Raw genomic sequence first — 1,108,809 nt, forward strand, 5'->3', positions numbered from 1 at the left:
CCTCAAAAATAACCCTCCACATTGCTTACATCCAGGTTCTGTTTGTGTTAACATGCGGCTTTTAGGAAAACCGGCAAAGAAGGGAGAGAAAAGGAGAGTTTGTTTGACTCTTCCTAGCCACCTCACCCCACCTGCTGCTGCAGGAGTCCTGCCACTTCCCAGCACCGCAACTCCAGTGTTGACTTCTTCCTCTTGAGCCATTAGAATACAGTAAAATATACACAATTCCATTAAAACATTTATAGTTAATGCAGGTAGGAGTAAAAGCAACAAACATTTTTCAGTAAATTAATGACTGAGATTATTGGCTCTCTTCACCATTTCAAAGATATTGCTTTTCTAAGCTGCTATGTTGCTCAAAAGTATATTTATTTACTTAAAATTGCTATAGAATTGCTATCCACTCCTAAAAGATCATCTGGATAAGGACTGGATAGTAATCAGAGCAAGCCTCTTGTAGCATCTGCTTAGGGTTTTTAATAAGGTTAGAGCTGAGGAAAAGGTAGAACTGGCACATGGGAAGGATGGCTACTCCTGGTCCACAGTCAAGTCCCATTCTAGGTTTAACTGTATCCAGCATACTAAAATCCATTCTGAGTGCCTTTCAGTGTACCAGACACATTTCAAGTTCGACTTCTGCTATCCTTTCAACCATTAACACACTCATTCACACTTCAATCTCTGTGCAAACCTTTCTCCGCTTATCTCAGTGAGAACACATTGAAGAGTACCAACTATTCCAGTGGATACGCCAGTCCCTCAACGCACTACAAATACATGAATATGTACATAAAGCTAAGTATTTCACATGGGAATGATGAACCTTCACCATCTTTCATAATATATTTTGCATTTAAAGAATTTTGCTTCTCAGAAGCAATTCAAACCATCTAATAGTACAATATTTTTTTGTTTTCTTCTTGCACAGTCCTCCTATGTATTCCAGTCAAGGCCTACACTATAGACCTTACACAGACAGGAAGCAGCTTTAAAGTGTATGGTATGGCCACAGTCCAGTAATGCAGTGCTCACAGTCAAGTTCTCATGCTGTCATCCCTTCATGACATGACTTGCAGATGGTACACTAGTCCCGTCTGCAGTGGACGAGCCTCGGTTTTAGATAATGTCTGCGTTGCTGATGTGTGGAGCACGTGGCTGTTCCTCTTCAGTAGTCACCTGGATTTTACTTCCTTGTTCTCAAGACTCTGATGAATGAAAGAGTCCCGTATTTTAACAACTTCAGATGCACACAAGTGTCCAAAAGACTTGGTGTACCAGTCTGGCATGTGGCCCCTGATGTGTGGAGAAAACGTGAGGATGAATTAGGTACCAGTAACTTTGCATGCATTTTCTCAGTCAGATTCAAATACGTATCTAGCTGGTTAAATGCCCGACTACAAAATCTCCTTATTACTGCTTATTGCTCAGCTCAGCCTTACTAATGTATAGACTGGCTCCAAGACAAGTTTGCCACGGTGATGAAAAGTTACGAGGAAAAGTTACAGAAAATTGTGTGAACTTGTTCCTCTTTACTAGCTTAATATTAAAATTATTATGTCCTTGCATCCAGATACATCTGTCAGAGGAAGGGGTGGGGTTATATACCAGTAGCTATGGTGCAGCACATACTGGATGTTTCTAATGCAACAAACCACACCTGCTGTTAGATGTGCACTGAAGCCAATTTTCTGTGACATCTCAGAGACCTGTGTATGCCTTTGAGAAGTACGTTACTACTGGCCAAGCTAAATCCTGTTGAACAGTCTAAATTTTGCACTGACTACATGGAAACTGTACAAGAAAAGTTACCACCACAAAAAGACAAAGTAGAAACTCATACCTTAAATCAATTCTGCACATGTAGGTAAGTTTAGATTTTCCTGACCCGCAGGGCTCAATCAGATACCTAGACAGGAGCACATTGACTCTAACACCTGCCACAGGAGCACGGTCATGGTCCACTGAGGTTGCTAGAAGCACACAAGCTCCCTTGGGAAAATTTGTCCTCCATGTTCTAAGGAAAAAAGAAGAAAAAATAAAGTCTTATCTTTGAGAAACAGTAATGAAACATCTAATTCAAACATCTAGTAAGACATCAAGTTATGCACACACAGATATTTACCCATATATACAGAAATCATAGTCAAGGTTGCGCTATGTGTACGGTATAAATATCATCACATATAAAAGCCTTACCTTAAGACTACGAAGTCTCTGGCTGGGTGAGGTGCCATGCTGTTCTGGACATACTGGTATATATCTGTCTGGCTGTCCAAAGGTTCGATTACTTTTGAATCTATAAGATCTTCATCCCAAAGATGCTGCTCCTTAAGTATACGATTTAACACATCCTCTGGCGTAGCTGGGATTTCAATGGTAGTTTTCCATAGCCGGAGTGGGGGACCTTCACATACCTGGAGAAAATCAATCAGCAGAGTCCTCAGTTTTACTCTTCCTGACACTTTCTTTTCCTTTCTGTTTTAGTGTTGGCTAAATACAGCAAATTAAATGCACACACGTATATGCGTATGTTTTATTAAGCTTGTCATAAGCTCAGACTAAGATTGTTTTCATAACAGCCAAAGGCATCTGCACACTGACTTCCAAATTGTTTTTAAATTACAGTTTAATTTAAAACTTCTCTAGTATAGGCCACCATTAAATTGTGATGCTATAGAATAATACTAGCCTAATTTCCCAAGTTTATTTGTTAAAAATCTCATTGAAACACTTCTCCCTGTGCTAGCTTTGAGCCGTGAGAGATTAGAGGCAAGAAACTTCTTTCCTACAACCTGCATATTGACAGTGCTTAGAGGCTTCACTCAGCCTGTCAAGGCTTTGCATGTCTGAGTGAAGGCATGTAAATGCAATACAGTGAACATTCCTGGGCTGGATAAACAGAAGAACACAAATCAGAGCATGTTAGTTGACTACTGCTGAAAGACAGGTTGTTTTTTGATGGTGTGCAACTATGTCAAAATATCAAGGGTTTTTTTTCTCAAATATACCTGCAACGTAAAGGTGTACACTGAACCTTCTGTAATATCCTGTCAAAAGCCTGCTCATATTAGAGAAGATGAGCTAAAAAAACAGAGCTGTGGCATGAGTGACAGAGTGCATACCTTCTTGTAGGCCAGCTCTGCTTGCTCGGAAGTGGAGCAGCTGACCCAGCCCTTAAACTTCTCCTTCATCTCTTTGAGCAAGTCGTCCATGCAGTCCTGGAGGTAGCAGTGGTAGTCAGTGGGCTCAGTGGTGCTGCTACCGCCCCGGAGCTCCTCCAGGCTGAGGGGACGCAGGTCCTGCTCCGTGTATGAGTTCCGGCCCCTGCTCATTTCTTCGGGTATCTGAGGGGCAACAAGGGTGAAATCATTCTCTTGCAGCTCTCTCCCCACATCACAGAGTTAGTCTAGCAGCTTGACAGCCACACAAAGATGGGTGCACTAGTTTTGTAAGGAAGTCATGGAATGCATATATGCCCAGTCACTCAATGTGAAAAAATGCCAAAATTAAGCATGTGACTTTAGCTCAAATTAATCTCTCATTTATGGGGTATCTTATTTTTTTCTGCAGAGTATCCCTCTTTGCTACACAACTCAGATCCATTCCCACAGCACAGTTTATCCTGCAGACTGAAGGAAGGAGGCATCAGTTGTCAGCCACAAGAAAAGAGACAGGCATGTCTTCAGTTGAGGGCTCTGAAAAGACTCGATGACAGTGAAGAAAACCAGGGCTCTTGACTTGTCTAGTTCTCTATCCCAGGCCCTAGAGGGAGCATGCTTTAGTTCCTACAGACCCTTCAACCTACGTTTTGACAGTGTCACATTCCAGGACGCTTCTGTGGCCTAGCCTTGCTAACTCTTGGGAATTTAAGTATAAAACAAGCACTGACATTCCTGGAAATAGCTTCTTGCTTTGTAATTAGAGCTGAAGTTCATAGACCCTCACGGCTGTACAATAGAAGCTTGGAAACGTATTTCAAATGCAGCCTGGATGTAACAAAAAAGTCCCAAAGCCCACAGCTGCTTCCTGACTTTTGAGTGCAAGTGCCAACAAAAGAACTCTCTTCTGGCACCACTTCCAATTCATGTATGTACCCAGATCAGGATGCAAATGTTTTTTTAAATGTTATTTATCATGTATTAAACTTTATTTTAATGAAGAGACATTCCTAGCTTTCCATTACACAGCAGATGTAAGCCATGTTGGCCAATATTCCACCCATCAGTTCTGCAAATAGGTGTTTTACCTGAAAGAGCTTCTTGCATTCAGCGATCATATGAGCTAGCCCTTGGGTTGCAGCCAGATTTTCATTTAGGTCTTTCTGATCGGGTTTTCCCAGGCTTGGTTTTCTTTGCATCACCCTTCCCAAGGGAAAAGAGCACACATGCACAAATCCAGTTATTTAATGCAGAGCAAGAGACACGTTTGATAAAAAAATACAGTAGGATTCCCAAATCTGTTGGTGATTTAGAGCAGTGCTGCCCATGACCAAATCTTGGCATGGTGTTACCGACTTCTCTCACTATGCTCTAAACTTTTTCTTTGGAATCTCTCCCGTTTCTTCCTTCTTATGAACTTGCTTATATTTTAACAGATTTCTGCCAAAAGGTAGGATCTCTTAACTGTTCTATGCCCCCTGCCCTCTGAGGTGTCCGAAGTGATCACAACTGGTAGGGTCAATGCCACCTGTTACACATCACTGCCAGCTGTGGTACAGGACCAGCAGCAACAAGCCCTGCTCCCGAAACATACCTTGGGGAAGAATTCTCTCTTTTGAGAGTGTTTAAGTGGAAGAGGGAAGGTGCTAAGCAGACAGCCAGGTTTGTCGGTGTCATCTGGTTTTCCTTCACTGCGGCTGTGACATCACTCAGGAAATAGAGAAGAATCTGGAGGACCTCCCTGTTCTCATCAGGTAAAAGCATAATGGCAGCCTTGATAGCCTGGAGACGCTGATCCTTTGGCACATCTGCATAATATTAGTAATTCTCTCATCAGTCCATTGATTTTCCATACACACAGCATGAATGCACCCCAAAGCAAACTCCAGCTTCACATATTTGACTCGAGTTTGAAGTGATTTCCTTCAGGATGCATACCAATCGTAGGAAACATGAAGGCATTTTTTTAACCCACTACTTTAACTTACCTCAGCTATTTCCTGCCTCAAAAGAAATGCAAGCAAGAAGTTGTGCCTAGGCCAGAGTTAATTTTAGATTAAATTTCAATAGTTACATGCTCCCGCAGATGCACTAAAAGGACAGAAGCCTGGAGTCAGGCAGTGAATAAGCAAACACAGTCCAACCAATTTAGAGGTTTTCTGGCTTTCAAAGAAATTCAAAACATGAATGCATTTTAGAATAGGTGAATTAATTAAATGAATTGGCTAGCAAACCTCTTCAACAATGACGTCATAAAATACTCAGAAAGTACTTTACCAAACACAGGGTATGATCTGCTTTATTGAGCAGATCATTCAAAGTCATGCAGTGGAAAAAGAAAGTCAACGCTGTGAAGCCCCATACCATTAAACAGCTCCGTGGTTACTAACAACAAACAGCCATTGGAAAAATTTAATGTGTCTTTATATAAGGCCCTCTCCGCCAAACTTGAAGGAAACAGAAAAATGAAATAAACCAGATCAGATCTGCTTCTTATAAAGGGATTTCCAAAAAGCCATCTCTGAAGACAACATCAGTGTCTTAATCCTGGAGCATTTATATCATCGTTAACACCACACCAACCCCACTGCATGTCTCAACAATACACGTGGTGCTAACTAGATATTTAACTGGTATTTGCTTTGGGCTTCAGCAACTTTGTAAGGCTAGCAGATGAGTTTAGAAAGCAATTTTAAGCAAACCCCACTGTCTTCCACACTCTCTCCTCAATCAGCTCAAAGCAGATTTAAGCCACGTGCGGACAATTCCAGTGCGCAGCCTCGTATGTAACACTAAAGCAAAGGGAAATTTTGTCCTTTGCAGGGAAGCAAAATTTACAGCTGCTTTAAGGCTCTTTGCTTTACACAAAGATAATACTTCCTGACCACCTCTGGGGATTCCTCAGACCTACCACCTGCAAAAGGAAAGTAACAGATACTTCTGCAATGATCTGTCAAACTTTTTCTGGCACTAAACCCACTAAGAGTTGCTGTTTAACATGCACAGAAGTGGAGAGTGTGATTAATTTTCTCCATAAACCTTCCTGGGAACCCAAACACACACAAAAAATGTGTGCACTGAAATAACGGCATGTATGTTTTTATTTTAAACCGTCACCTCCACCTATGGAGCTCTGGAGGAAATTCCTGTAACTTTTTGGTAATCATTATGATCAGGAAGGCACAAATTACAGCAAGGACTCAAAGACAGTGTTTTTGCAGTAAGCTTTTTGTAGCTATGCTCCCATGGGAAGAATACATGGGGAGACAGCTGGGATGATGTTAGGGACAGAAACCACAGAATCAGCAAGGTGCCTGTAGGGCATCAGTCAGTTCGGACCCCCATGAATAATTCAGAAAGGTTTGGTGTTCTTGTCACCAAACATTAATTCACCTTTGGCCAATTTATTAAGTGAGAGTACTCCCAATGGAATAAGAATGTTGAGGAAACAACATTTAGAAAGATCCAGCCCAAAATTAGGAGAACTCTATTAATCTAGTTCACAGAAGAGAATTTCTCCCTTGCTGGAGCTGAACCTGCCATCTCAGAAGGATTATTTCTTTCATGTGCATTGATAAACTCCATTTTTTATGTTCTAAGCACTTTCTGTTTATGATATCTACCAGTAAAGTAGCCACAAGTCAGTAACAGAAAAGCTTTCAACTTAAAGGTTGCTTCCAAAAGTTATGGTGAAGGAGAGAAGAATATGAATTATATGAAAACGGAATTTTTTTGGTAGCCTTGCCAATCCCTCTGAAAGCCCCTGATGTTCACGTAGTGTTTGCACAGCTCCTCTACCTAGACACATTAGATGGGGCTTATTTTTAAACCATAATATCAAGCATGCTTAAAGAAGAGAGGAAACTTTATAGCAAGTGATGGAGGACTTATGTTTGTCCTGAACTACAGAAAAAGGTGAAATTAAAAGAACTTGTACTATAAATTGTTATGCAACAGGAACATCAAAAATCCATTCCTTAAGAGGCAGCGTGAACTATAATGGCTGCTGGAGAAAGGCAAAGACCAACATATGCAACATGTGTAGTGACCAGAGGAGCAGTATTAGGAAGTTTCACCCTTGCTACACAAATGAGCATTTGGCCCCACCATAGAAATCTCACTACTTACATTGGTATATCTGTAAGAAGGTCTCGGACAGTTTGTTGGTCATGAGAGGCTCTGGGAGATCACGGAAGAATTGCTTTAACATGTCTGCTACATCATAAGCAGACTGGCCTTCATAGTTGACACAGTCTGCTGAATTCTCATTCATTTGACGCAAAGCCTGAATTCTTGATTTGACTCCAGATTTCCTGAACAGTCCAACCTAAATATATATGGAAAGGTAAATACATTAACAACGAGCCCAGCAAATCTGAAATATAAATATGCTCTTTAGCTTCTTATGTACAGGTCCTAATTGCATTGAAACCTTTCCCTGCATTAATTATCTATTTTGTCCTTTTTTTGTGCCTACTTTTTTCAGCCTGACCCCGGAACAATAAAAACTAATGGAAGGCTGGGCCCTGGGTGCTGCATGCATATGGGATGAGAGAAAGTACAGAAAACCCACCTGATCCAGACAGTGGTTGCGGAGGTACCTCATGGCTTGCTGAATGCTCTGTGGAAGAGGCTGTCCTGTGCGCTGGACATTGACTTGCAGCGGTACTCCAAACACATTTCGGTCTCTATAATCTGGCACCTTTATCCTTTTCATAAATTTTGGTACTGCCCTATTTAAGTAAAAGGAATGACAAAATTAAATTAAACCTCTGTTGACCATTTATTGTCTGTATTTCCAGTAATTTGGAAAGTCAGTGAAAATAAGTGAAACACTTTAGTAGTATGAAAAGTACTGACGGTATAAATTAGCTAATCCACTCAGAGCTGGGAAGGTGGAGAGGACCGAAAACAGTTTCTCTAAGAAAAAGGCTTGACATTCAGAGCAATGTGCTGCCTGTAAGTATTAATGTGGTGCTACTCCATCAATATTAGTAGGACAAAAGCTACAGGGTAAAACTGCAGGGGCCAGATTAAATTGCCAAGGAGTCAAAATAAATCCTGCGGTCAGTGACCCCTTATAACACTGCTTCTTTAGGTTTTGGGAAGGATGGGCATTTGAACAATGAGCTTTTGTATGTCAACTACTTGCTCTGCAAAGTTCTCAAACTGGGTCCACCACCCACCAGTGTGCATAACAGCAGGAAACTGATGTAATACATTTGAGTTTGTCAGCTAAAAACTTCAGCTCTATAAACAACCCCTTTGAGGGACCCCCCTCCTTGTCAGCCGGTGACTGTTGTTACCCCTGCCTCCCACTCTGGTTACAATGAGAGGCCTTTCCATCTGCTTATGACTCCAAGGAAAAAGTTACTAAATACAAAAGAATGATTTACCCCCAGGTCCCCAAGAGTACTGGTTTCATAAAGGGGAAAAAAAAACTAAAATGTGAAAATATTGAGATCATTTTCCTAAACAGGGAGAAAAGCTAACGTCCAGTGCAACAACTAATAGGACACAGCGGCACTGGAAAACAGGGAGACCTACTTAACATTTCAGTACACAGTACAGCTACACAAACAGTACATTAGATTTACAGCTGACTAATCTGTTACATAGTAAACCAGAACCAATTTGTATTGCCATACAGTTAAGATTAGGGCATTATTGATATATGTATGAATAATACGTGCTTTGTCAAAAAACATGCCAATGGAATGTGAAAAAACACATTGCGATCTCCACTGAGAATCTGAAGCATGCAGGAATAACTGGTCAATACTTATTTCTGTCTTTCAGAACAAACAACTTCTGTATTTAGAAAGGCTAACATAATAACAGCCTTTGAACAGGAGGTACTTTGATGCTGAAGCTAAATACTCTCTATGACTCCTGGGGAAGGGAGGAGGCTGGCCTGTGGTAAGGAGAAGAAAAATTTTATTGCGTCTTTTGCATCCTGGAGGTTACACAGGCTCTACTGCAGATACAATCATAAAAGAGCTTTCTATTCCATTCTTCCGACAAGGAACATTCACCTGGGTTACAAACACCTGGGCACAGCAGAAACTGCTGCCTACAAAACCTCCATGGTTCTCCCATCTTTTCTTCCCACCCGCTCCATCTTTTTTGCAAGCGAACTGGATTTATAGTGTTTTAAAGAGGGGATACAGATTACAGCTAATGAGATACGAGAACTGAAGGAAATTTACATTATTTCATTACATAATTATATACAGAAACCAATACAAATACTTAAGACTAACTGAAGAAAAGCAAGCCTATTAAGATCTACTGAGGTTTGTGCTACTGTTTGCTAACTGTCTCAATAAACAGCTAGTCCTCATTTTGCTATGGATAGTTGACATCTTCCTACTCAGTAAGCTGCCCTGAACAAAAGCAGTGATGTTTTTGTTCCCTTTTGTTCTGCTTTTGTTCCCTTACATGCCCCCATAAACATTTCTCAAGCCTAATAAGATTACTCTTATGTAAAGGATTAGCAATTTTAGCCCTGTCTTAGGAAACCACAAATCACTGACAGCACAGGCTGGAGGAAGAAGTGCAAATATGGACAAAGAGGAATAGAGGGATTCATTGCATCTTCCCAGTGATGCTCAGGATGAGCGCAACTGTCATGCTTGTGTAGTCAGCATCTCTACACAAGGCACTGTGTCCTTACCAGCTGAAACCGTGCTTATTGGAAGGGGTGTACTTCTCCAGGAGAGCGGTCAGCTTCAGGAGAGAGTACTTCTGCAGCAGGTTCATCTGTGCCACTGACTGGCAGTTGATCTGCAGCGACGCCGAGCTGAGGCTGGGCCGGTGGGAGCTCTGGAAGCTGTGCCACCTCAGCCTGTGCCTGCAGAGAAGATGGGGCACAGAACAAGGACTGGTCACTGAAATGTCTCTGCAAGATGTGCAGGAATTACTGCAAACGTAACGCTGAGCTCCCTGCCTTTGTCAACCGCTGTCTGGGAAATTTCTCAGGCCTCTCTGCCTCACCTGGTGCAATGCAGCATGCACAGGTACTTTAGGCGAGAATGCGCACCGTGAGCTGACTCACAGCTCAGAGTTAACTACATGCTCCTGCCCTATCAGATATCCTCCAAGGGCTCCAACACCCTTCTTCAGAAGCCCTTTTGGTATTAAGACAGTGCGAATCAAAAAGCTCCATTTAGAAAAAAGCCCAATTTTTTAAGACACATCAAATGGGAACTAAGCACTTCTGAAAGTCCCATTAGGTTTATAAAAGCAGCTGTGAAACTAAATGACAGCAGAAACCAGGCCCTAGATGATCTGCACCAGTTTTAAAGGAAAACTGGAAACAAAGCTAGAAAGAATTCAACTCCTTGCTCTACTCACAATTCAAAACACAGTTATCTATCCCATGATAAAACACCCAGAAGAAACGGGGAGGCCACTGGAACTCCCGCAGTTCCCCACTGTGCTACAGTGATGAAGAGAAAATAAACAAACCTCATTTTCCCTGCAGATTTAATGCTCTAGCATGCTATTAAGAAAGAGATGGCTACTGAAAAGGGTGATTTTTTGGAACAGTCTAAAAGTCAAGGCTTTTACTACTCACTGACACAAACCAGACCACACTGACACTGTTTCTCCTATCCAATTTAAAAAGTGAATAATCCTACTTGAGGTCCCTCTCCCTCCCACACACCATTTCAGTTTGAAGAATTATCATCCCCGAAAACTGCCTTAACATTCCTCCTAACGCTGACTCGCTGAGCAGGCTGCTTTTCAGTGACGACTCAGGCTGAACATACAAACATACAGCTATGAAGTGTGGGAATCACTTGTCTAAAAGTCTTGCACAAATACTTCCTTTGCCTCCAATTGCTTTGGGAAGCAACAGGAACAGCATGTGAGTGCCTGAATGGCTACAACTTCTACTGCACCTTAACTGAGTGGGGCAAAGGGGGATTTCACCAGGGCCACCTCAATCCCCAGTGCCTGTGATCTCACCTGCTGGACCTCGTCAGCGATGCACCCACCCCAGAGTCCCTCCTGTCCTGCATCCCTGTGGGCTCTTCTGTTTCATTCAGTGAATTCCCCGTACTGTCAAGGTCACTCGGTGTTGCTCGATCATTATCTACATCGAGATGGATCTGCTTTGGAGAGGAAGGACATGGGGAGATGGAGTCAAGTGCTGAGTCAGAGTCCCCTTCATCCGAGAACTTCTCTGACCACTGGTTTACTATTCTCTGCATCCCTTTGACATGGTACAGGATGTCATCTAGTTCTGGGAATATGTCTTCATTTTCAAGGTCAGCCAGGTCACTCGTACTGGAATACAGGATCGAGCCTGGCACATTGTCATAAATACTCAGGCGGCTGGTCACTGAGCTGGAGGAGTTACGCCTTTTGCCCATGCCCAGCTCTTTAGAGCTGTCACTGCTGTTTTCCCTGCGGAGGCTGAGATGGCCATGTCCATGGTAACTCCCTGTCCTCCAGTTCACAGAGGCATTGTTTTCTGTAGGGGAGAAGTTGCCATTGGAGAGTGCTTTTGGAAAAGTGCCGGGCTTATGATCTTCGGGGATAAAAAACACCGTGTCTTCTGCAAAGCTTCCCCGGTTCTTGAAGTTCTGCTCTATCACATCACTGAACGTTGACTGGTTGAAGGGGTCAAAGCCTTCCAGGTACATGCCCACCCTTTTGTTGTATGCACTGAGGCTGCGTGTTCGTGTGACAGGACTGGGTGTGCTGACAGCACTGCTTGTCTCAGACTGGCTACTGCTGCTGCTGGTCTGCGTGGAATTGGAGACGCTCCTCTTTCGTACCATGGGGAGGCTGATGTGATTGCCGTTGAGGGCAGAGATCTCCACGCAGTTAAGTTGTTTCAGTTTATCTTCATCCATGCCCTCCTGCAGGATGGGACCGCTAATAATAAGGCCAAGCTTTGAAGGAGCTTTGCTCTTGCCATGGTGAGAGCTTTTGATCTTCAGGCTCTCCATTCTCTTCAGCAGGCTCTTTGTTTTGGACTTGGCGTTCTTCTCATTGGCTTTCGTGTTGAAGCTGAAGCTATTCAGCTCCCTGGGCGAGGGCAGGCTGCTGAATGAGTCATCATTTGCTATGAAATTGCTCGATGAACAAACGCTCACGACTGAGTTTGTTCTGGTAGTAGATGCCTCACTCTGCAGGGTTGGTTGGTGGCTGCTGGTGCTACTGATGCTCAGAATGGAAGCCACTTCCTGGCGTTCGCTGAGGTCTGTTAGCACACTCTCATGGCTTGCGGCGTTAGTAAGGTGAGGAGCTTCTGGGGAAGGAGTATTCAAGTCCGGTTTTGGAGGGAATACATCAAATTCTTCAAGCCTTGACCACCTCTTGCTGTCCCTCTGAAAAGTCCATTTGCCACTTATTGCACAAGGTTCATCTTCATCTGAATCTTCGCTCTGCAAAGGAGAAGAACCCTGAAAGTACTGCTTGCAAATTGCACGAACAGCAAAAGCGGCTGCATTTAAATACAATGCCCACTAAAATGCTTTAAGCATGACCTTATTCTCACTGAATTTGAAGTGAGAACAGTCTTTTACTTCAGGGAGAAGAAGATTAGGCCATAAAGTGCATCACAGGAAAAGATAACGAGGGACAGGCAATATATTTTAACAGTTTTTAAATACAAAAGATACAAGCTTCATAAAAAGAAACAAACAATACAATCTGCTTTAAATTGCTCTTTTCTAAAAACCCTAGTATCCACAGACTTTTAATTAATTGGTCACAGTGGATAGCCCTCAGATCAATGGAAATTCCTGGCATGCATAAAATTTTAAACTGGAGTCAGTCAGGGGTTGGGGTCCCTCTGGACTCTCTCCAAAGTTACACTCTGTTGATAGCGGCTGTGTGTTTATACTCCTCTTTGCAATTATGAGATGTTTCTCATATGTTCTGAATTATAGTGGCTTAATTCCTTACTCATTCGGGAAGTCTGAACGGTCTCAAGCTGTGACTAATGAGGTAGCAAAAGAAGCTCTTGTGTTGAAAGAGTGCGATGCCTCCAGGCTCTTACCTGGTTCACTCTTCCTCCCACAGGCTAGCAGCTAACATTCTAAGAATGTCTTGTGAAGTTTCTAGTTCAGTTTTGCTTCAGGCAAACTTTTAACACTCACCGATAGCGAGCAGCAAGAGCTCACTGACAGTATAGCACGTAACTAAATTGTAAATAACATCTCCACTGATGATGTTTGATGTATGAGCAGTGCCTGAGGGCACAATTACACGTACACCACTTACGTTTACAATCGTTTCATCTAAAGACTGAAAGGGAATGACTCTGGAACTGACATATTTGGTCTTCCAAATATCTGGAAAATTTCACGTTGGAAGAATAAAACCAATGAAGATATTTTAATACAACACCATGAAACCACAAAATAACCTTTGGTGTTCAGAGCAGGAAACACTAATTGCCACCCAGCTCCATGAGTTTCACTTGATTTGTTTAGACTGCTTTAATTTAAAAACAAACATGCATGCCCCAAACTGTAACTATTTGTGTGCCAGCAACACAAACATTTATTCTCTGAAAAACAAGTAAATTAGTCATATTTCAAGTATTTTATTTATGCATACATTAGTTCCTGATCCTCTCCTAGTGTTTTGGGTTGTTTTTTTTTTTTTTAATTGCACATTTCATAACCTCGGGAAATAAGTGAAACACCATATTTATTTTTTATAACCAAATACAGGAGACACAGAGCAAGTGTCATCTTCTTCATTTCCCAACTACTATAAACTACTTTTCTACACGACTCAGATGAAAACCTAAGAGTCTTGCTTATTGAAAGCTTTCAGGAGGAAAAAAGTCACCTGAAACCACCAGTGGATAATAATGGGAAAAAAAGAGCAGTAAAGTGAACTTAATTTGCAAAGAGGTCAATGCAAACACAAGGAAACATATGTTTCTGTCAGCATAATTTTTTCCCTTGTGTTAGAAAGCTTCAGGGGCTAAGTATTGATTTTAATGAATTCAACAACAAAAGGGAATAGGATCCAAGTCCATCTGCCAGAACATGGGTGGTGAATGAAAATCAGGAAAGACTGAAACAAAAGGTAACATCCAGACTCCGGAAGATCTGGGGCTTGGACCTAAAGTTGGGTCTGGTCTGACCTCTAACAGCAATACTGCTCATTCCAGTGTTAACAAGGTTCAGAAACAAGGAGGAGAAATCTTCTGGCGGTCATAAACAGCAACCCAGCTGCCTACCCCCACTTTTAGAGTTCCTACATATGCTGCCTCAGAGTGTTATCTTCTGGAGCTTGGATGCTGTTTCCAACATACCACAAACAGATAGGGAAAGAGGGGATTAATTCCTGGTAAACAACCTCAGAGCATTTGTATGCATTCTTGTTAAGGGTAGGGCAGTATTGTATTGCCTTAGCTCAGTCATCTTTATCTGCAGTTGTCATATCCCAGGGGACAGTATAAACTACTGATCCCTCCTAGGACACACACATAGTTTTAAGACAGCTATTGAGCAGTACCTTACTAGCAGATTCCAGCAACTCAGCTTTCTATTGGTACTACCTTATTCAAATTTCAGTTGGTGCTCCTGTATTTCTCACCATGCTCCACAGGGATCCTGAAGATTCAGGAAAACTTTTAATTCCTGCTGAGCGCCCTGGAAACATTTCTAAAAAGGTACCTGATGTATTTTGTAAATATATTACTTTAATTTCGAACTATGTAATTAAAAAATAAGTAAACAATGTGTCTCATTCTACAAAGGATTATCTCTTTCCTTTGCAGGCCAAGCACAGTCTAACTGATCTTGTCTATATCATAATAAAATAATACAATCCTAATGTGATGGCAAAGAACCAAAACTATGAAGACGATGCCAAAGACTATGTTCTAATATTCAGCTCAGCTCACTGTGGCTGGTCAGGATCTCCTCCATCAAGCCTACTCTTTACAACCCTGCCCGAATGCAGGTTATACACTACAGGAAGGGCAGCCTCTTTGGCAGGCAGAGAAGCCCAGTGCCTTTCACACTGGGAGCAGCATCACAGGGGAAGAGTTTGCTAGATGAATAACCTTTACCCGCAGCCAAGTCCTGCAGTTTTCACTCAGTGAGAACACGAAATAAAATGTAAGCACCGTTTTGACTGTGTGTCCTTTGCCAGGCTCTACTCAGGTGTTATCCTAGACCGCAGCTAAGCAATCTGCTACGTGGTGGGTTTTTTTTCCAGTTTCATTAATGTACAGTGATATAAGAGAAGATGTTAAAGGAACTTACCCTTTTCCTGTGGGGACTAATTTCTAGCTTCATCACTGCACATTTGTTTAAAGTATTTAAGCGCCTGCAAAGCAAAGGAAACCATATTAAGAGAACACTCCAGTGTTTTGACACAGGCTACTCCAGTTCACAAGCTTTTGTGAAGGCTGTCCTCAAACTGCTTTGCATACAAATAGCCACAAGCAGAGTTTCAATTAGAGCCCTAATTATACTTAACCATTAACCCATTACATTTGGCTGTACTCTAACTTCAGAGGGAGGGATGGATGACTATTTGTCACAATTACCCGAATCGAAGTAAAGAGAAATGAATGGAAACTTAGTCTAAGTTGAGAAGTGCATTATATTCAATGAAATGTAATAATTACCTTTGCTTAAACAGCAGACATTTGAACCCTGAAACAATCAGTCTCAACAGACTGAAAATAAAATAAAAGGCTTCGTATTTGACACTAGGTACATACGCCTGTGTGAAAAAAAGCATCCTGCTTTAAAATTGTACTTTATAAGCTAAAACCTCTCAGAGGAAAACTTATTTTCCACTTATTAGGTGTCTACTTTGTTTGTGAACAATGATTATTTTCAGTACAGTCCTGGGACAAGACAACTCACCAGTTTAAATAAAAAATGTACAACAAAACACAGACCTGATTTTTCCTTTCTAAACTGTAAGTTTCTTTTATACATAAAAATGTTGTTCTGAAGGACTAAAATTTAAACTATTAAATTGCTGCAGCAACAATAGTTAAATAGCCTCCTTGTGACAATAGTCTGGATGCATATCTTGAAGCACTATAAGCATTCCTCTGTTCCCTGATGAGCTAATTCTGGTAGGTATCCCTAAAATAAAAGAAGTATCTTTCTTCTACCCTCTCCCCAGAAGCTCAGTGTGCACAGCTGAGCAGAAACAGCTTAAAAAGCAGAGCAAAACTTGGCACTGTTAAACACACAGCTCCATGGCAGCTCAGGCACAGCTGAGCCCAGGCTGCCATGGTCTCCTGCCCTTCTCCCAGCCCTTGTCACCTCAGAAACCACTCCAGGATCATGGCTCAGCTAAAACCTGCACGAGTGAAGTGTGGTTAGAGAAATGCTGGTGCTGTGACAAGGCAAAGGGCAAGAACAAGGTAATGCAGAAGGCAGGAAAACCGAAGCAGCAGCTTTATGGAAGTGATGGTTTGGTTCCTTGTGCTAATACTTCCACTCGTGTGGCTGTACGGGGGGTACAATTGAGCTGCAAACTAATCTTTCAATACTTTGTTGGGTTGAATTTCTGTCAGGTCAGTTGCCTTACCTGTGTGAAGGGCAGGGAGAGGTAGAGGAGCAGAGCCCCTCCTTTCCTACAACCAGACTGCAGCCCCAATTCAACAGGAACAAAACTGGGCTTTAAAAAGTCTAATGCATTCTGAAGGAAGTTGTATAATTTTCACATTTATTTGGACAAAGTGTAAAGAAGAGCCTGTACCAGCAGCTTTGAAAAACTAAAAACATACAAAAAAAACCCCAAACCAAACACAAACAAACAAAAACCCCCACAAACAAACAAACAAAAAATTGCTGACTTGTCCTGTTGTTTCAGATGAATCTTTTCAGACTCATGAAACTTGTAACTTGAATCTAGAAAGTGTGTGCACAGGAAGAATTACTAGTTCCTTGTCTTTCCCCTCGCCTTTTATGCACAGGATTGGTTGCAGATGGTATTTACACAGGGCTTGATCCTGAGGCCATCAAAGAAAGTGGAAAAGCTCCTACTGGTGCTTTTGCTGCAGTTATGAAGGAAAAAAAAAAAAAGGAAAAAAAGAAGGCAGTTTGATCTATAATTAGACCCAGCCATAACACAGCAGAAAAGGAGAGAAACAGGAAGAACTGCCATGGGTCAAATAGTAGGGCAGTGGCAGGTTAGGAAAGTTATCCAGATCTCTCTATTTTCGTCTTTGCTCTGACTTTAAAAGGCAGCAGCTCAGTCCTGCTGGCTGCAGTTGGTGGGTACATGCACAAGTCCAGTCAATTTGAGAGGAACTGTATGGCACGGGTGAAGGGTGAATGTCCCATCTACACACTACACAACAAAACTAGGATTTGAGGCCGCACAGCAGCAGAAAGCTGTCTCCCTCTCTGCTATAAAAACATTCTCCTTCAAACTCCTGAACCTCAAGGCCAGGAAATATTAAACTGGTTTCAGATCTATATTGCGTAATAATTTACAAATTTCACAGTGTTACAACCTTTGACTTAGGCAGAGAGAAGTTATCATCAAATCCCTGTATCAGGCTTTATCTAGCTCCAGCCTGTCTGACCGCTAATAAAGACGATCTCTGATTTCATGAAGATTACATCCCCAGACTTACCTCCTACTCAAATTAAACCCCTGAAATAGGTGGAAAGCGGTAGAGCAAAGACCTCTGTTTCCACAGAGGGTGCTTAAGAGAAAAAAACCTCCCAGCGCACACCTCACAAAAATGAACATGAACGAAAGATAAGGTAACCCCCAATGAGTGAGGTTAAATACAATAGCAGTGAGGCAAATAAAGGTTCTGTTACACATTTGACATGATTTCATCACAAAACCAGTTTCCCTTTTAAAACCTAAATGGTCTGCAGCTATTGCCTCAGGTCTGCAATTTTCATTATATACATCACACATCCTGCTCTAACTTCTGCTCAAGTTCAGCAGTGCTCAGTTCCTTGACCTACAGGCCACTGAAAAACACAGTAAATATGCAAAACTGCCTTCCAAACACATTACTGAATCTGCAAAACTAAGCTTAGGCTTTGCCAGGATGAGAGCTAGCTATACAACCATCACTAACCTTCACATACACTTTGCAATACTTTCTGATTATATAAGCACACATGCATTTTCTACAGATCTTCACATCAAATCGATGCTTGTTAATGAACTGCAATCTTCTCTTTTGGCTCCATTTGGTAATTCCATTCCCAGGTGTAAATTCAACTTATCATTTCCCTACTGACAGTCAGCAGGTCTGCCTCATTCTTTAGCTCTGTCTTATTCTGCCCAAACCTGTCTCAGTGACAGCTCCGCAAGGTGAAGATTGGAGACAGAGGGATGGGGCAGGATTGCTAGGGACAGCAGTTAGAGCTGCTTTCGCTGTCTGGCTATCTCTATTTCTTCAACGCCTCCTACTCTGGCCACTTTCTGGATGACTGTCTGGATGACAAGATACTATCCTTTCCCATAATTTAGATAAATGCTCTTGTGTCAGCCCTCTCTATACTCATCTTCATATCCAGATGGTATCTTAATCCTGTGGAGCATTCTATCTCCAAGACGTCACTTTTCCTTGCCTTACTCCTACTCAGGCTCTCACCCTCCTTCAACCTTGCGCTGCTAAAGTCTTCTTCCTGAGGGTGACCAATGCAACAGGACCTGCTGCTCAGACCCAGACCATGAGCTGAAACTGGCCTGTGTCAGCTGGAGCAACAATTACATTGGATGCTGGAACCTGCTGTTGGCAAAACATGAGGCACTGGAGCTCCTCTCAGAAATGAGCAAGTGATGCATTCTTCCTAGTCTTCTCCTCATAAATGGCCAAACTAGTTTAACCTGAACTTCTTTCAAGAAAGGCAGCCTGAACAAGATATTTGCTATCAAAAATGGATTTTGAACAGGCAATTTCAGCTAATTTATAAATTAAAATACGGGCTATAATGTGACGTCTTTGTTAATCTACATACCAGCCAGTTTGATGTTGGCTATAACCCCAGATAATTCATTCTGCTGTCATTAACAGGAGAAAATTCTCACCCCATGCACCCAAGAAAAGTGGTAGCAATGTAGAATGTTACATTTACACATTTCAAATGACAATTTTCAATCTGAGTAACTGTATGATCTAGCTTTAAGGTTCTTGATGGATTTAAATTAATTCCTTTTCACAAGGCAAATTCTAAATCAATTATATCTGTAACTAATCAATGATACATGAACTTTCTTGTCTCACTGAAGTAGACAGCCTCTATGCTGGCTCCTGGGGTTCATCTGCACATTTCAACCTGCAAAGAAGGCCAGCTCTCTACAAACCAAATGGCGCGAGCAGTGAATGCTGCTCATGCGAATCCATTACAATCAGGTTCTTGGATGAGAAATCCTGATGGTAAAAGATTTAAGAAACCTGTTGCATATATATAGCATGGCAGTTTTCTAGCTATGCGTAAGGAGATTAAACAGGATTTCCATCACGGCTTGCTATGTATTTTGTACTTAGCAATAACCTTTAGCATAAGTATGTTTCAGTGCTTTGTTTCATCAGTGCATGATGCAGACAGTTATTCTCTGGAGATAAATTCCTGGTCATTAATCTACATAAAGTCCTATGAAACCAAGGCCAGCAGTGCTTTGCACAGTCACTAGAGGAAGCATCCCAGCAAATTAGTCATTGCTCTTACATTTTTAACCCAACATTTCATGATAAGATCACTAAATGACATTTCTTAACTATCTATCTTCTACTGTTACCAAGTGCCATATGCTCTCCCTGTAATTCAAGTCTCTACCCACTTGTCACTTAAAATTCTTCCAGAAAAACCTTAATGGGGTGGATATTGATACCTTTTCCATTCAGAAAGGAATCTGGCAAACATTTACTAATATGCTGGTTTTAAAGTTACATTTGTTTTCCTGCTTACACTTCTAAGATTGTTAAATGATAATTTATAATACTGTTCAGATGTAAACTATCATTTAAAATGCTTCAAACTTAAATCCCCGTCAATGTGATTTCTACAGCCTTTTTAAAAACAAGTTTTTCACATGCAGTAATTAGAACAAGGTAGGTAGAACTGCTGGCAGAACACTGGTTCTTATACAGGAAAGCAGATTCTCCACAGAGATGACTTTTCTATTTTGTTACCATCCACTGCATGCAGTCTTCATTTACTCTGTGCTGAAAATGCAAGGAACTCCAAAACTACTCGGATTTTCAGTCAAGGAACAGTGATGAACTCACAGTTGTGAAACAGCTCTAAGTCTTTTCCTAAGTAAACTCCTTTACTGTTTACACACTGACCATGGCATGAATCAAAATAAACCCAGGCTTCAGGCAGAAATGCAGCATTCCAAACTGTGTGGCTCCTCTGTGTTTTTTAATGAGCTTTACAAAATCAGACAAGGAGATGCAGAACAAAAAATCTAAAGGTGGAAATGTCATGATAATGTATGCTTTTGTCTAACAAAAATGGTAAGGAACCAAATACAGACATCTGAGATGGTTAACTGAATCACTTCAGCTTTATTTTGGGTAGGATGTAAATGCTTCTGGAAAAACTTTAGCTTCAGTTTTAAAGTTATCTTGTAAATGATAACTCTGATACATAAGCCATAGGTTTAAAAATTATATAATTCAGCCTTTAAAATCTTTGTCTCTAGCTACAGTAAGACTGGTGGACTCTTATGATTATTACACAGAAAACAATTTGAAGATGAAAGAGAGGGGCTATTTTTCAACTAGAGCACATATTAACAACTTCATAGTTTCACAAAGTATGTATACATCCATATCATTTTGGTTTGGTCATCTTTATTAGTAGGCTTACAGTATAAGCTTCCATTCATAGGTAAAAGATCTTTTTACTGTCCTCTATGTTCAGAAAAAGTGCTGTTTTTATCAATCACAATAGTGGCAAATCTCAAAAAGATAGGGAGGGCATATTCTTTCTTTCACCAGTGAGGAAAAATCTGATACCTTTTTTTCCCATATAAATAAATAACCCCAGGTTAGAAAGTATTCTCACAGGAGAGCCCTAGGTCCAAAATATGCTGGTTTGACTGTATTTTGTTTTCCTGGCAAAGGAAGACCATGCTTCTGGGAACCAGCATTTATTGACATTGCTGCACTTTCTGTTCAATGACTTCACAAGTTTCAGAGCCCACAAATAAGCACATTGATGCATCACATTTTAACATCAGTGGAATAGGTGCCCTGCACTTGAGTAGGGCACATCTCAAGTGTGAATTTAACATTAGTGAGATTTTTCCCTCCTAATGACTGGGCAACAAATCTGTTTTCTTAGTCTGAAAATCCTGCAAATATTTCTGAAGAACTTTAAATTCCAGTCCCTCTCCTTCCCTTCCAAGTATGGCAGTGCTGGCATGAGAACACTATAAACTTAAAGCCTTTCTTAAAAGGGTTTTGTAATTCATTAAAATTACTGACATTTAGAGTTGCAGACATCATGCATGCAGTATCCAACAGCGTACATTTTGCAGACAATTTGGAAAGCTGCCATACTGAAGAACTGAGGCAGAAAACTGCACTTATTTCTAGGTAATAGGAGATACAAAAAGTTAAGGCATGTTTTCGCCATTTAGGATTATGGACTCGAAATAGGAGGCAACTGATGGATGAATGTCGGATGGGGCCATCACAACTGTTTTCATGATAAAATTGGCAATGCTGAGGCTGTACTTCTATAAAAACACGCTGCCACAAACTGGCAAGTCTTGCTCCCTCTTTGTCTCTACCCATCCCTTCTCCTGCCCCTGCAGCTGGCTGTGGGATCCTGCCCCATCCTTTGCACCTACTCGAACTTGATTATGCTTTTACATGGGATGATTTAATTTACTAACCCAGGAAAGGACTGTCCAGACACTTTTTTTGCAAGGTGAGTGAGTTGAACTGGGTTAAGGAAGGAGCCCATCAACAACAGAGATAAGTAATGGGAGCATGTGGCTGAGGGCGAGGTAATCTTTCCAGTGGTGATAAACTATTGGATTTGCCCATATTATCCCTTTCAGCCATACCTATGCTCACTTTGTGACCACAGTACACACAGGGTGATGCACTGAGGTCAGCATGAGGGTTTCTATACATAGGTTTTTGTTTTGTTTGTATATGTAGCTGCTCACCGATGTAAGACAGGAGAGTACACAGAGCGCAGCAGCACTGTTTGGCTAATACTGCTCCCAAAAAAATAATTCCTGTGTGAGAACTAATGCTACAATTCTACATGCAGATGACTGTAGCCAACATGGTTCTGCTTGAACATGCCTAACTAATTTGGGAATTAGTAATGAAAACAAATTAAGGTATGTCTACGGAATACCAGTCACAAATAGCTGCTGACACTTTCCTCCCAACTTTAAGTAAGACCCCAAACATTACTTAGGCCAATATATTACTCCAATAAAACACACATACTGACAGTGGATAATTTAGAGGTCTCAAGCAAATGGTCATTTACTGATACATAATTCAGTTGAGGTTATGCTTTTCCCAGGATATACTTTCTATTACACTAAGGGTTTTGTTTCAAAACGCAGTGTGATTTTTTTTTTACCTACCTGCATAATGCCTCAATAGCATCTCTGTCCAGAAAGTCATGCTCTCGCTTGACTAGAGCGATGTCAATTGGAAAAAGGAGATCTGCAGAAATAGAGACAGATGGAATCAAAATGACCCTTATTCCCAGTGGTGAGCTATTTCAGAACAACCAGCTGCCTCCAGTTTAGCGCACTGAGATGCCAGTGATCAGGACTTCTCAGTTAAACACATGCTCTCACCTCCAGTGCCACAGATGCTTTCTTTTCATATACAAGGTTTTGACATGCAGCTTTTGTAACTGAGAGTTCGTATGCAAAATAGAGGAAAAATGAGCAAAGCAAAGATGAAACAATGGGAAAGAGGAAAATGCGAGCTCCCTATCCAACATCACATGCGTAAATTGACTCAGGCTAGCTTTATTTAAAATAAATATACAGTCTCCATCAAAGTACTAGTATCTCACATTGAAGAAAAAAGGTCAGTAAACCTGAATCTCTGGAAAACAGTGAAAAACTGAATCTCCTTGGCTGTTAATCAAGCCATTTAAAAGTTTGACACTGTTACAACTTTAATGAGATATGGACTGAAATGAAAGCAAAACAAGCTGCATGGAGTCCATGCCACCTCCTTTCCTTAGGAGATTATTTAGGTAAACAACTGAGAGAGCGAGGGGGAGGAAACTGTTGGCAGATAGCTGAAAATTTACTACAGCTCTGAAGCAGCAGCCACATATATATTATTTACTGTCCTCCACAGATTCCTGACTGTCATACAGGTCCTGATCTGGCATTCCTTGTACAGCCAAAACTCCCACCAAAGCCACCGGGTGTTCAGGGTACACAGCAATACAAACTACAAGTACACTGCTGTAGTTGCAAACAACTTCCCTGGTCCAAGTGATTGTCTCTAAAATACTTCAATTTCCAGAGACTGGGAAAGAATGAACTGAAATTATGAAAAGAATAGGACTGGTGTTTATTTGTAGAAAGTTAGTTAACATTCTGGGTTTTCTATACCAATAGATAATGTCTCAAATGAACTATCTGTCCTGATTTTGCCTCTGGAACAAACAAACTATGACATAGTCTGCAAAAAGCAAGAAATTCTGTCTCTTCTATAGAAAACTGCAGTTTTAGCAAAGTAACTGACAAAGGTTCACTGATTAATCTCCATTTTAAATGTGTACTGTGTTGGACCTCTCCACATACGTGACTTTTCAGAACTCTTATACTATACCCAGCTGATTCATGGGTCTTCCCTTCACTATTTTAAAGTCCAAGGTGCAAGTAAAGAGAGTGAGCACACCCAACTGGTATTTGTCACCAGTGCTGCTGTAACCTTTTCCACTGAGAAAGTTAGTACCTTAGAATGCCCACAAGAAAACATATGGGAAAACTTAAGTAAGAGAAGTGACTTGAAGAAGTTGACAGTCTGCACAAGCCCATTTTTTAATGCTTTTTAAATGCTGCTGCTGTTTTTGTTGTTGCTGCTGCTGCTACTGCCAGGGGGGCTTGCAAAGGACAATGGTATATTCTTTTTCTATAAGGACAGCTGTCTTTTCAATGGCCATGGCTGGCCTTGCTCTCACCTCTGCAATCCTTTTGATGTTATGGAGGACATGGTCTGACATTAGAAACTCTATGTAAGTTTAGAGTCTCGAGGTAGGGCAATGGTAACCACAGCTAGGCCATGTTTTCTGAATGAAATTACCTTTTTTTAGGGGATTTACAGGTCAACATAACATGAAATCCAGAAGCCCAGATACTGAGCTGAGAGTCTTGTCTCCAAGTTGTAACAAAGACTGGAAGTACAGTCCCAGCTCTGCATCCCAAGAAAATCTTGGCAACTCCATTAGCACAAAAAAGGGAAAAAAAATAAAAAAAGGAATAAGGAAGGGAAATAATAAAAGGAAATTTTATTTCTGAACAGGCGAAGAAAAGTTTCGCCAAGTGCTGCTTTTGAAAGTGCTATTATCATCTCATATTGCCAATGCAGCTGCAAATCAAAGCTCAACAAGATCATTTTTCAAGAAGGTCAGCTCAGCATTTGCTGTAATTTCCAACAGTTACTCACTGTAAATAATGGACTTTCTATGCTCATTCTTACAAGCAGCAGCTGGAGTTTGTTTCATGAAAAAGAAGAGGCAATAAGGGTGCGTAATAATTTCTCTACAATGCAAGTAATTTTAAGTGGTGGTGGCAATTTCTGAACAATAACATGCATATATAAAAAGGATGTCACACTATAAGCAAAATTCTGCATGTTATTCTGCATCAGATTGTAAGAACTGTATGCCAAAACTGCAAGTTCCTAGTAGGTTAGAGACACAATGAAGATATCAGTTTTAATTGAGCAAAACCATTGTAAAAGTGGACACACAAAGTGAGTCCATCCCACAGAAGGACGAGTGCAGGAGGCAGCACTCTTTTTGAGGAACTGCTGCACATCTGTGCAACAATGGTTTGTATGTTCTTTTTTCCCCTTTAGAGCGAGCCTGTGTCTCACACCAACTCAAACTGTTCTGAAAAAACACACAGGACTTGTGAATCATGAGGTATACAGATGCATCCATGCAGATGCAGAATTTCCTACCTCTGCTCAATCAGAAGAGCTGGCCAGTGGAGCTGGCCAAAGCTTTTGTGTTGCTCTATGGCTGGACTAGTAGCAGTGGATGACTACACTCATGAAAATATACTTCACTGGCGTTTTAACTACAGGGCATGTACCACGGTGCTAACATAACATTTGTGTATAAGGACATACGGAAGATTCAGAATAAAACAAACTTGGAACAAGTTTAAAACTCCAAGAGTGCTTCAGGGTCTCATTGGGTGTGTGTGGGTCATCACTGTGTGTGGTGGGTAGCAGAGACCAGTGCAATTCCTAAAAGTCATCTTACATACTGGCACTTCAGTTAAGTGCCCGAACTTCATTTATTGATGAATATTACATCTTATTGTCCAAAAATTACACAGGGTTGACCAACTTGCAAGCTTAGGTGCCTACCTTCATAAAGCTGCGCATACTGTGGGAACCCGGCAGCCCGCAGCCAGTCACAAGCTTCCTTAGCCTCAATTTCTGGAAGAGGACAGAAACGAGACACCCTCTGATTAGTGATCTGCAAAGCAAAAGCTTCCTCTCCACAATACTCCAAAGGTATTTAGAAAGTTTGAACTGAGACACAGGTTTGCTTAGCCCAGTTTGCTTTTCTTCTCATGATCAAACATACCCTAGATTCTGGAAAGTCACTAGCATTCATCCGTGATTTATCAACAGCTCATCATTTTAATAATCAGAGAAACAGGCACAGATGAAGACTGCAGGAGTTATGGATTATTCCATAAAAGATTTTCTTAACGCTAGAGAAACCAGCACCACAATCAACATGAGCAACATTTGTTCAACAAATCTTACGATTCTCTTGGCACAACTGTTTTGTCTTGACAGAAATTCCTAGTAAAGCTCGTAATACTGTGCACTTTAATGTCTTGTAGATGGCACTAACAGACACAAGCCCAAGAACAACAGGCACACTGTACTGCAGCTCATTCAAGTGCATATTTACTACAACATGAACCTAGTTTCACTGGATGTCTTCACGACATTTATGAGTTACTTGGTACATTACAGGAAATTCAGCTAACTTTCCCTCACACTGCCCAAAACAGCATGCTGCAAACTAAAATTATTCACATAAACATACATGACACCAAAAGTAAGGAAACATTCTCAACATAGGTTATATTAGTCTGTGAATAAATTGCCCACAAAATCATCTGTTACATAACACAAGCAGAAATACAGAATACGTTATCTTATCAGCTAAAAGTTCAACAGTGTATTCTGTAATAGTTCAGGAAATGGACTGGATTAATTTTGTTCTAAAAATCCAAGAAAGTGCTACTGGGAATTTAGCTTCCTACTTAGAGCTGGTCAGATAGACTGAGCAATAAGAAACTCTTAAAGTTCATCTGGCTTTGATTATATTCACTGCTCTTGATGGACCAGAAAAGAAAACCTTCATTATGTACAACTCAGTAGACAACTTTTGTCACCTACTTGGAGATGGATCCTATAGCTACCTGCTGCAGAAACTATGCACAAAGGGTTTTTTTTCCCTCAGAATTGTCCATAATACAAGTTACTGCATATACAGCAGTGAACAGCTGAACATAAGTAAAACATCTCAAGATTTCGGCACATTACAAAATGTTCCCAGGGAGATACAGGCACACAATTAAAATCAGGTGAAACTGCAGGCACCTTTTCCCACCTCCAAAATGATGGCAATCCCCCTCTAATTTTCCAAATTGCTACAACAGGGTTAAAATATTTGTGCTTTGCCAGAATACTTTGCTAAGTTACATACCCAAACCAAGGGGTTAAAGTGAGCCAAAGCACAACATTCCAGATAAATAAACAGCTAAAAATCCACTCTCGCTGAAGTCAGGACAAGCAGGCATTTGTGTAACTTGTGTTTGCTTCACCTTTGGGTTATGGGACCACGTGAGAACAAGCACGTACAGACTCACTGACTTAGGTACTCATTAAGGAAAAGCATTCTTCAGTTCCAATTGTAAGCGATTGTAAAGGAATTTTCCTTAAAGTAGTACTTTAAATTCAGTATCCTAAGGAAAAATATGGAAAATAAATAAATAAAAAAAGAATTTAAAATATATTTAAAACTTGTCCTGCTAAAGCAAGAGCAGACAACATGATATTGCTATCTCAGAAGCACCGAAAATACTACAGTAAAAAAAAATCTGCAATTAATTTTTAAGATTACTTAAAATGCATCATCTGACAGATCACATCCTGCAGAAATGTCTGGACTGAATGACAATTTTACTTGACTTAAACCCGGAAAAAACCCCCAACCAAATCCCGATAACCAGCATCTACCTAAAAATGCATATAGATGCTTGTAGAGCAACTGAAAAAAGCATCAGATTCCTTACCACTACAGGGACTCTTAAATGTGCTTAAATATTTGTTCACAGGTCCTTTACTGAGCACCTCAGGTCTATGACCTGTAAAATATTTCTAGAGCTAGAAAATTATGAATATGCATTTATCAGACTTCTTTTAAGGTTCTCTGTAGAAGCTTTGTGTGTCTTTTCTGCAAATATACATGCAAGTTATGTGAAACTCGTATTTTATGGGCATCCAGGTGTCAGGTGCCTTTGGGATTTTCCGAGCATATTTGCTCTCAGAATACCCTTGAGAATCCCTCAAGAAGTCCACCTATGCAGTGAAACACCTGAGTTATTCCTGGATGGCCACAAGAACTGCAGGGAATAATAGAACACCAGTGCACCTGTTTTTATCAGTTAGGCTAGGCAAATGCCTAGGGCAGGGTACAGGACAGCACAACAGGTTTAAAAGCAGCAGTTTCCCCGTTCCCATCTCAAACATTTTGGGAAAGCCAGGGCTCTAGCCTCTGGCTCCTGTTGCACGTCCTTGGAAAGGTGAGGGGCTTGGGGAGCTGTCTTGAAGAAGGGGCCAGGAAGTCCCCTGCAGTCAGACCTCTGTGTCACCTCCATCCACCAAAGTATGTGTCAGAGAGGGACATGGCAGGGGTACAGGTGATGGAGCAGAGGTAGGACCTGAAAAAGCAGCTCCTTTCATTCAACTCCAACTGGCCAACCAATTGGCTCCTAATCTGTACTGATGCACTGTGACCACATGAACAGAAGGGTCATTTCCAACCCAGCTTCTCCATCTCAACCCGGCTGGTTACTGAGGAGCCAGAGTATGAACACAACTGTGTATGTATATGAAATTCAGGCAGATCAAAATATAGCCGAAGGAGGAATCCCACACAGGGTGCACTGAACAGGCTACACAGAAAGCTGAGTGCACAGAACAAGCTTCCTCACATAAAAGATACAAACTTAAACAGCTGAAAGCTTCTATAGGTAAAAAGTTCATTAGCACAACTTAACTGGAATCTGTCTTTGAGAATAAAATACATTAGTTAAACCTGAAGTTCTGGCCAAAACATTTTAAATAAACTAGAGGAGAAAGCTCATTCTCACACTTTCTAAATGCCAGCTTTTCTTTCAGCTCAGCATCATCAGCTCTGGGATTCCTTGTTTCATATCCAGGTGGTCACGGGAGTATGTGCAAGTCCTTGTCATCTGGATCAATGGCAACCAGGATAACAAGGGGCAAGGGAAGAACAGAGCTTCTGAAGTCAGATTTTTCCACTACTTCTAGAAAGTTTTAGAAGGGACAGGGAACTCTGAAGCCTTTGCTTAGCCTCCCAGGGGACCAAGGTTACGCATCATTACCTGAGCTACAAACTCACTGCCAAGCCTGGCTGGGGCCAGCTGAGAGCCACAGGGAGGAGCCTGCAGTGGAACTCCACATTGCTTTCCAACACATTTTAGGGAAGCCCTACTTCAGCCCCAACTAAGCTGCCATGATATGCAAAGCAATTTCCCACTGTGAAAGCATCTTTCCATTGAAGGACTTGCAGCTGAGCTGATAAAAGTTGCTGTAGGCAAGACACTGGTCTCACTCCCTCCTCCCTGCTCCATCCCTGTGGTGCCACTTCCTTTCTGAATCAAACATGCATGCCAGTTAAAACCTTTACAATAACCTACAATTCAGTATACATTCCAGGCAAGAAACGTATGTGCTGCTTTTCAGACGTGCATCCTGTGCCCTCCCCCAGCAGCAGGAGGTTCTTGTATGGAAGAACTGCTGGCAAGAAAGAAATTGCTCTATTATTTCTAAATGTCCACATACACAAGAAAATCTCTTAGAAAGTAAAATAAACAAAACAACAACAACAACAAAAAACCACCCCCAAAAAATAACCCCAAAAAGGAGTACAATGTAGTCTTTATTCTTGGTGTCGTGTAAGCAAACAGCAGGCAAATGTGTTAAAGAGGAAACAGGAAATTTTTATTGGAAACAGCTTTATTTGTTGGTCTGCTTCACAAAGCAGGCCTCCATGCTCAAGTGAAGGGTAGGGGTTCCTTTTGTGTATGGTTGGGAATCATTAGTCCTTATTTACCCACTTCCTGGGGGGTTAGGAGGACCCAATTCTTCCCCAAGCTGGTAAGTGAAAATGGGAAACTTCTTTTTTGTTTAACTTTAGTTAATCTTGGTTTCTCGTCTTGCAAGTTTGCAGCTTAAAAACCTCATGGCAAAAATACCTCAATTCACATCTTGTTTGATACTGCAATGGCAGAAGACAAAACTCGCCTATAGTCTTTTGCTGGATGACACCTTCCTTCCTATAGAAAATAAAAAAACCCAGTGTGATGCTGCAATAATGTCCTCTCAGAAAAAAATGATAGCCGCCTAGCTAGGAGCAGCAAGATCAGTTGCTTTCATTCCTCCTTTCCTTTTGTTTCCATGAAATAACACGCAACGTAAGCATCAGCTCTTTCAGGGTCTTCAGGAGAAGGTATGCAGAGACGTATCTGCTTTGCAGTCATGCACTGACTCCATTTTCACCTAAGTGCTAAACATCATATGAACTGTTCTTCCAAGCAGATGGCTTCCTCTTGCCCCAACTCAGACACCTTTATAGCCATATTAGCACCTCCACACATCACTTGTACTTGCCTCACCTTTTGTCTCTGTTAAGAGAGCAGACTGTAAAAATCTGTAGCAAGACTGGTCAAATCAAAGCTGTTAAAATCAAATTTCATCCAAAAATGGGCTTCTTTACTCAAGGTTCACTCCAATGCCATACTTAACTGGATAGTTTGGGATTCTTTTTGGTCTGAATTTTTGACCAGGTCATTCTAGTTGAAATTCACTATTTGACCTTTTCAGTGAAAAAAAGAGAAAAAAATAATACAAAATCCTCTTCCTGAATTAGCTTGCAGGAAAGTGTCTTCTGTGCAATGCAGAGAATGTCATTCCTCACCATGAATGCTAGAGATCAGCTCACCTGTAATGCATAAAACTCCATAAACCACCTGAACATTTTCTAAGGCACAGATGGAGCACGTAGAGGATACTTTGCCATCCAGGACTGATGCTCCAGTGTAATGGCTGCAAAAGGGCTTGCATGCTCAGGAGCTCATCCTCTTTTGCTGTCTGTATCAGAAATCACCTGTCCCTAGGTATCGTGTCCCCTGGAAATTTCTGGTGCTTTGCAAAATTTTTGTTCAACTCTGAAACACTATCTTGAACTATTAAGCAGCTTCAGATCATTCAGGATCATACTTTTAAAGACCAGCTGTGGTATATATAAGAAATACGCTTTCTTGGATAAAATTCCGCTGCCCAAGTACAAGAAATCATTTTTCCAAGTGCTTGAATTACATCTCTGACATGTGAATTGTGGTCCCCACACTACACTTGATCACACTATCCAACCAGTCAGCCTACAGATAAATGAACATGGATGTGAAATCCGAGACAAACCGGGGAAAAACTGCATGATGGCAGCTGTCTACAAATGAGTAGTGCAGGCACAGAAAATGATAAATCAGTTCTGTGTAATGTCATATGCCTGCAGCCCTTTAAAGTTGGGACAGTATGACTTCCTAGGAGTTAGTTTGCTATGTGTCCATGGCCTCAGATGGTTTTCACTTTGAAGATATGCGACTGTAGCTTGAAAATAATTAAATTCCTTCTCATAGGTCTGCTTTTACTCAAACTTATATAGTAAATATTCCTCAGGCAGTATCATTAACTTAGAGCTCCACACCTATCAAGAAAGCAGCACGTAGCAAGGACTACAGAAAGCAAAATTGGAATTAATGAAGAACAGCATTTTATAAGGATAATGCCCTCAAACACTGAAACTTGATATGTTTGTCAATAAATGCTCAACCACTAAAAGATAGAGAATTCTGAAAATCCCATTAAAAGCTCTTGACAAATTTCTAACATGTTTGGAATCTTCTTATTCTAAAAGAACAATCTAATCTTACACAACTACCCTAAAACATTATAGTCTTGAGACATTCAGCCCACAGAGGATTCATTTCTGGAAGAACCAGTGAGTCCAAGAGAGTAGTAAGTATGGCTTTTGAACGGATGTCAAGCTTGCAGATCTGGAAGTGAAAACTAACAACCTTCCTGAGAGGGTCCCTTTTCTCCTTTCACCTTTAAAGTGCAACTTTCATTTTGCAACAGCAGCTGCCTTTTCTGGTGTGCTCCTGTATTTCATGGTGCTTTAATTTACCTTCCTAGTCAAACGATGAATGCTGTGATCACCACTTCACGCTGCCTGCCTTAACAGTTAATTGAAGCTGATAGGGATGCACGCATAATTCTAAGAAAGTATTTCTTACAAAAAGCTTTCTGGAGGAAAAAGCCACAAGTTCTTGAAATAAAGCATATATGACACCAAATATATATACTGCTTTCTAGTCATAAATAGCCTAGAAAGAGGTGGTGGAGGAGAATGTAACTCAAACATTTCTCAGCTGTATGGTGATGACTGAAGAAACACTCTCCTTGTGTTCCTGCTCGCTTTGGGTTAAACATGGAATTGGCTTTTCCAAATTGTGGAGCCTTGCTGCAAGACAGTAACTATGCTGCCGATGGTATGTATAAACCACAGGATGCTGGGAGAAGAAACAGAGTATGTTTGGAATTTGTGTGGGAACAGATGAAGTAGTAAGGAAACAGATGTTTAAGATCACATATTGATATTTTTTCTGAAAAAATCAGGAAGCTTAAACACCATTTTTTTGCCCGCAGAGCTTTCTAGAAGAGCAAATGGCTTACTTCCACTGATGGGGTTTTAGGTTTGATTATTCCCTTAATGATGAAAGCAAAATAAAGAAAGAAATAAAATATATGTGACTGGTTTCCAAAATATCCACATAGGTGTACGTTGGCTGTATGTGTTTTCTCTCCCTACCAACTGTACTAGGTTACACAATACAGAAGTTTTAATTACTCACCAATCCTCTTGGCTAGCACAGGAAACACAATACCACTTTTGTGAACCAAAATCTAATTAACTTGGATCTCCTTTTCACAGACTTCAGCATACCAACATCACTTCTAAAGTTCTTCAGCTCAAACTTAACATGAGAAACACCATTTGTTGAAAATATGTAAAATTGTTAGGGATTGAGCCAACACTTGCTGAAATCAATGGAAGCCTCCATGAATTTCAGAGGAATTAAGCCTTTCCCAACATGGATCCATGGGTCTCTAAAACCCAACAATAATCTTTTTTCAGGAATAAAGGGGATCAGATTCACAGTTCTCATTATTTTTACCCCAAAAATATTTTAAATGAGACTTCTGATTTCAGTAAGCCCAGTTGCGTTGTAAGCCCCTTCCCAAACACCAGGAGCAGCCTAGGTTTTCATCAGAGTACAAGGAAGGACCAGTGCCTGATGGCAGGAGGGCAGAGAGAGCACAACTACCAGCACCCCAAGCATGCCCTGGCTGGCAAGTGGTCCTCCCCTCTGTCAAAAGGACATGGAGCAATTGTTAACACTCCAAAATGCATCAGATCAGCACCATTTCAGGATTCAATACAAGGGTACTGGAACAAAGAACGTTCCCCATGCCTCTGTCAAGCACTTCCCCTGTACACTCTGTATTGGACTGCAATTACCGCTTATTTTCACACTATTAAATATGCTTCTAACTGCCCAAAGTTAGCTGCATTACTTCTTAATTTGTTCCTAAGACTTTGGGAAAGCATGTCATAGAACACAAAAGAACCATCACAACTCCTGGTTTACACAGCAAATCTGGATAATTTATTCATAATGGGTTTAGTTTGGATTTTTATTTTGCATTTTGAGCATATACATGAGGATTAAGAAAGGAATTTAAAAATACAATCTAAAGTTAAAAACTAACTTTGTTTAAACAGAAACCTGAAGCTTCATATAGCAGTTTTCCTGCCCAAGAAGAATTCTTTTTACAGATTAAATATGGTTGTCTCCCATTCTTTTTTAAGAAGCTTCACAGATGAAGATTAACAAGATGTCAAGTGACTTTAAAAAAAACATAAGAAATAATTGGGCACGTGGGTTATTTATCTGGCCTGATTAACACAGGGTGGTCTTGGAGGAGGATTATTTGGGGCAAAGAAAGCAGTTAGTCAAATCCTCTGAAGGAGGTCATGTTGACAGATTCCAGAGTGAGAAATGAATCCTCCTCCACAGACTGGGGATCAGAAGATGACTTTAACCTTCTCTCAGAAATTACTTGCTTAGAATGAACCTTAAGTACATATTGAAGGGCAAACATTAACCATTGCTACTCCTAAGCCCAGCATTAATATTGTCCCATTGTACCCCGTCTGTAACCACTGTGTCTTGCATACTGCATGCAAACCTCAAATTAAAGGTTCATAGAGCTCCAGGGGGAAGCAAAAGTGAGCAGATCCTGCATGCCAGATATACTTCCTCTAAAAATACCCAAAGTCTCGTCTACCTCTTCAGATCTGGGAAATAATAATTATGTAAGAGATTATATGAGCTGTCTCAATGGTTCATACAGAAGAAAGTAGATTTCATACAGTTACTTCTAGCTTGTTAAGCCTCAACCTTAAAACTATTCACACACATAGGAAGAACTGTATAGAAGAAAGTCTACCTTTGCATCATAACCATTTAGTGCCTTCACTTATTGGCACCTAATCAACTGCACCCTCTGTGGATGATACAACACTACAAAAATACCATCGCAATGAAACAGCCCAGCATAAAGCTGGTAGTCTCCCAGCTGGATGCCTCTTTCCCTAAATCAGAATTAAAGACACAAATTTGGATTGTCCCAAAGCAAATATTACTATAAACTTTCTATTTCCAGCATTCTGTCTGTGATACTTCACACTTGGAAATGTTTTTCTCAGTACTTGATCTAATGGCCACACCTTGAGAGAATGGTCTATATACAACAGAGCCATGGTAGCATTGCAAAGGAAAGCAGAGACTATGTATGGAAAGAAGGGAAGTTAGAACAAATCATGGTGCTTTACATTGGAAAGTTTCTTGTATCTTGTAATGCACAGGAAATCTGTTCTCAGAGACACATACAGAGAGTAGAGACAAAGGTGGCCAGCACAGCATCCAGTTCTGTGGGTTCACATGGTCACAGAAAGAACATCCCCAAAATGCAAGAATGGAGGGGGGCATATTTTTCTTAGTCCTCGTCTTCAGTAGATGGCAAGAATAGGTCTGGGAAGGTCAAACTGTGGCTTCAGCAAACATCTTTCATGCATTTCCCCAGGAAGCGATCTTTGCACAGACCAAGATGAGCATTTGATTAAAGAGATTCAGACAAATATAAAATAAATATGTTTTAAACCAAGTTTGTGGAATTTTACACCATTTTGGACTTTAAAAAAATGTCCCCATCAGCAATAAATGAGCCATTGTATTCTGTCTTCATCAGAAGAGAGACCAGGTATTTTTTTCTGATCCAATCTCATCTAGCACAGTCCTTCCCAAAGGAAACAAATACTAGACAGTATTTGACAGAATATTAATCCTAACAAATAATAATGCTTATCATGCTCTTCTTAAGAAACCAAAGTACTTCAGAAATGTAAGTAGTATTACCTGTAACTTCCAGATAATGAAACTCAAGTGAGTTAAAGCTAGGCTGTTACTTTGTTCTTGACTTCTACCAGTTATGTCAATGGTGTATTATGCTAACAGACCTGATTCCAAAAGTATGCTGTGCGGGATAGCATTGTACTCAGTGTCAGCAAGTATGGCAGAGTAAGTGTCCAACGAAAAGAACCAGAAAGCTCAAATCACAGCACAATCCTGTGCCTCTTTCATGAGACTTTTTCATCACTGCTGGAAAACAGACTTTGTTTTCTCCTTAAAAGAGGGGAAGGGGCAGGGGGAAACAGAAGAGAAAATAAAAAGAAAAAATAAAACTGGACAAAAACTTTGGAAATGAAAAATATGCAAGGCAATCCTGATACCCTGCACCAGTCAGAATTACTGATAGCAGAGTTACAAGCAATAAATACACCTGGAAGTGCTGAAATTATAAAAATTGTGGGATATCTACACTCACTACATCACTAGAGAGGATATGGTGTTTTGTAATTCATTTGCCCTGGAACACTAAGGATCAGACTGTAAGCAGAACACTCAACGAAGATATATAAATTATATAGGAGCATCATATCTTTACTTAGTGGAGATCAAGCCAGCAAGTTTTCTGTGAACTGCAGATCATTCAATTGCTATATTTCTGTAATATGCACACGAAGGAAGGGGAAACATCTGAAGTTATTTTTATTTCCCCAAGTCTTCTGGCTATACTGTATGAATGTTAGGGTGGGTCTGGCATTGTCTGAAACGTGTCAGGGTCCTTTTGCATAGCCTCATTTCCTTCTTCCTGTTGCTAGGAAGGATAGTTAAGCATGAAAAGCACTTGTTTACAGTACAGGACCATCCTGTTAAACACGAGTTCTCTTCCTCCATCTCCTTTTAACCAGACAAGGGTGCAGTTGTGTTTATGATGAAGCCAATAGCACAGCTCTAGTCAGAGGGGAATTGGAAAAGAAGCCTGAACCTCTCAAGAAGCCCAGACATAACATACTGTGGTATTCTGACCAGAAAAAAAAACTTTATCATTCAATCTGCATCTCTAAATATTTGCAGAGCTCATAAATTCACATGCCTCAAACAAACCATTGCCTAGAATGTAATGAATTAGAAGAACCAGAAAGAAAAATCAAGTCACCTCTCATCTCCTTCTTCTAGGAATCCTAATATAAACACTCGAGATTAGTGCATGAGGACAACTGCAGCGTCTTTCCTGCACCCACCTGAGGCAAAATACAAAGAGTATTTGTGAGTTTCCATGACTAGCATCAGTATTCCTCTCTGGCCCAGCAAGGGCAGTTGCAAAGCTGTCTGGAAAGACCCTGACTCAAGACTTAAAAATGCTGGACTGAATCTATTGAGAGATTTAAAACTGAAATAAAAACATGAAAAGACATATTTTTCTTTTAACTACCACTTAAAAATGAAATTTAACAGTAGCTCCATGGTGTTTAAAATAATTTTCTTTTAAATCCTTTTAAAATTCTTCTGTTTAAATAATCTTTCTGCACTTCCTTCTGATTGAAAAAAAAAATCAATTAGCAAAGCAAGTTATTTTAAAAGAAGAGATCAGGAAGTCCTGGAGGTTACAAAAGGTTGCTCCAAATGCTTTGATATCTATGAACTTGCAGATGAAAAGAATCTTCTCAAAACAGTATCTACATCTTCTTTTGCACATACTATGTCCCATAGTTGAGGAATCTCAGCCCTAATCAGGATCTCACAGGCAAACTGAAGTAGTAACCCAAACCCATTTGCTCAAGAGACACTTCCTGGCCACCTCAGCCTTTTCTCTTTTTTGCTGCTTCTACGGTAGATGTAGATTAAGATGCCTACAGGACATCAGTAAGGATACCTGGAAGACAAGATAAAAGGCTACAGCTGTGGAATTAACAGATGTGTCCAATTCCACACCAACTCCATGCGCTGTCAGCCGGCAATAGCCTGGCTGCCAGACGGATGCTTAATCAGTCTGGCACTGAACTGTTGGTAGATTCATACTCAGAGGCTCATATGAAATCTGCTTGTCTATTATCTTAAATTCACTACAAACAGCCTTAAAGCATAATCTGACTCATAGCATTGATACTGATTTGCTGCTGGAAATTTCTTGGTCAGGGCACGGTAATTCAAACAGATCACATTTACTTCTCTAAAACTATAAAAGCATCTATAATGGATGGCTAAGATAAAGGGACATTCCTATTTTTCACATGTGTTAAGTACTATGACACATCAGGCAGAGCTTTCTGACCTAGTTAAATACATAGCATAGAGTCTGTTATTTCTTCAGTGCTCTCATTTTCTCAAAGTGAAGAGGCAGATGAAGAAAAAAAAAAAGAAAAAAAAAGTAGTTGTACCAATAGTAAGTGCCTCTGACTGGCAAGAGAGCTCATCAGTCTAATGGCAACGCATCGATCAACAACTTCACAGCTATAGTGGAAGTCAGTCATCGGTGGTGGTTTGCAAAGAAGGGGAGAGCGATATGGAACGTAAAACTGCCCGACTGGAAAACAGCATCGTCGGTGTCCGGTTTGCCTGGAGAAGGTCGCAGAGGGGGGCTGGCAGGACGTGCTGCTCCTCCACAGGGATCAAAGCCCCCGGGTGACATCAGGGCCGGCAGCCGCCGCCGCACGGGGGGAGCCACGGGGCTCCTGGAGGCCACCGGGCTAATTAGGAAGAACTTCAAAGCAAACTCGAAGGCTCCCGTCTAGCAGGGGCACCCGGAAAAAAGAAGGGGGGTGGGAGGGCTGCGGACGGACGGGACACACCACCAAAAGAGAAGAGACTGGAGAGATGGGCCATGGTGCCCTCCACAGAGAGAGGAGGCATCCCGCGCGCCGCTCCGCGCCCGCGGCACCTCCGCGGTTAACCCTTCCGGCCCACGTTTCCCAGAGATGCGAATCACTCCGGGCTCCCGCGGCGATCCTGACGCACCTGGGGCTGCTCCCGCCCCGACGGGCGCCTTGGGCGCCCCCCGCCAACACGGACGGGCCGGCGGAGCTAACCGCGCCTGGGAACGCACCACTCCCCGCACCGCGGGAAGCCCGCCCGCGCCCCAGCCAGCGCTGCCAATCCGGGGACCCCTATCCCACCGCTCTGTTCCCCAAGCACCTTCCGATGCACCGAGCCTGAGCCCCCGGACGCGCAGCCGCCAACCCCCCTCAACGGGCAGGGCGTGCGAGCCCCGAGCTTACGTGTGAGGATCATGCTGTCCCGTCTGCAGCGGTACCTCCGCGGGGCTGCGTGCCGGGCTGCCTGCGTCCTTGCGTCCTTGCCTGCTCGCCTGCCTGCGCGGCGGCAGCTCACAACTGACACCCGGCACCGACGAACACAGCGGAGCGGAGCAGAGTGGTGGCCCGGCCCCTTCGGGCGCCCCCGCCTTCAGGGTCCGCCCCGCCGCACCGCACGGCGCGGCTCGCTCCGCTGCGCTCCCAGTTCTACGCGCAGGGCAGGACATTGGCGCGGAGGTAGGGGTAGCCCGCGCAAGCGTTTACCTGATCACGACCCGCAAAAGCAAACAGAAAGGGACGCACACAGAGCCCTCGACACTCCCATTGTCGTTGCATGTCTAGGGGAGCTCAAGGGGAATTTCACAAACCAAAGGTAATGGGATCAAAGATGGTTTAATGGCTCCTATACCGTTTGCTCATTTGTGATTTTTAATAGCCATCAGCTATCGCGGTGGCTTTTTAGGTGATAGTGATGTGCACAAGAAGCAGTTGGTGAAGCTCTAAATGCTTTTTCCAGGAAACACACAGAAGAGTGCTATGAGAAGGCAGGCTGGCTCCTTGGTGCTATAAATTGGGAGGGCTGGAGAGTCCTGGGCAGCCCCAGGCACAGGGAATGCTGAGCCTTCAGCCTGGAGCAAACTGTTCATTCAGGGTGACCAGAAGATGCTGGTGTCTGCCCCCGTGGGAGTCAAAGAGTGCTGTTAAACACTGAGCGTCTCTGCACACCTTTAAAGTCTCAGTCTGGACCTAAATGAAACCAACAAGTACTCTCCCTATGGGGACTCAGCACAGCTGTAGGCATGGTTTGCAGATAGTGAAGCATAGCCTGGATTCATGGCTCTGTGCCTGGAAGTCACTCCCTTTTACTCTCCTGTATATTTTGAGAAGATTGTTCAAATTTTTATTTCTTGGTTGATACGCATATTCAGGGCTTTAAATGGCACAAAACAGCTGCTTTTGACCAGCTGCCAAACTATCAGCATGGAAAAGAGTACTGTGAAATTCTGAAAATACCTGGGACCCATCAAAGATTATGATTGGTTCGTTTTCTTCCAAGCTAGCATCGTATTTTATACTCATTGATGTTATTCTAAGATTCAGTTGTCATTTCTGCACTATGGTCTGTCAGATATAAAGCACATGGAGTGTGGTGCCTGAGCAGGCAATTTGCTGAAGAATAAACATCTCCCTCTTCTATAGCCTGCAAGCTGTGGCCAGTTGGCTATTATAGTGTTGTTTCTGGAAACCCCTCCACAGCTCCAGGTCATTAATTTACTTTAATAGCCTAGAAGAGGATGGAACTGCGCTATATCTTCAAGCTTGACTTAATATATGTTACGCACTTAATCAATTACCCCTTCATATCTAAACTCACTCCAGCTCCTTTTGGCATAGCCACATATACCTGCATTTTTGAATGCTTCTTGTGAGGCAGCAGGATATATATTTACAAGATATGGGGGTCAGGCCCTTAAAATGTGAATTCTTAACTCTAACACAGGAAGATAGACATACGCTCTGCCCCAGCTGTTGAACAGACAAGGTAATCTCTGTCTGTATTGTCTATAATTTTATGCAGTTGGTAGACTAGGAATTGAAAGAATAGTCATGACAAGAGATGGAAAATGCTGCTTGCATATTGTGTATGATTTTCAGAGCCTGAATTCTGGAAAACAGAGAAATGTTTTCTCCAATAAGCATTCTTAAAAGGAAGAGGGAAAAAAAGAAAAAAGAAAAAAGAAAAATATAGAAGGAAAAAAATTATCCAGAACAAGCAGGAAAGCATGCTGGTACTATGGTGTTTCCATCACAGTGATAATGCTGGAACCAGAAAACCACCTTTTTTATTAACGCAAGTTAATACTCTATATAATAATATAAACGCAAGGTAATACTCTTGATCAAAAAGCAGGGTTTATTGTAAACACAGACTGCCTAGGCTGCTTCCTGGACCAAGCCTGCACCTCTGTATAGGAAGCTTTTTTATAGGACTCACTGGAAAGCTTTTGAAGAAGAAGAGAATGGACTTTTACTCTGCAGAAAAAAAATGGGGAGGGTTGGAGGACTTAGCAGTATGAAGGGCAACTGAAAAAAGGTAAGAGTGAGCGAAGGAGGTATGTGCAGCAGTGAAGTAAAATCCAAAGTGAGAAGGTTATGTGATAGATGCAAAACAAGAATTTGCAATCAAAGAGTTTTGTTTGAAGATTCTGAAAGGGCTGAGTGATGAGATTGGTGAATACTTGACAAATACAGTCCAGACACAGAAGATGGGATCCTCTCAGTATTTAAATGAAGGATTATCATTCTCACCTCTACCACTCTGTAAAATAGCAAATGGATGATGATGCTGATGATAAAACACTGTTTGTACTGTAGTTCAGCTCTCCTGTTCTGCTTGCAAAGCTAATCAGCTCCCACAGTGAAGGAGGAATCTCTGTCCTGGTTCAGTCTTTGTGGATTCCCTCAGCAATGTCAGAACCAGTGACTTTTGTGATGGAGCAGTCTGTCTGCTGGGATCATTGCTGAATAGATGCTGGAGGATTATCACTGACCTGGATTAGATTCTTGCTGGTAATCTGAAAGTAAAAGGCTTTGATTCTAGTTTGTTATCAACCCTTGAAGACATGCAGTCTCTCTGGCTTGCATTTTAACTTGGAATTCTATAGGGCGGCTTAAGCAGGCGTAATTTTGGAGCTGAAAAAAAGGCACCAGTCTCGCATTCTCTGTAAAACATGCTCAGAGGAGCATTCCACCTGAGGCATGGGTGTTTAGCAGGCTACAACCACCCTAATCACTCATCCAGCTTTAAAGAGCATTGTGAAATGAGTAGAGCTTTGGCCTTTAATATTTTCGTTTCTTTATCTCTCTGGCTATTGAAAGAGCAGGCTGCTGCCTGACAGAGACACAGGATTTTAGAAGTAGAATGGCTAAGAGCATTGTTTCTGTGGAGCACTGTTATCCTTAATGCAATCAATGAGCTCTGGCTGGCTGGTAAAGTAATTTTAAAGGATTGCCTGACAAGCACAATTATTCACTTTAAAAGGTGAATTCTCCTTCTGTTGTAACTGCATAAGGGAGTGATTCGCAGGACAACATCTAATAATAAGGACTTGATTGTCCTCTGTTTTCCCTCCCAGGCCCACATGCCTTAATGGTTAACTGTACCCTTGTCATCCTTTTTCTCAAATAGAGCAGTACACAGAGAAGTCCCAATTTGTAATTAGTCAACTGACCTGCTGGTACAAACACAGGATTGTCAGACACATGATTGCAGTTCTAAATGCTAGTATTACTATCCTCTTAGCAACAGCATGATAGATTATAGAGCAGTTTCAGGCCAAGTTTCCAGGCCTCTGGCTCTAGGCTTGGATTCCTTGTCAGCTGGGGTATTTGTGTGTAGTATTTCCACAGTCCAAAGGACCATCATGTTCCAACCGTTGTCAGCAAAATAATTAAGTTTGCATTTTCTAGCACTTGACTTTACTGAAAGTAATTATTTAAAGGAGTCTATAATTGGTCAGGCCTCTTGACGAAGAGTGTTTGCACTATCACTTCTCAGAGATAAGCGCCTTGCTTTCAGAAAAGGAAAGCTATTGTTTCACCTACTAGAGAATCACAAAATGAAAGAAAGCATCTTTCCAAAGTACTTTTTAACAAAATACATAATGAAGTCATTTTATTGAATAAATATAGGTACTGCTCTACTGCTTGTAATTGGTGGGCTTTCTGCTCTAGTAATCTTCCTTTAGAAATAAACAGTATTAGGAATGTTACCGGCTTGTCATGTATAGGAGACTCCTACTTGGATTTGATCACTGATGTTTTTTCATTTCTTTTCTTTATTCTTTTTTTAACAGTAAAAAATAAAGAAAATTAACCTTCCCTCATTCTTTGTGGCCCATATAACTGACTATTTTAAAAGAAGGGATCAGTGAGCTTTATGTTTTTGTCTGCTTTTGAATGCCCTCAAACACAGTTCAACAGTTCAGGCTGAAAATGAAATTACCAGGTTCAAACTGTACTTAAGAAAGGCTCCGTTGTATGGTTGCACTAAAGCTTAAGAAATAAAAGTTGATTATATAGTGTGATGAAGATTCAATTTGGTAAAATATAAATGCAGATAAACTGAAATAGGAGGAGGAAAGGAAACAAGTATTTTCATTCCATTGTAATTGCAGAGGGTCAGCTCATGGCTTACACAGAATACCACTGGTTTATAGAAATTGGTGGAGATGTAGGGTATCTTTCCATATAATATTTGAGAGCACCTCCCGTATGAAGATAGGCTGAGAAAGTTGAGGCTCTTCAGCCTGGAGAAGAGAGGGCTGCGTGGAGACCTCATAGCAGCCTTCCAGTATCTGAAGGGGGCCTACAGGGATGCTGGGGAGGGACTCTTCATCAGGGACTGTAGTGATAGGACAAGGGGTAACGGGTTCAAACTTAAAGAGGGGAAGTTTAGATTGGATATAAGGAAGAAATTATTTACTGTAAGAGTGGTGAGGCACTGGAATGGGTTGCCCAGGGAGGTTGTGAATGCTCCATCCTTGGCGGTGTTCAAGGCCAGGTTGGATGAGGCCTTGGGTGACATGGTTTAGTGTGAGGTGTCCCTGCCCATGGCAGGGGGGTTGGACCTAGATGATCTTAAGGTCCTTTCCAACCCTAACTATTCTATGATTCTGTCATTGGTGATGGTTTATTTTTTGAAATGTGCTGAAACCAGGACAAGGCTGCAGAATTTTCTACTGTTAATGCATCTGCTTTCCCTTCAATTAAAAGCTATATTTTCACATTAAAAGGACTGATTCAGCCTTGGAAAAATAACCAACTGAATTTAACTTTCAAGAACTTTATTTAGAAGAAGTGCTAGAGGAGGGTAGTTAGAATTTCTAGTGATGGATGAAGGCTCAGAGATGATCTAGAGTAAATATATAGCTTGTGGCACATAGGAATCCTTCTTCCTTAAACTTGAAAAAATTTGAATACTGTTCTATTACTGAATAAGTAAAAAATTATCCATAATAAATTACTGCTTCACCACAACGAATCTGAACCTGAAATTACCCAAAACCTTTGCATGTATGTGGTGAAAGTGGTCATGTTAGCAAGACCTAATGTCTGTGTAGGTCACAAGGGACTGACTCTAACACACACCACTAGAGAAAGCTGCAACAAAGATTTGGCTCTGCCAAGGCATCATCCTTAGGTTGAGCTGTGGTAGCTGCCTTCGTGATGGTATGACTGCAGAGCTCCATGGCACCAGGAGTCATCCCTGGTCCCTCTCCTCTCCTTGTGGGTCATTTGAAAGACAGTGGTGGTGCCTGGATTCACACCCCTGCTTCTCTTCCTCTGCACTTACAAGTCACAGTGTGCAATAAAGTGCACAAAGGATGCTTTTACTTCAAGATATATATTACATAATGATCAAAAGATGAGCAAGTTGGTGATGATGTATAATAGAAGCAGGATATCTATCTCAGCTTTTTGTTGCTTGGGAAAGAAAGTGTTTTTTTCAGACCAATGCTCTTGTTTTCAGTCTGTGTTCTAGTTACAGTAGTTACATCAATGCTAAATCAACCAGCTTTTCCCTCTTCATTTTTAAGCAAATAGATTTTACCTTCCACCTTCAAAATCACCATTTTCCAAGGCATACCAATGGTAAGATGCTTTTTTTCCCCCCAAACCTCATTCTGTGTTCATGCATGACCTCCAGTCTGATGAAGAGAAAAGGTCAGCTTTCACAGGGAGACAGCAGTAACCTTCATTAAAACAAGATGTAAGATGCAAGTTGCTCACAAAAGTAGATGGAAACGGAAAGACTGGTGTCTTAAACATGTCAAAACAGTGTTTAAAAATTGGTTTATGAAGCAGGTGTGTTGTTATAATACACATGAGATGCTAGACTTTCCAGCGTGGCAGACTGGGACAGACTGTGTCAGCCATGCAGTGCCCAGCTGGGGTTAAAAGGGTAGAGTACAAGGGAAGGAAAGAAAGGGTTTTTGTTTTGTTTTGACTTGGTTTGGGTTGTTTTCTTCATTTTGTTATAGTAAGTAAAAAAAATATGAACAATGAAAAATTTCCTTTCAATAACAGATTTTTTTCTTACTTCCATCTTCCATCTTGTGAGACCCAAGGCTTTTTAGGTAAATGAACTTTATATTCATTAAACTTATTTCCTCTGGAGGAAATAAGCACATGCATCCACCTGGACCAGTTGACCCATTATGTGAAAGACTGCTGCTGTTTTAGCCTTAGGGAATCTCCAGGACTCAGGAAATAATTTTAAGCCCATGACTTAATAAAGCATGATAACTATGGCAACTGGAACATATACACTGTGATAGCTAATTTCACCTCAGCATTCATTCAGCGAAGGTACTAGCTTGATATTGTAGCATGGAGAGTTAATATGGAGGTACAGAGACAGGGAAGAAGGAAAGCACATGTTAATAAACCCAGTGAACAAAGTCAAGCCTGGTGTAAGTCAGGATAGATCCATAATTATTGTTAGTCCTGTTCTGACAGCACACTAAACTGAGAGTCAACACATCTATTTGCAGTCTTGTCCTGTTTTAACTTACTGGGTAGCTTTGGTCTATCCATTCCCTCTCTTATACTTAATTTTTCCCTAGATAAAATAGGGAGAATAATATGTGCCTCTTTCGCAAAGCCCTTGAGATGTACTGTAGAAAGTGCTGTATGAGATTATTATGCTGATACTGTCCCTATTAAAAATCCTTTTGCAGATTGGCAGTTTGACTGCTTCTTTCATAGTCCATGCCCATGCTCTTGCTTATTTTAACTGAAAAACATCTTACAGCAGCAATTACCTTGGGTTTTACTGGGAGATGCGTACATGCAGATAGTTTCTTAAGGGCACCTTAAGTAACTTACTGGAGTGTCAACACCCGTAATGATGTCTGAGGAAAGACAAGAGAAGTGGAGGGGGAGGCTAGCTGTCTTGCCAGCAAGAACAAACTGAGCTGGAGAGGATTTATTAGGTGTATATTACCCAGATAAATGTGATCCTGACTTGAATGAGAGCCAGCAATAGCAAGGGAAGAGGGTCAAGCAGAAAGAAGTGGCTGTTTGGCCTTCATCAACAGATTCAAGACCTGACAGGGATTAGAAGGAGTAACAGACTTGTTGGGGTGTTCATTCATCACTCTAAAATTTAGGATTATGAATTCTAAATGGATAGCCAGGTTAGCTGAAAAATGCTTCCTCCTCCTCCATGCTACATTTCTCTTTTTATGCCAGCGTGTTACAGAGAGTCAGAGTACTGTATGATATTATTTGTGAACATGATTACAATGCATAGATGTGACTGACAAGTTAATAGGAGCTTGCATGTTTTAAAAACAAAGACACATATTCTGTTACATGATCACAAGAAAAAGAAACATAGAAAGTGGTTAGTTTGCTTTCATACTTCAACACTGTCACATTATGAAGGGCTACCTTTTTTACTCTGCTTGTTTCTGAGGTTTTACTTTTGCCTTCATGTCATTTTACAAAGAGACATAGTAAATGAGTTTGTTCTTGAGACAGCAAATCTCTTACATCTAACCTTAGCCCAGAGCAGTTTTTAAATGCCTGAATTCTGAAACTATGTGTGTGTGTGAGAGAGAGGGAGATAGAGAGATATCCTTCTACTATTCCTTATTACTGGGAATATAGGAAAGAAAAATATTTTTACTAAAGAAAAAGAACAAAAATCAGGGTCCTCTCATGTTCTGAAATGTTTTTTTAATTTTTCATCAGACTTCAAAATGGATGGATACTAGTGACTGGAGAAGGCTTTTACCTTAATCTTTGCCCAGTATACCTGGCAAACTGAGTTTACCTGGATGTTACATTAAACTTTACAACAGTTCTGTCACTAAAGCAACAATGCAAACCCTTCAGTTGCTATTATTTTAAATAAAAAACAGCAATGAAGCAAATTCTGTACTGGTGTAGATTGCAGTTTTTGAAGCCTGTGTTTGCATAGTAGTTTGCAAGAGCTAAGGAGCTACTCATGTAACTCTTAAACCCAAACAATTTATTCTAGTGTAATGCAGACTTAGCTTCCAGATAAAAGGCTTACTCATTCTATAGTAGACAATTCACATTTTTATAAAACACCTTTAGTACAGCAACAAATGCATCCTGGTGAACATCTTTATTCCTTCATCACCACTGACAGTCTTGCTTCCCTGGTAATGTGATGTGCCCTGTAGGGATCTGACAAATTGCATACATGGAACAGGTACTGCTCTGATGTTTTCAGAACCTCTCTGCCATTGGATTCTTTGGATCTTTTGTTTCTGATGATTTTATTGAACATTCATTAACATATATGATATGTAGTACAAAACAGTAAGCCTTAAATAGATACGGAACCTGATAATTTCTCCATGGACCCCAGTTCAATGTATGAACAATGTTATTTATAGGATGCATTGCCACCAAGGGTATGGACCGTTTCTGGTCTTGTATTCTAAAATGAGAAGGATCTGTTTAGAGAAAACTAACACAGGAGAAAAAAGTCTCAATCAGCTAACTTGCTGTTTGTTGTTTGACAGCAGCTTCAGACAGTTGAAGGCAGCCAGGGACATATGTGTGCTAGGATCAATGGGGCAAGTGATTAAGAGTGATAGGACATCCTGCACCTTTCATGCTCAAACCAAAATTTTCTCTCCTTTGAAATAAGAGCCTTTACATCACTCAGTAGAATTATATTTCTCATGAGCAGCATTAGACTACAGAAATAGTCTCAATTTGCTGAGGATTCTTTATTTTTTCCAGATACAGGAGGTCTATTAAGCCTCAAGATTAAGAGTGTTCTTGGCATCAGATTTTTAGTCAGGAAGTATATACAATGACTTGAAAAGTGTATATGCAGGACTTTCAATCTGATTTCTAGTAGCTTTTTTGGATATGTCATGCATGTCATATTGACCTTACATTCTTAATTGCCTAAACCACATTCTTGCCTTTCAGTTCCTTATTGTAAAGCAGTGGCAGCACTAAGAAAAAGCCCTAAAAAAAAAATCCTGGAACATCCTGAAAACTTAGATTCTAGCATGTCAGAATATGGAATTTCTCAGCTGATGAAGTAAATTGAATTCTTTGGAAAATATTTAGAAATAAAAGCCACGTCCTACTTGGCCTCTGGTGCAAGAATCCATGGGCCAAAAAATTATGAGCCATATATCCCCAAATTATAAACTCTCTTGAAAGTAGTAAGCTTCAAACATACGTTTTAGAAACTTTCTGGGTTTATATCAAAGACAAGAATTTTATGTGATTGTCAATATGTAAAAACTGAATCAAGCCCCAAACCTGGGGTTCATCTCCATGTTAGACAGGTATCTAAAGAGTTCATTAGCTTATCTCCTTTGCTATTTCTGTTGCATTTCAGAAAATTAGCTGACTGCATCATGAGATTTGGGCTCTATGGGAAACTTTCTGGCTTGTGCACGGAATAACTGGGACAATGCATCCTTAGCTTTGCTTCTGAGATATCAAGCTATTGCCCACAAAGGCAAGCTTTTAGTTAACCTAGGATTCTTGGGTGCTCCATCTGTTTCTAAAAACAGGATAGCTTCCTGCATTACCTTCTGATAACAACTTTTCCTCCCCTAAGCCATGTAAAGAGCTTTGCACGTGGAATAAGAATTTCTCATCTTCATGTCTGTAGAACTTATGATGGGTATTTCTTTCATCTGCTGCCAATTTCTTCACCTCTTTTCTTCTATTTCCTTTCTTTCTATTTCTCTCTTCTTCTCTCTTCACAGCTAGCTGCTACCAATAGTGATGTAAGGGATATTAGTGCCCTCCTTAGTTCTTTTGCTCATCTATTCTTCCTTTGGTCAGTGCAAATGAAGAGCAGGCAGAACATTGGATCCAGAACTGTTGAACAGTGTTCCCCAATGAGGGAAAAGGAAAGAGCATACAAACCAAAGGAAAAAATACATCTAGTTTCTAGAAGGAACTGAGAATCTAGAACTCAAAAAGAAAATATAGGAAGACTGAGAAACAAGATTACTGCCAGATTGACTGAACTGTGACTGGGCAAACCATATCTGCAATTGTACAGGTAATGCAAAACTCTCAATTAATTTAACACTTCCATAGATCCAGGTGATATCCAGGGGTCAGAACCCTTGGATATGGACAATGTAGTAAAGGAAACAGGAAAGAGTTTTTCCAAGTATCCTGCTGAATTTCAGCTAGATAGCAATTAGCTATGTCAGGGTGGAAATCGTCAGAGCACACAGAGTATAATGTGAAAAAATCTGAGACCCTACCTATCATTTTACAGCTACTCTGTACTGTAGTGCAGAGTGTAATGGAAAGCTCAGATAATTATGATGGGTTGGTGTGTTTGTCTTGAAATAATGTTTGTCATCTTGCATGATCTCTTTCCATGATCAGAAAGGGCTTTGTTTATTTCAGGATAAAAAGGAATTTAAACCTCATTCCTACAAATTTATGCAACTCTATTTGGTTTGAAGGGTATAATGAAATTTGAGTGTGTAAATGCTTGCAGGATCATGGCTTTAGTTTTTAGGTGATGGACTTTCAGGCTCTTTCACAGACAGTTTTTGTGATCTCAACCACATTTTGTTTGAAACACTTTTTCTATTAAGAATAGCTTCTCAAGAATGAAAATCTGATGCTTTATCCTTTGGCCACTTGTACCTACTATTTCTGATTGGGCTGATAATGCCAGAAATCAAAGTACGGATTCTCAGAACAGCAAGGCTTTTCATAATTTTCAGTCTCTCTGCATGAGAAGTCCATGTGTCAGCTAAGAAAATTAATTTCTAATAACACTTGGCACTGAATGAGTGGCTTGTCTCAAAGGAGGGCAGCAAGCACTGTTTATCTGATCTTTGTAACACTGAAATAGGTTTCACCTGTTTGAATCATCTTTGTCTTAGTCATCTTTATATCCAGAAGCTTATACTGGATATGATATCCTCAAAATCAACACAGGGATTTTTTTTTTTTTAATAAGGAAATAAAACCACAGTAGGGATAGTTGCATTGTTGTGCTCAATAGTATTTCTCTGTCAGGTAAGGAACATTTTCTGTGCCTGTTTAAAATTCTGGAGAACTTTATGCTACTCTTTTAAGGCAGGCAAATATTATGCAACTTTATGCACAAGTTTAATTCATCTTCTAAAGATGTTACCTATGTGTGTAATGTCCTTTTCACTCTATAGTTAATTAGTGTCATTTTCAGAACATGCTACTATGCAAATTCTGTACGATGTCACAGACTTGTGAATGTAGCTCTTCAATTTACAGTTTTAGCAAATAAAGGGTCTGTAACTGTAAAGAAACAAATACGCTAAGACTGATTTAGAAATGAATACCTCTATTTTGCTTTAGATTTGAAATAGTAATCTGAAAAAAAAGTATGCATTAAAATTTAATTAGTTACTCTTGGTTTGTATAGCAGCAGTTTTAAAAGACAAGCATTCCTTCACAGGTTAAAGATGAATCAGAGTTCTCCAATTCCTGTAAAAATGTGTGTCTCTACAGTCATAGTTTGTTCTGGATCAATTCCAGTGCATTGTGACGATGAGAGCTAGAAAGGAAAGCTCAAGAGAGTATTTTTAATCACTTTTACCTCTATTAACAATGTGATGCTATTTCCATTGTTCCTGTTATAAAAATAAGTAGCTGACATGTTCCCCAGAATTGATTATTGTGCCTTAGTTAACAGATCAGCCACCAAGACATTGCAGCCTATCAGGAAAGGGAGTGGAAAGGAGCAGGCAGACAAACCTCAAAGGAAAGGACAAGACACTGTGTCTTTTGTCCTTTGTTCCAAGATGGAAATAAACCGTCTCCACTTTTGATAAGCTCTTCTTTTGATCTTTGTTTGCAATAATTAGGGTTAGACACTAAGTTATTTTATGAAACCTTTTAGGTTTAGCCCCCTCTAAATTAATATGAATATTAGTTATTTGTCCTCTGCAAACAGCCACATTAAGTAAGTTTTTATGATTTAATTCATGGAGATTTTGCATAATATGCAAGTGGACTACATATTGATGGATTTGGGGAAGCTGAAAAGTATTTTTTTTGCAAATTTAATTTCATTTCATGCTTTACAGATATGTGAGAACATAAAAATACATTAAAATACATAAATATCTATATTCTGACTGTCTCTGCTCTATAAATATATATAGAATTATACATCTGTAATTTTGTTTTGGGGGGTGGTCAATTTATGAATACTTATCACACTGTGCTCCTATATATTTATTTTAAATGGTTTAGACAATCTTTCCCCTGTATAAGGCTATAGATTTGTGTCCTCACTTATGAGTATCAGTAAATGTGATTTAAGATACATTTGGCTGCAGAGAAAAACAGAGCTGTTACTCTAACTCATGATGAAAGACAAAGTCACTAAAGGAAATCCTATGAAATAAAAATTTGGAACTCAGCTGGACTATGCTAGAAGCAGAAGTGGAGTCTGGAGTGTTATCTGCTTCTGGTGCAAACTTAACAAGAAATGCAGGTGTTACATTTTTCCTTGCAAAGCCAGACTTTGTAATAGGCAAAAAACCCCAATCCAGAACAAAACCAAAAAACTCACTCCACCGGAAAGTAAATAAAATTAATTGCAGTTATCTAAGAAGCTAAATGCATTGTAAATCTAGGTAGGTTTCATGTTTATGACAAGGATCCAGGATACTTCAGAGTAAAACAAATGTAATATTAAAGAATGCAGGCAGCAAATGTGTTTGTGTATAAACACAGTTGTGGTATATAGTTGTCATTTCAGAACCGATTTCAGCATTAATGAGTGTATATATATTGTATATTTTTTACATCACTGTTAATTCATAGATTTTTAAGGATCGTTGTAACAACCTATACTACAAATCTTGCTTAGGATACCCTTGCTTAGGATCTAGTATTTTACAATGTCTCCCTTAGGAATACACCTTGATTTTAAGATTTAAAGTGACAACCTCAAAGTTTAAAACGTGACAAATTACTTTAGAGCTTAAAGCATGTGTCTTACTCCAAATTTTTATTCTCTTAGAATCAGTATCTAGTCTTTCACCTGAGTTCTTTTTTAGTGTCCTGAAGATCACGATCAAGCTGCAGGATTGCAAGGAGAACTACATGGTGCAAAGCTATAACATGCCTCCTATTGTCAAGAACAAAAAAAAATGATATAGGCTTTGCTGAGACACATCACTGTAATAGCATACACTTTCATGTCTGCAGATTTAAAACATTTAATCATTTTTAGTAGCTTCATAAAGCATGTAGAGGTATAGTCATTTACTGGAAAATACAGAATACTCCTTAAGGAATCTAAATTGCTGTATCTTTGTATCTCCAGGGGAATATAGTCTACTCTTATCAGCTGAATAAGTGATACAGTCTAAACAAAGGGTAATAATGTTCAACTGGAATTGCAGGAAAGGAAGCTTAATGCGAACTTCCTGATTTAATCTTACAAAAATAGAAAGGTTGATAGGATAAATGAATCACTCAGAAGAGCAGATTTTGCTTCAGTTAATTAAAATGGACCATAAAAATGTCAAAGTACCGCTTTATAACATTTAACTGTGAAACTCACATACAAAATTAGAGTATCATTTTCACGCATGGGACTAAGTAGAATCTCTTCAGAGAAACAACTCTATTTTCTGAATATTTCTTCTAATTTTCCAGCCTGGAAATAATGGTGACAGCTACATGGACACTTCTCACACAATTTCCTGTATCTTCTACTTTTGGAGGGCCAGGAAAAGTCTTCTCAGAAGTAAATTTGGAACTTTTGCTTCTGGAAGACATCAGCAAGTCAGAGATGCATGGAAATTAAAGAATAACAAAGCAAATGCACTATTTTGAGCCCTAAGAAAAGGTTTTGTTAGGTTCAGTTTGAGTTCACTTTGACTTCCTGACAATGGTAGTCACTCAAGTGTGGAATAAACTCACAAAGAAAGTGGAACACTTTTTGGATAAGATACCTGTTAAGTTGCTAGGAAATGAGCAAGAGAGATGGACCTGCACTGCTAGGAGAATGGAAATGACAAAGCTCTAGGCCTTCTCCATCTCTAACTTCTGCAAATTTGTCACCCGTCAACACTTTTTAATTATAGGCAATGTGAAAAGTGTCTAAAAAGCCAGTCAGGCAAGTGACAAGTTGTGATTACAACTTTCTTTTACCCTACCAAACCAGCAGGAAAATGTGTGAAAATGTGTAAAAATGTGTGTGTACTACCATAACACTCACAGCAACAACAAGTAGGATATCGATGGGACTGCCAAAGGCCATGCATATCAGAGGAACATACTATGAGTTTCCTGAGGTCTCACGTATGCTCCACCCATGAACAATCCTTGCCTTTGGTGAAAGGTGTTTATTTCACACTTGGGCATGAACATCTCATCTTCTTAGAAATAGCTGAGGTTTTTTTTCAGCAGCAGTCCAATAATTTTCAGTTTCTAAACTCTTCCAGGATGGAGCTTTGTTTAATGGAAAGCTGGTGGATGGGAGTCCTTTTGTTCAGAGCCTTGACACAGTTGTTGGTATTTTCTTTCCTGATCAAATTTGACCTAAGGTTTTGGTTGGTTGGTTGGTTTGCTTTTTTTTGCTACCAGTTGTTATTGCTGTCCAATTTGTTACTTTACTTTGTTTGTGGGGTTGCGTGTTTTTCCACTTTTCCTTACTAGCATATGAAGTAGTTCAGAATGGGGGATCAGAGAGAGATTTTATGTGATAGCGCTGTTGTGTGGTTTTATGACTGAGTGCTGCCAGAAGAAAACAAGAAGAGGCAGACTTGGTGAAGCATGACATCCGTGCATATAAAGGATCTGAAACTATATGCTGAGGGTGCATATGGATGACTGAGAGCATCTGAAGTTAGAAGCAGAGTAGCTCCAAGTTAATACTGAATTCTATTTTATTAGCTAACACTGACCTCTCATTTATTCATTCGTGATCCCTTGGACAATTCAAGGTCAGGATCAACCAAACTTATTACAATCGCTTTGATATTTATTATTTTTTTTTTCCTTGATGCCAAGAAGTAAAGAATAATGTGAGGAATCACTTCTACAGATAAAACCACATGGGAATAGGAAGAAGGAAGAGATGAAGGAGTGGCACAAAGGAATCCTAAAACAGGTAGGCCTTCTTCCCTTGCCTGATGACAGATTCCATAGTGAAAGAGATTACCTCCCACTAGAGATTTAAAAAGGGATAATCCTGAATAATGCTGGAAATGACGTCAATGTTTTGTGAAAGTGGGAAATAGGTATCAAAAAAAAGCAAGTTCATACTGATCAGCAAACAAGGCAATCTTCTCACTCTTGTGCCTGAGATATCTGGGTGTTTCAGGCAGCTGTGAGTGATGAGGCACCCATCTGTGATGAGCTAAGGATGGGATGTGAGCCTTGGAATCAAAATGGAATTGCCTACTTTTGACCAAAATGTACTTTATGGGTGGGTGTGCTTTGACTGCCAACTATCTGTTTTGGTTTGGCACTAGAAATAACAGTCTTGGATACCTCCCTTTGGAGGGTTAGCTGCAATTACAGATATGTTTCAGAAAATTCTTCCATTTCATAGAAAAAAATGATGAAAATTAGAAGGAACATAGTCATCATTTGCCAGACTTGCAAGATATATTTTTCCTACATATTTAGTGGTTTGGGTAATTACTTTCTTAATGAGAAGACTTGTCAAAGCACATTATGTTGACTGATTTCATATCATCACCTTTTTTCCTAGCAGTTTCTGATTACTGATTTTATGATAGAAAAAACATTAATTTTTAATTACTGCCAGCAATTTCTTAGAGATCGTCAACAGCCAAACTGCTATAGACTACTTAAGTATTTTTCAGCTTTCCTAGAGGAAAGAAAACAAAAAAAAAATAGATTTTCTGATTTATAGTTATAGTTTGAGTTCAGAAAACAGAGTAGTTCAACAAATCTTGCAACATTTTTCCCGTGTTGGACTTTACCCTTAGGCACCACTCACAGCATCTCATTACCCTCCAGGATAGCTGGCTTGTGCCTCAGTGTTGCACCGTAGCAACAAGAGGAGCAGCAAGCTCAATTAGTCCCAGCACAAGACTCAAAGTTGCTGGAAGTTTCTGTCCTCATTGTGCATCTGACTACTTCTGCCGCACTTCCATGACTACCAGGGCCTAGGAAAGAAAGCAGCATCTTATCTCTGAGAGAAGAGCTCTCCTAGGTGGCTGTAGACTGCTCCTAATGCAAGTCAGTGTCTTGTGGATGACATTAAATATAATGGTTATATCCAGGATGCCATGAAAGGAACTATAATGTGTTGTTTTAGAGAAGAAAGAGAAAATACAGATTGCATTTAATGTATGGGCTTGTATTTGGCATATGGTATGTCTTGAGGTATGCATCCCATGTAGTTTACTTTTACCTTATCACTATCACTCGTAGTCTGCTTGTCTAGGAATAACCTTTGTGGTTATGTTGTGTTATTTGAAGTCCTAGATGCAAGACATAACCATATCAGTGTAGCTACACCATTCTGCACCTTTTTACCAAAGTAATTTTAAGTTTCCAAGGATATGTATTTCTTGGTAATTTTAATACAACAGTGATCTGCAGCTTGTATTCTCTGCTAACAGATGTTTTGTTACTAGAGTCCAATATTATGCAATAAGACAGTGAGTCCCCAGAACTCCCTGTCAGGAACACAAAGTACTCTAAGATAGATCACTTTCGTATTTTCTGGCATTCAGTGATGGGTAAATCTCCAAATGGTTTGTAGGTCCATTTAGTTTAAACTAAATATCCAGACCTCAGCTTCCTAGAGCTTAGTTTTCTCAAACTACAAAACCAGACCTAGTTATCTAATGGGGGTAATGGTAGTGGTAACAGAAATAAGAGAGAAAAGAACTTTCTCATATTTTCAGCTTGAAATCAGTAGAAAATTGCCTTTCTTTTTAATTTTCTTTTTCCTTCTACACCCAGTTTTTCACTTTCTGTATTTGCTGCTTTTTACATATTCAGAATGAAGTTCTGTCTCAGCTACATTTGCATGACATTTCTGACTTGCATCTTTCCTTTACACCTATATGCATACTCCAGTGCCAAGGACTTGTTGGGAGCAAAATAATTATCTGAGACATACAGAGTTCAAATTTACCTTGATCATAGTATTTCACAGTAAATGAACAGAAAGGACTTCATTTGAGGTCTGGCTGAAGAAGTCTTTAAAGTGTCAGAAACCTTCCTGTTGTATACTAATCACCCATGTCAACTTGGAAGATCACAGGCTGCAAAAGTAGATTTTTTTAGTTACAACTTCAGTGGTATCAAATATTAGGAAAATAGGAATTGTTCCATTTTGCAAGAGTAGGACAGCAAGATAATTTCACATGTTTTGACTGATTCCATCTCCTTTGCACACACACTGTAGTACATTTTCTGTATTGATTAAGCATAGATAAATCACTTCTTCAGCACAGGTTTATGAATGTATAATTGACGTTTTGTCAGTGCCACAAAATTTCCTTTCTGAGGCAATTGCATTTGAATGTGTAGTTGATATTTTTTTTCCTCAAATGAAAGATAATTAAACATAATTAAATTAGAATTTCCTCATGATTTTGCAATAGTGACATTTTAAAGCATGTGTCATTTGTTTTTTTGCAGCTGTTATTTTGTTCAAGGAGTCAGTGTACGACTTGACTTTTCTGTAAGATTTCCAAGTAGATCCACTTTTACTTCCTTTAATGTTACAATATTTGGCAGGGCTAGTCTCATGTGAATAAATGAGTGAAGAAATCACATAAATTGTAGTGAAAATGCAAATAATTTATTTGTGCTAAAAAGCATCAAGCACTATGAGGTAACAAATAAAACTAGCTGTTTAATGCAGGACCAAAATATTAATACAGCAATAAGAGCTAATATGCAGAAACTCTGTAGGGTGCAAGAAAAGGTAAAGAAGTGATGGAAACAACAGAGGGAATTTTAGATGACAGTTTAAAGGACATGAGGAAGCATGCTGAAAGCATTTCCAGTAGCACAAGCAGAGGAAAAGGCATTCTATCACACTTTGCATTGCCTGTGGAGACTATGAGGGTCATCTACGACAGTTGTCACATATGTTGCCTGCACAGCACTTTCTTGGGACAGACATCTGCACTGAGCACACCCAGGAGACTCTCAGAAGAAAAGGCCAGTGTTAAGGTTACAGGGGTTGCATGTTTTCTCTTGTCATTGCTATGTTTACTTGTAGACACCCATGAAACAAACTCTTGCGTAAGTTCACACAAACCAGAGTTTCTTTGCCAACCGTTTCACCCTTTACCTTCAAATTATGTAGGGAACAACAAGCTCTGCCTCCTTTGCCTCCATGATCTACCACAGACTTTTAATTTGCTCCAAACTTGAGTGCTCACCCCTCCAGTCGCTGCCTCCTGGTCATGTTTGCTGCCTCCATCAAGTCTTCTCTCAGCCCAATCGCTGGAAAAATGTGTGTTTCTGGACTTCTCCTTTGTCAGAGGGAAAGAGGCTTATTCATACTCTGCTTTGTTTTCCAAGCAGATTTTGTTGACAGCCTGCAATTCCCCTGGAGCCCTTGCAGGATCCTGTAACATCGCACGTGGTCCTGTGACCCACGCAACTGGCTGGGAGCGCTGGGTGCTACTTCAGCCAGAAGACTTGCGTAGAAAGGAGGGAGAGGTTGCACAGCAGACTGATTTACTAATCCTGGACCTGGGATTTGTACCTCCAGCCTTCACTCTCTACCTTCCCAAAACCTGGATTGTGGAAGAAATGCCTTTCTCTCTTACTGTGTATGTGCTCAGGGTTGTATTGGAAGCCATGCAATTTCCATGAAGTCATTTCATGGCACCTAACTAAATACTTTTAAAATGTTGCCTCCTGTGTAAGGGGAGAAGAAAATTAAGGACTCTCTGTGGGGCTGGTGCACAGCTGGGTTTGTGTGGGAGCTGACGCATGAAAATCAGTGCAAATATGTCTATTCTCCGAAAGGATATAGCAGCATAGGACATATATATATAAATGAGTGGAAAAAGGTAGAGTGAATAAAATACATGCAGTTGGTTTTCTGGTGTTCGATACAACATCTGGGGTTCAACCACTGAACCGTTCATTTCACTTAACCCCCAAATACAATTTACATTAAAAGGGAGATTTATTTTTTTTTAAGTGCAGGGAAAGGTCATCAAACACTTGTCACAGATCAAGAGAAGGCCACAAATTAGAAACTGAATATAACTGGTCAGAGAAAGAGATGCAATTTGTAGCCATTTTTGTTGCTGAATCACAGTGATGTGGGCTTCTGAGGACTACAGCAAAATGCCTATGGGCTTACTAATATTTTTTATCTATCTTAATGAAGTCCAGAAGTAGGGGATTTAGTTATAGTCCCTATTGTGTCCCACTGGCTTGGTAGAGGATCTAGCTCCTTTTGTTTTACTCACCACAGAAATGAATGTACTTGCTACTAGAAAAGCTGGACCTTAATATTATTCTGTAGCTTGTGCTCAGTTTTACTATTTTTGTAAGAGAAACAGAAACATCTAGCAGGAACAGACAAATGAACAAAAAAAAATAATTATTTCTGTGGAATAAAGATCCCAGGAAAACCAACAAAGACCAACAAAGAAACTGTCTTAATGAAAACCTGGGATGGGAAATGCTTCAGCACGTCTGAAGCAGGTCTATTCTCTTATCTTATGAAACAGACAGGTGCTGGGAAAAGAGAACTGGAAATGACTTACTGAAGAGTTGTGCCAGCCCATTCCTTGCTGATATATTAGTAAACGCTCTAGAAGAAGGAGAACCTGATTTTCCTAGTTTTACATCTAAATTATTCCAGAGAAAAAGAGAACTCCCTTCTTTCATATATTGGCAAAAATAAGTAGGCTGTGAGTATTTTCTCTGATGAGCTCTCTCCATGAATGTATGTAATTTAGAGAAGCTGAAACCAATATATTTGCAAAAACATATGCAAGCTGTCAATATACCCTTTGGAAAATCTGCTGTAGCTGGCTGATTGTCTTACAATACTATTAAATGTGGGGTTATTATTTCACCATGTTTAGGTCACTTTTGGATACAACATACGGGAGAGGGAAGTACTGGCCTATTATATTAAGCAATGAGCTTTCCATATGCTGGAAATAGCATCATGAAAAGAAACTGCCCAGAGAAAGAAAACTTGGTATTTATGAGAGGGAGTACTCGGTACATCACCAATGATCCCATCCAGCAGAGATTTTCAGACTGTCTGTTACCATGCTGTCTGATCTCAAAAAAGGAGAGGGATGTTATTTCTCTTAAAGAAATAAAAAATAAAAATGGTTAGGCCATCCATCAACTAAAACCAAGACAAGTGTTTGGTTCTCACTGTTGAAATGGGATATTATTATTCCCATGAGGATTAATAAGCCTAGCTGGAGGAGTCTGGCCCTTCGGAGGTCCATAGAGGAATGTTTATGATTAATGGTTTGGTCTATCTCTATGCTAAGTTAATAAAGCTACATTGCCTTTTACTGTTCCTTATTAACACAACATTAAACTTCTACTAACATTCATGTTGCAGACTGCCCTTGGCTCTGTGAAGTAAAATAATACTTTGTGGAAAAGATTTTACTGTACAAATAAGCAGATGTAACATCCCAGTTTGTTCCCAGCTCTCAGATGACAGCAGTTCCTGTAATTAGCTGTGAGCTGGAGTGTGGGTTGCCATGCAGTAACCACACCAAGCATTTTACTTCACTTCTTGATTTCACATTTCAAATATCCCCGTTGACTTTAGAAAATGAGTTTTGGAAGCACAATACAGCAAAGTAGAGGAGACACAGAACCAGCATTTAAGATGAACCTAATATATGCTAAATAAAACCTTTTATATTTAAATTTACTTGGCTTCACAAAAATTACAAAATACTGAAGCAAAGCATTGCTTAAATAAATAGATACCTTGAATAAAATAATCACAGGTATTCAGCAGCTAAAAATATATTTCAAAAGAGAATTTGCACTATGAAATCCAAACCTCTCACGGATTAGGGGTCTGTGAGAGGTGAATGCCTGCATGCTCTGCATGAAGTCCCTTTTTCTCACCTGAGACATCTGGGATGGCTGTGTAAACCTCTCCAGAAAACCTAGTCCTAGTCAGGCACTATCATAAGGCTCCTAGAACAGCTTCTCCTATTTTTAAAGCAAATTTAATTTTCAGGCTGCCATCATTATCTTGACTTCCACAGAGGTGATCCAGTCCACTGAAACTATAGAGAGGACCCAGCCTCCCTTGAGCATTTTGATACTAGCAACAAAGATGTTAGCTACTGCTATCAGTGAACATGAGAGATCTGTTGATTAATTTCCCGGTTTTATTTTGCCACTTGCCAGCAGACTACACAAATAAATGCATTTATTGCCTATAGATAAATGTAAACAACATTATGACATGGGGTTTTGTTACTTTCTGGATGTATTTTCCAAATGGGCAGAAAGATGTTCCGCGAACTTCACTAGTCTAGAGTGACTCTGCTTTCCACCGTACTTCTCTGTGCAACTGGATGTGCTCATTGAACTGCTGAGGTTTTAATTGTGGTGATGCTGGATATACCCAACACCAATACTTCCAATAAATGCAACTCTACTTTTTAAAATGAGAAAGGCAATGACACTAATAGCCATTGCATTTAATCATGTGGGAGCTGTAGGAATAGAGCTTTCCTTAAAGGTGTCTTTTCTTTGCTCACTGTTCACTTTCAGGTATCTCTGCAAGGCCAATGGGTTCTTTCAAAACTTCCTGTGAGAGACTTAAAGGAAGGAAGAAGGGGACAGGAAGTGGATATATTCTCTGAACTCTCCCTCAAATTGCACCAGTCCACTTCTCAGATTACTAGAAAGGTATATATTTTATAAACAGAAATAACTTGTAAAGTAAATCCTTAATATCCTTAATACAATAAGTTTATTTAAAATACATGCTTATAAATGTCCTATAATACACATCATTTAGAGAGAAAAAAAAGTAACCAGGAAGCTAGTGGGAAGATGACAACTACCATTATGTTTACAACACACCGCCTGACAGTGGCCATGTTGAATAGTGAAGAAAGCAGTGATGGTCTCCAATGAAAATTGCAACAATGTTCAAAATGTGTTGGAAAAGACACCTGTTTTCCAAAACCAGTTAGGAGTCGCAGGCCAAGCACCCATCAGCTTTCTCAGGAAAAGGGGCCATCTGAGGGGCTGCTGCTTTTGCAATCACAATAAACCTCCCAACACACAAGCTGCGTTAGCAGTAGAGCAAATAAACTTGGGATGTAAATGTATGGCTGCAAATCATCCCCTAGCCTTTGGACAGAGCATTGCTAAGCTCTCTGGAATATCATGTTAAAGCAATACTTTGTATTTCCATGCAGATTGGTGTTTCTGACAGCGGTGTTAGTCCCAAAGTAACGATGAAACTGGGTTAGCCCCCATGTTATGGGGTTGGAGTGAAGCCAGAGTTTCTCCTCATGCTTCTCAGGGAATGAGTCAACACACCTGCTCTAAAAATCTGGATGCAGTCAGCAGCGATGTCATCTTTGGCGCAGTCGCCAGGACTCCATCTGAATTATGTTCTTTAATTCAGGTTTTAACGCTTTTAAATACAAGACAGTATTGGAATTTTTCATGACCCAAAGTTTTTCTTTTCCCAAAAGATATACAATAAGAAAGTAAAACCACTGCTTGCTTTAGCTAAAACTTTAATATTTCTTGTGAAAACTATAATAAATGTTACTTTTAACATACAAATAAACTCTTTAGCTTGTTTGGCAAGAAACAGTCTTTTTTTTTTTTATTTTTTTTTTAATTAGCAGTATTTTCTCAACAATAGTAGGACTGCATTCTGCAAACATATTCCTATGAGAAATTCAATAAAGTTGGAAGTAACTCATGATGGCTTGCAGAGCTAGACCCATGTTTTTTTGCATAATTTCTTAATACGCACAAAACAGAAAAAGAATTTTAACTGAGGAATTTATTTTAACTCCAGAATAAAGAAGAAACAAAATGTCCATGAAATCATAACAGTTTTCTGACCTTAAAATAAAATGGCTGATAATCTCTACAGAAGGATAATGTTGTAAAACATGGTGCAGTAACACCAGCAAAGTTAGCATGCAGGTAATGTAAACCCCACTGAAAACATTTTTGCTGGGGTGTGTAGGAGTGGCCAGCATTATGTATGTGCAAATAAGCACAGCCCATTCCACAACTCAGATCTAGGTATTACCATCAGATAGCTTCATTTGCAGGGTGGTTTGAAAATGCTGAGAACCTTGTTCCTCCACAGCCAACCATGAACAGAAGCAGACATAAACTTTTTGCTTATTAGCACATGGTTGCCAAGTTTTTCTAACTTTCTCCTCATGCAGAAAGAAGTGCTGCCAAATAAACTCTGCCTAGTGCCTGAAGGAGACTGCTCAAGTAACCTCTATATCTTCCCACTGTTGTATCCTCCCACTTAATTGGTCATGCCAGGAACTAGATCAGTATGCTGATGGAGATCTTTATGTTTCAAAGCCAGTAGAGAATTTGGAGCTCTTAATGAATGTTGTAGAGTTAATTAGAAAACAGCGCAAATTGATAGCACAAGTGCAGAAAGAAATCCCCTACTTATCCAAAAGAATACAATGCTACTCCTTTAAAAATAAAAGTGCAATTTTGCTTTAGATTACTAGACAAACCACAGCTTCTATAGGGTTTACTCAGGTGCAGTAATTGCTATGTTATTTCCTAAGAAAATTTCAACCAAAGTGGTAAAGACATCTACTTCTCTAAGCCAGCCACCCATCCAAAGTGTTAGCGTACAACAAGCAGAAAATTGCATTGTGGAAGATATGAAGTGTATTATCATTTATAATAACAGAATGGTTTGGGTTGGAAGGGACTTTGAAGATCATCTGGTTCCAACACCCTGATATAGGCAGGGACACCTTCCCCTGGATCAGATTGCTAAAAGCCCTGTCCAGACTGGCCTTGATACCCCATCCCTGGAAGTGTTCTGTGCTTCTCTGTGCAACTTGTTTCTGTGTCTCACCAGCCTCTTAGTGAAGGCTTGAGTTCAATATACTAGCAAGAATATGGAGTCCCTGCGACTCAAGGTATTATTCTAGCTAGAATAATATTTAAATATGTAACACTTCAGCACAGAAGACTGTCTCCAGATATGTTGAAACTTTAATTGCTATAGTAGCTGTGACTCATAAAGGCAGTCTTCTGCAAGCCTTAGTCTAGCGAGCTCAGGCATTATAAGCTGTATAGTAGTGCCAGAGGAGAGATGACAAATCTCTGAAAAGAAGTCCTGTTCAGAGGGAAACCAAAGATACTTTCCTTCCTTACTTGGTGCACCCATCATAAGGGCAAAGGAAAGTGAAGAAGGGAGAAACATCTAGATAGAAGACTGAAAAAAGGTAGAATTGTAGGAGGAGAGGGAGAGAAAGAGCAGCAGACAGAGCACTGGGAAGCTTGGCTTTTATTTCCATCTCACCACTGGAATAATGTCCTGGAATAATAAACCCCTGGACTTTGAGACAATAATGTCATCACATTATTTCTTTTTTTCCACGGTCTTGCCCAGTGTTAACTCTTTGGAACAGGAATCATTTCTTAATGTTTGTAAATAACCTGCCAAAATGGGCTATCATTTTCACTGGGGGCCACAACAAGGAGTAAGAGGCTAAAGTAGAGAAAGGAGGTATGTCTGAGCGTATGAGTCAAATACTGTTGTTTTAAATACAGAATGTAATGGATATACAAAAGGAATGTGAACTGTGAGCTTAATATCCTACTTGTTAAAAGAAAGTCATAACCCTCCTAATGATTGTGTCAAGATTTTGTCATTGTCTTGCTTAAAACTTTGTTTTCCTAACAGTAAAGATTCTCCAAGACCTTGCCCTGTCATCAGTTCATTACTATGCAGCAAACACTCATTACTCCTTGTAGAATACTAGTTCACGTACTGTCAGGAAGCCTTTCACCCAAGTGCTGACCCTAAATATAAGGATACCCTGAATGAAAGTGCATTGTATAAACAAACAGGCAACTCAGAGTTATCATGTGAACCTCAGAGTGGAAAATCTTCCTCAGTGCTGCACCCAGACTTGCCAATGCAGAGGTCAAGGATTCCTTATTTAGCTCAGAGTGCTTATTTAGCCAAATGCCTGGTTTAGGCCTTCTAACCCTCTAGTGAGAGACCTGTGAAGAAATTATATGCACGTAGACTACAATAGAGAGAGAAGGAACAGATAGCACATAAAGCAGGACCAGTTTCAACAACTGAATTTTCAAAGGACTATTTTCTTTTCTTGTTTAACCAATCCTACCTGGTCAAACTTGACACCAACACCAGGGTACCTCTATATTAGCATAGGGAAGACCTTTCCTCACTTTAATAAATGCAATGGAACTACATTAATTGTTAGTAAATGGCAACAGGCATTTTCAGAAAACTGTATTCCATGTCTGCTGCCACATCCCCATGTCAGCTGCTGCTTCCTCTCCTCTTCCATTTACTTCAGTTCTCTCCCAGATCTCCTTATAACCATCCAGGGAACAGACAGCCCCTATTCTGGCCCCTTCTGAGCCTTCTGTGTGCTGACTGGCCAGAAACTAGGCCAACTGGACAGGTTGCTGCTCTGCTCATGCAACAGCATTTTCATTTGTGGCTGCTAGTCTGAGCCTCCTCCACTTAAAAATGGGTTTTCACAAGGCTCAAGAGCCTCCTTTAATATCTCAGAAATATCTGCTCCAAAATCAAATTCTGTTACAGTTGCAGGAATGGGTACAGATGGATGGATGAAGGACCAGTGTTCACCTGTTAGCCACTTTTCTTTAGAAAACTGGGGTGGAAAAGGTATATTCTTAATATTTCCACTGGCAACCATAGCCTTCTGTCCAAATATTAGGCTAACTAAATCTTAATGCTGTGGTTGCTGCTATGGCATACTGGAGAATTCACACTTATTTCTGTATTTGGCCAGACTAACTAGTTTAATTCGAGTGTATTTTGCATAAGTAGCATGTAGAAAAAGCTTGAAAACTTTTCATGATTGCTATTCTTGGTTGAAAGGAATGTATTTAGTATTAAAATCCATGTAATTGAGACAAAACCTCTTAAAATTCATCTCAGACTTTTAAGCCACATAATTAATAAATAAATTGCATATAAATCCCAGCCACCTGTCTTTTCTTTATTTAATACAGATTAGCAGCTGGCTTGGGCTTTTTTCAAGACTGTGGGAATGAGTTAACATGTTTCAGACAAGCATTTCCACGGCTGACTGGCAGTGCAAGTTGTCTTCCATAATTCAACAGCCGCATCAACAAAATGAACACTAGCAAAACAGCATTAGAAAATACATTCCTCTCAAATTGCTGGAGCAGGGAATCCTCAGGTCAAGGGTCTTAGGAGAAATGTGGGCCAACTTAACAGCACTTCCAAGAAAATAATTTCAGAAGTCACCTCCATGTCCATCACTGAACAGAAAATCAAGTTTTTCTGTGAGAAAGCAAGCCTCACATACAATTTTGTTCCTGTTTCACAAAGAATTATGTTGTCATGCATCAATAGGAGTTAAGTCAGAAAGAAAAGAACATTAATTAAGTAAATCGAGTGCGGTTGTTCAGAAATTTCAAGTTTTCCTCCATACCTTCGAAGTTCATTCACCTATTCAGGTATCAAACCTTCCCTTTCCTTAATTGTTTATCTATCAGTCATTTTAATACTTACTGTTTTGGCTAGAACACAACATGATTTTTGCACCTAGAAGTAGCATGGAGATGTATGCATTGTGCACTGTCATCAGCAGCTCATACTAGCTGGGAGATTGCTACAATGAGTAAGGGTTATAGGAGATTATGGATTATTAGAAACAGGAAAAAGTACTCTTAAACTGGGGCAAACTGAAGTGCAGAAAAGTTGACTCTGCTGCCAAGAGGCTCATGGAAATGTCAATGGGTCTATGAAAAAGAACTGAAGTAGCCAAAAATATTCAATGTGTCATTAATTTGTGGTAGGTTTATTGGCTGTGAAGATGAACTGAGACTGATGCCAAATTTTTCCTTCATTTTGCTTTCAATAATTTGCTTATTTTAAAGATAAATAGAAATGTTTTCCTTCTTTCCTCAGTCTGCTTTTTCTTTTTTTAGTTCTGGGACTTTTAGATTTTACTAATAGTTGAGTATACTATATAGGAGCTGAGGTTTTGCTGGAAAAATGCTCACAACAAAGACTCAGCAATCTGTATCTATTTCTCATTAAAGAAACAGTCTTACAGTCCTTACTGACTTGTTCCCCAATGCTGAAACCGTCACTTGTTCATCCAGTTGCACAATGCCTGCATACTAGCTCCAGTTTATTCTTTGCCAAGGTAACTGTTCTCTTCAGTACTGAGTTTTCCACTTTTCCAGTTCTTACCAGACTTGATAGCAAACCTATACTGAGTATCATGAAAGCAAAGCTGGGTTTAAGGAGAGTTTTGTATGGTTAAGACTGCTGGATCAGGTGCTGGCTTCTTTTCACAGAATCTGTACCCCAATATCCTACATCAAAAGCTCATGGGGCTAGTCAATAAATCATTAAGAGAAGCAGAGGGGCAGTGTATCTAACATTCAGACTTTAAGCAGCACATGACTCCAGGATGTCCAAATTCTGCAGCTTTGTCTCCTTTTTTGCGCTTCCCCTCTGGTTTTTATAATGCATAATTGTCATGAAAAAAATTCCCACAGAAACTAACATGATGCAGAGCTCATTGCTGAATGAGTGGTCTATTAATTAGACATCTTTAGAAAAAAGGCTGCTCTATGCTCAACAGATTAAACTGAGCCCTTGAGATATTTGAAGTTTTTTCTGTCACTATCAGATAAACACAACAGAACATGCCGACCTGCAGAGGTTCATGACTAAACTGTTTGCAAGGTTAAAAAGAAAGGGAGAGGAAAAGCCTTGTTAATCTTCCCCATTCCTAATTTTAATAAAAAGTAAATATTTTTGTAAAAACATATCAAAGGCCTCCACTTTCAGCTATGTGGCAGGTTGAGATTAGGGAAAAACCAAGCACCTCTTAAGGTTAAACACACTATTTGTCTCTGTCTTTCAAACTACATCTGAGTATATTTTGCAGATAAGTTTAGCCAGGGTAAAGCTCAAACTCCTTTCCTTTGACTTTTTACCTAGAAATATACAGTCAGAGATGCAGTAAGGTCAGAGCAATATTTTCCTATCATTACAGATTATACTCGGTTCTTATAAGTAATAAAAAGTTTTATTACACAAAGAGTACAACGATTTGAAGCTCCTATTCCATTACAGATAAAATACTTTATAAGTAAAATAAAATTTCTGGCAAATGGCATTTTAGACAATTGTAAAGCTTTAAAAGTGCTATTAGGTATGCTTTGTTTACCATGCTCAATCATTCAGATTATTAATTCATTTGTTAGTCTCACAGAAGAGTAGAATATTTTAATTGACTTCTGGCAGATAATTCACCTAGTGCGCTTTTGTTCTGAGGTAGGCAAACTACTATGATGATTTGCACTATGTTTTCGAAATGCGTTTTTCAGCTTTGATTTGGAACATGGAATTGGAGTGGGGACAAAGACTGAAGAAAACTATTTTCACTTCACCAGGTCTTGTGCTTGGATGGTCCCCCTAATGTGGGTTTGGTGGCAATGGAATTAAATTTCTTTTTTGTTAATAGCATTATGGTTATCTATTGAGCAGGAAAAATCTATGACGTCATATGGCAAAAGTAGTATTTACAACTTTTATAGGGCGATCTCTTCCAGCCAACACAGAACAAATGCCCTGTAGCTCCTCTCTCAGGCCAGATTTTTAACATATTCAGACTCATTTTATATTTTAAAATATCAGCCTGGGAATAGACTGTATAAACATTTGTATCTGTCTTGAGTAGTAGGCACAGATCTCAGCTGCTGTAAACTGGCAAAAAGCCATCATCGTAGAAGAAAACACATTTATTTATAATGATTGACTTTCTGAGCCAGGAAATCTTTTATATTTCCTTCACTGGCAAGAGAGACTGAAGTACAGGCGAGGGTGGACGGGCAGGTGGGCAGGTAGACAAGTTTTCCTTATAGCAATACCGAGAGATTTGCTGGGGGGAGAGGACCACAGCAAGGGCTTCTGTGCAGAGTCACGGTCCTGATGTCCAGCTGCGTCCTCTCAGTGAGAGCCACCCAGCCAGGTACACTCTTGGTGCGGTCACCCTAAAACCACATCAAAGTGGGGTTTACACCACAAAAAGGAAAACAACACAAGCTACAAAGACAGCGTTTCCCTGTGGTGGAAGGGTAGAAAAATCTCATCCAACCTCCCAGCTAGAGGAAGCCCAGCAGCAGCAGCACTCCCTTCTTTCTACAAGGCACAGCCTGCTTGGAGACTTCAGGAGATGATCTGGCCATATAACATAGGAATGCGGGTAGCAGATGTTGGAAGCCCAGTACCCTACAGATGGCTCACACATGGTTTTCACTTCCACGCCCTAGTGCCATACTGGGGCTGTCTCGCCACTGCATTGTCTCAGCAGATTAAATGAGAAACAAAGAAGGAAATTTAGCACTCTACAGGTGCAAACCCTACAGCAGGGCAAAATTTGAGGGGATTACTACAGAAATCATGTCAGTTATTTCAGGCAGGGTATACCCTGACACAGAGACCATTTTCTAAAAGGCTTGTTGATGGGCCCTGCAATCAATCCATGGTTTGAGAAAGTGATTCCTTCCCTTGAACGTTTATCCAGTGAAATGTTCCTACTGACAGTATCTGAGCCTGGACTTTGGGGAGAAAGCATTTGATTGCTGCTAGCTTCTAAGACGGTTATTTTTCACTTCCAACTTTTGCATAAATCTGGATTCTTCTTCCGTACTATAATTCCATCCTTCTGGGAAATGTATTTTCCTTTTTGCTTTGTGCTTATAGGTGGAAATGTCAGCTAAGTTCAGAACAAGAGTTAAACCCCACTGTACAAAGAAGCAGACATCATGGCCTATTTTCAGGAAAGCTGAATTTAAGCAGTTGGTAAAATGTAATGTTCATTTACCTACAGATACTTTATGTGGTCCTCAACTCATAGGATGTAGTTAGTTCTATCCCACCACAGCGTGGCCAAGAAAGATGCCTATTCCTTTAATCCAAAAGTTTAAAATTAAAAGCTATATGTCACCAACATGACAGCTGTGTTTTTTCTGAATGGAAAATAGAAGTTAAGTCTGCATTTTTAAAAACTTCATATAAATCTATATAAACTCCTGGCAGGAAAAATAATCCTCCATATATGTCAGCATTCCACAGCAACGTTTTAACAAAGATCACATGTTGCACATTGGAAAGCCAAAGCACAGAAACACTGCCGTTAAAAAGAAAACCCCTACATATCTGAATAATGCAGTATAAAACCTACTAATCTGAACAGCTGTCCTATTAGCAATAAAAAACCCCAAAACAGCTGTCCTGATAAGCAATAAAGGACAAGTTCACTCAAACAAAGCATAAAAAATAAACCGTGCTACAAGAATATGCTTAACTAAACAGTATTTCTTCCAGTTTTTGCACAACAGATATTGTTCTTTGATCACAGTAAACAGATTCTTCTATAACTTTTCCTTTCTTGCCTTCTTAAAGTCTGACTGTAGGAAAAGTTTATTAGAGTGCACTCTTAATGCTCGGCTTCAGAATTAATTAGTTAAAGAAAATGGGAAATAAAAACCAAAATTACCCATTGTAATCAGAACATGGAGGATTTTATCCAGTCATTATTTGATTCAGATTCACAGAATACACTTTCCAGAGCATATAATTATGTGACATGCTCCTGAATCACAGGAGTAAGAAATTACGCTGTTGATTCACGATCCTAAGGAATATTTTTTTGCAAAGATTGGACTATGTGCTATTATGATGCACAGAGCAAACAGTAACTAAACCCAGGTTTATTTCATTTTTCTTATCAGTTGTGAAATTTCTGAAGCGGTTTGGTATTTGAATTTCTGTATTTCTTGACAGGAGAGGAAAAGCAGGGGCTACGGCTATGAATGTCCAAATGACCTCCAAATAGTCTTTTACCCTATTTTGATTGGATTTGGCTTTAATTTAATTTACTGATCCATACTCTTCAGCAAATTAGTCCTAGCAGCAGCTAGATGTTGTAATGTTCATACCAAACTCTTAGGATGGGATCTGATTGCATGGTTATTAAGAGATCAAATTTACAGCTGTGATCTCAACATAATACATTTCATATTCCAGTTTTTCATTATCACACATTTACCTATAAAACAGAAAAAGTAGAAAATGGTCAAAGTACTTATTCTCTGTCCTCATCAGGATAAGAGATACAAGTCTATTCATATACTTGTTGGTCTGGCAAAACAAGTGACCCACATACTAGGATCTGGCACATTTATCCCTTGCAGCAGCAAATTTCAAGTTGGTCAAAAGCTCTTGGCTTCAATTTCATTGCTTTTAGGAGATCATTTATGTCTTGTGAGTTCACTGGCACAATGCTGTATGAAAAAATAAGATTACAAAGCCTAGTTTAAAAAAAATGCAATTATGTAAAGAGATGGTTGAATTCCGAAAACTTTACTAGTTGCTTAGCCTCAATTAAGTAAGAGTGAGTTCTGAAAGAATAAAATCTGGGTAAGGTTTTTGGTATTTACGTTCTGAGTTTTTTTCCCCAGATTTCTCTGAATATCTTTTGTTCATGTTTGGATACTTAGTGAATGTCTGTGTTTGAAGGTTGTTTTGGTCAAAAGAAGAGCATTTTTTTTCTTTAAGGCACTGTTAAACTAAGTAGTTCAGAGATAAATAACATTCCTGCTCAGTTAAAATACTTTTCTATTGCTTCTGTACGTGACTTGGCCCAGGACTGATTATTATTCTCCCTGAATCACAGAAGTGTGTAGCAGATATTTTATGGCTGCTTAGAACTGGCAAAAAAGGCAAAGGGTGGGGAAGGAAAGACAAAAACATCTTTTGGTGACTTCGCCCTTGAGGGTTTCTCCTGAGAATGAAGGAGACTTGGAAGCCCTTTGAAGGGATCCACACACTATGTTCATATGAATAAATCCTGTGCTGGTTAATAATTTAGTAAAGTTACAGCCACACTTAAGCTGAGAATAATAGTGCCACCCAAAGGAACAGAGTCTTCGTAAGGAGCTAACTTCGGGTGAGACTTGCTTTAAACAGAGTGGAAGAAGGGGAATAAATGGGTGAATAAATGATCAGGCTCTGCTTAGAGCTAGATCTTAGATTTGCATGTTTCAAGCTACAAATCAAACCTAGAGGTTGCTACTTGCCACTTGCCTGATACCCATTTTCAAAGGAAAAATAGTAATCCTCAACATAAAATAAGGAGTGTCACTCTAGTCCTACATAGAATTTTATTGGTTAGTGAATGGTATTAATATTAGCATGACAGGTATGACATCCACACTATAACACTGGGCATTGGGGGGGAAAAAAGTCCAATTGATTAGTCAGAGGCCAGAGGAAGTATATGCTCCTTACATGTAGCCCCAAACAGCCAAATAAAATCAGCTGCTGCTGATTCCCTTAAACCCAAGTCAATACTGATTTGAGAAAAAGAATAGCTAGCTGCATTTTAGTCCTCCACATCTCAGGAGAGATATTTGATCAATTTTGTACTGAGGTGCATAATGAGAATGCAAGCCATCACTCGTCTGCACCCATCTATACCATTAAAATGAGTAAGGCCTGAATATGTCTCAGTTTATTTGCTCATTCTCCCTCTGCCACCCAAAGAGTCTAGGACCCATAGCTTTCAGGCTCAACATCGGTGAGCTTGGGTTTTCCCACTGGAGACTGCATGATGTATATGAAGATGAAACTTGTACAAAAATGTAAGAGCTTCTTGACTCTGAAATACTGTCACTCCTTCATGCTCTGCTCAATAGCTTAGGAGTTCAACATAGTGCAGTGGGGAAGCTGTGCAGAGGTGTGAGCGATGCTGTCCTGAGCTGCTATATTCACATGGCACCGTGCAAGAAGCTGTTGTATGATTTAATTATCTTGGATTAACATCATAGCTGCTGAGCTACTGACCAAAAGCACTCAGGAGTAAGGCCACTGCTGCCTTCTCTTCTGTTTCACTTTTGGATTGATGCCTAAAATGAAGCTTTTACTAGCATGGTTAGAAACATCTACAGCAGAAACAAATAATTTCCTGATTCAAAGTGAAGAAAGTCTTTCTGTTTTAACATAAACCAGACATTTCTTCCTAAACTGTTATTTTGTTTTATTCAAAATCTATCCTCCTGCTGCTTTGCTTTGATGGTTAAAAATCATACTAGTCTGCAAGGTTGTGGGAAAACCTGAAAAATGTGGTGTGGGATGATTTTAGGCTGGGCATGAGAAGAGCAGTGTGGGGAGAAAGGCTTCTCAATGGTGTATACCGCTGCTTAGGAAGACTTAGCAGTTGTTTGGGGATTGAACAAAACACTGCAATGGATACAGGATGAATTCCACCTCGGTGTCACTCCCCTACTTGGAAGAAATAACTTTTAGAAATTTTGATTATCACGTCTTTTCTACCCCTCTGAGTCAGAACTTCATTTTTAGCCAGAGCATGCAGCTGACATTCCCATCTGAAACCAATTTATGCTTCTAAATGTTAGCTAAGTAACCAATGAGCAAAACCAAATGCTGACATTTTATTTTAGCTAATCTCTTCAGGTAGTTCAGAACTCAGTGTAGTAGGACAGCTTGAAACAGGTTATTTCTTTAGTTAAAGTTCTCCTATAATAAATGAGAATAAAAAAAAGAGCTTAAACACTGGCTATTTACTTCTCTTTGGAATACATGGAGATAGATGGGCAACAGCTGAAGGTAATGTTTGCTAAGAAAAAACTTGGTTCTGTTTTTATCCAACTAGATAAATCTTAAAGGATAAAGGGACACTGCAAACAAAATGAACCGACTCCTGAAATCTGCAGTGCAACTCTGTGGCTTGGTTGTATCTTTTAGCCAAAAATCTTGATACAGGAAGTATGTTTGTATGTATGTTTGTTTGCAACCCTGTTGTGTATAAACCCAGAGACTGTCATTATTGCATCTCTTCAGCCTCTGGAATAAACGCTGTTTCTTAGATTCATTCTTCACTCAGTGGGATATATTAACTTTGAGTGAGATGCAAAGTCATCCTCTTTATAGTAATTTTCTTATTTCGTGCCTGACTATCACGTCCCAGCCACACAGCTTAAGTAATTTCTTTACAGATAACTGATGATTTGGGGAAAAGTTTTGACAAACTTCAATGTATACAACTGTGGTTTTGAAGGCTACAGACCTGGCCAGAATTATGATTCTTTTTTTTTTCTTCCCTCAAACTTGTAGCTTGACTACATTTGCCTAAGATCTCTTCAGAGCCAAGAAACAAAGCAGCCATTCATTCAAAAGCCCCAGAAAGGCTTTTGTCCTAGTCCCAGGAAAAGACAGGCAGACCATACAGCCAAATGATGGAAGCATGATTTGGGTTTGCACGACAGAGTAAAACCTGCAGAAGGGAAATGCTTTTCACCAGTCTTAACAGTAATTAGTGGAAGCACCTTAATATTTCCGTCATGACAGTAGAATCTCTCCTGGTGCTTCTCTGCCTACCTATGACATCCATGGGGCCTGCAGTTGTATGAAAGTAGCATTTGGCCACCAAAACTCAAACCAGTGTTGCCGGGAGGGGAACACAAGCACAGGAGGTTGTCTTTGGGCCTTTTTTTTTGCCTGGCATGGAAGGTAGCTCACAGCTTTCCCCAGATAGGACTTACTATGACTTCCAGTGAGCCAATTGGTTACTAGCTGAATCTGTTCCACAGAAAATGCCTGTGGCACATTCAGCTGCAGGAGCAGTAAAGAATAAATCGTTTCAGAAGCAGCCTCTGTGGTCTCGGTGGAGAGGCTGACAAACAAATCCTGTTCCATTCAACAGCTTGGTGTGCAGACTACTTTGTGCACACCCCGGGCTATGGGATGCATTGTTAATAATTACTTCAAAGTACTCTATGGGCATTTAAAGTTGTTCTCTGTTTGCAGCCGTTTCTTTGGTCTTTGGGACACTTTTGAAGTTCTGGCCAGTGGCATGCCAGTACTGCCTGCAACACAAACTGCACTATTGTTGCGTGGCGCTGCCGCCGTGTCTCAAATACTCCAGGCCTCCTGTCTTGGCATATCAAGTGTGCTTGCGTGTGCATGTTTATTAAAATTGAACAGCCTTGTACTATTTGGTGCATGTTGGAAGAACTTTAGCAATATTCTCTCTAACATAAGCACAGCATGCTTGTGTAGCACACAACTGATTAATAGCCCCTTTTGGGGGGGGTGAGAGTGCGGTGATGAGTATCTTATTTTGCATCTACTTACATCATCCTTTTCTCCTGGCAAATTATTTAAAAAAAGGCTTAAAAGGACTCTCAAAGGGAAAGGAGTTATTTGGTTTGTTTATTTGATTAAGAGCATTTTAAGCCATAGATCATATCAAAAACAGCTTAGGCTCATATGCCAGGGCTCATAGCTGCCTGACACAAGGTCACATATATTGCATTACATCACAAAATCTATTGTGAAAATCTTTGCAACATAACTACCAACTTTTACTTTAAATGTTTTAACTGCAAGGCAGTGAATCACCTTGTAGCATAGATTTTATGCTATATAATGGAAGTGCTAAGTAATGCATATATATGATGCATATATATGAACAACTTGAAGATTGAAGAAGATGACATGGGGTACAGGAGATCCTGATCTTTCATTGTAACAAATGCTGCTGCACATCTTTTGGTAGTGGTGAGGCCAGGGATGGGAGGGGGTACTTCGTTTGTACTTCTGACCGTATGTTGTAACATCTCAGCAGTGCTCACGTCCTGGACTGTTTTTTATCTGTATAAAGGAGGATGTAGTTTCATGGTCATTTAAAGCTGATATAAATGAGACCTGAGACCAAAATGTTGCCTTCTTCCTCTGCTTTCCATCCCCACCTATGCACTCCCATTCCTGTCTTTGTTCTGCCACAAAAGTTCACAAGGCCACAGAATGACTTGGATGAGGAATCATGTGGCTGAAAACCAACCTGACAGCAAACAAACAAACAAACCAACCAAATCCACTCCACTTCCAAAAACCCTCACTGATTTTCAGCTAACAGTTTCCTGCTGCATCTCAGCACCTGGCAACATGAACACTTACAGCAGCACAAAGGCAGGGACAGGGGGGATGCAGCCCTTGTTTTACCACTGTTAATAATCTTCCAAGTCAATGGACTCTGAAGCAGCACAGCATCTCAAGTCTGGGGTGAGTTATAGGCCACTTCTAAGTTTCCTGATCCTCTTGCTAACACTAGCCAAGAAAATGTGTGAATTTGCAATGCAGACAGTAAGACTACCCTGGGTTATATTTATCAGTTAAAATCTATAATCACTTCAGCATATCTCTTACTTGAAGGTAACAGAACAGGTAACAGATCTGTAGGTAAGAGGATCTACTTGTCCTTCCACCACTGTCTTAGATTTTAGGCTGTTTCAGAAATATATCTTTCCGCATTCTATCATTAAAGATTCCTTGATGGACACAGAGGTCTAAGCTATTCCTTCTTCTTCTGTCCTTTCTGAGCTGGAAATGGCTAGTATATCTTCTCTTTCTATTGCAAAAACTGTTCCCATATCTTCTGCAATTGGGCATTAGGATATATTAGCATGTAATTTGAGAAATTATATTGTTCTGCTCCCTTTTTGATTCCTTAAATATTCTTGATGAATAATTTTATTCATTTGTATATCTGTTCCTGACTCCCTAGTTTCTTTTACACCCTCCTAAAAAAGTGGTCATTAAACTGCATCATTGTTATTTAAAACCCCTGTGGTTTTGTAGTCTGCTAGGTTTGTCTGTGTTTGTTGTGTCTGTGTATGCAAGTTTATTAAAATTGAAGAGCCTTGTACTATTTGGTAGAGGAATGGCATCTTGTATTGTTTAAATAGGTTATTAATTTGTGTGCAATCCCATATGAACGTTGCAGGCACATATGAATGTCTGATCAACCTTTGATTGATTATATTACTAGATTTCTTTTTAAAATGCAGAAAGGCTAAAAAGAAAAAGCGCTGTCTTCTACTACTTCACAGGCTTGTCAAGGGGCTGTGATGTTTGAGAAGGCAGCTGCTGACTGACATGCAAGTGACTGCAAGGAAGGTGTACCGGGTAGTATCAGCAAAACCAGAGGGAAACCTAGTGATGAAATGCAGAAACACAAGGAAAGGTGCTAGCTGATTGCTATGTAAGCTTAACAGAGAGCTTTATATCAGAGTGGAAATGCCACAGAAGAAAGTGCAGAAAGCATCTTTTGGGTTTGTTTTTTTTTTTTTTTTTTGTGGTTTTTTTTTTGTTTGTTTTTGTTTTTTGTTTTTTTTTGTTGTGCTCATGCAGCATACTAACAGTAGAAGTTATTTTGAAAGAGGTGAAATGTTCAGCAGCCTGACCTTGCAGAATATAGAGAAGGTCCCTTAAAACAAAGATGTCTAGAAAGCAATTTACCGTAGAATGGTTTGGGTTGGAAGACACCTTAAAGATCATCTGGTTCCACCACCCCTGCCATGGGCAGGTACATCTTCCACTAACGTCACTTGCTTAAAGCCCCATCCAGCCTGGCCTTGATACCCCATCCTTGTAAGTGTTCCATAGCTTGTCTACACAGCTTGTTCCAGTGTCTCACCACCCTCACAGCAGAGAATTTCTTCCTTATATCTAATCTAAATCTATCCTCCTTAGCTGAAAGCCATTACCTCTTATCCTGTCACTACATGTACTTGTAAAAAGTCCCTCTTTAGATTTCTTGTAGGCCCCTTTTAGCTATTGGAAGGCTGCTCCAAAGTCTCCTCAGAGCCTTCTTTTCTCCAGGCTTATTTATTCTTTATATCAGGGTTCATGAAAAACAAAATTCCCATGATGACGCAGGAAGGGGCAGATGTGTTCAAAAGAAGGGTGTAGTGGGAAGAAGACCTGCTTCATGCAGCTGCATCCAAGGAGTGGATGTCCTTTCAGTCAGTCATTTTAGAAGTCATTTCAGATGTCATTTCAGAAGTCAACTCTTTCAGATTAAATTAACCTCAACCAAAGGTATGGAAAACAATGCAATGGCAACTAAACACATGAGCAGTATATGCTATGATCAGGCTCAGCTTGTTTTCAGAGAAATATATGAAAAATTCTGGAAAATAATGAGATTTTGAAACTCTTAATTTCAGGAAATCATATGCTAATCACATCTTGTATCTACAACAGGACAGTGCAGATGTCTGAGAATTAAAAAAAAAGATGATTACTAGTCATGGATAATAAAGAAACCCATCACAATATGTAGTCAGACCTTTCATAATATACAGACCAAAATCTTGCCCAATAATTTTTATACCAGTCCTAGTTTCCACTAATTTTTTAGACAGAAGTTATGTGCTCTTCTTAAAACATGTGGTCCATAGCCATAGAAAGCTTGGTCACATCAGTCACTGGGTATTCTGCAGACCCGAGGTGAAAATATGTATTGTGTCTAAAAGGAGCTCTTCAGACTTGCCTTTTCTTGAATTTGTTTGTTTAACAACTGGGACATCCATAATACAGGTTTAAACTTCATTCTTATTCTTTTCATCAAAACTGGAGAACATTATATGGGCTGAATGCTTGACTCTCAGCTGAAATATTAACAGGAATAACCTAAGTTTGCTTTTGTGTTGCACTTTATCACTGCATCACCCTCACTGTCCTCTGGATCATGTTCTTATTTGGAGCTTGAATTTATATTTTATATTTTCTCTAATATTCTTATTTGTGAGAGAAGAGTAAGAAGTTCAGATTATAAATTCAATATACTTGCTTTTGAATAAAGGAATATTCTCCTTCATCTTTCAGATAATATCTTGACCTTATCTTTTTGTACTTACTTTTAAGATTCAACATTTTAGGAAGAATATAAAATACAATTCCTCTTTCCCTACCTTTTGCATGCTATACACTATCAGTTTCAAGCTATGTCTAAGATGTTTTGTTTATATCATTTACTTTTCATTTCAGATATGAGCATCAGTTGGGATCACACAGAGTTTGGTGAGAAGTTTTTGTTCCATTTCAGTAAAAGTTGCTTAGGTGTGCAGACTTAGGACATAGCTTTGCCACTGTCTCGAAATTGTGGGTCAACAGAAAGATGCTCAGTGATTTTAGTAAGCCTTTGAACCACACCTTACTTGATATGAAATTAAAGCTAGGATGTCATTGCATAACTGTTAGTGGAAGGTCTCTGAAGACAGTGCAAGATTTACCACTAAAATCACAACAATTTGAAGACAAAATAAGAAATACACTTTTGTTGACAAAGAACTCTGGTTCCCAATGCCTACATAAAATGATACCTTGAGCATCCATTCTGTTCTCTTAGAGCCGTTTGAAAGTGTTTAGTAAGTTCCTACATAAAAATCTTGTTTTATTTATGTAAGAATCTAAAGTATTGGAAATTATGTAATATACTTAGTAGTTTCAGTATCAAAAGCTGATATTGGCTATTTACTAGTATTCACTAAATGTTTAATGCTCATTATGCAGAATGCAATTTTTTTTAACATTTCTAATAATTTCAGACCACATCTGTTCTTTATTATATAGTCTGTCTGTTCTTTATTATGCAGTATACCAGACAGATAATGGGAAAATTTTCCTATAAAATGTTGAAACTATCTGGAGAAATCAGCCCTACTAAGAAGATGCCCTTCATATGATGGCATATGATCAAGATGCAATTTTTGATTGCCTTTGTTTTACCTTAAATTTCCATGATCTGATTAGGTACTTTTTTTGGAAAATCTTCAGCCTGTGAGGGCTATGAATTATTTGACACATGAAAACTGCATTATGTTACAAATATCTTGGGGCTTGTGAAATCAGACCATCCAGAGACACCAAAGAAAAAAATTATTATTCAGAAATTAAGCCCACTAAAACATAATTCTTACATGAATATATTTTTTTTTGGAGAAGAGATTAAAAATATAGAAGAGTTTTTGTGTTAGGAGACATGAAGTTAACTAAACAAATCAGTCTGTTCTGTTCCCTATGGTTTAGCTTTTGTGCCTAGATCTCCTCCTCGTGTTCAGAAAAAACCATCCGTGAATCAGTCATTGCAATCCCAAGCGTGTGAAATATTTTTTTCTTGTTGAGGAATGCAACATTCTTTGCAAAGTAGGAAAAAATGGTGCAGATTCATCTGCTTAATCAGAAAAGCATCTGAGAATGGCTCAAATGCCAGTGTATTTTAGAAATACATTTTTTGTGCAATCTGAAGCGTGCTCGCCCTGTGTTTTGTTATGCAATATTGGTAGTATGATGGCAACATGATGTGGTCTAGCTTAATGCTATACTTGGAATTTTTGGTTTGCTTTCCGCATTCCCTTGCTTCCTTCCTTAGTGAAGCTATTTCCTTCCAAACAGTTTTTAAATCGGTATAGACTAGCCAGAGCATAATCTGAGCTGGTTATCAGCAGGCCTCACAACTGGAACGAGTGTCTCTAGATTTCCTTATCCACCTCCGCAGCAGTTACTGTCATCAAAGCAACTGGATGGGACACAGATGAATTGCTGCTCTTAGAATAGAAATCTACAGCAAGGTCAATGGTGTTCAAAACAATCTGACCAACAGCAGGAAATTCCCTCCAAGATTGCTAAACCTTGTTTACAAGAGACGTCTTTCTGCAGGATATACCCTACCCGGCACTGTCCTGGGAATGTCATGTGACATACCACATTTTCATGAATAGTCTCAGAAAGCAGATAGGAAAAAGTCCTGGCAAAATTTCCACTTTCTTCAGTGCAACAGGGTTCCCAATGAAAGGTTTCATTAAAGAAAGGGTAGAATTTTTTGGCATCTAAAGTCAGTGTTGTCAGGTGGTATGTAAGCTGGCATATGCATGGAAATAGAAAATGGCATATGGAGGTTCTCTTGCTAAGAATGGGTTGTAGCTAAATCACACTGAAAAATATAAAATAAATGTTGAACTAAACTATCTTGGAATAATATTTCCTAGAGAAAGCTGAGTGAGCACTGGGAGACTGAAGCAGCCACACCCCATTACCAAATGGTCTTTTAGGAATGCCAGCAGTGTAGTTAATCACTCATATTTTGGTAGGAAAAAAAAACCCCACAATTTTTTCTCAAGATATAAGACAGACAAACTTGGTGCATACTTCTGTCAAAGACTCTCAATAAATAGTTATATTTTGGAAAGTCATTGTTTGGTCATGCCTATTTTACAAATAAAAAGCAAAGGTCCAAACTGACAAATTCTGTCAGTTATACATATCCACTACATCACAGATACTGGCAATAATTTTCTCTAATTGAGAAAAGTAACACTGGTTAGAGAGACACTTTAAAAGTTCTGGCTGTTCACATCCATTTAATGCAAGTATTGAGACTCTGGGCGTCAGTGTGACAGAGTGGACAGTGTCTTAATATCTGAAAGTATATTAAATGAAGCATAATCAAAACCTTCTTTTTCATAAAATATCTTGCTATTAAGGACAAGTTATCCATTAACACCATCATTTAGGTTTAAATAAGAATGTTCAGTTCTGAAAAGAAAAAGTAGATTACAGAAATATTATGGATTGAAAGCAATACTCATGATATAGCTGAAAAGAAATTACTCGTTTTCTTGGATGATATAGATTGTTAAATATATACTTTCAAGACATAGATGACAAGTTTATTGCCTCTTATGCTTTAAGTTTCTGGCTTAATTCTGCTGACAAATTTTAGTGCACTGTTTGTGAGCAGACTTATAAGTGTAGGGTATGTTCAAATTAATTTGTAAGATAAGCTTTGTGCTTGCAAGACTTTACCCTAAATTCTGTATTCAGATTCACACAGACAAAACCCTTCAGGGCTCATTAAGAGACAAGCATATAAAATGAAGCACAGTTAGAATGACTACTTGCAAAATTTATGTCCTCGTTACCTTCAATACTTGGTTCATCACATTTTCAATACTGTCCATCATATTTGAAAAATCATGGCAGTCAGGTGAAGTTCCTCATGACTGGAAAAGGAGAAATGTGACCCCCATAAAAAGAAGGGGAAAATGGAAGACCCAGGAAACTACAGACCAGTCAATCTCACCTCTGTGTGTGCCTGGCAAAATCTTGGAGCAGATTCTCCTGGAAGGCATGCTAAAGCACATGAAAAACAGGAAGGTGCATGATGACAGCCAGCATGGCTTCACTAAGGAGAAATCCTGCCTGCCCAATTTGGTGGCTACAGAACTGATGGACAGGGATAGAGCAACTGACATCATCTACCTGGACTTGTGCAAAGCCTTCGACACTGTCCCACATGACATCCTTGTCTCTAAATTGGAGAGACATCAATTTAATAGATGGACCACTCAGTGGATAAAGAACTGGCTGGATGGCCGCATGCAAAGAGTTGTGGTCAATGGCTCGATGTGCAGCTGGAGACCAGTAACGAGTGGTGTCCTTCAGAGACTGGTGTTGGGACCGGTCTTGTTCAACATCTTTATTGGTGACATGGACAGTGGGATTGAGTGCGCCCTCAGCAAGTTTGCCGATGACACCAAGCTATGTGGTTCGGTTGATACGTCGGAGGGAAGGGATGCCATCCAGAGGGACATTGACACACTTGTGAAGTGGGCTGATGCCAACCTCATGAAGTTCAACCAAGCCAAGTGCAAGGTCCTACACGTGGGTCGGGGCAATCCCAGGCACAGCTACAGGTTGGGCAGAGAAGAGATTCAGAGCAGCCCTGCAGAGAAGGACTGGGGGGTGTTGGTCAATGAGAAAATGAACATGAGCCGGCAGTGTGCGCTTGCAGCCCAGAAAGCCAAGTGTATCCTGGGCTGCATCAAAAGGAGCATGACCAGCAGGTCGAAGGAGGTGATCCTGCCCCTCTACTCTGCTCTCTTGAGACCTCACTTGGAGTATTGTGTGCAGTTCTGGTGTTCTGAACATAAGAAGGACATGGAGCTGTTGAGCAAGTCCTGAGGAGTGCTACAGGATAATAAGGGGGCTGAAGCACCTCCCATATGAAGACAGGCTGAGAAAGTTGGGGCTGTTCAGCCTGGGGAAGAGAAGGCTGCGTGGAGACCTCATAGCAGCCTTCCAGTATCTTAAAGGGCCCTACAAAGATGCCAGAGAGGGACTCTTCGTCAGGGATTTGTAGCTATAGGACAAGGGATAATGGGTTCAAACTGAAACAGGCTAAGTTCAGGTTAGATGAAAGGAAGTTCTTTACTGAGAGGGTGGTGAGGCACTGGAATGGGTTGCCCAAGGAAGTTGTGAGTGCACCATCCTTGGCGGTGTTCAAGGCCAGGTTGGACAGAACCTTGGGTGACATGGTTTAGTGTGAGGAGTCCCTGCCCACAGCAGGGGGGTGGAACTAGATGATGTTAAGGTCCTTTCCAACCCTAACCATTCTATGATTCTAGATTCTATATTGTGAAGAATAAATTTTGTAAGAGCTACAGTTTTCCACTAGGATGGTTTTCATTTCCGTCTTGAGGAGGAAAGATTGGTTTTATATATACACATTCTCTCTGCTATATAGAGTTAGCATTAAACAAAAACCTAGTTTTCTCTTTCAAACAAATAACAAATGAACATGTGAACAAAGGAAAGCTAAACAGACAAATTCTTCATGCATCAATTTTCCTTGAACATTTTAATAAATGTTTATGCTATTTCTAGTTTGTACTTACAGCTTATGATATGTGACATTTGCTGTAGGTCTAAAGCCCTGGTTAACTTGTCTTGTTGACTTTGTAAGTGAATTGGATGACCTTACCTTCATAAATAAGAATTAATAAGGATATCTCTCAAACAAGGATAGGGTGGAGGGCACTTTGAGGAGTGATATGGACAAGAAGAAACAAGGAAACCTATTTAAAGTCCCTGCTTGTCCTCTTTAGCTGAAGAAATATGCTAGGTTACAAATAGAAACACTAGAATTAAAATTATCTGTTTTCCTTCCTGAGTAGAGAGAGGGGTTGTTTGGGTTTTTTTTGACACGTTTTACACAAGAGATTTGTTTTTCTAAGGTTGTTCAGATTTCTCCTACATTCTCAGGAGTAAGTAAATAGGAGTCTTTTTTTTTTTTTTTTTTTTTTTTTTTCTTGTGAGTACTACATTCACTGTGAAATAAATACACTGCAAAGCTTGATCATGAAGTCTTGAAGTGGACGTAATTCAGGGATTTGCAGTATTTCAACATCCTGTAAATACTGTTTCACCTGTCTGCCAAAGCAGGAGGAAGGATTTAACTGGACTGAGATGGACGTTGGTTCATACCAACATCAGGCATTGAGCGTTGTCTTTAATTACACATGTGCAGTACTATGCAAAAATACATAGCATTTTTCATTTTATTTTGTCAACTTCCTCAGTTCTGCATGCCAGATGGAAGAACAGGGAACAATCTACAAGGACTCGTGTTATTGTCCTCTCAGAAAAAACTTTGCTAAGCCCATTACTGGATTAGCCTTTTTCTCTTTTTTTTTTTTTTGTCACTGTTCATTATAATTACTGTTCATCACAGTCAGATGGATGTCTACAGTTTTGATGGGCTGCTCAGCCACACATATGTGTCCACTTTCAGTACTAAGACATTTGCCCACAAAGTGGCTTCTAGTACATTTTCTAACTACCAGTCTACTCCAGCATGATAATCTGTAGTTATGGAATATAGATAATGTTCCATAGAAATGATCTACTGCAAAATCTTTTGTGGAAAAATATACAGAAAAGAGTAATAATCATGTTGGGTAGGCAGTGTTTTAATTTGATAGTGTAAAGTCTTACCTGTTTGGTCAAAAGTAGGAAAGAAAAGCATTTCTTAGAAATTACTGTTCAAGAACATTATATTTTGAAAACATTTCAGTGTTTCAATTGGTCCTCTCAAATTTAAAAAAAAAAAAATTAAAAAAAAATCAATGAGACTTTTGCCAAGTGATATTTAGCTCTTCAAATTTGGTCCCAGCTAAACATGATCTTATGAAATGATGATTTTGTTTAGGTTTTCCTAAACTACACAAAGGTTATACCACTCCTCACAACTTCTGCCTCTTCTTCAAAAGTGAGAGCACAACTAGTGTTATAATAGCAGATCCAGTCCTGGACTTGTTTGCAGCTGGATATAGTTGCAAAAAATACCAGCTTTTGGTGTTATTTTGAAGGAAAGTTAACTTCAGCACTCCAGTGCAGTCTAATCTTTTTATTTACATGTAGTATAGCCAGATGAGAAGCATCCCATCTCTCAACACCCTAGTTAAACTGAGACACAGCTTATATCAATCAGACCAATAACTTCATGTTAAATCACTTAAATAGTTTTAGAAAAAAATGGGTTGAAAACTGAAGTCAGCATATATTAGAAAAACAGTTATAGCAAAAAGCTGCTTTGTTGTCAACCAGCAAGCTTAACCACACATTAGATATAACGAAAACAGATGTGCAGACACTACTGAAGGAAGTGGGGCACCTTTGATCTGCTGGTTTCTACTGCTCACTCACAAAGGACAGTTGCTTCCATTAACGAGGCTTCTCTCATTTATAAGGTTCACTGATTTCATGTGTCCAGAGCAGGGGGAAATTGCAGTGCTCTCTAAGAAATCACTTTGATATCTGGTAAATACAGAGCTATAAAGCACTCATGTCACTTATGGCCATAAGTGGGATATCTTTGTAAACAGTATGACTGCTTGATGATATTTAAAGAGTGTGAATGGTGAGAAGGACAGAGGTAATGCATTGTTAGATGAGCTGATTACTTGCTTATCTGTAAGGAATGAATTCTGGTGAGAGAAGGAAGAAATACTTCATCAGAATTAGTCAGAATTCTTCAGCATTTTTTTTGCAGAAAACTAAACTTAAGTGTACAAAAGCAAACATAATTTCTGGCAAACTTAGAAATGCTTAAACAAATCAGAACAGATGACTGAATAAAGTAATGATGTCATATTTGCATAGGTCAAGGAGGTCCTATTTACTCCTAAGTGTATAACACTTATCAGTATAGTATATTGCACGCAGTTAGCTCACCTACTTATACGATTTAATGAGACCTATACTGACCACACACAGTGTCTCACATTCATGACAGCCCTGATGTACATACAAAATGCGTTTTGAAGACAGAGTGCCTAAATCCTGCTAATTTTAAAGTTCAGAGTTTTAAAGCAGCTTGCAGAGCTTTAAAGGTCATTCTCTCAGGAATACTATTTACTGTAGCAGCTGCTGTAAACCTGTGAACAGGCATGCCAAAACCAGGTAAAATAAGATACATCCACATTGCTGTTTGTCTAGTTTACTAGCTGTTGCTGAAGTAACAGGATTATTTAGATTCCTGGTTTTATTGTTGTTTCACAAGGTTTTACAGAAAGCAAGAAATTAAATAGTGAGCTCCTTTCATTACCCTCCAGTGAATGTCAATGTTGCATCATTTTTAAGCGTTTTGTGTTCTTGGGCATGCATTTCCAGCTTCCCTCTTTAATTTCCCTTTTTAACCTTGATTTACAAACCTATTTGCTTAATCGGTATGTCACAGCACAGTTTGGTTTTTTATTTTTTTACCTATAGTGACATTTCAATTTACTACATTTTCTTCAACACTACCATTACATTTAAAACATGCCTCCTGTTCAAATTAAGCTAGAAGTAGCAAAGGGGTTATATAACTCAGAAACCAGATCCTGATTCTCCTAGAAGTTTATTATGTTGCCACATAATGGAACTAACATTTTGACTATAAAGCTTGACTTTGGGCCCTGCAGTATTTTTTTACTGGAAGACTATCTCCCACCTTTAATTTCTCACACTTAGTAGAGTGTGGGTGCACTCAGTTGCATCCAGAAATGCAGTGGTAAACCCATCTGGCCTGTTTGCAGGTTGAGAGATCAGAGGTTCATTTGCTTGGCCCACAGGGAAAGGAGTAAGGTAATGCTGAAGCACACTTATTTTTCATTGCTATTTGTACCATCACACTGAATTTAAAGGGGCTTCAAAGAAGCAGAGTATTACAAAGGCACTGTAAAAGGGCTCAAGTGTGAGTCAGAATAACGTTTTAAGCCTTTTACTACCATGCACTAAAACATAATGTAATATACATCACGTCAAAAATGTTTCTGGATTAATGTGTGTAACTGCCAGTAACTAAAGGATGAACTTACAGATAAGCATCAAGAAAATTTCCTCCTACCCTCATCTGAGACAGCAAGCTCTCTGAAGCGGTGGCTGTATTCATACAGCTGTATTCATACCCTGCACACTTCCACTGGGAGCTGATTGAGCCAGGGGAATTTTTATGGGATGATGTTATTGCACATGCACGTTGCAGGAAGAGCATTAAGAAAGGAGATCCTGCTGTCCAACATGAACAGCATGGCGTTTGCAAGTAACAATCTTCTGGAAAGGGCAGCCTTATGTTAGCTTTAGAAGGTCAAAGCTGCTGGATGTGCAGATTTTTCTTCTTTGCCTTTTTTTGGACAGCTGCATTTCAAAGTTGTAATTGTTATTTCTGTGTACATATGTAGAATACTGGAATGGCAGCAGAAGCACACATGGGGCTTCAAACATGAAAACACATTCTGTGTCAATTCTGAGCAAGAGAAAAGGAAAACCTGCTTGAGTATTGTGGGCCTTTTCTAGTGTTATTATCAGTTTGCTAGTGCATATTTGGTGCAAAACCATTAAAATTGATGATGTTTTCTTTGATGAGAAATCCAGTTCAGCCACAGTATGGTGTGTAGCATGCTCCAAACTGTGTCTATCGGAAAGGAAAAAAATATTTTGGAGTATAAATTTTCTGCAATATCCAATAAGATATATTGGAACACTTGTTCCCAACCTCAGTTAATTGTGAATTATACTAGTAATTCTTTAATGCTGGAGAAAATTCAAATGTGATTGAAATTGGTGTATTGCTAATGAAAAGGCTGTTTTAATCTTCTCTCCCACTTACCATGATTCACCAGTATCAAGCACTGTGTCCTGTATCCATAAAATAAGTACTTTTATATGATGTATCAGGCCTTTTAGTAGAACAGAGTCATAAAAAAAAAAAAATTAACTTTAATTTTAAATTTATTTTAAAGGGGAAGGGGGAAGTGTAAATCTTTTCTGGTTATGACTTTGTTCCAAAATACTGCTTTCTTTGTACAGGTCAGAAGCAGTTTTAAGTATTACAAAACCAAACTCCTCTGAGATTGTAGTTATTTTTTGGAGAGGTTGCAAAAACTTAATGAGAAATTTGTGGGAAGTTTTAGGCAAATTGAAGAGTATGTCTGAGTCAGGCAGATGAGATTCAGTCTCAGTATGGGAATTTTATTTCCATTTCTTCTTTTCCTAAGAGTTAGTCATCTTCTGTTGTTCCAGCTTTCTTCAAAAAGCTGTGTTAGGGCACCTTTCTGCTAAAAGCACCATACTTCTGCCACACCCCAGGAGGGGTGAGATGACTTTTTAGGTATGATTATAGATGGCTGATGGTAATTTACAATCTGAAATTTGTAAATACATTTTTATGGGATTCCCTGTAAAAGTGGTGATGACTTCCTGCTTTCTGCTTCAAGAGCAAGTGAGTCCAAGTGTCTGTTTTGCTCTTGCCTTTAATTTAATTCTATGCCAGCAGTCACACAAATGGGAAGAAGAGACAGAGAATAAATCCACATGGAGACTTTAGTAGGACTACTTAATGTCCAGGAGAAAGTGTTCCTATTCCCCAGCTTTCATGGTGATTTAGCAACATGGAAATAATTGAAACAAAAGGTAAAAAGCCCCCACTTGCTCTGTATAAAATTTACTCTTTTTTTCAAGAACTGGTATAAGTCAGTTTTGGTCCCATTAACTTATTCCTGGTTTTTATTTCTGAATAATATTTTATTATATTTCTCATGCTTTCTAGTAATCATCAATGGTAAAACAGGCAGGTGTGCATTATAAACTTATCTGCTTTGAGAACACTGGAAAATATCAATGGTAATTCTAGTGTACTCCTACATATAGCCAAACATCCGGGTTGCCTCTCATTTCCACTCAAGCCCTTTGAATTCAAAGAATTAGGACTAGCAAAATAAATAACAACAAAATAATAGAGAAGATGTGGTGAACATTAGATCTAGCAATACTTTACAGTTGACACTGTTTTCATAATAAAAGTTATTACACATATGTTTACACCAAGAAACTATGTAATCAAAATATGCTTAAAGAAATCTGTGGGGTTTTTGTTGGTTTTTTTTTGTTTGGTTGTTTGTTTGTTTGGGTTTTTTTGCTATGCTTATTGTGGTACTGGAGTTGACATTTTATTTGTACTATCTTTAAAATACAGTTTCATAGAAATAAAATACATAAAAATCCTAGTTTTTAAAATCTTTTTTTAGCTCATTTGTTTAAATAACAGTTTGTTTAAGATTAATTTTCCTGCTGGTCTAATTCTGATCTATTTTGCAACACATTTAATGATTTAAAAGATTTCTACCATTCAGAAAAAAACGTCAGTTTTGCTTATTGCTAGGAACCCTCTGTCCTCAAGCAGAACTTCACCTACAGCACTGCCACTGTATAATGAGATCTATGAGAGGGTACTCAGCACCTGTTCCAGGCATTGCAGGAACACATGGTTGTTTTCTATCCTTATCTTGAACAATTTTGTACCTAATATTATGAACTGGCCCCTGGCAGAAAACTGAAATAATGGGAATTAAATGATGTGACGCATTGAAGACAAAGGAAGAACTGGAGCCAATGATCTTAAATAAAGAGGGCAGAGAAGAGTTAAATCCCTGTGGATGTTTCCCCAGGTGGTGGATACCGAAACCTCATGTTTGAAATTACATCTTGCTCTTGTAGCTCCAAGAAATGGAACCAGATGTGCTCATCATTACCCATCAGGCCACCACGGCAAGCTAATTTTGCCAAATAGCCCAAATATACACAAAGCTGTAATGACCTTTAATTCCTAACAGCTTCAGTAGATCTTATTAAAAGCCGTGGTGGGCTCAGGGATCAGAAACTACTGGTTTCAGCTTTCAAATGGGCTGTCTAAGGATGCTAACCCCAGTGACATTACAATATAAGATATCTTATGAGCAAAAAAAGTATTATAAGTACTACTAATTAAAATATGGAAGAAGAACATGGACTCATGAAAGAAGTAAAACAAGGTTTTTTTTAATAATTACTGCTTTTTGCAGTCTAAGAAAAAGAGAGGAGATTGTTATCATTTCTGTTCTTAAACACATAGATCTGATGGGATGATAGAACAATATAGGAATTCAGATAGCAGGATACTGGGAAAGGAATTAGGTTTTATGGTCACCCATAAATGCTGCAATGACAGTTAAGTGCAAGGGTACAAGTTACAAGCTTTTCTGTGTAGGCTTGATGAATTATTTATACTTCTCATGGTAGCTGGAAAGATTGAGAAATGTGGAGTATCGTTTTATTGATCTTTGAAATCTCGTCAAAATACCTGTGTTCAACTTGTTCATCTTTTTCTGTTGGACTACATTCTTTCCTTAGTGAAGTTATTGTTGCTTTCACATCAGCAAAATTCCTTGCTCTTGGTAAGACATAAGCTATTTAAATTCTCTACAATGAAAAAGTATTTCCATTTGAGATCATCTAACTGTTGCTTTACATCCAATAATTTATTATAAGATACCTACAAAACTTCCCAAACTAAGTTCAAGTTAGCAATATCTACTATTCAATCAACACATTGAGACATTTTATCTCTAATCTAATCTCTAATTTTCTTTTCATTTTCACTGAGTGTTCATTTTTTAACTGTTCTGCATATCTGTCCAGATGAAAAAAAATATCTCCAGAGGATTATACCATAGGTATTAATTGGTCAGCTTCTGTAAAGTTAAAATACTGTGGAACATAACTGTGCATATACTTCACTGCACTTCTACATTTCTAACAGGTACAGAGGGAGGTTTCATTTGAAATGATGCAAAGCAAACATATGTAATATTTTACTACGTCAGGTTGCAGGCCAAACCCTTAAAGCCTATAGATGACAACTTAATGCTCATAAGGAATGGAACAGATTTTACCAAGTCTTTTCAAAGAACAAATTCAAATTGAAAAGTGGCTTCAAGTTCTCTTAAAAGCTGACATGACTTGGAAATAAGCCAGGAAGTCTGTGTTTCTGTAATACTTGTGCTGATGCCAGTGATAAATATTTGTGCGGTCATTTTCCCTCCTGCTTGAAGTATCTGAGTGCTTGCTTGAGGGTCCTAGCAGACCACAGATAATTTTATCTACCAATGAACTAAAGACTCAAAATCAAATCATGAAAGCTATTACTGAAGTATGATAATTCAGAAAATAGGTATCTGAACTCTTTAAATTAAAATAAAATGCATAGCTTTCTCAAATAATGTGCGAGTAACTGTGTGGGATTTTATGGCATTTATAATGTAGAAGGTTAGAGCTGTTGACCATAGGAGTCTTTTTGGCCTTAGAAAAGGAACCATGGCTATTCCATATCACCTGAAGTGCAAAAGATGAACTCAAAATACACCAACAAAAAGCTTTCGGGGACCCTGGACTGACCCCAAAATTCATTCTAAAGGTAAGGAAGAATCATTAGTAGAGAACCTAGAAAATTCTGATTATAAGATTATTTTTGCTTGAGAATGCTTCTTATCTCGTTCACTTCACCCTATTATAGAAATTCAAAAGGCCAGCCAACATAGCAAAAGTCTACATATCTATATGTATGTGTGTATTAGTATACACAAGACTGAAAAAGTCACATGGAAACATAATTTTCCTTTTCTTCATTGATACAATAGTGAAAAAAAATCCCAAATTCTGGCTACAAGATTGAATGTCAGAATTTTATCAATAGTGTAAGTCTCATTAGGTTCTTAGGTTTCTAAAATAGGAGGTATGCAGAAGAATACGGTCAGTATTTTTGTATTAAAGAGCTAGAATTGTGAGTATGTTCAGTCAGAAAATTCTTACAGCAGAAAAACAAACAAATTTGTCAACATAAATGTCTGATCACAATCTGGTTTCTCCTGGTTCTGCAAAATGAGGCAGCATATTAGGAACATGTTAGGGACAAGATTAGTTTTTCTTCTTCAGATCCATCATATGAATCTCTCTCACTGCATAAGGTTAAAAGCAGCAAAAGTCGGTGTTCTGCTTGACTTATGCAACTGTCCTTAGAATTTTTATCCAAGGTTTCTTTGCCTTTGAAATCTACTACACTTTCATTTTCATCTCAGTTCTCTTTCTTCCAGCAAAATCACTCAATGTTTTGTTTCGTTTTTTCCAAATTACTGATTACTCTTTAACAACCTAATTGAGAGTAAAGTAAAACTCTCTTTATCAGGTTGTTCAGGAAAGTTGATTCATTTGCACTGAAAAACTTAATGCTTTCTGGTCACTTCAGTACATGGTTGTGTTTGGCACTGCTCCCTGAAGTCCATCTCTCTAAAGGGTTCAATAAAACCCAGAAATATTTGCTGAACTACTGATCAGCAGAAACACCATGGCAGATGGATCTCACATGCTTGAAGCTTTCATTTGCCATCTTTAAATGAAAGTGTTCAGGATGAACAGAAGTAGGCATGTAGCAGAGAGAGCTAGTATATCAAGGCAAACTTAGCACACCAGGAAGCTGCATACGTGTCTGAGGACAAAACAGAGATGTTTGACAAGTGACAGAGGTGGAGGGAAAATACAAGGCTGAGGCCAGGCTTCTTTTGTACCAGCCTTCTGGGAACACTTCAGAGCGGTGTCTCTGTCCCCTCAACTCTGAACACTGACTACAAAGATGTGCAAATGACATTGCACAGCACAACTGCAAATAAGAAAACATGTTACACAGAAATCATGTCTGGAAGAAAGCTGCTTACTGCCTAGCCTTTCGAAAAGAAAATTTCTGTATTTCAGTGATTCAGCTGCCTTGAAGAATATCAGATTAATGAACCAAGCAAACAAGAACATCTTGTACATTTAAAGTTATATAAAGAATACACCAGACGGCACAAATTTTCCACAGCCTTATGACCAGAGCCAGTTTGATGTCTTGAGATGTTCGGACGTATGACAGGCAATGAGAGGCAAAGGCACGTGCCAAACTTTGTGTCTATGGCTTACCAGGGCAGGCCAGTTGTCACTTCAGCTGAGTTGGCATGTACTTTGACACTGTAGTATGGCTGTCAAAATAGAGCTTAATTATCAAGTAACAAGAATAACAAGGCAGAAACTCTGAAAGGATTCTGCAAAATTTGAACATGAACTTCTCAGAACTGTGGCAGAGACTAAAAGTCTTTTAGAGTATCAACAGAGAGAAAGAGACACAATAAAGACCTGAAAAAGTGAAAGCACAAGAGAAAAGCACAATGCAGGTTTTCATTTGTCCCTACGCCTTCTCAGCAATTGGCTTTCTATTTCCCTCAGAGAAATGTGTAAACTCTCATCTCTGTTTGCCAGAAACTGCAAAACATAAATCACTCTAATTTGTATTAGTATAAATTAGTATAATTAGTATCAGCATAATCCAAAAGTGACAGTCATGGATGGGTTCTATTCTATTATCACATAAGAGAACACGAGAAATTAAAGATGTAACTAAAATCAAATCACATGAAAGATTGGGAATGACCAAGTGAGATGAAGTCACAAAATCATACCTTGCAACCTTTATGCACATCTGGTCACAACTTTTTAATGCATTACATTGAAAATCCCTTCTCAGATATTATAACCCACTTGTGCTACACTATTTTTTTTTTTTTGCTGTCCAATAACAGAGTGACTAGCTGCTATCCATTCCTTATTTTCTTCATCCTTTTTTGTATGTTTGATTTACCCTTTGGAAGTAGAATCTGTCTAAACATTCCTTTCCTATTATTTTTATTATCTGCCTCTTCAGGAGATTAACACAGATATGTGCACATAGAGCACCCTCAGGCAAACCCATCCATAACTCCAAAAATAAACTATACTGCTAATTGACCTTCTCACAGCCTGGAAATACCAATATCAATGAGCAACCTCTAGTACAGTGAGAATTTGGTACATTTTTTTCCCTCCCATATTCCTCCGTAGAGCCCCAGTCCTGCTTTGGTCCCTGCAAGCTGATAAACATTGCACTGCAGGAGGACGTTCAGTGGACTGATAAGTTCTCTTCCTGAACTGGTCTGCAGTTTTTTTGACTATGTAAAAATACATTCATATGGCTTCTGAACTAATATCCTTCCAGTGAGCACTGACAGTGACTGTTTTACAGATTATGATCTCTTCAAAACAAGACTTTCCTGATCTCAGTTTCTTACACAGTGCTAAGGATCCTGCAACATTTAGTGAATGATAGTATCAATCAACCAGTGTGCTCTGATATTTCTCTCTTTTTCACCTCTCTCCCCAAATTTAAATGCAGAGCTATATAAAATACAAAATACAAGTTCAGTCAGTTTTTGAAAATCCACTTCAGCCACTTCATGGGCTCTGCATTGCAAGGAAAGCAGTTATGCCTGCGCTAATTCTATTTGCAGTGGGAAAAAATCTGGTGGGACTAGCCTTTGGAAATGGTTTAAATTCTTGTAAGTGGAATTCTGTCATATAAAATTAGCAAACATATAAAACATTTATTACCATAGAAATACTATGCAGCTGCTTGGATTCTTTTTTTATTTTTTTCCATACACCATTTATTGCCAACATCTTCCTTAAAAGAAGTATTCAGCTAGTTCCTAATGTGTAGCCTACAACGTAACTGGACTCCCTTCTGTGCTGCAATAGTGGCATTCTGTCAGTGTAATAAATATTCTCTATATGACAGTTAAGTTTAAGCATGCTTGTAAATGCAAAGTTCAGGAGGTTGCCATCAATATTATCTTATGTCCTTATTTCCTGTTGTCTTCATAGCTTGTTTACTCTTAAATTAGAACATAATTAGCAAATCGTATAGCTCATTTTTACTGAAAATAGCAGCTCAGCAAAATGTTTCCTCTCATCTGGGGCTAACCTTCCCACAGGCTGCATATCCTGGAACAGCACATTGTAATAAGAGAGATCAGTTTTTCTGAATCTAGGCCAAACACTAATTTAATTTCTCTGGCTGCTGCCTTCTTTTCAGCTCTTCTCCCCACTCTTCCCAGTAACACACATATGTGAGTTGGAGTTAAGAAGTTGCAGTTGGTAAACAAAACAAAGACAAAACTGCTAAGAAGTTAATGAAAACATCAGTAAGTCGTACCATCTGGATCTCATCATCCACCTCTGACGTAAGGAAGATGTCCAGATGTTAGCACAACTGTAGCAGTTGAAATATTTTGTAAGCAAGGCTCCTTCCAAACAATCAGACACAAAGCGGTTCAGCACTTTCAGCAGTTTTTTAGGAATGTTTCAAATATATAATGGTCTTTCAAAAGCACAAAATGCTTGCTTGGTGCCGAAAGAATATACAGTTTGGGGAGCTGGGTCTGGGTATCAGGAGCCCCCGCTTTTGGGAAGCGCAAAAAAAAGAGCAGAAGATGAGGCCTCCTGGTTGTCTGTCATAAGGAGACACTTTTAGCAGAGACAGAATGCTGCTTATCTTGTGGTATCCAGCATTTAAGACTAGAGTTTAACAGTATCCACTATGATGAATTACGAAGCTGGGTCTGGGGAAATCAGGCCATAATTTTCATCTTTCTCACTCATTTTTAATCCCCATCTGAGAACACGTACCACATACAAGCCTTGCATGCTGAAAAGTATAAATGATGAGGCTGGTTTCCTAACAGGTGGTTGCCAGGTGTATTGGTTTTTAACTTCTCCTCATGTCCAAGCTGTCTGACAGAATGGTGATGTTTTTCATGTTTGGGTGCTCATTCTCCATTTCAGAGGCACATGACTGCTCAGTTCCTGTCAGGCATGTTTTGTGGGCTGCTCTGGGTATGCTCCCTCCCTCCTTGGCCCACACTTATAAAGAATCAGTTCAGAGTCCCCAAAAAAGCGTAAAGTTATTTCTAAAAATTCCTAATTGCTGAGGTGTCCTGGGACTGAATTCCTCTTATGCACATCCTTAAAATCCCAGGCACAAGACAGGACATGGTGCTGCTGTCTGATTGCTGCAGTCTTAGAACTGGCTACAATGACTGTGGAAAAACAGAATGGTGAAAAAAGGGTGTATTTCCATAATTCCCTCCAGCTGTTGTAACTTGAATGCGTGAGGATTTTGTAGCAACCACTTTTATAATATGCTTAGCATACTGTGTACTTCTTATTGTAAACTTGGACAAAACAGTGTCATTGTTGTAGCCTGACTACAGAAATGATGGTGGAGCTACATGAAATGAATGTTTTAAATTTCACTAATGGAGGAAAATGTGAAGCTCATAAATAAAATTTCCAAGTGTTCAGCCCCCCAGTGGTGCAATTTATTCTGATATATGAAAATAACCATTACAAATACAAGGTGATAGACTATGCACACTTTCCTTTCTCTATGAGTGCTCCAATCGCTATTAGTATCAGACTTCAAATTAGAAGCATGAGAGTCTTGGAAACAAGACGTTCCAGCAACTGAAAATAAACACCAAGAGAATCATGCTAAAGGCAGCTATGATCTTGCTGGCACTTCTCTACATTTTCATATGGAGAGTGAGAAATTAAAAAATAGAACATGGAATAAGAACTTAATGAGGCATTTAATTCCAATTGCCCTTTGAATGAGGATTTTGACTGAAGGACTTTGTCTTAAATGAATTCCAGTCATTCCATGATAAAAACACCAGTGCTAAAAAAAGGTGCGTAATATTCTATATACTTATTGGAAATTTAGGATGGCAATATTTTTTAAAAATGGACATGTATATGCAGTGTATGAAATGTATTACTTCCGATTACATTTGATGTCTGAATTTGAAAGATGTGAAAAATTATAAATCACACGAATGAAACTGGTATTTTCTCAAAATAATTACACTACAAACTTGTTTAGTAATTACATGGGTAACAACAAAGCTTTTCAACACTCTCAAAGGGAGTAAACTTTACCATTATAAAGATACCTAACCATTCAACCGAATTAATTGAAATGTTTTGCACTGGATATGCTTTACCTGCTTTATTATACAAACAGCTTTTTTTGTTATTAGACAATTGTTGTTTGCTGTTTTCCTATTTCTTTTCCATAAATTAAAGTCTACATATCTATCTATATCAATACCTGGTCATTCCCTACCTTGTGGCCAGTGGCTATTTCTAACATTTGTAAAGTATCCTGAGCAAAGCACCAAAACTATAGGAGGTTGTCTCCAGACTGGCTGTCAGTAATTTCCTAAAAATGCTGATATAGCCAAAAAGTGACATATTTGAAGCTATATATCAAGTTGGCTCAGGTTTTGCAACATATCAATTTTCTAAAACCTTATTTCACCTACACACACCGTAAATCTTTCTCCAATCACAGAACAAAGCAAACACTTAAAGCAGTAATTTCTGTTCTGCATGAGTATAAATTTTAGGGACACGTAAAATGTAATTCAAAACACTTTGACTTAACCTGAGTCTTAAAAATTTCCCAATGATTAAAACTCCTTTCTTTGCTTCCTTTACTTCCTATAGTTAGCTATATATATGTCTAGAAGTAAAAGCAATAGCTGGGACTTTTTAAAGAATAAGTAAGTCCTATACTCACAGATTTTGCAATCCATAAAAAGGCACATTTTAAGGCATCAGAGTTAAGTGGAAAGTATAAGAGAAAAGAGGAATTAGAAACCCAGTGGAAATATAGGGATGGTGATAATGGAGAACAAATTAACCATCAGCAAGAGCAGATAGTGCGTCACAGATATCTTGGTGATCATACATAAGTTATGCAAAAATTGATATGGCAGTAGTATGAAAAAACTTAATAATATAATTCTAGCTAATCATCATAAATTCAAAAATAAAAGGTCTACTGAAAGGGGCCTGCAAAGAAACTCTTCATAATTAGATTCAAAATTAAGTCAGCCTTTATCAATAACATGAAAACTAGATAAAAGCTGACTGATGGTCTTCTAAAAGGAATCTAAATGGAAAAAAATTGTTTGATGGAATTACTTTTTTTTGAAGTTTCAGAGTTGTCTCTGTGGCTACATCTTTAGCAATAACTTAAAAAGACATATATAATATTTCCAGATGATTCAAACACTAGCAAAGTAGGCCTAATCAGAAGTCTGTTACAGATCTTTGCAAATGAGTCATTCTTCATTTCTTTGGCAATTAACAGGAAACAAACCCAAGAAAACCAGGGATGGCAAAAGCCCACTTTATTTTTAGTGGGCCAAAGGAACAAAATTAATTTAATCCTGGGGTAAATGAAATATTATGAAGTTTAGTGAAATTTAATTAAAAAAAAATGACATAATTTAAAGTGATAAATAAGTAAATAAATAACTGCAAATAGAAAAGTTAAAGGTTAATTTTCAAAATATCAAATAAGCAATGTTTTTCCCCAGACTTTCGATGACTAAGCCACTGCAGCAAAACTAGCAGTAATTCACCAAGCCTAGTCTATCTACACATTCTTTTTTTTTCCTTATAATAACAGATATTTCAGAAGAAAACATACCTTTTTCATCACTAAAAAAAATTAAAAACATTAAAAGAGGGGCATATGTGTCGTCAGTTGTACTCAGTGTCTGACCACGTTTTCTAGAAAGTTGCTGGTTTTGAGGGTATGTACATTTCAGAGCTGAGAATGATGCTTCCATGCTCTGGGGAAGTCAACACTGCTGCCCTTCTTGTGCATAAAATCCTGGTCTCTGTTGGGAGTTCTATGCACTGAAAAAGGCAGAATGTGCTTCCCTTCCCAGCTGAGGATGTGACCTGGCATCACTAAAAGGGAATAAACTGGGAATTCCCAAGGAAATGTTCCTATTTCTCATGAACGTAGTAACAGGAAAAGTTAACAGTTTTCATATTGCCCATTTAGGGAATCTGGCAACTTGAGTGTAATTCTGTCCTCTTACTCTTTGCTGTTCATTCCATTTCCCCAAATTTTATCCCATCTCTACCGGGTATTATTGATGAACCAGCAATTGAAAATGTTTCCATTGTGTTTAGTGATTTATTTAGTGATTCATTTTCCCCATTTAATATGATCAGATACGACTATAAACGTGTCTAGATTTTCTTTGCCTGCGTAAACTAAAAATGAGGAGAAAAAACACGAAGTGGAAAACCATGAGCCATAAAAAGTAGTGTGACCATAATGTGACTATGTTGAGCTGCATCTCCCTGCTCCTCAGGACACTTAGGTTATAAATATATACCATATTTATACAATATGCCATATTTATATAATAGTAATAATATCCCGTAATATGGTATAATAATATATCATATTTATACAAGTGTGCTTGTCCACAGCTGGCTGAACCACAGGTTGGTCTGCCATGTGATGAGGCAGCACATGCAGTAACTCAGTCCTGGTGCTAGGGTTCAGAAGCAATGTGAGGATGCTGCTCTGCGGTACTCTATCATGGCCAGGGTAGGACAGCATGGTCCTCTGACAGGACAGTCTATATTCATTAGTTTCCCTTTATGGAGCCCACTAAAAATCAAAGCATCTTTAGCTACAATCTTTTAGTTCCATGTAATGATAATAGCATTTTAAATACTTTTGACTCTTTTTGTCCAAGACTAATTCTACCTTTCTTTTGTGTCATTAAGACTACATGATCTAATGGCAAAGATATTTTCCACAATATTTTTCCTACTTAGGAGGTTAGATAGTACTGCCTGATCAATGATTATATCAGATTATATTACATTATCTGCTATTTCTGTGTGCAGGCCGAAGTTATTTTTTTGCAGGAAAAACATTACTTTTTCTTGAACTCACCATGAAGAATGCATATTTCACATTTTCTTCTTTCTTTTGCAAATATCATGTGCTTTTTTAAAAGGTGTGTCCTGATAACACAAATTGCTGATCTAAGTGGATTTCTTATTTCAGTGTCGTGACTCTTCTTTACCATTTTTAGGTAGTCAGCAGTTTAAACTGCTGATATTCTGGAGAACAAACAGAAAAGGAACACAACTTGTTGCTCTTCCCAAATCTCTGTTATTCATGAAGTATTTTCAGGAATTCAACCTGATATCTACTCCGATTACATACTGCACTGCTTGTTGGGGGTTTAGCCTGACGATTTTCTAACTTTCTGACTGACAGCAGCCCAAATATAGTGGACTGACAAGCCCACATCACCAGCACAGCCTGGAAAATGGAACTGTCACTGTTTTTAAGGGTCCTCTAACATCTAAGCCTTGTATTGATAAAAACTGTGACGGCTTATAACCAGCTGCCAAGTAGAATAAAAACATGTTGCCCCTTATCAGCACAGCTAAAGAGGCTAGAGGGTTCACATTCACTCCTCATTTCTAGGAATGTAACAGAGTCTCAAGAAATATAATTAGCTGTTGTCTATCCTCTGAATGTTTGACAATCATATGCAAAGTTAAATATATACGATTATCAAAGCCTTTTTGGATCCTGATAAAACCTGCATATTTTCATATGTAGGTCACATACAGAAGGCATAAAAAACATGTCATTATATGCTTTCCTATGTGAACTGATGAGAGAAAAGCAGTTTTGTAAGACTGTTGTCTTACATGGACACAGACCAGAGGCACTTGGAGTCTGCTGATGCAAATGCTATTCTGAACTTAACTATAAATTAAAAAGCTTACTTCAAAGCATTTACATAAACATCTCTAGCAGGTGGAATGGAAATGAATGCCAGGGCAAACAAGTATCTATCTGACCAGGCAACATGCAGATTAAACAAAGGCTGACTTGGCCCCACCAGCTTCCCTTTTATAGATTTGTGTATCGTCCATGCCTTTTTACTCAGAATTTCTTCCTTGTCAATGCTCCTTCCAGTGGAGTTTCAGCAATGTCCTGAAGATCAGGACCTGCATTGTAACTGCTGTTCCATGCCCTGCAGTCTTTAAGTGACCAAAGAAGTCCAGTTTTCTAACATACCTTTGAGAGATTAAATGGGCTGTCTGCCTGGTTCAGTTTGCCATGGAAGAGAGGTTAATGTCCAGCACTTTCGTAACGCTGCCATGTCTGTGACTAAGTGCTGAGCATTAAAGTAAATGTGACCATGGAGCTTTACTGTAAAACAGTGGTAAAAATGAGGTTCTCTGCCTAGGGAACTCACTGTCCTTTGACATCCATGCAAACAAGCACAGAATTGATCCAGCCACTAACATAGTGGACCGAACAAGGCTTTTATGAGCTGCTCTAATTTAAAACAGGTTTTTCTCCTGTGTGTCTTTATAGGCTGTGATCACTCACTGCCTGATTACCTGATGTAATCAGTTTTGGAATTGGTGCACCATCACAAATGTCTGTTGTGCACTCAGCTGCTCTTATTTCTCCAAAACATAAATGCAGGAGAATGATGTGAAAGTTCAGTTTACATTAGTGAGTCATACGGTCTGCCTCTTGGTCATCTATCTCATTCCTGATCTTATCATTATTCACATTTCTCCTCCCCTCGGATAAGCCACCCCCACTGTATACAAACAAACCAAAGTGATCCCTCTGACAAAGTCATACCCACTGTGCACTTCTGCTGCCTTTTCTGAAACCTCTAAATGCTGCAATAATGAAAGTAACAACCCCAGCAGGGTGAACAAGAAGCATTCAATCTAACAGACAATAACAGATGAGGAAAACAAACCAAGCTAAATTACATTCTCCAGCCCTCTATTATGGTTTGCATTGAGTTTTTGAGAATTTGTAAGTCAAAATAAAAATATTAACTGCAACCATATAGTTGGCTGGTAATTTATATCTCAGAAGCATAGCTCTGGCATACCTGACACTCACTTGGAACTCACAGCACTGAAATCCCTGCCAGAGGAAATACCAGTAATTGCTCAGTGCACAGCCCAGATATTCCAACTGACACACTCTTTGGCTGCAAAACACTCCGTAACACAACTCACTGAAGCACATCAAGGCAGTAAAGCACAGGGTCTGACCTAACAGCAAAATAAAATGCTTCAGCACACTTCAGTCTGAGGAATTTCCACCATAATATCGCACCAAAATTCTCTGCTCCTTTTCTTCTAACTGATGCTTATGTCATCTCGTCAAAGGAGCACACACAGCTCCAGCACAGGCATAGCACTGAAGTAACATGACACAGAAACAAAAGGCTGGAGAAAATACTTAGAGGCAATATCGATATGTCATGCAAATGATACCACTAATTAGCATTGTTAATTATGGTGCCTTCTGAATCTTAAAATATACTTATGTAATATCCTTTCTCACCTGCCAGTCGTCTGTCTCTCGTGTTTTTCCAGATAACATCCAAGGCTCTAGCAGTGGAGTCCCTGATATGATCACTAAATGATCTTCTCAGAGGGGCTTTCACTGGGTGGTGCATAATGCAGATCGATCACACATCCAGAGTCAAACGGCTGTAGCTTAGCCCCTGGAAAAAGGGCATTCTTTGCCCTGGGATCTGTCTGAATTTCTCTTCGCCAGGCAGGCAGGTTGTTACTTTATATAATTTGTCATGAGCCCTGTGGAGCTTTTCCTTGAAGAGTCAGGCATTGCAGTTCTCACTGCGGATGCAGGAAAGCACAGACTGCAGCCAGCCTACTGGAAAGCTGCCAAAATCTTACATCTGGAACAGTTTACAAATGAGCTAACGATACAGTCATTTAGATTTGGGGCTTTATTTGTGGATATCTATAGGATTCTAGCTTCCTGTTTAATCAAATAACTTACCAGGCGCATACTTGCATGCTCATTTATTAGGATAATATTTCCCTGCTTAACTGATATTTCAGGTAATCTTTCATGTTTTGACATGAAAAAGGTAAGAAATAGAAAAGAGATAAAGTAATTTCAAGGCTCTGCGGTTCAGGTATTTTATTTCATTACTGTACTTTTCTTGCATATCATCCTATCTGTGGCACAGAATAGGGCCTGATTCTGAGTTCCCTATATGTAGTACTTCATGCCAAAGCAGCAAGAAAGGGATGAAAATACAAAAATGAGAGGGAAAGGGGAGACAAAAACAAAAAAAGGAGAGTGAACTAGGCCTCACATCTTTGCTGAAGGAAAAGATAAGGTCCCATATGTAAAAAGTTTATACATGGAACTGAGATTAATAGTTGCAGTAAATTAAGCCATTTGACCTTGTTTATTTTGACCTTTTTAATTGATTACTGTGTCCTGTGGCTTTCCTGAGGGAGAGAGGGAGGAATAAAGGGGTAGCTGAGACTCAATTTCCCTTTCTACTATTATGTATGAGAATGTGTGAAGAGGTGAGAGATCCCAGCCTAAAAACCTAATCTCCTTTGTTACCAGGGAAAGCAAGAACAGTTGAATAAAGTTGTCTTCATGTTAATTCAAGGTGGAGTCATTCATTTTCACAGCAAATACAGTTGTTAAAGTCAGATACCACTATTTTCTTGAGAAGTATTATGTTATCATTAAAATTGATTAACTTCACAAGGTTGGCACACAGATAAAATTACAGAATCACGAGTTTCACCCTGTGGTTTTCTACTCCCTTTGAATTCCTTCCTAAGAACAAAACAGTTTTTCTTTTTTGTTATTCTAGATAATTTATTTCACACTTTCTGATTTGTTGATTTTTTTTTCCCAGTGCATTCTCAGTTCCCTTAATTTTCACCAGTTCTCATTTCCTTTAAGACAAACCATGATCTCATTCCAACAATGAAAAGAAATTTGCAGGCTTTGCAATAGTGTAACTATTGGAAAGATAAAAGAAGGAAGAAAGATAAAAAGGAAGAATTGGCTCACCATCTATTTAATGCAGATCATAATTTCTTCCCATCTAGGCCTTTGTCTTTTATCTTTATAGAGCATCTGCAAACACTAATGTCCTGTGTACAACTTTGAACAAAGCCACGAGCAGCAAAGGATCGCTACAGTTTGCAGTTACTTTCCTCATTACAGCCCTCCTACTTTTTGAGGCTGGATGGAGAAAGCAGCAGCCAACTCTCTAGAAATATTCAATATGACTGCACACTCTGGAAATGTGTGTTGGGTTTGGCTGGAGTTTTTTTTAATTAATCTGGCAAAACTTATTTGTAGAACAAGCAATGATGCTTAGATAGGCAAATGCTGACTTGATGGCCAGAGTATAACCTATCTACTTTGAAGCACATACACCCTGTTCAGGTGACCTATGCCATTGTTTCTATTAGTTACCAAATTAGAAGAGCACTAATTCATTTTAAAATGAGAATGCAGCAAGCAATACCTAAATCTGAAACTGAATGTGTATACCTATATATTTCAGCTGAGTACCACTAACAGAGGAGAACAGAAGGCATCAACGGAGAAGGCAGTTGCAGCAGATTTTTAACTATCAGTGGCTCCATCTATGTTACCAACAATACAGCCCAGAAAGAGTGGATTTATGCAGCAAAATAAATGTTACTAAGGTTCTGACACATCTCAAGATTGAACTTTTAATTAGCTCAGCCTGGATCTCATGAACTAAATGAAATCTCTCCCCGGTTTGGAGATCACTGATGCACTACCAGGGTGCTTCTTCTGGCTTAGCTTCAACTGAAAGCCATCCAGTTCACATGCTCCAAGACTGCTCGGAGCTATGAACCAAAGGGTAATGTAGGGAGATCCTTTTTAAAAGCATACACCTGATCCAGTCTAAAATGTCAATAAAAACATGCCAGCCAGTATTCATTTTAGCAGCTAAACCAACTTTTTAAGATTTAAAAATAAAAAAAGCAATATATATATTGCTGATCAAGGTTTAATTCTTCAAGAATTACTGTGGGTTCTGTCACACATATAGACATGTTACAGCTCAAAATATTTAAAACAGTTGGTGCATCCAGTTCAGCTATATGGGCTGGAAAATGTCAGAATGACCCAACAAAGAGCAAAGGAGAAGTAAAGATAAACTGTAGCAAAGCAAAGGAGGAAGGCTAAGGGAGTCTGCTTGTCTGATGTTACAACATATATAGAGTAAGATTGCGTAAAGAATTTAATAAAATGTCAGAAAATTCTTGCTGGACTGTGAACAGGAAAACAATTAGGTATAGGTAGGCCAGAAACACGGGTAGGAAATAAAAGCACATTAATTTCAGAAAAGTGTAGACTGAGAGATTTAATGGGGAAGACAGTTAAAAGCAAACATACAATAAGAGAGAGAAATTTGAGATGCATGCCATTCACTATGGTCATAAAATAAGAGTTTGCCATACAATATGAAAGTATAAAATGATTTTTAAAACATTAAAAGGAGGCTTCAGAGCACAGCTGCACTTCAGTTTCTATTCTTGCATTATTTAAATGACGCCTCTTGTACACCAATGCATTCAGTTTTGATCTGGACCTCTCAATACCCAAAAGATGTTGAAAAGGCATCCACAAAGTCCAGTGTGCTGGGATACTGAAAGCTGGTGGCAGCAGGGCCATGATGACAGCGGCTCAGTTCTGTGCTGAGAAACACCCATGTGTTCAAGGAAAGCTGCCAAGCTGCCCCAGCAGCCGTGCCATTATCTGATACTTGTGTTGAGAGCCCTACAGGCTCCTCCTGCATTCACAGGCACAGCTCTGTCCTGGAGAAATGTTACTGACCAAATGATACCTGCTTATGTAGTGATATTGTCCCTTTCAGGTCAGACATATTCCTTATCCCCTTTCAGGTGTAGTTGTTTGTAGGGAGACATCTTCCCAAGTCACATGCCTGCAGTTACTTTCAGATTGCATATATGGAAAAGCTTCCTCCATTTCTCTATTAAACTCATGATCACAGTCTGAACTGGAAGAGGATGCCAATGGTACCAAGTACACGTGTATGAACCTCATCTGGTGAAACCCTGATGTCAGTCAACATGAATGCGTTAGATGAATTTATGAGGAAAGGTGTTAAACCCAACAGTTAAACTGGAGGACTGCGAATGACATGAAAAGAAAAAAAGTTTTAATGGTGAGATTTATGGACTGGCAAAGAAAATGTTTTCAAAGAAAATGGCAAAACGTTGTGCTGCTCTCTTTGAAAATCTACTGAAAAATATCCCGAAAACAAATACCTTTCTTTAGCTGTGAAATGGCTTATGTCTACAATCCAATTAGCTGTATACAGGTAAACCAGTAAGATTCATGCAGAAATAAGCAAAGTCTTAACCTCCCAACCAGCATCTGGGTAAAATTTATTATGTAGCTCTATCCCTTGGATTCAATATGTCTGGAAACCTAAGGAAGATCACCAGCAGTCACAGGTTTTATATTTGAATAATATTAATAGTTATCACAGTCATAGCACAGTCAATACTCCAGCTGTCTTCCAGAATTATTTTACTTCATTCAGTATATTCTGCTCATTGGCTGAGATTAAAAAAACCCCAAAGAAACTCTTATGCTCAAACTGGATGGGTCAACAAAAATGTGTGCTGGACTAAAAATATGATGGGAATCTGAAGGAGAGGGGTCTGCTGCTGACAAGAGTGGAATGCAGCAGCCAGTGTTTGGGGAGAAAGGTGACATGAGTATACCCTCAGGAAAGAGGCGTCCGTGCACACGTGCAGAGCAGCATGCATGCCCAGGGAAGAGTTTTTCTGGAATTCCAGAAGCAAATATTTATAGGGGCCAGATCCCTACTCGCCTGCCCAGCCGGCCTGGAGCCAGGCCGAGCCCAGTCCTCCTGGCCCAGCCACCGCTGCTCTAAGGACAGTGTCTTTCCTGTTGCCCATGCCTAGCCTGCCTCTGGACTTCAGCCACTGACTGCTCCCACTTCTCTGTTCAGGAATATTTATAGAAATGCCTTGTTAATTCAAGTGAAGCTGGGCCTCTCCAATCTTCCTCTTAAGGCTGGACCTACTTGTAAAGTGCCGCTCATCATTCTTAAACCAGCTGAGGAAGGCAGAAGCTAATTCCTTATAACCTTACCACCCCTCAGCAGTTCAAGCTGAAGAATCTAAGCTTGCCAAACGTATCTGTTTTCTGTCCTTTAGTGATTCTATCCATACTTCAGTCTGCAAAGATAACATTAAAGATCCCTTTTCCTCTTTAAGGAACAGAGCAGTCAGAATGTATCAGGTACTGGGATGGATGGGAATTAGTTCTAGCAACGTCCTGGTCCTAGGAAGTAAACAGTTATGCAAGCCTCACTCTCTTCAGGCTTGCTCAAAATGCATCAGCTTTCCTTCTGAGCATTTATGAATGTGCAAATTCTTATGTTTATCTCTGGTTCATCTATGTGATAATGTCCCCTTGAATCTGGAAGGATGCATGCATTCCAAATATGCATAACCAGTCAGTGACACATCATTTTTTAAACATGCTGCCAGTTTGAGCTTTGCTGTGACATCCGTATGGGCTGTGACTTCTGTATGGGCTAATAGTATGGCAAATTCAGTCCATCTTCCTTAGGTGGTCTACGCAGCTTGCCTGATCTGATGCACACAATCATCTTTGCTCTTGTTACAGAAACAGAAGGGTAATGCCATGACTCCAAAAGTATCACAAACAAAAGAATGATTCAGAACCAAAAGTTTAGGTCTAATTAAAAATGCCTGCTGAGCACATAGCATATGTCATTGTTTCATCTCTCAGCAGATGTCTTCAAATGCTATCTAGGATACCAGACTGGGAAAGCAGCCTTCTGAATTTTGACTTTGACATGTGTTGCTTTCCAAAAGAAAATCTGGTACTGCAACATCTGCAGTATCTGAGAAATCTGATACATATCAGATCTTTAGACAAGAAGTAGCCACCAATCAGAGCAGACTGTAAAGATTTAGAGAAATTCCTACACAAAGATGGGCAAATAAAATGTACTTTCTTGAAACTAAAGTTTCAATAGAAGCTTGACAAATCCCAACAAAACCCTTGATATGACCAAGCCACTTCTTTATTCAATTTGATTTGATTTTAAAAAAACACCAACTCTGTAGTTCAATCAGATAAGGTAGAAATATTCAGGGTATAAGGGTGAAAAACAACTGGGCAATTGTCCATCCCATGGGCTACTTTCTAGTGCTCAGCTTTCCCCGTGCCTCTTTAGTTAGCAGCCCTGGAAGCAGTGGTCTTAGAGTGGCAGCCACACTCTGTCATCCTCATTTCCTTCCTCCCATCATGGGAGGAAGGCGGATGGGTATGTAACACTGGTATTTCCAAAGAGACACTTTAATGAAGCAATCTTTCCTGGACAAGTTTTTCTCTTTTCTTCCAAACTGAGAATAAAAATTTCAGATGGACATTATGTTCTAATTTCTTTTACTAGGAGTGAAAATCAGCATGCTATAGAAGCCCAGGCCTCCAGATATGGAAGGCAGGCAGGATAGAGGTTATAGTGAAGAAGAGTATTTTCTCTTTCCATGTTTTGGCCTCCTACTTACGTGGTATTGAGGGAGAACATTAGAATTGTTTCTCTGTCAAGTGTCACTGCATGATAAAATGAAGCAATGGAAAAAAGCATAGAACACGTTGCGAGTCTTCCCAGCCCATATGCCAGATTTGTCTGCTGATTTCTGTATGATGCCCTCTCCTCTTCAGCCTCTCCATTTTTAGTCCTTTCCAAATTCCCTGAGTCGTTGTTCCTTCCTGCTGTTCTCTCTGCCATCTAAAGACTGCTCCATCATGCTTTGTACAGTTTTCTCCCCATCCTTCTCCCACTTATGTCCTTCCCCATCATCTGACCTCTGGTTCCTATGACTGGCTTCTCTCCTCCATATGGCTTCTTTCACTCGCCTCTGCTGGGGTGGAAAAGGGCTTGTGAGCATTTTGCGCCAGTGGGAGCACTGCTGCACTGGACAAAAGAGACTGGACCTGCTCTGCATGCTGATCTCAACAGAAGCTGCACATAAGATAATAATAAAAGCTCAGGTGGTGGTTGGTGCAAAGATGCTGATTATGAGAATGAAGAACGCTCTAGTACATTTTGCTCTCAGAAAAGTGTACCCTGACACATGTCAACACCCTGTAGTCAACCTTTGAACAGCCTAGAAGCTAAATGGGTGCAATCTATCTGGAGAAGAGATAGTAGACCATTTTACAGACAAAATTTCCTGAGCATCCTCCACAGATGAGAAGAGTGCATGGCCTGCTGTCCCTGCACTGTCTGTTTCCCCATGCTAGCAGAGGTGTGAGGAAGTAGTCACAAAGAAAATGCACAAAATTCACCTTCCCTAGCAGCAGGCCATGATGCAGGCCACAATGACTGTTGTTGCTTTCATGGACTTTTCAATGTCTACACATTGAGGAATTCTGTTGCAATGTGTAACCCTGAAATGATCTTGTCAAAGTATCTACCTTAATGCCTTTTGTTGCATGATAAGTACATGCTGATGGGTTTATGTAAAGAGTAGCCTTCTATTATACATTTATAAGTTTCAAATTAAACATGATGTCAAATGAACATTAACAATATTTAGCAAACTTCATGGTGTCATTATGGCCCTGCTTTGCAAGTAGCCCCATAGCTAACACTGGAGTTCTGTGTACTTCAAAGTGTAAGCTTATCTGGTTGTTTCTGAACTGCTGTCTCACTATCACTGTGTGCTCCAAAAATACTAAATAAACCAGCACAGGAAAGCGAAAAACATTTCTAATCACAGCTGTAAATAAAAAATTAATAAGAAGTAACTGAATAATATGATAGAAGATATACTTCCAGTTTAAATTGCACATATTAAGTGTACATGTAAGTTCCATATTAGAATGTTCTTTTAACGTAACTGGTTATAAACTATCTTTACATTCTTAGAAAATTTAGTCTTACCCAAGCTGCCAGCTGTTTTCTGAAATACTACATGTTAATGAGAAAAAATGGGACATTATTGAACACTGGTGCCATAGTTTAAAATTCAATTGATAAACAAAGTGTTAAATCTTCATTCTATTTAGCCATATGTGAGGCACCTACTTAGGGAAGTTTATGGAAGTATTAATCTGTAGGAGTGTCCAAACACTTACAAATACCTATCTAGAGCTGTAGAATTTTCTTAGTTATATCTCTTTCATATAGAATAGTTGATGGCAATAGGCTGTGAACTAAGATTAATTTTCAGCATTCGCCATGTTTTATGCTTTATCACAGCAAAATATTATTAAGCAGCATTGTTTCTTCTTCCTTCGCAGAGACCTGACATGCAAAAGGCCCATAATGAGATATCTTTTTGTCAGGTGAGTACTACATCACAGCTTGAGTGGTCCTATCAGTGGGATTAAGACAGAACAAATAAAATTTCATAGAATAAAATACATTGCTTAAGGTCGGTTTTTACAATGGAAATGCAAATGTGGCTGTATGTAAAGTGGTAATTATAGAAAATTGTAGATCCCAGCAAAAAAACAAACAAACCAACAAACCAAACCCAAAAGCCCAACTTTTCCCAAACAAGCAACTCCTTATCGTTACTCCCTATTCAAATTCTGTCTCTATAAACTGATGTCATAATTAGTTAGCAATTTTCCTTCCTTGTTTCATTTTTATTCTTTCCCATTCTCTCTTTCTCTCTCCTGTTCATGTTTACCCAGTCATACTAAGATTCCTTAATCTTCCTCTTTAGACATTCCTTGTACAAATAGCACAATATCAATAAAGTGTTAAAGCAACAAAGTCTTTGAGCTCAGCTGCAGTGGCCAACATGAACACTAATTGTGAATAAAACCAAATTTTGTTGTAAAACATAATTCAATGAGTTTAAAATAATCTAGCAGTGTCCAGCTGATTTCTGTGTACATCGCAATGAGCAGAATGGGAGTGTGGAGAATGTTATGCGAGCCGGACTCATCTAAGTCAGAGGGTGAGCAGGGAGATAGTTCAGAGTACAGACTGAGATCATTCTGAACAGAGAGATCAAAGAGCAGCAAGAAATTTTAAACCAAAGAAAAAGCCCAAGCGCTTGCAGGGTAAGATGGAAAAAGCTCATTTCTAAGAAGATTTAGTGGAGTTTAGGGGGCTCATGTAAGTCATCTTCATTAGTACTGCCCTGTGTAATATGTGCTTTATTAAGTGATGTAAAGAGTCTGAGCTATCATCCTCCCATCTCATCCCTGCTGCTGCTCTTGTAACACTGTGAAACACAATCTCTACAGAAGGCTGGTTTGTCATGGTGAAGACCAGCAGGATATAACTCTCCCTGAATTTCTGGTTTGTGGCCTCAGTAGCAGAGAAAACAGGAGAAAACCTGGAATTCTCAAAGGAAACAATGACATAGGAGGTAGGATCCAAACTGAAGCTAAACTTTTGGATAGGTATTGGAACAAATCCTCAGTAGATTTCAAGATTTCACTAATTAAAGCACTGCTGGACAGTTTGTGAATGGTAACTTCTTGCTCCATTTTTGTGCAAATGTTTATTGGCATAGTTAGATTGGAGATTTATTTTTAAGATTGCTTAACTTCCTCAGACTCCAGGTCTCAGTTTCTGGGATCTTCCATGCTCTAACCATTTCTTCTGGAGTTGTCTGTGAGATAACTTCATTGAGGTGCTTTATTTACATGTTCATTTTAAACCCAGTTCATTGGGGAAAAGGAATGAAAGGATATGCAAACTTCCAGACGTTGAAGAATTTTAGCAAGTTTTACTTAAATACTTGATAATTATTTGGTACTTGAGTTTGCTCTTTTTTAGACATATTCGTTTTCTGAAAGTTCTTTTGTTTTAGCCATTGGCAAGCCTCTGAGAAACTATTTCACAGAAGTTCTGCAGCATTGAACACTAGTGACCAATAGCTCACCTAGGATATGTACAGCCCAGGAGGTCTTTGCAAACACAGTCCTGGAATACTGCCAGCCCTACAGCAAGTTGCATGAATGAGAGAACCTGCCTCACCTGGGCTTTTACTGACCTCACTCCTTCATCCTCACAAAAGGGTAGAAGATGGTTGGTCCTCATCAAATGTAATACAGAATGAGAAAGTTGTGCTTGGGTCAGGAGGGAGACTGGTATACAAAGCTTTGAGAAGCAGAGGCAGGAACAGAGGGGGACATGCAAGGGGAGGAGGGAACAAGTGTATCTACTGTAGTTTTAATTGCATTCCTCCATTCGGCAATTTAAATTCAGCTATCACATAGCTAGTGAGAGCTTTCCTTATGTCCTGCTTTAATGGAGCAGAATAAACATAATTGTCTTTGCACCAAACAGATTATTATTTTTTTTTTCAAGCTATTGGCTACAGGTATATATACATATTTTAATAAAAAAAAAAACAAAACTGTGATACTCCCCTAAGTGTTGCATGCTATTTTGTAGCATACCTTCTGGAGTTTTCTATTTCAAATGAAGTCTTGCAGTAACTGTTGGTTACAAGTTCTAATGCCCAATCTTTAAGAGATAAAGAATCTAATATTTCATTTCACTTTTTGTAAGCTTTAATGTATCACAGATGCAAGTTTAAACTTCGTGGAGAGTGTCAAATGTAATTATCTTGAAGATTAAAGCAGTCATCATAACTGAAAGATACATTCTGTTATCCATAATAAAGCCTTTGTGAATAACAAATGTACACAGCATACCTTAAACATTTACAAAGGAAATATAAAACTCCAGCTACTTATTTTTAGATGTTAATGTTTCATATTTACTCCATGAAGTTAGCAGTGCTATTAAATGGGGTTTTAATGAGACACTCTGGTTTGCTATTCTAGGAATTGTATTTCTTCATATCTTTACTTGATTTACTTCACAGCTAATCAGCCGAAATTGCTTCTGCATGCACTTTGTTGTTCCTGCTGGCATTTGGTTTTAGACATGGCATTTCTGCTGTTTGGAGCATCACTATAGAGCATGGAAAATCATTAATTAGAGTCAAGGTTACAACACTGGCACTAAGGGCTGGCTGGGAAGAACAGTGAGCTTTTACTAGCTGGTTTTGGGACCAGGAGGCTGGCAGGATGCAGCAGTACTCTAACTTTTAGGACTGGAGACGAGCTACTAGGTGTCGAGTTCCCCTAAAACATTTTAGGAGGGCATTCCATTATTATATGTTAAGCAAACTGTGCACTTCAGAGGCTCAAAAGGAAGGTGAAAATGTGAACCTTATGCTGTGTTTGTAGGGCTGGCACCCTGACCTGTGTTTTGCTATAGCTCTGTGCCTGGTGTAATACTATTTTACTGTCAAATCAAGTAATTATTTTGAAAAGTAAGAGATATATGTTGGCATTCCCATTGAAGTGGGTCTGAAATTAAGATTACCTGCCATGGTCTTCTTCAGTCTGAAAATACTGTAGCCATTTGTTAAAAAGATATCTAAGTGATGAAGTGGGTTACATACGAGAACTTCAAACTCTGTTTATTTTCTGTGAACTTAAAGTTTTCAAAGACATCATTAGAATACTGAATTTATACAGTTCTTTAAGAAAATAGGAAACACAAATTATGCACTCAGGTACAATGCAAGATATTAATGGCTCTGGAAAAATCAAAATTATGCCTTGAAAAAATGTGAATATCTAAAATAGCAACAGCAACACATAAATGGAAAATCTACTTACAAATCTGTATGTACACTAGAAGAAAGTAAGTAAAAATGTTTCTTTAAGTACTTCACAAAAGAAGGAGTGAAGGAAAAAATTAAAGAGCTGGTGAAAAAATTGAAAGATTATATTTATGTGTAGATGCTGCAGAAATTCCCAGGAAAAATATGGTAATTGGAAGATGGGAATAAAACACTCCACAAAGAAGCTGAAGAAGCAAACAAACAAGAAGACAAGGGTCACATCTGAGACTGACAGGTTAAAGTAATAATTTTAAAAGTAATATTTAAAAATAATAAATGTAAAAGTATCACAATGAACGGATATATAAACGTTTGACTGAAAAATATGGAAAAATGCATGGCATTTCTTCTTTAACTATTCCTGATGCTTTGATCATATTAACTATTTTGCTCACCTACATATTAGAAGAAAAAGATATTATTTACATTCTCAATATTTCTCTAAAGAACAACCAGATATACTCTATTTGACACAAATGAATCCCTCCTAGAATGCAGCATGTAGTTTTATCCTCTCCAGTACCACGAAGATGTCAACAAGTTTTGAAGGAATTCAGATAACAGCAACATAAATGATTAAGGGGCTGGAGAGTTTGATTTATGAGGAAAGATTAAAACATGTTCTGCTTAGCCAAATGACAGCTAATAATGCAAGGGGAGAGTAATGATAACAGCCTGAAAGTATTTAAAGCGTGTACACACTAAAAGAAAAGAGTGGAAGTGTTTAAGGTGGTACAAAGTTTCAAAACTCTGACCTGACATTGAAGAGAGTGTTGTGTTTGTATATATTTTTTCCTCAAAATTAGGACTAATTAATCTTTGGAAATTATATAAGGACAAAATCAAGGAAAAAAACCTGTGCGAATGTAAACCAGAAGGATGCATGTATCAGCTACGACACAAGTCCTCAATATAATGTATATTTAAACATAGTATTTAGCAAGATCAAAATTGAAATAGCAAGATTTAATACGACAATTGAGCAGAATACAATACTATAGGAAGCATATATCAGTATCATAGTTCATAGCCTCTTTTGAAAGAACAGACCCTGAAAGTAGGTTTGCTTTGCTTCAGAATTTTCACAACATCTTAATTACCTGCTACTCCTTTCCTTTGAAAAAGGAACTGCTATTCAGACATAAAATTTGTCCCATCAAAACTTCAGCCTTATAACCAAGAGGTTAAGAGAAACAGCAGAAATCCATTGGATGCTTTCTCATGGGCTAAATCATCTCAGCCCTGTTTGCTCCCATTGGCAGCTTTCTGAAGGCACTACGATAGAATAAGTGTCTTTATGTCACATTTCAAGGAAAACCAGGAGATTTTTTTTTTTCATGTCAGTGATGAACTTTATATATAATGAGCCAAAGTACAGAGAAACATTAAAGTTCTTTAGAAGAGGATATGAAAGGATGGTGTTTTTTCAATCCAAACGTATTGCCTTTTAGTCAAGTACTGGAAAAGATCATGTATATGGGCCAAATAAAATACTTCTTTACATTCAATGAAAACTTCCACCATAAGTTACAGAGAAAATGTTGTACTCTTATGACAAGTAAGTATACTCTTCTGCTTTTGTTCTCTTCTTAAATAAACTGATTCTACCTGCTTTTTTGAGATTGAGAGTTGATAGCTGTCAGTGTACTGATAAAAAAAAATTTGAGCTTGGCTAACTGATCATAAAAGTCAGATGTAACATAAATGTATTTGAAAAGGTCAAAAGTTAAATATATACTGTATATGAAAATGCATAAGAAAAACCAAACAGAAAATTAAAACCCAGGTTTTACTATAAGTCCTTCAATATTAAACAAGCTTTAAAAGGCTCTGTCTCTACAAAGTCATGACAGCTGTGAGTTTCAATTAATAGGATTAGATTCAGTTACTAATTAACCTCATTTTCAATCTGTACAACCTAGTTATTTGATGTTGAAAACCTTCTCCCCTGCATAAGAACTGATTTCAGCATCTGGACAATTAAATTGCTGAACAATCAATTCTGGAAGCTAGGATTAAATAAACTTTCAAAAAAGTTCTCAGATATGTCCTTGACAGATATTAATAAACAATTTAGATCAAAGATACATGAGTTAGATCCTGGATTTTGGGCTTGTAAGATTAAAGGCCTTTTATTAGTCTTTATCCAGGGGAATCATGCCTTTTTAAAGCTTACTATGCATTGGAGGTGAGAAGATAGCAGAAAAAAATTGTTTTTACTCTAATTTGAAATTAAAATCTTTATACATATTTTACACAGCTATGCACACGCCCTTGCTACAATGTTTGTGGTAAAGTACTACTGATTACCAACCAAAACATGGTCTATATATAGTTCTACCTACCTATGAAATATTGAGTATATATCTCACCAAAACCCCCTGTATATTTTGATCTTCGGAAGTTATATTTTTTTTCTAAGAGGCAGCACTAAGTAAATATATCCCAAATGAAATCTTTTCTATTTTACCAAGGAAGGTAGTTTAGGTTACCTACAGTTTTTTGAATATTGTAATTTCTTAAAGTTCTTCCATAACTGCCCTGCTTACTTGTCACATCTAACTTCATGCTTGTTGCATGGGAGGAAGTTAGAAATTTCTGCATAATTTTAAGAAAAAAGGGACTTTTTCTCCTTGTGACCTTCACATTGTTGTGCGTGCTGTGTAAAGACAAGTATTAATGTGTAGAACACAGAGAAGGACATGCAAACTTTTGCAATTACTATATTTAACTTATCGATGACAATCACCCCAAAGAGGAGCTCTCTTAGAAAATTAATGGGAGACCAGCTGCTAACTCCTAGTGTCTACCAAGCAAGGAAGCTCAAAAAAAGGCGAGGTAAGTGTGAGGCTGAAGCTTGAAACAAAGAACTGAATTGTGTATTAGCAGCAAACACATGCTGACCTTAGGTCCCTTCTGCTTCTCCTTCCCTGAGAACCAATGCTCTGGATTCCTGTTGGGCAAGAAATGCTGACTTGTTCTGAAATGGTGTCTAGTGTTACTGTAAACACACACTGCTTTTACCGTTCCCAGCAGAGCTCTCTCTGCATGGAGGTTACATGATCTTTATACTCCTGGCAGGAAATAAAAGATGTTAATGGTGAGGACCTCTGTTAGGAACAGTAGCCCTTAGAAAGAAGAGGAAGGACCAGAGCATGGTAATGTATCAACAGTCTCTGTAAAGACACGGTTTGCATTGTGAATGTATGACATAATTTTGGAAGTGCTAAAGGATCCACAGAAAATTCAGTTCAGCAGGAACAGATTAGGGAACGAATGCAATGGAAGCTGTATGGGTGAGAAAGCCCCAAAAGAACCAAGGCAAGTCACATGTCTTCTACCAGGGGAGTCCATATGGGAGTGGCTATGCAGCTCATGCATGTACCTCATGAGAACAGCAGCACAGCAAACACAAGGGTAGAAGGAAGGATGTTTAGTCTGCAAACAGTCTCTAGCAGTCTCAAATCACTGAAGGGTCTCCATCATTGCTGCTTAATACTAGAGACTGTTGTAGTAGCTTCTGAATGGCTGTGTGACCACTTAAAATTCTAATCCTAGGTCAGTTAGAATAGCATCTTCTTAGTATTTAATTATGTTTTCTATGCCAAATTCTCAATGCCTGTCTAAATCTGTCTAAATTACTGCTGCAAGAAATACCTCATTTCTGTCTTCATAATTTTTTTTGTCTGTGTCCCTTGCTGTGCCACACTGTTCTCTCATTTGGTACTGGGGCAACTGCTTGCACAGCTTGCTGAATACCAGCTCACTAAAACAACACCGGTTGAAAAATAGATAGCCTTAATATGAATCATTTCAGTGATGCAGTTTACAGCAAATGCTTGAATTCCTGGACTTAGAAGGCAGTGAAATACTCTTGGGGAAGGAGCACTGTGACTCACCTTCAACAGAAAGCTCTCTTTCAGGCAATTACAACTTTCAATCTATGTGTGCAAAAGTGAATCTCAAGCTGGCCCACAGAATACATGAAAAAAAGTACGTATTTTGCAAGCATAGCAGATTCACTCACACTGAAAACCAGGAATTATTGCCTGAACTGTAAGCCAGGCTATAAATCCTGTTTAAAAATTGACAGCATGCATTTGAACACAAATCCACGTCAAAACCCACAAGTAAACAATTACTACAACTTTTGGGCATTCACATCCCTCTCAACATTTCAGGTAGGTAGCTTTCATACAGGTGGCTGAGCATACTACAGCTGACTGCTGTAATGCCAAGAGATGAAAAATGAAGTAAAGACACAGTAAGAATGTGGTGAAAATATTCAATTCCCACTGAAAGTCTGCTTTGTTCTGCAATTGGGTAGCTCTTTGTTGTGAAATATGAGATAATGGTTACATGTGGAATGAGTACTTTACAAGAACAATGAAACAAATACCTTAAAAGCATACAGGAAAAGAAGACAAGGAATACAACCATACTGAGCTAAGACATACGCTTTACAAGGAACAGTATACTGTTTTGGCTGCTGTATATGCTAATAGAAGGATGTGCACATGGCTTGTGAGTCCTTGTAGTGGCTACTGAATAAGAAAGTTTCGCCCCAGGCTCTATTTCAGACTCTAACTTTGCTTGCTTTTTGGTCAGCTCTTGTGGTGTCGACATTTTGTGGCAAAAAAGCACTGGGGGAGCTAGATTTCTTTCCTGTTGATGAGAAAAGGCTGAAGGAATGCAAATTTATCAAACAAGAATGTGTCAAGAAAGCTTTAGCAGAAGATGATAGAGATGAACTTAGTTTGACAGGTTATCATACACTGAGTCATTGCATTCTGTTGATTGTGCTATGACTAGGAAAATGCTCTGGAAAATTAGTTGGAAAGGCTCTCCCATTCAAGTGACATAACATGACCTACAATAAAAGTGTAAGTTATTCAAGATGACTGAACCTAAGCCAGAAGTATATACCACAAAAGTCAGGAAACTGCTACAGAAAAAAAAAAGTCAGATTTGTTATTTTTGTGTTTTCTGTGTAATCAAGAAAAAAGAACATTATTAAGAAATAATACCCCACATACTATGAAAAACCAGTTGGCTTATTCAAAAACTTTAGGTGCTTTAGAATAATTAAGCTGCTGCTTAGAATGAAGACATGAATTCATGGCCAGAGGTTGGGGCCAGGTCTGAACCTGGAAGCCCGAAGCTATACAGGTCTTCCTTGGGAAAGTGCAGTAAACACTCTCAGGAGATGTTTGGGTTAGGGCAGTGAAGACAGTAGGACAGTGAAGACTTGGAACAAAGCAGAATTTGAAGGGCGTGAAGTGGAATCCATTTGAACCCTCATAAATGATGTTAAAATTGGGAATGGAGTCCCTATTTTTAGTGAAAATCACATTGGTACTAAATCCAGAAAGTTCAAAAATAGCCAGTATGAATTTCCAGTGCATAGAAAACTTAACCAAGTTTCATTAAAAATGAGTTGATAGCCTATAAGATTTGGCATATTCCTTCATGAGTTTATACTGCTCTCAACATGAAACATTACAGTCTAAGCTACAGAGTAGCATGTGTTCTCTCAGGTAAGATGTGATTTACTGACTTTGGTCTGCAAGTTAAGCACTGCCTTTCTCTCAAGAGATCCAGAGCAAGCAATGAAAGAAAGAAAGAATTGAATGGCACCTTCAAAATCAGTTAACTATAATCAGATATTAGATATAATGATAAATTAATAATGAAAGTATACCTATTTTCTAACATCACTGGAGAGCAGAATTATGCCTCTTTGGTTTTCCTACCTTAATCTACTTGGACGCTCTTTAAGAATAACCCTTAATTTGAATTTTGGCAGCTTGTAAATTTTGGTTTGGTGATAACTGCTCCTCTGAAATGTATTTTATCCCTCAATTACAGACATGTAAGTTCAGTTGACACATGTTCTTCACATTTATGTAGGGTTTGTTTGTTTGTTTTTCCTGGGAATATGAATCCCCTTTTTCTTCTTAAGTAACTTAACCTTTTAAATGATAAATTTGAAGGCCATTAACACTTCACGACTTAAACTACATTGCACCTAAATTCCCACTATGATTTACAACTGCTGTTTTCTCTAATAATTAAAAAAGTCAGTAGTAAACGTCAATATTTAACAGATCTTTTTTTTTGGCAGAATGATCAGAACATGTCTTGCTACAGGCTGTGAAGAAAGAGGATATCCTAGTTCTGTGATAAAAGTTTACTCCAAAATATGTGTTATTTATAGCCATAAACCAGAGTTGCTCAGAATAAAGCACACTTGCATTTTTAAGGACTGTTTTATGAATGGATAAGTGTCTAATTGCTGCAGGCTCAGGAGGGTATTATGCCTTTGAGTTGCTTGACAGTCACTTGACTGAATCGATGACATCTGCTGCTTCTTATCAGTGAGATCTGCTGTTCAAAGGCCCATTAGGAATGAAAGCAAATCCTGACTCCTGCTGTGTGAGGACATTGGTTAGCCAACGCTTGCTCGGTACTGATAGGCTTGGGATGGAACCCTGCCCCTAAGCTTCTTTACTGTCTGTCACACAGATGTAAGGTTTTCTCTCTTTCATCAATTTGTATTTAGGTTGCTGATAATAATTTGGTATTCAGGCTATAATTACGGCTACAGTGACTTCCACTTACACCTACTACGAACTCAGCATGCTATCCAAAAATACACCTGGTACTGATACATGAGCAGTGTGGTTCAGTACATCCTCATTCCACAGGCTTGTCCCAGAGGAGGGAGAGCACTGGAACAGCAACCTCTGGTACAAATTGCTGCTCTATAGGGAGCGTAAGCTGGAACAACCACTATTGCCTGCCAGGGCACTATCTGTTGCACCTCTTCTTTACAGTTATGCCAGGGATTATAACCCTGCAATTTAAGGAAGCATAAAGAAAGATGAAAGTCATTTGCATCCCACTTTCCAGGCATTCATATCAAAGCAGCAGGACAGCTCATTTTCTGGCATGCTGGCTTTTCCTGAACATTTCATACTGTTCATGAGCAGTTTCATATTGTTACATGAAAGCTAAACAATTAAAAGGCAAAAGTGCAGAATAACCAGGCCCATTTGCCTGTAACCAAAAGATTTAATTTCCAGAATTTCTTTTTTCAGTAAAAGCTCAAATAGAAAACCTTGAAGATAGTATGTCAGAAGGAGCAAAAGCAGAGAGAAGAGTTAGGTGAAAGTAGCAGTTCAAAACCTTATCCTAAAACCTCACTAAGGCATATTTTCCATGCATTACAAGAGGTTTGTCCTTCCCAAACTATATCTGGGTAGCAAGAGAATAAAGCTCTTTCCACTGAGAAAGTGACTTGCTCACAAATCCCTACTTGAATCCTCTAAGCAAGGACTGAACCTGGAGAAGTCAGTGGTAGACAAAGGATATCAGAATGAATTAATCTGTTATTTTTGATCAAGACCACACAATGAAAGTAATGCTGAATCTCCTACCACTGCTGGTTGCAAAGTGCCCCTGGTCCATACTATCTCCCAAGGTATTCATGTGTCTTGTCTAGAAAACTGCTAGATGGCATGGACCAAAACTACAACAGGAAGCATGATAATAAGTGAACAAGTGGGGTAACTCTATGCCAGCACTTGAGCCCAGGTCCTGTTTAGTTTGTTTAGATGCTGCTGTGTAACTGAGTTCTTAAAACAGATGCCCTTTTATCCTTGATGACTGACTGCTGGATGTGTGCACTCCAAGTTTAATTATTATTTGGCTTATACATTCTTCTGAAAGTACACATGAAACAAACAGGTGTGATGGCCTAGAGCTCTTTTAAGAGAGGAAACCCTTAGTTTTAGGGAGTAATTTGGTTGTGGTACTTTGTTTTCGTCATAACTGAATTTCTAAATCTATCTCTTGGATTTCTAAATAGAGAAGGAAAGAACACGTAGAAGTAGCTGTGTAGTTCTATATAGGAAACAACAATAAGGGAATATAGGAGACAACTCTCTTCTTATTGTCCGCACTGTATTGGTTTGGCCAATACAATTCAGATCCTATGCAGTGCTGCTACTGCATGGTATGTGGCAGAGAGGGAGTTTTGATGCTGGAGTGTGTCTCACTTCGTAGTTTTTCTTGCTGGTACTTGCTAAACACCACTGGAAGTCTACAGTAACAACATATTTACTTGTTTGTTATCTTTGACAATAAAAATTCTCCATCTCACTTTAGTCTGTTAAAATGGTTGTTCATTCATGCAGGATGCTACAAAGATACTTTGTCCTTTTTTATGTTGCTTTATTTTTAAAGGTTTATTTTGTTTTGTTTAAGGAAAACAGGTAAAGGAGCTTAAATAAGATCTCAGGAAATGAAATGATCACTACATCTTTAGTTGAACTGGAATGCACTTAAGAAAATAAGAGGGAGGTTTAAGTCAGAGTCATGGGAACTGGTGAACAAAGCACCAAAAAGCATGAAACCCCAACACAGATGTAGCAAAGATTTTCCAGATGTGGAATTCTTGCTGTGGATCAGCAGAGTTAGCTTAACTTACTTAAGCTATAATGATTATTCTGAGGGGAAAAAAAAAAGTATGATTCATTTCTTATCTCTCAGTCTTTTAATATAACTATATGCAATTTACTTTGTTGAAGATTTTTATCTAGATTTGCTTTATGAATAGATGTCTGTTTCTTATTCCTCTTAGTTTGTCTAATGTGGCATACATTGCTTCTCCGGAAATGCCTTTGAAATGTACTGCAAAAAGTTAATATATGTAGCAACTTCTTATATTGGAACCTTTCTTGGTTAGTTTTTCACTGTCCAGATTCTAATTAATATCAAAATGATGCCAAGTTTTGATTACAACTGTAACATATATATCTTTACAGTTTCTAATATGGTCTTTGGTTATGTCTGTGTTTTTGTTGTTACAAGTAATGTAGTATTCTTAGCTTGATGATGAATAGTTCATACTGTTTCCTGGATGAAATACATGCCTCTTGCAAAACACAAGAAACTCATGTAATAAAAATATATTCAGTGTACATATTAAGGCTGAATATTAATTACGTTTCTATTACAAAATACCATTTCTGACACATGAAAAAGTAATTCAATGTTTGGATAGTGACTTATTCACTGGAAACGTTGCAATACTAGTTTGACATCTTGGGCAAATTTCGAATTGGTACATAGAAAGTTATGATTTGGATAAATCTTATAATAAATCAGTGGTAAGACTGTCATTAAGTTCATTGAGGTCATACTAATAAATTTCTCTGTCATTAGTTGGTCTAGACTTTCTAAACCTACAGCAGAAGGTGCAATTGAATCCATGTAAAACCTCAGCATCCACAATATACTGAGGCATGGAGCCTCATACTTTAGTTCTAGATTGTGTGAAGTGCCTCCCCCTATTTGTTTTGAATCTGCCACCTTTATTTGATGTCCTTTCATTCTTCTACAGGAACAGACAAGCAATCACACACAAACGTCATATGCTTATCAACACAGAGTAATCAAACATAGAAAAATATTGTACTGGGAGACAAAAGAATAAAAGAGATGGGGTGCAAAAAATGTTAATGTTGGAATCAATGGCAGGTATTAAATCCCTGACTGAAAAAGCCAGTATCACTTCCAAGCTAGAAATGAATCCTACTGTAATTTTTGTGCCAGAAACACTGTCTTCTACTTCACCCACTCTTATTGTCTGATCCTGCAATGGCTGCTAAAGCCATTTTTTCCTACAAACATTAGCTTGGATTCATGCTGCAAAAAAGAGTCAGTCTTAAGTTGTAAGGGTGATCTGTATAAAAGTACAAGCCTGAGATCTTCCTTTAAAAGGATAAAAGAAATTTTAGGAAAACTAAAACTAGATGACCTTAGAAAGTCCCTTCCAACTCAGACTATTCTATGATTTTATGATTATTCCCACATGTCTTTTTCAAATATCCAATAATTTTTCAGCCACAAATGCTCTCATAATGATGAAATGCCTGATAAAATTGACATTTTTAAGTTTTGCAAGAGCAGGTATACCAGTTATGAAAGTGAAATAGAGCCGTGCTGCTGCAGGCACACTTGAGCTGACAAAAGAACTTATTCCACTCCAAGAGTTAGCATGAGCTATAACACTAAAATAAGTCTTCGGCACTCTCCAAGCTTTCTGGAGTTTCATCCTTGCTTTGAGAGCTTCCCATGGCAATTACAAGACCAAAATCTTTCCAGCCTAGGCATGGGCTTTGTTCTATGAACAGTGGTCTGTGTAAGTCAATTGATAGATAAATCCTTCACAAAAGTCTCAGTCTTCTCTTTCTTGCAACATGAAGAAACACTGGTTCCAGGATGACATTGGAAATTAGGCAACCTGCCTGGAGGAAGCTGTGGTTCTGTTTTGGTTTTTTTTTTTTTTTTTTTTTCTTTTTAACAGATATTTTGACTGCTCTTTAATTTCAAGCCTGTATTTTGATATGTATTAAAAACTCTGGTTACTTTCCTCTTAGGCTGTCAATTCTGGTAATGGGCAGACACTGAGATTTGACGTACCTGACTAGCACTCTGAAACTGGTTACCAAATATTTCCCCTTCTTTTAGGCCAACATGCAGCAGAAGGTGCAACTGAATCCACTATATATTGGGCTTTAAGTTAATACCTACCAAATGAACAAAAAAAGGCTATTCACTCACAGAAACTTTCAGAGAAATAATTTTAGACTCAGATTTAGCAAACTAGCTTAGTCCAAACTCATGTGACTGGAATAATTACTTGCAGGAATAACTCCTTGCAGACTTATAGCTTATAGGCTATTTGGCAGTTGTGTCTAGCAATAAACTTTGTTTTCAGTTCTTTCTTCATTTGTAACACTTATGAATTAACCAACAATTCATGCAGTTATCTGATTCTTTCTTAAAGTGTCATGGAGGGGAGATTCACTAATGGACAAAATCAACACAAAGGTAGACTGAAGATGATAATAAAGCAATTGCATGAGGTAACGGACTGACTTTGCGTATAAAAATTGTACACTAGTGCATTTTAAAGATCAATGGCATCTATCATATACTGAAGAATCAGCATTTTATTTGATTGCTACTCCCCAAAACATGCAAAACCTACCTCATTTTATGAGAATATTTGCAGAAGAGATTTAAGACAATGTCTATATTTGATGACTAGATATGACAAGGTATTTCAAAACCCTCAAGATAATGAAAACCACCTTTTGTCAGATATGGTGAGGGTTTTGACAACAAAAGATATAGTCTCTCAGGCTGAATGTACTACAGGCAGATACAGCAATTTGCAAATACCAGAAAGCATTCAGAGCACAAGTCACAAATTTGATAAAGAAAAAAAAAACAACACCCTGAGCAACTTGTGACACTGCAGTTGCATACAGCCCTATCATTGTGCTGCCAAGGATGGTTCCACATCAGGAAGACCTTTTCCCTCCAGGTATGCCTAATCCCAAGTGTGCTTTTGGGTGTCTTTCACCTGAGTTTTCAACATGTCCCTAGAGGAATGTAAATAAGCATGCCTTCTCATCAAACATCAAAGAGCTCTCTCTTTTCCCTAAGGATTTGTGAAAAGGAGCTTTTTATTCTAACAAGACAGGAGTTTAAAGTATGCATGTAAGTACCTAAAATATATAAACAACAAAACCCTGTGCTGGCTTTGTGGAATAAAGCCCATGTCCTAGGTGATTTGGGACTGAAACCATTTCTTACCCTTCTGTTTCAATAGATGTAAAAAGACAAAAGTTATCTCACTGCACTTTCTTAAGTACACTGATGACTTAAAATTATTTAGCTCTTTGGTTCAAGAACTCTAAAACAACTTTGCAGTCCAAGTCCTGTTTTCAAACATGAACACAGGAGCATAACATGTTCATACAGATGTTTTGAATGTTGTCTAGGAATGCAAAGTAGTAAAGAAGAGCTTATTAAATTTTTCAGAAGTGACTAGGTACTTTCATAATTCTGTGCCATGTTCAGATTTTACTGCTCAAAGGTAACTTTTACTGGGAATTGGTACACAATTACCATGTGTCACAACAGAGAGCTTCTTTTCCTCTTCAGGTACTTAAATAACTACAGAAATGTAGCCAAATGTTAAATTTAAAATTTGGTTCCTCAGCTTTTCGGAAGCTATCTCTATTTTTGGACACTGAACAAGAAAGCCCATCACCTGATTTCAAAATCAACAGTCACAGCACTATTTTGGAAACCATGCAGTAATGATTACATGTCAGTATCAATAAGGAAAAAATGAACTAACTTATATTTCATCTGAATCATTTCAAGTCTTCACCATAAAATCAGTCCAAACAAAATTAGGCTAGAAATAACTTGCTTAATTGGTTATCACCATTCTCTGTTATTCTTTTTTCAGCTGAAAAAGGAAAGGAAAAACAATTTGTTCATGTTTGCTTTGATTTAATAACTATTTTTGATCAAGGACCACCTCTTTCAGGAGGTAACTTGGGCTGGATTATATGCATGCTACTAAACCACTGTGCAACTCATAACTAACTTTATACTGAAAAGCAACTTGATTAAGGTTAAATATTTGATACTAGGCAGAATACACTCTGTACCAGTTTACAGTCTATATGGTGGTGTTCTAAAATGTGAGCACACTGTAATTAGTTATGATACTAAATTGAATTTGCTGAAAGTAACAAATTCATAACCTTTCTTTTGTGTTTTCTATTTTGACAGCAAAGAGCTCAATCATGAAACATTTTTTCCCACAATATTTTTGTTTGCAAGTTGGGATTTTACAGTCTGGAAGGGTGGATAAATAAATGATAAAAAACTGGTTGGAGAGCAGCTCTGTGGAAAAGGCCCTGGAGTCTTGGCAGACAGCAAGCTGCTCATGAGCCAGCAGCGTGCCCTGGCAGCAAAGACAGCTGGCAGCATCCTGAGATGTATCAATAAAGGCATGGCCTGTAGATGGAAGGAAGGGATTATTCCCCTCAATTCATTACTTGTTAGACCACATCTGCAATACTGAGTCCAATTTCAGAATCCTCCTAATACAAGCCAGACATCAATAAAAGGGAACAAGTCTAGCAGAGGGCTACCGACAGGGTCTGTATCACTTGACCTACAAGCTGAGTCCCCAGGACTTGTTCGGCCTGCAGAGATGGTTTCTTGAGTCCTACCAGCAGCTCCCCAGGACCTCATGGGAGGGCACCAAGGAGATGGAGGTGGGCTCTTCACATTGCACATGTAAGATTGACAAGGTACAGCAGGCATAAAACTGAAAACAGAAAGGATCAGACTGGATATAAGGAAAACTGTCTTATCCATGGGGACACTACAGTAGTGAAACAGGTAGCTTATAGAGGTTACACAGGCTCCATCCTTGTTGGTTTTCAAGATTGGACTGGATAGTCCTGAGCAAACTTGTCTGGCCTCAGGGCTGGTGCTGCTTGATCAGGAGGTTGGAGAAAGGACCTTCAAAAGTCTCTTTCAAAAGCTTTAGCCTGAGTTATCCTTCGTTTAGCTGTATTTCACTGAGGTGATAAAGTATGTTATGAGAGACATTCTTAACATACATCAGCCTGTGATGAAATTTATATTGTTAATGTCAAAATATGCTTAAAATACTTCAATACTAAAGCTTGGGTTTTTCCTAATCACATAGTTTCTGGGATAAAAATAACTTGCCTTAATAAGGCAATTATATGTTGCCTTAAAACCACACTGGATTGGACAGAAAAGAGACAACAGAAAGATTTAGTAGATGGCTGGCAGCAGTAATCACTCAGCTGACACTATACATATCTTTATTCCTACCAGGGAAATATGTCAATTAGATTAAGGAATCCTATTACAGGACTGAAGAAAAGATGGGAAACCAGCAAAGAAATCAAACCTCAACTCCTTACTGCATGAATACAAGGCACTGAAACACTACCTGTTTTCTCTAAAGTGAATATCAACATTTGAGTATTTGTTGAGGAAATATTTAAAGTTTTCTCCACAATTAAGACAATCAAAGTGTCTAGAAAAATATCATAGCTACAAAAGCATTAAAGTGTATGATGATGGACCAATGTGATGTAAAAATAATGACCTATCCTTGTTAGTAACCTAAAATAATTTGGTTGAGCTTTACTAAGGATCAGAAAAGATAAGGCTATTAAAGGAAAACAAAAAAAAAAAAAAAAAAAAAAAAAGAGGCTTTGAAAATAACTACAGCATATTTTGATTTAAAAAGCTCTTCCAGAGAAGTATAAAAGCGGGTCTATACTGATGGCCCATACTAATGCAGGTGGGATAAGAAACACCAGCTGGTCAAATATTTAAGAATTCGAGAATGTACAAGAGGCTCTGCTACTTCTCTGATACTTCTGATGTACTTTATTATTATGTAATGGAATGCGATAGAATTTGTTTTAGACTTTCAGAAAACACCTGCTTTCCTGTTCTGGTATGGAACCTAAATGTTTGTGTCCTTCGATGGTCTTCACTGCTGGCTCCCCTCTCAGAGCACATTCAGACTACCTGGCCCTACTCTTCAATTTTAAGATTCAAGAAAGTGATATACAATTATGAGGAGTTTTGGGGACCATCCTGCTTCCAGTGCATTTAGCATAATTTTAAATGGACTTTCAGAGGAACTTTGCAGTCCCAGGATCTACCGTTAATTAAGATTTTGGTTTATCACAGTGCTATGTGCATTTTAAACTTTATGTGTTTATATTCACATGCATGCAGTGAATGTTACTTTTAGAAGTGAAATAATTTATTCAGAAGAACAGCTACAGTAGTGTGCGGTCAGTAAGCCACTAAAAATTAAACACCAAAAATCATGACATCAGCTATTTTACTGCATTTAGAAAAAAATAAAGAAAACCAAACACCTAAACATCATCACGAATCTTACACGAAATGTCAGCTTTTGGTACCTGCTGGCATCACAAACCTTTTTTCTAGTAATGAAATAACAGTAGAATAAAAATATATCTATTAGCATCTATTAGTGCTTGGCAGACATGCGTGCATATTCTGGCAGTTTCTGTGTCTGTTTTTTAGCATGATAGATTGAAGTGTGAGTGCTCACCTGACATTTTTATTTAGAAAGCAAACACTCAGCTAAAACAAATTTTATAACTGTTGCAACATCAACAGTAATAGAAAGACCACCTAGCTAGGAACTGGTACTTCATACTAAGGTCTCATAAAAACATTAATAACATACTTCTACTAAAGCCAGTTACATGATACTCACAAAAAGAACAATTTGGTTTGCCCATTTTTTTCTAGAATACTGGCTACAAATACTATAAAGCAGCAGGAAAACAAGTAAATGTGCCAATTAACTTGTATTTCTCCCCAGTTTATGTAGAAACTGATAATCCTGTAGCCAGTCAGATTAATTTTTTTAATGTTTGCTTTAGGTTCAAAAAAGCTCTTTGTGGATGAACCTTTAATAACTTTATGAAATCAGAGAATCAGTGGACGCAGCTCATAGAAAGACTTGATTTCTCTGGATCTATTGTTCTACATCTAGTGTCTGTAAAATCTAGTGGAGATTCTATTTTTTCCCTTTTTGATTAGCACTCAAATCACATTAAAAGATGTCTACCTAGAGTGCCAAGCAGTTGGTCTTTTATGTGCTTTGTTTAATGACAGTGAACATGTCGCTGATGGGTTTTCAAGGTTCTCCTGCTGTGAGTTCTCACAGATGGGCCTGACCCACCTTGTCATTACTTCATCACCTCCTGTTCTGCAGTTCATCTCCCCATAGGGCCGAGCACCAAGTGTCCTCCACTGCCTCACACTGACAACTAAGAGTCTGTGAGAGGAAATGCCTTTGCTTTAAGGTCCTTTTAATCATCTTTGCATTTGTCTTCCTTGTGAATCAAAGGCAATCAGGATAATTAACACAAAAGGACATTGAGCTTGTACACTAAATAATACCTTTACCAGAAATCTAGAGCAGATGCAGGAAAACCAAGACTTGTTCACTGCTAGGCCCCTATAATAATACTAATACTGGGGAGTTTTCAAACACTTTACATTGGCCAGGGATCCAATGAAGCTGCTGTCTTTGACTGTTCTAAATAGTTTATCCTCTTGTTTGCTTGCTGATCACCAAATCACAAATGATAAATGAGCTTTGGCATCTGTTCTACTCCATGACAGACTGACACTTTTATTTGTGCAGAAGTAGACCTGTCTAACTTACGAGGGTTAGAGAAAGTACTGAGATTTACTTGAAAAGCTTGTGCACTTTTTCCATAGTATAACTTTAATAATAATTTTCCATATTATAACTTTAATAATAACTTGCTTATAAAGCAAGAGGGCATATTTTCACAGAATCATTAGAGTTCTTAAAAGTATGCTCACTTGCTGTTCTGCTAGGGAATTTTTACTGCTATGGATGAATAGTGTCACTTGCTTTTTTATATAGAGTCATGTGTTTTGTGTTTTTTAACTGATCCAAGTTTGTGCCTAATAAATAATATCTAGTACTCAATGATTTAAACCCCCCTAATTTTATTTTTAGGGCTGCAACTCTTCTAAATGTGTGTTCAACCTAAAGAACACAGGGCATGTGTGTTTTACACACAGGAAAAATGTATTTATTGTAATGCTGAGCATTGGTGTTAATATTTATTTTAATACTTATTTAGGGCTAGACTAAACCTTCTGCCCTGTTTATGTGATAGAACATATTTTCACCACCTCAAGAGAAATAAGCTGTGCTACTCTTTGACCAGATGTGGATATTCACTCTACCTCACCCGCTGGCTCTGTTGTAGCAATATTTTTAAGTCACAAATAGAGTTCACTATTCCCTACAAATATTTGAGGATAAATTGGGAAATCATGAAGTAGGTCCGTAAAGAAACTTAGGCAATACTTCTAATGTTGACTTATAGACATTTCACCTTTGTTTTGGGAACACTGCTCCAGAAACTAAAGCTAGCCCTGTGTTAGGAACCACACACTGGTTCGTTGTACTGAATATTGGTATTTATGCTACAAGCCATCTTGACTTTACATTTAATGGAGACTTAACCAACACTATTCATGACATTATGTAAACAGATGCTGACAATAGCCAGGTGAACCAAATGTTCATATGTTATCAGTAAACCAAATGTTGACAACAGCCAGATGAACCAAAGGTTCATATGGTGATTATGGTGACTGTAAATGAAGCCAACACCACTAACAGAAACATCTTCATTATTGACAGATGAGATAAACCCTCCATCCCTCAAATTTTTTCATAGATCATGGACAGAATTGAAGAATGAAAACCAGTCAGCAAGGTAAGTAAAGACTTTGGAATATATAAATAACTCAAAAGAAAGAGGGATGCATCTGAATAAAACAGTCTTTGGAAAGTGGTTGCTGGCCTGCATCCCTGGTTTAGGAGCCAACATCCCTGGCCCCAAGTCATCTCTTGGCTAGAGCCATTGTTTTCCCTGACTGTGTATGTTTCTTGATCTTAACTTCTACCTTAAAAAGAATTCTTTTGAAAGATTTTTGTTTTCATCATTGCCAGAAATCTCAAAAACATTGAGACTTCTTAAAAATGAGTTTCTCAGAAACAGCTGGTACCACAGTATGTCTTTTGCAATGCCCTAATTCACATAACTTGAAGCAATAGTGTACACAGTTATAACTGATGTTCTGCTCAATAGTGATCATTTATACATTTTTGCCAGAGACTCTGCAGTTACAGGCTTTACTGCACTTTCCACTGTAAACCCCCCCAAACAAACAAACAGCGAAAACCTGGTTATGCAATTTGAGTTATTGACAAAAGTAACAATGTTTTCAGATTATATTTGTCTTTGCTCTAAATCTAAAAATAGCGTGTGTGTGTGTGTGTTTTAAGTGCTCCATCTGAAAGTTTGCATTTGACGTAGTCAGAATTTATCATGTGTTGGAAAATATATAAATTTGAGAAAAAAATTAATTTCAAGGTTTAACAACTGCTATGAACATAATCAGTAATGTGTGAACTTCTAAGCTACTTAAGAAGCTTAGTCCATTTAAAGATCTAAATGTTTGGTTGTCTATAGGAAAAGCATTTGAGAATATCAAGATATCTGAGTCTACAGAATAGAAAGTCTTGTAAAAACAGGATTTTATTTATATATATAGAATTTCTGAACCAGATACATTGAAATAACAGCCTTTCTACTTTCTTATACTTCTCATTCCACTTTCAGATGAAACCAAATAATCTCAGGTAGGAAAGAGGGAAAGCTACAAGAAATTATTACTTCAAGTTCTCAAAATGAGAAAATGTTTGACTAGACATTTTGAGTGCATTTGTAATCAAATTTTAATTTTAAAGCAATGCTATCCAATCTCTTTACCTATTGTGTTACTAGCATTTTCAGTAGTAAAATAAACAACTCCTTTTTGTCTGTAGTATTTTGTAATATATTTTTGTCTATTTCTAATAATATAAACTAGAAAGAGTTAGATTGTTGTTATGTACAAATAAAAAACTTATTGTCTGTTTTGTTCTCTTAAAGAAGACATGCAAATAACGCTATATTCTTTTTGAAGGCTTCCGCACTTTACTTCTGGCTTTGGCATTCATGAGTCTTATGAAATGTTGTTTCTCTGGTGAAGTGTAACCATCAGTGACTAAATGGCTAGTAAAACTGAAAACATGAGACCGGAATGTCCAACTCAAGCTCCATTCACATATGAAAACCAAATAGCACTAACTACCTCTAGAACCTAGTGACTTCAGTCAATAGGCCCGATTTAAATAATCATTTTCCTAATGCATGCTTGGTATTTCCAAAAAGCCATGAGCTTCATGAGCTCCTGACCTGTAAGTGCTAAACAAAAGACAAAACTGATTAAAAGGCAACCACATTCCATTCACAGTCTAGCTTGTGCTCATGTACATGGAAATGTCAGCAATCTGACTCTGCATGGCATCAAGTTCCACCTAATATTTACAGTAAAAAATATAATGTTGTCCTGGTTTCAGCTGGAATAGAATTATTTTTTTTTCCTAGTAGCTGGTATGGTGCTGTGTGTTGGATTTAGTCTGAGAATAATATTGATAATACAGTGTGGTTAAACCACTACAAATACTGTCCCCAAAAGACAACTGAAATCTAAGGAGGAAGAAGGATCAAATTCATATACATATGTACAGGTTATAAAATGTATTTCAAAAATACATTTAGTTCAAATCATCATCAATATTGACATGATAGGTAGTTTTGGCACTGAAAAGTAAGCATGGATCTTTGAGTTTTATTTCTGATTTTACAAGCCATTAGCTATGACAAACACTCATTGCAGATCTATTCCTCTAGCATAAAACTGGGGTCATTACATCTCTATGCCCTGAAGACTTTTAAATGACTTTCAGATAGTTTTTCATCTTGTATTGTATTTAATTGCTAAAGATGTACAAAACCCTGCAATACTTCATGGCTGCTTCACAAAATATTTGAGGTAAGGTGCAAATAGTAGGCACAGTTTAATTGGTTTGCATGTTTGGACATAATTTAAAAGATGTGGCCAAATATGACCTCCCTCAGAAAAAGAAATACGAATTAATACCACTTGTGAAGTCTATAAAGAAAATGCTTATTAAATATGGGTCACAGTTTGAGAATTATTTATGAAGTTCAACAGCTAAAATAACAACATCCTGACCAGATAGCACTATGGCTTTTCTCTCAAAACCCCCTTTTTTTTTTTTTTTTTTCAACCTGTTCTGCTCCCTTAATAAGCAAAATCAGAGAAATAATTTGAAATAGGATAATGCAAGAAAATGTCACCAACAAAAATCAGACATAAATCAGAATGCCAGGTGGCATTTGGATATTTTGAGCTATTTTTCAAGCCATCTTTAAAGTACTGTAGTAACAGTCACTTCAAATAAATGATGAAGAAACCAACAGAGATTCTAGAGATCTACAGTGCCAAGTGAAGTGTTCCCTAGTGTTTATCACAACAATTCATCCATTTGACAATGTCCAGTAGACAATCACTACTAGATTTCACACACCAATACCAAAGCATGTATCCTATGCAGAAAACATACAAAGCAGAAAAGAACAGGAAAAAAACCTTTAAATATTCTGGAAGAACTTAGCCAAAATAAAAATTATTTCCAGTGAAATACTCCAGATAACTGGAATTTCCTGGCATACTTGAAGACAGACTGTAAATTTCACAGTAAGTCATCAAATTCCACTGACTTCAACAAACCCATCGGCATCCACGTCTGTTAATGAAGACATCAAATAAATCAAAATAGTTTTAACACCAACTAACAAGTAAGTACCTAGAGGAAGAATGACATACAAGAGGCAGCTGCCATTCAACTGGTTACTTTGTAGGACAGTTTCAAACATTTTTATTAGTATCATACAAAAAGCTGTATTGCTTTACAGAAAGAAAATACCCTATTCAGGAAACAACTGATCAGTTTACACAGATCTTTGTCAGGTCTGTAATCCTGCACATTCAAAACCCTACAGTTGAAGCCCGTATTTTCTCACTTAGGTAAGTAGCACTGTATTCCACAAAACAAATACAAGGAAATGAGAAAACAAGTAAATATTTACTCACCAGCTTTCTCCTTCTCTGAAATAGCTGGCATAGCCTGAAAGAAATAAATAAATGATACCACTATTAAAAAATAAGACTAGTAGCGAAACTTTATAAAAACTTAAAGTAGATTTTATGAGCATCCAGAACGTCTGGAAAGAGCGGAGGTTTCACTGTGTTAAGTACTCTGGAGAGAAACATACAATTCCCATTTGAGTGTCTTATAATCTATTATGAACCTTATTAAAAAAAAAAAAAAAAAAGGACTAGGAGAAAAGGGAGGAGATGAAGTTAATAAGATATTCCAATGATAACGTTCTGAAATAATCATCCTAGAATACATGCCCATAAAATTCTACTGGGAAATTACTAAATAATTCTGACTGAGTGAAGACAAATACAGTGTGGCTGAAGATAAGAATAAAATTTCTTCTGCGGAACTCAAGCAGAGTTCTGCCATTGACTCCACATAGTGAGCACTGTGCTTAGACATATGTTGTTCTAAAACAAACAGTTTCTTTTTATGTAAGTTTTAAAAGACAAACTATAGAAGTGTTTTCATATTGGCTGTAATTGGTTTTGGAATTGGAAAATTGTTTCTTTGCAATAGATGTAAAAATATTTCATATTTACACTTTTCTTTCAGACTAAAGCAGAGTTTTCTGAGTGTATTTTTCCTAAAATAAGTAGGTTATGGATTGAATGAATAGTAAAATGGAATTTTCCTACTGCAGATTTCACAGAAAAAGAAAGAGGGGAGCGATGAACAAAAATTACAAAACAGTCAGTTTCAGACTTTCTATAGAGCTACTGAAACAGACTTTGAAAATTTTATTTCAGGATTTCATTTGTCCAGCTATACAAAATAGTATTTTATAGCATGTCCTGGATGATATTTTGCACAAAATTTCAAATAGAATGCTTCAGAAAATATATATTAATAAATACCTTAGAGGTGGTAATAACCATAAGAATCGTTCTACAATTCCTTTTTTCACCTATATTTTGACTAATTAAATATCTGGTGCTTGAGTTTGATGTACCATCAGACTAATATTATTTTAAACTACAACAGACCCTTGTTTGAGAAGTTTTTCCTTTTCTTTTTACAAACATATATTAGTTCAGAAGAAGCACCATTTTACTCCAGTAATTCAACAAAGGCTTTAACTTCCATAGACTGAAGAAAGTTAACATGCCAAAGAAACAATAAAACTACAAAATAAATCAAGGTATCAGTTGCAGAGGAAAGAAAAAATAAAGATTAAAAAAAAAGGGTATCATATAGATTTTAAAAAAAATAGATAGAATTTTCAAAACCAGTATGTAATTTTCTTCTCTTTCCCAGACCTGAGTGGCTACACTGGCTAAGAAAAATAAGAAAATAAGAAAGAAAATCCCAGATTCACTATTACTGTTTGTTCAAGAAGGAAATTTGTAAAGAGGAAAGGTGAGGAACAAGCAAGCAAACAGGAAAAATAAAACAAAACAGAAGAGAAGACTGAAGAAGCATTAGTATAAATGAAAAGGAAGGATCAAGACAAAGGAAGGAAAGACAGGGACAGGTTATTATCACATTTTAATGCTGAGCACTGTTAGCCATGAAGAAAAAACAACACAACAAAGAAGGTGTGATGGCTTCCTTTAAGAAAACTTTAGGAGATAACACTGACATAACTGGAGATGTAGCAGCAAACAGTATTGAAATCACAGCTTTGTCATGGAAGAGAGACAACCATTTGATGGGAACAGCCTTTGCTCTAAGGTCTAAAATGCAAGTCCAAGATGAACAATTATGATTCAGTGAACTTGGGGGGGGGGGGGGGGGAGCAGGGTGCAGTTACAGGACTCAGTGGGCATATGACAGAGTAATAGGTACAGAAGATAATATCTCTGATGGTTTTGTGACAGACTTAGACATGTTCTCTACACTAATTGCAATGCGAGTCACTGGTAAAGTCTTTGGCTTGAATGATCACTTCTGAATCAGCTCCCATCAGCATAAAGACTTTTTTCATACAAGCGTATCGGATTGTCAATCTTGCCATTTGTCACGTCAAGTTATTTCCTGGAAATATACAATATTTCTAATTGATGATCACTAAAACATGTTGATTTACAGCCAAACATAAATTTTAGCAAATTTGTTAGATGGTAGTTCTAAATGTTGCTTGAGCTGTTTAACAGGTTTAGCTCAAGTAGAAAGCTGTAGCTGGAAATGCATAGAACTATAATACTTCAGGGCAGCCGTGTAAGTTGCAAAATTAGTACTTCTAAGCAGGATGAAGAAGAACTATAAGTTCCAGAAAATATAAATGTAGTTTGAGATTGACAGATAAAAGTATTTCCTACATTCTTACAGTAATCTTGCAGCAGTTCACTAAGATTGATTCTAGAGAGACTAATATCTATTATGCATGTTACCAAAAGTAAGGATTTTAAAATCAAGTCAGGTGCATAGGGGAAAAAAAATAATACTAGAGCATTCAGATAAGGAAATACATTCAAAAAGTATACAAGTTTTCCTAGAATAATCAGGAGAAGGACCTCATAATGTGGTGACTACCTGTCACCACCATTTTTCACTACTCTAAGTTCTCCACAGTAGGTAATATAAATACAGAGATTTCTTTTTATTGCCTTTTCTTCTTGATACCATGTTTTTCAGCAAAACACAATTCCATTTCCTCCATGTACTTTTAAAATTAGAAGAACTACTTTTAGCTAATTTGGTCTTATTGATTAACCACACAAACAAAAAGTACAGCATTTTCCAAGTACCAAATATTTCTTAAATTTGTGTGAATCCAAGTAAAAAAAGAAGTTATCACTGAATAAACCCCTTATAGTAACATCAAATCGATGAAAGTAATTTTTTTTTTTTTTTAAGAACAGAATAGGAAGTATAGTTTTTCCAAATAATATTACTATTCTTCCTATTGTAAAGACTGCAAATATGCTGAACTCAGAACGTGGCATTGTTGCATACTTAGAAATTCTGAACCCGTTATAACAATTATGAAAGATTTCTTTTCCCTGAAATAATGTATGTAAACAAGCAAGTCTTTCTTATTATTTGCAATTTAAGATCTCATACGTATATATTTAGTCAAAGGTTTAGAATTACTAAGTTTACAGAAAAATTTAAAATCTTCCCATTTTATTTGAATACATAGTAAATTTAAAGTCCCCAATTGAAAAAAAAACTCAAACCAAAACCCACTCAAACCAACCCTCTTTATCCACAAAGTTAAAAAACATTTTGGATGATACTTTCAAATATGTCTGCTTTCTCAATGAAGAGTAATTCTGCTGTTTTAAGATGTAAAATGAGCTAAAAAATTCCATTAGAATGTTCTGTTGCTGCTTAAAAGCTGAGGAAAAAAAAAAAAATCCTAGATGAACATATCATTTCCTGAAAATTTAAAATAAAGGAAACCACAAGCAAATGCTGTTCAACAAGATCTGAGACAGTCCCACTATTGGTTTAGTTTTTCATTAATATGGCTGCACATAGCGCTTACATACTTCCCAGTGGGAAAACATGATTGTTACTTATGAGAAATGCTCTCATCTCCAGTATGGTTCCGAATTCACTGGGGACAATTCAATGAGTTCCATATGTTCCAAATGAACTGCATTCCCAGGAAGTGATTTAACATTTCTGGCAATGGAGCAGTTAAACTGGATTTTCCTGCTTGGCCAGATGGGTTCACTGTAACTTCACATTATTTCTCACTCTCCTCACAAAACTAAAGAACTAGACTAACAATTTACACGTGATTGGGTGGTGTGTGCTTTAAAAAAACCCCAGACACACGTCCCTTACAGATTTCAAAGAGTCAAGCTCCTCTCTATATTTTTAATAGCACATGTTTTAACACCCCCAAGAAAGAAAAGGGAAGAAGAAGAAAAAAGAAATCCCTATGACAGCATTGCTGACATACTTAGGTTATTCTTTTAAATTAGGGAATGGGATTTTTAACTTATGAAAATGTAACCTGTGAAAAGTCATACTGAAATTTTTTTAATGCATCCTTACTGTATTTCTACTCATTCCCTGTAAATATATCTGCAAATATGACTATAAAGGGTACATAAAACGTTATATTAGACATTTTTCTTTAAAGTTGTAGTTGACTTGCTCAGTTACCAGTAAATCAAAACTTAAATGGCTACCAGTAAATCAAAACTTAAATAAAATTTTGCACAAATGAAAAGTTTTATTTGACCAAAGTCAAAATACATATTTTTTTCTAAGCTTTTAAGCATATTTTAACAGGAAAGAGGAAAGAAATCTGTAAAAAAAGCCCACAATTCCCAACAGCAAGCACTCATTTTGAGCATGTGTAGTTCTTCACTATGAAAAGAGGAAAGAAAGAATCCCTCCGCAGTCCCCAAACTAGCTTCCTTCCACTAGAGTCTGACCTGAACACGGCTTGGCTCTCCCTTAACTCTAGGGCAAAGTTATATATTTTTTTATGCTATTTCCAAGAATGTAGACAATGCCATTATGACTAAAATTAGTTATCTTTTAGTTTCCTTAAACTCATGAACATCTCTATCATGACTGACTGTCTGCAAAGGGCTACAGTAGATGGCAAAGGTTTGTATAAACTGGCAAGTTACTACAGAGGAGTGTGTAACTTGCAATTTCTGAAATAAGGGTCTGGTGACATCTATTAGTTTTCGTAGTATCTCATAAACCAATTGGAGCAAGTCTGTATTTCAGTTTTCTAAAGAAGCTATAGCATCCTTTTTTTAAAGCCATTAAATTCACTACTTTTTTCATCAGAATCAGAATCATAGAATAGTTGTACTTTCTTTTTTCTTTTTTTTTTTTTTGATAGGCATTCTATAAAGTCCTTCCACCAGAAAAGGCAGTCAGCTATTCAGTATTTTTTCAGGTATGCATTTAAATAGATATGCTGGGAAACTTCTTTGCTAATCTTGATTTGTAAGCATTTCTCTACATTTTTGTCTTTAGTGATAATATCTTCTACTGTTGAAGGTGAATGGAGAACTTCAGGACAAATATTAATGTACTGGGATTCGACTTCATATTAACTGTGAGCGGGTAACTCACAGATGCTGCACTCAAGCTCTTCTGGAAATGCTTTTATCATCTTTTTTAATCATCTTTTATCCCTGTAATTGAAAATCATGGTCTAAATTCTCACCTTAGTGGATGCTTCTTTTAAGCAAAAGTGTTAGTAAGAATTGTGTTTATCACTGAAAGTATTTCCTTTAAGACCAAATCCATGTTCCTATTCTAAAAATATATCACATCAGAAGCAGAAAGGAGACCAAGCTCCAAAGCTTGCAAACATAAAAATGAATGTTATATTCAATTTTTAAATAGGATCATTGATTTTAAAACCAGGAACAACTATGTAGATCAAAATATATCTCTGTTGTCTTTCTACTCAAAGATCAAAACACATGAAAATCTAAAATCTTCTAAAGAAGCTTCTGACAAGAAAGAAAGGCACAATATACAATATACAATTACCAAGGAAGGACTAACGAACCAAATGACAGAGAACTCCCTATTCCAGTAAACAAAAGCAATCTTGTACCTGAAAACTGAGGTCAACAACAGTCAGAGGGAAAACAAATTTTAAGTATTATGTAATTTCTTATAAAATAGTGTGTGGTCTGTATCATTCAAAGTCCTTTACTAAACATTTTATTTAGAAGGTATGTCCAGTTGTTTTAATGTGGAAAAGCCGTAGTTAAAACTAACTGGGTTATAAAAAAAAAAAATAAATTAGGGAAACCATAAATTTCCTCAGTAATGTCTCCACTAAACAAAACATTGAATCAATATCTCTCCCAGAAAACTCTGATTTTTTGAAACAAAATGCTTTCATGTTAATGAGTCAGCTAAAGACAGCAAGCATGTAGAAGACCCTTTGGAAATATTAATTAATTTAAACTAATTTTTTTGGTATTAGCATTGAACTGAAATTATAACAATAATATAGGAAAAAAACCCAAACCAAACCCAAACCCAAGAATGACTAGTTTATCATACAGAATTATTTACAAAACATTAATTTATTAAACTTGTAAGTTTTAAAAATAAGTTTTCAGTTCTCCACAATTTTTATTTTTATTTTTTTATTTTAATTTTATTTTCATTTTTACTTTTATTTTTATTTTCATTTTTATTTTTATTTTTATTTTTATTTTTATTTTATTTTTATTTTTGTTTTTATTTTCATCTAGATTAAGAACAAGTAAAAAGCCAAACTGATCAACTTGCAGGACAGACCAGCTTTAGAAGGGAAGTTTAGCAAGGTCTCTCTTCTTTTTGGTCTTTCATTTTACTAAAGATTGCAATTGCTAAAAGTAGAGCCGAAGGCAATTAAAATCTATCAAGCAATAAGGATGCATCAATTACTCAATTTTAAAAAGAAATTAATGTCACAATTAGAGGTCTCTGGCTAAATTTATGCCGGCACTATGAATTTAGTTTTAGTGGAAGTTCAAAGCTGTATGCTTGCCTGCGTATGTTCTCCTCCAGTCAGTTGTATGCCTCTCCCCAAATACTTTGTTCTCTGACTAGATATTTCTGTTTGCTTGAGCCTCTTCATGTCACTGAGGTCATGCACAGAGACCCCTTTTAGTCAGTGCTGGATGGCTGGCAGTTGTTCTATGAGGCACTTGCCAAAAGCCTGCACTTGGGGTGGTCTGGTAACTTTCTGCATCTTCATCATTCAGCTGGAAGAGTGTGACTCTTGCTGGATTGGAAGTGCAAAACAAAGATGCAGGATAACTGCTTGTGCTCTGTTTGGTGTTATTATAGACTTTCCATAGATCAGGGTAAGCTCCCAGTGCTCTGAAATCTGTCAGGACCACATACAGCTGGTCTACATGACAGATAAGGCAACAGCCCGTGTGCAGCTTGTCCAGATCATTAAGTAGAATTTGGCCATAACACAGAATTAAGTCCTTTCTCTTTAGAGATGCAAACATCTTCAGAGCAGCAGCTGCAAGTTTCTAAATACACTGACAGCTATGATCACACGTTTTGTGAAACATAATTATGACGTCTAAAAAATCTAACAATTGCTAGATCTTGGGTTTTGTTTTGGTTTTCCTTTTTTTTTTCTTTTTTTTTTTTTTTTTTTTCATATCAGGACTTGGAATAAAAACAAATGTGTAAAATAAAGCTATTTTCTATACTTCCCAGTTGTTCACCAGATAAGGAACTCTGTTTCCACTTGAACCACACTTTAATTACTGGGGTGGACATATACTATTCAAAAGAGGAGTCACTTAATTTTTAGCTTAATATTAAGGAACATCTATACAGTTTTTGATAATAACAAAACCTGTGCTTTCTCTAGTTCCATCAAACAAACACATCTCTTCTCTAAAGAAAATGTAACTTGGATGTTAACACCAAAGCTGAGATGTGACACACTACCTCTAGAACTGAAGCAGCCCAAAGAGTGTTCATGCTTTCCATCAATCACTAGAGATTCTATTATGGTTCATTTACACAGAGAAAGCTCTTTCTCAAGCTCAGAAGTAATTTGTTTAGCTAATTTTTATCTTATAAAACCTTTTTACAATAACAAACACATCAATAAACCCTGAAACATTGGCAAACCTAAACTACTTGGAAACCAGAGGGCACCGGCTCTCTAAGACAGCAGTAAGATAATTAAAGTCTCATGTTTCCCATTTGTTTCCACATCATGTAATATCTACAAATGTTTTTTTATCTTTTCTCATCTTCTTATATCTAAAACTTAGAACCTAAGAAAAAGTATGTTTCATTTATCAAAAATTCTTACAATCATGTGATGATAGAAAGTAAAATTTGATATAAGATGATTCTAAATTACCAAATACCACTGAGCAGCTACTCACAGAGTAAAAGGAGAAATTAAAATCAACAAATTCATACCTTTCCTGTCTTTCCCTCACCACTTCAAAGAAAACAAATGACCTCTTTGCCCTTCATCCCAAGGGCAAGTCACTAATTTTGAAGGTTGCGGATATGAAAATCAGGAAGCTCATCTCATTGCTGCAAGTGCCACAATCTATCATAATACAGAAACTACATGCTTATGAGCTAACTGAGAAAAGGTTAGCAGTATAAATAATCAGATATATAAATGCGCAATCTGATTCTAATGACCTTTCTGTGAGGTCAGCCCAAATCCGATGGTCAATTGCTATCTAGATTTTTGAATTCCACTAATGTCAGTCTCCTGGATTCAGATCTCACTGAGATTAGCAGCAATAAAATAATATTTGAGTTTCTCAAAAATTATATATATATTTATGCCGGTCAAGAAAGACCTCACTGTGTTCAGCTTTATCTTCTGAAAAAGAAAATCAGGTGTAGAGCATTGCAGCAATTTATTGACCCCTACTGGGAGGGCACCAACTACTGACACCTACTAACACTCTGATCCTGTGTGAGTTTGCTGTCTTGAATCTGCAGGTAACCACACCTGGCTATTCTTTCCATTGTTAGCGCAGTAGGCTACTCAAACTGTTTAGAATTCTTTCTTTAAATAAGTAAAAAAGCAAACACCAAGAAATGAATTTTTAAAATAAGGTACATGTGTTTTGGAACAAATCTTTATACTCATAGTCTCATGTGAATTCAGTCATTGATACTACGTTTATTGGATGAGGTGGGAAAGGATCAAAAGCAGATTTCCAGGCAGGTTCTTGATCTTGAGCTTTAGTCCAGGCGCAAAAGAATAAATTACTACAAAATCTACACCTCTTCTACGATGATGAAATCTTTACTTCTGCAGAACATCATAGTGCTTTACTCAGGAAGCTAAAGAATCACATAACAGTATCAGAATCAGAATCAGAATTACCAGGTTGGAAGGGACCTTCAAGATCATCGAGTCCAACCCATGCCCTACACCTCGACTAAACCATGTCACCAAGTGCCACATCCAATCTCTTTTTAAACACATCCAGGGATGGTGACTCCACCACCACCCTGGGCAGACCGTTCCAATATTTTATTATTCTTTCTGTGAAAAATTTCTTCCTAATATCCAACCTGTACCTTCCTTGGCGCAGTTTAAGACTGTGTCCTCTCGTTCTGTCAGTTGCTGCCTGGTGAAAGAGACCTACCCCTACCTGTCTACAACCTTCTGTGATGCTAATCATAAGATGATGGAGAGAGAAGGGGGGTAGCATGTCAGACAGCAATAGTGATAGGTTTGGGTTAGTGGGGCGTTTTGTTGTGGAAGAAAGTGCATCTAACTTTGGAAGGTAGCAGGGATGACCATAAGAGAGTAAGTGCCAAATCAATGCATTTCAGTAAGTTATTACCAAGTCAGATAGATGTCGTAATTACCATGTTTTTTCTTGGTTTACTGAAACATTGAGCAATATAGATGATTAACATAAACCACCCCCTTTGCTTTTACAAGGAGAAGACAAATGGCAAGGAGTGGAAGCACATAAAACAGTGGCTTTGTCTTGGTAGAAAGAGGAGGTAGAAAGGAGGAGAATAAACATTTAAATATGCTACCTGGATCTCATTTCTATATTTAACCATATTTTTTGAATCTCAGTTGGTTCATGCTCCAATATATACGCATAGCAAGTGTGAGTTTAAAAATCATCAAACACCACTATTGTGACCTTATTATCTGACGTATTTCTCTAGGTCATCCAAGAGAAAGAGAGCAGAAACAAAATTAGTTATTTTGAGTGCTCTTTTCATATGTAGTGTGCTAACCTTTAACCACTTGTCAGGGTTGTGGGTTACAGAGAGAGGCAGTAAACCGAAAAGACAAAATTTGGGTGAAAAAGTAAGCAAATTTACTTTTCATTCAAGAACTTCTGTTTCTTCCAAGATAATTAATTTAGTACAAAAGTTGGAAAGATATTGCTTATATGAAACCAATTCCCTCTTTTCCAAAAGACAGAAAAGAGAAATAAAAATATGTAACAAATAAAAATGAGAAGTTTCCTTATCACTGAGAAAAGAATCAGGAGCTTTGTCTCCTAAAAGGGCTTAAGGAAATGATGCAAAGAAATATTTTTTTAACCCAAATACAACAATGAAAGTTCTAAAAAATACCCCAAGCCCTTGAAAAATCTCTTCAGAAAACAAAACGTTAATCTGCACAGCTGTTTCATGCTAAAATGCTTGTAACCAAGTTCCCCTTTTTTGTTTGAGGAAATAAAAAACCCAACTAGAACCACTTTTGTTTAAAATCTAAATTTTAGTCAAACTGAGTATCAAACTCCCTTTGCTCATATAACCAAAAGCTTGGTTCCTCTGGTACAGCTAATAAACCAGAGAAATACATATTTCATTTACCATAATTTCTTCAGCTGGAAGTATTACCAGTAAATCCACTATTCCAGGTCTTTGGAATTCTTATTGCATTCCTCTGGTTCTTGCAACACCTTGTTTAACTTGGTAATGCCTGAGCTAACATTGCATAGTACATACCTACATGGACAGACATTGGCAAAGAAAACACACATGCTACATGTCTTCCATCTCTGTGCAGTAATCCCATTTTATTCCCAGGCACTCTCTGTTGAGCTAGTATCTTTGGTGTCATAAAAATCCAGAAACCAGCAGAAGTACCCATATAACTGTGAAGTTTTGCTCATGCTGCTGACATAATTTAATAAACTGGGAGGAAGGAAGGGTGTTCTGCAAAATATTCTGATTAGGCTTTTCTATGCATGATGTATAAAAGTGTAGTATATTATAAGATGAATTCATAACAACGAAATTAATCTTAACTTTTGAACATATACACACTTTTTTCTTACAACTCTTTTTTTTTTTTTTTTTAGGATTTTGTTGCAAATGATTAAGCATGCTATGCATTTCTATAGCTTGCATTCTTATATAAAAATATTTTCCAGTAGGAAGTTCCATATTTTATTTCACTTGTTTCTAAGATTTGGATAGAATCAGTGAGTATTAAAGTAGGCACAGCTCCTTCCATCATAAAAGCAACATTGCATTTTTTAATCTCGATTAGCAAGTGTATTAATTTACCATTCAAACAATGGGCAACCACAGCTGGTGAACGATACTCTCTGTCTGAAAAACATTAAGTTTATAAACTCCTTTTATGGAACATTTAAAAGTTGGAGATATTCAATATTTCCATTCATTTACCTAACATAAGTGCCAAACATCGTTATTTTCTATAGTTGTTATATTTTAATTAATGGAAAAAAGAAATCTTTACTGATACAGAGCTCAATTCTGCTAAAGTCAGTAGGAACTTTGCCGATTACTCCAGTAAGAGAAGGCTCAAGTTGATGCTGTCTGACTCATAATCTTCCTGCCTATGTTGTGTCCATTTTCTTGTAGAAGGCACAGTTCTGTGTATGAATATACAAATATGCATAAAAGGTAATACAAACTACTATTAAAATCCACGATTATATAAAATCTTTTACTAATTGCTACATTTACTAAGAAGACAGCTCTTTTAAACTCTTCTCTTTTCCAGAAGTTCTAAAATTGGTCTTCTTTCAGGGTAACTTTATTTATTAATTTATTCTTGTTCTAAGCTTTATTTTTGGTTTCTGCAGGCAGTAAGTAAAAAAGTAGCTCATCCATGTCTGTGTTCCCAAGCCATTACCATGAAAACCTCACTCAAGCTTGCAGACAGATGCACTGCAGATCCTAAGAGCAGTAAGCGGGTCTAATTCTGTGAAGTGCTGCTCATTTTGTGTATTTCCCTAGGACCATGCCTTCATAGTACAGTTTCTCTCTGAATTGTTCCAACTTCCCCAGACTTTGTGTGGCATATTACAAAAATGTAGTTCATGATTTTTAAGCTTTCAAAAATTTCCAAGGGAAAATTGCACACAAGAGTCTAAGTACACTTTCGGCTTTCACAGCAATACCAGTTCCCTGAGGAGAGTTTGAATTATTCCATATTTTACTTAAGAGGGACTATTACAAGTATGAAACATTTTCAACAAAAATACTTTTGACTGAATCTTATGTTCACGCTCAACTTTCCTAGAACCAATATTGCACAAGCATTTAAAAATACTCTTGACCATTAACGGTGGTGCAAAGAACTCTAGAAAGCCACAAATCCCCTTTCACCACACAAAAAAGTAGGTGTTTTTTTGCAAGCAGACAGTCTGCAGAGTGGCAGAGTAGATTTCTGACAAAATAGCTGCATGTCATATGAAAATCATTTTGTAAATAGAATTATATGAGTAGGATAAATAAAAGTCCCTAGTTTTGAATGACAATCCAAATTACATAGATGCCTAGATGCCACAGGAAGGGTAGGTTGGTTTTTTTTTTTTTGTTTTTGTAGAAACGATTTCTTTCTTGTGTTTTTTCAGCAAAGTAAGCAGAAACATGGTTTAGTGAAAATAAAACAACCAACAAACATAACAACAATAAAAAAATAACAAGTGCTTGTTTTTCACTGGAAAGTATAGAAGAATCTATACTTCTATAGAGAAGTATAGAAGAATGCAGTACCCTTGACCACTCACGTACTTTAGGCCTTCCAAACTCAATATTTGCAAGCTGAAGTCAATGAAGGAATAGTCTGTGTATGAAAGAAAAACTTGCTATGTCCCTCAAGACAGAAGTATAGAATGAAACTTCTATTTATATTTGCCTGTGTTTCAATTTAAGAATAAATGTGTTGATAGCAGTGGAGGGAGGGTACTCATCACCTTGCAGCTGCTGAAGGAAGAAACCTTTTAGTAGCTAGTACCAAAGAAAGTAAGAGAAAGAACTGCCAATGTACAGATAAATTAGATCAAGATTTTTAGTCTGCCTATTTAATTCTAATTTTTCCATTATTTTGTACTTCTAGTCTAACAAAAATCTAGGCCATTCTTATTCACTTTTCTTAGGCAAATCCTACTCCCTCACATCTGGGCTTTGCATGATTTAGAAACAGGAAGAGCCAGGAGTGAGAACCTAATTTAGAGAAGCTGGATGTATTCCAACCTGAAAGGTTAAACAAAGTCTACCCAAGTATGTTGAAGGAGATGGCTGATGTGACTGCAGGGCCACTAACACCAGTAAAAGCATGACAACTCTGGGGTGTCCCTGTTGGCTGGAGAAAGACACCTGTCTTCAAATGAGGCAAAGCAGCAATGATCTCTAAGCTTATCAGCTCACCTCAGTCCACAGAAAGTTCATGGAACACACCCTGGAATCCATTTTCAGATATGAGTGACAGGAAGGCAATCAGGAGCAATCAACACCAGTTTATTAAGAGCAAATCATCCTTGACCAAACTGTTCTACCTTCCAAGATCCAATCACTGGCTATATGGACAAGAAGTGAGCAGTGAGTATAACCTATCTCAATGTTAACAAGACTTTATATACTGTTTCCCAAAGCAGTCTTGTTTAGAAGCTGACAAAGTACTAGCCAGAAAAGCAGACAGTGAAATAGGTTGAAAACTAGCTGGACTGACATTGGTCAAAACTGTCCAACTGACAACTTCAGCTAACGTATTAGTTTAAAACCATCTTGTTTCTTAGAATTTTTAGAATGATGACAGAACTAATTTGTTTTGAGTTCCTAATGGCATCTAGATGCATTTTAGATAATGGACGCAATTGCTGAGAAGATAATACCAAATGTTGCTGAACACAGAAGAACAGTTCAGCACTCAGTCTGAGGAAAAGATGATATTCTGAGAAAACTAGATACAGTGAGATTTTAGGGAGTTCACAAAATAACAAAGGATTCAATGCTGATACTCAGGGAACTTGTGGAAGCCAAAATAGCTTCTGTTATGTGTACTGAGCTCAGCTTGGTTTATAGAACTAAAAAGTGTAAGAATTTCTTGTAAAAGCATCAAAGAAAGGCATAGATACAAACTCGAAATCCAAGCAGGAAAAAGATGTTGGCTTAAAGCATACCCTTACAGATGCTGCAGATATATGACAGATTGTCTTAAAGTACTTTCCACAGACATCAAGAAAACAAATAATGGCAGCAGAAGGAGATGACGTTGCCATAAGTAGTAACAAGACATTTTCATGGGCTTCCAAGTGGTCTGAGGAAACTCAATCTATGTTTGTGAGAATGTGACAGCATTTACAAGTGCACATAGCTTCAAAGCTACATTTGAACAGGACTAAATAATCCAGACTTTCAGTTTAATAAACACCACACAAAATACCATGAATTTGGGGATTTACTTTCCTGATTGGTATATGTCTTATGAAACCTGCATATTTCTAAATGACTCACAGTAACCAAATGCAGTCTTTAAATACTGTCATTAGAAGCATCCATTTATGTAGTTCTAGAGAAAACTAAAACTTACTTGTGCATACACAGGAACAAATACACTGTAGAAAGTTTCATGATGTTTTCTTTCCTCCTATTCTGAAAATTTCACAAATAAGTTATTATTAGGAAGGTGAGGCTAAGGAAAATACGTCACAAAAGATTGCTTCAGTACCTCATTACTATGAAGTGCACTTGCAGATAGTCTCTATTTTCAAGAACTCCCTCCTCTCAAATGAAGTAAAAGTTGCTGCAGCTACAGATTTCTGGCTGCTACTGAAAATCTCAATGTTCAGACAGCAGTAAAATTCTGTTAAGACCATCACTAATTATAATATATAATTACTACTCACTGTTATTTCTATTTCTTTTGCAAGCTGTTTAACATAGTTAGAAATTTAGGTGTTAAATAATTTCAATAATGTAGTTATCTTTTAGCCTAGGTTTTTAGTGGTTTTTTTTGTTTGTTTGTTTTGTTTTTTTTTTTTTTTTAGTCTTGTTCCTTTTAAAAAAGTGTTTGTAAGACAGCTCAAATTTTGCACCTGAGCATCTTCAGTTTCTTTGAGCCTGGATCCAATATCACAGAAATTGCATGAAATAAAGTAAAACAGAGCAGCTACTCTAATCTCTGTGTTTTACAGGCAATTATCTATCTTTCAGATCAACTAATTAATCTTTGGGAGACTAAAAAGTTCAGGAGAGATTCAGGCTGCAGGCCATGAGTGGTTGGCAGTAAGTTAATTCAGTGAATTAACTTAAATAAGCCAGATAGAAAAAAAGGCATATTTTGTTCAGGATGTTATGCTAAAAGGAAAAAAAAAAAACCCAAACAACCCATAAATCAATATTTCTGCTAGGTTGTGTCTGGACACAATTCTCAATTTTCCCATAATCAAGGAAAGAAATGATCGTGCATGGGAACTACTGGAACAAGAGAGACCTCTGGAACCATGTTACACCTTTTCAAAAAAACTGGGAAGAAAGGATCCAACCTCGTAACCTAGGCATTAACTTAATTTGTTTTAAAGACTTCAAATTCATCCAGTCTGAGACATCTTCTAGTAAGCTGTATAACAATTAACTACCCTTTTGATAAAAAAATTAAAGTTATTTCAAGGTTGAACTTCAATTGCATTCTGTAATAAATGAATCTTCTTACGCCTTTGCTGGCAAGACTTAAAAGTCATCCATTCTTAGATATCTTTTCCACATTCCTACATACAGTTATCAAACCACTCATTACCCTTTGGACTGTTTCCTAAGTGCTTACCAGGAACAGAAGATGTGATATACTATAAAAGTATTCACTGTTGAAGTGACAAAATTGAACTCAATTTCATGTGTGAGTATTTATTTGAATTACCTGTGAATGAATTAACTTTTCGAGGAGTGATCACGAACCATGATCCCATGTAAAACCCTGAACACTGTTACGGCTCTACCACGGGAATCTTGGTAGTGAAACTTCAGAGAAATCAATGGAAAGCCTTCTTTGACTTTGGCAAACACTGAATTGGAATTGTATCCTAGATCACTAAAGGCTATCTTTTTTCCTGATCTTTTCTTACTTCAGATGCTAAGACAATTGATGTTGCTTTGGTCAATTCAACCTTACTTCCATTGGACACTTTACACACCTGATCTGTTATCCAAACTGCTACTAAAATAATGTACCCCAGAGTTGGTACGTGGGAACCAATCAAATGTATCCCTTCAAATAAGGGTCATGTCATGCCTATGTCATGTTGTAGCTCATGGGGGAAGGAAATGAAATGTTGAGCTGCCTCATGCTCAGAAAACCTTCTATCACCTCACAAATCCAACGATATGACAAAGCCGATGTACTGCTGCCAGCTATAGAAAGAAGTCAGAAAACAATTATCCACCACTCCTCCACAGTAATAAGAGTAAATTAGAAGGGGATAAGACTTTAGTGTTTAGTTAGGGGAACCATGTTAAAAAGAATCTTGGGCCTCTTTAATACGCCATCTAACGTGATGCAGCTAATGATAACCAATGTATTTGTTATTTGACTCAGCACGGTAGTCCTTGAAAAGTATTTTCTCCTGATAATTTAAAATCTTATTACATGGTATTGGTTTTTTGTATGTGTTACACAGACACTGTGATGAACAATTTACCTGTTACCTACAAACAAATTACCAAATTTTTTTTAAATTACTTTAGTCAAAAGTAAAATAGGCAGTAGAGTAGGAATACTATAATAAATATTCTGCTAGGCTCTCTCATTTGGATGAATTCATCCTGTAGGTGAAGAACATGGCTCTTTAACATGGTGGCATCAGCACAGTTTTAATGAACAGCTGATTAGGCCAGGACTTGGAAGAGTCGTAAGTGGAACTGTTATCGTTTTCCTCATGTACTGCACTTTAATGGAAAGACAACTGCACTGTTTGGGAAAATACTTGCTTAGCTAAGTGAGAATCTGTTCCAAAGTAATCAGTATCTGACAGTCAGAGGGATCTGTTCTGATACAGCAATGGAAATAGAAATGCTGGGAAAACACCAGAACTTCCATTGAGGAACTTTGTAGCTGGCCTGCGTGTATGTTTCCAAGAGTGGGTACTTTGTACTTGCACATAGGTAGCCCATGAGACAAAACCAGTAACAGTGTAATTACTAGTTTGAGGAGCTGGGTTACTAGAACTTCAGTGAAAACAGTAACGAGAGATTTTATAGCTTGCACAGCTTCTGTGGGAACTTCAGATAACCACACAGAACTCAACAGGAATGAAGAAAGAATTTCCCATGCATTTTATGGAAAAGTTGCATATTCCACATGCAGTCACATGGCATGGTTATTTAGTGGTGGAAGAACAGAGCCCGTTTCTTATTTTGGAAGGTGATACTGATAGTGGGTGTAGGTAGAATTGGCTAATAATACTCTCAGACCACAAGAGACGAGGGAATGCAAAAACATGCAAGATTTTTTCAAGTAAACCTTAAAGGTTATCTGCTAGTAGATGACAATGATGTGTGTTTTTTGAAGCAGATGAAAGTATAATTTATTCACACAGGTTAATGATAAAAAGCCACTCTAATAATTAAGAGAGAGAGAATCTTTAAAAAGGAAAATCAAACTAGACAAAAATATATTCAGGCTATTTTTTTTTTTTTTAATCCTCAGTCCATTTTTCAACAATAAAAACTGTTGTATTCAAACTTCCTACTTAATTCTTTACTTACAGTTTCCTATCATAGTTAGGTATTGCATGTGTTCTTACAATGACACTTTTACTATGCAATTTCCGTATTTCAAAACATAAATTACTCATTGCATTTGCTGTCTGAAACTGTTTCCATCTTCATTAGTAGAAACAGTGAACATTCACCAATTTCAGATGGAAATTATCAGGCACCATCTTCATATTTTACCTGACAGAGTCTGAATCAGTATCATCATTTCTATTCATACATGCTTACACTTCACAAACTTATCTTTAAGTGGTGACAACATTATTTGTATTACTGAAGCACTCAGAAGCCACAGGCTTGGACCACAACCTCATTGTGCAAGATCCTGTACAAACAGGGCAGAAAAATTACCCATACACCAGAAGGAATGTAACCAGTATAAAGCAAGAATCCTCTTGCAGTCTGATGTGGGAGTACAAGGAAAATGATCATTTGTGTCATATAAATAATGTTTTAAGTACCCTGGGAACATTGTCTTGACTGATATAAAAGTTTTTCAGATACCCCAGCAAAAGAGTCCATTACAGAAAGCACTTGGAACTGTCAATGAGTTAGCTTTGCTGATGTATATGAGGAGGGTCTTTATGAGGAAAAGTATGAAGGAATCCAGCCTCCTGTATTTGTTTTACCTGCAATTGAGAATGTTACCTTATGAGCACTTTTCTCATAATCCCAAACATATACAGAATCTAAAATATTTTTGATAGAAAATTTTGTCTTTGAAAAGTACAGTAATGCTTACAGATTCTTTCCAAAGACATGCTAATTTTTTTTTCTAATACTGATAGAAGCCATAGCAATGACCACATTTTCTTTGTGAACTTCATGTACTGAAACATGAACTGTCGTTATCCTTTCCTTTTCCCACTTCTAGTTTTCTCTCATCTTTGAGATGAGATCATCCAGTTCTGAAGATTCCCAGACACTCAGCCCCTACGGCACACAGCTGCTCCAGAGGCCAACATGCCCTCTCTCTTTTGCTCCTGTCATATGTAAGAGGATTATGAGAAACACTGACACTTCTGGAGCTTTGAAGATATAATAATTTTCAAATAATTTTTATGTATTTTATGTACTTGATAGACTATACTCAAATGCCTCTAGTTTGTAGGAATGAGATATTCTCTAAAGTTCTGTGATTGTCATAAAGGTTAATTTTGTAAAAATCAGTAAGCTGCCCAAATATGACAAAGCCCATAAAAATATGCATTAAAGATTTTATTGTATCATGAATGGCATTATTGTTAAATTACTTAATATTCCTTACTAGCTACTACTCTGTACAAGTCACAGACTTGTCACAGAATGAAGCACATTTTTGTCAGTGCATGCTTACATGCTTAATTTGTTGCAAGATTATATTCTGAAATGTCATTTATTTCCCTATAGTCTTTCACGGTATTACTTTACGGCAGCCTAGCGTACTCACTGCAATGCTGTCATTAAAGGTAATACTAATAGTCAAAGGAGACTTACCAGCAAAAGGGCATTTCTCGACAATGTTATCACTGTGATTTAAGAAAAAAATATTTAAAACTTAAACTGTGCAAGTATGTGCTTACACTAATATCAGTCAATGACAAAATGGAGTACTGAAAGCATAAAAGGTATGCTAACTGGAAGGAATCTTTTGCTTGTGCTGTGATCAACTCCACCTATGCCATTTGCAAGAGATTAAAGAAATTTAGAATTAGAAAACACACACTTTACACAAGGATGGTAGTCCAAAAGAGCACACTGACAGGCAGACACCCGTGAAATGCTGCCTTGGAATTCATGTATCCCAGCTTTTACTCCACCCCACCAGTAGCCTGGACGGCAGCAGCAGGAGATCTGATCAGACTCACGTTCTGCAGGGCCCTGCAGCAGAACCACTGATGACCACAAGTGATTAAGGGTCAACAAACTTTAGCCTGAAGCAACTGTTCTATGAACTTTGGCACATTCTGAGTTGGCTCCTGCTAGTTTGTTGCCTTTGGCCCTTATCTTGCAGTTTAGGAAGGATTGTGAAATTTTGAATAAAGTTAGAAGACAGATTGGCTCTGTCTCAGTCATTCAAGGTCTCACTCTTCAAATGTTCTCGGTCTTCAAAATTCCTTTGGCAAATAATCTCATCTATCAGCTAAACATTTTCCAAAGGTGTGTCAAGTGATCCACCAGAAAAAAAAAAAAAAAAAAAAAAAAAAAAAAAAAAGGAAAAAAGGAAAATATTTGTATAAATATCAAGAGAGATATTGTTTCTCAAAAGAGAAACATTATCAGACATTCTCTGTGGTAGCACTTTGCTTGGGAAAAACTACCTCCATTCTACGTGCACACAAACTTCAATCCACAACTGAGAAAACTCTGCTTTGACTCTAGTACTGTCTGTTGTTTTCAGATGGATGAAGAAGAAGTACATAAAAAAAAAAATACCTTTGGAACATGACCAAAAAAAAAAAAAAGAAAAAAAAAAAGAAAAAGAAGCGGAGCAACACAGTTTCAAAAGCACTTATAAGTCTATTCTCATTGACTCCAAGCTGCCTGCAAAAGAGGACTTCTAATATAAAGTCCTTTATATAGACTTGTGAAAGTTTTGCTGTGAATTTTGCTTTCAAGGAAGAACTTAGACCTTTGGCAGAAATTAGAAGTTTTTCCTCCTTAAAAGTACAAGGAGGAGAACATATAACTCCCTGGATTCCTTTTTCCTTGGCAGTGTACTTTCTGCCATTGAGGTGGCCTCAGTGCTGTGATGGAATACTTAATGAAATAAAGATCTTCAGTGATAGGTAATCATAGGTAGATACATAAATAAAAAAGGGTGCAGAAGTCAAAATATTAAGCTTGTATTTCTTGTAAAGAGGCAATTCACTTTGAATGAGAAAAGCTCTCAATATTAAAATGTTTGAGACCTCAGCATACTTTGAGATGTAAATGTAAATCAGATTCAGCTAAACTGTACTAGTAAGTCCTTTGTATTTGTTCAGCTCAGCAGCTATCTACTTCTGTCTTCAGATATCCAATTTTTTTTTAAATCTATTAATTTTCAGAAATTGTTAATTAGTGGTTCAATTAAGAAAACAATTTTGAAAAATTACACATTCTCCTGAAGTGCAGGATGGCTTCTAGGTACCCAGATTCTCTGAGGTTTTAAAAAATAAATCTATCTTTCTTAACCTAGAGTCTATGTGCTCTGATTTTCCCTTTCTACAATTTCTGTATTTCCAAGAGATTATCCACAAGATGTACTAAACAATGTGAGAAACCCATTAAAAGTTATTTTTCCTCTCCTAAGACTACAGGGATCTCAAAACACAGAAATCCCTAAGCATGTCAAAACATTACTCAGCCTTGGCAACAGCAAAACTAAATCTTTCTTGAACTGCTTTTGTACTGGCAAAGCAGTAAAAGAAGAATAAGAAAAATTGCATGTGACTGTGCAGCAAAGCTTCCCAATGAGCCAACAGAGTTGAGTTTTAATGGTTTGGAAGCCGGATATAAAGTTGATTGTATTATTTTCTGTCATGTTTTTGCTATCTGCTATATGTCTATCACCCCACTAATTCTCCAATGAGATACTGAATTGCTGAACTTTTTGTTCATTCAACATATCAACCATGTAAGTTTATTTAGAAAAAAACCTCATTGCTGCTGTTCACTGAAAGGTCTATATTTAATTTTACTTTTTCTAGATAAACCTGCTAATTGCAGCAAATTTTGAATTTTAAACATCTTAAAGTTCCTTCAGACTTTCAAGGATGTCTATCTTTGACAATCATGTGAGGTGCTTTGAAACTCATCACATAATAAAACAACAGTATATTTAATCCCGCATTTATCTAATCTCATATTTATTCATCAATACTCACAAACTCTGTTGAACCCCCCTAAGTCTATACTACTGCAATATAAAAATGCTGGACTGAGAGTTACAGCTTTGTAAAGAGAGTGCTAGCGTTCTGCAGGATTGTGGATTATTAAATGATTAAATCAGTTATCTATTCCTCTCCCTTCTCTGAAATGAAACCCTACTTTGTTTTCACATCGCAGCCTTGAGTCCCAATGGCCTATAATCCCTCACCAGCTTCCTCTCACGTGGTGTTTTTGTTCACCTAACAAATTACTGTGGAAGAATAAAATTCCCAGTCTAGTTCCACTCACATATAGACAATGCTATCTTATCAGAGTGGGAACCCAAAACTTTAGAATCACTTTGGAAGACCAAAGGATCTCCTCACTTTCCATCTCAAGCAGTACCCTGTTTGCCTTTCTGCATTTTGCATGGTAATATGTTAACTGATAATATCTACATAATGTGTGCAATATTATTTGATACAGTAATCCTATTTCACTATTTATTGGGTTGTAGAATATAAGGAATACCTCAAGTATCATTACAGGTTGTTTGGATTTTACTTCTTTTTTAAAATAGGGATAGTACAAAAATACCATAAAGATGGTTGAGTAAAAGAAGGTAAATAGAGCAAAATTTCAGAGCACAAGCTGTGTTTTAAGGAATAAAATGGGACAAACTAAAAGCTTTGCTAATCACTGTGTTAGAACACAGAAAGGTTCAAAGTATGGTAGTTAATCTGAAGAAAATAAAAAGTGGCAACACACTGGAATGTACAGTTTCTATTTATAGAAAGCCCTACAAACTAGAAACTCATGCCATTCAATTAACAATTTACAACACCTTCATTGTATAGTGCAGTGCAGAAAGTGGAAGGCTGTTTCAAATCCGTATTTCCAGACGCGTGTCATTTCCAACCCAATATTTAATAGTGGGTAACTGCCTGAAGGGGAGAGATCAGAATGTGTGGCATGTCTCACTGAAAGGAATTTTTGCATTAAAAAACCGCAAACCAAGCTCTTTCAACCATTAAACAGAGAGCTAACCAGATCCCTTGCTCCCACCCTGGCTTTGAAGACTAAAAAGAAAAAGAAAAAAAAGGAAGCAAAGAAAAGGAAGGAAGGAAGAAAGAAAGAAAGGAAGCACAAAGTGAGACATAGCAAAGACCAAGGGCAAGAAACAGGGAGAGAGTGCAGGGGCAAGAGAATTCCTTATGAGAGAGGCATATGTAAAGGACAAGAAGAATTGGTTTTCCATGATGTCACTCACAGCATGTCTGTGTCTGGAAAAGTGCTTGAAAAGGCAGACATGGATTTCTTCCATTCCAATAATGCAAACTATTCATACCACGCTTCCAAACGATGTTTCAGGAGTAAAAAATACTGTGTACAAGGCATGAAAGAAGATAATCTAGATATTTATTCGCTACCAACAAGCTGATTTGACGGAGCTGATAATTTAGTGGGTTTTTTTTGTTGTTGTTGTTATTGTTTCCTTTATACCCTTTAGAATCCAGTTTTTCCAATTTCCTCTACTTTGCAATCTGTTCCCTCCTTTTCCTGCTTTTTTCTTCTTTCATCTCACATCCCTTCAAGAAGCTGATGCAAGAGTTTTTTAATTCCTTCTTAGGAATTAAGATGCTTCTACTTTCCTGTGCTCTCCATCTACTGGTAGACAGATTAAACTGTTGTCACTGCTTTTCTGACTCACCTTCTATATCTTTGTTCCCTTGTCCTGTGCTCCCCTATTTGTCTTGGACTCAAGCCCAAAATTCTTTCTTAGATAAAACGCAGGAAATTCTCACCAAAAGGCATATTTATATATTACTTGTTTCTTTCCCCTTTAATACAGCTTTTCTTTCTTGAGATTTTGCCTATTCCCTCTTCAGCTAAATGCACATTATTTCAGCCATCGCAAATTTCCCCCAGTTAATTAGCTGATAGCACACTTAAAATAACTACAAGTGGATATATAACCACTTGTGGTTATATAAAATAACCACTAAATAAAATAAATAATGAGATAACCAGCTGCAAGTGGAGACATGGATTTATGGAGGCTAGATTCAGTACTAACAAGACTGACAGTACAAGCAACAATTATTAGTAATGTACTTGTATCCCAAAGAAACTGGTCTTCGGCCCATGGCCTGGAAAACATCTAAAACCTATGTTTGTTACAAATGCTGGTATTTATTCTACCTTGTTCAAGGCACAGGTAAACATGCTATACAGCTGCATATAAGAAGAAAAGTAATTCAAATGTTTATAAGGATAGACAAAGATGTGTCTGCACCATGCCAGTGATCTTGCTGGGACTGATCTGGTGAAAGCCGGCTACAGACCATGGGGAAGACAAGTGTAATTTAGTGCAGGGTGGATAGGATTTGGTGTTAATAACTGTCCTGACTTTCACATAAGATCCAGATAAAGTCAGGAAGGTGGAAAAGTCAAAGAAAATAGAAGAAAAGGGGGAGAAAAATAAAAAAAAAAAGAGCGAAAGATAAAAAAGAAAGAAGAAACAAAAAAGAAAAAGGAAAAATATAAAAAACAGGAAAAAAGAAAAAAGAAGAAAGAAAAGAGAACACTTTAAGTAAAGCATTATTTTAAAATTATTCTGCTCTTTCCTGTTTTTATATACACAATTATGCTAAAAGGCATTCAAATTTCATAACATCTAAGCATGTGCCAAAGTCCAATGAAGCACCAGACTTTTGGATATGAATATTAGGAGATTAGTTGAGCACAGTTTTACAGTAAGTAACACTATAATAAACAGAAAAATTCTAATTTTGTCAGGGCAAAACTTTTAAAATCAGTTTCAATGGTAACTATTAGTTATTATCACTTTGGAGATTAACACAGCAGATGCTCAAAGCAGTAGATTTCTTGGTACTTTTTATCAGCTCAAATGTGATTGTTATAGTTGCAATCATAATGCTTCTCACCTGCCTGCATGGCAATATTTGCATGGGATAGCTAGGTGGTCTGAAGCTTCTCCTTGTATGAATGTCATGCAAAAAAGGAGAAAGAAAGCAATATTGTTTGGGTCACAATTGCACCCCTAAACCAGCATTTCCTTACAAATAAACTCCTGAGATAACACTATTTTCTCTGACTTCAAATCACTTTGAGCTTTCCTTCTTTCTCTTGAGTTGCTGAGGGATAAGGTAAGGGTCTCATGGCTCCCAGTCACAAGATGGTTTTCAATCTGTGCTATTTAGTTTGACTGATTCAGTCCTGTCATCTAATTCCTATCAAGATGTAATAAGCTCTCAGAGTATGATAGAGAAACAATGGATTTCTTCATAAAGCTATCCAAAGCCAAAATAGAAGTTGCCCTGGGCAAATTACAAGCTAACCAAAAATCCAACATCTAAAACCAGTTTATCCTAGCTGAAGGTCTTGTGCAACACTGTTGTGCTAAATAAAGCTTCAGCCTTTTGTCACCTATTGGTTTACAGACAAAAACTTTAATCTTTTTTTACAGATTTAAAGCCCCTTAGCCCCATTTCCCAGAAAATCTGCAATCTAGCTTTCTGCAGCAAGTCTCCAAACAGCCCTCTCCATCTTTCCATTCCTTCAAACTGTCTAGCAAGGGGAATTCCTTACCGTTTCTGAAACCCTCTTTCCTTTGTTCTACAGATTCTGAGATATCGTTAACTGAACAGGATGGAAACAGTCACAAATCTATCAATATTTCTATTTCCATGGTGTTTATTAAAGGTTTTTTATGTAGAATGTACTCTGTTAATTTCAAAACATTAACATGCACTTCAGTACTATTTTAAGGACTTAAATAATTGAAAATCCTTATGTTAGTCTTCTGCATGTGGTAAAATTTATCCCCCACCATATCTTCAAATTATTTCATTTCAAACAGACAGAAATCTAAGAATGGTGAGATGTACAAATGTAAATAACTGATACAATATTTCTCAGTACAATAGTAACAAATTTCAGATTCCTTCTTTTTGACAGAGATTCCTAGTAATGTTTGGCATTTATTACTTGCTCTGAAATGCTCTATCAGGCATGAAATAGAGGAGGCAAGCATCACTAAGACAAGTTGTACTGAGATAAAGCTCTATGCAAGAGAAATAGCCCATGTAAGGGCTTCCATATCCAGCTGTCTACAGTTCAGAGCATGTATATGGTTGTATTGGACCAACCCAAACTATTTTCCTCTCCCTGAGACCTGCAGTAGATCAGAGGACATATATAAAAACATGGCAATCCTAATGGCAGTTATAGGGTATGCATGTACAGCACATAACAGGCTCAACAGGAAAAGTTGTCAGACTGTGGCTCTTAAGTCAAATGCAACTCCTGCATTAGGATTTCATTACATGACTGACAGTAAGGTTGTATGATAATGAGCTGAAGATTCTATCTGCTCTTCTGATGGGTTATAAACTTTTTACCCCCAAATGTCTGAACACTTTCTGAGACAAATTTATCTTCAAAAATATCAGTAATTTTCACAGATTTAATATTTTAAAAATGTTGTCATTTGTTTATAAGAAGAGTTAAGTGATTAATTCCTATTTACCTATACCAATCACCGTCTCCTATAGTGATGCCTTTTGCAAGTGTTAGCTCATACCAAAACTAGTGCAACTCCATTCAGATGTATACACCTCTGCATTACAGCAATTTAAACAACAACAAATTCTATTACTAAAACTGCTTAGTAGACTGCTAAGAAACCAACCAACCAAAAAAAAACTGCTAAAAAAAAAAAAACCACCCAAAAATCAACCTGCTAAATGCTAAAACTTCTTTCCCTGTGTTTTTCTTCAGGGAAAATAAATTCTTTGCACCACTGACATTAAGAATAAGTTTGCATCTTTTGCAGCAATTTTCCACTCACAGGCCTTCTGACTGACAGTGGAGTATGGGACTTGATGTACTATATGGACTACCTGCTGACAGAGAAAGCATACAAAGTATTTTTAAAAATCCAACAATGATACAAATGCTTTGTAAGCTTTTCTTGGCAGGTGCTGAAAAAGAGATAAAATTTCATACTGACATATAGTTAAACACATTTAAGTAACTTCAAGCAAAAAAAGGGGAAACTTGGTAAGGATTCAACTCGGTCCATATAGAAGAGCACAGAAGAGAGACTTGCATTAAACTTGTCAGGCAATAAAATGGAAGAACAAATGGGAACATTTCACATAGTGCCTGGCATTCAGAACATATTGCTATGGAAAACAAAGCCCAGCAAACTCTCAAAAACTCAGACTCAATGAGGTTCATATCAGAGTTGTTTAAATTAAAATACAGTCATATCCTGTCATCCATTTCTGAATGGCTAGAGAAACTAAGCTTTCTCCTACTGATTTCATATGAAAGAAAGATCTGCATATGAAGAACAACATTTTTAGATAAGCTTTAACTTTTTTTTTAAAGTGTAAATACGCTGAAGTTTACACAAAGTATAATTTTGCTTGCTCCCTTTACAGATTTATAGCTAATAACGCAGGCTGAATCCTTGTCCTCAACATCACTAGTCAACAAATTCAGCATATGCCTGATAAAACAGAGTATTTAATGCAAGCTCATCTAAAATTTGCTATTTGCTATGATTTGAAAGTTCTTCAGGTTCTTTGACTTAAACTAAGGGAATGTCAATGTCCACCTGCTGTTTCTATCACCATAATATTTAAGCCAACCCTTTAACCTAATACAAATTGCAAATAGCTTGTAGAAGTAATTTATAATTTTCACTTGGAAGATGCTAGTAAATGAGACAGCATATGTATATCCACGAACCACTGGAGGAAGACAAGACGCCTGGCAATAAGTGTGTCATGGTGAGAGGATTCTATTAGATTGAAAGGGGTGCAAATAACTAACATTATTTTATCCATGAATAGTAGATAAACCAACTTTTTTCAAATTGCAAATTGATATGTGCATATTTCTTTAGTTTCACAATATAACCAACACTTTGGGAAAAGCACAGTAGTCAATAAGTGACTTACAAATGATAACTTACACTTATTTTCAGTCAAAACATCTAGTTATCAAAGTCATAATATGTCGTTACTAAATCTCAGCTGAAAAAAACCCAAAACTAACAACTAGTTAAAACTGATTTATTTATGCATCACAACCTTTTTGGTAGATATTACATTCTTGCAGCTCAGAAAGCCAACCGTATGCTGGCCTGCATCAAAAGGAGCGTGACCAGCAGCTCAAAGGAGGTGATCCTGCCCCTCTACTCTGCTCTCGTGAGACCTCACTTGGAGTATTGTGTGCAGTTCTGGTGTCCTCAACATAAAAAGGACATGGAACTGTTGGAACAAGTCCAGAGGAGGGCCACGAGGATGATCAGGGGACTGGAGCACCTCCCGTATGAAGATAGGCTGAGAAAGTTGGGGCTGTTCAGCCTGGAGAAGAGAAGGCTGTGTGGAGACCTCATAGCAGCCTTCCAGTATCTGAAGGGGGCCTACAAGGATGCTGGGGATGGACTCTTCATTAAGGACTGTAGTGACAGGACAAGGAGTAACGGGTTCAAACTTAAACAGTGGAAGTTTAGATTGGATATAAGGAAGAAATTGTTTACTGAGAGGGCGGTGAGGCACTGGAATGTGTTGCCCAAGGAAGCTGTGAATGCTTCATCCCTGGTGGTGTTCAAGGCCAGGTTGGACAGAGTCTTGGGTGGCATGGTTTAGTGTGAGGTGTCCCTGCCCATGGCAGGAGGGTTTGAACTAGATGACCTTCAGGTCCTTTCCAACCCTAACTATTCTATGATTCTATGATTCTACATAGAACAGTCATTCCTCCAAAATACAAGTCAGTAATTTGTCACATGAATCTTCATTAATGCTATTTTTCAAGTACCCAGGACTGAACTATGTTATTCAGAAAAAGAGTCTATGGCCACAAATGCTTTTTACAATACTTAAACTATATTATTTATTTATTTATTAATCAAAAAGTTTATCTCTTAATAAAAATAGTGGTAAATTTACCTAAAAGTAATATTTAAACTTCACAATTTTTGCTAATGTCTAGCTCATTCCTAGAACAAACCTCAGCTGCTCCCTGGATAATCCTAGGATTCATAGCAGTAAATCAGAGGGAGAATTATAAGCTAATGAGGTGGGGTTCTTCGGCTATCATATTCATTAGTTTAGAAAAAGTACTGAAATAAAAAAGAAATATTCAGAGTGATTAATTCTTTATATGTTTTGCCAGAAATTCCCTATTCATAAACTAAATAGAAAATGTTTTTCTCCACCAGCTTTACAGCAATTTAGACCATCAGTCTGAACTCTTGTATTTCACATTCCAACTTTTATGATATTGCAGTATTCCAGACACCTTCTTTGCTGAAATTCAGCCTATTGTATTTTTATGCTGAAGCCTGACACAATTTTTAAATCACAGTATTTGGCAGGGCTGAAGTCACAATGTTATCTTACTGGTAAATTGTGGCAGTCAAATAATTCACATAGAATGGGGTTTCTTGAATTTTGTAAGATGGGACACTATCAATTCTTATGAGCATAACACGTTTGTTTTGAACTGGAGGATGGATGACTCTCATTTATATCATGAGCCTGAATGCAAGTTCAGGCTGCCATGTGGTGAGTGTCTACATAACCGTTACTGATTTACCAATGGAGCATGAGTCTACTCTTTGAATGTAGTCATAGTAGGCAAGAGGGAGGCTTTTTAATGCTTGGAAAAAATCATTTATGATTTTTCTGTATGTATTTTTTAAGATGCCAAGCACATGACATTGGGAGGAGTATTCTGTGTCCTAATGGTAATTCATTCTGATCATTAAACTTTTTAGATATGACACAAAGCCTTAAATCTGAAAAAAACATATCCACCTACGCATATACGTGACACTTCTTACATGCAGTCTTGTTGATTTAAACAGATTTAACTTCTGTGAGAAAATGCATTTAACTAACTGCAGAATGAGGTTTGAATAAACAAACTAAACTGAGGCCAATATTTTAAATTGCATGACTTTGCATGATTCGTCTGATTCATATAATTGACGTTCATATGGTTTGTTCTCAGGGAACATTGAAAGCTCTCTTTCTTTGCATCTGCTCATGATTGTTTAACAACATATTATTTCTAGCTATTAAGCCTGGAGTATTTAAATTTAAGCTACATAGAAGGATATTGGTTCTGAGAGCAACACAATAAAATTCCTTCAGTTACAAATTTCAATTTTAATTTTTCAAACATGGCAGTACTGATAAACACAGTGCTGATGTGAAAGAACATAACAGATTTGATTCCAGATATTTGTAAGTCTGACCTGCAGTGAATAAATAGTAGTACAAAGCATGGGTTGCCCCTTCTTTCTGAAAGGTTTGAGAATCGTCTTGCCCATCACCAAATGCAAACGGAGATGTCTGGACTGCAGTTTTTGGATCCTCTATCACAGTAACGTTCCCTAAGTGACCGGAAATGTTAACGGCCTCAGCCTTTTTAGCTCATGTAGAAAAGATGCAAGATGTGTTTACAGGTCTGAGGTGTTCTTGAAGAATTTTGACTCAGGCTCTTAGACTATAGGCAGACAAAACCATAACACGTTAGACTGTAACACATTCAAGCATGATACCTTTAAATGTAAATACACCCTTGCTTACACTTTTCTCCTGAACTAGCTGAAGACAGCAATTTCATGTGTGATTACTAGCTTATTGTGAATTTTTCTTACAGGGGAGAAGGTGTTTCCTATTCTGAAACACAAAGTGCTTGGACAGAATGAGAAAAATTAAAATCACCCTGTATTTTGCAAAACAGAGACTATCTTCCAGGGGAGGCTGAGCAATATTCAGTATTTTTTCATCCCAGTTGGATCCACTTGAAGCAATAAGCAACATGTCAAGATGAACCATAACACTACAGTATAATAGCCTTAATGCTCTCGAGCCCACATGCCTCCTATAGTCATATAGTCATATCACATATGCAGTTGTGATGTTATGTTCTGTCAGTAATTATGTAGCCGACTGAAAATGAGATATGACTTTATGAATACCAGCACTTAATGTACAAATAACTTTTTGCATGTGTAAATATAAAGTTAGCAATTCCTAATGTGAAAGTTATAATTCAAGAGATTAATCTAAAAATCTCCCACACATCCTAAAACCATTTGTCCTGGGTTCAGCAGCAGCAGTCATTTTTTCTTCTTCTTAGTAGCTGCTGCAGCACGGTGTTTTTGACTTTCGGCCTGGGAACAGAGCTGATAACACCGATGTTTAGACTGACCAAGGACTTTGAGAGTCTCATGCTCTGCCAGGGAGGAGGAGAAGCTGGGAGGAAGCAGGGACAGGACACCTGACCCAAACTAGCCAAAGAGGTATTCCATACCACAGCACGTCATGCCAGGGGATGTAACTGGGAGCTACCCGGAAGGGCACGTCCTCTTTTCTGTCGGGCTCTCTTTTCTGGCGGGCGGTATTGTATTCTCTTCCCTTGTTATTTCTTTTATCATTATTATTATTGGTGGCAGCAGTAGTGATTTGTGTTATACCTTAGTTACTGGACTGTTTTTATCTCAACCCGTGGGAGTTACATTCTTTCGATTCTCCTCCCCATCCCTCTGGGGAGTGTGGGGGGGGAAGTAGACTGCGTGGTTCTGATTTACGGCCTGGGCTTAAACCACGACAGTTCTTTTTGGTGCCCAACGTGGGGCTTGAAGGGTTGAGATAACAACAGATCTGACTGAGGCACAATGCTGATTTATTGGCTCTCAAAGTTGTTTCTCTTGATGTCACAGTTTCAGTATGCTGTAGCTTACTTAGAGCCGGTATTTGCTGTGTTAGTGTTTATCAAGTGTGGGCCTTGGGCTAAGGTTCTTGTTTCATTGTACTTTACGGTAATGACTTGTAATACGGGCGGGCTCCGGCAGCAGGGCGGGATGGACGTGGCCGTGGACTTGTACCTGGCTGTCCCGCTGCTCTTCACCGTCCTGGCCCTCGTCCTCGCGTCCGCCTTCGTGAGGCTGCGGGGAGCTGAGGGGGAGTGGCCCCGGGAGCTGGCGGCGGCCGAAGCAGCCCGGGAGAGGGGCCCCGGGGACCAAGCGGCGGTGGGAGCGGGGCCAGAGGCCGGGAAGGAGGCGGCTGCCGAGGAGGGGAAGGAGGCGGCGGAGGAGCCGAGCCCCACGGCCGAGCCCAGCCCCGCGGCGGCCGAGAGCATCCCCCAGCAGCCGTCTGCCGAGCCCCGTGAGCCTGAGCCGCAGGAGGATGCAGGAGACCCCGCAGCATTTTCCAGCAAGGCAGAGGAGGAAGATCTGGACTCAGAAAAAGGGAAGCTGGTGGTGAGAGAGCTGGCAAGCACAGCAGCTACACCAGCCTCAGTGACAAGTACAGCAGCATCATTTGAGAGTTCTGAAGGTTTTGAATGGCCTTTGGGTACCCTTGGGACCTGCCTGCTGATTGTGATGGGGATTACCATGTTGGCACACACAGAGAGGGTGTTCTACCCACAACCATTTTGTCTGATCTCAAGAGTTAAGCAGAGTCAGGTTTGGGTCTTGCCTGGGGTTAGACGACGATATAGGGGGACCAAGAGGTTTTCCCCAAGGCTGGAAAGTCATGAGTGTCATGGTGTGTGGAACAGCACGGGCGAATATCTAGTTCACTGGGCCCCTCCAGTGCTTTGGAAGCATCGGAGATGGAAGGCAGCTGTGTGGAGTCCCCAACAACAAGTTGCAGAGACTGCTGCAGGGGAGGGTGAATTATTTTGAGCCTGATGGGCCCATGACACTTCAGGCCATCAGGGCAGAGATGCAACATAGAGATGGACTCATGATCGAGGGGTGGACTTTGCAATGGGCCTCTCCTGCTCTGAAAGACTGTTACAAGAGATGGAGCCCAACATCATGGACCGAATGGACTCAGCAGCTTTATAGGGATTGGTCTGTGCACTAGGATAAGAGTGCACTGAGATGAGAGTGAGAGTATATTGAAAATGTGGGATATGAGCATGACGTGAATGGTATGGAATAAGGGGTGGATACTGTCCTGGGTTCAGCAGCAGCAGTCGTTTTTTCTTCTTCTTAGTAGCTGCTGCAGCACTGTGTTTTTGACTTTCGGCCTGGGAACAGAGCTGATAACACTGATGTTTAGACTGACCAAGGACTTTGTGAGTCTCATGCTCTGCCAGGGAGGAGGAGAAGCTGGGAGGAAGCAGGGACAGGACACCTGACCCAAACTAGCCAAAGAGGTATTCCATACCACAGCACGTCATGCCAGGGGATGTAACTGGGAGCTACCCGGAAGGGCACGTCCTCTTTTCTGTCGGGCTCTCTTTTCTGGCGGGCGGTATCGTATTCTCTTCCCTTGTTATTTCCTTTATCATTATTATTATTGGTGGCAGCAGTAGTGATTTGTGTTATACCTTAGTTACTGGACTGTTTTTATCTCAACCCGTGGGAGTTACATTCTTTCGATTCTCCTCCCCATCCCTCTGGGGAGTGGGGAGGGGAAGTAGACTGCGTGGTTCTGATTTACGGCCTGGGCTTAAACCACGACACCATTAAGAGCTGAATTTTTCTTATATTACTGTAAAATCAGTTCTTTTTAGTACTAAGTTTAAAATTTTTAACATTTCTGAATGTAACCGCATCTGGTAAAATTTCCATTAAAACTTCATTCCCCCCAAAAAATGTCAACCTTTAGTCCATTATATCTTATAAATACTTAGAAAACATCTGTAGAAGATGAAAAGCTGTTTCCTTTTTTTTTTTTTTTTTTTTTTTTGTTGTAAAAAGAAAAGTCTATATGTTCAATTATAAAATGTAGTGACAGGACAAGGGGATAACAGGTTAAAACTTAAACAGGAGAAGTTTAGATTGGATATAAGGAAGAAATTCTTTATTGTAAGGGTGGTGAGGCACTGGAATGGGTTGCCCAAGGAAGGTGTGAATGCTCCATCCCTGGCAGTGTTCAAGGCCAGGTTGGACAAAGCCTTGGGTGACATGGTTTAGTGTGGAGTGTCCCTGCCCATAGCGGGGGGGTTGGAACTAGATGATCCTAAGGTCCTTTCCAACCCTAACTATTCTACGATTCTATGATTCTATGTTCTAATTGCTAGGACTGCCTGATGTAGTGTGAGTGACTGATGTTCCCTGCCCAGTGCCCTTCACTTGAAAGGACAAGGCAGCAGATGGCAGCATACAGTGAAAAAAATGTACTTCACATTAGAAATAGTACAATTAGCAATGTAATTGTACATAACCAGACTAACACAGTGTTGAAGACTGTGTCAGCAGCTCTACAGAAAGGAGGAAAACATGAGAAAAAAAACTTTTATAAGCATAGCTGCTCTAAATGAGTTACAAGAAGAAACAAATGCAAATGTACAGTGTGACATCTTGAAAGACTCAGAATTCTTCATGCTTAGCACTTCGCAAGTTGGGTATTTATTTATATTCCCAATATTTTGTTAGGATCAAACTTGGAAACAAAAGTGGACAGCTTAATATATGTCTTTCCTGGGTCATACTGCAGCTACATACAATGGCAAACATCTCATTGTACAGTGAATTTCCATACACTTTGGGGTCACTCATGAATCAATGCTGAGGGACAGAAAAAGGGAGACTTTCCCTGACCACAGAAGGACTGTCAAAGATGTCATAACTGGATTTGGATTTTAGTTCAAATTCTAGGAGTGGCTTTCATAGCAAAAAAATTAGTGCTCACCTTTGAGATTTATGGTGCTTAAAAGACTTTATAGAACAAAAAGTGCCTCTGCATTTTGCTGCTTCTTTTACGTGAGAAAAAGTAAAATACAACTGCGGATAACATAGGAAGTTATACGAAACCAGGATGTAGATCCTTTTGGGGAACAAGCCAGAGTGATATGAAAATTTTGACAGGTGCGTGTAAGAAACCCGGTATAATCCTCCTGTTATCTCCTACATGACCGGCAAATATGGCTTCATGGTAAGTTACATCTTAAAAGAATCTTTTTGTATGGTGAAATAACAGGCTGGCAGAATTCAAATGAAAATGTGATTGTGTTAACATTTACTTTCGTAATTGATTGCATTACCCTGTCTTCTAAAACATTTTTTTTTTTTTTTAAAGCATAAACATGAAATGCAACACTAACTTAATCTACATGGTCAGATCCTCAGGTCTCTTGGCATCTTCTGCTTGTGAAAATTCTCTAGTTTAAAGAAACAATATTTTAATTAATGTTGCATAGTAAGAGTCTTTCTCCATAAAGCTTACCAGAATGACTCCAGTTTTGCCTGAATAAGTAAAATAAGAATACAAGGAACACCGTAATATCAACAACATTTAGAAAAGTTCTATGGGGACTTAAATAAATAAGTAGATATAAAATAAAATAAAAAAAATGATTCAGCAACCAAAATCTATCACATTTCAAGTGGCATGAGCCACTGTGAAAAACCTGTGCACAAATTCATTGACATATTCTGTGTGTTTGCACACCTCATAGTACACTGAATTTACCATAAAATATAATGCAGTGCAAAATGTAAACATTTCAAACAGTTGCTGCCCTTGTAGTTACCATAAATTTTAGTTTCTTCTGTTAAGATAAAAATCAGTGAAGCAAAGCAGCAAGAAACCTGAACTTTATTTCTTAATCTACAAATCTATAAATTATTCTTCACAGAATGATTTGGCTTTCTCTAAATAGCTGAAATTTTAAAACCTGATATGAATCAAAACTGTATGTGGAAGGGTAAATTATTTTAGTACACACAAATGAACAGTCTGCAAAACTGCTGCCTAAATAATACAACCTTTTGTCCCAACCCAGTAAAAAGATTTGTAAAAGTGGACTGAGCTCATCCAGGGATTCATTGAAATCAGTAGCTGCACCTGAATCCCATTCGAGTGTGCAGCAAAACCAGGTAATTTTGTACTTGCAAGCATAACTGGTGCCTAAAATCACTTTGAGAAATAAATGCATTTTAAATGAGTCACTACAGCTAATCTGAAAAACAATCTTCTAGAAACCAGTTATTCTGGTGATAATAGATTTCTGATTACCTTTGCACAGCGTGGTTAAGGCTAGAGTTGGACACTGTTGAAGCAAGAGGGATTGAACAGCCAAGAAAAGCAGTAGAAAATAATCACAGCTGCTTTTTTTCACCTCAACAAAAAATAGGCTTTGCAGAGCAGATGTTCAAGGACAAGAGTCTGGCCACAGCTTTGAGGCCTTAGCTGTTGTCTCTTAGCCAATTTTTTATATTTAGAAAAAAAAAAAAAAAAAAAAAAAAAAAAAAGACAATGGCAATAGATTCAGGCTTTCCTTAATTAGTTAGCTTTTAAGTGGATGCTGGAAAAGGCTATCACAACTTACCTTCTCTTATTAAAATATATTTTAAATTCTGTAGCCACGTTTTGGTTTTGTAACAATCAAGCCAAATTTAAAACCAAATCCTTTCTGATCCGTACTGTTGAACAGTGTGTTTGAAGCGTCCAGATGTGTGGCATTACTAGAAGGTAAGACATGTAGGGTATTTACACTCTTTGCTTTCCAAATCCAGTCCAGACACTTCCATTTTCCAGTGTTTCTCATGGCCAGTGGAGCAGAAGCCTGTTGATTTCATATTTTTTTAAGCTGATTTCAATTCTCATGGGATTAATGCTTGCCAAATGTATATTCTCAAGTGTTAATACCAAAACCTCATTTGTCTGTTTTGGAGACCAGTAAATAAAAGCCAAAACATAGAAATGTGTTAATTACAGAAACAAGAAGATTCTTTATTCTGTAAACATAAGTAATATAAAGATGCCAAAACCAATTCTTACTATCTAATCCTAAACTATGCAGGGAAATATACCTGTTCAATCATGTGAATCCTTATTTCACAAGCATTGTCCATTTATGTACCTTGCCAAACGCATACATTTTGAGTCAATTGTTATACTGTGAACCAAACACTCTATTAATCACATTATGCTATTTCACCCTGACCATGAAATATAACAGTAGCATCCTAAATTCAGGATGAAGGTTATTCAACTGTATACTTTTCATAAACCCAAAACACCATGTACATCTGGATAACAAAGGCTTTCAAGCTGCATCCTATAACTTCCTATAATGCTTGTCGTGACTGTATTCAGTAAGTACTCTGTGTGCACACATGCACTTTACATTCACACTGACAAGAATAAATTTGACTATCCGTAAGTGAATTTTTATTAAATGTTGAATAACTTGTGTGTGCAAACACAACCCCCCATTTTTCTTTACTATCTCCTTTGATATCTACTATTAATGTGAAAAGTATAATTGATACTGAATTTTAAATATAATTGTTGATATACTCCTGTTTAGATTTTATTAATAAACATTATTAATAATTATTATATTATTAATGAACACAACGCAATAAGTTGTCCTTGGAAACTAAGCATTTGAAATCTTTGAAATCTGCAGGTGTAAACATCAAAAAGGAAGTAAAATCTTTGAAAAAGTCCATCACCATTAAAAAAATGTTTTGCTGAGTTTCCAGTGCAGAATAAATTTATTCCCATACCACCTACTCTGACAAAACCCCCCAGAAACTATGAGAACAGTCTCCTTTACAGAAAGAACATCACACTGAGGATTTCCACAGAAGGTATCTACATTGAAATCAGCTGCACAGAGGCATCCCCATCTGGGCAGTGTTTCAAGGACATGCCATTCAATATTCCATTTTTAAAAATTCATCCTGGGTAGAGCCCAGCGCTAAACATGGCAAGAATAAGGGAACTTCTTTTCTACTGGTATAGGTTTGCTGTCAAGCAATCAGCAGCAGGCTATCTAGCCATGCAGAGCAGAGGAACAACAGGCATAGAGATAAGCAAGGGTAAGAATCAAGGTATATATTCTCCCAGTGTGTGCCAGGAAAACTTCTGCTGTTAAATAAAGTTCAACTCCAGGTAGGGAGACAGCAAGTTTTGAACAGCCAAAGCCACAGCACACATTAGCATTTAGTTTGTGGATCAGAAAGGCGCACAATCAAACCAAAACAATCTGGAAGCCCAAAGCCAAAATGAATAAAAAACCAATGAGGATCTTGTTTTTTCCAACTTGCAAGAGATCTAGGCTCAAGCAAAAATCATCTGCTTTTTTGTACTTTCCAAGCCTACTAGGTTAGAAATGAAAATGCAGTCTTTGTCTGATCATACTTACTAATAAGAACCCACCACCAAGTCTCACTACAGAATGTGGTAAGTTGCAGCCTGCAAAACTTTAGGAGAGAGTTGGTTTTGGAGAAAATTTAACGTCACTCATTGAAATTTAAAAAAACCAGGGAACTTTCTATTGTATCCCTACAACCTACATATCAGCAGAGATTTTTTGAAAAAATGTTAGTCCACAAAGTAAAAACAAACCCAGGGTCTCTCCAAAATCATATACATTAAAAATTATATAATAAATGAATATTCACAGATATGTTCAGCATGATATATCCCTCACAGCAAAAGTCAAATAAATACTTATTTAAGGTGAATTAACACTCAATGTCTAACTCCAAAGGAAGTGAACCACACCTCTGCAAAGCCAGGTGCTGAGTTCCTCAAATATTAGTAGAGAAACCTAAATTTAAAAGGGATATTTAATACCTTAGAGAGTGTCTGTGCTCTTCTCAGGATCTGGAAAAGTAGGATATCACCTTCTAGTGTAACGTATGTACTTATTTGAGAATTTGTGCTGCATTGTGCTCAATGACAGACTGCAGAGCTCTCTATTTGCTATAGTTATGCACTGATGATAAATTACAAGTGAATTTATTTTTGTACAAGTGAACAATCTTAAATGTAAATGTTTATTAGAACTTCTTTTACTGCCTCAATAGAAGACATTAGTTAACTTGCTAGTGTTGCAGTGCAGTAAATGACAGTTTACCTCTATTTTACTTTTTATAAACTTGTTATAAACGTATATACTTATGCTAACCACACTTTATATTTTAATATTTTATCCCAGATTTTCTGCTGATCTGGTTATCAGCAGTGTTTGAATTTGTGAACAGATGGAGAAGGAGTTATGCTAAGACTTTTCAGCCTAGGAAAAGCTTAGAAGAGTCTAGATCTCTGTGCTTCTTGAGGTAGTGGAAACAGCAAGTGTAAGAGGGAGCAGAAAGTATGCCAAGTTTCTAGGACATCCAAGGTTTTCTACACATGCTGACAGCTGAAACATTATGAAGAAGGATTCTTCTGTAGATGGATAATGGCAAAAGTAAGGACCATGCTCTTAATAGCTGTATGTAGCTATGAATGGATGCAGGAGGCTCCTTACTATATCTGAGCTCTCACACCTACTCTTCCTTACCACTTAGCATGCACTGGCATCTGCAGGAAAGGGTCTGCCTGCTCAAAAGCCTCCCTCTGATCTTCAGCGTGTGAAACCACTTGCTGAATTTGGCCTTAGAATTACATTCTCCCTTCAGTAGGGTAATACCTCTGCTTACAGTACACAGCAGTTCAGCCTCTCAAAAGGACTAGGTGACTGGGTTTGGCCATCATAAATCAGATTACATGATTCAACCATCTTTTTCTCTGACTGCATCCTTCATGAGGTTTAGGAAATGTTCCAAGTGATATTTCAAGAAACCTTATCTTTCTAAGGAAAATGGAATAGCTCTTTTAATTTATTTTCTCACATAAAACCTCAACTGATAATAGTGTGCTTCTAAATGTGAAACTTCTAGGATTACTTGCCACTGAAAGGACACCTTGAGACAACCTAATTATTAGTCCTTTTTGTTCAGTGGCACACATGTACTGTTGTACACTCATGTAATGAATAGTATGAAACATCTTCACTTCCAACCCGATATCATGAGTGAAGTTAAGAAAATATAATCTTTGTACTCACCCCAGTCTTTGGTTTAGCTCCAGAGCTGGCTACTGAACAGGGAGATGCTACATCAGGAGTGTGGATGTTAGGAGACAAGTTTGTTTGCGAATGACTTACTGAAGCAACATCCACTCCACTCTCAGAACCAGATTCAACATCCTGTAAAAAAATGTTGCAAGTCTCTTTAGTAACTGTGGCTATGAAAGAAAAATCTAGTTCTTCTAAATAAAGGAAGTATTTAGACAGACTCATTTAAATAGCTATGCTTAACTCTCTGTTTAAGAGTAGTTCCCTTTATTGTTTTCCATTACATACACATTCACTTGCTGTCTTTTTCAAGGTGGTGGTTTGCATTAGCTGCTGTTCTGAAATTATAAATCACCACTAACATCAAAGGTATAATTCCCCTAAATGTTATAATGCAAGGTAAGAGAAATCAGTTCGGGGATGCAGAAGTCTGACATTTTTCTCTGATGTTCAGTATTTCCTGTGTGCTCCCACCTTCTGTCTCTGGCAGCATTACAAGCTCAGTGAACATCTGTAAACCATTGCACAGCTGAAATGACATCACCATCCAGCAGTTTATACAATTCAGAGGTACAGCTCCCTTGATTTTGGAATCAGCAGACACTTATCAGCCAAATGCTATTTCTGGTTAAAATGCCTTTACTTTTAATGACACTGATTACATTTCTTTTTTGAGAATAAAAAGAAGAAATATAGTATGTTTTATTGTTAAGGAAGTAAAAATATAGCGCACATTTGATTTACTGTGAAGAGTGAGGACAGAGGATTATACTGCTTGCAGATAAATTGTGACACATATCTGGCAAAGAGCTGCCTATGTGTAGAACCAGCCATACACTGTCAGGATTATTTGCTGAGGTGCAGCCTCTGTGACTGTATCTACACAGTACACAGAAAAAAGCCTGAACTATTAACCTAGCCAACTCTTTGCAGACAAAATCAGTTTCATAATATCAGGTTCCTAGAATAGATGAAATATGGGCAGAGATGTCTCTGGGGTTGTGCTCCTGAACTGGGAAGAAGTGGCAACCCTTTGATTCAGTAATTCCAGTCAAGTCTCTGGTCTGCCAAACAGTAGACGCCAGTTAGATAGGTGCCTCTGGACCAAGTATGCAAGTGTGCTGCTTTCTGAAAAGGGTTAGAAATTTGAGACAAAGCTGCATTCCAGGTAGGACCATGCATTTGTGTCAGATATTTCTTGCCAGTGAGCCTTGGAATGCAATGGAAGCATTGGGAAATGCAGCAGAGCCATGGAAATGCCTCTGTAGAAGTCAGCTCGGGTACAGCTACTCTTAGAAGATTCTGCTTAGCAGAGTTATGCTGCAGAACCACACTTCCTACCCTATTATCCATATTTCTGAATAATATTCAAATGCTTTTTTTTTACTATAAAATCAATATGAGACTGAACACAATGCATGAATGTCCTGAAAAACAAATCTTTTGATCCTCTGATTCATAATACTCAAAGGCCCAAAAATTCCTAGAAAATCAGTATATATAAATAGCATCTATTCCATGCTTGGTGAAAGCTATCTTTCTGGAGGGCTGCTCTGCAGCACGGAAACAGGTGCCACCTCTGATTATCATTCAGGCTTACTTATATAGGTAGTCTCAACTCTCTTTATTATTGTAACAAATTAGCTAAAATCTGGCACAAAATTTGATGACATACGAAGAACAGATGTAAACACCGTACATCATATTTCAGCTTTCCTGTACCATCAGTGCTTAAGAAGACACTGCAAGAATATTGATATCCACAGGGAAGATGTTTAACTATTAAAGGTGTAATTAAGTTCTGTCCTTTAAAAATGGTACAATATATAATCCTCAGGTGACCAAACCCACTGAAACTTAAATAAAGCTTTTCTCACCTACAGACCACTCACTTGATTATAAAGCAATAATGAAGTCTAACTTCAATAGGAAAAAACCCTCATTATTTAAAAGAAAATACCCCTAACAAAAAGAAATGACCTGAATGTTCACCTAGAAATCTTGGTGCAGTATTTCTCTGGTTTCTTAAATTGAAAAACAGCTGCACCACATGTGGGTGAAATTAGGAAGGCTGCATGAGAACACCTTGGGTCAGCTATTTCATGTTCTTCATAGTTACATGTGTAAACATTTTTCAGGAAGAAAGAACTCATCAATCATGTTTGTGAGCTGCCCGGTATCCCTTAAGACTACTCTTAGCAAAGAATTATCACATTTAAATAAATGAAATAATTGAAGAAATTTAAATAACTAAAGTACACACTTCTGCCAGAATCTTATTTTGAATGACAGAGGATTTAATATGTGTATATACCAAAAATCTCACCCTCCCACTAGCAGAAAAACAAGACCTGTAGCTCAGACTTGCTTTTAGTTCTAACTACATAATTTCAAATGACATACACATATGTTCTGAGACTGGTGTGATCTTGACTTCGTGCTGACTCTGCATTTTCAGTAAGTGATAATTAGAGAAACAGATATTTTCTGAATTTTGTGGCTCTTCCTTTTTTCATCTGGGAGCTCTGAAGCTCTTCATTTATGAAATGAATTTATGAAATGATGATACCAGAAGGAAACAATGAATGCCAATATTACTGCCTTCAAAACATATATACATAGAAAAAAATGCAAGACAAATTCTTTACAAAAAGAGCTTTAGTTCTGAAACCAAGGAGCTGAAAAATGTGAGGACTATAAGAGAAAAGGTGAAATAAAACCAGATTCTACTTAGAATAATAAGAAAGAGTAAGCAACATGGCTTACAGGTATATGCCTCCGTTTGTATGTCGGGGTGCTGGATGGGGAAGAGCCTGCACTGAGAGCATTTTCAATATCCTGGTCAAGCTGGTCCAGTTTCATAATTAACAGCACCATTGAATCCAGCCGTGATCGATCCCGATCTTCTGTTATTTCCTAAAGAACAGAACATACAATTGCTAACTCTGAAATGGCATTAGTTGGAAAGAGTAAGCTTAAGAAAGTTCAATTTCTAAATTTAGCATAAAAGTACAATAAGGAGAATAATGAGAAAAATCTCTTTTTCAGGAAAAATACAGTTTTGTGTAATCAGTGAGCATTGACTTACTGCTGTGAAAATATTTTATATACATAAAAATACTATATATATTTATATACATAATATATATTATATATATACATATATATATTTATATACATAAAAATATTTAATATACAGCCATTATCAAAATTCAGTTTTTAAAAAGCACAGTTGTTTAGCAGAAATGCACCATTACCGTTTTCTTGATACACATACTCTTTAAAGAGCTACTTATACTAACCATTCCTCCAGATATTCACCCCAAGTTAATTTCATTGTACAAATAAAAATGATGAAGGTTAATGTATGATTGAAATGTAGAAAAGGAAGCTCAAAGAAGCCATTCTCCAGCTGAGGATAACCACAACTGCTTTTCCTTGTGGAACTCATCAGCATAACCATGTTTTGTCAATTCTGAGAAGAGATTTGTGTCTTGGTTGGAAATTCTTGAGAATACATGAGATACATGAATATTTTAGTAAACACAAAATGGCAGATCCTCTGACAGGAAAGAGAGAAAGATGAGGGGCATTCACATAGCAGTCTGAAACACCTGGTTTATGAAGTTTATTTCCCTATACTCCATCTGTAGCAACTGGAGACAGAGAAGGTCCTCAAAACAGCAACTCAAAGCAAGACCTTCAGTTAGATGGACTAAATCTCAAGGAGTTCCTCCCCTCTTTTCCCTTTTTCCTAGAAAGTTAACACAAAAGTTAGCAGTGAAACAACCTTCCTCAAAATTTAGGAATATGAAAAACCCCACTGGTTCCTATGTGGATTTTCATAATAGGAATTTAGAAAAGAGGAAGTTCCATTAACTCACTTAAAATAATATTTTTATAAATCCTTCTCAAGAAATGGAAACAAAGATATATAATTAATTTATTGTGTCCAAGAAGTAGGGAATATAAATGCTCAAATCAGCCTCTTTTGGTAGTCAATAAACTGGTTTTGAGGCTATACATTGACTTCTCTAGTTAGTTAGATTCTGTAAGCAGGTTTTTTTATAGACTGCTTCAAAGACATTGCAAAACATGAATTAAATTATTCCTGCTAGGATTAGAGGAAATGTATAGAAAAATAGTCATATAAAACATGGTGTACATGGTCTTTATGTGTAGACAGAGGTGATGAAGTTTAGTTAACTAAATCTTAGAAAAGCAGATATACAAATCTGTCAGTCCATGGCAGAGTTATGAACAGCATACTTAGCAAAGGCCAATCCCAGGAAAACTGTGTATTTCATTTCTTATTACAACATGATATTTTGGATTGGGTTGCTGACAAAGCTTATGAATTTGCAGGACCTCCTGATGAACCTGAACTGATTTTAGAATGACCCCAAGAGAATATTACCTCAAAACACCAAAACGATCAGTAGAATGGGTTGTTTCACTTTCTTTCACACTGAAAACACAGTGTCCCAAATGATTCATTGAAACTCCATGTATCTTCACTTTAACTGATGTTAAATTGATGTCTGAAATTTGAAAATGTCAGAAGAGTTATTTTTTCTAATCTGCATGGATGCAGAAAACCCAATGGATCAAATAGGTGTCTGCTAACAAAGGAGACATGGCCTCCTTCATGGCATGGGGCTATGTTTATCCAGCATGTAACAGATTGATAATGCTGGAGAATCTGCTGAAATGGAGAAGTGACAAAACATTGCTCAAAGTGATATTCAAGCTTGACACAACAGGATGGCTTTGCAGGCAAATGCCTCTTTCAGAAAAGAATAATATTATCACTATGGAATTCAGCTATTCTGTTCAGAAGTCATAGCAATGGTTTGTGGTTCTGACTGCTGTTGACATCAACCTTGTCATAAGAAGTTTTAACACTTCAACTACAATTTCTACTTTTAGAATTTACTCAATAACACAATAATCACCTTCTGTTTGGCTGGGGCTCTATTAAATTGTATACATGAAAGCCTAAGCATAATACCAAAAATTTAACACATACAAATAAAAAAAGCTAATCTTGAGCTGGAAACCCAATACAACATACTAAATAAATATTATCAGAAGATTAATCCCTTGATATTATCTAATAATTTTCTGAGAGCTTTTGTCCTTTTTGCATCTCCCTTGTGTGTATATTCTGAGATTTTATTACTGAAGTGTGATATGATCTAAAGCCAGAAAGATATTAACAATTAATTTGTTTTCTTTTGAAAACACAGTATTTCCTTTGCATCTGGTTTTTCACATTTTTCCTCACTGACACCTAGTTACCTTCCAAATTAGAATGCAAAAATATAAATAGCTTTACCATTATGAAATCAAAACTTGGGTACTTACTATCTTAATTTCTGTCTTAAGACATTTGCATTGGGCAATTCAGGAATGTATCACGTATACAGTAGGTCAAACTTGAGATGTTATTTGTCTGGAGATTTTATTTTTAACATGTCTCCACACAAAGAGGAAATACTTTAGGTCATGAACTGGAAAAAACAATATTTCTTTTAATTTGTATCCTCACTGGTGTGATAAAAAAGCTAGTTAAATTTGAATACATTCATGTTTAGAACAGAAAACATTGTAACTGTTCCCAGAATGAAGGATACTTGAATTAATCCTAAATTAAGTATTAAACCCCCAATGTTAAAGTCACATTGAAAGAAATTCAAACATTTTTACAACGAAAACAGTTCACAAGCCCTATTGTTATCATCAGCAATCAGTGTTAGTAAAATGGAAACATTTTCAAGAACATCGTTGCAAATGAGATTCAACCATCTTTTTAGACACTTTCGTAATTTTGGAGCTTATATTGTTATTGAAAAGAACAACACTATTTTTTTTCCCTATGTACTATATCTTCAAGTGCTTGTTTGCCTTTTCATTACCAATCTGCTTTATGCTTGCATTTACCAGCTGAGGTTATTCATTAACACAATGTCCCTATAGCACTCTGCATGGAGAACATCTGCCAATTTCTGGATATAATATTCTTTGTGCGTAATGTTTAATTTTTTTATTTTGAATATCTGATGTCTAAACAACAAACACTGCACAGGGGCAACATTCATCAGAACATTTCTAAAAAGAATGAAAGTATACCTTCCCCCCCTTTTTTTTTAAAGTTGCAACAGTTTTATCCCCACATTATCAGTACCTTACAGTGATTTTAACATAAAAAAACTATTTAAGGAGTACAACACTATTTAAGTTTGGATTTAATACATCCATTTTGTCTTATCAGGGCATGGTAAAGCAATTGAAACACATACCCTTCACTCCATTGTTGTTTTAAACCCTGTATTTCTCTGAGTGTATTGTTGCCCTTCTCATGTAGACTCTGTTTTACATCACACACACACACTTTTCTTCCTAATGTGTAGCCTCTTTTCCCACATACCTCTTTCAGCTGGGTAGAGGTACCTTTTAAGAAGTATGTACTGTTAAGAGTAAAAACTATTCTAATTTTCACAGCAAAAATTTTGTACAGAAATAGTTAGGATACAAAACTAACTTTGTGCTCTTTTAATATCCTCAGGGAGACTGAATCATTCCTATCTTCCCTGTAAGTGCTCCCGTTCAAAGCATCTGCTGGTTTCCAGTCACTGAGGTCCCCTACAGTTAAGTAAAGGAAGAGACATCCCACTCCAAGTGGTACCTTGTTAGAGCCATCAGGGTACCACCAGTCTTGCTCCTCCCTGACACTCTTGTGGTGATGAGGTGATGATGTGCTCCCCTGGTTGATGGGTAAAATCTTTTTGCAAATTCCGTAGCTCGGTTGAGGTTCGGGGTTAAGACGTCACCACTTCTTCCTCTGATTCACATACTAATAACTCCTGGTCGTATGCTGTCCAGGGTGGTGAGTACATTGTTTCTTCATCTTGCTTCATCTTTCTTGCCTCTTTTTCGCTTTTCCCCTTGCATACAGGGGCAATTGATATCAGCACAAATACAGAGTCTGTTTTATCCACGACCATTTTGTCTGATCTCAAGAGTTAAGCAGAGTCGGGTATGGGCCTTGTCTAGGGTTAGACAATGATATAGGAGGACCAGGAGATTTTCCCCGAGGCTGGACAGCCATGAGTGGCAGGGTGTGTGGGACAGTATGGGCAAGTGTCTAGGCAAGTGGGCCCCTCCAGTGCTTTGGAATTTCACCACTGAACGAGTGCAAAATCCAGAAGAATTAGTAAAACACTTAAATGAGGTGTGTTGTCATCCTGGTCATACCAGAGAGGGACAAATCATGTCAACGTGCTGGGGCTTGGCCTATGCTTACAGAGTCCTGTTCAACACTATCCAGCACCTTCAAAAGGAAAAAAATGTTCCTGGATCTGATGGCAAAGCAACAAACAGCACAGCTACTCCAGCTGTAAGCACAGCAGCTACACCAGCCTCAGCAACAAGTGCAGTAGCTACTCAAACTTTGATCATAGCAGACAGTGCAGCTACTCCAGCTCGAAGCACAGCAGCTACACCAGCTTCAGTGACAAGTACGGTAGCTACCCAGACTTTGACCTTAACAGACAGCGCAGCTAATCCAACTCTTAAGTACAGCAGCTACACCAGTGGACTAATTCGTGCCCCATGTTGGGAACCAAAAAGAACTGTCGTGGTTTAAGCCCTGCCAGCAACCCAGAAATCACGCAGCCATTCACTCACTCAATGACATACACTGGTCAGATCCCTGACACTCTTGTGTCAGGGACATAATTTCTTTGGAAAGGAAACCTTGATTTTCAGAAGCAAGCCTATTGCACAACTGACAAGGCAAGCTTGATTACCCACAAGAGAAAGAGATCTTTTGTGGAAGAGTTGGCTTTTTGTCTGGTATTCTTGATTTGCAGCTAGGTGAACTGACTTAAAGTCTTGTATTAATGCTATGTATTTCAAATGGCATTAAATTACTCATTCCTGTATTTCCTTGCAAAAAACAAAAAAACAAAAAAACACCAAAAAAAAACCAAACAAAAAAAACCCCAACCAAAATACCCTTTCAGAAAACCAGAGTTATGAAATCATTAGAATATATGATTCCACAATGTGAAGGTTTTCATCTGAACTAAAAACAAACAAAGAATAAAACAAAATATGCTATTTCAGAATTAATCTGTTGACTTCTACTAGCAGGTGTACAAATCAGATGTGTAATTTTCATCCTTCTAAATTGCAGTGTACTGTTCACAAACTTTGAAAAATACCTCAGCATTTTATCTGTCTCTAAATTTTACACTCTACAGTACCATATTAGTATCATATGGGAGGGATTGCAGATGGAGAACATTAAAACACAGTGAAAAAGCTAAAGCACTCTATTCCTTTTTGACATAAGACACAAGGCCTAGACACCAGAAGAAATCACAGCAAGATTACTATTATAAATCATATTTTGAACTAATATTTAGAAGAGGCTTGAAATGGAACAAATAACGTAAGCATACACTGGTATAGACATGCACGGGTAAGAGACATGCTTATGAACGCAGCTATCCCTACTCATTCACACAAGTTTTTTGGGAAAGTAGCCTTTCTTCTAATTTTTCTTACAAGAACTTCAGATAGCTGACTCAATTTTTCCAGATGTAAAGTATTCAATAGACCTGTTTTCCATGTTCTTTTGAATTTCTGTTAAACCCACAAACGAGTTATGCTTGCAAAAATGAAGACTTTCAGGAACACTTGATTGTCATATGATATAGTAATTGTGATTTTCACTACCGTATCTTTAAGTGACTTGCAATAAATATGATTACATAAAAAAGTCAATCTCTGAATAACATATTCTCTTATCAAAACACATGCTTTTTATACTTCCAGGTAAAAAAAAATAAAAAAAATCTGTATCTATATATTTATCTTTCTCTGCAACATAGTACTTGCAGGGATACTGCTGCACTATGTCAGCCAAGTAAACTAACTAGCAAAGATGTTATTTTATTAATAAAGTTTTGCAATTCACTATCGATGAAATGGAAAATCACTCAAAAACATGGGGCAAAAATAATGAGGACTCATTATTACATGACTGCGTCAACTCAGCAGGGATGGCAGGCGATACTCATGAACTGGGTGCTCTTGAAACACAACAGCTCTGTAGTAAGAAGCTAAGTCAATCAGGGTCATTTTCTAGCTAGTGTCATATTACCACGGGTAGATATTAATGGAAAACATGGATTTCTCAGACTGTCATTATGGCATTAACAGTATACCAACTCTCCTGCAATACTAATGCAAATTATAATTGTTGGCACTAATTCAGGTAACCAATAGAAGCAGAACTAAATGTAAAATTAGCAACTCTAAATGGTATATCTTGTCCAATGTATAAGATAATTATCTTACAATACAATTTCATAAACTACAGATGATTGTGAAATCCAGTTCTCTATCTTTGGAGTTACACTTGTTCACAGTAGCTGGCCTGATGACACCTAAGTCCCAGTAATCATTCCTATTTAGGATCATGTAAGGATTACAACTTTGAAAATTTGCCAAAATCAAATCCCACAGAGGCACAGAACACAGCATGAACATAATCTGCCTTTAATGGGTGAAAAATAATATAGTGTAACATAAAATCATTAATTGTGCTCTTTCCAGCATAAACAATATTCAATTACTTTCCAATTTCCTTCTTCTTCATATTTTGTAAATTAGTGTTATTCTAAAAGTCACCTTATATGACTACACTTTTATGGCTATGACTTGCAAAGTAAGCAAAAACCAAGTTTTTACTTTTACACTGACCCAATTCTCTTTGTTATGAGAGGGAAGACTTACAATTTGTGGTGAATTATGACAGTAATCTAAGCACTAATTATCAGACTGGAAAAATAATGTGATTAAATGGAACTGTGATTAAATAGAATGTTAGTAATAGTTGACTGATACTGCACTTTTATATCATTTATTTTATTATTTATATTAGATACTCAGATCTAGTAATTTTGTGCAAAACCAACAAGAAAATACTTCAGTGAACTTCTTACTGCTTTGCTATTATGCTATAAATTAGAATGTCAAACAAGACAACATAGTGACCCTTAATCAGACATGAAATCAGCATAAGCAACATTGTTAAAATTTAGCTTGGATATGTGTCTATTGGCATGTGTTTTACAAATACACAGACAAGTGAATCTGTGTATTTATATTTTATATGCCTGCTTTACAGACTAGTGGAAAGGGAGCTGGAAATCAGTATTTGAGCTATGACAAGCTTTTGGACTCCAACTGTTCACATTCGTCCAATTTGGAAGTGCTTGAGAATTACAGTTGTCTGGATGCCTGATGTAGCAAAACAACTTAGGACACCCCATTCTTAAAAGAAATTTAGGACTTAGAGAAATATAACTGAATACATGACAGATACAAAAGATTTCATCTCTTTGGCCTATTAGTATACTTCATAAATTACTAGTGATTTGTTCCTCCTTAAGACAAGAGAAGCTCCTGGAGATACAAATTATGAGCCAGCAATGCAACCACATGCAAAAGGAGACCAACAGATCTACGCTGCACTAGGGAGAACATTGCCAGCAGGACAAGGGCTGGAGGGAATCCTTTCCTTCTATTCAACCCCAGTGAGACACAGCTGGGTTCAGTGTTGGCTCCAGTACTGGAGTCCCCTGTAAAATAGGCATACTGAATAGATATGGACATACTGAATAGTGGACATAATAGAACATTATGAATTAGAACGAATATTAGAATATTACTGAATAATGGACATAATAGATATACTGAATAGACATGGGCATACTGAATCAAGTCCAGTGAAGATGATTTAGGGTTTGAAGCATCTTCTGTAAGAGGAGAGGCTGAGAAAACCAGAACTGGTTAATCTAGAGCTAAAAGGCTCAGGAGGGACCTATCTGATAAGTGAGTAAGAAGATAGAGCCAGCCAATTCTTATTGGTACTGAGATAGGACAAGAGGCAATTGTTTACAAATGGAGAGCAAACCCAGTACTTTCAGGTTTACACTGAACTGACAACAGTGCAAAGAGGATGGAGGAAGAGGAATGAATTTAAAACCTAGTTTGTCCACCAGCTTATCAGTGAAAACACAGAAATAGCTACTATCTATATGAAGTCAACTAGTGACACTCTACCCCACAATGCCCAAAGATATTGCAGTAATAGTACTGAGCACACTCCTGAAATTAATGGGACTCTTCCCATGAACGCAATGTCTTTGAATCAGGCCTAAAACAGACATGAGAATTAAATCCCACTAACCACTGTACACTCTAACTTCTCCCAGGTGAGAAATAGAAGTGTTTGTCTTGTATGTTTTTCATGCTACCCCAGTAAATGAAGAGTTTTAATACAGGTTGCACTGTCAACTCAATCTTTTTAGATAAGAAGCCTGTTCATTAATATGACTGTGATTTCAATAAATGAAAAAACAGCCTATTAAAAAAATACAATCACCTTGCTAATAATACCTTAATCAACTTGCATATTATTTGTGTGCATGGAAGGGAAGGTCTTCACTGAGTTTCAAGTCCAGCTAATAAGTTGCAGAAAATTCCTTATATTTGCTTTTCTTTGCAAGCAAAATGTTTGCATAAAGCTAGGAAACATTATGGAAGAAACGTGCTGTTGCACAAAAATTATAACTGATCCTCATATGAATGGAGCAAGTTTAGCTGTTTACTTAGCATTGTAATCTTGCCATGAAGGCTCAGCTCGAAGACATCCAAGTTATCATTTATCTGTTTTTGTTTTTTCTTTCCCTGATATAAATATTTAACTGTTTCTGCCTTTTACTTTAGTTTTTTAAAACTTTTTTGAGCCTTGTGGGTTTGTTTGTATTCCTATTTATTTACAAGTCACATAAACACATACACATGCATACATGTGCTCTGATTTGTGCAAAGAGATTTTGTACATTGATGGTAGATTTAATGATGGCATTTTCTAAATGCAGAAGAAATATTACAAGTTTATCTGGAAAGCCTAATTAAAAAATAGATTGGGCTGGCTCATTACCAAGAGGGGCCTGAGAATTTTTATATATTGAATGACAAAACGTAGGAACATTTTGTAATAGCCTGTAACTCACTGAGATCAGCCCAGTGCTTATGTCTTCTGAGAAACCAGTAATTTATTTAGATATCTAGATAGAAGAATCTGTATTTATAATTCTGGTTTTGATAATCTTGCTCAAGTTAGCAGTTTACATGAGAGATTCACTAGCCTCTGCTAAACACAGTTTCCAATCCCTCTCATGTCTGGAGGAAGCTGTTAGAAGAGAAAGGGAATCAAGGAAAACTAAGACAGGGTATTCAGCAAAGAGTGTTTTCTTTCCCTGCACTCTGAAGCATGACTAGATTATCAGCACTTCTGTAAAAAGGAAACAAATTAAATATGAAACTTCAGGATTGATGGTGTAAAGAATGAGGTGGTGTTTTCAATGTGGAGAGATGTGCTCAAGTTCTTGTACAGAAAACTATAGATACAGACAGGTATATACCAACCATATTGGATGTCAGGGAGTCCACGTCTGAAAGGACACCCAGGATCAAGGCACAAAAAGTATGAAAACAGATACATAAGACCTACTTTAAATGAGTCACCAGTTAATCTGCTCTACTAGATAATTGACCTACCTTGTTCGTGAAGTGAGGAAAGTATTACAGCATCACATGATGCTCAAAACTCATAATCTACTCTCCACCTTCTTCCAGGTGAGAAATAGAAATTACTGTCTTGTTTAAAATACTAACTTACTAAATTAAGAGTTAAATTAAGAATGCAGGTTGAAAGAGGTGAGGCGATGTGATATGGGGTGGGGGTGCCCTACATGTGATATGGGGCTACAGCCCTATTGTCAGGATGGACAAAATGGAAGGCATAATATAGTTGAGTTTTTTTAATTTATTGTGCTTTTCAGCATTACTAAATTGCAGCACTGCAGATTTGATCAGGCTTGTAGAAAAGTGAAGGAACAAGTAAGTACCATTAGGGTGAAAATGGCATTAAAAAGGTAAGACAATGGCTAGCAGAGGAGGAAAAAATGCAAATCTAAAGTAGACACTTGTACAGAAAACAGAAAAAAACGCAAAAGTGGAGTTATTTTCTGCAAATGTAAAAGAGCAAACTCCACAGAAGTCTGGCACAATACAAAACTTTCCACTGTTAATATTCTGCCCCTGAATACACCACCCTCCCATGCAAAGCTCTTTGGAAATCTCTTTTATATGTTTTGGTGTTATTTCTGGTACATTTAATCAGAAAAAAAAATGCACTAATTGAAGATTTTTAAAGTCATGCAAGGGACCTGAGAGAACTGTTTAAAGATTTTCTTAGGCTTACTCTTGTGGCAGATGTAGCAACGAATGAAAAAGGCTGTTGCAAACTCCCAAAAGCTGTAACAGAGTTATGGTTTTTTTGTGCAGACATTTAGTGACAAATATAGGAGGGAAGCTGAGAATTTAAACTCTCTCTAATAATAGAAGAATAATAGAAGAAGTGAAATTCAAAAGAACACTGTTTCAGAAGCAAAATGTTCTCTACAACAGAAACACTGGAACAGATTCTCAGAATGCTACATAGGCTTGCATGTGACTTGCATGACACGATTGATTCAGTTGTCATTGTATAGAGAAAAAGATTTGTAGAACTGAATTACCTTTTTACTATAAGGTTGATCAATGTGAAAACCACTGAAATCATTATAACAACGATGGTGTTTATAGCACATGCATCTCCAAGAGCAAGACTTTGAATAGGGAGACCAGTGACTCTTCCTGCAACTAAAGACAATGCTCAGAAAAAGTTGTGGGCAAATATAATTTGAAAGTCCCAATACTTAAAGATCTACTTGCTTGCCTCTCAGTTTTGCCCACTGCACTGCTGCAGGACTAGTGCTTTCTTGTAAATCCAAGTGTTCTGCATAGCTTCTCTATATTTACTCCTTAAAGACTGGCTGTTAGCTATGTAAGTGCACTTGATTTTGCTCTAGCAATGAGCTGAGCTTTTTGGCTACACCTTGTCATGGATTGTGTAGGCTAATCATTTCCTTCTTTCAAAGATTCTTTTCAATTACTAGACAAACTCTAATGGATATTGACTGTTGTATAGTAAATCCACTACTAAACCTTACAGTAATGATTTAAGATACACTTTCACCTTGCATAAGTCTAGTATTTCAAGATTCAAGTGTGATCAGAATTCATTTAATAACTTTGTACTTTGTCCTGTTTATAGCTGTACTCCAAAATTAGTTTTAAAAAACCAGATATCTAAATAATGATATGGTACAGGTCATGGTTTCACAGTTACTTTATTTTTCCCCATATTCACAGTTCTACTACAAGTTGCTTTTCCCTCACCCACACTCCCAGGCCACCCCCTCACCCCATCTTGTGCACTAGCACTAGTTTCCAGTAGTAAACCAGTGGGAATCCAGCTGAATATGGTTCCTGGGGAAAGCGCAGCGCTAAGCAGGGTCAGTTCCCTAGTCTGGCTCTCCATACAGCCATGCAAATAGCAATGCTGGCCAAGGAAGGCCAAATAAAGGCAGGGCAAAAAGCTGCACTGATTTTTCTTTTTTGCAAGAGCCTGGATTTATAGTTGTGCAAAGTACACATAATAACTAACCTTGTTGTTACAGGGGAGGTTATGCTGATTTTACAGGCAGTGTGAGGTCTGGGAGCTTCTCAAATGTTTTTCTTCAGAACACCGCTACAAAGAACTTAGGGGTCTGCACATTTGAAATTTAGTTGGTGAGGGCTTGAAAAAGGCATATTGTCAAAAAAAAAGTAGTCACCTTCTGTCCCCTGCCCCTCAATTCACCCATGCATCCTTCTTTAGGTTTTCCAATCTATGCAGCTGATGAAATGCCAGAGACTTTTTTGCGTCACAAGTTTGTAGGAGAACACGAGAGCATGAGAAAACCAATTGCTAATTTTTTATATTCAGTGAAAGGAGTTTAAGTGCCTTACTTTCTTGGAAAAGAACTCATTCTTTCCCAAGTGAAAATTGAATTGTGCTGGTGATGACTACTTTCCTACTAAATTACTCTGCACAGTAAGATTTAAACTAAGGATAGTTTTGCATAACAATCCACCACACACTGAAATTTATGAGAACTGGTGACTGAGGAGGTGGTAAAAGTCTTGATCCTAAATGAGGATAAAATTTACATTTGTCAATAAGACTGAACCAAAGTCAGAGTTCAGGTTTGGGCTAAGACCCAACACCCTTGAATTCTGAGATCTTGTCTCAGCAAAAGTGTTTCAACAAAAGGGTTACAAAATTAGATGTTCATATCAGACTTTTTAGCTTAACTATATGGAGTCTTGTCCTAGTCACAGGCAAATCAACTCCCCAAACTGGGATTGGAATCAAATAAGTGGGGAGTGGAAATGTTGATCAAGGAAACTATTACTGCTTTTCAGCCACATGAAGATAGATTCTAGATAGATTGAGAAGTGTACATAAAGCATGCTCTCTCACTTTTAATTCTTAGGAAGTAGTAATAAATGGCAATCAGAGGTTTTGATAAATTAAAGAATCAAAGGAAGCTGAATTGCCCTTTATATGGCACACATCATATTTTACAAATAAGATATTTCCTGGATTAAATAGCCAAGGTGCTGCAGTCATGTCAGCTTCTCTTAAATGATGCCTTCTGCAGAGCTGATAATTTCCCAGATTGGGTAAAAATTACCAAAAAACCTTGTTTACCTCAGACACTCCTTAATAGCATCTGTCTTTTGTATATTGTTGTCCAAAATTCATCAAAGCTGAGTGCCTGACCATGTGGTTGACTGGAATTTTGTAAAAGCCTGTGGTTCAGACAAGGAATTCTGCTTTTCTTTATAATGTATTCAGCTATTCCATGTATGCCTTTGAAATATGTTTATGCATACTGAAATTATTTTAGCTATTAAATGTTACTAAATGGGATTGATTTGTGCACAGTGTACAGGATTGAGGACTTGCTCAGATACACTCTAGCCTGTAAACTAGCCTTCAGCATTGACTATCCATCCATTCACATCAAAGGACATATCCCATGTAACACACAACAAAAGACAAAGATATTCTGAAAGCATCATTCTTCAGAAACTACGTTTTAGAGTCCTTGAATTCATTCTCCTCTAAAAAGCTTTGCTTAGAGGTAGGCCCAAAGCTGCACCACATGACTGCTACTAAAGAAATTTTCCATATACATTTAAAAATAAGTATAGAAATTGTATTCATTTAACATTCACTGCTTTCTCAACAGTAATTTCAGGTTCTCAAGTCTAGTGGCTATTTTAACCTGAAACCATCAGCACTAACTGCTGTAAACATTATATAATATTAAATATTACATAATTACACATTTATATACACTATTAATGAGCTAAGAATAGAAAGTCATGGAATCATAAAAAATATAACTTGAAGAGATCTTGAAATGTCATGTTATCTGTTTCCCTGTTAATGATGGGACTATTGTACTTGATAGACAGTTCTCCAGCTCCCATTACAAACCTCCAAAACTGCCCCAAGCAGGGAAGATTTTATTCCATTGTTACCTTCTTTAGCACTAAAATCTAATTCTAACATGGAATCACAATCTTTCTCTATCTTGAACTAATTAATTCTTATTTTTTCCAATTTTTGGTCTGCATGACAGAATTTTCTTATACTTAGTATTATGTTCTATTACGTTCTAAACCCTCGTCTCTTTTTCAGGCTCATTTCTTCCCCTCCAAACTGCAATGGCAGGGACAGGTTGATTCCATTTCTGGCTATTCTCACATGTCTTCTTGAGTTTCTTTTGGACTCTCCTCCTGAAGGTCAACTAACAAACCCTCTTTGTTTCACTACAGGTGAAACTGATGTAAATAGTGCATCTTTAGGAATGGGAAAGTATGCTCAGGACACTGTCAGTTGAAACTACTTCACTTCCCAGCATTTGTAAGATGAAAACAAGAGCAAGACCTGCAGGCAGTAAGCAGCTATCAGATAGCAAGATAACAACAAGCAGGTGAGATGAACAACTGTCGGAGTTCAAGTACAGCCAATCTTTTCTTGCAGGCTGTGGGACTGGCAGGCAGCAACTACTCCATAGCCGTCTCCTGCATTGCTGCTCACTGACCTCCATGGGTACAGACATGCCTTGTGCTGCAAGGCCTCAGCCCTCAGAACTGATGGAGCCAACATTTTCCCAAAGATGCACAGGGGTAAGAAGAGGCAAATAACAAAAGCTGAAGCAAAGAAAGGATCAAGAAATTCATCCCTCTGGCACACCCCCAAAAATCCAGCGGTGGAGCAGGTCACCCAGAGAAGTTCTACAGGCTCCGTCTTTGGAAGTTTTCAAGATAAAGCCCTGACCTCAGATCTGGCCTTATTTCAGTACAGACCTCATGAGGTCCCTTCCAACCAATTACTAGAGCTGTCCTTAATTTTTTCATTGCTGGGTGGAAACTAATTATTATCTACAAAAATTAGCTGTAAAGTCAGATTGGGTAGAAAGTACTGTTACTATTTCTGAATTCAGGTTAAGCATTTTGCTCAATGATTGACCACTTAGTGTTTGTACTGCTACTGGATAGGTATTGCTGGTTTCACATATGGCCTTATACATACAGAGTACGCTTGCCAGTCATACCCTGGAGCCATGCCCACAGGCAGATGAATTACACTACATTATATGATAGCTAATCCTCTTCAGGAAGTAAAACAAATAGCTTCAAAAGTGGATAATACTGTATATTCTTTCATAAAGCACCCATAACTTATTGCAACTGAAGTGAAAATTTAGCACCAAAAGCATTCCATAGGGATATCACTATATAATTATCTTTCACACCATGTCATAACTCAGCCATGATGTATATTGTGTGAGCTATACCAAGACTGTCTGATGATTTTTCTTCCTCCATCAGCAACAGCAAAAAAATATGATTCCAAATTGGATGCACAGGTATTAGATGGAAAATCAGATTTAGATTTTATTCTTCCCCACTGCTTATTTTTCTACTTGCAGATTTTCTTTAACAATGAAGGAATTGTAAAAGTCTCAGACACTGAAGGAATAAGCTGCTCAAAACCCCTAAGTTTTTCTTACTATAAAAACATCTCATATGGATACACCAAGGTGAGGAAAAAATATTAAAGGAAACAAAAATCATTAGAAATATTGATGTGACAGATTATTGTGTATCATACCTGAATTCTTAACACATGTATCTAAAAAAACACAGGCTGTATTTGCACTACCAATTAAGATAGCAAAAAGGAATAAATAAGCAGTAAATGACAGCCTGAGCTGAAACCTGAGCCAGCATTTCCAGGGAAAAAGCTAACTAGCAATGTGCTATCTGGACTGGAGTCCAGCTGAGACTGGACTGTAGCCACCACCTTTTCTTTTTTGTTTCTGAGAGTTTCAGCTGGGCTACAGCAGGTAACAGCATTAGAGCCCAGCTCTCACAGTCAGCATCAGAATGAAGGAAGGAAAAGTGCTGTGCTGTGCTCTGGTCCCAGGGGACTCCTGCCTCCCAGCTGGGCCTGAAGCACGGCTGTGTGCCTGTACTCTCCCCTCTGTTTTGGGGAGCTGATGACTGACAGCTTCCCTTCACAGCTGCTGCCCCCCAGGTACAGAAGGGGAGAAGTGCCTGTCTCTCAGAAAAGATCTGCTGCTCAAATTGAATTCAGACGGTCAGTCTGTGTCAGTGTGTCTGTCCACAAAGGATCCAAGAGACTACAATTAAGAGCCTGGCAATTTCAATGAGAGGTGAGGTTGGTTAAAAGTTCTAGTTCTTGACTAACACCTAACATATCTTTATTGTAAATATGAACACAGTGATGCAGGAAATTGAGATATATATATATAAAAATTAATTTATATACATAGATAAAAGGGGGGGGAGGGGAGAATGGATACAGAAGTTAATGTTAGTTCCAAGTGTAGCTTTACCAAACAGGAGGTATTAGTTCAAGAGTTCTGTCAAAGAGGAGACAGAATAAAAAAAGACAAACATGTCAGGGACAGGATTAAATTGCACATTTCAACTAACGTTCAACAAACTTCCATTCCATTCCAAGCTCTTTCCCAAAAGAATTATTGGGGTGAATAGGATTTCATTCTTACAAAACAGATTGAAAACATTTTGATGATTTAACAGTAATATGGTTTTAATTATTTTCAAAATTTTTCCTCACCTGAATCTGTATTTCTTGCTGGAAGTCAAGACTTCAGTAACTAGAGAGTTCCATTAATTATGGCTAGAAATATTACAAAATCTCAGACCATGTTGCAAAGGAAAGATTGAAAACAAACATAACGTTTGGAAATGCACTAGATTTGTAGTAAGATTTTATTCTGAAAGACTAGTTTTGAATGAAATTGTAAAAATATACTAGTCACGAAATGAGAGTTGGAAAAAAAATACAGAGAAGAAAACTCATTTTGAGTAAGAAGAAAGATATGAAACGAAAGAATAAGAAACTTGAAGTTGCTCCAGCATGAACAAAACAACGGTATTGTAGATGAGCACCTTGCTATAATCTTGGCACTGCATTTCTGGTGGATTTTAGTTGAACAAACAGGCAACTATAAACACTCAAGCAGGATGTTACTAACAATGAACAAGCTGCATTGTGAAAAATGGAATAAAGCAGATGGAATAAAAGTCAAGCTTGCCAAGAAGACAGGATGCAAACGGCCTTGAAGAAAGGAACACTCAGGAGAGAAAAAAAAAAAAAAAAAAAGAATATGTAATTCAGTATTTTGGATTTTCTTTTATTCTTCACAAGTAGCCAGAAGTTTCATGTGATCAATGATGTGTAAAAAAGGTTCAGATATGTACAGCAAATACTGAACACATTACCATTTTGAGAAGGTATTCAATAAGGCTATTAACTTGGATATGTTGCAGGGAAAATTTATTCATCTGGATTGAATTGTACCTGTTTGGGAATCTCAGGATGGTGTGATTGCCATGTCTTAATGACATGAATACCATATCAACAGTTCAGGTTCAAGAAAAATAAATAGAGCAAATTACACAATTTATTCAAGCATTTTCACAAAAGCTAGCTTGCCCATTGCCTTGTTTGTCCTACTTCAGGCCACTGCAAAGATCTTAACCAACCTCTAGTGAAATATTAAATTGAGATTCTGCAAAATAAACATTTCTAGTCAAGCATATATCTCGAAATGTGGAAATCATGGTTTTCAAGAGTGCTGGATTAAAATCTTGCTTCTAAATCTTCTTTGACTTTGTTTCCCTGACTCCTTGAGTTATATGGTATGTTAGTCTGCATTGTGTAATTGAAAATGAGTCTGGCATTCATGGTTTATTAATGGTTGAGCTAACGGTAGCAAAATCAGAAATGTAATGACCAATGAGCATACATTAATGAAGCAAGGGAATAGGATAGCAGCTGTTTGGAACGCTAAGTCCTGCTTTGCATCTTTGATCCTAAACAGAGTACAAACATAAACACAAGGAAACAACAAACACTATTAAAGTTGCAAAAACTTCAAAAACCAAGTGGTATCAAACACCTGGGTATAATCACTAAGCCACAGTATGGCTGCAGATGGAACACAGTTTATGAAATAATAAGAAACGATGGCCTAAAGTAGATATATCTTTCTTTCTCAATTAATTCTCCCTAATTAGAGCTGGAATTTCCATGAAAAAAAGCCCGAACCAACCAACCAACCAACAACAAACCCGAACAGCAAAACCAAAAAAACCCAAACATCCTAAGATTTCCAGGTCAGAAAGGATAAGCGGTAATTTAGCTTTTGGAAAATAGGAAACACTTGAATTGCACTTGAACAGCTCTCAGAGACTAGTTTATCAGGTTCTGCAAGTAGGATAACATGTAATCCATGCTCATTTCTATTGGATGAAGGCTAGTAGGAGAGCCTGAAGAAAGTATTTGATTAATGTCTCATGCTAATAAACAGTGCCTTTCTGTTCAATTGCACATTAATACAAGGATGTAAAGGAGGTCTAAAGAAGTTGTGACTACCACAGAGGCAATCTAAAGCAATGAAATCAGTCACATTCAGATCACAATTAGGCAATGACAACCTTTTAATAACACCAAGTCTAAGATCACCAGTGGCCTGTCAGTCTCAGATCTAACTGAAAAGAAACATTTGGAATGTCCTGAGAAGAGCTTTCAGACTGTGAAGGCAGTCACAGGACTCAGGGAAGCATGGATACTGAGCAATACAGGCTGGTCGCAAATGTCCACAGATGAGTCAACTGGGCTTTTTGGGGGTATAGACATAGGCATTTTGGGCACAGGAGGAAAATTGTTGCCTTGTCTCATGTGCAAGATGGCCCTACTGGATGAGTCATAGCTCTTGTGGTCTGAAAATTAGTGTGTGATTTAAGCCTCAGCTGACTACAAACTGAGTGAAAAATCAGTGAGTAAAGCAATGGGAAGGAGTACTGTACAGTTAGCCCACTGACCATGATATTTACTGGGAGACTCACAGACTGCTGCAGTATTACTTAAGTTTCAAATAATGCAAAAGATACTATATAACTGCAAAAAGATGGGACAGATTATAGTAGATTCTAGAACTGATACAATTAAAAGATTATTAATGAGCATCATGAAAAGATCCCGGATAGGTCTTCGAAATTCAAATATGAGCTCCAAAAATTCATAATGTTGTATTTTTGGATCAGTTAGAGCATGTCACTGAACTTACGTGGTGTTCCCATTAAATAACAGTGATGGTGCTGTATAAATTCAATGCATTTTGAGACTGGTGCTAAGTGGTGAAGCTACTGTAATTCTTGGGTTTATCGATAATATTAAGGATTGTGCCTCTTAGACCTTTATGTCAAGGATGGTGAGGCTGGAACAGGTTGCCCAAGGAAATGGCAAATGCTCCATCCTCGGCAGTATTCAAAAGCCCAGGTTGGGCAGAACCTTGGATGACATGGTCTAGAGTGAGGAGTCCCTTCCCATGGCAGGGGGGTTGGAACTAGATGATCTTCAGGTTCTTTCCAACCCAAACCATTCTATGATTCTATGATACCCTAACAGGCCTTACAAAATTAAAGTGTAAGAAATTGCAAAACATAAAAATTATCAATATTTCCTATAATTATGAATTAAATTTGAAAGCCCAGCAACTAACCTGAACTGATTTTCACACATCTTGTTTCTGTTCAAACTGCATTTGCAGTAGTTCAGCTCTTCAAGTTAACAGAATAAAATGATTTCCTTGCCATTTCTTCACAATTAGTGTTACTGAAATCAATGAGACTAGTCTTCAAATATGATATAGTGAATTAAATTTAGATTGGTGAAATTGAGATATTAACAATGGGGAAAGTATTCAGGATCATATATATATATAAATAAAACAACTACTTGTAGAAATGGGAAAAAAAAAGGTGGGGCGGGGGGGGAATGTCAAGATTCAGGGAACGCTGGTAAACTGAATTACCCATGAATAATGTATTACCACAGGGTAGGAAGCAGACTATAAGCATTAGTGTTTTCCATCTGCATATTCCAGCTTAGCTGGATTGCAGTAAAGTGTTTAAATGTTAAATCTTTTAAGCAAAATATTAAGCTCATATAGAATCATAGAATCATAGAATAGTTAAGGTTGGAAAGGACCTTGAGATCATCTAGTTCCAACCCCCCTGCCATGGGCAGGGACACCCCACACTAAACCATATCACCCAAGGCCTCATCTAACCTGGCCTTGAACACCGCCAAGGATGGAGCATTCACAACCTCCCTGGGCAACCCATTCCAGTGCCTCACCACCCTCTCAGTAAAGAATTTCCTCCTTATATCCAATCTAAACTTCTCCTGTTTAAGTTTGAACCCGTTACCCCTTGTCCTGTCACTACAGTCCCTGATGAAGAGTCCATCCCCAGCATCCTTGTAGATTTTAAATCCATAAATCTCAAATCTGGATAATCTTTTGCACTTATACTTGTATGGAAACGTCTGATCATTCTAAGTTTTTCAGTCTCTTAAGTTGCACATGCCATTTGAATTAAGCTTTTGTTTAAAGCAAAATAAAAATGAAGTTTCCACACTTTATTTCAGCTGGGCTGGCTTCTTTTCCAGGTGACTCATTCCCTTTTGCAACTATACAATAGGAAGCCTATAGTATGTCACTAAGAAGTGTCTGCTTACATATACAGAAAAGAAGTTTAAAGAATCATGAAGCCATGATGCAGTAACAATTGCATGTCCTCATGCAAAAGGTATAAACCCACCACAGAATGTAGTAGAAACATTTGTTTCAAAGTCTGCCCTTAACAGAAGCATTTGTATGTTTACCTTATTTTCCCTTGTCATAAAATAAGTTTTTTTGTTGGTAAAACGTTGAAATGCCACTCTTCATTTTAGACTCAATCCTTTGTTTTTCAGGATTAAAATCTGATTTGGTTTACTGTGATTCACACTTCAGAAATGTGAATTTTAAAAGACACTCCCAGTTGAACACAGAAACTTTGGGTAATGGGATATTTCTTGAACTTTTTTTTTTTGGTTTTCCCCAAATGTATATGTATGCACACCCCATATTTAAAAGTGTTCCCTTGCTTCCATGCATGCACAGTCTGAGCAGTATCACCTGTTAGTTGGAAATGCAACTTCAAAATTGCTAAAGTCCACCTTATTTACCCTTTCAAATGCACATTAACACTCAAAAATAGCACTGTATATTTTGAATTTGATTTGCAGTCATTAGAAAAATGTCTATTGATTGTATCTTCATATGTTGTATAAAACAGAAAGGCAACACTGTTTTTATGGATATATTCTTGACTGAAACTTTACTAATTTCTTTAAAAATAATAGTTCATCTTCTGTATGATGAAACAGTAACATTACTCTGTGTTAAAACTTTCTCTATATTCCTAAATAACCATAGAGTTCTATGATTATTCACTTTTCATAAAGATAGAAATAACAAGATGTTTTGCTACACTTAAAAAAAACCCCAAACTTTTAGATGTATGGTTTCCTGATACTAAAAGAAATAAACACTGTCACCACATCTTGTGACAAAAACGTAAAACATGTTTAAAGGTCGGCATAGCTTTTGCATGAAATATGTCTGCAGAGAAAAAAATTGTTTGAGAAGGGAGAATGAGACTTTTGGAATAGTTAACTACAGAGCAGCTGGCACAGATTAGCCTATGTCCTCATACAATCAAAATGTTTCTATTAGAAAACTTGAGATAACTAGCTTGAGAGCATTTAAGTGTACTCCAGTATTATTTTTTCCCAGTTTAGTCAAGCATTATCTCATGAGATATGACTGCATTATCCCAGCAGAATTGAAGAATTACCAGTCCTACAGTAATAAATATATATATATGGATATACTTAATATCAGGTTATTGGGTTTGATCTTTTTTTGAGGTGTATTCCAATTTTTATTGGTTTAACACAAGACACTTCGTGACAAAATCAGCTCAGGGGCAGAAAGAAACATCGCATGAAAACTGGCTACTGATTCATAAGTGAAGCCAGAAGAGTCTCGAACATGCACAGCAGAAATACACACACAGGGAAAGAACACAACCCAGTCTACAGCCAGCGCCAAGGCAAGCTGTAGTGAATTTTATAGTCACCATCAGCTGGCCTCTCCAAGGAAGCACAGCACCAAGAACACAGAAGACTTCAAGAGTGTTCAAGGCACCTTAAAATGAGTGGTGTTGGACCAGTGACTGTTTGATTTGAAGAATAGGGTATTTGGAATCTAAAAGTATTTCTTACCATATAAAAATTTAATATTAAAATAAATATTACTATTATCAAACATCTCCTTCTATGCATGGAAGAAAGGTAAATGCATAATTGTTCTAGAATTTCCAATAAAATATTTACAGAGTTCTACTGCTTCCTCTGACTCATATCAATGTCACACATAAATGGCAATATGGCTGTTTTACTAAGTCAGTGTGTTTATTAACATGAGCAAAATACCATTTGGCTCTTCTCCAATTAAAAATGAGATAATAGATCTTATTATCAGACCTAGATAACTGGATGACTGTAGGTAAAATCTGAGGGCCTTTGAAGTAACCAGGAGTTTACTAGCCACAAAATTAGTATTTCACCAAACTGATCTGCATCCTTCTGCTATATTTATTATCCAGGGCAACCATTCCCAGGAGAAGCCTTTTCATTCTGAGAGTTTATTTTTCTCTTGTCCAGGGCTCAGTTACTCAACAGATGTTTATGCTTAGGAAGATAAATATTTCTAAATATGCAATTAAGTTCAGTAGTCATATTGACACATATACCCAGCTTTTACACTATTCTTGAAGAGAGATGAATAGAGAGCTGACAGCAACACCTGCTTATGGAGAATGACAGAAAAGGGCACTGGGAAAAGTGTCACAGTTTCCTCAAGCTACACTATGGTGACCTCAGAGAGGCAAAAAGCACATGCAAATGAGTAAAAGAACACCTACAAGTTCTTTCACATGGGACTGTTCAGGTTAAAACAGAATCTGATTTTAAAGCATGGGTGCTTTTCGAATGAGAGATTGCCCTCAGTGGGAGTAAGCTGTGAGTTTTAATACAGAATGGATAGGAATGTAGCAAGCAGGAGCGATACTGCAGCTCTTAAAGATAATTTTTAAGGCTTCTGAGGAACTTCCACCTATGTATCTCAGGTAATTACATAGATGCTATTAATACGTTTCAGTGCACCTTTAATACAGCTCACCTCACATTACATGTGACAAGGAAAAATATTAACCCCATTTTAAGGATGTGAAGATGATAGCCATGATAAGACTTTTTCCTAAGGCTAAAGCAGGACTTGATCTAAGCAACAGTGTTGGCTACTCGGCTAAGCTCTCCTTGGTTTTTAACGGTGCTTCTCTGATCTGTCCCTGGAGTGGTAACATTTGGAAGTGTATTTAACGCTCTGGTTAGAGAGGTAATGACTGTGTTTGCTATGATTGTGTCTGTTGGAGGATGTTTCATTACTGGTTCTCATGTTTCAGGCTCAGTTCTGACAGTGTAATCAAACTGGAAAATATGTAAATCAGAGTTTTCTTGATATTTATTGAATGCATGTATTGTTTTGCTACATTTAACAAGAGGGTTGTTTTTTCTAACATTCTTCCCCTGCTCCCTTCATCTCTAGAGATTTCCAAAGCAGCTCTGTGTAGCTTTATGTTTATCAGATTTTTTTCTCCTTTTCCTCTCTGAGACAGGAAGCTGAGGGTTTTGACCTCATCTGGATCTTTCCCAGCGTCAGGAGGTGGTCTGTTCAAAAAGATTCCATGACACTGATCTCTTCCTGATTTATCAGATTGCTAGGTCAGTAAGTAAAGTCTCTACTGTTTTTTCCACAGCTGTGAAGTAACCAATGGACTAGTCTGAGAGCTAATTATCAAATCTTTTGAATATTTCTCTCAAGGAAAAAGCGCTATCTTTCCAGTTAGTAAATTTCACTGCAGTGCAATTTAGCAAAGACTGCCTAATTGTAGAAGTTCTGGCTTACATGAAGCAGTTCATTTATGTAAAATGTTAACACTGAAGACCTGCTTCTTTGTATTTTTTTCCTCTGTCCTATCAGTATCTTTTCCCATAGTCACAAAACCCTTTTACTGTTTATAAAAATATTATACAGCAACTATCATGTCCAGTGAATCTACCAAGTGATAAATAATAGGATTCTTCTGCATGACTTACACGGATACGCAACACTGTCCGAGATTTGTTATTTTTCTGTCTATCCTCATCACCGATACACCCAGCCTTTGTGTTACTATTGCCTCCACACATGACTGGCCATATCTATATCCTGTTCAATTTGACATTAGATACAAGCCAGTGGAAACATCTTCATCACAAGTTAGAAATCATCTTTTCTGACACTCAGTGAAATCAAGGAAATGTGGAAGGAAGTCTCCAGCAACTGCCAAGACAACTGTCTTTAAACACCTGGCAGAAGTAATCAGAGCACTCCTAAAAGTTCATATGTCCCAATCTGATCTAATTTATTTAATAGAAAACCTTCAATTGAAAAGCATAATTTAACGGTTATTTATTAAAAGATTTCACTGATAGTTCAAAATTTCTGGCTATCAAAGGTCAGTCAACAGGCTTACGCTTGCAAAAATCCCCAGAACCCAGCCAAAATCTTTGTCAACTGTCTTTCTTTCTCTTAGTTTCAGCACATTATATAATTTCAGCTGGGATATTCTTTTTTAAGTTACATATTTAATATGATTCTGCTGGCTATTGAAAATATTAATAAAATGCTCATTTTGCCTGCATGCTATACCCTCAAGATTTAGTAAAGTATTGGAATTCAAGAAATTCTAACCCCTAACACCTTCTCTGCTTTTGATCAAGAATAAATGACTTTTCTATTTTGATTTATTTATACTTGCACTGATGTTATTATCAGTGATTTGGGACCAGTATTATTTAATATATTCATCAATGATTTAGATGAGGGAATTGAGTGTACTGTCAGCAAGTTTGCTGATGACACTAAGCTGGGAGGAGTGGCTGACACGCCAGAAGGCTGTGCTGCCATCCAGCGAGACCTGGACAGGCTGGAGAGTTGGGCAGGGAGTAACTTGATGAAATATAACAAGGGAAAGTGTAGAGTCCTGCATCTGGGCAGGAACAACCCCAGGTTCCAATATAGGTTGGGGAACGACCTGTTAGAGAGTAGTGTAGGGGAGAGGGACCTGGGGGTCCTAGTGGATGGCAGGATGACCATGAGCCAGCACTGTGCCCTTGTGGCCAAGAAGGCCAATGGCATCCTGGGGTGTATTAGAAGGGGGGTGGTCAGTAGGTCGAGAGAGGTTCTCCTTCCCCTCTACTCTGTCCTGGTGAGACAGCATCTGGAATATTGTGTCCAGTTCTGGGCCCCTCAGTTCAAGAAGGACAGGGAGCTGCTGGAGAGAGTCCAGCGCAGGGCGACAAAGATGATTAAGGGAGTGGAGCATCTCCCTTATGAGGAAAGGCTGAGGGAGCTGGGTCTCTATAGTTTGGAGAAGAGGAGACTGCGGAGGGACCTTATTAGTGTATATAAATATATAAAGGGGGAGTGTCATGAGGATGGAGCCAGGCTCTTCTCAATGGCAAACAATGATAAGACAAGCGGTAATGGGTATAAACTGGAACACAAGAGGTTCCACTTAAACTTGAGAAGAAACTTCTTCTCAGTGAGGGTGACGGAACACTGGAACAGGCTGCCCAGGGAGGTTGTGGAGTCTCCTTCTCTGGAGACATTCAAAACCTGCCTGGACACATTCCTGTGTAGCCTTATCTAGGTGTTCCTGCTCTGGCAGGGGGATTGGACTAGATGATCTTTTGAGGTCCCTTCCAATCTCTAACATACTGTGATACTGTGATACTGTGATTCATCTCACAATCTGCTAAATTTTTATTAGATTCTCTAAAAAACATCTCAAAAATGTAGGGTGTTTACCGGAGATTATGTGATAAATATTATATGCTATTTTTAATAAAAGCTTCTACAATAATTAGTTCTAGAAATTCTCACACTGCTTTTTAAAACACTTAAGACACAGATGGAGTTCATTTCTACAGGACAGACTGATCTAGCACAAATGAATGCTTATCTTATTTCCCTACAGAACATGTGAAGTGATAAAATCACAAAGCAACTGTTCCACACACTGCCAAACATGATCAAAACCCCTGCCACATGATACATACGCTTACACATGGGGACTCCCAGGGAAAGGTAGAAGATTTTTTTCTTTGGTCATGGTAGAGAAGACAAATCTCACTATTTGTCATGGAGTAATGGGAACCACTCAAGCAGAGAATGATCAACGCTATAATCAAGTAGATGCCAGAGATTCCTCTTGATACAGAGCCTCCTTGTGCATTACTGGGTTAAGTCACAGTTCACATCTGCTGAAATTATGGCCTGAGTGTAAATCTCAGTTGGTGTTAAATAAAAGAGCATCTAAATTAGACAGAGGGCTCAAATTCAAAATACCCACTATAAACTATTCTTACTATTACACAATCTTATCCACAGCAGAATTTTTTCCCTGTCTGTACAGGACTATATTTCAAATTTAATCCAAGCACTGTATACCACTGAATCAAATGTTACGCTTAACAATAAACAAAGAAAGCCTTAAAATAAACTACAGACAAACATTTCCTTTGCATCTTTAATTAAGCCTTAGCTGCCTTGAGATGACCAGGAGAGAGCAATGATTTTTAGCAGCAGAATTTCTCTTTTGTATCACAGAAATCTGGGGTAATACCAGGGGTAAAACCATCCCTATTTTCAGCTCCCTTAACACTTGGTGTTTAATAATCCCACAAGCCATTTTTGGTGAAAAATGTGTTCCAAGAAGGAACTAAAATACGTTCCAAGAAAGAACAAATCAGCTATTTCTGTTTTAGTCTGCCCGTACACTTTCTACTCCCCCTCATACAGACAAACCTTACCTTTGATGTTCACAATTCTGTCCTTAGCAAAGACTGAAGCTAATACTAATGGCAATGGTGGGGAATACTATTTGCTTTACGACACGTTCCTAATATCAAGGGCCTACGGAAAAGAACCAAATAGCTCCCTTCTACTACAGGCAGTAATTCAGAAAAGCAAAAGAAAGCTAATTGTGTCAGCAACAAAAAATCCTTAGCATACAAGACATAGCCTATATTTTAAACACACATTAAGAGCAGTTTAGTGCTTATACTGCATAATATTTGTTATTTCCTTACTCATCAGTTATTCAGACTTTGATTATGCTTGAATTATATTCCCAGTCTAGATCCCCAGTGGTATATAGTTTTGTTTTCAAAAAAGGTTTATGTTGAAGTGGAATAGGACACTGACTTGTAAAATGCTGGGAAATGCACATCAAGAGGACGCATTCATGGAGAGCTGAACAGCTGGCCAACAGAATGAACATATTACCACAAGGCTACTGGGAATTAGCTAGAGAACTAGAAAGCACAAGTACAGGGGGAAAAATATTCTTCATTAGCTTTTACAATGTATGTGATATATTTCAGACAGCTGAAGCAAAAGCTGTAAAAATCTCAAGAGGCTGCCTAGTTTGTCTAGGGGCCACATTTCAACCTCACGTTAGAAACCATATTCTTCTACCAGGGCACATTTATCAAATTCAGCTAAAAGGAATCTGTAATGAGCTGACCTCTTTGAAAAAACTGTCTTTAGAAGATTTGTTTGCAGTTTATACTGTCCGGTCAGAACAATTATGTATCTTGCAGCCAGTCTGGTTGGGATAGAGGACATAGTCAAAAGTCTTCACATTGCAAGTGATGGGAGTACAAAACTCCATCTGATAACTAGTCTTTCAATTCATACCTCTTGCACTGTGCCGATATGAATCTGCTTCTCTCCAAGATCCTTTTCTTCTTCCTAATATCTGATTTTTTCCCCCTGTTTGCATCCTAAACTACAGTTTTTCTTTGTGAAGCACTGCTTTAGCATTTATCAAAGCAGGTGTGCAACTACCAAACCAGGCAATCCACACTGTGAACTATATGAGATAGTGAAATTCAGTGTTGCTTATCATGCTTTATATCACATCACTCAGTAAATTTACTTCAAAAACATGCTCCTGGCTCACACTAAAACACTTCACCCACTAGCATACACTCGGCTAAGATTTCTGCTCTCTGGGAACTCATGTTTTAAAATTTTGGTTGTTGAATTACATGCAGTTACACACTGAGAATACAAATTCTAATTACCTCATTTTGGATTTGCAAATGATTTAACACCACCAACAAAGAATTCTTAATGATTTAAAATTCACACCCATTCATCTTCACAATTAAATATTTTGCTCCAACATAAAATAGCTTACCTTATCATATGCAATCAAACAGAAAAGTTATACAAAACTCCAGACCTAGACAGAATGCAATTTAAAATACAGATAAAAATTGCCAGATTAAAGGGTTCAGTGATACCTGTAGTTAACCATGTCACATCTCATACAATTTTACTAGTTCAAGGACTCAGAATTATGAAGAAAAAAGCATCTGTGATAGACTTATATAGGATAAGCTCCTTCAGCCAAACATAATGAACATTAAGGCAGGTAAAAATAGATAAGGCAGGGAAAAAAAAGCAATCACAATAAGAAAAGCAGACAGGTTTTTTATTCTTTAAGCAAATCAGACTGCTAGATTTCAAAACAGAAGCTTCTGACACCCGCATTTTGCACCGAGCTTGTTACTCAAATAAATATTATTTTGGTAGATAGGATCAAAGTACAACTATGCATCAAATAAGAATCAGACTCCATAGTTCTTGAGGATTCCTAGTGTGCATAAAAGCAAAAGTAAAATGTATCTACAGAATATACGAAAGTCAAAAAAACCTCCACCAGGAACTGCAAACAGATGTTAAGCTTGAGTATCTGGACATCACTTCCTGAACTCCTTTCTCTTTTCCTGTCTCACAGGAATTGCTTGTGTTGGTTTCTGGCCTGTATATTCATACAAATACTCCAAAGCAATATTCAGAGATACATACAAGTTGTTTCATATTTTAAAGGACCAGCTACTTCAAGACTCAGTGATTCTGGGTTTTTTATTGTTCCCTCCCTCACATCCCTGCAGTTGCAGAGCTTTGAAATTAAGGAAGTACATCTGTACTCAAAGAAAACCAAATTAATTTCTCAAGTGACTATTTTTAAGTTAGTGCTGCAAAAGTAATCAAAACAACTGTAACAATAATTTAAAGAAGCATATATTTTCAGATAGTGGGTCTGTGGGCTCCTCCTTTCCCTCTCAGTTAGGTGACATCGTTAGAGGTCACAACCAGAACTCCAGAGTTTGACAGATGGGCTATAACTGAGCTACTCTCCACTTTGGAGAACACAAAAATTTCATAAGTTTTTACAACAGCACACTCTTGAAACAGAGGTCTGTGGAAAGCAAAACGATGGAAAATCTGTTGCTATTTCAGTTGTGTATCTGGTAGGATGGAAAATTTTTCAAGTCTACACAGATGGTAAATAAATTTCTGCTACATGAGACAGTTCCTGGAATAAAGAAATTTTCTCAAATAACAAGTGCCAATTTTTTTTTTCAACAAGACTTATTTTTAACTTTCCCAGGGACTTACTGAGAGAGCTGGAGAAGTGTCCTTTCACCTTCAGAATCCTGGTCTAACTCCAGAAATAGCCTCTAATGTTGTTCTCAGCATAGATGAGTTTTCTTTACACTTTAAAAGACATTTCAAAGCAAAGATCAAAGCTCCACAATCATACTTTGCTGCTGGTAAATACTCCCTCTGAACACAGTGGCTAGAAAATAAGAATTTCTATTCAAACCCTGAAACAATTGTCAATGACTAACACTGCTGACATTTAAACTGTCATTATTATGCTTCATGAGGCAATGCTGCTGACACAAGAGAGCTTGTCTTCCACGACAGTAGTGGAAAGGACTGAGAGAGGAGCCCAGAAACAGGGACCAAGTCACTGCAGACTGTATGTGCTAAGGAAGCACAAAATAGTTAGTGTTTTGTCAGTCTTATAAATGGATTTGAGTAAAGATTTTACACAACTGTAGAAATGGATGCTGTGCTAGGGGACTAGTAACTACTATCACTACTGCAAAACTTGCTCTTGAGGGTGTTTGGGACAGTTCTCCCCCTCATACCACAGTGGAGTCAGTCGTGGAAGTTGCTCACCCTTTTCTCCAACACCTTCATATTCCCTTCCTAATCTGTTCATGTGATTACATGGCTCAGCTTGGCTGCTACCTTGAGCCGGAAATCAAACCATGTGAAATGTTGACGCTTGCAAAGAGAAAAATACACAGTATTCTCATGTCACTGATATTTTCCTTACATATGCATAAGCTCCAAAGGGCAAAAAAGTTTAATACAGCCACACTGAGCTTAGTACATCAAATGAAGAAAAAAAAATTAAAAAAAAATAAATCAAAACATTTCTGAAAAGTCAGGAATGAGGGGAAAGAATTAGTGATCTTAACATACTAATGAGAAAAATCTGGGTAGCATGAAGAAGGATTTTTTTGCGTGACAGGCAGTGTGGATGACCTAGGAAAAAATTAATTGACATTCTACTCTAAGGTTTCTGTTGCTATTCCCAAGAGAGCAACATTCAGGAATATATGTATTTCCTCTGAACGTGATTAAAACTAATTTCCCCGGCATAATTATTCATAGACTTCAGTCTGCAAAAACGATTGATTTCAAACGTATATTGCAAACGAACATACAGTCAGAATTATGACTTTTTAAAAACCTAATACACTGTGAAACATGCTAAATTACAAGTCCTGAAGAATATTTACCCATAAGAATATTAATCAAGGTACAAATATGGAAGAACCTCTCCCCAAATTATCTTTGTGTTACTAGCAGTACTGAGGAAGGCCTGAAAACGGACAAACTAATCAAATGGGAGTTGCTCTTGTGGGCTGACAAAGGTTTGTGCAATTCAGAGTTGAACAATCATTTCACATAGAAAAAGAAATTAATTTTCACTTACTTATTTTCAGGCTTATCCCACCTACAAGACGGTCTTCTCAATATCCCTGTCTTTTTTGTCTTATTCTCTTATTCATGCTTTGGCTATTTTACTTTGTATACAAGTGTAAAGCCTAAATAAGACAGTACTCATCTACCACATCATCTTTAAAAAAGTAGAGAATATTTGTAAACATGTGAGTTTACTATGCTAGAATAAATTCAACAGATATAGTGAGGTGTGATGTACACATATAGTCACTTCTAAATCAGTGTGATTTAAATACAGCTTGGCATTTTTCAGAAGTGTAGTGTTTCAGAAAATCTGGATGTAGGAAACTAGTTTAGTTTACATTCCCAAATTTTTGCTTGTGGCCATGCTTTTTCATTTTCAATGCAGTAAAGATGTCAGCTTTTAAAATACTTTGAACCTGAAACTGGACACAGCAAAAGCCACAAGCTTTAGCACGGCCTTTGTTTTTCCATGTATTTTATGCCTTCATATCAAACAGCCATAAGTCCTGTATCAGTGATTATTAGTGCATGCAAACCATCCTTTTTAAGAAGGTTGAGGATGCCACCCAAGAGATTAAAACATGTACAAGAACAGGACCAGCTCCTTAAGTTTTCTCTTATTTTTGAATGACTATATTAGATTATACATTTTTTTTTTGTTAAAGCAAGACTATCTGAATAAGACACTCAGGATATCCAAATAGAAACCTTTGTTTAGTTAAATATGTTGTATGCAAAAATGTTTGGAAAGAAGATATCTTGCAGGAAAGGATAAATAAACTCAAATTTAAGAAATATTTTACATACTGCATTTGCTATTCTAACTCTTATGTAAGGTGAGACTGCAAAAAACAGTGTGAAAAATACGAAAGTTATTGCTGCAATAAGGCACATTTTTGAAGGACATCCTCATGTTACAGTGAGCCAATTTTTCATTAACACAGTGTGCATAAGCCAAGGCCCTTATATTCTGTTGCTGTAAAAGCACTACATGTCAGCTGTGACAGTTATGCAGAAGAGCAAGGATCTGGTTTACATTTGCCATACATTTGCTTCAGCACACACTGACATAGAGAAGCTGTATTGCTGCCTGGATTTTTTTTTTATAGAAGAAAGAATATCCCCCTAAATTTGAATTCATAACCTTTTTAGGCTATATCCTCTGGAGCTTGGAATAGTTTTTGGCAGCAGAAACAGTATTGTTTCATTTTGTAAAGCCATATTCAATACACCCTATCTGTAGTACAGACCCCCTTGTCTTTACAAACCTTCTATGTTGCCAATAAGAGAAAGCAGTAAAAGGACAAAAGCATGAGCAGCACATTTTTAGGTGTTTCAATCATATACACTACCATGACAGGAGGCAAGGTAAAAATAACCAAATCAAACCACCACAAACAAGAAGACCTTGGAAAGCACTTTGCAGATGGTTCCCACCCTGCTGAAGTTCAGCCCATGGAGTGGGGATGTGTATGTGTCTGCTTCTTTGCTTTTACCTACTGCACGGAAATCAGATACCTGTGGACTTACCCACTGCTCTACTACTATGGCCAAATACTCTTTAGCAGCAGTGGCAAAGACCTCACTGCTGCAAAGCCTCAGCCCCCGGAGCTGGCCAGGTTGGCTGCTCTTCTGTGCCTCCTTCTCAGACACAGCATCACTAACAGAAAAGCTTCTGCTTTTAGCACAGGTCATGTTTGCACTGAAGAGTTGTGCTGAAAAAGCTGCTCTGCCATAGCTATCGCTTCAAAGGCTCTTTAATCTAGGCAGGGGTTGCTCTAATATTGACTTTCCAGGTTACTACTGTATTTACTGTTTTGGATGGAAGCTGTACCTGTGTGCACCTCTGATCTCTGTGTTTTCACTTGATTGTTAATTCAAAGTGAATATTCTGCCCATGAAAGTGCTAGACGAACAGCTCTAAGAAGCAAAGTCCATTTTTAAAATTTTTCTTTAACCAGTGGAAAAGTGTGTTGTGGATAGTGATGTCATGTAATCCAGAAGGTTTTGCCCAAGTGTTTTATTTCCACTTCCCATTTGCTAAACTGTTAAATTTGGGTTCTGAGTACTGTTCCCATTCATTCCTTCCAAGACAACTTCCCTCAAAAATGTGGTGCTATTTACGAATCTGGTGTCGTTTTAGGAATTGGTCATTGGTCCATTTAACATGAACTACAACTGAGAATTTATAGGCTGAAAACAGGAAACAATTGTCCCTTATACAGACCTTTTAAAAGATGTATTTTAAAAGCAAACAAATGTTTTCAAAGTTGTTTTTTTTTTTTTTTTTTTTAAGTCAATTATTGCAGACCTGGGCATAATTAGAAATTTCTGAGTATAAACTGCATGAAACTAAAGCTCTTTACATTGGTTCCAAGAAATGTGTAATATCACTTTAGTGAAGCGATAGTGTATGACTATGAACCACGTATAAATACAAATACTTTCATGACCATTTTAGGTAGCTCAACTTCAACTAATGCATAGCTTGATGTGCAACAGTCTCTTGGTTTGCAGTCTAGACAGCACTGGCAGCCTTCAAAATTTATTGCTGAACACTGTCACAAAAATGTGTCAAAGTAAAATTTGCATAAGGGTTATACTGTAATGGCCTGGCAGTCATCCCATCCTGTTCTGAGCTTGTTTTAAATACTTTTCAGATTGTTTGAAATACATCATACTTCAGTCCAAACACAAAGGAAGTCTGTGGGAAAGCATTCTTTAGCTTCCCAGATGGAGATAATACTTGTGATACATACTTTTTGTGAAAGCAACAGAGAAAATTCATGGTCACGTAACCACAGTAATAGGAGTGCTTTATCACTATCACTTTCTACTAATTAGCATAGATAAAATGCATAATTTTAAAAAGGTAGATCCAACTACTTTAATATGTTTATAGTTTTGAACAGCATGTTCATTATCAAATGGTAAATTTAGGAAGCAAGTTTTCAATGCAGAAAAGAGAAAGAAATATTCATGACAGTCAAGAAGGTTTCAGATTTTTTAAAGAAATCATACTATTTGTTTTACTTTACTTGCAGCTCTTGCCAGATTCGTCCCAACGCCTTTAAACTTACGGCCATTTAATGGCAATGTGTAAATGCAGCAAATTCTTTGTGGTGAAGCAACTGTGGATCTCAGTAATAGTTGCCCACTGTACTACTACTACAGACTGTAGCTCTGAGATGTGGGTAGCCAACATGAGATATGGTAAGCTAACCTTTCAAAGAGCTGTTATGGCTCAGGATCTGTCATTAATTTTTGTTGATGTTCATATTCACATTATGAGTTTGGAAAAACAGATCCACACTTTTTTCTAAAACCTTTAGAAAGTTTAAAAACTTTGAAAAAATTTAGAAAGTCTGAAAATGACAAGAGATGCAGAAATGGAACAAATGTAACAAAAGCAAATCCAATTTCCATAGATGCTAAAATAGATTTCTGTGGTTTGAATGATCATCTTTAAAAAGAGAGCATCAGATTTCCAATATTTGTATTTGCCATCATTCTTCACAAAACTGGGGAAAACCATCCCCTAGATACCAAGATTCTATTATTCATCCCTGTATCTGAAAACAAATTCTGGCATAAGCACAGGTCTGAATTTTACAGGAAATATAGTTAGAGAACCATACAATTTGAAAGTAATTCTGCTGTGATGCTGCTATAGTGACTGGCTTCTGTAGTCTCTAAGGTTACAAATTATTATATCACCCAAGTTCAGCAAGGCATTTAAACATACTCTAAAAACACAGCAGTTCCACTGGCTCCATTACTGCTTTTTTACTGCCTACATTTAAAGCAGTGAGGCCTTGGTCTCCCCATGACCATACTGAAGCCATGAAGCCTTGGTATCCTACAACTATCCAATCAACATACATTTTTGCCAAATTTTCATGATCCTTATAGACTAAGAATTGCAGATTTTTTTTCCTGGTTGTTGCATTTCTCCAGTAGAATATTCACAAGACAATTATATTTAAAAAAATACTCAATGGGAAAACATAAACTGTGGGAAATGAATGCATTTAAACATATTTTGCAAAAGTACAATTAAAGGTAATCTGCTTTGAAAATCACCAACTTCTAGAGCTGTCATCCTCCTTCAGCTGACAGTTTCATACTGAATTTCAGCAAAAGGTATATTCAGTTCCTATGACAAAATCAGGATACAGCAAAATGTATTTAATTTTTAATTAAGATTTACTGTGTATTCCTGTTGGTTTTATTCATACTTTTATCTTCTTATGTCTGCCTTTCCTACGCTGACCTGTCTCAGTTTTTATTGCAATAACAGCTACGCAAGTAGGAATATTTTAGACTGGATTCCTAATAAACCTGTTTCTATTGAAAAAAACTAAACAACACTTTGACAGTCTTACAAGATAAATTAAAATTTGTATAAAAAAAGAATCAATCATTAAATTATCCCCATTCAGAGTCAAAATAGAGGTAAAGGGAGATTAAGACTTCAGAAAGACACACTTGTGACAGGCCTGGAAACTTGGTCTCTGGTATTTTAACTGCAATAAAACAAGAAAAAGATCTAAAATTCTGGATACTAGTGTTCACAACAAGCTCATATAACTTTTAAAATAACGATCTATTGTTGACAAGTGAATGCTCAGTTGAAAAGCATTATGCATCATGAATAGTAGAGATGGAAGGGAAAAAACTGTTAAGAAAACCATTTCAGTCAAATAGGTAGCTCTTATGATATTTTTGGAAGCTTTCTTATTGTCTCTCCCAGGTACCTTACAGGAAGGACTAAGGCAGCAGGCAAGGCTCCATAGACTTCTTGTGGAGTCATTTTACAGGGTAATACAAGCAGAAGCTCCTGGAAGAACCTAATTTTCTAACTTGCCATAAAGAGCATAGCTTTAGCCTTGTAAAACAGAACTTTAAATACAGACACTAATGGAAGAGGGTCAGCCTTCACATCGCATGGGCAAGCATAATATTCAAGTAGCAAATATGAATGGAAAGACCCAAATTCAACTATGAAAATTCTTTTTCCCCTCACATTAGAATAATTATAATTGATGAAATAATGAAACAAACTTTATTATAACAGTCCAGAAAATGCAAATCCATGCTTTAAAAGCTCACAGCTCTCATGTGGGTGAAAGGCACTGCTGCAAAGACCTGTGTCACCCCAGCTAACATTCTACTCAGGTTTATTTCTATGTTTACTGCCATTCTTCTGATAATATTTTTCTTAAATTAATTTGCATCTCATTGACAGTGGCGGCTGCTGTCATGGTGACATTAGCTGTGTCCTTAAGTTTTAACATACTTTAATTTTTAACTTAACTTTAACAAACTACAAAGCATTTAATCTAGAAATCCAGATTAAAATAGTAGCAATAATAGTGAACACTAGGAAACAGCTCTGACACTTTAGTCTGGTAGGAATGAGTTTGAGATAACATCTACTGTTTGAAACTGAAAAACTTTTACGCAGGCCACAATGAAGAATTGCAAGTAATAAATGTGAAAAGCAACAGTTTCATAAAAGAGAGATAAGGAATTCATACACCGAAATGTTTACTTCATTCCTTTTTCAGTGACACATAAGCAAAATATTTCAATGAGACTGAAATGCAGTCTGAAATTACCTGTGAATAGAAACTGACACAAAGTAATGACATATACTCCATTTTTAGCCCCTTAACTATCAGTCAACACAAAACCAGGAAAGCTGGATTAATGCAGGATTTTTCAGTCAGACCTATTATCATTAATTTCTCACAATTAAATTCAGGTGCTTCCTATTTCCAAGCGTTAGGAAATCTTTCTGAGAAAGAAAAGGAAAAGAGGGTGTTTTTCATCAACCGTCTGAATCGTGACGAGGCAGCAAAGAATGCTGAAACAGCTGGACCTGTTTGCAGAAAGCATCTTCAGTGTCAGTGCATCCATCATGAGTAAAGCAACTTACTGAAAGGGAGCTAGTGCTGATCAAAGGTCCTAAACTTTAAGCCCTTAAACCCTCAAACCTGTACTGCAGAGCAAGCCAAACAGATCCACATTGTCTCACCTCAGCTGATCCAAAAATAAGAAAGGAGATCATGTTTTACTGCCACAATTAAAAGCAGTTTAATATATGTTAACAAGGAACAGGTTTTCAGAATTTAGTATCAGCAAGAGCAGAATGAGACTAGATGTCATGGAAGTAGCTGGAGTTCAGCACCTTTCTATGATCCCCTAAGGTGTCACCTGGAGGTTTGGGTGCCCAAATGCAATTCAAAAAATTGTGCCTTTTCCAATATTCTGCCTTTCATGAGCACGTGTTTACACGCAACTATAATTGACACTCAGCATTAATCAGACAGTGTTGTGTTTTAGGCCTTAACTGCACTGTTTGTACTGCTGACCTGGAGAGAAAAGGTTTTATATACCATTCCCAATCCCTTAAGTCTTCCTGTCACTGCAAAGCAAATACTTGGGGTTTATGGATAGACTCAGTTTCAAGTCTGTTGTTTTTCTAATGTCTTGTTAAAATTACAAAAGTGACTTTCAGGGAAAGTTTGTAAATATATGCACATTTTTCATTACAGATTATTACCAACACAGGCAGCCTTTTGTAAAAGAGTGCATGATTAGATATAAGCAATCAAATCCTGCATGCAGCAACACTGTTTGTAGAAGTGTCTTGTAAACTCAGAGAAATAATCCCACAAGCAACAGCAGATCATATCTTTTCCCTTTTGCCAAACATTTTACAGTTGCTGGTAAGGACTTACTTAACCAAAGTGGTACAAGGTCACTCCTTCAGATTTATAGACTACATCCTCTTTTGCAGTGCACACAGCTTCGCAATTGCTGCAGTCACATAACTCTCAACCTTCCTTGAAGGAACTCCTTGTTTTGCTCCTTTCTATGCTTACATCTTTTCTTAGTTTTACTCACTATTCAGTCTCACTGGAATTTTATCTTTTTATATTTTATGTAACTATTTTTATATTTTATCCTTTTAAATATTTAATGGCACAAACATATATTCTTGAATGTAATTCTTGCAAGTATACATTTAAAAGCTGAGTAAGTGACCTCTAAACAAGAGACAAGGTGATACATGGAAACTAGCAGGATCAAAGCTATTAAAAAATTTAGCATGGTATATCTTGCTAACAATATGAAATGTGCACATACGTATTAGCAACTATGATTAGAAAAAAGTAGAGTAGCTGAGAATACGTTTATAATACTAAACGAGTTCTCAAATATAATATTAATTTGGTTAAATTTTATGTTTTTAAACTTGAAATGTTTTCTACAGATGGGCAAGTTTCGCATTTGTGGTACTGCTGACTAGCAGTTTCTGTTTCTTAATCATAACTCAGAGACTAGTTATGGAATCATTTGAACAGTTACCACATTAACTGGGATAGCATGAACTACCAAAGGAAGACTAGCTTTGAGGACTTCTAAGACCTTTTGCAAAATTTACTTACAGCTTCTAACCATATCAATTGCATGCTAATATTACTAAAATGTCAACACAAGGAAGCAATGGCTAGCAGCTCAGGATGCTGTGTTGGCACAGAATACTTCAGACATGTGATTTGTTCTTTAATGAAACAGTTACTGAGGCACTATGGATGATAAAACAGACCCCACACCACCACTTAATAGAAACCAGACTTATTAAAAAACAAACCAACAAAAAAAAGAAGCCGGATGATGTCAAATGAAAAAAGGCAATGAGAAGTTAACAATTACAATTTGGTTATTCACAGGAATAAGCAGCATAACTAAGAATGCTAGACTTTAAGCTGAATTCTGTGGTCCCACAGTCAGCACATCTCCTTCCACTAAAGCCAATGGGAGTTTTATTGCCAGGGAATCTGTCCATTAAAGTTTTGTAATGATACTCTTCCTTACTCTTTGTAGACAGTGAAACTCTCCAGTTGCTTCAAAATTTCAAAAAATTGTTTCAAGCTAAGCAATTTTTTTTTTTTTTTTTTTGCAAGAACATGGGCTCATGGGGCTGAGCTGAAAACCAAAGAACTTCTGCAAATTTTTCCACTCTTTTTTTACCCCTTTTAAAGTTTTGATGCATTTTTTCTCTGCTCTGTTTTTTCAACAAGGCTTCCAAAACCCTGAACACAATCAGTTTCCTAAAAGGAAAGAGATAATGATACCCAACAGCAGCAGAAGAAAAATAGAACCAAACCCATAGAAGATACTTATTCATTTAGCCTCAAACATATATAAAATGTATAAGTTATCTATAAAGTGAAAATACGGTATCGTACAAATACATGGTTCAACCATTTTCAGACTTTAAAAAGAACTCCCCAGTTGTTGTACGGACACGCTATAACCAGTTAAAGAAAAATCTGACAAACTAATAAAAAAGACTGAAAACCACATTTTATTTCCAATCAAGTAGTCATGGAATCACCTTCATAAGAAACTTGGGGGAAACATTAAAAAAAAATCTCTGCAGTTTATGAGCATCCTACCTTTCTTTTGCGCAGTTTCACTTGACTGTCTGAATATTCTTGTGTGGTCAAATGACTCCTTACATGTAAACACTGAATGTCTTCTGCTGAACTGACATTTGAAAGGCATTTGTTTTCAGGGGCCACTTGAGGTTCTGTGAAACCACTTTCATCCAGACCATTTTCCACTGCTGGGATGTGAGAGCAAGGAGAAGATTGCATAAGGCAGTCACTGGATTCCACTTCTGAACACAGTTGTCTGTCACTGCTGGTGCATGATTCAGAAGAAATCCCACTCTCTACCACATTACACTCAGACTTTCCAAGCCCATCTTTAAAAGCATCAGATTTCCAGCACTGTTGTACAGTTACAGCAGTATGAAGCAGCTGTTCCCCAGGCATAATAATTGCTTTCACATTTGGAGAATTAGAGCGATTTTCTTCCTCTACATCTACTACTTCATTTAAGCCTTCACAATTACAAAGATCTGGGCTTTGGCCAGTACTGCCACAAACATCATAATCTTCCACCTCCTCTTTAAGAACTGTGTCACAGTCAGGTTCCTTACTTGTATCTCCAATTATTCTATATGTTTCAGCTGCCTTGTTATACTGTGCTATTGGTAGCATCTGTGTTAAGGAGCCTGCTCCATTTAAACTCTCCTCTTCATCTTTTGGTTCCCTTCCTACAGCAGTGATGTGGTAATTAGCACTATCCAGGTTTAGTGCTGAATAATCATCATCGTCAACAGATACATGGACTAGCGTTTCTGTGCTGGCCTCCAGAAAACAGTCCTCATCCTCATGGTTATCATTTTCATCCACCTCCTTTGAAACACTTCCCAGCTGCTTTGCAGGGAAGCCAATCAGCTCTCCACTATAACAGCACTCTGGAAACGAAGCACATTTTTCTTTCCGGTCCATGCTCAGAACCTCATCTTGTTCCATACTTGTCTGCAAGTTAGCAGCTACAAGTCCATGACGACATGCTGTATTATACTCCACAGACTCCAAAGCCAATCCCATCCACTGGGTCACATGCTCTTCCCAGCTTTTCTTTCTGATTGCTAGAGACATGTCATAACAGTTCAGCAGCAGGCTGCAATGTACCTTCCACAGAGGACCAGAGGAGATGTCATGGCTGCTGTGCACTGCTCCGGAGGGAGGGAGGGTTTCATCATTTTGACATCTGCAAGAAATAAAAAAAAAAAAGGCCGAGTTATTGAATCAACTCCAAAAAAAAAAAAAAAAAAAAAAAAAAAAAGGGAAAAAGGAAGGAACAGTTTAAACAAAAGTGTAAAAGCAAGATAAGACTGCAGGCCAGGCCAGTCCAGGCATTTAGAAGACTGTTTTGTTGAAAGTTTTAATACTTTTCATGCAAAACTCATGGCAACATTCATAATTCAGAATAACTTTTTTCTGATTACTCTCCAATATCAAGTAAACAAAAATGATATGAACAGGCATGTGTACAGGAAAGCAACCTCAGAGCTAAGATTTGACAAAAAGTCTTCACTATCTCTGTCATAAGATACTTATTTCCATGGGTATAAATGGCATTATGCCTTATGGTTGGTTTGCACACAAAATTATTCTGTATTTCTTCTCCCTCCAGAGAAACCCATGGAGTGCAGAATACTGGCTGTTTCCCAAAAAGGTAGAGCAGAACTTGAGGGTTATTCTGCGTTTACCAAAGTTATAAACCACTTGTCCTTATGAGTAGCTTTGGCATATTCAGTCGCTCTCATTTTTATTGCTAATGTTTCTCTTTCTTCAGGACAAGTTTTAACATGTTCAAGTGTTATGTTAAACTGCAGGGAAATCAGTTGTGTGGTAAAAAAAAATCAACCCTAGAAAAATGAATTTAAGCTTTTGGAATATTCCTTACCTTAAATATATAATAAAACCTGAAAAAAAACCAAAATCCCAAACCTTGATGAATATATTCAGGATCTACTAATGTAAGGAAAGGAGGAAACTCTTATTTAGGATGGGGCTCTGCAGAAGGGTAGTTTGTGAGCCTGCATGGTCAGTTCTAACTGTGCAGCTCACCTGGATTCCTGGGTTCTGTCAGAGCCTTCTGTCCCTGATCAATTATCTAGGTGGGTATTTTTCATGTATTGGGCCTTCCGTATGATGGCATTTGAGATACATTGTGACACTGCATGTGCAAATTAGCCCAAAGAAAATATGTCATATTAATTTATGCTTTATAAAACAAAATTAACAAGTTAATTTTCAAATAACAAAACAAAACTTCTTCCCCATAAAACATTGGAAATTCAAGGAGCAGACACTTCCACTTTTCATTCCCTACATAAGAACTGTCAGCACTTGGCATGGATCTGCTTATTGATTTCAACAAGAAAGAGGATTAAGTACTGAGTTTGTTCTGGGTCATTTCAGTCCACTAAGGCAAATTCTGATTGCCCACTAGGCCACAAAGCTGTCTTGACAAATCACATGCCTGAAGACATAAAAGCATTTGCCTTGAAGGAAATGCAGAATTACGCCCGTGCAATTGAACATCTGTAAATTATGTCCCAACAAACTAACTAGCAGCATGGAGTTGTACATGCTTCTAGATCTTTAACCTCCTTTGAGGACGGCATGCTTCATTTCACGTTCACATTTTCCACCTCTGTGGAGACTGTGCTTAAAAAGAAAATATATTCATAGGGTAAGAGAATTCCATGCACAAGTCATTAGTGTGTGGGAGGCTGAGGAAAATGGAAAATATCACGCAGAGCCAGGCCAAAAAATTATCTGCTTTCAGACGCGAAATTTGGTAGTAAGAAATTAATGCAACTTTAAGTTTCTCTTGTCTTTCCTGGTCGAACATTAGAATAAGCCTAAATATTAAAATGTAAAGTCAAATTATTGTATAAATTTGCAGCATATTTGCATTCTTATACTGACTTCATTTCATATTTATATTCTCTGTTTCTATGTGTGCACGGTCCAAAATTACTTCGAGTGCATATCAATAATGATAATACTTTCAACTTCTGCTGCACCTTTTCCTGATGGAGCCTAAAGCTCTAATCTAAAACTAACTAAATTAGTTTTACATCATGGTGTTTTGTTTTGACCTCTGAAAGGTTTACTCTACTGCCCTCCATTAGCACTGCTTGTAGTTGGCACCTGGGTGCAACTCATTTGCAGCTTCCCTTCTCTCTTCCCCTACTAAAACAATAGCTTCATTGACTTTACGGAAGATTAAACATGGCTGCTACTGCCATACAGGGGAGTTTCAAATGAAAATCAAGGAAAGACACCAGTAACGTTAATGGTAAAAAGCTAAAAAATCCAACTTCCTAATGACATACGTGTGCCCCTCTACCTAAGATTTAGGCTGCTTATAATGTGCAGAAGGCAGGCATTCAAAGAGTTAATGGGTGTGTATTAATCTTGCTGCTGCTAAACGGAGTTACACGTGGGCAGAAAGGGAAGAACAGATCCCTTACTGTTTTTCATTTTTTGGATGTGGAGAGTTATATTTCATAGGGGATGAAAACCAAATAAATTTTACTTTAGGAACCCTTCTGTTTTACTTGTGCTATCACTAGTTTGAGCTTCCTCATAGAATGCAGAAAAAATGATTAAACAGGAGAATATCAAATACTTTGCTTGAAATGAAAGACAAATAAATATATGGCAAGAGCACTTTCATTGTCCTCTAAAATACGAGCTTACGTTAGCACTGAGAATGAAAAATTTACCTTACGTTCGCTCCTTCTCCATGCAGCTTCTGGTCCCAGAACCTGAATTCCCATGGCACATGAAGGAGCCCATAGTTTGGCAGAAGCTCAAGTTTCATCCTCTCCCCCTCCACTCCTCAAAGTCTGCATTATTTGCCAGTTTAGAAATTATTTTCCTGCTATAATTGCTTGACTCTTACAGGCCAGCCAGAAACTTCTTTCTCTTTTCTATTTCTGTATTCAGGATAACCTATTTCCTTTGCACTCATATGCAGGCAAATGTGCTTTGGAGGATTCACTACTCCAGACCTCAATGAGATTCATAACTGCTCCTTTCTCTGCCAGAGAACCAAGTGCATTGCCACTTTGCAGAAGAAAGCGCTCCTGTCTTGATTACTACTTTTCTGTTGTTGCTGCTTTTTTGTTGACATGCAACATCTACTGTCTTCTGAGAAATACCCCTCTCAAGTCCATTTGTACTCTTCATAGTGTTTACAGAAGATGTAATTTTAGATGGATTTTGTAATAATTTACTGCTTGTCTCCTTTTACTGTAAAACATAATGGAAATAAAAAATATGGCAAAGCTTTTATGCTTGCTTATTTTTGGAACTTTTTCATCAAGTCTCATGGAAGTGATAAAGCACAAAGTGATGTATAAGTAAGTGATGAACTGGTAGGCTTTCCTATACTTACGCTAACATTTTCCTTCAAGGAGGATTCCTGTGACTTTTTTTCTGAGAAGCTCAAACTGTCTCCAGCAGGCTTTCGAAATTCAGACAGAATTTCTGTATTTCATGAAATTCCATTCAGGTTTGGTTGTGCTGCACATTTTTCAAGATGCAGTTTACCTTCTCTCAATTCCCTCCTCAAGGAAACATGAGGGCCTACAGCAAGTTTCTTTAAGCAGAACAGCCCCTATATCTACAACTGACATCCCATGAAAGCTGTGCAAGCTGCAGCAGGAAGGCCTACGAGTTGGAGCTAAAGTGAGAATGGAAAAGGAAGGAATGCCTGTGCCTGTGACTACCTGGATCTGTCACCAGAGATCCAGCTCCCCTTCTGTAACCCTCGCAGCTACAAGAGTAGGGAGGCAGAAGCACACAATCAGCTCCTCCATCTCCTTCCTCAGCCTTCCAGAACACAGGAGTGGACCCCACTTGGGTTTTTCCAGGGTGGAAGAAAAGGGTAAGGAGAGAAACATAGAGCCATACAGCAGCAGCAGCCACCACATGGGATGCGGCAGTGAACCCCATGCCATTAGGGTGGAAGGGCTGTGTCAAAAGCAGGCATAAATAAGATACCAGCAAGCAGGATGACACCTTGGTGGTATCCTCAGCTGGCCAAACCGAAGACAGCCACTGACCCAGAGCAACATCCTTGCTGTCTCCACCACGTCCACCATACTGACAATTCATTGTACCATGCATGACCTCTGCATTGAAACAAATAGAAAAGCTTGGGGAGGGAGAAAATCAGGGGAGTTTCTAAGTAGAAGTGGCAGGGAGCTTCAGAAAGGGCAACCCAGGCAGAACTGCCCCTACTGTCCTGCCAGTGAAATTCAGATTTTTCTAATGCTTTACATGGGATGCAGATCTTTTCTGTGAAAAAAATAAGGCAAAGCACTGTTGACGAACTTACACCGAGATGAAAGACTGTTTCATTGCATTTTTTACATAGCAGGCATGCGTAAGCAACGGAGATCAAGCAGAAATATTTATTCTGTTATCATTATTTTATCTTCTTTGGTCTGTGACCCCCAGTCAGCAAACTTTGTTTAAGGAAGCCTGAGTGAACAGGGTCTGTTTCCTATAAACTCATCTCACATCTTCCTGGTCTGGCTTACATTCAGCTCTTTCAGTAACTCCATACCAGCTCTGACACAGAATGTTGTTTACAAATAATTTGAGATAAACCATAAGCCTCTAGGTCTTCACTCACTCAGCTAGTTATTTTAAAATATTCCCTGTTTTAGAATTTACAATCCTTCCTTATTTCCTGTACATATACCACCCTTTGGGTTTTACTGAAGTGGAGGGTCACCTTGTCTGCAGTTTCTATATAAACAGCCTTTGTAGTACATAGCTATCAACCATACTAAACCCTGATGTCCTAAAATAGAAATATAAGGATTTTTTTGTTGCAGCGTATTAATTTAGTGAATATCAGATGCATTTTCCCTAATTTCTTTAATATATAAAAGATAATCATGTGGGATCAAATATTAAAAGCAGTTTGAACTAATAACCATTTTGAAAATATTTACAACTTTACTCTAAAAATCAGAAAAGGCATAGTACTTTTAAGACAAGTATGTCTTCAGAATGAAACTATAAACCAGTTGAAATCTTTCATATAAATTTTAATAGTAAGGTTTGCATCTGTATGCGTGTGATGGACTTACATGTTACAAATGTGAACACAGGCCAGTAATACAGCTGCTTCTGATTTTTGTTCTGATAAACACAAACATAGCCTGATAGTGTCTTTTTACATGGTAGTTGCCATTTTCTCTGAGAAGATCTTTTTGTTTTCAGCCATAAATTAGTGGATAGAAATAGAAGTATGGTCTTTGTATAACAGAGAAAGGTCATAAATAATTGATACATGACTGAAATCCATAGCCCAAGTCCCATTGGCTCCAACAGAAGAGTTGGGCTTCTGTAAGTATGTGATGCATACTTGATAATCTACTTTTTCAAGAAAACCTAAGGAAGTCCTGCCTACACTAAGACAAACAGGTATATTAAAACTGGCTGAATCACGTATGTTATATATATGGTTTTGCTTTAAAAAAATAACTTGAAGGACTCAAATCAGTGCAATCCATATAACTATAGAGACAGTGAAGCTTACTAGACACTGCTCACCTAATTTTTTTTTCTCTTCTGCTTCACTCTACAGACCTTTGGAGACAAAAATATACCAAAAATGAATGACAAAAATATACCAGAAATGGATGACAAAAATTAAAAATCCTAACCTATTTCTTTCCTTACACCTCATTTGCTCATTTGTACTCATCTGAGTGAGTACATTAGCTGAAAATCTAAAGAATGAAAATTAAAAAAAAAAAAAAGAAACAAACTACAAAGAAAAAAGAAAAAGGAAAACAGAAAACCAAAAGTGAGAATATATGTGGGGTTTTACTTGGTTTGTTGGGGTTTTTTTTGCTTTGGAGGTTGGAGGCTTTTTGTTTGTTTGGTTGGGTTTTTTTTTAAATTTGTTATTGATACAGAGGGACCCTAATTGCAGTGAAAAGCTAGGAGAAAAAATTGTAGATTAAATTCCCAGTTAATAAATTCATTATTCCTTTAATTGAGCTATTTTCTTTTCTCCTTTACATATTCTGACATATGTCAGCTATTCTCATTATAGTCTACTGTCAGTGAAAATGTTTAATACTGTTAGGGTTTAACATTCTTTCTTTGAAGCATATTTAATATTACAAAAATTGTGATACTGTCCAGCATTATTATAAGATCTCAATATGTTAAACAACCCAAACTATAAACTTTATTTGTAAAGTTGCTCTTTCAGAGACATCCAAAGTCTTGCTTGTTTTGTGAAAATATTATTGGTTCCTAAAATATGAGCCTAAACTTTGTCAATATGCCTTAATTTACTGTTAGAAAATATAAACCATCAGGAAGTTGCTTTACATTCTATTCCTCCTCAGAAAGTAGCCTCATTACCAGTGCTCCTTATCATACAAAGAAGGGCTTCTACTTGTAGTCAACATGTGATTACAGAGGGTTTTAGCTTGGTTGCACTTGTATTTGGTTCATTTCCAGTGCTGAGCCTCAGATCAGCTAAGCCTCTTCCTCAAGGATGAGAAAGGGGAAATGACAGGATCCAAACTGATCCACAGTTATCCAGGCTTACTTCAGATCTATATTATTTATGCACTATTTAATTATCACATCAAAACCAATTTAAAAGACAGTTTAAAATACAAAACTTTATTTTTGTATTATTTTGCATCGATGAATAGTCAATAAAACAAATAAATACTATTATTTCATATGTTTCTAATATAATACTTCACTGTAATTTTGTTAATGGCATTTTCATATATCTGCATTACATTCTATTAGCTGCTATGATAATCTGTCACCACAACATCATTCCAGAATTACAAGAGACACAGAATTTATAGCTGACCACTAGAAACAGAAGAGGGTTTAAACCAAAAAGATAGATTCTTTTTTAGAAGAAAATCAGAGCCTTGATATCTAGCAATTCTCACCTGTGAGTCTGCTGGTATTAAAAATTGGGTATTGTGAAAAATATTATACCATCTTGACCTCAACAAAACACTTCTGTCTTTGGAATGAAGAAAAGTAATGTAAGGTGTAAATGTTTGGACTCTTGTTTTTTGCTTGGGTTTTTCTTTCCCTATTTGTTTTTTTTTTTTCCCAAAAAAATGGAGGTGTTCTATATGGAAATTTCATCACCCTTCTAATCCTTCCCCAAAAACCATCTCTCCACACTCAGAGAACAGACAAAATAAGATAGCTGGCAGACTCTTTACATCTCCTTTCCATTTCTTCCTTAACTGGAACTGTCTTGAAAAGAAAAGAGATGAAATGAGAAAAGGCCACCCCATTTTTTTCCCCAAACTTTTCCTGTTTTGTTGGGGTTGTTTTTGTTTTGTTTGTTTGTTTTGTTTTGTTTTGTTTTTAATTCAGGATAGAAGAAATTCCATTTTCTATGTAAGTCTGGTGAAAAACTTATTTTCTATCTACTGGAGGTCTTTTTGAAAACAATATGAATTAACCAGATTGTTTTCCTGATGCCTCATAAATTTTAGGTTTTAATACATGTTTCCATTTAAAGAAAAGTTCCTGGTGCTTGTTATAGCCATGAGCTAAGAAATCTGAGGCACTATTGACAATGGCTTTTAGGCAACCTATCTGCTTACTGAGTAGTGTGGGGCAAGTTCTCATTCCTAGTGCAGATGGGACTAAAATGTATTTTTGACATTGTGCACATTTTGTAAATGAAGAACTGAAATATTTTTTCCCATAAATAAAGACAAATTCTTTATCATCAAGATTCTACGGAGAATGATTACTAACATGGCTGAGCTTTTTGGGAATGAACCATTAACAGTATCATTTGAATTTTGAATCATTTTGATGCACCTATATAAAAGCACAGAGAACAAGCCAAGCAAAAATTTCTGGAATGTAACTGAAGATGTGAAAACCAAAAATTAATCAAAATGGCTGTTTTCCATGTATTTCTTTGAAACTAAGGGTGAAATAAAATCTAATGAACACTGAATGCTTTTTAAATGCATTGGAGAACTTAAGTCCACTTCTTTCAACGAAGTGACAGTAAAAATTTAGTTTGTTTCCTAAGTTGGTGAAATTGGGAGTGGAGTGTGTGTGGGGGGAAGTCTGCATCAGAACAAAACCTTGCAACTGACCATTTTTCATTATAATATTCTTATTTTAGAATTCAGGAAGATTATAATTCAAAAGACTTCTCTACAGTGTGTTTGTATCTCACCTCTTTTTCTTCTCTGCCTCTCTAATAGTCATAACATAAATATGACTACTGTAGTGATAGTTAATAGACCTTCTCCATAGTATGTCCAGAGAGACCTCAATTCTAAGCGTATCAGCTGGTCTCCTGATTTTTTGATGATACTCTCCTATTCAGCATCTGTAGCCTGCCTGGAAAGACATAGCCAACCCTGGAAATTACTCCTGAGTACGTGAGTACAGAAAAAATAAAAACAGATGACTCTTGAGCTCTTGCAGACATCTTCCCTCTATTTTAAAACTAATTCAGTTCTATTTCCTTTACCAGCTACCAGCTCTCACACGACATGCAAAAACTTTTTTAAAGTCTTTCGCTATATAACCAATTAAGTTGACAGTGACTCAAGGTTTGGAAGTTGTAAGGAAGGCACTGACATCTGCATATAGCTATTTAACAGAACTAAAATGTACATTTGTCTCTGCACATGGAATCCTCCAAGTCAAGCTTCTTCTGTGGAGAGTACAACTCTTTGAAACTATTCTTTCATCAAAAACTTATTATTGAGAGCTGCCATGTCTCTCTGATAAAACATAATTATCTGAAGACAAACAATTCAAGCAAAATGAAAAGGGCTATCTGCCATTTAGTTGCAGACAAAATAGCCTGTAATAAATCTAACAGTACAACTTCCAGTGCTTCGAGCCTCTGACGACTGCTCCAAAGTGGAGGGTTAAATGCTCCATACTGAACCAGTAAATCCAAAACAAGTCTTCCTTGCCCATTACATGCCTGTGTCTTGTGGGAGAAAATTCATGAGGAGAAGAAAAGTTCATATTTTATGATGGTCTTAGCAAAGACGTTAATAATACAAAATTAATATTGTTGGATACTTTTTAATAACTGGCAGTTATAAAGCTGTAAGAATGTAACCCCAACTGCTTTGCCTAGGAAAATTTCTCACTGGTTCATCTAGCATCTTCCGTTTTCTGTTACCTCCCTTAGCAGAACAGCACTTTGCAACAATCCTCCATACTACTCTAGATTTTCTTCACTCCTCAGTGTAATACAATTTTCTTTTTGAACCTCACTACTGACTCTGACTTTTACAAAGTGAAATTTTGGATCATGAGACAAACATTTCACATGCGTAGGGGTGCTCACGTTTGAATATTTATTTATTCTAGTGTCAAAGTGCATTTTTTTCATGGTTGCAATCTAGTGCAAAACTCTCATTGATAAGACCGACCTACCTTGGAAAGCCTAGAGCTGATAAAGAGTGAACAAGAGGGTGGAAGAACCACAAGAGGTTCAGCAGTAACAGAAATTTACAAACTTTCTTAAAGTTCAAGGACATTTCATCTAAACCTGCTGGAATTTGACACAAGGTATAATAAGAAAACAAACAGGAAATATCACAAATCTGAGTAAGAAAGAGAAAGCTTTGAGTGAAATGAAGGCTGGAAGTAAAAAGTGCATTGTATGAGTTTTGGTTTTAATGTAAATACAGCCTAAGGCAAACCTCTGCATTTGTGTTCAATGTGGCTGATGTGAAATGTACCGGAGAGAAAACTCCAGGCATTTCTCATTTCAACATAAGCAATTTTCCTCATTCAAGGGAAACAAGCATTTATGGTAATAGTGGATTTGAAATTCTCTACCAACAGACTGTTCTTAAAATGAGTAGTTTCTAAAAGCATCAACAAATATCAATGGCAAAATACGGGCTGCAGTCAGCAGCACAAAACCATATGCATATTCAATACTGGTAATTATTTCCATTTAAATAATATTAACAATCCTACTATACATGGGATTTGCATGTAAAAAATCTATATAAATTTGGTTCAGAGTATAATTTTCATATATATATATATACACACATACACAGGTATACATTCACATATGCCTATATACATACACACATATTTTCTAGAAAGTTTGGACCAGATGCTCCTTGAACTCCTTTCCAACCTAGTATTCTATGACTCTATGATCTAAAAAATAAACCTGTCTATACAGACAGGCTTAAAGTCCTTACTAAGTATTCAGACTGATCACCATCTTCAGAGATATTTAAAATCAAAGTGGACAAGATCCTGAGTTACCTGCTCTAGCTGGCTTCACTCTTGAGTGAAGAGCTGGACCAGAAACTTCTAGTGGCTTCTATTAGAAAGGAAATAATGATCTAGCCCTTCCGAATAAGTTATTTCAATTACTCTTACCAGTATGGCATGCCAGTTTTCTCTTTTTCCTTTTTCTTTTGTAAAAGGAACAGAACACCAACATGAAAAACGTATTTTCTTTTTCTCTACAGACAAATAAAAAACAGAAAATGGAACCAGATGACTAAAATCAAAAAGGAGAATGCTCTAAAATGCATCTCCTTTCTGAGAAAAGAGAAAACCATTTGTAAGTTCTCTTCCTCCTTCTGCTGCTGCATTCCTCAGGGAAGCTTTATGTCAAAGAAGATGTGTTTCAGCAACAAAATTAATATTAAGAACAACAGAAAAATATAATATAAAAAAATCAGCTTAGCACTTCTGAGAGTTTAAAAAAAATAAAAATTAATTCACTTTTGAGACTTAGGAAAAAGCCAAAATGTGCATCCTTTTATAGTTCCACTACCTAAGGAATAATTAGAAAAATATTTTAAGCTCAGTGATTTAAAGGAGTAACTATAAGCCTTGTTTATTCAAAAGCTACCTACATAAGCTGTTACCTTTGCTTTTAATTTTCTTCAAGAAGCAAACACATTTTGTGTTATGTTACAGAGATCTTGAAAGCCCAAATATACAAATTTATTTTGTTATAGTGCACCTATTATGGAATTTAACATGGAGGTCAATGGGTACAAGGATCAAAAGAAAGTAAGTTTACAGGGACATAAATTTATCATGAATGAAAGCTATGTGCAAAATTTCTATTACATGAATGTAAGCACTTACATTTTCTCAAAGCTACAGATACAAATTCTGGTGTTTAACTGTTCAAAGAAGCCATCTGATATATCTACCTGGTCTATTTTCTTGTTTCCAAGTAAGAACATTAACATTTCTCAAGGGAAAGGACAGCAAGGTGGGATTGTTCAGCGGGGAGAAGGCCCCAGGCAGACCTCATAGCAGCCTTTGCAGCACCTTAAGGGGCCTACAAGAAAGCTTCAAAAGAGCAAGCAGCGATAGGACAAACAGGAATGGCTTAAATCCGAAAGAGGGTAGATCCAGATTAGATATTAGGAAGAGGATCTTCACTGTGAGGGTTGTGAAAACAATGTAATAGATTGCCCAGAGAAGCTGTGGCTGCCCCGTCCTTGAAGTTTTCAAGGCCAAGGTCAGATGGGGCTTTGAGCAACCTGCTCTAGTGAAAGGTGTCCTTGCCCATGTCAGGAGGGTTGGAACTGGATGATCTTTAATGTCCCTTCCAACCCAAACTATTCTGTGATGATTTTCCGTGATTGCTATATATATCTATAAAACAGTTTTCAGGGTTGTTTTAGACAGTAAAATTTCTGTGCATTCTTTTTCTTGAACAATATCTTGCTATATATAGTTATATATAACTATATATAACAAGTATACGTTAGTATAACAGAGAAGCTAGACTAAGTAGAACTGCGAGTTGAACAGTGATTTGCCTTCAGGACTTTCAAATAAAACTTATAAATCGAAAAAGTGGGCATTTATCTGTGCTACATTTTCTTGTAGTCTGTAAGAAACTTCAGACTTAAATGAGAAAATACTTTGTGGGTCCTATTCTACTGTCTACCCTAGAGTTCAACAGTCTCAGGTGTAAAGTATTTTCATCTGCAAGTGAGTTCAGATGAGGTCATTATATCCTTTAAAACCCAGAAGACAGTGTTGCAAAAAGAGGACCCCTTTATATAGAATAATGATTTTTATTATTTGGTATTTCTGTTTAACTAGAGTACTTGCTAATACAAAATACGTACATTCATACTTGCAGGAGCAAGTATGGGAATACAGTGCAGTAAAAGCCACTAACGTCAAGTCTCTTGAGACATCAAAGTTCCAGCACAAATTTCGCAGGAGTGACAAGGACACTCAGCCATTCAGATTCCTCTCAGCTTCTCAGTCCCACCACCTACATACCACAACTCTCCCAGCTCAGGGCACTGAACTGGAGAAGACTCTTCCATAAGCAAATAAGCAACTGTGGTTTTAAAATGCACCCCAGAATATGCCCAAGAACATTTTGCTGTCTACCAGCTGTTCCCTGTCCCCTTCAGACCCATGCCCTTCACAACCCAGAGCTGCTTCTGACCACCATGAACAACTTGCTTCCACCCGAATTGCAGTAAAGTTTATTATTTTCAATCTGTAGCAGAAGAGATATTTGACTCCATTTGGAATATTTATTGGTCCTTCTTGCCCTTTCATGCCACAAAGTCACTTCTTTATGCACCACTTCAAAAATAATATTCAATAAAAATACAGCTAAAAACTTATTCAAAGATGTGAACAGATGACTCCTGATTAGTTATCAGTCCGGCCAATAACTATGTAGAGACTTACTGAGGCACTGAAGAAATAATCTCTCATATTACTTATAAGCAACAGATGTCCTTTCTGATTTTCAGGAAGACAAAGGATACTATGTAGATCGTAATGAAAAACATTTCTGATGTCCATAACAATTTAAAAACTAAATCACACTTTTACATAATGTAGCAGCTGCTCCATTCACACATCAGTTAAAGATACTATCCTAAATTTCCCCCTAAACTCCTTAAAGGCAGATTCTTGTAATTTTTAAGTTAATGGTTTGCCAGGTTAAAGAAAAACGCTGAGTAAATTCATACATCTTCACCAAAAATTCTAGTCAGCTGACATTTACCTTATCTTGCTTTTCCTCTTCTAAATGCTAGCACAGCACACCCCAAACTGTGTATCTAATCATAGGTTACTAAAAATAACGTAATTTAGCTAATGCCAAGAAATAAACCTTGGATTTTCTGGTATAGAGCATATACATTTAAGATTGTATTGTCAGTTATACCACAAATTTCATCTAGGACCAAGAAAAAGCTAGAGACCAAACCCAGCAGAGGTATAACTGATATATCTACCTAAAACACTCCTCATCATCATTACTGCTGGAGGGAAGGGAAGGTTTGGGGAGAGGAAAAAAAACATAGCCCTAAATGCCCTCCCTGTTGGCAGAGTAGGTGAAAAAAGAAATCGTTCACACATCTAACTGTCCAATTTAATGTACATTAAAAAATATGCAAGCAAGACCATGCAGCTCTATTTATATATGAATGCAAATAAACAAAGTTCAGCATACCCAGCATATTTTTAAAAGATGAAAAAATATGCACAAAAATATTTTTTTCTAGCTCTGGCACATTTTCACAAACAGAATTGTCACAGTCTACAACTAAATGTACATTTTAAAAGATTATAATTTTATTTACCTCCAGTTTTAGTGCTGAGATCCTGAATGCAGAAAGCTCCAGTGCTGGATACTGCTTGTCTCTTTCCTGTTCTTTCTTTCCTAAAAATTTGTTTCAATCTTTTGATAGTTTGAAGTACAGAAGGATTCCAAGGCAGCCTTACCTAGATGAAGAGAATGTGGAGTTCGTACTTAACCTTCCTAAAATCTTTGGTCAGTAAAAATAAAAACCCACAAACCAGCAAAAAAACAACCACCCAAAACAAAGAAGCAAACAAACAAACAAAAGAGACCAGTCCCACTTAGCTCCTGCTAGCATAAAATTTCAGATTTCGCTGCTCAGATCATTGCTCTATTCTAAACAGTTCTGCTCAATGTGTGATTCTAACAAAAACACCCTCTGCAGCTGGAGGGAGCCTTAACTAAGCACGAGCCTGTCAAGCTTTCCCAGTGACTTCTGTCTACTAAATTCAGACTGATGTTTTGTGAAAGGGGCCTCAACAACCAGGCCCAGATTGCCTGAAAAGTATTTCCTGCCTTTGAGAGAGAGGGAGAGAGAGACAGCGAGCCTGCCTGCCTGCCTGAGCCAGGGAGAGGGAAAGGAAGAGAGCACACAGAGATGGGGAGACAGAAAAGAAGACAAGACCGAGCATTTCAAGACATTCAGCTTAATACACTGCTGGGCTATTTCTGTCAAACAGGAGGATTGGTGTTACAGTTACATAACATAAAAATGTTTTTAAACTCCTCCCTCGTGTTTTTTCTTTTTTTTTCTTTCAAAGTATGTTTTGTGCATCTCTACTGTTCATTCAAAGATAACAGAACAAGAGGAGAACATTCCTGAAACACCTGGTCTTTGGCACCAGGTAGAGAGAAACAGGCAGAGAATGAGATGGTCTAAGCTCAATTAACACATTGCATTGACAAAGAGTCTAGTGCTATTCTAATGAGCAAATATACATGGCTAGACAGATACCGTTTACATGCTATGCTATTCTATTCCTACTCAAAAAATAAGCTGGATCTGAGAAAATGAACATTGCATTTTAAACACGGTCATATTGCAGGCGGTAGTATATGTTGCTTTAATTCTTCTGAGAATCCTCCAGAGTCACACAATTCCAGCTCTGCAAAAGCAAAAGGACAGACTCCATCTTGATCATATTAGTATTTTGCTGACATAAAACACTTGTAACTACTTCGTTCCAGTTTGACAGGGTGCCTGAATCACATCTCCAGAGTAACCCACAGCATCTACATCCTTTGCACTGTACAAATTTAGTGAATATCATCTGTTTATCTTTTCTGCTTTCTTCTGCCTCCTCTGAATGACTTCCTCTTAGCTGTTCCAGCCTGAGAACTTGGATTACCATTTGGTTTTGATTAAAACCAGACGGACAGCTCTGCAGAAGTTTGAGGGTAAGCTAATGGAAATTACTAGTATGACTTTAATTAGTGGATCTATTAATAATAAATATTAGCTATGCATATAACAAATTCTACTAATAAACACATGCAGAAACCATCTTTGGTTGCTGGTCTTAAATTTAGGTGAAATACACAATTTTTATTTAATTTAATGTGAATCATAATGGTAGTGATCATGTATGATTCCAAAATACAGCATGAAGATAACTCTTCTCCTCCCCCCTCCCCTTTTTTTTTTTTTTTAAGAAAGAAGTGCTGTTGCTAAATTTAATCCCCTTCTCAGGTAAGTCAGTCATACACCATTTACCTTCTCATGACCCCTTCAGCAACTGTAAATGCTTTGCATTAATTATTGCTCTGAGTAAATGATTTTATTTTTACTAATTACTTATTAATCAGGTTATTAATTGGAATCTTTGGCCTTTGGCTTGCCTTCAGAGGGAACAATAAAGATGGAATGGTAAGACACTGCATCGCACAGCACATGCTGCACTACACAAAACAGTGCCTGAGCATTTAGTGATGAGAGAGTCTCCACTCAGCTAGCCTGACACAACTGGGACAGGATATTTACCCTGAAAGGAGATAGGAAACCTTCATAATTACTAACTGCTGATACATGAGCTTTCTACCAGTCTCAAACAACTGCCTTTTAACTGTTTATATAATGCCTTCATTAGCTCAAGTGAGTCTTCTCAAGGGCATTTCTTCAGTCAAAGAAAAACCAGCCGTGTAGGGCTGTCTCCAGCTCCCACTAATATGGCTATATCTGGAGCTAATTTGTCAAGCTCTAGTTCCTCAGCATGTGCAACTTTGTGCTAAAGTCTGCTAAATTTGCTGAATGTGGTCTTCATCATTGCACATTTAATTTTATATATGCATTTTTTTCAGCCTTAATATTACAGCATTAACTTTTAAAGTTAGTTGCAAAATTATGCAGACCCAAATGGAAGTGGGCTTTTTCCAATGGAGAAATTGATTTTTTTCCCTGTACCTTTCACATACATGGATAGCAGAGGTAGGCAACCTTAAATAGAATGACTTGCCAGCCTAACCTTTGCATCTTTAAAGATTAAGGTCTTTGAAGTGCATAAAGGGAAATAGCATATGTGGTGGTAAACTGTGGACAGGCAGAAGTGTAGCCCCAGAGGTAAATAACTTTTCAGAATTATTTTTCACTAAATTTGGCTAGCCTGAGATCTGAATACATAACTTTTACTGTACCGTAAAGTGTGTGTTATACTATTTCCTGGAAATATTTCCAGTTTAGAAGTCAATGAATAAGTTACATGCTGCAAAAGGACACATTTTATTTGCAATTATGCAATTGCATAAAATGCACATTTTTAAAATTTATTTTGATGGGAACAAAAGCAAAACAAAAAGCCTTTGGTTTCCTTACAGTTAAGATTTACTATGAATCTTGGGTTTTATAATACCAAAAAGAGTAACGAAAAATTGAAATATGGTTCCAAAAAATAAACTGATGTTTCAAGAAAGATTTTTTTTTCTAATTATTTTTCTTCCGCTGAATGTTGTATAATGTTCCATCATGAAGTTTTGATTTAATAAAAAAAAAAAAATGGGATTTGGTTGTTTTGGGGGTTTGCTTGGTTTTGTTTGTTTGGTTTTGTGTTTTAGTTTTGTTTTTTTTTTCAGAAGCTGGCCAAAGGAATAACATATTATAAATATGTAACTGGGGACACGTTTAAAAGTTATAAAATTGTTAGGACATGGAGTGCTCTGTGAAACAGCTTCACAAAGTCAACTTGTTTTCAAATATTCTAACACTTTATGAAGAGCTAAAAAAGAGAAAAGAAGGACATCATAGACAGTGTCTATTTCCTAAGAAAGCAGGGGACAGACTGTCTCCTGTATGATTTTCTCCTGCTATCTCATTTACAGGAAGGTGAAGAATAAACAGAGCTTGAATATTAGTTCTAAGCTGCTTTAATAAAACTTTATAATGATGACAATTTAAAAAAAGCATATAGCAATATTTTATGGTAAAAAAAAGAAAAGAATGAACATATGGAATCAGAACATCTAAGTCTGAAAATCTTAATGCTATTGGGTCTTGGAAAATCAATAGAACTGAAAAAAGTAAAGAGAGGAATGGAGGAGTAACAAGAAACAAGGTAATTCACCAATGAGACAAGTTAATAGCACTGCAGTATTTTGTATGTGGAGATAAAACACACTTCAACTGTAGTCAGACTGACTATACTGTTAGAATGTAGCTCCTTGAAATTTCTGAGCTTAAATCAAACAAAAAACTGAAGTCTCACACTCATTTGTCTTAAGCAATACAAGTTGCTATATGCCTCACAGAAAATCATAAAAGCTTTTGCTGACATCTTTTTTCCTCAAGAGTATATGGTTCAACCTGAGATGCTTCAACTTATGTTTCCCTTAATGACTAAAGAATATGAAAAAAAAAACACCCCAAACATCTTATTTTGTTTAAATACACCTGGAAACTGCTGAAAGTACAAGAAGACAGAGACAGACAGCTCTAATTTTTTAACCATTTTTGAAGTTTCGATATTTGCTTTTGCTTCATAGTAGAATTATCCAATTTCATGAAGTATTTCACACTTTCTCATTTCATTCTGTGTCAAATATTTTGTTCACACCAAGACATTTCACAAAGAAGTTGTGACATTTTAACAAAGGTTATCATTAAGCCATCAAAGGGAAAGAAGAAAGTTAAGGCCATTTTGGTTTTTATTCAAAGATATTAATTTTTCCACATAAGATAAACTCTGAAATCCAAGATGCTCCTAAGGTAGGCACAAGCACCAAAATAATATGCCAAATTAGGATTAACAGTGATTAAAGGAATGAAAGTACTTCCAAAATGGGTAGGTGATAATCCTTATGCAGAATTTACCTTCTTTTAGTGCTGTTTGTTCCATTTCCTACTTAGGACTTTTTGATTATTCACATTCAGGTTTGAATGACCAAAAGAAGGATTTTATTTATAATATATTAGGCTATTTAAAGTGTGTTTGTCTGAATTTCTTACATTTTCTCTGGTGTGTATTATTATCCATTGCTTGAAACAAATCTCACTCTTTTACAAGCTTCAAATACTGGTAGGAATTTCTGTGCTATTATTTTATAAACTTTACTTCATTCATTTTCATAAGAAAACCTTTCAGGGAAACACTAAAGGTGGATGCAATTAAATGTCCTAAGTGCAATGAAACTTTCCTCAAATTAGCTCTCCAGTGTACCTGTTAGTTGACACGCTGGTTGATGAACACACCTTTTCTTCTGTTGACAAACTGGTGACAAAACCTGCAAGAGTAGAATTACTGCAGTCCACATGGAAATAAAAACTGTCACAATCTACATCTTCAGGTTTCCAGATAAATAACACTAAAGTTCAGCAAGATATTGCAAAGCTATTTGGTTGATACTGTTACACAGAGATGCAACTGAAGTTAAACTGCAGTTTCAACAGGTAATTGAAGAATAAGTGGTTCCAGTCTCACTGGAATATGCTATCCAGATTTTGGCCTTGCTTCTACCTTATAGTAATTGACACCAGTTTATCTGGCATAACTTGGCATGAAACTCAGAAAGCTGTGTATTCCTGAACTATATTTTACACTTCCTGTTGTGAAAACTCTGTATCTCCTATGCTGGGGATGTCTTTCAAAGAATTACTAATTTTTAAATCAAGCCCTTGTGAGGCAATTTTCATTTTAAAGGCCACAAATTTCAAGCAAAAGGAAAGCATGAAGATGTAACCAACTGTCCTTTGTTTTCAAGTGCTGTACAAAGGTACTCTTTACCATATGAGTTAAGAATTATTGCATAGGTATGGGTGGTACATTTTATTTCCATAGAGCTGACAGGCAGTGATAAAAGAGGATGCATGATTACATATGATAAATATTAAGGGTGATGCCATTAAATACTGTGTTTGAGTAGACATTATGCAGCCAAGTTTTCCAATAGTCTTCAGCTGTCAGTGAAGACAATTCTTTCCCTAAATATCATTTATATGAATATTCCTGGAAAAACATTGAAGTACATTTACTTGAAAAGTCACATTTTGTTGCTGTTATTGTTTTTTGTCATAGGGCTGAAATAGCTGCACTAAACTCAGCAGAGATACTCCAATTTGCAGCAGTTGAGTATGTGGTCTGTTTGTTGCAGACTTTTACAAGGCATTTGAATTTATCCTTCCTAATTACTTTTAGACCTGTAGAATGACAGGGTCTCAATGGCTGTGTCTGTTCAGTATAACCTATATCAGACCTCTTAGACCTAGAATCACAGAATCATTTAGCTTGAAAAAGACCTTTAAGATAGAGTCCAACCTACTACTGCCAAGTCCACTGCTAAACTATATCCTTGAGTGCCACATCTCTACATCATTTAAATACCTCAAGGGATGGTGACTCAGCTACTTCCCTGAGCAGCCTATTCCAGTGCCTGATAATCCTTTCAGTGAAGAAATTTTTTCCTGATATCCAATCTAAATCTCCCCTGGTGCAACTCAAGGATATTACCTCTTGCCCTCTACTGATTTGTTGTTGTGTCTCTTTATTTATTTTTACTGTTAATTATTTTATTTCTGTCCCCTATTCAAAATGGAATATAAGAACATAAAAGCTGTAAATCACAGAATTATAGAATAGGTAGGGGTGGAAAGGACCTTAAGATCATCTAGTTCAAACCCCTTGGCATGGACAGAGACACCTCACACTAAACCGTGTCACCCAAGGCTCTGCCCACCCTGGACTTGAACACTGCTAGGTGTTCACACATCCTTGGGCAACCCATTCCAGTGCCTCACCACCCTCTCAGTAAAGAATTTTTTCCTTATATCCAATCTAAACTTCCCCTGTTTAAGTTACCCCTTGTCCTGTCACTACAGTCCCTGATGAAGAGTCCCTCCCCAGCATCCTTGTAGGCCCCCTTCAGATACTGGAAGGCTGCTATGAGGTCTCCACGCAGCCTTCTCTTCTCCAGGCTGAACAGCCCCAACTTTCTCAGCCTGTCTTCATACAGGAGGTGCTCCAGCCCCTGATCATCCTCGTGGCCCCGCTCTGGACTTGTTCCAACAGTTCAATGTCCTTTTTATGTTGAGGACACCAGAACTGTACACAATACCTCAAGTGAGGTCTCACAAGAGCCAAGTGAGAGCCAGTTCAGATGAGGTCGAGGACAAAAAGAAATTCAGTTCTGGGGGGGGGGGGAAAGAAAAACCTACATTAATAAAATTCTTTGCCATTATTATGTTTAAAAGGAATGGATAAGAAAACGGAGCTCTTCACCAGTCTGCACATTATTTACAGAAGAATGGATTATGATGGGGCTACAGAACTGATGGACAGGGGTAGAGCAGTTGATGTCATCTACCTGGACTTGTGCAAAGCATTTGACACTGTCCCACATGACATCCTCGTCTCTAAATTGGAGAGACATCAATTTGATGGGTGAACCACTTGGTGGATAAAGAACTGGCTGGATGGCTGCATGCAAAGAGCTGTGCTCAATGGCTCAATGTCCAGCTGGAGACCAGTAACTAGTGGTGTCCCTCAGGGATCGGTGTTGGGACCGGTCTTGTTCAACATCTTTGTTGGTGACATGGACAGTGGGATTAAGTGCGCCCTCAGCAAGTTTGCCGATGACACCAAGCTGTGTGGTTCGGTTGATACGCCGGAGGGAAGGGATGCCATTCAGAGGGACCTCGACACGCTTGTGAGGTGGGCTGATGCCAACCTGATGAAGTTTACCCATGCCAAGTGCAAGGTCCTACATGTTGGTCAGAGCAATCCCAGGCACAGCTACAGGTTGGGCAGAGAAGAGATTCAGAGCAGCCTTGCGGAGAAGGACTTGTGGGTGTTGGTCGATGAAAAAATGAACATGAGCTGGTTTCAGTGTGCGCTTGCAGCCCAGAAACCAACCATATGCTGGCCTGCATCAAAAGAAGCAGGTCGAAGGAGGTGATCCTGCCTCTCTACTCTGCTCTCGTGAGACCTCACTTGGAGTATTGTGTGCAGTTCTGGTGTCTTCAACAAAAGAAGGACATGGAACTGTTGGAACAAGTCCAGAGGAGGGCCACGAGGATGATCAGGGGAGTGGAGCACCTTCCGTATGAAGACAGGCTGAGAAAGTTGGGGCTGTTCGGCCTGGAGAAGAGAAGGCTGCGTGGAGACCTCATAGCAGCCTTCCAGTATCTGAAGGGGGCCTATAAGGATGCTGGGAAGGGACTCTTCATCATGGATTGTAGTGATAGGATGAGGGGTAACGGGTTAAACCTTAAATAGTGGAAGTTTAGATTGGATATAAGGAAGAAGTTTTTTACTGTGAGGGTGGTGAGGCACTGGAGTGAGTTGCCCAAAGAAGTTGTGAATGCTCCATCCCTTGCGGTGTTCAAGTCCAGGTTGGGCAGAGCCTTGGGTGACACGGTTTAGTGTGAGGTGTCCCTGCCCGTGACAGGGGGGTTTGAACTGAATGTTCTTACGGTCCTTTCCAACACTAACTATTCTATGATTCTATGACCACAAAAGCTAGAATACTTTATGTTCAATTGTTGTTCATAGAATATTTATGGTCGGAAGGGACCATCAAGATCATCTGCTTTCAACATCCCCTCCACAGGCCGGGGCACCTTCCCCAAGGCCACGTTGCTCCAAGCCCCAGCCAGCCTGGCGTTGTTGCTGTTTTTGTTTCTCTTAGTATAAAGGCATGAAATTCTTATGCTGTTACTCTTAATACTATTGTCTTCTCATGATGTTAGCTATATCATATGGGAAGTTTTCTACGTGCATTAAAGGCTATTAAAACCAGAAAGAGACCATTTCCAGAAACTATTAGAAATTTACAGACCATCACCTTTATACATGGTTATATACCTTAACTTCATCATTGACAATGAACAGTTGCTGAAAAAAAACTCAGCTTTTTTTGCCAACTGTTTCCAGCTTCACATGTGACTCAATGTAATATCCAACACTGAGAAAAAAGATTATAATTGTAATGTATAAAAAAGGCTGTTTATATATTATTAATTTACTGCATGAGTATCTATTAAAAAATATTCATAGAATATTCAAATGGTACTAAATACAAACTTAACAATGGCAAATATCTAGGTGATCATTATTAGCAAGAGGCTATGACAAGCTTGTCATTATAGTAAATTATTAATTTTATATTGGAGTTTAACTAAAAGTGATTAAAAATATTGGCTTAAATGTTGTATGTCAAATCTCCTCATGATGATTCACCTGCAATCACCTATTGACTTTATATGCTGAGACCTCTGTAAATCACTTGACAGACAGAGGGACAGGGAGCTGAGGAGAACCATCCAAGTTAAGCTTAAGACCACTTCTGTCTATATCTTAACTGAAGGGATGTCCAGTTAGGTTAGGTTATGTGGAGGATGGCCAGTAGACTCCATCTTGCAACATGCAAAATCTTGAAATATTTATTATTTTAGTACTACTATTACAAAGAATAATATAAAACTCCATAAATGTCTGGGGAAATGTAAATTTCATTCAAATGTCTAGGGAGTACTTTTCACTCATGAAAGTTGTGCCAAATATCCCACTAAAACAAACAAACAAACATACAAGCATGTTTTACTAACTTATCTGTGGCTTCAATATTGGTAATATAACTTAGAGATTAGTTCTCTAACTGAAGCTCATTATTTTAAAATGCACACCTAGCTGAATATGCAGTGTTATTGTCAGTTTTCATCCTGTACCACATAAAATGACAAGGCCTTGTTTGTTTTGCATTTGGATATGTACACACTGTTTAATATTTCTGCAGAATCTATGAAAGTTATACAAACTCTGCCTTTATTTTCTTGTTTGAAAAATACCCCCAAAATTTGCTCTTTCACTTTTAGTTCCATTAATAATCTGTTTCATCTTCAGAGTCAATAAGAAAGTACTTACAGTGGTTCTGTGTTTGTTCTTAAAAAAGATCAAGCAAGGCTGTTAGTCTGCTTCCTGAGAAAATACTTGGGAGACATAAATACAATTAGCACTGTTCTCTTGTAGAAACCACCAGTTACTCAAAATAATTTCAGCCTTCCCAAACAACAGGGAATTATTGGATTATTTCAGACAGATTTCTTCCTGGTGTTGTTTTATTTAGTGTCATTAACCTTAGCTGTGCTGACCTAAAACAGTTTGCATAATGATTAGAAGAAATATATTATTTGATAAGTGGCCATTTACATAACAATTGTTGATAAATTCCAAATACAGGATTCATTCATCTCAAAATTTTAAGTTTTGAATAGAGAACTGCATGAATAGATCCTGTGAGAGATCCAGGCTTCTTATAGGATAAACTTACATTCCAAAAACACATCTAATTTGGGTGAAATACATTTATAGGTTTAATATATTTTTAACTTTTAATGCTGTCCTTAAGGAATCAAATTGAGGAGTTACTCAAAGATGAAGATTTCTGTGTCTTTTTTTTTTTTTTCTAGAAAGAAAGACCAGGGCAACAGAGACATTCTATTTAAGCAGGAAATGAGAATAGGCTTATAATTTCAGAGTACAGATAATATTGGAATGCAAATAACTACAAATTGCATTTCTTATAGGGTAATCAGTTATTTGTAGCAGTTAGATGCATTTAGATATATTTGGATATTAATGCATGTACTGAACTCTGCGTTTACGAGTGGCAACTGATAAACCTGATTAGACAAGAGAGTCTAAGCTAGCATTTTTCTTTCCATTGAAGAGAACAGCACAAAGTAGAATGATCTTCAGAACAACTACATACCTACAGCACCAAGCTTAGAATTTATAGAGAAAGTTGTTTCTCTACAGACATAAGGAGTTTTCCTGGACAGAGTCATTCTTATTTCTGTGAACTACAAGCTCATATCAGTACTTTATTTTTTTAGTATCATGTAGACAGTCTGAATCTTTATGACAACAAATAGCTAAGATGCTGCACTTCCCTAGCAGATAGGTAATATAAAATTATGCTTTCTTAACTTCCTTGGTTTTATGAAACATATTTTTCATTAATCAAAGGCAGCAGGTCTTCAACAAAACACCACGATATGAAAATCTGTTACATCAACATTACTGAAATTTAATATACAAGTAAACTGAAGTCTGTGAATGACTATACATGTTATCAGGATTTTACACAACAGAAGGAATTAGGATCTGCTTCTAATGGTTTTGTCAGTTGCCACAGTCTCAAAACTGGTAAGAATGAAAAGGTCCCACAGATACCCAATCTCAAAAACTTTCAGACTAATATAGAATGTGCTGGTCCTTAGTCCTGGAATAGAAAATTCCTATATTAAGTGCTTTTAGGTATTTTAGCTAAAATAAAAGTTTCCCAGAAAAAATAAATAGTAATATGACAACAATTAAAGTAAATGCAGTCAGCACACAAACCATGACATAATGTATTTAGACATAAGGTTATTAGCTATGTCAATTAAAAAAGACAAATTTAACTTAAAAATCTCTCCTTATTAAAAATTACTGAATTACCAATTGAAAAATATAATTGCTATAAATAATTAATAAACAAATTAAATGTCCTTTTAATACTAAGAACATATTGACACTAAGTCATGGACCAAATTCTGCCTTTAAATTTGAAATTATGGGGTATGTGGAACGTGCATGAACCTTGAGCACATATATGGGTACAGTCTCAGTGCATGCCAACCCACGGAGTTGAAAGATATGCAAGTTAATTCTGGAGTTAGGACCAAGGTTGTCACTCTGTTAATTGGGGTGTATGTAGTGTTGAGCATTGCGCCTCAGACTAGGTTTTAGTTATGGAAACAAAAAGGAATTGTTCGCTGACTGTTCACATCCCCACAATGTATGGGGACACAACCCCCAGTCCACGCACCTAAGCAAAGGCTTGTCATCTCACCCTGTCCTGGCCCCTGTGGCCCATATCTTCCTAGAGAGCTCTGAGAAAACAACTTCAAGTACTCCTGCAACTCAATTTGCTTTTGGAAAATTCAATCTAGATAAGATTATATAATAACCTAGTCAATAAGCTCAGTCTGTTAATAGGAGCAAACAAAAACAATTTAAAGGCTTCAGACACCGATCTGGATAGTATTTTATACCCTACAGTGCATTTGTTTTCTAATCTTTAAGCTACTTTCAGTTAGGATGCTCTGATGACAGACCACCCCTTCACTTGTAACTGATTTTTGAAGTTTTTAATGTACAGTTTTTACCTAAAGAGATGCAGAAAAATTTGGGGTTAGAATTTGCTTTAACATGAAATTCCGGCAAATATATAAATATAGAAATTCCATATGATGCATACAGTAGTCACAGAAATGTCATTTAATTCCCAATTGATAACTCTTATATTTGTTTCTATGAATATTTTTGCAGTATTTCAAAATAAACACTACCTAAAAAAAGAAAACCCAAATCAACAGCCATTTATATTGGCACAGGTTCATTCCAAGAATTGCTTTTATTTATAGACTAAAGGTTCCCAGATGTGCATAAAATTTCTGTTAGCACTACACTTAATGTTGAGATCATACCAATTACAAGAGATGGAGAAAAACTGACACGCTACAAGACATCGGTTAGTTTCAGATAGGAAATGGGATCTGGGATGTGTCTGTTGAGAAAAAAAAATAATCACTGAAAGACAAAGCATGATGTCGATGTAAATCTTAATTTTTATTAGCACAATAGTAACCATAGAGACAAATGTGATCTTATGGAAGAGAACCACTTTAGCATAACATTTTACCAATATTAGATGTAAAAATCCAAATGTTCATACAAAAGCATATATGAAATTGCATATTGTTCTTCTTTAATCTTTCTACAATTTTATCCAGAATTCTGGTGAACTAAGGAAGGTCCAAATTAGTGATTCACATTATCAAAGGCAGCACACTGAAGACCACCTTTCCTTCATTTGCAATTTCATGTATTAAGGACTATTAAACAAAATGCAAGTTCTGGTTTAAGTTTCTGAGCTAAAATGTAAACTTTTTAGGAAACAGAAGGCTAAAGATAACTGCAAGTGAAATATTCCTTGTGAAGTGGTCCTGTACTTATATTCTTTCTTTGCCACTACTAGAAAACTGCTCCTAGTTCCCAACCCCCACAAAACCAGACCCAAACAACATTTAAATTAAAACTGGAGGATTTAGTGGTTTCCACATTAATCTGCCTCCAGAACTCATAAGGAAAATAAAATGTAAATAATGTCTCCATGAGATGAAACAAAATATCTGATACATAACTGCTGAAGAAAAAATGTTGACTATTAAGAGTTAGATTTATAATTTCTTCATAGCATTTAGCTAGTTCAGTATTTCACACAAATGGCTAGTTGCCTCATGAACAGCAGGGATAATTGTCTGATTCCTTATAGTGTTGCCTCTTACACTTTGGTTCTCAAAACTTAAAAGGATTTCAGCTCTCACTTAATACTCTCTCAGTAGCTTTCACTCTCTTTGAGCCTAGTATACTTAAACTGTCAGCAGCTAGCCAGTTGCATCTCACTTATTTGAGAAACTGACCTTAAAAGAAAGGAGAAAGCTGGTCCAAATAGATTTAAAAACATCCTTCCTCATTATTTGCCTTCAACAGCTAATACCATTGAAAAATAAAGATGTGCTTGGATTCCATTCATATAAAATTTTGTGTCCAGACAAGTTTTCTTCTGCTTTTTCAAAAATGCCAGTGAGCCAAAACTATCAGCTATTCACAGAGCTTTTCACGCAGCACTTGCTGTACAAGTGTCTACCTGATGTTGTGGTGTATTTAGTCTGGGCTTTGGACCATGGTGCCTATGTCTACATTGGTAAGTAGTGTTGATCAATAAAAGTAAACCTGTAGATGAAAATAGCCTGGAAAGTGAGATCATGTTATGCGCATTTCAGAGGTTTTGTTTCTTTTGGACTACTGCTAGTTGGGTGCCCTGGGCTGGGTGGATCAGGTGTTCAGTTTTGTCCCTAAGAGGGCATACTCCTTGAGCCTGCTCTGTAATGCAAAACAAAACATAGAAAATAGGCATGATAAAGATTTGCCACAAAATATGCTGCTAATTTGCAGTAAGTGCTAATGTAGATGTATCAGGATTAAAAAAAGAAGAAACCTCAGTAATGGAGATGATGAAACAACCTGTCTCAAGGGAAATTTTGCTGGTTTTGTTGGAGGGAGAAGGAATCCTAGCTGTTATTAATTTTGATTAAAAATTGAGGGGATTTACTGTCTTTAAAGATGCAATTTATTGAATTCGTTCGAATTACCATTATATTTTTTCCACTAAAATCCATTGCTGATTTTGAGTAGAAAATAAGATCACACATAGCTTTCATCTTGAAGAGTTTCCGCTTCCCTTTTTGCAGAATAAATATTCTATTCATCCCTTGCTGATGCTTTCTTCCTTTTTCCATTCTTGATATTTTCATTGGCAATATTTGGTTCTTGCATGGTATTTTAAAATAGAGTACATTTCTCCAAATTTAGCTTAGTATGACATTTTTTTCCTCTCTCAGATTTCCTACATTTCTTAGCCTGACTACCATGATTGTTCAGAGCTTCCCAGCTGCTGCTCCTTCTAAAATGGCAAAACTGACAATGATAAAGACTGTTTTCACAGCTTTTTTCAAGACCGTATGTTTAACTGGAGAAAAAACATGATAAGCTCAACAGTAGGCTTTGAGTTTATGTAATATTTGAAAAAAAATGATTGCTCCTCAGAGATGACTGATCTCAAAGTACAAGGGAAGAAAGAAATAAAACATACTGAAATAAATAGCAGCATTGTATCCAATTTGTTTCTTATTGTGAGAGTGAGACTATTCAAAGATTTGAAGGCAACAGAACCTGAAGAAAAATGCAAACACTGTTTTATTCTCATACTCCACCATTTATAAGAGTAACTGCAATTAGTGTTCCTATATAAACATAAATTTTTAAGTTGCAAGGAACCACCCCTCTCAGCTAATTAGATAACTGTGAAATTTCGTGCCTTGAACAGAAGTTTATATTGATAAAACAATCCAGATTCAGAACAAAATGAACATTGGCACACTGCAACTCAATGCTGCTCATAAAATCCTTTTTCATTTTATATAGTTTATCATAACTTGATTTACTAATTAAATTTCTGTAAAGGAAAAAGGAGCAAAGAGACTCTAGAGAAGCAAAATGCATCATGGCATGAAAGTGGGAAAAAATAATAATAAACCCCTGACATTTTATTAAGTGAATTTAGAGAAGATACTGAAAACGATGATAAACTATACAGAGCAAATGTTTTCGGGAAAGATCATAGTAGTGATACATAAGGGGAAAAGATAAAAGTAGGGTTTTTTTTTAAAGATACTAGAAGTTAGTAAAATGAAAAAGGAGAAAAAGAGTGTATCCTGTGTTAAGATCTGAGGATTCCAGCAAGTCTTGCACTCACCTAAAAACTGGTCTGAACTGGATCTGAAGATTCAGCTCATGACATATTTAAAGAAAAGGAACTGGTTTTGCTCTGCCTCTCATAACAAACTGGGGTTTAAAGGAAAAAAAAAAAAAAAATAGGAGAAAGGAGATATTCTCCCCCAAGAGGTTAAAGTTAACCAAAAGGAGAATTTTGGATAACAGTAACTTGTCATTCAAGTACTTAAAGAAGAATAATACAAGATGACCAATGTTTGAGAGGAGCCCAGCTTCCATGCCCTTCACTCTATATTAGATTTTTAAGATTAGTTTACAAACTAGAAAAAGGAGATATTAAAGCCAGCATTTCTGAGCAAGATACAGTGATAAATATGACAAAGGAATGTATTTTATGCTTTTGCATGAAGCTTTTATTGCAATTTTTTTCCTCTATTCACATGTTTAGTCACATACACGTAAAAATACATCTCAAAGTAAGGTGTATAAATTGCTTTTATAACCACAGAATTCCACAGTGGCTTTTTTTTGTTGTTGCTCTTGTCCTTAGTAAATCAAGTTTTGCATTAGAAAAGGACACTGTTTGTATACTAGATATGAAACTTTTGTCTGTCTAACAAAGATTAACGGCTGAATTATTTGTTTTGGCTAGACTGACAGGCACTCTGCTTTCAGTGAACTCACCCCTTCTATTCTTATCAGAATGGTTTTAAAGAAGATATTACAGTAAAAAGAAGATATTACAGTAAATTCTGAGTGATTCATGTTCCTTCATGTGTTAAACAGATGCTATTTCTTTTCCTTCCTTACCAGACAGTAAGTAGCGATTCAACACAGTCTGACATAATTACCTAGAAGATACCTAAAGCAAAAGTAAAGCACTTCAGAGGGGTAGTGCAAAGTTGTTACGCTAATCTAAGGGATGTTCAAAGCATAGTAAAATACGCTTTTCTGCATATCTAGGTAACCCATGGAGTCCACTAGGTATAATTTATAAAGATCAAAAGATTTTCTAAATTCTTTTCCCATCTTTCAGTTACAAAGAACATACAGTTATTACTAAACTTCTCATAAAACTTCATCTTTTGGAAACTTCATCTTGATACAGAGAGACCCTTGTGATTAGAGTAGATTAAGAAAACTCCTGAAGATAAATTCTTTGTTAGTGTACTAGCTGTGCATTACACCACAAAACTGTCAAACTTTAAGAAAGGTAAAAAGGTGGAAAACAAAAGAAAGGAAAAATACTGAATATATGGTCTGTATGATTAGCTTAACTGCAGTGTGATGAGCTAGAAATCCTAAATATATGTTCGTATACAATTAATTCTTGATGTGGTTTATAAAGTAATTGGTCTTGCAGGTGACATATGCATTTTATCAACCTGAAAGGGTGATAATAAAGAACTGTTCAGTCAGTGCTGCCTGCTTGAATATATTTCCTATATTCCTATGCTTCCTAACTGACCTTCAAGGAAAGAAGGAAAAAAATCCTATTTCCAAAGGACTGAAGGGAATATCTGCAAATCATTATATCCAAGTCTGACACAGAGCTTTGTTACTGAAGGAGGGTTCCTAACAGAGAGCAACTAGAAAAAGCCATTAAGAATGTCAAATGAAGGAAAGTTCCTTCTGAAAAGAAAGTATAGTGATCCAAAATAAGATCCACTCTAACAAAACTAGAACTGTACCATTTGATATATTGCCACATCTCGATAACAGCCTTGTTGAACGTAACTTACATGTAATGTTTTTTTTTCCTTTGTCCCTGGCTCTAAATTTAGAATCAAAAGTTCAACTGCTTAAAATGTTGGAATAAATATGAGAGGTTTTATATTTTTAGGTTGAGAAATTCAGAGAAAACTGACAACTCTGTAATACTTTCATTTTTTGGAAAGGTAAGCATTCCAAATAACACAAATCCTAAGATTTGTGAATCTTAGAAATTTAGCTATGTTTCTCAGTGTTAAGAGGCAGCTTAGCAGCTGTCATCAAGGGCTGTGATGCCTGGATGACTGTCCTTCAAACAGGTGTAATTCCATTGTCATTTTTGATGATATGACAGATTTTATTAAAATCTGAAAAGAGGACGCAGATTTTTACTCTAATTTATGTCACAGTTATAAATTAATGCAGTAAGTGATTTGCAGTGATTATAACTCAAGAAAATCAAAGTTACAAAACCATTTTTCTCTGTTAAGTAGACCTATTCAGTTAGCAACATGCATAACTGAATTTCTCCGTCCATGCTTACAGTTCTGAAATTTAACCTCAGACAGATGGAAGCAATCATATATCATATGTGGTCTGCGGCAACTAGAAAAATGAGCTGGTCTGCAGGATGAGAAATCTTGAGAACAATTGATTTGTTACAAACTCAGTGCTTGAGTCCAGAGTTTCTCAGCTCATGAGGCTTTAATGACATTGTAATAAAATTTTCCCATTCCAGCAGAATTCAAAATGGAATTCAGCACGTATAAAGCATATTTAAAATGGGAAACGTCTGTAAGATCTAGATATTCATCCTGTCAGATACAAAGAACTAAATGAACTCTTTTGAAAAACAGCAATTTTGGAGGAGAGCTTCCATTCTGAAAGATTTCTTTCGCACCTTATCTCTCTTTTTTGGTAGGTTCTAAGTACCACGATGCATAATTCAAAAGATTTGGTCTCTGCTTCTTCAATTAGTTAATTAATTAAATACTTTGCAACTTGCTTCCTTCACCCTGTTTGAAGTACCTCTTAAGCTCTGCTATATATCAGAAGGGTCACAGCAGGTTGTCAAAGGACCTTGTGTAGTTCTATTTGCAGTCTGACTAGAACAGATGGAGATGTTAATTCTCTATCAGTGACTTAACATTTGCAGCCTGACTAGAAGAAGATGAGTCAGAGTAAAGATTAAACAAAACAACGGAGCAATAGGGCAGCAATAGGGGAACACTAGGGAAGCTTCTCAGATCTTCAGGATTAATTAACAATGAAAAGGCAGGGACAGAAAGTTTTTGCACACTCTCCAAGGATTAATGAAACACACTGTAGAGTATAGGGCATGAGGTCCATCATCTATCAGATGACTCTAAGATTATAGTTTCTTCTGGTTATTATTTTCTACCATTTACTTTATTCTGCAAACTTTGATGGGGGAAAGAGAGAAGCAGCAAAGTCTAAATACATCAGACCATAGTAAGCGACAACAGATACCAGACTACACCTTACCATAACTTTTTACCATACAACCATGCTTGGAATTACTGATTTATTACAAGTTCCAAAACACATATTGGTACACAGTGTGCAACATTCAGAAATCCTAGAGGGCTGGGTGCTGTAACCACCCAAAAAAATTAACAGGTGCTATAAAGTATGTTGAGCTATGTTGGATTATATCCAATAATGAATTCAGATTCCCAGGTGGTTTTTGTTTGTTTGGTTGGTTTTGTTGTTGGTTTTTGTTTGTTTGGTTGGTTGGTTTTGGTGTGGGTTTTTTGTTTATTAAGTGTAAGCTTGTGCCTAGACTTTCAGCTGTGATTCAAGGCCTGGTTTGGGTACGGTACAGCTGGCTCAGTTTTATCAAAAAGATTACTATTAAGGTGCAAGAAAGCATGTAAGTAGGAGCTGTGCAAAGGATCATGAGATTTCTCATCAGGACTTATTATTGAATAAAAAGAAAAAAAGGAATTCCCTTACACTCTTAATTTATAAATAGCCCTCTTAAGAGATTTCTTGTGCATGATTAAAGATTCTCTAAATTAGAGTGATTCAGTGACATCAATCATACTTTGGCAGCGAGGTTTATGAATTTTTCTGGTTATCATTTGCCAGTTCAGCACATTTCTGCGGCAAAGAATGTGAGTGGTTAACAATCATTACAAATGAAACTACAGAAGTTTCACAAGGTGTTCAGTCAAAATAATACAAAGCAACAGTGGAAACTTAATACGCAAACATTTTAACACATAGCTTGCACGTCATATCCTAAAATGTACTTTCATAACATTTTCACAACACATTCAGTATTGTTCAAAATACAAGGTTAGGAATCATAGAACAGTCAGGGTTGGAAAGGACCTTAAGATCATCTAGTTCAAACCCCCCTGCCATGGGCAGGGACACCTCACACTAAACCATGCCACCCAAGGCCTCATCCAACCTGGACTTGAACACCGCCAGGGATGAAGCATTCACAACTTCCCTGGGCAACCCATTCCAGTGCCTCACCACCCTCTCAGTAAAGAACTTCCTTATATCCAAGTTAAACTTCCTCTGTTTAAGTTTGAACCCGTTACCCCTTGTCCTGTCACTACAGTCCCTGAGGAAGACTCCCTCCCCAGCATCCTTGCAGGCCCCCTTCAGATACTGGAAGGCTGCTATGAGGTCTCTACACAGCCTTCTCTTCTCCAGGCTGAACAGCCCAAACTTTCTCAGCCTGTCTTCATACGGGAGGTGCTCCACTCCCCTGATCATCCTCGTGGCCCTCCTCTGGACTTGTTCCAACAGTTCCAAGTCCTTTTTATGTTGAGGACACCAGAACTGCACACAATACTCCAAGTGAGGTCTCACGAGAGCAGAGTAGAGGGGCAGGATCACCTCCTTTGAGCTGCTGGCCATGCTCCTTTTGATGCAGCCCAGGATACACTTGGCTTTCTGGGCTGCAAGCGCACACTGAAGCCGGCTCATGTTCATTTTCTCATTGACCAACACCCCCAAGTCCTCTGCACAGGGCTGCTCTGAATCTCTTCTCTGCCCAACCTGTAGGTATGCCTGGGATTGCTCTGACCAACATGTAGAACCTTGCACTTGACATGGTTAAACTTCATAAGGTTGGCATCAGCTCACCTCACAAGCGTGTCGAGGTCCCTCTGGATGGCATCCCTTACCTTCAGTGTACCAATCGAACCACACAGCTTGGTGTCATTGGCAAACTTGCTGAGGGCACACTCAATCCCACTGTCCATGTCACCGACAAAGATGTTGAACAAGACCGGTCCCAACACTGATCCCTGAGGGACACCACTAGTTACTGGTCTCCAGCTGGACATTGAGCCATTGACCACAACTCTTTGCGTGCATTTCAGTCAGTTCTTTATCCACCGAGTGATCCACCCATCAAATTGATGTCTCTCCAATTTAGAGACAAGGATGTCATGTGGGACAGTGTCAAATGCTTTGCACAAGTCCAGGTAGATGACATCAACTGCTCTACCCCTGTCCATCAGTTCTGTAGCCCCATCATAGAAGGCCAAGACCCATCCCATCAAAGAAGGCCATAGTTTAGAGAGTAAAATATTATTACCAGTTTAGGAGGTAAACAAAATCTACAGGGTTTAGTGATAGCACAATACTCAGTGTCATGTCTAACTTCATATTTTGTTTAATTACTAGAGCTTTTAGAGAGTTAAGAACAATAAATGTATAGCTTCCTATGCTATTAGCAATGATTCAGTCCCAGTAACTTAATTTCAAGCAAATTTTTTTCCTAAAGTTTAACAACATTGAAGGTATACAACAGAAGTTTAATGCATTTTTCTTATTTAGCTGAAATTATGGGCAGTATGTTCCTATGCCACTCAGCAATATAAATTAGTTACTAGTGGAATATAAAAAATCATGCAATGTCAGATTAACTCTAGTTTTGTGTCTTTACAAACCTACCTCCAGAACCTGATTTTATTACACAGACCCGATATATATAGCAAGTGGACACAATATACCTAACAAGTTTCTCTTTCTTTGCCTCCTGAAGCAAAGTTTAGTATTTGATGAGTTTCCTGACAAATAAAGTAAGTTTTGCTGACTAAGATCTAAGAAGGAATCTGCGACTGTAATCCTAAGCAAACACTTGGACAGAGTCAATAGATGCTGTTGCATTACAAGGGGACATGACAGCTTGATGAGGAAATTATTTGATGAAGAGTGAGGGTACCAGAGAAAAGCAGTGGAAACAAGAAGAATGAAAGTTGTAAGTGATGCCAGACCAAAACCAAGCGAACTGTTGCTAGTAGCGCTTGTTCCTGAGGCAAAAGAAAGTTTTTCAGGAAAGTTTGCTGGGTCAAAATTGACTTTTTTACTAAATACAAGCTTGTCTTCTCTCTTTGATTTCCCTGTTAATCAATGACACTTGACTCAAGAAAGAGGAGCCAGAAACACAAATTTTAAAGCAGCAGCAACGTAAAGAAATATTTTGCTCCACCCTTGTTTCTTAACTGAAGCAACCTCTGAGGCAACTCAAATAGAGTTTAGTAAGATTGGGATCAATTAGTACCAACTGAGTACCAGTAACGTAGCTTACCAGTACTAAATCTGCTATTTTTTCATATTATTCCTAAAAATTCAATATAAATAATATTCACATCCAATGTTTTCACAAATAACCACAAAATGGTGTATTTTAAATGTCTTTGCATGAGGCTCCTATACTGAACATGAGCATATTTTAATGCATTGCCACCTTTAAAACCACCATCACATTAGGATCCCAGTTTTGAATTTTGTCCATTGTAATTGAAATTATGAGTTGTGGTGAGTAAACAATGATAAGATTATAATGATGAAAAGTAGTTACTACCAAGCATGCACAGTTGCAGGAAAAAAAAACAACCCCAAAACATACAAAATAAAAAGCCACATAGAGAACACCTCCTCCAGTCCTCCCCAAAGACATCTATTCCAAGAAGAGCATAATGTTAAAATCCACCCTTTAACTATGCCAGTGTGGTTTTGTGGTTTAATATACTATAGAACGTGAAAGGTGAAATAGAGCTATAGCAAATATTTGTCTGTATGCCCACAAAAAGTTAAACATATCTAAATATAACTGCTACAGTAATTCTTTCCAAAGCCCATAATCAAAAAATACTGGATGATGAGCTCACTCACAAATGAGCTTTTATACATACATATATATTTATGTAAATAAAAATCCCCTTTTTCCCCTTCCCCATTTGGACTTGGTAAGTCCAAAAAGTTAATGTGCAAGCAATGTGTGAGCAGTGCCCACACTTGCTGTGAAGTAGTGCATACATCTGTGACTAATATCCAGATCATTCCATTTGTTGGACCCAAGACAATAAAAACGGTGGACAAAGTTTAAAGACTTTTGTTGAGGATTTGTGGGTGGCCAGGCAGTATGACTAAGATACAGGCACTTTCTAACAGCTTCAAATAGACTTCAGTCTGACTGGTCAGAGTCCCCTGTGGTCAGTCTGGAAAAGGTGGAAACCACAAAAAAAAAAAAAAAAAAAAAAAAAAAAAAAAAAAAAAACCAACACAACCCACTGGATTTTAAGCATGTTCCTGCATAGCTTACTCTTGATAACCTTTCTTCTCAAAGTCATACAGCCAAAAGGGTGGAGAGCAGAACTGCCTGCAGGTTTTTTACTGAATTACTGTCCAAGATTGCTAGGAAGTGGAAGGGAATTCAGAGCAAAAAAACCCCAAAAGTTTCAAAGGAGACTGGAAATGTTAAGAGAAAAAGGTAAGCCTGTATCTTTGCTATCTGAAAAATGCATGAATAATTTAGAGTTCTAAGAAATATTAGCTACAAGAATCTAAGAAAGCATAACATAAGGGGGCTATTAGAAAACTGAGTATTGATAAGGCATAATTAATTTATTAAGGAGGGTGAGGAACTCAGGAAAGAAAAAGGGAGACATCTACAATATAAAGTTAAAAAAATACAAAACCCCAAAATACAAAGAAATGACAGAATATTAAAGAACCATCCTGAACCTAGACAACACAGAAGTATGATGTGTCACACCCAGTAGTGTTGTAAGATGAAGTTGGCATTTGAGGCTAAGCTGTGTTGAGATCAGCAGAAAGCTCAAATTGATTCTCCACTTGTACTGTTTAATACTTCAGCTGCTCTGCCACTACATCCCGGAGGCGTATTTGAAATCACACGGGAAAACCAATGTAGGTATATTTTTCGTTATTTTAAATTTACATGAAGATGTAAATAGTCAGGTCTGTGTAACCCAGATTACTTTCAGATACCACAGTTCTAATATTAACAGATCCATTCTGTGTCTTGAAAGTGGGGGAAACTCATAACATGAAATTGGTAGATAATGATGTTTGCATATCTTGCAGCTGTGATCCAATAGCTCTTCACATACCTGTGGAGTGGAATAATCTATGTATCAGTGTAACCTCTACTCTTTGGGAGTCATAATGATTGGATTCCACCTGTCTCTTTCATGTTGGCCTACAGCCAAGATGAGACTATGAGGGGGTACCTGCTCTAAAAGCAAACATTACTCTTCAGATTACTCTGCAACTGTACTTTGTAACCTTAACTGCATATAAATTTCCACGCAGTCTAAGAACAGTCAGATTCAGTGAACTCCTGAAATGAAACAGAACAACCAGAACTGATCTGAGAGAACTGCTAAAAGAATAGGGTCATAACCAGTATATAATTTATTGCCAAATCAAAAGCAAAGATTTGAACAAGGATGAGAATATAGTCTTAAAACATTCACACAATCCACCCACATTAAGATGATTTTGCTGCAAGACACACTGCAGGTTGAGGTTTGGGCAGATATGACCAATTTAGGCAAAGGAAGAAAGGATGAACACAGCTTCTGAGGACTTGGAAAAGGAAAAATTGACTATGAGCCAAGACTTCCTTGCTATGCAAGAGGTTATACCAAAAAGCCTAAAGTGGACATGACTACCCACTTCCTCAGATGTGTCAGCTGGTAGCTATTTATCTTCTGATTTAATACACTTTATTGCAAGTAAGTGGCCTTCCGTTAAGTGAATACCTCTTATTTATTTTTCCAGCTTATACTCTGAAAACTACCACAGCAGACTACACATGGTAAAAATGGTAAAAATAGCAGCTAGATTGTAGGATTTATATAAAATCATGTTCTCCCTGTGCGCACTAAGAAGCTGTCTACCTGTAACTAAGCAATAGCTTCATAAAGTGCTCTCATCTGTCCTAACCTGTTTTCTTGTCATTCCTTCTACAGCAGCTCACTGCTGATCTGCTTGACCAGCTTCATAGTAATAATGTACTACCACATTATACATCCTACCCATCCTTTTTATTGTCAAGCAAATCACTGTTGCACTTTTTGATGCATCTACTCAAACTTAAATGACAAGCTCCTGTTTGAGCAGATCACAAATCAATTTTATGAAGTGGGGTTGGGGATTAATGTCTTATCATACACAAAAGGCATGGCATAGAATCTTTCTAAAGAGTACTAACAGTATAAGAACTTGCATACTGAAATTTTGGTATTTCGGTTGCAAGATACTCTCCCCAAGAAATGCATTGCATTGTTGTAACTTCACAGATTTTATGAGAGATATAAATTCAGATATGTAGGTGCATAAAGTATAATGGACATATTATGGGATGAAGTTTTCTTTAAATTATTCCAAAATAGATTATGACATCCTCCCCTAAAACTTAGAAAACATCAGTAAGACCTAGAAAACATTGGTAGATTCTTAAACACTGTTCGGCCTTCCATGCATCTTAAATTTTCAAGTACCTTGTCATCAACTCTTGAGGACTTCTGTCTTCAAGTCATGTTGAACTAGCAATGGTTTTTTAACCTCAGTTTGCCTATGAGTGCTCAAAATGCACTCCTTGTTCTCCCTTTCTCAAAATTCTTACCAAGGTGCTATTAGCAGCTGCAGACAAACTGACCTGCACTATAACAATAACCCACAAGAATCAGTCAGAAATTCGCCTCCTAGGGATTATGTACGCAAACCACTTCATCAAAGATCAAAAAGCATATGGAAAGTGACATGTCTTTTTTAGACTCTTGCACTACTGAGAAACGGCTATGTCACATCCTAAGGATGAAGAGAAAATGGTTAAGACCAGTAATTCATGGTAGTTATATTCTCACCTTACACAGAATCCACATAATAAGTGGTTTACTGTCTAGCATGGTTTACGTCTTTATCATGGTTTTATATCTTTATTTGGTGTAGTACAGCAGCTTCACCTAGCCAAATGTTAGAGAATTATGCTATCAAGGGGTAGCTGTCCATTATGTCCGCTACTGCCTCCTGCATATAAAGGAGCACAGAACTGTTTATTTGACATTAGGAAAATGAGTAGCTTCTGTGAGCCTTTCTGCTGTACTTTCTGCCCTGAACTGTGCCTTACTGGGATGGAGTTAAGTCTCTTCATTGCATCCTGTGTGACACTGTGCTCTGGATTTGTAACTAAAACTGTGTTGATAACGCATCAGTGTTTTGGCTGTTGCTGAGCAGCACTGAGGTTTTCCCCCTCATCGTCTCGCCAGCTCCCTAGTGAGTAGGCTGGGGGTTTGCAAGAAACTGGGAGGGGATGGCTGGCTCAAACTGGCCAAAGGGATATTCCATACTATATGACATCATGCTCAGAAATAAAAACTCAGGAAAAGGGGGAGAAAGGAAGGGACAGTCACAGTTAGGGCATTTGTCTTGCAAAGTAACTGTTATGCATGCTGAAGCCCTGCTTTACAGAAGTGGCTAAACATCTGACAGCTGAGTAGTGAAGAAATCCATTATTTTTATTCAGTGTGTTGTCCTAGAATACTGCCTGTTTTCTGTCCTAAACAAGGAGGACTCACCATATTATTCATGTTTCAGAAGTTTTAATGTCTTGTTTTTTTCCTCTCTTAAAAGTAGCACAGGTTACTAAAACTGGATTGAAGGCTGATAAATCATGTTATGGCAGCACTGTCAAAATTAAGTCACATAACTAACTGCTTCAGCAGATGTTGGCACTGAAAGTTTTGACCCTCTTTGCCATCAGACTGAGTGACTCTTTGTACACAGTGATGCCTGCTTCTGAACTGGCTGGAAAGAACACTGCTCTGCAATTCTAAGGTGAGCTTGTGCAGATTTTCAGCAAAGGAAATTTTGTTATCCTGAATTTTTGCAGCTGCTGTTGGTCACTTCAGCTATGTGACATGGCAACTTCCCATCTGTTTGTCTCACAAGCTCAGAAAAAAAAGGTCTCTAAAGCATAAAAAATCACCCCCAAACCTCCCAGAGCAAGTGGTCTATATAGTTGGTTTCTTCTCCAATGGTAAATTCATTGTCCACAGTACTGCCAAAACTTATGTGGAATTTCCTAATTCCCTAGCAGGACCTTAGCTTTGCAGAGCTAATGTCAGAAAGTAGTGAGCTGTCAAATACATCTTCTCAAACCATGTCACCACACACATATTATTTCTTTATCCCATTGACATGGTGTGTAGGCTTTCACAAGAGAGACAACTACTGGGATGGTGATGGAAGAATCATGGGAAATTCAGTGCAACTTCAGAGGCTGGAGGCTGCAGTCAGGTTTCACTACCTTTTATGATATATCCCAAAGTGCAGCAACACCAAAGCCCTAGTCCTGCAGTGGGACAAAGAGGTACAAGAATGCTCAGGTGATGCTGAACACTTCATATGGGCACCATGCCATAGAGGACACAACCGTTGCCATAGAGGACGCAACCCTAACAGCATAATAAAAAGACATACCTGTGTGGACAATGCCTAACCCACAACCTTCAGCTCATTGCTAATTAAGATCATCCCTAATATCCTCCTTGTATCTATCCAGTCCTTCCCTGCTGGATGGCAGGTAGATGTTAGGAATACCTTTCAACATACTAGGAATGGAAGGCAGGAATCCTCAAATCCAAGGGCAGAGAGAAGTAGGCTCTCAAGTAGGTAAGTAAATCTTAACAGCTTTGGGAAATAGATTTAAAATACTTTTGTTATAATTGGTTCCATGCTTTTGGGGGGACCTTAGAAAGAGAGAAATTCATAATAGAAGGTGCAAATTATCTTAAAAAAATGTCTCCTTGAATTTTCAAGTTGGCCTTTGAGTTTCATACAAATAGAAAAGTACTAATAGGGTTAGAAATGCATTCCTTATTTCAGTATATAACATGTGTTAATGCTTAAGTGACTCGGGCCAGCCATAGCTTCTCTCCCAGGACAGGTGCAGGTACATTCAGAACTGCATGTCAGATGTTCCACAGAATCATGCAGCCCACACATAAAAAGCACAGCAAAAATATGCTTAGAACATTGTTTAAAACGCTTTGCTTTCTCCTGCATTATTTCCTCTAGCTTATTATACCAATCACCTGGAGCATAAATCTGTCTCCACCATCTGTTCTTTCTTCTGAAACAGCTCCCCATTGCCCTTGACTGTTGCTCTTGTATACAATTCTTTATCAAACCTAATTGGAAACAGCATTGAAACCAACACTTACAACTTCCCAGGCATGCTGCTTAACCCTGCTGCATCCAGAACAATGTTAAATGTTTACGTCAGAGCTCAATTCTTTGAAAAACAAAGGATTTTCTCTCCAGTGCTGAACCAGAGAAGTCTTCCTCGTTATTTAGGCTACAAGGCTATTTAGATGCCCCATGGAGAAAACAAGCTTAGAATTTCAGAATTGCGAGGCCTACAGTTATGAACAGAGACAGAAACATCCTGCTGTATGAGGTTTTACAGAGCTGACAAAAGAAAGAAGAATTTGGTCCCTTATGCCCCCTGTATGTATCACAGTCACCTACCGCAAGTAGGTTTGGGAGTTATGGAAAGAGTTATAGATATATCTCAGGAATAAAATTGGCTCAGCCTGTAGGACTCACAGGGCCCAGTTCGTGCACACAGTCCCTCCTTTCTTTCTAATTCTAGCATTAGTTATGGCAGTGTTCTGGGGAAAACAAAGTGTGGATTTGCTGGTTTAGTTTGAAACAAATAAAATTATATATTTAAAATAAAAACAAACAAACAAACAAACAAAAAACCAAAAAAATTCGGTTAATGTTTAGAAAGTGAATGATTCACAGGGCGCTCTGCAGGACACAGGGGAAGCGCAAAGCCTTTCATGTCCAGGCATCATTTGTGTGCTTTCATTTGCTCTATGATTATATATCTAAATCTTTATGAGCTTTGGATTTTGAACAACTGAAGAATTAAATACTACATTTAAAGAAGCTTCATATGACTTTAAAGCAGATATTTCATAGTGGAAATAGAATAAAGAGGGTTTCTGCGCAAAACGCACTTGCATCTTTGTAAATGAAACAACACACTGTTTAAAGCCTTGATTGGTTTAAACCTGTGACTGTATATCATCATTGTGTCTTCATCTAGAGGGTATTTGACTATCAAGTACATAGACATTTAACCTTTTTTAAGGTTAAAATGAGGTGTTTGGGGGCTACATCATCATCTGTCGTAGTAAATAACTTGTTTGCTAAAGCAAGCGAAGAAATCAATAAAATTTGAATTCCCTTTCATATGGTTATGAAGTGCCTTAAAGGTGACTCATAGAAACCAACTGCTTTACAAAATCAAGATTAGACGTATTCCTAAACCACAAGTGTGGATAGGCCTATGACAATATCCTTCAGCAATTTATAATTTCCCTCAACTCATTCATTACATCAGCTCTAAGTTACTCCTATATAAATATAAAGTTTAACTGATGACCAGAAAACTTTATTCACTTTCTCCAAATCACATATTTTTTCCTCAAATCCTAAATGCCAGATAGTCAGATTGACAAAAATATTATTTTAATCAAAGCAAATATGTTAAAATTAGAGCTACTGTGAGTCCAGCTTCCCACAGTACTTTCAGGTCAGACCTCTTCCTTTTTGATGGAGATTTGAGCACTAAGAGCATACAAGGTGAAGTTAAATCTCCTATAATGTCCCTGATTAATAGAGTGAACAGCTGTATACTGAGCTTAGTACTGAGGGGTACTAAGAACTGTAACTGCTGTAGATATTTAATGTCTTGCTGCCTGAAATGAGTCAGAGAATGAAAGATAACACAAATATCCAATTCCTTACTTCAGTGCTCCAATCGTTAGGCTGTTCTTTAGGGATAGTTTCATACAATCACCAGTTACACCTGAAACACAACTTTGACAGCTCCTCCTGAATGAATTCCTTTCTCAAATGTTTGAATATTCCTTTTTAGATAGTTAGATCTTGAATTCTGCTCAGAAAACTGCAGGATACATCTTCTTGTGTCTCTACTTGTATGTATTCATACATATACCCATATCTATATATGAATAAATGTAAATATCAATAAATATTTAAATTCTTCTTCTGAAGAACTGTTTTCACACAGCTAACTTGTTCTTTCCTTGATATATAATTAATACTTGATGCAAGATGACCAGTAGTAATCCTGTTCACTTTTAGCTGAATACACAAATTTATGACTTTTAAACCACACTCATGCAGGCAGCAATTTATTTAATTAAACTTTCACTTTACTGACTGTGTCCAGGTTTCTACCGTGTTTTCAGAAGGCAGCTGTCTCACTTCCTACAGCAGTCATATTATTTTCATAGAAGTGTAAGTGCCATGCCTGTTTCCTTGGGTTTTATGATTGTTAGATTGAGTTTTGAGTCTAAATGGGCTCCAAAACACATTGAACAGTTTTCATAGGTTCTCTCCAAACTCAGTGACTGGCCTGATCCAATGCTCTTGACAAAAGCTTGTATTTCCCAAAATTATTCTGTATACCTCTGTTTCTTTACCCAGTCCAAATGCCTTTCATAAAAAAACCCAAAAAACAAAAAACAAAAAAACCAACAGAAATTGTTATAAAACCAAAGAATTTCAGGTATATCCAGGTGTATTATTGAAACCATGAATACTATTTAACAAATAATACATAGACTAATTATTAGTTTACATTAGTGATTTACATTCATCAGTTAGAGGATCTGATTCTATTCTACACAACAAACTATAGAAACATCTACATGAGGCCCTTTAACTCTTAGTTGCTTGATTTCCATTCTGGTAACAAGATTCTCTTTGGTATACTTTGAGGTTTTGTTTTCCAATTTTCCAAATTCAGATCTATAGAAACTTAGTCACGTTCTTAGCATTTAAGGAAATAGCTGTGTATGCAGACAGGTAAAAAAAGGCAAGCAAGAAGCATGACACTAGTCTCTAAAGTTGCCTTATTTTAATAACATTTTCCATGTTTCTTCAGTGTGTGAGCTGTTTAAGTGAAAAGCACTTTTGCACAACAGTTTTGCCTCTTTCCTAGATAAAACTTGCTATAATACTTTTTAAACTTGATAAATAATGCATAGCAAAGCAAATTTATGGTGGGTGAATATTAATGGCAGGAATTAGACCACAGAAACTAATCTATAGTCAGAGAACACTGAAGCACAGAGTACTAAGTGACATAAGTAAACTAATCGGATGCTTCATACAGGAGCTGCCTTTCTGCAAACATTAAATTCACCTGACAGATTTACTTGATGACTCCTGGCATGAGAAACAGAAAATGGTTTTCTTGTGTAGAAGTAACAGATCTGTGTCTTACATTAAGGGGGATAAAAAAAAAAAATTAATTAAAAAAAAAAAAATGCACTCAGTACCTAAAAAGATGCACCCAGTACCTTAATGCTACATTATTTTTCTTTCTCACTTATTTCAAGAGTCAAAACCCATTCTTCTTACTCTCCTTACAATCCTTTTCCCATCCTTGACAAAGGCAACTCAAATGCTATATCATTCTGACTAAAAACATATAGAAGTTCTTCCCAAATATTTTGCATAGCAGTGTCTTGATCAATATCTGCACATGCTTTAAATGTCCCAGTTCAAGATAGCTGCCCTCATACTCACAAAGGCTGGAATCAGCTTTTGACTTGTAGATTTTTTTAGTCTTCATTAATTTATTTTTTTAAGAAGTTGATAGCCATAAGCCTTTCTCAGCCCAAGGCACCATAGAAGTGTAGATCAGTGCTAGTTAGTAGCCCAGTTTACAAATAACTATCACAATCTGAGTGTCTCCGGCCTGAATGGTAACCTGGGTAGAGCACTCAAATCCCACCCAGCAAGGAGGAGAGAGCAAGAGGGGAAAACAGAAGCAACAAGAGTCTACCCAGCGTATTTCCTAACTGAAGGTGAGAAATACCTTCATCACCATCTGACATGTAGTGAAGGTCATCTGACACAACCTGTTAAAAGGCCCATGTGCTTAGCCTGATCAAAATCCAAGATGAGTCATCAAAAAAGCTTTGAGGGAAGACTTAAGTAATGAAATGTCAACATAAGTAAGTGCCAAGAGTAAGCCCACTCCGTATTACAGCCCTGTCAAATTTAAAATTCACTAATTGTATGTTTGATAGAACTCATACATAACATGACTGGCAAATGCATGAAATCCAGAAAATGATAGAATTATATTTAATAACGTCAAACCACCAACTCCTAATCTTATGCATAGTTATATCTTCTATAGCATTCAAGGCTGTTCAGTTGTCAACAGCTATAATAGAGGGAATGGAGAGTGTGCAAGTCATATGTAATACTATTGATGCTTTTGGAGTCTTTCTTTTTAAAGCCCAGATTAAAATAGGAAAGCAAGGTTGAGGGACAAAGCCACCTCAGACTTGATTTATGAACAAAGCTGCTGTGCTGGCAAGTGTGTTCATTTAATGAAAAAATCTCTGGATAACAAAGCTCGATTTTCAGTTACTTATACATAGGCTTCTACTCCACTTTCAGGAGCCAAATGTCTCTGAAACTGTCCAAAAGTTACTTTTGTCCTTTCTGGACCAGCAGTCCTTCTGATAAGGCAAGATATCTGTGGCACCTCCAAATATATGACTAAGATCAAGTTGTTTTCATTGATAGATAGTCAAGGCATAAACCTGGAGTATCAGAGAGCTGGCCGAAAAATATTACCCTAATTGATACCAGTTTCTAGCAAGATATACATAATTACACTTGTGTGACTTTTGGTGATGCCAATAAAGCTCTCAACTAGTGACTATAAGGTCAAATAAAGCTGAATAACTGCAGTAGCATTACGAGAGTCTAAATAGAGTTAACACCATTACTAAGTTATCCAGTCCTGTTCTGCAAAACTGATTACTAAAATGTTAGAAACCATTTGACAGGACTTTACTTTGACAGGGAAGCTATATGTACAGTAAATAAAACCAGGGTAAAACTGCAAGTACTTTAAATATACTACACAGAAAACAAATAGCTACCTCATTGTTCCTGCATCCATTGATACGAATTGCGATACGTTGTCTAACCATCCTTCGAAAAGCACATCTTTTTTAAGTAGTACATGAACAGTATTGCATTTCAAAGATTCCTTTGCATTTCAAAGGTCTAAAGAACGCATCTCACTTTGTATAAATCCATGTATCAGAATTGTCATATATATAACAAAGTTAATCCCAGAATTTTCTGGGGAAATATATGCATTGATATCTGAATTTTTAGCTGCATACTTTTCTATGCCAATGTTTGCATTGTGAAAACAAACTAGATATCTAAATATGTTTGTATATTTATGTGTTCATTAAATAGCGCACAATTTGTTTCACATCTGACAACACAGACTTTTACTTTTATATAATACACAACCATACATTAAGTTTGGGAAGCAAGTAGCTCGTTGCAGACCTAAGTGATGTTCTGAAATGAACTCAGGTACTGAGAAAATCTTTCTAGTTCTTTATCATCACTATTTCCTATTTAAAGTTTCAACTGATAAAGCAAATTGTTTATTAAATAGCTATAGTATACCAAAATTTCAGTAGGTGAAGGGATATGGATGAACTGTTGTTTTTTAGATTTAACATAACTGAGCCCTCAAAAACGCATGAAGCGAAGCTAATCTGCCTCTCAATACTCTTGGGCATGTGTTCAGATACCGTTGTACACAATGAACCACAACTTGTCTAAGTCAATCCAGAAAAGGTCCTGGGCTTGAAAAGTGAAACTAGGGCTGCCAAGCTGCTCAGTCGCTGTAATTTCTGTGGTACATGGTTGCCACTGAGACACTCTCCCTCTGTCCTCAACTTGAAGAGTCATTCAGATACCTCTGTATTAAAATTGTATCTCTAGATTTGGGCACAGCTTCATGCCTATTGCTGATCATGACATTATCTACTTCTTCAGTTCATTAACCACCACTGAGGTAAAGCACAGAGTGCTGCTCTTACCTCATGCCAAACTTCTGACTTGTCATAACATAGATAGGTAGATGGACTACTGGCAGTTATCACCCCCTGTTTTAAGTTTGCATTTCACTGGATCCTGATTGTTACCACATTTGAACATGAGTTAATGACTCTATTTATGCTTGTGCAGCTGAACACCATTTTTTCTGAATCTTTATTTCCCTACTTTCCTCAGTCCCAAACAACGTTAAATCCGGACTTCCAGGATGGCTGCTGTTAGAGGAGAGGTGAGAAGATATAGAAACATAGATACTTTGGGTTGGAAGGGACCTCCAAAGATCATCTAGTCCAACCCCCCCACAATGAGCAGGGGGACCTTCCACTAGATCCAGTTGCTCAGAGCTAGAACTGACAGATACGGGCTCCCACCAAGAACAAGTGGGCATGCAGGGATAGCAATCAAAAATGAAATTAATTCTGATCACTGTGTCCCCCAGAGATGGAGCAATTGGAGTAAGTGCAAGAAAAACAACTGGCTTTCTATTCTTTTGGGATATGGAAGATCACCTGAACATCACTTACTAGTAATAATTACTAACTAGGATTCTAAGATACTAGTATTACTAGCAATAAGTACTTACTAGGATTCTAGTAAGAGTCTAGATCTCATTACATAGTCTTGTTCTCGCTATCAATAAAGTAATTTATGATGTATGTAGGTGGTTATGCAAATACATTAAAAAAAAAAATCTACTTCAACAAAATTAAACTGTGTTATATTTCCTCATACTGTAATGCGGGGAGTAAGCAGTATCTGAAACATGGAATATATTTCATAAATTAAAATGTTTCCCAGCACTCACTCAGACTATTAGAATCTGAGATTAGACAAACATTATAAATGCAGGTTAAAAGATTTTTAGTCACTTATAGTTACAAATAGGTGTTCTATACATCATATTGACAATTTCAATCTCCAAAGTATAAATATCAAAGACCCTTGCCCTGCCTAAAAGCAACTTGCTGGATAAAACTAGGGAATTTCAATTAAGGATAAATGTGCAATTACTTTAAGGAAGAGTAAAACCAAGCTTTCTATTAGGAATATACGAGCAGCTCTTTAAGAAAAAAAAAAAAAAAAAATACTGTCCATTCATTCAATTAACTCCTAACCTTGAAGGTCACAGATCATTTCATTTGTCACCACATCAATTAAGCAGCCCTATGTTTTGAGAGCATTTCAATGCCATTAGGTTATTAGATCCAGCTAGTTTGTTTTTCTAGAATTACATTAATATTTAAGACATTAGCTAATGAAGAAAGAAGATTTGTATCAAACCCTTTCTATAAGTACAGCAAATTGCTGTTATCGAAACGGATTCAGAGACAAAGTATGTACCCTTATTCAAGATACAATATGCACCAGACAAGACTTTGAAACTAAAATTGTCGTTTACTTGTTGCTATGAAATTACAAGATAAGGAAACAATGTTAAGCTACAAACAAATCCTAAATATCATCTATCAAAATCATAATTAATTTAATTTTTGAAGTATAAAAGCTCTGCAACTGCTATATTTAAATGTTTTTGGATTATATTTCCCCTCCAAAGAGTAAAGCAATCTTTACATATAAGAGTTGATTTAATGGGAACACAATAACCCTAATAAGATACTCTAAACCTGGCTCTGTAAAAGTATTTAAAATATCACTGTTTTAGTTTAATATAAATTGAACTGATACCTTAACATCCAAAGGAATTTTATTTACAGAAAAAAAATAAAATGCTTCCTTATTTTGTCATGAGATATATATAGAAGAAAGCATTCTCCTACCTTAGTCAAAGATGCTTTCTTCTGTCTGAGTGGAACAATTTTACTTTCATCCTAGTAAACTCTTGAGCAGCAATCCTATTATGTGTCTACAGTGGTTTCATGGGGGTGGGACTTCTGTGTAATGATGAATTCACCAGGGAATCTTCCCTTTCAAAGAATGCTGCTGCAGACAAAGAAACCACTTTACATTTATTGTCACAAGCTTTTGTTTGATTAGTTTAAGATGCAGAAGTTAAGTACATGTACATACATAGACACGGATTCAAATATTTCCTGTATGCTAAAGCTCTGAGAAATAGGCTGAAAACTGCAGCATGTTATACAGGGAAAGACTATGTATATATGTCTATATATACAATATATATGCATACATATACATATATATATGAAAAAGGAAAGTCATAAAATGTAAATATGAGAAAATTGCTTGTCTATACAGGTGTGGTAAAATAGTGTGGCTGGGTCAAATATTGATTCTAAGCAATAAATCTGAGAAGCAGAAACTCAAAGTCAAGCATACCGATCCTTACCTCAAAATAAAATAAATAAATAAATGAATGAAAGCATTTTTAAATCCTAAATGGTAAGCTGCATAAAGAGCAGATGCACATCTCCCCCACGGGCAATCACCAATTTCCCCAGTACAGCGGCAGCACAGATCCAATGAAGAAGCTCTGTAATATGTTAACCCAATAACATAAAAACCAGCTTCCTACAAGCTCTCTGACAAAGAGCAGTGATGTTTATAATGATTATTATTAAGATTTATGAGCAAAAAACCTTAGAGAGTATGTGTGGTCACTGCAAATATAGACAACGAAAGTGAGAGCAAATTGATAAGTTGGCTGAGAGAGTGACATCTGGCAAGGTTAAAGCAGCGACTGTGACAAAAGGTGAAGTGTCCCAGTATTCCACATTTTAGTGGAGCTATAAGAAAGGTGGTCACATACACAGATTCCCATTACTGGACTAAGTGAGCCTATCAGCCTTTACTAAACAACTTCCCTCATTTCATTTACAGATAAAAAGCAAAAGAAAAATTTATGTCTAAATCTAAAAACAATGCAAAACTGGCAAGTTAAAAATAGGACTTTGATACATTATAGATAGCCAAACTAAAAACACCTCTCCCAAATCTCAGATAATGTGTAAATGAGGAAAACTTCTACAGGAATCAACAGAACAGATAAAAATAAAGTTCCCCACCTGCCTCTAGATTCACTTCTGTACATACCCATGGGTGTTCAATCCAGGGCAAAGTTAAGAATTTTGCCATCTAGTGCTTTTAATGTGCAAAAGTGGGCCAGGAAATTGATGTTCTTTTCCTTCAAGAGAGTCTATTTATCTGGCATTCATAGCTTTCTTTGTAGCTACCTCACAGCAAATTGCTATTATCAAAATACAAACAATAATACATTTCTTCTCTATAAATTTCAGCATTCATCCAGTGTGTGGAAGAAGTTCAACTCCTTTCCCTTCCCATGAAACATGTGCTTCCTAACTCATGCAAGTGTCCTAACCAGCAAGTCATGAAATGGTCTGTGTGCTTACCACACCTTGTTTTGAAACTGTCCCAACAAGGATACAACACCCAAGAATCTGAGCTACTCAAAAGACAAACAAAAGAATAAACATCACTGTAGAAAGTTCAAATGTGAGCATAACCTGAATAGCAGCTAACAACCTTATCTAGAGTAGAATTTTCAGGATATTATTTCAAAAGAAATGAAAAGAATTTGCAGTTGCTTAACTCAAAGGGCAGAAGGTGAAGGAAGAGCAGCAAGGGAAGAGAAATACAAGGAAAAAGAAAAGCAATACAACGCTAGTTTCTTTCTTCAATTTTAATTAAGTTTTACATATATGCTTGCTTTCTCCATTCAAAAGCCTTTACCATTCACTTTAGAGCAAATAAAAATACAGGCTATTTATCTAAATTAACCTTGCCTCTTTCTCAACTTGATACAAAAATTTGGAGCATTTAAGTCTGCTTTCATAGCTGTAAGAATAAAACCTCTGTGTCAGGTGTACTAGACTTGTCCAAGTACTTTGGTTCTGCTCTTTGTATGAAGTAATTACATCCTGGTAGATCTTCGAACTTAATTATTCTGACCTAACAGACTAATTTACTTAAGACCTTCTTTTATTGATCTAATGTACAGTTGAAATCCTATTTCACCTTCTGGGTTGTGTATTGCTCATATTAAATTACTAACTAATTTTCATCTACTTTAATGATTACTTTGTGGAAAGTCACACCAGACAGCAAAGGTATTGTCTTTTAAGTAACTAAATTGCATGCAAACCCCTTTGCTGCTGTCAGATACCCAAACCTGCAGTTACACTTTTGCTATTTGATAGCTATTACTAGTCTGTAATAGGTACAAGTTCCTTATACAGCTGTTCTTTAATCACATTAAATTGTAGCATTTTGTAAATGGAAAATGTCCTTTGATAAAGGAAATTAAATTCCATAAAATGCCATCTTTCTGCAAACACTGATTAGATTTACTGGTATTGTGTTAGAGAACTGTAACCAATGCTTAGCAATACCTTCACATCAAACTGATTAGTGTTTCAGAGAAAGACGCTAAGCACTTTAGTTATTGGAAAGTGCATTTCATCTACGAGCTGTAAACAGAGACTTCAGCTGTCAAAACCAAATCTGAGCAAAATCAGAGTTCAGTGGCACTTAACAATACTAAGATAAAAATCTTATGACATCAGTATTTTCTATTCTTTTCCACTTCCAGCCAAAAAAGCTCAACATGCATCTCTAGAAAACATAAAAGATTTAATGATTTTCTTTACTTTTCCATGCTCAAGTACAGATCATGTAGGCATCTTGCATGGAGATCCCACGGATTCTGTATTTCAATAGAATATTGAAGATATGTGGTGTCTTATTGCTTTTTGCTCAGGTGATATGCAGGCTTCTGTGTGGAATCAGTTCTGACCAGTAGGAAAACAACAGATATGTCACCATCTCTCCAGGGTAAAAAGTACCACCACTAGCATCCATCAGGAGCTTACTTCACATTTCTTTGTAACAAAGGCTGTCAAAACAGAACTTGGCACAGCCCTCTTCAGAGTCACCTTGGTGTATCTAAGTAAAGAGATTGCAGAAATGAACTTAAAGGTATTTTTAGCAAAGCCTAAAAAAATGCCCTCCTCTACAATAACATAAATACCGTGGAAAAAAATATTTTCATTTCAGAAATCTGGCTATACAGGATGCGTAGCCTAACTAATAAAGTCTCAAAGGCTAGATTAACCGTTTGCCATAAACATACTTCCCATAAAAACAATAATTTTGCATAGTCATATAATTATAGGGAAGAAGATAATGGAAAAAGTACAAGACAGATCTATACACTACAAAAGCCCTGAAGTACATCAAACAGTATCCCCACTAGGAAAGAGTTAAATACTCCTCTGCATATTTGCTTGATTAAAGAGTTGCAGGTAGGGAGGAATATATTTAATATATATATATATGTATTCCTCTGCTGCTGTGATGAGCTTAATTTATGAAATAAAGGCTGCAGTGAGAAAAAGTTCTGTAAGCTGCTCCAGTGAAAGCTGGGAAAAACTTACGTGTTTTCCAGTTGACTCACACTACTGTGTGTGATTATTAGTTAATGCCAGTTCTTAGAAACTTCAAGGAAAAGACCAGTTTTGCTTTCTTCAGTTGTTCTGGAGATGCGTCGCTGCTCTAGTGTACTACTAGTACACTTAATAAACTGCTTTCCAAATGTTTACTAAGCACACAGCTTCTAAGCCCATGTGTTGTTAATGGTGTTTATCTCAATACAATTCCTAATGCATTCCTGTTGCTAGGACAAGTTTGTTTACAGCTTGTGGATGAAGTAATTCTCATACATTTTTCTGAAGATCCCATTTTTTTCATTGACTAAACAGTTACACCTAACCTCCTTGCCCTTTATGCGTGGGCAGTGCTTCCTATCTTTGGATCATGTGCAGCACTTCAATGGCAAAGTCAGCTCTTGCCAGCACTGAGAGCATTGCACTGGTGTCCTATTTATACTGCAAGCAAAAATAAGTAGATATCTTCTGAGAACTAGGCACTGAAATGGAAGAAACCCAATGCACTTTGTTGAGACTTCTTTCTAGAAAGGAATTCAGCCTCCCATGTCACTACAGGAAATTCTAATTAGCTTTCCCTGTGTTTAATTATAAGGTGCAAAATGGTTTGTTATTAAAATGAAGAGGACTGTTTTTCTTCTTTGAGCATCAGTTGCCTGGCAAATTTTCTTTTCTTAGCAACCCAAAAGAAAGCATGTTAGGATTCAGACTGGTAGAGTTATAAGGGAAACACTGGTATATCTTTAAGTTTTGCTAAGAAATAATGAATTAAATAAAATATTGAAGAGTGAAAAATGTCTTCACTTATTTATTCAGAACTCTGAATTTGGCTGGTTATGGTTATGTTACCAATTTTATTTGCACAAGGGTGACAATTGTACTGAACATTTCAACACAGAAAACTGCTTTGCTTCTTGTGACACTAAGGAGGATAACAATCATGTTCGAAATGCTAAAGCAACTTTCAGGAATGCATCCTCACTACCGCATTCTACACAGTACAAGCTGGCAAATACCATAGAAAAGGAAAAAAGAATAGTGGAATTTAAATGTCTTGTGGTTACTTGTTCTATTTTTTTTATTATTATTATTATTATTATTATTATTCATTAGGACATGAACCAGAACCCAACTGAAACCTTCCACTTTCAGATGAGTAGAAATAATTTCTACATATTAAGTTATTATGTAATTATTTTACACAACCCCCTAATGTTAGTGGAAGAAACAAACTTATTCAGAATGTTTATAAGTCTGGATATTAAAACATTTAAAAATGGAGACCCCAGTTCAAAAGATCTAGTTTGGATAGGCACCAGAACTTAGGTCTCTTGTTTTTTTTCTCATCAGTGCTGACCAGCATAAGCATTAAGAATTTTTTCACACAAGAGACACTGAATGTAGTAACAACAAAGAAGAATTTTTGTCATAGCCAAAACCTGAGGTTTGGGAGGTTCAATCTGGAATTTAGAAAACTTGTTCCTTCAAAAGGGGGATGGCACACTGGAGAAAGTTACTCAAGGACAATGCACAGCCTCCATCCTTGAAGTTTTCAAGACTTTGGTGAACAGAGAACTCAATTGCAAGCAGCAATTTTTTTTTTTTTTTTCCTCTTGCAGTCTGATCTTCTATATAGTTTCATTCTTCACCAGGAAAGTGAGAGAAGCTCCTAACTCCATTGGGTTTAAGACACGCATTTCCAATTATCCCTACCCTAAGCCATGCAGTTGGTCCATGGAAGAAAAATTATTGTCCTCAGGCTATTTTTTTCCCAGTTTATATTTCCTAGGTGACCACCACTGGAAATGAAGGTAGAGTGAGAAAGTTTTCAGGCATACATCACGTTGCAGAATATAGACTGAAGTTCAGTAATCTGTTGAGGTGAAACCACAGACAGGAGTAGGAAGAGATTTCTGACATTTTACAGACACATACAGACTGAGATTAAACTCATGAGAGCCCATCTTCCTTCCTGAAATCAAACTCCAGTTTGCATATGCCTATAGGCATATAACTAAGGATGAAGAACTGATTACTGATTATCTCTGATTTGAACGGGTTCAGATTTTCAGACATCATGCTGTGTTGCAGAGTACTTGTTCTTAAAGAAACTCAAAAAACCCCAAGAGATCCTCATCCACCCTTGTCCCTCTCCTGCCAAAAAAGTCCAACCCCAAACCAACAAACTAAACCAACCGAAAACCAACCCTGCAACAAACAGGACAAAATGGAGACACAGTTGACTTGCATAATTATTTCATGGAATAAATCCAAACCCATGGCCATATGGCAGAAGTAAAACTGAACTACAGTTTTACTATCTTCTTCCAACTTTTGTAACTATTGACACTGTAGAAGTTACTGAATTTCTCAAGAATAACTAAAGAGATTATAAATACTTACACTTTGATATTCGTAGTCTGATATAAAAATATGATAACATTCCCTAAGTTTCTTGTTTCCCATGATTTCCATCTCAAATCTCTCAGTGATAACAGAGAACAGGGTTTTTTTTTCTCATTGAAAATCCATGTAGCCATAAACAGAATTAAGGCCAATGTTTAGAGACTGTTTTGTTGGTTTTATAATAAGAGTTATAATGTGATAACAAAGTATAAGGCTTTGATCCCACATTAGCTACAGCTCACCATAGGTAGATACCCACATAGGACTCATTATCCATACTATTCTCACTGTTGTTTAAATAGGCAAGTAAGGATTTTAATTAAAGAAAAAAGAAAGCCAAACCAAAGTTTAGATATCTTTCTTATGCTAAGAAACCAAGCTTGGGATTAGAAATAGCAGGTCTGGTGTTTTATCCCTCTCCCCCTCTCTAATTATTTATTGACTACTGCTAAACCCAGGACACCATGGAATTCAGGTACAACTTCAGGTACCCTATCTGACCTCGATAGTAATGCGACATCTAATTCAGAGGTTGCAAGACCCAGATAAAGATGAAGCAAGCAAGATAACAGAAGTGGCTGTCTATAAAGAAAAGGAAACATTTTTTGTTTAGTGACAAGGATTGTAATAACTTTTATTCTACATTATGTATTTACTCTGCATATTTTAATTATAATTTACTTAGAGATTTGTGTTGCAAATGCACATCTGGACTTTGTCCATTCAGCTGCATTGATACTTATTCTGCTGTTTATTCCAAACTTATTTTCACACAGCTCTGTATAGGGCTTCCTCTTCCCAAGGGAGCTGTCCATACCAGATAGTATTTACATGTCCATGTTGTGCCTGGATTCCATTAGTTTTTTCACAACTCTGTTTTCAAGTGTCAGAAACAAAGTTTAAACATCACCATACAGAGTTGCATTCACATTGGAAGATTCTGAAGAAGGGGAAATATAAAATTACTACACAGTTTTCAAATAAGAAAGACACTATGACTACCTGCCGGAGTGGAAATTTTCTAATGTTTCATATGACTCTCGTGATGACACTTTCAGGTCTTTCCAGCTCCTATCCTAGGACAGCAGCCTTCCTGTAGCTAAAGGGGGCCTCTAAGAATGCTGAAGAGGGCCGTTTTACAAGGGTATGTAAGGATAGGATAAGGCAGAATAGCTTCAAACTGAAAGAGGATAGATCTAGATTAGATATTAGGAAGAAATTATTCACTGTGAAGGTGGTGAGACACTGGCACAGATTGCCCAGAGAAGTTGTGGCTGCCTCATCCCTAGAAGTGTTCAAGGCCAGGTTGGATGGTGCTTTGAGTAATCTGGTGTATTGGAAGGTGTCCCTGCCCATGGCAATGGGGTTGGAACTAGATTATTTTGGAGGTCCCTCCCAACCCAAATCATTCTATGATTATAATTAAGATTCCTTCTGAGAGACCTGTAATACCATGCCAGATAAAGGACTCAGGAGAAAGACAGAAAGTGCTACGATTCTATGATCTGTTCTTACTATGAAAAGGCTTTGCAATCCAATCACAATGTATGTTCTGTGATCACAAAACCAAAGAAATCAAACTTATGATGCTTCTTTTGAGACTAAACACCTTGCCACATAGCCTGAATAAACTCTATATTTTTCTAAATCTTTAGAAAGGTCACAACAGATTAGAAGAATACTAATTAATGCTGTTAACACATCTTAGAGTTTAGGTTCCTTGCCAAAAAAATTTAAGGTAAATATGTTTAATACACATATTCCAAGTCCTTTGCAAGTGTACATCTACAGCAAAAATGTAACCCTGGAGAAGGAGAGTTGCTTGTTCAGAAGAGAAACGCAAAAAGCTTTTCAGCAGTAACTTTTGAGATAATTCAACTGTTGGTATTTATTTGTTTGGGTTTTTTTTTATTAGTCTTAAACTTTGTTTTACAAATCCTGCCAAATACCTACCTTGCATCACTTTCATATAGCAATTCAAAGATATAAATTTATAGTTACCGTAAGTATAAAACCCATGCACATTAAAGTGCAATTTAATAGGGCCCAGATCTTCAGGTTTTAGTAAAACAGAATAGTCCAACATAAAAGATTTTTATACTTAATGTTAGCACTTCTTTCATCCTATCAGCTTATTTCTCAAGTGTCAGTCATGCAAGATACAAGAAATACCCTGTTGTTTTACTCATCTGTTAAATTCCAGCTGGATATCATTATTTTCTGGCTGAATTTTATTTTTGAGATATATATATACACATATCTACCAGTATGTTATGAGAAGGCAGACAAAACATTAACCACTTTATATTAAACACCTTAGAAAGACAGTAAAGAAAACTGGACAAAAAAAATTGCATACAAGCCATAAGAACAAACATTATCACACTGGGACAGGCTTCAGCAGCATTAAAAATCAAAAAAAACATTAGAAACCCCTCTTATAATGTTAAGGCAAAGTTTAAGAATCAAACTGATAAGACTTCATCATTATGCCCAGAGTTACTGTGGCTCCTCATATGCATTTTCATCGAACAGCTTAAATCCTCCAGCATTGTATGTAATGGAAAACAAAAAATGATACCCAGTGCTTAGCCAGCACTCTGCAATCACTGTTTGTTGCATCAGGAAACAAAGAGCATTTCCAAGACACCCACTGACACCTGACAGATAAAAATAACTGAAGTAAATGTTAGACAGTATCTGACACTCCAGCTCCCAGAAATAGATCCTGACTACTATAACTCTTCTATGAGTAGCATTGCTTTTAATCACTTAATGGTCATTTTTACAACTTCCCTTTTTAAAGCATTTATTTACAGATATTGAAAACAATTCCCATTGCGAAAGCTGTGGCAGCTTAGTGTCTCCCATAAGTTAATACTAACAATGCACAACATGCTCTATCAGCTAACTACCACCAGTTACATTCAACCAAAATCAGTAATTCTGCAAATAATAAACAACAGATAAGCAAGCAATTACTACTGTTCTGGAAAATTCCCTAGAAAAAACACATATTTGATGAAGTCTGAAGGAATATTTAAACCAAGTTCTCCTCAGCATCTGCACCACCCTGCACACTTCTTGTTTATGGCCAACAGTGTAGAATACCTAGTAGAAGTCAAAGCAGAGATGTGATTCTTCCTTTCCAGCACCACACTGAAGTACCATAGCTAATATGCAAGAAAGCCCTCTTTCATATAGTCACTTTATTGTTTTATTCCATTAATAGTGCTTTCATGGGAAGACAGAAGCTGCTAATCTTACAGCTGTAACCATGGCCCACCTCCCTTCCCTTAACAACTACTGTACCTGCAGATAACAGTAACTGAAGACCAAGTTATAACCAAAGCCAAAAATATAGGTGTTTATTTTCCATCTTTACCAGAGACAAGAGAAGTAGCTCTTACCAAGAAGAGTTTCATAGCCTTTAGAGAGAGATGACAAAAGAAAAAGTCATGAATGACTTAAAATTAATTTTTTCCTTCTAACAATGCAATACTTGTTTCTTGCCTTTCAGTTGACATCCCTTTATACTGTTGTGGTCTGCAGAACAGTAGAATCAGTTGTAGAAATGAAATGAGTCACAAACACCACGTGACTTGGAGCATGTAAGGCAGAACTGCCTATATAACTTTGTATTGCCAAAGACTGTAACAAAATCATGTTTGTTTACTGCTTGAATTCAAAATTTTGCTGTTGAGCTGAACATGCTTTTTCTTTTTAAAGTAATACATGATGTAAAATACAAATTTGCTTGTAACTTCACAGTTTGAACTTACTGTTTGGTTAGCCCTAATGATTTCATGATACAAGACACTGTTCACGTATTGATGAATCCTTTCATAATATGGAGATGACAAATCTGCTTGCTACAGCAGCAGGTAAAGATTAGTAAAACCATGTTTGCTGTTATGGCAACACAATTTCGCAATTCAAGATATACTAATCTGGAACTGCATTTCTCCTCTCCTAGAGCCCTGATCATTACATACCTACACAGGTGAGCAAATAGCTGGAAAGCCAGTTTGTATTGCATTCCTTTCTTGCTGACTTTTCTACTGTTTCAGCAAGTCACCTTGGAAATAAAAGTAGTAACTAAATCTCTCAAATATTTTTTCCTCATATGTTGTGGTTAAAAGGTTAACTAATATCTTCCAAATCTTTCTAGGCTCACTCTCCTTAAGTGTCAAAGCACACACGTATTATACACTGTTCAATACATAGTGACAACCTGAGGCATTCCCACTCATTTCAGGTACTAGACTAGAAAACCTCAACAAAAACAACCATCTCTCCTCCCCTTACTCCTCATCCCCCCACCAATAAATCTTTTTAACTAGTAAATTCAAAACTAAGTGCTCTAGATCAGGAGAAATGAAAAAAGGTTGAGCAGAAATTAAAATATCCAAAATCAAGCCTTGTCTGTACAAATATTCCACTGCTCTCAGCATCAAGATTTCTATCACGAATCTATGAGCAACAGTGCTCATGACTTTCTCTCAGTCCTACTTGATTATTAAAGTTTAAAATTCTTAAAATCCTTCTGAGATTGACTCTAAAAAGTTGAGGATGAGTACTGTTAAAATGATCTACCTAATGCAGGTATTCTTTCTTCCTCAAAGAATTACAGTATAGCACTTTGCTGTCAAAGTGGCAAATCATGGATTGTCCCATAGAAAAGTTTTTTTCAGAGCAGCTGTATCAGTCAAGGTTCAGCTGAATTTTAAGTTTGCACACATATTCCCCAGCTCTAGTTAGCAAGAGATAATTGTGTTGAAAAGGTGTTCTTGTGAAGTGGTACCAGAAGATGTCTGGAAATCATCTGTCATCATTGTCATCTTATCATGCTGACAGTATGAGAAATCACCATTCTTGTTGCCCTTTTATCATCAAGTTCATCTTTTATCTTCATAATCTCTTCTCAGCCAAAATAAACCATTTTTTGAAGTTATGAAGAGTTTCAAGGCTGAGATTTAACCATAGAATGATGGAGAAAATAATTCTCCACGATTTTGACATGAACAAACAACTGAATGCCTTCCAGTTCAAGCTGCACAAATTGTGCTAGAGAGGAGGGAACCTTCTAAACTCCAGTAACTAGTTACATGCATGCCCTGTCACCTCTTACTTTTAAACACTGTAGTATGATACTAATAAGCTAATGTGTCACATCTTGCAGACTGGGTGGTCCAGAAGCATCCAGAGTGAGTTACCATAGCTCAGCTAGTAGGTACTTACTAAGCTGCATTAATGCACTTCTGTAAGACTGTATGACAAGAAAGAACACAGTTCTTTATGACAATGGTAATTTCAATTAATATTTTTCATGTTATCTACCATACATGCAGGTCTATTTATAAATAAGAAGTGTTGGCATTGATTACAACAAAACCTTACCCTCAGGAATTTTCCCATGAAACTGAATGACTAGAACAAGCTATCTGGTAAGTTAGATACATAAGTAGGCATAGTCCAAAAGATCAGTAAAAAAAGATTGTTTCTACTCAAGTCTGTTTCAACATCACTTTCAGCAGACACATATAAGTACAAAATATATGGCTTGACTGTATTAGAAGGAAGCAAATATTTCCAAGATGCTCCTGCATTCTGGTATCCATGGAACTTGCTGCTGGGATTCATTGCATAAGGGCTTTAAAAATTTTCTTGCAATACAGCATTTTGGTCCCTAAATTGAAAAGCTTCAGAAGGCAAATGATGGCCACTTGAACATAGATTATTCTGATCAAAAGTTGTTACGCACTTTTTTTTCCACTAAGGCCCTGCAAAACCATCAAAGTCCATATTTCTTTGACTGACAAGTCTACAGTCATTCAGACAACAGAGGTGGCCAGAAAAAAAAAAATCAGCTATAAAGAAAAATATCAACACAAAGTCATGAAGCTCTAGGTTATGATTCCTTAATGAAGACTCAAGGCTTGTGTTGAATTATTAGATATAGCATTGAAGTGTGGAAGCTTAAAATGTCGTCTGGTAGCCTTAGTCCCTTGTTCACACACCCTACACCCTCCAAACACCACTCAGTTTCTCTGCATAGCTCTCCTCCCTGCATAAGATTAGGTTAATTAAATAAGCCAAACTCTTGTTTACAAGCACCTTGATTTAAGAAATAGATGCTCAAATTTCTTCAGAAGTAGAAATGCTTTAGTTCTGAAATCATGTTTGTTTTAGTGCTTAAACATTTGTTCTAACAGCACTCTGAGAACAAGTCACTTAAACTGTACTTAAATCCCAAGAAAGCATATGTGCTAGCCTCACTTTTTCTGGCTGGCAACAGTCAGTCAGTCACAGGCAAAAAGAGAACTGACAATCTATACTTCCTCTTCACCTAGGAGCAAGGTCAGAATTGTTTCATACTACAGGATGAATCAGTAGCAGCTCCTGATTCTTCACTTGGCGGGGGGGGCAAGGGGAAAAGAACGGAAACTCATTTCCTCCCCTCCCAAACAGATTTACGTGTCCCTGCCTTTCTTCGCAGATCACTTCAGAGTAGCTCGTGTATTGTAACCGGTATGGAGGCGCTTCAAGAGATGAGCTAACATGGTGTTGAACCTCGAACAGGAAAGTAGAACGAACAGTGACACCGAGTGGCAAGAGTCCTGCAATACACGTCTTAAAGCCCCGTTAGAAGCTTCTTCAGCAGCCCATTTAAGGCCTGTGAAACTTTTAATTCTTAACTATAACCTATTAATATTTAAATGAGGACGCATAAAGCAGAAACACTGCTTATTTTCTTGTTTTTCCTTGAACCTTCAATGTTTTGTTGGAAAATATTCTTAAATAAAGATTAGAAAGAAAAAAAAAACAACAAAATGAACAACCCCCCCAAAAACCAAATAAACAACAACAAAAACCAACCAAACAAACAAAAGAACAGGAAAAAAAGAAAAAAATAGGAACAGGTTTCACTAACAGCTTGAAACAGACAGAGTTTAGAACCTATCTGGTTTCTGAATTATTTATAAAGCGTTCTCTTCTAAAAAAAAAATTCTGTTGTATAAATGTACATGCAACCCACTTGTGTATTCTTTCAAGTTCTTATGAAGCTACCACTGAGGTGAAGTTCAGGAGATTCTAAGTGTCTCACCCTTTTAGTCCTGGAGAAGAAACATCTTTGAATGACACACAACTATTAACAGGACGCTAGAGTTTGTGAATGATGTTTCTGCTGTAAGCTTGGTCTTCAAACATACACATGGAACTATTTTGCAGAAACTGTGGTGCTCTTTAAACAGTTTTATCTATAAAATGAGACAGGTTTATTATTTTTAGTTTGTGGTTTTGTTTTTTTTTTTTTTTTTTTTAATTTTATTTTTATTTTCCCTAGGAAATATTTTGTAGAGTTAACCGCTTCTAGTCTTCTGTCAGATACATAGCCAGCGTGACAAGATCTAGCTTGAAATCTCCTAGGATATCATGATATTCAGATAATACCCAGGTGAGTAGCTAGTGACAGAAGGAAGATGATTTATACTTCCTAGGACTGCAGCATCATACTGTGCCCAAGGAATGGTAACACATAGGGGACATTTATTATTTGACAGTACATGAGATGAAAGGGGTTTATTTATTAAGTTTACAGGTCCTGAGCAAGATATTTTCTGGATAGCTCACACCATGCCGGTGGCTGGATTTTGAGTGCTGAGAAAACCATATTTGCTAGTGAGGAATTGTCTTTTCTCTCTCCAGTATCACCACACTTATTAGCTGCAAGCTAAAATTTAACCTGTGCTTTCTGAAGGGCATGTGCACAAGCCATTTTAAGGAAAGAACAAAAAATAGGCTTCAACAAAATAAAGCAGTGCTTCACTGATACCTTTACAAACAGCAACTGAGACAGGGGAGAAAAGTAAAAGTTGAGAAAGGTTAATAAGAATGCTACATTAGGAGACTCATGACATTTCATCAGCTTCATACTAGAAAGCTTGTTCACAAGTTGCATTTTGGGATGCTATGCCTTTGCTATTTGTCAGTATAGTCCAAGACAAAGAATTGCGCTCAGAGAGATCATACACAACATGAAACAAATAGAAAATTCCTGTGCCCAGCTCTACAGTGTGCATTTATATATATATAATTATTTCTTGTCTACTGTTCTATTTTCTCCTAAGAATCATAAAGCCCTTTATTGCAGTTATCTGTGTTCCTCATATCCCTACAATTTTGCATAGGAGCTTTAATTAGTAGCTCCTTCTCCTGGTTTGCTGCTGAGCAATGAGGCATCCCAAGTCTGACACAATGACAAGCTTCATCTAATGTCCTAATTATTTTGTCAAATATATCAGAAGATAGGCAAAGAAATGAATCTTAATTCAATCTGTTTCTCCCAGGTTTCTATAGCCCAAGAAACCGGCAGAAGAAAAACTCTACACCAAATTACTAAACCCAGCCTGAATATAGTTTTCTCTTGTCATGGTAGGGAGCTGCCAAGCCAGACACCACACACAGAAGCAACAATACTCTTGTTAAAATACACTTTATTCATGGAGGCCTAATTTCTGACCAACTTGTTGCTAAAATGAACTTGGTAAAAGAATACGTACTGCTTCTCAACTCCAGAGTTATTTGTCTTTTACACAAGTAAAAGACTTTACACATAAATCCTTTGGTATTCAAATTAACATCTATTTGAAAATGAACATTAGATGCTTGTGTTAGAATAGCATTTTCTCAATAGTGATTAAACAGATGGTTTGCATGATATTTCTGATAAGTATTAAAAGAAGCTAGCAATTCTAACAAGTTAGGATCAAAGATGAGCTAGATGTGCCCATTAAGCATATTATATCTTCTTCAAAAAAGAAATAAAATAAAAACAAACAAAAAAACCCAAACCACTGAATAGTGACTTTCGTATAGAAGCTTTTCCAAGTACAAGGTTTTAGCTTCCAGTGCAACAGTTCTTCACAAAATTAAACTGTTTTGTTTTTATTGTTTCTTCTCAGGAGTTTCAGTGCCTAAAGATACAATTCACTCATCTCTAAAATTTGGGGGGGGGGGGGGGGGGGAACAAAAAAAGGTATTTTGTTGTTAAGAATTTAGCATCACAAGCTTTGCACACAGGTTAGGACAATCATTTTACACAGACGCAGATCCCAAACATTAGCTGTGCAATATGGGCCAGCTGTTTTCTATCTGTATTCCAATATGAAACATTGCATAAGCATGGCAAGACTCGAATGTACTGTGCATACATTGTTCCATTTTGTTCCAAATTTCATCCTTCTTGGAACTTTTCTCACAGCAGCCTACACAGTGGGAAGCCAGCTGGAAGCAACCAGAATTAAGTTTGACCTCCTAGCCCCTTACAGATTTCCCATGACTTTTCTGCTATACTAAAGTTTTTTTTTCCTCTTTACACAAACCAGCATCGCTTTTGGTCAACTGTCAACAATACAGGGCCAGAACATGGCTTTTACAATAGCATTTCTGAAGTAACTTCCCTTATTACTTACAACAGTCAGAAATAGCATAGAGAGGCGGAAAGGGAACAGATGAAGTTCAGGACTGTGACAGATTTTAATATGGCAAAATCAAAAGCTCAAGCAGAATTCAGCCCAAACTACAGGCATTAAGATTCAATTTTCATGAACACAACTGCTTTCTAGTGAAGTGTTGCACTAAAATTAGTGTATTTCACACATGGTACCCCTAAATTTACCTCTGTTACAAAACATCAATATTAGTGTAAATCAATAAAAATCAAAATAAGAGCAATATGTTCACAAAAACTCGGAAGAGTGATCTTGCAAATAAAAAGAAACAAATCCAAATATCTCTTATAGTTAATTAACTTTTTATTTTGTTTTATCCTTTTTACTAAGTTAAGAACACGAACAGAATATAAAGTAGAGGGATTATGTAACATGAGTATATAGCTAGTCTTTTAGGCACTTGTCACACATTTTTGGTGAATTGTTTCCTTCCTTCTAGGATTAGAGCTCTCCAACAGGAGTTGTGTCTGTCTACTCAGAATACTCATATCCCAATATCATGGCAGGAATTTATGTTATTAACTGCTGCTTCTCACCTTAAGAGCAGCCCTTCTCTTCTGGCTTCATCTTCTTTACATCTGCCAAAAACTGGGTGCTGCTTTATTCAAGTACTTACTGCTTGCTACCTAGTAGAGTAACAGTTTGAAAGAGAAGGAAACTTGAATTTGCATTTCTTCCCCCATCCCACCAAGCAGGGTATTTAGTCCCTCAAATTTCTTAGATGTTGATAACTTCACTAGTTTTCAGGACTAAAAACTGTCTTTCACCTACTATTTGACAGGCACTGGAAATAGATGGATACTGCCTTACCCATAAAAATAAACACACAGCTATAGTTTTATCCAGTCTTAACGTTACCCAGAAGACTGATAACTAAAGTGTGCCATGAAGGAAGCATCCACAAAGCAGAACTCCCAGCCTTATTGCTGAAAGTATGGGGAAACATATTTAAATGAACACAGCTCTCTGAACGTAAAAGATTATAGCTTGAATTCATTATTTCACAATCTCTGCACATTTACAGTACAAGTAAGCATCTCAGCTTTCAACATAATTGTAATACCTTTAAAAAAAACCAACACATAACTTGCAACAATTTTATTAGCTAGTGCATATAGATTTGTATAAAGAGATCTCAAGATAAAGTATGCTGCAAAAAAGCTGGGCACCACAAAGCCAAGCATTTCCCTTAGTAGCTACTCTTCAATAACAGTTTTCCTTCCTTTGAAGCTGGTTGAGCCATAGTTAACTTCTGACACAACAGCTTTTCCACATGTAGTAAGTCTGAAATTTAACACCAGATCTTCAGCCTGGGATTCAGACTTTAATAACTTCATTTAACTCTCCTCAGAAAGACCTTTATGTAATTTTCCCAGTACAAAATTCAGGAACAAAATACACATTTATTTTAAAAACAAACCCTTTCATCTTACCTCAATACTCCTGTCTTTTAAGAGGACTCAGAGCTTTGCTTACTCCCAAAGCCCTTTATTAGTGGCTACTCACAGCTGGGACCCATTTTTAATTGGACGTGGCATTTCTCCAGGTGTAAGGACCTCACTAATTGTTTGAATGTTTTGGGGTCTGGTTAACTCTTCCAAAGTCAGGGGGGTTTGCATCCTCTTCTCCCAAGGCTTTGTAGAGAATTCTCTTGTGTTGCTTTCAGAATGAGTAGATGACAACTTCTGTGCAGAGAGTATATTTGTGACAATTGTACATGGTAATTACAGAAGCTTAAAACAGAAAGTATTCAGGACAGAATGTAAAGAAGGAAAAAAGTCCTCAATGTTGCAATACTGTGTTGAAAAAGGAAGACTAATTCGTAATCTATACCGATATGCTCCAGAAATTAAAGCATGGTTTAAAATTCAAATCAAGCAAATAATAAAAACATTTATTAACCAATATATAAATAATATATATGGAAAGTATTTCAAATTATGGAAATTATTTCAGAAAATATTTTTAAAGATACCATTAAAATACTAATTGGAAGTTATTTACATGAAATATGTTGCTGAGTTAATATTTGCTTTGCTTTGACTAATGGGTAACAACTTCTTTACAATCTGTTTTATACTACCCAATCTAATAGATTTCAGAAGAGCTATTTTATTTTGCCCTATTCTAAATATGAGCAAAATCATTCTCTTTTCTTTCAGTTTTACACGTGCCTTTTGCAGTTTTCTAGTTCTCAGCCCATTAGATCAGACATCTATTCTCACTCACAAAAAAGAAAAACATCTGTTCAGTGGCTGATTTTCTCACTGGCAATTTAATATATATAAATCTTGATATAAGGAAAGGAATGGCTTTTCTGTTTACATTTCTGTATTTTATCTATTCATTGCTGAATTTTCAGTACTCCATTTTAATGCAATACTTACATGAAGTTTTGGTACCAGGCCAAGCTGAATTGTAAGTCTTTATTTTATTATTTCTTTTTTTTTTTTTAGTTAACAATTTAAGTAACGGCTAATTGATTCAGTATCAGCTTTATTATTATGGTTTATATTCAACCTAGATCGAGTAGAACATGTAAAATGAAAGCTCTATATACCTGCCTGTAGGCACAGTGAAATAATTGAAAGCATGTAATCTGTTCTGTCAGTCATCATCATTCATCAGCCTGCCTGGAATACAACAAATAAGGCTGCTGCTTCTTGCATTGATTTCTTTTTTTCCTAACTGCAGCATCTTTCATTCTGTTATATATAGTAAAAGTCCTGCTGTACCTGATCTTAGATGAGCGTAGTAGTTCTCGATTATCTTCAAAGGTACGTTCAGAGATCTGTAACGCCTCTCTTCACTTAGATTAATGTGATACATCTGCATCATTACTATTATCTTGTGCTCTACCATCAACAGCGTTAGCTCTGCAGCTTCACATGAATGTGAATTTGTGCACAAGGAAGGAACGCTGTCCTTGTTCTTGTCAAGCACATTTGTTACCTTCTGGCATACTGTTTCAGCAAATGCAGCCTGTAATGACAGGGATCATTAGGTCTGTACTTAAACTTTGATGACATAAAATAATGAAAACCTCAACATATCAATCTTTTAACCATACTGGGAAAGACTATAGAACCAAAAAATAAGAACTGATGAAGGACTTCAAAAATATCAATGAAGTCTAGACTTCACACTCAGGAATCCTGAGTTTTTGCATTGTTTTAAAGAAATCTGAAGTAATCCCCTCAACCAGAAGCTAAGTCATGTTTGGATCAGGTGATGGGATTCATCTTGGGACTAGATTCAGAAGACTGGGAATAATTTTAGCCAGCTGTCTACAGCAGCAGTTCTGCCTCTTGCGGGAAAAAATGTATTTCCTTTTTTCTTTTTCTCCTCTGGGATTCCTAAGAATTTCCCTGGGTATTTACAACAGATGTTATAAATATTAACAACTCTTATATCAACAGAAAGGAAAAGAAGACTACAAATATGCATGAGTATCTACAGCACTGCAAACTAAAAATCACTCAGGCATTCTCTTTCATAAAAAAATTTTAAGAAAATACCTTACAATTCACTTTGTTGAAATTCTTATTTTGAAAAAAATCTTGAAGAATCCTGGAATCCTTTTCTAGATGAACCTAAATGCTTCTGTCTCTCTGAGAAATTCATACTACTTTATTTAACTTTAAAAGCTAAAAATGGCCAACCACACATGATTGACATCTAAATCATGTTTCCTAATATGTCTCTATATCATTGTATTTCTGATTATGTGAGGAAGTGAAATTCAATAATTATCTGACTAACCTCACAGGCATTACATGTCACACTTGAGTAAAAGTGAATATCAAGGAGTTTGGTGCATTGAACAGCTAGAGGAAGCATACAACTAAGTAATAAAGCACTTATTTTGTATTTTTCAGAACATTTCCATTGTGGTTTTGTTCTCCATAATTCTTTCTTCCTCCTGTGAGGAAAAAGATGTGAGCTGTGCAGTAAATCCTGCTGAAAAAAGTTTCTTGTGAGAGAGTACATTAATTACTGAGCTATGTCTTAGACCCTTTTTGGCCTCTCCTGGGCATATTTCATAGGTGGTTACATTAATTTCTAGGTGAAACCCTGTAGTTTAATTCAAATGCTGCTGCAGAAATTTAGCCCCTTTTTGTGCTGTTCCACTTTCACAGGATATTTGTACCTATCTACTGTCTGTGTTAAGAAGGCTGTGATCAGACTGTTGATTAAAATTGGTCAAATGATACCTCTTTTAAATGGGCAGAAATCTGTTTCTACTTAAGACAGTCCTTTCTGTACTGATTTATTTCCCTCAGTCTCTCCCAAAGAGTCCTTCCAATATCTTTGTCATCAATACCTCATTTTCCTTCCACATCATCTTGTAAAAAAGACACCTTTTTGCTGGTAGAGTGCTTTCTTTATGTGACATTTCCAGGTTGGAGTCACCTGGTGATAACCTGTAATGTGATCACTTCCTCTTTCCTGAGACCAGTATACTTTAAGTTTGCTTCCCTCCAGTGTTCGGGCTGTCATCTTTAGGAAGGACGAACCTTGAAAGCTTGAAGAGAGCAAAGGCTTCTCTAGCCTTCCCAGCTAATGGCACAGCCATTGTAACATCGATTCTTTTGAAGCTGTTTATATGTCATTGCTGCTCATCTGTCTTTACTGCCTGGATGTTTGTTTTTCATTAGCTGCTGCCTTTGACTCAAATTCTAACAGCAATACTTGCCTGTAGTGAACAGATAAACTGATGGGGAATATGACATTTATAAAATTGGGATCCATAACTAGTGCATTCTTCAAACTCTCCTACAAAATTGTTTCCATAATTACAACTCTTCTCTGCTTTTTCATTTCTTTTACCTGGCAAAGTATACAATGATGTACTTAATTTTTGTGTCTCTATCAGTTGATGTTACTTCTGCTGCCTTTATTTGTCAAATTCTTCATAATTTTGCTCTGCACAGAGTTGGAGATCTTTTTTTTCCTGCAAGTGCCTGAGGTTTCTGCAGTACTGTTTGTTATTCTATTGACTTCACTTGTTCTTCTAGATTGTAATATTTAAGACTTATGAGACATTCATTCTCAGTCAAGAAGCTTTCTAGAAGTACGCTGCTTTGTATAGATAAATTCATTACTACAATTAAATGCTTGTATATGTTTAGGAATGATTATTGACTTTCCCCCCTAAGCACATTGTCTTTAATCAAAGACTGCAGAGGTGAAAATAATCAATTGCTTTCTGCCTACTTCTACTAAAAATATCCTAATTTCTCGGATGGGTTAGCTGCTTGACTACAAGAGAATTTACTGTGCATACAAAAGGTAAGAAGAGAAGAGCCGCAAACTCACACTGGAAAAGGAGCTCTGTGGGGGTTGGAACTAGATGATCTTAAGGTCCTTTCCAACCCTAACTATTCTATGATTCTATGATAATTTCTGATGTTTCCTCAAATAAGAAAAAGAGCTAATAAAGTAAGAAATTCATAGCTTTAAAGTTTGTTTACACTCCTAGATTGCTAGCTGCTTTCATTCGTAGCAAGCACACAATGGCCCTGAATGGGACTACAATCACAACTCACAAGGCATGTCTTTCTGTAGCAGGTTTTTAAAGAAAAATATCAGGCTCTTTTAGTAATACCCTGAAAGGTAAATGATCTTAGGAGTTACTCTGTGCTACTGCTGCTAGGTTGTCTGAAACTAGTGTGTAACTTCTCTAAATCACAGTGTAGACGTGCCTTTAGTATGGAAAATACCATCTACAAATAATGTCCAACAACAACAAAAAAGTCTTTTTAATATAAATTTAACATATAAATCGCACACTAAGTGAAAACCATAGATAACTAGTGGCAGCTCTCATGGTACTGCTGGTGCAATTTTACAAATGCACATTTTCCCTGTAACCAAGTTTTTTAAAAAGGTCAACAATTTCATAGACTTTAAATTTTAATAAAGACACGTTTAACAAAAACAAAACAAATCAAAGATGCAACAGAATACATTTGCTTAAATATTATTACAAATGTAAATTCAATGATAAGATAAAATTTGACTGTACATTATCTATCTGTGGACTAAACCTGCATTTGTACCTTCTGAGTGCAGAAAGAAGTTACAACAACTTCTAACTAAGCTGGCAACTCTTACTGCTACCTTTTTTCCTTTTTTCTTTCTTTTTTTTTTTTTTTTTTTTTTTTTTTTGTTAGGAATTACTTGGCAACATACTGTAATCCTGTTATGTGATGTTGCACGAGGGCGATGTAGTAATGTATGTCATCCTTGCCTAACACAAGTATGTAGCAGTAAGTGCTAGTATGCCTAGTACTAGTATGTAACAGTTGCATGGTAATTGCTACCCATTTCCCTTCCCCCTGCACTGCTTGGTAGGAAGAGGTAAGGATAATTGTAATGAAGTTGAGCCCAGAAAAAGAGGTGTTTGTATGTGTTAAGATTTGTATTTATTTTTATTATCCTACCCTGAATTTATTGGTAATAAATGGAATTGATTTTTTTTCCCCAAGTCGAGTCTGTTTGCCTATGATGGTAATTGCTGTGGAGTGCTCTACCTGTTCCTATCTATACCCACAGGCCTTTAAACTTACTTTTCTCCCCGTGTCCACCTTAGGAAGGAAAGTGGGTACCTGGCTTTCAGCCAAAGTAGACCCACCACACTGTAGAAAAGGAGGCTCCTAGATAGAGAAGTGTTCACTACAGTGGAACAAAGCTGTTGCTGAAGTGAAGTCCTGCACTTGGAAGACTATCTTAGGTAATCTAGGCACCTGAAAAACAGACTTTTACTTCTAAGAATTTAAAGCACTTTCAAACTTTGTGATCTGGATGCCTCTTGGTTAATGAAGAGAAAATTCTCAAGTTCTGCATTCCTTTTCACCAAGCAGGTCATTATTTACTTTATCTGAGATTTATTTAGGGTTTTTTTTTGAGGGCTATGTTTACATACTGAGAACATTCACAGTGTCCTGGGGTTAATCTAAGACTATAGTTTAAGAGCCAAATTTTCACCTCCGTGTTGAGTATGATGTTCTGTTATCCTGTGAAGGGTTACTCAAACAGACTAAAACTGTTGACTGCAATCAACTTTAATACACAAAGTTTATCATTTCAGGAAAGTGTCACTAGCAGTATGTCTATTATATATTGCAGGCTGGAAGCAGACAGTGGTGGAATAAGGTTAGTTGGGTGGGATAGCTGGGTTTAAAATTAAAAGCCGATAGTAACAATAGTTTTGGAAATAGTTTAAGATTCCTGCTTCTCCTACTGAAGAGCAGACTGCAAAATGGGTCGTGTAAGAGGAGTATGTTGGATCGCACTCAGGCATTATAGACCGCAGGGGTATTAGGCAACTGGCTTCATACAATAAAAAAAAAAAAAAAAGCCAACAAGAATTTTTGTTCAGTAATTATGGCCATGACTCTGCAAACGGCCAAGCATGTGATAGTTTCCCTGATGCTTTGGGTATCATTGTCCACAAAGCAGCAGATCTTTATAATACATAATGTAGCCTGTCTTCATTAACTGCTGGTAGATTCTCTTGGGTAAATTTCTTGCAGTGTCATTATAATGCAGAGCTTTTGTAGATGTTAAACTGTACTGAATAATAGATGATTTTATATATAGTTTCTTCATGCTAGTAAAAGGAAAGGAGGTTTGGGCTGTTTTGCATTACCTTAGGGAGAAGTTACTTAGTGGTTTCAACTTTAATTTTTTTGCTGATTTAGGGAATAGTAACCCTACACACAATAAGTAGAAGGAGGGATGCCTTTTATTTCCCTTTAAAAGTATTTCACCAGGCAGGGACATGTATGTTATATTTTCAAGTCAGTTATGCTTACATTCATACATTTAGGCACCCACAGTTTATATTACCTTCTTTATGAAATTAAGACACAAACCCAACCTCCCGTAGCTCCTCCAAACTGCATTAAAAAAGAAACAAGGGCAGACCCCCAGCAGGTGGCAGCCAACTCTAAAATATGTCTAAATTAGCCCATTTCAGCATACGAATAAAAAGATCTAGAGCACAGATCATGCAAAAATAAGCAAGCAGCGTTTAAAGAGGCAATTTCACGTGTTTATTATCCTACCTTTAGGTTCTGAATCTTTTTTTTTCCTTTTTTTTTTTTTTACTGTTTCATCTTCATCAATGAAGTGGCAGTTTCCCTTGGTTTTAAGTGACAAAATGCACTATTTTAACCTAAGACAGTGTAATAGTGTTGTATTATCAGGAGAGCTATCATCTCTGATAACTGATACTTCCCCTGAAAAATGTTTATAAGTTAAAAATATTGCCCAACTTATTATTGATCATGTAACAAACTTGTATTTGATCAAATACAAGCATAAATACCACCTATTTTTCCAAACCAGTGCTAAAATAATCAAACATTACTTTACATATATCTCCAAAAGTAATCTGTATGTAAGTAATTTAAAAAAAAAATGTTCTTAAGCGTGAGCAAGTATCCTTATATACAGAATCAGAATGAGCACTAGCAGCAGGTCTAGTCTAAGGAAAGATGCTTTTTGCAGCTCAACCTTTGGTGCAATGAGTAATGTATGATGTGCTGTTAATTTATTTGTGTTGCTGTAAAAAAAAGTATTTTTCAGTGACTATCACAGGATAAAAAAGTAAATTGATTTTTTTCAGTTCTGAGCAGTCCACAAATTACAAGCATTATATTTAATAAAAAGACAATCTGTGTCAAAATATATCCATTTGGTAAAACCATTATTGAGAGATAGCAAAAGTTCTTTTTTGGTGGCCAAGATATAGCCACTTATCATCAGAAAGGTTGAAATGTGCCCTCATGCATGATGCTGATTGCCCAGCTAAGCCTATCAACTATAGGGCTGTTGTCATGGGCAAGAAAAGAAATTCCTGGTGGCAGGGCAGGAGCATATTTTCCAGCCTCGTCTGGAAAGACTGCTTCTGGGTTTGGTCAAAAAGTGGCTTTCAACCATCCCTACTTCTTCTCCTTGTCCATTTTCCAACTTCAGCCTGCTAGGCAGAGCACTCAGGGATAGCCTGTGAAAAAAGATAGGCTATAATAACAGCCAGTTATGCGAGAGCATGATTTAGGTATACTTGATGAGTGAAAACCCATATGCTTGAGCAGGCTCTGACTGCAAAATTCTAATTGATTTCTTTAGGAGACTCACTGCCCTTCAGCTAGAGCGAGGTTGGTATATTAGGATGTGAATACCACTGCTTAACTAGCAAGATGCTTTGTATTTGTGCTGTTGTCAAACTCCCTGCAGTGCTTAACTCTAGAGTTTGGAGATTCCTCTGTGCATATTCATACCCAAATCTTTGGGCTTTATTCCCATTCTAGTTATTCACAAATATTGTTATATTAAGCAAAATGGAATCACTTTACATTATCCACAAAGGGGACTTCCATTAGAGATGCATGCTAATTTGAGGTTTGCAAGGAGAATTAAATCAAGATGCTAGATGAACTAAAAGAAGGAGCTGAAAGACTGCTATGGTTGTGGATGCCCAGTTTTGTTAGTGTGAACTACTGTCAGCTTTGGGGCATTACAACCTATACATCTTGTAAAGAAGGGCAATTCAGGTTTTGCATGTGAACAGTCAGAATTTCTGTATTGAAAGAAAAAGGATTTTTAGCATTTTATCTTTCAGAATGCAATGATTTTACCAAAACTTAAAGACTTCTTAGCCATTGCAATTTTTCTGAATCTCTGTACTTGCACCATTGACTGAAGTAGCTTACACGTTCTGTGCTAGACCTTTTCAGTTTGTTTTATAAGAACAACCAAACTGAAAATCTTTACATATTTTGCTGCAGTTCTTAGGACATATAAATCTGACTTATTCATAAGATGCTTTTGGAGATTTTTTTTTTTTTTTTCACCTGAACTCGGATAGGAATGTATGCCACAACAATTACAATCTGCTTTGCTCAACGTGCCCTGCTTTTACATACTCCTACTTAAAATGTCACAAGATCTTAAGGCAACACAGTAAGAACAAAGGACAAGGAACCTGTGAACTGTGTCCTCTCCTGATAAGACACCAGGCTTTCTTACATAAATGCTTAAAAATTACTCAAATTACTTAAAAAATTTAAATATAAAAAAAGGTGAAATTTGTGTTAGCAATTAAAGATGATTTAATATGTAATATTTTTAATGCTACTCACTTTTTTATTTGCCAAGAACTAGTTAAAAATTATTTTAATTTTGTTTTTTTGTGGGTTTTTTTTTTTTTTTTTTTGGTTATAGCTGCCAACACTACAGCATAAGATGACATTCCTGAGCAGACTACTGCACCTAGTTGTGAAAATGGAAAAAGCTAGCTGCACCTTTAAAACAAGCATCATTTAATAATTTTCTCATGTTCTTTAAATGATTTGGGATCATACTATTTCTCAGCTTTACAGCTCACCTTTAAAACTGACAAGTATCAAAATATTTTGGTGCTTTTCAACTAATTGAAATAATTTAAAGTCCCATGAGCTTTATTAATGAGCTTGCCTCTCTGTACCTGTGAAGCTTCATGGTGTACAATTTTTCTGTAATATAGCTGAATCAGTTTGCTTTTTCTTTTTTCCCTTTGAATAACAAAATAGTTATTTTCCTATGATTTAGGGCACTGAAACTCTCCAAGTCAGTTTCCTCCTTTGTAATCACTGTATGAAATTATATAAAAGAAATAGTCATTGATTTAAATTTTCAAAATCTAAGAAGCATTTTGACATACAAAACATTACATTATAATTACATGTTAATTTTTAAGATGTTATCTTGGGTTTGGTTTTGCTTCCTATAAGGAAAAAAAAAAAATCCTCAGTATTGTAGATACTACTTTTGGGTAACTACTGACTTTTAAAACAGTGATCACCCTAAATACATAAAATAATTTTCCAGATTGCTAAGATCACAACCCTTAGGAAGTCAGTTGAACAAGAGATATTCAGAGAGGTCACAGTGTGCATTCAGACTTTTTTGAAAATATGTAATGGATATCAATGGACACATTGATATCATTAAAATACGGCTCATGGTATTTGTATTTCCAAAATAAGGAACACACACCTGGAAAAGGCCATACAAAGGTCGGAATATGAGTCTGTGAGTGGCAAGAGGCCTGGCTACTTTTTCGGGTGGCAGTGCAGGCGTAAGTGGCTAGGAGGAGCTTCACTGCAATCAGTCTTGTGTTTTCAGGATATAGATGTTATAAAATCCACCAAAAGAGAGCTATGCCCCAAGAAATCTAACTGCAGAGTTTCAGTCTCTGAAGCTAAACCTGCTTGGATAGTGCAATTTCTCTTCTTTACAAGAGCCAGCAAAGTTTTTTATAAAATACTGCATTCACTTCAGAGTTTTTCTAATTTAGTAAGAAATCATCCTGAATCTGTTGTACACACTGAATTCAATCACAGACACTCTTGTTCCTACCTTAGATGATGTAAACGTCAGCTCCTAATTTCTTCTCAGTTGTAGCAAGGCCCAAAATAACTCCTCCATTATCCAGTTGTGCTATGTTGACAGTCACTGATTACCCAGTATCTTTTATTTAGGACACATCTAAATCACTCAGTGTAGTCCAGTAGGGAGAATAGTGAACTTTCTGTCAAGGCAACAAACAGATTTGGTTCATTATGAATCCTTTCTTTCTCAAAACAAATCTTTGCATTTTTTTCTTTAGAAAATTATGTTCCTCTTATCAATTTTAATCCTAGCTTTCCTAGGGATTCAGAAGGGTTGCTTGATTTTACAAAACAATTGGGATAAAATCAGAAAGAAGCCTGCATATTCAAAAATCCCCAAAGGAAATTACTTTCCTGTGCTTTTCTAGTTGTGTTTGTTCTCTATTCCACAAGAAAAATTTGTTAAACATGTCTGAATCATTTTCTTCCAAATTCTGCCTTAATTCTCTCCATCTCTCTCACTTCTGTTCATGACAAAAATGAGGTAGAGTAGAACAGAAACATACAGACAGCTTAATAATGTGCTGGAAAATCTTCTTCAAACTACCTGGATGCATTCCCAGATACAAATCTTGCAGTCTTGGTTTTTCAGTGATATAATCTCTTCTGTGATGTAGTATATTAGGGAGGACATGACAGAACCTATTCAAACAAGAAGTTATTATCACTAGGAAGAAGTAATGCTGATAAAAAGTAAATAACCCAAAACAGATATAAAAGGGAAAGCTTCAAAACTGTCAAAGGTGTATTTTAAAACCCCTTGTTTTAATGCTGTTCTTTTCTCCATTCAAAGGTTCTGGTCTAAATGTCAAATATGAAAAAAATTGCAAGCAAAGATGTTGTCATGGTATTTCCACCTTAACAAGAACAAAATGCGATAGTGATTTTTTTTTTTTTGTTTCCACTCAGGTTTTTTTCAGCAGTTGTCTTGTCTAGCAACTCACTTAATATTTTACAGTAGGAATGATAGAACAACAGGGAAGAATCTCCCAAAAATATCCACTTCATAATCATTTTTTGGTGCATAATAAAATGTATCTACATAATCCCCACTGTACAGTTATCTGTTGTACTTCTTAAAAGCACCACTGAAGGGAATCTTGCGTCAGAGGAAGAAGACTGTGACAGTTGCAAAGCTTTCTTTAAAAACCTGAACAATTATTTTGCATATGTTTTTGATACTTTAAAATAAGTTAATTTTTTCTTCTGCTTGTAATTACTACTTAGGACCAAGGAGAGCAATCATTCACATAATTTTACACATTGGAAGTCTTGATACCTAGTGTCCTTTCTTAGGATTCTCTTTTGTATTTAAAACAACCAGTTGAGAGAATGCTCTTCTTGGTGCTACTGACTTTGATCTTTACCATTTTTAGACAGTTTGTTCACTTTGTCAAAATCATTTTGGTTTCTTATTGTCCTCCAAAGAGCTTGCAAATATTCCTAGCATGATAGCATCATTAAATTTTATGTGTACTCTGCATTCTGTGATCCAGGTTGCTAACACTAATCTTATGAATGTGTGGAATGTGACAGTGAAACAGTGTCAAAAGCATTATTGATGTCAAGGTATAACATAACCTTGGAGCCCCTTTTACCCACTAGGTTAGTTGCCTTGTCCATGAAAGAAATTAGAGTCATTTGACATGATTTGTTCTTAACAGATCCACACCACTTGTTTAACATTGTCTCACGATTTGCTAGATACTTACAAATGGGCTGTTTTATGATCTCATTTTCTTACAAAAATCAAGCCGGGGTGGCTGGAACAGACTTTTCCAGAATGTCCTCCTCTCACCCTTGCTTCAGAGAAAGCTGCTATATTTACCTACCTCTTCCTTCCTGTACTGCTAATAATGAATGTCTTAGCTCAGCAAAGCTAAACAGATGTAACTAGTTTCCCTGGTAGTATCAAGTTAATTCATCAGGCCTTCTGATCATCTAAATATCCTCCAAACTTCTATTTCCTTTTCATAGAATAGTTAGGGTTAGAAAGGATGTTAAGATCATCTAGTTCCAACCCCCCTGCCATGGGCAGGGACACCTCACACTAAACCATGTCACCCAAGGCCTCATCCAACCTGGCCTTGAACACCGCCAAGAATGGAGCATTCACAACCTCCCTGGGCAACCCATTCCAGTGCCTCACCACCCTCTCAGTAAAGAATTTCTTCCTTATATCCAATCTAAACTTCCCCTGTTTAAGTTTGAACCCATTACCCCTTGTCCTATCACTACAGTCCCTGATGAAGAGTCCCTCCCCAGCAGCCTTGTAGGCCCCCTTCAGATACTGGAAGGCTGCTATGAGGTCTCCACGCAGCCTTCTCTTCTCCAGGCCGAACAGCCCAAACTTTCTCAGCCTGTCTTCATACGGGAGGTGCTCCAGTCCCCTGATCATCCTCGTGGCCCTCCTCTGGACTTGTTCCAACAGTTCCAAGTCCTTTTTATGTTGAGGACACCCAAACTGCACACAATACTCCAAATGAGGTCTCACGAGAGCAGAGTAGAGAAGCAGGATCACCTCCTTTGACCTGCTGGTCACACTCCTTTTGATGCAGCCCAGGATATGGTTGGCTTTCTGGGCTGCAAGCGCACACTGAAACCGGCTCATGTTCAGTTTCTCATCAACCAACACCCCCAAGTCCTTCTCAGCAAGGCTGCTCTGAATCCCTTCTCTGCCCAACCTGTAGCTGTGCCTGGGATTGCTCCGACCCAGGTGTAGGACCTTGCACTTGTCATGGTTAAACATCATAAGGCTGGCATCAGCCCACCTTACAAGCGTGTCAAGGTCCCTCTTCATGGCATCCCTTCCCTCCAGCGTATCAGCCGAACCACACAGCTTGGTGTCATCGGCAAACTTGCTGCAGGCACACTCAATCCCACTCTCCATGTCACCAACAAAGATGTTGAACAAGACTGGTCCCAACACTGATCCCCGAGGGACACCACTCGTTACCGGTATCCAGCAGGACATTGAGCCATTGACCACAACTCTTTGCGTGCGGCCATCCAGCCAGTTCTTTATCCACCGAGTGGTCCACCCATCAAATTGATGTCTCTCCAATTTAGAGACAAGGATGTCATGTGGGACAGTGTTGAACGCTTTGCACAAGTCCAGGGAGATGACGTCAACTGCTCTGCTCCTGTCCATCAGTTTTGTAGCCCCATCATAGAAGGCCACCAAATTGGTCAGGCAGGATTTCCCCTTAGTGAAGCCATGCTGGCTGTCACCAACCACCTCCTTGTTTTATTTGATCCAAACTTCTGTTTTTTAAAATCTATCATTTTAGTGATTAAGAATTTTTATGAAAAGAGGAAAAGACTTTGACTATTTTACTCTTCTCTATTTCTTAAATCCATCATTTACAATTCTGTCTTACTAAGCATAGGATTGATGCATTTCTTTTCATTCTCCTCCAATGTGGTTATGTACATGTGTGTCTAAACATAGGTAAAATTTCTTGTTTCTATGTTCTTTGCTAATGTTAAATCATCTTGCAGCTTCACCTCTTTGACTTTTCTCTCTGTAATTTTTTGTGCTAATCCTGTTGTTGCATTCTCTACTTGGAGGTCATTAAAGGCCTTATAATACAGACGTGTTTGCCTATTTCTAAATTTTTCCTGCATATTGTGCATTTTAGCATTTCATATGTAATGTCTCCTTTAGGAGCCATCAGGTACCTGAGTCTGTTGAACTGGTTTTTGAAGTCTGTTTTTCTCATAATGCTTCTATTTCTTTAAAACTTATCTCTTAATAATTCACAAAGACTGCTTACTGACTTCAAAATACCACCTTCCTCTTCGATATTCATTAAATAAAATTTCTGATTCCATTTCAGTATGCCAGGAATATTTCAAGAAATTTTGGATGGTTCTATCCTATTTCCCTCTATAACTTTAAGAACGAACAACTATTATTACCATGTGAAACCCCCTGGAAGTTTTATTTGCTTTCAAATATCCTCATCTACATTCTCTTTATAACAATATGCCTATGGTAAATTCTTACATGTTATCCTTTTCTCTTTTATTCATTCATAGGCACAATGAAATGTTCTTTCACTTATTCTTTTCCCTCAAATTCTTTTTCAGACTTTAATTGTACAATATGAAAGGATTTATATTAAACAAATTATTGAATCAGAATATAGATTCCACTAATGCAGCCACATAGAAAAAGAGTATAAAAGATTTTACCTTGCTTATTCTAGGCTTTGAAAAGAGGCTAAATGATAGAGCCAAATTTTATGGCAAGGGGTTAAAGTCAGAAATGATAGAGCAGGGAAGAGTCAAAAGAAAATGTCAACTTCTACAAGGCAGAGGAAGGAAAGAAAAAATATTCTAGATAAGAGACTTAATATCAGAGAACTAGGGTTTCTTAAAAGCAGTTGATTATGAATACGTAAATCAAGCTACAAATATTATGGTCTGTTTTTAAACTACATTTTGGTTATAACATAATTTGGTTATAATAATAACAACTACTAAATTACAGATTTCTGTCTTTTTAGAATACCAGAATTGGTTGCACCTAATAACTATGCCTTTATTTTATTATCAGTTTTAAGAAGATTAAGAAATTTAGAAATGAAAAAAACCCCAACATAATAAAACTGAAAAGAACAAAAAAAACGAATCTATTTTGGACAATACTACCCCTATCTTCAAATTTAGTTCATAAAACATGCATGTGCTTTGCCTGTGATTTCCAGCAAGGATTTTTAAAGTGGTCCCATGGTGCTATACCTAAGAAAAACCATGTTTTTATCTTAGGAAACAGCAAATATTTCTGTGATTTAGTTCTACAGTGAAGCAGATTATTTACCTTCTCTGAGTAACCTTTATCTATCTGCCAAGTAACAGCTGTGTGGTTGTAATAGTCCCCACAGAGTTTTTCTCTTTGAAAGTTCCTGACCGTACTGGAGTACAGCCTTAATAGCACCTTTGGAGGATAGCTGCTGAAAGGCTTTCCTATGCACCTTGTTAGAATAGAGTATGAATTCGGCATGCAGTGTACACTGGGTAGTCTATAAATTCTCATTTGTGGAATCATAGGCAGACAATTTATACTTCTTTCCCTGCTATATCTACATTTCGTGTTGACAACAAAGCTGTGTATGGCGTGGGCTATACAGCATGGCTCACTCCATCCACTGTTTTTTTCAACCCTATCTCTATGTTCTCACTTTTCAAATGTTCTTTTTGGAGGCTGCTTCCCTCAGAAAGATTAGCCACACTGCATTGTGAATGGAGTTGCAACATTCTGGAAAAGCACCTCCAGAAAAGAACTTCGTTGCAGCAGTCTCCATAGCCTGGGGTTAAAAATCACAGCTCTGTTATGCGACATCTAAAGAAGTTCAACTATCAGAATGGTCTTAATAATGAACTACCTAAAGTAATTCAAAGAAACAATAAAGTGATAGTATTTTACAACTCTGCTTTTGTGAACACTGCAGCCTGGATTTTGTCCTGAGGCTTCCAAGCTCAGTTATTGAAACACAAAGAATGAGTCACTCATCTCTTTCCAGACGTTAGTTTGGAGACACCATTCTTCACTTTATTGAAAGAACTAAAATATTCATTGAAATAATATAGATAATATATATTTGAAGCTATTAAGGAACTTTTGCATGCTATTGTATTAGGAGTATTATTATATCTTTATGAAATGTGGAAATCACTCATAACTACTATGAATTTTTTAGGCACTTTCAAGTTAAACACTTTCTTCAATATCCTGTTTCTGTAACACTTTCACTCTTCAGCAGGCCAAGACAAAATAGACAACAACTTAGTGTTGTTGAAAGAATATGCCTACATCCATACTAGCATGTGCATGCAATTTAGCACAACAGGAGAAGATCACTAGATTGGGGCAGCTGAGGTTGGAAGACTTGCAGCCAATCTCTATGTAGTTTTGGGACTTGGGATTAGATTTAGTTGGGTCCTCTGAGCCAAATATCCTCCCCATAGGCATGTTGCGAAGCTGACTAGTCACTAGTTCAACACTTCATGTAGTCCCTTGGGGATCAGATATGGTGTACGCCTATTGTACACCTAAGATCTAGTTTCCTCAGAAAGGAGCCTCATAGCCTTTTATGAGGAAATAACATTGTGGATGGATGATGGCAGAGCGGTGGATGTGGTCTACCTTGACTTCAGCAAAGCATTTGACACAGTCTCCCACAGCATCCTCATAGCTAAACTGAGGAAGTGTGGTCTGGATGATCAGGTAGCGAGGTGGACTGCAAACTGGCTGAAGGACAGAAGCCAGAGAGTTGTAGTCTATGGGTCAGAGTCTAGTTGGAGGCCTGTATCTAGTGGAGTGCCTCAAGGGTCAGTATTGGGACCAGTATTATTTAATATATTCATCAATGATTTAGATGAGGGAATTGAGTGTACTGTCAGCAAGTTTGCTGATGACACTAAGCTGGGAGCAGTGGCTGACACGCCAGAAGGCTGTGCTGCCATCCAGCGGGACCTGGACAGGCTGGAGAGTGGGGCAGGGAGTAACTTGATGAAATATAACAAGGGAAAGTGTAGAGTCCTGCATCTGGGCAGGAACAACCCCAGGTTCCAATATAGGTTGGGGAATGACCTGTTAGAGAGCAGTGTAGGGGAGAGGGACCTGGGGGTCCTAGTGGACGGCACGATGACCATGAGCCAACACTGTGCCCTTGTGGCCAAGAAGGCCAATGGCATCCTGGGGTGTATTAGAAGGGGGGTGGTCAGTAGGTCAAGAGAGGTCCTCCTTCCCCTCTACTCTGCCCTGGTGAGACCGCATCTGGAATATTGTGTCCAGTTCTGGGCCCCTCAGTTCAAGAAGGACAGGGAGCTGCTGGAGAGAGTCCAGCGCAGGGCGACTAAGATGATTAAGAGAGTGGAGCATCTCCCTTATGAGGAAAGGCTGAGGGAGCTGGGTCTCTATAGTTTGGAGAAGAGGAGACTGAGGGGTGACCTTATTAGTATATATAAATATATAAAGGGAGAGTGTCATGAGGATGGAGCCAGGCTCTTCTCAGTGGCAAACAATGATAGGACAAGGGGTAATGGGTATAAACTGGAACACAAGAGGTTTCACTTAAACTTGAGAAGAAACTTCTTCTCAGTGAGGGTGACGGAACACTGGAACAGGCTGCCCAGGGGGGTTGTGGAGTCTCCTTCTCTGGAGACATTCAAAACCCGCCTGGACACATTCCTGTGTAGCCTTATCTAGATGTTCCTGCTCTGGCAGGGGGATTGGACTAGATGATCTTTTGAGGTCCCTTCCAATCTCTAGCATACTGTGATACTGTGATACTGTGAGCCTAACAGCTAGTGGATACCAACACCATTCTATCAATAGAGCCAGTGCAGGGTAACTGAGGATGCCAAACCTGGACTACTTCTCTAAACTGATATGGTAAGATACTGTTGAGTGTAATACAGTACAAAAATAACCAAATAACCCATATACTAGACTTTACAGCCATTTGAAAAGTCACACAAGATCCAATAGTACTAACAATACCAAATATTTAAAATCCATTCAAAAATGAGCTCCAGAAAAAGATAGCATCAAAATATATTGACAAGGAACACTACTGTCTTACTCAAATCAGAATCCTTCTATGATGTCTGTATCCTGCATTCAGCAGTAGCAGTCATTGTTTCTCCTTCTTAGTAGCTCGTGCAGCACTGTGGTTTTGACTTTCAGCCTGGAAACAGAGCTGATAACACTGATGTTTTTAGTTACTGCTCAAATGTTTAGCCTGACCAAGGACTTTGTGAATCTCATGCTCTGCCAGGGAGGAGGGGAAGCCGGGAGGAAGCAGAGACAGGGCACCTGACCCAAACTGACCAAAGAGTTATTCCATACCACAGCACGTCATGCCCAGGATGTAACTGAGAGTTACCCAGAAGGGCTAGATCACTGCTGGGTGGGGGTGAGGTACCAGTCAGTGGGTCGTGAGGTGCTGTATTCTCTTCCCTTGTTATTTCCTTTATCATTATTATTATTGGTGGCAGCAGTAGTGGTTTGTGTTATACCTTAGTTACTAAACTGTTCTTATCTCAACCCATGGGAGTTACATTCTTTTTGATTCTCCTCCCCACCTCTCCGGGAGCAGAGGGAAGGAAAGAAGTTGGGGGGCGTGAGTGAACGAGCTGCCTGGTTGGGTTTAAACCACAACAGTCTGAAAGTATTAAGTCATAAGTTTTTGTCTTTCTCAGAGGCATGGAAGAAGGAATAGACAGAAGCATACTGATCTGGCATCATGTTATTAGCTACCTGCAAAAAGCAATGTATGTCCTGTATTATATGTAGTTTTCTATAACAACAACCTGTATTTGGTTGTTTCCTACTAAAGCCAAACTATATAAAACTATCAGTTTTTACTGATTTTGAAATCAAGTAAGGGATATTTGTTTGAATGGTTAAAAGAGAAAAGCAGATGTACAAAGATAATCTAAGAAAAGGTGAAGGAAATACAATGGAGGACTGTGATCTTAATACTCATAGACAGCCTTGAAGTCTAATAGTGGATCATAAGACTTTTGACAGGCTGTTTTAATGTATTGATCTAACCTTACCAGACACGGGAATGTTTCAGTAAACCAAGTGATTAAAGCCAAGGAAAAATTGTCTGCTCAGTCATTGTTACACAGTAACTGCATCTTGTAATCATAGGATATTCAAAGAACATTCACCTCCTTTGACCTGCTGGTCATGCTTCTTTTGATGCAGGCCAGCATATGGTTGGTTTCCGGGCTGCGAGCACACACTGAAGTAGGCTCATGTTAAGTTTCTCATCGACCAACATCCCCAAGTCCTTCTCCACAAGGTTGCTCTGTATCTCTTCTCTGCCTGACCTGTATCTGTGCCTGTGATTGATACTTCTTGATTACATCACGATGAGCCTAATGAAGCACCTGGCTGTGGTATGGAGAAGTTTACACTTACAAAAGGAGAGAGTGATGTGGCAAATTTTGAGAGACTGAACTGAATGAAGAAACTCTGAAAATGAGAACCCTGCAAACAGAGAAGGAGATGGAGAACTGTTAGGAAAGTTTGCCTGTGTGAGATAGTCAAACTGTAGCTGTTAATGGCAGAAATAGGGAGTAAGAGACAAAAATAGGAGGGAAAAATTCTGGGGAAACAGGTGAATTTTGATACTCTGCTCAAAGATCAAATTATATGGAAAATAATTTGATTTAATGTTCATTTTTTATAAGCGTATAATTTATAAGTATATAAATAAATATAAAAATATATTTCACACAAATGTATATAAACTATACTAATATAAAATATATTAAAGTGCAAATTAATTGGCATCAACTATGTAAACTAGTAAGTATAAATGTATACAAATTGCAAATATAGAAATATATATTTATATTCATATGGTGAATTAGCATTTGCTGTAGCTTTAGCAGCTGTTGCCTTTTGCATTGTCAGAAAATGAAACCTTAGGGAGATTACGATATTTTTCCCAATTTTTTTATTTATATAATGTTTACAGTACATCTACTGTTGGTGATAAATTATTCATTTAAGGTTCATGAACATGTTCCTGGCTGTAATTTAACACTTTTTTACTGTTTACCAACAGAAACCCGGCAGTGTGTACCCAGCTGGATATTATTGTCTTGTGAGGGGTTTCCATGTTCATAACATCATTTATGGAGCACCCGCACTCTCCACATGTACATACCTTAGAGCACTCAAGCTTTTATGGTATCTTTCCCATTCAAGTATAATAACCACGGATGCCTCCAGATGCTGCGGCAGCAGATACATTCATTATGTCAACCAGCAGGAAACAGACTTTTTCGTTTGGGTTTGAGGAGGGAATGATATCTTGCCATTTGTTACCCTTCTGCTTGGATTGAAATGCTGAACCACTCAGGTTTGTAGGACGAGTGTGAAGGAACCTACAAAGAGCCAACAGCTGCTTCTCTAAATGGTGTGAGATCCTTCAAGTTGTGATCAGGCTCAGGCTCCCTGGACTTTTCTGGAAGCCAGTGGTCTCTTTTCCCACACAGAGACTTCACTTCCAGCACACTGGAAGACTGAAGAGACAGGAAAGAGAGGTAACAAAAGGAGGTTGAAAAAGTGTGTGATAGGAAACTATCAAGACATCTGATGTGGGTAGGAAAATAAACTAGAACATGAAATAATGAGCTGTAAGGAACTATGATGAACAGAAAAACCACATTCCTTAAAGTACATAAAAATAACTACAAGATCAAAAGAATCCCATGTAATATAATTTAGTGAACAAAAACCTGATTCTCAATTAATATGTGAAACAGATTGTGAGCTTGTTTTTTTTGGTTTTTGGTTTTTTTTTTTTTTTTTTTTTTTTTTTTTTTTTACTTCTGTAGCTCATTGCTATGTACACTGAATGAATATGAATAGGTAACTGGAGGGCAAAACTCACCTTTGCTGAACCTGTTGTACCTACGAGTTGTAAGGATAATTTAGAAGTTTGTCTCTACCTTGAAAATCACATAATTGCAGAACTTTTCAGAAGAATTTTCCCAAGAGTAGTCTCATTTTTTTAAACCTCCCTGTACCACATCCAGTTTTAGTGAGAAGTTATTTACATTTCTGACTAAAAAAATAAAGTTTTGCAAATTTTACTCTTCAGATATCCATGCTCAGATTTATAAAGTTAAACTGGGATAGTGAGAGGAAATCTTAATATGGCCCAGATAGTTCACCTCACTTAAGAACCTGCTGTTCCTTTCAGATCAATAGAAACAATAACTAACACATTTATATATGTTATGCAACTTAGCATAATTGAGGAAGTTAACAAAGCAAGTAGTGGCAGAAAAACATATGAAAATAAGGACACAGTCACTTCTACAAATAGCCCAGGATCATGTCACCAACAGCAGTTAGATATAAATGCTATGTGAATAAAATGAATAAAAGTATGACTAACATATAAACAATGTCCTTCTCTTTTATAGTACAATTTCTTAATTTTTTAGAAGTCATTGTAAAGAAACTATCTCCAGTCTATATTTTAAAGATAACTTTTACATTTTAGCCTGTCATGGATGGTAAGGCCTTAAGCTTTGTAGGTCCCCCGTTCCACCTTGAAACTCTTGTATTTGTCACTTTCATACCATCTTTCAATTTTTAGTTACCAAAAATCTTTTTGAAGATGTTACAAATGTTAGAGTAACTTAACTATTTCATCCCTCAGTTCTTTTACTGCATGAGTTCTATATGTTCCTGGTGATTTCTAATTTTTTATTGTGTCAGTAAATTCCATAATCTGTTCTACAATTCATAATCTGTCGCTTCAACTTCAGATAAATCATTCAATAATACCTCATTAAAAATAGGTTTCAGTATTGGAATTTTCCTAGGTTTTGCTACCACGAGCAAATGACAAACATATAGGGCAAGAGAAACTTAAATAGTCACATAGGTTGTTATCAGATAATTTATTTTCATCCATTTGAGAAGTTCACGATGTAGTTATCACATGAAAATGCAGATCAAATGAAGCTGTGCTCATCTCAATGTAAAGTAAAATTCATCAGCATAGGCCAAGGTTCAGTGGTCCCTGGTTCCGAAGGACAATGTAACTGAAACACTTGCAGGGGAAAATATTCTTTGTGCATTTTTTTCTGTATTGGGTGATCACCTTGACCCAAAATGTAAATATCTGGAATTTTCTTTCATGGGAAAAATCAGAATGTACTCTTTTATTCTGGAACACGAAAGTATTTTTTGAGGATTTCTATCAGGAAGTAAATTTCAACTGCAGCCAAATATTTTACTATCATTATTTATTTAACACTCCTTTTTATAATCTTATTTCAACTTTATATGCATGTTTTCTGACAACATGCAGTTGTCTTTATTGTACTTCATGTCCCTACTTCAGTGAACAAGCTGGTCATAATACTGAGGCTTGTTGCAGAGTGCTTGTCCTCTCTTTCTCTCTCAAAAGATTTTCTTTTAGAGGTGCCATTTGTCTTTGGTTGAACTCCCTTGGATGACACCTTACTGCTGACCCTGTGGATTCATCTTTGACACTGTGATGTATTTCACTCTCAGAACCTAGGTATTATAAATTTACTCTCGTCAGCTCTATTTTCAATTCCTTTAAAGAAAAAAACCTAGCATGTTTCTTAAGACATGGCATTTCTTTCGAAGTCATACCGAATATCTTTTAGCCCTGCTCTGACCATGCTGTCATTTTTTTGATTCAGGGTCTTATTCCTCCCTTCCTGCCTTTCCAGCTGGAATGAAAATAGCTTCCTCTTTGATGAGGTCAGATTGTGGTCATCCCTTGACCTCTAACGGTTTATTTTTAGGGAAATCTCCCATTTTCTGCCAGTTCCTGTTCTCACAGCCCTCTCCTGCCTCTGAATGGTGACATCTATGGGGCCTCCTTCTTATATCTGCCTTTGATCCCACCTCAGCTATCACTTCTTCTCTTAGGTCATGAGGCTGTTTTCCACACATGGGACAACTCGTAGGTGGTAAGTCAGGTAAGAGCATGAAAAATTTGTGGGATGTTCTGGGATTGAGGCTTGTAATAATAACTGGGAAATTAACTGAAAATATCAGCACTTGTTGGAGTACCACAAGGCAGTATATTAACTTCTACATTTTTTTCCCCATCAGAATTCTTCTCATATTGCAACCATTTTAGAATCAATTTTTAACTGTTATCAATTTTTAATTTTAGTCCATTTTTAACCTGACTTAAAATCTGGAACATAATAGTTTTTTTCTGTGGAAGACGTGCAAACTTATGCAAACCTGCTGAGAGACAATTTACAGCCCATACTCAATCTATGTAATTCTTAAAATACTGTTCTACTTTCTCCGTTTAATGCTACATGCATTTAAATAACCTGATTTTTTAACTTTGAATTGACTGCTTCTTTTTATTTGGAAAAGGGGTGTGTTTTGCTCTGTATTTTGATTATTCTTTTGCCTTTCATTCTGTAATCAGTCAAGTGATATGGGAAATAGAAAATTAAAAATATTTGAAGAATGGTTTTAGGTGCTTAAACCATAGTTTTCACATTTAATACAGGGGAATACTTTGACCTCAAGGCCTATCCTAGTGCAGTAGAGGAAGGCATATGTCACTTAGAGTTTAGAAAAAATGAAAAAAAGTTTTAACTGGTAGCAAGATATAGAATATAGGAGTTATGAAGTACAGAGAATTGGCATTCAAACATGCCCATGGCCCAAAGACAAATGTTTAAAGAGAAGAATGTGTTTAACTTCTGAAGAGAGGACTGAAAGATCTACCTACAGCATATCACTTTGGAGGAAGACGGAACGGTGTAGTTTCTCGCTACTCGTGTGGTGAGGGACGGAAGCACTAGTTCCCTCCGAACTAGGGCTGAGACATAGAGCATTCATGGAATGCAGGTCATCAACGTTTTATTGTGCAGTTACAATTCCTTATATATTTTGCCTAAGCACCTCCCCAGGGTCAGCTGGTTCCTGTCCCTCCTGGCAACTTCCCATCACATCACGTGATCTTAAGTGCGCCAATCCCTACAGAACGGTCTAAGAAAGTGCCTGGCTTTTCTTGCTAAGGAACAAGAACAAACTGCTGAAACCTGAAACTGGAGAAATTCAGGATTATTTTTTTTTTTTTCTCCGAATAAAATAGGAATGCTTCTACTGTTAGAACAAGCTGCCAATAAATTTAGTTTCTTCATGTCTTCAGCTTGGCTGCTCTTCTGAAAGATCATTTCTGTCAAGTACAAAAAAATTCTTGAGCTTTAAAATATCTTGTTAAATGTAAACTGTCTAAGATACACAAATCCAGATTGGTTGATCTAATGAACATTTCCAGTCTTAATCTCAATGCACCTGTGATTGCAGCATTGGAACTAGAATGTGGCAGAAGAGAGGGAAAATGCAAAACAACATACCTTCCTACTTAGCTAGCCTCAAATCTTAGCCATGGGGGAAATCCTGCTGGCTCCTTTTATGCCCTGGACTCAGAACATTGTCAAGGCATGGTCATGGGCACACCATGAAAGAGAAATGATTTGGCACAGGGGAGCTTTTGGAAAGTCTTGCTCATGCTTTCTTTCTCAGTTACACAGCACCTGGTCTGCTTCCCACCTCCTGGCACTGGATTCCTAGTTCTGGGGCTGACATTCGGCTTTCTAGTATAATTGCTTTGTTTCCCTGATGAATTTTAGAACTGCTTACATTTCAAGCAAGGCTTCCTTGTCTTAATGACTTTGTCTTTCCTTTGTCAAGCCAGCCCTGCTTGACAAGTCAAGATGAAACAAACTTTCTTTCCTCTCGTTCCCAGCAAATCAGTTTCTCTTCCCTTTTCATTCTTCCTCTTCTTGCATGTGGGATTAAACCTATTTTGGCACAGAGTTGTGTGACACATGACACAGAGCATGAGAGCGTGTGAAAACTGCAATAACTTTGGCACTCATCTGGTTGCAGTAGAAATAAGTACTTTAGTTTAAATTACCCAGGAATTACATGGGATCCAGAGGGCCATGAGGATGATCAGGGGACTGGAGCACCTCCCCTATGAAGATAGGCTGAGAAAGTTGGGGCTGTTCAGCCTGGAGAAGAGAAGGCTGCGTGGAGACCTCATAGCAGCCTTCCAGTATCTGAAGGGGGCCTACAAGGATGCTGGGGAGGGACTATTCATCGGGGACTGTAGTGACAGGACAAGGGGTAATGGGTTCAAACTTAAACAGGGGAAGTTTAGATTGGATATAAGGAAGAAATTGTTTACTGAGAGGGTGGTGGGGCACTGGAATGGGTTGCCCAGGGAGGTTGTGAGTGCTTCATCCTTGGCGGTGTTCAAGGCCAGGTTGGATGAGGCCTTTGGTGGCATGGTTTAGTGTGGGGTGTCCCTGCCCATGGCAAGAGGGTTGGAACTAGATGATCTTAAGGTTCTTTCCAACCCTAACTATTCTATGATTCTATGATTATTTTAAATAAGAAAACTTACAAATGTGAACTTAAAATTGCCTCTCAGCACAAAAGTAACTTTTAGGAGCTATTCCATTCGTAAAAGTTGAGATGCATATTAATCTAGTTCTATTCTACCCAATCTAAAGTAGGTGTTCTAATACAAACTAGGGAAACAGCCTCTGAGTGCATTTCAAGCAAAAATATATATACTCCATTCTGAGTTCACCTCTCTAGTATGTGAGACAATGTTCTCTGATAGCACTAACTCAAAGACTGAGTCATGACTCTGTCTTTTTATGCTGTTTTACCATGTTGAAACACTTTTGCTATTGCTAAAAGCCTTTTGAATTGATTCTTGCTCTTTCCTGTTTCAATCAGATAACCTCTTTGTAGTAACATTCAAAAACCATTGCCAGAAGTTTCAGAAGAAATTTAGTAACCATGAAAATTGTGGTCTCTTAATTATCATTTTAAACATGAGTTTTGTTTTTCATATGACAAGGTGAATCATATTTTTTAGCTTAAAATATATTCCTCTTGTTTGTACATTGATTTTACCAAATATTTAGTGTAGGATAGCTTTTAGAGTTAAGGTCCTTCCCTTTTTTCTCTCTGCATAACAGAATTTCAAAGAAACTATTTGATCCTTTTTACATGCCATTTTTACAAACCATAAAATCTATTTCCATATTGATTATTCAATCTCCCTAGGAAATTGTTGCCTGCAGCTGAGGTTAGACAGCCTGTAAATCCTTGGAGTCTATAACTTTTAAAATACCTATATTTCTTAATGTCAATAATATCAATATTTTATCTCGGACTATGCTTAGTATGACAGAAGTTTACTGAAGAGTTTATCTTTGAATCAAAATCAGACTGTCTCATACATACATGAAAAGAAAGAATGGTAAGAAAATAAAAGAACGAGAGGAAGAAACCACACAGCGAGATTGCTCTGACCTCAATAGTTTTGTCTGTTTGAGAAAATTCCATCTCTCAGTACAAATGAGACCTGTCTTACAGAGCAAGACAGCAGAAGGATGCAAAGCTTCCACAGAAATCTTTGTAAAACTTCTTCTTGGAAGGCACTCTCAAATGTAGCACAGAAGTTGTCACAGATATTCTGTGGAAATACACAAAAGCCTGTTATGATGGGATTAGTCATGTAACCTTGCAAGCATGCACTCTTTGTCACGCTGCAATATGTAACTCTGTTTTTAATATTCTGTTCCAAATATTGCTATGCAGTGTTTACAGTCTTTATAAAGGGAAAATGATTCTACAGACTGAAGTATTTCTATAATATAGAGAATCCACTGTAGAGAATAAATCATTAAACTGACTTCATTGCTCTATGTACAAATTCAGTCTGCTTCCAAATTTCTGGTTTGGTTTGCAGATGGATATGGATACTTATTCTCAAATCTTGTATGTTTCTATGACTGTTTCAATGTGGATCTCAAGATCAAAAAGTATTCACTTTATTCAAAACATTTGATTTAATCATCAACTGATATGTATGATTAATACAACTTGAAAGAAAGAAGCATACTTACCTGTCTTATTTCATAGCAGTGGTCATATACTGAATCACCCAGGTATGGTAGTGGAATGAAGTACCATCAGTTGCCAACAGTACCAACTGTTGACTGATACTTAAAGTGCTGATAAATACTTAAAATCTCTTGTTCCCTCTTATTAGTCTTTTGAAATATATAAGACCATTGTCAAGTTGCCTCTCAGTTTAAGATTTAAGGTTTGATTTAACAACACGTGAATCAAATTGTAATTTGAATTGATTTCACTTCCATTCAGTTTCTGGATTGGTGTTTCAATTTTGGACTGACTTACAAAAGCCCCACAGACAATGCAGACCGGCTGAAGCAATGACTTCTCATCTCCTCAGAAAACTGAACTCCTAGTTTCCAAAATCTCAAAATACGAAGTTTCCAACATTTTCTTGCCTTTAAACAAGGAGAAACCACAGTTTGTGAACTACAACTTTAAATCACTTTAATTTTCCTTTTATCCTTGTATTACTTGTCAGATCTTCTGCTAAATTTATGTTACATTTCCTCTAGGACTCCAGCACTATAAGTACAATACCTGCAGAAGTGTTAAAACGCTGCTGATCTGACTAGGGAATATTTGTATCTGCACAGTTTCATGATAGAACCATGATTTTAGTACTGAGTGAACTTTTGCAGTTTCAAACATGTATCAGCACTTTAAATATAGTAAACAAGTGCAAAACCATGTGCCATATCTGTGTGGCATATCCCAGAGAAGGGCTGTTCTCTCCCTATTCATTTCCTTACACACCCAGGCACACTTTCTCCCTATATCACGTTCTATGTCCTCTTACAAGCTCCCATCTCCTTATTTGAGCATTGATGCTAATTTAAGCTATTCTTTGACAAGCTATTTCCCACAACAAATGGGTACCAAGCATGACTGTCCTCTACTTTAGATCCCATTCATGGGGACCTCTCTCCACTGTTTAAAGTTATATATGAGTTTTAAATGCACTACATAAATCTTGTTTTATTTCCTAAATACAAAGAAGATATTATTATTTCTTTAAGGATGTGCCCACAGTAGTAAAATAATAGTCATGATTTGTGAATAAAAAAGGATCTCTCCCAAACTTACACTTTAATTTGGCATTTCTGCATACCTGTGGATTTCTTGTTTGTTTGGTTTTTCGTTTGTTTTTTCTGTTTAAGAGCCAAGAATGAAATATAATGGTTATTTCTGCTTTTCTTATAGATCTTTAAGGAGCATGTTAAGTAAGATTTAAGCTAACAGTAACAGTAAAAACAATCCACAAAATTTACACCTCATCATAACTATATATACTGGTACTTGTCTTTAATTCAGTCCAACAATTTGAAATTCTGTAACTCTAAAAAAGGGTGCAGATTCCATCTTTGCTGCAGAAAAAAAGCTAAGCTTTGCATTTAAAATTATCAGATATTTGTAACTTTTTATTTGTTGATATAATTACTCCTATAACATGAAAATCAGAATGCTGCTTTCAGACCTGTATCTTTTTAGCCCAAGGTAGAAAAGTCGTCTAAGTCTTTCAATTTATTATAAATAACAAGTGAGTAAAGGAATTAGGAAATATTTATTGTATAAAATATGCAGTTTAGATTGATATTCTGTGACTGAATTATAGTAACTTGAACATGTTTTTCTGATTTATATGAAATGATTCAAATTCATGTACTAAAGCCTAAACAGTAATACGTCATTTGAATGTACCCATGAGATATTCTACTGTCATTATATTGTCATTACGTAGTAGCATATTTTATGCAGTAGTCTGAATTCTACAAGGTAAGATAACCTCCATTAAAAATCTGTTCTTGATCCTTGATCTGTTTTTGATTGTAATAAAACATTTTACCATCCTTATTTAATTTTTTTATGTCATATTCTTTCTGTAAAGTCAAGATCTTGGCAACAGAGACATTAAAGATACACACAAGCTAGAAAAGCTTTATAATATTTCAGCCCGATTTATCTAAAACCATCATTTACCTCTGTCCCCAGAGTTTTTTTGAAAGCTTATTCCACTCACTTTGAGTTTTTCTGAAATTATTTTTATGTTTACATGGGGAATTTTATTATGTTTCTTCTTCCTTCCATATATACCACTTGTGTTTATTGCACAGGTTATTAACTTCTACTGAATACTGTTTGCCATTGAAAACCTGCATCAATGCACATCACAAACTAATAAGTTACGTTGCTGCAATTGGTCTGTAGCATAGCTCTCTACTGTACTGACAGAAAAGTCAATGTACTGTATCCCCTGTCACTATCTGTCAGTATTAGGTATGCTATCATTGGCTGACTTGGGAGAAAAATTTTTGAAGAAACACAATTGCATGAGAGTGTGTGCATGAGTGCACGAACAGGTAATAGGTTCTTTTGAACGCAAAAAAAAGCATACATTAAAGACAGAGTAATTTTAAGAAAAATCTTTAAGATATGATGTTAAAATGTTCTGTACATCTAAAAATATTCAGTATTTTTTCTTGGAGCCGCATCTATTATATTGAATAGATAGTTTCACTCCGATAGTTGTAAACTAGATGATGTGCAATTCTAGATTTGATCTCCCCTCATTTCCAGATATTTTACTAAAATAAAGCAAATTGTTTCTAATGAAGGAAAAATAGAAATATAGCACTATTGATTTGATTTGAATATTCTTAATTTGCAGCAGCCTAATAAAAAATCTTTAGATTCTTTACTGTTAGAATCTTTAAAATATTTTTACACACATTTTTCGCTTGGCCATTTAATGCAAATAAGTGTGTTAAATTGTATTCATAATCTAACAAGGGATGGTTCAAGTTATCATAGCAAATTAAATAGAATAGAAGGATATTTAATTTTTTATTCTGTGTTGGATAACAGCTGTTCATCGGCTTTAGGGATCCTCTCCATTTACCCATCCCTAGTCATGTTCCTAAGTCAAGACGATATTTCCTTCCTACCTCCACTGATATCTCCTCACTTTTTTTTTTTTTTTTTTTTTTAATAACCCACTCAGAATAACACCTGTGTTAGTAAGGTTCAACTTCCTAGGTAACCTTGACTTGATCTTAAAAGATTGCTTTTTATTATCTTTTTAAATATCAGACAACAGAGCAATTTAATTTTACTTTGGTGTACCTCCTATGTAGTCATCAAACCTATTGCAAAGCAGATATCATTAATTGCTTTTCATTTTGGACAATGAAAAAGTCACAATAAAGCTGTTCTCTCTTCTTGGGGATATATAAAAAAATCTCGCCAACTTAGATTTGAAAATGTACTCTCCCAAATAACACTGATTAAATTATCAAGTCTTTTTGTATAACATCAGTCTATAAAATTTACATGCTTCCGGCTGATGGCAGACCTAAAGCTTGCACTTTAAATATTGCTTGAGCAAGGGCTGCAGTCCTAATTTTGGGCTCCAAATGCACTCAGACATTTTTAAATCCTGAGGTATTTGTCTGGATCAACCAATTCTTACTCTACAGGTTTACCATCACTGTCTTCATCAGACAGACCTGCCGTGCTCCATTTTTCCCCTTCCAGCTGGCTGGGCATCCATAAACTCCAATCCAAACCCACTGGTCTCCCAGCAGAGGTTATGGTATTAGCTCAGGCGCGCTGCCTTCAAATCAATGCTGGCATTCATTCATTTACAGTGAAGTCCAGGTGGAGCAAGCACAGGTCAGTCTCCAAAGACCATGGAGATATATAGTATCACAGTATCACAGTATCACAATATGTTAGAGATTGGAAGGGACCTCAAAAGATCATCTAGTCCAATCCCCCTGCCAGAGCAGGAACACCTAAATAAGGTTACATAGGAATGTGTCCAGGCGGGTTTTGAATGTCTCCAGAGAAGGAGACTCCACAACCTCCCTGGGCAGCCTGTTCCAGTGTTCCGTCACCCTCACTGAGAAGAAGTTTCTTCTCAAGTTTAAGTGAAACCTCTTGTGTTCCAGTTTATACCCATTACCCCTTGTCCTATCATTGTTTGCCACTGAGAAGAGCCTGGCTCCATCCTCATGACACTCTCCCTTTATATATTTATATATACTAATAAGGTCACCCCTCAGTCTCCTCTTCTCCAAACTATAGAGACCCAGCTCCCTCAGCCTTTCCTCATAAGGGAGATGCTCCACTCCCTTAATCATCTTTGTCACCCTGCGCTGGACTCTCTCCAGCAGCTCCCTGTCCTTCTTGAACTGAGGGGCCCAGAACTGGACACAATATTCCAGATGCGGTCTCACCAGGGCAGAGTAGAGGGGAAGGAGGACCTCTCTTGACCTACTGACCACCCCCCTTCTAATACACCCCAGGATGCCATTGCCCTTCTTGGCCACAAGGGCACAGTGTTGGCTCATGGTCATCGTGCCGTCCACTAGGACCCCCAGGTCCCTCTCCCCTACACTGCTCTCTAACAGGTCATTCCCCAACCTATATTGGAACCTGGGGTTGTTCCTGCCCAGATGCAGGACTCTACACTTTCCCTTGTTATATTTCATCAAGTTTCTCCCTGCCCAACTCTCCAGCCTGTCCAGGTCCCGCTGGATGGCAGCACAGCCTTCTGGCGTGTCAGCCACTGCTCCCAGCTTAGTGTCATCAGCAAACTTGCTGACAGTACACTCAATTCCCTCATCTAAATCATTGATGAATATATTAAATAATACTGGTCCCAATACTGACCCTTGAGGCACTCCACTAGATACAGGCCTCCAACTGGACTCCGCCCCATAGACTACAACTCTCTGGCTTCTGTCCTTCAGCCAGTTTGCAGTCCACCTCGCTACCTGATCATCCAGACCACACTTCCTCAATTTAGCTATGAGGATGCTGTGGGAGACTGTGTCAAATGCTTTGCTGAAGTCAAGGTAGACCACGTCCACCGCTCTGCCATCATCCATCCACCGTGTTATTTCCTCATAAAAGGCTATGAGGTTGGTCAAGCATGACTTCCCCTTGGTAAAGCCATGTTGACTGCCCCTCATAACCCTCTTATCCTTGACATGCCTTAAGATGGCATCAAGGATAAGGTGTTCCATCACTTTCCCAGGGATGGAGGTGAGGCTGACCGGTCTATAGTTACCCGGGTCCTCCTTCTTGCCCTTTTTGAAGACTGGAGTGACATTTGCTTTCCTCCAGTCCTCAGGCACCTCTCCCGTTTCCCAAGACTTGGTAAAGATGATGGAGAGCGGTCTAGCAATGACTTCCGCCAGTGCCCTCAGCACCCGCGGGTGCATCCCATCTGGACCCATGGATTTATGGATGTCCAGATTGCTCAACTGGTCCCTAACCCATTCCTCATCGACTAAGGCAAACCGCTCCAGTGACCTGGCTTCATCTGAGGTCACAGGGGTACAGGGCTCTTCAGGACTGCCTCCGGCAGAGTAGACAGAGACAAAGAAGGCATTCAATAACTCTGCCATCTCTGTATCTTCTGTCACCAGGGCACCCATCCCGTTCACCAGTGGGCCAACCTTGCCTCTGGTGTTAGTTTTATCAGCTATGTATTCGAAAAAGCTCTTTCTGTTGTCCTTGACCCCTCTCACCAGATTTAATTCTAAGGAGGCCTTAGCCATCCTAGCTGCCTTCCTACATCCTCTAGCAGCAGCCATATATTCCTCCCGAGTGGCCAGCCCCTCCTTCCATGACCTATAAACTCTCCTCTTCCACTTGAGCATACCCAGCAGTTCCTTATTTAGCCACGCAGGTCTCCTGGCCCTCTTCCTTGACTTCCTATGTGTCGGGATGCTCTGCTCTTGAGCTCGGAATAAGCAATTCTTGAATGCCAACCAACTATCCTGGGCCCCTTTACCTTCAAGCAGCCTTGCCCATGGGATTTCCCCTAGCAATTGCTTGAAAAGGCCAAAGTTTGCCCTGCTAAATTCCAGGGTTGCAATTCTACTTGCTATTGTACTGGTCCTACCACACAAGATCCTGAATTCCACCATCTCGTGGTCGCTGCAACCAAGGCAGCCCTCAACCTTTACTGCTTCGACCAGACCCTCCTTGTTAGTGAGGATGAGATCCAGCAGTGCTCCTCTCCTGGTTGGCTCATCCACCATTTGCATGAGGAAGTTATCATCCATACACTGGAGGAACCTCCTGGACTGTGGCTGGGTTGCTGTGTAGTCCTTCCAGCAAACATCAGGGAAGTTAAAATCCCCCACGACAACCACGGCCTGTGACTGTGAGGCCGCTCTCAGCTGCCTGTAGAAGGCCTCGTCAACTTCCTCACCCTGATCTGGTGGCCTGTAACAGACAGATAGTAAGTTGCAAAAAGATGTAAGCCTCTGCAAAGGGCCATAATCCCAGTCTGGAAGAGAAAGAGAAAATTTAAAAAGAAAAAATCTGACGATAACAGCACTCAGTTGAGACTGAATACCTATTGTCTGCCTTTGCTTATGCATGGATGCATGTACATATTTTGCAATGGAGCACAAACACTGAGTTTTGAAAGCAGCTTATCCCATCCCTCTGGAATATGAAACGCTTAAATATTGTGCTTGTTTTATTGTCAAGCTGTCAGGCATGATGTTTAGAAGTACCTGCTGCAACCTACCATGTTACACTTCACTAGTCAAGATGCACCCCTGAGGGGACCACCAAACTCTCTTTAAGAACCGTTATAAATAATGGTGTTCTGTACATTACACCAGGAACCTCTTTAAAAGCAACATCACAACATCTGTTAAAAAGCTTTCAGGGAATATCAAATACTTACATGATGATTTTACTATCTTATTACACTTGTATTACACCCATGCAACACCACTACATTTATTTTCAATGGTGTTATGGCTGTATAAAATCCAAGAAATACAGAAATGAAAGCTAGGCCACAGTGTTCACAAAGGACAGACCTTAACCTTCACTCAACACAATGACTGGTGTATTTGGTTGCCAGTTACTACTGAATAATTAAAGCAAATAATAAGGAATGCATAATATTTACTTGCCAAAATATAGAATATCTTTAATAAAATTCACAGATAATTGTTTCATCTGTTAAAAAAAAGCTTTATTTTATAATAGTCGTTAAGAAAGAAAACAAATCCACAAAAATGTCCTAAAATGAAAAAAGAAAACCACATCCAAATTCTGTTTACAACAGACTGAAATCAAAGGAAGATTTTATAATCAGTTTATGGTGAATCATAGTTGCTGGAATTCAAATGCTGAATGCACATAATGGTTATCTGCTAAATGCCCCCAAGGTAAGTCAGCGTAGTTCTCTCTAGGATGCAGGAGTGTGGACCTCCTGGGAAATAATATGTGTTGGGTGACCTTGTCTCATCTATCTGCAGTTTTAAGAAAGCTTTACACTGTCAGACTTCATGCTCAGCTTCTATTTATGCCTTGCCTACACAAAATTATTAACTCAATATTCAAATTAAAGAGGAACTTTAGGCAGCAAAAGCAAATATTTATAATTTAGAAAATATCAGTATTACAATACCCACGTCCACTGCAGTTTTGCCTTAATGCATGTCTGTTCCATGCACTGAAGTAAAATGGATCATGTCAATGACACCATGTTGAAACAATGCTAATTTTTTATTAGCATTATTTCACATATAATAATTTTTATATATAATTTTTTAGCAAATAATAATTTTTTCACAAAGAATTTTCTAGCAACTGCTCACAGTCTATCAATCTGTTATGCAATTCGATTATTGGTTTTTTTTTTTAATTATTTTTAAGGTTTTGGGAGAGGAAGAAATAGGAGTTATGTCAAGATAGTGTTTAATTTTTTCCAATCAAAATTTCTGAAGATGTCGTTATTTTTTTTTTTTTTTGACTTAGGATTACATCTTGGTTTTTATAACAATTTCTTCATTAAAAGTAAGCACACCCATGGCTATGAAAGTAATATTCAATTTAGTGATATCTCTTATAATGGAACAGTTTAGCCAGTGAATTAAAACATGGAGCTAACAGATGGATTGGCACATCATTTCAATTTAAAGAAATTGTCAAACCCTAGCATTATTTTTATTTTTAATCTTTTCTTCCAATTCATATCCTTTTAATATTTATCAGGTATTTAGTAGAAGTTGAAATTACAGAGAAAAAATTATTACTTGAAGCATAATTTCTGGTTTGGTAATACCTACTTTGCTGCCACTATCAGATTATTGCTTTATTTGGTTTTGAATGCATTCTCTATCATCTCTTATCTGGTTTAAGATTGTCTTTCATTCAGCCTGACCTTGGATGCACTCAGGCAGCAAAAAATAAAATAAAATGAAAAAGCTAGCAGAAGCAAGGGGAATAGACAAGGAGAAAAAGACATGAGGAAATTTTTTTTCCCTTTCCCTTTCAAAAAAATGCTGCACTATAATTTATATCATCCAGAAATGATCCTCCTGTAATGATTTACATCTCATCATTGATAATTTAAATAATCTATATCCAAGGTCAGTTTTAACATGTCACAAAGCAATTTAAAGCTTTTAGTCACCAGATCTTTATTTGTGCCTTAAAAAGAAATTCTATGTTGCATGCTGGAAAGCAGTTTACTCTTTTTCTTCCTAACTTCAAGATGTCCTTGTTTCCTGTAATGAAGTGGCACTTTAGAAGGTTGAAAACAAATGCAAAATTGGAATGTTCAATTTACTGATCCTTAGGTTAACTTTGGTCTTACTTTAAGTCCACATTTCATGTTATTTTTAGTGGCATAAAAAATTAGTTTTGATACAGTCCAGCATACAGTTTGCTTTCTGGGCAGTGTGCACTCGCAGCCCAGAAAGGCACCTGTAAGCTGGCCAATATCAAAAGAACTGTGACCAGCAGGCTGACTGAGATGATTCTCTCCCTCTACTCTGCTCTCATGAAAACTCACCTGCAATACTGCATCCGGCTCTGGGGATCCCCTACTTTGAAAATCATAATACAGCTTTCTTTGCATTGTTCTGCTTTTTGGAAGTGTTTCATATTATTACCTTTCAAATCTCAAGGCAATCTACATGTGAAGAATTATATTCTTGACATGCAATTACTGTACTACAACTAACAAAGTAAGTTTGCTCTCTTACTTTTGTAAGGATAATATGGACCAACATTGTGTTTCCTACTGATAAAAAAAAAAAAAAATTAAAAAAAATTGCCATTTCTACATTCTGTCATTTCCAGAAAGAACAAGTCCTACATATTAGAAACTGCAGTTATTTGATGATGTAACACTATGTTATCAGCTTGAACAAAACTCAGTGTTTGGAGGTAATTGATAAAATATTATTATTGCTACCTTAACACAACTCTGAGAAAATCCACTTTGTTGACAAGATTTTATTACTTTAAACCTAAATTTACTTTTCTTTAGAAAAAAAAAAGAAAACCAAACAGAAAAACCTCCACAGTTGATTCAACTATGAACTTGCCTAAGTGTACCTGTAGCAATTGATACATGAAATTTAGTTCAATTGGAACTACCAATGCATAAAGTTATGTTAACTCTCAATAAAAAAATGCATATATGTGCACAATCATTTATAATACCTGATGTCCATCTGAGAGAAACAGTATATGCAGGTATATGGAGCAGGGTTAGTTACACAATACTGGAAACTAAATAAGAGCAGGGCCTATAACACTGTCTTGTAAAACTCAAAATAAGAGCAGAATTAAAGAAGGAAGACCAAACATTCATGCTTAGCCAATAGCATGATCACAAAAGCACATGGATATAAAATAAAAATGAGTAAAAGAACACTGGAAAATGGAAAAGTAAGTTCATTTCTGATTTGGCAATTCAACAGCTAGTGAGGAAACTAGCTCAAAATAATGTCATTTTTAAACAAAGGTTTAAGCTAACCTTGATTTTTCTTTTAGTGAAAGGGATAATGTAACATGTATACCTAGTAGACTGGATTCTGTCACCAAGTTGGCCTTTCCACTTCTGTTCCTATAATCTAAGCTTCAATCTTGTATTTACAAAATTATTTCGAATTTTACACGTTGTAAAGATATAATCTATCTTGATGTAGTAGAGAACTTAATATTTTCTTTTTATAATAGTATATACTGAATCTCCATACGTTTTCAGATGAAACACCAAGTTCTGAATAAACTCCTTAATGAACAGTAAGATTACTCATTCTGTCCAGTCACATAAGTTATGTCGTCCACTGTGTTATACTAGTGCTATACTATTTCTGTGCCAACTGCAGCAATTGTTTCTTTGGGGCAGGGGGGAAGTAATATTTATTGCATATTGATATGGTTTGAATGCAGTGTGGTGATAAGCACAGCTTTGAATATGAACACTAGAGAACCTCTGCTGAAGAAGATAATGGTATGGGTTTGGGTACTTGATTATTTAACAGCATTGTCATGAAATGAAGTTTTAAACATAAAACAACTGGGATGGAAATTCAAAGGAAATATATGAACAAAAGTGTCCTACATATCAGTTAAAAACTTATGATCCATATAAATAAATAAAAAATTAATTTAAAAATATGGTTGCAGCCCATAGTAAGGACTCATGTTGGAGAAGTTCACCGAGGACTGTCTGCCTTTGGAGGGGCTTCAAGCTGGAACAGAGAAAGAGTGTGAACAGTCCTTTCCTGAGGTGGAAGAAGCAGTAGAAAACACATGTGATGAACTGACCATAACTCCCATTCCCTGCCTCCTTGTGCTGCTGGTGGGGAGCAGGTAATCAGGACTGAAGGTAAACCCAGGAAGAAGAAAAGGATGAGGATAACGTGATCTTAAGACTTGATTTTATTTCTTATTATCCTACTATTGAATTTCCACCACTCCCCCTCCCCCCAAGTTGAGTGTTTTACTTGTGACTTCTGAGTGATCTCTCTGTCTCTATCCCAACCCGTGAGCTTTTAGTTGTATTTTCCTTCCCCTGTCCAGCAGAGAAGGGAATGATAGAGCAGCTTTGGTGGGCACCTGTGTCAATCAGGGTTAATCCAGCCAGGGCCATTCCACCACAGTGATTGTTCTATCAGTGATAGCATAATATTTGGGAGTCATTATGTGAACAGGAAAGGAATAAAATATGCACAGAATACTGGATTGCTTTGAAATCAGAGAAATAGATAAAAGAAAATGCAGTAACTTTGAAATAATGTGTTTAAGAAATAACACGCAAAGTAATTCTGTCAGCAAAAACTGTCTCATCAGCTGAAGATGGCAAAGGAGAAAGAGATATATACATTATTTCTGTGACTCAGTTTGAGCTGTGACATTTATTTAGTCTTTGGGTTTGGTTTCACTACAAAGCAACCCTGTACAGTCAAAGAACAAACAGTTGCAATATTGTGACAGTAAAGTACAAAGGAATATTTGTTACTACAGAAAGGTTTTGATTATTACTGCTGTTTCAGAGGAGATACAGCTCCAGCAATTTTTCTGTAGTACTAATTCAAGACTGCTGTGTCAATCTTCTGTACTGTGTCAAGTCTGAGATTATCATTTGCAGCTTTCAAGTTTCAGATTGTTCATTAAAAAAAATGTATCTGATTATGCATTATATTTAATACCACTGAGAGACTTCATACTTGGTTTTCCTCTAAGAAGTATACTCCTTCCCTTTTCAGATAATTTATCTATCTGTATAATCTAGTAATTTCACAAATTTCACAGAAACACATTAAATTTATTTTGGGTGGATAATGGTGCGATTAGAAACATAGGTCTGGAAGGTAATTCCCAGCTCATTAGCAATAACATTTTTAATACGACTCAAAAAATATTAAAGTTCCATTTTAAAAGCATTCAGTTCCTTTGCTAATGTTAGTCAAATACAGACATGTTTAATCAATTGCTTTACTCTCTTGTCCAGCCTTGTTTTTAACCTTCTTGACCAGACTGATAAGACAAAAAAAGAAAAAGTAGCAAAAAAATGTTGTTTATCCTCACAGCTGGTTTAAAATTTAAGCCTCAAGTAAACACCAGCACTTTCTAGCATTATTCTTCAAAATATGTGAGCAACTCCACAAAATTTAGAATCTGTCCAGGCAAGGATGCAGACAAGTAATGCCACTTCATGACTTAGTTCTCATGATTCCATAGTAGCATATCAATTTATTGTGTCATGTTTTTTACCTTTGGATTTATTTTTCAATATGCACCAAGTATTCTCATAACTGCTAAAGACAAGACATGTTCTGGAACATAGAGAAGAAAATTAATGCGCCAAAGCACCATTTAATGATGCAATACATCTTATCATGTCTATCAAGCAGAAGTTTTCTACTGCATGATAGTGTATTTGCATTTCATGCTTTCATTAACAGAAAGACAGAAGGTTGTGGGAGGGCAGAAGGGTTGATTTGTTGTGTTTGGGTTTTTTGGTGGTTTTATTTGGGGTGTGTGTGGTGTGTGCGTGTTTTTCTTTTGATTTTTTTGGGCTTTTTTCAGTTTTTTTGGTTTTTTTTGTTCGGTTGGTTTTGTTTTGTTGGGTTTTTTTAAGAACTTTGTGCCTATCTACTACACAGCTCGTTATTGTACTGAATGTTTACTGAATATGATCTCACTAATAAAACTAGATATAAAGCATCCAAGAGAAAACTATTGTGTTTACGTATTGGGGAAAAAAAAAAAAAAAGAATTATGGTAGGACTTAACTACCTAAAATAGTCAGCCCAAACTAGTCTTTTATCTTTTTGGTAATGAAAACAACAGAATCTTCATGTAGATCTATTGCTGTCCAGGGAGATGGTGTGACACCTGTGTTTAGGGCTGAAGTACTTTAAGTTTTCATCTGGCTACCATTTAGGATGCCCAAGATATCATTCTATTAAATGCGCTCTGAACATATGTAAAGAACTGAAATAGTATGACACCTCAGCAGCAGCAGATTTATTAAAAACAAGCAAACAAACAAAAACAAAACACACCAAAACATCACACTGATAACAAAGTAATTTTTCTGAATATTTACAAATATTCAGAACATGCAGATAAAAAGCACCCTGAATTTTTCTCTTTTGAGTAAACCCACTAATTTCTATAGAATTCATGTTTGCCTGTCCTCTGTCTTATCAGGAGTAGGGAAACTTGATTTTTTGGGGGCGGATGAGAGAAAAAAATGAGAGATATGGAGAGATCTTAATTTTTAAAATATATAATCTTGGCTGTAAGTAGACTTTTATATCCCAAACTAATATAATATGCAAATTCTGGAAGAGAAAAAGAAACTGTTCATCTCAGCATCCACAAAACAAAGTCTTTTATGCTTATAGAGCTTTGATGTAGGAGGAGAAAGGGGTGAGTAAAATACAGTTCCTATCTCATTTTTTTTTTTTTTTTTAATTGTAAAAATTCTTACAGCTATCTTGGAGAATAAAAAATGTAATTGTTGTATATAAAATTATTATAACAAGTTTCTCATGTGTTGCATAAATCAGCTAACTATGAGTTCTACAATGTGTTAAAGATGAATAATCTTTCATTGTTTTGCTTGAAACATATATATTGATTGCTCTATATACATAGCCATATTTTTTTTGTGAATAGACACATAGTTTGTTACGTTGATTTAAGAAAGACCCATTTTAGAACTGGCAATTACAGACGTTGACTATTCTGTGTTGTACTTACATAATTTCAAATATAAGTAAGTATCAGCAATAAATGCATCCAAGACTATGACAGCTCCTGATGTAAATAAAGGTGCAAAATGAAAATTGTAAATTAAGTGAAATATTGAGTTGTCTGAGCTTTTTACTTTTAGGGTGTTAATAACCTTTCATCTTTAGTGCTTTTTTGTTTGAAATATTTATCTTCTTGTTTTCATTTGATAATGTTTACAGCTTTAAGGTTTTTGATGTGTTTTGTGTGGAGAAGTGTGGAGAAAGGATTGATTTTTCCGATGACAAATACAGAAAGGGAACTATGAACATAGTAAGACCAGAAAAGGAACTATGAACATAGTAAGATTTCACCTTATGGAGCTTATTGACACTGGGAAGTAAAATTCACTGCAGTGGTATTTCATCGCTTGCAAGAGGAAAACGTATTCTAAAACTAATAGCAACATAATTCACGTAATATGGTTTGATTACTGAAAGGATATGGCCCAAAACAGCTGAAGTATTAATGAAATTAGAAAGAATTAGCTGCAAAGTCTGCGTACACATTGAAGTCACAATTTCAAAGGATTAGACTGCTTTCAAGTCAAGGATAGTAGAAAACTTGGGATAGTACTCACAATGAAACATAGGTATTGCAAGTTAGAACTGCTAGTTGTGAGAACAAGAATGTGAATTTTCATTGTGTATTACTTATCTAAGGAAATAAATATGAATGCAAAAATACAGAAGCCAAGCACTTGGGGACAGCTAGAACTTCTGCTACGAATGGAGCTACTCTAAAGGAAAGATAAACATGTATCTCGGTCAGTCAACAGCAACTTTGAGACACTTACAGGAGTCAGATGAGAAAGACATAATTGGATAATGCAAAATAGATGCACACATAAAGCATAGAACTTCAGGCAGCAATACTATGTGATGTGGATTTGAAGAAAGATAAAACACATATTTGGAATAGGTGTTCTGTCTCAAAACAGAAGGCTAAAATATACTTATTTCGGGTATCCCAAAATTAATTAAGCTACATTAAGGTCAAGGGGGGGAGATGACAATCTAAAGATATATTTTTAAAAATAGTGTTAAACACTAGAGTAGGGGAAGTACTATTTAAATTCAGAAATAATCTTGGCATAATAAAAAAAAAGATTATGTTTTGGCAGAGTATGTAAGGGAAAAAGATATTAGCTGCCACAAAACAATCGGAAATTTCTAAGACTTTAAATATTATAAATATTGTCAAACACCTAACTAGACCGAGATAAGAGTCATTATTTTCATTAAGTACTAGCAATATATAGTCTAAGGGGATAGAAAACTAGATCTGAATATTCAAGGGGTTTCTTTCAAGTCTTAAGAAACTCTTGGACCTCTAAACTTACTCCTTTCTATTTGACAACCACACGTGTTTGTGAAGATCTCTGCTGAAACTGGCAATAAAGCCAGCTGAAAAGTGAAGAATGACTTGTACAGTCAGTGGGCTAAGATTTACTTCAAAGTTATACTGGTGATAGGTGAATCTTCAGAGAAGAGTTAGCTCATACTGATTGTATTGCATATATCATTGTTTGGGATTTAAAAATGGATCTCCTGGGATCTTCTATTGTCAATTCATACCCTGTCTTTATCAACAGCTACAAAAGCATATGAGCTGCATTATGTTTTATACAAATGCAGGCTACATGAGTTATTAATAACTGTCCAATTCCTGTGATTACAGAAACTTCTATATTTAAGAATACAGCGATTTATTTTCAGAGTTGAAACAAAAGTGTTTACCCAGTGATCGCAAGCATTATAATACTTTCGGAATATAACTACACTGTTAATATAATTTTTCAGCTTACTGCTCCATGGAGTTATTTCAATTTCCAAAAAAATTCTAGGAACAGATTTCTGAAAAGAAATCTTTATATTTGAAAAATGTTAATTCTATATTTTTCTGAAGAAGTATTTTCCTGAAAAAGAATTGTGCATTTTTGGGAATTAGCAAGAAAATTAATGTTGCACACTTCAAACTAAATCTTTTTTTTTAACCATCTACCACAAGATGTTCTTCATTACCACTGTGGAAGCAATAACAAGGATATACTATGTTGTTAGATTGACTTTTTTTTCTGTGTGTAGTGTAGTAAGTGTATACCTGATGTTTGGGAAAGAACTGTTTGGTAATATATTGAATAAAATATTGCAAACTGTCATATATTTGTTCTTGTAAGTTTAGGAAAGGAAAACATTTCACGCAAATGATTAAGGCTGTGCTTCCAGATGCTTATTTAAAGTCTAAACGCTTCTTTTTCTGAACTGCTATGCTTCACTTTGAGATATCAAAACTACATTGTATGTTTTCACTTTCTTCATCACAATACTTCACTCTTCGAGAACTAGAGTGTAATAAGACCATCTTCAGTATAATGCAGTCACACTGTACACTTACATCATGTCAAACTCTTTTTGAAACTACTTTCAACAGAGACATAACTTTCTTTCACCAGAGAACAGCATTCAAGTAGACAATAAGGAAGAGCAAGACCTTCTAAGCCCATTTATACTTCTGTTAGAAGGAAGGAGAGGTATAAACACATTCTAGATGAATTTTGTAGATGTACCAGAACTTCTCCACATTTAATGGAAAACTTCTGTATTCTTGATCTCAGGATCAAGCTGATCAAGCAAAAGCTGTATATAAGCACAGACACTTTAGCTAATCCCCTAGCAATTCTAGTTCCTCTTACTCCTTACTTCTTTCCTTTGATGTCAATATGCGAATTTTAACTCTCTTAGACTAGGATTATGAAACAATTCAGTTTCTTGATATCCAAGATGCTTGATTTCAAATGGCAAAGCACTCAAGTGACAGCTCTAATCAGACCCAAGAATAAAGGCAGATTACCTAGCTTCCAGACAGAGCAATTTACACTTATGAAATGAAGACATTCAGCCTTTCACCTACTCACATACATTATCTGCTACTGAGGGAGACTTATTCCGTAATAATAGCTGTAATAAATCATGCAAGTACAAAATCAGTATCCTATCAGTATAAATAAAAAAAAAAATAGAGAGAGACTATCACAGATAAATAGAAAGGAGCTTGTAATGAGAGGAAGGTCAAAGGGGTTGACATCAGCATTAGTTCATTCCTTCTATCTGGTTAATCTTATCCTTTTTTTACCTTTCCCTCCCAACAAACTTGTACACTACACCATTTAACTTTATGTATATATAGATCTTTTCAAAATACACATTGCATTGTGTTTTCTGCCTATTTTGAGAGATCCTAGAAAGCTTAACTTTAAAGCATAAAGAGATTTTTCTTGGGGGAGTGTTTTTGCCCCCCTTCTTTTATTTTTATTTTTTTTATTTATGGTGGGTTGGGGAGTGGTTTTGCCCCCTTTCTTTTATTTTTTATTTTTATTTATGGTGGGTTGCTGGGTTTGTGTTTTTTCAGTTTTTTGTTTTTTTTTTTTTTTTTGGTTGGTTGGTTGTGTTTTGTTTGGGTTTTTTTTGTTTGTTTTTTGGCTTTCTTTTTTGTGTTTGGTGGGGTTTTTTGTTGTTTTTGTTTTGTTTTGGTTTTGTTTTTTTTTGTGGTTTCTTTTTGTTTCGTTTTGTTTTGTTTTGTTTTTTTTGGGGGGGGGGCTGTTTCTTTGTTTGTTTTAGCAGATGGTATTTCCCCTAAGCTTCGGAGAAGGTGAGCATAAGCTGACAGGGAATTTTTGCGGTGGCCTTTGATAGCCTATAGGAGCAAACCACTTCTATCCTCTTCTTTTCTTCCATATTTTTTACAGCTTCTTTGGAAGTTTTGTCTAAATTTTCTACTTTTAACATATAGCTTACACATTACAGTCTATTACAACTTTTTTTTTTTTTTTTTTTTTTTTTTTTTTTTTTGTACAGAGCTTTCTCTTCAAGAAAGATGATTGTAGCAAAGTTTTCCACAGAACAGCACTGACTTCAGTGAAATTTTCTCTTTCAGGATGAGAATTTCCTGGTCTGCAGAAAGCTTCTTTCCAGCAGTGTCAGTAAGATAGCTCATGTATTTAAATACAGTCAAAATAGGAGCTTCAAAAGAATTATGCATAGTCCTTCAGCTGCTAACCTAGAAATGCAAATCCTCATCTGGGAAATAGAGACATAAATTACAGAGTTTTGTTTAAAGCAGACAGAACAAACTTCATTTGAGGTCTGGTTATATTCCAGATGAATACCATAACTTAGTGGTAGTAATTACATTCAATTACATGGAGATATTTGTTTCTTGTTTTATTCAGAGAATCAAATCAAAAGTCTTGGTCTTTACTCTGATGTGAAATTATAAAAAATACTTAAGTCTCCTTGGCTTTCCTTCTGAGCCCTATGGATCTAAATGATCCCTTCACACAGCTCCATGATTTCTTTAGAAGGAATGCAAGAGCAAAAAAAGGTTATGGCATGTGCTCCTCCATCCTTAGGGCTTTTGTCAAAAAAGCCATACCAGCAGTCCTTGCTCTGACAGTACAGCAATTTCATTTCTTTTCTGGGAAGCATCATATCTGCTGACACAGCACCAGCAGTGTATGTTCCAACCTGACAGCTATAGTTTGGTCCATAAATGAATAGTATTTTCCAGCTACTTCAACCTTTTCACAGAAATTTGTATAATTATGAAAAAAGAAGTTTATCTACCCAAATACAAATTTACATTTGATGATAGGTGACATATTCCAGTATTGCTATAAAACAGTAACGAAACAGAAATAAGTCTGGTAGACAAGAGCTAAGGCTTGTGTCATAGTTTAAGCCCAGGCAGCAACTCAGCACCACACAGCTGTTCTCTCACACCCACTGCTTTCCCCCTTCCCGGCTTGATGGGGAGGAGAACCTAAAGAATGTAAATCCCATGGGTTAAGATAAGAACAGTTTAATAACTAAAGTACAATATACTGCTACTACTACTAATAATAATGATAAGAGAAATAACAAGAGGAGAGAATATAAAACTAAAAGGGAAAAAAACCCAACAAACGCAAGTGATGCACAATAAAATTGCTTACCATCTGCTGACCAACACCCAGCCGTGCTTGAGCAGCAATCTGCCCTTCTGTGTGACTCCCCCCAGTTTATATACTGGGCATGACGTGCTATGGTATGGAATACCCCTTTGGCTAGTTTGGGTCAGGTGTCCTGTCCCTGCTGCCTCATGGCTTGTGCTCCTCCTCACTATCTGAGCATGGGAGACTGACAAGTCCTTGATCAGGCTAAGTGCTACTTAGCAACAACTGAAACATCAGTGTGTTATCAGTATTGTTCTCAGACTACAGCCAAAAAACAGCACTGTACCAGCTACTAGGAAGGAAAAAACCCAACAACCAAATGACTGTTATAGCTAAAACCAGGACAGCTTGGTAACAATGACAACTATGACATTCAAAACTGGAATATTCATCCTCGCAACAAGGAGTACGAAAACAGTTATATAGAGGAAGTAAAATGGTAGACATAGCCCACAAAAGTGACTGTCATCAGTCCCTTTTGTTGTGCAGGTAAACACAACTTCCTATAGCTTTATTTTAATTTACATTTTAGCAGAAATCTACCTCAAAATTCACAAGCTGCCAGTTAGACCACTTGTCAGACCTCTATCTGGATCACAGTCACATTTTATTCTCTTTTTTTTACATGGTTAACAATTGTTTTTCTACTATCTTATGTTTAATTCTTTGAAATCAATTTAGAGGAATGAAGCAAGAGTTTAACAAATTGTAGGCTTATGTACTTTTTTACTGTAAGCCAAGTGTCTCCTGAAGTAGTTTTCTCTATCCCATGGGATTTGCAGTTCCTGCAAATTTTGGAAGGACCTAACAAATTTGCAGCAACTTATAAAACTTCTATCAGGAAAATGCAAACAATTGATTTAATGATACTTCATAGAAATCCAGTCAGAATTATTTTAGTTGAATTCAATTAAATGTAAGTTGCTGTTTTTTCCCCCCCTTCCCCCACAATTTAAATTCAACAGCAACAACTACATAATGGAATTTGACAGGTTCTGGGAGAGAGAATGCTGAAGTTCTTAATTTCCACTTTCCTCTGGGGTTGATATCCCCAGCCATAGCACAGGTCCATCAGGCACTGCAGATACTTTAAGGGCACTGAGATGTCACAAAGAAAATGTTTGTCTTCTTTTTAATGTATAATTTCCTAATCAAGTATTTGCCATATCCATTTTAAAAATTAAATCAGGGTCTTTACTGGTTTTCAAAAGGTTTTCACAGCATTCTCCAGACCAGTCTTCTCAGAGTAAAGAGCTATCATGTTGGTCATGCATGATTCATAAATGCTCTTCACCTGAAGAAGTTTTGTTGATATGCACAATTTGCCAGGGGACTAGATACATCCTCAAGAGAAATTAACGACTCCTCCTTTTGCTCTATTTCTCCCTATATGTAAGTTAATGAATTACATTGACCTGATTGACCAACTGCATTAATCATAGAATCATAGAATCATAGAATAGTTAGGGTTGGAAAGGACCTTAAGATCATCTAGTTCCAAACCCCCTGCCATGGGCAGGGACACACCACACTAAACCATGTCACCCAAGGCCTCATCCAACTTGGCCTTGAACACCGCCAAGGATGGAGCATTCACAACCTCCCTGGGCAACCCATTCCAGTGCCTCACCACACTCTCAGTAAACAATTTCTTCCTTATATCCAATCTAAACTTACCCTGCTTAAGTTTGAACCCGTTACCCCTTGTCCTGTCACTACAGTCCCCGATGAATAGTCCCTCCCCAGCACCCTTGTAGGCCCCCTTCAGATACTGGAAGGCTGCTATGAGGTCTCCACGCAGCCTTCTCTTCTCCAGGCTGAACAGCCCCAACTTTCTCAGCCTGTCTTCATACGGGAGGTGCTCCAGTCCCCTGGTCATCCTTGTGGCCCTCCTCTGGATTTGTTCCAACAGTTCCAAGTCCTTTTTATGTTGAGGTCACCAGAACTGCACACAATACTCCAAATGAGGTCTCACGAGAGCAGAGTAGAGAGGCAGGATCACTTTCTTCGACCTGCTGGTCACGCTCCTTTTGATGCAGCCCAGGATACGGTTGGCTTTCTGGGCTGCAAGTGCACACTGCCGGCACATGTTAATTTTCTCATTGACCAACACCCCCAAGTCCTTCTCCGCAGGGCTGCTCTGAATCTCTTCTCTGCCCAACCTGTAGCCGTGCCTGGGATTGCTCCGACCCAGGTGTAGAACCTTGCACTTGTCATGGTTAAACTTCATCAGGTTGGCATCAGCCCACCTCACAAGCGTGTCGAGGTCCCTCTGGATGGCATCCCTTCCCTCCGGCATATCAACCGAACCACATAGCTTGGTGTCATCGGCAAACTTGCTGCAGGCACACTCAATCCTACTGTCCATGTCACCGACAAAGATGTTGAACAAGACCGGTCCCGACACCGATCAACATCTCAAAATTTGATCAAAGGCTTTGTTGCTACAGAACCCTAAATGTTGGTTAAGCTAGCACATGGACAACAGAGATATTCAAGCGTTATTCACTGCTATTTTGAAAGTTTTAGTAGATTATTGCATGAATGAGTAAAATTGACTCAAATTCTTATGTAGAATACCACTGTTACTGTCTTACCTGCATTGACAATATTTATATAAGGAAAATCATAGTTATATTAGTTACAGTATATTTTTATTGATTCCTCATTATAATGTAGTTTAAATCACAATACACCAATTTGCTGTCAAAAATGTTACCTACACACTAATCTGTTACCTTTTTTTTTATTATCCCATTGATACACTGAACACTGCTCAAATATTTTTCTCTAACAGCATGTACGTCAGCAAATAAACACATCGTAACAATCTGGAATTAAAATTGTGATGTCAATTAGCTATATTTGTCAGTTTATGGGTGAACTTAAATTTAAAAGTCTTGTATACAGATAAAAAAGATGCATATGAAGATTTTTTCCATTTTTCATCACAAGACTCAGAAGCACTCTAAAGGATGGGATTTTGATGCTATTTGATATGAAAATACTGGCAGACAAAATTCTTTAATATGTCATGTTATGCATCTAAAAATCAGTATTTTAAAAACATTTTTACCGAAATAGATATTAAACACAAATGATATAAAGCAAACTTCTAGATCCTGTAAAACCAACATGTAACGAGTAGCCTGTGTCACGTTAAATAATCCGGATTCTCCTGACTCCCCATACTTCCCATGTAATTATACAAGAGGACTTAAAAGATGTTAGAACTATGAATAGTCTGGCTCATAATCATTTTAAATGTCTGTTCTCTCCTCTTTATGAGCTTGATGACGGACTGATGACCTGAACACAGCATTAATTTAAACTGGATGGAGTGAACGATGAAGCAAACTCTGGGAAGATAATAGGTTTTTACATGCTTTACTGAGAACAGAACTTGAAGGTAAGAGGTATAAATTAAGGACACACCTCCTCAGAGAGCTTGAGCTGTCAGAAGAGAAAGCTAAATTATTCTGCTAGATTAACTTAATCTTCTAATTCACAAGTTTGATGCTACTCAGCTATACAAATATTAATGGATCCACTTTGAATGAAGTTATTTTTTGAGTAGGACTGTACATCTTACATAGGATCAAGGTTATAACACAGGATAGCTAAAGGGAAATGATCACAAATACAATATTGGAAAACAACGGTACGCTGTAGAGGTGCAGCTATGAGAGAGTTTATGGACCCCAGTCCTTATAGCATATATGGCTAAGTGATGGAATAAACTCAAACTGTGTGCAGTGCAGATGAAGTTTCTTTCACACATTTGTGCAGTGTAGTTCTGGCATATCAGAAAGATATATAATGCAACAGATGTTGCTGATAATAAATCCACATCAGTGCAAACTGAATCCACAAAATAGCCTGTCCCCTTCTTCCCCTTCTACCTGAATAGGCCAGCCTCTATCTTTATTTTTTTTCTCATAGGTTTAAAGAGAATTTCTATAGCATAAGAAATCCTACTTTATTTTTCTTTTTTTTTTCCTAAAGCACATTGACACAAGACATCCATTCAGAACATAGAGACCGAGTTCAGAAGTGCTAACATACTTCTAAACTATTTTGAGACCTACATTCTTCCCCTTCATTTTTGCTTTATATAGATTCCCAGGATTTTCAATTCATTCAGTCTTCACTTAGGGAGTCTAAAATAGAAGAACTTTGATTATTCTCACTTTTTCCTAGACTGTGGTAAAACAACAAAAAAGGTTATGTAATATAGCTTGCAACAGCTCTGATCACTTTGTCTGTTTTATCCCAATATGCCTGCTGATTGGAGGGCTTGGGGGTTTTTTGGTTGTTTTGGTTGGTTGTTTTTTTTTCCCATATAGAACTTCATTCGCAATTTTATTACTTTATCTGGTTGTCATATGGATTTTGGGACAAATTTAAGAAAAGAGTTCTTAAAATCCAATATTATCCAATCCAATCTGTTTTAAACCTAAATACCAGATCACACTTTACAAAACCAAATTCTAAAATAATGGCATTTTGTTTCAGGAAAAACAAAACAGACAGAAACCAAACAAGTGTTGGAAGCTAAGTTTTTTTTTAGTCTTTGTATATTTAGGGGTTTTGTTTAGATTTAGGTTTTTATCATCTTTAAAAATAAGTTTTCCAGAGAAACAGAGCTAAATTCTATTTCTCAGTTGTGGAAGGATCTATTTCATCCTTTCAATTTAATGGCACTAAAATCAGAATCTCTTTATTCTGCTATGTCTACTTACAGAGAATCATATTCAATTATATTCTAAATTTATCACTTCTTAAGGATACAAAACCCAATTAAAAATCATAGATAGATATTATGAAGTCTATCTGATATTATGTAAAGTTCTGCAGTTTCTTTTTCTTGTAAAGCTGGTATATCCCACCACATTTGTCTTCAGTAACTTTGATGATAGAGATGAAAGCAGTTAATTCACAGTATCGCCAAGAGCTAAATTCAAAGTATTAATGACACTATTGGGAAACAGGAAAAAGAATATGTCCTTTTTTTAACAATAAGTCTTTCAACCTACATTTTTAATATTTTCTATTTGAATATAAGTATAGCTTTACTCTTATGAAGTGTAGCACACAAAAATTGTTTCAATTTGCTTATTGTTTCTGCAAATTATAAGAGGTAGAAACAACCCAACAGCAAAACTGTGCAACTGAAAGAACAAATCAAAAGTATTTTAAAAAAAAAAGCGGGATATTGTGCTGATATAAAGTTACCACATTCGTACGATGTTGACATTGTTACTGTATCAAACCAAAGTTAATGTGGGATCTCAAAGCCATCAGAATGGAGGGGTTTGGGTTTTTTTCCCTCTCTAAATCTTGAGCTGCTTTGAGATCTTTACAGTATTTTTGAATTAAATTCATCTGAGGAAAAAATGTGTCTTGAATGTCTGCTTTTGGCATGAAAAAAAAAGCAACTTTGCTGGCCATTGAAACTGTCACTGCCTGAGTCTTGCCACCTTAGATATTAAGTTAAATGAAGCATGTATATCTTTCCAAAGCACTTGGAAATCTACTAAGGGAAAAACTTATGAAAAAGCAACACTGCTATACAGGTATCAGCTATACACACATAGGTATATTTTTTTCCTCTACCAAGAGCAACCACTCAACTCATTAAAATACCTACATTGCTAGGTGATGTGTATAAAGTTTGAGGGCCAGTATGTACTTCCAATTTACAATAACTTTGCTTAGCCCCTACTGCTCTTTACTAGGAACTTGAGGCTGTCCAATTGCTCAGTCATTAAATGTCACTCAATCCAGCCTCCATGTATTTTAAAGCAGATAGTAACCCTAAACACTATGATGGGTTACATTACTGGGTTGTGTTATTTTGGGATGTCAGAAACTGAATAAGAAAAAGGAATTTTTACATTTCTGTTTAAATTGCCAGCTTTCATAAATTATGATTAACTGCCCTGTTGGTTGAGATATCCAGCACCTGCATGAGTACCTACACTTACTGCCATCCTTCAGATTAAACCTTGTCTTGTCTCCAGAATACTGATGCATATTTGGGGAAATGCCCCATATCCCACAGTTGTTTGTAGCTTTGAGGCTGTGCAATCCCTGGTGTTTCTAATTCTTCCTGTGTTTTTCTCTGATGGACAAAGAGCTTCTCTCAAACACAACTATGACTCAGAAGCAGCACTGAATGACCTAAACAATACTCCTAAGGGAAGTATCACTAAAAGCCAGTTAAAGATTTTTTTTTAGGATTTTGTTGTGATTTGATGTTTTTTAACAGGAATAGCTGAAAAACACTGTCTCACACCAGTGAAGACAGGTAATGAATCTCTATTGGAATAATAATTCTGTAGCCAAGAACCTCTTTTGTAAGCAATGTTTAATCCATTCTCAAACTCTGTGCATACAATTGCATGAATATATCACATTTGTCTTCTTGATAACATAAAATACATCAGAACTGTATATAGAAATTTCACATGAATAAAAAATCATATCGTGGTCAGCAGAGATCACAGTTGTATATGGTTAACAATTATATATTGTCAGACAAACTTCATTTCAATGTATTCATTGTATTTCAATGTATTTCAATGTATTTCATTATTAATGTATCTTATAATTGAGCTTAGTGGTAGCATGAAAAATCACTATTAGACAAAATGTTTGCTAAGGAACGTATTATCTGTAAAGCTAATAAAAGAATTACTATACAGACAGCTTACTAGCTGTCAAAAAATCCAAACAAAACAAAACCCCACAACAAAAGAAAATCCAAACCAATCCCCGAAGACCAAAACTCAAACAAAAACAACTTTCTTAATGACAAAGAAAGGAAGAGACATTCGTGTCATCAAAAGAGCAACAAGTAAGGATTTCATTTGGGTAACTTCAGAGGTATAATTAATGCCTATTATATTAATGCCTAAACTAGTCATGTCCACAAAGAAACTTAAAACCAAGATCTAGGTAAGTGACAGGATCTGGATGAAGAATGTATATTTCTAGTGCCTATGTAAGAAAATGTTTTTTCCAGTCCCTAGTAACGTTAGAAGAAACAAGTTTCGCAACATTTGCTTCAATATTTGAAATGAACAGTGAAGTGCTACCTTAAAAAAAAAAAAAATTCTCATGTTTCAGAGCTATTTCTCAGTAAAAGAACATTCCTCAGTATGAAAGGTTACAACTACAAGTAAATCAAGACTGCCAACAGCTACAGCATCATGCTGATAAAAGAAATAAAACCATTTATGGAGTTACACTTCTCATAACAAGCCAGTCAGGCTGTCACCTGTCTGACTTCAAACAACTCTTTATATAACATCATTCTACTTTGCTTCTATTGTGACATTACCTTTTAGTGTCCATTATGAACTTTTCATTTGTTGAAAAAAAATGAATCAAGTTTGGGACATCTTTGATTGAGACAGTCTTTTATGTTGGTTATCCATGTATTGTACTGCCAATTCAAGACTAAAGTGCCAGGCAAAATAAATAAATAGATGTATTACTGCTTTAGTAACTGATATAGATTTATTTAATTGCTAGATTCTATAAAATGTTTATAACTGAAATTTTTGTTCCAATGATCCTCAGAGAGGCTGTCAGAAAAAAAATCTATGAATAATGCCAGTAAATCAAGAATTCTTATTATTTTTCCCCCTTAAGATTTCGCATAGCATAGATGTTCTTGGTTTTCCAGTTTCTAATACTTGCATTTCTTCCATTTGTTTTTACTTCCAAGCACGAATTTAAGTTCTTCTATAAAATGAGATTGCTACTTAAGTTTTCCTTTTGTTACAAAAATGTCAAATTTTTTCCTACAGATAAAAATTGATGGCAATGCATGAATTCTGCTTAAAAAGATAATTATACACTGACTTCTGTCATGTGGCTTTTCTTGATGTTTTTTATAAAAATTGTATTTTTGTAGTACTTCCTTTCCTGAAGGCAGAATTTATTCTAAAGTCTTTCATTGCATGTGACGTACAGTTTTACAATAAATCACACTATGTATTGTGACATGTTATCATTAAAGAAATTATTCATTATTTAAATGAAATTTAAAATTTCATTTTCTGAAAGCCATATGAAACCTTTTCAATTTCCAACAGTTTCTCAGTCCCTCATGGCTAAATTAAGCAGGAACAAAGTCAAGCTTCAGGGTAGGTGATACAGTTTTAATGTTCTAGACACAAGTTCAATCCTGCTGTAAGTAACCACAAGTCTATTAAAATTAATGAATTTCTATTTGTGTAGACAATAACTACATTTGTTATGCTTAGGTATAATTCTTTTTGTTGGAGTACAATTTTACTACATCTTAAGATGCAAGATTATTAAGGCTTTCAGACAGCATAATTGGAAATCCACTAGATAATCCTTCATATTATGCTTCCCATAATGGCGTTTAAACCACAGCACACAGAGAAGTAGGGGACAAGCAAAATATCTTTTACTATAAATATCTTGCAGGAATTCGACTGCTCATTAGATCCTGGAGACAAGCAAGGGTATAGAAATATCATAAAAGGAATGGATAGGAAGTGTCTATTGGCCTATTCATATGTCATCTGTTCAAAAAGTGTGATTTTTAAATCAGTCTTGACGGGATAAAGTGATAAATTCTATTTAGATTACTAGCTAATATATCAAATACATGTCAAAATAAGGCATGATGTAAAAGATGAGTCTGAATTTCACTCATCAAGGCACAGATAAGAGATAGAAGTAACTGTACCCTTGAATGGAGGAGCCGTGTCTCGGCTAATCAAATATTAGGCAGAGTTTGTCTGCTGTTGGATGTTAGTGACTGCTAAAACGTGAAGCTCTAGAAGACAGCAGTTTCTGACAGGAGAATTGTCAGAAGCATTTGCTAAGTAATGTGTTAATAAGATGGGATAGTATGAAAAATAAATCAATTTAAGTGGAAACTCTAGGACTCAAAGAAATGGTTTTGCTACAAATACTGGTGTGTTTTAGTAGGAGTGGAATCTGCCATATGACTACAACCAGACATGAGATACATTCAGACATCAGAAGCTCTGATGAAATGAATGATCCAAATATCCACAGCAAGTGAGATGAATACAGGACAAAAGACTTTTGGGATCTGCTCTTGGGGAAAGGAAGGTAAACATAGTTATCTTTCTTTTTTAACTGCTTTGAAGATTTGAACTGGATTTTCCCACTCTGTTATTGCATCAAACATGGTATTTATTCTTAACAAGACCTAAGCACGATTTCACAGTGATTAGTAGTGAGACTTCTTACCCAAAGTTAAGGCAGATCTATAAACCTTGTTGAAGTGGCCGGGAATTCCAGCAGCCTCTGCAGCAGCTGTGCATTCCTAGTTTCTGAGCTTGTATCACAAGGACTTGCAGAGAGAAAAATCCTGTTTTGGTGACTTGGGATAGCTGGGAGAGCTCTGACAAGCACAGGGCAGTCTGAAACATGTCTGAACTTTGACAGCTTGGAGGGACTTTGACACATAAGATAAAAAAAGTCACAGAAAAATGAGAGACAACTAGATCTCATAATAATTTGTTTACTCAGAAATTATTTTTCTTCACCAAATATTATTTAACTAATGTATGACATCCAGAGGGAGTCACCCTTGAGTGGCGTGTTCCTAATGGCACCCAGGGCACGGCTGGTGTTTTGGGGAGAGGCTGGGGACAGCTCTGGGAGCACTGGACCGGGCAGTGTTCCCCATGGTGTCATTCCGAGTTGGATCTACCTGTCCTCCTCCTCCCCTCCGCACAACTGTCAGCTGTCTTATCCGCATGGGCAGGCATTCATTTAGCTGATGCTGCCTGACAAGCCTAGGGGTCAGATTGGAGAGGCTGCTGCTGCTGCTGCAGCTTTCAGCCTCACTGATGGTGGTGGTGTTGGTCTCAGGGCTGGTCTGTGGTGCAAGACATCTGTCTTATCTTGATCAATCTTGAAGACTCAAAGAAAAACCTGCCTGCACTGAATATTGCCTGAGGAATTAGAAAGGTCTTTCTTGGAAACAGAGGAATGAGAAAGAATCATAGAATCATAGAACAGTTATGGTTGGAAAGGACCTTAAGATCATCTAGTTCCAAACCCCCTGCCATGGGCAGGGACACCTCACACTAAACCATGTCACCCAAGGCCTCATCCAACTTGGCCTTGAACACCGCCAAGGATGGAGCATTCACAACCTCCCTGGGCAACCCATTCCAGTGCCTCACCACCCAAACAGTGAAGAATTTCTTCCTTATATCCAGTCTAAACTTACCCTGTTTAAGTTTGAACCCGTTACCCCTTGTCCTGTCACTACAGTCCCTAGTGAAGAGTCCCTCCCCAGCACCCTTGTAGGCCCCCTTCAGATACTGGAAGGCTGCTATGAGGTCTCCACGCAGCCTTCTCTTCTCCAGGCTGAACAGCCCCAACTTTCTCAGCCTGTCTTCATACGGGAGGTGCTCCAGTCCCCTGGTCATCCTTGTGGCCCTCCTCTGGATTTGTTCCAACAGTTCCAAGTCCTTTTTATGTTGAGGACACCCGAACTGCACACAATACTCCAAATGAGGTCTCACGAGAGCAGAGTAGAGAGGCAGGATCACCTCCTTCGACCTGCTGGTCACGTTCCTCTTGATGCAGCCCAGGATACGGTTGGCTTTCTGGGCTGCGAGCGCACACTGCCGGCACATGTTAATTTTCTCATTGACCAACACCCCCAAGTCCTTCTCTGCAGGGCTGCTCTGAATCTCTTCTCTGCCCAGCCTGTAGCTGTGCCTGGGATTGCTCCGACCCAGGTGGAGGACCTTGCACTTGTCATGGTTAAACTTCATCAGGTTGGCATCAGCCCACCTCACAAGCGTGTCGAGGTCCCTTTTCATGGCATCCCTTCCCTCCAGCGTATCAACCGAACCACACAGCTTGGTGTCATTGGCAAACTTGCTGCGGGCGCACTCAATCCTACTCTCCATGTCACCAACAAAGATGTTGAACAAGACCGGTCCCAACACCCATCCCTGAGGGACACCACTTGTCACCGGGCTCCAGCCGGACATCGAGCCATTGACCACAACTCTTTGCGTGCAGCCATCCAGCCAGTTCTTTATCCACCGAGTGGTCCACCCATCAAATTGATGTCTCTCCAATTTAGAGACAAGGATGTCATGTGGGACAGTGTTGAACGCTTTGCACAAGTCCAGGTAGATGACGTCAACTGCTCTGCCCCTGTCCATCAGTTTCGTAGCCCCACCATAGAAGGCCACCAAATTGGTCAGGCAGGATTTCCCCTTAGTGAAGCCATGCTGGCTGTCACCAACCACCTCCTTGTTTTTCATGTGCCTCAGCATGCCTTCCAGGAGAATCTGCTCCAAGATTTTGCTAGGCACAGAGGTGAGACTGAGTGGTCTGTAATTCCCTGGGTCATCCATTTTCCCCTTCTTGAAAACGGGGGTTATATTTCCCTTTTTCCAGTCATTGGGAACTTCACCTGACTGCCATGATTTTTCAAATATGATGGCCAGTGGCTTAGCAACTTCAATTGCCAGCTCCTTCAGGAGCTGCAGATGGATTTCATCAGGTCCCATGGACTTGTGTATGTTTAGGTTTTTAAGATGGTCTCGAACCAGATTTTCTCCTACAGTGGGCCTAGGGTCTTCATTCTCACAGTCCCTCCGTTTTCCTTCCAAGACTTGGGTGGTGCAGTCAGAGCATTTGCCAGTGAAGATCGAGGCAAAGAAATCATTAAGAACCTTAAGATGAAACAATCCTCTGTAGAGCATGGTCTTTGTCACAGAAAATACAGAGAGGAAGAAGATCCAGGAGTTGAACCGGAGCTGAGCTGATTATGGACTTCGCTCAAAGAGTAGAATGTGCTTAGAAACCTTCCTATGTCTGTGATGGGCCTTATTAGCCCTTGGAGGAGCTGGTGTGAGTTGGATGGCAGTAACGCATCCTGTTGTGCTGTACCAGAAATCTCAGCTCGTGGAGAAGGACATCTCAAAACTGAGCTGGGGATGAATCTGCTGGATGTCCAGGAGTTGTGACCCATTCTGCAGGTGCCAGAGCCTGAACAGCATGTCCACCTGGATTTTCCAAGGAGGTTTCTTGTCTTTTCTTGAAAGTGGAATCAGGAAGAAGAAAATCTTTGGGAGGCAGGACCCTGACAGAGATTTCATCATCTTATTTATGGTTGTGTGGTGATGTGAGTGGGAATCCTCCACTGATTGTATGGGCACGTCATCATGAACTCAAAGGCATGATCTGATCTTGAGACAAGGTATCTGTACTCCCAGCGGCAATGCGGTTTCCTTGGACATTGGCAACCATCTGATTGAAGGTTTTTGTCTTCCCACTGGCCAGATAAACTTGAGCTGCATTTCACCCTTATGGAATGAAACGCCATTTCCCCATGATTCTTCATCACTGCCATAGTACTGCAGTGTCTAAGTGACAGCTCTGCCAGCTGGAAACTCATCAACAGAGAGCCTCTGCTTTCCTAAGCCAGGGCAAAGGGAGGCTGAAGGTTTCGAGGGGCTTCCGCAGAGTGAAGATCACACAGCACAGGCTGACATCCTCACTCATGCTGCGACTGCTGCAACAATGAGGAGCCATGGGATGAATCAGGAACCAAAGCCAACTCATTATACAGCATCCAAAAGCTGAGATGTCTGAAGGTGGCAGCTATGAATGTAGAAACAGTCTTAATGAAGTCACACCCCATTGAGTGCTGCTGTACCGGACATGCTAGAACTTCAGTATGAACTGGAGTCAAAGGCAGCCAAGTGGTATGCCACGACTGATATTGCCAATGCATTCTTCTCAATTCCTTTGGCAGCAGAATGCAGGCCACAGTTTGCTTTTACTTGGAGGGGCGTCCAGTACACTTGGAACCAACTGCCCCAGGGGTGGAAACACAGCCCTACCCTCTGCCATGGACTGATCCAGAATGCACTGGAACAGAGGCAAGCTCCAGAACACCTGCAATACATTGATTACATTATTGTGTGGGGCAATACAGCGGAAGCAATACAGCGGAAGAAGCATTTGAGAAAGGGAGGAAAATAATCCAAATCCTGCTGAAAGCTGGTTTTGCCATAAAACTGAGTAAGGTCAAGGGACCTGCACAGGAGATTCAATTTTTGGGAATAAAATGGCAAGATGGACATCACCAGATCCCTACAGATGTGATCCACAAGATAACAGCAATGTCTCCACCAACTAATAAGAAAGAAACACAAGCTTTCTTGGGTGCTGTGGTGTTCTGGAGAATGCATATCCCAAATTACAGTTCGATTGTAAGCCCTCTCTATCATGTGACCCGGAAGAAGAATGATTTTAAATGGGGCCCTGAGCAACAACAAGCCTTTGAGCAAATTAAACGTGAGATAGTTCATGCAGTGGCCCTTGGACCACTCTGAACCGGGCCAGATGTAAAAAACATACTCCACATCGCAGCTGGGGAGAATGGTCCTACCTGGAGCCTCTGGCAGAAAGCTCCAGGGGAGATTCGAGGTCGACCCCTCGGCTTCTGGATTCGGGGATACAAAGGATCTGAGGCCAGCTATACCCCAACTGAGAAAGAGATACTGGCAGCCTATGAAGGGGTTTGAGCTGCTTCGGAGGTGATTGGCACTGAAGCACAGCTCCTCCTGGCACCCCGGTTGCCCGTGCTGGGCTGGATGTTCAAAGGCAGGGTCTCCTCTACACATCATGCAACCGATGCTACATGGAGTAAGTGGGCTGCACTAATTACACAACAAGCTCAAATAGGAAATCCCAGTTGTCCAGGCATTCTAGAAGTCATCATGGACTGGCCAGAGGGCAAAGATTTTGGAATGTCACCAGAGGAGGAGGTGATGCGTGCTGAAGAGGCCCCACCATATAATAAACTATCAGAAAGTGAAAAGCAGTATGCCTTGTTTACTGATGGGTCCTGTAGTATTGTGGGAAAGCATAGGAGATGGAAGGCAGCTGTATGGAGTCTTCAACGACAAGTTGCAGAAACTGCTGAAGGAGAGGGTGAATCGAGTCAGTTTGCCGAGGTGAAAGCCATCCAGCTGGCCCTGGACATTGCTGAATGAGAAAAGTGGCCAGTATTTTATCTCTATACTGACTCATGGATGGTGGCAAATGCCCTGTGGGGATGGTTGCAGCAATGGAAGCAGAGCAACTGGCAACGCAGAAGTAAACCCATCTGGGCTGCTGCACTGTGGCAAGATATCGCTGCCCGGATGCAGAACCTGGTGGTGAAGGTACGCCACGTAGACGCTCATGTACCCAAGAGTCGGGCCACTGAGGAACACCAGAACAACCAACAAGTGGATAAAGCTGCTAAGATTGAAGTGGCTCAGATGGACTTAGATTGGCAACATAAAGGTGAATTATTTTTGGCCCAGTGGGCCCATGACACTTCAGGCCATCAGGGCAGAGATGCAACATACAGATGAGCTTGTGATTGAGGGGTGGACTTAACAATGGGCACTATTGCCCAGGTTATTCATGAGTGTGAAACATGTGCTGCAATTAAAGAAGCTAAATGGTTAAAGCCTCTTTGGTATGGAGGATGATGGCTGAAGTACAAATATGGGGAGGCCTGGCAGATTGATTATATCACACTCCCACCAACCCGCCAAGGCAAGCGCCATGTGCTTACCATGGTGGAAGCAACCACCGGATGGCTGGAAACATACGCTCTGCCCCACAACACTGCCTGGAACACTGTCCTGGGCCTTGAGAAACAGATTTTGTGATGACACGGCACTCCAGAGAGAATTGAGTCAGACAATGGGACTCATTTCTGGAACAGCCTGATAGACATTTGGGCCAAAGAGCATGGCGTTGAGTGGGTATATCACATCCCCTACCATGCACCAGCCTCTGGGAAAATCGAACAGTACAATGGGCTGTTAAAAACTACACTGAGAGCAATGGGTGGGGGAACTTTCAAGCATTGGGATACACACTTACCAAAGGCCACCTGGTTGGTCAACACCAGAGGATCTGCCAACAGGGCTGGTCCAGCCCAGTCGGAACTTTCACGTACTGTAGAGGGGGACAAATTTCCTGTACTGAACATAAAGAATTTGCTGGGGAATACAGTCTGGGTTATTCCTGCTTTAGGTAAAAGCAAACCCACTCGTGGGATTACTTTTGCTCAGGGACCCAGACATACTTGGTGGGTAATGCTGAAAGATAGGGAAGTGCGATGTATACCTGAAGGGGATTTGATTTTAGGGGAAAACAGCCAATTAACTCAATTATATGCTGTTGCTCGCTATGTAATACTTTTATAGTCCACTAACTAGACGTCTTCAGGTCACGAGCGACTGGCCCTGCCTTCCCTCTGACAATCATCCCAACAAAGAATGAACTTTGATAGAACCAGATGAGTTCTGCGGTAAAGGAACGATCAGCATCAGCAGGCAACAATCCAACACTGCACACAGTCTCTCCTGCCCCGAAAGACTGTTACAAGAGATGGAACCCGACATCATGGACCGGATGGACTCAGCAGCTTTATAGGGATTGGTCCATGCACTAAGGAATGATATCTCTCTCTCTGTCTGTGTGTATGTATAAATATGTATATATGTAAGAGTGATTGTATATCGAATATGTGGGATTTCAGCATGACGTGAATGGCATGGAATAAGGGGCGGATACTGTCCTGGGTTCAGCAGTAGCAGTCATTTTTTTCTCCTTCTTAGTAGCTGGTGCAGCGCTGTGGTTTTGACTTTTGGCCTGGGAACAGCGCTGATAACACCGATGTTTTTAGTTACTGCTCAAATGTTGACTCTGACCAAGGACTTTGTTAGTCTCATGCTCTGCCAGGGAGGAGGGGAAGCCGGGAGGAAGCAGAAACAGGACACCTGACCCAAACTAGCCAAAGAGGTATTCCATACCACAGCACGTCATGCCCAGGATGTAACTGGGAGTTACGTGGAAGGGCTAGTTCACTGCTTGGTCGGGCTGCTTATCAATGGGTGGTATTGTATTCTCCTCCCTTCTTATTTCCCTTATCACTATTATTATTGGTGGTAGCAGTAGTGGTTTGTGTTATACCTTAGTTACTGGACTGTTCTTATCTCAACCCATGGGAGTTACATTCTTTAAATTCTCCTCCCCGTCCTTTCAGGAGTGGGGGGAAGAAGGAGGGGAGGCGGGAAGAAAGGGAGAAAGGAGGAGAGTGAGGGGCTGCGTGGCTGACTTACGGCCTGGGCTTAAACCACAACACTATTGTAAAACAGCTAGGGAATATTGCTATGAATTAAAGGGCAAATTTAAACTGAATAATGCTGGCTCTGTTAGAACACCATGCCTGCCTATTTTGCTTGCTTCACAAACACTTGCTTCAACAACTATTAAGGAGAGTCCTTCTCTTCTTAATTTTTGTCTGAAAGTACTTATCAAACACACCTAGCAAGCTATTTTTTTCTCTGGAATAAACTCAGTTTATTAACTGAATAAGTAGCAGGGAATCTGCTTTTGAAAATACATAGATAGATAAACAGTTGTATTACCAGTTGCTGGGTAAGCTTTATGTTTCGGGCAACTATTGTCTGGTGCCCTGCTGAGAGAAAAGGAGACTTATGATCCCTTACCAGCTTTGCCTTTATGGATGGATTCCAAGAGTAGAGGAAAAATAAATCAACATGTTGGTTTACTTCTGTGCATCTTGGTGTTGGAACTGGTAATTTCCAGCTTCCAATTAAGTGCCATATGGGAACGCATATTCTGCAGTAAAATTCAGATGTCAAACAATACAGAGAGATAACATTTCACAGTAAAATTTATAATTATTTTAAAATCATTTACAGTTTACATTTAAAAGTTCAGTTTCTGGATACTTCTTTTGAGAATCTTTTATCAGAAATATTAGCAATGATGGTAAGGAATTAGGTGGTAGACTTTAGTATCATTTTTGCTGAATAGGCTATAAAGCTTTATAGGGCTATAACTCACTTTAGAGTATTCTTTCAGATGCAGTTAATGATTAACCAGGCCATTAACAACAGAGCTAGAATATCATTAAAAACAAGGTAAAAAATTAAGCACTAATATACTAAGAAGTATTAATTGTAAATTACGTTACCATGTATTCCACTCATTTTTAAATTATTATAGCTTGATCCTATTTCTAAGAAAAAAAAAATAAATTAAAAAGTAAGATCTGGCATGCATGTGTATATTTTGTTTTGTCTTTTTAATCTTTCTTTTTTCTGATATAAACCAGTTAAGCTCATGGAACACATAATGTTAAAAGAGAATTATACACTCGACAGCCAGCTATTAGTATGTTCCCCAAGAACTATAAAAAACATCCTATAAGTATAGTTGAGTCCCACAGTTTACACCAAATTGCATTACTCTGAAAATTACTGGTACTTACAATGCAGATTTTAATGCATATTTTAGAAACAGCAATCATTTCAGCAATTTTAAAGATATGATCTTGTTACTTTTTTATTTGATGAAACAACAACTGTGCTTTTACCATCATAATAAAGAGCTTATGTAGCTTTATCAGGAGTGAAAGTCATTATGATAATGTAGATAAAGATTTAATACACTAATCTGAATTAAATAAGTAAAGCATTTCATGAATAATTTATGGAAGTTCTGTTCAGCCGAGATGTTTAATGGTGTTTCAGAAACTGAACTCATTTTGATACAGGGATACTGAAAGCTTAAGACATTGAAACAGCTACTGAAATTCACAACATAAGGGAGTTTGTATGAGTCGCTATATTTGTCCTTCTTTCCCTATTATCTGAATGCATCTGAATCTTCAATATGTACATTTCAAAAACGGACAGGATGATTGTACAACATGACCTCACATAAAATGTTCATTTGTAATGACTTATGCAAATCTTCACATCATTGAGGAATCACACACTTGAATTGTAGAGAAATATAATGGACTTTTGGTGCCTTTATTCTGCCACATACTACAGCAAATAAATATATTTGAGAAACATTTTAAGAAGAGATATGAAACTATTCGCAGTTAAGGTCTGCAGGTTTTATGCACCTATCCTTTCCCCAGAAACCAAGCTTTCCCTGACAAGTTTATTTCAGGAGATAGTAAGGTTTTGAGGTTTTGTTGATGAAAAAAACCCCAAACAATAATTTTCAAGTTTCCAGAATGCTTTTCTTCCAATATAAGATGATAATGAGGCCTGAGGAAAACTTACTGACAGAGAAACATCTGTCTGGATGTAATTAACTTTCCTGGGTTATTTTTTATTAAAATAGGTGGATTAATGTGAAATAATTTGTATTTAGACACCCCCCTTCTTCATTAAGTGGAAAAAAGGTTTGCAGTAATTTGTGTTTCACCAGTTTTAAATGGTGTAGGTATTACACTGAGGGGGTGGGATTTTTTTTTTTTTTATTTATTTTAAATAAAAGCTATAGATCTACAAGATAGATTTTAGCTTTGAAGACAGGCAATAGTTTATTTTTCAGATGAGAGTCTCTAATGACAAAGTAACCCTAATAATACAGGAATTAACGGGTTTAGCAAGAAAATAGGAAATCAGAAGTGATACAGATGTATTTTGAAAAGTAATAGTTTCCTGTAAATTTTAGCGGAGAACAAAACTGAATTCTATTTTTTGATAAATCCTTCTGAGATTATACCAGTTTAAAAGAAAGTTTTATGCTGCTTCTCATAGCAAGTATATCTCCAGGGAAGTGCTAATGAAGTCTACTAACAAATGCTTTTCTTGAGCTACTCCATGACAATTTTGAATATTGTCTTGCTCATTTACTGTAGCTAGTAAAATTGGAGCAGTAAGTATCATCATTCTGTTTAATGCAATTTGAAATTTGAGGATGTTAATATCTTTACTTTTTCTACTGATACCTTATAAAAAGATTTTCTACATTTAAATAGCATGTTGTTATTCCAATAGAGAAGCTTGAGCAACTCAACAAGGAAGCAATCTTTTTCTTTTTTTCATTTTTAAGTAGACAGGGTCTTACTTCTTATGTCAATAATGACCGTACAATTAAAGAATCAAGCTGCAAACAAACCTACAATATTCTGATATTAAGACAGAATCTGTGATACTTAAAGTAATAAGCAGAATATTTTTATTCCCTATGTTTGTCTCTATGGCTCAATGCCATGTTAACAAAAATGAAGAAAATTAAATCAATTCTACCACAGTAGAGTTGTGGGCTATAGAGCACAGCATGAAATTAGGGGTCTAAACTGCTAGGGTTGGGTTCTGCTGTGGTTAGATCACCCATCCTCATCCATTAAGACCCCACTAACTCATTTAAAAACAATATTCCTTTACTATTTTTTTATTAGTCTATGGCTCTATCTGCCAAAGCCTGGGAGTACAAGAAACACCCAGAGATCAGCTACAGCTAAAATAGTACAATGGCTAGCTTTTACTTGAGTAAAAGGCAGTAATAAACTAGTGATATGGAATATTTCATGCTGCCAGGAAAACCAGCAGTTTCGCAGTTTCTCAGTGCTATTCTGTGCCAGACACAGATTAAAATTTGTGTCATTTTAGATGAACAGGAATTACTGTTCCTGCAGGGCATTTTTTATGTGGCTTCACACTTGCAATTTTGTCCATAAAATTTTGCTATCATGATGACCTGATATTAACAAAACAAAATTTAAAAAAAAGTTCCAAAAGTTAATCTCTGCTAACCTATTTTAAAGTTTAAAACACACATTAAATATTTCTCAAAATCCCCAATACAGTATCTTTCTAGATACACAGTCACTTGCTTACAGTTTTATCAAAGGTATAGGAGCACTTACGGTATTAACACAACCAAGTTACTATTGCAACATTAACTTTGTATGTGATATACTGAACAGAGAGACTAATTTAATAGAAGTACTGTATCTTTGCTTTCCAGCCTAGTCAAATCAGATTACTAGAGTTTCCCAGTTAAACTTATGGTTCACTTACTCTAAGCAGGTGATATAGATGTTACTTAAACACTTGTGTAAACTAGCAGATGCAGCACTAAGTTGCAATCCAATGTACCTAGGTTAAATTCACTTTGCTTTTACCACACTATTTAATCTTTCCTCACAATGTATAAAATTGTTCAAATTGACCTTGCAAATCATACCTCATTTAAGTGATGGGCTTTAAATCATACTATCATACACTTCAAGTTATTCATTTGCTGTATGACCTTTGTAAAGTTCCATTTTTTTCGTTAAGTTTCCTTCACAGGAAAAATAAAACTAATTTTTATGTTTTACTTACCTGTTTCAGAACAGAATTGAATAGTTGCAGTAAGGTTACAGGTTGACCAAAATTAAGGACAAACACAGCAAGAAACAGCTAGTATCTCCCAAATAAGAGAAAGCCTCTGCTTAATTTTCCCCCTCCCTTTTTTACCAGCTTTTGCTGGTAAGGACCCTCACATCAGGACAAACAATTATTCCTTTTGCCAGCTTGATTTACAAAAAGAGACTAAATGCGTCAGCTATTTCCTACAAATGTGAAGCTATTGGGCCCCAAGCTAGCCCAGCTGTAGCTAATTTAAGGAGCCATGAGCCCACAAAAGTAGGGACTGCTGCTGTAAATGGACATATGATTAAAGTCTCAGGCATTGAAGTTGCAGGTCTACAGGATTTTGCTGCTTAAGCAGGTGCACCCTCCCTGATTTCAGAGTTATGTTTGCTTTCTCCAGTAACGAATTTGTACCAGACTGCCTGAGTGCATCTGAGTTTTATGAAACCATAAACCATGTTTATTTTTTTGCATATGTTGATAAATTGCTGTTTACACCTCCTACCTCCTGAAGTCCTGGCTCATCATTTTGCATGCCTGCCTCGGTTAGATGGTGACACTTTATAAGCAAGACAACTTCCCAACAGCCTTATTGTATAACAGATCAGCTTTCCAGCTCAATTGCCACTTATGCTATATGAACAAATCAACTTTGTGCTGTGCTTCAATATCAAAATTTAGCAGAATAAAACATACTGGCAGGCTTTCTTCCTCAGTGTTTGAATGCCAAATAAAGTGTTTGATCTTGAAAGTATGAAACTACCTTTTTCTTTTTCACCTTGAATTGGTCAGGCTGACCTTACCCCAAATTCTTCAGTTTTGTCATTTTTTAAATGACTTGTGATTTATAAAAAGGGCTTTCTGATAAATATTCTCATTCCTTTATTTAGTTTGCTCAGACTCATTGTAAGTCACATCTAAGCTTTGTGAACCCTTTCTTTCCTTACAACCCTTAGTATAAAATAGATTTTTTTACCTTGTAAGAAGCTTTCAGTCTGATTGACACCTTATTCTAGTTTCTGACCTGCAGCAAGAAAGCCTTTCTTGTAGTTCTCAGAAGTCTGACACTGAATTCTTTCATTGCCTGGTTTCCACTGACAAGCTGCTAAATGCACACAACTATGCCCTCGTCAAATGAAGCTAGTGTGTTTGTAATGACAGTAAGTAGTAGAGCAGAAGGTCAGACACGATTCTGAATTTTAGTCATGAAATGATAGTGATGAATTATTAGCTACTCAAAAATGCATTGTCACTGGAATCCACAAAAGTAACCCTGACTTCAAAAGACATTATTATCAATGTTCTGCTTTTAGAAGCTTGCCTGAAAAATGTGATCCAATAAAAAAATCCCCCACACTAGAGTCCACTGCTGGGTGAGCATGTGCTAATTTACATTTACATCTTTGATTCATTCATTTCTCAAGTCAGACATTTGGAGAAAATGTGTTCAACAATTTTCAGAAAAAAAAAAATTGAGCAATCATGTAAAAAAATACCCTACCTATTTTTGTTGTCTTATAGCTTATTCATAATATTATCCATATTTGAATTTATTTCTGTACCAGACCAGAGTACCAGCCATTAAATAATACATTCTAGTTAATTCAGTTATTATCTACTTGACAAGACAGGGCTGAAATTATTATTATTGCTAATATATGTCCAGATTCTGAATGATGCCACCTGCAAAATCTCACACTATCAAGTAGCCAAAAAATTGAAGAATCCAGACTTCCAGTGGTCTCCAGATGCATGTGAAGGTGGTTCTAAATAGCTTGATATATATACATATCAAGCGCAACAACATGCAGAGATATTATCAGCATACTCCCTAAAACACTGGTAAGGAGATATACCCTGACTTGTAGGGGCTGCCTGCTCATTGCCACATTGGTGAATCTATCTTGCTGTTGGTTCCACAGTTGGAAAGCGATCAGCTGTCTTGTATATCTCTCCAACACATATTTCTGGACAGGGACTAGCATCAGACTCCCATGAAACAACTTTTCCATCTTGATCACTGCCTACCCTAAGTCACAAACTGGGTAATACCTGGGTGAGCAGGTGAAATTAATTAAAATATAATAAGGAAGATGATTATGAAAAATTAGAAATGACCCATAACTCCTATTAAGACAGTATCTTCTGTTAGTCAGATGCACTGAACTGAGAAGGTGTTTTTCTCCTAGGCCAAGTACTGCTTTTTCAGCCTATTTCTGGCCACAGTTTAGGAATTAGCATTCAGGGTGATCCTTCTCAACAATCACTTTTGGAAGGTGAGAGAATTGGGTAGGATGGATGTGACAAAATAGTTCCATCTTTCCTCTGGCTTATTAAAATATTTCTGGCATGCACTAGCTTGTGTAGGCACAGTTACAGTGTCCAGTGCAACAGACATTTTCTTGTCAAACTTTTCCATTTACATTAATGGAAATATATGGCATAAATGTTCTGGACCATATGGCTCTTCCAGCTGGTTTCTACATGCACGCTATGGTATTGGCTATAAATATAACCCTGTGAATAGCTTGGTACCATGAGGTGTTTAGTCTGCATCTATTCACTCGAGTTACAAAAGCTACCTGAGATCCACTGAGATCTTGTCCGCAGCCTCAGGGTTAGCACATGTAATAACCATGTGATTTCACTGAGCCCTGTTCATCAGCTTTGTAGCATATAAAAAGCATAGACTATTCATATGTCAAAGTGGGGATAAAGGTTGCTTTGTGTTCATCAGTTAACATTGTTCAATTGCTTTGATAGTTATTTTAAGAAAATGAAAGTTCTTCTATAGTAAACAGACTTCATAACTGTATGATCTAAATTTACCTGCTGCCAGCTTCATCCCAATAAACTCATGTGACTCAGCATTCTGCTGAGAAACACTCTTAACACTTTAACAGAAGTTTTCCATGGATGTTTTCCACTTAAATACCAAAAATAGTCAACTATTACTTCATTCCTGTATGCTCATGAGCTCACAGGTCATGGTAACATAGTTGTAGCAACCTGAGACCTTATAAATTTAAAGGATTTCAATGTGCACATAATCCACGTTCTAGGACCAAACATTGACAACAGGGGACTTTTAAACTGAGATAACACAATGTTATCTCTCATGTTCCTTTATAGTTATATCTCAACCTCATCTCCTAATCAATATCAGGGAAGTTAAACAGGGTCAGCTCAGTGAGAAAAGCATGGAGTAAGCACAAAATTGATTTTTTTTTAGAATGGGGGAAAAAAAAAGCTCTATAAAATGCTCTTTTGTAATCAGTTCGAAGTGGTAATATAAAAATCCTATAGAAATTTTTCTGTAGATACTGTTTTATGCAGTGCTTATGTAAGCATACATATATACATTGTAGTTCTTAATTGTGACAAAAGAGATATTTTAGTTCTATTTTGTAACTAAAAACAAACCTCTAATTCTGTCAACCCTATAAAATACCTTTAAAGAAGCTGACATTTGGAAATGAGATAATTAGATGAAGTTGAAATACAGAACACCATTATAAGTGACATAAATATTTGTATGTGGGACTTTCACCCAAAAAATTACCTTTTTTTTTTTTTTTTTCACTGTGATTGTTATAGTTTAGCAAGGATATTCAGTGCATCCAAAATAAAATGTTCACAGGCATCCAAAAAATGAGACAGTTCAGTAAACTGGGATCCTACATTAGTACTTCCCAGGGTCTGAGGTGCTGTAATCGCTTGGTTTGTTCATGAGTTATTACGTATCGCTGAAAGTCACATTTTGTTTAAAAAGAATGTTTCTGAGCAGTGGAGATGAAAGTTTCTGCTTGTAGACTTGACTACAATGACACAGGAAAAGATGGAGTCCACACCAGAAGGTTGGAGAATGCCTCTTTTTAAAAGCTTGCTAGAGGTGAAAGGCTGAGTGCGAGGCAGAAGGTGACCAGGAGGAAGTAGGCAGCTTGCCTATGGCAGAGAACAGATCCCTAACCCAGCAACAGTAGTGAGGAAATTTTCCTGAGGACCCAGAGGAAATAAAACCAGAGTTCAGATCCAGGAATGCTCTGAACCCTCCAGCAACACTGGGCAGAGAAAAAACTTGTTTAAACATCATCTAGAATTGCAGCTTTTATCAGGTCTGTTTTTTCTTCTCTGCTTTCAGAGCTACCTTATTTTTGTTTGTTTTCTATTAAAGCCTAGCTTGAAAACTGGAAAGTCTTTGGTGTGCTCACTTTTAAAGAAGATGGTGCACTCTTCAAAGCTCTGACCTACACAGGGGTTTGTCAGACAGGCAACAAAGATTAAAAATCAAAACAATGTTTAAAACTGAGTTAGATGCCCTTAGTGACCTCTAGAAAGGTTTTAGTTAATTCTAGAAAGAGTATTAACTAAATTTTTTATTTATATAGCATCAGTAGGTTCAATATCTTGTTTCTTTTTCATCTGCCACAAACGACTGACATGATACATTTCTCCTGTTTGATGGATGTCAAGAAGCCACTAACTTTGTAATTACTTCCTAGAGAAAGAGATGTCCTGAATCTCTGTTCAGTTACTGTAGCTTAAGTTGAGATTCATTCTCAACTTTCAAACACTGGACAATTGTATGAAAGTTAGTGCTATTGGTATTGCTGTGGTTGCTATGCCTGCCCTGGCTTTAGAGTATGTTTACTTCATAATGCTATGAAGCCTATTTGTCTTAATGAATAACAGATTCAGTCTAAAAACTAACAGAAAAGGATAAAGCTATTGTATGAAAATATCAAGGAACAAGTATTTCGGTTAGGGCACTAAATGGGAGTTTAATAAGTCAGTCTGTGGTACAGGTTGTATCTGTTCTCTAGAAAAGCTGTGTTGCAGATCCCCAGCCCCATGACAGCCCTATTCCAGAGCAGTCTGCGATGCTGATCAGAGATCATTATACATTCCAAACCTGGCACTAAATAAATAACTCTGTCTACCACAGCTATCTTGTCTCAATTTGATTAAAGTCTACTACATGAGGATCAAAGGCCCTATAATATCCTGAAGAAAAAAAAAAAAGAAACAAACCCAAAAAACCAAACCAAACCAAAACACCAGATTTGTATCACTTAGACTAAATAAAATCTCTACAGTAACTGTTCTCAAAATATATGGAACCATGTCTTTATCTAAGTAGGATTTTCAATGCTGTATGCAGACACCAAAAGAAAGGCTCATAATTTGTTCTATTGGGCTCTGTTAAATAGGGCACCTGCATAACTTTACGTGATATATAAATCTAGCACAACAGTCATTCCCTGGAGAATGTATTTGGCGGCAATGAAAGTAACCTGGCAAGGGGGAATTAAAAAAATGAAAGTAAAAAAAGATCAAAGCAACGAAACAACAGAAAAATGCTTGGAAACCTAAATACACCTGCATACCTGTTTGGAGACCATCTCCCTCCAAAACAAAACATTCAGTATTTTTTTTATTTCCTTACCTACCCATTTTAATTAGAGATCAGTAAACTTCATATAACTCTGCTTGCCTTCTCCAGAAGTCTAGCCACAAGACAGACTAAACCTGGGCTCCTCATCTCTCTCTGGTTACTCATAATGAGAAGCTGAGAAGTCTCTTGTTCTAGTCAGTGACAGGAAGACTTTTCAGGCCTAACACTGTTGTTGCTGGAATTGCTTCTGGTGTTTTCCCCCATTACCTGCCAATAACTGCTACTTCTGGAGGAGAGGAGACATTGAAATTGTTGTGGGGAAAAAAAAAAAAAAAAAAAAAAAAAATTCAAAGAAAATGCTGACACTTTTTCCATCTTTCCTTCTCAGATCAATTATAGACAGATTTTTTTTTTTTTTTTTTAGGTGCTGCTGATCTAACGGGTATAGGAGGGAGGGATACTTTTTCTCATTTCTGTGACAGACAGCCTAATCAGGCAGGTTATAGCAGAGATGACTGTAATTGAACACACAAGTTAATAATGTGAATCTGCACTCTTGCATCAAACACTGAAGCTTAAATTTATAGCTATACCGAGGAAGTAATAGAGAAATAGCTCACCTCTGAAAAACAGCACCTGTGAGGACAAAAGTCATGGCCACTCTTTGTTGTACTGTTTATGTGTTGGATTTCCTCAGAGTGAATCTTGAAGGTGTTCAGACCAAATACAGTAATCTTTCTACCCATCTTTATGGTACAGTGATGAGTTCTGAAGCTCACCGGAGAAATTTTATGTTAAATATGACCAAGACATACTTCTACTCCAGCAACAAAATGTCCATTTATGTCCCATCTTACAATCACAGTAAAATCTTTGTCTTAACACATTCACATTAACGTACTGGAACTCTCCTAACAGGCATCTATCAAATCAGCAATGTGACTTCCTTATGCAACACAGATTTGTTTTTGCAGGGCTGGTGTCTGACCCTGTTACCTGCATAAGATTTAACCGTAGCACACTTGAGGTAGCTGAGGCACTAGCTACTTGACCACCAATTAGAAAGATAAATCAGCTATAGCAGATCAAACCAAAATATCATTTTTTATTTTACTGTGGACTGGAAAATTTCACATGAATACCAAGGACACAAAAAAAGGTCTGGTTTCTAACTGTATACAGCATCCATACAGCCTACATATACTTAAATAATGTTTCTGTATAAATATCAGCACTTTGTATTTTGCTGTATCTGTATGTTGTGGAGGAAGAAGTTGAAAAAAAAAAACAAACACCCCACCTTCAGAAGGGAGAAAATCACTGTAATGAAAAAGTAATATGCAGAACCCATATGGAATTCTGAAAATATTTTATGCAAATATGTAGTCAAAATTCTTTCATTCTGCAGCAAACAGCTCTGCGCTCCCGCTGCTGTTTGTAGTGCAGTACCTCTGAACTACTGAAAACCTTACACTCTTACAAATAATATTTTATTCTCCTAACTGATTTTGATCATCACGCATTTCTTGAACATTTCTAAGAAGGCTAGTTTTTTATCTCTTTATTTCTTACTCAGGTTGGTTGTTTCAGATGCTTTTCCTGAAAGATGATGCCACTAGCATGGGCAAGAAATTGTGAAGCCATAAGTTGTGTTCCAGCCTGTGTTCAGAATGAGTACCACTTGTGTCTTTGAAAGGATAAACTATTTGCAACTAGTTGCCCCAGAACAGAAAACTGCATTGTTACGAACTCATTAAAATAAATGATTGCAGTATTTTGGTGCTGCTAGGTTGCCTATGAATTTTCTTCAGGACTTATCTGAGATGCAATGTAGATTATAATTGATGCAGGTGTAACCCCAGAATACTGTGCTTTTAGCTCTTGCCGGCTCAGGTTACACAATATAGATCACAGCTGCATCACCTGCTGCCATTTGTCAGATGAATTCAAATTTCACTGACTTATCAAGTAAAAAATCCTTTCAAAAACATTATCACAGTTTTCAACAACTTCTGCAGCCTATCTTCCATTTCTCACCAAGAAGTAACAGGGCTGGGAAGTGAAGTGCGAAAGCTTGCTCTCAAGAAGATGTTGCTTCCTGGCAAAGTCTTTTAGAATCTCTCTGCTCTGTAAAACGGTTCTGAAAATCTATATTTAAAGCACACCTTCCTTCCACTCTCCCTGCTCCCCCCCCCTCCTCAGGTCTTAGAAATGCCTGCCTCAATTCACTACCCACAAAATATCTATAAATCTAGATAATTTATCCCATAGAGTATGCAGCCTCACACTGGAAAAAATACTGTACAAAACACAGTTCCATAGTATAAACAATATTATTTCTTGATGAAAAATACCATTGTTACAGGTAAAATTAGTGACTACCTTGAATTTCTGCAGTTCTGTGTGGTCTCAGGTTTACTTTGTCTTAGGAATCTCAAAGACTTGTCTTTTTTCCTGTATCATGTCTGTGCAACTGCAACATCTCTGGCAGAATCTGAGACCTTTTATTCAGCTTTCATATTTGTAGTAATTTTTAACCTGACACCTTGAACCATTAGCTGTTTTTCAAGATCCAGTGGGTTCTCACAGGACAGTTCACTGATGAGTAAAAAGCTGAACATAGATGTGACCTCTAGGCCTCTTCTTCATTTTCCAGCTTGTTAGCCAGTTGTTCTCATGCAGTTTGATACCAGACAAAAGCTACTGCTGTAGATCTGTTTTATGCTATGGTTTTCTCCCCATGTGGTACCATTTATCTATTATTTATTTCCTTTTTGAGGAAAAAGAAATTCTACTCTAACCATAACTCAGACATCAAAAGTTTGCTCGGAAATTTGTGTGTGAATTACACATTTTATGGAAACTCTTGCAGAAATGATATTACCAGATAACACTTGAGTGAGGGAAAAAGAGGGAGGGAGTTCAATATTTTCTGTACAGGTAAACTAGTGCTATTTTGATTTTTATATTTGTATATATAAATATTTTCCTATTTCTATGAAAGTACTGTGCCTTTTTTTTTTTTTTTTTTCTTTATAAATACACATTAGGAGGGGAGTTGGAACTTGATGATCTTAAGGTCAGTTCCAACCCTAACTATTCCATGATTCTATGATTAGTAGTAACAAGCCTGAGATATTTTTTGGTCTGGGTTTAGACGAAAATGAAGCCAAATGGATTTTGCCTTTAAGAGAGAAGGTAGTATAGCTATGCATCGCAGTTCTTACCATGTGGCACATATATATTTGAGTAGAAGAGGTTTTTTCCCTCAGTCTTAAATTGGAAGGTTCCAAGAATCAGAGGTCAAAAATTCCAGCTCCTTATGACTATACTGTGCAGGTAACTTTGCCATGAAGAGACCTGTGGATTCGTCATAGCTCATGTACTACATATTAGTTTGGTTTTCGGTTTTTTCAAGTTTTTTTTTCTGAGGCAAAAGTCTACCCTGAAGGATGCAGTGAGACTGGGCCAAGAGTCACTCATGCTCTAAAATACAAGAGCCATGGTTTGAAGCCCCACTTTAATCCGTATTTTTTTCACCTAATTTCTTTGACCTTGATAGGCTACAAAGAAAGAATTAGTGAAATCCAATTTACTTCTTCTCATCTCAAATTCTGAATCAAAGGGCCTGAAAAATACCCTTGTCTTGAAATCTGCTGAAAAGTACAGCTTGTTTCATCACAAAGACACTATCCTAGCTTGACTCCAGCTGCAGGTAGAATCAGATAGGGTATGTTGCATAAGAATAGCGAGACTTTATGATTTATTTCAAATTTCAAGTTTCCTTTGAGCTTGCTTCATCAGGTAGACAGTACTACAGGAAATGTTTGGGGGTTTTAATTTTAAATCCAGATCTGGTCTTCTATATATTCAGTTATATCCTGTAACTGAAAGCTTTCTTTTAGTCAAATATCTCTACATAGTAATCATTGCTTTAAATAAAGAATTGTCATCTCTTTGGTGGCTTAAAAGGATGAAATTCTGGCAAAATAGATTGGCAGGTAGGTAGGTAGGTAGACAGACAAGAGAAAAATCCGCTTGACATACACACACATGACTTTTCTGATATGCTAAATGTTTCCACTTCAAGTGAGTTGCAGCCATTAGTTTTTAAAGTTTCTAACATTTTCATTTAAAAGATATCTTTTTTTTTTTTTTTTTTAAACAAGGATAAAATGTCCATAGACAAAGCCATATAAACAATTGCATAGAAAAATTGTTTAAAAAAAAGAAGTATCTTTCCAAAATTTGAAGATACTATGTGTTTGTGGCATTTGTAGCTCTTGAATTTGGCATTCTGCCTTTTTAAAACTATCAAAAATAAATGTTTCTTAATATAAGCTAATTTCTTTAACTAATTTTTACTTTCATATTTAGACATTTAAAGTGTGACAAAATACACTGGGAAAACAATTCAGTAACCTAGCTTAAGGATATATTCTTCCCAAATTTTAAGCCAGTTGGACAGAACCTTGGGTGATGTGATCTAGTGTGAGCCATCCCTGCCCATGGCAGAGGGGTTGGAACTAGGTGGTCTTAAGGTCTTTTCCAATTCGAACCATTCTCTGATTTTATGATTCTATATTTTATTTTTTACTGACAAATTAAGTTAAACCAGTGTAACAGATTTGGTTCTGGACCATTCTACTTTCCACGTGTACTCTTATCTGTTCTCTAATTGGCAAACAAAAGCAGCCACAACTCTTTCCTTAGCAAACTCCTCACAAGAGGTTCAATGCCATAGCAAAGGTTAATTTACTTGGCCAGGAAGGAAAAGGACCTGAGCAGCAGAAAAAAGAATCAAACATTTAATGAATTCCCTGAGTGGCCTCCCATAAAGATCAACCTCCCATAAAGCACATATCATTATTTACAGCAACTCAGTGGCTGCAAAAATCCTCTAGGGAGACTGGAAACTATCTAAACTCCTTCAGGTTGTCTTGCTCCTGTAATTTCACTACTATACCATAGCTGAAAATTCTTGATGCAATCCTTTTCCCTCTTGTAGGTCTGTGGAAGTCACTGTATTTTGTTTGTTCATTTTTTTTTTTTTTTAATGTTCCAGGTGATTCTATGGAGAATAAATAGGTCCCTTAGTTATGGGGTTTTCCTAAATGTTGGTAGTAGCCTCAGGTGTTCTAAACAGAAACAAAAAGTTTCTATTTAATCACTTTTAAACCAACTCACCAAGTTTCACACAACTTTAATAGTCTTAAAGTCAATCGGTTTGGTTATTTCTTTTTTTTTCTTTGCACATTTCTTTTCAGCTAGGCTGCTTTATGTAGTGGCACAAATCTCAGAGGAGATCCATTCACCTGCCTTTCCTGTCAAATTACATTGCAGAGCCAACAGTAGCCAGGGAAGTGTGACATTTCATGCTAGTTTTTTAGTTCTTGATAAATCTGGTCAGTAGAATATCTCCTATAACTCAAAATATTTTTGACAAATATTTAAATGCTACAAAAAAGAGGTTAAAAATGTGAACTTAATGTGATCATGGTCAGTCAGATTGTTTATACAATAAGCAAGAATATTTCAAGACTAGATTTTAAAAATAACCTAGTGGAAAGAAGCTGAGAATTTACAAGAAAATCTGGCAGACTTTCACCAGAAAAACACAGGTGCAATTCTCGATCACATAACTCCTGAAATCAGGGTGAAAGTTCCCCTTGTTGATCTATTACTCCAACTAAATTATTCATGCTACCATATACAAACTAGTCTTTACCATCCCAGGCAAGATACAGCACTCTATTTTAGGTTTCTAACTTATGCCTGGGACAGTCTGATGGTCAGGACAAAAGACCATACCTATCCTGTCCCCAGATGCCAGTCTTCTCCAGAATTACTGTGTCCTAAGCCTTGTGTAACTTCCTGTCTAATATATACACTTCCTTCATCCATCTGTTTAGTATAAATTCAAGTAAGACTATATATAGACTTTATATACATGTATAAAATCCACCCTCGATCAGTGCAATTCTCCTATGCTCTAACTCTATTTTTTCCCCCTCAGACACTGGTCAGAACTACATAAAATTTTGCAAATGCATTAATAATGGTCAAGTTATTGTCTTTCAGCTTACTATAAAATATGATCAAGGGACTTCATAAATGTCAAACTGCACCATAGTTGTACATCAGGTGTATTTGTTTAAGTTTAACTCTGTCCCACCACTTGGAATGACATGTATTTCTATGAAAAGTAATTAGTTTCCCAAATGTGAACCATGAAACCCATGACAATGGAAACTCACTCTGGATTTTAGTCAGGATAGGGTTGGGGTTTTGTGTGCATACATTGTTAATAGACAGATACTTGCATCCTGAATACAGGCATGCTAACTGATCAGATGCATAATTTTGGTTGGTTTGTTGGTTTTGTTTTAAAAGAACAAAAGCATATAAAAAAATGCAAATATATGCCAGCTACAGCCTCAATTTTATACTGGAAGTTGCTTCTTTCTAAAAATGTGATACTGCATTTATAATAATTTCCTTACATTAGAAAAAACAGTGGGTTGAATGTCATTTGAAAAAAATAAATAAATGCCTTCTTTTTTCTCAGATTAGTGTGACTATAATTTTTGCAAGATAACATGCCAGTAACAGTATTTCAAGGTTTTGTTTTTTAACTGAAAAAGGACAGGTTTAAAGTTTCTCTAGAAAGTTGGTACCTTTCATTAAGATTTTGCTTTGAGGGAAGAAATCAATCAATCAACCCTATAAATAAATAATTATCACACCGTATGGAATGAAATTCCAAATCTATAGCAAAACCAATGGTCTTGTAAAGGAAGTAGGAATTAGAATCTGCCTGTCTACATGCACAGAAAGGCAAAAATTTTGGAAATTTCTAGGGAAGGGAACATCACAACCCCTTCAGACCACATCTACATACATTAGCTTAAATATCAACTGAAAAACATTGTATGATCAACTAAACAGATCCATTAATGCACATACTTGAGTACATTAATAGCATCACTATTTAGAATACTATCATATAACATGTCTGATCAGGGTCAGAACTACAGTCTGTATAGTAATTTTATCTAAGATATAACTAGACATTCAGGCTCTCTATATTCAGAGAATGTTAATGATATTTATAAAATACATTGCATTTATTTTAAAAAAAATGTTATTATCAACTATTTGCTGTATAATATTGCAAATCTGTTATAGCAAAAAGTAGTTTGTGGTGTTTGCACAGCTACAAGTAGGCTAATTTTCAAGCACTTGTAAAATATATAGTTGAATTCTGTAGAGAAGCTTTATGTTTTCAATCATTATGATTTGTGACCTGACAGCTGAGTACTGGGGAGGTTAATCAGTCATTTCAATTGAAGTGTGCAATAGTGAAAAATTAGAAGAAAATAATTTGATAGTTAGGGTATTTGGAAGAGTCTAGCCTTAAATTTGGAAGAATCTAGTCTTAAGCTAGTCCAATCAAACTCACTGCAGCACAAATAAATTCAAGGTTGAATTCACTTATTCATGCTGACTTAAGAGGGTCCCATGTGTTTCAAAAAGTTTGACAAGGTTTAGACACTGCCTTTTCTAGGATATAATTTTGAGATTCCAGAGTAGACTTCCCATACAATGTGCCTGTACCCTATCTTGTCTACTAATCTCTTCTTCTTGTCTTGGACTTTGAAGTGAGTATGGCCTGCAATCAATAAAAGTTGGGGACACGATTGCATGATAATATGGCTAATGCATCAAGATAACTAACTACATTTTGCATTAAATATTATATTTAGAATACACATTCATGTTTTTTATTATCTCTTGTTTCAAGACCACAGATTCTTGAAGAGCTGTTTCATCTGTTTGCTTTGCAAAGTTCCTGGTTTCTGGAGAAGCGTGCCCAGCACATGTAAGCAAAAAAGCTGACTGATATATTATCATTAAAAAATGAATGACAAACTTTACTAACCTGAAAATCTAAAAGATCTAAAAGACCAAAATATTCTGGGAGTCCTTCCAATTTATGTGTCAATAGAGTGAGAAGAAAGAAACAGAAAGTAGAATTTTGGGACAAGAAAACATAACTTTGATTATCTGGGAATCCAGTTGGGGAAGAACTCATCTGCAAGTGATTGTTCATTAGGGGATAGTTGAGTGGATTCAAACTAGCAGAATGCCCACTTTTGACAAGAGCTCCAGCAAGGTACTCCAGCTCTTTGTAGTTTAACTATATAGCAATTAGCAAATATTTTTTTCCATTTTGTTTTCCTGTGTGACACAATGAGCTTAAACCACAGCTCTCCATGAGTACAATTTGCAATATTCAACATACATGTGAATTCTAATACATACTGTACCACATATGTATCTGGATGCTCTTGCATGTTTGAAAAATGCTTTTTATCTATTTATTAACAAATGCTGAAAAGCCTTGACCATGTTTTCTCAAAATACCTCCTCAGAGCAAGATATACACAATGATAGTATTGCAGCCATAGTGACTGCAGCAGGACTCGATGCAAAACCTGTAACAATTGTCAGACTGGTAGCTTTACTGTGTAATAACTCTAATTCAGTGAGAAAATGTGTTAAATGTTGTAATTCATAAAGATAAAAAATGAACCTTGAGAAAATAGGAAGACCAGGAAAAAGGTTACATTTAGATGAAAGGTTTTCTAGGTATTAGAGCAGAGAAGTCAGATGCATGTTGTAGTAGTTAACAGCAGACTTTTACTAACTAGAAAGAAAATGAAAGATTATGCTATTGTGAGGTACAAGGTGTTGAAAGAATGCAAAATAACTTTTTAATTAGGATAAAGATGTTCCAGGATAGAGACCTGATGTTAAAAGCAAACAGAAACTCTTAGCAGCTTATCTACTGTGAAAAGAAATAAAGTAATAAGAATAAACTGCATCATGCTTTGGGTTGGAAGGGTCCCTTAAAGATCACTTAGCTCAACCCCAAATAAGGAAGCTGCATTTCTAAAGCCCAGGAAAATATATATATGACTATTAAGAAAGGGTTTACATCAAAAGCTCTGAGTCACATTCAGAGGAAAAAAAAAAGTATTTCCATGCCAACAAGAAGGGATGATTACACATACACAAAGGTGGTAAAATTTTTAGAAAAAAAAAAAATCTTACTGTAATCTATATGCAGAACATTAACCAAAGGTTTATAATCTTTTGACTTTTTTTATAAAGCTGACATATCAAAATAAGCTGTATCAATCTGGAAATATCAAAGTTAAGATATTTACTATGCAATACAAAAAAATAGCTTCTGCATGGCATGCCTTTGGATTGCTCAAAGGCGAGAATAAAAACAACATGGGAAGTGTTTTATGAGGGGCTTTCTCTGTACAGCTGTGTAAGGATTAGCACTTCGTTTGAAAGGGTCCTACTTTCAGTAGCATCTGTTCATTTATTTCTACCTCAGCTGACTTATCCAGCCCCCTGGTAATAATGCTACTCTTGAACTACACATAAGGGACAACGCTGAACTAAACCCAGCCAATCCAGATTACACCAAACAGCTGTCACAGGTATACTGTTCATGTAGATCCAAGAGAAAGGGAGCTGTGAGAGGAGCAAGCAGGAGAAGCTGAAGAGAAAGGCAGCATGCAGCTATGTGCAATTGGAAGTGACAAGAGGATAGAGAGAGTTGTACTTTCCCATCAGCTCTGTCCAAAGAGCTCTGGGGAATCCCAGACAGGAAAGGGTCCCTAGCCCTGGAGTGGTACGGGGATTGGACCCTCTATCAAGAGGCTGTTAAGAGAATATGAAGTCACATTTAATAGTAAGAGAGATTAGAAGAGAAGCTTATTAGACAAAATCTGAAATAACAAGTACATTTACTGGATAGTCAAATGCAAATTATACACTTGACCTCCTCAGACATCATGAGAAAAAGCTGTTACCAACCACATAATGCAGGTTATATTTCCTGCTAGTGAAAGACAAGTTGGGATAGGTGATTTATACTAATGTCATCTGGACAGGAAACCTATACAAACCTGAGGTTTTGAAACTTTAGTGTTAATTTGAGAATTCAGAAGCTCAGAAATTACCTAAACTGGTTTTAGGCTCAGCAGAGCAGAGTGTTTTTTATATAACAAATATAGTAATCTTATATTCTATTAGAAGCTTTGTTCATGTAGGCTGCATACCCTGTATTTAAAAGGAAAATGGTTTTGAACACATTTATTTTAGCCTAGAAATGCTGACACATCTTTCTTAAGCATGTTTGAAATGTGAAAAAAAAAAAAGGGAGAAATATGCCAAATTTTACATTTTCTTAGAAAACTGCCTATGTAGTAGAACCACAATGTGGTGCTACTTTTACACTTGAATGTAAGCTATCAAATCATTCTGATGTCAAACAACAGATCTAATGGGGAGAAAAAATCATCTGATACTGAGGTTTTATTTTTTTTTTTTAATTAGAGAGAGAGAAATAAAATACTGCAAATTAAATTCCACTGCTTTCTAAGGAAATAATGATACAAAGAAACGAGCATGGTTTCCAGGTATTTTAGGTGTTTCTGCTATACTGGAACTGGTGAAATTAATCACAGCCAAAATTAGGAAAGGAAAATGCTTAGAAAAGGCTACCTGTAGTGAACTGACTATTAAAGAGAGCTGTAGAACTGGATTAGGTATATGAAAACCTGGCACATTGGCAGGTTTACAGCACATTGGAGGCAAAGCAGAGAAAAAAGAAACAAAAAAAGTCTTAGATAAGGAGCTATACCAGGTTTCACAGCTGAACATATTGTGGAATTTTGGAGGCAAAAGAGAGAATTTTGTTATGTGCTTTGGGAAAATAACCCGAATGGGCAAACTATGGTTGTTGCCACAGCAACCATTGATATGCAAGGAATCCCACACAAAACATTTATTGAAAAAGTCTAATGATTTTGGACTTGATTACAAGGGATGGTGCAGCTTACTTCTCCAGGGGAAGTATTAAATTTGAAGCATATTATTGGTGCAAAATAATTGGGACTAAGATAAAGGTATCTTTTATCCTCATTTAATATTTTACCATCTTACATTTTGTCAGGCTTTGGTATGTGCATAACAACAGGGACTTTCACAGAGTTTTCTACATAACAAAATTTGTGTGACAAAAAGAAATATCTAGCTGGTGAAGGATAACAAGGGCAAGGAGAAGATCTTTAAAAAAAAAAGAAAGGAGTGGAGTTGGACTGAAAGCTGCTGTAATTAAAATTAACTCAATTTTAATACCTGTGAATGAACAGTTCCTGACTGTAGATTACCATTCTCTGAAGATTATACAAGCCCTGTCAGAAGTCAGACCAATCAAAGAAGTTGGTAGTTTTCCAGGTCATGCAGCCATTTCCTTTTAAGAAGACTTTAAATTACCTTATTTCTATATTTTAAGACAGAAAATCTGACATATAGCTGATATATGATAATGAGCATGTTATCTTTTCTCTAGTAAGGCAACATAGAAAAAGGTCTCCTTCCCCAGGCCCAGAAAACTTAATCCATACTATGTGTAATAGCTAACTGGAAGGATCTTAGTCCCAGAAATGACAGTCTGTGAGGGACAATCATGCAGTACAGACTTACAGTACGCAGGGTACTCCAGAATTTAATTGATGAAACAGAAAACATGAGGAAAAATGGTAACATTATAAATGACCATGAGAGGAGATACATTTTATTGATTATAGATTGGAATTTAGCTCCTGAAAAAAAAGAAAGTTACCATCATATGAACTGGGATGCATGGTTGTGTCTGAGGATGAGAGGGACAGGACTGAGGTCCACTTGTCAGATCATGCATACATTAAGAATCAGAGATGGAGAAAGGAGGGAAGAAATGGATGCTTCCTAAAGAGAGATCATCAGCTCTGCCACTGACTGGAACAGCCCCAAGAAGCTCTTCTGTGTCCCCTGCATTAATATTAGGGTAAAGATTCTTGTTCAAATTATCATCCTCTCATATCCTCAATCAATATTAGGTGCTCTGACAAGCATGGTTAGTTTAGCAATGCTCAGACACTCTAATTCATAAGTCTGTGCTGTAATCTAAGGGCCTGTTATTTCTCTGTCATGCCTAGGTTTTACTACTTGTTCTAACATATTCAATTTTTAAACAAATTCATCCTGCTTATATAGCAATTACAAAATCAAGATGTTTAGATGTTTCATGTGGTAAATATCACATGCAGAAGATCTCCAGAAATACCAGTTCTGCAACTCACTGTCAAATGATTTCAGCTATTTAGAATGCGTGTTGGAGTAAGGTCAGATGTCCATTTTCTGATATCACTGCTGAAGCATAGATAAAAGTAGTAAAATCAGGAATCTCAGTGCTAGGAAGAAGTTGCAAACTCCTGGTAGCTTTTAGCTGAAGCACAGTGGAGATAAGTGTGCCATCCCTGCGAGGTAATTGCCTTGGTGATGCAGCTGGGAGTGCTCCGCTTGCTCAGCTTGCCTTCTGACAGCATGCTGCCCTCCACACAGTGGGAATGGAAAACAAGTTCATGAGAACTTCCTCAGAGAAAGCTCTGGGGATTAGACTGAAGGGAAGCTTGCCCAGGGTACTGGTTATGTAGCGGGAGGCTGTAATGCAACACCGAACCTTCTTCACTCTTGTATGTGAGAAATATTAAGTAAACAGAGCCCTTTTATCTCCACAAAATCAATGAAGTTGCATTTTTCCAGCTCAGTCCTCCTTTATGTTTATCATTTTACTGCATGCCCTGCTTAATCTGTAACGGTTTCTTTTAAAATAAGTTCTAGTAAAAAGAGGCTTCTGATTGATCTAAATAGCATTGGCACTAACATCAAACCAGCACGGTATATGTTCCTACTTGTAATTTATATGAATAATACCTCAGTATTAAATGTTAGGGCAGAAACAATCAACTATTTCATGCAAATCAGATGTACTTTTTATGCTTCTCATGATATAGATGCCAGCCTGACTCCTTCATTAGGTAAGAAGCGTTCAGACTTTGCTCACCGTATAACCAAGTGTTAAAAGTTCACCACAAATAAACCTTATCAGCTAGAAAAAAGAAAGTCCTTTGGAAAAAAATTGTAAAAGAAGTTAGGAAAAGCAATGCACAGCTGGAAAACTCAAAGAGGTCTATTATTTTCAAGAAGAAAACTTGCTCCAATAATAATTAAAAGCAAATCCCTAAAGTAGCATCCTGTGAAAGTATGCACTGATCGAGCAACCCTTTTGCTGAAATAGAAAAGGACTTGAGAAGAAAATAAAGCTGGGCAAATAGACAATATCAGAATGCTGCTACTAATGAAAATAACATAAGCAACTTTTTTTTTTTTTTTTCTGCAGGTTTCCCAAATGAGGGGATTTCTTGATAAAAATACGGAATTTCTCAATACTTAGCTAAATTTTCTTCAGCTGCTATAGTATAACATTATAAGGCAAGATAGCCCAAGTGCTTGTGAGATTTCTAGCTTAACTGGAGTTTTTACATTTTACTAGTATAATCCACAATGCTATTGGAACAGGCTCAGAAGAAAATGTAAAAGAATTTAGAAAACTACTGTCATATTTGCTACTTTAAGTAATTTATATTTAAAATCTCTAACCTATGAACAGTGTCTTTTTCTATATAAATAATAATTTCAGATAACATACTCAAATTTATAACATTTATATCTATTTTTGTATTATAATTTTAATCATAAAACTGATGGCTTGATGATTTATCTCCACATAAGCAGCAGCTAATCAAATTGCACATGAGGATTTTTACATAGAGCATGTCCCCTGAAAAAGGAGAAATATCTGAAAACAAACTGAGGGAAAGCTTACATCTATATGGATTCAAGTGAGGATCTCCTGAAAGAAACAAGATGAGGAAAAAAGTGACATGGATGCCTCAGCAATGTACACTAAAGTGAAATAAAATGTTCTTCACTCATTGTCACAGGCAAAATTATCTTTACCTGGAATATATTTAATCATTGCCAATTAAAAAAACAAAAAACAAAACCCACAACCTCCCCTCCCACCAGACGAACCCACAAAAAAAAACCCAACACAACCAGACAATCCAAACACCTTTAAGCACTGATTCAGGTATTGGCAAAAAGAGAACATAAGTAATTAAACAAACACATAAGTAAACCTTCTTCCTCCCTCTTCTCCAGGCTTAGGTCAAGCATATTTTAATTGCTATCTCTGCTTTGCTTAGTCTGTCCAGTGAGGTGAGTGGTGGTGCAGGAGGTTGGGGTTGTATGTGCATTGGTTTCTTTCTGCTTCTCTACCATGCTTCTTGCTGCTTTTCCTCCACTGCACCATGATTTGCAGTGTCCTTGCCCTGCCTGGGCTCACCTGCAGTCCCAAGGGTGTCCCTGCCCTGGCACATCACAGTCTCCGTTTAGAGCTGTCCATGACCAGCAGCAGGCAAGACACAGCCTCTTCTCACGCTGTGCATCTTGCAGCCTGCTGCCCAGGCCATGCCAGATATGCCTGATAAAGTCATCCAAAAGAAATTTCCAGGCAAGGAGTGAAGGACAAATATTTTGAGAATGCCACCTCCCAGTACTTACTCTCATGGGTAAGTATTGAGCACCATAAAAGGTTACTGCACATCACTACTGACAAAAAAACCCAAAACAACCCACCCCAAAATCACAAAGAATCCAAAAGCAAACAGCAGGATTACCTTGTGAAGAAGGAAAACCTGAACCCTGTCCACAAAGATCAAATAAAGAAAATGCATGGTCAACACTCCCACAAATGGTTTAAATAATTCATACACTTACAGGCCCCCTTCCTTCTGAAGTTACTGGAGTTGAACTGAACCAAAGCAGTAACCTAGATCTTGAGAGAACTGAAACAAAATAATAAAAATGCAGATAACTGAATTTTTCAGTCCCACCCTTATGACAATCTACCAAACAGAACAGAGAGATAGATAGATAGATATGTATGTATAAAGCTTAACTTGAGAATGAGGCTGCATTTTTAAACTTCATAAGAATCCTCTTCAATCTCTTCTGGCCTTAAGCAGCAGGCAGGAGACACAAAATAAAATGTTTCTCCATTTGAATAGGTTCTCTTTCTAACATAAGACAATATGATCTGTTAGTAGAAGGAGATTTTAATATCCTCTTTAAGTAGTGTTTTTACAGAATGCAAAATATTAGTTATTCCCTAATCAAATTTCTGAATCTTAACAATACCTCTTAATTAAAGATATGATGCTGCCTGCCTCCAGGAGGCCTTTAACAAGTGCCTCAAATTAATATTTAACCAAGCCAAAATATAAAGAAGATTTCTCATGCAAGTTTCAGGGACATTTGTGCTGCAGAGCTCAGCTCTAGGTAGGATTTGTAAAAAACTCTTCCCTGTTGTCAACAGAAGTTTGCTCTCACACAAGAAGCAGAAAAAGCTGCTCCCACCAGGAATACAGTAGAACAAGGATTATCCAAGATAAACAGAATAATAAAAAACCTCATTATACTAGAATATATGCTCTGTGTGTATACATATATATACTGTATATATATATATATGTAATATAATGTACACAGCATATTTTGTGCTTCATGCAATTTGTTAATCCAATCAATCTTGAATAGTATGGATTCAAGGAAGACAAGATATATATATTTGGGTCCTCATAGCAGGTTTCAGAAAGCCTAATATCAATACTTACTGAGAGAAAATTTACTTTCTTGGTCACAGCCATATCAGGTATATGGTAGACTGGATTTTCTAGTCTCCAAAAGCTAGTCCAACATAACTAATGAATTGACTGAGTCAGTCAGAGTTACAGATCACGTACGGATTGACTTTAAAAGAAAATGTTAGATAAAAGTTACCTCTCTACGTAATTATGAAGATGAATCTGCTGGATCATTAGGTAATGCATATGTAATAAAATCTGAACAAAGATACATACATTTTTTCAGTGCATACTGTATAAAATTGGATTTCAAAGTATTTGGGAAAAGAAAGGAAAAAGGAGAAGGAGAGGAGAAGAAGGAAAGAGAAAAAGGAAGCTTACTCATAAATAGTATAGCTAAGCCTTTTAGTTATTTGCATCTACAGATGCACACACCAGTACGCTTGAGACCAGAACTATGATGCAGTACAGTATTCCTAAAATTCCCTTTTCTGAAAAATAAATCAGGCAAAACTTAAATACAGCTCAATGATTAAGATTTGTCTTAAAATGAAGTCAAATACTTCCACTGTTTGTTCATAAATCATTCATAATTTCCATGGTGCCTTCTGTGAAATCTCAATCATTTTGCTTGAAAAAACAGAAAAGAGATTTTCTATACATTTGTGAGCATCATGCAGAATTATTTATTCCCTTATCAGAAAAATCTTTGCTATATGCCAATAAAATAAAATGTTGCATACTAAGAGCAAGGAGACTTTAAAGAACCAAGAGAGACCATTTCCCAGTGCTACACTGAGGTGGATTCATGGTGTAATAACAGTTTGGGGTGGAGTGCAAAGGAAGAGAAAAATGATTTATAAGCTAATTATTAAAAAGTTGTATGTTAGTTTATCTAAGTGTGATGGGCTAAGTATTTGGATACAGATACTTCCTGTAGGGAAGTTCCAGCCTCTTTCCTTATAAAGTTTTCAGTGGATAAGTACTAGTTGGACTGATGGTGGGGAGAGAGTATCATATGTTCTTAAAGAATGAGCACTGTAAAAATTGTTCATTATTGTGTTTTGTGCGTGTTTTGTCCAATGAACTTTTCCAGCTATGTTTAAATTACAAATTATTCATAGATAGCACAAGAGTGGGTGACTGCACAGCGCAACATGTTCTGTAGATGTACCATTCAAGCTCTTAAATCATTTGACCTGCTTGTGTGACTAACATGCTCTTTAAACAGACTAAAGAAATAGAATTTCAGGAGCTTTGCCATTTAGGTTTTTTTTGAAAGTTCAATGTTATGCAAATTAAGAAAGGTGAAAAATTTGGATATTAACAGCTCATATTTTTGTTGCTTCACTCAGAAATAATTTCTCTCTATGATGTGAAATAACAGAAAAGAACTAGACAATTTTTTTCAGGTAGTTTAATGTGCTATACTGTCAAGGGCTAAGCCTTTTGGGCACCACACAAAACTGATTTTCAATCTGCTTTACTGACTGTAGTGCAGTTTCATTACTACTTACATAGCAATAAAAAACACACCTTGTTTGAACATTGTGTACCACACTGGAAGGTCAGAGCATCTGTTCTATTTTATCACAATACTTCAGCATTAACAGTGAGCAGACTCAGACCAACAACAATAGGAAGAGTCAAACACTCGAAGAAAATTTATTGCAGCCTGCTCCATGGGGTATATTTATCCTCCCCACCATGTGCCTTTTAACAGAAATACCACATGAAAAAAATTGCATGCATCTAGATTACTTTATCTTCTACTTTTTTTGCCTAACTTCCTTTTGAGCAGTTCCAGTAACTAGGTTGACAATATACCCATTCAATCTGTTTTCAGACTTGGCAACCTTTCTAGCTGAATTTTCATAATGTCTAACCTTTCCTTGCTGAATTTTTCCACAAAGGAAATAAAAATATATATCCTTTTCTTTTTAGATACTTTTCCTGGAGACCATAATCTGCCCTTCCCTCCTTCTCAGACAAAGACTTCTAGACTGAACAACCTTGTTACTTTGTGTCTTGTCTTATAGGTTGTGAGTTCTGGAAATCCAATTACCACAGTACTATGCGAATTGCATGCACTATTGTTAAATTACATACATTTTCTTTACAACTCAAAATTCTTTTCAGTTCTAGTTCTGTCTGCTTCTGTGTTTTTAGCTCTCTACTGTTTGATAAGTGTGGTAACTTCTCTTTCTCTTACTAGATACTGAATAATAATAATAATGGATTTATTTATTTTTTTAGTACCTTTCATCCATCAGAATCTCAGCATTTCACTGATCATTGACTTACTACAAATTTGCAGGGTGGGAATGAAGTAGAAGTTACAAAGCACAGTACTATGAGATAAGACTTGATCAACACTACTTTCAAGAAGACATTTGAAGCAGTCAAAGAAATCTGAAAATCAGAGAGCACTGAGCAGCACCTGGTAAAGGAGGTGGATTTTGTGTTAAAAGAAACTAATGCCTACATTTGTTGTATTACATTAATACAACCTCTAGCTTATAACATTGCAAAAGAGAGACAGGGAGGGACAGCTTTTTCTTTTGTGTTGTTGCATTAAAATATTATTAAGTGGGACTTCAGATGATACCAGAGGCTATGAAACGTTTAGAAACATTAATAAGACTTTAGAAAACATGAAAAAGATTATATGGGATAAAACACCTTTGTCTACTATTTAACGTATTAAAAATACATGATTTATTACAAATCCTGATTTCCTCTGTGGAGAGGCATTTAACTGTATGGCAAACACAAACTTAGTGATTTACTGGAGCAAGGAGTTACTCAGAACTCTGGTGTCAGGCTTCTTTTGCCACTCTCCTTCTATTCCCACTTCTTCTTGTTCAACTTTTAAGAAATTTCTCCACCTCACTTTCTTTTTATAAGTGTTAGAACTCCTGAAGCCTGTCCCAAGAGATACATCAGATTCATCATTAAAAGAAAAAAAAAAAAAGAATTGAAAAAAAGTATTTGATTCCTGGCTATGGATTTCTCTCAGTGAAATTTGCTTCTTTCCCCATTCAAGCTGTTCTGTTAGACAATTTTCTGGTATAAAAGGCTGCATCTGTGACCTGCTGCTTTGTTGTGAAAGACAGCAAGTCTTTCAATGAAAAAAAAAAGTCTTCCAGGAATATTTCTAACATAGAGGAGAGCATATATTTTCCCTTACAGTTGTGATAAGGACAGAAAAGTGGTACTTGTGGGTTTGGTGTTATTTTCCTGAGTTAGGTGGACCAAAATTTACTTACTTGAAGTGTTGCTGTTACATTCACTAAAGCTGCTCAAGTGCTAAAATAGAACAGGCTGAATGGCACCCATAGGTACTTCTCATCCAGTGGTAGAAACTACCACTAGGACGAGTGAGAAAGTTCAGAATCACTGCAGTCTGTCAGCCATAGTGCTGGCTATCCAGGAAGGCAGAAGTAAGATCTGGAACCAAAGCAGAAGCAGTTATTTGAGAATCAGAACAATTATGATGATTGCAATCCCACACTAATTCTGCTGAGATTTCTTTATTATTATTATTTATTTATTTATTTAGAAACAATCAGTATAATGAACTCCTCCAGTCAAGGCAGCTCTTCAATTTAACACCCTGTACCTTTACCTTTTTCAGTGTTTCTATTCTTTAACTTGTACCTTCTGCAATCTTAGTAGTAGAGCATCCAGGAAACATAAAGAAATTCTATCTAAACACTGTTGTACTCCAAAACTTTGCTAATCCTTCAAAAGTGGTGATTTACATAGGTACAGAATCTGCAAAGATTAAGGTATCTACAAATCAGGATAGTAATGGTCAAAAGTAAAAATTGGCTTAAGGGACATTTGCTATTAGCTAACAAAAATATTCTGAGTGAAGCTTGAAATTCAAGAGGTGGAGAAAGAAGAAAAGGCAAAGGAAAAGAAAAATGGATTTACAATGACTTTTTTTTCTTACCACACCTCTTTCTTTCCAAATTTACTTGGTTGCTTCTTCCTGTGGTGTTATAAACCACCTATCTTCACACCGAAGGTACTAATTGTTGCTCTCTAATCTTCCAAGTATTGTACTCTGGCTGAGGTTTTCTCTTTTATTTTTTTTTTTAAGTTTTAATTTTCTATTATAGAGGATTGCAACACATACTTCAAAACTGATTACACAGAAACTCTCCAAAAATATATGGCTTTGGAAACTCATAATATCTTCCTGTGACTAATCAGCTACCCTCAAGTCCCTATCTTCAGGCAGAATAGAACCTGGTCTGTAGCAGATGTAGCAGTTACTAAGAAAATAACTCCTTTTTTTGGAAATGTAAGTGTGGGGGGAGGGGGCTATATTACATAGTCTTCCTTTAGATTTTGGGGTTAAAGAACCTTTTACTTGACTTGCTTAAACATTGCATAGCATATCTATTCCACCCCAGTGGCCATAAGCTCCAGCACACACACACACACATACACACATATGTAAGACATGATGCAGTTAACATCAGTGAATTTAAGCAGAAACTAGTCCTAAGAAAATAAATTTGCTGAAGATGAACCACAAATCAAATGAACATTTTGTAAGGTCAAGCAGATCAATTCTGAGACAGAATAGCAGGTGCTTATTGATAGATTTGTGGCTTTTTTTTAGAAACCAACAAATTGAAGGTATATTGCTTAGTGTTAGAGAGATAAATTCTCATAAAACGATAGAAAAAAAAAGTAAAGCTGCCAACTGCAATTGACTTCCTTGAGAATTCTGAGAAAAGTAATTGATGCAAGTTCCAATTTCAGGTAACATGGTAAGTGCAAGCACACTGGTACGTGTCAAAATTTTAAGAAGTACATTTACCATTTGTTTGCATAACACATATATAGAACTTAAATTTATCTCAGTGAGACACCCAGCAGTTCTGTTGGTTATGATGGCTGCAAACCTAATCTATTTCTACTGATGTTGCCTACTTTACTATGTAAATAAGCATTGTTTCTTTAATGTACCCATTGTCCTCCAGTTCTGAGAATGAGTAAGTTTTTTGTTTGACTTGGTGTGTTCTGCAGTCCCTAATGATATTACAAAACATTTTTTTTTAATTTTCTCATAATAATTGTTTGCTAAGTTTCATTTCTGAAACACAGTAATAAAGATATTCAAAATAGAAGTTGGGGTAATAATTAAACTTCGAGATCAAAAAGTCAGTTTTCTTCAGCCTTGTACATCCATCTAGAGAAATGAAGAAAAATGTATAGACCAATTATTGTGACTTTTAAAAGGTCTCAATATCCAGCTCTTCTTTTCAAGAAAAGAAAATCAGTACCCAAGTATTCTTTTTAAAAAGTAGGGTGTTTTTTTTCCTTCAGGTTAACCTATCTCATGACTGTCTGGATTAATTCTCCATTTTCACTGCAGCAAACCAGTGCAGTTTGACGAACATAACGTCATCTTGTAACACAGATTACTATATTTACAGTTTCATCAGTATTCAATAGCATACTAGCTGTGATTCTGAATCATAACTGTTTGTATGGAAATCAATACCAATGCCACCATGTCTACCAGGACAAATAATATGAGAGAAATTCTGCATAATTTATAAAGTCTAGTTATTGCTGTAATTCTTAAACAGTTGTTTAGCTATTTAGTTTGTTGGCAGAGAGATGAGTTAGCTATGAACACCTTTAATTATATTTTCTGTCACTTGACAAAACTGATTGTTATCAAGGGAAATTACTTTCAACAGTAATAAAAGAAAGGAGGAATCTGCTATGTCAGAGATCTCCCATACAACAAGAATAAGTGAAAGGACTTATCAGTTGCTTTCTAATTGAGTCTGATAGGAATAAAAGATACAATACCATTTATTAAAAGACATGCATGCTTTAAGTGTACCCCGTTTTTTTCCATCGGTGTTAATAGGTTTTACCCTATCGCCCCCTAGCTATGTGGTATAGGAATACTCTTTCACTGAAATCATCTTTATTTTTTAATCCATTATGGATCTGAAATAAGGAGAATACCACCATGAAGGAACAACATTTTAAATTCAGTTTCAAAAACATTATCTAAATCGAAAGTGATGAGGGTTCTTGCTCAGACTTCATGAAAGTAAAATTGCCATTGTTTCTTAGCAACAGATTCATGACCAGCAGAGCAGAAACGTAGACTCTGCTTTTCTTACTCTGCTTAGCAAACTGTTTCCTCCCTGTTTATAACAAAAAAGTAATTTTTCCATCAGTAATGAAGTAACTTTGCTGGGATCCTAAAATATCTACAGCTGACAGTTGAATAAACTCATTACAAGTCTACAAAAGAACAAAATATTGGGGAAACTGAAACTTGTACATGATCACCTGGCTGGGCCACACTTGTCTGCATCTGTCTCAAGCCAGAAGTAATTGGACTTTTTTTTTTTTAAGTTTTGTTTTTGTTTGCCTGTTTTTCAGTTACTGTGGGCAGCACTGTTTGCTACACCATTTCTAAGGGCGGAGAAGGAGGGAGGAGGCTAGAAGAAAAAGAGAGAGAGAAGGTTCAAAAACAAAATATTGGATTGCTGGAAAATAAAAAAAAAACCAAACAACTTTTCTGAACCTGTGACCTTTTAAATTTTCTTTCTTTTTTTTTTTTTTAATATGGAGTTATTTCTTAGACCTAGGATATAATTTATGCATTTTCTACAAGTTCACACTACATTTTATGGGAAAACAGATTAACAAAGCTGTTTAAAAGCACAGATTCCAGATACAGAGTTGGGGAAAACAACAGCAGTTTTCATGTCTTAAAAATGTGGCAGTATGTAATGTGCTGGCACAGTATAATCAGTGGAGTCCAGAATTCAATACTGGTCAATTTTGTTCAGCAGCAACTAGGCATGTGCTTTAGGGAAACCTTAGCTACAAATGCGACAACCTCCACTGCCTGCTATTGACAGTAGTGAGAGCCACCTTAGATCCTGCTGCATAGACACAGGTGCTTTAATTAGGAACTGAATCCCACCTCTACTGACAATATGTGATTCAGCTTATTCTGCACTTTGCAAACTAAGGGGAGGAAGAGAATACATAGGCAGAGAGAAATGAGTTCTCAGCCTGTCTTCACTCCTGAGCTGAGAAGCCATGCAAGTAACACCACTCCAACTCTACAAAAGTGAGTGCAGGAAGAAGGCAGGAAGCTAGAGGATGACATAAGCAGGGAAGGAACATGAGCCTGGGCAATATAGGACAGCAACTGAAAGCCAAACATAAAGCTGCTGGTGACAATACTGACACCCAGTAAGTTCAATATTAACCTGTGCTTAAACAATTCATTATCACGGTATCATTCCCCGCCCTTTGGTAATGGGAACACACCAGGGTTTGGTCTAATTGGTCTAATATATTGGTCTAATATATTTTTATCACGTTTTGCCTTTCCTATCTTGTGTAGCTTCCTCAATATAACATATAACAAGATTTCATGTTCAGCTTTATCATCTTATTGGCACTGTTTACACTGACAAAGTAAATATAAGCCTGCTTTAATCTGAGTTGTTTTCTACTGATGACTGTAAACTTAACCAGGATTTTCCTAATCTCAGTTTGTGTAATCTCCAGATGGAAACATCCACGTGCAGTGCTACAACTATATCATTAAATTCTTACTTCATAACACAAAAATTATCTTAAAAATCTCATTTTAACAACAAAATCTTTCTAACTTGATTCCATATGAAGCCACCAAGCTCTTTTTTATGACATAATTTTAATATGCAAATGAATTTTTTTGCCTTTCTTTTATTTCTTACATAGCAATACATTTTAAAAATTTGTTTCCCTGCCTGAAATTATTGGTGCTTGCTCTTTTTAAGGCTACTTATATAGCTAGTAGTGGTAATAGCATTTCTAAGACTATGTCATGGCTTGACTTTGCGAATGAAGATTTAGGAAGGGTGTCGTGGTTTAAGCCCAGGCCGTAAATTAGAACCATGAAGTCCACTTCCCCCTCCACCTTTCTTCCCTCCGCTTCTGGAGGGACAGGGAGGAGAATCAAAAGAATGCAACTCCCATGGGTTGAGATAAGAACAGTTTAATAACTAAGGTATAACACAAATCACTACTGCTACCACTAATAGTAATAATGATAAAGGAAATAACAAGGAAGAGAATACAACCGCTCACCGACCGGTACCTCGCCCCCACCCCGCAGTGATCCAGCCCTTCCGGGAACTCTCAGTTCTACCTCCTGGGTATGACGTGCTGTGGTATGGAATACCTCTTTGGCTAGTTTGGGTCAGGTGTCCTGTCCCTGCTTTCTCCCGGCTTCTCCTCCTCCCTGGCAGAGCATGAGACTCACAAAGTCCTTGGTCAGTCTAAACATCGGTGTTATCAGCTCTGTTCTCAGGCTGAAAGTCAAAAAACACAGTGCTGCAACAGCTACTAAGAAGGAGAAAAACTGACTGCTACTGCTGAACCCAGGACAAAGGGCTTTACCCATGCTTACTACAAGCGCACTGATGACTAAAATAGCCAATGTGGGATAGGAAAATCTGGTTGCAAAAAGCACAGTGAAAGGTCTCCTTGGGTGGTATAGGCAGGGCGCAATTATTTCTATGTTGTCTTTTCTCCTAGAGACTAATTCTGCATGAGTTCTCAAAGGAGACAACGGTGCTATGGAGTGACCAATGTCCTGAACCACCTGCATGCAGGGTTGGGTCTGCGACTTCCAGGCACCTTATCACCTGCCATTTCGTCCCTCGCCTGTCATTACAGGGCTTTGCAAGTGTGAGTAAACCCTTCAGGCCTGCGCAGTGGATTTTTTAGGTGAGGGCCCCACCCTTTACACCTGAGGTTTATCTGCCAGGGCCTAGCGAGCTTGGACGGTGACAGCAAAGTCTTCAGGTCATAGGTTTGGTTAGAGTATCCTTCTCTTAGATGGATGGCCTTACAGAGCTAAATGAGCTCCATCTGCCCGGGTTTGAAGTTAGAGTTGTCCTTCTCCTAGGACGGTTGCCCGAAGGCTGGTGAGCCCATCCTGCCCATGGACACACTTTGTCTGACCCTTCAGTTGAGACCTGTCTGGCATGGGAGACCCTACCAGAGACATATGCCACCACCAGCATAGCTCCCAACCTCACAAGGGCACGCAAGCTCTTTCTCCACAATAAGGGGGTGTCTGTGAAAGAGTAAGACTATGTAACCGTATATTAAACTACACAGCAAATTAATTTAAAAAAAAAATAAGTATGTTCAGTGTGACTAGGATAATGCAGAGAGTGAAAAATTGGCTAAATATAAAAAAAACAATTATTTAAGAGGCAAAATTCCAAACAGTGTAGAAAGCTAGTGGAATGAAAATTGGAAGGGGGGAAAGAAGGAAGTGGAAATAAAAGTCCATTTAGTGCTGAACTTTCTTTGTTGGATAAGTTATACTTGGTTTTAATTTAGAACTTTGGGAGGATGATAAGACCTCAGTAACATTGAAAAAGTGATGGCAAGCAAGGATTTTTAGTTTACAGTCAGTTTCTTCCGGACCATTTGGAGGGTACAGTTTTACCCAAGTTTCTTTCAAATCTAGGATTTACATTAATTTTCTTCAGCAACAGCTCAATGCAAATAAGGTAGCAATTACCAGCCTTGTGGCTGCTGATGTAAAATAAAGCAAATTAAGGAAAGTTATAGATATCACTAGACATGCTCTCCATTTCCTATCACATACTCAATAATAAAATACAAGATAATCTCTTAAACTAGACTTGGAAAAGATCCTGCCAGAAATACAATGACAATTGTGTGCTGTCTGGGAGATAGACTAGGCAAATTGGCCTTCCATGACATTATGCTCATATATAACAATAAATTAATGTTGGCAGTGCTCTTGGCTGCCTGCATTCACACTCAGATTTAGAATTCATTTAATTGGATGAATTTCAAGTAATACTGGAAACTTCTGCCATTGACCAAATTGCATCTTCCCAGAATTAGAAAGACACAGACCATTCCTGCAGAGAAGTATTGAAAGGTTTGACAGCCAATTGCTGACCTATGCTAGAATAAGTACATGTTTCTGATTGAAAGCCAAAACAGCTCAATAACTATATAAGATCTGTTTTCCTTTTTTAGTACATGTGCTTAATTAAAGAAGTGTTTCACTTATGGTTTATAGTAACATGGCTAGCACCCTAGAAATGTTTCTCTCCCAAAAGAATGTTAAATTTAAGCATGACAATGGTTTTCTGTTCTGAGTTACCTACTTTATAGCTGTTTAGTTTATGTCAGTCATACTTCTTCAGTAGCAAAAAATGATACTCTGGAGTAATAGATGCTTATATGCCCTGGCTCTTATACTATTTTCCACTATACTGGCTTGAGACTAATTCATTACTCATTTTATAAAAAAATTAAGTGTTTTTTAAAATCACCTGCTGATCAAATTAATCTCATCTGAGTCAGATGAATTTGTCACATAAACTACTAATAATAACACTGGAGGTAGAGCTATAACCCTCTTTGTCTTAGTTTCTCAGCTGACAACATATTAGTCCAATATTCTTATTGATTATCTTTAACACTTTCTTTCTCTTTTTAGTTCAATGTTTTGTGTGTCATACATTTTTGTCCATTCACATTGTTGAATGGCAAGGGTGATAAAACAAGATGAAATGCAAGCAGTCAGAACAACTCAGTTAATACATTACTTCAAACACTTCACCTGGCAGATTCTGTTGGCTCTTGTCCATATGCAGAAAGTCAATGTGTTATTTACAGTTATTTCCACACCATGATTGTTCTTAAATAAAACAAAGCAGAACAATATAAAGAAGCAATAAAGAAAGAACATGTTCAGCAAGTGCTTGCATCTGTACTGTCATGAAATCAAACCAAGTTATCTTTTTTTTTTTTATTTCCTTAATGAGAACAGATCAAACTTCTGTAGATTAAGGAAAACCACGGAAACTGTTTATGGACCATATAGTTGACATATTAGTAAAGACAAGAAAAGATTGCTGAAATGCTTCAAGGTAACATCATGTGACACTTGTTTACAATACAGTTTTACCAAGAGTGATCAACAATTCTTTTATCCCTTTTCCTTCATCACGACATATCCCCAAATAAGTCTGAATTTTATTTGATTTGCTCACGTTGATCAGTTTCAATGCTGATCGGAGCTCTACTTCACTCTAATTATATGCAAGGAAAATTTTAAAGGACAGTTCCTTTCCCTAAGTATTTCCACAACTGTTGAGCAGCACTGAATATCGACTTACACATCTGAAAAAATAGAGTGTATTTACCCATATTTGGCACAGAATCACACCACAAGCAATCTCTTTAAAATCAACAATACTGAAAAGGGAATAAACCTGAGCAGGTTGGTATGTTGTGTGTCTTTCACAGACAGCATCAAATTAAATCATCTCAAGCTATCTACTGTACAACAATAGCAACAGACTTTATTATTTTCCTTTTACACACATTTTTTTGGTGGTTGTTTGTCTCCCACCAGAGTTCCATTTTCCTGCCATCTATTATCACCCTAACTGCTTAATGTAGCTCTTATTTTTTATAGATATTTTCTGTGAAATGAGAGCGTGCAAACCAGCCAGGTCAGCATGGCCTATTTTCCCCCACCCACCATAAACGTAAGTACTTGAGAACAGCCTTTCTTTTCTTATTACAAGAATATTTGCTTTATAGACTTCTCAGATTCAGAATAATTTTAGAATTCAAGACATGTAGGTTGGAGAATTTAGGTCACTTGATGACCTTATTCATAAGGACAGATGCATGAGTTTCAGTAAAGGTTTTTCTGACATTCCTTGCTAGCTAACATGCACCTTCAAAAGTTTAGACCTCAAACAGAAGTGGAAATCCAGTATGTATTAATAATCACATACAAAAAAAGCTCTGGTGTATACTAGCTATGCATATATGCATGTGTATTTTCAAGCTGCATAGGTATGACCAAACTTGACGAAGTATCATTAAGTCCTATGTGTGCACAAGAAGGCACCTGACACAAGCTCTAAGTGTAGGTACACACGTATTGTCTAGTAGAGTGCCAGAGAGGAATAAAACAACTTCTTCAAAAAAAACCCCAACAGACCAAACAACCAAACCCCCCAAAATAATCCCCAAAACAACAACACTCTGCTCAGCAAGAAGATAGTTAATGAAAAAAGTTTTTTTCAAGTGGGAAAAATTGCAATTGTGCTCTGCTGATCCAGCAAATGACATACAACGGTAAAAAAAACCCCAACAAACCAAACCAAAAAACCAAACACAAAACCCACCAGTGTTCATGTTGAGAACAATAATCTACCTTTGCAAAATAAAAAATAATTTTCAAAATTGAAGTCAGATAAACAGCCTTTTATGGCATTCATGTTTAGTTTTGTAGAGGTGGACCAAGACTGCTCAGGAAGGGACTGCGCTGTGGTCAGTGGGAAGAGGCACAGGCTGCTTCCTGTCTTGTTGAACAAAACAGAGGTTGATGACGGAGCAGTTTTCATTAACCAGCAAACTAGAGGAAACATATAGGCTAGTGTAAGACTGAAGAAAATATTTCCAGGGAGGTCATTATGTTTGTAACCACAATAATTCCTGTCAAGCCAGGGCTATTATTACTATATATGAGGTGATTTAGCAGCAGCTTTCTAACAAGCCGTACTGACTCCATGTAAGAAGTTATTTTTCAGAAGCATGTAACTTGAATATAAGGGAAAACTTACTTGAACAAGAGCAGGGCCACATTAAACCAGTTTTGACTTTCCATTGCAATCCCATGAGATGCTGCAATGTCAGAAAAGACTAGTTCTCTATCAGACAGAGAACTGATGCTTGGACAGGAATTGAAATGGAGGAGACTAGAAAGTGTTAATGCACTTCAGCTATTTTCTAGTAGAAGTTTCTGCAGCCATGATGAAACACTCATGATTTCTGCTTTAAGAATTTCACTAGGAAAAAAGGATTATTCATTTGCTCATGAATTCTATAATTTTCCCTACTGTTCAGTGATATTTTCCCTTCAGTATAATTCTACAGGAGAGTGTGAAATGACTAGTGATGCCTTCTGTTCCTGTCTCTCTACTGTCACAGAGAAAAGAGGTTTGGCTTGCTTCTTCCTTCTTTTGGCAAAAGAACTTACTAAAGTTTACTTTTCTTTACTTTCTTTTTCACTCTTAAATCTGATTAAAGGAGTGTAGCTTTGCCTGAATAAAATAAATAACTGCAGCTGAGAATTTCTTTTCACTGAGTTTCTTAAGTATCTTATTGACTGACATAGATAATAGCCTTCATAATAAATTTACTCAGCTACTTTATTTGGCAAATTTTTATTTTTTTTAAGCAAAATTTAGTAACCAAGAAGAAGCTTCCATGGTTGTGGGCCTACCAAATGTTACATGCTCACTTAATTTCTATGAGCTGTGGCAGACATACAAAAATATAAAACCGCTAAAGGAAAGTATGCGATTTCACATTTGGTTCAAATAAAATTTACCATCTGACAACAGTCTGCTATAAAAGTACTCCTGCTCTAAACAGTGACAAGGCCATACAAGAATATCCTTACTTAGAGAGACAAAAAGCTGTCACGTACTGGGAACTTGTGTGTTTATATAGAAACACCTCAAAAAACTAGGGCACACAGAGAATTTATTGCTGTCTAAAATGGTGAGCCTTAGTCCAGACCTAGTTACTCCAGTGGAGCCACCTGGAAATTGACAGAGGACAGGATGGCTTAACTGGGAACCTGGTCCTCTTGGCAGACAACATTCATTTCAAAGGCCAAGGACTTCTGCTTATTTGTTTCTTGTTTGCATTTGCAGTCAATCTGAACACTGGTTTATCAGGCAGCGCTACTCACCACAGTTTGACAGCTGAACAGCTGAGGAGGAGGAAAAGCTGGAGAAAGGCCAAGGGACTGTGCAGTGACAGAGCATAGCTGGCTCTACACAAGGAGATTAATGAGTCTACAGAAATAGGTATGCTCAATTCCTATTACATATACCACCTCAGGTTAAAGGTGGGGGCAAGGAAACTTCAGTCAGCATTTTACAGGTATTACCTACTTAATCCTTATCGAAGCAAAAAAAAACTCATTGCTGCTCTGACTTTTAAAAAAAGTTGCAACATAATATTCTCTTGATATGTGGCTAATATTACTTATCGATATAACCTTTTTCCTTTAGTTCTGCTAAGGTGATTAATACCACGGGTTTCATAATATTACTGGAAGATAGACACTAAGATAGTCTTTGCCACGTGGAAAGTTATGTGGAGGATAAAACAGCATGGGCAAAGTCATGTTCTTGTCCCACCACTCATTTGTCCCTCCTTAGCAACTGAGATATCATTTGAAATACAACATGTTTCAGTCATAAATGGTCAGCACAACTGACATGTCAAATGTCACTTAAGCTAGACATCTATATATGGCCTAGCTTTTGGAATCAAAAAAATAAATCTGAAAACTTCTTCAAAGGAATCTATAGAACTAGCTACACCATTAAGTAGTGTTAGAATTAACACTCAAATTAATAACAAATTATGAGGAGAACATTCCCTTTCCCATAAAATACTGTTATATGTTCTGAGCACCTGGAAAATCTATTTCCAGGGATGAAATACTGATGAAAATAGAAAATAGATTAATTTAACTTTGAAATATTTCCAGAATACATCTTTATTTTATATGAAGTATTGCGGACTATATTCCTTCTAGATGGAAGAAAAAAAATCCACAGAGACATGAATGAGATATTACCAACTGTAATAGAATATAAAACATGCAGTAAATAAGAGCAATTCTATTGTTAAGGAGTCTTTTAACTGTCTATTTGTGTAAGCACAGATAAAAACATGGCATTTCCCTTGGCAATGCTAAAGACAGACCAATATTAAGTTTTGTAGAAAGCTCAAGTTCTTTTAAGTCCCTCTTGATAGTCTTCCAGGAGTTTATAAACTGACTGCATTCATCAATTACAGGTGTAGTGATGAAAGGTAAAACCTAAAATAATAACATACATTGTTTTCATTCTGCTGTTTTATCTATGAGAGTATTAAAAAAAAAAAAAAAAAAAAAAGAATGGAAGAGAAAAACTGAAGAATCCTTGACCAAAACTCAGATTTTCCTGCTTCAGTTTATAATTGCTGGGGAACTGCTGAGTTGAAGGGCATTTTAGGACACTAGAGAACATACCGTCTCCATTCTCAGGCGAATTTCCCACCCCCCTTTTCCTCTAAGTAAAAGGTTTATAAATAAAATTCCATTGAAATTAAGTTTAACCATAAATACAATTTGTTAAAGTGTAATGTAGGTCAAATGAAATAAATGTTAATTTTGGTTGGATTTTATTCCAATCTATTAAAATTAACCCTTAGAGTTAAGAGCAATACCTCTTCTTCCAAAAGTTTCCACAATATTTTTTGTCAAAAATATGAATTTCTATGTTTTCTCTTTTTAGACTGAAGGTCGGTATCAGTAACATTTTACAGTTTCAAAGAAGTAGAGAGCTTGGAGGCAGCTAAATAGAATTAAAATTAAAGATACTTTGAGGTAGTACCCATGTTTGTGCTTTACTTAAAAGATAGTACCTATAAACCTAAGAAGTAACATACATTTAAAATAAGTAGCATCGCAATATTATTCTTTAGTCTTTGCAGTAGAAACAGACAGAAAAAAACATGCAAAAGCACCCACTCTTTTGTAAGCAACTGTTTCAGTTGCTGTTAGAACCATCAGGCTTTTATTCTTTTCTATTTCCTCCACAGTTTAGCCTGCTTTTTATGGCTATCTAAAAAAATTCCCAAAAAGGTAGCTGCAAGTGATTCAATGACAAGATTTATTTAAAATAGATACAAAGGACTTGAGCATCAATTTCAATCTGTGTAACAAAATAGATGTAATTAAGATGTGGTTACTATCATATTCTTACTGAAAGATTATTTCAAAATTCAGCAGAAAAGTTCAAGATATATAAACATTCTTCAGTATAAGAAATAATGAAGATTTTAGTGCACTCACCCTGGCTGAACACCAGGTGCCCATGGAAGCCACTCTATCACTCCCCTCAACTGGACAGGGGAGCATAAATATAAGTAAAAGCTCATGGATCAAGACAAAACCAGGGAGAGGTCTCTCACCAGGAAAAACAGGACTCGGGGAAATTAGTCTAATTTATTGCAAAATAAATCAGATTAGGATAATGAGAAATAAAACCAAATCTTAAAAATATCTTCTCCCCACCTTTCCCTCTTCTTGGGTTCAACTTTACTCCATGTTTCTCTACCTCCTTCTCACTACTGGCTCAGCAGGACAGGAAAGTGGGGTTGTGGTCAGTTCATCACATGTTGTCTCTGCTGGTCCTTCCTACCCACTCCTCCCCACTCCTTCCCTGCGCCAGCATGGGGTTTGTCCCGTGGGAGACAATCCTCTATAAACTTCTCCAACATGAGTCCTTACCATGGGTACCAGTTCTTCGTGAACTGCTCCAGCATGGGACCCTTCCACAGGGTGCAGCCCTTCAGGAACAGGCTGCTCCAGCGTGGGTCCCACACCGTGTGGGTCAGAAGTTCTGCCACCAAACTTGCTCCACCATGGGCTCCTCTAGGGGCTGCAGGGGGACAACCTGCCTCACCATGGTCACACCACAGGCTGCAGGGGAATCTCTGCTCCAGAATCTGTAACACCCCCTCCCCTCCTTCTTTACTGACCTTGGCGCCTGTTGAGCTGTTTCTGCCACATATTCTTCTCCCGTTGTTCACCTGAATTTGCCATGTGACCACCACCACCATGGCATTGGCTCTACAGGAAATAGGGGAAGCTTCTAGAAGCTTCTCACAGAAGCCATTCTGCTACCAAAACCTTGCCACACACACAATAAAATTTACCCTTTCTGAGCATACTCTTTTGGACCTTGGAGAAAAAGTAGGAAAACAAGTATCTAAATACAGCTGAAGCTATTTCTGTGTTAGTTTTTAAGCAGCTGATGAAACAGTGAATTAATTGAAACTCGTGAACCAACCCTAACCTAATTTTTTTCAACATTTTAACAACTTTTTATTTGCACTGTTCTTGTGCAAACTAAATATAGAGATATCTTATTCTGAATATTTTTTTTTTTCATTAATCGTGAGGGATCAGAAGTATTATGGTAGGCTTCTAAAGGGCTAATGTATCTGAAAAGATTAACTGTCATATATTACTGTGCTAGGTTCACTGCACAGAGCTAAGCTATCTGTCTAATTCGAAAAAGCCTAGCAAAGCAAGACTTGCAGACAAAAATCTACTTTCCTGAGGATAGCTAACGCTCCCTGAAAGCTTCACAGTTTTGCAGTGTTGTTTTGTACAATTTCCTCCCTAAATTTTAGTTTCTTTAGGCTTACAAGATTCAGTTAACAATGCCTCTTTACTATTATCTGGCAGGAATAAATAACTGCTCAACTGCTCAAAGATTAGCCATCAAGATTCTCTCTGAAGATATTGCAATTTATAGAAAGAGAACTTGATACAGCATAAGGAACACAGCACTCTTATGTAGAGATCAGCACAATTGAACACATACCCATAAAGGAAAGGTTGTAGGGATTTTTGTCACTGATCCCTAATCTTTCTGCAGGGCAGCCGAAGCTGGACCCCACATGTTTTGCCTGCATATACTTCCATGCTATATTTTTTTCTTAGGAACTTTGGAGCCATTATGCTTTTACATTACCAGCGAGGCAAAGATCAAGGCTCTATATCCCAGAGCCTGGGGATTACCCTCTTCCGCTGTACTTTAACTGCCGTCTCAGAAGGTGTGTGTAAGTGTTGCCTTTCTTTTCCTTCATCCTCAGTATCTCAATGCCCAATCTTCTGACAGCTCCACAATGAGTGAGGCACTGCATCTTAAATCTTGCATGTCATAATACTTTGTATTACATTCCTTAGCTAGCAGCAGGAAGGTAAGCCTTTCACAGGAGCTGCTCGGATGGCTTCATGCCTGTGAGTCTCCCCCATTCCTGCTTCAAAACTGGGACATTCTTCCAAATGCTGATTAGATAACATAGTGCCATTTTCCTCCAGGAAACAAATCACAAAGACTGGTAATAGCTCTCTAGACAAATACTCAAAAGTTGGATGCATAATGACAAAATACGCTGAAATGTTGCAACTGGATAAGAGAAAATTCACACATAACAGCTCGTTGAGGAACAATCCCAAAGAATCCCTTGTTACTTTATCAGTAACTATGAGAACAAAGACATTTTATTTTAACTCTATATACAGGATCATTGAGCTGAAGGACAGCAAAAGAAGTTATCTATCATCTAGTCTATCCCCTGTACCACCAGTTATGGAGACTCCATTAGCTGCTCAGGTCACAGACTTAAAAAGTTTCCATAATTTCCTCATAGGTGCTATATTGTTGATCTCTGCTCTTGTTAACTCCGTTTTAACCCATTACCCATTATCCTATCACTACAGTCCCTGATAAGGGTTCCTTTCTGGCATCCTTGTAGGCCTCCTTTAGATTTGATAATCAAGGAGTATTGTCAGCTTCTGCATTATGGTAGTATTTTGTCAGTTTAACTTGTTTGTTTCTCCTTTGTGAATCATGTAATTAAAGGACTACACATTACAGGCTGCATACTAAACTCATATGTGCCCAAACAAATCTGAAATTTTCTGCTGAAATTTAATTATCCCAAATATAGATTAAGATGAATGAAATTAAAATTTGGTGTCTTATTTTGTGCTTTTAAAAAGGCAAGCACATTTAAAGTGAAACATGAAAAATTCACTGAATGTTTAGAATATTTGTAATTGTATGGAAACACCAAAATGATTGGTTTTGTTAACTGGTTTACTTGCAGCAAAGACTCTTCTCCATAACTTCAAGAATATCTCTCAGAAATGTGCAAAATGCAAAAAACTATGTGTTCTGATTAAAACCAAATATCAACATAAGAGATGCAAAAGTAATTTGCAAGTTTGCATATATTGTACATGTTTATCATAGCAAAAGAATTATTTGGTGGGTAAAGCATTTGTTTGGCATTCAGATGAAACTTAGAAAGTATGTTTAAAGTGAGGTGTTTTGATGCATTTCTCTGACTCATGGTAAAAAAATTACTTGCCAAATGTGGAAAGCATAAAATTAGGTCCTTTTAAGAAATATTGTTATTTTTCATTAGTTACATTTTTTTCTCCACATTTTCATTATTTTCTATCTCAGTCATAGAAACTGAAGAAATATCACATGTCACAATCAATGGGACATAAGTCTCAGAGATCATAATTTTGAAGCTCTGCAGATGTTGACCTAAATCTCCCATAATAGTTCCCTATTTTAAAAATAAAAAAAATACTCCAGTTCTTACTCAGGATTCTTAGCTAATCCCACAAATATGAATAAAAAAAGAAAATAAAGTCATATTGTGATATATTGTTCATTTAAGAAATATTTGAGCATGAGAATCCTTAAAAAAATAACTTTTAGTCCTAACTATAGGCAGACATTGACAAGTCTTGCTGCTCCTTAAATGAATTGTAAAAGCAGGGAAAGGAAGATACAAGGCAACAGTTTAGAAGACAAACAGTTAAAACTTCTGGTACCTAAGCACTAAAACACTTCTGTGTCAGTGCTGCACAAATCAGCTCTTATGGGCTTTTGAGCTTCCACTTTCCTGCTGCCTAACTCTGCAGAGAGGTGGCTACAAAATATTGATGAGACATGCCGTCAGCCTTCTCTTTTTTAATTTGTTCACATCCGTGACACATTAAAGCTATGATCCTTCACTGTGCATTAACGTGCTTTCTACTCTTGGTCAGAATGTTGTGAATATTTTTAAATTTCATAATTTTATGTACAGTTAGAAAAGAAATAAAAGCAAATAAAAGCTAATAATTAGAAATAAAATGCCATCATCTACTATTTATTGTACCTACAGTCATAGAATATTTGGTAGCAATGTGTTGATAGTTTTCTCCTCTAAACTTATGTTATTCAAAATATTTTAGATTAAATCAGGTGAGAAAATAATGAAGAAAATAACAAACAGTAGACAAGAAAACATGACTTTCTGCTCTATGTAGTTGATATAGATCTCCATGTATGCTAGACAGATTTTCAATTTAAAGCATCATGTGCCATAAGATTTGCAACAGCTGAAAACCTGATTATTTGTGTACCTTTACATTTTTATACCTCTATATTATCTGTATCCATACACTTAGGAACTCAAAGTTACAGCAACTTCTTAATTTTATTTCTGAATATGACAATAGACAAACAACAATGTTATGACTGAAACTATAAATAAATGGAAAGTGAATTTTCTTCAAAAGCTTTCACATTTATCACTAATCACTATAAATGTGCGCACTTGGTAGATATCACCCTTTTACTTGATCATCATAAACAGAAATCATGAATAATATCTGTCAAAAAATCCCTGCCATTACAAGTCCTTTGTTGCTTTCTAGATTGTGATGAGAATCTAAGTCATCATGGCTTAGAATTAAATTCATCATGACTTAGGATTAAACCTCGTGAGAGTCTTGGGGTTAGAGTTCGCTCCATTTCCTCTTCTGTAAGCCTGCTGCAACCCTTTCTTTCTGTTTCACTGAAGTGTTAGTCTTGCCAGCCTTGGATCTTTCCTAGTATGTGATGCTCATCTTCAGACTTCTCCATTCTCCACATAAGAGGCTCTTTCAAGGACAGCTAGAACTTTCTCCCTGAATAGTACCACAGCTCAATGTCCATAGTTTGCTTGCGCCTTGCTTGTACAGGTGAAAGGAGAATTTTAAACCAGACTGATTTCCAATTCTATTGATTCCTGGACTCCCACATACAGAAACCTGACCAAAGTATTCACAAAATGCTGCAGGGATGGTAGCATGTCGGGCTAGTACTGAAGGTAGAGATATTATCACACGCACATCAGAACTTCAGACTATGTTGTTTAACAAGTTAAAGTGAAGACATATAGAATAAAAATAGCTGTAAGCATTGTTTGCTGTGAATTTCTGGTTTGTGCATAGAATGCCAAGAATATCAAAGATTTCTGCCTTAAAAGTGCTGCACCAAATGCAAAGGGTTGTGTTACATTACTGTGCCTTTCCTCAAAAAAAAAAAAAAAAAAAAAATCCAAACTATTTAAATTACCTACTTGGCACATTCTGTCAGTTCTATCTCTCCAAATGCAGCATTCCCACTAAGCTAAATGCAGCCTTCTTTGTATTTCAATCAATTGTCCCCATCAAAAGTCCTATTCTGAACTGGCTCATTTATTTCTGTTTCCTTCAAAAGTGTATTCAGTGTATACACTCTTCACAAAGGTTGCTAGAGCCAGAAGGTTTCCGCCTTTGCTGATACTTAACAAGCAGTTCTATCAGTTGCTTTCTCTACCAGACTGCTCTCTCTTATTGTTACTGTGCTGTGAAAGGCAAATCAGAGGCTGATTATTTTCTCACAACTGTCCTAGTTTATTGAAAATGGACCTCTTGAATGTCCCAGAGAATTCTCCTGATAATTTGCTAGAACAATTTTGCTGTTTTTCCCCTCCATGCTAGAGAGGATTGTCAGTTTAGCTAAAAAGCTTCCATAAAATGAAGTTTGCCTGCTGCCATAGAAAAGCCTTTAATTTCCTGTACATTTGCCCTTACAGCTTGGCATATCTCAAGCAAAGAGGAAAACATTACCTTGTGAAATAATAATTTCAGGTAAGTCTTACACCCCTTTATTATTTATATAATAATAGGGGCAGGCATGAGTCTTTAAACATAAAAGATAACCTCATCTTTGAAAGCGTACATTCAAATTGGAAATTAATTTTTATATATATTTATAAAAATTCCAAGTATGAAGGCTGATATGAAGACTGGAGGCTAGCATAAGAAATGGACTAAGAGTAAAAAGCAACTTAATAATGATGGTTCTTCACAAGCATACCTGTAGCCCATCCTGCTTATTTCAAAAGGATATCATCCTAGTGAGTGCATCTCCCTCAGACAAAAGGTTTTATCTATCATGCTGTGACAGATCTGAACCTCTATGAATTGAGTTATGGGTACTTGGTATATTGGCAAATACTTTTGGATGTTTACAGCGTGAATACATTAAGATACCTCAGCTGTCTGTGAAACAGGTGGGAGACAAAAAATAAAAAAAGAAATAAATTTAAGAACTATTAAAGAACAAAGTCAGAACCTCTGGCTGAGAGAAGTATGGCTCAGCCTCTGTTATACATTCCCAGAATGAGTGTAAACCAGAATAACCACAGCTGTATAAAACAGGCCAGAAGGAATACTCTTTTTCTTCTCAAGACCAAATAGTGTGAAAAATCAAGTATGAGCACAGAGTGTGGTGTGCAGAGGCAACAAAAATATGGTAAGAGAGACATAAGTATTTTCATAGGGTATAGATGACTTTTTCTTTGTCATAATACTGTGTTAAATCTTCTACTGCAAAGTAAATAAAGCAAAGGTATTTGCAGTACAAAATAATAAGACCCACAAAGGAGTGAGGTGGAATCATTTATCTTCAACAGCTCTTCTGTGCAACTGATTCTAAACTCCCTTATGGGGACATGCCTAAGAGCAGAACAACAACAAATCTGTCCCTGAACATACAATGGCACAGCTCTGCCATCTGAAGCTTTTTCTCAGGCCTCAGGAGTCAATTACACTGCCATCTGAATAATTTGGTAACTTGGAACCATGCAAACAATATGTATGTTTTATACAGAAAATACGAAGTTGTACCTCTAAAGTCAAAAGGGGGAAGGACTAGGTAATCTTGACAGAATATGGAGATTAGGATTTACAAACCTGAACAGTGTTAGCTGTAAAGATCAGAGAAGTGCCAAATACAGCCAAAACACTGTGTGCTGTTGTGTCAAGAATCCACATATGCTTACATCTCCCGAGCTCAGACCTAAAGCTATCCTAAAGCTTCTGGCAAGGTCTCACCCATCCTGAGTAAAAACCTTAAATCTTACATTACCTTTTTTAGTTGGTGACAGAACATCAAGTCTTTAGAGACGACAGACAAGAATGAATACAGGACTGCTGGGGAAATAGAAAAGTCTCAATGAACTTTGGTAGCTTGGACAAAAAGAGAAGGTGGAAAAATGACTAACCACAACGTGAAAACATATTTATTGAAAATTAAAATTTATTAAGAGAATGCATTTACTAGCAGTCAAGAATTAAACAAAATTTGTAGGACTAGAGTTCAGACTAAGGTACATTGAGTGAAAACATTCTTTAAGGACTGGTAAAATTTGCTAGGCAGTGTGATGGCAATAGAGATTTGAAATCAGGGTGAGTTTTTACCTCAAAAGATGCAGTCTACTGGAACAGGAATCAACCTGGGCAGAACCTAGTCTGCACCCTTCTGTAGACAATGGCTATTTCTTCTGCTAAGTAACGAATGTTAAATTTATGTTTGTAAACTGAAAAATCTGAAGGTCACATAATCTCTATATAGCATTTGGTAAAAAGCATTTGGCACTAAGCATCAGGGAACATAAAAGTCCAAATGCTTCCTAAAAGGCTCTGAATTACTGAGACATTACGTGAAGAATAACAATTACCAGAATAAATGGATGTACACATATTTATATTCTCCTTGCTAATGACCTTATTAAGCATTTAATATTTTTCTTGAAAATTTAATTTCAGATTTAGAAAAGTAGCTTTGTGTCATAAACGCAGTGAGAGAGTGAAGTTAAGCAGCATATAGTCCTTACACAGCATTTCAGAATTGCATCTGTAATTTCTTTGGGGAAAGTAATAACAGAAATTAGTTACTAATCTTTAATGACTGTAATCGTCACCTTTGGTAATGCTCACATATCAGAATAGCAGGTACATTTTAAGATCCGAAATGGAGAAAAAATGACCAAAATTACTGGGAATGAGAAGGAAAGAACAAGAAACCAGGGTAGGATGACCAGAAAAGGAGCAAATCAAAAAAGCATGGAAAGGAAAGTTAAGCAATGGAAAAAGGGACACTGAAAACGAAAACCCTCAAAGGTGAAGACTTCTAAAAAGGATTAGGAGAAACTAGGCAGTGTTAATGAAACAATCAGAAAAGTTCTTGAGGAAGACAATCATATCATAAGGAAATAGATCATTTTACATAGATTTGAGGAGATATAAAGTAAGAGAAGTTTTATTGTTTGGTTGTTAGTTTTTTCTTTTGAGACATGGAAGATTTAGCACGAACTGGAAGAAAAAAATTACAGCTGTGCTTTTTTCTATAATGTACACCTTAAATGTCTTCACAGGTAGGGTGAAGAATGGTAATGCTAAATAATGGCAGGAAAAGACAAATAATAAGGTGAACACTCACAATAGTAAGTATTATTTCCCTGAATTTCAGTTACCAACTGTACATTAGCAAAGCGTTAGGTAGGTAAATGTTTTAACTCTACTAAGACGAGAAAGGCCTGAGGCAAAGCTGGTATTTGAGGAGTTCTTAGAACAGAGGCTATAATCAAAGCTTTAACAGAAGTTAATGAACAGTAGAGGGAAAAATGGCCCACGAAAGAAAATGTTGTATAGAGAGTTGCAGTGCTTCTCATCATCAAGTAATGGCCCTGACAGATCTATATCATCAAAATGTGCATATTGATGTAGACCTGAAAAACCACATATTTGGATGAAGACCTAATTCTTACTTACACAGAGCATTTACATGGTATTGACTGTGGAGGAAAATCAATATATAAACATAAAAGGTGAAATCAAATGCTGTTCAGACTGTGTACTGTGTGTCTCTGCAGTTTTAGATGCACCATTGTGAATGCCTTCCTACCAGTGCAAATGATGTTGTAGAAGGCAGACAGACTTTGACCATGACTGGCATTGTATGAAGCATATTTTGACAGTAGCTGAGTCTAACATTAACAAACAACTATTCTATTAAACAGATGATCCTGTTCAGAGTTATCAGTTCAGGCCTACATGTAAGCCATTTCAGAAGTGAAGGGTAGGCATTTTTTACAGGGAGAAACATTGCCTGATGTACAGAACACAGAAATGAGCATATTTTTTGTGTCTGTAATATTAAAAGCTTAGTACAATTGTATTTCTACCACATCTTTGCCACAAAAGGATGTTAAGGCTGTTACAAGATAATAAGAGTTTTCCGAGTATACAGTTCCTGGGATATGTATTGATAGATACAGATATGGGAATTGAAGATACCCAGTCATGTCAGGTATCAGACAATCTTTTGCCTAACCCCCAAAGTGACAACTTGATTTGATTGATATGGGTTGAATTCCCATTAGCTAAAAATGCCAAGTTGCAAGAAACTCTGTACACAGCTGATAACTCTATTTATTCAGCTCTGTTAAGATGAACCTGAAGTTTTGAGATTTTTCTATCACATAATAATTACTATATAGAATGTGAATATTTCACATGCTTGTCATTGTTAAGATAAAACACAATGACAGCAAAGAAAACTGAGTGACTGAGAACAATGCAGTCCCAACTGAAGCACACAGAAAGCCTTAGGAAGGTTATATGAAGCATAAAGAACAAAATTTCACCCAAGTTTGAAACAAAGGTAAGGAGAGGTTTAAGACAAGGAAATAACAATTCACCTGGCTAGTGGAATCTGATATCCCACTGACAGATTTTTTGCATTATATACACACACACACAAATAAAATAAGTATATATACATATTCCATATGTTGGTGGAGTATCTCTGCATTATAATGTAAACGTGTGTTTAGCGTTCCTTTTCACCCATTATTAGCTCACTATTTTGATGCTTATTATAATTTAATTCATCCTTACAGAAAAAATTTGGGGTTTTGTTGTTCCACCTAAAACATGGAATCCACTTAAATCAGCAATCAGTGTCATTCCATGATCAGAAACTCATCTCCTACACCTAAAACTTGTCTTTCATTCAGAATCTAAGCAAAAAATAGAGAATACAAACTTCCTCAATGAAACCTCCAAGGCCTTCCTCCTAGCCCTGTTAAAAATTGACATTCCTTGTCAAAAAATGCATTGTGCAGTGTTTTCAGTTTTCATACTTCCACAAGTCTAGACTCTTTATTCATCAAATCAGTCAATGCTTTGTATACCTTCATGGGGTCTTTGTATCCTCAGACACAATTAAACAAATAATAAAGTTAGGCTTGACAATAAGAATATACGGTTATATAGGGTTGGTATATATTTTGTTTTGTTTGGGTTTGTGTGGGGTTTTTTTTTGTTTTGCTTTTTAGTGTTTGGATTTTGGGTTTTTTTGGTTGCTTACTTTTTGTTTGTGGGGGTTTTTTGGTGGGTTTTTTTTTGGAGAGGTGATTTTTTTTTGTTTGGTTGTTTTTTTTGTTTGTTTGGGGGTTTTTTTGTGTTGCTTTGTTTTGTTTTGTTTTGGTTTTTTCTCTCACTCTATCCCTTTTTGTGAACAATACCATAAAAAACAGCTCGGAAATGACAGCCTGTCAAACATGATCATTGCAAAAAACTTCATGTGAACTTTTAGGAATGACACCTTGATATGCAAACCCACACAGGTAGTAGAAGTGCAATTTCCTAAAACATAATTATGTGCCAGCCCAATACTTATGGAATTACCCATAAAAATTAGAAGAGACTCCCTTGTCTGTCTAAAGACTTCTTGCCAAAGCTGCAGTTTCCATCCACTATTTTTGACACAATGAAAAATGTTTTTGATGAATGTTTGAAACATTAAGCTCAATGTTTCATTTTACGTAGTCCAGTAAACAGCCGTCTTAATGAAAATTTTTGGCCGATAGTCCATTATAGCTGGCATAATAAACAGCTGACTCAAGTAAGTATTCCAGTGTTCAGTGAACAATGATAAAAGCATCTATTAAGGGCATGCATCTACGCCAAATACAATCATATATAATTAGCTGCACCAGAAAAGCCTGTTGACACTCTGGAGAATATCATCAGTCAGATGATGCATCTGCTACAAGTGGCAGCTGTTCTGCTCTGGAGTGTAGATAATTAGAGGCGAGCATACTCCTTGGGCCTTTTGCAGCATTCAAGCATGGTATTAGCTGATACCTGTATTTTTGATACCTACCCACCATACTTATTGAAAACACAATTTAAGATATATAGAGGCATGAGATTTCATATGTAATAGGGAACATAACAGCAATGTATTTCTGAACTTTATTTTAGGTGAAGCTTTTTAAATAGTTCACAATTGGTCAGGCTAACTAAAATTATAAGCCTTTTTCCAAAATCATAAATGTCAAGTATCAAATGTATTTTACATGCAATGTATTATGATTTGATTATTGGAGTAGGAATCAATAAAATTGCAAATAAAGGCACATACATTTTGTGGAGAAGAAATATCAATTATGTGAACAGGACAATCAGAGAAAATCCTCTGTGTTACAAAGAGATTGAGCATAAATCTTTGCCTTTGGCATAAATATTTACGTACGCAGTAAGCTTATTATTGGATTTTGCTTTATTTGACTAACTATGGATTTTGTTTCATATCACTAGACCTGGTGATAAATTTGATTGGGTTATCACCCCCCTGACTTTTCTGAGGAATAATTTTTTTTTTTTTTTTTTTTTTTTTGTAGTGAGGAAATAATCCAGAGGTTTATCAAATTATTATACATATGTGTATAAGAAAAATGGAGTAGTGTAGATGTCCTTTAAAAACACCACCAACAACCAGTTATTAAAAAAATAGTCTTCCCTAATAACTGAGAAAAATAACATGCCCAAACAAGTCAGGATAAATTGTGGAAGCATAGCTGAATGCTAGGGTCAAGCAGATCACACTCAAATTCTTAAACTCTTGAAATTTGTTATCAATTATTGAAAGCAAAGGATGACAATGGTTTGCATATAAAGAGATAAGGCACACATGGATAAGGCACATACACTTGAATATTCTTGAAAATCATGACAAAAGTTTCTATTTTTTCTTTCTCTTTCTGATAAGTACTCTTCCAAGCATGAAAGAGAAATAAGAGCTTTTTCATAAAAAGTAGTCATATAAAATATTAAAAACATAGCTCCCAAGGTACTATAAACATGTAATGCCTTAGTTTAATAAGAACTGCTAATTTGCTAATTGAAAATTTACTATCTCTTGGTTTTCTGCTTTTAAAGCACAATGGGAGGCATGTTGACATCATTAGAATAACAATGTTCTCCTCTTTAAATCTTATGATACTTCTGAAGATTTTTTTTTGAGTTTCATCTACTTTTCTTGATTTTTTTTAAAAGACAATTCAGATTAGCTCTTAAAACTGGATCTGAGGCAAAGAAAAGTCTTAACCACTGCACGCTATTTTAGTTCTTTGAATTTCAGTAAAGCTCATAGTTAGGCGTACAAAGTAATTTACTGATGTTTGTACTGGTCACTTAGCTGTTAACTCTGTGAGTAGTCTCATAAAACTTACTCAAGATTGTTGCCTACCAGCAGTTAAAGGCTTATATATTTGTTCATAAAATGCTAAGAGAGGGCAAAGTACTTACAATGATCCCGAATAATAGAAAAACAAACATTTGAAAATGACTGGTTTTACCATGCAGAAAACACTAAACTTTGTATAGCAATTACTGACGATGACTGGACTTTCAACAGAACCTCATGTTTAAAAAAAAAGAAAAAATAAATAAATTTTCATGAAAAACGGGCCAAATATTTTTTTCTGAGAATGCCTAACTCCAGACTGCTGCACACAGATTTTACTCAGCTCTCTGGAAAGCTCTCATCTCAAGAAGGCACCAGCCACAGAGCACCTGCTGGTAGACAATTCCCTTCCCTCCAATGGTACTTACCACAGCACTCCACAAGTAACACTGATGGCATGAAGTGCACCATGATGCAGAGCATGACAAATACCTCAGAAGTCAGAAGTAAAAAGCTAGCATTAGAACTAAGAGTGGGGATTTGATCAGGAACTAGAGCCAAATCTAGTCAGGAGGGCAGAAGCCCAGCAGGAGAAAGAAGTCACCAGCTGCAACAACTCCAAGCACTGATTACCAGACAAATACCCACCAGGGCCTCCTGCAGTCTCATATAGCCCTTTAAGCACTTTTTGACCTTTATAGGAATTGTTGGACAAGAAGAAAGGCTGAACAGAAAAGAGTTGGAAACCTTTTCCGGAGAGGCACCTTCCATGAGACTAATGGGTCTGGAAACTACACTGGATCAATCAGAATAGGAGTATTTTATCAGGCACTTGGAAAGTGAAAAATTCAGCAAGCTGTCCAAACCACAAAATTTCCCCTAATATTCCCTAAATGGTTCCCCAATATTCTTTAAATGTAATGTTTTTCAAAATCCCCATTATATCTTTTGTGTCTTACTTGCTGAATATTCAGAGAGCAACATAATCTATGTGCCAGCTGAATATGTGGACAAAAATTATTGCAACAAACACTTTGGGAATACAAGGCTAAGCAAACTAAAATTAGAAAAATAATTGCTAGGAAAGGAGGAACTATGTCCAGAAGTTATTTAAAGACAGATTTTGCTGAAAAATAAAATGGTCAAACAAAACTCAAAATGCTGCTTCCATTGTGTATTTTTAATACAGGTCTGAAAAAAAAGGAGAGCAAAAGGTCCAAATGATGGTTTAAGAGTATTTTTTCAGCTCTTTTACAAAATCTGATTTATGTGCTTTGGGAAGTGTGGTTATATGCATCTGTAGAACCTCTAGGAACTTTGAAGTATGCATGACCCTTGCTGTCAGGAAAGATGAACAATGCCAGAGGAACATGTGTACCCTTTGCAGCAACACTTTGAGAGTAATAGATTTAAAATACCCTCAGTAGTCCTATTAAGACTGCACTTTAATAGAAATGGAGCCAGTCTGCTCAAAATTAAAAAGGTTGTAGAGGAGTATTTATGCTAGGAGGTAGGTGAAAGCCAGCAGGCACATAAGAGCACCTGGTTCAGAGTGATGTGACCCCTGAGAGGATGTGGTTAATGTTCAGTGTGCCTCTGAAAGGCCAGGAGGGAATAAACATCACAATCACAGTAAATAGAGTAGACAAACAAGACTGCTAGCCAGGCCAGCTGACTGACATGTGCAATGTCAAACAGTGGAGCAAGGACAAAATTTACAAGTGCTTCTGTGCCAGGACTACAAGCCTAATATAGAGGATCCTGGCTGTACTGGGGCTATTCCCACACTCTATGCACTCTCTGTAGCAGAGAGGTCATAGGGGCTAGATCACTGGAGAATATGTGCAGAAGTATGAGACCAGTGTAGGTAAGTGACCTAAGTCTCCAGGTGACCAGGACTGGATGGGGTTTATCTGAGAGTTTTAGGGCATTATAGGAAACTGAAGAGAAGACTGGGACTCTTCAGTTTGAAGAGGGTTGAAGGGGATGTGTTTAATATATATGGTAGTGGATAAGGTGATCGCAGAGCTTTTATTCATCAAATAGCTGCATCAGGGGAGGTCTCACTTGACATTAGGAAACTTTTTTTTTTTGAGACGTTAGTCAGACCCAGTCCTGCCAATGTTTAAGATGCATTTGGACACTGCCCCTAATAACATGCTTTAACTTTTGGTCAGCCCAGAACTGGTCAAGCAGCTAGCGGTAGGTCCCTTCCCAACTGCATTAGTCTTGTCTAGCCTAGTCTATCTATATCCCACAATGTCAGAACTAAGGGCACTCACTGAAATTATTTGAAGATGAGTTTAAAACAGATGTAAGAAACGTCTTATTTGAGCAGCAGGTGAACATTTGGAAGTTGTTGCCACAAAAACCAGTTGTGTCAGCAGCTTTGGCAAAAGAATACAGAAACTCATGCTCAACAGATCCATAAACAAATATCAAAGGTACAAGGCAGGGAATACAACTGTGCATATTAGTGGTGTCTGTGAGGAAGGGACTGTGTAAATTTACCAAACTCAGATGCTGCCCCTAAATACCATTCTCTGCTGCTGCTACCAGAGGTTGGTCTGACCTAGCCTGGGACACTAGGAGTATTCTCTAGAGTCCACAAAAGTCCAATGGGAATGCTAACAAGAAACTACTCAGAGTGTTTTCTAAGGTGTTTTATTCAGAGGGTGATTAGGATAATTTGATTTGGAATTCTAACAAGATTTTTAAACATGGCTTATAAAATGAAATGTTACTTACATGTGTTATTTTATTAAATTTGAAAATGTAAGGCCATTAACCTGGCAAACTTTCACAGTATTAATATTTGCTAAAGACTCTTTCAGAATCAGTCCTAAAGATTTATAAGACTAATGGGTAGAAAAAGAGAAGACATGAGCAAAGCAATCACCATGATTGAAAACACACAACTAAACATATTTTCAGAAAACTTTTCTCCCCAGAGTACAGATGGCAGATAGTCAATTCTTATACAGCTGATAACCAGATCTTGCCATCCAAAATCTTGTACTACAGAGCTGACATTTTCATGGGAGCAAGACTGTGAAACCTGTTATTTACTTCCTCCTTCCACCATACTGTGATTACTGTATTACTGATTGTAGCAGGTGTGAAGAAAATAGCATTCTCCATTTTTTTGAGCTCTTCTGTGTTCCATGACAATAAATAGTCATGCAGCTCAGTAGCATGGTACAATTTGAAAACCAATTTCTTGTTTGTTTTTTAAATTCTTCTTCAAGACTCCAGTCTTGTGGAAAAACTGGCAATACATAGTGGCCATCTGCACTACCTTCCTCTTTTGAGAATTCAAATTGATTTTCTTCAGCCTAGCATGTGGAGTTAAGGGGTGATCATTGCCTGATGATGTGCATTCACACCGTCCAGTGTATCTGGGGAGACAATTTTAGTATGAGACCATCAGGATGAACAAACTGAGCTGTGGCAGATGAACTCTGGAATTAAGCTCCTTTTGCCCCTTATGTGCAGGGTAAAGGTTTTATCTATGTTTCAAAGCTTCAAACACAGATCATTTCTAGAGCTGTATATGTGAAACACAGTCCAATGCCACTGATTTGCTTTGCTGATTGATGGCACTTTGCCTCAAAGACACAATAGAGTATGTTCATATAAGGTCAGCATGGTTTTTTAGGACTTGCACAAAACACTTTCAACATAATAGATTCTGATATAATTCAAATCAGAAGTAACATGGGGATTATGGAGCCAGACAGTAGGGCATAGAAGTCACACACAGATATGAAAAGGGAAATCTTGATTAATGTATCTTCTCAAGAGTGGCTTTATTAAACTGAAGTGAAGCACTGTGGAATATTCAGAATAGTCTTTCACCTTCATTATTTCATAGTAAGTAATTTTTAGACCTGCAGGGTATTGCCTTACTTTGCTTGATTTATGAAGACTGATCAGGAAAGCATTTTATCATGCTCCTAACTTCAAACTTCAGAAGTTCCATTAAGTTTACTGGAATGACTCACATACTTACAGTTCAATACATATTCAGAGCTTTGAAGGAGCTTAGCCTAGATATTAAATGTAGTGCCAAAACTGTGTTCAGGATAAATAAATCCGAAGGATAAGCTGATATGCACTGAATAATAGAGCAAAAATATATGAACTCTGCGCAAAAAAATATTCCAAACATAAAAGAGTATATCCCTCTTATACAAAGGACATGTGAGACAATGGAAAGCAACATAAAATATGAAAAAGATTAGCACGTAGCTTAACTTGTTTTCCAGATTAATTACATTGATAGAAAAGTTCAATAAACTGAAGGTGCACATTTCATAGAAGTTTATACTAAGAATTTTATTTACATTTATTTAAAAATTGATATAACGTCATACTTCACAACATGATAATACATTATTTGCTTCTAAAAGGGAATAATACACCATTTAGAAATTTTCTTTGGAATGTAAATACTTTGTCGTCGTAGTAGTCTAAACTGAAGTGATATTTGTTAAACAAACTCTATAAAGTGTCAAATTTAATTAAATGTTTGCTTCTTAGGTTTCCTAAAAATAGATAGGAAAATTGCCTAAATCAACTGAAATTATACTGTTCTGTAAAATGTGAGACAATGTGATTTAAATGTATTTTTCCCTTTCAGTTCTCAGAAACATATGGCCATTAATAAAGTCTTAAAAAGTACATAATGTACTATAGTTAAACAAAAAGATAAAACCCACATTATATTAAAGACATGCAAGATTTTGGAAACTGGAGGTAAGTAAACAAATCTTTTTAGGAAGCAGCTCCAGGAATCTGGTTAATTGTGTGGTGACTTGTTCACAAAGATATGCTAACATGCATGAGAAGAGACATTTATTATCACAGCACTGTAGAAAATACTGGTACGGTGTCCTAGACTTTCCCAAACAAAAATGGAAGTGCCAGTAGTTTAATATCGAAGTTTTAGTAGTCTACTGTAGTCCAGCAGTTTATGCTGGGAAACTTGAAGAAGAGGTGGCAATAGTCATCACAGAGATTAAATAACCTTATGTAAAACTTGTACTGCATATGATCTAATTCATAGGTAGAGATATAAACTATTGCTATATAAGGTGATATAAGAAGAAGACTCATCCTGACTCTAAAATTGTGAAACGTGATGTGGGTAGACATAAACATATTACGTGCTTAAAAAAACTCAACATAAACAAAAGTTTGCACCAGTCCAGTTCTTTAGCTGGTGGATCTACCTTTCATAACACAAGAAAGCTGACTTTTTTCTGAAATTCTTCTAAGTAGGCCCGTTCTCTTACATATTTTTTTATATGCATATACTTTTCTTCACTGCTGTGGAATGAATCACAGTAGAAGTAAGTCTTGCTCCCAGATGCTGGGGGGATAGGGAAGATGTGGAGATGGAAGATGGATAAGGGAAGAGGAAGAAAAATAAGAAAAGACCTTACAGTCTAGACTCTTGCTTAAATAAACAAAAAAAAAACCCAACAAACAAACAAAAAAATACCCTGAAAACAAAAAAACCCACCAAACTATAGACTATCCTATAGACTGTACTCCATTTTCTACCTCTTATTCCAGCATTTTTTAATTTATACTGCTGTAGACTGATGTAAGCCTCAGTGACTCCCTCATTCTTTCAGGATTGTCCTTTCTGTCTTCCATGCACCTTCTACAGCCTAAAGGTTCCACAGCTGTGCCTCTCATCATGGCCAGAGTAGCAACAGTTTTCTGATATTATCTGTACTATATTTCTTATGAATAGTATATTTCTTATCTTGGAAATTATTTCTGAATCAACTGTATCCTGAAGCTTTTCCTCTACTTCCTGCACTTTGGGCATAATATATATGACAAGGCCAGAGAATTGTAGAGAAATTTTAACACAAAATTATTCTCTTCCCCTTTAAACTGTAAATCTCTTCTAATACCACTCTCTGTTTCTTTATTCTCCATGCCTTTATTCTCTCCCCATGCTCATTCTCTGTTTACTGTTTTGGTTATAAGCTCCCTTTCTCTCCCTGCATTTCATTCCACCATAGCAGTAACGATTATCTTGAATGGTAACGCATTCCCTGCAGCAATGAGTAAGGTCAGCTTTAGTAGCTGCCATCAGATTTTTCTCTCCCCTTTACACTTAAAAATAGGGATTACAGTAAGTCTAAAAGTAGACTGCTCAACAAAAATCAAGCCTAAACCCCAGTGGTGAGGCTCCATGTCCTTAATTTAAGTCCCCTGCGGAGGACGGATAGGAAGCAGCATGGTCGGCAGTCTCTTTAGAAGTGACTGAGAAGGTCAAAAATATCAAATCTATTGCTTCCAGAAGCAGTGCAGCTCGCCCACTGCATGGAAAATACAGCAAAAGTATGAAAAGGCACTGGCAGTACATTTATTTTATTTTTTAACCATTTTCTTTTATGACTCATTTTGGACATTTTGCAATTTGTTAATTTGGTTTTGACAAATGAGTGAAGATTGCACAATCATTTAGAGCTCTCCTTGTGTGGGAGTCAAAGTGGTACATGTAGTTAGAAGTAGGAACAATTTTCAAAGGGAAAATTATACTGCTAATGATGCATTTTAGAAAAACAGTTTAAAAAGTCATGGACCGAACCACGTTTTTTTTGCACAAACTTTTAATGAACATTTAAAGCCTAATAAAAGACATAAAATTTTTCAGTGTTTCCTGTTGTTTTTACCAGTGATTGAAACCACCCTAGCATACTGGCCTATTTTGAGCTCTTTCTGTCATAAACAGAGATACACGTGCATACAGAGAGTTCACGGTCACCTTCATTTTGAGAAGCAAAAAATTTATACTTAGATTAGTGCTTTTCTCTTTTACAACAGTGTTTTTAAGAAGAATCAAGAAAAGTAAGGAAAAAGAAAGTTCCTTGGATATAAAGACACAAAAATGATTAATCTCTATCCGACTTTCTATCCATTTCTTTGAGTTACTATTAGGCCTAGGGAAAAATCTAGTGACTGTTTTGCACTTAGAAAAAAAAATAATAAAAAATCCAGCTTTCAACTATATTTCTATTGTGCACTGTTGCCACATGACTGATTTGGATTTACTGCCTGTGCACCACTGTCCTACCCATTCCTGTGCAGACTGAAAAAAACACCGCCTCTCTGTCTGTCCAAGGTTATCGTAATGCCGTGTCTTATTCACCCTGGGGAGCATGGAGCTGGAAAGCATCCTGACTGTTGTCTTCACAGCGAACTGCTGTAGGAGATCCTATCTACATGAGTGTATGCCCTTTTGTTCTGTTCCACTGTAGTGTGGGAGATGCTATCACAGTTGCTTCTTCCGTTACTATAAAGATACTTTATTTTCTTTATCATCTGAGGCTCCCAATCACCCAACAATCACACAAATAACAGAAAGGCATACCATTGCAAAAGAAATCAGATTCTTAATTTCCCTAGGATGAATGTCACCCATGAACTATGGAAACAATATTTTGTTATTGGTAGGGTTTTATAATAGTAAGATTTATACTAATTAATATTTTAGGTATTTTTTTTTCTCTCAAATTTGTAAAACAAATAAATACACTAGTACAGAAGGACAAATAACAAACTCAGTGATTATTTTCTATTTTCAAAAAAATAAAATTGATAGAATAGTTTGCATATTTATTTTAAGATATTTTAAAGGCATTCACTGAATAATGAAACTTATGAGAAATTAAAAGTTATTAAGAATTTTATAGTCCAAAAACTTTTATTGCTCATTCTAGGAAGTCAGACTAAAATCAGTATTTACCTGTGTTTTCCTTCTCATCTAACTTCTGTTTTAACAAAGCACATATAACTTTTGTTTTAATAAAGCAAATAATCTTTCTCTTTGGTAGGAACTTCCCCTTTTATACCATTCCAGTTACACATGAATGAACCTAATAAAGAGATAGACCCTTTCCATTGTCTATTCTTTTGTGATTTGGGAAGAAATAAGAATATGAGGGCCAACTGAAAACCTGCTGCAGAGGTAAAAGTGGGTAAGATTTAAGGGGGAGGATTTCACTTTCACTTACTGCTGTAGTGTTTGGGATAAGAAAACTGAGTAAACATAAAATGATGGTTTTTTTGAGCAATTCTGAAAAAATATGCTTAGAAATAGGTTATTGTGCTAGAATGAAGATCTCTCAGTGGTGAAGAATGACTGTATTCAATCCCCCAAAATCCCATAAAGCACAGAAAACAAAATGTCTTGCCTCAAGAACTGCCACTCTAATGCCGGAGTCCATTCTTCACTGTGCTCTACATGATGCTGGAAGCTGAGCTCCCTCACAGGTCTCACAAACAAGGAGGTATACATGTGATTAAAAGGCACCTTTACTTCTCAGATCAAGTCATGCATTAAATGAACTTGATTACGCCAAAGGATAAGTTTTTTTAATATAAATTACTCTCAGTGTTTTAACATATCATTATTAACACTGGAAGTGGTGGGTACTCCTTAGAAAGGTCAACTGCCCTTACAGATTAAAATTTTCCCCCAAATTAAGGAAACTTTCTGATTTCAATTAATTTTTTTCTTAGGTAAGTAGGCTAAGCTTAATTGTGGTTAATTGACTGTAATCAGGCCAGATATACAATATATGCTTTTACCTTGGCTCTCCTGAAACTTTTCCTGGTCCTGGCCTATACAAGAGTATACAAGAGACCAAATAATATTTTTTAATTCAAACAACATAATCTGAAGGTCAGTTAAAAGTTTCAGTTTGCATTAAATTCTAGTCTCAATATGGACTGTACTGAATCAACACAATGTTTATGGTGGACTTTTTTCACTATACCTTCTATTTACCTTTTACTGTCGTGAGGTTTTCCCAGACTGGACTAGACCAAGACTGAATAAAATTGACAAGAGTAAATTTTTCACTCTATCAGCTATTGCATTCTAGTCACTTGAGACTTAGCAGGACCTACATTACTGATAGTTCTATAGAACTGTTGCTTTTGTGCAGAAATTACAATTCTTTTTGACATTACGCAGCTACCTACTGTCTGGCTACTGTGGATATTGCTGAAATTGTAGCATGGCATCAAGGAACTCAGTGCAAAATAAACCACCCAAATGCTCACTTTGCATTTTGACAGAGTTCTGTGCAAGGCTATGCTGTTAGCAGAACGGACACTACCCAATTTAAACATAGAGGAGATTTGTTTACATTGATGGCATCCCTGCAAGACCTTTTACATGACTTTGTAATTGTCAAGTGGCTTGTATATTGGTGCAGTTTAAACATAGACAGTTTAGCTTATTCTGGCAAGGTACAAAGGAACTTGAGTAGTGTAATATGCCTTTACAGTGGATGAGATGCAGCACTGCAATTTTAACTTTACTGATGTCGACGTAGAAATAAACTTACATTTTTTTTTAAATTTGACTTTCTAAACACAGGTATTGCATTTAAATACAGTGTATGTTTTTTCAAAAATATTTTTAAAAAAACCAGCTGGTATACTGTATGTGAGGACAACAAAATAAAAAACAAATTAAAGCTGTTTCCATATGGCAAATGTAGACAGAAATAAGGAAATCAAACACACTAACAAATCTATCAAACAAAAATACACAGAAAACCTAAAAATTTCTTATCAGATATCCTACATCTTCCTCTCACCCTTAGAAAATTCCACCCTTAATTATTCTTGAAATGAGTTCTGATATGTTTCCTATTGCATGTATCACATTTATTTATGGTTATATAGTAGCATCAGATAAAAATGCTAAGACCAAATGAAAGTACAGAAAATATTTCAAACTGACTATGTTAATTACATGCTGTAAAAGTTCTAGCTTTCCGAGAAAAAGTAATTTCCAACTTCCAAAACCTTGCTATTATTTTCATAAAATGAAAAATACAAGGAAAATTAAATAAGAAATCTTAAAGTTCCAGTATACTACTTTTGATTAACATTATCTACAATTGTAAGACAGTTCATTAAATAGAAAAAAGATTTGTTTTACATAAAGCAAGACAGTACAAAAGCACAGCTTTTGTAATTTTGGTAATATTGCAGTTTTACAAACATATTGCATAGTATGTGTAAGAAAATAGTTTCCATCTTTTTTGTATATCTATATACACAAGAAAATCATTAACATAGAGGTTACAAAACAAAAATGGTTAGCAGACCTTTACTGATACTGATTGAAACGATATAACACTCAATCTTTGATCGAACTTATAAGTGCATTACAGTGAATCAGCTGATAACAATTAATAATGTTTATGGTGTTTTGGGCTTTTTTAGAATTTTTTTAATTTTTTCTTTTTTTATTTAGACAATGATTTAGAATCTAAAAAAAAAAAATCCCTAACACAAAAAAGCCCCCATGGTGTTAGCAACTGAATATCTTAGAACATCCTTCATTATATCCTTCTAGATATTTATGGCTATATCTTCAGTCCAGACCTACTAGCCCTCTGCATCTAGAATGGCTTGAAGTGAATTCTGTTATTCAGTCAAGCCACTGTTTTGCAAGGAAAACAGTATAACTTCAGCTGAAACAAGCAATGTCTTGGCTTGTTTTGTAATACATACTCTTTAATTTCCTTAGGAATACCGAAGATGCTTGTATGTGTGAAAAGTAATGTAATTGCACCACCTGACAAAAAATTAAAATCCTGGAAAAAAGTGAACAATCTACAGCTCAAAATGCTGCACAAATCTAAACTATGTTACAATTTCATGTTGTAATTACAACTTGTCATATCTTCATTCCAACAGAATTAGTAGAAGCAGCAGTGTTATAGTGTTAGAAGTGTCAGTCTTTGGTCTTATCACTTAATCAATGAATGAACTGCAATACAAAACCATACAGCTAACAGTGCTCAGAGGTTGGCTGATGCTTTTATTTTTCTTTTTTTTTTTAACAAGAAAGAGACAGTATCCTATTATATTATGACACAGATGTTTTTACAGAAGATAAACCTACTGTATTAAATACATGTAGCTAGTAAGGTCTTTCCATATATTTCACTGTTGTCATAAGGATAGCGCTGAAGAATACCATCTTTGAGGTTTCCATACAAATGCTGCAATACCATCTTAGAGGTTTCCATACAAACATTCTAGTACAAAAAGAAGCTTTATTTGAATACATGTATTCATATACTATAAAAAACCTCAGAGGAATATTTTAGATGCCTTTTTTTTTTTTTTTTTTTATTGCACTAACATTAGTACTTAAGAATATCCAAAAATCTTTAATTTTTCCCTACAATTGTCACAACAGAGTGATTTCTTAGTGGGAAACTCCTGCCTCAACCAGAATAAGTGACATCTCTTTTCTAAAATACACAATCAAAATATTCAGTCAGATAAACACTCTACCTAGAGAAGCATTCATTGGGGCTTAATCACAACCTGTCAAATATTAATGGCCAACAAAGACTGAAGTAATTTGGAGACAGGGCCAGGAATCTATGAGGAAGGTGACAAAAAGAATCTGAAAATGTTTTGTGGCTTTGTAAAAAATCACCTCGGCATTATAAAACCATCACTGAAACAACACAGCTATGGCTCCATGTTTAAATATATTTGCGCTAAGGTCTTCTAGTTTCCTTCCATCTGAAATGAGATTGTGAAATTATGTCATATTTTGTCATATTTTGGGGGCATACTGCAAGTGGAAAAACTCTGCTATTGAGGCTTTCATTATTGCCAGCTCCAAACATTCAAAACCACTGGGTCTGTTCCTCCTTCCACTCAGGAATGATGCTGGTGCTTACAGATTATTAGTGCTTTAATTTTTTTAGTTCTCTAAATGCATTGAAATCACTTTTCCAATACTCTCTGAAATCGTGGGCTAGAAATATTCTTTAAAATAAAACATGAGGTTTTCCCTTTCTTACAGTTTGCAGTGGATTTAAAGTAAAACATCAATATTATGATATTCATCAGAATATTAAGACATTATGAGAACTCATTATGCTATTTCATCAGTTGCTGAAGCTCTCAAATACTCTACCTTAGAATGAAGGGACTCCAAGCAAGAAATCAGGATGGTGCAGAGCTATGTGGACTTACTGGCTTGGATTTGTTAGTCCACTGTGCCACCCGCACCTCTGCTCTTACTTTCTTTCATACAAAGTGATAAATTATTCCAGCCTTTCTTTTAAAATTAATCTAGTAACAAAAGATATTTTTTCCTACCTGCCTAAGTTTGTGTAAAATGTGTAAAGTTTGGGTCTTTCCATCCAGAGGGCAAAAACCTTTTTCATACGTATTACAGGTGAGTAATCGCACAAGGAAAGGAGCAAACAAATAAGAAATTCTCAGTGGAAAAATTGACAAATATCAGCAAGCCACCCTGTGGGTTTATTTGAGGAGAGAAAAGCATCCTAGTCCACCGTGTGCAATTTGTAAGAAGCCACAATTTATTCACCAAACAGATTAGTCACTACAATCTGCTAATCTTTTAGGCTGCCAGTGTATGCCGATGTGCACAAAAATGAATACATATAGATGTGTCCTCATACAGATCTATATGCTTTACCTTGTGAATACTATTTGTCCACATATTCTATTAATTGTGTGCATTAGAAAAAGGCATCTATTTCCCTACAGTTTCAAGGGCATATTGTACAGCTACACTTTCTAATGTTTTATTATCAACTTCTTTGTCACATGTATCTCGTTCTGTCCCTCCTACTAAAAATCTTCAAGCTTTTAATATACTTTGTAATATATTTCCTTTCCAAGTGGAAGAATAAAATTCTCAGTGTAATAACAAATCAGCCGTTAACAGACTTATTTTAAAGAGATAAAATAACAAACTAGAAATCTTCATTTAACTGGTAGAAACAGCAAATGCAGAATTCTTGCTATGGGGGGAAATTCACACCTCTGAAGAGGGCCAATGGAAAGCGAAGCACCAGTCAAGCCACAGACATGTCTTGTGCTGGACCTCTGCATAGGAGTGAATTTCACCTGAAGTAAAAACAAAATCAACCTTATTAGCTGGTAATGAAATGCAAAGGTAATCACAGTATTAGTTTGCTCATTTTCATATTTTTCTCTAAGACAAAAAAAAACCCCTGTGTAGAAATACCCACCTTACACTATCTGCCCTGACTTTAGATTTACCTTGCAAAAATCATCATTGAGTTGGTGGTCTTACAATCTGAGGCCTCTAAAGTTCGTGATAGGTGATGTAATTTGAAGGACAGAATTAAAAAGCACACTTACCTCATGTAATCAAGCCATCTTCCACAATAGGAAGCATTTTTATACTGTTTTACATTCCTGGGTTCTGCAAGTTTCAAGATACTCTTGTTAATCAATGTTATGATAAATTTCCTAGCAGCATACTAAAGCATGTTTTATAAAATTTCAATTACCAACTAAGCCAAACAAGTATGAACATTGATACAAGAAAGAAACCCCACATGCCAAAGAAGAAAGCCAGCAGTGAGATCTGAGTGCAAGTGGGGCTGCATAATTTAAACACAGACCTGATAAAGTCAACGCAATATCAATGTACTTTTTAATACTGAATGTCATTTAATGTGTGTTTTTATATATATTACTATTACTTTGAAAACCTTAGCAGCAGATGGTAAACAAAAGAGAATAATAAATGGGAATGTCATACCAGTTGTTAGTGCACTGCCTCTCAGCATTACACATTACATTAATACTAAGGTTTGTATTGTGTTCAAGTGGCAGCAGTTAGGTGTAGCTAGAAAATGGACAAGATGTTCCTTAGAAGATTTTTCTCTTGGTTTTGCATTTGCCAATTATAAATACCTTGTGAAGAGAGATACACTGTTCAACAAACATACCATCAGTATTTCTGTCTTTGCCCTGTTGTTCTTTTCCAGAAACTGTATGTTCTACTTAAAGCAATTGCTTCATATGCAGTAGCCAACACAAATACTATATAAGGCCATTCAGATCTGACAAAAAAGAGCAGATGTCTTTTTAACTTTGAAAGGTAATATTGCTGAACACTTCCCAAATCTACCTAGTGTACAAAACCCTAGACAAAGAATAAGAACACACTTTTAAAGAAAGCAAACTCAGGGAGGGATTCTGTCTCTTTTTGTGTTAAAAACCATTTACTGAATTTAATTGTTTAGTAAAGCAAGCATCACACAATGCTTTAAAATTTTAAAATTCAGGGATAAAAGTTTACATCCAAAAAGATGAATGGAAAATTGTGCTTTCAGACAGTAAAGTTACCATACAGGGGGAACCAATTCATCTCACCATCAGATTCTGGGCAAATTTGTTTATGTATTGTGTATATATATATATATGTGCAGTTCATATCCAGGTCCTGCAAAAATCTAAAACTATGATGTGCTTCACTTCATGTAGCAAAGGCACCTGTGTTATTCTCCCTTTTTGAAAAAAAGGTGATATTATGTTCCAGGTTTCCTGATGAGGAATACATTGATTTCTGAATATCTCACTCCCATCTCTACGTTGAGTGGCAACACAAACCACAAGAGAAGGCAGCGCTGCATTCCTGCTTACACTGGAAGAAGTTGCTCTGCAGGCCGTTTGAAGCGTCAAACTTGTCACAAGGGAAACCGAGCAGAACTGTGAAGCAGAGGGATAGTAACAAAAGGCTATTCTGGTGTGAGGATAAATTGGAGTCATTCTAGCTCCACAAGCAGATGTTGCTACTGGATTGACATGTGGAGCTTGCTCCTGCTGGGGACAGGTAAAGTTTACCATTGGGACAGATGCACAGCTCATAGATAGTCTGGCGAGGAGCTGAAGAGCTGGGTGAGGAGGAGGAGGAAGAAAACGACCCCACTGGTAGATTTCCCAGGCGGATTGTATCTGCGTTTAAAAATATCTACAAGAGGAGGGAAAAAGTGAGTAAGTACATTTTTTTTTAGCACTATGACATTTTAAAGAAGAGCTTTGAGCAGTCATGAGTATTTTAGAAATATTTAAAAGTCCCATAGAAATATTTTACTAGAAGTATTAGAAAGATCATTACAAATATTAGAAAAAATATTTTTAGAAATAAAAAGCTGTCAACATTTCTTATTTTTCAGCTCTGTGTAGTTGCATACCCACTGCTACTCATTACTATAGTACATGCAATTGCTTCACCCAATAATTTATTCAGATATAAGAAGCATCATACAAAAATGTTATGACAACATTCTTCATAGAATCATAGAATGGTCTGCATTGGAAGAGACATTAAAGATCATCTAGTTCCAAACCCATGGGCAGGCACGCCTTCCACTAGACCAGGTTGCTCAAAGCCCCATCCAGGGATGGGACTTCCACAACTTCTCTGAGCAATCTGTTCCAGTGTCTCACCACCCCCACGGCGAGTATTTTTTTCCTAATGTCTAATCTAAATCTACCCTCTTTCAATTTGAAGCTGTTACCCCTTGTGCTGTCACTATAAGACCTTGTAAAAACATCCCTCTTTTGCTCAGGTTGAATTTTCATTTGTACATTTTAATATTACAACTTATTCATTCATGGCAATAGCATAACTTTGCTCTGGGAGAATTTGTATTTCAGGAAGTGTGAAGTCATATGAAAGCACATTCCTCAGTGTGTTCCTGCGAGCAGCTGGAAATATGTGCTGAACTGTGCCAAAGTGTAGAGGCTTAACAACAGCTACAGCCAGAGAATAATTAAGGGTACAGAGTCATATGCATAAAATAAAGAACTTATTTGACCTAAATTAAGAGGAGAAAATATTTCAGGTTAAAGTCTTATTAAGAAGGGCATCAATCTATTCTCATTTGTTTCTGAACATTGAATATGATCAAAAAATATTGTGTGGGGTTTTTTTTAATCTCCTTCCATTGGAAATAACATAAGTCAATATGAACCTGTACATACTGGTAATGTTCATGAATCTGTATTGAGTTCTGCAATATTTACACTACACTACATTTTTGAGGTGTTGAATAAACAATGACATTAAATTTTTAACTAAAGCAGGAAACCTTCATGTCTTCCACTGGCACAAACACAGGAGTCTCCAGCTGCCTAGAATTTATTTTTTATTTATGGAAGGAGTAAATAAGAGACAAAGTAAGACATTTATTACCTCAGGTGCAGACTAGAAACTTCTAGCAAACAGGTAATAAATCAAAATGGCTTTAAGTCCTGCAGATAACAGTGTGAAGCTTAGGAAAAGGTGAGTTCCTTAAATACTTGCTAGTGTTATTTCATAAGGTATTAAAAATCAAGAAAGCCAGCTTGACACCATTTTATCACACTGTTGGCAGTACATGTAAAGAACCTGTGGAAATATGGCAAGTATTGCATTTTTCTACACGAGACAAGTATTATTTTATGATAGAATCATAAGTGTATGGCAGAAAAGCAGCACAGAAGCACAACTCAGCTCCTGCTGGAGAGAACTGAAAGAGAGCAGGCTGGGAAAAAAATTAAGGCTGCTGAAAAAACTCCCATACAAAGATTGATGCAGTGTCATGTTACCATTCACAGCATAAGCATTATACATTACTGAGATCATCAAAGGAGATACAGACTTAAAGCAATCCCAAACAATACAACAACCCCCATCACTGTGAGTTCTCCAGCTCCAAAGTAAGACACTGTAATAGGTGGAAATTTACACTAAAGGGATGCAAAGGGGAAATCTCAGAGGCACAGGTGACAGCTTCGTGGCACACTGCCAGTTTAATTCACATCCTGACCAACAGAGAAATTGATTACAAAACTGAAATGCAGAAAATTATCTTTTTTCTGTAATTTATATGACAAAGGAAAGATTCATTTACACACACATACACACATTGCTGCTTTATAACTCCAGTATCATAGACCTGAAATAATTACGAGCCAAAACCTCTTCAGAAATAATTTAGATGGAAGAAATGCAGACGGTGTTGGGAACAATTTAATAATATTCTGCTAGGATATTAACTGAAAAAGAAGATTATGTGTGTAAAAACATTCAGTTCAGCTAGGAATAAATGTGGAAGTAACTCTAGCAAGCATAATAAGAAAATAAAATAAGATGTGGGGAAAAAAGAATTTTATAGCAAACTAGAAGCTAGAAATTGGTAAAATGGAAGGAAACAGGACAAAATTGTCAAGTCAGTGCAGTGATGAGCAATAAAAAGTATTCTTTCACTTCTCATATCAAGAATAAAAAAAATATTAACAAGTCCACTATTAATGTAGCAATGGTGGATTTATCAATAACTTTGCATAAAAATCCAGTGGCATTCAACTGTGTAAGTTCCACGTAAGTCTATCTTTTTTAATGAATAGTGCTCAGCATAGCTCTGTACTTGGAGAAAGATCAAGTGTTGATGTCAGAACATGACTGTGATAAAATATTTTCAATTTTAACAGTAACTCAGCAGGATATTAAATAGGAGCCAGTAATGTCATATACCTTTAATCAACAGTGCTTAATAACTTTTAACAAATAGATCTCAAAAAAAAATCTGGATAGCCTCTGGGACTTTCAATGATGATTTTAAAGTCCTGATAGAGTATCCAAGAAGATAAGACTACGTTTATGCTTTTGTTTAAAGAAATGGAAGCAGTAGATATTAGAATATTATATACGTGACAATAAAAGGCTCTTCAGTGTAGAACATCTACATGTAAGAAAATCCAACAATGACATAAGATTACTTGTAGTTTTGACAGAGAGTGTGAAGGACCATTTTAACAGTTTAGCTACAGAGATGATTGGGAAGGATCATGAGAAATCTGTAAATCAAAACCTGAATGGATTCTAGAAGACATGTCTTGATTCAAACAAGAATTAGCTTAAAAAATAAGAGGGAATACGTGTCAGAGATCAGTCTAGATTAAAATCTCTTTAACTTTATTATCTTTTCTTTAGGAGCTCAATATTTTTGTTTGTTTACACCAGGACACTTGCACTCCTGCAGCTCCTCATTGCAGATGTTCTGTAGTGTAGTGCTCTAATATTATAATCCAGTGACCTTACTCCAGCATGCATTACAATACAATGTAGCTCAGTTATTTTGCTCATTAAAATAAATGATCTTTATAAGCGTAGCTGTGCATGCTTTGCCACTGGTGCTTTCAAATGTCATGCTGTGATGTAGCTCAATCCAGCTTTTTCTGGTGTCATAATCCTGAATGGTAGCTAAGAGGTCCTGTTCCAGCATACATCTCAGAATATCTGGTGGGCAATGTGGATACCAAGGTATAGTGTCTTGAGAAAAATTGAAGTGGTTTCTTGTGAAGGTGTATTTGCTGTGATAAGTCTAACAAGCTGTATGTATGCTTTTGCAGAAAATTGGGAAGGCTGAGCAAATTAAATAGACTCCTATAAATCCCTGGGGAAGCTTGAGATGAAGAGGATTAATAAAGTTAGCTTAAAGACAGCATTAAAATCTACTCTGTACATATGCTGTCAAGGCTATAAACAAAAGACTAAATTTAGAGATGCAACATTGCTATCTATTACTTAAGCAGGTGTCTAACATATTATCAAGGTAGCCCCACTATGCAAGGAACTTCAGAGGAACATAGTCAATGTTTGAAAGTATACCTTCTCCCCTCCTAAAATCTGCTAAAACCTGGAATTCATGCCTGGAAAGTCATGTCTAAAGAGAAGGGAAGAAGTGGCAAGACAAAAACTGAACAGTATCATCTACCCAGGGAACACTGTTGCTAGATGACAGCAGTTACTGGAAGTTCGTATTACACCCAGTCTTTCTCTCGCTTTTTGTGTGGTGAAAGGTTCAAGATAAGCCATTATCATATTCATTAAGGCCATGAGACATTCATGCACTTTCTGAAAATCTCATACCTCAGCAGATAAATAGGCAAGAATAAACCCACAACTTTTATCCATTCTTGAGACATTGTAGGAAACTGACTGAAAGCTTACAGAATGGAAAAGGCAGCAACTACTCAGAAATGCTATTTCAGAGCAGAGCACTGAGCAGCATCATTCCCTCAAAATGTTTAGGGTTTAGATCACTACTTTGTCTTGTGCATCTTAGTGCTGAGAAAAATAAATTAGACCTATAATAGTTGAAAGTAGAAATGATTTCTGACTAATTAAAGTAGCAAACTGATCCAACCTGTAGGGCATGTGATAGGAATGAAAAAAGTTTACTTTTTACACACATTTTTGCTAACAGAGATCTGCAAGTCATCTGTTCAACAGACTGTTAACCTGCACAGTGAGAGGAAGGTAAACCAATATATAGATTATCTACAAACCAACAACTTTCAGTGAGAAAGATATGGGCATTGGGTAACAGATTAAATATTCCTACAAGCCATTTCATACAAAGATACAAACCTGCCATGTATAAAAGTTCTTCACTAGGTCCTTGACTAAGTCTTCTCAAGAGAGGAGGTGACAGGCTAAGTTAATAAAGCCAAATGGAAAAGTTAGGAGTTATAAATATTGAAGGATTTTCTGTATTATGTACAGTTTGATTAGACAGGTAACTCTACAGAGCTGCAAAGGCATCTTTTAGGGCTAGTGTAGCTAAGAAATGGCAGAAAACTGGAGGAAATGTCAAAGAAAAGAATGACAGTTAAAAGGCTGGTGAGAAGACAGTATAATGACATCCCACTAAATAAATCTTTTGAATTTCCTTATGGTCTTCAGAAGTAACTTGAATTATAATAACACAAGATTTTGGCCAGTCTTTTTGCTCTTTTGCATATGCTATCAGAAGCATACATACCAAAAGGATTATATAGATTTGGTCATTAGACTCAACTATGTAATTTTCATATGCTGGTACATTTTAACACTCAATTTGAAGATGGACTATAGGATAAATTGCAGTCTTTTAATTCATTTTTCTTGAATTTGTTCTAACTCTTTTGTTCTAACTCATTTGTTCTAACACTTATTTATGCTTCTGACATTTATTTTAAAATCATTAATCTAAACTAGATTCCATTAAATCTGATAGTTCTGCAAAAAAAAAAAAAAAAATCATAACAGAAAATTAAAATACTAACTTGATAACATAAATACTGTAAAATCTAAACATAAGCTGGCACAGAATCTGGAACCATATCTGTCATAATGATTAATAATATTGAGAACAGTTAAACAGTAAAATGAATGTGATGACTGGGATTAAACTGAATATACTGAAATTTCTGAGAAGACCAAAAGATCAGACCCACCCTGGCAGGTTTCTCTTCTGTTAACATTACTCCCATCCCATCTCTATATTATGCTTGGAACTGCTGGCAACTGAAAGTGATTTGAAAACAAACACATATATATATAAAATACAACACTGTACATTACTTGAGTGTACAGTTCCTACTTGAATTGAAGAAATTATATTTTGACTCTTCAATCCCAAAGTGGTGTTCATGAAAGTCATGATTCATTTTAAGTACACATTTTTTGAAATTCGTGTTAAATAAGTATAAGCATATATTGCAAATTCTGAGTTATAACCCCAGTGCAATTTAGATTGGTGGCTATTGAAGCAAAAGCTTTCTGGTGTGTTTATTCTTTCCGTGAAGGAAAGCATTTTCAGGGGAGATCAAACTGGGGTTGCTGTGAATGTTGACCAGTAGAAGCTTACAAGCTCCAATGCTTATTGAATGCCAGTGGTAGTCTTGTACACAAGAATTTCTAGAAGCAAATTCTCCATTACATTAGAAGTCTTTGCAAATTCATTCTATCAAGGGACAGATGTGAAATCTTTGTGATTTATGCAATCAATCCAGAAAGGGAAATGCATTTGGAATATTTGTACTTAATCTACTGAATACAAAAATTAATTAATTACCATTGAAATCAGAACTAGATGTTTAACTTTCTGATAAAATGGCTTATGGTGCCAAAAAGCTCTTCAAAATTTGCCAATGAACAAACAGTTCAAAGATGGCTGATGTTAAAACACTGCTTTTATAGTTTGCAAACACTGTATTTTGTTGTATACTTCTACACTAAAGTGTATTTTGCTGCAAATTAACTTACACATTAATAACAGTTTTAAGTAAAAATGAAATGTTTTGTTAAAAAGTGACATGGTATTCTAATAATTTTAAATACCTGTCAAAACATCTTAATTGAATTTTTGAAGCCAAGAATTAAAAAAATACATAAAAATTCCACTTCATTTCCACTAATCTCTTTCCTCCCAGACAACAGTGACAAGTCAACTGGTTGATACCATGAAAAAAGACTATGAAAACAAAATGCAGCACACATTGGTTAGACAATTTTTAGTGAGTAAATAGTTGGTGTCTGAGCTTTAGAGCCTGCCATTGCTTTTTTCACTTCATGCATGTCAAACTTTTTTTTTTTTGCAAACTAATCTCAGACAAGCATAATTCAGATGAATTGAACTAATCTACCAAATGTTGCCTTTGATCAGCCATTCCTCCATAGTGATGGCAAGCAGCTTGCAGAACAAGGTAATTCCATTTCAGTGTATTTAGCTCTTTTTATTTTTTCTTTTTTCTATAAAACATAAAACATAAAACTCATCACAAAACACCCACCAAAAGCAAAGCTTTAAAAAGGCACTGTCTGTTGGGCTTACAAGTGAAGATTACTCCAGCTTTATTAAGTGTTAATCTTTGTGTTAAAGACATCTCCTGGACTTAAAAGGAGAACCAGATAGGATTATAGAACAAACGTTAGCACTATACACATTTGTTTGTCTCTACAAAATAATCTTAGGTGCACACTTCATAAAGTGTGTTGTTCTAAAATGATAAATATAAACTAGGCTTCTTGTCTGCTACACTGATTTTGAATAAACTGTCTGTTAAAGATTATTGCTCATTTTTAATGAGACAGCTATAGGCCTTACCAAGGGATCAGGCTCATTATGCACAAAACAACCATATATAGTCTACAAACGGTGTTATGAAGGCATGTAATTTGACAAGGAAATACAAGGGGATAAAGACATAAATAAGAAAAAGGTCAGACAGGGTGACTAATATGAATATAGTTGTAAAAATTAGAAGCTTCTGTGTGCCATTCCCTTTTTTATTTACTTGGTCTTTGATAGTCAACAGGATGCAATGCAAGTGTAGACTCTAGCTTCCATAGAAGCTGCTTGCAAAAATACATAGCAGCTGCACAAGAATTGTAAGAGCTGAGGCGAGTTAGCAGTCTTCTTCTTCAGAGAGTGATATATTGTCAAAACCATTAAAATTAGTTGTTAGATGAATAAGTGGACAATATCAAATAAAACAAATCCTTTAAGCTTGTTATATGACAATGTTTCAGGTTCAATTCTAACATGTTTTTATGCCTAACAAAATTTAGTACTTACAGAATTTGAAATTGGTCTGTACATCTGCATTATGTTTACATGTGAAAGAAGCAGCCGTCAAATAGTAGTCATTGTGCTGAATTTCCAGAAATGTTCTTTTTCTTCTTATGTGACCAATAAATTAAGCTACTGCCTGAAGCTTCACATTTTATTTTCTTTGTAAATGATTGCTGCTTTAAGCCATTGGTTATGGTTTATTTATAGAATAATACATAGTTCACAATTAAATGCCAAGCTATAATTGAATCAAAGGATTCTGCTGATGCTTTGACCCACAAGGGTACAGTTCAAGAGCTTTACAAAGGGCAGCAGAATCTAAGTCTAAATTACAGCCCCCAGTATTCAGTCTGGGATCACATATTATAATGCGCAATAGGGGTAAAAGGATTATTATAATACTGCAGTAAATAAAATGTATCAAACAGCAAAATTCAGAATGCTTGCAGAAGCTTTTAGTTTCTGATGTGGGAGGCTAGAGATTATATTGCATGAGAAATGAGGCTAGAGGAAAAGTATTTCATAAACACATTTATTTTCTTTGTATTCTGAAGTTATTCTTAAATAAAAGGAAAATTCATGTTTCATATATTAATGTACAGCAAATTCATAATATTTTGCTACATGGTTATAGCTGATTGCAAATGTTACATAGCTATTTACACTCTACAACCAGTGTGAGAATAATATAAAAAACCCTGTATTTTTCTAATAATAAAAAAAAAGTTATCACAAAAATGGTTCATAGATCCAATTCACAAAACCAATATTCTTTATTCTTGAAAGAAACCTGACTGATAAAGCATACATTTTTAGGTCAAAATGAGGATTAGTTTTGACCTAGATAATTTGTTTTGGTTTGGAAGGTGCTTTCTTAAAAATGAATAATGATAAACCCTTTATACTTTTTTCTACACTGTCTGCTAATTTGTGGTGTATCAGTAGCGCTGTAAGCAAGGACACCAATCAATATTTTGTTATGTAGACATTTAATCCATCAGATGTTTACCCCCGTTCCTCACACCAGGCTGTAATTAGTCCAGGAAGTCCCTAATGTGGCCACAGTAGCTTTGCACTACCTGTGATGTTGCGGAAGCTCATCATATGCCTTCCACAGGGTTTCTGCATTTTCCTCTGACTCTCTTCAGTGTAAGAAATAAAATAGTGGGCTATAAAGGCATTGGTCTAATCTCAGGATGGAATTTTTCAGTGGATTTAGAGTACAGTTCTTTACAGATCTTCCTGGAATTGCAAGTATTCAAGAGTAAATTAGACACTTTGAACATTGTTGAATGTATGTTTACAGAACAACTCTTTGGGAAAGAGTGGGGAAAGGTTGGTAGCTTGTTTTCTGATACCTACCAACCTAACATATAATGTGCGAAATCACATGTGCAAAGTCTTACTTGCAACATATGGGAATATAGTGATTTTTAATATGAAGTTCAGGAAAGTCTGCTTCACACTGGCATCTTTTTTCCTACAAAGCATTTAATACTGATTTTCAATTCTGAATAATACATACGTAGTCATTATAACTTCTCTTGGGTTCCCATTCTCAAAGTTCAACTGAGGTCATAGCATATTATTTCCAAAACTATCTTTTAAATAAGTTGTAGTAAGTACTTAAGAAAAATTAGAACTCATGCAATAAACTCACAGTGTTGATATAAACAAAAAAAGCCCGATGAATCTGCAGATTAAATATTTGTACAAAGCACCACAGAGATGCATGATACTAAACCAAGATATAGATGCAATGTTGCTTCAGGGAGGGCATTGAGAAAAGGTAACAGGCTTCCTGTTGGTTTGGTTTTCTTCTTTTTTCTTTTTCATTTGAATATTACTTGACTCTAGCAATATCATGAAGGGAAAGAACAAACAAATAAATAGCAGGTGGAAAAATGATGTTAATAAATGCAGGAAACATACTAGATTGAGCCAGGTAGGAATTTATGGATTGTGAAGCAGGAAAGGTTACAACAAGCTGTAGTCCTTGCAATAAATATGCCCACAGAAAGGACAAGGGTGAGAGAGGATTATATTTACTATTCAAAGAGGATTAGATTGTCCTTATTGTTACCGTGGCAACTTTAGGCAACAGTAACATAGGCTTCATATTTAGAGAGGTGGTAAGTAAACAGGAGAGATTGTGAGAAGAGTTGCTGGCTTTTGAACAAACTCAGAAACGAGATGGGGCATGTGGTATATAAATATTAGAGGCTCTGAATTAGGAAAATATTCTGCTTTAATTATGCAGGAATCATACTTGCATCAATAGAAAAATGTTATCAAAGTAGGCCTTTGATGCAGTGTATCGACCAAAAATGTTCCCATCTGCATTGCAATGCAAAGAGTGTGTATTGCAGGGGATTATCTGATGAAGATGTCAATGAGGGTTTTATTTGTTGTTGCTTATTTGAATAGTTTGTAAAGTATCTGGAAACATTTGGTAGAAAATAAAATTACAAACAGAAAAGGCAAAAGATTTCTGAACAGCTCCATTCCCAATTAGACATTTATAATAAAAACAGTTTTTCCAAACATGCTCTAAACTGGCAAATCCTACAACAGTTTGAAAATATACACATTTCTCCAAAGAGTCTAATAGAAATCTGAGAGCCTTTGATACCTTTGCATGACTTTTTTTTTTTCCCATGTTATGTCATTTTAAGGATTGAAGAGGGAAAGACTCTCATATCAAAAATCTTTCATGTGTTTTTTCAATACATGGGTTGCCAACCAAAACAGTGACCCAATTTAAAATTATTTTCATGAGTTCGCATGGGTTTACATATGAAGAATCTAAACAAAATCTTTTGATGTCAAGCTGACCACTGACACAAGACACTGATGAAACAGTACAGAGAACATATCATTGGAGAACTCAGTTTCACTCACAGAGATGGTAACAGTTTCAGGAAATAAAATACATGTAGAGAAAATCGTAGAATCATAGAATAGTTAGTGTTGGAAAGGACCTTAAGATCATCTAGTTCCAACCCCCCTGCCATGGGCACGGACATCTCACACTTAACCGTGTCACCCAAGGCTCTGTCCAACCTGGACTTGAACACCACCAGGGATGGAGCATTCAGAACTTCCTGGGCAACCCATTCCAGTGCCTCACCACGCTCACAGTAAAGAACTTCTTCCTTATATCCAAGCTAAACTTACCCTGTTTAAGTTTGAACCCATTACCCCTTGTCCTGTCACTACAGTCCCTGATGAAGAGTCCATCCCCAGCATCCTTGTAGGCCCCCTTCAGATACTGGAAGGCTGCTATGAGGTGTCCACGCAGCCTTCTCTTCTCCAGGCTGAACAGCCCAAACTTTCTCAGCCTGTCTCCATACAGGAGGTGCTCCAGTCCCCTGATCATCCTCGTGGCCCTCCTCTGGACTTGTTCCAACAGTTCCATGTCCTTTTTATGTTGAGGACACCAGAACTGCACACAATACTCCACGTGAGGTCTCACAAGAGCAGAGGGGCAGGATCACCTCCTTCGACCTGCTGGTCACGCTCCTTTTGATGCAGCCCAGGATACGGTTGGCTTTCTGGGCTGTGAGCACACACTGCCGGCTCATGTTCATTTTCTCATTGACCAGCACACCCAAGTCCTTCTCTGCAGGGCTGCTCTGAATCTCTTCTCTGCCCAACCTGGAGCTGTGCCTGGGATGGCTCTGACCCAAGTATAGGACCTTGCCTTTGGCATGGTTAAACTTCATAAGGTTGGCATCTGCCCACCTCACAGGCGTGTCGAGGTCCCTCTGGATGGCATCCTTTCCCTCCAGCGTATCAACCGAACCACACAGCTTGGTGTCATTGGCAAACTTGCTGAGGGCACACTCAATCCCACTGTCCATGTCACCAACAAAGATGCTGAACAAGATTGGTCCCAACACCAATCCCTGAGGGACACCACTCGTTACTGGTCTCCAGCTGGACATTGAGTCATTGACCACAACTCTTTGCATGCAGCCATCCAGCCAGTTCTTTATCCACCAAGTGGTGCACCCATCAAATTGATGTCTCTCCAATTTAGAGACAAGGATGTCATGTGGGACAGTGTCGAACGCTTTGCACAAGTCCAGGGAGATGAAGTCAGCTGCTCTGCCCCTGTCCATCAGTTCCGTAGCCCCACCATAGAAGGCCACCAAATTGGTCAGGCAGGATTTCCCCTTAGTGAAGCCATGCTAGCTGTCACCAAGCACCCTCTTGTTTGTCATGTGCCTTAGCATGCCTTCCAGGAGAATCTGCTCCAAGATTTTGCTAGGCACAGAGGTGAGACTGACTGGTCTGTAATTCCCCGGGTCATCCATTTTCCCCTTCTTGAAAATGGGGGTTATATTTCCCTTTTTCCAGTCGTCGGGAACTTCACCTGACTGCCATGATTTTTCAAATATGATGGGCAGTGGCTTAGCAACTTCATTTGCCAGCTCCTTCAGGACCCACAGATGAATTTCATCAGGTCCCAATGACTTGTGCATGTTCAGGTTCTTAAGATGGTCTTGAACCAGATCCTCTCCTATAGTGGCGCTAAGGTCTTCATTCTCACAGTCCCTGCGTCCACCTTCCAAGACTTGGGTGGTGCAGTCAGAGCATTTGCCAGTGAAGACTGAGGCAAAGAAGTCATTAAGAACCTCAGCCTTCTCCAAATTCAGGGTAGCCAGTTCTACTGACAGCTTCTGGAGAGGGTCCACATTGTTCCTAGTCTGTCTTTTATTTGAGATGTACCCATAGAATCCCTTTCTGTTATCTTTCACATCCCTAGCCAAGTTGAATTCTAACTGGGCCTTAATTCACTGAAATTCTTCATCATGGTTTAATGAAGTATTCACCCAAATTAATCCAAAAAGTCTCTCAGTTTGTTAGACTCATAAAAATTTTTACTACCATCACTATTTTCATCTAACATTTTCAATTTGAATAAAACTTAGTAATTCAAATATTTGCAAAAAGCAAATGAGAATTAATAATTAAGCAAGCTATACCAAAATTACTTTAACGCAGGCAAATGCAGAACTCTTCTTGTGATGTTTACCTTGCTACTGAATAAACTGTCATCACATTTTTTGCATTATGCCTGGCAGAGCTACAGAACACTGGCAGAACTTACCTCCCCTTCTGTAGACTGTAAGTGCAGTTCTTTCCTACAAGTAGCCTTCAAGTCTCCTGCAGCTGCATTGACTTGCACTCCCCTGGGTGCTTCCATTACCAAAGATCTAGTAGGAGATTCAAGTCTGAAACACAAAAGCAATCACAAAAAAAAAAAAAAAATGCACCGAATCAAGGCAGCAAAACCCACCCAGCCCCCAAACCCACACTGCATGTAGAAATGAATGCATTTTGAGAGGTAAAGAAGTAAAAATGAGTTACGTGTGTGATTCTCACACTACACTTTATGATCTGTAGAAAGAAAAATTTAAGGGCCTGTTTAAATATATTTCTATTTAAGGCAACATTTAGGCATATGCTGATATAAATTTGTCTGCTGATATAAACTTGTCTGCCTAGTGATGCTTTCCAGCATTAGTACCTAATTTACTTAACTATACTAATACTAAAATATAGGTACTTCAGAATCCACACGTTTCCATGAGTGTTTCTGTAGAGACAGGTTAATAATTAAAGTCTGCTTAGTGTCTGGTAAGAAATGTCAACTAAATAACAGGAAAATAGAACACTTAAAAGTTTTAAGTAATGATGTAAAACTAATTAGAATTGCTCTGCCTCCACCGGCTCATTCATATTTTGGAGTAGGTGTAGCAGCATTACGTATGAAGAGAAGAAAAGAGAATCTGTTATGCCTCTATTATCGTGGGGGTTTTGCATGCTTTTTCTGTTCTGCAAAATACTTGTTATGCTCTTTAACCCTGTTATAATAGGGTCATGACACATATCATTGAGTCTTGGTATCTGTCCTCAAAACAACTACTGTTCTACTGCCAGTCTTTCCATTTCTCTCTACTGTGTACCTGAGATCCTCCATCACCTTTAATGCGAACTATAATACTTTCTTAACTATATGATCCCACAGTACTGTACAGGATTCTCTTAAAAGGGAAGTAGTAATGCAAAGATTTCGTAGAAGTCCAGCTCACACACTGACTAGGAAAGATGATTGGATGAAAACCGTACTGAACTAAGAAACAAAAATTTGGATTCCAGTTGTGTTCACCTGCAGACTTACTGTATAGGCCCATTAAGAGGGAGACAAATCTTTTAATCCATTTATATCCCAAAAATATAATGATAGAACACAGTTCCACTTTACTTCAACAAAGCCTTTTTGTATGATGAAATGCATTAATGACAGAAATATCTAGAATGAGTAGCTTGAAGCAAATACTGTATTTCCCTCTTCAACAAATTGTGTTTTGAATGTTAGGTCACATCCATCCAAAAATATAATGAGGTACTAGATATGTAAAGGAAAGAGTAGATTGACAAAGAATTTGCTACAGAAAAGCCAAATGAAAGATCTGTCAAGCAATGGAACAAGAGAATTGTAGTGTATTCAACTATTGAATATTTTAAGTGTACAGAATAGTGATGGATTATAATTTTGAAACCAAAATGCCACATTTGCACACAGAGTAAGTCACCGAGATGGTGTCTGTAAAATATTTCTGTTTGTTACATGTCACTGAAACTCAGGAGTGGAAGGAAAGAAAATGCATTTGTACCTAAACAGTCCAAGAGAACAAAAAAGGAAAACAATTATTTGGTAACACAAATGGAACTATTAAAAGCAGGTGTCCAGATAGAGGAAAACAGCTACCTATATAAAAAAAGCATACATGGGATACATACAGATAGGAGCAGTAGAAAAATTTGTGTTTCTGTTACTGCTAAGCCATTTCTTTGTACCAGGAAGAATCTAAGTATCATGAATTATTTAATCATGTACATCAGTGTTTTTCAAGTGGTGGTTTGTGAACTTCTGATGGCTATAAGATAGCAGAAAAAGAGCTTCCAAAACCTTTTAGAAACAATATAAACTATAAAATTTAGAAATTAGGGTTTTGAAAGTGCTGTTTCCTTAAAGAGGTTTTACCTTGAATTTAAAATGAAACTGATCCGTATAAATGTTAACTGATTGTATACTGCCACTCCATATTTTTCAGCAGCATATTTTTTGTGATTTATAACCTTCTTTCCAGGAATATTAACATTTCTTAGTGTTTTCAGGTGCTATTTCATAATCATGAAGACAAAAGTGCTCTTACCTACATTTATTGCGTTGAACTTACAGGTATTAGCAAAGTCACAAATATTTCTGGTTTCTTAACATCAAAACGGTTCTCAGACCTGACTGAAATTTTTTCAACAGGTGGACAATAAAAATCTATTTAGGAATATGTTTCAAGAAACTATGATTTTGGTTGAAGAATAAACTTTCTTCTTTCTCCTGAAACATATGACAGTATATAGCTCAAAGTTGTTTTTTCTGGTGTCATCACTGTTTTTCATTAACTATATTAACATAAATGATTTCCAGTTTGTCAAGAAGTCTAAAATAAAAGACATTTGGGCAGTTAATTTCTGAACTTGAGAAATTAATAGCAGCCTTCTACACACTATGGAGAAGAAAATTCTTTTTCAGACAATAGATCTTTTTAGCAGCTTCCTGAAATCAAATAATGTGGTAGAAATGTTAATGAATGGCTGATTATCAGCCACTCATCAACAAGTAAAACTGAATTACTAAATCTGTTTTACAGTTATTAACTTACTTTTCTTAATATTATTCTTGGGATGATCTACATCTGAAAAATGACTTAACTGCACAATCTGCAGAATGCTACTGGAAATGCAAAGTCTATACACACAGAGAGATTATTTCCTTAATGCTTTGAAATAAATTAGGTTTGATATGCAGTTGGTTTATAATATTTTTGTCATATTTCTGAAAGCTTTAATCTCTACTATAAACGTACTGTAACACTCCACATTCTAATACTCATTCCTCCAAGGAAAAATGAATTATTACAATATCTTATCAGGAATCTGCTTTCCTTTCAGATCTACTGATGACCTGTCGCAGTGGCATCTGCATCTATGAATACTATTCACACAATTTATTTTTTTTTTTCCCAAAATATAAATGGCTATGATGGAGAAGGTAACTACTGCTATCATTAGACAGAAACTACAACACCATAGGAAAGACAAAGAAGTTTTTAAAATGAGGTTTTCAAATAATGTCAATTAACTGTATGTGATGCAGACAGACGATTTATCCAGAGCTGAGAAGGGCTTTTTCTCTTTTTAATTATCAATGGTTAATTTGTGAAAAAAGATAAATTTCAGAGCATCAAAGCTATATGACTTTGAGCTGAATTCATTAAAGAGTTATTGCTAAAAAGACAACTTTTCAAATATCTTCAATATGTTCCTTTGGAGGTATTAACATATTTCTCATTAGAAATGCAGAAACATTTATTTTTCATTTGGTATTTCCTGTTTACAAGCTGACCTAGATAGTATTAGAGGAAAATAATTTTAAAAATATGAACCAAAAGGTTTAATTTGGGGTTTTAAGAAATATTTCAGGTTTACCTCTTGTATACCCCTCATACTCACATGGGATATGATTTATCTATGTTAATTTTGCTCTGTTAGCTAGCAGAAGGTATTTCTTAAAAGAGAAGGAAATAGAAGATTTCCCTATTCAGATGTGAATAATTTATTTGCTTCTTGTCTATTTAAGTAGTGGATCCAATGCATGCTACTTAGTAAAACGGCTAATATGAACCTCCACCACTTTGGAATTTGGATTCAAAATGAGATTAAAGAATAGGCTGTCAACTAGAGATCGTACATGAAAAGCAGGTACTCGTTTCCCTTTTACTGGCACCTTTACAGCTGAGGGTCAAGAAATACTTCAAAGTATTTAACTTTTATATATGATGGCCTTGCCAATGTACATCGCTGTGGCTTTTTTCAGTCAGCATAGAAATCCTGTTATTAAAAAAGGGTTTCGCAAGCATAAACCAATGGAAAACCTACACATTAATTTGGTCACCTTTTTGTAGATTTCTATAGACTAAAATAATTGTGACATTGATCATGCTGCCTGTAGCTGAGGAGTTGTGGCAGACTGAGGCTGCAGAGATGTAAGATACACAAGGAAAAAGGAAGGCAAATGGTTTCTCCAAGCCTCACTTTTCCCTGCTTCCTACTTCTTGCTTTTAAAGAAGCACTCCCAAAACCAAAACCCCATAGAAAGTAGCGCTTTTCTCTTTCACAAATGAACAAACCATTTTGTTCCAAATTTGAATTAAGATTTTTTTGCAAAATATAATTTTGAAAATGTTGTTTTACAGAAACACCAACAATTTTAAAAATACATTCTTTCCATTTCTATGATTACAAAAAGAACAGCTGGCTGCCCTGACACTTGAGGAAAGTGATTTCAAGAGTCCTCCACTGAGAGTGAGAGTCCTTTAAGGAGTCCCCTGAACACTAATGGTGCTTGATAAAATTAGGGTTTTCATTTCATCCATTTCCTGGAAATCAGTCTGCAAACTCCAGTAGTATTCATAAATAGCCAAGTAATTTTATTATCATGGTGACTAATACATCTGGAAGCCTTTTTTTAAGATGTTATAACTATTTAAACAGAGGATTCTTTATTAGCTGCATGTGACATCACAATGGGAATGCTCTGAATATAAAATTGCTAGTCACTCATTTTTAGCTCATTACTTATACTATTTACAAGATTATACATGCACTTTTAAACATATAAAGTGACTAAAAATATCATTTTGGTACATATAAATGTATCAAAATGCGTACCTTTTTGAGATACATATGAATCATTGCCAGAATAGTTATTTTTCCTGAAGCTTGTTGCATTCTAATGCTTGTTGCATTAATCAAATGCTTATATTTTCAGGATTTTTTTTTTTTAATGAAATGCATATGTAAATGTGCAGGCCTCATGAATCCTTAGTATTGCTCACTGTTCAACAACTATTCTTCATCAAGAAGTAAATTCTCATATATTCATGTGAGGCTCTCTTTGATTTATGTGGTAACCCAAAATTTAAGGGAACAATTTGTCACTATTTTGTGACTTCATAACATGAGTCTTATGTTAGAAAAAGTTAAATAGATATGTTAAGGAATAAGTAATAGCCTAAGCCAGTAAATATTAACATGACTTTGTTTTCCCAATATCCATTTTGGCAACTCATGAACAATAAACTTAAATAGGACAATTTATTGACTTAAATCAGAACTGAAGTTTGGGATTCACTATACCCTTTCATGTTATGTCTGTGCTCTATGTGTCACTGATTTCGGCATGTGTCAGCATGCCCTTATTGTAACTCCTGAAGTTCTCATTAACCCAGAAATCACCACACTGGGCTCAAATCTGAGTTCTAATTGTCTTGTACATGCCACTGGTTTCAGTTCAATGGGTCTGCATTATCATAACAACACCTGAAACCACTGAATATTTTAATGTTATTTGACATAGAAGATAAATCAAAAAAACAGTTTCCCCAGATAGGGAAATAAAGGATCTCTTATGAGAATATTAAAAAATATTAGTCACCGAGGGCGAAAAAGTAAGGAATAGAGTGTCACCGAAGAATTTTTCAGTGATGTTATTAAAGCACTTGGAAAAGTGAAGAAACATCAAGGAAAGGTGAGGAGTGCTGGAGAGATCAAGTATTTAAAGCAAGAGCTTAGCAAAATAAGAAGGTTATGTGAGGAAAATTAGAGGGAACTTAATGTCTGGTTGTTTCTTAGAGTGAGTGAGGACACAGCCAGAATAGCTGAACACAGGGAAACTATAAAAATAAAGAAAGAAAAAAAAATTAAGAACATAACCCAAGGCCTAACTGGAATCTCAGGTAGCAAGAATTCATGCATTATGGAATGTAAAGTCCACTAAAACTCAAACTTTTGAGAATCAAAAAACTTAATAGAAATTTGAGGTCTAGAACGTGTGCTTTCATTTCTTAGAGAAAAAACACAACATGCTTCAAAGTTTAAACACCCAGGCTGTGACATAAAGATCTGTGTATGAGACAATCCAAAACAGTCCCTTAAGAAAAGGTATGGGAAAAGAATTCCTCATATCCTTGACACCTTAGAGTTACCCCTATTCCACCCAAAGCACTCCTCTTCCCATAATGTTCCTTACTTTTGTTCTGACCTGAAACCCCTTCTACAGCTGCCCTGCCACTCCACTAAACATCCTTACATGAATTTCATTTTCTTCCCAGAAATAGCTCCATTACCTGAGTTATATTTCAGAATATATTTTCTTAAAATAGAAATCTATTTTGTCAGAGATTGAAGCAACATGCCCACAGATAATGCTCAAGTGGCTGTCAAGAGTAAGATCTGAACATAAAATGCCTGAGGGAGACTGAACAGCCAAACTGGGCTCTTTGAACAACTGGAAATGCACGAGAACTGGTTGACATAAAATATTCTCAGTTTTGAAAAGTATTAGCTTCCTGTGCTTAGGAAGTGACAGTCCAGACCACCTGCAATCCTCCAATGATGTTTTCAGTATTGTTTCCCTAAAGTGCTTGAAGATTATATAATTGGATATATTTTAGCTGATCTACATCGTAAGGAAACTGCATCTTCATGTGGAAAATTATTCTGCTGAGATTCCTTTAACAGGTTTGCTTCAACTTCTTTAGATTAAGCCTAGAAGAGACCTTGGAATATACTCTCCAATGGCTCAAATATGTGTCTGTATCTGAACAGTCCAAAAAGACAAACAGCCCATCAAAAAAACCACCAAAAAAACCCCAAACAAACAAACAAAAAAACACACACACAAAAAAAAAACACCCCAAAAAAACCCAAAAAACCAAAGCCCAACCAAAAGAACTCTAGGGAAAGAATGAAAGTTTCAGTTTACTTTCAGTCACTTCTTTAGGGCAAACATCATTTTAGAGAGAACTAGAGAGAGGGGTTTTTTACCTTCTGCAACACAAAACGGAGTGGTAAACTACAAAGACGCCAAATAGTTTTTTTCTTTATTTTTTGGCAGTGAATTCTATCTTGAAATATAACTGAGGATAGAATGAAAATTGCGCAATAAGACATGTAAAATCATTTGTTCTTCTCTATTGCTGAGGCTACCTTCGCAGTTCTCTGTATAATTATAGGCAATAGAAGCTTGTGAACAGTGGAATATAATAGTTTTACAAACTCATGTACTCCCTGTAACTATCCACTACACAGCTCTCCATCCTCTGAGCCTCCTTTTTCTTATACCCAGCCTGTATGAGCTTCATATGTTTTGTCTGGCTCCAGCAGGTGCTAGGACAAGAACCCAAACCATGCTCTCTGCACCCACAACACTGCTAGGAGCACCATGTCCTCCATGTACTATAACAATGACCTGATTGTGAAGCAAAAGATGTTATTCTGAAGCCATATATACACAAATAGGTAAATTTCTATAAATACTAATACTTTCTGATATTCTGTTAGCATCCCTAGTTAGGCACTGGTTTTCTGAAAACACAGAAACTTAAGGATCTTCTGCCTTTCTATCAAATATGGATGTTTCACAAACTATCAGGGTCCTGAGGGAAGAGAATTGACAGGCAGCAAAATTAAGAAGTCCTCTTTTCTTGGAAAAGTGTCTAAAGAGTGAAAATGGAGATACCCGTAGGAAGAGGAAAAACTAGTGAAAAAATCTCTGGTGAGAAATTTAGTATAAGGAAAGAATAAGGAAATTAAATGGTGATCAAGTGATGAAAATACAAATAGCGGTTTTGGTTATTGCAGTAGTAAGCCTATTCACTTAAAATCATAAGAAAGGCAGGAAATTGAAATATTATGGATGTTGCAGCAGCATAAAGGCTTTAAAGTACAAGTTTTATGGACTACAAGTACTATATCAGATAACATTTCAATCGAAAAACTACAGCAAAAGGAGTATGCAGGTATGGTGGAACAAGAATCTATTTGGCTTCGAGTACAAAGCATATCAGAAATTATTTCTGCTGTCACTAACATCAGCCCCTAGGCATTGAGGACTGTTGTTCAAATTCCAATAAAAAAAATAGTCAACCACCTCTACCTGGAATATCTCTGAAAATGAAATATTTGACCAAAGCTTGCGCTTTTGTACCTAGTCCTAAGGTAGACCTACATGGAACTAGAATTTTTGAACATGTAGCAGCGGCTTGGGTCCAAAGTGGTACAACAGCCCTGGGGCAACCTCAGGTGCAACAAGCCCCGCTGGAGCCAAGAGCACAACAGCAGAGCACTACTGAGACCCTGTGCATCTGTCTGTGGGACCCTGAGCACCTCTGCTAGTAGTAGCTGCTGTTAGACCTAAGCCATCTTCATGTAAAGAAAGATCTTCAGCTGCCTTAACACTAAGCTGCAGAGTGTAAAGTTGCCTTATCTTGCAGTAATTCAGCACTGTGTCAATGCTTTCTGTTGGTCCAAACTTTATACAGGGTTTGAGACCTGTATAAATTGAGAATTCATAGGGTATATTTGCACTCATAACCTTGTTAGCCTAAGACAGCTATACTTGGAGCCCACCTGTGTGTTCCTGAAAAAATGGCAAGACATAACCATAAAGCAATCATAATCCAGTTGCTGATAAAGAATTTTAGTTGTCCCTGTTCCTTTTGAAATGCTATTCCTGAATTTCCTGCATCTGAGAGGCAGGGTGCCAATTTCTATCCAGTATTCACCATCATACTGTGGAGTTTCACAGTATCCTTATTCTAGTGCTCCAGATCTTCTGATTGCCAGTGATTCCAAACCTATGTACCTCCTTCTAGTGGAAAGAGAATTCTTAAAACTGATAATGAGTTCTGAAGAAACCCTTTGAAATTTCCCACAAGGCTGAAGGAAGGATTTGAACAATACGTGCTTATTATATACGATTTAAAATGTCTCTAAATACACTCTTCTCTGTCTTGCCTTTTATTTCTCGTCAGATACCCCACTATATAAAATACTTAAGCTCCAGAAGGGACATCTACTTATTTTCTGTTGTCTAGAAGATCTGATATCTTTTCAAGGGGAAAATATTTCTTTGGATTGTCACAATACACCCACCTTCTACTTCATCCCAATTTTTAGTTATCTTCAAGCCCTTAGTAATTCTTTTCTCTAATGAATCTTTCAACATAATATTGTAAAGCATTGCATACTAATGAGTTTAGACTAAAGGGTCTAACACACCAGATGACTCTTTTAACCCATCTTTTCTATCCATTTCACTACCATTACCAAATCATCAGCCTCACAGTGTTTGCTTCCCAGTCTGAAAGTTTTATTATAAGTTTTGGCAATTTGACCTAATTTTAACCTTTGGCTCAGTCACAGATCAGGGACAGAGACTATTAACCACATGAAACTCAATTAATTTGCCATCTATTGTGATAGAAGTACATTTTTCCCTTCATATCTCAGTTCCTACTAGAGCCTTTTCCCTTCTCCAATGTTAGATATAATAATTGTCACTGAACACTAAAGCAAATTATTTTTTCAGTATAAAAGCCATATTTAGTTACCTTTTGTTCCTATGGTGTCCTATCTGCATATTATGAACTTTTAGTACTGGCTTTGTTCTCTATTTGTTTCAGTGTCTTTTATATATAAAAGCATATATATGTGTTAAAAAAAGAAGCACAACTTTTGGCAATTTTTCAAGTTTTTACAACACTCATCTCTATTTTTGCATGAACATGTATGTTAAACAAAAATAAAATATTTTCAACAGCTAGGGAAATGCCTGGGCAAAAAAGTTTCTGTCAAAGCACGTGCCCAAGCACTGAAATAACTATTTAAACATCAAATTCTGAAAACATAAACAGTAAACATGTCCATTTTATTAAAAATAAACCAAAGAATACTGAGAAAGTAACTAGACGCTCACACCATTAAAACAGCACAGGAATGAAGCTGGGATTTTTACTCTACTGCATCTTCTCTCTTTTGATGAGCTGTGGCTTATTATTTGATTTCTGGGTAAAAAGAGATAAATAGTCCTAGGGGTTTTGTTACTCTCAGCCTGCTCAGACAACTAACAAGTTAACATTAAAATTCTTTTCTGATGCCTTTTTTTGGTTCCAGGTTTTTATAGAAGAGATATTTTCCCCTTTTAGTAAGCCACCCCTTAAATATCACAAAAGATGGGTCTTGCAAACCATCACATTGATCAATTTTCATCTCACTATGCCCAGCATTAGCTTGCAAGATAGTCAATGGTATGTGAAGCTTGACACAGAAGACGAAAAAAACACATTAAATTTGATTTTGCAGTTACACTCAGAGAACAAAAACTAATTAATTTACCCCCTTATTAAGAAGATTATTGAGGGCAAAGCTATCTGCATTTAACTACTGTCTGTCTCTTTTATGCATGGATATTACCTATTAATGCACCATGTTTTAATGCACTATTAACCTAAAACCAATATTTGGGGAATATATTGGCAATTTAGTTTTCCTAACTGTGTTCCTGTGAGAAAAAGTAGCGAGAGATATATGAAGTTACTAAGGTATAATTCATTTTCCTGATTCTAAGGCATGTATTCTTTTATGCTGCTTATCCCAGCTAATCAAAGTCAGATTTAATTAGGTTTTGGGATTTGACACAACAGGTCTTACCAGGTTTCGCAAAAGATTGTAGAAAAACATTTTCTGAAAGCAAAATCTCACTAACTATTATCTGAAAATATAAGATAAGAGAAAGATGTGATCACAGTGGTTGGGCACAGAGGAAGGAATAATTTTAAATATAAACTGAATTTTACTTTTACGCAACAATTTTTAATAGCAAATATTAGAGATGCTGCTCTGTCTGAAGACCTCAAAATCAGGATACAGAACAAAGATTGTATGAGGCAAAGTTAAAATATGTGAAGCTGCCATGAATCTGACTTTCTCTTTTTGGCTTCTTGTCCAGAATATGCTGAGCTAAAATCTCTGGACTTTGGGGGCCAACAATATGAGCTTTGTGAGTATCAAAACCTTAATCCATATCTTATAGGTCAGTTTCATTCCCAGTAATCAAGCTGGTCAGAATTCCATTTTTCAAATTCAGTAGTGAACTGTTTTACACATCAAAAGTTTTAAGTAAATATCCAGCATAATTTTTTGAAGAAAAAAAAAAAAGTTTTTATTTAAATATACTCATATCTTTATGTCTGAGGTTTACTATTTGACCACAAATACACATTCCAACATGAAAACTATGGGATTAGTTTTATTTTAATTAATAATCTAATGTAAATTCTTGTATCTTTCAAGTATACAAGTATCATAGCCTAATGTATTTGCATTTAGGCACTGAAACTTGCTGTCAAACTGCAGTCACCTGTGTGAACTCCAATGTCAACTAAGCAAACTCTCTACTGTCCCAAGTTACTGATAATCACAGAAGTTGCAAAGCATGGGGATGCAGCATTTGAAAAAATAAGTTGGTTTAGGACTGCCAGTATGGTCTAGTGGACACTTCAGCTAAGTTTTTATTAAAACATTAAAAGGTGCTAGGTCCCAGGCCAGAGGCTGGTACCCATTCACATATGCAACAGTTCTTGGCATATTTGAGACTCAGTTACAACTCTGCCAAACAATTTTCAGGCAGTATTTTCAGGGTAGCATGAGTCAAGGACCATTCCCACTTAACATTTAGGATACAACTATTCTGTTTTAGAGGATATGATGATTTTACAATATCAATGTAGTTTTATCAGTTGGGCCTGAGGACAGAAAAGAGGTTTTGTTATTGTTTTGTTTCTGTGACAGAGGTAGCTTCTGAGGCCACAGGGAGATGTCATTGGTGACCTATTTATTTGGATATATTTGGCAAATGATCCCTTAAATGACAGATCACTGCTTTCTGACAACATTTAATTAAATTAGGAAAAAAAATTATTTCTAGGGAAAATTAATGTAGGGCTTGAAATTAATAAAACCATAACAGTTTGGTTTCTTTATTTTATATAACTTGAAATAAGATTAAAAGGTGTATGGTAATGGGAATCTTTAATGGGATATATACGATCTGAGTGCCTAATTTTATTTTGTTGTCAGAAAACATCACAAAAACTCACAATTATTTATAGTTCTTTCAAGCTACAAGGTCAAAAAGGGGTCTGCACATTACCTTCTAGAAAGGTTCATGCCAAAACCCAAGAAATCTAAGTCCTAAGGTTAATTTTCATCCTTTAAAAAAGGTTAAAATAACTTAGGAGTTTTAAAAAAGAAATATCACTGAATCCTAAGTAATATATAGCAGCACATATGTACAAAACCTTGTAGAACACAATATAGGCTGACCATATTAAGAAAAAAATGGTTTACACGTAAGTTAATGCTGACCAAACAACAATGGTTTCTGTTTCATCCTCTTTTTTTTTTTTTTTTTTTTTTTTTAAATTCTAGGTTCAGTTCATTATTAATGAGAGGGCAGAAAGTTGAATGGAAAATTGTCATTAATTTAAGTCCACCTTCGAAAAATAAGCTGAAGGAATGATGGAGTTGGAAAACATTAAGCAACAATGGGCTTCATGGCAATGAATAAAGCCAAAAGACGAGAGGTGAATGCCTGATATGTAAGTTTCATAAGCCATGAGGTGATTTTATAGAATCATAGAATCATAGAATAGTTAGGGTTGGAAAGGACTTTAAGATCCTCTAGTTCTAACCCCCCTGCCATGGGCAGGGACATCTCACACTTAACCGTGTCACCCAAGGCTCTGTCCAACCTGGACTTGAACACCACCAGGGATGGAGCATTCAGAACTCCCCTGGGCAGCCCATTCCAGTGCCTCACCATGCTCACAGTAAAGAACTTCTTCCTTATATCCAAGCTAAACTTACCCTGTTTAAGTTTGAACCCATTACCCCTTGTCCTGTCACTACAGTCCCTGATAAATAGTCCAACCCCAGCATCCTTGCAGGCCTCCTTCAGACACTGGAAGGCTGCTATGAGGTGTCCACGCAGCCTTCTCTTCTCCAGGCTGAACAGGCACAACTTTCTCAGCCTATCTTCATATGGGAGGTGCTCCAGTCCCCTGATCATCCTCGTGGCCCTCCTCTGGACTTCTTCCAACAGTTCCATGTCCTTTTTATGTTGAGGACACCAGAACTGCACACAATACTCCACGTGAGGTCTCACAAGAGCAGAGTAGAGGGGCAGGATCACCTCTTTTGACCTGCTGGTCATGGTCCTCTTGATGCAGCCCAGGATACAGTTGGCTTTCTGGGCTGCGAGCGCACACTGCCGGCTCATGTTAATTTTCTCATCGACCAACACCCCCAAGTCCTTCTCCGCAGGGCTGCTCTGAATCACTTCCCTGCCCAACCTGCAGCCATGCCTGGGATTGCTCCGACCCAGGTGTAGGACCTTGCATTTGGCATGGTTAAACTTCATAAGGTTGGCATCAGCCCACCTCACAAGCCTGTCAAAGTCCCTCTGGATGGCATTCTTCTCCTCCATTGTATCAACTGAACCACATAGCTTGGTGTCATTGGCAAACTTGCTGAGGGTGGACTGAATCCCTTGAATCCCACTGTCCATGTCACCAACAAAGATGCTGAACAAGATTGGTCCCAACACCGATCCCTGAGGGACACCACTCGTTACCAGCCTCCAGCTGGACATCGAGCCATCAACTACAACTCTTTGCATGCAGCCATCCAGCCAGTTCTTTATCCACCGAGTGGTGCACCCATCAAATTGATGTCTCTCCAATTTAGAGACAAGGATGTCATGTGGGACAGTGTCGAACGTTTTGCACAAGTCCAGGGAGATGTCAATTGCTCTTCCCCTGTCCATCAGTTTCGTAGCCCCATCATAGAAGGCCACCAAATTGGTCAGGCAGGATTTCCCCTTAGTGAAGCCATGCTGGCTGTCACCAACCACCTCCTTGTTTTTCATGTGCCTTAGCATGCCTTCCAGGAGAATCTGCTCCAAGATTTTGCTAGGCACAGAGGTGAGACTGACTGGTCTGTAATTCCCCGGGTCATCCATTTTCCCCTTCTTGAAAATTTAATCCCAGTGAAATGAATCCTGGTTGTCTAGCTTACTATATATTTACACTCTTTAATTATTGTTTAAGTATTAGAAAGTAGACAAAGCTCCTTCTCTACATTCTTTCGAGTAGAATGATTTCCACACTCTTATTCAGTTTTTTGTACCCCTGAGAAAAGTTTTTTGTTTCTACTTTGATTTCTGTTGAATCTCCTTTGATTAGATACCATACCACCTCAGGGGTCATCGCTAATAAACATCTTAACAAATACTTTCAACAAAGACTGACAGGAGTCTTGGCAAGGGTAGGGTCCTCTGGAAGACCCCAAACCATTACATTACCTTAAAACGGCTACTGTAAACAATTAAACATTCATTTACTTCTTACACTTCACATACAATGGTCCCACAACGATCATCCTAAATGCCTTTACAAATATAGGGAAGAGCATTCAACAATGCTTTTCTTTGGCTATTCACTGTAACCACTGACGGCAGGTAAAGGGATAGATATATCATAGGAATCATAGAAGAATTCAACCTATGTCTATATGGTTTCACACCTGTTCTGCTGAGAGGGACCTTTGATTTTCTGTGACTGTCATATATTTTCATTAGTTATGTATATAAATAACAGACTAATATTTACCAGATCACATACATGTACTTCATGAAAAAACTTTTACTAGAACCCTTTCTAAATTTTCTGTTTCTCATTCCATAGATACTTTAGTAACTTTTAGACTTGTTGTTTTACTATGTACTTATTTCTCCACTTTTGTGACTAATCCAGAAAACTTTGGATTTTCTCATTTACACATCTAGCCTTACTTGGAAATGAATTTTGGAAGTGTGTGTGTGTGTGTAGTATTTTAAGAACCCAGAAATACCACTTGAAGAAAAAATTTGGGACTGTTTACTTTAACTTGACTTGCATATTCTGCAACAGCTATAAAAAAATCAAAATCTGGGTCTGAATCTATTAAAAAGTACGGTACTCACTTGAACTTAAAATCCCCTGACTATTCCTATCTGAGAAAAACACACTTTTCAAGGATTCTGCAGGAGAAGACAAGCCATTTATAAAAAGTAATGTATTTTACATTTTCTGTGATAAAAGTTAGTGGGGTTTTTTTAATAGAACAAATTTGAGTCTACCGGCTTTTTGGATATGTATGAGTCATTAAGTATGTAGTAGATATTACTATACAGATATTTGCTTTTAATGAAGACAATTATTTTTGAGAATACTGGACTTAAAAACAACTTTTTGAACAACACCTACTTGAGGTCTTGGGAAGGTTCTGCTCTGATATGGGGTGTCTCCACAGAGTGCCCAAACACTGCCCCTTCCGTGCCTAAAATACATAAATAAAATACAGTACAATTACTTTAGAAAATAACACATTGAAATGTATGACTACAAATTGACATTTTTAGGACAAGATGTCTGATTTAATCCTTTATTAATGATAACAAATGTTTCTTCATATTAATGTTTGCATTTTTATATAAAAATCTGGATGGATATAACCTGCATCTTTTTCTGCTTATTAGTAGATTACTTCATATACAAATCTGAAAGCATTTATAGATCCAAACTTTTCAGCATTGACTTGCCTGAATTCTCATTTCAGCACTTGGGAGATGGATTGTTTTACAGATGAGGAAAAGAATATCATAGGTTTGTCCAACAAAACACATTCTAGAAGTGTCAATTATTTTTTGCACACACTCATTTTATTTGCTTAAATTTAGATGCCAAGCTTTCAAAGGTTTTGTAATAATAGAAATATGATATAAACTTATGTGGTCTTTTTTGTTTGTTTGGTGTGGTTTTTTTAAGAAAACCTCTCAAAAATACACATGTGCCTGTAAAATTTTACTTTCCTTCTCTGAAGATGGTGTACTAGGCACTGTACTAATAAAAATAGCTAGAACTATTGTGTAAAAGTCCTTCCAACAGAGAACCACCAAAAAGTTAAAGAACTGATTTAAAACTTCTGTAAAAAAAGTAATGCTTTTACCTTCTGTCACTAGAAGTAAGATAAAGGAAACTGTCTTGGATAATTAAAGTGATTACTAAATATTCTGGGTCTGATTGTTGCATTTCAATAGAAGTTTTCTTGTGTTCTGAGCCTTGAACTCTGAGTAACCTTAAAAATATACCCACATGTCGTGGTTTAAGCCCAGGCCGTAAATTAGAACCACGCAGTCTACTTCCCCCCCACCTTTCTTCCCCCCGCTCCTGGAGGGATGGGAAGGAGAATTGAAAGAATGCAACTCCCACGGGTTGAGATAAGAACAGTTTAGTAACTAAGGTATAACACAAATCATTACTGCTACCACTAATAGTAATAATGATAAAGGAAATAACAAGGGAAGAGAATACAACACCTCACTGACCACTAACTCGTCCCCATCCCGCAGTGATCCAGCCCTTCCGGGAACTCTCAGTTCTACATCCTGGGCATGACGTGCTGTGGTATGGAATACCTCTTTGGCTAGTTTGGATCAGGTGTCCTGTCTCTGCTTCCTCCTGGCTTCCCCTCCTCCCTGGCAGAGCATGAGACTCACAAAGTCCTTGCTCAGACCAAACATCAGTGTTGTCAGCTCTGTTCCCAGACCAAAAGTCAAAAACACAGCGCTGCACCAGCTACTAAGAAGCAGAAAAAATGACTGCTACTGCTAAACCAGGACACCACAATATCTCACACTAGCTATATAAGTGCTCAACAGAACAGAGGCACCACCTTGTTGCAATATTATAAACACAATATTTTCAATTATATAATATTTAAATATTTTACAAGTATGTTTAGAAATGCTTTTTTTAATGGAGACAAGATATGTAGATATTTTCCCAGTTAGCCAACAACATTTAGTAAACTTATCCTACCAGGATCTGAAAGCAGAATGAGGCTATAGAATATTTAATTGCTAATACCTTTTTATAGCATTAAAGAGAAAATGTCCTGAGCAAGAAGACAAAAAAACTAATCAATTGTTAAAGTACTGTCAGATAGTCATCACTGTTCATCTTCTTCTAAACTCCCTTTTTGTAAAAAAAAAAAAAAAAAAAATAAAAAAAATCCTTTATTGTAAAATACTCTGCTGGTATTGAGTATCCTAGGTCCTAGGTTTTTATCTCCATAAATCTATAAACTTAACACGTATCTTGGCAAAGCATACTGAAAACAATTTCATTACAACTGCTGCTATGAAGATTTCACAAGAAAACAACTAAATCCATTTTCTAAATCAAGAAAAAACAACTAAATCCACGAATGTTATGGAGAACCACAGGAGGGGAAAAAAAAAGCATATCTCCTTATCTAAAAGTATTCACAGAGGTGCAGTGCAGAATCTGTTTTTTAAACCTCATGTTGCCTTGCAATTCTGCTACCTTTAAGTGACAGGACTAGCATGTCTGTATAGCCAGGCTTCCTATCACTCAAAGCAATTCTCACCCCCAACTATATTGACACACAAGAAATTGGCACACAGGAGCCGGATCTCAGAAAGCAGAGTGTTCTTCCAGATGCCAATCACCTTTTTCATCAGCAAAATTAAATATTTTCAAGACCAAGGGTTTTTTTATTTTTGAAATGGCAATGATATACTGAGATATAAATAGCTGAGCACGACGCAAAATTGCCAGACTTTACTTATGAGAAGACCACAGCTGTAATGTTTGAAAGAACAGAATTAATGCAAAGATGTATAAAACATCACTGTCGTACAGGTCAGACACTAAATGCATCAGAAGTGCCAAAGATAATATGAGGCAAAGACTGATAATAAAAGATAAATGACAGCTTTTCTAAGCCAGAATTGGTATTTCCTCATTTTCAGCAACAGTTTTTTAAAAGAAGGCATTTCTTACCAAACAAAATAGAAATTTCAAAATGAAGACAAAATTTGTCCAACCAAACTGAAAATGCAGCTAGACAGAATTAAAGATAAACCAGTATAATCAAATAAAATACAATTAAAACTCAAAACAAACCAGATGTGCTCCTTTGGCTATTTGAAGATATAATCCCACTTTTTTTTTTTTTTTTTCCTTCTTCTTGTATGGCCTTAAATGTATAACTGTTCTCACAGTAAATGCTTTATCCTCAAAAAATATTTTATCAGTAAGTTCAAGAATATCTGCAAATTCTTTTATTTTATACTGGAAGAAAAGCAGGCACTTATAATTATCTTGGTTTCAGTAAAAAAAGTGAAAAATAAGAGCCATGAAAAATTTACTGATGCTTTTCCAGAGTTAAACAGCAGGATCATGAAAAATGGAAAGGAATTGTACAACAAATAGAAGATATGGATCAATATCAGTTAAAAATACAGAAGGAAAGAAAAGCAATAGGAAGATTTTCTTTATTTTTTAATTTACTATTTCTAAATATGTAGTGTTTTGATGGGAAGTTAGATCAAATAGTTCAATAATGCTTAAGAAATGGTGCTACAGTCATACATTTTTATGACTAATAAATAGAACAATATTAATCAGGATTCAAATTGATTAGCATGGTTTTTTTAATGAAAGAAATAAAGTTTAGGTATTTAATGTTTTACAGTGTTGAAACAATTTTTTACAGAAATAAGACAAGGAATTATTAACTGTATTCCCTGACTTACAGAATCATAACAAAGATCTACTTTGAGATGAGTGAAATTCTAGAGAGAGATGAATGCACAAGAAAAAGGAATAAAAAGAAACTACCTGAACCTTGAAGCCCTTTCAAGTACAGCTCAAAAGGAAGTAGTTAGGGAACTGAATTCAAAGGAACATGAGTTAGAATGGATAGCTATAAAAAGTGAACTTTTCAGAGGAAATAAAATAGCAAGGGCACCTAATATGTGCAAAGGATGTAAAATCAAAACCGTAAGTGTAACTGAATAAAATTACTCCCACCTCCAGCTTCCAGTGGAAGAGAATGAGTTAAGTAAAGGCTTCAGTAAGAAAGGAGCACCTATGAAGGCAAACTTCTGGTCAAAGAATACAGTCACTATAGAGGTTGCTAGAGAAAACTCAGCAAATAGTCTGAGCCAGGAAAAAAGACCAGAAGCCAAATTCTGTATTTATAAAGAAACCTCTTTATGCATAACAGATTTATAAACACCAGAAATACCAGACCTATAAAAACACTATTTTTTTGATACGGAGCAAATCAAAGTGACACTTTTGCTCCAAACAAAAATAGTCACACTTTCTCCTGAAACTGAATATTCAGAATTCAGAGAGACCAGTGTAAACTACTGATTTCTGCTCAATTTACAGGTTCCTGAAAGTCAGCCTTTGGGAAATGACATGCTTCATAAAAATGATGGAAGTACAATGCCAGTGTTTGGTGGCAGATTATATTTGCTCATGTATGTCCATGCTAAGGAAATTTTGTCATTTATTTAACCAGCAAATAATAATTTTGTAATTTATAAATTAGCTCACATAACAACACTGGTACCTTCCAGGTGAAAAGAATGCCAGTTGAGGAGCTGATGAGCCGAGAATCAAAAAAACTAAAATATTATTTTACTCTGGAAAATAATCCAAATGTTAGCATTATCCCACTCCTTAACATCATTTTGGTAAGCAAATCACCCCAAATGTACTGACAGCAGAATTATGTAGGATTTTGACATGTGCAAATTATGACATTGCAGCATCACAGGCACAGCTGAAATTTACTGCCCTCATCTTTCTCTAGATTTTCTAGAAATGTCAAGTAACAATATGAAGTACTAAGAGTATGCAAGTATTAGGCTCTAACACCGATTTGTCAAATGAGTTTGAGAGTCTAAGGAAGAGTTTGTATAATATTTTTATAAATATAACTTTTGAAGCTTGTAACAGTACTTATTCTTTAAGTATTCTATGATTCTATGGTTCTACTTGTTGCAAACCCATTATCAAGTTGAAGCATCCACAGGCTTTACAGAAAAATGTGAATAATTAATCAAGATTGTTTTACCATTGAAGAGACCTTGAAAACATAGACTTTATGTTCTAAAAGTGTAATTGCAATAAGAAAAAAAAATCTTAATTCTTTTACCATGTGTACACAGGTAAAATTTAAAAGTGCCTTTGTGAAATTAGATAGCTGTTGTTCAACACTGAGACCTTGGAAGAGCTGATCACTGCCAGACTAAATAAAGAGAGAAATACTCTCTTTATGCAGATTAACAACCATATTAATATGCAGATTAACAACCATAAAAAGGCCACAGAAAATGCTTGGTCCTTCCTTTTTAAAAGCCATTATTATAATTTATGTTGGGTTGATCAGAAATCCAAAGGAGTCAGAATGCAGCTTCTGGACCACATGTTGATTTCGTAGCTCTTCAAGACTTTCAGTTTTAATAAATGGCTTGAAATGCAATTTAGGAAGGTGCTTCTATTAAAAAAAAAAAGCACAATGCAAATGGATTTTTGCTATGGAAGTGGATTTTGCTATGATTGGCATGATTGCTGGGATTTCAACCTTGTGGAATCCCTCAGCAGCAAAAACCTGACCAATGTTAAATAGCCAAGGTTTCAGGTGTGACACTGATGAGGCCATATTGGAAGTACAGGTAGGAATCATAGAATAGCTAGAGTGGGAAAGGACCTTAAGATCAGCTAGTTCCAGCCCTCATACAGGGACATTACAGGAAGCTGTATAATGGCCTGACTAGATGCAGCTGTTCACTTGTAAATTAAATCATGAGCATAGAAATCTTCAGAGGCAAGCTGTTATTAAAAAGTAAATTCTAAAATGAATTATTTAGATTCTTTACCTAAAGCTGCCCAAGGAAGCTGTGAATTCTCCACCCCTGGCAGTGTTCAAGACCAGGCTGGATGTAGTCTTGGGTGATATGGTTTAGTGTGTGGTGTCCCTGCCCATGGCATGGGAGTTGGAACTGCATGATCTTAAGGTCCTTTCCAACCCTAACTATTCTATAATTCCATGACTAATGTTTGATACATAATTTCCATATGGCAATCTTAACTAAAGCAAGACTTTTACTAAACCTTCAATTTAGAATGAGTTCCCCAATAAATTAAAATTAAGTTTCCTTGGTGTGATAAATTTTGATCAAAGCAAATCTTGGCTTCAGGAAATACTTGCGAAATTGCAACAGTTAGTATTTATCTTCTTAAATATTATACTAACTTCTATTGAGTACAAACATTTGAAATATTACTTCCTAATGGTGGGCAGTTAAGACACCTTTTGTCTTGCAATGAAAGTGAAACTGGATTATGCCTATGTGTTCAGTTGCTTATCCACAGTTTGAAGGTTCCCAGGCAAAATCTACAGTTGGCCACCACTTGGTTTACTCTGCTGAAAAAGTTAATCTCTTTGAAGAAAAAAAAAGAAAAAAAAAAGAAAAAAATTGGACCAAGTTAATTAATAATTGGAAATAGCTATTTTAAATGCTACATTTCAGATGAAAAATGTCAATATGATTGCATGAAACTGCTGAGAGTCACATTAAAATTATTTTTTCAAAATATGAAGGAATGTGCAAAATATGTAAGAGATTTACAAATAACAAGTTTTAAAAAATAATTGGTTTCATAGCACCTTTTACTTTTTATCCCCCATGATGCATGACAGATGAAGATACACAACAATAAAAATTATTAACCACAACAAATTTCTGCTGGAATTGACACAGTCTTCCTTGAAAAGTTACAACAGCGAAATATATGAATAGATTTAAAGCTTACATTTAGATTTCACAGCAAATAACTCCTAACCCCCCTAAAATCATCTTCTCTTCCTAGATACAGTCTGGATTGGTATTTTTCTTAAAATGGTGTAAATGATTTTGGGTTTACAATAGTGGAACAAAAATTGCCCTTCCAGACTTGTTAAAAAATGAATTTTACTTGGATTATTGTTTTACTTAATAGATCAAAAATACTGTATTTTCACTTTGTTGTAGAAGATAAGCCTTCTCAGACTTATGCTCTAATGAATAGTTAATCAGTTATAAAACAGAATCACTGTTTCCTTGATTAAAAATGAATGAATCAATGAATGAGAACACTATCAAAAAACAGTCAATAGCTTCATAACCAGGGAACTCACCTGGGATGTAAAAGAATGGGATATGAACGTGGATATCTTGAGTATAAAACAAAGGCTAATAAAATTATCTTATAATTTTATCTTGATTCTTACTAAAACCACGTGTCATGTATTTGACAGAATACTATGGAAAAATGTTAGAATCTGGGGGAGGGGTGGCCCAGAAATGTGAAAATGAGAACACTGTTTCTCAACTAGTTTCATGAACAATCAGTGATAATTTCCCGTTATGAAGCTTTCTGAAAATTCTATAACACTGCTGTCTACCTACAAAACCTAGCCAGGAATGTCTATCCAATTTTCTTCAAAAAGTCCAAAAGAATTAATCACTAGATTTTTATAAAAGGGCATTTGCCTTTTATATTTAAGATATTCCATAAATAAATGGTTTGATTTTGAGAAGTCAAAAGCTCAGAGGAATTTATCAGGAGTTTCTCCGTTATATTTAAAAATCTCATTAATTGCCTAAATTAGGAGTATAGATTATTTTACTTTATCTATAGCTAAAAAAGAGAAATTGGCATCTTTAGAAGTTAGTGAACTACTGATACTGGACTGAGAGTAGAGCAACAGTGCACACAATCCAAGTACCTTGAAGGTTTTTGCCTTCAACACGTGTTCAGGATTTGACATACCTAAATTTTATATAATTTAGGAAAGCAAGTTTGGAAATATCATTTCAACTACATCAGAAATCCTCTAAGCTACCCTCTGCATTAAAAGTGATTCATAGAGTGCCATATACAGGTTTTAGTGGCCAGTTCTTTATGCCATATGTAAATGTGCATTTACATTCTTTACTCTGCCACTACTGCAGCACACTGAAAAACTGCTATGATTATGTGATAACTACTGCTGTATTCTTACAATTTCATAAATTTTTTATTCATGCAAAAGGAAGCCACAAAGCAGCAGGTCTATTATTCAGATTTTTGAAATTTTTGAATATTATTGATTTTTGAATACTACAGCAATTTAATCTATAGGAATTAACATAGCATTCATAAATTATGAATAAATATTTAGGTAAGTGCATTTGTGCACCCTGTAGAGGGCACTAATACACATCTAAAAAGTCTATCATATGCAAGTATATAGTATGCATTTAAAAAATCATTGTAAAAATGCCTTCAAATACTTCTGAATTAATAAAAAATTAAAATATGAGAAAAACACATGTACTTCTACAGTGCTGAAACAGAGATATGTTGATATAATGCATTTTGGTGCCTATTAGACAAAAATGTTAGTACCTCAAATTATTGAAAGTCTTTTTTTTTTTTTCAGATATGAGAAATAAAATGAAGCTATAATATCAGTTCCTCACAAGGCTATTAAAAGGTTTCTATTTTATATTACCACTAGTTATCTTGATTATAACCTATTATGACTGTCTTTTTATTCCCGCCCTTTATTAATGTTCTGGTTTTTTCTCTAGAATTAAATTACCCAGATGAATACAGCACATTCAAACCTGGCATTATTGCAATGGAAAAGGGCTAATGACTTAACTTAGATAAGTCTTTACCATAGTTTTAAATGGAAATTCTGCAGCTGTGAGAGAGTGAATGTGCAAGAGTAATTTTATCACTTAATAGTCTCACCTTCAAGTCAGCACAGCAGTGAAGCCAGCCTTTTAAATTAGCAACAAAAAGAAATCAGTTGTATTGGAAATCAGCTAACTGCAATGACTGTAAACCACCAATGGTCATGTTAGCAAACACGTGCCTACATGTGATCTATATTAATCACAGGAGAGGCAGCATATTTTCTGCAGGAAAGGACAAGATACGAAAGCATACTGCAATATGCTAAAGTCGGCTGAAATGCTCATCTTTTGCCAAAGACCTTGGCTGGTTTTGTAGGCAAGAACCGCAAGAGAGTTGACACATACCTTGCAAAGGTTGTGGGAAGAGGGTTTATGGCAATAATTTACTGCTAGATCTACCACTCCATTTTCAAGATGGGACTGAGCTGGTCACAGAGTAATTTATCAGTGCCAGTCTCAATACTCCCTTCTATGTCACTGAGGAGCTGTACCAGAACTCAGATTACAAGCACAATTCAAATTACCTGGTAAACCCTGTAACAGTCCAGCTCTGCTGTGAGTCTTGTGGCCTAACACTAGTCTGGTCTTTGCTCTTTTACAGTTTGTGAGTCAGGAGAGACTCAAAAATCACACTCTTGCCACTGCTGCAATAACCTATCATAAATTCACCCTAAGGCTTTTAAGGTTTAAACACTTCTCATTGCTTTGCTGCATACCAAGGCATGTCTGGTTAAAACTAGTAAAGCAGGCTTTACTTCTGCATGAAACTACTATGTAGTCAGTTGCCAAAGAAACTTCTTGTTCACATCCTCTTACACTACATTATGTTCAGGCACTTTCAGGATACAATACTGAACACCAGGCATTAGGATTGTCCTGTCTAAGAAACAGAATGTGGTACAATTTGACGCTCATCAAGAAATTAATTCTCTTGCTTTACCGTTTTTCAGTTATATGTACAGGAAGAATATATTTCCTATGTCCAGCTGTCAACCAAAGACCTTACCGGGTTCAGAGATAGGTTAACAAATGAAAAGGAAAAACTTAGTTATTCTCTTTTTTCTTCAGATCAACTATAAGAGGTATTTCTCTGTATTATACAGTTAACAAACTGTCATGATACATACCAATCCAGCCTTTCAGCTTTCACTGAGACCCATCTATTATATTCTTAAACCATCCAAAGGAATTTATTTCTTTTAAATTCAACCTGCCTTGTCCTTTTGTCTCCCTCTGGCCTCCAGACATCACTGTAAGTAATATATTCTGTTTTTTTCATCAAGATACTCCCTCTGCCCCTTTCCTCCTTTGTATTAGAAGTTCCTTTTCATATCTGTCCTAATATTTCACATTAATACTTTGTAAAAATGAAACAGTTTTGAGTTACTGTCAGTTTTGCTGTCATGAAGGAAAAAAAAAGTATTTTCATTAAGAATTCAAATTCAGAAACTCTAATTGGTCTTCTTCTTTCATCCTAAATCTAAATCTAAACTAGGGAGACAAAGTAAAGTATGCCAGAAAACAAAAAAGAAAAAGAAACTGCAACTATAAAAAGCCTGAAAAGTCCTGACAGCTAAAACATGAAACAAACTTGTTGATAAATACTCTTTCTGCACAATATGCTTTATCTATTGCGTTTTCTCTGCTTCAGACTAAGAGTATAGAAACAGATTAAAAAAGTAGTCCATCATTTAGTAATGCTGCTAAGATAAAAACAGCAAAAATAATACAACTGGTTTGCTTGATATGAAAAGAAGTATTTTTTAAAAAAGGTATGTCCCTTAGATGTTTAATGAGAAAAGACTTTCAGATGTAACTACTAATCCTACCTCATGCTTTCGACCGTGAACCAGGGAAGGAATTTTTTAACTGAACCTAGCATTCAGCTACTGCCAGTCTTTTGCTTTGTTGATCTTGGATACATCTTGTGTCTTAGCATGATGTCCAGGTACTTAAAAGCTTTAATGCTGCTGCATCTAGACCTCTGACCACCATAACATACTTGCTTTGCAGAAAGTGATGCAGAAAAAAGACATGAAAAAGCACCATTCCTAGTTACACTGTAAGGGGTGTAACCTATAGAACTTGCTGTCACTTCTATCATACTTTATGTATCAGATTGGTTTAGAGTGATGATGACTTAAGGGCAAAGACTCCACTTGAGCTGAATGACAGTTTGGCATTTGTAAAGGCATAAGTCTGCCTGGAAGAACTGAAAGGCATTTGTATGTGCATGATTGTGTGCTTAGATCTATGCTATCACAGTCTTTTTCTAAGCATGCTCACAAAATATGTTTGATATATTTTGCAAACCTGCTATCTAACAGCCTCAATGAAAACCATGGTATTTACTGAAGAATGGCTACCATAAAAATGAATCCTAATGCTTTCTAAGTAGAAACAGCTAAACACATCCCACCATACACGTTACTGATACTAACCTTGACTGAATCAATACAAGTGAACTTCATATAACAAACCAGTAAAATTTATAGTATGAATATTCACTTCAGTGTGAATTCTTCACTATGAGGGTGTGAGACACTGGAACAGGTTGCACAGGGAAGTTGTGGATACCAGCCCTGGAAGTGTTCAAGGCCAGGTTGGACAGGGCTTTGAGCCACGTGGTCTAGTGAGGGGTGTCCCTGCCCATAGTGGCAAGTTGGAAATAGATGATCTTGAAGGTCCCTTCCAAACCAAACCATTCAATGATGATGACCTAAATTTCAAATTTAGGAATTAAACTTTAACAAAGAGGAAGAAAGACATTAATTCCTTAAAAAAAGAGACTAGCTGAGGTTTGAAGAAATTGAGAGAGATTCCCCAAGAAAGATGCTCGCTCTGATCTGGGAAGCCCATTTGAAAAGCTTCAGGGATAGCTTACAACAGAGGACAAATGTAGGAGAAGAAGTTATATGGAGTTCATGTTTCTAAGCCAGGAATAAGCACAGTATCACATAGCTGCTGAGAGTCACAGTAAATTCAGTCAGAATTTAGGGTCTATACCAATGCAATTAGCAGTTCCAAGACCACTGATGCTAGACTGTGTTTAGTTAGATTTCAAGTAAGGGGAAAACCTGTTCTGTATCCAAATACAGCATGCTATTTAGACTTACACTGAGATTCTTGTCTGATCATAAGATCTCAGATAAAGGAAGCTTCCCCACGAAGAAGTGGCTGCTTGGAAAAATGCTTTGTCTGGTAGAAGGAAAAATGTTGACTAGGAGTACATAATGAAGTTCTGCTCTATTCAAAAGATTTGTGCTCATCTTAATGACAGGTCTGCCAGGACAAAAAAAAAAAAATAAGTTCACAAAGTAAAGAAATAAAGCTGTTGACTAGTCATTTTTTGACAGAAATGGTCAACCCGTTACTGGTCAACAGTCATATGGAAAGGAATGAGAACTCTGAGGGACTTCCCCGGAACAAGCCAGAGCAAAGGTATTAAGTGTATGGGCCTGTCTCTGAAAGCATATCCTGAAAGGCAGCAGAGAAAGCCAAGAAAATAGGTGCTGCTTCAGTGGCTGCAAAAGTTCTGAGGCTGGGCCTCAGAAAACTTTTGTCCTGGTTTTGGTTAAACCATGACACATTCCTTCTATAGCAAAAGCATATTCCACCTCTTTCATAATGTCCCATTGTGCTCTGACTTGCTCAGGATTTACAGAGACACTTCTAGTGGTTCTCTACTGAATGAAAAGGAAAATTTTAAGACAGGAATAAAATTATTTGCTATTGTTTTACTTTGTAAAAGAGAAAAAAGAAGTTTACACTTAGCTTGAACAGAAACACTTTAATGCAAAAGTGAAAATGAGTTTTGTAATTGGTAGGTGTCATGAGGGGTTAGTAAGAAGTGCAAATGTATTGATATTATGGTTTTGGTCATGCTACCTGCCTCTTTTTTCTTACTAAATACCATATTATAGCCAAAAAAAAAAAAAAAATCCTCTTAAAGAATAGAAATAAAACTACAGCGAAAAACACTGTATCTAACACGTTAGTAAGAACTATTCCAGTGCAAAATCCTGCCAGAATTCTGACTCTTCTATCTGCGTTGCATGTAGAACAAGAGTATATTGTTACATCAGCACCTTTTAGACTTTTCTGAAATCTGACTGACCTTGTCAAATTGTCTGCAATCTCCATCTAGTCTTGCTAAATCAAAACCTCATATAATATACAAATTTCACATTTTCTATAAGGTCTTAATGAATATTATGCAGATAAGGTTGATAAATGTAAAATGATTCTACCACAAATATATTCTTATTTTTATGGAAAGGAACTTTCTATGCTTTCTGGTCTAAATTCAAGTGTCAGGTAAGGTTCCTTTAGTGACTCATTGTTCTGATAAATAAAAGCTAAAAAAAGCCCAAAATATTAGTTATAAAGTATTAAAATGTAATAATAAATTATATAAAACATTTAAAACCATTTTAAAAAATAAACAATTCAATGTGAATAATAAAGCTACGTATGATATTTAAAATAAAATTAATACAGAGAAGGCTTCTTTTAAACGAGTAGAAACTTATTAAAAGTGTGCCTACCTACAATAGAGACAGCTGCAGTGAGCAGGACATTACTGTTAAGGTTAGAAAGAACAAATTTTATTGAATTTAGATTAGTTGGCTTGTGATTAGAGATAAAAAGAAAACATTCAATCTCCTGTAAGACTCATTCTTGTGATCAAAACACAAATCAAGATCAACCAGTTCATCTTCAACTGATACTGGTATAACTTGTTCTGTAAAGAAAACAAAGGAAATTCTACACTCTCCGCAGCCAAACTATTTTACTTTTTCACTATATTTTGCATTAAAAAGTCTTGACTTTGGTTTTGATTTTTTCCAAACCGATAGGAAGCATCCCTTATTTTCGACAGGCTGTTTCTCAAGGCCTCAAGACTGATATCATATTCCCTTTGATACTTTTATTTCAAGCTAAACAGCATCATCTTTTTCTCTTTTCCTGGAGAGATCATGCTTCTGCACAATTAATCAATTTCACGGCTCTTCATTCTATCCAGTTGTTTAGAATCATAGAATTGTTATGGTTGGAAAGGACCTAACATGAAAGATGTTAGATGACCTAGATGAAAAGATCATCTAGTTCCAACACCCCTGCCATGGGCAGGGACATCTCACACTTAACCGTGTCACCCAAGGCTCTGTCCAACCTGGACTTGAACACCACCAGGGATGGAGCATTCAGAACTTCCTGGGCAACCCATTCCAGTGCCTCACCACGCTCACAGTAAAGAACTTCTTCCTTATATCCAAGCTAAACTTCTCCTGTTTAAGTTTGAACCCATTACACCTTGTCCTGTCACTACAGTCCCTGATGAAGAGTCCATCCCCAGCATCCTTGTAGGCCCCCTTCAGATACTGGAAGGCTGCTATGAGGTCTCCACGCAGCCTTCTCTTCTCCAGGCTGAACAGCCCAAACTTTCTCAGCCTGTCTCCATACAGGAGGTGCTCCAGTCCCCTGATCATCCTTGTGGCCCTCCTCTGGACTTGTTCCAACAGTTCCATGTCCCTTTTATGTTGAGGACACCAGAACTGCACACAATACTCCACGTGAGGTCTCACAAGAGCAGAGGGGCAGGATCACCTCCTTCGACCTGCCGGTCATGCTCCTTTTGATGCAGCCCAGGATACGGTTGGCTTTCTGGGCTGCAAGCGCACACTGCTGGCTCGTGTTCATTTTCTCATCGACCAACGCCCCCAAGTCTTTCTCTGCAGGGCTGCTCAGAATCTCTTCTCTTGTTTATTGAACAAGGGTACACTAATCTGCAGTAAGCACTTTGGAGAGATGTTAACAGATCAGAAGATCTGCACGCTCTATTCCTGTTTACAGATTCTATCTTCATACTTGACTTTCTTGTATCACATGATGCTATTCAGCTTGTGATCCAAAATCATTCCTGACTCTTTTTCTGAGGACTCCTGTGAACCTTACTTATGAATTCTCTGAGTTTTTAAAATGGACTTCTGGAAGTCCATTTGATTTTGGTTTGCTGTTGTCTTCTCTGGTAACTTTCAAAGAGAGGATGTTCTCATTACATGGTGGTTGCCCTCTCTCAGATTCTCTTCACCTTCCCACTCTCAAGTTCCTCCTCGCTGATCAGCAACACTCCTTAATGTTACTTTTCCAATACTGTGTCTTCCTTATAATCTAAAAATCTTTTGTGCAGTCTGCATCTTGACTTATTTTGCCATCCCTGTCAGCTTCCATATTTAAAAGAAATAAGAGGCATTCTAAAATGCTGACAACAGGACCTATGCATTAGATGATTCTTTTTGTTTGTAAAAAGCTTAATCTGTATAGTTGTCTTGGTTTGGTGGTCAACATCACCACACAAGTTCTTTTCCCTTTTATTAGCACGAATGAAGTATAAATCCATTTCCATTTTGAATCTCAGAACAATTATACATTCTTCAGCTGCAATCCATTTCTGCCTGGATATTGAGGTTTCTTTCTTCATTCTCTTTTTATGAGATGATTGCTACCATATATAATTTAGTTCATTTTACAAATTATATATTGATTTTTGCCACTCTTTTTTCTGGAATTTACACTACACATTTTTAATTCTTATCCATTTATCTATGCTTCTGAACTTTTACACATACAAACACACTTCTGTTCTTTCTGAACCTTTAGCAAAACCACATGGTTTTAGTTCAAACAAAAAGGCCTATATGCATTGATGATATTTTTCTAGAGCCAAAATAATGGCTCTAGATCTTGGTGTGCTAAGTGCAATGCTGTCAGACATTCTGAAATCTAAACTCATCATTAGCCACAGTGAGGATAGGAATTTAAATATACAACGTGGGTTTAAGACTGCAGGCCATGTTTTTGTGGGTGATACAATCTTTTTCCTGGAGTTGCTTCCTTTGGGTGAAATTACTCCTAGCTTATAGGAGCATGCTATGAATAAACTCGGAGAGGTATTGCAGAGTAGAAGTTATTTGAATCTGTTTTTCACAGCTTTGACTGCATACTTGCTTTATAACTAGCTTTACAGATAATAGTGAAGTCCAAAATGTTACTGGTAGAAATCTGCTAACTTTTCCTCTGAGTAAAGGTTTGTTTCAAACTGTGACTGCCATGGACTAAAACAGCTCATCCCTGTGAGGACTTCTGTATCTATTCTTTCTGCTACTTTCTGCCTAAATTTAGAGTCAAGATCTTGCTGTTCGTTCACATAAGTTATGAAATATAATGTATGTCATGACATATTCTTGTCTAATCTCACCACGCAGTTTATGGCTACTAAATAAGTTAGATTGTACTGAAAGTTGGTTAGGGTAAAAAATTTACTGTAAGATGGGATAAAAATGAAAAAGCCACTTTGTAGTGGTTTCACACAGGATCAAGAGGAAATAAGGTGCAGTTCTGACATCTATTACATGGCACACAGTAAGAGGTACATCTGTATAATTTTTTTTTTAAAAGTCAGATGCCTGCAATATTTCCTGAAAATTTAATAGCATTCTCCTATTCTGAGGGCTTTACAAAGCAAAATCCAAATGATTTCACCATCTAGCATCTAATGAGAATAATATTCCAGGGCAAAACAAGATATTTTTGGCCTATAGCATTGTCATTATAGGACAAGTATTTGGATCCAAATACTCTTTTCATGGAAGCAAAACCTATACTGCCTTACAGCTTGGCCCTTATCTCCAACAATAGAATTTTTTTCCAGGCAGAAATAAATCATAAGCAACTACTTTAAGGCAAAAAAAGAGAAAATGGGAATGCTGGAACTCCTTTATGATTCACCTTTCCCTCCTGTGGGTAGCTATATCTTAAAAATAGAGATGGGTCTGACTGGTGTAATTTAAATGTGCATTTTCAAAATTAGCAGTGCCTGAGGGCATGTAAGTGTCAGGCTTAGCTCAGGTTTTAAGAGTTAGAATTTTATTACACAATCTGAACATAATTCATACCTAGTTCCTGTATCCTGCTTAGTGTCTGTTTTCTAAACAAGCTGGTTTGATTTAATTTATCTCAGCTTAGTAATAGTGGGGCAATTTTCCACTGGGCTTTGACCTTTACATAGGCCATGTGGATTTGCCCAGTATCATCCAATCCAGACACTTCAACTGTTTCAAATTGCATCTCTGGACTCTATGTAGTCCTTCAACTGAGAATGTGGAATATGATGCAGATATTGGCAGATTTTCCTAAAAATATTAATTCTTACATTGGCCACAAATATCCAATAACTTAATCAAAGTTTTAACCTGAAAAGCAGACTGAGTCTGGAAGTTAGAATCAGTCTCTGCATCAATACTGCCTTGTACCAGAACAGAGCAAACAGTCTCTTCCGCAACTTTGGGAAGCTGCCAACTGTTCTGCAAAGGAACAGCTCAGACAAGTACAGGATCAGCTCAAAAACGTAAGTCCTATTTAATGGAATTAAATAGATTACAACCCAGAAGGAGAGGAAAGGATTAAAATCTGCCTTCTCTTATAACTTATGTTATGAAAAAAAGGGGGGAAAAAAAGTTGAATATGGAAGGAGAGGCATTCAGAAAGCATGGATCATAGAAAGGTTGACTTTCATAGAGGATCCTTGCCTAACCATCAAAAAAATATTATTTTTGGTTTGGGATATTTTTTTTTCCTTCCTTTTCCTTTCTCCTGCCTGACTATATGCTGGCTCCTTTTGTGTCTTTGCCTATAGAAATAACTTTGTTGAGTACTTTTTCTGTGGAATGACTGTAAGATATCGAACATATTTTCCTGGGCTGGCAGAACTGCTTGTACACTTGTCTGCTTTTGGGTCTATTCTCTTTTCAGGAAAACTTCTTTTATCAAGCTTACTTCTCTTTACATACATCCCTGAAACCAAACATTCTGTTCCTTGGCATGCTTTTGTTCAAGTGCCAAAAAATCAGTATCTTTTTTTTGCAGACAGTTATTATCCTTAGGTCAATGTAATTCTCCAACAATATACACAGTCACCTGCAGGCTGATGTAAGTACACACTGCTTGTAATCTGAGCTGGCTGGATGTATTCTACCCTTAACTAGAAGATTTAAATCTATTTATGCAATGTCCTGAATAAGAAATTTATTTATTTAGTCTCACTGGTTTTACCCTGTCAATAAGACTTTGAGTTCACAGGCAGCTGGGAGTTCACATATACGTGCTTGTAATCAGCTCTACAGCTGTACCTCCAGCATAATGCTCTGACAGGTTGCTCTGTTGCCAAGTGGTTAGACTCCTGAAATAACATTATCTTTCAACCAGAGCTCTCATACAGATCAGTCTGGACATTAAGTGCTTCCCAGATATCTAAATAAACTTACCACAAACCTTATTAATCCAGAACATTTTGGGGTAAATATTAATGTAGTTTTTTCTGAGGAAACACAGAAATTCTATATATGCAATATATTTTTGTTACTGACAGATGATGATAAAAGAATACTCACTCAGTGTTCAGGGTACTGAGAGCCTGGCACATCTACTTAAAGATTTAACTTTTTACTAGAATATCAAATACAGCATTTTTACTGTGGTCACATAATTTGGCTGCATAAACCAGCTTAAAGTGATTGCTTCCTTTCATCTTGTGCCACTTCACTCTCCAAACTCCATCGGTCCTAAATGACAATCCACCAACTGAATGTGGCAAATCCAAGGCCTTCTTTCCCATTCATATTGAAATTCCTATTCAGTCTCTAAAGGCACTACATATATGCCTGCTGCAATAACATACATCAAATAATCATTTATTTTTCTACATTTCAGTGCTTGTTATAAATATTTTATTTCTACTTTTCCTACCTCATTTGCAATTCACATATATTTCCTCATATTTCTGTCATAGTTCTTTTTTTATAACCATAAGCTATATTTCTACTTTATCATTTCCTTTTAACTACTCTGGAAGACCTTTCTATATTTCAATTACCTGCAGATTTATAGTCCTACAGCATAATCTTAAAATCAAAACTGTGATACTGGTGCACTCCTCTGCATATTAATTCTGGATATTAGAATATTATTAGAATATAAGCATGTAGGTATCTTCTTAAGTTTCTTTGATACATCAAGGCTTTCATCTTTGATCTAGTGTAGTTAATGGCTTTGATCAAAGCCATGCTGAACCCTCTATAAGCATACACTTTAGTGTAATGAAAAAGATACTTGCAGCCCTTTACTGATTTTTCCCTGACACTGTTCCGGTGTCAAAGTAGATTTGACCTACACATGTCCTGCAATTAATCAGAGAAAGTTTCCATTAAAACTGAAGTATGCTATCTTCTGTTCTTCTCTGACTTCCATCTTTCTGCACAACTTTTCTATTTGACAAGGAAGAAGGCTCATAGGAAGTCATTAAGGTCTGCAAAGTTTTCATGTGTCTTCTTTTTGTTTCTACTACAAGCAAACATGTGCAAGCCTTATTACAATTGCAATTCCATGATAAAAAAATAGTCAATGAGAAGCTGTAAACCTAATCTTTCAAGTTTTTATCAATCAAGTATTTCTTACACTGCTTTATGATAGATTGCTTGTTAAAGCTGTGCATTACAAAAGCATTCTGAATTCAGGAAAAAATCATAGAACACATAAATCCCACACTGCCACAGTGGTTTATAAATGCTCATACAATGGTCATGCTTTAGCAAATTTATTACCAAAATGAATCATTTATTGGACCCATTCACAGTGAAGTGTTTCCAAAGTGACAGTAGTCACAGCTAAGCAAGACAACAAAATCAGGTTTTCATTGTAGTACCACACTTCAATAACTGCATGTGGGAATTTCACCTCCAAATAATATTAATTATTTGTTTTCTCTTTTCTTCCGTAACTCCTTTCCTACATGAGCCTAAATCACCATGATTATTAAAACACAGGCTTGAGAAAAATACACTAAAAAAATAATTCTGGTTGAAAACATTATAATGTTTTGCCAGGTTTCATCACTCATATCATGTCATATTGAGTAATACAATCTGATTGATGCAACTCACAGGGACATGTTTTTGCTGAAGAATTTAAAGGCATCAAACAATCTTAGGACAGAATTCAGAACTACTATATGAAAGAGATTTTGTTATTTTATTTTTCCATGAAGATAGGATGATATGGTTTTCTTTTTTTTACCCCCTAGGAGATGTAAAAAAAACAAAACAAAACAATTTTCTTGAGATTGCATGGATCATACAACTTTTAGTCTTCATTAGGAAATCTGTGTTAAATAATTTTAGCTTTAGACTGAAGCCAAAACTAAAGCATAGACATCTCATTGCAGCTTTATTATTTGGCTGCAGATTAGTACTTACACTGTAAAAAGCCTTTCAGGGTTATAGAAATTGGGATATGAGGTTATTTTCTCTAAACCCTTCAAAAATACTCATTTAGAAATATAATATCTTCCCTTCATTCTGTAGGGTAAAATTTTAATTCTATAACAAGAAACTAACTAGCCTTTTCTAGCTTCATTGTAAGAAGTTAGTAATGAAATCTGATTTTAAGACAAGATGATTATCTAGAGATCAGAAAGAATGATCCCAACTTCATTAAATTACTTTTGAATAAACATAAAAGACAACAATAATTTTAAAGTGATTTTTAAAAGTAAATTATTCTTTCAAATTACAATTTCAAAACACCTTGACATGTTTTTCTGAAGAAACTGCTTGAAATATTGGGCACTAAGCTGTTTAATGGAACATACGTTGTATTTAAGTTCATGACCTAAATGACAACACTTAGAGCCTGACAAATCCTACAATATGCAGTTCCTTTGCAATATTTAAATGCTGCTTATATCTTTCTTTTGTGTGTGTTTGTGCAAGTAATTCAAGTCAATGTTTTTATTATTTTAACTCTATAAAAGAATTTTTCTAGTTCAACAAAAGAATTTCTTTGAAAATTCAAGCCTCACTCTTATTTTTCATTTTAGCCATGGAAGGAAAATCAATACTTGTCCAAACAATTCTAGTAGTGAAATTCTCTGGTAGGACTCAAGAGGTATACAGTAACTCCTTCAACTCAGATGAATATATGAAAGCAGCACTAGGTTTTCCTAGCCTTTATTTTTTTTTTTTTTTTTAATCCTTTTGTTTGTTTGTTTTCTGGTTTTCATTTAATTTGCATGGGGAAGCTTAATCTAAGTGCACATACAGCCAGCTTTATTTCTAGAACTCAGGAGAAAATCCTGTGCTTTTCACAAGGAACAATTTTATATCCCATGCTAAGCATCACTGAATAAATTTTTAATAGTTGTGCTGCTTTTTATACCACGGATATCAACAGGAACTCACACAACTCTGAAGTCAAAGACGGTTGAATAATGCTTCACTTCTGAAGTCCAATAAAAAAAATTACCATGACACCTACAACTTATGGTTACATTTCTTAACAGCAGATGTAATCCTCAATGCCATTTATAAGATGGTTTAGTTTTTAACTTACGATAAATCCTTTGAAATCTCCTATGTCAAATGTATGTTTAAGATTACCTTTGTTAAGTATTTAATATTCTGATCTCAGTATTTACTATTCTGACCAAGTTTGTACCTTAGCAGGATTCCATATGCAATCATAGAGTGGTTAGGGATGGAAAAGACTTTAAGATCATCTAGTTGCAACCCGCCTGCCACAGGTAGGGATGCCTCACCCTAGATGATGTCATCCAAGGCTCTGTCCAACCTGGCTCTGAACACTGCCAGGGATGGCGTATTTACCACTTCTTTGAGCAACCTGTTTCAGTGCCTCACCACCCTCACAGTAAAGAACTTCTTCCTTATATCTAACCTGAACTCTTTTGATTCTTTCTTTTTTTCTTTTTCTTTCTTGTGTTATTCCAGTTATTTTCTTCAGTTTTACTATGGTAAAATTCTTGTACAACTACTGTCTCTGAAGCATTCCTGCTGACTCAACAAACATTGTTGTTTCCCTCTCCCAACCCCAAATTTGGTAACTCAACACAATTCAGTGTATTATACTGGATACTGCAACATCACTCAAACGCTTTTCTTTTGGTTTAGCAGTATTAAAACAGATTGCTTAGCTAGAGGAGACAGACAAAGGTCAGATAGGAGTGAAATCAGAAGAAAAATTATACCATATATACTGGCAAGCATCAATCTTGAGGTTTATGAAGAAAGTTCAGTCATAGCTTGACTTTGGACTTCTTGGATGCTGTATCTGGCATTACATGCTATATCTGGTTCTACATAAAAGTAGGAGTACCTTTTTTTTTTTTTTTTTTTAAAGGCTTAAAGTTGCTAATAATTAATTTCTTATTTTTACAGACCAGAAAAGGATAACATCATGACCATCATAAACCAGAACCATCTTATATTTTCTATAGAATTGAACTTTCAAACTAGTAGGCTGATTTCAAACTCAGTACAGAGAAATCCCCAGATATAGACTGACCTAAGCTAAACAACCCTGACTGATGAAGCCATTCAAGTTTTCTATCTTATTCTAGATTATCTTAAGCTCAAATCCAACCTAAGTCCAGGTAGGCCTTTATTAAGCACTCGAAGTTTAAGCATTTATCTAAAGCAGAATAAGGTAACCAATTCTTTTTTTTTATAAGCTAACACATTTCTAATATCAAATGAGTTACTGATATACATATAATGTTTACAATAAAATGCCAGTATTTTTTTCTATTTTATTGAAAAAATGTTCAAGTGTTCTACTTACTGTTCGGCTGAGCTTCTAAAGTAAAGCAGAGTACATATCCTTAATTCACATGAAAGACAGACTTGATATTATGTTTACAGAAAAAAAAATAAAAGTTCATAGTATATGACCCCCCTTACCATTGTGAAGCGGCATGACCTAAACAAATGATATAGGTACCACAAAACAATGCTTAACGGCAACATATAAAAGCCAAATCAGTATGATAAGGGTGATTTGTACCATTGTTAGCCCTGCAGAGCTTAAATTTAAGTCCACCTTTAGAGAGGACCTGATTTTTGGAGTATGCAGGATCTTTTGGTTGGTCAAGAAGTCATTGATCATGAAAAGACTTCCCCTCCAGTGGATGAAAATCTTTTACAAGACTGATAGATTAATTATTACTGAGGATATTAGAGGAGGAAAAAAAAGAAAAAAAGTTTACATCCACTTAGAAACTTTATTATTATCATACCTGTTACTTTCAGTCTGTCAGCACCAATAACAATCTCATCTTCATCTGCAGAAAACAATACTTTTCCACTTTCAGTTGCCCTCACTTCAAATCTCTTACTCTGGGCCTCCACAGCATCAGCTCCTGAAATCAAGGAAGTGAATGTTTCATCTGCAATATGTTGTAAGAATATCATCAGCATACATAGAATATCCAAAACATATTGAATACATGAGGCTTTTATAAAATACTGGGCTTTCTGTTAGCCCGGTAATTTGTATTATAAAATATTGTTAAATTAATTTACAGAGTAACTATTTCACTATTGCATATCAAACTCAAAACCATCTATTTCAGTGTTGCGTGGAAGTCAGCACAAGAACTTAGAATGTACTTAAATTCTGAGATCTTGAAATGGCTATTCAGCTTAAACTGCAGGGTTTTTGCAACAGCAAAAAAAGATAACATAACCTATTCCATAATCGCCAACAAATCATCACACCAGAAAACGGTATTTTTCATTCAGTTCTGCAAACATGAACAACAGAAAAAGAAAACAAACAAAAAACAACCAATAAAAAAAACCCATGAACTGACATATCACAGTTTATTTCATATTCTATGAAAATTGTCCCAAAGCTCCAAAACTCTAAAGTAATCTTGAAATTAAACAAACCTATGGAACTGTATCAAATAGTGCAATAAAAGAAGACTGTAGATAACAAAACTCTGTCAAATTTACTATGCCATTCAATTTACTGGTCTTATCCTTATTCTTCAGTGTTTTGTCCTGCTAAGCTGTTTTTGAAAATTTTTATTTTATTTTATATTTTATTTTATTGTATTAAGTAATAGCAAAACTTTAATTCTGAAAATAGTGTTGAAAAACAATGAACTGCATATAGCACAACCAGCTGTAAGGCAAATTGCAGGACTTAAGAGAATAATTATGTTGCAATTTTTGACAATCACTGATCGCTAATCACATTTCTAATGCACACCTGGAATGACCCCTAATGCTATATAGGTAAAAATTATGGGGAAGGCATTATGGATGAAGAAATCCCTGTTTGTCATTTCAGTTTACCAATTTCGCTTATAGGTTTGTAAAAAACACTTGCTTACATAATGTGGAAGTTTTCAGCTTAATATGCAAATACACATTATCAAAATATGTAATAATAAAAGCTGTGATAACTAATTTTGAATAATTGCCACAGCAATTTATATTTACCAAATCGGCTATAAAATCAAAACAACAGTTCCTCTTACTTTTAAATGAACTTATATTTATACCATGAAAATTTCTCATTCTTTATAATTCATGAATGTAGGGAGAATATGAAAGGGAATACTAAAAACTTTTGCGATGCCAAATTTTCTTGAATTTAGACACCTTTATCCTGTTGTAAAAGTCTAAAATGGTATTTTCTCCCTCTCTTTGTACAACTGAATTGTATTTTAAATGGGGTTATCGTATGGGTATCTTTGTTTTGAAAAATACTAAATTTATGTAAAGACAGACAGGGACATATTTCAGACAAACTAATGTTAGCCACAGGCTAAATGCTACACCTCACAAACATTCCAGAATGCTCACTAATAAAACTTATCACAGTCTATTTGTTGATCAGGATAAATGTAATCACAATATATTTTCACACATAGCTGTCTTACTGAATGAATCCATTATACTCTAAATATTTTCCATAGGTCAGCAGTTATGCCTCATGTAGTGTTGCCCCCAGGAACACCTGAAATTTTTGTTTAAGATGCTAGCATTTAGCTAGCTATACAATTGTGATGGATACTCTGTTTTGTTGCACTGACACGTGTAAAGATATCTTATTTAAAAGCTTTTAAATATGTATTTATTTGTTATATGAAAACTTAATTTTTTGAAACCCAATGAGATCTAAGCATTTCAACTCACCAAACCACTGGTGAGTCGAAAAGGCTGTTGCCTATCTTCCCAGTGTCAGAAACACATGAGGAAATTAGAAGGTCAATTTATCTTTTTTTTTTTTTAATTTTACTTCATTTTGAGATATTTAAAAGCATACAATTAAAAGGCATTAATTGAATGCAAAATGTATTAAAGTCATATTAAAATTGACTTAAAATATATACCTTTGAGGAAAAATTGGAAGTAATAATTTTTCCTGGTTTAGTCAGAAGTTTGATTTCAAAATCTCAAAGCCCTTCTCCATTTGTGTATTTATTCTTCTGTATGGATCTAGTTTTCAATCACTTTGTGAATTTCATTCTATTCTAAGGCAAATCTTAGAAGACTTGCATTTTGAATTATTGGAAAATGTAAGTAAGAATTCTGTTGAGAAAATAACTTTCAGTTAACAAATATTAATTGTATTTCAAACAATAAAGTTCATAGTTTCAGATTACTTAACAACTACCATAACATTCTACGTGAAACTATTGCATACTAGAACACAATGTCAAATATAGTGCTTGATAGACTATCACAATAATCATGAAGGTCACACACTGTCCTGGGTTCAGCAGTAGCAGTCAGTTTTTCTCCTTCTTAGTAGCTTTTGCAGCACTGTGTTTTTGACTTTCAGCCTGGAAACAAAGCTGATAACACTGATGTTTAGACTGACCAAGGACTTTGTGAGTCTCATGCTCTGCCAGGGAGGAGGAGAAGCTGGGAGGAAGCAGGGACAGGACACCTGACCCAAACTAGCCAAAGAGGTATTCCATACCATAGCACGTCATGCCCAGGATGTAGAATGGAGAGTGCCCGGAAGGGCTGGATCACTGCGGGATGGGGGCAAGGTACTGGTTGGTGAGCGGTTGTATTCTCTTCCTTGTTATTTCCTTTATCATTATTACTATTAGTGGTAGCAGTAGTGATTTGTGTTATACCTTAGTTATTAAACTGTTCTTATCTCAACCCGTGGGAGTTGCATTCTTTTGATTCTCCTCCCCGTCCCTCCAGAAGCGGAGGGAAGAAAGGTGGGGGGGGAAGCGGACTTCGTGGTTCTGATTTACGGCCTGGGCTTAAACCACAACACACACTTTAAAGTCTTTAAACACCACTGTATCCAAATCACTGTATTCCTATCTCCCCCATTTTGCAGAAGGAAAAGATATTGCACAAGACATAGGGGTACAACCAGTCCCTAAAATGAAAGCACTTCCTACTGGTAAGTGCATTCACGGTGCTCAATATCTGGTCTTCTGCGCATGCCAGACTGGTGGGGCACCACCTGAACTGGTGTGCTGCCAGGTACTCTTCCTGAGTGCTTGCATTTTCTTTGGAGGGAAACTGCAGCAAGGAGGAGAAGGGAGAACCCTTGAGTATCACTTCAACAGTCAGAAATCATACTTCAGTCAATGTTTTTGGGAAACAATCCGAAGACAAAAAGCTGAAAAATGCCTCCTACAATGTCTAGATAAAGGTCAGTTGGGATATTTATGCTGCAACAGGCAATAAACCCAGGTAGACTAAGCACATTCCGCTTAACATGAAGTAAGCAGAAGCTAGTAAGTAAGGGAAGCTAGGGACCAGGTTAGGAAAGCTAAGGCCCAGTTAGAATTAAACTTGGCTAGGGACGTGAAAGATAACAGGAAGTGATTCTATAGATACATCACAAATAAAAGGTGGACTAGGGACAATGTGAGCCCTCTCCAGAAGCTATAAGTAGAACTGGCAATGCTGGATTTGTGGAAGGCTGAGGTTCTTAATGACTTCTTTGCCTCAGTCTTTACTAGCAAATGCTCTGACCACACCACCCTAGTCTTGGAAAGCAGATGCAGGGACTGTGAGAATGAAGACCATAGGCCCACTGTAGGAGAGAATCTGGTTTGAGACCATCTTAAGAACCTGAATGAGCACAAGTCCATGGGACATGATGAAATCCATTTGTGGGTCCTGAAGGAGATGGCGAATGAAGTTGCTAAGCCACTGGCCATCATATGTGAAAAATCGTGGCAGTCAGGTGAAGTTCCCGAGGACTGGAGAAAGGGAAATATAACCCTCATTTTCAAGAAGGGGAAAACGGATGACCTGGGGAATTACAGACCAGTCAGTCTCACCTCTGTGCCTGGCAAAATCTTGGAGCAGATTCTCCTGAAAGGCATGCTAAGGCACATGAAAACCAAGGAGGTGCTTGGTGACAGCCAGCATGGCTTCACTAAGGGGAAATCCTGCCTGACCAATTTGGTGGCCTTCTATGATGGGGCTACGGAACTGATGGACAGGGGAAGAGCAGTTGATGTCATCTACCTGGACTTATGCAAAGCCTTCGACACTGTCTCACACAATATCCTTGTCTCTAAATTAGAGAGACATCATTTTGATAGATGGACCACTCGTTGGATAAAGAATTGGCTGGATGGCCGCATGCAAAGAGTTGTGGTCAATGACTCAATGTCCAGCTGGAGACCAGTAACAAGTGGTGTCCCTCAGGGATTGGTGGTAGGACCAGTCTTGTTCAACATCTTTGTTGGTGACATGGACAGTGAGATTGAGTCTACCTTCAGCAAGTTTGCCAAGGACACCAAGCTGTGTGGTTCGGTTGATATGCTGGAGGGAAGGGATGCCATCCAGAGGGACTTTGACAAGCTTGAGAGGTGGGCTGATGCTAACCTGATGAAGTTTAACCATACAATGTGCAAGGTCCTCCACCTGGGTCGGAGCAATCCCAGGCACAGCTACAGGCTGGGCAGAGAAGAGATTCAGAGCAGCCCTGCAGAGAAGGGCTTGGGTATGTTGGTTGATGAGAAAATGAACATGAGCCGGCACTGTGCGTTCGCAGGACAGAAAGCCAGCTGTATCCTGGGCTTGCATTAAAAGGAGCATCATGACCAGCAGGTCAAAGAAGATGATCCTGCCCCTCTACTCTGCTCTCGCGAGACCTCACGTGGAGTATTGTGTACAATTTTGGTGTCCTCAACATAAAAAGGACATGAAAGTGTTGGAACAAGTCCAGAGGAGGGCCACGAGGATGATCAGGGGACTGGAGCACCTCCCATATGAAGACAGGCTGAGAAAGTTGGGGCTGTTCAGCCTGGAGAAGAGAAGGCTGCGTGGAGACCTCATAGCAGCCTTCCAGTATCTGAAGGGGGCCTACAAGGATGCTGGGGAAGGACTCTTCATTAGGAACTGTAGTGAAAGGACAAGCGGTAACAGGTTAAAACTTAAACAGGGGAAGTTTAGATTGGATATAAGGAAGAAATTCTTCACTGTTTGGGTGGTGAGGCACTGGAATGGGTTGCCCAGGGGATTTGTGAATGCTCCATCCCTGGTGGTGTTCAAGTCCAGGTTGGACAGAACCTTGGGTGGCATGGTTTAGTGTGGTGTGTCCCTGCCCATGGCAGGGGGGTTGGAACTGCATGATCTTAAGGTCCTTTCCAACCCTAACTATTCTATGAATCTAAGTACCGACTGGAGAGCTGTTTGTAAAAATACTATGCTTATTTATGGAGAGAGGTAAGTAGAACATAACAAAGGGAACAATCCATTTAGTAGAGCCTGTTGTGATGGGATGATGGGTAATGGTTTGAAACTAAAAGAGGACAGATTTAGGTTAGATATTAGGAAAGAATTCTTCAATGTGAGGGTGGTGGGGCACTGGAACAGGTTGCCCAGAAAGGTGGTAGATGCCCTATCCCTAGAAACATTGAAGACCAGGTTGGACTGCACTGAGCAACCTTGCCTAGTTGAAGATGTTCTTGCTCACAGCATGTGGTGTTGGACTGCACGACATTTAAAGGTCCCTTCCACCCCAAAGCATTCTATGATTCTTTGAAATCTAAAATACTCCGCTCAGATCATACAAATAAAAAAACCCCAAAAACAACACACACACACACAAAAAAAAAAACAAACAGAAAAATCCCCAAACAAAAAAGCTACCCAGAAACAAAGCAAAACCCAATATAATCAATATCTATTGTCATGGGCCAGAAGACTTGTTTTTTAACAGTTCTGGGTTGCAGAGCAAGGAGTCCACCAGAGTGCGCCGCCTGCCTGATAACAGCATTCTGCAGGGACAGGAAAGCAAAGCTGATGGAAGGTTGAACCTATCCTTGTGCTGCAAGCATAGTTATGGGTCAGGAAATCAAGGGATACTAACAAACAACTTAATACTAATTAGATTCAATTTTTTTTTTTTAAGAGCTGATGATTGCTTAGCTACCTAAAAGAAAGTGGCCTTATAAGTACTGTGATGCTGTTAATTTACATGCATAAAAGTTGTTAGTTTGGTAAAGAATATGGATTAACAGAAAATGTGAGAGAAATCAAAGAGAAAAAAGATCTGCCACATTCTTATTCATTATATATCACTTCTAGTGACAGCTCATGTTTCAATAACTGCTTTTTAATACTTGTGATGATTTAGCATAATAGAGCTTTCTGCCCCGTTTTAACCCCAGCTGGCAAATAAGCACCACACAGCTGCTTCCGTACTCCCCCTGGTGAGATGGGGAAAGAATCAGAAGGGTAAAAGTGAGAAAACTCATGGGTTGAGATAAAGACAGTTCAACAGGCAAAGCAAAAGCTACACACACAAGCAGAACAAACCAAGGAATTAATTCAGTGCTTCCCACTGCAGGTAGGTGTTCAGATATCTCCATGAAAGCAGGGCTTCATCATACGTAACAGTCGCTTGGAAAGACAAATGTCATCAGTCTGAATGTCCTCTCTTCCTTCTTTTTCCTCCAGTTTTATTTGCTGAATGCGATGTCATATGGTATGTAATATCCCTTTTGTCACCTCGGTTCAGCTGTCCTGGCTGAGTCCCCTCACAGTTTCTTGTGTACCCCCAGCCTACTTGCTGTGGGGTGGGGTGAGGAGCAGAAAAGGCCTTGACTCTGTGTAAGCACTGCTCAGCAGTAACTAGAACATGGAATCATAGTATCATAGAATAGTTAGGGTTGGAAAGGACCGTAAGATCATCTAGTTCCAACCCCCCTGCCATGGGCAGAGACACCACACACTAAATCATGTCACTCAAGACACCATCAAACCTGGCCTTGACACTGCTAGGGATGGTGCATTCACATCCTTGGGCAACCCATTCCAGTGCCTCACCACCCTCACAATTGTCATGGTTTAAGCCCAGCCAGTAACCTAGAATCACGCAGCTGCTCGCTCACTCCCCCTACTTTCCTTTCCCAGCTCCCGGAGGGATGGGGAGGAGAATCAAAAGAATGTGACTCCCACGGGTTGAGATAAGTGCAGTCCAGTAACTAAGGTATAACACAAACCCAATACTGCTACCACCAATAATAATGATAGGCGAAATAACAAGGGGAGAGAATACCACCACTCGCCATCCACCGACTGATATCCAGCCTGACCGAGCAGTGATCTCGTGTTCATCCCTCCGGGAAACTGCCCCCAGTTTATAAACTGGGCATGACGTGCTATGGCATGGAATAGCCCTTTGGCTAGTTTGGGTCAGGTGTCCTGTCCTGCTTCCTTCTGGCTTCCGCTCCCTCCTGGCTGAGCATCAGACTCAGAAAGTCCTTGGTCAGACTAAACATTGCTGAGCAACAACTAAAAACATCGGTGTTATCAGTGTTGTTCCCAGGCTGAAAGTCAAAACCACAGCACCGCACCAGCTACTAAGAAGAAAAATGACTGCTACTGCTGAATCCAAGACAACAATAAAGAACTTCTTCCTTTTATCTAACCCAAACTTCTCCTGTCTAATTTTAAACCCATTACCCCTTGTCGTGTCACTACAGTACCTAATGAAGAGTCCCTTCCCAGCATCCTTATAGGCCCCCTTCAGATACTGGAACATCCCTGTTATCAATACTGTTCCATGCACAAATACAAAACATAGCCTCATATCAGTTGCCATGAAGAAAATTAACTCTAGCCCAGCCAAAACCAGCAGAATGACTTACAGAACAATGATCTGGAGCTTCTGGAAAGAAATGCATATATTTTAGATACTTATCATTTGTGCTTCTTCAGTAACACATTAGGTAAAAGTACCCCTAGAATTCAGCTACTCCAAAATATCACTACAGGACATAACTCTATTTTTTTTATACTAAAAGAAGTGGGTTTTTCCTTTATATTGCACTCAGGATTTAAAAGTACATCACTTAGTAATACTCACTTATTGCTGAAAGAGTGGTTAGTATATTCAAGCCACTTGAGAGACTACTAACAAAACATAATACATGGTAAGTTTGTCTCTTTGACGTAGAATGTTATAAAAAGGGTTTTGAAAAGTTAAACTGCCTACAGGGTAATCAATGTTATCAAAATGGAATTCTGTTTCATTACATTTTCATTTCCCAGTTGAAATAAGAGTAAGCAGTTGCATGTGCAATTTATTATCTTCTTAGCTGTACTGCAAACAGCTGTGTTCCAAAAACACTAGAAACATACACATCTCATAAAATGTCTGAATCTGTAATAGTACGAACAAGAATTATGAATCATCTCTTAGAATACTATGCATAAACAAAGCAATTATTTTTTTTTTTATTTTTAGCCGAAACCTGTAAAGCAGTCTAACTATCCATTATGCTTACTTCCAGCAAATCAGATCTGCTTGAATAATGCACATTTCAGTCCAGAGAAACATGCAAGAAAATCTGTCTTCCAAATTCTGTTTGGAAAGGTACTTCTTACAAAACACATGGCTATCTGGAGAGCTTTCTAGCTTTGCTACTTTATGCTATACTACTAACCTACTTCATACTAGAGATATAGTCAGCTTCTTAATAGATTTAATCAGGATCAAGGGATGTCAATGGCAAACTCTTGTCATCTTCTGTCTAGGAAAATTATTTACTTGCAAATTCAAATAATATGAATTAAACTATTTTCTGTGATATTCCATTAATTTAACATATATAGATGAAAAATGCATATTTCATATTGCTCCATACACATATAATGATGGTTTATAACACATGTTTTTTGCACAGCAGTTGCATAATCAATACTATCATAAAGCCAGCAACATTGAAAACAGTAGAAAGCGTAAAATTATTTATTTTAGATATAGTGAAAATGCATTAAATAAAAATGTTGGGCAGCACATACAATATGTGTGGGGAGTGAAAGCGATAAGATTTGCATGAAAAACAGTTTGAGAATGAGCTCTGAGGCCTTAATGCTTAACAAGCCCTGGGGTGACAAATTGGAACCTTGAAGGACAGGGAAGGTACACAAGCAAGCCTTGGGGGGATGAGCCAGGATGTAGTTGGCGCAGTTGACGATGTGGGGGTTGTGAGAGGGTCTGCAGCATTATGATTGGACTATTTACCCGGAGGTTTTTACAGGGGCCAATGAGATTGAACGTGGCATGTTTGTGCCGGTTGGGAAAGTACTGAGCAAGGGGATAAAAAGGGTCTTGGTTGTAATAAAGTTGGATTTGAGTCCCAATTAGGATTTGAATCTCTTCATCAACTTGAGTCCGTGTTGTGATACGCCACAAATATGAGCACAGAAAATTATAGTACTGTAGTCTAGATTAACACTCAAAGATTATTCTTCAAGACGAGAATGGTGTCTATTTTGAATCTGTATAGTGTCTAGTCTGATTTACTATTAAGTAATACCATAATATCAATCATGAAGAAAGCATGTTTTTAGCATTTTGCTTTTTAAAGTCAATCCTGCCTTGTACTACTTTATTATTAATCAGGAAAACAAATTATAACCACTACCTGGAATTATAATAAATACTACCAAGAACTCACTGCTTTTTCAAGGTTTAGATATGATTATAAGGATACAATTTTAAAGGTGGAAGGTAACCACTCCATTTACCAAATATGATTTAATGCTGATCAGGTAAAAATCTTGTCTTCTGTAATACAATAATCACATGGTGCAAGTGTAAGATGTTGGTGGTTGTTATTAGGTGATGAGATCAAATTTTCTGCATATGGTAAGTGTGCATGGTTAGTTTGGGTGGGGATTTTTTTGGCATTACTACACAGCTTATTGCTGTTGAAATTGCTGCTTATCCTGGGTAGCATATACTGTGTTTTTTCATTGCTTGGCGAGAATGAGCAGTCATCATAGCTGGCAGGCCAGTTCAGATCTCCCCTACCAGCAGATTGAACCACTTCTCAAGAAATTCTGCAGTTATGCATATTTTGTTTAATAATCATAGAATCATGTTTTTGGCTGTGGGAGAAGCTATTCAGGTTGGAGTCCTTTTTTAATTCCCTTAAGTATTTTCCATAAAGTTCATCTCCCTTCCAATTTTCAGTAAAATGATAAAATAGAGTTAATAATGCTTGTATGATACTTTTGAACATAAGAAGTGAAGTAGAAAGTCATTACTATGGAGACAAAACAGACAAACTAAAAGTAAGACTATTTCCCTAACTGAAACAGTTTCTACTCAGACATTACTTTAGACATAGTTTTTAGATTTTTAAGAATATCTAAACCCTGCACATTACTCATTTAGGACAAAAAATAGGTTTGGGACTTTAACCTTATATATTAAGTAGATCATACATTCTCTCGGTAGCAAAGTGCTATATTCCCACTCCGATCAACAACAATGAAAGTAACACAAATGTTAAAAACAAAGTGAAGCTAACATTTGCTTTGCTTTGTCTTCTGGTCTGTTTCCAGTCATCTACAGTGCCTTTTCATTCATCCTCAACTTATTGAAACATAAGTTGAGACTGAGATGCAGGAGAAAAACTAACTATAAGCAGTACTGAATAACAAGAAGACAGATTTTTTTTTCTCTTTTGTTGATAAAGATATTTTGTTTGCTTTTATCAGATGTAGATGTACACTAGCAGTTGTGTCTAGTTTCTAAATCACATTCCATGTCCACGCGGCAGACAGCAAACTCAGACACAGAAATACATAAGAAATCAACCACTTTAAACATAGGGCCTAGAAATCAAATAAAATTGCCATGATTTATGATCCTTTTAAATGCAAAATGTAATGAAATTCAATGTACTGTCTTCTGATTTTTCAATGAAAGTTAGTTATTTAAACATTTACTAAATGTATGATATTTTTGGATGACAAAGAAAACTACTTTTATGAGAATGCCTTGATGCTTCTGAGATGGGAGATAAAAAAGATAAAGCATTTATAATAAAGATTCAACCTCCAGCTGGGTCTAAAATCAGTATCTGTGAAATATACCTAGATAAAATTTTTTTAATATTCATAGGAATGTTAGATATTATATTATTTGGGCCATCAGATGTCTCAAATTTTTTAGTTAATGTAAATGCAATAATGCAAATGAAACACTCATACCAGCTGAATAAAAGCATTGAGAAATGTGAATAAAGAGATCTTTCAGCTGAAAGCAAGACATCTATACAAGCAAACATTCATGGCAATCAGAACATATTCTGTGTTCTGTTTGTTGAGGAAGGCAAGGACCCATTTTTTTATATCAAAAAGTGGTGAAAGCAGCAATTGAAAAACCCCCTACCTGGATCTGTCAACTACTGCATTTAGTTGAGGCTGACCTTCAAGGTTTCCCCATCAGAATGATTACCTACTCAGACAAAGGAAGCAGAGCAAGTGCTAGGCCAGAAGCAGCACTGCACATATTTGTTACTTTTTTATCATCAGACTACAGTAATATCAGCTGTCCACATGTATTGTTAGCATAGGGATATTGTTAGCTTATTATATATAACAAATATATTTGTTATTATATTATAACAAATATAATGTATTTGTTATATACATTTATATAACAAAAATCACAGAATCACAGAATCCCGAGGGTTGGAAGCGACCTCAAAAGATCATCTAGTCCAACCCCCCTGCAAGAGCAGGGTAACCTAGAGTACATCACACAGGAACTTGTCCAGCCGGGCCTTGAATATCTCCAACGTAGGAGACTCCACAACTCCCCTGGGCAACCTGTTTCAGTGCTCTGTCACTCTCACAGTAAAGAAGTTTTTCCTGATGTTCATATGGAACCTCTTATCCTCCAGTTTACACCCATTACCCCTTGTCCTATCACTGGACATCACTGAGAAAAGCCTAGCTCCATCATCCTGACACTCACCCTTTACATATTTGTAAACATTGATGAGGTCACCCCTCAGTCTCCTCTTCTCCAAGCTAAAGAGACCCAGCTCCCTCAGCCTCTCCTCATAAGAGAGATGTTCCACTCCCCTAATCATCTTTGTGGCTCTGCGCTGGACTCTTTCAAGCAATTCCCTGTCCTTCTTGAACTGAAGGGCCCAGAACTGGACACAATATTCCAGATGTGGCCTCACCAAGGCAGAGTAGAGGGGGAGGAGGACCTCTCTCGACCTACTAACCACGCCCTTTCTAATGTACCCCAGGATGCCATTGGCCTTCTCGGCCACAAGGGCACATTGCTGGCTCATGGTCATCCTCCTATCTACCAGGACCCCCAGGTCCGTTTCCCCTTCACTACTTTCCAGCAGGTCAACCCCCAACCTGTACTGGTACATGGGGTTGTTCCTCCCCAGATGCAAGACTCTACACTTGCCCTTGTTGAATTTCATCAAGATTCTCCCCGCCCAACTCTCCAGCCTGTCCAGGTCTCGCTGAATGGCAACACAGCCTTCTGGTGTGTCAGCCACTCCTCCCAGTTTAGTGTCATCAGCAAACTTGCTGAGGGTACATTCAGTTCCCTCATCCAGGTCGTTGATGAAAATATTAAACAGCACTGATCCCAGCACTGACCCCTGAGGGACTCCACTAGTCACAGACCTCCAGCTAGATTCTGCCCCATTGACCACAACTCTCTGCCTTCTTCCTTTCAACCAGTTCTTGATCCACCTCACTACCTGTTCATCAAGCCCACACTTCCTTAGCTTATCTATGAGGATGCTGTGGGAGACAGTATAAAATGCCTTACTGAAATCAAGAAAAACCGCATCTACCGCTCTACCATCATCCATCCACCTAGTTACTTCCTCATAGAAGGCTATAAGGTTGGTCAAACATGACTTTCCCTTGGTAAAACCATGTTGGCTACTCTTAATGACCCCCTCATCCTTGATATGTCTAGAGATGGTGTCAAGAATAAGTTGTTCCATCACCTTTCCAGGGATGGAGGTAAGGCTGACCGGTCTATAATTACTTGAGTCATCCTTCTTGCCCTTCTTATAGACTGGCGTGACATTTGCTATCCTCCAATCCTCAGGCACCTCTCCCGTTTCCCATGACTTACCAAAGATGATGGAGAGTGGCCTAGCAATGACCTCTGCCAGCTCCCTCAGCACCCGTGGGTGTATTCCATCCAGACCCATTGATTTATAGATGTCCAGATTGCTTAACTGATCCCTAACCCAATCCTCATCTACCAAAGCAAACTCCTCCTTTATCCTGACTCCTTCTGGGGCTATAGGAATCTGGGGCCCCTGGGGAGAGTCTGCAGGAGTAAAGACAGAGGCTAAGAAGGCATTCAGCACCGCTGCCTTCTTTATATCCTCTGTCTCCAGGGCACCCACCTCGTTCAGCAGTGGGCCTATATTGCCTCTTGTGTTAGTTTTATCCACTATGTATTTGAAGAAGCCCTTTCTATTGTCCTTAACCCAACTTGCAAGATTAAGTTCCAAGGAGGTTTTAGTTGTCCTAATTGCCTCCCTACATCCTCTAACAACTGTCCTATATTCCTCCCAAGTGGCCAGCCCCTCCTTCCATAATCCATAGATTCTCTTTTTCCACATGAGTTTGCCCAGCAGTTCCTTGTTTAACCATGCTGGTCTCCTGGCTCTCTCACTTGATTTCCTACCCATTGGGACACTCTGATCTTGAGCTTGGAAGAAGTGGTCCTTGAATGCTGACCAACTATCTTGAACCCCTTTACCACCTAGTACCCTTTCCCATGAGACTTCCCTTAGCGATTGATTGAAGAGGCCAAAGTTGGCCCTTTGGAAATCCAGAATTGTGACCTTGCTAAGTATTCTATTCCTCCCACACAGGATCCTAAACTCCACCATCTCATGGTCACTGCAGCCAAGGTTGCCATTGACCATCACCACTTCAACCAGACCCTCCCTGTTGGTGAGCACTAGATCCAGCAGCACTCCTCTCCTAGTTGGTTTGTCCACCATTTGCATTAAGAAGTTATCATCAATGCACTGGAGGAACCTCTTAGACTGTGAATGATTGGCTGTGTGAGTCTTCCAGCAAATATCGGGGTAGTTAAAATCCCCCATGAGGACCCAGGCATGTAGTTGCGAGGCTGCTTTCAGTTGCCTGTAGAAAGCCTCATCAACTCCTTCGTCCTGATCAGGAGGTCTATAATAGACCCCCACAACTGTATCACCCATACCAGCCTGTCCCTTAATTTGTACCCACAGACTTTCCACTTGCCCCTCATCTGCCCCTGGACAGAACTCAACACATTCTAGTCGCTCTCTCACATAAAGGGCAACTCCACCACCTCGCTTTGCTGACCTATCTTTCCTAAAAAGGACATAGCCATCCATGACCACATTCCAGTCATGTGAGCTGTCCCACCATGTCTCTGTAATTGCCACCAGATCATAACCTTTAGACTGCACACAGACTTCTAACTCCTCCTGTTTATTCCCCATGCTGCGTGCATTGGTGTACAGGCATTTCAGGGAGTGAGCAGAGCACGCTAATGACACCCTCGGGAGGCGGGAAGGCCTTCTGGTCTTCATTAATACTAGAACAATGCCCCACTAGTTCAAACTCAGCTACAACCCCCTTGCACTTTGAATCTAACCTAAAGCTCTGTGAGTGAGCTCTGCTAACTCTTGTCCTAGTACCCTTTTTCACCTGCGGGACAGGGTCTAAACAACTATCCTTTCCCTCAAATGAAACAATAGATTGAGAGTCCTCCCTAGTCCGCCATCCTTCAAGCGCTAGCATGTTTCTCTTGGGCTTGTCCCCAGCAGGCCCAGTTATCTCCCCTTCCCCCTTCATATCTAGTTTAAAGCCCTGTCAATGAGCCCCGCTAACTCCTGCCCCAAAAACGTTTTCCCCCTCTGGGACTGGTGTCTCCCACCTGCCACCAGCAAACCAGGTGTCTCATATAGCAGCCCATGATTGAAAAACCCAAACCCCTGCCTTTGGCACTAGTCACATAGCCATATATTAATCTGCAGACTCTTCCTATTTATCTCTTCACCCTTGCTTGTAACAGGAATGGAGGCAAATACCACTTGCGCTCCAGACCCTCTAACCAGCTGTCCCAGGGCCCTGAAGTCTCTCTTCATTGCCCTTGCCTTCCTTGTAATAATTTCATCACTGCCAACCTGAAAAACCAGCAGCAGATAGTAGTCAGATGGCTGCACCAGATCAGAGAGTTTCCTTTTAACATCTCTAATCTGAGCCCCAGGTAGGCAGCAGACTTCCCTGTCAGATGGATCTGGTCGACAAATGGGCCCTTCTGTTCCCCTCAGAAGGGAGTCACCCACCACAATTACATCAAGTAGAACCCCCTGAACTGGACAAGAGATATGGTGGTAGCATGGCTTTTCCTTCTACATTATCTACAGACCCTCTGGTATCTATAAAAGATTAGTGATATTATAGGTTTAGGACTTAGTCAAATGGGAGCTCACAGGAAAACTCTCGATTTCCTAGGCAGATTTCACTTCTAGAACTTGATGAAAAGACACACCCAAAATATTGCCTGTCACCTTTGCAATGGATAGAATACATCGTTCCCTCTATTCTGCCTTCCTGGTGCATCGTGATGATGGAACCACAGGTATGAAAGTATATATGAAAGCTGTATACAAGTTGCAGCAGACAGCACTTTCCATGCTACTTCTATATGAGGCTACAAGTACACAAAAGCAAACTTGTATTTTTTCTCCTATTATCACTATCATATTGTATTTTCTATTGGAAACTTCAAGAAATTACAGGCTAAACAGACCTTGGATCTGATATAGCCATCCATAGGTTTCATCAGCTATGATCAATACACATGGATGAATGAAAGTAAAATGGGCTCCTGAAGGTTGCCTGAACTTTAAGTTAATGCAAATTTTGCTTCTGTAAGGGCTAAAAGCATATTCATTATCTGCTTCTGTAGCTCAGCTGACAGGTTATAAATTTGTCTATAGTATATTAATCACTTATATGGATTCTTAGATAAGAAAGTTACACAACCCAAAGGAAGATATGCCAAGCACCTAATTGTTTGTGTAAGACTTCAGACAGTATATTTTCTCTATTTATAATCTCATTAAATTTAATTTAGTCAAAATATTAACTAGATAGATGAATTGAGGCTTGTGGCAAGTATAATGAGTGATTTTTCTCATAATACTATAAATATATTGTAAAAATATAATTAACATATGATAACATATAAATATACTTACATAAGAAATAACTGTAAATGGCTAAATTTAAATTATCTAATGAAATATATTTAAATATAAGGTAAATTATGAATATACATAATTATAAATTTATATTTTTTTTATTACCAGGCTTACTGCATAATCTTTCCTGTGGATGTTTTCCTCTATTGTCCATGAATCTTTCTTTGTGACACAAGTAAATAGCTATACTATATTACATTCTACTTATAGCTATCAACTTTATCAACAAGCTTAAATATCCAGCTCATGCAAATGAATTTATTATAATTCTAATGTATTTTGGAGTACTCCAAAGTGTGAATAGGAACAGAAAGTTTATCAATTTTTCCTCCTCATGGTGAATGCAACCTGAATAGTACTAAACCCTAAGAGAATTTTCCACATTTTCAGCGTTGCCCTCAACTTTGGAATGTTTAGCTTTCTGAGATGTGATTGGCTTTTACAACTGAAATAATTTACAAAGCTGATTATATACCTTTCAGAAGCTGAGTCTTACTGAAGCAGTCTGTGCATTACATTTCCATACAAAATCAGTGAGAAAGTTTCCATTGCTTGTTAGCTGAATTAGGCTATAAGATTATTGTTACATTGTTTGGCCAGTACCTGTTTAGAAAAATCCAAAGTTGTCTACTAAATAACTGAAGTATATTATTTACAGCATATTCCACTGAAAATAAATAAAAGAGAGAGAAAGATACATAGTACGAGATACCTGATTAAATGCTGTGCTTAATGAACAGCACATTACCTAGATGAAACTCAAAGATAAAACAGGAATGTTGCATTTCTCCTTGGGAAATAGAATATCTCGCAGATCATAATGTTATTTATTCCTTTCTAAAACTGTTTCAATCACTATGTGTTTCCTTTAGGTCAAACTTTAAGTCTTTGTATTGAATGTTCTAAAAATTTCCCAGAAATTCTACTGAAAAATTCTTGCTGGTAAACCTCTAAAATCTCACAGGGTTTTTTTCTTAAAAAGAGATCTGATGTTTGACCTGTTTGCATCCTTTGAGACCTTATCTCTCATCAGCATACTCTCTGAAATAATTGCTAATAGTGCAATAATACCTTTCTGGTACCTGCTTTATCATTCTAAGTTGAACTGGACTGGAACTGAAACTGAATTAAGTGAAAAGCATTCATGTCACATAACGGTTGTTTACCTTTTACGTTCCTGATTTTACCTTGTGGCCTTTTTTACTATCTGTTATGTATCTTACTTTGTGAAGATTTAAGAAGTAAAGCAGTTCAGTTTTTTCCTTCTTACTGGTAATATTCTCTGTAGGCACTAGACGCAGTCATTCTGAAATTTGTTTCCACTCTGTATGTATTTTGAACATTTTTGGCCAGTTATCACCAAAATTTAAAAGCCAACTTAAATATTTTTACTTGCATTTATATATTCACTTATAATAACTCTGCCCCCTCAATTTTATTAAAAAGACATAAAAATATACAAGTTGCTTTTCCAGATGCTTTTGACAGTTTTCCAGGGACTTCAAATATAACCTGTTCTGACTAGAAAAAATGTTTAACACTATTCACAATGTACTGAATTAGACCATTAAAAGTTTTCTGAATACAAATTAAACTTTTTAATATAAATGATGGATTCATCACATTTTGAGACAAAAAGACTGAATAAAGGATAAGAGCTCCCAAAGTAACTAGAAGTTTGCTTAGGAAAGATATTTAAAACCAAAAAAGCTTTAAATTTAATAAAATTAATTCAATGCTGATAGCTATAACATAGGGATGACTAGAAAATCTGTTTTTTCCAAAGTGACTGTTTTTCTCAGATTATCTGCTTTACCTAGAGAGTACAAATATGGTGAAGTTATCTATGCAGAAGTTGTTAGCATTTCATATAATGGCACTTTATCTGAGAAAGATTCAATGAAAGAATGTACAAAATAATATTAAAATATATACAGGATTCATCTACAAAAAGGCTACCACTGGGTACTAAAGAAGGAGTAAAAAATTGTAGCCTGATGACCAGAAAATTATAATTTTCTGCTACTTGGTAGATTAGTGAACTGCATTTGCAGATTTCTGAACAACTAGCATTCACTATAATGATAGCACAAGATGATGATGGCTTAGCCCAGCTCTCAGGATTTTAATATTAGCCATTTAGGAAATTACTTGTCTCCTTGTCCTTGACAGTGGGACAAGGGCCAGAAAAGCTGCAGAATCAGGATACCAGCAGATCTGGGCTCTACGCTTCTATAAGTGTCTCTTCTGACTAAAGTTCTCAATAGAGTTCATTGTTGACTTGTAACACAGAAGATGTAATTCAATTCACAGATTAAGATATCTACCTTAGATTCCTACCCTGCTGACACTTAAATTCTGTCTTTATCTGTGATGTGAATCAGTCCTAGAGTGTCTACCTTTCAAATACACCACTAGGCTATACTGACAGCCTATACTGATACCCTTGAGAGTAGGATCTTATGGTAACAGAACAAGTTTAGTATCATGAGGAAATCTGCAGTCTTCAAAGGAATGTATGAATTTGTATCTAACCCAGATGCAGATGAATGTATAAATTCAGAGGCAAGACCTGCAGCATAGGTGGAGTTTTTGTCTAGACTTGATGTAAAGCTTTTGCTTCGGCAGTATGGCAAGCCAACTAGAATCACTTCAACACAGAGAAAAATAGACATGGTAAATTGGTTTCTGGCTTCATATGCAAGTTACACAAAGAAAAGTTGTTAAAACAAACAAAAAACCCTAACCACAACAACAAAAAAAACCACACCCAAACCATACAAAAACCATAAAACAGAAACCAAGCAAATGAAGACCCAGAAAACACCAAACTAGGGTCAGAAGATTAACAAATTTTCCCTTCCTTCTTAAAAGACAGGTGAGTGTCAGAACCATCTTGTCATCCTCCACCAAGAAGCAAAATGGATAGCAATTTTTTAGTGTCTGACAACCTTAAGGCAGTAAAGAGTCCAGGTGCCTTGGCAATACATGTGAGAGAAGAATGACCAAACAGCTTTTCCAAATAAAACAGCTGACCAGAACATAACAAAAGGAAACTCATGAAGTTTTGGGACTTGTCATGGTTTAAGCCCAGTCAGCCATGCAGCTCATTCGCTCACTCCCACCCCTTCCTCCCTCCTGCTCCCAGAGAGATGGGGAGGAGAATCGAAAGAATGTAACTCCGACGGGCTGAGATAAGAACAGTCCAGTAACTAAGGTATAACACAAACCACTACTGCTACCACCAATAATAATAATAAGGGAAATAACAAGGGAAGAGAATACAACCACTCACCACCTGCTGACCGATACCCAGCCCGACCGAGCAGCGATCTAGCCCTTTCGGGTAACTCCCCCAGTTTATAAACTGGGCATGACGTGCTGTGGTATGGAATACCTCTTTGGCTAGTTTGGGTCAGGTGTCCTGTCTCTGCTTCCTCCCGGCTTCCCCTCCTCCCTGGCAGAGCATGAGACTCACAAAGTCCTTGGTCAGAGTAAACATTACTGAGCAGCAACTAAAAACACCGGTGTTCTCAGTGCTGTTCCCAGGCTGAAAGTCAAAACCACAGCTCTGCACCAGCTACTAAGGAGAAAAATGACTGCTACTGCTGAACCCAGGACAGGACTCTAATGTGGGAATAACTTATTTTAAAGGCAATGTAGTCCTTAATTTTGATTTGCAGAAAGTGCTCACTGAATTATTTTCAACTATAACTGATGTTAGTGATTCAGAGTGATAACTATTCCTAGTAACTAATTAATTTCAGATTTATGGAATGGTTTTCCTCACAGGAAGAAATCTATTCTAAATTTTAAAATATTCAGCTAATTATTAATTCATTGCCATCTTTTCATAATTCAGCTGCAACTGCAATATTTATTACCCTAAGAATAACATAAGGAAAAAGAAGGTATTTTCAGAGCATATTTATGCATATAGAAATTTTTAAAATCCACATTAAAAATACCTTTAAATGTCCTGTGCATGTTTGAGAAAAATTACATCAAGACAGTTTTGCCCATCTACAAATCACACAATTAAATATCTCTAGTATGAGCATCATATGGAATTTGAAACTCCACACTGTTCAGAATAGAAGTAAAATAATTAAAAGGCAAATAAATGTAATGATCTTGAGGAAGAAGCAGAACAAATCAATTATGTTCATATTATGGATATTACTGGTAATTACCTATGTGTTACTAAGCTATGTGTTATACACTGAAGTTGGTTTTGGAAATGCATATTTTTATAGGAATCAGATAAAGCAGGGCAATAAATTGAAACTTCAACATCAGTGTTTTTAAAAACACACAATAATTGTAACAAAACAGCAAGATGCAATTTCTCATAGTCTGAAGATGTGTAAGAGGAAACCCTAGAAAATATAAGGGTTTTTATTATAGAATCACAGAATAGATGGTTAGAGTTGGAAAGTACCTTAAGATCATTTAATTCCAAACCCCCTGCCATGGGCAGGGACACCACACACTAGACCATGTCACCCAAGACTCTGTCCAACCTGGCCTTACTAATCATCTAACAGATATGAACTAGACCTTGTGATCTAGGAGGTTCATGGTCTTCTATGGACAAATAATTTTCATGGACAAACAGACAAATGTTTCCAAGCCTGCCTATTCAGAACTTGCAAAAATTTCTTTCATGTATAGAAACAAGTTAACTTCCCATAGCTGGCTCAGTAAGATAAGTGATAAAACTTAAGACTTTTTAAAGATAACTTAGCTGAATAAAGATTCTAAGCATACAAACAAACTACTTCTCACCCATATTTTTGATAAATCTCTTTGCTGTCACTTCAACATCTTTAACAGCAGCAGCACGCTATTGAGTTTCTTCTTGCAAGCATTCTCTGTAGCTCTGAAGTAAAGGCGAACATCAGAAATATCTCACTGCCTTTTTTTTATTATTATTATTATGGTTTTGTGTTTGATTAAGTTAAAACTGGCTTCTCAATTATTTGCCTTTATTTTGTCCTTCACCTAAGCCTCTTCTATTAGAATAATATATTCTTACCAATATTAATAAGCTGCCTGAGCATTAGGGAAAAAAAGAGGTAAAAATAAAATCTTAAGGTCCTTCCAGGGACTTGCTAAATGTCCAGATGCTCTAAGTAATTTAATAATGCTTAGCACCCAGCAGCAGCCTAGTGAATGTCACAACACATGCACAGCACCTGTTTTTGTAGTTAAATTAAATATTAGCAGTTGATAAAGCTAAGACCAAAGAATTAGATCCATCTCTTGAAGATGTATGCTGTATCCCTCAAATCCTTACTTAAATACCTCTGAATAATGTCTATTTCTTTCACTTTTGGGATCTCTCTCTCAGAAAAGAAAATCACTTCTCTGCTCTGAACATTTGGGTAGTAGTTATGCTGTCTATATTGGCCAACAGTGTGTGGGTAACAACAGCAGGACAGATGGCAATGGATTAATGTTTAAACACTAACGCATCAGCACCGCCATGAAAACTACTAATGACCTGTTCCCACTCAGACTCTACTTCTACAATTAAATCCAACCACTGCTTATAGCTTAGTATGGTACGGTATGGTACAGTAGGAGGGGAATATATCTTTTAATATTGAGGATAAAATATTTGGAAACTTAAACAGAATTTTCTACAAATAATAGAAACACCTATTACCAGTGAGGTAAAATAAAAAGCCTATAAAACAGAAAAGTAAGCACAGGACTGCTATACTGCTGGCAAAATAGCTGCAGGTAATTGAATTCTACTTAGATGTATGTCCAGTCTCCCTACAGATGCTCTGGAATCAAAGTCAGCATTGAGATGAAATACTAAGGCACCAAGCTGAGGCTTATCAGGCACCCCTTTACACAGGGTCACCACAGTAATTTTGCTCCCCTTCTACAATCACTGCTTGGAAAACACTGATTTAGCTTTCCCTTTTATCCTTTTTCCATTATGTCTAAAGTGATACTGGATATAGAACTTTAGCTATTGCCTTTTCATGAGAAAAGAGTGCTGCAGCTGCTGCTTTTCCAAGGGTTATCCTGCAGGAAGCCATCACACGACCAGTTCTCTCCTTGCTGGCTATTTGTGCCAGCACCAACTGTAAGCAGCTAGGACCTGCAGCTTGACTCAAAGTCTGTCTTCCAGTAGACTGGCTGAGGAAGACCTGCTACTTCTCCCTCATCCTCCCTCTCCATGGACCTGTTCTGTATCCCTTTGAAAGAATCATAGAATCACAGAATATCTCAAGTTGGAAGGGACCCATAAGGATAACTGAGTACAATCCCCTGTTCCTCACAGGACTAACTAAAACTAAAGCATATGACTGAAAGCATTGTTGTCATGGTTTAAACCCAGCTGGTAACTCAGTACCATGCAGACATTTGCTCACCTCTCCCTCTGTCTCCCCTCCTTGGGCAGGATGGGAAGGAGAATTGAAAGATTCAAACCCTGCAGGTTGAGATAAGAACAGTTTAATAAATAAAATCAAGTAAAATATAACACTACTAATAATAATTATGATAACGGAAATAACCAGGAAAGAGAATATAAAAATAAAACTAAAAGGGGAAAAGGAAAAAATAAACACAAGTGATGCACCACACAATTGCGCGCCACCCACTGACTGATACCCAGCCTGACTCGAGCAGTGATCTGGGCTTTCCGGGTGACTCCAACCAGTTTATATACTGGGCATGACGTGCTGTGGTATGGAATACCTCTTTGGCTAGTTTGGGTCAGGTGTCCTGTCTCTGCTTCCTCCTGGCTTCTTGTGCCCCTCCTCACTGAGAGAGCATGAAACTGAAAACTCCTTGATCTGAGTAAAATGCTACTTAGCAACAACTAAAACATTAGTGTGTTATCAGCATTGTTCTCAGACTAAAGCCAAAACACAGCACCGCACCAGCTTGACACTGCACAGCCCTAAGCACTTTCCTGGGGAACTATGTTCCAGTGACCGACCACTCTCAGTAGAGAACCTTTTCATTGAAGTTCAATCTAAATTTTTTATGCAGATCTATACCTCTCCACATGTGAAAAAAATGTCCAATTTCATAACAGCAACTCAATGATAAGTAAGATTTATGCTGAATATATACAACAAAATTGTTGTTACAGAAGAAAAAAGGATGTTGCTGCATATGCCTTAAAGGATTTCTAAAATCCAAACTTAAGAACACGTATTCTGACTGAAAAGATCTTTTCCTCCATGTGGTTGTCCTTTCCAAGGCAGCTCCATATTATGGAAAGAAAAAACATCAAAATCAAGTACTTGACCTCAAAATTACTTCCAAACATAGATGATGAATAAACTTAGAAAAAGAGAGAGAAAATAATCTGCGTGTATTTTGTCTATGCTGCAAATATTATAGAAAGAAATATCAGATTATTTATAGAAGTACAAAGTATGTTTTTCATCTGTTACAGACAGCAAAAGGTGTTCTCCTTTTGCTTCAGATATGAACTAGCATGAGCTGTACCTTGTGTCCAAAGTAGAAATAGTCTTCCTGAGCTCAGACTGATGGAAAGAAAAAGAAAAGAAGAAAAGCTGGATCTTTGGAAAAGTCTTAAATGTCAAAAACTTTTAGAGTTTGAAGAATGCAGAAAGAACAAAAAAGTATACCGAATGAGGAAAGAAGAGGAAGGGGTCTCAACACCCCAGCTCTGGAAGTACCGATGTAGTGTTTAAATAATTTAACAAGAATTGATTTTAAGATTGAAAGAAGATTATATATAACATGCTAGTGAGGATACTTAAAGCAAGGAATCCGATATCCACAGCATAGAACTTCTTTGCTATGCTGTTTAGAACCAAGAATGCACAAGCTTTTTTGCCCCTGAAATAACCCCACAGGAATTGTACAGAACTTAAATATTGTCCTACTTCTGCTTGCATTTGTATTTATTCATGGGGGAATTTTTAATTCTTGACATATCAACTGACACTATATGCTCGTGTATTTCAGGAAAGAAATTTCAGGTTAAATAATGGCCATGCCTACCACGAAGAATTACCACCTGGTCCCAATAAGTGACAGGGAAATAGCTTACTGCTCTATTTTTATAGCACAGTTTTCTTGAGGCAATTCATAAAGGAGATGTAAGATGTGTTTTACACCATAGAGTAAGTCAAATATTAAACAGTGGTGTAGTGTTATGTCTGCACATAATATACAAAAGTATCATAAAGACGTGAAACATACTGCTTAAAAATTGAAAATGTACCTAAATGACTAAATGCATCTGAAGTACTGCGTAAAGTATCTCTCTCTTTCAAAGGGATCTTGTTACCCAGGCACAAGAGAACTGTAAATGACTGGTGACACCAAGTATCGTTAATAATTTTATGAGTTAATTATGCAATGGATGTATAAAGAAGTATTATTTTTCAGTCCAGCTAATTAAATGCCTAATCACAAGAGCATAAGTTCCCCACTGCTGAATGTCAAATGTACATACACAGATTAACACAGAGAATGATGCAACTAACTTAAAGACAAACAGAAGTAAAAACTAGAAAAGAGTTGTTTGCAACTGTTTTTTACTAGTCCATTAACTACTACTGCTTCTTGATGCTGAATCAAAGCAAACAAGTCGAAAAGCTTTCTATAATTGGAAGATGAGAAATACAGGAGAAACGTGGATAAATTTCAAATAAATTAACATGATAATTTTTAAAAGGCTACTTTGGCAGGCCCCTCAAAGTGCTGGCAAAGCGGTTGAAGTTTTGAACCTTTTTCAGGGCTTCACATTTTCCTAATACTATACTTCAATATAATTAATGTGAGTAGATTCTCATGATAGTTGAGACAAAGTCATTAAGAGTATATCAGTATATTTTGTGCGAGCTCCTATTACAAAACCTGCTATAGCACAGATGGTTTGTAAAAAGATTTTTCCAGGGACTAGACAGACAGAAACAGAGGCAATGTCACACTGCACAGTAAATTATGAGAAGTGATGAGACTCAGATTCCAGCTGGACATTTCAACTGTTATGAGCAACATGGCATGCTTTCTGACTGCCTCTTGGCTCGTCTCATGTACTTTGCCAGGAGGAGACGTAAAGCCATATGGCCTGTCAGGCACCACTCTGTTGTACCTTCTGCAGTGTTCCTGAAGCTGAAAGACATCCTTTAACTCTGCAGTTAAGTACAAGGTAGCTAACCTGTACTAAGAAAGGGCAAGTTACCTCACATTACTGTCACTTAAAAGATCTGACAATGGATCTGCATCACAGACTGGCATATGAGCTGTATTTTCACCTCCTATATAAATTGTTTATATTCCTATAATTGGAATGTGTCTAGCTTACTATAAAGCATTGGTAAGAAATATAATACTATATAATTTGTATACTTGGTACAATATTTTGGTGTGAGAGTTATCTAAATATTCTCTGGACTGATTAGTAACTAACTTAAATCAAGGAAAATATTAGACAACAGAGTAATTTTCAACAAGAAATTCCATTTAAGGTGCAAAAAAAGTCTTTAAAAAAATAAAAGCGAAGCAAGCAATTTAGCATAGAAATTACAGGTTGCAATGAGAAGAGCCCTACTAATGATAAAATGACCCAAAAGAAGAGTTTAACCTATTACATACTCAGTCTGAAGTACAATATGAAATACTCCCGTTTGTACATCACTACAAAAGCTGGACTACTAATTCATCTAGGTATAGAATCATAGAATAGTTAGGGTTGGAAAGGACCTTAAGATCATCTAGTTCCAACCCCCCTGCCATGGGCAGGGACACACCACACTAAACCATGCCACCCAAGGCCTCATCCAACTTGGCCTTGAACACCACCAAGGATGGAGCATTCACAACCTCCCTGGGCAACCCATTCCAGTGCCTCACCACCCTCTCAGTAAAGAATTTCTTCCTTATATCCAATCTAAACTTCCCCTGTTTAAGTTTGAACCCGTTACCCCTTGTCCTGTCACTACAGTCCTTAGTGAATAGCCCATCCCCAGCATCCCTATAGCCTCCTTTGGATACTGGAAGGCTGCTATGAGGTCTCCACTTCCTCAGCCTGTCTTCATACGGGAGGTGCTCCAGTCCCCTGATCATCCTCGTGGCCCTGCTCTGGACTTGTTCCAACAGTTCCATGTCCTTTTTATGTTGAGGACACCAGAACTGCTCACAACACTCCACGTGAGGTCTCCTGAGAGCAGAGTAGAGGGGCAGGATCACCTACTTCGACCTGCTGGTCACACTCCTTTTGATGCAGCCCAGGATACAGTTGGCTTTCTGGGCTGTGAGTGCACACTGGCAGCTCATGTTCATTTTTTCATTGACCAACATCCCCGAGTCCTTTTCCGCAGGGCTGCTCTGAATCTCTTCTCTGCCCAACCTGTAACCGTGCCTGGGATTGCTCTGACCCATGTGTAGGACCTTGCAGTTGTCATGGTTAAACTTCATAAGGTTGGCATCAGCCCACCTCACAAGCCTGTCAAAGTCCCTCTGGATGGCATTCTTCTCCTCCATTGTATCAACCGAACCACACAGCTTGGTGTCATTGGCAAACTTGCTGAGGGTGGACTGAATCCCACTGTCCATGTCACCAACAGAGATGTTAAACAAGACTGGTCCCAACACCGATCCCTGAGGGACACCACTCGTTACTGGTCTCCAGCCGGACATTGAGCCATCAACCACAACTCTTTGCGTTCGGCCATCCAGCCAGTTCTTTATCCATCAAGTGGTGCACCCATCAAATTGATGTCTCTCCAATTTAGAGACAAGGATGTCATGTGGGACAGTGTGAAATGCAAAAAAGGTAAAAGCATGGTAAAAGTGAAAAGGTATGGTAAAAGTGAATTGCCTGCATTTCTGATTTCCACACATTAAGCCAGTTTTAGCGACGAAAATTGTAAGCGTTTTTCAGTTTGTAATTTAATTAAGGAATACAAATTTGGAGAATGCTGAGAAATGGATAACTAATTTATCTGACTTTGTTTTTCTAACATGTCTTCTTAAAAATATTCATAATCCTACTGCACCACAATGAACAACAGAGCAATTGCTTTAATATGAAAATTAGACTACCAGAATGTTTATATATTTTAGATTTTTGAAATTTCACTGTAGTTTGCAACTACAGGTAGGCAAACCTCCCTGTGATGGTAAGAAGAAAGGCTTTATTTTACATGTTCCTGACAATAAAGTTCTGATCCATGTCTGATCACTTGAAGGGTAGAAGCAGCTAACAAAGGATTGCAATATAGCATCATCCCTTCCCTTTCGAGCACTCTACTATTGACAATACAAGAGCAACCATACAAGTAAGAGAAGGGAATTGAGTAGTTGTGTTCCCTTTACTTACTGTAAGGAAAAGCTATATGTCTATGAGTTATCTGAAACTACCCTCTTCCTGCAACACCTTACATTTGACAAAAGACCTTACGTCTGAAGCTATGTATGCAAACAAGATGAAGAATATAGAAGCAGTTCTTGTCCATTGTTCCTTAAGCACATTATCACTTCCGCTGCCTTAATGGATGTTTAGTTCAAGTTCATAATAATCTTATAGAAGTAATATCTGACAATAGATATCAAATATTTAGAGCAATATGTGCACGCATATTATTACAAGTTCTACCACAGGTAACTCTAAAAGCAAGAATGCTTGAAAGGTCGTCTCCTGCTTCAGATCTTATTTGATGTCTAGATGTTGCAAAGGGAACATCACAGGCAACATTTAGGTAATGAGTTACTTCAATCACCTCCAAAGTGAAGGGGCAGCAGAATGAGTTACCTGGTATAAGGTATTGGCAGATATAAGCACAGGCAGTTGGCATATGTGGTAAAGGTAAGAATGCGAAGGAGATGATTTTCACTCCTACAAGGTTCCATAACTGTAGTTTCTAATGTCCCATAGTTTCTGCACAATACCCCACGTACTCTTGGAAGAACACAGCAAGCATACTAGCAATTTGTAAGATAAACAATTTCAAATACACAACACAAATTTTGCGGTGAATGAATGGAAAGTGTCATCAAGTTTAACAAGTTGTTTGAATAGCTATATCTTTTAGTACTGTTATTAGTCTTTAAAAGAGCTATAATTGAAAATTATACATCTGCCTGCTATTTTCAAAAAGTAATTACAAAAGTGTGATATAACTTTCATTGGTATTCAAGTAATTTTTCGCAGTTTGCATGGCTCTCAAAATCTCATTGAGCACAACCATAGGTTTAGAAGCTCTCTAAAGCTGTGACTTGTACAGCTCTGGATCTCTATGAATGTTATGATTCTGTTTTAAAGGGCCCAAAGCTTAGCAAAAGTGAAGTGCACCTTTTTGCACATTTCAGACATCCCCAGGGATCTTTTTGAATGGAAAAGGGTCAAGCAATAGCAGAAATGCCTGTCAGAATCAATTACTGCAGCAAGATGAAAAAAAAGAAAAAAAAATAATGAAAAAAGAAGAAAGTTGGAAAAGTAATAGATCTGAACATGGAGTTACGGTAAATACACATGTGGGTTTCAAATGTCTCCTTTCAGTCATATTTAACTTTGATGCCGTTTTAGCATTTGTCAGCCAGGCAGAGATCTACATGATGTGTGGAGACTTCTGGCTTGAGGTGAGCAACTATTGTGCATTCCTAAGATTGGCAGAAAAGGAGTAGATCTTTTTCCACACAGTGTTAAACTATTAAAACATTAACTAAACAGAAACGTTGTGTCAAAGTAATTCAGTAGAAATGCATAATGCAGGGGGTATTGCTAAGTAAGGGTTGTGAGGTGAGAGATGTCCCTACTTGTCCTTATCCAGCTCAGCTCAAAAAAAAAAAAAAAAAAAAAATCAATGGACAGTTATCTTTATGTCTTTATTCTGTATATATACTTCATGTCTGTGCTACATCTGCTTTGTTGGTCTTAAATGGCATGCCTAAAAACTGAAGACTGTGGAGTCCTTTTGGAGATCCAGATACAAATCTGGCAGTTTCCTGACCATATGTCATGAATAGACAGAGCACAAACCAACACTTTAGCCCAGTTGGTGTAGATCTCAACAGACAACATTGCTACACCTGTGACTTTCTCTCGGTACAGTTTTCAGTGTCAGCATAAATACATTGTACTATGGTAATAAATGCAACCTTGGTTTTGTAAGACCTGGAGCCATAATTTTGCTTTACACCATTCAAACACGTAACCACTGAATCATCCAGTGATCTAAGCTTTTTTTTTTTTTTTTTTTTTTTACCATATTTTTTCTTCACTTCTCCTAGATTATGATGTGCTTCAGGATGTCTTAATGATGTGCTTTACAGAAATAACTCACACAATAACTCACAGAATTGAATACCTTTTATCAAGAGTGAACTGGAGTTTTTCCATCTCCCTGGGTGATCATACAGCCATCTTTCTCGCAGCCCCACCCCCAATTCTTTCCATTAATGTATTTTGCAGTTAAAATTTTAATCAGATCCTCGTTAAGACTGTCTTAGTCATGCATGGCACAACTCCAAACACCAAAAAAAGAAATTTTAGTTGACATAAAATTTGACATCAACAGCAATTTGAACAACAAAGAGACCAGCCTATTTACTGCCTTGTAACACCACGCATGTCCTGTGAAACACAGATAAAATGCCAATGATATCACATGTATAGGAAGTGTATTGTCATCCACCTAAATGTACAATCATCCTTCTTTCTTTTCAGAATGCCCCTGCCATGCATATAAATTTGTAGTGTTCGGTTTCGGTTTTTTGGTTTTGTTTTGAGATTTTTAATTATTCAACTTTTTAAAGAAGTTAACAGAGAAGAACATTTCAAAGTTGTTAACTAGGCATAAGAATTTCCTTTTTTTGAAGATTAAAAATTTCTTCTCACTACTTCCTCCACTAATTATTTTCATACCTTTCACTGGGCAGACACATGTAACTGCTTCAGCATGCAGCACTAGTGGAGGGACAAAGAGCATTTTTTATCAAGTCTGGGACTTTCCAGACCATATTTACAACTAACAGGAAAAAATATTTTCTGATGTCAGCAAACGGGATATAGAAAAGCCCCCACCCCTTCTCTCAGCAGAGATTTCCATGTTTTTAGCTAGGCAAAAATGAAAAATCTGTCTTTCAGTGCTCTACCTTACACAATAAAATTTTTAATAAGGAAGGACAGGAATAATACATTCTGAATTTCAAGAGCCTGTTAATATCCTTGATTTCCAATAGTTCAGATTTATATTGATGGCACGTAGTTACGAGTACCTGTAGTAAGTAAGAAATATTAAATTAATCTGTAACAAGGAATATTTTAATATGCATTCACAGTATCACAGTATGCTAGAGATTGGAAGGGACCTCAAAAGATCATCTAGTCCAATCCCCCTGTCGGAGCAGGAATACCTAGATAAGGTTACACAGGAATGTGTCCAGGTGGGTTTTGATTCAGTGCTGTATGAGGAATTTATAAAAAGTAAAGAAGATTTTTCTATTAATATAAGAAAGAATAAAGACAATACTGCCTGAAAAATAAGAGGAGGATAAAGAATAAGAAATAATGTAAATACAATATTGCAATTTAGCAAACTTCCACTTTCCAGACACTCTGTACCAGCTGCACACCAAGAAGCTTATAGGTGTTCACCCTAATGATGGTAACATAAGAACACATGTTTTCTTCAGGCCTCTTATGTTTTTAGAATATTAACTTCTAGTGTGAAGCCTTTAAGTGAGTCAATCTCAATACACTCACATACATTTTCAGTGCTGGATTCACTAAACAGGAATGGTGTCAGCAATCAAAATACCATATCTATTTTAGTCAATGTGAATCTCTGCCATAGACACCTCACCTTTTAGCAATTACTAACCAAAGTGGAAGGTTTTAATAATAGAGCTATTAGATGAGACAGAACTGCGTTCCATAAACACACTGGGCATGTACAATATGGCTAGAACAGGTGTTAGCTTAATTTTCCTCATCTATCTGTATCTGCTAGCAAGTCTGGTTACCTTTGCACACTCATTTGATGTGGTCATTCAGGGAAATCAGTGCAGATGGTGTGTCACTGTACGCACTTGCCAAAGACTTTTTACAACTTGAGGCAGCTATCTCCAGCCAGTATGAAAGCTCAGTGTAGATTACAACTAGAGTTAAATTAATGCTATTTGTGAGCTTAACCTCTGCACGTGAGTAAGTAAAACACAGCTTAAGCTACAAGTAAAAAAAAAAAAAAAAGGATGCAGAGTCTAAGGAGCATCTCCTCAAATTGATACAGATGTTGGGATCTTAGACATACTTGTTTGTATTATTTTTCATCTTATTCCCAGTCAATACATATTGTTTTCTAACATATATAGAACATTACTTTGTACTGAATTTCTGGCCAATATTCTTAAAAAGCAATGGATATCTTCAGTACTATCCTAGTACTGAAAATATAAAAAATATTGCTTCATATTTACTAACATAGTAAGTACGATTTGTGCTAAAAAAGCAGCATAACATGCTAAACTTAATAAAAGCAGGAAAAAAATCATGAAAAGCAGAACAGATAAGTACAGGATTTTTTATTTCCATTTCATTTAGAACTCTGATCTCCTGTATTTTATGTTTTGCAAAATTATCAGCCACCATTTTATCCAAGGACTGGCAGTATGATCATTTTCCACTAGAATTTTGTAATGACTAGGAAAGCAGTTAGATTTTTGTTTTGTTTTGTTTTTTTTTATATTCTGCTACTCCAGCTGTTTTCAATATATGCTGATGCAGCTGTACTGCAAGACTAATGGGAGCAAACCAATTCCCACTGAAGAATGGAAGTCCCAATGGAAAATTGACAGAACTTGTGAGAATATGATAATTATTTTCACACCAAAACTGTTGTTGAAACATGTTTTGCTGATTTTTTTTTCTTAGTTTGTTTTGTTACAGCTACCTCAAAAATTATAATTTTCCATTAAACTGTTTTAAATATTTGGAGGAATTTCTACTTTCCCTGAACTCAGCTAATACTGAATCATGCTCTTCTAATCCATTGTACACATTGTACACATTGTTTTTTTGTTTGAGTATGGTGATGAATTTTTTTCCTGACTATTCAGCAATAATTTATCTTAAATTTTAATTAATGAAACCTATTCATAAAGCTAAACTGATGTACATAACCGTCAATAAAGAACACTCACCTACTGTCAGTTGTCCAGTTAACTGTCCCATGTGATTTCTTGCATTCACTGTTACATTTCTGTCAGACTGTAAGACCAGTGGGCTATCCTGGGAAACATGTATAAGACAATAAATGAGAGAACAAAAATTTGAGGTATAATTAAGTTATAACTAAATATAAACATGCATGCTGAGAGGGGAGCTCTGTCAAATGAAATGCCTTTTTAAAGATTTCACAAAGTATTTTACAAGTCAAATTTTTATGTAAAAGAATAACAAGATTGCTGTCTTGAACTTAAAACTTTTGTGCATAGAATCCCTGCTTTAGAAATCAGAGCTGAACTTAATTTATACAAAATACGCTTTATTTCCTCAGGATATTACAAAGTTACAAATTCAAAAACTTTAATACAAACCTGTTTTGTTAGTCTTTTCCACATATTGCTAATATACACTTTTCTAACTACTTAACCAACACTATACTACACTATTTTATTAACCTGCACAACCAACAGCATTAGGATTGCACTTACTAAAACCTTACGAACACAGCCATGCATCTCTTTAAAGGTAAGAGGTATCACTATTCTCAAAAAAGCGAAGAAAGAGAGCACTGGCAGGTGAGGTCATATAACAACCAACCCTGACCCCCCCACCAGTAGTGCCTAACAAGTGCTACTAGTCATTGTCCTGGGTTCATCAGTGATCAAGCTGGTGCAGAACAAAGACAAGCATGGTATGATGTTAAGTCTTAACATTTTTGGAGTCAGTTTGCAGCATGACTACATTGCTATCAGCATCCTACTATATTTAAGCATTCCAGGAATGTTTACATATATATGCGTAAGCATATCCTGTGTTCAGAGCCAGCTTAAGGAATCTCAGAAATGAAGACAGAACTGAATTTTGCTTCCTGAAGAATGAGGAGCCAGATCCACCCCTCCAAGGGAACGATAGATGCAGGGGAAAAGTGAAGAGCTTCAACAGATAGCAATGAGAAACCCAGCCTAAAAAAAAGAGCTTATTTATCATGCTGTCATTGGAAGGTGATGAGCACATGAGAGGAGGGAAAGTTTGGTGGTTGCTGCTGCTGCAGAGGCACTTTTCTCCATGGAATCACCTTATACCACACTGTACTTCCCCTGAAGATTGCAGTGAGACCATGGGTACATTAATGCTTTTGGCAACTAAGCATAGCTAAAACACCTGACAAAAACAGTTGGAAAAGTGCCTTAGGTAGGAATGACTAGGGGCTGGGAAAAAAAAAATAAATCTGAAAATCATCATATATTCATTCTTAGATTCTTCCCTGGGCACCCCTGCACTGAGCAAATGAGGTTAGATAGGCTACTTTGTGTTCGTATGTGAATATATTGGTTCTTCCTGTTCTTGAAAGTTTTACAAGATTAAGAAAGGAGTTAAGGAGCCATAAATAAAGATTTATTTTTACCTGAATGACTCATTAGCTGTGCACTTAATTTTTCTACACCTTCAAATCCATTGAATTCAGGCCTTGCCTCTGCCAGAAACACTCTTCCCAGTTGTTTTCACTATGATTACTAACTTTAAATGATAATCAGTTCCCTGGGAAGTCTGAAATTATTCTGAGCTAATTTCTAAGAGTTCAGGTGTGTTTCATCTCTTGCTGGACCATGCTACGACCTCTCTAACATCCTGCCAATTAACTCTGCATCATGGAATCTTGCAGATGAAAATCACTTGTCCATCTTCCTAGATAAGAAGCTGCAGTTATCAGTGAGACTCTGTGTTCAGTGTGACTGGTTTGAGCTAAACATGTGATGCAATCAAGGGAGCTTCTGGCAAGAAAAGCAGCTGCTAAGGACCTTTTTCTCAACACTTGGTTTGATTTTCACTTTCCTTATGGTCCTTTGAAGATCATAAGTTCAGGCACCTGCTGCTCTAGGAAAGAAGGCTGTCCTGGTAAGACAGCTGCATGGCCGAAATGTATTTTTAAGGAACCCTTTTCCCTTTTGCTTAGTCAGTATTCTGCTGAGAGTCTTCTCAGCAAGGGAGGGTACTCCTATGCCTATTTTTGCCAGCTCAGCTAACTGTTTGGCAATTTACACTTCCAAGCATTATCCATGGTCTACTCTGAAGTTTTCTTTCCTTTCACCTTAGGAAAATACTTAACAAGATTCTCAGGCTAAAATCTGTCTCTCAGGTTTCTTGTGCTCAGGCTCTAATTGTAAATAAAGACCTTGGATATCAAATTCTCAAGTATGGGATAATGAAAAATTAGATGAGCCAAGCCTTCCTTCTTCTCCTTTCTTTGTATTATTTAAAGACAAAAAGAGGGATGAAGTTAAGAACTTAAATCTATATTTCTTAGTTTCTGGATGTCAAATATAGAGCTGCAAGCTTAAATTCTGGAAGAAAACCCAGTGGCAGAACTCTATCAATTTAAGCAGCCCAGCATTTTATCTACGCTGTTTACCTGCACTTCTATTTTCCACAGGAAGTGTCTAAGGACAGGTTCAAGATATTCAAAGGTAGTCTGCTCAGAGGAGCTAGAAACTCACAGAATACTTAGCAAAAATCAGAGGATTTAAAGATCTGTAAGATGAGTATAAAACTGAGACAGACATCAGTTATATGAATACAAATATATCTGTGGTATAAAAATATTGGATAATTTTTTCTCTGGATCACCAGATCTGCTATTCTTTCTGATGTAAACTTCAAGATGCAATTTAATAGACTTGATAATCCACAAAGTACTTGATATAAAGATGTCAGAAGGGAGACAGAAGTGTGTCATCACACTGTTTTCCTGGAAAAAAAGGAGGATTATTAATTTCTTCAAATACTGGAAGTATTTGTTAATAAGTAACATTTGTTCTGAAGTCAGACAAGCCTAGGAACAAGCATAGTTATTTTCTTGATATAATTTTCTAGGCTGACATCACCCAATAGCTGTTAAAGTATAAAACCCCCCCAGATTGGTATATTAGTGTTGTGGTTTAAACCCAGCTAGTACTAAGCACCACTCTGTTCCAGCTGAAACTAGGACAATTAGTTAGGATAATTTCTGTATATATACTTAATGAAAAAGGCTTTAGGTTATACCTGACAAAAAGCCACACATTAGAAAATGGGCAATTACTGCTGTTGCTGGCATTATACAGCTGTATATCAGATCTTCCATTTAGAGGTGAGCATAAAGACCATTTTCCCATTACACATAATAAAGTAATGTAGTGCTGTTTTTCCTTTACATGTAGTAAGATAATGTAGTGCTATAAAGTGAGTTCCATGTATTTCTGTAGCTCAGCATTATCAGTATCAGGAACAGACATGCTCCATATTTAGAATATAATTGTATATGTGCAATGTTAACATTAGCATGAGCAACTCCAAGGAACATCCCTGAAGAGGTTCTTCATCACCTTTTATCATTTCTTGATGCAGAATTAACTTGAATGCATGAGAAAAAGAACTAAAAAGGCAGATCTATCCTGCCCATCTCAACTTCCTACCCCTGGAAAAGGCCATGCCAATCTTGCAGCCTCAATCCTGTGAGTTCAGAAGCTGTTCTTGCTGCCTAAACTTGCAGTATGGGACACTTGAACAGGGAGTTTCCTGAAGTACAGAAAATTTAGACCACTTTCAGATTATGAGTATTATTTGGTCTTGGAGCAAAGTAGTCCCTAAAATCCAACTGTAACTGGAAAGCTGACTTCTCCCTTCCCCCTTTCTCTCATGGAAATTCAGATATTGCTCCTGTTTCCTCATTTTGCATTAGAATACACACAACCATGGCTTCTTTCCCACTCTTTGTAGTTCTAACTTGAACTGCAAGAATGTGTGATGAATTAAGCACAGCAGTTAGTGTGCTATATAAATTTGCTCTGAGATTACCTGCATTTGTTAAGCATTTTCAGGAATAGTTTAATGTCTACTGCAAAGCCAGTGAAAAATGTGGAACAAGTCATATTATGTGAAGATTTTGTGAGTATTCTTAACACACCGATGGTAGCTAGCTCCTTAGTGGACAGCTTCTTTTCTTCAGCTATATTGCCCATTTACAGGACAATGCAAAGCTTGCTTTGCAAACACATGCAAAAACCCCAAAAGAGCAAAGAATTTCAGACAGTGAAATTATATTAGTTTTATTTTTTTCTGGAAATTATTTCTGAACTCATCTTAATAGGGAACATTTTTCAGCTGTGCAAAATAAAATTCTGAACAATGTCTTGAAAAGGTCTATTTTTTACAAAGCTAAAACTTTTAAAAGGAATCATCTGTGGCAAAAGACTCTATTTGAGGGATGCTACTTTCTGTGTTTTTTCCCCATCCTTAATGAGTCATATGTAACAGAGTAAGAAGTTTTCACTTCAAATATCATTTCTCCTAATTTAAATTCTGTACTGAAGTCTAATTCTTTGTATCTGATGCATGACACATTGACACAGAAATATCTTTGATGTTACTAATTCGTTAATTATTTCTTAAAAAAAAAGATGTGATTTTATATGAAGCATAGTAGACTATATACCTTCCCATTAACAGACCATTTGAACTTTCTATCCCTGCACTGCTATGTAAATGTGGTCTTAAGAAAAGAGGTAGTAAATAATTTGTGATGCCATTTCAAATATTATACCGTATATAACAAAAATCAACATAGTAAGAACATTCTTTCTTACAAGTATACAGAGCTTTTAATAATAACAAAATGCTAGCAACTAAAGTATTATTAGGGGATCCTCTTAGAGCCATGAAAGCACCATCAGCCCTTACTGGCCCTGCCCAACCTCCCTGGGGCTTCCCCCACCGCTGGGGGGGGGGGGGCATTTCAGTCCAGCTCCACCCCTCCTGGAATGGTTGTTTTGGTTGACCTCTCCATACCCCTTAGGAAGCAGGAGCCCTTGCTGCTCCCTGACAGATATGAGGACCTAAAATGCTAGCAGAAGCTCATGAGACTCTACGAGATGACTCATGTTGCAAGCCCCAAAATATTACAACTTCAGGATATTCGGGAGAGGTGCCTGAGGACTGGAGGAAAGCAAATGTCACTCCAGTCTTCAAAAAGGGCAAGAAGGAGGACCCGGGTAACTATAGACCGGTCAGCCTCACCTCCATCCCTGGGAAAGTGATGGAGCACCTTATCCTTGATGCCATCTTAAGGCATGTCAAGGATAAGAGGGTTATGAGGGGCAGTCAACATGGCTTTACCAAGGGGAAGTCATGCTTGACCAACCTCATAGCCTTTTATGAGGAAATAACACGATGGATGAATGATGGCAGAGCGGTGGATGTGGTCTACCTTGACTTCAGCAAAGCATTTGACACAGTCTCCCACAGCATCCTCATAGCTAAACTGAGGAAGTGTGGTCTGAATGATCAGGTGGTGAGGTGGACTGCAAACTGGCTGAAGGACAGAAGCCAGAAAGTTGTAGTCTATGGGGCGGAGTCCAGTTGGAGGCCTGTATCTAGTGGAGTGCCTCAAGGGTCAGTACTGGGACCAGTATTATTTAATATATTCATCAATGATTTAGATGAGGGAATTGAGCATATTGTCAGCAAGTTTGCTGATGACACTAAGCTGGGAGGAGTGGCTGACACGCCAGAAGGCTGTGCTGCCATCCAGCGGAACCTGGACAGGCTGGAGAGTTGGACAGGGAGTAACTTGATGAAATATAACAAGGGAAAGTGTAGAGTCCTGCATCTGGGCAGGAACAACCCCAGGTTCCAGTATAGGTTGGGGAACGACCTGTTAGAGAGTAGTGTAGGGGAGAGGGACCTGGGAGTCCTAGTGGATGGCAGGATGACCATGAGCCAACACTGTGCCCTTGTGGCCAAGAAGGCCAATGGCATCCTGGGGTGTATTAGAAGGGGGGTGGTCAGTAGGTCGAGAGAGGTCCTCCTTCCCCTCTACTCTGCCCTGGTGAGACCGCATCTGGAATATTGTGTCCAGTTCTGGGCCCCTCAGTTCAAGAAGGAAAGGGACCTGCTGGAGAGAGTCCAGCGCAGGGTGACTAAGATGATTAAGGGAGTGGAGCATCTCCCTTATGAGGAAAGGCTGAGGGAGCTGGGTCTCTATAGTTTGGAGAAGAGGAGACTGAGGGGTGACCTTATTAGTGTATATAAATATATAAAGGGGGAGTGTCACGAGGATGGAGCCAGGCTCTTCTCAGTGGCAAACAATGATAGGACAAGGGGTAATGGGTACAAACTGGAACACAAGAGGTTCCACTTAAACTTGAGAAGAAACTTCTTCTCAGTGAGGGTGACGGAACACTGGAACAGGCTGCCCAGGGAGGTTGTGGAGTCTCCTTCTCTGGAGACATTCAAAACCCGCCTGGACACATTCCTATGTAACCTTATCTAGGTGTTCCTGCTCTGGCAGGGGGATTGGACTAGATGATCTTTTGAGGTCCCTTCCAATCTCTAACATACTGTGATACTGTGATACTGTGATATTCAGTAGTGTATTAAAGATAAACCAGATGAACATGATGTTACTATAGTATGACCTTATAACAGCCTTCTAGCATCTGAAAGGGGCCTATAAGGATGCTGGGGAGGGACTATTCATTAGGGACTGTAGTGGTAGGACAAGGGGTAACAGGTTAAATCTTAAACAGGGGAAGCTTAGATTGGATATAAGGAAGAAGTTCTTTACTGTGAGGATGGTGAGGCACTGGAATGGGCTGCCCAAGGAAATTGGGAATGCTCCATCCCTGGCAGTGTTCAAGGACAGGTTGGACAGAGCCTTAGGTGGCATAGTTTAGTGTGAGGTGTCCTTGTCCATGGCAGGGGGGTTGGAACTGGATGATCTTAAGGTCCTTTCCAACCCTAACTATTCTATGATTCTATGATTCTATAGTCACTTCTTATCTGAAACAGATTTGCAGCTGGGATTCATGAAAGGAAAAATAAACCAAAGAATTTCAGAGATCTTTTCAAAATGCTTTTTTGAATGTGAATACAGTTATAAATACAATGGAATTTTTTTGGGGGGAAAAAAGGTTGTGGATTTTTTGGTTGGTTTTAGGGTTTTGTTTTTTTCTGAGTAACGATCACAGTGCAGTACTAATGATCAATTTTATTTTTAAAATTAGATGAGCACCTTACTGTAACCATATGAAAGACCAATAAATCGCTTTATAAAGTAATTTGACTATAAAATATTCTGCATGAGCAATCATAGCAGAACTCTAATTTTTTTATAGATGGTTCAATTATTTTTAACATTCTTTGGACAAATTTCATGATTTTTTTGTACACTACTTAAATAGGCAATCCCAGCTAATTAGATCAGTTTTGAAGAGTATTTCCAAAAGGCACTCTTTAACTTAGAAAGAGCTTAAATGGAGCAATTTAATTCCAGTTAGTTTAATACAACATTAGCTTACTCTAGGTAAGATGGTACATTGTATAATTAAATATAATCTCAGACTTATGCTCAGAACACAGTTAATTATGATACTATCACCCACTTCGACACTCTTGCAAATAGTAAGAATATGTATACCTTAGTTTATAGTGAAAGCACTATATCTCTTATGATTCCTGTGCACAACACATCAGGTTTCTGGACCTCTACACAGTGTCATGTAGATGTAAAAAGAAATACAATAGGTAGGGAGTATGGGTAACTAGTATAGTTATGGCAGAACATCTCCTTACAGGGATCTTTTGATAAACTAGTGACTCAGAATGACCATGTATTTCCAAAGCTCCAAGGACTTAAAAAACCCTCACATCCATAAGGCTGGCAGTCTCATAGCACTAAGCAAACAGGATGGAAATTGATTTGGAAAAAACAGACCTTCAAATGCCAACAATTCCTTAGTACTTAAAAAGATTGAACTCTCTGTTAAAACTGTCGGAAGCTTGTAAGAGCTTGGGACTGTCAAATACAAATTAAAGAAAAATATTCTTCATCAGAATATTCCCATAATACTATTTCCAAGAATACTTCTATTTCCAAGAATCTTCCCAAGGTGTCAGGACAGTAGGGTCCTCAACATAGGGATACTTCATATAGGGAGAAGTGAATAATGTATCGTGGAAGTTATTCCTGGACAATTCTAAGATGAGAAGATTTAATATACATAGAAATCCAATTAAATTTGATACTTTACCTATTTTCCATATTCCTGCATTTCCAAAATATATTTTAATTTAGTGTTCTTTGTTCCTGACCAATTGTCCTTTCTAACTTGACAGTCACAACTGAATTGCATTTAGAATCAGGAAGCTGATTGCGAAATCACAATAAACTTTGGACTTCTGCTTCAAGGAAACTTTCCAGATATCTTAAAGTTTGACCAATATTATTGAAAATCAGTATTTTTTTTTCACACCAATTTTACATATTATGGAGGTTTGGAAAAGTAGTCAAGTCAATGCATTTCATTTGTCCATGGCAAGACTGATTTATAGGTAATGTAATTTACATATAGTATTCTGTGATAATTATCATCAATGCAAGCAGGAGAAAAAAATAATCAACATTTTTACGTAACACTAGTAAAATGAGTAGCAGATTTGACTTAATATCAAAACTGATTTGGTGAAAATAACATAAATATTGATGTAGAGCCATATTTTCAGTGAGTTACAAACTCTATTTTTCCAAATCAAGAAGGGAAATATATTTCATTTAATTGACTCACATAAGAAATGAAAAGCTTTGGAATACAGGTAAACAAAGCATAATCAAATAGTTTGAAAAAGAAATAAAAATACACTCTAGATGATACTGAAAGAAATATCATACTTGTGGGTATAGACGAGGTTTCAAGAAACACACTTTTTAGATATTTCTTGTTCATCAAACGATGGTATCATAGTTCTCAATCTATGCTCTGTTTCCATGTCAGACTTTCTATGTGCTAAAGGCAATCACAGATGTCATCCAGGTTCATGACCCAGCAAATCTGAACCCAAATACGGTTATACCAAAGTAATATAGGTGTAGCAACAAGACTCAAACACAGCACTCTGAAGAGCCACATAGGTAAAGCTGCACAGGGATCATGGCTATAACCTCCAGATAGAAATAACGTCTTCATTTTACTTCTCTGTATGATGCACCATGAAATTTTTATTAGGGCAGAATTCAGTCATGCATAGAAACACTCAGTGATAAAGCAAAAGTAGATCTTTAAATAACAGACAAAAGATGTGACTTTTGTGGAATTAATTTAAGCATCAAACAATTTTTTAAATGGATTTAGATATAAACATCCCAACTAAAAATAAAACAACAGTACAAATGCACTTTCAGGAAGCTTGTTAAACACTCAAAGCTCTCTCCTTAGTCATTAAGCTTGTGACACAGCAAGTATAATTGTCTATTACTGAGCTGAAAAGCCCCCAGAAAATTTTAATTAGGACAAATGTAGAAAATGTAGCTATCTTAGTTTCTACAATGATGATATTTCCTGATAAGCCTTCCTTCAAGAAGATCCTAATTATCTTGGCAATGCTTTCTGCATTACTAGTTCTCTCTTGCTGTTCCTGTATTAAATAATCAGAAGCACACATAAGCTCAAATGAACTCTGAAACACCCTACCGAAAAGAAGGGTTATTATTATTGTTATTTTACTGAGCCTTCCTCTCCACGCATCCGTTGCTTATTATATCAATTTCAGGTTTCACTATTGCACTTGCTTGATGCAAGCACTATTAACTTCATGGATGTTTAGCATGAGGTATAATGAGGCTTTGATCAAGGCATCAAAAGGAATCAGAATAAGAATGGCAATTACAGGAATTACAGATAATCCACAGATGAAGAAGAGTGTACTTTCAATTTTCATAAAACATCTTGATCATGATAACCCAGGGCTGAGGACTTCAACACTTATCGCAAAAGTCTCAGCATGTATTTTATCAGCTGCTAAGCACAGGCATTCAGTCTAAAAATGTCTTTGCAGCATTCCTTTCATGCAAGTAACATTTGTGCTGCTACTGAGAAAATATACTTTTGGCTATATAGCTAGCAAAGTCAGATAACTTTCCACATACTCTGGCTTTAAGAGAGAAGGAGAAGCTAATTTTTACCTCTTCTAATTATGGAAGCATGAGTTACACCTTTCTATATTCTGTGCAGTCAGTCCCAGTCTTCTTTTCAGGACCTATATTAAGAAAGGATCAGTCTCATTGTTTCTTATACTTTTCTCTTCCTAGCCATTACACTTGCCTAGGTGATATTGCACCTGTAAATCTCTTCTTCCTCCATCTCTCTCTGCTACACACCATTCCTGATTCTATTACAAGGGCTGTTCTGAATTTTTCCAAGGGAAACAACATCTGCTGGTAACTATTCTTCCCACCTGGGGGAGGAGAGTGTGGTTATCTTACACTGTGAAACAACAAAATTGCCTATTAACAAAGACCGCTCACATAACAAGGAATTAAGATGCCTTATACCTATTTGGCTGGTACTGTCTCCTCAATTTTTGAATAGGTATATGAACAGCTAATAAGTAAGACAGAATAGCCTTGCTTTCCAGTTCTTCAGGCAGAACCACTACAAGATCTTAATCTGAAATAATTTTTTTAATAAAGTATATACCTTTTATCACCATAAGTTATGAAAAATCAATAAAACCTCTTACACTATTCCAAACAAAACAGGTAGAAGAGTGTATTTCAAGATTAAAAACACAAAGATCCCCTACACATCATGCATTCATCTAGAATTCCAACAGCTAGAAAGTGACCTTTAAAAGCTATCACCTCAGATTTTGCTGTTGTACATTCCTTAACCTTGCAAAATATTTAATAAGGAGCTTTGCCATTAGTATGACACAAACTTGGCCAGTATCTGAGTTCAGAATTTGTTCCATGTTCCTCTAAAATTTGTCATCTCTAGAAAGGAGGTATTCATCCCCACCTTTATTGTAGGACTTCATGGTTCAATAAACTGCCTTTCTGTTAGAAAATTTGCTTACAGACTTGCCAATCACAAACTAAAACTGGCCACCAGGTCTGTTCTGAAGGTCAGAATTAAGGAAATAAAATTCTGCACATTTGATTATGGTTCAGGGAAAGAGACAGCACATGCCCCTTCAGGGAAGCATATTATTTTCCAGTAGGAACAGCACTAGTGTCAACTTTGCAGCTGTAGATAATTGTCACCCTTTAATATCTCAGATCTTTTCCAAAGGACATAATTAACAATTTTTCTTTCTTTTCTACTCTCTAGCTATTCAGAATTTATTTCTGTTTCAGTAACTGGCTAACTGTTCCATAACAAATACTCTTCCACTGCAGATATTAAAATATTGAAGAAAACTTTCCTCAATTGACAGAGACTACAACACATACAGTTCCGTGACTTTGCAGTTTTTCACAGATGACATTTAGATTAAAACAGCATGAGAAATGCCACGGACCTGGATCACTTGTGCAATCTGCAGAATTAATCAGTTAAGTTCTAAAGACTAATTTCTTTTAAATTCAAGATCATAGACAACTATGGAATATTAAAAATGGATGCATTTCCTTAGCAACAATGTTCAACTGCCAAAAAGATTTCATTCAGGCTTGCATTATAGTTTGAGTACTTCTACTTGTTATACTTCTGCATAAAAAATTGCACAAGAAATACCTACAAATTAAGAATTCCTTCTGCTTTTTTTTTTTTTTTTCCCCATAATAGCTGCTTTAATATGTAGTTTATGCTGTGTTTCTGACAACTAGTCAAGCTCTCCTAAACATAAAGGGATGATCAAACAGTTCCAGGTAATTTTATTGGAATATTACAGTAATTGTCAGTACAATTATATTCAATTTTCCATTATGATCTTATTAATATTCTCCAAAACCTTAATGAAATATCTGTAAAATATTTCCAGTGCACCTTAGTTGTTTGCAGTGAAACATTAGACTTTAATGTGCTTTTTCTTCCCCTCACAATCACCCTAGAGGATAGTGAAAAAAAATCTGGTTTGTTGAGGTCTGGATTTTGAGCAAAGTTAATTAACAAAATTTAGACTTGGTTCATGCTTCTCAGAGAACACTTACTCTAAAAGATAAAGCCTTTGTTTAGAACTGTCAAAGTGTTTATGAAATTTATGCCAAAGTTGTCCAAACATACTCTAAAATCTGCATATGCAACATTATAATAAATATAATATTTTACAGTGGACTTTTTAACAAAGTTTTTCAGGACCCTAAAATAACTTCTTTCTTCCTTGGATCTTGTCAGCTCTTTCAGGAGCTTTATACTCATTAAAAACCAGTGTGACTTTAAACATTTTATCCTTAAACTCAATCCTACAATTAAAATAAAATCAAGAAAATTTGTCATGAGAACTTAGCTGATATTGAACTAAGCAATACTATTGTTCAGTGTATTGATTCACATTTTAATAAGTATTAGAATTAATAAAATTCCTACGCTTAATTTTGTAATTAAATCAATGTATCTTCCCATATGATTCTAAAAGGCAATGAAAATAATTTACTCGTTTGTCATATATTCAGTTTTAATTTTGTTAAGCTGCTTTTAACATTAAACAAACAAACAAATATATCAGCTGATATACATTCTCAGACCTAAATAGACCAAATCTCCTGAGACAACATCTTTCCTCTTGGTAACAGACTTTCACAGAATATTTGGTGTAGGGAAGTGTCTCAGTGACTTTTTAATAGAGAATACTGCTGGGAATGACAAGTCTGAAGAATTTTAAAGACAAAATATAATAAAACAAAGGTGCTATAGAGATAATAATAATAATTGAAGTAGTTCTTAGAAGCTTAAAGGTAATTTAAAACATTAAAAAAATACTGAAAATGTGTCAGAAGGTTTTTTTGTTTGTTTATTTGCTTGTTTGTTGGGTTATATTCAGCTGCAGAACTTGGAACTGAAATAAAAACCATACACTGAATAACTCTGCACTGTTTTCAATAATGTAAGACTACATTTTCAGCTTCTCCAGGCCAAGATAACAACAACGAAAGGAATATTTATTTATCTTCCCTCAGGATGCAGTTTTGCATTATCTTTTCCTTCTCTGCAAAGAAAAAGCTTACATTGGTTTCACCTCAAACCTTCATCCCATCACTCAAATTATCTGGCTTACCAAAGAAAAAAACATTAATAAAAAAAATAGAGTTTATTTTTTTTCTTGAATAATTTCATTGTTTTCTAAAACACAGCTTGACTAAAACCACTGAATTTATAGAAATGAGAGGGAAGTCCTGCACTAGAGGGTAAGGATACCAACTAGGAATAGCAAAGAACAGAGACTTTTTAAGCTATGTCTGAGAATAGAGAAATACTTCTTTGCCAAAGAATCTAACATAAAACCACACTGTACTTCCAATATTTACATCTTTTCTGTCCAAATGATGTACGGCAAAGTGAGAGAAACTAGATCAGAACCTTTCTTTGTTCAGAATGTGACTGTACATTTGTCACACTCATTAAGGATTTAAACCAACTTCAGATAGTAAGTATTCAAAGTAGCAGAGACCAGCAAGAATTGATTAAAACGTTTCCTTTCAGGTAAAAACATACAACATTATTTTAAGATACTGATAATTCTGTGGCTTTATATAAGAGTGACATTTATAGTTAAGCCCTTATAGACCCTATAAAATATAATTTTGTGCAAATATAAATTTTAACTAGTGAACTGCAGAGACTTTTGGGCTGTCTAAACTGCAACACAATCTTCAAAAGGCAAATTGTCCCATCACTCAAACTCAGTCTTGAGTCTTGTTGGACTCAAATATGTTTGTAACTGCCTCTTAACTGGTAACTGGTTATGTGATAATTCCTCCCCTGAAGAGCACATTTATTTTATGTTTACTTTATCCATTTTGCTATGGGGATTATGCAGATGGTTAACACCCAGGGTATGTGAGATTGCCAGGCAATAAAGTGGAAAACCATTTAAAGTCAAGTTTAGTAACTGATTCTTACTCTACAGTTAAATATTCTTTCATGTAAAAAAATTTACAAAACATCTATTTGGAACAACTCTTTCGACATTTTTTGCCAGGTTTGCAATGTTTAACTCTTTAAAGAGAATTCTAGTTAACTGACACAAGTATACCATTTCTCTTTTTTTCTTTTAATCATCTTTGCTGTTGTGCTGTGTCAGTGCCATGGGGATAGGGGAGAAGGATAAGTGTATTATTTCAAGAACACAAGAACACACTATCTTCTTAAATGTCAACCTAAAACCAAATTTCAGTTAATTTTAGCTGTATTTCTGCTAGCCTATAACCTTTACATAAGAAAATCTGAATTGTTCCATTTAATTCTCTGAAAATGTTATATTTATATTATATTTTGAATTTATTAATCTCTTACCCAGGGTGATAACATTTCAAGTGAGTAATGGAAGATATCATTCTATATATATATGATATATATAATAGATGGATCACCTCGCATCAGGATACCTTTTAATGAAAACATACATAATCATGCATACATCTTGAAAATTATTTTCTTTCCTCTGGTAGTCTGGCAAATCTACTCCAATATGACAACAATACATTGAAAAAAATATGTTCTCTTCCTATCTGTTATTCATGACTTCAGTAACTGTGCAAACAATTATGAAATACAATGCTTTCACCTATCTATAATCAAAACAAATAATAATACTACTAAAAAAAAGTAGAACTATGCATCAGACAGAGGAAAACCACACCAGAATTAGCTTTGCTTCATCTTGCTAATATTAGCTAGTGGATTTTCTTTTTTTCAACCAATACAATTTAAAAAAGACATAACAAAACACAATTTCATTTCCCAATATCCTGTGCTTGAATTCCATGTTATTTGTTTCCTGCATGGCCATCAGTGATTAGTCCTACATCAGCCAAAGGTTGTGAATGTTAGTCATCTATCAGCATCTCTTTTGAGGGTCTATCATAAAACTATTTTAACAGTGTGCTTTTTCTAGGTCAGCACTTCTGAAGTGTCAAACATCCTGAGGGAAAAAAGAATTCTAGCTGGGAGCAGTTCTACCCTGAGTAAGCATTCATGTAGCTTCTGGTGAAAAAAGCTCAGACAAATATTTTGAGGGAGAATGCAAAAGGAAAGGGAAAACATAACCATAACCACATTATCATCCATATTTTCACATTTCAGAAATTATACAAAATGCATTCTAGCAGTAGAAGTACAAGAACACCAGTCAAAGTTTATACTGAGGGAAATGAAGATTGTCAAAACCTATGTGATATGAGACAGAGTTTCATACTAGTTTCATTTTGACACAAAATCAAGAAGGAGGTATTCAATTTAATTATATTTGTTTCTTTTTATATGCTATATTGATAAAAGATAATGAATATCTCATTACAAAGCCAGGAAAGCTGTATTTTCAAAACATCATCCTGCCAACAAAAGGTTCCCCAAAGAGAATATTCCCAGCAGTAAAAAAAAAAGAAAAAAAAAAAAAAGAAATTATATAGTCTCCCACATAATTCTACCTCCAGTTGCTTTGATATGATGCTCCTTTTAAATGCCCCAGCTAATTTCTGAACAAACAGTCAGGGACAGAATTACACCTTTTAATCTTGCCATGTCTCAGCACCCCTTTGGAAGTACAAAACCTTTTTATGTCATGTGTATAGAATAAGGCAGCTGATTTACATGGCTGGCCTCGTAAACCCTGGCTCCTTTTTAAGGAATCATTAAAAGCTGCCACTTCTTCCTTGGCCTCGGTATCTGGATTTCCTGCTGCTGAAAGGTAAGCAAGGAGGGACAGATGCAGTTAGTTCATCTGGCTTTTATGCCAGTGTGAAGTCAAGAACGGAGAAGACTAAAATCCAAGACCTGTGGAACACTCCAAGTCCTACAATTCATTTCTTTATCACATTTTTCTCCTGACAAACTGAGCTTCAAGGTTGCACTGCACATTTCAAGGGCAGGTTCACAAATTTTTTCCAGACTCCCAGGAAATTTCTTCCCACTTTGACTCTAAAGAAAGCATATGATTTATGCAACTTGGCACGTTTTGCACAGGGGTTCTAAAAAAGGCTAAATGCATAAAATACTCTGTCCATTTTTGCCCTACTAATCAGTCTTCCAGGTGACTAAGCTACCATTGCCACTAGGTGGACGGAGATCTTTCTAAGAGACTTAATTGTAACTTAATTGTCAAAATGCATTCTTCATGGTGATGGAAATTTCCTTCTGCTTAGCCGAAAAACAACGCATTGTCTAAGGTGATTTTCGCTAGTTCATTCAGCATTAAAATCAAAGTCCTCTACTGCCACCTCAGTATCAAGACTTAGGAAATGTTATCATAAAGTAAGGGTGAAGAAGTGAAAAACCAAAGTCATGCTCCAGATGAAGTTCACTGCAAGTGAGACAGAACAGAGTACAAAATCTCAAATGCTATCAACACCAGAAATACATTTCCCAGGTTGTAACTAGCTGTAACTCCAAAGAACTCACTCCCAGTGTTGCCAGGATCTAACACAAACTTTATTAGATATTAATGCAAGAGGATTAATCTGAGATTATTTCCACAGGAGAAGAGGATTGAAATCTAACCCATGTAGGCAGTTTATCTTCTGCACAGCTGTATCAACTGTTTTAGCTTTTGCTTTAACTTTGTAAGAAGATTCCATAAATGCCACAGTCTCCTTTTAAAGCTGTAGTAGCTCTGTCTTTTAAATTCTGATATCTTTTTCTCAGTAATGTATTGCACAACATGTCTACCAGCACTCTTCTGTTAATACAGATTTATTTTGAGTCATTAAAGTCTACCATATTACTGGTGATTCCTGATATCTTGAGGCTCCTCTAATGTTGTAAGTCAGAGGACTGGTTGAATTTGGGGTAAAATTTCTCAAGTGTTGCAGCAGAATTAAAATACAATGGAGCATTTCAAAGAATTTGAAAGTAAAAACAAGTTCTGCACAATGTCATGTATTTTGAGGAAATGTAAGTAATTCATATAATGGTGTTAATGACAACGAATTAATAAAGCTTAATCTAATTTTAAATTTTAGATTGCTTGAATGAGAAGTCCAGCCACCAAGCGATAGATTACTAATAACTTAAAATCTTTTCTTAAGTCTTTTGTTCAGTTCTTTGACGTAGGTTAGATCACAGTATAGTTTATCATCCCCAAAAGTGGAAGAAAAAGCACTGGCTTTGCTTTACTGATGTTAGCAATACAGACACTCACATCAGTCCGTCAGTGGCTGACTGAAAAAATCTCAGAATATTTCATTAACCAGAGGTTATTTTGTGCTCAAGTATTATACCACAATTCTGATGGGTGTAACTAGCTAAGAACAATTGTAAAGGTGACATAGGTTTCTTTATGCTGATTCTGGTACAGCAGTCTTGTGTGCTTTATTGTACAAAATATCCTTTCAGTATCTGTATGCAGCAATGATCTATCTATACTATCTACCCTTTACTGCTACCTAACTTGCAGAATTATTTCTGATAGAAAACTCTAAATACAAGATAGATGGTAGAGTCTGAATCTTCTGAACTTTCAGGAACAGAGTACAGCAGAACAGAAACACCAGCAGTATTTTTCTCAAACAATCTTTTCCATTTTATCACTATAGCATAAAAAACCCAAAGCCTACTGCTTTGCCACTTCTGACAATGAACTTGTCCAGTTGAGCTGAGTTTTGGATCTGCGGGCTCCTCTTGTGTACCAAAATCAGCAACAGTTTTTTTGGAAGAGACTGGGATTTTCAATACAAATATGTGTTCAACATCTTTTATTGCCTGAAAACCTTAAATTACCTTAAATTTCTTCATTCAGAAGAAATTCAGAAAATTAAGAAATGTAGCAGTACCATTTTTAGTTTATTGTTGAAATTAACAAAAAAGAAACAGGTTTGTTTTGAATAAGAATAAATAAAGATCAGCAGAGAATACTGGTGTAGCATTAGAACTAATCTGTGAAACAGTGATTTGGGTGAGAAACTTGGATTCATACCTATTTTAAATGGTGAAACAGTTAAAACTGCAACCAAATATTAACTCAGTGAATAACTGACACTTTAGCAAATTAACAAATTACCATATATTTTAGCTCATTTAGAACTTTTGGGCATTCATTTTAGAATGTTCAGAGAACACATATTTGTGTTTATGACTACAGGCATCCTGCATTTAAGGAAAAGGACAGGGTGGACAAGACTGTAGACGCAGATGTATGGACTTGAAGGAAATTAAGACAAATCCCAGAGTTCCTGGCAACTTCTCCCATAGCCCTTTTGGCCAGATCTATGCTGCCTTTAAGAATCATTCCAACAAGGACACATAAAGGTGTCCATCTATTCTGGCAGTTTCAAGCTCTTATGATTCCCATAGGTGGCACAATGCCTAGGACCTGTTTGGACCTCTCTGAAGCAAGCTCTTCCATTTCTCCAGATGCTGACTAACCTAGGATACATGTAAAACATAATGGTCAAGTATAAGGAACTCCGCTTCTCTCCTGGAGTACTAAAATTTTTTAAAATTATTTTCATTTTGCTAAGTGTCAGGGCTTGCAGAAATGTCTCCAAATTATTGAAATCATTTCACTACTCAGAAGTAGTAAAGAATCGTAACCAGACCAGTGTCCTAGAGCTGCCATTGCTCCAGCTGTTCTGTATACCTACTTGTACATAGTTTTCAAAAGGCTAAGACAAAATTGTATGGCATAATGACAATTCATATTTATTCTAATTGTCACAATTTAGTAGAAAAATACTTTGGCTAATAAATCACTTTCAAGCATTCTTTCTCAAGACAAAGCCAGGCTTTACCAGAGAGCCAGCTGTCAGGCATTGTTTGTTCTTTAAAGTTGCAAACTTTGGATGTATAAAACCCAAATGTCATTGCCAGTGTAAGAGTCTTTTAGAAGAGTAAGATGAGTTTATCTGTCTAACAAAGAAAATGCAAAAATAATACTGAAAGCTTCAATTCCTGATTCCTATCTGTTTTCACTTTCAAGAACTTGTTTCATTCTATACCTACTGAAATGAAACAATACACGTATTTCACATCTGCAACACACAGGATTGTCTAATTTAGGACTCAAAATTGATATTTTTATCTCATGAAATATTATCAGAAACAACAGATTATGTGTCAATTTAATTTCTTTTATCAGCTAAAGGATGGAAGTAATTTTCTCTATAGCTGATCTGTTAAGAAATTTATTTTAAATATTGTTTCCTGATCTTCTTGCCACACTTCTAAAAAAAAAAGCTTGTAAAACCCCTAAACAAACTGTTACCTTCTGTTGCACTAATGAGTACATTGAATCCACACTGACTGTCCTGCCATTTAATTTTTGAGTCATTGAGCTTACGAGTCATTATTGCCCAATATGTCAAAATAATTTCAAGGGACTTCAATGCTAATGTATCATACATACCATAATTTGAATGCCAGTTCTGGGCTCTCCATTACAAGACAGACATCAACATACTGGAGCAAGTCCAGCAAAGAGTGACAAAGACGATGAAGGAACTGGAGCATCTGTCATAAGAAAAGATGCTGAGAGAGCTGGGACTGTTGCCTGTAGAAGTCTCAGGACAGAGGATCTTAGCAATGTCTATAAACACCTGATGCGAAGGGGTAAGCAGACTGAGCCAGAGTCTTCTAGTAGTGACAGTGACAGGAAAAGAGGCAACTGGTGCAAACTGAGATAAAACAAATTCCATTTAGACACAAGGAAAAAAAAATATATAGTTTGAGTTTGATCAAGAACTACAACAGGTTTCCCAGAGAACATCCGGAATCTCCATCCTTGGAAATATATAAAACTTGATTGGACTAAATCCTGGACAACCTGTTCTAGATGACCGTGTTTTGAACAAGGGAGTTGGACTAGATGACAACCAGAGGTGCATTTGTCACTAGGAGAGGATATGGTTCAAGACCATCTTAAGAACCTGAACGTGCACAAGTCCATGGGACCTGATGAAATCCATCCACGGGTCCTGAAGGAGCTGGTGAATGAAGTTGCTAAGCCACTGGCCATTATATTTGAAAAATCATGGCAGTTGGGTGAAGTTCCTGATGACTGGGAAAAGGGAAATATAACCCCCATTTTCAAGAAGGGGAAAATAGATGATCCAGGGAACTACAGACCAGTCAGTCTCACCTCTGTGCCTGGCAAAATCTTGGAGCAGATTCTCCTGGAAGGCATGCTAAGGCACATGAAAACCAAGGAGCTGCTTGGTGACAGCCAGCATGGCTTCACTAAGGGGAAATCCTGCCTGACGAGTTTAGAGGCCTCCTGTGATGGGGCTAAGGAACTGATGGACAGGGGTAGAGCAGTTGACTTCATTTCCCTGGACTTGTGCAAAGCCTTTGACACTGTTCTGCATGACATCCTTGTCTCTAAACATAAAAAGGACATGGAACTGTTGGAACAAGTCCAGAAGAGGGCCACGAGGATGATCAGGGGACTGGAGCACCTCCCGTATGGAGACAGGCTGAAAAAGTTTGGGCTGTTCAGCCTGGAGAAGAGAAGGCTGCGTGGAGACCTCATAGCAGCCTTCCAGTATCTGAAGGGGGCCTACAAGGATGCTGGGGAAGGACTCTTCATTAGGAACTGTAGTGAAAGGACAAGCGGTAACAGGTTAAAACTTAAGCAGGGGAAGTTTAGATTGGATCTAAGGAAGAAATTCTTTACTGTGAGGGTGGTGAGGCACTGGAATGGGTTGCCCAGGGAAATTCTGAATGCTCCATCCCTGGTGGTGTTCAAGTCTGGGTTGGACAGAACCTTGGGTGACATGGTTTAGTGTGGTGTGTCCCTGCCCATGGCAGGGGGGTTGGAACTAGGTGATCTTAAGGTCCTTTCCAACCATAACTATTTTATGATTCTATGATTCTATGATTCCAGCTGTAGTGATTACACTATGAATGTTAACAAGAGTGATAGTGTTGTCCCTTAAGTCCCCCACATGACTTCCAATAAAGCTGACAGCATTTTCTTTTCTACAAAATAAATTAATAAATATTATGATAAAAATCAGTCTGGATTAAGGACAATTCACGTATGTGTTCAAGCATAAGAAACTGCCTTTATTTGAAACCCTCTATCTCACCATGCTCTAGTAAGAAGCTCTTCTAAAACATATGTGACCTCCAGAGGGCAAACATTGAGATAAGTTTTCCTCCAGAACTGCATTAAAGACTCTCAGACAGTATTTACCGGTAAAAAAAATCCCCAAGGATTAGACTGACATTTACAACAGCACCCAAAAAGAACAATCAGGTTGTTCTTGAACTTGATAACCTTCACAGAAATGGGCAGTATCTTATTTAGTCTAGTTACATACATATTTTACTAATAAAAGTGTAGGGTTAAAAAGCACTTTGACAAAACTTAACTCTAAAGGAGAAGAATACAATAGCCTGGTAATTTAGAATTGTGTGTTATGTACAAGAGCACATTATTTATTAATACTAAGGAATTAACTAATATTAAATAATAATCTAATGTTTTTAATTATTAATTTGGTTTAATGTTTCTGGGGTTTAAATATCAGTACCTTAATGTTGTATGTGGCTCTTCCTGAAGAATTCTAAGTAGATATAGCTGCCAAAGACTCCTCTAAAATAACTGGCACTAATATCTTAATATCAATAGCAAATATTCAAAGTATATTCCCCATTCAAGAATAGGGAAACGATGAGACTAATCTGAAGTGGAAATCAATTCTTCTTTGATTTTCAAACTTTGTCTCTTAGTTCCTTTCATTCTGCAGGCTATGTGAAACTTTTCCAGTCTTGCTTTAAATCAGCTATGCTTTAGCTCAGCAGATTGACTGACTGAGAAGATACATTACTACACTCACTAGATATCACCAAGAAAGAGCAAAGGAACACTTTTGTGAACAGTCATCCAGTGGCATGGAAACTTACACACTGAGGTTGACTACAAAGTAATTTCTTGCTTTCAGTAAGGCATAAAAAGAGAAATATCTTTGAAGCAAAAATCTATGTATAAATCCATGTCAAATTAGTCCTGGTAGGAAATATGAACCAGGGCGACCTACTGTAAATTGCATAAATATGAGCATCTTTCAGTCAGTAGGAAGAAATCAGATCTCTACAGGTTGTAAGCAAAATCACTGGGATACTAAGGTAGCTACAAGACATATTTGTACCTACCATATGTTTTCAGTGCAGATACAAAGCACAGAATTTTGTCTTATACATATTTTTCAAAACATTTATTAAAATATAAAAAAATCACTATTCTTATTTAAACATTCTCTCCTATTATAACATATGACACCCAAGCTGTACCACATAAAGTTTGAGTCATTACTGAGAAAAAGCTTATAGAGGGATTTAATGCATCTATGTTTCCAGCAGGGAATCGGCAGCAGAGGTTTATATGGGCTTTTACTCTTGCTGAGATATCTCTACAATTTTTTAGAGAAAGGTAACAGAGGCAGAAAGACTGGAACTAAAACAGACATCATGGAGAGTGAGGAAAGATAACAGGGTTTGGAAGACTGGCTACGTTCAGAACTTATTTATTCATTACAAGACAAATCAACTATCTTACATCTAGTAAGGAAAATATTTTGGGGGGGTTTGTTTGTTTTGTTTTTAATTAGTTTATTCATATGCCACTGATTTATTAGTGGTGATAATCCACCAAGAATTACCATGGAAGCAAGAGCTAGAAGAAATCGAGGGAGAAGTCACTTTTCCTAAGGGAGACAATTGTCATTTCTATAGGGAAAATTAGGGAAGAAAATACAGTTCTGTTCTTAAAACCCCATTCAATCCTTGACAATCTCTGTTCAAATTCATCTAAGGATTTAAAGGCAAGGTGCAAAAAAAGCACCAAGATATCTTATATGAAGGCTAAATTTTTAATCAAACCTATCTCATAAAAATCTATGTAATCCACTCTGGTAACTCAGTTACTTTCAGTGTTTTCCATTCCCCCCTGCAAAAAAAAAATAAATTACTTAGATGCTGATTTTTTTGTCCTGTCCAAATACAAAAGTTACACTGTCTTATTTGAACTAAGTTATCTAGGCACCTCTGTCCTGATAAAAAAAAATGTTGATTTTGTCACTACTGCCACCCAGGTTTTTTAATAGCTGGTTAATAGCTATAGCATTTGCCCAAGAAGCGGGAGACATGGTCTAATTCCCTTTTTAGCCTGAGGGAATTCAAATGGCTCTCACTCTCACTTTTCCAACAATTGTGACAACCAGGTTATGAACCAGAAAATAATGATGGTGCTGTGACACTGCCACTCTAAAATAAAATAATGCTTCATTGTGAGAGGATGTGAATTGTAATTTTATAACCTAGCAATTAGAGTGATTTCCTATTTCCATTGTGTCACGTCCTCAAGCCTCCAGCTGGAAACATCTATGACAATTCCAACACAATCTCCTAAAGATGCTATGCAGACAAATCATATTTAAGTAGCAGACACTTCAGAAAACGCCAAATTCCTTTCTCCTTCCAAATCCAACCCTGCTGTGCAGTACTGATAGCTTTTGATTTCCTCTAGAGACACGGTTGCTGCATATGTTTAAGACTGGCCTTCTAACCTCACCTGAAAAAATCCAGAAGTGAGATTTTAAACGGTTCACTAATTTGAGTAAAGATTTTCTTATTTCATCTTAATTAATCACAAAGAGTGAATGAGTGTTTATGTACTTGTCAGTTAATTCTTTAGTTAATTGATATAATACCTAACCATAACTATTTAAGGCCTAACATTTAGAGGAGTCCTTTTTTTGTTGTTTGTACCTAACCACTCCGATATTTAGATGTCGTAATGCATGCATACAGAATTGTAATTAGTAATATCATAAAAAGCTTTGGGTTGGAAAGGACCTTTAAAGGTCATCTAGTCTAATCCTCCTGCAATGAACAGGGACATCTGCAACTGGATGAGGTTCCTCAGAGCCCTGTCAAGCCTGAACTTGAATATCTCCAGGGATGGGGCACCTACCACCTCTCTGGGCAACCAGTTCCCAGCGTGTCACCACCCTCATTGTAAAAAAAGTCTTCCCTATGTCTAGTCTGAGTCTACCCTCTATTAGTTTAAAACTATTACCCCTTGTCCTGTTGACACTGGCTTTACTAAAAGGTTCCTCCCCATCTCTCTTATAAGCCCCCTGTAAGTATTGAAAAGCCACAATAAGGTCTCCCTGGAGCCTGCTCTTCTCCAGGCTGAATAATCCCAAGCTTCTCAGCCTTAAATATTAATTAGTATTCCTACTAACTGCTATGCTGATATTGATTCAACAATAGCAAAGACTGAAAAGTCTCTTTGAAAGTCATGACCACAGGCCATCACCAACCATAAACTTGGTTTTCATAGTAGCTATATGATTTAAAGGCTGTTGTTACCACAAACATCAATAGTGAACTACTGCATCAAGTTCTGTTCTCTAGGGAAAAAAAAAAAAAAAAAAAAAAAAACCAAACAAACAAACAAAAAAAAAAAAAAACACAAAAAACCAAAAGGAGTTTCTCCTGGTTTAGCAGTAGCAGTCATTTTTTCTCCTTCTTAGTAACTGGTGCCGCGCTGTGGTTTAGACTTTCGGCCTGGGAATAATACTGATAAAGCCGATGTTTTTCACAGTATCACAGTATCAGAGTATGTTAGAGACTGGAAGGGACCTCAAAAGATCATCTAGTCCAATCCCCCTGCCAGAGCAGGAACACCTAGATAAGGTCACACAGGAATGTGTCCAGATGGGTTTTGAATGTCTCCAGAGAAGGAGACTCCACAACCTCCCTGGGCAGCCTGTTCCAGTGTTCCGTCAAAACATCCGTTTTTGGTTGCTGGTCAGAATGTTTACTCTGACCAAGGACTTTGTGAGTCTCATGCTCTGCCAGGGAGGAGGAGAAGCCGGGAGGAGGCAGGGACAGGACACCTGACCCAAACTAGCCAAAGGGGTATTCCATATCACAGCACATCATGCCCGAGGATGTAACGGAGAGTTACACGGAAGGGCTGGATCGCTGTGGGGTGGGGGCGAGGTACCAGTCGGTGAAGTGTTGTATTCTCTTCCTTTGTTATTTCCTGTACCATTATTACTATTGGTGGTAGCAGTAGTGGTTTGTGTTATACCTTAGTTATTAAACTGTTCTTACCTCAACCCGTGGGAGTTGCATTCTTTCAATTCTCCTCCCCGTCCCTCCAGGAGTGGAGGGAAGAAAGGTTGGGGGGGGGAAGTAGACTGCGTGGTTCTGATTTACAGCCTGGGCTTAAACCACGACAGAGTTCAGTTTATGAAACAATATAAAATGAGGATTTAAAGCGTTTGGATTTCTGCTTTTAGCAACATTAATGTATAAGTATCTTTAAAAAGATCTGACTTGAGTAAAGAAAAAGTTAAGAAAACAAAACAAAATCCAGACCAATGGAAAATAAAACCCATGATTACATGAGTACAAGCATGCAAATCCAGAAATCCAGCCACAATTTATAATGTTCAGAAGAGTGGACTGCACAATTGTCATTTGAACTTGTTATTCTGAAACACAGGAAATTCTAGGAATGCACAAGTATGTTTTCATTCATTTCAATCTCTTTGCTACACAAAACTGAAAAGAAGTATTGATTTTGTCCCAGATTTATTCTTTTCTTTATAATTTTTTTTTTTACTAGTATTCATACTATTATATATTTATTCAATTTCAGATCTCTAATATTTTTGGGAAATAATGAATCCAGTAGTCAGCAGTACTCACTAGCCGTCTGTTGCAGAAAAATGAGAAGTGTTGTCGTGGTTTAAGCCCAGGCCGTAAATCAGAACCACGCAGTCTACTTCTCCCCCCCCTGACACCTTTCTTCCCTCCACTTCTGGAGGGACAGGAGGAGAATCAAAAGAATGCAACTCCCACGGGTTGAGATAAAAACAGTTTAGTAACTAAGATATAACACAAATCACTACTGCTACCACCCATAATAATAATACAGGAAATAACAAGAAAAAGAATACAACTGCTCACCAACTCCCCACCCTGCAGTGATCCAGCCCTTCCAGGAACTCTCCGTTCTACATCCTGGGCATAATGTGCTATGGTATGGAATACCTCTTTGGCTAGTTTGGGTCAGGTGTCCTGTCCCTGCTTCCTCCCGGCTTCTCCTCCTGCCTGGCAGAGCATGAGACTCACAGAGTCCTTGGTCAGGGTAAACATTCTGACCAGCAACTGAAAACACTGGTTTTATCAGTATTATTCCCAGGCCAAAAGTCAAAACACAGCACTGCACCAGTAGAAAAAAATGACTGCTACTGCTAAACCAGGACAGGGGTTAATTGGCTAAAGCCCTAGAAAAGAATCACAGAATAGAATCATAGAATAGTTAGGGTTGGAAAGGACCTTGAGATCATCTAGTTCCAACCCCCCTGCCATGGGCAGGGACATCTCACACTAAACCATATCACTCAAGGCCTCATCCAACTTGGCCCTGAACACCGCCAAGGACGGAGCATTCACAACCTCCCTGGGCAACCCATTCCAGTGCCTCACCACCCTCTCAGCAAAGAATTTCTTCCTTATATCCAATCTAAACTTCCCCTGTTTAAGTTTGAACCCGTTACCCCTTGTCCTGTCACTACAGTCCGTGATGAATAGCCCCTCCCCAGCATCCTTGTAGGCCCCCTTCAGATCCTGGAAGGCTGCTATGAGGTCTCCACACAGCCTTCTCTTCTCCAGGCTGAACAGCCCAAACTTTCTCAGCCCGTCTTCATACGGGAGGTGCTCCAGTCCCCTGATCATCCTCGTGGCCCTCCTCTGGACTTGTTCCAACAGTTCCGTGTCCTTTTTATGTTGAGGACACCAGAACTGCACACAATACTCCAAGTGAGGTCTCACGAGAGCAGAGTAGAGGGGCAGGATCACCTCCTTCGACCTGCTGGTCACGCTCCTCATGATGCAGCCCAGGATACGGTTGGCTTTCTGGGCTGCGAGTGCACACTGCCAGCTCATGTTCATTTTTTCATCGACCAACACCCCCAAGTCCTTCTCTGCAGGGCTGCTCTGAATCTCTTCTCTGCCCAACCTGTAGCTGTGCCTGGGATTGCTCCGAACCAGGTGTAGGACCTTGCAGTTGTCATGGTTAAACTTCATCAGGTTGGCATCAGCCCACCTCACAAGCATGTTGAGGTCCCTCTGGATGGCATCCCTTCCCTCCAGTGTATCAACCAAACCACACAGCTTGGTGTCATCGGCAGACTTTCTGAGGGCGCACTCAATCCCACTGTCCATGTCACCAACAAAGATGTTGAACAAGAGCGGTCCCAGCACCAATCCCTGAGGGACACCACTCGTTACCGGTCTCCAGCCAGACATCGAGCCATTGACCACAACTCTTTGTATGCAGCTATCCAGCCAAGAAGCAGTGTGGTCCATCACAAATTTACATTAATTGTCTGGTTGCATTGTCGAATCAGAGAAACTATGGGTGGACGCTCTTAGGAAGAAACACGAAGGATTTTTACTGCCATGGAATGAATAAACTGCCTCCTTTAGGAAATGCACTGCAGTTCTAAATATGTGTTGACATTGATATATCAGATAAAGTTAACGTGTTTATGCTCCAGGTATCCAATAACTTTGGATACCGTGGTGATCAGCCCAGCAGAGATGAATTTCCCTTTTTAGTTTAGTTATTCAAATAAAAGGCCAAAAAATAGGGGAAAGCATAGATGTGTCTTCTTTCTTAGCACCTACTTAAAAAGAATCAATGTCCTATTGAGGGCATTTGTGGGTTGCTCTGTGGCTTGGGATCTGATCCAACTGATGTGTGCACTGACCCGGAAGGACAGCGTTTTGCAAAATATGTCATTGTGATAACTGTTCAAGTCTTTACTTCCAGGACAAGCTCAAGTACCACTGTGACAGTGTTTATATGGATGAGGAGTAATATATGATTGAAATACTGATGAGTTCAATCCTTTAAGGGCTAGGATTTGCCAAAAAATTATCCTGGAGGACTTCCTTGAAGATTTTTGTTACATGCAGCCAAATGGAACATATCTATACTACAGCAGATTTCTTGAAAGCTGCTTAAGTGGTGAATGACAATGGAGCACCACTAGTTACAAAAGCTTGCCTCATGGAGGTCACTACAACTCCCCAACAGAAGCCAGTTTAGTACACTTCTAAGTCTATACTTTGGAAGCGTGGAAGAGAACGGGAAAAAGAAAACTGAAAAGAAGGAAGAGGAACTGAAATTAAAACCACTATGGACATCATTAAATCTCCCTGGGTCTAATTTCAAGCTTCAAATGATTAACCTCATAGCTTTTCTCTTTTATAAAAAGAAATTTATTTATTTAATCAGCCAATATTTGAAGCTGTGATCAATATATAAGTTATATAACAGTATAGTTCCCTACTGTTCTTGGTCATCAAAGCATGCCCTTGTTTTTTGAGAAGCATGACAGATGAAAGAGTCATAATTAAAATTGCAGCAAACCACCTGCCTGCACTTCCACTTCTGCGGGAAGAAGGGTGTAGGTACATATCCAAATAGGTTAATGAGCTTAGCAATGTTTGGTAAACATACATACACTATCTTTATTGTGAACTTGAAACATCAAGACATCTAGCCAGTGTTGACTAGATAATACTCTAAAATCCCTGGGTAACACTCCCATTAGCCGATGTTCTTCCACGAAGGATGTGAACAGAAGGTATGTGAATCACCCAGGGGTTCATCTCTTGGTGGTATCAGCAGGCTGTTGGGAAAGGATAGGAAACTTAAGGAAATCCCTACTAGTCTTCCCTTTTTTGAAAATTCTGAGGGGGAAAAAAAAAACTACAAAAAACCAAGGAAGCCCTCTACATATGTTAGATAGCCCTCTACACCTGGGTCGGAGCAATCCCAGGCACGGCTACAGGTTGGGCAGAGAAGAGATTCAGAGCAGCCCTGCAGAGAAGGACTTGGGGGTGTTGGTCGATGAAAAAATGAACATGAGCTGGCAGTGTGCACTCGCAGCCCAGAAAGCCAACCGTATCCTGGGCTGCATCATGAGGAGCGTGACCAGCAGGTCGAAGGAGGTGATCCTGCCCCTCTACTCTGCTCTCGTGAGACCTCACTTGGAGTATTGTGTGCAGTTCTGGTGTCCTCAACATAAAAAGGACATGGAACTGTTGGAAGAAGTCCAGAGGAGGGCCACGAGGATGATCAGGGGACTGGAGCACCTCCCGTATGAAGACGGGCTGAGAAAGTTTGGGCTGTTCAGCCTGGAGAAGAGAAGGCTGCATGGAGACCTCATAGCAGACTTCCAGTATCTGAAGGGGAGCTATAGGGATGCTGGGAATGGACTCTTCATTAGAGACTGTAGTGATAGTACAAGGGTAATGGGTTCAAACTTAAACAGGGGAAGTTTAGATTGGATATAAGGAAGAAATTGTTTACTGAGAGGGTGGTGAGGCACTGGAATGGGTTACCCAGGGGAGGTTGTGAATGCTCCATCCATCGCGGTGTTCAAGGCTAGGTTGGATGAGGCCTTGGGTGGCATGGTTTAGTGTGGTGTGTCCCTGCCCATGGCAGGGGGGTTGGAACTAGATGATCTTAAGGTCCTTTCCAACCCTGACTATTCTATGATTCTATGATTCTATGTTTGGCTTTGGAATAATTGTACTGGGGAAAGAAAGAAGAAGCTGCCTGAATAAAGATTACAAAAATAGTATTCTTATTTTGTTATTTAATGAGAGAAAATATTTGAAGCTTAAGACACACAATTTCTGTTAAAATTAGCAAAACCTGGATATTACGGAAATACACAAAATAAAATTCAAAACTATCACTGACAGCAGAGTTTGCCCTGGCTGGGGATGAAATCTGCTGCAAGAATGGATGGTACTAGAAGATGTGAGGTAACAGAGGACCTCTGACCTCTAAAATACATTCCTTCTGAAATATGAAATAGAACCCAATATTCTAGAGTCTATGTGATATTTCAGTCATCAAACTACCAGAAAATACACTGCCATACAGCTCTTGCTATCTGTGTCTACCAGCAGGTCTACAGAGAAGTCAGAAGCTTATTACATGTATCATTTAATTCTTTTGCTCAAGTGGCAGAAATTGAACTGAGAATCTGAGCTCTACCCCTGAGAATGACCTTGTTAAATTAGGTATGATTTTGTATAATTAAATGTACAGAAATCCTTTCTCATTTTGTTTTTTGTCTATATAGCTTGGAAATCAAACTAAAAAAGTGAAATAGCATTGACATAGCAAAGTCAAAACATGATAAAGCCGTCAAATCATCATGGCTTGTGCAAATTTAAACCAACAGAATTATAGAATCATAGAACATTTAGGGTTGGAAAGGACCTTAAGATCAACCAGTTCCAACCCCCCTGCCATGGGCAGGGATATCTCACACTTAATCATGTCACCCAAGGTTCTGTTCAACCTGGACTTGAACACCGCCAGGGATGGAGCATTCAGAACTTCCCCGGGCAACCCATTCCAGTGCCTCACCACCCTCACAATTCTCTCCCTCACTTCTTCCTTATATCCAATCTAAACTTCCCCTGTTTAAGTTTTAACCTGTTACCGCTTGTCCTTTCACTACAGTCCCTAATGAAGAGTCCTTCCCCAGCATCCCTATAGCCCCCTTTCATATACTGGAAGGCTGCTATGAGGTCTCCACGCAGCATTCTCTTCTCCAGGCTGAACAGCCCAAACTTTTTCAGCCTGTCTTCATATGGGAGGTGCTCCAGTCCCCTGATCATCCTCGTGGCCCTCCTCTGGACTTGTTCCAACAATTCCATGTCCTTTTTATGTTTAGGTCACCAGAACTGCACACAATGCTCCAAGTGAGGTCTCACAAGAGCAGAGTAGAGGGGCAGGATCACCTCCTTCGACCTGCTGGTCACGCTCCTTTTGATGAAGCCTAGGATAAGGTTGGCTTTCTTGGCTGCGAACGCACACTGCTGGCTCATGTTCATTTTCTCATCGACCAACACCCCCAAGTCCTTCTCCGCAGGGCTGCTCTGAATCTCTTCTCTGCCCAACCTGTAGCTGTGCTAAAACATCTGTTTTACTTTTGCACTCTACTACAACAATAGTTCATTGCATTATTTCATGCTTTATCTTTAGGTGTCATTCTCATGAAGTCTATATATCTAACATATGAAAACTGTGCATCAGAAGACCTGGTGGAGGTGACCAGATGAGAATAACATACCCTTAGAACTGTGGATTCACTACATTCATCTGCCAGAATTTTCTGTTTACATTTTGGTGTTAAAAGTTAAACAATGTTTTTTAGACTTTTTCAATATCCCAGACTTTTTATGCATTTTCCTTCTCCAGAATCACACTTACACTATTAAGCCAGAAAAGACTGTCTGGATTCTAAATATATTTGCCAAAAAAATAAGAAGCTCATCTAAAACTTTTTTTTTTTTTTTATATCCAAGTATCTATATCCTCTTTTCTGTTCATCCTCCCTCGAATGAAACCTGCCAGTTCTATTCCTGATTGTACCTAGTCTTGATTTTCTTGTTTATTTGTCAGCTGAAAAAGCGGTGCTCTTCCCAAAATGCTTTGAAATTTCTGACTGCTCTGCAAAATTCAGTCCTAAAGAAAAAAACCTGCTGGTTATTTAAAGTCTGTTCAGAATTTCTCAGTGTAAATCCTTTACCTCACAGGACACCATACTGTGAGCAGACACTGACACAATCACATATCTATTCTGCTTGGGACTCTCTTTGCAGGGTATCAAGAAAAGGCACCATTTTCATGTGGTAAGAATATCCTATTTGGGGGTTTAGGATCATGATTAGACCTACTTATTTTATATCAAAGACTGGAAACTGTATTTGGTAAATCCAATGGCAATGTAAGGTTTTGCATAAACTGTAAAAGGACAATTATTCCTTGAAGACTCCCCCATTTGTTCCCCTTCCCCCTACATATGGGAAATATGGATAAATTTAAAAAATTGAGAGATACCATCTGACTCAGCTAAATAAACTACTGCTTTCTACACTTCGTAAAAGCAAACATAAACCAAATCCTTCCAGTTCGAAGCACACAAACAGTCTGTGCTTAGTAGGTATTTCTCAGACAGGAGAGGATTAGCATCATTGAGGGGCATGTTTTGTACAAACAGTACAACATGCAGATGAGAAAATGGAAATATTTCCCAGTGTTGCAAGGAAGCACATTTAATCACCTTAGAACCATGTCTGGAGTGAAGATGAGCCAGTCCTACACATCCTTCATATTCTAGGGTTTCTGTCACTCTCACTAATGCTGCTTATAGCCGTCAAAGTTTCATTTTCTTTCATTTCTTTTAATTCATTAAAACAAGTATCTAGGACAACTTGAAAAGAACAAGACTTATGTGATAAGACAGAACTCAAAAGGGCAAACTGAGATATATCAAAAAGTCACTACAAAATCACAGAAGTTCTACAAAACCACTGTGTTCAACACTAGTTATTATATATATAAAAGCTAGTAAAGACAAATGTTATTACATAAGTATAAATTACGCAGACTGAAATTGGTTGCTGGACAGGTAAGACAGTAGCATTAGATGGGTTAGAAAGCAGAAATGCCTACGTTCTACAGTATGGCATGTTTTTTTTAGACGTTAAAGTCTGAAAATACTTAAAAACAAAATTTGAAGCTAAAATATCAGGGAAAATTTGTCTGACAAAAATATGCTATTAGGATACAAAAATCCAGGCTTGATCAATGTCATTTATATTAATAAAATCATAGAACCATACAATGGTTTGGGTTGGAAAGGACCTTAAAGATCAACTGGTGCCAACCTCCCTGACATGGACAAGGACACCATCCACTTGACCAGGTTGCTCCAAGCCGCATCCAGGCTAGTCTTGAAATCTTCCAGGGATGGGCCACCCACAGCTTCCCTGAGCAACCTGTTCCAGTATCTCACCAGCCGCATAGTGAAGAACTTCTTCCTTATATATAGTCTAAATCTACCTTCTTTCAGTTTAAAGCTATTCTCCCTTGTCCTGTCACTACATGCCCTTGTAAAAAGTCCCTCTCCAGATTTCTAGTAGGCCTCTTTTAGTTACTGGAACACTGCTATAAGGTCTCCCTAAAGCCTCAGCTTTTCCAGGCTGAATAAGCCCATCTCTCTCAGCCTGTCTCATAGGAGTGGTGCTCCAGCCCTTGAATAACTTTCATGATCCTCCTCTGGACTCACTTGAGCAGGTTCACATCCCTCTTGTGTTGTTGACCCCAGAGTTGAATGCAGTACTGAAGGTGGGGGTCTCAAAGAAAATACTATGAAAGTTTTAAAATCTCTGGTAAAGGAACCAAAGGTTATCCGCAAGTTAATGTTAATTGACTATAGTTCTTACAACAGAATTTGGTGTTTTCTGACTGCATTTAGGTCAACTAGAGAAAAGATGTTGATGATCAGCTAGTTATCTAATATAAGCACTACTTGTGCCAGCTTTGAAATACCACAAAATATTTCTGAACATTTCTTCTATGTCAGCAAAAGACAAATTTATCTTAACTGCTGTTTTGATTGTCTCTGCCATCCTTCACAAATACAGGTAAAAAATAAGGGAAGAAGTATTTCTAAAGACTTGGTATGTAATGTGCACACACTGCTGCGGAAACAGCAGCACCCTGAAATTTGATTATGCTATAATCATAGAATGGTTTGGGTTAGAAAGGATCTTAAGATTATCTAGTTCCAACCACCCGCCACGGGCAGGGATGCCACACACTAGACCATGTTGCCCAAGGCTCTGTCCAACCTGGCCTCGAACACTGCCAAGGATGGAACATTTGCCACTTCTTCAGGCAACCAGTTCCAGTGCCTCACCACCCTCACCATAAAGAACTTCTTCCTTATGTCTAACCTGAACTTCCCTTGTTTAAGTTTAAACCCGAATAATAAAGTGTATTTGCATAAAGGCAGAGTAACTAAATAAAATAATAGGGATAACGAGTTTGAATTACGCAAATTAGAGACATGTTTGGACACATATTTAAACCATTTTCAAACTATCAGCTTAAATGTATTTGAGATTAATTTTTTTTCCTGTGATTTAAGTTAAGAAGATGCAGTGTCTGAAGAAGGCTAGCATGTTTAAAGGGAACCACTTCTACAGTTCAGTAAATCTTTAAAAGCTGCTAGCTATTCCTTTATCATTATTATTATTGGTGGTAGCCAATAATGTTTCAGGTAACATTCAGCATTAAATTACTAAGGACCTAGGTAAAGCCCAGCACAATCACACAAATCTGTATTATATTACTAAGTAAAGGCTCCTAGTTACAATTGCACTTTGGTGCAGCAGGTGAAATCCCATTGCAGGATATTTTATAATTAAGAATAACATTTGCTAAATTAAATATGAAAATATAAATTAAAATCAGAATTGCTCTTTTCAATTATTAGGCTGATGAACAAAAAAACTTTTTAGGGTATCAGTGGACTTTCAGTTTTTCCACTGATATACTTTTTTTACCAATAAATCAGTTAGATCATAGAAGTTGGAGAAGTTGGAGATTGAAGTTGTTGGGCTGATAGCTGAATTTTTCATCTCCACTGTTAGAGTCACATCTGGAATACTTTTAATCAAAATAAGCCATCAAGAGAAAAAAAATCTGACAATTTAAACTGTTAGTATTACTATCAGTGTACTTTAGAGTTAATACCTTCTGTTTTAGTTGTGCTCTGTCAGAGTCTGATAAAAACCTATCTCATACAGAAATCCCACTGTCGTGGTTTAAGCCCAGGCCGCATATTAGAACCACGCAATCTACCTCCCCCCCGAACCTTTCTTCCCCCCGCTCCTGGAGGGATGGGGAGGAGAATTGAAAGAATGCAACTCCCATGGGTTGAGATAAGAACAGTTTAATAACTAAGGTATAACACAAATCACTACTGCCACCACCAATAATAATAATGGTAAAGGAAATAACAAGGGAAGAGAATACAACACCTCACCACCCGCCAACCGATAACTCACTCCCACCCAGCAGTGAGCTAGCCCTTCTGGGTAACACCTAGTTACATCCCCAGGCATGACGTGCTGTGGTATGGAATACCTCTTTGGCTAGTTTGGGTCAGGTGTCCTGTCCCTGCTTTCTCCCGGCTTCTCCTCCTCCCTGGCAGAGCATGAGACTCACAAAGTCCTTGGTCAGAGTAAACATTCTGACCAGCAACTGAAAACATCGGTTTTATCAGTACTGTCCCCAGGCCGAAAGTCAAAACCACAGGGCTGCACCAGCTACTAAGAAGGAGAAAAAAGACTGCTGCTGCTGAACTCAGGACACCCATTTTGCAGATTTAAAAATAATATTAACTAAAAACATTTTAAAACTAAACCAGTGATTTGAAACTACCTATTTCTGACGGGAGCTAAACTAGATAGACTGAGAGTTTTGTAGTTGATTTAAGTGGAAACAGAATCAAGGCTATAATGCATAATACACTGAAAAAATATTTGGGCTTCTCTTCCCCTTCTGTTCCAATATATTAACCAAAGTTAGCTAAGAAAACACAATGTTAACAAATTTAAAACTATTAAGTTTTTGTCAGTTTGTGTTTGTGTTTGGTTTGTTGTTTGTTTTTTTTTTTTGGGGGGGGGATGTTCGGGTTTTTTTACAAAACAAATAATTGACCTAAGAGAATTACTAGGATACACAGCAGACTACATAGTTTAAGAAAGGATTAGAGATTATCACAAGGAAACAGAACACCTACTGCTTCAATAGATAAAGCATATAAAAAAAATAAACAAGTTATCTAAATCTTCATATTGTCAGTTCTGAATCACTCATTAAATGGCAGAAATTGGGAAGACTAAAGAAGCATAATAATTAAACATCACATATTTCAGTGACTCACTCTCAAGATTTCTTTATTGGACAATACCAGAGAAAGAAAACTAGTACAGCAAATCAGTTATTAGCATTAACTACAACAGCAATAGTTTTGCTCAAGGGCATTGAAAGTGAATATTATGAAAATTAAGATTGTTTGGCATCTTTCATCTGATATTTTCTGTTAAGTCTCAAAAATTAGCTTATCCTAGACTTATATCTCTCTTATATCTATGGAAAATAACTAATTTTCATTTACAAAGGATGATACAATCCAGATCTATTATGGACTTACGTCAAAAACTAAGTACCTAGTAGCAATTGTCTTTTGACCAAAATATAAGCCTTATCCTTTATTTCCTGCTTTTTCCAGAAACTCTTCCTTATTCTAAAATCTTTGAGGAACTACAGAATTAGCAAATCTACTGAAGAATGCTGTTGGTATATATTACTACTTACCAAAAGAAAAAACAAACCCAAAAAAGCAACAAACCAAAAGTAACCAAACAAAACCCAACCAATAAACCCAAACCACAAGGAAAAAAATCCTCTTAACACAAAGAAAAAAACCCACAAATTCCCCTATTTGCTATTTTAGTTGCATACTGAAAATAGATATGACTGAGTAAAAATCAGATTATTAGGAGATAAACTCTAAGAATGTTTCCTAATTCCTTCCTACCAGGACATGCAAACATAAGCATAGTTAACTTCTGCAAGTTCTTAGAAGTTAGAAAATCTGACATTTTACCAGAAACATAACACATTTACTTCCAGTACATTTACTCCTATGAAGTCTTAAACTGACCATATTTAGATCTGTCAGAATTTGTATTGGGACTGAGTAACATTAAATATATAAAATTAAAATATTTCAAACTGAATTCTTACTTTGTTCAAGTAAAATCAAGCTCCCAAAGATTTTAATGAAAGGATGATTTGCTATTTTATACAGTTGATATAGAAAAAACCAAGATCTTTTTCCTCACAAGATTTTCAACATATTTATCTGCTACACTGGCAGAAACACCTCAGGTTTCATAGACTTTTTCTAAATTGCTGCTATTGTAGTTTGGTCCATTTGGTGGGCTACTTCAATTCATATAATGGCTTTCAGCCAGCGTAAAACTAATAGCTCAAGGTTGGCACTTGATTTCCTATTCTTTTAATTGCCTTTTCAGTGTGTCCTATTGGGGTAGGAAAGGAAGGAAATCATTATGAACCATGACTAGAATTTCCTGTAAGATTCTAAAGACAGGAGCTTCTCAGAATAATTTACACAAGATAGTAGGAGTGAGAGATACCTAAAGTTTGAGAGATGACCACTGAGTATTGTGGCTGTTGAAAGAGACGAGACATGGGGCACAAATAATAAATTTTTCATGAAAAAAAGACTTATACTACTTTTGCTTGTATTTAATTATACTTCTACTGTAATTAAATATCTCAACTGATTATACCAACCTTTATGGAAAATTCAACTTTAAGGATTTCTGTGAAGTAACTTCTTACCCTGAACCACAGGAGTCACTCACAAATATGTAAGTTTAGATTGATCATGTTATTTCACTTACATTGTATGCACTCTGGGGAATCAGACTTCAGATACTTTTAGCACTTCATATTTTAACATACAAATTATATTGGATGTTTTGTGTTCAACATTGTATCTGCTTGAAATGTCATGGATTTATTCCACTGTCACATGGGCTTGTATGCCAATCCATTATATTTTTTGTCAAGAATAATCACGGAAAGAGAAAATTTCCTGGACCCTGCTTTCTACTGTTGCAGAGGATAAAGATCAATTTTCATGAAGGATATAATAAAAATAATGTTTCATAGAGAGGGGAAAGCAATTCATAAATTGCCTGGCTCCAGTAAATCAATGACACCTTCAGTTGCCCAGAACATGGTACGCAGAACATACTTTCATGATCAAACTTTACTCACTTTTGAAAGGGAGCAAGAAAAATAAGCTGCAGTGAGCATCAGGCCTGTGAAAACGTTATAGGATGTGATGTTGCATTTGTAATAAATTTTTGTAAGAAATATTTTATTATGATGCTATAAATACTATTTGCTGAGAGTCAGAGCTCACTTGCACTATTGTGGAAGGACACATTTGAGACAAGCAGGATGAACTGAATCTTCCTATTTTTCAATCTTACCTCAACAGAGCTGCTGCTTATTTTCATATGCTCTATTTCTAGTGTTAGCACTCCTATCCTCAAAGCATCTCAAAGGATTAAGATATTTGTTAGAAATAATTCATAATAAAACTGCTTATCCTTTCTTTCCAATCAGTAGCAACAACATTATTAGTTTCATTTTTTAATGGGGACATTTTACTGGTAGCCTCATTAACAAAACTGTTTAGTAAAGAAATAAAATAATGCCAGGCTCTACTGTTTATAGCTTCTGATTAGAAAAAACATCACATCTCATGAGCAATTTATAGCTCATCAGTCTCAAAACACACAGGAAATAAATTATAAGAGAAGGATGAACTTAGGATGATGCCTATAAGCTTGATCTTCCAGACAGGAAGCAAAATACTAATTGCAATAGTAACTGAGGGCACTGAATATTAATGGATGATCTCAGTACACTTGATACAGCATAAAAATGTAATACTTCTGTACTTTGTAGTAATACTATCATGCCCTGATGTTCTTATTTGCTTATATCATTTAAGAACACGCATGATCTTTTAAAATATGCAGCTGTATAACCTTCTTTGAGATAGGAAAGTGCTATAAGGCCTGATTTGCAGATAGGAAATGAGGCGCAGGGACCATCTTGTCTGAAATCCTGGAAAAAGCTATTGACCTCTAGAAATAAAAAAATTATCCTGGCTGTGCTACTCCTAACCTTTTTATTCCTTGTAGTACAAAAACAAATGACACAAAATTAATAAAAGTCTAAATTCTAAGCATTCACATAACTCCTAGAAATATTACCCTCTATTCTCAAAAGCTGCATGAAATATGAAGGCACTGGGGGGAGAGAAATTGTTTGGAGCAATTTTTTACTTCTAAAGGCTTATCTCACTCTAAATAAGGTAAATTTGTTTACTGTCAAAGTGTCTTGCCAACTTTACACTTCATCCTTGCCTTAAGGCAGAAGACCAGAACATACAAAAGGTTAGACAGATACTTGTTGAGTTTCCCAGCTCTGTGCAATAATAATTTATTTTTTATTAACACATTTTTATTAATTTTATTTATATAAATTCACATGCAGTTTAGAATGGCATTTCTGTTTGGTAGAAAACAAGGGAAAGAAGTAAAACATTGAATTACTAAAGATTCTTCCAAGATACTGAATGAAGACTGATTAAAGCTTGCTCAGCTAGAGGCCTAGCACACACAAGCACCTATAGCATATATAAGTTCAACTGTTTAAGAGGAGCCATGTGAAAAAAAAATAATTGCTCATATAAAACCACTATGTCCTTAAAAAAAGAGGATTTATCACCAAAACCTAAATGAATCAAAAGGGTTCTCTCATGAGTACAGTAAAAAAAAAAAAAAAAAAAAAAAAAAAAAGTTAAAATTCTGAAGACATAAATGTATTTCTGAAAATTTGTCAAAAATCATATGCATATGGAGAAATGTGGATTCCAACTCTATAGAGATTCCCTTTCCATTGAAACTTAGTTAAAATACTTTTTTATTGAATACTTTTTTATCTGTACAGGAAAGCAAAATAGGATTACAAGTAAAAAGACCAGATATTCGAAGTCTTATATAATTAAAATCTGTAAGAAACTAATGAACTTAGAGGTCAAAAAAGAAAGAAACTTGTTTATCCTCAGGATGATTTCTCAGTTACAATTCTGATTTGGAAATTTCAGTCTCTACAGATTTATCAGATTTACCTTAGTTTAACCATAGAGATCTATCCAAATGTATGTGAGGAGAGTACATTTTCTGTATCACAGCTGAAGGCATTAATTAAGCCTTCTCCTTGAACCTTCAGGCAGACTGACAAACTATCAGGGCTCTTGGCTTCATTTTAGGGAAAGGAAGCAAAAGAAGGGAAATAGCTTGATTACTGGAACTGAGAAATTGGTTATAACTACAACATGATCCAAATAGAATAGACTTTTACAATGAAACTTGCGGTGCTGAGGACCAGTTTTGCATGCTTCAAGACCATGCTATAAATGTACCAAATGACAGTATTTGGAGAGGATCAAGAAAGGCACTTCAAAAGCACACTCTTGATGAAAACTGAAATGCTAAATGTAATATAGGGATCAGAGGAGGTTCTGTTTTAAAGAGCTAGAATTGCATATGAAAAGGACTCCAAGATGAAGATGGTATTCTGAGAGACTGGACCCAGCTACTGAGAAAGTGAGTCATTCACCTTTATCTTCAAGAACAAATGTTAAATTGGACTATTCAAAAGAAATAAAGAAGTCATTAAAATGTTTGTTTTAATTTAAAAAAATGACAAAATTACTATAGCAAAACTATTAAAAAATCACAAATCTGCAGAACATCAAAATAATGGTAAAAATATCTACTGAACCTTCACTTCCAATTAAGAGAAATATTCATATAGTTGTTTTTTTTTTTGTTATTTGCTCTAAGAGTAGTTTGCTTTAATGGATAAGTGATCCAACAGCAAAGGTTTTGAACAGGAAGTGCAATCTGACCCAAGTGTACAATTAAATGTGCCTCATCATTTCAGCACAAATCCACACAGAAGAAATTGGTAATCTCAGTCTGAAGCAAGTGTCTCTATGTACCTCACAAAGGATAACTTCATTACTGTGTTAAGAGAACTGAAGGGCTTTGAACCCTTTTGCCTAGGCAGGAAGGTCTTTTCAGCCTAGAGCTGAGGTATGTGTTAGATTCTAGCTTGGACTCATCCACAGTTAAGGCTTGGTTTACATTTATTTACTCTACTCGCTGTGTTCCAAGTTTGAACTTGGTTCATTCAAATGGAAGGGAATTTAGCAGCAAGGCTGTATTATGCTGGATGCATTTGCTACTCCTCTTCAGTTTTCTGGCACACCTTGTGGTCCTGGTCCACTGTCATGCATACCAGTTATCTGTAGTTTGCATGTGCTTAGGTGTTTCCTATGTAGAAACTGAGATGATACATGGGGGATAAGGAGACGGTTTGTGCCCCCCCGCTTCTCACTGCACTGAGACACATGCAAAATAAACAGTCCCTGAACAGAAAACTGGATGGAGAGCCTAAGTCATACAGATGTATTCTGGGCTGTATCAGAAGGAACATGACCAGCAGGTCAAAGGAGGTGATCCTGCCCCTCTACTCTGCTCTTGTGAGACCTCACTTGGAGTATTGTGTGCAGTTCTGGTGTCCTCAACATAAAAAGGACACGGAACTGTTGGAACAAGTCCAGAGGAGGGCCACGAGGATGATCAGGGGAGTGGAGCTTATCCCCTATTAAGACAGGCTGAGCAAGTTGGGGCTGTTCAGCCTGGAGAAGAGAAGGCTGCGTGGAGACCTCATAGCAGCCTTCAAGTACCTGAAGGGGGCTGATAAGGATGCTGGGAAGGGACTCTTCATTAGGGACTGTAGTGATATGACAAGGGGTAACAGGTTAAAACTTAAACAGGGGAAGCTCAGGTTAGATATGGATGCATCCTCTTCTAAGTGCTAAACCCAAGGCCAAAAAACAGATTTATGCCTGTCACTGTTACAGAAATGTGCACATGCAACAAGGAGTTCTATGTAGAATGACTCATTCGATGCTGATTTATACTACTTGAATTCACCCATAAAGCATCTGTGCCATGCTTACCAGGTGCATCTTCCAATATTTTGATAGGCAATTACGCCAAATTGCTGAAATCCACAGAGAAAAACCCAGACCAATAAATGACTGGAAACCTTAGAAAGGTACAAACCCAATAGCCAGAAATACACAAATCCTTACATCAACTGTATCTGTAGTTAAGCACAGTTTTCTTAATGCTCCTCTGACTCTGTGAAGAGAAATTGATAAAAGCCTAAGACCGAGGTAAGAAGTGAAGAAAAAAATGTAGTCTTCAACTGGAAGAATATAAACATGGCTTCTTGCAGACTCTACTGACAATATTTCAGATATTCACATAAATTTTCTGTGTTTTGTGTGTGGAAACTTTTGAAACATTTCAAGCTACTCTTTTTCAACTTATGGCAGAAAAACTTTGAGGAAATTAAAAGGAACAGTAAGTGCCACAGCTAAGTATAAACACTATTCTCCTCCTCTCGCAACATACCTGTCTTTTCCGCACACTTATTTTAATTTTTCCCTAGTATTCAATCACCACCATTCAATATCAGATAAAGAAGCATCACTTTCTTGCATCAGCAGCTTATCTGTGCAGTATAGGAATTCTACCAATTCCTACACTAACACATTTTCCTCACTTTCACAAGAACAAAATTATATTGCCCTTACTCATGATGAACAATCAATGAAGTTACTCCCAAAATTAGTATACTATTCAATCTGAACCACAGCATTTCAAAAAAACTACTGCATGCTAGTATATATAGAGAAGCAGCACGTACATCTTAAAAGAACACTCTGTGGTATCTGTAGAACCTACAGTACTTGCTCCTGCAAATAGCTGATCCGCTTTCTGCGTTTTCTGTGCCAGCATTTTGGCTCAGCTTGTCAGGAGACTTAAATGACATTCCTAAATGCCCACATTTTATTAAGATAACAAAAAAAAAAAAAAAAAAAAAAAAGAAGATATGAAGCACTTTCTGTCTGGGATTTTGTAGTAACATAGTTTAGTCAGAAAGAGAGACCATAGATTTATAGGAAGATTCTGATTGGGTGGACACTGATGGAGAAATACGGAGACAGAAATGAAGCTTGCCCAAACCATGTATTTATATATTAATCTAGCAAGAGGGGTGAGGGAGAAACTTTCTAGCCATTCTGTATTCAGTGTAAACTCCAATTTTCCTTTCTACTGAAAAAGATTGTGGCATCCTTCATGTAAATCACTACCAGAGTGCCAAGTTAAGTATCAACACATCTTTCACTTCAATTAACAAGAATTATGCACAATAACTTTGTATTTTTAAAAATTCCTTAGGCCTCAGAACAAAAGAAAATTCCCCATCACCAACCTAAACCCATGCTACTGCAATTACCACTTACATTTGCAAAGACTTCAGCAAGAGTATATACTGTAGTAGCTGTTGCAGAATTGTGCATGACAGATTGCCACCCTAAATTAAGAAACTTCGTGAACTACAGTTACTTCCTTTGCAGAGCAACTGATTTGAATTCAGATGCAGATATAAATGAGCCTCTGGCTGAAGCCCAGGAGCCAACTTCACTGTACATATCCAGCTGTTGTTGTACAGTCATAAGGCTGAAACCATAATTACTAATTCCAGTACAGGATGCTAAGTTGCTCAGCTGTGTCCATTATAAGACTTCTGCTTTCCTTGTGAGTTTTCTTTATCCCAAGCCCATCCATGAACTCCAACATCTATAGTCTGATGTTCTTGCAAGTATTTATTTCCAACTGAATTTCTAAAAAAAAACAAAAACAAAAACAAAAAAACACCAAAACCAACCAACCAAACAAAAAACCTTACCCTTAGTTTGTGTCTATGAGACATAATAATACATCATAGAGAAATGCACTAGTTCACTGTTTTAAGGCTTTCTTTTTTAATTTGAGATCTTTATAGCTTGGAGATTTATCTCTGAAAAACTTACAGTTATAACCTTAAAAAATTTGTTGCAGTTTAATTCTAAGCTCTTAAAAAAATAAATAAAATAAAAAATAAAAAAGCAAATCAGAAGAGTTTGATCAACACTGAGCTTTTAAAGTCTGACAATATAAAAACCTTTAACATGTCTACAGGCTAGACTGCAAATTGCTACAGTGACTGAGTTTTGAGATGTAACCTAGACAATGCTATGCACACACTTCTAAGACAGAAGTAGGCGTAAAACTAATACAAAGAGGATTGCACAGAATGCTGTTTATTCAGATGTTAAGTGGGTGCACTGCATAGCTATAACAAAGAAGCGATACAAAACCAAACCACACACACACACAAAAAAAAAGGGATGCATCAACTTGGTCACCAATTAAAAAATTAGGAACAGTTCTTTCAAGAAGATGAAAGACACTGATTCACCTGAACTAATCTGCATCACATGCTATTAATTTAGCAAGAGAAGGTAATCCATAAAGATATTAACTGCAATTTAGTTCCGGACACTCTCAAGGAGATCACAGAAGTTTGGGTTTTTTTGAAAAAGCTTTTGATAATATCTAATGGTATAAAAAATGGTTACAATTAAAATTTTTCGCCACCTGCAAATCAGTAGAGTATGTTGATACCAAAACCCAAAGGTCTGAAAAATAAACTTAATGTCTTCAGTTTCTGTTGTGGTTTAAACCCAGTCAGCCATAAATCAGCCATGCAGTCTCTCTCTCACTCCCCCTCCTTTTCTTCCCCCTGCTCCCAGAGGGATGGGAAGGAGAATCAAAAGAATGTAACTCCCACGGGTTGAGATAAGAACTGTTTAATAACTAAGGTATAACACAAATCACTACTGCTACCATCCATAATAATGATAAAGGAAATAACAAGGGAAGAGAATACAATACCACCCACTAACCGATAATACCCAGCCCGACCGAGCATCGACTGATACCTAGTCCAACCCCGCAGTGAACTAGCGCCTCCGGGTAACTCTCAGTTACATCCTGGGCATGACGTGCTGTGGTACGGAATACTACTTTGGTCAGCTTGGGTCAGCTGTCCTATCTCTGCTTCCTCCTGGCTTCCCCTCTTCCCTGGCAGAGCATGAGGCTCAGAAAGTCCTTGGTCAGACTAAACATTACTGAGCAACAAATAAAAACATTGGTGTTATCAGCGTTGTTCCCAGGCCGAAAGTAAAAAACACAGTGCTGCACCAGCTACTAAGGAGGAGAAAAAATGACTGCTACTGCTGAACCCAGGACAGTTTCTCATTTCTTTAGATTCACAGATTCTTAATCGGAAAACAACATTTCAAATTTCATAGCTATGTTCCACGGAAAAAATGGAATGTGGAAAATGCTATCTACCAAACGCAACAAACTGCACTTGAGAAAGGACATCATAATTAGATCCAAAGTTAGAAACAGGACTAAAGAATAGAATTCATTACTTTGGTCAAACTTTGTCCTATTTTTTATCTCTAGAATGCAGATTACAGTTTTCAGTTAATTTTTCATTTGAGATTTTAATATCTTTTAATAAAATGAGTTCAAACAAAGTCACTGACCATACACTTGGTAATGAAAAGAATATAATTGTTTGGCATTATGAAATTACTTCATGGGGATGCTTTTCAAGTCAGAAAGGCCTTCAACTAATGTTAGTGTTACTTATCACTCTTGGATGCAGGTCAGTGTCAAAACATGGTCCTTTTGGAATGACTGATACTTCCATTTTATTTCTTCAAATAATAAATTTGAAACTGCTTAGGAGAAATAATGTTACTAAAGATTCAAGAGCATAACTCATAAGATGATGAAATGTGGTACTTATTTATTTTGCATGTGAAAAAGAGAACGATTACTCCAACTACCTTTTTTTAAGAAGGGACTGAATGAAACACATACTGCAAACCTAATGTAACTGATGTTTCTTGCACTGCCTAAAAAAGGGGAAAGGATTGTTTTTATTCTAAAAATACATTACTTGTTGCACCTACAAATCTTATAGCAATTCATACTAGCTTATTAAAATGTTTGTGGCGGTTCTTGTATCTATTTACCTTCTCTACGTTATTTCAACTTGATACTTCTTCATGACAGGCAATGCTGCAGCCATATTGCTTCCTAAAACTGACGGAAGTTCAAAAGGTTTCCTGAGCAGTTGATCTGGCAACACCAAAAAATGGAATTCTAAAGTCGCTGAGGGTGAGATTTCAGAACTATATGAAGAAGATTGAAGTCTAAGTCACAGTACTAGATGGATAGGAAACTCTTTCAAGGAATAGTAAAAAATAAACAAAAAATGCTCTGTAAAAGCATTTTCAAAGCAGAAAATTTTATTGCTGGTGACAAGTTGTTTCTGCAACTAGAGGATTATAGCATAATATATTTCTTATGACAACAAATGCTGTATAGTATAAACTCAAAAAGCATGTTTGCTATCCAGAATAAAAGACTCCAATTCTTAAGACTGCCCAGTAATTTTAAAGTGCTGTACATGAATATGCAAATATATGTGTGTGCCTTTGCAGAAAAAATATAAAAATGCATGAATGTTGTTGGCTATGACACAGTAAAATCCAGCTTGGTTCTTACAGAGTAGGGAGGAAATACAATGCTTGTTTAAACATGAGATAGATAGTGTTATAAATGTAATCCTTATAAAATTTGCTTTGGTAGCCGCCATCAGAAGCTGTGAAGGAACAAGAAATTGATCCTTTTAAGACAGCAACAGTGTCCTGATCAGGGATTGTCAAAACACATTGATGATTACACTGTATCTTATCCTGTGAATTTCACTCCATCTAGTCAAAAGAAGATTCACAGTATCACAGTATGTTAGAGATTGGAAGGGACCTCAAGAGATCATCTAGTCCAATCCCCCTGCCAGAGCAGGAACACCTAGATAAGGTTACACAGGAATGTGTCCAGGCGGGTTTTGAATGTCTCCAAAGAAGGAGACTCCACAACCTCCCTGGGCAGCCTGTTCCAGTGTTCTGTCACCCGCACTGAGAAGAAGTTTCTTCTCAAGTTTAAGTGGAACCTCTTGTGTTCCAGTTTATACCCATTACCCCTTGTCTTATCATAGTTTGCCATTGAGAAGAGCCTGGCTCCATCCTCATGACACTCCCCCTTTATATATTTATATACACTAATAAGGTCCCCCCGCAGTCTCCTCTTCTCCAAACTATAGAGACCCAGCTCCCTCAGCCTTTCCTCATAAGGGAGATGCTCCACTCCCTTAATCATCTTAGTCGCCCTGCGCTGGACTCTCTCCAGCAGCTCCCTGTCCTTCTTGAACTGAGGGGCCCAGAACTGGACACAATATTCCAGATGCGGTCTCACCAGGGCCGAGTAGAGGGGAAGGAGGACCTCTCTCGACCTACTGACCACCCCCCTTCTAATACACCCCAGGATGCCATTGGCCTTCCTGGCCACAAGGGCACAGTGTTGGCTCATGGTCATCCTGCTGTCCACTAGGACCCCCAGGTCCCTCTCCCCTACACTACTCTCTAACAGGTCGTTCCCCAACCTATACTGGAACCTGGGGTTGTTCCTGCCCAGATGCAGGACTCTACACTTTCCCTTGTTATATTTCATCAAGTTTCTCCCTGCCCAACTCTCCAGCCTGTCCAGGTCCCGCTGGATGGCAGCACAGCCTTCTGGTGTGTCAGCCACTCCTCCCAGCTTAGTGTCATCAGCAAACTTGCTGACAGTACACTCAATTCCCTCATCTAAATCATTGATGAATATATTAAATAATACTGGTCCCAATACTGACCCTTGAGGCACTCCACTAGATACAGGCCTCCAACTGGACTCCGCCCCATAGACTACAACTCTCTGGCTTCTGTCCTTCAGCCAGTTCGCAGTCCATCTCACTACCTGATCATCCAGGCCACACTTCCTCAATTTAGCTATGAGGATGCTGTGGGAGACTGTGTCAAATGCTTTGCTGAAGTCAAGGTAGACCACATCCACCGCTCTGCCATCATCCATCCACAATGTTATTTCCTCATAAAAGGCTAGGAGGTTGGTCAAGCATGACTTCCCCTTGGTAAAGCCATGTTGACTGCCCTTCATAACCCTCTTATCCTTGACATGCCTTAAGATGGCATCAAGGATAAGGTGTTCCATCACTTTCCCAGGGATGGAGGTGAGGCTGACCGGTCTATAGTTACCCGGGTCCTCCTTCTTGCCTTTTTTGAAGACTGGAGTGACATTTGCTTTCCTCCAGTCCTCAGGCACCTCTCCCGTTTCCCAAGACTTGGTAAAGATGATGGAGAGTGGTCTAGCAATGACTTCCGCCAGTTCCCTCAACACCCGCGGGTGCATCCCATCTGGATCCATGGATTTATGGATGTCCAGATTGCTCAACTGGTCCCTAACCCATTCCTCATGGACTAAGGCAAACCGCTCCAGTGACCTGGCTTCATCTGAGGTCTCAGGAGTACAGGGTTCTTCAGGACTGCCTCCAACAGAGTAGACTGACACAAAGAAGGCATTCAATAACTCTGCCATCTCAGTATCTTCTGTCACCAGGGCACCCATCCCGTTCATCAGTGGGCCAACCTTGCCTCTGGTATTAGTTTTATCAGCTATGTATTTGAAAAAGCTCTTTCTGTTGTCCTTGACCCCTCTGGCCAGATTTAATTCTAAGGAGGCCTTAGCCATCCTAGCTGCCTTCCTACATCTTCTAGCAGCAGCCTTATATTCCTCCCGAGTGGCCAGCCCCTCCTTCCATGACCTATAAACTCTGCTCTTCCACTTGAGCATACCCAGCAGTTCCTTATTCAGCCACGCAGGTCTCCTGGTCCTCTTCCTTGACTTCCTACGTGTCGGGATGCTCAGCTCTTGAGCTTGGAATAAGCAATTCTTGAATGCCAACCAACTATCTTGGGCCCCTTTACCTTCAAGCAGCCTTGCCCATGGGACTTCCCCTAGCAATTGCCTGAAAAGGCCAAAGTTTGCCCTGCTGAAGTCCAGGGTTGCAATTCTACTTGCTATTGTACTGGTCCTACCACACAAGATCCTGAATTCCACCATCTCGTGGTCGCTGCAACCAAGGCAGCCCTCAACCCTTACTGCTTCGACCAGCCCCTCCTTGTTAGTGAGGATGAGATCCAGCAGCGCTCCTCTCCTGGTTGGCTGATCCACCATTTGCATGAGGAAGTTATCATCCATACACTGGAGGAACCTCCTGGACTGTGGCTGGGTTGCTGAGTAGTCCTTCCAGCAAACATCAGGGAAGTTAAAATCCCCCACGACGACCACGGCCTGTGACTGTGAGGCCGCTCTCAGCTGCTTGTAGAAGGCCTCATCAACTTCCTCACCCTGATCTGGTGGCCTGTAACAGACACCCACAACAGTATCGCCCCTGCCAGCCTGCCCCTTAATTCTCACCCACAGACTCTCAACTCGCTCATCCCCTGTTCCTGGACAGAGCTCAGTACATTGCAGCTGCTCTCGCACATAAAGAGCAACCCCACCACCCCGCCTGGCTGGCCTGTCTTTCCTGAAAAGGACATAGCCCTCCATGAGTATATTCCAGTCATGTGAGCTGTCCCACCACGTCTCTGTAATTGCCACCAGATCATAATCTCCTGACTTAACACAGGTCTCCAACTCCTCCTGCTTATTTCCCATGCTGCACGCATTGGTGTATAGGCATTTCAAGGAGGGAGCTGAGCTCACCAATTTCACCCTAGCATTATAGGAGGCCTCCCGGTCTTCATCAATCCTAGAGTGCTGCCCCACTGGGGCAAGCCCAGTTACAACCCCATCCCCCTTCGAATCTAGTTTAAAGCTCTCCAAATGAGCCCTGCTAATTCATGCCCCAGCATCCTTTTGCCTCTGTGAGTTAAACCTTTCCCACATGCCATCATCCAGACTGGAGCCTTATAAAACCAGCTGTTATCAAAGAACCCAAAGCCCTGCCTAAAGCACCAGTCTCGTAGCCAATTGTTTACGGACTGAATTTTCCCATACAATCCCACATCATCACCGGAAGATGGAAGAACTGAGGAGAAGATCACTTGAGCCCCAGACTCTTTCACCATCCGCCCCAAGTCCCTGTAGTCTTTCTTCATCCCCCTCAGACTGCGGGAAGCAGCTTCCCCCCCACCTGTCTGGAAAACCAGCAGCGGGTAGTAGTCTGTCGGGTGCACCAGGCTGGGGAGCACCTTGGTGATATCCCTGATCCGGGCTCCAGGCAGACTACACACTTCCCTATGATGAGGGTCAACTCTGCATATCGGGCCCTCTGTTCCTCTCAGAAGGGAATCGCCTACGACAATGACTTTTCTTTCTTTCTTGTCAGAGGCAGTCTTGAGGTGCGAAGTTTTTTTTCATCTTAAACTTTAGAATATTTATTAATTTTTTTCCTCTACTACCATGTAAAGGCACCAAACTGCATGCAGGGTCCCAAAAAATATGGTATTTCTCAAAAGCTGGAGTGCATTTTTCTTCTTTGCTTAAGATATTTTTCTTCCCAATGGAATACAGAAATGCTGAGAACAAGAACAGGAAACATTTCCCACCACCACTACAAATGAAAAAAAAACCCAAAACTTAAAACAGATACAGGTGTTAAAATTACATAAATAGGTAGAAAAAATATTTTTTTTTTTAACTGTCTCATCAAACTTTGGAAGAAATTTTCTATAATTTTATTGCAGATATCAGTAAAAGAAAAACTTTTTCAGAAAGTCTATTTGATCATTCACATATCCTTTAGCGTAACAAACAGATTTTGGGTTTGAATTTTATTGATGCTTATTTTTTACAGATAATTAATGGTTTATCTACTGCATATAATTTGATTTAATTTTTTTTTTTAAAGTGAGAAACATCATACAAGTCATAAAGTGTAGGGAACGGAAAGCTAGCTAAGTAAAAGAGGACTGTAAAAACTCTGTTGATTTCAACATAAGAAACAAATATTCCTATATCTAATGAGTAAAACTAATTTTTTAAGTTAACTTACACTTCTGGAAATTACACATTCAAACTTTAGGATGCCAACTTCTGTTTCAGAATGAATACTTTGACAATCTTTCTTCTATTAATATTCAAAGTGTTATCTTTGTAGTTCTGATTTGATTATTGCCCCTGATACTTTTGAGATTCATCTGATATGAAACAGGAGAAGAAAAAAATATTATTAATGAGTTAGAAATAATTTTAAATCTGAACAGTTAAAACTGCAATGCTTTCATTATTTTCTTGTTCTCTTTAGCTTCTAGAAATTACTTGAACACCCCTCCCCCTGATTTAGTATCATATGCAAGCTTGTTGAGAGTGCACTGTGCAGGTCCAGCTCATTAATGAAGAGATTAAATAACACCGGCCTAAGTACTGGCCCCACGAGTAGACCACTAGTGACCGACCTTCAGCTGAACTTCATGCCAATGATCACAACCCTTTGAGCCCAGCAGTTTAGCCACTTGTCAGCACACTTCACTGTCCTTTTAGAGTGCATATCATCAGCTTGTCTAAGAGTATATGATGAGAGACTGGGTCAAAAACCATGCTGAAGGCAAGGTTAGCAATATTAACCATCCTCATTCACCAAGCTACAAGTTTTGCTGTAGAAGACTGTCAAGTTGGTCAGGCATGATCTCACCTTCAGAAATCCATGCTGACAACTCTCAACAGCATTAGATGATTTATAAGCATAGATTTTATAACATGTTTTTAATTTGCTGTTAATACACTGGGTCTTTGAACATGAAGTAGATCTCCTCTTAACTTTCCAAATACGCTGTTTACAATGCTTTTTGGGAAAACTTGTCTTTGTCTGCCAAAGGCCTACAAGTGAGGGCATTGTGCTGCCCAACTTGTAAGAAATGCACTTCAAATTATCTCAGCAATCCTCAAACCAAAATACAGACTAGCCATATGTTTGAGAGATAAGACTATATTATGCTGAATGGCTTCCATGGATAATTTCCCCTGCAGTGACTCCCTTTATTTTTTTCTGTCAGTTTTATCTGTGCATCCATAGTTCTAAGATTTCTACAGAGGAGCAAAAAGTAAGGTCTATCTTAGGTTTATAAAATGGAATACAAAGAATAAATGTTTCTGTTCATGATGAAACATGAGTAAATTCCTGCATGAAAAGATGAAGGCATGGATTTTTTTCTTTTTCAGGTCTCTTGCAAGTCATCTGCTTTTACATTCCTGCTTTGGATCAGATCTTCTATGGAAATTTTAATAACCATTTTTCTTAATTTTGTACATACAGGATTTCTTTAAGTAACTGCTTAGCTTCTGTACATTGCAACTACATTATTTGGAAGTTGTTCAGAGAGAAAAAAAAAAAATTATAGCCATACAGTTAAATCAGCTCAAATAAAATTCAGTTTGAATGAGTATTAGGATCAGACACAAGACATGATGAACTACAAACTGGAATATTACATGGTTTCACTGAAATTTGCCCCAGTGGAATACAGGTGTATTACATGAAGTAAGTACTTAGAAAACTGAAAATGCAATTGATACTGAAAACAACAACAAACCCCAGAAAAACAGTTGCTACTTCATTAATGTCACCACATCCTTCTGAAGAAGTGTTCCCAGATCAAATTTAGCCTCTCAAACTGGTGTAAAATTGTGTGGACATAGGCCACTCAATTTATTCATAAGCAGTAATCAAACAAAGTAAAAGGCTTGGCTAATATTAATTCAGAATGTTCAGTATAAAAAGCAGAGATCCTCCTTGACTGAACAGCAAGTCACAGTAATAATAAGAGGAATACAGGCTGACATGAAAAAAATGATATATTCAAAATATATGGCTGTTCAACTGCTGACCCTCAGACAGGTTTCAGTGAAGCATAACAAATAAAGGACAAAATCATGAATCATGAAAGTTTTTATCAGCTGTCAGTGAAGAGTAAGAAAAGTCAACTCAATTTCAGACTGGAAGTCCCTACAGAGACCACCAACAAATATGAGTGACTTGTCCCTTGGCAAAGCTTGTGATTAAGAAAACCTTATATCTTGTTTATAGCAGATAAAGTGACACTGGACTTTCAGTGCATCGGAACTACATCATGTTGAGAGCCAAAATTACTTAAGGAGTCCTTTATACCATAATAATGACTTTATTCTCAATGACAGGTGAGTGATTCCAGGCCAAGGCTGAAGAGAAGGTATCAGAAAAATGAACTGGGGAGCACTGCAGATTTTATCTGAAAGGACTGAGGCATGCAACTGCAGAAACAGGCATTGCACTTTACGCTGAGCAATAAAGGTGGTTGACTCTTAGGTACCTTTGTGACTTTTTCTGATAGTACAAAAAAGGTGAGAGCAATGACATGTCCTAATTACAATTTCTCTGATACCTATATACCTCAGTAGTTGTAGGACTGCAGGATTTTCAAACTAGTTTTACTGCATGACAATGGGGTCTGTTGTAGGCAGAAAAAAAAAGTGGATATAACAAACAACTTGGCCTTGAATTTTTAGAAGAATATGTTTCAGGGGAGGGTGGGGAAGCGCTTTCCTCCTCAGCCCTCAAATCAACAAATACAACGTAGTTGCAGGATCTTACAAGAGATTATGAACATCTTGCAAGGAGGACAGATTTTGGAAACTATAGCCCTACAATTCCTGGGAAGATTATGGAGGAGATCCTCCTGAAAATCAGCGCAAAGTAGATGAAAGAAAAGAAGGCATTTAGGAAAAAAATGAGCATGGAAAAAAATGAGTCAGGTGCAAGGAGCACCTGATTTGATTGTCTTGCATAATGAGCAGACTGGCTCAAAGCACAAGAGCAGTGGATGTCCTTCCTCAACTTCAGAAACACTTTTGATGTGATCTTCTATGCTGCTTTTTTATAACCCTATCATGGAGAGAAGCTCAACAAAGGCATTCTGTCAGAAAAAGAATTTGGGGTTCTTACAAAAACATCTAAGCCCCAAACATGAAGCTAAATATTTGCAATGCACTGGCAGGAATTGACAAAGGTCAATTATATGTTGATGATTGTGTACACTTAGAGACACAGTGAAAAAAGAAATCTGTTGCAGAAATACAGAAATGTTTTTGTCAAGATTGTTTTATTTCCAAACCTGAATCAAAGTAAGATAAAACTCTCTCTATATTTAGACGAATATTCAGTCTCCACAGTGAAAATCTGGAGAGAAAGAATACCTGAGAGAAGTTCTGCTTTGGGAACTACCTACAATTTCTTAATTCTCAAGCTATCAGATTTTAGAAAATTAAAGATATGCACAGAATTTTCAGAGTTTCCTGTGTTTACATGTATTCAATGTTTCTTGTTTTCTAGACCTTTTTGTAATTACTTTTAACTGAATCATTAACTTCTGTGTTCTCTAAGGATATCTCTGGCAAACACATGTTTTCTGTGTTCAGTGAATATACTTTTTTACCTTGTTAGTTGTCAGAAAAAAACAAAGCAATCCCCCTAGCTTAAGGGACAATTAGTTACTTATTTTATCTGAAATTGAAACAATTTAACAAAGAGAAAATTTAGTTTTCTTCAGCCCTTAAGTACTGCATGTGCAAATGAAAAATATTAATAAAGCCAGAATACATTCTCAAGAAAGCGCCATTAGCTGTATTTATTGTGATATAACAAACTAATAAAACTGTACCTTGACTGTTTCCATTCACAAATGCAGTAGTATGGATGCAGTAGTAGGATGATAAAAAAATTTCATCCTGAAGAACTGGAATATTGTAATTATTCAGGTTATTGCATTATGTGTTATTTGATTTCATACATCTCATTAATGGTACACTACAAAGAATATAGTTTGTATTGTTTCTTTGTATGATATTAATGTAAATGATATGAACATGGAAAATGTAACATTGTCTAGATTAAACTTCCTGGTTTCAGACTAGTAACTTGAACAAAAATATACTGCTAGCCGCACCATAGTCAAAATGAAACTCTCAGAAAATTGAAGTTATATAGTGAGTATCTTTTTCTCAAGGATATAAAGACGTCAATTTAGAATCAAAAGATCCTTATCTGCTCAGGTTCTGATGTATCAGTTCAAGTTCAAGTTCTGACAAACCAGTCATTTGGTGAAAATATACAAATATATTTTTTATGTAAATGTGAGTTTTGTGTAGAAAACTGTGGCTTGCAGACACCACTAACTGAATAGAGTAGAAAGGGCAAAGCAAGAGAAGCAAGGTCACCATCAGCACCCTCCGAGCAGCCTTCTCATTTATACAACTTCTACAGACAAAACAGGAGTGACTATTCAGTTTACTGAAAACCGAGGTTTTCATTACTACTGATAGAAAATTGTATACTGTCAGGAGAAAATATCACCAGACATTTTATTTCTTCTCTAACTGACTTACTCAAAGTATTACAGAATTTTCCTGGTTTCAGCTGGGACACAGTTATTTTTTCTCCTAGTAGCTGGTGCAGTGCTGTGTTTTGGCTTTAGTCTGAAAATAATGCTGGTAACACACTGATGTTTTAGTTGTTGGTCAGTAGCACCTACCCTGATCAAGGACTTTTCAGTCTCTTGTGCTCTGTGCCAGTGAGGAGGAGCACAAGAAGCTGGGAGGGAGCAGAGACAGGACATGTAACCCAAAGTATTTGAGGATCCAGGTATACTGCAGGCAAAAGTGGCAATTTTAGCATCTGTAAACATATATGAACTTTACAGTGTTAAACCTAGCCACCCCTTCACATTTGAATTGCAGTAGTGGAGAGCTCAGTTTATCATAGCTACTCAACAGATTGCCTGGGACTCTGATCAGAAGTAAGTCACTATCAGAATCAGAGGTAAACCCTGCAATATCAATGAAAATGTTTTATCAGCTCCAGATCTAGCTAACTAAAAGATAGCTGTAGAATATGCGTAAGAACTCCATTCGTGCCCCTTACCCATAATACAGCATACCTGCTGCTAATATCACTGGACTTTCTGCCATTCTCTGCTTTGTGCTGACTAACGGGAAAGCAGTGATGCCCTGACCTGCAGCACTGAGAGCTCTACATAGAGGTCCCCACAAAGCCATTCTACAAATCATGTCACCAGTTCAGAGGAAACAAGACTTGTTCCACAATGATGTTATTTAATACACTTCAAGATATCTCAGGAGTTAATAGAATTATGTGACTTCAATGACTGTGTTCTTTTGCTTAAAGAGCAAACCATTATTTTAGAAAATAAATAAGCAACATGTAAAAGACTGCAGACATCAGCTACAAATGAGTTTCTGATTCCACGGTACATTTTAACTCCCATATATATCAAACTTTAATCATTACTGCTTCAAAAGAAAAGATGTGGAAAATCATTGCTTTCTGTAGCACCCAAAGTGATACAAAATGGCTGGTGATCAGGATAGTTCTTCAGAATTCACTTTGCAGTGGCTAGGTCTCTACTGACTATAATGGGAGCTCAGAAGACCTGGCCCACTCTTAAATTTCTACAGCACCAAGGTAAATGTGACAAAACAGCTAATGTCATATGGAGATGCCAGAAGCCTGGGGAAACACCATGCAGAGACATCACAAATCCCTACTGTAAAGCTTACTACAGCTCCAGAGGTTTTTTTTCATCATTCCCTCATGACATGCTCAACTGCATACACCACAAGTTACTGAAATTTTATCACAACTACTGAGCAAGTTAGCAAAAGACCAGAACATGAACTTAGTTCACAAGCACTGCAAGATAAGAACCAAGTTTATATACATTCTACTTTCTTATTTAGGTAACAAGTGGTTTAAAGTTAATAGATATAAGCAGACCTGCGACACCAAAAATAGTTTAGTTTAAATACTTTGTTCAGTTAATGAGCAGCTGTATCTCTTTTCTTCTGCTGGTTTGAGGCCGCTTACTGACAGGTCTATCTGTTTTTCATGAGCCTCACAGGATTAGCATGACCTTGCATCAGGCTCTTGCTAGACTTTGCATCCTGCTCCCTTACTGTAGTTACATTTCTGTGTATATTTTCCCTCGAGATTTGTTAGCAACTCTGAGTGAAATTTGGACCCTACTTGAGTCTCTCATTATCTCACTTCAAAAAGTTTCCATGTTTACGTTAACCAGAACCAATGTTCTGCAATACAAAGCACTGTGCAAGCAAATATCCAAAGTCATAACTCTCACATACAGTAACAAAACAGTAACAGACACCATCCACATGCAGAAAGGAACTGGGAAAAATCTACAAACCATGACTAATGTTCTGCTACCCTTAAGAAATAGTATATTCCCTCAAAGATTATAAAACCTGTAAATTTTACACCAATTTCATAAAGTCTGCATGTTAGAATATTCATACTAAAGACATTTATTGTTTAGGCATTATATGTTTTACTAGACATTAATGTCTAACTGAACCCTTAAAATATTAATGTACAGATAAAAGACAAACTATTGTAGATAATTTAATGAATATCTAGAGTTTCAAAATTTTAAAGAACTTTAGAAGTGATCACACCTTTCCATGGCAGGGTGGTGCAGGAAAAAAATAAGCTCACAGCCAAAGTTTCCTTTCATAGATGCCTTTCTGATTTTAGAAGGAGGAATCCGTCCTTATTGATTTACTTTTGGTATCAGTGTTTGGTACTTGGTCATTTATGTCCTTATGCACTGACTGTTCCACTGTTTCCATGTCCCTCAAAATGCTGATATTTGCATTAATTTAGAAATAATTAATTACTAAATGTTTTATTATAGATTTGTCTTAGTTATTAATATTTTTAGCTACCATTATAAAAGCAACATCATGAACAAGATTTTGTAACCACTGTTATGTATAGTGAGTAGAAAAGTAAAAGAATGTTTGTTCTGTACAGTGATCAAAAGTCAACATTGTTGAGGATATATTGTCAATTAAATATTATAGAATTTTCCATTACTTAGGACAGTATTGCTACTCTGTTTTACAGAAAAAAAAAGACAAAGACTACCTCACACATTTATTAACACAAGAGTGAACCAACTAAGATAAATGGGAAACTGTCATGATCTCATTTCTGAATATACTTATATACATATTTATATATACATATCTTTATATACATAAAAGATAGTTTTCAGCAGACAGAACTTTCCACACAGGCATTTAAGGTAAACATATTCTGCAGTCCTGTTAATTTTTGCAGTATGCATGCTAAAATTCTTTGCAAATGACTGACTGAACACCATAATAACATTCCTCCGATCATAGGTGATCACTTGCATGGTAAAAACAACTTAAGAAATTTCCAGTATTTCTTTTAATCTATTGAAAATATTAATATAAACAGCATACCTGAATAAAAATAAATGCGTTAAAATAAGCTACATTTCATTTCTGAATGCCTAGTATCTTAATTTTCTTTCTTCCTCTGTAACAACCTAGTGCTTTATGATAAAACAGTTGCATTTAAGCAATATTAAAAATAGTTCTCTTTGAAGAATTAAATCCTAGAGACATTATGCAATTTAGCAAGATTGCCTGTACCTAATGAGGAAAAAAACAAAAAAATCCAACAACAAAAAACCAGGAATCACACTAGCTAATGCTAGAAAGAACTTAAGCATATACAAACCCATTCTTTATTTCACTGCATTTTGCACATATCACAAATCCTATGTTTCTGGAGTTCGCATCAAATAAAAAATCAAATGTTCCATTCCCAGTGCTGAGGTCATTTGAAGTATAAAATATGCATGCTTTGAATCTCCTTTCTTTAGGATGAAACATTTCTTTCAAGAGACAAGCAAGGTTTCAAAAGAAAAAAAAAATATCATTTTTGACAAGAAGGAAGCTTTCACAGTTAAGATATTCTCAAGGCAAACCTCTACTGATTGCTAATTTAGGAGGTGTAAGAATTAAACTTTGTAGTTTGAGACTGAAGAAATTAATTTATATTAGCTGTAAATTAAGAAACAAAAGATTAAAACCACATACCTTTCGCGAATGGATTTCTTTCACGTATAATGGAAGTAGAAATTCAGATATTCCTTCAAGTCGTATTCCTTTTTTAGTCACTCTCAAATTTCCCATTCCATCCTACAATCAATAATATATATAATTCACTTTAGGAAATAAACTTATCCAGAACAAGCTAAAAAGAACACAGTAGCTGGCCTAATACCTAAAACTAATGAGTACTGTCCAGCTGCTCAGAGCTCCTCTGATGATCTTGAACAGCAGCTAGATGGGGGAGGATTTATAGGTAAAGCTTCATCTAGGATCGAGGTATTAAACTGTGTAGCCTGATGATGATGAACTGCGTACATAATTCGTTAGCTGTACCTAATGCAAGGGCACAAATGTAGATTCTAAGTATTCCTTTGCTGAAGAGGTTAAGCTAGATCTAGAATTACAACTTCTAAATCACTAGTTAATTTTCTCTAAATATATGTATATATGTAACATTAGGTAAAGCAATCTGTTATTTTTACGTAGTAAAATAATAGAAAAAATATTATGTCATTGTTAGGAAAATATATACGAAGAAAGAAAAAAGGGGGGTTTTATTAGTAGTTGATCATCACTACTAGGAGCATGTTGCTGGTGAAAAGAACAACTTCAGAAATGTTGAGGGCTGTTTTCAGCTGTTATTTTTTGGTTTACCTGAATAAAAATAGGAAAGTGGCCATTGTAAAAGCCTGGATATAACAAGCAAACCAAATGATTCAATGTTTAATATAATATAAGCATAGAATAGTTGCATAATAAGGCTTTGGTTGTATTCTTATAGGAAAAACAATGAAACTTGCTCGATACTTAAGAGACAGGATCATTTTGCACACTGATAGAAATTCAAGACTTTTTACCCCTGGATGCTTGTTACTATAATCCTGACAGAAGATAATTCTTTACCATACAGGCAGTGGAATTCAGCTAGATCCACTTAAGTGCAAAATTACCAAATTTAACTTAATTGCTGATTAAATGTTTTGATGCCATTGCTGACTCTAATGTAGCAGAACAGTAAGAACTTGCATTTCTGTTCCGTTGGCTGAATTGTGAAACAAATAACCTCCACTTGCTGGGCAGTTGTAAATAGCTGGATAAAAGTGTCCCCAACTGTTACAGCTGATGATGGAAGAGGATGCTGAATTAAACACTATTATGCTTATCTAAAGATGGTATAGCCACTATACCATTATAGTTATTCCCTTTCTAAAACAAATGATGCAAGTATGGCAGATATTTGAATGACACCACTACATCCACATTTGAAGCAAAACTGTGAAAATGTTAATTCTTTCTGACAACAAACAGAATTACACTTCATACAATGTAATTCAGCTGATAAAATTTCCCAAACACAGCAATGATACGTGATAGGTGGCTTTCCACACTGTAACAGATCTGTAAAGATCATACCGTTAGAAATCATGCCTTCACATATGAGTTATAGGACTAGAAGCCTAGATACTTCTGACTACAATACCAGAAACTACCAGAGTCAGAAAATATACTGAACTCCTTTCCAAAGCAAAGAAATATGGAATAACAAAATGTAATATTAAGGCTTTCTATAATACAGAACATCCTCGTTAAAGTAACGGCATCAAGAGAAATTCACAGACTCTGTAATAGTTTATATGTTTACCAAAACGTGTAACTGATTAAATAAAGCCAAGAACTGCCTTTTTGTTAGAAGAAGTGCTGTTTGTATTCAAACTATATATCATGGTTTAACTTTGTCCAGCAACTAAACCCCATGCAGCTGCTCACTCATACACACACCCCCTCCAGTGGGATGGGGAGGAAATCAGAAGAGTAAAAGTGAGAAAACTTGTGGATTAAGACAGTTTAATAGGGAAAGCAAAAGCTGCGCACTAGCAGAGCAAGGAATTCTGCCACCATTTTCCATCAGCAGGCAATGTTCAGCCATCTCACATGTAATAGTTACTTGAAAGGACAACAGCCATCACTCTGAACATCCCTTCTTCCTCCTTCTTCCCCCAGCCTTATATGCTGAGCATGATGCCATATGATATGGGGTATCCCTTTGGTCAGTTGGGGTCAGCTGTCCTGGCTGTGTCCCCTTCCAGCCTACTCGCTGTGGGATGGTGTGACGAGCAGAAAAGGCCTTGACCCTGTGTAAGCACTTCTCAGCAGTAACTGAAACATCCCTGTGTTATCAACACCGTTTCTAGCACAAATCCAAACTGTAGCCCCATACCAGCTAACATGAAGAAAATTAACTCTATCCCAGCCAAAAACAGCACACTATGATAGCTGAATTATCAAATGCTTTTTAAAGAAGTAATGTAATATTTTAAAATGTTTTTCTTAAATCAAGATATGAGATGTCTATAAAAATTATTTCACATATAAAACCTCAAGCATTTGTAGGCTTTCTAACAAAGTGTAATATAAGACAGTGGTGCCTTTTTTTGAAAAGAAAGTAAGACAGACTTTGTTTCTGAATGTGTAATCTGCATTATTATCCATTAATTCTCAATTTCAGCAATCCTGTTTTTCTAGATATGCTATAGTAATAACATATAAAATCATAATGGGAAATAATCAACTGAGCAAAAAAAACAACCACCATGCTCTATTTTTCTCAGCAAATAAATACTCAACAAGAAATAAGTACCTATCTTAAAGGTCTTTTCCAACCCAGTCAATTCTATGATTCTACAATTCTATGATTCTATGATTTGGATATAAACACATTTTCTAACTGAAAAGGCAAATTCAATATATTTTATTATCTGCTTCTATGGAACATTTGTAACTGTCAGGCACAAAATAATATTTACAATAAAACTGGGGGTGGAGGGAAAGGCTGAAAAAATGTGAAGTCAAAATTCCAGAAAACTGGAAATGCTGAAGTTAAGTTTGCCTAGGAAAATTCTATCTGTTCCACCTTGCATGTATGCAAACAATAAAGTCTATAGTTATACATACAATCTACCATCAAATCCCAGCTAATTCCACACAAGGTTGGCTGCTCACTATTTTGTTTTGTCTCATTATTTTCTTTGCATCTATTGCACTCTGTTAAAACCGTGCTTTGAAGACAGTACTGTCAGATTCCCTCTTGGCTTCTCTTCTCATAAGTGTTTATTGCTGAAGTCACACAGTTCTTCACAACTATTAATTAATTTTCAAAATACTTGCAGTGGCTTTATATCAAGTGATACTGTTCTTATGCTACTGAAGGGGAATTGAAGCACAGAAATTAATTTGTTCAGTAGTGTTTGGTACTTATCGCATTTTCTCAGTTTATTTTTAGCTGTGGCAAGGTAATTTGTATAGCAAGTCGAAACTGCCAGAGTCTCAGAAACAAATTAATGATAGAGCCTACTGCACCCATTAGGGCTTCCCCTTTCCTGAGTGACATTTCCAAGCCCTCATTCTTTAAATCTTCAGCAATGACCTACTCACCTACCAGAGCCCAAGATTTTGAATACAGGCACTAGACAGACAGGAGCACTCAAGTTTCTGTAAAATTACTCGATACAAGAAGACAGAATACATTCTGGAGTGTATGTCACAACTAAGATATAGAACTGAAATAGTGTGCCTGTGACCTTAATTGCTTGATAAATGTAATAATCTTCCAGAAAGTAACTTCCTGAAATGTGCAATGACTAAGACTGAATAGTAAAATAGTCACATACGTACTATGACACAATGACGCTTTCCCCCTTCACAGAATCACTGTCCAGTATGTTTTCTTCATCAGTAATTCCTCACACAATTTAAAGAGGAGTTGGAATAAGAAAAGGTTTTCGTTGAGTTAGAACTATGCTGTTAGAGAGAAAAATTCAAGGCTTTCCAGAAGTAACAGAACTGGATTAAAAGTTGTTAGGATTGAAAAGAGTAATCAGAAGAAGGTCCAGTCTCCTGGTTCACTTTATGCACTTATGACCATGAAGATCAGTTTAAATTTGGAGTTTCCCCCAAAAGATGAAAATTAATATAGAGGAGTTTAAAAGAAAACCACAAAAGAATTCTGTCTTAAAACATATTTCCATCTTTCTCTAGATATGATTTTGATATAATATTATTAATATAATTAATTTTAGGCATTCCTTTTGCTAATCTTCAGAATAAACTGCCCAAATTACTTTAGGCTTTCCAGGCAATGGATACTCAGTTTATCATTTTGGTGTGAACTTTATTCTAGGGCAAAAATAGACTTGAAAGAACTATTCCAGTACTTTCTTACAATAATTAAATGCTAATTTCACATACTGGAACTGGGATGAAGTTAGCTTTCTTCATAGCAGCTTGTATGGTGCTGTACTTTGGATTTTTGCTGAAACACTGTTCATAACACACTGATGCTTTGGTTATTGCTGAACTGCGCTTGCACAGCATCAAGTATTTCTCTTCTTTAGTCTCCCTGTGCCCTCCATTAAGTAGAGAGAGGATGGGCAAGGTTTTGGGAGCACATAGCCAAGACAACTGACCCAAATTGGCTAAAGGAATATTTCATACATCTAACATTAGGCTCAGCAATAAAAAGTGGTGGTAGAGGAAGAAGTGCGTGAAAAGGAGGATTATCTTTCAAGGTGCCACTGCTTGGAGAATGACTGGGCATCAGTCTGTGGTAGGTGGTGCATGATTTTCTTTGCATTACAAGATTTTTGCTTAGGATCATATAATTGAATTTACATGCACAAGCGTGGGGAAAAGTAAACTGAAGTAAACTGAAGTGACTAAAACATGGATGAGTAAGATTTTTTATTTCAGTCTTGTATGGCATTCTTCCAGTTTTCCTTAATAAAATACACCAAATATCTGTTTCAGTACTTTACAACAGGAACAACAAAGTCGTTGATGGGCCGGGAAACACATTATTATCAATAATATTCAAGTTTTTCAGAAGTTCTGCAGTTATACGTGATATTCTGCTTGTTTTCTGAGTATATATTTAAACCCACATTCTGTCTCCAAAAGCCCACAGTCTGAAGAAAGAAGCACTGCACAAAACCTGGAGAAGGGAAAAAATAAAATAATAATAATGATTTTTAAAAAGTAGTATTTAAAGAAAGTGCCTAAAAACAGTGTCTTATAAATTAATAAGCATTCACTGTCTGTTGCCTTGTGGGCATAACAGCTGAGCCTGAACATGGAAAGGATTCTGGATGATGCGGTTGTAGTGCTACGAAAGACCACAGATGAAACATCTGTAGTGTAAAAATATGCTATGCAAAAGGAAAGAAAGGTGGTTGAAGCAATGAAACAGTGGTGAATTATACTGAAGATGGAAAAAGAATACTGAATTTTATATGAATGCACAAAAAAACAGACTATATAGAGGAACAGTGATGGGACAATTAAGAAGATGAAAGATATTAGCAGCTACACTGTTGATAAAATGGAAAAGATACACAAAAGGTTGGGAGGAAGATTACAAGCGAAATTATTTGTATTGTGTTCACAAACACAAAAAGCTGGATTTCATAAGCAGAGTTGGAACATAATTCCAGCTGGAGAAAAATTGTACTTGTACGTAGTTATGGATGTACAATTGAAAGAAAAACTGTAGACAGCTACAGTTCTGCATAAACAAAAAGGGTAGTGGTATCAGAAATGAAAACAGAGTGCACTTGCCTGAATTAACAAGAAAGATAACTGAATTTCAGTAGCCAAAATTAAAAGTAAAAAATGACAGGAATATACCCAGTACAACACATCGGAATGGCAAAAATCTGGATAGATGGAAACATCTGCCTTCATCCATTTGCTGAAAATAACAGCTGACCCTTTGTGGATATCAGGGAAAAGAAGGGGAAGAAGCTACTATAGTACAGTGCACCAACATTTAAAGGGATATAAACTAAGGAAAAAAATAATATATTGAATATATTCTGTCCTTTAGAGTGATTTTTGAATGTGTGGAGCATGGTCTGGATTCTTCAATTATAAAAGTAATCTTGAAATACACGTATGAACACAAAATACAGGCCTACCGAGACCAGACAATAAGAAAAAATGCTTAAATATTTGATTTTATTCCCTGGTCTAGGTACTTATGTTATTTTTCATTCAGACATGGACGTATCCTTTATTCAAGCAGAAAAGGCAGAATACTATGTGTTCTCATAGATTAATCTAGATTAAGGTACAATCTTCCTAGAACTCTTATATTTCATATTACTGGATTTTTTACAATAATGTATAAATTGCATGTTCTTAAAGCAAACATAATTAATAAATTATGAAAAACACAGAACCTAATTATGCAATTTTTCTATCCCTAGATATCCAACATTCTGGAATTTAAACAATAAATACAAGATTTTCAGATGCACTGAATGCGAACAATTCTAACAGAAACTATGTGGTGAGAGGATATGTATTTGTCATGGTTTAAGCTCAGCCGTAACTCAGAACCACGCAGCTGTTCTCTCACTCTCCACCCTTCGTCCCCCCAGCTCCCGAAAGGATGGGGAGGAGAATTGAAAGAATGTAACTCCCACGGGTTGAGATAAGAGCAGTCCAGTAACTAAGGTATAACACAAACCACTACTGCTACCACCAATAATAATAAAGATAAGGGAAATAACAAGGGAAGAGAATACAACCACTCACCACCTGCCGACCGATACCCAGCTCAACCGAGCAGTGATCTAACCCTTCCAGGTAACTGCCCTCAGTTTATGTAGTGGGCATGACGTGCTGTGGTATGAAATACCCCTTTGGCTAGTTTGGGTCAGGTGTCCTGTCCCTGCTTCCTTCTGGCTTCCCCTCCTCCCTGGCAGAGCATGAGACTCAGAAAGTCCTTGGTCAAAGTAAACATTACTGAGCAGCAACTAAAATCATCTGTGTTATCAGTGCTGCTCCCAGGCTGAAAGTCAAAAACACAACGCTGCACCAGCTACTAAAAAGGAGAAAAAAATGACTGCTACTGCTGAACCCAGGACAGTAGTCTAGACCAAACACTATAGAAGTGAACAATGTTATACCTAATATATCATAAACTTTTGGAAATGAAACTAATTCTTTCTTTATTTTGATGCATATCCTCACCATTTTAGTCAATGTTCTGTTTACATTAAAATTCTGTGATTCTGTTAATGTATGGTCAGACCAACAAACAATAATTTCTACCCAATACAGCCTTTTACAATCAATATTTAATGAGTCAGAAAATGTGGAACACTCCTTACAACTCCATAGTTCGTGGCCGTGGAATGCAAGTACCAAACAGAGTCAGGCAACTGTAAATGTTCTTCTCTGTAAATGCTGGCAAAATTATTAAGAGCTAGTGAAGGGTTTCAGGTCTATGTAGAGTCAGTTATAGGACACCAGGAACTAGATAAAGAGAGGAAATAGAAAACACAGAGAAATGAGGTAAAGAAGATCTGTCCCTCATCTCAGTGTAAACACCAAGAAGTTGTAAATCTAGAAGTATTATTCCTTCAGTCATCATCTTTCCTCCCTTTCTTTCTATATATGAAGACAAATTGATTACAGAAGGTTACAAGTAATTTTGTCAACAGACTTCAGGTTTGAAAAACAAATTTGAAACGCATCTATTTCATTATGAGCTGAATATTTCACCATTTGGCTATAGCACAGACTTCACTGAGTGATGAATTAAAAAAAAATATATAAAAAAGTAAAAGTAACTGAAGTGGGACCCAAGAGCAAGGTGGAGTCAACTCCATCAACTCCAGCTGCTGTTGGCAAAGAATGATAATGTCTCCTGTTACCATTTGCAGGCAGGGCAAATCTAACACCAGAGAAAGGTCTGGATAGCAGAAGTTTGTGTATATTGCTTTTAATTTTGTCAGTACTGGGAGAAAGCTATAATAATTGCATGCTTTGAATGATAGGTGTTAGTGTCACTGTAACTGGACTAATAACACTGTCTTGGTAAGACTGCTGATTTTTTAATTAGACTAACAATAAATTACTGGGTGTGGACGTGTTTATTTAGTCCATATAATTTGCACAGGTTATTCAATGTGCTTCTCTGCCTTTGAGGCTTGCTTGTAATTTCAACACAGCATCTTGAAGATAATTTAGCCATGCTGAAAAATTAATCACATGTTATCCCTGTATTTTAGTATTTAAGTGGTTGCCTGACTTCAGAAAGAACAATTAAAAACTGCAGATTGCTAACACACTGATACTGGAGGAAAATAAACAAATCATGATGACAAAAGCAGTCATCTTTGTTGATAAATCTGTAAGAAATATTTACCTATAAGAAACCATAACAAATCTGTAGAGTCCCACTGTTTGTTGCATATACATAAGGCTTAATTAAGGTGTTAGAGCAGCAGCTCTGCTGTTTCTCTAGGAATCTCTACAATTTTTAGGACATATCCCTCTCATGTATTCCAGCCCTTACACTGAATTAATGCTAAATTACCTAGATTTTTAGAAGTTTAAAGATGATTTTGGTGGAAATGCCTTGTAATTCATTCAATCACATACAGAAAATGAGTTGTGTTGATGCAGTTACATTCGGTGTTTCTTGTGTTTGCAACTTGCCCTGTCAATGAGCCTGACACAATCAAAATTTCAACTCTTGTGCCACTAAACTCTATATGCTTGTGCCAATTTCTGCTTAAAAATACTTCTAGAAACTAGCTAATCAGAAGGTGAGAATAATCATGTAATATACCTAAACTTGTCCAATGAGGCAGTTCCTCAAAATCCCTATATTCTAGTTTATAAGTAAAAGATAGGTTATTACAGAAAATATGATTTTTACTGTTACGATTTTATTCTCTGAAGAAAAAAAAAAAAAACTGTGAAAAAATATTCACCCATCTCTAGTACATGTTTAACTCAAGTTTCATCTCACATTTCTACTATGCTTTCCAAGCAATTCAGGACTGGGCATTACAAGGCTGGAAAAGTTGGGGCAGCAAAGAAAGCAAGCACTAAACTGATATGGACTACTGTACACGGGGGTTGTACAGGGGGGTATTGCTTAAAGTATATTGCTTGCTTAACGCCTATCATGTCTTACTATGATTTATTAGGGGCTACAGCTACTTGCTAAACAATGTATACTGCTTGCTTAATATTTATTGTGCTTGCCAAGGCAGGTTGGAAGGATGCAAGGCTATTGATAAGAGGAAAGGAACTGTGACTTGGTTCCTGCTCCTTGGACCCCTAAGCCAGCCAAAACCAGCCTCTGAGCTTGGACCAAGACCAAGGGACCAGGGAGTATGCTTGACGACTACAGGTGAAAAGTTCAGGCCCAAGGAAGACTTGTCTACTTCATCTTGAGACCCTTGCCCACGACCACCAGGAGGCACTGCGCAAGCGCAAAGAACTTTTTTCCTCATTATAATATGAAGCCAAGATAGATCATTAATATGTATAGGCATGTTGTGTAACCTGATTAATATGTATACCTTTAGAGAATAAATATAGAGAATAAATATAGAACACAACAACACTGGGTTGCGCATGCAACCAATGGAGAAGCAATCCCCCATGCGCCTCAGCTGAATAAAGGCATACCTACTTTACAACTTTAACGAGTTGTGGAGTCTATCCGCGTATTGAAACAAGCATTAGTAATCTTTCCAGCAGCATTTATTTCTATTCAAAAATTATAAAGCATGTCTTGAATTGCTTGAATTCAAGTTAAGAGGTTCTACTATTGGCTTGCACTTCGGCAAAATCAGCTATACCTTTACTGCTCCTGACATAATGATTTGAGTTTCTCTTGTTCTATTCCCTGAAGGCAGATTCTGTATCTTCTTTAGACAACCTACTATATTGCCTAAATTATCCTTATAGTTCAAAGTACTTTCTTCGTACATACCCTGAACCTCCAATGCTATAATGCAATTGCTTCTGTTTCTTCTTTAGATACATTACTAAATAATCACAGTTCATTGTCTTTCCTTGTACATAATTTTCCATCTTAATGCTTCCTTTTGCTCCTAATCTGCCTTTATTTCATCCACATTGCTCTAAGAAGAATTAAAAAAAAATAAACAGAAGAAATAAACAACAGCTTATGAACACCACAGCTATGCAGAGAAAAATCAACTGACTTGTTTATTCCAGCATATCTGGGGTTTTTGCAATATTTTTTCTGTTACTGATATATGATACGCTTAGAATCAGATAATTGTTATCATAAAAAGTTAATTTAAAGATTGGATTCCACAAACTGGCTGAAAAATAGCTTTCTTTATGTACTCATTAGACCACTTATCCTGTATCTGATAGAGCCAACTTTTTTTCCTCCTTAGCCTGAGAGAAGTAGAATCTGTAGATGACTGTTAAAATTACATTACTCTAATGATTGCTGTCTTCTTAGTAACAGTCCAGTTTGTATAAATAATTAAAATCATTAGAAAAAATTTAAGTCATTTGCCATCAGTACCCTTAACACCAAGATTCCTCGTCTCAAGCGAACTTTTAATATTACCAGAAAATCCATGCTGCTCCATCAGAAAGACTGAAGACCATTTTAAGATAAACCTTGCAAGTTAGGACTTGTCTTCAGATTTGAGCTCTGGATTTAAAATATTCCCTGATTCAGACTGCAAAATCTAAAGAAATAGGATTCTGGTATAGCAGGTGAATAAGAATAACTAGGGAAGCCATAAAAAAATGTTTGAAGGTACAATTTATCAATTTTAGGAGGATTCATTAATTTCAGGGTTGCTCATGATAACAACTAGGCAAAATGACCCAAAAGGTGCTTTCATATCCTGTGTTTTCTTAATATTTTACACTTGTCTAATAAGGCACATGTATCTTCCTAAATATTTTCTTATAATATGACTGTATTTGTTACAGAGGAAGACTTAACTTACAATAACCTCATGAGCCATTAAATGGAGGTAATGAAGTACCTACAATCAAAAACATCCTTCAGTAACTCCCTTGACTGGCACTTCTATTCAGCAAAATATACTTTTCTTATAACAAAACAAATATCATTAAGTAGGAGCTATTAACACTGCTTCCTTGATCACACTGTAGCAAAAAGCATTAAAGAAATCAATTTTCAAGACAGTCTAAGGAGCCCATTACTGTCAAAATCGAAAACGATTATTTTAATGTGAGGAAAGCGTTTATCAAAACCTGGTAATTGCAGAATTTTACTTTTCAAGAGATGTGACTATCTAACAGTCTTTAGAGTATCTATGCTTATGCACGTTACTTAGTATTCCGGTATAAACATTGCATGTTTTTCAAAACAGATACCACACATCTTTCAATAAGCAACACCTCACTCTATTGATACACTCAAAAAATTAAATGGGACTAAGAATGAAGTAGTTTGCTGCAGAGATCCATCTCTTGCTATCAGGGCAAAGGAAATGAAAGTGTAAGAAATGCCACAAACTTGCTTGAAAATAACTCCTCTTTTATCTAACAGCCTGCTTAATAGAACACTCATCTCCTAACTGATAGCTTCAAGTTCCTTCTCTGCAGTCCAAAGGGATTAAAAATCATAACTTTCACTTTTTTTGCAGAGTGTTAAACCCCACAATGATCAGGGGAGCTACCTAATCTCCCTGCAGAGCTCAGCATGACAAGACTGAGAATTTATCAGTTATGTTGGCGAATGGAAGAAGTCTTGTAAAGGGGATAATTTCAAGAGAAATCTCAAAAACAAATTTATTGCATCATTTTGAGGGATGATAGTGTGTTATCACATATCACAAACTTCCTACAGTATGGCTAAACTCCTGACCATTGAAGGACAATGAAAGCTATGTATTTGTGAGTCAACAGTTCAGTATCTCACTGGCTTTTGTAACAGGGCAATTGAGGACTGATTGGAAATGGAAGTTTTAGAAGGCATGGTTTAGTATCACAATTCAGCCCGTTAAAAGCACAGCATCAGTATCCTCTCTGTCATCAAATCTGTTTCAGACTACAGTTCTGAGGGTGCAGCCTGAATGCAAAGTGGCTACCTGGAGTTGTGTCCACACAGGAACCCAGGAGGGGAATTGTTCAGTCTAGGCTCTGTGCTCAACCCAGGGAACACAGACTTCTACACTTTTAAATGCAGGAAACAGGAATGAAAGAATCCCTGCAAATATTCCCTAGGAAACTGGTAAAAGAACCATAAGCAAAGTGAGGAAGCTCAATGCCCTTATGATCCAAAAGGATAGCAATATTATGCTAAGCATGAGAACCTCCAGTGAAAAAGTAGTTGACCAGCTGGAAAGGAATCCAGAAGTACCGGACATGGAGGATGAACTGGACATCCTCCAGAGAAGCAGCTGATTAGGGAAGCAGACGAAGGTCCAATCCCCAATAGCAACTAAAGAACCCATACCAATGCTAGCAAAAAAGAAGCTGTGCATCCTTAACACGAAGAATCATGAGTCTGACTAGAATCAAGACTCACCAGCCATCTGATTATTACTTCATGCAGCTCATTTGTAATTATAGTAATAAAAAACAATCTAGGGAGAGAGAGACATGGAAGAATTTAAATTCATGCTTGTTGTGGAAGAGCGGTAAGGGAGCATGGATTAATACACTTGTTCTAAGGTTCAGACCAAAAGGGAGAAAGAACTGCTAAATTACTGAGAAAAATGGTTATAAATAAAAAAAAAACAACCTCCAACAAAACAAAACAAAAACCCAAAACAAACAAACAAAAAAAAAAACCCACCAAACCACACAAAAACCACACACACACACAAAAACCCCAACAACCCAAACAAGACACAAACAAAAAAACATTACCACTTTGGGATTTCCCTGTCAGACCAGAAGGATCAAATAGATGATGTATTTATGAAAAGTAAACCAGAGTACAGACCTCAGTGATAACATAGATTACTGACTAATATCTTTTGTGAATGCAGCAGGACACAGGCTGAAGAGGAAGCCGTTGAAAAGCTTTCATGAAAAGAGTAATGAAGGGGGGGGCGGGGGGGGAGCTGCTTCACATTTTCCTCTAATTAACAGAGAAGAAACAGATAAGAATGTGAAGATTAAGTGGTAATGTAGTTGAGATTGGTAACAAAAGGACAGAATTCTTGAAAGTTAGATTAGAAGAAAAATAACTCCAACTAAAAGCAATGTATTTGAAGAATTCAAACTTCAGTAAAAGGACTCTAAGTGAAGATTTCCTGGGAGACTTGCCTAAGGTGAAAAAGGAATTACAGTGAAATGGTAGTTTCTTAATGAACCAATTTACCCAAAGGAGAAGAAAGGCTTCTGATAGATACTGAAGTATATTGACATTTTTGGTGGGGTTTTCTTCCCTTTTTAATTTTCTTCTTTAGTCTAAAGGTCAACATAAATCGTTTCTCTGTTTTAACTGGTGCACCAGTGATAAAAGGATTAAGATCCTGCAGGGGAAGAATGAATGCATTTATGAATACTTGTATAAACTAGGTATATTCAAGCCAGCTGAGTAAAATGAACTTCACCCTGAGGTACCCAAAATCTGCAAGCAATAAATTATTAGCTAAAATGTGGCTACAACAGTGACATAGAGCAGTAGAGTGCAGCAATCCCTCATTTCCCCACTTACTCCATGTTGGCTCAGACTGTGGGGCAGTTTTTCTGTATGTGAAGGGGATTCCTTTTGGATGAAATTAAATCAGAAGATCTGTTCAAAGTGCAGCAACAGTCTCTAAAAGGAACAGAAAGGTCTCAATCAATGTGTGATCTGCAGCACAAGCAAGTCTCACAGCAAGTACCAAGTGTACATGCACTGACAGAATGCTCTCAAAACACAGAGTTCCTGTGTTCTTCTGCTTCTTGTGCCACTTAAAAAAGCTAAAGGTCTCAAGGTCAGTAACCAGCTCATGCAGACACCCTCAGCTCCTAGCTGAAGGAATTGATTTATATTACACCAAGATATCCCATGGTTCAACATACTTTTTTTCCCTTCACTTGCTGCATCCCATTTCAATGCTTTTCTGAATTGCTTGCACAAAGTCTATGAGAGCCTGTAAAGGATGGATGAAAGCAAACTGTAAAGGTGAAAACCAGAAAGGCAGAATTGGTGTTTATCTTTTAAAAGGCAAAATAGTGGTAGTAAAGATCAACTTACCTTGAACTCTAAAAAAATACCATGAGCTATATATCAGAAGAGAGAATCAAATGAATTATTTGTAGGAAGCTGGAAGATGCCCGTGAGATCAATGACATGCAAAGTAATGAAAAAACCAGTAAGAGGATAAGACTGAAACAATGGACAATGCAAATAAGCATTAAATAATAATTAAAAAACCTACAAGGAAGGGCTAAACTTGATGATGATGTTCAGACTGGAGAAATTAGGTAGACACACAGTAATAATCTTTAAGTAGGAAAATACTTTCTTCACGCCTACTGATAACAATAAAAAGTGAACTTGAAGAAACTGAAAATCAGGTGGGTATTAGCCGAATATTTTGACTCTAAGGATTGGACCACAAACATTTTGCATCTGTAAAGGTTTTTAAGAACTTTTGGACACACATCTCAAGAATGATGTGCAGTTTAAGCCATGTTGCAGCAGAGGGTGAAACAGGTGGCTTTTGGAAAACACTTCTTGTCACTCTGTCTATAATTCTTCTGAAATTTTCATGCGGAGATTATTACACACAGTATGTGTCTTCACAAGGTACTGAACAGGACTTTTGTCTCATCTTTGTTGAAGAAATACTTGTACAAAATACATTTAAAGCTCTTTTAAGCCCACTTTATACACTGCAAATATCTAAGCTACACAACTAAAGAAAAATCAAAGACACAGGAGAATACATGTGAACTTATGCTCCTATTATTTTTTTCCAGATTATTTCCCTCATTTTTACTGTATTTATTATATTTTGCTGAATATATTTCTAGACCAAGGAAATAAGAATGCTGTTTTCAAACAATATCTTACAGAAGTCTAAGTGCTGCATATTTTCCCAGACAGCTTTTAATTAAAAAAATTAATAACTAAATAAATAAAAAGATTTTAAGGGATGAAGATTGAAGTACACCTGAATTTTCAGCAATTGCCCCTTTCAGCTGTTGAAAGCAGCATGATTTGTCCTGACAACGCCCTTGAAGCCAAACAGAATCATTATATTTAACATATGATCTCAACTTCAACATTTATTGCTGATTTCATTAATGTGCAAAACGTATGTACACTTCAGATTTAAGCAAGTGTTTTGCCTTGACTGTTTCAGAATTATGATAAAATTAGTCTTGACTAGCAATAAACCCTGGCAAAGTTTTACTGGATTGCAAGAAAACAAGTTAAGAAAACTAAGGCTAGTTAGTTACTAGCCTTAGTAACTAATATGGGGAAAATGAGGGAAGAGGAAGGGAAGAGCGGAAGGTTTTTGTGGCAGAAGTAGTAGAGTTATGGAACAAGTCTCATTTCTTAGTGTGCAGAAAGTAAGGAAGTTCTGAGAATACCCACATAAGGTGTTCTGTAGTACAATTAAGTATGCAGTAAATTTTTCACATCAATGCTTTCATACATTTATTTACTCATACTTCTCATCACTCCCAGGAGAAGGTGTGCAGGATCCTTGTTTGGATATATGATGGAATAAAAAGGAAAAAATGTCCTGAAAACTGGGCTGATAACAGGCTGAAAATAGTAAAGATGTTTTGGGATATGGTAACTCTCCAAACAGTAGTGACAGGCTTTGACTGATGAATTCAGCCAAGCAAATGCAGCATAATCTATCCAGAGAACATAGATTTAGGATGTCAGTTTTAGCAAGAAAATTGGGTTGTGTAATGATAAAAAAAAAAAAAAGTACAAAAATACATCTGTGAGCACAGACCCTTAGATCAAAGTGAGAAAACAGGAGAGATTTAAAGGCAGAGGTTTTATGGGCAAACCACTCCTGCTAGTGCAGACAGGACTTGCTATAGCATCTGCAGAAGGAAAATAGCAGAAGCATTTCTCTCTCCACCTTAAGGGACAAGTATCTCATTTCATATGCTGAGAGGCTTGAGAATGAAAAAAGAGAAGGCTGGGGTGGGCAGAGGAAGACAACAACTGACTAACTCAACTTGGCATTTCATGGAGAAAAAAGTTTTGTAAATTTTATTCTTTGCATATTCTTTTCTCAATGTAAACTACCACACATTTCCTTTGATCTGTCATCATCCTTCAGCTGTGACTAGAGTCACGGTTTAGTCACATCTATATTTTTTCCCTAATCTTTCTTTCAATTACTGTGAAAGAAACAGCTTTTCATGAGGTCAGACTAAATGCTTTTATAGTAATTTCTAACTATATTTTCTGCATACAGAGGTTTCCTGAATGCAAGAAGAAAAAAGATATTCTATGAAAATCAGAGGTATAGAGGGAGAAAAAAGAGGAGGAAAAAAATGCAGTAAGGTAATCCTAAATCTCAAATATGCAATCTTCACTATCTTCAATGAAGACATTTTGTTCTACTGATCAAAAGAAACGTAAAAGTTATTTTACAGTGAAACTGACACTTGTTGAAACTCTAGGTAAGGACCCTGTGTCTAACAATTCACTAAAGAAAAAATGTAAAACTGAGAGAAAACTCATCAAGTCAGTTTTGAAGTGTCTAAAACACAGCCTTTCATATCAATTTTTCAAAGCATATCATCTTAGGTATATCTTAATTTAAAAGAAGAAGCACTAACAAGTATATTTTTTCAAGGCTGACTTAGTTCTTCTACCTTGGTTCAAAGGAAAAATACTTCCTCAGTATAATTTTCACAGACTTAACCAGAAAGAAAAGATCCTTAACAGCCTACAACCTCTACAGCTTTGACATGTTCAACAAATACATATTTCTTGGGTTGTTTACTTTCAATTACAAGTGTCATGAAATTGCTGAATTTCATTACTAGTGGCATCCTTTATGATCACCAGTCAGACAGACTAATCTGAGATTTAATAGCCACATTTTGGTAATGCAATTTTTACTGTATTTTTGTAAGGAAAAAGATGTAGTATGAGAAAAACAAAATTATAAATTAAAAATATTAAAAGGAAGAGGTTCTTCACTGTTAAGTCCATCATGTTAAACACATGATGCAACAGAACAAATGATAAATTATCCTCAAACACAGATCACAACCAGGAAATTTATCTGATGTCTTATGAAGTCAACTGGAATAATTTTCGTGATTATATTTATAGTTCAGAAGCTATTTGCATGTATGTAGAGGATCAAACATTTCAGTTCTCAGTGAAGATGAAACAACCCATCTGTTGGGACATGAAAGTTTTTGGACTGATGCATTTTCAATGCATATGAGACTACACTTGCATAATCAGTCACCAGCAAGTTGTTGATGGAAAAAGGAAAAGGAAAGAAAGGGCAACAACAAAAACAAAGTAAATTTTAATACAGCCATTCTCTTTTGGTAGCACTACTTCCAATTTAAGTGCATTTAGAGATACTCACACTATCTTCAAAATTAAGATTCAATGGAAAGCGGGGGGGGGGGGGAAGAAAAAGAAAGTTATGTACAGTCATCTGCATGTAAACACCATTCTGCCCTAATTGCATGTTACATGCTTTATACCAAAAACTCTATGTACAACTACAGGAAACAATTAACTTTTTTTCCCCCAAAGTAAAAGAGAATGTAGTGTAAGTACAGAATTTTAAGATCTCTGCTGCTGTCCTGTAGAGTCAGTATAGCCAATCTAATGGGTATTTCTGCTTCCCTCTGCTGTCTGATTTTTCCTACTTGATGCTTTGAAAAACACGAGCAGTTTCAATCTTCACCGGTGATAAAATTTCCCTCTCATGCACTACTGTGACACACTGAATACTGTAAATTCATTACCAAAGTAGTAAAAATATTCCTACAGAACAAGTCTAATCTGAACTACAAATTATGATTTTTTTAACTGAGGTCCAATCTCAATTGAAAGAGATCTCTTTCTTTTTAAAGCACCCTTTTTTATTTAAACTCTAAACATTTAATTTTATTTCTAATCTAACTCTTATTTGTTTGAAATTAATCTTGAAAATTTTATCCAAGTAAGGCATCTCGGAACTTAAGCCATATTACAAATATAACTCCATATAAATCTGCGCCAAGTTGTTTAGAACAAGAAAAAAAAAAATACTGTTGGTGACATTATAAGCCTTTGGCTATCAGCTCATATGTTCAAATAAATGCCTTCTCATGGATAAATGATGCTTCTGCAGAATGCTGGACAGTTTGTGTACTACAATCATCTTTAAACAAGATACTAAGTTCCCTCTTCTGCCCCCAAATATTTTTATAATTAAAACCAAGCATGACTGACTACTGCTAATCTTTCAAAATAGGCAGTAAAAGTGTCATAATAATGTTATTAAATACAGGAATATTTTATAGTGATACAGATTTTTATCCGGAGGCTTTCTTGAATTCTAGTATGAACAATCTGTTTGATTATGTTCTAACAGAAAACTTAAGTGAAATCCCAAATAGCACAAATCCAGTTGTGGGTAGTCTATCATTGTATGCACTACAAAATTAAGATACCCACTGATGCAAAAGTCTGTGTCACATGGTAGACACATACTGGGGGTGATAAAAAATGTATCAAGATTATGCCAGTCAGACATACTGCAGCTGTCAAATAACAGCAAGAATTACTCAAACACATGAAAGGGCACCAAGTTTTCAAAGACATCATGTATAATATTTGGTCTGCCTGATATGCATACATATCAACGAATCTCATATATATCTGAAAATCAGGTCTAGAAAACATGACAACTTAGAAGTGGTTTTTGGATTACAGAACACATTTTCATACAGTATGGGTAGTGATGTTCATATTTCTTCAGTCAATTAAGAAACCAACAGAATCACAGAATCATCCCAGTTGGATGGCACATCTAGGGTTTGCCTAGTCCAGCCACCTGAGGGCTCAGAGCAGAGTCAGATAGACCATCTTACTCCAGACACTCTCCAGTTGGGTTTTGACTGACTCCAAGGACAGGGATACCACAACCTTCTTGGGCAACCTCTTTCAGTGCCTGATCAATCTTACAGGAAAAGCAGGGGGTTTAGGTGTGCTTTACATATGTTTAAAAGCTAAGGTGTTTGTCTCATTTACATTAGAAAAACAGTAAGAAAACAGAAAGTATTGTCAAAGACTCAGACTCAAAGCTGGAATATACAGAACTAACATGAACTTCTAGACAAAGAAATAAGAGAGGCTTGTAGCACCTGCAGTGAGGGAAATCTTGGGTCAGGTGAATGCACCAATTTTACTATAATCAGTATTTCAGCCTATATATGCAATATAATTTTCAATAGATGAGTTTTAATGTCCTAATGAAGTCATTGTTTTATAATAAAGTTGAATAAATGTGACAAAGGATGATATCTACTGCTTTGTTTCCCCCACCCTCCACCCTGCTCCTAGTGAATATCAACCATATAGTGACAACATGGTTAAATTTGAAAACTATTTCAAATTTCATACCAATTTAATAGAAACCCAGAAGTTATCATAATTCTTACACAGAAATGGAAACCATAAAGCACCTGAGTTGATTTCTTCAGCAATTCAATTTTACATAGTTAGCCTTACACTGAGCTTGCTTGAAACTTTGATGTTTTTCTCCCAGATAAGTATTGACTGTAGATGCCTTGATACCAAGAAATAGGTAAGACATCATTTTTGTTGGCAATTATTCCACTGCATTATGCACTTTTTTAAAAATATCCATGTAAAGATGGTACACAGTATTTCTTGACTAGTCTGATAAATACTATATGCAGATTGAAAAGCATTCTAACACGACATTACCAACCCTGTCTTTACAAATCTAAAGTCTGGAAATGTTTGGAACCACGTTAGTCCCCCTCTACAGCATAAACAACTTGCATAATAATGAGAGAAAGAAAACTATGTTGCTAAGCCCAAATCCCACAACCAAAGAATCCTGTCTCCAAGCTCGTGATTTTCAATGCCATAAACAGCTTACAGAACTCAGTTGTATCAAGAACTTAGGCAGTTTTAGAAAGGCAAATCCCATCCACCATTTCCAGAATGTATTTTCAGATTTTAATTGCTAGTCTCATCAGCATAACTCAGAAATACAACCACAGAATGCCAAGGTTCTGCACTATAACACAGCACCCAGTTTAGGAAGACAGACTACATTAGCTGAAGTGTCCTACATTACAAACACGTTTTCTTGTTATCCAAGAATCCACATTTTATTTCAAGAAGGTATTTAACAATTTTACAATGAATTAGTGCTGCTATTTTTTTTTAGGAGGAAAAAAACCCCACCCAAACTAGCCAACAAAACAAATATTAACATGTAGCAAATAAAAGGCTACATTAAAACAAGCACCAAACTACCAGAAAACTGACTGCTCTTTTGCCCTTTAATCTCTATCATGCATTCTGTTTTACCACACTTCTCAAAAAAAAAAAAAAAAAAATCTGATATTTTCTTATACCTACAGGTTCTGAGATGAAATATATGCATTTCCATTCTGAGATTAAAGTCTATGTTTACATATCCAAGAAATTAGATCAAAGCAAGCGTAATAAAAAAGACTGTTAATAGATATACATTATATGTCAAACATTTTTTCTTCTACATTGGCGTATCATACAGCATCCAGCTTTAAGTAACAACAAAAAAATGTTGGCAGGTCCATCTGTTTTATTATTCCCCTTGGCACAGGCTAAATTTATCACATAGTTTTGAAATAGACTATATATTGTTTTATTAGATTAATTTAATTGTGCATTGGCATCAGTATGTGTCAAAATTAATGGCTTTTTAATGACAGTACATGCTAATGATTAACTAGAAAAACTCAGAAAGGGTGAAGGAATGGCTTTAGAAATTATTAATATGACAAGTTTTTAAATATTACTATACATAAAACTGACACACACACACACAGAAAAGAAGAATGAAACTAGCTTTGTCTCCCTCTTCCTTCCATCCTGGGAATAAAAGGAAAACAATAAAGTGTAGAAACATTTGCTTATGTTTTAGCAACTCGATAAGTACTCTGTGTAACCCCATTGTTCTCAAAATATATTTCACTGAAAACATGACAAAAACTTTTTTAAAAGAGTGAATACCACATCACTATGATATTATGTTCACGAAAATAAAACACATGCAAAACAGATTTCATCCCAATTCATCTTTTAACTTGGGGCACTTTTTGCTAAATTCTACCTGTAAAACAGAACAGATGCACATTACATTCCCGAGCAGACAGCCTAGTTTCAAAAATCCAAGGAATAGGAGTTAAAAAAGAGTTAGAATATTTTCTCCTATTGTGTTTCTAAAATACTGCATTTAAAAAATGGAAGTCCTTAAGCTATTTGCGTCAGAAGTTAAAAAAATAATTTGATTGAAAAATTTATTGAGATAAAAATATTTAACAGAAAAATATGATATTTTCAAAGATACATTGAGCAATGGGATTAAAAATTTTCCCCAAACCTCTGCAAATGACTAAAATGAATAATATATATTTTACTTATATACAAGTATTTATGTCATGTAGCCATGACATTTGGATTAATCAGCTGAAAAACATAGCCTTAGATGCTATTATGAAATGGTGGATACAAAAACTCCTCCCATAACACATGAGATCCTAACAACTAGTACAAAATATGGATTTTGAAGCATTAAGTCTGTATTTCTCACCCTTATCTCCCTCTGCATTATTCTCTGCTGCTAGTGCGTGCATCCTCAAGCCTGTCATTTCATTCCTGTAACTATTTTTCCATTGAGCTGTAACTTAAGAGACCCATTAGCATGTTACTGCATGGTGGACTTGCTTTCCATTCGTCATTCTTATTTAGCAATAACTTTGATAAAGATTAAACATACTAGATTTCAGAAACCCTAAGTGGATTGACTTTGGCTAAATTCAAGGCCTCCTACATGTAAAGGTCTCCACAAGGCTTTGTACTCATGCTTCTCATTATTGTGGGGGATAAGTAATGAGTAGTTTCTAAAACAATAATTAAAAATCTCTGCACATTCCACAGCAGTCAGAATCATAGAATAGTTAGGGTTGGAAAGGACCTTAAGATTATCCAGTTCCAACCCTCCTGCCATGGGCGGGGATTCCTCACACTAAACCATGTCACCCAAGACCTCATCCAACCTGGTCTTGAGCACTGCCAGGGATGGAGCATTCACAGCTTCCTTGGTCAACTCATTCCAGTGTCTCACCAGCCTCACAGTAAAGAGCTTCTTTACATCTAACCTGAGCTTTCTCTGTTTAAGTTTTAACCCATTACCCCTTGTGTCCTATCACTACAGTCCCTAATGAAGAGTCCCTCTCCAGCATTCTTGTAAGCCCCCTTCAGATACTGGAAGACTGTTATGAGGTCTCCACGCAGCCGTCCCTTCTCCAGGCTGAACAGCCCCAACTTTCTCAGTGCCTTCATACGGGAGTTGCTCCAGCCCTGTTCATCCTCATGGCCCTCCTTTGGACTTGCTTCAACAGCTCCATGTTGTTTTTATGTTGAGTGCACCAGAACTGTACACAATACTCCAAGTGAGGTCTCATAAGAACAAGTTCTTTGTTAAGTCATGACATTTTCTTCTGTATTATTGCATGTTTTGAAAATTTTGTTAGAAGTAGATTATTTTTGATTGATGTTTAATAGCAGCTTGAAATAAATTCTATAGAAATGATATAACTTATAGAGCATTCAATAACAATTAGCATGAACACTGAGCTATATTCAATTTTCAATCTCCCTAGGAAAACACGTCAGTTACTTCATGCAGACAATAAGGGCTGAAAGTAATTTCAGTGTGATTAATAATACTTCTGAGTCATATATGCTTGAAAAAATGGCTCAGTGAATTCAACAGCCTACATGTAAAAAGTCTCCACACTCTACATAGTCAGCAAGAGACTTCTGTATGGAAATGTACGTGCATGCAGACAATGACAAACATTACTTTAGAAAAGACTTTTGACACCACCTCCTGCCATGCTTTCCCATGATACCTGAGGAGCCGTGAACTGCAAGAACCAACCACTAGTTGGGTAGAAAAAGGCTGGGCCACCAGATACATAGGGTTGTAGTCCAAGGTTTGCCAGAGAGATGGTAGCCAGTTTCAAGCAGAGTTCCCCAGGTATCAGTATGTTAGTCAATAGGACCCTTTGGGAAACTGCCTTCAGGGACAAGACAGCAGAACAAAGCTGGCAGATCTTTAGGAATGCTTTCCATAGAGTGCAAGAGCTCGTGTCCCTCCATTATAAGAAATCAGGAAAGTACAGCAAGAGACCAGCACACATGAGTCAAGGCCTCCTCGTCAAACTAAAGGGCAAGAAAGAAATGTGCAGGGTATCCTGGGAAGAGTATAGGGACACTGCCTAGCTGTATAGGGATGGGATTAGGAAGGCCGAAGTGCAGCTGGAGCTGAACTTGCCAAGGGACAGAAATGAAGTCTTCAATAGGTATGTCAGTCAGAAAAGGAAGGTCAAAGTATATCCTTGATGAACAGAACTGGCATACTGTAACTACAGATGAGGAGAAGGCTGAGGTACTCAATGACAAATTTGCATTAGTCTTCACTGGCAATCTCTCTTCTCATACCTCTCAAGTGGAGGAGCTGCAAGACTGGGACTGGGGGGGCAAAGTACTTCTCACTGAAAGAGAAGATCAATTTGTGACCACCTGTGGAACCTGAACATACCTAAGTCTATGGGATCTGATGAGATGTATCCCAGATTCCTGAGGGAACTGGCTGATGCAGCTACTAAGCCACTCTCCACAATATCTGAAAAGTCATGGCAGTCAGGTGAGGCCCATGGTGACTAGAAAAAGAGAAACATTGCACGCATTTTTAAAAAGGATGGAAAGGGAACTGGAACTACCAATCGAACAGCCTGACTTCTGTGCCTAGGAATATCACAGAGTATTCTGTCCTAGAAGCTGTGTTAAGGCACATGAAGGGCAGAGAGGCAATTGGAGACAGCGTGGCTTCACCAAGAACAAATCTTGCCTGATCAACTAATGGCCTACTGAGTGCCACAGGAAACTCTCTTGTATGAAAATGAAAGAGAGGAGCAAAAGTAAAATCAAAACTGGGAAAAAAACTCCTCCATCTATAAATTAAATTGTAGAACTCCATGCCACAATTCAACATTAAATCCCTGTGATTCAAAATACAAGTCCATCATTAAGTAACAGAAATTTGCAGAGGGATAAAAAGCCAGCTAGAAATTCAGTGAGCATTCATTTAACAGACTTTCTAAAATACTTCCTGTGACCAGTACTGGCCACTGCCAATATATAGGGCAAGACAGTTCACTGATGTATCTGGAAAAGGCTTTGAACAGTGGAAAGGCTCACACACACAAAAGACAGGTTTGAAGCAGCTTCTACCTTTTAAAAGGTTGACAGCACTGAAGTAGCTATGATGAGACCCTGGAGTCTGATTTTTCATTTTTTCCATAATAATAAAACAGATAACAATGCAATTTATTCTACAATGTTTTTTGCAGTCCAGCTGTTAAAATTATGCACTCTTAGCGTCAAAACAATATATTATTACTGCCAAGTGCTATTTATCACTTCAGATGTTAAATTCTTAGTGGTATTAATTATTTATAGGGCAAAGCCTACTCAACTATTAAAATGTAAAATAAGGATACAAAGTCTCCTTTGATGGATATCATTTGAAATTTAGAAGTGTCATAAATCTTCCAGTTGGGCATCTTTCCAGCTTAAACCCATCAAATTATATGAACTTATCAGAAATGCTTTGTGCTGTTCAGTTTAAGTAACCCACTGTCGTGGTTTAAGCCCAGGCCATAAATCAGAACCATGCAGTCTACTTCTCCCCCCACACACACCTTTCTTCCCTCCGCTTCTGGAAGGACGGGAGGAGAATCGAAAGAATGCAACTCCCACGGGTTGAGATAAGAACAGTTTAAGGTATAACACAAATCACTACTGCTACCACCAATAATAATGATAAAGGAAATAACAAGGAAGAGAATGCAACCGCTCACCAACCGGTACCTCGCCCCCACCCTGCAGTGATCCAGCCCTTCCGGGGACTCTCCATTCCACATCCTGGGCATGACGTGCTGTGGTATGGAATACCTCTTTGGCTAGTTTGGGTCAGGTGTCCTGTCCCTGCTTCCTCCTGGCTTCCCCTCCTCCCTGGCAGAGCATGAGACTCACAGAGTCCTTGGTCAGGGTAAACATTCTGACCAGCAACTGAAAACATTGGCTTTATCAGTACTGTCCCCAGGCCAAAAGTCAAAACCACAGCACTGCACCAGCTACTAAGAAGGAGAAAAACTGACTGCTGCTGCTGAACCCGGGACACCCACATATTCACTAGGTAATTTAATGTGCTTTGCCTCAAGATTAGAAAATTTACAGAGACCATCTTCTATGAGCAACATTATAAATCTTGTTTTTGGAGTTCACTTTGCAGCAAACAGGAATAATCACCAAGTCTGGTGGAAGTTTTGCAGTGAACAGCACACTATGCTTGCACCCAAGTCAAGACAAAAAAGAAAAAATAAAAGTATTTTCCATCAAAATGACAAGGCATCAAAATTCTCTTCATAGATACAGGAATGTCACTGCTTTAATTAAAAATGACTGGTTTCACAAACTATTTGATATTCCAAACTACGATAGATAGAGACTGCAAAAAATGAAAATCACTCTGGCTGGTACATTAGGCCAGGTGTAAGGTTAAAGTTTGAATAATTCTAGAGGATTTTCTTCTCTTTAAATAGGCAAAAATGTAATCAGGAAAAAAGAACCTAACCCCCGAACAAAACCAAAATTACATAGTAATTAACATTTAGCTTTAGCAGCAATTATAATCTAGAATATAATATTTTTAAAACAAGAAATCCTAGGGGAAAAAAGGCACACAAATTTATTCAAAGCCTTTTAAAATTATTACATTATATTATATACACCTTGTATATTATTGCATTATATTTCTGCAATTACACATGACCACCTTTTAAAAATTAACTTCTAAATGCTTTTTTATTTTCTGGTTCGAAATAATTACAGAGTCAAATATATGAAAACAGACCCTGAAACGGGGGTGAATAAGTGCACCTGCACCCAAACCTCCTACAAAATCAAATGGTACCACTGCATAATGTAACCCAGCGGCTTCCTGGGAAGAACAACAAGGAAACAAGTTGATCATGAGCTATCTTTATAGAAAAAGAATAGTATTTCAAAGATTTAGTTGGATAAAAAAACAGTAGTGTGGGATTTCAACCATACAGTCATTACAACATAATGGTGGTACATTCCCATTTTGTAATGTCTGATCCTTCAATATTAGGCATTTTAAGGAGTCACGTTATGCAGGTGCTTAAATTATGTCACTTAACAGATGACAACAACAATCAAAGGAGTTTGTAGCTATGATTTCAGCTGAAGAGTGGCATCAGCAGATGGGATTTGGAGACGTTTACTCCTTTCTACCTGAAAGCAAGGGATAAAATTTTCCGAGACTGACACTACACCTTTTTTTAATGGGGCCATGACTATGAGAAAATTGAGACAATAAAAAACAATTAAAGACAATAAGAGATTTCAACAGAGTACTGAGAGCTCAGGGAATTCAAATTGCTAATTTCTCAATTAAAAAGTAAAACTTTTAGGGTTGGCATAGTCAGTACGTTTACAAAAGCATAGGTAGGGTTTTTTTCCCCTCATCAAAAGAACTCACATCACCCTTACATAAAAACCTCTAACAGCATTCTCAGAGCCTGCAATAAGTGAGGCAATGCATCTAAAGAAAAAGTGTCACCCTTAATACAGGGAATAAATTGAGCTCCTTCAGTATTTAATTTTAAAACCCATTTTCAAACCACTGCACAAGTACACAGTTGTGCCTTGAAGTTCTTTTTAGCTGATTGTTCTTCTTTTGGGAACAAAAATGCAAGAGATGCCCCAGTATTCTTCTTGTGAGCGTCAACCAGAAATTAAACTCAAAGTCAGTTGTGTGTGTGTGAGGGGTAAGTTTTTTTCATTTGTTTTGTTATTTTGTTGGGTTTAGGAGAGTTGGGCTTTTAGGTTTTTGGGGAGTTTGGGGTTTTGTTTGTTTTTAAATACTTCCCATGCTAACACCAACTCTCTTGACCTGCTACATCAGGTTATCCATTATGACTTTTTAACACTTTTTGAAAGGCTTTCCTTCAAGATAAGACTCCCTCAACCTGTTGAATAGTCAGTGGGTTTTTTCCCTATCTAAATAACTCTCATATAAGGTTGGTCTGGGTTTTGGGTTTTGTTTGTTTGATTTAAGACAACATTTATACAAATGTTTCATCCATATCATGTTATAATGTACTGTTAGCAATTTGTCATATTCAGCAATTTTCACACATCCAATGTTTATGGTATGCCCTACGTGCAGCTGTCACCTTTGAATAATCATCTCTGGAACCAACTCCAGGTCACCAACAAAAATGTTGATTATGAAATCACCTGGGAGATAATGACATCCATTTATAGTCCGTGACTGGCGAGACAGTTTTTAAACTTGTAAGTGCCTCTCTTACTATTTCATTCTATATTGAATGAGAAAGGGTAATACTGAATTATGTCAAAAGCCTTAAAATGCACTGATCACTTTTATTATTTTATCAAAAAGTATGTAATCAAATTGATAAAGGCTGTAAAACAGATGCATGTGTAGGTTAAATTTTATCTTAAACACTAATTCCAATAGAGACACAATATTCTTAGAACCTATGGTCAGAAAGTAACTTAGATCTGTGGATGCAGCAAAGATACAACATAAAGCTTTAAAGAGGATTTTGCAGAAATACAAGTGTCTAAGCATGTGGAGGTAGAGCCCTAACATTTACGTGGTCTCTGGCTGGAGAATAACTGCAGTAATGCCTTCGTCAAGCCTCTTCTGGGTTTTCTTTATAGTGCCAGAGCCTCCATGAATATGGAGAGGAGAAGATCCTGTGTTTGACGGCATGCAGGGATAATTAGGGTGACCCAAACAAGAGACACATATCTCAATATGTGCATAGCATGTAAAACCAAAGTAAGTCTCTCTTTCTGTACTAAAGCTACTTTAAGAGACTAACATGGTAATTCCACTTTTATTCTATCTTCTCAAAAGGAGAAAAAAAAAAAGCTCAATAATATTTGCTAAAAATTTCACAACGTAAAACCTTGAAATATCAAAAGGATTTTTAATTAAAATTTTTGCAGTGTTCTTCCAGTGCTTTAAGAAAATTATATACTGCAAAACATTAAATGAATTATTTTTGAGCTGGAAAACAATTACATTATGTTCTGTTTGTATTATATCACTATAACTTGCTTCCAGCATGGAAAACATGAACACTGACCAGATCACTTCAACACTAGTTTCCTCCTTTTTCCTTTTTTATTTTAAATGCCTATGTTAATTCATAAAAAAATGAAGAAGCAAAAGCTCCAAACAACAGTACGGTATACATATATCTAAATCAAAATACATTAATATATATTACAAAGATGAATGGAAATCAGGCATCCCTACCTAAAGGAAATGTGAAATTTTGGAATGTTCCCTTTTGGGAGGAGAGGGGGGAAGGGAAAATAGCTTTTAAAGCTCCCTTCCAACATTTTTGGCACTTTCTGTTATTGTTATGAGTGTTACTTTTTATTTTGCCTATCAGGGACTAAAGTGAAAGGTCACATCAATCTCAAATAGCTGATATTGCCGTAGCTGAAGGGTTTAACAGTAATATGTGATAAGAGATTCCTTGGAGGATAGAATCCTGTTCTGACATTATCTCATGCCCCAATAGATAAAAATAACATGTTGTAACAGCTAAGCTAAAGACGTAGTCTCTGTGTGCTCCAGTGATCTCCAATATTTCCAGCTGAATCTCCCATACAGTTTGTCACAAGTACAGAGAAGGGCTCTGCTCACATCATAGGACTGCTGCACATACACAGTACAGTAGATTCAAAATGAACAGGAGATCCAATGCTTCCCTTGGAAGGGCAGAAAAGTTGTAGAAACTGTTTTCTGGCAATCCCCAGAAAAAGTTTACTTTGGGAGCAGACTAATGTTACCAGAGTAATCTGTCCAGCTCACCAATTCCTTTTGAAATGCCCATGACGAAGGTGGTCACTGGGAAGCATTGCAGACTGGATATATTGCTCTGATCAAGTCTTAATATGCCATACAGTGAAGAAGCTTTGATCACAAATATTAAAAAAAAAAATGCCCACACAGCACAAAAGCTAGAAAAAATTCTCAACAACAGCATCAGAACTGAACATTCAGTTATCGATCAGGTGAGTCTTGTTTAAAAATACAGATTTAGGAAAAAAAATGTAAAATAAACCTCCAGAAGTTCTGAAAACATTCTGAAAAATTCAAACCAGAATGACAGGATTAACATTATAATATTCTTATGAGAAGTGTCAAGAACTCAAGAGCTACTGAACAGAGTCAGACCCAAGGTCTGTCCAGCAGCACATCATATCTTGCCAGCTTTCAGTAGTATTTGATTAGTAAAAGAATAAAATCGGACCAATACAGAACGATACTTCCCCAGCTCTAAAAGACTTGGAGGTGAGAACTTGATCACTGTATTTAATTATCTTTTATAGAAATATCTTCTATTTATTGGTCTAGGCTTTCTTTAATCTATTCATACATTTGGCCAGCTGTGATCTTCACAGTTCATGTGTTTAAAAGTAATGTGATGTAAATGTGCTTAATGTTTTCAACCCTGATTCTGTGATTCCTCTCTTCTTCCACATTTGAGAGCCATTCTTTATAGGAAAGTCATTCCATATTATGATCCATTTCTCCAATATTTTTTCTTAAGATGTGATGAGAAGAGCTTCACGGCATATTTTCAGTAAGAATTTGAGTACAGACAGATGGAGTAGGATAATAGCATTCTTCAGGTTTCCAGGACTTTCTTGATAAATTCCAAAACCATAGTTTCTTATCTGGCTAGGCACTGGCCTCAAGTTTTCAGACGTTCTAAACATGTAACCTGTTAACAATATAGATAGTATACTTGAAGAATACTACCTTCACCAAAATGATGAGTGGAAAACAAGAGACCTTCCATTATGAAAGAAAACAGTCTTGTTTTCATTCTTAACATGAATAACTAATAGAAGCAGTGTCTGGAATATAACTTTATGAATTACTGTAATTTCCACAGACAATGTAAAACTTTAATACATATAAAGAGGCCTTTGGATCTTTTCCCTCTCTTTCACAAAAAAGAAACATCCTTAGTGCTGTTCAAGGCCAGGTTGGACAAAGCCTTGGATGACATGGTTTAGTGTGAGGTGTCCCTGTCCATGGCAGGGGCGTTGGAACTTGATGATCTCAAGGTCCTTTCCAACACTATTCTACGATTCTATGATTCTATGACTTAAAGCTCTGAATACCTTTGCTGTTTTTCCATGTGCGGACCTTTGGAATCTTTTAATCTTTATCTGATATTGAAGAGTTCAGCAAGGTAACTTGCCCCTCACATAAAACAGAAGCATATACATGTCTGAGGCTGTATGTGTAAGCATATAGTATCCCCTCTCCTGTAAATAACCATTCTCACCCTATGAATACAGTGCTTGATTTTTCAAATAAATGAGGAGGTCTTGACATGGGAGACACTTCATGAAAACAGAAAAAAAGTTAAATTAGTCAAAGAATTAAAATAAATGTCATCTTACTAAATGTGCTTTCAAAAGAAGTTCATCCTACACTGTTTAAATTTCTAATTAAATAACTTATTAAATATAATGAAAAACTACACTTTCCTTAGCAGGGGACAGATATTTACAGACTACACCTGAATTGTTTTTGCAGATAGTGACAAAGAACCATACTCCAATTTAGTAACATACTTCAAAGGGAAATATTTTCTATTGCTGAGTTCACCTGATAATCTTCAGAAAAATATTAGTTACCGTGACACTGAAAGAGCTAGAGAAATAATCTCAGTGCTTAGCATTTTCATAATTAAACTTTATAAAATTACATTTAGTACTGAACTTTTTACAGTGGCCATATAGAATGCTACATTGTCCAAAGAAGCTTGTAGACAACTAAATTAAAACCTACTGCACTCACTAAAAAAAAGCATGGTGTATTTCACTTTAACATTCTAGATGTAAATGAAGAATAGTTATGGAATATACTGTGTTACAAGCATGTGTGCACAATTTCAGAAAAAAAAAAAAAAATGGCACTGCTGAAGTTACCTGTATTTCTTTGGAAAAACAGCTCCCTATTAGTTTTTATAGATTTTCTGCAATGTCTGTTCTAGTACTAACAGATCCAGTATTACCCAGCACACAAAAGCCTTGAGGAAAGACAGCATCATAGTTCAGCATAAGCTTTCCTAACACAATCCTTCAAGGCCTGAGAAAATCAAGTGTTCACAGAAAATATATAAATTGTGGCATCACAAAAGTTTTGGGAAGCATTTTGCTTTGCATGCAAATAAGTTTTCATTACTACAGTATCACAATGATTTTTATCTAGGAAATCCATTTAGTTGTTAGTTTGTTATATATTCGCTACATTTCAAACATTTTTACCCCACAGATTCTATTTTTCTGTAACAGTTATAAAATTTCTGCTATATTTAATTTTCACTCCTTTGCTGGGACATTTTAAGTTTTGTCTTCCACTGTAACAAAGTCCCTCAGTGTAATCCACTGTGAAAGTGAAAGCTTGAAAAGTATTACTACAGAACAAGCAACTTCACATGTGTTTAACTGAGAACTTACTATCTGCTTTCAGTTTGTTTAAATGTTTTTTTTTTCCTCCCAAAACTTGAACATTACTTGGAGAGAAGAACAAGCCACACTGTTGGAACATCAAATATTAATGACAAGCAAAATGTTTGAGAAGCAAATATTCCATGTACCTGCTCTGCTACTCATCCAAGAGGAGCCACTTTCACCTTGCAAACAACCCCTTAAATCCTGTCTCTAAGAGAAGAGTTGAGGAGTTTTTAAATTTCAATAAACAGGGGAAATTACCTCAAGGGGAAAAAAAAACCAACACACCCCCCCCAAAAAAAAAAAAAAAAAAAAACAAAAAACCAACAAAACCAAAAAAACACTGACTACCGTTTAATATCCTTGAACCTCAGAATGTCAAAGGTAGACACAAGTCAGTCATTCACAGTGACTGCTTCTTTTGCCTCACCTTGGTTTCCTTCTCACCATCCAACACACCACCAGAAAACGCAACTGGAGTTTTGACCAAATGACACTTAGTGACTATTTTCACATTACCTTCACAGAAAACATAAGGAAATACACTCCGACAAGGGAATAACTTGGCTGACCGTTCGAGTGATTAGGATGGCAGAGAGTGAAACGTGACAATGGTACTTCCAAAGCTACAGGGACATTGTTCTATTTAATGATCCCTGACAGTGCTTTCTTCTATGAATTCCTTGCAGGTTTTTAAAATCTGTATCTGACATTGATGAGTTATGATAAGGTAAAAAAAACAAAAAAAAAAAACCAACAAAACAAAAAAAACCCCAACCAAACAAACAAATCACACACGACCAAAACAAACCCCACACAAGATACATCTCTATGTTGTCAGCTACAATGCACCATAGGCACTCATAGGCATTTCTTGGTTTAGTAATTGTGAAGTCCACCCCCACCAGAACTTTATAACTCTTAGCAAAATACCCTGGGAGTGTGTTCTCACAGTGGTGTGTACTGTGACCACTAAAGCAACTAAGGATTAGAATAAACCTTGTAAAATAATAACTGATGAGGCAAGACAGTAAGGAGATAAAATCATACAGAAATCATTTAAAAGAAAAAATCTTTAAAAAACCTGGCATCCAACTCATAACTTTATGAAAGTATTTTTCTTTCAGAGTAGAGAGTATAGGCATGACAAAACTACGGATTATGAGCACAGTGATTTATTTTTGCTCTTCAGAGTACCCGATTGTCTCTTCCATACAGAGCTAAAATTGTGGACCTCTATATTCTGAAATGGATCACTGAAGTTAGACTACATTATATTCCACATGAACTATCATTATATTAGTTTTTGCTATTCTTACTGAAATTGTTATCCTTATTACCCAAGCAAATGTTTAGTAGTTGTGCTTCAAAAATAAATACATATATATGTCTTTAAATATCCATTAAAATACTTTGAATAATAGTCGCAGTATTCCAAAAGTAGAATGTATTTCTAAGCATGGACTGTTACAGCAGGGTATTTTCATAAATGCTTCAAAACTAATTTTACTTCTTCCATGACTGTCGTAATATACTACATTTTATTTATTACTTTTGTTACAACGGTGTCTGACAGTTTGCTTGGTAAAAATCCAGCTGTGCTTAGCCTTGAACAAAGAGAAAACAAAACCAACTTCTATCCATAATAAAGCTCACAATCTACTAAATCACAGGCATTAAATAATTAATTTAACTGCAAGAAACAAGTAGTAGAAAAATACAGAAGCATTAGTAAGAGCCTGAATTCACATATACAGAAGTACTTATACATAGATGTTTTAAGTACATTGAATAGTCAAATAAACAAACCTAATTTCTAAGCATACTTTAACAACATACTTTAACAATCCCTTACGTTTCTACATCACTCAGCATCAGCCAGTTGTTTTCTCAGCACTGTAGCAGAAAGAAGGCCTTACCTGAAGTGCAGGACAGTGCTCTTTCAAGAAGAGAACCAGAGAATCCCAGGGAAGTGGGAGGAATACACATAAACTGTTCAACTTCATTTGAAATGTGCTAATGTTCCAAATAAGCTTCTAATTAATTCCATGAAAGCTCATATCAATGCTACTGAAACCATGCTACCAGTATTTCTAGGTTCATGACAAGGCACAGTAACTGGAATCAACCTGATATCCCTTACTAAAGAAGGATATGACTTATGCAGGACTGCAAAAGGACTAGAATTGTGTATTTGAGAGAATAAAGAAAGTATCCAATAACAACAACAATAAATAATAAAAACTAACTAACAAAAATAGGGGGGGTTGTAGGGTATCAGGATCACAGTGGTTGACCAGGGACAGATGCCAAAGGATATGAAGTTTTTTGGAAGAGTCATGACACATGAAGCTCCAATGTTTCAGAAATGTGATGTGACTCATTTCATCATTTTACAAGTGTCTTAGATGCCATAAATAACACATTCCAGAAAATGCTGGAGAAATGCAAGGCATTAACAGAAGACATATGGAAACAGAGCGCAATTTAAGGAATGCAAAACATCTTTGGATACAAAGGGGAACAGATGAGACACAGAGATGCTGATTTTGTAGTCTTTTTTCTATTCCTTCTTGCAGTCAGAGGAACTGTTAGCTCTTTGGGGACAAAGTCTACATGCTCTTTGCTTGCTCTGCATAAATATGTCTATAAAATTCACACATAATTGATCAGGGACATGTGCAAAAAAGGGGAAGGTTGGAAGGTAAAATAAGAGAAAACCAGAATTATTCCTACCATTGTAATTCAGAGCTAACATAGCCTCTTCAGGAGAGGTATGGTTTTTCTCTTAACTATTTTTGCTCTCTGCAAGCCCCTCTTTATTAAGCTGTATATTTATATTTATTTTCAGCTTCTACATGCTGTCCTCACAGAAGTGCATTGTCTTCTACAATACCTGTAGTTTATACAGGTTTGTGTAGGCTGCAGTTCCAGTCCCTCATACATCTGTATCTCCATTCATTATTCCTGCTACCTGGGAAGGGATCATTATTAACTTTAAACCATTTACTGAACCTTTTCCTATTCCATCCACCTTCTTTAACATTTATCACCGCAAATATTTCTCACATATCCAAACTCCTCAGCGAAGTACAGCCTTCTGAAACATTAGTTCGACTTTTTCAGTGACTCAGCCACTTGATAATTAGCAAAGTCCCTACCAAGACTGATCACCTAGAGTCTAATTAAATACTCAGTGTGAACATTTCCTGATTACATTCAATTGCATTATGCAAAACCAACACCAAGCTCAGAAACCTATTCTTCACTTAAGCAATTTATACCAGCAGTCTTCTTCTATAGCATTGGAAAGTAAAGCCAGGATGAAACAAAGTTCGTGAGTATAAAAACATTACTATTTTTCATAACTGATCTTAAAATATTCAAATGCAATTCTTTTGCAGAATAAAATAACAAATAAGAGAAAACAATGGCTGCACATGAGAACACCCCATCCTCCAAAATCTGCGAGCCTTAGGAGGATTGTTAGCAAATTTTCCTCTTATTCAGAGGGTCATCACTCTGCCACTCCTCAGATACTTTCCAAGCACAGACTAGTGCATAAATCAATACACCACACAATTCATATAAAGGAAAACCAAAACCAAACAAAAAGTCACACCCCACAGATTTCTCTATCCATTCACAACATTGCTACTCATAGTGGTCAGGAAGCCATAAAGGTACCAGAATTCAATCCAGAATTCAAGAATTTAACTTTCCTTTCTTCTTCAAAAAATAAGATCATTCTGATATACTACCCTAATGAATTTTTCACATCATTGTCCATATCAAATCTGCAGGTAGGATGCTTTGAAAAATTAAAGGGTAGAAACAAAAAGACCTAAAATCAAGAAAAAAAAAAAAAAAGGCTAGAAAGCTCTTGGTTGCATTATGTTTTCATCCCAAAGGTCAACTTCAATTGAATTTATGCAAGATAAGCACTACTAAAATAAGGGGTAAAAAATAATTATAAACCTAATAAAAATATACCATTATTGTTGATATTAAAAGTTTTGCTTAAACTTGAAACTTCATCGAAATAGCCAGTTTGAACTTTTTGTTCTGGAGATATTCCCTGGTATCCTCGCTTCTAAAGAAAATTGCTCTTCTATCATTCAGCTGCACACGAAAAAAAAAAAAATCACTACTTCAATAAGGAAAGGCTACTTACAAATTAATTTCAAAAGAAAAATAATCCATAAATTAGGAAATTCTCACTAGGAAAATACTCCTCTCTCAGAAACAAAGAAAAGGCATCCACACACTGCTGTTCTTCTCTGTATTTCTTCTTTCAGATATGGCTAGTACAAGAGTTAAACTCTAGCTGCTCAGATGACCTACCAACATAAAATTAACTCATATTATACTGTGTGAGAGAGCAAAAAGCTTGTAAATCTTCCTTTCTCCTTGAAAAGCAGCAGAAGTAATCTGGCCTGTAGTTATTTATCACAGCTTTTACAGAAAAGCCACAGAAGTATTGGGAAAAGTACCCAGGTAGCTTTTTTGTTACAGTTAATTCTAAACAAATGAGATTATGTCAATATGTACTTTTTAATGAAAGGAAATTAGTTTTTGCAGATATTTATCCTCTGATTTTTTTTTCTTAGACATCTTTTTTAGGTTCCGGCTTTACAGTCAGAGATATTTATTTTAAAACCTAGCAAGTAAGGCATTGCTTTCTCTAGAAAAGAGAGCTAGGCTTTCTCAGGCTGGCATCTTCCACCTTCACAACCATTCCACCAAATCTGGCTAATACCATGCCTCCTAGACCCACAGGATGCTTCCACATGTAGAAACAAGCATCACTGCCAACATAGTTTTGTTGTTACAAATTAAAAATTAACGCCTGAACACTGCATGGTATCTAGGTATCTGTATATTAGAAAGGTGATCTTTTCTACTTTGTGAACACTTGATCCAGTTCTGAATGAAAATAAAGTCTTGGAAGTTACAAAAACAGGTAACCAAAAACACCCTCCAAGAAAATAAAAAATCAAAAGAAAATAAAAAACCAAAACCAAACAAACCACCAAACCAAAACCAAGCCTCTTGTTGCTTTTTAGTCATCTATGCTTTAACCACTGTTCTACTAAGCTAATGCAAACAGGGTTTTATAGTATAATGGAGAGTATACTAGAAGGATGCAGAAGAGTACATGTCACGTCTTTATTGCAAGAAACATCCTAGTGTAAATATTCTATCAGCCAGAAAAAAAGTAAGTTTAGAGAATAACAGAGAGACAGCTAAAGAGAGACAGCTAAATGAGTTACTACTGTAAATGCCCATTAAAGCATAAGACAATATCTTTTATTAATACTATTAAAAATGGGCCTTCATTGTACATCTTAAAGTACAATAGAAGGTGAATTTGAAAGGATCTGGGAATTTGGGAAACAAACAAGTTTCATCATTTAATCCCTGGATAAACTAGAACAAACAAGATTTTCTGTCTATAATTGCAGCTATGCTAAAAAATCCCTTAATGCTAACCTTGCAACACAATTATTATATTGCAATCAAACTTTAAAAAGACTTAGAAGTTATATGTAATGGTAACTTTACACTCAAATCTCAACCGTGGAAAATGGAGAAGTAAAAAGCAAAAAAACCAATCAGAGTCATCACAAGATTTGTAACACAGCAAAATATGGACACTAAAACAGCTACATCTACAATGCTAATAGTTTCAGATTTTATACTACCTGAAGTAGTTTAATTCATTTAACTTTGACAGTTCTTGCTTTTCTCTTTTGCTATGCATCTGGTGAAATAGCCTTTGCTCATTTACTAATTTGCAGGCATAGCAAATAATTCTGAATTGAGGGACATTGTGTATCTGCCTATGATTATAAAACCAGTATTTTAAGCAAGTACCATAAAAAACCCCAAAATTTTCTATCAAGGTCAGTATCAAATCAGGTAAATTTACTTAATTTGATTAACAGCACATGCATAGCAGCTCAGTGGAAGTGTTTCCAAGAATGCCTATCAGTAGTTTCCGCACAAAATCTGGTATCTGTCAAGGAGAAACAAAACCTTTCAGCTACATTTATGCTTGTTTTGTTCCCAAGGGCACTTTTAGGTCTCTCTAATTAAGGCAATGCTTTACTAGTGCTCCTGCAGTTGCAGGTAATTGGCAATCACTAACAGCAGGGTTCTGATGAAGATTTACTTTGTTAAAGTAGAAAAAAAAAAAAGAACCCCCCCCCCCAAAAAAAAAAAAAAAAACAACAAAAAAACCCACAACCCAACCAGAAACCTGCTTTCCTATTTTATTTCTCTAAACCTAATCCTACAAACAATGGTAATTAATTCCAGTTTGGCTTACATTCTAGTAGACGTGTTATTATATCACTTAGTTACATGAACTATTCAAAGAACACAGCCATCAAAACATCAAAACAAGGATTTCTCATAGCTGCAAAATGCTGAATTTTAACAGTAAATGTTAAATTTTAAACAGCAGATTTATGTTGTTTTACAAATACTGATAATACAGAGATAGGAAAAAAAAAAAGAAAAATCACAGGAGATAATTAATTTTACCTGAAAACATGAAGATATACTAAATGTTACATATAAGATAATAATTGTTACATATAATGTGATGTTGCATAGTCCTTGTAAACATCCAGTAGCTGTTATACAAAGCAAGGACCCAATCCTAACCAGCTACATCTCCCAGGCCTCTGGCAGAAACAGTTCAAGAAAGATTGCTACCAGCAGTTGATGAGGACTGAAGCAAGGACTTGAGACAACTCAACTCATACAAGTCAATGGGATCAAATGGACTCAATCTGAGTGTGCTGAAAAAAATGGCTCATATACCCACAAGGCCCCTCTCTTTCATCTTTGAAAAATCATGAAGATTGCAGAAGGCTCCCAACAGCTGGAGAAAGATAAATGTTGCACCAGTTTTGAAAAGAGGCCAAAGGGTAAACTGAGGATGTGGATGGGTGGTTAACTACGTAGGTAAAAGTGGGCTGGGTACATAGGCTCAGGGGGTAGTGGTTAATGGTCATCCTCTACCTGAAGACTGATGAGAAATGGAGTACCACAGGGAGCTCCTGTTTTGTATCTTTAACAATAACTTGGAGGAAGTAGTAACAATAGAATATCAAGACCTTTTACTGAGATAAAATTAATTAGATCCAGTCTTAAAGCTGGGCAACTTCTCAAAGTCTATCTACAATTTGTATGCAGATATATACGTGTGCCTTTATGTATACATATTCACCTAAACCCATGATGATTCAAATGCAATGGCTTTCATGTGCTCTTTTACAGTAGCTAACCCAAGAAGAAACTACCTAATGAAAAGTTTAATCATGTTGAATTCAGCTGTGATGAAACACCACTAAGCCTTCTGCTGAGGGGCTGGAAAATGCATTCTTTTTTCTTCCATATAACACTTAAACAAAGTTTATAAAACTGTGGAATATTACACTTTGTTGTTACAAAAACGATTAAAATCATTAAAAGGTATTTATTGAAGTCTTTTCTGTATAACATCTTGTACACTTCTACAGGTGCTGCACGAACATTGCTGTGGAGTACTCTTTTCGTTGTTACAAATCATACCCTTATCTACTCCTTCAAGCTTTATCTATGTTAACTGCAGGAACCATTCACTCAGTGAGCAGAAATGAATAATGTGGCCTTTCCTGCCTGCATTAAATAAGAGCCCAAGAAGTAAATAAAGAAATCAATGACAGACATAATTTTTCTAAGCCCTTACCCAGAAGCTGTTTGAAAATTTTTCTACAGCTGCAGGTGAACAAATAACCTAACTAAACCATTTTTTAGGTTTTATTTTCCTGTGACTCAAAGCAACCACAAGAAGAGTAGGCATGAATTTAGAGCATTTAGTTTATGAATTTTGTAAATTTTGGTAACACAACTGATGACAAAACTAACATTTCTTGTTCGATTAGAAGTGAAATAATTTCTTAAAATTAATCATTGCATGTTAGGTTTTCACTATTTTGATTACACAAAGCCCTTTCCAAGCTCAAATATTTGACCACAGGTTTCAAATTGAAACTATTTCACTATTGAGGCATTGTTAGGGAAACAAATGACATTACAGAATGATTCATAATTAGTATTACTTCCAACAAAATATATCTTTATAGTGAAATTCTGGTGGGCTGGCCTTGCCTGGACACCAGGTGCCTAACAAAGGTGCCCTATCACTCACCTCCTCAGGGTAGAGACATAACAAAGGCTCGTGGGTCAAGATAAGGACAGGGAGAGATCATTCACCAATTACCATCATGGGCAAAACAAACTCAAGTTGAGAAAGCTAGTTTAATTTATTACCAATCAAATCAGAGCAGGGTAATGAGAAATAAAACCACATCTTAAAGGCACCTTCTCTCCATCTCTCCCTTCTTCTCAGGCTCAACTTTACTCCAAGAGAAAACTGGGAGTAAAGTTGAGCCTCCTCACCAGAGGCAACATGAGGAAACATGGAATGGGTTTTGTGGTCAGTTCATCGTACTTGCCTCTGCAGCTCTCTTCTCCTCAGGGAAGGACTCCTCACACTCCTCCCCTGCTCCAGCATGGGATCCCTTCCACAAGTCAGTCCTCCATGAACTCCAACATGAGTCTTTCCACAGGCTGCAGTTCTTCATGAACAGCTCCAGCATGGGTCCCTTCCATGGGGTGCAGTCCTTCATAAACAGGCTGCTCCAGCATGGGTCCTCTGTGAGGTCACAATACCTGCCAGCAAACCTGCTCCAGTGTGGGCTCCTCTCTCCACAGGGCCTGCCAGGAGCCTGCTCCAGCATGGGCTTCCCATAGGGTCACAGTCTCCTTCAGGCATTCCCCTGCTCCAGCATGGGGCCCTCCAAGGTGGATTTCTGCTCCACCACAGACCTCCATGGGCTGCAGGGAGGCAGCCTGCCTCACCATGACTTGCACCACTGGCTTCAGGGGAATCTCTGCTCCCACACCTCCCCTCCTTCTTCACTGCGCTTGGTGTCTGCAGAGCTGTTTCTCTTACATGTTCTCACTCCCCTCTTCTCTGACTGAACTTGCCATATTTTATTTCATCCATTCCTTAACTATGTTGTCCCAGAGACGCTACCACTGCTGCTGATGAGCTTGGCCTTGGCCAGTGGTGGGTCTGTTTTGGAGCTAGCTGGCTTTGGCTCTGTTGGACATGGGGGAAGCTCTAGCAGCTTCTCACAGAAGCCATCCCTGTAGCCCCCCCCCACTACCAAAACCTTGCCATGCAAACTCAATACAGAAGTAAAAGTACTTTAAGATGGCAAACTAGTTTCTACAAAACATTCATCTCAAAAGAGAAAACTTTCTTCTGAATCTTCATGGTGAACAGAGAGAGATAGGCACCTGCCTAAGTTTTGATAACTAAAATATTGGCTTCCTCTTTATATAAAACTCAAAGTATAAAGGTCAACAGAAACTCAAGAAGAAATACACTGATAAATTGAACAGAAAGTTTAGAGAAGTGACAAACTATTAAAGGACTAGGAAAAGTAATGCAATTTTGAAAGATTCAAGGAGATCCATTTTTAATGTCACAGGCAGTCAAAGTTAAGGGTATATAATCTGAAAGAAAACACCCATTATGTGGAATTAAAATTCTGTAACAAAATCTGTAACAATGTTGTTCCAGTACCTAGGAACTGAAAATAAAAGCAAGGTACCATACAGATAAAATTAATGTACTTCCTTGCTATGTATTACCTAGGAAGTTAGACTAAGTGACCACAGTAAATCTTTTACCAGCTGTATGATGAATTAATTCTCCTTTCCACCTTTTATTTTTTTTAATTACAATGTTGTTTAAAGAAGCTAATCATGTTAGAGTGATTATGATAGCTGCTACATAGACATTAAAAACAACACCATTTTTGATGTTCGCAAATTGACACAACAAGAAATAAAGATTACAATGAGTTATCAGTGAAATATCTCTTTTCTGACTGGTTAAATGGATCTTGGCTGATGGACACTACAGGGAGCTGAGAACAATCATACCCTTCTATGCAATAGCCTCATTTTGTGTACATTCATATACGGAAAGAGTGCTATAAAGTAGTGAAATTCACAGAATACTGTGTATAATTAAACCTCTCTGAAGGATATGTTGAAGAGTAGTTGAACAAAAGAGGCACTGTTGATTGGATCTTGCTGACCAAAATGGAATACCTATGTGGTCGGAATTTAGCAATACAGATATTTTAAAAACAGCACACAGATTAAATGTCATAAAAGAAACACAGTGAGAACAAATGTGTGGTTTCCTGGAAACAAATTTCAAAAAATACTATTGACTGGGTGCAATTTTACAAACATGACCTACATAAATAATATATCCATATTAAATAAATTGTTTGCCATTACTTTCTGATTTATGTGATACTAAACCAAAGAATAGCCTACAAACTGTTTAACTAAAATCAATTCAGAACGCTCACTGCATATCTTAATTTACAGAATTACTGCATAACTACCTAATCAATTGTTGGTTTTAGAAATTGATCACAGTACATAAAGGAACAAATAGGAGGAAAATATTATATTTGTACTATAGAATACAGACTTTTAATAAAACCAACAAATTTATGTAACTCACAAGCAAAGCTTAGATTCCAAAGTAAATCCCCACCCACATACATTTTTTAATACGAAAAAGTATGATTTAAGAACTTCTAACTATATCTTGAACCAAAAGGTCTTTAATGAGGACCTCAGGTGCTCCTGGTAAAAACTGGAATATAGACAGACATACTATTAGTGTATACATCTACACTGCTAAACAGGCCTAGGAAGTTAGCTCAAAAGGTTGAGCACCAACTCACCACATTGACTATTAGCACACCTCCTGGCACAGGTTTTGCCCAAATTTTTCTCTTGACAGAAGCAGCACACACACATACCTCATGGATCATTGCTGTAGGCAGCATGTGGAAGCCTGAATCAGATTTGCATCCTCCCATTATGTTAGAGTATGCAACTGCCTCACTTTTATACTATGCAAAAAGTTTGTATATTATTTCAGACAACTTAAACTAAAAACTGAAATAGTAATTGATTTTTTGAGCAATGGTGGACCATATACGATCCAGAAACAAGCCAAACACTAGGTAGTATGGATGCGGTTAATCTATGCTACTTGGCCTCTAGGGCAGTGATCGTTCTTTGATCCTTAACAATGAACACATAACTAACAATGACAGAATAGCAGTAACACTTACCAGTGTAAGATGCTAAATAAAAAGATGTTCAGGAAAAAAATGTTTTATCATTTTTATAATTTTAAGACAGCAATCCACCATTGACGCCTTGAAACAATGGCAAAATGTAGCTTCATTGTGTCACTTAAAAAGAAAGACAATATATGTTTCTCTTTCCCTATGTTACCAGCTTAAACTGAACCTCCTTGATCTAGACAACTGTTGAATGAACATTTCTTTAAGCTATGAAGCTTTGGCTAAACTGTCTCAAAACAACCACCAAATTCTTTAGGATTACTTCTGCCAAGTCATAGTCACAGGAGCTTGAGTCCCTTTCAATACACAAAATCAGTTTCAGTTAGGATAGTTTTCTGGTGGTGCCTATGTTAAAAAACAAAACCAAAAAACCCCCAAACAACCAAGCAAACCAAATAAAAATGAACAAAATCCTAAATAAAACAAGAAACAAAAAACCCAAAACAAAAAACAAAACCAAAACAAAACCCACAAAAAACCAAACTAAATCACAAAGCTGTCAACACCACTCCTTTCCCCCACCCCAGAAGAAAAAAAAAAAACAAACCAACAACCCCCCCCCCCATGAAGAATCATGGACAATATTAAGGTATGAAAAAATATTCTCTGAGAACATGTATTACAGATACAAACAGTATTTCAGAATGCCAGCTTCAGTGTAGCTTTTGGAAATGGGTAGATTTACTCACCCCTAAGTTGAGGGCATCTTGAAAAGGCATCAGAGAAAATTTAACAAGCAGCACCCAAACTCATAAAATACAAGTCCAAAATATACATACAATATACGTATGCTAATATGTTTTTGTTATTTTACAAGTGACACTTTCTCAAATCATTGATATTGTATAAAACATGAGACTCTGACCCCATAATTGCAAATACAGTATCGCCAGCCCAGAAAGGACGGCTAATGTTCCTAACTGAAAAGTCTATGTTGTCAGAAACCAGTATGATTGCTTATTGCACTTGAATTTTTATGAAGCTGGATTTAATTTAAGCAGTACTAGATGATTCCTATTGTAGTTAACAAAGACAAGTCCTTTGGAAAGGATTTTTAAGTACCAGTAGTTGTGGCTACTCCTTTTAAATTGATGCAGTGAACATCCAAGAATTTTAAACAGTGGAGCTCTGTTTAGATATGCATGATTTAACTATCCAAAAAAAAAAAAAAATACTACAAACATTAATTAAAAAACAAAATCAATAGTAACACAGTACTTATGATAATCTACTCATTATCCAGAAAAATGAAGCACTAAGACCAGCCTCATTACTAATTGAGTTGTTGCACTGCTCAGTGGTTTTTGCCAAATCTCCCCTTACCACAGTTAAACTGGACAATAGGAATGCAAATTGAACGATCAGATTACAAAAGCTGTACAAGGAAGCATTAAGCAAAGCAAACCAATATGGATGAAATGAGAGAAAACAACTTACTTTGTGAAGAAGAGCCTTCCTAAAGGTCAAGTAGTACAGAGTCATAGACTGCATTTCTTGTGTTCTACAGACTATAGAATTTATCTGCTTCCTATTGGTTGCCAAATCCTCTGAGTAAGTTAGCATATTTGGATGCAGTTCTGATCTCAGTTTAACCTCAATTCCTTTAAGGCCAGAACAATGACAAGTACCTGTTGCACTAAACGAATGGGATATGAATGGTATTAGAACTAAAGTGGAGGTCTATCTCTTTTGTCCTGCAAGTGATACAAGAGACCCCTCTTTCCTTTGGATGGATGGTTAAAATGAACATTTTCTTTCTATTCTTGATACATTACTTGCTGTTTATTTTTCCTTTTGTGAAACTGAGTTGAAATAAAAACAACTGAAGTCTATTTAAGTGTAGGCTGAAGCTGGTTTTGGGCATCTGCTCACCTTTGCTGTTGCCCAAGCATACTTGGCCTCTTTGCTATGTCAAAGTTAGCATTTCTGCAGGTCATGCTGCTCTTAGCTACATTTAAGAACTAATCTAGTTGAAGGTGAAACACTCTTTCTGTGTGACTGCTGAGCTAAGAGCTTCAAGAAATCTGTATATATTACATAGTTTGCTAGGTTTCAGCCATGCAATAAAAAAAGTATGCACTAGCATTAATCAGTGCAATCAAGTACACACAAAGAGCTTGTATAACTAGCTATTAGGGAAAATTATCCAGTAGAAAATGACTTTAACATAGTTAATGCTGCCAATTGGCTTGCATTTATCTCAGAATTATTCACAGAGGTTTTGTGGTACTAGTGATAATTGCTGGTTCCCTTTGGGGAATTCTGAGGATTTAGCTGATGAGGCAAATGAGTAACACAGGACAAAGTCTCTAACTGCTCTTCCCAGTTGTGTCTCAGGCTTCTACTGTAAGATTGGGTAGATCAAGATCTTCTTGTGCCTCATTTCATATGTAAAATGAGGAGGATAATATTTTTGTATGTCCACCATCATCTTTCTTTTTTTAGGAACCAGAAGCCTCACTCTCTGGAGAAACATGGGGACCTTCTTTACACTCTGCAGTGCAACCGTAACAGCAACTAAAACTACACAGCCCATATTTCATTATACATGCTACACCAAAAATCATCCAGCCCTTGTTTGTAATCACTCCCTTTTTTTCTGTTGAAGGGGTAAAAAAGTCAGTCATTTCCACACAGTGTTTTTGTACAAAACATGTAAACGTTTATTTAAAGTATGTTCATCTATGTTACACTGAAAAATCCTGTAATGGCAAAACAGATACAGACATACAGACACATAGTCTCCTATTAGTACTCCAATCTTCTCTGCAGCCCAAGTATGGAAATCCATACAAAAGTTTGAAATGCATGCACATCACTTCTCTGTTTCTTTATTAGACTCCCACTTTCCAGTCCTAAATTGGGCTACTTTACTGTTGCCAATTTGGGTTTTATGATTAGCAGGACTTCTCCTCTTTATATCAGTATATATTGGAGGTAAGTAAATTTCTTGAAGGTCATGTCCCATAATAAACAGAAAAGGATAACATTCTTCGTTTTTTATTTCACCTTTTTTGTATAAATACCTAGCAGTATTATGCAACAGAACAAGTATGCAAATAATGCATTATTCCCTTTTACACTAAAGAATTACTGAAGAAGAACCACAGAAACATAGAACTGTTTAAGTTGGAAAGGACCTTTAAATATCATCCAGTCAAACCTCCATCGATGGGCAGGGACATCTTTCACCAGAACAGTTGCTCAAAGCCCTGTCCAACCTGACCTTGAACACTCCCAGGGATGGGACAGCCACAGCTTTTCTGAGCAACTTGTGCCAGAGTCTCAACACCCTAGCAGTAAAGAATTTCTTCCTAATATCTAAATCTAAATCTACCCTATTTTAGTTTAAAACAGTTACTCCTTGTCCTATCACTACAGGCACTAGTAAAAAGCCACTCTCCACCTTTCTTATATGTCACCATTCAGTACTGAAAGACATTAAGGAAACATTTAAGAATTTAAGAATCCATTTAAGAAAAAAGAATTTAAGAAAATAATTGAAAAACATTAAGAAAAACATTGACAGCAGAGAGGGCATTCTATCTTACGTGGTGACATGTTAGTATAAATGTGGTCATTTGGAGGAGAAAAATATCTTAAATACGCTTGCCGTCATTATTCAAAACATGAAGTTCTTAACATATAAACAGTTCTTTAATGCAAGTGAGTATTGTAAATTACTAGTGGCCATAAAGCACAATCTTTCATACTCTTAAATAACTGTAATTATATTCCGGGTTTCACAGCCTATGAAGCATTCAGTATCATTTCAGTATCAATTTATGTAAGCTCTATGTATTAATTTTCAATACATTTACGAAACTCCTAGTGCTCTACATTAAAGTATAAACTATAACCTCACAGAAAAATAAAAAAGCAAACTTTTTTTTTAAAAAAAAATAAATATTAAAGCCAGTGCAACACACAGCATAAATGAAAGACAGATAAATGTACTATGAAATCAAATACTCATATGAATTATTATTGTATCACTTCTGGGATGTACAATTACATAAACGTACAATAAACAAACATTTGGATAAGACCAAGGCAATCTAACATGTTTATTAACAGGAAGGGTTTATAGTTTTCTAGAAAGCCATTGTCAAAGACAGCATTTTCAAACCAATCACATATAAGAAGTGTGAGATTTGAGCTGACAAATGAAGCTGTAAAAGTTGCTATAATTTCGTAGGAATTACAAATAAAATTTATGCTCAGACTTTTTCCATGAGTTATTACAGAGTAGCACCTTAACTACTTGCTGCAACCAAACACTTCTTTATCTGAAAAAGAGGCATAAGAGATTAGTACTTTAAAGTTGATTTTGGGCTTTCTCGTGGTTTAAGCCCAGTTGTAACTTAGAACCATACAGCCTCTCTCTCACTCTCCCCCCTTCCTCTCCCCTGCTCCCGGAGGGATGGGGAGGAGTATAGAAAGAATGTAACTCCCACAGGCTGAGACAAGAGCAGTCCAGTAACTAAGGTATAACACAAAACCACTACTGCTACAACCAATAATAATACTGATAAGGGAAATAACAAGGGAAGAAAATACAACCGCTCACCACCTGCCGACCAATACCCAGCCTGACCGAGCAGTGATCTAACACTTCCGGGTAACTGCCCCCAGTTTATATACTGGGCATGACGTGCTGTGGTATGGAATACCAAACTTTGGCTAGTTTGGTTCAGTGTCCTGTCCCTGCTTCCTCCCGGCTTCCCCTCCTCCCTGGCAGAGCATGAGACTCACAAAGTCCTTGGTCAGAGTAAACATTACTGAGCAGCAACTAAAAACATTGGCGTTATCAGTGCTGTTCCCAGGCTGAAAGTCAAAACCACAGCACTACACCAGCTACTAAGAAGGAGAAAAAATGACTGCTACTGCTGAACCCAGGACAATATCCACCACTTATTCCATATCATTCATGTCATGCTTAGATCCCACATTTTCAATAGACCATCACTCTTATATATATACATATATATATACACATACAGAGAGAGAAAGGAAGAGAGAGATATCATTTCTTAGTGCATGGACCAATCCCTATAAAGCTGCTGAGTCCATTCGGTCCATGATGTCGGACTCTATATCTTTGAAGAGTCTTTCAGAGCAGGAGAGGCTGTGTGCAGTGTTGGATCGTTGTCTGCTGATGCTGATCATTCCTTTACTGCAGAACTCTCTGGTTTCATCAAAGTTCATTCTTTGTTGGGATGATGGTTGGAGGGAATTCAGGGCCAGTTGCTGGTGACCTGAAGACATCTAGTTGGTGGGCTATAAAAGTGCTACACAGCAGGCAACAGCATACAGTTGAGTTCATTGGCTGTTTTCCCTTAAAATCAAATCCCCTTGAGGTATGCATCAGACTTCCCCATCTTCCCGCATTACCCACCAAGTATATCCGGGTCCCTGAGCAAAAGCAATCCCATAAGCGGGTTTACTTTTACCTGAAGCAGGAATAACCCAGACTGTCTTCCCCAGCAAATTCTTCATGTGCACCACAGGAACTTTGTCCCCCTCTACAATATGTAAAAGTTCTGACTGGGCTGGCTGAGCCAGCCCTGTTGGCAGATCCTCTGGTGTTGACCAACCAGGTGGCCTTTGGTAAGTGTGTATCCCAATGTTTGGAAGTCCCACCACCCATTGCTCTCAGTGTAGTTTTTAACAGCCCACTGTACTGTTCGATTTTCCCAGAGGCTGGTGCATGGTAGGGGATGTGATATACCCACTCAACGCCATGCTCTTTGGCCCAAATGTCTATCAGGCTGTTCCAGAAATGAGTCCCATTGTCTGATTCAATTCTTTCTGGGGTGCCGTGTCGCCACAAAATCTGTTTCTCAAGGCCCAGGATAGTGTTCCGGGCAGTGGCATGAGGCACAGCGTATGTTTCCAGCCATCCGGTGGTTGCTTCCACCATGGTAAGCACATGGCGCTTGCCTTGGCGGGTTGGTGGGAGTGTGATATAATCAATCTGCCAGGCCTCCCCATATTTGTACTTCAGCCATCATCCTCCATACCAAAGAGGCTTTAACCGTTTAGCTTGCTTAGTTGCAGCACCTTTCACACTCATGAATAACCTGGGCAATAGTGTCCATTGTTAAATCCACCCCTCGATCACGGGCCCATCTGTATGTTGCATCTCTGCCCTGATGGCCTGAAGTGTCATGGGCCCATGGGGCCAAAAATAATTCACCCTTATGTTGCCAATTAAGTCCATCTGAGCCACTTCAATCTTAGCAGCTTTGTCAATTCCTCCTTCCATAGTAAGTGATCCCAGTCGCTTGGCTTCCTTACCTTCTAGTTCGTGACCATCAGCGCCATTGTCCCAGCATTGATGTGGTGATGATGTGCTCCCCTGGTTGACAGGTAAAATCTTTTTGCATATTCCGTAGCTTGGTTGAGGTCAGAGGTCGAGAAGTCACCTCTTCTTCTTCTTCTTCTTCCTCTGATTCATGTGATGATGACTCCTGATCAGATGCTGTCCCGGGTAGTAAGTGCATTGCCATTGCTTCTTCATCTTGTTTCTTCATCTTTCTTGTCTTTTTTTTTTTTTTGCTTTTCCCCTTGCGTACAGGGGCAACTGATATTGGCATGAATTGGTCCTCTGGTTTAGCTGCAGTGATTATCACTGAGGTTGTAGTGGCTGCAGTATCTGTTGTTGGCGTTTGGGTAGCTGTTGTACTTGTCACTGGGTTTGGCTTAGCTGCTGTGCTTGGAGCTGGAGTAGCTGCACTGTTGCGGTCGGAATTTGAGTAGCTGCTGTACTTGTCGCTGGGGCTGGTGTAGCTGCTGTGCTTACAGCTGGAGTAGCTGTGCTGTTTGTTGCTTTGCCATCAGATCCAGGGACATTTTTTTTCCTTTTGAAGATGCTGGATAGTGTTGAACAGGACTCTGTAAGCATAGGCCAAGCCCCAGCACGTTGACATGATTTGTCCCTCTCTGGTATGACCAGGATGACAGCACACCTCATTTAAGTGTTTTACTAATTCTTCTGGATTTTGCACTCGTTCAGTGGTGAAATTCCAAAGCACTGGAGGGGTCCACTGGCCTGGATATTTGCCCATACTATCCCACACACCCTGCCACTTAAGACACAGCAACCTGCCCCAGCAGCACCCAGGGATGTCAAGGCTTTCTGCCTCACAGCACCTGAGGCAGCATGCATCCTGCACCCATGGCACAGTCCTCTGTCCCCACAGCACCCTCCAGTGCATACTCACAATGTTTTCTTAAAGCATTGACAAATATAACCTACCAATGAAAGACGTCAGAAGCAGAACACTTCTTCATTGCCTCTTTACAGAGGCTTGCTTACACATCTGCATGCTGTATAACACACATGAGGCTGTATTCTACCTCGTCACCCTACAGTTACATCTAAACAGCATCAATTACACAATTTGTCTTATTTCTAATGTGGTGTGTACAGACAACTGTAGGCAGCCTTTGCTTGGATTGTTAGCATGGATGTCCTTAGCATCTTCAGTGCACCTTTTCTAAAGTTCAGGGACTGACCAATATTGGGTTTCCATCATTTCTGACACTATCGAACACCAACAAATACAGTCTATGTTTTTTCCCTAAGAAAAAAATGAAAAATAAAAAAATAATAATAACAGATCTAGTTTTCACTGATGTGAAAAGATTATTAGCTGCAGAGCATCACCTTATTATCAGAGAAAAGATGCTTTGTTTTCATCTAGATCAGGCCTTTGACAGAACAGGATATATTTTACAAGTGGTCTTCATCTTAAATTCCTGCACCTCACATTTCATTGCAAAACAGCTGGGCTTTATATTCCTTATCTAGGTTAATGCTAATTTTCTAAACTTCTTGCTGGCCTGCATAAGCCTTGAGAACAACTCTGGGAGTGAATTTAAATTTATAGTTTTAGTTCAGGTGTGAATCTGCCAAAGATTATCTCCAAATAATACCCACTTATGCTACTCGATTCTCAAAGCACACAGAAAACAGTCTTTTCTAACGAAAATGCTTATGTGCTTTACCCTCTAATGGGTAAATAGTCCATGGGGAAATACGACTCATGCCAGTAAAAGCATACTTCCTATTTTACCACTTCAACTCCAAAACTTCTAACTATCTGAAGCATATCAGAAAAGTTAATCACTTTTCATTAACAAGAAAATGCATCCTAAAAGCAGCCTTTCACATGGATAGTTTGATATCTATGTTGCTATAAGACCAGAAAATGAGCCCAGTAGGCTGAGCAGAAATCAACAAGAAAGGCAGCCACACACCCAGATGCTACTGCTGCTGCAGGAAAGCAGATTTTTTTTAGTTCACCATCTGGAGTCTACTGCTGCCAAGCACATCTTGTGAGTAGTCAATGATACTGAATCTATTGCTGAGGCACATTCCCTAAGATGGAAAAGGATTACACGAAGCCACTTCTGTAGTACCAGCAAGAAAGACTTAACTGAAATTATCATGTGTCAATCCAATCTGAGGAAGATAGTTATAAAACAGCTTTCCATATACAAAAGTTCAGCCTATAAAGCTTGGGCTAAGCTTTTCAAAAATGCAATAATAATACTTGGGTGAACTATGGAATATTTTTGTCACGGTTGTTCCATTTTTTTTTTTTTCTGTTTGTTTTTTTTTTTTTCTTTTCCAGTATTGCCTATTTATATTATCAATACATAGCTTTGGTATGTGGTCACATACAAGATGCTAATGTTCTAGACTATACAGGGATGCAAATAAAAAAACAGCTGCAAATTATACCATAGTGCCTATATTCTGTTCTCTTTCACTGTTTCATTTCTAGTTTACATGAACACTGTTTTGTATGAATTGAGTCAATCATCAAAAGCAACTAAAATATAATTTGTGCTGCCATCAAACTATTGCATTACTCATAGTTCCACTAAGCTCAAATTCATGTTTAAAAAATCTTAGATTTCTCAAGTATAATCATCATGAAAGTAATTTAGATGCCACAATTGGAAAGGACTGTAGAAGCCCAACTTTTAAGCCTCAAAACATTACCTGAAGAGAGACGTGCAAACAATAGGATTCTGTTTCAATCCTATTTTGTTTTTTTTTTAATTAATACTATTTTACTTGCTGGGACAGGAACATCAGTTGCGATTTAAAACAGAATTATACAACTAGAAGAGATATACCTACTCATGAAGTCCAGCCCCTTGACCTTCACTGAGCAGTAACATTATTCACTCAGTAGGTCTCTCATTTTATCATCTTTTCAATGCCAGGCACCAGCTTTATCAAAGAACAGGCAGAAAAGTGTAGCATCATGAATATTCACACACATGCTGTGGGAATATTCATGGAAAGGCATTGTGGAAAATCACATCTACACTAGAGTGCAGTTAGCAAATAAATAAATAAATAAATAAAGAGAGTTCTTGGCAGCAGAAAAGAGTTATTACTTTTCCAAATTGTAAATGACCAGATCCTTGTCATAAGGGCAATGTGAGCTTACTCCTTCCAAGGGCAGACAGACTTTGATTCAGACAGTAATTGACTGTTAGTTTCTATTAAGAATCAAGATTACTTATCCAGTGTAATTTTAGGCTGCAGTTATGGGAAGGAATAGGCACAATTTCTTTGTACATTGCAGCTGGTCCAGCTTCTGCTGGCCCTGGACACTTCCTGGTTGCATCACTATGTGTCATCTGACATTAGGAGTGGCTGAATTCCAAGACTCCTCTCACCCTCTTCCCTCTTTCCTTTGTGATCACACGAAAGAAATGGATACAGATAATCTTGTGAGACTCCAGCCCCAGATTCCTATATTACTGCATCACGTATAACAATTTGTAATAAAGCCCTGACCAAATAACGAAGTCTTTCAAACACTGCAAGGTTGTGCAGTGGTGTGATGTGGCTAATGCATTTAAATAGCTATTTTCTGTAGTGGATTTCGATGTGTGTGAATGCAGTTAAACATGCCCACACACACACACACACACACGCACACACACACACAAAAAAAAAAAAAAAAAAAAAAAAATTTAGCTGTCCAGAATACACATTGAAACAGTGACATAAATTAACTACATCTCTATCACCAAGAGTTAATTGGATTTCAAACTACTTTTTATGTTCTAGATTACAGAACCTTTTAACATCACAACACCAACCACCTCCAAAATAGCAATGTTCTCTAACTTTTCATTTTCAGAGATTATTTGTTCATCAGTATATGAAATTATGAAAATTAAGGTGGTGGTGGTGGTAGTTGGGTAATGTGCCACTAATAGTGACAAAACATATTTCCTGAGTTTAGATATACTAAGCCTGTATCAGACTTACATCATCACATCTAATTTTGATAGTATGTATAGCAAAGATCACATCCTGGAACTTCTACAGCATTTTTATATGACATGTCACAATGTACTGCCTTCACCTACCAGAGCAAAGCAAAAGGAGCTTATGTATGGCAACTGATTGCTTGGTTTCCAGGTTTTTTCTCCTTTTCACTCTTGCAGTAGTCTTTTATTTCTACATACATAATTTGCGTGCCACTGTACTTGAATATATAAACTGGGCAGTACTCATTTCACAAGTAAATTCAAACCCATTCATTTTCACTGATTAAAATAATGATCTGAGCATAAGGTGCCAGAAAGTCTGTATTTAAATCTTAATTTAATATATTAGTGTTACTACTATTCAGTCATTTCAATTATTTGTTTCGCGTTACTTTATGTAATACTGGAATAAATTGCTAGAATGATAATCCTCAATTCCGACTACCAATATTGTTTTGCCATTCTAAAAACAATGATGGTTTTCACTGATAAGAAAGTCATCACATTTGCTTCATTCAGATATTTGAATGTGGTTTCTAGGATTCATTAAAAGCTTGAGATATGTCCTTCAGATATAGCTCTGCAGCTCTCCACTCTCAGCTCCCCTACAGCTCCCTGAATATATATATATATTTATATAATCTAAAATAACTGATGAGGTTTATCCTTTAAGTAGGTCCCAGTTATGGTCCTTCACTGAACTTTCTGTGCATATTCTTCTGTGAATCATCAGTGGTAAAACACAAGAGGTTGTATAATGTTTTTAAGAAAATGTTTGCCTATAAGTTGAAACATTATTAACCTTACCCAGCAAAGAAGTCTCTGTAATTTAAAGAAATTGAAAGATATTTCTGTTTAAACAAAACACAAATAGCTCTAATAACTCTCTTGTTTACTGTAGATGCTTGAAGAATAGGAAGGGTGAGGGGATAGACTTGAAAAGTTTTCAAAAATTCCTAAATATCAAAGAAATCCATGAGCTATACACTAATGAAAAAAAAAATCAGCCTTTATTTCTTGAGCTCTGAATCTCAGCAAAGCTTTTTATTTCAGGTTAAGATTTTCTTTCCTAATTCAGTATGGATACTTATCATCACTCTACAAATAACTCAGAATGTTAATGATGCTTTAATGTACCATGAAAGCAGGAGGGGTCTGCACCATCAGCAGTGACCCTAGCACATTTCAACTGAGAATAATTTGGTAAGATACTGTTACTGGCATAACATGCTAGAGAATTAACGTATTGATAGGTATCACTTCCCATAGTGAATTTAGAAAACATAATCAACATTTTCTAAGGCTTTCTGTACTCCCACATTAAATGAAAATGTGTATTTCCATCCTTTACTATCATAATACCGTTTTCAAAATAGACTTAGAATATTCACATCCACCACCTTTTTGTCAAAGAAAGCTTTACACTAGATAAACCTGCAACAAATTGAACATGCTTCTTTATCTCAGTAACAATAGAGCTTGGGACTGGCATTGCTTTATTGCAAATAAAGCTATGAAGTTAAAGCTCATTAATCTCTTGATACAGTTTGTATTAGGAAAGATTAAGTTTAGTTTTCTGTCTTGTATGATTGTATCAATCACCAATGCCATTCAGGAAGGAAAGAACACAGCATTCTACAAAGGTTATTAGACTAGAACCCAAGCAAGTTTTCTGTCATTTTTCAGACCTCTTAAAATAAGCATCACTATTCATTTCAAAGAATGTATAATTGAGTGGTTTACTTCATGCAAACAGATTTCTACCTAGATGTAGCAAACTTCATTGTGTCCTTTCATGGAAAGATCTTGTAATGAACACTACTGAGCTCATCACAACACATCCATATGCTGTAAGTTGGGTAAAAAGCAATTTATTTTTTTTTTTGACAGTTCATTGTTTAGGCTGTTTTCTACTGATGTGAATTCTAGGAAGGTTTAGAAAAAAAATGGAGGAACGTCCAACTGTGTATGTGAATCCATGCCCTGAGTCACTGAACAGCAGAATTTTCTGCGGCTGTGTAAGCACCCTACAAGAAGACATTAAAAGTTTTTTAGTATTCATGCCTTCACAATTATAAGCATATTGATGATGAGGATTTGGCAGAGAAAGAATTCAGGAAATGAGTCACAGGCTTTACTGTATAGTACTCAGAAATTATGTCTTGCAAGATATCTACTTTTTCCCTGATATGTCATTGTTAATTCCCATTTAGGTGACAGCTGAGAAATATTTCGGATGAAAGGTAAGTTTCAATATCTGATCTAACCACAGAGCCAAGATACATTATTTGAACTCAGACTGTGAGACAGCAGTGTACATCAGCCTGTTACTATGGAACTGCGGTTATTGAGTCTGGAGAAGAGAAGGCTCAGGGGGACTTTATTACTCTCTACAACTACCCAAAAGGAGGATGGAGCAAGGAGATGGCTGCTCTCTTTTCCCTGGTAACAAGTGATAGGACAAGAAGTAACAGCCCCAAGCTGTGCCAGGGGAGGTTTAGACTGGATATTAGGAAGCCTTTGTTCACCAAAAGGGTGATCAGGTATTGGAAGAGGTTTCCCAGGAAAGGAAATGGTGGAATGACATCCCTGGAAGTGTTCAAAATCTGTGTAGATGAGGCCGTTAGTGACACGGTTTAGTGGTGGATTTGGCAATTAGGGGTAATTTTATGCAAACGGATACATAATTTTTCCAGGCATTCAGTAAAAAACAGTTGAGCCACACAATCTGTATGTCACCAGCATAATCATGAATTTCTGCACAATGTTCTTTAGCTGTACACCATGGTTACTACTGCTGTAATCTGGTGGTGGGCCACACAGATCCACGCTCTGCACCCTATGTAAGAAAGCATTAGAACAATTGCCTAGCATACCTCACATGAGTTTTTTGGTAGTTGCCTTTATGGGCACTTAGGATCATACTTCTCTGTCTAATTTGGAAATTTAGAATTTAGAAATTCAACTTTTAACATGATGAAATTTTCAGAATTTATGCATTTCTTCAAAAACATTTTTCACGCACACACACACAAATAATCGTGATGAAATCTAGATGATAGAGAAAATTATTATTCTAAGAAGGTCTCATTATGAATTTTTTAAGCAGCTGAATAGCACAGTGTTGCCTTGAAATATTAGAGAATTTCTGCTTAAAGTAACACTACAATGTATATTTTCCCTTAAGAATACTAAATAGTCAGCATTTAAAGAGAATTTCTAAGTAACTGATACATTTGTATGACTTTAATGTCTAAACCCATCTAATTTAAGACATATTTCTTTTGTAATGATATAGCAAACATTCCTCCTACATCAATCTTTAGTGCAGTGCAAGTATGCATAAAGACTGAAATATTTATATTGCTTCCATTCATTTCTATAAAATACCACAGAACCTAGCTTCTGTCCTAACTTGTGTATGTTGTTCTCTTGCAGGATTTGTTAAGTACAATGATTAATATTACACAGGTACCAAATATTTTGTCTTGTCTTTTATGATCCTTTATTAGCCAAATGAATCTCTGTAGGGTGATACTGCAAATTGTTTGCTGTATTCAAGATTTGTTTGGTGGCAAATTAATTATGTTATGGTCATCATTCAAGGCTGAGTATTTTTTCTATTCATTTGGTCTCTGAATTGAGCACAAGATTATTATTCTACCTGAAATCTAAACCAGATCTTTTCCTGCAATTTGTGTTTAATATTTCTCTTAGGTGCTTGATGTAGTAATTGCATCAGCCGCTATTATATTCTCCCATATAAAAACACATGCACACAAACATTAGGTTTTTCATTATTTTAACAAGTGCAGATTACCCAGCGGTAATGAGGTGAATTGCATTGGCATTGCAAAGACAGCATCATATTACTACAGTTAAACTAATGACTGAAACAGCAGAACTGAGAGAAAACTGGGCCACCTGTTTCATGCTAAAGCAAATTTAAAAATATTAACATTTTCTTATTGCTCATGGATGTACTGCATAATCTCTACTCAAGTCTTTGACTGGCAATCTGGATGACATTAACCTACACTACTATAGCTAAACCACTGGTCTACAAACCTGCAGTTCCCAATTTAAAACTTTTTGCACTGATATCATCTGAGTAACTACCATAAAACTTCTATAATAGATAGATTAAATGTTAAATTCGTTTCTGGTGGTGGATCATACTTTCTATGTTCTGGTCAGGGTGATTAGAACTTAATGCACGATTGACATGGCATTAAAACAGCACTGCAGTTTAAACTAAGGAGTTTCACTTTCAGGATTAGCGACACAGAAACCTGCAAGGAAGAGAAAAGGTTCTTATTTAGGGCAGGATTTTTTACTTTCAGACACAGTTGGTCTGCAACTACCCTTTTTTCCCCTAGCATTTGTACTGAAATTGTGTACCAGTGTAGCATTCATCAAGGTAAAGAAGGGACAGGATTTTATATATTTTTATAAGTAAGAATTACTTTTAGCTTTCACTTTTTTTTTTTTTAATATACTTTTACAGAGTCGTGTAGTGGAAATGCTACTTCATTTTCCAATTCTAATTGGATAAGAAAGACAACTACTGATATAATTGATTATAATATATTTAGCATTCTCAGATCACAGTCTATCAGTTTTAGCTTTTGGTTCAATTAAATGACACAGGTTACCCACTCCAAGAAGGATAAAGTCCAGGAGAGACAAGGGGAGAGGTAGGCTGTGCCTAAGACTGACTGGACAATACAAGACAAACTGCTTCTCCTGCCATCATGTGAAAGAGGTTACAGCAAAGTTAGATCTCCCACAAACTCTGATACACACATGCAAGTATCCCTTCTACCTCTCAGCAGCAGGAGAGAAAAGAGAAATTAGGGGAAAGAAATTACTTACTCTGATGTGAAAGACACCATGCTGATTAATAAGACTTTTTTCTGTTCATAAGAAAACACCACCGTAAGGGTGTTTTCCACAGGGATAAGATTTACAGTTTGGAACATTACTGGAGTCTATTCCAAATCTATGGCAGACACAGCTGCACTCACTTGGAATGAGAGTGGAGAAGCAGCATACAGAAGTGTGGCAGATCTCTCAGTCACGTAATCCAGGGAGCATGCATTGCATGCAGCAATGCTCTTAGAGCTTTAGATATTCCTTTTCCCAGTGAATTTACCTCTGTGTTACTACTAGCCCATACATTGCATTCTGTAAAGATGTCCTGGGTTCAGAAGTAGCAGTCAGTTTTTCTCCTTCTTAGTAGCTGTTGCAGCACTGTGTTTTTGACTTTTGGCCTGAGAACAGCTGATAACACTGATGTTTAGACTGACCAAGGACTTTGTGAGTCTCATGCTCTGCCAGGGAGGTGGAGAAGCTGGGAGGAAGCAGGGACAGGACACCTGACCCAAACTAGCCAAAGAGGTATTCCATACCACAGCACGTCATGCCCAGGAGGTAGAACTGAGAGTTCCCGGAAGGGCTGGATCACTGCAGGGTGGGGGCGAGGTACCGGTTGGTGAGCGGTTGTATTCTCTTCCTTGTTATTTCCTTTATCATTATTACTATTAGTGATAGCAGTAGTGATTTGTGTTATACCTTAGTTATTAAACTGTTCTTATCTCAACCCATGGGAGTTGCATTCTTTTGATTCTCCTCCCCGTCCCTCCAGAAGTGGAGGGAAGAAAGGTGTGTGGGGGGGGGAAGTAGACTGCGTGGTTCTGATTTACGGCCTGGGCTTAAACCACGACAGTTCTTTTTGGCGCCCAACGTGGGGCTTGAAGGGTTGAGATAACAACAGATCTGATTGAGGCACAATGCTGATTTATGGGCTCTCAAAGTTGTTTCTCTTGATGTCACAGTTTCAGTATGCTGTGGCTTACTTAGAGCCGGTATTTGCTGTGTTAGTGTTTATCAAGTGTGGGCCTTGGGCTAAGGTTCTTGTTTCATTGTATTTTATGGTAATGGCTTGCGATACGGGGGGGCTCCGGCAGCAGGGCGGGATGGACGTGGCCGTGGACTTGTACCTGGCCGTCCCGCTGCTCTTCACCGTCCTGGCCCTCGTCTTTGCCTCCGTCTTCGTGAGGCTGCGGGGAGCTGAGGGGGAGAGGCCCCGGGAGCCGGCGGCGGCAGAAGCGGCCCGGGAGAGCGGCCCCGGGGACCAAGCGGCGGCGGGAGCGGGGCCGGAGGCCGGGAAGGAGGCAGCTGCCGAGGAGGGGAAGGAGGCAGCTGCCGAGCAGTGGGAGGAGGCGGCGGAGGAGCCGAGCCCCACGGCCGAGCCCAGCCCCGCGGCGGCCGAGAGCATCCCCCAGCAGCCGTCCGCCGAGCCCCATGAGCCTGAGCCGCAGGAGGATGCAGGAGACCACGCAGCATTTCCCAGCAAGGCAGAGGAGGAAGATCTGGACTCAGAAAAAGAGGAGCTGGTGGTGAAAGAGCCACCTGGTTGGTCAACACCAGAGGATCTGCCAACAGGGCTGGCCCAGCCAGCCCAGTCAGAACTTTTACATATTGTAGAGGGGGACAAAGTTCCTGTGGTGCACATGAAGAATTTGCTGGGGAAGACAGTCTGGGTTATTCCTGCTTCGGGTAAAGGCAAACCTACTCGTGGGATTGCTTTTGCTCAGGGACCTGGATATACTTGGTGGGTAATGCGGGAAGATGGGGAAGTCCAATGCGTACCTCAAGGGGATTTGATTTTAGGGGAAAACAGACAATGAACTCAATTGTACGCTGTTGCCTGCTATAGCCCATCAACTAGAAGTCTGCACGGCACCAGCGACTGGCCCTGACTTCCCTCCGACCATCATCCCAACAGAGAATGAACTTTGATAGAACCGGACGAGTTCTACAGTAAAGGAATGATCAGCATCAGCAGACAACGATCCAACACTGCACACAGCTTCTCCTGCCCTGAAAGACTGTTACAAGAGATGAAGCCCAACATCATGAACCGAATGGACTCAGTAGCTTTATAGGAATTGGTCCGTGCACTAAGATAACAGTGCACTGAAATGAGAGTGAGGGTATATGGAAAATGTGGGATCTGAGCATGACGTGAATGGTATGGAATAAGGGGTGGATACTGTCCTGGGTTCAGCAGTAGCAGCCAGTTTTTCTCCTTCTTAGTAGCTGTTGCAGCACTGTGTTTTTGACTTTTGGCCTGAGAACAGCTGATAACACTGATGTTTAGACTGACCAAGGACTTTGTGAGTCTCATGCTCTGCCAGGGAGGTGGAGAAGCTGGGAGGAAGCAGGGACAGGACACCTGACCCAAACTAGCCAAAGAGGTATTCCATACCACAGCACGTCATGCCCAGGAGGTAGAACTGAGAGTTCCCGGAAGGGCTGGATCACTGCAGGGTGGGGGCGAGGTACCGGTTGGTGAGCGGTTGTATTCTCTTCCTTGTTATTTCCTTTATCATTATTACTATTAGTGGTAGCAGTAGTGATTTGTGTTATACCTTAGTTATTAAACTGTTCTTATCTCAACCCATGGGAGTTGCATTCTTTTGATTCTCCTCCCCGTCCCTCCAGAAGTGGAGGGAAGAAAGGTGTGGGGGGGGGAAGTGGACTTTGTGGTTCTGATTTACGGCCTGGGCTTAAACCACGACAAAAGATAATGACTGATACATAATTAAACCATAAAGGCATACAGATAGGACACAAGGTTTATGCTATGAGCTTCTGAAATTTGACTCATGAAATGCAAATTATTTCTCTAGCAGTGTTATTGAATGTGTCACTATCTTACTAGCTCATTGCATCACTAGTAACAATTCTGCTTTATTGTAAGATTATAATGAAACAGAATTATTTTCTGCTACAGTATTTCTAAAGTATGTTATTGTCTTATCAGAAAATGATGACATTTCAAGATATGTTTGTAACTTCATATAAGACAAGTTTGCCTTGTATCATCAAGCTTTTGTACTCTACAAGCAGTCTAGCATAGGCGATTTCTTTTAAAACAAGAAACAAAACAAGAAACAACTTTTCTAATTTTTGCTTTCTGATGTGACTTATTAAAATACTAGCAATAAACTAACACAGTTATATTGTATGGAAACAAACCTTTTTCTGAAATGAAAATCAGCTGCAAAAAAAAAAAATATTTACAGAAGCAACCTGGCCTTGAACACCGCCAAGGATGGAGGACTCACAACCTCCCTGGGCAACCCATTCCAGTGCCTCACCACCCTCTCAGCAAAGAATTTCTTCCTTCTATCCAATCTAAACTTCCCCAGTTTAAGTTTGAACCCGTTACCCCTTGTCCTGTCACTACAGTCCCTGATGAATAGTTCCTCCCCAGCATCCTTGTAGGCCCCCTTCAGATACTGGAAGGCTGCTATGAGGTCTCCATGCAGCCTTCTCTTCTCCAGGCTGAACAGCCCAAACTTTCCCAGCCTCTCTTCATACAGGAGGTGCTCCAGTCCCCTGATCATCCTCGTGGTCCTCCTCTGGACTTCTTCCAACAGTTCCATGTCCTTTTTATGTTGAGGACACCAGAACTGCACACAATACTCCAAGTGAGGTCTCCCGAGAGCAGAGTAGAGGGGCAGGATCACCTCCTTCAACCTGCTGGTCACACTCCTTTTGATGCAGCCCAGGATGCGGTTGGCTTTCTGGGCTGTGAGTGCACACTGCCGGCTCATGTTCATTTTTTTATCGACCAACACCCCCAAGTCCTTCTCTGCAGGGCTGCTCTGAATCTCTTCTCTGCCCAACCTGTAGCTGTGCCTGGGATTGCTCCGACCCAGATGTACGACCTTGCACTTGGCATGGTTAAACTGTACTTATTGCCTAAAAAAAAAAAAAAAGGAAAAAAAAACCCAAAAAAGCCGCCTCATTTATTTGTAATCTATTCCTCCAATCCCAGCTCCCAGGGAGTGGGAATTCAAATGTAACTCATTAAAATATCAAAAGCTAAAAATAACCACAATTTATTCTACCGCAAAGCAAACAGTGTTTTCTCTGTTGAAAGATTTAATTTTAAATTTGAGTTTTAATATTCTAAATATCTTGTGCCAAACCTATTTGTAGCTGATGTTACTTAATATTTAAACAAGAAGACAAAAAGGTAATTTTTAGCAAACCACCTGACTGAAGTAACTGTTTCTATAATCAAATGTCTGGTTCTACAGATGTGAGAGCAGGTGATGTACTCAGCAAAGGTTTTGGGTACAGTCTCCCACTGAATCCTGGCAATGAAAAAAGGACAGGGGGACCGGATGAGTGAACTGTAAAACTGCAGAAAACTGGACAAACTACCAGTACTACAGGAAAAGTCAAGGGGAAAACTTAAAAGAAGCAACAGAACAACAGTGATAAGCAATGCCAAATGACTAAGTTGCATGTTGCTTCACATGGCATCAAAATCAACCAATCCCAAACTTTTTGTCTCGCAGACATTACACTGAAAATTTAGTATTCTGCTATCAGTCCCATAGACAGAATGATGTGTCAAAGTCCAGTTATAAACACTGCCCAAACAGACTTATGAGGAGGTTCTTACTTGCTCTTTCCTTAGCCCTAGAATGTGCTAATATATCTTCAGAGCTGTGCTGGGAAACTATTCATTCGTATGATCAAGCCTTCTACTTTATCTGTTCAGATCTATGTAAATAAGTGTAAGACAGTATACAAGTAATGGCATATATAAGGGGATATATAAATTGTCATGGTTGTTATTATGTGCAATTTATGACCTGTATATAGTTGTCAATCCATTTAGTGGACATTTAATCCTTCAGAAAGGAAAATACAAATGGAAGTTTTCACTGACAAACAAGAACTTTTTCAAAATAGATATAATAATTGGATTTCAATGGGATAAAAGAGGCCATCTTACCCAGTTGGATTTTACATCCTGCTGAACTTTCATTAATAATCTTGAGCAGTTTGTGAATGTTCAGAAAAATTCATCAATAGATTATTAAGGATGCTGAAAAAGGAAGTCCACAAAGCGCTCACATTGAGGTTAATACACTTGAAAACTTGAAATGGCCTTTAAGTTCTAGCAAATACTTTCTACTTTTTAAATTTAATCCTTACCTTCATGCTATGATTTACATGTAAGCAGAGAAAGGGTCATCCAGAGTAAAGAAAAATGTGTAATACTCATATAGACAGCATATACTCAGTGAGCAAATGACATTTAATATTTTTGAATCAGCTGCTGTTTAAGCACAGTATACGACTCTAATTATAAATTCTCTTCATTGATATAAACTGTTAAGTTTTAGTGATTTTAGGTATAGAGTTTTCAATGAGTCATGGCAAACACTTCTATGTGGATATGGAAAAGGCCTGTCAAACAAAAAACATCAAAAGAACCACACAGCATTAAGAAAGAAAGGATGGTATCACTTCTCTGTAAGACAATTATTTTACCATGCCTTGCATTGCTATTTATGACTGCTTAATTAGGAGATAATTCTAAAACATTATTAGATAATTGATGCATAAATTGAATACACTGAAAAACTGTTACAGCAAAATCATTTAAAAACTGAAACTCGAATCCTAGGGTATCCTCATATATATTCCCTTTCCTTATATCCAAGTACTCAAAAAATTTAGGATCAAATCTTAACATCTTTTTCACTGTTACTGAAGCAAAATTCCTACTGTACTTAATAAAAGAATTTCAGCTAGAACAGTCAGCTTTATCAGGGCTCAACTTAAATGCCTCTGTGCAAATACACTTAGCACAGGAAATAAACAACATGAGTTAGAGACATGCACACTGTTGGTAGCCCTAAAACAGGGCTACTGTTTTACTGGCATAACGGAAATGTGGTGAGACGGTTCCTACAACTGGAGTGTTGGAATGGAAAGATACAGGCTCTTCCTGAAGGACAGGCAGGGAAGATGAGGAGGGGGTTTCACCCTTTGTGCCAGTGACCAGTTGGAGTGCACAGAGAGTTCCCCCTACAGTACTGCATACAGCTCTGGGGTCCCCAACATAAGGACATGGACCTACTGGAACCAGTCCTGAGGAGGGCCAGGAAAATGGTCCAAGGGCTGGAGCACCTCTCCTATGGAGACAGACTGAGAGAGCTGGGCTTGCTCAGCATGGAGAAGAGAAGGCTCCAAGGAGACCTTAGAGCAGCTTCCAGTACCTAAAGGGGTCTACAGACAATCTGGAGAGGGACTTTTTACAAGGGCATGTAGTGACAGGACAAGGGGTAATGGCTTTAAAATGAAAGAGGGTAGATTCAGATTAGTTTAAAAATGTTCTTTTTGGACATATACCTTCCCAATGAACAGACAAAGTATTTTAACCTTGCCTGTAGCTCGCTACTGTGGAAAGAAGAAAAAAAAAAAAAAAGTGTTAGTTTTTTTGTTTTTAAGATGTATTTGGAGACTGCCTTTTTGTTTGAGTGCATAGGCAGTTAGCAGGTCATGAACAGAAAGCCATTGCCACTGCCAGAATACACTATACATAGAAAAGCAGAAATTAAAAACTGTAAGCAGTTTTACATGCAGAATATCTCATCAGAAAAAAGAAGAATAATAATTGGAGATAATTTCAAAGCTGAGGATTCACCATGGGGAGCTCTTCTATGGTTAAAAGTAAAGAAAACAATGACAAATTCTTACTAAGAAAATTGTGAAATTGAATTATACATCCAATCGATGTAATCCCAAGAAGTGCATTCCATTAACTCAGATACATTATTTATCATTACTCAGGTAAATGGAAATTTTCCAAGTAATAAACTTTTCCAATGAAAATACTAGTTCACAAGATACCTCCCCATGATTACTAGAAAATGCATCCGCTGTGCTGACTTCTAATTTAGAAAGATTTCTTTAGAAATATTAGAATGCATGATCAAACACATTCAGGCTGCTTTATTGCCTCCTTTGAACTTTGTCTTTTACATGCCATAATTGCATTCTCAGTGCAAAACTACAGGATAGTTCTTAAAAATAATGAAAAGTTCACTTTTGTTTCAGTGAGGAACAAGAAAAGTTTATGAAAATCTCAAAATATTTTACTATACATTCCTCATTTATTGAAACCCATTTTTATCTGTCTAGACTTTCATCAGTATTTCAAAAAGAAGTTTCACATTGTATCTCATGTCCTTCCCTGCCTATAATCACTTTAGTGCACTGATTCTACAACTACCCAGAAAATAGTTTCCATAGTAGCAGAGATGAGCCCACGACTTGGTGAGGTTTCTGTTCAATATGATTTTGTAATAAATCTTTATTCCTGCATTCCTTGCTGACACTTTCTAACTGATCTTCTAGTCTTCTGACAGCCTCAACTTTCCATTCGTTTACTGTAATCTCATTAATCATTGGGTTTTCTCACTTTAAACTTGATGCCTGGTAAATAAAGTTGGGCAGTTTTGCTCACAAGGAATCAGAAAACAACATGTCAAGTTATGGTACAGTGTGAAAAAATAAAAATAGAAAAATATAAAATCAAGCTTACACATTTAACTAAATTATTGTTAATATAAGAAGGCTGTGAATTAAACACTGTTTATGTGGTGGAACATAAGGTTGATTTATTTCATCTAGTGAGACAAAGCAGTACTGACATAGAGGAATTCTGTGGCTAACTTGATGTGAAATTCAAAGAAAGAACATAAATCTGTTCTCATAAAAGTAACGCTGCCTTTTACAAATCTGTTTTTTTCTAGATCCTAGTATAAGTAACCTTCAGAGGACAACTGGATTGTTGAAGTTCAGCAAGACCAGGTTCAAAGCAATACAGGCAGTCTGAAGTGGTAACTTTCCTGGTTGTTCATCTGCACTCACTGACCACAGTTCACCTTCATCAGCTGTTGTCCCCCATAAATTCTATATCTGTAATGTCTAGAAGAGTGACAACTGCAAAGTTGTGGCAGGAGTTTCACAAGCCAGTATTGCTATCAACTCTCATCTCATAGCATTTTCCTGTGTTTATTGTCGATAATTTGGCAGGAACAATGAAAATTGATGTAAATCACGTGCAAGTATAGATCATCATCTCACTACCTTTTCCACATGACATATGAAAAACATTAGAAGTAACTAGATGGAAAGCAGAAGGCAAAGATACATGAAAAAGTATTAGTCCAACTGGCATAGTTAAACGGATAAACTCACACACTGAACTGAACTCACACTGAAACAGAAGCAAACACAAATTGAGTACAATTGCTTTGACTCTAACTTAATTATGTTAATCAGCTAGATAATGTGAGAGACAAGTATGGTTTGCACCCGTGGAGTAGAAGAGATATTAACAAGGGAATAAGCCATTAACTTTGGAGGAACAGCAAGGGAGAAAAAGGTAGTTATTATATATGGAAAATTAAGGGTGATCTGAGGGAGAGGTGTGAAGAAAATTATAATGTGTCATAAATCCAGCAATTCCACTGAGTTAATTTTTGCTGTATCTTTTAGTGATGCTATATTTTGTGTCAAGATTTATATATTGAAGATATTTTGCAAGTTTCTATTTAGAATTAAGGATCAGAAATAAAGTCAGAAATGGAACTACTTTTGGACAAATGTTTTTCTCAGTGTTGACTGAGATGAACTGTTTTCACTGGTTTTTATTTCATATAGTCTATATAAATTTACTTTGAAACACAGATATTGTCTGACTTGATTTGATAAACTAACCTTCCCTGCTATAAATATACAATGTATTTTACATTCACCAGTGCATGTGTACGAATGGCATTAATTATACAACATTCTCCTTGTACAATGAGAAAATATATTTTCCTTACTAGAAAAATTTCCTTTATTCCATTAGAAAATTAACAAATATTTTGCAAAGTATCTTTAGCCAACTTGATGTTTATGTATTGTGACATGCCTTGTCCTTACTCTAAAAAAATGAATTTGAGATTGAGCTACCAAAAGTACCTATCATTGTCTCACTTCAACATAAAGAAATGGGAGCATATAAACTCAGCAAATGCTTAGTGATTTAATAACAGAACTGTTTTGCTTGATTAATAATACACTTTTTTTAACACATTTGTATTGCTAAGAGCAATTATTCCACAAAAGGACACTCTAATAAATTTTTAAACCACCTGAAGAACTCTAATCTTTTTTACTAGGTAGATTACTTGCACTCCTCTAGTGAGTGTAGTGAGTGGAAACTTATTTATCACAGTGTTAAAGGGCACTAGGAGAACAGAGAGCCTCAAATCACCTGATTTTCAGTGTCCTCAAATCCCGGAGGTAACTATTTGAGCAAAACCAAGAAAAATAGCTTGTGCAACATGCTTTTAATGTGCATCAATTTTCCCATTACTGAAAAGGATTTTTTTTTAATCAACAGGCTTATGCATCCCCACAATGTGATGTTAAAGATGGTCAAAAGTGCCAAACTACTTTTGTTAAAAAAAGCTTTCCTAACCTATTAGAAACTTTACAAGGAGAAAGGCTATAGACCTTCCTTGAGGATGCATACTGTTCCTATTAGATCATTGTGAAGTCTGATGAAATTAATACCGCAGGCTTCCTTCTTGCAGGTAGGCATCTGTCTATATATTTATATTTATATTCATTTTTGCCCAGCTGCTTCCCAGGGGCAAGTACAGCAGAACAGGGTTAGGAAGAGACCAGGCTGTAATTACTTAGTAATTTCAATGTTTCTTTGAAGGCAGCAATTGCTTTCTCACATGCAGAAAGAGTCTATAAAGGGCAGAAGGGATCAATCAGGTCATGTTCTCTGGGTGCATCACAGGCTAAAGGGATTAGTTATATTCAAAGAGGAGAGATCTGCTGCCTCCCACAGGGCTGCAGCAACACATCACCCCTGAGGAACACAACACTCCCCAGCTAGACTGCACAAGTCTCTTAAAACTCGGCCCAGCTGTGACTGGAGTCAGATTGAATAACACTCCGAGGTCCCTTCCAACCTAAATTATTCCAAAGCTATATGACTGCATGAATCTATGACTTCTTAGCATGCAGCTCTTCTTCTGCTCAATTTTATAAAAGACTAAATTAATTTGCTTTTATCATGTTGCTAGTATTAATAAAAGAAGTTTATATATCAGATACGTCTTCTGCCAGCAACCAAGGCCCGCCAGCTCATGTGACTATAAAATACTACTATTGAGGACTTTTTCTTACATTTCCAAGTGCCTCAATGCCTGGAATCACTTGATTCCATTGGTTTTCAGTAGAACATAAAAATGGTACAGAAAAGATCATGAAACCACGTTTGTTAAATACTCATAAACCAGAAAATGAATGAAAAAACCCAAGGTGCTGAGAATAGGCATTCATCATCATATAAAATGGTATGCAGTGATGATGGAGCTATGTTAATGAAGAAGACATAAAACTAAACAATTCTTTAATACTGAACTAGCAATTCCAGGTGTCTTGCATCCTGTGTCACACTGACGATTGATTTTGACGTTAGGGCAGGCATGAACTATGGTGGAAGCTCTTCCACATTGTTCAAACATTCAGAAGGACTCTCTCCAAAGTAATTTTTTTCCATTTCTTAAAGTAAGATTTGTCAAGTCAAGCCTTCCATTTACTTGAGATATTTAGTGACTCATCTGTCTTTATAGCTCCTTTATTTCACACAACCTCTAGGAACTTACTGGGTTTTGCAAATACTACTTAGAATTGGTCAACCCATTACACAGTTATAAAGGAAAGAATATATTCCCTGTAAAATATGACCAGTATCTTTGTTTCATAGGAATCAGTTCTTCAAATATAGAATTAATAAGCACATCCTTTATCATAGAATCATAGAATGGTTAAGGTTGGAAAGGACCTTAAGATCATCAAGTTCCAACCTGCCTACTATGGGCAGGGACACCTCACACTAGACCATGTCACCCAGGACTCTGTTCAACCTGGCCTTAAACACTGCCAAGGATGTAGCATTTACCATTGTTTTTGGGCAACCTGTTTCAGTGCCTCGAAAAGAATTTCTTCTTTATACCTAACCTGAGCTTCCCCTGTTTAAGTTTGAATCCATTACCCCTTGTCCTATCCATCAGATGTTTCATTCTCCTTATAGGTTAATGACTTTCTACAGGATTTTCTTGCTTGCTTAATATATGATTAGCTCAGAAAGTCCGAACAAAACATTGCCCACAGCAATAATGTTTTAGTCTATCTACAAATAAACAAACAAACAAAAAAATTCTAAAAATTGGAAAAGAAAAAACTGAAAGGTAACACCAGTGGTCTGACTCTACACCTATTGCTTCCTTTGCTTCTCAAGAGTTTCCATTCCCCTGCTGGCCTTGTTTTTGGCTCGTCTTCCATCCTAGCTTGCTGCTCTGGATAACTGGATTGACAACCCAAGATGTCTTTTCACCTAGATCATGAGGTTAACTGGAATATCACAATATTAACAACAAACACAGTTTCATAGACAACTCATGCTGTTTCCCTCTCTGTGATGCTTTATACTGTAATAAATTTTGCATGTCCTTGAGTGCCATAGAGCAGTGCGTGAATAAATCACCTTTGTAAGGAAAGCCTAAGATCAAAGCAGTCATTCTACAACACTGCACATGCCTTCTCAATTTTACAATCATATACCATGACACAGTTTTTCCTACAACAGTACTAAAAATATCCCAAAAGATTTCTTTTGAATAATCATGAGATTTTCTATAAAATTGTCCAGCACTAGATACTCATTGCATAGTTTTACTTTTTACAATAACTGTTGAGGAATATTGTATTTGCCTGTGTTTTCTATTATATTCTGTGCTATTTAATATGTTGTTCTAGATTATATATTTATTAGGTTTTTTCCAACCTTGTTAGAAAATTAATAAATTTTTCTATCTAGCTAGCTTTTTCAGACAATGAATATTTCTATGGCATTTTAATGACATCTGTATATAGACGCTTATCACTTCAGAAAATAAAACAAAGCTTTTTTAATCAATTAAAAGTGAATACATTTTAGAGTTCATGGCAAAAGAATCAAAGAATAACCAGCTTCATGATATGTCCTTGAGTTTTAAAAACCTGTTGCATTCCATTGCTATTAAAAAATAAAAAAACGCTACTCTAAAATACTGCCATCAAATATGACCATACTGCTCACATTAAAAAAGAAGCTGGTCCAAAACAACAGATCCTTCTCATAGCTACTTCTCTCCTTTTATGAATATGGTAGTCTGGGATGACCACCACTACCCTGAAGATCTCAGTCACAGTTTTAAGAAAACCTTAAGTGAAACACAGTATCTTAGACAATTGTTTCCTCTTTCCTTTATATTCTCAATATCAAAAGTAGTTTTCTGATCCAGATTCTGACTTCAGTTCTGATTCTTACAGAACTGGTTAAGAATCCACAACCTGCAACACTGGACGGTTTACCCTCTATTTGTCTGCCACTACATGAATTACATCAATTTCCAAGGCATATTATTTTTCCCTTTTCCTACTGAATTTCTCCAGATATTTCAGGATCCAAGAAAGCTAAATTTTGTGAAGCAAGGATTTAGAGCCAATTTTTTCTGCCTTCTATTCCACTATGAGTGGTCAAGTTAAACTTGGCCCTTCTTCCCCAACTCCACCTATTGCCTCTTTACACAATGCTTTCCACCCAGCACTCAGAATCTCCGAACCTTGAATATGTAACATGGGAAAGCACTGTGGAAGCACTACTACACATTTGCTCTATTTTTCTACACATGTACAGTTTGCTATTGTCAGAGATAAGATACTGATCTCCCATTTGATATGTGATAAATATGTCATCTAGTAATTTATCCCAACAATGTTACTTTTAGCAAAGACCATGGAAAAACAGATTTTAAATAGTTCTCTGCTATATTAAATTCCTTTCTTCATATCTGTAGCAAAAGTGCATGCAAGAAAGCAGCTAGAGACAAATGTCTCTGTTAACTGCCAGATTAAAAAACATACAGGGTTTGTTTAAGTAACAGTATTTAAATGTTATAATGTAAATTATTGGGACAGAGAGAACAGCAATTTAAGTTTTAATTTAAAACTGGATCTTTATTTAAATGAATCATTGTTTTTCCTATGCAATTAAAGAAAAATATAGTGCTAAAGGTAATAAATGCACTTCTAACTAGCAAGCAATTTATTTCTGTATATGCTTTCTTAAACTGTGCATTACAAGTTATTTTGTTGAAGTTAATTCTCTATGGTAAGAGTAACTTGCAATAATAGTTTCCACCCTGAATAATCAAATGAAGAGAAGAATAAATTACAACAGATTATACAACACATCTTAAAAAGCAGCCAAAAATATGCAACAACTAACATTTCAGGTGTTCTCTGAGCCTTTGATTTTGCTTTAAACGCAAGATCATCAGACACTTGCTGAAAAGCAAGACACACCTTATTTGAGCTACCAATCTACATGTACACTGCTCCTGCTGACTGAAATTTCAGAAAACTTTTGACCTCACACAGAATGTCAGGGGTCAGCTTGCATGAGCAGCATGAAATCAGATGTGCCATATTGTTCAGCATCTGCTCCTAACTTCATGCAAACATTTCCCTGAAAAACATGGGGCTCTCAACATTTGATAATTCTGTGCTAATTCATCAATCTTTACCTATGTTTTTTCCTCAACAATTATTCTCCTTAGAGCTTCTTTATACATATATACCTAACGGGCCTCAGATTAGTATCTAGAGATTGCCTAATTGTATTTGTGTTGAAGAGATTATTTTCTCTTAATTTTTTCCTCTTTTTTTTTTCCTTTTCCTTCCCTTTATTCCTTTTACATCTTCTTTCACTTTTAAGACACAGACACTATTCTCCTTTTTGTTCTGCCTTACTATCAGCCTGAAACTGCTTCTTACTGAAGACCTTTCTCTTATTACTGTAATTTTTATAGTATCATTACAGAGTTTAGAGACAGTTTTATAATAATTAAGAAATATTTCTAAAATCGCTCAGGCATCCAGCAATTGTGTTTATTTTATGTCGCTATCACACCATGAAAGATCATAATGGTTAGAGGCCAAATACATTTCTAAATTAATATAAAATTTATAGCCCTTCATTTATTGGGCAAACTAATAAAGGAACAACTAAAGGAACAACTAATGAATAGCTTCTAGATCTTTCAAGCACTTTTAGCATGCTTCAATATTTCAAGACACATTTAAACCTATAAATCATATAAAATCAATGTGCCATGCACTTCATGGTCCTTTGCTAACACATACATGTGTGCATATACAGTGGCACTGTGAAAACTCACACCCACATAAATAACACATTGCTGGTATTGATAAATATTCTGGAATTTATCTTACAGTGACACGAAAGGTAGTCATAGCTGATAAGAATAGACTAGTATTTCCTCTATCAGAGACTTTCAGGGAATGTTGAACTGAGCGCCTATTTCCAACAAAAGGTAATAAAATATGTTCAGCATAGTCCTTTGTGAATATAATGTTAGAACCTAGTTTTAGCTATATTTCAGAATACCTCTCTGTGTTAGTAAATCTTGGCATAGTCTAACATTAGACACTTAGAAAGAATAAGGAGTACAGTTATCCATTTTGTTTTGCTTTTAATGTGCTATTTTTCACTTTCCCCCTCTTTTCTATTACTTGTTCTCACGCACAAGTTTTTTTCTTGACTTATTTCCTTTTTCTTTCCTGTACAAAACTATATATTTGAAAAGCTTGTTTCCATAATTGATTACTATCAGAAAAGCTTTTTCCATTACAATGATTATTTATTTGATAGTGTATGAATAAAAGGATGGCAAAATCCATGTAACAAAATCAAGAATCAAGTACTGTTTGAAAGCTGTGAAGGCTCCTTGTTATCACTATACAAGTTAAGCACATAATTATTAAGGAATCAACCTTCTAATAAACAAAAATGCATATTCTACTTCACCAAAGGACATTCTCTTTTTACTCAAACAGTGTGAAAGATCAAGAAAAGGCATTACATTCATGAGAATTAAATGAACCCCTGCTGGATCAAAACACTTTGGCACTACAACATAATCAAGCCATTTTGGGTTTATTCTCTCCAATACTAAGAGGAATATACTAGCTACCAAGGAACACGGGTACTTTAATAGATCCATTTATATATGACTATTGGGTCATACATTTCTTCACTTGTAAAATTTCAGTATCTTATATATTCATGTTGGTTTCATGGTTTAGTTTTTAAATATTCAAGTGGGTTTCCAATAACTTCCATTTTTAAGTAACAAATCCTTAATATTTACAGATAGGCAACTGCAAATAGTTCTAAAAATCAAACTCTAATTTTCATGGTCCTTGTCCCATGATTTACTCAGAAGACTAGAATACATCTTTGCAGTGCATCATATCTGGTAGGGTTGTCACCATTTTAATTTCAGCAGTCTAAATTATGTCATTCTTCATTTTGAAACATATTTCTGCTTGAGGTTATTACCTCTATTAGCTAAGAAATATTTTTTATATAAAACATTAATGGTTCTTTTTTATTTCAACTTTTTGATTTTTTATTTCAACTTTTTGATCTTTTATTACTTTTTTGATCTCATAGCTTTTGCACATTAGGTTAGTCCTTTCTTCTTCCTTCCATTTCTTCTTTGCTCCCCAATACATACTTTTCCTGCACACTCTTTTACTTTCATTTTGAAGCATGTAGAAACTTAAATGCTTACAAGAGACTCTGAATTTTAGCTGTATTAATAGCTCCACCCACAGAAAATTAGAATAGTTAAACTATTTTATTTCTTGATGTTTCTGTCCTCACCCTTGTCACTACCATATGACTACATTCAAGTAATATGCAAAGCAGTATCAGTATGTGCTTCATGCTGATAACCACATGGCAATGGGTCATAATGACTAAGACCATGGATTGGGGAAAAAGAGGAAAACAGTTAATACTTACAAAAGTAAGAAAAAGAAAAGATTCAAGATGTTTTGCTGACTCAAGTACTTCTAGGAATTTGTTAAACTTTAGCAGGCTGCTGCTATACTGGTATATAGATCTGTTCTGCTTTCCAAGGAAATAAATCTAATAAATAACAGGAGAAAGTTGAAGTGCTTAATACAAAGACCATTTTTAGCAGATGAAAAAGACTTGTTGAAAATATGAAGTCTATTCTGCTTTCACTTTACATTAAATTTAGATTGGAAAGTTTGTTCTGCCTTTTATACTGAGTATTTTTTAGTTTCTACATAGTTCTGGAAAATGACCACTTCTTATCTCAGTACTATTGATACCATATATTTTACCTGCTGTATATGGATCAGAGATGATGGTATTTGTCATTTCCTTTGGTTGACAGCTGAATAAAAACTGCTGTTCTATAAAAAAAAAAAACTAACAGAGGATTTTATTTCTTTTTCAAGTATTATTAATTTCAAAATCAACTATGAAAATAGTCTAATATTCTGTGATGATACTCTATTTCAAAGAGATTAATCAACTGCAGCTACATAAAAAGGCAAATTAAAATTCTTGTGACACCATGTTTCTACAGCTAAATCTGTAAGTGCATTTAAATCCGAATATATGGACAAGCTTTCAGAAATTCTGGCTTGTATTTCGACTTGATCAAGACCAGAAGACACACAACAGACCGATATAAAATGCTGCCAGCATAAGAAAGACAGTCTATGATTTACATGAATATCTGTATAAGTACACATACAGAATCATAGAATCATAAAGGAGTAAAGGTTGGAAAGGACCTTAAGATCATCTAGTTCCAACCCCCCTGCCATAGGCAGGGACACCCCACACTAAACCATGCCACCCAAGGCCTCATCCAACCTGGCTTTGAACACCGCCAAGGATGGAGCATTCACAACTTTCCTGGCCAACCCATTCCAGCGCCTCGCCACCCTTTACAGTAAAGAACTTTCTCCTTATATCCAATCTAAACTTCCCCAGTTTAAGTTTGAACCCGTTACCCCTTGTCCTGTCACTACAGTCCCTGATGAAGAGTCCCTCCCCAGCATCCTTGTAGGCCCCCTTCAGATACTGCTATGAGGTCTCCACACAGCCTTCTCTTCTCCAGGCTGAACAGCCCAAACTTTCTCAGCCTGTCTCCATACGGGAGGTGCTCCAGTCCCCTGATCATCCTCGTGGCCCTCTTCTGGACTTCTTCCAACAGTTCCATGTCCTTTTTGTGTTGAGGACACCAGAACTGCACACAATACTCCAAGTGAGGTCTCACAAGAGCAGAGTAGAGGGGCTGGATCACCTCCTTCAATCTGCTGGTCACGCTTCTCTTGATGCAGCCCAGGACATGGTTGGCTTTCTGGGCTGCAAGCAAACACTGCAGGCTCACATTAAATTTCTCATCGACCAACACCCCCAAGTCCTTCTCTGCAGGGCTGCTCTGAATCTTTTCTCTGCCCAACCTGTAGCTGTGCCTGGGATTGCCCTGACTCAGGTGTAGGACCTTGCACTTGGCATGATTTCATACATATTTCATAGACAAAATATATGTATGTATTTCATAAGTACACATATGTATTTCATATACATGAAAAAACAAAGAGCACACATGCACACACACAGAAGTTATACATAAGAATGTACAGACCTATGATGAGTTCTAAAAAGACAGAGATAGCTGCACTATGCTTTTGCTTCTTTAACTTGTAATAAACAGCAATTAAGAAAGAAAAAATGTAAATTAAAGTGATCTGAACTGCCCGTATAGTGGCCTCTTCCTTATAGATTTTACAGAGAGAAACTAGTTAAATATTGAACAATACTCTAATTTCAGTTAACTAAGACAGAATATTGTGAAGTAGTTATACGACTGGATTACTCAGGTGGACTCCTTAGATCTTCCTTCAACAAAAAACAACCAAACCAAACTAAAAAAAAAAGCCTGACCAGAGATTACTTGGTTACTCGGACATGGATAGCCCATCTTTCCTGCTTCAGATCTTTTCCCCCAGATGGGCCCAGTTAAAATAAAGAAACAAACAAAACAAAACAAAAAAAAAAAAAAAAAAAAAAAAACAAAACAAAAAAAACCTTCAAGATGGAAAACAGACCTAGACCTACACCTACAGAAAGGTTGAACTGCATTCTTTGTAAGAGACTCCACAGAATCATTCTATCTCTTCTTATTAGGATTTTTCAGTATAGCCAGAAAAAAGGAAAAGATATTGTTGGCTTTTATTCTCTGCATGTTTCCACAGTATTATCTTTATATCCAAATGCAGTAAGAAAGGCTAAGGATGCCAGCTTGATCTCAGCCCCAGTTTTGTCTTTCAGGCTTTAATTTTTTCCATCTCCTGTCCCCCCATTCACTTTCAGAGAACTGTTTTATGAAATGGCAGAAATTGAAACAGTTAATTTTAAATGTTACAGAGTAGCAATATAGTTTTCGTAACTGAAATAATAACAATACCCACTGAAATGTATTTTTATGTAAGCAATCTTTCCAAAACACATAACAGTAATATGATCTCAAGCCCAGTGATTGAAATGAAAAATGGGAAAGCAAGGTTTATCTATCTTTCACATTCTTTCCATTAAAACTTCAAAAGTGTCATAAAGATGTGGTTGCTCACTCACACTAGATTCTAGCTTGATTAATTCTATACCATCTTTTAATTTTAAAATTGTATGCCTCTTGTTAATAATTTGCTTATCTTTAAGCATTCTAATATATATATTGAAAATTACACTCAATAATTTTAATAATCAATAAAATAATTCCAAATTCAGTTTAAATCATAAAGTGATTTAAATTACTTTGCAAATAATTTATGCAATTTAAAACTGAAAATAATGTAGAACTAAGCATAAATCAACCCTCTTCCTTTATAATTACCATTTTAATTAAGTAAGAGCCAAAACCAACCTGAAACCAAAACAAAATTAGAACATAAACAGTTCACATCACTCTTGAGGAAAAATACATTTTTGATGTGTATATACACATAAACTATATCAATCAGCTCCGAGAAAAAACCCACAGGCAAATTTCTTTTTATTGTTAACTGTTCACATCATGCATTTTTCTTTCAAGTCAACTACTTTAAAAACTGGACATGTGTTTTGGTAAATAAATTACCAAACAGTAAGAGTATGTGCATTAACATATAACATGACCAAAATTACTTCAAACAAAGTGCCTTTTCGATTGCAAGCTCATCCAATAGAGCTATCATAGATTTTTCTTTCCTCTGCTGCTTCTATATAGCACACCCAGAGCCAGAAAGACAGTTAAAGTGAGCTGTATATTACCAAAGACAATGAAGGAAATGAGAAAGGTCTTCATCTCTACAAAAATGTCATAAAAGCATGATATGAAGATGACTAAATTTCTTTGGGCTTTTGTGGGTGGTTTTGGTGTGGTTTGATGGTTTGTTTGTTTGTTTCTAATTTCCTTCTATCTAGAAATCCTTCATCTACCTTCAGTATTAAAATACCATCTCTGCTAAGCAGAGAGCATGATAGTAATTTTGATTTTTATTCTATGCAAAAACTTTTCTTTTTTAACTTGTGCCATCACAGTATACAAAACTAAAATGACCAATTAAAAGTTGAATTAGTCAATCAAATTTAATATATATTAATTCATACTATATTTTTACTATACTTAATTCAATTAAGTTTTGTTGAAGTAGACATAAATTTGTTACCTCCTTGCACATCCGGATTTTATAAACCTGAGCTTATAAACTTGAAACTAAACATTGAACTCAAAGCTTTGAAGATCTTGCAGGAGTCCCTGCATAATTTATTTTACTAAACTGAATGGCCTAATAAAACAATTTAAGTTTCTGAGGGTTAATGCCCAACTGAATACGTTATTGGCATGATGGACACTGACGTGACAGAAAAGTCTAGCACCATGTTGCCTGCAACAACAAATCATTAGGCAAGCTCTGTTAGACCATGCTTTTCCAGAAAAAAAAAATAAAATTTATGTTAAAGTAAAATTTATGTTATAATCAAGAACTTTAGGATTGTACAATATCGTTGAATTCCATTTTGTGGTGGTTCCACGATTTCTGCATTGCCTCTGGCAATATCATTTATATTCTGCTTTTATTGGATTTCTTGATTTTTATTCCTTGAAAATATCTAGTAGCATGGTAAAAATGTGGCCATCAGATATAAAAAAGATATCCCATCAGTGCTGCACCTTTTGGGTAAAGGTGCTATATTTTTTTTTTCTCCTCATACCCTGCAGGCCACGTAAATATCTTATTCACATTTTTGACTAAAAGTTTTTGCTTCTGTATCATTCCTGGTTAAACATTCGATTCATCATTTAATCTTGCCTGAGATTCCAATCACATCTAATATCCTGACTTAAAGAAGAGGAAATGCTCTGCAATGTAAGATGCATAGCACTACACATTCTATCTTACCTTCTAATTTCTTTTTTATTATTTCTAGATATACAAGGCCTAATTTAGGCTAGATTGACATGAGTACATTCTGCTCCTGTACATAGACTTGCATTGATTTCAAGATAGAATATTTATACAAATAAAAGTAGGATTCCAATCATAGACTACAATTTTTTATTGTACTCTATACTCATATAAATCATGCCAGTAATAGAAGGGAAAGAAGAAACCATGACACGTTTCATTGTTCATACAGATTGTTGGTGCCTTTAAGTAACTGAAGTTTATTCAAGTGGTTTGCTATCTTTCTAATTACTGCTAAGCAATATTACAAAACATTACTGCTTGGCCTGAACTATTAAATTAACTTGGTCTGCTTTAGTTGCCCTATTTGAGACAAATATGCTGATGCATTAGCCTTCTTTTCTTTTCAAGTAATGGCTTTCTGTTGATTATTTTTTTGAATCCAAATACATGGAATTAAGTTTTTTCTCTTCCCCCTCTCCACCCATTAAAAATGATTGCATGTCAACATCTCTCTTCAAACAACTGCGATTCAAGCTATGCAGTAGGACAAATCTAAGTGTCAGTACTGGTTTATTGAAAAACCTTTAAGAATGCAAAATTATATTTGTATAATATTCTCTTGAAAATCTCACTTTCCAGAGACATTAATGTCAGGCTAGAATACACATGGAAAGGGAACACAGCTAGCAGCCAATAAGGGAAATTCAGTTAATTTAATTTTCATGAAAGCAAATGTTTGGGGGGTGGTGTTGGGGGGGGAATCCAAGATACTTGTTCCAACCTATTTGTACAGTGAATGATTAAAAATAAGCTGTCCAGTAAACATTATTAACTCAGCTAAAACACATTATTAATATTTAATAGAAAGCAAACATCCACAAACTGAAAATGAATAGATACATTCATTGTGATCTAACCTATCACATGAATTGAAGTTCTTGCTGCCCTCTTCTATACTTTCTATAGCCACAATCAGTATTCTGTTTGAATGTTAAAACTCTTACAAGGTGTTACAAGAGTCATAGTTAAACGCACATCAGAAATTACTGCAGTGAATGGTGGAAGAACATGGAGCTATCCACAATTTTTTTAAATATTAGACAAGCTACCTGTGGCATGCTGGAACTGCTAACATGGGATAAAGGTACAAGTATGAATCTGTGACCCCTAAGCTGATTCTAAATAAGTCATGACACTTCATGAAATAAACCAGAAACAATGAGAAAGGTGGGCAAGCAGTGTCCCTGTACATGCAAATACCTCTTTACGTTCTCAACGCATCTCTGCAAGGTAAACATTGTTTATAGACAATTTTCCCTAAGTGTTCAAGTACTGGATGCTACAGTACAATTTTCCAAAGCCACTGCAAGGTAAAGTTGAAATTGCTTCAACTACCATATAAATAGACTTTTTTTATTATTTTTTTTTTTCACCAATGAAATAAATCATGTTTTTAAAAGGTTAAGTAGGGTGCAAAGTATTTATTCCCTTCTTCTGCTGGGAACTTTACTATTATTCTGACATTAAATCTGCATGACTAAGAAATATTAAAATGAGAAATTAATTTTATTCTATTCTTTCCTCATTAGAGATAATTGATAACAATAAACCCTAAAATATACAGATATATCTCCTAGTAATAAAATATTTAAAATCTGCATTCAGCCACCCAGAACAAATAATGTAACATGCACATCAAAACAAGGCAATTCATATTTGTTAATAAGTACTATTAAAGAGCACTATTTTAAATAATACCTTCTAACTCTTTACAGGAAGATGCCTTTGCACAAGATGCCCAGTACTTTGAGGCAGCTAACCAAATATGCATAGCAGTTGCTGGACTGTTCACGCAAACTGTTGCTATAAGCATATCTAATAAATAGGAGATTGCAAATTTGAGTTCAGACCAATTGCCTTTCTACTTTGACAAAACAGATTTTAACTTTTTCCCTTTCATTAGGAAAAAAAAAAATTACAAAAAAAAAATACAATCATTCATTACGATTGTGCACATTAATTACTATACAGTCAAGTAAACCTACACCATACTTGTGCTAGCAGATTGATTCTTATATCCTCCCCTCCCTCCATAAGTTTTAGGAAAGAAGGCACACAATACAGGAAATACATATACAAAATGAGATAAAAAGTGATTTAGAAGAATGGTATGAGAAACACAGTGAGTTCTTCATTGTACTCAGGACAGCAACATGCTCAAAAGACTATAAGAATAAATCAGTTCATTCCTACCTACTGCACTCCAAAAGAAAGAGGACACAAGTTTTAAAAAATACCCTCCGTCACCATAAAGCTGTGCTGTTACATGAATGCTAACAAATGGGATAAAAAAGCACAAGTAAAATTAACTGATAGCAATATTTGTTTGCTGACATGCTATAAACTTTTGAATCATGCATGGAGCTGACAGGTTCATTCAAGAAGCTTAAGATTCTGTTTTCCAGTTCAACATAAAAAGGAGATGAGAACATAGCCAAATACATAAATAAGACTGTGTATGTGTGTGTGCATGTGCATAGCTTTAATGGAAAAATAGTATTCATAAAGAAATTATAAAGTATTCTTTTCATATTGGATAAGATCAGAAGAGTGAGTGTGTGTGTGTGTGTGTGTCCCCCAAAAACATAGAAAGTTAAAATTTTGAAATTATTTTCTCATTCTTCCACAGCAACCAAAACCCAAGAAAATGTACTTGTGTTTACTGGTCTCCATAAGTGATGTTAATGAAATACTACCATTCAGATTTAGTGTTTTGCAGATCCAAAAAATTCTAAGTCTAAAAACTAAACTCTAAAGGAACACATGGGCAATCTATAGATACAGAAGAACGAATGGTTGCATATATCTGTGTTATTATATATGCTATCACATAAAAAGAAATCATGCTTTAGTTGACATGTGTGTCTTGCAGAAGACATTCAACCATCTTGTAAATACCTGCTGTCCAAACAGTGTGAAGTTGGAGCTAGGCAGCCAGAAACCAGAATATGTTCAATTGCAAGCATGAAGTATGAGAATTCTAGCCAGGAAATCCAAACTACTGTTTACGTTCTGTTTGTGTTTGAAGCTAAACTGAAGTTCAAGTTCCCTTAAGAAATAACTGTTTTAACCCAGCTGGTAAGTTGTCTCATTCCTGATTTTAAAAATAATTCTCATGCTACTACTGTCAAGAGGAGTTTAACTTGAATCAATACAGAAAACATTGTGCCATGACAGCAGTCAAAACTGACTAGAACACTGAAAGTAACTATAGCGATAGAAGATGTCTGAATTGGCCAACAGCATTCCCAGAAGGGTAACAAAAGAAGTCTTTTCATACACTGATTCCTAAGGGAAAAGCAGAATATGGAGGCACACCAAACCAGATATACAAGCAGAACTAGTAAAACCATTGGTGTCCCTGCCCATGGCAAGGTGATTGGAACTAGATAATCTTTAAGGTTCCTTCCAACCCAAGCCATTCTGACTTTATGATTCTCTGAATTTGGTGCTGCTGCTTCCTAGGATATGTGGCTGAGTCACAGGACAACCCAAAAGAGATCCTAAGAACTAAGAGGGTTCATATTTGCATTTTTCCTACCATTATATATTTCTCAGCATTAGTAAACTCCAAACTTCAATGTGATACAATGAACAATAAAATAAGGTAATATCAAGTAAATACAGTATCAATGTCAATTACATGCATATTAGAAAACACATAATGCACTTAGAAGCTTAGGTTTCTATGCTGATTGCCCCATCTTCCTTCACAATGTCACTTCACAGCAGCAAGAAGCAAACTTTTAATTTCTTTTTCTAAAACTGTGATTTGAAACACCTGCAGAAAACTTTCAGTTTGTGGATTTCTACACTGGTATTCGTTTATTGACAAAAAATGTAAGGTAAATCTCATTTATAGATGTTGTGGTTTAAACCCAGGCCGTAAGTTAGAACCACGCAGTCTACCTCCCCCCCCACATTTCTTCCCTCCGCTTCAGGAGGGACGGAGAAGAGAATCGAAAGAATGCAACTCCCACGGGCTGAGATAAGAACAATTTAGTAACTAAGGTATAACACAAATCACTACTGCTACCACCAATAATAATGATAAAGGAAATAACAAGGCAAAAGATTACAACTGCTCACCGACCGATATCTCGCCCCCACCCCCACAGCATTCCAGCCTTTCCGGGAACTCTCAGTTCTACATCCTGGGCATGACGTGCTGTGGTATGGAATACCTCTTTGGCTAGTTTGGGTCAGGTGTCCTGTCCCTGCTTCCTCCCGGCTTCCCCTCCTCCCTGGCAGAGCATGAGACTCACAAAGTCCTTGGTCAGGGTAAACATTCTGACCAGCAACAGAAAACACTGGTTTTATCAGTATTATTCCCAGGCCAAAAGTCAAAACACAGCACTGCACCAGCTACTAAGAAGTAGAAAAAAATGACTGCTACTGTTAAACCAGGACAATAGAGTAAGCAAGCAGATTAATAACCTATCAATATACTTTAGCTGTTGGTAGCTATATGAAAAATAAATTGTATAAAATTGTAGTTCTAATGGGGTTAGAATAAGTTAAAAACAATACAGAATTAAAATTATATCAGAGAATAATGTTCAAGTGATTAAATCTTTAAAGAAAATGTAAGCTAATTACCTATGCACTGGACTGGACAAATAAATGACGAGAAGAATGCATGGACAGTAAAAACATTTTTTCCCCAATTTCCTTTGAAATTCATATATACTACAGAAGTGAAATAAGGATGTTTTAAATACAAAACATACCCATAGCCAACTTGTGGTTATGTCACCAAGTTACTACTTCAGTGTTCCATCCTTGAAACACCTAGTACACTAATTGTACAGGCACAAAAAAAGCAACTAACAGCTTTGACCTTCATAAGCCACATATAAGCTAGACTAAGTGAGAGGCAATTACATCCTGAGGGAAAGTGAAAGACAGACATCTCCATCAGGGAACCTGTGCACCATGGCAAACTTAGTAGAAGGAAAGGAAATTATAAATGTTCCATAAAACTCAAGTCTTCCAAGTCTGTTTTTTTAACATTGACAAAATATACAGATTTTAGTTCCTGGCTTGATTTTTTCCTAGGTGTTCTACATGTCTCAAAGATCAGGCTTAAGAGATAAGGAAAGATGAGCTTTCTCGAAGACAGCAGTTATTTACTTTTCAGGAAAGCATTTAGTACAGTAGATGAAGTCTGAAGTTCAAGCATGTGATTCAGAGATTTTGATGGTTCCATTAGGGGACAATATGTTATAGAGGCAGTCAAATTATTTTATCCTTACCACTCAGGACAGAGTGGATCCACTCTACCCACATAAAAAAGAACAGAAAATTTTATTTCAATGAGAAGCTTAGTATCACAGTATCACAGTATGTTAGAGATTGGAAGGGACCTCAAAAGATCATCTAGTCCAATCCCCCTGCCAGAGCAGGAACACCTAGATAAGGTCACACAGGAATGTGTCCAGGCGGGTTTTGAATGTCTCCAGAGAAGGAGACTCCACAACCCCCCTGGGCAGCCTGTTCCAGTGTTCCGTCACCCTCACTGAGAAGAAGTTTCTTCTCAAGTTTAAGTGGAACCTCTTGTGTTCCAGTTTGTACCCATTACCCCTTGTCTTATCATTGTTTGCCATTGAGAAGAGCCTGGCTCCATCCTCATGACACTCCCCCTTTATATATTTATATGGACTAATAAGGTCCCCCCGCAGTCTCCTCTTCTCCAAACTATAGAGACCCAGCTCCCTCAGCCTTTCCTCATAAGGGAGATGCTCCACTCCCTTAATCATCTTTGTCGCCCTGCGCTGGACTCTCTCCAGCAGGTCCCTGTCCTTCTTGAACTGAGGGGCCCAGAACTGGACGCAATATTACAGATGCGGTCTCACCAGGGCAGAGTAGAGGGGAAGGAGGACCTCTCTCGACCTACTAACTACCCCCCTCCTAATACACCCTAGGATGCCATTGGCCTTCTTGGCCACAAGGGCACAGTGTTGGCTCATGGTCATCCTGCCATCCACTAGGACTCCCAGGTCCCTCTCCCCTACACTACTCTCTAACAGGTCGTTCCCCAACCTATATTGGAACCTGGGGTTGTTCCTGCCCAGATGCAGGACTCTACACTTTCCCTTGTTATATTTCATCAAGTTTCTCCCTGCCCAACTCTCCAGCCTGTCCAGGTCTCGCTGGATTAAGGGTTAAGTTATTGGCAAAACATTTTGTTCAAGGTCAGATCTCCCTCTAATATAGCCTGCTCCTGAATGATTACTTTCCACATAAACTCAGAATAGTACAGTATGTTACATGTTTCTATCCACATTAATGTTCAGGGACTTCTTTGTCGTGAGATTCTTACGTGCTTTCACGTGTAACTCTAAAGAGATGATCAAACAGTGAGGTAACAGAACTCGAATAGATGCTAAAGGACAGAAGCACTAATCTACAAGTGGAGGAATATCTTTTTAAAAATTACATCTCTGATTCCTCCATCTAATATTCCTTCTGCTACACAGATACTAATTACCTTTGGGCTTGCTCATTTGATACATATAATATCAGGACAATTATCTGTAATGTATCTACCTTTCAGGTTTTTTTCTTACATTGTACACTGGAGAAGAGATTGTGCATACCTCAAAGTTTCTCTACCTTTACCAGTTGTACTACTTAAACTGTTAAAAGGAGATTTGCACAACTTGACTGTACTGGTTTTATACAATATCAAATAAACCCTATTTCCTTTTTAATTACTTCTTTGATATTTCACATCAATCCTTAAGGACAATTCACTTCAGTTGCCTGATGAATGGCCTTACAGAAGACCCTATTTCTCCTCTCTATGTATAAAAAGAGCATGGGATAATTGCTTAAATTCAGAACAGAACTTTTACATGCAAGGTCAGTATATTCAGAAAACCTTTCCAACTGGAGAATCTATAAATTTAACTCAGAAAGGCTTTTATTGTGGCAAATGGCCAGTGGCTGCAGCTGTACAGTTAAAAATAGAAAGGCAACAGCTAATATAAATTAACACTGTTACAATTGTCAGCCAGCAATGACAAACCCATGGCCTGGTACTTCACAACCCCTTGAAGTGGTGCAATTACTATCATATTTATGAAAGTCAACACTGGTTTATACTAAAACAGCAAATAATTTAAAATCATATCAAAATGTCAAAGCAGTTCAATTTCAACAATTACTTTATCATAAATGCATTTTTCTTTTGAGCAAATATTCTTTAAACCTGTTGGACAAAATTATTTTCCTTTCCAAAAGCTTTCTAGCTTCACTTCTGAGTTCCTATCACTGCCCAGATATACTGGGCATAAGAGATAAAAGAGATAAAAGAGATAAACTCTTTCTTAGTTTATATCTATCTATACATATATACATGCATGGAAGAAATCTATGTATATTTCAAAGCTATTACATTCTTTAAATATATGAAGCTTAGGTTCTTAAACTAAATTATTTTACTCTCAGATGTCTGTTGCTAAGAACATGACTCCTTCAGACCTGATACAAATTTCCCACTGGTGCTCAAAAGGGCATATGTGGACATAAGCATGAAAATTACTGAATTTTTTATATGACAATCTTCAAGCAATCAATTTTTGAATCCATACAGAGACTTTAATGTCAATACTAACTAGTCCAGGTAGAAGACTACCATTCCATCAATCTACAGAAGAAAACTGGTGTTCTTCAGTGTAAGATCAACAAAATGGATTTGAACAGGATCCAAAGTACCCAAGCATGTGCAATACCGGGTGGGTGGGAGTGGGGATATTCATATGAAAGAGGAGTGATACATTTCAGTTTTATGACCATGGTAAATGTGAAAATACAAAATTAAAATTAATTCTGTAACAGGAGAGTTAATGATTAACTTGCACTAACCAGTGGCATTCAATTTTTTTGTATTTATAACAAATTCAGGTTTATAAAAGATGTACATAAGCTTTGTAATTTCTGAATTGTAAAAATTAAATAATGAGTTCATAAATAAAATGCATAACATTACAAACACTATTTTTGTGGAATTAAGTCACTGTTCACATAATTATTTCAGATATGCACCTCTAACTACTGAAGCACGGTTTTCAATCTACTAACTCAGTAGTACACAGAACTGCTGAAACAATCTGGTTGTTTCCTGAACTAGATACCTGCATTGATTTAATGATTCACCATAACACTTTCTAAAAAAGCTTTGACATGCGGGAAAGAAAAACATTTTAAAATATCTTTTTTGGTTTTGTTTTAAAAAGATTGTATGCTCAAACTGTAAGAGTTTTAAACTGGACAGTGCTACAGTAACTTTTAGTGTGGAAGGTCAAACATTGCCTAGATACAGAAGCAGTATTTTCAGTATTTTACTGGAATGCAATCTTCTGCACAGAGAAAAATCCTGTGCTTTTTAAAACATTTTCTTAACCTATTTAAAGTTCCATGCTTAATTCTCCTCTGGAAAAATAGTAGATCATTTTACTGATGTAAACAGGTTGCCTAAATATGCTTCCAATACAAACAGCAAAAGCACACGTGCATGTCCTGTTTTGCAAACAAACAACAAGCAAGCCCCCTGCAACTTCTAACAAACTTCAGTACAGTAATATTAATGTCATACAGTTGTCAAAATATGAATCCAAAATATTTAGCCACTACTGGAAAATCAGAAATAGCAATGTATTTGCACAATACATCTCATCAGGCAATGATCTCAGATAAACTTCTGCATTGCAGAGCATTAGCAAATACAGAACAATTTTAGACATATGTTTAATGCTGGTCTTGTTTGGGATTTTTTATTTCCAGTAAAATAATGGAGAATAGAAATGTGCTATGACACTTGAAATTCAAAATGTATTACTAGCTACATCAAAATGTGGCTTATGAACATAAAAGCCATAGATAGACTAAGATCCTAGCAGAAGCACTGCTATTTCAAACTGTGGAGTGTTCTATATTTTCATATGCAAAAAGATGCGACTCTACTGCCAACTAGTGAGAGCTTCCACCATCCTTATCCAAACAAAGCTTTGGGAACAAAGCTGAGCAGATAACACAGATCCCACTGAACACAGATGTTCTTTCAGGTGTACATCTGAAATACAGCCTTGCTATCTGCTGCTATTAAAGATTCCAGATGGAGGCTATCTTACAAAAGCCCATGGCTGTCATTCCTACTTCTTACCAACATCAAAACAGACACTCTAATTTTTTAAGTGAAACACAGTACAAATGTAAACTTTAAAAAAATACTAAAAACAACATAAACTGAAAAAAATCACCATAAGTTGACCTAAATAACCAAGTTTCCTCCTAAGAGAGATAACATCCATACACAACACACACAGTAACCTCCTACTGATTGCTGTCAGTGGTGACAAGCAACCAAGAGGTGCTTGGGGCAGTCACCACAACGCTTCTGGTTGAGCAAACTAAAAAAATTAAAGATCCAGGTATAAGATCCATAAGCACATATGATTAAGCAAAAAATATCTGAATAGATATGGCACAGGTCTACCCACTGCAGAATATAGAGAAAACCTACAAATGACTGAAGTAACCCTCAAAGAAGCATATACGATTTTTAATCCAAAATTACAAGATTTGTATATAAAATGATAAAGAGAACTAAACTACAACTTATTACTTCAAGAAACATAGTTACTATGATACTTACCACTGTGAAATTCATAACCTTCAAAATCCATATTGTCATTGCTAAGTTAACAATCATGGTAACCAACAGCAGAAGGACAAAGAAGTATAAGCACCTCTTTCGCCATCCATAAATCCCAACTGGGTAAAACTGAGGATGTTCAGTCCTTGGAAGGCTGTTCTGTTGTGTTGCTAATATATACTGCTCTCGTGTCATCTGGAAAAGAAAGACAGATGTATAAGTAAGCAAATGAGAGGTCTGTTTTTCATGGATTTTATTACATGATAATTATCTGACAAAGTAGAGAAAATCAGTTTCTGTGAGCACAGAACAGATACATTCATTCAACATAAAACCCATCAATGTTATTTTTCCTACATACTTAGTAAGAATTTGGTGGGTTTTATTAATTTAAACTTTTGGTTTGATATTTCAAATTGGATTTGCAATTTAAACTTATCAGCAATAAACGATAAAAAAAAAATTAAAGTCTGTACCTCATTTTATTTCTGAAGACTACTTTATTGTCATTTACAAGGTCATGTAGGAAAATTCAGTTTTGAAAAAAAAAGTCATGTAATTTTTTTGTGCCGCTTTTGACTGAGATAAAAGTAATTTTCTTTTATAGTAGCTTACAGCCAAAACCAGTACACTCTTGTTTAAAAATAAAACTCTATTCTTTCTAAAATACCTCTGTAATAGATGAAATTACCACTCTTTTATTATACTTAGTAAATTAATAATTTATGCCATTATACATACAGCCATGTTTTACACAGAAGTATGCCACTATATATACTATATTTGACACAATAAGAAACATAAAAACCCTTCAAAGCTTTAATTTTGGCATTTATGAGATATGGATACTACCAACATCTGTTGTTTTCCCGAACTAGTTTAAGTTCTAGCAAATAAGCGAGAAGTAACTGCAAACTGCTTAAAGAAGTTATCATTAATTCTTAATTCTTCTATAGAACAAAAAATGTCTGTTGTGTTTAATAAGAAACCATTTGACATTTTTTACATACTTAACTTTCTTTTAGAGCTGTTTATATTCATATTTGTCTGTCACATTGCCTTTAGATTGGAAAGCATGAAGTTTTCTCCATGACTTAAAAAGAAATTAAAGAAACCTCTTTCTTTTAATGTAAAAGTTCTTCCTGAAACATGCCCATCAAAAAGATTGGCTTTGTGTTCAAGAGAAGGAAAAAAACAACAACAAACAAATAACAAAAAAAAACCCAAAGAAACAAACAATAAACTTATAAAACCAGAGTGATCAGGTTTATGCTTAAAAACTGCTTTTGTTTTCACTAAAAGAAAGTTAAAAATGCATAATAGATCAGTTGATTTAATTAGAAATAAAAATCTTATTAAATCCATTTGAAGGATCAAAGAAATGTTGACTTGATAAGATTTTTAAAATTTAAAGCTCAAAACTGCTTATGTAAATCATCCATATTGTTAGATATTTATCCAAAACAAAACTGTTGAGGTTTTACCACACACTTGTTAATGAATGAGACAGTAATAGCACAAATGAACCCAGTATAATGATAGCCACAAGTCATAGAATATATATTCATATTACAACAACAATACATATATCACTGAAACAAGTCAAACAGAAATAATTATTTTATAAAGCAGGTTTTAAATAAGGTAGCGAACAGGCCTTTTGTAATTTTTATTCTTTTCAAGCAGAACTGCTTCTCTTTTCCCGTAATTTCAATTAACTGTAATGTTTAGCAATTTATTTACATAGTAACCCTTTACAAACTTCCCTCAGTGACGTTTCTCAGTCCTCCCAGAGCAAAGCGTCAGCAGGCTTTAAGGCCTTAGATCAAACCCTCATCACATCATGGTGATGTGACACATTCATCCTAGCTGTGTCTGAATGTCTTATGAGTTAAGAAACTGAATGCATGAAAGGGTTAATCATCTTCCTCCTTATGAGTTTCTACACATTTATTTAACCACTCATTATAATAAAAATGCAATGCATGATTACATTTTGAGATTTAAAGTAATTAGTATATTTTACACCATTTCCATTAACTTGTGACCTTAGTTTATCTACTACTTATGAAAGAATTATCACTATTAGAAATAGTTGAAAAGTCAACTTCCAGATAGTGAGAATGCTAAAAGTAGCACTGGCCCTGAATTAATTAATGTGGCCCCATGAAACATATCCTTTGCAACACAGTCATTAAATACAATGAAATTTTATTCCATCACCACAGTCAGCCATCAGTCAGTTCCCTCAGTGTATACTGTTCAATTGACTGAGGCTTGGTGATATTCCTCTACAGCCCATGGAGGTCTACAGGAACAGATCACCACCCTGCATCCTGTGGAGGAGCAAACTAGAGAAAAAGTGAAGAACTGAACCACTTCAGTCTCATTCCACTGTCTTCCATTTGACATTACTTTCAGGTTTCTTTTTTTTTCCCTGTTTGAGAGGCAATACAAGTTTGGAGGCATTACAATGAGAGCTGGTCAAAAGTTACTTTTTCTAGTTCATGTTCTCTCTCAATTTCTTTTTAGCTTTCTGAGGAGCTCAAGTTGAAGGTCTCAAGAGTTCCACAATCCCTGGGGCAAATCCTGTGACTCTGATTGCTTAGAGACTCACAGTGCTTTCTAATCTTGCCCAGATTTTCTGCTAGCTTCAGTTAATACATTTCACTTGACAGTCCTTGCTATTAACCAAGCTTTCATACTCCTATGTTTTAGAAAAACATTACTCAGATAACAGATTTTCAAGTGTTTAATACAGCTTGCACTCCTGAGAATGCAGAACACAGAAAACAAACTATGTTTAAAATGTCAATAAAATTATTAAAAGTTGTTTGAAATTTTCAATAAAGAGTGCTCCTATTGCAAGCATGTTGATTCATTGGAATCTATTCATTTGAATAAATTCCCAATAAAATGGAGATGGATGTCATGAGACATTCACTTTTACTTTGGGGTGACAGAAGAATTTTTTTTTTCTTTTTTTTTTTAAGAACGTCCGACATCAAAAGGAGTGTGACCAGCAGGTCAAAGGAGGTGATCCTGCCCCTCTACTCTGCTCTCGGGAGACCTCACTTGGAGTATTGTGTGCAGTTCTGGTGTCCTCATCATAAAAAGGACATGGAACTATTGGAACAAGTCCAGAGGAGGGCCACGAGGATGATCAGGGGACTGGAGCACCTCCCGTATGAAGACAGGCTGAGAAAGTTTGGGCTGTTCAGCCTGGAGAAGAGAAGGCTGCATGGAGACCTCATAGCAGCCTTCCAGTATCTGAAGGGGGCCTACAAGGATGCTGGGGAGGGACTCTTCATCAGGGACTGTAGTGACAGGACAAGGGGTAACGGGTTCAAACTTAAACAGGGGAAGTTTAGACTGGATAGAAGGAAGAAATTCTTTACTGTTAGGGTGGTGAGGCACTGGAATGGGTTGCTCAGGGAGGCTGTGAATGCTCCATCCATGGCGGTGTTCAAGGCCAGGTTGGATGAGGCCTTGGGTGACATGGTTTAGTGTGAGGTGTCCCTGCCCATGGCAGGGGGATTGGAGCTAGATGATCTCAAGGTCCTTTCCAACCCTAACTATTCTATGATTCTATGATTCTGTGATCCTATGATTCTATGATTCTTAAGGCATTTGACGTGTAGAAGTTTAACACAATTATCTGACACTTTCATAGACGAAATAAAAATAAAAGCATTCTTTCAATTACAATTATTTTAAGACTTCAATCTTTTTGTGATATTTGTTATTAAAAAGTAACTACTGGAATAGGTATAGCAAGACTTAAGAAAGAAAATAACCTTAATGGTGGTAGAAATGTACCTCTGGGAATGATTTCTTAATTGTTTAATTACAAATAGAAAGTGTTTCTTTAAAGCTTGAAGCAATTTTCAAGTTTGACAGGATATTATCAGAAGAAATACTTAGCTTTACTCAAAAAAACCCCCTAAGAAATCAACATCTAATTCAACAAATACAAATCGGAAACTGTTTTTTACTCACCCCATTAAACAGATAAGCCAAAAACCAGTTATTTCTGTTACCTCCGGTATTATGCTTGTAGCCCAGCACATGACACCGCTTCTATACATTTTCATTACTGACTGATTCTCCATGCACTATTTTCTTAATCCATACGCAGAACTTAAAACATAAGGGAACTTTAAAATACAAAACTATAGGATGACAGCATGTAGACCCAACAATGATTTGGCTTTGTAAGGAATATATTAGAAATCAGATGAGCTGTAGAGGTGAGGAGATGGAAGAAAAAACATAACTAGCAGGGAAAATTCTTCACATTAGCATTTAAAGAAAAAAAAATCAAAAAGCAATCAGCTTATAACTAGCTATAGCTCCAGACATAATACAGATGATTTACCAGAACCAGCTGGCAGTCTCCACTCACCCTGACAGGAACACAGCCTCTGGCCAGCAGCTCATGCTGTCAACAGTTCTTTTTTTGTATGACACTACATTTTGCTTCACTCTACACAGTACGTGGCATTAATTAAACTTAGAATTGAAATAGTACTTTACTGTTTTCTTTATAGACTTTAGCTGAAAGTTTAACATATGTAGTGAAAAATGTATCACAGAGCAGGAAGCGGTATAAGAACCATAACATTTCTTAGGCAGCAAATACACAAATAGTATTTTACACCCCAACCTTCACTCTAAAATTCAGAGCTGGGATGAAATCAACACAAAGCTCATATTCATATTACGAAAGTAAACATGAAGATGGCAAGCAAGTGGCTTGTATGTCTTGAAAAGACCTTATGAATAAAATTATGTATTTTGTTGGAAAGCTTTTAAAATGCCAAACAGCTAAATACAAAGCTCTTCTGTTACATCCAGAATGTTTTGAAGCAGCTAAATTGTTTCTTCTCTTCTGCAAGGGTTTGGTTCTCTACAATTGATTTCCAAAAATATTACAGAAAGATGATATCATCTTGAGTTAATGGGGATCATATTAACTATTGTGAATAGACTGGCAAGACATTAGAGTAGCATTCATAGAGAATTAAATATAGGAGAAGACCAGCTTCCCCTGAAAACATCTTTATCTGGGCTACACCTGACACCTGCAAAGTCTTCTCCTTACAGTATTAGCCATTTCAGCCTTTCTAAAGGCAGCCAAAAGCATGTCAGCAACTGACCATGCTATAAATGATCACTGGGCCACAAAGTGTTTCAGATATGATAAAAGCTATTTCACTATTGTACGTTACTGGTAATGGAAATAAGCATAAATCCTCATTGTCCTAATGGTCAATTGCACACTTGCCAGATTTTTTTATATGTTTAGTACAATCAGGATCAATTGCTATTAAAACTGCTACAGTAACTCAAAAGTATTTGGAGAGTACCTTCTCTTCCCCAGGCTAAACTGCTGCAACTCTCCTAGCCTTTCCTCACAGGAGAGATGCTCCAGTCCCTTAATAATTTTCATGGCCCTTCACTGGACTCTCTTAAGCATGTGCACATCTCTCTTGTTCTGGGAAGCCCAGAACTGGACACAGTACATCAGGTGTGGCCTCACTGGTGCTGAATAGAGGGAAAGCATTATCTTCCCCAGCCTCATGGAAACACTTCTGATGCAGCCCAGGATACTCTTAGCCTTCTCTGTGGCAAAGGCACGTTGCTGGTTCATGTCCTGTCTCCTACCGAAAAATACTCACAGCTGGGATACAGACACAGACCACTTAATTAAAAAAAAAAAAAAAAAAAAAACAAAAAAAACCACCCTACACTTAATCCTAAAATTACTCTCTTCAGGCACTGATTACTGGGTAGAAATTACTTACATCACATATGTTCTCAGTCAAGCTTTAAAAACCACTACAATTTTGGAAAGATTTTATGCTCCATATTTTATGAGTAGGCCACATCCTAGAGCCTGCAGTGAAAGTTAATTCAGGGGAGGCTTCACTCATTCAGCCTTCTATCTCCAACTTGAAAATCTTACTTCCAGATTGAAGGGAGACCCATTTCTGCCAGGAAGAGGTGCCAAATACAAGTGACATCAAGATTCCAAACTGAGAGTTTGATTCTTCAAGGTTCAGCCATGGATTTTTGCCCTGACCACCTCCAGCAATGGAGGTGAAACTGTACTCCAAACCTCAAGATTATGTTTCTTAACCCCTTTGCACCCCTGAAAATCTGAAGTAAAGAACATGTAAATAATTTCACTGTCAAGCTGTGTATAAAGTCAGTTGATTACGTAATCTGTGCGTTTTGAACAATTTGGAAGAACCTCTTCTTTTTTTCTTTGGCCAAAAGAACAGTTTTGACACCAACAAGCCTTTGTCAACAAGGCTTAAGTCAGTATGTCTTTACTGACAATTTGCTTGGCTTTATGTTGTCAATTAGAATTCCATTTTTTTGCTTAGTCATTACAATTAGATTACTACAGAGACTTCATTACAGCCACAGGCAGGACAGCATCTGAGGTACATAATTTTCTCCCTGTGATGCCAGTACTCACTAAATAGTTATTGGAACAATTGTCTATAAAAGGACAATAAATGTTTGCATCTCAATATTGTTCTCCAATAAAATTATCACTTGACAAAAATGGATACCAGTAAGCTGATAGTATTACCATTATTACTTAGTGAGAACATTTATGGCTGTTCTGTGTTTAATATACTTAATTGTAATGTTCACTGCACAATGAAGTTCACAGCATGTTATCAAGAATAAATAATCATGTAATGAATAGAATCATATTTTTCTCAATATTCTGTGACTTGGAATGTTTCTAAATAAAAATGTGCTATACTGAATTCTTTGGGAAGCTGTATTCAAACATATTTTCAATAATCAGATAATTTCAGTATACTTTCAATGTATTTTTTAAAGAAGCTTTTGTTTCAAAAGCTTACTCATTACCTCACTTTACTTAGCTTTATAATAATCTAAATTGCATGTGGTGTTTTCGAATAACTTCTGAAGTGTTCTATCTAGCTACACTGCCAACATATATTATTAGCATAACTGTAAATTAAACTAGGTGAGATTGCAGAAGCAGTCTAATAGTAGCAACACAAGATTCAGTATGGCTGAGTTGCCTTACAGAAAAGCAGATACCTGAGGAGGCAAGTAGATGATAAGTAGACTGCTGAAACATACAGCAGCATACAGCCCTAACACCTGTTACAGTTCTCTGGACATCATCTCAAATATTGCTACAACTAGATAAACAGATTAAATTTGTCATACTGAAGAAATTCTAAAAGTCTGTTAGAATACCAACAAAATCAGCAAAAACACAGTAAATTATTAGATTTCAGTTTTTAACCCACCACTTTTAATTCTGGTGGGCCTTCATCCCTGTTGCTCCACATATCTCAAAAAGGCAGGGCATGCCCACAAGCACTGTGACCAGCACTCTATATCTTCTGCTCAGCTCCTTCTCTTAAGGCCACCAAGAAGATAAGATGGAGAATGCCTGTTAATGATATTCCACCAGAGAAAGCCTGACAATCACATCAGTGGATACACAACCAGGCACTAGCACTCCTTTGGGAGTGATACATTGGTTAAATTGCTTTTAGTATCTGGTGGCATAGAAAAATGTTATCTTCAAGAGTCAGGAAAGAAGTTTTAAGAGTAGCAGATTCGCCAAGGGAAACAAGCTAAGCTAGACTGGAAGAAACAGGGGGAATGAACATCTGAACTATGGAAGGAAACATCCTCTAACTCATTTGTTCCTTTAGGCAGAAGTTGAAATTTCATGTGGTGGGGTGTGGGTCAGTCTAAACATCAGTGTTATCAGCTTTGTTCCCAGGCCAAAAGTCAAAAACACAGTGCTGCAACAGCTACTAAGAAGGAGAAAAACTGACTGCTACTGCTGAACCCAGGACATGGGGTTATCATATAGTCCACAATCAAAGCACAGGAAAGAAATAGGAAACATGAACCAAATAATGGATTACTAGAAAGATGACAGAACCTTGGGTGACATAGTTTAGTGAGACGTGTCCCTGCCCATGTCAGGGGGGTTGGAACTAGATGATCTTAAGGTCCTTTCCAACCCTAACTATCCTATGATTCTATGAAGAACAAGCTTTTAAGTAGTGTTCCTTTTCCTCTTATTTGCGTAGATGTGTAGTGCAACCCTGCTGTATGGCTTTGGAAAGAATAATATTTGCAGATCTAAAGCCTGTCTCTACTTTTCTGTTAAATCAAATTAAAAGTACATGTATCAGGTATTTAAAAGTACAGAATTAACAGCACTTAGCAAATGCTACGATCAAAGAACAGGAGCACACCTTAAAATGACAATTATAACATTTTGGGTTTGACCTGTATTTGTTAAGTTTCTTCTGTGATGTAAGCAGGTAAAAATACCACGCTGCAAGTGACACTAAGCTCTTCATTCACCAGGATAATTAATATGAATTTGATTACCTCATATTCAATTTGAATCAGAGTCTTCATCCTTGCAAACGGTAATAATGGATAGTAATTACAATGATATCAATATGTAAACAAAATCTTGGTCTTACAAGAATGTAAGAATGGATCAAATCTGACTGTTATCCACAGCTCTAAAATATAAGCTGTATTTCACCTGTCTGTCTGAAAGAGTACAGCAGAATTTACCTTCACAGAAGACAGATCACATTGCCAAGAGTTAGATTAAATATGTATATACATATATATAAAAACACATACACACACACATATATATATTAGTCTCTCATTTTATAGCACCTACCAACATGGTGTCCTGCTTCAGTCTAAAAGAACAAAATTTTAAAAACATAACAACAGGTGTGTTTTGCCATGTGATAACCATTAGCATTTTGGTCACCATCACTGTGCTGAGGTAACGCTCATGAACAATCCAACACTTAAAACACTTGGGAGAGTATTTTAACAAAATTGCATGGATGGAAATGGTTGGAGAAACAAACAGAAAATAAATACAGATTTCAGTTATTAATCTACAATCTGACCATCTTTCAGATGGTATCATAAAACAACAGAGAACACCCAGGCTGTTTGTGCAGACACGAGGGATCTAAGATAAAACTACAGCTCTGTTGCTAAACTTTATATGACTTTAATTTAATGTGATATATAGAAGCAAGTCCCTAATTTGCTTCCCATTTTGTTTTCAACATTTCCTCCATTACGTTAAGTTCCCTCATCTTCCTTGTTAGTAATGGATGCAACTATTCCCTGTGATTACCAGTCTCAATTTATAAACATGGTTTCATAATGAGGGCCTATACATGTGCCTCCCTCTCTCTAAAAAAAAAAACACCATAACATTTTAATACTGTAACAAAAGTCTTATCTTTCCAGCACCCACATGAGTAATGACATCTCACACAAAAAATCCCATACCAACAGATGCAGAACATGAAATGCAATTTATAAAACTTTCAAGTGAGCAACCTTCAGATTCATTTTACTCAATTATCTGCAAAAATCATCATGAATACAACAGTGGAGTAACTTCTGCATTTTTATCACATGAAATTTGGAATTAGTTTGATGCACTTTTAAAACTAGCTATAATAACTAAACAATTCAGTTCTATGTTTTAAAAAGTGAATGAGCTTTGACTTTGTTTTCAAATTTTGTTTATATTTTGGGAAGAAACATAACAGGTATGTTTGAAAGTTCCTGTCCTGGGTTCAGCAGCAGCTCCTCTTTCAGTCACTCTTTCTCCTTCTTAGTAGCTGGTGCAGCGCTGTGGTTTTGACTTTTGGCCTGGGTATAATACTGATAAAACTGATGTTTTCAGTTGCTGGTCAGAATGTTTACTCTGACCAAGGACTTTGTGAGTCTCATGCTCTGCCAGGGAGGAGGGGAAGCCGGGAGGAAGCAGGGACAGGACACCTGACCCAAACTAGCCAAAGAGGTACTCCATACCACAGCACGTCATGCCCGGGGATGTAACTGGGAGTTACCTGGAAAGGTATGCTCTCTGCTTGGTCGGGCTAATTTTCGGCGGGTGGTATCATATTCTCTCCCCTTGTTGTTTCCCTTATCATTATTATTACTGGTGGTAGCAGTACTGATTTGTGTTATACCTTAGTTACTGGACTGTTTTTATCTCAACCCGTGGGAGTTACATTCTTTCGATTCTCCTCCCCATCCTTCGGGGGGGTGGGGGGGGCGGAGTAGAAACTGCATGGCTGACTTGCCGACAGGGCTTAAACCAAGACAGTTCCTAAATGACTTAAGATTCCAATGTGAAAACCAGTATTTTCAAAGCCTAAATGACCCTGGCATAATTTTCACATGCTTTATATTATTTTTATAATTACCCTCACATTTTCATTTTCTCCACTCTATTTATGTTTGTATTTTTCCTTCCAGAAACTGCATGCAGAAGTACATTCATTCCCTAACAATCAACCTGATCAGATTTAGCAGGATAGAAAGCACTGAGGACAAAATCTTAACCACACGAGTTATTTTCTTATTGAACAGAGGTTCCAAGAACTTTCTAATAATGAAGATGATTAATACGTAGAGGTTAATTGCCACATTTCTGCCAGGCACATTAAATATTAGCTAAGTTAGCAGCACAGAATTAATCTCCCCCCTCCCCTTTTTTTAAGCACTCAAAAGTATGGTGCCACATCATGGGTTAAACAACAGAACTGAACTCAAGTAACTTCCCAAGTAAAAGTCTGCAATCCTTTCAAGTTTTTTGAGAAATCTACAGAGAAACAGTTGGTCATCTATATTTCATCTTTAATGCATTCAACCTACTTCAGTTCTTGACAGAAATGGGCTAAATACTTGAATAGGGTAATGCAGGTGAAGGTTCTCCCCAGTTTTCCTCAAATGAGTAATGAAAATTAATTGAGACTCACCCTGTTCTCCCGGTTGTCAAGGAAAAAATAATCAATATAACTTGATGAAGAGAAGACTGATTGGAATTGAACAAACAAAGCCTTCTTTTTATATTAAGAGACTGAAGGATACAGTGCCTATGCCATTTGATATTCCAAAATACTTGTAAGCACTGTTGGAACAATGGAAGCAAAAATAACTACTCTTCTCTGGAACTATACTAAGCCAGCTTTATGAATAGACAGTGTGCAGCTGCCTGTCCCTAGAAGAAGCTAGGGTCAGCAAAATGGAAAATTGAGAAACATGAAACACTTGATTTGTTGGAGACTATGCTCAGATGTCATTACTCGATATAATTCTTGTGAAGAGGATATTCAAGGGAGATCAGGTACAGCAAAGAGATACAGACAAACTCCTTATTGATCTGGAAGAAGAAAAAGACTGGAAAACAAAGATTTTTGAAGGTTTGGAGACAGCTATAAAAAGACATAACAATGAAAAGATGTCCTCCAGAAGTCTGTGTTAGCCCTACAAGTGATTCAGACTGGAATTTATAATAAGATATCCATGGGTAATTGCAAAAAATCTGAAAGAGCTATGAGGAAAATTGTCATGATCCAATCAGAACAGTTATGCAAAGGAAAAATGAATGGAAAGCAGAAAAATACACACAAAAAGCGGAATGGACAGAATTGTGGCTCAAGAAGAAACAAATTTTGCAGTAAAAAAAAAGAACTGGGAATGAAGCCAAACATTCACTGTTAGAGTTGGCAAAAATAAGATAGTTCTCTGTGTATGTTCAGAAGGCAGCCAGCACATCAGCAGAAAACACCTTTGCATACCCTACAAACTGCCTGTGACTGCCAAAATGCAAGAAGCAACTCTTACTGAGCCTAATTTAGGAAATCCATGAAACTTCCAGGGTCAGAAACACAACAACAACAAAAACCCAAACAAACAAACACAAAAAAAAGCCCAAAACAAAACAAACAAAAAAGGGGAAGATATTATTTCTTCAACAGTGTGCCTTTACCACCCTATCAGACTTGTTGCAGTGAGGCAGTTACCTTTTATAGAAAATGACCTCATCGTTGCCCTAACACTAGCCATTCCTTCCTCTCCCAATGCGTCTCTGTCAAGTTCTGCCCCACCTGCTAAAGCAACAGGGAAGCTAGTATTTTTAGGGATCCAAGGCTTTCCATTCCGTGCAAGATCACAATAAACACCCTGAAAATAATAAATGTTTATAATTATCTTCTTGACTCAGCTTCCTTAGTTATCTGAAATATTTTAGGGATTCTGATCATACAACCTCTTAGAAAATAAATATCCCACTCATTGTTTGTACTCTCCAAACTGTGACTTCTCCTTCAGAGTAAGGCATCTTTTTTTTCGCCATGGATTAATTTCAAGGATTTTATAGGCTATACCAGTTGCAGACACCTAATTCCTCAGGTGAGTCACATATGGACAGCATTTTTCTACTGGAACAAGCAGTGGGTAAGTATTTTACAATGTGAATAACTGAATCTCTGTGTATTCGTAAGGTATATATATGTACCCTGTGACAGACTATGCGACATACTATGTGACATCCACAACACAGAGACTTAATAAAACAGACCAACTCTCCACCATACACTTGTTCAGATTAACAAAATAGGATGTCTAACACATGCCATGCATCCAGCCCACATATATCTGCGTTAAGAGAACTGCTTTCTTGGACACCTGAAATGATACTTTAGAGCTGCAGAAATCCAAAAAATCTGTTTTCTTTATGAGTTCTGTAAAAATATTAGGGGTTTAACAGCTAATGTGAGGAATCTCATTGTAATATCTGGTGACCCTAATATTTGCTGTTGGATTATGACTGTCATTTATAATTCATGGCCTGTGGTCTGGTTATATCCTATTGGAGGATATAACAATCCATACCATGATGCAAAACTTAATAGTTATATCTCTTTGATCTTGGCTTTTCTATCACAATTAAGTAACAAAAATGTAATATTTACTAACAAATGCTAAGACATTATCCACCTAGTAGAAAGATAGAAATAAAAAACCAGTACCTAATAATGCATTACTGGAAGGTACAGTGATAATTGTGAAAGACACAGTCCAAAACTTTAATATGCACTATAGTATTCTATATGTGTCAAGATTCTTAATAAACTGATTTAATTTTGTGCACTGAAGACAGTAGTTAACAAAGCGGAGCGCGAAACATGCAGAAACATTAATCTTACCATTTTGCTGATGCTGGGAAAGTTGCTGTCTTCTTTACAATAGTTAGTTATTAACAATTAATAGACATAGCTTTTATATAGTGGCTACATCAGGAAACTGGTATTACCTGAGCCAATAATTAAAAAGGTGCTTCAGTTCTGGAATGAGGGTGAATAAGCAGGTAGATTGTGTTTTTAAAATCTAGGACAGATAATTTTAAAGGTTAGCACTATATAAATACAGAAAATAAGTTGGAAAGCAAAATCTCTCTGACTAATCAACAAAAGAATATTTTCTTGAAACCTTGATTTTATTTGGTTGGGATTTATTTGATGCTTGACACATATATATTGTGCAATCTTACACAATGGTAAGCATCCAAGTGTGTAATGAGCACAGTATCACTATGATTCTGAACTCCCAGGGGTTTTGTTATGTTTTGAGTTTGTAATTCATGAAAGATCATGAAAAATATTTCCTACGAAGTCAGAAAAGTTAGAAGAGGCTTAAGAAATACAAATAAGGCAAAGGCAATACACACCTCAGAGATTTACGTGAATTAGTTAACATATACACTGAGCTTTTGATGAAGAACAGTGGAGTAGGCTTATGAAACTAAGCAGCAATATAGGTTCATTAATCTAGGGTGGGTTGTTTAGAAGATATGTTGGTTAACAAATCAAGATTCTTTCAGAAAGTATTTATTAACTGAGTAAAAAGAGGTAAAATCTAAACACTTCACATACCTGATTCAACTTTGTTTCCAAGACAATTAACTTTCTAATGAATGGAAAATAACAATCTAAAAATTAACAATAGAACTAAAACTAATATGCAAACATAGTTTCATAAAACACACTGATGTTCATAAATGCTTTGCAAAACTGATTTCCAGGGGATCAGCTATGACATCATATGAGGATATTTTGCTGAACTAATTAATCAATTACCTGATTGGAAGTGGCAATTGTATCTTTTTACATAAAATTTTCTTTAAAAACATCAGAAAATGGGTATACAGCATCATTTATTCACACAAACTCCAGCAAATATAAAGAAATTGTGTTCACAGAGCTTTAAAATACCTAGCATTATGAATGCTAAACTAATCATACAGTAGTTCTTTATTTTAAAATGCAAGCTGGTTCTCAGAAATAAACTGAAAATAAAAAGTCAGTTGTTAAGTGGGAAAACCAATTTTAGACATCACCAAAGGAACCAGGAAAAGGCAGGCTGGTAGTGAACAGGAGAAAAAGGTAAGCAGAGCCAAGAGGGTTTGGCACAGGCAAGAACAGCAATCACTTTGAGAATTCATAGTCAAAAGCGTTATATTTTACAGGAGGGTAATAAAACTATTTCTAGACCTCAGAGAAGACAGAGCTTCAAATACTGCATTTCTGACATCTCACAAAATGAAAAAAGAAGAAAAACAACTGGACTCACAAAAAAAATAAATTTAATTTTCTTTTGCTTCTAAAGTCTGTATTAAAAGACAATCAATCAATTTCTGCACACGACGATGTGAAGTACAGCGATTACCATATTCTATTTCTAAATTCTCTAGTAGGTCTTCACCTTACATGCTTATCACTGGAAACTGTTCTGGAGTAATGAGGCAGCGCACAGCTACTTGTTAGGCTGATGAACCACAATTCCTCCTCAAATCTCATATGTCAAAATGGCACAGATTTCTTCCCATCAGAAGCCTCTACCCCTGTAACCAGGCACAAGGCCTTCAGTCAACTCTGACCTCTTCCACATTTGCACACCAAGCACATGCTCAACCATCAGTGGCTTCATTTTCTTTTTTTTTTTTTTTTTCCACAAAGCCACCTTGGGAAACATAATAAAATACTGACAATAAGTACTGCAAATGCATATGTGACAAAGAGAAATGTCAGATCCAAAGTACAGTTTTCCCCTGAGCCCACAATACCATTCGTTGTCAGAAAGGCAATATAGTGCTGTTCACGTAGGCTGGAAGAGTAATAGCCACCTCTTCATGACTCTATGACTGGGTAAGAGCTTTGCTTATATAGTGAAAAAGCTGGAACAAAGCGGGTAATCAACCTCTTTTGCAATTATAAGGCCTAAAAGGAAATTAACTTGTTTACAAAATTTAAAGATCTGTGGGGGTGGGGAGAGAGCCGGAAAAAGGCCTTGGGGGGAAAGGAGGGAGGGGTTGGTTGAGTTTTTTAACTCCAGGGATAGGTTTACTCATTTGCTTTAGAACAACATGTTTGGCTTTTGCAGTCAGTAAATCAGTAAATATTTCAATCCAAAATTTTAGTGATGTATAGTATCATAGAATCATAGTTAGGGTTGGAAAGGACCTTAAGATCATCTAGTTCCAATGCCCCTGCCATGGGCAGGGACGCTTCACACTAAACCATGTCACCCAAGGCTCTGTCCAACCTGGCCTTGAACACTGCCAGGGATGAAGCATTCATAACCTCCCTGGGCAACCCATTGCAGTGCCTCACCACCCTTACAGGAAAGAACTTCTTCCTTATATCCCATCTGAACTTCCCCTGTTTAATTTTAGCCCATTACCCTTTGTCCTATCATTACAGTCCCTAAGGAAGAGTCCCTCCCCAGCATCCTTGTAGGCCCCCTTCAAATAGTGGAACCCTGCTAAATGAAAGAAAATCTGTGTACCATGTTACTAGTCTCATTTTCATATACCTAGACCAAAATTAAACATTTATAGTGCATAACTCAACATAGAAGAGAAAAAAAAAAAAAAAAGGAGAGTGACCCCATCACTCATAAAACGTTTCTCTCATGTAGCTTAGATTGATCTCCTTGTTTATGTAAGAAGCACCACATTTTATCATACAGACTCTTAAATTTCAGACAGATCAAAAAAATTAAACTGTTTTTTTCCTGAGCCCTCTGTACAGGAAGATATTCCACCTAGTGAATACAGAAATGTATCTTCTGGGCTTTTCATTGTCTGTGCTGTACTTAGTATAGGAGAATGAGAAGCAGTGCAATTTAAAGCTTACACCCTGTGGGTAGCCAGGGTCTGACGGTCGGAAGATATCGCGCTGTACGGAAAGATAGGGCCCCTCTCCTAGTAGCCAATTGCACTTGATTTATGATGTTAGCAGACGGATGTGACGTTGTAAACCAAAGCTATATAACACCGTGCCATCAAGCAATAAACGCCATTTGCCGTCCACCACATTGGTGTCAGTGAGCTTATGGCCCGAGCGGCCCAGGGCTGGTCGCTGTGACGTTCCTGAACCAGGTCGCTAAGCCTACGCGAAGGCAACAAGTGGTGCCGAAACCCGGGAACATCGCCTGGACGGGTGAACGTCGGCCGGAGCAGCGAGCGTAGCCCGGCGGGGAGGACGCTCCCGGACCCACAAGGAGGATGGAGTCCATTGTGAAGGTCGTATCCGAAATACATAAACAATGGGGTATTAGTTGTAAGCCCAAAGATTTTACTCTCGCAGTAGCGAGGCTTTTACAGCTCGGGGTCGTCGAGCAGCCGGTGGATATTCTCCACCCGGAGGTGTGGGATAAATGCACCAAAGCCTTAGCTGAGGAGACTATATCCTCCGGCTCTGGCAAGAGCCTTAAATCATGGGGGAAAGTTATGCAGGCCCTGCGGAAAGCCATACATGAGCAGGAAACCTGGCAGGCTGCGAAATCCTGCCTCCGAGACACCCCAAAACTGGGGATCGGGGCAGCCACGCAGACTCCGCACCCCCCGACATTCCCCTCCCTGACATTCCCGGCTCTCCTGAGCCTGCTGTATCTCGGGAGGGCGACACCCCCCCCCAACTCTCGAACCCCGATACGTCTTCTAACCAACGGACAAATGCAGAATCTTTTTGGGGTGGGCTGGCCGAGGAAGCAAGAAATGCTGCAAGGAATGCTGAGGCCACAGCAGGCTGGGCTGGGCCTCCACCCTATGCACCCCAAGATGGCGCCGAGCTCAAAGGCGGAGGGCGGGGCGAGGACATCTTTGGCGGGAACGGGGAGGAAAAGCCAGCCTTAACAAGCAAGCAGGAACGGGAGGGGGAGGAGAAAGCGAATGAGCACAAAGGCGGGGGGCGGGACGCGAGAGAAAAGCGGGCAGCCAATCAGAGCGGCCGCCGTAGGGCCAGTTCCCCCTCGATTGGTGGGTGGGACAAACCAATGGGGAGGAGGGGCGGGCGCAAGGGGAAGGACCGGCCCGCCTGTAAGGGGCAGGAGCGACCCGCCCACAAGGGGAAGGACTACCCCCCCCACAAGGGAAGCGGATGCGGCCGCAGCCCGACAAAAAGATACCGGACACCAGATACAACCAGTCAATCAAGTTCTGATTCTGAATCAGACACTAGCTGGGGATCAGACAATAGTCGGGAGGAGCAGCTCTCGACAGGTTCAAATTTAGAGTGGCCACAAACAGAAATAAACAGAACTAAGGGTTCAGTTATCCCTGCCCAAATTAAAAAGGAATCGCAGGGGGAGGAGGTCCCTCTCACAGACTGGAGGAAAATAATGATTGATTGTGCCGACTGGACCCCATCGATCCCATTGGCATTTCCAGTCCGAGTGACGGACGTGGGACAGAGGGTCCACTCACCAATAAATCCTAAGGATATACAAACAATTGTTAAAGCAATTGCAGATAAAGGTATTAATTCTGCCATGGTCTCTACCCTTATAGATGGTATCTTTGGGGCAGACGATATGCTCCCATTCGATATAAAACAAACTTGTAGATTAATTTTTGATGGAGCAGGGATGATTGTTTTTAAACAGGAATGGGAAGAAAACTGTGCGAGGCAGTTAGCCCAAGCAGTCGGGGCCGATCATCCGCTACATGGCTCCAGTCTGCAGCGGCTGATGGGCATAGACCCAACAATGATTACCCCGCAAGCGCAGGCCCAGGGCCTGCGGGCTCACGAGGTAATGACAACCACTCGTGCAGCCAGAGAAGCCATTCGCACAGCTTCTAGAGTTGTTGCTAAGCCATCGCCATGGTCCACAATAAAACAAAATGAAAGTGAAAGCTTTACACAGTTTGTGGATCGTCTCCAGGCCGCGGTCGACTCTTCAAACCTGCCTGCAGAAGCGAAGGGCCCGGTTGTGGCAGAGTGTCTACGCCAGCAGTGTAATTCGACAACCAAAGAGATTCTGCGGTCACTCCCAGTGGGGTCAAGAATTGCAGACATGATCAAGCATGTCGCAAAGGAAGAGCATTTAACACCAATTCAAGCGGCTGTTCGCACCGCAGTCACCAATATGATGGTATGTCTTAAGTGCGGCCAGACAGGCCACGTTATAAATAGTTGCCCACTGCCCCCCCCGCGCCAGAACAGGCCCAGGGGACCGTGTTGGGCCTGTGGAAAGAAAGGACATTTTGCTAAAGACTGTAGATCTAAACGGGGAAACGCGAAGGGGAGGGGGCACTCGGGCCGCACACAGCCCTCTCCCACTTTGAATGTGAGGCGGCCCCATTATGCCAACTTCAGTTTGGGCGAAGTACCCCCGAATCCGTTACCTTCTCAAGGCGTAACCAACTTCACAACTCAACCGATAGCTCTAACGAACCCACCTCTATCTCAGGAACAACAAGGACCACCCTCTGGGAACGGGACCCCAGGGTGGCCCTGGCACTAAAATGCGATAATCCACCAGTGATATGGGGGATCTGCTCCCTTCTCAATGCCAAGGACAGTACCACTATTAGTGTCCCCTTTTTGATCGATACTGGAGCGGATGTTACAGTCATTCCTGAGACGAGCTGGCCCCCGCACTGGATGCTGGAAAACGCCCCCATGGTGGGTGGAGTTGGAGGACTATCTCGGGCTCGAAAGAGCGCTCAATTAATATCAATCACTCTCCATACTGAGAATGGGCCAGAAAAAACTATCACCCTCTCTCCGTATGTTATGTCTGGAGTTCCACCCCTGCTGGGAAGAGACGCCCTAACTCTATTGAATGCCAGGGTGACAAATTTACCGTAGGGGCCACTGCCGTACACCCACTTCCACCAATTAAATTAACTTGGAAATCATCTGATCCAGTATGGGTCGAGCAGTGGCCCTTGTCAAAGCCTCGAATGGATGCTCTCCTCGAATTACTTGACCGAGAACTACAACGAGGACATATAGAGCCCTCTACCAGCCCATGGAACACACCAGTTTTTGTCATACCTAAACGAAAGGGCGAAGGATTTCGCCTTCTTCATGACCTACGTGAGGTAAATAAGACTATCCAGCCTATGGGTCCCGTTCAAACGCTGTTACCCATGAACTCTATGATACCAAAAGGACAACCTTGTGCCGTTCTTGATATTAAGGACTGTTTTTTCTCCATACCCTTACATGAAGAGGACAAAGAACGGTTTGCTTTTTCTGTCGTATTCCCAAATAGCCAACGTCCTAATTTACGTTTCCAGTGGAAAGTACTGCCTCAAGGAATGGTCAATTCACCCACCATCTGTCAGATTACAGTGGATCGAGCCTTGGCACCGATCCGACATAACGACCCAACTGTGACCATCATTCAATATATGGACGATATCTTAATCGCCGCACCATCAGGAAAGCAGGTGGACCAGTTAATATCACTGGTTTCTGAAACCTTAAAAACAAATGGGTTTGAAATTGCGAGTGCGAAAATTGAAAGGGGACCATGCGTGAGCTTCTTGGGAGTAGAAATCACGAGTTCCTATATAACTCCACCCCAAGTAAAAATTCACCGACATGTCAAAACACTCCACGATATGCAACAGCTAGTGGGGTCCCTACAATGGCTCCGCAACATTGTCCTGATCCCTCCGAATATCATGGCCCCGCTGTATGACCTTTTGAAAGGAAAACACCCATGGGAACAGAAGGTACTAACACCAGAAGCAATGGACAGTCTTGACTTCATTGAAAAACAGGCGTCATCAAGCACACTCGCCAGATGGAACCCAGATGTGTCGCTTGACCTGTATGTGCATTTCACCAAAGGAGGGGGAGTGGGAGCACTGGCTCAGGGACCCCCTGACAAGGCACACCCAATACAGTGGGTAGTTCTCGGAAAACCGTCACGTGCATTTTCCCCCGAGTCGAGTGCCTTGGTAACCTTATCATGAAGGGTAGAAAACTCGCTTTAAGACACCTAGGCATCGAACCTGCCAAGATATTCCTACCCTTTCGTAAACAGCTCCCGACGCAATCGGTGGCGATGTCAGAGCATCTAGCTATAGCCCTTGTCGGATTCGGCGGAGAAGTCCGATATGCTGCAAAGCCCCCTTGGACCCAAATGCTGGCGGTCATCGACATCGACCTTCCACAGAAAATCCTGGATTGGCCTCAACAGGGACCTACAGTTTTTACAGACGCATCCTCAGCAACTTCAACCACAGCAGCGGTATGGCAATCAAAGGAAGAATGGCACTGCGTAAAAATGACCGACCACACACTTTCGGTTCAACAGTTAGAAGCAGCAGCCGTAGTGCTAGCGTGTGGACTGTTCCCAACGGAGCATCTTAATATAGTCACTGATTCAATGTTTGTAGCTAAACTCTGCCTAGCCATGTCGGGGCCTGGTGTGTCAACATCTTCAATAGCTCTTATGCTGGAAGAAGCGCTTTCCACCCGACAAGGTACCATATCAGTTATTCACATCAATAGTCATGACCCAGTTAAGGGATTTTTTCAAATCGGCAATGACAAAGCAGATGCTGCCGCGAAAGGCCTGTGGACACTAAGAGAAGCCCGTCAGTTACATGAATCCCTCCATATCGGAGCCAAAGCGTTAGCAAAGAAATGTGGACTTTCAGTCACCGACGCAAAACACATAGTGGCAACGTGCCCTCACTGTCAGAAAGCACCACTGTGGCCCTGCGGAGTCAACCCCAGAGGCCTTAAAGCCTCCGAAATATGGCAGACAGATTTTACACTTTACCAATTACTGAAGCCTCGAGCGTGGCTAGCAGTGACCGTGGACACATACAGCGGAGTAATCGCTGCCACCCAACATCTTAAAGCAAGCTCTAAAGCAACTATTCAGCATTGGTTGTCGGTCATGGCATGGCTTGGCATTCCAAAACAAATCAAAACAGACAATGGCCCAAATTTTATCTCTAAATCAGTTCAAGCATTTGCTTTAAAATGGGGCATCACTCTAACACACGGCATTCCATATAACAGCACAGGGCAGGCCATAGTCGAGCGAGCAAACCAAACCTTGAAATCCAAATTAGAGGTATTAGCAAAGACAGAAGGGTTTAACAATACCATCCCTACAGGAGACCAAGCCCGCCTACTAGCAACCGCTCTCTTAGCATTGAATCAGATTCCCAGGGGAGAGGAAGCAAACAGCCCTGCCCAAAAACATTGGTCCACTCGTGTATTAGATGATGGCCCATTGGTCATAGTCAGAAATGAACTGGGAGAATGGGAACACGGGTGGAGATTAGTCCTAACAGGATGGGGATACGCTGCAGTCAAAAAAGATAACAGAATTAAATGGTGCCCGATTAAATCAATCAAACCAGATTTGAAGGACAAAACTGATGAAAATTTTGAGTTTTTGTTTACAGGACCGATTCATTGGACACCCTCGTGACCGGTACTTCCCACTACCACAAGGGGACGATGAACCAGCCAATTCCTTACCTGCCCCAAAGAGCCCTCCGGCAACTGAACACCCCACGTCGTCACAGCAACAGCATCGTCAAAAGGCCCCTCCCAAAAAGGGGCTACGGTACCTTTGTGTGATCATGTTTTTGGGGCTTTTCACTGTAGCGAGGGCAGAATCGAATTCTCATTATCCTCATCAACCTTTCAAATGGACACTATATCAATTTGATTCTGGTACAGTTATACAAACCATAACAACGTCAGGGGCTCCTAGTTTTATGGCCACCCTTTGCCAACTAATACCTACAATACTCTGCTTCAAACGAGGAGCATACTATTTCTGCCCCAGTTCCAATCCAGGAAAGAGTTATTGCAACTACCCCAGACACTATTATTGTGCTTACTGGGGCTGTGAGACGATTGCAAATGCCTGGATTCCAGAGCCAGGGAAAGACCCCTTTCTGCGGGTATCCTGGGCTCCTTATGGGTGTAGACCCCCACCTATAAATAGAGGTGAAGAATTTCACTCTCCTTACGCCATATCGACATTTTATGGTACAAATTATTGTAAGCACCTCTATTTGAATGTAAGTAATCCTCAACATCCGAGTTGGCTCTTGGGAAAGATGTGGGGAGTTCGATATTATCAAACAGGAAAAGATAGAGGTGGCCACATTTGTATCCAAAAAACATTGATTCCGGCTGATCCATTGCCAGTACACCCTAAACTAACATTTGCTGGTAAAACACTCCTACCAACCCCTGGCCAAAATCCTATAGTCAGAAAACTAACTGAACCTGATGTACCTACAGCAAAATATAGCACCGCACCCACAGTAATATGTAACACAGTGAGACCACACACCAATACTCCTTATGAAGATCCTCTCTGGGGAATGATGCAGGCCAGCTATCGAGTATTAAACAAGACCCATCCGAACTTTACAGAGCATTGCTGGCAATGCTATGGAATAAAACCACCCTTTTATGAAGCTGTAGGAGTAAGTGACATACCTATTCTAGCAAATGGTACAAATCCGCCCCAATGTACATGGGAGATGGAAAAACAAAGCATAACACTAGCACAGGTGGTAGGAAGCGGTGTATGTCTGGGTGCTGTCCCAGACAACAAACAACAGTTGTGTGTCAGTAAGATACAGGATAATATCTCAGCAAAATGGTTAATACCAGTCACCAATGCTAAATGGATCTGTTCTATTATTGGGGTCACACCCTGTTTATCCTTAGACAACTTTAACAAATTGGCGGAATACTGTGTCCAAGTGTCTATAATTCCCAAGATAATTTACCATCCTGAAGAATTTGTTTATCGCTCACATCTTACCCCGGAGCACCATTTGTTAAAACGAGAACCCCTTACAGCTATAACAATAGCCACCCTACTATTAGTGGGAGGTGCAGGATTAGGTACAGGCGTAACATCTTTAGTGCAACAGAGTTCAGAATTTCACGCTTTGAGAATGGCCGTCGATGAGGATCTAGCCAGAATCGAACAATCTATAACTGCATTAGAGCAATCAGTTAGATCACTATCTGAAGTAGTGCTACAGAACCGTAGAGGTCTAGATCTGATGTTTCTTCAACAAGGAGGAGTGTGCGCTGCATTGAAAGAAGAATGTTGCGTATATGCGGACCATACTGGAGTGGTAAGAGACACCATGGCAAAGTTACGAGTGGGTTTGGAAAAACGAAGACGGGAACGAGAAGCACTGCAAAGTTGGTATACATCCTGGTTTACCCAATCGCCATGGTTGACTTCCTTAATATCTACCCTGATGGGACCAATCATAATAATTCTCCTAGCTCTGATCTTCGGACCCTGTATATTGAATAAGCTTGTATCGTTTGTTAAGAGCCGGTTAGAAACGGTTAATATTATGCTCGTAGAACGTCGACAATTACTTTAGTACTATTTTTAGTTAATAATACCTCAAGTTATTATGTTTCACTTTAGCTGTTCGGACAAATCCGAACCTCTGGGAGACCTTTTTAGTCATTGTCATTTCCTCTTACTCCGTAGACTGGCCCCCTACGTGGTAACAGGTGTGCACTTTTTAAAACAATTGAAACACCCGAACCTCGCGCTGAGTGAAGGGAACATAAGCTCATCACAGTCAGGTCAACGTTACCTGCGCGGGGACGCCCGCTAGGGTTGAGTCTGTCACCTCACACAGCAGTGATGCCTTTCGGAGCTACTTTACTGACGGTCTTCCCAGAGCATATAGGTTCAAGTTCAACTTTATCACCTCACAGAGATCTTGTCTTTTTAGTTACCTTTAACTCTACCTCGTTCTTTCAGTATACCTCTTCATTATCTACTACCTAATGTGCCTTCTGTCTTTACTCAGGAGTGTGCTTTATAGCGTAGACTTATTTTAAGGTGTGCAATCTAAATAAGATCCCTTTTGGGTATAGTGTTCTTAGTGTTTTTTAAGCTTATTGTTTAGGTTATATAATTATGCATAGGGAGGGGGGAAATGCGGGTAGCCAGGGTCTGACAGTCGGAAGATATCGCGCTGTACGGAAAGATAGGGCCCCTCTCCTAGTAGCCAATTGCACTTGATTTATGATGTTAGCAGACGGATGTGACGTTGTAAACCAAAGCTATATAACACCGTGCCATCAAGCAATAAACGCCATTTGCCGTCCACCACATTGGTGTCAGTGAGCTTATGGCCCGAGCGGCCCAGGGCTGGTCGCCGTGACGTTCCTGAACCAGGTCGCTAAGCCTACGCGAAGGCAACAACACCCATTTAATGATGAGCATCAATGCTAACTGGTCTGATTCAATATAGATAAAAGTTCAAAAAAGTTTAAAAATATTTATGCTTAAAAAGAGACATTTATTACAGCCTGTAATTAGCTTTAGTTACGAAGTATCTATTACCAAAACATAATGAAATAAAGTTCTACTTTACCATACTAGAAAATATCACTGTTTCTCTACTCTCTAAAATACTGATAGAATTGGCTAGAAAGTAGTTTTTACCCTTACTTTGTGTCAAAATGTCATTCAGTCTATGCAGAGTGAGTCATTCTTGCCTTAAAAAATAAAATTTCTGGGACATTTTGTGAGATCCGTAGGAAAAACTTTCAAGGCAATGTGGCATGTATACAACTAAAAATGGGGCTTCTCTACTACAGAAGGAACAAATTTAGTAGTGCAGTTTAAATTTCTAGGTCAGATATATCAGTGTACTATGATCACCTGACTCCTACGAAAGCCAGTTCTTTGTAAAGACAACATAGGCATATGTTAAGATAACATAGTCTTGTTTTAAGATAACATGTTCTTATCTAAGAAAATCCCTTTTTGAGCCAGAATTTTTCTTTCTGCTCTTTTCATGATGAGGCAGATGGTGTAAGAATTACTATCAACAAAAAATAGGTCTATATTTGCTTTATATTTGTTAATAAAGATTTCCTGCTGCAACTTTATTCACTGTATTGTTTTGCTTTTTGAATCACTTACATTATTCACTCAAAACTGGTGATAGAACCTTGCAAAGGAAAAGAACTGAAAGGCATTGAAGGCATCTACAGCTTATGAATATCTGGAATAAACAGAAGAATAATGTCCCCCACTGCATTATTATTGCAGCCAAAAGAAGATCTTTATGTCCTGACTCCACCCATTACTAAAAAATGTTTTTTCTCAAAACCAGTAGCAAGAAAAAAAAGAAGATTAAGACACCAGTGGGCATTGAGAATATAGGTCTAAATATACACACAAACTTGGTTAATACTGAAAGCAGCAAGCCACTGCAGGGTCCTACAAAAACAGTATATTTCACTTCAAGGAGTGAGTTCCAGTGACACGCAGCAGAAACAATAATTAAAAGACTGAAATTATATAGCCAGACATTACAATGGATGCAAACCTTATCTGCTACTTAAGTGCTCCTGGCCAGTCAAAATCACAGAAGGGGAAACGGGCAAGAGGGAACTACATGCTTCTGTGTAGAAAAGCCTACAACTTGCTTACACTGCATAATTCTACCTATAGCACCACACACAGCGAAACCCTCCACTGTGTATCTTCTACACTCACAATGCAACAGAAGTAAAATACACTTTGGCTGTATTTCAATTACTGTGTCATAAAATGAGTTATATATGCTATAAAAGTACTAACATTGAACAACCAGAAAGAGAAAGCAGAAAAAAACCCACAAACATATGAGCAATGTACCGAAGATCTTATTTATTACAATTAGGAAACTTACAGGTAAGAAAATCAGCAAGCTGTATCTACTCCAAAAGTGACAACAGCATGTCTTTACTGATGTTGAAGAGATGCCTGAACTTAAAATCAATATTCAGTAGTGTTCTGGTATCATTCTCTGCAGTTAATAATGTACTTATGACACACTGGCCATTGATTCTTGAACTGTTTGTGTGCTGTTGAAGTTTCTATGTTAGACAGTGCATTTAAGTAAAATATAATTATATATATATCATGTCTATATAAAACACTTAGGAAATACAGTTATGACATAAATTCAGAAGCCTTTAATAGCAGTACTTCATTATAAAATACAGATTTTGTAGATATTCATAGCATTTTCATGATTCAGGGGAATATTAATAGATGTAGTCACAAGGGAGCTGTTAAGACCTACCAGAGTTTTAATCAGTATAAAACTCAGTTTTCATATTTGATTAGTAGTTTTAAACAAAAAGTACATGCAAATAAAAATTTCTGATATTATTTAGCTTACAACCTATGGATTTCTGTCTTATTCAAATAAAATCCAAATTGACACAAATACCTCTCAAAATTATGACTATAACGGCATTACTGTGGATAAGTCACCACCCTACACTGTTTTAAAATTACTGCATGCAGGCATTTCTTCAGAGTTTATAATTAATGACTTGCTGCTGTTTAAAAAGGAGACGTTATCAATATTTTTATACAATAATTGTTATAGAAATTTAAAATATCAATGTTGCAAAAACCACTTTTTAATGCATATGATTTTAAAATAAAATTTATAAGTTTTAAATTATGTCATTTGAAAGTATAGCTTACATTTATAAAAACTACAAGTCTCTACACTGTCCAAGTTTGATGCAACAACTGCCAAGTAAGGCTAAAAATGTCCTTCTGATTAAGGGATTTTTAGAAAGAATTAAGTTGGGCAAGCACAAAATCAGTCTCAACTAGTAGGAGCACAGGGATCCTTAAGCTCTTAAACATAGCATGCCCACTCCATCCCTTCTCAGTTTTGATCACTGCTTGACAACTGTTTTGATCACTGTTGTCATTTTTGTCATTTTGACAAAAATTTCCTACTCTTTTATTTCTTTTAGAAAAACAAGGAAGTAGTGAAAACAAGGAGGCAAAGAGAAGTATAGGAAAGAACAACGTGTCCAAAATTAATTAATTGGCTTTCTCATTTGATTTAGGATACATCTAACCTAATAAAGTCTGTCAACCATAAATATAGTTTAAAATCTGGAAATGAAAATCTAATCTCCATCTGTAGCCCTATTTCAGGGACATCAGAATCTCTGTTTTTTCAAAAAATGAGAGGGTGACGGAACACTGGAACAGGCTGCCCAGGGGGGTTGTGGAGTCTCCTTCTCTGGAGACATTCAAAACCCGCCAGGACACATTCCTGTGTAACCTCATCTAGGTGTTCCTGCTCTGGCAGGGGGATTGGACTAGATGATCTTTTGAGGTCCCTTCCAATCTCTAGCATACTGTGATACTGTGATAATTTTGCATGAAGATTTCAAAATTTAGTGATTATTCTCACTAAAGTACATATACTTTTTTTAATAAATACTATTTTTAAACCCAAACAAAAAACCCAAAAACAACCCACAAACCTAATCCAAACTGAATTAAGGAAAGAGTAGAATTTTATTAATAGCTACTTTTGAAGCTACCAGCTGTAGTATATATAATAAAATTGGTTCCACTATTAACTGATCTTTCTCCAAAGTTGTCCACACAGTATGTAAGAATTATCATGAATATAAATGTCATTTAAAAAATAGTACAATTACATTATGTTAAACTTCATTTTAAATTATAAGCTTTTCCATATTAAAAGATACAACACCAATCCCTTAAGGAAAAAATGGAAAATATATAGAAACTTGAACAGCAGTGAATGAAGTTTTTAAAAAGCAATTCACTAAACTCATCTTTGTTCATGTAGTACTCTGGTCTACAGAGATTCTGGTATCACTTTCTTGACACAGGAACAAGAAGGCTTTATACTCCTGAAATAAATGAAGTGGGGGGTATCTGACTCTAATTCTGTATGTGCTTTTGTAAAAGAAGCCTCTGTTTCTTATTATAAAAGAGGAATCTGCAGACAGCTTTTCATTCTAGGAGTAAATCCTTCAACAGCCATACAAATTTCCCTATAAAGTTCAGTGCAACAGTGTCCTATATTTTAAGTTTTCTTCCACCTAGAACATCCAGAAACAGTATATCAAAAATATATGTGCTGAATTAAGTGTATAGAATTTGTCCAGAAAAGACAGTAACAAGATATGGTGCAGCATTACTGCACTCATTTTCTTGAATCTTGATACATGGCTTTGAAATATTTATATTTGAAGATAAACAGTTAGTCTTGCATCATAGGTTACCCACAGAAGCATCACTGGAAGAAATTAATACCAGAACTTCAAAGCACAGATTCTTTAAAATTTTGACAAAGAAAATAACCGGTTTCTAGCACACAATTTAGCAAAACTGAAAATTAACAGGACTTCAAAATTTCAGTTTGGGGCTCCTTTCAGGGACGTACAGAATCACTGCATGATGGCATTTTCTCCAAGGCTTTAAGATGAATCCTTTCATTTTGTTTTTTGTTTATTTTGTAAGCAAGTTAAAATCTGTCTTTTTAAAAAAGGATTCCTCTCTTTTCAAACAGTAATTTTTTCTGGAGCTAATTTATTATAATATTTATTTTTAATCACGTCTTATGTTCATTATTTTCTTTGTGAGCTAATATTCTAGCTCTTTTGGAAGCTGATGCTAATTCCTGTCCCTTTTTATTTCTTGCAGGAAGATTCCAAATTGGGAACTCTGTTTTGCTTTAAATTAAATTGAATTTTGAAGAAATTTTCTTAGATAAATGAGTGAACAGGGACCTAGTGCCTGAAGTCACAAAAGAATTAAGTTATGCTTAGCCATAGGGATTGCTGATGCCATGGTTTGTTTTATTGTTGGTGGTGTTGTTTGGGATTTTTTGTTTTTAATAATTACTAGGAAACCTAATAAAGTTGGTTAGGAAGTAGGTCCTTATTTTCAACTGAAACTTTATCCAGAATGATGTTTGTCGTATGATGGTCTAAGTGACTTCAGAATTTCAAGCAGCATTTTTGAGAAAGGTTCTATCCATTTTCCTGTTATGCACTACTCAGTGCATTCCTCAATGCTTATTCTTCCTACTTCTTCTGAAGGAGAGACTTGAAAGGTAATGCATTTCCTTCCAGCCACATTAATATTTGCTTGCTTGAATTATTGTGTTGAGTTGTATTTGACAGCCAAATTACCTCTTGTCATTAGTTATGACAAACTTTTAATTTATTAGCAGATTGAAAATGGAGCACATTTCAGATAGATGTTCAAGATTTGATGAAGCTGCACACCAGGTGCCACATGAAGGAAAATTAAATAACTTGTTATTTCTTCCATCTCATCTTTTGTACACCTTGTAGCTCTAAATAAAAATATGAAATGGCATTAATAAGCACTTTACCCCACTATATCCTGCACTTACCTTCTCCCCAATATTACCACAACTAAAAAAAAAAAAAAACAACAACCACACATGGCTCTGTTTTTCCATTTAACAGATCTCTACTGTCTACAAAACTCTATTTGTCAATGGGAGTGTCTAGCTAGTTAGCACACTTATCAACATATTAAAGTTTTAAATAGGGACATACTACTCCTTGAAACATCAAAAGCTTGCTGTGGGCAGAGCCACAACTCATGTACAGAGTATCCCCTCAGAACAGCTTATGTAAGCCTAATCTTTAAAATACATGAAAGAACGCTGGAAGAACAGCATTTATCTAAAGAGCTTCGGAAAGATATTAAATATTAAAATCTTCCTTAATAAACAACCATTAATTTTGCCATTAATAATTTCTATTATTTAATTAGTAACCACTAATCTTAAAAAACTTTGGATGTTAAATACAACATAGAATTACAATGAACTAATCACCACAACAAAAAAATCATGTTCTCTGCATTTTATCCTTCACTGATCAACTACTTTAAGAAAACCATGTTTGAAATTGAACATCTGTCATTCAGCTTTCACCAAAAATCACTGAAGCTGCTTGGCACTTTCTATTAACAAATCAGTCATTCCATTGTACTTTCCAAAATAACCAATACTCATTAACATTCACTAGCCGAATTAGGAAGAAAACAGTCAGATGTGTTACTATACCTTTTACCTGTGAAATAAAGGCAAGCAGGAAGCTACATATAGACTGACACATTCAGCAAGGATGGAAGTACATTACACAGCTCTATCTCCAACTTTAAAATATGCAGTATGACAAAAAAACATTCCCCAAGCAGTAGTTTAATTTGAAGCTATTCAGTACAGGAGTGCCACTCAAAATAACCTATTTTACTCATCTAACCTAAGTTGTCCATCTGACATGGATGAGTTTAACCCTTCAAAAAGAACTCTTAGAACTGTACATTTGAGCTTATCCACCAACAACAGAACTAGTTTTTTTATTAAGGTTATCCTTCTAGACTCTCTCACAAATGTGGCCACCTGCAATGGATAGAAAAAAATCTGGGCCATAATCTGATTTGTGTCTTAACAGAAGCTCTGAATGGCCAAATGCGATGGCCTGTTTGGAAGCTAGCTAAGCACATGCATACCCAGAAATGGAGTTCAAGATCATTAACATCACTGGAAAACAAAACAAAGGCTATTTCTATATCCATACTTCAGAGTATCACCTATTAAGATACATGCAAAGTAGAACCACTCTAGAGAGATCAAAAATGAACTGAAAAATGGCTGGCCAGCACACTCAAGTCAATTCATTTTTATCATGAGCAGCCCAGGAATTATAACGGTATGGCAGGATTGTTTTCATATCTAGATTCAACTGGTTATCAAACATTCATTAAGAAAGCTAAACAATGCAAAGACATTACATCCACTGTGAAGTGAAAAACTTGATGCTGAACCACAAATATGTGAGTCTGAAATTCAGAAACTATCTATTACAACATTTATACACCCCCCCCCCAAAAAAAAAAAGAAAACTCATGTGCACAGCACTTTCTTGGGGGTTGGAATTAGATGAGGTGTTTGAAACTAGATAATCTTATGGTCCTTTCCAACCCTAACTATTCTGTGATTCTGTGATTCTTATGGTAAAATATCTGGCAGCAAAGAATTGCTTAATTAAGAATCTTTGATACACTAACGATATTCACAACTACACCTGCAAACATAATATTAAAAATAAGTCTGGAAATTCACATCTATTATCAATTGGGATAAAGGAGAAAAATATGTTTTAACTGTTTGCAAACATATTTAAACATATATACATAGAGCAACTTTATCCTGATAAACATTATTTGATTTGAGAAGCTAAGTCTGGTTTTGATGATAACTAAAACTAGATACCATCTGATGGTTTTCAAAAATTATAGAAATTACAGATTATTGTAATATCTATATGCTGAAGAGACTAATAAAGCAGAAGCATCCTTAACTAAAGCAGAATTCTTGGCTTATTGTTGAATAGCAGAAAAAAATTCAACTCAAGCACATTCAAGGCTGATTAGTACTTACACTCAATCACACATATTTTATCTTAACACACGTCAGGTGAAATTGTTTTCAGATTAATGCTTCTTAAGGAATGGCCTGGAAGATAACAAAGTACTACATACATATAGCCCTAATATTGAGGTAAATTTTTGTGAAAGAAGAAGAAAAAAAAAAAGGGGGGGGGGGAAGGGAATAAAAAAAAAGAGGGGGGTAAAAAAAGGGAAAGGATAAATGTCTCCCCAGTTCAGTTTACTCTATTTTCCAGATATTATATTTTCTATATTTGGCTGGGTCTTGCTTCTAACTATTGCTAATACTTTTCTGTTAACTATTCCATCTATTATATTTATGAACACGCACAGATATCCCTATATTTTGGTAATACTCACCAATTAGACTTGGCATAAGATTATGTCTTCAATTTTATCTGATTTTTCTTAAATGCTCTCTGTAAAAATACCTCAGGGTACAACTGGCATTTTGACAAAAACGATATGTAACAGACTCTTGGCAAAAAAAACAGAAAAAAGAAATAAGGAAAACAGTGAAACAGTCAGTTTTCTATGACCTCACCTCCTCAAAAAAGATGTTTAACAGTGTGACAGTATCTATGGAGGCTATTAGATCAACAGGTAAGTTAGATGCTAGTAAGTCAACTGAAAGCTGCAGAACTGCTGCCAAAGTTCTACAACATCACTGCATAAATCCAAGGCAGTGGGGCAGTGTCAGATTGTCAGTACTGCCTTCATTTGTAAAGGAGGCAAATTTCTTTTCAAATAAAAGATTCAAGGAACTGCACGTTACCAGGCATGGCTTTGATTCCTTACAATCACATAAGGTTGAATAAAGTTACCGGGTACATTGACAAACATGGTCTGTTTGAAAGACCCAGCACAATTTCTGCACAGAGAAATCCCAGCTCAGAAACGTGCTGAATGGCTAGGTAGTATCAATAAGTATATGAACAATGGGAACCAGTAGGCAACAGTTATCTAGATTTCCAGAAAAGCTTCCACAGTAAAGTGAGTTAGAAAAGCTAAGCAGCTTTCTTTTGTTGGAGCAAAGCTCCTGGTTAAGACTAGTACCGGTTTCATTCAATGATTCCGTTAGTGCTTTGCAAAAGGCAGAATGCTGTGCAGTCTGTGTCTGCAGATGACAGTAAGATCTTAAGCGCAGTGGTACAACTCCTGAGACATTGACAAACCAAGTGGGCAACATGTTGGCAGATTCAGAGTTGATAATTGTAAGGTAACGTACCTAAGGAAACTAATCCAAGCCACATCTACATAAACGTGAAATCAGATCTAAGAGCTAAAATGAAGGAAAGGGACCTAGGGGTCATAAATGATGCTTCTCTGAAATTCTCAGGTCAATGTACAGCAGCCAGAATAAGCCAACAAAACGCTGAGAATGCTTTAGGAAGGATATTGAGAATTTAATGTCATTTTGACACTGTACAAAAACTTTATTCATGTTTCTCTACAGCCTGCTGTTTGCCTAGGATTTGCAAAGTAAATATAAAATATCTGTTTTAAAGTAGATCATGAGATATTTCCATGTCAAGTTCTTAGGCTGAGTCTACAGATGGAACAGTAAGTTCAAACAAACATATTCATTACAGCAATAAAACAAATGTAAACTCTCAAACATTTAGCTAGTCTGAAGAATACATCTACTGCTTTGTTAAAGTAACCTTGTCCTTGTTATTAATACTATTCAGTTTTACTTTTTTATCTCCCAAAGAGGCAAATTGTCTCGTATTTGGTAATGGATAATATAACTAATACAACATTGCAAGAATTACAGTGTCAGATATCTTCAGAGGAAAGTAACTGTGACTTGATTGAACATGGCCAAAGAAATAATTTCTATTAGTAAAAAGATGAAGTCAAATATCATAACTGCTATCCAATTTTCTGAAACACCTAAAAAGCCATTCAAAGGAACATAACTACTGTGATAAGTGAGATGACTGGTAATATTACAAGGATAGTAACAAGCAAAAGAAATGAAACCTTGTGCATATGGTATAAAACCAGCTAAAATAGTGGAAACTTTATTACCACATGGAACTAGTATACTCTCACTAACAATCAGTATAATAATCATTAATGTTCATTAACTTTGTTAGAGTCATGTCTTTACTCTTTAGTTTTACACAGAACTGTAGAGATAAATGTTAAAGATATTGTACAAACCTGAGGATGGCGAAAAGAATTTGAACAGGAAAAAGTATAAAATATACATATATACACTTATAAGTCACATTAATACTTTAATATTTTATGGGAAAATTGTTTTAGATGGGCGTACAGCTTCAGAAATTATGATAGTGCTACTTGGATGTGCATTGTCCTGGACTATCCTGCCAACCACACACTAAGACTTTGCGCCTCCATATGTTATTACAAACATTTCAGACAATCACCACCAAAGTCTCAACGTGAAAAGCTCACAATGACCAGGCAGTATGCGCTTGCTCACCAGAAAGCCAACCATGTGCTGGGCTACATCAAAAGCAGCATGTCCAGCAGGTTGAGGGAGGTGATTCTCCCCCTTTATTCTGCTCTCAGAAAAGTCTCCACATAGAGCACTACGTTCATCTCTGGGGTCCGCTACACAAGGGATGTCAACCTACTTGAGTGAGCCCAGAGGAAGCCACAAAGATGATCAGAAAGCTAGAGCACCACTCTTATGAAGACAGGCTGAGAGGGTTGGGCTTGTTCAGCCTGGAGAAGAGAAGGCTCAGAGGAGACTTTAGAGCAGCCTTCCAGTACCTTACAGTGGACTACGAGAAAGCTGGAGAAGGACCTTTAACAAGGACATATATTGACAGGACAAGGGGAAATGACTTTAAGTTGAAAGAGAGGAGATTTAGATTAGACATTAGGAAAAAAAAAAAAATCTTCACTCTCCCGAGCAGTGAGGCACTGTGACAGGTTGCTCGGAGAAGCTGTGGCTGCACCATCCCTGGAAATATTCAAGGCCAGGTTTAATGGGGCTTGAGCAACCTGGTCTAGAGGAACGTGTCCCTGCCTGTGGCAGGAAGGTTGGAACTAAACAATCCTTAAAGTCCTTTCAACCCAAATCATTCTATGATTCTGTGAAATCTTTCTTCACCTGCTTATTTTCTCTCCAAACTCTTCCTCTAGAAGTGCTCTTCATGTTTTCTCATGTCTAGGCAATAAATGACTCTTTGGTGTTCAACAACATTTTGTAACTGGTTTCCTTTTAAGAAATCTCATGAAGCCTGCCATGTACACAGTTGCATCCCATTCTACATGTTGCAATATTTCTTTAACTGTTTAACAAAATCAAAATTATAAAGTAAATGCCCCACGAGTATTACAGTTTAGATTACCAATAAAACTAATATTTTAACCGAGTACAATATGTACAATGAATTTGCACAGTAAACATTTACTAAAATACCACCATAAAGTATAATAACACATGAAACAACTTTCAAGAGGTTAGTAAATTCTCCCTAAAATTAACATAATTTTAGAACAACTTAGATTCCAGAAGTAACCTTTAGGATTGCTACCTTTACAAAAGGAACTTGTGTACTATTCATTTGTTAGTATCAGTAAGACCTCCTGAGCATTCTTCTTGCAGGCTTATGTTCCAAATTCTAAAATGCAAACCTCAAAATACAATCCTACTCTAATAAATGTCTATTTTTGAGATAGCACATCACTAGAAAGATAGTCAAATAGCAATATATCTCCCAGCTTCAACACAACTTTTCACAACAGCATGAGGTGAAACCAGCTGTTTAGCAAACTTTTATAGCATTAAATTGATGCATAGGCTGATCCTGTCTGCACCAGCAGACATTATATTCTGGATCAAACTTTTTTAAATTCGTATTCCTCCCTTTCCCTCACCCCCTTCTTGGATGGAATGTAGACATGTAACAAAGAAAGTATCTTACAGTTCATTTAATATGTTTAAGACATGTTCACTTTGCAGGAGAAGAAAAGCCTGAAATATATACTTTTTTTTTCTTAATACAATCCTTTAAATCACAAAAATACAAGTGAAAAAATACACATGCTTGCAGAGTGCCCTGGGTTCAGCAGCAGTGGTAGTTTAAACCATGGCACAAAGGTTCTTCAGTGTCAAGTTTTGCCTCAATGCATTTGTATCTGGAGTTATTAATCTTTCAAAATTCTACCATGAAATGGAAAAAAAAAAAAAACAAACCAAACTTACATGACATTTCATTATGTAAGTGCTGCTGCAATAATAAGAACAAATCTCAAATGATATAGAAAAAAAAATCCAAAACAATTATTTATGTGAAATTCAAGAAAAGAGATCTGCATGCACTGAATTTCCCCAGATTCTGTAAGTTGTTTACTCATTTTAAAAGACAAAACATAAAATACATAAATTTCTGATTTTATTCAATATAGCACAACCACTTTAAGAAAGTCCTTAAAGTCACGGATGACTAAATGGAGAATGCGGGATTCAGCTCTGATAGTACTAATTTCTTGAGAGGTGACCAAGTACTTATAAAACATAAGTGCTTATAAATGTAACAAAGCCAAACATTCACATTTATTTTTTAAAATAAAAAGTTAAGGTATTCAGTATATAAATATCTTGACTCAACTGAGTCAGTGACTAGCTTATTAAAATCTTAGAAATAGCAACATTTTCTAGAAAATTCAAGTTCTATTCAAATTACATGGTATGTTTCAAAAGTACTAAAAGAAAATGGAGTACCAGTTTAACAATTACAAAGTTATCAAAACGTTTTAAATGTCCTCTACTACCTGGTGAAGAGTTCACGGTGAAACTATAAAATAGGATGCTGGAATTATTCAGGAGTACATTAGCTATAAAGCAAGGTCAGTATCATCCACAACTATGAAATAAAGCCCTACTCTGACAAGGAACTTGAGAGAAATTCAAACGAAAGTCAAAAGATATTCATCAGCACTCCTGAACGTATTTAATGAACCAAATACTCAGTTCTGATCCTATAGTGAGACTCAGCATTATTTGTAGCCTTGGATTATTCCAAAAAAAACATTCCTGAAAGAGAAGTATTGCTCAAATTCTGAGGCCTAGGTCTTACTGAAATATCAAGACACTCCAGACTCAACAAACTGAACATTCCAACAAAAAAACCTAACAAAGCACACCCCAAAAAACCTCATTCAAACACAGCAAAACTTATACAAGCTACTTAGATATTTTAAATTAAAGAATTATGTTCACTTATTTATATCTGGAGCTGGTAACTAACATGAAATTTTATCACACTGACAACTAAACTTTTTATATCATTCATTAATACTTTTAATTTGACTTTCATCTTCGAGCTAAGGAGCTTCTCTTCTTTTTCTTTTTACACTTCTGTTTAGATGAAAAATTCACGAACCCTAAATGGAGAGAGGCAAACAAAAACTGTTTAATCTATCTTCAACCAGCTACAGCTTTTATAGGCAGGACACCAAGTGTCCTGTAGTAATACCCTTCATCAACTGGAAAATAATGATATATTTCTCATATTGCACGTAAAAGAGATGAGCTATCCCTTTGAACCTAGAAAGTCTTCCTTTTTCCCTATTGCAATCAGCACTAATGCACCACTAACTATTCTAGTTTCCTGTTTTAACTTCTCCCTTACAAAACACACAATTTCTAGAAGCATTTACATTTTCCCAAAGCCTTTCTAAATTGAAAGGAATGACCAAAGTCACTCATTGCCCAGAGTCTAAATTAGCACATCTCCAACCAGGAGTCAAAAAACCAGGAGATACAGAATTATACCCACCCATAAGCCCAAGTTTCTTTCTGAAGACTGAGCGTTATTTTCTCAATTCAGTAGAGTTTTTTCACCCATTATTTTTTCACCCTTTTTCCATATGTATTTCTTTATCCTATACATCAACAGATAAAGAGCAGACTATATCAGTGTTATGGCTGACTTCCTCTAAGTAACAGCAAAAGTGTAAGAAGAAAAAAAGCATGTTATTGCTGACTAACCTTATAGCAAGAACAATGTAAAAATCTCATGATATTTGCTGTGAATATGCCCTTAGTGTTTTTTAAATCTGAATGTAGCAGAACTAATATTACAATTAGTTTTTTCCAGGCTTAAACATTTCATGCACTGAAATTTTTGAGAATAAACAATAATGACAATCAAGGCTGAAACTGAAAATTTATCAGTATTTGTGACAGTGAAAAATGTTTATTTCTTCATGGATGCAAGAGCTAGCAGTGTGATAATTTCCTTTTTCCAAACAGTAGACTCAATTTCCATGTCCAGAGCCACATGCAAGCATGACTATGGCTACCAGACTGTGTTGATGGCTGCATCCATAAACAATTAGAGACAGGTTTTAGAGCCCTTATAGGAAAAGTAAACACAAACCTGCAATTTACGTTTCCGGACATGTCAAAAGGTAAACAAAATACCAAGTAGTTATAATGTTTTGTAACACATTACAATGAACTTGTTCGGTAAATAGAACATGTTCACACACAATATCCTGAATGAGTGAGTGGTCATGTTTATTTATATGCTACTAATAATCACAGTAGAACCACTCCAAACTACATCTGCTATCTCAATAAATCTTTCTTGTTCAGAGTAATGCTTTGGTCTGTTTCCCTATCCTTTATTTCTCCCAAACATTATAATGTTGAGTAATTCTTATGAGGACCAATTTTATATTATGCATGCACCAAGTAGAAACATATATCTGAATTCTAATGTGCTTGGAGTGAGGAGGCTTTTCTTGGTGAATGCATGTGGTGCCAAGACCTCAGATTTATACTAGCTATTCCCATATGGCAGACTCAAAATAGCCATAATAGGAGATAGCAAGAAATAAAAATGAGTAATACCAAGGTCAAAATGATCATTCAAAGAAATGGTTTCTGTATGCAGCCCAGCCATAAAATGAAGCTGACCTCTGCAAAACTTTCAGAGTTCAGTGGACATATCATGATCTCTCTTCTTATTTTAACTTTTGAGTGGTGTAGAAATCAAGCTTGCAGTACTTTCAGACTACTTTGGTAATAGTGAAAAACAAGCTGCAAACCCCAAAAGTAACAGAAAATAAATGTACTTAAATGTGTAAATAAATATATCAGAATGAAAGGGTGCAATAATTGAAACGACAGGGAAACATTATTCTGAACAAGAAAGATTTGTTAAGTTAGCTAACATAGCGAATCTTATTGTTCTCCAAATTGAGTGCCTCAAAAGCCTGAGAAGAACATACAATAAAACACAATAAAATGCTTTTATGATTTTTCCATTTGGACAAACGTTTTGGTGGTTTGCATTGTCTTGCTCATGTTCATAAAATAAATGAGCAGTACTCATGAACAACTGACATAATACAAAATCATAAGTCAGATTTCATTCTTGAGTAGAATATTCAAATAGGAACTAAACAAACTACCTGAGAAGTACAAAATTTCCTAAAGTTGCAAAATTTGGCATACCTTTACACAACACTATCCCCATTCTGAGCAAAGAACACAGATTGTGCAACACATTGAGAGTTCATCTGCTGAATCAAAGTATGCAGTTTCTTCTGTTGTGTTTCACTCTCAGTGAATGTTGGATACAGACTTCAACATAATTTTTACATAATTCTTACTATCTTGAGAAAGGGCTTGTTTAGATATCAAGCTTTATTTTTCTAAAAAAATAATTTCCCCCTTTTAACTACTTGCCCTCCCACTACCATTTCAAATTTGATAACTACAATTTCATGTCCCTATTACTTGAAGGTAAATCATTAAGATAAATCAAGTATCAGCTAAACTTTATAGCTGAACTGCATATGAAATGACACACAATTCCTTAAAATTTTAGACAGTGTTAACTTCGAAGTGCTTGTTCAGCCATAATCTTACATTAAAAAAATTACAAGCAACAAAATAATGTCACCTACTCTTTTAGAATCTTATTTCATATTGAGATTAATTTATTTACGTAGCTAAGTAACTAGTCTTCTTGGATGCTCAAGACATAAAAAGAAAACCTTCTAAGGCTGGCCTGCCATGTGGTGCTTTCTGTCACCATTGATAAAGAGGCTTTGACAAAAAAATACTGGAAGAGGAAAAGACATCAAAGGGTGGTATTTTAATGACACTCTGGGGAACACTGTCTTTCAGCAGTAGTATTTTTAGATTTTCAGAGCTCTCATTCAAAATGCCCATGCACAAGAGTCAGTTCTGGTCACACTCTGAATTTCAGTTTTCCCACCTCTAAAAATATACACTTTTCTTTCCCAAATATCAGTACCATGCCACAGTCCAAGTCCCATATAAAGAAAGAAAGAAAAAAAAGGATTTAAAAATATTGATTCTATGCAATATTATGCAAAGTCTCACATCAGTCCTTTTTGTATAGCATCGATAAATCACTAAAATGTAAGAAATCATTTTTCTGGGTATGGATAGCTGGCAGATTATCTCCATTACTCATCTACATATGCCTGTTCTTCAGTGTTGGGAAAGAAATGTGCTGCTGTGTAGTGTTTTATAGACCGCAGTTTAACATTTGGAAAGTCAGGAGTTGTCTCTCAGTCAGAAAAGGAAAGCTCAATCAAGCTGCTCAGTGATCGACAACCTAACTTGCAGCTTTTTCCCTCATTAGGAAAGAATATTCACCATTCAGCGTACAATCTCCTAAACGCACTTCTATTAATCATGGGTCCCCTGTCATAATAGTATTTTATAGTTATTTTAATTCCTCTTTTTTTTTTTTTTCCCAAATGAATTTTAAAAATATATTTCCTGATGCCCACCAGCATTACTAAATCTCAGGTACATTTTTAGTATTTAGTATTATTACTATAAATTAACCTACTCTTTCAGTACTCTTTACTCATTGATGCAGTACCAAAGCACCAATTATGCTGCAGCAAGAGTGGTACCAGGTTGCAGAACTCACACAAGACACCCAAGGAAAATTATCTAGAGTACTGCAAGACAGGGAGAGAGTATGAAAAATAAACCACTTGAGAAGAGCCATAGCTTACATATCCAACTGGGCTATGAAAAGTTAATAAAACACATTCAATAAAAATATAACATAAACAAATCATGAAAAGCAGGTAATTGTTGTTTCTTGAGTAATGTACTACAATATAACAGGATCCCTACAAGAATAATACTGGCAGTAATATTTCAGTTCTACTACACTGACCCGCTGCACATTACATACAGTCTCTTAAGACTACTTATACGTCTGCTCAATCTCACTAACTGCAAAGATCTACAGAAAAGAGGTTACGCAAATAGACTTTCATTTGTTCTAAACACAATCATGAAGAGAGATTTGCAATTCTAAGCACAAAAAGATTACTAAATAATTCTTCTGCAGTGGTGCTCATTTGCATAATTAAAAGCTGGCAACCCTTCATTCAGCATTCATTTCCTTTACCTACTTGTAATGTTATTCAGTTTTCCCAGAGTACATAATTAAAAGGCAAATATACAACTTATAAATAAATAATATTAATCACCAACTATCTAGTTTAAAATATATCAATTACTAGTGAATCTGCTATTGCTTTGTATTACAAACTCAAGCTGCATCCTCATCAACAGAGAAAAGTCAAGCTTAGTACCCAGGGGAATTTAAGACATAAAGCACATATTTTTATCTGTGACCCAAGACACAGTTGCAAAGCTGTTCTGCTCCTGATTTCTGCTAATCAACAAGTAGTGTAAGTATCCTAAACAATACATACAATATACAATAAAGAGGCAACTGTATGATTAACCAGACCTTTTCAGTATATTTCTTGGGGAGAAATATATTTCTTTCTTTGGGGGGAAACCCAAACCAACTCCACAAACAAACAGGCAAAACCCACCCCAGACTCATCCACACATACACACCAACTGTATTCACATCTAACTCAGCAGAGCAATTCAGTCATTTGAATGAGTTCTTAGATTGGCAGCCTATTTATCTAAAGCTTTCTCTATTACAGTAACAAAAGATAATCACCTTGACATGGTAAATTAGCTTTAAGTTGGGATGAACTGCCCCCTGGAAGTGTCACTCACTATCCAGCAACAAAATATGAATCATCCAGGGAGACTAAACTTTTCTCAAAAGGGTTATCCTGTGGTAAACACCTGAAACGACACTAATGAATCTGAACCACTGGAATAAACCACAACAGCAGAAAAAAGCATTATTATCCCTAATATACCTCAAAATATGCTCAGTAAATCAGTTTCCTGAGTTCTGAAGGAACACACAAATATCATTTATATCAAAATTTATATTTACATATAAATATACTGTTTGTACAACATACTGTACACAGTAAATGTACAGGAACAGTATATAGAATATAGGAATAAATTAATGAGAAACACTGCAGTGTGGCTACGGCTGAATTCTTAGAACCTTATGTCCTGGTTTAGCAGTAGCAGTAATTTTTTCTCCTTCTTAGTAGCTGGTACAGCACTGTGGTTTTGACTTTCGGCCTGGGAATAATACTGATAAAGCCAATGTTTTCAGTTGCTGGTCAGAATGTTTACCCTGACCAAGGACTTTGTGAGTCTCATGCTCTGCCAGGGAGGACGAGGAAGCCGGGAGGAAGCAGGGACAGGACACCTGACCCAAACTAGCCAAAGAGGTATTCCATACCACAGCACGTCATGCCCAGGATGTAACTCAGAGCTATCTAGAAGGGCTAGAACTCTGCTGGGGTGGGGGCGAGGTACTGGTGGGTGAGCGGTTGTATTCTCTTCCTTGTTATTTCCTTTATCATTATTATTATTGGTGGTAGCAGTAGTGATTTGTGTTATACCTTAGTTATTAAACTGTTCTTATCTCAACCCGTGGGAGTTGCATTCTTTTGATTCTCCTCCCCGTCCCTCCAGAAGCGGAGGGAAGAAAGGTGGGTGGGTGGGGAAGTAGATTGCGTGGTTCTGATTTATGGCCTGGGCTTAAACCACGACACCTTACCAGCTAGTTTTCATTTTAATCTTATCTGAGATCTTCACATTTCCATCCTTTACAAACCTTTTATAAATAGATAAAATAACTTAAGATGAAATGAAAAAGGAGGGCTGCTTTCCCATTGCTGTCCCATTTCTTTGCTGCTATCATAATGCAGACTGAGAGGCTCACTAACAGTAACACCAGAACAGATCCCCGTACGATCTTACAAGTTTGGCCATGTTCTTGATTAGTTTGTTGTTTTTTTTCCTAGACCTATTTAAACATACTTATTTTTCCACTTTGTTAGGAATCTCTAAATAACATTGTTATGACTATCTAAGTTTATCAGTCTTTCTCAGATCTTTGTAACTGACACCCTTCTACCAAAATTATCTTTCGCTCTCTCTTCAACTGCATTGTATTCAGACTATTTCTCCTTCTGTATTTTTCATTTTCTCTACTCCTGTTTTAAGCTTACATTTTTATTATTTAAAACTCTCACTGAGTGAAGTTGTCTTGCAGTTACTTATTCAAACGTTCTTTGAAAACACATTCATTTTAAATAACCTATCAATCAAGTCACTAATAATTCAGCACAGACACTGATGTAATGAAGAAATATGTATTTTTATTACCTGATAGGTTAAATGAAATTTTGTCTAGGTTTTCAAAATACAGTCTTAGCAGATTCATGGAACAATTGGTATGGATACAATTTGAGACTTCCTTCTCCTCACCCTACTCAGGTTCTGTTTTGGAGCAGAAAGGGCCTGAGGACAATTTCACCAGCTAATGCAGAGAAACAGCAGAAATAAGGAATGATGCAGCTAGAATAGAATATGCCAAGACCATAGCTGGACCATGAGTATCGATTTCCTGGCTTACTGGAATAGTCTTTGAACACCTTGGTTTTCATTTATAATTTTCACTCAGTAACACAGACATTAGGAGTGTGGGTAACTGTTTCAAGGCTTTTTGTTGTCTAATTCAGAGCTTCTCTTTGAGCTCATGCTTCTAGGACCAATGCCTCATTCAATGCATTATAGATAGGGTACAAAACTTATGCTAGAGATATTTACTTACTAGTAGAGTGGTTGCATATCATCATATCTATGTCTATAACTACACGGACAAACAGGACCAGCACAAACTACACTGACAAACAGAGCACAGAAGGAAAGCAAACCAGCAGAGTCTTGACTGAAAAGGCTTTTGGCAGTATGCGGTCAGTTTTTCTGCTTCAAGTGCCATGACCTTACTGGGTTCTTAACAACGGCAGCATGATTAAAACCAGTAAATCTTGCAAAGTTCTTCTAGCAAACTGCACATTTGGTGGGAACTGACATTTCTTTAGCAGGTCAGGAATTCTACTTTCCAAAACCAGATGAAAGCCAGCAAAAATGGAGCACTGCAATTCACCAACAGAAATATGTCAACAGCTGCAGCTTAAAGGGGAGGGCGGAAATGCAATTCTAGATGTAACTTTTTACTAGTAAAAACATCCTAAAATGCATCAGCAGATAAAGCTATTAAAAAGATGCTTATCCAAAAGACTTTCTATTAAGTTCTTGAAGATTTTCATGAGGCAACTGAATAAAACCTAAAATGCTGAGGTTTTCTTGATAAGGTGATAAATACTTGGTTCCTAGACTTTGAGCAATGAGAACATAATTATATTACTGCAGTTGAAAAAAACTAGGGAGGAGCTGCAATATATTACTCTACTATTGTGGAGTCTCTCCCTTTCTCATCTTTGTAGAACTGAAGAATAATGTCTGAATGCAAGAAAACTAAATAGAAAACTAAATCAAAACCACATACCCTTTATTGTAAGCTACATATATACTGTTCAACAAATAAAAGAACGAGGAGCATAAAAAGAAATATGATAAGACTTGGACTGAATACTGTTCTGTCTGCAACATTTTCCATAACTTTTTTATAGGCATGTCAAGATTCTGCCCTCATGTACCTGATTTCATGACCCAAAACTGAACAGTATATATTTTACAGATTTTGTAACTGGTTTATAATTTCCTCCATCAGATAAAGGTGAACTGATCAATGAAATATAAACTGCAGCCTGCCTTCTAGGTGCAAGCAATCATGCCCCATATCCCTTGCTTAAGCATAAAACAGAAAGGTTTTGTAGTCAAGGAAATTAATACATATATATGTTAATATAGACAGAACTACACACACATTCAATTTAAGATCCTCTTACGTAAGTTAAAATCATTACAATCACAACTTATAGTGCAACTGTCTTGTCTGGAGCTAGACTGGAAGCATAAAATCCTTAATTATGATACAGAAGTATTTAAGAAAGGGCAGCATGACAGAACTTTTCAAATGGTAAAAGGGATATGAATCCCAGAAGTTATCACAAAGGTGTTCAACACTTCACTGTTAAGTGAAATTTAAAACTTTTAATGGGCATTGGATACTACTAAGAACTGCAGGAAATGCTTCAAAATATTAATAAAGATTCTGAAGACATGATGCACATGTGAAGCTCTTGGGAATCCAAAATAAGAGGGGCAAAAAAGCCTAAAATTTGCAAAAATGAAAGGGCTAATGAGATGAGCAAATTACATTGAAATTAATGAAACAAAATTGTGGGGAAAGCAGCTATCAGAGTAATCATTAAAGCATTAAAGCACATATAACAATCACAATTTCTTAACAAATGTAAACATTTTATTTAAACATGGTCTTATAATCAAAGCTGGCCAACCTTTCTGCTGCCTCACATCTGATTTTGTAGCACCATATGAAGCCATCAGCTGTTTAAGAAACTGCTTAACATTATAGCTTCTCCCAGACTTCTACAAGCATCTCTAACACAGAGTGTAAAAACTTTTTAAAATGCTCAGTTCCAGCTCCTCGCAGAGCTCATAACAGGCTGGCTTAAACTTTACAGTTAATAGCACTAGTCCTTTAGCATAGAAGAATTTTCTACAAGAAGTCTGCACTATGTATGCAGGGTCCAGTACAGCAAAGAGCTTCAGCTTAACCTCTGCAACAGGTACACTGCAACACTCCGAAGATTCTGATGCCTACTATAAGCCAACGTAGTTACAAAAACCCCACAAATACCCTCCTCCCAACCCCTCAAAAATCCACTACAATATAAAAAACCTTCATACAAATTATATTAGAAGAAAGAAGCCAGGTGTAGTATAAAATTCTCTGCGCATGACAGTACTGTATGCTAAATTTTTAATAACTTTTTCAAAACCATTCAAACAAATTTGCTTCAGTTTTGAGTCAGTAATAAATTCCATTTAAGACAACACTAATGCAATTGCTGAAAGTAAACAAGTCCAACAACTTTCCACAATTTGTTAGAACACATTAGAGCTTTTGTTGGAAGTAGCTTCTAATATGCAATCAACTGGAAAAGTAGAACACTTTTCTAACAATCATTATTTATTCCTTGCCTTATGTTGGTAGTCATCCTTAGAGGTTTCATTATCCCTGTCTTTAATCATGGACTTTTATATCTTGTTTAATGTTGCTAGAACCTTCTAAAGAAACAACCTGTGTATGTAAGCCAACCTGTTACATCTGTAATCTGACTCCTGCAGATGTTATTAAGAGAGAAATTTCTTTCACTGGCTTGAAATCGCAATATATGTTGTTTATCAATAACAAATCAAATATTTCTTTTGTTAAACTGTGCTATTTCAACAGCAGTACACAGTAAACAATCCCTCAGAAAAGATTTTTAAAGCAATATATTTTTCTTGTGATACATTTTTCAAGCCTGCTGCTTGGTTCTGAATTGCCTTGGAGTGGCCAAACGAATCAGAATTCATATCCTGACTGCATAAACCCCCAGCTTTTCTCATGTCTCTCCTGTGGGTCATTTTGTTGGTTTTGATGGGTTTTTTTAATGAATGCGTTGATGTAACCATCAACAGGACATGGTTTTTAATTCATACTAAAACCTCATGAAAAGGAACAATAAGTCACAGGACAGACCAAATGCCAACTACAGGTTTCTCTTGAAAGAGCCAGACAAACATATCATATTACCAGAACAAGAAACAATTGCAGAAGCAATCAACAATACAACTGATTTACAAGAGATTACATGGATCTAAGGTGTGATCTCTACATATACTTCCTTCATCACTGGGATCACGGTTTACACAGGAACTAGGGCTGTTACCAGCATTTAGCTCTACCTACCTTCCTCACATCACAGTATTTGCTGGAACTTCAGCAATACAGTGAGTATGTGCACTTAAAAACGTAACAGTAGCCCACCTGCCTGAATTGTGTAAGTGAATATAGTATATATTACTTAAAACTACACCGCTCATTTACCTGGTATACAGAGATCGAAGATAAGCCAGATCCATACAGACATACTAAACTAGAAAACAGATTTTAAACTGAAAAGATTATGCCTCTTCTTCTTGACATCTCTCAACCCAGACTAGAAAAATACACTGAAAAAAATCAAGTTACAGGTGAAACCACCATTCTGAAACACTAGATCCCCTCAGTAGGCATTACCAAGGATAATGCTCTCACTACCAATCACACATCAAAAGCACAGACCGGAACTGTCACAAAAAGAAAAACCTATGGCAAAAGCAAAGTTAAGTACACATCAACTTTCCTAAGCCTCTCTTCCTGACTCTGAGCTGGTTGATAGAGGTCCACACATTGACAGCAGTTCATAGAATCATAGAATAGTCAGGGTTGGAAAGGACCTTAAGATCATCTAGTTCCAACCCCCCTGCCATGGGCAGGGACACCTCACACTAAACCGTGCCACCCAAGGCCTCATCCAACCTGGCCTTGAACACCACCAAGGATGGAGTACTCACAACCTCCCTGGGCAACCCAGGCAGTTGCACAATGCCGTGGTTTAAGCCCAGGCCATAAATCAGAACCACGCAGTCTACTTCCTCACCCCCCCCCACCTTTCTTCCCTCCGCTTCTGGAGGGACGGGGAGAAGAATCAAAAGAATGCAACTCCCACGGGTTGAGATAAGAACAGTTTAATAACTAAGGTATAACACAAATCACTACTGCTACCACCAATAATAATAATGATAAAGGAAATAACAAGAGAAGAGAATACAACCGCTCACCCACCAGTACCTCGCCCCCACCCCAGCAGAGTTCTAGCCCTTCTGGATAGCTCTGAGTTACATCCTGGGCATGACGTGCTGTGGTATGGAATACCTCTTTGGCTAGTTTGGGTCAGGTGTCCTGTCCCTGCTTCCTCCCGGCTTCCTCGTCCTCCCTGGCAGAGCATGAGACTCACAAAGTCCTTGGTCAGGGTAAACATTCTGACCAGCAACTGAAAACATTGGCTTTATCAGTATTATTCCCAGGCCGAAAGTCAAAACCACAGCACTGTACCAGCTACTAAGAAGGAGAAAAACTGACTGCTGCTGCTGAACCCAGGACATAAGCCTCTCACATTATGCATGTCCTTTAGTCCTCCCAGCTGTTTTTGTATGACCACAATGTATATTTCCTAACCTTTATTCACAATTTACACCCAGGCAAAAAATCACTTTAAAACACAATACATAATGAATGCAACTCCAGTGTTGAGTTTGTGTAGCTAGAAATGACACTTCTTCAGGAAATAGATTTATGGATTTTGTGAAGATATAAAACAAGAATTACTTGTGACTGTTTATGTAGGAGTCCACAAGACAAAGAATTGCCTGTCAGTCATTTCCATATACATTCTCCTTTGTTGAGAAGGAATTACAGATTGTAGATGAACCAATTATCTTGCCTCAAATCCTTTCCATCATCAGAAACAACACAGCACAACTGTTTTGCTTGTTTGTTGAATTTGTTACATGTATCAAAAGACACTTGAGGTATCTTGGAGTACTGTGTACTGTTCTGGTGTCCTCAACATAAAAAGGACATGGAACTGTTGGAACAAGTCCAGAGGAGGGCCACGAGGATGATCAGGGAACTGGAGCACCTCCCGTATGAAGACAGGCTGAGAAAGTTGGGGCTGTTCAGCCTGGAGAAGAGAAGGCTGCGTGGAGACCTCACAGCAGCCTTCCAATACTGGATACCGGAGAGGGACTCTTCATCAGGGACTGTAGTGATAGGACAAGAGGTAATGGATTTCAACTTAAATAGAGGAAGTTCAGGTTTGAAGTTCTTTAAGAAGAACTTCAAAGGAAGTGTTCTTTAAGGAAGAAGTTCTTTACTGTGAGTTGTGGCGAGGCACTGGAACAGGTTGCCAAAGAAGTGGTAAATACTCCATCCCTGCAGTGTTCAAGGCCAAGTTGGACAGAGTCTTGGGTGCATGGTCTAGTGTGAGGTGTTCCTGCCCATGGCAGAGGGTTGGAACTAGATAATCTTAAGGTCTTTTCCAACCCTAACTATTCTATGATTATATGTATTCTAGAGAAAAAAAAAAAAAAAAACATAGAAAAAAGAAATAATCATTCCTCTCTAAAGGTCATAAATGTTACTTTCAAAGCTCTCTGCAGACACATCTGAATGGCATCAACCCCTACTTTAAAGCTAAAAAAGGACAATATTTAAATTTTCATTCCACACCAATTGGCTGAAATGAAGCGCAATCTCAGCAATATTACATGGTTTCCAGCAACATTAGCTCTCTGGTTTGTTCAGGTAACGTAACCTTTGCATCTTTCCTGAAGTATACTTCAAAATTCTTAATAACAGTTATAATGTGAGAGTTCTTACCTCTTAAAGATCTTAATTCCAATGTGAAAATTAAATACTCTCTAAAATCTCTCCTAAATTTGCAACTGAAGTGGCAATCTCTGTCAAGATCTACTACTCTGAAATGCACTATATGGAAATAAGAATAATAAAACCCCCTAGATCAATTATAGAGAATTTACTAAGAGAGCACAGAAATACTTCATTTATAAATTAGTCGAAGCCATGTACCCAAACTATCATTTAAATAATTTGGAAAAATTAGTATGTATTTTCTTTCATTGATAGTTTACAAGCCCTGCACAAATCTAAAATCAGTAACAAAAAAAAAAAAAAAAAAAGGAAACCTCAACCTGTACCAAAAGAGGTAAAAAACCCTACCACAATGACAGTTAAAGAAAGTGCCATCCAAAAAAAATAGAATCAGTTTTATTGTACAGAGTGCATTTTTTAAAATTCAGCAGTTAAAGAGAGATGCAATAACTGGTGAGAAAGGACTGTTTGTGAAAAGAATATAAAAGTTAATTTAGATTCCATTTTGCCCAGAATTATGAGACATAGACTAAATGAAGGTCAGTCTTTTTAATTCAGCAGAGATCAGAAAGATATTTACTTCCACTTCTTGGATTCAGTAAATAAAACATTTAAAAAACTCTAAGCACAAGACAAATTATATTTCTCTAATCACTGATGTCTGTGTGCCATACATTACAAAGAGAAAGTATTTAGAAAAGTACACCACACTTAATATTGTAATGTTAGGAATTTTAGAACTATTAATAATGACATCCAGGCCTTCAGAAATATTACTATTTTGATACTCATATTTTGTAATTGTTTCTCATTTAAAATATATTAGCATAAAAGAGATTGGTTCTGAGACTAATTTATGTGGGCATTGTTTTCAGATGTTACCACTCATGACAGAAAACAGCTATTCACACGGCAGCTGTTGCAAATAAAGATTAGAATCATAGAATCAGAGAATAGTTAGGGTTGGAAAGGACCTTAAGATCATCTAGTTCTGTCCTGGATTAGTAGAAGCAGTCAGTTTTTCTCCTTCTTAGTAGCTGGTGCAGCACTGTGGTTTTGACTTTCGGCCTGGGAATAATACTGATAAAGCCGATGTTTTCAGTTGCTGGTCAGAATGTTTACTCTGACCAAGGACTTTGTGAGTCTCATCCTCTGCCAGGGAGGAGGACAAGCCGGGAGGAAGCAGGGACAGGACACCTGACCCAAACTAGCCAAAGAGGTATTCCTTACCAGAGCACGTCATGCCCAGGGACGTAACTGGGAGTTACCCAGAAGGGCATGTCCTCTCTCTGTCGGGCTCTTTTCCAGCGGGCGGTATCATATTCTCTTCCCTTGTTCTTTCTCTTATCATTATTATTATTATTGGTGGTAGCAGTAGTGATTTGTGTTATACCTTAGTTACTGGACTGTTTTTATCTCAACCCGTGGGAATTACATTCTTTCGATTCTCCTCCCCATCCCTCGGGGAGGGGGGGGGGGTGTGCAATAGAAACTGCGTGGTTCTAATTTACGGCCTGGGGTTAAACCACGACAAGTTCCAACCCCCCTGCCATGGGCAAGGACACCCCACACTAAACCATGCCACCCAAGGCCTCATCAAACCTGGCCTTGAACACTGCCAAGGATGGAGGACTCACAACCTCCCTGGGCAACCCATTCCAGTGCCTCACCACCCAAACAGTAAAGAATTTCTTCCTTCTATCCAATCTAAACTTCCCCAGTTTAAGTTTGAACCCGTTACCCCTTGTCCTGTCACTACAGTCCTTGATGAATAGTTCCTCCCCAGCATCCTTGTAGGCCCCCTTCAGATACTGGAAGGCTGCTATGAGGTCTCCATGCAGCCTTCTCTTCTGCAGGCTGAACAGCCACAACTTTCTCAGCCTGTCTCCATACGGGAGGTGCTCCAGTCCCCTGATCATCCTTGTGGCCCTCCTCTGGACTTGTTCCAACAGTTCCATGTCCTTTTTATGTTGAGGACACCAGAACTGCACACAATACTCCAAGTGAGGTCTCACGAGAGCAGAGTAGAGGGGTTAGGATCACCTCCTTTGACCTGCTGGTCATGGTCCTCTTGATGCAGCCCAGGATATGGTTGGCTTTCTGGCCTGCCAGTGCACACTGATGGCTCCTGTTCATTTTCTCATCAACCAACACCCCCAAGTCCTTCTCTGCAGGGCTGCTCTGAATCTCTTCTCTGCCCAACCTGTAGGCGTGCCTGGGATTGCTCCGACCCAGGTGTAAGACCTTGCACTTGGCATGGTTAAACTTCATAAGGTTGGCATCTGCCCACCTCACAAGTGTGTTGAGGTCCCTCTGGATGGCATCCCTTCCCTCTGGCATATCAACCGAACCACACAGCTTGGTGTCATCAGCAAACTTGCTGAGGGCGCACTCAATCCCACTGTCCAATGTCACCGACAAAGATGTTGAACAAGAGCAGTCCCAACACCGATCCCTGAGGGACGCCACTCATTACCGGTCTCCAGCCGGACATTGAGCCATTGATCACAACTCTTTGCATGCGGCCATCCAGCCAGTTCTTTATCCACCGAGTGGTCCACCCATCAAATTGATGTCTCTCCAATTTAGAGACAAGGATGTCATGTGGGACAGTGTCGAACGCTTTGCACAAGTCCAGGTAGATGACGTCAACAAATTAGAATTATTAGAAGAATTTTCTACTGTGAATAGTCTAGAAGTGGGAAAAAAAAGGGAGCCAATCTCAAATATAGAAAATAACTAGTAAAAATCACAAGAAAAGTAGACTTCTAAAAAGAAACTGATATTAACAGACTGGATCTTAAAAAAAAATAATAAATCAAGAAGACATTATGGGAATTAGTTTCAGTGTCAGGCTTACATTCAGGCTTAGGTCACACAGGAACAAAAAGGATATGCCACAGTATTGCAACTGAATGAGCTTCATTCAGCACACAAATCGAAGGTTAGGCCTGTATTTTCTTGACTAAATGTCAGCAGTAAGAAGAATGTGCAGGTTCCTAGAAAACCATATTAAGTAGGAAAAATGGAAATTTCGCAAATTTCATACAGAAATCCATGGTAAAATACTGTCCTGGAGAACATTTTCCAAGACAGCCAGTTCTACTATTTACTTTAAACTTCTCAGATTTTCAAGATTTGCACAGATTTCTACAGCCAATGTAAAGTTCAAAGGTTGGCTGGTTTTAAATGAAACACTGTATCCTCAATTGTTTTATATAAGGAAACAAACAACTTAAGGACGGACAGTTTCTAAGATTAAAAAACAATTTAGTGTTTCCACTACGAGCATTTCCTTAGCAACTATCTGCCTACGAAGTCTACAGTGCTGCCAGACAAACTGGAATTGCCTTTTGAGAGCAATATTAATTACATGCAAGAACAGACCTACAATCAAAAGTACATATGTTACCATTCTTGTTAAAATTCTAGAGCTACACATTGTTATAAAGACTTAGATGCTCTGGGACTACACTAAATTCTCTTGGAACAATAAGCAAATCAAAGGCAACTCACTCTGTACCAAAAAGTAATTTCTGCAAAACCAGAAAACTATGGATTCTGTGGCAAACCACCCAGAGATACTCAGCCTAGCATCCTCAATTGGGAAACTCTTAAGTGAAAAATCCAACAAAAAGAATCTCAGAAGAGCACAAGTGCTGAAGGCATCCGCTTCTCATACACTCACTATTGCACTTCTGTCTTCCCCTATTTTACAGTAAAAATTAACTCTTCTACTCTCTTTTTCAACATAATACAGAACCACATACTGACCAAATATAATTGTCTTGCATTCTAATTACTAATTGCGTACTAAGAACCTCAGTGCTTCTAAATTTAGTTATTTGAAATTAATCACTTAAAATAACTGCTTCCATTTAAAGATAAAGCTTCCATTTGTACAATTACTCCTCCCTTGAGCTAAGTGATGTCCTTGCCCCAATTTCATCCTTAGAGAACCTGCAAAAGATTTTGTTTTGTTTTGGGAGTTAGGGGTTGGAGGTTTTTTGACTTTTTGAGGCTCTGAAGATTTCATTTTTATTTTGAAAGTCAAAGAAATGTAGGGGTTCAACAGTGCCCAAAAAACCCTTTTGTTTTACTCTATTCCCCAGATCTGTAGCTATCTTTTCAATTCTGTCCTCCATTGAACTATTATAAAATTAGTTTCTCTATAAATACAACCTTTCTTCACAAGATCTTTTTCAACTCAGTTTTTCTTCTACCTCTTATTTTTGGCACCAGCATGAAAGAAGTTGCGCTAAGTCTTGTAAGGTTGTGAATGGCCGTTTGTCTGTTAAGTACAACAGAATTGTTCAGGCTTTTGATTTTTAAGGATGTATCAATTGTTCTTTCCTATGATGTAGGTCACTCTCCAGGAAGTAAACAAGCCCAAAATTTTCATTTCTCCAAGTTGCTGTCTATTGAATCTATACAAGTATTTCTGCAAATACTACAAAACATTCCTAAGAGTATTAGATTAAGCATTTTTGGATGCCAACTGATCAGTAGCTGAATAGCAAAGAGCAACTGGAAGCTATCTTGACTAAATATTCCTGTTAGTAGGCAAGTGAAATGGATGATGACATTTACTGTTTTCACGTAAAGGGATTTTTACAGTTATTGTGACATTAAAGTCTGAAAACATCGCAAGGTCTTTTGCTGACAAGTATGATGTTCTGTATTCTTATTCCAGTTTGCATTGCATAACATACTCAAGTACAATCACAATATTCCTGTTATTAATTTATAGCATAATTGATTTTTACGAATCTACTATACAGCACATTTTTATAAGGGTTTTTTGATTAAAAGAAAAATTAAAAAAGAGCATGCTCCTACCCAGTACATTACAAATTCTGTAAGGATGTTAAAATTTTTTATGTGACTTAGAACAAACAGCACTAGTACCATACACTTGAAATTACATAAGTACATTAAATGAATTAAATATGCATGAGCTACAGGTAATTTGGCAGTAATATATTTGAGAACTTAGCCTCATTACTACCGCTATTTTTAAATCAATTGTTCCACATATTTCAAAGAGGCATTAACACATAAGGCTTCTAATGTTAATTTATACATTGTACTGTAACGTATTTACTAGCCTAACTGATTGGGAAAATTTAGTCTTTTCCTCCAAGTATTTTTAAATAACACATTTTTGCCCTATTATGAAAAAAGTGAAGGATTTAGCAGATGATAGCTTCATGTTGTAGTTTAGTGACAGCCAAACAGAAATAACTCACAGGTATTAACTTTATATACATTGTATACATGTATCATTATGTATAGTTCTATCCAAAATCCTGTAAGAAGTTGTGGAGATTGAGGGATATCCCAGAAGATTCAAAAAAGGCATATATCACCCCCATCTACAAGGGCTCAAAGGAGGATCCAGGAAATTATAGGTAAATCAGTCTTACTTCAGTCTCTGGGAAGATTTGGAGCAAGTCCTCATAGGGGCTATCATAAGTCAAAGGAAGCACATGACTGGGAAAAGCCAGCACAGATTCACCAGAGGCAGATCGCGTCTGACAAACCTGATCACCTTTTCTGATAAAGTAACCTACACGGTTGATACAGGGCAAATGGTGAACAGTCTGGGTAGATGTCTCCAAGGCTTTTGATATGGTTCCTCACAGCTGCCTCCTGAAGAAACTGGTATGTTATGGTCTAGGCAAGTGGTCTGTGCAGTGCGTGGGAAACTGGCTGACAGTTGGCACCCAGAGAGTGGTGGTGAATAGTTCCTTTTCCAGCTGGTGACATGTCACTAGTGAGATACCAGGGATCGATACTGGGCCCAATGCTCAATTGTTCACAACGCAATTTTGCTCACAATTTTCAAGATCATTTTTGCAACAATCTATTTACAAAGTGATAGCTTAAAAAGTCATGTTTTAAGCAAAGGTTTTATTTTTTGCCCCAGGATTTTGCAAACAAAAGTTTGATAATGTCTCCTTGGAAACTCCATGTTGCTAAAGTGAAGGAAATAAAATAAAAATACAACAAGACATATTTCAGAGATATCAGATTAAAAAAAATATCTGTCAGTATAGTTAAGTGAACACTTTAAATTTAGCAGCAGTAACAGTTAGGTATCATCACCTCATGCTGGCTTTATCTGAGCTATAAAATCTGTAATTGTTTAAATGAAAAGCCTATCAGAAGCTGCCAGATTGGCACTAATGATTAAAAAAAAGGTAATAAGGTAAGCTTATATAAATAAGCTTTAGGACACAAAACATGTTTTCACCTTTTTTCTTTTTTCCTTTTAGAAAGTGGTTTTATTGGACATCCTTCCTGTTCATAGCTTCAGCACAGCTCATGCAAAGATTAGAACAGCTGGAGAGGAAGGTCTTTATTCTAACAGGACTAACAGTGTGAAAAAATATTCCTCTTCCTGTGTTTCATTATAACACTGAACTATTTCAACAGAACAGCACTTGAAAAACACAAGCTTACTTCAAATTTACTGGCATTTGAAAACCTCACCTTTTCTTCTGCTGAGCTGAATATTAATGCAAGTTAATTGCTTAAATACTTTCTAGAAATTTTAGATCACAGCACTGGTTATTATTTTTAATATTAGGAAGTCTTCCAGCAAAGTTTGTAACAATAAATGGCACCTAACTGCAAAGTATTTTTAAAAAGTCAGGCATATACTCATGCCATTAAAAATTCATGCAAATAAGCTGAATAATCTTAAACATACCTTCAATTCAAACTTTCAATTTTTCCATTTAGAAAATATTTACCTCCTTAATAAAATGCTAGAAAACCTACTGAGAAACTGCTAGTTAAGATCTACAGTGTTATTAAAAAAAAACAAGTATGTTTTCATCCAGATAAAAGATACCACAACACTCCCAAACCCCTAACAAAACTTCCCCATACACCCCCAGCCCAAGATTATCAGGTCCTCTCAATTATTTGCTTGGCATTTGTCATCTGTGTGAACAGTGTTAGTCTTAGCCATAAAATTGAAAGTCTGTTCCATTCTCACAATGAGTGACTAAAACCTTAAAGTACATATTAAATAATGCTTCCATTTAGTACAGACCTGGAATAACTCACACTGATGCTCAATTTATGTCTCCCGCACATGTATACATCTCCATCACTTATACAATAATCATCGCTTATGAGACAAATTCTTTTTCAAATTTATGAATCTGGTTTCAGTTTCTACCTTTGGTATCTTATAGCATTTACAAATTCCAACACTATATTTCACTCTGTGCATTGTTTAAAAAATAAGGTATTTTTAGTCATATTTTCTACATCTTAGCACCTACTTTAATTTCAATGTTGGGAACTTATGTTCTTAGACAATGACAAAAATATTGTCTTTTCCTCTTTCTCTATAAGCAGGAACACACTTCTATCAAATGTGGCTATTTTCAGCCACCTGACAGTGTTACAAGAGTTTAGTTCTTTGTTCGACAAAACCTTGTTCTATGAAGTAGGAATGGCAATGATAGGGTGAAGAAGCACTGTATTTTACCACTCTTAAACTCACAGCTGGTTCTGACAAAGCATTTGCACTGCATGGCAAAATATGTGGCCAAGAGCACTGTAAAAAAGTTTAATATGTGAAAGAGCTGTATTTTGAAGTAAAGAAGGAAAAAAAGGGCATATAGACACATATCAATATTATTTCTTCAATTGTTCCACTAAAAAGCAATTGCATACCTGTTCTACTTAATTATTTGTATTTTCTTACCAATTAGAATGGTAGAAATCAGACTTTTTTCCCCTTTTTGAGCTTCTGTAGGTTTAATTTTTGTTTTGAGAGTCAAATGAACTTAAAGCTTCAACAGTGCCTCAAAAAGCCTTTCGTTTTACTCTATTCTATTCCCAGTTCTCCAGCTATGCCTCAAATTCTGTCCTCCATTGAACTATTATAAAATTAGTTTCTCTATAAGTGCAAACCTTCTTCATAAGATCTTTTTCAACTGTTATTCTTGTACCTCATATTAACCTGCATCAGTTCTCTGATCAGTCCTTCCACTGTTGTTCATTTCTTGCAATTTTCATTAATCACCTTTTGACTAAGAAAAAAACCTTCTGATTTGCAAACAACTATATTATTCATCTGCATTAAGGTTTATTTTCAGTAGTAAGATTCTAAGGACTTACCCAAGGACTTGCAGCAACAGGACATTCCAGTACCTGCATAGTTTTTGAATAACTGCAAAATTAAGATGTATAAAATGAACTTCACTAAAGAAATAAGGAAATATTTCCCTTTACTGCGCACTTGAATTCCAAGCAATAAATTACAACACTTTCTAACAAGCTGAAGAAAACCCACAATCACCTTCATTTTCAAATACTGAAATTCAGAGTGCTTTAGAAGACTTTTCCAAACTAACTGCAATGTTTCTATTATGTATGTTTTTCCTAGGAAGAACAGATCTTTCACATTTAGAGACTTGCATGCTTTTAGTCTGTGTGGTTTTATTTAAAAATTATCTTTGGTCCATCTTTATAACTCTCACTAATTTCTTCATGACATAGTGAACAACACTGAAATATTTATTTTATGTTCATGCTTCATCAAAAATATTTCTAAGTTTTCATTTGTCTCATTATAATTATTTTATAGAAAAGGCCAATAAATTCTATTTTTCTTCTGGCACAGTAATGGTCTTCAACACTGCTGATAAAATCAAATTCCAGGTTTATTAACTTCCTTGCCCCCTCCCAAGTATCTTCTCCTTTCCAGAGGGAGTAGTTTGCCCTATAGAAATTTGCTATAATATTTAAACAGATTTTTAATGAGAGACTATTTACAGCAGCACCTGTTATTATCTGTAGTATTAAACTATGTAATCATTGTCACTTTTTCTGGACAGGTATTTTCTGCATATATATGGAAATCTACTAAGAACTTGTTTTTAGGGACTAAGAAGTAATAGTGACTTAGTTGAAATCTTGAATGTATTCAAATGTGCAAGTCTAAGTGTATTTCATTAAAACAAAAATCTAGTAAAGCCCTCACAAACTAGAAGACAGATCAGTGAAGGAGGTTTTACAATACTGGAGGAAGAAAAAAACCCGTCTTTTGCCCTAAAGCATTATTTCCTGCCTACAGACACTTATCATAGGTTGTCAAAATTCTCGTTTTGGATAAGGAGGCAGTTGCATCTTTGAAAGTAAAATAGCAGTGATTTTATCTTACAGCTTCGAAGCATATATATGTTTTATATATATATGTATATTTATATGTATATGTATAATATATATATTTTAAAAAAGAAAGAAAGGAGTGAGAATTAAAAAAAGAAACCCAACTTAGGAAAAAAAAAAAAAAAAGAAAAAGAAAATCTGTAGAGATCTCTCAAATTAGACTCGATGAGCTTCAATTTTTATAGTCTTTTCCAACCTAAAAGATTCTAGAATCTAGAAATGCTAACTCCAATTATATCATGCAGTCAGAGGCACGTTCCTTATTGAGAGGCCTGTGTGGATTAACAAGGTGCTCCTGAACAAACTCCAACACAAAAAAAAAGGCCTACAGAGGGTAGAAACAAGTAAAGGTAGCCTGGGAGAAATACAGAGAAATTGTCCAAGCAGATACAGCTCAGGATGCCTTCAGATTTCTCCCCGATTTGTTATTTATTTGAAACATACACAGTCATATATAAGAAAAGGTCTCTTTATGAAGACTACAACTGTGACCCTAAAGATAGGGCATCCCATTTTTATTATTAACTATCACTGTTTATCAGATAACTAAACATAAAATTTTCCTAAAATTTTGTTAGAGAAAATAATCTTATTTGTTACATGTTTCCTAGCTGCTATTCTTCGTAAAATAATGACACAATAAATTGTATGATTTTCTAAGAAGACATTTCTAAAATAGATCAAATATTTGGTTTACTGCCATTTAGAAATCAGAAATCTGACAATTCATTCCCAAGCATTTTGAAAACCACAGAGCTAAACAAAACCAACATTATACACAATATTTCAGTCTTTAAAATTTACGGATATTAATCTTAATCAAGATTAATGTATTATTAAGGTCAATGTATTACCTAAACCCTTAATTTAATTTTACCTGAAACAATCTAGTAAGACCTAGTGATTTTTTTTCAAATCCATCAGTATCATAAATTAACAACTTGCTTAATAGGTGAAGAAGAACTTGTGACCAAAACATTTGGACAGGAGACTGAGAGTTCAGTTGGGAGTTTGGACTGCACCACAGGTTTAGACCAAAACTCAAAATATAACCTAGTGTTTCCCTAATGTAATAAATAGCATTTGGTATATGTGTTTTGAAAGTATCTTTTCAGCTTTATTTTAATCCAGGAAGGTTTGATTAAATTTGATGTTTACATTACTTAGCTCTCCACTCTAGAGCACAGCATGAAGTATAAAGGTGTAGTGATCCTTAGGATACATGCTGTTTCAAAAGCTATATTTAATGAATTCTTTAACTGCAGAGAGAATGTTAATGTGGTGATCCTTGAACTACAATAGCGCTGCTTAAATGTAATTGTAAATTGTATAGCTTTCAGTTCAGACTACTTTATCCCGGCTGCAGCAATACCAAACGAATTTTGTCCTACGTTATTACAGAAGCAACATAACAGATGACCTCACATATGGATCCTAAGAAAATATAAGATAAAAAATATTTTTTAATTTTGTGTTGTTTCCAAGCATATCTGACTATTTCAATTTCCTTTCTCTTGTTATTATTTAGCTTATCCTAACAAGGAACGATCCCCATTTATACTGACAAGTACATTTTTCTCCTTTCCCTCTAGCACTCGTGGTCAAATATGAAGTTTGTATTTTAAAATGGACTTAAGAATTTCCGTTTCAGAGGAGCACTCAGCTAGTATTGCCTAGGCATGGGAAAATACTCCCTTCCCTTCCAACCCTAACTATTCTATGATTCAACAAGAGAAAAATTTTAATCTTCCGGCTTATGATCCCAATTATCTTCACAAATGCTGCGAAATCACTTTTCATTTTCTCTGAAGGACTGGTTAAAAACTGTCACAAATTTAATGCAGAAAGTTCTCTGAACATTATTTGCAAAGCTCAATTATATTATTGTAAAGTAATGCCTTTACTTCATGTACTTAAAAGTTCAAACATAAAGCACAAAAATAAATTATAATCAGATTTCCTGCACCTTAGAAGAAAAATTTTTACAGTTTTGATGCAGAAACTCTAAGCACTGAAACCACAACACAATATTCAAAGGTTTGACTGAAATCATACTAGCAAATCTCTTATATTTGAAACCAACCACTAAACTCAAGATTTCAGCTGAAGACGCCTGAGCAAAATTGTCATAATAAGGAATGCCACAGCTTTTCCATAGGAAAAATAATTAATTTCACCAGGAATATTAAGCTAATTTCTAAATGGGAGGAGGGCATTCAGGAATTCCTAGTTGTTCTGGAAAATAGGAATTGAGAATTGGCACATTTTGCACTACTTAGGAAATCCTATCATGCTTATTAGTTATGTTTCCACTCCTTCACTAAGATTTCATGCAGATCAAAAACTAGTGTTTCTTCAAAAAGTCTGCATACTGCAAACTATTTATGTTCTACAATCACTTCACCAAATGCTGTAAAGGGTACTCAACATGATAGTGAAGCTGATCATGTTGTTGCAGAACTGCCTGTTATTGTAAAACCACGAAAACCACAAATGTAAATAAATGAAAAGCCTTAGTAATTCACTAAAAGGGTATCATTTTTATCATTACCTGTTGCACAGTAGCTGGTTGGATCAATGATAGTCACAGCTGGGGACAATACGTTGTTAGAAGATAATTTATAATTTGATAGATGGACCACTCGGTGGATAAAGAACTGGCTGGATGGCCGCACGCAAAGAGTTGTGATCAATGGCTCAATGTCCAGTTGGAAAACAGTAATGAGTGGCATCCCTCAGGGATCGGTGTTGGGACTGGTTTTATTCTACATCTTTGTCAGTGACATTGGACAGTGGGATTGAGTGCACTCTCAGCAAGTTTGCTGATGACACCAAGCTATGTGGTTCGGCTGGTAACGCTGGAGGGAAGGGATGCCATCCAGAGGGACCTCAACACGCTTGTGAGGTGGGCAGATGCCAACCTTATGAAGTCTACCCATGCCAAGTGCAAGGTCCTACACCTGGGTCGGAGCAATCCCAGGCACGCCTACAGGTTGGGCAGAGAAGAGATTCAGAGCAGCTCTGCAGAGAAGGACTTGGGGGTGTTGGTCAATGAGAAAATGAACAGGAGCCATCAGTGTGCACTGGCAGGCCAGAAAGCCAACCATATCCTGGGCTGCATCAAGAGGACCATGACCAGCAGGTCAAAGGAGGTGATCCTAACCCCTCTACTCTGCTCTCGTGAATTCTGCTCTCGTGAGACCTCACCTGAAGTATTATGTACAGTTCTGGTGTCCTCAACATAAAAAGGACATGGAAGTGTTGGAAGAAGTCCAGAGGAGGGCCACAAGGATGATCAGGGCTGGAGCACCTCCCGTATGAAGACAGGCTGAGAAAGTTTGGGCTGTTCAGCCTGCAGAAGAGAAGGCTGCATGGAGACCTCAGAGCAGCCTTCCAGTATCTGAAGGTGGCTTATAAGGATGCTGGAGAAGGACTATTCATCAGGGAATATAGTGATAGGACAAGGGATAACAGGTTAATACTTAAACAGGGGAAGTTTAGATTGGATATAAGGAAGAAGTTCTTTACTGTAAAGGGTGGTGAGGCACTGGAATGGGTTACCCAAGGAAGTTGTGAGTCCTCCATCCCTGGCAGTGTTCAAGGCCAGGCTGGAGAGAGTCTTGGGTGGCACACTTTAGTGTGAGGTGTCCCTACCCACGGCAGGGGGCTTGTAACTAGATGATCTTAAGATCTTTTCCAACCTTAACTATTTTATAATTCTATGATTGTATAAGAGAATCAATGCAAACAAAATAAGTTACTGGAAATAATGAAACAAATGGTTTTGTGTAGCAGGAGATCAGAAACTATACCAGATTGAAAAAGAAAATGTCTACGCAGAAATGAACTCATTTTTTTTCAAATTTCTACTCCTTCAACAATATCACCAATACTAAATATATTAGTTTTCCAGAAATCAGTCCCAGATGAGCCACTATTTCCATTTCAGTGCAGCCAGAATTTTCTTTGGGAAGTCTTCCTCCAAAGAACTGGGCTAAGTCTTCTGCACTATCATTTTGTAAAATATGGTATTTCACAGTCTACTGGTAACTATTCTAATCTCTAAGTAATTCTTAGTAGTGCCAAATAATGAAGATGTATTTGGCTTTCTCATTTATTTGGAAGTAAGGGAAGTACCTTAGCTTTGGTTCTCTCATTTTTTCAGCAGTCCTGAGTAGATATACTATACCTCTGTTGCAATGATCACAGTCAGCTCTCCCTTTGTGATCCATGCAAACATAATTCTCTTCACATTCCACTGCCTGCTCCAGGATTACAGCTCAATTTTCTTTGCCATCTCCAACTACCAATTGCCACATAAATCCTGTTTAAAATTGGCTTACAATAATTTTAGTGGCAATGTACAATTTCAGACTGAAAGGTAAACACATAGATGACTAAATACCCACAACAGAATTTTCATTGGAATGCAAGTAATGCCAGTTCAGAAAAGTATTGAGATACACTCTCAGAAGAAGAAAAAATAAAAAGAAAAGCAAGCATGTAAAAGGGTTTCATTTTACTTATGTTTCCTTTTTCTTCAGTCTAACTACAGTACAGAGATCCAATACCACAGCAGAAGAGATCTTGGTTTTTGAGAAGTTAAAGAAGCAGCAAGCTGTTATGGATATCCATTTCTTCATTTGTACTCTGTTAATAGGTAGTAATCTCAGAAAGCATGCATCTATCATCACATTGTGACTAGACTATAGATAAATCTAAAATAGTTGCCAGCATTCTCTCTGCCACCAAATAGCTCAGATTAAAACAAACAAAAAATTTTAGTCTTGTTTCTTGGGTAAGGTTATATTTTGGGATACTACACTAGGCTTCTTTTTTACGCATGAACTGACTAAAAAAAGCCTTATGGGCACACTGTAGCAATGTGCTGTAATACAGTCAGCTTTTCTCTTTAGTCTCATCTCTAAATGTACATCTTAAAATGAGTTTATCTCATTGATCTTTTTCAGTTCCATATTTTCCACACAGAAGAGATATGCAATGCATCTTCAAGATGTGTTATTCTGCAGAGAAAACAGTATCTTATTTTTGTGGTATATCACCATTACACAGAAAAAGACCTTCCACTTCCATTCTATCTAAATGAAATGTGTCTTTTATCCCATATAAAGCATTATTACATCCATTGATAGTCATATCAGATGATAAAAAAAAAAAAAAATACTTTCAGATAAAAGAGGTTTCATACCACCTGCCAGAGTATAAGTTGGAAAAAAGATGTCTTCATGAAACATCAGATCTACTGTATTTGATATGCCACCTCTTCAGAGATCAGCCTTCTTTTAGTATCACTGAAGTCACAGATGAAGATTTATTTCACTGTCTTTAGTGCTGGTAAAGAGCACTAACCATACTATAAAGCCTGCTTTGCATTTGCAGTATGAAATGCTGCATGTGATATCACCAATGTGCCTCTCTGAAAGTAACTTGGGTTTTTTTCACTACTGCTTTTATTTGGTCATGCTCAATCAGGATAATTTCTAATTTTTGCATTCAAAGACCATTTCTCTGTGTTCCCAATTACTCATATATTCTGTGCTAATATGCTAAGTACTATAGACAAGCTTCTCAAATAACCCAGACCTGTCACCTAAAACGAGGAAGCGAGTACCTGTATTCCATAAAGCAGCACCTTCAAATATGGCATTTTAAAGGGCAAATGTGTAAGGTTTAATGACCAATTATTCACTTCTGTTCATATACATACATATACACATAAAACCATGTAAATATATTTTGGTTCACTGTATGTGTTTTTCCCAGTAGCATGCAATAAACAGGACCTACACAAAACGTCTATGAAAATGACACACAAAATAGTCCCTATGATACAGTAATGTCTTCCTGAGTCCAAAAGCATACAGGAGAACATACTTGAAATGCAGACATACTCATAAATAAAGTAATATACTTTTTTAGATCTTGGTGAATAAGATATAGTGCCCTTACCACATTTAAAGTTACAAAAGTAAACTTAGAAAAATTAGAATCATCAGACAGGGAAAGGAAAGAGTGCTAGGAACATATTCATTTTGACCTTATTCACTAATTGATGCATGTTGGCTTATATCTGGAGCTTGATACCCCATGACTGAAGCAGCAGCAATAGTACTACTTCTGTTAGTCTTTGTCTCCTGATCATTTGCCAAATTGTAACTGAGTTTTGATCTATTTTCATAGAAATACATACTGCCAAGACTAAGTATTCTTTGGCTTCCTTTTCAGATCCCTATTTAGTTTATGTTTTACCTGTTGTTTCTCTGCTTTTCAAATTAGCATGAGGGAAAATATATGTGATTTATAGAAAATATTTAGGTACAGCTTTGGTTTCAGATAACTAAAATGTATTTTAAGAATTCCAAGTATTACCTGAACACTGTTACCTATTCTACTGTCATAGCACTTAGAAATCCTAGTCAGAGTACAAGGGTTAGCTGCAGTAGGTGCAGAAGAAGGAGCAAAGCAAACACAGGCACAAATACAGTTTCTCTGTGCAAGCATAAACCATGAAAGACTTAAGACAGAATCTTGAGGAAATGAGCTCTCAAATAAGTATTTATATGCCTTTACATAGATACGTGTTGTGGTTTAATTAAACCCAGCCACGCAGCACTCACACTCACTCCCGCCCCTTCCTCCCTCCACTCCCGGAGGGATGGGAAGGAGAATCAAAAGAATGTAACTCCCACGGGCTGAGATAAGAACAGTCCTATAACTAAGGTATAACACAAACCACTACTACTACCACCAATAATAATAATGACAAAGGAAATAACAAGAGAAGAGAATACAACACCTCATGACCCATCGACCGATACCTTGCCCCACCCAGCGGTGAGCCAGCACTTCTGGATTACTCCCAGTTACATCCTGGGTATGACGTGCTGTCGTATGGAATACCTCTTTGGCTAGCCTGAGTCAGATGTCCTGTCTCTGCTTCCTCCCAACTTCCCCTCCTCCCTGGCAGAGCATGAGGCTCACAAAGTCCTTGGTCAGACCAAACATCAGTGTTATCAGCTCTGTTCCCAGGCCGAAAGTCAAAACCACAGTGCTGCACCAGCTACTAAGTAGGAGAAAAAATGACTGCTACTGCTGAACCCAGGACAATACCATATATGAAAGTCAATAACCATGAAAGTCAATAAACGTCTACCATTTTGAAGAAGAGATTCTGAATTCTTCATTAGTCGCTCTTCTTGACAGGTATTTCATGGCTGTTTTTATCTGGCATTCTTACTTTCCATTCTGAACTGATCTGGAGTGAAATATCTTACAGTAGGATTTGCTGAAAAACAGATCTATGTTTTTTTATTTCAATCAGAAAAGGCTGAGTCCCAGCTGTTGGGTAAATTATATTCAAAATTATATTCCATCATGTTCTGGGCCAAATTTCATCTCTAATGTAAGCAGGCAACACTCCAACACTTCCACTGCACTTATAACTCATCAGAATGTAAGATGAAATATGACCTTCAAAGTTCACTTCCAAGTACATCAACAGTCCCTATTCCCAATGCAAATACTGGGAAAAAAAAAAAAACAAAACCCCAAACAAAAAACTAAAACAAACCCGAAAAGAAAAACCAACCCAAATTATAATTTACCATGGAGCCCTATACGGACAGAAATATCTTTCTTAGCACATTCTGCTATCTTTTTGCAGTCACAGGAAATCCACTCTATGGATAGAAATCAGTCTCTCCAAAGAATAAACAAAAATCCCCAACTAAAACTTATAAAGTCTTCCAATGTCTCTTGTATCCATTATATATTTGATAAAAGTTCTGAATGGTTATAAAGAGTTGGCAGGACAAGCTCCTATCTCAGAGAGGGAGACTGGCACTTTATACAGATCAAGGTAACAAGACTATTTCCTTCATTTTGTGACAAAGAGGGTATTTTGGGTTGTATGTATTCCCCTAAGGGAAATAAGCATTATTACCTTACCTGCCACCCCAATACTTATACCATACTATCTTGCTACCATACACACTTACCATACATATCCTGCTACCAGAATTTGTTCTCATGAATAAGAATGTGAGTTAAAGAAACCCCTGATTTTCCTGCAAATAAACTGCAGGCCAGTGGTGGGGACACCTCAGCTGCTAGCTTATTAGCATCCCTTAAGAATAAGCAGCTGGAAGAAAACTAAAATCAATTGCAGCAATTGTCCCTTTTTAATCATTGTGAGATAGCAACCACTTATGAGCCAAAACACATTTATCCTCTCATAAATACCTCTTTGTACAAGGTTTTCTTCAAAATTATGTTTGTGCTACCCCATAAACAAAGATCATCCAAACAGACCAAGTCCCTGGGTTTTCTTGAAAAAAGGAATACAAAACCTCCTTTTCTTTGGTGCATTTACTGGATCATGAGTGATAAATGAAGGGCTTTGGATTTGTTTTGTTTCAGGTTTTGTTGGTTTGTTTGGGTTTTTTTCTTTTCACTAGCTATAAATTCATAGCTTACATCACACTTTACAGAGACAGGTTTTCTTTCCTAGTGCTTTGTTCAGAATAAACAGGCCGGATAGGACTGAATAATGCCATATGAATGCACCAGAACAAAACTTCTGAGGATAGAATCATAAAATAGTTAGGGTTGGAAAGGACCTTGAGATCATCTAGTTCCAACCCCCCTGCCATGGGCAAGGACACCCCACACTAAACCATGCCACCCAAGGCCTCATCAAACCTGGCCTTGAACACTGCCAAGGATGGAGCATTCACGACTTCCCTGGGCAACACATTCCAGTGCCTCACCACCCAAACAGTGAAGAATTTCTTCCTTATATCCAATCTAAACTTCCCCTGTTTAAGTTTGAACCCTTTACCCCTTGTCCTGTCACTACAGTCCCTGATGAATAGTTCCTCCCCAGCATCCTTGTAGGCCCCCTTCAGATACTGGAAGGCTGCTATGAGGTCTCCACACAGCCTTCTCTTCTCCAGGCTGAACAGCCACAACTTTCTCAGCCTGTCTTCATAGGGGAGGTGCTCCAGTCCTCTGATCATCCTCGTGGCCCTCCTCTGGACTTGTTCCAACAGTTCCATGTCCTTTTTGTGTTGAGGACACCAGAACTGCACACAATACTCCAAGTGAGGTCTCCTGAGAGCAGAGTAGAGGGGCAGGATCACCTCCTTTGACCTACTGGTCACGCTTCTCTTGATGCAGCCCAGGATACGGTTGGCTTTCTGGGCTGCGAGTGCACACTGGTGGCTCATGTTCATTTTCTCATCAACCAACACCCCCAAGTCCTCCTCCACAGGGCTGCTCTGAATCTCTTCTCTGCCCAACCTGTAGCTGTGCCTGGGATTGCTCTGACCCAGCTGCAGGACCTTGCACTTGGCATGGGTAAACTTCATAAGGTTGGCATCAGCCCACCTTAAAACCATGTGAAGGTCCCTCTGCATGGCATTCCTTCCCTCCAGCATATCAACTGAACCACACAGCTTGGTGTCATCGGCAAACTTGCTGAGGGCACACTCAATCCCACTGTCCATGTCACATGTTGGCTTTCTGGGCTGCGAGCGCACACTGCCAGCTCATGTTCATTTTTTCATCAACCAACACCTCCAAGTCCTTCTCTGCAGGGTTGCTCTGAATTTCTTCTCTGCCCAACCTGTAGCCAAAGCATCAGAACCAGACCAAATGAGAAGTACAGAGGATGATCACTAAGGTGGTAAGACCCTTTAAAGTCTTTTATGAATAAAACAAAACAAAACAAACAAGCAACAACAACAAAACCAACAGAAACACACACAAAAAAAGCAAAACCAGTGGTTCTGGTCAATGCTACATACAACAATGGCTCATTAATACATCAGGTGGTGGATTTTTGAGGACAAAAGCTGAAAAGGGGAATGGTTGATAGCAAAAAAGGCAGAATCTAAAGATCAACTCTAATGTGGTTTTTAAAGTAAGAGTCCCCTAAGTACTGTATAAATAGAGTATTTCAGTTGGAAGGGATGTACAGCAATCATCTAATCCAATTGCTTGACCATTTCAGGGCTATCCAGAAGTTAAAGCATGTTATTAAGGGTATTTCCGAATACTTCTGACACACTGATAGGCTTCAGGCATCGACCTCGAATCCCACTCCAGTCTCTGACCACCTTCTCTGTAAACAAATGTTTCCTAATGTCAAGTCTGAACTCCTCCTGAAACTAATCAGAAACTTCAGACTCTCTCACATTATGTAAGTATCCCACCTATTTCACTAAGCGAAAATCTCTACTGGGAGAATATTTGATATTAACTATGTGACATTTGTTTCCCCACTCTACTTGACCATAAACTACATTTAAAGAATTAATTTTCTATCAAAGTTGCCACTCCTTGCAATGCAATTAAAGACAAATTATGATTTACTTGTGTTCTGAACTCTGTAACAGGGACAGAGGTCTTGATTCTCCCTGGGGACATTTTAATATTCCTGAGCGATCTATCATTTGAGAGACTGGAGGTTTAATTTATCGATTGAAACATTGAAAAAGCTAGAATGGCCACATAAAGATTACTGCAACTTTGTTAACTGCACAAAATAAAAAAAAAAAAAATTATAAAACCGAACAAACCCACCATCACCATAGCTACATTTTCTATATCCCAGCTTAATATCTGTGCTGCTTATTTTATTTGAAAACTCTTGAACTAAATGGCATAAACAATCCCATGATGACAGGATCCTAAAAACATCCTTTTCTTGTACCCTATCAGTCCCAGGGAATGAGACTAGATGCTGCAAGCTATTTTTCTGGTCTCTGTTAACTACAGTTCCATGGACAGAAGTAGTTCCTTCTAAAAGTGGTCTCTGTCACCCTATAGATACATTTTGTCTAAAACTGAGTAAACCTTAATTCATGATCTTCCATAAATACTCATGTAGCAAACTAGTTGTATACTAGAATCAACACATGTTCCATAAGAGATGAAATCATAATTATATAAAAACACTGACCACCTGGGAAAGGAGGTTCTTCAGGGGTTAGCTGCTCCATAGTAGTCATATATACCCTTAAGAAGTCCTACTGCAAATTGGCTAGAATCAGTTACTGTTGAGAGATTCAACTTCTATTGAGGCTTCAACTGATCACTTAGCCACAGTTGAACTCGCATTTGTGTCAAATATAAGTGTCTCTTGAAAAGAGATGGAAAAGCAATGTTCTGAATTGTATTTAGCAGTTCATATCATGGAACAACATCAATAAAGCACCTGGTTTTCACCTACTGACATTTTTTTCAACACAAAACTGAAAAAATGGCCAAGGATGTTAAGAACTGACACTGATGACACTGGAGACTTTCAGACACACGACAAAACAGACATGAAATTAGTCTGAGACCTGCGAAAGTGCTGTTACCTCTTGAAAATAATGCTTTCCCTTTCTGCAACTGAAAAGAACACAAAGAGGAATACTAGCACAAGCAGGAAGCATGAAGAGACGATATCTGCCACCCCAAAAAATAATCTACTACCAGCCTATGTTACAGAAATCGTAAAAGTAGGAAAAGCAAGTAAATGTCAGTTGCTTTATTTTTAGATCTCATATTGGCAAACAGACTGCAGACAGAGCAGCATTGCAAATGGTAAGATACAATATCTGAACTACTGGAATTCCTAACATGTTACCAAATTAAAACAAAACAAACAAAAAACCAAAACAAACCAAAACAAAAAACCAAACAAACCAGTATCAAACCAAAACCAAGCAAACAGCAGCCACTCTTAGTACTTTGATTTATCCAGGGCACTTACTACATCTAAGACAGCAGTTGATATTTTACTTCCTTTTCTCCCCAGAATCCCTGCAATGACATCTCATACTTCTTCAGGGCATCTACCACTATTTGCCTGTTGTAATCCTATAGAGCAGCCATAGCTGGTCAATAAAATTAACTGTTGTCCTTGGCACAGAGGTATCACTATGGAATGTGTTGCTGGGAAAATATTCTATTAGAAGACACATTGAGAGTATTAGAAGGTACCACATGTCCTATTGTGCTTCCAATACGCATGAGAGCACACTGTAATGGACACAGAAGACTGTGGAGAACTTTTTAATAAGCAATGGACATGTGAGCGATCCAGGACTCTTGCCATCGTCCAAAGTTTGTAGTAAGGATTAACGGCCTAGTTCACAGGTTACTTCAGGGCAAAGTTGTGGCCACGTATGAGGAAGTTCTGCAGGAGAAAAACAACTCCCGGATGCTGAAGATGGAACTAAGAGGCTTTGAGAAACCTTGTGGTTAGCGCGTGGACATCGCTTGTGGACCAATCAGCAATTGTTGCATTATGAGTAGAAACCAATCATTGTAAAGCTCAAGCGCGTGATCAAACTTGAAAACTATAAAAGGCATTGCTTTTAAGCCAATAAACGTCAGCTTCTGATTACATTAATCAGCGTGCTGTCCGTTGATCCTCCGCAGAAGACTTTATTAAATAACAGACCCATTTAAAGTGCAGGTTAAAGGTCTCCAAAAACTTGTATTATGTGCATATGTTCACCACTGATATGATGTATTTGTTTTGTTTTTTGGTTTGGGGTTTTGTGGGGTTTTTTTTAATAAAATAAGATGGTTTGCTCCTGCTAGGAAGCCTAAATAACTGATATGAGATATTAAAGTGATCCCACACTCCTCTCTTAAAACTTTGTCTCTTGCTAGACTGCTGGAAGAGCCTTTGCTTTGTCTGGGATCCACTTTTTAAAACACTAGAGTTTGAAGAACCTTACCCTGTAACATACAATAGCCAAACAAGGGGTCAGGTCCTGTGTTTTAGGAGAACTATGGCTACAGCATTCATTCAAGGAAGGTAGGTCCAATTGCCTCGTATGCCAAATCAGGAGCTAAACCTTCCAAGAAATAGCCCTTAGCTCAGACCACAATCAGCCAGAAAACAAAGGGCATTCGCAACAGCTCTTCAGGAAGCTGAAAGCAGCAAACAAACAAAAAAACCCTACACATGTACACACACAACCGACAGCTTTAGAGGCAGCAAACATATCCACTTCTATCAACAGAATAAAGTGGAGAAGGAAAGGGAACTGTAGAAATCCTCAAAACATGCTACCTACTTTTACTTATGAAGTGTGATCTTCAACAGGAGAGTGAAGAGCATGCTCTTTGACCTGAAAAGCTTAAAGCATATTTATAAAGATGTCATCTCTTGGCCTTATGGCAACTCATCTCTAACAGCTCAAAACCCCCACAAATTTATATAAACGAATGCATGTCAACAAGTCATGTCAAAAAGAAACAAAACAAAACAAAACAAAACAAAACAAACAGCTCCACATTTATTAGGGAACTTAACAAAAACCCCAAATCCCAAGACTCAATTGTATAGTTCTAGCTATCTATTTAATTACTTTGGGGCATGCTACTGTCAAACATGCCAAGGAAATCTCCATATTTCTGCAATAAAAGATTACAAAACTAGATAACTCACTGTTAACTATCTTTCAAATATCATGAAGCAGAAAGGATAAAACAAATACCTGTCTGAACAACCTAGTGCTGGATATCACAGCCATTTGTAAAGTATATGGCCCTGATGTGGCATTTGACATTTAAAAAAAAAGTCATGATGTCCTACTGCTGTCCTTATATGAGGCAATTCCCATGTTTCTTTTTAAAGGAGTGTACAGTGAACTGAAGTAACTAACATGGTTTCTCATTTCAAAAGCTGAAAAATATTACTGCCTCTTCAGAGACAAACAAGCAGAATTCCATAGAATCAGACCATAGTAATTTAGATGCAATTCCCATCTTCCTTTTCTCATCTGCACAACTGTACTATACTTAATAAAACAGGTTCTGAATTTGAATGCACAGCATAAATTTGAGTCCTAGATCTCACCATCTATTCAATCTCTATGCTCAAAAGAAACTGTCTTGTAATTTTAGCTATATTATCAGGTAGTTTAACTCCAAATTTACCAGTTTGAATTTTCCTTGTCTTCAAACAATATAATTCTCTCAATCTGAAAGCAGCTCAAACACTATGTCAAGTTTCTGTACTCTAAAGATACAAAGCATCCTCCTAGGTGTGAAGTTTAAAAAAGAAAAAAGGTCAATCATATTTGCATCTTTCTGAGGGGTATTTTTATACAAAAGAAAGCAGAAACAGATGACTGTTCTTAGGCATATTGCCCAGAGGCTTTTGGAAAAATATTTGTCATTAGATTCACAGGTCATCAGGACAAAAGGAAACACCAAGGCAGTATTTACAAAGTTTGGACTTTGTAGATTGAAACCCTTGCTTTTGACTAAATGCAACTGAGAGGGTATCACTACATCCAAACGGCTGAGGAAATTTGTACTCGTTTTAAGTTGTGTTCTGAAAAGAGACTAAGCAAGGAAGAAATATGCAGTGGACTGTAGTCTTCTTTTGTCTCTATTTGTCCTGACAAAGTCTACATAGCACCCTGTAAATAATATTTTCTCAGTCTTGGGATCCTTTATGTGACAAGTATCTAAAATCAGGGAGAATAATTCATTATAGGCATTCCTCAAACAAAAAAAAAAAAAAAAGCTAAATGCAATGCTCTTCAACATAGTTAAAACTGAAGATGAGAAAATAGCTAACTGTTAAGGGTGTGGAAAATAGCTTTAGAGTGTGGAAAGGTTGAAAGACTCTCCAGAAAGGTATCTTTCACTGTATGAAAAAAGTACTACAACTACTTAATTTTTTATTTTGGTGAGTGGGGGGAGGACAGTGGGGAGCAGGAAAGCGCTGTCGTTAAACAAGCATGAAATAACTGCTCCCTACAATCAAGGAACTGTAACAGCAATACATTATCTTTCTCTAACACAACAATGCTGTTGAAAAAGAAATGTTTTACAATTTTTTTCCAGAAAGGTTGTATACAGTGGGCATGGCTGTTGTGGCAATAGTAACAATAACTTTGGCAGGTTCCAAGATCAGCAGCTTCACTGTTGTTGCTAAGATGAGATTGAATAAAATTCTGCAGAATCTGATCCCACCTCTTCCCAAGAACACCATCATATGGCTTTGTTAGACACAGATAACCTTAACAAGTACATAAGCTTGCTTTCTGAGGGCACATAGCACAGATACGATTCCAAAACATGCTAAAAGAACTATTTCGTAAGTGGACAAGTCAAGTGAAGGTTTAATCCAGTGATTTCAGGAAGCCTCAGTGACTGATGCATTTGTTTGCTATTCTTCCCTCCAGTCTCCTGGTTGCTCTTTTTTACTAAAAAGTAACTAACTAAGTACAATAGAACAATTTCCAGCCTGTTAAGTTATTTTCATGGGAATTTAAATAAATTAGTTATAATTAGATGTAAGAAAATCTCTAAGAGAGCTGGGTTCAATCGCAGAAATTATACTATTGCCTGTGACTCCTATTTACTGCAGTATCATAATACATTCAAAACATCCTTCATATCTGAGCACTGAAATTAGAAATTAACATCTAAAAGAAAGTTCATTTTTTTTTCCTCTTCCCTTCAATCATTCTTATATTGTGTTAGAATTATTAGTAATAAAAAGTCAATATAAAGTACAAAATAAAGAGAGAAGGACTGTGATATTAATTACTGGAAAAAAGGAAAGATGAAAATAGGTTAAAGAAAGTATGATTTTACTTGGATTCCTGCAGGGACTGGAAAATTAAGTCAACAGACATTTTTGTAACACTTTTAAAGGTTTCAGTACTAATATTATACACAGGAAATTTAGAAATAAATTAAAAGCTTTGTTTGATTTAAGGGGGGGGGGGGGGGGGGAAAGGAGAAAAAAAGCCAGAAGAACCCAGCATTTTAGATCGAGTATCACCAAAAATATAAGAGCAAGTCAACAAAATAAAGTTCAAATTTAGAATAAAACCTCCTTATCCGATCCCTGTCTCAAAAAGGAGCACAAACTGCTAAGACTCACTCTTAAGAGATTCTAGAGCTCCTACTAAAATAAAAATCCTCTTTATGACTGCAGTTACTATTTATTGTACTAATAATAAAATATAGGCACATGAGCACATTAAAGTCTTTTCTTTCATTCTGTAGTTCTTAATTCCTCACCTTCCTTCCTTCTGTTTTGTTGTCTTTTGTACCTGAGCTTTCTCCTTAGTTTTTATCATCTGCCCTTTATTTTTATTCTATTTTTTTTTCCTCTTCTTCTTCTTTTTCTCATTTCACAGTTCTTTCTTTTCTTACCCTGTCCTGGGTTCAGCAGTAGCAGTCATTTTTCTCCTTCTTAGTAGCTGGTGCAGTGATGTGGTTTTGACTTTCAGCCTAGGAACAGCGCTGATAACACCGATGTTTTTAGTTGCTGCTTAGTAATGTTTACTCTGACCAAGGACTTTGTGAGTCTCATGCTCTGCCAGGGAGGAGGGGAAGCTGGGAGGAAGCAGGGACAGGACACCTGACCCAAACTAGCCAAAGAGGTATTCCATACCACAGCACATCATGCCCGGTTTATAAACCGGGGGGAGTTACCCAGAAGGGTTATATCACTGCTCGGTCGGGCTGGGTATCAGTCGGCGGGTGGTGACCAATTGTATTCTCTTCCCTTGTTATTTCCCTTATCATTATTATTATTGGTGGTAGCAGTAGTGGTTTTGTGTTATACCTTAGTTACTGGACTGTTCTTATCTCAACCCCTGAGAGTTACATTCTTTCTATACTCCTCCCCATCCCTCCAGGAGCGGGAGGAGGAAGGGGAGGGAGTAGCGAACAGCTGTGTGGTTTCTGAGTGACAGGCTGGGCTTAAACCACAACATACCCTTATTTCTTACACCATATCCACATTTTCTCCTTCTTAGATGCTCAAACAACAGAAGCACAGGAAATGCTGTCTCAAATAGTTTGTAGCCTCTTCCTAGTAGTCACTTCTCTCTAGGTGAATCTAATAGTCCATAAAGTTTGCATTATTGATCTCTTATTAACCATTTTGCCCCCAGATTTGCCCAGAGGATATTTAAATACAAGTTTTAGTTTGTGAGAAGTCTATTTCCTATCTGAATAGGTATAGCTCATCTTATCTATGAATCCTCTTACTTTCTTACCATTTATGCTCCCTTCATTATCACTTCTGCTATTTAGGGCCATGTGTGCTATTACATCAGCTGAGTATACCCGCTGAACGATTAGCACAGTCAACTCTTAGGAAATGGTAGTAAGCCTAAATCCACTATTTTTCTCCCTCCTAGAAAGACTACTTACTTTCTGGTATTGTTTAAAATATTACTAAAACAGTCCTTCTATTAGCATTCTCATCTACTGCCTCTCCCAAATGAGTAAGTCTTCCTCACTGGAAAGTCTATTTAAATATATTCAAAGAGTCACTTCTTTTTTATATTACAAATTGGCAAGCTCCTCAATTACCCGTTGCAAAAGGTTTCAGACCACTGAACACATTGAGAAGGATCAGCATTGATCGAATGCTTTGTTGAATATTTTGAACATTATTTTGTTTATCAGAAATGTCACTTCATTATTTTATGCATGGTCAGGTATTGTCAGCAGATTCTATCCAGACCATCATGTTCCTTGTATACATTTTTTAGCATTAAAAAAGACCATTTTAAGTTGCCAGAAATACCACAGCATGTTTTCAGGTGTAAAATACAAAAAGAAATAACTGAAGAAGGTTCTGCTGCAGTGAGGCAAGGTGGAGGTTTACCCCTATCAGCATTTCACATCCACGAGGTGAGTTTCTTCATGGATTGCTTCAGCAGCCTAACCAGAGCCTAGACAGACTCTTTTAAAAAAGATTAAGAGGGACCATAATGTTAGTAAAGGAGGATTATCTTTCTGTATAGCTTCAAGACTAAGGAAGATTTAAGTTAGAGAAAAGGGGTTAGAAGTAAATACACTCAAGAAATTTTATCATGTGTGGCGTTTTCTGGTTTTGTATTTGGGTTTGTTGAGGTTTTTTAAAGTATACTTGTACTATGAAAATAATTTTTTGCTGCACAATTTTGTAAGTGCTCTGTAGAATCATCAGAGTCTTCTGGTCAAAGCCTCTCTTGTATTTACAAAGATTATTTCAGAATTTGCTCAACAAATAGCAGGAGGAAGAAAAAAGATGTACCAAAAATGCTGTTAAGAAAAAAAAAAAAAAAAAAGGAGGCTTGAAAATAAGCACCAAGGGCTTAGGAACATTAATTAGGATGGCTTTTTAAATTCATATAAATTGTTCTACATTCTTACTCAACAGTTTCACCTGCTTACTAAGTGATAGCTGGTTCAAAATCCCCACAAGTGGTTTTGTATGCAGCATTTTTTAAAAGTATATGAAGTTTAAAGCATAATTATCAATCCTCTCCAGGATACCAGCCAGTACTAAAAAAACCTTAATTATATTATCCCAATATAATATTCTAAGCAAAGCAAAAAACATGAGAAAAGCATACAATGAAAAAGGAGAGTTAAACAGCATCTTCACAAACTCTCAGATGCACTTGTTTCTTCAACTGAAGTCTGCATTTTGTTTCCTGAATTATTTAATGACAAAATTAGATTTCCAAAATGTAATACAATTCTTTCAAAGTAATATGAGAAACTTTTAAGTTTGCCTGTGAAAGTAATTCTAGAAGAGAAGGAGGAAATACATAGCTTGAGCAAAATGAGAAAAAAATAACTATGGCATGCAAAGCCCAGCAATCTGGCCATCAGTACTTAGGTTCAGAGATTCCTAAAACTTCAGCTGATATTTTAAGCAAACCAATAACGTCTAATTTCACAATGCTCCTTTAAACAACCAAATAAAAATAAAACAAAACAAATTCCAATTAAACAGAATCCAAGTAACTCTATGTACAACCAAGGTGTACTGAGTACCTGCAAATCAATTTCTAATATATCACCTAATTAATATAAATTCTAAGTCTCTCTTAGGAGAAATATATCCAATCTAATGACATTTTATCCTTAAAATACTTCCTAGCATACATTATTTAGCAAAAGATAATTAACAGAAAGAAAAAAATCTTCACATTTTTGCAACAATTTCTTTGTTATGACTTCACATTCACTCCTTTTTTCCCTGAAATTTTTGTCTATATAAATACAGAGACATTATGTTTTGCAACTACTATGAAAAGAAGATCATACATAAACTGTCATTCATCAATGACAGAAAATAGTATTCTACACCAATAGAAAGGTAACTACTCTAGAGAACATTGACTACATACATGGTTTATGTTCCATGAAATGATGCAAAAGATCTTCAGAGTGACATTATAATTTAACATTCTGTAGAAAGCTCTAAGGGTTTCATAGCTCCAAACCCAAAAATTTCAAAGCAGCAGTGTTGAGTCGTTGCTTTCATATGCAGAGATGCAACATCAAGGCTGGTAGTTAAAGGAATTCTTAAGTCCTGAAATTCTAAGAATGAAATAATTTCTTTTGGTAATATTCTAGTTGTGTGCTTGGTTTCAACTACAATGAATTAATAAAGGACCAGCAACTCTCTTTATGAATATTATGGCAGTTCATGCAGAAGGTCTTGTTAAAGAGCTGCTGTAACCAACAAATCAGTATAACTGAACAGCTAGAAGACTATTTTGGTTTCTTGCCCTCAAATACAAGGAGAGTCACAGCACCTGTTTTATTTTCAGAACATCAACATGAAAACATACACATAGCTGACAGAGGGAAGATTTAGATTAGATATTAGGAAAAAATTCTTCACTATTCTTCACTATGGTGGTGAGACACTGGAACAAGTTGCCCAGGGATGCCCTATACCTGGAAGCATTCAAAGCCAGACTGGATGGGACTTTGAGCAACCTGCTCTAGTGAAAGGCATCCCTGCCAATTGCAGGGGGGTTGGAACTAGGTGATCTTTAGGATCCCTTCCAATCCTAACCCATCTGTGATTCTATGAAATAAAGGCTCTATACAGGGATAATCAAGGATTCGTAGCTATCAATAAGTTACATTGCTATTAAACAAACCTACACCCTTTAAAATGTCCCAGGTAGCTAAAATGAATAATTGCAATATCTAACATCACAGAACATACAGTTAAAAACAGTGCTTGGACATGATCCCTGCCCAATGAAAACCATCACTGTTCAGCGAAAGACAAGTAAGATACCAAAAATATAAAGCAGTAAGACACCAAATCTTCCATCTCAGATTATAGTAATGTAGTAAACTATCCAGCAAAATAAATATTGTATAGATAATTATCACTGTTTGCCTGACAATTATGATTATGTATTTGTCTGAATTATGATATAAAGTTGATTTACATGGTTGGCTTTCAATAATGTATAAGTTATGCCAAAATATCTCTAATTCACTCAGTCACCAATAGATTAAAATAATTTGTCTTTATAGTGCACCCACAAAAATAAGTAGGAGAGTCTTGCACAAGAGGCCTTGCACTCAACAAATGTAGTGTTACGTCTCTTTTTTTCTGAGTTCTTAAATGTTCTATGCTTACCAAACTAAAGGTGTAACAAACTACAAAAATGCTCCCTTGTGTTAGGAAACAAATGGTTAAATACTTCCAAGAACACCAAATTGCTTGAAAATCACTTCAAAAAGATCTCCATGTGCACAATTCAATGTAATTTTACTTAAACTATAATTTCAAAAATCAATTAACAGCCTCACTCTGTTACTGCTAGTTACTAAATAATGAGTTCAGTGGTCTTAGGCACACAGAATAGTACTTGAAAAGTCAACAGTCTTGCGTTATCACCATGTTCCAGTATTTAAAGGGTGGCTACACAGAAGATGGAGACTCCCTTTTTACAAGGAGTCGCATGGAAAAAACTAGGGGTAATGGATACAAGTTACTCCTGAGGGATTCCAGTTGGACACAGGAGCAAAACTTTTCACAATGAGAACAAGCACCCATTGAGATTAAACTCCCAAGGGAAATGATGGATTCCCCGATGTTGGATACTTTCAACATTCAGCTGGACAGGGTGCTGGGCCATCTTGTCTAGATGCTTTGCCAAGATAGGTGAACCAGATAATTCTTGAGGTGCCTTCCAACCTTGTATTCTACACTTCTATGAGACAGGTAGTGCCTTAAGCTAAATGTCTTATTTGATTCTCTCTCCAATAACGTAGGACATCTTTGCCCCGAAGGCATTTTTGCAGTTCATTAATTATCATAACTGGAAAATTCCAAAGTTAAAAGTTTATGTTCATGTGAAGTTTATGTAGAAATAGGTCCACATATAGCTTTCAACTACTCAGAAATGCATTTGGAGTAAATCCATTGATTTCAAAGAGCGAAGCAGCCTGGCCCAAAGACAATAAAAATCATTGCAATTTCTCATTGATCTCATGTCATTTAATTAATATTCTGATTCTGAAAGACTCTGAATATTTCTCATTCTGAAAATATAATCTGAATTAAAATGTCACAGTCTATAAGCACTAACTGTATTTTACATACATCAAAGCAACTAGGCTTAATTAAATGCTTACTTACTCTAAATACTGATATAAAACTCCTTGGTTTTTTTTCTTTAGCTCCCAGAGAGACTCCAAGTAATTAATATAATAATAATACTAATAATAAAAATCCCACAGTTAAATTAGGCTTTGGTAAACATAATTCTGTAAATGAAAGAAAAATGTTTATGACAGAACTCCTGTTTCACCAGAAGAAAAATACCTGGAACACATAGAAGTGGTTCATATCAAAGCATGATACAAGTGCTCATATTTCAATTATGTAAACTCAAATACTTCATGTCATTTTAAGTTTGTAAATCAAACTGGTTTATCATTTTTTTTCTTAGCTTCACACTAAAATGTAAATAAAAATCTACCTAACAAGAAAAACTGAATTAATTCAGCTATATTCTTCCAAGTGATACTTTATAATTTTGTGTCACAATTTTAAAGACTTCTTTTATCAGTGTATTTTCATTAGGTCAGAGGCAAATAGCTGAGATACTGGATATTTCTAACACCAAGAAACTATAGATTCTTGGCGCTTCTCAAAATTAGTTCCATAGAGAAAACAAGTTTTAGGTTACAGGTAGACAAAACTCACACAGCCAAAATTCAAGCTAACATTTTACCTGTTTCTCAGTGTTCACATAAATTATAGATTTAAGGTAGAAGTTATGCCAAAGAAACCTTAAGGGGCTTACGATTTTTACAGCCTCAAAACAATCAGTACTTTTTGTTTTTCACTCGCTCAGTGCTCACTGGAAGACTGAAAGTTCAAACAATCCAGAAACAGGAATCTATAAACAATACTCAAGAAAAAAAAAACTACTAAGAGTATGCTGTTATGATTTCTACTACTAGGGACAGAAATAAGGATTTTGCTTTTCTTGGACACCTGGATTAAATAAAAAAAATAAATCATAAAGTGACTAGGGAGTGAAAGAAGCGCTATGTATTACTAACCATAAAACCAAAGAAACAGATTCTGGATCTGAGATTTCTGCATATTGATATTAAACTTTCAGTTACATAAGACTGCTTAAATAGAGTATTAAAGATTATTTTTTTTCCTGAACTGTATTCATTCCTGTTCCAAATGTGTGTCACCTGACAATACAAAATAATGAGAAAATATTTGTTAACTATAATATTTTCGCCAGTTATGATCTCTACAGATCTCCTTTAAAAACCTAAATACAAGCAATAAAGTTAGTAGAATAAAGAGAAGAACAAATGCTACTTTGAATTAATTTCTTTCACAGTAAAAATTTGCATCTCAATTCATACCTGTGTTGTAATCTACTTAAAGCTTTTAAAATCATTGAGGTTTTTCCTTTTACATTTTGTGTTGAAATGCCTTGATTAACTCAGCACTCCACAATTACTTTACAGAAAAGTCTTAACATTAGTACTGCATAAATAAAAGGCTACCAAAATTGATATGATAACACCAGTGACATAATACATGCTTTTTACTTATATTTCAAAGCAAAGACTTTAATACATTAAATATGAGTCAGAATTTGTAAAAAACTCTGCATCAGCATGCTTGTATTTCCCCTTCTCTTCCTTTCAGCCTTCAAATGTCTGCCTCTATCTACTTTTTGATTGACAATTTTTTTCATTCTAATGTTAATGTATTACATCTGAGTTGATAGCATAGACATGAAAGAGAAAGATAAGTGTTATATCTTAGTACCTTTTTCTGTGAAATTACATTAGCCTTCTGGGAAACTGGATAGGATGAAGCTGCAGATTCAAAGATCATTACACTGCTTATTACTCTTTATCTTCAGTGCTGCTAAAGCTTTACAGAAAATCTAATTTCTCTGAAGCTGCATTAATGTCAAAACCACCACTTTCTGGATGCCAGACTTCATTGCAACTGGCAGATAATGCACAAAAGGATCTAGTATCAATCACAGGGAATTATACAAAAGCTAAAGGTCTGGCATATTTGGCAAAGAATTCAACCAATGCTCTACTTTTAAATTACTGCAGAATCTTTGCTTTTTTATTCAGTTTATGTTTTATTAAGCAGAAAGATGAAGTGTTGAGCAATGGAGTCAAGGTTGTGCTTAATCTTTACTCATTCTGTTATCTCTTGGGAGCTCTTTTATGGCTGATATGGTAACTTTTTCAATCTCAGAACTAGTCACTCTAGAGGAAATGGTACAGTGCACACCTAAAGGAGGGGGAAAAAAAATAATCCAGTATACATTTGTTTTTATGCGGACCAGCTTCAGTTCCAGTCAAAACAAGAAGAAAATAGAAACTCTCTCTCCCTTCCCACTCCACTTTTTTAAAGTGGGAACAAACAATCCCCCCCAGAAAAAACCCACAATTGCATCAACAGAAACCAGTGTCATCTTCTCACTGATCTATGCCAATAACTGGCTGCTATTAAAATAACAAACTTGAGATTTTAAGTACAAGCAGAAAAAATAAATGCATTATATGAAACTGACAAAGCTTATCCATGTTTCATTGGTTTCCATTTAATTCACATGGTTAAATGAAAAATAATCCAGCACATGATTTTTCAGAAAAATTATACTTCCATCTTTATTCTGTTGATGGCAGATAAACACTGATCTTAAGAATCTCTTCTGGCTGGAGTAATACTGAAGTGATGAGTTACATCCTGTGCCAAAAAGGGGGATTCCAGCTTTCAATCCAAATAAGAGACACATAAGCATCACCAGATGCCTTCAACAGAAAGAGTACTACACAGCACAAGAGAGAATGATAAAATGGTTTGGGTTAGAAGAAATCTTAAAGATCATCTAATTCCAGCCCTCCTGCCAAGGACAAGGACACCTTTCACTAGACCAGGTTGCTCAAAGCCCTGTCCAACCAGGCCTTGAACACTTCCAGTGATGGGGTATTGACAACTTCTCTGGGCAACCTGTTCCAGTGCTTCACCACCCTCACAGTAAAGAATTTCTTCCTTATATCCAATCAAAGTCTACTCTCTTTTAGTTCAAAACCATTACCCCTTGTCTTATCACTCCAGGGGCTGATAAAAGTCTCTCTCCACCTTACTTAAAAGCCCCCTTTAGTGCTGAAAGGCTGCAATTACATCTCCCTGAAGCGTTCTCTTCTCCAGGATGAGCAATTCCAACTCCAACTCTCTCAGCTTCTCTTCATAGAAGAAAGAGGCATTTCAGCCCTCTGAACTGTCAATTATATTTGACCTAAATTTTAACCACCTTAACCTGACTATCTTTTAGCTATCACTCGCATGGTGATAATATGAACCAAACTTGTTGAACCAATGTGTTTTTCTCTATAATGACATTTTAATCATAGAGCTTTAACTTCTGTTATTACTGCTTGAAGTCATCTTCCTTGGAGTAAGAGATATCTTTAAATTTAGTCTGATGAAATTTGACCTATAGTATGAACATGTACATTTGAGCTACTCTAGGCTAACCTTACAGTAAGTGAAAGAATGCCAAGTTATTAAAGAGGATGTAGAATTTAACTCATCTATAGTAAATAGGTGAAACAGTTCAGATGAACAATATGCTTAGGGACATGGTGTGGTGGTGGACTTGGCATTTAGGTTTACGGTTGCACTCAATGATTTTAAGGGTCATTTCCAACCTAAATGATTCTGGTTCTAGAATTTCCTGCTTCCCTTTACTGAATTCAAGTAAGTTTGGGGCTCTCTAGCTCAATTCTATATGTCTATATTTTAGACATTTATAGTTAACCAAATAAATTCTACCCATCATGTCTGTATTTCAAAGAATATTGCAGATGCCTTCTTCATGTACATACATATATCTACTACCATTTACATTACATTTGACTTTAGTAAACACTTTTACTTTATTTGCTATTTAATTTGGACATACAGATGAAAACCATCAGTTACTTAAGAGGAATTTTAAAGGTAATCTGAAACATATCAAAGTCTGACATAATGCACAATCACTATGTGAAATGCAGAGCAGCAATTAGACAGTAGTGCTTAGAGATCCTCTAACCCCAGTGATTTGCTACTCATGTGCTCCAAATCGGTCAATTCCCCTGGTCCTTCTTAAATAGTGATGTGGCACATGTGTTAAGACAGTGACAAACCTAATCATTACTGATTAATCATTACAGATTACTGTAAACTATCTTCACATTTTAGGTAAATATTCTCAGGTATTTAGAAAGGACAAAAAACTTCCAATTCAAGCACGACTCCTTATTTCACTCCCTTACTTTAATGCAGCATTTTTCATTAGTTCCACATTTGAGATCTTAGATCTGTCTCATGAATCAGAAGCAAAGTTCCTTCGCTGGTTTTACCCTTAACACTTTTATGTAACTGTAAACTATTAAACATATATATGTACAAATTTCTGTGAAGATCAGTGTAAAATGAAACATAAGTTAAAACTTTGGAATAATTCGACAGGAGTTGTAAGAGTAGATAAATTTGAATATCTATTCTGATATCCTATATTTAATTTTTTTCTGCCTTTTACTAATGGGAAGCCCTATACCTTGACCAAAAACCAAAATGAAACAAAACAAAAAAACAAAACCAAAACAACCCAAAACACACACACCCAAAGTATTCTAACCACAGCATTCTTATATGGAGAACTAAAACACCAAAAGGGACTGTAAAAGCCGCAAGCAAGAAATGCTTTCATAATTAATCAATATAAAGCATACATTTTCCCTCAGAGACTGATGTTATAACCAAAGAACACAGTAATTCAAGAAAAATAATCCAGAATGCACACACACACAGAAAAAAAAAACACATATCCCCAACTTCTACTGACTGCAAGATGGACAAGATGCTCAGCAGTTACAAACCATGAAACAGAATCAGTATATAATGACTAGGGCTGCAATCATATAAACAAAACACCAAGAAGTCAGACCAAAGCATTCTAAGTTGTGGAGAAATCCATAGTAGGAAAGCCACCTAAATGCACTATGAATTTCAAAATCAGGCAAAAAATATTGTGACAAAACTAACTTACTTCCTTAAGTTTAAATCTAAAAAAAGGACTAAAAATAACATAAAAAACCCAAAACCCAACAAAATAGTTCTTTACACAAGAGAAGGAATAAATATCAGTAATCAGTGATATGTGTTACCTTAGAAAATGAAAGCATAATGTTCATTACAAAACAGAATTCTGAATAAATTACACCATTATTCCTGTTCCATTAATTGTCTAAGACAAAGTATTTAAGAATTATTGAGACGCTACACTCAGGAAATAACTTTTTTTTTATATTTTTCCCCCAACCTAAAAGAGCACAAACAAGATGGGTATTTTCAGACCTGATGCAAATTAGGCCAAGTCAGAGTGGTATAAAATTGGATTTAAATGATTATATTACTACTTAGATTACTATTTGTGTCTGATATCCAAATGATTTATTATGCATCTTTAAAAATACACAAATAACAATTAAGTAGAAATACTTCCCATACACCAAAAATCATTGACTTAAAATTTGTATTTTCTTTTGCAATTGCAAGTAAAACCTGACTGCTTTTATCTTTAAAGTTTGCTAAAGACACGTGCTGTTCTCTCTAACAAGGTCTATGGGATTTTGATATAGTCATTAAACCGGTATTCCAGTAATCCACTTGAATCGTTGCAAGTTGAAGTATCTTGGGCTATGGGTTTAGCAATGAACTGTACTGCTCCCACCTTTCCAATGAGCTTTCCTACCACTAAATGATTATTTTATACCTAAGTACAACAGATTCCCTCAGAAAGTAAAAAAAAAGAAGAAAGAGCAGCTAATAAAAAAGCACAATGAAACAGTAAAAAATCTACAGTACCTGGCTGTTGTGCATGAAAGGACAGCAATATTTTTCATCATGTAAAAAGGTATGTCAGATAACTTTCATAGGCTTCTCCACCAAAGGTACACTGAAGGAGAAGACAGATATGGAAAAGATAATGAGCTATCATAACTGGGGGAATTTTAGCCTGAGAAATGTCACAATAACAAGTCACAAATAGATTAAAATTAGTAGCGGCTCCTGGAAGTCATCTAGGCTGCTTAAAGGAGGATTACCTTCCACTCTGGACCAGGCTCCTCAGAGCTACATCTGGCTCAGTCCTGTCAGTGTCTGGGCAGCTTGTTCCAATCACTAACACTCTCACCTAGAATCTTACCCATCTTCTCCAGTTATGGCTTTCCCTGTGGCTTTTTTCACCTGCCATTTCATTGTGCATCTTTAGGGAAAGCATGGCTGTCTTCTCTCTACATGTCTTTACATGGAAAGACATTAACTAGATGCCTAGCCTTCCTTTCCCTAGTATGAACAAAAACTCTGACACCTTGGTCTCTCTTCTTTCAGCATGCACTCCTACCCTTAATCATCTTGGCAGCCCTTCAAAGGCTTCTGTAACATGTTAGAATTTCTTCTGCACTAGCAAGTCCAAAAACAGGTCTTGGTGCATAACAACTGAAATAGCAGGGAACCCTTGTGGTAAAGATGTTCAGCCACACAATGGACTGTAGTAGCAATACTGCAGCCAGGGGGGTGGAAGGATTTGATTTTTCCCCTCTCCTTAGCACTTGTGAGACCACACCTTGAGTACTGGGTGCAGCAGTGGACTCCTCAGTGCAAGGACAACATTGATGTACTTGGGAAAGTACAATATGGTGTGATGCATGATGGCTGAGGAAAGAATGAGAACCGTTTTCCATGCCCTTACAAACAGAAGGCTAGGAAAGACCATACTGCCCTCTTTAGTGGGAGGAAATAGAGAAGATGCAGCCAGAGCTTTCTCAGAGGTTCACAGAGCTAGGTCAGGGGACTATAGATATAAAATGCAACACAGGAAAGTCTAAGTAGTTATAAGGAAAAAAAAATATGCCATGAGTGTGGTCAAATACTGGAAGACTGCAAAATTTCAACCCTTAGAAATATTTGAAACTTTGTGCAGCACAACCTGCAGAGTCTAATCTCACTGGACCTGCTATGAGCAAAATGTTGGACAAAAAGAACAAACACCCTTCCACCCTAAATAAGTCAATGTTTCAAAGTGTGATGCAAATTATAGGAAAATATTGTACAAACATAAGCTAGCAACATTTCTCACAGGCCTGAATATGTATCAAAGCAAATTTTCAAAACAAAGATCAAAAAATACTAGGTAGTTCACTGACTGTTTCTTTGCCAATGCCAGGTTACTATATTCCAAGGCAAGTGACACATCTGTGATGAAAATATGTATGTCATGTCACCTACACCAAGCACTGAAAATGCTCGTCTTTTCATTAGCCTACTTTCAGATATTAATTCAAAACATTCCATTAAAAAAAAAAATACAAATACAAAGCCACATACTAAAAACTGATAAATGTAAGCTCAATTTCTTGGAAGAACTGGTTACCTTAGTTACCAGACAGTTTAAAACAGTTTCTGTGCTGCAGCAAGTATTGAATTTTGTGTTACTATACTTTCACTTCTGCAATGCAGCAGAAGAAACAAAACTGAAGTACTTTAATGAATCTACAAGCAAAAACTTTTGGGATGTCAGACACTAACATTGGCATCTCTCCACAAACAAAACAAGTGAGATTTGAGTTAGGCAATGAGATCTAATCTGCATAAATGTTCAGAATTTGCAGCTGAAGCCAAGGGAGCTTTGCTTGAACATATCAAGCTTACATACTGACATCCATTTGTAAATATTAACTGTTCCAGACAGAATATTTGGCATTAGTGGATACTTCAGCCTAAAAATCCCACCACTCATACTTTGTCACTTATTATGACAGTAAGAACAAAAACAGTGATATCACCTTCCATGATTCTCTGAAAATAAATTAAGGATTGTGAAGTTTAGAAATACCAGGGAGATAACTGTTATAGAAAAAAGGTAGGGCAAAATAAGAATTCTGTCTCTAGAGCCTGACTTAATACTTACTAATGAATGAGGAATGGGGTCATGCAATGAAAAGAAAATAAAATAATTAGCACATACTTTTGGAACTCTGTCCATCCTATAAAATAAAGGAGAAAGTTTCCATGAAAACATTACGTACTTACAGAATTACAAATTATGCATAAACACAAGCAGAAGAGATGCAATATAAGGTAATACAACTAGTCTTATTTCCGATATTTTCTAATTCTAAAATCATTAATTGTATTATTTTTGTTATCAGAGTGGTTAAAAAGTTTGTATTACGCTCTTCCATTTTACTAATACCATTTAGCTAGCAAAATACCTTCCACAACATGGCAGTTCAGCAGCGCCTACTTTGTTTAACTTTTAGCACTGATTCTCTGTTACCTGGGACCTGTTTTTATTGCAATAACCCCAAAATAATTAAGATACAGACTGTAGGCAGAAATGCATTAATACTGCCTCTCATTTTCTCAGAATTGCAGACTAATATTATCCTACTGCCTTTCAATCCTTTTCACCGTTTGAAGTACTACTAATTAAAAGCTGGCACATGCTTTATTCACAAATATTTAAGGATTCAGATCAAAAGCTTTGAAATCTTACCAGATGAAAAATTTAGTATTTCTCTGCAGTATCTTCTACAATCCTCCAAGCAGTAGACTATCTCCTTTACTATTTTCTATGTAGTTTTCTTATAAATTAAGTTATTCGAGGAATCATGTAGAGGTGGCTCAAGTAAGCATTTAAAATTTTATTTAAATGCTGATGTCTTTAAAACATGACTTTATTTTCCAACTGAACTTGTTAAAATTTTTAGATTAATCAAGATATTTATATTTTCTGTAAAATTAGTTTAGAATCAAAGGAAATTATTTCTATATACCAGTTCTATAATCTATTTCCAATTCTAAACTATTATCTAGAAACTGTTTCTATAAATTGAATTTCTTTAAATGTTTCTATAACCTGCATCAGAATACTTATTGTTTATACAACAAAATATATCCTTCAATAATGCTTTAAGAAATTATGTTCCTAAAATATGTATTTATTACAGACTCTTATAACTTAATATAAATTCTCTGTTATGGACAATTCATTACTGAAAAAAAAAAAATTCTTAAAACATACTTTAGCCCTTGCATGTTCTTTTTTCTTTTTCCTAAACCTTTAAAAACAACAGAAGCGTGTCTGAGCAAAACAAGGCTGTGAGCATCTCTACAGTAGATACAAAGAAGTAATAAAATCTCTTACAGGAAACAATTGTCAAAATAGGTAAGATGCACAAAAAGAAACTAAGACTTTTAAAAAATAATTTTAACCTAATCTGCAGAAATACGACAACCATTATTATGGCGTTAGCAAATAGTATTAAAAAAGACCAGAATTAAAGTTATTTGACTGTGTTAATGATGCTTCATCCAAATATATTCAAATGTCACATTTAATCATAATATTTAAATTTCCTTATTACTCAGCCTGACATCTCTCTAAACCCTCTTTATCCTACATTACTAACACCATATCAATCCATCTTTCGTTTTCATACAGTTAACATTATGAAGATACACAAGCCCATAAATAATCACTCAGAGATGTAAGCTTCAGATCAACAATACAATTACCAAAACATAACAGGTTATTTTATGCAATCCCAATTATTTCCATGGTTTTTCCTTTTCAAATGTTGATTATTTTTTCCAAGTTCTACCAAATACGATCTGGATATTTTTAATGTGAAAGTGTACTTATACTACTCAAATTTGGTTCAGAAACCCTGGGGTCAGGGGTGCAGGGAGAAAAGGTAAATAAGGTGGACATAAAATGGGAATATAAACCTTTACAGAAAAATAAATAGCGTAAGCCTGTACCCGTAGTTGCAAACCTTAAACAAGTCGTAGTTAACCCAATAATGTTTGGGGATCACCATTTCAGATTCTGAAGCCAGAAATCTTTTGTGGTTCATTCAATATCATATAAAAAAAAAAAAGAAAAAAATATATATAAAAAAATCCATTCAACAACATAATAAATAAGATCCAAAGTGCCACGAGGGCCTGTCTAGAAAATATTGCTTCTTCATTGATATTTCAGAGGTTGTGAAGCAAGAAACAAAAGTTTATGCATGAAAACTAGTAATGTGTCCACTGATGTAATAAGCTATCTGAATTCTAATACATGGTGCCACTGTGGGAATATTAGACAGACACTATGCAGATAAACAGTTGGCTGAAAAGTACATTTAGAAGTTAATAACTCACAGCAGTTTCTAGAGAACTACATTGAGTTCACTCACAACTGTATAAAATAATTATACAACTCACACAATTACTTTTGTTTCCAATATTAACGTTCCAAAATTATACCCCTTTTTGCCCTGAGTTGAATGCCCAGAATTACATTACACCAGCAATGTACAGATTATAGAATTTAGCCTGACTCAAATTTTTAAAAACCCTCTCTTCTAGGTCTGCTTTCTTTTAAAAGATCTAGATCACAAAATCATAGAACCATTGAATGGTTTGGGTTGGATGCGACAATAAAGCTTCTTAGTTCCAAACCCCCCTGCCACCGGCAGGGACAACTTCCACTTGACCAGGTTGCTCCAACCCCATCCAACCTGGCCTTGAACACTGCACCAGGGATGGGGCAGCCATAACTTTTCCAGGCAACCTGTGCCAGTGCCTCATCACCCTCATAGTGACAAATTTTTTCCTGATGTCTAAACTAAATCTCCCTTCTGTCAGTTTTGAAGCCTTCCCACATGCCCTTGCAAAAAGTCCCTCTCCAGTTTTCTTGTAGGCCCCCTTAGGTACTGGAAGGCTCTTGTAACTTGACTAAATACTTCCTAAAAGATCAGTTGTTTTACTGGAAGTCCACAGAACTCAAGGATCACCTGCTCCAAGCTCAGGAGTGTTGCATCCCAACTAGAAGGCAGTGCAGCAGGAGGGCCAGGAGACCTCCTTGGATGGATAAGGAGCTGCTCAGGAAAATTCAAAGGAAAAAAGAGGCTTATAGAAGGTGGAAGCAAGGAAAGGCGGCCTAGGAAGAATACAGGGATGCTGTCCAGGAAGCTAGGGACCAGGTGAGGAAGGCTAAGGCCCAGTTAGAATTGAACTTGGCTAGGAATGTTAAGGATAATAGGAAGGGATTCTAAAGGTACGTAGCGAGTAACAGACAGACTAGGGACAACACAGGCCCCCTCTGGAAGATATCGGGAGAACTGGCTACCCTAGATTTGGAGAAGGCTGAGGTTCTTAATGACTTCTTTGCCTCAGTCTTCACTCCAAAGGCTCTGACTGCACCACCCAAGTCTTGGAAGGCGAACGCAGGGACTGTGAGAATGAAGACCCTAGGCCCACTGTAGGAGAGGATCTGGTTCGAGACAATCTTAAAAACCTAAACGTACACAAGTCCATGGGACCTGAGGAAATCCATCCGCGGGTCCTGAAGGAGCTGACGAATGAAGTTGCTAAGCCACTGGCCATCATATTTGAAAAATCATGGCAGTCAGGTGAAGTTCCCGATGACTGGAAAAAGGGAAATATAACCCCCATTTTCAAGAAGGGGAAAATGGATGACCCGGGGAATTACAGACCAGTCAGTCTCACCTCTGTGCCTGGCAAACTGTCCTGGGTTCAGTAGCAGTAGTCAGTTTTTCTCCTTCTTAGTAGCTGTTGCAGCACTGTGTTTTTGACTTTCGGCCTGGGAACGGAGCTGATAACACAGATGTTTAGACTGATCAAGGACTTTGTGAATCTCATGCTCTGTCAGGGAGGAGGAGAAGCTGGGAGGAAGCAGGGACAGGACACCTGACCCAAACTAGCCAAAGAGGTATTCCATACCACAGCACGTCATGCCCAGGATGTAGAACTGAGAGTTCCAGGAAGGGCTGGATCACTGCAGGGTGGGGGTGAGGTACCGGTCGGTGAGCGGTTGTATTCTCTTCCCTTGTTATTTCATTTATCATTATTATTATGGTGGTAGCAGTAGTGATTTGTGTTATACCTTAGTTATTAAACTGTTCTTATCTCAATCCATGGGAGTTACATTCTTTTGATTCTCCTCCCTGTCCCTCCAGGAGAGGAGGGAAGAAAGGTGTGTGGGGGGGAAGTGGACTTCTTGGTTCTGATTTACGGTCTGGGCTTAAACCACGACACAAAATCTTGGAGCAGATTCTCCTGGAAGGCATGCTAAGGCACATGAAAAACAAGGAGGTGGTTGGTGACAGCCAGCATGGCTTCACTAAGGGGAAATCCTGCCTGACCAATTTGGTGGCCTTCTATGATGGGGCTACGGAACTGATGGAAAGGGGCAGAGCAGTTGACGTCATCTACCTGGACTTGTGCAAAGCGTTCGACACTGTCCCACATGACATCCTTGTCTCTAAATTGGAGAGACATCAATTTGATGGGTGGACCACTCGGTGGATAAAGAACTGGCTGGATGGCCGCACGCAAAGAGTTGTGGTCAATGGCTCAATGTCCGGCTGGAGCCCGGTAACGAGTGGTGTCCCTCAGGGATGGGTGTTGGGACCGCTCTTGTTCAACATCTTTGTCGGTGACATGGACAGTGGGATTGAGTGCGCCCTCAGCAAGTTTGCTGATGACACCAAGCTATGTGGTTCGGTTGATACGCCGGAGGGAAGGAATGCCATCCAGAGGGACCTCGACACACTTGTGAGGTGGGCAGATGCCAACCTTATGAAGTTTAACCATGCCAAGTGCAAGGTCCTACAGCTGGGTCAGAGCAATCCCAGGCACAACTACAGGTTGGGCGGAGAAGAGATTCAGAGCAGCCCTGCAGAGAAGGACTTGGGGGTGAAAGTTGATGGAAAAATGAACATGAGCCGGCAGTGTGCATTTGCAGCCCAGAAAGCCAACTGTATCCTGGGCTGCATCAAGAGGACCATGACCAGCAGGTCGAAGGAGGCGATCCTGCCCCTCTACTCTGCTCTCGGGAGACCTCACTTGGAGTATTGTGTGCAGTTCTGGTGTTCTGAACATAAAAAGGACATGGAACTGTTGGAACAAGTCCAGAGGAGGACCACGAGGATGATCAGGGGACTGGAGCACCTCCCGTATGGAGACAGGCTGAGAAAGTTGTGGCTGTTCAGCCTGGAGAAGAGAAGGCTGTGTGGACACCTCATAGCAGCCTTCCAGTATCTGAAGGGGGCCTACAAGGATGCTGGGGAGGGACTCTTCATCAGGGACTGTAGTGACAGGACAAGGGGTAACGGGTTCAAACTTAAACAGGGGAAGTTTAGATTGGATAGAAGGAAGAAATTCTTTACTGAGAGGGTGGTGAGGCTCTGGAATGGGCTGCCCAGGGAGGTTGTGAATGCGCCATCCTTGGCAGTGTTCAAGGCCAGGTTGGATGAGGCCTTGGGTGACATGGTTTAGTGTGAGGTGTCCCTTCCCATGGCAGGGGGATTGGAACTAGATGATCTTAAGGTCCTTTCCAACCCTAACTATTCTATGATTCTATGATTCTATGGTTCTATGAATTTATTAACCACTGAATGAACACTCTGATTTCAGGTGCCTTAACAGCAGAATAATATTAGCATGCATTCTCTGAAGAAAGAGGGTATCATAGAGCTTCAAAATTAAAAGAAAATCTCATAAAAAGTTAATGAACTAGCTGGATTTCAATTCCCATTCTTGATAAAGCAGGTGCAATTTGCTATTCATGACAATTTACTTTTAGATCAAATACAAAATCTTTTTGATTCTACTTGTAAACAAATAATAAATGAACAGCATATTCTCACAATTTCTAATTAAAAAAAATAATTGATTTTTAAGATTTTCTGGCCAAGAAAACATTTGCTAAACAAAATTTTTAAGTCAGCCAAACAGAACTGTAACGAGGTAGGTGAGGAAGAGAAATCTCTGCAGTCTGTTACTGTACTTCTTTAATGTTTCAGAATTAGTTTGCAAACCCAAATGTTGAAAAAAAAAAAAAAGAAAGAAAAAAGAAAGATGTGGATTTATTTATTTTTCAGCACTGCTCAGACTTCTGACTCCAAGATCACATGTGTGACTTTCAGAGAAATGCTGAAATAATTGGGTGATATCTCCTTCCGAAGAATATGACTTATGATTGCAACATGCTAAAAAGATATGAGTAAACAACAATTTCTGTGTCATTTATTGTCAGAAAGGAATACTTACACAGTGAAGCTTACTGCTGCCATCTGAACATGTTAATACGCAGCACGTTCAAGTAATTTTGAGCTGTTGTCCTACTTAAAATTGGCTTGCTTTTTCATTAGCTTGCTTTTTAAACCCCTTCAAAGAGTGTGTCCAAGAACAAAAAGTTTTTGACTTTGAAGAAAGACTGAAAGGCTGCTTCAAAATTTTTAGGCCAACAGTAATGACCATCCATTAAAACAACATGTAATTACTAGTATTTCTTGGTAGTGAAAATAAGTGCTTTGGCCATCAACACATTGGCAGTAAGATATAATGAATACCGTTCTTCAGCAACAAAAACAAGACAAAACAAAAAAGTGCCTCTCTAAGAATGCCAGTCATCCACGGGAAGTAACAGAAAGGCTTAAAACTAGAGATGAATTCTTTAATTCTTTAATTCCTGCTCCTGCAACCAGACTGCCATGTTAGGTGTATCTGTTAAATAAAAAAAATGTTCAAAGAATCACAGAATGGTTAGGGTTGGAAGCGATGTTAAAGATCATCTAGTTCCAACCCCCATGCCACAGGGAAGGACACCTTCCACTAGATCAGTTTGCTCAAAGCCCTATCCAACCTGGCCCTGAACACTTCCACTGTTAGAAAGTCCCCTTCCAAATTTCTTGTAGGCCCCTTTAGGTATTAGAAGACTGTTTTAAGGTTTCCCCTGAGCCTTCTTTTCTCCAGACTGAACAAACCCAACTCCCTCAGCAACAGGAGAGTTGCTCCATCCCTCTGATCATCTTCGTGGCTCTCTTCTGGACTTGCTCAAGCAGGTCCACATCCCTTTTGTGTTGGGGGCCCCTGAGCTGACTGCAGTACTCCAGGTGGGGTCTCATAAGAGCAGAGTAGAGGGGGAGAATCACCTCCCTCGACCTTCTGGTCATAGTCCTTTTGATGCAGCCCAGGATATCGTTTGCTTTCTATGCTCCAAGCGCACACTGCCTGCTCATGTTGAGTTTCTTGTCAACGAACACCCTTAAGTCCTTCTCCTCAAGGCTGCTATCAATTCATTCCCCATCCAGACTGTAGTTGTGCCTGGGATTGCCCCAACCCAGGAGCAGGACCTTGCATTTGGTTGTGGTGATTTTCAGGAGGTTTGCACTGGCCCATATCTCAAGCCTTGTCAAGGTCCCTCTGTATGGCATCCCTTTCCTCCAAGGTTTTATCCCATGGCACTTCACCAGGCAGATCCCTCAAGAGGCTAAAGTCCTCTCTCCTGAAGTCCAGTGTAGTGAGCTTGCACAATCCTCCTCAAGGCCATAGAGATCTCCAACTCCACTATTTCGTGATCACTGCAGCCCAGGTTCCCTCTCAAGCCTCACATTCCTCACTAGCACCTCCCTGTTGGTGGAGACAAGGTCCAGCATAGCCGCCTTCCTCATTGGTTCCTCTATAACTTGGAGAAAGAAGTTATCACCAATGCATTCCGGGAATCTCCTGGATTGCTTGTGCACTGCTGTGTTGTCCCTCCAACAGATACGATGGTGGTTGAAGACCTCTATGAGGACCAGAACTTGTGAACATGAGGCCACACCTATCTGTCTATAGAAGGCCCCATCCACTTGGTCTTCCTGGTTGGGTGGCTTGTAACAGACCCCCACTGTAATGTTCCCTGTCCCTGCCCTCTCTTTCATCCTGATCTATAAGGTCTCAGTCAGCTGCTCATCCATCCCCAAGTGGAGCTCTGTGCACTCCAGCTGGTCATTGCCGTAGAGGGCGACACCCCCTCCTTGTCTCCCCAGCCTGTCTTTCCTGAAGAATCTGTATCCTTCTGTTCCAACACTCCAGTCGTAGGAGGTGTCCCACCACATCTCCATGATACCAAGTGGTCATAGCCCTTCAGGCATATGCATACTTCTGACTCCCATGCTACATGCATTGGCAGAGAGGCATTTCAGTTGGGCTCCTGACAATGCTGAGAAGTCCTTTGTGCTGCTCATCACGTGTTCCCTTGCTGACTTGTGATCCGCTTCCAGGCTCTGGGCATCTCTTACTAGCACCAGCATCAGACTGGTAGGAATGGGATGGATTGAGGTTCCCTTCCACTGGCAACTTTAGTTTAAAGCCTTCTTCATCTGCTTGGCAAGCCTATGACTGAAGATGCTCTTCCCTTTCTGTGCGAGGTGGACCCTATCAGTCCCCAGCAGACCAGGTTTCTCAAGTAATGAATAATAAATAAAAAAATACTGCATAAATACTCTACCATACCAGACAGCCATCCTCCATAAAGTAAAATGTTGATCTATTCTTTCCTTAATTTTGTATCTGTGCTCCATAGAAGGGCATCACAAGTATTAAGGACAGAAGCTTTACCACAAAAAATTTCTCAAATTGTAGGATCTTTCCACCTCTAACATGTTTCTCTCAATAGATGGCAGCTCTAATATTCTGTCACTGAAGGCCAAATGAAAATCACAAGATAGTAACCTGCAGCTCCCTTGCAAGTTTCTGATATAAAAGGGAAACCAGAAATCTTCCAACAAGCATAGGCCACATTCAAAGTACTTGAGTTATAAATTAACTGTTTTTAACAGTATAAATTAAACACTTTTTTACTTGCCTTGCTCATTTTCCTAAAATTGTCCTAAGGAATCAAAACTGAATGCTCAGTTTCAGATTGTGCCTCCACTTTCTAGTGGCTGTATTTGTCAAGTATCACAGAATTGAAAAATACATCATCTATTGTACATGTTAATCCTAATCCTGTATTTAAATACAGAGTTTGTATATTAAGAAGTCAGGCATAAGTAAGCAGAGATTAAAAACCAAAGGCAAGTTGAGAGGACAAACTGATTGCCTGAAACCCAGGATATGATAATTAAATTTCTAGATTGGTGGAAGGGTTCAGGGTTCAGGAAGGCTTAATGAGCCACTGAGGAAAAATAGAAAATTAACAGCAGCATCCTAATGCAAGATAACAGCCTGTCTAAAGAAGACTAATGCATGAAAACACCTTCAATACCAGGTACAGTCAATAAGAGCCAAAGCAATGTCAAAAGCTCAATAGAAACTAAAAATCAGCTGCTTTGCATCTGGAACCTGACAGGAATGTGAGGAGATGGGCTTTAGTTACTCTATCAGCCTTCAGCAGAAAGGTACACTAAGATGGGTTCTGTATCTGCTGTTCTCTGTCCCTGAAATCTCATACCAGAAAAGAAAGTATTAATTGACACTCCCACGAAACAGGCTACTTACAGTTGATGTCAAAATATAACTACAAGGTAACTCATGGCTGACCATTGTTAGGAGTATGACATAAGGCTATAGGGATCAGGAAACATAAATGAATGCAAGAAACATAAATCTGAATCACCAAAAAGGAATGATGCTGAAACCTGCCAGTAATACCAACTTAGGTTACACATCATGATGCAAGAAGGTCCAAAAGCGGTGGTAATGCTTTAGGGAAGAAAGCAAAATGGCTACTTCAAACTGGTGCTAATCACAGTGACTAGCTTGCCTGGAAGAAGTGCTCATAAAAGCCAAACAGTAATTTTTAAAGCAGCAATACTGCAAAAACAATCCGGGAAAAATGTTCCACTCTTTGAGGAAGAAGGACAGTACACCTTTCAACTGAACTACGGATTTACTTTGGATTTTGCACTTAGCATTTTAATTAACTTTAATTTTTAATATTCAAATGATTTTAAATGAGAAGACATGACTTCTGTACGGGTGGTTCCTTAGGTCTTTCCTCACTTGATGATCTGAGTCTTTGCTTCTAAATCCCAGCCAGACTATCTGCAATCCACTAGCCACTACAGTAAGGCTTGCATGAGAGATTTAGCTCCTAGTGAATACTGCTGGTTAAAGCTTATTCAGGGAGAAAGACAGACACACCTCCCCCCCAACAAAAAAAAAAAAAAAAACCCCAAAAAAACCCACCAAAAAACCCACAAACAAAAAAAACCCCGACAGCCACAAACAAGTATAGTTTGGAGGTGACAGTGCTTAAAATATGACTTTCTTTCTACATTCATTAAACCCACACAGAATACATAAGCACTTGTTTATAGAGAGACATATGCACACTTGGGGATTCTGAACAGAGGTCCTCTGTTCCCTTACTTCACCACATTACAATATCATTGTAATGTCTAATAGCATTACAATGTCTATCAAGGCACAGGAGAGATACGCAAAAGGAACAGATACTATGATAAAGATACTATGACAGATTCAATGCAACTTAACTTTTTAATACTAGAATTTTTATTTTATAACCCATTAAGTAAACCAAAACATTTAAAGTAGGAAGTCATCCTTCTGAAAAATAAGACTCAAAGTGTTTAGACAGTTTCTTCTACATAAAATGTACAAGCCTAAGTGAAGTCAAACACTCCTTATGTTTTTAGTGGCTTGTTATCACACAACCACTTTGAAAGTATCTAACAAAAACAGAACTCTAAATCTTTCTGTGATAGACAGCACTTCAGGAAGTGCATCTTTAATCAAGGTAGCTACATGTATTTCAGACTAGAAAATAGCTTGCATACAGCTACAATATACTGTTTTCCTGCAAGTGCTTACTCAAATTCATGATTCAGTAGCAAAAAATCTTCCCCTACCTCTCCTCCTTTGACACATGAATAGAATACATTATGCCCAATTTAAAACTGCAGTCAAAAAGCAATCAGACTGGCACAGTTAATAACATGAGCTTCTCCCAGTGCATCATTATAGACTAAATAGGAAATTGCATTTTCCTAAATATGAAATCTGCCATTGTTACTCCATGTAAGCTATTCTTCATCTGGGTTTAAGGAAGAGATAAACCTCAGCTTGTATGTGGTTTTTGCATGCATCTGGATATGTAGCTACCTAATGCACGTGGTTCAGATCTATTATTGTAGTAGCTTTTATTTCCCTTATGAAACCATGAATGTAAACCTGAGACAAAACAGTACCAAATGGGGTTCCTCTGCTGTCTGGAAGTGTATTTTCACTAAGAGGCAGCTGATAGCAACTATTTTAAAGAGTCAGTATACTTTTTTTTAAGGTAAAATCATTTAGCCTAAACTTCTTTCAGCAACCATCATGAAGAAACAAATCCCACTTTCCCACAAAGATAAAAATTACATTCAGTGTTCATTTCATTTTAATCAAAGATGAAAACAAGCTGAAACAGAGACAGTTTGCCACATTTAGGACAACCAAACATTTCAGGATGACATACACATCTGAAATATTATGCAACAATATTCTGTCACATGTATTGCTAGTTTTGAGTATTTCCTACCATGCCAGCACTTAAATCCAAACCAGATTTCAGCATTGTATTTCATTACACTAAATTCTCATCTAAATTCTACATGAAGCTGGAAAGTATACTGAAATAGTATACAGAAAAATTTGGCTCTAAAGGTATATTTATTTTCTTCTCATGTAAGATTGGCTAAGCTACAAATTTAGCTATGTAACTGTTTTAACAATTAAGTCTGAATATTTTGAGGTTACATTCAAGTTGGTATACCCCAATAGAAAGCTCTACAGTTTCAACCTTATCATCAGTGCTGCTTTATTTCCAGTGCCTGATGCTCCAAGCATTCAGATGTGTCCTCTCACTCTCAAACACCGCTCTGGAGAGGTTCAAGTTCCTATGCTGAAATACTTATAAACCAAACACAGGCCTTCAAACTCTACCAGGGAGAAAAAAAAAAAAAGTCATAAAAAACGTTTGTGGATGAGCAGTGCTTCAAACATGGTTTTATACGGCCACCTTACTATCACTGGTACTTTCCAATCCTCACTGGAGATAAAACAAGACATTGGACTAAAGTTGTATTGATGTATCATCCACTTCGTCATTTTCAAGGGTTAAAGTAAAGCAAACCAGACAATTTTAGTAATAAATGTCAAAAAAATCATAGCAGTTCTAGGATTAGTTAACTGTTTTTCCTCTTCTGTTACAACCTGTCACAAGACTGCTGTCAGATACTGTTGCCCTCTTCAGACTTTGGATTCTGGGCCAGGACTCCAGGACTGTATGGTGCATTCTCTCTTCCCTTCTTCCATTCCTCCCCACCCCCACCTAACAGAAAAACAGCGAATGCTTAAAGAAACTACCGTCTTAATGAGGAAAGAATATAAGGCTGCAAGAAAGTGGCTAAATTACAGAGGCTGTATGCAAAAACTCCTGGATAGCAACACCTTTATCTAAATTGGAGAATTTTTCTACAGAAAGAATGGTATTTTTGACAAAAGTAGCATTTTTTTCTATGTTCTCAAACAAATGGAAATCAACGTTATGATAGAAGCTTTCTGTCAAGGTGATCATGCACAGTAATGGAATGACTAATTCTTCAATATAGAATAGACTTCCATTATATAACTACTGTAAAAGAAATTATAATTAAAATCTGCACACATAACCACATTGAACCTTATCATATTAAGGTACTGACATCTACTCTACACTAATCTTTAAAATGAAGATATAAAAATTCACAGTTCTCACTACGCTGATACTCAGTTGTCCTCAGTTGTCTTCATAGCTCTCTTCTTTCCACTAGTCTTTTGTAGCTATTTCTGAAGCTATTTCCCCACAAGTTTTAAGAGTGAAAAACAGAATTTTTACATAATAAAGATTAATTTTCTAAGTTATGAATACCTATTTACAGCCCTGTAAGCTACAAGGTAAGTTCCCAATTTCACATAGTTCTATATGTAGAAACAACGTGACCTTAAAATTGCTGCAAAATGTTAAGAAAATCCCTGAGACTTGAGTTTAGCACATCACCTTTCTGTTTCCAAGCAGTCTGTCTAGTGCAATCTTTTTCAAACTGTTAGTTATCTCTTCAGTGTCTTTTTTATCCTGCTACTTGTTTTCAGCTGTGTTCAGTACTGACTTCTCCATAAAACCACACTTACTATTTTTGACTAATGAAACCATCAGCAAACAAAATGAGCTACAGAGAAATTAATCTAAACAGACAATTCAGTATCTGTGCCAATTGCTTGTTATTTGCCAACTTCTTTATTTAGACCATTGCAAGGGAAGAGTCACATATCTGGTTGACAAGAACTTCTAAAGAACTTCATGTCTGAACAAACTCTGATGCATCTTACTACATTTTTGAAAACATTTCCTCAAAGAAACGTTTGAATCATCATCAGTAAGTTTTTATTTATAATATAGCTTTGAATCATTTTCAAATAGCATTGCTTCTAAGGGTTGAAAGTTTGGGCTTTTTTCCATACTGTCATGTCTATGGCTTTTACATCAAAATGGCACAGATTTTTATGTCTTGGATTTTTTTAATCACTACTATAAACAAGTGTTTACCTCAATTTTTAGGTAAAAAAATCCATCAACTTCTCCTGCTACAATCACAAAATTCAGTGCTATCTCTGGCACACCTCACATTCCCCCCAAAAAAACCAACCACCCAAAAAGAAAAAAACCCAAACCCAACAAAACAAAACTAAAACCCCCCAGCATAATCAGTTTGGGGTGGGGTGGGAGAACCAAAACCAAAAAACAAACACATACAGAACCGTAGCACTTGTACTGTTCACTGATTAACAACAGCTTTCTTTGCAAAAAGATTATTAAACTTAGCCACTCATACTACTGGACTTAGTCTATTAACTTTCAAGAGGCCAATTCTATACATGCACTTACTTCATTCCAAAATAATACTTTCCCTTTACCTGTGTAACTTAAAACTGATCTACCTTCACTTCCATGAGGGATTTGTTTGGGTCTCTAAAATAAAATGTACAGAAGTGGGATACAAAAATGACCTACCAGGTAAATACTCTCCTCAGAAATCTGATGAGTTTAGTGGATCATAAACATGAGAAATTATGTAGGTCTGTAGCTTCTAAATGGGAAAGTTTGTTTAGCTTGTTGTAAGCCTCCTTTCAAATCCCCATTATGGTAGGGAATTATGTTTTCATAACAGACTTAAGAATGCAAGCAAAAATTATTCTTTAGTGCAAAGACTTGTAAATCTTAACAACTGAATTCACCAGGTTTATTTCCTCATTATCCAGTCAACCAAAAATATACATCCCCATATGGCAAGTATGGATCATCCATGTACTATTAGAAGCACTGTCAGTTCACAAAATCGTAACATTGATATTGTTAAGCCTAACTTTTTCTATACTAATTTCAACAAAATTACAGCTATACTAACATACAGATAATACACTGGCATGCAGGAGTATGGAAAACATTTTATGAACTAGTAGATGCTTCAGACAGGTAGATACATAAGTCAGGAAGTTTTTTTGATTTTGCAGTATGAAAGCATATTTGGATTAGTGCTTTAATAACTTAAGAATAATGCAAATTTGGATTAGAAGACACAATACAAGTAAGTCTCAGAGTACCTGAATATATTTTCTTCCCATTCAAGTCCTCTGACATTTTTTCCTGCACATGTAAAATAATTTCCACAGGAAGTCACAATAGAACCATAGACTTACATTTCTTTTACTTAATCGTAACAAAAGTATAACATCTTACAAAAATGAAGAAATTGTCACCTCTTTTTAAGAAAAAAAAAAAAATGATACCTGGCATGACTCAAATTCATAACAGGATACCTATGTTTAGCCATGAGTAAGTGTCCTGAATTCATTTTTCTCTCACTCTTCAGTGTGACAGACATTAATAATAGGGTATCAAAGGCAAGTCCTAAAATATATAGAGATTTGCTATGGTATCTCTAAAAGCTCTGACCTTGAGGTCAAAAGTATCTCTAAAAGCTCTGACAATACACTTAAGGAGGAAAATTTGTATTTATTTGTTTACCATGTTATTAACATTTATGGAGAGTCATTTGTAGAATTTTGTTACCTTGAGTATCATCAGAGTGGTGAATCTCTGGCCACTATGACAGTACTAGAGCTCACAAGCAGTTCGCACTATCTATCCCCGTACAAATCAGACTGTGTTAGCAGATCAAGACATGCCATGGAAATGTGTCATCCTGTCTTGGATAGACCCATTACACTGGTGGAAAACACCAATACATAAAGTGACATCAGAATATAAGCTGGTTTAAGTGCAAGTTAAGGAAGCGAACATGGTCTCAAAATAATTTCTCTGTATAGGGCATTTTAAAACTTTCAGCACAGGTTGTCTATTCTATCCAAATAAAAGCACACAACAGTATGGCAATGCTGTAGTATTTCTTCTGGGAAACCAGAATAGCTTTTTCTGCCTTTTCTCATGCGAAAGAATAAAGTCCAAACAAAACATTAGCAATTTTATTTGTGTGCCACTGCAAGATCTTTTCAAGGAGTGATCTGTAATTCAGGCAATATATGAAATTGCATTAGGCAGTGTTAGGTTTATGGTTGGGCTGTATGATCTTAGGGATCTTTTCTAACCTAAATGATTCTATGATTCCACCCATACTGTATCATCTAACCTAGTGTCCTGTGTCTCTGTTAACATCCAGATGACAATGAGCAGAAAAAGACCTTAAGAACAGGGAAAATACAGAGCAGCACTCTCATCAGTAAATTCTTCTTAATCTCAGTTATTTCTGCTAATAAGAAATACTGAATAGGAGAATAAATCTAGGAACATGCCTGATGACACCTTTCTCCTTTTTAATAACCTGTTCATATTCTTGACCTCATCATTACTTCACTAACAAAAAAGTTAATAATTACAAAGTAATTAGAAATTCCTAATGGCATACAAAATAATCTCATCTTTTGCAGGGATGAGATTCCTTGATATAATGAACTTGCCTTTATGACCACTTTGCTTCAAACATCTTTAAAGCTACTGAAAAGAGAATGAACTGAGTGCCCTAGTGATTTTGCTACTAGCACAGTCTTTGATTCTCCTCTCCAACACTCCTGTCATACGCGTTAAAAAAATGGACACTACGTCAGGTGTCCTGGAAAACACTGATCCTGAAAAACGGAAGATCAGAATAACACAGAGCTTGAGTGGTTGAAGCTTTTGAAGATCTGCATTCTTGAACTCTTGCTATTCTGAATATTGAAGGCTACCATTTATTTTAAACTGTGAGACTGACTAAAGTTGACTCCAGGTATAATCTTTACTAAAGATTTAACATACAACATATGCAAAAGAAACTAATCACTGCATCTTGCCTTACAGGTGTAATTGTCAGCAAAATACATGACCTTTTAAGAATAAAAACACTTGCAAGATCTGTTTTCTAGGCTTCATCCAAGAGCCAGAGCAGTGCAAGAACTCAATTGGGAACAGTCATCTAATACAGAGAAAGTAGATAACACAGGAAAACATTAGATGGCACTATAGAGTAAATAATTAATGATCTATTGTCATTACAGAATGCAATAGGAGAAGGATGTGTGTCCAAAAGTGATGCACAGGATTTAAACAACCATTCTTCTAGACATTATTGTTAGCAACAATAAAAGGCACTCCTTGAGGAAAGGGGAAAAAAACCCACCATGTTATCTGTCATGGTTTCCTTCCAGCTAGAGCAGCATCTTCTATCAGCTGTCTTTCAAATATTTGGTCATTTAAAAAACTGTGTAACATGTCATCACACACGAAATCTTTTATGCAAGACAGACAATACAAAGTGACAGATATCATACACACAACACACTGGAATACATTACAACTTCAAAGGAAAATTATCAAAGAAAGTACTCTGCAAATGTTTTAATCCTTCAGTAAATACAATTGACAGAAAATAATGAATAATGCTTATTGACTATAGAAGGCTTACATTTCATAGATTTTTAAATTAAACTTTTAAATTAAGCTCTGTATTAGCAAATGAGACCAGACAGATCATCATCCCTCATTCATAGTCAGTTGCAAAAGACCTAATTTGTAGGTCAAAGATGAAATAAAAAGTTGTTATTGAAGAAAAAAATGTAACAATTAAACACAAGAATATATGGAAGAGGCTGACAATATGGGGGCACTAAGATATTCTACAGCTCTTTGAAAGAGATTGAGTGTGGTCATTAAACCTGCAATTTCAGAGTGATCCAGCAGCCAGAGTTCATAATTCTCTTATATGCTCAAGATTCCTGCTTGCAATTAGGAACCGTAAGAGCAATTTTCCTGCAGTTTTTCCTAATGTGGAATTTCACTGGGAAGGTCTTACGTAACTTGCTCAAGCGCATTTATGCCTTTCCAAATATTTCTATGACATCTTACATGAAGGTTTTTAAACAGAATGTTAGGTGTTCATATTGAAGTCACAATTTCAAGAAAATATAAAATTGAATAATCAGGAACCATTCATCCCACAGCCTTGTCTAGATATTATCCTGTAAAATGTTGTGGTTTTTACCTCATCCTTTGAGTGTTGAGCATTTTTTTGCACAATAGTTTGTGTCATTACATCTAATTACATAATCAGTGTGAATTCAAGTAGCCACTAAATGAGAATATCTAATTACCTGTGATTTATTGAGCTGCAAATTATGACAGACTCTAGATGAGAAACAGCCTCAGCAATGCATCTGAAAAATTACTCGTCTTTTCTGAAACTAGAAAAAAGTAGTCTGAAAATAAGGTAGTTGGGAAGTATTAGTGCAGTAGTGAAGATGCAGAAAGAAACTGGATTTCTGTAATAGAACTAGAAGAAAGTTAGGTACATGTACAAGGCAGCAGACAAGGACAACTTTCCCTCCATGGCCTATATAGACTTCTGTTGGGAAAAAGCAAATCTAAAAAAAATTACACCAAAAAAAAAAAAAAAAAAAAAAAAAAAAGGATAAAAAAAAAACCCAACCCTCTAAAATCCTAAATAAATTGAATGAGGAACAAGAGCCCTGTAGGTCTGAGGCATATACCATTACAAACTTTATCATTACTCTTTCATAACACCTGTTTCCACCCTTCCAAAACCAGTTTCCTGTTCAGTTTTTCGAACGGAATGAAAAAACCTTCCATAACTTTTTTTTTTAATAGAAGCATGAATATAATCTTTATACCTTACACAAATATTTTTAAATATATATCTGATTAAAAACTGCCATAGAGTTCTTTCACACAAGGACAAAATACCTGTATGTTTTGAAAAGTAGTGTTTTCATCCATAGAAATATAATGTAAGAACTGAAGAACGTTATTCAGTGTGGGGTTTGAATCTCAAGAGAAATTTGAGTTTTGAGTTCAGCAATACCTAAAGACTCAGTCTTAAAATTTTCTGAAGAATGACTTCATTACATATTTCTGTACATTAAGTCACAGTGTTTCATTTCTGTTATATACAGCCCTTCCAAAAGACAAAAATAAATGAGCTGGAAGATCAGATTTCACAAATATATATTTTGTTTCTGTTGCTTATGACATGAAATACTGTTTAAGATTAGCTCACGTAAGGTTGACTAAGTATGGCATGCAGTGCCATGGATTTTATCCCACCTTATAAAACAAGCCTTTTATGATAATTGGAACAGTCTACCTTCCTTGAAAAGCTTTCAAAACAACACATTCAGCAACTTTGCTTGCTAGATTCAAAAATCAATCACATTTTTTTCAGATCATCTTTACCTATATCTCAATGTTGTCTTCTGCTTACACTGCTTACAACTTCAGTCAATCCCCTTCCTTGTTCTCGATTTTGTAACTGTCAATCAGCCGTCAAACTGTCATACTTAGCAGTCAGTCCAAAATAAAAATGAATTCACAATAACAATCTGAAGACAAACAATTCTAGTCATTCCTAATAGGTCTGCATAATCCATTCTTATCCAGAACAACAGAAATAGTTTTCCTTATATTGGATCATTGAATGTACACTTACCTACATTTCAACAATTCTGAAAACAAACAAACAAACAAAAAGTACAGTTTCCCCACATTTAAATGTATACTGAGTCATTTAGCTCCCATAGCATGATATAGTCATAGAATCATTTAGGTTGGAAAAGATCCACTCTTTTAAACTATTCATAACAAGATTATACATTGTCAGTCTGGATTTGAAGAAAGAATTGACATATAAAACTGCGTGTTCTTGAGACTAAATGAACAGCCATTATTACAGAGGAACCAAGTTTCCTTCTTAATTTAAGCGTAAATTGACTATATCTAAATTTAAATCCCTTATACCAAATAATTTGTTATTAATATATTCAGTCTAGGTCAACAAAATCTCTTGGCAACACAGTTTTCTGGTTATTGTTAACATCACACCTCCAAAATCCTTCAAAATGTACGTGCTCAGTAGTTTTATAAAACATTAAAACACCAGATTATAAAAATCTGTCACAATGTTAGACACACAGCAAGTGGAGATTCTCTGACAAACCTTTCAAAAAAGGTTTTCGAAGTGTCACAAACACAACTTTTGCTGCTCTTTGTAACTCCTACAAAACCAGACTGACCCCCTTTTCTGTAATGTCTGGCCTCGCAAAAGCTGCCTGTTACTCCCTGGCCTTATCTTTATCTCGAGTTCACATCTACTTACTTTCCTACAGACTATAGCAGAACTTCCAAGTACCAAACATTTGTAAGAGTAGAATTATGATCCCGCTCACTCACCAATCTCACTGTATTACTTGACAACTTGTTTTGTTTAGTATCCTTTCTTCTGCCTACCATGTCTTCTTTATATAGCACTACAAAATGTCTCCGGCTGGCTGAGACTGGGCTCATTGTTCCTCGCCAGAAAGCTCTATCCCAACATTAACATGTCTAAATAGAAATACTGTTTAGGTGAAAGAATTCAAAGGCAGGCAAAATGACTAATTCAATCCAAACTGTCCCCCTTCCCCCGCAAAAGGTGATAATAATTAAAATTTAACTGGAGAAAGCACCTATTTCTCTAGACCTTCTGGAAATGAACAACTTCACATGCTATTTCAATGTGATTTTTTATGGTTTTTATACATTTTACTCCACCTTACTTTCTCTATAAGACAAAAATATATTCAGCTTCTTTACACTCATATCTAGCTCCCACAGCCTTTCCGTCTTTCCAAGCATTCCCTCACTTTCCAAACATTACTTCACCTCCCCAAATTTCTCATTATAATTTCTCATTATATATATAATTATATTATATATATAATTTCTCATTATATATATTTTTTATGTTTGTCGATGTCAGTAGGTAGGGAACTGCAGTTGCTTTGATTTTAAACACATCTATATTCTGTTATTTAACCTTAGCTGTCAAGTTTACATGCCTAATTTAAGCATCTAAATTCCTTCTGTTATATTCAGTTGTTTGAGGGGTTTTTGCCACTTTTTAGAAAAAGTCTAGTACAAACAACCTTTACCTATTTCTGGCAACATTAAATGTACTCCTGTTCAAAGTACTGGAATAAATCCAATACAAAGTATGCTTCTTCCATCATTAACACCAAATATTTAAAAAATTAAGATCTCCACATAAAAAGTAAATTGTGCCCTAACTTAAAGCATTCTGTTAACTGCTGCCCATGAAATATGCATTAATCCAATAGCTGTAATAGTTGTATAAGTATCAGCATTAAAGGTCAATCTATCTCACCTTCAAATACAGCTCAATAGAAACTTCTTTCAGTGCTGGAATGCAGGTCAATGCATGGTCTTGATCAGATCTTCAATACAGCATTAAAGCATTCACTGTATCATTTAGCAGCATCCTTGAACTGAGATATTGAATTTGAAGTTGTTGCCAATATACTTGACAACCTCAAAACTATTCTTTTTTTTTTTTTTTGAGAGTTAAACTGCATACAGTTTAACTACATATTCAGTGCTAAACAAATATTATCATTTCCTTCATGAAGACAACAAGTGCTGTTTACTATACCCATCACTAATCAGTAACTTGTGTTGATAATTCTAAGCTGATTTTAATATAAAGAGGAGGAAAGTGGTTTCCCCCATCCCCCTTTGTTTTAATCTAAGTACACTTACCATAAAACTATTACTAATGTATTAAAATACATTCCATATGTATTTTTCTTTATATCAAAAAAATTAACAGATGAAAGCCAGATGACTAAAATTAGACCTATAAAACCATATTCAATTATCTCTGATTCTATGAACTCCTTTCTCATTAAAATTCTAATGTATTTATAAAGAGAAATTAATGTATATCTATCTTTTATATCTATATATAAATATGTATTTTTTAAAATACATAGAGAATCTTGTTACAGTATCAAATATCTATTCCTAACCTAAGAATACCAAAGTTCCTTCATATAAATGTGAACAGTGCAAGACAATATGCTCTTGTTGAACTTCCACAGAATTCAACTACACAGGAACAAAATTTCTTATCCAGTCTCAGCAGCCACAATTCTTCACTTGGTTACCAATCCATGCAATGAATTGAAACTGCTTACTTTTTTATTCACTTAGAAAAAAGATGGATATGATTTCATAATAAGAAAAATAAATGTCATTTTCCATACAGAAAGGTCATGATTACACTTGCTTCATAGAACTATTCTATAAGCCATACTGTGAATTTTGCGGCATCTGCAGTATCAGCTAGCTGTTGTAGCAGGCTATCTCTTCCAATAGACAGTCCATAAATGCTTGAATACTCAGAAGAGCTAACTGATTTTTAGTAGCTCAAATACTTGCTGCTGTGCAACGAGAGTTCAAGAATTGGCAAAAAAGAGGAAATACAGATGTCATAATTAACTTTGTAAGGAAAAAGAGTATTAATGCTAAATTTAAGGATATAAGCAATTGCTCATAAACAAATACAATTTAATCACTATCTGAAAGTATCCATACCTTTGTTGGTAATTTTTGTTAAATAAGATACAGTTCTCTTACTCAATACTTTGTATATCAACAATGTAGCGCAATTACATGCGACTTCTACCCTTCTAATTTTCTAAACATAGGTGGGAAGGTAAATCTGCTGATGAAAATGAATTCCAAATCTTAATAAACCATCCAGAGAAGGAGGAGAAAAAAAAAAAAAAATTACTAAGTACCTGATTCAGGGATTGATTTTATCAAAAACATATACACACAATAGTTGTTATACCTCTAACATGATTTATGTTTTCATATAATCAAATTAATATCCCTTCCCTTCTACCAATAGACTACCGTCTAATTAATATTTTGGAGATCACTGATTTTTAATGAAGACTAGACAATTAAAAGTACACGGATTTTCATACTTCCCATTTGTTTTCTCACAGTGATTATCTTAAGATATCTGCATCAGCTCTGCATGTATTACTAATGTCAATCTGCCCTTCTCAGTTATTTAGTGCCAAAATAACTATAAGCAAGAAACTTCAAGATAGAATTTAAAACAATTTATTATCTGCATCAAGCATATAATAATAAAAAAAAATATACTTTTCAATTTCTTTTTTAAGATGTAGAAAAGGTATTTCTTAAAATGAATATGTAGTATCATAATAAGCATCTAATTTGATAGTTTATATTCTACATTAAAAGGCCGTGCCAATATCACTTTCCTTAATTTCTGCATCCTGTGTGCAATACCTTCTTGTAAAATTCACTGGGATTTGAAACATAATGGATTCTCCCTCATATTTGCAGGCATGCTATTTTCAATTTAAAATAATCAACTTTTTCTAATTTGACTCTTATCAGCAGCTTTTGAATCTTCAATATATTTCAAATTTTTTATCCTAGATTCAAGAACCATATTCTGCCATATACCTTTCTACCTAGAAACTTAAAGTAGCCTTGTTTCATAAATCACAACTTCCAATATCTCCTTATTAGACATATTTTCCTGAGATTTAATAATTGTTTGCTTCCTGAGTTCTTCCCAGTATTCCAACATCTTTCAGACTTCCAGACAAACAAACAGAAACTACAAATTGCTCCAAAATATAATGAATAAAAAAGTAGAACCATCTCTGAACTCTTTCTTATGCTTCTCTATAAGTACTGGCTCTAAAATACCATCTGGGCTACACCATAACTGAAAATCTCATCTCATTTCAAGGGCTATCTGCATGGTTCAGTATCATTGAGCCCTCTGGTAGAACTGTAATTATGTCCTTACCTACCTTCCCAGCTAAGCTTTGCACCTGGATACAACACATGTTGTATTCAAGGACTGGAACTAGACGATTGAGGGTTGGAACTAGATGATCTTAAGGTCCTTTCCAACCCTAATCATTCTATGTTTTAAGCTATGGATTACAGTAATTTATTGATTTTTAATTTTTGTGATTTTTTTCACTGATGTTGTCAAATTGGTTTTTTAGCATTTTTGTTGTGCTGCTACTGTGTTCTTAATGTTTAGATGGGAGCACGTTAGTCAAAATTAATTGTAAATTGACAATACTTTTGTCACAGAAAACTGTTTCTAGTGTTTACCTTTCTAGTAGAGCTATGAAAGGAGAAATGGAAAAAAAAAAAATTTATGTTCAAGTCTGATGCACATTCGTCTATAACAATATGATACATTGTATCTTCCTCACTGCAGATATTAAGTGAAAAAAGAGCAAAGTCATGAAGGCTCACAGATAAATACTTAAAACCTCTTTCTGTTCAGGTAAGACTCATTACAAGATGCATAGGTTCTTTAACGTATGTGACAAAAGATGTCCCTGCAAAATGCCACTATCTTGCTATTATTTTTTTGTCTCTATTATTCACAGCTGCTCAGCCTTGTGGTATTTTTCAATTATGTTCTTTAGACAATAACAAGTTGATATATTAAGTTAACAAAATGGTCTCTTCAACGTTAATAATTGATAAATGACACAAAAATTATTGCCATAAACTTATGCTGGACATAAATTATAGGTTTTGGTGAATTAAAATCTAATCAAAGAGTATGCAAATATATCACAGAAAGAAATCAAAGCAGAGACTACAGTCTCATAAGATACTAAATTTAAGAACTGAATATTCAGAATAAGTTCAGAGGGTTTTTTTCCTCCTCCTTATTTATTTCTGGACTCTCACTATTTTTTTTTTTTTTTTTTAATAATTTACAATTTTATAATGACGTCTCAGCTATGAAGAAATAAGTCTTCAGCAAAAGCTGTTGCAAGTAGCATAAAATACTGAGGGATAATGTATTTTAGAAATGAAACAGCATATACTGCATCTTAGTAAAAAACAAATATTGTCCAACAATCCAGGTTCCACACTTAGATGCAAAATCCAGAGACCAATTACAGTCTTTCAAAACATGCATCTATCACATAAGGCTTATCTATAGCATAAGTAACATTATTAACAGAAATAACAGTGGGAAAGGTACCATGTTGATATGGTTTTGAGCTGCCTAGCTGGCTAAAAAATGTCTGATAGCACGTTGTGCCATGTTTGGGTTATTATCTCATTTCTAACTGCTAAAACATATGACATACCTTTGCTGGCTAGACCTACCCACAGACTTCATCATCTACTTTTTCTTAATCTCAATTCATAAACAAAAATAATACTCTTCCTGGACTAGAATATGTATGGTGAAGATGAATAAAACAAACCCAAGGAACTGGTAAAACTGCTGAGGATGGAAGGTAAGAGATGGAGTGGATGAAAGAAAGACAAACAGGTTTTATAATTGAAAACATGTAAATTTAAAGAAGCTTAAAATTCCTACAGCCACAGGGATTTTACATTTTTCAAGTGTATTAATGGTTATAAAACATGCATGATAGAACTGTTTTTTCTTACTTAAAAGCTATATTAAGTATCAGCCTTATTTTCTTATGATCAACACTATTATGTTATTTCCTCTTTCCAATTAATCTCAATTTAATCACACTAATTTAAAAACAGTGTCATGCTTAATGTTTAAGTCATTAAATCATAGAATCATAGAACAGCTAGAGCTGGAAAGGATCTTAAGATCATGGCAGAGATGTCTCACACTAGAACTCTGATTTGCTAGCGTTTTGGAGATCTTCAGGGGGGAAAGGCCTCTTTAATACCATAACTTTATACTGATATATAAGGATTAGACTGTGATCCTATAAAAAAATATTGTAAAAGTAGTGTAATTTGTAAAATTGCAACTCTTGATATAAATATCCAGAATTAGATTTCCTACACGGAACTTATTCCTAAAGCTTATGCAGGTATGTAAAAGTCTTCCCACTCACTGCAAAATCAAAGTGATATTTGATGGATGCATTCCATCAAAATCATAGTTTTATGCCTCTTTTTATGTTTTCTCAGTCCTGGTGATTAGCAGCCATTTCCACTGTCACGTGTAAGCTTGAGCAACTAGAGAATAAACCCCAGAAGAATACCTGCTTTAATATGAAACTATATCAGCTATCTCCTAAACATAGTTGTTACGACCACAGGTGTCAAAAACACAAAAAACATTCCAGCCACGTTATTCCCCAAGCAAACTAACAATGTTCAAAAGCAAATCTTAGCAAGCTATTGAAAAAGTGTTTAATCATATAATTTCAATTAAGGCTTTTGTGATTTCTATGAGAAATAATTTTTAGTAATCTTTAAGAATCATTAAAGATACATAGCAAACCACTGCCTTGATACAGCTTGTTTGTTACGTATAAACTACCAGAATTTGGCTCCCAGGTGGCAAGATTGTTTTGGTCTGCGACTTTCATAAAGCAATTTCTCATAAAAATCTGACTGGTAGTTAAAATACAGTTTGTATACGTAAGGATTCCTGAAATTACTCATTGCCTCTATAAAAATGCTAATTAAAAGCACACCAAGGGACTTCAACTTTTCCTAAATACACAATATGCTTTTTAGACAAAATGGGTTTTTCTTTTTATTATGTTTATTGTTTTTACATCAACTTCACGGCCAAGTGGTGTTTGTTTCTATACGTCTCAGGCATTGCCTGGCAACAAATAAGCTGAGCACAGAACCTCTCATAGCACCAGCTGACTGCCTTCTCCACTATTCTCCAACTCCCAGCGCTGTTGGAGCATCTGGGTTTCAGTGGAGCTGCAGCACACAACTACTTCCAGTGCTAGGACATGGTGTTGGCAAGAGGGGCAGACAATTAATAAGAGATTTTAAAGCTTCTACCTGAAAATGCACTAGGCCAAGCCAGCTGATTACACCTACTCCTAGCTTGGTTTGTGCTCCAGGCCTAGAAAGAAGCATTTCATTAACAGTGACTGCACAGGTACAACCTGGTGCCCTGAGATTAAAGTACCAACTAGTTTCTCCTTTACACAGACTTGCAAAAGAATACAGACATGAAGTCACTAATAAGTGGAAAAATTCAGCTGTTAATGGCAGTTCTCATTAGGAGCAGTTATATAATTTTCAGACTTCTCTTACAGTTTCTGTTGCCAAAACAAATGTAGAAGTGACATAAAGTGCCTTTCATATTAGATCTTTCCCCTTTTAGCATAATATACTAACAGCCCTCAAACAGCTCAGGATAAACACACTAATTCTTATTAAAAGTCAACACATATGACATTGTTTGCAGTTCACTGGAACACAGCAGAATATTATGTATACTATTCACTTCTTCGGTTTTGGGGTCAAACCTCTGCTAATCCCTGTGAACCTGCAGTGTTAAGTTCTAATAGACCACTCTGAACTACCAGAAAATTACTTCTCTGGGATATTCTCTATCAAAATTAAGCAATAATGACTAGTTACAGTAATGTAAATGGGCTGCTTAAGTCAGTTCTACCAACAATACTACAAGGCACAGCATGACTTTATACTCATTACTTTCTGAGATACGAGAAAAATGAGAAAAGGTAAATAATAATGTCATTTCAGCCTGGAAACGGAAATGCTACTGTATGCTTTGTTCTATAAAAGAGTGCAGTTGCCAATCAATAGAAAATAAAGCTGTTCCACATTGGCAGATGGTTGTTCTACATAATACCTGATGCTGGACCTTGGCCACCTCAAGTCCGTCTTCTTTCTCCCTAAAACCAGTCTTTTTAAAGTAGACTTTCATCAAAACAAGGACTCATGTCATTCGTTTGAGTGAATTTGTTTGACCTTGTCACTGATGGTATGCTTGATCTTTCACTGAAATGAGAAGCTGCTACGCCATAGCTAAGAGAGGTGCTGCAACCCCTTCCTCCAGTGGCTGGAAAAATAACTTTTCTGCCTCTGGCCTGCAAAGAGTCAGGCGTCTTCCACTTTGTTCAAGTTGAGCACAGCTTCCTGTGTAACCATATACAACAGATATGTTACAGGATAGTAGCATGGCAATGGAAGAACTAGTTCCCCTCACACCCCACTGTTTGAAAGAATTGTACCCTTATATTTTCTTAACACACACTATTTATCAATGCCTCCATTTAGTAAAATTTGAATAAACTTAGATTGTTCTTAGTTTTTTATTTAAATTTTAAAAAAATCCCAAAACCCACAAACAAACCCCCCCCCAAAAAAAAAATTAACCAACAAACAAGCAATTTGTAAATCACTGTTTCCGAAAAAAGGCACATACTAGTTTAACCAAACTCTGAGAAGCCTGAAGTCTTTAATCCAAGAGATCAGGTAAAATAATCAAATGGATCCCTGCTGATACAGGTTACTATTCCAAAAAGAAAAATATTACTATAAAATTTAATAATGGTCTTGAATTTTAAAACAGCAGTTCCATTCCCAAATCCAGGAAATTAGCAAAGGCTTACAAAACTAATTCAGCCCTTTTGTAGGTAAAGCCAAAATGAACTAAATGCCATGACATTCCTAACCCACTATTCACAGAATGCAAATAAACATCTTCTCAGAAGTTACAAATATTATCCACACAAGACAGGAAAATACCATGACTATACAAAACACTACTTATCCACAGCTGGAGGGGTTTTCAGCATTGCAAAATACATGGATGTTTATACTGACCACTTAAAATGTAGAAATATAGTACAAAACTTTCACACACAGGTTTTACAAAGTTTATCATTAAAATGAGTCAGTGAATTTAAAATATTGAACTTTCATCTGACTTCGTGTGAACAAAAATGCATACCCCTATACACCTAAGGGAATAAGCCATACAACCTCATTTGAGCTGACCCCCTTTGAGAAGGGCAGCATTTATCCCCCAGGCTCTACGAATTATTTCTTTCTGAGCTGTTCCACATGAGCATGAAGAGGCTCCATCACCGCTATGCAGTAACTTGGTAATGGACCATTTCCCGCCTGTAAAGGTGCTACAATGGGGCACCCCCTAGAGAAATGTACCTGAAAGAAAATAATTTAACTCTGTAAGCTACTTCTCTCGTAACAGGTATAGAAATGAGGGAAATCCAGTCAAAGCGGGAGGGGTTGGGGGCGGGTGGGAGGGAAGGAGCATAAAACCTGCCACTTACTGAGTTTTGGGCTCCGATGCTGCCCTGCTTACACTGATAACTTGCTTGATGTCCACAGAGGGCTCTGCTTTCCACCTACGCACCACAGCCCTCCCAGCTCCTCCACCACCCGCAGACAGGATGGGAAGCACAGCAGCAGGAAATACTAAACAGACATTACAAGAGTATGGACAAGCTTAGGAGAGTAGGTGCCTTGCATGCCTTGATGACCACGTTCTGCCCTGGCAGCAGTTCTGGCAGCCAGCTGCCATATTAGCTACCCCCCAGTTGTGAAAGATATAGCTGCCCCACTTCGCCTCCTTGCCTCTTCCTGCCACCGAAAGGCTCCATCCTTGGCGGGCGAGCAGGCGGGGCTATAGGAGGACTTTTACCAAAGCACACCGGCGTGGTAGGGGAGTGGAGGGCAGGCTGTGGCAGCTGCTCTCAAGTAGGAGGGTGAGCATGGGGCCCTGGTGTGGAGGAACCTTCCAGTACTGGAAGGGTAAGGGTCCCCGACGAGCGGACACAGGGGTGACCGGTTCCCTGTTGATGGAGATGCGGGCAGACTGTGTCTCTCTGGGGCTGGAGAGAAAATCCTTTTACCAGGAACCATGAGAGGACTGAAGGAATTTTGCTGTGTCTGAGGTGACCGAAAGGAAGCCCACAGTAAAGGACTCGCCCCTGCAAGGACGCAGTGAGCAAGGGAAAATGAGTTTGCAAACTTGTTTATTTTTATTCCATATTACCCAGCAGATCTGAGGCTTTCCTATTTTACAGGTCACTTAGGTCTAATAAAAATCAGTTTTAAAGATTATAAAGCTTTGGTGTTTTGGAAAAGGGTAGAGCTTGGCTATTTTGCCTTTGAGATGATCTCATGCCCTACTTGCTACTTAAGTTTACTTAGCGAAATGAATTCAGGCAGAAAATCAATAAAGCAGCAGCAACTTTCAAAATTACTCAGTCTGATCTGAAAAAGCATGGACTCCCAGAAGGAACAACCCCCAAAACATTCTGTGCAATGTTATTTTTCTAGGGAATCAAAACAAGCATTAAAAAAAAACCCCAACAACCATAGTGTTTCAGCCCCATGTAATTTCAGAGTATCAAATATGTGCAAGTATTTGTGGCGGACACTATAGTTTTCATAGCAGATGGGTCAGTTGAAAGTGTTTGAAGCTGGCAGATTAGAATGTTTGCTGTTTACAGGTATAGGCTGTTGCCTTACTTTACAGAGACTACCCAGCATGAATACAAACTCGGCTTGAATGGGAGAGTATCAGCCTTTTTTCGCCTGAGTCCTGCACTGCATCATACTCCTCAGATAATGTCAAGTCTGGGGGATAAATCTGTCCTCTGGACCTGAAATGGGAAAAAGTGAAGAGAGAAGATAATTCTGGTTGCTGGGTAGCACCTTGACTTCCTTGCAGCTTGGGAGGACTCCCAAGAGACAATTTGTTACCTATGCACAGGACTGGTTACGCGAACAGGAAGAGCTGCAATAGGGGATCTATTTGCTCTCCCTGGTGGATGCACAAAGGCAGTAGGACCATTCTTCCATTTTTCTCATGCTCAAGGCAGGTGTTGGCTAGTAACAGTGAAAGATTTATTGCATCATGTAACTGCAGCGGTGCAAGTCCAGGCACGCGTTGCTATCTGAGATGTATCATAATCCCATCAGATTCCCACCTCTGGCACCTTTGGGTATTCTGAATCCTTTCATGAATGTGAACAGAAATCACGATCTGCACTTTAGAACCATGACTAACTATATTTGTCTCTATGTCGTAGTAAGCCTTCATACTGTGTACAGTGGTCAGAGCAAAATGGAAATGAAATATAATGTAACACTGTGTTTCTTAAGGTGTTAAATCTAGTTCAGCATACCAGTTCTTATTTCCAACACAATTAGTAATACAACAGAGAGATTACAGTAGAAATCTTTATTTTCTAAGTCTGTCTCAGAAACCAGTTTGTTACAATAGTATTAATGTTCTCAGCAATTAAGGAGTGTTGGAAATCTCCAAATTTGTTTGTTGTAGAAGTGATTTTAATTTTGTGGAGTGGAGGAGGGAAGAAGATGAAGGCAAAATAAAATGTTAGAAAAACATATTGCAGGAGGAAGCACCTTGCTATGCACATGATTCTCTTTTCAGGGCAAGAGTGAAACAAAACCCAAGCAAACCATGCTGTTAGTCATGCCATCAAATGCATGCTGCAAAGCCTTCAGACTACCCAACAAGTCAGATACTTGACTAGGTGGGGTGCAGTGGTGCTGCCTGCAAAAGCTTGATAGGGTGTCTGCTAGCAGTATTGGTTCTAATGGCTCTTTTTGCCTAGAGCTACGTTAAGTACCAAGTGGAGGTTTTTGACAGTGCAGACAAGTACTGGTGTCTGTATAGGAAACAAAGATAAGCCTTTGGAGAATGGTCTGAGAGTTCTTATCATCACAGAAATCTCAAAATTTTGTTTAAATCCCACTAATTCTGATTGTATCCTTTACTCCTTTCAGAATGCCTAAAAGGAGATGATGATGAGAGAATAACATCAGAGAGAGGCTAGAACATATTTTCAGTGGTTATAAATCCGTTAACAAAGACTAAGCAGGATTTTTAAATGGATCATAGACAAATAAAGATGATTCTTTAAAGAAAAAGATACTTCATGGATGAGATTATTTTTATAATGAAAAAGACAGCAAAGGCACCATATTCTACTAGATTAAACAAAAAGCAAATTGGCAGTAGAGAAACTCCGCAAGAGAGCTACAGCCTGTGCAATTGCCAACATGATGTAAGGCTGGGAAGAGTTGAGAGAGGCAAGGGAAAATATAACTATATTTCTCTACAAGGATGGGACAGAGATTTTCTCCTGAGTGAGAAGACTACCCTGAAGTCAAAGAAAAAATAATTCAAACCTAAAATTTTGTGCCAAAATGGTTCGTTAATATATGATAAAAAGAGTTTTAAATTTGACAGTAGGAGTGCAAATGGAAGGAGCAGCCTTAATATTTTTCATCACAAAGCAGTGTTACCTCATGCATTAGCAGTCACTAAGTATGCTTTTATCAGTTAATCCAATGTACAAAATAGGTGAACATCTGGTCTCTTTTAATACTGTATTGTTAACAGAAAGAATAGGCAGTGATTGATAGTAATGTACTTTGTTTCCATCTGATATTTTAGAGGATTTTACATGTAACCAAGTGTAAGAAACAAGCTGATCACGTTAATCTGTTTAAACATACTAGAGTTTACTCAAATAAAAGCATCACCAAGCATTACAAGCCATTACCATAAAGTACGGTGAAACAAGAACCTTAGCCCAAGGCCCACACTTGATAAACACCAACACAGCAAACACCGGCTCTGAGTAAGCTACAGCATACTGAAACTGTGACATCAAGAGAAACAACTTTGAGAGCCAATAAATCAGCATTGTGCTTCAGTCAGATCTGTCATTATCTCAACCCTTCATGCCCCACGCTGGGCACCAAAAAGAACTGTCGTGGTTTAAGCCCAGGCCATAAATTAGAACCACGCAGTCTACTTCCCCCCCCCAACCTTTCTTCCCCCCACTCCTGGAGGGACAGGGAGGAGAATCGAAAGAATGCAACTCCCACGGGTTGAGATAAGAACAGTTTAGTAATTAAGGTATAACACAAATCACTACTGCTACCACCAATAGTAATAATGATAAAGGAAATAACAAGGAAGAGAATACAACCACTCACCAACCAGTACCTCACCCCCATCCTGCAGTGATCCAGCCCTTCCAGGCCCTCTCAATTCTACATCCTGGGCATGACGTGCTATGGTATGGAATACCTCTTTGGCTAGTTTGGGTCAGGTGTCCTGTCCCTGCTTCCTCCCGGCTTCTCCTCCTCCCTGGCAGAGCATGAGACTCACAAAGTCCTTGGTCAGTCTAAACATTCTGACCAGCAACTGAAAACATTGGCTTTATCGTATTTTTCCCAGGCCGAAAGTCAAAACCACAGCGCTGCACCAGCTACTAAGAAGAAGAAAAAAACTGAATGCTGCTGCTGAACCCAGGACATAGGCTTTCAGCCATTTTAGAATTCTGGGTTTATCAAAATGTGAAGCAAGGTTTAAAGTAATAAAATTCAGGTTTGTGAAACACATAGAACATGTTACCTAAGATGCAAGTGAAGGCTCGAGAACATAGCATGTAAATAATAAGCATTAGTATAAGTGATTAGAATAAAAAAGACAGAAACACTGAACCTCTGCCGTAGACTACAACTTCTCAGGATGCATGGATTCAGTGATTTAACTAAGCAGTAGCTTTTACTATTAAACTAAAAGAACAAGTCAGTATTAATAAATGCATTGAAGTCCCACAACAATTAGGCCTATTCACTATAGAAATAATAGTGGAAAAATACTTCATCTTAAGTACTGGAACTACTATGAATACTTTCCATAAGGCTACTTCATCATACTTAATTAAAAGAGTGAAAGATATATACTGCCATTATCTTCGGTAGCTTCAGACACAAACTGTATGAGTCATCAAAGATAGTGTGAAAACTTATATAAATGGGAAGATACCATGAGACCTTTCATGATATTGCATATAGCTGCATGCAGTGTAAGCTGTCAAAACAGACTATAAAAATAATTAATAAAGGAATCAATGAAAGCAATGAGAAAGTGAAAACAAGCTAACCCAAAAGTAGCCACCCAAAGTAAAAACCTGCAAATTCTAAATTAGGACTAATAAGATTAAAAACATGCAGATTTCATTCACAGCTGGAATTAAATTTCTTGTGGAATCTATTTCCACTTTCTTTTAATAGTAAGGTACTGTTCATTCTCAATCATCAGCATATCCCATAGGAGTTCATAGATTAGCAAAATACTTAAAACTATCATTAAAATAATGTGAAATTCTAGAGTAAATTAGATGTGTTGTAGACTGAGTAAAAGAGAATAAATATGTAGAGAATAAAACAGACAGATATAATGAGAATTAGTGGTTAAAATAAAGTGGTTAAATTAGTGGATATCATGAGAATGAGTGGTTAGATGCCTGAGTGCATTACTGAAATTCAGATATATTTTTTCGGTTCTCCAAAGCAGTGCAGTAAATTTAATCTGTTTTCTTTTCAAGCTGTGAAATAAAGACATTCACCTAAATAGTTCTTTAGAATTGTTATACTGAAGCTGTGAGGTACCACAGCTGTTGCAATATGGGGGAATGTCATTTTTTTCTGTTTGTTTCTTTGGTTTTGGTTTTTTTTTTTTTTTAAGCAAGTGTAAAAATATATGGAAGCAATGATAAAATGCAAGTTTCTTAATTCCCTTCCTGGGGGTAATTGAACTACTTCAGTGCAAAAACAGTGATATCTCTAGAACTGTTTAGAATGTGAGAAATTAAACTTTGTCAGCAATGTTATGAATTGTGAAGCTATACTGGATATTTTGAAGGTATTAAAACTGTTGGTGAAATTATATAGTCCAAATCATAATACAAAGCCAGAGTGAATAGTTAAATGGAAAAATGAAAAAAAGAAAAAAAAATCATTATCAGTACTGCGTTTTGTCAGAGGAAAACACTGGAAACCTGATCAATTTATGAATCAGAATCAGAATTACCAGGTTGGAAGGGACCTTCAAGATCATCGAGTCCAACCCATGCCCTACACCTCGACTAAACCATGTCACCAAGTGCCACATCCAATCTCTTTTTAAACACATCCAGGGATGGTGACTCCACCACCACCCTGGGCAGACCGTTCCAATATTTTATTATTCTTTCTGTGAAAAATTTCTTCCTAATATCCAACCTGTACCTTCCTTGGCGCTGTTTGAGACTGTCTCCTATCGTTCTGTCAGTTGCTGCCTGGTGAAAGAGACCAACCCCCACCTGTCTACAGCCTCCTTTCAGGAAGTTGTAGAGAGTGATAAGGTCACCTCTGAGTCTCCTTTTCTCCAGGCTAAACAACTCCAACTCTCTCAATCGCTCCTTGTAGGGCTCGTGGTCCAAGCTCCTCACCAGCCTCATTGCCCTCCTTTGGATGCGCTCAATCATTTCCACATCCTTCTTAAACTGAGGAGCCTAGAACTGGACACAGTACTCAAGGTGCGGCCTCACCAGTGCTGAGTACAGGGGAAGAATAACCTCCCTGTTTCTGCTGGCCACACCATTCCTAATGCAGGATAGGATGCCATTGGCCTTCTTGGCCACCAGGGCACACTGCCGGCTCATATTCAGCTGGCCATCCACCAATACCTCCAGATCACTTTCTGCCTGGACACTATCCAGCCACACTGTCCCCAGCTTGTAACATTGCAAAGGGTTTTTATGGCCAAAATGTAGGACTCGGCACTTAGACTTATTAAATTTCATCTTATTGGATTCTGCCCATCTATCCAACCTATCCAGGTCTCTCTGCAGAGCCCTCCTTCCTTCCAAAAGATTGACACAAGCTCCCAGCTTAGAGTCATCTGCAAACTTACTGATGAAGTAGTCAATACCCGCATCCATGTCATCAATAAAAATATTGAACAACACCGGTCCCAGCACAGACCCCTGAGGGACACCACTGGTGACTGGTTGCCAGCTGGATGCAACACCGTTCACCATCACCCTCTGGGCCTGGCCATCCAGCCAGTTACTGACCAAGCAAAGTGTGCTCCTGTCCAAGCCGTGAGCTGCTAGCTTTTCCAGGAGTATGTTATGGGGGACAGTATCAAAAGCCTTGCTGAAATCCAAATAGACAACATCCACAGCCCTTCCCACATCCACCAGGCAGGTCACCTGATCATAAAAGGAAATCAAGCTGGTCAAGCATGACCTACCCTTCATAAACTCATGCTGGCTGGGTCTAATACCCTGGGCATTTCTTAAGTGCTGCTTAATAGCACTCAGTATGAACTTTTCCATTAACTTTCCCGGCACTGAGGTCAGACTAACTGGCCTGTAATTACCAGGATCCTCCCTCCTACCCTTTTTATAGATGGGTGTCACATTGGCCAGCTTCCAATCATCTGGAACCTCACCAGTGAGCCACGACTGTTGGTAAATGATGGAGAGCGGCTTTGCAAGCTCATCCGCCATCTCCCTCATCACCCTGGGATGGATCCCATCTGGTCCCATTGATTTGTAAATGTTCAGGTGCCTCAACAATTCTCTAACTTCCTCTTCTTGAATAACAAGACGACCATTCTGCTCCCTAACACCACCTACCAACCCCAAAGGACAGTTATCTTGAGGACAAGGTGTCTTCCTACTGAAAACTGAAGCAAAAAAGGCATTAAGCACTTCTGCTTTCTCGTCATCTTTAGTTATTAAGTTTCCTGCCTCATCCAATAAGTAGCAAAGATCAGTCTTACCCTTCCTTTTACCATTGATATATTTATAAAAACGTTTTTTATTATTCTTTACGGAAGTTGCCAATTGAAGTTCAAACTGAGCTTTGGCCTCCCTAATTTTCTTTCTACATGCCCCAGCAGCCTCCTTAAACACTCCCTGAGAAACCCTACCCTCCTTCCAAAGATGATACACCTTCTTTTTATTTTTAAGTTCCTTCATAACCTCAGTACCCATCCAGGCTGGACGCTTGCCTCGTCGGCTCATCTTTCGGCACACAGGAACAGACTTTTCCTGCTCCCTCAAGATCTCTGTTTTGAGGCACACCCATCTTTCCTGAACTCCTTTGTTTTCAAGGGCAGTTTCCCAAGGAACTCTCCAAATGAGTCTCTTAAACAGGCCAAAATCTGCCCTCCGGAAGTCCAAGGTATAGGTCTTATTGATGTTCCTCCTGATTTCCCTGAGTATTGAGAATTCTACAATTTCATGATCAATGTACCCCAGGCAACCTCCAACCTCCACCTCACCCACCATTTTCAGTGGATGCAATAGGTGCTTTCCTGAGCATGTCTTTCTCAGCTTGTTTAGAAGCAGGAGACAATGGAAAGATTCAGATTCTTTTTCTTGGCATATTAATAGTTTGGTTTGTGAACACTCACCTATTCCCCCTCCTCCTTTTCTTACCAATACTGACTGAACCCATAAGCCTCCAAATACCTCACAGGAATGTTGCTGTGTCCCACAGCTCAGTTCTTTTGGCCTGTTCTGTAGCAGCTTTTCATCTTTGTAAGCTCAAGCATAGAGAAAGAGCATTAAAATGTGCCATTCCAGGTGGAAACATACACACTTATCTTATCTTCATCTATTGGTTCGAGACCATCTTAAAAACCTAAACGTACACAAGTCCATGGGACCTGACAAAATCCATCCGCGGGTCCTGAAGGAGCTGGCAAATGAAGTTGCTCAGCCACTGGCCATCATATTTGAAAAATCATGGCAGTCAGGTGAAGTTCCTGACGACTGGAAAAAGGGAAATATAACCCCTGTTTTGAAGAAGGGGAAAATGGATGACCCAGGGAATTACAGACCAGTCAGTCTCACCTCTGTGCCTGGCAAAATCTTGGAGCAGATTCTCCTGGAAGGCATGCTAAGGCACATGAAAAACAAGGAGGTGGTTGGTGACAGCCAGCATGGCTTCACTAAGGGGAAATCCTGCCTGACCAATTTGGTGGCCTTCTATGATGGGGCTACGAAACTGATGGACAGGGGCAGAGCAGTTGACGTCATCTACCTGGACTTGTGCAAAGCATTCGACACTGTCCCACATGACATCCTTGTCTCTAAATTGGAGAGACATCAATTTGATGGGTGCACCACTCGGTGGATAAAGAACTGGCTGGATGGCCGCACACAAAGAGTTGTGGTCAATGGCTCGATATCTGGCTGGAGCCCGGTAACGAGTGGTGTCCCTCAGGGATCGGTGTTGGGACCGGTCTTTTTCAACATCTTTGTCGGTGACATGGACAGTGGGATTGAGTGCGCCTTCAGCAAGTTTGCTGATGACACCAAGCTATGTGGTTCGATTGAAACACTGGAGGGAAGGGATGCCATCCAGAGGGACCTCGACACGCTTGTGAGGTGGGCAGATGCTAACCTGATGAAGTTTAACCATGCCAAGTGCAAGGTCCTACACCTGGGTGAGAGCAATCCCAGGCACAACTACAGGTTGGGCAGAGAAGAGATTCAGAGCAGCCCTGCGGAGGAGGACTTGGGGGTGTTGGTCGATGGAAAAATGAACATGAGCCGGCAGTGTGCATTTGCAGCCCAGAAAGCCAACCGTATCCTGGGCTGCATCAAGAGGAGCGTGACCAGCAGGTCAAAGGAGGTGATCCTGCCCCTCTACTCTGCTCTCGGGAGACCTCACGTGGAGTATTATGTGCAGCTCTGGTGTCCTCAACATAAAAAGTACATGGAACTGTTGGAACAAGTCCAGAGGAGGGCCACGAGGATGATCAGGGGACTGGAGCACCTCCCATATGAAGATAGGCGAGAAAGTTGTGGCTGTTCAGCCTGGAGAAGAGAAGGCTGCATGGAGACCTCATAGCAGCCTTCCAGTATCTGAAGGGGGCCTACAAGGATGCTGGGGAGGAACTATTCATCAGGGACTGTAGTGACAGGACAAGGGGTAAAGGGTTCAAACTTCAACAGGGGAAGTTTAGATTGGATATAAGGAAGAAATTCTTCACTGTTTGGGTGGTGAGGCACTGGAATGGGTTGCTCAGGGAGGTTGTGAATGCTCCATCCTTGGCAGTGTTCAAGGCCAGGTTGGATGAGGCCTTGGGTGACATGGTTTAGTGTGAGGTGTCCCTGCCCATGGCAGGGGCGTTGGAACTAGATGATCTTAAGGTCCTTTCCAACCCTAACTATTCTATGATTCTATGATTGAGTTGAAGCATGCATAATGTGCTGTGCTCTTTGGTCGTTTGCATTCCAGCCATAATATCAGCATTCCAGGTGCTATCAATATTGGTTTCCAGGAATTACTATCAAAATTGAAATAAACAGCTTTGTGGCCAATTACAATGCAATTTAATCAATAAAACTTTTTTTAAATATGTGGGGGTTTTGTTTGGTGAGAGTTTTATCTAACATGAGCAAATATTAATGTGAAATAACAGCTTGATGTTTTTTCCTTTCTCGTTATATCTGGTTAAAATAAGTCATAGTAGACTCCTGCCAAACTTTTGAAAGCACTCTGCCTTAGCAGTGATTATTTGTACTGGTTTTGGCAAAAAAAGAGATTTTGTTCTCACATTCAATAGACATACTCAGCTTCTTTTCTCTTCAAGGAAGTGTTGATGCCAGATGCATAGATGAGGCTAAGTATTTCTGTTTCATTTTAAGAAACCCACAGAAACATTTTGTTTAATGCTGGAATTAATCCTGTGATATACACTGTTATGTATTGTGGGCATTCAAGGCACTGGGTTTCCTCCTCAGTTTCCCCATTCAGGCAGTGTATGTCTTAGATTTACTCATTCAACTGTCTGTTTCCCTTTGTATAATAACTTGTAAATAATCTGTAGTCAGCAGGGGAAAAGGGCCTTGGCCTATGAAAAAAGGCCCTTCTAGCTACCTTTTAGGTAGTATGTCACGCTGCAAATTCTTCTAAATTTTCAGTGAAACAATTCTGAAGCTTGGAAAGACATAACAGTAACGTTTTTTCTCCATTTCATTTATCACCACTGGTAAGGTCTAATTTTCTGTATATATTTTTGATGATTACAGGGGAAAGCATTCCTAACACTAGAATAGTATGGGCTTCAGTTATGCAATAGAGAGTAGTTTTTCAACCTAAAGAACAATATTGAGCAGTGTTAAATTTAAACTTCAGACCCAGCTTTCTAGAAAATCAGAACAACATTAAATTAAGGTAAGATTCTTTTTCTTTAATATTCAGCAGTGTCATTCTGTGTTTTCCTTGCCCCTGCAATTACTGTGTATGCATAGAACTGTAAACATGGTTTATTTAAAACAATACACCTACTAGCCAATAAGAATTAAAAAAAAAAAAAAAAAGAAAACCAAGAAATTTGTGCTTTCTAAGGCCCACAGTCAAGGTCTTCAGATAGACATGACAGTAGTAGACTAAATGACCCTGGAAGTACTGCAGCCATTAGTATTTCAGGGATGTTGCATACAACAACAGTTGACACTTATGCCAGGCCATACATATAGCCACTTGTAAAAGATGGGTGAGAGTGAAGGGAATCTTTATTTGCTTCATATCTACTTCCTAAACATTCAATTCCATTCTTGATTTTAAACTCACAGCTCAACTGAATGCCAATGGGCCAAGACTAAAAAAGAGTGCATAATTTGCATGCACAATCTCTTACAAAGGTATGAATGATGCACACAAGCTCTTGTGTTTCATAAACTCATGCAAAGCTTTTTACTTATTTTTCATATGTACCCCATAGTTTCCCACATCACTAGTCTTACTATTGTAAAATTTTAGTTATGTAGCTAGGAAGAAGGCTACCAATATAAAAACTCTAGGGCTACATTCATCTACCTGAATACTGGTAACATTGGTTTCTGTATCTCCCACTGTCAAAGATAATGCAAGAAATGTTCCTTATTTCCAAATTGTTGTCTTGACTGAATAAAGATGAAATTCTGCTGTTGCATCGTATATTGAAGTCTTCATTTCACACAAACTGACAGAGAAATTCTAGTCTCTGAACTATGAAATCAAGTAACTGGCAAGTGCATGTGGCTAATTATTTATTATGAATAGTTGACATAAGTAAAAAAACAAGAGTTCCTATAATTGTCCTAATGGTGACTGAATTTATTGTCTGCTTGCTTTTTTTTATTTTTTTTTTGATGACATGCTGTGGTATGGAATACCCCCTTGGCTAGTTTGGGTCAGGTGTCCTGTCTCTGCTCCCTCCTGGTGTTTTATTCCCCTTCTTACTGGCAGAGCAAGAGAGTCTGAAAAGTCCTGGATCAGAGTAAGTGCTACTTGGAAATAACTAAAACATCGGTGTGTTATCGGTATTATTCTTAGACTAAAACCAAAACACAGCACTGCACCAGCTACTAGGAAGAAACTTAACTCTGTCCCAGCAGAAACTAGGACACTTAGCTTTTTTCATATAAATCACAGATGGAACATTAATTCATCTTATTTTAACTTGAGATAAAGTTTGTATTTGAGTCTTATAATAGTCCCAATTGGTATATGCATCCATTATAGTTCTACTAATGAAGAATCTTAAAGGTTGGACATAGAACGTTCAAAAGGTTACTGGAAGAGACATCTAGAAATGATTGCAGACTTCCTTCATTTCATATAGCCTGTCAGATCAACAGGTCAGAGAAAAAAGAGGAAATAACAATATAACAAAAAAACCCCACTTTTATTTAGTCAGTCATACACAAAGCACCTGCTAGCTCCACAAGTCATCACAGTCACTGAATTTTGAACAGTTTGGTGCTCATTCCCTTCCTCTTCTGCACCAGCCAGACAGTCCACAATTCCCAGTCCTCCTGGGAAGAACCTCAGCTGTACAGAAGTTAAGCTTGCTGTGCATGTAGTGACAGATGGTCACTGAATATATTCTGGACCTCCTTAAAGCTGTATAATACTATGTCTCAGAGAATCCATTCTTGGCACTGGCAAATGCTGAGAACTAGTAACATGACATACAAAAGTATTTGAAAGCCTTAAAAATGACAAAATGTGCTAATATATACAGCATAAAAGTTTACTTTGAAAAATACACTTTTATAAAGTGTGTAAGATACTGTAAGAAACAAAGAACACCAAGTTACTTAAATTGAAGCATAAGAACATAAATAAGGTAAACATTTTTTCCAAAGCGTTATTTTTCTTTAAAAACACTGATCAACATCAGAACTATTATTTCCTTTTCCTGGCTCAGATATTAAATATGTTTGTTTCATCTCTCCAGATGAGACAAGAGACCAGTCTATTTACTGCCTTTATTTATTATTTGTAAACAATGAGGAAAGAGCAAAAGCAAAGTCTGTCATTAGCAAGGATGATGCCTATACTGAAGATGCCCGATACCTAAAACATACCACCAATAAAAATTGTCTTGGATACCAAGGCTGATCTATGGCAAACAAAGTAATGGGGCGAATCCTGCAGACATATTCAGGCTAGCTCGAACATCCTGACTCAAATCCTTGTAGTAACAAACAGGAATTTTAGCATGGGTGATAAAACCCAAGGTAGTTCTCAGCACAGAGCTGTGTCATTATTAGCACTACATCAGATTGGTGGATCTAAGATATGTAAGGTAGGTCTGCAGAAGTACAGCAACATGCCCACATACCCACATTCTTCAGAATAAGATTACAAAGAAGTAAAAGTATCATTGCCACTTCAAAACCGATTTCAGTTACGCAACTAAGCATGCATGAGTAATGTCTTGAACACAGATGCTTTTCCAAATAAGGATTGAAGTAGAAATTTCCATTAATCACAATACACACTTTGTAATCTGTGTAAAGCATTGCAAATTCTTATTCGTCTTTGGAAGATAAATTAGATGTGAGCACAAGTCAGCTTGTCTCAGAGTCATATTAGAATAAATCCTACCAGGAATTCATCTGGACAGATTATAACAAATACAGCTTCTGAAGTTCAAGATTACTCTCAGTTTTAATAAGAAGCTTTTAGGGGACTAAAAGTCTGAGGTTAAAGTTCTGTCACAGCTTCCTTGGGTGAAGGCAATATTGATGAAAACCAAAGTAAAATTGTACACTATGATGAATGATTCCCAGTTTTTCAGTTCTAATATTTACAAGCTGCAAACACAATATGAATAATTTTGTATAGATCAGTAGCTACTTTTTAGCTTGCTTCATTGTCTTTCTAGATACATATAAATTACTTTTAAATAATAAAGTGTATGTTTGGTTAATCTTTTTGTGTCTTTCCTATTTCTGTATTCCTTTAAAATTTTCTTCAAGTTTCTTTTAAATATTTATATGACTGAGCAGAAGGTACTTGTTACAGACTTAGATGCAAGCCTAGCCTACACAAAATCACTAGTATTTCAAAACAGCCACATATTTCTTTATTTCTGTAAGAGAAATTACATAGGTATCAGCTCCACAAAAGCTTGCCTTTCTTCACACTTAGGGAGAAATTTTACATAACTGAGCATGACATTAATTTTAATTGCAAAAGTAATTATGGGTATAACTTCAAGAAAGTGAAGAAATTAATTTCCATTCCTAGGGCAAAGTACAAGAAATGTTCTCAATCACCAAGGCACTCTTATCCCTCACCTGAACTGTCTTGATATTCCGCTCCCAGATTCTCCTGAAGAGATGTTATGATGAATGATACCAGATTATGTGGCAAGGCAGTTTGTGATGTGGTGTCCATAGGGAAGCATCACTCTCTTCCAGGTTTCAAACCTTAGCTCTTCATGAGGACCAGTATCTTCAAGAAGTAAAAGGCTAGTACACTTGCTCTTTCTGACCAGGCAGTGCTGTGGCTGCTTAATATCTACTCAAAGCCACAATCACCTTCTGATCTGAGGAGCAGGTGACTTGAGGACTCTCTTCCATACTGATTGCTATGCACACACAGTCATGATAAGGTAGAGTATAAAAGATTAAGTAGTATTCTAGTCACCTGGACAGTTTACTTTGCCCTTTTGTGAATTGGTCCAATGCATCATCATCTATCATAAATGGCTTATAATATGACAGTGCTGGATCTTTAAGGTTATCTATGCTCGAGTGCTAAATAAGATAAAACTGCAGAAAAGCTCAGAGTAATTCTAGTTAGCAGTAAGGGGCTGGTTTCCTTTTCTAATAGGCATCCAAGCCTCAAAGTCCAAAAATTCAAATTGATCCTGTGCCTCAGAGTATGAAGTAGTGTTTCCTAGTTACCAAGAACAGAGCAACAAAGAGATAAAGTGCAAGTTTCTGTTTCAGGTATATAGCCATTGACTGCTGCTATAAAAAAGTTAACAGACCAAAATCCACATTTTGGTCAGTCATTTCAGCATATGTTTAAAAATTAATAAGGTACAATCTTGTATTTGCATATTTTTATGAAAGCAACTTTTCATTTTACAACATCCAGTACATTATAACATAATAATTAAACCAAACCATAAATGTTTCTAATACCATTAGGTTAAAATAGCAGAGCATTTCAGTAATGTTTTAGTTCTAAGATACATATACTTTAAAAAACAAAACAAATAAAAAAACATTAGACAGCAACTATCATACTCTGTTAAATACCAGCTATAAAAATCTTGAAGGAAGTCCTGAATAAATTGATTTGATCTTTTTATAAGAAACTACATTATAAGATCACATTCTAGATTTGGTCAAACTAGAGCTTCTTCTGAGACTTAATAATCACTATACAGTTAGTTTGGTTTTGTCTTTTAGGTTTGGGTTTTTTTTTCTTTGGTTATTTTCTACCAGTACATTTTTTTTCTTCCTCCTAAGAGTAAAAGCATCATATGCTCCTGGCTCAGATTAAAATAAACCTTCATAGGGAAATTATCTCCTGGTTTCTCAGTCTCAAGATAACCCTAGTGACTAGGAGTCTTCTTTATCAGTGCCGACAATCTACCTGGTGCTGAAAAGTTATAAAAAATAACTAAAAGAAAATGCATGGTTGGGGTTGTAGTGGTGTTTTTGCAGGGGGCTCCTAAGGCATCAGCTCGTGAACTTTTCTTAGCCTTCTGAGCTCTGAAAAGGAGTATATATAACCCATTAATATAAAATCAAATATGAAATTAAATATTCAGATAAAGAGGCTTTAGAGTCACTGCTGAATTAAGAAAGTTCCTGATATACATTATAAGGAGGCCAGTTTCTAAGGGGTAGCAATTAGAAATGTGGAAATACATGCAATCAGGTTAAAAGTATAACAGCAATACAGCTCTCTATATCAATATAATATATCTCTATATCAATTTAATGTGCTGGACAATTACCACATGTGAAAATAATCACAGAGCATTTGTGTGAAAAAGCATCTCTAAAGTACTTTAAGAGTCCTCAAAATCTTCTGAAAAAACCTATTAAAGAGTAGTCAGATTTCACATAAAGAACAGCTTGAAGTAGCAGCAACCAATCAAAACAAAGGTGCAGAAAAGCTTAAAGAATATGCTAAAAAACCAAATTATGTCATTCTCTTAAAAGAAAAAAAAAATACAAGAATTTTTTTATCTTTTATTAAGCAGATTTTTTAAAATTTTCCTTCTCAAATCTAGCATTCTTTTCAGGTTGAATTATTAACTTTATGCAAACCTTTGCTACATTACTCAGTGCAATAAATGAGATTCAGTGCATAGTATCACACTGTCTTCACTGAGGTTGAGGGAGGGAAAAAGGCACAAATGACCATCTGTATCAAGAAGTAATCCACTGTTAATTCATATATTACTGAATAAATACAGCCTGCATCAATAGAAAAGAAAGGAATATATAAGTTGATGGTATATAAATCTGATGGAAGTATTTGAAAATCACCATTACTGTAGTACTGCAATTAGAGGCACCTTTCTCAAGGCAAAATGTCCATTTATTCACCAGTAATTCATCCAAATACAAGCTGACAACACAGAACTGGACACTTCAAATTTACACCATGACCACGTTTGTAGCATAGAACTTCCATTTCTGCTGAATTATAAAATGTTAAGTATTTGACTGGTAGTAATGTGCTGCTGTTTCATAAAAGTGCACTAACAGCATTGCAGTGCCTAAAAGTTAGCTGCTAAAGCTAAATTCAAAGTCAGGCCCTTGATTTCATTGTTACTGAATGGCAAGATATAAGCCACTAAGGAGAAGCCTTGCAAGAGTAACATGCTGCACCAACCATTTGAGAATAACCACTGCTGTTTCTGACATTCACTCTGCCCTAGCTTAAGCACCTAACTCAAGAGTAAGTTAAACACCTGTGATAAAATTAATCACCTATATATCTAACTGTATCTTAATTCCAGCAAAACCGTTACTTTGAATCTATAAGGGCTAATGAAGAGGTCACGGCTATCTTTTGCTTTGAAACCAAATGGTTTAATTATTTACTAAGTGGGAGACCAGTTTGCCCTGCTCTTCAGAAGGAAATCCAGTCTATATTTCCTTTACCTTGAACAATCCTAATCATAGGGCTGTAGGCTACTTTGAGGAAAAAAAGAAGCTATCGTGTCTCAACAAGGGAAAAGGATGATCATAGCCTAGCTGTTAGCTCACTGATTTGGGTAACAGGGAAACCAGGTTCTGGTTCTTTTCCTTGCTGTCTGGAATAGCTCCTCTCCCTAACACCTCTGACTCCTTGAAGTCCACAAAAAGGTCAAAAATAACAATTGTTTCATTCTCTATAAATCCATGGCAAGGAAAAAAGCCTTTAACAGAGAGACAAGAGATCTTAAAATTTCTGTGCTTGGACATAAAACAGTTATGCAGTTGTCTGATGTATCTAACAGAACTGCCATGCAGAACAACTTGGCAAAAATGAGATTATCCTGACAGAGCTTTCTGAAAGGTGGTCAGCAGGTTGTTTAATGTGAAAACTATAAACTTGAGTTGAAGTATGTAATCTGGCAGTTTAAATTTTCAAGTTAATTTTCTTTAGTTATTGAGATCAGAGATTTCCATGGAACTTTTAATCAGTTGCTATGGAAATGCTTACATGCACAGCTCTTCATCCCCAGCTGTGAAGACAGTCTTGAAGCAGTAACCTTGTTGCCATATCTTACTGTTTAACTGAATGCCAAGATTTACTTGTCCTGTAAGTCCAGAAGCTACAGCACTGAATATATTTCACCTTAAAACAGAAAGGTGTCATAAAAATGCCTGTGGCATTTTTCAAATTCTTGCGTGAGTTGGAGGGTTTATTAAAACTTCAACGAAGTAAGCTCATTTAAGTTATGGACAAAAATTGTTGAACAGCAAAAACAAGTGTGCATGTTCATATTCTTCATTTTCTACCCTCAGTATCTTTCTTTTCCACTTATAAGAATTTATTTCTCTAAAGGACAGATCAATAATAAAATTATGATTATATGCATTCAGCAAGAAAAGAAACACTGCGAGAGAGAGTCTAATTCAGGGTAAGAGATTAACTAAATTCTGATAAAAAATTGAGAGTCTGCTCAGCACTATAGCATACTTAGCACAGTATGAGAGGAGTTATTAATATTAATGTAAGGAAGTGACTCTTGCACAACCTCATAGATCAGGACTGCAATAATCTCCCTTAAAATCAAACTAAATTAAAGATAAAACCACTGATTTTTAATGAAAAGTTGAAGATCTGGAAGAGAGCACAAGCTATGATCATATCAGTTCTAGGTGTAATTTGATACAGAAAGAGTGAACACCCAAACTAATACTAAACCATTTGCTATTTAACTAGCTCACCACTGAAGTGTGGAGTGTTAATTAGCTGACAGTTGCAAAAGGTTTAGCTTTAAATTTTGCTAATCTAATACCATTTTCAAATAACCCCTTGCTGAAAATGTGGCTTTGCACCAACCAAAACAAAATAAGAGATAATAATAATAGAGCTTGAAAGATTCATAGTACTGAAAGGTTTCATTTTCCAGAGTAATAAAATTTTGCATTGTAAAGTTAGAATTCCTACATTTAGGTAGGGAAAAGCCAAAAAGTACACAAACCCAAATAAAATGGCATATTTCACCTCATACGGAACAATTTCATTCTCACCTCACAATAATATGAAAAATATGAAAAAAGAAACATATGACAGATTCTGATTTTGACTAGAAAATTGGACTCAGAAATCACATCAGGTTTATAGAGGCAAAGATGGGATATCCTTTAATGGTAAACTTAATGTTTGATGTATTTAGCTTATGAATAAAGTATACAGAAACCTTAAAAAGCAGACCAAAAATTCTTACAAATTTGGATACTCAGATTAATTTTAGCTCTTTAGATGGCAATTTATTTTTTCACTGCGTGTCCTTGTGGCAGAACAATATGGGACTGACGTAGCATGACTTTTACGACACTAAGAAATGAACGGCAAGGCATTAGCTTTTTTAAGGCATGAACAATTTAGTGTTTCATATTTTTGTGCATCATATATAGAGCAGTCTGATTTTCCTAAAACTAAAGGTATGGAGGATGACTGAAGAGTCTGAATTAAAAGGTTCCTGAAAACCTCTGGCAATTTTAAAAGCAGACTATGTCAAACTTTTTTTTTTTTTTCTCTACTATACAATCCCCACTTTTTGTTCTTAGACCCAAAAGTGTGCTTATGGCAACATGCGTACAAACTTACGGTTATCACTTCCTTTCACAGTTATTTTTTTTGATACTGCTGGTCACTCATTTTTAACCAATTCTGACAACATACATTTTTTGCTCCAGACTTTTTTTCCAAAAAACTTTCTTACTTTGTCCATTTAAACAACAAACACAAGAAAGATGATGTTGTATTTTGCCCATGGTCGCATTCTGTGGATCCTAATTTTTCAGAAGCAATTTTTATGTCCCACAAGAGGTTTACTTTGGCGAACTTGTGACCAAGTATAATAGTGTTACAAAACCAAGAATGCTGAGGTATTCATATGGACAGAACAGAGCATGAAATTGTTCACATAAAGAATATATTCTTCAGATTATAAGGTCAACATTGACATGGATAGCTCTTACCATTAACAGAAGATGGTCAAAAGTAACAAGTATAAAAGTAAATTTAGTAAAATTCTAAAATGATGCTCTACTCTTGTGAAGCGTGCACTAAAATAACATTGACAGTCCGTAATTCTAATTACATTAACTTCATTCATAGGAAAAAAAAATACCTGTATTTCCTTCTTATCCTAACACTGTGGATTTGCTTTGCATTTATTAACTTGGAGTAAGTTTCAGAAAGGCTAGCTGGACCAACAAAGACAATGTTCTCACTGAGCTTTACTCAATTGTTAACCCTTTAGGATGAGAAAACCTAACCATGCTCTGAACCAGAAAGAAAGAGGACTTGAGCATAGGCCTTCCAGTTCTTCCACAAACATTTTGGCAAGGACTCCAGTGAATATTTCAGAAATCATCTCTCTCATGCTGTCAATGCTGATCTATTTGAAAAGAAAAAACCAAACAAACAAAAACCCCAAACATTTTAAAAAATTAAGAGCAACATAGCAGGCTGGTAGCTGATCGTTCAGGGTTAGGTATCTGGTTACCAGTCCTTGAAAGCTGTCAAATAAGAGGGGGGGTTTGGTGTCGAATCTTTTTTGTATGTTTTGTGGATTTTTTTAAGTCATACCTGTGCAGGTAGCCAATATTCCTGGTTGTTTAAAACACAGTTAGGAGTTGAGAGAAGCAAGCTCATACCAAAGAGAAGAAAATAGACCTAGATCCAATCCAACCTCTTGCTAGATTTTTCTGTGATCAGTAGAATGTCAGTATAAATCACACTTTTACAGCAGTGTCTAAGTTTAGCATTTCATTTTATGGTTTTGATTAGTGATACTCAAATTGGAAATGAAACAGTTTATTGAAACTTGTCATTTAATCAAAGCAAATCTTCAGTTGTTTTGTTATTTTGCCATGGTGCCCTTGGGTAGCTGCCAATGTATATATGCACAATGTCTGTGTACTGCATATGCAAAAAAGAAAAATTATTCTACATCTTGTAGTCAAAATTCATTGTGCATGCGATGTGCTTGCCAGACTGCAGTCTCCATTCTATCAACACAAGCAAGAAAACTGTGTGACTGCTGAAAAACCCAGCAATATCTCATTTACAAAACCTGTAATTTTCTTAAAAAAAAAAAAGTCAGAGCAGCTTGCCAAAATTAGCTTTTTTTTTTTCTAAAATACTTTTGCCAAAATAGAAGAAGAAATCAGTGCAAAACGAGGGGTTAGGCACTAAACAAAACAATCAAAAATATTCTGTGATTTGTTTTCACATTATGCTTTTTAATTAAAGACACTGAATAATATCATCATTGATTTCCATTTCATCTTTAAATATTATCTTTTCAAAAATATAGAACAAAGACAATTCCAGAGCTTTACCATTTTACCAACACCACCAGATTTTGTGATCATGCATGTGCACATAAATGGAAAACTTGTTACAGCATGTCCAATCTCCTGTATGAACATACAGCCAGAAAGATGTTGCAGAGGGCTAATAAAGTAATACTCTTGCAGTAGGCATGCTGATTAGATTTACAACTCTATCAACTGTTTTTCCAGAACCACATAAGGTGTTAATTCTTATGACAGTACTTGACAGTACAATGTGTCATGTACATGATTGAATCCTTACACTGCAAACGGAGAGCAGAAATTCCAAACCTGATTTAATTACTCTAACTGCAATTATGTGATGCATATACTTCATAAATGGCATACCTACTTAACATGCAACAGCACTAATTACTATGCATGGGATATGAAATAGGATATGCACAGAAACGTGTATTTTTCAGTCATGCTAGATGGCTCTCAAAAGCATGTTATCATGTATCTACCAAAATAAGGAAGAAATATTTGCTTAGAGACATTAACCAAGGTGAAATGCCAGACCTTTCTTGTTAGCTGTAACTTGTGTGACACCATAAAGCCAAATGCAGTTTAGTCAAGTTTTTCTGTTACATGCACCACAGAGATACGGAACAACGATAAAATTTTACACCCTGTGGTGTGCAAATAAAAAGCACATAGTTTTGCTACCCAAAATTAAATCAGATGATAAGTTAGGGTAGTAACAATTCATCTTCAGGTACTGTTTTATTCTAAGTAAACTGCAGTCATGTTCTCAACTGTTCCATAGGTGAATGTAGCTTGTATGTTTATGCAAATTGCAAGTAATGTAAATATATAAACTAGATTAAGAGTATACTACTTCATATATCTATTTAATGTAATAGCATACATTTTTAAGTTTTAAGTGAGATAATACAACTATTTGGTCTTATGAAGCGACTTCAACAGAAAGCAAAAATATGCAGACATGATTGTATCGTAAGCTTGCTGGAAAATTTCAAGGGCATGTTTCAGTTTCATATGCTGTCACAATAAAGGTTCATTCATTCCTTACACACTGGAAGAAACTTTCCTTAACTTTCTGAACATCATGTTCTACCTTGTCCATTTGGACCACCAGTGCTTAAAAGTCAAAATAATCTTTGTATTTGAGCTGCATGATACCTAACACTCTTGGGCTTCTGGACCTGTAAATAACACATCTCCTCATAAGAGACACAAGAAGTTGGATACATGAAATTTACACACACACACACACACACACACACCCAAAGTAATTGAAGAAAAAAAGAATAACAAGTTTTAGCAGAAATACTGAATAGGACCTTTTCAGTGATCCTGTCTGTATTTCGTCTCAAGTTTCTGTAACCTTTTTCTATCCACTAGAAGCGCCCCTCCAGTCATTGGTACAATAGTATGTATAGGTGAAATAACCATCTGACACACATACATCCTTTCCATCAGTAATCTTTATAATAGACTATGCACGTTAGAAGCAGGTTTGAGAAATTGGTCATTACACACTTGGAAAAATAGGAAAACAGTTGAATATACTTAGTCTTCATTTAAATAAATTCTCTTAATCTCTTTTATTTTTTCCTCCAGTTTCTAGTATTTTCTACACTCTCTTCAACAGTACCTAATAAACAGTCACATACTCTAGTGTACACACATTTAAATTGGTCCTATGGAATGCTACCACATAAGAATATTGCTGCTAAGCCTTCTTGACTGTGTTATGAGGATGGAAAATAATTCCTCTTAAAAAAAAAAAAAAGAAAAAAAAAGTACTTATCACAGTCAGGAATATATTTGCTCACATTATATGACAAGGGGTAATAGATTTAAACTGACAAAAAGTAGATATATATTAGGTATAAGAAGAAGTTCTTTACTGTGAGGGTGATGAGGCACTGGCACAGGTTGCCCAGAGTTGTGGCTGCCCCATCGCTGACAGTGTTCAAGGCCAGGTTAGACAGAACTTTGAGCAACCTGGTCTAGTGGAAGATGTCCCTGCCTATGGCAGGGGGTTGGAACTAGGTGATCTTTAAGGTCCCTTCCAGCCCAAACCATTCTGTGATTCTGTGATTGTTTGATTCTGTTTTCATTCCTAGTGTGTGTACAGAAAGTGTTTTATAGAATAAAAAATATGATAAACCATCCATTGTAACAATACTGAATTTCTTCTGAATAACTATAAACAGTGACCAGGTTATATATTTGTCTATGATGGCAGGTTGTGTTTTTATGTTGGTGGGCAGACCTTCATATTTGGGTTTGTGCCCTCCCTGCTCCTGCCTACCTTTCAGTCTGTAACACTGTTATGTCTCTTAGGTGCTGTACTTGTGACAACCATAACATCATACATGGCTTCATCAAAAACAGGGAGCAACTGCAGGCTTGGGACAAGCATGGACATATGTGCATGAGGTGAAAGTTAAAGGATTTGGTGCTTTATTATGTATATAATATTTTAGAAAAGTTAATCTTTGTAAGCAGGGTTGAGTGGGGAAACTAATAAAATTAGGGAGATAGCAGCTTTTTTAAGGGGAAAGAAAGAAAAATTTGCTTCGAGGTACCATGCATTTCCTAAATGAATAGAATCAAAGTTCTAGAAGAAAGGAGCCATTCATGCTTACAAAAAGGAGACGTGAGAAAATTACACTGTTCATCATGTATACATGATTTTGTTTCAACCTTCTTCCTCTGCTCCTCAAAAACTTCAGATACTTTTCACTTTGAAAGGGAAATAACTGCAGGAGTTTATATATGTAAAAAGTATTGGCCACTCCAATGAGGCATCTTTTGAAGCACACATTTAAGTATACTCATCCATTTTCTAAAAATTAATTCCTGTTCTTGAAAAGATAATATTTGCTGTCAATGTTACAGCCTCAAAAGAAGAAAGAGATTCTCATTTTTCATTACTCAGAAAAAAACACCAAAATCTTTGTCCCTCTAGTTAGCTTCAGAAAGAATGGTGTTTATCTGGAGCCTTGGCTTCAGGTCAGACTGGATAACAGTGTGTAGGAGGCAATAAATAGATGAATAGATTTGGAGAATGATAAAGCAGAAGATCTGAGGTACCTAAAATGCTTTCTACAATGTTACATTTACTGTTAATGTGGATTAGGCTGTGGATGAAGAGCACAGTTTCTTGATTAGATATGTGTACATAAAGATTAATGAAAATCCAGTATTTTCAAAATAATGTATTCAGCAGAAGTAGTGTCAGAAAAGTGCATAAATTCCTTAAGTGCTTTCCATTACAATGATCTGCCCCAAACTAAACTAATTCCTTCCCATTTCAGGATTAGTTGAGGGCTGTCACCTTCTTTTGTATCAGTGTGGTTTTTATCCTTCTCATACCAAGATATAAATATATATATATATGTGAAAAAGATTAAAAAGTCTGATAGTCAGATCTGAAAACTATTCATGTGCATAGAAAATGAAATGCACAATTTGCGACAGGTGATTAAACAGAATAAACAGCTAGTCAAGTTCGGAACAGAGTCATCCTGCTGGCTCAATGCAAAGATTATGCCAAAATACAGAGAAAATATTGGAATTTTTTTTTTTATTAAAGAATATCTTCATACCTCACACCCACCCCCCTGGGAATAAAAATGGTGAGAGCATTCAAAATTTACCCAACTGATTTATAATTATTTTTATTAAAATTTCTGTAAATTTGCATATAGAGCCTGACAAATATGAATGGATAGATACTCCCTAGTACAGATTTAGTCTAGAGGGTTTTTTTTCTGCTTGATAGTATTTAGATGCATATAGTGCATGTTTTAAAGTATGTAACAGTGACACTGATGTAATTAGGAGCACAGCAAGTCCAAATAATCATGACATGAAGTGGAAAGGCAAAGATGCTAGAAAAATTATAAGAAATACTTTTAGGTACTTAAGACGTGTCTAGAAAGCTTTTGTGTCAGAGCAACCCATATAAATATGCACACACATATATGCAGCATTAGATTTTCAGATGCATATCTGCTAGATAATGTGAACTGAGTTTAAAACTGAGTACTCTGAGCAAAAAAGATATAAAGCTATTTATGTCAGTATGTAGTAACAGTAATTACACTTCTGCCTAAAAATGAGAATCGTCTTATAGTAAGTCATATTTTCACAAAAAAAGGTTAATTTACCTACCAATAATTCTATATAAAATCATTAGGAATTCACATGACTGGCATTACTTTATGATCAGTAAGTACAGCCTCCGTCAAAGAGATAATAGTTCTGGTTCACATTTACATAACAGAAAAGGTAAGAATTTAATTAAACCTTGGATGATAGCCTTGGAATTTCTTTAATTTCTCTTTGCAGTGAGAGCTACATAATTTGTTCTAGTCAAAAGGGAAATTTGTTGCATAGAAATGGAAGAGACATCATAGCCCCTGAGCAAGAAGCCTCTACTCCATTTCAAAAAGCTGTACCGATGCACCCAATAACACCACAGAAGGAGATAATAGCATTTGGTTCTATTCTGGCATTAGCACAGCTGGCATCCCAGGCAGCCAGCTAACTCTCCTTCAGTCTCACAGCTGCAGGGGCCACAGAGAGCCCAGGCACAGGATAACAAGGGCACAAGTCTACTTTCACCACAATGAGCAAAGTGCAATCCTTTGAGCAGTGCTCTGCAAAAGTAGCTGTCTCAGCAAATCTGGTGGAAAAGAACATCAAAGCAGCACTTTCCGTTTTAATTTTTTTTCTCTCCTCCCTCCCCCCTTCCCGATCATTATTTCCATAATATACGGCTCTTGTCAGCAGCCCAACAGATTAGCATGGCAGAGCAGAGAGGGCATGACACACAAAATGCAGTTTAGGAAACAAAAAATGAGACAGAGCAAGTGGCATTTCGCTTTCATAGCGTGCAGAGGTGAGGTCCCTGGAAGCAGTAAGCTGCAAATGCTGCTGTGACAACCACTTGCCTGGAGTACCTTTTTTACTTTCAACTTTTGAGTTAGCAGTACATTTTTTTATTTAAAAATAAGTAAATATGAAGATAGAAGCAACCAGAATACTGAAGGATAATGAGATACCATAGAGCACAATAAAAACCTCCCAGGAGAAGGCTGAAGCCACTAGGAAAGTTGCATCCTCATACAAACAGGCATGTTGAGAACTGTTGCCAAGAAATCAGACAGATTTATCAAGAGATATATTATCCAGTCTTTAAAATGGCAAATATCAGTTTTCTTGTTTATTTACTCTCAACTGATTAAACAAATGGTGGTTGCATTTTCTAGACAGTTCTGCAGCCATTACCAATGTGCGTTTAGATACTGAGCAAGGAACAGAATAAACTGGCTAAACACAAGCTTATCTTTGTCGCTTGTGGGGTTGTTTTATTTGCTAACTGCTCACAGAAATCCAACTGATGTTCTGGAGCTTTGGCCTTTTCAAATAAGTGAACAGCATTTAGTCAAATTGCAAATGCACACAGAATTAGATTTCCACAGAAGTACCACGAATATAAGGTTTCTATCCATTTAAGAAGAAAAAGGAGCCTTAAATTTGTATTGAAGCTCTGCAAAATACTAACTGCAAATAAAAATTAGAGAAAAGCCTATTAGTGTGACAGCTTAGAAAATTCCATAATATTTTCCTTTTTCCCTTCAAACCCTCCTCCACTAAAGGCAAGTCATTCCACCATGATAAAAAGAACATATTTCCATGAAATTGGTAAATCTCTCCTGAGGCAAATTCGTAAATATTACTATTAACAGACTCAGACCAGTATATATAAGGGTGTTAGTATCATTCTTATCTTGTAAAAGTCTAAGGAGGTTGTACTTGACTGAAAACTACGAGTTCTGTAGAAACATCAACACATGTTATGATATGGTTATTGTGATAACATTCCCATCAGATTGATTTATGCCAGGAAACTTGGAGATATTTTTGTACAGTCTTAAGGCAGGACCACAGAGGATTTTTGAAATGTCTCTAGGTAACAATCTGAGAATCAGGCTGTAGGTGAAATGCACCATAACAGCTTGCTGTCAGGTTATAAGTAACTCAGAATTTCTGCGCAAACTTTCTGATTAATAAATACATGAAGTAAAAGAAGTAGTTGATATTTAGGAGAGAAAACAAGAGTCTTACCTTCATGCTTCAATCCACTGCTTTCTAACAGCAGAACTAAAATATTTAATTCAAATGCTGCCTAGTAGGGCATTAGGAATAGTGTAATAGAATGCTGAAACGGTGTTCAAGGCCAGACTGGACAGGGTCTTGGGCGACATAGTCTAGTATGAGATGTCCCTGCCCATGGCAGGGAGGTTGGAACTAGGTGATCTTAAGGTCCTTTCCAACCCTAACTATTCTATGATTCTGTACTGGCAGCTCCTTTTATATGCTGTTATAGCTCACAGGAAACAAGAACTGACTGTACTATTCAAACAGGCACTGAAATGAGAGTCCCTATCTGGACAGCTTGTACTTGAAAAGATGTCTGACAAGGGACCACATAAGAGCTGGCAAATGAAGTTGCTACGCCGCTGTCCATCATATTTGAAAAATCATGGCAGTCAGGTGAAGTTCCCGATGACTGGAAAAAGGGAAATATAACCCCCATTTTCAAGAAGGGGAAAATGGATGACCCGGGGAATTACAGACCAGTCAGTCTCACCTCTGTGCCTGGCAAACTCTTGGAGCAGATTCTCCTGGAAGGCATGCTAAGGCACATGAAAAACAAGGAGGTGGTTGGTGACAGCCAGCATGGCTTCACTAAGGGGAAATCCTGCCTGACCAAGTTGGTGGCCTTCTATGATGGGGCTACGGAACTGATGGACAGGGGCAGAGCAGTTGACGTCATCTCCCTGGACTTGTGCAAAGCCTCGGTAGATAAAGAACTGGCTGGATGGCTGCATGCAAAGAGTTGTGGTCAATGGCTCGATGTCCGGCTGGAGACCCGTAACGAGTGGTGTCCCTCAGGGATTGGTGTTGGGACCGCTCTTGTTCAACATCTTTGTTGGTAACATGGACAGTAGGATTTAAAGCGCCCTCAGCAAGTTTGCTGATGACACCAAGCTGTGTGGTTCAGTTGATATGCTGGAGGGAAGGGATGCCATCCAGAGGGACCTCAACACGCTTGTGAGGTGGGCTGATGCCAACTTTATGAAGTTTAACCATGCCAAGTGCAAGGTCTTACACCTGGGTCGGAGCAATCCCAGGCACAGCTACAGGTTGGGCAGAGAAGAGATTCAGAGCAGCCCTGCAGAGAAGGGCTTGGGGGTGTTGGTTGATGAGAAAATGAATGATCAGGGAGCTGGAGCACCTCCCATATGAAGACAGGCTGAGAAAGTTGGGGCTGTTCAGCCCGCAGAAGAGAAGGCTGCGTGGAGACCTCCTAGCAGCCTTCCAGTATCTGAAGGTGACCTACAGGGATGCTGGGGATGGACTGTTCATCAGGGACTGTAGTGACAGGACAAGGAGTAATGGGTTCAAACTTAAACAGAGGAAGTTTAGATTGGATATAAGGAAGAAATTCTTTACTGTTTGGGTGGTGAGGCACTGGAATGGGTTGCCCAGGGAGGTTGTGAATGCGCCATCCTTGGCGGTGTTCAAGGCCAGGTTGGATGAGGCCTTGGGTGACATGGTTTAGTGTGAGGTGTCCCTGCCCATGGCAGGGGGATTGGAACTAGATGATCTTAAGGTCCTTTCCAACCCTAACTATTCTATGATTCTATGATTCTAAGAGTCTTCAAATACAGAGAAAATTACAAGGAAAACCAAATTAAACTCTTGTCAATGCTCACATTAGGCAGCAAAAGAAAGAGATCATACTTGAATTCAGGTTAGGCATGAGGAAAACATTTCTAAAAGAGAAAACAATGATGGAAGAGAATAGATTGCACAGGACTAATTGTGGAATTGCTATAATTGCAGGATTTGGTTTTGGTTGGTTTTAGGTGTTTGCTGTTTTATTGGTTTTTTCTCTCAGAAGACACAAAGCAGGTCCTCACTAGGGTAGGTATTCAGGCAGAAAATGCTATTAAACTCCTTAAGATTTTATTCTCAAGTGTTAAATATACATCTCTAAATCCACATATGCAGTTACTCTGTCAATACCGAATTGTCCTGGGTTCAGCAGTAGCAGTCAGTTTTTCTCCTTTTTAGTAGCTGTTGCAGCACTGTGTTTTTGACTTTCAGCCTCGGAACAAAGCTGATAACAACTGATGTTTAGACTGACCAAAGACTTTGTGAGTCTCATGCTCTGCCAGGGAGGAGGAGGGGCCGGGAGGAAGCAGGGACAGGACGCCTGACCCAAACTAGCCAAAGAGGTATTCCATACCACAGCACGTCATGCCCGGGGATGTAACTGGGAGCTACCCGGAAGGGCACGTCCTCTTTTCGGTCGGGCTCTTTTCCGGCGAGCGGTATCATATTTTCTTCCCTTGTTATTTCTCTTATCATTATTATTATTGGTGGCAGCAGTAGTGATTTGTGTTATACCTGAGTTACTGGACTGTTCTTATCTCAACCCGTGGGAGTTACATTCTTTCGATTCTCCTCCCCATCCCTCTGGGGAGTGGGGGGGGGAAGTAGACTGCGTGGTTCTAATTTACAGCCGGGGCTTAAACCACGACACGAATATTGAAATATATAGTAACAGCAAAAGAGTAAGCTTATAGTGAAAGCTTAACAACGCTTCATTAACTTGTTTAAACTAAAAATTTTAATGGTAAAAAGTACTGTAAAAATATTTGTCAGTGTTTAATGGTATTATTTCTCTGCATACATACAGTATCATCAACTCTATGAAACGGTATTATCTCTTTGAAAGAGGCCCTAAGATGAAGCTCTTTTTGCTTTTTTCTGCCAAATCTTACAAAAAGCAGAATTCCTGTCTTTAGTTGAATGCAGAGATAGATGATAAATGTAATATAACTTTGCTTTTGCCCATCCCTAACATTAGTATTTACTTACTTTTTGTTCACTGCAATATCCAAGAGGGAAGCGCATCATCAGAATTGCAGGCAAGAGAGGATTCACCGCTGAGACCTAAGGGTCTTTGTTTTATCTGCAGAGACCATTATGCAACTTAACTTCCTTCACTCTGTTCCAGAGAAAATTAGAAAATTGTACTATTAATGTACTAAAAGAAACACTGAGAGACTAGGAAGCACTATTTTTCGAAGTGTCAAGCACTTCAGAGCAGAAAATACAATTCGAACAAGAGCTGTGAAGAAATGAACCTAAGCTGCTAAATATAGACATGGAATAGGAAAACTCAAAGATTTTCTTGGCAAGAAGATGGCAGAGTTTCTTAAGCTATTTGTTTCTAAAATCTTAGCTGTGGAATTTATTTTTCTCTTGGATTTTTCTTTATACTCTTTGCAAAACATGCAAACCAAAGTAATTCATGTAGTAATATCTCTGAAGCTCACATAATAATGATATAACTTATTAAAATGTGTGCTAGTCTGCATAAGACTTTTGGCTAACTATCTGTCTGTCAGAATCTGCTAAACACTGTTACATGCTGTGTTTTTTTAAACAGGCTTGCTATATATTTTTCACTAAACTGTTATAGCCATATTTCCAGCAGTATGAAACACCTGCAGCTTGTGCTGAGTTTGTTGGGATTAGAGGATATATAGTGCCTTTGAAAGTCATCCTATTCTGAATCTAAATAAAGCAAAATAAGTGAATAATTGTCTCCAAAGATTCATTAAGTACATTTCTCTGTATTTAAACTAACTCAAAAAGGGCAAAAGGAAAAGGTCTGATATCAGTAAGTATGACATGTTTTCATCTTTGTGACATATGGCTTTAATTCAACATAAAATTAGATAAATTTAGAACTTTCTATTTTCTTAGCAATGCCCTTCAATTCCTGCTGAGCAGAAACTGTTCTCTGATTGAATATTTTTAATGGATATAAGATGTCTCAGATAGACAGCTCTGTTTCATAGGGAGCTTCAGGCTTTTCCAGCTTTCCAAACAGAAATCAAGACCATGCAGAGTGCCAGAAGAAATGAAAAAATGCATTTTCTTTTTGTAATCCAATTAATATAGTAGAAGATCTTGTTTCCATGTTGGGTAGCAGCTGCAGTAAGTGCAATTAAATTAATACCTCAGTATATTGTTTCTTATTCAGATTTTTATCATTACCATCTAGCTGTAGTGTAAACTCATACTTTGCTGAAACTTGTTCAGATTTGCTGTGGAGATATCAGTGAAAGTGGGAAGGGTGTTTCCTTCAATGCTGTCCAAAGCTTTTTTCAAATGCTATATTTTATTGAAATTTCTGCAAGGTGACACCCAGCAACAATATAACAATAAAAAGGAAAACTGGACACACAAGACAATCACTTGTGTGTTCTGAGAAAAGGAAAAAAAAATATAATTCCTGTGTAAAAATTTTTCACATGGACTTCTTATTTACTTTGATGAAATAAGTTATTTAGGAGCTTAGGGGATCTAAATGGGTATTTCTGTTTTGAAAGAGTAAAATTCCTTTTAACAAGAAGAAATGTCTTTATAAAGAGTCAAAACTCCATTCCTAGCTTTTTCAGAATAAAGTTAAAATAGAAGGGCAAACTATTTTAAAACAATACTGGTTACTTTGTCCCTCATTTTCAGTTACTTCAATTCCCTTCTCTCGCCTAGAGACCAAAAATGCATTAAACATAATAATAGTAATAATAACAACAACAACAATAATAATAATAATAATAATGATAGCATCTAGTCTCACGTTTTGGTTTTGCCTCTTCAGAAGCAGAAGCTTTCATCATAGTTGTTTAACCCAATTTGCACACTCAGTTCTAAACTTTACGGTATTAAGTTTCCTGAGTTTTAAAACTAATATTTTATTAGCTGATAATTCCATGAATGCTTGACATATTATGTTACGAGAAACTGAACTTAAAAAATCAGAAAAGCCAAACATGACGAAGTACAGTGTATATTGTCTCTAAAAAAAGCACAAAATGCTGCCACTGTTTCCCACTAGTAGTGAAGAAAAGTAAGCCTGTTCATTTGCTATACATCTGTATTTTAATTCATAGAATCATAGAATAGTTAGGGTTGGAAAAGACCTTAAGATCATCTAGTTCCAATCCCCCTGCCATGGGCAGGGACACCTCACACTAAACCATGTCACCCAAGGCCTCATCCAACCTGGCCTTGTACACTGCCAAAAATGGAGCATTCACAACCTCCCTGGGCAACCCATTCCAGTGCCTCACCACCCTCTCAGTAAAGAATTTCTTCCTTATATCCAATCTAAACTTCCCCTGTTTAAGTTTGAACCCGTTACCCCTTGTCACTACAATCCATCCCCAGCATCCCTATAACCCCCTTTCAGATACTGGAAGGCTGCTATGAGGTCTCCACGCAGCCTTCTCTTCTGCGGGCTGAACAGACCCAACTTCCTCAGCCTATCCTCATACGGGAGGTGCTCCAGTTCCCTGATCATCCTCGTGGCCTCCTCTGGACTTGTTCCAACAGTTCCATGTCCTTTTTCATCAAACAAATGTACCTGCTATGAGCTTTTCAAAATAGTATAATAAGGAAAATTAATTTTGAACTTTGTGGCTGCAGTCAAAAGTAGTAAATGACAAGTATTTCAGAGTGGCCTTTACACAGGCTTATTTTATTACTGTGAAAATGATTTAAAGGTTTTTTGGGTTTTTTTCACTTGTTTGGGTTGCATGATGGACTTCTTTTTTTGAGTAAGGTTTTACTCAAGTTCTTGTTCTGGAATATTTTGCAGTGTGAAAACACTTTGTTATAATCGTTTGAGATAGGAATTAGGTGAAAACTTCGGCTATGCATCCAGTTCTTACCCAAAGTACAAGTGTTCAGATTCAGGTGTTTATATTTAAAACAAATATATATTTTTTTTAATTTATATTGACCTCAAATTATGACACCGATAAAGCCAGCTTCACTACTTCTAAACCTAAACAGCAACACCCACCATGGGGATGTCAGAACATATGCAAGTCCTAATGGACTATCTTGGCTATTCAGGCATTTACAGTTATACAAACTAGAATATAGGGATACCAGTCCCTGAACTTAGGATTCACAAGTTTACACACAGTGTTTTGATTCAGTGTAAGCTGTCAGCTGCAAGAGCATGTTTCCAGCTGGAAAGAAAACAAGAAAAGCTGTATGCTATGAACAGAGGCTAAAAAAAAAAAAAAAAAAAAAAAGGACAGAAAAATGCCATACATTGTGATATGTTGTGAGAAAATATGTATGGGAGGTCATAAATTAACTCTATATACAAAGGGTCTTGCCAAGTACCATTTTCTGCGCTCTCCTAAAGTACAAAAACTTGATCTGCAGAGACAGGTGAACTCTCTCAGTGGAAAGGTACGCAGTTCATCACAGTGTTGTGTATTTCCTAGATAAAGATCTTAGAAGATATGGAAGATGAATCAGAGGCAGAAGCAGAAGTATCACAACTCTGTGTAAAGCAGACTCTTCCATCACTGAATCTGTCTGCCTTTCCAAAATTATGTTTGTCCATTTGCCCTCTATATCTCCTGCAAGGTCTAATTAGACCATTCCCTCCAGAACCAGGACATTTGCAGCACCTTTTATAAAGAGCCTTACAGAGTTTGCATGCTGCAGTGTATAAATCTACCCAATAACACCCAGAAACACACATTTTGCTTAATGCTGCAAGTCAATATGACTTTCTGATGTTCACGCTTGGGTTTACTGCTGTTTGCACTTACCTATAGGCTTGCATTTTATGACATTTTTTACCAGCCAGCTTGACATTGCAACATCAAACCAAGCTAAGAAGAAAAATACTTTAGCCTTCTTAATCTCTCTTTTTCCAGCTTTTATTCAAATAGAACTTTGCTTGGCTTCAATCTTTTGGGGACAGTCCAGATAAGAGGATCCCCACCAGAGAACACCATTGGAATTAAAGGGCTGCTGCTCCTTCAACACCTTCCCCTTTATCAGAATAAACTACAGTTATTAATTTTGTATATGTAGGTCATAGGATATCCACTGATCCTACCTACCGTTACTTAAAATAGATGTTTTCATATTTTAAAGTAATAACGTGCTTTAGAATCTAATTGATCACCTCAACTGAAATCATGTCAGCCAAAACTGCTGGCCTGCTGGGAACTAGCAAATCTGAAAATTTAATTTACAGCGTGTTTCAGTGGTGATTGCTATATGAAGTTTGGGTGGGTGAATTGATCTACCAAGTATATTAGCAGACAGGACAGCGTGAGCAATCCAGTCTTTTTGCAAACACAGCATCAGAAACTAGTCTAACAGGTAAATGCCATCCAGTAACGTACATTTAACACTAGATACTCATTCTTCTTCTAGTATCAATTTGCTAAATTATATTATTAAAGTGTAAATATTATATGTTTACAAAACCAGAAGACATGCTGCACTTGAAATTTGCTGTGGAAAATGCAAAAAGGAACAAGATCTGTGGAGCACTTGTACATCTTAATTGTATACCTTTATGACACACATCTTTGGCTAAGTGAAGTTGTTGGAATGAATCCCCTGCCTATGTATTTGAAAGAAATACAGACTACTATGTCATTTCTCAGAAGAGTACTTTTAGTCATGCCGTTAATTATTATGGATTTCTCAAAAGACAATTTTTGCTGTCCACTACAATAATGTAAGACTGATAATGACTGTTTACAGCTTCATTTGTTTAGGAGGGAAAAAAAAATAAAATTGGAACCTGATAAGTGTTTCAGATGTATCATGGATAGAAAGATGACCCAAGCTACTTCCTCAGACTTTTTCAACCCTGTTTGCTTTAACTCTCAGTTGTAATAATGTTAAACATTTCTATGTGCCTACAGGTTTTCTACCATTTTTTAATCCTTCTTAGGAACCATGGCTACCCCTTAATATTCATACACTCCATTAACTAATCTAGTCATATATTCAACTCCAAAAAACAATTAATTTAATGCTGTGATTCAAATTGAGAAAACTGTGTGGCCCAGATCATAATGGAAAGTAATCTGAGCTATTTAAAAATTATTACAAGTCCCTCACATTTCTAAGAATGGAAAAAAAGGAAAAGTCTCTAATGGCTTGAACAAGCAGTTAGTTTGACCCAAACCATTCCATGATTCTATGACATACCAGCAGGCAACACATGCTGAAGCAGACCCTTTGCTTTTTATCAAGGATATGACACCTTCAAAAGTTCAATAACTTGCTGGGGATTTGACGGAACCCAGAAATTGCTGAACCAACTAGGATATCGGTAACAGGCACTCAAGACTGGAGAATTTCTGAAGCCTTGTTCTTTGCTGGCTCAAATTTAGCCTATAGCTAACTCTGGCTGTCACAGCTAGGCAGCAAAATGACAAGACCAACATTAACTACAGCCTTTTTTCTGCGTGTCTTGCAAAAAGAAAAAAAAGTTCAGTATATACTGTACAGTAAGTTGGATTAATACAGGCTTAGTGATAGAGAAGAAAGTTCCTATTTCAGGCCAAATCTCATAAACAGCAGAATTACATAGCTACCAAAGAAACAATATAAAAACGTCAGGAAGAGTGCTACAGTGAGATGAACAAATAGCAGCAGGCCAGTTACTACAATCAAGAGGGACTACATATTCTCTTCCTTAAGGCAGAGGAAAGTACGATAATAATTCATGCAACTGAAAGCTAATGTACTTCTTGTTCATAATTTGAAACATTTAAAATTGGTAAATTGATCCAAATCTTTTCCCAGGAGTGTTCTTTTTGCTGGTTATAGCTAACACTAATATTTTCACAGCTACATTTTATTCCTATCAGAATTAATAATTCCAGAGAAACAAGGGAGCTATCAATTTCATACTACTACTGTGGATAGTTAAAAGACCTCCCTCCCTCTCTTCTCCCTCTACTTTTCACTAGACTGCATCTACAGTTTGAAAGCAATTATCTTATAAACTTTGCAGCCTTCAGCTGTCAAGTCCATTAATTAGCAGGTTAATAAAGCCTTCACTTTAGAAATGTCTTCCATATTCCAAAGAAGTATGTTTCTTTGTCTTGAAGCCAGAAGTAGTAAAGTAGTAGAAGTACTAAATTAAACGTGGTAAAATTTTGGACAAGGGCAAGCTTCTTAACTCTATGTCATGGTGGAGTCCAGAGGAAGAGGTTTTTTCTCCTTAACAAAATTTTAATCTCAATTAGTCACAGTTTATCATTTCCTTTTCAAATGTCATATTGTACAATCACTTAATCTAGTTCACATAGCAGCAAATGTGTAAGACTCACTTCCGACTCCCAGAACAGAAGCCTTTTCTCCTTTACCTGTCTTCTCAACTTTTTCTGTTAGGGATGTCTGTGTATGCAAACATCACAGAGAAAACAGATTCGCTGTAACAGAAGAAAGCTGTTCAGATCTTGCATTTCTTGCATGCAGCTGAACAGATGCTTCCATTAGTCTTTAAATAAATGGCTTATAACAAAATTGTACTAGCACTGCAGCAAACATTAATAAGAACATAAACATTTGTTTTATTTTTATAACAAAAAAATAGATTTTTTTTCTCATTATGCAATTTAAGCTACATTAAGTAATTGCTGAGGACAGAGTCCTTAGGCCTCCCAGTGATTCTTAATTCTGAATTCCTTATTCAGTATTGCGTCACAAGTCTCACTTCATAAAAGGCTTCTAGCTAGTTGCTGCAAATAAAGGCACCTTTTTGATATATACTATAGTCATTTGTTTCCCCTTTAGATACAGTTAAGTATGCATCCTGAATAATAAGTTGTACCTTCTCAAAGACATTTGCATTCAAACCAAAAGAGGTAATTGAGTCTTAGGGATTCATACTAAAAAAAGAAAGTCCAACTATATGCCAAATATATCTTTTTGTTAATACATTAAAACTCCATGTGCCAAAGGATATCACATTAATTCATAAATGAGGAACAAATAATCTCATGTGGAAAATTAAAATAAGATGTGCCTACTACACAAAGACTGAAATTTCTAATCCACATGCGTGTGTATATGTGTGGGTTTTGTGTAGCACTTTAAAGAAATGTGACAGTTTCCAGTAAACTGTACCCACTTCACCTTAGTTAATTTGCTGCATCCTCTAGAAAAATCGTAACTGAGTGAGTCACAGATTTTTAGCTTAAAATGCTTTTTTTTTTTTTTTATTTGTCCTAGTATGACCAGATTTTTTAAATCGTCTAAGAAGGAGATTTTTTTGTCTGAAGAACTGCTATGTTGTAATTCTCGCACTTCAACAAGAGCGTTTTCCAGCAGGATGCATTTATGACAAAGAAAAAAAAAAATACTGTCAAATCATCATTGCTATAAAGAATAAAAATTAAAAAAAAGGTCATTGTAGAAAACATGAAAAGAATAAGACTAAAACTGTGCATTAGTTTAAAAACAAAATATCTAAGCAAGAATAATAAAAATATTCTTGGCTTTTATCCAGAAAGTTTTGAAATGTTTTGGTACTGCTTCTGAGTATATCATACAAGTTTGAGATGAACAGTACTAAGATGGGACAGTATATTTGCTAACATTGCAGATTAGAAAAAAGTTTGAATTATTGCTGAACTAAAAGTATTACTTTGACTTTCATTTTTCAAATGCTGAATTCAGAAATAATGAGAACAAAACATTCTTAGATGTCTGTCCTTGTTTCAGCTAGGATAGAGTTAATTTTCTTCCCAATAGTTGGTATTGTGTTGGTTTTTGAATTTATGATGAGAATAATGTTGATAACACACTGATATCTTAGTTGCTACTAAGCAGTTCTTAGACTAAGTCAAGGACTTTTCAGCTTTTCCTGCTGCCCTGACAGCAAGTAGCATGGCGGGCACAAGATCTTGGGAATGGACACAGCCGGGACAGCTGACCCCAACTTTCCAAAGGGATATTCCAAACCGGAGCATCATTTTGAGCAATAAAACAGTGGGGAGTTGACTGAAAGTGATTGATCACTGCTCAGGGACTGGTTGGACATCAGTCAGTTGCTGGTGAGCACTCGGCATTGGACATTTGTTCTGTATATTCTTTTATCATTATTATTATTTTCCCTTTCTTTTCTGGCCTATTAAACTCTCCTCATCTCAACCCAAGAGTTTTACCTTTTTTTCCAGTTCTTTCCCCCACTGTGGGGGCAGTGAGGGAACAGCTGCATGGTGTTTAGCTACCTGCCAGGTTAAAACACAATGCTTTACCTGAAACAATATATTTTCACCTCTTTTATCTGATTTACTATTTCTTATGGAACTGCCTGAACAAGTGTTGCCAAGCCCCATTGATCTTAATATTGATAAAAGTTTCTTGTGGATCTGATTTTTCCTCGAAAATCTTTTATTCCATTTTATTCCATTACTACTTTGAAAGGAAAAGAAGCACTCATCTGTCGGCCTGACCTGATCTCGAGGGAGGTGTGTTGCCTACCTGAGGCACGGATCAGGGATGTTGCAGAGAGGCTGCCTGCTGTAGTAAGTCCCATAGACTATTACCCACATCTAGTGATCCATGTGGGTGCTAGTGATGTTGATAACAGTAGCCCTGAGAACATAAGGAAGGACTACAGAGCCCTGGGAGAGGTGGTCTTAGGGGCTCTGGAGCCCAGATTGTCTTTTTGTCAATTCTCCAGGATACAGGGGAGGACCTTCAAAAAGCTAGGAGGATTGGCCAGGTGAGTCAGTGGTTAAAAGGGTGGTGTCATAGTCAGGGGTTTGGGTGTCTTGAACATGGGACCCAAGTTCATGGGCCAGGTCTGCTGGGGGCTGGTGGAGCTGGTCTGACAAAGAAGGGTAAGAATAGTTTTGGTAGGAGGCTTGCCAGGCTGGTCAAGGTTGCTTTAAACTAGATGTGTTGGGGGAGGGAGGCACAATTCCATCCCAACACACCCAGTCAGTTGCCAACACCTATAACAAATGCTCAGAGCAATGCAGAGATATTCCAACTGCTCCAGCCAATGAGCCGGCTTCATTTGGAGCTCAGCTCAGATGCCTCTATACAAACGCCCGTAGCATGGGGAACAAACAAGAGGAATTAGAAATGCGTGCACGAGTGCGGGGATATGATATAGTAGGCAACACAGAAACATGGTGGGATGGCTCCTATGACTGGAGTGTTGGAATGGAAGGTTACAGGCTCTCTAGAAAAGACAGGCGTGGCAGGCGGGGAGGGGGAGTTGTTATTTATGTTAGGGATAGGCTGGAGAGTATGGAACTCTGTCTGGGGACAGGTGAGCAGTCAACAGAGAGTTTGTGGGTGAGGTTTAAAGGGAGAACAGTGATGGGGGACATTACTGTGGGGATCTGTTACAGACCACCTGATCAAGAGGAATCTGTGGATAAAGCACTCTACAGACAGATAGGAACAGCCTCACGCTCACAGGCCCTTGTTCTCATGGGGGACTTTGACCACCCTGACATCTGTTGGAGTGAAGGTACGGCCCAGCACAAGCAGTCCAGGAGGTTCCTAGATTGTGTGGAAGACAACTTCCTTCTGCAAGTAATAGAGGAGCTGACAAGGAGAGGTGCCATGCTTGACCTCATGCTCACTAACAGGGAAGGGCTTGTTGGAAATGTGATGCTCCAGGGCAGCCTTGGATGCAGCGATCACGAGATGGTCAAATTCGAGATCCTCAGGACAGTGAGAAGAGTGGGCAGCAAGTTCAGTGCCCTGGACTTCAAGAGAGCAGACTTTGGCCTCTTCAGGAACCTGCTCAGTAAGGTTCCATGGGATTTAGCCCTAGAGGGCAGGAGGGCTCAAGACTGTTGGTTGTTATTCAAGGATCACCTGCTCCAAGCTCAGGAGTGTTGCATCCCAACCAGAAGGAAGTGCAGCAGGAGGCCCAGGAGACCTCCTTGGATGGATAAGGAGCTGCTGAGGAAAATTCAAAGGAAAAGAGAGGCTTATAGAAGGTGGAAACAGGGACTGGTGGCCTGGGAAGAATACAGGGATGTTGTCCGGGAAGCTAGGGACCAGGTGAGGAAGGCTAAGGCCCAGTTAGAATTAAACTTGGCTAGGGATGTTAAGGATAATAGGAAGGGATTCTATAGGTACGTAGCGAATAAAAGACAGACTAGGGACAGAGTAGGCCCCCTCCGGAAGATATCGGGAGAACTGGCTACCCTAGATTTGGAGAAGGCTGAGGTTCTTAATGACTTCTTTGCCTCAGTCTTCACTCCAAAGGCTCTGACTGCACCACCCAAGTCTTGGAAGGCGAACACAGGGACTGTGAGAATGAAGACCCTAGGCCCACTGGAGGAGAGGATCTGGTTCAAGACCGTCTTAAGAACCTGAACGTACACAAGTTCATCAGACCTGATGAAATCCATCCACGGGTCCTGAAGGAGCTGGAGAATGAAGTTGCTAAGCCACTGATATAACATATAACAAACACAGAATGCAGAAACAGATTAATAACTTTCAAAGGCCACAGACACTTGCAGAGACTTTGTTAGGAAAGTTGCAAACTAGCATAAGGAAAGAACAATGAAAGCATCAAGATAAGGATCAGAAGAGAGTAGTGCAGAAGGATGAGGGCACAGCAAGGCACCTAGAAATCCATCAAAACCTCAAATCTGAGGTTCCCTGCAGGGATTTCTTTCTCACAAAGGAGACTGGGGTAACTATCAAACTCTTAGATAAAATTTAATATTTATAACTGTTAATATGAATTCTATTGCTTCCCTAATGATACTTTATACTTTTATTTCTTATGTCTATAGAAATAAACCATTCCATGCATTTTTACATCTTAACAATGCAATGATATTTTACCTGAATTTATTGCAAGCATATAGTGTTACTTAAGAGAAAAGGATATAGTTTTCTAAGGAATGTCTATCATATTTAAGCAGATGCTTATCTGGCAGATCTGGTAAGGACTAATTATTTGAGGGGAGGCTGTTTGATTAAAAGGATCAAGATAATCAACAACAGATACAAGAATTGAGCAGAACAAAAAGTTGTGAACTACTTAATTTTGTCTCCGAATTTTTAGTAAAAGATAAGTAATTCTTCAGTTTGGTTATTTAAAAATATTTTGAGCTGGATACTACAAAGTGACATCAAACTGCCAATCACTAACTTACAGAGGTGTTGAATTGCACCCTGCTTTGCACAGATTAGATAAACAAGAAAATAAGCTTTGCATCATTACTATGCTTGATTAGCTATTGTTATTTTCTCTCCTAAAGATCTTCCTCTTTACAGAGGAGGTCCAGGACGGAAGGGAAGCAGGAGGGAGGAAGGCAAGAACAGTGCCAAATCTGTGTAATAATGTAAAACTAATCTTTGCTACTTCCACATACCAGCCAAACTGAGACTCTGCCATGAATACTAAACTGCATGAGAGCAACATAAGGCATTATATTACAAGCCTCCTAGTTATAATTCAACATAAAATATTAATTAAAAGACTAAAATCATAGAATAATTTCTTATTGCATATACTATATACATATATTTTGTATATATATTATATATATGATATACAATAAAATAATTATAATCAGAAATATCAGCTACCACAAACTAAATACTGAAATGTCATAGACCAGAACTTTAAAATTAAGCTCTATGCAGAAGTTTCAGTAGGAAAGTTTAGGATGGAATCCAGAATATGTAGTATACAGTAACTGGCTTAATAATAGTACTTAAGCCGCCAAATGCAGAATCTTGCAAAGAAGAAATCTATCACACAGCAGTACTTTCAGAGATTAAAAAAGAAAGCACATAAAAATTAAATAACTGAAGATACTAATTATAGAGAGTCTAGGAACTTAGAGGGAATGAACAAATCTTAAAATATTGTATATTAAGAAATTCTCACTGTCATAAAGTCATTCTATAATATCTCTGCAATGCCCTTGTACCTTCTATTTGTATATCATCTACTGTCAGCAACTGCATATACAGACTCCATATATCACTGGGCTCGCTTCTCAGTTCAGCTCTTATCTGATCAGAATGAAATACAGGTAATGATAAAAAATTAAATATAATCAGTAAAAGCTAAGAGAGAATAAAAATCTCTCTGTGCTGACCTACTCTTCAAGTAGAAGGGAATGTATGGGCAGAATTAGAAAATCAATTTGAATATTTTAGTTGTAACACTGCTTGGTATGAAGCTACATCATAGATCTTAACAAACATGTTCACAAAAAGCAAACTTTTTAATGGCAGTGACTATCAGGACATCTCTTTGAGGTTTTAAACTAGTATTTATATTCCTCCATCCTCTAATTAATTTAAATCCTCTAATTATTTCTAAAAATAGATGAGTTCTTTGCTTTTATTTAGTTTTCCACATGAAAGAAAAAGTTAATAGGCTACTAATGACTAATCTGGGTACAGTGTTAAGAAGTTTAATATTAACCTGGAAGATATATTTAAATTCTGTTATACATCTAAGCTCAATAAATATTACTCTAAGATATCAATTAATGAATTCAAATTAATTCATGAAAGTTTACACGTGTTATAACTGAGGTGTTTCTCAAGAAAGCTTTTAGATTGAGGTATTTCCTAATACCTCACTTTGAGAAGGAGCTGGAGTTTTTTAAAAAGTAAACATGAGTGCAGAGGACCAAGCTTTAAGGCCTTTGTTCTTTAAAGAAATCTAGAAAAAATTACTATAAAACAACCCACAAGATGGGCTTCAGGGCATACCTGTCACCCAAAGCCCTCATTTTTGATGGCTGCAGGTCCCTGGAGTGCCCAGTATCTCCACTTTCAGCTTCTCCCTTTCCAGCCATCCCCCAGACACGGTGGTTACTTCCCAGAAAAAAAGAAGGAGCAGCACCCAGCATTAAATCAAGAGATACCTTCAAATTTATGACTGTTGTCCTGCATGATAACTAGTTCACCAGAATGACATGCATTCACTAACGGAAGTACCATACATTTACAAAATTAAGCACTCAAAGAAAACTAAGATACCATGAAGTTTATTACCATGAGGCTCATTACGATCCATCATTTCTTTAGTACAAGAGAGTCAGATAAATCTGGGCTCATCTAAAGTGCACAGAAGTTGTATTTCTGATAGCAAAACAGAAAAAAGGGGGGGAGAACTGCATTTCATATGGGCAAAGTGGGGAGAGAAGGTGGCTGAGGACCAGTCATGGAAACCAATCTATGATCCCAGTTAGTATATGCAGAAAGAGGTAGCCAGTTCTCCCACGTTTTCCTAGTACAAACCCCTCTGTATGAAAGACATTCCCCCCTTTCTCCCCAGCTGATGCAATAGCCATATTGAGCTCACTGCTTGCTTCTTCCAAGTGCTTCCTGAATCCATCTCTTGTGGGATTTTCAAGAACTGGGACCTGGTTTCCACTCATGATAGTATTTTTCCATTAGCCCTCAGAAAACAAAGTAGGAAAAATAAAAACAACAGCAGACAACAAGAGAAAAAAAAAATAATGAATGCATGGAACCCCTTCCTTGGGCTACCTCATAGTAATAATTATTTCTATTGGATAAATTAGTAAAAAAGTTTAGCAATTTCAGAATGACTAAATTTGGCTAACTTAAAAAAAAAAAAAAAAACTAAGGGAAGATAATGTTAAAATCAAGACTTTTGATGTAGATATTTGTGGGCAGCACTAATAATAATACATGAAAATAATAATGATTTTTAAATTATGGGTATTTGTTGCGCAGACAATTTTTTAAGAGTTAAATATCAACAACTAAATCAAGCTTTATATGAGCACGTATTTTCCACATAATTAAGGCTGTCCCATTTTGCTTGAAGTAGATAAATTGCATAGACTTTTTGTTTGTTTTTCTGAGTAACATTTCATATCCAACAAGAAAATAATAAATCTCCTTCCCCCACCTTCCATTAATATCAAAATGGGATTATTTACACAGCCCTACCTATGACAGTAATATATAGTGCTTGCCCATAAGCGTCATTTGTCATAAGACCTTCCACTATGAACCATTTCAATACTCTAAAATCCTTTTGAAACATTTGATGAAAATTATTATTGAAAGACTTCTTGCTTAAAAAAAAAAAAATATGTTCTCATCAGTTAGCAAAAAAGGAAATGATACGAATAATCTAGACTACCAACAAATCTCCTGCCAGCTTTAACTAAACGTGACATCTTTTACATGACACAGTGTCTGGCAAAATCAAGAAGTGTGTATTTTATTCGTTTCCGCTGTAATAGAAGAAAGTATATAAAATGTCACCTCCAAAAGTATTCTTGGGAGTACTTGAAAACTTCTAGCATGAAGTATAGGTATGCAAAGTGATCATTTTACAAATTCTCAGAATAGTCTTATTCTTTGCAAACATCCCTCTTCCAGAGAAGCTAGGATTTTACTAAATCACAAAACAACTTACTGCATATTTAGATAATACTGCTGTAATAACAAGCAGTTGTCTGGACAGTTGCTGGTTCCATATAAGAATATCTCATAAATTAAGGGAGAAGGGATGATGGAATGACAGTTTCCTTAGGAACTCAATTTATCCCTGTTGATAATGGTATTGGTGTTCACTCTAATTTTTTATATGTAATTTTCAACCTCATTCAACACATCTCAAAATAAATGCAAGGTAATTATCAAGTTGACCCAACACTTACATTGCCTATGAATTTATTCTGCACTGAAATCAATACTTTTACACATTTACAGTTACAGGATATATGTGGAGCTGTGGATATTTTGTTCAGTAATCTTATTTTTGCAGAATGAAAAAAACAGACAGTGATGCTCTCACAACTAACACAAAATGATAACTTGGATACTGTTTCATCCACAGGAAAACATTTCCACTAAGAATTCTTTTATTACGTTATTTTGAAGAACATCATGAGGACTACTGGTGTTGTCTAAGTTGGTGTTGTCTTAGTAGGCATGATTAACTTATGTCTGTCTATCTACAAACAATGAAGAGTTAAAATGATTCATAAAGGTTTTTTTAATTCTTGCTTCTAATCATTCTGCTTAGCAACAAACAAGGAAGTACAAGAACTTAATAACGACAACTCTGATATTTTAGTGAAATTAAGTTGTTTAGATACAATGATCTGGATTACTTTACTTGAAAACTGTCTACAAAACATGTATACATAATACCAAAGTTAGAATTGGAACAATTAGGTAGATTGTTTAGATTTCTCTTGAAGTGGGATGAAGATGTTATTGAGCTGATTACAATAACAGCAATCATTTGGAAACAAAAGAAAGGCATCAAACACCTAGATTGATTTATTGTTTAAGAGCTGAGAAGTATGACAAGACAGACGTTCAAAAATTGTAATCAGTAAAAGAACTACTTTTTTGCAAATCTAAAAAGGACAATATTGAACAAAAGTATGCAAACAAGGAAGAGAACAATTGAAAAGAATCAGTGAGTGTAAAATTCAGTCTCTTTATTACAGAAATTACATCTAAGCTTATATGTGAAAGTGACGTAAGGAAGAGATTTAACTGGATAATAAAAAGATGACAGCTAATAAAAACTGTTACTATTTTTTCTTTCCAAAACTCTCTAACGTGCAGTCCAAAATAAGTCAAACCAAGTGTTTGCATTTTACCTTAAATTAGCAAAACACTAACAATGACAAAGATCACATTCCTAAAGAAAATAAGGTTTTATTACTAAAGGTGAAACAAACTTGGATAGTTACAAAAAAGTCATAAGATGTTATTACATAAAGAAGCAAACACCTCTAAAGAATCAGCTATCAGATTAGTGAACTGAAAAATTATTAAATTAATGCATCATCTTACATGGAAGGAACACATGAAGAGAAGAAATGGTTAAGCGTATAGGAGGAATAAAACCAACTTCATTATTATCCCTGGAGGTGTTCGATGCCAGGTTGGATGGGGCTTTGAGCAACCTGCCCCTGCCCATGGCAGGGAGGTTAGAAATAGATTAAGGTCCCTTTCAACCCAAACTATTCCATAAATCTATGATTATTAGAAACAGGAAAAGACCTTTGGGCTGAAATAATGCTTCCATAATAAAGGTAGAGATACTGGCTGGTGTGCAAATTATTATAGTCATAATTAACTTGAGCCACATTGTGAATTTAAACCACATTGACATTCTCAAATAAGTTGTCTACCTACCCATGATTCTCTCAGCCTCAGAAGAGATTCAGGATGCTTTGTGTTGGAGATGAGGTGACAACATAGGGAGATCAAGGTTGTTCATTGGATGGGTAAGAGAAAGGGGCTTGGAAACTAGGGTATATTTTAAGAAACAGAAAAGCACCAATAAATGAAAAGCTTCTGCCAGGGTACAGAGACAGGGTTTAAGTTTTGACAGCTTTCATTACTAGTATTCCTACACTACTAGTGTAGTGTAGCAGAGAGGGGGAAACATCAGGGCTGCCAGTAAGGCCTCCTCCCACTCTTCACCTTGTCTAACTTATTGAGAGTGATCTAAAACAGGGCAGCAACACAGAGAATGGGCTGACAGGAACTTCATCAAGGTCAAAGACAGAAAGTCCTTCATCTGCAACAGATCAGCCTGTACCACAGTACTGTACTAGCTGCTTCACTAGTGTCTCCGCTAAAAACAACCCCTCCGACTTGAACCTGAGTCAGTAGTGGAGATGTGGTGTGGAGATGTGTGCCTTTGTGTTTGCTGGGTTTCTGGTCCCCCCAGCACTGAAACACAGATCAATGCTTGCTAAGGCAGCTAATCATCCCCCAAAACTGCAATAAGAGTTTGCATGCTGGGGACATATCCCCAGCTCACATTAGGACCCACAAAGCAATTCCTGATTTCAGACTTAGAAGACATGTGGCACAGTCAAGAAAAGGTAGGGGTTTAGGGCTGTAAGGTTTTCTGGAGGTACTCTGGTACACATTTATGGCTAAGAGTGATGGAGTTTCTACTAATAATACTAAGAGAACATTATGAAAAATGTAATCTTTCACACTTAAAAAAAAAAGATTCTAAACTTTGGTAAGTAAACACTGCCTGAGCAACTAATTATCTTCTCTTATCTGCTCAAACACTGCTGCTGTTGCTTCAGAAACAAGATGCAGAACAAGGTATGTGATTTTACTATGTATCAATTTTCCAAATTATATTTACTGTCAGATTCCCATGCAAGGAGCCTGAAAACCTTACAAAAATCAGGCCAGCACTTTTCTTCTGCATCTAGAAATGCTGTCATCTAGAAGTCTGCATTATGCTGATAAATGTCAAGAAAAAAGACTATTCTGTAGAATGGCCTTGAGAAGTATTTATTAGTCTTCTCACAAGATGATACTATTCCATTACTATATTCCATTCCAGATCTGCTTATAGCTCTTTAATAAGTTGCTTGTTCTTAATGGGAAAATCTTTTACACACCTCTTTGATCTTCCAGTAATTTCAGGTAAAATAGATGAACACCTTTTCATATAATTCCTGTTAGGAAATGAAGAATGCAATAATCTTAAACTTTAAGCATCTATCTCCTAATAAGAATCTACCCAGTTACAGGATCTGCACAAACATTATATGGTAAAATTTACATACTGTTTCTTCAACTTCTGTCAAAATCATTGCATATTTTGACAGAAATGCATTTTAGTAGGTGTAAAGATGTATCATGACTCCTTGAAACAGAAAATGTATTTGAAACGTCTATGTTTAAGAGATTAATGTCCAGTTAGGTACTTGGATGTTGAATAATTTAAACCTTAGTGCTTTATTGCTATATTTTCAGTTGAAAAAAAAAATTATAGGAAATGTGCCAACTTGCAAGATTTGTGTGTCCCTTTTTTCTGCTTAGAACAGCAGCTTCCTTAGAAACATCTTCTTCTCTGAGCATATGCAGGCATAATTTTTATACACTGCATATTTTGATAGGCAATTTTATTTTCCTTTTTTTGCAGCCCTTGATATGGTAGGGATTCCATAGAATATTATGGGATACTAAAAGTGGCCACTTTTGCCTGTATCAAATAGTTCAGTGGTGATTTTTCGAAAGCCTAGAGAAAACTTAAATATAGCAATGGTGCTTAATACATTTTCCTTTAAGGACCGAACATAGAGAGGTGCTTGAGATAAAGAATGTGCACACTTACTTTTATCAGTCCCAACATACTCTATGTCCTCATAAATGGCAAGAAAATGCAGGTGAAACAGACAGTAACCTTTTCAGTCATGAGCCACACTTCCCAAGCAGGGAGGCACAGCACACAATTTTGCCCAGACTATTAAGATTAGGTCTTTGAGACAGAAATCCTTTTACACAAAATATATGGTACTTGTTTCCATATAGGAGTTCGATGAGACCCATAGTGAGAATAATACACTTCACAGAGAACAGAGAAGAATTTGAGCAACGTGATGAATAATACACTTATCATCATCGTCTCCCACTCCTTTTGCTGCTGGAAGACCATAAACAGAAGGAAAAGATCATGTTAAATGGAGTTCCTCTCCCTGTTCCTGTAACACTGAGGTAGAAACAGAGGATGCAACAGCTGTGAGGCCTGTCTAGAGAAGTTACTTATTCTATGTTTATCCCATGAAAGACCTGTGTGATCTAAAATACAGGTCTTAAATGACTCGGGACAGCAACCTAGAATTGCCAGAGGACTGGTTTGTCCCACCTGTTGGTGACTTTCTCTAGAAGAGAGTCATGCTGCCAATTAAGTACATCATGGTACCATAGTGCTTACAGAAACAAGTATCATCATAAAAATATTGAATGTATATATGCTGTGGTTATTGATACAAAACTTAAAGGAAATGCAAAACAAAGTATGCTCAAATTAGAACTGTTGTGTTTAGCACCCACCTTAAGTTTCTTTGGATACTTATGCACAAGTTCCAGATAATGATAAAGTAGATCTTCAAATGCAGTAGCATCAAAATTAGGCACACGCAATAGAGTTTAACAAGACACCTTGTATCTTCTTTAAAGATTCTCTGGAGATAGTGCAAGATACCACTGTCTGAAGTATAGACCTTCAGAAATTTCTGCAGTATCACAGAGTTCACAACCACATGTCCATGAGGGCACCCAGACTCATACCTGGAGAACTCTGTACACTCTCACCCCAGACACAGGCTGTAATTTCACAGCCATAAACACTATAAAACACTATTCTCCTTTGCTCCCTTCTCCCCTTTTCCATTAGCAGCAGGACTTTGAAGTTTTCTTCTATCACAACACTGCATTATATAATGGTTTTAGGCAGAAAGAAAAGTAGCTCATAGAAAGGCAGCAATTAATTGCCCCATACTCCTTCAAGGAAACATTGCTTATAGCCAATCAGTTGATTAACAAAGTTGTAGCTGTGAGGTAATCCAGCCTCGCAGTTGCAGAGCTCATGTCACTAATTTGATTCATTTTCATTTTATTTGCTGCCAAATGAAAACATTTTTAATTATTATTTGTTACAAAGATCAGAAGTTAAAGGTCTTCAAATTCTAAGGGTCCCACTATGTAGGAACTGTAAGCAGGTTTTCAGGCTTCTGGAAAGTTTTCTTTTTTCTACAACAGACTCTTGACTCGGCCTCTCTGCCAATGCATGTAGCATGGGAAAAAAGCAGGAGGAGTTAGAGGTGTGCACATACCTGAATGGCTACGACCTCATTGGTATCGTGGAGACATGGTGGGACACGTTCTATGACTGGAGTGCTAGAACAGAAGCATACAGGGATGGGTGAGGAACCAACCAAGAGCATTGGGGTCAGGATTAAAGGGATGGCAGAGACAGAGGACATTAGAGTGGGGGTCTGCAACAGGCCACCTGACCAGGAAGACCAAGTGGATGAGGCTCTCTTAATGTCAGAGTGGCTTTTCTTTTGCTCCCATAAATATGCTAACACAATTGTGCTCACAATCTGATAATTTTAGGAGGTATCAAGGATAAGATAAATATATTCTATTTGTCTTAGAAGCCAAACCAGGTTAAAATAATTTTGCTTAGGTATGCTGATTCAGATCCAAGAATTTCTACATGTGAAATTTCTGGTTGATGTTATATGTACATTAGAACTATTCACATAACTTCAAGCACTTGTTGAGAGTAACATGCTATTTCACAGCCACTTGTGGTACTCATTTCTGTTTGTATCTGCCCAGCAATGTCTTCTTCTGAATAACTTGGGTTCTGAATAACTTGGTGCTCTGTTTTGAATAACCTACAAGCTATGAATTCAACCATATGTAACACTGAGTGTTTATATGGCAGTTTCTCCCAGTTTAGGTTGCCTTGTATGACATGCATGCTACTCAGCAGCAAAGGAAGAAGACTTCAGGTCATATAGAAATAAATAGAATATGCTACTGAGCCTACAGGCCATCCTGAAATGAATACTGTGGTATGCTTGCAGTTCTATTTGCTAGGCAGAAAAATATCTTCAGCCTTCTAGGCATGGCGGAGCAAAAGCTATTGGTTCATATAAGTCCCTTATAGCATCAGCATTTCATGGAAGCTTGATTTAATATGCAGAAACACTCCGAAGTCACATTCTGAGCTGGCAAATCAGTCTCATACATATGGACACAAGCTGAAGAGTATTACTAAAACATTTTCCTGGAGGACTCTACAGGAATGCTGTTTTGTTTTATAGGCTAGAAGAAATGAGCCTATGAGTGATCATAGGTCCTCCAGTGATTCAGTGTAGAATTACATGTAAAATGGAGTGATTTGTCCTATCTTCTGACTGCAGGTGGAAATATGCTATTTCAAGGAAAAGAAAAAACAAGCCTCACAAGTCCCTTCAGCTGCTTATCTCTTTGCAGAATCAGCATATTTCTTCTATATTTATGTCAATTAGCAACTATGGAAACACTGTCAAGAAAATATTGAACTTATTGGAAGAAAACCTGTTTTATAATGAGTGGCATTTTATAATCATCTGTACACTGCAGTGTCTTATCCTTGGTATTATTTATCTCCAATACATTAAAGCTTTTGGGAATTTATAGGTAAGAGAAATGGAGACAAGAAATAATTGTCCTTCATGAACTTCTATACTCTAATTAAACAATTTCATGTTGTACCATCACAACAACCAATGAATATCAAACAACTCAATCTGTGCTTTGACTTACATTAGAAATGTTCTTCAGTATTGAGTTCCTCAAATACAAATCGTATGGCTCTCTTTGGATTGTTAAAAACAAGGTAAAAGAAAAAGGAACATTGTTGTAAGTGCTCTGAGACCAGGACACAACAGCTTCAAAAATCTACGCAGCTTCCCAGTTGAGCAATCTGGACATCCATAAATCCATGGGTCCAGATGGGATGCACCCGCGGGTGCTGAGGGAACTGGTGGAAGTCATTGCTAGACCACTCTCCATCATCTTTACCAAGTCTTGGGAAACGGGAGAGGTGCCTGAGGACTGGAGGAAAGCAAATGTCACTCCAGTCTTCAAAAAGGGCAAGAAGGAGGACCCAGGTAACTATAGACCGGTCAGCCTCACCTCCATCCCTGGGAAAGTGATGGAACACCTTATCCTTGATGCCATCTTAAGGCATGTCAAGGATAAGAGGGTTATGAGGGGCAGTCAACATGGCTTTACCAAGGGGAGGTCATGCTTGACCAACCTCATAGCCTTTTATGAGGAAATAACATTGTGGATGGATGATGGCAGAGCGGTGGATGTGGTCTACCTTGACTTCAGCAAAGCATTTGACACAGTCTCCCACAGCATCCTCATAGCTAAATTGAGGAAGTGTGGTCTGGATGATCAGGTAGTGAGGTGGACTGCAAACTGGCTGAAGGACAGAAGCCACAGAGTTGTAGTCTATGGGGCGGAGTCTAGTTGGAGGCCTGTATCTAGTGGAGTGCCTCAAGGGTCAGTATTGGGACCAGTACTATTTAATATATTCATCAATGATTTAGATGAGGGAATTGAGTGTACTGTCAGCAAGTTTGCTGATGACACTAAGCTGGGAGGAGTGGCTGACACGCCAGAAGGCTGTGCTGCCATCCAGCGGGACCTGGATAGGCTGGAGAGTTGGGTAGGGAGAAACTTGATGAAATATAACAAGGGAAAGTGTAGAGTCCTGCATCTGGGCAGGAACAACCCCAGGTTCCAATATAGGTTGGGGAACAACCTGTTAGAGAGTAGTGTAGGGGAGAGGGACCTGGGGGTCCTAGTGGATGGCAGGATGACCATGAGCCAACACTGTGCCCTTGTGGCCAAGAAGGCCAATGGCATCCTGGGGTGTATTAGAAGGGGGGTGGTCAGTAGGTCGAGAGAGGTCCTCCTTCCCCTCTACTCTGCCCTGGTGAGACCGCATCTGGAATATTGTGTCCAGTTCTGGGCCCCTCAGTTCAAGAAGGACAGGGACCTGCTGGAGAGAGTCCAGCACAGGGCGACTAAGATGATTAAGGGAGTGGAGCATCTCCCTTATGAGGAAAGGCTGAAGGAGCTGGGTCTCTATAGTTTGGAGAAGAGGAGACTGCGGGGTGACCTTATTAGTCCATATAAATATATAAAGGGGGAGTGTCATGAGGATGGAGCCAGGCTCTTCTCAATGGCAAACAATGATAAGACAAGGGGTAATGGGTACAAACTGGAACACAAGAGGTTCCACTTAAATTTGAGAAGAAACTTCTTCTCAGTGAGGGTGACGGAACACTGGAACAGGCTGCCCAGGGAGGTTGTGGAGTCTCCTTCTCTGGAGACATTCAAAACCCATCTGGACACATTCCTATGTAACCTTATTTAGGTGTTCCTGCTCTGGCAGGGGGATTGGACTAGATGATCTTTTGAGGTCCCTTCCAATCTCTAACATACTGTGATACTGTGATACTGTGAACAGAACCAGATTTTGGTCTCTTTACATCAGCAAGCTATTTTCTTGTGAACTTAGCTAAGTCATCCCCTGGCCCCACAGTGCTAATGGACATAGGGTCTCCTAGCACAGCTACCTCATCAGAGGGATGAGAGACCCTACTGGGAACAGTCTTGCAGTTGGCACTGGCCCTAGATATTTGCAGATAATGCAGTTTAGAATCACTAAGTAAAAGTGTAAAGCACATGGCAACAGCAGATCTATTTCCATCATTCCTTTCATAGGCCATGTTTACCAGCTGGTGGCCATACATACACGTGAACAAACTCTTCTCTACTGCTACTGAATGCAAAAGTTAATTTCAAGTCTAACAGTCAACTTAAACATGAACCACAAGACCATTACAATTGCTACACATAGCTGGACAGAAACATTACTTGACTACTAAAGTGACAATGAGAAGTTAAATCTCACTCAGTGTGACATATTTGGCATACATTTTGCCATATAGAATCATAGAATAGTTAGGGTTGGAAAGGACCTTAAGGTCATGTAGTCACAAGCCCCCTGCCATAGGCAGAGACACCTCACACTAAACCGTGCCGCCCAAGGCCTCATCCAACCTGGCCTTGAACACCACCAGGGATGGAGCATTCACAACTTCCCTGGGCAACCCATTCCAGTGCCTCACCACCCTAACAGTAAAGAACTTCTTTCTTGTATCCAATCTAAACTTCCCCTGCTTAAGATTTAACTGTTACCCCTTGTCCTATCACTACCGTCCCTAAGGAATAGTCTCTCCCCAGCATCCTTGTAGGCCCCCTTCAGATACTGGAAGGCTGCTATGAGGTCTCCACGCAGCCTTCTCTTCTCCAGGCTGAACAGCCACAAGTTTCTCAGCCTATCTTCATACGGGAGGTGCTCCAGTCCCCTGATCATCCTCATGGCCCTCCTCTGGACTTCTTCCAACAGTTCCATGTCCTTTTTATGTTGAGGACACCAGAACTGCACACAATACTCCAAGTGAGGTCTCATGAGAGCAGAGTAGAGTATATCATGCTACATAAATGTAAAGTATGGTTTGGGGGGGGTTTCATAGTTAAGTTATCCTGTTGGTATTTTACTTAGAGGTCAACAGGTTTTCATATTCATTTGCTATTGATTTGATGATTTCAGCATCTCCCAGCTGAGTCATACAGCAAAAAGTCTTGATTTCCAGAAATCTGGTTACTGAGTTTTGCTTTACTGACACTTTATCAACATGTCAGTAGAAGTACTTAACAAGGACTGTCAAGAAAACATTCATCTTCAAAAGAAAATCCATCAGTTAAATTAAAATTTGTGCTTTGGCAAAAGCTTGTGAAATTGTAACTGCACAATTTTTTCAATTAACATTTTCCACACACTTCCATCATATGTCTGTGTGTGCTTTAGTACACAGTTGTTAGCAATACATGAACACTATTCTCATGAGCTTCTTGTGACTAGAGATGCAGGGTAATATGAAGGTAGTAATCCAGAAGAGTGACCTCCAGTTGCTAAGCCACTTTCCAGATGTTTTTGTACAAGATAACAATAAGTTCATAAAGCACAGAAAAAAATATTTTTTAAATATACTATTTGTAAAATTATACTTATGAAAATGATACAGAAAGCAATTGCTATTCACAGTGGCCAAAACACGACAGAACATAAATTCATTCAATTTTAAACAAATTTTTCATACTGCCTTTTGCACTTTAGAGGAAAACAAGGCTCAAAATTATAAATATATATAATCACAAGTCTCAAATAAACCTTTAATAAACAAAAAGTTTTATTGAATATGCCTACTGGGTCACCTTGATTGCTTCACCTGAAGTAACTCTTTTCTAGAGCATTAAAAATATCTTAAATTTCCTGAAGCCCACAACTAAAAAAATATATTACCATCAGCTTCATTCAAAATGTAGAAAATTTCAGGTGTGTATTTTTTGGGGGTTCTAATAGAGTTGTTTATTTTTTGGTAGTTTAAAAATCAGACATACTGTATCCTTTTTACTAAGTATTTCATTGATTAAATAGTAATTGGCTGTTCTTTAGACTCTATTCATATATCCTTACTATCTAGTTGAACTCTCCAGTAACAGACATCAAATGAAATAAAGAATAATAATCAGACACAACAAAAAGTAATGTCTTAGACTGGTTCATTATACCAGTACTCCTGTAGTCTTAAAGACAGTCATGGACATGACTGTCACATTCTCTGTCATAAGTTTGTTAGCAAATTTGTAGAAAAGTCTTAATAGCAACGAGAATAGCCATTCAACTTTCTGAAGCTTTTCCAGGAAATGCACCATGTCCAGTAAAGATCCTAGTAAGAGAAGGTTGCTTCCTCTCATGGTAGATTTCTGCTCGGATTCATACCTGTCTGCAACCATTTCATCTAGACTGTGGGAATTATAGAAGAATCCTATTCATGCTTAAATTACCCTACATCACCTCCATCCCTTGTTAATGTTCAAGTAACAGGGAGGGGGAAGCTGCTTCTTGTCTAAATCTACTATAGGGAGGTAAGGCATTCTCTGACACTCTGCTGCTCAGAACAGAAGCTAGCTTCTATTCGTACCAAGGGAGATCAGTGTGCATAAGGCCATTAGTGTCTAGAAAAAACCCATTTGCATCTAGTTTGTTTTCTGTTTCTATAGTTCAAGTACCCAGAATGCACTTTCTTTGACCTTTTGACAAGCTTTCGCCAGTCTCATGCACCTCATCCTCTCAAACATCCTCCAATTTCTTCTGGGGTTTTTTCCAGTTGATTTTTTTTTTTTTTTTATGTGTTATGATTGGATTTTGAAGCCTTCTATTCAATGTTATATATGGAACACATCAAAGCTTTGATTTCCACTTACCACCAAATAGAGATAAAAGTAAACACTCAAGCAATACATGAGCTCCTGTTTAGTGGAAGTACACTGCAGACGGAATATGGAATTGATGAGTACACATTTTCACCAATGAAAAATTCTATTTCATGTTTAGCACAACAAAACTGAGAAAGATCTTTTATCTAACCAGTGCTCTCCCTGACACCTGCAGTATAATTGCATAGATATCTGTTCTCCTATTTTACTTTGCATTTACATTCCTCCTACTCTTCATTCTTTCTACTGCTCTGATTTTTTTGTTGTTTGGTTGTGGTTTTTATTTTTTAAATAACTATGAGTCACACATGAATGATACTGCACAAGTTCACTATTTCTTCAGTTTCTCTTCCCATCCCCTCCTAGCAAACACAACAGTAACTATGCAGTCTAGTATTTCACTCAAATTAAAATGACTCCCAAATCTAGTAGGAGTCAAAGCAATATTAAAATTAAATGAAAAATCTCTACTGTTTCTATTGCTTGATCACAGCATTGGTCTCTTTCCATTCCAATAACCATTACATGACAACATGGAAGAAACATTTATTCTGTACATAAAACTCTAGCTTTCATGTAACAGTTGTTCCATCAGCCCACTAGCTCCTAAAGATCCTACCTTGAGTCAATACGGTCTTCGTATTTCTAAGTTTCTCCTAAGCCTAGTTTAGATGCTCTGGTTTTCACCAGTTTCTGGTTTGGGTTTTTTGGGGTGGGTTTTTTTTTTTGTTATTTTTTCGGTTTCACCAGTTTTGGGCCTCTCATTCAGACAACATTGCAGAGATCAACTCTCCTCTTTGATCAACCCCTTCCATCTGATTCTTAAAGCATCCATTTTTTAAAGATGCTGCTTACTTGTGTATGGCAAGAATACTAAGTATATAACTATGACATCGTTTATCAGGTGTTTTCCTACAACTCCTTATAGTTATTTTTACTTCTACTGAGTTAAGAACATAAAAAGAGAAGGTCTGGTTCAGTTATACCACTCACACACAGAACTGAGATATTCCTTTTTAATTAGAAACAGGAAATACCTTTTATAGCAGAAAAAATTTTTAGGTTGCACCCATTAAAAAGTGTTTATTTATTGAGCAGATGGTATTGAAGCATCACAGAAGTATGCCCAAAGAGGCTTGTTTAGAAATGAAAACCTAAAGAAAATCCAGCCTGTACTAAACCATGACATACAAAGCGCTTAGGAGGACACAAATATTGAGGAAGTCTATCACCCATCGTTAATATGCATACTGAAAGTGCAGCAGGTAGATTGCAATAAGGATTTAGATGAAGATTTGACTTGATTCAAGTTTAAGTATTTTGCATTCTCTGAAATGCTAGCAAACGCTGACAAAGATTTAAGCATTACTTTATATGCTTTCTTGGCTGCCTCCGTGTACTCTAAATAGCCACGTGAGGAAAAGTGTGAAAAACAGTTCCAATGAAAGCTAGTTATGACAACATGTCATAGAAGAGTGGCTTCCCAGTAGGCTACATTGATATCTACAAGTCAAACAAGTTCAAATGCTTTGGAGGATAGAATGCTTCATACATAGAATATTCATGAGTTCATTCACATAAATCCATCATCTTGATATTCACAAACAATCCTTGAAAATTAATTGGAAAAATTACTGAGGATTTTTTGTTTGGTTTTTGGTTGTTTTTTTTTTTATAAAACAAACATGTCAATTCAAGAGAAAAATCTTACAACAGCAGAATTTATACACAATATAATATTTCAATTTTAGAACATTGAGTACATGACATACTTAATCTAACAGATAAACTAAAAGTTTTTGTGCATTTGTTTTAAAAGTTTGGGTTGGGTTTTGGTTGGTTGGGTTCATGGGATGTTTTTTAAATTTTTTGTTTATTTGTTTGTTTTATTGTTACAGGTGGAATTCATTCAGTTAAAATAAAACTGGAAAGCCTTTTTGATGAAAAGCAAGAGAACCATATTCAATGTTTGTCACAGAGTAAAATTCGCATCTACCGCTTCTCACCCCAACCCATTTTTGTTATTTTACTCAAATGAAATAGCAGTATATCAGTGTTTAGGACACAAATCCCCCAGGCTCTGTACTTTCAGGTTCTGTTCTTCTGCAGGCCACTACCAACCCCTATACAGTTGCGTAAACTTGAATAACACAGATAATATAGCACCCTAGAGGATAATATGCTTGTTAAATCAGATTTAGCTTTATTTGTATGAAGAATATTAATTATACACTATTATAGAAAGTGAGAGGGGAACCTCTGTGTGTGGGGTGTGGTGGAAATCAGTCATTAGGTTTTGTGAAACCAGAAACATGTACATGGTACAAAACCCAGCAAAGATGTTTCCATTTGCACTGGTGAACAGATCCACACTTCCAGATTTGTTTTGTCTAATGTTTATTCCAGCAAGTATTCAAAGCAAGTGGTTTGAGCTTTCTGTAATGGTAATATTTTTCATTTATTCTGAACCTGGAAGACATAAATAGTCTCTGCATAAAGCTTACATTAGAAAGGAGAACTCTCACCATGGGATGGATATTATTCAGCAATATTTTTTCTTTCCATAGCTTCGTGTCCAGGCTCCAGGCAGTAAGTGTGTAAACAACAGTTGCTATTTATATTCCACAGGGAAATGTAGAAACTGCTTTTGTTATTTTTAATATTTGTGAAATTAAAGCAACAAGTTCAGAGTGTATGTAACAATTGTCTGCAGTAAATTGATTCTCTAGCACTTCCATTTTGAAAAGTGGCACCTGCTGTCTTTCCTTTCTGCTCATTAGTTCTCTTTCAATTATAAGCAGCAAAAACGTTTTTACTCCTCAATTTGCACAAGACTTATTAAAGCAGAGATAGAGTTCAATGTGTCCATTGATTAGAGTGCTCTACTTGATATGTACTACTCTTAGTCTAAAAGAATCTCAGATGCAATACTGTGACAGCTACTAATGAAACTGATTAGTGCTTCCATTATATGTTGTAAGTGCTTTAGAAATTTTGGTATTTTTCAAGCCTTTAAAATATTCTGGTTTTGAGATTACTGTAAAATAATTTTAGGAAATAAATTAAGTGAAGAGTCAAACAAAGATAAAGCGAGAATACTGATATTAATATTACCAATTTGTGCATAACCCCAAAGTTCCAATCTTAACATATCTGATTTTTATAAGTGCTTATAATGACTTAGAATTACCTTTTTTTTTTTTTTCTATTTAAGATGACCAGTAAAAGGAAGGTTTTTTGTTGTATTTTACAGCATTGGCAGAACCCAAGTTCCCCTTTGTCATGCTTTTATGCAAAGCCACAGGAAAAAGTTTTCCTGCGAAAGTACCAACCAGCATAACTACTTTATTTTACAGAAACTCATTATATGGGGAGAAAAGCATAATGGACTTTTTCATTTTGTTTAGTAAATCAAGCTCAGTCATGTCTCCATAAAAATACGAGATAAGATGCCACTTTACTGACAAAATCAGCAGTTTCATTAACCTCAACTGATCATTTAACCTGAAGGCTATTAACATCTGGCAAAAAGCATCTAAACATTTGCTGCAGTGGCCACTTCAGAATAATACAAAATCAGAGACCTTATCTGAAAAAAAAATATTGAAAGCATCATGTATTTTAAGTCATTTGAGGCTCTTTTGCAAAATAGTTCGTAAAAATTTCTTTGATAATGTATTATCCAAACATTATCTGTCAATATCTTTGTTTCTAAATATGTCCAGTAAATATACATTAACATTCTATGTGGTGCACAGAAACTACAAAAATGTGTCCTCCCCATGACAGAAATTTACATAGATTGCTGTAATTTAACCCAATAGGGTAGCTAAACACCACACAGCCACATGCTCAATTCCCTCTACCTCTCCCTTAAGTGAGATGGGGAAGAGAATTGGGAAAAAAAAAATAAAATTAATGGGTTGAGATAAAGACAGTTTAATAAGACAGAAAAAGAAGTGAAAATAATAATAATAATGAGTTGGAATATACAGAACAAGTGATGCACAGTGCAATAGCTCACCACTGATGCCTACCGGTTCCCAAGCCATGGCCTTCAAACAGCTTTCCCCCAAGTTTATTGTTCAGCATGATGCCATATGGTATGGAATCCTGATTTGGTCATTTGGGGTCAGCTGTCCTGGCTGTGTCTCCTCCCAGCTTCTTTTGCTCTCAGCATACTTGCTGGTAGGGTAGTGTGAGAAGCTGAGTCCTTGACTTAGTGTAAGCACTGCTTAACAACAGCTGAAACATCAGTGTGCTATCAACGTATATTCTCATCCTAAATCCAAAACACAGCACCGTACCAGCTACTAGGAAGAATATTAATTCTGTCCCAGCTCAAACAAGACAAATTCAACACAGAATTAGTAAAACCAATTGTACAGATGTATATAAACAAATACACACACACTTTTTTTTTTTTTTAATAGTATCCACATTTCCCTGATGTTGTGATATTTCCTCTGCCCCTAGTTACACACAAAATTCCTGATGCTACCTCACTGGTAGTTACCCATTTCTATGTATGCCAGTGTAATGGCTCATACAGTATCAGAATCATAGAATAGTTAGGGTATCAACAGTTTCAATAGCTGTTCAAGGATGAATGTTACGAAAGTGCTGTTTTAGAGCATAACTAAATGTACATCCTGGTGCCTCTGCTTCTTACACTTGTTCATTGAAATTTCCAAGGGAAGCATAATGAAGGGAATGTGCAGTAGTGAATGAAGATATCAATGAATCCAGAATACCCATGGATTATTTTGTCAGATAGCCTATGCTCATAGATAATTATGAAGGAAAACATTAATTTTGATTCCTAATTATATTTTGGTATTGAGAATTAGACTTACTTCTTTTGCACAGAATCTCAATTTAATTAAATGGACTATTAAAGCATTGATTTCTCAGGTAAAATAACCGAAGTATAGAGCAGGGATTAACACTTTCATAAAATATGGGCAGTGTTGTAGTACTTTTCCATGTTTGTCTTCAGAAGTGGCTTGTTAAGAATCAGGTACATCTCAAGGACAATTTACCATTGCAATTGAAAAAATGCTACCGTTATTACAGTTACATCCATTATCACTACATAGTTATCACATATTAGTCAGAACTTCAGGAATGCAAGTATGTTGATGTGGATTTTCAATAACCAACTCTATGAAATATGTTATTTTCCAAAAAGTTTTGTGGATCAAGACATACCAGGTAGCCTTAGGAGAAAGCAGCGATGCTTCTGGAATCCATTATATGATGAATGTGCTAACAGTGACTGATCCTGTAAGAAAGCATTCTGCAAAGAGATGATTTAGCCTGAAGTTACTTTCATTTTTCTCCCCTAAGAAGCAGCTTACTTCAGAGTCCAAACTGATGGGACTGGAGAAACACAGAGGTAGCAAAGATGAAAGAAGAATCAGCAAACTTGGTACTGAAAACAAATATGTTGAAGTAAAAACCACTAAAGGAATATTTACTTTTTCCAGTTACTACTGAGGTTCTAACATACTGATTCTACCAACCAGCTTCATCCTGCCTGCATCTGTAGGTCATAACTGCACCGCTACCATTCACAAGCATGTTCTCGGCATTGTCTGTAAAAATGTACAGCTTCATGTTTATACAGCTTGGGATTCCTCAAGTTCCCAGTACTGAAGAAAATACAGTTGGGCCTGTATTTGTCATCTATTGTAGGTGAAATAGCTACCAGTTAAAACAAAAAATTTAGGGGCTTTCCCACACCTCCAGGGGTGCTGGTTCCTCAATGAAGCCCCAAACAGCAAAACTAATTCTAATATATATTAAAAAACCCAGTAGTAGTAGTCCCAGTACCTACTTAATTATCAGGCAAATCTGCTACATAGCAAAGCAAAAACGCCACACGTGAAACATTATTTGAATATATATTCTACATAAAGCAGGAATGACTGTCTGAGTAGCTACTGAATGCTCACCTACATATTGTGGCAGATAGCCAACATATTCCTTCCCTTTTCTATGTACTACATGGATAAAAAGAAATCTGGGTATTTACTGTAGTTCAGAGAGGAATTTGGAGCTTGAAAGACCACACCTCCAGCAAAGGGGATGGCACTTTCTCTAGCACAGCCAGAAGTATAAAACCTACAACATATTTTTGTGTTCAAACATTAATTAACGCTCTCAATAAGTATCTTATACATGAACTTCAGAATAAAGGATCTGTGAAGCAACTTTTAAAGCACAGTCTGTAGGAAGGGAAGATAATTTTGGTAGTCCATTACCTGTAAAAATTTTCATAGCACGTACTCAATTGCAAGTTGTTCATTGTTAGCATATCTTTATAATCTAAGATTTCTAATGACCCAAGTCACAAAATTCTTTCTATTTCAAGGTTATAAAATATTCAACTGCAGTCTGCAAATATTTGTACATGAAGTTAGTTTACTTTGTATAATTAAACAATTACTGTGTAGGCATTTTATACGCAGACTGTTTATATACATACTGATATACTACTTACATCCTAAAATAAAGTATCAACAACCTCTGCAAAAAGTTTAGGTACTCAGGTTTAGTGAGACTTGAAGTTAACTTTAATAATGATGGTTTTCCAGTACTTTCTAAAATACAACTTCGACTAATACCATGTTACTATAGCAAACAAGAACTATGTTGCAATAACTAACCTGACCACCTCTACGGGGTGGGGGGAGGGGATGGAATGAACAGCACACCTCTTAAAAATGGCAGGAACAAAAACAGTGTCCTAAAATATTCCACCAACAGCAGAGTCTTATTTTTGTCAGCATAAGGTTTTTAATTCTATCCCTAGAAAAAAGTTGTACTAAATTTCATCTTGAAATTATAAAAAAAAATAGGATTACCTGCATCAAGAAAATTGAGAGCCAATTCCAAACCCACCATTTTTAACATACCAAGAGGCTTTAGAGTGGAGTTTGACAAACTGGCTTGCTGTACACTGTGCCAGCAGTTCTATCCGCAACAGTTTCTATTACAACTGCAACTCGCAAATACTCAGAGAGCACATTTACTTGTACAGTGTCCTAGATATTTCATATGACACAGCATTTGGCAGAAATTTCTTCAAAACATATTCCAAAAAGAGAAAAATATTAAACGAAAGGTTGTTTATGGCTCTCATACCAAGAAATGAGAAACAGAAATGATAGATCATCATTCTTGTTTCCTAAATCTGCAGCTTGACTCCTAGAAGTTGTGCTGCTAAAATTAAGTGTTTTACAACAAGAGCCTTCTAAATAAGAGACAGAATATGATGGGTTATTTACATGAGAGTTCTATGGAATGAAACCATCCAGAATTCCATATTATTCAGTCTTGTTTTTAGAAAATACAGATTCAGTGTGAGATAAAAGGAAGAACAAAACCCTTTCTACTTCAGATATTTTGAACATTGCACCAACATTTAGCCTCAAAGTATTCCAGCATTGACCTCCAACTATTTTATTGTTAAAATGTCTGTTAAAATTTCTTGCAATACATCACTGATGTGTTACAGAAAATGAGCACTGCATCTCAGCCAATGTGCTACTCTGACAAAGTAAAAGGCACATTGAGATGCAGACCCTGTTCTACAGTGCAGATATTTATACAGAGATTATAGAAACCAGTTGAATGATTTCCAGTTAAAATTACTTGTATCATTAATACAGAACATTTAGTCAACAACATCAGTTCTATGTTATTTTCTCTGATACAGATATATTATACTAGGCAAAATGATGATCACATTAATATCATAGAATCATAGAATATTTAGGGTTGGAAAAGACCTTAAGATCATCTAGTTCCAACTCCCCTGCCATGGGCAGGGACATCTCACACTAAACCGTGCCACCCAAGGTTCTGTCCAACCTGGCCTTGAGCACAGCCAGGGGTGGAACATTCACAACCTCCCTGGGCAACCCATTCCAGTGACTCATCACCCTCTCAGTAAAGAATTTCTTCCTTATATCCAATCTAAACTTCCCCTGTTTAGGTTTGAACCCATTACCCCTTGTCCTGTCACTACTGTCCCTAATGAAGAGTCCTCCCCCAGTATCCTTATAGGCCCCCTTCAGATACTGGAAGGCTGCTATGAGGTCTCCACGCAGCCTTCTCTTCTCCAGGCTGAACAGCCACAACTTTCTCAGCCTATCTTCATACGGGAAGTACTCCGGCCCCCTGATCATCCTTGTGGCCTCCTCTGGACTTGCTTCAACAGCCCTATGTCCTTTTTATGTTGAGGATGCCAGAACTGCACACAGTACTCCAAGTGAGTTTATCTTTCAAAAGAGGTTTCTAAACTTACTTTTATTTGCTATTTTTTTGTTAGATCAACTTAGAAGTGTAGTTTCAGGACACAGTCCTTTGTCAAACAGGTGAACTACAGTAATCATATGGTGTTCAAAATCAGGAGAATGTCAAACATACACATTAGAGTGGCATAAAACTGATTTATGCTGCTTGAAAGCAGTATTCTAGCTCCTGAGCAAAATAATAATGGGGGAATTACGAATTCAGTATCCTGTCTTCCAAAGAAGAGACATTTTTGTTGTTACTTTCATCCTTTCAATAGAAACAAAAGTTTGTCACAAAAAGCATTTTTTTTTAACAAAAATTAACTTTTACATCAGTCCTCTACCATAAGCAGCAGCAGAGGATGCAGTTTGAATAAATGAAGCAAGATGTTCTTTCAAGTGTTTTGGTTTGTCTTTTGTTGTCTAAGGGTTTTTTTCCTCTCAGTCCTTGAAGTTTTTAAAGCATAACAACAAAACCATACAGAAAATACGATACCTTAAGTACACACAGCTCACATCAGTTGCATCAATTCAGCCGTCTTTTACTTAGGTCTAAGAAGGAACCTTACATTTATACCAAAGACCATAATAAACAGAACCCAGGTTTGTTTTGAGTAATATTCACTATAAAATGGACTTCTTTTACATTTGCTGTGCTTTCAAGCAAGCAGAGTGAAAAAGAACCAGAGCTAGCAGTGGGAGGTGAAAGGGACCCAAAAACCAGAGTTTTAGTTGCTGACATGTTATTACGAAGGTTTTTTTCTTCCTTTTAACTTATTTTGTATATTTTCTGGAACCCTAATGTAACATATCGATGCTGGTTCAATGTTTTCCTTGAACTTACAGAGTTCAGTCCACAGACAGAACACTGAAAAAAAATTTAGGTTCTTCCTCTTGCAATTCTTAAGATGAATGCTGAGAAATCTCACAGGACAAAGCTTGAACAGAAAAGATGCACCTTTCAAAAACTTGCTACTCTCTACAACATTAGTGAATTAATGTCTCTATCCACCCCAAAACTGTGTTTTCCCCTTTTCTGAACCTAGCACACGCACTTAATCAGATGATTAAGGGAGTGGAGCATCTCCCTTATGAGGAAAGGCTGAGGGAGCTGGGTCTCTATAGTTTGGAGAAGAGGAGACTGCGGGGTGACCTTATTAGTCCATATAAATATATAAAGGGGGAGTGTCATGAGGATGGAGCCAGGCTCTTCTCAGTGGCAAACAAGGATAGGACAAGGGGTAATGGGTACAAACTGGAACACAAGAGGTTCCACTTAAACTTGAGAAGAAACTTCTTCTCAGTGAGGGTGACGGAACACTGGAACAGGCTGCCCAGGGAGGTTGTGGAGTCTCCTTCTCTGGAGACATTCAAAACCCGCCTGGACACATTCCTGTGTAACCTTATCTAGGTGTTCCTGCTCTGGCAGGGGGATTGGACTAGATGATCTTTTGAGGTCCCTTCCAATCTCTAGCATACTGTGATACTGTGATGCTTTACTGCTTTTTTGACACTAAAATTACACAGCTGCAAAAGGCATGCATAAATTTCAAATATGTAGGGCTGTTCACACATAAATTTAATGTTTATAACAACTGGAAAGCTTCTTTCTCCTTTGTTTCTTTCAAGATTTCCAAGTCATTGTTTTCCTAAAAAAATTCACATGTCTAAAGGACAGCTAAAATTCGTTGGAGTTCTTGTTTCGGTAGAATTGTTTTTAGCTTAAGTCTGCTGATAATGTACTGCTGTATAAAAGCTTTTGGTAGCCTATTATCTCTAGGTAAAAATGTGAGCAGAAATTTGTAGTTGGGGTCTTTTATATGAAGACACCAAAGTGATCCTTCATTTGAGAGACAAATAATTATCTCTTAGCAACTAGATGGCATTCACTTTCCACAGGTAATTTTAAGGAAATTGTCCTTGAATGTCTATTCCTGCTTGGGGAAAACAAAAGGCAAAGTGGAGACTGAACAAGTTCTTTTCAGTAAAATAGAAGAAAGGCACAGGGAAGTCTCAGTGACTGACTCTAATTTCTTCTGTCATTTTCAGCTTTTGTTTTTCTGGCTAATACCTTGTGACTAATGTATCTGAACAAGTTTTAATGATAAATGAGGATTAGTTTAAATTCATTTCCTCTTTGATCTGAAGCTATATTGAACCCCCAGATGTGATTTGGATATGTTTTACTATGCAAGTCAAATCCTACATTCAGAAAAATAAGTCATCTCTATGCTGTAGTACAGCATTATCTTCAGATCCTGGGCTGCACCATAGTTGTTTCTCAGTTGCCAGACAGCACAGATCATAGCAGTGGTAAGAGGATTAAAATAGCCTAATATAGAACAGACATTTTTAACTTGCAGGAGATTGCTCAGCAGCATCTCTAGTGGAAAAGTAGAAAGGGGATATACTCAAAGAGGGCAAAAGCATTTTAATACTGAATTTGGGCTACACTACTAGCTATGGTACACAAGACTGAGTGAAAGGACTTTAACAAAGTGCATGAAGAGGAGCAATACACTGGAACCCCCAAAACCTCAGGGCATCACCCAGCTATGAAGGCAACAAATCACTTCAGCTAGGCTATCATATCAAGTGTTATTGATAAAAACAGTTGAATCATGTTCCTTGCACCACATTGAGAAATAAGCTGAAAGAGACAACTGTAAGGCATGAAACATAAAAGCAAGGAAATCAAAAGTGTCTTAAAACCTCAGAGTCTCAGTTCAGCATACAGCAGCAAACACCCTTCTTCTACCAGGTGAACAGCTGCTGCGCACTTCTCTGTGATTTAAAAGCACAACTATTCACTAAATGCAATTTACTAGAGGCATCCACTGAGGCTCCCACCAGTTTGCACATGCTGAGACACTCAAACTGTGTCCCATTAGGTGACTTTTAAGCTGGTTTTGCCACTCATGTGGAGTTACAGTTGCTGTAACCCTATATTAGACAGTACTGACAGCATGTGGAAAGTCGGTAGTAGGTTTTCAGCATGAACGGCAATGGGGCTAGTATCCTTAAGCTGTAAACTCATAATAGTAAGACTTTCAAGAAATTCATAAGAGGGAAAGAATGCCAGATAAACAATATACATTTGTATGTCATTATTTGGTACCCTCAGGTTTGATCCAAAACTACTGACATCCACAAAAAAGATTTGTTGAATAAGTGTGTATCTTAGCAGGCCCTTTCCATCAACCACTGCTGCAGAAATGTTTTTTGGCCTGAAAGATTCACCCAAATGACAGCATGTAATTAAATGTGCAGACATCAAGATAAGCTGATCTTCATCCTCTCTTTCACCTTCACATCACTTGAATGTACAAAACTATCCCACAAAAAAGAAATAAAAGAAAAATTACTTGCTATTTATTGAAAAGTTGATGTTATTTAGAAAAAAGAAAAGTTCTTCTGTTTATGTAGCTTAACTCCATTGAGATGAACTGTCTATAGAAGAGGTGATTCAAGAAGACTTAATCGCCAATTACTGGTTTGAGATGGAGTAGTATCTACAGTGCATGGCAGAGGTTGCTAATGGGTTACATCCATGAAGAAAGGACTCATGAATCAGATGTTCAAGAAACAGTACTGTAAGTAGTCTTATTAAAGCTGATTTCTTTACACAACACCTTACTGCTTGTGTTAAGAGTTATGGGATTTCATTTCTGGTTTACAACTTAGGAAAGAAAAAGAAAAAACTTTTCTTTGTTTCCCTTGCTAATTATTTTGTGATGACATAAACTGTATCAATCAGAGCAAAGCCAGTATTACAGGAACATTTAATGATACCCACGACTTCTGAGTGCATATGGTCCTGTAATTCAGTGGTGTGACACAAAAGATGCTTATTAATAAGACAAAAAACCCCAAAACACTGAAGAAGCCAGAGTACCTGTTGCAATGCTACTGGGAATACAAAGAATTGTTTGCATCTGCTATGAGTCAACATCTGTTGTAAAAGATGTCTCATCTGAAAGAATACCTTCCCCTATCCTTTTACTATGTAACTTAACACAAAGCAGAAGTGTCCCTTAGTGGAGAAAAAACACAGAGGAAACAAGTTTGAAAACATTTTCTTCAAATAATTCTGAATAACAGGTTTTGGTTTATTCATATTCTTAAATTATGAAATATTCAATGAGTGTGAATGTTATGGCAAATGTCTATGGTTTGGATATTTCCTTCCATTCTAAAAGGATTTAAATTTCCTGACCAACTGACCTCTCTGCATATAGGAGAGATCACAGGAAGAGGTGATATAAAGAGGACTGGGGCACAGAAGACTTCCTTGCAGATGATCCAGAGCCGCAGCTAGAGGTGAAACCAATTATTGTTCCATATCAAACAGCTAATTTTGCAGTAATTAAAGGGAAGACAATATTATTGTGTACCTCATTTACAGAAGTATTTCTTTACATTGTCCTTATAAGACTACTGCACAATGACAATAAGTATTACAAAGAAAATAAATCAAAATAAGAATAGAGAAATAAAGGTTAAAGAAAAAACATTTTAAAATATAAATCAGCTTTGAATGTATGAAAGTTAAATGGCTTTGAATGAAATTGTAAAGGTAAATTGCAAACTAAATTATGTTTTCTTTCTGAATGGAGACAGTAGAAGGAGCATAAGGAAAGAAAAGCAGAAAAGCAGCCCAATAACTAGCTGAATTTACTAGTATGTGCTTGAACACATGCAGGTTTCCAGAGAAGATCAATAACGAGCATGGACTGAGCATTAGTGTTAGATGATATATGGATTTTCAGTTCTTTGTTTAGGGATGGCATTTTGTGGTTTCTGAACTGAATTTTTAATGTCAAAGCACTGATAAAAATACATAAATCACCCATGTGAAAGAAGCACAGTGCTATCAGCCCTAGCTGCCATTGCTAAGACAACTGTCAGCTTTGTGAGATTCTCCTTTACTCCTTTCTCTATCCCTAAAAAAGTAGAAATCTTAGAATTAATTATGTAAGTTATGACATAAGTTAATTATAGCAATTAACATGAGGATACATTTGACTGTGAAGTCACTGTAGCTTTCAGTCTCTGACAGAAACAACCATCTGTTCCAGTAACCTGCTGTAAATTACATCATTAGAAAAAACAGCAGGTTAGCATCTTCATCATAAATACCACCCTCCTTTTTTAATCACAAGTAGTATATTTCCATGCAGATGTGCATATGTATAGACACATATAGATACATAAATATGTATCTATATACCCATTTACATATATACACACATCCATATTTATGTATCCTGACCAAGGAAAAAGTGTCTTTTCATTTGTAGAGTTCCAGGTTTTTGCCTAGTTTTAATTATTTCTTTTAACTTACTAGTTTTTTTAGTTATACTGTAATTATGCTTATATGATTACATTCAAGAATTACCCATCCTATGAATCAGCAACAGCAATGTTTTGTATATGCACTCAGAGGGTCAATAGAAGCTCACTAGCATGCTCCAGCTGAGAATCTAGCTCTTTATGTCTACAACAGTCAATGAAATCAGGCAAACGCTTTTTTGGCATATGCGATAGAACACTCTCCTATACGGGTTTTAAGGGGCATTTTTTGATAGTTCCTGTCTAAAATGCTGCTTTTAGTGCACTCAGTGAGATGTTTACTTCCAAATAAGAAATTATATTCTTGACAAAGAGCCGTATTCTAAGCTAGAGTGCCTAAATATATTTGTTCTCTATTCTCTGTTTGCTCCTAGAAGAGAAAAATTTAGTGATGATTCAAAGATTATATTAAGAGATCCATTATCCTATGATTTTTAACAGAACTAAAGTTTTGAGAGCCTTTCAAGTACTTTTCAGAGGCTGCCAATACAGATTTCTTCTTGGTAACACTGCCAGTCTCAATTGTTTGTATCAAACAGCAGTCCACAGCTTTGGTACATAGATAAACCATCAAATGGTGGCAGCACAAAAGTGCTGAGAGTTGGGCATACTCAGTTGTTTTACCTCAGTTCGAAGTTCCAGGAACCTGGGACAATTAACTGTGCTTTTTTGTGATTCTGTATGATGCTCTACCACATTCAGTTAAGGGATTCTTTCTTAGACCCTCGGACATCATATCGATCATTAATAACTTCCCAGATTTCATAGTACCATTGTAGAATTATGGCATGTAACAGGGATAAGTACAAGCAATTTCCAGGTGGCTGATGGGAAAATGAAATTCTTCCTTTCTCGTTCTGAAAGCAGATTGCATTAGAGATTTAGTACTAGATGCCAGGTGGATGTTTTGACCTTCATGCAATCCCACACATGGGGGTCTTTTGTTAAAACAAAAATTACTCTGCAAAAGTCAATTCATGCTTCATGAGCATGCTGTGATTGATTGTTCACTGCACAAGCAAGAACTCCATTGGCTCAATACACCTTTACTAGAATCACACAGCAATCATCTTCAAAAACAACATTCTGTATCTTGCCATATTTTGCTAGTTGCACAAGATGCTTTCTCTGAGAAGAAAGTCAAGTGAAATTATTGGCCAAATTGCATCACAGCAGGTTAAAGCCAGGAATATAGCTAAGTAACCAAAGCCACTGGAACAGAAGAGATCTGGCTTTGTTATAACCTGCATATTTATATCACTGGAGAAAGCAGGTCTACAGTAGATAGCAATGTAACAGCAGGATTCCCCTCTGTATGCAATGTGCAGTACTATGCAAAACTGAAGGCAGAGTTAAAGTTATATGGACAGCTACAACTATCTTTCCCTCACCGTAGATCACTTGAGTCTAAGACAGCAATATTGCTTTAAAATACTTGGTTTGTATTGCGTGTGTATTGTGTAGTGTATGCATATGTGTGAGATATATATATATAGAATCACAGAATAGTTAGAGTTGGAAAGGACCTTAAGATCATCTAGTTCCAACCCCCTGCCATGGGCAGGGACATCTCACACTAAACCATGTCACCCAAGGCTCTGTCTAACCTGGCCTTGAACACCACCAGGGATGGAGCATTCACAGCTTCCCTGGGCAACACATTCCAGTGCCTCACCACCCTCTCAGTAAATAACTTCCTCCTTATATCCAATCTAAACTTCCCCTGCTTAAGTTTTAACCCTTTACCCCTTGTCCTATCACTACCGTCCCTAATGAATAGTCTCTCCCCAGCATCCCTATAGCCCCCCTTCAGATACTGGAAGGCTGCTATGAAGTCTCCACGCAGCCTTCTCTTCTCCAGGCTGAACAGCCACAACTTTCTCAGCCTATCTTCATACGGGAGGTGCTCCAGTCCCCTGATCATCCTCGTGGCCCTCCTCTGGACTTGTTCCAACAGTTCCATGTCCTTTTTATGTTGAGGACACCAGAACTGCACACAATACTCCAAGTGAGGTCTCACAGGAGCAGAGTAGAGGGGCAGGATCATCTCCTTCGACCTGCTGGTCACGCACCTTTTGATGCAGCCCAGGATACGGTTGGCTTTCTGGGCTGCGAGTGCACACTGATGGCTCCTGTTTGTTTTCTCATCAACCAACACCCCCAAGTCCTTCTCTGCAGGGCTGCTCTGAATCTCTTCTCTGCCCAACCTGTAGCCGTGCCTGGGATTGCTCCGACCCAGGTGTAGGACCTTGCACTTGGCATGGTTAAACTTCATAAGGTTGACATCAGCCCACCTTAAAAACATGTGAAGGTCCCTCTGGATGGCATTCCTTCCCTCCAGCATATCAACTGAACCACATAGCTTGGTGTCATCGGCAAACTTGCTGAGGGCACACTCAATCCCACTGTCCATATCACCGACAAAGATGTTGAACAAGATCGATCCCAACACCAATCCCTGAGGGATGCCACTCATTAGTGGTCTCCAGCTGGACCCTGAACCATTGACTACAACTCTTTGTGTAAAGCTTATACTTTGATACAAAATATGAAAGCATTCTGGGCTTAGTCTTTCCTTGATCAGTCTGTTATGAATGTATTTCATTATTAGATCATCTGGATCCCTTGGGATTTTTGCCTATTTAATAGAAAAAAAAAATTATTAGTGAAACAAATTTTGAAGCACTTTGGTAGTATTTTTGAAGTACATTCTGAGAAGATTTTCCTGAAATGTATGGTTTATTTGTTCAAGTGGGCAGTGAAACTAGTAACTGTGGGATAAAGTTGTTTAGCCCCTTTGTCAAAAGATCCCCTTCTAATGACTAAAAAGAGGCTACTGCTATAAGGTGCCCTCATCCATAAAATAAGTAAAAAAGTGTGCCTTTTTTCCATTAAAACTTAAACTAATACTGCATAGTAGTTATGTCTGAGGCTTGCAGTGAGATAGCTGGGTTTTAAATAAGACTGTAAGTTTAAGAATACATTTTAAAATAGTATTACTGGAACAGCAAATGAATAGGTATAAATCAACTATACAAACCACCCTCTGCCCTCCAATGAAGGCAAAATTAACTACAGCAAGAATAAGCCTGTGAGAAGGGAGCCTTGATTATCCAAGCACACACTGGCCATCTGATCTTAGATGCTGGCAATAGATAGGGTAATTATTTGGATAAATATAGTATTTGTTGCCCAGCACTCCCATATGTTCCATTAAACAAACCTTTGGCATTATTATCTGGCTGTGGGCAGATCTGTCAGAACTGAATTGGAGATACCCAAACTCCTAAAACGGGTGGAAAAGCTTAATGAGTATTAATGGCCAAATATCAGCTAAACCAGGCAGGCCCTTGGTGGCTTAGCCTTGGAAAGATACAAAGTGATTACAAACTAATGTAGGAAATCAGGAAAGTGGCAAATTCAGCAATGGACCTAACTTTTTTTTTTTAAATTGGATGATATACAATTTATGAAATAAAAGGTTCCTTGTTATAAAGCCTTTCATGAGAAGTGAAGAGTCAAGAACATGTAAAGTCATGCCTGTTGTCTCAGATATTTAATTAAGAATCTTATGTTATATTAATCTACTCAAGACACTATTTCTACAATAAACTAAGCTATCTGCAATTCTATAAAAAAAAATAAAAATCCAGAGGTGATTAAATTCATCAGTAGCCTAGATAAATATTTTGATACAATTGCCAATAAATCTAATGTATGTGTGCGAGTACCCTTTTATAGATAATCAGAAAGCATCCTGCAAATGGACCAGAAATTATTTCAGAGGAGTGTAAATTTTACTTAAATGAAAAGCATAGTTTACTTTTGCTGAATGGATTGACAATTTTTACAAAGGTAAAAGAAATATACCACATACTTTGTGTTGGTTAGATACAGATAGGAACTATATATGTAATAATTATAATAGACCAATTTAAAAAAATTACCCATTGAAGACACTTATAAGCATCACTTTCATATGCTTACACAGTTTGTTGTGGCAGCCCAAAATATTTTTAACATCTTTATCTCATGATGCTCAAATTGCTTTATCATCACATGAGGTACAGCTGCAAATTCAGAAGGGCTTACCACTGTATCAGCCATGATGGACTCCAGCCATACATTCAGATGCCAAATTGTTAGTCAAACATTCCCTACAGGCTGGATGTGACAGTTACTGCTTGATCTGAAAGATCTTTAATTGTCATGTCACAGCACATTGATCATGCAAAACTTGGAGAGTGCTCTAACTTATCATTTTGTTTGGCATAAACCACTGCCATTATAGTTTGTTACTGTTCAAATGTGAGTATCAGGTGCAATTTTTATTTTCTCCCAAGCAGCTCACGATTGTGGGCACCAAAGCTAGCAGCATGCCCTGCTGCAAGGGCCATTCAGCATAGGCTGCCCCAGTGTCACATGCACAGAAGATTTCCACAGGTTAATTTTTCTTGCAAAGCTTTGTTTTCAATCAGATTTCAGTAGAGTGGCACAGAACAGAGCATCCTTGAAACTCTGCTAAGGCACATGGACTATAAGGGGGTGATTGGTGATAGCCAACATGGCTTCACTAAGGGCAAATCGTACCTGACAAATTTAGTAGCTTTTTAAATGGGCCTACAGCATTTGTGGATAAGAGTAGAGAAACTGACATCATCTACCTGGACTTGTGCAAGGCATTTGACACTTTCTTGCACTTCATCTTTGTCTCTCAATTGCTGAGACAAGGATTTGACAGATGGACCATTTGGTAGATAAAGAATTGGATGGTTGGTCACGCTCAGAGTTGCGGTCAATGGCTTAGTGTCCACAGGAATACCAGTGATGAGCGGTGTCCCTCAGAGGTTGGTGTCGCGACAAATCCTGTTCAACATCTTTGTTGGCAACGTGAACAGGGGGATTGAACATGCCCTCAGCAAGTTTGCTGATGATGTTAAGGTGTGTTGCATGTGATCTTTAAGGTCTATTCCAACCCTAACTGTTATGTGATTCTATGATTCTAAGTTGTTTGTCCTTACCTTTAAGGTCCAATATCATCACTGTGACAAAGTAAACAAGTAGATTTCTATTTTTATGACTCAAACGCATGCTTGAAATATTCTGCCTGTGCCTAAATGGGTGGAATATATCAGGTAAGTACCCAAGAGAGCAATCTTTAAGACTCCTTGTTACCTTGCTCTTACAGGTAGGTTTGCCCTGGTGCATAGAGTTTTGTCATAACTGTCTACTTTTTCTGGGTTTACCAGTGAATATCACAGACTTCAGCAGCTTTGCATCAAGTTGACATTATGGAAAAAAAATCCACAACAGTTAAATAGCTTTAATACTTCATGTTACAATTGCCAACATGTTGTGAAATCTCATTCTCATAAAATCCACCGTAATTTTTTTGAAATATAACAGTTCACAAGCAGCTCTTTGAAAGGTGACCAGCCAATTCACATTTTTTCCCCTTTTAGTAGACAGTAAAAATTAATAACACCACACAGGCCACAAAGGTCATAACAAAACATTACAAATTTTGAGTGAAATATCAGACCAGCCATTCTGAATTCTAATATATCTCTTGATGACTTCTTTACCCCTACCACTTGGCAATAAGCAGTTAAGGATTTTGTTATTCCAAAAACAAGTACTTCACACTTCAGAAAGTTGCAGTCTTACACAAAGTATGAAAAAGCTTTCCTTAGAAAGGCACTATTTGGATTAGTATTTCAAATGAGTTTCTAATGTTTCATTATTAATTTTTCAGATGTGTGTCTAAAAAGCATGAAGTCAAAAGGCCAGGAGTTGAGTACTGCTGCTACCTAGATTCACAAAACAGGTTATAAATATAGCACTTAGATTTTATTTAGTGCCTCCTGTCATGTCAACAGCCCTTTATGTTAAAAATTACTATTCTAGGGAAGAAACTGAGATAAATACTCACTACCACCTTTTGATAGCCACTGTTATTATTTCACACAAAATCCAGTATTTTTTCTTCCAAGACCACACATCCAGTTTCAATTTACAAAATTCCCTATAAAGGTTACAGGCTTACACAAGCATTAAATAAGAATCCATTTGTTCGTGCCCTACATTGCTGAATGAATGGCAAGTGCCTTCAGCACTTTAGGGTTAAGACTATTTTATCTCGACCATTAAGGGGCCATTTCCATTTCCTTCCATTCCATTTTCTTCCACACCTTCCACCCACCTTTCCCCTTCTGTTATCTTTTCCAAGAGAGCCATGGCAGTTCTGTGGGCAAAGAAATTAGAGTAAAGCTTCATGACCTGAGTGAGAGCAAAGCTGTTTCTTGCCTTAGATATGCTGATACTTGTCTTTTTGATCCAAGACTTGAAAGTAAAAGGCAGCTTTTCAACAACTGGAATAGTATGACCAGACAGCATTAAAGACTGTCTGCAGTTGTATAGCAACTGATGGTAACAGTGAAGCATCCATGGTCAATGAAATGGTGGATATGTTCATAAGTGAATACACTCTCTCTTGAGCAGCATAATAAAATCTGATTTGATAGTTATGTCAGCATTTCAGAGACATCCTACAACACCCTAATTCTAATAGAATGACTGCTTGCATTTAAGGCTGCTTAAGTAAAACCTTAACCAAACAACCCTACCTCCCACACACCCCCTATACCCAAAACCAACAGGAGGAAACCACACCCAAACAGGTAGGGTTTAGATCCCACTGACTGCTGTAATTCCCATATAACTTCATTTGTCTTTTTTCTGAAGACACTGAATGAAAACAGAAGTGGGTAAGAAATATTAGAGAAAACTGTCAGCTTTGGCAATACCTCAACTTAAATAAAAAGGCAATTTATCATACTAAACTTGTTTTTCTTTTTAACATCTTAGTACACCTCGAGATCTCAGGAAAGCAGCAAAATGATTGTGCTTTTTGTATAACAGCTACCCGAATAATCTGATAACAAAGAAGAAATACCTCCACCAATAGCAGCGAGCAACTGCTCTAAACCACCTGGGATTTCAGAGAAACCATTCCAGTAGGAAAAACCTGCAAGTCAGGAATAGTACTCACCTCTTTGTCAGTTTTTCTGACAAGCCAGGTCATAACTTTCTTTAAGCATGGACATTTAAGTAAAAAAAAAAAAAAAAAAAAAAAAAAAAAAAAAGATAGAGCTATGCAATTTCTTGCTGTTATTCAATGCACTTCAATTTTTTTTCTCCTAAAAATTAAGACCTAAATGCAGAAGTAGCTAAATGTTGCTAACATTTAATAGCACTTTAATATATTAAGATTCAGAGTGACACAGAAAAGTCACTCTCAGAGAAATAAACTAAACTGAAAAAACCTCACAAGCCTCCTCCACTAGAAGTAAAAATTGGCATTTTCTTCATAATCAAGTCCTGACACAACTGTGGAGAAGTCAAAAGCAACAGCTGAGGCTTAATAGGAAGATTTGACTTGCTTAAAGACCAGTAGCTGATACCCTGTACACAGCAGACACTTTTGGAGAAACTTTGCATTTTAGTATTGACAGCACACAACCTAACATTTCCCTGCACACACTAAAGCTTCACCCTTAGTCAGGTTCAAAAACTTAAAATACTAGAAGTTACAAGCACTCAATTAGTTTTTCATAGCTATCTATAGAAGTCTAATGCCTGTCTCTTACCCAGACGTTCAATCCTTAAAAGGCTGAAGGTCGATGTAAGGTAGAGTCAGATACTCTGGTTGTCACTGGGGGAAAGGTGTATCTACCACTGCAGCTGCTTTGGGCAGAGGTCTGAAGCAGACATGCTACTGGCAATGGTGATGTAAAGAGATTTTTGGATACTTACAACCTTAATTGTGCTGGAAAAATCCTGCATAAACAAGTATAATTCATCCACATAATCACCACAACTCCAGTATTTCAGCTCAATCACAGGGGCAGTGATTTTAAGAAAGATTCAGCTGCTGCATCTGTGTAGCTCAATTACACATGAAATGTATAGACAACATGCTTCAGAACTGCTGCTTTTGTTTAGAGTAGCTGAGTGCCACAGAGCTGAAGGAGGAAAGGGAGCGCAAAGACCTATATTACTGGAAAAAAGAACAACATCAAATACAAGAAAGCCCAGTGTTATTTTCGCAAGAGAACCCTTTCAGTTCAGAGACCTGGCTATAGCACAGAGTAAGTAGGACAGATTACTCAGATGTCCTTCTAATCATGGAATATAATTAGACCTCCTCCAGAGATTAGGATTACTTTGATTTTCCTTCCAAAAGCTTGTATTTCATTGCTTGAAGAACTGTTGACAGACAGATAGCCCTTGAACTTCCTTCCATGTGTTTCCCTTCTGCCTCACCCCAATTTAAGGCTTAAATTTCAAGCTATTTAGACATACCTCTCATTAAAAAAAATAACACCCTACCTACTTTCAACAAAGTAACTTCATCTCACCCACATCAGCTCCTTGCTCTGTTCTTCACTACTACCCAAGAACACCTATCACTAGACACAAGCTTTTAAATAACACATCAACTCACCCTTTCCCTTTCATTTGGAACTGGTGAGATTAGTTAGAATCAAGGAGGTTAATCAGAATCAGATGCTTAAACTTCTACTTTGGGCTTGTTTCTGTCGTCACAGGAATGTAAGACTGAAGTCACATTTGGAAAGAAAATTTGGTCCTTCAGTAGCTCCTCTACTGTTTTCCTCCAGCCATATATGACTAAACTATGTAAAGCAGCTTGAAAGAAAAGGGTCTGGTGGATAACAAGTTGACCACGAACCAGCAACATGCCTTTCTGGCAAAAGTGGCCAATAGCCACTTAGAGTTGCTCAGTGTTGCTAGCAGGTCAAAGCAGGGATCCTTCAGCCCTGGTGAGACACATCTGGAGTCCTGGGTCCAGTGCTGGGCTCCCCAAAACTAGAATTAATTGGAGATAGCGGAGCAAATCCTATAAAGGATCACAGCGAATTAAGGGACTGGAGCAGCTCTCATGTGAGGTCCAAGCTGACAGAGCTTGGACTGTTCAGCCTGGGCAGGAGAAGGCTCAGGGGGATGTCATCATGTCAGATATTTATATCTGATGGGGAAAGGTAAATAAGATGGAGTCAGAGTGATGCACAGTCACAGGACAAGAGGGAATTGGCACAAACTGAAAAGCGGGAAATTTTGTTTAAATGTAATATAACATTTTTCTTGTGAGGGAGGTCAAATATAGGCACAGGTTACAGAGAAAAGATGTGGAGTATCCACCCTTGCAGATGTTTGAAATGTGACTAGACATAGACCTAACCTACTCTAGCTGACCCTGCTTTGAGCAGAAAGGTTGAATTAGGTGATTTTGTGAACTCCCGGCCAACCTCTTTTGTAATTTTGAACAAACTCCTTCTGCAAAAAGTATAAGTGTGAAATATTTGAATATAACAAATTGATGCAGCTACCAGAAAAAAAAAAAAAAGTTTCTGCATACAGATAAGTGTTTTTTCAAGTATTTTTGTACCTTTTAAGATAGAGAAGTCAAACAAGCATAATTTTAAAGGAAATGACAGGAAAATGTCTATTTTTAAGCTTGTAACAGAATAATAAATTAGCAGTCGTATAATGAAACAAAGCTGTTCAGCTAATAATATTCTCTCCTGAGTCTTGCAAACCAAGTTCACTCTTTCAGGAATTCAGCTCCACAAGGATTATTCAATGTGAAAATGCATTTGAACTTGCATACAAATATTCTCAAATATTCCTTTCAAGGGTTTTTTTTTAGGCATTCTGTGATTGGATTCAATTATCTCTGCCTGTATCAGAACCCAATTCTGTTAATTGTGGAAAGTGTAAAATAGCAGCCAGTTGCATGTTGAACCAGAGAAGAATGAAAGAGAAACAAACTCATGCAACATTACAGCTAGGTTGTAAGATTACAAGATGTGATTGAAGTTATCCTGGTTTTCACTTGAGAATGTCAGTTAAAAAAGAGGTAGAACCATCTTGGGAAGTTATTTCTTTTAGGAAATCTATAAATAATGCAGCCTGTACTACTATCACTGTAGGATATTAGCATCTGAAAAAAATTAATTAGTTTACATCAGGAGTTATTCATGGTATCCAAGTCTCTGAAAGAGTAGCCCAGCCTTAAGTTCTCTCATTGAAGACTCAGAGTCAGAACATTTGAAAATAAGAGTCTAAAATAAGAAGGATGAAACTATTTATTCAAAGACTTGACAAGCTTTTATGTGTTTCAATGGTAGAGAATAAATGACTTATTCCTGTCTCTATTGAAGTTAGTGGCAAATTTCCCATTATCTTTAATGAAGGGAGGGACAGTCACTGTAGGTCACTGGGGATGAGAGATTCATTACAATAAAGGAATCTGGGTCTCTAGGAAAAGACCAAAGAACACACAGCAAGACACTTCGGTGCTCGTTTCTCTGCAAAACCGTGTTGTACACTGTCACTTTTCCATGGAAGCCAGTCCTCTCTCTTCAAAGCCTGACTGCCAGAATGGCACCTCACAGGCAAATAATCCAAGATGCAAATATTTCAATGGGGTGTCTGATGCCCAACTTCTTTCCCTTCCAAAAGAAATTAACCATATCTAAATATAAATTCATATGAGGAGATAGTCCAGTGCTGGCCTCTAATTCACACTGCACAAGAACCCTGTTGCTTGTGTATGTTACTTTGCCATACCCACGCCGCAAAACATTGCTGTGAATGGTGAGAAAGTAGACAGGGGCTCAACTCTGTAATGCTGGCTTTATATTTCCAGAGGCTGAAGATGAGGCAGAATACCTTGGTTTTGTGAAGAACTGTGAAATGCACATGTCCCACTAACATTCCTGATGTTTGCTTCTGTCTGGGAAGATAAAAAGTGCCTCTAGCCCAACAATTTCACAGGGTCCAGGAGCCTGATACAATGCAAGCATCACAAACTTTTATGACGTTTACAACAGAAGTAGACACACATAATCTATGGAGCTTTTCACTGCTTTTCATAGCAATCGTTTTTGTTGAAATGTCAATATCTATTTAGGCTGCACATACTAGCTTCTGAAAGTACTCTAGTAAAACTTATACTCACTGTTTAAAGAAGTGTATAAACCCAAAGTGCATTAACTGGCAACATTTCTGTTCGCCTGCTTGATTTGAGAGAATAGCATATAATTTCAAGTACTTACTCTCCCTGAAGGTAATTTAAGGTTACTTTAAAGTTTAAATGATTAAAGGATAAACAAAATTTAAACTATGCTTTTTTTTTTTTTTTTTATGTCGAGTTTAAATATGGAGGGACAATCTAAATATTTTTAATTGCACATGAATAGCAGGTTCTTTTGTGTTTTATACATCACATCAGAAACCAAATTTACTCATGGTTATTCCCATAACCTTTCAAAAGTGTCATACTGTGAAGGTGTTATTGTGGAAAGATTTTTAAAGGGCATTCAGTGGGGGTAAAAAAAGGAATGACCACTACGAAGACAGAACCCCACAAGAGATGCATGCTGATGCCCTACGGACAACCAGAGCTGTACCTGAGCAAGGCAGGCATGACTCAGAGCACTCCTTGTCAGGGTAGGACTCGAGCTGATTCCCATCATGACTGCAGAAAAGAGGACAATATCTTCATTGCCCACCCCAGTGAAAAAAAGCTTCACCTTTTCCTCAGGACTGCTTCTTTACTGGCATGCAGCCAGTAATGGAATAGTATGACCTAGCATCTGTGCCAGTGTCCTGGTTTAGCAGTAGCAGTCATTTTTTCTACTGGTGCAGTGCTGTGTTTTGACTTTCGACCTGGGAATAATACTGATAAAGCCGATGTTTTCAGTTGTGGGTCAGAATGTTTACCCTGACCAAGGACTTTGTGAGTCTCATGCTCTGCCAGGCAGGAGGAGAAGCCGGGAGGAAGCAGGGACAGGACACCTGACCCAAACTAGCCAAAGAGGTATTCCATACCACAGCACGTCATGCCCAGGAGGTAGAACTGAGAGTTCCCGGAAGGGCGGGATCATGGCAGGGTGGGGGTGAGGTACCGGTTGGTGAGCGGTTGTATTCTCTTGCTTGTTATTTCCTTTATCATTATTACTATTAGTGGTAGCAGTAGTGATTTGTGTTATACCTTAGTTATTAAACTGTTCTTATCTCAACCCGTGGGAGCTGCATTCTTTTGATTCTCCTCCCCGTCCCTCCAGGAGCGGAGGGAAGAAAGGTTGGGGGGAAGTGGACTTCGTGGTTCTGATTTACGGCCTGGACTTAAACCACGACAGCCAGTAAGATTGAATGAATCTGCTGTGCAGAAACTATTTTGGAATTTAAATAGTAATAGTTAGACTTAGCATTATGTAGAAAGTATCTTCATTGAGGAAATGCTTAGTCATATAGAAATAGAGAGTTCCATTTTTTTCACTATGGCATTCAGTAATTAGCTTTTAAATGTTTCAAGGCTAAAATTTCCTTATGGTAATGCAATTAATTATAGTTGCTACATTACTTAAGTCATCTTTAAATACGAAAAAACAATAGTAGAGAGCTACATCCAGTTTCCATTACAGCTGTATTGACCACGGGTGAAACATATTGGGGTTTTGTGCATTTCAATAATAAAAGCTGTTTTGTTAAGCACTTTTTCTAATATAAAAGATATTCCCTTTAGGATCCTTAGGGAATGTATTTATATCATATCAAGTAAAGCCCACATAAGAAACACAAAGCAGAAGTGCAATGAATTAAGAATAAACAGCAGCCTTTCTTGGGATTCATTGAATCTTTCATGTACGTTTTCAAATTAGACAGAATTGCTATTAGAAGATACATTCCTTGCAAAGAGGGACAATAATATTGTATCTCAACAAAGATGATCATGATGCTGTTGCTTTACAAATAACTACATATGCAAGCCTACATTAAAAGCAGATTTTAAAAAACATCCTTCAGAAGTTAAAAAATAAAAGTGATGTTGTCTGCAGAATTCTAGAAGATGTTTGTGCTCTTGCAGCAATAAAATAAGGGCTTCAGCCACATTCAGTTATCTTGTGACATCCCTCAGAGTGCTGAATTAAAAGTTCTGTGCATATCACGACCTGCACCAGGAGAAAGGAAATTAAGCAATCACTACCTGAACATTTTTAGAGAGATTATTAACTTAAAAAGGTAACTGGGGACTGTCTACATGTAGATGCCTATTTGAACTATTTGTCCACACTTCTGTTATATCCCATGGAAATGCAAAGGATTCAGTTTAACCATTCACCTTAGGTGCCAACCTAAAACAGTTAATCCAGACATCATCTCACGTACAGAGTCACTCTTTCCAAAGTATACTACTGTCCAGGGACATATGCTGATTTGTGACCTGAGCAATGTAAGACTGTAATGTAATGTAAGGCTGTAGACTAGAAGTTTTCCAGTGTCTCAAGAGCTTTCCAAATTGACAAAAACCACAGAATCCAATGAAAATGCAGAAAGCTTGCCATTTGGATAAATTGTTCAACACCACTCATTCAAAATTCTTAGTTTATTCTGTTCAGAGGCACTGATGGATAGATTTTTTCAGTCCATCCTGAAAGTTTGGAAAAAAAAAAACAAACAAAAGATTCACAAAGGTGGGCCAAAAATATTTTTAAAAAGCTGAAATGCTTGATTTCATTTGCTTATATGAAAAACAGACTTTCCAAACAAAGGAAATTTTCAAGACATCTAAAAGCCAAAATATTTTGTTCCTGAAATTCTGGAGGAGCCTATTTGAAACAGAGTAACTTATAGCAGTAGACATGAATTTGCTAAATATTTCAAGTTAATAAACATTCTTTTTGAATTGTTGGTGTTGTACAAATATAGTTCCAGTCATTAGTTTGGTTGAGCAGAAGGGTTTGTAGAAAGCTATCTGCTCTGGAGTTGCAACTGAAACAGTAAGGGAAAGCATATTGCATTCCTGCCAACAATTTAAGTGAATGTAGACCTGACACCTTTATTCATTTGGCTGCTTAGTCTGAAATATTTTTGTTTACTCTTTATCTCTGAGCAGCAATTATCACAAAGGCCAGTTTCAGAAAGTGGCAAACTAAAAATAGCATTACATTTAGCTTAATGTTTTCTCTTAGAAGTCTTGCAAAAAGAGTTATCAAGAAACTGAACCATTACTGAAAAATTTATTTCCTATTCTTCGTCACTCAGTCTATTTCTTTGCTTTGAGGACAGCCTTTGAAATTAATAGAATAGAATAAAATAAAAATCATATATGAAAAAAAAATTCATATAATTGTACATTATTTCCCCAAAGCCACATAATTGGGTAGATGTGCTAATATATCAAGTATAATATATGTCATTGCTCTATTGATTTGTCTATAAAAATCAATTACATAGTACAACAGATGATGGCTGGTTGTACCGCTATTATTGTTGTTATTGGAAAACAGCAATAGTTGTAACAGAAATAGATATACCAGTCATAGTAATATCATCAAGATCACTGATTTTTTTATAGAATATCCTAAAAGATGGACACAGTATCTTTGAATAAAACTATTGCATCAAAAATAATTTCTGCTTTCAGATAACTCCTGTTCCATATCAATACGACAAAACAACTAAGTATGGAAGTAGTCTTTAGACACTTCTGCAGCCCAGAGGGTATTCCTAGTTTTGGGGTTTTTTTCAATAATGGGGTGTTGTGACCTGTTTTTTGATATTGGCTATCACATTAGTCCTGTTAAGTGGGGAGGAAATAAGGAGGACGCAAGATGAGAGGCATAGATATTTGCAGGGACCCCCAGTAGAGGATTCCTACTCTTCTGCATGAGAGGCATGCAAGCTGCAGGGAGAACTGCAGAGAGTTCACTAAGAGTAATGGAATCAAAATCTGGTCTCCCTTGCTGAATATTTGTTATATAAACATCAAAGAAATTGTTACTTTTTTCTTGCCCTGCCACCGTGGTTGAGAAACCTTTTCTCCATAACCTCTAAGACTTTACTACATATTGGCATTCCCCTTAGCTACTCTTTTAGCTTCCTTTCTGTTACAATTGAAATAACTTAAATCCTTTGAGTGCATTAATACACAAAACAAATGTACAGGACATAATTTTCATAAATTTTCTGTTATGCTTTGAAACCCTATCTATGCTTTGATGGAGTCAATGCCTTTGTAAAAATGCTTAGACTGTTATCTGCTTCCTTCCAAACTTTCACTGCTTTCCATAGGACTGTGCTGAAAATGTGGCACAAGAGAAAAGAATATGGCAACATTCAGCCCAGGTTTTCAGAAGGAGAACTTAGACTCTTGAGTAGTATGAAACTGAGTGACAACAAACAAGCTCCACATCGATGAGGTACCCTTTCTTTGTTCCTTTGGAGAGAGTGAAGATAAGTACAGCCTGGAGAGTCTGTGGCACTGTTCTGCAAACACCTAAAGGCTACTTACTGCAGTGACAGTGACTTGAGAGATGAAAGGATGTCCATCTACTCCATTTACCCCACAAAGTATGTGTTCATTTCAGCACATCAGCCAGGGAGAGTAGAAAACTTATTGTAACTACTCAGTCAAAAACTGCTAGACTGAATAGATGCAAGTTGCAGGCAGAGGTTTGAAGCAGAGGGTACGTGTATCATGTATGTACGAAGGCATAACCATAGAGAGTTATCAAAAGCACATGTCCCCAAAGTCAAAGGAAAACACTCTCTGGTTATCAGCAGTCTTCCACATCACACAGAAAACTTGCTCAGTGTAACTTGTTAGGTGGCAAAATGCAGCAAGTACTGCTTCTTCCCCTATTTCTTCAATGAAACAACCCTTAGATGCAAAAGCCCAAAAGGGTTAAGAACCCAGTTTAGGAGCACATAAATGTTTTTTTCTAGGGCTTACAGTTTCAAAAACAAGATCATCAAAATTAAATTAACCGTTTCCAGTCTGGTCTGATCAGAAACTTACATACTTTAAAAGATAAGTTTTAATTTTTGAGGCCAACATTAATTATGCATCAGCTACTATCTATGCAATATTTTCAAATAAATGATAAAGCAATAAGCACTCCTCATGATATTGAAAAAATGCAAGCAGGTCATAATTGTAAATTTTCTCAGCACATTAACAAAGTTGCATTATAAAAAGAAATTATTGTAATATGCATTAAATCAAAGTTAAATACATGATAAAAATAATTATCATGTTCATATTCTTAATAACAAGATAATGCAATATAAGGCAAGCTCAAAATTCTACATATGTTTACATTTTTTATAGTATTTGTAGGCAATTAAAATGTTGTTCAGCTTTTGGTCTAATTTTATGCTTCTTTAATCCAGATTAAACAAGTAGAGTCAAAGTGATGAAAAAAGAATTAGACATTAAGGAAGAATTAGATTCTGTGTTGTGTGACTTTTTATTATAAAATACCCTTTTAAAATAAATGTTCTTACAGTTTCTTAAAAAAAAAATCTTTTGGCAATATAAGAAAATCAAATGGATGAATTCTAGTTTAATTATTTAGCTCATAATTGTTTTGGTTCTTTCATTGTTTTGTAAGCTTTATTTCAAGACTTGATATAAAAGGAGAATAGGAAGAAAAAGTGATTCTAAAAATCTTTTGTGATCAATACTTTTTTGCAAAATAAGGGTTTTCCTAGCTATCACTTCACTTATGGTTCTGCAATTTGAGATCAAGCAAAAAAATGCCAGAAGTAATTATTTCATATTCAAACACACCAACAAGGACTGTTTCCTACAAATTATTTCGAAGTATGCTATGATAAGATGCTTGTATATACTTTAAAATCTTGAAAGCCAATCATATAATTCATATTTTCTGAAAACTAATAAACATGGCTCTTAAGATACAACTTCAGGTTACCTTCATTTTAAAACTGAGCTTGCTGCTTTTTAAGAAGCACCTATTCTTTTTGGCCAAGAAAAAAAATAGGAAATCAAGGAGGTGTAATATTTATTATATATGTTACATAGAATTGCACAGCTACCACTAAATAATGCATTTACCACCTAAGCATTAACAGAGTAATATTTGCTTTTTAGAAGGTATGGCCTGATTTATATTTAATTCCTGCTGTCTTTTCAATACTACTACATAGTCACTATGGCTTATACTAGGCATATGTGTTATTTCTCTTGCCACTAGGGACATTTTTTTTATGCCAAAGATTTTTATGCCAAAGACTTTTTATGGTTTACATTGTTTCATTGCTTTCATCTTACATCATGATCACTATCTGATTTTAAATTCACAGATCCATTTTCGGACTACACAAGGAAACAAAATGCAAGTTTTCAAATGCCAAAGTGTGTAAATAATTGCTACAGAAATATCAGAAATTATTTTTTTGCTAGAGGAATGCATGATCCTTTAATTTTCTATTCTCTTTTATCCTAGTAGCTTTTGCTTTGAAAGTCCATGTTTCCAGGCAATAACAAGGGCGTAAAGTTACTTTCTGCAAAATGCGCAGTTCTAGCAATCTTTGTTTCTCTCAAGCATCTCTGCTGAAGTGGTTGTATAAGCATTTTCCAACTACAAATCAAAGTCTTCAGTAGTTCTAAGACATGCAAAGGCTACAATACTGCATACTGTTCTCCATCAGCTTCTTACTTGATACACACCCTATTAACACTCTCGGAAGAAGAGAGGCAAGAAGCTTCTTAATAGTAAACACATAGGTACAACACAGAGGAGTAAAAATAAAAAAAAATAAAAAAAGGAAGGAAGCAGAGAGGAAGCATTTTAGCTTTTAAAGATGGCTCACAGATATTTATAGCAAGCCCATAGCTCTGCTCTGTGTTTTGTATAGCTCTTACAGCTGCTGGCATAAAAGGCCACATTTGCCTCCTACCTTTTCCTTCCTCCAAGCAGGCTTCCACAATTCTCCTGAGCCTTAATGCCTACAACAGATAAGACTTTTATGTAAAAAGACTTTTAATCTTTCTGAAAATTCCCTTTCCTTCTGTAGTCTCCATTTCTCCTGTTCTTATAAAGACAACTTAGCAATTCATTAATACCTGCAGGATCAATTGTGTCACACTTTCCAGCTGAGTTTCCTCTTCAGTTTGATCAAAGAGGGAGGCAAGATGGGTCTGGGTCAGGCTGACTAGTGACCAAAGCAGTTCCTTCAGAGGCCGTTGCTGAAGCTGCTTGGAAGCAACTTATAAAAGAGGCAGCAGTTTCATCTGTGTCCCAGGAGCCACCTCACAATTTCAAATGCAGAGTGAGATTTCACCTTTTACCTGTTTGGTGTGGTACATATGGATGGAAAATCTAGTATCTATACTGCACGACTACTGAATTTGAATTACATCTTTATAACTAGGTGCACCATGCTCCAGAAGGGCAGATGCAGCCAGATTGCATGCTAAAACATGTTTATGATCTAAGCACATTCAACATAACAAATCAGTATGTAGACTGTCATCTCCTACTGTACTTACTTAGCAAATGGGAAACTTTTTTGAGAAAAATCAGATAAAAGTCAGATAAACCAACTTGTGTTACCTTTTAAAAAACTGCTCTTAATCTACAAAAGTTTCTATTTGCAGAGGAAATATTAATAGTTTGAATAATTAATAGTTTGAGTTGTAGAAATGTGTGGGATTGATGCCTTTCTTTTCACTCTTTAAATACTTATCTATAACTCTACATAATGTTTAACTATACTTCTGTAATTTTCCACTTATAAACTTGCCTTTCATGTCCTTGGAGAAAGGCTCATAACTCACTCAGCTCATAAGAAAGTGTGCTAAAGCACCTGACAATGAGACTGATTTCCTTGCTAACTGATAAGCTTGTCACTGTTAGTAGATACTTCAGAATTTGTAGTATAGATTTCATCTTCATAAATTAAGATTTCAAAAATGTATTTGTGTATTTTCGTATCAACTGATGACCTTGCACATTGTTTCTCTTTGGTTCACAGTTGGCCCACTGCAGGGACTACAGTCAAGAAAAGCTTATGAATTGATGTTGTTCTTGTAGCTTGATTTTAAGTTTTACATTTGTGCTGGCTTGGATAAAGTTAATTTTCATCCTGGTAGCTGGTATGAGGCTGTTTTGGATTTGCGTTAGAAACAGTGATGGTAACATAGGGATGTTATGTGTTATTATAGCTGTTGCTGAGCAGTGCTTATGCAGAGTCAGGGCCTTTTCTGCTTCTCACTCCAGCCCACCAGTGAGTAGGCTGGGGGTGCACAAGAAACTGGAAGGGGACACAGCCAGGACATCTGGCCCCAGCTGACCAAAAGGATATTCCATACCATATGGATTCATGCTCAGCTTATAGAGCTGGGGGAGGAAGGGTTGTTCAGACTTGTTTGTCTTCCCAAACCTACTTTCCTGGAGATGGCTACCATGGATACTTAATCAATGTACACATCTGAATCACTCCCAGCAATACAATGCCATCAAGTTGAAATAAATTACCGAAAAAGTGCAATTCCTTCATGAATGCTATATGAATACTGAATAATATTTTCTGTCCCTGCTCATGTCAAGGGGGTTGGAACTAGATGATCTTAAAGTCCTTTCCAACTCTAACTATTCTATGATTCTATGATTGTTTAATGCTTTACATTTGTACTGTGTATTACACAAAATTGGGAGCTGTAAGTAAATTAATGTTATAAGAAAATATTCCAAACAAAAAGAAACATAGGTGGAAAAGACCTGATATCAAACTCATTTTATTCTTTCATATATTAGTTCTTTTTTCTTTCTCCTTTCCTCTTGAGAACTGTTTTCAGTATAGTCTTTCTTTTGTCTGACACTTATCTCTTTCTTCCCTCAGTCTTTTCTCTTATTTCTTGCAGCCCCTATTCTTTCTTGCTATTTTTAGTTACTCTGCTCCTGTGCCTTTTTGCAACCATTTGGACTCAGCAAGAGAGCAAAATCAACTCACACAGGGAAAGAGATGAAGGGAAAATAATAATTATTTCTCCTCTCCGCCCCTTCCTCCCCAGTCTTCCTAAATGAATCCATGGCTTTTCCAAGTAAAAAATATGCTTGAAATTATTTGCTCAAATTCACTGATTTAACAGGAAAATTTGCATCTACCTATTATTTAAGCAGTAATGTACCTCAGAAATAATTCAGTCAGGCAGTGTGGTTCTCATGGCCACGCTAGTGAGAATGTTCTTGAATTTGGAATTCATGCCAGACTCCTATCTCTTAATATCTAGTATATGGAGAGTATCTGAGGCTTGCTAAAGATTTATTCTTTCTTGGGTGCATATTCTTACTGGTTGTTACAGATGCAAATTCAGAAAAACATAAAAATGAATGCAAAAAGCTAGAAAATTCTTCTTGGTCACCACTTTCATTTTTACAGTTGTGCGTTGGACTAACCCAGTGAAAAATGTTGTAGAAATAACACGACAAAATAGAACAAGTTTCAGAAAATACTTGATGTTAATGTTAATTTATTATATGACCTGATTTTTATGTAGTACAAAGTTTAAACTAAAAATTTTCTTCTAAAAAAAAGGGTTTTTTAGATCAAATTCAACTCAAAGGGTAGGTTCAGGATGTTACGTGTTCCTATGTCTTTGATAAATCTTCTCTGAGAAAGACATGATCATTATTATAGTAAAAGCACAAAATCCAATATGATATCACTTCTTTCAATACTAAGTCAACATCACCTTTTGTGTGACTGAATTTCCTTCTCCCATTTCTCCCACAAAATGATGCACACCACCTTTTCTAGATTTCTTGGAATTTTAATTCAGTGAATTTCAGTAGAAAGTTAATAATTTTAATTGTGATGTATAAGGTTTATTTCTGAGTATTAGGTAACTGAGACAGACGTGTGCAGACAATACATGTTGAACTTCTCTCAATAAACAAGTCCAAGCATCTGTTTTCCCCTTGCTGGCTTACTTCACTACTTGAGAATGAAAACACACACTATCAGGTTAAGTTAAATGAGATCTGAATCCAGACATATTCGCAGAATTGAAAATAAGTAGCCAAAATGCTAGGAAGCTAAAAATTTCTTTTAAAAATAATCTGTTTTATGATAGCCTTGATATGATGAAAAGCAGAGATCTGCTTAAAATTATAACATGCAAGATAGTCTCCAGGCACTTTTTGCTTTTGTGATCTGTGGAATTGTCATTACAGTACATTATATTTATATATAATATATAATATATATAATAATATAATATAAAATATATAATCATAGAATCATAGAATAGTTAGGGTTGGAAAGGACCTTAAGATCATCTAGTTCCAACCCCTCTGCCATGGGCAGGGACACCTCACACTAAACCATGCCACCCAAGGCTCTGTCCAACCTGGCCTTGAACACCGCCAAGGATGGAGCATTCACAACCTCCCTGGGCAACCCATTCCAGTGCCTCACCACCCTCTCAGTAAAGAATTTCTTCCTTATATCCAATCTAAACTTCCCCAGTTTAAGTTTGAACCCGTTACCCCTTGTCCTGTCACTACAATCCATCCCCAGCATCCCTATAACCCCCTTTCAGATACTGGAAGGCTGCTATGAGGTCTCCATGCAGCCTTCTCTTCTCCAGGCTGAACAGGCACAACTATCTCAGCATGTCTCCATACGGGAGGTGCTTCAGTCCCCTGATCATCCTCGTGGCCCTCCTCTGGACTTCTTCCAACAGTTCCATGTCCTTTTTATGTTGAGGACACCAGAACTGCACACAATACTCCAAGTGAGGTCTCCCGAGAGCAGAGTAGAGGGGCAGGATCACCTCCTTCGACCTGCTGGTCATGCTCCTTTTGATGCAGTCCAGGATACAGTTGGCTTTCTGGGCTGCGAGCGCACACTGCCGGCTCATGTTCATTTTTTCATCGACCAACACCCCCAAGTCCTTCTCTGCAGGGCTGCTCTGAATCTCTTCTCTGCCCAACCTGTAGCTGTGCCTGGGATTGCTCCGACCCAGGTGTAGGACCTTGCATTTGGCATGGTTAAACTTCATAAAATTGGCATCAGCCCACCTCACAAGCGTGTCGAGGTCCCTCTGGATGGCATCCCTTCCCTCCAGCATATCAACTGAACCCCACAGCTTGGTGTCATCAGCAAACTTGCTGAGGGCACACTCAATCCCACTGTCCATGTCACCGACAAAGATGTTGAACAAGACCGGTCCCAACACCGATCCCTGTGGGACACCACTCGTTACCGGTCTCCAGCCGGACATCGAGCCATTGACCACAGCTCTTTGCATGCGGCCCTCCAGCCAGTTCTTTATCCACCGAGTGGTCCACCCATCACAGTATCACAGTATGTTAGAGATTGGAAGGGACCTCAAAAGATCATCTAGTCCAATCCCCCTGCCAGAGCAGGAACACCTAGATAAGGTTACATAGGAATGTGTCCAGGCGGGTTTTGAATGTCTCCAGAGAAGGAGATTCCACAACCTGCCTGGGCAGCCTGTTCCAGTGTTCCGTCACCAAAATCAAATTGATGTCTCTCCAATTTAGAGACAAGGATGTCATGTGGGACAGTGGGACACACTTTGCACAATAGCCCATGAGATTTGATTTCATGAACTAACTTGAGTCTGAAAATCATCTCATGTGAGCACATGTTCAACAAGCTGTTCAGAGCATTTGCTAATGTTACAAAGATTTTCACATTGCCATAAATAACTGTCCTTCCTCTCAACGTAGATAACAAGTATTTGAACTTCCTGTCTAACTTTTTATTTTTCACAATCAAAACTTTCCCAGCTTTATTTCCTCCAAGTAAAGTCTAGCTAAAACCTGAGTTTACTTTTTTATGTAGCTAATTCTGGAAGTATCACATGGATTATCTAGAGTACTCTCAGCTACATAAGAGTAGCCTTTGCCATTTATATTCAGCATTGATTTTGCTGTGACTGAGTTGCAGTTGCAATTGGGATAGGGCTGCTGCAAGTAAGCAAACTATCACATGACCTGTGGTCACGCTAAAGCTAGTTGCTAACACAAAAGGCAGCTAGCCCACACTTCCACATCTCCTTTCCTCTTTGATAAGTGTACCTCTGACAGGGATAACAGTGGTAGCACTATAATTTCTTCAAACATGAAAGGACTACACAGATGTGATTTTACATGCATGTTTTCCCAATGTGTGCAGCTGATCAGTAAAATGGTTGTAGAGACTCTTACTTCTGAAATAATTGTATCCTTGCCAGCCTTTCCTTAGGCAATCATGGTATTTTCTTTGATTCTCCGTTTTTTACATCATCCATGTATTCCAGTGCTGCCCCTCTTTGGACTTCAGTGAAGGTGAGCTATGATCACTAGCCACAACACCAGCAATTATTTTGCCTCTCTGACCAGAAGTTGTAGCAACAGAGAGCAACAAGCAGACTGGTAAGTGATCTAAAACTGTATAGGCCATTTATCCTTAAAAAGTTAGGATTATGCCCATAAAGAGGGAGTCAAAAAAAAAAAAAATCAACCTTAAACTACACTTTTCGCTACTGGGAACTTGCCTCTGACTCCAGTCACATCAGTATTTATCCCCAGAAACAGATTTTCATCTTTAACCTCCGTGAAGTACCTATTGTGCAAGTTTAATTACAGAAAAAAAACCCAACCAACCCAAAACATGTTGTTGCAGCCATATATAAATGTTAAGCAGACATTTTTCTTTGAGAAGCCAGCATTATATATGCCAAAAAAAATAATCTTTCACTCTCCCACATACACACATTGGAGGGGAGCTTTCCAGTTTTCACAGTCTATTTATAGACAGAGGCTTACCAAGAAAGGTATATTACTTCAACAAAATGCATGTTGTTATTGCACATACACAATGGAATAAGTAGAAGCTGAAAATCTAAAGTTTTTGCAATGCTGTCAAGCTGGTCACTGCAAAGGCAAAGAATGTGTTTCTTTGCTTACTTATAACTAATTATTGAATTTTTTAAAACACCACAGCACCCTCTTGCTTTTCCTGTTTATTTTCCTTATTCAGATAAGAGTTGCCAGTTTTATTGTTGTACTGTACCCTTAATTTAATCTGAGCATTACTTATTTGTCAAAGACTCTTCCTAGTTGACAGTGCTATGAAAAATGCAATTATACAAAGCTGATATATTTTCTTTGTAAGAAACAAACTGTCACATTTATTCACTCTGCATGTAGAAGCCTGCACACAATTATGTCAAAATGTGAAGATATTATGGACAGACACTGGCAGAAATATTTCAGGTATTTAGTGTGTCCAAATTATGCCTAGATCACCAACATACCTTAGAAAGCATTAAAAATTAATGTTTTCAAGTAGACTAAATTAACAGCTCTACTCAAAAACGACTGTAAGGAAGTTTTCCTCTTTACCTGGTTGCTGTGTACTTTTAAGCATTATCTTTATAGTTTCTCTCTTCCCACAGCAAAAATGATGCAAACACTGAGCTAACTAAAAAAAAAAGCCAGGGAGGGGGGAAGGTAGGCTTTCATTTTCAGCAAAACAACAAACAAAAAAGAAAAGACAAAATGAGTTGAAAAGTAGAACTGCAGAAAGTTTAACCTGAAAACTTGAGACCTGAAACTGAAGACCTTTGCAGAGCTGTTAGTACAACATGCTGGCTAATATCCATCACTAATATCAGAGAGAAAAGCAGATACACTTAGCATGTGGTTAATAGAAAGTCTTTAATTGCTGTCGCAGAGAGAGCCTTAGGGAACAGAAAAATTCACGTTTTCCCTTTTAGATGGCTAAAAAGTTTCAATGGTTGCAGAATTATTGCACGGTAACAGGTGAGGATCATCTAAAACACTATTAAGTGTCTCTGTTTCTCTTTTAAATAGTTAGAGGGTTTAATGTTTAATGTGGAGACATGCTGGCCAGAACCATGCACAAAAGTGTTCCTGCAGTGCTGGAGGCCTCATGTGGAAGATGGTGACAAATCCTTACTGACTTCAACAGCAGCAGCTGCAGCAGCAAAGCCCTCTCATGTCTAGCATTGTAGCCCAAGACAAATATAATTTGTGATTGCTTTCCCTAACCCTTTCTCCACCAGCACCACTCCCCAGCCACTGACTGAAGTATGGTCCTGAGAGCAGGCATTGAGCCTTTACCACCAATAACAAGCAGCCTTTGCGCTTGGCAGCTGCTGTTACACTTTAGGGGCTGAAGTAGTGCCTCAACGATTAGGAATGCACATTTGTACCCCTAACAACTAACTCCCCCTAATGTCATGTCAGTATTGTTTATTGAGCTACTAGATTAAAATCTTCATATGTCTTTCATATTGGTGAGAACCTGTGGCAATGGATGAACCCAGGACAAGCTCAAACGCTGAAGTAAGTTACTAATTAGATATGAAGCCTAAAGAGCTTTGGAAATTTTTTTTTTTTAAAGGTACTAAACATTTAGATCAGCATCTAAACCCAAATGCAATTCCAGCAAACTTCCATTAAGCAGTGCAATCTAGATGTATTTGGACACCCCAACCAAGCAAAATTGTTTCATGTATTCATTCTGTACTGTTCATTCTATAATGACATAGGCTAACACACAAAAGCTTTGAAAAAGAGTAAGGCTAAAAGATCATCTGCTCAAGATGTGAAAGTTGCCATAAATAAACACCATCAGGGCAAAGCGTGTGCTTTTTGCAATTTAGAAACTAATATATATATATACTTTTTTCTAAAGACAGAAATGTATTCTGTATTTTTATATTTAGCTTCTATAAACCATCTCTAGAATTTTTATCATGTCTGCAGAGCTTGGTACCAGAACTGAAACATTAAAATCTATTTCAGACCTATTGCATGAATATAGGGAGGATTATCTAGGAAGTTTATCACATGGTCTAGCACAGGTGGTGGAACAAGCAACGTTCATCCATAGACTTCAAAGATAGTCTGCAAACAGCAAAAAAGTATTAGCTTTCATACTACATATTTGTCGTGCTCTCCAGAGCAATCAGAATCAGTCTCCCTATTCCATTCTTGTTTTGATCTGGCTGTGTTAAAGACTTCTTCACAGCACAATCACTATGCTCCAGCCCAGCGTCAAAACTGTCACCATTTCTCTATCTCACCTCTGTCTCCAGTTCTATTGCATTCTTCCTTCTGGCTGTCACCCAAATTTATCTCACAAGGCTTTTCTTTTCCATTGCTTCCTTCAACTCACTGAGGCTATGTCTACATGAAGAAGTAGATTTGTAGGGTGAAACACACCTGAAGACCACATTGTGAACAGTTTATGTCTATTTATATCTACTAGAAGAAAGTGCAGCAGGAGGGCCAGGAGACCTCCCTGAATGGATAAGGAGCTGCTGAGGAAAATTCAAACAAAAGGGAGGCTTATAAAAGGTAGAAGCAAGGATAGGCAGCCTGGGAAGAATACAGGGATGTTGTCCGGGAAGCTAAGGACCAGGTTAGGAAAGCTAAGGCCCAGTTAGAATTAAACTTGGCTAGGGATGTTAGAGATAACAGGATGGGATTCTATAGGTACGTAGCAACTAAAAAACAAATTAGGGACAACACAGGCACCCTCAGGAAGCTATCAGGAGAACTGGCTACCCTAGATTTGGAGAAGGCTGAGGTTCTTAATGACTTCTTTGCCTCAGCCTTCACTGGACAGTGGGATTGAGTGCGCCTTCAGCAAGTTTGCCGATGACACCAAGCTGTATGGTTCAGTTGATACGCTGGAGGGAAGAGATGCCATCCAGAGGGACCTCAGCACGCTTGTGAGGCGGGCTGATGCCAACTTTATGAAGTTTAACCATGCCAAATGCAAGGTCCTACACCTGGGTCGGAGCAATCCCAGGCACAGCTACAGGTTGGGCAGAGAAGAGATTCAGAGCAGCCCTGCGGAGAAGGACTTGGGGGTGTTGGTCGATGAAAAAATGAACATGAACCGGCAGTATGCGTTCACAGCCCAGAAAGCCAACCGTATCCTGGGCTGCATCAAGAGGAACATGACCAGCAGGTCAAAGGAGGTGATCCTGCCCCTCTACTCTGCTCTCGGGAGACCTCACGTGGAGTATTGTGTGCAGTTCTGGTGTCCTCAACATAAAAAGGACATGGAACTGTTGGAAGAAGTCCAGAGGAGGGCCACGAGGATGATCAGGGGACTGGAGCACCTCCCGTATGGAGACAGGCTGAGAAAGTTGGGGCTGTTCAACCTGGAGAAGAGAAGGCTGCGTGGAGACCTCATAGCAGCCTTCCAGTATCTGAAGGGGCCTACAAGGATGCTGGAGATGGACTATTCATTAGAGACTGTAGTGATAGTACAAGGGTAATGGGTTAAAACTTAAGCAGGGGAAGTTTAGATTGGATATAAGGAAGAAATTCTTTACTGTGAGGGTTGTGAGGCACTGGAATGGGCTGCCCAGGAAAGCTATGAATGCTCCTTCCCTGGTGGTGTTCAAGGCCAGATTGGACAGAGCCTTGGGTGACATAGTTTAGTGTGAGGTGTCCCTGCCCATGGCAGGGGAGTTGGAACTAGATGTTTTTAAGGTCCTTTCCAACTATTCTATGATTCTATTATTCTGTGTTGCACAACTGAAGCAAGTATATCACTCCAAATAAACTCATACGCTTCCGGATGTGAAATCTGTAATAATCTCTTCACTTAAGTTTTCTGTTATATGGAGCAGTCATTTACCATGACATGCTTTTGACTAGAAAGCACAGTACTATCAAGTTACACAGAAATAAATTATGTCCTGATGCATCTTTATGAAAGGCATCTTGCTATTTATACTTTAGGTTTTTTGCTTTATTAAAAGCACAATTAAGATATCTTCTACTCCAAAAGTTGAGAACTGCCTGGAAAAAAAAATGGCTTTGACTTTATGTTTTTATGTGGGTAACAGGTCTAAGTAGATCTATTATTTAAAACTTTTACTGTCATTTTGCTGGTTTGGGTTTTTGTAATTTTTTTTTTTTGGGGGGGGATGGAGATTTCTAAGTATCATACAGGGAAAATGACATTTAATTTTCTAATAGAATATTTAGATCATGAAAAAGTAGGTCAGTAATAGCTTATGAATCCAGCTCAGTTTCATTCTTAAATATGTCTGTTATTGGTAATGTGTCTCCTTTTGTGTCCCTGTCAGATCTTTCCTGTTTCAGCCTCATGTGGAAAAAATGCTTCTTTTCCCACTGTTAAATTCAGTGTAAGAATTTTTTCATCACTGTCTACTCCCATCTTCTTGCTCACTCTCCAGCAGCCTTCATATTTCCACAACAACCTGTTCTTTCATTTCCTATGAAAGTTCCCCAATGAAATATTAAGAAGAAAAATAGATGCATTACTGATTTAAGAGATTACCATTGTTATCTGTTACATATAAGAATATTTGTACTAAAAAAAGTAGAAATCTCACCTCTCTACATCATGAGGGAAGTTCACATGTAGTCTTGAGAAAGCCTGGGTTAGAATTTTCATGTATCATATTAGGTGTTAATAATTTAAAGCATGATGTGCTCAAGTAGCTGGAAGGTTTTACTTTTTTATATTCTAAACAGCAGTATTGATTGTTCAAGAGGTTTTTATTTCTAAGCCTAATAAGAGTGAAATAAAATTGATGCTGTATTTTGTTTCCTAAATATACGTTTTTCTCTTGAAATCCAACACATCTGCAGATGTATATGGATGGACATTTCTCTCTGATCTGTCCATCATATATTAAGACAGTGATTCTATACTTCTGCTACATTACTCAAAAATTACTGTGCTTTTGAGTAGAAAATCTAAAATAATACTATTTTTTTCCAATACATGTGGGTTTTTTCCTACTTTTTTATGCCTGTGTAATTAAATAAGCCATGTAGTATACTGCAATATTGATTCATAGGAAGCTGGAAGTGAGGAAGATATGTTGACCTCAGTCTGTAACACCTATAAGGCAGATAAGGCCCTTCCATTATGTGTTGCATAGATGTAATTTTCAGTTCATAATTCTGCAAATTTTCAAGGAAAGTGAACGTTTGCACATTTAGTTTATTTGCACATTTTATAAATACTAGCACATTTCTTCATGTATTTTTCCAAAGGATAAAAAAAATATCCAAGTCCTATTTCGACCCTTGGGCAATGTGTCAGTATTTCTTCAACAATATTTTTGAGAACCAAGTAAAATAAGTTCAAATAGGAAAAAAAAATAGATGTAGTCATATAAGTATTGCTCAGATCTCTTTTCAGGTTTTATGAGAGCTTACCAGAGTCCAAACCCCATACCTTTCTCTAATTACTCTTAAGTTATGAGAGACTTATCATTTATTCCCACCTCTCTCTCATACAGTAACACAAACAACATGACTTTCCAAATACATTGAAAAGTACTTGAGTATAATTTATAAGGTATAAGGTTACACAGAGTCAAACCAAAGGCTTAACTTTTAGGTTTATAGTAGTGGCTATCATTGTTTTTTTGTGGTCCCATACAGATACAATAGAATCAATACCTTCCAGTTTCCTAGAAGCATAGAAATAGTTATCCAGTTTTAAATCTATTTAGTTTTAAAATCTTTTTACATGGAAATTAAGATATTAAAATATAAATAATAGATTTAAAAAAATGAGATATTTATAGTTTGCCAAGGAATTCCAGGACATCAGTGACATCCAAGGTATCGAGAGGAACTGTGGGGTGGCGGAAAAGGGGCACGTTCTTACTCTTTCACAAATGATATTCCTGTATAAATTGACTATGATGAATGTTGGTTATGAAATGAGAGAGATTTTAATGTTACTCTCAGTAATCAAACTGAAAAGGTTTAAATAGCAGTTCTAAAGTTACTGAAGCATAATTCAAGTAAGTAATTAGGTAAGGCATAAAAATGCTATTTCAAAATTATGATAGATAAATTCTTTGGGGATCCTTTTTTCCAGTTGTTTCTTGCACAAGGGTGAGCATAAGAATAATTACTTTTTTCACTTCTTTCTTCTGCAGTGATAAGCCAGACTGTCAATTGCTTATTGCAACACTTGTTCAGAACATGGAATCTGCAAGATTTGGGGTCCTAATCCTGCCTTTACTTCTATCTCATCTGATGTGGAAGTAAGTGTAGAAAGGTTTCTGTTAATATTTTAAACACCATTTTTAAAAGGCAACTGTAATTTTAATGGCGTTTTTTAGTAGAGTAAGTTTTCTCCTCATTCATTTGCATTTAATCTTTTTGCTGTTTATAAGTTGGTTAAAGTATCTTTTACATAATCAGATTAGAAATGCGGAATATTTATGCCTATATATTATATACAGAAAAACAGGCGTGGCCTACTAAACGCAAATGTTTTAGTGATAGTCCAAGATTTTTCAGCTTTTGTACTGCTTTAATCAGCAACATGATTTCCCTTGTTTTCCAAAGCAGTAAGAATGTAGAAGCACACAACAGGAAATGTAGTAAAATTCAGGTCATGGCATAACATACTGGCATACATTTAATGATATGAACATTACTGTAAACACATCAAAAGCATGACAAGTTTTACCCAGTTCTGCAGTAACTGCTTGCAGCAATGCTAACATGGTATTTCAGACCTGGCACATTAAATGGAGACAGAGTAAATGGAAAGATCTCCAAAGCCCAGGGTTTGACCTAAAGGTGATTTATTAAGCGTATTTATTTAACCTGAAGATGATTTATTATTTCCTCTGGGGCAACACAACCCCAAATATAAGTACCAACTGAAGTACCATCGACAAAATGTTCAGTGGTCTTTAGGGATTCCATGGTTATTTCCTGAAGGCAAAGGGTGTTTATATGCTGGGGGAGCAACTGCAAAGAAAACTGGCAAAAAACCAAGTTACAACATCAACTTTAAAAAAGGTATATAAATCAAGAGCATCCATAAGAAAAATGAATTTACATTTACATTATGTTTACATAAAATGTTCTGCCTCAGAAGAAAAGCAGAACATATTTTACCTGGGGCAAAAATGGAAAAAGACACTTGAACTGGGAAACAGAGGGTCAGAGAAGCACTAAAATGAAAGTGTCGTTGTCATTAAAAATAATTCAGAATTGTTACACTGCTGTACAATTCTTTTTGGTGACAATGTTTTCCGCTGCTAATCAAAAGAGTACAAAATATTATAATATTGAATAATAATTATTTTTATTATATATATAAGTATTTTTATATTTATATATAATAATAAATTATTATTATATATAATTATTTTATATTTTTATATTATTATATTATATAAATATATTATATAAAAATATATAATATTATATATAATAATATATTATGTATAATATATAATGATATAATGTATAACATATATTATCATATTATTATATTATATATAGTTATTATTAATTATAATAATTATTATTATTGATATTAATATTATTATTATTATGGAAACAAATTTGAAAGAACAAGGTATTGGAGTGAGCCTTCTTTAGGATTCCAGATGTCAGCATCAAGTGACAGGTTTTGAGGAAAAACACGTCCTATCTGGCAGACACAGGCCAGCAACTCTGGCAAGAAGCAAATGTCAGAAATACAGCTGAATGTTCTGAACGCTTACCAAGATCATCACTGTAATTAAAAAGCCAAATGAAAGGCCAGAAGTTACTCTATTAAAGCTCAAATCTGCTATAAGAAATCAGTCAACCTAAACTGAAGTGGGAAGACACACTTTTTTCACAAATTTCTCCCAAATTATTTTGCTTCTCTCTCAGCTTTGCCCACTCAAGAGAGTGCTTAGCAACTACCAAAAATGAAGTCTCACTTCTTTGCTCTGTTCTTGGGGCAGGTAGGAATAATTATTCAGTCTTTGACAATGATTTGATCAGAGAGAAAGACTAAGTTGGATTAAGAGATATTGGAAAGAAGACAATTAATACAAAAGAAATTTCTATCTTTATCTTTGGAATTTAAAAGTCATGAGCTAATGACATTTCAGCCTGAAGGAAGGAGATGCAGGGATATCCTGGCCTATATAATGCATCTGTCCAAGCAGGTTATAATAATATGATATTTATTATATTATATTATATTATATTATATTATTTATATAATATTTATTATATATAAATATTATTTATATAATGTTTATTATATTATTATATATTACATTCCTAATAGTCCTACTATAACTCCTTAATATTCCTAAATTGCATATGTATACAGATATGCCCTGTGGAAACCTTAGATTATAGCTTAGGTTTCAGTTCTGAAGGCTGGATTCAAACAATTATGCATAGGAAACAGCATCTCAGTCATACAGTAATAATAATGCAAAGGCAGTACCCATCTATTCATGGTTTAGTGTGGGGTGTCCCTGTCCATGGCAGGGGGGTTGGAACTAGATGATCTTAAGGTCCTTTCCAACCCTAACTATTCTATGATTCTATGATTCTATTCATATAGGGTTATAGAACTGAAAGCTGCATAGTAGTAGTTTTAACAGCACTTAGACTGAGCATATCCCACTGTGAATGGTTGCAGTTATAGATTGCGTATTTATTTTAGTCATGACTGGTTAATTTGCAGACAATTTTATCAGCTATTATAAAATTCTCTCATAATCATACAGCAATCTCCTATATTCCTCTGGGCTCTCTATTTTTCTCTTACTCTAAAAGGTACTTTGGCATCTAAACCTGTATTGACTTCAAGAGTTGCCTGTAATATGCATCTAGAAATTAGAGAATCTGTGCTTCAACATTTTAAAATGCAGCTGTCATGCCACTTTGGTGTCAATAAAAACAATTACTGAATGCCCCAAACAATATGTGTCCTGGGAAAGATGAACAACATTGAAGTTATTGTTATTATATCACTACAGAATTTGCCAAAAACCACACTGAGTTGTTATCTATTTGACAATACAATCAGGACACTTTTATATTATTTGTCCTTTAATTTTGTAATAATGTTTTTAGTTTATTTTTTTCATATGCAAACTTTTTCTAAAGTGAAGAATAATTTTTATTTAATTTCTCAGACTATTGTAGTGCTAACAAAAGTTACCTTCAGAATTTTCTAGAATAGCAAACTTCAATTCTAGTATGAAGTTTCATTCTAACAGTGAAGCATATTAGATTACGAATGTAAGACCCCTGGACAATAGGAGAGAGCAAACTCTCAACAACAATACCAAATCCTTAGAGTGCGAAAAAAATAAAAAAGAAATCCCAGAGAACAGTCAAACACTGAGACAGGCTGCCTTGAATACATTGAATAGTGCCCAATATGTAAATGGATATATAGGATATAAGCGTCCTTGGATATATTAAATACTCAGCTGAACAGAAAGGACTGGACCTGCTTTGAACAGGGTGTGGGAGCAAAAGAGCTTGAGGCCCATTGCAACCTAAAATATTGTGCACTATATGAGTCGATTTTCACAAAGTCTATGCAAGTAATTTTCTCCAAATCACTCTATTAAGAGAAGAAAGACAAAATAATTGCAGAATTGAGCAGAGAAGCACAGGAGGGGTGAACAAGTTGCTCAGAGGTAATTGCTTAATTATTATCAGAACCAGAACCACCAGATAAGGAGTGTTGACAGTAAAGACCGTAAATTAGGTTGTTTATTCAGTAGTATTTCTAGTAGTATTTCTAGTGAGAATTTACTACTATGCTCTTGGTAGAATTAAATCTATAGCAAAGAATGAAATTCACAGAAGCAAAGCAGGAAGCACTCAAAAGGAAGAAGTACAGGGAGAGATATACATAGTAATTAAGATTCCAAGTTCTTCTCAGATTATATGAAATCATGATGTGTTTTGTATTAGAGAGACAAGCAGAGGGAACAAAGGTAGTGGAAAAAGACTGATGTCAAATTAAGACAGGAAACAGTATGCCACAAGAGTGAACTGGTGGAAGAAGGAAACACACAGTCAATGCTTGGGGTGCATATGTGATGGAAGAATAAATTTATTGGAGATGGCAGTGACTAGTGGCAGACTGCAAAAGAAATTAAACCTAAGACCTCCTTATGCATATCAGTTTTGCTGCTAAAGTGGATCATATTAATTGAGTCAATATGCCAAAGTGATACTAAATAAAATCCACTAATGTTGAGGGGATACAACTTTCATCAGTTAAGAAAACATTTACTTAACTGAATAGGTTATAGTACATTATCATAACTGTATAATAAATTATTTCATTACATACTGGAGAACCTTGAGATTTATATAGCCAATGAAGGGGTTTTTTGCATTTCTTATAGGTAATGACACAACTGACTACAAAAATTCTTCTAGCCATGCCATACCTTCTAGTACCCTCGAATACAATTAAATACCTATTAGTTGGCATGAGGATTGGAAACAGTTTTAGAAAATGAGGCAAGTCATTCAAAAAAAAAAAAAAAAAGATAAATTTTTTTTTTGAGCAATTGACAGTGATCTAGGCAATATTTTGTGCACATATGTTTTGGATTATAGGAGTCAAATACATCATATCAGAGTTTATAGCAGCCTATGTGCAGGCTCCTCGTTACCATGAGGTATGCTATGCTTTTCATCATCATTCCTTATTCACTTCTCTCTATTGTATGGTTTAATTACTGAACCTATCTGCTCTCCCATCAGGCCTCTATAGCCTGAAGTAGTTTTCAGAGTTTCTTACCATTACATGTGACTTTGAAGTAATGTCATATGTTTCAGGTTAGCCTTTCCACAAAGTTTGTTTTGCTGTCTTTATTTTAATCTTTTAAAAATGCTTATCCAGTGCCTCAGAAAATGTTCAAACACTTAATTTTACTATCTTTAGTAACAAACACCACAAATGTCTCTGCTGAAAACTCAGACAACTTTCCAGCAGAAAAATACTTCCAGCAAGCTGAAGAAAATAAAGCTGTGGGATGCATTAATTATAATCATTCGTCATATATATTATAGACCAAGGGCAGATTCATACTTATTCCACATTCAGTCATGAGTCTGCCACTAAAGAATGTCCCTGAAAACGTTGAGAAAATAAATTATGCTTTGGTTAGAGGAATCCTTTCTATCAGAAAAGGCTGCTAGCACTTTCTATTCTTCATGTTTTCTTCCTTCTAATGACAGAAGGAATGGAAAAACCAATACCAGTTACAACAGTAGTCTTTGCCATGTAGCGGAGTTATTAGCACCTTTCCATCTACACCAAGAAAGAATGCATAGTCAATATTGCAAAAGTCCTCTGACTTCTTTTGCTAAAGTGCTCCTGGTCCTACAGACACTAATCATGAACAATCTGGTTGGATTTAACACAAGAAAATTAACTAAATTAATGGGTATCTACCTGACAAATGCATGGGACTTTTATTTTTTTTTTTTTAAATCAGACACAAGACTGGGCCTTCATGAGTTTTCACAATTGTAACACGTTGCACTGATATGTACGGACATCCTCCCCATCCCCTCACATATCTCAGTTCCTCATCCCTAAAAGTTCTAATAGTAGAGGTGTACTCAAGATTTTCCATACATTCTTTTTTTGCAACTTTTGTGTTTGCTCTTCAATACATCGAATTTGAATTTGGGAAAGACATACCTCAGCTGATGTAAGCTCTGCCTCCTTAAATGGATCTGACATTTACATCAGTCAAATATCTTCTAGGTATCTCTTATTTCCTGAGAATGCATACATTCATTTTATTACCTGTTTTTCACTCAGCATCAAGAACATGACAGTCTAAATTTAGGATCATTTCAGCCACAGGTACAGATATGTTAATAAAAATAACCATTTTTCTTTTTGTCATACCAGCCTGAACAGATAAACGAAGTCTTTTCTTTTTGTCACACCAGCCTGAACAGATAAGCAACAGAGAAATTAGGGGATTAATTCTGTAATCCTTTGTAGAATTTTGTTGCTCAGCAGCTTCTTTGTGAATCAAGGAAGATGACCCTGCTACCATCACAGCTCATCAAATTTCACTTAAGGAGAACTCAAGAGGGCACTGGTGAGAAATATGATATAGAGGGATAACTAGAATGAATTCAATGATACTACTTTACAAATTGTATCAAGTGTTATTCAATTAGTTTGATATGTTGAAATCTCAGAGGAAAACTAAGCCAGGCAAGATTTATAGGTAGAAGAGACTTTTTTCAACTAATGTTCAGTACGCACAAGCAAACTTTCAGGTCAGAAGAACCGTATCAGATAGCTTCTCCCTTTCTTCCTAACCAGATCAGCTGGTCTAGCAGTCTCTTCCTGAAAACTAATCTTTTCCTCATACATCACAATAGCCACAGCATCTGAAGGAAGAATTGCCAAAAAGTGTGTGACTGACCCACTCATCTAGTAGGACCAATTCACAAAGAGTAGTTAGTAAAAAAGCGAAGAGGTGCCACTGCCAAACTCCCCTCCACATCCCCCATAGAGAGACTGCACACTCACTCAGCACTTCTACTAGCAGCAGAACAGAGGTACTTTAACTATGGCAATTGTAAAAGACATTCATTTATTTGAAACTAAATGGCACCAATAAATGTCAAATTGTTTGCTTTCTACCTTATTAAGATTTGTTTCTAGCCTCCTGTATGCTGCAGGTATAAGACATATTTTTCAATTCTTACTAAATTCTTACTTCAATTCTTACTTCAATTCCACTAAAATTTAACAAAGAGTTTAAAATAAAAGCTTTTTTTTTTTGATACTGCAATTATTTTTAAAAGTGGTTTTCTCTATCTCAGGAGAATATTAAATTCTAGTCCTCAGAATACTGCATGTGACACATGATACGAGTTCACATACCTCAGAAGTCAGTCCTGGTAGTTCCAACAGGATAATGAAGGAAAATATGGTTAGAAAGCTTCAGTGACTCTTGGAAAAGTGATTTACTTGGCAGAAGGAGTGGGAGTTTCACAGTAATACAGAGTCTCTACCAGTTCAGCTATAGCTTTTCATGAGAACTTTCTCAATAAAACAAGATCTTGTTTAACTGGAAATTACTTGCAAGAGCAATTTATTTTTGTCTACTGAATAAATACTATGAATTTTTGAAACTTGAACATCTTTAAAATATTTGTTCTGCTACCAAACCTGCTTATTTGAAGAAAAAGCTGATATTATGTTTTCTCTCTCTGATCTCACACACATTAACATATCTCCAAAGAAGTTATTACATTTTATGTCTCACATATTAGGCATAGAATTTAAAGAGTCTTAGGCTAGTCTTCCTAACTTGCCTGCTGATTCTTCAAGAGTAAATTTGACTTCTGTGTTTATACTAGAACTTGGGTGTTATGGTTTTGATGCTACGTGATCAACCAACAACATCATGTCCATCTATCATATTCAAATACCTACTTTGGTTTCACAGACATAATTAGCTGGAGACTAAAAACTTTACCAGGCAACACAATTGTTTGTATATTAAAATATTTTTCCATACAAGACCTAAAATACTGGATTATACTGCATCAACTGCAACAGTCCATTATCCTTTTGTCTTTTTTTTCTTCCAAACGTAGAATTTTTTTTCTTTTGAATGAAAAATCCAGTGTCACTGTCTAAACATTTATTAAGCCTAGAGGTTGAACTGAATTTTGAGCAGAAAATGCTTTTGGCCCTCATGGTACAAGGGTGGCTTTCTGCAACCACCAGCTGCAGTTCTGAGCACTCGAAAGGTGTTGCTCTTTTTTGACAGCAGCTTGTGTGATAAATATGCCAATTAATTACAGAAACCTGCAAACAAGTCTTCAAACTGATACCATGCGTAGCCTATAATTGCTTATTAGTACTCTAGCTTAATTCAGGTAAGTCACTGAAGCTTTTTCCCCTAGTCTCAAGAACTCTGCAGTACAGTGTTTTGAACTGACTGACTGCAGTGCTACAAGTGCCCTCTTCTGGATATCTGATACTACTCCAGTTTATTCAAGGAATAGCACAGATTACCATTCATTTTGTGAAAATGAAAAGATTTACTGAATTGTAAATTGTAAGCTTCCTAGTACAAGCTACACAGACTAATAAGCATCAGCCAAATAATTTCATAAGAAAATACCTACTTTGTAGTTTAGCAGAGCTTTAGTGTCATTTATAGATGTCTCTGTGAATAGGTTTCTTAAATGAGCACAGAAAATTGATCTTTAATCCTATCATTTTCAAACAGGATTTAGATTAAGAATACACATCTTCCTTTTTCCTTCAAGTCTGACAAAGAGTATTCCAATTGTTTGTCTTATCAATAAGAACATGAAGGAAACTATTAGAATGTCAAAACCCAAACATTAGTATAGCTTATAGTTAGCAACTAATCCACAATGAGGTAGACATAGGTTCCCAGCTGTGCTAGGAGAGTTCACAGTTCTGAAATGCATCAAAGCACATCTATAAATCAGTATGTGCCTAAATATGGATTTAAGATATTTACTATAAATTTAGGTATCTGCATTTGACAATCCAGGCATATACATTCACATACATTAAAGATTAAAATGAATGCTGTGCATGGCAGCACAATCTGCATGTTAATGATTACACAGCTATCCAAAGGAACATTGTAAACATGGGTTTATGCCATAATCAGATGCATATGGAAAGTTATACATAAAATGGAAGCAAAATTGGGAAATTTTAACCTGAAGTATCAACTGTATTCCACTTCAGCTAAGAAACAGTCAGCTTTCAATTTTGAGATATAAACCAAGAACACATGAGCTCTGGCCAAGTGCATATGAGTTTGGTCTTTTAGTCGACAAAATGATATGGGGGAAAACAAGTTATGAGGCCCAGAAATCCTGTATTTTATTTTGTTTAGCATAAGTCCAAATTATTCAAAGACAGCACATGCAGTGCAGCTGACCTTCCAAGATCTACACGTTAGAAAAACTTATCATCCATTTCCAGTTTATGAATAAAGGTAGGCTTCAACCTTCTCAATTTAAGAAAGGAACATATACAGTCAAAAAACAAAGGGTGAAAATCACACTTTGAATTTGACAGTGTCCCAGACAAGTGTGATTATTCTCATCATGTGTTTTGCAATTTTTCGTCTCAGGTGATATTAGAATGTCTTTCTTCAAGCTGAGAGTCTGGAAATCAATATACAAGCAGAAAAGTTCTTTTCATCCTCATTACTAAGTGATGTAGGGAAGCCAGCCAGCTCTACTGTGCGGCCTCATAGCTCAGTGACTTGAGATTTCAAGTGTTAAAACATCATTGCACAGTCGGTGAATGGAAAATATGAAGTATAGATGACGTCAGAAAGCAAAGAAGACCAGCCATTATGGACATGATGCCAAATGTGGAAATGCTAACCCGCATCTGTGTGCAAACACTAGAGAGGAGAACATCCAGGCACTCACCGTCTTCCTCTTGCCTGCCACACAGACCTACTTGCAGACGTATGGCACCTATTGATCAGGATTGCACACAATAATTTTCTTGTCATCCCAACATTAGGTGCACTTTTAGTACAGAAAGTCCAGATTTATCTATACTTTAATGATTTTTCACCACATAGGAGCAAGTTATTTGATCTGAGAGGCCACAGATTGTGTATTTTTAACCTCTCTAGATCTCTGAACTGCCTTTATTGGTCTGTATTGCTTCTTAGCACATCTTTATCTGAGGAAACTCATTAACATGCTAGTTACATCATTTGCTAATCACTAATGAAAATGTTAAATTAGATCAGACATAAAATTGATCTCTGTGACACCTCACGACACACTTCTTGCCCTCCACATCCCAGCTCAATATGCTGTTGCTTATCGTTATCTTTTGTTTATGATCTTTTGGACAGTTTTCAACCCTGTGTTATTCAGGTCAACTTCCATTAATTTTTCAATGAGATTTTGCAAGCCACTATTTTATTAATTCCTGCTATCACAAATGTTTAATTAAATTCTACATGCATTAAGCTTCCTCTATTCCTACGTTCCCTTTGTCAGCTATGCATTACACGATTTAAGAATTACACAACTGATGTTCTTTGTTCTTTCCATATTCTGTTGCTCAATAAGCTCTGAGTGTTTGCAAAAGCAGTATTTGTTTCAGTATATTACTGTGACTTAAAGTTAGGACTCTTGCACAGTGTTGTAATTCTCAGACTCATGTTTTCAATCAGCAGCACATTTATCTTATCTTAGTGACAGTTTCTCAGTTCTCCATGACTTTTCTTGAATCACAACAGGTGGTATGATGAAGACGACATATGGTCATAATCCCCTGGATTGTACATGCTTGGAATAGCCAACCAAAATTCACACACACACCTTCTAACCTGGAATATTTTCTTACCAGTTCTGATGTGGTTCCTTTCTATAGCCCTCTTTAGACAAAAACCTGTATTAAAAATAGCCCTTATCCTGGAATGTTGTAAGCACTTTCTTTTCTGTTTTGTACCTTTCACTGGTTCTATGCTGCAGTTGATAGCAAAAGTAATACATTTCTTTCCTTTCTGTGGAAACAAATAAATTACTGGTTTCATATATGGCTACTTAAACATCACTTAAAAATCCACTGATACACCGCACAAATACAGACTATTTTTTTAAACTAAGACTAATTATATTTACAGAAAAAATTATGAATTACTAGAATTATCTTATAAATCCTTTACAAAACATTAATCAAAAATCTGATGAAAAATATATTGCTTTTATTTAACTGCATAATAATCATCAACTACATATAACCAATACTTTGAACTTTGATACCAAGCTGAAATTATTCATTATTTTGGAATTGGCCTGAGTGATTAATTTTCCAGTATATGGAAAAAGTAATTCTTGTGCAACAAAGTTCATACATGTTCTTAACTAAAATTAATGCAGCTAGATTCAATTTTATTTGTGAGCTTTCAGGGAAACTGTAGAACCGGTTCAGTAGACGATATGCAAGCAATTCTGTAGCAAATATGTCTCAGAAAGGCAGAACTCAGGAAAGAGGTGTATCTTTTATATATCCAGGTATCAGCACACCATGTAAAAAAAAAAAAAAGTCAGTGAATATTTCTATGGATTCTAATTACCCTTTAGTAATTAATAAAATGCTACTAACTGTAGGTTTTAAAACAGATCCATACAAGAAAATTCACCAATGAATGTGTTATGACTACATGAGACAAAAAAGACAAACACATTTTTTTCCAATATACAGCAAAACCAAGGAGAGGAAAATCCAAAATCTAGATTTTTATTTTATTTTATTTTTTTACACTGCAAGTAACAATTTTTATTTTAGCTACCTAAAATCTAGATGTTTAGTCCAAGATGGTCATTTGCCTGACTTTATGCTCAAAAGAAATTCATTCTTAACTAGCTGGGGGAAGAAAATGATGGCAGGTTCCCAAATACAAGCTGCTTGTGCCATTTCAGCTCTCTGCACAAGGCTGTCACATAAGACAGGGACCATGGGAAAATCCACAATCTCATAGAGTAATAGGTGGAGTCATGCAAGCAGCTCCAAACATTAAAAACAGCAATAGACCTTTATGTATCAAAAGCAGATAGCAGAGAGTAAGCTTAAACTAGATGCCTTTGTTTTAGTTGGTTACAGAGAGGTGAAAGTAATTTCATTCCATGTATATTACTTCATACATGAAAAACAGAAGAGGAATATAACACAACTTTGAAAACAGATATAAAAATTGTCAGAATGCAATTTTGAAAGTGAAGGTGTGTGAAAACTTGCAAGAAGTATAAGGTAGTGTTGCATGGAAGTTTCATTTTAGGGTGCCTAGAAGTAGACTAAGAACTACTCTTTGGCAACATGCTTCAAAGTACTGAAATAATGCAAACCCTCTTAGCTAAAACTCTATTCTAATTTTAGACATTTCCTCCAGTCTTTTCAGCCTGGTCTAGCTTCAAAAACTTATCTTGAATTTGGTGATTATTTTAAACTATTAAAAGGAAATTATGTGTTTGAATGAGAGCTTTTATTAAAGGACTTTTTCTCTTGAGGGAAGTTTATACATGAGTAAAGAAGTTACCATTAGATTAATGGAATGTAAATTTTATCTATTTACATTTCTGAATTCCTTTTTCTTACATTTTAATTAGATTTTTTTCTCCATGTTTTGCTTTCATTATGATCATAATTTGACATGCAGCTGGCAATAGTTGTTTTTCATTCTTAGCTCTTTGTAATATCACCCCCAACTGTCATCTGTTACTTGCAATTCTTGTGATCCCTTTGGAGCAAGGAAAAATATTCCTATCTTCATAGGCAGCACCAAGAGTACTGTGGGAGCTATCAAATTACACACTAATAACGACAAGAATAACAACTTAATCTGAGCTATTTTCTCTTATCAGTTTTTCAGAATCAGTTCACCCATCTAACATTAACACTTTACTAACATACACCAATGAGCTGCCAAAATATTTAACTTTAAAATTGACAAACATATCTTGGCTGCACACTTTCAAGTATTAAAAACTTGGAAAGCAGGCTGTATGCTGCCTATGTGCATTTTATATATACACAGACCAAAGCCTCGTTATTTGCATTATTATCAGCCCAAAAGCATTTCTCACACTCAGTAAAGTTTTGGCTAGAAAAAAATCAGTACCAAATAAAAGCAGTCACTTATATTCACAGATACAAGACTTTAAATAAGAGACAGTATCAGAAGACATGAAACCTTCAACACAGCAAGTTTGCCAATGACACCAAGCTGTGTGGTTCGGTTGATACGCTGGAGGGAAGGGATGCCATCCAGAGGGACCTCGACACGCTTGTGAGGTGGGCTGATGCCAACCTTATGAAGTTTAACCATACCAAGTGCAAGGTCCTCCACCTGGGTCGGAGCAATCCCAGGCACAGCTACAGGTTGGGCAGAGAAGAGATTCAGAGCAGCCCTGCGGAGAAGGAATTGGGGGTGTTGGTTGTTCAGAAAATGAACATGAGCCGGCAGTGTGCGTTCACAGCCCAGAAAGCCAACCGTATCCTGGGCTGCATCAAAAGGAGCGTGACCAGCAGGTCAAAGGAGGTGATCCTGCCCCTCTACTCTGCTCTCGGGAGACCTCACGTGGAGTATTGTGTGCAGTTCTGGTGTCCTCAACATAAAAAGGACATGGAACTCTTGGAAGAAGTCCAGAGGAGGGCCACGAGGATGATCAGGGGACTGGAGCACCTCCCGTATGAAGACATGCTGAGAAAGTTGTGGCTGTTCAGCCTGGAGAAGAGAAGGCTGCATGGAGACCTCATAGCAGCCTTCCAGTATCTGAAGGGGGCCTACAAGGATGCTGGGGAGGGACTCTTCATCAGGGACTGTAGTGACAGGACAAGGGGTAAGGGGTTCAAACTTAAACAGGGGAAGTTTAGATTGGATCTAAGGAAGAAATTCTCTACTGTGAGGGTGGTGAGGCACTGGAATGGGTTGCCCAGGGATGTTGTGAATGCTCCATCCTTGGCGGTGTTCAAGGCCAGGTTGGATGAGGCCTTGGGTGACATGGTTTAGTGTGAGGTGTCCCTGCCCATGGCAGCGGGGTTGGAACTAGATGATCTTAAGGTCCTTTCCAACCCTAACTATTCTATGATTCTAAAAGAATTGGTAAATAGTAACAAGCAGCATTGAGAAGAGACAGAAATCTTTCTATGACCAAAAAAATAGTCAGTAAAACTTTTTTGAATTACCAGACACAGAGTGCAAGAGATTACTGTGAAGTAATATAAATCTTGACTGCACAGAGTACTTTAAAAGAGAAAAAGAAAACCGTAGACCTACAGTAGAGATTCGGTGGCCAAGGCAATTTATTAGTCTTGGAAAAGTGTACTGGGAGAGCATTTCATTTTTTTTTTAATCTTGCAGTTTACTACTGCCAGTTGCATCTGCATACTAAATAAAGGCCCAGTATAGTAAAGAATATGTGATCATGAATTTTGAAACTTAATTTGCTTACAAACCAAGGTGGCACGGACAACCACAATTGCGATGTTCTGTCTCTCTGTGTGTTTAACACTAAAGCCTTAAACTCTTCACACTAGAAGATCTTCACATTAGAAGATTTTTTTAAGTGTTTAATAGAAATATACCTGCATAAGAAACCAAGTTGTTACACAATGTAACATTTGTTTCTCATAATTGTTACCAAAACTACAAAGTCTGCAACAAGATACCATCAGAGAAGCTCACAGGTATGCTCACACAGAATCAGGAATCTATGCCAGGAATCCATGACCCCACTGCTGGAGATGGTTATAGAGCAGTTCATCTTGAATGACATCATGTGGCATGTAACTGACAACCAGGTGATAAGGCCCAGTCAGCATGGGTTTATGTCCAATACTGTGTTCAATTTGGGATCCCTCATTACAAGAAAGACATTGACATGCTGAAGCATGTCCAGAGAAGGGCAATGAAACTCGTGAAGGGTCTAGAGTACAAGTCTTACGAGGAGCAGCTGAAGGAACCAGGGTTGTTTGGTTGGGGAAAAGGAGACTAGGGATACCTTATTGCTCTCTGCAACTACCTGAAAGGATGTTGTAGCAAGGTGGGTTTCAGTCACTTCTCCCAAATAACAAGCAATAGGACAAGAGGAAACGGTTTCAAGTTGTGCCAGGGGAGGTTTAGATTGGATATTAGGAAAAAATTCTTTACGAAAAGGGTTGCAAAGCATTGGAACAGGCTGCCCAGGGAAGTGGTTGAGCCACCATCGCTGGAGATATTTGGGACATGTAGATGCAACATTTAGGGGCACGGTTTAGTGGTGGACTTGGCAGTCTAGGTTAACTACTCAGTGATTTTAGAGGTCTTTTCTAACCTAAACGATTCTATAATTCTACGAATCTGAGCATACAAAAGGTAGCAAATGAGCTACCAAGTTCATAAATATGTAGACGCAATAACCTGAACTATCTATCACAAATCCAGAACTGAAAGAACAGAGGAAACAGTTCCTAGAGTCATTATTGATGTTTCATATTGATGTTTTATTGATGTCATCAGCTCAACTTACAGCAGGAGTCAAAGTGACACAACTAAGCACTGCATATACCTCAGGAAAAGCATTAATAAGGCAGGGGATACATTTAAAAAAGGCTCCTCCAGAAAACATTAACAAGCCCATATCCTGAGCAGAAGAGGCAGCTCCACATCTCAGGAAGTACACAGTTGAATTAGACTCCAAAATATGGTGGACTCCAATGAAACACAGACAAGGGCAAATAAAATGATTAAAGGCTTGCAGCTCCTACCCTATAATGAAAGACTGAGAAGGCTAAGACTCCTTAATTTGGAAAGAACACACAAAGAAAATATGATTAAGCTTTAGCAATTTCTGAATGCAGTGAATAAGTGCAGAACCATTGCTCACTAAAATGCATAGAACTAGAACTAAGAATCACTTGATAAAGTTAGCAAGAGACTATTTTAAAGTAGGCAAATAAAATGCCATCCAGAGACAACAGTACTCCCTATAGTTTGTTGCTACATTTCAAGGTCATGGAGGTAAACAGTACCAGTATATTAAAAAATAGATTACCAAAAACCCCCTCACAGTTAATGGATGCATAAAGGGTAATTAAAAGGCATAAGCAAGATCTTGACTGCCAACACCCCTAAAAAACAGCAGTTCTGGGACACTGAAAAAAAAAGAGTGCTATTCTCTAAATATCACTTCCCATTGCTATGCTGTCAGCTGGAGAATACTAAGTTGGATGTCCCCTTGCTGTGACTCAGCCGGGCCTTCTTACGTCCTCATTTGCTTCACCTTTTACCCTGAGAAATTTTATTCCTTTGCTGCAAGTATGAAAATGCAGTTATAAATACGAGCCAACACATGCTTATCAGGCAGTGTGCTAAATCAACTAACATGATATACAAATACAAGTACAAGAAAACAAATACTTCAAAACAAAATGAAAGGATTTACTTACTATGAGGAATAATAATTTTGCACTTAAATTGCTTAATCATATTATGTTTGATTATAAGTCATCTTTGCTTTTCTTCAGAAATAGCCAATTTTCACAAAAGCACCTTTTTTATCAACTGTTAATTAACATTAAATACTTTAAGTACCATATATGAAACTTTATGACACTTCACTAATTTTGGAAAACATAAAATTATTAAATTCCACCTTGTGGGTCACTTTATGGGGTTATTAGGTTTTATGCCTGTAAAAAAGAGGAAATTAACAGAAAACACACTGTGTTGCTAAGCATTTTTCACCGAATAAACTGACAGAAATATAGGAATGAGTGCAACCTGTTCATGACATGACCATGCTTCCAGAAAAATCAGTCACAGCTATTGATGACTTTTAGGGACAGTGTATTAAGGCTTGTGAGGTAATTATAATTGGTCAGGTTTTTCTCTTAAAATAATTAAATTAAATTAAATGCCTATACTTGTGATATTGGACTGCAGTGCTTTCTCAGAGATAAATATTTTCAAAAGGATAACTGTCTGGCCAGTGAAGAGCAAAACACAAAAACTATATTCAGATAAAAACTCTTCTATCTGGGCAAAAAAATATCACAAACACTAGAATTCTGTCCAGATTAGCAACATTTCCTAGTTTTTTAGGTCATAAATATGTTTTTTATTGTTTTCTGCACTGCATGTTGCAGAAAAGCCTTCAAAGTGCATCAGCTCTATATCTACAGTGATGGCATGATAGTACCACACAGAAATTCTATAAGTAGAGAACAGGGCTAGCTAAAACAAAACAGCAACAATATAGCTCCAAGCGCAGAAAGGCAGGTTGTTATACAGGGCTGTGGAAATTCTTCCAGCACCAACCACTTGCCAAAAAATATTCTTCTTCAGTTCTCTGGTACAGAAACAAAACAAAACAAAACAAAAAAAGAAAAATAAAAAGCTCTACTAAAGAGTTATGTATTTGATGGTGAACTTTTCTCTTCTTATATAAGATGCACAACTTTTTTAAAGTATTTCTCTTTAGAGACACTAGGTCGTATCCACTTCAGCACCAGTGGCCTACCGCTGCAGGATCTAGAGAATATAAACCACTGTTCAAACCCTTTCCTCCTATCTATTTGCACCTGAAATTGTTAAAAGTGGAAAATAGTAAGCTCTGTGTCAGCAACCAATCCTGCAGATTGCTAGCTGATATAGTACTCTCTGTTGCAGTTTTATTCACTTTTACTGGGGTCTATACATAAACTATTTTTAGTTCTACCTACAGATCTGATGGAAGTTTCAAGTCCAGGTGTCTGGTAGAATTATTAAAATTCAAGTGCTTCTCCAGAGTTGGTGAAACTAATTGTCTTGCAGTCACACCCTTGGCAAGTCAAAATACACAAAGCGAGAGCTTTAAAGTCAAATAAGCCACCTCATGTTATCTCTTTCAAGAAGCAGTCTAGGAAGCCTAAAAAAACAAAGCCCAAACTTTGTGGTTTGATATGAAATTAAAGGTAAGACCAACCCATTAAATATTTATTAATTCATAGATTAAAGTGGAACCTTGAATTCACAAATTCTGGTTGTGTTTACACAGGAGATTTTACTTCAATCACTCAGGTATCCTGAGAAATTCTGTAGATCATGAATTCTAATACGTAGTAATTGCACTATGTCAGGGACACAAAAATGGATGCTAAGCAGTCATTGAGATTATGTTGGGTCAGAAAGTTTCTAGAAAAAAAGGGATCTATTAGTGAGCTGAATGCTGAAAATTGCAGTCTTTCACACCTGTATGCCTCATTAAGGAAACTGTTGTTTAGAAAATGTTCTTTAGCTTCTTCATTTTGATTTAAATCAGATCCATACAGCATGAGATTAAAAGAAAATAGGCATTATACAGTTTGTTTCTGGCATTTCTAAATTTTTAAATAAAAACTTAAAAAAACCCAGGCCATTTGAGAGTATTTGCTTTATGAACTAAACGGTTTATTACAGTCCTATGCCACTGGTTAGCAGTTATATAATTAACAGCTAAAGCATCAGAAATCTTTGAGACAGCATATAATTAGGATGAAGAACACGACTATGCGTACTGCCCATAATTAGGCCTATGAAAGCTGAAACAGGCAAAACCATTAAATCAGTCAATGCTTAGATCAGATGGGCACTGCACCTACTCACTACGTTGTTTGCACATGATGTCAAAGTTACATAGCCAAATTGCAGCTCATACACACTGTGCAGACATTTTGCAGAAAGTACCCTTAATTAGCTATTACACTGACTTAAGAATATCACCTACTGTGTTTCAAGTACTGTAGCAATGCACTGCAAAAAGATAGCATAGCATAGTGAACACACCAATAGCTTTCTGAGTAAAATAGATAGTCCAAGTTTACAAAAACAAAGCAAATTAGTGCAGTAATTTTTAAGTTTACCTATGTAGTAAACTATATAGCTTTATCTATGCAATTGCACTTTCAGAACAAATACAATACTACCTCCAATATAAATGGAGAATGTCTTTAGAGAAGAACTGGGGTTTTGTCCAAATCTTTTCTACATGCAACACAGAAGAATTCATTTAATGTATCGATATGTGTCAAAAAACTCTTAAATCCTAGGAAAGTTTAAACAAAATAAAAGTTATTTACCACAGACTAAAGGCTTTACTTCTGCTCTTTCTGCAATGGGAAATATTCAGCACACTTGTGTCATATAAACACACAAAAAATATTCCTCAGCACCCTTGTGTCATATAAACACAAAGATCTGCAAAAGGGACCTCTACATATTGAGGTCCCAGGACTCTGAATTGTGACGCTAACAGATTACTTACTTACTTTTTCCCGGAAAGCAATACCTGAACAAAAAAAAAAATATGGTATTAAGTATACGGACTGAGCAACACACAATGAGAAACAAAAAACCTAAACCCCAAATTCCATCCAATTGGATATTAAAAAGCCCTTTTCCACAGTGAAGACAGTACATCAGTGGAACAGGTTTCCCAGAGACATAGTGCAAAACCCAGCTGAGCAAAGCCTCGAGCAACCTGGTTTGATGTCCTCCCATGAATTTGGGCTGCAGATCTCCTGAGATCCCCTTAGTCAATACTCTGTAGCAAATATAGTAACAAACACACACTCAAAAGGAGGAAAATACTGCTTTCTTTTGAAAGTGTTTTGTATCTGTTATACTTACACTGAATGTGTTTCAATATAATTTTTGTATACTTATTTTTTCAGCATACCTAAGAGCGAATAGAAACAGATATTAGCAGCATAAGATATTAGGGTATGAAACATGTTCTGTAGTTCCTGTGTTTTATTGACAAAGTTAGAGTAATTCCTTTGGAGGAAATTTGTTTATCTGCTTTATGCCAAAAATCAGGAGGCAGACTGTAATATTGAAAGTAAAATAGCAGGAACATAGAGTCCTTCTGACAGTGATAAGACTAGTAAAAAGACCAGGAATTATGCCTGTGGCTATCAATCTGGTACTGAATCCTAAGTAATCTATGTTGATTGGCCTTTCATAGCCTCTTTAAATCTGCCTTTATACCTGCCTAAACAAAAGCCTAATACAACTGGACACAGAAAGAAAGTACTTCATTAATTTCAATGTATTCAATGTATTTTAATATATTAGCTCTACAGAAATAGTGTTCAATTAGGGAAGATTCACTCAATAAATGCCTTATATATTCTTGGCTCATAAAAAGCTACACAGTACTGCAGGGAGCATACTGTACAGTTATTAAATGCTATTTTGAGATATGTCGTATCATTGCTGAAATCTGCACAAAGCAAGAAAATGAAAAACCCTCAGTATTTAAACTTTAAAATTATACTGTATTTCAGTAGCTACATTTTCACTTCATAAATCCAAAAGGTCCTGATAGCTAGAATCTACATATAATCACAGCCCAAGTAGAATATATTACAGTAAATGTGACAAGATAGATGATAAATGTGGTGTTACGGTTCAAGGATTCACAGTCACAATGTGAATACATTATGTACAGTGACAATTTTCATAATTTATTCGTAATTTTAGGAATACTATGAAAAATATAGAAGCACTTTAAAAATCAGATCAATGGTATGTGCATCACTGAGTAGTTGAAACACATATTTGCTGTGTATTTTCATGTGCTTTCATGTATTATTTTGCTGAGGGACAGATTCCAGGATAGTAGCACTTCAATTTTCTTACTGCCGAGGCTCAAGCTTTTGTTGTTTTATTGAAGCACTCATAAAAGTTTGGATTCTCTAAGATCTTTTGCAACATATGCCACTGGGTAACAGTTAATATCACTGATACTCAGTAACAATGCACAAAGAGATATTTTACTGAAAATATGCATTAAGCTCACTGTGGAAGTACAAACTGAAAAAACATAGGTTTATATTAAGTACTGGAGAAATAAAGTCATTGTTTCTTTGCATCTTCCTTGTTGTCAAGACTTGACATCACACTAGAGGACGTCATGTCAGCCCTCGGGTCTGTATGACCAAGGAGACAAACACCACACAGGAGAAACAATGCATGTTGTACCACACAGCTGCAGCATGTCACTCCTGAGGTAGACCCTGCAGTATATCTAAGTTTCCCACTCATCAGAAAGATCTCAGTAGTTCTGGTGCTCCTTTCTCAAAACAGATGCTGGAGGATTGTGAACTATATTAAAAGAAAACCAAAAATAAAATTTTAATACCTACAAACCTGTTTTACTATTAAAGATTCAGAGATCTCAAGCTGTTTCTTTTAACAAAAAGCACGAGGAACAACTTGATTACTCTATGAAAGTATCTCCACAGAGAGAAAAAAGTAGGTGGTAAAGAGCTCTTTAATCTAGCTGAGAAAATGGAACAAGAAGTAAAGGTTAGAAGCTAAAATGACGCATATTAAAATTAGAAATTAGGCACACATTTCTACCACAACCAATTAGCAAGTACATTTGCAAGTTCTTTTGGTATTGACGCCTTTCGAAGAGCTCTTTTTTAATCTGAAAGGACACAATTTTATAAGAACTTCTGATAACACTTCCTGCTACTTCTCCTACAGATTAAAATGTAAGAACTGATTGTATAAAATGAATGGCCACCTACTGCAGAAGAGACAGGGAGGAGGAACACCATTTTTCCCCCCCATAATAGAAGAATGAGCAACTTGGTAAAATGGTAACTTATGTAAGTTTCACTAGATATGCCATAAGTCAAAGAAGCTACCCAATCTATCAGCAGTGTCTCCATAGAATGAAGTTCACTGAGAACAACTTAAAGCCTGAAGTTCTGAGCTGCTTAAGATTTGGAGTGTTGCAGTCAGAATTCTTAACTCTAAATGAGCATTCAACAACTTTTTTGAGTACTTTTTGACTCAGTTACTTTCAAAAACAGAAGTGCAAATTCTTAACATCTTTTATAAAAACCTTCTGCTATTTAATGTCAGTCATTTTCTGTTCTGAATCTAACAAAAGACACCATAATGAAACGCCTTACCAGTGACTGAACAAACTGAAAAAAGTGCAGTCAAGCTTTCGGTAACATTAGGCAGACAACATTAACAGATTTATATTCTATATTGAAAATTGTAACAAGAATAATAATTGAAGTAAATTGCCAAATCCAAAGTAATGTAATTCTTGTAATTTTGCAAGTACATTTACAGGCTTAAAATAAGCTGATGAACTAAAAGCACCTTCTTTAAAGAACAGGAGAGTAGATAATTTTTGATTAAGTGGCCATTTACTATATGCTAAGCGCAGAAAGATGGATACTAAGGAATTCATGCTGTTCTGCAGCTTCCTAATTCTATGTTATCATTAAAGAATCTAAACTAGAACAAGTTGGTTGAGTCAATTTATTTATTGCAAATTTTTTTCTTTGTTAATTGATCTAAATTTGTCCTTTTTTAAAGGTAATATTCTATCTCCAATGGCAGGAAAAACAGCTTTTTCATCTCTTCACGAGAAACATATTATGTACATATTCCAAATTATTTAGATTTACCTCTTTTGTTCCTCATTTTTCACGTAAATTATCCATTAGATGAATTAATATTTGACTGTACAGCTAATCAAAAGCTAAAATCTATTGTTTCTAAGTTAAGCAAAAGAAATTTCTTCAATTGTAACTTGTAATCACTAGAAGTTATTTTATCTCTGGAAGCTATTTTATCTCTGGAAGTTATTTTAATTTTGCAATTTACTGTCTTTTCCCATTTACCCCAATAAATGTTATTTTTACACTTTTACAAAGTTTTGACTCTGTGGTTATTCAGCCATATATCCCACTGGATTTCTTGAGTTATACAGTCAATGAACTGTTTGACAAGAAAGTCAAACTGTTCACTGTTGCTCAAGTGTGCCTGCCCTGCAGCTGCCTGGTTGTGTGGAGTTTCTGATGCTCCAGATATACCAAGAAGCCAACAGTGAATGTCAGTCAAGATCTGCCTTAACAAAAAAAAAAAAAAAAAAAAAAAAAAAAAGCATATATTCTCATGCAGAGAAAAAGATCTTCAAAAATGTGGCTCTTCTGCTCTGTCTTTCTCAATGATCTGCCTAGGGTCCAAAAATGAGGGAACTGCGCAACACAGAAAATAGCAAAGGAAGCAAGGTGTACCATTTTTAAAATACTCTTTTTCACTGTCACTTGTCTAATGTTATAGAATTATGTTAAAATAATCAATAGAAACACAGAAATTTAGTGAATTGTGAGAATAATTTCACACACTGACATATCAGCATCATGAGAAATGTGTGTGTTGCATGTGAGGAATTACACTTGGGTTTAAAAATCTGCAGTGGAAGAATGCAATCCAAGTTAGCACTCTAGAATTTGGTTTGTCTTGATTCATTTTGTTCCAGAATCTAGCCAGAAAGAATAAGTTTATCAAGCACTCTGATTTTCAATTATTTTCCATAAAATTTGTACCAAAATTATATCTTGGAAAATTCTGTTATTTTCTAATCTACAACTGAATTATAAAGATTGAACAAAGTGAAAGAAGGGATCTTGCTATTTTTTCGAGTGTTCTATTGATTAGTACTGTAGAATCAGTACCGAGATCTCCATCAAATGCAAGAAATTCATGAGTTTCAGGTGTGTTGGGTTGACCTTGGCTGTACATCAGGTGCCCACCAAAGCTGCTCTATCACTCCCCTCCTCAACTGAACAAGGAAGAAAAAATATAATGAAAGGCTCGTGGGTCAAGATAAGGAGAGGGAGAGATCACTCATCAATTACCATCATGGGCAAAATAAACTCAACTTGAGGAAACCAGTTTAATTTCTTGAGAGTCAAATTGGAGTAGGGTAATGAGAAATATTAACTGAATCTGGAAACACCTTCCTCCACACCCCTCCCTTCTTCCAGGGCTTAACTTCACTGCCAAGTTCTCTGCTTTCTCCCATCTCAATGGTAGAGGGGGACAATGGGGAATGGGGATTGCAGTCAGTGGCAGAGGGGGACAATGGGGAATGTGGATTGCAGTCAGCTCATCAAATTCTGTCTCTGCAGCTCTTTCCTCCACAGTGGAGGACTCCCCACACTCCTCCCCTGTTCCACTGGGGAGTTTCTCCCATGAGAGACAATCCTCAACAAACTTCTTTAACATGAGTCCTTTCCATGGGCTTCAGTTCTTAATGAACTTCTCCAGCATGGATACCTTCCACAGGGTGCAGCCCTTCAGGAACAGGCTACTCCAGCCTGCGCCCCCTGTGAAATCACCAGTCCTGCCAGCAAACCTGCTCCTCTCTCCACATGGCTATAGGTCCTGCCAGGAGCCTGCTCCAGCACAGGCTTCCCACGGAGTCACAGCTTCCTTTGAGCATCTCCCTGCTCCAGTGTGGGGTTTCTGCTCCACCGTTGACCTCCATGGGCTGCAGAAGGACAGCCTGCCTCACCATGGTCTGTACCATGGAGAGACTTCACTTCTGGCAGCTCCTCCTTCTCCTTATTCACTGACCTTGGTGCCTGTAGAGCTGCTTCTGCCACACCTATTCTCACTCCTTTCTCTGACTGCAATTGCTCCTGCACAGTAATTGTTTCACCTTCTTAAATATGTTATCACAGAGGTGCCATCATCATCGATGATGGGCTCGGTCTTTGTCAGCAGCAGCTCCATCACAGAGTCAATGGCATTGCCATTATTGAACATAGGGAAAGCTTCTAGCAGCTTCGAAGCCACCCCCGTAGCTTCCCTGCTATCAAAACCTTGCTACATTAACCCAATACTTAGGACCAGAAGCCAGGGTGATTCTTTTGAGTCAGACAAACTTGGAGATAAAATTATGGACAGCCCAAAACATCTGAGGAGATTACAAATTGAAGAGCTGTTGGTCTTTCTCCAGTGGAGGAGAAAAATATTTCTCATGAGCTAGGAACTGGTAATTTTTTTAACTTGGATACGTGCCACAAAAGTCTAGTTTAGTATCTGTGACTGTGGAAAGAAATATGCCAGTATGCTCCAAAAATTAAAAAAAAAAAAAAACAAAAAAAAAAAAAAACAAACCCTAACCAAATAACAAACAAATGAGTTTCTAGCAGATGATCAAATTTTTAACCACCTGGCAAATTACACTTAAGTAACCAAAGGGTGCAGATTGTTTGTGATAATGGGCATGCTGATCAGCTCTGGTTTAAAGAAAGAAATTCTTAGTGAGTAAGTCAACCTTGATGCTCTATCACAGATGTTCTTCAATCTCACTGTTTCTGCATGTTTGAAAAGGAAGTCTAATAGTTATCATCAGTTAAAGCAGTCGCCAAAGTCAAAGAAAGGCATCTCCACACTGACATAATCTTCTTCTGCACTAGAGAAAAATATATATAGAACAAGACTGACCCAGCGTGATGCTGATTACTGCTGTGTAATGAATAGCCTCATGGATAGAGTGAGATACACCAAGTTGCCATAAGGAAATTTCTTCCAGGCTCATGACTCACAGCAATGGTACTTACAGCACCAGGTCTTCTGACTTCCTCACTTATAATTATCTACTTTTTATGAGGCAACAGAGGCCATGAATGAGAAATTAAGTCTTGTGGAGTGTTTTTACTCATGACTTCCATAAAAGAGGAACTCTGCTATAAAAGGTTCCTCTCCTTTTCTTTCCTTGATACCATACTCCCACTACCTCAGGAAGCAAAACATACTTGGCTTCCTGCTAAAGACAGCAAAACAGTGTGATACAACACAGAAGTGCTACTCCGCATCAGCAAATCGTGACCCATTTTTTTCCGTTACTAGTTTTTGATACTCCTACTTTTTTTTTTTTTTTCCCCAAAAAAATATGTTTCTAAAACTCTATAGTCTTACTGGACAAGTATATTTCTCTGCCTAGGGATTTATCACAGCTGTGTGGAAAAAATTGTACCTAGAGCAATATATGCAGCGACAAGCATATTATAAGTGGGAGCAAGTTACAAGGACTTAGTTCTAAGAGCTCCTTTCCTGCCTGAGCACCTGGGGACAGAGAGGGTTTAGAAAATAGACGAAATGTGAGGTGGGTGTTCATTGAACGGCAGACGTAGGACTAGCCTGCAATTCTGGTTCTAAAGTGTAGTGTTATAGCATAGGGACAGAAGAGGTACAATGAGCTTGGGAGAACAGAGTAAAATAAAGAACTGGAAAGGGTTGCTTTAGATATCAGTGCTGGATATGAGAGGCTGAAGAATGGAAATTCTTTTCATTTGTTTAATTTCTCTAGAATTTTCACAATTGTAAATTATAGACAATCTTAGATCTAAGCACCAATTGAGTACATTATAGTAGAGCATGTGAACATATAATTTCCCAAGATAATCTTGCCAAGGAAACAGTTTTTTTTCTAAAGTGGCAAAAAAATCAAAGAATGTTAAAAACATGTTCAAGGAAGAATAAAATGCTGAAGTAATACAGTCTGAAGGAAACTGCAAGATTAGAAATATTTTCCTATGTTCAGAGTTCCATTTGTAGTCCACACTTTTTGAAGGCCGTTCAGCTCCATTTTCTGCTTTCAATACATTTTGACTAGAAACATAAATCAGCTGACAGAAACAAACTCAAGTGAGCTGAGACTTGGATTTTATAGCCATATTGATAAAAGCAGTGGGCACTCCTGCTGGAACATTGGCATTTGGCCTGGAGACAGTATTTTGAGAAATTTCTCAGATTCTTCATACATCTAAAGACATATTGTGCTTCAAATAATAAATGTGGAAAGGGTGAGGGAAGGGGGAAAGGTTCTCCACATGGAAACCACAAAGTAACATTTTTTCTTGCAACAATCCAAGGGTGTAGCTTACTGTAGATTGAGGAAGCTTCAGAACCATGGTAATTTTTCATGAGAAATATAGGGGAAGGTGAAGTAATGCCTAGATATATCTCTCTGGACAGTACCTGTCACACAGAAGGAGCTGTGTAGGAAAAACCTGTGGTGACACTTGATGTTGGTTTAATGGGCAAAGCATAAGCTGAATTACATAGTATGAAAAGTACAATGAAGTTATTCAAGGAGGGTCATAATTAAAAAAATAAAAATAGTTAAAACAAAAAAAAGGTTAATATTTTTAACTAATAGTTTTTGCTTGCATCTTTTTTAAGATTACTCCTCCTTTTATGTAATTCCATGCTAGAATACCCATATATGTGCTAACTGTACAGTAAAACTGAAAGTATCTCATAAGATCTATATCTATTTCTTCCTCTTAAGTCTGAATGCACTGCATCAAAACCATCCTCACAGGCCTTTGTGTAAGCCAGTAGTAAAAAACTCCAGTGAGAATACCCCACAACAGCTCTCTACAGTCTACCCCAGGTCTTACTTAGAAAATATTTCTTAATGTCTATAAATCCCTTGTTACAATATTAGTTCATTCCTTCTTGCCATTGGATGCCAGAAACATGTTGTTTCCTCAGGTCATGTTTTCTAGACCTCCGATCACTCTCCACACTCTACAGTTTCTTCAGCTGGACAGTATTTTGCTTGATGTGTAATAACCAAACCGGGATACCAGATGTTTGGGATTTTTTCTTTTTTTCTTTTTCCCCTCACAACGATATGAATTTGGCAACTGGTGCTCCTTTCAATAAAATATCTCCATATATTTTTTTCTGCAACTTTTGCCTAGCTAGCCAATTTCTATCTTTCATTGCTCAACTGATTATTCTTACTGAAGCATAGTAATTTGCATTTGTCCTGCTTGAACTGCATTCTGCTTTTGAGACCAAATCACCAATTAGCAAGATTGTTTTAGATCTTAAAACTCTCCTCCAAAGTACTTGCAGATATGCCCTCACCCTTTTCACTTTATATAAAAGAACACGTCATCTTACACCATTCTGAGATGACTCCCCCAGGCTTTCTTTGGTTTAATAAGTATCATAAAAGAATTTTTCATATCACCACACTGACGTATTTGTTTCCATCACAATTCTGTATTCTGGGGGGCTAATGCAGGTATTGTTGCAATTATTTTGCATATTTTGGCTGATAAAGTAAGGATTAACATTAAACCTTCAATCAATAGCATTTAGTTATTTCATTTTAAAAATCCAAAATAGATAGAAATTCAGATTTGAATGTAATAAACGCTCAAAATTTGCAGCCAGAAAACATACATCTGGATTTTCAAGCAGCAGAGTTACAATGCTGAAAGAAAAAATAGGAAAGACAAAATTTGTTGAATAATAAATCAGGTGTATATTGAAAAAGAAAGAGAACAAGAGCACAACAAAGCCTTGTTTTAATTGTCTAATATAAACATTTACATTTTGCATGAGGATTAACGGATTAAGCTACTTTAGCATGAAGGAAAAAAATTGCTGGTTATGACCTAGTGTTAGACAACAATGAATGGCTTAATCTGGATTTCTCTGAAGGTAAAGTTGTACTTAATAATGGATTTAAGAGATATGTACAGAAGTTTCAAATTTAATTTTATTAGCACATGAACTATAAAAAATTTTGCACACATGTATATGTATAGCCATTTATAACTGGTATTTCCCCTTCAGTATTGCATGGTCTTTCTTTACATAGAAAAGTACTCTGTGCCAACAGAAAATATAGTGAAATAGTCCTCCCAACATTGTTCTTAAATGCAGTAACTGGATTCTTAACGACAAAGTGATGATATGTGAAAACCAATTAATATGTGAAAACCAATTAATATGTGAATTAGCAAACTCACGCTGAGAAAAAACACGGCATTCATAGGCCATAACGATATCCTGGGCTTCAGGCTATCTTCTCTCTGTATCTTCTTTGTGAGACAGCACTCAGCAAATAAAAGCGCAATATAATTTCCATGTTGTGTTTGATAGAAAATTTAGAAATGTTGTGCAATACTCCAGATATATTCTGTTGTGTAAAAGAGAATTATTCAAGTGTAACAGCTCAGAATTTTAAGACAAATAAGCAAGTTTTGTCAGCAAAGTGGAACGCTGAGTTTACCTTTGAGCTTTGTGTACATAATCGTTACATTTTACGCTACATTTGTTGAATACAGTCTTGCCATGAGCCAAACAATTAATCTGGAAGAAAAAGTTTGGAACTTGCATTGATTTTAGCTAGACTAGAATCAAAACTAGAACTTGGTTGCACAAACATCATTATAAATTTGGTTATATTATAAAAATAATTATATTTAGCAGCATTGCTCAGTTTGAGGGTTCAGACTTTAGCTTTCCAAATTATTTGTCCTACATCTCTTTTATATTTTTACCATAATCCAATTTATTAAAAAACTGAAAATGGACTACATTTCTGTGCTACATAAAGAGATTCTTGAATTCTTGATTTCAGGGTTTTGGAAAGCAGAGATAGAGAAGTTTTAGTTAAAAGATGTGTAGTGAAAAGGCCATGAAAATTCAGAAAACATGATCTGGATAAATGGTGCTTTTTTCTGGAAAATGTAAAGCAGGCCTCTTAAATTAAGAATAAATAAACCCTCATCTTTGTAACTTGGTGTTAATGAAATATAATTAGTGTCTTAAATAGAGTTAGTGTCTGAATGTTCAGAAGAGGAAAAGCAGCAGTATTTGTGTTTTAGGAAAAGATAGCCCAACATCTTACATCAAACCACCTAATCCTATTGAAAAATTAGCCAAATTTTTGGAAAGTATGTAATGGATTTTGTACACTATATATTCTATACTATACTACACTACATTACAGTATTCATCAGTATATTCTGCTATGTAGAAGAATATGCCAATTTATGCCTTTGGGCCATCTACAGGGATTGAACTGGGGACCTGCAAACCCCACCTCGATCTACTGCTACAATTTGAGCTCCAGAGCCAAATCTCTACAGCCTGACTCTGTAACAATTTGACTCAGCTTGTCATTAACACAGACAAAACTTGTAATACATGTGAACCAAAAGTTTATACTTGTAGGCTTGGTGCAACAGAAAATGACTGTAGAAAAAATTGTTTCTAATTTTTATGTACTCTAATTTATTTCAAATGATTGAAAATTAGCTTTATTCTTACAGTTAAAAATCCTAAGATTTTATACATAGTATATATTTTGGTTCTCAATCTCCTATTTATTTACCTTTATTAAGTATTACCCATGTACCAAAAGGTCTTAAAAGTAATCCTGTATATTCATTCAGACGAGAAATATAACCTGCATTTAGCTAAAGTCTAACAATAACTGTAGAGCAAGGTATAGTAAGTCCTTATTTTTCAAACAAAAAAATATTGTCCCTTTTAATGGAAAGCAAATGATTTGGTTGTAGAAACAGAAAAGGAAACTTTTCACTTGTGCCCCTGAAAATACTGCTTTTCTGCAGATTAGTTCAATGGTCCAGATAATAAATGAATAATAAGATCACTACTGTGCATGATATTTTTAATTAAGGAATATATTACAACTCCTAAATTACATTTTCAAGCAGCAAATACAGTGCTCTGGATTTCTGCCGAGAACACTGTTACCATTTGAAAATACTTTCTATTAGATTCTAGAAGGACATTTTACAAAGGAAAGATGCTATGTCTTTTTGACAAAGGAATCTCCTAAAAATCTATTTTGTAAATCTTTGCGCAACCGAATTCTTCTGAAAAAGTCAGCAAGAAATTGAGCTTCACAACAAATGCAATCATATTCAAACCATAGTTGCCATTTGTATGCTATACACATGCACTTGTGAAAGGTGTTGCAGCACATAGAATCATAGAATCATAGAACAGTTAGGGTTGGAAAGGACCTTAAGATCATCTAGTTCCAAGCCCCCTGCCGTGGGCAGGGACACCCCACAGTAAACCATGCCTCCCAAGGCCTCATCCAACCTGGCCTTAAACACCGCCAAGGGTGGAACATTCACAACCTCCCTGGGCAACCCATTCCAGTGCCTCACCACCCTCTCAGTAAAGAATTTCTTCCTTAGATCCAATCTAAACTTCCCCTGTTGAAGTTTGAACCCATTACCCCTTGTCCTGTCACTACAGCCCCTGATGAATAGTCCCTCCCCAGCATCCTTGTAGGCCCCCTTCAGATACTGGAAGGCTGCTATGAGGTCTCCACGCAGCCTTCTCTTCTCCAGGCTGAACAGCCACAACTTTCTCAGCCTGTCTTCATACGGGAGGTGCCCCAGATTCAGCTGATTTTGGGATGGCCACACTACCTTTGGAAATACGATTTATCTTTTCCACAATACCTTGGCCAAAATAAAAAGTCAGAAAATTAATTAGTCGGTATGTACCTACTAAAAAATTTGCAGCCCATTTGAAAAAGTGCTTATGGCACTTGCAAACGTTGGTTCATTTTGTTAATGTTTCAGTCAGAGACTTTGAGATCACTCCATTTTTCCAGATATTTAATGTTTTAAGAATCAATTAAATTATTCTCAATGTCACAGGTTTATTTCACCCATTTACCTTATTTACTCATATTAAACCGGTAACATAAATTAGACTAAAGCATAATTTATGACTGCCTTAGGCATATCATCTTGAAAGGCATTCAGTCTCAACCTGTAAACGTCAAGGGACAGACAATTCATCTCTTTCCTGGTAAGTTTACTCCAGCAGCTAATCATGCTCCTTTTTTAAATTTGTGTTTGCATTGGGGATACGTTTACATTCACGCCCTGAGCGCATATTATTATGCCCTTCTCCACTACAATGAAGTCCTTTAATATGCCAAAGTTATTCTGCATTCTATCAAATCTCTCTTTTTTTGTTTGTTTGGTAAATTAAACAGGCCAACCTCATTCAGACTTTTGCTGGGGGGTATTTTTCAAGATGCTCCTCTTTCAAGATACTTGAGTTAGTGCAGGCACTAACAGCAATGTTGTTCAGTCATTTAGGACAACAAAAACAGACACAGCAGATCAGACGAATAATGGGTCATCACAGAGGATGCCTGGGGGCACCATGCAAGGACAGGACAAGTATGGAGGGATATCTTCTTCTATTTCCATTCCTGGAGAAGTGACACTGTTACCGTTCCTGAGAGGATTCATATGTTTAACAGTTTTAACAACCTCTACTGAAGTGCCATATCAAAAGTCTTTCAAATGGGCATATTAGGCATCTTTAAGAGATGCCTCTGGTTGTCTTAGCCAGCACTGCTCATCACCAGATAAACAGATCCTGAACAGCACATGGTGTTACTTCCAACATACATCAACATGAGACCATCTAACCTTTGAGTGGAGCTGACTGGGCCTGGGAAGCATTTCACTTACAGTGAATTTCTCTTGAATTATATAGAAGGTGAAAACTGACAAATTACAATGGAATAAAAGATGAATTTGCATATGTTTAGAAAAACTTATGCAGACTACTAACGATACTGCTGTCATCCAGCAGTATGGCTATTACAGAGCTGTTCAAAAACTTTCATGCAATATTCCAGAACAATTATTTGGACAAGGGTGCATTACAATGCATAAATGATCTTTTTACATGTGAATAAGGACTTAGAGCTAGCTAGATTGTTTGGTTCCAATGTGGCTAAAATATAATTATTTCACTTGCAGAAAAATTCCCATTGTGTTTCCCACAACTATGTGATACATTTTCAATGTCCTATGTGGCATCTGTATGCAGAGCACTCCTAAACAGTCATTGTTGGTATAATTATCACACATTGCCTGTACATACATCACAATCATGGGTGGATTCACACTTGCTGAAGCAGAGCACTTGTTTTCCTTCCCGGAAACTAAGAGAAAAAGGAGACTTAAAATCTCTGTTCAGTATATAACAGACTACAAATGGCTGTGTTCAAGAAAGAAAGAATATTTTTGATGGCATGGCTGCAAAAGCTGTAACACTTGCCCTCTATGACTAAACTACATTTTCTTCTATCCACTATAATTAATAAGCTGTAAAAAATATGCCTGTGCTTGATTTTCTGAGTTGAAGCTGAGCTGAAGCTTAATCTTCTGAGGTGAATATGGCAGCAAGGAGAATATATCCTCCATATATACCAATCCCCCACCACCTTGTTAAGGAAGACTCAGCCACCTCCAAGCAGATAGAAAAGATACTTCAAGGAACCTACGTCAGAGAAAGGCAGCAAGATGGAGTGCTTTCCTTTGCAATTATCATCAAGGGAGAATAACATGCCCTGAGACCTCACTGTCTTCCCAGCAGAGCTGCTTTTACAACCTAGAAAGGAAGGGTATCTGAAACAGAGCCTGCTGAAAAGACACGGGTGCTGCATCCCCAGGGGAGATAGCTGCAGCAGTGCCAGAACTGCCCTCCAACTCCTCCCTGGAGCGTGGGTCAGCCTTTGCATGGCACTGCTGGCAAGCAAAAGATGCATGAGAAACCAAGTCCTCAGCCTCTTCAGAAAACATTGGATGAAGAAAGATTGAATCAAAAGATCCTCACAGTGATTAATTTCTATGGCAGTTATACTGAAAACTAAGGTGTCCTTGCCTGTTATTGTCGAGACCTTTGAAATTTTATGCCTGTAGTCTTTGTTGTTAAGCTCTTGGCTACAAAATGCCCATTATCACACATATGCACACTGTTGCAGTAATTAGACCCACATGCTATCTTGGTACTATGTGTTGATTGAACTTCTGCTGCCATTAATGAGGGTGTGTAGAGAGGAAAGGCCCTACACAGCAACAAGGTCAATAAACACAAATCTGGTACCTATCTCACTGATCATGGCATAGGAAAACTTTTCTCATCTCCTGTGAGTATTTCTTCTTTTGCAATCATGTCACCACAAAGGGCTCATAATTCAAGTCTTGAAAATTAATATCAATCTAAAAACCTCAGAAAAAAAAAATCCGTATTTAACTCATGAGTGTTTATAAAATCAGATGCAAACCCAGTCTAATTCTACAGTAACATATCTTGTAAAGCACTGTTGTCAAAAAGAAGTTTAAAAAATAAAAGTAAGAAAAAATGGAGAATTTTACAGATCTATAAAGCTGCATATGCATATGTCTTTGTATGTACATATATGCACTGTTTAATACACATACTACTTAGAAAAAGGTTGAGGAATTACACTTTTAAGAGAGCAGAATTCAAAGAGCTTTGGTTCAGCTAATATAGTACACTACATAAGCAAACTGGCCAGCAGTTTTTCTTAAGAATGTTGTTCAGAAAACTATTGAAAGGCCACTAGCTAATTCAGAAGAGGTAACATAAAAAGAAATGGACAATAAAACTAAACAAAATCAAAGATCTTGTATTATCCTTATTATGCTCCGTTCTCTTTATCCGTATCAGCTGTATGCTATTGAAAGGAAGTATTTTTCTGCTTATGTATTTGTAAAACAGAACATGATCTTCCCTTCTAATTGTGTAGATAAAGCAGATGTCTCACATAGAACTTGCCTTTTTTAGAGAAGATTGGAAACAAAAGCCTTTCCCAGAAGCAACTAAACTTCCTAAATATGTGATGCAATGTATTAGCTTTAATTTCAATTTCTATGCCAAAGAAGCCTCAGAAATGGAAGAACTTGGGCAGAAAACAGGCCAGGCATCCACTAACTTAGAGACTCATCTCATTACCATAATCTCATTCACAGCAGAGGCATGGCCCACCTGATGGTCACTTCAGATGGGGCTGTTGCTTCTATTCTGCTTCTTAAGGGAGAGTTACAAGTAGACCTACATATATCCCACAGACATGAGAACTAGAGAAAGACCAAGAACTGATACCATGTGAATATAAGCCAGCAACATGTGCTCACAGACCTTAAGTTTCAACTGTATCTGGGCTTCATCAAAAGAAGCATGGCCAGCAGGTTGAGAGAGGTGATTCAGCTCTGGGGCCTCCAGCACAAGAGGGATGTGGATCTCTTGAAGCAGGTCCAGAGGAGGCTACAAAGATGATCAGGAGGCTGAAGCACTTCTCCTATGAAGGCAGGCTGAGAGAGTTTGGCTTGTTCAGCCTGGAGAAGACAAGGCTCAGGGGAGACCTTACTACATCCTTTTGGTACTTAAAAGAGGCTTATACAAAAGATGGGAACAAACATTTCAGCAGGACCTGTTGCAATAGGATTAGTGGTAATGGCTTTAATCTGAAAGAGGGTAGATTTAGGCTAGACGTGAGGAAGAAATTTTCTACAATGAGGATGGTGAAACACTGTAACAGGTTGCCCAGAGAGTTGATAGCTGCCGCATCCCTGGAAATAGTCAAGGTCAGGTTGGATGGCTATTGTGCTTTAAGGCAAGCCAGCAGCTAGGTACCACTCAGCTGCTCTCTCACTCCCCCCCACCACAGTGGGAAAATTGGAAAAAAGTTAAAAAACCTGTGGGTTGAGATAAGAACACTTTAATAATTAAAATAAGGTAAGATATAATACTAACATTATTCTTGTTGTTTATTACTACTACTGCTACTAGTAATAATAATAATAATAATGGAAATAACAAAAAGAGAAACCAACCAACCAAACAACAACCCACCCACCAGCCCCCAACAACAACTATACACAATACAACTGCTCACCACCTGCCAACTGACACCCGTCCTGACCCAAACAGCAATCTAGACCTTCCAGGTGACTCCCCCCAGTTTATATATTGGGCATGACATGCTGTGGTATGGAATACCCCTTTGGCTAGTTTGGGTCAGGTGTCCTATATTTGCTTCCTCCTGGCTTCTTGTGCCCCTCCTTCAGGCAAACCATGACAGACTGTAAAGTCCTTTGTCAGGGTAAGCGCTACTTAGCAACAACTAAAACATCAGTGTGTTATCAGCACTGTTATCAGACTAAAGCCAAAACACAGCACTGCACCAGCTACTAGAAAGAAAATTATCCCAGCCAAAATCAGGACAACAGGGCTTTTAACAACCTGGTCTAGTGGAAGGTATCCCTGCTCATGGCAAGGAGAGTGGAACTAGATGACCTTTAGAAGTCCCTTCCAACTCAAACTATTCTATGATTATGTATTTTGGCACAAACTGTTCTCCTTTGCTGATATTTTGCAGCAATATGAATTATTTGGCCTAGCTAGTGATAGTCTTTCAAGATGACTGTTCAGAAAAGTTTCAAGACCAACACCCTTGATAAAACCGCAGCTTCCCTGAATTCATTATATTCTAAATCATACCTAAAATCAGGTTTGCTGCACTGCTTCCCAGGAATCAGTGGGTAACTATATTATCTTCCATAAATCTTATACTTCTATGTAACTTAAAAGGTTCAGAGCTATTTTCTTTCTGAGGCTGACAGTCAAAACAGATGTCTAGGAAATAAAACTTTTCTTAATTTGCTTTATGACCTTGAACAGGAAAACCTTGTCTACCAACCTATGTGGATATTTACTAACATAATAAATCATTGCATACCCAAAACAGAAAATGTAACAAAGCGTGTCAAGTGAAAGCACCGCCAACACTGGGCTCCATGAAATGCAAATAAAAATACACTTGGAGGTCAAATTGGCATTTTAATTAAAATTTTTGAAAAAGGGTTAAGTTCCATAGATTTATTCCTTCACACAGCCCTACCAAAATTGTTGGCACTTGGTCAGAAACATTGATTTAGTCATGATCCAGGACAGTGCTCCCAAGAGTACTGAGGTAGCTTTACTGACATCTCCGTATTTTGCTTTCCACTGAGGTAGCTTTACTGACATCTCCGTATTTTGCTTTCCACTGTGCCCTTAGCCACTTTAAATGTTACAGGCTATGAGCACTGATACTGCAAAATGTGAAAATGGGAAAATAAGCCCACCTTCTAACCTAAGCCATAGTCGATGTACATTGGCTGAGCTGACATTTACATTTTCAACTCATCAACATCCCCCCATCACTGAAAAAATAGAGATGTTTTAACACTAAGACAGGAAGGGCAGGATTTTGAGTGAAAGGCTATTTCTCTGTGCCTTGTCCTTCCCCTAGAAACTCTCTCTACTCAGTGATGAGCAACAAGCTGACCTATGCACTACAAAGAAATACACATGTGCCTATATTCATGAGTAAGTGAACAAAAGAATTCAATATCTCACAGGTTAGAAAGAAAAACAAGGCTGTAATGTATGCAAGCCACATCCCTCAATGCATATTTTTAGGTGTATACTGATTGACTTGTCTCAGTGTTTAAAATTATGTTGCTTTTAGGCAGTCAGGTCTCTTTCAAGAGCTACTGATGATGATATTAACCTTTGGTATTGAAATTCTATTAGTAATACCTGATTTATCCCAGTAAAAGCATTGCCATCTTATTCTTATACCTGGCCTGTGAAAATTTAGATCTTTGAGATTTTCATTTGCTTGGCTTTCTCAGAGGATGGGACCAATAAAAGCAAACTACCCATCGACTGATCCTGACACAGATTATACATGAAGGATGCACTACAATTTTACCTCTCCCTTAAAAGGTATGTTTTTTTAAAAGTTTGGGATGTTGTTGTGTTTTGGGGTTTTTTTAAGAAAAAAAAAAAAAAAAAAAAGACAGTATTCTAATTGGCTCTGTATCAAAACAGAATAAATTGAGCAGACAGGTCAATTCCTCCTTCCTCCTCCTCTTCCCCTAAAGGTTCACAGAAGGTATTTTCTTAATAAAAAATAGGGATTGTGTCAGTCATTAGACTTAGTTGTGATACAGCTTGCACTGATAGAAGGATTAGTTTTATTGAAGTGTAATAACAATCACAAAGACATTCATATTAATTCCAGTTCAACTTTCGGATATAGGCATGTCTCAACTCCCTATGAGATGTATAGCTGAATCCTGTGTATTCTGGCTGAAGAAGTTCAGAAAGCCAATAAGCGGGATTTCTTTGCTGCATAGGAATATAGCATTTCCTTTTCTTTGTTCAAATCACATTTTTGTAACTATTTCTGAACAGATGTTTAGGACACAAACCTTATTGATACTAAAATAAGGAGATGTCTGGTTCTTGAAATGTGTGGTCTCGTTTACTTGCAGTTGACAAGACATTTTACAGGAACATATTTGACTTTTTACAAGTTTCCAACAGCAGTAAACTTTATTTCTGCTGACAGCAGAAGTAATTGCTGTGTGCAGAATAAAATCAATTGTTTAAAAAGTTTAACTCTGTTTTTTTTTTCATGTTTTGTACTTTAAGGTTACATTTCAACCTGTTTCAGATAAAGTCTTTCCAAAGAACAGTTCTTTCTATGTTACTGGGGTAAAAATACATGAGTGAACACCAAAATCATTGCAAGTTAAGGGAAACTGGGCTTTTCTCTGAAGTGGAAATAGCATTTAGCTTCCCACTCTTTTTATAGTGAAACTTTCAATTTTTTTATTACATTATCTTTAGTTTACAAAATCAGAAGATAAAAAACACTAGTGCAATTTTAGACCTCTTTATTTAAACCAGTCATCTAAGGATAAGAATAAAAGAAGCAAGAAACCAAACCACCATCATAACCTTCTGCAGCAAGCAGGCAATTTCTGTAAAATATGTACCAACCATCTGTCCTTATACCATGATTCTTGGTCCAAATTCTGGAATAAAGTGAATAGTCAATAGGCAACTTACAGCATACATACACTCTGAAAAATATATGCAGAAAGAGCTCTTAACACTGTGGTTGCACACTTCTATTTTGTGTGTAGTGATCCAATTTAAGATGCTTCAGCTACCGGCTGCCTACCACCGGACCTCCAACAGAGCTTACTATCTCACACTACCGCTGATTCAGCTACATTTTACTTTGGATCTTGGTTTATAAGTGTTCATGTCCCCTAAAATTAAAATTTAGGTCACTTTATCATTGCTAGAAAGGTTAAGCACACTCAATCTGTGCAACTTGCTAGCAGGTCAGATAAGGATGTGAGAAAAGCACAGAACTGGAAAGCACCTTCATTTGGCTCACATTCTGCTGCTGGCTTCTTTCCATAGACTTGCATCTTGTCATCCTCTCCTGTTCCATTCCTCTTTATGTTACTGGTTTTATCTGGGGAAAGTCATGTGAATATGCAGGAAACATTTACGTATCAATGCTATAGAATATTTTGTCATTGTGATAAATTATTTTTAAATCCACATTTTAAGATATAAATCAGTTTTCTCATACACATAGACAAAGATGTGATGATAGTCACAGAAACTACAATTTAAGTATACTTTTGTTTTAAAGACAAATGAGTCTATTTATTTTATTAACTTTAAGAGCAAACTTAAACTATATTCTCCACAGACAGAAATAATATCGATACCTGTAACTGCTTGTCTGCTAGTACTGTTAGCTCTTTATTAAAGGGTGAGGGAGCAAAAAAGTTGTTTGGCATTTTAAGAAACAGAAAAGTGCACTGTTCAACAGAAAAGGACAGGTTTTCTCTAGAATAATAGCTGCTAAAATCTAAGTGAAATGGGTCCCATGGATAGATTTAGGGGGAAATTTTCACTGCCTAGGAGCCCAAGTTTTGAGCTTATTCTTAGATAAGAAAACTATAAAACACATTGCGTGCCAATTCAATGGTAACATTCCATTGGGACAGTAAGACAGTTCTGTCTTAACACCATCCAACTCATACTGACAATAGCAACATCAGCTGATTTCATGGGTTCTCAGAATTTTCTGCTTCCATCAGCACATATGCAAGCCCATGTCCACAGACAAGTGCTTCCTACAAATTTTCTGAGTAGTCAATTTTCTAGCACCAAGAGAAATAAATTTCAACCTTTTATTTTTGCATGCATTTAAACGTTGCACATGCTACACACATTGTTTACTGAGTTATATTAGCACAGTAACATTCCATTATCTTATTTTTTAAATATTTCAAAACTTAGGACTAAATATGTGAATAATAAAGGTCTGTCAGTTAGGCATCATCACAAACAATAGTGCAGATAGCCATACAGTCATTTTCATTCAGTTTGCCACCGGCTCAGCACATGATCACTGTGCTGTCATTTATTATTGCACCGCTCAGCCTTCCCTCTCGACTTGAAATCTTTACATTCCACTTGGCTATTCTAAAACTGCACTGGCAAGCTCTGTATGTCTGTTACAAAATAATAGAATTGTAGTCTGATGCAGCAGCATATGCCCAAAACTGAAATGAATTTTACTCAATATAATCTATAATTCTTGACATATCAGGTGCTAGGCTCTCCTAGGTGCTCATCATGCTGCAGTTTGCTGCCTACTAGATACATTCATTCATTGATGAAAGCTTACAAAAGTCCAAGTTCAATAGAACAGTCAGCACCTTGGCAAAGGATGCCTTCTGTTTTATGCCTGTTAGCAGTATGATGGAAATTTTATCATAAGACACAGAGACGCTACTCACATACCTGTAATTTTATTAGGCAATAGTGCAAGTGGTCTCGGTAGACTGGGTAGATGACATATTTACATGAACAGTGAATATTATCTATCTCATATAAATTAATACTGAACAAAATAGGAAGCTTACCTAGGCAGAGGTCTCTTCTGGGCATATAGATCATTTTCCAATCACATACTCACTTGCACCTCATAATGAGTTAAGGGAGAAATGAAGGAAGGTATGAGTTCAATTCTAAAAATAGTAACTTGTTCCCCTGAAAAGAAGATATACTTACCAAAATGAGAATGTCAATGCCAGTATTTAGGAAACAGCACATACTAACTAACCTGTTGTTAAGTTTCTGAAGAATGATACTCTTCTGAGAACTTTTTCAGGAAAATATAATAAAACATTGATGAAATGGAATGATAATTTTCTCTGCACGAAGATTAAGTGAGAACGTGAGTCTACACAATAGGCAGTTTTTGCATTCATCTCATGTCTGCTCAACTGCAGAAGTCATTGAGAAATGGCATGTAAAATATTTCTAAACTGAAATATACCTGAAATAGTGGATGTTAACTTGAGTCCTACAGGAAGTGACAATCAACACCAGATTGTTGCTAGCTATTTTTGCAACTGCCTATAAAATTTGACACAGCTAGGCAGCCTTGTGTTAGGACTGAAACCTACTGTTTCAAAACAAATAAAAGGAAAAATAATTACTACCAATATTTACACAACAGGTACTGTATCTGAAGGCATAATTATGCATAAGCCTTAATGCTGGTACCTGTCTGAACCTCCAGAGGAAACTGAGATTATGACAAAGAGTATAAAGTTAGAATTAAGGGTAGATGCCTTACGTACCCCACAAACTGAAGTAACTCAGCTGAGTGATTTCTACAGAGTATTTGCCATCTGTTGATGATGACTCAAGCAAAACAAAGCACAGATGGATCTTAGTCCCAGTTTTCGTCTTTTTCTTTTTTGGCTGAACTCTTCTAAACTTCAGAGTGGATTAGGATTCTGTGTTATTTTGGAGGAGTGTATTTTTCTAGTAAGTAGCTCCTAGTTTGTACTTACTCAGAACTAATTTTCAAACTATTGGAAGTAATAAATGATGCCATGAGTTTCAGCTTTAAGGCTAAGTATTCTTCTTGGAAAAACTTCCAGTCTCTTTGTAATGCATTCTGAAATGCTCTCTGCTGTTTATTGGGGCATAGATCATTCGATTTCCTTCCTCACACATATATTAACCAGTGATTGGGATTTGCAACAGCCAGCCTGCTCAGCAGGGAGACTCCCAAATTAGCCAAGACAAATTAACACACACACACACACACACACACACACACACACAAAAACGCATATTGAAATCTTACATATCTCCTGAAGCCTTACAACTGTGACAGGAGTTTCTTTACCAGAGATTCACATTCTTAAATATTCTACTGGACCGTGATGACCAAGCAGTCCCTCTGAGTACAGTAAATTGGCTCAATCTTTTCTTCAAAATAAAAACATCCCCTCCAAGTTGTGCTACAATCACCAGTTATTGTTAAAAATATATGTAGTGTAAATTAAGTACCATTAAAAGGAAGACCCTGGCATTTTTACCTCACTTGGCTGCTTTTCAAGTGACAGCCACTGGGACTACTATTGTGTGCTGAACTCATGCTTACAAAGAATTCATCACTTGAAAACTCTCATTGGATCACAGACCTGAGGAAAATTTAACATATCTGGTAGATGAATAGCAATGACCCTAAGCAGGATAAATACTAAAATACTCCTCCTAGTCCAGATGGGAAATATGCAAGCAAATGAGTTAGTCATTAGTGTGATGTGCCTAAGCAGCATTACTAGAGAAAACTGAGGCATTTGCAGACACTCATTTCCTGGTGGGTGAAGTGGGGGTCTTTTCAGACTGCTTTCCAGGACTGAGCCTCTGTTGCACTGCAGGCATCTTCCTCATAGCAGCTCCTAAAGGAAGTAATTAATGTTCCTGGAAAATACAGGACTTGCAGCTCTCATAATGAGCCTGTTATCGGCTTGACTATTTCCAAAGCTGCTTACAGCCAAACCATGTTTATACCCAAGCCACAAGTGCAATCAGGAAAGAGAGGGGGCTACCCAGCCCTGATGCCCTCCCAGCACACAGCATGCAGGATGGATGTGTGATGGCTAGGCATCTTTCCAAGTTCGTATTTAACATCCTTTTCATTGTAAGATTTTAAATTTAATTTGAGGTAAAACCCAGATTCTAAGGCTTAATTCAGCTGGTGGTCTTCTTCTTTATTATAGGCAACCCCTGCCTATAAACCACTGCCTTTATTATAGGCAACTGCCTTTCAACTTTTGTCATCTCTGTTCATCTATGTGCAGAAACATACTAGCTTATAAAGCAGCAAAGGCTCTCACTTTTTTATTTTTTTACTTTTAGTTTTGATTGTTTTATGTATATTGGCAATTTGTTAAATGTAACTAAGCTGAGCAGACATGAAACCTTCCTTTAACACTGTTTGTTTACTTGTCTTCAACTAGCTAAAAGGGTAGAGCTTCACAGAGTGCTTTGTGCGTGTGAACTAGCTTTAACTAGAAATAATATAAATTTGTATTACTGAATAACTTCACTTGGAAAGAATACTGTAATTTCAGTGGTTAATGGCATTTTTTCTCAACTACACCAACACACAGCAATATAGCAACTATCAATGTACAGATAGTTTTCTATTTTAGGTGAATTGATTTTTCATAGAGGTTTTCCTGAACGTGCAGCGATGTGTGCTTGCAGCCCAGAAAGCAAACCAAACCCTGGGCTTCAAGAAAAGGAGCATGGGCAAGAGGTTGAAGGGGGCAATTCTGCCCCTCTACTCTGTTCTTGTGAGACCCTTCCTGCAGTATTGCGTTCAGCTCTGGAGCCCCCAACATAAGGATGTGGACCTGTTGGAGTGAGTACAGAGGAGGGGCATGAAGATAATCAGAGGGCTGGAGCACCTCTTCTATAAAGACAGGCTGAGAGTTGGGCTTGTTCAGCATGGAGAAAGCTCAGGAAAGACCTTATAGCAGCCATCCAGTACCTAAAGGGGGCCTGTAAGAAAGCTAGAGAGGGTATTTTTACAAACGCATGTAGGGATAGAACAAGGTGGAATGATTTTAAATTGAAAGAGGAGAGATTTAGATTAGATATTAGGAAAATATTCTTCACTGTGAGTGTGCAGAGACACTGGAACAGGTTGCCTAGAGAGGTTGTAGATGCCTGATCCCTGGAAGTGTTCAAGGCCAGGTTGGATGGGCTTTGAGCAACCTGGTCAAGTGGAAGGTGTCCCTGCCCATGGCAGCGGGGTTGGAACTAGATGATCTTCAAGGTTCCTTCCAACCCAAACCATTTTTGTTAATTAAAACCTATACTGATTTTAAAAAACTGTTGTGTCATGTAGCTGCTGAACCAGGTCAATTGCGTTGCTTTTGTTAAATACGAAGTTAGCAAGTTTTTCTCCTTTCTTGAATCCAACTCAAAGTACGTTATGAACTATTTTGAGCAGAAGATGGCCTACATAACTGAGAAGTACAAGTATCATCAACAACGATCCTGAAGAGCAAAAATAGCAAAAATACTTCAATAATCTGGATTTTCCACCCTGGTCATGGTAGAAAGGACCATGTATTTAGAAAACGCAAATTCAAATTAATTGATTTTTATGTGTTTCCACTAAATGCACATAATTACAACCCAGAAAGGAAGTGAGTTTTCAGTAGTAGCAGCCTCCATTTACTAACATAATTTGTCTGTTCAAGACTTGTAGGAGCAGGAAGGCGGAACCTATAAATTTCAGATCATGCTGCCCAGATGAACTGAAGAAGACTGATAAAACAGAGAAATATGGCTAACGGCCAGATTTTTATGCCTGAGGCATTCTACTGCTTGTAGCACTGATTTTAGATGTATCACCGATGTACTTCTGCTGATATAACTCCACTGATTTAACAAAGTATTGCTAATTTAGAATTGCAGAAAGCTACTACTCTTATAGTACTTTTCAAGCAGTGCAAATACACAGGGGTTAAATCACACAATCCTACCTAACGTGTTACCTAGAAATATAAGACAAGTGTGGACAGGGCACTTCTTTAAATAAAGGTTGTTGAACACCACAAGCTTGCTTTGACTTACTCAGTACCTCTGGAAATCTGGCTTAGTGTGATTAGCTGCAGTAATACTACTAACCCAGAATAAAGCCTCGCATTTTGCGTCTCTCATTGCTGTGCCTTCACCAACAGTCATTCTTTCCTGTGGCAAGCAACAAAACCCAGTGCTCATGGATAGCAACCTCACAGCATCTTTCTTCACAAAGAAGAGGGGTTGTTGTGGAACAAGGAGTTAACATGTAATATTTTAGAATTAGCAAAGTTGCTGATGGCTTAGTAGATAAATGTCAGTCTTCATTCTTGAACTGATGTAATTCTGGGTTTACAAATGACATTATTGTATATGTCTGCAGCCAAAAGTACAACAGGGTATTAAGTAGGTTTCTGTAAGCTCTTTAAATGTCCAGAGTAGTTCAAAATAAAGAATGGTACAACTTCTAAGCCACATTATCCAGGTTTCTTTTAAAGGAAAAGAGAAGGAAATGAGAGTGCCTTATGGAGAGACCCTGGAACTTCCATGTCAAAGTGAGAAAAGCATCTATTTTTAACTGGGTGAACTTTTTTTAATTATTTAATTCCTTATTTTTGTCCTTTGAAATGCTAGCTCCTTAGAGGACATAGAAACAACTATGCTGGACATGATAAAGTTTATATATAATAACATGAGGAAAAACGATTTCACAGGAAAAGTCTCTTGTGACATTTCCACCATAATACTTTACAAAGAAACTTATTCATGGGCTAAGCAGGAACCTGTGAAGGCAAAAATCAACCTCCAAATATTTAAGGAACATAGTAAGAAAGCGTGACTGGGATACCCAAATATGTCTTCACATTAGACTCTGGAAGGTTCTTGCATGTGTTATGAGCTGTCTCCAAGTCTAACATTCAGAATTGTAGAAACAATCTAGCTTACAGCAGCACCACACACTAACCTCTTCCATTTCAGAAAGACATGTAAATCTCTAACATCTATTTTTCCCAACGTGCAGAATACAGTGGCAGAGGAAAACACAGCAATATTTATCCCAAAAGTCAGGGAGAACAGGAAGATAAAGTGCTTCTTTCTCTTTAACCAAGCCTTCAGATTTTGATGTATTTTCCATTTAAAGAGTGTTGAGCTTAGCAAAGCTGTAATGCACAAGGTCAAAAAGCTCAGCCACAGGTTAGTACTGTTTCTTGCTAGTGATAGTACGAGAATGATTTCTAAACTGTACAGCAAGAGCACTGCCATTGTCTTAACCTTTTTTCTATGTCTGCTGTACAACTATATATTACATATAGAATTCTCTCCAGCCTCCTGAGCTATGTCTATTCCTTATACGTACTGGAAGATGGAGAGGAAATCCTACAGTAGGAACACAGAGAAAAGGAATTTGCATGTATATTACTCTAAAACTGTTTCAGCTTGACTTTTCATGAAGAATAGTTCAAAGGCTGAATTCTCTGACTGGAAATGCAAAGATTCATTGTCTTTATTGAGCTGATAGGGCCCTAGTAAACCATGACTGTTTCTTGGAGGTACATAGATAGCGAAGAGCAGGAGAGAGTAGGGTTTGCATTAAAAAGGCAAATCCATTAGCATCCACACTAAGATGTCCAATGTCCCAAGGAGAGACATGAATAAATGAAGCAAACTTTCATAAGAATATGTTTGGTGTAATAGAGTACTATGTTTTTCATTATGGAATGACTAACTTAAAACAGAAATATAACCACCTACTTAGTCTCATCAAAGTCCTCCCACACCACACCAAGCACATGAGTTTCGCTGGCTCCTTCTTTTAAAGGGAAAATAAATGAAAATATTGCAGAACTCCTCTGGGCATTAGTTCTCCCATTATTATTAACATTTTTAACACCTCCAAACTATGAACATTTTAATAGGAAGTGATTTACATGTTGAAGACAACAAGATTACTGACTCTATCTCTTGTTTAAACTGTTGTGGTTTCCTTGTTTGAATTTCTTTATCAAATAATTCATAAACTACATAAATTGCATTGGAAGACTATTATCACAAAACCTCATCTGTGACCAACTGCATGTAGATGTTGAGTAAGTAGGTTTATATCACCAGGAAACATAAAACCATAAACAGATTATAAATATTCTCTCATGAACTGAATAAAGAAATTCAGCTAATGTTTACAAGATGAGTCAGAACTAGTGTACAGTGTTTAACTTTTTTTGCATATTAAAAGTGATAATTTCAAGACATTTAAACACACTATTAAAAATAACATCTTGGGATTGTTTCTCATTGAACCAGCATTTTCAAGTAGTAAGAAATGGTTTCTAGGTTATTTTTTATTCCATCGTGCTAATCATCTAACTGTTATCATATGTTCCATTAAAAACCAACTTTCTTCCAGAAAAGTGTCAGTGCTTTGCAGATTACAAGGAGTATATATCTCCCACAATCTAATTCTGTACACAAATTGTGGTTACTAAACAACATAAGAGAAATGGTTGCAATATATGTTAAAGGAATTGAATGCCAAACAACTGGACAGAAGTGAAGGTCAAAACCTGTGACAACTTATCCAGTGTCAATGAAAATCATAAGTCAACAGCTGTCCAGCAAACACAAATGTTTTTCCACCCTTCTTTGCAAACCAAACTGAGACATTTTCAAGTAATTAAATAAAAATGCTTCAAGTTCTGAATACATTAAATGTAAAGTAAGTTAATTTATCATATTTTATACACATGTTCAAATTGCAAAGCCCTATAAAATATGTAATATTCACAAAGCCATAGTTTCATGTATGTCTAAAATGTAGGTATAGACAAACATATATACTTTAGGTAACAGAAAGTGCTTCACAGCACTAAACCCAAGAGTACAGTGCAACTAGGATAGTGTTATTAAATCTGTGTTTTCAGTACTACTCCTTTAAAACAAAAGCCTCATAGGCTTGTGAATTAAAAAGTCAGGGGAAAGTTCTTCTATGCATCTGAGACAGAAGAGACAGATCAAAGGAAAATCAGAACAGCTCAAAATCTCTGGAAGAGTAGTCTGTGTTTTCAGTCCTGATCTGTTTCATCAGGAATTCGTGCATGGACTAGTAAAGGGAAGCACACCTACCTCCATTAGCAGGTGTTGCACGCATGATACTTGTTCAGTTTTTCATAAAATAACCTTTCAAAATGTATATTCATTATATATATTATATATATAATTCAGAATTCCTTACATTCAGTGCAGTAACTAACACAAAGATTTGAAATTTAGATTTAATGCCTGATCTGAGATATATAAAAGCCTTATATTACATATTTTCAATATCATTATTACATATTATTATTAGAGCTAGCACACTTTTATAGTAGTATTAGTAAGGAAGTTATTATTCTTTTTTATTCTTATTAGCATATATTTGTCATAATGGACAAAACCCAGTAACATCAAAGACAGAGTCCAACCCACTTCCAAAATTCTTGGCAAGTGATTCTATGACACCCTGCTACCTTAACTGACATTCTCTATACGAGCCTTCTGGGCAGTATAATGTGGAAGAGAGCTCACTCAGCACCTCAGGACCTACAGCTGTCTGCTCACTGCACACAACTGGCAAGGGACTGTGTTGGCTATGGGGAAAAGGAGCAAAACAGTGGAATTACTTCCACGCTCTGAGGCTAGGTAGAAACCGACAAAAGCTGTTCACGACTTAAAGCAGTGTTGGAGCTGCTCTTTATTGTACCTAAATCCAGCAAAGTCACCAGCTGGGAACTGCTTCAATCCCGAAGAGCTTCCCCCACTCCCCCTTGTATTCCTGCTGGTGGGGAATTGGCTGGGCTGTTCACACTGGGTGAAAAACCAAAATTGCAAGTGCAAGATGTTGGGCTGTTTTGCATCAGTTTGGCACAAGGAGTCCGGTTGGGGTGGGGAATCCTCCCGGCTGCCGCGGACCTGGGCGAGGGGCGCGGGGCTGGGGCAAGCGGCCGCGCTCCCGTGTCCCCTACTCCCTGCCCCCGTTTGAAATCACTCCCCAGCAGCAACGCTTCAAGATAGCCCCTGGGAAAGCCGGGAAAAGCATCGTACCAAAGCGGCTTGTCCCAGAAAGCTACCCAGATCTTAACAGCATCTGCAAAAATGCCTCCTTTCGAAGCAGTTGTGAGGGGAAAGGGGAGAGGCGGGAGGGATGAAAGCGCTGATGCTTAAGAGCAGTGCCACTTCTCAGCTATGCCGCGCTGCTCAAGGTCGCTCAGCCTGTATACACCGCAAATATTAGTCTTAATTGCCGCGCAGATGACTACGAGATGAACGGAAGCTCCTTCTCCTACCCTGCTCGCAGCGGGACGTGACTCTTGGGTTGTAAGGACAATTCACGCTACGTGCTGTCCCCTTTTAGCACAAGCATGTTTTCTTTAAAGACCCTTTGAAAATTATCTGTTAAAATAAAACTTTTCCCCTCCTCCTAATTGGAAGACTCGGCTCTCGTCTTTCCCATACCAGCCGTCTCCTGTAAATCCTGGAAAGGCTGGGGAAGGCGGGAGAGGACTCCCCAGCTCAAGGCAGGCAGGTTTGCTGCGTGGCTGTGCTTGAAGCGCTGTGAAATCAGGGGTTCTCAGGCAAGAGATTGTTTTATTACCTTCGCTGTCCTGCGCTTTCGTCACGTCAAATACTCAGGCAGGGCTATACTTCTGGTGTGCCTTTCCTTAGGGAATTTACAGAGGCTGCGAGCGAGACTGGGGAGTGAATCTATTCGCTGGTGTTTCACAGGCGAGTATGCTGAAGTACTTTCAGATCTGACTTGGCAGAGGAGGAAAGAAGCACACGGCAGCACTTCAAGGCTCACCGGAGTTTGCCTCCCCAGCTGAGAGCGCTCCTCAGCCACGGAGAAGCCAGCGCCCCACGGCTGGGTGGGTGGCCAGGGGATGGCTGGGCGTGCGGCGGGGATGAAGACTACCTTCCCCTTGCTCTCCCATCGCTTCCTCAGCCCGTGACGAGGTGCGTGTGTGTCCCCCGCCCAATCAGCTCATGCTCGGCCGTCGCTCCCCTCCCGCCCGGCGACCCCGCTGCTCCCAAGCTCCCTCCCTCTCCCCCACTTCACCCCGTATAGATGGATAGAGATATTTATGTTATTAGTAGTATTATTTGAGCCAAATTCCGCTCAGGGCTGGTGGGGGGTTTAACAGCAGGTGTGGGCAGGCTCTCCATCTCCGCAAAGGAGCATGCTCAGCGCTCTCAGGCATGCTCCTTCAGAAGGGAGGGAGCCAGAGCTGGGCCGGGATGAGTGAGGGGGGAATCCTCACACTCACACCATCCTAATGCAAAGTTTTATTGTTCAAGCGTCGCCGGTTCCCCCTCCTCCAAGGGGAGGGGACCCTGGCGCCGCGCCGAGGGCGAGCGGGGAAGGGTGTTCCTCCTCGCTCCCGGCGGGGGGGGAAGAAGGAGGAGGAAGAAGAGGAGATGCCCAGGCGAGCAAGGCTTCAAAGCCAACTTCTGCCGGGAAACCAGCAGGTCTGCTGCCGCCTCCTCCTGGGGCGAGATCACTGCTGCGCCTGACACTGCTGCCAGCGCTGATGCAACGCTAAGAGCACACGGGCAGCACCATCACCATCATCACCACCATCACGACCATTATCATCATTATTATTAATATTATGACAATGCTCGCGGCCGAGGGATGGGAAGCAGCACTCGGCTCTGGCAGATGCCCTCCGGCGCTCCCTTCCCCCAACCCCTTCCCCGGGTCCGCAGGAGCCCCGCGCACGCAAGCCCAAGCAGCGGCGGAGACTACAGGAGGGGGTCCAACCCAAATAGTAACGACGGCACCCGGCGGGTAGCCTACCTTGAGCTCCTCCGTGTCCAGGTTAGCTGATCTGTCCATAGAGCGAAACTGAGCGGAGAGGAAACTAGGGAAGTTGTGCCCCCAAAAAAATAAATAAATAAAAGTAAAGGAAAAAGGAGTTAAAAAACCCAAAACCACAACCCCCACCACACGACACCAGACGGAGGCGGCAATCTAGTCTCTCAGTTTCCAGCCTAAACTCAGCCTTGTCCTCCAAACCCTGGCAGCTGCTCTCAGTCTCATTCTCCGCGATCACGCCTCCACCGGTTTAAATAAATAAATAAATAAATAAATAAATAAATGTCACTTTTTTCTCGTTTGGTTTTTTTTTTTTTAAACAAACAAACAAACAAACAAAAACTCCCTTAAGGATTCAAGCGCCAGGTGATCTCCGGTGAAAGAGATTTGCGTCCTCAGGCAACGGGAGGAGGAGACAAAAAAAAAAAAAATCCTCTCAGTTTAAAGATTATTTTTTCTTCTTCAATAAGCTCAGAAACCGGCGAATCGCTGCATCCTGAGGAAAAATCCTGTTTCTCCGGACAACATCATGCAGCAGATTTCGAGTAAATGTGTTCAAACTGAAGAGAATAGCCTAGGATAAAAGCCTTTCTCCGTCATGCCCACTCTGGTAGCTAATTTAGCACCCTGTGAGTGCAAGATATTAGCGATGAACAATTTTGCTGGCAAGATAAAAAAATCCCCCAACTCCTGCATAGACTCAGAAATTCTTTGTAGCTAAAGGTATTTCCTCAATAATAACACTAGGGAAAAAAAAATAGGAAAGTCTGTAGGGGATGGTCTTCTTTGAAGGTTATGCTAAGAGTTGGGAGGAAAACAGGAGATGGATCTCTTTGCAGAAGAGAGAAGGAAGAGAGGCAGAAATTCCCTTCTTCGCTCCTGTTTTACTGTCCTTCGCCGCCAGGTGACTGACTTCCCTCCTCGCGACCCGCTCGAAGGGGATTTCTCCAGCTCTCCAACAGCAACATTTCCCTTTCCGAGCAGCCCAGCCCCCGGAGCTTAACGTCGGCGGCCGGCAGCACCTCCCCGGGGGCGGGCACGGACACGAATCCACCCGCGGACTCCTCGCGCTCGCCAAATGGCTCCTCTCGCTAGCCACACGTGTCCTGAATAACAGCCACGCTCACCAGCATAAAAACCACCACTGCCTCCCCATCACCCCTATTAAAAACCATATATATATATGTATGTGTGTATGTATATAAATATATATATGCATATATATAAATATATATATGCGTGTGTGTGCAGGTGTGCCTAAATTAACAAGATGATGTGAAACTTCCCCATCTCTGGCTGGAAGTGCACGGGTATTATGCAGCTGTTGAGCGTATCATTAATGTGCTGCAGCTTTGGTGGAGCAGCATTTCTGATTGCACATGGATTAAGTCTTGAGACTCTCTCAGGGTGTTACTTTACTAATCTCCTTTTTCGAAGGATTCACTGTCTTGTGGCTCTCACATCACTCAGAGAGAATCAAAATTAGATTTAAAAATTCAAATTCCTCCCCACCGAGATCCTGATTTTATCACAGTCCTTGATCGTAAATCTGTCAGTTGCAGTTTTGGAGAACAAGGCTGTGATTTTTGTTCCCCTGCTATCAGACTTTTGGGGGCCTTATTTATTTAACTCCATGAATGACAAATTCAGAACTATCACTTTCTGATTCTATCACCTCCTTTCTACACTGCTTTAAATAGAATTGGTATTCCTGATAATTTGACATAAGTAGACAGACCTAATATCCCAAAGTGAATACTCTGTTTCCAGTTCAATATAGATTTGCTTGCAGCTTCCAAAACTTAAAGGTTAACGTAAGCTTGAGGGCTGGGTGATGGCCAGTGATAGCCATTTCTGAGGACTGAATATAGCCCTCATCTAGAAAACTAAAGATGTGATGCAGGCACAGGCAAAAGACAATTCTCCTCTTAGCACAAATTTTGTATGACTTCCAGGTCCATTGTGAATGTACTGTAAATATCATTATTCTCATTAATCTAGACCTGCAATTTATAAAGATTAAAGACTTGGCCTGGTGTTCCCATGTGAGCCAACACACTTGTGTCCAAATAAAAGATGGGCAAAGTGGACACTAAATCTAGTTGCTGTAAGACCTATAGAAATTCATAAGTGGTTTTTTTTTTCCTGACAAAAACCCACCACCCTACTCCATTCATCCCCCAAATAAAAAACCTGGAGGGAATTCTAAGAGACCAATCTAAAGGAAAACATCTCAGAATGCACTTCTAGGGTTCCCCAAATGTGTCAATATGCAGTGCTGGGAAGAGGAAAGGATTGCCTCAGAGTGTGACACCAATCAGGGAACATAGTCTGAGAGTACCTTGGTGCCCTGGCTGTTGCCAATGGATAACCAGAAGGCTCATGATTCACTTCATACATCCACACCTGTTTACATGGTGATTAGTAGACCAACAAGTAACTGCACAAAATGCAGCTTTATAAAAACAGAGGGCCTGCAACATTGTGACCTTTCTGCTGTCTTGTTGATGCCTCACCGCAAGACTTTCTTGGATAGGTCACTCCATAGTTTGTTTTCATATTGGCACCAAGCGTGCTGGGATGAGATATATTTGAGAATCCTCTACAGAATTTTGCTGATAGTGGTCAAGAGTTCAGGGAAAAGACAAGGAAAGTTGACAGTACAATCATATAAGCCTAATTTCCTTAGAAAACAATACAAAACAAATTGATTTTGACAGTCACTTTAATAACACTTTAAAATACGTTTCACTTTTCATAGGTAATATAACCTAACAAGCGGCTTTTTGTTGCTAAGACAGGCACTCCGAAGTTAATTAATGCCAGACTTCTAGCTGCTTCAAATATCTAAGTTTTTTTATCTTCCGTATAAATTGTAAGACCTCTCTTTTTCCATTGCAGGGCCCTAATTCAGAAGACACCCCTGACATTTTCATCCTCATTATTCATATACGGCCCTATGTCTTAGTCATTGAACATGATGTGGAATTATTATTTTCGTTAAAGAGGGATTTCTGTTTCATTTAGCACAGTTAACAACTGTATTTTGCATAAGTGTCAACACAAAATTTTACTATACGGGCAAATATTATCATTAGCATTAATAGAGGGGAAAACTGAAACCAAGCCAAGAGGCTAGGTTCAAAGAGTAACCAGTAAATCTTGAAGCAAATCAGAGCCTGAGCTCTGAAAATGAGGCCTGAGCCTGGTGCTTGCATAAATGAGGGCATGGAAATGAAGAACCCAAAGCAAGCAGCGGCCTGCAAACTCACCAAGCGCTGACTTTGACCTTAGGCCTTTTGTGCAGCAGGTCAACAGGTGAAAGACCAGTGAAAGAATTCTGTTATTTTGTATACATCCAACTGCTTTAGCTACTGTATCACTTATATTCATGTATTCATCTTCTTCATTCAACTGCTAAGCCTTCCAGCTTTTCTATTTTTATTTCAACTAACAAACCACTGTGTAAATGTCATTCACTGCCTAGTCCTACATCTTTCCTGTACCCCAGTTTTCCTATGCCAGGCATTTCTGGTAAGCATAATTGAGGATTATACGTAGGCTATAATTAAAGGTTGTATTGTCAGGATTTAATTAAAGACTCTGTGAGAGGAGAATCCTGGAAAAATAAGCATCCTTAAAAGCTAAGTGTTTAACTTTGAAGTACCTGATGAGGTTAAAGTCAAGTTTAGGTTATTTTTTGGTATTTAGTCTTCTGGGTTATTTTTTTGGTTGGTTGCTCGCCTTTCTCCCTCTTCCCCATTTTATTGAGGCTAAAAATACTTGCTTTCCACAGATTCTTGCTGTACATTTTTGCAGCACAGTTGACCCCTAAGTACAAGAGCAGGATACAGAGCAAATACTGGACTTTGCTACAGTCACGCAGGTTAGAGCAGGATTTTACCCAATACAGAAAATTTGCCTCCAGGACTTGAAAAAATTGAATTCTGCAGTCATTTAAGACTGCATGCAGACAAGAGGGGAGCATATTTTTCTAAATAAGGTCTGCAAAAACATCTTTGTAATCGTAAGGTATTAGCAAACTAATGTAGGGACTGCAGCCAACTCCCCCTGTGATACTTCAAAATGGTGAACAAGTGCAGTTCAAACCTATGCTGGGAACCGTGAGAGTGTACAAAACTTTTCAGCAACAAATCATGTTTTTAAACGAGCACAGTAGTTCCAGTAGATAGCTCTCATGGTTTCTTTATTTTTCCAGAGATGCCAAGATGAGCATACGTCCCATACAACATAGTGCAGAGTGCTTTGTCCTCTAGTCTGCACATTTATCTTACCTTTGATGGAGACCTTTTCTCAGATTGAGGGGTTTCAAAGATAGGGTTGCCTAGAAGACCTTCTTGGGTGGGTCTGTCTTCTCCAAGTACAGAAAATTTACTGCGTTCCTTTAAGCTCTTGGCATAGCCCATAAAGGGAGGCAAACACTTCTAAAGGCTGACTTATTTCATAGAGGTCTAAATCATCTCTGGAAGTAACTGTTTCCTTCTGACTGTACAGGGAGTTCCTGAACTTCAGTGGCTGAATCTGGGACCACATGCTCAGTAACTTAATACAGATATGATTGAACTCAAGCCAGAGTTACACATATGTATCTGGAAAAAGATGTCAATCATAATGAAAACATGGAAAATGATGGATTCATTCATAGCGAAGCCACAGGTGTTAGGCTTTGTCATTTCACATCCTTTTAAAATAGAGAGGACAATTTTCTTAATGTACTGTTAGTAAGAAGGAAGAATAATTCAAAAGCCAATACAGCGCTTTTGATTTATTTCATAGATATTTTCCATTCTAAGAAAAACTCCAAACCCACAAATCCAACATCTAAGACTAAGGATACAGACTTCAGCATCAACTATGAGAACATATGAGTACTACTATAGCTCTTAAGCAGAATTACTACATTTTTCCTAAGCTGTAGGGAAAACCTGTATACCTGAAAACGTTTTTATACTGCTCCACAATGTGTAATTTATGTGTTTTTATTAGCAAATGTTCAGCTAACATAGATATATGTATGTTACATTATAATTGTCTCTTAGTAAAGGTAGAGTAACATAAAATTGGAGATTTTGGGGCTGAAGTAAATAAAATACCAAACTGTAGAGTAACCCAAATTGTAGCCTACCAGTCTGGATATTCAAAAAAGAAACACTGTTCACACTTCCAGCTTAACAAAGTACAACATCTCTGTAGCTCAAAGGATTTAAGGTATTCTAACAGTTTATAATCCATATGCATAATTCTTTTTAATGCATATGGATTCTGATAACTGAGCTTCCTAGCAAAATTATTTATGGATCTCTGGGAAGTAATGTGAGCATTTAAGGAAATAAGCAAATAGATAATTATGTTGAGAAATCTGTAAACTTTTAGCTATTATTAAAATAAATTTAATGAACCAGAAAAAAAAAGACCACACTTTGTGTAGGAAAAACCACTCATTTTCTAATGCACAGCTTAGAGAAGTTGGTCATTGTCATAAGAAAGACACAGTTTCAGAATATGTTCAGTTTTATCAGGAAGTAAATGCTTTTTACAACAATGGTATTTATACTGTAAGCTCTTGAGGACAGAGACCTTTTCTTTTTAATATCTAGCAAGTGCCATGCAAAGATATATGTATACATTAATATTTAATATACAAATATTAATAATACCTCCAAGTGAGGAGCATACTTTCTCACAAAATCATGTCAGATTACAGCTCTGAATGTAAACATAACAGTCTTACAATTATAACTAGAGCTATTCCACAGTAATAACAAGAAAGACCTGAGTGCTGTGTGTTTGCAATCTGTACATATTTATAAATCAGATTTCTGAGGGTATGGGATTTGTGTGGTTTGAGATTTGTGTGTGTTTATATGTGTGTATGGACATCTCTCTGAGCCCCACTGGTAACCTTCGAACCTAATAACCAACTTCAACCTGCATTAATAGAGGTTTTAAATAGATCCTCCCACCTATTTATGAAAGTAAACAACATTACACACGAGAAAACAAAGACCAGGCTAATACCTTCACTCAAGGGGGGATTGCAGAGTAAATTTGGTGTACCTTAGTAGGTATCTAAAAATCTGCAGGAAAATGGTAAGTTTAAAAAGCTTTAATCATGTATTTATCAGGCATGAGAGCAGCCCCTATTCAGTCAAGCTTAGTGCCCTTTGCTGATCCTCTTGTGTCTAGAGATGAAAAATTTTTGACAAAAAAATTATTTTGCAGTTATGTTTATCTCCTCAGTGGCTTCTGTGCTGTCTAATTAGGGGTGAGCTCATGTTGCAACCTTAGTACAATTCAGTTAAAATGTCAATCAGCCGTAAGGCAAATCTAATGGAAACCAGGCTTTATTAGCAGCTGTGCTCAGACAACTTCTTTTTATGCAATTTTAAATGATATTGCTATACTTACTACATTTATATATGAAATTCCCACTGTATAACATTTATCTCAATGTTTTCAACAGCCCTACTTGTATCACTATACATTGTAAACAATAACATGTTAATTGTATTAGAGAATGTACGAATCTGGTTCTGTTTCTTATTAAAACAAAAACAAGCCACCCAAACCAAACCAATAAACAAAAACCTCATAACAACAAAGAAAGAAGAAAAAGTAGCATCTCTGTTATTGAACTGAATGCAGCTGGCCACGTACTGTAGTCCTATGAAATGGCAAGTATAACCTGGAATTCCCATACAAGTCTTTTTGAACAATGTCCTGGGTTCAGCAGCAGCAGTCACTTTTCCTCCTTCTTAGTAGCTGATGCAGTGCTGTGGTTTTGACTTTCAGCCTGGGAATAGTACTGATAAAACCAATGTTTTCAGTTGCTGGTCAGAATGTTTACCCTGACCAAAGACTTTGTGAGTCTCATGCTCTGCCAGGGAAGAGGAGAAGCCAGGAGGAAGCAGGGACAGGACACCTGACCCAAACTAGCCAAAGAGGTATTCCATACCACAGCACGTCATGCCCAGGATGTAGAACTGAGAGTTCCCGGAAGGGCTAGTTCGCTGCTGGGTGGGGGTGAGTTATTGGTAGGCGGGTGGTGAGGTGTTGTATTCTCTTCCCTTGTTATTTCCTTTATCATTATTATTATTGGTGGTAGCAGTAGTGATTTGTGTTATACCTTAGTTACTAAACTGTTCTTATCTCAACCCAACTGGGAGTTACATTCTTTTGATTCTCCTTCCCATCCCTCTGGGAGTGGGGGGAAGAAAAAGGGGGGAGTCAGCAAGCGAGACTGCGTGGCTGACAGAGTTTAAACCATGATAGACAATCATATAGCTCATTCATTTCTTTTAATATATTAGGTTATGGGTCTAAGTTACTGCAGGACGCATATTCCAGCATACTGCTGGAGCTTGATAGTTGAACTCTGGGTTTGCTGAAATGGTGTATTCACATAATCACATCCAGAAATCTTGGATATTTTTTCTTATTCCTTTATGTACAGAATAAGGCACAGAAAAAAACAAATTCTGTACATCTCAGGCAGCATTTACAAATGAATTAAATGTAGGAACACAGCATTACTTCTGGTCAGAGTTACCCTGCATTTAGGAAAATATTTAAGTGCAGAAGCACTGTCCATAACTGGCACAATGCACTATTTTTTGGAAGAGGTATCGTTAAGGAACAGCAGTTCATCAGGGAGGATGCTGCTAGCCCTTCCAGTGCATAACTTATTCCTCTTTTCTGTGCTGTGCATATTTGAGGGCATCAGCAAGCCTTAGATGGAGGGAGATAATTTTTGGTTTGAGAAATTAAATCTGGAAAGAAGCCATTTTGCTCAATTTCTGTGAGGCATTGCTCTTAACATAAGCATTAAGGAAATGCTCTGCAGTTTCACCTTTCCTTTCAGGGTCATGCACACACTCAGAATTTCTTGAACACCTAAAGACAGATGAAGGTTCTCATACTCATCTTAATTTACGACTTATGTTCAGTAAACCTGCAACAGACAGCGACTGGATTGTTCTGAGGGTTTTAGTTCACTGTGGACTCTGGTTCCTCAGGCCACCACCTCAAATCCTACCTAGACTTAATTAATGGCTATTGATGACTGTTTAGAGAGGTACGTGCTAGGCACTAATAAGCACATAACAACTACAGAACTGACCATTACTACCTACTACTACCATACATCTAGTTGCACCAAGGAGGCTGCTGTCCCAGAAAAGTAACATACAGAAGTTACGACTGAGTAGCACAGCTCATTTCAGACCTTTCCCCTTTTGTACTCAAATGATATAAAATCTTAATGATCAAAAGATCTGTCTTAAAGATAAACTAAAGGGATATAAGATGCCAGGAGAGTTCAGGAAAACAGTACATAGCAACTCTTATAGCAGTCTGACATTTGTTCACAGCACATACCAGTTTTAGAGGATCAGGGTTTGGATGAGTTGAACTAGGAGGCAGAAATAAAGGAATTTTAGGTGGCAGAAAGAGCAAAACTACAATGTTTTTGTACTTGTTAAGAACTTTCTCCACAATTGTTAAGGCAGCACTTTCCATAAATGGAAAAGGCTTAATTTTCAGCTTATTTTTAATACTTATTGTGTGTTCTCTCCCCTCCAATAAAAGGAAAAGCAGATAATCAATACTGCTGATTATAAAAATAGGAGGTTTATGATTGAAGATGAAATGTGATGAGTTAACCTTTTCAAGAAGGCTGTGTTTAAATAAATTATTAGCGTCTGTTCTTTTATCTGCTTTTTATGAGCCATTCGTTCAGGTCTTAATATATAGAGAGTGTGCATCGGGTTATCTCTGACAGCCAAGATTGATAGTAGTTCATTCTTTAAAGAGTACAAAGCTTCTTTAAAGAGTACATTCTTTAAAGAGTACAAAGCTTGATTGTGAAAGTTAAATCCAGGAGTGACAGAATATTAACTGTGCTACTAACTTCTCAACTGATGCTAATATTTTTCCATAATCCTAGCCTACTTTTTCTCACTTCTTTTCCAAAGGATTAATCCTGCCTCTTTGTGTGAAGAATATTGGCAGAGGCTCAGATTTGCAGGAAACAAAATTGTGAGACATTTCCAAAGGAAGGTTTTGTGCTAAGGAACAGAACTTAAAAAACCCCAACCACCAAACAAAACCCTTTTGCAATTCAAGATACACCTTGTCTAAATTATATATCCAAATGATCCATTTACAGATTTTTTTAAATCCTTCTACTGCACTCGCATTTTTTGCTACTCCTTTTCATTGCATCATATTTAAATTCAGTGCTCTAAATCCAAGGAATATATTTTTAATTTTTTTAGAATAACTAAACAAACTAAGAATAATAGTACTAATAATACATCAGTGCTCTGAAATGTTCTCTGACTTTATGCTAATACTGAAATGTGTTAAAAGCAAATGTGAAACGATCCTCTTCTTTGATATTCATACAACACAAATACACGGCACCTTCGTGAGTTCCTCCATCTGAAACACTGAAGGTGCTCACTGGAACAACTTTAAATATTTCTAACGATGTCATCAGTTCCAGCTATTTTGTTCTGAAACACTGGCCTTCTTGACAGATGTAAGAGCAGTATCCAGCCTGTATTTTATCAGCATCCCACCAGATGACCCGCCACCAGTGCTTAAGTGGCCTAGCACCTTATTTTTCCTGTTTGCACTAGTAAAATGCACTGTTCAATAAGTCCAGTTGAAGATAAATGTTAATCATCTAAAGATAACCAATATGAAGATAATTTGCTTATCTTTTTTTCATGTAACTACAGATGGAGCAAAAATGTAGAAGGAAGTTATTTTTATGTATAATACACATATGTCTTCTGGAGCTATGCCTACAAACATGCGATCTCACACATAGCTAGGGCTCCTATGCACAAACTGATGATGAAAACATGCTTGCACTTAAGCTAGTGAGGAATGAGTAAAGTACAGAGATGCTCACTAAGAACAGAAAAAAAATATATTCTTCTAATTGTTGCAGTTTATGTTAAACAAAGCCAGAAACCAACAACTTCTTTAGATTTACGTTAGTTTGCACTAAGAACATGAAGAGACCTTTGATCATAACTTCATGCCCACTTTCTATTGGCTTTAAAAAAAAAAGGTTAAAAATATTAAGATTCTGATTATTATGAAAATTCATTTTTACTTATTGAAAAAGATAATCACTGTCAAGAAGTTTAGATTGTAATTATGTGTTACATAACAGAAATGTGAGAAAATAGTTCTTTTTCAGGGTGTCTTTTTCCATTTTGAGGTGGAAATATAAAAAAAGTTATTTTGTGTCATTATTATTTTTCAATATTTGAGGCAGTACTTTTCTAACGATTGTCAGATAGCAGATGAAAATCAAAACACTCATCGCAGAGAAACACAAAAGCATTTTATTTATGTTCTGTTATACTTCATTCCTCTTCCTAGATTTCAATATTTTTTCTAATGTATCTCTATGTTAGATGACTAAGCTATTAAGTTACTCATAACAATTCACGGTGAGTCAGCATATGTGATTTCCAACCTGTTCTATATTTTATAACTTGGACTCTAGATTTAAGCTCACACAGGACAAAAGGCAAAACAACAGCAGTTTAAACTGCACAGTTTTTTTCCAAGATGTTAAAACCTTTTGGCTGGTTTTGAGATAGACAGGTAAGAAAGTGGACACAGTTAGCATGTGCCACCAAAACCTCCTTTACACTGCTGCTATCCCATCTTTCAGTTATTTCTAGCTATTCTCACATCAGAAACCCGGCAGCAGATGTTCAGGGTAGAAGTCCAGCTTTAAAATAAAGAGGAAGAAAAAGAAATATTCAGACAGTATCTTGTTTTTTTCTTGCTAAAAACGGCAGTATTTCCAATTTTCAGGGTCCTTTCAGAAGATGAGGGAAAAAAAGCAGCAGAAGCATAGCAGTGCCAAATTACAAAGAACTGGCTGTACAGGCGATCCCTTTCTTCACTCCCTCTGCAGCTGAGAGGTTATGCCATTTGCCCTTTCAGCCTACTGAGCACTGTGCTCTTCAAAAGACTCAAATTTGGAGTCCTTTTTCGTCAGAGCAGATGCAAACCAGAACTATATGCTGGTATTTGCTAGCATCTAATATTTGGGGCATTCCAGGATCAAACACTGCCCCTCTCTTATGGGGCATGTGGATTTTTTTCATTTTTCACTGGAAAAAAAGAAATGCAAAACCACTTTTCTACTGGGTCATTGAAGGATTAGGTGACTGGCTGTCATGCCTGATAGATTGGTTCATCATCCTAGATCATAGATACTTGTTCTATAATGAAAATATAAGCATTTTTATATGGCATGGGTAAAGAGAGCCATGCCTTGAATGGGATAAAGTGAAACAGCAGCAACACATTTATGGAAACGCGCAGGTCACTGCTAGTGTATCATGCCTCTATAAAACAGCGTGGAAGACTTTTGCCCTGGGTTCAGCAGTAGCGGTCATTTTTCTCCTTCTTAGTAGCTGGTGCAGTGCTGTGTTTTGACTTTCAGCCTAGGAACAGCGCTGATAACACCAGTGTTTTTAGTTACTGCTCAAATGTTTAGTCTGACCAAGGATTTTCTGAGTCTCATGCTCTGCCAGGGAGGAGGGGAAGCCGGGAGGAAGCAGGGACAGGACACCTGACCCAAACTAACCAAAGAGGTATTCCATACCATAGCACGTCATGCCCAGGATGTAAAACTGGGGGCAGTGACCTGTAAGGGTTAGATCACTGCTCGGTCAGGCTGGGTATTGGTTGGCAGGTGGTGAGCAGTTGCATTCTCTTCCCTTGTTATTTCCTTTATCATTATTATTATTGGTGGTAGCAGTAGTGATTTGTGTTATACCTTAGTTATTAAACTGTTCTTATCTCAACCCGTGGGAGTTACATTCTTTTGATTCTCCTCCCCATCCCTCTGGAAGTGGGGGTGGGGAGAAAGGGTGGGGAGTGAGCGAGCGGGCTGCATGGCAGCTGGGCTTAAACCACGACAACTTTATAGACCCTCTTTTCCAAGGAACTTGTTTTGTTTTGATTGGAGCAAACAATGATTAAAAGCCTAACAATGTATTAAGAAAACAAGGGGACTTTTAAAACCTCCACTTTTACTGGATATTCAATATTGAAAACTTTTTTTTAGGGAAATGAGGGGGATGGCGGTTGGATGTGGCTTTAAAATGAGTATGTGCAAAATGAAATTGTTGTCAAAGAGACATCTTAGTATGCTTTTGTTGAAGTAAAATGTGTGCTTGCCTGTGTCCAAGATGCTGATTTTATTGCCTTCTCTGTTGCCCTTTCACTTGCAAGAGACTTTTGCAAGGGAGGGATACCATCTCCCCAACCTCCAGCTGTTAGGGGGGTGTGGTCCCTGCATTTTGACATTCTAGGAAATGTGGTGTAGAGTAAAATGGTCATTTTGCATCTGCTCTGCTTGTTTGTAAATAACTGAATTTAAAGTGAGGGGTTTTCAGGATTAAGGGTGATGTCTGCATTGCATGTTGAGTCCAAGAGATGTGTTTTCATTAACAAACAAAGAGCCTTTAGATGAGATGCTCTAAAAAAGCTCCTTTTGTAAAATGGAGGGAGCTAGAAAGTGTGTGTCACTGCCACTGTCACCTAATAGAGGTTATTCACTGATAGAAGGAACAAGGGAACTGGCAGAAGCCTGTCTCTCTCTGTCAGTTCCAGGCTGCAGGCTTTTATGTTCATTTGTAATGCAATCAATAAGGAATAGCTTAAATTGGGCTCTGGAAGCTTGATTTTATAGTTTGCTAAATTTCTCTTTTAAATCTGTTTAAAATAAAAGAGAAGTTTCTATGGAAACCTTCCCTTTTATTCAAAGAAAATATCTCCAAGTCTCCTAGGCACTGTCTGCCTCACACAACCAGAGCTGGCTGGATCCATGCCAAGAGCCACCACGTTCTTCCAAACCTGCCATGCCGGCACAGCACCCGGCAGCATGGCAAGCACCTGCTGCAGCCTTGTGATGCAATTAATGTAGCCTCTTCCATCACCTACCATAGACCAGGGAGGTAGTGCCCCCTATTCATACTCTTACAGGTCCCAGAACAGCTGGCAACAAAAGGAGTTCCTTGCTGTCCTGGGAAGCACCAGCAGTGAGCTAGATGTATTCTTGCTGCCATGCAGCACTTCCTGGAGGATAGGTGCCCAGCCAGAGTGAGTGTGTGGTTCTAGGTAGTGGGAGATGCTGGCCAGTTCAATCTTGCTAGGAGGGTAGGTGTCCCCCAGGCTTCCAGGACTTGAAATTGTCTGTTCAGATAATTATTTAGATGGGGGGAAACACCAAAAACCAAAATCTAAACATCTTTCCTGAGATAACCCCTGTTTCTAAATTAAGTCTTAGGGTCTTTTTCCCAAGTAATGAAAAAATATCTATTGAGATCAAAGACAAAATAAAACCTGAATTAATTACTTTGTTTTTAAAATATTGTTACTCATTATTGTCATTGGCATCCACTGATAGGGAGGATTTCTTCATTTCTCTGAACTCAGAGAACTTAGGGCAGTTTGCTTTCTTGAAGGTCCAAAAAGCTCTCTCTTCCTAAGCTTATCTCCCCTCTCTGTGATATTCTGAGGTTTGGGCTTTTATGCCTATTGATGCAAACTGTATGCACTGCTGCTGTGCTCAAGATCTTTCTTCAGCCTGCACTCCCATCACCCTGCCTCTGGCCAGCCTTTCACATTGTTATCCAGCCCAGGAACTGGTTTAAACTACCTGTCAGAAATTAGGCTTTAAGAGTTTTTTAAACCAATCTTGAACTTACTGTGACTGTGTACTCATCAGCTTCACTCACTGTTCATTCAGTCTGAGCCATAACAATTATATATGGAGAAAAAAAAAGCTACAAAAAATCTGTTCAGAAAGAATCTATACCAGTTGTTACCTTAAAACTATAGTAGAATATTTGTAGAAAGACAAAAAGCTAAACCATAGCTTCTCATAAATTTGATAAAATTTGTCAAAGGTAACGAGCTGTATTAACTACGCACAATATTTTAGAGTTGTGCTGCATTCAATTTCTTACGATTTATTTTCAGCACAGTGCATCATTACATGAGCTATTGAATAAAGAAAATAATTCAGTTTTGCACCCTTTTATTTTTAAAGTCAGGAGTAAAACATGTTACATTAGAGGCATGTATACAATACATATAATACATACAATAAAATATGATAAAAAGATATGCATTAATATCAGTATTTTTCTAAACTTTATTTCCCTGGGAAAAACAGAGGTGGTGGCTCAATATATACATCCTTGACTTACCCCAGATGATCATCCCTCATCTCTTAGGTGAATACTGACAAGATAAAAGTTCCTGTGCACATTCTTTATCCATTCCTGTGCAAGTCAACTGCTCTAAATTAACAAAAAGGAAGTATTTATTTACATGAGGAAAGGATTTTTTATTATTATTTCAGTTTTAGATTTTATGTAATGATTCTTGAATAAAAAATCTCAGAAAACCATAGGGATTTTTTCTTAATCCCTCCGATGAACTCTACATTTGTTCTGAAGCTCACTGTAAGGTAGCTAGCATAAGGATGATATAAAACAAGACAGTTCAACTTTTGTGACAACTATAGCCAGATTTTATTATAGCAAGTTGCTCATGGACCAGAGAACAAACAAACTTTATAATGTGATGAGTCGTTTGGGGGATAGATTCAACCTTTGTGTTAGGAGTTGGACAGCAACATTGTAATACCTTAAGGGCTCCATTACACTGTAGAGATACCATGTGAACAATAGCTGGAAGTTGGAGTATTCATTTATGCACTTAGTAAAATATGTAGTAGTCTTTCTGCATAAACACAAAAAAAATTAAGGAAACAAATGGCAAGCATTAAATCATTATTATTAGCACATAGTCTGTTATTTTGACTGCATTATTTGCGCATACTTATCTAATGACTTTGTGATTAAAGGTGCCAGAAATAATGTTCTTTAACCTCACTGACATCAAAATTCATTCAAATTGTGTCATTTTTAATTAAAGATTATTTTAATTTTTCTGTAAGAGAAAAAAAATCCCATTAGATAATGGTCAAAAGCAAAAAAGAAATTGCTATGCTTATCAATCCCACATCACAGGTATGTTTAATTAGTTCTTGTCCTTTGGAGTCCCTAGATAGTTCATAGTTTAAAGCCAAGATACAGCACTGGGATTTGCCAGGGTAAGTAAGCTGCTCAAGAATACATGTATGATGATACAGAGAGCTGGTTATCACCTGAATGCAGGAAGTTTCAGAACACTCTTTATCTCATTCAAATGTCCTTACAGCTTTATATTCACTCCAAACAATAGAAATGCCTTAAGACTCACTGGAATATTGTATCACAGGGCTTGTGATAACTCCTGCATTTCTCATGTATAACAGCACTTTTTCATTGGTTCCCCACATCAGTGAGAGCAGAAAAATGAGGAGGAGGGAAACCACTCTGGACTTCTTTTACTTCAAGTACACATGAAACTCATACAGAAATGCTGCAGCATCTTTGCACAGGAAAGTACTCAAAAAACTTGGGCTCTGCTTGAAGCCTTTACCTTCAGTCTCCTGCTTGGGATCTTCTAGCTGCTCATTCCTCTGTTGTTACAGAAATGAAGAGTTCAACTTCTGCAAGCAAAAGACTTTAATTTTTACTAAGTGACTTTGGGTACTGTAAAGCATAGAGTTTGATGGACACAGACATGAAGATTGTTGACCGCAAAAAGAAAACAGATTTGTTTCATATCCAGTGATAAAACTTCCCTTTGCTTTGCCCTTTTCTTCAGCAGCAAAATTGTGACAACGCAGAGGGAAGACAATTTAGAATCATAGAATAGTTAGGGTTGGAAAGGACATTAAGATCATCTAGTTCCAATCCCCCTGCCATGGGCAGGGACACCTCACACTAAACCATGCCACCCAAGGCTCTGTCCAACTTGGCCTTGAACACCGCCAAGGATGAAGCATTCACAACCTCCGTGGGCAACCCATTCCAGTGCCTCACCACCCTCTCAGTAAAGAATTTCTTCCTTATATCCAATCTAAACTTCCCCTGTTGAAGTTTGAACCCGTTACCCCTTGTCCTGTCACTACAGTCCCTGATGAAGAGTCCATCCCCAGCATCCTTGTAGGCCCCCTTTCATATACTGGAAGGCTGCTATGAGGTCACCACGCAGCCTTCTCTTCTCCAGGCTGAACAGCCCCAACTTTCTCAGCATGTCTTCTTACGGGAGGTGCTCCAGTCCCCTGATCATCCTCGTGGCCCTCCTCTGGACTTCTTCCAACAGTTCCATGTCCTTTTTATGTTGAGGACACCAGAACTGCACACAATACTCCAAGTGAGGTCTCACAAGAGCAGAGTAGGGGGACAGGATCACCTCCTTCGACCTGCTGGTCATGCTCCTCTTGATGCAGCCCAGGATACAGTTGGCTTTCTGGGCTGCGAGTGCACACTGCCGGCTCATGTTCATTTTCCCCATCAACCAACACCCCCAAGTCCTTCTCTGCAGGGCTGCTCTGAATCTCTTCTCTGCCCAACCTGTAGCTGTGCCTGGGATTGCTCCGACCCAGGTGCAGGACCTTGCACTTGGCATGGTTAAACTTCATCAGGTTGGCATCAGCCCACCTCACAAGCGTGTCGAGGTCCCTCTGGATGGCATCCCTTCCCTCCAGCGTATCAACCAAACAACACAGCTTGGTATCATTGGCAAACTTGCTGAGGGCGCACTCAATCCCACTGTCCATGTCACCAACAAAGATGTTGAACAAGACCGGTCCCAACACCGATCCCTGAGGGACACCACTCGTTACCAGTCTCCAGCCGGACATCGAGCCATTGACCACAACTCTTTGCGTGCAGTCATCCAGCCAGTTCTTTATCCACCGAGTGATCCACCCATCAAATTGATGTCTCTCCAATTTCGAGACAAGGATGTCATGTGGGACAGTGTCGAACGCTTTGCACAAGTCCAGGTAGATGACGTCAACTGCTCTGCCCCTGTCCATCAGTTTCGTAGCCCCATCATAGAAGGCCACCAAATTGGTCAGGCAGGATTTCCCCTTAGTGAAGCCATGCTGGCTGTCACCAACCACCTCCTTGTTTTTCATGTGCTTAGCATGCCTTCCAGGAGAATCTGCTCCAAGAGTTTGCCAGGCACAGAGGTGAGACTGACTGGTCTGTAATTCCGTGGGTCATCTATTTTCCCCTTCTTGAAAATGGGGGTTATATTTCCCTTTTTCCAGTCCTCGGGAACTTCATCTGACTGCCATGATTTTTCAAATATGATGGCCAGTGGCTTAGCAACTTTATTCGCCAGCTCCTTCAGGACCCGCGGATGGATTTCATCAGGTCTGATGAACTTGTGTACATTCAGGTTCTTAAGATGGTCTCGAGCCAGATCCTCTCCTACAGTGGGCCTAGAGTCTTCATTCTCACAGTTCCTGCGTTCGCCTTCCAAGACTTGGGTGGTGCGGTCAGAGCCTTTGCCAGTGAAGACTGAGGCAAAGAAGTCATTAAGAACCTCAGCCTTCTCCAAATCCAGGGTAGCCAGTTCTCCCGATATCTTCCGGAGGGGGCCTACTCTGTCCCTACTCTGTCTTTTACTCGCTACGTACCTATAGAATCCCTTCCTATTATCCTTAACATCCTTAGCCAAGTTCAATTCTAACTGGGCCTTAGCATTCCTCACCTGGTCCCTAGCTTCCTGGACAGCATCCCTGTATTCTTCCCAGGCTGCCTGTCCCTGCTTCCACCTTCTATAAGCCTCTCTTTTCCTTTGAATTTTCCTGAGCAGCTCCTTATCCATCCAAGGAGGTCTCCTGGCCCTCTTGCTGCACTTCCTTCTAGTTGGGATGCAGCACTCCCAATTTGCAGTTCCTACTGCAGGCAAAAGCCTGAAGATGGACATTCCCCTATGTTACCATTACTCTTTTCTGAATCTCCTCTTCAGGTTTGAACTGTACTTTTGTATGAGTCCTTTGCTTGCCTTGGACAACTTCTGCAGGTTTTCCTACCCAGAGAAACCCTCAGATCTTCCTACCTTATTTTACAGGCATCTCCCCAGCACCCAATTCTGCTTTTGGCCCTTCAAAATACTTTCTGTGCTGCCCTTCTGGCTTATGCAAATCATCACCTCTGATTAGACAACACTTGTTATAGAAAATATCATATCCCACCTGTAATGCCATTATAAGGGCATTTTACAAAAGATATGTCTTTTTATGTGCATACAGCTAACGGATAATGGCCCATTACCAAGAAGCTGTGACTTTGTTCATAGGTTTTCTTCCATCAGTGGAAGTCTTTATTGTTGTTAACACACAATTTTCTGGAGCATTTACATAGAAGCAATTAAGGCCATATTCAGATAGGCGATTATTGTACCTAATGGGTACATAATAGGTATTTAATAGATATTTAGGCACCTATTATGCTCCCTGGTTCAAAAGAGCAAAACTATCAGGTTCTTTACCCAGACCAAATAGAGGAATTGTCATGATGACTGGGACTAACATATATCAGGATCTTCTTTATTATGGGCTCAAATTCATTGCTCTGGACAAAAGCACACAGGATTTCTTCTGTGCTTCCTCTGAAGTGGTTCTTTTCAAAGCAGAGCTCTAGGAATTTGTGCAGAGTCCTGGACTTGGTCCTTGTATGACAGGACTTTATGTAAGGAGCAAGTAACTTATCACAATATATCACTAGTTTCTTTGAGTAGACTGAAAAAATAAAGTCTTTTCCCCTAAAATTGCAGCAATCATTCACCTCATTTATCTTAAGATGGTTTATCAGAAAACTTTCTTCAAGGACATCACCTTGTGAAAAGTCTTTTAGAAACAAAACTCAAACAAGAATACATTTCTATTATTTGATCATAACCCGAATCAGAAGAAAGACATAGTTGGTCCACATACAAAAGACACCACACTCCTATCCCTGCTACCAGTTTTCTTGCTGTATGGTGTAAACCAACTAAGAGACTCTGAGGGAGATTCAGTTTGAGCAGAGCAATTTTGAACAAATTGCTAACAAAATCCTATTATATTTTCAAGCATTTGTTTTCTTAAAACAAAATTATTATGCTGCTTCTAGCTCCTGTAGAATTCAGACTGAATCCAGAGAAAATGCCCTCAACTTGAAGTTTTTTGTAACTTATTGAAGTTCCCAATATTGCTATCTAAACTCAAAGTACAGGCTCTGTAGTTTAAAACAAGAAGTTTTTTTGTTTCATTTAAACTATGAAATGTGATGTGAACATTGTTGAAACTTTTTTTTATTTAAACACTTTTTAAATTTATGCTCTGAAAAGAAAAAATGTAAAAGCTGTTAAAAGCAGAGTTGTAAAAATTTTTAGGGTAACCTTTTTTTCTTTAATATACAAAATAGATCACAAGTAGACACTGCTTTGGTAGCTAGTAGAAAATATGCACTTCTTGGTTTGTAACAGAAATATATTACAAGATGAATTAGTCACATTCCCAACACATTCATGCCTAAAACATTTTAAAACTTGAACAGATTTTACATCTGGAACAGCACAGGGGACTGCTCACTCTCTTGCATCCTTCCAACCTGCCTGGTCATGCAGATTTAAAGTAGCTGCCAGGAAATGGGCTGCCATCCAGGGAGCTAAACGGAAGCCATTACATTGGAGAGCAAATATGCCACAGGTCCTTGGCAACGGTCAAATAGCTTGAAGGAAGCATTTTCATTTGCAAAAAAAAAAAAATCAACAAAAAACCAATCAACCCAAAACAAAACGAAGAAGGCCCCAACAGTCCAAAGAGTGTCTTTGAAGGATGCAAAGTCAAAACAAAAGAAAATAAACCCAGAAGCTAAAAAAATAAATCTCCCACCCTCCCCAGATTAATTTTAGTCAAGCTCAGGCAAGGAGTTGGCCACTTTCAGTTCTCAGGTGAAAACTCAGGCTTCCCCCTCTCTGTGCTTTCCCTGGCAGGTACTATGTGATGCCTGGCAGCAGCAGCACCTGTGTTCTCACGCTGCCTTTTCTGGAATCGGGAAAGCTATGATGATTTTTCTTGGAAAATGTGCTGTACTAATCCCAGCCGTGGGATCAGGCTCATTACGGATGGAATGGAAGTAACCTTTTGCTTAAGCCATGGCAAAAACAACCTCTGTGTGGTTTTCAAGCACATCATCCTTACAGAAAACCATAGTTCTAATGATAAAATATTTAAACCTAGCTCTCAGAGGACCTCTAACTCTGCCTGTGGAACCCCACAAAAGCTCTCAGACATTTTAGATGTTTTGTTAAATCTCCACAGAACTGGTTTTTACTGGTTTTTGGTTATGAAAATCTACACTGTTCTTTTCAAGCTCATGCAAGCTCAATCCTGACAGCAGAATGCATGATTTTAAACTGAAAGGTAAAGAAGAAAGTCTGAGCTTTTAATGCTCTAGTAACAACTCTGCTTTGGCAGCTTGCAAACCAAATACTGCAAACCAAGAGATAAAGCAGATGAAAACAAAGCTCAGGGACCTAGACTTTAAGCAGAAACAACACATTTCTAGAACTGTTTCTGTTTTTTTCCTTCTGGCCTCTTTTCTGACTAGAGAGAAAGATGCACAAAGTCTCAGATCAGAGGAGTCGCACCCCCAGGAGAGCCAGGCTGCTCATTCATCATTGCAGTGAGGAAAGCAGAGCTCATGAACTTCTTTGTCTACTTCATATTTAGGTAGCAGAGAGTAACTCTCAAGTCTTAGTCAACTGAAGTTGAAAGTATTTTTAAACAACTCTTAACTTCATACATCCTTAACTTGATTTGTTTCTGGATTCTGGTCACACCCAAATTACTTTTAAAAGTCAAAGGCATACTGACACGGAAACTGAAAAGTAGAATTGATGTTGCGTGGTTGGTAGAGGAAAGTAGTTGTTTCTGTTATTCAGTTTGTCCAAGGAGAAATGCTGTGGCATGGTCCCCAGGAAACATAACCTCATATCTTTTTACCACATTCCTAATGGTCCCATAATCACAATAGTCAAAATAATCACATATTTTAACGTGAATAAAAGGTCAGCTAATAGGCCTTTCAGTGGCAATCCTATTAAGCTATCCCCATCTTACCTGGGGTTATACTTTCAGTTCATGTACATGTACTGAGTAAATTGCAGTCTCAATTGAATATGCTACAATCCTTAAATAACACTTTTTTCATTTAAACGTAGAATCATTGAATGGTTCAGGTTGAAATGAACCTTAAGATCACCTCGTTCCAACTCCCGCTGCCATGGGCAGGGACGCTTCACACTAGACCATGTTGTCCAAGGCTCTGATTAACCTGGCCTTGATACTGCCAGGGATGGAGCATTTACCACTTCTTTGGGCAACCCATTCCAGTGCCTCACCACCCTCACAGTAAAGATACTGATCATTTACCCAGGATCATGCATATAAATAAATAAAGAAATAGAAATGAAATCCTGCCAAATCATCCAGCTTTATTGCCTTGGTAGAAATTTCAGAAGGCTCCTCTTATGCTTTTTGCAAAAAATGCTATTCGTAAAAAATGGAACTGTGAGTCTGCTTAGTGTCTACATCCGCTGTATTTGTTAATGAAAGGGTTTAGGAGTAGAAGCTGGTATCTGTGGGACTGAAGCATAAAAAAGGAAGCAGCATGAGTTAAAAATCTACTTGACAAATACATGGTAATAATAAATACAAAGACCTCTGCTCAGGAAATCCAAGGTCCACAGATTGTTGGGAGCATGGGGAAGAGCCACTGCATGTTGCCCCTGTTTGTTTTTTTTTTTTCTTGTTTGTTTGTTTGTTTTTCTCCAGGTGTGCACTGTTGGACTATGTGGTAATTTGAAAACTAGATATATGAGAAGGAACAGCTACAGAAGTAAAACACTAATGACGGAATGAAGACTGTTTAAGACTATATATTATACTGCACATCGGTTATCAAAATTCCTGTTAAAACCTGAAGAAGCAATCAAGCAAGGAATTTATTGTACTAAAACAGCAAAAGAAACTTTTAAAAATTAAAATAATTTTCACAAAAATGAAAATCATGCCCAAGAAAAAGAAAAATATAAAATAACATGAAAACCTTTATTCACTAACACATATTTATTTTGCTAAGTGTAAAGCCCTTATAATAAACGGCAAAAGAGACTTGAAGGAACAAGCTGTTAATTGTTTAAAAGTTACCAAGGAAAAAATATTTTTTTCAAATTCATCAGAAATAAAAATCCAACCAGAAATAAAGTTTCATTGTCTACTGAAATATACTGACAGATCTTGAGAAAGACAAGGCCATAGTGTAAAAGTTAAATTAATTCTATTCACCAGTACACAAAGAATGAGGGGAAGGAGGAAGAAACTGTCGCATATTCAAGTGTCAGATGTCAGAATAATTCAATAGAATACGTTGTAGCAAAGCATCAATACAATACATTTGTTAACTAGGAGAACAAAGGAAATTCAAATATTAAAATGCTGAAATGCTGACTATGGTAAGCAATCTGTCAGTCAAATCAACTTCATTGAAGGGCAGCAAGAGGTATCCACATATTTCTAGACAAAATCAGTGCATGACTTCAAAACTGAAACTATCAATAAATGCTATGAGAATGTTAGACTTATGAGATAGTGAAGTAACTATACTGCATTGGAAAATGTCAATGGGCTTTATGCAAAGGCAATGTGATTTGGAACAATTTTTGCTTCACATATCTGCTGGAGTCCTCTGAAGAAGTCAGTGGTGTGAGTAAAAAATACATTTAGAATAGTATGCTAAAATCTACAGCTGACTGTGAAGACCTGAAGAAATATCTTGTGATATTAACTCTGTAAATGGGAATGAAATGGCAAATAAAATTCAATGTCAATGAATGCAAAATAATGTGTTTGTTGGGAAAAGCACAATAACCCTACTATAGACACACAATAATGAGCTCCACAAAATCTTGCAGTCATTATGAGTAGATTTTTGAAAGCATCAGCTGAATGTTCAGAAGCAGTTACAGTGGTAAATAGAACTTAGGAAATATTAAGGAGGTAATAAAGAACAGAAATTTTCATTATGACACTATATAATGCCTGGTGAGTCTATATCTTGACTTGTGGGTGTAATTCTGATCATCACCATTACAAAAATGCAGCAGAACTGCAGTTTCAGTTTCAGAGGTGGAAGATAAGTCAGATCAGAAATATGGAGATTAAAAAAACTTTACTTTGGAAAAAAGATGACTGGTAGGAGGATAGGATTACATAAAATCTTAAACAGCACAGATAATACAACCAAGGAAAGTTTACCCTTTATATCTCATTACAAAATTGTAAGGGAACAGGCTTAAAACAAATTGAAGAGAAGATTTTATTCATTCATAGTAACTAAAGACAATTAAGTCACAATTACCACAGAATGACAGAGCTCAAAAATAAGTCTAAAAAAGGAATTAAGAAATTAATTATGATAGATTTATCAATAATCAATAAAAGCAAAGACCATGATCAAAAAGTTTTAAATTGCTGGTTACCAACCCCTGGGTGACTCTACCAGAAGAGGTGCAACTTCCTTTATACTTGCACTGTTTTTGTCATTTCTTTTGAATTGTTCACTACACGTCACTTCTGAAGCTGCATGAGAGGTTTGCCAGGTTTGATACAAGAGTGATAATTACTGGCATTTGTATTGTCTTTTTCTGACATGTGTCCAAACCCATACTCTTTGGTGAATCCCATCCTGTAAATAAATACTACGCATCATATTAAAGATGTGTTGATAGACAGGAATCTGCAAAAGTGCTGTAGTAATTAACCACAAAGTTTCTTCCTGTCTTAACATTTAAGAATCTTCCCTGTCTTTTCTATAACCACTCACAAGACTCCGAGATGCAAGTTTTCCTACTGTAAAAAGCATCCAGTTTGGTCTGTGTTTTTTTAAAAAATAAACTTGTAAGACAGAAAGCTTTGTAATTTATTTAAATAGGGCTTTTGTGAAGCATCTGAAAGAGAATTTGTTTTGACAGATAATTTACTGATCACATTATCTAAAGCCTATCCTATTCCTTGCTGAATTTTGTTTCTGATATGGTGGGAAATAAGCCGCTGAAAAAGCATACCTTTCATTTGTCCTATTGAACTTATTAAATAAATAAGAATGTATTGAAATAATATGAATTTAACTAACCCGGAAAAATCTCATCCTTTAACAAAAACTTGCATAAGTTCTCATAAAGCAACATTCTGTGTTAATGAGAGAAGGATTTTCCGTATATGATTTTTTTTCCTCAGACTTTTTGTATTGCATCAGATTGAGTTACTAAATGGCTGTCCCACTCTGCCTTAGAGATGGCTTTATTTTAGCGATGAGCATTTAGTTTCTGAGCTGGATGATGTCTTCCAAAACACAGATGTGTGACTGCGCACTGGAAGAAAAGGAGGTTCTTATTAAATATGTTGTTGTATCTCCATGTTTAAATTATGAGTAATTTCAAAGAAACATAAAAATATGGCTAATGAAACTTAAAGGTCACACACAAAAACTGAGGAAAAATAAACTTCATTGGTGATGACAAAAAATTGCAAAAAATTACTTGATCATTTGTTAAGCTGGGTACTAGTAAAAAAACGTATTTTAATCCCACCAAGCATGTGGCTGCATATCGAGGACAGAGGAGCAAAATAATTCTTTGCAGAGCAGTGACTGTACCTTAGGGGTCAGTAAAAGAAAATATTTTGGGATGTAGCAAGAAGGAAGGGGGAAACAACATTACTTACGCAGGAACCAATCTTTCATGCTCCCGCTCCCCAAAAGGGTGAATGTGATCTCTGAATGAAATAGGAGAACTTCAAAACTAGAGAGATTTTTATACTAGTATAGCAATTATTGGAACCATCCCATGTTATATTTTCATAACATCTTTAATGTTAAACATTTTTGATCTTCATGGACAGATTGGATGGTGCAAGGTTGTGCTGTTTCAGCCAGAAACAAATTATGGGTGGTATAATTCTTCTGTTAAATTCATATTTTACATAAATCTATATGGAAACTGTCATTTTATAGAGACATATGCATAGAACTTATCTAAATAGTTTAAGTTGACATGGATATTTATACAGAATTTATAAATACACTATCTCCTCTTTTTTTTTATAATATGTATATCCTGCATAAATTGTTTCTATCATGCTATGAAATGGTAAAATTCTACTAAAATATAAAAAGACATATTTCTGGGAATTTGAATATTTAAAATGTAAATTTAATCTATTAAAAAGAAGTGTCAGGAATTCTTTATGAATTGAATAACATATTAAAAGAGTTTTTCCTAATTTTCATTGTTTTGCTATTGCACTGCCTCACATGTCTATACATTTTTCCTTCCCAATGTCAGTCATCACTAGAACTTACTGGTACTGATGAAATGAATACACTGCTGCAAACTCTCCTCTGGTAGAGTTCCATCAGTGATACCTGTTGATTCAGAAGTGTGTGTTGTGACAACTACAGCAGTATCACATAGCCATGTTTCCTTCATTTCGCTTTTTGCTTGGGCTCAACTGCTCTTCAAACCAGCTTTCTTACCATAACTGAAAAGATTTCAATTTTCTCTAAAACAAAACTAACAATTCAACCAATTCGACTTCTAAAACAGTCTCATATCCTCACTGTTTTTGGATAATGAAAGCTTCCAGATGTAAAATTTCCAATTCTTGTGAGAAAAAAATGAACTCTTTAAGTTATTGGTATCCCTGTAGACTTTTGAGTCTACAAAATGACAGTATAATGTACAGTGTCTGAATTTAGCATCTGAATATCATAAATCATAGCTACTTAAAGTGTGTTTGAGACTTTATTTGCTGAAGCTCTGAAGAGCTCTGATTCTGCAGAGCTAGATATTATACACAGTAGAGAGATTCACAGGATAATCGTCTGTAGTGCAGGAAAATATCTGGTCATTACTGTCTTTATGTATATGCTCACAATCACAAGCTCAACTGCTATTATATGAAATACATTCTTGGTTTGATCAAAATAAAGAGATAAAAATATGGTAAAAGCACTTCATGTCCAATTTGTATTACCACTTGTTATTTACCAAATTAAAATCATGTTCATTTTTTCTTGCTGCTCCCCACTAAGGCAGCAACACTGAGGCAGCATCGGTAGAGTGTTTATTTTTAACAGATCTTTCTCTGGAGCCACATAGGATACTGAGTCTTGCTCATTGTTTTGCAAGTATTTGGAAAAGGTGATCTACCACCATCTGAGTACTATATGTTGATTTCTATCTACCCAGTTCTGTTTTTACTTATTCCCCTGTGCTCATTTCATGGCTTTTACTAATTAAAATAAAGTTTCTGAATGAATAACATATCAGTTGACTACAGGATTTTCTATGGTCAGAAATTAATCATATTTTACTCATTATGTTGAATGTGTTTCCATAAAATGTTTTTAAGTTCAAAGAACAAACTAAGATCTCATTCTGATACCTTTAGTGTTTACTAATGTATATTTTCACTTTAAAACTACAAGTATAGGAAAGCAGTTAAGGACAGACCCTTCATGTCATGATGTTTCCAGGGCTAATTTTGAGACTTTCCCTGACTAATTGAAAAAGTGGCGTTAATGACTTTGGGGTTCTTTGTGGATCTCCACAACAGATTAAATTCAAATACTAGAATAAATATATAAAAATAAATGTAAACAATAACAACAATGATAATAGTAATAATTATAATGTTTGGATTATCATTCTTTTTACAACTCAATTGGTTGTTAAAGGTAAATCATAGGAAACACTTTTAATTATGATTACAATGTCAATAAGCAGTCAAAAGCCAAGAAGCTGGCTGAAGCTGTAATGCTTCAGTATAGATATAGTAAGAAAATATTTGCATTGTGTATGTTGATACAGCATTGTATATTTCTCCAAGGTTAAGTATGAAAGATCAGATTTCTGGGTTGCCTGGATACACTATGATTTTGCTCAGTGATGATGTAATGGATCCAGATTAGTATGGAAAAAGAATCAGGAAAGTATATGTTCCATTTCAGAAATATTGGTCATGTAAGCATACCCCTGCTTGCCTTCATTAGTTCCAGGCTTAACACCAACACAAGATTTACTTCCCTTTCAAGTTATTTTTATTTATGGGTTTTTTTCCAGCTTGTCTCTTTCTATTTACAGTCAGTAAAGCTTAGCTGCAAATGCTCTAGAAGTTCTCCTTACACACCTACCTATCTGGGTGAAGGTTTTAATGAAGCTATATGACAGATTAAATACATATTCCTGATTCAGTTTAAGCAAATTACCTAATCCAACCCACATTATAACAGTTCAAGAAAATTATATTTTCAGAAATAAAAACAAATTACCTTTCTCATACATTTTTGGGTTTGGATGCACCATATAAATGGCTGTGTGTCCACAGGTTAGGAGATGATACAGCACTTGCCACCTGGCTTGGCATGTGATTTTCTAAAGGCAACAGGAAGAGCTGACCACCAATTGGAAAACCTCCAAAACCAATTTCACAGGAAATTTGCAGAACCTAATTCTCAGGATCTGATCACAAAACATATGCCTAAATCCCATGCACAGCAAGATTTGGCAGGTATTCTCAAGTGTAATAGCCACCAAATAGCACACAAAGTAGTTGTACAGTAGACTTCATTAAGGTGCACAGTAGGTTCTTTCAGAAAGTGGCAGCTAGAGAGATAACTGCTGATACTACCACTGTTTTATCTAATTATATCATTCACCCAATCTGGGAAGACAACAATTCATTCCCTTCACCTGTCAGGAGGGATTAAATTCACACTTTATACCTCTTCTGCAAGTGCTTCTTCATTACTATTTTATTTTGTATTGGTGGTGTGCTTTTGAAGAGCCCTTTCTTGTATCTCCATTTAGTGCCCTGTGGCATTGTATTTCCAGCTGTCCTAAAGTGTGTTTTCTTATACACTTTTGGGTGGTGATAGGACAGAAACTATTGAAGGAGCACCCCTGTGAACCTGAAAAGCATGTACATGCCAGCCCTTAGCACTGTTTGCTCTATTCACATCTACTGCTTAGTGCAGCCTGAGAGGTTGGCAAGTAAATCCTCACACATAGCAGGAAATCTTTTAATGTCACAGCAAAGTATTCAGAATTCATTTCATTGTAGAATCACAAGTGTGCATACACAAGATTGTGAGATAATGGTTAGTGTACTTCAAATAAAGCTGTGATCTGAGCACCTATTCCTTTCCATAAGAACTGTGTCTATTTTCATAGCGTCAATTTAATTGCAAGAAGTGCTGGGTTAACCTCTGAATACCTTCTGTTTGAGTAGCAACTGTCATGCTCATGGACTTTCATGTAGACTGTTGTTTTGTATTGTCTGGCCTCCCTTTGTATCAGCTAAACAGCATCAGCTCCAATCATGCCTCTTTAAGTCAGATACAATTACTACAGAAGATAAGGCACAAACCAGTAATAAGGTTATTGTAATGATTTGAGGAGTGATGATAAGCATTTGCAGACTATTTGCAGGAACATGCATTCACTTCCAATGCAGTAGGATAGTTTGGATTTTCTTTTCTTTTATATCCAGAGTTTCTCTTTCTAAATGTAAAAAAAATTAGGTGACCCAAAATGTAAAATATGAATAAGACTGCTCTTCATATGAGAATAGAATAGACTTTGTGATTTCTTAAAGTGAGAATAGTGTACTTCAGTTGGAAGGGACCTACAGCAATCACCTAGTCCAACTGCCTGACCAGCTCAGGGCTAACCAAAAATTAATCCATGTTGTTAAGTCATTGTCCAAATGCCTCTTAAACACTGACAAGCTTGGGGCATCAACCACCTCCCTCCCTAGGAAGCCTGTTCCACTGTTTGACCACCCTCTCAGTAAGAAATGTTTCCTAATGTCCAGCCTAAACCTCCCCTGGTGCAGCTTTGAACCATTTCCATGTGTCCTATCAGTGGATACCAGGGAGAAGAAATCAGCACTTCCCCTCCTCAGGAAGCTGTAGAGAGCAATGAGGTTGCCCCTCAGCCTCCTTTTCTTCAAACTAGACAAGCTGAGTCCTTAGCCATTCCTCATAGGACATTCTTTCCAGCTCTTTCACCATCTTTGTTGCCCTCCTCTAGACATATTCAAAGGATCTTCACATCCTTCTTAAATTGTGGGCCCCAGAACTGCACAGAGTATTCAAGGTGAGGCTGCACCAACACTGAATACAGCAGGATAATCACCTCTATAATGGCCTTTTAAGGAGGTAATAACTTCTCAGACTACTATCTACATTACGGACTTATCTGCCCTGACGTATTTCAGTGACTGATATTCAAATAAAATATGCAGTAAAAACGAATTTAATAGAGGTTATAATCATAAATAGCAAATTTGAAAAAAAATGTGACGGATAAGAAATAGGACAGACACATTGTCAATCTGCTAAATGCATTTTGCTGTTGTGTAAGCTCTCAGTATCCAAAAAATATATCTATTCACTGCTGGAAAAATTAATAACTTGGCTTGCAACATCTTTCTACATTAAGAAAATGCTACTACTCAGTATGGCTTTTTTATTTAATTACAGTCAGATCACTGAAAATTAGACTGAAAAATCACAGGCACAGGTATAAAGGTTTTTTTGCTGTTTACTCTTTGCAATACAGAGTTATTGCCTAGGATTAACTGATGATTAATTGATGAATCAATATGTCATCCAGACTGTTCTTGCATCTTTACAACGGGAGAAGTAATGGAGTTCTGATACAGCAATTGGAACAGCTAATCACTGGGTTTTGCAAAGCACTGGGTTAAATATTACTTGCACAGTCATACAAATATAGTAAGTTGGAAACAGTAATGAGTATTTATAACTAAAATATCATATTAAACCATTATACTGACATTCTGTGACAGAAAGAGGATCAGCTCAGTGCCAGACACGAAAAAAGTAACCCATCTGAAATAGGAGTGGCAGGAACTCCAGAAACACTCTTCCTACTTGACACTTTGCTTTTTGAAAGTAAATCGACATCAACTGATATGATCTAAATCCACTTGTACATAGTCTTCATGGTTGGCCAATCCAGCATACTGTAAGCTTCTGTGCTACTGTCTACTTGACAGAACAAGAGTTACTTCTGAGATTGCTGTTTTACATGTGCAGAATCACTCTCAATACTGCAATCTCTTAGGAAAAAGCTTTTATCCCATCAGAGACTTCAGTTCCAGCCTTAAAAATAGATATCCATACATACGTATCTATATAAGCTTATGAGTAAAACAAGACCTCTCATCTCCAGAATGTGCAAATATTGAAATTAAATGCATTATTTAAACCAAATATTAAATTAACTGAGTTTAATTTCATGGTTGTGTATATTAAATTATTAAACATTTAATCTTCTTCACAAAAGCCAGTGAAAGGCATACTGTCACTTTCTCCAGTAAACAACTGAAAATGCAAGACTTTCAATTGAATTTAGAATTTTTAAAGAAAACCTAGCTTCTAGATCGTGAAAAAACCCCAGTCATTGATCAAACAATTTTGCATGAAATTGTACAGTTCAATGAAGATGCAGATGTACTATAAATTATAAGTACTAATTTTTCTTGCAATCGAACTATGCCTGCCTCCTCAAAACACCATCTAAGCTAAATGCCAGTTTAAAAAATGGTGTAACAAGGCAGTAATATTTTCATTGTCTATTCTATTACCATGTTAGTTCAAGCATGTAAAGGAGAGAAGTCAGAAGTCACTATCATTTTATCTGTGTAACACCAAGGAATTCCAAGGAATGGAGACTTTCAAGACTTAGTTAATTTTTGTATTATACCTTACATCCAGAAAAATAATCTATTAACAAAGCATTAATGGAGTAAATTGTAACACCCAATAATCCAAAAACAGAAGAAGGTGGACTTGTAAACCTTAGTCATATTGTTTTTCTGCACATGCATCAATTTGATAATTACTCCATGCACTTAAGGGAGAATCTGAAATACACTGAATGATTTTTAAAAAATGCAGACACTCCCCCTTAATAAGCTGCAGTGCTTGACAGGTCTGTGGAACTACTTAGAATGCAAGAGATGCTGGGCTACACACAACTGATGGAAATCAGTGGGGAGCCAAATTCAGACCAGGCAAATGAAAGTAGACCATTAAGACTACAAACAGTGGTCTAGACCACAAGAGCTCAGGAGATGAGAGCAAACCTGATTGCACATACCTAGTTGCAGTGTGAGACGAATTCTTCCTGATCATCCTAGATTTGTTAGTTTGCCTAAAATTATGATTGCTGAACACCTTCTAATGTTCTAAAATTTGTTTTAAACTTCATAGCTGACAATGGCTTATGTGTAATATTTCATGCTTTTTACTGTTCAGTAAGGATATTTTTAAGGAGCAGTGGAGTATTCTCTACCTTCCCCCATTTCTTCCTTTTCCCTTTGTCTCTTTTCTCTCCTCTTCCTTTTTCTCACCTTCATTTTGAGAAGTGAAAGGGGGAGAGCTAAGCCAAGGAAGTGAAGTTTTCACTTTGCTCTGAAGCCAGGGAGATTTGTGGTCATCCTAATCTCCATTGGTAATGAGCTCCCAAACCCAGGTGCTGCTGCTGAGCAAGACATCTTCTGCTCTTATGGGCTCTGCTCTCATGATTGACAGCTTCATAGCTCCTAAGGAAAGCAGCTGTCAGGGCATAGCTTTCTTGCAAAAATACCAACAACCCCCAAATCAACCAGACAAATAAAAATATACTCTTCGGCACATCTAGAGGTAACACCTTGGATAGCTTAACATGTATTTGAGCAGGATAGAAACCAGTGTGTGTTCTTTTAGAATATTTGTCCTGAAAGACATGTGATAGAAATAAATGGGGAGCTTTTTGTGTGCCTTTTTTTTTTTTAATCAACAAAATATGCTGTTATGAGCTGGAAGAAATACATACTTATATGGGCCAAATCCTGACTAAGAAGATGCTATTTTTACATCCTCATTTCCTGAGTGCAGCTGCATGTCCAAGCCAAAAGCGGGAAGCCTGAAAAATAAGTCTAGAGTTCAGTTCTTAAATTCATGTAATAAAAAGCCATTTAAGGGGTTTGTTTGCAACTTTGAGTTAATGGAAGTGTTCTAGTTTTGTGACTCAGAATACTCCTTCAGGCACCCAAACTTGGTCCTGAGAACAAACAGTGAGAAACCTCCCTCAAAACCATTATAAGCTGTGAATTTCTTTAGATGTTTTGTTGGGGGTTTTTTGCATCATAGAAGTTGCTTCAATTTATCACTGAAAGGCTAGGTAAGATTTAGGGGTTTTTTAAATACAATTTGAGTATTGGCACATTACAGCCAAACAAATTACAGATTGAACTGAACACTCCTTCCCAACATTTACTGCTGCAAATAGCTAATGAAAATACTTGCTGTGCTTCATTTTTCGTAACCTGTTATTTCAAAAAAAATCGCTTGGTGTCTTCAAGGTTATTTGTCTTTGATTAACCATTTTTGTCGTGTTTTGTAACAGAAATTTTTAATGTTAAATTCCCAACGCCACATCCCTTACCATTTCAAACTATTATTTCAAGCCTTTTCATGGCAGTCACGGACCCCAGCTGCTCAGCTGTAGACAGCATTTTCTCCAGCAGCAGCAGGAGCAGCTGCTGGCTGCTTGGCAGGCTCAGCAGCCAGCTGCAGGGCCAGGGCTGCCAGCACCGCTGGGGCTGCGATGCAGCAGCAATGCACATGTGGGCTGCTGCCACGCCAACAGGCTCCGATAGCCCTCTTACACTTCAGCAGAAGACTTTGTACACTTCCCTCCTTTTCAGCTCAAGAGTCTTCAGCAAGCCACTAGATGACTTTTTTTAATTGGTGCAATAAAAATGGGGTGACTGCCAGGTCATCATAATTCCCTTCCGGAGTCCCAACCTTAAAGACTGATCCTCCTTGAATGTTAAAATTTCTTTGCTTGCTAGGCAGGCAAGCATAAGTAGGCTGTATGCCAAGCCAGAAAACCCTGTTGTTTATGTGCACCCTCACACATAACCCATGTATTTGTGACTAGGTTTTCAATGATGCCCCGAGGAGCCGCGACGCCTGAGATTCACTGCCACCTGGAGGAGGAGTTCAAGTCGAGCTGGAAGAGCATCTGTACCTCCCTTTGTGTTTTAACTTCAGAATGGCTTTCAGATTTCATTTGACACTCTTGACAGACAAATTAGACTGGAAGCTGAGTTTAAATATCAGTAAAGGTGTGTGCATGCATGTGTGTGCGTGTTTAAATTATGGTTTATTAAAGCAAAAAAAAGAAGAATTGATACCAATAAAATATGACTTCTCAGTAAGCCATTGATTTATTACCTTAATCATGTAGTACAAACACAGCTGGAATTATTTATTTCTCCACTTCCCTAATTTTAAAATGGGCCTATTTATTTTGTTATTATGACTAATATTCATGAGATATGTAAAAGCTTTAACATTTTATAAACTGTGCAGTATTTCTGTTTACTTAGTCATTTGTAAATTTAAGTAGTTCTGGCAAGCACAAACGCTCTGTTGTGTCTTTAGGTTTTTGAATATTCAGATTGTGAAAAATTCCAATAGTGTTTTCTAGGATGTTAACAGGCATTCCAAGAAAAAATATTTTCTCAGCATTCCAGAGATATTGAAAGTGGTAGCACTCCTCCACTCCTTTTCCTACATTTTTTCTATTTACTGTTTTCTCATATTGATCTTCCCCTCATTCTCTGTCCTTACTTCTTATAATTTGCCTTTATTTTGGGGAATTATGAATACTTGCAATTTGCTATTAGCTGGTGTGTCATGAGGGGAGAAGGACCCAAGAATTATATTTAAGGTTAGTTGAATCACTTCTGCCTAATGGTGGCAAATAGACAGTGGAAGGACTAACTGTCCCTACTCACCCGGAACTTTGAGGGCTGACCTTGCACTCTTCCTGCCTCCGGGAACAATGATCTATGGCATTTTTTAAGCATACACCCTCATATTGAGTCATGCCTGAAGAAAGCCATAGCACAAAGTGTCTTCACACAAAGTTAAATATATCCTCATAGAGTGGCTTGGGTTTGAAGGGACCTTAAAGATCATCTAGTTCCACCACTCCTCTTTCCCCCCCACCCCCATCCCCTCCAAAGGCAAGGACACCTTTCTTCAAACCAGACTGCTCAAAGCACCATCCAACCTATGCTTTAGTGAAGGAGCCTCCAATTACTTCCCTTTACTCACTTGCCAGTAGAGAGACTGTACATCAAACAGTTGAAAGCATGAAGAGTCTGGGGAACTTCTTGAGGTCAGACTTTGTATCAATATGTGTGATAATGGTAGGAACTGAGGAGGGAAGAGGTGAGGCTTTTTCCTTTTTTTCTTTTGGGAGGAGAAGGGAGCATGTATGAAATGTTATTTCTTAAGTGGAATGTTGTTGCCTAAAGCTAAATTTAGTAGAATACAAGACTTAATTGCTCTTTGGAAACTTTCTAAGGGAGTTCAGCTAAACACAGGCAGTTCTTTGGCTTAACAAATTTTCATCTTCATGGGAGGTCATTGTTAAAGTATGCAGGCAGAGGATCCTGGTCTGAGGTTTGCTGGACAGAAACTAAGAGACTACTGAGCAGAAATTATGGACATAACATAACAAATAAAAAAAGTGAGAAGCTGACAAAAGTTAACAATGGTGCTGTGAGGATGACCAGCTTCAGACTGTTAAGTGGGAGTTATATGAGAAATGGCCAGCCTTTGCAGATAATTAGAGGAGAGCAGTGAGGACCTTGTGTTGCCAGCAGTCCCTAGGTAAGTGTATTAGTAGTACCAATCAGTATTGTCAAGATAACCATGTAAGTACTATCAGTAAGTTGTGCTAAATAAGGCTGATATTGCTGAGGGAACAGTAGTAGAAATACCAAACTTTGATACAAATGTAACAAAAACCAGTGGGAAAAAAGTGATTATGGTTGGCCTTTTACTTGGATGGATTCAAGAACAGAGAAAGGGGCGGGGGTCAAGGTGTTTGGGGAGGAACAAGAATTGGAAAATGGAGAGAAGGGAGGACAAAAGGGTCTGGTCTTGTCTAATCGATCATAAGAATGCCTTTATTAACACTTTTTTGTGCCTAAGGCTATAATACCCTGTACATGTGTGTTTGTGTACTTACATCATGTAAACATAAAGTTAACCCATCTCTTCTTTCACTTAAAGTTTTGCAATGTAATAAGAGAGCAGAAGAAGATGATTTAAAATCTAGGAGGAGAAAGAACACTCCACAAAGTCTTGAGAAGGCAAAACTGGATTGCATTTTATAGGTTTGATAGAAGGTATGTCTCCTGATAAAACAGCAGCTGTAAGACAGACTGATTTATAAACAGGAGAATTAGAAATCCAAATTTGTCAAAATGGATGTGGTTAGCCTGCATTAATAGTTGATGTTAGGGCTCAAGTCTTGGAGATAAGTTTTGTAGAGTGCTTCAACTTTTTATTGACCTAATTTATATATTGTATAAAATATATCTTATTGCATATAAGATGAATAATAAGATGAACCTATCAGTGGAAGGGCCATTTTTTTAACCTTGTGTTAAAAAATTTTTCATTTTCTTTTAAACACAAGTAACTTATAGGAAGTATTTAACTGTTATTTCCTTTACCTGTGTTTCCTGATATAGGCCTAAAATTGGTTTCTTTGAAAGCATTGTCTAAATGTAAGTTTGTTGTTGTCATGAGAAGTCTTAAAATACAAATAATTTAAAAAGGGATTTGAAAATATTTAAGACTTCTAAATATTGTTGACATCCAGGAGTGGCAAGCTGCTTCCTCTAATCTTTAAGCCCCTAATGTTTGGTTGTTTTATTTAACTTTTCCATTACTTATTTCCTTAATGTGAGTTGAAATAACAATATATCTACTTGAAAAACCTGTACCTGTAATAGCTGTGTTAGTGTTTTTTATACCCAAGACCTGGGTGTCTTGGGCATAAAGCATGTAAAGCACCTCTCAGATTTGAGGGCTATGTTTCTGTTAACCACAAGTAGAAATATAGCTGGTGATCTCATTCAATTTGTATGTGATATTCTTTTCACAATGAAGAGCCCTTACAAAATGTAGCACATTATTTACGACTGTTTGTTAGTCTCTGGTTAGAAATGTCTCATGGCTGGGATCAGAACAAGCAATGAAGGTCAGGACTAGAATACATTTATTTTTAAGAATGCAATACAAAGCTTGAACTTTCATGTGTGGGTGCGGACGCCTCTGAAGTTTCTATCTTAGCATCTTACATTACATTAGGAGTCTTGCCTTAAAGACAATTTTTTGTAAACAGCAAAATATTTCTTTCTGTGTTACCTTCCCTAGAGTGACAGGCAACATGGTTTTATGGATGTGAATTCTGGCCTGGAATTCAAGATACTGAGGCCACTGTTTGCCATTTGAGACCGCAAGGGTTCAAAGATGTGGATTGTTATGTAAATAGTTAATTATTCTAAAAAACTGAAACTTCCTCCAGTTTATATAGAAAAGGAAACATCCCAATATTTTTCAGATGAAAAACACAAAGAAACCACTTTTGTTTGTATGTATATAAATAAAAATACAGAAAATACATAAACTAAGACAATGCAATGCAATGGTAAATTACAAACTTTATAAACACCATCAAAACATCTATTATTTTAATTTCTCAGTTACATACTTTAAGTTTTTATCTATGCAACAGGTAAAGCCCTGGAAATAAATATACATGCAACTTTACTGAGGTAAGTAAACCAATCTACTATGACAGAACTCATTAAAACAAAAAAACAACTTGTATGCATAAAATGGTACATTTTGGGATGTTCAGTTTTCTTATCCCTGTAAGAGACTGATTTTTCAAACTTTCACGGAGGTTAGAGGTTTTATGATCAGAATCCAAAGCAACCACTCTGGCCATAACTGTAACAAGCTGCTAGTTGGTGGAGAAACACAGAGATAGGAAAGAAAAATATGCAAGACTTTCAGGAGGAATTGCTTGTAACAAAAAAATTTATTTTAAAAATGTTCAGATTTTTAAAATTCTCATGGAGTGGAAGAAACACTTTCTATACTGGGTCTACTCTTTCTACACTGGGTCTACTATAAGTTAAATGAATAAACACTAGGTGTGTTTGTGGAATAGAACCGAAGTATAATGTACCAGGGGACAAGTATATATGAAAAAATGCAAGCACGAGAATCCTTAAAGCATTTTGCTGCTCAACACACTTTAAAAGGGATAACACGCAGAAGTCTAGGTAACATTACAAATCTAACTTTAAATTGATTAAATTCTTGTTTCAGGTAACTGTATTGCATACTCGTTTTTGGAAAAGAGAAGTGTGCATGAAATACGACACACACTATTGCAAGACACAGTGAGACATAATACTTTCTATATTGGTGCAACATTAGTCATTAATGTTAATAATCTATGTTAATTTTTTCATGTTAATAACATGAAATATTTTTTCCAGGAAAAAGTGTTTAAAAAATATGAGAATTTCTGAAAGTGATCTATATGCTCATTTTTCCCCTTAATTTGATTATGCTATATACTCTGCTTTTTGTTGTTTAAAAATGCCATCAGTCAGTAAATTTTGTCATTAATTTTATACACATAGGTATATATGTTAATTCAAATATATGTGTTATATATATTATATATGTTAATTAAAATACTTCTGGCAGCCACATCTGGCTAGCTCCAGTGTCTTAGCCTTTGGACATAAATTGTAATGAATGTAAACTAGATCATAGAAGAGCAAAGAAAAGTAAAATGCAGAAATAAACAGAACAGCATTCTGCCTCAAAAAATTACCTGAAGGGATTTTTTTCCTACCCAATACTAATTATAAACATTTGGACCTGTTAATAATATTTAAGTGAACTGCTAAAATATGAAAACCGAGAATGCTTAATTTATTCTATTTGTATGCGCACAGATATTTTTTAAAAATATGCCATTTCCCAGTAAATATTGTTTGATTGCCTATTTATTGATATTTCTCTTGGAAGGTAATAGAAATTCTCTTTTGCTTATGCAGCCAGAGCTAATCAGTTTTTTATTCTCTATCACAGATATTTTTTAAATTCCACATGTAATATTTCAAATACAATACTTTTAGGATGTGTTTTATTGGTTTATGAAAAAAGATTGTAAGACAGTTATCCACTATAGAAGAATCAGTGTCCCAGAAGACCCTTTTTGTCTTCTGCATCTTGATAAACATACCAGTCAGATTACAAGAATTCTGGTTCCATATACTTAAAATCTTACTAGTTGATGAAATATGCACTCTTCATAGTGTTTACTAGTATTTTTCTAAATTTTTCAGTATGGAAACATTGAATGCCATCCTGCTGTTCTTATTCTCAGAAATAGTTTCTGTTTCATCAAGCACACAAAAGGATCCCAGCCTTAGCAATATACCCTCAAGTGCCTAGTTTCATTTTTTGAGAAGTTCTATTGATTTCAGTGAACTATTTGGATATATAAAATGACTCTCAAGCTCAAGTACCTATGGAAACTGCGATCTAGGGAAAGAAGCATAGCTTAAGAACATTTCCTACACTGCCCCTGCACTTAAATTATATACATAATTTAACATATTCTACTAGTACAGCCCATATTAGTTAGTTTCTATTAGTTTCTCTAACATATCTAGCATCAATCTAGATATACACAGTTATATATCTTAAATGTATAGTATATTACAGTATCAGAGCATAACCTAGGTGGGAAGGGTCTTTTGAAGGTCCTTAGTCCAACCTCTTGCTAAGGAAGCAGGGCTAGCTATGACATCAGTCCAGGTTCCTCAGGGCTTTACCCAGTCTGGTCTTGAAAATCTCCAAAAATGGAGCCTGCCCAACCTCTCTGGGTGACCTAACAGACTTTCTGCATGGGGAAAGCATTCTTCTTTACATACAGCCTGAACCTCTCATTTCAGTTTATGCCCATTGTTTCTCATCCATGCACCACCATGAAGACTGGCTTCATCTTCTCAATGACCTCACTGAAGGACCTGGAAGGCTGCTGTTAGCTCCCACACAGTAAAAACTCCTCCAAGCTGCTCAGAGGGCTAGTGACAGTTTGCTTGCTGTCCCCTAGACTTGTATCTTTTTTGTACTGGAGGGTCCAAAACTGGCGGCAATGTTCTGATTCTGATCTGAGTGTTGCCTAAAGGGGAACAACCCCTTTCCTTGACTGATTGGCTGTGACCCTGCTAATGGAGCCCAGGAGGCTCGTGGCTCTCTCTATTGCCTGGGCGCTGCCTGTCAGCACCCCCACAGTCTCTTCCACAGAGCAGCTGCAGCCCAGCAGTCCCCAGGCTGTCGTTGCAGGGGGTTGTTTCTTTACAAGTGCATGACTTTGCCCTTGTTGAATTTCCCAAGGGTGCTGTTGGCCCATTCCTCCAGCCTGTCTGGGTCCATCTGGATGGCAGTCCTGCGCTCAGGTGTATCAGCTGTTGCCCCAGGGTGGTGTCATCTGCATATCTTAGAAACACGAGAGTCGTAGATACATTTAGGTTGGAAAAGATCATCAAGTCCAACCGTAAACCTAACACTGCCAAGTCCACCACTAAATGATGTTCCTAAGTGTCACGTCTAATTGTCTTTTAAATACCTCCAGGTGTGCATGTATTTGTGTGTAGATGTGTATATAAACACACATATTCATACTTACACATATTATAGTTTATCCACCAGTCTATCAGGCATAATGTCCTGTACATAGCATTTAAAAAATAACTGTGCATTTTTCAGGCCTGATTAAGATGTGCTTAAACTTCTGTTGAAGTGTAGTAGTGCTAAATTAAATTAGAACTCAAAGTGAATAAGAACCATGTTTCAAAATTCACACACAAGTTCATATTGTTAATAGTCTTCTCTAAATGTTTTCTCTTCTCCTCTATGCCTTGTATGGAATTTTACTTTGAAAAATGGTGGGTTTGTCAGAGTTGGTGGAATGATAATTAGCTCATCATTGAAGAGGAAAAAATTTAAATCTATGAAAAAGCAAAACACAATCATGTTTATCAGAGATAAGTAGGCATCTCTTATCTATAGGAGTCTTTATAAGTCAAATCAAATTTTTCTGCCTACAAGGATACTGGGGAGGGACTCTTCATTAGGGACTGTAGTGACAGGACAAGGGGTAATGGGTTAAAACTTAAACAGGGGAAGTTTAGATTGGATATAAGGAAGAAGTTCTTTACTGTAAGGGGGGTGAGGCACTGGAATGGGTTGCCCAAAGAAGTTGTGAATGCTCCATCCCTGGCAGTGTTCAAGGCCAGGCTGGACAGAGCCTTGGTGACATGGTTTAGTGTGTCTGGTCCCTGCCCATGGCAGGGGGGTTGGAACTAGATGATCTTAAGGTCCTTTCCAACCATAATTATTCTATGATTCTATGATTCTATGATTCTATGATTCATATATCTGTTTAGTTTTAACACACAAGCAATCATTAAGTTTAATGGGCTACCAGTGTCCCACTAGGAGAAAACTTTACAGAACATTCCCAACTTGAATTTCTGTGGAGGATCATGAAACATGTACTGCCCTGTAGAAGGCAAATCACAAGTGGAGGTTTTCGCTCTTCATAGAAGATCTCTAGCAGTACAGTGAACAAAGACTCACTTTAAACAGCTTCCAGCAGAGTTGAGCTTCTCATGCTACCTTACAAATTCATCCTGATTTAAAGAAACACTTCCTTACAATCTGTCCCCAAATGCTTTAGAAATTTCTAAGAGCCCTAATAGATTAATTGTATTCAGGGATTTAAAGTTGTCCTATAGTCTTCTTCATGTAAATAGATGCAATTACACTTACCTATTTTATTTACCTTCTAGAAGCATATTTTTCGTATTTGATCACATTTTGAACTCGCTCTGTCCTCTCTTACCCTCAATGATTTTAAGAAAGGAAAAGATTTCTGGTGTGAAGTTGTAATTTTAGCTAACTGCTGCAAAGTTGTCTTAAGGCTTCTTATCATCAGCAGATGACCTGGATTTTCAGCAATTCTGCATGCATTTTCTTCCATCAAGGAACTGCTGGTTTTGTTTTCTTGGTATCCTTGAACAATGCTGAGTAGAAAACAAAATGAGATACTTGTCTTCCTCTTTCTCTTTCCCCTCAGCTGACTGTCAAATCATGGCTCATGTTCTTTGCATGGCAGTTTCTGACTTTATACAACCCAGAGGAAACTAAAGAGTGGAAGGGGACAAAGATTATTCTGGAGCTTGCAGGTGGGGTCTGTACAATGAAAACAGACTTTCCTTCAGGTAGAGTCAAGAAGAAAGGTTATAAATGTGGTCTTAAAGACTATTACGTAGAGTTACTAACTGTGCAAAGCAACATTTAGGGATTTGCCTCCTAATAGAGATGTGTCTGCTAACCTGTTCCACAGGCAAATGAGAAACAGTCAGCTATTGACCAAAAGAATGTTCCACCAGCTGTAGGGATCACAAACAGCTCCTGAACATTTTAAAAATGAAAATGATAAAGTCGTTCATTTCAAGTTCTGAAGAGTGTCGATAACTTGCAGCACGTGTTATAATCACATTATGGAGACTAGCAAATCAGCTCTGAATACAGATCAGAAGACTCTGTGTAACTGTATGTTTTATGTTCTGGTGGAAACTGATATTTAACGTAAAGAGCAATAAGGTGCCATAGATTTTATTAAAGCTACTCTTTAAAACAGATTGAAAATAATCTAAATGGTATGCAGAATTTTTTTGCCATTCCTTGGTATTAGTTTATTATTTAGCAAAAAGAACACATGATATTCAATCTTTAAAGAATATAAAAACCATAAGCATCAGCATGTTGCATACATGACTGCAAAACCTCTAGAGAAGAACCAATTCTGGCCTGTATTTCAGTAAAGAGTTAAACACTGCTGAAGAGGACAGAACTACAAAATTAAAGTTGGTTTTGTGCTTTTACGTCTCTCCATACTGCATTTAAAATGTACATCCAGCTGCTTCATTTTTTACCACTTTCCCACATCTCTCTACTTGCACTATTTGACATAATTCTGTTCTTTTAAAAAGTTTTCTTCACTTTTCCGTGTAATTTCTGGATTTTTCCTCAAGCTTTTTATATCAAACTGCAGTTTGTGGAATACTTGATTTGCTCTTTCGAAATCTATTACTTTGTGTTTTAGTTCTTTCTTCATGACTTCATTCTTTGTGCCTAATTAGTCTATCAGATCATCATAGGTATTTTTAGACAGCTGGTATCTAGGCACCCTATTACTATTAAAGATTAGAAAATTGCTTTAAAGTAATGCTATATAAAAAGAAATATTCATCAGGAGGAGTTGTGCTACAGAGATACAAGAAGTGCTGACAAAGGGCTGGTCATTCCAGCCCCTGAGCACTACAAACCTGCAGGACAAACAGCCTCACAATTTAATGAAGCAGAAAATCAGGCATAATTCCATTTTTTATGTGATGCCTTTTCTGTACCGACAGTGACAACAGGCATTTTCCATTAGTGGGTCCAATAATGCACCCAGAGGTAATAATAGCCTGAGCAGATATCTGGAAGGTATATGGAGAGAATCTAATCATCCATCATTATGAAATTTGTCAATGAGGATGAGACATGGTTTGATTTTCTCACCTGTGACATGTCTCTCCTAGAAGAAAACTTTTGCTACATCTTGCTCACATGACTAATACAGTAACACCCGTTCCAGTATGGAGAAAGCTGAGTACAGCCTGACAATGCACACTTGGGTGACATGGTTTAGTGTGAGGTGTGTCTGCCCATGGCAGAGGGGTTGGAACTAGATGATCTTAAGGTCCTTTCCAACCAAAGCCATTCTATGATTCTATGATATAGTGCTGTCATAACTCCACAAGAGTAGTAGATGGTGTTGCACTACATGGAGAAGCTGTCATTGGCATATCATTATTATAGCCAGCTTTCCCATGCAAAGTGATGAAAAGTATAATTTGTCAGCAAAGCAACTGACTGCCTTACACAAAATCAGTCCTGATCCTTCCTTTTGCTGCTAGGACTCCAGCTGTAAAACTTCCTGATATTCTTTTCAACTTATCAGACCTCAGGAAGGATGGGATTTCTTTCATGATTTTGCTGCTTGTAAGTACTTCACAATAATATTACTACCCACTCTTTTGCTGCTTTGTCTCTAAGATGAACTAAGAGAAGCTGCTGTGGTGATGCTGGACAGATTTCTTTTCTAAACCTGAGTTACCTACTGCTTCTCATCTCCACTTTTCCACCCTGTAAAAGAGATTAAATGGAAAAAGGCCTCATGGGCGTGAGGTGATATCAGTGAGCAATTGTTTCCTGATAAAAGAGCACTCAACAGCCTGCCAGTGCTGGTTGGAGGCCAAGAGAGAGATAATCTGGCAGCCCTTTTTGGCTAGGATAGCCCTGCTGCTGCTGCTTCCTATATATTTCTTTCATCAGAGATGCAGGCAAAGAGTTGCCATCCAAGTGTAAAATCAGACCCACAAACCCTCAGTCACAGGGTGAGCATGAGTTCAAGAGGCCCTGAAGCACCTCAAAACAATATCAGTTCATCCAGTTCAGTCACAAGGAAGATAACATCTGGCAAGATGAGGTTCCCAACACCACATCAAATTATATTTTGACCATAGACACACTCACACAAAAAATTGATTCAAACAACTTACAGCAAATGTCACTGTCAGTTCCTTCCAGGTTTCAAAAGCCTCTGAGATCTTACTACAACATATCTTGTTATATTCTAAGATTGAAATAGAGAAAAAAAAAACGTTTTCTTCCTTATTCTGCTCTTATTTGATTTTCCATCTTTGAATGAAATTGTTATTGAACTGAATTAGCTGGAAACTGAAACAAAGAATATATTCTTTCTGTCCTGAAGAAAAAGGAACATCTGACAAAAAAAGGATTAGCACTCCAATAAAATAATTCCAAATATTAGGTTAATAATTTCTACTTCATTGACATTAGCATTTAGAGCAAATACTTCCCGATTGCTCTTTTTTAATTTAAAGGACAATTTAATCTAAGTTTAGAATTTTACCTGCCTCCCACTTTTATTTTTAATATCCATTGATTTTTACGTTTTTATATATTTATTAAAACTTCCTTGTTCCTACTCTATGTGTTTGTATTTTTTGCTGTTTTTTTGATTAGGAGTTTGGTTTCTGTTTTGTTTTGGGGTTATACTTCCATATTGTTATTTCCCTGTTTGTTGCACCCTGAAACACCACCAGAATTAATCTTGAAACTTATAATCTAAATTTGCCCTTTTAAATATAATAGAGCCATGGACCATTGTCAGATCTTATGTGCAAGTGGTCTTGAATGGCTGAATTAATGGTATATTGAATTTTTCCCTGTCCTTCTAAAGGCCTCATGCAGTGCCCATGTGCCCCTAAAAGGGACTGTCTGTTCACTCTGGGGTGGATATTTTCAGTCCAGAGTGCCTGACATGAATCTGCCATCTGTGTTGCAGCACCACAGGGTGATACTCACCTGCACCATAGCATTTTCTGGTGTATGGTGGGAGGCCATGTAGGAGACTTGAGGCTGCAGAGTCTGCTGGGATAGTACAGAAGACTCTAGTCTAAAAGGAAAGAAACTTGGTTATGTTTGCCATAATTTCTTTTGGAAAAAAATGTTTTGGATTCAGGAAGTATGTTAATAACTAAAAAGAGTGAGCAGCCGGTGGTCCCATGCTTTGGCTTGCTCTCTGATCTTGCTTTATTTAACAATTTTAAATGTAACCCTTTGGTAACAAGGGCATACTCTGAAATAATGCTCTTTAACAACCATGTGATGTGCAATCGCAGCAGGAAAGATTCTCAGTGACTTTCTGATTTCTGGCCTCCTTGCATAGGCAAGTTTGGATTGGCACTGATCAGCGTGTTCCTTATGTTGACATAATCTGATTGAGCCAGCAACCCTGAACTGGCTGATGCTGAGTCTGTGGTGGTGATCACTGTTAGCCCTTTGAATTCTCCTGTCTTGAGCATATCTCTGCCTCATTCATCAGGCAGAATATTTGTTTTCTCCCTGGTTTTGGCAGATATTTTTCAGAGTTGGTATAGGTTATTAACATTAATGACTAATGTTGCACCAATATAGAAAGTATTATGTCTCACTGTGTCTTGCAATAGTGTGTGTAGTATTTTGAGTATTTCAAGTGCGTAGTACACTAGCTGAGAATTGGCTGGCTGTGAGTCAGCTTCAAATGCTCAAAGTGTGCCCAAAGATCTTACAATGCTCTCCTTGTTCAGATGTGGGATTTAAGCACTCCATGCCTTGTCAAATGTCTCATAGAAATTCTGATCTACTAGTGCTTGTTCTTTAGAGTTCATTTAATTAATTCTGTCACCCACTGTGATTTCACAACCTAAAACAATCCACATACTGTTGCTGTTGTTTTTAGGCTGATACAGAAATTGGTCTATCACCCGGCAATTCTGTACTTGCCTAAAGATAAAGGCAAATGTGGCAAATAATCCATATACACACTTGGTTTTGTAGATGAGGTTACACTAAACATGCCTAAGACATGCCTAAACTGCCAGCTCTACAGATCACTTTCATATAACAGAAGTTACACAAACTGCCCTTCTCTTCTTATATCATGTCCTTTTACTTGCAAAAATAAAAGCACTTGAGTTTTTGCTTCTTGATCCTTTCTAGTTTTTATTAAAGCATATAAATTTTGGAGATCTAAACCTAAAATTGATTCCATCCAAAATGGTTGCTCAACTTGTTCTGCTCTCAGTCACATCCTTATTTATTATCTCCACCTTTCTCCCTAACAACTAAGAGGGCTGACAGAAGCTACATAAGGTCAAAGTAGACATGAAGAAGCTACAAAAGGCGGTAATAGACAAGTGTTGGTGGACATTACTGAAATAACAAGGTGTCAAAGATTATTTGCAAAATGAGGTAGGTTGGTGAAGGCAAGGATAAGAAGAATCAGGCTAAGTCCTGAAAGCCTAACCTTGAAGTCATAGGTTGTACCTTGGGGCACAGAAGCAAAAGAAAAGTGAGCTCTTGTAATACCTCAGGTGGTTCAAGAACTGTGTTTCTTGTACAGCCTTATAAAAGGATGTTGGCTACATCATGGCATTAAGGCAGAGAGAAACACTGAATTTCAAATGTGCTGAGTAAGTTTGTGACAGGTTTTCTCATTATAAAGGATATTGTTTGGGACTGTCAGAAGGAATGAGTTCTCTGTTTGATCCAGATGCTTTTTAGTTGAGCTTCTGAGGTTGAAGGTTTTTATAAAGACAGTGAATGGCTGCAGACCGGAATGCAATCTTAACATTTAGAGTCTTTCAATGTATGTGCTAGGTGTTTGGCCAGTAAATTCTTTGCATTGTTTTACTCTTTCTTGCACAGACCATAGCAGAAGTAATTCTGGCATTGCTGGAAAATTTCCATCTTTGTAATTTTAAAAGCTGGATAATAAAGCAAGGCAGATATCAACCTACATTGTAATTATTTTGTCATGACTATATATTTGTGCTTAGCTTTTTAAGAAACATTATAACATTTTCTTGTATCCTTGTTAATGCAGTTCCATTAAGTTTTGCATTTTCTTACTTCCTAGATTCTGTTAGAAGCTCTTTCTTAGCTCATTTATGACACCACTGGGGCCAGGTGATACAGATTTGAATTTAAGAATAAAAGACTTAAGTTTGGTAGTATGTATCATTCCACAGAGAATGAATCTGGACACATACATCCATGCACGAGTGCATGAACATGCATATTGCCTTAATTAAATACTATGCACAGTAATGTCATAGGAACTTCAACTTCAGAATCTCATGTGCTGAGTTGTTCAATACTGATAATGTGTATTCAGATTCACTACTATAAAATAATTCATGAAATTGAGTCAAGAGATCATGTTCTAAGGTTAATTTAGACTAGGTTAATCTATGAATCTTTACATTTCCATTTCCTCTCTGATGTACTTAATTCACCAATTTTTCAAGCAAAAGTGTTACATGCATGTCATTAAGCCTTCTGATTATTTGCTTCTTTTCAAGATGCCTATGAACTCTCAGAAACTGCTGGAAAATGAGTATAGAACAACTTCAGAATAAGCTCAAAACAGTGAATTAATTGCTGTTTATTGTCTTTGTGTCAGTCCTGACAGGGATAAGATGAGCTGTATTTTGTGCCTCTCCTGGAATACACCATGATTAATGACAATGATGGTAAAGTAAATCTTTATTAAAGGTACCAGTTAAACAGCTAACAGAAACAGACAACAATAATACTTAAAAGTATGGGCGAAAAATGTTTAGATTCTTGCTTTTCTATTCATAATCACAAAACTATTGTCCAGGCTTTAACAGTCTTTTACCAACACAAGGCTCTGGAAGAGTTGCTACAGGATTATCTTCCAACAGCCACCCCTCCACTTCCCCAAAGTTTTAATATTTTGAAAGAGCAATTAAAACCAGAAAGAGCCATATATGAATTACACAGTACCAACAGTCTCACCATTTCAATGCATACAGCCCATTTCAATGTGTTGCTGTGTGTTACCAAATCTCTCAGTGAATTTTCTGTGTTAATCCACTGTTCATAGATATACTTTCATTATTTATGTAACAATAGTGTCTAGTTGCCCTCTCGGAGATTAGAGTGCTATAAATTCCTCTAATTAAATGAGAAATAGCTTCAGCTCTTGGAAGGCTACCATCTAAATAGAATAGATGGCAAACTGCAGAAGAAACGAAGCAATTTTAACTACATATTAAAGATGAGAAACTGAGGCACAGACTCAAGAGGTGCGTGAATAATATTTTCTGGGGAGAGCTGAAGGGAAAAAGCCCCACATTTGTACCAACTGAAAACAAACTTCTTTTTGGTCAAAAAATTAAAAGTATTTCTTTTATATTGAGAAGTGTGTTTCATTCAATATAAAAAACCCCAAACTTCTGTTGTGGAAAACCATGGAAAAAAAACATTAAATGTACAGGGTGCCACTCAATTTCTAACTTATAGAGCTTTCCTAGAATGAATTTTCTCTTTATCTTAGCTCTATTTTACCAGTCAAGTTCCTAGTCACAGTACTTTTGTGCATGTTGAGGGAGAATAAAATGAGATAATTTTCTTTCTTTTTTTTTTTGTTTCTTCTGTTGACTTCAGTTCTTCTTTATATAAATATCTAAAATATGGAACTCTGTTGTTTCTAGTTATTATTACAGTTAGTATCTCTCTCAGTGCATATGTAAGTATTCCACGTAAGACGGAATGTCTTCAGTAGAAAGGAATCTAAACCAAGATGTTATGCAGTACCTTAAAGGATAAAAAACCTGTTCAAATTCTTCCAAGATGAGGAAAGAATTGAGAGAGGTTCAAATGATTTCCAGGAAATTGTGTGTTGTATAAATGACGGAGTTTACATCCTCATGGATTAGAGAAAGTAGAATATTTTCTCTTACAGTCATTAAAAACATTTCAGAATTGTCAGCATAAGCTATTTTGATGATTCTGAAAATTTTAAACCATTCAACCTCCTCCAAATGGCAACTTTTGATTAAAACCTTTCAAACCTTTTGGTGACAAATAAGGCATTTTGCTCAAGTCACACATGAAGTTTCTGGTAGGGACAGATTATGAAGAATGTGTTTCTTTGCTCTAGTCAACATCACTTCTCCACTGATTATTGAACTCAAGGCACAGAAAATGTGGCATATAACTTATAAAATAATTGCAATTTCATGAAGCTTCTCGTTATTCATATTCCTCACAGACACCAGGTTTCATTTTCATTATCTAATTTTCTGTTCCATTTGGATTTTTTGTGTCATATCAGAAAGAGACATGTTTGACTCCAGAACTAGAATGCAGCATGACTAAGAAGAGAGTAAGAATCCTTTTTAACTTCAAAGTTTTGAATGGCATGAAATTTTGTTTCCAAGGAAACTATAGACTTTACTTTGGTAAAGGCTACACCACAAAGAAGGCATAAAAGCCATCTTGTAAATAGTCTCTATAGATGTAAAAGCTATGCACAAGATTCTTTGGTTTAGTAATCCTCTTCTTCCTGCCATGGAACAGAAGTGAAGCTAATTTCATTCTTCACACATAAATGAACTAACAAAGACAATAGTTCTCTATTGTCAAAATGTGAAGAATATCAGAATTCAATTATTATCTTTATCCATGAAAGATGAAACTAAATCCTGGAACTATTTCCAGAAATTACAGTGAGGTCCCTTCTCCTCTACGGAAATACTGAAAATTTATAATAATTCCATCCTTTTGACCACAATCGTATTCTTGTCATTATTCACAGATTTTACATGCTGGACAAAGCTACTACCAGTAAGAACCCATGTCACTCTACTGAAGTGTAGTGTTGTACCGATTCATATCAGCTGCAATGCTGACACCTAGATTATGGCTTCTCCAGTGTTATTTAAAATAGGCCTACTTTGTCACTAAACCTAAAAAGCCTAAATGTAAAAAAAAAATGCAATGTTTATATTCTCTGCCATTTTTCTTACCAAAAAAAAAGAAAAAAAAAAACCCAGTAGTTGATCTTCTCTACTAAGAATAATTTTTTTCATATAAAAGCTCTCACTATTACTGTTATAAACTGCTGTGAATTCCAGTTTGTTTCTTTCCCAACCAATTCCCAAAACCAAACCATGTAACATGATGTTACAGCAGTAATTAGCAAAATTATGAGTCAGTGCTTTCATTGGTAGTGCAGCGTGTTGAGATTATACAGTACACTTTTCTGTTATTGCTATTTTTCCTTAAAGTCTGTTGGGTCCTTCAGTTTACTAAGACCCCAGATTCTGTGAACCAAACTCTCCTATACTGGAAATACTCCCCATCTTGAAGAAGCAGCAGTGCAGATTTACACCATTTCTGAGTTGACCACTCAATATGAACTTCAGGTTCCTCTAGTGGTAGCTCCAATACCATCAGCCTGTTACTGCTTGCCACAGTTGCATGTAAGTTTTATTTCAAGTATGTATTGACGTTAACTATTACTTTGATTAACTCAGAACAGCAAATTGCTGTCCATAACATGATTTAACCTTGTGCACAAGCAGTAACTAGTGAATGAAGGTCTTCAAAAACTCCTGTCCTTACAACTAAAATCTGACCTCTAAGCTGCTGACATTTCAGTGATAGATACCAAGCCCACTTATCATTCAAGCCAAGAACCTTCACCATTAGTAGCACTGGGAATAAACATTTATCATGTAAGCTTTATTGTCTGCAGGGGCTGTTTTTATGTGCTCTCTTTTAAAACAATTTGGCTGGCATTGCGAAGTGAGAAAAAGCACTGCCTTTCCATTAGATGGCAAGAGCTCTGTTTTGAAATCTGGCATCTAGATGGAACCTCTCTTTATCAGGCTTCTCCGATAAAGATATAAATATTCTTCTGAAAGCAAGGAGTTCCTGAGACAAAGAGAGTAGAAGTCATCATATAGCAAAGAGCAATTTCAGTTGTTGGGTTGGTTATGTCTGGAATACATGTGGTTCCCTGAATATCTAAAGGAAAGATATAAATCTTCGACATGCGCTCTTCTCATTGGAATACACTCAAACAATAAAAATTGATTTCTTATAAAGAGTTAAAATTATATTTCATTCTATGCCTTAAATGATATTTTGTGATAAGGATGAAATTACACTTTTACCCCTAAGTAGACAATTTGAATGACCCAGATTTAAATCACTATTCCAAAAATTGTTGATCAGGATAATAAGCATCAATTTTCTCTTTTTTAGGATGGCACTCCTTTTTTTGAAATTCCTGAAAATAGAAAAAACATATGAAATACCATCTTCAGTAGACGAGACCACATTTGGAATGGAAAGAATTACCTTAAACCATTGCTGCTTTCTGTGCTCCATTTGGCACTGCTGATAGGTTCCATCACATTAGATGGTTATTGGAACTTCTTTTTTTTTTCCTTACAAAAATATTCCAATCCAGACAGTTATATAACAGTGTAAACAAACAAAAAAACCATAGCCTCAAGGCCTTAAAAAAATTAAAATCCTATTTTAACGGAACAGTTTTAACCTGATGCTCCATTAAGGTCTTACGTAACAGCTCACAGATAACTGAGATACACTACATACCCTAAAAAACAAGTCATTATGTGAGAGATTTTTAGTTCCAAAAGACTGATTTATTTGGTGATCTCCTTGTTCCTTTCTCCATTACCTCAGTGCATGTCTCAAGCCTGGCACTGAAGAACAAAGACAATATTTTCAAAAGTGTCTGTAAGTGCCTGGCTGGCTTCTTGGCTTAATCAGCAATGCAGGTGGGGCCTAATTTCATGCAATACAGTGGCCTTGTATAACACAATTATAGAATCATAAAACGGTTAGAGATGGAAAGGACCTTAAGATCATCTAGTTCCAACCCGCTGCCATGGGCAGGGACACCTCACACTAGAACATGACACTGAAGGCTATGCCCAACCTGGCCTTGAACACTGCCAGGGATGGAGCATTTACCACTTCTTTGGGTAACCTGTTATAATGACTCACCATCCTCACACTAAAGAACTTCTTCCTTATATTTAACCTAAACTTCCCCTGTTTAATTTCGAACCCATTATCCCTTGTCCTATCTCTACAGGCCTTGATGAATAGTCCATCCCCAGCATTCTTGTAGGCCCCCTTCAGATATCGGAAGGCTGCTATGAGGTCTCCACGCAGCCTTCTCTTCTCCAGGCTGAACAGCCACAACTTTCTCAGCCTATCTTCATATGGGAGGTGCTCCAGTCCCTGATCATCCTCGTGGCCCTTCTCTGGACTTGTTCCAAGAGTTCCATGTCCTTTTTATGTTGAGGACACCAGAACTGCACACAATGCTCCAAGTGTGATCTCATGAGAGCAGAACAGAGGGGCAGGATCACCTCTTTCTACCTGCTGGTCATGCTCCTCTTGATGCAGCCCAGGATACGGTTGGCTTTCTGGGCTGTGAGCACACACTGCCGGCTCATGTTAAGATTCTCATTGAACAACACCCCCAAGTCCTTCTCCGCAGGGCTGCTCTGAATCTCTTCATTGCCCAACCTGTAGCTGTGCCTGGGATTGCCCTGACCCAGGTGCAGGACCTTGCACTTGGCTTGGTTGAATCTCATGAGGTTGTCATTGGCCACCTCTCAAGCATGTCAAGGTCCCTCTGGATGGCATTCCTTCCCTCCAGCATATCAACTGAACCACAGCTTGGTGTCATCGGCAAACTTGCTGAGGGCGCACTCAATCCCACTGACCACGTTGCCAACAAAGATGTTGAACAGAATTGGTCCTAACACCAGCCCCCGAGGAACACCACTTGTTACCAGTCTCCATCTGGACATCAGGTTGCTGACCACAGCTCTGCATATAACCATCCAGCCAATTCTTTAACCACCGGATGGTCCATCCATCTAATTTATATCTCTCCATTTTAGAAACAAGGATGCTGTGCAGGACAGTGTTGAATGCTTAGCACAATGTAACTTTATGTGAATACAAATTCCAATGAGGCATTCCTGTGAGCACTGTTCTTTGCTACAATTTTAAATGTTTTTAAAAAAATGTTCTGCCATTCATAGTAATTTTATTAACATTTACCGTAGCTATAAATGAAACAGTTAAAGAGCTGGAGGCGTTCTTCTGAAATTACTGTCAGCTGTGAAGAATATGGTAAAGCTTGTGAAACTGTTCCCCTTAGTGATTTCCTTGAAACCAGCTTTTGAAAATATGAAGAGTATCTTGTCTTATGCAAAAGTGGTGAATAATTTCTGTGGAAAATGCTTTGAGAGGAGATATGTATCATGATGGGTACAATAGGATTCAGTCATTTTGTAATTGAGTAGAGGTAAAATATATTAAAGTAAATGGGAAGAGCAGATAGAAATTGTTATCAATCTCTGTTTCTGATTTTGTTTAAAAACAAAAAACAGATCTTCACATAGTTGAAATATCTGACCTCCTGTGGCTATGAGGAGGGTAGCCCATTTATAGTCGCACTATTCTAGAGCTTGCTACCAACAATGTAAGTGATAAAAATGGCTTCAACAGCTCAGAGTTTCTCTATTTTATTCTCAACTGCAAATAAATCTCTTCAGTTTTTCTTAAAGGAGTCAGTGTAGTAGCACGATGTAACGTTCTTGCCTCATGTACATGTTAACATAATAGAGCCCACTGTCTAGCCAGGGAGACAGTGCATGTGTCTCACTAGTCCTGGCTGTCATACTTCTTTAGTCCCAGTCAGACTGTTTGTATCTGACTGTGGAAAGGGACTCTGAACTATCCAAATTTTTTTAAGTGGTTAGGCTAGGTCATAGACAGCAAAGAAGAAACAGCACTGCAAAAATGTCAACGTATAGAGCTCACAACTTGCAATCATGATGAAAAGCAGTTCTTTAATCACAACAATAAGATCTAAAAATAATGTACATCAAATACGTCAAAATGTAAGAAGCTTCTAATATATCATTTTTCACATATTAATACTATGGGCAATAGACTTTTTCAGGCCCCTTTAAAAATTTTAGCTGTGCTATAATAGTTATGTCTTCTATCTCCACTTAACAAAGAACCTTTCAGAGAAATTGAATCCCTAGGGTTTTATGAGAAAGTTTCTACCTTTCATTTAGGAAGTCAGAAACCAAATGGCACAATGTTTATAAGCCAAAGGGAAGAAGTATGTGCTAATCTTATGCCTTCAACCTCCTACTTTACTGCTGCAACAGAGTCAGAGAATAAAACACCTAAAATATGCCTAGAAGTGATCCTTAAAGAACCCCCACCAAAACACCCAACCAAGAAAAGAGTTGAGGTTCACTCCCTGGAAATTTCAAAAGTTAACAACATTTTACCTGTTTGCAATGCCATTATTGAACTGGCATCATGCCCCCACGGAAAGCATTTTCAAAGGCTCCTGATCAGAAGAGAAAGTGACACAATGAAGACTACATATATATATGTGTGTGTGTGTGTATGTATGTAATTTTTTTATTCTGGTGAATTTTGGCAAGATGCTAAAAATAGAAATATTTTAAGGGTTTGTTTTTGATGGGTATCTGTTATGTAGGAGGGATTTACTCTAACATTATTTTTGTGCATTTGTGTAAGAGTTCTATCATTTAAAGCATAATTTTATATGAATGTAATCAACATGCATCCTTTTTCATTAAAAACAGTGTATCTTTAATTTGTGGAAGGAATTAGAGGATTTGGTTGTTTTGGGTTTTTCTTTTTTTTGGTTGGTGGTGTATATTCATATATAGAGACTGAAAAGCAGACCAAAAGTTTACTTATGTCTGTATGTCCCTCTTTAGCTAATAGCAGAATAGGAATGATACTGCTAATTGATACCTATCTTTCTGCAACAACAGTAACTAACATTAAAATACAACTTTATAAGAGAAGAGACTGGGTTGGTCAAACAATATCAGAAATAGAATTTACGAGTGTTTGTTATGAAGCTGCTTTTGCTGATACTCTTTATCATATAGCTTGGTGAAAATCAGGATAAATTGTCTGCAAAATTATGAACCTGCAGTTGTAACAGAGGCAATTGTAGCATTGTTCTGAATGTAAGTTTGTAAATGAAGGAATTTCTTTGCTGAGGATCTTTCAAGCGTTTTCAGCAGGGACTGTTCACACAATCATTCTCTTACATCTGCAGGTTTAGGACCAATGGCCAAATGAAAAGGTGCTTGCTTTAAATGAATATTACTAAGCAACAGGACTTGAATAAAAAATAAATATTTTCTTTATGAAAGCAACTATAAGCATGCAGAGGTTACAGTGCATAGAATAAGAAGACTGGAAGATAGCAAACTGTTGACAGAAAGGAAATTAACTCCTAGAGGTTCCAGCAATTCTCTTCCTACACTCACTAAAGGTTGGGTATGATAAAATTAATCAAATTAGATTAAAAAAAAAAGTCTGCACCTTGTTTAACTTGAAATACAATATTTGCTTGACATCCAAAATTCTCATAACAGTAACAAGAATTCTTACAGTTTATGCCACAAGAATGCTAAAAAGGCATACGGAGACATAATTTAATCATTTTAGGAACCCAGATGGCTGGATCTCTCCTTCAAATATAAGACTTCATATATGTAAGTAAAATTATAAAATTAAACAACATAAACACAATGCTCCTGGGCACATGTATACAGGTCCTGTACCTGAGGTAATATAACCTAATTCTTGGTTGCCCCTTTCCTATCTCCACAAAAGTAGTTTGATATTTTCTAATGACAAAAGATAAGTAGGGTATTAAATCCCTGCATCTGTGGTGTTGTATTTCACTGGATTTATTGCATCTTCTCTGCCCCATTATCTTTCCAATGTAGTATGGTCTAGAGTATCATATTTTTTCACGTAAATGCAGAAACCTATATTTACAGTACTGAAGATCCATATACTCCAGTTCTTTCTATATGCTTATTTTTTGACAGTTCTTTACACTGAATCTCTGATTTTCATGGCTGGTGCTGAGTTCATCTTCCAGGGCCTATACACTGAAAAATTAAATATCATTCTGTTTAGCTTGTTACATCATCTGCTAATGTCCTGGTTTCATTGTACATTCATCAACACTGCTGATTTAATGCAGCATCACCTTTGCTGTGGGAGATTTCCAATTCTAAGGTTTGTTTTGTAGTCTTTCCTGGGGTTTTTGTTGGTTTGGTTTTTTTTTTCTTGTATGAAAACCCCATGTAAAAACAATGCATGAGGGAAGAGAGAGGAATGACTTATTTGAATGATTTATAGTTGTACACATCTGAGATTTACATTCAACAGAACAGTGCCCTTACAATAAGGTAAATCTGCATTGCCCTTGAGTAAATCACTTGCTGTGTATTGATAGACTTGGAATGCTTACTATGTTGCTATTAATTTAATTAATCATAGAATAGTTTGGGTTGGAAAGAACCTTCAAAGGTCATCTAGTCCAAAACCCTGCAATGAGCAGGGACATCTTCAACTAGATCAGGTTGCCCAGAGCCACATCCAGCCTGGTCTTGAATGTCTGCAGGGATGGTGCATCTACCTCCTCTCTGGGTAATCTGTGACAGTGTTTTACCACCTTCTTTGTAAAGAATTTTTACCTCATATCCAGCCTGAATCTCCCCTCTTTAATTTAAAACCATTACCCTCGTCGTATCACATCAGACCCTGCTAAAAAGTCTTTCTCCATCTTTCTTACAGGCCGCTTTTAAGAACTGAAAGGTTGCAATAAGATCCTCCCAGAGTCTTCTCTTCCTCAGGCTGAGCAACCCCAACTCTCTTAGCCATTCCTTATAGAAGAGGTGCTCCATCTCTCTCATAATTTTTGTAGCCCTTATCTGGACCCTCTCCAACAGGTCCATGTTTTTCCGGTACTGAGAACTCCAGAGCTGGATGCAGCACTCCAGGTGGGGTCCCATGAGAGCAGAGTAGAGGGGCAGAATCACCTCCCTCAACCTGCTGGCCATGCTCTTTTGGACCCAGCCTAAGATACAATTGGCCTTCTGGGCTGCAAGCATATGTTGCTGGCTCATATCCAATCTTTCATTCACCAGTACCCTCAAGTCCTTCTCCTGAGGGGTAGTCTCAATCCCATCTTCCCCCAGCCTGTATTGATATCAGGGATTGCCCTGACCCAGGTGCAGGACTCTGCATTTGTCCCCATTGAACCTCATGAGGTTAGCATGGGCCCACCTTTTGAGCCTGTCCAAGTCTCTCTGGATAGCTTACTGTCCCTCAGGCATGTCAACCGCACCACTCAGCTTCGTGTCATCTTCAAACTTGCTGACGATGCACTCAATCCCACTGTCTACATCATTGATGAAGATATTAAAGAGTACTGGTCCCAGTGCAGACCCCTGAGGGACGCCACTTGTCACTGGTGTCCATCCAGACATTGAGCCATTGACCATTACCCTCTGGATGTGACCATCCAGCCAATTCTTCATTCACTGAACAGTTCACTCATCAAATCCATCTCTTTCCAGTTTATACAGAAGGATGTTGTGGGGGACTGTGTCAAAGACTTTACAGAGGTCCAGAGAGACAACATCCATAGCCCTTCCTTTGTCCACTTATGTAGTAACTCCATCATAGTCACTAGGTTGGTCAGGCAGGACTCAGCCTTGGTGAAGCCGTGCTGGGTGTATCAAATCACCTCCTTGTCCTTCATGTGCATTAGCATGGCTTCTAGAAGGATCCATTCCATGATCTTTTCAGGCACAGAGGTGAGTCTGACAGGCTGCTAGTTCCTAGGGTCCTCCATTCTAACCTTGTGATATTGCCCTTTTTCCAGTCACCATGGACCTCACCTGACCACCATGACTTTTCAAATATCATGAAGAGTGGCTTAGCAACTATATCAGCCAATTCCTTCAGCATTCTGAGATGGATTTCATGAGGTCCCATAGACTTATGTATGTTCAGGTTCCTCAGGTGGTCATGGACCTGATCTTCAGTTACAGCAGGAGGGACTTTGCTCCCCCAGTTCCCTCCTTACAGTTCATCCACTCAAGAGGTGTGGGAAGAGAAACTGAAGACTGAGGCAAAAAAGTTGTTGGGTACCTCAGCCTTCTCCTTGTCCATTGTTACCAGTTCACCAGTCTTGCTCACCAGGCGTGCACACTTTCTTTGACCTTCCTCTTCTGGTTGACATACCTGTAGAAGCCCTTCATGTTATTGTTTCCATCCCTTGCCAAATTCAGCTCCAACCCCCACCTCACCCTGGCCAACAAACCACACACCCCATTATTCACCTCCCAGGGCAGTGTCTCATCCATTCAGGAATTGTGTTGTCACTCCTGGCACCACTCCTATGAGTCAGCTGCTGAGTCAGCAGAGGTGCCAGCCCCTGGGCAAGTCCTGACAAAGACTTAGGGCTTCCTTTGTGGCTCTTGCCATTCAGGAACAAGCCAAGAATGTGTTTGGATCAAGCCTTGGCATATTTCTGAGTTTTTAGTGTGCAACAGACCTTCTGTGTGATCTGTGATCATTATTCCTATCCTTTGCCCTTAGTGTAGCATCTCCCCTCCATTACCAAGGAATCTTCTTGTGGCATATGTGAAGTTTTCAGAGCAGTAATTGTTTGTATGCCCTTATGGATATTACACTGAATTATACATCAGTCTCTAATTTAAACTTTTTTCCCTCATGTTATCTCTATAAACATTTGGTCTGTTCTTGGCTGGGATACTATAGCTAAAAATGCTGCTGCTGCTGAGCTGGCATTGGTGTTTGCTTTCACATAAATATGTTCGCTATTAAAGCTATTGAAGTTTCTCATTGAGACTGGTTGGTTTTTTGTTTGTTCATTTGTTTGTTTTTGTTATTTGTGGTTTTCATATCTCTTTTAAAGTATTTTTACCTTTTAACAATTTGGTGGACGTTCATCTACTTTACCTGTTTCCCACATTTTCAAGCTCACTTCCTTTACTCTCCCTTTCAGACATGCAAATTGGCTGTTGGTTTACACTGTAGCTTTTGTAGTAGACCAAAAGCTACTTAAAACTATGCATGTAAATTTTGTTCCTATTTAATTAGAAACAGAACTTGAGGACTGTTTCAGCTCTTTTAGAAATATTTACTACTCCCGGTAAATAAAACTCAGCAATAATTCTTTGACTTTGGAGATTTAATTTCAAATATTATTCTGGCTGAAGTAATTTTATACATACCACAAATACAGGTGTCAATTTTTTACTTTACTGTTAAACTCAGATATTCTGACATCTTCCATTTAGCTACAAAAATGTATGTCACATGCACTTTTTCATGCTGACACTGATTTTTATCTCTTCAGCTGGCACATCATACTAAATGTCTTTACTTTTTTCTCCAACAACATTAGGCCAGTAACAAAATCCACCTCTGTATGCTTGGATTTCCTGACTCAATCTATATTCAAAATGACTAATTTCTACTTCCTTAGAATACATGTCATCCCATGGTTCATTCCTACCAGCCAAGTCTGAGTAGGCTTGGGTTACTTTAGCATTTTTAAAAGACTCTGTCATGCTTCAGTATTTTTATTTGGATTATGCAATGATTTAGGACCTGTGTCTTTTAATTAATCTTGAGCTTATGATCTCAATTTTCATTATAAGAAAACCCCCATGTATTCATATGTCCTGTCCTCCTGATTTTCATTTTCCATTTGAACTAAAAATTATTAAGAAGTTCTGACAGACAATAACAGTAGGTCAACGATTAAATGCTAAAGTAAGCTAGATGGTAACTCCTTTAATAGTGTTGGGAAGAAGGTGGGAAAGTCACCTTAGGAAAGAAGTTTCCTAGTAAATGCCTATCATTGCCTGCAGCAGACTTGTTAATGAACTAGATCACAGCTGGAAAACAAAGTACAAGGCTAACCTATGGCATTTGGCTGCTGAAATCTAGAGAAGTTCTATGTGGTAATTTTTCCCCTTCTGATAATAGTGTGTTTTTTTTAAAAGAACCCTGGAAAGGAAAACCACCTGATGATGTCTGTGGTTACCTCTGCTTTAAGTTTTAAGCAAAGCTAACAGTAGCTGCAGAAGTCTACTTGCCTCAGTGTTTTGTTTGTGCATAACAGAACAGAAAAACTTAAGGTGGAAGGTTTTGGTAGGATATAAAATGCACTGGGATGGAACTTGAAAAACACTGTTGGATTTCCAGCTGAAATTCTTGAAAAGGATTGTGCAGATACAAAAGATCTCTGTATTCCCCACTAGGCTGAGCATTGCCTTACCTCCCCATCAGAGCTCCAAAACAAACAGGTGTCAACTGAGTCCTCTACTGGGTCTCCTGACAATAATTTCATGCAAATAAATATAATGTTAAGCAAGACCCCTGTTCAGTATTTTTTTTTTTACCATGATATCTGCCTATGGAGTGTACTATTACCTTATCTTTTAACTTTGTTGTGATAAATATGATTTTTTTTTTCGCATTTTCATTATATGAAAAGAAATAACCTCTATAACAAGGCATAAATAACAAATTAGTTGAACTGCACATAAATGCTCTTTTTTCATTACTTCTTTTTAAAAATAATCAATTTAAAATAATTACATGCATTGCTTTCATTCCCTTAGTCTTTATACTTATGTCATGCACTTGCTTTTTTATATAAAGCATTTCTAGATATTCATGGTTTTAATGTTATTAGAGTAGTTGCTTGAAGATCATTCGTGACACTAAGCATAACTCTATTAACATTTAATAAGAATCACAGTCTAAATGTCTCAGGAACAAAACTCTTTCACAAGTCTGTTTATGGGCAAAATTCTGCAAAATGCATGTTTTCCCTGGGCACTGACTACAGGCAGGAATTTTTCCTCTTCTGATTTGTAATAAATTAACTTGCATCTCCTTTTTTAAAAAAGAAGAATAGAGTCTAGAGGTCCTGCAGAATGCTGATTATTATAAATACTCATTGTTAATAAATTTACAGCAGAATTTAGAATATGTGTAAAGGGGTTAAGATGTTTTTAGGAAAAATATTAAAATTATATTTAGTTATAAAAAGGAATTTGAAGGTACACACCCTGTTTGGCTTTATATATCCATCTGGTGCTTGACATGCGGCCATACTTTCTACATTATTCTTAAGTAGAGGATATGGAAAGTTGTAAACAATACAGGTAAATATGACAACACATCCAGGTGATGTGGAGCACAATGTAATTGCTGTTGCATTTTTACACTACAGACAATCAGTCAAGATGAAGTAAATGAGTGGACTCAAGCTCAGGAGTATTTTTTTATGATGTTTGTTGATGTCTGCCAAAGAAGAACAGAAATCTTGACTAGAAGGTAATGAAAATGGAAGTGTGTGTGTTGCAAGAATTAAACACATCATCAGCTATAGCATTCAAGACTTTCATAGTTCAATTAGCACTCAAATAAGAACATCCATTAAAACAATAATAAATGAGTATTTTTGATCTGCGATAATTAACAACATGAATCTGGTAAACATATTTTCAGGAAGCTTGAAAGAAATGTAAATTTATTTGGAAAGTAGAAGAAAAGTTATTGCCCTGTCTTTTTGCTTAGTGGAAATAGTGTTAACAGTTCCATAAAAAAATGCCTTTTTAAGGATGATTTGTGAAGTAATGGTTAGTAGTTGTTCAATTACTTGCTGGTCTACACAAAGAAATGCTCATGGAATTAATGGGCTGATATTTTTGAACCTAATAAATTACTGTTCACATTTTTAAAGTATCAGATTGCAGTTCTTTCCTATGTAAATTATAAATTTAAAAATGAGGACTAGCCCAAGTTGAAAGTATAGACTGAAAGCAAATTATTACCTTTCCATAAAATTAACAACATTTTCCTACTCTCTGATTAATAGTCTTATGCTTTAAGGATGACATTTATGAAGCCTGTGAGGCTATGTATCTTTTTTTGTATTCAAAAACATATTTTAGCTCTCTTTAGTTCCATGAAGACATAGAAACTTCACAGATATGAAAACTGAACTGGTCAAACCTTTATTAGCTGCTTTTACTTTTTTCTTTTCTTCCTGGAGGATAGTCTTATAAGGACACTTAGTAGATTGTTATGAGATGCTTCACTCTTGTCCTGGGTTCAGCAGTGGCAGTCAGTTGTTTGTTTTTTTTTCCTTCTTAGTAGCTGTTGCAGCGCTGTGTTTTTGACTTTTGGCTTGGGAACAAAAAACTGATAACACCGATGTTTAGACTGATCAAGGATTTTGTGAGTCTCATGCTCTGCCAGGGAGGAGGAGGGGCCGGGAGGAAGCGGGGACAGGACACCTGACCCAGACTGGCCAAGGAGGTGTTCCATACCACAGCACGTCATGCCAGGGGATGGAACTGGGAGCTACCCGGAAGGGCACGTCCCCTGGTCGGTCGGGCTGTCTTTTCCGGCGGGCGGTATCATATTCCCTTCCCTTGTTATTTCTCTTGTCGTTGTTATTGTTGGTGGCGGCAGTGGTGATTTGTGTTATACCTTAGTTATTAAACTGTTCTTATCTCAACCCGTGGGAGCTGCATTCTTTTGATTCTCCTCCCCGTCCCTCCAGAAGCGGAGGGAAGAAAGGTGGGGGGGCAGTAGACTGCGTGGTTCTGATTTACAGCTTGGGCTTAAACCACGACAGTTCTATTTTGGCGCCCAACGTGGGGCACGAAGGGTTGAGATAACGACAGATCTGACCGGAGTGTGTCTAATCGTATTTGTGATAAGCATTCAGTGTTTTGGATTGATAGTCACTTGTCACAATGCTGATTTATTGGCTCTCAAAGTTGTTGTTTTTGATCTCACAGTCTCAATATGCCGTAGGTTACTTAGAGCCGGTATTTGCTGTGTTAGTGTTTTTCAAGTGTGGGGCTTGGGCTAAGGTTATTGTCTCATTATATTTTATGGTAATGACTTGTAATACAATAGAAAAATTGATCATGAAACTGATCTGGCTTATGTTCCCAGTGTTGTCACCACCTTTATACTTTGGGAGGTATATAATACAAATGCTTAGCAACTATACATCTTTTTTCTCCTTCCTGGGTGGTCAACCTATGAAGGAGACATTCTTTTACCCTCCCAGTGCCCCTTCCAGACCGTTTACAGCATCGTTTGAGAGTTTTGAAGTTTTTGAGTGGCCTTTTAATATTGTTGAGACCTGTTTGCTGATTGTGATGGGGGTCACCATGTTGGCACGCATACAGAGTGTGTTTTGTCCACAACCATTACGTCTGATCTCAAGAGTTAAGCAGAGTCGGGTTTGGGCCTTGTCTGGGGTTAGACGACAAAATAGGGGGACCGAGAGATTTTCCCCGAGGCTGGACAGCCATGAGTGGCAGGGTGTGTGGGATAGTATGGGCAAGTATCTAGGTCAGTGGGCCCCTCCAGTGTTTTGGAACTTCACCACCGAACAAGTGCAAAATCCAGAAGAATTAGTAAAACACTTAAATGAGGTGTGCTGTCATCCTGGTCATACCAGAGAGGGACAAATCATGTCAACTTGCTGGGGCTTGGCCTATGCTTACCGGGCCTTGTTCAACACTATCCAGCACCTTCAAAAGGAAAGAAATGTCCCTGGATCTGAGGGCGAAGCAACAGACAGCGCAGCTACTCCAGCTCCGAGCACAGCAGCTACACCACCCCTAGCGACAAGTACAGCCACTACTCAAACTTCGACTGCAACAGACAGTGCAGCTACCCCAGCGACAAGTACAGCCACTACTCAAACTTCAACTGCAACAGACAGCGAAGCTACCCCAGCTCCAACCACAGCAGCTACACCACTCCCAGCGACAAGTACAGCCACTACTCAAACTTCAACTGCAACAGACAGCGAAGCTACCCCAGCCCCAAACACAGCAGCTACACCACCCCCCGTGACAAGTACTGTTGCTACTCAAAGCACAGTGATAATGACTGCAGCTAAACCAGAGGACCAATTCGTACCAATATCGATTGCCCCCATATGCAAGAGAAAAAACAAAAAAGAGGCAAGAAGGGTGAAGCAAGATGAAGAAAAAATGTATTCACCACCCGGGCCACCACCTGATCAGGAGTCATCATCCCATGATGAAGAAGAAGAAGAAGAGGTGACTTCTCGACCTCGGACCTCAACCGAGCTACGGAATATGCGAAAAGATTTTACCCGTCAACCAGGGGAGCACATCATCACCTGGTTGCTACGATGCTGGGACAATGGGGCCGATGGTCACAAACTAGGAGGTACGGAAGCCAAGCAGCTGGGATCACTTGCTAGAGAAGGGGGAATTGACAAAGCAATTGCAAGAGAGAGAAAGTCCCTCAGTCTTTGGAGGCGGCTCTTGGCAGCTGTGAAAGAAAGGTTTCCATACAAGGATGATGTTACGAGTCGTTCGGCCAAGTGGACTACTTTAGACAAAGGCATCCAGTCTCTGAGGGAATCAGCCATCGTAGAGATGATCTATCACACCAAACCGAATAACGGAGATATACCCATAGACCCAGATGAAGTCGAATGTACACGACCCATGTGGCGAAAACTTACACGGAATGCACCGTCATCATATGCCTATTCATTGGCAACAGTAACCTGGGGTGACATAGTAACACCAACAGTGGATGAAATGATTCACAAACTCCGAGAGTTCGAAGACAATCTCACCCCTTCCATCATCTCAGCTGTGGAAAAACTGTCCCAGGATGTCAAACAATTGAGGGACGATCTATCTGATTTATCCAGCTCCTCACGTGTACCAACATACGTCTCAGCTGTTAACAAAAGACGTCCTATTGTTCAAGACAGAAGATATAGAAGGCAAACACCACGGGCCACCCTATGGTTTTACCTGCGGGATCATGGAGAAGACATGACGAAGTGGGATGGAAAACCTACTTCAGCTTTGGAGGAACGGGTGCATGAATTGAAAATAGGAACAAGGGTCAAGACTAATCATCCCATGAGAGCTGCGGCTTCAGTCTCTGGTGAGCAGGTTCCCAGATGGAGCGGAAGAGCTGATTTTACTCCAGCTCCTGTGATAACGAAGAATAATCCCTTTCAACACGACTTAGGTGTCCAACGTTGTGATGACTGTTAGAGGGACCCTGCCTCCAGCCAGGTGGAGGTAGGGGACAATCGGATTTACTGGACTGTGTGGGTCAGATGGCCTGGCACATCAGTCCCGCAGAAGTATAAAGCTCTCGTAGATACCGGTGCACAGTGTACCCTGATGCCGTCAAGCTGTCAAGGGGTGGAACCCATCTATATCTCTGGAGTGACAGGAGGATCCCAAGAGTTGACTGTACTGGAGGCTGAGATCAGCCTGACTGGAAGGAAATGGCAAAAGCACCCCATTGTGACTGGTCCAGAGGCTCCATGCATCCTCGGCATAGATTACCTCAGGAGAGGGTACTTCAAAGACCCAAAAGGGTACCGATGGGCTTTTGGTATTGCTGCTTTGGAGACTGAGGAAAATGAACAGCTGTCCACCTTGCCTGGTCTCTCAGAGGATCCCTCTGTTGTGGGGTTGCTGAAGGTCGAAGAACAACAAGTGCCAATCGCAACCACAACAGTGCACCGGCGGCAGTATCGCACCAACCGAGACTCCCTGATTCCCATCCATAAACTGATCCGTAGTCTGGAGAGTCAGGGAGTGATCAGCAGGACCCGCTCACCCTTTAATAGCCCCATATGGCCAGTGCGAAAGTCTAATGGAGAGTGGAGACTAACAGTAGACTATCGTGGCCTGAATGAAGTCACACCACCATTGAGTGCTGCCGTACCGGACATGCTAGAACTTCAGTATGAACTGGAGTCAAAGGCAGCCAAGTGGTATGCCACGATTGATATTGCCAATGCATTCTTCTCAATTCCTTTGGCAGCAGAATGCAGGCCACAGTTTGCTTTTACTTGGAGGGGCGTCCAGTACACTTGGAACCGACTGCCCCAGGGGTGGAAACACAGCCCTACCATCCGCCATGGACTGATCCAGAATGCACTGGAACAGGGGCAAGCTCCAGAACACCTGCAGTACATTGATGACATTATCGTGTGGGGTGATACAGCGGAAGAAGTCTTTGAGAAAGGGAGGAAAATAATCCAAATCCTGCTGAAAGCTGGTTTTGCCATAAAACGGAGTAAGGTCAAGGGACCTGCACAGGAGATTCAATTTTTGGGAATAAAATGGCAAGATGGACGTCGCCAGATCCCTACAGATGTGATCAACAAAATAATAGCAATGTCTCCACCAACTAATAAGAAAGAAACACAAGCTTTCTTGGGTGCTGTGGGGTTCTGGAGAATGCACATCCCGAATTACAGTTCGATTGTAAGCCCTCTCTATCATGTAACCCGGAAGAAGAACGATTTTAAATGGGGCCCTGAGCAACAACAAGCCTTTGAGCAAATTAAACGTGAGATAGTTCATGCAGTAGCCCTTGGACCAGTTCGGAATGGGCCAGATGTAAAAAATGTACTGTACACCGCAACTGGGGAGAATGGTCCTACCTGGAGCCTCTGGCAGAAAGCTCCAGGGGAGACTCGAGGTCGACCCCTCGGCTTTTGGAGTCGGGGATACAAAGGATCTGAGGCCAGCTATACCCCAACTGAGAAAGAGATACTGGCAGCCTACGAAGGGGTTCGAGCTGCTTCGGAGGTGATTGGCACTGAAGCACAGCTCCTCCTGGCACCCAGGTTGCCCGTTCTGGGGTGGATGTTCAAAGGCAGGGTCTCCTCTACACATCATGCAACCGATGCGACATGGAGTAAATGGGCTGCACTAATTACACAACGAGCTCGAATAGGAAATCCCAGTCGTCCAGGCATTCTAGAAGTCATCATGGACTGGCCAGAGGGCAAAGATTTTGGAATGTCACCAGAGGAGGAGGTGATGCGTGCTGAAGAGTCCCCACCATATAATAAACTATCAGAAAGTGAAAAGCAGTATGCCTTGTTTACTGATGGGTCCTGCCGTATTGTGGGAAAACATCGGAGATGGAAGGCAGCTGTATGGAATCCTCAACGACAAGTTGCAGAAACTGCTGAAGGAGAGGGTGAATCGAGTCAGTTTGCTGAGGGGAAAGCCATACAGCTGGCCCTGGACATTGCTGAACGAGAAAAGTGGCCAGTACTTTATCTCTATACTGACTCATGGATGGTGGCAAATGCCCTGTGGGGGTGGTTGCAGCAATGGAAGCAGAGCAACTGGCAACGCAGAGGTAAACCCATCTGGGCTGCTGCACTGTGGCAAGATATCGCTGCCCGGGTGCAGAACCTGGTGGTGAAGGTACGCCATGTAGACGCCCATGTACCCAAGAGTCGGGCCACTGAGGAACACCAGAACAACCAACAAGTGGACAAAGCTGCTAAGATTGAAGTGGCTCAGATGGACTTAGATTGGCAACATAAAGGTGAATTATTTTTGGCCCGGTGGGCCCATGACACTTCAGGTCATCAGGGCAGAGATACAACATACAGATGGGCCCGTGATCGAGGGGTGGACTTAACAATGGACACTATTGCCCAGGTTATTCACGAGTGTGAAACATGTGCTGCAATTAAACAAGCCAAACGGTTAAAGCCTCTTTGGTATGGAGGACGATGGCTGAAGTATAAATATGGGGAGGCCTGGCAAATTGATTATATCACACTCCCACCAACCCGCCAAGGCAAGCGCCATGTGCTTACCATGGTGGAAGCAACCACCGGATGGCTGGAAACATACGCTGTGCTCCATGCCACTGCCCGGAACACTATCCTGGGCCTTGAGAACCAGATTTTGTGGCGACATGGGACCCCAGAAAGAATTGAATCAGACAATGGGACTCATTTCCGGAATAACCTTATAGACACTTGGGCCAAAGAGCATGGCATTGAGTGGGTATATCACATCCCCTACCATGCACCAGCCTCTGGGAAAATCGAACGGTACAATGGGCTGTTAAAAACTACACTGAGAGCAATGGGTGGGGGAACTTTCAAGCATTGGGATACACACTTGCCAAAGGCCACCTGGTTGGTCAACACCAGAGGATCTGCCAACAGGGCTGGCCCAGCCCAGTCAGAACTTTAACATACTGTAGAGGGGGACAAAGTTCCTGTGGTGCACATGAAGAATTTGCTGGGGAAGACAGTCTGGGTTATTCCTGCTTCAAGTAAAGGCAAACCCACTCGTGGGATTGCTTTTGCTCAGGGACCTGGATATACTTGGTGGGTAATGCGGGAAGATGGGGAAGTCCGATGCGTACCTCAAGGGGATTTGATTTTAGGGGAAAACAGACAATGAACTCAATTGTACGCTGATGCCTGCTATAGCCCACCAACTAGAAGTCTGCAGGGCACCAGCGACTGGCTCTGACTTCCCTCCGACCATCATCCCAACAGAGAATGAACTTTGATAGAACCGGACGAGTTCTACAGTAAAGGAATGATCAGCATCAGCAGGCAACGATCCAACACTGCATACAGCTTCTTCTGCCCTGAAAGACTGTTCCAAGAGATGGAGCCCAACATCATGGACCGAATGGACTCAGTAGCTTTATAGGAATTGGTCCGTGCACTAAGATAACAGTGCACCGAGATGAGAGTGAGGGTATATGGAAAATGTGGGATCTGAGCATGACGTGAATGGTATGGAACAAGGGGTGGATACTGTCCTGGGTTCAGCAGTGGCAGTCAGTTGTTTGTTTTTTTTTCCTTCTTAGTAGCTGTTGCAGCGCTGTGTTTTTGACTTTTGGCTTGGGAACAAAAAACTGATAACACCGATGTTTAGACTGACCAAGGATTTTGTGAGTCTCATGCTCTGCCAGGGAGGAGGAGGGGCCGGGAGGAAGCGGGGACAGGACACTTGACCCAGACTGGCCAAGGAGGTGTTCCATACCACAGCACGTCATGCCAGGGGATGGAACTGGGAGCTACCCGGAAGGGCACGTCCCCTGGTCGGTCGGGCTGTCTTTTCCGGCGGGCGGTATCATATTCCCTTCCCTTGTTATTTCTCTTGTCGTTGTTATTGTTGGTGGCGGCAGTGGTGATTTGTGTTATACCTTAGTTATTAAACTGTTCTTATCTCAACCCGTGGGAGCTGCATTCTTTTGATTCTCCTCCCCGTCCCTCCAGAAGCGGAGGGAAGAAAGGTGGGGGGGCAGTAGACTGCGTGGTTCTGATTTACAGCTTGGGCTTAAACCACAAAAACTCTTCAGGGAAAAAAGAGCTAAGAGGTAGCTAATACTACTACCTTACTATCCCAAATTCCAACCACCTTTAAGCTTCTCTGAGAGGTTAAGCTTCTGAGTTCATATAAAATTAAATTAGAATTTTACATTGCATAACAATTTTCTGCAGTGAATAAAGAGCTGAGCTAAAAGATATGCTCCTACTTGCTCTAAAAATGACAAAACAAATTAGCCTTTCTCACAAATCCACTATTCAAATCTATTAATTTTCATTACTTGGCTACATTTTTTACATGACCAAGATACGCAAAGTTCCTCTGATTTTTTTCTTAGCTTCTCACTCCTTAGTTTGATTCGGAGAAGTATTTGCTACAAAGAGAAGCAATTGCTGAGGTGAGTAGCTCGAGAGAGGACACCTTGAACACCGGAGCGGGGAGGAGATCAGCGTCCAGGAGCCTCAACTCAGAGCGGCAACAGCCACCGAAGGAGCCTCAGGTCCTCAACAGGACTTGCCCAGGAGCCGGCAGCTCAGCTGACGCGAGCAGGGACTCACAGGGGGCGGAGCCAGGAGGAGCGGCACCAGCTCTGACTGGTTAAAAACCTGCCCCTGGGAGAGCGAGCAACCAGGGGGAGTCGAGGCAATTCAGATCGCGCTGGCAGGCAAGCGGGATGGTGAGTACTTGCTGTACGACCAGGGTCCAGTCTGGGAGCTCTGCTCTGGCTGCCCCGGCGGTGGCCAGCATAGGCACCCAGGCAGAGCCGATGAGAGGGGAGGCTGCAGAGCACAGCTCGGAGTGTAGAGAGTGCCTGCACTGGTCTCGTGAGGGAGCTCCCTGGTGGAGGTCCTCCTGCAGCAGGTGGCTGAGCTGCGGGATGCTGTTAATAGGCTGCAAGATGTCAGGGAAGCTGAGAGGAAGCAGGACTGCCTCCTCCAGGCCCAAACTGTGCAGGGGCCTCAGGCGTCCCCTGAAGCTTGTGGAGGAGGCTGTCAACCCAGGAAGCTGGGAAATAGTAACAACAAAAAACAACAAAAAAAAGAGGAAGAGGACAATTAAAAACAAGGGGCTTCCTCCTAAAGCTGTTGTCCCCACCCAGAACCGTTTTGCTGTCCTGCAGGGGGCTAAGGAGGAAGTGCAATACCACCAGAAACAGCCGGCTGGTGCACTGGTAAACAAGATCACTACTGGTGCTCAAGGAAGAAGAGATGGGTCATAGTGGTAGGGGACTCTACTTTGAAAGGGACAGAAGCACTTGTCTGTCGGCCTGACCCGGTCTCGAGGGAGGTGTGTTGCCTACCTGGGGCACGGATCAGGGATGTTACAGAGAGGCTGCCTGCTCTAGTGAGTCCCATGGACTATTATCCACTTCTGGTGATCCATGTGGGTGTTAGTGGTGTTGATAGCACTAGCCTGGAGAACATAAAGAAGGACTACAGAGCCCTGTGAGAGGTGGTTAGGGGCTCTGGAGCTCAGATTGTCTTTTTGTCAATTCTCCAGGATACAGGGGAGGACCTTAAAAAAGCTAGGAGGATTGGCCAGGTTAATAATAGGTTAAAAGGGTGGGGTTTGGGTGTCTCGAACATGGGACCCAAGTTTGTAGGCCAGGTCTGCTGGGGGCTGGTGGAGCTGCTCTGATAAAGAAGAGGAAGAGTGGTTTTGGTAGGAGGCTTGCCAGGCTGGTCGAGGTTTCTTTAAACTAGATGTGTTGGGGGAGGGAGGCACCATTCCATCCCAACACACCCAGTCAGTTGCCAGCACCTATAATAAATGCTTGGAGCAAAGCAGAGATATTCCAGCCACTCCAGCCAATGAGCTGGCTTCATTTGGAGCTCAGCTCAGATGCCTCTATACAAACGCCCGTAGCATGGGAAACAAACAAGAGGAATTAGAGATGTGTGCATGACTGCGGGAGTATAATATAGTAGGCATCACAGAAACATGGTGGGAGGGCTCCTATGACTGGAGTGTTGGAATGGAAGGTTACAGGCTCTCTAGAAAAGACAGGTGTGGCAGGCGGGGAGGGGGAGTTGCTATTTATGTTAGGGATAGGCTGGAGAGTATGGAACTCTGTCTGGGGACAGGTGAGCAGTCAACAGAGTTTGTGGGTCAGGGTTAAAGGGAGAACAGTGATGGAGGACATTACTGTGGGGATCTGTTACAGACCGCCTGATCAAGAGGAATCTGTGGATGAAGTGCTCTATAGGCAGATAGGAACAGCCTCACGCTCACAGGCCCTTGTCCTCATGGGGGACTTCAACCACCCTGACATCTGTTGGAGTGAAGGTACGGCCCGGCACAAGCAATCCAGGAGGTTCCTCGAATGTGTGGAAGACAACTTCCTTCTGCAAGTAACAGAGGAGCCAACAAGGAGAGGTGCCATGCTTGACCTTGTGCTCACCAACAGGGAAGGGCTGGTTAGAAATGTGGCACTCCAGGGCAGCCTTGGATGCAGTGACCACGAGATGGTCGAATTGGAGATCCTCAGGACAGTGAGAAGAGCGCGCAGCAAGCTCACTGCCCTGGACTTCAAGAGAGCAGATTTTGGCCTCTTCAGGAACCTGCTTAGTAAGGTTCCATGGGATACAGCCCTAGAGGGCAGGGGGGGTCCAAGGCTGTTGGTTGTTATTCAAGGATCACCTGCTCCAAGCTCAGGAGTGTTGCATCCCAACTAGAAGGAAGTGCAGCAGGAGGGCCAGGAGGCCTCCTTGGATGGATAAGGAGCTGCTCAGGAAAATTCAAAGGAAAAAAGAAGCTTATAGAAGGTGGAAGCAGGGACAGGCGGCCTGGGAAGAATACAGGGATGCTGTCCAGGAAGCTAGGGACCAGGTGAGGAAAGCTAAGGCCAGTTAAAATTGAACTTGGCTAGGGATGTGAAGGATAGCAGGAAGGGATTCTATAGGTACGTAGTGAATAAAAGGCAGACTAGGGACAACATAGACCCCCTCCGGAAGATATCAGGAGAACTGGCTACCCAGGATTTGGAGAAGGCTGAGGTTCTTAATGACTTCTTTGCCTCAGTCTTCACTGGCAAAGGCTCTGACCGCACCACCCAAGTCTTGGAAGGCAGATGCAGGGACTGTAAGAATGAAGACCCTAGGCCCACTGGAGGACAGGACCTGGTTCAAGACCATCTTAAAAACCTAAACATACACAAGTCCATGGGACCTGACGAAATCCATCCGTGGGTCCTGAAGGAGCTGGCGAATGAAGTTGCTAAGCCACTGGCCATCATATTTGAAAAATCATGGCAGTCAGGTGAAGTTCCCGAGGACTGGAAAAAGGGAAAAATTACTCCCATTTTTAAGAAGGGAAAAATGGATGACCTGAGGAATCACAGACCTGTCAGTCTCACCTCTGTGCCTGGCAAAATTTTGGAGCATATTTGCCTGGAAGGCATGCTAAGGCACATGAAAAACAAGGAGGTGGTTGGTGACAGCCAGCATGGCTTCACTAAGGGGAAATCCTGCCTGACCAATTTGGTGGCCTTCTATGATGGGGCTATGAAACTGATGGGCAGGGGCAGAGCATTTGATGTCATCTACCTGCAAAGCGTTCGACACTGTCCCACATGACATTGTTGTCTCTAAATTGGAGAGACATCAATTTGATGGGTGGATCACTCGGTGGATAAAGAACTGGCTGGATGGCCGCACGCAAAGAGTTGTGGTCAATGGCTCGATGTCCGGCTGGAGATTGGTAACGAATGGTGTCCCTCAGGGATCGGTGTTGGGACCGGTCTTGTTCAACATCTTTGTTGGTGACATGGACAGTGGGATTGAGTGCACCCTCAGCAAGTTTGCCGATGACACCAAGCTGTGTGGTTCGGTTGATACACTGGAGGGAAGGGATGCCATCCAGAGGGACCTCGACACGCTTGTGAGGTGGGCAGATGCCAACCTGATGAAGTTTAACCATGCCAAGTGCAAGGTCCTCCACCTGGGTCAGAGCAATCCCAGGCACAGCTACAGGTTGGGCAGAGAAGAGATTCAGAGCAGCCCTGCGGAGAAGGACTTGGGGGTGTTGGTTGATGGGGAAAATGAACATGAGCCGGCAGTGTGCACTCGCAGCCCAGAAAGCCAGCCATATCCTGGGCTGCATCAAGAGGAGCATGACCAGCAGGTCGAAAGAGGTTTATCCTGCCCCTCTACTCTGCTCTCGGGAGACCTCACTTGGAGTATTGTGTGCAGTTCTGGTGTCCTCAACATAAAAAGGACATGGAACTGTTGGAAGAAGTCCAGAGGAGGGCCATGAGGATGATCAGGGGACTGGAGCACCTCCCGTATGAAGACAGGCTGAGAAAGTTGGGGCTGTTCAGCCTGGAGAAGAGAACGTTGCGTGGAGACCTCATAGCAGCCTTCCAGTATCTGAAGGGGGCCTACAGGGATGCTGGGGAGGGACTGTTCATCAAGGACTGCAGTGATAGGACAAGGGGTAACGGGTTCAAACTTAAACAGGGGAAGTTTAGATTGGATATAAGGAAGAAATTCTTTACTGTTAGGGTGATGAGTCACTGGAATGTGTTGCCCAGGGAGGCTGTGAATGCTCCATCCTTGGCGGTGTTCAAGGCCAGGTTGGATGAGGCGTTGGGTGGCATGGTTTAGTGTGAGGTGTCCCTGTCCATGGCAGGGGGGTTGGAACTAGATGATCTTAAGGTCCTTTTCAACCCTAACTGTTCTATGATTCAGGACACAGAGTGGTTAACCTTTAAATTGGAGCATTAGCTATTTAAGTCTCTATTAAAGATTATAATAATGTCAGGAATTGCTTCCTGTTTGAAGATGAATGCAAAAGTGGCAGCTTGACACATTGCAAGTTTCACTACTATAGTTGCACTGCTGCGATGAAAGAGATATCTTAGCTGACCTAGAAACGAGTGGTATTGTGAGTGACAGTGGACATCTCATAGCAGTCTTCATGGTGATCTAGCTTTCACCTGCATCCTGCTGGTCTTTGAGATGTTGGCTAAAAGCTTTATTTCCTTTTAGTAGGATAAGATGGGGAAAGGATAGAGAATAAAGATTGTATGTCTTCTTGAACTCCATAGTCCTAAGACAAGTACTTTCTCACAAAGACAAACAGGAGGACTGGAAAAATAGAAGATAAAACAGAAAAAGTGCAACACAAAGAGTGAAAAAAATCCTAAGACAAATTAAAAAGAGAGGAAAAGGAAAGCTAAATAGTTATCTGATGAAAAGGCATAAAAAATACAGAAAATATCTTGTCACCAGTCTTAGTCATTGAAAGAGAGGATACAATGACTAAAATAAAGAAGGGATGCAATTCATATTCTACATTTCAAGATCTGCAGTCATATACTGACCCTATCGAATTCAATACATTTCAGGATCCTTTACTAATAACAACTGACAATCTGAAGAGGATACAAAGGACAAAAGATGCAGGAATATTTAGGTATAGCACAGAAGCTGAGAAGGAACCTCGTTTGAAGCATGGGAAAATTCAATGATTACCATTCATGCTGTGGTAAATTGAATTATAGGAACAAAAATGCATATGCCCAGTGATTTCAGATATTTTAGAAGTGACAACTTAGGTGATATTCAGTCATATTTTTCCAACTTCTATCAAAGTTGATTAGAGAGTGACAAGCTCAAGGATTAGTATTGTAAGGAATATATTAATACTGGGACCACTGATGGAACAAAGGAAGATTTTTTGATGGATTGATCCTACCTGAGGTATTAGTCATTTAGGATTGAAGCTGGCAAGAAAGGACTCCTTTTACTAAAGAATATACAGAAAGGCATGAGATAAATTAATGATTTCCACTTTTGGCTGTAATGATCAAGATAACGAAAATAAGAAAAATGAGGGTACACTGAGGAATTCAAGAAAGAAAATGTAAGCAATGTGGAAGATCTGTTATAGCAATGTGGATACCAAAGACATGATGAAAAGAAATTACAAATAAGATTTAAAAAATAGGAAATATATATGTTTATAAAAAGGTAAAATTGGTGATGTCTTATTGCATAGTAATAATAAAAAAGTTTCTAGTAACATAGAATCATGGAATCTTAGAATCATAAACAGCTCAGGTTGGAAGACCTCGAAAGATCATCTGGTCCAACTTTTTCTAACCTTTCATGGCAAAAGGATGCTAGATGAGATTATCTTGCACCCTGTACAATCACACGTTGAAAACCGCCAGTGATGGGAACTCCACCACTTCCCTGGGAAGGTTGTTTCTGTGACCTGTTCTCACTGTAAAAAATTCTCTTATATCAGGATGAAACTTCTCCCAGTGCAACTTGTACCTGTTGCCCCCCTTGTCCTCTCCATGTGGCTTCTTTCAGTGAAAAAGGCTCTGTCACCTGTAGCTTACATTTAAGAACTGAAATATTGTGATGAGGCCCTCCTGAACCTTCTCGTAACATGGACAGTTGACGATCTGTTTGATCACTTTGGAGATGAATAAGGAAAGATTATATGATGATATTTCTAGGAACTGCAGGAGGTTTTGTGACCATTCTGTTTATATGTAGATGAAAGTTTATCAAATAGTCACTGGTGGCAATTGTTAATATGAATGGAAGGAAACAGTGTTAGGTTTGGACAGAAAACATCACAGCTTTATAGCTCAAATTAAAAAGAATAGACTGCTGATTAGAGGAAACTGAGGGATTCAGCATTAAAAAATGAAAGTTTGAAAGGAAATATTTTTAGTTATTCTTGGGACTGCTTGACTGAAAAGTAGCAAATATAGTCCTTACATTTGGTGGAGAGTGTGGGAGAGAAGATAATACTTTTAACAGTCTGATCCTGCATGCAGTGGTACTGAGAAAGATTTCAACATGGAAAGAAAAACAAAGTTTAAAACCTATAATGTAGGTTTATCAAAGATAGCTCATTTTAGAGTGTAATCTTTGGCTCTGAGGAAACAATTAAATTTTTAAGATAATGAGAGACTTTCTATCTCTTTTAATAACCACTTCTTAAAGTTTTTGATAGGGTGCCACACAGAAGACTAGTAGTCCAAAGAGGAAAAGCAGGGTTAGTGCAGTAACTTAAGGGAGAAACGCAAGTTAAATAAAGGTGAGACAATAGATTGTATAGAAAAGACAATTATTGGGCTATGAAGGTCTACCTTTATAAGAAAGACCAAAAGTAAAATTGTTGATTATTTGAAGCCACGTGGCCATTGTGTAGATAAATTCCAGGATTTTGGACAGAAAATAACAGATTTTCCTGAGATTTGTCAAAATATAAATCAGACAAAATTTTAACAGGCTAAACACTTAGGAACTAATCTGAATTTACTACGTAAGTTTCAGTTCATCAGTTGGAGAGTTCCCAGTGTATTTTTCATTTCTTTGTATATATGTCTGTATCATATATATGTATACATGTACACACAAATGTATGAATTACCTTTTTTATGCAGCTATGAAAGGCTTGAAAAACATTAAAACATTTGCAGATGTACAAATGATTGCACACTAAAGAGCAGGATGTCTGAGGTCCACTGAAGGACTAATGAGGATCTATGCAATACATGTAATACCATGCAGGGAGGATGAGCAGATTAGGAAATGGGCTAATATAGCATGCAAAGATTTACACATTTGACATCTAACCTTGAAAACATATTTAGTGTTTGTCTAATCTAAATACCTATTAAAGTGCATGATAGATGCATGACAGAAGACAGTATCAAATAGAAAAACATATGGATATAAAGGATAGCCATCATTTGCAATCCTTGGTTGCCAGCTGCTGAAACCTCCTGTGTGCTGTTTAATCACTGATGCACAATGTTATGCTCATTATTTGCCAGACTGGGCGATAAAAGACATTGAGTGACAGAGTTGGTATTTGACCAAGCTTTGTGGCTGGACAGGGTTAAATGAGTATTGACTCTGGACTAATGTTAGAAATAGCTTCTAAGAAGTCAGTTGTAGTCACTGAAGAAAAAGTCTCTGCAGTGCCAGTAATGGCTAGTGGCCAGTAGCAGATGGATCCTGGTAGAAGCCATCAGCAAAAATACCTGGTTTTACTACTGACAGGGAATCATTAATATACTTGTTTAGTACATTTGTTGACTAATCTTCCTTATCAGTTCCAAGACATTCATGTACAAAAGGGAATTCCAGTTGATTTTGGTACAGAGGTGAGGAAATAGGAGAACCAGAGAACTGGTGATCTCCTGTGAGAGTAAACAGAGAGGCTGGTTTATTTGATCTGGCAAAATAGAAGTCTGATGATGAAGACTGAATGTCCCAAGGGCTACACACCAGTTACGGGGAAAACTCCTTAAAATTCAAAGGAGCAAATTCAAGCCAAGAAAAAGTAGGTGTAGGTGTTTCAAAAAATAACTTTGATTGGAAATTAAGGAAAAAAGTTTCCTACTTTCTGTGCAGTGACCTTCCAAAACAAGTTTAAGTAAGAGTGGAGTGGAGACAAGCCACTTAACAAGCTTTGAGGTAGACCTTCATAAACACAAGAATAAGATTAAGTGTTACAGTGATAGCAAGATAATTCAAAGTTCTTTTTACTGTTGTGCTCTATATTTCTGTGCCAGGACCATTGTATATTCTTTTCCTCATAACCTTACTCTTTACAAGTAAACAATTTGCTTCATTCATACCATGTTCAAAATATTTACCTTTTATTTAAAACACAAACCAGGTCTGTACCCTGGAGTCTTTATTTCTGTGATATACCTGTTGTCCCGTTCTAGCTGGCACAAACCAAAATCCACCATTCAGTGAAGTTAGTGGTGGGGAAAAAAAAAAAAAAAAAAAAAAAGGAGAGAGACATTAAAGAAATAAGGAGCAACCTGTAGAAAATCTTCAGCTTAGAATATATTACTACATGGAAAATCTGGAGATACTAACACACTCTTCTGTAGTCTACCATAACCCCTGAGGATGAAAGCAAGAGGCTTAGTATAAATTTTATCTTAAGACTTTGAAGCTAAACATTAGACATGCAAAACTACTATGATCTCTGTGATGTTGCCAGATGAGTTTTCCCATGCTATATTTATTGCAGTCTTTCACTGCATGTGGAGATGACTAATGCACATGTATCTATGTAACAGGTTCTTTGTCGTATTGCTTACCTACAGGAAACATGATGATATTAACAACTTCCTGATTAATGCCAGAGAGCACTTTTGCAATCAAATGGTCTATATCAATGAAGCATGTGAGAACATTGAGAACATTGTCTCACAACAATGAGAACATTTTGTACATGAGGTCAGCAGTTCATGGAGTGGTAGCATTACTGACATAAAACCATCCATTATTGACCTCATGAGCTCTGTCACAGTATTTCAGGAAGATTAATCTTATATAAAATGGTGTTTCTCATGTCTTACAATAGATGCTTGTATCATGGTTTAGAATTTTCGCTGAGCAGCCAACCTTCACCACCCTGTGAAACAGAGTGCAATACAATGCGATCTCCGCTCCAGGAGTGCAGGCAGAGAACTACAGAAAAAGGTCAGTAGACATTTTGCCCATTATTCAGATGAAGACGCAGATGCAGAAATGAACTGCTGTGTTGCTTTAGAAAATGAAAATCGCCATTAGCACAGCACAATACAGTGGAGGTTTTGCTACTTTCGCTATTTCTGACTTAATCTTCAGAGACAATTATTTCTTACTGTCTTTAGGCACAATTTATGAAACAGATTGCTTTGGAAAACAACCTAATTGACTGTTTTCATAAACAAAGAAGGTTCTATTTGATTTCTTTTTTAAATATGCATGATTTCTTTTTTTCTGAAAGTGTTCAAGGCCAGGTTTGATGGGACTTTGAGCAACCTGATCTGGTGGAAGGTGTCTTGGCCCATGGCAGGGGTATTGGAACTAGATGATCTTTAAGGTCCCTTCCAACCCAAACTATTCTACGATGATTCTATGATTAGTTTATTTTCATAAGCAAGGTTTCGAAGCAATTGATGACTGATTTTTCATTATTAATTGGATAATCAGTTCAGATTTAACCTTACACTGCTTTTCTAGAAAAATGTTGTTGGGTCATGAAGGTGCACAGTTTTGTAATATTTCATAGAAGACTGTGGCAGATTTTAGGCTAGCAATTATTTATCAAGAAGAAGTAACTTTTAAGAGTAAAGCGTGCAAATGCTTTGCAATCTGTTCTAGCTGCATTCATGATCTCAGCTGCTGCAGCTGGTCCTTTTCTATATGTGTGTGAGAAACAGAATTATTATGGGGCTTGTTAATAAAAAAAAAAAAGTCTGTATATAACACAAACAAGTAGGTACTAGATTAAAGTAGAAGTATATAGCAGTGAATAATGCAGGTCATTGTTGCTGAGGTTTATAAAACCCGCAGCTTCAATGCCAGCTCTGTGCCTTCAGTTCTATTCAAGGATCTTCAATGAGACCCTCTCCCTGAAATCCCTGCCATGAAATCTGGGGATTTAGTTGTGTGGGACCCAAGGTCTAGCCCTAAAGTGGCTAATCTGTGTTACCTTGACCCAGACAGTGGAGAAAGAGCCATGAGATAGTTTGTAGAGACAGAAAAAGGTAAAAGTTGCAGAAATAAAATTGCTGAGACAGGATCATTAATAAATCAAGAAGAAAAACAACAAAAAGGAATGGTATAAAGCCCAAAAGGGAAACAGGGAATCAAGTTAGCTTTGCTGAGGGTCATTGGGTCAAATTGTCAGTACTGCCAGCTGATGGAAAATAGCAGCTCAGCAACATCAAGGACCAAGCCCATCTAGATAGCTACAGAAGTAAACACTCCTTGTCTGGAGGCCACCTTTTTGGCATGTGTGCTGTGTTGTATGGTCTTGGTGTGCTCTATCAGGGGAGGTGAGCATGACAATGATTGGCCAAATACTCCCTCAAATTCCTTTATAATTTAAAGTTGTGCATACCCCGCTTGCACCTGGCTAAAGATGCCTGGACAAAGAGTCCCAAATGAAGGGCTGTGTGGAGGGTAGGTGGCAATACCTGGTAAGGCTCAACTCCTTAGAGCACATGGCTTTTTGTCTGTCAGACAGGATCTTAGTCAAAGAAAATTGATAGACTTTTTCTCACTGTGCCTTACCGAAGTGCAGACTCAAAGGGCAACAGGTACTTTTATATTTATCACCCAGCTGGTGCCACGCTGAGTGGCAGGAAACCACAGGAAAACCACAGCCTGAGCTCAGATATAAAAGCACTGCAAACCTTTATGTTTCAAATGTCATGAACAGTGGCTTTCAGCACTGAGCAAGTAGAATTGTTTCTCATCTAGAAGGAGAGAGAGACGACTGTAGAAAAATGCAATTTCAGTTAGCACATTGGTAAAAAATGCTGGAACTGAATACTGAAGCTTTAAATGAAGCAAAAGGAAAGATGTATATACAGTTTTTTGAGCAATGACTGTTGAGCACTGGATATATTTCTGAATGATAAAAAAAATGGGGAGAAGTAAAGAAATTATTGTAGCAGGATAAATTGGTAACTGAATGCAGCATTACACCTAAGGCTTGGGAGCCTGGACTAAAACGTGGCTGAAACTTTGCCTTGTTTATTACAGACAAACTGCTGTAACCTGCTCTAAAGCAGTATAGACATGACATAGTTTAATGTATAATGCACTTCTGTGAATTGATGTTCACCTTACCCTTGGGATTTGGCTTTAACCTTTTTTTTTCTTTCCCTTGTTTCATTAATGATGAAGCTTTCTCCCTTTGTAATTACCATTGGTTATTGATTACACACCCAGAAGAAGAATACTTTTATTTTTTTGGACACTGAGTGGGGCTGGAGGCTTTATTTTTTGCCCATTTGATTAATGTAATTATAACATATATATATGCCTCATTAACATAGCAGATGATCTACTTCATTGTCACATTTGAAAATGTCAATTTCCAATCCAATCTTAAGATCCCTCTAGTATAGCGATTTATTTTTATGAACAGATATAATTAATCTAAAGTGTCATAGTAACTAATAGCCTTTGCCACTGGTGTGTCTTCTCTTTGGTGGCATGGTACATTCTCTATTGCGTAAATTAACCATATAATATAGATTCTTTTAAAGAAAAAGAATTAAAAAAAATATCAGTAAACCTTATTAGCTAATTTCAATATTTATTTTCAGGAAAGGGTCTTGGTCTATGCTTTATGATGAACAGAAAGAAAACTGTGTCCCATTCAAAAATTGTAATGACACATACATCACGTTGGACCAACCTGGATTTTGAAAGTGAAGAAAATAATATAGCATGGTTGAAAGTTTCATTATCCAGCCAAAATAGAATCATAGAATAGTTAGGGTTGAAAAGGACCTTAAGATCATCTAGTTCCAACCCCCCTGCCATGGGCAGGGACACCTCACACTAAACCATGCCACCCAACACCTCATCCAACCTGGCCTTGAACACCGCCAAGGATGGAGGGCTCACAACGTCCCTGGGCAACACATTCCAGTGCCTCACCACCCTCTCAGTAAAGAATTTCTTCCTTATATCCAATCTAAACTTCCCCTGTTGAAGTTTGAACCCATTACCCCGTGTCCTGTCACTACAGTCCTTGATGAACAGTCCCTCCCTAGCATCCTTGTAGGCCCCCTTCAGATACTGGAAGGCTGCTATGAGGTCTCCACGCAGCCTTCTCTTCTCCAGGCTGAACAGCCACAACTTTCTCAGCCTGTCTTCATAAGGGAGGTGCTCCAGTCCCTGATCATCCTCGTGGCCCTCCTCTGGACTTGTTCCAACAGTTCCATGTCCTTTTTATGTTCAGGACACCAGAACTGCACACAGTACTCTAAGTGAGGTCTCATGAGAGCAGAGTAGAGGGGCAGGATCACCTCCTTTGACCTGCTGGTCACACTCCTCTTAATGCAGCCCAGGATACAGTTGGCTTTCTGGGCTGCGAGTGCACACTGCCGGCTCATGTTCATTTTCCCATCAACCAACACCCCCAGGTCCTTCTCCGCAGGGCTGCTCTGAATCTCTTCTCTGCCCAACCTGCAGCTGTGCCTGGGATTGCTCTGACCCAGCTGCAGGACCTTGCACTTGGCATGGTTAAACTTCATCAGGTTGGCATCAGCCCACCTCACAAGCATGTTGAGGTCCTTCTGGATGGCATCCCTTCCTTCCGGTGTATCAACCAAACCACACAGCTTGGTGTCATCGGCAAACTTGCTGAGGGCGCACTCAATCCCACTGTCCATGTCACCGACAAAGATGTTGAACAAGACTGGTCCCAACACCAATCCCTGAGGGACACCACTCGTTACTGGTCTCCAGCCGGACATTGAGCCATTGATCACAACTCTTTGCGTGCGGCCATCCAGCCAGTTCTTTATCCACCGAGTGATCCACCCATCAAATTGATGACTCTCCAATTTAGACACAACGATGTCATGTGGGATAGTGTTGAACGCTTTGCACAAGTCCAGGTAAATGACGTCAACTGCTCTGCCCCTGTCCATCAGTTTCATAGCCCCATCATAGAAGGCCACCAAATTGGTCAGGCAGGATTTCCCCTTAGTGAAGCCATGCTGGCTGTCACCAACCACCTCCTTGTTTTTCATGTGCCTTAGCATGCCTTCCAGGAGAATCTGCTCCAAGAGTTTGCCAGGCACAGAGGTGAGACTGACTGGTCTGTAGTTCCCCAGGTCATCTATTTTTCCCTTCTTAAAAATGGGAGCTATATTTCCCTTTTTCCAGTCATCAGGAACTTCACCTGACTGCCATGATTTTTCAAATATGATGGCCAGTGGCTTAGCAACTTCATTGGCCAGCTTCTTCAGGACCCACGGATGGATTTCGTCAGGTCCCATGGACTTGTGTATGTTTAGGTTTTTAAGATGGTCTTGAACCAGGTCCTGTCCTCCAGTGGGCCTAGGGTTTTCATTCTTACAGTCCCTGCATCCGCCTTCCAAGACTTGGCTGGTGCAGTCAGAGCTACATGCTTAAAACCACATTTGTGTATTCCTTAGCTTTCATACAGAGCAAATAAACACATTATTGGAGCTCCTTATCTATGGTCAGTGATGAATAATCAGTCATTTTGTGATAAAACTTGTCACCAAGAAATCAAATACATATTTGTCCAGATAATGTGACTCAAAGTGGTGGCATTATGTAAAATACTTGTGATTATAGCTTCTTACTACAGATACCTCTTAAAATCTTCAGATTATGGCATAGAACCAGATTAAAGATTAGTATTTGTCAATAACACAACTTTTTATGTCCTGCTTGAGATACCATGTCTCATCCATAGCCAAAATTGAAGCCACTGACGTACTATAGTCCATAACGAAAAAGGGGGCCATTTCCACTCAGAATTTTGTCCTTGTCGTTGAGGGAAAGCACCTGGAAATGGGTTGACTGCCAGTGCAGAACCTTTCCATACACTGCCTGCCTCCTCCTTTCCCTTTTGAGAGCCATGAATAGGATTTTAGTGTTTTGGTGAGGGCTTTCCTATGGAGTGCCAGAGTAACATTTGTAAGAGTAAGAACTGATATGTCCTGTACAGCATACTGATCTTGCCTTTTCCCCATAGCAAGGAATACATTTAATCTTTTTAACACAGAAACCTGAATACAGTCGCAGCACAAGAAGTCTTTCTGTTCCTTTTATAGAAAAGAATACATTTTTTTTCTTAATACGGTTGCCCTCAAAGACCAAAGCATCATATCTGTGTGGTCACAAGTCAAATATTTTTTTATTTCATTATCTTGTGGGATATTAGCTGTCACAATGACATATATGTACACACACACATACATATATAGGTATATTGTTTTGCTGAGTAAAAGATTTTCTTTAGAATTATAGATATAAGAAAAATGTATTAAAATGTAAAAATACATTAGTGGTTTCCTTAGTCTTTTGAATGTTGTTGATTTTAAAGTATTTTGCCTTATTTATAAGGCCTCTGGCAATACTGTGCTCTAGTTCTTCAATTTTGCTTTTCTTTCTTTTCCTATTGATATAATTTTTAGGTCAGAATACCCTGATTCATGATTTTGTCCTAAATATAATTTAAAGACTGGTGGGTGTCTGAGCTTTTAGTGTGTGTTTTCACAATGAAATGAAATTCCTATTTATATTTGGAAAGCTGGTTGTGGTTTTTTAAAGCAGAATTTGAAAAATCTATTTTCTGTGTTGCTCTTACTTGGGATGCAAAACTCCATGGGACTCTGAGAAAGGCACTTTATAAATGAAATTTACGTTTATTTGTTTTCTTCACAATAAAAACTATGGTTAGTGACAACTGTGTTGCAGCCTTACAGCTCCCTGTCCACTGTTATAATGTTCCACACTTCTCTTTGTGGGCTCAAACACCTTATGCTCAGGTTAAGCTAAAAACTTTTGGTTGACTAATTGACTGAAGTTGGTTTGGCTTTTTTATTAGCAAAATATGTTTCACAAGAAGTTCCTGTATACAAACAAAGCATAATATATTTTTAAAAGCTCATTTTTATTAGAACACAAATAGAATCATAGAATCATAGAATAGTTAGGGTTGGAAAGGACCTTAAGATCATCTAGTTCCAACCCCCCTGCCATGGGCAGGGACACCCCACACTAAACCATGCCATCCAAGGCTTCGTCCAACCTTTGAACACTGCCAGGGATGGAGGGCTCACAACCTCCCTGGGCAACCCATTCCAGTGCCTCACCACCCTTACAGTAAAGAGCTTCTTCCTTATATCCAATCTAAACTTCCCCTGTTTAAGTTTGAACCCGTTACCCCTTGTCCTGTCGCTACAGTCCCCAGCATCTTTATAGCATTCAAATAGCTTGAAGTAGTTTATATATCAAGGTCAGATGTTTAGCTTCCGTAAATATTGTCATTTCATTCATTTAAATGAAGCTTTGCCTTTTCATAAATGGTAGCCCTTAGATGTCTGTCCCTTACCCAGAATCATATCAATGAGGAGTTATTATTCATAATGGGTTGACCTTACGCAGTGAACAGGAGTCAGTGTGTATGTGTGGTTGTGAGTGCTAGAAATTACTTGGAAACTTGTATAATATTACACTTTTGAGACAGTTAAAGCATATTCAAAGCAGACGTTTTAAAATTACGTTTTGTTCTCATTTCATTATTACTTAACATTAGACAGCAGGGGATTCAAGGGTTCCATTCTAGTATAAATTCCTTACAAAATCATTTAGTGCATCAATGCATAACCTTCAGGTTTTTGGATTACTTCTTAATGAAGTAGTGTTATTTGTTATGGCTGAAATTATCTGGGAGATTCTGTTAACTTTGTGAATCTTATATGATTTACTGTGTTACAACTGTATAGTGCTGTAGGCTGCATGACTAGTTAAAATGAGTTTATGAAGACTGTGTTAAGAAAACTGAAAGACAGGGTAAGCAGCTGGCACAAGTCAGCCTTAGGTGCTCGATTGCATAAAATTTAAGAACGGATAGGACAACTTTTTGGGTAGAAATTGTTTAACTACCTATATTCAGTGTAGAAGCTCTGATGTAATATAGGAAATGCTTTCCTACCTGATAAAATAATTCTTTAAAAATAGTCCAGTTAACTACTTTTAAAGAATTATTAAACTATAAAAATTACTCACTAGTTTCTTCTGCAAAAATGTAGGAAAGAGTAGATTAATAAAACTTGTAAGAAAGTGATACAGATTCTGTATCTTTCTCTACCCACCTAATAGTTAAGGCATTCATCTCAGTTGATGGAAGCAGAAAATCAATTTTCTCCCCTGCTTGAAAGGGATTAATCCCACATTGTAACAAGGATTCCTTCCCACAATACTATGATGTATTTTGGGGTGGTTTATACTCAGCATCGCCTCTTGACTGTGACTCTGTAAATATTCGATATGTATCAAGAAGACTAGCTCTAGAAGCTGATGGTGTTAAGGGTGTCTCAGTCATTCCCTCAGGCCTGATAGGCTTTGCCTTCTGAGCCTAGTAGCCTACATTAACTGCAGATACATATCAAATGCTACCTTTTGAATATCTTCCAGCCTAATGATTTGATCTGAGACATGAAAATCTCACTCAGAACAAGAATTTCAATTAAATACATCCCACAAATACAAAGAGCATGTGAAAGAAGGGTTGTCATCAGCATCACCATATATATCCTTCAGTTCTATGAAGGATATTCTATGAAGGCTCTTTTTTTTTCAGTAAATATTTTCAAAATAGAAATACAATTATTGTTTTTCATATCACAAAAATATTTCATCCCATCTACAGCTATTATTATTTGCTTTTCATTTTAGAATTTTTATGTATATATCTACTTTTGTGTGTATGCAAGATTTATGTATATATGCATATATATGTACATAAACATCTATATGTATATGCTCAAATCAATCTTTTATCTTTTTTATGACTATGGTGGATAGAATTTGTTTTTTCTGTTTGCTGTGTTTTGCCCTGTCAGATTCCTTTAAGTGAAGAATGCTTGGATTTACTGTAAGCCTCTGAAATGAAAGGGATTTTGCACATTATTATTCACTTGCCCCATTCACTGCCCTGGCACACAGCAGGTACTAGCTGATTGTGTGGGGAAGGAAAGCTTCCCTGGGGCAGGATGTGTCTCACAGAGGAGACTGGGCATCATAAAAAATATGAGAGGTGTAAAGGGGTGACACAAAAGCAACTCCAGGGCTTGACTTGATGGGGGGAAAAGTGATGTTTCAGGAAGCAGCCAATATGGTATGGAGTTGTGTGTGGACTGGCCACAACATAGGAAGTCCCTGAAGGGCTGCTGGGCTGAGGGAAAACCTGGAAAAAAGTGTCTACCCTTCAGGGACCAAGTGTGTGATGCCTTTAATTCTGTCTCACAGAACTCCTCACAAGATTTGCTGTTTTAAAATATGTTTTTAACACTATTTCATTTTTTGCTCAAATAAAACCAGGATTCTGAGCTTAAAAATACTGGTAGCTTTTTGGATGTGGCAGATTGAGTAGATTCAGTCAAAGCAGTGGCAAGTAAATGTGTCATCCTAACAGGAGGACAAGAAAGTACTTATTATCTGCTGCATCCCAATTTTATTAGTCTCAAAGCTATATTAAAGGACACACAAGGAACCAGGCACAATCCAAATACCTTTACTTTAGAAAAAGCGTAAGAAGATGGTGGGCTGAAAGGCCTTCAAGAATGAAGTCTATAAGCACTTTGGGATGAGTATGTCAGAGAAGGAGCTGGTTAGGCTGATAGCAGCACTAAGGGTCTAAATAATACAGGTGCCTCAGCAATCAGCCCTCTTTATTCTAAATGTTTCATACCTTCAAGAAATGAACAGAATGTGCTGTATTTGGAAAAAGCTCTATTAGTTGCTTCAGTCAACTTTTGCCACAGGCTCCCAGAAAGAAACCCTTGAACGAAAACCTTAAACCACCTATATTAATTCAGATTCACTCCCACAGGTAACTCAGGCTGTGGTCTGAGAAGTATTACTGTAGCATTCTCTTCTGAAGGTCACACACCTGAGTGGGGTGTTCAGGGGTCCTGAATGGTGTCTCTTGACTTGGTAACAATATCAATATCTTTCCCAAATACTTTCTGCTACCGGAAAGTGCAAAATGTCGCATCTGCTTAGTTTTGTTTTTTTTCCAGTGGCTTCTGTAGATATCACCAGTACTTTCAGAAATAGAGAAACTGGGGACAAGACTGGTCCTGATTAGAAGTCCAGGTGCTTGTACACTGGGCATGTGACATGGGGCCAAAGCAGGAGAGAAAGAGAGGGCTGTGCAGTGGGAAAGAGGGGAACAGCAGTCTAACTCCTCACCTAAACTAAATCACAAAAGACAGATAGCAAGTATCCAAACTGAACATAATCATCTGCAAAGACATACAAGCTTTGGGGAAGAGAGCTTTTTTGAATTATTACCTTAAGCAGCAATCAGCAGTGTATTCAGAACCTGTGACCAAAGCCAGTCCTCAAGAGTTGGTTAGCATCTGTCTAACAGAGCATTCAAAGTGTTTTTATTACAAACCATCAGGCTTCCACCTCCTGAGGAATAACAGGGGAAACTAGGTGCAGGCTGCATGTGGAAATAAGTCTGAAAAGTCAGCAGTGACCCTAGGAGATGAGTAATTGCATCCTGGTCCTTGGCCACAAGATGAAAGTCTGGTGAAATCCTCCCAAAACCTTCCAGGTTGTGCTTAGACTGCAGGGACCCCTGACACCCCCCTTCTCCCTTCCTGCCGGCTGAGGCTCATAACCTTGTAGCTGTGCAGGATGAGCAAGGAGCCAGAGTGATGCAGCACCATGAAGTGTTTGATGGGAAGCCTTCTCCAGTTGTGTGCCAAAGGAGGCATCCTCAATATAACATCTAGGCATTACTGTGGTTTCCTGCTCTCAGCCTGCAGTGCCAAACTGCTGCCTGCAGCTGTGGATGTGGTAATGGCTGACCCACATGGGAAGTTGTGTCACCTTTTAGTCACTGATATTTGAATTAAAACCCAGTAGCATGTCAGTCCTCACAAACATTTCTCCCTGATACATTCTGCCACCTGTTTTAACAGCTGTAGAAAAAAAACAGTCCTTTTCCAAATGTGTGCAAATATCTAGTATATCCACCTTCTGTAGCTTTTTTGAGCTAATTCTCTGCTAGTGTTCATGTATAAATGTATATATATATATTTATATAGGAGTATATAATTTAGAAGGCTAACCTTCCTTTAAAAAACATTACCAGACACAGAAGAGGAATACCACATAAGTTATCATAATTAGATATCTTTATGTACAAATAAACATTGTAAGGTTTTCGCTGGATGAAAAACACAGTAAAAGGAAAATCTGACTCCTAATGGTACACTGGACTAAATGATAGCTACTAAAGAGAGTTCTTGATGGGGGCAGAGGAGGTAGTAAGAAAGGAGCAACATTTCTGCAATATCTGAAATAAGAGTGAAGGACAAAAATAACTGTTACACCTGAACCCAGGACAACTTGGTATGGTTTTTTTCCCATTTGAACAGATGCTGTTGTCATTTGGCAAAGTACCTCCTTATAAGGTAAATTCTAAAATATTAGGATTACCTCTTGATTTATGCTCTTATTGTTTTCTGCATAAGTAAAGCTATGGCCTCTTCCTTCCAGTTAATGTGCTACTAGTTTAATGACCTGCACTAACAACATTAGGGACTGATTGACACTAGTTATTAAAAACAAGAGTAGAGCTTTTTATATCCTTTGGAATAACTGCAATAAGTAAATCCAGTAAATCCAAACTTAAACCCTGAAATTTATGGTATACGCTTATCTACATATAGCTATTGTAACCCAGGAAAGATTCTGATGTAAGCCTGAGTTCTGTGTTTAATTCTGTATTTTAAAGAGTTCATAAAACTCCTGCCTGTAAATGACTTCTCCATTTTGAAAGCTAACGTTTCACTTATAACTAAGAGAGGCATTGCAGTTAAAATTCTCCATTTTGATGGATCTACACTTCAGTGATTATTTTGTCTGTGGATAATTCTATTTTCTCCTCTATTTTTATATTACTAGTACCCAAGTGTCCCAGTTAGATGGCCATTATGCTGGATACCAATATATTCATGTATATTCAAAGCATGAACATTTTTTCATCATCAGCAGCAAAATGTTGTGAAGATGAGAAGAAAATGATTTACCAACAGCAAAGATATTCGTAAACCTCAAGTGCAGCTAATGGTAGAGAAAAAAAAACGAACAACAAACAGCTGATAATTCACAGTTTTACAATTCACCTTGAGGAGAGCAGCCCTGACATCTTCAAAATAAGGAAACTGGGGAGACTGCTACTACACATCTAAATAGGTGTCCAGATCTATTGTGGTCATATATTTATTTCAGTTTGAATACCCTGTGAGTTGGAAAGTTAGTCTATTACCTTGTTAACTTCCATTCTGAACTGCTACTGTTCTGCACAAATTTATTTCTTGCATTTCCTTGTGGCTTTCTTCTCTACTCTTCTCCCTTTGGGATCAAAAGATAATTTTTTAGACTTTGGTTATAAAGATTTCCCTCAAGTTTTTAGGTTTGACCCAGTATGGTATTCCTCTTCTTCATATTCATTACACTCGGATAGATATTTGGTGGTTATGGTCATATTTATTAAAAAAAAGTATTAACCTTGTTTATCAGGCTTCAGGAAATATTGGTTCAAGGTGAGCACGAACAGGCTTTCAAGAGTTTACGGAGAATCTAGGAAGGGGACTAACATCATCATCGCCCTGAACACAGCAGAAAAGGACAGACCAACATAATCAGACGTTTTTTCACTTCTGTGACTCCAGACTATTTGCAGTGTAAGCAAGAGCAGTGTTTGACCAAGTCTTTCTTACTTGGGTGGGTGCAGACATGTTAACAGCTGAAGTCATAATATAGTGCTAATGACTGTATTACGTATTAAGTGTGCCTTGTACTCTTTGACAGGAAGTCATTTTTTCATAGACATCAGGGAAGAAGGTTGTTTAGTGAGAAAGGAAGATGTAGATGGTATAGAATGCCTTTTGCATGGTGAAATTGTTTATCATTTCAACTTGTTATATAGGAAAAGGAAAGAGAACCAAGTTCTAAGGCAGAGGTGAAGAAAAGATACCCAGCTGCCTAATCCTGACACTGGAGGGTGAATATGCTAGCAGATTTGAATGAATCAAATCTTATTTAGACAGAGTTAATGCAGAAATCCCCTTTCTGTAATTAATACTGCATATATTGTGTTTGCGTAGTTACAGCATATATTTGATACTATAAAGTTAGATTATATATAGACAAACATATCCTTCTCTGTAACTCTCTCAGAAATAAGAATAATTTTTCCATTGGTAATTAGTTCCAAAAAAGTGTACACTTAGATTATAGAGTAAAAATAATTTTTCACATTGTCCTCAGTGTTTACTATATTTAGCATGCAATCAAACATTTAAATGTTTGTTCATGTGAAGTGATATTCCAGACCTTAGGATATTTTGATATTTATTCAAGTTGAATATCTCTTAATTTTGCAGAGATGTTAAAATGCCTTGCTCTTTATAATTAAAACCTAAATATGATGGATACGTACAGGTCTCATGGATAAGGTAAGTGAAATTTTACTTCCTATAGGGATGGTGAGTATTGTCAAGAACAGTGGCTAGTACGAGAAAAAAATATGCTTGCCATGACTTAGAAGAAGAAGGTATCAGGGAAAGATCTTCTGCTGACAACATGAAAATCAATTTACAAGTAGCTTTTAAAGCCTGGAAGTAGGTTATAAACAGAATTAAGTTGTTGCAGCACAGGTTCAGAAAGCTCAGGAGTGAAGTGCTTATCCACAGAGAGAAAAGGCAATATACTTATGCCGTATCAAAAATGAGATAATAAAAGTGATCAACACACATTTTTCTATCTGCAGAAAGACGGATGTAAATACATACTCACATAGTAAAACCAAAGAAAATCTGGATTGACTCAGACATAATATATGCATAAAGAGAACATCAACTTTTATTTAGCAAATGATATAACTCCCACGACAACCAAAATTCCATATGTGCAGTGGTCAAAATAAAGTTGGATGCCAGCAGTTATTCAGTTTGTTATGTAAGACATTCAGATATTTCCTTTTCTGAGCAGTATAAATTGTTACATTCATTCGATAGCTGAAGGCCTCAAAGTGGCTTCCAATAAATAAAGGAAAAGGAAATCAGTTATGGGTTATATAATTCCTGGCCACACTAGGAATCCTCACCATGACCTTTCTCTTCTGGTTTTGTCATCTAACTAGGCAATAATAGCTAAGCAATAGTTCTAGCAGTAGCTCATCTCTTTTCAGAATTGGATCAACTCTTTTGCCTTGGACCTGAGAAAGGATTTGAGAAAAAAAGACAAATTGGTATTGTTTGTTACTTGTGGAACATACCTGCTATCTCTACTCTGACATTCACGGATAAAAATTATCACATAGTTATAGCTTTAACATCTGCAGAAAGATACCATTACAAAGATGTGTTTTCTAAACCTCAGCAGATGAGAAACTGACAACTTTCCAAGTGCTAAATTAAGCTTGTAAACAATCATGAAGGATTTTTTACTTAACCTTGCATATGATGTGACATACGATCTCAGGACTAAAGCATTCGGACCATTTAAAATATGTGGTGTCACTGTGAAAAATAAAAATGATTGTTAGGTATAAAATGTATTCTAAAACTCTCACCATCAATATCTCTGGAATGGAAACAATGCTAGTAAAATAGAAGGAGTAAGCAGTCAAAAATATATTAGAAATAATGTTTATATACTAAGTAATGTATAAGTAGTGCTAGTGTTAGTATGCAATTGGTATACTAACATTAAACACTAAACACTGGAAGATTTCTGCATGTCTTTTCTGATATAAATCCAGAGTAACTGTAAGCCAGCTACAATAGATCCAGTCTAAGATTTCTGTTCAAATAATGTAAATCCACACACTATTTAGGCCTCTATTGGGACTAAATAAATGCAGTGTATAAATAAATAAATTTAAAAAGCCACCACCACCACCAACAGCAGCAACAACAAAAAGACACCAAAAAACGAAGGAAAAATAAATATATTACTTCCTGGAACATAAGGAAACATCAATATGACCTTTATTTTACAGTCCCAGTTACCCAGCCTGATGATCTTTGGAGTTCTAATATTTGGCAGAGATTATTTCTGTAATGATTTCTATTGATGGTAAAATTGTAAATAACTGTATGTGAGAAAGATTGTGTCCAATTCAATATTGCTATATACAGTATTGTGCATAGTTATTAGTAGTATAGCCTGCAGCTAGCATTTTATATTTTAAATTCCTTTTGACTTCAAACACTCCTAGTACTTACAACACATTCTGGAGCTACACTATTGAATTTTAGACTGTCATTAAATGAGTAATTTCTGTCTATACTAATACAATTTTGACAGGACCTGGAGAAAATTTATCTAAGCACCTTGTGTGGTGACTGTAAAACTGATATATTATTCATAGCACCAGCAATACAATCCATTACAAATTTGGAATAAGAATCAGTTTCTGTTAAAATATATTTTTTTTCCAAAACTCAAGACCTTCACCAGGGCTTGCAAATGCAGATATTATATGAATGTTGCCTGGCTTCATTTTAAAGGTCATAAATACATTTATCACCCTTAATATTTTTTATGTTTCTGTAATTAAATTATAATGTTCACGTGTTTTTCAGACACTCCTTGTATGAAACCCAGGGAAGTATAATGAATACTAAGTATAATGGCAGAATTACAAGATGACTGGAATGAATGCTGTATGAACTGTACAGTTTCAGGGTGAGTGAATAAAATTTTCCATAATTATTACACATGTGCTACTTTAGGAAAGAGTGAACTACTGAAATATGGCTCAGTTTTGACTCAACACTTGGTCAAATATATTGACTTCAGTAAGTAAGGGCATGATACATATTTCTCCTCAGCAGAATACACTGGGCACAGCCAATGATTGCAGCTGTCAGAGTTTCTGTCATGGCACTCTGCTGTGGACCAAAGTGCAGCAGCCCAGGGACAGAAGTAACTTTTACCAAATGGCGTATGTTCCTCAAAGTGCTGGGCTGCCAATTCCAGTTCCAGTCCCTTCCTCATCCTTTCTGCTATGAACCCCAGAAAGAGATTGTCCTGGGTTCAGCAGTAGCAGTCATTTTTTCTCCTTCTTAGTAGCTGGTGCAGCTCTGTGGTTTTGACTTTCGGCCTGGGAACAATGCTGATAACACCAGTGTTTTTAGTTACTGCTCAAATGTTTAGTCTGACCAAGGATTTTCTGAGTCTCATGCTCTGCCAGGGAGGAGGGGAAGCCGGGAGGAAGCAGAGACAGGATACCTGACCCAAACTAGCCAAAGAGGTATTCCATACCACAGCATGTCATGCCAGGGGGATGTAAACTGAGAGTTACCCCGAAGGGCTAGATCACTGCTCGGTCAGGCTGGATGGTGGTGAGGTATCGGTCTGTGGTTGGTGAGGTGGTGTATTCTCTTCCCTTGTTATTTCCCTTATCATTATTATTATTGGTGGTAGCAGTAGTGATTTGTGTTATACCTTAGTTATTAAACTGTTCTTATCTCAACCCGTGGGAGTTACATTCTTTTCGATTCTCCTCCCCGTCTCTCTGGAAGTGGGGGGAAGGAAAGAAGTGGGGGAGTGAGAGAGAGACTGCATGGCTGATTTATGGCTGACTGAGTTTACACCACGACAGTGAGAAACAGTAAACTGTCTTTTCTTGTTGCATATGTGATAGAGGATCCTGAAAGAGGATGGTGAGGAAGTTCCAAAATATCATACTGAAAACTGTTCCTATCTCCCCAAACTAAAATCAATTGACCAAGTCCTCATCAAGAAACTTTAACAGTATCCTCATTCTGCTTAATGGTTCCCCTTCTGACACGCATGAAGAAACAAAAGATTCTGTATCTGAAGTGTAGGGTTTTGGTATAATATTTTACTGTATCCAAATGTAGGAGGTGTTTTGTTTGTGATGTAAAATTGAAAACTGTGCAATAGTCTGGATAGCATGCTTGAATGGAAGCTATTACAGTTCTGAATTTGTTTATGAATAAGAATTGGCCTCCTGCATAGCTGCTTCTGGGATTTTGTCAATCTCATGGTTAGAAGTCTTTTTCAAAGATACTCTGTTTTTGTTAAAATGCATTTGTTCTTTCACAAACTGTTTTATGATTTTATATATGACTTTTCCTTCCCAGTGTTTGTATTTTCTATGTGTTTACTGAGAACAGTGCAATGCCCTTACGACCTCTATTTTTTTTTCTAGGCTAAACAAGCTTAGTTTTCCTTTCAGCATTTCAATAGTCCTCCTCTGCAGCTGATAGGGTAGAAATTCATCTTTTTTGAATATAGCCAATCAGATTTATATATGATATACCACATAGAGCTTCAAAAGGTCCTTGTACAATAACAGTAATATTTTGTAGTATCTAGTAGAATTATCTTACTATATAAGTCTCTACACCTCCTTCATGGTGTATTAGTTTGATACATATTAATCATCCCATAAACAAGACCTATGAAACTTGGAAGATCTGGTTCCACACTGGCAGGATTTTTTTTTTAAATCCTGTCCTGTTGTTTCCAGGTCATGGGCACTTACTGGTAGAGGTCAGTAACAAAACTACGGCCTGCTATATTGCATTAACTTTGACTTTGTAATAATAAATGTCATCCTATTTCTACCACTAAGCTCTAGTTTTTGAATACTCCAATTCTCCAGTGTGTTGGTGATGTCTGCCAACTTAGTAATCAGAAAATTTAATAACTAAAGTTCTTTGTTTTATGCCAAAACAACTAATGTTAAAATTTGTTCTAGAATCAAACCTTGTGAAACTCCACAAAGCACTTACCTTTAGCCTGATATTTCTCCTATTCATACATCCTATATGATGTCTAAAGTTCTCCCTCTGTATCCTGTATACAGTTGCAGCTCAGAGTTCTGCACTTCTGAAGTTAGCCAGTGATTTCCCATGCAAACATGTATATGACTTCTTCACATAGATTAAATATGCAACCAATTATTTCTTAAAAAAGACAATGCACTTGTCCATCCTTACTCACTGTTGGTAAACACATTTTGCATTTTATTACTTTTTAATTTAGCTTTTATTCCTTTAAATTATGAAAATCTTCATTGGTTCTGTCAGAATTAGAAGCCTTTTTCCCTCTCACACTCAGCATGGAGTGCACTAAATTCTGAGGCTTCTTTCCACCTGACTATAAACAATTCAGTTACTTTTAACCATCAAGGTTTCTCTGTCTTTCCTAATAGCATATTCCTTATCAAAAGCTGAGATAAAATGTTTATTTAGCTTTTCAGCAAAACTAACTTTGACTTTAAAATTTATTGAACATATTTCTTCTTATTCTCTTTTTGTTTAAATAGTTGCATTTTTTATTATTGTTGTATTTATTATATTCAAGATCAAATAGGTTTTTGGAGTTTCTTCTTAAGCTCTGCATTTTTGTCTTACTTATTTTGTATCAGTGCTGCAATTCCTAATGTACTTTTCAATATATTAGGTCTGAAGTGTTTTTTTAATAAGTTGAGGTTTTTTCTTCTTTCTTTGAAACATACTTTCCAGAAAGTCTCTGTGCCTTTAAAGCTTTCATGGTGAAGTTTCTAAGCTCTTCAGTTTAACGTCATTCCTAATTCCTTTAATTTCTCAAAATTTTCCCATTTGAAGCCAATATTAAGTTGCAGACCAATCTTTATTTTCTTTAGGATAAGATAAAACCTGAAGTGGGATAATTTCCAGCTGATTCACTGATGAACTGCAGCAGGCACCACACCTTAGAATACCCAGACTACATTAATGGTCTTTGTTTTCCAGTGTCTATTTGGACTACATTTATAACAGGGAGAAATGTCTTAGTAGGACATAATCTTCTAGAAATAGAATATTAAAAGAATATATAAAACAGAAAACAGAACTTTTTTCCCTCCCTCTACTGACAACACCCTGTCATGAGGAAAAATTTATGGAGAGAGTCTAAGAACATTCTTTTAATCAATATTATCAATATTATCAACATCACAACAATAAGTAGGTAAGAGTAATTGCAAGCAGAACAAGAAGAACATTCTTTGGAGAAAAAGAATACTAAACCTTTAGCTGATGTGCCTGTTAAATGTATATTCTTTCTGAAAAGAATAATGATACTGGTTTTTGATGGAAGATACACTTTAGAACTAGAGAAAACTATTGACCCATTTGCTGTCAAAAGTTGTAGTTTTGCCAAGACCAAGATATTTCCATGGAAGTATTCCAGTTTCAGACTCTGTTATAAATACTCGGGGAGATGAAGGGTCTGGTCTTTGCACATGCTAAGCAGCATTAGTGTGAGTGGAATATCTTACAGGGTTTGATCCTAAAGGAACTATATAACTCTCTGTAGTATCTCAGAATAAAATTTCAGTTCTGACTAAATCTCTGAAGACTGAGAGAAATGAGAGAAAAGGCTCTGTCAAAGTAAGAATACAAGCTAGATACTGTCTTATGAATCCATGATCCAGAAGAATAGTCAGTCCTGCGCTATTACATTTATGGCTTGGGGGGGGCAACATCCCTTAGCATGAAAAACTAGATAGGTACAAGAATCCACAATTTTACCAGTCAAGACAGATTGTGCAAGATACAAACTAGAACTAAAATGATTCCAGTTCTGACTGGAACTTTCCCTTAAAAGCTATTCAAGAATAGAAGAGCTACCCTGAAAGAGAGATGAAAATTGCATGTAAAATATTTTTTTACTGAGAAATACTAGTGACATTCTTTCTTTTTTTTTACTTTTTTTCATTAAAAAAAAAAAAAGGAAAATCCTGTTATAAACATCTGAAAAAAATGAAAATTGGAAAAATACTTTGTAAAAGGAAATGTATGAAAATCAATAGTGGTGAGGAGGTGGTGCATTGCTTGAAAATACTTTGATATGATCCTGTGATTCATCTGATGCTTTCAAGGCATTCTGTAAATCAAGCAAGTAGTTGTTTTCTAGAGCAGTGGATAACCATGATATCATCTCTAACACTGTATAGCATGTGCTGGCTTTTAAAATAGTGGCTTCCATAAAAGCAGGCTTTGGATCATTACACTGTGATTTAGTAGAATGTTATTCCATGAGTATTCCCATTTGGCCAGATTATGAACCACTTATTAGCATTCATACTCAGTAATTCACATGTTTTGTCCCACCTAAAGTTTTCAAAATTGTGGTACTATGTCAGTTTTGCTGCAAATGCAATATGGAATTAATTTATAAAAGCACTGATATAAAAATCTGATTTAGAGTGGTGAGGCTGAATGTTCTGAACAATTTAGAGTCTGAGATAAAGTATTCTGAATCTAGGAAGATATTTCTTGCGGCTGCATTGTGTGCTTTTTGTAGGATGTATGAACAGTCCAGACCTCTTGACTCGCTACTGCATGCTACTCAACCAGATCGTACTATGCCGAGCGGATATATTCTGTTCGCAAAGGCGACTCAATTAATTCCAGAACTTTGTAGTCTAGAGAAATACAAACATTGATATATCTTTACCACATTCTCATTACTTCTGTGTGACAGAAACATTGTCTCCCCAAGTCTACTGTCTTACAAACAGGAGAATCCTATCAATAGGAGGGATCCATCTCAGTAATGACAGATTTTCAATTGCCTTACATGTGCTAACTATTTAATCAGCACTCGTTTAATATTAAAAGAAAAATAATTTGAGTGATGAAATTCTTCCATTTCCTTTATTCCACCTCACTTCAAACCTATTTTGTTTCCTCATAAAATAGATCATCATTAATATGCAGTGCAAAACAACTGATGAAAATGATCAGACTATAGAGCTTAACAATGAAGGATGTTTTGTTTTATTTTAGAATGCCTTTTATGACAACATCCTCTGGCAGAGCATATTGATTAAACAACTGATAATGCTACATTGTAAAACACTGAGGTTCTTGGTACTTTGTAATGAAGTAACACTAAAAACTGAACTGGACTTCTGCTATCTCAATATAGTCTTACTGAAAATACTTCAGTCGGAGTCTCATTATTGCTAATTCTCTGAGATAACTATGCAGTATGCTCTATCTAACTTTGCAGACAGACAAAAAGATGAAAGTGAAGTCTACTCAAATGCCTCTAGCTTTCTGGTAATAATGATTTAAGAAAAAATAAAATTCTGATGTCATGTATGAGTTCTCTATATTGAAAGAATGCCTTTATGTTGCTTCAGTTCATTACTCTGTGCTGATCTTATCACAAGAATGTTATTTGCTCCTTTCTTTGATAATTAATATTGATTGCATGTTAGTCTGTGAGCAAGTAAAATGGCCTTCAGTCCCAGTCAGTAGAAAATCTACTTAGAAATTTAATAGATATTTCTTTTCACATCTTTAAGCTTGCTTAATGGTGCATCTCTCTTGCTCAAAGCAATTCTTATTATAGTTAGAAGGTGATGGGTAGAGGAGGTAACTAGTTTTATCATTGCCCATCCACAATTTCATTTGCTTGCTAATGCTTCCACCTGAATCTTTCCAAGCTGCTTCCCCTGAAAGAAGATACAGCATGAGAAAAAGAAAGAAAAAGAAAGAAAATGTGAATGGATGTTTTTGGAGCCCCAAAGACCATTGAAGATTCGTTGTTTGATTATTTGCATTTGTTCCTTTCAGTGTTCTGTCAAAACCACTATATTCTGACCATGTATCCTGGGTTCAGCAGCAGCAGTCAGTTTTTCTCCTTCTTAGTAGCTGGTGCAGCACTGTGGTTTTGACTTTCGGCCTGGGAATAATACTGATAAAGCCGATGTTTTCAGTTGCTGGTCAGAATGTTTACCCTGACCAAGGACTTTGTGAGTCTCACGCTCTGCCAGGGAGGAGGAGGAGCCAGGAGGAAGCAGGGACAGGACACCTGACCCAAACTAGCCAAAGAGGTATTCCATACCATAGCACGTCATGCCCAGGGATGTAACTGGGAGTTCCCCTCAAGGGCACGTCCTCTTCTCTGTCAGGCTCATTTCCGGCAGGCGGTATCGTATTCTCTTCCCTTGTTATTTCTCTTATCATTATTGTTATTGGTGGCAGCAGTAGTGATTTGTGTTATACCTTAGTTACTGGACTGTTTTTATCTCAACCCGTGGGAGTTACATTCTTTCGATTCTCCTCCCCATCCCTCCGGGGGTGGGGGGGAGTAGAAACTGCGTGGCTGACTTGCGGACTGGCTTAAACCACGACACCATGGGAACCCAAGCAATATTCTTACTTTTCAGGAAAGTTCCAATAAGACCATTCTAGTTAAAAAAAAAAAAAAAAAAATACTTGTTCTGATGAAAGTAGAGGAGGACCTGAACTAAAACCCCAGCTTTGAAGATTCCTGAATTGTATTAGCGTTATCTGACTCCTAATTTTTCATCTCAGATCCATCATGACATTGCTGGAAAATGTATAACTTACCATACAAAGCAATAATCTGAATAAACTGAACTGGTAGACCACATGATTTTTACATTACAATGAGTAAAGAAAAGGAGAAAATGTTAAAAGACAAGTAAAAAATTTTACAATATTATGAATTATGGCATAAAATGATTAGTACTGGAGAAATATTTTATTATTAAAAAGTTTCATATATTTTAACTAGAAAATCATCTAGCTGCATGAATTTATAAAGCACGTCATGCACATAATGCTTTCATGGTAAGAGCTTAGGAGTTTGATAAAGATCAAAACACGTACCTTTGAAAATTGAGATTTAGTAGGTCCTAAAATGATGTCTGTTTTGCTAAGCATAGATTTGAAACAGTCTGTCGTGGTTTAAACCATGACACAGTCATAGAAGACTATGTCACTTGATTTAAAAGTCAGAGAATGGTAGTCACCACTCAAGAAAAGACTACATTAAAGTATATTTAAGTAGACAAGAGATATCCAATGAAAAAGAATGTTAATTAATAAAAAATAAACGTTAATAATTTGTTTACCACCAATGGCTATTTCCTAACAAGAACACTATAATTTTACAAATGTATTTTATATTAACCTATATACAGAAGAAATCTAATGGGTACCCTGCAGGTTTGCAGTGACATTTACATCTCTAACAGTGGAGCATGTCTGCTGGTTATTGTGTATGAACACCATTAAGGTGCTTTCTGCCTTTGACAGAATGGCTGATTCTGCCTTTCCCACAAATGTAGATCAGCTGAGGGATTGAATCAAAGGCTATATTAGTGTCTAGCTAGGCAGAAAACTATCCTGATAGAACATAGAATAGATGACACAGGTAAAGAAAAAAATGATACATCAACATGTAGCACAGATACAGGGTTTTTTTTGAGTGGAAAGCATTGATAGATAGGCACTGGAACACCTGGCTGGCCACAGTTCCCCAGGGGCACTCTGCAAATACCTGACCTAATTGGAGGTGCTGAGATTGCTGTTAAAGTCAGCAATTGTCAGCAGTTTCCAAAGTAGTATGTAAGGAATTTTGTTAATTCCAAATTGTGATAGAGTCAATTCAGACATTGTCATTAGCAGAAATTATTTATGTTCACTTTACTGGTCTTAAGTGCACGTTATTTTCTTTCACTCTGCCAGCAAATTGGCTAATCTGCCAAAAGGAATATTCACATGTGGGAGGAAGGAAAGAATAAGGGCTGCCTGTCAGCTGGTGTCATGCAAGAGCAAAATGCCTGCAAGAATGCAGTCATAAGAGAAGATAGGTGGCCCTCCAGCTATTTCCATCTTGGTCATGGCCCTCCAAAGCACATAAAAATATACTGAACTCAAAGTGTCAGGTGAGGACCATTGTGCTTTTATGAAGCATCAAATAGAAGAAATCAATGTATTTTCTAGAGAAATTTAATTTTCTAAATTCACCCATAGATTTTTATAGCTAGAAGGGGCATTAAGAATATCCATTCTGAGTTAGCAAAGACCACAAAATTTCAGGGAGTTCTTTGTTATCCGAAAAACACCTTCTGGATGAGCTAAGAGTTACAGTTTAGAAAAATAGCTATTTGTCTGGACTTCAGTTCTCCACGGAGTTGAGGATACACAACCTCTATAAAAAAACATTTCAGAGATTAATTATTCTTATTGTTAAAATATGTGTCTTATTTCTAGCCTTGATTTGTATAATTTTAGGTTGATTCTTGATATGTCTATCTGTAATATTAACATCCAGACAGCAAACAGCCAGATCTTCCAAGCTCTTCAGCTCAAATATCCCTCTGTCTTGGAAAGGATCAATTTGAATTCTTAACTAGCACACCTCTATTAAATAGATTAAAGACTAATAAATAACTCTGCAAATTCTATCCAGTGCAAAAATATGTCTAATCCCATATGCAAGAATAAGAGGAAAATATAAGAAGTAATGCATGGATGTTCAGAGATTAGAATATTCTCACAAGAATTGCAGTTTGCAGAAGAGATGTTTTTCTTTAAATAAATGCCAAACATTCATCCTGATTTTAGTTAATCCTATATAGTGTAAGCACATGATGCATGTACTTAGAGACACACTTTTTCCTGGACAAATCAAGACAATTGTGGGACTGAGGTGTAATGAATAGTACTGCTAAAAGAATGGTGAATCTATCTATTAGGAAGCTGACACTATCCTAAGATAAGAAAAATTGACAGGCTTTTATTGGGACATAAGAAATTAAATGTTTTCTCATTTCTCATTTTCTGGTTTTCACCATCCACATATTTGCCCTCTGAATCCAGACACGGAAAAGTACATCAGATTACCTCTGTGCATTGATGTGGTTGAGTGTCAGTCATTGGCACTGCAAGCTGAGAGACTGAAATGGAGACTTTTCACTTTAAAACACTGGGTTATTCAGGGAAAATATTTTAAAATGTAATGTGATGAAGTGGGAATTCCTAAAACCTAGGCTTTTATAGTAAAAGTGTAGCCATTTCTGTGCAGAGCTACTGAAGTATTAATACTGAAGTCTATGGGTCCAGATGACCACAGTGTGAGAGGACATCCTTAAATCTTTAAAGTAAATAGAATTTGAAGATAGATAGCAGTAGAAATTTTTACTACCAGACTAGAAATTTTTAAAGCAAATTTAAAAGAGCTTTTAGATGCCTATAAGCTCCTGGGAGAGCTGAGACAAGGAAGTTCGAAAGTCACACCCTTATTTGGAGAGAAAAATGCACCCAATTTCATTATTTGGATTTCAATTGATAAAGCCAGTCTCAGGATGAGTGCTTGTAGTGGTGAAAGACTGTGGGAACTTCAAATGCTTGAGTTTAGTGCAATGTAGTACTTAAGAAATCTTAGCAGTATAAAAATTCTTCATCTGACAACAGTATTTTTATCCTGCTATCTGAATATTCAGGCACTCTTCTTAGAACAAGAAGTTTATCCTCAGAAGTAGAAGATAAGGCTATGAATCAGCTGGTCATTTTTTTTAGCCAATGAAAATATTGACTGAAGCCATCATTCTTGGATTTTATTCTCCAGATATACTTGCATTCCAAATCCACTGTTATTAAGTAAAGAGCTTATTGAACTCATAGTTAAACAAAGGAATCTGCTCAGCATACATATCTCCAGAATTTATAGGCTTGCAGCAGGATTAGTGAAATATCATTATTTGTTCCATCATTATCCTGTGCCATAGAGAAAGCTATTATTTTTTAATTCATAGTTATCTATTTCCTTCAGTCCCAAATAGAATATCTTTCTGACAGTTTTATAAACTGATACGAAATTGTTCACAGCATTTTACTAAGTAAAACTACAAATATCAGTGCCTGTAATAAGTAATCCCAATGCTGTCCAACAGAAATATCTTTTGCTCTCTGAATTAGGATGCCTTATCTGCCTTAATTTTAGATTTTTTAATTTTTAAATACCAGTGTGATATAAAAGTGAGCACTGAATTTCAGTACTGTCTCACTGATGTTTTGAATGCTGAAAATTAGCACTAGTCATTCCATCAAGAACTGTAAATCTACTGTCACGTGTGGTATTTGGAAAGCTGGTTCCTGGCTCAAGTGTCTTATCATAAAACAGTTTTCAATTTCATATACTGACATTTTAATTTGTCTGTTCTTTACTGCTCAGAATTAAGTAAGCGGCATCATTCCAAGCTATTTCTCCAATATCATTTAGAAGCAACATGTCTTTTGACCTCTGAATTAAATTGCAAATCTCTCTGCACACACAGTATTTTGCAGTGCTGAGTTACTCCTTACATTAAATCTCCAGTTGGTTTACTTTGCCACTGAGAAAATGCAACCATTTGTTCAGCAAAAAGGAGATTACTGTGAAAAAAATTACTGTTTTTCAAGAAAATTAAAGGTTTATGAATACCTTGATTCAATATAGAACTTCACTGCTATTCTAGAACTTGCTGATCAGCTCAGAACAAAGCATCTTCATATATTTATATTTATGTTTATGCTTATGTTTATACTTATATTCATAACAAGGAATATCAAAGTCAAAGTTTCTTCCAGGAATGTAATTATGTGAAATTGCTTAGTTTATTTACTTCTCACAGTCATGCTGTATGTAATCTATTATGCCTACCATATGTGCAACCCTTAAGCATCTCACCAAAGACCTTTCAAAACTTCGTATCTGTTACCTTTGGGCTTAAAACTAATGTGGGTTTTTTACCAAAAAAAAAGGACTGTGTGCTCAGGGACACATAGATCATAATCAAATATGATATTTTGTAATCATGATAGAGTGAAATAATTAATGAAAAAGAAGGAGGAATGGGAAAAGTTGGGGGAGGGAAAACAAAAGGGACACCTCATTGCAAACCCCAACTCAAAATAATGTTATTTATCTTTACAGAAAAATCCTGTGAAACTTTAATGGTAATATTGCAATAACAGTTTGGTCTTGTTAGTACTAGAGTCAATACCAAAGCTGTAGTTATTTTTCAAGGAAGTAGGAATAAATGCATACGCTGTATCTCTAAGTAACTTGTAGATAGAGTAACAGCAGTGTATAACTGTTTTCCTTCTAGAAGTTTGAGACAAATCCAGAGTTGGGTCAATCAACATTCTCTCCAGTCAGGAGAGCTCCATTCAGTCTGTTCTCATCAGACAGGAACTAAATGGTGTCAAACTGATTGAGGCTTATTTAAGGTCTTATAGACACGTGTAAGACAAATCCATCTACTTTAATGTCTAAACATTGGTCCTGTAGCAAAAAGTCATACAGAACATGATCTGCTCCAGAGTTTATACACATAAATTAAGAAAAAAAGTTATTTGTTAGTTCACATACATACATGAGGCTGTAATTACATACACAAGTTCCTGCAGGGGAGACAATGAATCAATCATAGATTGGTTTGGGTTGGAAGGGACCTTGAAGACCATCTAGTTGCAAGCCCCTGCCACAGGCAGGGACGCATTCCCCTAGACCAGGTTGCTCAAAGCCTTGTCCAACCTGGCCTTGAACACTTCCAGGGATGCGGCAGCCACTACTTCTCTGGGCAACCTTTCAGTGTCTCACCACCCTCATAGTGAATTTCTGTTCTGTGGTCACCACTCACATATGTTGCTAATCTGTTTTAAACGGGACTGCTTTCAGTAAAAGCAGAGACTGTAATGGAGGACATGAGACCAACTTTAGAAACTGCTTCCCTCCATTCTATTTTCTAGTCTGCTCTATACAGATTCTTTGCTTTGTATACTTCAACTCAGTGCAATTTATGTGTGGTCCCAGATGATTACCTATAGCAGAACTCATATGCATGCTTTTGTCACCTGTTTGCTTTTGAGCTATTCTAAAAATAATATCCTTGTACTTATGCACGTGAAAACAGTAGCAGCCCTGTTAATGAAACTGCAGGTAGATGAAAACAAAAGGGATTTCTTAAGTGAGGCATAGTGCAGCATAGGGCTGAGTCAACCCTGAACAAATTGACTATGTTCTAAAGTTTGATGGACTTTCAACATCCATTGCAAAGTCTGGTAGAGATACATGCAAGAGTCTATGTGATCTCAGAGACACTCAATTAAAATACAACTTCATTTTGGGTTTATGAAAGCAATGATGGCTGTGGCTTGGCCATGCACTAATGCAATTATACAACTGTTGTTTAAAAGAATGCATGAACTGATTTGCTATGCTACTAACAATTCACACATCTAACCTTTCTGTGCTCCTGATCTGGTAAAATCCACACACTGCTGTGCTATATCATATATTGCTACTGGCTCTGATTTGCATTGTATTGTTTCTACTTTTTCTGACATGATTACTGTATAAAAGTAATATTCATATCTAGGAACTTGTCTGCAGCCACAAGATGTTTTGGGTGGGTTTGGTTTTTATTTGGTTTGAGGTTTTTTGACTGAAACATTCAGGTATTCCAAAAGCTTAATCTTAAAAATACTCAAGCAGGCTGTCAAAGGCTGAGCCACACATGGGTTGCTGGCTTCAGACTGCAGGAGACATGATAGAATGATTGGAGACCATAAAGCAGAAGGAAAGGTTGCATTGCATTTCTTCTCCTTTGCATAATCTGTAATTCAGGATGTCCTGCATGGGTTCTTTCATTGAATATTGTATCACTGAAAAAAAATCTAAATTATACATGTAGTCACATTAATGTCAGAATGTGACATTGAATCAATGTCTGTATGCTAAGGTCTTAGCTGTAGGTATGAGACAGTCAATATGGTATGACACACTCATATATAAACTGCAAATGTTTTTAAATATCAGTCACTTAAAAGAACAGACTTCAAGTATTTAAGATCTGACTGTACTCTTGGTAAACAGACAGCAATTTTCTATCACCATCTAATTGTTCTTCCATGGAAGAGAGAGAAGTAAGATCAAGGAATGGATCTGAACACCTTTAACTCTGAGGCTCCAATGAAAATCTTCACACACAAAATCACAAAAGATGCATGTTGTCTCACCTACTCCACTCACACAAGTTACTTATGACTGTGCCTTACAGAATGCATTGCTCTGTAACAAACCTACTAAGATAAAAAGTAATCTGTAACTTGTCAATATTCAGATAAAGCCAGAAGAAGAATTATCTTCTGATTACTGGTAAGATTGGGGCACTCCACAGAATCCCTTTCTTCATCAGTCTGTGATGGGTTGACCCTGGCCAGTGGCTATGCCATGCACAGCCTCCCTCTCCCCCTGCAACAAGACAGAGGATAGTAAAAGCACAAATGAGAAAACTCATGTGTCAAGCTAAGGACAGTTTAATAAGGAAGGAAGAAGAATAAAAATACACCGAAGTGACACAAAGGCATTCACTCACCATCTCCCACAAGCAGACGGATGCCCAGCCAGCCTCCAAGCAATGCTGCCTCCTACAAATTACCCTCTCCCCAGATTTTATTTTTGAACATGGTGTTATGCATTCTTTTGTCAATCTGGGTGTGTCCTGACTATCTCTCTTTCAAACTAATTTGCTATCCCCAGCCTACTTGCTGTGGGGGATAGAATAGGAAACAGAGAAAGCTGTGAGGCTGTGCAAACACTGTTCAGCAACATCCCAAACATGGTGTGTTACCAACAATGTTTTAGCCACAAATCCAAAACACAGCAACATAGGTGTCACTATAAGGAAAATTTACTCCTCCCCAGCCAAACACAGTATGCAGTTTGATTCTTCCCCTTTCCAAAATTAATTCTTGTATTTCATCTCAGCACACCCATTTTGTCATTTAGCCAGGTCAGCAGGGAAACAATAGCATCCTAAAAGGTTCCAGGGCCATCTTTGCCTTCTGTAGGTGACCCACCTATATCTAGATGAGTGATAAAGATCACTGCATCAAGGTGTGCATCTCTGATTAAGATAAATTATAATCTCCATTAGTCTTAGAAGTGCTTCCAGAGTTTAATATAAAAATTAAATGGACTGCTAAAACTTGCATACCTCCTAGAATATAGAAAAGACAGTTGGCGTCTGGAATCTGGGAAGCCAGAAGCATCTGCAGATATCACTTGGTAAGTCAAGTTTAGTTACATATTGGCCATTACCCAAGCCCAGTAGCATTTCATTAATCTGAGGTATTGGATGCACATCTGAACCAGGTATTACATTTAGCTTCCAGAAATCAATTCAGAAATCAGATATACTGGTAAGATTCCGGAACTAATGTAATTAGGCTGCAGCATTCTCTATGTAATGCTGTAATGACTAACTGTAGCATCTCCCATAATTTGCCTTTTACTATATTCTATAACTATTCAAGATCTGAGTCATTTGTAAAGCTCTTCCAGGTTCAGGTGTTTCTGCTATAAAAGTAATCACATTACATTAATTAGCTATCTAACTTTTTCATGCTGCCCAAGAGCTGAGTAATCCCAAATGGTATTTCTGGTCCTTTCATCAGACTTCTGAGGTTCCAGCTGCTTCTGAAATAAGCTGCTTGCCATGTATCTTCTATGTCTATTGCTGTTTCAGGGTAGTAACATGATAAATATGAGCCCTTCACCGTTTTCTCGCTAGCAAATTTCTTTGATATATTTCCCTACATGCCCATAACTTCAAAAGCCTCTGGACCAATTATTCATTTTTTCCAAGGGAAAACAACAATACCCGATTGTCCATTTCTGTATCAATATCAGGGTAATCTTATTAAAGAACTGCTCTGAGTACTGCTGCTGACTGTAGATTTTTGCTAGTGAAAGGATAGAAAATGTTTTCTATTTTCTTCTGTCCTAGTATGTGCTCTAAAAAATTCTGATTAGTGGTCCCTTGTTTCTTCCAGGATGTCTGAAGATGGGTCAGTAGTGCCTGGAGCTTGTTTTCCAAATAGTAACATAAAGGGTGAAAAACCTGTAAAATCTTCCAAATTTTGAAGATCTTACTGGTTCTGGCATTTGACAACCATCTGCCTTTGAAATGTTTTGTTTAGTGTACATTTGCACCATGTATCAGGCACCATGTATCAGACACAGTATCAGGAAAAAAAAAGAAAAAAGAAAAAGGTTAAATCATGAATACTAACTATTAATCATGAATACTAACATTGAGAGTATGTGTATATCCAAAACTAAAATACACACAGATGCTAGAGGAACCTGATGTAGGTGCAGCATAATAAAAACTAATGGGGTGTCAGAACAGCCTTTGCAATGGTGTTGAAAGTCCCTTTGGCCTCAGCTACCCCATGTTTGGCACTCAGCTAATGTGTACAGATCCCTGGAACCATCTGCTCATTTTCAGAGTGACTGTACCCTTTTAGCCTTTGGCACCACTGGTGGGCTGGTAGCAATTCATTCCAGTAGGCTTTGGGATCTCGTAAATGCATTTAGGGATGCAAGTACTAGAAATAGGATGTGTCAGAACTGAGTTTTGCAAACCTAAGCCTGTGACCCAGCCCGCAGGCACCTCATTTTCATGATACACATTTCTTGTATGTTTCCTGTTTGTTGTCTGATGAAACACTGTAAAAATTACCTCAGTTACTGTATTCTTAGCAGGCAACATACCAGAAAAGAGATTAAACAAATTCAAAACTTCTGTAGCTGGAATATCTCCACAGGGATGAAGAGGGGAAATAGATGTTTAGCTATACATTCATAATCAGTCATAATTTGAATTCCACATGTATCCATGCTTTAAACAGGAAAATGGTAGTGTGCTTGCCATATACTACATATTGTTATACGCTCCAAATTGATTGTATAGTTGTTGCCTGTTGCTAATGCTGTGTAAAGCTGGACATTGTTGTTCATGGAATTTGGACAATTTGAATAGTCTCAGTTACATGGTTTTCTATCCAGTTAAATACTGGTAAAGCACTTATGTAACAATGACATCTTCCTCCAAGACTTGCTGTTCAAGGGGTTTCAGATTTCCATCAGATTGTTTCAAGGGGGAAAATAAACCGTCTTTACTGTCTACACCTGGTAACACTAGAGAGCCGAAAGGCTGGGATAGATAAAAAGCTGAATAGTGTGCTAGGGAGGGCTGTCCATCTCATACATCTTCAACAGAAGTGTTAACTGAATTCCACTAAAGGTGCCAAATTCTACCTTCGGTTATACCTGTGAAAACTAATGGAGAGAACAGCTCTTGCAGACTTTGGCCTTGTAGACACTTTTTTTTGCCAGTAAGTATATGACAGGCTGGAAGGACATACCATGTCTGAGATCTCAGGCTGACCATACAGGGCTGCAGCTAGGAGAATTTTTTTTTTTTAACTTAGAACCTGAGCAAATGTAATAGTCAGTGATTATAATGTATAAATGTAAGAGTCAGTGATTATAAAAAAGTCCTGTCAGTGTTACAGCAGCATGACAGAAGTCAAGACAATTCTACATTTCAAGAAATAAAGATTACTCTATTGTCTCATGATCATTGTATTCCAGCTTAAGTTAAATAATGAACTCAGCCCACATCGGAAAACCTACAGTTTTGGAACTATTACATCATCACTTCAAAATTGGGTTGTTAGGTGAAAGCAGAATAAAACTTGCTGGTTTTAAGAAATGGCAAATAGCATGAATATATTTTGTAGCCCCTCTGAAATATATCTGAAGAGTATATTTCACAAACTCACATAGAAAAGAATGAAAAGACTGCTGTGCTGCCACTAAATAAGGAACTATACTGTAAATCTAAGATACTGTTTTCATGATCAAGGGGAGATTTCTTGAAGATGCTGTAAGACTGGAAGTGAAGAGACACCTGCTAAATAAGGTCAAAAAAGGAAAAATGGCTTCTGCAGTATATGGCTAATCCTTTGCTATCAGATATTGCTGAAATATTTCACTTCAAAGTTACCTAGAGAAAATATTTATGAAGTTATTTACATTTTTTGTATGAAACTCCCATGACAGCACTGCAGGAAAGTTTTGATGCAGTTGCTGTATCTTTCCATAGAGCCCCACAATGTGGACTTCAATGATTTTATAACACTTTTAGCAGGCACTTAAAAAAACAAAGGAAACACATTATATCAACTTCTATTGACAGTTGCAAAGATCTCACTGCAGACACCCTGTAAATCTAAACCCCAAGTGTTTAAAATGCAACAAAAAATAATTTCCACATGTTATTATTTTTAGGAGAACATGATTTTTGAAGGTGTAAGTTTGGGAGTGTTGAACAAACAGAACTCTTCTATTTCCTGGAAATCAATTTTATTTTACAGAAACATTTGTACTTATTGATACAAATGCCATACAGAAACAGCCAATTACAGACAATAATAGAATAGAATAACAGAAGATAAACTTGTGGAACACAGGTAAAGAATTATAATATTGAGAATAATATTGAACAGCAAGCTCCAAGACACTACATAGGAGTAACTTATATATATTCAGATAGGTATTCACAAATGAATGATCATATAGAGCCAATCACACTCACAACAACCAGGGAAAAGTACGTGGAAAGAGATATATATTCAGCTTGCAATCCTCCTTGAGAAGCCTTCTTTATGCACTGATAAACACTACCACCTCTGCTATTCCCCACGGGGGACTGAGATATCTGTGCTGAAGGTTGTCTTTGACAGTCACAGCCCCAAAGCCCTGCACCAAGCACTTGTGGAACAGCCAAGGTATGGAAAAGAGCTGTAGGAGCCTTCACCCACACAGCCCCTTCTCACTGGTTTGGCAGCTGCATTTTAACTCCTGTCCTGTCTTTTCTTTCTTACTTGCTGCCTTCCAGGCATGTATGTGCCTAGTTTTCCACATTGTTAATCCTTGCTTCACTTCACCTTGCCTTGCTGATTTGATTTCCTGGCTTGACTTCAGGCCTGCCTTGTTGCTAGAAGCTTTTTTCCAGTAGTCCCTGAGCTGTGGTTGATCCCAATTACTGCTGTGGGACTTACTCTGTTTTTCTTAAGCGCTTAAGGACTGTTTTGCTTGCTAGTGAGCCTACCTGGACATCATTCTTAGCTCCTGTCTTGTCCTCTGTTGAACAGCAACTTAACTCTGTATGTTCTCTACTCCCTTCCCAATAAGAGCTTCTGATGTGTCTTTATGGAGCCTGCTGAATCAGTGGGGAGCCCACCAGGCTGCAAAATGACTAGGAAGGTACTAAAGTTTTAGTTCTGCAGTAAAACTTGATGCGGAAGTAGCTCTTCTGAGTACCAATATGAAAGTAATGTGTCAACAAGCAACGCATTTAGTGTACGTAAGATATGCTGCAAGATGGAAAATTATAAACATTAGCATAGAATTATAGAATCATAGAATGTTTAGGGTTGGAAAGGACCTTAAGATCACCTAGTTCCAACCCCTCTGTCATGGGCACAGACGCCTCACGCTGGACCATGTTGCCCAAGGCTCTGTTCAAGCTGATCTTGAACACTGCCAGGGATGGAGCATTTGCCACTTCTTTGGGCAACCTGTTTCAGTCCCTCACCACCCTCAGTAAAGAACTTCTTGCTGCATCTAAGAAGTGGGATTTCAGTTACCTCTCTGTTCTCTTCACTTAATAACTACACAACACAATAGCATGGCAAAATATTCTTACTTTAATTAGTAAAAGGAGATTCCACAAAAGACAATTAACATTTAAATTTTATAGTCATATATATGGGTCTACATAGCTACATAGACCTTTAAGGGCTATATATATGTGTAAGAGATAAGGGATGTATCAGTTAGTCTTTGTCATTATTACATACCTAAATGCTTAAGGGTACTTCAGAATATGCCTGTTGTGGATGCAGTGCTGATTTCTGAATAGAAACAAACTTCTATCTAAAACCTTTAAACACTGATATTAATGCCATAATGTATATCCCAAAGGAGACAGACTTTCTATCAGTATTAGAAGATTCTTAATGTTTGACATAATTGTCTCCTGTAGATATTTCCTTCAATGCCTAGAAATACTTAAATCTTTGGAGACAAAAAATGCGGTCAACCATTGATAGGCTTTTAATTGTAACATTTGACCTGTAGCTTACAATAATGACTGCAGCAATAAGTACTCAGTAAAGTTTAGAAGCTATTTAATTCCCTGTTATGCTGGGTGGAGGCTCCCTTTACTACTTGTCAACTTAAAAGTTTCCATTACTGCAAGCTGTCTTTTTCTAAGTGAAAAGACACTCAGATATAGAAAGCACCTTGTATGTTTTAGAATTGTCATCTAACAGTAAGTTTATTAAAGCCTAAATAAGATCATAGTGACAGCTACCTATAGTACCAGTAAACAAGCATGAAATTCAAAGAGAAGTAGGAATCTGAACAAGTTGTGTATAGTGTCTGCAAACATTTGCGTGTTTCACTTCAGCTGAATTTTGCTTCTGGTTAAGAAACTGCAGGGAGCAGTCATCATTAAAACTGCAGAAAGCAAGCTGAGCAAGTCATTGCAGTATTAGCCTACACTCACCCAGCTGAAACCACAGCATTACAGCTGCTGTCATTTCTTTTCATTCATCTGTGCCTCTGTTACTCTTCAGTAGGCCACCCGCTGCTTGCTTACATACATCTGTATATGCACATTGGAGATTACGTACTATCATGCTCTATTTATCTAAATTTTTCTTTAAATAAAAAAAGCCCTGAGGTTTTCTGGATGCATGGCTTTCAAACAATATAAAACTTGGATTTATGATGCCTATAAACTCATCTTTTCTCTAATAGGTGTTTCTCAGTTTAACTGACATGTGCATATAGGCTAAAATGACAAGTTCACCACCTGTTGGTTTTATTACGTAGTACTGGTGTCAGTGTAAGTGTTGTTTGCTTACCAGGAAGAGTCAGATTATCAGAATATGAGAAATGTGGTGGAACTCTATGTTATTGAGTGGATCAGACAATGTTCTTAAAAATTGAGTATTTTCCATCAGGAAACTATTAGTCTGGAGCAAGTACAGAAAATGAGCTACACTGCATCTACTAGTCTGACAAAACCTTCTAGTTTTCATGAGGCAAGTAGTTCAGAGGACTGGTATTATGCTATTATTACAACTAATTAACTTTTATATAAAAAAACCCCAAAAAAACCCACTTATGTCAAAACGGTTAACTGAAAAATGAAAACTGAAAGAATAAATATACACAACTGCCTGACTTTAAAAATTCCATCACAGCATTTATGCCTTTCTGACAAAGGCAATGAATGCGTTAGTCAAATCTGGATAGTGAAGTGGCCACTACCAGCCTGTACTTGCGCTGAGGAAGGAGGATTCCAGGGGTTTATTTATTGGATTTTCTCATAGTCCCCTTCAAATGTGTTTATGGGGATTGTACCTATGTATATCTTGCAGAATCCAACATGCTTCAGTGCACTGAATCCATCCTTCCCACACTAGGAGAATCTTGTATATTAGGGTTTAGGCTGAGGGAAGGCTCAGCTGTAAACAACCACTTCTGGTCCAGCTGACTAGGATTTGGACTACAAAAGCCATTAGTACCATTAGACTGCTTGATGTTCTGACTTTTCTGGTTTCGGCTAGGACGTTTCTCTCATTTGCAGATTAGGAACCAAAGTCTTGCTCTTTTCTTTCTTTTGAACACTGTTGCAGCCTGCACTGTCAGAATGATGGTGAGCTTGGCTTTCTGGTCATGTTTCTCACACCAGCAATCAAAGCAGGCAAGGAGCTTGCACTGAAAGTACAGTGTGGCTATCAAGGAGCCAAAATAGGCATGCAGACAAGACCTATATGTATATATATATAGATGTTGTAAGTAAGCTGAGGCATCTGTGTCGGTAGTGGAGTATAAGTTTGCAATGGCACATGGAAGTTTCTTCTTACAAAGATGCTGTGAGTCTAAACGAACATTCACCATGGCACTCAGCTGGATTAGAAAACTGAAGCCCAAACTCGTGCACACCATATTGAGAGGCAGTTGATGTGAAGCCTTTCAGATTCTCTATGCCTCTGTTATGTAAATACTAATAAATTTAGCTTCTAACTTTAAACTACTTACATGAAAACACATATATTCTTTATTGTTTGTGTCTGCTCAGTAAATGAATCAGTAACTGATTTTTCTCTAAATATGTACATATTTCAGAGAAGTCAGTACTAGATTTACAAATGCAGGGACTGGAGTGATTTTCTCATCAACAGGCTGGGTGAATGACCCTTACAGCTACATTATTCACCTTATGTGTAGCACCAGCTACACATATATGATGTTATCAATATCTACTTGCATTCTTCTGAGCCACACATCCCCTCAAGAATTTAGTATGGTGGTTTTCCCCAAAACCTGGAGGCAGTGTTTCATGATAGAGCAACCTTAACCCAGCATATTTCAGAAAATTAGCAGCCAAAATGCTTAATACTGTGCAAGATTGCTTCAAATAAAACTCAGAAGGGTGGTTTTTTTTTTTTCAATATTTGTGTCAGAGACTTAAGCTCTGTAAATTTAGTATGAAAGGTGCTAGTTAGCACATTGCCCCCTGAACTAGCAGAAGTGGGAAGAAACAATATTAATCACAATATAACATATAACTTAGTTCTATGTTCAACACTGAATCATAGTACATAACTGTAAAAGCATCAGATTGGAAACTAGAAAATGGGGGGAGGGGAAGCTCTGACTAGTGTTGTAAAAGCCTTTCTGTTGCTGCTTTATATTACACATTACACTAATCCTTAACAACAATTTAAAAAAGCCATTTTCCAGGCCTACCTCCAAATTCCACTGAAGTGATCCCATAAAGTGGCTCTAGCTATTCTGGAGATTTTTCTTCTTGTTAAAATATGATTAGCATATAGAGAGTAACAGAATATTGAAACAGACTGAAAATTTCTATATTAGATTTTTTTTTTCCTCCCAATCTGTTTGACCAATTTTATGTGGTTCAAAGGAGAGTACAGCAGGAAAGAAATTCATTACTGATTTCTGTGGCATACTTCATATAAGTTTTAGGATGTTTTCTATTGTTCTAGAAAATTCTCCCTTCCCAATAGTGTGAATAAGATTTGACAGGTGGAACTACTAATAGCTAATGTTCTTTCTCTCATTTTTAAAAATCACTGCATATTTATCTATGCTTTGAATTCTAATTACTGAATTAATAGGGTATCTAACCTTCTGATATTACTTAGACACAAGAGCTAGTCATTTCTATGCATTCAGAGGAACATATTAACTAAATCACCAAAAGTTCAAGCTTACAAATTATTCTTTTGCATCATACATATATCTTAACACTCTTGGAGCTTTGTGGTTTTTATAGAACTTTTGTTTTATTTCTCCCTTTACCGAGACTTTCTAATCTCTCAAACGGGGATATTTTTGTTATTTTATTATAGGGTGGCACTGTAAGATCTTGTCTCTGTGTTCTTTTGTTGTTTTTTGCATTTACTGTTCTAGACAGAAATACTTACTTATAACTCTAGAAAATTACTCCAAGAAATAATAGCCACCCATAAAGAAAAGTGCAAAAGTGAAAGGGGAATAATTGAAGGTTTTGTTAGAACTGAGGCTTGGAAAGGAAAATAATAACCTTGTAAGAATAAGTTACATAGGAAAATTTTTAGGACTCCAGGGAGATGGACATATGATGTAAAGAAACAGACGAGTTTAGGTTCAGAAATAATATTGCAGGACTGGGTATTTCTGAGAAGTAAAAACTGAGTTTTGGGGTATTCCCTAATACTTCAAGAGCAAAATGAGAAAGCAGAGCACCAGAACTGATGAAAGAAGGATGAAAGAAGCCCAGCCTTCAGAAGACAGAGGCTTTCAGAAAATTCTGGGATGAAAGACTTGTTTACACGTAGCTCTGTGAGCTTGCAGTCCTTCCAGACTTTAAATTTGGTTTAAGGAACTGTTGAAATACATCTCCAGCTAAAGGGCTGAAACCTGATGAGCAACGGAAACAAAGGGAAACAAAGTCATGATCCCACCCTGGGTTTGAACAATCCTGCTGTTTGATGATACTCTTATGAAATAACTAATTGAGCTGATCAATATGATCAGTGACAATATGCTTGATCTGTTTTGTCTGGTAAAGTCTAGATAACTTGTATAAATACAAGCTTTCTATCTTGACTCTGAAAGGATCAGAGATTATTTTCATGACAAGTATATTTAAGTGAAATGCAGGGAGGGAGCATAGCTTTCAGCAGGAAGCCTTGAACTCAAATATCTGTTATTGAAGAACTTAGCTTATTGAATTAATTTTATTTGATTATTCACTGGAATGAAGGTATATATAAAACTATTTGTTAATGTTTTTTACACTATTACCCATATTTTTCAGCATTAGATTTGGGCAAAATTTGACTTGTAGCTGAATATATTGTGCTGAGACTGTCCTGCACCTTTTGCAGGAGTTTCAAATGGTTTAAGCAGCACTTATCAAACTGGTGTTATGATGTGAGGGCAGGAAGAGCAGACAAGGTGTGGAGCACTGCAATGTGCTCTTATTCAGCGGTTATTGTTATGTGATTCAAAGTTGTTCAGGTTGATTGAACTAAGATGTGGATCAAGAAACACATCTTGATACACATCTACTTGCTTTGTCAGTTACACAGATAATGCCTGTCCCACCTACTGTATTTTTCTTCCTAGTAATCTTTACAAATCAAGTTAGAATGTATAACACAAGGTTTAAAACTCTTTCAAACACCAATTTTAAGGTTTGGACAACTTTCTTCTTTGCATCATGTGTTTAATAAGAAATGAAATTAAGACACTGAAAGTCTTAAGAGAGTTGCTGGCTACTGAAGAATAGTAAGCTTTTTTTTCTATAAACATGGATGCTAAATATTTTTCCTAATTCAAAAGAAAATTCTGAAGTTCTGAGAGACAGGCTTTGCTGAATTTGTCAAATAACAGACTTTAAAAAGTTCATTTCTTCTTTTAATTTTTTCCTCTATGACTTAATCTGACAAACTGGATAAGCTTCTGATGATTAATTTCTCAGTTTTAGAGACCTCAGGGAAAATTGTTATATTTGTGTTAGCAGAGCCAGCGCTGAATTGCTTTTTTAATTTTTAGGTGCATTTGCATTCATATTTGATTTCCAGCTCCAAACCTGAAGTCATATGAACTTCAAAAAAAATTCAGGGTTTATGGTTTTAGTTAAACAACTCACTACAGTTTCTTTCCTATACATATTTTGGACTTCTAATACTTACCAGCAGCAATTGAATAAGACCAAGTGTTACAGATGGACACCACAAAAGAATTTGTGTATGGATCTGTAGAACAGATATTTTGGTATACTACAGAATTCAGTCTTGACAGCCCTGGTGGCAATACTCAGTCCACAGTTACGCTTAAAAGAACAAGAACTCCAAAGATGTGGAGAAATTATGTGCTGAAAGTCTATCCCAATAATATTATTTGAACATCCAACTTTCCATGAAGTGTTCCAAAAGTTTATTATTTGATCTCCATTGTATCCTACTAGTCTCTAACTCAGTGTGATGACAGATGTGCTGGACAGACATAAGAAAACTGCTGGCATAATTATCTTTTACATATACATGCAAATCCCACTCATGTGAATGACTTTACAGAGGATAGGATTTGGGTCCATGTTCATAATTCTGTTTGCATTAGAAACAATTAGCTTTGGATTTAGAAAAGATGTTTATGTTTGAAAATACAGTCTTTGAAGAGAAAGTCCACATTCTTGAATACCAAGGAGGAAGAGTAGAAATATATTATTTGTGCTCTGCCAAGAACTGGGTGAGAGGCAGTAGTGTTTAGATAGTGAAAAGGAGTTAAAATTTTGAGGGCTTTTTTTGTAATGCAGATCAGTAAAGGAGGGAGAAAAATTGTTCTACAATTCTTTCCTTCAAAGAGTTCCATGTCTTTGTAGAAAGAACCACATAAGACTATTGTGCTACATAATCCATGAACATTAATTCAGCTCATGAAAGTCTCTTCATGGTGCAGGAAGAATGATCAGACTGCCTTTCTGTGCCAAACACCAATGCCCTCACCAAACTCCTTTATAAAGGCCCAGTTCATCCCTTTTCCCTCTTCCCTCTCTCAGCTGGAGCCATTCAACAGACTGAAGGAGTTGTTGTTGCTGTCTGTTTTGGGAAGTGGCAGTTAATAGACAGAATTAGAACCCACCAACATTCTCAAATACCACAGCTGGTGCTTAAAGTGATGTGAAATGGGGTATCTCAGCCTTCTGCTTTCTGCCCTGTTATTTTTAGAGTATTATTCCTTTTGTTGAGAAATAACTGTGCCATGATGTTTCTTCTTTCAGACACTCTAAGTGGACCTATATGGCTAGGACCTCCTTCAGCTGAGTTAGAAGACACTTTTGTCATTGTGTGAGAAAGTGATGGTCACCTCCCTTGCAAAAGGTGGTGTGGTCTGTACTATGCTGTCACTGAACTCACAGGTGCGGGACTCTCTGCAGGAGTCAAATTCCCTGTGATCACAGAACTTTGCCAAGCTGTGACATAAATCAGCTGTTGGCAACCACATCCTTCAGTTTTACCAAATAACTTTGTGTACCCAACTTTGCCAAATAAAACCCGGAGATAACACTCACTGTCTTTATTTCTACTGGTTAGATAGAAATAAAGACTTTGTTCAGTGAGGAACAAAGTCTGACCCAAAATGACCTGAGTACTAATGAAGACAGACATTATCTCACATCATATCACATTGAATATTAGATGAGTTATATGTACTAAGTTTTATTTTTTTTAATTTGGGGGACTAGAAAGATTTAAGTAAAATGGCTACTAACAAACTTGTAACACCGAAGGCAGTAGAGCAGTATAGGAAAGGAGGAGTAAATGCTTGGAGGAGAATAGTAAAGGGTGGATAAATGAAGAAGGAACAAGCATTAGCCAAGTAACTCCAATTTCTCACTTGCCCTTTCAAAGTTTTGGGGTTTTTTGCTAGCATACTTTTGCTAGGTATCAAATGAATTTCTATACATAGATCTCCCTTCACTGTGTGGTACTTAGCCAGGAACCTTAGCTAACTGTTTTAAATCTCATTGCATAATTTTAGCACTAGACACGTTTTGTTGTGACATAGCTCATTGATTGCAAAGATACATCACATTTCTGCCATTTTATTTCTGTATCATAAAACTAGAATTTCAGTAGCTTTTTGAGAAAGAATATCCTTAATATAGGAGAACAGTGAATCTTGGGTGGAGAATTTTTTCTTTAATGAAATAAGTTGTTTAGGATGCTGTTTCATAATATTTTGTTGCTTTCATATCCCATACCTTCAGCAAATGCTGACAGGCATTTCTGGGGCTCGAGTGATAGTCTTGAAACTTTCCCAAGAGCCTGGCAGCTATCCATCCCTATAGATCTCTGCTGCTCTCTGAATGTGCCATTTTCAGCTGTCTATTTGGGAAGCTTCATTTACATATGATCCAGATTCTAGTAATTCCAAATATACTTTCCCTGCTAATGGAAAATAATTTCATCTCAAAAGTTTCTCACATAAACATGATTGGCGGGGAGGGGTGTTGAAGAATCCTAACAAGACTGAAAATCCCTTCATGATTTCTTATTATTTTAAATCTTTGTCCTCTCTTTTGTTGTGAATGCCCTCCTTAACACATTGATCCCAAACTGAAATGGCATCAGTTAATTGCTTATGCCTCTTTTTAAAGTAAAAACTCCTACTTAGTCTCTTTCCCCTTGAAATACTGGGAAATGGCAGTGGGGTTGCAAGAATCCACCACTAACTACCACAGTGTTTGTTAGTGCATGGACATAATTTAATGAGTTTCATTTCTCTATCTTACTAGCGCAAAAAAGTTTCATTTAAATTTCAGTTTACTGGGCAAGAAGCACAGGGGAAAGGAGTTTCACTCCTTAGATCAAAGAGATAAAACCCATATAGATGCTAATCCTAGAATTTCCAGAGGCTGAATATAGGGCCTTAGTGAGTGCATTAATTAACTGTTACTGGCAAGGCTGCAAATGACTACTTCTAAGACTATATTTTCAAGCTGTCATTTCTCTACAGCATAATGTTCATGGAGACATTTTCTCCTGCTAACTTTGTCTCAGTACTGATAGGGGAGCACTGCAAATGGGGCATCTGATTACCATCAGAAAGTTTGCTGTTGTTTTGCAGATCTATGTCTGCATGTTTAAACAACTCAAGCTTTAAAAAGCCATTGCTAGCCTCCTACTCCATTGACAGAACTGCCACACATCTGAGCTTTCCCAAGGAGTTTTTCCTACACAGGATTGCTTTGGATGACCTTGAAGATGGTGTTTGGGATTTCCAGATGTGTTTCAGGTCTGTGTACTCAGGTAGCTTCTGTGAATCCAGGAAATCCTGCATGTGTTCACCATGTGTGGTTCAGTTCACATACACCATACAGGGGATGCTTTTGAGAGCTGTCACACTAACTATGGCATTCCAGGATAGTAGCTGGTCCAGGTTATAGGATACCCATCAATATCTGGAAGAATGGAATGAAATACTGATGCGCTGCACGTGTATAGTGAGACTAACAGTCTGAAACCCTGCAGCTGACTGCATTACTGGTAAGCTGTTGGGATACTTACCCGCAAAACTGAGAAGGCATTAAACAATTTTCTAGCATTTAAAGGCTACTATAGAGGGAAGAAAATGAATTGTTCTCCATGTCTGTGGTACACAGGATGAAAAGGAATGGCCCCAAATGGCAGCAGAATGTTTCCAGTCAGACACTGGCTATGCTTTCTTACGTGTAAGAGCTGCGAAGCACTGAAGTGACTTAGGGAGACTGGAATTTCATCACTGGAAATACTTAATGTCAAGTTAAACAAGCATCTGTCAGGAGATGAATCCTGCTTTAGAGAGGACACTAGGCTACGTGATCTCCCCAGGTTCCTTCTAGGTTTATTTTCTTATGATTGTATGCACAATAAGTCTGACATATCCCCAAAGTTTCCAATTGCAGTGCACAAACAGACCATCTGTGCAAAGCAATCTCAATATGCCTGATGCTTCCTGGAAGCATTTTACTTACTGAAACAGAAATGTAACAGTTCTACCCATTTATACAAACGTCTATCCAGAGCCACTGGGAAAAAAGTCTGGTAAAAACACCAATCCAAAAATGTTTACTTTATTTACTTAGCATCTCCTGTTGAATTTGGGTAACTCCTGATCCTCCCAAGAATAGTAGTGTATGTTGAAAATATCCTGCAAGTGTTAAGATGTTGTCATGCTTTCCCTTGAAAATTACCGCAGCATGCCATTACATGAGCTCTTAAGGGAAAAGATTCGCCTTAGACATGTAAAGCAGCATTTGTATGAGTGTTTTCAGGATCAGGTCCGTAACAACAATCCTTGGTATTGTACTGAAACAGTTACTCTTGTTTAAGAAATATCAAACTATTTTCTTTAAACATTTCCTCTTGGAAGGAGAAAATGCATTTAAAGCTGAATTACAGTACTAGTAGGTGATATTTGTCAAGCTGTCTGTGGGCAAAGAAGATGACATTATGGACATTTGAGAGCCAGTGAATCAAATCTTAAATCACCCAAGATCACTTTTGAAACTTTCCTGAAGTTATAAGCATGCTTCCAGTTTATATTATTTCTGTGGAGTTTCATTACTCTTATAAACATGAATATTATAATAATTTTGATATTTGTACAGTATATGAAAATAAAATTATCAATATATACAGAATAATACTTATTAAAGCCTATTTGGTAAAAATGCACTATAGAGTTAACATAGGAACCTGTTTATCCAAAGACTGGAATTGTGTAAAGAAGCTCAATCTTCTTAACATTAAGAATAACAACAAAAAAAATGTGAAGATATCTCTCACTATCTTTTTCCACCATTTAATTACTGCTGTTGCTGTTGTTCTTTTGTGATAGTTGGTGGTACTGATTAGATCACATAACAGGTAAGTTCAGAGACACACAAAAAATTTACCCTGTCTGGTGCTCATGCTGCAACGAGTTTTGTAGTCTTTGAACCTCTCTCATTTCTAAATGAATAATTCTGTGGTAATGTAAGTCAGGAGTTAAGGGGAATTTAGTACAGATTTTGAGCCTAAAAGAATGATGTAGAAGAAAGGTGGAGGACACACGCAGAAACAATAAGCAGATGAAAGTTTGCCCAAACCAGCTAATATTACTTTTGTGTTTCATACTTAGAGCTGATCTTGTTAAAGTTTCACACTGTAAATTGGACTCTGCTGAATCAACAGACACAGAAAGAAAGCTACCAAAAACCCAAAATTATATCTGAGTTTACTGAAAACCCAAAGGATATCAGATCCATCCTTCAGCCCTTGGGGGATGAAAAAGATTTCTATTCACAGGAATATGCTGAGAATCAAGTTTTCTAAACTAAATGCTTAGTATAAACATACGATATATTGGTACATTAAAAAATTTTATTTAAAAAGTTAAAACGTGATTATTTATAATTCAACCAAATTGCGCTGCTTTTAAATAATTAACTTTTTGAATGTTCCTGTTCCCTCTACACAAGAAAAGAAGGCAAAGAAAGGTGAAAAGACTGAGATCTGAATGGGAAAGTCTGGATATGGAAGCTGTGAAGGAAGGGTAGAAAAATAAAATTGGCAAAGGTTAATAACATCTTTGTCAGAAGGTCATGAATATTGCCACACATCTACCTGCAGCTTCCAGGACACTTAGACCAGAGAAACAAGACAGCCTAAAACAAGCAGCAAAGGAAACGCCCAAAAAATGGGGGACAGATTGAACCAAACAAAAGGTTGAAGCCAGTAAGAGATGATGGCAAGACATTAGATATCAAGAAAAGGAGACAAAGGCCAGTGAGTATGAGCATCATGCTCATCAGCACATTATCAACAGAGATGTCTTGTGACTCACTGACTTGAGACTGGAGACAAAAGATCACAGCCACTGACAGCTCCTAATGGGTGCCAACACCAGCACATTGTTCCCAGTTGAAAAACAACTCAGGAAATGTGATGAGGACTTGAAAGTCAACATGATTTTTTTCTTCTGCACCCTGAAAGAGCCTTTCATCTGACATCTAGAGCACTCCTAAGAAAGTAGCTTTGGTCCCTGCAGTAGATGAAAGGTGGGACTTAGTCTTTTGCTTCCCTGGGACAGTTAGAAGGGGGATCAGAAGCATCTTCAGTGACATAGGCATTGGGGAAATGGAAGTGAAAAGGAAAAGTTTACACCCTGGTCAAACCTGTGGCAGGGATGGGGAGGAAGGGAAAGGAAATCTTTTTTCACAGGATTATTTTGGGTGACGGATGAAGGGTTGCCTTAGTGCTCTGAAATAAGATGCCCAAGAGAACTTGAAGAATAGTTCCTGTACCCAGTGTTTCCTATTAACTCAGTGGCTTCCTGCTCAGCTTGCTGGATAGCTATATCCCATCCCAGAGCACTGACTTGCCTGCAGGCTGTATTGAAATTTAAGCTCCCTAAAACAGGTGTTGAGTTTAACAGGCATCACTTGCAACTGTTTCATTAAGAAAACACCTTTATTTTTACAAGAATCTTTAAAATCTTGTTTCCCTGTTAAAATTTAGAAACATTACCTGAAGTTGTTTGGTTTTAAATCTGTCTTTGCTTTAATTGGTGATGTGACATGTCAATTACTTAATGCTGGGAAAAGGTGAACACTTTGACTTAAATCAAGTTTCTATACCTTCCAATTTAGAGTACGGATTGTGAGAAAATATGCAGACTCTGTACCTTTAAACAAAAAAATACATGATGCAAAGGGTGATGATGAGAATAGAAGCAGAGTTTAGGTGGGATCAGTTTGCAATTCTGGGGACAAATTCTTAGCTTATATGAATCACAGTAGTTTCAGTAAACAAGACTTTTATACCCCATCAAGGATTGTATCTGGCATTTCTTCAGTAATGGTTCTGTGACTTCTAGAAAGAAATTTGTACGCATCTTTGGTGCTAGGATAGCTCATCATTATAATCCTTATTATAATCCCAAATAACTCAATTTGGGAAAAAGTCGGAAGAGAAATTTGCATCTGTTGAATGCTACTGAGCTCTGTACTCTCTGTTAAGTCCAGTTACAGAGCTGCCTTTGATACTTCCAATGTAATACGAGGACTGAGGCTCTTTGCTTGATACTGTGGGTTGATGAATTACTGCTTATCACTGCCCTGTGTTTTATATATATTTTTTCTTGATAACTTGGAAGTCTTAGAGTGTGAAAGAGAATTTTTTGTGTGTGTGTTTTGTTTTGTTCTGTTTTTCCTTGGGGAGAGAGATTGCTGTTGGTTTTGTAGCAGCAAGCCAAAAGAGAAAGTTAGGTAGCTGCATTCTATAAACTTGTAAATGGCCAGATAAGAATTCTGTGTCAATCCTATGTATATTTGATCTGTTCAGGAACTGCCTATTTTAGGACGACATTAGTTACCACAAATTAGTAATCAAGCTAGGCAAATATGGAGGGGAAAAAAAGAGAAAGATTAAGGATATAGTAAACAATTAGTATGTCTCTGTCAGTCAAAATAGCTGTTAGAAAGGTCTTGTTAAATGATTTCATTAGCCTTGATTTCATTCTGTGACCAACATGATAGCTGAAATTTTCAATATTCTTTTTAAATGTATGTCATAGGATGAGTTACTTTAGATGAGGTAAGAGGGCATGTAAGAAGTATACTGAATAAAGAAAAAAAATAGGGACATAAATTATATAGCAAGGCCCTCCCACAACAAAAGAACATTCAAAGAATCTGAAAGACAATATACCAACTAGAGTATAAGAAGCCAAGAAAACTTCTGTTACAGGTAGTGCAGTCAAAGAAAGAATTCCATGCTATACTAAGCTGTAATATCTCAAGGCTTGAGCATGGATGTCCCTTCTAATTCCTAATCACTGGAATAACTAATGCTGATTTTTCCAGTCCTTTTTCCTACACAATTCTTCCCTTCTTCATGACTTTTCAGAGTTTTAAATGTCCAAATGAATTATGCAAGGGAGTTTTTGCTTTGTCATCTTCTTTTTGACAGACTTCATTCTTCTATCTGAGGCACAATTTTTCTTGCAATATTATACTGACTATTCAAGCACTCAAAGCAAAAATCAACAGAAATTGGAAAACGAAAAATTAATCTGGATTGAATTTATAGGTTATATGTATTAAAAGTGAAGTTACAGACTTTGTTCATGTGTCCTTTCCAGGAATATTCAGGATATATTACTTGAAATTATTGCAGAAACATTGAAAGGCATTCAAACTACCAGTCCAGTAATCCTAAAAAGCCAAAATCCTATCAAAAAGAACAGAGACTATATAACATGGAGACTAAATTCTTTGCTCTAGCAATCAGTTTAATTTTAAAACTAGCTCATCCTTAGTTCCTGCTGTGTCTCTTTAGTAGAAATGATAGTGCCTAGGTCTCTGGCTGGCCTGTGCTATAATTAGTGTTAAAGTTCTGTTCAAAGCACCTCTAAACAAGCTGACATCCTTCATTGCAGCTTCAGTCTTCAGCAAAGCGAAGTTTCCCTTCAAAGTATGAAACATCAAATGAGTCTTCACTTTTTCAGAAACAAACCTTAGTTTGATGCTCCCTGTGTCTTTCTCCACACGACCTAAGCACTCTTGTGGTTCAGTTGAAAACTAATTCCTTCCTCTGGGAACTTCTGCCAAGGGCTGGGGAAACCTCATGGTTTTGATTTCTTATGCTGCAGAAGTACAAGCCATAAGATTTCAAAGACCCTCTAGCTAATTTTATTAAGGAAAATGACATCACTCAGCAGTCCTGAAATTCTAATTCAGTGCACACTGGGAAAAAAAAAGTTAAAGGCATCCAGTAAAATCTCTCTCAAAGTACTTTAGTTATTCAACTTTCAAATCTCAGATACCATAAAAAGTAGAGCTTTTCCGATTGCAAGCTGTACATGTAGAAAATGTTGGCTGGTTTGGGGTGGTTTTTTTTTACCTTTATTAGACTTGTAGGAAATTTCAGTAGCAAAGATGAAAAAATGCAGTTAATTTGCTGACATAACATACCTGCATATATTTGCACACACATGTTTCTATGTCCATATGTTGGCATGTAGCTACACATCACTGCAAACTCTCAGCTGAAACATTTGTTAGACAATACCTACGCTAGTAAGATTTCATTTGAGTTGCATGAAGCCCTTGATTTGGCAGATAAGCTCAGTGCTATACTGCAATTCATTGAAGATCACAAGTAATTTTCTCAAGCCTTTGACCAAGTTACATTTTCTGACAGTACATTCAATTTACCTTGCACTGAAATTCTGACTTCATTACTTGTTGATTGTTTGGAATGTTTAATTTGTATGTCCCTTTTATTGTTCAGGATATTCTCCTCCAAATTCTGACTTTTGTTCATACCTGATTTGTTTTATTTTATGTCCCAAATTTATTTTAGTACTGTCCAAACACCTTGCTCCTTACCAGTGATGATTATTTATTGCCTGGTCCTTTTTGAGTTATGCCAGGTTTTAAACACATTTCTGTACTTCTGTAAAGCAGTAACTCAGGATTGCTAGGTTTCATTTAAGACAAGTAGCCCATAACATTGGTGGTAGAAATCAGAGCAGTGTTCTTAGGAAAACCTATAGGAAAATGCCATTATGCAGACATTACGGTATCTGTTTTGCCCTGCTTAATTATGATCCTAAATGGGTAACAGTGTGACTCGCACAGATTTTCATGCATGTTTAATCTTCAGAGATAAGTAGATCCATATGTATTATAACTAAAATATGTCACACAATAGGCCGTATACAAAATCATTCTATGAGATCTGAGTTGGTTTAGGGCAGGGATAAGCTCATGCTTAATTCATTGAGAAGACTCACACTAACTTCAGCCCCTGAGGACAACCAAAACATTTTTAAATTGCATACCACAGCATTTCAAGTGCTGTGTGACACTAGAGATACGTTTCTGTAACGTTTTTGATACATTTCTGTTGCTGTAACGCTTAGTCTTTTATCACTTAGACTAGGAGAGTCATCATTAGTTATTAGCAATGTTGCACCCATAACAGAAAATCAGGCAAATCTGTTTCTTTTCAGTAGAAATCAGATGTACTGTAGGTGAGAACATTGATCACTCCAATCCAGTATATTCTGCCTGACAATTATTGCTGTAAGTAAAGAAAAATGCTTTTAGAAATTTCCTTTCAAATCCCCCCAGATAGTGACTGCACATGTCCTGAAGCATGAATGTGACTGTGGAATATCTTATGGTGAATTCTGAACTTGCCTATCCATACGTTTATAAAAAGATATGTAGATTCTAAAATAGATTAATTGCACATCCAGGCAAAATAAAGTATTTCCTTTATTAACTCTCAGTTGTCTGTCTTGTAACTGGAGCATGGCTGGTTTTGAATGACAGGATGAAGTTATTTTTATTTTAGTTACCTTTAAAAATATAATGGTTTTACTGCAATTTTTTTTTTTCCTTATTCTCTGAAGTGGCAGGAAGACTTGATTTTCATTTTGTCATTCATGCCTTGTGATATGAAAATAATGCTTTCATTTTTGGATGAAATGCTATAGTGGCAATGTTGATTTCAGAAGCTCCAGTCACCCTTCAACTCCTTCACGTGTCTGTGCTTGTTATTGCTCCTGCAACTTGCCAGGTTGTCAGCTGTGTCAAACCAAATGATTCCATAGCCATGTTCAACCTGGACCAAAATGCTCTCTTTAAATACTGGTCTCTCTTGCTCTCTCTCTTTTTCTCTGTGTATGCTTCTGTTTTAAGCTGCCCTCAGTCCACAGGGGAATCTAGCAAACAGCTGAACAAAGAGGACAGGTGAGCTGTGATAGCTTGCTAAGGTAGTAACTCTTTATGCCATACTGTTTCCACAAACCCTGCATCTTCAAATTGAGGCTTCTGCCTGTTAAAGAAGCTAATTACATGACTGGACTTTTTCCAGAGAGTCAGGAGGAAAGTTTCATCATTTATAATCATCTGACAGGTATGGTGACGTGTTTGCATTAACCCCCATTCAGCAAAAGCCTCAGCTCTTATTTCTAAACTTCTGCTGATGCAGTTCTGGCAGGTTGCACATTAGCTATAAATGTTGCTTTAATTTGTTTGACCAGATTTAAACTGATAGCTTTCCTTAGTATAACTCCACTGCTTCTCAGTTCACACCAAGTGCAGATCAGACTCTTACTGCTGTTTCAGCCCTTCAAATACAGTGCACAATTTTAATATTAAATTAGTTAGGAGAAGGTGATTGTGTGTAATCATTTCCTAGTTTTACATATAGCAGCCAAGACCCCATATTGTAGTAAGTGATGCAGTAGATATTTGTCTGATAACAAGCTCTAATTTGCATATATTGATCTGCTCAAATGTCCATGAGTTTTGTATTTTATTCCACATTCTTACAGCTGTTGCTTAACGCTTTGCAGATGAAGCAGCAAAGATCTGCTATCTTTTCTCTTTTGTTCAACATCTTTGTCGGTGACATGGACAGTGGGATTGAATGTGCCCTCAGCAAGTTTGCCGATGACACCAAGCTGTGTGGTTCGGTTGATACACTGGAGGGAAGGGATGCCATCCAGAGGGACCTCGACACGCTTGTGAGGTGGGCTGATGCCAACCTGATGAAGTTTAACCATGCCAAGTGCAAGGTCCTACACCTGGGTCAGAGCAATCCCAGGCACAGCTACAGGTTGGGCAGAGAAGAGATTCAGAGCAGCCCTGCGGAGAAGGACTTGGGGGTGTTGGTCGAGGAGAAAATGAACATGAGCCGGCAGTGTGCACTCGCAGCCCAGAAAGCCAACTGTATCCTGGGCTGCATCAAGAGGAGCGTGGCCAGCAGGTCGAAGGAGGTGATCCTGCCCCTCTACTCTGCTCTCGGGAGACCTCACTTGGAGTATTGTGTGCAGTTCTGGTGTCCTCAACATAAAAAGGACATGGAACTGTTGGAAGAAGTCCAGAGGAGGGCCACGAGGATGATCAGGGGACTGGAGCACCTCCCGTATGAAGACAGGCTGAGAAAATTGGGGCTGTTCAGCCTGGAGAAGAGAAGGCTGAGTTGGAGACCTCCTAGCAGCCTTCCAGTATCTGAAGGGGGCCTACAAGGATGCTGGAGATGGACTCTTTATTAGGGACTGTAGTGACAGGACAAGGGGTAACGGGTTCAAACTTCAACAGGGGAAGTTTAGATTGGATATAAGGAAGAAGCTCTTTACTGTAAGGGTGGTGAGGCACTGGAATGGGTTGCCCAGGGAGGTTGTGAGCCCTCCATCCCTGGCAGTGTTCAAGGCCAGGTTGGACAGAGCCTTGGGAGGCATGGTTTAGTGTGAGGTGTCCCTGTCCATGGCAGGGGGATTGGAACTAGATGATCGTAAGGTCCTTTCCAACCCTAACTATTCTATGATTTCATGATTTTATCTTACAAAGGTTAAACAACAGTTGAAGACTTCTGTGACAATTTTAAGGAGAACAAATAAAATGATTTTATCAGCAGCTTAGTTCCTCCAGATCTGCTCCTTGTTCATCTCTTTTGCTGAGATCTCAGGCAGTTTTCAGCCTGTTGTTTGCATCCAGGATATGCTATTTCTGTCCCATTTCCAGTGCTGCTTATCCTGATTTGTTGCTGAATTCTGTTTTTTTCCAGAAAGTTGTAAGCACTTGAATATAATCTACAGAAGCTGCAGATCATGGTTATAAACCATCTTGGGTTTATAACTGCACAGAAAAAGAATGCTTTCTCAATCTGTGTGGCTTCAAAGATGTTAAAAATTATAGCAACCTGACAGTAAGGGTGGTCTGTTTTGTGCTAAGGGCACTTCACCGTTTTCTGGTAATCTAATTTTATGTCTGTTTTAGGCTGAAGCTGCATTACTGGAAGTGAGAATCAGTCATCAGAGAAATGAACTAGATCTGGAATCTGGGATTTCTTTCAGTTTTATCATTGAAACCTTACACCTGAACTTTCAAATTCATTTTGAGACAAGGAGGGAATGTGAAACACTGACACGTGGAGTTTTTCACTCCATTCTTGGATCACTGAGTTTTGCAGGCACCTGGTCTTGTCTGTGGAGTATAACCAGTTCAACCATACAGAGCATTTACAGTAGGGCCAATGTCACACCAGCTGCACATATACTACACAACTTGATTCAACTTGCCCAGGATTCACTGGCATATATATATATTCTCCATACATTTGCAGTTCATGCCTAGCTGGTCTGAATCATAGAATCACAGAATCATAGAATCAATAGTTAGGGTTAGAAAGGACCTTAATATCATCTAGTTCCAACCCCCCTGCCATGGGCAAGGACACCTCACACTAAACCATGCCACCCAACGCCTCATCCAACCTGGCCTTGAACACCGCCAAGGATGGAGCATTCACAGCCTCCCTGGGCAACACATTCCAGTGACTCACCACCCTAACAGTAAAGAATTTCTTCCTTATATCCAATCTAAACTTCCCCTGTTTAAGTTTGAACCCATTACCCCTTGTCCTATCACTGCAGTCCTTGATGAACAGTCCCTCCCCAGCATCCCTGTAGGCCCCCTTCAGATACTGGAAGGCTGCTATGAGGTCTCCACGCAACGTTCTCTTCTCCAGGCTGAACAGCCCCAACTTTCTCAGCCTGTCTTCATACGGGAGGTGCTCCAGTCCCCTGATCATCCTCATGGCCCTCCTCTGGACTTCTTCCAACAGTTCCATGTCCTTTTTATGTTGAGGACACCAGAACTGCACACAATACTCCAAGTGAGGTCTCCCGAGAGCAGAGTAGAGGGGCAGGATAAACCTCTTTCGACCTGCTGGTCATGCTCCTCTTGATGCAGCCCAGGATATGGCTGGCTTTCTGGGCTGCGAGTGCACACTGCCGGCTCATGTTCATTTTCCCCATCAACCAACACCCCCAAGTCCTTCTCCGCAGGGCTGCTCTGAATCTCTTCTCTGCCCAACCTGTAGCTGTGCCTGGGATTGCTCCGACCCAGGTGGAGGACCTTGCACTTGGCATGGTTAAACTTCATCAGGTTGGCATCTGCCCACCTCACAAGCGTGTCGAGGTCCCTCTGGATGGCATCCCTTCCCTCCAGTGTATCAACCGAACCACACAGCTTGGTGTCATCGGCAAACTTGCTGAGGGTGCACTCAATCCCACTGTCCATGTCACCAACAAAGATGTTGAACAAGACCGGTCCCAACACCGATCCCCGAGGGACACCACTCGTTCGTTACAGGTCTCCAGCTGGACATTGCGCCATTGACCAGAAAACTCTTTGTGTGCAGCCATCCAGCCAGTTCTTCATCCACCGAATGGTCCACCCATCAAATTGATGTCTTTCCAATTTAGAGACAAGGATGTCGTGTGGGACAGTGTCGAACACTTTGCACAAGTCCAGGTAGATGACGTCAACTGCTCTATCCCTGTACATCAGTTTCGTAGCCCCATCATAGAAGGCCACCAAATTGGTCAGGCAGGATTTCCCCTTAGTGAAGCCATGCTGGCTGTCACCAACCACCTCCTTGTTTTTCATGTGCCTTAGCATGCCTTCCAGGAGAATCTTCTCCAAGAGTTTGCCAGGCAGAGAGGTGAGACTGACAGGTCTGTGATTCCTCAGGTCATCCATTTTTCCCTTCTTAAAAATGGGAGTAATTTTTCCCTTTTTCCAGTCCTCGGGAACTTCACCTGACTGCCATGATTTTTCAAATACGATGGCCAGTGGCTTAGCAACTTCATTCGCCAGCTCCTTCAGGACCCACCGATGGATTTCGTCAGGTCCCATGGACTTGTGTATGTTTAGGTTTTTAAGATGGTCTTGAACCAGGTCCTGTCCTCCAGTGGGCCTAGGGTCTTCATTCTTACAGTCCCTGCATCTGCCTTCCAAGACTTGGGTGGTGCGGTCAGAGCCTTTGCCAGTGAAGACTGAGGCAAAGAAGTCATTAAGAACCTCAGCCTTCTCCAAATCCTGGGTAGCCAGTTCTCCTGATATCTTCCGGAGGGGGTCTATGTTGTCCCTAGTCTGCCTTTTATTCACTACGTACCTATAGAATCCCTTCCTGCTATCCTTCACATCCCTAGCCAAGTTCAATTTTAACTGGCCTTAGCTTTCCTCACCTGGTCCCTAGCTTCCCAGACAACATCCCTGTATTCTTCCCAGGCCGCCTGTCCCTGCTTCCACCTTCTATAAGCTTCTTTTTTCCTTTGAATTTTCCTGAGCAGCTCCTTATCCATCCAAGGAGGCCTCCTGGCCCTCCTGCTGCACTTCCTTCTAGTTGGGATGCAACACTCCTGAGCTTGGAGCAGGTGATCCTTGAATAACAACCAACAGCCTTGGACCCCCCCTGCCCTCTAGGGCTGTATCCCATGGAACCTTACTAAGCAGGTTCCTGAAGAGGCCAAAATCTGCTCTCTTGAAGTCCAGGGCAGTGAGCTTGCTGCGCGCTCTTCTCACTGTCCTGAGGATCTCAAATTTGACCATCTCGTGGTCACTGCATCCAAGGCTGCCCTGGAGTGCCACATTTCTAACCAGCCCTTCCCTGTTGGTGAGCACAAGGTCAAGCATGGCACCTCTCCTTGTTGGCTCCTCTGTTACTTGCAGAAGGAAGTTGTCTTCCACACATTCGAGGAACCTCCTGGATTGCTTGTGCCGGGCCGTACCTTCACTCCAACAGATGTCAGGGTGGTTGAAGTCCCCCATGAGGACAAGGGCCTGTGAGCGTGAGGCTGTTCCTATCTGCCTATAGAGCACTTCATCCACAGATTCCTCTTGATCAGGCGGTCTGTAACAGATCCCCACAGTAATGTCCTCCATCGCTGTTCTCCCTTTAACCCTGACCCACAAACTCTGTTGACTGCTCACCTGTCCCCAGACAGAGTTCCATACTCTCCAGCCTATCCCTAACATAAATAGCAACTCCCCCTCCCCGCCTGCCACACCTGTCTTTTCTAGAGAGCCTGTAACCTTCCATTCCAACACTCCAGTCATAGGAGCCCTCCCACCATGTTTCTGTGATGCCTACTATATTATACTCCCGCAGTCATGCACACATCTCTAATTCCTCTTGTTTGTTTCCCATGCTACGGGCGTTTGTATAGAGGCATCTGAGCTGAGCTCCAAATGAAGCCAGCTCATTGGCTGGAGTGGCTGGAATATCTCTGCATTGCTCCAAGCATTTATTATAGGTGCTGGCAACTGACTGGGTGTGTTGGGATGGAATGGTGCCTCCCTCCCCCAACACATCTAGTTTAAAGAAACCTCGACCAGCCTGGCAAGCCTCCTACCAAAACCACTCTTCCTCTTCTTTATCAGAGCAGCTCCACCAGCCCCCAGCAGACCTGGCCTACAAACTTGGGTCCCATGTTCGAGACACCCAAACCCCACCCTTTTAACCTATTATTAACCTGGCCAATCCTCCTAGCTTTTTTAAGGTCCTCCCCTGTATCCTGGAGAATTGACAAAAAGACAATCTGAGCTCCAGAGCCCCTAACCACCTCTCACAGGGCTCTGTAGTCCTTCTTTATGTTCTCCAGGCTAGTGCTATCAACACCACTAACACCCACATGGATCACCAGAAGTGGATAATAGTCCATGGGACTCACTAGAGCAGGCAGCCTCTCTGTAACATCCCTGATCCGTGCCCCAGGTAGGCAACACACCTCCCTCGAGACCGGGTCAGGCCGACAGACAAGTGCTTCTGTCCCTTTCAAAGTAGAGTCCCCTACCACTATGACCCATCTCTTCTTCCTTGAGCACCAGTAGTGATCTTGTTTACCAGTGCACCAGCCGGCTGTTTCTGGTGGTATTGCACTTCCTCCTTAGCCCCCTGCAGGACAGCAAAACGGTTCTGGGTGGGGACAACAGCTTTAGGAGGAAGCCCCTTGTTTTTAATTGTCCTCTTCCTCTTTTTTTTGTTGTTTTTTGTTGTTACTATTTCCCAGCTTCCTGGGTTGACAGCCTCCTCCACAAGCTTCAGGGGACGCCTGAGGCCCCTGCACAGTTTGGGCCTGGAGGAGGCAGTCCTGCTTCCTCTCAGCTTCCCTGACATCTTGCAGCCTATTAACAGCATCCCGCAGCTCAGCCACCTGCTGCAGGAGGACCTCCACCAGGGAGCTCCCTCACGAGACCAGTGCAGGCACTCTCTACACTCCGAGCTGTGCTCTGCAGCCTCCCCTCTCATCGGCTCTGCCTGGGTGCCTATGCTGGCCACCGCCGGGGCAGCCAGAGCAGAGCTCCCAGACTGGACCCTGGTCGTACAGCAAGTACTCACCATCCCGCTTGCCTGCCAGCGCGATCTGAATTGCCTCGACTCCCCCTGGTTGCTCGCTCTCCCAGGGGCAGGTTTTTAACCAGTCAGAGCTGGTGCCGCTCCTCCTGGCTCCGCCCCCTGTGAGTCCCTGCTCGCGTCAGCTGAGCTGCCGGCTCCTGGGCAAGTCCTGTTGAGGACCTGAGGCTCCTTCGGTGGCTGTTGCCGCTCTGAGTTGAGGCTCCTGGACGCTGATCTCCTCCCCGCTCCGGTGTTCAAGGTGTCCTCTCTCGAGCTACTCACCTCAGCAATTGCTTCTCTTTGTAGCAAATACTTCTCCGAATCAAACTAAGGAGTGAGAAGCTAAGAAAAAAATCAGAGGAACTTTGCGTATCTTGGTCATGTAAAAAATGTAGCCAAGTAATGAAAATTAATAGATTTGAATAGTGGATTTGTGAGAAAGGCTAATTTGTTTTGTCATTTTTAGAGCAAGTAGGAGCATATCTTTTAGCTCAGCTCTTTATTCACTGCAGAAAATTGTTATGCAATGTAAAATTCTAATTTAATTTTATATGAACTCAGAAGCTTAACCTCTCAGAGAAGCTTAAAGGTGGTTGGAATTTGGGATAGTAAGGTAGTAGTATTAGCTACCTCTTAGCTCTTTTTTCCCTGAAGAGTTTTTGTACTCTTCAAGGATGGAGCATTCACAGCCTCCCTGGGCAACCCATTCCAGTGCCTCACCACCCTCTCAGTAAAGAATTTCTTCCTTATATCCAATCTAAACTTCCCCTGTTGAAGTTTGAACCCGTTACCCCTTGTCCTGTCACTACAGTCCCTGATGAATAGTCCATCCCCAGCATCCTTGTAGGCCCCCTTCAGATACTGGAAGGCTGCTATGAGGTCTCCATGCAGCCTTCTCTTCTCCAGGCTGAACAGCCCCAACTTTCTCAGCCTATCTGTACCTATAGTACAGGAGGTGCTTCAGTCCCCTGATCATCCTCATGGCCCTCCTCTGGACTTGTTCCAACAGTTCCATGTCCTTTTTATGTTGAGGACACCAGAACTGCACACATCTGCGAGAGGTATGAAGCTCACTGCATGCACGCTAAACAGCACCTGTGTGCGTACCCTCCTCAGAAGAGTCCCAGCCAGAAATAAGACAGACTTTTCTTGAAAATTAGCTGGCATGTATTACAAAATAAGGTTCATGTGGACAATAAAACTAATTTACAAACAGTGCAATTTTGCACTGTAATTTTAATGCTAGAGTTAGCTGTACATGAAATCACTATTATTCTGTTGGGATTTTTTGGGAGGAGGAGGAGAAAGATAAAAAAAAAAAGGAGAAAAAAAGAGAAAAAAGAAAAATATTTAAGACACATGGTTTTGGGCTTAAAGTTTCGCACTATGAGTCATCTTGTTCAGAAGTGGTAAAGATGTTTTTAAGAAGAAATCATTCATTATTTAATTGATAATTAATCCATTATAGAATACATGGCCAGTTAAGAAATCGTTATACTGTGAACAAAATTTATGGTTTAATGTCATGGGTTATTTGGTGAATCAGTTTTGCTGTTGGTCATATTAAGGTGCATACTTAAGAGCTGAAAATAATACTGATGCAAATAATAAAAAATTGAGCTTAATTGTCCTTTTAAAAGGTGTTGTGAAAGACATAAGCATTTCATTTTAAAATGCAGATACAGACACAATGACAGTGGCCACCACTCACTTTCTACAAGAAATTTTTTTTTTCCAGTTTTGAGAGAAGAATGAAGGAGAAGGTAAAAGGGAGAGGGATGTCTGATCAGAGCTTTTCTATAGTTAAATACTTAACAATGACAATTAGCAGTTCCAAATCCATTCTCTCTCATCAAACCTTGAGTGATGGGGGTACAATTTAGCAGCCTCACTGGAATTTCAAATAGTGTTACCAAATAAAGATTAACTCCCACCCTGTTTTCAAGGTATGTCTGTGCTATAGCTTGCTATATGGATGCTATGGAGACTAATGGATGGTACTATAGTAGGAACCACTTAAATCAATGAAGGATTCTTCTCACAAGAAACAATACAACTGTTGCACTTTGTGCACAAATGCTGACCAGAGCTGGTTTTGGTGTCCAGTAACTCCATGAATCACCTCTCCTGTCCTGAATGACCACCATAACAGGTAGATCCCAAGTCAAGGACCACATGAACTGAGTGGACATCTTATAGGAGTAGCCCATAGGCTAAGGTAATGGTATCAGTATAAATCAGGAGAGGGAGTGGATTGGTGATTAATAAAAATGTATTGGATAATATGGTATGTGAGCATGATTTAAATGGTGTGGAATAACTGGTGGAGGTTGTACTGCTTTTGGTAGGATAAAGTTAATTTTCTTCTTAGTTGCTGGTATGGTGCTGTGTTTTGGATTTGTGACCAAACCAGTTTTGATAACACAGGGATGTTTTATTGTATTGCTGTACAGTGCTTGCACAGCATCAAGGCCTTTTCTGCTTTTCATGTCATCCTGTCAGCGAGTAGGCTGGGGGTGCACAAGGAGTTGAACAGATTAGTAAACCACACTTCATCTAGACATGAGCTAATAGCCTGTGGCCTTAGTAATCTAGATGTCCATCGCCCAGATGAGTTCTTTAATTCATTTTATGACGTGTCTGCCTTCACTATATATTCAGAATATACAGGCTGGGACTAATTTAGCTAAAGGAACTACGAACTCACAACCTAAACCAGTTGAAATTAACTTCAGGTAAATTTTAAAAGGGTTCCCATCATCATATTTGGTGATATAACTAAAAAACTTTTTCTTTTCTCTTTGTAAGGGTTGTTTTAGAAAATTAGTAAAGTAGTTGTATGAACAGTAAGCCATTAAAAACACTGCTTTCCCTATTACTGATTTTTGTTAGATTTTTCTTTTATCATAAGCCAGTTACAATATCTTCCATTGTAACCATAAAAGAAAAGGGCTCTACAAAGACTGACTTAATTACATATAGACTATTACATTTTTATTAGGCTAGAATTACCTCAAAATGTAAACTATAATTTCTATTACATCTCCATAAAGGGAAAATTCAATATAGTACTAAAGATTGGGCAGTAAGAGGCAGCATTAAACTGCTCTAAAGCAAAAGATGAATCTTTTAGATGTCTTTGGAGATAGCTCATGGAAGCAATATTTTTTTCTTGATTCAGCTGCATTTCACATATGCCTTTTGGAATGTGCTTTTAAAGGGGTCAGTCCATTGGTTTTAGAGGAGGATATAAGATAAAAGAGAATCTCATTTTACTCTTGTAACAGGCCAGTGATTGAACCATGACAGTCTGTGTGTTTTGTTTCACAGGCAAAGATGTACTGAGTCAGCAGTATCTTTGCTAATGTAGTATTAGGGATTATACAACAGTGAAGGCCTGACAATCCAGAATAGGTCAGATCAATCTTGCTAGGGCCCAAGCACGCTCAGTAGTAATTGAAGTAATCATTGTGATCATTCTTTAAGAGCTACAATTCCTTTTGCCACTGGCAAGTACTTTCAAAGATGCTGCTAAGCCAGGAAGGATGGCTTTCTTGCAAAACAGATGTATATTACCTCACAAGGGGCTATACTTCGTCCAGAAATTATGCAGATATATGCAGAGAGAGAGGAAAATTCACTTTCTCTCTTCATTCAGAGCCTGTGAGGCTTACATAAGGACGTTGCATAATTCTAGCCTTTGGACTTGGTGGAGCACAGGGATTTCTTCTTCACTACATTTCTAGGAGTGTGAGACTGCCCTAAAAGGAAAGTGTGAGAAGAAGAGCGCTTCTTCTAAGCCATCTATGTCAACTTGAAATATATAGAGGACAGAACATAGGTGACGCACTTTGGAGATCAATTATCCAAGCAGCATTCAAGTGCCTTGGCTTTATGGCTAAATACAATTAAGAAGGTAACTTATATGCAAATTATCAAAACACACTTGATTTACTCATTTGCCCTTGAGGCATTACTGAGGAAAACCCTAAGTTAATAGTAATTACCTCTAGCAACAAACTAAGCAATGTCTCAACTTATTCCCAAAGGCATATTCCCTACATCAGTCTCTGAACTGTGAAGTCTATAAGCTTAGTCATTAACACGAAATTTAGATATTGATTATGAACCCTTTAATTCTGGTCATAGAGTTGCTCATCAAAATCTACCTATGATGTTTTGTAGTTTCTTCTGAAATTGAGATGTTCTGAACCTCATTATACAGACATAGGAATAATCTTTTATTGCGTGTATTATTAATTGATTTCTTTAAAAACTGTCCACTTGTACTTTAAATTCAAACATAACAAATACTTCAATTACATGTTTCAAAATTCACTAAAAGAAACTTAAGTCCTATCCAGACCTTATATAAAATACAATCCTAATGAGGAATGCTAAGGTCTTGCATTCATGTTTTGTTTTGGAGATACTAATGCTGCAGTTTCATTAGTTTTCTTTTTCTGTACAGGACTTGCTCTTAACTAGACTGTTACCATTTCTGTTCTTCATTCAGGATTGCTCTGATGTAGAAACAAACAGCTGACCAAAAAATTCCTGGTAATTTCACAGGGTTTGAACCCTATTATAACCACCAGCAAGCTCTTATTATGTGCCTGGAAGCTTCACCTTTAAATCAGACAGATCTATAAAAGAAATAGCCTTTGCTAGGTATTAGGACTTACTATTATCTATGGTTTTAGATTTGGCCACAGAGAAAAATATCACCATATGAATTTTGGCTTTTGCATTTGTTGCATTCATTCTTTTCTCTGCAAAATACTGTGCATTTGTCTATTCATAAACTTTCCATCTTTAAGGAAGTATGTGAATTGGATGAAGATCGTTTTGTGTGAATAGAATTGAAATTAAATCATCTTCAATTTTCTTATGGCTGGCAAACATTTCCAGATATTTTCTTCTAATACTACCTGTATTAGTATTATAAGATAATATGAGGGAAGGTATCCAGTTAAGGTTTTAATGTCTACTGAAAAAGGGGTTTGTTAAGAGTGTTGATTTACTTCTGGTTAATATGGCTAAATCACCCAAGTAATTGGATCAATTCTTACATTTTAATACATAAACGACAACCAGAAGCAAAAGAACAGCAGAGAGCTAATGACTGAAATTAATTTACAGCCTTTGATCCAAAGTTTTGGATAGTTTTCACTGATTGCCGTTGATTAGTTTGGCATGCTCTTATGTGGTGGCAGGGTACGTAACATGGTGGATGAGGTGGGAGCCATGCATTGGTGATACCAGCCTCCTGATGTGGAAGATGTGTGTGCATTGTAGTGTACTCATTCATGATCTGTTAAGTATTCCTGGGCTCTCAAATAGCTGCATGAAGTTCCTTTGAAAGGCCTTGTCCCTTTACATACACTAGATTCCCCTGCTGAAAAGAATATTTTGTGCTCTAGCAGGTGAGATCTGCATAAGAAGAAGGAGCAACCATATTGCTAGACAACATAATATGGTGAAAACTCATCTACTGGTTGTCTGCTTGCTTACTTGATGAAGGTGTCATGGTTTAAGCCCAGCCGTAAATCAGAACCACGCAGTCTCTCTCTCACTCCTCCCCTTCCTCCCCCCCTGTTCCCAGAGGGATGGGGAAGAGAATTGAAAGAATGTAACTCCCACGGGTTGAGATAAGAACAGTCCAGTAACTAAGGTATAACACAAACCACTACTGCTACCACCAAGAATAATAATGATAAGGGAAATAACAAGGGAAGAAGATACAACTGCTCACCACCCGCCGACCGATATCCCGCCTGACAGAACAGTTTTACATCCTGGGCATGACGTGCTGTGGTATGGAATACCTCTTTGGTCAGTTTGGGTCAGGTGTCCTGTCTCTGCTTCCTTGAGGCTTCCCCTCCTCCCTGGCAGAGCATGAGACTCAGAAAGTCCTTGGTCAGACTAAACATTACTAAGCAGCAACTAAAAACATTGGTGCTATCAGCTCTGTTCTCAGGCCAAAAGTCAAAACCACAGCACTGCACCAGCTACTAAGAAGGATTGAAAATGACTGCTACTGCTGAACCCAGGACAGTATTCACCCCTTATTCCATACCATTCACGTCATGCTCAGATCCCACATTTTCAATATACCATCACTCTTATCTTATATATATCTATATATATAAATATACATCCACACAGAGATAGAGAGAGAGATCATTCCTTAGTTCATGGACCAATCCCTATAAAGCTGCTGAGTCCATCCGGTCCATGATGTTGGGCTCCATGTCTTGTAACAGTCTTTCAGAGTAGGAGAGGCTGTGTGCAGTGTTGGATCGTTGCCTGCTGATGCTGATCATTCCTTTACCGCAGAACTCGTCTGGTTTCATCAAAGTTCATTCTTTGCTGGGATGACAGTTGGAGGGAATTCAAGGCCAATCGCTGGTTACCTTAAGACATCTAGTTGGTGGGCTATAAAAAGTCCTACACAGCAGGGAACAGCATGCAATTGAGTTCATTGGCTGTTTTCCCCTAAAATCAAATCCCCTTGAGGTACTCATTAGAATTCCCCATCTTCCCGCATTACCCACCAAGTATATCCGGGTCCCTGAGCAAAAGCAATCCCATGAGCGGGTTTGCCTTTACCTGAAGCAGGAATAACCCAGACTGTCTTCCCCAGCAAATTCTTCATGTGCACCACAGGAACTTTGTCCCCCTCTACAATATGTAAAAGTTCTGACTGTGCTGGGCCAGCCCTGTTGGCAGATCCTCTGGTGTTGACCAACCAGGTGGCCTTTGGTAAATGTGTATCCCAATGTTTGAAAGTCCCACCACCCATTGCTGTCAATGTAGTTTTTAACAGCCCATTGTACCGTTCGATTTTCCCAGAGGCTGGTGCATGGTAGGGGATGTGATATACCCACTCAATGCCATGCTCTTTGGCCCAAGTGTCTATAAGGTTATTCCGGAAATGAGTCCCATTGTCTGACTCAATTCTCTCTGGGGTCCCATGTCGCCACAAGATTGGTCTCTCAAGGCCCAGGACAGTGTTCCGGGCAGTGGCATGGGGCACAGCGTATGTTTCCAGCCATCCGGTGGTTGCTTCCACCATGGTAAGCACATGGCGCTTGCCTTGGCGGGTTGGTGGGAGTGTGATATAATCAATCTGCCAGGCCTCCCCATATTTATACTTCAGCCATTGTCCTCCATACCAAAGAGGCTTTAACTGTTTAGCTTGTTTAATTGCAGCACATGTTTCACACTCATGAATAACCCGGGCAATAGTGTCCATTGTTAAGTCCACTCCTCAATCACAAGCTCATCTGTATGTTGCATCTCTGCCCTGATGGCCTGAAGTGTCATGTGCCCACCGGCTCAAAAACAGTTCACCCTTATGTTGCCAATCTAAGTCCATCTGAGCCACTTCAATCTTAGCAGCTTTATCCACTTGTTGGTTGTTCTGGTGTTCCTCAGTGGCCCGACTCTTGGGTACATGAGCGTCTACATGGCGTACCTTCACCACCAGGTTCTGCACCCGGGCAGCGATATCTTGCCACAGTGCAGCAGCCCAGATGGGTTTACCTCTGCGTTGCCAGTTGCTCTGCTTCCATTGCTGCAACCACCCCCACAGGGCATTTGCCACCATCCATGAGTCAGTATAGAGATAAAGTACTGGCCACTTCTCTCATTCAGCAATGTCCAGGGCCAGCTGTATGGCTTTCCCCTCAGCAAACTGACTCGATTCACCCTCTCCTTCAGCAGTTTCTGCAACTTGTCGTCAAGGACTCCATACAGCTGCCTTCCATCTCTGACGCCTATCACAAATACGATTAGACACACTCCAGTCAGATCTGTCGTTATCTCAACCCTTCGTGCCTCACTTTGGGCATCAAAAAGAACTGTCGTGGTTTAAGCCCAGCCGTAAATCAGAACCACGCAGTCTCTCTCCCACTCTCCCCCTTCCCCCCCCTGCTCCCAGAGGGATGGGGAGGAGAATCAAAAGAATGTAACTCCCACAGGCTGAGATTAGAGCAGTCCAGTAACTAAGGTATAACACAAATCACTAGTGCTACCACCAAGAATAATAATGATAAGGGAAATAACAAAGGAAGAGAATACAACTGCTCACCACCCGCCGACCGATACCCAGCCCGACCGAGCAGTGAACTAGCCCTTCTGGGTAACTGCCCCCAGTTTTACATCCCCCCGGCATGATGTGCTGTGGTATGGAATACCTCTTTGGTCAGTTTGGGTCAGGTGTCCTGTCCCTGCTTCCTCCCAGCTTCCCCTCCTCCCTGGCAGAGCATGAGACTCAGAAAGTCCTTGGTCAGACTAAACATTACTAAGCAGCAAATAAAAACATCGGCGCTACCAGCTCTGTTCCCAGGCCAAAAGTCAAAACCACAGCACTGCACCAACTACTAAGAAGGAGAAAAAATGACTGCTACTGCTGAACCCAGGACAGAAGGATACAAGTAACTTGCTCTTTTTAATAAAGAAGCAGAACTATATTTTACTGCACTGAGCTACTGCCACTCAGATTTTGTCCTCACCACATGAAGACTCTAACTCAATTTATATACCATTGTTTGAGCTGATTATATCACATGAATTAAGTAGCTTCGTTTGCCATAATGCTCTACTCATACTTCTGATTGTAGAGTTCAGCACTCAAAGTAGATGCATGTTATTAGAATCTACTAACAAAACTAATTATTAGCATCTACCCTGAAACAGTCTGATGAACATAGACGTCATTTAGCTTCTGAAACTCAATATTCATAGGGTTTTTACTTGTGTTTAAGGTCAGAAGGGAGGATTAGATCATCTACTCTGACCTTACATATGGTATCTGCCATTGAATTTCAGACAGTTGATGTCAACAGCTTATTTTTCTTCAAAATACATTTGGTCTTGTACCAAAAATCAACAGACTCTGCCTTTTCCCCTCAGTTTGAATCAGTGAACAAATATCCTTCTTTTAAACATGCATATCCTTTTTCTACCTTGTTTGTCTGGCTTCTAGTTATTATGGTATATTAAAGCCTTTCTTTGCTTGAGATAGAAGGACCATTAATGTCAGGTATTTGCTCCTCAAGAAAAAACTTATGCATTGTGTCAAGTCACCTTTCAATCTTCTTTTTGCCATGCTAAACAGATTAAGTTTTTAAGTCCCTTCCTCTAAGGCATTTTCTCAGCACTCAGTGATTTTTGGTTTTCTTTGCCTTCTCCAATTTGTTAAATGTGAACAGCAGTAGAATATGTAGTATTCCAACACTGCAACCAGCAACAACAGCCTGATAGATTAAGTCCACTCTTCTTTCTTTACAGCCACAGATCAGATTACACTGAGGTTACTGTGAACTGGTTTTCTCTTGTAAATTCTTTTCAGGATTCCCTTGTCCATGACCAAGGACAGCAATTCCTCTTTACAAATGTATAAAGCATTGTTTCCTTGAATATCCTCAGCCTGTTTATGTGATCTAAGTGATTCAACAAGACTCTTTTGTTATCACCAGCCTCTAGGTTTTGTCAGCAGTGTGTCTAAGGACTTTTTTTCCTCAGAACACTAATAAAAATTTTTAATAGTAGAATTCAGCTGCTCTCTGCAGAGCTCAGCTAGCAGCATCCTGATTTGATGATTCTTTATTAACAGATTTTCTGATATATGACAAATAACTGTTCTAGATCACCTTTATTTAAGCTACTTAATGATTTATTAAAAAGCATGTGGTATGCAAAAAACCTGCCAAAAGACCAAGTTTGTTAGATTTACAGTTACCTTTATTCACCAAAACTGTAATCTCATAAAAAACTGAATACAATCCCTGTGGATATATTATATCCCAAATAATTAAAAAACTCCAAAGATTCTGATGAATTTTTAAACAGCTGTCATTGCTACGTGCCTCCCTGCCTCAGTTTCATTGGGACATTTATGATTTTATGGTTGACATTACAAATTTTTTTATGTGGAGCTTCTTCTTTCTTTAGATTCTCTTGCCTGCAGTTTCTGAGCTGTATAGTAAAAACACATAATATTGCATTGTTTCTCTTGTGTTATGCTATGTATTGCAATTTAACACAGAAAATTCCAACAGTCAGAAGAAAATAAAAAGGGAAAAAACCTTACAAACAAAACCAGCATGCAAGTTTATCACATGTGCCTATATCACCACAGCTTATAGTCAAGAAGTAGCTAGACAGATTTAGAAAGTAGTTGGCTATAGTTCCATATTTTGTTCATTTTTAATACTAAATATTCAAATAAAAATATACCAATAGAACACTGGGCTTGCAAATTGAAACTAGCACACAAGTAGGGAAATACCAACAGGAAAACTTCCTGCATACCATTGTTTTCAGAAGTCTACCACGTTTAGATTTAGATTGTGTAGCAAGAAATTGCATAGAAAGTCTGTAGTAAAGGCATCTTGCACCATCAGCATCTTAGTTTGGCACAAATTCTGTTCAAATATCCAATACAGAATGAAGCAGCAAAATCACACTGTATGATGCAATGGTAAATTAAGAGGTGTGTTCATGTGGGTGTTAATAAACAGCTCAAATACACTGCCTTGCCAACGTATTATTTTTGACTAATGAGCACATCAGTGCCTCAAAGGAAGTGAGGGTGGCAGTGGTCTCAGCAAAAACTGTCAGTAGTGAGCTGCAGTGCCTGCACTGTTCTATATGTCTGAAATCGTACCATGTACTTGCTCTGGAGAGCCCATGCCATGCCACTGTCAGTGGACAATCCTGAAAGTATTTGCATCACATGAAGAATCAGTGGGAGGCATTGTTAATCCCCCAGAATGACCTGGCCAAGTAAAATGGCCAGGGAGGGATTGATAAACAGCTGATCTTGTAACAATGTATTACTTCTCCTGAAAGTAGTGTTAACATGAAATGAGATTAAGATACTTCTATTACAAGTCTTACAACAAGTAAGAGTGGATGGACTGTTCATAGCAGATCTGCCAATGACCTTGATTTGGCAGAAGAAACTAGTCTGCATAGCACCTATGGGTGACTGACATGGTAGGGTGGTGGACATAAAACAGTGGAAATGGTCCCTGCCTAACATTACCAAGGAGCAGGATCAGAACCTAAGGTACAATGCCACCAGAATGCAGACTCCTTAAACATAAGATTAAACTGTATCAACAACAGCTTTGCACTTTGGCATTGGACATGGAGTTAATTGGAGTGTTGTGTAGTGGTTGCTAGTAAAGTTACGCTAGGTGGCAAAGTGTGCCACTCTATTTTCACTTCAAAGTGTCATAGAAAGCCAGAATAACTATTAATCCTCACTGTAAATTTTACTAACCAACCTCCTTTAAAAAAAAGAGTGGGGAAAGTGGCCCTGCAGTTGTCTGACTTTAAGGGGGAGTGATGGTAGCCATCAGCTAATACACAACACCTACTACAGAAAAAAGAAAGCAACTGGCAAAAAAAAAAAAAAAAAATCACAATAGACTATCATTATTCCACCGGAATGAAAAAGCCTGTTCAAGAAGTTTTGGCCAGAACACTATCCATTATTAGCAACCTAGGTCAGGAACATATTTGCGGAGGACATAAAAATTTGCCATTTTCCTTATCCTCTACAATTTTCTAAGCCAGCTAAGACTTTGCTTTCTGAAAACAGAGAGCAAATCCAGACATATCAATCAGGAGCTGAAAACTAAACAACAGTAAGTGAGGAAAAAACCTTCAAGAGCAGAAGTTTTATAATAACTGTGAACCTGATCTCAAGAGGTTTAAGGGTTAGGAAACTGCTACATTAGTTGTAAATAATTTAGCTAGTATCATGTACAGATTATAATCTAACACAAGTGACTTAAAATACATTGTAATTTATAGCAAAAAAAAAAAACAACCAACCAAAAAAACTCCAATATATAATTGCTCGACTTTAACCACCTGTAGGAACGAAAAGTACAAATATTAGGTAGGTGGAAAGATTTTCCAGAATGGGTAGCATTATTGAATCTACCTTTCAGGAGGAGGATAGGGAAGGAAAGAAGATGGGAGGAAGATGAATTTGACCACTCAACAGAGCATAGCATGCAAAGTAGTTTTATTTAAGCCAAGATTACCCAGGAGCATACAGGAGACTTCAAACTCTGAAAACAGACTGTGAATTCTTCACTTACTGGATGTTAAAGGAATTAGAAAGCTAAGTTTTCAATTTCTCTTACACAACTCTGCTGTTTTCTGTTATTGCCTGATATCATATTCTGTGACTGGTGTGGCAGAGGGTTATAACTGTAGCAGTTACATTGCGGTTAAATAGAAACAGATGATCTCAGTATTGGAGGCTTGACTGCTGTCAGCCTGAAATAGTTTTCCCGGACTCTGAGGTGGCTATCAGTAAAGCCTACAAGATTAAGATGCTTACATCGTACAGAACAGCCATAAGGAAAGGGCAACTACTTCTATGGATTCCACAGAAAATTCCTAGTAATTTCTTTTGACTTGAAGATTAGATAGTTAACTTTAAAGGTAACACTGCAGTTCAAAAGTTGCAGATATTACTCTGTGTTGTAATAGTAATAAGCACAGGTATCTGAGTAAAATATACAGGTACACTTGTCTTGAAGGTTAGATATCTATTACAACGGTGGGAAGACAGATCAGCAAATAGTACCCTGTCCTTCTTAACCTGCACCATTCAGGTGTGACACGGTCACAAATACAGTCTTCATTTAAATGCAGGCATAATAATGATGGGGCTTCAAGAATGAATGGTTTGAGACTGACTGACCCAAAAGTGGAATACTGTGCAATATGCCTGTCACAGATATTATGTCAGCATAATTAAATTGGAAAGTATAATTAATATAGCATCCCAAATAAATTTGTGCAGGTAATTTCAATTTACACCTGTCCAAAGGCAATGTAATAGCCTACTAAATAGTGATAGTAAAGGATTTGCCCTTTGCATTGGTTTAAAGGTCTTTACAAGGCACTGCCAGTTGAGGATTAGGTACACAGATTTACTTAAGTACCCCTTTGGGATGCTGCTAATTCATCTGTGACAGGTATGATTCATCAAAATATTTGTGAAGAGCAAATGTGTCTGAGTGAGTTTAGTCCAGATCATCAGAAATGTGTACCTGAAGATTAGTGAATGTGATCCAGCATGGTACTCAGCTTGCATTGTCTGCAATTGAAAGACAAGACTGGGAAGAAGACACTGAAATTTAAAATCTAAATGCTTAAAAATGTAAGTGCCTTCCATTAGGAGTAAAATGAACATAAGCAAATGTGTTAACTCCTAATACGTTTATGGACAAACAGCTGTTTTAGATGGGCAGAAATGAATACATATGATATTTCACATATATCCACTAGTGGCAGGCTGTAAAAACTGTGAGTTTCACAATTTTTTCATTATGCTTTATTTATATTCCCACCTTTCCTAATTCATTTGCCAGTGCATAAAGATTATTTCTTCCACTGTTTATCTTTCTAAGGGACTGCAGTTTTGTTGCCAGTTGGGAAAGGACCTGAAGTTCACTTCAATTACCTTTAAGATCCCTCATGAGTTGAAACTTTCGTACTACTTCTGGAATAGAAACCAATACGTAATTACTGACTGTTTTTAAAGTTTTAAAACTTTAAAAAGCAGGTCAAACCATATTCGGAAATAAAACGAGTGCAGGTCAGAGTATGAGAGTTAGGTTGGGAATATCTGATAATCACAAGAACAACCTGTTCCAAGCTTCTTAGCAGGAAGGTATGTGCTACCCACTCGATAGAGCAAAGGCAAACAGAAGCAGATATTCCTTCCCATTGAAGCAGATTTGAACCTGAAGCATTCAGTTTACAAGAAAAACCTTGTCGATTTAGGCTGAGGCCCTCTCTGAACTGAATTGAGCTTTCTCAGTCTTTTCAAGCTTCCCATGAAGATACATGGAACAGTTCAGCATATTGAGCTCATTTTTTTTAAGTGAGATATAACTATACTATAAACACACAAAAAACCTCCTTAAAAGGTATATGTGAAATAACAACTAATGCAGTTCTACTGTTCTGCAGACAAAATAAACTTTGGTTCCCAGTTTCATCATTCCAGAAAAAAAATCTTAATTTCACTTTATTATTTCCAGTGTTCCCTAGGACATCACTGTTCTAACATTTTATTTACGTGATCTATTATTTGTACAAACCTTCTAACTTCTCCCTAGTGCCTTTCAACTGTGTGGTAAAAAGATTACTTTTTTTTTTCCCTGATGGGTCATTCAGGTTTGTACTCTCACGTGTGTGTGTGTGTATCTTGTGAACATAAGTAGTACCAGACAAATAGTCAAGATCCATGCCCAACTATCATTATGATTTCTAAGGTAAACGCATTTTATCTCTTTATGATGGGACTCCATATACCTCTGGATGGAAGCATGCTTGAAGTTCAACAAACGAGTAATGTGAATGGAGCTCTGAAATTAAAGTACCTTGCTCTGCCTTGTTGGCCTTGTAGCTGGTTGGATGTAACGCAGGCTTGGTGCAAAGGATATGCTCAGGCCTGTGCTTAGAAATATAGTGCAATATATTCACTGCAGCTATAGATTAGTAGTTTTGCCCTGTATATTTTCCTTCATGGTTATTTTTGTTATATTTTTTATGTTATATTTTTTGTTCATAATGATAAACTGGTAAGGTTTTCTGAAAGTTAATCCCCTGTTAGCTTTGCAGCTTCTATCCTAATCTCTTGTTAGCTTTGCTGCTTGTATTCCTGGAGCTGATTTGCATTCCCTAATCCAGAGCTGAATCTCTTTGCTCTGAGTACTTATGTTTGTATGGCTATGTATTAAATAATTAGCTGAAGTATCCTCCCCATAGAACTTAACACAGATTGAAAACATTTTATATAAAATGATGTTTAAATGGCTTTCAAGCCAACCATGTTTTTTTTCTGTTTCATCTTTTCATCTGGGAACAGACAAACCATATGTTTATGATTTTTAAAATTAACTCTCAGCTATTACAGCATAATATTTTTGAGAAACTTTCTTTAGTGCTTCTGAAAGGATTGCAGTAAAATTATGGACCTGCCTCTATCTGACTTTTGCGATTCTAAACATAAAATTGCAGTGTATGTAGGGCTGGACTTGTGAGAATCATTCTTTCCCTGGGATCCTTGGAAGACACAGATCTGCTGCCTTCACAGTACTGTAGCCCTCCCTGCAAACAGAAAAAGGGATGTGACCACTGCTGTTGTGCACTCAGATTATTTGGTTTGCATGTATTACATTATTACATTATATAAAGTATTACATTATATAAAGTATTAATGGGTACCGTATTCTAGTAACTGTAAATGAAAGCCAAAACTGAAGAATAAATTTAGAGAACATTTACCGAACAGAAAAACAGCAATTCTTTACTGTGAGGGTGGTGAGGCATTGGAATGGGATGCCCAGGGAAGTTGTGAATGCTCCATCCTTGGTGGTGTTCAAGGCCAGGTTGGACAGAGCCTTGGGTGACATGGTTTAGTGTGAGGTGTCCCTGCCCATGGCAGGGGGGTTGGAACTATATGATCTTAAGGTCCTTTCCAACCCTAACTATTCTGTGATTCTATGATTCTATTCTATGAATTGTGTGTGACCTAGTGGTTATGTTAGGAACTCATATATGACCTCACATTGCCATGCAGTAGCATGGTGTGGTGGTTATTTAACGCAAGTGTTCCATGCATAACTAGAGAGATATAAAATTGAATTAGAAGAGTATTACTGTTTTCCTGTAGCAACTAGTAAGACCAAAATTGGAACATTATATCTACACATAATACCTATACTTCATGAAATGCAGTTAAAACCAGAATAATGTATAAATGCTGATTATTCACGTGATTAATGTGAGCTATAGCTTATACTACAGTAAAGACTGAGGAAGTTTGAACTATTAGAGTACAGCATAACATGATTACAGCCAACAAGTGTATGTGTAGAGGAAAGACATCTGACAATAGCTCTTTCACATGTATTAAAAAAGACATTAACAAGAATTAGTGATTAGAAGCTGAGGTTAGATTCATTCAAACAATGTAAGTTGAAGATTGTGAACAGTACTAATAGTGTGCTGTTTGAAAGACTTCTCTAGACCTTCTCTCTCACTTGAAAACAAGACTGAATGCCATTCTTAGAGATATATTGTAGTCCAAAGTTACAGCTTGTTTTAGGAGTGACCAGATGAAATTCAGTGGCCTCTTTCAGATTAATTGAAAGCATGTATATAAGACTACTCTTTTCATTTATAATCTGTGTGATATTTTAATAATACAGGTTACCTTGAGTTTTGTTTTCTTTCATTAATGGATATTTTACGTTTTCTTTTCAAAGCTCTTAGCCTTCAAACACTGAGAAAATTGGCAGCTTTTTAAGAAAAAGTCAACAGTAAAGAAGTTGAAATTTCGTCTTTCAGCTCAAGGACATTTATGCAAAGTAAAATTACTTACTTGATTTTATTTGTAAAAACCGTCTGAAATATTACATCAAAACAAATTATTCTCAACAGAGATGTAATCAGAAATATGTAAAAATCATTGATTAAGAGCAATATCAAACTTGTGTTGTTTCACTCAGATTGTAGTCATAATTTCCTAAAATTTGCCACAGTCTACAAAACTTCTGAGATATGTTTATTCACTAAGTTCTGCTTACAGGTTTCTTGCCAAGCCATCAGAGTTTATATGTACTGTGATATCGTTAGAATCCGGAGGACAGAATCTTAGATAAATTTCATTCAGATGATCTAGAACAAACAGAACTGCAGGAAGGAACAACTGCTGTTCCTTTGGGTTTCAAAACTCAGTCAAAGAATCACAGGATCATGGAATCATTTAGGTTGAAAAAGATCCTTAAGATCATTGAGTCCAACCATAAACCTAACAATGCTCAAGTCCACCACTAAACCATGTTCCTAAACAGCACATCTACATGTTTTTTTCATACCTCCAGGGACAGTGACTCAACCATTTCCCTGGGCAGCCTGTTCCAGTGCTTGACAACCCTTTTGGTGAAGAAATTTTTCCTGATATCCAATCTAAACCTTTCCTGGCACAACTTGAGGTCGTTTCCTCTTGTCCTATAGTTTGCTAGGGAACAGAGATCAGCATCTACCTCACTACAACTTCCTTTCAGGTAGCTGTAGACAGTGATAAGGCAAGAAGACTTCTTGTGATTTGGGTGTGATCACCAGTCTTACAGAATCAATGTGCTCTAAGTTCTTGAGATCTCTGTTTGTGACAAAAATTAGCACAGAAAAAGGTAAAGTGTCCCATATTTACCTTTTACAGTGTGATCATTGTTTAATTGATATTGATAGATAAAATTGCTTGAATGAAACAATTATGTCTGAGAACATATGCTTGCTACCAAAATCATTATATTCTTTATTTCTGCCTATATATAATCGTACATTTTGCACAGCTATTTAATATCTAAGCAGTGTATAAAAAGAAAATGCTAACTATGTAGAAAAGGTGTGTTGAGATTAAAACTCAAAAAAAAATATCATACTTTAAATATTCATAGGCTTTAAATTAGTTTTTACATCTAAAGTTTTAGAAGTGGACTGAAATTAGTAAAATAGAATCAATATCCTCAAAAACTAGTATCCTCCATCACTCTTTAACAATTTAATTAAAAGATGGGTAACGAATCTTATGTCAGCTGATGAGTGTATCACCATATACTGTGAAACAAATCAATCAGCAAAAATATAGCACTGTAAAATAGTGTTGCAGTAACTTCTTGCTATATAAGTGGGTTTTATACTGTCCTGGGTTCAGCAGTAGCAGTCAGTTTTTCTCCTTCTTAGTAGCTGGTGCAGCACTGTGTTTTTGACTTTCGGCCTGGAAACAGAGCTGATAACACCGATGTTTAGACTGAACAAGGACTTTGTGAGTCTCATGCTCTGCCAGGGAGGAGGAGAAGCCGGGAGGAAGCAGGGACAGGACACCTGACCCAAACTAGCCAAAGAGGTATTCCATACCACAGCACGTCATGCCGGGGGATGTAACTGGGAGCTACCCAGAAGGGCACGTCCTCTTTTCTGTCGGGCTCATTTCTGGCGGGCGGTATCGTATTCTCTTCCCCTGTTATTTCTCTTATCATTATTATTATTGGTGGCAGCAGTAGTGATTTGTGTTATACCTTAGTTACTGGACTGCTCTAATCTCAGCCTGTGGGAGTTACATTCTTTCGATTCTCCTCCCCATCCCTGGGGGGGGTGGGGGGGGAAGTAGGCTGCGTGGTTCTGATTTACGGCTGGGCTTAAACCACGACAGTTCTTTTTTGGCACCCAACGTGGGGCACGAAGGGTTGAGATAACGACAGATCTGACCGGAGTGTGTCTAATCGTATTTGTGATAAGCATTCAGTGTTTTGGATTAATAGTCACTTGTCACAATGCTGATTTATTGGCTCTCAAAGTTGTTGTTTTTGATCTCACAGTCTCAATATGCCGTAGGTTACTTAGAGCCGGTATTTGCTGTGTTAATGTTTTTCAAGTGTGGGGCTTGGGCTAAGGTTATTGTCTCATTGTATTTTATGGTAATGACTTGTAATACAATAGAAAAATTGATCATGAAACTGGTCTGGCTTATGTTCCCAGTGTGGTCACCACCTTTATACTTTGGGAGGTATATAATACAAGGGCTTAGCAACTATACATCTTTTTTCTCCTTCCTGGGTGGTCAACCTATGAAGGAGACATTCTTTTACCCTTACTTCCCCCCCCAAGTCAAAACACAGCACTGCAATAGCTACTAAGAAGGAGAAAAACTGACTGCTACTGCTGAACCCAGGACAATAAGCAAGGACTTAGACTTAATTTCTAAGCAAACAATTAACTGTTAATTTCTTGACTGAGCTTAACTGTCATGTCATGGTTGTCTTATCATTATCATGGCAAATGAAAAAAAATTACACTCATTACTAAATGCCTTAGTGGAAATCTTAGATTGAATCATCTCTCCCAATTAGGCGGTATTCAAAAAACATGTAATGTGAGTGCTCTTCAGCTCTGTATTAATGGGATAGCTTAGTCACAATTTAGGGTTATATAAGCATAAAAAGGATAGAACCTCTTGAAAAATGAATCCCAGCGGTCTAATTAATCTAATCAACACAAGTTATTTTTTCTCTCAGTAATGTATGTTCTAGTACACATAGAAATATAAAAAGTATAATTTACAGATATCCCAATAAACTAATCTGCTCTCTGTGTTACTGTACTATTACTACCTCCAGTATCATGAGGCATGTTAATCTTTGTTGACCTTTTTGGTCAACAGCCATTCTTCTGTTCATGCTAAATATATACAGAGCTCCTGTTGTCACAGTCAATGTGTAGGGAAGGACAGGAGATGGAAATCCTGGGCATCTTTGGGCACTCCTGTACAGCTACACAAGTTAGAGCTGCATTAGTTTCTAATGTAGAAGATATTAGTTAAAAATGCAAGAGGATGCAGAATAAAGCTTCAGACGGACAAGGATTTCCTCCCATGCTGTGAAGCAAATTCTATTAGTGGCAGCAGCTGTAACAAAGCTCAGAAAACTAAGAACCTATTAAACATCACATCTGTCAGACTTTGCTTTAATCATGCAAGCATTTGAACTCTGCTTTGGCAATGGTCTTACCATAACAGCAGCAGGTATTGGGTCACAGCACCACAGATGACAGCTGAATCATTATATAGGATATGTGTGTGATATTAATAATAGGCTGTTTGAAATTGCTGTTTTACAATTTTCTATAAGAGGACAGAGTGTATATTAAAGCTGGTTGGGAGAGGGTGAGGTTAGAGGTTGTCTTTACCAGCTAACTGTGACAGAGATGATGTATAACAGGCAATAGTGATTCTTGGAGCTCTAAATATACACAGCTTGTGGAGGCATGTTAGTAGTCTTCATGTTATGGAGGGCACTACTGATTAATCTTATGAAGTTCACAAGATGTAGGTTGGCAGTTCCTACAGGTGCTATCATATTTATTCTTTAAGATATCATCCCAGCCTATATTAGGGAAACAGAATGATGTAGTAAAAAAGTTGTCCCATGTCTTCACAGACTAGCAGGAGAATCAGACTTAGCGGAGATTCTTCTCACTGCTCACTACGCTTCTGATACTGTATTCCTTGTCTTCCCTCTCACACATACATACAGGTAAGCTTTAAAATGCATGTAAACAAAATATTTAAAATTTCTCTGTATGTAGGGGAGAAGCCTCTCAATAGCGAGAAAGTGGAAAAAAACCTCTTTTTCTTAGTATGAGTATTATATAGCTTGCATCACTAAACAAATGCTGCAATCATTTCAGAATGATAGAAATGCTACTGGGAGACATTCACAGCCTGTAAACTGAGCTGCCATCTTAACAGTGTCATCTGCTAGTCTTTCCACATGCAGAAGGTTTCCTGATGACTTTCAAGAGGCCTGTCTCCAGTGGAATTGATGATTTTTTTAGGAAATAATGAAGTTTTGGCAAAAACCTCTTCCATATCAAATACTAAGTAGGAGACATAGCAGAGGTTTGAAATATGTGATTTTTTAGGAACATTAGTATTAAAAGTAACAGTAGTTACTGTAGGGATTGGTGCATGGACAGGAGGTTGCCAGGAGGGACAGGAACCAGCTGACCCTAGGGAGGTGCTTAGGCAGCAGATATAAGGAATTCTAACTGCGCAATAAATCATTGATGACCCGCATTCTGTGAATGCTCTATGTCTCAGCCCTAGTTTGGAGGGAACTAGTGCTTCCGTCCCTCACCACACGAGTAGCGAGAAACTACAGTTACAAACCTAGGAAATTCAGTGTCATTTTCTATCCACAGTAAGTTAGAATTTCTTTCTGAGAAGAATAAATATCCATAGGGATGCAAAAGAAGTCATTAAGAAAATGTTAATATTTTACCCTGATTATTATAGGTCATTAAAATGTTTCATTACCTTCACTTAATATCAGATGCTAAAGTTATCCTCATATTTGATGCACAGCATAATTTACATATTTATATTGTTGCTTACTTTAGTAAGTAAAATATTTAAGATAGTTAAACATAAAAATCCTTTTCCTAAAGAAGCGTATATGCAAAAAGTGTCACTATGTGTGTCTACTTTTGTCATGCTGGAGAGTTACACTTGAAGTTGCCATGTTTTGTTGCTGTCTTGCTAGAACCATTTGATTTCTGTAGATCATAGGGAGAGTTAAGCAAAACTAAAACTTACTGTTTGAACTAAACTTATTGTTTTGGTTAAACAATAATGAGCACAGAGGAGTTTCTTACAGAACAGAATCCTGCTTCCTCTTTGAAGACCTTTACTTTTTTTTTATAGGATCTTGAAGAAGTTAATGCACTGCCTATCCATCCATGGTCTAGCCATCTCTCTGAGTCTAGGGCCCTTTATCACATTTTCATTCATTGCACACTCTCTGAAGAAAATTGGACCTTTTACACTCACACAAAAAAGTCTGAAAGTGGTAAGTACTAAAAAGGGGCAAGAAAAATTTTGTGTGCTGTTAGTGTTCACCTATGAGTATGCTCAGGTGAATGCATGTTAGTTCTCTCTTAATATCATTCTTTAAGAGATTATTTATAACTAATGTTGCTATTGCAGCTTACTAACTATGGCATATTTAAAGAGTTTCAACACTTATAGTTTCATCTGATATTCTTGTCACCTTTACCAATTAAAAATTGTTTTGTCTATCCACAATAAATTAAACAATATTCGATACCCTTTAAATAATATTCTTTTGACTAATCAAACATTCACTTCTTCTTCCATAAAAAGTACACAATCTGAACTGGCATTTAACAGAAATATTTAGTATCTTCAAGAAAAACAGCATTTCAGTACTCTATAGCAATTATTATTAGAACAGATCAAACCTTATTCTCTGCAATAAGACTCATTATTGATGAGGAAATAATGTACAATTGTCTTAACTTTCCTAGAGAAGAAATAACTAGCATTCTCAAAGGTGTCATTTTTAGTTAAAACCTTTCTGTAAGGAGACATATAAAAGAGATTGTTACTGAAATAACCACCTGTGCTGTTTGAATTGAAATTTTTTTTATAGTCTTCTCTTTTAATTTGTTAATGAAATATTCATTCCTAGGACTAGTATTTTGCATGTCCTGAATTTGATGATCCTCAAGACATGATAAAAAATAACCTGTGAGCTTGGTGTGCTGTGCCAGATCCCTAAATTAACATCCACCGTGACATTTATAAAAACAGTGATTGAAACAGGGACTATATTTTTTCAATACTATAAATTTTTAGAAGTTTTGTGCACTTTGTCCCTCAATATATTCCCATCTTCCTATGTTTACTGTTTTACCTCCAGAAATCAAAAGCCAGACTTCGTATGGCAAGAGAAATCTCTTTTCTGGGCAACCATTAAGAAACACAAGGTTCAGGGTTTTTGGGGAAGTTGTTGCAGTGGCTACTTAAAATGCAGAACACTTCCCATTCATTCAGCTGAAGAATTATATTTCTATGAATGGTGTTAATTTGTCCTACCAAGCAACCATTTGATGTCTATTCTGAAATGAGCTGCCTGTCGGTGAAAATAAGTGCTGTCAAAGAGTGATTCATCTGATCACTCCCAAAATTTATCTAAAATAGCTGCAATCTTTGATTAGTTTAGAAAAATTTAACTTAAACAGAATTAGGTGACACGAATCAACCTTATATCACTGGCAGGGATCACTATGACATTCATATCATGCCTGTTGGTGTTCAAGAAGCATTTGGGCAATCCTCTTGGGTACTTTTAGGTTGGTTGTCCTGTGTAGAGTCAGGAGTTAGGCTCAATGATCCTCATAGGTCCTTTCCAACTCAGAATAATCTGTGATTCATATCAAACGTTTACTTCAGTCTTGACTCTGGAGTGAGGTATTAAAACGCATGAGCAATCTCAAATTCTTTTTTATAATCAAATGCCAAACTTTGAGTTTTCATACAAAATAGCATGGCTGTTGAGAGTTGAGGGTTATGGCAACATTCACTTAAGAATTACAGGTGACCATTGGCATAGTTTTTATTTTGCTACCACTGATTTTGCTTTTCATTGGAGAACTGAAAACTTTTTTCTAAATGCTTTGGTTTTAATTTGCCTAACTCAAGTTTTTCACAATTCAATATTGTTGATGTGTGCTTGTAACTTTTCTTCAAGTTTAAAAATATTTCTATGACAATACAGATGATACACCACTGCCTACAGATTAAATCATTTTTAGAATAAAATTAGCCAAAACCATGTTAAATGAACCAAAACCAGGTTTGTTACAAGGCTAAGAAACCAGTCTGAATCTGAATCCACTCAGAATACAACTATGAACACAAAGATCCAATTATACATTTATTCATAATAATAAATTCTTTTTCTAATTTAGCCTTTAAGTACACATAGGCACAGAGAGAGAAGTACACCACATCGATACTTTCTCAATAGATAACAGCTCTGTCTGCTAAAAAAAATTTTATTGTGTTTGCTAACTTACTAGCACTATGAGTTATTTCCCTGCCTTTCAGATTTTTTCCAGCCTATTTAATTTCTTTGTAAGATGTTCCTTTTGAAGTCCCAAGAGATACTTCAGGAGTGTTTCTCAGTACTTAACAGTTTGAACAATCCCAGTGAGTCTAAATGTCATCCCTATAGCCAGTAACCCTATCTCCCCATCCTACCTCTGTACTGTGATAGGCTGAGAGTTATTAACAAGGGTCAGGATCCTAACCAAAACTACTTGTGTTTTACCAGCATGGGTGCAGAATTAGACAAATCAGTAATGCAATCTGAGCTTTGGTCTTGCTCTCGAATATAAGAACAGTCATTGCTGATATAGACTTACACACATCTACACATGTATTTATATATTCAAATACCACATATACTAAGAAAATTCATGGTTATGCTTAGATTGTTCTTTTAGTTTTCCCAAATATATGGATTAGTCTGTTCTGTATGTGTCTGTTTATTGAAGATAACATGCAATGCATTCACCATAATTATATGAAATTTATTTACGAACAAAGCAGAAGGAAAGTTTACAAACCAAAAGAAATTTAAATACATGGTGTGTTGTGTTATAGATGTAAAGATTTAAAGATGTATAGATTTACATCATAGATGTAAATCATCTTGCTGTTCGGCTCCATCTGGTATTTGCTTGTATAACATTTCTTGGAATCTTAGTGGAAGTCAGTGAAATAGGACAATGATAGAAAAATTTATATCACTTGTATACATAAGTAAGAATTTACTAAAATGAAATGTAATGAAAAATGCCACAGTGAAGACAGTATGAGGTTTTGTAGTCAATCTGATTTCATAGCACTTATCTTTTACATAAGGGATATAAAGCATGCTAATAAAATTTACGTGCAACAGCAAACACTGCGCTTTGTTGCAAGTACTTTTGTTGTATTCCCAAGGAAAGGATTAGTATCAGTGCCTTGTTCAGGAAGAAACAATTATGAAAAAATTGTTAGTGTGCTTTCAACTTCAGAACTCATTTTCAGTATCACCAGCCTGGCCTACTGCTGCCTTTCTTTTTTTTAGAGTGATGTGCGGTAAAGGGGGGAAGAGGAACATAATATTTCACTCCGTAAACTGGTAAGCTTGGATGGCTGACAGGTAGCTATGCAGTTTTATCTTCTTTACTCAGAGTAAACAAACTCCAGAACAGGAATCAGCAACTGCTGCACTAACACCAATCATATGCCATGAGCAGATTTTTTTCTAATGGTGTGCATCAGGATCTGTGCAATGCCAAAACCCAAGAGCCTCAGTATCTTGAAAAGCACATCTGTGAAAAGTAATTGTCCTATTAACAACAACAACTGATTAATGGCAACTTGCCTTTCTGGGAGGCAGCATTTCACAGCAACTCTTAAGTTTTGTTTTGCACACTTCACCTTTAATAGGAGAAAGAAAAAATATAACTCAGTACACCACCCTTCAGACCTGACTTGGATGTGATGTGGCTCATTGGTTAGAGAGAGATCAATGGGCCATGGATGAAAAAGAACTCTCTGAAGGCTGACGGCTTAAAGCCAGAAGAGAAGATATTTCTCCATTTGATTGTAGGAGTAAATCCATCTTTCAACATTAAAGTTTGGAACTTCTGACCTGTGACTGTTAAATGACCACATAAAAGTAATAAAAGATTGTCTTTAAGAAACTGTGTTTGTTCAGAAGTTTGTAATCTTTTCTCTTGGAAGCAGCCCTTCCTACTGTCTGACACTTTGTGTGTATCATGACCTACAAACTACAAATATCTCCTAAAGAACAGGATTAATACTAACTGGATACTACTACTAACTTTCCAAGCCTATTACCTCTACAAATTTCAGATATAGGAATTAGTATGGAAGTCTGAATTTGTTGCAGAAAGTTCTGGCACATTATTTATTTTAATTACAAATCACAACGAAACTCACCTTTTTCATATCCTTGAAATTTTAATTAAGAAACATCAAAATTTAGCATCATTAGTTTTAAGGTGTCGTGGTTTAAGCCCCGGCCGTAAATTAGAACCACGCAGTCTACTTCCCCCCCCACCCCCCCCAGGGATGGGGAGGAGAATCGAAAGAATGTAACTCCCACGGGCTGAGATAAGAACAGTCCAGTAACTAAGGTATAACACAAATCACTACTGCTGCCACCAATAATAATAATGATAAGAGAAATAACAAGGGAAGAGAATACGATACCGCCCACTGGAAAAGAGAGCCCGACAGAAAAGAGGACGTGCCCTTCTGGGTAGCTCCCATTTACATCCCCCGGCATGACGTGCTGTGGTATGGAATACCTCTTTGGCTAGTTTGGGTCAGGTGTCCTGTCCCTGCTTCCTCCCGGCTTCTCCTCCTCCCTGGCAGAGCATGAGACTCACAAAGTCCTTGTTCAGTCTAAACATCGGTGTTATCAGCTCTGTTTCCAGGCTGAAAGTCAAAAATACAGTGCTGCACCAGCTACTAAGAAGGAGAAAAACTGACTGCTACTGCTGAACCCAGGACATAAGGAAATACGTGTTTCCAGAGCTAAGATGCTTCATCACAGCTTAATAAAATGACTAAACTGTTTTGTTTCGAATTAGTTCAATATTAAATTGTACTTAACAAATGCAGTTCCTTTTTCCATGAAGCTGCAGCATATAACCATCATGTGACATTTCTCTCATTGGGCCAAGCTGCTATTGTAATGAAATGTCCCAGTGATGGGTTTGATAAAAACCAAAACTACACTGCTGAATGGATGTATAGCTTTAGAGGATGTAATGCTGTATTCCTGCAGAAAATGTTGTGGGGTTGTGGAAATCTTTTCCAATTTAAAAAAAAAAGTCTGAGAAAAATATCCTAAATAAACCTGATGGTGATACAAAGAAGTAGCAGCCAATACCTGACAACCAGAGTAGTATTTTTTTTTTTTTTTTTTGTACAGCTGGATATGGCTTCCTAACTGATGTAATTCTTGAGTCAGAACTCAGTCGGCAGTAGCAAAGGTCAGGTTTGAATTTAAGGGGATTACTTAGAAAGAAAAAAAAAAAACCGTAACAGTAGCTTGAGCTTTACCTATAAACCTCTGGATAATTATACTAAACTTTCTGGTTCTGTGAGAACTGATTTTCCTCACTCATGAATACAAATTAAATAGCATGCAAAGAATATTCTTATTATAAGGAAAAGAAGTATGTACGCAAGATGAGGATAACTAATTCTTAAAAGTGTTACTAAAAAGCTTTTAAACAGCTCACATTTGATTTCTTCTAGGGAACTGTTGAGTTACCGTTTTCCCCTAATGCAATAATCTTCACTCACTTTGCAGAAGTTTTTTTAAATGTTTCTCAATTGTAAGGTCCAATTTGAGCCAATCTTATCTGCTGTTTTGTCATGTTTGTGTTCCTCATTTCACTCTCTCTAGCTAAGCTTCACTTCACTGCTTGTTTGCGGAGCCACACACTGGGCAGCTGCTTGCTTCCCCACCTGTTTCCATTTGCTACTGTTTTAGGCATAGTCACTCCTTTACCTGCTTCTGTAATCATCCTGTAATTCATCCTGCCTTTGCTATCTGAGCTTCATGCTGCTTTTCTTGCTGTGATGACTAGTCTAGGCAACTCCCACAGCTCTGCTCATCGGTCACTGTATCATGTTTTAGGAGGGCTCATGTAATATTGAGTCTTCTAGCTCACAGGAGGCTTTTAAACACTTTTGCTTGCAGGAAAGTTGAAGCTCACAAGAAATGCAGAGGTCACTTTTTCTCACTTAAACCTTAAGAAGACTTTTACTCACATTGTACTGCCCTTGTTGTCCCGAGGTCTTACATTTGCATTTTCTAAGGCCAGGAGACTCATCCCAGGTACATTTACACAGTTATTTGGGCCAGATACATGCATACTATTACAAATACAATCTCATTTTATAATTTTATGACAGAACTAACCCAACAGAGCTAACACTGAAGAACAGTAACAACACAACGAATGTAAACCAATCACATTTCATGTAATCCTTTCCATTAATCTCCCCTCCATGAGCACTGCACTTCTTTTCCAGCCTTATACTCCTTCCTCTGTCATTCCTTGCGGAAAGAGGGAAGAGATGTTTTCCTTTCACTTTAGCACTTTCTTATCGGGTTCATATTCATATTTGTTGTGATAGAGGAGATATGCCTGTATACAGTGTCTATGAGCCTAGTTTTATCAACATAGACTGCAGATAGCCTCAGAGTAAAAATAGGTAAGAAAATACTTTACAGTTGGAGGTTCAATGGATCACTTGTTATATAGTACATCCTAGTTATTGCACCAGCTGTGCAAAGTCTAGAGCTAGAAAAAAAGGGTATGAAAGTTCTGATTTATACAAAACTCTGGTTAGAAATCTGAGCAGAAAAAAATAAAGCTGTCCATGTTGCTGTTTCCTGCTTGGGGTCACGACTTCATGTGCCCAAAAATGGAGATTTTTGATTAAAATTAAATGTAAGGGTTTTGACAGTTAGAGTTGCATTGTGTCAAAGAAATTTCATAGTCTTTTCAGGGAATGAAGAGCTCCCAGTGGTTTTCATATTCTTAGTAGTTTTAATGCTCTTTTCCTACAGTGAAAACATCAGAGGCTCATGGTTTATTAGGCTCAGGAGGAGACCACCAGATTTCCAAACAAGGTTCCAATAAAATCACCTTCTGGAATTAGCAAGAAAGGTTGAGATTTTTTAATGAAATGTTATTTTTTAGCACACTAAGTAAGATATGCCTCTCTTGTTTCAGTGCAAAGCTTCTACTGAATTCTTAGCTCCTAAATGAAGAGAAGCAAAAAAGGTCTTTTTTTAAAACACATGGTTCTGATTGACAGATACATCCTGTCTCTGTAGAGCAGAGGTCTGTATTAGAAACCTCTATAATCCACTGTAACAATGGCTACTTCTATTATTTTCTAATCGCTTCCTATACTTGTCCTCATTTTTGTGGGGAGTGGGAGGAAGATACCATGGCTGGCCTGCAATATTATATTCACACTATGTTCACTAGGTCACTTAGCTTATTATATTCTTAATTACAGAAATTACTTGGAAGTATCTAGCATAGTATAGCGGTACTGCGAATGGGAATACTGAGACACTTTTTGCCAGTCATGTTGAAGCATTTGTGCTAAAAAGAAATAATGTAAGAGAGATTATACTGGAAGTATAGGTTTTTCAAGCACATACTTTGTCCTGCTCCCTAGTAAGTTGTTCCTGCTGTTCCTTTTCAGCTGCACCCTAGAAAGCGGGTGTTAGAATATTTGTAAGTCAGTGTTTTAGAATCAGACGGGGGTTTTTTGATCTATTAAAAGCAAAGTCAATTAAAAGCCACATTCTTATCTGAAAAAACACCCCAGCTATCTGAAGTTAATGGAAACTCTAAAATTAATGGTAGCACAACGGTTTCCGTAACTGAAATATGATCTCTCTTTAGTTCACAGATAAGACAGAAAAGATGAGGTGTAGTGAGTTCTCTATCCCTTTCTTACCCTGCTGACACTGAGGAGGATAGGTCTACATGCTCCAGAAGACACTGGCCCTCCAAAATGCTGGAAGACATATGGAAAAGTTAAAGCTTCTCACCTCTAATCTTCCTACATTCACTTCGCTCATCCATGTCAGTCTTTTCATGTGTACTGTCTATTCCTCCATGTCCTGCTGTTCTCAGTTTTTCTTTTGAACTCATTCCTTCCTTATTTGCAAATAAGAAGCAGCTATTTACTGAACAGCTGAAAATCTGAAGTGTAAGTGACATCTGGAGTATCATGATCTGTGATTTCTCTTAAAAAAAAAAAAAAAGGTGTATGGACATCACCTTTTTTGAAGACTTGTGGCAGCCCTTGTGTCTGACCTCAGAGTCTACACTAACAGGCTGTTGGGCCATCCTTCCTAAATACTTGAGAAGCAGGGTCCAGGTTGCATACCCTTTTATTATTATTATTGTCCAGTGACAGAATCTGATGGATGTGCATATCAGTCTGAACTCTCTTGAACCTATTAAGTGTCTGGTAGATTATTTGAATATGATCTACAATTCCTATGGATATAAGTAACCTCTGAAAGTCATACTGCAAACATAACTGAAAGGAACACAATTGCCTGTTTCCTGTTTTGAATGCTCAGTGCTAAGACGTCAGCCATATCAAATTAGCATATATAATAATCAAAACATCATCTTAAAAATTCTGTATACAAAATAAACAGATCTTTTGAATACTTTCAGTGCCTCAGCTTTACAATGATGTTTTGATTATAATATTTAGAACATTTTTGAATGATAAATTTGCAGAAGAAATGGTTTTGTCTTCCGAGTCTTCACCACAGATGTGTGTAGGTAACTAAGGCAGCATAAGGTGAGTACTTGGATTATGATTTTTTTTTTTTAACACTCTGGATTCACAATTTCATTTTGTGTTTCACACAGTTGTGGCAGGAAATTTTGAGCAGCAGGTAAAGCTGCTCACCCCAACCCCAGACGGTTGGAAATATCCATTCCCTTGCCGGGGAACATCACTGCTTCCAGAGCTATAGTCTTGGCATGATATACTGCCAATGCTAAAACTGACAGCAAGTCTCCACCATACGTCATCTGCGTGCGGGGCTGAGAGTGCGGCCTCCCGCCATGCGGTCCGCACCAAGGTCACCTCACGGCCGTCGGACGCCGCTAGCCACCGCCGCCGCCGCCGCCATGGCTTCGACCGGTATCAGGAGAGACGCGGCGAGGCCAGCCCGAGGAAAACTACATTTCCCAAGAGCCTCCGCGCCCCCAGGCCGACGCGATTGGCCAGAGCCAGAGCCCATCAGCCGGGAGGAGGTGGGCAGCGGTGTTGCAGGTGCGCGCCGGCGGAGGGCAGCGGCCGGGCGGCGGGGGGAATATGGCGCTGAGTCCCACGGCATCGCGGTGGTTGTTCCTGCGCTTGCCGGCCGGGAGCTGCCTCCTCCTCTTGCTGCTGCTGCTTCTCCTCTGCGGCCAGCTAGGGGGAGGACAGAAAAAGAAGGAGGTAGAAACGTTCGCTTCTTTCACCATCGCGCTCGGATGAGGGGCTGGGGTTGCCTCGCTGCGCTGCCTCCCCCTTGTCAGCTCCGCGGGCACCCGCGGCGCCCCGTCCGCCCGGCTCCTTGAGCTCGGCTAGCTCCACTCTTCTGCCGCCGCGACGCTGGCCCCCCCTCCTCTTGCCCCGCGGTCGCGTCTCTTCTCTTTTCGCTTGCCAGCACGGAGGGGCGCCGCTGGCCCTGCCACGCGGAAGATGGCCGGCAGCGTTTCCAAGGCAGCGGGAGCTAATGCTGCGGCGGGAGGGTGCAGCGCCGGGTTCACGGTCCCCAGCGTGATGTCCCAGCCCAGGCGGTTGCCATCTGTGGTGGTGGGCCTTTAAGTCCCCGGTTTTGAGCAAATGAAGGCGAGGAGCGCCGTGCTGCGCTCGCCTGTCTTCCGTGGTGGGCCTCAGGTGCCTCTGCAGCCAGCCGAGGATGAGGAGCGCTGGCCTGCGGCGAGACGTTAAGAGAATGATGTTAAATCCCGTGTTTGTGGTGGAAAAATAAAATACATGCCTTGAGTTAATAAGACTGAAGCTGTGGCAGCAGGTGTGTGCATGTACGGGTGTGGGTGCTGGTACTGTCTTCAGGATGACTTCTGGGTAAGAGAGATCTGGAGGAAGGTGCGATTGTAACTCCGTTTCGGTAGCAAAAGTCTATTTTCAGCATTTAGAAAGGGAATATGAAAAAATGCATAGTGTAAATATTAACTGTTGTCCAGTTTCAGTGCTACTAGAACTTAACAACACTTCGCTCTGTAGCTTGTCCTCGATTTCAGGCCATGTTGTCATGTAACGAGTGCTAGGCCAATCAGTACAGTCTCTTTACAGTTGCTCTGTAACTTTGCTTAGGGGAGAGGATAACTGTGCTGAACTGTAGAATTTTTTTGTTGTTACTGTGCGGCTGTTAGCGTTGCCAGACAACTTGTGCTTTGTGATGGTGGAAGAAAGGGAAAGAACATTTTTGCTAACAGATCCTCACTTTGAACTATCTGCTCATACAGGAGAATGATGAAAAATTTGTTTGGTTTTCCATTAAAGAACTGTGTAGGTCACTAAGGCTTATTGGCCAAAGAAGTAAAATGAGTAACAGAGACGGAGGTGCTGATATTTTTCCTCTGGTGTCTAGTGACATGACTTGAGGGCATGGCTTAAAGCTGCCTCAGTAGAAGTTCAGATTGGATATTAGGAAAAAGTTTTTACTGAGAGGCTGGTCAAGCACTGTAACAAGCTCCACAGGGAAGTGGTTGTGGCTTATCAGTGTTCAAGAATTTTTTGAGCAACAGTCTTAGATATATGGTTTAACTTGCAGGTTGCCCTCTGTAGACTCTATGATCCTTATGAGTCCTTTCCAACTCAGGATATTCTATGTTTTTAAAAGACCAAACTTAGTATGCAAAATCCTTATTTAAATATGTAAGTAGCAGTGTGACTCTGTGGTCTTACCAGATTAAGTAGTAACCTGGACGTTGAGATAAATCCCTTTGGGTATCAGTGTAAAAAACATAAACGTTCACTCCGTAGGTTCTTTTCTCCTCTTTCTGGAAAGAGTAGACAGTAATGTGTTGCTCTTCTGCTGCCATAATTAACTTATTTTCAAAACTTTATTAATATATCTTTTTAAGTAAAATGTGTTTAATGTTTGACACTCCTCATTTGCTTGTACTGTGATGTGCTGGCATTGCAACTTTTGTTGACACTTTCATAGGGAGTGCCAGCTGTGCTAGCAAGATAGCTGAAACTTTCTTACATTAAGTAAGTCTGGAAATAACATTTTAAAACTGTTCTGAGTAAAATTATATGAATTGAAAGAGCACAGTATCTTGTGCTATGGGAGGTTCCTGTTAACAGTACTGTCCAGAAGTACAGTGGTAAAAGGCAAAGTTAGTGGAGGTTACGTGTGTAAAGTGAACCTAAGTTCTTCTATGCAAAGACTGGTAAGATTGCCATAGCTTTCATGGAAGTTGGAAAAACTGTTGAACATACAGTGAATTGTTTCAAAGTGAACACCAAGAGCTAATGTAGTAGGGTTAAAATTTATATCTCGTGAAATTAAAAGAATTCACATCTGTTTCCTCTTTCCTATTTGATTTGTGTGTATCTTTGTTGGAGGGTTGTCTGGAAAGAGGTTAAGGGTTAGTGAAAGGCAACTTCTTTCCCAGTCAGCTTGAAAATGAGAAGAACTTGTGATGTTAGAACTGGAGCTTAAGCAAGGAAACTATCCTTGGTGACAGCAATTATTTCAAAATTTTTTTTTATTTTATTTTTTTGGTTTTTTTAACGTTGACTGCCTAGAGAAGTATGCATGAAATCTGAATGAGAGGTCTGGATCAGTTCAGTTGTATAAGTGTCAAAGGTGGAAATAATGACTTTGCAGAAAGGAGAGGACTGAGTTAAGGTGTTAGGTGTTTTGAAGGACTAATTGGTAGAGAAAGATGAATGTGGAAATGAGAGAACATTAGTGTAACTTTTTGTGTTGATTGTTAAACACTATGTTATAGCTATGTTTAGATTGAAAAATACGTAAGTTCTTAAATGACTAAAATACTTTTCCTATGCAGTAAAATATGCTTAATGATAACTAAAGAAACTTTTTTCTCTGGCAAATTACTGAAAAGTGCTGAGGTCCACGTTAGATTTGATTAAATTTGTACAAATGTAAATAACTGTTAAAGAATGTATTTTAATTAGTTGATGATTAGTCATTGGTGTAATGGAAGCTATTTCTAGAGTGCCCATCTGAGTATGTAAGCATACAAACATTCCTATTGCTTCTCTTTAGTCCTGTTTTTCACTTTTCTGTATTGTGGACACCCATGGCAGCCTTCACCACCGAGGAGATAAACAGAAAACATTGCACTGTCTTAAAATGACCACAGATAAAATGTAATAATTTGGAAATAAGATGAAGAGCAGCCCCTTATCTTTCTCCCATGCCTCACATGTAAGAGGTAACTGGATTTGAAGGCTGCTTTTATGATTTTAATTCTGGTGTTGAGCAGTACCTTTATTTAGAGTGAAGTAAAAAAAAAAAAGAAACCTGGTTATGGAAATAGTAGCAAGTAACTCAGTAAGAAATGTTCTGTTGGAAACTATATTCATCATGTGTGAAAATAATAATAGACTGTTTCCGCAGTGTTTGAGATAATAGCTTTGTATTAACATACATGCATTTTCTGTAAGGCATGTTCCCATGCATGTTTTGATGCTTTTAATGTAAAATGGATAAAGTTTATTTTTGAGCTTTCTTGTGGATGATTCAGAAGCTTAGTTAAATCCCTGATAGGCAATTGGAGTAGCTATTTTTCTGTAGGTGTTTGTCATTACTGTGAAATCTAACATAGGAAGGCTATCTGTGTAGTCCAACATATCAGCTTCATCAAGTTGAAATATCTTGTTGAGCTTAAAACTACTGAAAAAGATGCTGATATATAACAGCATTGTAGTAATTTACTCTTCTGCATCATAAGTTTCTGTAATGCCTTAGTTTGTGCTGAGTGTTTTTGAAGTATTTCAAGTCTTGTATGTCTGTCACTGTTCCTTACATTTTCTTTCCTGTGTTTCTCATCCTTTCCATAGCTGGGTGTACAAGTTAATGCCAGTTGTGAGAAAATGTAGAAGATAGAGTTGGAAGGATGATCTGACTGATCCTTTATCCCAGAGCTCAACATTGCTTTTATTGTTCATGACAAATGTCTATCTGATGTGCCCTTAGAAGTCTTTAGTGGTGGTGACTTTACAACTTCCTTAGGTAACCTGTGTCTTACTGTTAAAAGGATTGCCCCCCAAAGGTCTAACCTAAATTTCTGTGTGTTTAGTCACTACACTTTTGAGCCCTTTTTTTGTGGTTTTTTTTTTTTCTTTTTTTTTTTTGTGTCCTCATCGTGGCCATAAAGAACAGATTTTTTTCCTTTTTTTTATATATACTCATATGTATTTAGACAGGGAGCTTTTTGACATTTTTTCCAGTTCCCTCCCTCCCCCCCCCAAGCCCCTCCCACTCCCACTTGTAAATAGAAGCAACTGTGTATTTTTTTTTTTTTTTTTTAAGACTTTGAGTATTAGATGTGTTAATTTACCTCAGAGTATCTTCAGTTTGAACATACTTTCCACTGTTTCATGTGAAATCAACTGGGATAGATTGGCAGTATCCTCTTGTTACTGCACCATGTGTTCTTGTTTTCCTTTGGGGTTTACATAGTAAGCCCAAGTTGTTTATTCAAGGTTATTGATGATTATTACGATGTTTCTTCCCTTGCAGCCAGGATAGTACCTTCTGCTTTACAGTTCCTTTCCTAGTCTAATTTGTGGTGGTATTTCACCATGAATGTAGCAGTGCTCGCCCCTTTCAGAGCTAATCTGTTGCTGCAGAATGTAAAGGGCGCTGCTTAGTTTCATCCTGTTTCCTGATGCTGTTTTCAATGATCTGTAGCATTCTTTCCTTCTGATGAATGTTCTGCCTGCATATTTAATTGAAAGAAAAAAAGTATAAGAAACATGGTAGAGCAAGTAAAGAAAAAGAAAAGAAGATGATGTATGATGAATGAGTAGTGTTCAGCATAGATTCAATGGCACACATAATATGAGACACATTCTTGATCTCTCAGGATGTCTGATATTACTTCAACAAAATAGTGATAATTAGAACTTAAGTTTCTTCTATTCATCTATTGAAAATAGGTATTATCGTTGAACTTGAATATAAAGGATTTTTACTTTAAAATTTTGGTTTTGGTCTTCAGACTGTGGAGCACTGCATGTGTTTGCTTTTGAAACAGCATGCAGGAAAATGTTTGGCAGTTACAGTAAATCTAGACTCCTCTTTAAAAACTTAATTACAAACTATGATGTGGGAAAGGTTGAACCTGTGAAGGAAAACTTAGTCCTGGCTATAGATTTGGCTTCAAGCCACTTTGAAGACTCTGTTTTAAGTACAGGGTTTATATCCATTTATGTAATATGCCATTTCATCTATTGTTGCAGTAGAGAGAGAAGGGTTTTTTTCAAAGCTCTGAAGCTTTAAAATAACTGTCCTGGGTTTTAACTGAAATAACAGGAATAAGGCATGCCTGAAAATGTAAAATTTTTTGTAAATGCAATTCTAAATGTTTTTCTCTACTCTGTCCTAAAAAGAAGGGTGAAAAAATGTGTTTGCAATAATTTCTATTTGTCTGCTTATTTTTACAAGCAGCAAACCCCCTCATATCCCTTCTCTTCTATTCCTAGGTAATTAAAGCTTTAATGAAACTTAAAAAAATTAACTAGCAGTTCTTATATAGAAAACCTTGATGTGTTGAGTGATTGCATACAATAAGAGAAATAAAGGGTGCTCACAGCAGCCTCATAGCGTTTTGTAATTGGATTACTGAAAGTGTTCTGTCCCAGATATCTCCATTTGGCATCTTTGCTGTCATAAGACAGATCAGTGGCGTAATTGATCTCTTCCCCTGTTCTGTTGTATAACTGTTTATACAGCACATCCTGTGCAACTGCATGGAAAATACAGATTGTATTTGTTTGAGTTCTAAGTGTTCTGGAAAAATCAGTCAGTACAATTAAAGTGGGAGAGAATTGGTGGTTGGGTGGGTTTTTTTGGTGTTTTTGTTTGTTTGTTTGTTTGTTTGTTTTGTTTTTTCTTTTTTACTCTTTTGGATTTTCAGATTTATTCTTTTAATTTCTAAAAATACTTTGAAGATCACATTTTATTGGCTAAGGAACTGATCAGAACTAAAAAAGGAACTTTACCTGGTATTTGTTTTAGGCCTCTTGTTCTAATAAATCTGAAAGTAGGCATAATACAAAAAATATTATCTTGTCAACTAATCCTATGTGACATTATTAGACATATAGAAAAAATACCTTCTTTAATGTTTGGCTTGTATACCAAAATATAATAACTACTTTTTTTTTAAGACTTCCAATAATGAGGGATTGCCATGAAATAGATTGAAAGATATTTTATAGTGATACTCAAACCTGTGTTTGAAATAGAGAAACTCATATTTTTATATGCTATTATTGCAAGTCTTTCACATTCAAAGAAAGATAAAGCAAACCAATGCTTGCATTGAATAGATTGCTTTTCTTATGATGGAATTACAAAAAAAAAAAAAAAAAAAAAAGACTATTTGATGACAGAAAGAATCTGAGAAATTTGAGATGGAAAAGATTTGCACACTTGACAGTGCAGGCTTATTCATATAAAAACTCTTCATGATTGCTCCAGTGGTGGCAGGGCTTCTATAATTTTTCTGGGGAGACTGTTCTCCCATGTAATAGGATTTATGGGTGGTTAGAATTTTTTTTTCCTTCTTCTGATTGTATCCAGTAATACCCTTTTGGAATACCCCAAGTTCTTAATCTTTGCAGTCATTAACTTAATTATGCCATTCCATTACTTTTTTTTGTTCTTTTCTTTTGAATCTAAAGCAACTTATTTTTGAATTTCAGATGTATTGGTCATTAAGCTTTAGCAGAGTCTGTGTTGCATGGAATATTTATACATTAAGTTCATAGTATAAGTGGTAGTTAGAGTTGTGCAGTCCCTTTGTGGAATGACCTTTTGAACTCAAACATTTTTTCATGTTACAGGCTATGGCATATGCTGCTTGAAGGATAAAAACTATTTTCTGCTCTGCTTTTTAGTAATTTCATATTACTGTTGCTGTCTGCATGTTCAGTTACTTTCCTTATCCAGTTGCTTTACATAGGCCAACTATGACAGGGTCTAGTCCTGAATCTTGTTCCTCTCCAGAGCTTCTCACCTCGGCAAATGAACCTCACTGCGAAGCCTGCCGTGTATAAGGGTAGGGCACGTTCAGAGTCCTAGAGAACATTGAGAATTCTTCATTTTCCTTTACTGTGGTGTCTGAGTATTTTTATGCAGGTAGAGTATGCAACCTGTTAGTTGGATATGAAGTATAATTACTACAAGTTGCAGATGCTTGTGGTTGATGAACTTCATTACCTTCTATCCATGGATCTAGCCAGTGAAAACCAAGTTAGTTAAATGTGCTTACCTCATGTCCAGTGTATTATTAATTAACATCCTGGTGACTTAAATGGAAATCCCATCACACATTTCACTGAATAGCATGCTTTGGAAAACAAAGGCAACTTACTAAAGTTAACTTCTTTGATGAAGTGGGTTTTTTTACTATTATTGGGCTGGGGCATAGAAAAAGTACATAAGGGAAAACAAAAACTATTAAAAGCTGTATAGAAATGAGGAGGCCATCAATTGCCAGAGTTTCTATATTTGTTGTATACAGTGATCTCTGTGATGCTATCTTGCTTTATTTTTTTAAAGTAGTCTTAGAAGTTTTTTTTTTACTACAATAACTAGACTTGCAGAGTTAATGGGATATATAAATAGGTAAATATGACACTAAATGCAGTGCTTCACTGTAAAGTATAAAGAAGTAAAACTTTTTATTTGCTGTTATGCTTGTACCTTTCTGACTTCATTTCCAAAAAAAAAAAAAAGCTTTAGATTTTCATCTGCCATTTATGTTGCCGTTATATTGTAAAAAGGGTTTCAGGATATCTATGAATCCAGTGGTTGGTTATTGCAAAAATCAGTTTGAAGTGGATCAGTGTTTATGGTGGTGGATGACTGAAATTGATAAGATTTCTTCTTGTCCACTACCAGCCATATGCCTTAAATGGAATTGCTATTAATGACACATAAAACTTCATTAGTAACCAGATTCCTCCTGCATGTTGTCTCAGCAAGTCCTAGATTCTTCAAACTTAACCTCATGCTGAAATGTGTCTTGCTTAATGAGTGACGTGATCATGTACGCATGTTGAATCTGACCAGCTTTTTCTTTTCTATGAGCAGTTGATCTGAATTTCGGGCAAAGTGCCTGTGAAATGTGATGCCACACAAACTATGTAAATATATTAAAAAACATTAAGATACATGCACTTATAAATAGACAAGTTTTGATCACCAAAACAAATATTGTTTTGATCCAGCAGGAATATTTTGGTGATGCTGTTTAGATGTGTCCTTTTATTACAGTTATCACAAAGTTCAGATGGTGATAATTACCGTCAGGAAATTGTTCTAATGATATTCTTTTTCTTTAAGGAAATGTTACGTGCTCTTGACTTAAAAAATAGTAAAAATGTTTACCATGTTTAGTTATTAAGGTTTAAGAGAAGCCAAGTTCAATGAACAAATGTATTCAGAAGTGATGATCCTTAAATCTTTTACAAATCAGTTAGAGGATAGAAACTGATAGTGCCAAGTTGTCTGAATTCTATGTTATTTTTGCATCCCTCTTCTAAATAACTTAGTTATGGTTTGTACTCTCAATAGCCATATGATGGCTCAGCTTTAATACATTTTGTTGCAAGTTTTTCCATCTTTCAGTTCTATGCCTAATTTCTACCAAAGCTTCCAACCGAAATGGAAAGTGAATGGTGGGAATTTCATTGGAATTTCAAGGAGGACACCATTTTGAGGAAGTTTAATCCAAATTCAAGTTAGGACTGTTATACCTCTTACTTGTCCACAGCACATAGATTTAGGTGTTGACGATGTGACAGTGCTTTGAGTGGTGAGACAGAAATTGTTAGAAATTGACAGGAATCATGCATTAATACTAAAGTAACTGTGTAAATATTTTTGTCTGTTCTGAGACACTTTCTCTTCTAGGTGTGCATAGATAGAAGCTCTTATCTGTAAGTTTTCGTCAAATTTCTGTTTATTAACAGCAGTACGCTAACTTCTTTAGTGGACAGTTTGTTTAGAAACTAAGATAAAACATGATTAATATTCACTGGACAGGCTCCAGATATTGTCATTGGTTTTCATTTCCTTTATGCTTTTTTTGTTTTGGGACATTGCTAATCATTTTCCACCTAAAATGCATGGTAGGCTTTCTCATTTTTCTGTTTGTTTCCTCTGAGCTGGATAAACCAGTCAGCACAGATAGATTTACACACACATATTTGCCCAGGGTCTATATGAAATATCATTTACTTTGGTGTTGACAGCTGTGAATTTTTGTCTTCTGTAACTTTAAACCTTGATCCTGTAAAGTGCTTTAACGAGACTTCAAGCAGAATGTAGCTTTCAAAGTAAAATTTTCATCCAAAATGCTCTCATGTAACTGTATACTGGTTCTGGAGACTGCTAATATTATGCAATTTCATTAAAAGTAATGAGCACCCGAGGTTCTGATTTTGTAAATATAGAATCATAGAATAGTTAGGGTTGAAAGGACCTTAAGATCACCTAGTTCCAACCCCCCTGCAATGGGCAGGGACACCTCACACTAAACCATGCCACCCAAGACCTCATAGAATCATAAAATAGTCAGGGTTGGAAAGGACCTTAAGATCATCTAGTTCCAACCCCCCTGCCATGGGCAAGGACACCTCACACTAAACCATGTCACCCAAGGCTCCCACCAACCTGGCCTTGAACACTGCCAAGGATGGAGCATTCACAACCTCCCTGGGCAACCCATTCCAGTGCCTCACCACCCTCTCAGTAAAGAATTTCTTCCTTATATCCAATCTAAACTTCCCCAGTTTAAGTTTGAACCCATTACCCCTTGTCCTGTCACTACAGTCCCTGATGAAGAGTCCCTCCCCAGCATCCTTGTAGGCCCCCTTTAGATACTGGAAGGCTGCTAGGAGGTCTCCATGCAGCCTTCTCTTCTCCAGGCTGAACAGCCCCAGCTTTCTCAGCCTATCTTCGTATGATCCCCTGATCATCCTCGTGGCCCTCCTCTGGACTTGTTCCAACAGTTCCATGTCCTTTTTATGTTGAGGACGCCAGAACTGCATACAATACTCCAAGTGAGGTCTCACGAGAGCAGAGTAGAGGGGCAGGATCACCTCCTTCGACCTGCTGGTCACACTCCTTTTGATGCAGCCCAGGATACAGTTGGCTTTCTGGGCTGTGAGCACACACTGCTGGCTCATGTTCTTTTTCTCATCGACCAACACCCCCAAGTCCTTCTCCGCAGGGCTGCTCTGAATCTTTTCTCTGCCCAACCTGTAGCTGTGCCTGGGATTGCTTCATCAGGTTGGCATCAGCCCACCTCACAAGCGTGTTGAGGTCCCTCTTCATGGCATCCCTTCCCTCCAGTGTATCAACCGAACCACACCGCTTGGTGTCATCGGCAAACTTGCTGAGGGCGCACTCAATCCCACTGTCCATGTCACCAACAAAGATGTTGAACAAGACTGGTCCCAACACCGATCCCTGAGGGACACCACTCGTTCGTTACCGGTCTCCAGCTGGACATTGCGCCATTGACCAGAAAACTCTTTGTGTGCAGCCATCCAGCCAGTTCTTCATCCACCGAATGGTCCACCCATCAAATTGATGTCTTTCCAATTTAGAGACAAGGATGTCGTGTGGGACAGTGTCGAACACTTTGCACAAGTCCAGGTAGATGACGTCAACTGCTCTATCCCTGTACATCAGTTTCGTAGCCCCATCATAGAAGGCCACCAAATTGGTCAGGCAGGATTTCCCCTTAGTGAAGCCATGCTGGCTGTCACCAACCACCTCCTTGTTTTTCATGTGCCTTAGCATGCCTTCCAGGAGAATCTTCTCCAAGAGTTTGCCAGGCAGAGAGGTGAGACTGACTGGTCTGTAGTTCCCCGGGTCATCCATTTGCCTCTTCTTGAAAATGGGAGTTATATGGAAGAACAGTCCTAATCTGATTTGGCATCTTGTGGCTTAGCCCATTCTGTGCACAGAAACTGGACATTCTTAAGTGATTGTGTGCTATGAACTTGTTGCATTCACAGCATGTTTTAATTTGTCAATGAAATATGACACCTCAAACTTCTTTACAGTAGCATTGTGGTTGGAGTGTGTCTGGGAAACTGACAGTGGGAGCAGTTGATATTCATTTGATTTCTGGGAAATGATACCCTGCATCACATAAAGTATTCTAAACGCTTGTCTGTCTGCTGCTCTGGGTTCTTAGATCCCCTTAAGATGGTTGCATTATTTTAATTCAAAAAGCAGGTTCCTGCTCTGAAGTGTATTGGTTGCTTTTGCCCTGTATTTTTTACACTCTGGAATGTTCTCTGAGTTTGTGAGCTGGATTCTGTTACCGAAATTAAGCTTAAGTGTGCACTCCAGAAATGCAGGCAATGCACTGCAATTACTAATCCATCTTTGGAACCAGTTTAGAATTAGTTTGAAGCAAAATCCTGCAGGGTGGGGTAATTAAGATTTCAGCACCAGCTATTTTGCTCTGCAGATCCATTAATTTGCATTGCACTACTTGCTGATACTGATCTAGTCAAACTTCCCTCTTGCACAGCCACAGAGTTTCAGTGAAGGTTGCAGGATTCACTGGACCACAAAGGAGTGACGAGAGAAGATGATTTTCTAGCTGAATGATGATCATTCAAAAGAGGAATAGTCCTGGGTTCCCAGAGCTATTTATACATTTAATCCAATAACTGTTCAGTGTAAAATGTTGTAATACAATCTGTTCAAGTAGGTTTACTTGTCCACCATCTGGACGTGAGTCCTGCCTGCCAAACCTCTAAGTTGGGGAACACATGGAGGGCAGTGGAAGAAATCAAGGTTACTTGTAAGTACTGAGGGTTTTTCAGGATAACCTCTGTGCACTCATTTTCTCCATTTAAACTGCTATCACTCCTCAGTTGTAATTGCTTTTGTCAGTGGAGGTAGCTGAAGGAAGTAAGTGTAGAGTTGCAGTATGCCCAGTGCTCAGAGTACCAGCTTTGAATATTTATAAGTAATGGAAACCTTGCTGGTAACATAAAGGTGTTCAAATCAGCATTTTTCTATTGCTATTCCAGGCTGTTTGTGCTTTACAAGAATGTTGAGGAGGGGAGATTGCAGAAAATCTGGGTTGTAAATACCTGGTGGGAGGCAGGAGAAGCTTGTTCAAATCTGGAACTGTTAGCCCTTGTCTCAATTCTTTTTTTTTCCTGTTTGCTGTAGATCCAGATTCCTCAGCTAACTGCTTTTCTATTTCTTAGTTAAGCTAAGTACTGCGTTACATCTACAGATAGTAGATGTACAAAAGAGAGTATAGCACAATACTATAGTGGTGTTTGATTTAATCTGTGGGTGGTCAGATATCACCATATTTGACTTAGTTTTAATGGAATGCTAAATGTGGGAAAGGCACTAAAGCTGATAAATTTATTTCAGTGCAAAATATGTTATATTGTAGAAAACATGTTGGTAAGTGGGCTACACAAGAAAAGAGTGAGGCCTGAAGTTATCCCACTCTAGGCTTTTAGTTGGAATGTTGTTGGAGGTTGAGCAACCTGTAGTGCTATCACTAGCAGTACTAATGGACAGTTTCACCTGTGTAAGAATGGAATGATATTTCCACCCCCAGCCTCTTCATAAATTTAGGTTAAATACACTGATGCCTTAAGTATGGTCATTTTACAAGAGCCTCAGGGGAGCTGTGTTGGAGAGATTGTAAGTCCAAGTGTATAGTGCATATTCAGAAGACATAATTTCATAGAAAGTAGAACTTTAATCATTAATAACATTTTTCTTGTCCCACGATGTTCAAGTGATGTCATTATTATTGTGTTAGTGTATTAGTCTATTGGCATGTATCTTAAGTGATTTAAAAATCTACCTGAAGCTCTTCAGTTATAGCAACATCATTTTTTTGAGCAATGAAGGCACTGTGCTATCATGCAGAACTTAAGCTTACTTGGCTGTAAGGGAGAAAATTACAAGTTAATTAGCTGATACAGCAGCTTTGTTTTCCAAAGTGATTTGGAGTTTGTACTTCTCCCAAGAAGTAAAAATGGAACTTTTACTGAATTTAATGAAACATTTAAATAGTAAAAATGTTTTAGAAGAAACATATTTTCACTCAAGTCTTTACAGTGAATTTTGAGTCCACAAAGAGTTAAAAGAATATGCTTTAAAATTAGCTTAGAGAGGCACTTTCAGCTATGTGTTATCCTTAGATCTATAGTCACTTTTTCTCAGAATGGAAAAATGCATAGACCTTTAGGAATTTGATTTCATGCTAATTTGAAACTTGATTTTAGAAGGTAAAAATTTAGACATTATGATATGCCCATGTTTATGAGAATGCAGTGTTATTTTGGTAAATGCTCACTGTAAATATTTATTTTTCGAGCGTAGACATCAGTTCCACTTCCAGTTTCCTTAACGTGAGTTATTGAGCTATCCACTATAAAGTACCTGATTTTTTTCTTTAATATTCAACACAGAAATTAATGCCGAGTATGGGTGTTTAAATGGCAGTTTCTTAACATACTTACACCATTTGTGTTGAAACTTCCTGACCACTTGTACAGTCTTGATTTAGTATTCAACAATGAGCTTCTGCTTTACTCTTACTAGTTGCACCTTTTTTTAATTTAGATCAGGATTATGTGCTGATATCCATGAATGAATAGTCTTTCCTGAAACTACTTAAGTAGATCTGAAACTACAAGGTAATTATTTTATGCTAAATTTTATGCTTAATCCTTTATCCTAAAAACATTAAGGGCTTTATCTATCACTAGAGATTGTCTGCCTCCTGTTGAACCACAGAATCCATTCATGAATTTAGCACCGTTGTCTTTTGTCTTCTAATGAATGACTTACTAGGGAACATAGTATTCTGATGAAAGGAACTGCTGCTCAAGGAACTGTGTAGTACTGCTGTCCCTTAATGTATGGGTAATTGCAAGTATTCAAGAATTTCATCTAGATGGCTGACAGAGAAAAAGGGAAAGCTTTGTAAAAGGTTTTGTTGTTTGAAAATGTGGAGGTACTAGTCACAGAGACGAAGAATGCTAAATTTAATGGTTCTGTCATATTTTTGTGGGTGGTATTTTTTTTTTTTTTCCCCTGAGAAATAGAAATTGCTAGGAAACTGACAAAGTGACCAATAAAAGGGTGGAATAATAGAATAAAACTGTAGAGAATAAATGTCAGAGATGGAAAGAATGTATGAGTAACTGTTAGTAATAAAATGACAGTGAAATAATGTGAGGATGAAGATTTTTTTTACAATGAAGTATGTGAGTCATGATCAAAAGAAGTTCAAAAAAAGTATTAGCAGGCATACTACTCTGAAATGTATATTCACACAGGGATAATGGGTGCATATACAAATTGCCTGGTTTTTAAACAGGGATAATGGGTACATGTACAAATTGCCTAATTTTTAAAAGTGGAGCTTACACTCCATTAATTTTGATGCCTTCAAAATCTTACTCCTTGCCTAGTATTTCTGACTGTACTTTAATTGGTGGCATCTTTTTATCCAGAAAGAGAAGGAAGAGGATTGCTTTGCATGTGATGAAAGGAGAGAAGGAAAAATGAACAGCTTGAACTTATATCCAAATTTTTGCGAATAGGTAGTTGTGTGATCTGAACCCTTCTGTGTTAGTTTGTCCTAACAAAGAAGAAAACTGAGAATTTACCTTTATATGAAGTAGGATTTTTATTAATTAATTTTTTTTTTTTTTTGTGGCATGCCTTGCAGAGAGGTGCTCTGCTATGGAACCTGCCTTTCCTTGTCTTAGGGTAGGTTGTCCATTAAATTAACTGCACCATGTTGCTGCTGGTACCCATGTAAAGTGCTGTAGATATTGGTGATTGCCTTTGATATGTGTTGTTAATGTCCTTAACATGCACATCTGTTCGGAGAGGCAAAGCTCATAACTACTTTCTTCATTGTGAGAACAGTTTGATGTTGAAACCGAAGTGAGCTTTCACTAATTTAAAGTGAAATAATGAAACAAGGTGCTACTTTTTAATATCCTTGTAGAAAGATGAAAATTGCTATCTTACATTCTCCACTTGAGACTCATTGCTAAGACTGCTGATGATGTTAAAGCATCATCTTGAGACTTGAGGTATTTGAATTCAGTTGTTAGAAGTGTAACTGGTTTGCTGTGTAACTGCCCATCTTCTTTTGTTACTTGGCCATTTTATAAAATGGAAAGGTTGGTACTTCCCTTTGTTCCTGCTTTTTCCTTTTCCTAGCCATGAAAAGGATGTGTTAAATTGATTTTTTTGTGTTTGAGGTATAGCAGCACAAAATCTTACTAATTCTTTTTGGAAAAAGTAAAAGTCTTTTTTTTTTGGTTTCTGCTCTGTGCTATGCAAGTCTGTAAATACCGAAGCTTTAGAAGCCTTCAGTTAAAGAAAAAAAAAAAAAAGAGGCTACTTGAAAAGCCCGCCTTTTGGCCAATTCAGCTATGTAAAATTAAGGATTTTGATATTTTTATGGCTTTCTTAGTAGCATGTAATAAGTGTCAAATTTAGTTAATTTAATTTTTTGGGAAAAAAAAGTGCTGTGAGTGCTCATGATAGGTGTTGTCAATCTGCAGAAGCGCTGTTAAACCTGCAGTCATAAGGATCTACCAAATTTTATTCGATATGCTATGAAATTTCATGAAATCAAAGGAAATTGAATGTACAGTAAAAGTCCATCAAATATGCAGGGGTGCATATGGTCAAACAAAACCAACTTACTCTTATTTCTTTTGAAGTACTATCTGTAATTTTTTTAACAGTAATTTATTAATGTTGTGCCATGTTAAACATTACCTTTTTAAGGAAATGTAGGAAGAGTAATACATCCAGATGCTTGGCTGCTTTATGAATGAGTATGTAATATTATATATACTGTAATAACAGTTGTTCCAAAAAGCAGCAGTCCAAATAATAAGTGATTTTGGTCATTACTTCTGCATAGCACTTGGGCTGTGAAGTTTATGTCAGCTAATAAATTGAAGGAAATTCAGAACTTTTCTAAAACTAGTTTCCAGGATGCCAAGGACCTGCTGGTAGTGTAGATTCCTTTAGTGATATTCTGCATTTTTTTCATAGAGGAGTATAAAAGGTGTTCTGCCCTTTTTTCTTCCCTCTTTATGAAATTTTTAAGCTTCACATTACTGAAACAAGGACCTGGGTTTAGTGTAAATAACAGGCATGGAAAAAAAAAAGGTAAGAGAACATAAGAGCTCAGTAAAAGGGTTACAGCCTTTTTTGGAAAGGCCTCTTTTTGGCAATAGTTTCTCTCATTTACTCTTGCTGCTCTTAGTTGGATATGGAATCACCGTAACCAAATACTGGAGGAGGCCATGTGCCCCTGAGCTTTTTCTCCCATCCCACTTCAAAGTTTTCACTGCATATGTTCAGCAAGCCACCACAATGTTATAATTACACAGTTTTACCCACCTGCTTTCGGAGATCATCTTTTGTATGGATTTAATGTAAGTTTCATGCATTTAAAACTGAAGTTGCAGAATGATTAAATGAAATTTGAGTCAAATGTTGCTTACATCTCAGTTATGGCTTTGTTGGAGTTCAGTTTTAACGGGTTTTTCTTCTGCTCATCTGTTTGAGGTGAAAAAAAATGTACAGAATATAAACTTAACATTATGAGAATCTTCCATAAAGTCTTGAAAAAGTGCTGATGAAGGATGCTTATCTTTCTGTTTCTACCCAACTCTGGCCATGGTGCCCATTCTTTTATACCATGGTGTCCTGGGTTCAGTAGCAGTAGTCAGTTTTTCTCCTTCTTAGTAGCTTTTGCAGCACTGTGTTTTTGACTTTCGGCCTGGGAACGGAGCTGATAACACGAATGTTTAGACTGACCAAGGACTTTGTGAGTCTCATGCTCTGCCAGGGAGGAGGAGAAGCTGGGAGGAAGCAGGGGCAGGACACCTGACCCAAACTAGCCAAAGAGGTATTCCATACCACAGCACGTCATGCCCAGGAGGTAGAACGGAGAGTTCCCGGAAGGGCTAGAAGACTGCAGGGTGGGGGGTGAGGTACCGGTTGGTGAGCGGTTGTATTCTCTTCCTTGTTATTTCCTTTATCATTATTACTATTAGTGGTAGCAGTAGTGATTTGTGTTATACCTTAGTTATTAAACTGTTCTTATCTCAACCCATGGGAGCTGCATTCTTTTGATTCTCCTCCCTGTCCCTCCAGAAGCGGAGGGAAGAAAGGTGGGGGGGGGGAAGTAGACTGCGTGGTTCTGATTTACGGCCTGGGCTTAAACCACGACACATGGTTTGCGGGGGTATGATATAATAGGCATCTCAGAAACATGGTGGGATGTCTCCTATGACTGGAGTTTTGGATTGGAAGGTTACAGGCTCTTTAGAAAGGACAGGCCTGGCAGGCAGGGAGAGGGAGTTGCTATTTATGTTAGGGATAGGCTGGAGAGTATGGAACTCTGTCTGGGGACGGGTGAGCAGTCAACAAAGTTTGTGGGTCAGGGTTAAAGGGAGAGCAGCGATGGGAGACATTATTGTGGGAATCTGTTTACAGACAGCCTGATCAAGAGGACTCTGTGGATGAAGTGCTCTATAGGCAGATAGGAACAGCCTCATGCTCGCAGCCCCTTGTTCTCATGGGGGACTTTGACCACCCTGACATCTGTTGGAGTGAAGGTACGGCCCAGCACAAGCAATCCAAGAGGTTCCTAGATTGTGTGGAAGACAACTTCCTTCTGCAAGTAATAGAGGAGCTGACAAGGAGAGGTGCCATGCTTGACCTCGTGCTCACGAACAGAGAAGGGCTCCTTGGAAATGTGACACTCCAGGGCAGCCTTGGATGCAGCGATCACAAGATGGTCAAATTTGAGATCCTCAGGACAGTTGAGAAGAGTGTGCAGCAAGCTCACTGCCCTGGACTTCAAGACAGCAGACTTTGGCCTCTTTAGGAACCTGCTCATTAAGGTTCCATGGGATACAGCCCTAGAGGACAGGGGGGTCCAAGGCTGTTGGTTGTTATTCAAGGATCACCTGCTCCAAGCTCAGGAGTGTTGCATCCCAACCAGAAGGAAGTGCAGCAGGAGGGCCAGGAGACCTCCTTGGATGGATAAGGAGCTGCTCAGGAAAATTCAGAGGAAAAAAGAGGCTTATAAAAGGTGGAATCAAGGACAGGCGGCCTGGGAAGAATACAGGGATGTTGTCTGGGAAGCTAGGGACCAGGTTACGAAAGCCAAGGCCCAGTTAGAATTAAACTTGGCTAGGGATGTTAAAGATAACAGGAAGGGATTCTGTATGTACGTAGTGAATAAAAGACAGACTAGGCACAATGTAGGCCCCCTCCGGAAGATATCAGGAGAACTGGCTCCCCAGGATTTGGAGGAGGCTGAGGTTCTTAATGACTTCTTTGCCTCAGTCTTCACTGGCAAAGGCTCTGACTGCACCACTGAAGTCTTGGAAGGCAGACGCAGGGACTGTGAGAATGAGGACCCTAGGCCCACTGTAGGAGAGGATCTGGTTCGAGATCATCTTAAGAACCTGAACATTGACAAGTCCATGGTACCTGGTGAAATCCATCTGTGGGTCCTGAAGGAGCTGGTGAATGAGGTTGCTAAGCCACTGCCCATCATATTTGAAAAATCATGGCAGTCAGGTGAAGTTCCCGACGACTGGAAAAAGGGAAATATAACCCCCATTTTCAAGAAGGGGCAAATGGATGACCCGGGGAACTACAGACCAGTCAGTCTCACCTCTCTGCCTGGCAAACTCTTGGAGCAGATTCTCCTGGAAGGCATGCTAAGGCACATGAAAAACAAGGAGGTGGTTGGTGACAGCCAGCATGGCTTCACTAAGGGGAAATCCTGCCTGACCAATTTGGTGGCCTTCTATGATGGGGCTATGAAACTGATGGACAGGGGCAGAGCACTTGACGTTATCTACCTGGACTTGTGCAAAGTGTTCGACACTGTCCCACACGACATCCTTGTCTCTAAATTGGAGAGACATCAATTTGATGGGTGGACCATTCGGTGGATGAAGAACTGGCTGGATGGCTGCACACAAAGAGTTTTCTGGTCAATGGCGCAATGTCCAGCTGGAGACCGGTAACAAACAAGTGGTGTCCCTCAGGGGTCGGTGTTGGGACCGGTCTTGTTCAACATCTTTGTTGGTGACATGGACAGTGGGATTGAGTGCGCCCTCAGCAAGTTTGCCGATGACACCAAGCTGTGTGGTTCGGTTGATACACTGGAGGGAAGGGATGCCATGAAGAGGGACCTCAACACGCTTGTGAGGTGGGCTGATGCCAACCTTATGAAGCAATCCCAGGCACAGCTACAGGTTGGACAGAGAAAAGATTCAGAGCAGCCCTGCAGAGAAGGACTTGGGGGTGTTGGTCGATGAGAAAAAGAACATGAGCCAGCAGTGTGTGCTCACAGCCCAGAAAGCCAAGTGTATCCTGGGCTGCATCAAAAGGAGTGTGACCAGCAGTTCGAAAGAGGTGATCCTGCCCCTCTACTCTGCTCTTGTGAGTCCTCACTTGGAGTATTGTGTGCAGTTCTGGTGTCCTCAACATAAAAAGGACATGGAACTGTTGGAACAAGTCCAGAGGAGGGCCACGAGGATGATCAAGGGACTGGAGCACCTTCCGTATGAAGATAGGCTGAGAAAGGTGGGGCTGTTCAGCCTGGAGAATGCTGCATGAAGACCTCCTAGCAGCCTTCCAGTATCTGAAGGGAGGCTATAGCGATGCTGGGGATGGACTCTTCATCAGGGACTGTAGTGACAGGACAAGGGGTAATGGGTTCAAACTTAAACAGGGGAAGTTTAGATTGAATATAAGGAAGAAATTCTTTACTGTGAGGGTGGTGAGGCACTGGAATGGGTTGCCCAGGGAGGTTGTGAATGCTCCATCCTTGGCGGTGTTCAAGGCCAGGTTGGTGGGAGCCTTGGGTGACATGGTTTAGTGTGAGGTGTCCTTGCCCATGGCAGGGGGGTTAGAACTAGGCGATCCTAAGGTCCTTTCCAACCATAATTATTCTATGATTCTGTGATTCTATGTTTTACATGTAGTGTAAGCTCCTTACTGGAATCTCTCTGGGCTATATGATATATTGTGTCTTGATTAGGTAATTAAATTACATGAAGTAGATTACAAGTGTGGTTGGTTGGTGGTTTTGTTTTGTTTGTTTTTGTTTGTTTTCATCATAATGGGTGATCTATGTACCAAGATAATTTCCATAGATTTTGACTGCATATCTGCCATGCGTTAAGTATGGCTATATTCCTGATAAGCATATAGACAAAAGAGGAGGGAAATAGTTACTTTCTACCAACTATCCATCTTGTCTAGAGGACCACTGCCAGAAAGGTGAGCAAGAAAGTTAAAAGGCAACAAGAAACCCCAAAAACCAACCAAGCAAAAAAACCCAAGCCAAAACCAACCAACCAAACAAAAAAAAAGGCTGATGTAGGACTGAAAACTGGGTCTTTCCAAATCTTACCTGCTATCTCATCCTGCCTTTCAAAGTGACCAAAATAATTTGCCACCTCCTTTCTAATCATTATTGTTTCTCAGAACTTAGAACAGAATCTAGGCTTCCAGACTATAAATATTTTCTTACTGATAGCAAAGAAAGTGAGGAATTGGGGAGAGGGGAGGAGTAACTTAAGAAAAATGGAAATGATTAATTTTCTGAGGATTTTTTTTGATCCAGACCATTCATACGGGCAAGACATTCAAGACTTCTCAGTTATGGAGTTAGAATTATTATTTGATGTTGTGGGATTCACTCAAGCCAAGAGCATGGGCTTTTGTTATCATTACATGATTTTTTGTTAATTGGTTCCTTGATTGATTTTCAGCACAATTTATGGATAAAAAATGTATAACAGAGTTCAAGATTAAAATTCTGATCAGTAAAAAGCAGTAAGAGTTAAGCTTTTAATTGTGAATTTGAGTGTTATCCAAAATTGATCTGTCCCATAGTAACAGTCAAATTCATCTTTACTTGGTCATTGGCATCATATTTTCCAATTATGTAAGTTTACTGTAATTTCTCAATCAAAGTTTAATACTAGTGATGTTATAATTCACATGATAGAATACAAATACTATATTACATAGCACTGTTTCTGCATTCTTGAGGAGTTTGATGTAATGCCAGGAATAACTTTCCTCTTTAATGCCTCAGCAGGTGTCAATTTTTACACACTTCTTCAGTTAGAAATATTGCTACACTCTGAATTTTTATTTAAATGGATAACAGTAGTTATCTTGTGACTTTGTGTTCACAAGAGGATACTATGTTTGCACAGTTCTTACCAGTATAAATGAGCAGAAAGGTGTATGGACTCTCTTCGAATTTCATATTGCCTATATTTTTCCATTTTTCCATTATTTTTAAGTTTTGGATAGATATCAAGTCTTGTGTCAGTACACATAGATGCTAAATATAGTGTGCCCCCAGAAGTCATAGGGTAATCATATGAAACAGTCATAAGCAATAACAAAAATCATTCTGACCTGTAAGCTGTGTTACAGACAACTTAGAGAAGGTTTCTGTGCTTCACTGATGCATATGTTTGAGAATGCATCTGTTACAGTCCTGTCTCAAAAACTGTTTGGAGGGTAGATAGCCATGAGTTAATATTATACCAAAAAAATCTGAGATGGGTGCTCAACACATCCGCTCTTAAACAAAAGTGCATCTTTGAGTTTGTTATTAAGTTTCTTTTGGTTTCTTTTCCCCTGCATTTCAAATATCTTTCTGGTTGGATTTTTTGGTGCACTCCAAATGAGTTTCATTTTACTTACCACTGTGCGTTCCTGGTTGTTGATTTGCCTCTTTCCTTGGTAACTCCACATGCTGACCTACTGCGTCTGTGAGTCTTGCAAAGGGGCAGGCCGCCAGCTTGTATTGACTGCAGTGCAAATAATTCCTCCTCTGAATTTATTTGTCCATAAAAGACCCTTTAGGTAGCATGTGCACCAAAATCAGAGAGTTACTTCTTTCAGGTTCAGCTGTTGGAGTGCATGGACTGCGTATATTTAACCCTGGAAAATGGATTAAAATCTTTATTCTTGCACACCTACAGACTAATGGGAAGATGTGCAAGTTGTTGCTGCAGCAGTATGAGGACTAAAAACTTACAATGAAAACTTTAAGTACACAATTTGTAAAAATTGTACCATTTGATAATGTAGGTGAAGGCTTCTAATTCTTTAAATCTGTGTGGCCACAGATTATGTTAGCAGATTGCTTCTGAAGTCTTGTAGGAAAATTTTGAAGTCTAATTCTTCATAAAGTTATAACCAAACCATTTTTATTGACAGTATTATGTATTTTAAAACTGAAATGCATATAGCTTTAGATGTTTATTATTAACAGGATGTGCTTTATTATATCTGCCAGAAAGCTACTTAATTAATTCTCTGAAGTCAGATGTCAAAATGTAAATGGATTGGTCCAGATTGTTGCCTCCAATATACTGTTCATTTTGGTGATGGTAATATCTAGAAACCAGGAAACTTGTCAAAATAGGTCAGCGTGAACAGACCTAAGGTATCATGCAATGGTGTAGACTATCTTTTTATTCTTGGGAGTTTCTCAGGGAAAAGCGTTATCACTTATATACTAAAGTTACTGGCTGCTTAAATGGTGTCTTGGTGATATGGACAGAGTTAGACATGCTGAGATTTGCAGGCTGAATCTGACCTGCTAGAATAAATTCGTGTGGTTCCACTGGCGCCATCTTTCTTAGCCTTTCTTGCAGTTCCTAAGACTCCACTATACTGTGGTCAGATGTCTTTGTACTGCTGAAATGCACATATTGCCACATGAAAGGTATACTGGATCACATTAAAAAATACTTGAATAAAACTTGCCATTTACAAAAACTTGCCAAATTGTGTAGCATAAAGTGGTATTAATTTTTGAGTATATGACTATAATATGTATTTTAGCTATGTGCAGTAGCTGTATACCTACCTGAAACATAGTATTATTATGTTCCTTCAATAATGGATGACAAAACTAGCATGTTATTACTGGTTTATGGAATTAATCCTCTTTTCCAGGAAAATTAGTCTGACTAGCAACTCTTCTAGTACAGTTTTCCATTGGTTTTTTTTCCCTTTTTTTTTTGTTTTGTCTTCCAAGGTCTAATTTCTCTTCCAAAACCTCTGAGTTTTTATAAAATAGAGTCACTAGCTGCAGTCTTGAAGTCATCACAAAAGTTACTTTTTTCTTCCTGTGACTATATTCATATTCTGCTTAACCAAAAAGTCTCTTTATTTCCTTCCTTTGTTCCAGCTGGTGGGGGTTTTTTTGTATGTGGGTTGCTGCCTACCATTTAGTTCCTCTTTTAGTTTTTGTTCTTACCTTAGCTTTTCTCTAGAAATTAAATATTTGCATATTTTGATGGACACATGATGCCTGCTAAACTTGGAGAGCAAACTCCATCCTGGAATGTTTGTGGCTGTCTTGGGGAAATTTACTTGTGTATTTTCTGGCAAAAATTGTTCTCTAGGTCTGTTCAAAGTCAAATTTCAGATTGCCTCCATTCACTTCTTGTATTATTTTGTATTTTTCTTCCATTTAGTATTAGAGTGCATTATCTTCCTTTCATTCTGTTTTTTCATTCTGTAACTGCCAGTGGGTCTCTTTTTTCTGCTTATAATGTTTTTATTTCATATGTTTATTATCATACTTCTTCCTTAGCATCACATTTTTGTGATTATATAGATACATACAGCCTTTGGCTTGATCTTGCCCGTCTTATTTTTGAGTATTTTCAACATATTCTCAAGATTTTTTTTTTTTTTTTTTATTCTTTTTGATATTCTACTTTTCTTGGTATGTACAGATGGATTTTAAAAGTCATTCCCACGGTGTGTTTTATATCTGTTGTTCTAAAATAGGTTGTCACACTTTGCTCTCCTTTAAGGAGAGAACTGAATGAAATAACAAGGTAGGATGAGTCAAATTTTGATGCATTTGAAGAGATCTGTATTGTTTATGTGTATGTGTATATATATATATATATTTCTTTCCCATCTGTATTATTTGGAAATTTTTATTTTTCTCTCAGAATCTCAGCATTATCCCTCTGGATTTGAGGTGGGGGAGGAGGGTACATCTATAATCATTATGGTGTCTCAAGACAAATGTGGAAAGGAATCAAGGGTTTATTTCATTGTTTGGTACTTTTCTCTCACCCTCTGATTTGCATGACCTACTCTAAAATCAAGAGACCATGTGCATGTTAGTGCTGGTATGTACGCAGATATATCCTGTTGATCAGGACCTAAACAGGCCCAGTTTACATCACTCAAGAAACAGTAGCTCACATTATGTCGTTATTCCTAGTGGTTTCTGTCAGTGAATGTCTGCTACTATTTGAATTCCTTACCATTGCTGAGTTGACACTGCATGTTGCATTGATGTTACTTCAGTTATTTGTTTCTGCCTCACATGAGCTTTCCTTCGAAGTTGAATATGCCTTACAAGTGAAGACAGAAATTTAAGGATTCTGTTTTTTTTTTAATGTATTGATGGGCTTCTAAGGAGTCAACTTTTCGTAAAATCAAAACATCCATTTGCTTCTCAGTTGATCAAATCATTGTCTTAGAAAGCTAGCTTACACTGCAGAAAGAAATACTCAAAATCTGCTTTCCAGTTGCTATCTGGTATAATTCAGATTTTCCCTGTCAAAAATTCCTAGTAATACTAACCTGATTGTTAGCATATATGTAAGTGTCCTGCTGTCCTGGTATTTCCAAAAACTGTGAAGTAAGAACAAAGACAAATCCTTCAGTACTAGTATTGCTAACTGTGAAATACTAAAGGATTTATAGTTTTACAGATACTCTACACAAATGATTAATCTGAAAGATTTTTTTTTTTATTAATTCTGTTGGACCTGGCTTTTTTAATCATTACATTAAGTGAAGAAGTTTTCAGATTCACCACAGTTCTGTTCCTCTGTGACCTCTTTTTGAGATTTATTAGACTCTATTTGGCTTGAAGATCTTCATTGTGACTCATAGGTCTTATTTTCTGCTTATTCTCTGAAAGTTCAAAATAGGCAGCATGAATGAGCTCTGCAGATTTTTTTCTTTGCTACATTTGGAAAAGAAAAATAACTGGGATGTCATGGTGTGAAATGCTATCAAAATGAACGTGATCTGTTATGTGCTTTTATTTTTCCCTCCCCAATCCTTACTGCAATTCCCTGATATGCACAAGGCTAGTAGTGGATTCTGATATCCTCGTGAACACTCTCTGCCCTAATCTATAAAAGGAATGATTATTATTCATTAAGCTCTAATCATTACCTTTTGTGTTATCCATCTATTGACAGGTGCCCTTGTGGAAGTGATTTTTGTCCTGTTGCTGTGTTCTGTTGAGTGAAAGTGGTTCGGATGATACCTCTTTCCAGAATGGCAAATTGTGTGTGATATTGTGATAATCAGAAGAAATCCATTATTTTCTTCTTTCCTGAGCGGTGGTGGCAAACTACCTTGTGCTTTGAATATTTTATAACAATTCAGCTGGAATCTCAGTATGAGATGGGTAAGAATGGTTTAACTCAGTCAGAGTTCACCTATTCCTGATGCTTTTTCTCAAAACGGCAAATGTTTGTCTAGGGAGGGGAACGTTACCCCCTCACCAAACCATAATCTCCCACCCTTCATCTGTTTTCAGCTCTGGTTTTCTGGCATCTGATGTTTTCAACTAATGGAAAACTAATGGTGACTCGTTGGAACAGGTTGCCCAGAGAAGCTGTTGCTGCCCCATCCCTGGCAGTGTGCAAGGCCAGATTGGATGGGGCTTTTCTCAATCTGGTCTAGTGGAAGGTGTCCCTGCCCATGGGAGGGGGGGTTGGAACTGGATGATCTTTAAGGTGCCTTTCAAACTGTTCTATGATCTTGCACCTCTCTTTTTTTGCTGTAAGGATGAGGTGGTTAAGGAATTCGGATCTGTGGTTATAACTGTATCTGGATAGGACTGACCTGGCCCCAAACTGAGAGTGTCTTATCAGATGTAAATTCTGATGGTGTGTGCCTTCTTTTGCAGGAATTTGGTGTTTTTAATGCAGAGATTGGTAAAACCATGCATGAAATTGTTTAGTTTGTATGCTCATTCCAAGGAAACTAAATTTCAAATCTTACAAGTTTGTCTGAGGAGCTCAGGCTTTACAAGAACCAACCCTTGGGTGACCTGGTTTAGTATGAGGTGTCCTTGCCCATGGCAAGGGGGTTGGAACTGGGTGATCTTAAGGTCCTTTCTAGCTCTAAGTATTCTGTGATTCTGTGAAGTACAGACTAACCAGTACTACAGATGGTATAAGCTTTATACTGTACATGCTCTGAGCAAGGATTCTTCCCTCCTGTGGATAACTGTCCTGACAGTTGTGCAGTTTCTGAACTGGTAGTGAAAGATTAGAGCTGTTGATTCCTCACCCTCCCACCCCAAGGAACTTGAGGTTTGTACATGTTATCTTTGTTCTAGTAGTTTGCATAGTGAAAGGATAAGTAGCGAGGGCCATGAGAGGCAGCAAGAAGGAAACTTTCATTGGATATCGAAGGAAAAATTTCAAAGCGAAGAGGATGCTCAGGTTGCAGAATACCCATTTTTGGAGACTTTCAAAATTCTACTGGCCGTGGCCCTCAGCAGCCCAGTGTAACTCCTGTTAGCCATGATTTGATAAGGAGGTTGAATGGGATGACCTCTGGAGATCCTTTCCTACCACATTTTTTACCATGTTTATGTGATAAATAGGATAATTTCCTTTCTTAAGGAAAGATTCAGCTACTTATACCAATTTTCAATAATAGGTACTTTATGCAGGGAGGAAGATTTTGGTTTAGAAGTATGAATATTTTATAGGTCATATTTTTCAATATTGCAGATATGACTAAAGTTTATTTTTCTGACAACTTAAATGAAAGTCATTACTTACCACAAAAAATCTTAATGAGAACAACTGAATAAAAACTTTATGGATTTGAAAAGCATTATATATTCTGATATATTGACTTTATTTGAAGGAGTAATGCACGCCCTCACCCTGCTATTCCTGCTGCAGGACAGGGGGCCACTTTGCCACACGGGCTTATTGCGGGCACAGTGTTCAGTCTGCTGTGTACCAGGACCCCCCAAATAATTTTCCTTCCTGCTGGGGGTCCCCTAGGGTGTGCTGGTATGTGGAGCTTTTCCTCCCCAGATTTTAAGTGTGCATTTCCCATTGTTGAACTTGAGGTTTGTCAGCCCATTTCTTCAGCCTGTTAAAGTTCTGGTGGGTAGCACATACATCTGGTTTATCAACTACTCCTCTGAGTATTGTATCATCTGCTGGTTTAGTTCTCTAAGTTCTTCTGTAGCAAGAACAAGATTTAAAAAAAAAAAATACAATTTTGACTAATTGGATAATGTAGATTCTTGGACCATATATGAAACATGACACTTTAAGGACCATAATACTAAACTTATGCTTATTTTTTTGATTCTGAATTGACCATTTCTGCTTGCATGCTCTTGCGCATCTTTCTAAAGACTTATAAGATAATTCTGAATTACTGTGGCTATGGGGAAAAATAATCAGATAGTAAGAATGTAAGGAGACAGGATATAACATTTGATGATATGTAGCCCTGTGAAGTGTATGTCTGTGTAGAACACTGCAGTTTGTATTCATCAGGACATTAGTACTCCAAACAGTCAATTTAAACATAATTGGCAGTTGTGCTCTAATGATAAAAATCCTAATGACTGCATGCTCTGAACAGATTATCTGCAATGCACTTTTTAATTCTATATGGGCTCTTCATTTGATTGTAAACTGAGAAGAGGCCATTTTCATTTCACAGTTTTATAACTGTAAAAGTGTACTTTTTAGATGCAGTATCACAGTGCAGTTATTAAAAATTCTGCACTGAGCATGCGTGCAATAGATAAATGAACAGTGCATTGGATCTGTGTATCCTTAGTGAGTGTACTTGGGATTCTTGTTGTATGTAGTAATTCTGAAAGGCCCAAAATGTAATCAAAAATGTGAAAATCCCTCTGTCTGTCCATACCAGACTTCCAGGAAAAAACATTTTTGGAGAAAAGTCATTGTTAGTGGATTTTGTCCAAAAGCCGTTAAGTGTACAACTGCATACTTCAACAGGTACTCATGAATGAACTGTAACAGAAGGCGCCCGATAGAAATTTTTTAAATATATATGAGGTAGGGAAATTAAGCTTTATATGGTCAATCAGTAAAGAAAGGACAGTTGTCACTTGAGGCAGTCACCTGCTATCTGTTCTGAAGCTTTATTAAAAAAAAAAATACAGATAGTCTTTGTTTTGCCTCTGTTTATTGAATGTCAAAATTTCTGGGTTTTAAAGTCACAGGGATAGAGTATTTGTTGTTTAAAATGGCCTATGGAATAGCGCAAGATAGAGCTTTCAACGGTAGAACTTTGAGAAGTGAACTTGTGATGGAGTTCAATCCAGTGTGCAACCTGGCTGCTTTTGAAGGTCGTTAGCAGTTTTTCTTGAAAAACTGAACTAAACTCATGATCATATAACAGTAGTTCACATTAAGAACAACACAAAATATGGTTCTGTGTTTTGAATGTGTGAACCTTGTCCTGGTTCCCAAATCGTAATTTAGCTTTGAACCTGTTTTAGTAACAAAAATAAGCAAAGATGGAAGCTTCGAGTAGGAAAAAAAAAATACAGAATAGGTCTTACACCTCCAGAGGAAAGATGCTGTCTATGTGAGCATAGAACACAAAATATTCCAGGTGTGCACAATGAGATGAAATGAAACACCAAGGATAGTGCAAACAGGAAGGTCCAACTCAAAGTTCATGGCACTTGTGGTTAAAATTGCAGAAGCAGTAAGTATCAAGAGCAAGGGTTTTGACAATCTTTGTAATTGAATCTGTTACATCTTGATAGAAAGGATGGTGCTGTGGTGAGCAGAAGGCTCATTAAGTTATGAAATCTTAAAGTAGCTAAGAAATGCTAATTTCACATTACCATTTTGAATGAGATGATTCTAGAAGTAATTTTTCAGCCTAATACATTGGTCGTCTTGCATCAATCACCATTTGGACAGAGACAAGTAGATTTATACATGACATGGGTTATTTCCTGTGATTAAAATCTAATGGGGCAATAGTTCTATATGGTGAACTCACGTGCGTGATTGCCCTGTGTGAAATACAGTTGTTCCTAACTTGCAACAAAGTATGAAGGTCACTTCTGCAGGATGGTCCTGGAATATTGTGGTGATTGGGGGGTGAGGGGTGGTGGGCAAAACTAGTGGCAGCCATTTGATAGCCAATACAAATTCGAAGTTGTTGTGGAGAGGGTGAGTTTGATTTCTGAATAAACAAATGAGGAAATAATTAACTGATTACATTATTGCATATGCACAGACTACTGGCATGGATGAGAGCATCGACAGGGTATTTTAGCCGGTTCTGATATCAGTGCCAAAGAATATGGTTGACAGATAATGAAGTACTTAGGAAAGAATTACAACAAATATTTGTAATTTGCCTGGAAGGGAAAGGCTAAAATTCAGTCCTGGGCTAAAACCAAGCTGTAAGGGGGCCTTGACAGTAATCAAAAACTACTTATATGAAGAAAGATATGTTAAGAAAGGTGTCTCTTATCTATCAGAAAATTTTGTACTTGGTTTGACAGCTGAAAGCTGATGCTTAGACAAAGTGAGATAAGAGATTAGGTGCAACTTTTTATTGTGAGATACTTCATTTACTTCTGCTTTAATTTATTTTGTATTTTCATCATTTAGATTTAGTGATTGTAACACTTCCTTTTGGTCTAATAAAACTACTTATAACCAGTCCAATTCCTGTAACTGATTTTTGTTTTGCAGTTCATTTTGTATGCTGTCTTGTCCTTCCGTGTGCCATGTACTTGAATCAACAAAGCATAACTGCATTGCAGAGTGACAAGCTAGATATACTGCTGTCTTGTTAATCATTGGGTTTTGGGTATTTGAAAGTTGGTTGGATAGAGTTTGTTAGAGTATAAGCTGAATGTTTTTATAAGAGTATCTAGTAGTGAAATTAAGTGCTGACATTCTAAATGCTATTTATAGATCTCAAAGTTAGACCAGATGAATAATGCGAGTCATGCTTTCAAAGCTGTTGAATTTTCCACAACCTGAGGAAATCAACAGCTCTCTGATGTCTAATCGATAGATTCATTTGTAGTTTTCATCACAAGTTTCAGAGTTGGAATTAAGATTTTTATTATTATTTTTTTTTTATTAATGTAGTTTCTCCAAAACCAGTGCAGTGTTTTGCTTCTTTAGAATACTCCAACGTTGTTTTGTCCTCTATGCTCCTTCCTCCTCCTCTGTTCCCTGAGTGACTTGAGTATGCTACTATTATGTGAAAGTAACATTTGCTGTTAAGGCAAGATTGCTTGCAATAATGCAATCATCAGTATTCAGTGCATTGATGTGTCATATCTGTCTTACAGTCTTTGCATGTCAAAAGAGGTCTAATGAATTACCTGAAGTAGATGTGTTATATTAAGTAGTTCTAGAACTATCATGGGTTTCAACAGAAGATCTTATATCAGTATGGTGGCAGCACCACTTGAATATCATTGCTAACTTCCTCGATGATCTGAGGCTACTTTATATGCTCGTGTTTGAGCAAGAATATGAAAACAAGGCTGTCCACGTGATCAGGGTGGGTAGATTTCACACTTAATTTCACACAATGATTAGAACAGAGATTTTAATCAATTACCTGAGGAAGTGATCAGCTGTGGTTTAGGCTGTAGAGGTGATACCAAGTTCTGTAGACTGCATTTAGTAGTAGGGTACCTGTCATGAGAAGTAACAGATGGAATTATTACAAGAAAAGCAATTGGCAGGTAAACTGAAATAAATCTTTTCCATACCATTAATTTGGGGAGAAATGCTTTAGGGTTTGCAGAAATTTAATAAATATGCATAAGGTGATATTTTGTGTTCCACATCCTTTACATTTATACTGGCTTATTAAAGATTTAATTAAGTTTTCTAAGAAGGGAGAGGATGCAATCTTGCAAAAAAAAATGTAGATGACAGTGTGGGTTCACAATAATTAGGGCTTCAGGGATAAAATAAAGGGTCTCTATGGTTAATGAATATTAAAGCAATGGCTGCTTTGAAAACTTAAAAAAATAACAGTGTTTTACTTACCACATCTGTCTTCTGCTTGTATTTTAGTCCTTGTTCTTCAATTTTTGTGACAAATGACATACCATTTACTTCTGCAACTATGGATAGTAACAAAAGTTACAAAAGAAATTTTACTTGACTCTTGATTACCCTGCAGTGTCTTTTTTTTTTTTTTTTATTCATTTAAACCTTAAAAACAAGTATCTCTGGATAAAATTTATTAATACTTTCCTATTAAAATAGCACCACACAAAGCATTGCAAAGACTCCTGTTCTTTTAAATCCCTCTGTATGTCTGTTTCGTTTTCAAAGTTCTAAAACCTTGAAAGTGGTTAGACAATAAATGTGGCAAAGCAGCTGTGGACCATGTTAACCCATGGTCTTCATTGGTCTCTTGTATTCTATGTGTAGACATACATAAATAAGCAAATATTTTGTCTTCCTTAATTCGTAGCTTCCAACCTCTTGGGGACAAGAACAGTCTGTTATGTGGTACTCCAGTATCTTGCACAATTAAATTCTCCTTGACTAGGGTTTCTTAGTGTTCTGATTACATAAATGGCAACAATACTGAAATAATAATTCCTTTTGCAAAATTAATTAAGAGCATAAATGAAACCAACAATATTATGCTTTTACCTTGGACAGCATAATGTGCTCTATGAATTCTTTATCAGTGTAATACTGGGGAAGAACAAATACATTGTTCTGTAGTTTGAAAGGTGTGTTCAATTGTGAGTTCAATACAGCTGCCACAAATTCTTTTATAGGCTTCTGTTTAAGGCCTTGAATGTTATTTCTTGCTGCTTTAAGCTTTATAGCATGTATTATATTATTCAACCATATGCTGTGGGTATGGCAAAAGCTTGCATCCTGTATGCTTATACCATCTCGACTATTTTCCAAGTCTGCTTTTCTGCCTCTGTTGTTGTTGATCCTGTATTACTTTTAGAATATCTTCTGGAGATCTTCTGTATGTCCTCTTCCTAGAAGAAGAAATTCCATTACTTTCTGAATCTTTCCTTCCCATTCTTTGAGCGCCACTCAGTTCTGATGGCCCATTCTGCTGCAGTAAGCCAGTAGTCCTTTCTTCTCTCTTCTTGTTAATTTCCCTTGGATAAGTGGGTACTTCCATGTTAATGAGTGGTGGAAAACGGGAAAAGAGAAAAAGAAGCTTTTAAAGGTGATATGGACTGTGATGAAAGATCAGCAGGTAATGGAGCTTGCTCTAAGTGGTTTCTACAGTTGATTCAGGAACTGAATTCTTTCCAGCACAACTTTTCTGTAAAACCAACAGCCTCTGCGAAAGCATTGTCTTGTCTTTCTTACATAGCTTTCTGTGTTAATGTTTTTTAAATATATGCTTTCCTGAAATCTGTTGTGGTCATTGAAACTGCAGTTTTCATGTCTGAAAACTGCTTTATTTGCGTCTTTATTTTTGCAGTCTGTTTAAATGCCATTTAGAAGTAGCAGGAGAGTAAATTTTCCTCTTGTGCTAACTGTAATTTTTTTGAAGTGGGAACTGTTATATGCCTCAAACAGGTTATTTGTTTTTGTATAAATAAGAAGTTTTATTTTAGTGTAACAGATTCTGATAACTTATCCTGAAGACAGAACTGTGTCTATGCAAAGTGACTTAGTCACACCACAGATTACTTCTACCCACCCCCTTTTGCAAAGAGCTGGTAAAAAGCCATCTGGCCTACAAGCCCTCTCTGATCCTTAAATACTTGCATTTCTGTACTGTTACTTCTCTTTTGAACCATATGTTTGCATAGTTTTTAGCAAAGCAATATTTAAAAAAAAAAATTCTCTTCTCGCCTTGTACCACAAAACATTAAATTGCTGTTTATTTGGCCAAACCCAATGAGCCAAACTAACAATATGTCAGGCAATCAGATTATTTTAGTCAAGTCAGAATGTTATTTGAATTGTGTGTATAAACCAGGCTATTTGTGTGGTTGATTAGTATTCATCCAGTTGCAGTCCTGCATATGTAACTCCATGTATGTATATAGTGCAGAATATTTAACTACATTATTTTTAATTTTTTGTATTTAGTGTCCTATATACATTATTTTATACATATACATGATTTTATAAATGTTTTCCTTATTAGGATGTATTGTTTTGCAGAGTAAATTCAATTCAGTCTAACTGCATTGTTGGAGTGGGAGATAAGTACTTATGTAGTAGAGGAAACTAAATTGGAAAGTTATGCCTCATGTACTTATTTTAAATATGATTCAGACCTGAAAGTTTATGGCAAATCATGTGCTGTTCTTGCAAAAGGATAGGTTTCTGTCAAATGGAGATAAAGTGTATTCTCTGTCTTTGTTTGTAGTGATTAGAACAGTAATTGCATCTAATTTTTAGTGATGCTTTCTCCTCCCTGTGGTCACTGATGTATTTCACTGAAAATGTGTGGGAAGGAGTTAAAGTATCTGCAGTGGATTTCTTAAATCTGAATGTAATTCCTACTAACATACATTTTGTCACTAGGCTTGTCAGGATGAGAGTTTTGTCCATAATTTTCTTCTAAATATGGGGGTGGGGAATTGTGTAAGTTGAGAATTTTATTTAGGGATATACACATACATAATGCTAATATTGATCTTTTGTCCCTCCCCTGCCCCCAGCAGGAAGAAGTTTTTGTCACAATAAATAGTACAGTTCTGTAGGAAATGTGTATTTTTGTAGTGTCCAGTTCATGAAATCATAGAATCATAGAATAGTTAGGGTTGGAAAGGACCCTAAGATCATCTAGTTCCAACCCCCCTGCCATGGGCAGGGACACCTCACACTAAACCATGTCACCCAAGGCTTCCTCCAACCTGGCCTTGAACCTGGCCTTGATGGAGCATTCACCCTGACTGCTTTGAACAACAGGGAGTGTAAATTGTGCCAGACTAAAGTTGGAATGAGCTGATAAGTGGCACCTCCTTTTTCTCTAATGTCTTGTTAAGACTGTAAGAAGTGTCAATGATGATGATCTGCCCAAATGACTATGTTTAAAGCGGTGCAACCAATGTTAACGTTCCCAATTGACATTTTCCCTTGTAATGAGGTGATTTATTGTTTGTTCTTGAATTTCAATAAATATTCACCAGTTTTGTGGCTAAATTTATTAATGAGCTTTGCATTTATTTATCAGATTTTATAATTGGTTTTAAGCCTCTGTAATCTTTTCAACATCAATTATTCTTAATCTATCAAGAGTATCACCCTCCTACTTCCTTCATGCTCCCTAAAGTAGAATAAGCTTATCAAAGATTTTTTTTCTTCCTTGATCTTTAGCTAGCTGGTTAACTCACCTCTTAGGTCATCTTTGTAAATGAGTTTGTAATGTTAAATTGACAAATTAATAGATCAGAACTGTTCTGTGCTTTTTGGTCAGTTACTGCTTCAGTTTTCATGGGTTTTCCTTCCAAGAGGACGGCATGACTGTTTTAGCTTAGACATTTTACTGTTGCAAAAAATAATAATGGCAGTGTAGCTATCTTTTAACTAAAATGATTTGTTTCCATTTTCTCTCTAGACCCATGGGGTAGCTAACTTTGCTAGTTCATTATTGTGTCAAATGGTGTAGCATTTGTAGGGGAGCTAGGGAAGTGGCTGTCTAGGGTCGAATGGGACAAAGTGCAGTACTGAATCTTCTCACTCATAAAGGCAAATTATTTGTAGGGAAACTGTTTCTGAAGATTCCTCAGGCTATAAAATAAGATTTGAGGTGCATTTTTTTCCCCAATGCATCAGACTAGGTTGAATGGGAGTTGAAAATGGCGTGATGGGAGGTGGCATGATTAACTAGTGTGCTAATATTGACCTTAAAGAATGCAGATTTAGAAAATGTAATGTTGAAATGTGAGATAATAAGTTGAATTAGCTGTAGTGTGTCTTTTCAGCTAGCTGTGAACAAAGACAAGAAGCTACATAAATTTTATTCACATACGAATGGATGTGTCCCTTAAAGATAATGCAGCCTTTGACTTCAGTAATTTTTCAATGTTTTTCCTTTGTGGAGTTATTTTAAATACAAAGATAACATTTTCTGCCTCAGGATGTTGCTGAGATTCAAATGAGAGAATATATACCAGGATATATGATGTTTGCTCCATTCCCACAATGTTTATGAGGAGTCCATTATTTAATGTGGACTAGGCTAAATTTTGGCCTGAGCTGGTACAGCCTCTGTTATGTCCTTATGGACTTGGCATCTACGTAGGACTTCCGAATGTGCCTGAGTGCATTTAGGTAGTCAGGAACAGTGATGTCTTCTCTTCAGCTAAAAAAAGCTAAAGACCGAAAAACATAGGAAAAGTGCTTTGCAGAATTATCCTCCTAATTGCTTTCAAAGGAAATCTCTAGGATACGTCTGTGGAATGTCAGGTTTTTTAGACATGCTTTCTTTCTCCTTTTATATTTTTCATTATTCTATGTCGACGAAGTCCTTAAAGTCAACCACAAAACCAAACTGCCAAATAATTTTTTTTCTTGCATTTCTCTAGCTTTAAACACCCTAAACTTCAAAAGCACATGTATTCAGATTTCCTTAACTTTCGATGCAGAATAAACAGTGATCTGTACTGGGTCTGTTACAGAATTGAAGCTTAACATTTTTTGACTTGTATGGGGCTTGAAATTGGCATTTTTCTCTTCAACAGAAGTATAATATAGGATTTTTTGTGGAAAGTCTGCATTGCTTTTGATGCTGATTACTGCAGACTTAGCAGATGTAAACCCTTTTTTTTATAGTGAAAATAGTAATGATATTTTATGTTATATTTATTTTCTGCCATGTTTGTGTTTTAGAAGCTTAATCTTATGGGTTCTTGGGTTTATAAGTAAAGCATGAATACCTGGAATTTAAAGAATAATAAAGCATTTATTTGTGTTAGGTAGTTAGAAGATGTTTCAGTGCCTTTGGAAATAACTTGTTCCACTCTAAACATTGATAACTGTTTTGTCTGCAACTTTTTGATTGTAATCTTCAAAATTCCTAATTTGTCCTTAGATTAGTTTGTGCATAGTAGGATATCTTGTTTCAGAAACTACCTTATTGGCTCCTCACAAGATAGAAAGTGCTTATTGCTTATCACCAACACATCTTTCCTCTGCCATCAGTCTTTTACTATTCAGTTGCTGTGAAGAAGCAGGTGTGAAATACAATTCTATTTTTTAGTTTCACAGTGTGCTAATCAGTAAGGTAACCTTTCTTATTAATAGGATAGGTGCCAATAAGGAATAGGTACTTGAAAATCTTCTCCATAATATCAAAAAGGCAAATCGATGACATCCGCCTATATGGTTTTTTTTGATTGGGATTTTTTTCTAATTTTATTTTTAATTTGGGGAGACCAAGTAGCCAGAGTGCTTGTACCTGTGATGTTTTCCAAGTAAATGCTTTATGTGGCCTCTAGATCAACTGAACCTGATCATTCTGTGCTTGTCTGGAGTGACTTATTCGAGGAATTCTACTGATTTGTTGATATAATTAAAGGTCACTTAGCTTCCTCCAAAAATCTTTTATGTTATATACCCTCATTTTAATTGTCTGTTATATAATAACAAAGTAAGGTACAGTACTGTTATATTCCTTGACGAAGCAATTTAAAAAAAAGATTTTCATTATTCTTACGGGGGCTCTGTCAAAATTATTTCAGTATGTTTGATTGAGGTTGTTTTGCTATTCAATCAGTTAGATTTCTGATTATCAAACAGTGCTTACGTGCCCTTATAACAATTTAATTTCAGCCCTTTTATTCTTCTTCATTATGGTGTGTCTTCACTCATGAAACCAAAGCATCTCTGATTTGTATGGTATTTAAAAATGCATTTTAAATTGTTGTTGAATTAATTTGTTCTTAGCATTCTTTCTTTTAACAGTACATGCTTCTTCCCCTTCCCAGTCTTCCTTTATAATCTAATTCACTGCAAAGTCTTGATGCTTTTTCCATAGCTAACAGTTCATAAGCTTCTTTTAAAAATAAAACTTATTTTCATGGTAGCAGTTCAGTCATCTATTCTGTACCTTCAGTGATTGAAAGCACTGTATTTTAACCTAGTGTTTGAAATAACTTAAAAAATTGAAGAAAAGGAAGAAAGTTCTTTTTTTTAACATTACCCATATTTTAGTCATCTGGCTTGTTTGCTGGGTAAATCTTCAATGGTAGCATAGTACTCTAGGGCTTTCAGGGATTGGTCTCTATGTGGTGATTCCATAGTGAAGAGAGCTCTGTGTTTACAGAGAGCAAAAAGATATGGATGCCATTTAGGGTTATAAATTTTCAGAGTGAAAATCCAGTAATACCCTGAGCTTTTGTTGTTCTTTTGGTTCCCCCCTCTCCCCCCTTTCAAATTTTGATTTGTTGCCAGTATTCCACCAAAAGCAAAGCAACCTCAAATTTCTAAAGTGATGTACCTCTCTGTGGTGTTACCATCATCATTGCTATATCAACTTTCAACATTAAATCTTTTCATTCCACAAATATGCAGAGGAATGAGCAGGTAAGGGGTGGCAGGGGAAAGAGGAGCGGCATTACGCTAATTCAGCAGTGCTGTGTATGTGTCACTAGGAAAGGAAGAGTCTTTCTAGTGATAAAGATTTCTGAATTACTTTATCATGAAATAGAGAATAAATACACTTGGAATAAAAGAGTGATTTTTTTGGTGTCTACACTTGTTCACAATGATGTCTACATTCCTCTAGATGCTATTTGCTCTGTAGAGTAGAACTTCCTTTACACTCGCAAAGAAAAAACATAAGGTGGAACTACAATTCAAGTGATATCTTGTCATGCACATTCTTTAAATATCATGCTGCCTGCTTATTTCAACAAGCACTGAAGAAGTGAAGGAAAAAAGAATAGGATCAGAAGTTTTTCAATAAGCACAATGTTAATTGTATGTCTGGGAAGTCAGTATTCTTTTGTAGCAAGAGAAGTACACAAAGTATGTCATTGTTCTTGAATGGCTTTCAGTAGTTCATTGATAATTCTCCATTGCAAATTCAGCCAGGCTGCTGGATGCTGTGAGGTGAGTATTGCAGCAAGCTGAACTTCATAAATAATATCTTGGGGGATATGTGGAAGAATTTCTGAAACTCAGAATGACAATATAAGTAACAATGAGCTGTAAAGGCTATCTTAGCTATGTTTAGTCTTACCTAAAACTCAGAAATATTTGAAATGGCAGGTTGAATGAGTATATTAATTTCATAAATGCCTTTATAATCTGTAACTTAGAGATGGGTTCCTGGATTTAGTAAAAGTTTTTATGTGTGGAATAGTAATTGTGCATAGAATTACCTTGAAGTATCTGCTTAAATATCATAAACTTTACACTCTAGAAGGTATGGTCATATCCTGTTCCCAGGAATCTGAAAGTTCTGAGTACTGAAAATAATATACAGCTATTTAGGATTAGGAGGTTGGTCATCTCATTATTGACTTGAAGTATCTGTGTAGAATGATTTTAGTTTTTAACTTTTTTGCATCATTTTAATATTTTGCTACGGACTTTTTCCTCATCTTTTGATCAAGAACTTTTGCAATATTTTTGCTGGGTCACTCTGAAGTGTTTCCTACTGGAAACACCAGAAGTGGAACTTTTTTGGTCTTTCTGTATAGCAAATACTCTTGGAATCATCCTGATTGTCCTATATTACGCTCTCCTGAGACTAATATCCTTTCAGTGTAAAGGTGACCTAAGCAAAATGTTCTTCAAGGTTTAGCTGATGCTTTTGTTGTAATATCTTTTCTCTAATTCATAATTCATCCTTTTGATATTTCTCATTATGTCTTTAATTACTTCCAAGCTTGTGAAAAAAACCCAAGTAAAACAGTAGGGAAAAAGCTTGTAGTTGTATAGGGCATCTTATCTAGGCTTATTTCTATAAACTCTTAAACACTTTAACTTGTGTTTATTTAATGCAATACAGTAGGGACTTCCCAGAATAAATTGTGTGGTTGTATACTAGAGTTACTACTCTGTAAGTGGTATTGTTGACTTTACAGCCTTAAATTAGATGAACCTTATGAATACTTACATTCATTAAAAATAAAATTTGTGACAAATTGTGAAAATTTTGAAAGTGTTAATAACAAAAAAATTATTAGTTTTGGACTGTACTCCATGGAAATTAAGAATATTTTTTTAAGTCAAATGGATAAAATGCATCCATGTAAACCATTATGCAGGTTACTTTCTATCTTGCATTTTCTATAGTGGAAAAGTATTAATGTTGCTACTTCCTTGTAGAATGTTCAGAAAGTGACAGCTCTGTGTAATAGGAAATCAACCAGATTTTTCTTAAATTGCTAGTAGAACAACTTACAGGCTAAAATAAAAAAATCCTCAGTATTTCTGTTTCTCTGTTCATTTATCTACTCAGTCTTAAAAGGACAAAATGTAGACTGTTTTGCATAAAGATGAAAATCAGTGTCTGATTCCATGAAGCAAATCCTCAGTCACAGCTAAATGACTTCAAGTCAATGGAGCATAATATCAAGTCAGTCATACTGTGCCAGCTTACATGGCTTCTCAGTCATGTTCAAGCAATTGCTTTTTTGTAAATAAATAAATTATCTGAAAGGGGAAAAGCATCCTAACATATTTCTGTATATACTGGTGGTTAGTAATATTTGCATTAACTCATGCTTATTTTTTTCAATTGAAAAACAACATTTGAAAGATTATGGAAAATTGCAGAGAAAAGGGTCATTTGCTTTACTGATACAGCCATTCTCAATACAAGAATTAGTTTATGATCTAATGACTTACAAAACAGATTGTACTATGCTTCCAGCGCCTCTGGAATTTGATGTAAATGTTGCTGATTTTTGCTGCAGAAAAGTATATTGCTCACTGGAATATAGAATCGTAGAATAGTTAGGGTTGGAAAGGACCTTAAGATCATCAAGTTCCAATCCATTTGCCATGGGTAGGGACACCCAGTTACTTAATCCTGGAGTTCTTCATTAGACCTCGGGTCTCGTGTGTTGTGAATTAAGAAATTGCATTTAACACAGTTTGTAAATTTGACATGGGCTGTGATCTAATTTCTGATTATAAACAGGTTCAAAATAGGGAATACATATTTTGGATAAAGCTACTAATGCTGCAGAAGAGAAGTAAATTTTGATAAAAGTGAAATATGTTTTAATTTTTGCCAGGTTCCAGAGTAACCCAGGAGTCATTGGAAGGAAGAGTGAATATCTAGAGACAGATCAAAGAAGTTGCTCTTCTCTAGCACCTTCAAGTCCATAAGCCATGTGAGGGCTTGTTTAGAAGGCTTGTGCAGGACAGTAGTAATTTATCTTCTTCCTTTTTAGTGTATAGAGAGTGATATAAGTATAGAAAATTACCTGAGTATATACAAGTATTGTTTATCAAGGTTTATGAATGATAAAACTGTGTTTGATAGTTCAAGGATACTGATATATTGGTAAACATCAGGTGAATAAGGAACAGCAGAGGAATGAACAACTGTAAATTTAAATAGTCTGTAAAAATGCTTTAATGTTAATTCCACTGTCTTTCTGCCATTAATGTAGTGGAGTCAGTAATTACATATCCCTGGTTATCAGACACATTCTTAGAGGAGTTAACTATTCTTCCAGCATAGTGCTGAAATGCATTTATTACTGCAGTTTATACCATTATTATTAGTAGAACTAAAAACTGAAGAAGACTGCTAGAACAAATTGGAATTTAAGCTGCATGAATCAGATTGAGAGACTTGTGAAACACTTTACATGCGTTATTGATGATACCTTGGTGGGCTGCTTTTCATTTTTTCAATGTTTCTTGGGGATTTGATGCGCCTAAATGAACAAAGCAGAATCTTCATCAAGTGTGATCATTCAGTCTATATTAGCTGGTTTTGGTAGGATACCTATAAAGGAAGCCAAGCCACCTTTTTGTTGTTGTTGTTGTTGTTTGTTTGTTTTGTTTTGTTTTTTTAATTTTTATTTTTTTATTTTTATTTTCAACATCATAGTTTAAGAAATGATACAAAAACAAACAAAACCCCCCGCCCCCACCCCCCCAAAAAAAAAAAACAGCCA

The 1,108,809-nt window shown here is 37.5% G+C and overlaps 2 protein-coding genes across 4 annotated transcripts; both read right to left on the minus strand.

The window, feature by feature from the left end:
• Window positions 1–1,172: 1,172 nt before the first annotated feature.
• Window positions 1,173–215,609, minus strand: DLC1 (DLC1 Rho GTPase activating protein; the record flags this gene model as incomplete). Its single annotated transcript, XM_080639214.1, has 17 exons — window positions 213,713–215,609; window positions 174,502–174,651; window positions 171,727–171,867; window positions 132,585–132,618; window positions 25,693–25,764; window positions 22,707–22,788; window positions 15,407–15,470; window positions 11,133–12,559; window positions 9,835–10,011; window positions 7,732–7,891; window positions 7,287–7,485; window positions 4,753–4,966; window positions 4,247–4,361; window positions 3,123–3,344; window positions 2,197–2,414; window positions 1,841–2,014; window positions 1,173–1,293 (listed from the first exon to the last, which is right to left on the minus strand). Exons 1-17 carry the CDS (start codon window positions 214,766–214,768, stop codon window positions 1,173–1,175), a joined length of 4,626 nt encoding a protein of 1,541 aa, XP_080495340.1. The 5' UTR covers window positions 214,769–215,609.
• Window positions 215,610–409,187: 193,578 nt separating this feature from the next.
• SGCZ (sarcoglycan zeta) lies at window positions 409,188–903,783 on the minus strand (the record flags this gene model as incomplete). Of its 3 annotated transcripts, XM_080615413.1 has the most annotated exons (8): window positions 903,092–903,783; window positions 638,644–638,838; window positions 550,383–550,484; window positions 492,003–492,090; window positions 459,579–459,701; window positions 437,088–437,160; window positions 421,922–422,045; window positions 409,188–409,388 (listed from the first exon to the last, which is right to left on the minus strand). In XM_080615413.1, exons 1-8 carry the CDS (start codon window positions 903,128–903,130, stop codon window positions 409,188–409,190), a joined length of 945 nt encoding a protein of 314 aa, XP_080471539.1. In that variant the 5' UTR covers window positions 903,131–903,783. The 3 variants fall into 3 exon arrangements, with proteins under 3 accessions (XP_080471539.1, XP_080471540.1, XP_080471541.1); XM_080615414.1 differs by lacking the exon at window positions 550,383–550,484; XM_080615415.1 differs by lacking the exon at window positions 459,579–459,701.
• Between the last annotated feature and the right edge of the window lie 205,026 nt (window positions 903,784–1,108,809).

Source organism: Psittacula echo (assembly GCF_963264785.1).
Source record: "Psittacula echo genome assembly, chromosome: 1".
In the NCBI taxonomy this organism is placed as follows: domain Eukaryota; kingdom Metazoa; phylum Chordata; class Aves; order Psittaciformes; family Psittacidae; genus Psittacula; species Psittacula echo.